The following is a 1153433-nucleotide window of genomic DNA, read 5'->3' as shown; positions in this document are numbered from 1 at the left end:
AAGATTCAACCACCAAATTGGGCCAAATCTCCTCTGAATCAAATCAGTGACTGAAGCTATGCACAGCCCTAGTAGCCAGCGTGTGGTCTACTAGCTAATAGACAGACACCCCTCTGCAAGACAGAGGGGAGGGGGGAATTTCTGCTTAGCAGGGAGTGGTGAAGGGGAGGGGGAAGCACGCTGCAGTCCTGCTGTAGCTGCAGCCAGGGAGTGGAGGGGAGGGGCTAGCCCTGCTGTGGAGCAGAGAGCTCTGCCCAGCCCAGAGAGGATGCCAGGATGCTGGGGGAGTCTGATTTATCTTAAACCGGCAAGGGGTCTGGGACAGACATTGCGTAAATCGGTTTGACCGAAATCAGTTCACTCTGATACGACATTCAACCAGGTTTATCTCAAACCAGTTTCAGCCATTTTCAGACTGGTTAATGTGCACTGAACATTTATTCTCTTATAGGTTTAAACCAGTTTCTGATCACTTAGACCGGTTTATGTGTAATGTCCGTCCCTAGCCCTTGTGGTCAGCCTATTTAGAACCCACTTCCAAATTTTACAGCTTCTGGCCTCAACAATGAGCCAGAATCAAGCCATCAGCTCCTACCACTAATTTCAGCAGTGGAAGTTTGGCTCGGTCTTTACAAAGATAGCAGCCAATAGGGCCGTTCACCGGCTGCTTCATTTCAACAGTGTTTTGACTCATTTCGAGCTCGAAAGAGTGAAATCAAAACTAAAGAAAGAGCTTTGAAACAGCCTGGAAATAAGATAAGGCCAGTCAAAATGTTCCAAAAGTTTCAAAACGTTTCACATTTCAAAGCAGCAGCCAGTTGGCAGGAGGCAGGGGAGAGCCAAGGCTGAGTTCTGAGTGGCTCTGCAGCCCCATGTGGCTCAGCCTGGTGAGGAGCACAGCCTTGGCTCTCCCCACTTCCCATTTCCAGGCTGTGCTCTGTGGCATTGGCAGAGCTGATGGGAGCACAGAACCAACTCTGCCCACCTCCCGACAGCGGGCTGAGCTCTGAACAGTTCCACCAGCCCCACGGAGACCAGCCCAGTGGTAGGAGGTGGGCAGAGCCGGTGCTGTGCTCTACCTCCCACCAGGCTGAACTCTGCCAGGCAGCAAGCCTCTGGGCACTGAGCCCAGTGGAGAGAGATGGAGCACAGTAGCACCAGGGCTGCACTCCTCCTCCCTCTGCTAGGCTTAGCGCCCATGGAACTGAGCCCAGTGGGAGAAAATGGAGCATACCGCCAGGGCTGCTCTCTGCCTCCCTCCACCAGGCTCTGCTCTCAGCAGCAGTCCCAGGTGGCAACGGCAGCCTCTCACCCTTTCCCTGTGATGGTTCTGCTGGACTCCTCTGGGGGTGCGGACCCCCAATCTGCCTGCATTCACAAGATGCTACTCCTCCTCCTGTTTCATGCTTCCCCATTACAGCCTATGGGTGAAACTCGAAACAGCAAACTGTTTCAATGAAATGAAATAGAACAGTGCTTTCAAAACAAAACCAAACTCGAAACGAAACACTGGTCCATCAAAACACTGAAACAAAAGTCAAAGCAAAATGGTGCTGTTTCACACAGCTCTCGATGCCAAAGTAAGTTCAGATCTGAATTCTGAATTTGCTGAACATTTAGATCTATGAGCTTGGTTCAGACCCAAAAATAAAAGCCACAGGTTTCTTCAGTTATAAAAAACAGACACTCTTAAACACAGATAAGTTATTGTATCAGTGGCATCATTCATCATGGTGACAATGCTTTCATGTTGTTTTGCCAATTACCTGACTTTTAAAGATAATTAACTTATATCCAATAAACTAAAAAGTTATGTGGCTTCTATACAAGGCCAGAATGAAGAACAAGTCAGTTGCCAACTGTTTCCTGGCCAATCCATGAAGAGTCCAAGGTTTTCTGCCAACATTTGGTATTTGTTTCCTGAAGCCTGGCTTCTTGGAGCTTCACTCAGCAGATTCTTTATTTCATATATATCCTGCCTGCAAACTCATGTGAATTGTCAGGACGATTCATAACCTGAAGAAGCAGTGGCTGGATTAACTGTGGAGGATTTATCAAAAAAGCTTCACATCAAGTAGCATGAACCAGGGTAAGAATATTAAAACCAAAAGTCTATACAGAATCAAACCAATGAGAGATCAACAGCAAACTGCATTCAGACCACTACTGGTGGCCAAACTGTCCTTACCTAGGGGGAAAAAATCTGCTAAATACCAAAATAATCAACTTCTGACTTCCCAGCACATTGCAGAGGGGAGACATGAAAGCAGCCTTCTTTCTAATACATGGGAAAGGTATTCTTTGAAATCTCAAGATATTCTGGGTTTCTCTTCTACTTCCAGTAACATTCGAACTTTATCTCAAGAAGCATAACAAACTTCTTATTACTGAAACCTGTGATAACAATGAAAACTTGCATCTCTTATCCATTGATTACTGCCTCCTAGCCTCCTAAATACATACCTCTTCTCTGACTGGTTTAATTCAATTAACATCATTAGCTACTCTGGATTTACAGACAATTCTTTCAGTGTATCAAGGTCATTCTGAATCCCAACCCTACATTCCAGAGTATCTTCAAATCCACCCAACTTGGTGTCATCTACAGATTTGCTAAGTAGGCACGCAACTTCATCTTCAAAGTCATGAATGCAGATATTAAACAATACTCAGCCCAAGACAGGGTCTTTGGGAACGCCACTCTATATCTCCTCCTAATTAGACATTGAGACATTGATGACTATACTTTGACTATAATAATTCAAGAAGTTATATATCACTTTAGAACACACTCATCTAGACTGTATTTCCTTATCTTACTAATGAGAACGTCATAGGAGACAGTGTGAAATGCTCTGTTAAAAATCAGTGTAAAGCCCTCCCTTTGCTCCCCTACCAAGGACCCAGGTGTCTTCCCTGTTAACTTCATAACTATCCCATGTGGGGATAAAGAGTTCTGAGGCGCCAAGACCTGGAGGCTCAGCATTTTCTTCATTCACCCTAAAGGATCATGCAGCATCAGAGGAGGTCATTATCAGAGAGTATTCTAGCTCCACATTTTTGGGTTAGCTTCCCACAAAGTGTGCTGGGCACCTTCACTACTATCCTCAGATGAAGAACCAGAAAAAGTGGGAAGAGAAGTAGAAGAGAAAGAAGGATGACTGACAAAAGGAAAAAGCCAAAAAGGACTCACCCCAAATGCTTCCACCAATGTTAATGTGTACATTCTTAGATAGACTATTTTTCTGCCTACATAACCTCATGTTTCTTTATCTAGAAGTCATCTATCAATGGGCAGATCAAGCTGAACAGTATAAAACTACTTTGAGCTCTTACCTTCTGAACAGGTGAAATCTGCTTAGTTTGAAAACAAATAGCAAGAAGAGAAGTCACTAAAGAACTCCCTCTCTACCACTCGGCATGAATCCTAGCATTCTCCAGCCTGCAAACAGAGACCTTGTAAATGAGACCGGCTGAGGTAAAACCTCACTGGTTTCTGACCTTAGTCCCTGCCCTGCACTCCTAGACCACATGTTTGATGTCAAAGCCTTTGTGAGCTCACAGTCTCTGTCCAATTGGCTGGGGCCCTGCTGAAGGTCCTTGTGACATCACTATTACATGCAACCATCCCCTACAGGGCTGATGTCCTGTCCCTGCCCAGGCCTGCTAGATATTTAAACTGTATACCTTGTGTCTTTTGAATCATCCCCATTCACTCAGTGGTGAACCTGGGAAATCAATCAGGCCATACAGTAAAATAGCATAAGCTATTTTACCCTTGTTACCCCATGTCACCATTACTTTTACAAATTTATTTATTTTGAGCCCAGAAGAGACCACATTAAAGTTCCCACATAACACTATGGCAAGATGGCAATTATGGTACTTGAATGAACAGAGAGGGGAGTAGTGAGTAGAAAGACAGAGGCAATTTTAATTCTGTATATAGCACTGGTAAAATGATAATAAGAGATGGCATACCATGTACAAATTTTAAAAAGGATGTGGAAAAAATTGGAAGGAAGAAGGAAAAAGCTACAATAGTGGCTCAAGGGCTTGAGAAAATGTCTGAAAGTGATCCATTTGTTCAGCTTACCTAAAAGAAGATTGAGGGGTGACCTGATAATAGCATTTAAGTACTTTCACAGGGAGAAGACACAGGAGTTTAAGGGGCCCTATAATCTATTAGAGAATGACATAACAAGAAACAATGTCTGGAAGCTGAAGAGAGATAAAGTGGATTTAGAAATAAGGCACAGAACTTTAATCATGAGAAGTGATTAGGCACTGGAAGAAGCTGACAAAGGAAGTGCTGGATTCTTTATCTCTTGTCTTCAGGTCAAGTCTGGATACTTTTCAAGGAGATATGTATTAGTCATCACCAAGTATTGGACCCAAACAACGGTAACTAATAACCCATGGGAGGCCAGAACAGATGATCTAACAATCCCTACCGGCCTGAAGCTTTGTAAGCCTGTAACAAAGCACCTTGGCTTTCCTAACACAGCTCTGTAAAAGTAGTTCCCTGCCACTCTACATACCAGTCTTCAGTCCTTCCTAAATCAGTATTCTGGGATGAGCCAAATTCCAATCTTACGGAATTTATATTCTTTTTCAGTATTCTTTTGAAGTTCCTAGCCACTATTAAATTGTCCCAATTCATCCTTATTTGATTACACAAACCCAAAAAAATAAAAAAACAAATTTTACTGGAAGAGTAATCTGTGGTACATTTCATTTTCCAGTAATCTACAATAGAAGTGGAAACTAACTAGAGCTGGTTGAATTATTCATTGCGAATAATTCAGTCAATGAATTTTTCATTAATCATTGACTATGTTCAGCATGAATACATTTTTCTTCATTATTTGATAACTTCTTCAAATCGCAAATAATATTTGGCAAATACTTTACAATATTGTATTAAGGCATTTGTTATGTAAACATGTCCTCATCCTACATTGTTGGTTTTATGGGGCCAAAACACACAACGGACAACTTATTCTCTCAGTAGACACCTGTTCACACCCTTAACTCATCCTCATTCAAGAGCAAGGATCCTGGTTTTCCCTGATAAAAAAATGCAAATTCTCTGATAAAAAAATCACAAACTCTCTTACAAAAACAACCAAATCCACAACTAAAATGAAAAGCCCCTCACTTCCCTCCGCAGCCTCCTGGCCCTGCTAGTGCCCCTCATCCCCCACCCACAGCCCCATGCCACCCCCAGCCCTGCCAGAATGGGGCCACAGCTACCAGGGCTATGGGGCCAGGGACCCAGGTCCACAGCACCCTGCCCCCACAGGAGGCAGTGACAGCTGCAGCAGAACAAACCCTGGCTCCCATCCTGCTGCCTCCATACTGTGGGGTGAGGCAGGGTGAAGCCAGCTCCCTCCTGCTTTGTGCACTCACGGGGGCAGGGAGGGAGGGCAGGGAGGACCCATGTCCCCCAGATCTGTGCATAGGATGGGGGTGGGTACGTGGGCTGCCCACTGTGGGCTTGGGCTCCTGCCCTGCTGCCCTTTCCCAGTGCCTCCGCAGCCCAGCAGGTGTGAACTGGTGCTGCAGGGCAGAACAGGGCCACGTGGGCATCTCCTTGCCTCGGTGAGTTCCATGCTGCCCTGGCAATGCATTGCCTGCCCAGGCAGCAGCAGGGAGGGGCACAACTCCTTGTCACTGCCCACACTGCTGCCACATGCACAGGGGACCCATCACCAGGGCAGTGCAGACCCAAGGGACCCATCAGCAGGGCAGGAGCTCTCAGTGGTAAGCAGCTTTCCTGTGCAGCCCTGCTGTGCCCTGCAATGCCAGGTTGCACCCACAGAGCTGCAGAGGCCCTGGGGGAGGGCAGCAGGGAGGGAGCCCAAGCCCACAGTGGGCAGCCCATGTCTGTCCTGCACACAGATCTGGGGGGCACAGGTCCCCTCTACCCCCTAGGAGTGCACGCAACAGTGGGGGCTGGCCCCACCTCCCCCCACCCCCAGATGACCCACCCACAGCCCTGTCCCACTCCCTGCCAGGGCCCTGTGGCCAAACATTGCGGCCCCAGGTCCCAAGCCCTATGCATCGCCCAGTAGGGCCGCATCTCTGCCTTGCCCAACTCCCTCCCTATGGGGGCCTCAATCCCCCCTCCACTTACTTGTGGGAGCTGCTCTCCAGGCTGCCAGGCAGCCATTGCATATACATTCACATGGCACCCCTTGCCTGACTGCCCTCCTCCCGCTCTCCCCAGCCTCTTGCAGGCTACAACTTTGGCAGCCTACAGAGCTGTTTGCAAAACTGCAAAATTCATGTGTTTCTCTGGCAAAGTGAGAAATCAGCATTTGCCTCTGGTAAAGGGTAAAATCCATGGTTTTCTCCATTTTTCCATGGGAAATGGAAAACCCAGATCCCTGTTCAAGAGCTTGATGTGTGTCCTTAGATAGTTCAGATTAATCCAGGAAAGTTACTTCTGGGTTAGGTCTAGATTCTTGGTGGAATAAACAACAACGTATAACTAAATGCATTAGTGTTCAGAGGGCACATCTGCATGAGATGCTAACTGTGCCGTAGCCTAATACTACTGTGTAGTAGCATGTCACAGCACAAACAGTGCTAATACACTACTGCACAGCATTATTAGGCTGCTGCACAGTGGCCAGTGGGGAAACATTGGGAGTGCACAGGGGTACACATGCACCCCCTGAGAATGCTGGTGCACCCCCTAACCAGTGCACCGACCAGGGTGTGGGAGCATCGAATGTAGCACTGGAGCCACTTCTGAGAGTGCTGCAGCCACTTCTGGTCAGTGATTTTGGCCACAGGGGATCCCCCAGTTGGCGAGATTGGCTACAGAGGGACCCCTCCCCCTCCAGTTGTGGACTGGTCACTAGGAGGGCACTTGCCCCCTCCCCCCAACTAAGGTGGCACCAGTTGCCCGTGACAGTGGCATCATTTAAAAGGCATTCGCTGACACTACTGCACAGTAACTCCAGTTCCTGTGCTTTGATTTAGTACTTGATTATACAAGAGCTAAATTAAATGCACAGTAACCACTGCGCATTAATGACCACGTAGACATGCCCAAAGACATGCAGAAAAGGCAACAATGCCATGTTAAATATTTTGACTGGGACTTGCAGAATGTGTCTGTGAAGGCTGAGCATCAAAATCCCATTTGAGATTAAATAGGAATTGAATACCAAATTTTTAATTCCTCTGCAAACCTCACCCTAATCAAATGGAACCCACACATAACATTCTTTTTAACACAAAGTGCTGAAGATGCCTTAATAACACTAAAAATAACATGCTACTCTGCACATATATTGATACAGCAAAACAATCAAAAATGTATTCATGGTTAGTTATATCTTCTTTAAGGACTGTGATATACATATTCACCTTCAAAATCCCTACTGAAAAGCACAGAATCCACCTTTTTCATCTCCTATTCAAAATATTCATAATGTAAGGAAGATGCTATAGCTGAGTTGGTCCAGAAATTATGGAAGAAACAAGGATTTCTCAGGGTAATATCTTTTATTGGACTGACTATGTAGTAGTTGGGATACAGTTAGACAAACTTTCAAATGCAAAACATTTTTCCTCAGGTCTGATCAGACTGGGCCGGGAACAGCATAGTAAAGAACAGTAGTGGGAGGAGGTCAGAGAAATCCCCAGGGGTAGCAGACACACAATTAGCAGATGAAAAGAAACTGATGACTTGGAGATCAAGACCTATCAAAAGGGAGGAGGGTCAGTCTCATCTTTCATTTGTGGTGAGAAAGATCAGACCTGAGAAAAATGTCTTGCATTCAAAAGCTGGCCAAACTCCATCCCCACTACACAGTTGCTCCAATAAAAGATATCACCCTAAGAAATCCTTGCCTTTCCTATTGGTAATTTGTAACATTTTTAAATTCCCACCTGAAATACACTGCATATGGTATTGACTGGATTCTCTAGTGGTGTAATTCTGCCTTCAGTGGAACTGCCGCAGAGAATAAAAAGTATTTGTTTCCTAATTCCAAATGTATTTATGGTATTCACCTTGAAATATTAGGAGAGACCCATTTATATGGCAAGCACATGGTTTTAAGGATGTTTGGCTCATGGGTTCACCACAAAAATCTTTTACTTAAACAAGCTGTTGCGACTTTTACTTAAATAGTTGTAGGATAATGACACACCAAAATAACATCTGAAAGTGTTTCTGTTGTTTCAAATCCCTTTTCTTTTAAGTAATAAACAATGAATAAGATGATAAAGCAGCAGAAGGCATCCCATGAGAGCTTAAAAACAGTAAAAAAGGATTTTGCAGGAATTTTTCAACACACGTTTTTAAAATTGAAACTGAAATTGTTTTTATTTATTATTATTATTGCCAAGCTGATGGCCAAAAACTACAAATTATTGTCAGTGATTTTTGTTCTTTGAAATTGTTTCTGGGAAGGAGGCATTAGTCCAAATACATAAATACATTTATAAAACAAGCTTGAAAAAACTTTTCATCAGAAATGTAGGTGGTCAGCCCCTTCAACATTCACCCAAGCATGCTCATGGTTAGGCTGGCAGTGATAGGTCCCTGACCGAAGAACCTTGTTGTGTTCATGAATCATTCCAGCTGATTTTGGCAAGGAATTCATACCACGCCTCTGCAACACCTCTTTAAGCAGTGATTACACCTTGTGACTTGTCATTATAAACTCCATGGGCACGTCCACACAAGCGCATACGTGCCTCTTGCCCCGCTTCAAACCCCTTTGAGGTGGGGCAACAGGCACGTACAGGAACAAAATTGTTCCCTGCGTTGCAAGTTTGCCATCTGGGGAGAAAATTAGACCCCTGGATATCCAGGGGTCTAAAAAAATAAATGTTTAAAAAAGTGGAGCAGGCAACTGGAGGTTGGGTCATAGATTCATAGATTCATAGATGTTAGGGTTGGAAGGGACCTCCATAGATCATGGAGTCCAACCCCCTGTATAGACAGGAAAGAGTGCTGGGTTCAGATGACCCCAGCCAGATGCTCATCCAACCTCTTTTTGAAGACCCCCAGGGTAGGGGAGAGCACCACCTCCCTTGGGAGCCCATTCCAGACCTTGGCCACTCGAACCGTGAAGAAGTTCCTTCTAATGTCCAGTCTAAATCTGCTCTCTGCTAGCTCATGGCCATTATTTCTTGTGACCCTCAGGGGCGCCTTGGTGAGTAGAGCCTCACCAATTCTCTTCTGCACCCCCATGATGAATTTATAGGCAGCCACAAGGTCATCTCTCAATCTTCTCTTGCAGAGGCTGAAGAGGTCCAGGTGCCTGCAAGCCCTTAACCATATGAGTGGCCCTTCTCTGGACCCTCTCCAAGTTATCCACATCCCTCTTGAAGTGTGGTGACCAAAAATGGACACAGTACTCCAGCTGCGGCCTGACCAGCACCCAACAGAGGAGAAGTATCACCTCCTTGGTTCTGTTTGTCATGCATCTGCTGATGCACGATAAAGTGCAGTTAGCTTTTCTGATGACTTCATCACACTGATGACTTATGTTCATCTTGGAGTCCACTAGGACTCCCAGATCCCTTTCCGCTTCCATGCTGCTGAGCAGGTAATTTCCTAGGCAGTAGGTATGCTGGACATTTTTCCTCCCTGGGTGCAGCACTTTGTATTTCTCCTTGTTAAATTGCATTCAATAGTTTTCTGCCCATTTGTCCAACCTGTCCAGGTCTGCCTGTAGTTGTTCCCTGCCCTCCAGTGTGTCCACTACTCCCCACAGTTTTGTATCACCAACAAACTTGGATAGAGTACACTTCACTCCCTCGTCCAAGTCACTAATGAAGACATTGAAGAGTATCGGTCCAAGGACCCAGCCCTGCGGGACCCCACTACACACTCCTTTCCAGGTCAATACCGACCCATCCACTACCACTCTCTGGGTACGACCCTCTAGCCAATTTGCCACCCACCAGACTGTGAAATCATCCAAGTCACAGCCTCTTAACTTGTTCACCAGCATGGGGTGGGATACCGTATTAAAGGCCTTCCTGAAGTCTAAGTAAACGATATCAATCCCTACTCCTGTGTCAAGGTGTTTTGTAACCTGGTCATAAAAAGAGACTAGATTACTCAGGCATGATCTACCTGCTATGAACCCATGCTGGTTTCCCATCAGCATAATTTTTCCTGCTGGGCTCTCACATATATGAGCCTTAATAATCTTTTCAAAGACTTTGCCAAGGATGGAGGTGAGACTGACTGGCCTATAGTTTCCTGGATCCTCCTTCCTCCCTTTCTTGAAAATAGGGACCACATTGGCCCTTTTCCAGTCCTCTGGGACCTGTCCTGTGCACCATGAGTGCTCAAATATTCTTGCCAGTGGCTGTGCAATGATATCAGCCAGTGCCTTCGGTACCCTCAGATGGAGCTCCACGGTCCTCCATGGAGACACTGTGGATGCCAGAGTGTCTCTATAGTTGGCCCTCACCCTGGTGCTGAAACACATGGCCACCCAGGCTGCATGTTTCAGCACCAGGGCTCTGGTGCTGGTGAGTAAGGGGACAGGGGGCTGGAGGGGGGAACCATGGAGGGGACCCCAATGGCCCCGGCCATTCCCTCAGCCACCCCTCCCCCTGCCAGCCACCCCAAGGCCCCTGACTCCTACCACGGCTGGCCCCTCCCCCTGCAAGCCCAAGGCCCCTGACCCCTGCCAGGGCTGGCCCCTCCCCCCACCAGCCCCCATGAATCCCCTAACCACTGCCCTGGCTGGCCACATCCCCCCACTCCCTTCCATCCCTGCCCCCCCACCCCATAGTTTAAAAAACCAAAAAAACCCTGGCACTTACCAGCAGCTCCAACTGCCATCTGGCTGATTGGGGCCTCGCCCACACAGCGCAGGGCAGGGTGACAGCCTCAGCATCCCCAGCCCAGGCCCTGCTGCCCCCTTCTGACCTGTGTTGCCTGGGGAGCTCTGTCAGAAGGCCCCAGAGCCCCTCCCCCCCCGCTTCTAAGGTAAGCAGAAGCCTTTTTTTTACCCATTTTCTGGGTTTTTTCTGTTTTATTTTTTTAAGTGATGGTGCCTGGGGTTGTGGGGGTAGCCTTGGGCACCTGGGGGTGCAAGTTGGGGGGTGGAGCTGGGTGGGAAAGCTATTGGAGGGGCTGCAGTAACTGGTGGGGGATGGGGCCAGGTGGGTAAGCAATTGGGGGGCTGGGGTGTGGCATGTTGGCCTTGCAAGACCATTTGCCCCCTGTTGGGGGGGCATACCCCTTGTTTGGGGGTTAAGCCCCATGTTGGGGGGCTGTACCCCCTGTTGGGGGGCATACCCCTTGTGTGGGGTCTGAATCCCCTGTTGGGGAGCTGAACCCCATTGAGGACCCGTACCCATTGTGTGGGGGTTGAACCTCCTGTTGGAGGGCCAGAGTCCCTGTTGGGGGGGCTGAAACCCCTGCTGGGGGGGGGAAACCCCTTGTGTGAGAGCCATCACCCTGTGGGAGTGCAGCAAAACATGTATTCATGAATTCGTGAAACATGTATTTAGAGTTCACTTTATTATTATGATTAGAGATGCTTTAACACTGTAAGATATATCAATAAAACATTGTCCAACTGATCGCTGTCTCTGTCTTCCTCTCTGTCTTTTTAGCAGTTTTTTGTGGGGGTTTTGTGGAGGAACATGGATTTGAGGATATTTTACAGAGTGACTTTGGGATTTTTTTTTATCATGAATTTTTCAGTTTTCCAAGAAGGAACACCAGAATTCCTGCCAGGGAGGCCAGTGGCAGGACCCTGCTTGCTCAGAGATGGCTCCTTGGACCCATCTGGCTGTGGCTGACCTCCTGGACAAATGAGGCCAGGAGGACATGCTTTGACAGTTCAAAGCAGGCCACCACACTCAAAACTTCTTCCTGGTGATAGCTGCCCAGATGGCCGGGTAGGGGGCACACATGGCAGTAGTGCAGCACAAAGGCCAACCCTGCAACTGCAGTCCACTGGCAGCTGGCCCAGAGGGGCAGATGCCTCTACTGGCTCTGCAGTCCCCATCCAAGTCTGGCAGGTGCACAGCAGGTCACAGTCAGGCAGAAGCCCCCAGCGCCAGACTGCTGCAGTGGGTAAAGGGTGAAGGGAACTCTCAGGGCTGCTTCAGCAGTCTAGCTGGCACAAGGGGTAGTGTCCCCAGGTACCAATTGGCTGGGCCCCAGAAGTTCCTGAGAGCGAGTAGCCCTGAGCTACTTGCCAGGGAAGCTTTTTATACTGCTGGGGCCAGGACTGGGCAGCTTTTTATACTGCTGAGGACAGCATAGGTGCTGGCCCTGGGCTCTAGCTCCCCCTGGCTGAAGATCCAGAAGGAGCCAGGCAGGGTTATTTTGCCCCAAGTGGCACAATTTGCTCTATAACCAAGTGCATGGCCGAGCACTATAACCAAGTGCATGGCCGAGCACATGCACTGAAGCAAACGCCCTGGCTCAAATTTGCACCGCTTGTATTTGAGCTGCTGCAAGCGCACATGCTTGCATGTGTGGATACGCCCCTTGATATCTTATGTTCTCCACTCAGGAAAAAGGCACAAAAAAACCCTCCCATAACTGTAATTCAATACCATCATACCATATTGAAACACCTAAAAACACCTAAAAATTCTGCATGGGAAGGGGAGTTGAGAGGAACAGTAATGTGTACATGTAGGAGGGATTTCATCTCCTTCATCCAGAAAGTTAATGTTGGCTGAGCCAAGACCTTAATCCTAACAGGATTATCTTTATTTTCATTCTTTATTGTACCTATTCCATGCCTTGTAGTACACTGAGAGAAAGAAGTAAAACCAGACAGATTTCCTGATGGCTTTTGCAATCCCCCGTACCAAGCTATAGCATACACACCGCTGTAGCAATGTCACTAAATCAGACCAGGAATGGAATTATTTGATTGAAATAATTTGATTGACATACTTAAGGTGGTTCTGCAATTTCAAAAACATTTAAACTTTTGTTTAAATCAAAATGATGTCTCCGCACTGAAGCGAGAAAATGAAACTGAAGAGAGCTTTGTAAGTGGACAGTCAACAGGATGGAAATGCCTTCCCCAAAACCCCCACCTCACCCCCCCCCCCTCCGGGGCGAAAGGATTTTTCATTCCTTTTTTAGATGGAAACAATTTTTAAAAATGCATTTGTCTGCCAAAGTAGATTTTCAGATTTTAAGGAAGTTCTGAATTCAACTGCCAGCCTAATGGGACAGGGAAACTTAAGGAGTCAAGACATGTCTAACATCACTCTCCACTCAGGATAATATCTTTTATGCATCCCATCTCTATAATCCAGAAAAATTAACAATGTCACTCCTTTATGTGCTGGAGTCCATTAGATCATGGGCACAGCTTCAAAGCCTTGGCGCTGTTCTGAGTTTCTTAATCAGATCTTTCCTATGGGTGAAAAGCTGAACAAGAGGGCCTCCCACCTATTCAGAGTCCCTGGGTGCATTATAAAGCTGTCCTCTATGTAACTTACAAAAGTTTACTAGACATGAATATTTGGCTGTATCTGTTAACCTAGACATGTAAAAATTGTTACAAAATAGCATGTGCTTTGGAGTGTATAAAGAGATGCCCCAGGCATTTTTTTGTTCTAGCTCATACTCATTTTTTTTTGCATCACTATTCCACAGATAATTCATGTTGCATGTTGTTAGAACTAAATAGTTGTAATAGAAGTGACACTGTCTTTCTTCTCTCCCCCTCTCTCTTACAGAATATAACATACTTGCATCAGTGTTACAATAAATTAGTCCATTAAACTTGACCATTACATACGTGGTCATATTTTCCAGTCATTAACCTTCTGTTTCTTCTTGCCTCTTCTGTATCCTTACAGACATCAATATGTAAATATGTTTCTTTTTCTTCGCCAATTACAGACAAGACACTTATCTTCTGCCTTACTAGGTTCCCTTTTCCTTAACACTTACACTCAGTTTAGTTTGTCTAATAAGCTATGAAAAGAGGTTAACTTAGCAGATTCTCCACTATAAGTGGACAATGTCTACCTACTCTCCCATTCACATCCCATCCAAAACTGGGGAGAATTATTGGCAAAATTATCTATTGGTCTGTGTGAGGGAGAAAAGGAGCCGGCGGGCTCTGAGGCTCCCCGCCCATGCGCAATTACGCTGAACACGCGCACCCCGGCCCAAAACGTTGGGCAGGAACTCACCTTGTTCAGGTGCCGGGAGGAGGGAGGAGCTGGGATGACCAGACCCGGCATAAAGGAAGAGCCAGAGCTGGCCAGCAGGGGAGCGGAACCGGAAGGAGACAGCAGAGGAGCTGCCACAGGAGAGAGCACACTCGGGCAGCTGTGAGCCGTCCAGAGATGCGGCAGGACCTTTTGGGGTAAGCGCAAGCCCCAGCGGGGCTGGTGAGCCCGGACAGCCGGCCCAGCAGGGCCGAGGACTGCTTGACACCGCCGGGAGCGGCCGGAACCCGGCAGGGGCCGGTTACCTTATAAACGGTAATATAGGAGCACTCATGAGCTGTGAGCCTGCTGCTACTATAGCAGGGGGCTGAGCTGCCCCAAGGAGCCCTAGGGAGGGCTGAAGATTTCAAGGGGAGGTAAAAAAGGGGTTTCAACCCCCCCCCCAGCATCCAGGGGGACATCGGGGGACGTCTGCTGAAGGTCAAAGCAGACCCCACCCTCTACTACACCCCTGGCCCTAGCCTTTTTGTGTTGATCCTTGCATTTCTTTTACAGAAAATTCGAGCGAGACCCAACCCGGGATCTGCTCAGATAAGTGGTCACCTCCCGGCCGAACGGGTGAGGGTGTAGGGATGGCAGAGCCCTCATCAATGCGGGACCCACGAGAAGCAAAGGAGTCTCACTTCTGGACAACATGAGCCAGACCATCTGAACCTACTGGTATTATCATCAAAGTCATGGCAGGCAAGGCGAGCGCAGTCAGACGTCCAACTGCAGGTGAGCCACTCCCTTGGCTACCTGTAAGCGGTCCCGACACAGGGAGGCGGTGGCTACTTTGACTGCCCCCCCGACAGTCTGCAGCATTATGCTGCTTTCTCAGTGCAAAATCATCATCTATAATCCTCTTTCCAAGATCCTGAAATGACACTTGATCCATATCTTCCCTTACTAGTTTCATTCATTCCCACATGAACTGTAAACAGTAGTATGTGGTAATATAACTTCCTTTGGTTAACTTAGGTGAGGCTTTTCATCATGTAGTCACCCATCAGGATTATTTAGTCCTTCTTTACTGTTGATTGCCTCTTTTTAAACTTCTTTGAAGACAGTGAAGCAAGATAATTATCAGTTGCTCTGTTGGCTTTCTCTTCTTCTTCTAAAGGTTAGAATATCTTTGTTGGTGATCAGGTTGACACAGCAGGCTTCAAAGAGCTCTGTCTCTTTCTAGTTCCCACATTTGTCTATGTCCTTTCTTGTTCCTTCAGAACTCCATCATCTGTGATGCTTCTGACACGCTCCTTTCTACATGCCCAATCTGATTTAGTTTTCTTATATTTCTCCAGTGACTTCAATTGCTGGTCATGCCCCATTTACTTTTCCTTCAGAGAACATCACCAACTTCCACTAAGTCCAAAGACAGCCCGCCTGCTCTTTACTACTGATGAACTTGTTCAGTTTCTAGATCTTGAGATTTCCATAAATCCTGGTTTGCTTTTACTTGAATATTCCACTTCAAGGACATTTCTTCATTAGCAGTGACCTGTCCTGACAAATCTCTAAGCTTCTATAAGAGAAATTTCTCAGATTCCCTGTGCTTCCCACTTGATTTGTGAAGTCTGCTTGCAGTTTGTTGCATCACAGCTTTTATACCTGCTTTTTAATTATATGAAGTCCCAGCTTCATATAAATAAAAACACAAAACCATAGAAACAGTGGTGGAGGGTGGGAGGGAGGAGAAGAAATTCTCTATCAATTACCTACTGATATTGTTCCTTCTGTACTCTGATAGAGTTCTGCTTTATCTTTCCTCTTCCTAATCAGCCACTGCTTATCCAGCAAGCAAAGCAAGAGTTCCTTGTTATCTGCTACAGGGGTGTACTTGGTAGCCATGTTGGTCTGAGACAAAAAGACATACAAAAAACTAGAACTCTTGGTTCCAAAACGATACCTTTTATTAGACCAACTGGAAAATGGCAAGAAAATTGTCCTTTTCTGCAAGCTTTCAGGATCAAAGTCCCTTCGTCAGGCTCTGGGAAAACTGTAAATGGTACAAGATGGTGAAAACTTCATTTTTGTACAGAGGGAGCTGAAGATGGAAGGTTGTCCCTCTGGGTTCATGAGAGTGTCTTTGTGAGCTGTGTTGAGTAGCTCTTCGATGTTACAGCTCACAAAGACACTCTCATGAACCTAGAGGGACAACCTTCCATCTTCAGCTCCCTCTGTGCAAAAATGAAGTTTATTTCCTACCTATGGGGACTTTTTACTATCTTGTACCATCTACACTTTTCCCAGAGCCTGATGAAGGGACTTTGATCCTGAAAGCTTACAGAAAAGGACAATTGTCTTGCCATTTTCCAGGTGGTCTAATAAAAGGTATCATTTTGGAACCACGAGTTCTAGGTTTTTGTATATCTTGTTATCTGCTATTAATTTGAGGAAACTCAGAAGTGTTGTGTATTTTCCACCCAGTCCTCAAGATGCTGATGCCTCACTAAGTAAATGTGGCAAATACTCCCAATATTTATTCATGTCCTGTAGTTTTGAGGAAAAACAATGGAGCTCCCTAGAGTCTCAAGTGATTTTCAAATGAAATGACACAGCTTCCATTCATTGTTCTGACAGACTTCAAAATTTGGCCTTGACTTTTATACTTCTGCTGTGTCCAATTGCCCTGAACACAGGAATACAGCCTGCATTTCAAGTTCCATGGAGCACCATGGTATTGCACAAGTCTTCCAGCATGGTTTTCAGGTTCAAGGTAAAAATGTGGCCTAGCATACCAAAGTAATGATGAAATTAATGGTTCCATGGAAGGTTCCTATGCACTGCCAATCCCCCTGTGATCTAAGTTGTTACACTAGCCTGATAAGCCCTCAGTGTGAATAGTAGCTTGGAGCACTTGAGAGTAGATGTTTGTCACACAGACGGGTTTAGCAATGTAAATGTATGTAGGAGGAATTATGCTTTGGGCTTGTTCCTCAGGAAGAACAACTTGTAATTAATTTTTTTTATAAAAAATACTGCCATAGGCAGCTCTTAAAATGACAAGAAATGCATTCTATTATGCTTTGCAGAAAGGCACTGTACACTACACTTAATTTAATTAGAAAGAGAAAAAGGTCTGCTTTGCTCCTAAGGTTTTAAGTATGTCCTTTTAAACAGAGGACACTGTGTTTATATCAGACCATTTTAATATGCGGCAACACATATCTAAAGAGTAATTTAAAGATGTCATTTGCTATTATTAAATCATACCTCATTGTGACTCCCCTTTAAGAGAGACGCCTTTTTTCAGAAAGAGAAAAAAAAATCTCTATGCAAAAACCTGTCACCAAATTGTAATTTAGTGACTTTGAAAGTGTTAAAGAATTAGAGCATTAAATAATTAAAATTATCCACCAAGGAAATGAGCCTTGAAACTTGTATTGTAGTAGATAATATATTTGGCTTGGTTTTCATTTCTTGAGGGGGAAGGGGAAGGCACATAAATCATTTAAAATTATAAAAGACACCTAGGACCCAGGAACAGGTGAAATGTTGTGTGCATGGGATCTTTCTATGGGGCCCTATGAGCCATATCTACACAGTAAACATAACGGGTGTAGACAGAAGAGCAGATTCCCGCTGCAACTGCGAACGTGTTGCAGGAAGCTTCTGAGTTGCAACAATCCCTGGGACCAAACAGAAGCTCACTGTTGCTTCTAGCGGGGAGGGGAATCTAGCTGCAGGATGCCAGTCTACAGCATGGTTCTCCTAGCGACAACCCCTCCTCTCTCCCAGCCTGTCCCTGTGTCAGAATGGGAAGGGGGAAAGGGAGGAGAGGGAGCTCATTCTAGGGGTTCCCCAACAGGTGCTATAGGGTGGGATGGGTGAACTGGAGTCTCCACCCCTACCTTGGGGGGGCTCCAATCCACCTGCCCCACCCTTCAGTGGGGACTGAAAAATCCCCAGACTGAACTCCCTCCACTCCCTCCCCGCTCTGTTCTGAAAATAATGACAGGCTGGGAGGCAGGCAGACACAAGTGACAGAAGATACTCTGTTTTAAAGTTGATCTCTCATGAAATGAGGGTTCTGATTTTCACTTGATTGGACATTTTTTAAGCTGTCTTCACCTGTGCACTTGTGTCTGGTCATGGCTATAGACTGCTTTCTGGGGCCAGAACAGTCAAAAACTGTCACTTCTGTCTGCACCCACTATGCTCTCAAGCGTACCAGTCTGCTCTGGAAGTAGTGCAGCCAGGTTTACCTAGCATATTGGCTGGGATAATTAGCATATCTGAATTGAAAATACCAGTTAATCTACCCTTTACTAAAGCCTACCCTCACTGAGGTGGATTTGCAGCTACATAGCTTCTGATTCAGCAGGCAGCTCACTTGCAGCAGCACAATATGTTTGAGGGCACCAGTGCTGGGCACAGTAGGTTTACTATGTCTGCAAATGACCTCCTAAATTTAGAGCAACTCACTGAAATCAGTGAGATGGTTTAATCATCCATTTGTATCTCTAGAATGAATCTCATTGACATCTATCACCTTTGGGTCAAACTCATCATGTTAGAGTCTGACTGCTTGCTACCTTCATTAATGTGCCAGTGACAGAGCCAGCACTAGAAATCAGGACTCTTAATTCAAAATCCAGTGTCCTGTTCATCAGGCCACATGGTTTCTTTCCCTATTCAAATGAAACAGTGTGCATCTACATGTACAAATGCTGCTAGATGGGTTTATTCTGCACTGATTTACTGCATTGTAAATCCATCCTGGGCAGGTGTCTACATGTGCCGACATTTGGGAACAAATTTACTCCCAATGGGAGTATCCCAGAGAGGGCTGCTCCCATCCCACTCTGCCCCCTGAAGCAACTAGGGTGTGCTCCAGGCTCCCCCTGGGTGACTAGCCCAGGGGCTGGCAGGGAGGTCAAGGCCAGGGGATAGCTATCTCTTGGTCAGGGCTGGGAGATCGCTCCCTGCCCCTACGAGCTGCCTGCTGCTGAAGCAAGCTCTGATGGAGGAGCCTGGGCTGGGACAATGCCCCCCTACCCCAGCAGCAGGAAGCTCCCAGTCCCAGCTCCATGACCAGGGGCAGAGGGCTGGGAAAGAGCTAAAGGGGAGGGGCAGGCTCTGGCTCCATGCCCTGATCCACCAGTGAGGCAGCTAGCAGTAATGGGACAGATCCCAGCCAGTTCCAGGCAGCACACGTAGACTTTTCCAAGCAGCCCAGGGCTGGCCAGAAACTGTCCTGGTCTGGGGCAGGTCCCAGCCAGCTCTAGGCTGGGCAGGAAACTCTCCCCATGCAAGTTGCTCCCATACCCTGCTCTGTGATCAGAGCAGGGGCTAGGAGATTGCTCCCTGCCCCTGAAAACTGCTTGCTGCCAGGGTGGGCTGTGGTGGCAGAGCCCAGACTAGGACAATGTCCCCCTGTACCAGCAGCAGGGAGCTCCTGGGCCCAGCTCCACAACTGGTAGATTGAGGGAGGGGGCTCGGACTTGCCCCCCCCAACAGCTCTTTTTGAGACCCCCCTACTCCTGATCGTGGAGCTGGGGCCAGGAGCTCCCTGCTGTCAGGGCATGGGGACGTTGTCCTGGCCTGGGCTTTTCCACCAGAGTCCACCCCAGCAGCAGACAGCTTCTGGGGGCAAAGAGCAATTTCCCTCCTCCTGCTGCCCAGCTGACTGTCTACATCTGTGTTTGCTTAGTAACTACTCCATGGTTAATTTTCTTCCTGCATTTGCAGGTAGCAAATTAACTACAGAGTAGACCATTTTACTTTGCAGTAAGCATCTGCATGTGTAGGCAGTGATGCTTACTGTGCAGTAAACTGGTCTACTGCTCTGTAAAGCATCTCATGGAGATGAGCTCTCAGTGAATTTTATTTAACAAAGCATGTCATATTTGAAACACATGAACAATGCTTGATTTAAGAGCTGTTCTCACATGCACATCCATTATTTGAGGACGCTTTGAACAATTTTGGATACTCATGACTTCTGAGTACAGGAGTTCTCAATGGAAGTTAAACTCATATAATTTGGGTATTTCATAATTTCTAGGGTCAGAAGGGACCTGGACAGATCATCAAGTCCAACCCCCTACCCTGGGCAGGAATGAGTGCTGGGATCATAATACCCCAGCCAGATATCTATCCAACCTCCTCTTGAAGACCCCCAAGGTAGGGGAAAAGCACCACCTCCTTTAGGAGCCCATTCCAGAGCCTGGCAGCCCTAACCATAAAGTAATACCCCCGATATCAAGCCCAAACCTATTCTCAATCAATTTGTGGCCGTTATTCCTTGTTAACCCAGGTGGTGCCTGGGGGAACACAGCCTCACCTATTTTTCGCTGGTTCCCCCCGATGAGTTTATAGACAGCCACCAGACCCCTTCTCAGTCTTCTCTTGTTGAGGCAAGAATGACTGACGAGATATTCCTGAAGTGTGTGGCTTGGGAGCTGGAAGAGTTCTGAGAAAAGGCAGCAAATGGAATAAAACGATTTAAAAATGTAGAACATTAAAGATCAGAAGAATCACATAAGGTAACTAAAATAGAATGGGTCTAATAGGATGCAATGGACTGAAACTAAAAAAGAGCAGAGTTTAACTTACAACAGGTAACTTTGCTGAAAACAGACCCATGAGAATATAAAATAATCTGTCAAGGGAACTCAAGCTGCTCAAGAGAAATTAAACACTCAGAGGGGTTGTGTGGAGAGAAATCTTTGACTCAAGTCAAAATCTGGGCTCTGGAACCGACTTCCCTCTTATCATCTTTACCATGTACAATTCTCACAGTATTGCTTTTCTTCTGATATGATGCAGCTGTGAGCCAGAAAAAAAGGTAGGACTGGTATTTTGTATAGACTAGAGGAAGTGCAGGAATGATGTTGCACACCCACACCAGCCACCTCATCTAGCCTGGCCACACAGGATCTCACTAGCCTCTTCAAAAGAGAGATTAGATCCAAGATAACACAGCCCAAAGCAATTTTTCACAATATGCTGACCAACAGTGGAACAGCACATGGGATTCCAGCTGAGGTTTGTGAGGGGTAACAGTCCATAGTCCACTAGTAACTCACATTAACATTTCCTTTTCCTACCGCTGTTCCAGTGGAACACATCAAGTCCTTATCATCACCAGTCCCAGCAAAGAGCTCAGCTGAAAAGCCATACATTTCTTGGAAAATCAGGGTGGACGTTTTATATCAAAGAGCATAGTGGGTGTATTCTAAGTGAACATACCCATTAAACATAGAAAAATTCTTCTGGTAACAGACCTATAGGACTAAAGTTCAACTCTCAAACAAAAAGTGTTATTCCATTAAACAACTGTCCCTCCTTCCAGAAACTTGGAAGCAAATGGAAGCATTCACGCCTCTTTACTAGAGATGGCACCTACAATCTGATCCATTTTGCAATAATGAAACCAAGAAGCTATTCTTGCTTACATTATCTTTAATTACATGCCTGTGGGCACTGGGGGTGTGAGGGAGTTCCAGTAGTTACAGGCTATTTAATTTGGCAAAAATAAAGACAGAACAGAATTTAGTGGCTGGAAACTGAAACTACACACACTTTAAAAATGTGCATTCTGTTTCGGTCAAAAGAGAGGGTAACTAACCAACGGAACAACTTATTCACGGATGTGCTGGGTTCCCCACCACTGGTTGTCTTATATCAGGATAAAGTCTCTCTCCTAAAGATCAGTTCTACTTCAAAGAGAAGTCATAAGTTTGTCCAAGTTACTAGGTGAAATAATTATTTTGTGTTGCGGGGATACCAGAGTGACTATAATGGCCCCTTCTGCATTCTGCCCTTAGAAAATATGAACGTTGCAACTGAATCCCAGCTGGACCAGGCTTAGGTGTCTCAACAAAGAATATACAACAAAAGAAGCAGTGATATAATTAAAGAATAAAGCCTGGTTTAAAACACTTGTACACAATTTAGAGCAGGTCATAACATAAGTTTGTAAAAGGTTATATATAACAGCATTCTAAGAAGGTGTATGCTGTCAGGTACCATGGAAGAACAGCAAGTAGTGAAGGAACTGTAAGGAATTAAAAAAAAAAAGGTGTGAGCTGTAATTACACAAATGTGTGCTTTGTGCCTTTAATCAAGTGCTGGAATTTGAAAAGGGGTGAAAAGGAGTAAAACTGATAAATCTGATACTTCTGTGGCAGATTCTACACTACAAAGAAAGTCACTGAGTTTGATGTGTGGATAGGAGACACAAGCTATTAAGAAGTCAGTCTTAAAAAAAAACACACCAAAATCTCATAGCCTAAAGGAAGCTTAAGTAAAATGTCTGAGAAAGAAAACCGATCCATTTAATTAACATTGAGCTTTAATCACTAACACCAATTATATAACAACAAAAATAAATCTCCAGAAAGGAATTTATGCATTAGGGAACTGGAAGGAGGCGATGTAAGGGCCTTGTTACATGTTGTACTTCAGAGTCGCGCAAATGTTGAGAGGCTTAGTGCTAGCTGGGATTTTGGAGCAGTCATACCTTTAGTCTAGAAACCTTGGCTGACTTTGCCCTACCTACACAGCTGTGACTTGCTACTAGCGGTCTGGTGAACAGCGAAGTCTCTTCCAGCCCTACTTCTCTATGATTTTCTGTGCTTCTAAGGTTGTGGTTTGCTCCTTACCTGTCCTGCTAGGCAAAGAGCTCCAGGCCTGTAGCTCCAGCACCACCCTGCTCCATGCAGGGGCAAGGGGTGAAGCTTGCTGCTGGGGAAGTTGCTGCTCCAGGACAGGGCAGCTGTGGGTGGATCTGGGCTACGGGCACAGGGCAGGACCAGAAGCTGTAGGCAGAAAGTTTCAAGGCTGTCTTGATTCCATTAGGTAGCATAAATCTCAGCTCGTTCCCCCCTCCCACACACACCATCTCCAGGGACAAGTGTGTGTGTGGTGGGGGGGAGCATTTTCCTTCTCTTAGTAAACTGCAGTTCAGGGAGTGCATGGGGGTCTCCTATGCCTGGATCACTCCATAATGAATCTGTAGTGATGCCTGCTTTGCCCAGATGCCTCAGCCTCTCAGTGAGGCTGAATATGCCTGATGCGCACCAAGCCACCGGCTGAGTGAGGAAACTTGAGCAAAAATAGCCCCATGGCCTGTCCCTGATCAGAGCAGGTGGCACATGGTGGAAAGAAAAGGGGTGGGTGAGCTTAGAAAGGGCAGGGAGAGACACCCTGCCCAGCCCAGGTCCTGGGCTGGCCTTCTCGGAGACCCAACCATTTGTTCTGTCTGGCAACCATAATAGTGGGTGTGGGGTGGACAGATTAGGGTGCCCTGGCAGTGAGGCCAGGTTCAGCAGCAACAGTGGAAACTGGCAGCAGCACCTGAAAGGAGCCACTACATCAGGGGCTGCCAGAAAGTGAGTCTGGCAGCTGTGCCACTCCAGACCTGCCACATGCCTGGAGATGGGAAGACTAGCTGCAAGCATCACAGCCTGGGCTGACCCTGTACCTGGGCCAGGCAGGACTGAGGAATCTGCTACAGGCTGAAAAATATCCATTGGCAGGCCAGATTCAGCCCATGGACCATATTTTGCCCAACCCTGGATTAAGATCTCCGAGAGCTGCCTAAAAGTAACATGCAACAACAGTGGCAACATGTAGGCGACACTGCCTGTTTAGGTGACTGGCGGGGTGGGGGCAGGTGGGACTTCCAGAAGTGGCGCAGGCTGCTTTTGGGGTATGCTATGGGCCATGACCCCCACCCCCCACACACACACATACACACATCAGTGAGATCGGCTGCAGGGGAACCCATCCCCTGGTCACATGATTGGTCACCAGGGGACCCCCCCGGTCAGTGAGATCAGCCGCGGGGGACCCCCCTCATTGTTGACTACTGTTGGGGAGGGGGGACATGTGCCCCCCCAACTCAACAGGCACTTATCACCCATGTGCAACAAGGCCCTAACAATATCTCCAGACAATAAGTACAGGTACTAAGCCACACAGATTAGTTTCTGGAACGTAAACTAATATATTGGGTCAGATTCTGCTCTCAGTAAACACTTGTGTAAGTTCAGAATCACTGCATTAAACTCCAGCCTATAACAGCTTTCTGGACTTGTGATATTTTCATTAATCTTCCAGTGTGAATTTTCAGGTTCTCTGGTACATTTCAATTTTGATCAAGGTAATGTGGATGGAAACTATATCCCACCTACCTATCCTGTAACTGCCTTTGACTTCACCAACTCATGAAACAGAATTTGCATGATCATTTGCCACTGGGCCAAATCCACCAAGTCCTGGTAATTTAAGGTTTTTAAGGAAAGAATCTGTCTTTTCCTTCAGTACTGTGGAAAATAGTTCCACATCTGGATGACTTAGGGGATTTGTCAAGGACAGTTTCTATGATTTCTGCAGCATAAACCTTTTCCCCAACCTGTCATTTGAAAGTAGTTGGTAAATTCTGGTTTGTAGAAACATAGGACTGGAAGAAACCTCCTGGGTCATTGAATCCAGCCCTCCATGTTTGCAAGCATCTATTTACACAAACATTCCCAAATGTGAAGGTACAAACCCAGGAACACCAAAAAATTTGACACAGGTGTGACATAGGCACTGCCAATGTACAGCCAGTATCAAACCAGGAGTTTGAGATGATCCAGCCTGGACATCTCATTTTGGAAATCTAGGGTTTGGTATCTGTTCCAGAGCTATAATTATGATCAGTTTGCATCGTGCTGCTTTCTACTTTGCCTTCTAAAAGCAACAAGATAAGGAACTCAGTAAAACCTTCTGTGTGGTGAAACAATGGTTGGAGGGGCTGGGGAAAGTGAGGGGAGACTTAGCCAGCAGATACAGTAATGGCAGACAAAATGGTAGCTGCAAGTTAATAGGGAGCTGCAAGTTAATAGGGCAACAATCATTTTTATGGATTTATGTTGTACAGACCATTTATGCAGCTTCTTGGCAAACACTGGGGCCACTCGCCACATAATCACAACACGTCCATCACATAATTATATGCTGTGCCTTGCCTGCCATGAGCCCTTTCCCCTCTGGAGGACAGATGTGACTGCAATGTGTCACCAGAACTGCAGCCTGTGCTACAGTGTCTCTCAGTTAAAATGCCAGCAGCACCATCTCTTGCTCCCTAATGGATTTCTAAATGATATCTGATTGCTGAACTACTACATCCCTGGCCCCATGAGGGCTATTCTTAATCACACATCTGTGCATATTAGTCTAGTGATCATCACACCTACTGCCTGAAACACTTACCAAGTCCACGCAACTTCTGCACAGATATCATTTGAAGGTAGATATAGACCCTCTCCCCAGACAAAAAAGCCTAATGGATAGCTGTCTTTGCATAGCTCTGATCCATGCTCTATGCTGAGCTTACATCTCCCACTGACTGGCATTACCTGACATGACAGTCCAGCAGTCTCTTGGAAGGATATAATATTAGATGTTCTTGAGGAACCCTGCTGGGCCCCTTTGGCTGGTACACCACACATAAAGCTGTCATTTTTTCCCTGAGTAACTTATCACCCTCACCTTGCTCATTCATTTCCATCATTGCTTCTAAAGAAGCTTAGTCTGTTTATGTTATTCAGCCACAGATATCAATCTCTTTTATGCAAAGTGAAATAACAGCATTTCCCCACCGCCACACCAGCTGTACCCCATCTCTCCCCACCCCCACAAAAAAAATTAAAGCAAAACTGCTCAGTCCATCCCTTTCTCTCCGTCTCCTATTCCCCATCTTCTGTGCACAAGCTTTCCTTTGTCAGGTTTGTTGGCCTGTGACTGACAAGCAATTACAATAAGTAATTTCATTTCAGTGGAAGATAATAAAACGTGATACCATAACTACCCACACAGCCTCAAAAGTATTTATGCTCACTCTAATAACCTGGTGCGATGCTGTTAATCTTGACAAAGGCTGCCTAGCAGGTGCCGGGGAGCTGAATCTTCATATTCTTACACTGTTTGCTGATCCTTCCATAGGGAAGCTCCAAGCTGTTAAAATGCAATGGCCCTTCTCTATTTTTAATTACATTTAGTTTATTAGAGGTGCAATCAGATGCATAACTAATACTGGAATCTTCCTTGCCACACCAGAGGAGAGAAAAAGGCCCAAATCATTTAAACATTTGCAACATAAGGTGCAGGGAGTTGTTCTCCACTGAGAAAGAGAGAGGAGAATTAAACTGGAATGTTGACTAGAGAAAGAACACTTGTTTTCCAAAGCAACTGAGTCTTTACTGATGCTTTTTGCCATTCGCATTGCCCCTTGACACAGATTACTTTTGTTTTCAGATTGCTCATCACAGAGACAATGTGGGCCAAATCCTCCGATAGGAAACCTTGGCAGACCTTTGCTGAGGTAACTGGAGTTCTGCCAATTTACACCCACAGCGAACTGGTCTCATCACCTTGCTTAATATTTCTTTGCCTTGATAAACCCCCAGGAACAACTCCTGAGCTCTCAGACCAGATCTCTAGGAGGTAAACCACAGACCAGAATGTACCTGTAAATGTAATGCACCATGCAACAAGGTTTTAGGAGGGGGGACAGGGATGAAGAAGGTCTAGCAGTTCAACCAAAATGTATTGTGTTCTTAAGTGAAGCCTATCAAGTCCAGCTCTGCCCTTCCTCCAGGCATGCTACACCATACATACAACAACCATGATGCCATTTACTATCATGCATAGGGAGTTCTGCTTCCCTTACACAGGAAAGCAGGAGATAAAGGGTTTGAGCCAGAAAGTATATCATATATATTCCATGCCCTCCATCTGACTTCACACTGGATGTTATTCAGTGGTTTATCCAAACCCTCAAGAAGTAGAGTGGAATAATTCAGAGATCACACTTCACTGTCCTAATGTAAATGTCAGAACATTTGTCTTCTTAATAGGGCAGAAGGCTTAGAACTACTGTGAAGGAAACAGCAAGATAATATTACATCATATGAATTTCTTTAGCATCCAAAGATACCAGATAGCAGAAAATCTACCCGCAGATAGAAAGAAAGGACTTATGATATCAGCTTTCTATATATGGATCTGTGCATAGAGATCAGACCAGCACTTTTCCATCTGCAAGCAGGAAGAAGAACCTCTTGTGACTGGCCTGAATAGGATTCCAGTTGTCTGCTCTTTAACAAGATTTCCCACTAGACCTTTTGAATGTCAAGGATTCTCCATACTCTAAATTAGGTGCTTCCCCCATTAGACTATGTGTCAAGATAGATCTAGGAAAGCCAGTCATACCAGCTACCTGCAGACCTGCTCTATATATAGCAGGGCCAGGGCAAGGAAGAGACATTAGGAAATACTGGATACTGAAATAAGTGAAGTCCTCTGCTCCAGTTAGGCTGTGACTGCTAGACCTTACGTCTAATACTTTACACAATCACACATCTCTTCTGTTAACTTGCCTCCCCATAATCTTCTCCCCCGTTTACCTGTTTAATCACCTGCTGTTATTTATCTAAAGACAGTAGTTCCCAAACCTTTTGTGTATGCTCAGAATTGCTCAAGGACTACCATGCAACCTTACCATAAAACTTTTAATAGACAAGGTGGGGCCCAGTGCAACCTGTGGATTGTTTACCATGGCCCCACAGGTTGGAGTTTGGAAAGCACTCATCTGAATCTCTGGATTGGCTGCAAATTCTCTCACTCAGAGTCCATCTTCGTGTCCACTGCCTAACACAATGAAGACCCATCTCCTCTTTGTAGTCTCTAGGTGCTACCCCAGCAGTAATAACAATAAGGAATAACAGTGGAGGCAAGTGGAAATAAAATAAGTTGCCAGATGTCATTTGGGATGAGTTGGAGAGATGAAAAACAGATGCTGTAGATGGAAGAAGTATCATGGAGGAAGGCTCTTGTATTGTCTCTAGGGTGGTCAATGTTTTTACTCAAAAACTTCTTTTCATAAAAAAAATCTGGAGTCATTTATGTGCATGAACGGTGGGGGTGGGACAAGGTTCATGAAGCTTAAATTGTGACCATCAGGTCCTACTCTTTCCATAGATGAGAGAAGTAATAAACTACTATGGCCATATACATAGTTTTTACTGCATAGTGTAGGGGTGAGCAAATGATGGCTCACAAGCTGGATCTGGCACATGGGATCATTGGGTCTGGCCCAGAGAATAGGGGCTTTGGCAGTGTTCAGATGCAGGGGCTTCTGCTCTTTCCTCATTTTGAGTAACTCTAGAGCAGATTGAAATTTGAGTGGCGGAGAATAAGAAGAATACTCTGAAAATATTTCAGCTACATTTGCCCTTCTAGTTTTTGAGTCACTCTAAATATTGATTTCCAAGAAAGCCACAGTGAATTTCCAATATTATTGACAAACTGTTCCCTTCCATTTTTAGAGCTGCTACTTTTTCTCTAAGTGTTATGCATAGGTCGCATAGTGATAATGGAATGTTTGAAACCTTGTAGACATTACTGAGGGAAGAAAATACATCCTGGGATTTCTCTTCTCTGATGCCAGAAGACAGATACCATAATAGTATGCAAAATGCAACTCTAGGTTCAGTAGAATGATCTGGGTAAACAAAAGGCAAAACAGCTTCTTGCAAAAAAATGAAAAGGTCAAGAGTATTAGGATATGATCTTGATGAGGTAGAGTGCCAAATGGTTAGCTATTTAAATAGCTGATTAAACAAAATATAATCAGGGCCAACTTGGCCCCTTTCCCAAAGTTCATAAACCCACATCAGTGAGCTCTTCTGGGAGCAATAGACCCCAGAGTGTGCCTTGTTTAAATCAGGCCATTTAAGTAGCTAAACTTTTGCTGTCTTGCTTCTGCTTGTTCACATACAGCAGCTAACCTTTACACAGACCTGGCTATTTGGTTATATTATACTTTTTTTTGGTCAGAACAGAAGCCCAAGCAATGACTTGAGCCAAGTTAGAAAATGAGAGCACGGCCTGCTCTCTACAGAGGAGTGAATTTGATGGGAATTCTAAGGTGCTGTTCTAGCAATACAGAGCACCCGAATTAGATTTTTTTTCTTGTAGCGCTCTAATCACACAAACATCATTATAGGCATTTGACCACTCATCATTATGGGTGTTTGACTGACCAGTCAGCAGAGGTGGATCCAGAGGGGGTGCATTGGTGCAATCATAACCACCCACACCAACCACCACCACCTTTTGGACCACAGTGCAGGATCAGCAACCAGGGAGTTTAAGTCCTCAGAACCTGGAAGTTTAAGTACCAGCCCCTCTGTGCTCATTGGCACCTCCCCTCTGCACCCAGCCTGGGCTGTGTGGGAGCAGTGGCGGGCAGGTTCCTCTCCCTGCCAGTTCCCCAGCAGCCCAGAATCCAGCACAGGGAAGGGGACCAAGAGTGGGGCGGGGAGGGGAAAGAGAGGCAAAATTCTTACCCAATTTGAGGACTTTAAAAATAATTCCCAGCTACTGCTCCCACAGCCTGGTCTGCCCAACTTGGGGGTTGTGGGGAGGGAAGGGGAGTGCAGCCACCTCTGTAGAACCAGTCACTGCTCCTGCACCCTCGCCTTTTAAACTCTTGGATCTGCCTATGCCACTCAGCTGTCAAGCACACTTCTGCCTCAGTTTTCCCCCAGCAATCTTTTTTCTGCTAGATGGTAGTTCTTAGCACCCTCCTCAGCAAGTCAATCCCCTTCTCAGTGATTAGTATTTTAGCCCTTGAGCCAAACATGATAAGTCTATCCCTTCTTGAGCAACAAAAGGGTAACCATTTCCTTATTGCGTTTAAGAGTTTGCCATGGAAATCCTCTCCCATTGGTCCTAGTGTAGAAAGGGAGTGCAATAGAAGAATAGATGTATGTATATTTCTATAACTAGGACCAATTCTTAGTCTTAGCAAAATAAATATCTCCCTTATAACTTCTTTGCATTCATGGACCAGCATGATAGACTAGCTATAGCTAACGCAATCTGCAAGTTAGCGTCAATGATGGTTAAATAAATACCACCTCAACATCTGAGATGTGGCAAACAAAATTCCAGAAGGTTGTCAACTAAGGAAAGAATAAGCCACCCAGATCAAAAAGGTGGTGGCCCTGAGTGTTGACTAACTTACCTCTGAATCCTACAAAGACTTATGCTCATTAGACTACTCAGACTAGTGTGACCGAGCATCTCCCACTGTGATTTAATGGTGCATTGGAAATATTTTTCTTGAGATCATTGTAAAAAATCAAAATAAAGGACAGAACAGAAAAAAAAGGGGGTGGGGAATAAAATCATAATAATAAAAAAAAAACAAGCAGATCTCTCCTGTTTAAAAAAAAATAGTAGACTCACATTGACTTCTAGAAGCAGAAGTCAATGAGAGTCTTGCTTGGCTTTACATGGGAAGCAGGGGAAAGGAAAACAATAACATCTTTACTTGTTATTAAAATTAAATAGCAATTTAGTGTATAGGTACCAGAATTGCTAATAAGGCCAAATAAAGCGTATTGCTGAGTGAGAGTCTCTACCAAAGTTCTCCATGATATATTAGGCAATATTAGAAGAAGAAACTTGAGAAGAATCAAAATAAATCTTTATATATAAAAGATTTATTTTTATTTGTCTCAAGTTTGTTTCTAGAAAAATAATAACCAGTCTCTCGGGCACTGAGAGAATAGCTGGAAAACATGAATTTAAAATGTGAAAAGGTTGTTACATCAAACATTACTTCCCAGTTATCCACAATGCTGAATACAAGTCCCCAAATATTTGATTTAATATATAGCTATATTGCTTTCATTCTGAATTGCTACAATTCCACAAATGTAACATGCACAGATATTTTCAGACCCTGCTGAGGAATTTTAGCTTCAAACACTTTCAGAATAAGAAGAACACAATTCTAAACAAACAGACCAATACAGCATCCATAATCATTTCTGGATAGGAGTTCGTCACTTTCATACCAGAGGCACTAGGAAATTTCAACAGGGGTCTCCATCATCTTCACTAAAACGGACAATACAGATGGAACTACAAGTTGACAGGCTGCTAGTACTCACATAACATATTGTGGAGCTGCCAAGATCAAAAAATAACTCATGTTAACTGTAGCAGATATGCTGGATTTGCAGTCCCATCCCCTTTTTGTCCCCTTAAGAATTTTGTTTGCATTGTGTATTGATTGTATTCCAGGCTTGGTATACCCACATGAAAACAGACTCTTATGTAGGTAGTTTCCAACACCATCAGTCTTGCCTTAGAAAATTATGGCCCCAAACTAGAGAGACCAACACAAAGTTACTTTGAGATTTCAGGCCATTACTTTAAAGAGAAAGAGTACAACAAATGAAAAATTCCACTACTTTTGTGTTGTTAAAATCTCAGCTAGAAAAAGGACAGAATAAAAACAAATGTATTAGAAGCTATGAATATTCTGTTTCATTTGCTGGAACTCTGTATCTTAACTGCCATGCAATAACAGCACAAGAGGAACTAGCCCTTCAATGATGAGAACATGGAAAGCCACATCACTGCATTTCAAGTGCTATTTTAACCACCTCTTGGCTCTTATTGATAATCCCAAAGCTTCCTACTTCACTACTAATCTGGCTATGTTCCCATTTGTGAATGGTGCTTACTCACTGGAGTGGGTCTGCCCCAGAACTAAAGCTGTGGTATGGAGGCTATATCACCCAGGAACAAGCAGCTCTAATTTAATCTCAAAGTATCTGGAACCCTAAGACATATCAGGCTACTGGGACTCTACTGCTATTGATATTATATAGGCATCCCAATAAATCAATCTAAGATGGAAACCTTCTTATTAGGGTGAAGTTACATATAACACTTAGACCATACTAAATCTGTGGACACATCTTGAGACATTTACTGCACAGTTGGCTAATTAACTGCACAGTAAATGTCGCATCATCTACACATTTGCCCCTATTAGGGTGCACAAAAACTAAAAAAACTCTGCTGTAGGGCAGTACTTGTAAGATTGCTTTAAAGTACAAGTACCACCCTGCTGTGGAATTTTTTTGTGTGCAGTAGCGCATGTGTAGATGTTGACCCAGATGACTGGGGCACAAGGGTGCTTTAGTGCCAGGGCTGCCTGTTGGCTAGCCCCACACTGAAGCACCCTTGTGCCACAGTGAGCCCCTCCCCCCTCAGCACATTGAGCTCAGTCAGAGAACCCCAGACTGGCAGGCTGACCCCCAATGTTCGCTTGGAAATGGTATTTTAAAGCCATTTTGGGGAATTGGCTTATAGGTATATATCTATGCATTAGACTGGTTCAGGATAGGAAGCAGGGGTTAATTGATTTCTAAAAAGCTTAGGTCTGACACACAAAGTTTCTCACAGCCCTGGAAGTAGATGGGCTGTCTAACACAATAAGGCCAACAAGAACACATAGTCTGGAAAACAGTCTAGGAACTAGGAGTATGTACTACATTACCCATAACACAAGATAAAGTTATACCAACTAACAAGGCTCCAGAGCAGGGGAGCCTGAGTCCTGGTTTTGGGGGAACAGACTGCATTAGGAGAAGGCCCGAAAGCTGTGTGGATGTGTGACTACAGAGAGACAACCAACCAGTGATAGACACAGATCAAGAGTCATCAGGAGGGAAGGACAATACAAAAGCAGACTTGAGAGTAACAGAGGGTTCTGCCCCATCCCTCATCATCATCCCTGTACCCGTCCCCTGGGAAGGATCCCCAAGGCAACTGTGGATGTTAAAAGTAACACTGAAAGATACTTAGGCAAGCATTTTCCTAACAATGTAGTAGTGTTGTAAGACATATAGCTCATTGTGTAAGAAGAACAGAATGCAGACCACCAGCTGTTAGGAGATAAAGTAGAAGCAAGACCTTGGTGATGGTAAAGAAATCAGCAAGAGACCACAAGTGACTGAAAGAAGTAGGGGTCAGGGTCTTAGGCATGCACTCATAGCAAAAAGACATGCAAATAAGTGAAATGCATAGGTAATTCCATGCTAATGAAGTAAACAGTAAACAAAGGTGGAACTTAATTGTGGGAAGAAAAGGGGTGGAACAAAGGATGGACAAAGGTGGAGGAAATGTTAATAAGCATAAAGCAAGGTGTACAAATATGGAAAGAACTAATGTTTTTGGCAGCTCCCCAGTTTGTTGGAGCTAGTCCGAAGCTGTCTCCATTTTTAATAAAGCTGTTGACGAGCAATGTGTGCAGGTGATGCATGATGGCATTGATTCACTGTCTCCTTAGTCATTCAATACTGCATAAAATCAAGGTCTAACAGTTAAGGGTTAATGCTGTTTCTTGTCTGCACAGATCTGATTTCCCACTAGATGGATGGCAAGCAGGGGCATGGCTAAGAGCCAGGACACATAGGTTCTAACCCTGCTCTGGGTAGCAGGGAGGGATGGGAGAGGTGCTTCCTGGGATGCTGGAGAACTTCAAATTGCTCATTTTATCTCCATGCAACAGACAAGCTAGGTAGCACAGCCCAGAGTTAACCTTTGCCTGAAGCAGTGTAACTTTGAGACACTCAGAGGGCACTTGGCATGAATTAATGACCTTGAACATAAAGACACTTGTGTTTTAAGTGCCCTTAGTATGAACTAAGTGTAATGTATAGCTTCATCTTACTATCTACCAGCTTACATAAGATTGCTTTAAACATGTCACCTGACAAGAAATATATATAGTTATCTTCAATATAATTTAATTATATTTTATATAATACTTACACAGATATATATGTTGATTAGTTAGCTTAAAAAACAAAACATTACAGGAATAATGAGAATATCTGTAATTGCATTAGACAAAAATAAAGCATTGCTTTCCATATTGAAGAAAAATTAAATGAAACTGAAAATCAAAGAAGGATGATTAGCAGATTGGAGAGTCTGTTTTATGAAAGATGACTTGAAGAATGCGGCATGTTTAAATTAGGAAAATAAAGGCTGAGAAGGGATATGATTGCTGTTAACAAATGCATCGGAAGGGGTTAAGTGTTAGGGAGGGAAAATAGACTACATAAAGCAAAAGATGTTTTGGCACAAGAACAAATGGTTATAAAAGGACCATGAATGAATTCAGGCTGGAAATCAGAAGGTATGTAGTCATCAAGGCAGGGAGGTGCTGTAATAGATTTCCAGTGGGAGTAAAAATCCAAACTGCTTCCCAAATGAAACCAGGAGATCCCTTCCAGTCCATCATGTTCCTGGGCTCCCCACTGCCCCAGCAAGTTGAAAACCAGGTGCCCACAGGTCCAGGGCTGGGGACAACAATGAGTCCCAGCCCTTGACCTGGGGCTGACTGTCATCTCCAGTCATGGAACTGCACCAGGAGTCTTTAAGCCCTGGTGTGGTCCAGGCCAGAGTTGACAATGAACTGATTGTCTGCTCAGGCCTCAGAATGCAACAGGACAAATGAAAGACCCTGGTGCAGTCCCATGGCTAAAGATGACAATCAGCTGATTGCCAGCCTGGCCCTGAACCTGCCACACGTTTATTTTAAAAACCCATACAAACCAGTCACAAAAATGTTCAATGTTATGTGTGGAACATTTTTATAGCTGGTTTGCTATTTATGGCACCTTATATTATGTCCAAGTGTAGCACCCTTGCCATTTGTGTCACAATTAACACTTTTGTCATTGCATAAACGTAACATGCAGAGGGAGGCTAAAGGAATAGCTTCTAAAGAAATGTGTAGCAAGCCTAGGGTGTCTCAAGCTGTCTGGCACCCCCTGGAAGTCTGCCTCAACCTGCTGGATTCTCTGGCACCTTCTCTCTTATCACCTGCCATTCCTCAATGTCCTCACAGATATATTTGGAAAACTGTTCTTAAAATGGCCAGGTGGCTGATCTGGAAGACCTATTCTGCTGCAGAGGTCTCTGTGGGAGAGCAGGGGGTAAGTGGAAGTAGTGTCTGGGGTGGCAGTGTGGGGGACAAGTGGAGGTAATTCCACTTATCCCCTACAAACAAGGGACACAAACAAGGTATTCCTGGCAGACTCATCATATCCAACTATGATACCTTCATTGAAGAGCTATCAGTATTCATAGAAGCTATCCTCACTTCAAAGAGCCAGTTTTCTACAAAACACCACAGACTTCCCCAGCAGAATCCAGAGCAGCAACCACCTCCATGAGAAGGCCATACTTGCAACCATAGATGTCACCAGCCTGTACACTAACATCCCACACTTTGAAAGCACAGCAGCACAGAGATGCTGGCTGCTTTGAATGGGCAGAGCTGAGGGGGGATGGGGGTGGAATGGAGCCCCCCAGCCTCATGCCCCGCCCTAGCTACCCCAGATGGGGTACTGGGGAGTCCAAACCAGACCAGGCCCACAAGGCAAGGAGGCTCCATTCCACCGAACACCCCACCCAGGTCTGGCTATTCAAAGAAGCCGGCAGCTCTATGCCACTGCTGTCAGAGGCCTGGGCAGGAGGTCAGGGAAGGGAGCCCCCCCTCACCTTGTGGAACCAACTCACCTCTTCCCAGGGGTAGTTGGGGGGGCATGAGGTGAGTGGACTCCATTCCACCCCACCTGTCCCCCTCAACTTTGCCCAGTCAAGCAGCTGGCAGCTCTGTACCATCACTGCCATTCCTTCTCCTCCTCTCTGCCCCACTGGCAGCCCCAGAGCTGGGGGGAGGCTGGGGAAAGAGGCAATCTATCAGGCTGCTTGGAGGCTGCTGGAGCACCCCCACCTGCTGGCCAGAGCTTGTGCAGGCAGGCTCCAAACCTCTCCCCGCCGCCAACCCCACAGGCACGCATCTGTTGTGTTGTGGAGGGAGGGACTCTAACTCCTGGTGCTTTATGTAAAGTGTAATGAATTAGAGCAGGGCCCTGAATGCCTGTAAGCACCCTAAGTGACTAATGTATACTGTCTATACCAGCCAGGCACTGACAACACATAGGGGGTGCACACAGGTGCATGTGTACCCCCTGAGCGTGGCGGTGCACCTGCTACGAAAACGAGCTGCCAACAGCTCACCACCCCCGCCACCGACACCACTGGCAGCATCTGCGCTTGCCACCCCGGTCAGCGCTTGCCACCTGCTCCCCTCCTCCCCACCACTGACAGCACCAGCAGTGTCTGCAGGAGCTCCCAACTTGCCACCACCATGCTCCCACTGCCACCATGCCCCCCCAGGCGCCGGGGGGCACACATTGTTCATGCAGCCAGGTGCTCTATTTCCATACACAAGGCCAAAGCAGGTAATTTTAGCCTAAAGTGATTTACTTTTGCATAAGCCTTCAGCTAACAGCAGCCACAAGTGCCAGTTTTAATCTGGGAGGGAGGGGGTCCCTTCTTTTCCTGAAAAAAAACACCCAATTTAAGTCCCCAGTCAGATCCACACTCCTATTTCTGTCTCCGGGGAACTAAAATAAAATCAACAACGTAAACTTTGCTGGTGCTTGTGAAGAGTCCTTTTGAGCATAGATCATTACATATCTCTGTTTGGGGAAAAGGAGAAGGGAGAATCAAACCGAAAGGAAGGTGAAAGCTTTAAATTTTACTGACAAGAAACTAAAACTAGAACATCAGGACAATCCCAGGCAATAATTGTCTGGGTTAAGGAGTTTAATAATTCTCAGTCCCACCACAAATCCAACAGGTCCCAAAACTCCAGGTTAGGGCCATTTGAATACTTTGTTTACATCAGATTTCTTTTCTCTCCAGAAAGAACTGTCCTGCTCTGATGTGCAGCTTCCTGGTCCAGGTCTGTACTTTGAACTCTGCTACCACTAGCTTGATGGGCCAGGGTACAGCAAATCAGCTCAGCAATATCATCATCAGTCACAGCCCAGCCAGCTCTGTGCTCCCAGCAGTCTGCTGAGTTCATGGGGAGGCCTGCCTTCTGCTCCACAAGTGTCAGGCTGGCCTGGCAGATTCAGCACAAGGCATAGTAACCCCTAGTAGGGCATCCGGAGCAAAACATCATATCAAAGATAGCGCTCCTGAATTCCCCCACTCTAACTGCTTGCCGAAGAACTTGGATTTCATTATCAAACTCCTTGTACTGCAGAGGGACCCACTCAACTCTGCGACATACCCGGTGGAATTCCTACTTCCTTTCATGGATAAATACAAAATTATCACTGATATAACAGAGACATACTGTAAATAGGACCCAAACAAACAGGCAAAACCCAGTAGGTGGAATCATGAGTAAGCAGCATTATCCTTAACACAAATGAAACCAACTTTATACTTTCTCTACTGTAAAGTGAACAGAGATTTCCATGCTTCTGTATGTTATGACTCTGGGTTTTACAGCTGATAGAGAAAAATGAAAGAGAACAAAAGTAAAGCTCCTTCAGAGAACCAAGTATTTGCCTGCTTCCTCTGCCATAGTCTACAAAAGCTACAAGAATAAAGTGACTGCTGCACACCCAGAGAAGTCTGAGAAAAAGAAAAGGTGCAGAGCACAGAAATCAAAAGGCATCACAGTTTTACATCAGCTTGGAGCATGTGAAGACTGATGTAAAGGATGGTAGTTTGTCTGTTTACACTGGAATCTGAAAAGCCACAGGCTAAAGGGCTGTTGTAGAAACAGCAGCAGTTTTGTGACTGAAATGTTATAAGGTACAAAGGTAGTCTATCTTACCACTGAGGCCGCCTGGTGCTAACCTTTTTAAGATCCAGTATTCAGTTACTTATTTTACCTACGCTGTCAGAATGTCATTCTTTCTATTGTCTGCAAAAAAGAAACAATTTCTCTGTCCCTGGAGCATGCAAAACAGACTGGGCCTTGACCTAAATTATTTTGATCAGCAAACTCATTCTGGAATCCCACAGTCTTGAACAGAGCTGTCTTTAAATTAGATGAAAACTTGAACTGCAATCATCAAGCAGGCATTTTTGCTGTTGTGTAAGTTAATAACCCTCTCCCCATGAATTAGTCATGCGGTAACAGTGTAATAATATTTCTATTTATCTAGGAATAAATTTACTAGCAGCTCAGCCGTATGCCCTCATAGGTACATTGACAGGGAGTTATGGGACAGAGAGATTCCCCTGCTGTCCCTGAACACACGTCCCACAAAAAACATTTTCAAGGAGAGAATTTCCCCCAGGATTACCTATTGCACAGATAGGGGTGGGCAAAATTTGAGTCTCCTTCTGCAGGGTAGCAGGCAGAGGACACCCCACTCCATACTAGCAAAAGGGTTGGTGGTGCTTACTTTTTCCCCAAAGAAAGAAGAAAGGATGAATTACACCTTCTCTCTGTGTCTTAGCTCGTGTGGAGCTCTGTACTGTCAGGGCTAGACAACCTCGGCTACCTACAATCTCCAGTGTGGATGTACCCACAGCCTGGTCCTGGTTTTGCTCATGGGCCGCTAACTCAATGCACTGCTCCCTGTTCAGGTGGGACTGTAAGGTTACAAATCCAGCCATAAGTGCCTTTTTAAGGACTGGACTGAATGTCAGTATTTAACACAGAGGGAAAAAAGAAATGCACTGCCTTATCTCAAGCTCCCTTACTGTGTGTTACGTTAAATATTTTATCTGGACCATTTTCTCTTGGTGCCTGGCCTACTCACCCCCTCCCCCTCATACAAATAAACACGTCTTTGAACGTTTACAATAAGAGGAGTTGAATGGGCTGCAAAATGCATATTCGGCAAGTTTTGCAAAATGTCCTGACTTCAGCACAACGCAATCCCTCCTCTCAGGAAAGCTTCTGATGGCTGGGATCAAACTATCAAAATGGGTAAGAGAACGTCCTGTTAGCCTTTTTAAATAAAATTATCCCTGCCATCAGAAGATCTCTAGCACAGATTAGTTTTTGCCTGGTGAATTTTGCAGAATGCGCTCTTTTGTGGTTTATTATAAACCCCCTTGTATAATCCTTATTTAGCACAGCCACACAGACTAATTCATGTATATTCATTTAGTTTAAAAGCATTTGAATTAGTGTTCCCGGCCTGTTTACTTTGAAGGACTCACTGCCCCACAGGAAGCTATATCGATCTTAAAGAAGGCTGCTCTCGGAGGAGCGCTAGTTCTTGCAGGCATCTGAAGTCTCTTCTCTACTCTTGAGCCTTTGAAAAGAGATCCCAAAGGAGGGTGACAGAGATCAGGAGGAGGAAGGGAAAAAAGCAGTAAGGAATAGTTGTAAGAGGAGTCCTTTTGCTCTGAATATGTTCTCAAGATGTAAACAGGTATGTGGATCAAGGACCTCAGAAATGTCCAAATTAAGCCCTTAAAATGTATAATAATGCATACGAAAAGAAACCATTACAGCAAACCTCATAAAAAAGGCAAGCTTTTTCATCTTCCTATCAGCATTTCAACTCCATTTGACCATTTTTTTTGGCCAAATGACCAACTATTTTAAAGCCATCTAGTAAAGGTACTGCTGATATAAGGAAGCCTGTTCACAATCTAGCACTTATCACCTCTTAATTACCCCTTATATACATACACATAATAATTTGAAATTAGATAAGCATTACAAATGTTGTGTTATTTAACCAGGGCTGAAAACCACTGTACGACATTTGAAAGGAGGAAGGGAGTGTCTATTTACTACCTGCTTTGGGTTATCTCCACACACACAACCCTCCTACCACCATCACCCTGCACCAGTCACCAATAAATCATAAGTAATTCTCAGATTTATTCTCCCTTTGTATTGCAAGGACAGGAAAAGTAAAATACTGGTAGATGATGGGTTGTGTGGTTGCAATATTGGACTGAACACTGGAGAGCTAGGTTAAGCCACAGGCTTGCTATAGATTTCCTAGGTGACCTTAATCATTCATTCTCTGTGTCTGTTTCCTAACCATTAATAATGGGATAGATTTTTCCTTCCTTCCACCTTTGGTCTGCTTGTCGATTATAAACTATAACTTTCTGTGGTGTTTCACACCACAGGGCTCCAATCTCAGTTGAACACCTTGCCCCAGAGAGCATATTCTAACAGTAGCTTGTGGCTTGCTTTGTCTTGTTCTGGGTGACGCATAACTCCCAACCATAGCTTTACCTACATTTCAGTTATGCTGTTGGGCTAAATGCTGCATCATTTTCAGTCAGTCACTCACCTCCCTTGGCTCCTGTCCAATTAAAAAGTGTCCCAAAGTGTGCAGCAATTTACTGGGGCTCTGGACTTCAGCAGGAAGAAAGGCCCCTTTCCCTCCTGTTGCTGCCTCTGCCAAGGGTGAGGTGGTACCCTGTGGGGGAGTCCAAATGAACGTGGCCTGGCTGGGGGTGGGATGACATATGTCCACATCTCCTCCCTGCTCCCCACCCTTTCTCCCCCTGCCATAGCTGGAGCTGAGTGGAGCCAAGCAGGGCAAGGGTGGATGCAGGCTGCCTGCTGCAGGCTTGGGGTTCTCTACCCTGCTCTGGGCTGCCTTTGCCCTGGGAGCCCCACACTGGCCAGATGCCCCCTACCCACCCAGCAGTGAGAGGCACAACTCACCACTCCCATTGATGCTGGGCAGGCAGGGGATGATGGCAGGTGTGGGGCCTCCTGGGCAAAGGCAGTGAAGTGGAGAGCCCCAAGCCCACATCAAGCAGCCCAATTCTGGGAGGGCATATGCCCCCTATACCCACCCCCAGGGGTGCACACAGTGGCAGGGATCCACCCCCTCCCCCCCTCCTACATCCCCTGGATGAGCCATCCTACTCCCTGCCCCAGCCCCAGCCCCAGGTCCTATGCACTGCACTGGCTGGGCAGAGCCCCCAGCCCCACTTCCTCCCTCACCGTGGAGGCCCTCCCATGCCCCTTCCCACCCCTACACCCTTCTTTACTTACCTGCAGGGAGCAGCCTGACTGTTTTCCTGGACATGTCCTTTGCATCTGACTCCTGGCAGCCCCAAGTAAGACCCCTTGCAGGCTAGGATGCTTTCCACCTGCAAGGGGAGACCTGCCATTTGCCAAGGGAACCCAGGCATCTGGGAGCCCCTATTTGGCCCCACGGGCCCATGCATTAATCTGCCTATGAATCACAGTCACAGGGCCTACTTCACTTATCAGATTAAGTTCATAAGGCTTCTAACTTTTGGAAAGGATAATTTTTTAAGAAGATTTATTTTGCTGAGAGTCAGAAACATCTCTGGCTAGCTTTCAGATCCCAAGGCTGAGCCACTGCTGAGAAAAGATGAGGCCAGAGGGCCAGGGTTACATTGTCAAAGATGTAGCTTTAAATCAGAAATCTTTTTTGGGACTGGTTAAAAGAATTTGATGAAAGATTTCACCAAAACAAATTATTCAGAGACGTAAAATGATGGAACTGCTAGAAAAGGTAGGGTTTCAAAGAAAGGATTTTAGAAGACATTCATTTAAAAAAATTCTCCAAGTGCTGAGGCACTTGAATTTCCTGCCCTTTGTCATAACAAAGGATGGGGTTAGTCTCAGATCCGGCTGTCAGCCTCTCTCAGAAATGAAATGGCCCTGCAGATGGGCAATAAAAATTACCTGATTCTTGGAGATACTTCCACAGGAGGAGATGGAAACAAAAAATAAGATCAGCTAAAGCAGAGACATAGAAAATAACAAGTAGGATAGAGACAGCAAATCAAATACCCCTGTTTACCCTCTCTTCAGAGAAGAGGACACTAAGTGATACAGAAAGGTCACAGAAGTAACCTGGCTAAACGAAATACTCTCAGCCCAGCATTGGTAACTTGAGGAATGGATTGCCACAAGATATCATTCCAAAAAAACCAACGTTAGTCATTCTCGAGCTAATAAGAACACACGTATATACAGAAAAAAAATTATATTACACAGGGTTTTGAAAATATGGGAAATCTATATCTTCAGTACTGACTACAAAGTTGCCAAATGATGAGGATTATGAAAAAAGGCTTTTGGTCTACCTATGACAAAACCGTCCTCTTTACAGACAATTGTCTTTTTGTTTTATATAGCAGCTTGGAGTACCCAGCAAAATGGGATCCTGATCCATGACTGAGATATCTAGGGATTTCCACAATACACAGTCATTGCATAGTGAAGAAGGACCTTTAAAGAGGTTGGATAAGCTCCCAAGAGCCAGAGATGCTCTCTTGACAAGACAAACCCCCTCTGAAGTCTGCAAAAATTACAATCTAAGATGCCATGATGGTAGCTCATAGAGAATGAAAGAAAGCAGGAAAAGAAGTTTTAAGCTTCATGGTCAATAATAAGAACTGCTATTGATTTCAAAAGACTTCAGATTTTATCCTTAAATTAATATGTCTCAAATTCCAAGAAGAGGCTGGGGTGGGGATCTGAAGAAATCTCCCTCTATCTGTTCCTGCTTGGGTCAGTCCAGCTACACCCCTCCCTCTTTCACTTGCTTGCTTTTTGGTTCAACCTGGTCACCCAGCTGACTGGGCTAGGTAAATTCCTGAGGGGAGGGGAAGCTCTCTAACTGCCCCGGCAGCATTTCGGAACAGGTTACAAGCAACAGTCTCCAGAGACTCAGTGAGTAAAAACCTGGAAACTAGCTAGTAGATTAGAACTAAATACTTCAGACCTATGAAAAAGGTCCCTGAACCCAATATGTGTAAGTCTCAATTTATTGTGGTTTGCTCAAAGGATTTTTCTAACTCCTTTGTTCTACCCCACCCCCACCCCACTCTCTCCCCCTGAACAATAAAGGTATCGGGTTACAGCATGACTGGCTGTTTCACTGTGTAAGGAGCTAAGGGGGCTTTCTGCTACCTGCAGAGCTTGGCTTTTTTTTTTTGTTTCACTCAGTCATACCTGAGGTTATCCTGGGAGGCTTCAGGCTAAAAGAAGCATCCAGAAATATTGCCAGTGAGCAAAGCATCCCCAAGGCTTGCAGAGTCTGTGTAGCCCAGGCTGCAAAGCCCTAACAGAGACCAGTGCCCAGGTGGTGGCAGCATTACCCCAGGCTTGCGGGAGTTCTCCAGGAAGGGGGACGGCAGCCATAGCCGGCCATAGGGCCCCCAGGGGAGACTCCTGAAGCATGGTTTTGGGCCTGGAACAGTGAAGTGGGTGGCTCTGCATAGTAGCACCCCCTACTGTGCTGCCACAGGGGACTCCACCGTGACATCCCTATTTGTAATATAACTCTTGGTTTCAGAACACACTTGTTTAATTTAGTGAACATTTTCAGTGCTTTGAGATCCCTGGATCTTATCAAAAGGACTATACCCAATGCCTTGTATAACCTATGGAAAGACTAACTGGGTTTTGCCTGAGGCTTAACACAAGGAGGAAAGAATTCAGCCATTATTTCATCAAAATCGTTTTTAAAAGGAGATCAAGAGACTTAAAGAACCAACAGCACTTCTGAGAGTGGTGTTAAAAGAAGTGTTTATGAAGTAGTTCAGTGCCGGTGAGATAAATGGACATTCAAACTCATTTCACTACATAATGTTATTAGTTATATGAAATTAGACTGTCAAATCCAGGTTTATAAAATGCATGGAGAAGGAGAGAGGGTGAGAAGGAGAGTGAACACACAGGGGACAAATCACTGTCGTTCATAAAAGAGTACCTGGCAGACTAAGAATTAAGTTCACTCTTCGGGGCAAGCTATCCCCAGCTGTTATAAATACATTTTAATGCCTCTGTCAGAATGCTGAACGAAAGAGGCAGCCTTCACACATACAGTGTATGTCAGGTGTTCTCTGTCATTCAGAGAGCATGAAAGAGAGACATTCTGATTTCAGTTTTTGTCACTTTTCCTTTTATCACTGCTGGGCAATTTCATTATCAGTCAGACAGAACAGACAGTGATCTTCAAGTAAAACAGAGCAGAGGTATTCTCATTAAATATGCTCTTTGGCAGAGGCATTAGGTTGCATGCTGTAGATGGACACCAACCTTTCACCTTAGGAGGCTTGCATTCAAACCCACCCATGCCCCTTTCTTTCAGATTATAAAGTTACCAGATAACAGACAATTTCTGCCAACTGCCTTGTTCTGCCCAGCCCTACAGTAAAATAAGCCAAGACGCAGTAATATAGCAGATTAGAGACAAATGGCTCATTACTAGCTACTCAATGCTTTGCTCAAATTAATGCCTCTTCACTTGCTTGACCACTGGTTTCACATTTGTTGAAAGAACAAAGTTAGGATTCTTCCCTAAAAGCCCTGAGCAAGGGGCAGCACATTACTGTGTTGCACATGGAGGAGTCCCACTCTGTTTTCCCGGTTTCCCTCTGTTCGTTGTAGGCAGTGCCATTCATACAAAATGAAGATCTAGTAAGTCATACTTCCCACAACACACTAGCATAGCTATGCTAGCCTGCCTGTTAAAGAGTGATGGATTCAAAGTTCTACCAGCGCCTCACCATTTGAGCTGCAGTTGGTTAGAAAAGATTGCTTTCCTCCCTGCACTACAACTCAGTATACACATCGCCAGTGCAAAGGCATAAGGGATGCTTTGTCTCCACTCTGTTATGTAAGATTTGTCCCACAAGAACAAATCCGTTAATAGCAAGCTGTACACACTAACCTACTTGACTACTGCTTTAGTCTTTGTTCTTTCTGGCTCTTTCTTCAGTTCCATTGTAGTATTTTCTATACAGCCGAAGATAATCAGGTGAAACCAGAGCAAAGTTCCCTTTCCCTTTCCCCAAGACTTCAACTGGTATGAAAGCAGACATCCACAGAGACACTGAGATAGTCCTGTTGGCTATTCAGTGCAATCACGATAGCTAGGAGATTAGCGTGTGAAAAATGTATGCTATATTTCACGGTATACAAGTCAAGGTTTGAAGCCAAAATATTAACCCTTAAATTTTCACCTTGACCTATACACCATATCAATACTTCATCTGGACTCCACGCTGGTGCCTCACTGCGTGGGAGATGGCATGCTGGGGTCTAGGGACTTCCCCAGTGCCGACTGAGGGCAAGCCAGGCTCTTGCCTACCCCCTTCCCCCTACCCAACACCCCAAGCCAGGTTGGGCACCCAAGCCCCATAGCCATCGAGTCTGGGATTGGGGACACTTACTCGCAGCCGAATGACTGCCCTGCAGGCAGATCTTGGCCATAAGGGTGGAGCCACTGCCCAATGGCACAGAAACTGCAGCACCACTGTCTGCTGCCAGCAGCACCAGGATGCAGAGCAGCAAAAGTGAGTGGCCTACCACCAGCAGCACATGGTGTACAGCAGCAGCAGGGAGCAGTACTTGCTGGGCAGGAGCCACTTGCAGCCCCCCATGCTGAGCTCCGCTGCTACCTGCCTAGCTGTGGCTGCAGCACACAGGCTCCAGTTGTGGCAGCAGGGTTGACTTATACACTGGATCCAAGAAAAGCCAAACTTTTTTTTACCAGAAATATAGGGTCAACTTGTACAGCCCATCAACTTGTACACCATGAAATGCGGTATCTTTAAAGGATTAAGAAATATGACTGACATGTTTAGCACATTGAACGCTGCACATAGGTTACAAAGGAGAAAATGGGACATGTCTGGTAACCACCAATATCCAGCTGGAAAACTCTGGGGGCACTGAGGCCCATACCAAGAAACATTCCCACTCTTCATGGTGCTTCTTACCAGATTTCCAACCAACCCTAACTGAAACAAGTTCTGTGTGCTTCTTCAGACAAACCTGAAGGCGTAAGTCATAAATAGGCTTGGCAGAATTTGATTCTTTCATTTTTTATAATTTCAATGGCTAAAGCTATGTTTATTTTTAAGTATTTCTACCAATTTTTATTGACTTAAATTTTTAGGCTTGCACAAAATTAAGGTGTGGGGGGTAGACAATTTAGTAATGACAGTATACGGTTAAAAGGTTTATAAAAAAATCACACATTAAAATACATAAAAGTAAACATCCATAGATCAATAAAGCCATACCTTCCTTAAATCATTCTGTTCATTCATCAGGAAACAGCTGGGTAGGTAGGGACCAGAGGCGTGCAGCAGCACTCTGGAGCTCTGGGAACATGTGGAGAGGCAGCAGCCACCCCACCCAGGATACGGAGCAGCTCCCTACTCTTCACAGTCCTTTAGTGGGTGAGCCCAGCCTGGCAAGCACGAGAAGAAGGGCAGCCCAGCCCTCTGGGAAGCATGGGGGCAGCAGCTGGTCCCTGTGGGAAGCCCTGCTCACCCTGCCCTGAGCATGCAGGGGCACTGGATGCCCTCTGGGAACACAGGGAGAGGCAGTGTGATTGGTCCAGGGCCTGCAGAGGTGCATTTGGGACCCAGCCACTGCCCTCAGGGTGCCCAGAGGGTAGAAGGGCCATGGCCTTCAAAAAGTTGGGCTGCCCCTCTACTGATGTCTGCCAGGTGGGACTCACCCCCTAAGGGGCTGCAGGAGGCAGGGAGTTGCTGCCTACCTCAAGCTGGGCAGCTGCTACCTCGCCCCTTATTCCCAGATCTTCTTCCCAGCCTGGCCCTTGTATGATGAGGGCAGGAGCCAAACTCCCAGTGAACCCTGATCTTACAAAGCACAGCCCAGGCGTGCCAGGAGTTTGGTGCCCAAACCATGGCTGGGACATGGGCAAAGGAAGTGGCCAGCAGCACCAGACTCCCAGCTGCCAACAGCCCTGCCCCTCCACTCCCAGCACAGCTCCTAGTTCCTGGAGCAGCTGCCCAAGCCACTGCCAGAGAAGCAGTGTGCAGGCAGCACAGCCGGAGCTCCCCCCACCCCACCAGCAGTGGCCTCCCAGTGTGCATGAGCGTGTGCACGTGTGTATGCAGCATCTGGTGCCCCAGATTTCCTTACCCCCATCCCCGATTTTTTTTTTTACATCTCATTTCTATAAATGTTGATGATTACCAATGGAAATATTTTTCCATTGGTCTGTAAGTGGCAGGTGACACTGATTTATACTGATAAAAATCAAATCCCAGCAAACTTAGGCATAAAGTATCAGACACTATAACCCACTAGTCAGCTGCTAGACTTTTCAAGATCCCTTCTATACACTCCATAATGCTAAGGACCAGCAAGATGATGAACACTAAATCACTGGAATTCAGTTTATGGAGAAAAGGGACATGTATGCCTGCTTCTGTTGATGTGGTGACATGGGCTCTTAGTCAGACCCTCAGCTGGCAAAGCTGACAAAATTGGCAAAGCTCTGTTAAAGTCAAGGGATGCATAGACTTACACTGACTAAGGATGTGATCCACAGTGACAAAGTAGGGAAACTGTGGCAACATTTCAAAATTCAAGGGTGTGTGTGTGCGTGTGTGCGCGTGCGTGCGTGCACGCGCGCGCGCGTGTTTTGTTTTCATCTTATTTTTAGACCATGCTAAGTTGCCCCCAAATATCACAGCAATAGTTTATGCACAACAACATGTCAACCTATCGCAAAACATTTCAGTGGGAAATATTTCACTTGGCCTTTTCCCTTTAAGTTGTACTTAAAGGGAAATGTCTGCTGTCAGGCACATGTGCTCAACACCCATTGATGCATGGGTCTGTCTAAAAGCAGACTTTGGCTGACCATGTATTCCCAGGGAGAGAAAGATTTGATAAGCATTAATGTTGTAACATTATTTTAAAACCAATGTGTGATCTTCTACTTCTCGCAGCACATGCATGCAATTTATAGCCATAAAGCTAGCAAGCCTACAGCACAGATGAGTTAATTTATCATTTCCTAGGAATGTGAGGTAGTTACTAAAGCACACTGAGATGTTAGTTGGCTGAGATCTGTTGTAGAAACAGCTGCCTCAGCAAATACAAGTGCCTCTTCTTTCTAAAATTTCCTCCGAACTTACCATTATGCCTGATATAATAAACCTGCCTACATTTTTCTTAAGCAGGTTTTATCTCCTACAGATCATTGGTTTTCTGTTTGTTCCATACAATTAAGTGATGCTATAGATAATGTCCAACCTGATATAAGAACACCACAACTGAGATGGATTTTCCTTGGTCTTTGCAAAAATAATCCATATAATACTAGTTTACTGATCTCAACATGAGCCAAGAATGTGTCCAGGGGCTCACAGGTATCAGTATTTGGTCAGGTGTATGTATGGTAAGAGTGGGGAGTCTTATCAATGGATTAATATTATGGGTGTAAAGTGACAACTCCACCAGTTTCCTCCATGATGCATCACTTCTTCAATCATTAACAAGATACATGTGGTTCACAAGGGCATGCATCCACCATCATTAGAACAGAATTGGATTTCTGAATTTCTATTAATTTAATAGCAATGTTTAGGAATAAAATTCAAATATGTCAGTTTGTCCTTCTTGTTTTAGAGTCACAGCAGTGGATTTAGGAAGGATTTTTTTTTCCAAAAACTATCAACCTCACTTTAACCATGCTGCCAACTTCTCAAATTAAGTCCACTTCTCACCTCAAAGAATTTCACTATACTGTAAAACAGAGTTTCAAACTTCAAAGCAGCTGGGGCCATACACCAGAAGAGTCACACCAACAGAGACCATCTGTTGCCAGGGTAGCTCCCCAGGCCACATGGCCCATGTGTGCAGGTGGGTCACCAATCCTGCACTGTGCATGCAGGTGGGTCACCAATCCTGCCCCCCCCCTTCACACTACACCAAGCACGTGTGGGTATGTGATCCCCTGCACGACAAGACACCCCACCACACCTTCAACTTCTTCTGGGCTCCTCTGTGGCAACTCCCACAGCAGCATGGGTTACGCTGCATTATGCTGGCCTGCCCCTGGGTCAGGAGCATGCAGCAGAAGCCCCCAGCAACTGCTACAGCTGGAGCAACAGAAGCAAGAATGGCCACATGAGAGCACAGGGGCAGCTTATTAAAACCCTTGCAGGCCACATGCAGGCCAACAGTTGGACAGTTATAAATATATAGGCAGAATACCTCTGAAATGCAACTTCTGTGCAACGGCAGGGACACACTGAATGGCTAACCCCATAGCCAGGCTGTGACAGCATTGTGAGGTGGAAGGAACTGGCCAAGTGGCAGACTCTGAAATGAAAATGCCCAAGCGTCATCATTAATGCTCAGAAGCATGACAAAACTGTCTTGTTTGGAGGCCTTGTTCAATACAGCCCCCTCCCTCCCAGTACATGTCATGGAAATCACTTGGTCAGCTTTGGAAAGATGAAGGGCTGAGTTTCTCCTCCTATGATTCAAGCTAAGGATTCCAGGACATCGAAGTATGTTAAGATCACCCAGCCAGTCTTCTGAATGGGTTATGAAGCCTGGAATTCGCTGTATTGGATTAGACACAGCTTTTCATAGCCCAGAGTATACTCCTCTCATTGGCTAATTCTTATCACATCTCAGGAAGGTGACATTCCCCATACCCTACTACCCCTAGGGATATATACAAAGCTGTTTTTAAGAGGGGAAAGGGGGATGAGGAGTTCATCTTGATCCCTGAAAGCAATCATCTTATATCCTGAAGCATGAGGTTTAATTACCCATATCATTAGCTTGCCTTGCCTTAAAAGTATTCTTCCTGCATACACCATAAAATACCTTCCTACATGTTCATTATCTCCAAAATAGCTAAAGAAAGAAGACATTCATTTGGTGGAATTAAAAAAAAAAAGCCAGCAATCAAGGCAGATTTAAGCAACATGTTTGAAAGGGCATATTAAAAAGGAATATTTAAACTCCATGTAGTAAGTTTCCTTAACTCAGCTCTTCATAAATAAGAAAAAGTGCAGGAGCATCATGAAATAAGTAGTAAAGACAATTTGTAACACGGATAAGCATTCCACCAGCAGAAAGCATCAGTGGTGGGTTCATTTAAGCTGTTTCTGAAGCAGCATGCTTTATGGAGCTTTTAAATATGGAGAAAGTGTGGGCTTTTTTGTGGCACTGACTTTGCACAATCAATCAGTACCTCTTGTGCTACCTTGCATCCTTCAGGGAGGGAGCGCTTCTATTGCTGGGAGATTGCAGTTCATTTCCCAAGGTAGTAGTTAGAGTTTCAAATGCACTGCTAAGAATGAAAAATGAATAAATAAATTGGATTTGCCAGGGCTCTTCTCACTAGTCAAGGGAGCAAGGAAGGAGAACAAAGAGGAAAAATTACTGACCTTGCTCCATTGCCAGGATGCTCACTGGGAAAGAAAGATTTCTTATTATTTCCCAAGTTGGGAGAGAATTTGAATGTCCATGAAAGTGAGGTACTGAATGCTGGAGCTGGTGCCAGGCACAGTTTGGACAGGCACTCTCCACAACAACTGTGTCAGATACACTTCCTCTTTGGTCTGCCAATGCCCAGCAATTACCTCTCCTTGGCAAAGAGTGCCAAATCATGCCAGATGGTGCCAAATTAAATTAGGGGGTGATTTTACAGTCTGGGCAGACATGCGCTAGGGACGGGGGGGAGATGCACAAATTCAGTGTACTTGTGACTGAAGGCAGGTTGGCATTCCAGAGTCAATAAGCAAGTGCAGCAGCCTTGTACCGGGTAATCTTGATACTGAGAAGCAGGGGAAGAGTTAAAAACAAACCCAAAACACAGTCAAAACAGGGCCATATTTTAAGCAGCATAAATCAGCCTACCTCTAATGACTTCAGTCCAAGTATGCCAGTTTCTACCAGCCAAGGATTTACTCTGTAATCCACAAATCATTTAAAAAAATACATTTGGGATTCTGTTTGCTTTCTAAAGCTGCTTCATCCCACTATATAAATGCATATCCATTTTCACTCCCTCTCCCTTTCCAACCTCACCTCATAAAGCTTTTTTTAAATGCATCCCACAGTGCCAAAAAAGTCTCTCCTCTCCTCCAAAGAGCAATTAAATCCCATTACCCTTCAGCAGGCCCACTCAGGCACAACGGTCACTGACAGCCTGTGAAATTGTCATCAAGTAATCATCATCAAGGTGGCTCAGAGCTTCTGTCACTGAACAGCCAGCACAGTTCAGCCTGGAGTCCTGGCAGCATGCAGGAGGAGCGCATTGAGGGAATCCTGATTTGGGAGTTTTCTTAATGTTCAGTCGTTACTCACAAAGAGACTTCTGGGGCTTCGGAGAAGAAAGCCGAGTTATTTTTTCTCTGGAGTTGGTAATAATGAGCATAGGCATAAAGTGCTGTGGAGGATGTGCAAGCCCCCAGAAGGAATAAGAGTGTGCTATTGTTATGTATCTATCACCGGGAATATAAAACCTGCCAGAGAAAGCAGGTAGAATACAGTGCAGCACAAGGAATTGTCACAACAAGCTTACTGCGTGGCAACACCATTAGCAACTTGATTTTCTTCCATGGCAATTAGTTGCAGCTGTTAGTTTAGTCTACTTGTTTCAGGTCTAGATCTTGAGTGCTATATACAATTCCCTTTCACTTCCCTTGCTAGACTTTGAAATGTTTTTGATTGGTTTCAAAAACATGTTGTATTAACCCTCAAAATACTGGATTTCCCCAATGTTTTTGGTTGGTACACATGTTTGTTTCTACCAGAGGTTAAAGGTATAAACAGATATCTGCTATTCTAGCAGTCTGAAAGTTAGCATCAGTAATACCAATATTGCCAATGCTCATGATCTTTGGTGGTGTTCTTAAAGATGATAGATAGATAGATAGATAGATAGATAGATAGATAGATAGATAGATAGATAGAGAACAACACCAAAAATCATGAGCGTTGGCAATATTGGTATTACTCTTCTATATAGAGAAGAGTTAAACTTTTCAGATTCCCGAAGCACAGACTTTAAGAACAACGCCAAAAATCATGCAAGTTGGCAATACTGGTAATACCAGAAAGTTAGCATCAGTAGATAAGCATGAGAGTATCCACACAGATTATGAATTAGATGCACTTCTTTGGAATATACTGATAAAATATTAGCTCTTATACCTCTCTTCCTTATTTACTGCTATGCTTAAATGAATGAAAATGCTCAATTTCTTAGTGTTTGGTTGCTTTCACTAACAGAAATAAAGATGAAATGTATTTATTTACATTCATATATAAATTCAAAGAATCAGAGAAAAGTAGGGCTGGGACGGGTCACCCATTTCAGTGCATGTCTAGCCTGCTCTTAAGAACTTCCAAGGATGGAGACTCCACGATATCTACGCAACCTGTTGCAATGTTCAGTAGTCCTCATGAGGAGGAAGTTCTTCCTAGCATCTGACCTAAATTTCATTTGCTGCAAGTAAAACCATTCTCCCGTATCCTGACCCCTGTATTCACAGAGAACAGTCTATCACCATTTTCTGTATAACCACCCTTCAGGTGTTGAAGACTATTATCAAATTCTCCCTCGCTCTTCTATTCAAACTAAATAATCCCAGATCTTTCAGCCTCGTCTCATTGGTCATATGTTCCTTTTTGCTGGACTCCTTCTAGCTTGTGTACATTTTTCTTGAAGTGTTGGGCCCAAAACTGGACACACTCCCAAGTGAGGCCTTACCAGTGCTGAACAGAGTGGAAAAATCACTTCCTCTGACACTCAACTGAAACACTTAATACAGCCTAGAATATTATTGTTTGGTTTTGCAACAAGAATGCATTGTTGGCTCATATGAAGCTGGTGGTTCACTGTAACCTCCACATCCTTTTCTGCAATACTGCAGCCTAGCCAGTTATTCCCATTCTCTATTTGCTAATGTTCCACGCAAAGTGCAGGATTTGCACTTGTTTATATTGAACTTGATTTGATTACTTTCAGATAGTTTTTCCAGTGTATCGAGTCATAAGCAATCCTAATCCTATTCTCCAGTTTGGTGTCCTTCCCAGCTTGGTCTCATCTACAAGTCTGCTAAAGATTCAATCCCAAGCTCCAAATCATTAATAAAGTTATTAATCTTCACCAGATCCAGGACAGACTTCTCAGGAACTCCACTCAATAGATCCTTCCAAACAGATACAGAGTCACTGATGACTACTTGTTGAGCATGACGCTATCCAATCAGTTATGTATGCACATTACAGCACACTCATCTAAGCAGTATTCCCATAGATTATTAATGTCATGGGGGACGGTGTCAAAAGCCTGACTAAAATCAAGATATATCATATCCACTGCTCTTCTGGAATTAGGCCTCTATTTGCTTAGCTAGCAAGGATACAGATTTCCTCCCTGTTAACTAGATGAGTACCTCATGTGTGGCCAACCAGTACTGAGACTCTTGGGGGTTGAAGCATCAGCACTTTTGCCAAAAGGCTGATGCAGCACAAGAAGATGTCACCATCAGAGCAGTATTCTAGCCTTAATATTTTATGCTGGCCTCCTACAAAAACTGCTGCAGGGCAGCACTATGATCCTCAGAGGGCAGGTCTACACATGCCTACCAATGCACAGCAATAAGCTCCAGTTCTTATTGCTTCAGAGCTTATTGCTCTCAGGTGTGCATCTGTATGCATGCTGGGAAATGCAGCAGGCTGAGCCAGGGTGGAGTAGCTCCAGCTGGCAGGGGGCCAGGTGGGTCAGCCTGGCAACCCAGGGCTGCTCCCCTTAGTTTAACATGCTGTGGAGGGAGGGGCTGGCTGGGGCATGAGGGTACTTCACTGTGTAGCTAGCTGGCAGGTAGCCCCCACACTGAAGCTCCCTTGTGCCCCAGCAAGCCAGGACAGAGACTATATACATATATACATATATATGCTGCTTTTTACTCCACAGTTTTTTACTCCACGACAAGACAGTACTTGTAAGTACAAGTACTATCCTGCTGCGGAGTAAATTAGTTTACTCCAGCCTAATAAGAATGCACATGTAGACACCAAGACATCTACTGTGCAGTTAATTAATCCACTGTGTAGTAAACATCTCATGTAGATGTACCCAGAGTGGAAGAAAGAAGAGAGAAAGAAGAGAAAAGAAAAGATGGACATAAAAAAGAGAAGCCACAAAAGATACACCACAAGTGCTCTCATTGATGCTAAAAGGCATACTGCTAGGCAGGCTAATTTTCTGCCAACATAACCTGGTGTGTCCATGTCTAGAGCTCAACCAACAATTGACAGAACTAGCCGAACAGATATAACACTTCATAGAATCATAGAAAATTAGTTTTGGAAGAGACCATCTAGTCCAACCACCTGCTCAAAGTAGGACCATCCTCAACTAAATCATTCTGGCCAGAGCTTTGTTGAACTGGGGCTTAAAAACCCTCCAAGGATGGAGATTCCACCACCTCTCCGGGTAACCTGTTCCAGTGCTCCACTACCCTCCTAGTAAGTTTTTCCTAATATTCAACCTAAATCTCCCTTGCTGCAACTTGAGACCATTGCTCCTTGTTTTATCATCTGTCACCATTGAGAATATTCTAGTCCTATCCTCTTTGAAACCACCCTTCAGGTAGTTAAAGGCTGCTATCAATTCCTCCATCAGTCTTCTCTTCTGAAGACTAAATAAAGCCAGTTTCCTCAACCTCTCCTCATAAATCATGGGCCACAGCCCACAAACCATTTTTATTGCCATCCTCTGGACTGTCTCTAATTTGTCATAATTCTTACTGTAGTGGGGGCTCACAACTGGACACAGTACTGTAAATGTGGCCTCATCAATGCAGAATACAGCAAAATAATTACTTCCCTTGATATGCTGAGAACGGTCCTACTAATGCAGCCCAGTATCCTATTAGCCTTCGTGGCAACAAGGGCACACTGCTGACTTACACCCATCTTATTGTTCACTGTAATCCCTGGGTCCTTTTCTGCAGAACTGCAGTTGGTTCCCAGTCTGTAGCAGTGCATGGGATTCTTCCATCCTAAGTACAGGGCTTTATACTAGTTCTTGTTGAACCTCATGACATTTCTTTTGGCCCAATCCTCCAGTTTGTCTAGATCACACTAAATCCTAGTACCCCTAGATGTTGGTGTCATTTGCACACTTAGTGAGAGTGCAACCCATCATATCTTCCAAATTGTTAATAAAGATAGTGAATAAAACAGACCCCAAGGCTGACCCCTGAGTCACTCCACTGGATACTGGCTGCCAGCTAGACATTGAGCCATTGATTACTACCCATTGAGCCCAACAATTCCACCAACTTCCTATCCACCTGACAGTCCATTCATCCAACCCATACTTCCTCAGCTTGCTTGCAAGAATGCTTTAGGAGACGGTATCAAAAACCTTGCTAATGTCAAGGTATATTACTACATCAACTGCTTTCCCTGCATCCACAAAGCCAGCTATCTCATCATAGAAGGCAGTCAGGCATGACTTGCCCTTGGTGAATCCATGCTGACTGTTCCTAATCACCTTCTTCTCCTCCAAGTGCCTAGAAATGGATTCCTTGAGGACCTGCTCCATGATTTTTCTGGAAACTGAGGTGAGGTTGATTGGTCTGTAGTTCTCTGGAGTCTTTCTTCCCTTTCTTAAAGATGGGCACTCTACTTGCCCTTTTCCAATCATCAGGGATCCTCCCCCCCAATCACAGTGAGTTTTCAAAGATAATGTCCAATGGCTCTGCAATCACATCAGCCTACTCCCTCAGCATCCTCAGATGCACTGCATTTGGGCCCATGGACTTGTACACATTCAGATTTTCAAAATAGTCCCTAACCTGTTCTTTTACTGGTGAAGGCTGCTCACCTCCTCCCCAAACTGTGCTACCCAGTGAAGTAGTCTGGGAGTTGACATTTGTTCTGTGAAAACTGAGGTAAAAAAGGCATTGAATATTTCAGCCTTTTCCTCATCATTTGTCACTAGGTCGCATCCTCCATTCAGTAAGGGACCCACACTTTCCCTGACCTTCTTCTTGTTGCTTACATACTTGTAGAAACCCTTGTTATCCTTCACATCCCTTGCTATCTGTGACTCCAATTGCACTTTGACCTTCCTGACTTCATCCCTGCATGCCTGAACAATATTCTTATACTTCTTCCAAGTTGTTTGTCCAAGCTTCCATGTCTTGTAAACTTCCTTTTTGTGTTTAAGCTCAATGAAGAGTTCTCTGCTAAGCCAAGCTATGCATATATGCTGCCACATATGCTAGTCTTCCAGCATATCAGGATGCTTTGTGCCTGCACCGTGAAAGCTTTTTTTTAAAATAGAGCCTGGGCTCCTTTCCCTATCAGACTAGCCTCCTAGGGGATTCTTCCCATCAGTTCCCTGAGGGAATCAAAATCTGCTTTTCTGAAGTCCAGGGCCCATACTCTGCTGCTCTTCTTTCTTCCTTTTGTCAGGATCCTGAACTCAATCATCTTGTGGTCCCTGATGCCCAATGTACCATCTACTTCTACATCCCCCACCAATTCTTCCCTGTTTGTAAGCGGTAGGTCAAGAAGAATGTGGCCTCTAGTTGGTCTCTCCAACACTTGCACCAGGAAGTTGTTTCCAATGCACTGTCCAAACACTACCTGGATTGCCTGTGCACAGCAGTATTACCCTCCCAGCACATGTCAAGGTGAATGAAGTCCCCCCATGAGAACCAAGGCCTGTGATCTGGAAACTTCCACCAGTTGTCTGATGAAAGCCCCATCTTTTGGTCTGGTGGTCTATAGCAAATACCCACCACCACATCATCCTTGTTGCTCTCCCCTCTAACCTTAACCCAGAAACTATCAACAGGTCTGTCTCTAGTTTTGTACTGGAGCTCTGAGCAATCATACAGCTATTTTACCTACAGTGCATCTCCTCCTACTCTGCTCCCATGCCTGTCCTTCCTGAACATTTTATACCCATCCATGACAGTGCTCCTCCAATCACGTGAGCTATCCCACCAATTCTCTGTTATTCTAGTCACATCATAGTTCCTTGACAGTGCAAGGACTTCCAAGTCTTCCTGCTTGTTTTCCAGACCCTGTTCATTTGTGTACAGACACCTGAGGTGACTAGCTCTTCCCTCTGTTCATCAGGTGGATCCCATCTCTTCTTCTTGGAACAACATCTCATAATCAAAGAAACCAAATCCCTGATAGTGACACCACCTGCACAGCCATGCATTGATCTTCACGATGCATCTGCTCCTGCCAGAACCGTTCCCCTTGACCAGAATGATTGAAGAGAATATGTGCCCCTGTCTTCTTCACCCTTGCACCCACAGCCCTGTAGTCACTCTTGATCTGCTCAGGATCACCCCTGGCAGTATCATTGGTGCCCACATGGATGAGCAGTATGGGATAGTAATCAGAGGGCCAGACAAGTCTCAGTAATCTTTCTGTGACATCTCAGATCCAAGCTCCAGACATGCAGCAGATCTCCTGGGACACCAGGTCAGGCTAGCAGATGAATCCCTCTGTCACCCACAGAAGTGAGTCTCCAACCACCACCACCCATTGTTCCTGTCCATAGCAGTGGTCTTGATCCTCCCCACCTTGTGGATTCCTGGCCTGGATCCTCCCACCCATGGAACGTGCTCCTCCCCCTATGTTGCTAGTGCTCCATATCTGTTCTCCAGGCAAACCACTGCATGTGGGGATGACAGCTTCATCCTGCTGCCAGAAGACACAAGCTTCCACCTTCCTGGGAGTCCATGCCCTCTTTCTTTTCTAGCACCACCTCTGGCAGTCTTTCCTCTACAGTCCTAGAGGTTTCCTCCACCATGGAATCAGTAAAGTCCTCATGGCATAGGAAGCTTCACAGCCTTGCTACTTTCTCTTATAGATGTCTTGCCTTCTCCCTGAGGATCACCACCAAAAGCCAGCACTCACATTGTAGGCACTCCCCTACCTGGATGACATGGGAAGGAATCTGCAAGCTGCACAGCATGAAACCAGGACCTAGATGGAAGCCTCAGTGGTGTCAGGTCCTGCCTGGACATACATCTCACACATGGAAGCAGAGGAAGAGCTGGAAATGACAGTGGCTCTGGGATTGTGATATCCTCCAGCCATATCTCTGGGTCTTCTCACTTCATGCCTCTCTTTCCAAGCAGACCTTCCCTAGCAAACTCCTCTGTAGCTGGCCTGTTTACTGTTCCTTGATCTGAAGAGTTCCCTTTTCCCTGCAACCTCTTTCCTCTCAGCAAGTTCACAGTGAAGGAATGTGAGAGAGACTTACCTTTAGACTTCCTTGAGACTCTTACCTTCTAAATAAGTGAAATCTATTTGGTATGAAAATGAGTAGCAGGAAGAGAAGACACTGAAGAACCTTCTCCCTAGCACTCAGGACAAGAATCCAAACACAGTGGTTTCTGACCTTGGTTCCTGCCTTGCCGTTCCAGCCTAGATGCGTGATGTCAAAACCTTTGTGATGTCAGTGTCTCTGCCCAATAGGCTGAGGCCCTGCCAAAGGTCCTTGTGACACCACTGTTATACCCACCCTTCCCCTACAGAGCTGATGTCCTGCCCCTGGACGGGCCTGATAGATATTTGAAATGTAAACTTTTGTCTCCTGGATCACCCCTTCACTCACCAGTCAGGCTGTGCAGAAAAATAGCAAAGGCTGTTCCCCTGTGTTACCTTTACTTTTTTAAATTCACAGATTTTAAGCCCAGAAGAGACAAAAAATGAGCTCCCATGTGACACTGTGGCAATATAGAAAATATGGTACTTGAATGTACAAAGAAGGAAGTAGGGAACAGGAACAGCAAGGCAATTTTAACTCTATATATAGCACTTGTGACAATGATGATAAAAGATTGCATACAATGTCCACATTTTAAAAAGGATGTTGAAAAAATTGGAAGACAGAAGAAAAAAGCCACAATAGTGATTCAAGTGCTTTAGAGAGATTTGTTTGTTCAGCTCACCCAAAAAGAAGATTGAGCAGTGACCTGATAATAGCATTTAAGTACCTTTCTAGGAAGAAAGCATAGAAGTCTAAGGACCTCTGTAATCTAGTGAAGAATGACATAATAAGAAACAATGACTGGAAACTGAAGAGAGACAAAATTAATTTAGAAATAAGGCACAGATGCTTAATATGAGGCTGATTAACCAGTGGAAAAAGCTAACAAGAGAAGTGATGAACTCTTCACCTCTTGGTGTTTTTGGAGCAAGACTGGATGCTTATCTGGAAAAGTAGACTATGCTACCATTAGTCACTATGGCTGGTACATTGCTCTACAAGGAGCTAAATTGACTTTTATAGAGCTACCTTTTACCTGAGACATCATTTCATTGCTACTAAGAGTACCACCATCTGCCCCCCCATAGGAATTGTCTACCAGGTCCACAATTTAGACTTCACAGTGGGGCAAAGTGAAAATAATGTCAATTATATAATCAATACACTCTAATACACAAACCATAACAGCATAAAGCACCCAGGCTGCTTCCCCTGTTTCACAGATATTTCCACCAGGCTCCTTAAATTCAGACATATGACAAAGGGTGGGGGAGGGAGTTGTTTGTTTTTTTAAAGAGAATTCATTTCCAAAGGCATCAATTATTTACTTTTGTCATCAGTTATTCACATGCACTGTCCACTTCACACAGTATTAAACAGACATCAGGCTTAGTTGGAGCCATTTAGAGACAGAGTTGGGCATTGAACAGGTATGCAGTGTATCCCATAATAATTGGTAGGATTTTGGTTAAGGGCATACCTATGGTTAAGGGCCAAGGTATGATTACAGCTTATTTAGAACACACATATTAAACTTAAGCTACCAAGCCATCTAAGTGTTTACCCAACATTTTAAATGAGTTTTGCACTCTGCACTGAGTTTCATGCACAGGATTCTGGTCCCACTGAAGTCAGTGGAGTTTTGTCATTGACTTCACTGGATCCAGAATTTCACACTAGACACAGTGCTTAGACCCAAACATCTCACCCAGGTCATACTTACTAAACATATATTATTCAAGTACTCTTACTGGACCTGAGTGCATTCTCACTGGGCAAGTCTACATAAGACATTTACTGTGCAATTTACTAATTGACTGTGCAGTAAACATCTCAGTGCAGCATCTACACAAGTGCCCTTATTAGGGCACACAAAACTAATAAATGCCACAGCAGGATAGTATGTGAAAATACAAGTATTACCCTGCTGCAGAGTTTTTTTGTATGTAGCAGTATACATGTAGAGGCTGCCCCAGCTGGCTTAAGGGCAGGGCTAGCCAGCAGGTAACTCCCGTGCTGTAGCACCCTCATGCCCCAACCAGATGCTCCACAGCACATCGAGGCCAATTGGAGCAGCCCAAGCTGGCAGGCTGATGCCCCAAATCCCCTGCCAGCACAGGCTGGTCTGAGCAGGCTCCATATGCTGCACTTGAATAAATTCTGGAGCAATATGCTCTAGAGTTTTTTGCTCCTGGGATCATGTTCAAAAAAATTCATCCAGGAGCAAAATACTCCAGAGCAATAAGCTCTGGTGTTTATTCATCTGCATTAATTGCACTTGTAGATGCACCCACTGATGATAATTGTAAACTTGAATAACGCCAATGAAGTTAAGAAAATTAGTCTGGACTTACCTCAGTGTGAAATCAATATCTGGCACCTTGACTTCAAGCATTTCCAAAACTGACTTGGGTTTTTTTGGATCCTCATATGCCAAAGGCTATAATGTCAGTTCTATTATTCATATTATTATTACTGGTAGTCTTAGTAATATAATAGTAGTACTACTACTAATAATAATAGAAATAGGATGCCAGAGAGCAATAAAATTGCTATGACTGGTTTCAAACATTTGCTTTTAGGACAAGTTACGTTTTCTATGCCAGAAGTTTATTATAGGTCCCATCATTCATCCCTTTTAATACTCCTTTCTGTAATTAAAAGTTTTTGTTTTTTCTGGGTGCTCAGAGTGCTTTTGGTCATTATTTCTCTGAGATAACCATCCTCGCTTGGTTTTTCCTCTGATCTTACAAAGGTAAAAAGACCCACTGACTAGATTCTGATCTCATTCCTGTAGCTGCACCAATTTGTAGTGTCTTTAGGAACAGCAACAGTGATACAACATTGCAGTAGATATATGCCAGTGTGCCAATAGCAGAATCTGGCTGATTTCAGTGGCAGCTTGATTGGAGCCAGATTTTACTCCTATGAATTTTGGCTTCGTGGACACTAATCCTAAAGAACCAGATGAAATGAAGAGCAGTCAGGCCCTTTGTAAGGAATTCAGGATTTGTTCCAGTGGCATAAAACTTGCCATAGGGAGTTATACAGCTCATCTGGCTGATTGTTTTCTGTTACAAACTTATCTTAAAAATACTTCCCAGAGGGCCAGTACTAATTTGGAACCATGTGCCAATATATCCTGAGGTGCTTAAAGTGCCATATTTCATCTTTCACTACCTTTAAAAAAATTGCAGCTTCAGCTAAATCTGCGTTGAACATTAAAGACAAAAAGACTTTATAAATGTTTCACGATAAAATTTGCTGCTAACAGTTTGCCAGAACTCACTGCTGTGGGAGGCATTCAATTCAAAGAATTCAACCTGGATACAACTGCTTAACAATCACCACATCATTAAATTAAGAGCTCTTTGGGGCAGGGACCATCTTTTTGTTCTGGGCTGGCACAGTACTTAGCACAATGAGATCCTGACAGGGGAACATGGACAGGCCCTGTATGAACACTCTCCTGCTTAGCATTCCCTCTGCTACGATGAGATACAGAATATTGGGCACAACAGACTTGTGATTTGCCCCAGTACAGCATTTCTTATGATACACAATTAATATAACACCAGCTACAGCCCACTGGCAGTCCAGAACAGCAGAAAAAAGAAGGAAGAAAGAGAAAGGAGTATAAGAGGAGACTGAAAGGACTTCAGAACTCAGGAGTGATAGAAGAGAAAGAAAAGCCTCTAGGCTAAGGGTGCTCAACCTCCACTCGAGGGTATCATGTCAACTGGCCCATGAAGACACAGGTCTGGTTATTTGGCTGCAGGGGAATTCCCCTGCTGCCAAATCTCTGGACACAAGGAGAGCCCTGGACCCTGCACATTGCATCCAGCACCCAATCACAGCATGCAGAGCTAGGCTGGAGCAATGCCAGGATCCAGATCCAGGGCCTAATCCCAGCATGCAGGGGGTGGGAAGGACGGCAGCAGGCCCCACAACCCTCATCATCCTAGTGAGCGCCCAGGACCCAATCCTGGTAGAAGGGGATCAGGAAGGGGTGATCCGACCCAACCAGCAGACAGGCCCCATAAAACTTGTCTGACCCACAGGACTGAAAGGTTGAGCACCGCTAGTCTATGTAATGGAAGAGCAAAGAACCCTGAAAGCTTGCAGAGGCCACTAGGGACAATGGGGACTGATTCTCTGCTCCCTCTCATTGTTCAATATTACCTCAGGTACTTTCACAAGCTTGTGACATGCCAGTTCTGAACACATTCCTTATAACCCAATACAGGCATGGCAGAATACATTAATTCATGGGCCTTACAGCAAGAAGACTGAATCCAATGGTTTAAAGAAATCTCCACCCTGGATTGAGCTGCCTCTGCTTAGACATTGAGCACACCTGTGCTTACCCTGTGTTGTTGTCTTTCATGATAATGCTCAGCATAAGGAATCATGCATTTTCCATTGCTCAGGAGTAAATGATGTTATATGTGAATGATGTTATTCCCACCATAATAGACTCTAGTTAAAATGATCTTTCAATGAGACTTGTAATTGTTTTAAGACAACCTGGGGATTACCCCTTTTGTTCTCTTTGACTTGATTTTGGACTGTTGGATTTTGTTTGAAAGCTTCCTCACTAGGCTGCCTCTAAACTGTAATGTGAGAAAAAGACATGTTTGATAGTACCGTTTTCAATAAGAACCAGTGTGTGTGTGTGTGTGTGTGTGTGTGTGCGCGCGCGCGCGCACGCGCACGCACGTACATTTCCACTGCAGCTGGAGCAGATGTGAGCCCATTTGGGGCACCTGAACAAAATCTGTCTCACTCGGGTTCATGTCATACCTCCATTTGAGGGATTGAACATGATCTCCCAAGCTTTGGAAAGTCCTGTATTTGGTAATTATGTAGGATGCAGTCAATCATCCTGTGCTCTTCTGAGGTATTTAGGGTCAACTGGGAGGCTGTTTTTGCCATGGCCAGTTAGATCCAACTACTCCAGGATAGGCAGTGCAATCATTCTGAATGAAAAGACCGCAGACTCCCTCCATCTGACACTGTACTGGAACCCTGGTCTGGCAATTTTCATTATACCAAATATAATGTTCCTGTATTTGCTTTTCCATTTGGCTAGTTACTACCATCTGCTGGACAATATCAGGGAACTTGGCTATGGTGATATATGAGTAGCAAGTACAGTGAGTGTATTTCAGCTACCTTTGGAGGTAATAGAGACCACAGACCAAGATTTTCAACAGTGACAAGGATTTGGGATGGTTTATGAATGTCTACATGAGGCACATTAAAAAAGTCCAGTTCAGAAAGCAATTAACTTCTGCCTTCTGAATATCAGGACCTTTTACGGGGCTTCATATCACACACTTAGGTCATGTCTACATGGTGAATTTACTATGCTGAGCAGCAATGCCCTCAAGTACAGTGTCACATGCAAGCTAATTAATTCTGCTGAGTGACAGCACCATTTAGCTTGTCCCCATACTAATTTAGCTTGTGGCACTGCACAGACTCAGGTACATTAATTCTTGTTTAGTAGGCAGCCTGCACAATGTGGTTGAGGGGGCCACCATGAAGGACAGTAAAGGCACATTTACACAAGATGCAGTACTGCGCATTAGCATAATTTACTCTGCAGTAAGCACACACATCTATACATGCACATGCTTACTGAGCAGTAAAAAACCCTTAATCCCACTTAAATTTGCTACTTGCAAGTGCAAGTGCAAGTGCAAGTAGCAAATTTAAGTGGGATTAGTTAATGCACAGTAGCATATGGGTAGATGTGACCCAGGAACAAGTATGCTCCTGGATCTGCACTAGGGGGGCAGCCTGAAGCCAGCTCCAGGGCTGCACCTTAGGAGCCTCTCCTGGCTCGCTGCCTCTATGGCAGTCCCTGTCTGCAAGCTATAAAAGTCTGCAGACATTTGAGGCCTGGGGCACACTCAACAGATAGCCTGAGGGCGCTGCAGGCCCTGTGTGTCCCCCTGAGCAGGCCACAGGCTACCTGTGCCTATCGGCCAGCACCCCAGCACTGCTGCTTGACACTGCACTGCCATGCAGCAGCTAGGGTAGTGCCATCTGAGCCAGCAGGGTGCTGAGGGTGCTGTAGGCCACTGTAGCCTTTAGCCAAATAGTCAGCCCCCCAGAGCTGCCTGCAAGCAGCTTCTGGGCAGCAGGACCAGCGCCACCTGTCTGTAGCTCACCCCAGAAGCCTACCCTGCACCTGCAAACTATAACCTGCACTGCACTGCCTCTGCTATGTGGCGGCCATTCCCTTGCCATGCCCCTGCACTGGGCACTGCAGGCAGCTGCCCAGGGCCAGCAGCATAGGACAGCCATAAGAGGGCCCAGAGAACTGGCATGGGACCCAGCATGGTATCCTCATCCTTTCCCAAGCCTGTGACCACATGCATCCACACACCCATGCCCTCCAGCTGGGACCCAGCTGAAGCCAGGAGGAGACTGGCAGCCTAGTGGCTCTGGGGGGTAAGACAGAAGTGCTGCACCAGTTTGAGCACAATGGGCACTCAAACGCCCACGTTTACAAGGCCCTGCCAGACCAGATGCAGGAGCATGGACACAACCAGTTGGTCCACCAGTGCTGCATGAAGGTCAAGGCCTTACAGGCACAGTGGATCACCATGACTGACCACAATCATCAGCCAGGCGTTGCCCATAAATCCATGCCCTTTATGCAGCAACTGACAGACATTCTCGTGCCCTAGGTCCCAGCTGTAATATCTTTAGCAGCCTGAGCCCCTGTCCCACTCCAGCAACCCTCAGGTGCACAGTGCCAAGTCCCACCCCACTCCCCAACTGCAGTTTCCACCAGCAGCTTGGGGAGCCCTGGCCAGCGCCTGCCTCACCAGCTGTGCAGTCCCAGGACCAGACACAAGGTGCAGCCGGCCATGACACCGCTAGCCACCAGCAGTGCCAGCTCCTCCCGGGGGGCCGGTGGGGCTGGGCACCTGCACGATGCACCCTATGGGCTGAGGACACTGGGCACAACTACAAATCATAGCCAACAGGGAGGACCATGCCAAGCTGCCAGCCCTGGCCATGTGGTAAGCCCCGTACTGGGGAGAGGGCCCTATCCCCTACAGCTCCTGCCCCTGCCCTTACCCCCAGCCCCCACTCCCTGCCTGGTCCCAGGTTCCCCCACAACATGCAGAAAGGTGGGACACAGTGCCAAACTTTATTGAGCAGCCTGTGCCCCTGCTGCTAGGTGGGCACAGGCCTCTTGCACACTGAGGAATGAGTTGATGCTGGTGTCATGTCCTCCTCAGCAGCAGGGGCAGAGACATGTAGCATAGCCTCAGGTAAGCCTGCAGGTAGAGGCCAAGGTTGCAGGGCAGCCTGGGCCCTCTTCCTGCAATGTTGTACCTCACGGTCCTGTATCAGGAATACAGGTGCACCTGAGGATCAGCAGCAGAAGCCTCCTGCATCCAGTGCGTCGGCCCCCACTGGCAGGTGTGTGTCTCTCATGGGGCCTGCTGGGGCCAGTAGGGCCAGCACCATGGCCAGCAGGAGCCTGGGGTGCTGATTGTCATTGCCGGGGACAGGGACTGGAGCAGCCATGGTACAGGGAGGCAGAGAGGGCAAGGGGAGAGCTGCTGCATGCTGCCTCTGTGCTTGGCACTTTGCTCCTGGGCAAGGAAGGGGCTGGCCAGAGAGCAGAGAGTGGGGCTGGCTTTTGAAGATGGCCACCAGATGCTGGCAGCTTCAGCTGAAGCCTAGATCTACCCCTGGCAGTGGCAGGGGAGCATTGCAGGGCTGCAGGAAATTGGGTATAAATCTGCTACCTTATCCTCATGTAGTAAACTTAGGCCAGAGCAAATGCACGTGTAGACGTGGCCTAAGATTATGTTGGAGACTTGGCTTTAAAAATGGAGAAGGCACCACTAACAAATGATCTCTATACACTGGTTACTTTTTGCCAAGCCACTTTCCCACTGCTTTTATATCCCTTCTCTTTCACATAGCTCAGCACCTTTGAGAGGCAGGAGTAAGGGAGGGTGGGGGGAATGCACTGATATTCCAGCTCACAGCAGAGATTTTACTCTGGAACTTGTGTTCTCTCCCACCATATTCCTGAGACTTCTTTGCATGACAAGATTCAAGAGCCCTGCAGCAATAATGGCACTACCTCTCTCCAGCAACATTTTAAAAGACCCTGAAATACTTCAGTGACACAACAACCAGCCAGAGTTATGCTCACAATGGATGCATCTATGCATGATATTAATGTGCCCGAATAAATTCCAGCATACTTCGCATCAGAGTCAGTTGTTTCTGGGAATAGCGGGACCACAGCATTTTGAGCCAGGGTGGTCCCAGGCATACATGAAGCTGCTGCACCTAGGAGCAGCTGATCCAGAACAGTGGATCCAGGGAAGTCAGCCCAGGGAACTCAGGCAGTGGAAGTGCTGATTGGGGCATGCAGGTGTTACAATTCAAGCTAGCCAGCAGGAAGTCCCTGCACAGTACCACCCTCATGCCCCAGCTGGCCCTGGTTACAGTCTACGTGAGCATTTGAGTGCATGTTAGTACTCCACCATAGGATAGTACATGTGTCAAGCACTGCTATACTAAGGAGAGTTAATTAGTTTACTGAGCCCTAATATGGGGAGTATAGCATTTGCAGCATTTGGTTAAACATTTTTATATAATATAGCTGAATCTAGCATGGATGTAATGATTTAATTTCTGTCTTTTAAAAGGTAGCTGCTTGACTATATTCTGTGATGCTTCCAGCTTGACACAGTGAACTTTGTATGTCCTAGGCATGAGAGAGATATGGGCAAGGGGTGAGTGAAGAGTGAATGGGAGTTTGCATGAGAAAAGGAGAGAGGTAGTAATTGTTTATGTAAGCAACAAGGCTCCAGAGGTGTAAAATACCAGCCAGCAACTAACTAACAAAGGACTGAAGAATCCCTTTGAAGCTTGAGGGCACAAAGGAGATAACAGAAGCAGAAATGCTGCCATGTAGGCAACAAGAAAACTTCAAGGCTGAGACCCATCTTTACAACTGCAGTGACCTTGATGTATGATAAAAAGAAGACAGATGTGAAGCAGCTGCTAGAAACACAGACTAAGCACGGAAAAACCCCAAGAAGTGAAACAGAGACTGAAAACCATATATAAAGAGAACAGGAATGATGCTAAGCTGAGTGAGAAATCTTCTGTCTTCCTTCCGGAGCACAGACACATCTGCTCCTCACCTCACTCTAGCTACCCTCTTTTCACCACCATCATCAGGTAAAAACTTCTCAGCTACTCAGTGAACACAGGGTTGGCCACCCCATGTTAACATTAAGCAACTATTGCTGGTAACTATATCTGGTGTCTGTCTGTATACATAGAATGGTTGTTTTGTGTGTATGTCTGTCTGTGTGTGATGATGTACATGGTGTGTTGTGCATGTTTGTCTGGGTGGTGTGTCAGAACCTCTATGTCTAACTCATGTAATCAATAAATGTGGCATTCTGCCTTATCCTCCATACAAAGTCTTGCTTGTGATTTAAGCAATTGGCAATTTGTAACAGGACCATGTGTAAACTGTGACATTTGACTAAAGAGCTAATTAGTCAACTCTGCAGTAAAGTTCATGTGAAGATGCACCCACAGAGACTCCAAGGGAGGAAGGTAAATGGGACATCATGGAAGTGATTTCACCATAATATGGGCACCTGCTTCATAGGCCATTACTGGCGCACAGGCCATGTGGCAGCTGCATACTGTTCCTGATTTCCACTTCTAGCTGCATCTGGGTTAGCCTCACACCTGCACAGTGGTGGATTTACTGTGAAACAAACCATGTGGTGGCACAGGGCCTCCAAGATCAGGGGGCCCCGCTGCTGACACTGACAGTACTACTGGAGAGCCTCCTGCATTTGATCTGTGGCCCTCCCTCTCGCCCAGTGGGCTGTGGGCATCTTCAGCCATTTTGGCATTTCGGCCAGAAATTCTGGCTTCTGCCCCTCCACAGTCTGCCACATTAATTCCCCCATGGACATGCCACGATGCAGGTGGTGGGGCCTTGCACCCTTCTTGGGTCACAGGGCTCCACTAACCATAAATCCTCCACTGCACCTGTACCTTGAGAAATCTGCTCTTAAAAAAATACAAAAAAATCCCAAACAATAGGTCAAAATAACTAGTTCTGTGGCAAGCAATCCAACCCAACCATCACAACATACTCAGAGAACATTGCCATATGTGACTTGCAGCTGTATAAGGGCATGTGGAGGATACTGATTAACTATCCTCAGTCATGTCACCCCTCTCTGCCTGTCCTAAATCCTCACAACTATCTGCCTCAGTATCACTACTTATCCCTTGACATTCTGCTTCAAAATGTGCTTATATCTTCTAGCTACTGCTACAGAAACCCTGACCTATTAACCCTTTCTCAAGCTCAATTGTCTTTATGTACTCAACCTAGACAGGTAACCCAGCAATCAGCACTAGAGAGCTGGTTGGAGCCCTGGACAGACAGCTTGTAACTGTTCAAGTGTCTCTTAGTTTGGAAGGGCCTAAGCCAGCCAAAGAGGACCCAAAGCAATTTTAAAATAGTACTGCATTTCTATACCAAGATCACACCCACACCCCTGCCCATTTATGCTTGCCCAATAACTCCCCTGGTGCGTCTGCCATCTGTGTACAATTCTTGCTCACGTATTAAATCTTTTGGAAGTGTGTCCATTAGAGTTTGAGGAAAACCTGGAAAACTGACATCTCTTCCTGTAATAACAAGTCTCCCTACCAAAATCATTACATGGAAACCAATAATGTAGACATAGGACTAAACACAGTCACCCCCCTCCCCCCTCCCGCAACATTGGGAATGTTCCAGTTTGGACTTTGTGGCTCACACCCATCTGTACTATTATAATAGCAGAGCGAAGTTTGGCTCTGGTGCAATCAGATGCCATTGGCAGGAATGGGGAAGGATATAATTGTGTTCCACAGGAGAAAGTGATCATTAGAGAATATTATCTGGATAGCAGTTATATAAACTGTGGCTGAATGGGCTCTATTTGCAATAAGAAAAATTGCCAAAAAGAGATCAAAACATATGCAGCCTGATAAAAAGGCTGTACTTCAGCAACATGAAAAGCCAATAATCTGGGAGGAAGCAAACTGCTTGATGGCTAGGAATTTAAAGCACAGATGATTCAAGATACAAGGGTGGGGGAGAGATTTCACATTTAAATGGATAATCAGAGATTCAAAATCTGTCAATAAACTTAAGCCATTTATGAAACCTGGGATAATAAAGAGAAGGCTGCTGCCAAGGGGCCAAATTCTGGACTGATTTGCACCTCAGATAAATCTTCTGATTTCAATAAAGGGCAACAAGTTTTACATCACAACAGCCAAGCCAGGATTACTTTTTTTTTTTAACTGACAACTTGCAAACTCTTTTTCTGCCACATGTTTTTACTAATATATGTTTTACATAATGTATTATAAATTTAACTTTTTTGTCAGACCCTGCCCTACTTCCAGGCCTCAGTTAGAAGGACTAGGTTCAGATTTAGGGGTTTATACCAAACAGTAAGAAAGTAAAAAAGAAGTTTGGTTGTCAGTAAAAAGGTACTAGTAAAAGAAATTATTCATGGATTGACAACACAGCTGAACTTCAGCAATGGTTATACACTATGCTGTACCTACCCCAGGGGTCCCTTATTCACTCCCCTTACTCCTATGCTGGTCCCCCTCTTCCCACCAGTACCACTCCCCCCCCATCCCAGCATGGACCTTCATATAATTCTACCTTTGACCCATTTGTATAACAGAACTGGCAACAGCAGCAACACATGACTAGAAGGAAATGAGTAAACAAAGTCCTGAGAGAAAGCTTCTTGCAGGGTGGTCTGCCTATCCTTCAATCAAGCTCCGGCTGTCCAGCTTTTTCCTGAAAGCAATCTTCAGACAAACAGACCAGGAGCTTTGTGTTTTTATGGGCAGCACAAATTGAATAAGAAATTTCATGGGCAGCCATTTTTAACCTGATCTTCAGCTGACTAAATTTATGGACAGTTGGCATCCCTCTTTTATATCAGCACAAAACTTGACTATACAATTTTCACATGCATTAATTACTAGAAGCTAAATTCTACTATCACATGCTGTATATACACACATCTTCCAGTGACTATGCAGGAGATTGTACATAAGTACCTGAAGAAAGAATGGGGCTCTGCTGCCCCGATTAAGTCTTGAAATCCCATGTTATATTTAACAGAGACTCTGTAATTTATACTAGTCAATTATCAAAGCCAACACTTGCTCTTTACTTATATCCATGTAGAATAGAACCATCTCCAGGCAAATGCCTCAATCCCACTTCAAAAGGTATAATGAATGAAAGGTATGCAAAAGAGAACCTCACATCATGTAAGGAATAGCCCCTAGTACAGCCATCACACCAGTGGCTGGACAGGGCCCCTTCCTCTAGAAATAATACTTTTTAAGGTGAGTAGGGGTCTTATCTTCATCATCATCATCATCTCTTGAGGTTCAAGGCCTTGTGTGTGGTGAGAGAAGCAACAGGTTTGTGGATAAATATTACGTAGGGTAAAGTAACTACTTAATCAGATTTAAGAGCAGAATTTGACTTAGTGCCTCTTTTCCATTTATATCAATTATACAGCATAAGGCTCAGAACCAATAACAGTTCACAAGCGCCTCCTCCATGTGTGGCAGACCCATCTCACTGCCCCCTACAAAGAGCTAGATCTAGCATGTCTGAAGTGAATGGGAGTTTCACCTTTGAATTCAGCATAGATTGGATAATGCCCAAACATGAATACTGAATTTCACAATACTGACATTTCCTACAATATGGTTTTCCAGCCAAGGGATTAGGGAGAATTGTTGTAACCATCCTCTATTTATAATTAAAAAAGAAAGAAGTCCTAAAGCTATGAGTGAGGTTTTCCAAACTTTTAAAACTAAGAACAGGAGTCACAGAATATTACACCATGCAGAAAAGTACCTGTTTACCCAACACAATGCATTAGTGCACTGAAAACTAGACATGGATATCTCACTCTCTCACAAATAATTTGTTTTGTCTACTTTTTTTCCTATCCTTAATGTCAAAGTCAGACAAAGCTACCTCTATATAGATAATGATACCATATGTTTCTCTCCCATGTTGTGGTAGCCACCTGCAATTTCTCACACAACATATGGAGGGAGATAGAGTTGCCTTTCTGAGAATCTCATTCTTTCTGCATGATTAATCCTAGATCTTCCAGTACAGATGTTAACACATATGGTTACCATCATCATCACACTAATCATACAAGTAAGACAAACTTTCTCCCTTAACTTTGAGATTCAGATTGACAGACCAGGCCCTAATTCTCCCTCCTCGCTGCTTCCCTTCTCCATTCAGTCAATTAAATTAACAGACCACTTTGGAAACTGAAAAAGAGTTACAGAGCTTGTTTGCTTGGTAATGAGAACTCATATAATTTGTGAGACAGGCTGGTGAGTTTGTCTGATGTTGTTTAATATCACTGTGGAAATCTTGTGTGCCACCAGTAATTGTATTATCTCACAATGATGTTGTAAATTAAATAGGGTGTGATTTGGACAATACTTGTCTATGAAATCTCTAAGGAAAGAGGCAGTTTAGTAAGGCAGTTCCTTTTTCTTCAGAGCCAAAACTGACAAATATCCAGGTCTGGCTCTGGAATGCTTTTGGTGTGACAGTAAAAGGTTTCTGAGGTCTTAACCACTTGTACCCATTAAAGATCACTTGATTACGGAAGGACAGAAAATGCACAAACAATTTGGTAAAACATTTTGAAATTGTTTTCACGTCCTCAGGTTCAGAATGGTTCCCTTCTGTCTATGAATGCCGTTCCACTTTTATTAACATTTGAAATAGCATTTTAGCCCTCTATTTATAGTCAAATCATTATTAGAGGCTTCCTAAAATCCACATTGTTTTCCTGGAAATATAGTGCTCTGGTAACCAAAAAGGTTCACAAGTGATTTTTACAAAATAATTTTTTTTTTTTTAAATGCGGAAGATTCTGTGAAAACGGCATGGATAACAGCAACAATTTTTGCAACTTTAAGAAACATTTTGATAAGAAAAAATGTTTTCTGTGAAAGATTTTAACCAGGGTTAGGAATGCCACTTTGTGCCACAGTAAAGTCGCTTTCCTTGGCATCCTGAGAAAATTCTCATTTGAATTGCTACCATCTGCCTACCCCAAATTCTCCATGGGTAGGAGAATGCATTTGGTTATGGTTTTCTGCCTACTTTGTTCTATATTAGAGAAATTAAGGTTTCTCAAGCTTCTTCAGTAGCATGAAGTGAATGGTAATAGACAGCATGGTTCATAGATACTGTTCTTTCTGTTTCTGATTATACAGCCCATGTCCTCTCCTACCCATGATTGTGCAACACCAGAGGAATTGACAGTCATTGCTTGTATTGGAAATGTAATATTAGGAAACAATTTTTTTTGCCTTTTTTAAAAATTCCATTTATCTATTGAGCACAAGAAAGAGCCACAGCACCATGTGATTAGCCATCTTTAGACTTCAGTGTAGAGAGACAATGAAAGTATCTGACCCCTTATAGCTCTTAGGGATCATTATCTGAAGGCTAATTCAGATCCCATAGAAGTAACTGGACAGAGTTGCACTTGAATCCAATGGGTTTGAGCTTAGTAACTTTATCATCATGGTATATATGCAGCACAAATATTAGGATTTATCCTTACATCATTTAAAGGGAATAATTATTATTTCTATTTCATCGTTGGACATCCAAGGCACACAGAGATTAAAGACCATATTTTTAAAGATATTAAGATAGCTACACATGCAAATAGCAGCTAGTGGGATTTACAAAAGGACCTAGTTGCCTAATTTCCAGTGATCTGCATCTTTAGGTGCTTTAAAATACTTAAACATCTGGTCCTAAGTGACTAGCATTCTGAATATAACCTGGTTATTATATTATTATTTTATTACTGTAGAAGGCAGTGCAAAGCTAACACACCTGAGAGAGTAATCTGGAGGTACCCTCCTTTATATACATCTCTCACAATTATTTACTTAGTGACAATAAGTGACACCTACGTCAATCAACTAAACACAATGGGTTTGCACAGGTGTCATTAAGGGTAGGAGTTATCTGAAGAATATTTATTGCCACTGATTATACTTAGAAGGTAAAGAACCCGGCTTGACTCAAACAACTGAGGTTGAGCTTTCAGGGCTGGTAATGAAGGAAAAATATCTTTTTTACTCATCAGCTGAGCACATTTGATGAGATGTCATTGAAAGACAATAAGCATAGAGCCAAAGACAACAAGTATGGAAATCTAGGGCCATTTCTCCAAAGCCTCTTCAAGCCAAAATGTCCTAATTCTGAAATCAAACTTATTTTTTTACTAACACATTACTATTGTGCTTATAAGACCATTACTGCCGATGTGTTAGTGCAGAACGTTATGCTGGAACACAGGGACATCCCAATCTCCAGTCAAGCTCCTCTGAACAGCAGTTCTGGAGATTGTATTAATATCATTATTTAGAAAATAGCTCCAATTTATAGAGTAAGTTCTGAGGCCAGTTTACTATCAGGCCATGGCAGTGATGTAGTGCCAGGAACTCATGAAAGGCCAGCACAGGAAAGCAGTGAACCTGACTAGAAAGGGCACTGGAGTCAAACTGGAGAAGCTTAAGAGAGTCCAGAGAAGAACCACCCATATGATTAGAAGTCTGAAGAGCAAGCCCTATGAACAAAGGCTGACAGCTATGGGACTGTTCAGCCGAGAAAAAAGACGACTTTGTGGGGATTTGGTGGCAGCTTACAAATATATCAGGGGTGAGCATCAGGGGCTAGGTGAGCAACTATCCACCAAAGCTCCCCAGGGAAAACCAGGAGCGATGGTCATAAACTCCCAGAATAAGGTTTCTGACTGGATGTAAGGAAAATCTTCACAGTTCATGTGACCAGACTTTGGAATAGACTCCCAGCAGAGGTGGTGCAGGCACCTACCCTAGAGATCTTCAAAAGTAGACTGCATGCACCTTGCTGGGATTATTTGACCCCAGCAGTCTTTCCTGCCCAGAGCATGGGGGCTGGACCCGATGATCTCATGAGGTCCCTTCCAGCCCTAAACGTCTGTGAATCTGTGAAACTCAGAAAACCTTGGTTTTGGTCTTGACTCTGCCAGGTGTCAGCTATATAACCTTGGATAAATTACCATATTCCCCATTCCTGCCCTTTGTCTATGTTGCTCTCAGATTGTAACTATTAAGCAGGGGTCATTTCTAAATCTGTATACAAGATGTAGCACAATAAAGCCCTGAAGTCAGCTTGGGTCCCCAGTAGCTACCGTTATGTAAAATATATATATATATGTATATAAATGCCTAGAGAAAAAGAGGAACACAGTACGTTAGGTATGGAACAGGGGCTGGACAGCAGGGGTTAAGGACTGCATGTATGTATTATCCACCTGCCACATGACTTCTGAGGCTAACCATATTCTAAAGAGAACAACAGGAAAACTCAAGCATGTGTGTTCATTTGATGATCACAAACAGCTGTGAATCATCAACATTATCAATCTGCTTTAAACAAGCAACAAACAACTGAACAAAGCCAATATCATAATGGCTTCAATGGTTTGAAATACCTGCTGCCAAGCCAGCTATTTGCTATCTGAATATAAATCTTTGCTTGACATATGCATGCATTATGTTTTCCAGGTTTCTGGCTCCCTGTTCATTGTTTTGTAGTCCCCAAGCGATCACAATTAAGGAACACTACCTCATTAAAATGCCTATCAGTGCGCTAGCCTGTAAACACTCCTAATAAGTATGGCTAATAAAATTCAGTTTATTAGCCACCCTTGTACAGTATTTTTGCAGCCACTTCCACTCCTCATTGATAAAAATAAATCCTTTGCAGCTGTGCTGAAGCTGGCGTAGCTGCCAGCCTCTTTCAGTCTCACCTGTAACGTGGTGAGTAATTAAAGTTCTTATAGGAACAGCAGCAGGGGGTGGTTACTGCCTGCCACAGTCTATCCTTTGCACTGCTGACTGATCCAGAGAGATAATGTCACAGTGTTTCCAAAATAACTCAGCAATGAAACTTCCTTTTGTTATTTTGACTGACAGAAGAATCCAGGACCAGAACCTCAGCTGTTTTAAATGTTCATTTCCTGTCCCAACATGCTCTGGATTCAGTGCAAAATCTGTGGTCAGCCATCAGGTTAGCTGCTTCAAAGTCTTAGTAGGGAATATGGAAGACTTATCCGAAGGGCTACTGGAGCTGGAAGGGCGAGAAAGTGATTACTGAGAGTAATGGGGAAAAGAGGTATTGGCTTCATCAAATTCCTAGCAATCAATTATTTTGGCGTGGCACTAGATAAGCCATAATTTGTTTGAGGTTAAAGGTGGCTTCCCCATATTCTCAGCAGCTGATTGGCCAAATGAGTCACAAAATAGGAACATCATAAAAATCTTCAAGTATTGATTTCCAGGAAGGCATTATTTCGACAGTGAAATAACTGCAAAGTGCATGCGCTTGGCTGAGGGACAGAGTTGGTTTCAGAGGCTGCTTTGTAGAGGAGACATCAGGACACTGGATAAAGTCTGCTTTCATGATCTATGGAGTTCATTTCTAGTAAATAAATATTAAACTAGCTCAGTGAGTTGGTTCAGGGTATCAGAGAAGCTTGATGTATTAACCCATGTAGAGCACCACTTGAACACATCTACAGTACACAGTGGATGCATCTACACATGCAATGATTGTGCCTGCCTAAACTCTGGAGCCTGAGACTGCAGTAGTATGAACTGGGGTGGAGCAGCCCTGGGCTGGCAGCAGGTCCAGGGGATCAGCCCTGGGTGGAGGTGAGTTGGCAGGGTTGGCTGGGGCACAAGAGTGCCCAAAGTGCAGAGCTATGTAGCTGATCCCCCAAGCCTGCTGCCAGCCTGGGGCTGCTCAGTCCTGGCTCAAACTGCTGAGATCCCGGTCACTGTCCACATATGCTTTCTGCGCAATAAATGACTCTGCCATAATATAGTACTGTCCTGACAGCAAAGTTAATTGATTTACTGTGGCCTAATACTGGCACGTGTAGACAGCTATGCTTTGCTGCAGAGGTAATTAGTCAACTCCACAGTAAAGCTTAAGTGTAGATGCACCCAGTAAAGTATTATAACTTGTAAACAGCCAGGGTAAACATACACCTACCTAGTTTTACCTCCTTTCTCCATCCTTTCCCCTGCTCTTTATTACAATGTTCAACAATATAAATGAATAATTTCTTGACAAACTGTATTGTAACATTTGCTGAAGTGCTAAATCCAATGTCAATTGTCCAGAAAAGACTGTCAGTTCTCAAAAGCTAAATTTTCTTATTCCACAAAAAAAAAAGAAAAAGAATATTAAAACCTGATGGGGTTTTTGAAAAAACTGTTGCAAAATAAAGGACTAGCATCTTTCAGACCAACTCTAGCAATTAGTATTATTGTTGATTGTAACTGTTTTATATTTTTTTGTTCTCTTTTCTGTATAACTGCCGCGTGGCACTCTCACATTTATGTAACCTTGAAGCCTTCACTGTTAACCAAAACAAGTGCCTGGTACTACTTTCTGCTGCCTTGAAGTCTTCACTGTTAATCAAAATAAGTGCCTGGTACTATTCTCTGCTGGCAGTAGGCCACACACCTGTACTCTGTGAATTTTACTTCTTATCTAAAAAGTGTCAATTTTGTAGAAACGAAACTTATGTAGAGAATCTGCCTAGTAACTACTATGTAAAAGAAATTATCCTATCCCTGTATGCTTAGCTTATATCATAGTTAGTGTCATAAAGGCAGTCCAACCAACATCTATAAAAGAGGCAAAGAAGCAGGAAGCAGCAGAGACGACAACTGGAAAACTCTGTAGGCCTGATCACCCTGCAGGCCGGTTCTCAGCCTCCCCGCGTGGGCGTATCCCAGCGAAGACAAAGGCCTCGAAAACCCGACAATTGACAACGACTCACCGTGTTACAGTTTTGTACTCTACATCCCATTTATGAGCTGTTGACCAGTTCTGGGACTTAAGGAGCCGGCAGCCGCACCTAGCATTAGACTAGCTCCAGTGTTGGAACGCAAGGGCTGGCTCTGGAACCCCGTGAACCAACAGACCCCCTTTGTATCCAGCATACTGTAACTGAAGAAACATCGGAGACTCCACTTCTCGACTACCTCTCATCTTATAGACAGCATATCTACGCTCGCTATACTTATATTTACTGCAGCTTCGTTCCAACCAGCCTCCCCTCTTACTCGTAAGAGGGTGAGGCCAGGTGAGTGAATAAAACCTTTTCGCCTTACCTTATATCTACTCTGTAATAACTTCTACTACTAACATCTCATCTCAATGAGCCGTTGACCAGTCTGGGACTTAAGGAGTCGGCAGCCGCACCTAGCATTGGACTAGTTCCAGTGTTGGAACGCAAGGGCTGGCTCTGGAACCTTGTGAACCAACAGACATCCTATAGACTTATTACAAAGAAAACTAACAACTTACTCTAAGTCGCCTACTTGTGCCAACTCGGCGAACCTCGAGGGAGGCTATAAAGCTACCTCCAATCCCGCCCCACAAGCCGCGCGCTCGCACAGCTTCGCAAAGCCCGCGGCTCCCCTAAGCGGTGCCAGAACCACTAGCCCGGAATTCCGCCACATTGATAATTATTATGGTGATTACATTTTTATCCAAATAATAAGCTAACTTTTCTTCAGTCTGAGTCTGTACTGAAATAAAAAAATTATATACATATACCCTACTTAGGTCCCAACTAGCTAGTTCAGATACCAATAGTACTATACCTAAGGCAAAAAAACAGCTCAAGACCCTCGATAAGTACTTGGGCACCTAGCTCACACTGAGGTCCATGATGCCATATGTATGTACCTAAGCTAACTTGTTTAAAGCTAGCTTGGTTATATTTATACACAGTGTGATCACAACATTAGCTTGCAGTATAGACATATTCTCAGTGGTTATGATTCATAGTATTTGTATGCTATATTTGCCTTTGCAAGGATGTTATGCTAGGTATTTTGAACACAAACATGAAACAAGGCAAACATGGAACAGCAAGCCATGTTGAGTTCATTTGCCAGTTACTGCATCCAAAAATATCTTGCCTTAATATTCTTACAGGTCAGGGTTTTAATCACTGGTGTGTGGGGGAGTGCACCTTGCAGTGGACAATACTGCAATGCTTTTTTCAAAGGAACAAGTTCCAATTGCTCTGAGAGAGCAAAGCAGCCAATGATGTATACGTGTATTTGTACATAGGAACATAGAATTGGAACAATCCCTTGCAATCACAACCAAACAGTGTAATAGACGTTAAGTTCAGGGAACTCCCCAATACTATCCAATTTGGCCACCACAATCCATAAAACAACTCCCACCAGCCAAAAGCAAAATTTACATGTTTAGCTCAAAAGATCATAAGCATCAAAAGCTACAGCATGCTGCAGGAACAGAAGAGGAAAGGACCAACGCAGTGGCACCACAGCCTCAGGGCCCTCAATGGCAGGGAATGTGTAAAGTAAAGTATTTTAAGATGATGCTAGGGCTAATTTTAAATAAGAACCCTATTATATAGAAATTTGTAAACTATTAAATGCTATAGGAATATTTCCATAGTAGAAGGCTTGGATCATTTGCTCTGCATATGTATACATACTATTTTGTAAGCAGGATATTGATTGAGATTTTATATAAGCATTTTCCAGTCTTGTTGATTTACTTCAGATGCATGGAAACCTCAACTGAAAACAGATAGATTTCATTAGCATGTATAAATTACAGCAGAAATGCCTTTAATCACCCAATTCACACACTAAACTATCCATGGGACTTAGATTTGAAAAAGTGTTACAAGATCAAGAGGTAATGTCCTATGAGGAAAAATTAACAGATAGGACTAAAGGAGATTTAACTTTTTGGACCTCACGCAAAAAGAAAGTTTAGACAAATGTATGACAAAAAATACCATTGTAGATACCTATAAGACAACTGGAAAGTCAATGCATAGGAGGCATACTTTATCTGCTACAGTAACATGGTCCCATTTGTTAACTACCATCATTTAATCAACAGACTTATTGAAAATAACATTAACTAAGGGCCATGGGTTCTTTGATTGAGGCATCTTTGAAAACAGGTCTTTGATAAACAGGCATATGGTTACTACTGCAATGCAAATAAATTATATTAACTTGCAATGTGTTGTCACTCTTAAGGGAAAGAGTACAATAGTGCTAGGTAATATCCCTGCCCATTCATAATCTAACCTCATTTCATCTTCAGGCAGGTCTGCCATACACAGATGGGCTATTAGTGAACTGTCAGCATTGCCATCAGCATATTTCTCCCACTTCTGCTCCACATTGGATTAGTCAATCTATTTGTGCAGCAGGAGTATTGCAAGTATGAGTACAATTCATGTTTAAGACCTGAAGCAGACTTAAGAAACTGATGCATAGTACTTACATGTGTCACCTGGGGACTCAAAAGACCTGCATTCAGGTCCAGGTTCTGCTGTAAGCTTCCTCTGTGACCTTGTGCAAGTCACTTAGAAAGCATCTACATGAGCTGCTGAATGGACAAAAGACTAATTTTACTGCGCATTAGCACAGCTGGCAAAACATGTGCTAATGAGCAGTAGATTTAGTTTATGCGCATTAGCATCACCTAAAAAGTATTCATCTGCACTAATGCACAGTAGTGCCAATTACAGTGCATTCATTTAGTACCTGTTATTATGAGAACTAACTTAATGTGCTGTAATTATGGTGCATTAATGATCATGTAGATGCACCCTTAGTTTCTCCTTGCCTCGGTTTCCAACCTGTGAAATAGACAATAGAACTTCCTTACTTCACTGTGGTGCAGTGATTATTAATGCATATAAGTTTGTGAGGTGCTTAGATTTCAGGGTAAGGGGGCCATATATAAGTATCACACATACATGGAATTTATGGCAATGATTAGTAGGGGGTTAGAGACATTGAAGTACTTATAAATCATCCCTTCAGATGTTAAATATCCAGATACACTTTGTGGGCGTACACTTTGGCTGAAGTGTATCTCAGTATTGAAATCAATTTATATTTTACCATACATAGTGATATATAAGATTCCCTGTAGCTACTAAGAGTATAGATGAAGGTTTGTGCAAAAGTTCTCTCTCACCTAGGTATATGTCTTCATTAGTATGGCCTTGTTGGAAAAGCACTGGGACTTGAGACTTCTGCCACTAACCTGTCAAGTAAATTCAAATAATTCCCCTTGCTGTGCCTTGTTTCACCATCTGTAAAATGGGAGTAGCAGTACTAATTTCTTTTGCGAAACCCTTTGAAATCTACTGCTAAAAAGCACCATGTAAGAGCAAAGATATAGTGTTGTTATTAGTGGTGACAGTTTAGTTTTTGGCCACTGCAGTTATGAAGCAGGGCCTTTGGACTCAATCTCAGTGTTCCTTAGTCTCAGTTTCCTTATGATTACATCCCCACCATTTTTTTCAGCTCCTGCCTTATTTCATCATCATGCATTTTCCTCTGAGATCATTTCTCCTTCTTTATAACTACAATGTATTTTCCCACAGCAGCCAAAATGTATGTTCTCTTGAACATACCTATCAGCTTGTCAACATCCAATAAGGAATGCAGTGTCTGGCAAAATGGACAGGCCCACAAACCTGGACCCAGCAAATAAGCTAGAAATGCTGGGTGGTTTCTATCTTTCTCCCCACATAAATGCTTCTCCCTCATCTCAGAGTACTGGTCAGAACATGTTTTTTCAGAAAAAATAGAAAATGGACTGAGTTATTTTGGTTCATTTAACTTTTCTTATGTTTTTGTCAACAAGACATTCAGAATATATCCACCCAGGAAGAGTAAGTCTCTGCCCTGAAACCATCCAGTCAAGATGGACAAAGGATAGACAGGGAACCAGGCATTAGGCATGTCTACACAAGACACTACAATGCAGTAGCAACAAGCTACCCGGCAGTAGCTTGTTGCTACTGAACAATAATGTCTAAAAATAATCATGCAGTGATGGCACTGTGCAGTAACACTGATTAGTCCACTGTCATTTAGTACTTGGTTAAGCAAGTACTAAATGACTGTGCAGTAACAAACTGCGCAGTCCACCACACATGTAGACAAGCCTAGTGACATGAACTGGCTTGCCCGAGACCACACAAAAGGTCAGTACTAGAGATGCATCTAGATCCAAGACCTCTGAATCCTTATCTAGTGTTCATGAACAGACGTGTCCCTGAATGAATTCAGCTCAGAATCAATCCACAGAAAAACTATTGTCTGGAGGTATGGAGTCTGTGAGGTGCTGAGTCCCTTCATTTTCCATTCAGATCAATGGGCCAAGTCTTGTGCTCTACACTCAGATAAACTTGCATTAACTAGAGGTGAGTAAAGAGAAAAGGCTAGATATAGCATTTAGGTGAGGAACCACCCCTTCTGAGGGGAACTATGTGAGGGATACCAATTTCCAATGACATAATCCTTCCTTAAGCAAAGGGACTGTATTCTTCCTGACCTGTATATTGGAGACATTGAAGAATTAGAGCAGTTCCATCCCCATCCCCATCCCCAAAGCAAGCCAGGCACAACCTGGTTCTCTGGGTACACCTCCATCGCACAATATGGAATTGTGCAGAAATTCCTGAAAGTCTTTAGTTGTGCTAGCATTGTGCTCCGGGCAGGCTAATTAGCCCTACTGAAAAGGAAGATGTATTAGTTTGGGTATAACAATACATGAAAGTGGTCATGCTGCTTTCAGCTCTTGAGCTGGCGTATTCAAGGGTAGTTTGGTTGTCTCTGCATGGCATAGCATTATACCATTTTGATATAATACATGCAGAGACTTAGGAGTGGTTGTCATTGTACAGGATCAGAACAAATCCATAAGAATTATACTTCTAATTCATCTTAATTGGTAATTCAGTCTAACTCTGCCTGTTGCCAAACTGGGCAAATTAAAAGCAGCACTTGTCTGCTAGTGGGGCCAAATCCTCCATTGGTTCAAATAAGCGTAACTCCAATAAAGTCAGCACACCTACATTAATTTACACCAGCAAACAATCTGTCCCATATAACATCTCTTTGTGCTTACACATGCAGTTCAGGGTTCTTGGCATTGGGCATTTTGAAAATCTAACCTTTGGGCTTTGAATTTCCTTTCCCACCTTCTCTGTCATATTTTATATTTCTGATGAAACACTTTGAGAAGTCATTTTGTTTAGTTAATTCTGATCTCTTAAAAAAGATGTATTAAATCAACACCTGTCACTTTTTAGTAATTGCTGAGGGTGAACAGACTTTGCAATGGATTTGCCTTGGCAGGCAACATAATGCTAAGGGACTGTGGTAAATGAAAGAATTCTGCAAAAAACCCATCTCCCTATTTAAAGCAGATAATGAGTTACCAGAACTCATGCGGAAGCAATTAATCCTAATCACTTATAAAACAATAAAATTTAATTATGGGTGTTTTTAAAACTAAAAACCCAACAATTATTGTTAATAGGCTTTTCTTGATCACAGAGAGTGAGCAGAATTTGTTGAGGCTATTTTCCCTGCAGTTAATGTAAAACAAGATCCAGCTTGTAGTTAAGGAAGCCTAGGCTTACACTAATACTTAAAATGTGTCCAATTACCTAAGTTGAGATCTGATAGAATGGAAAAACAATCCTTTAACAATTCAAGTCTTGGACATGCCATAGTGCAATTGGCATTTTTTACTCTACTGAGATTACAGATTTCTATGACACATTCAGAGGTGCTTTCCAGTCGTCTTGCAACAGCAAGACAGTGGTAGCTTTATTTCATCCATGGTGAAAAACCAAATCATTTTTGAAAGTATATTTATTTCAAAATTTTCTGTGTTTTGGTGTTCATCAAAGTTGGGGCCTAACACAATCAGTAGCTTAAATCATGACATAGCATTGACCTATGTGCTTCCTCTTTCTATTAACGTGATGATAGGCCGAGTTCATTGTTATGTTGTACCTGGTATACTTGTGAACAACATTCCCAAGGGAGTGCAAATATTCCCATTCTGATTTGATACTGTTTTATGTTGACTTTGTCCACTGCCATTGACTACAAGGCCAGTGGTAATGAGGAATAAGACCCCTTATCATGTTGCTCCTGACCCTCTCTGTCTACCTTGATGCTTTCCCCACAACCATCTCCAGGGTTTATTCCATATCATCCTGCAATACCAACAACGCTGTATGAGCAGAAGTTTGCCAGAGCCCAGTAACCCATCATGGCTAATGAGGTTAAGCACACCAGTTTAAAAATCTGAGGACACCCCAGGGAGTGATGTGGCTAGTATCACATTAAGCCACTTTATATTCCCCAACCTGAATGGCCATTTATTGCTGTGTCAACCAAGGGCAATCTTCAGTCCAAATCAAAAGTGAGACTTCAAACACATGCCCTCCAGAGCCATGACAGGAAATCTTCTCTCTTCTGCCACCGTATTTCCTGCACTGCAGTACTACAAATAAATTATTCCTTTTTTAACCAACATAGCTATCAGTGAACCTTAGTTGTAAAATACTAGCACTTTCTGCACATCTATTCCCAACCTTCTCTGTAACACTGTAATTTTGGTAAACTGGGTAGTAGATTTGCAACTTAGGTAAATATCTCACAATGTCCATAGACACTACTATCAGGACATGACTAAAATGTAGGCATTCAGTGCTTGACCCTAGGGTGACAGCCCAGAGGAGCAAGAATAGGCAAGGTCAGAGAAGCAAGAGTCTAGGCTAGAGCTGGAAATCAAGGGAATCAGAAACAGGCAGGCCAGGACACTGAGGTCTCTAAGTGACCAGGACATATGTAGTCTCCTGGGTGGAACCAGCAATCAAGTGAGTTTCAGGAGTAGGGGGCAGAGATCCATTTCAGCCAAGTGGCGGCACCTACAGCTGTACAGAACCACCTAGCTAGTGAACAAGCCAAGAGCTTGCTGTCAGAGGAAGTCTGGAGCACAAGGGGTCAAGGAGCTGGTAAAGCAGTCTGAAAGCTCTGGAAGGGTCCAGGCTAGTGCCTGAAACCAGGAACACATGGACAAGAGCCAGGAGAAAATCAGGAAGCAGAACTCAAAGGACAGAAAATCAGGAGCAAATTAGTAGGACCAAGGAACAGAGTCAGAAGCCTATGGCTAGGCAGGGATGGAACTGTCTTCGTGGACTAACTGGCTGGACACTAAAAGGGCTGCTGCTTAAAAACAGGCAGCTACACCCGGCAGGCAACTGGGACCAGGGTTGAAAGAGTTAGGCCACTGGCAACCTAGCCAACTCAGATAAGTAGAACCAGCTGTTGGTAATTTAGCTAGCCTGCTGCCCTGGCCTCTGACATGTAGCCTAATTTGTCACTTGTGTCAAGTTTGGATGTCAGCCTACCCAGATATAGCTTTGGTGTAGGAAAGCCCTAATGAGATACCATTCCTAGTCCATGTGTATGTTGTGTGTCCATTAAAATATTTGTATGAAAGTGATACACTGTTAAATTGCCAAGACTTTCCCCTTCAGAGTTGGCAGATTTTGCCAACCTGCAAAATACCCTCAAAATTGTACATTTACACTTGGTGTGAGGGCCCTTCAGAGACACCAAGCCATGTACTTTAGAAATAATATTGTGTACACAAGGAACTTGGAGCCTTATAGGTAATTATTTGCTTTATGGTCATATTTGTGCATTCAGAATTTGGCTAAGGGCTCAGATTAGACTGATGATACCACACAAGGGCTGAAGCAGTTGCCAAAAGAAAATTTGGCAGCTTGTCATTATTTCCTATTTTTCACCAAACCATTTCTTCTCTGATCCAATCCATGGATGAAGAAAGGACTTTTTTTCATTCTTGATGTTCAGTCAGCAGACAATCTGGTTTTTCTCAGAATGAAGCAGCTGCCCCTGCTAATAGAGGGGCAGCTTGTGCCATTTCCATCAGAGATGGTGAACACCACAGCTTGTGGTAAGATACCCAAACTACCCCAGGATCTGGACCAGATAGCTATTTTAAACTATAATGTACTCTTGTTGCTGCAAGGAAACCTAGATGGCAACAGCTTTGCCAGACTCAAAATATTTGGGCACTTTGTACGGATAATCGCACATGGTACAGGATCAGAATGGCAGTACTGCACACCCTTCTTTGCATTGATGTAAATGACTAGACCAGGTACAAGACAAGAATTCCCAAGACTTATAGATAAGACATTAAACTCCATGCTTCTAGACATAAGCTGACCTTTAATAATTAAAGGTCAAAAGGAAACTTTTCCAGGTGAGGTGAATTATTCTATAACCACAGGGTTTTTTTTGCAATTTTCTATAGTAACAGCAGAAACATGCTCCTAGTCAAAACAAGATACTGGATTAGTTGGCTCATGGGTCTGATCCAGTATGGAGATTCCTTCCTCCCAAGACCATAAGAGTATTCCCCAGCTAATAAAGTTTATTTTTCCCCCCACGTGGGTTATTGTGAAGCTTGAATATAATTTGTATCAAATACTTTTGTGTCTGTTCAATCTTTGCACTAAAGTAAAAGAGTTTATCTAAACTGGTATAATCATTCTGCAGCACTTGATATATTTTAATTATGGGTATGACTGAGAGCTTAGCCCCCCTAGATAATGACAAAGCATCATGCTCTCAATGTAATTAGAACACATTAAAAGTTTCATATTTAAATCCTCTGAATGCTAAGAATGAAACAAATGTTATGGTTTAATTAAATTATTTCCTATCATATGGGTTTTCCATATTCAAATGGGTAAGGAACGGTAACAGAGGCTCTTGGTAATATTTGGCAGTCTATTACTGTATTTACTTGAATATAAGACAAAGATGGGAAAAAGGAATATGAGAAAAAAGGCCCCTCATCTTACATTCACATACTAACAATCCCTGTCCCATGAAATACATTGGTTATTATTAAACTGCTGCTAATAGTAATATGTGTTCAGACATGGAAATCGGCAATGAAGTTGATTGAATACAGCCCATGCTGAGCCTGCCCATAAAAGATGTGACCCATATTAGGCAAACACACTGATGAGAACCTATGACAAGGTTAAGTCAGTGCAGCTCATCTGAATTAAATATCGTGCCTATAGTACATAGTCCCCCTCAGTGCCAATTCTTTTTCAAGTCATGGTGAACCATAATATCAAATACATTTCAACTTCCTATTCACTCCCATAGCTGAGCTGTGCCTTTTTTCTCATTTCCAATGATTTCTGTTTCTTCCTCAGCCTTAAAAGCCTAGCAATATCAACCAACTTCTATGTAGCAGAGGGGCTCTGTTGCCCCCTCTCTCAATCTGTCACATATGATTAGTGGGGCCATGTCCTCTATAGGGTGGACCCAGACCAGGCAGCCCTGTGCCTCATCTACATATAAATTTTTGGACGGTCTCAGGACTTGTGACAAAAATACCCGGTTTCAGACATGAGCCAGGGGCTAATCAGCACATGGACCCTTTGGCCACATTTACATGAGATGCTACTTCACAGTTGTTACTGTGCATTGATTTAATATTTGCTTATACAAGTGCTAAATAAATGCATGAGAACTGGAGTTACTGCACAGTAGCACCAGCAAATGCCTTTTAACTGACTACTGTGCAGTAGGGCTGTGCGAAATTTCTCTGGCTGTTTCTTTTCAACACTGTGTTGACTCGTTTCAAGCTCAAAATATCAAAATTGAAATGAAATAAAAGTCTTTGAAACAGCTGCAAAACAAAACGAGGTCAGTCAAAATGTTTTGAAAGTTTCAAAGCATTTCGAGTTTCGAAGCTGGGCTTGCTTGCAGCTAAAGAGAAACTAAGGAGAGGGAAGTGGAAGAAGGGGGAAGGTCTGATATTGACTGTGTACCTGGCCAGTGACTGTGATCTTTCCCTGAAGTCCCTTCCAATCCCAGAGCTCTGGGGGAGGGATGGAAAAACAGCATAAAAAGCATCGTTTAAACTGAGCTTTCTCTGTGCCTTCATACTTACAAGTGACCCAAGTTTTGCTCCGAAGAGTTTGAGGTACAGTTTCCCAGAAACCCCCATACCTATCTCCTTGAAAGCTGTAAGACTTCATGGCCTCAGCAGGGGCTCCCATGCCTGCAATTTTCACCCTGATGCACCCTAACACACACACGTGACACAAGTTTTTCTTTCAAGGTTTTGAGATGCCATTTCCTTTAAACTTGGCAGGCTTTATGGCTTCATAAGGAGCTACCATTTCTGCAAGTTTCATCTGAATAAGGCAGGAAATTACAAAATTATAGGCAGTTTTGTCCTTCCTCATTATAGCCTACAGGCAAAATGGCAAAACAGCATCAAAACAGTTTCAACGAAATGAAATGGAACAGTGGGTTTAAAATGAAACAAAACTCAAACCAAAATACTGTCCCAGTGAAATGGTGAAATGGAAGTTGAAACGAAAGGCTGCTTTTTCACACAGCCCTGTGCAGTTGCATCTCAGCATGGTTTTTGCTATGCAATGCTACTGCACAGTAGTATTGGGTGACTGTGCAGTCAGCGTCTCATGCAGATGCACCCTTTGTGAGAGGGCATCTGGAGTACACACACATACTCAGCAGTGTTGGGCTGCGCAGTCACCATGACATGAAATGCCGTTGACTCTGCTGGGACCCAGCACAATGATCTATCCGAAAGGTCATGAGCCAGTTCTGAACTGATGTCATGCACAGTTTGTACCCTGCTTTTTGGCTCAGATCAAGTCCTTTCCTCTGTGATCAAATGTAGTCCCAGTTGGCTCATAGGGGGTTGCATGTAGGTTCTCAGCTTCTTGTGAGCCAGGATCACCTTAAATGGTGTTGTGTATTTAAGGGTGGAGACTTGTCCAATGCATTGTGAGCAGGCCACCCTATGAAAGTCTCCTATAGCCTCCCAATGAGAGAATCTCAGCAACATGCTTTATTTTTATGGAAATTAATGCTTTTCAGTACTGACAAGGTGGTCCTTCGTTCATATTTCCACCTGGGTCTATCCTCCTCCTCTGACCAAAACTCGATTCTATATCTTCTCTTTCCTCTGTTTTTTTACCCTTTTCCTTTGTTCAGTCAATGAAAGAGAACAAAATGATCTGACAGTTCAGACCTGAGCTTTCTCCGTTGGCCTTTTGGCTAGCAAGTGAGACTCAAGGACATCTGAACTCCAAGGACTCTGGGCTTGGGGGTCTGCATGTAGGATGCCTGCCATGGATTTAGGAGTATTTGAGGCCCTGGGCGGAAGAGTCTGGGAGGGAAGATGCTTGCCAGTGGTAGTGCTAGACAGGCTTAAAAGATTGAGTTCTGCTTAGTTGACGGAACTCTGAACTGATTTAGCTAATTTGGCCTGAGACACAAAATTAAAAAAATTAAGAAAGCAGTTTGTACTATATATAAGTAGGTACAAAACTGGTGCTCAAAAGTGTGTTTATGGACTACCTGTGATGAAATTTGCAGCAGTCAGGGTTAGGGCCAGAATTAGGCCCACAGCAGCTTCTGCTCTCCTCTGTCCCTTTACATCCCTTTATTGTCAAATGCAGCTTGTTTCCATATTGTGCTTAGAGATGGAACAGAGCCTTGATTAGGGTCTGACAGTAGGAGGAGATTCAGGGGAGACAGAAACGCTGCAGGGGCAAGAAGCCAGCAGAGCAGAGAGCTAGGGGGCCATTTGATCCCCCGCCCCCACCCCCAGCTGCTATTGCTGTACATAACACTCTGATAATCATTTTAAAAACATACATTTTACATATATAGAATCTTATGGGGGGGTCATCTTATATTTGGGGTCATCTTGTATTTGAGTAAATTCGGTACTATCATGCAGCAGAGTTCAACATCCTACAGATAATTACAGTAGCATCCTTCATACGCTTCACATGACATGGCAGAGACTCCTGTCTTCTCATAGATGACCAGCATACTGATTATGAACACTTAGAGCTTCCCAAGCTCAAGAGATGTTCTGACTCTGAGTAGATCTTATGAATTCTGTCCCTAAAAAGAGCTCAGTTATCCTCTCGACTCTGATATCTCATCTCTGTTTGCTTCTGTCCTGGGCCTTGCTAGTTACCGTTCATTTCAGACCAAGTGTCTCTCAATGGTTCTCTGCCTTTCTTCATTGACAGCACAGGATTTTTGAGCCCTGTCTCTAACAGAAAGGTACTGTTCCATGGGGAGATCTTAGCAGTCTGAATATCCCTAAGAAGAATGTTTTCCAGTACTGACAATGTGGTTTGTTTATGTTTCTCCCCTGGGTCTATCCTCCTCCTCTGATCAAAAACTCGATTTTCTATTGTCTCTTTCCTCTGGTTTTTTTACCCCTTTCCTTTGTTTAATCAATGAAAGAGAAAAAAGTGATCTGACAGTTCAGACCTTAGCAAACTGGCACTTACAACTTTAACAGTGTCACTTTTTGTCAATGATCTTGTCAGCTTCCCCAAGATTAATAAGGAAAAGACATTTACAAGTCAGTTTGTTCACCGCAGAAAAGAGCCTGATACAAAGGACACTAATTGTAGCATGATTTTTTTCCCCACAGCTGCATTGATCCCAACAGCTGTAGATACTTAAAGTCTTTTCCTACAGCGTTTGCACCCTTCATTATGCAAATGAAGAAAAGGGGATGCTGGGAAACAAATACAATCAGACAATATTTCAGAGACCACAGGAGGTGATGGTGGGGATTTGTCTTCTGTTCAATACCTGCTTCCTTTCTGATCGTGACAGAAGCCATTGTTTCATCCTACATTTTTCAGCATAAAGATAAGGAGAATACACCTTTTCCCTCAACAAATACCAAAAAGAAAGTGAGAAAAAACAACAAACAGTATGAGTACTTTGCAGTCTGAAGGCTTTTGGAATGGGTTGTAATTAGCTATGTCTGCTTGGGTATGAGAGTGCATTGGTGGCACCTGTGCCTGTCGGGTGTTTGGCACCAGCAGCCAAATGGTAACACTAGTGTGTAATTACAGAGCACTTAGCGTGCATTCAGCCCTGGTGTGTTTCTCTGCTAATTTTCACTTCCATTATATGAGAGCCTATGGACGTTGCAGAAGCAGTGGTTCAAGTACCTGCAGCTGCTGAGATAAATTCATGTTGTGGCTATATATAAATATATACATAGATGTGCATGCTCGCACGTACACATACATGCACAAAGTATCCAGTGAGAAAGTTACTTAAGAAGAAAGTTAAACTAAATGGAGCTAAAACTTATTTCTTTCTGTGCCTCTTATTGCACAATTATTTCTTTAAAGTTCCCATCACATAGGCATCCTTTAGACATATGCTTTGTTATATCATGATGTTATTCATTTGCCTTTAGCGGTTCTCCAGCAGTCAATGGTGGGTCCCCTGTTCCTTCATGTACACATCTCTCCATTTGTGTTCCAGCAGGTCTGGGTGGATGGGGCATCTATCTTACTCTTCTGCTACTGCTATTTTCCAGTTACTGTCTGATCTGTGATGTTCAAGACAATTCTGCATTTTAAACATAGGTTAAATGTTAACTAGATAAGAATAGCAGCTTTCCAATACATAGGAGACCAGCACAGGCTCCTCACTAGAAGATGACTCATTTTAAAAAGTCCTTACTCAAGTCAGGTCATACCTTACTCAGATGAAACTCACAAATATGGATAACAAGGGCCTTTTTTTCCACCTCATGGTGAAAGATTCAAAATAAAGAAGGAAAGAAAAATGAACATGGAAATTTCCAGCCATTGCAGTGCTCATTGCCAATTGTGGCAGGGGTGATATGAGAATGAAATGGAATGAGGTGCTGGCTGGATTTTTGCTATTGAAAATATGTAGGATACATTTGGAAAGAGTTGCATAGTTAATTACTATTATTCATTCATTTCACGACTTCATTCATTTCACGACTGAATAGGGGAACCGTTCTGGGCGGTTTTTGAGCTCTGTTTGAAAAAAACAAAAACAGTAACACCCTGCTAAAAAGTGCAAAAATAAACCCAACATGAAGCAGAAAGAATTTTGTTCCCCACGGAAGATAGTATCCATGAGAAATCTCCATGCTGAAAACGCTGGGCCTGCCAGACTGGAATGAACGTATGGGTCCAGCGTGGGAGGGATAAGAGCTCCATAGTAGGCAGATGTGCTCCTCCCATTATGCCTCATCCTGTCCTCTACAGGGAGAGATCAGTTTAAACTCTACAGCATGAGGTTCCAGAACTTATTCCCGCTGGCTGGATGGTCTTGTGATTCATCCGTGCCCAATTCCATTTTGCCTATTCCTTAATTCTGGGCTATGTGTATACATTTTAAATCATACTGTAATTGGTACAAAAAATAAGGGATGGGCATACTCAAAAAGTACCTAGACTGCAAACTCTTTGAGGCACAGACTGACTTTTTGTTGAGTCAGAACCTTTTGTTCTATGTATGGGTAGTGCCTATTTATCACTGATCCTTGCTTGAACTGTCAAACTGTAATCTATTAAACACTATCTCAAATAGCAATAATAAGCAGCATGTAGCACAGTAGACCCTAATCCCTGACTTGGCTTATAGGTGCTACAACAATATAAATAATAGTGAATATAAGCCTTGTATGATAATAGAGTCCAAAAGGAATCCTTGCGTGAAAGAGAGAGGAATGTATCAGAGTAAGCTAAGAATTGTGACGCTCATGTCTTGTTTGCAAAGTATTCCATTTTAATCCTCGCAATCACAATACAAAATGGATGAGAACAATGCAGGGCAGTGTTTTGAGAGTATCTTCTCTGAAGCCCCACATTAGACTAAGAATGAACCCTGTGATTCAGAGAGAGCCATCTGGGGCACAAATAATAAACACATTTCAAACACTGAGGCATGAACAAAATTTGGAAGACATTCCTGCACAAACCCTGGTCAAGACTGCACACTGCAAAAGATGGCACTTGGGCAAAGGTTAAAAAAAAGGACCCAAAATAAACAGAAAGTAGCTGCAACATGTCCATTATCTGCTGTCATAAAACAGCAGTGATGCTTGTTCTTTTAACTTTAAAAAGGGCTCCTTTCATTCTCATCACATTCATCACTTTCTTATGATAGTAGGTGACTGCAACATCACTGAGTGAATCAAGTATAAGGCTGGTTTTTATAAAGGACAAAGTAACAGAGATTTTGATAATTAATGATGAAAACAGGAAATATATGAAGATGACAATGACATAGCTCAATGGGAGGGCAATACCAGATTCTAGCACTAGTATGGCATTATCAAAGGATAACAGTACAAACACTTAGAGAAGGAGCTGGAATGGTTCTATAAAGATGGAACTGCCGCCCTAAAGGATCACATGCTTTGCCTTGCACCTCCTCTACCACAGTGGGATCTGGATTTACCTGGTATGAATATCAACTGCAAAAGGGAGAGGGGAGGAAGGAAACTATTTTTCAACATCATCTGGAGGAGGAAGGTTGATTTCAAAGCACCTGCTGTGTCTCCACTGTAAGTTACAACAAGATAAATATCAGAGCCAATGAAATAAATGGAAATAACCAAATTTGGACTGGATAGATTATTTTAGCGGCCAAAGTTGGAACCTCCTTTTCTCTTGGTGCGAGAGGAGCTACATTTCATGCTGGTGGCTTTTCCCTTATGCTGGGTTTCTGGTACTAAACTGTCTGTAGTGGAAGAGACTCTTACAGTCCACTTTCCCAGAGTATTTGATGGCTTCAGCAAAAAGCTTTGTCACCTGAAAATATAAAGCAAAAAAGACTGAGTATCTTGAAGCCATTTCTGGGAGACTTATTTATAAAGCAAGCTCACTGCTTGACCACCTAGATCTGACATGCATGGTTAGCTTTAAGGGTGATTTCTGAATGACTGTGTGAGCTAAAGTTTTACTCATATGACGCAGCTTGCAAGACTGGCAGCCTCTGAAAACTTGGTAATCTTTTTGGAAAAAGGTTCTATATAGTGTAAGATATGTTACCCCACACTTTATAGAGTAAGAGTTAAACTAATTTTGTTTGCAGGTGGGTTACTGAGTCTTGAATTGGAATCCCCTTTCTCATGGGCAAGGCATATTTTTCAGATGGGTGTCAGAGCACTCTGCTATTTCCCATTCAAACTAAACACTCTTGGCACTGCTGCCTCTCTAAGCTTATAACTTGGCACTGAATTTGTTTTGCATTTGTTCCAAACACAGCTAAAGGTTTTGCACTTCAACCTCTGGCATCAGTTTAGGCTGGTGAGGTCTGAGCCCACTCCCAGGGAAATGAAGGGGAATTTGGCAACCGACTTCAGTAAAAGCAGAAAGCAGAATTTTGTGACTGTAACAGAGCTGGAAAGAAATATTGTGTTTCGCTGTCAAACACAGTCCAGCTGTCCTGTGGCAGAAAATGAGTTAGAATTCATGGAAGGCAAATGCCCCTACCTGTGTTGATATCTGAAATGTAGATTATGAAGAACACTAGATAGATAACGAATGAAAATCTATGCTATCAATTAGGAAGCTGTCCTCACAGGGCACGTCTACATGAGCAATTAATGCAAAGCAATAAACTCCAGAGCTAATTGCTTTAGAGTTTATTGCTCCCAGGTGAGCCATTTGAACATGTGCCAGGGACTGCAGTACATTGAACCAGGTCAGAGTAGTCCCAGCTGGCACAGGGCCCCGGGAGTTACCCTGCCAGCCTGGGGCTGCTTCCCCCTACTCAGCATGCTGTCGAGGTGCTGTCTAGGGAATGGGGGTGTTCCAGTGTGGGGCCAGCCAGCAGGCAGCCCCCATACTGAACCATCCTTATGCCCCAGCCAGCCAGGGCAACATCTACATGTGTGCTGCTGCAGAGTAAAAAACTCTGCAGCAGGGTAGTACTTGTATTTACTTTTTTTTTTAAACTTATAAATACAAGTACTAGCCTGCTGTGGAGTTAATTAGTGCACTCCAACCTAATACGGGCACATGTGCATTTGTGTGATACTTGCTGCAGAGCTAATTAGTCTATGCCGCAGTAAACATCTTGTATAGCCTTGCCCACAGAATAGTAATTCACTTGGATGACACATTGGAATAGTAAGAAATTTACTTTGAGTTTCTCAATAAAGGTGTCATGCCTTGTTCAAAATATAGACAGCTATATTTAAGAGCTTTGTGATAGAAAGCTGTTGCCAAGCATATTTTTTTGATGTTATAATGAACGAATGGTGGAGAATTTGCTCAAAGGCAGGGACTGAGATATGAATAGCCCAAGGCCATAGCATGGGACACAATGTTTCTGCAGGACAGTGGAAAGGAAATGTATTCAAGCTACCAAGTTATTGCTATTTCAGGTGTATTATTATTTGTGAAACATAATGGGGATCCAGAAATATTGGATTCTAAGTACAAAATTGCCCAAAAGATTTCTATACTATTATGATTAAGAGAAGAAAAAGTGGCAAAAGAGATACCTGGAAATTAGTAAGGAGAGCAATCCCACTGTCAACAGCCATCCTGCGGATCATGTAATTATCATGGATGAACTTGGTGTTGCTATTGGGAAGATTAATCACCAAATCTATGTTCCCATCTTTTATCAGCCTGAAAAGGCAATGCAGAAGACACAGTGGTATACTTTGTTTAGTAAAATCTTCAAAGAATGCATGTTTTCAACTGACCAGTGGAGGCCTAAGATGGTACAGGTGCTAAAGTGCATAGTTGACAGCCTACAGGTGGCAAGTTTGAGGCAGTATCAGAAGTGCTTCCGAGCATGGTCCTGTCAGATTCCACCAAATCTACAAATTCTGCCAAATACCTTGTCAAAAGGACACAAAAAAGGAAGGGACTGACCATTGTTTGCTGTTTTAGTTAACTTAAATTGTATAGTTTTAGTGTGTTTTACATATTAAAGGATGATCAAGTACAGCAGTTCCCACATTTCTTAGGAGACCCCCACTTCCAGCCTTATGCTGCTGGTTCTGAGCTGCTATCAATCCCACTTCTTAAACTGAATTTCTGTGATCTTCTGATCCCATTCATAAATGCTGTGATCTCACCAGGGGTTCTGACCCCTATGCTGGGAACCACTGATCTAGTAGCTAATACCAGACTGAGATTTAGGACTGGATTCTAGCTTCAGTCCCTGTATCTGCCACAGACTTCCCTGAGTGACCTTAACATAGGGCAAAATTCAGCCTTCATGCAACTAAGCACAACTTTGTTAAGGGCATGATTCTGAGAAGTGCTAAGCATCTGCAGTTCCCATTAAAGCTGGGAAGAGATGCTTGGTACTTTTGAAGATTCAGATTCCAAAATGTCCAAACTTAAAAATATGATGTTCAGTGCTGCGTGCAATAGAATTTAATTACATATTGATGCCTAAGAGATAAATGAGCCTCAGTTATCTGCAAGATGCTTTGGAAAGAGATGATGTGAAATATTCCAGTGCTATAATACATAGGCATTATTAATGAGATGCTTTTTTGATTCAACAGAAGAAAATTTTCCCATCGTGGCAATTACAGTCAGAGTAGAATACATCTGTCAACAAAACAAGAGTGGCTCAAAGCCTCTGGAAATGAAGGAGGGCTTGGCCACTGGTCCAGTGAGGCCCAGATTTCACCTCCAGATTTTACTGTCATGGATGTTGCCAAAGACTCCCAGGATCTCTACAAACTGTGCTGTGCTCTTACCTACTGATTTGGGGGATGCTGGAGTTTTGGCTTTCCTGGGATGGCCATGCCACAGGAGTTGCAGGTACACTGTTGGCATTAAGCCATTCGGAAGTTGCTTCGGTGGCATAAAGCTGTGTCAAGAGGAAATGTTACTACGTTATATTGCAATGAAGCTTCACATTTAACCCTATCTTGACAGTTGAGACTCAATCCCATACTGAATGAAACCAACAGCAAGATTTCCATTGATATCAGTGGGCATTAGATTGAGTCCCATAACTATACATGTATATATGAATACACACCACACACAGAAGCATAATTTTCCCATTTTCTGTATTATCAGCGATCTTATTAGACATGAGAATAAACAGTGAGTGACATTTCCAAGAGCAGTTAAGTGGTTTAGGATTCTAAATCCCATTGACTTTCAACAGGATTTAGGCTAAGTCACCTAGACATTTCTGAAAATTTCACCCACCATTTCATTCCTATTGTGAATGGTGCCACATGTAAGACTGGATCAATACATCCTGTTTTCACGTATGCTATTCAGCTGCCTGCCAGTACTTTGTGAAGAATTTTTATTAAAAATGATCTTTCTAATGCTCTATGGTCACAGTGCTAAATATGGTAATGACAAAAACAGGCTTTGCATGAGACACATGCATTCCTAGTTAAAGCAAACTGCTTAACAATGCAAATTATGTAGACTCTTAGCTTCTTTGTAAAATATGATGAGGTCCCTTAAAGATTTGTTCCCCATAAAAAGGTTTTTCCTCTGCTTCCCCTTTTGCATTAAAATATTACTGACTGACTTTCTTTTTCATGGGGAATTTTGAGGGACCTTGCATATGACACAGTAGCTGCAGTTCTTCCAGCCTTGACAGGAAACACCCTTGCCTTGTGAATTAATCCTGTTTGTGTGGTTTAATAATTATGCAGACATTTAGTTAGGTAACTCCCATAGAATTTAATGAGACTCACTCAAGTACAAATCCTTACTAGCCTTTGAAAATGTGGGTGTATCTCCTTCTCTTATTTTTCCTTGATTATCAACTCAACCCTGAGGTTCTCAAGGTCAATGCAGCCATATTTTAAGTAAAAAATAAATACCTGCAAGCTTTAAAACCTCAAACAACATACCTTAAAACCTTCCTCATGCAGCTGTTCTGCTACACACAGGAATTTGGGACGGAAGGAATGCTGAAAAAGAAACGAAACATGAGATAGCATCAAAGCTAGGATCTAGAAAAGAACACCTGCCCACTTGATGGATACCCTGCGGTTTCTTCAGAATCCATTAAGAGGCAAATACACACACACACACACACACACACTCCTTTGGCTCATCAGCCCGTGTGTGTGTGTGTGTGTGTGTGTGTGTGTGTGTGTGAGAACATTTACACATGCTCATAAATGCACTGTAGCTTATTCTACTGTGCGTTAAAATGTTGCATAAAAAAGTGCTATGTAGTAGAATAGGCCACTGCGCATTAAACATCACTTAAAAATGTGCACTTGCACTACTGAGCATTAGCACAGCCTAATGCGTATTTATTTATTAGCACAGCCTAATGCGCATTTATTTATTTAGTACCTCATATTGTAGGTATTAAACTTAATGCACATAGGAAAAGCACATTAATGCACATGTAAATGTGCTCTGTGTGCGCGCATGCATGCATGTGCACCTACCCAAGTCATTCAATTGTCTCTCTCGTATAGAATGACAAATAAATCACTTCAGAAATATGAAAATGGGTAATATGGTGATATTCTGAGAAAGACCAAAGCCCAAAGCCCACTAAGAGGCAAAATACCTTATTATTACCAGCACAATACATGCCCCAAGTGTGTCTTATTGCACTTATGAAATGGCTCTGCAGATTAAATGTCATGGAAACTGGCCTTCCAAATGTATTTTATAAGCCTCCCATGGTTTTTAATGCTCCTTTTAAGGCTGCTCTAACAATTTGTTTCAAGGCCAGAGAGAGTAATGCCTGGGCTAGATTTTGAGGAAATACCCAAGGCAATTTCAAAAAGTGGAACACTGGGCTACCCCTAGGTGCTATTTTCTCAAGTAAACATGGCAAAGTGTGTATGCCTGAGGATGCTTCACACATAGGAAAAACAGAATCACCTGAGGGATATGGACTCCCATTATAGTAAAGTTAGGTGCCAAATATTCCATGCAGCTTTAAGTCTCTCTCCTAATGCACAATCAATGCCAGGAACCATTCAGAAGAAATAACAATGCCACCTCCTCTTTTATACGATTTGTATTTGCACCATGCATTTTGAAGTGACATGGAAATAACGTCCTGATCATGACTCATGCAGTCCCCAGTATTTTGGAGGTTTAACAGTACAAAGCTCAAAGGCAACATAAGACTTTCTCATTGCAAAGCCATGCTGAACCTCCAAGATTGACCAGTACGGAAGCAGGATTATACAAACTCCTTTTCTGATCCTCTAACCTTGGCAGAGGTTATGCTGAAAGCATAGACAGTATTTTCTCTGGCAGGGAGAAGGAGGCAACACATCCTTTGAGCTCTACAAACCCTGGCAAGAACCTCATACTGAAGCCATTTTTGTTCTGTACACTAACTGGAAAATATAAATATACAATGTGACAGGACTGGCAGCTTCCCAGTCAGAGGATTGCTCTTCCTCCTGGTCTGAGGTGTTGGCTTGCACAACAGAATTATAAACTTCTATCAAACATGTATTGAACACTTGTGACACATAAAACAGCCTTCCCGTAAAAAGAAATTACAGCTGTCAGCTTGCATCTGAGAAGCCTCAGATTTAAAAGCGATTGAAAGTACCTGTGTAAGAAACCATTACTTACTAAAGGTGAAAAGTACAAACAGATTTATTTACTGGAAGAATCTACTGGCGGGAAGGTCTTTTTTTTCTTTTTTTTTCTTTAGTTTCAAAGACAAAGTTCTGTTCCCAATAACAACCTCCCCATTTTTGCTAGAATATCTTGCTATTGGCAAAGGGCCTGATCCTTAGTGATTTCAGTGGAGCTGTATCCATTTATGCCAGGCTCTGGTTCAAAATCAAACTAAACTATCTCAACACTGATGCTCTGATTCTGGGTTTCAGATTTAGGTCCAGCATAGCATCAGACAGCTCTTTTTCTCCCTATGATCCTTTCCCTAGGACCTTCTGAGCTAAATTAACCACCTACTACTTTTGCACGGCAATGGCAAGGCATTGGCAATGTCCTCCTCTCCCCTGCTTTTACATATGGCATGCTATAAGGTGTTCTTGCTTGCTCGGGATAAGCTGCGGGTGATGGTTTACAATGGTGATTTTGGGGATTCCTTCAACTAATGATTGCCTGTGAACACAGGGCACCAGACTCAATGGCCCAGGAGACGCCTTTCAGTCCTAAGTTCCTGGAACAGTACTTATGATATAAAGTCCCCCTGAAACAACAGACTTAGAGAGCTGGGATTTAAAAATAAAACACTTCATTAATGCTCTCAGCATTTCAGGGTATTCAACACAGATATAAGACAGATGCATTCCTTCTTACAGATATCACTGAACAGCATAATCAGGAGAGAAAATGCAATGAGCTGGTTAACTACTCTTGTCTAAATTATAAATTGGTTAATGGCAAATGGAGGATTCTAGCTAATTCCGATTTCCTTGGCATTAGAAGTTTCCACATTATTTAAAAAGAAGAATGGCAGATTTTCAGATGGTGTTAAATTGCCACAGATCTATACTACTTCCGTGGAGCTACAAAAATTTATACCAGATAAAAGATCTGACCTGTAAAGTTCAGGTAAAGATCAGGTTACACTACATTCTATGGCACTAACATCGATTAGAAACTAACAGTGATCTGGATTATACCACAAGCTGCATTGTGCCACAATAAAAAGAACTGTCTTTCTTAAGCTGGCCAACCATCAGCAGCATTTAGAAATGACCATTTTTTCAGGGCTTCTCCAAAAGAGATACCAAAACTAGAGTGGCATCCTAAGATAAAGTGATGAAAATCTCCCGTTTTATTCATTAGGATGCTTTGGTTCTGTGTAGAACATTAATCAAAATCTTAGCAGCAGGCTTTTGAAACCTCTGTAGCATGGAAATATTCTAAAATATGCCAAAATTATTCAATTTTGAGGAAAAAGAAATGCTCATTATTTTATTTTTTTATTTTGTTTCTCCAGCTTCTGAGGATAGCATTCTCTTCAGCTCTGGATAGCTAACACAGAGCCACATTACAAAGAAGCAACAGCATTACAACATGTTAAGCATAGGTCCCTTGGCTTTATAAGAGGAAACTAATTTTGCCACTGTCTTGACTTGTAATTGCATTTTCCATAGTCTGTAGAACCTAAGGGTAAAAACAGACCTTGGATTTCTCTCAGGTCAAAGTCTTTTATCTTGGGATCCTACAGACTTCCAAACTCATTGTCCCACTTTAAATACCTGTGAAGTATCTAAGATAACACCTTTTCCCTGGACAATCCCAGCTAATTCAAAGCAATTGCCATTCAAGCTGTGTGTGTACATGATTGTCCCGCACCTGTTTTGATGAATTTAAAGCCCTGGACAATCAGATCAGGATGAACCGGACCTCTGTTTTTACCCTATAAGTATAGTGCAGGGAAGCAGGTGACACAAACCCCAAGTCCCAAGCAGTAAACTGTCCAAAGGTAAGTGCTTATATATGCAACTATTCAGGCCTAAAATCCACGCTCATTTACTTGCATAATACTGTAATGAACAGGTATAACTATGTCATAACAGTTAATGGAAATTATCCTATATTTCATGTATCAGGGCCTGACCTTTAGAAATAAAAAGAATCTACTCTGCTGTGAAGTTGTGTCTGATCCTGGAGTACAACACACTGAAGTCTTTCATGAATCTATTCATTTTGTATCTAAACCTGCAATTCCCATTTCAGGATACCATAATCTTTCAAGATTCATAACTATCAGGAGAGGTCCTGAATGATTAGAGAAGGACAAATATACTGCCCATATTTAATAAAGGGGAAAAGGAGGATCCAGGGAACTACAGATCAGTCAGCTTCACCTCAGTCCCTGGAAAAATCATGGAGAAGATCCGCAAGGAATCCACATCTATGCACTTGGAGAAGAAGGTGATTAGGAACAGTCAGTACAGATTCACCAAGGACAAGTCATGCCTAACCAACTTGATTGCCTTTTATGATGAGATGACTGACTCTGTGGACACAAGGAACCAGTGGATGTGGTGTACCTTGATTTTAGCAAGGTTTTGATACTGTCTTCCACAACATTCTTGCAGGCAAGCTGAAGAAGTAGGGGCTGGATGAATGGACTGTAAAATGGATAGAAAACTGGCTGAAGTACTGGTCTCAGAGAGTAGTAATCGATGGCTCAATGTCTAACTGGCAGCCGATATCAAGTGGAGTGCCCACGGGCCAGTTTTATTTAAGACCTTCACTGACAACCTGGAAAATGGCACAGAGTGCACCCTCAGCAAGTTTGCGGATGACACCAAGCTGGGGGGAAGTAGTAGATATGCTGGAGGGTAGGGCTAGGATTAAGAGGGACCTAGACAAATTGGAGGACTGGGCCAAAAGAAATCTCATGAAGTTCAACAAGAACAAGTACAAAGTCCTGCAGTTAGGACAGAATAATCCCATGCACCATTACCGGCTGGGAGCTGACTGCCTGGGCAGCAGCTCTGCAGAAAAGGACCTGGGGGTTACTGCTGGGGTGAAAATATTTGGATCTTGGGGAGCACTGGATTTGCAGCTGGATAAAGGCTTTAGCCTGTGGCCAGCAAAGCTGCTAACCACAAGGCAGAATGAGATATTAAAAGTAACATTGCATGATGCTTAGACAAGCATTTTCCTAAGAATGTGGTAGTGTGTAGGGTATATGATTCACTGTGTAAAAAGGAACAAGATGCAGCCCACTAGCGATCATCAGGAGATAAAGCAGAAGCAAGACTTTGGAGATGAAGAAGGAGTCAGCAAAAAATGGCAATTGACTGAAAGAAGCCGGGTTCACGGTTTTACACATACACTCATAGCAAAAAGGCATGCAAATGAATGAAATGCATAGGTAATTCCATGCTAATGAAACAAACAGTAAACAGAGGCAGAGTTTGAGATAGGAGGGAATATGGGTGGAACAAAGGAGGGACCAAGGTGGAGTAAATGTTAATGAGCATGAACCAAGGTGCATAAATGTGAAAAGAACTAATATTCGCTGCGGCTCCCTGGTTTTTCTTTTTTTCTGGGAACTTGCCCAAAGCTGTCTCCATTCTGAATAAAGCTGTTGTGAGCTATGTGTGCCAGTGTTTGCTCCCTGCTTTCTCCCTGAGCAACTGGATCCATGGGCAATTGGATCGTCGTTTCCCTAGTCGTTAGGCACCACATGGAGTTGGGGTCTAACAGTTATAGTGGACAATAAACTGAATATGAACCAACATTGTGCCCTTGTTAAAAAAAGGCTAATGACATACTGGGCTGCGTTGATAACTGTGTTGCCAGCAAGTCAAGGGAAGTGATTATTCCTCTCTATTCAGCACTGGTGAGGCCACATTTGGAGTACCATGTTCAGTTTTGCATCCTACCACCCCCCACTGGTGAAAGGATGTGAACAAATTGAGGGAGTCCAGCAGATGGCAACAGAAATGGTGAGGGAGCTGGGGCACATGACTTATGAGAAGAGTCTGAGTGAACTGGGTTTATTTAGTTTGGAGAAGAGAAGACTAAAAGGGGATTTAATAGCAGCCTTCAACTACCTGAAGGGAGGTTTGAAAGAGGATGGAGCTAGACTGTTCTCTCTAGTGGCAGATTCATAGATTGTAAGGGGCTGGAAGGGACCTTGCAAGATCATCAGGTCCAGCCCCCCTGCACTATGACAGAACAGTCTCAAGTTGGAGCAATGGAAGTTTAGGTTAGATATTAGGAAGAATTTTCTCACTAGGAGGGTAGTAAAACACCAGAACAAGTTACCCAGAGAGGTTGTGGAATCTCTATCCTTGGAGGTTTTCAAGATCTGGCTAGACAAAGCTTTGCTTGGGATGATCTGTTGGTGATATTCCTGCTCTGAGCAGGGGCTGGTCTCCAGAGGTCCCTTCCAACCCTAATTTTATATGATTCTATGATTCTATATTTCACCACTTTGTCAGTTTGAGTGACATGTTCTAATGTATATGAATGAAATGAGAGCATTTTTGCTATAAAATACCAGGTACCTCTGGTCTCATATAGCTCATTATCTGCAAAGAGTTTTCTTTTTTTCCAAGAACATAATGGGGCCTGATCGTAGCTTATGTGCTTATGTATCTGTCATTGTTTCAACCTTCCCTCCAGAATGGACCAAACCTCTTCTCTTTAAGCTTGTGGAACCCCATTGACTTCAAAAGAGGTTGCAGCTGCGCAGAAGAGTGGAGAATTTCACTGAGCTTCAACAAGTATAGCGGGAAGTACAATATGGCCCTTCATATTCATTTAATAGTTCTTGTTTGGAGTTTAACAATCTAAAAATGCTCTGAGCTATGGAGAGGACTTTGTGCCATTGATTTGCTATTTTGGTTTCCTTTTCCAAGAAAATGAACTGCAAAAGAGTTATTTAAAAAGACAGCATCCTGTGTGCTCTTTCAAACCTTTTCTTCTTTATTTTAAAGACCTTTGTACCACAGACCATTCAGTTCCATTAAACAGGTGCTTCTGTAAAAGTCATTCTTATACTTTATAGAACTAAAATTAGTTATTGGTGACTATTTTCCCTGGAGTCCTGGGACTAGGCAAACAGGCTCAGATTTTATACATCAGTACTTTTTCAAATGGGCAGATTAAAATGTTTGCAGTGCAATGATTAGCTGTGATGATCCAAAATGCCCTGGGTCTAACATTAAACTTTTAAAATATCATTGGATGTCAAACAAGCAATTTATGCATGTTTGTAGTAATTAGTAGTAAACCCTTTATCATTCTGATGCGTCTGAAAGGAAGGTCAGGACCTTCGCTGCATTAATGCTAATGCAGTTCATCTTCCTAAGTGGCCTCTATCCCACTTGTTATAATTCATCTCCATGGGCACAACAACATACACTCCCAAGACACTTTCCCCCCCTACATCTTTCAAAATCCTCAAAGACTCGGTTCCACCATTGAATCCAGGGACTCCACTCACTTTTACTGTGATGGTGTCTGTAATAATTACATACTGGCTGAAGAACCAGTGTTGTTTTAATCAGTTTCTATTGACTTTATACAACCATGTAAAGCATAAACTTATTATGAGCCCAGCAGAGATTGGTCCCATTATTGTCTTCATGGGACCCTAGAATTTTCCAATATTGAATCAAATGATTGATCACGTGAGGAACATACTGTGAAAATGTTTATGAACAGATCTGATTTCAGTATCTCCTCCAACTTTTAATTACCCCAAGGTAGAAAAGCAGCACTTGTTTTTGCCTGGCTATCTATCCATATTTTCATCACTAACTCAGAACTTTTAAGTGGGCCACAGACAAGTATCTCCTGAGCTCTCTCAGGGTAGGCTCTCTGAAGAATGCTTTGCACTGAAGGGTCTTGGTAATGATGCCATTTAAACCTGCTACCATTTATAATACCACTAAGGAAATGCTGACAATAAGGGGTAGGTTTACAGATCCAGGCCCCACACTGGGAAGGAACTTCTGGACCCACAAAATATAGATCCAGGATTCCATAAGGGATCCCTACAAAAAAAGGAAGTGACACCTCCCTGTCTCCAATATTATCAGCTCAATAATGCCTCCCTTTCACTCCTATTAAGCGCTGGGGACAACAGACCTCTGGATAAGATGATTGTTTCCCCCCCTGTCCTTCAACACTGGGGAATAATCCGCTCTGTGATCAAAGGATCAAGAAGGTGTCAAGGGCAGCAATCAGCTCAGTCTGCAAAATATACCTTTCTGAGTTTTCGTTGATAAAATTTTCTGGTATAACTGCACAGCAGGATACAGTTAAACACGACACCTTAGTATAACAATATTGTGCTACAGCTCTGTCTAGTTTGAGAACTGTGCTAAGATAGCACAGAGAACATTCCTTTTCCTGGGGAAATAATACAGCATGTGGCAGAATACCATCCCTATCTCTCTCCAAAACTCTGCTACCTGACAATTTGGTTACCATGGTCACTCCTCTGCCCCATCACTTGATGTGACCCTGAGCTGGATACCTTCTGGAGGGAGGAGGGAAACCTGCTCCTTCTGTCTACATGACTGGCATCACATACCTGGGTGAGGGGCTGATGCTTCCTATTGTTCTAAGCAATGCCAACCTGATTGGGAGGGGGCTAGAGACCCTGCCAGTCTACCCAGCAACCAGTGATGCATTTCAAATTGGTTGGCTGGCAGCCAACAGGTGCTGGCCTCCATTGGACTAGGTAAATGAGGTCATAAGGTCTATAAGTTAAGGACTGCCCAGAAGGAGGTGCAATAGCCATGATGAAAGATTAGAGAAAAGCTGGACCATCTGAAACTTGCTCTCTCTCTTGAAACACATGATCAATGAACTGCCTGCCTCTCCACCTGCCTCGGGGCTGCCTATCTTACCGGTTTCTTCAGTGTGTAGTCTGATCCAACAGAGAAGTTCATGCATCAAGCTCAGAGACAAATCCACTTGTGTCATGAGCATTTTGTGGGTCAGGAGAATCCTTTGATTTCTTGTTGGGGTGAGGAAGGATTTCTGATTTGATATGGGCTTCTTTTGTCACAAACGGACAACTCATATCCCTCCAATCCCAGATATCTGCCAGCAAAACTTAATGGGTTCAATTATTCTCCCAGACAGACCCCCCTGTAAGTCCCAATGAAGCCAATGGAAAATGTGTGTTCATATTTGAGGAAAGAATTGGGCCAACTGGGTGTTGCCCCATGAAAATCCATCTCATGTGCTCATTCCCTGTCTGCCCATTCACCACTGTCTTTTGTAGCTGGAGACAGCACTTAGATTGGTATATTTGCACAAAGCGTTCTCACTGAAAGCCAACATAAATAAAAGGAAAATGAAGAGACAGTTACCCACTCTCCATATTGTCCACCATTTCTGTGCTTGAATTTGAAAAAAAAAATCTTGGCACTCACCTGGATGCCAACCAATATTCCATTTTGCGGGAACTTAAATCCTGTGGACAGCATTGCCTTCAGGAAGGCAGAATGGACATCCTCCCCAAAACATGCAACCTGGTGAAATAGATGAATGAGAAACCCAGATCAATTAAAAAACTATAATGTTCCTTTTTAAAGAGCCCAAGTTGTCCTTCCTCTTGTCTTACCAGACCTGCCTTCCTCAGAGCCAGCAGGGAAAAGAAAAGAAAGTCAACACAGACAATCATACATTTTTAATTAAGGAATATGAAAGAATAAGCAGGGCTTTTCTTTAAACAGCCCACAGTGAAGGAACAGAAATGGAATCTGCTGCGAGTTATCTGAACACTAAACACAGCCTCTGATTCACAGAGTCTGGGAGTGTGTTACACAATATTTAATATGACTTAATGTTTAAATAATAGCAAATGTTATATGTGCAACTGTACTTCTGCACACAAATACAAAAATCTATGGTAGGAAAATCATTCATAAGTGGAAACCACAGCAGTTTCTCACTGAAATGGTAAATTTGGAACAAAAAAAAAACAAACAAATCCATAGTGATAAAAATGTCTCTCTCTCTCTGTTTTTTAACTGACTATTCTTTTTCATCCTAATGATTTACATCATACTATATATCACTTAGTATGCTGTGTCACACTCTTACTTAAGACATGCAGTAACCCATATTTCTCCAGAGAATTATAGCCAAGTACAAATGACAATTTCCCAGAGCTTGTTAAAAATCCAGGGGGAAATAATGAAGAAATTTGGTTTTCTGCTTTTTCACTGCAAATACGTCCATCAGCTCTAGAATGCCCATATTAGTAGATCAGCAATGGGGAAAGGTTACTTGGGGTAAAGAGCCCAGTTTCATTATTGTATTTGTTGTTACAATATTACCATCATACTATCTTACAGTGACAGCTAACGTGTTCTTTTATCCAGAGCTGTCCAACTGGTGGCCTGTGGAAGGGCTAACCTGTGGCCTCCAGGCTCCCAGCATGGGTCTTCTCACCCCATCACTCCCGCTGCTGCCACCACCATGGAAGTCTCTGACCTCTCCATATTTCCTTCAGCTCTCATTGCCTGCCACCAGCCTTGGGGGCAGAATGGGGCCCATGGGACTCACAGCCAGGGGGGGCAGGGACCTTGCATGGCCCTGGAGCCCTGACAGAAGCAGGGAGGGCATTTGGTGCAGCAGGGGAGGTTATGCAGCACTGTGTGCAGGGTGCAGGGGTACTGCCATACAGCAGTGATGGAAAAGGTGGAGGGACCCACATGGTATGGCATGGTGTGAGACCCCATGGCATATAGCTCCGGGACCATGTGGCCCATGAGGTGTGTGACCAGGGGGGCAGCAGCCCGCAGCCACTCAGAAGCTGCACAGACCTGTTTTAACCTAATGTTTCTCCAGCTTTTAGCAGAAACATAAAGAGGCCTGGACTGCAGCTTCTGGCTCCGAATTCAGAGGTGCATGGTTTATAAACGTAAACAGTTCTATAAACTTCACTGTAGCTCTATCTCTCAGCCTTAGAACAGGTTTGTATGGCAGACCACTTAAACATTCATTAGTGAGGTGTGTAGACGGCAAATTCCAGAACTAATCACAAAAATCCAAGAGTGTCAGTACAAATGAGTGTGCTAGTGATGAGGAACTCCCCTTAGACAAAATGCAACCTGCACCTTCACTCAATTCATACGACAAATTCAAGCACAACACAAAAGTCATGTGCACGTTAATAATATCTTTGTAGAAAAATTGGCACTTTACTAGTAGAGACTTGTTATCCTTACTTCAGTTGCGAGATAGACCCTCATAACTCTTGTGTTTTATGGCATTTGTGAACATGGATCTCTCCAACTCATAAAACTTAATAATCTTTCCCTTATGACTAAAATATTTTCTACCTCCATCTAAAGCTCAGTAAAGTAATTCTCGCCCTTTGGCTAAATCTCCATTCCTCTTTTGTGAAGGCAATTCCCTTCTGAAAGTAAGGAGGACACTTAGCTTTTTTTTCTGCCCATTGACTACACTGAAAGCAAACATGCTGTATAAAATTAAGTTCAGAATAAAACAATCCTATAGAGATGCAGAAACATGAGGCTTTTCAAGCATACATCTGAGCTAGTCACACTTGTACTAAGAGGGTTATGTCTAGACTGCTGACAAGGCAACATGTAAACAAACTCAAGGCAGCTTTAAACTGGCTAGCTCAGGTACTCCCAGCATTGTAACTCAGCTTATAGATCAGCACAGGCCAACCACCTGAGGATCTGCAGGGAAGTTTTGCAGCCTGTTATGAGCTCTGTGGTGCTATGTCCACATTCCCGGCACTGCCCAGGCTAGGTAGTTTAAAATTAGTGAGGCTATATCTGCAAAATCTATAGATGGGGTAGGGACTATAGAGAAAGACACCTAAAGCTCCTTTACTATTGGTGCCCAGTTGATTACAAATAGAATTTATGCCTACTTGAAGGTCTTTTTCCATTCCCAGAGAGTGCAAAGGGGCCTTATTATAACAGAAAATCCGGCCCATGCATCTGTATATACTGATAGTTTATGGCATTGTGCCCATTGCAGCCGGTGCCAGTATACAATGGAACGTGCTTCCGAAACCCATCGTGAAGTCACAGCATGCCCTTATGAAGACAGTTAAAGCTAACCAAGCCCAACACACCAACCTAGAATTTCAATTCTTAAACATTATTCATACTTGTTCTTTCTCACTTTTTGTTCTTGTGCACTTGTCTTTCCGGTTACCAAGCAACAATAAAAATATCACCAAAAAAGATTTGTTGCCATTAGGTAACTTGTACAGCCCAAGACCAAATACTCATGACCTGAAGTCTGATATTGCCTTTCTGATGTGACATGATGGAAACTTTGAAAGCTGAAAGCTGTATGTACTTGTCGGTCAAGTACGAGGTGATTCATAAAATGGACTGACACCTTGAGAACTTTCCAGATCCTGACAGCTCTTCAAGAAACACATCATACTTTCACATAAACCACTGCCAATTGATGGAGTTGAGACACAGGTCAAGAGGGACATCCAGTGGGCAAATCAACTGCATTCTTCAGGGCAATGTTTCAGTGTTTTACTACACTGGGGGGGGGGCACAGTATCTGTGTGTGCAGGAGAAGAGAAGCACTGCAATCTCAATTTTTCAAGATCTGGGTTGATAGCTGAATGGCAGATAGCTCACAGCAGGATAAATGCAGGATAAAGATAGTGTTAATCATCGTTTAAAGAACAGTCACTAAAAACTGTAAGAAATACCTCCCCCGTGGAAGCCATCTCACAGCGGAGAATAGGGTCAGCATCTCTCAGTCGGGGCCAAGAGAACATCGGAGCCTGTCAAAGGGAAAAGAAAAAGAAGGAAACTGACAAACTATCAGCAAATCCAGTTACATGGATTGTGACATTAGGTGATACATTGAACTAAGAGAAACATTGCTCTGGGTTAATGATCACCAGAGTACTAGGCAAATGGGTCCCAGGTAGTCTTGGTATATGCTGAGGAAATGGGGAAATGGTCATATATTTCACCAGTAAAATTCTCTTATGCGTAACCTGAGGCAAGCTTTCTAATATGTTGTAGTACAGTATTATTTTTAAGAGGCAATTTAATTTGATTCCTGAGGGAGAGACAAAACTGCTTCCGTTTGGGAAAAAAACAAATAAAGCTAGCTGGATTATTTCTATGAGAAAATGCCAATTCACTGAAATCAAAACATCCTTGGGAATATGTTCATTTGGACCCAATTTTCAACAGAAACCAGATGAGTTGCCTGTCAGCTTGCCAACCCATTTTCCCACCTTCAGGCTTCTCTGCAGAGCCCGGGCAGGCTGCAGGAAAGGCAGGGCTCCTCAGGCCTGTGGGCTCCTTAGCTCTGCAGCGGCCTACTTGTTGCACTGCCACTACTGTCCTGATCCTTGAGTCCTTTGGAGAACATGTGCCTGCCCAGGCACTGCACAACATAGGGAGTAATCCAAAATATCACACTTCGGGAACCATACTGGACTTCCTTCCCATTAAAAAGTTTCAATATCTGAACTTCTGTTCTGATTCAGGACAACTTCGTTTTTAAAAAATTCAAAGTGTTTCACAGGAAGTAAAACCTTTTTTTTTTCCCCCTGGCCAGCTTTTATGGACAAGTACATCTAAACACTAAAATATCCATTACCAATCCTGTAGATTTAAACTGTCAACATGGTGCCTTTGGCAATTGGTGCAATTGGATTTGGACCTAATGACAACACATGGAAAATTTGGATCATTGTACTATATATTCTGCTCAGAGATTGCACATTTGTTGTAGGGGTTCTTTTTCCCTCATTTTTAGAACTACTGATGCCATTTAATTGCAATATCATCCTTTTTATTTAGGGAGTAATCTTCTCTTAACCAAAAGGCATGTTTTGTACCTGAAACATCTATGAAAATCTCTATGGGAACTGATGGTGATATCATAGACAGTATTCCAGTTGCAGACTGGACAATAAGTAGCAGCAGCAACTAAATTGTAAGGGGAGGCTGAATATAAAAATGGTATCTGGAAGGTCCATCTATGCATTTGGGTGGCTTCCAGATCAGCTGTGCTTTGTTTACAAATTATGGAGATGTTTCCTTTCAATTACAAGCCCTGCAATCTCAACCTAAGATCTGAAGTTGGGGTTTTAATATCACACCCATTGCTCCCTATCCTTAAGGTTATTGAGACTTCATTTTTCTGTCAGTGATATCTGTGCAGGTCCTGGTCCTCAAGGTCCGCCTTCCACAGAGATGCAAAGAAATGACTCTGAAAAATGTGGCCCTGAAATCAGAACTTAGTTGCAACTTTTTTAGGTGTTGTTTTATCCAACTCTGAATCCTGGTCATTTTCTCATAGCTCCACAGTGAGACAATAAAAGCATAGTTTAGTCAGTACATTTGAGAAGATATAACAATATTCACAAGGGAGCAGATCTACTGAGAAAGAAGGTGCCATTTTTGCAGTCTCTTCAGAGCACTTAAGTACCATTTGAGAAACAAAATCCAATTTTCATGCAAATGGTCTGAGCAATGAAAAAGTACAGAAAAGACAATGTATGAATAAGGAGAATTGCATTTAAATGGAATATTTTTTAAAGTTCAACATTTTCAAAGCTGTTATCAGGTCTTCTACTTTGACAAATAAACACACCCAGCAATGCAAGCGGTTTGTAGTGAAATCTTCAGGAACAAAGCTGGGATTTTCACCTTGAAGTTAATATTCCTGGAAAAGATGGAACTCTGACAATTTAGATAACAACTCATCAAGATCCATAGGATAAATTTGAACACTCATATATAACACTAATCAAATAAACTGTGGGTATCATAATGTCAGAAAACTTGACTTCTGATGTAAGCAAACTCTGATGATTCTTAATGGTATGGCAATTTGGTAAATACATAAATATGTAGGGTTTTCTATTATATTTTAGTAAGATAATATTCCAAACAATCTGTACTATGTTAAGAGAAGGGGATTACGCCTCATCCCTATAATATCCAAGTGAGCACATGGCATACTGTTGTTACATCTAAAGTCCTGCTAACAGCTTTAGAAATTTTAAAACTTGAAAAATATTCTGTTTAGACAATTCTTATATATACACCAAACTATCTGTGCTTCCATTCCATTTTTCAGAAGGGGATCCTTTTTTGGGCAGCATAGCTCATAAAAATCAAACACGGCAAATGTCTAAGAAACTACAGTTATTTCTGATTAGTGGATAAAGATTTGTTTGATTTTTTCATACTGCGTATCACTCACAACATCTATTGTAACGAGATGAAAAAGAAAGATCAACCACATTATCCAGCCCATCCCCCTGACCAGAGAAGATTACCTTTATTAATTAATGGTAGTTAAGAGGTGGATCACAAAACTACTAACAGGCACCAGTGCAGTTGTTTTACTGCTTTGTTTCCCACATTCATCTTTTTTAAATCATACCTTAATACCAACATACTCAGAAGGAATAATGGGATGCTCCAATGTTGGAAGGGATGACGTGTCAACCTTTTTTCCAGTTATCACTTTTGTGGCCACATCAATGAAGTCCACACCAAGAGTCTTTGACACAAAGGGGAAGGAGCGTGAGGCCCGCAGGTTGCACTCTATCACCTGCAGAGATGAAGAGTAGAAACTTCAATGCCACAGATCTGTTAGGCAAAGAGATAAGGCCCTTCCTTCTAACCTCAGTTCCCAAGTGTAAATGCCCATGGAGTTCTATGGAATAGCACTGTCCATTCCTGGAAGAAATATTTCCAAGTAGCCACTATGGAAAGGTATGGATGTTGTGGCCATAATTTTAAAGTGGTGAATAATATGGAGTGGCCAACTTGAGACACCTCAACAGGGGCTGACTTTCAGTAGTTAGGGGTTCTGTAGCCTCTGGAAGTCAAGGCCCTTTAGGTTGTGTCAAACTGAATACCTTATAAAGGTAGGAAACACCAAAATTAGTATTCACTTTTGAAGTTTCAGCTTGTGTCCTCCACACTTTGACTTGAAGTACAAACCAGAGAAGTACAAACAGTGTACAAACCAAAGAAGGGAGAGTTGTGAAAACATTTTCCTATTTGGTAAGGACAAACCCTAATAGCTATTTCATATACATCTTTATTTATGAGTTAGACTGATGCTATAGCCAGAAATTATGCAAGATGCAAGGATTTCTTAGGGGTTCAAGGATTTCTGATATTTTTTATTAAACCAACTCTGTAGTTCAGATACAGTTAGACAAGGCTTTGAATGCAAGACATTCTTCACCAGGTCTCATAGTTGAAAGCTCATCCAACTTTTCCCCAGCTACATCGTTTGTCCAAGATATCACCCTAAGAAATCCTTGCCTCCCCCATTCATTTATGAGTAAATATTTGATCAGATGAGCAGCTATGGAAGACTTTTAGGTTAGTGGGAATTCACTTAGAGACCAAAGCTAAAAACAAAGATCTGTAAAGCCCATTTTATAATTTCACTACATAGTTTATGGCTAAAGGAAGGATTGGTGTCTGTGGAAGAGAGTAAGAAGGAACTGGTGAAAAAAATAGAAGTAACGGCAGAGAAAAAAAGCAGGGGGGGGATCAGGAGACAAGAGGAAACAAAACAAAGGAGAAGCAGGACTAGAGGGATCCTTTGCACACACCTGTGTTTCCTCTAATCAATCAAACAGTTTTATCAAAAATCTGTTTACAAATTGAGACAAGGGTCAAACATGCAGGATAAATTATTTCCAGCTAATATTCAAATGATACCTTGCACAGACCAGCCCCACCTTGGTCTGGCAAAATCTTTCATGCCAAAACTCCCAGATGCCCTTCTACTAACAGTTCTCCCCTGACCACTGTTCACTGAACTATTCTCCATGCCTGTAAAATCTCCATTTCCTCCATTTTTCTTCCAAGTGTTGAGCCTGATGACCACAATGGACTAGTGAAACATTAGAGATTTTAGTGTATAGTTGAGAAAACAAGACACAGGCCATGTTCCAATAAATCACATTTGAAACTGACTCTTTTGAGGAGGATGTAAGCACAGAAACAAACATATTTATTGACTGACAGCAGCTTTACACAGCTTGCTTCACCATCAAGTTTCTGTATTGAGTAGGCAGAGAGAGCTCTTTTCTTCTACACAACTGCAGAGTGCTATGCAAAGCGAAGACTGACTTTTGAATGTCACAGAGCACCATGTGCCATCAAACCAGGCAAGAATCATGTGTATAACACAAACCCATGCATTACAACAAATGACTACAACATTTCCACTCCCATGCACAATGTAAACACAGATAAAGGGGTCACTGGTAGGACACAGGCTTAAGATAGAATATTTTGAACATTGTCTTCCTAAGTGGTATGGGAGCTCTTACCAAGACATTGTTTCCTCTGACCAGGAACTGAATGTTGAATGGGCCAGAGATGGCAAAGGCATTTGCAATCTTTTTGGTGGCAGCTTTTACCTACAAAAAAATTGGGAGTATGTTATTTATTATGTACAAATCAATTCTAGTGTGGCTTTATGAAGAATTCTGAGTTATGTTCCTACTCAGACAGTTTCTGTCCTTACTCATTTTCACAACTGGTAGCAGCTTTTGAGGACCTTGTGGGTTCATTCTGCTGGATAAATCCAGAGCCAGATGCTTCACTCAAGAAGACAAGAATGAAAATACAGTCTCTCATATGTGTTTCTGGCAATTCATAAAAAATTATATACTACATCAGAGTGGGTGTGTTGGTATTTCTGGCCAACAGAAAATGCTAAGCTAGCATTTTACAGTTTGAAAGAAACTGCTTGTCCTGCAGTTTTCCCAAAGTCGTTTAGCAGTATACTGATGTCATCACAGATCAATGATACTTGTACTAGAAGTACAGTGGAGCAAACTGAGTAAAGAAACCAAACTTAACATCTTCTAGAACCAAGGGTGCTCAACCCACAGCCCATGGGCCAAATCCAGCCCCCAGCACTGTGTAATTCAACCCATGGAGTTCCCTAGGAGTCTGTGGGGAGTTCTGCAGGCTGTGGCCTTGTGTGCCAGATCAGGGTTGCAAGGCAGCTCAGGGCCTGATTCCAGCATATAGGGCTAGGTAAAGGCAGTGCAGGGCCCTGGGGCCTAATCCTGGCATGTGGGGGCAGTGTGGGGCTGTGTGAGACCCCTCCCAGATGTGCAAGCCCCTGAAATTGCACACTGAATGAGAGGAACCCGCCACTGCTGCCTGAGACAGGTGGCAGCAACATTCTTGTCCAGTGCTCATCCCAGCCCGTGCCCATTGCTCGTCCCAGGTGGGAGAAGCAGCCTTAGCCTCCTCTCATTCAGCACGCAGATCTGGGGGCTCGCACCCTCGGAAGGTGTCTGGCACAGCCCTGCAGCCCTCCCTGGGGTGCAGCCCCTGGATCGGTGCACCAGATGAGAGGAGGCTGCTGCTGCCAGCAAGCATCAGGACTTTTGCTTTGAAGAGTTTGAGGTGTGGTTTCCCAGAAACCTCTGCACCCATCTCCTTGAATCTTTAGGCATCATGCCCTCAGAAGGGGCTACCATCCCTGAAAATTTCGTCCAACTCAGGCAAGAAATGACAACGTTTTAAGAATTTTCATGATTCCCCATTATAGCCTATGGGCAAAACGTCAAAACTTGTTGGAACAGCGAAACTGTTTCAACAAAATGAAACAGGACAGTGCTTCAAAACAAAATGAAATGACAAAACAAAACGCTGTCCCTTTGAAACAGTGAAACGGACATCAAAATGAAACGATGGTGTTTCGCACAGCCCTAGTACTAACCCTCTCATTTCAGCTCTTCATAGCTTCCAAACAGACCTCTTTACAGTGCAGCATACTTTGATTCAAAGACATCCCATTTAGGACATTTTTAAAGATAAATCTGCCTTACTAATGTAACCTGTAAAGTAGATAAAAAGTGATTGGCCAAGTTGCATTTATATTTTTGCTCTGAATAGAGATTGTCACATTTCGGTCTACTCATTGGCCACTACTGGTGACTTAAATTTTCCCGAATGCATCTACTAAGGAAAGCAAGACAAGTAAAAGATGATTCTGGGACTTTATTTTCTCCTTTGTTTGCTTGGATTTAGGGAAACTGACCTTTTCCAATGCTCCTTGACTGATAGTTTGTGTGGGTAAGATCAGAGTAGCATCTCCAGAGTGAACTCCTGCATCTTCCACATGCTCAGAGATGGCATGTGAGATGACCTGCATAAAAAGAGAAAGACATATATTAGTCATTCCATCAATATGGCTAGCTGTAACTTCTCTTCCATGTACACTGTGAAGACTCCCTGCATGAGACCACAAGAAATGATAAAAGGGATGGAGAAATACAATAAAAATAGAATTCCCTAGGAACTTCAGACGTAGTAGTTATTAGTGCCCACAGCATCATTCGCTGGCCTTTTTTATGTCCAACTATAGTAGTCACCCCAGTTAAATTCCATCTATCTCTGCAAAATGCCTTTACAGTTTAAAAAAACAGCTATCATGCTTCTGGATATGAGCTAATTGGCTGTGTAGTCAGCAAGCAGTTCCCATTTCTTTTTCACCATTTATACAAACAGACAGATGTTGTGGATATTTCACTTCCCTCTGGAGTATCATGCTGTATGGACTATTGCTAGACTCTCTGGTCTGGTCTATTGTAATTAATCCCATGTTCCTGTTTCAGGTCCCAATTCAAAGTCCAAGAGGAGATCTCTCACTGATTCAGGGGACATTGTACCAGGCCTTGTGAAAGCCTCATCACTTTGAATATTTAGAGTAAAATATTGATGGAAATGCTAGAGGATAACTCAGAGAAAAGCAAAGGTTTCAGATTGAAAAATATGGGCCAACTAATGCTGGGCTTATCTAGACTCATTCTTTCGCCATCTCAGGAACTAATGGCAAAAAGAAATGATGAAAGGCAAACCTTAAAATGGACTACCAACTGGTGCAATCTTTGAGGGGCAGATCAGTGGGAAAATTTCTGGAGAATTGATATCCATGAAAAATTAGATTTGTTTTTAGTTTATCTCTGCTTAATACAACTAAGAACCATATCTAACCACCATAAAAACCATGGCTTAGAGCAACACATTAATCAAGTCACCGTGACTCATATTTTGCAGGGACTTCAGGGAAAAAATAAAGAAACTGCACAGAAGGAATAAAAAAAGGTTCTTACTCTTCCAGCATTGGCAACTGCATCCATTTCCACCTCTCGGGCCCCCTCAATGAATTTTGTCAGTACAACTGGGTATTTCTATCATTCAAATAAAACATAAAGGAGAGCATTTATGAAAAAGCGTTTTTGGTATTATAGTATCATAGTAGCTAGGGTTGGAAGGGACCTAAACAGATCATCAAGTCTGACCCCATGCCTTAGTCAGGAATGTATTTTGGGGTCATATGACCCCAGTCAGGTGTCTATCCAACCTCCTCTTGAAGACCCCCAAGGTAGAAGCAAGCACCGCTTCCCTTGCAAGTTGGTTCCGAGTCCTAGCTGCCCTAAACATAAAGCAATGCCTCCTGATGGGAGGTACCGTAGGACCAATCCATCTTTAATCATTAGAACCATCTTTGGGTGCAAAAAAACTGTAAGTCAAAATGTATACTTCATTTTACATATGAACAAACTATTGCCCAAAGAGATGAAGGAACTAACCTTGCATTATTGTATGAAAATTGCTACATAAAAGGTGCACAGCACTTAGCAGGATTTGGCTTGTCATAGCCCTATCACAGTCACAGGGAAAAAAATTGTGGCAGAAACAGAAAAAAATCCCTGAAATGAAATCTTGGCTCAGGGTAGTTAATGTCAGCGCTCCCATTGATCCAATGGGACTAGCATTTCACTAGTAGGAGCTTGACTAAATTCTTCTTGTGCCTGCAAGGCTCCTGTTCCTCAAAGACCTTCTCCTATTCCTGATTACTGATTTATAGAATAATTAATTGCTCATTACTTTGCACCAATGATTGTTTGCTCACTCAATTAGTTACATACTTCAGTCAATGAATCTGCTCCTCTCTCATAGTGGAATCTGCTTAACTCCTAATTGTAGCCAGTCATTATGCAATGGTGACTGTCACCATATTGCCTCTTCCTCGTTGTTTTTTTTTTTCTTTTTCCTAGCCTTCACCTGCCTCCTCTGGGACAAACTCATCCCATTATGACCCCTATGCCTCTGCCTCCCTGCATCTCCTCAGTCTGGGACCCTGGACCTCTGAGCTAACACCACCAATTCCACCACAGTTCTAGCCCAGTAACATGACTATCATCCTTGAGTCTAACTTTTCGCTGGTTTATACATCCATACCACTTCATTCTTCATAACATTGGCAAGATGCAGCTTTTTTCCCCATCTGCACAGCTAAAATTATCATCTGGACAACATTACCTTGACTTCACTACTGGGAAACCTCATCTCAAGCCTCCTCAATATGCACAGCTTACTCTCTCAAGGCCATTCAAAAGAAACCTCCTATGTCTGTTTTCCTGACTTAATGTTTTTACCATGCCATTCCATTGTCACCTGCCCTTCTGCAGTTAAATCCAAACTTCTGGTCCTGACACTGAAGAATTTTCAAAAGGTACTTTATGATGCTTATGCCTTGCAGAGTTGGCTCCCCAGCTCTATTCAGCCAATGCTAGACTGAGTGTACCACATCTTCCATAAGCATCTCCACCCTTTTGCCCTTGCTACCTGTTACACAAATGGTGCTCTTAAGTCCATTAGGCACCTAGGTCCTCTTTTATGCCCTGCTGAATTTTATCATAATGTCTATGGGGAAAAATGACTACTAATAATCGCTTGGTAGACAGGTCCTAGTACATCTATCTTATGACTGAAAGTATACACACAGCAGATCTATGTATTAACTTTAACTTTATATTATTCTCACTGTGCCCTATTTCTCCTTTTCTCCACTCCCCCTTTTTGTCTGCTGATAAATACAGTAAAGACTGATAGGCTTAGATATACACCTAGGACAAATCAACCACAGATTCAATTCTTGGTGCCTGAGCAGCCCCTACCACAATGGAGCCCAATGCTGCAGAAGATCACTTGTGTTATCCTAATGTGAACTGCAGATAAACAATAAATCGCACAAAGGTGACAGTACAAACTAAGCAGATTTTCCCTACATAGATTTTCATATACTTAGGGCAGGCGCAGTAACAGAACAGAAGAGATATCTGCAGAACCCAGCCCAAGAGAGATCTCAAATTGGATGAGGAATTTACTCTGTGCAAGGAGCTCACTGCATTTCTGCTACACAGAATGACTTCCAATTTGTTCATGGGAATAAACTATGGTATTGGATTTTATGTTTAAATTCTTCTCTCTAACACTCCTGGACCATTCCTCTGTCTAGCTCCAGTTATAGCAGATAGTTTAAATCTAATCCATCGCTTTGTTTTGAGCCATCACTACATCTCAACATCTTACCTGTCTCACCCACTATTAACTGCCAATTATTTATTAGACAATAAAATGAAATAAATGAGATCCTCTCCATGCTCAAGAGGCTCCCTTTGGAAATATATAATAAATGTAAGGAAATGTGTCTTGTAACCATTGGACTCACTATAGCTGTATTAACTTACGTAGATAATATAGCTATAGTGAGTCCAACAGTTACAAAACACATTCCCTTACATTTATTAGAGGAAGAGTGAATTCACAAGAGAAGACAATGCTACCATCTAGAGCGCTTCATAAATTTCGGTCTTGATACAATTTTTCATTGGAGCTTTTACGAGTGAACAGGTCTTTGATTATTCTTATTTCTCTCATTCTTCTAAGGAGGATGGAAATTCATCCACAGAATGTTATTGATATACTTAGTACCATATAATGCCTTTCCACAATAAAAATGCACCTCTTGTGTAACTAAATCCTCAGAACAAGTCATGATGCTGGGCAGTCACTTACTTCTGGAAATGCTTTGTTGGAAAGACCAGAGGGGGAAAACGTTCCATAACCATATCCCACAAAGACATATACATGGCTGCATCCACACAAGCGTGGATGTTTGTTTCCCCAGGTACAAAAAGCAGCAGCATACCTTGTGCTGCTACTCTGCACCCCTGGGGAACACCCAGGTTACCCCAGGTGGGATAGGGGAGGCTGGGGCCAGCAACTGTGCTGTCCCCAGAAATCTGCTGGTGTCAGCATCCTAACTCTCCTGATATCAATGGAACTATGACTATTCACACCAGCTGAGGACCTTCCCCTCAGTTGTTTGCTACCAGTAGTGTATCAGGCATACTCACAGCAGTCTGAAGGAGGAGCATGGTTCAGAGAATAGGGCTAAGGGCAAGAACTCCAGATAACTGGATTATATTTCCAGATCCAAGATTGACTCCCTTGTTGAGGAATACTCAGCAAGTTGCTTCAGACCAAATATGCAAAGGTAACATTTTCTACTATATTGGAAATTGAGTTCTTTTGAAAATACGGCTCCAAATGCAGATGGTGGCCCTGACCTCTTATGTGAATCTAGTATATCATTTTTCAAAATGCAGATAATAATGATCCTTGCTCTTCTTTGTAAATCACTTTGAAGTTGACAGATGAAAATGTACTAACTATTCTTATTATTGTATTGACTTACTCATTAAGGGTACTATTATCTGCAATATCTTATCATTGAGTCCTCTCACCTTGCCAAAGGCTTAACCACCATCATTATACTGTGCACTTTTAAAATATCCAGCTTTTCTTACCATTGAAACCTTAAATGACCTTGGTGTATGCCAGAATTCCTTTGCTAAATAATAACACAATTAGCTTTAAAGTTTAGTTGCGTTAACAAAAAATGACTGCCCTTTTTTTAAGTGGAGTTAGTTCTGATGTGTTTATTGTATTGCAGGTGTCTATTCTGAATGGAAGTTATACATGGAAAAAGAAACAGCTCAGCAAGCCAGACAAAGAAATAAGACCAATCTCAGAGAATGCTGATACAGAAGACTCCCAGCTAGTAAAGAGCTTTCTTTGAAACTTTGACATTCTTCATTCAAGTCCATTTGTTTAGTCTTCCCCTTTTTCAGCTTTCCCAATATCTATTGTGCCTTAATAGTGATGGAAAGTACAGAAGTAACTCAGCAGAACAAATAATTGTTCGACACTGCTCATAATGAATGAATGGAGTTTGTTTACTGGCCTCTGCTCTACCCACTCTTTTTGGAAATTATGCTGATCCTTCTTTTTTGTTCCCTCAAAGTTTCATTCGCTAAATTTCAAACTCTGGCCCACCTAAAAAAAGTACCCCAAACTAGCTTTTGAAAGCACTTAAGAAGTTAAAAATACCTTTATCTTCTGTATTACAAACTCTGCTGGTCAATTAGCCAAATGCATAAATATGAAGTAGACAACAACATTGCTTTTTTCATTGCCAATGAAAAAAGGAAACATAAGAAAGAAGGAGAGATGTCAGATATTATGGTTAATAGCTATTCATAGATCCATTGCTCATGAATTTGTTGAGTTCTGGATATACAATCTGCTTCTACAACCTCCTGTGGTAATGGGTTCCACAAATTAATTACACAATGCTTAAAAAGTACCTTTTCTTGTTAGTTTTAAACCTGTTTCCTACTAATTTCAGTGAGTGCCCCTGGTTGCGAGACTTGGTAAATAACAGTTCCGTATTCACTTTGTCTACACCCTTCATGATTTTATAGACCTCTATCATATCCCCTCATCAGCCTTCTCCTTCCAAACCAATGAATCCTAGCATTTTTAATCTCTCCTAGTAATTCAACTGCTCCGTACCCCTGATCATTTTGGGTGCCCTTCTCTGTACTTTTTCTAACTCTACTACATCCTTATTCAGATGAGATGACCAGAACTGCACACAGAATTCAAAATGTGGTCCCACCGTGGATTTGTATAATGGCATGATGATGATTTCGATTTTGTTTTCAATTTCCTTCTTAATTATGCCCAACATTTCATTAGCCTTTTTTGTCACCATTTCAACTGAAAAAAAGCAAGGGAGCTTAACTTGCTAGCAATTAGCTTATATAGGATAACCTGAGAGGTACTAACCTTAATACATTAACTTACAGCAAACATATTGACCAGAAATAGCAGTCCCTATGTAATGGCTACTTAGGCATCAATCACAGGGGACAGTTTGCAGCAATTAACATCAGTGTACAATCTCCCTCAAAGGCAAAAAGCCAAATCCCTACCTATAGGCAGTATCATGATACTCCAAGAGAGGTCCCACTGACATGAGCAAGGCTTCTAGCACAGTAAGCACACCATATTCAGTGCAAGGGTGACCACAATCTGCCCAAAAGAACAAGGGGTAAGTGCTGTCAGCTGTGCTTAAAAGGCCTTATTCCAAAAGGAGAAAACGAACAACTGAGAAGAAACTGCATGGGAAGAGAGGAGGGGATAAATGAGTACAGTGAATGTAAAGAGCAGTAAAGACACAGGCAAAGAAAAGGCCAATACCTGGGAGACTCTGGTAGCTTCTGCTAAGAACTTCTTCATCTCTCCTTCTGTGAATACCACATTCATTGCAGACCCACTGTGAGAAAGGAAATAATATAATATAATATAAAGCAGGCTACCTTCCTCTGTGTTTTAAAAAAGCAAAGCATGCTATACATCACAGCACTTGTTCTCAAACTACTGTACTGTTACTGACTATTAATGCCATCTCCCTGATTCCAACCACCTGTCCCCTCCTTGACTGGAAGAAAGGAGAAGCTGGTCTGTAAAGCCAGACTCCATTGTACTTACCCAACAAGATGAATGACCTCAAGAAAACTTGGGAGGAAAAGCAGGGCTTGAGTGAAGAATCAAAAAAAGAAGCTGAAGTGTAGCATAACCCTTCCCCAAGCTCCCCTTTCTGATCTAAAGCTACAAACCCTTTGTCTCATCTTCCACAAGAGATTTACTCAGTGACTTCTTCCCACTCAGAATCAAGCCTCTCGCCTCAGTTCACCACCAGTTTTTCATCTTTCTGTATGTGTGCATGTTAGCTAGGAGTTCACTATCAAAAGGGACACTTTATCCAGTCTTTGGAGTGCCTGCTTGTCACAATGCCAGGTGGAAACAGAAATGCATAGGCTTGGCAATATCTGTGACAGCCTGAATGTGAGGAAAATGTGCAGTGTTTTACTAGGAATTGTGTGGCTGGGCCCTGCCACTGAATGCTTTCCAGTGCCTGAGGAGCATATGTGAAAAAAATTTGCTCTGAAATCTCATCATCCAAAATTTCAAGAAAAGGGGGCTGGGAGAAAGAGGATAGCTGTTTGCTCCCCTTTTATAACCAACTGCATATACAAACCTTCCTTAAAAAAAAAAAGAAGAAGAAACTGTTACACCTGTTTTTTTCCTACTATACGTCTACTTACACTCAGTAAGACTCACTGGCCCTTCTATTTTAGTGTTAAATTCTCATGGAAATTTGGAGGAAAGGGGATTTAAAAGTATTCCCTGATGGGATTTAAAAGTATTCCCTTATGGAATGTTTTAAAAGCTGTCAATTTTACCTAAGAGAAGTAGATGAGATTGCCTGAATGCTCACAGTATTTCCCTATACTCTCCTTTTCTTAGTGGGCTTATATAAATCAGTATAAAGCCATGGGCTTCAAAACAACTATGCCAATTTACATCAACTAAGGATCTGGTCCACTCTATTTCATGCACTGTTTAAGGGTCACAAGGGTCCTGCATGAAATTAGTCAGGATTATAACCACAAAAATTACTCTGCTTTGGAAGGTGAGGGAAGATAGCCAGAATACTGCAAGATTCATTTTTTTGCTTTGAAATTTTGATGCATGTCTACTCTACTACTGTCCCCCTCACTCCCCACCCTCCACCCCATATACTCTTCTTGTCCCTGGACTTAAAACATCTCTGAAGTACTGCATTAGAAACATCTCTAATGCAAAAAGTCTTTCTGAATGGGATAAAATCGATAGGATCTATAGATTTTTTTTTTCTAAAAGCCTAGGGACACACATCTATAGCATTTTATAATCCTCCCCCAAGCTATAGGGAGTTCTGTTCCTGCTACAGGGCTTCATACAATGGTTCAGCAGTTCTATATCATTCTGTATTCAGTTCTCTGGGATTTTTTGATAAGGGTACAGCACACATTAAATCTTTTTTTTTTAAATAAAAAGATTGTTTCTACTCCATTTAAAATGAACATGATGCTACTCATTTTGATATTTGTCTCTCCTTCTTATTAAAAGGACCCCATCTCTGATTCTATTTGCACTTGCAAATTGCACCCAGCAAATTGCATCTCTTTTCCTATCTGCTCAGCTATGAAGCTCCGCGCTACATTCACCTCTGAAGAGTGATTGTTCAGAACCCTGGTGTGTGCTGATGCAACTTCTTGCAAAGTTTAGCTGTTAGAAATGCTTGGCTTTGTAAAGGAACTATTTGAAAAAAAGTAGCTGCCAAAATAGAGAGACAAAAACCAGGCACAAAAGAGCATTTGTAAACAGGAAACTGCATCCAGAGGAGCTGATAACATATAGGGATGTGCTATCATTTCTGACTGACAACAGCTCCAGGCAGGATACATGTTCCTAGTATGTTTCTGTCTCTTTTTCTGCAGGGAAAACTATTTCTCCTTTCCAACGATGGACAGACATCACGAAACATTTCCAAGAACCCCAAGGGGTATCATAGACTGCTCATGCTCTGGGCCTTGGGGCATGAAGAAAAGTACAAAAGCGAACAGATATTATTAGGACCTTGTCCTGCCTTTGATCAGTACCCAAGAGACTTGGTGGATTTCTTGGCTTCTTTTAATGAAAGCTGTATCCTGTCTTCACCCAGCACAGTGTTTCTGTCCATCTTCTAGAGAACCAGCTCTTCTCCTCCCCCTTCAAAGAGCTTCCCCCCCCCCACATACACATTACTTTTGTACATACTGCATGCAGCCTGATATGCACTGATAGACAAGCTTTACCTCAACACATAGGAAGGCCTCAGCAAGCACGGGTAGCCCACAGAGTCTGCAAAATCAACAGCTTCTTTCTAAAGAGTAAGGAGGGAAATAGATTATGAATTTAGGAAAGTTTTAAATTATACTTGTAATGGTAAAACAAGCTACATTTACCCTTATCCCCAATAGAGATAATGAAAAATAGGATGTTTTCATCATCAGACAAGCGTGTACAGACAATACTGAACCTTTGAATTTCTTCAGCTCTTAGTTTGCCTCACAAACCCTCACACATAGGGTACAAACCCTCACAAACCCTCACACATAGGGTACAAACCCTCACACATAGGCTTGTCCACATAGCATAATAGTGAGAAAGTCTGATTAGAGCTCACAACAGCCAGTGAAAAGCAAAATGCATAAAACTACTGGGCTGGATTCTCTGGGCCTTTTTACATGTTTTGTGGTGCCCGAGTAGTATAATATACTCAAAAGTTATAAGAGCTGTCAACATTTGGTATGTCAATTCCTTTCAGCCCCTCAATCAAAAGAGCATTATGAGGAGCAAGGGGACAATCTCCCTGTTTTATTGTGTTTTGGTTTGGTTTGGTTTTTGAGGCCAGGGAGTAAATAAGAACCACCTTGAGCTTGTTCTAATTTATGTTATAGACTGGTCCCAGGATCAGGGTAGCACAAAAGTAATCTTCCCCTCCCAACTCCAACACTTTTACCATTTTCTCTGGAATACACCTTAACCAAAGAGAAAGTTCAGACCTTGTAAATGTTGTCACTGATGCTTACTGTGATTAAGAAGTTCATGAATGTTGATAGTAAACTGTTTCCTAAGTGAGGTATAATGCATGTTCTAGAGCAGAGTTTCTCAACTTCCGGGCCGCAACCCAAAAGTGGGCTGCAAAAATATATGAAAGGGTTGCAAACAAATGGATTCTTCTTTAAAGAAGACAAATTTGGAAAACCGTGGCTTTTCCTTTGCAGGCTAGCAGAGTTCCAGCCTGCAAGGGGCTTTTTGACCTCCCCCTGCCTACCCCGCACACACCTGCCCCCTGCCCCACATGCTGGGGGGGTTGGGGCACTGGGTCAGGACTGGCTATTAATGTTTACAAGTGGGTCCTGGTATAAAAAAGGTTGAGAATCACTGTTCTAGAGCAGAGGTTTTCAATTTTTTTTTTCATTTGTGCACCTGTAAAGATTTTCAAATGAAGATGCATACTCCTTTGGAAATTTTGAATGGAGGTCAAGACCCCACTGAATTGTAAGTGTGAGTACTCACATATTTTGATTGATCATAGTCATCTTTCATGGAGCCCTTAGACAGTCTTTGAACACCCAGGACCCTGTGGACCCAGGGGTCCATGGACCACAGGTTGAAAACCACTGTTTTACAGCTTGGAATTAACTTGTAAAGTATGCCACTTGAAGAGCAAATAAAATATCCAAATCCCTGTCACCTCTCACATAAGACATACCAAAGTGCTAACAGCCTTCCAGGGTGCCTGAGCTACATTGAGGTCATCCAAAACAGCTGAGAATACAGATCGGTCTTCTGCCCGGTCAATCTGCAAAGGGTTGGTGCCCAGGATCTTCACCCCATTCTTGTACAGTGGTATTGCCAGGTTATTTGGAATCTGCCCACCTACAGAAATAATGCAATCACTGCATCCCTGCAGACAAGAAGAGAGCAAGAGAGAGGGGTCCATGGTCATGCAAAATGACATCTCCCTTTGTTAGCAATGACTATTATTTATTATCCAATGCACTGTTTTGCAACCTATCCAAACAGTGCCAGAACAGAGTTGTATTGATCCAGGAGCATCTCAAGAAGCAGACTGCAAATCAGAGACTACATCTTTCCTAGGGAAAAAGTGCATTCCTCCTTTGTGTTACCCAATATGTTGACAACATAAGATTAAATCTTAGTTCATCCAAACATGGAGCTTTAATACCCAGACTATCTGGGTCAGATCAAAGACTCCAACCCACCCCCACCGTATTCCAGTCACTCCTGTAATCCTTAGGGATGGGAAGCATGTAAAGCAGTTGCCTTGCAAGCCAGCTCCCCCTCTTATGCTGCATTCCCTGGGAAGGACAGGCTTCAGTTGGGAAAGGGATGTCTTAAATCCCTTTCTCCTTTATGAAGCTACATTTACCATAAGTAATAAGAACCTGTCTTTAAGTAAGGCTAACAGCCTGTCCAATGCTTTGCAATGCAAACAAACGTACAGACTGCAGAATAGACAGCCCATTGGACTACATAAACCTCAACAGATAAGGGGCTTATTGGGTTTGGGTTTTTTGTTTTCAATACATTTAGTCTTTTTTTTTTATTTATTTAGGATCCAGATTTCTGCTAATGCATTCATACATATTCAACTCACAGCTTATGCAAGCGAATTTCAGACTACAGGGCTCTCAAATTCTCTACCTCTTTTCATTGTATGAGAAAAGTCAGGGGGTATTGCTAACCTAAGTACATGGGTCTTTTTTTGTTGTTTCCTGCTTGGATGACCTTACCATTTTAAACAAAAGAATAATGAATCACAAATAATGAACAGGCTTGTTTGCATATGAATATCCTTTTTCACATATGAATGCGGAAACAGACATTAAAGCTTATGGGAACAAAAAAATTTGGTGTGAATATTCACAATAGTAAAAATAAGCCACCTCAAAGCATATGTAAAATGAATGTGGGTGTACATTGCATTTAAATAATGCAATAATTTAGAATAATTAAATAAATCCATTTGGCCCAGTTTCATGCCATTCAAACAGCTACTGTTCAGTAAAGAAGCTGAGCATACAAGGCAAGTCAGGCCAAAACCATGAGTGAATGCAACAGCTGTTTAGAATCAAGTGAGCATTTGCAAACACCATTTTGCAATTATTTAACCATCTCTAACAAATAAAAAGACAAAATCAAATACAAAAGCATGGGATAATCTAGCCCTTGGTGCTGTCTTAGAGTGCAAGTGCATCAACTTAGGTTAACTGACAAGTGCAGTTTTACTGAAAAGGTTTGCCATTGACTGCGCTGGTGGAAGAATTCAATTTTAATGAGTGATTTAAAAGACCAGTAGGTTCCAATCATGTATGCTGAAGACGTAAGGGACTATGGGAACCAACTAATAATAAATGTTAGCACAATTTAAATATTATAAATCCTGCTCCATAATAACATACTTAATTTTCTATTGTAATGTAAATTCATCTTTATATAGTGCTTTTTATCCCAAAAGCTAAAACAGCAGTTCATAAAGTGAACAAACTAATGCATACAATACTGAGATCACTTTATTTCCTTTGGATCTGTAGCTATATCTGGGAGGAAATGGAGAAGCCGTACAACAAACTAATAAGTGAGAACTTAGGACAAGAAGTGAGACATGTCTTGCAAACGGCAGGGTAGTTAGATTAGAAGGATGCAACTACCTCATCTCTTGTATTTGCTAAGAGATTGGATTTGCTCACTCTCTACTCTTCAAGTTCTCTAGAAGCCAGGAATACTTATGCCCTAGGTTTTACATCTAGTCCAGTTATAGCACCTTAATAACATGCCATGGCACTGGATCAATACCATCCCAGAGGACAGAGTGCCACCACATGAACAAGCAAGTCATTTCTTGTGATGGAGAGGTGTTTGCTGTTCATCTACCAGTCTAATGATGCTTAGAGAAGGCACTCAACCAAAATGTTTGCTAATCCAAAATGTATTTTAACATCTACCCTTCCGCTTAACGTTCTATTTTCAGTTTCTTTTTCCTTCTTTCTTTCTGACAGTTTCACTTGGCAAGTCTCCCTTTGGAACTTGTGGAGCAGCACAAATCTCATATCCATAAAACCAAAATATTACAATACCCTGGAATATGTCAGATAAGGTGATATCATGGACTCCAACCCTGAGTAGCTAGAAAAAGCTATGTTGACTAGGCAGAGAGAGAGCAGAGGTCCTAAACATTCACTCTACCTCAAAAGCAGAAAGAGCTACGTCCAGCATTTAGTGTTGTGCTACTAAGGATACTCATCAAAAGAACAACACTGATCAGCTAAGGAGAAACGCCATACTACTGAACAAATTGAGGAGGAATATGGACTCCATTACATACCAATTTAGCAACCGTGATATTTTAATTATAAAGTAAACTGAATAACAACTTTGCTGGCATACATTTAAAAGATATACATGAGGCATGATTTTGTAAAAGAAAAAGAGAATTATTATCCCTTTTATTATAAAATTTCTCTTTTTATTACCACCTTGCTTTTTATGTCATTAGTAAGAGAGTTGGGTTTTCTCTTTTCCTGAGTTTGAAAACAAAGTAGACCATTACAATTGTACCTAGGAGTCTCCTTTAGTTTTATTAATTGTTTCAAAGTGATCCTAAAAACTGGAAAAAGTATACAAAGAGATCCCTAAGCAGATAGGTAGTGAAAGAAAAGGTAACAGTTTCACTGGAAACAACCGAATAAATCTGTGAGCAGGATTTTTTTTTAAAGTGTTTTCCTCATAGGCTGCCATCCAACTTTCTAGTAGAAACTCATACATTCACTGTAAATCACTTTACTCCAACATATGACTTAGTTCTATAATATTCACTTTTGTGAATCATGACCTTAATTTGTTTTAACAAAATATTGGGCCAAATCTTGAGGTCTGCTCAAAGAAAATGGCCTACTCACAGAAATAAAACAGCACTCAGTGTAAGACCCTAATCCAACAAACATTTAGGCACGTTCTTACCTCACAAAACCAGCCTTCCTCAGGATGGCTCTCAGGGGAATAAATCACATGCATAAGTGTTTTCCTGAACTAAGGGCACAAATTGTCAGGCTGAAGCCACTCATTATACTTAGGCAGTAACTTCAAAGGGCATTTGCTTGTGGAAGAAATTTGTGTTCAGCCTACTGGTTTTCGAAAATGATGTATTACACTATCTGCTTTATTGTAAACAATATGTTAAGAGAGATCTGAGTTCTAGTCACAGGTCTGCCACTTGCCTCCTGGGTGACCTTCAGCAAGGTCTCTCACCTCTCTGTGGCTCACTTTCCCCATCTTTAAAATAGACCTCCTTTGTAAAGTACTGGTGGAAACAACACAATAAGAGCAAGGTCAGTTTTCATTACTGTTAGCATTTATAAGTTTACCTAATCCTACATTTGACTATTACCCCTCTTATATCCTAATGGACTTAACAGCTCCTTAGCAAACCTCTATATATCACCCACCAAACAGTAAGTAAGCACCAAGTGCTTTTAAAAAAGATTAAGACATAGAAAGCTAGTTGGAGGGAACCTCAGAAGGTCACATCTAGTCCAACCCTCTACTCAAAGCAGGACCATCTCCAGCTAGATCATCCCAAGCCAAGGCTTTATCTACTCAGGTCTTAAAAACCTCCAAGGACAGAGATTCCACAACCTCTCTCAGCAAACTCTTTTAGTGCGTTACTGTCCTCCTAGTAAGAATTTTTTTCCCAATAATCTAATCTAAACTTCCCTTGCTCCAACTTGAGACCATCAATCCTTGTTCTGTCATCTCCTACCACTCAGAATAGTCCAGCTCCATCCTCTTTGGAACCACCCTTCAGGTAGTTGAAAGCTGCTATTAAATCCCCTTTCAGTCTTCTCTTTTCTAGACTAAATAAGCCTATTTCTCTCAGCCTCCTCTTATAAATTGTGTGCCCCATTGTCTAAACCATTTTCATTACCCAGCACTGGACTGTCTAATTTTTCCACACCATTTCTTTAGTGAGGGGCCCAAAACTGGACCCAGTACTCCAGACACGTCTTCACCAGTGCCAAATAATAGAGCTGTGCAAAACAGCACCATTTTGCTTTGACTTCTGTTTCACCATTTCAACAGGGCAGTGTTTCTTTTCAAGTTTATTTCACTTCAAAGCATTGTTCCATTTCATTTTGTCAAAACTGTTTTGCTGTTTCAACACCATATTGACGTTTTGCCCATAGGCTATAATGGGGAATCATGAAACTGCCTATAACTTTGTCATTTCTTGCCTGATTTGAATGAAAACAGCAGGGATGATAGCCCCTGCTGAGGCCACAAAGCCTGTCAAGTGTCAATGAGATAGGTGAAGGGGTTTCTGGGGAACTGTACCTCAAGCCGCTGACAAGCAAAACTCATGTCACGTGTATGTGCCAGACATCTGACTCTCCAGGTACCTCTCCACTTTTACCTGTGCTGCTACATCCCTCTTCCCCACTACTCCAGCCTGACCCTCACCCCCTGATGCCTCCAATTGGCTTTCTTGCCTACGTTATGTGCCAGCCTCTGGCTTCTTAACTATTCCTTCCATCCAGGAACAGCACACACACAGACCAACTCCAAGTGCTTCCTCAGCCTGAAAAAGGTTTTTTCAGCCTGAAAGCTGGCATCCCAGGCAGCTAAGTTGAGCTCACCTGGAGCTTCACAACTCCACTACAACCAGCAAGCCTCAGGCCTGTCAAAGATGTGATGGGTCTGGCCTTTCCCCAGCCAGGACTGTGTGCGTATGTGTGGTGGCTGGAGGTTATGGCACCTCCTACCCGTCTTCCCCCAGGGAGATCCTCAGTCCTGGCATTTTCTGGGGCTGCTGTGCCACTGGCAGTCCCACCAGGCCTCCCATCCCGGTCAGAGTGCAGTTTTCATGGTCATGCGCAGGCCCTGGAGCCTCCTCCTTCCTGATAGCCCCAGCCCATACCTCCATGTTCGTCCTGGCAGGGGAGCTCAGCAGGGACAGTTCTTCCCCTGCTGGCTGGTGAAGTGAGTGCTGCCTCCAGCTCTGAGAGTGGGGCATGAAATGGTTTTTAAAAAATGAAAAAAGGAAATAGGTGTGGACAGAGTGAGGAGGGTGGCATTCACTCCATCTGCACCTGAAGCTTGGGGAACCCCAGCAGTGGGAGGTTCACCTTGAGGAACACCAGCTGCTCCACCAAACCAGGATCCAAGGAGGTATGGTGGGATATCACTACATCATCAGCAATACTGAATACCCTCTCTCTTGGAACACTGGCTGGTGGGCAGGACAGGTGTTCCCGGGCAACTGTGGCCAGATACAGCCACATCTGGATGCGGCTTGCCCAGTAGGCCAAGGTGTCGCACAGCAGCAACTCCATGTCCTCGGTGAGATAGGCAACCACTAAGGCCTGAGAACTACCTGCCTGATGGTGGGGTCTGGTGCCTCTGTACCCTACCATGGAATCCATGCCGATGGCCCAAATTGGCAATGCCTGTGGTAGAGGAGGAGACTGGCTGGTGGATGGCATGCTAGCATGGGACAGTGGCTCTTCTGCCTCACTGACTCTCTTCACCAGTACCTCCGTTCACTGATTCAGGCTTTGGCTGCTGCATAAGCTCCCCTTCACTCTCAGGTCACACATGGAGGCCAGCATGTAGACCATGCTGGACTGCAAGGGATCAAGCCATTTCCTGATGCCCTCCTTCAGTTGCCTCACCAGTGCCTGCACATCTGGTGACAGCAGCTTGCCCCAGCCAGGAACATTGATCCCCTGGAACTTCTCTATTTGGTTCTGAAGTTCCCTCACTACGGGGATCACCTAGCTAAGGAGGGCATCACCAGCGCTGAGGGTCTTGGTGGCCTCAAGGAAGGGCTTGAGGACCACCAAGATCTGGGCGATGGTATCCCACTCAGCTCTGTTAAGGGAGCCACTGATCCCAACCTCCCCAAAAAAGGCCATCTCATGAATGTCCTTTTGTTGCTCCATCAGCCTCTCAAGCATCAGGTATGTGGAGTTCCTCCAAGTCTCCACATCCTGCATGATTTTGTGCTGTGGGATGCTCAGCTCTGCCCGTTTGTCCTGCAGCTTCTTGCCCGCCTTGATGCTCCGGTGAAAGTAACCTGCCACCTTCCTGCATTTTGAAATAAGCTTGCTAGTGGTGCTGGCACCATCATCGACAGCCCTGTCCCCCTCCAAGGCATCCCTGAAAATGAGGTGGAACTTGCACGCCACACGGTGGATGCCAACAAAGTTGGCATCACGGACTGCCTTCATCATATTGGTCCCATTGTCAGCAACCATGAACCTGCAGGTGAGCTCACCCTGTCCAGTGAGCCACCCCTGCACCAAGCAGCTCATGGCCCCCATGATCTCAGTTGCCATGTGGGACCCATCCAGTACCTTGGCTTGAAGGAGAACCCACTGATGGCTTGACTGGCCACACCAGTGCCCTGTGAAAGGTATGCATGATCTCCACCCCAGCTAATCCAGATGTCCGAGGTAAAGTGTAAGGCCACTTGCAGACCTGCCCTGCACAGCTCCTCCCTCAAGTACTCCCTGCATGCCTCATACAGGGAGGGCACTGCCGTCCTGCTGAAGGTGGTACATATGGGCACTTGGTATGTTGGGGCCACAAGTGCCATGAGCTGCCTGAACCCTGGCCACTCAACTAAGGAGAAGGGCTGGCCATTAACAGCAAGCATCTCCCCAATGCTCTGGGTGATCTCGCCTGCCTTTGCAACACGCCCCGCTTTCTGTCCACCTTTCCCCCACTGTTCCAGGGTGGCCTGCCTCTGCTTTGGGGGGGATAGGGGCTTTGAAGCAAGAGGGGGACTTCCCTTTGGGCATGCTCCCACTGGTACCAGGCTGAGGAGGAGCAAGGGTAAGGGGGTGGTGCCTGCGGAGATGCATCAGCATTCCCATGGTGTGCATCTGTTTTGTTCCCTTGCCCCAGCTGATTTTAGCTCAACAGTGCAGGCAGATAGCATATGTAGGACCATCTGCCAGCTCAGAATGATCCCAGACCATACTACTACCTGCTTGCTTCTGGGATGTGGGTGTATGTGTGGATGCTGCTGCACTTTCCCCCTCCTCAACAGGCAGAGGCACAGCAACAGAAGGAACAAACTCAGCTGAGCCACATGCATCCATTATCTCTACCTCAACGTCCTCCGCAGTGCCTTCTGGGGAAGGAAACCTGGTTCTAGGGGAAACTTGAGGAGTGTAGAGCACAAACTCAGAAGATTCCTCCTTCTCCCCAAAATTTCCCTTGCTAAGGCACTCAGCACCAGCTCCAGCTCATCCTCTGGCACTGGAAGGCTCAGCATGGGAAATGAAAGTGGAGTGGAAGAGACTGTCATGCTGGTGCTGCTGCTTGTTGTCATGGTGGTAGTGGGGGGGGTGTTATGGCTGGTGTTCTTGGAGGGGATGCAGGCTCAGGCACAGGCACTGGCACTGCTCCCATCTCCTTGCTGCCTTCAGAACTAGTGGAAGCCTAATGCCTGCTTGTTATAGCAAAGAGGCTGCATCTCAGTTGGGGGGGGGGGATTACAGCTCTTTCCCTCTACTCCCTCTTCTGCCCATCCCTGAAGGTTTGCCAACTGTCTTTCAAGCACGCTTCATGGTTTTTCATAGCGTCTTTGCCTTGGTGTGCTGGAAAATCTGTGTTCTCCTGTAATGTTATCAGATTTAATTGTATATAATTGTATATATACCTATATTTATGTAATGTATTTATGTAATAAATAAAACAAAAATATATAAATGGCTGCGTTCCTATATAAATTCTATATTATAATATCCAATATATACTGTGCTTCCCTGCACAGTGAATGGAATGCTCATTGTGAGAGAAAGCACAGATTTGAAAAGAGTCAAAATAGACTAACAAAAATAAAAAGAGGATTTTGGGGGAGGAATAAATTGAAAAGAATCAATGAATATAATAATAAAATAAAAGGGTATAGAAAGCATAAGGTTGATGAATCCCACTTGCTAGGCTAGCAAGTAGGAAATGAATGATAGCCTTTGCTGTCTGATGCTGAGCTGCTGGAAGACACAGCTCAGAAACTAACCCCAGGGCAGAAAGAAGCTCAGTTCAAATAATGCTGTTTTTATCCTGTTTTTCCATCCCTCCCCCAAAGCACTGGGATTGCAAGGGACCTCAGGGAAGGACCACAGTCACTGGCCAGCTACAAAGTCAATATGAGAGCAGTCCTTCCCTCCTTCCCCCCCACCTTTCTTTCTGTTTCCCTGCAAGCAAGCCCAGCTTCAGCTCTGAAACTTGAAATATTTCAAAAGTTTTGAAGTGTTTTGACTGCCCTCATTTCATTTCAAGGCTGTTTCAAAACCCTTTGTTTCATTTCAATTGTGCTGTTTCAAGCTTAAAATGAGTTGAAACAGCGGCAAAATGAAACAGCCAACAAAATTTCACTCAGCCCTACCAAATAGAGGGGAATAATCACTTCCCTTGATCTACTGGCAACACATCTACCAATGCAGCCCAGTATGCCCTTAGCCTTCTTGGCAACAAGGACAACAAGGGTTGTCTTATATTCAATAAGCTGACCACTATAACCCCCAAGTCCTTTTCCGCGGAGCTGCTGCCTTGCCAATCAAGCCCCAGCTGGTACCAGTGCATGGGGTTATTCTGTCCTAAGTGCAGGACTTTTACTTGTCCTCATTGAACCTCATGAAACTTCTTTTGGTCTAATCCTCCAATTTGTCTAGGTCTCTCTGAATCCTAACACTACCTTCCAGAAAGTAATGTAGCTGGGCTTCTGATACCACAGTATAAAGATGCCGTCAGAAATCTGACAAACGTCTGCAAGAAATGACCCTAGTAACAAATGGCAAGTCTATACCACCTGTGTGCCATACCAAGAATCATCATGTTGCAACATACTCTGTCCACTTGGTCCCACTCCAAATTCGGCAACGTAGCAATGCCTTCAAGCAGGAGTCACCAACCTATGGCCCATGATGTGGCCTGCAAAGCTGTGGTTTTGGCGATATTTGGAGGCTGGGGGGTGGCCTCTGCCTATGCTGTGCTGCAGCTAAGTGTTGGGGCTTTGATAGAGGGGGAGTTCTCCCAGCATGGCACCACATTGCAGCTGTGTGGCAGGGAGAAACAGCAGAGATGATCAGGTCCTTGTAACAACTTGCCTTAGACCCAAGTTGGATTATTCTGCCCTGCTGGAAAACACTGTCAACCACTGATTTAGAGTAGCACTGAGCCACAGCCAGAAACCCTCCTAAGCTCTATGTCTTGCGTGCTTATTGGCATAGACTCATCACTACTCTAAGCCAGCTACCATGCCTCAATTCAGGATCTGCTATAAGCAAAGCAGGAGCTAATGACCGGAAAATGCTTCCTGACAACAGTCCTAGGTACGGTTTCATAGGCAGTGTAGACATATCATCTATAGTTTTCCTACACCAAACGAACCACCTGCTATCTTTGCAAAAACCCACTACTCCTTTCATAATTAACTGACAAGTGACTTGAAAAGGTTTGGCATGACAGGACAATAAGGTACCAACTAACTGAGGAAGTTAACACTATGATACAATCTTGGTTTTTCAAGATGCATTCAGCCCTTACTCAGGCTTCAACTGCATGTGCTCAGGATGTTTCAGGCCTGAGGAGGTTAATAAACAAACCTAAAAACATAACCAAGGTCATAATCTAGATCAAAAAACATAAATTCAGACAAATAAAGATGAGCTATCATTATGGAGAGATGGGAAGTAGAGCTTACAGATAAACCAGGCCTCAGTGTAAATGCATTATTCTTTTCACGTGTGTGTTTTGTATCTTATTTGCATTTGCTCCCTCATCAGCCATCTCTGCCTTCTCTTTGATCCTACGGTAATTAGGCACTGTGTTTCATCAGCGTTATTTCTCTGATAGACTGTCACACCAATTTTCTCCCCACCCCAGGTTCAGAAGTTCAGTTTTGGTTAAATAAACAAGAGTTTAGATGCTTAATTAGATGCTTATTTAAATGAACCTCATGCAAACTTTTCAAGGGAGAAAAAAATTGGGCTGACTGTTGCATGAAAACTGGCACAAATCATGTTGGCTTATCCAAGGGCTATGCTTTTCAGTTACAGTGGGCACATCTACACGAGTCACTAGAGTGCTGTAGCATTGGCAGGCGCAAACTGATGCCAATGCTACTGCGCAGTAGCTCATTGTTACTGCACAGTAGTGTCAGAAAGCAAGTACTGAATGACTGCACACAGCACATGTGTAGACGTGCCCAGTATGTATTTTATCAACACTTCACAAGAAATATAAAAGAGGGCAAAGACACGGTGAGTAGTAAATGAGCCCATCCTTGATAAGAAAATCTTGTCTGAGGATGCATAGACAGCAATTTTTTGTGCATTATGTTTTTAATTGTCTTTTACTTGCTTTTCAAGGCATAAGTCATAATCAGCTGGCCTAGCTACAGTACCATCTTTAGAAACTTGTGTGCATTTTCAAACCAGCTTAGATCAATCATTACACTTTAAAACATGAACCAGAAAGATAGCATAGAACGGTATCTTCAGAGCTGCTTCAAGAACTGAGATACCCAGCTCCCAGTGAATTCCAATGGACCTTGAGTGCCTAATTCCCTCCACATTGCTTTAAAATATCAATCATGAAGTCTTAGTTGGGAAAATAAAAGCACTGAAGCTTTTCCATACTTCCCTCAATCCACCCTGCCCCCAAACCAAATCTCTCTTCCATCCATCCAAGGGCTAGCTGGGATTTCCCTTTCACTTATCAATATAGCAAGGGCAGAACAGCTGCAAATATTTACAACCCCCATATCTGAGGCCGCAAGCACGAGATTACTGAAATAGTGTTCTAATTTCTCATCTTCTGCCCTCAAACTACCTATCACTTCCACTCTTTGGAACGCACTCAGCCCCCTAATCACAGCAAGGTAAAGCCAGATACCCTAAGCATTTAGGCTCACTTTCAGCCTGTGAATTGTTCTGCTGGCTTCAATAAACCACTCACATGCTAGAAGTCAAGGGTACACTCAAGTGCTTTCAGCATCAGGAACTGAAAGTCAGCACTGCAAGGGCAGAACAATTTAAGCAATAAGTGACTGTGCAACAAATTAAATCTGCCTGTAAATATTGCACAGTATGTAATCTTTGCAAAATAATTTAATATTTATTTGGCATTCATTATTGAGCAGTCTGTTAGGAGCAGCAACAATGTGGAAAATGCAACATCAGGGTCCAAAATAAACAGCTTTAGCAGGCACCCCTGCCAAAGCAGCCAATGACTTGAAATTTTTAAAGTTTGGCCTGCTTCAGGGCTCTTTGCTGATGCAGTTTGTGAGGCTGTTTGGATTTCTTTTATTTACCTCATGTTGGTAGATGTCCAGGATCCTCTCCAGTGACAGCTCCTCGAAGTACAGTCTGTCACATTCATCAAAATCTGTGCTCACCGTCTCCGGATTGCAATTCACCACAACTGTCTTGTTGCCTAGCTGACGCAGCGCACGGATACTGGAGACAGCACACCAATCAAATTCCACGCTGCTGCCTGCCAGGAGATGGGGAGAGTAAGGAGGGGAAGGAAGGACTAACAGGAGGGAGCACAAACAAATGCTTATAACAGCCAAACTTAAAACAAATGAACAACATTCCCTTTCAGGTCAGACCAAGCAATCTAATTGCCTCACGTGGAAACTTTAAGAACCCATAAAAATAATTTTTCAAGCATGTCATGAGCATTGGCTCAGCTGCTCAGGAAGACAAGGCTTGATTGTGTCTGTCAGCCTACATGACTAGACACCCCTGTTCATCCTAGGCCAGCCTTCTACTGCAGCCTTCCAATGCTGTCTGCAAAGAATTTCAGCCAAAATAGGCAGGAACTTGAAGGTGCCCAAATTTAGTCTATATTATTTGTGATCATCCTTTATTCTAGGAAGTACAAAAATACTATGGGGAAATAAAGCTTAGGCTTGCATAGACACTATTTAAGAGAAAAGCATCAGTTACAGGAGAGATGCCTTGGTACTGGGTATGACTAAACTGCATCCAACTGGAGGGCCCAGTGGCAATGAGTTGGGGCTACTCATGGTGGGTAAGAGTAAGGCGAGTATAGAGACCCTCAAAACCCTAGCCCCCCACTGCCTTGTGGATACTCCTTGGTTGGAGAAAAGCTAGAGGACATGACTCTGACAGGAATACCCCCACACTGATGCATTAGGCAATCAGCAGCAGTTCTTATCTGTTCCTTTGTGGCAGCAGCTACAGCCATCAAGGCACTGAATATCTGGACTCGGTCTAGCTTTAGATTCTGTCTCAAGAGTCTAAAGGGGGAAAGGTAGGTCTTGGGCAGATTTCACTCCTCCATACTCTTGCCTAGACATATGCATTGAAGGTCTTGATGACCAGACATGTACACCTCTTACACGTACACCATGGTCCATGGCCTCTTTCTTACAGTCTAAAGATAGAAACACATTAAAACAAAAAATAGAAATAGAAACAAACAGCAGGTTGTTTAGTTAAAGTAGATAAAGGTGTTGTTTTAGAACAGCTTTGCATTCGCCGGCTGGGTCAACACAAGCAGGGGAGTGATTTTGCAGCAGCACAAATAGTAGCAGCACAAATTTGTGCCACTACTTTGCATCACAATGCATACCCCTGCCCACGTGCTGGCTGGGGCTCCTTGTGCCTCAGTGCAGGGGCTTCACAGTGGAGCCCCTGCACTGAGGCATGCAGAGAAAAGGGAGCAGCCATCCCAGGCTCGTTGGGGCACAGAGTGCCTCAGCACAGGGGCTCCCTGCCTGCTCCCCTGTCTCTGCATTTGTCCCCAGACTTGCCACTTTGGCGTAGTTTGCACCACTTTTTTTTCCAGGGTTTTTTTTGTTACTGGGAAATCCTGGGAGAAAATTTTGCCCTGGTGCTGCAAATTAGCAACACCATACACTGATTAATGTGCAACTTGTGTGGTTTGTGGCTCTGCAAAGAAGTTTCCAGCACCACAAACCACATATGCCTGCTCATCTGGATCCAGTCACTGGGTGCATCTACATATTCAATTAATTCAATGCAATGAACTGGAGCTTTTTGTACTGAAGTACACTACTCCCAGGTACAGCATCTACACAAGTGTCCAGGAAAGCAGCAGTTTGAGCCATGGCGGAGCAGCCCCAGGCTGACAGCAGGCTCGGGCCGTCAGCCCTAGGCTCCAGGTAGCAGCATTGGACAGCAGAGGGGCTGACTGGGGCACCAGAGTCCTGAAACTACAGAGCCATGTGGCTGACACTTGCTAAGTTGCCTGCCAGCCCAGAGCTGCTCTGCCCCAGCTCAAATGCTGGTGTCCCAGTCACCATCCACATGTGTGTTTCAGTACAGCAAATGACTCCATCATAAGATAGTACACTGCATGTGTAAACAGCGATGCTTTATTGTAGAGCTAATTAGTCTGCAGTAAAACACATGTGTAGATGCACCCACTATGTCTAATGACTAAATAAAGTGGAGGGCAATAAAGAATCAGGCCCATGGTGCCAACAGCTAACATTATATTAGTGCCTAAGCTACATTGTGTAAGTGGGTAATCATAAACAGGGAATGATGTGTATTAAAATTTAAAGATCATCATTAAATGATTATGCTTACGATCTACAAAAAAGCTTAGATTCATCATAATGTGTTTGCAGTCATTACATGACCATTAAGAATCGATATGGTTATTTTATACATAATTGTGTGGCGAGTTCTGTATGAAATTCAAACTGTGCATAATTGTTCTTTCAACAATATCTAGTAACAAACAGATGGTTGTTACAGGTCACTCACTGACAGACAAACAATTCATTTCCATATTCATGTCAAGCTAGAATCTTGAAATGAGCAATACATTCAGTTTTGATGGACTGCTGAATATGAAAAACATCCCAAGTTTGAAACTGGACCTTTCTAACAGAGGTTAGTAGCAGGTCACCAGCCGTTTTATTTAATTTCAATTATTTAAATATCTTTACATATGTATGAAGCCTCAACTTCGAGAAATAATGGTGAACTGAGATCATCACTTGAATATATGGGATATTAGTCAGGAAAGGTGGAGAAGCTGTAAAAGTATATTCTAGGCACATACAGTAACAGACAAAAGGGGATTGCAACCAACAGGTAATGTTGGCAATCATCACTGTAGTGGCTTACTATTTATACAGATATAATTTTGGGGAAGGTAATATAGTTGTCCCAGTCAAAAAAACAATCTAGTTTATGAGCAAAGGCTATTTTTAAAAGCTAGACACATGACTCATGATGTTATGTATCAGAAAGACAGGTCCAAATTTTCTTAAAAGTAATCCCATAAAAATGGAAGGCATGTAAAAAAAATGTGTACAACTACTGACATTATACCAATTTTCAGTTTTTCACAAATTTTTAGTAATTTTCCCCAAAAAGTGTTTTTAAAGCTGTTTATTAAAGCCTTTAATTATTTTATTACCTTAAAAGCACAATTTTCAGTAAGAACTGCCTGATTTTTGTTTGAAAATATATAGTATTGGTTTCTTTAAAAGCCTGTATTAAAGAAATGTAAAATACTGAGAAATTTTCTACATGAAAAGTTGGAATACATCTACTTGGAATCACAAGAAATGGAACAATTTTTACATTTTGACCAAAATCATGTCCCCATGTTTAACCTTACAAATACATGAATATAGAGAAAACTGGAGGGATCCCACTGAAGTGCATCTGCTTCATAAAATAGCTCCATAAGAAGTTTTGCTAAACTGCTTTTGACAGATTAATATGAACACCACCAGCACCACCCCCATCCCCAGGCCCCCCCCAAAAAAGAAAAAAACTCAGTTATTGCACACAGAACATGGTTTGTGGAAGTAAAGTAACCATTCTATCACCCCTGCTCTTAAGTCTCGTTTACCCATTACTGGAGATTATAAAGCTAGTATTTCAATAACAAAATATACAAAACCAATGGCACACCTATGGTTTTAATCCACAATAGCTACTAGTTTTAGGTGAACACTTAAAAATAGTTTACCCAAACATTTGTTTGAACTATTCAACAGTATTGCGACCTGTTTGTATTCACCTTCTGCAAATTTTCTAGTCAATATGTTACTGGCAGAAATGTTCACAAAAACAGCAAATATGAGAGACTATTAACCACATGTTCCTTCTGATTTCATTCATCTCAAAATTCTCACAGTGAACCTGTTTCATTTATGGCCCTCCAATCAGAGGACAGACATATACCATGTAACCTATATGTCTATTAAAAAATGAACAACACAGTTTGATTAAATACTTTCAACAAACTACTTGTGAATGATATACCAAAAACTGTACAGAAAACAGCTAAAAAATGAAAAAAATATTTAAAAAGTATAAATTGTTTGGAAGAGAAAAATGGGAAACTATTAAATAAATTATTCACAGCAATCTATTTGACCAGCTCTAATACTCATTAGAAAACCTTTGTGCTTTTTAATTATCTTGGTGGTCTTTTTAAATATCATAATGATCTGTTAAGACAAGGTTCTTTGGGTGAATCTGATACCTTTTATTAGACCAACTTAAAAAATAGTTGGAAAATTTTTTTCCAACTATTTAAGTTGGTCTAATAAAAGATATCAGATTCACCCAAAGAACCTTGTCTGCCTGTATCCTTAGACCAACACAGCTACAACCTGCACCCCTATAATGGTCTGTTAAGACACTTAATAGACATAGCAGCTCACCTAAAGATTCTCATTGATAGGTATAAGGATTTATCAAATACAATCATATGCATTTAAATGACACAGCTGTAACAGCAATGAATATGGGTACAAGATACTAGATTCCAAAGTTTTTTTAGCTGCAAGTAAGAAAATTTGCGGGGAGGGGCTCACTGAAAATCACAAACAGGCAACATACTCTCAAATTTCAGTGGTAAAGTAATAAGAAATATCCTATATTTTACAGGGCATGAAATGATGTCCCCAAGCAAATGTAAAAAGCAAGTTCTGTATTTTGAAACCAGGTATTATATACCATGTTCTGGCTAGTTTTGTTACCATATGAAAAGAGGAACAAATGAATCACAAGAATTCCCAAAGATGACTTTAGGGTGCCAGAAGGACAGAGGAGCTGTAAGTAAGATTTACCTATGTGATACGGTCCACAGCCCAGCACCATCGTTCCGTGGTCATCAAATTTTACATCATGCTCCTAAGACAGCAATGGAGAGAAGTCATTAGGATCTGTACCCTGCAGTTCCAACTCTGCATTTATGAGAACAAATGGTTTCTCAAGTTCAGCCCATATCCAAACGTAAGACATTCAGGGGACGTGTCTGATCTTAATTTGTTGCAGTGTAAATTAGGGGTAACAGGTAACACCACTGAAACTGATAGGACTTTTACCTAACTGAGATGACACTCAGGGCCTCAGATTCTAGTTATCTGAAATGCCAGACTAACTCATGGATCTACACAGTTTCCTAATACCAAATGTCAGTATGCCAGTGTCATTTTCATTGCAGAAGCCTGCACTACTAGTGCTTTGGCTATAACTGTAATATGCAGAGAGGACATGAGTGCTATCAATGCAGGTTCCCCCACTAACACTAACATGCACTACGTCAATATTTAAAGAGGAAAAAAGTTCTACCCGGCTCCAACGGATTATGGATCACATCATCTGAAACAGTAACCTGCTGCCAAGAATGAGAATTAACTGCAGTGTCTCTAGAGTCTAATCAGGGAGGGGAAAAGACATTAGAATACACAGCAACTAAAGTATGTGACAGGACTTACCTGTCCATTGTATGTGATATAGAGGTAGTTAGTTAATGTAGGGTATTCTGCTGCCAGTGTATCAATCTGTAAAAGTGGAAAAATGAGAAATTGACCAGTTTATGAGTTTCCTTTTGGTCATTTTCTGTTCTTTTCCTTCTTGTGACCTATTTCTATCCAGCCACTCACACACTGCTTCTTGCCACCTCCTTCCCAGAAAGGGAAATTTTACATGCTTAAAAGGCAAAGCACTTTCCAATTTTCAACCATTTTCATTACTCCCCACTGACAGCCTAAATACTTGTGAGTAATGAATAACATGGCCTTATGCTGTTAGCACCATATAGAAGAATATCCTGCTTGCTCATTACTGTTATTAATACTAGTACTCTGGTTCTAGGAGAAGTGTAAGTATTGTTGCCACAAATGCAGTCAACAGTGGAATGGCCTTATTAAGGATATTTGGCACACAAGTAAATTTAGTACTGCAGTGCCATATGCAAAAAACACAGTATAAGGCAGGCTAACTTTGTGGAGGCTAGGTGAGGACATGGAAAGTGAACAGCAGCTGGGGAGCAGAAGGATATTTGACATCTGGAACTGGACTGGAGGATACAGAAGGGCCCTCTGCACACGTTCAAGAACATTCAGTGATTTTTTTTTTTAAAGGACAAAACCAGCTGGTAGCTCTTTAGTATCAGCATCCCTTAAATGAGAGGCAAAACGACAATGGAACACCTATGAAAGCACTTGTGACATCGCCATGAATACCAGATGAGCTCATTATACTCAGTGCTATCACAATGAATACTAAATGAACCCATAATGATGGGACACTTAAAATAAAGTATTACCCTTTAAAAAGTTACTACCAAGAGAGCGTGAGATTATACGTTTCACGGTCACAGTGTAGTGGGCCAGCATTGGTATTCTCCACCTTTCACAATTCTCTGCAGCTAAATGGCAAGGTTTCAATCAGGGCCACCCAGAAGAAGAGAGAAAACATTTTGTGTTTCTCTGTGGAGGCTAATAAAAGAAGTGCATTTTTACTCAGCCAACTGTTTGAAATCATTGCATTAAGGTCCTCAACACAGGATTTACAGCTGGAAGGTTGGAGGCAGGAGGCAGTAGAAGTAAAACACAAGAGTGAAATCCTGGCTCTGCTGATCTCAGTGAAGCCAAGATTTCATCCTCAAATTTGCATCTCAATGTAGTTTCTACAGGCATATCAATCTCATGTTTCCCAAATCAACAGAAGTCCCCATCTTACCAGCAATGCTGCCAAGGCAGTTATGCTTCATACTGTACCTGTTTCACCCAAGGCATTACATTCTTCTTCACCCTTAGCTGACGGCTCTGGGCCTCAGTCACTCCCAAGCATTTCCCAATCTGTTTATCTGAGAAGCCAATCTGTTTGGCCCTCCTCAATGTTTCTTCTGGAATTGAGTCACTAGGATAAATAGAGGGGAAAAATATACAGCACTTTCTGGTAACAGACATAAACCACACTTCTGCCTATATTCTCTGTGTTGCACCTTGGGACCCCTGCTATAAGAATGTATATGCATCACATGAAGAGAGAAACATAAGTGCTCAGCTAATCAAAGTCTTGTTCTGTACACAAGAGTTTACATCTGCTTACCCTTTACAGAAGCTTTTAGTTAAAGCTTATAGGCTTATAATGAGGCATTGGACTCATGGCCCTCTTTCTCATATTCAGTCACTATTCTGAGCTAACAGAGAGCTCCTCTTTAGCAACTCATAATAGGCCCTGTCCTTTCCATGAGTGCTTTACTTTGGTGTAGCATCACACTTATATACAACAATCCAGTACAAGAGGACAGTGTATGTTACCAATGACTCTTAACTGAACAGATAACTGATGTGTGCCTGTTACCTTCCTTTTTCCAACTATTTGAGTCAGTCTAATAAAAAAATATCGGATTTACCCAAAGAACCTTGTCTGCCTGTTCCCTTCCTTCAACTTCAGTGCATCCACATCCTCACACCCACACTTTGTCTGACTCCCTCCTCCACTTTTTGTTTTTCTATTTGTTTTTCTTCTTTCATTTTAAGCTCAGACAGGTAGCAAACATCAGACGGATGCTGACCAGCAGTCTGCCTAGTCCAATATCCTGTCTCTAAGAGTGGCTTGATGATTTAGGGAACGTTCTAAGGGAAGCAATAATGGAATGGCCTATTCATGGGGTATCCCCCTTAACCCTTGTTAGTTTGTAATTGGCATATTCCTCAAAGCATAATTTATCACTCCTACTATAATAGCAATTCTCATTATTTATGTAAATGGCTAGTTCTTTAAAATTCCTGCTAATCACTTGGCGTCAGTGCTATCAAGTGGCAATGAGTTCCCAAGGTTCATTTGTAAAATAGGCACAAAAGTAAGCCCAATTTACTTTCTCCATCCCTTGTGCCATGATATATTTATTTTCAAATGAGATCTCTCAGCAACTCCTAGACTTTATTGTTCTTTCCACTTCTCTGCTCAGGCATCTCACGTGTTTTTGCGACTTTCCCCAACTCTGTTGCTTTTTCTGATCATCTCTGCACCTTCTCAGCTGAACCAAATAAAGAGAGCCAGCTCTCTTTTTGCATTTTTAATCTCCACTCCCATTGTCCCCTTCCGTCACAAGCATCTATGCCATTCTTTGCCTCTGCCTATCAGTCTGACAAAGTTTCTGTCTCTCTCTCTGATGTCTAGGAGTTGCTACTTTTTCTAAGCAAAGCTTTTGCAAAAACATAAAAAGCCTACACATTTTTCAGCACTTCTGCCTTTCATCTTCACTGCCAAGAGCATCCTTGCTTGCCCAATAAATCAATATTTTATGTGCAAGCAAGCACTGAATCAGGAAAGAGGAAATGATTAACAAACAAGCTATTTTCCTAAATCAGAGCTCTTGAATTATGTCCTTTGCTTTGTGGTATTTTTAAATAAATAGCATTATGTTATGTGAGGGGGAGGAGAGGGGAAAAGCTGGTTTGTTTGAATGATTCAGAAAGCTGAAGAACAAGAGAGGTATTGGGCTGAATTCTTCACGCAGATTGGGCTAAATAAAGGATTGCTTTAAAATAGGTGTGTGCCCCAGGGCAGTCAACGCTGGTCGTAGACTACTCTATGAATGGAGTTGGGAGCTACGTACTCTTGAAGTCTAATCCCTATTTTAAACTCCTTCCATGACCTATCCAAAGCCACATCTTGTTTCTTTGGCTTCCCCATCTGCAGTATGAGATGATATGACTATGGGAGCTAGTATTGGCTTCTGAATAGCAACATTTTAAAAAGATTAAATATGTTTGATTAATTCCTTGCTATTAGTGAAACTGTAGTTTTGGAGCCTCTATCATGCTAGCAAAGGGTTCCATGCAGGAATGTCAGCTTAAGCCCTTCAGGCCTCATTATACAATACTGCTGTTTGCTAGCTCTGAGAGAGAAGGGATCTGCATGATCTAAAGCTCAATGCAATAAATGGTGCACATAAGAATCCTGGAAAACAATCTACTCCTGCTGTATCTAGTGGCTTTGCTGAGATCTGTTTCCTCATAGACCAACTTCTTCAATGCAATATCCCTCTGCTCACCTAGGGCCAATTCTGTATACTCAGCACATGAATTGCTTTCAAATAAGGAGCAGCCCAAAAAGCACGTATAGAAAATGCCAATGCTGGATGCAGATTTGAAGCATGTTTGAAAAGCTTCTGCAGAGGGTAGTTTAATGTTTCATGCAACTAATCTGCAGCACACAAATGCTTTCACAGACGGGAAGGGACCAAATAACATTGCCCTAGTCTCTGGCAAAACAGATGCCTGCCATCACCAGCAATTAGCAAACATGCATCTAAGTTTGATTTACCTCTTAGATGCTGTGTTGCCTAAGTATGAGTGAGTGGACCTGACCCTAAGGAAATGAGTTTGTTGCTGCACATGCTCTCTCTCCTGTCTGTGGAAGACACAGGTCTGGCTGTCATTTGATTACTGGCAGAGAAAGAAAATTGCCTTCATTTGCAGCTTGTTTCAATTCCATTTTTTATATCCCATTATTATCATACAAAAAAGGGATCTTAGTCTTGAGAAGACACAATTCATTAGCCTGAGGCTAGTAACTCAGATAAGGTTAGAAGTTTGAGTAGTCAAACAAGAAGGTGACTGATTTCATAGAGGATGACATGAGTGAATAGGTAAGATATTGTACCTATGGGGCATGAAATATTGTATTTTCTAATCTTCATTGTAACATAATTCTGGGGTGTTATAGAAAGGGAGTCTCAGAAGAATTCAGAAGGGGTATAGTAAAGACAAGAAATTGCCGTGTGGTCAAGTAAACAAGACGTAGTGGCAGCTAATTCAGAGAGTGTTTGAAAAGGTACAATGAATATAGTATTTTCCAATTTGGTACAGTGTATAAGTGTATGAAGTATAAAAAGGAGAAAACATACTCTATTCTAAGGGCATAGCAGGAGAGAGATCAGTAAAATTAATAAAATCCTGGCTCCAGCAAAGTTAATGGGAATTTTACCAACAACATTGATAGGGCCAGGATTTCATCATGGAACTAGGCATGAACCAAACCCTTGGATTAAAATATTCCCAAACAATGTGAAGTATTTGAAATCCAGATGAAAAATTTGGAAATACCATAGGGCTAGATTGCCAACAGGTGTATTCAGGCTGTAAAACAAGCACTCATTTATACCAACTGAGTGTCTAGGTTGCATTAGAAAACTCTGAGCTAGTTGAAATCCAGATATGGATCCACATTTTTGGGGTTGTATTGGCCTAATTCTATGCGAAGTAACTTCACTGGGAAACTTTTGCTTATGTTCTCTTCAGTCACAAGAAATCAATGGAGGCACAGTTAGGCCAGTGCTCAATGATTCAAAAAACCCCAGCCCAAGTGACTCATCTACATGAGACAAAAACAGGAGAAGCAAAAATCCCAGGCCTACTGACTCCCAAGCTGGTGAGCCAGCCAGCAGAGAAAGCTCCCTCCCTTTTTACCCAGAGGCATGTATGAATCAAGGACAAAAATCTTCTGACTAAACGTCCTCAGCGCTCTGTAACTGATTCTGAAACAAAGGGAGATTAAGTGGCAGCAATTTTAGCCTTCTCTAACACTTCATTTCCCACTATTTGCCTCCACAAAATGACAGTTTGACTTTCTAGAGCTTCAAACCAGACAATCACACTTTTACACACTGCCATAATCATTTAACGGTTAGGCAGTGCAGCTCACTTCCCACAAAGCTAGGTCTCCTGTGTATATTGCAGTTTATAAACAATACAAGCCTTTTGCCAATCTCTCTCCTTCTCTTTTCAGGTTCCAGTGTGGATTTTTTGTTGTTGTTTTTGTTTAAATTTCTACCCTGTCATCTTTGAAACTCCATCCACTCTCACTACTTCTTCAGTAATAAATGATAAAAGGAAATGGAATATATTCTCCTTAATGAGGAAATTTTCACCTGGCACAGAGGAACTGGGGAAATCTATTAACTGACTGGAGAAATGCCTTCAGCATTACAATTACCAAGGGAGCCTGCATGTTTCAGTATGGTCCTTTCTTCCACTTGACTGGCTTTCATCTGATCCACCAGTTCAGGAGTAATACTAGACAACTGTGCTTGGAGGAAGCACCAGCTCCCATGTGAAAATGAGTGCTGCAGTTATTGGAGGAAGAGCTTTGCAATGTGATTGCTAGCAGAGGTAGAGTGCAAGCAAGTGGAAAAGTCCAAACTTAGCCTGTGATTCAGGGAAGCGGGTAGGCACAGGTTTAAGAGCATCCTCATGCAAGGTGTCATTTACACATACACTTAAAGGATTTAATCATGCAGCTCAGGGGTTTTTCCTGAATTGGGCTCCAAGCCAGTAGCTAATGTGAACATTTGAGGTATGCAAGTGCCCCATCATGTGAGATCCTATTCCACCCTGCACAAAACTTGAACATAAAAGGTGAGTGGAACTGTCCCCTCCTCTTTCCTAGCTTTTTGTGATTTAATGATTGTCTTCACCCCAGGGGCAATTTATCATGGCAAGGCTATTCCCAAGCGTTCCCCTCCCACATGCACTCCCCAGCTGCATCCACCAGGGGCAGATCCAGAGGGCATGTATGGGACAGTCACACACTCTTTTGGGCCACATCATGGGAGCAGCAGCCATGAACTTTAAGTCCCTTGAGCAAGTAAGAATCCCCTCACCCCCCTTCTCCCTTCCTCTCCATGCTTAGCAGCTTCTCCTCTCTCCTCCCATTCCTCTTTCCCTGTCTGCTGCTTCCACAGTCCCTGGCTGACCCAAGGCGGTGGGGGTGGGGGGAATGGAGGGAGTTCCAAAGCCACTCCTGCCCTACTCCAGCCAGGATGCATTGGGAGCCAGACTGAGCTGGGACAGTGGTGGCAGCAGGCAGGGTTGTCCTCCCTTCCTGATCCCCAAGGTGTTCTCCACTAACACAGAGGCAGGCATGGAAAAGGAGAATTCACCCACTGCTACCACTGTCCCTGGCCAAGCCCAGCTCCACACAGCCCTGGCTCAAGCCAGAGGCACAAGTAGGAAGAAGGAAGAAGGGCAGGGGAAGGGAGGTGCAGATGAGCATGAGGAAGGGGTGCCAAGAGCCAGAGCAGGAAAATTCTTACCTGATTCAGAGACTTAAAAAAAATCCCAAGCTGCTGCTCCTGTGGCATGGTCAGTCTGGCTCAGGGGGAGGGAGGCTGAGAGCGGGCATGAAGCCACCCCTGCAGTGCCAGTTGCTGCTCCTGCACCTTCCCCACTTTTGTTTTAAAATCCTGGGTCTGCCAATTGCACCCACCTTCACACTTCAAACAGAAGTATGCCTCTGGGGCTGCTGAGGGGTCACCCCCAGCTGCTGTTTTCAAGCACACTGTAGACAGAGATCCTGAGAGTGCCCAAAACCATACCTTGTGCACAGGTTTACTCCTGGACTTAGAGGATGTGCAGGCACAGATAGGTGGCCAAGACATGCCACCATCAAGGTACAGACAAGCCCTGGTTTGAAGGTAAGATAAAAGCTTGTTACAAAAGTAGGTGTATTTCTGGCTTTTCAGGGACTCTAGCTGGATCACACTTAGCCTCCTAACAGGCAGAATAGGATCTGGCCCCTGGTGTATTTAGCAATCCAGCTTGATTTCAGATTGGAATATTGGTTAGAAGGCATATTCCTTCTCTCTCATTTCCCACTGTCCCTACACTACTACAAGGTTCAGAGCTATTTCCTTGATTGTTTCTGACGTTTCACAAGATTTAGAATAAGCTGCAATTACGATAATGAGATCAGTGTAAAAATTGTCTCCTTGCCTCTTCTCTCAAGGAGACAGATTGCTACTATTTTTCCTCCTGAGAAACTCATGAGACGACTGACAAAAACGCCAGGAGCATTTAGGGAGTCAGGACATGTAAACCAACAGCTCTCGCTCTCTCAACAGCTATCACCTTCTCATTCTACATCTTTGAGGGTCAGGTCCCAGGGCCAATAAATCTCATCGCAGAGATCTTGATTTAAGTAACATGAACCCTGCATTATTTCCATAGACCTAGACAGTTCACATATTGGAGGATAGGATGAGCTGAAAGAGCAATGCTGGCAAAAACAAAGCAAAGAAACGGGTCTCAATAGTCTTCTCAAATCATATTTTTTAGCCCAGGTAAAGGAGCCACCTCAGTCTTTGATGGATTATTAGAACATGTAGAAATTTAGAAATAGAGAGATCAAATGGTTATATAAGGGAATATACGTGTAAACATGTGTGAGACAAGCACAAAGTGTATGCCAATGTATTTGAGGGCTTTGGAGAAAAATATAAAATTATACACAGTGGCTTTATAGCACAAATCAAATGTCTTTGTATGATACTCACACAAAGCAAAAGGGCCAAGTCTGTTCAAGTACTATATATTGCTACAACCAATACCCCTGAATATATATATATATTTAATTTCTGCTGAATCAAACATTTTCCCTGCTGACTTCCATCCTTTCTACTGTGGTCAGAAAGGAAACATGTAGCTGTCAGCCTTAATATCTTATTTCTGAATAGTTAAAACTGAATATTATACTTATGCTGTGCCAGCTCCTCATCTGGTGAAAGGCAGCACATCCTTTCTGAATCTTGGAGGAGCTACTACAATAACACACCAACTGAAGATCTAACCTACAATCCCTGACCCTTACTGGGAGCAGGTAGGCTCACGTCATATCTGCCTGCAAACTATAGCTCAAATCTATTTTTGAAGAGGGCAGACATGTGGCACCCACCTACAAACAATACGGTTTACTGATAACCCTCTGATCTTTTTTCCTCTGGACTCTTTCAGACTCCAAATGCAGGAACTCAGCTTTAATGCCAGTGGCTGTGATTTGCAGAAGCTTTGCTATGGAATGTTTTGAAGTCCAGTCACGCTTTCAGTGAGCCATTTTCAAACACATACTTTTTACAGTCCCAAGGACATGAGCTTGGAAAAGGAATTCCCAGTAAATAACTTTCTGTTGACTTCTGGGCTGGGGACAGACATTCAAAAAGCCTGAGCCTGAATTGATTCAATCTTTGCAGGTGAATCTAACCTGCCTAGGCTGAATCAGTTTGTAACTGCACAGATATCCCCTCTGGAATGAAAAAATGCAGGCACATGCCTGCAGTGGCTCAGGCTAGAAGCTGGGTCGGGGGGGGTGCTAGACCAGCCCTCCCTTCCTTTCTATAGTGCTGAACTGAGGAGGGGCTTGGCTAGGCCCCAGCAGGATGCTTTGATTAGGGTGCCCCCCACCACCACTGGTCAGCAAGGATGCCAGCAGGGATTTAGTTACACATGAGGGAGCATTTATCACTCCATCATGGAAGGGAGTGGATGGAACTTGTTCTGGGGGTTGCCCAACCGGTGCTCGAGGGAAGGGTGGGTGGATTGGAGCCCCCCCAAGGTGGCCAGGGCAACCCCAGAACTGACCTCCTTTCCATGCCTTCTTCTCCTCCCATCCTGAGACAAAATGGGAGCCAGGAAAGGGGGGCAGAGCCAGGGAAGAGACTGCCTCTCTCCCTGAATCAGCTCCAAAGTGTAGCTTAAACACCTACCCTCCCGATCAAACAGCAAACATCTTTTGGGTCAGGGGGATTGTTCTCACTTATGATGCTTTCTATGAAGTGCCATGAGTTAACGCCAAGACCTGCACTTCCATCTGTGCCTTTTATTGCACTACCACTCACAGCTGTATTCACCACTCTGTAAAAATGAATTCACACTTGTCTAGAATGCTATGAAGGTTGCTCTTGCTGATTACTTGTCCAGCCACAAGAATACAATTAACAAAGAGAATGTAACTACCTATTGAAGAGGCCATGAGTCTCTACAAAATTAGAGGGATATCTTTGATGCTCAGGAGTCTTTGCTAGTATCCTTGGGCACACAACCCTCCTGTAAGCCATGCTAAAATGATCATTTTAAAAATTAGACGAGTAGCCATTGTTCACCTGGAGATGGACTGTATCACCTGAAGCAACTTAATTTCACATCACAAGGCAGAAAGCAAATTTAAAGCAGAATGCATTGGCAGCATCAGCTAGCCAGCACCATGGAAATCATAAAGCATCACATGCATGGGCTTAATGTAAATCTACATTTGCCTCCAATGAAGTGCTGCATAAAAGGGAATAAGATTTGTGATTGATCAGGCAGATATCCTATACCAAGATTTTAGAAGCTAAGTAAATTTATTTTTTCAATGTCTCTTCTCTCTACATAAAGTTGGTGAGGTGTATATATGGGGGGAAAGTTGTTTACAGATTAGAACCATTTTCCCCATAATATTATCTTCCATGCTAACTTTCATGCATGGAAAGAGTCTCCTGTCTAAATCCACAAAGCTGCTATGTTACCCCCTAAATCTATCTTTATAATCCATCTATGCCGTGATGATTAACCAGTGTCTAGGGCTTGCAGGAAATCAGTATTCTGTGACTGCTGCTTCCTGAACTAATTACTATAGTTTTACTGTTCCCTTGTGCTCCCTCATCTACTGCTTGTGCTCTCCTGAGGTTTCTTGCCTGCCTAATAATCTGATTGTAAGCTCTCTGCAGCAGGAACCAGCTAACTGTTATGTTGTCAGTACCTGACGACTAACTGAAAGCCTCTATGCACTGCTGGCATATGAACAATAATAAAAACTGTGGAATAAATAGGCTTATAGATAGCAAAGCTGCCTGGTAGCCAGACAGTTGCTTTTGGTTACAGCCAGTGCATTTAAACAACAGGAAGGTTTAACATGATGACCATGTCACAGCACATTATTTTCAGTCGGAAATAATCCCACAGCACAGGTAAGGGTAAAACTAGAGGTGCTGGTGACTGAGAACAGCTGGCTGCAGGGACAGTACACATGAGCCAAATCCCATTTGCATCACTCAATTAACTTTCCTTTGGCTATAGTGCAGATGTGTTGCCTGACATGACTCACTAGCCTAGTCTCTTTAGTTCAGGTCACAATACCTTACACAAGCTGTTGGTACTTGTGCCAATGTTTTCCTCATAATCCAGCCGAGTAGTTTTTTTCTTCACATTGCTTCCTATAGCTTCACTCTCCTGCCTTCTGAACCTGTATGCTCATGCAGCTGGATAACTGGTTATTTGAGATTTCCTGATTGGGCACATATGGACAGTCCCTGATTCTTAACTGGTGAAAATCCAATTCACTGATGCTGGAGAGGTTACAGTGATTTACACCAGCAGGTGATCTGACCCAGTGACAATCATAACATTGTTTTAAACTGTATTTCTCAATTTATAATTGAGTTATTGCTTCCCTTTTATGGTAAATAAAAATACAAGCTTACGCTCTGGACCATCCACTTTGATTTGAATACTTCTCAAGCCAAGACCCGGTATAAGAAATAAGGGAAAGGAAAGGTGCAGCTACAGACTGTAGCTTGGTGATGGGCACCTGGCAAATGTAACAGACACACAAAAGTAGATCACCTATAGACCTGTATAAAACAGCTGAGGCTACCTAGCCCCTGGCTGCCATGATATCGATTCAGTGATGAGTGCTGCTCCTCTGCACACAGAGGTTGCACAGGTTTGCATGCTGAGTGCAGAAATGAAGAGTGCTGCTGGGCAGCACAATGGAACAACATGCAAGAAACCAGCTACATCCTTTTCCAGGCCACTCTGTCATTGTTTGCAGTTTCCAGATTCATGGGATTCAGGTCTATATCAGCCCAACAAGGAAAGAGGTTTCTTGCTTCTATCCTTCCTGGTCCCACAGACCCACCATGCTCAGTATTTTGCCATACCTAGCATGTCAAAATGCATCCTTTCACCATTCTTTCTGCTGTATCTTCCCTTTACATCTACAGCATGTAAGGGTGTGAAAACATATGTAAATGCAGTGCCAGCTCCACAGCCAGTGCATCTGATTTGCAGAGCATGGGATTTCCCAGCACATTTGGATAGTGGCTCTATACTGCCTTCCCCCTTCCAGGCCCTGATATAGAGAGCTTGGCTTGGCAAGGTGGGAAGAGGGTCAGGGTTGAGGAAGAGAGGACATGGCCAGTTTTTTGCTCTGCTCTGGCAATTATTGCCTGACTTGGGCACATACAGTCACCATGAGTCAAAACAGCACTAGAACTGTTCTAACTTGCTGTGGAGAACGGGAAGACTCAGGCAGTCTGTGGTTGGTCTAAGGAAGCACAAACGTGTCATTAAACTGTTTTTACCCACTTACACTAGGTTCGCCTTAGCTGATATGCATTGTATGTCCTCAGATTGTTGATACAGATAAATCTGTATAAAGAATGGACTTGTTAATGAAATGGCTCTTTGGATAACCTCTGCATTCGTGTTCCTGAGCTGCCATCATTTTTGATGGTCTGATTTTTGATGCTCAATGAGTCTTATATCAGAATGAAAAATAAAACAATCAGCTCCTGTAAAGACATATAAAAAAGTCCCAGGAGGATAACTTTTGTCTACACATAATAGCCAAGCCTGCTCTCAGCTAATAATGGCTCAGAGTGGTGATGCTGGACTGCCAGTCAGAAATCTAGAGGTTTTTTTTCAGTTCTACCACTAATTACCTTGGGAAGAAATCATTTAGCACCATGCCTCAACTAACTCATCTTTGTGAGGGGTGTAATAATTCAAATGCCTATCTCAGAAGCACCGGTACTTAAAGAACTGTTAATTCATTGGTAAAATAGCTCAAGTTCTGGCCATAAATCAGTACAGCTCCATTAACTTCAGCCAAGTGATGCCGGTTACACTAAGTGAGGATGACCAGCACTTGCAGGGAGCTTTGAAATCTTAGAGGCATTCATTCCAGAGTAGTCTAATTGCAATTGTACCCTACAGAACAATGGATAAATACATTAGTTCTGTACAAACAGTCCTTTATAGAGATTATACCTTTTTAAAAGAAACTCAAGAAAAAAAAGTACATGACATGGGAGTTAGAGAGTAATTACATGTACTGAAAAATAACGGATGACCAGGCATCTTCCTCTCTTTGTCATTTTTCTATACTTTTTATTTTTGCTCAGCTACAATCCCATCTCACTTAACTCAGGGAAACAAAAGCTGCTCAATTAAAAATGCACAGCTTGTCAAAGAAACAGACCTTAGAGCAGATGAAAGCATCTTTTACAAGTAATATCTTGTACATTTCTACTGAGTCTCTCTATACATGATGTACCGCATACCATGAGTTTCCAGCACCCTCACGTGGTTCAATAGTAGTAGTTCAACAAGCATTCAAAATGCAAGAGAAAAGGAGGCAATGGAGCAGCCAATAATTCAGCAAAGAGGTCTGCTGGCCTCGTAAACCATGAAAGGAAAGCTCTAGTCAGCAAAGGCTAGGGCTGATATATAGCTGAGTGCTTCAATTTTCTACCATCTATTGAGGTCCTTTTTATACAGCCTTTTTTTTTTTAAAGCAGAAGATTTATATTTAAATATGTCTGAAAACACAGCTGTTCTAAAGTGAGATGGGAAAGCATCACACACTGTGCGTTTGCAGCAAAGCAAACAGTTTAAAAAGCAATCATCCAGGTTTAAAATGCACTTTGTCTGACTCTTGGGTGGAAAAGTTAAGAAGAAACTATTGAGAGACTTAGGGCTATAAGGTCGACATGTTCTAGCAATGCAGTTTTGTGTCAGGCAACTCTAGCTTTAAAACTACGTCAAGGACTCTCAAAATCCAGTTGGTATTTCCAGAATCCTTAAGATAAACCAAGACCGTCAAAATTCATTTACACCTAGAGAAGCATTTTTCTATGTAAGCACAGAGGAGTATTCTCAGAGAGCACTTCCGCTGTATAGGCAGACTCTTACTGCATGCACCAGGTTTAAGGTAATTCAGGCTGCACTGAGGACCAATGTACACTTTTCAGCAGAGATCACATTTGTGTACATGGCCTGCAACTGATTACCAATACACAGATTCCAAGAGGAAAAGCTGCATCCTTACCTGCTGAATTTCTTCAGGTTCTTCTCCATGTTCAAAATATCACGCATCTTATACAGGAACCACTTGTCAATGGCCGTGAGTCTGTGAATATCATCCACTGGAACATTATCATACAAAGCCTGCCAAAAAAAGGGAGACCATCAGCCAGACACTTTAACTAAGCAACATAAACAGAATAACTAGTGTGTCTGGAAATATGTAATGATTATTCTTAGCTATAGGTCCATTCCTCAGTCCCTTCTGAAGAGCTATCAGTGAATGAGGCTTTGATCTGAATAAGGAGCATAGTTTGGCTTTCAGTGAAGTGGCTTGATTGGAAGACACAATTTGCCATAATTTCATATCTAGCATGCCTATACGTATATATAACCTATATACAGGCATACCCTGCCTACTATTGACTTCTCATCCCTGTATGTCCTATAAGTAAAATATCCTGCACACCACAGTATATGTCATTATCCTGGGATCTACCTACTAAAAGCAAATGTGAACAAAGTTCTAAGTTTTAAATAGTTGAAAAAGACCCTGATCTATAATCAAAAGGTAGAACAAATAAAACATATTGGCCTGAACATATCACTAAAAGAAAGAAATTCAGCCCAGAGCCAAATTTCACAGCTGCGATGCAGTTCTGGTTTCTTTCTCTTTTTGAAGTTAATGTCAACAGCCTTCAAACTCTTCTGAAGCTGTCTAATTATTTCACTGGGTATGTGGGGGCTTTAATTCATTTTTAGACAACTATCTTGTTCATTAGGTAAAATGAAAACCAAATCAGTTATTATCTAAACAATGTTGTAGCATAAAAAAAAATCCAAAAGGAACATTAAACATTGTAAACATATGGCTACAAACTGTAAAACTCTTATTTTTAAGTACTCAAGTCTTTTTTTTTTTTAAATGAAATCTATTTTTCATGGCCATATCATCATACCATTCTTTCATCATCAAGTACACATAATTCAAATACATTACCCAACAGGTGCAAAGGTGTGTTGTCACAGCTTAAGTCTGAGGTATTTTTGCAGTGAAGAAATATTATAATTTCAGTCCTCTGTCCTCTTTGGTTGAAAAATCTTGGAAACTTTTTTCACATTCAGTTAGAGCCATGTCATTTTTTTAGCAAAACATTTATTGAAATTCAGTTCTGGGGAGTCTGAAACTGTATGCGAATTCAGATTAAATTTGGATTGACAGCTTTGGCTGAAAAATTAGCTCTGCAGTAAAACATCACCATCTACACATGCAGTGCTATTAGGACGGAGAAAACTAATTAACTTCGCTGTATGATTGTGCTCCCCAACAGAAGTACTATCCTATAGCAAAGTTATTTACTCCACTGTAATGCACATGTAGATGCTAATGGGTTTGGCTTCCTGACAGCTAGCCCCACACTGAAGCACTTTCATGCCACAGCCAGCCCCTCCACAGCACACAGATCTGGGTCAGACCAGCCCTGGACTGGTAGGCTGACCCCTCAAGGCCCCTACCAGCCAGGGCTGCTCTGCTCCAGGGCTACCACACTCCAGCTCAACATGTTGCAGTCCTGGGTGCACATGCAAACAGTGTGCCCAGTAGCAATAAACACCAACTTGAACTGTGCCGGAGTTTATTTTGCCACAACATTAACACATGTAGACGCGCTCACTGGTAAAACTATATTCCTGGTGTAATATCATTGAAGCATCACCCCAGGAATTAACCCACCACATCTCAGCATCATTATTGACATTATCCTATTGCAATGCAAGGTTACATTGCCACAACATGCTGCATGTATTAGAATACATGGGTGTTTCATCAGCCTAAGGTCATGCAGTTCACTTCAATGCTGTCCTCAAAGTGGGGGTTTATCCAACAGAACTGAAAAGGGATGACAAATATAGCATGCAGTCTCAAGCAACTCTGTTTTTTTTTTAAAGTAATGCAGGATTTAAAGACACTGTTCTTATTTCTTCCAAGTTTAGTCTTCTACCTTTAAATCTCCCTCCTTTAGGTTTATAAACTCCCTATCAATCAAGTATTCTGGTTGTTCAGAGCTCTAGAAACACTCGGCACTGAAGATCTAGCAACCAGGAACTTCTTGTTCCCATCAGGGGAGCTAATAATGTACAGACTATGTCTAAGCTGGCATTTGCGATCCCGCAGTCAGAGGGATCTTTTTGAATGTGCCAGCAGAACAGAATCATCACAGAACAGAATCATGGCATGAAAGATGGCTCCTGTTGAGTAACGTGGCCTACCCCATTCTTCAGCTGCTGCATGAACACTACCAATGAACTCAGCACCCAGCTCTTTTCATCCAGGACAGCAAGTTAGGTCACTAAGAAATCTGGAGAACTCCAGAAGGAAGCTAAGGTCTAGATAACTATTACTCCCAAATTACTGTGAGCACACTGTGGCCATCAAATTGTCAGACCCAGATCCAGCATCATGAGCTACACAATCCATGCCAAGGGTTTATTAGGCACCCTAGAAATTGTTTTTGCAGTTGCCCTATCCAAACACTTAGTAGAAAACAACTCCTACCCTACAATTTGAATAACAAAGCCAAGCCAAGGGAAGGGGTAGGAGGGAAAAGAGGTACAGGGCATGGCTAAGTCTACATGTTCATGAATGCACATTAAAATAGGCTAATACACATCAAATCTAGTACCTCCATTGTGAGGTACTAGAAAAATGCCCATTAGCCTATTTTAATGCACATTAACTGAAGAGCACAGCTTTCTGTGATGCTTTAATGCACATTTAATGTGCATGTGTAAACATACCCAGAGAGAGGCAAAGTGACTGAGCTAATTTACAAATTTACACAGCAAGTCAGCAACAGAGCCAGGAGCAGAACCCAGCTCTTTGGATTTCCAGTGCTCCAGTCATTAGCCCATGCAGTCCCAATTTGCCCTGAAGTAGGCAAGTACGCATACATCTATTACACCAAGGCTAAGCTTAGTCCAGTGAAGAGTTTATTTGGCCCAGCATCTTCCCTGTAACTGTTTTTTCTATAACAAATGAATAACATTACAAAAGCAAGAGCTGTGTATGGCATCTGAGCTTTTTCCTTCTCAAACAAAAAATCATTGTTTTCACCACCCTGCTAAAAAATGAAAAACATTGAGAAGCGTGTCTGAAAGGGAGGGCAGAGATGACACCTGAAGAGACTGATTCTGACTCAAACAAAGCTCAGTGCTAATAGGGGCAAGCTGTTGGGTTTTTTTTTAAATGTCAGAAAGCTGGTTAGGGATTTCTGACCAGACAGATTCCAGCTGTCTGAATTACCTTTTACTGAGTCAGGCATGCTGAAATTTTAAAATCCAAAACACTGACTTAACTCAATTATTAATGGAGATGACTCACTGCTCAGTGTCAGACGCAGGGGTTTCTTTCAGGGGGATTAAAGGCTTATTTTGGTTGGACAGCAGCCACCACAAACACTATCATTTGTGAAAAACCTGCCTGTTTTGGGAACTAGCCTCACCTCATCGTCCTCCCCTTCCCTCAGGGTCCTGACTCTATCATGGGGCTAATATTACATTTCTAAATGGCCATAAAAAATGGTGAGCAAGATTTTACCCCACAAAAAGAAAGCTTCAGTGGACCCAAGCACAGGATCTGAAATAGGTTGTGGTCTCATAAATATATGAGCCTACCACAGTTCAAAGCCATGATTTGTCTCCACCATATGGGCCTTATCCAAATGTAAACCTACAAGCCTGATTCTGCAATGCCATTTATACCTTCAGAGTGAAAAAACAGTGATATCAGAACAAAATGGTAAGGTTTTTACTTCCAATTTACTACCAGTGGAGAATTGCCCACACAAAGGGTTCAACAAGCCTGTGCAACTCAGTTTTTTATCTGTTATTGCAGGCAAAGGTCAAATGTTTTAAAGCATGAGAACAGATAAATACATTTTAAAAATAAGGGAGGGAGGGGAGAATGGAACCAATAGACATTAAAAACAAACACAAAACAAAGATATATTTATGAGGCTTCTTGTACATTTGTAAGAGGGAAAATTGCATTTTTGTGGGGTGGAGACTGAAAGATTCTGATATGCATTACGTTCTATTCATCACCGGCTATCCCACAATACTAGGATGATGTCTGCTGGGGGTATGGATTACTGGTGAGTTTTAGGATAGCTGAGGAGTCCAATCCATGCTCTGCAAGTTTTTCCACAATTTTCTTCAAAGTGAGCTGTAGCTTGATGTATGTTACAGTGCCATTGAGACCTGTTACCAGCCAGCACTTTCCAGTTTGTAGGGTTGATGCTATCCTTCTTAAGTTATGCTTTCAGGGTGTCCTTGTAGCACTTCCTCTGCCCTCCACAGGTCCTCTTACCATGACTACATTTATTTATTTAGAGAATGCAAATCTGTGCAGACAAGTAATAGACTCCTTGTTACCCGAGTTCAAAGTTATTAATCCACCTCTTAATTTGTAGAGGAGACGCTCCTCGGTGATCTGCAACACTTGTTTGCATCTCTCCACAAGTGCATAAAGGGTTAGCACTGAGGCCCCAGTGGTGAAGGGTGGCTGCTCAGGGGCCTTGACCTGTCCTGAATCTGTTTAGCAGGGACCACTCTAACCATCATAGTTCAAAGCCAATAGGCTGATGAATGGGATTTGTCACAAGGAACTTGTTTGTGACTTCCCGTGATTCCTATTCCTTGATCCAGAGGGCATGACTACATTGAGAGAAGAGGACTTGCTTCGGGAGAGGAGTGCCAGCCATCCGCACAAAGTGGCCAGCCCAGCAGAGTTGATATTTCATTATCTTTGCCTCGATGCTGCTTATGTTAGCTGCAGAAAGGATGCTGGCATTAGTGCAGTGGTCCTTCCCATCTAATGCTAAGACTCTTCCTGAGGCCATACTGATGGAACTATTCCAGGTGCTTAAGATGGCTTTGATATGTCACCCACATCTCACACCCATAGAGGAGTGTGGAGGGTAACCACTGCATTGTAGACCAGGATCTTAGTTCCCATCTTCAGACCTCTGTTAGCAAAGAAACGGTGAAGCAGCTTTCCAAAGGATATATTGGCAAAGTGAATCGTATGTTCAATGTCTATATCAAGACTGACTGACTGGGAGAAGTGACTGCCAAGGTATAGGAAATGCCTGATATTTTCCAGGGGTTCTCCACCAAGGGTAATTTGTGGGAGGAGGGGAGTAGCTTGTGTTGGGGCAGGCTGATGGAGCGCTTTTGTCTTCCCAATGTTAAGGGAGAGTTCCGGGCTGTGACGCATCTGAGAAAAGATCAAGGGTGAACTGCAGATTGGTCTCAGTGTACACAAGGATAACACAGTCATCAGCAAACTGAAGGTTGGTGATGCCAGTCTTGGTAACTTTTGTTTTGGTGTGAAAGTGTGGCAGGTTGAAAAGCTGACTGTCCATTTGATACTCAACCCCGATTCTGAGAGGAAGGCAGTAATGGACGAGGATCAAAATCACAGCAAGATAGATGGAAAAAAGGGTTGGGATGATAATGCAGCCCTGCTTGACACCGGTACAAATGGTAAATGTGTCTGCCTCTGATCCACTGCAAAGCACTGTGGTGGTCATCCCATCATGGAGTAGCCTGAGGACACTGATGAACTTCAGGGGACAACAAAACCTAGGCAGCACCTTCCATAAGGCTTTATGATTGATGGAGTAAAAGGCCTTGGTTTTGTCAATGAATGCCATAAACAGCTCCTGGCATGCTCACTGTACTTCTCCTGGATCTGCTGTGCAACAAACAGTGTACCCTGGTGGTACCATGAGATGGTCTAAAGCCACATTGGGATTCTGGAAGGACATCTTTGGCAAGGGGGAGGAGATGATTCAGGAGGATGTGAATAAGAATCTTCCTGGCAATGGAGAGGACGGCAATGCCTCGGTAGTTCCCACACTAACTTGTTCCCTTTCTTGAAGATGGTCCCAACATTGGCATTCTTTAAGTCAGGTGGAACTTCTTCCTTAACCCATATTTTAATGAGAAGTTGGTGAAGTTTTTGCACTAGTGCTATTCCATCAGCTTTGAAGATGTCTGTGGGGATGCCATCTGGTCCTGATGCGTTATTGTTCCTGGTCTGAGTGATGGCACACCATGGCCCATGGATGGATTTTATTGCTTGAAAGAAGGTTCTCATGTCATGTTGGTCATCAAAACCTGATCTCCATGGCCTTTGCTTGCCACCACTGGTTCTTGATGTTCCATTGCTTCCTCTGAACTACAACTTTGAGCTGCTGGTAAGCCTCTTGTTTTTGCTGGTTGGAAGGTTCATTTTGCTAACTGCAAACATGGCTCTCTTCTGATGGATAAGTGCTAGGATTTCCTCATTGTTCTCATCAAACCAATCATGGTGAGAATAAGTGTAATATTTAATTGATTCAGCACATGCCTTTTGAATAATGTTCTTAAGTTCTCCCAATGTGCCTGGATGCCCATGATGTCATCAGGTAGTTCAGAGAGCCTCTCAGTAAGGCATTGCTGAAGATCATCACATCTAGCTTCATCTTGGAGTGCCTTGATTTTAAATCTCTTCTGTGTTCCTTTTGGTTGTTTACAGTGTTGGAGTGCAAACTGTATGCCCATGATTGATCTGACTAAATGGTGATCCATCCAGCAGGTATCTGCACCTCTCAGGACTCAGGTGATATGGACCTCAATACAATCCAGGGATCTAACAATAATATAGTCAAGAAGATGCCAGTGACCGGAGCGTGGATGTTTCCAAGTGATTTGTCACTCTGTCTGAAGATGGTATTCGCGATGAGCAAGTCATGCTCTGCACATTTGTTGAGGAGGAGGATACCATTGGAGTTCACTTTCCGCACCCCCTCTTTCCAAATGGTGCCACTCCAGAGTTCAGAGTTTTGCCCAACTCTTGTGTTGAAGTCACCCATGAGGATGAGCTTGTCTTTCTTGACAGTGACAGTCAGGACTGTGTCAAGAGCACAGTAGAACTGCTCCTTGTTGACTTTTTCATCATCAAGTATGGGGACATATGCACTGAAGACCGCAATATACTGGTTCTGACTGAGCCTGAGGTGGAGAGTCATAAGGTGTTTATGAAGGCCCACAGGGAATTTCTGAAAGCTAGCTGACAATCTTGTCTTCATGGCAAAGTCATCCCTATGAATGTGCCTCTCTTCAGGTGACTTTCATTCCAAAAAATGTGTGGCCACCTCCTTCTTTCAGCTTGCCTTCATCTGCCCAGCTGGTTTCATTTAGGGCAGCACTATCTCTAGCTACTATGGTGGTTCTTCTTTCAAGACACTCACTGTTCAGGGAGTCCATCAGTACTTTTTTTGGTTGGTTTCAGATACAAGTAGAGTGATCCCACTAGATGTGGCAATCCAGCTGGGGGTGTTCAGACCACCTAGGTTTAGAGCACCTTTTTTAGCCCCTTTCCCATTCAGGGTGAGCAGAGGGGATCCTAAACAGGACTGGCTCAGTTACGGCCACAGCTGCCAAATTGTACTTCTGTCTCAGTCAGTGCAAAATGACCATCACACAACCACTGCCTATGTGCAGATTTGTGACTAAGGACTCCCAGAAATCACTGTTCATGTCCCCATCACCATTAAACCACTGCTGCAGGACTTGGTTTGTGGGAGATGTTAACATCCTTGGCAGAGGCCTGCATGTGACATCTTTTAATGTAGGGAAGCCAGTGTGCAAGCAACAAACACACACGCTTGACAGGAGGGAGCCCTGAACCCAGTGGCAAGGATGTCCAAGACAACCAAAACCTCCATCCTGCTGCAGCCCTCATCTGCCTTCACACTCACAGAGAACCAAGAGATCTTCAAATAAGTCTGTTCTGCCATTGGGGTCTTCAGGAGACATCACCTCAGATCTGTTCACCAGGAGAGACACTGCTAGGAGTACAAGACTCCAGACAACATAGCTCTGAGGATCACTGGAACACACCAGCCTCTCCACCATGACAAGGTTAAGGTCCAAGGAGAGGTATGCTGTATCACAGAAGCATTTTAAGACATAACCTACACCATGCAATGTAGTGTGAGGATACTTGAATTATCTTAGGTACTGAAGGCAGCCTAGGTACTGCAGTATGCGGCTCCATGCAAGCTAATTTACCTGAGAAGCAGGATAAACCACACCCCAGGGAACTCCATGCTATAACAGCTAAACTACTTCAAGTACAGGAACTAGTTCAGGTATCTCCACTCACTATTGCAGTGCACAGTGTAGATTTACTTATTACAGACATTGACAACAATGAAACTAGACTGTCTATAAGTCAGAAAGATCAAGTGACTTGCCCAAAGCCCAGGAAATCTGTAACAGAGCTGGAAATTGCCTACTAAATCTCAAGCCCAAATCTAGTGCCTTAATCACAATCATATTATACTGCTCCAGCCACAGATATAAGTATCTGAACAAATATTTCAGGACAATTAGTATATTTATCCCTATTCCAAAAAGGACAGACTTCTGAAGAGCTAAGCTTACAATAAGCTTTAATTTTAATTACATCTTCTGGTTGTAAGCTGTGGTCATGTAACAAAATTAATAGTGCAAAAAGAGACTTCTCAGCTTGACTGAAACCAACCATTTTTTATATCATGCTTAGTTTCAATTGTCAAAGGCATCTTTTTTCCTTTATTTTGCATACAGTAATATAAGTTGCAGAAGTGGCCAAATTCTATTCTCATTTATGCCAGCCCAGATAAGGGCTGAATGTTGGCCAGCATTTAGTAAATGATTGCATTACAGGAGCAATCTAAATTTAAAAAGTACTCTGTTGTTCAACCAGTAGAAACTGTTTGACTGATCTCTATGTTACCAAGGCCATGGAAGTAGGTGTACCTGTTCAACATAAGAAATGTGGTTAAAATTTTAGTTATTAGAAGTTAAAGATTAATGGAAGTATGAGGTGTCCTAAGAATCTATAGTGAAAGTTTTTTTGTTTGTTTTCCTCATCCTGGTGTAATGCACTAGCAGAGGACATTACAGATAGAAAAGAATCTTTGCACCTCACAGGAGTAATTCAACACAGCATGCTATCAGCCCTTTCCAAATGAGGGGCAGAAGGAAGGAAAGCAGGACACCCATTAAATATTCTATTCCATTGCCTCAGGAAACAATCTGGTAAATAAAAACAACAGACATATATCATGGCTGCCTCTTGACCATTACCTTGGCCATTGCATAAACACGAGTGCTGGATGGCTCTGCCAGTTCTTTCTTGAGGTCTAAATTGGTTGGCCAGTCTTTATTCATTGGCAGAGATGATGTGAAGCCATCAACAGAGGGATGACACATTCTCAGGGCCTTCTGGAAGCTCTCCTCAAAGGTGCGTCCAATAGCCATGACCTGTAATGATGAAAGCTCTTGCATTAAGATGATGAGTTGCTGCCCTTCTTTATTATCTTCGGAATAACTATGCTTAGTCTTCAAGCGTAAAGCACCATGAATTTCCTATATGACATAATGAACTGACTCATAAAAAGATCATAGTCCTGAATGACAAAGCATTGAAGTGGGACTCAGGAACCCAGGACTTTATCCTAGCCTATGTGACTGAACAGCCTTGGGCAATGTCTTCACCTTATACCTCCCTCTCCCCACTCTGAGAATAGTGATAGTGGCCTCATTTGTAAAATGTTTTTGGATCCAGGAAAGGGAGTAATTTAACAGCCTGCAGAATCAGAAGTCCCCACAAGGACAGATAGAATTTTAAGGCTCTGCTTTAAGAAGAGGACAGCGATACCACATCTCCTCCTCTGCCCTTGTTTCCAAACATCAAAATGACCCCCATTTCCAAAAGAAAGGAGCCCATTTTTGTGGAAATTGTGCAAGTCAAAGGATCCCATTAACCACTTGCTTTTTATCTCCTAAGAAAGCAAAAGCTTAAAAGCATAAAACTCTTCTGAAACAAAATGGTGAAAGTTTCACGTAAAAATCTCCCCATTCACACAGCTCTGCTGCTCTGAGACTGCAGGCAGTTGCAGCACAGCTCAACTATAGTCAGGCTGAGGCTAGACAGGTCAATTAATAAAAACACAGCAGGGGCTAGAATGATTTAGGTACAGGCCTCGGGAGGTACCTAAACTGCACTAGGACAGAAACAGCTACCAGCAGCACTATGACTCAAAGATGAGTCTAGGAATTTGCTAGTGGCAGATTTCTGTTATACTCTGTGAGCCTAAATAGCAGTTTTCCTGCTGTGGAAGTGGCATTTTTTGGCACTACACACAAAATTTGTGATTCTGTTTTCCCTACGCTATGGACCCATAAGCATGTAAATTGACCACATGCATTTGGCCATGCACAAGCCAAGCAAGTACGTAGCTATGAATATGTGGACAATGTGGATGCATAAGTGCATGTAGGTCACAAAAATGTAGCTGAAGAAAAAAACATGACTATATGGGGAAGAATGGGTAGGGGGGAGAGGAAGAAGGGAAGGGCCTTCCAACATTTTATTTCTAGTAGCTAAGACTGCCTATACGTGTGCTCATTGGTATTATAATTAGAACATGTCGGAGCAGACTCAAATAACCGAGTCTGTTCCAGATTCTAATTAGAATGACACAGCGTCACTCACTACAGCACCATGTGTATTAAGCCCCTGTGTGTTTAAAAATGGCCACAGAGCACTTTAACTAAACCTCATTGAATAAGGTTTAGATAAAGTGTCCTGTGGCCATTTTTAAGTGCACGAGGCCTTAATAACATGTGTTCCTGCAGCATTTTAATTACAGGTGCTGTCAGGAAACCACTGTAATTAAAGTTTGCCGCCCCCCCAAGTATGCGTATAGGCAGCCTAAGTGATTAGGGACATTTCCCAGGAAGCAACAGAGCAAAGTTCTAGGTGCCTCCCACCCAGAGGGGCTTCTCTGATTTCCTGAAAGCTCTCTGATGACTAGGACATAGTTAGACCCCTCTCCGACACTCTTTAGAAGGTGGCCTCTTGTGCAACCAAGAGGGAAGGAGATACCTGGGGCCAGAAGAAAGAACAAGCTGGAGGGTATGTGACTCAGTGAGATGACTGCTTTTGAAAGGAGAATGTCCTGGGTTCTAGCACTGACCTTTTCTCCCAACAGGACTTGTGCAGCACACTGTTCTCTGTCCATTTTATCTAATGACTACTTAATGTAAGGGCTGTGGCTCAGCTTCAAACTGAGCACTGGAGAAAGGACTATATAATGCCTAATCTGTGGCATGGTGGCTAGAGTGCTGTGCTACAAGTCAGAGAGATGCAGGTTCAAATGATCTTTGGGCAAAGAAGATCTAGAATCTAAGTGTGTCTATATATGAGCGCGGAGGCTACTCCAACATGCTATAATTACAACACATCAGAGCAGGCTCGATTAATCGAGTCTGCTGTGGCATGGTAATTACCATGCTCCAGCCAGCCTCTGCATCTTGCGTAACAGCATCCCCATGATTCAAAATGGACACAAGGGCACTTTAGATAAAGCACCCCCACTACTACTTTGAAGCAGATACACGAGATGCTCTGGGCACTTTAATTAAAGTGCCTCTTCCTCCCCCACCACAAGAGCGTGTGTATAGACTCCCTGGGTTTCCTGTTTCCTGGGTAAGTGCCCTAGCCCCTCAGTTATTAGGACTAAAATATGGAAGGACCCTCTCCTCCCCTTCCACGAGGGTGTATAGTTGTGTATAGCCCTTGCCAATCTGTAATATACTGCACACGCTCAGTCTATATGCAAATACTTATGTGTCCACAGTGTAGAGGTAACAGAATCACAGCCAGTGTGTAATTAGTGTCAAAAAATCTAAGTGTTTATACCAACAGTGAATCACAACATCCCTTCCCAAACCATCCAGTGTCAGCTTATCTTAGCTAAGATGCTCTCCAACTCATGCTTGTCAGAGATTGTTATAGAAGGAGCCAGGACCAGATCCCTCAAAGTCCACCCTACCCACCTACACTTGTTCATGTGCATTTGAACACCAAAGCCTAGGAAGCCTGGGAAAGAGCATAAAGGGAGAAAGTGTTCTTAGTCACCTACGCAGTTGCAATCCCATTCACTATTGACATGGCAAGACACTCTGGAATATCACCCTGTTATCAACTGGCCTGATATGCATGAAACAAAGGCATAGGGAGTTAAAACTATAAAACTTGCAGGCCTCAACTTATTTGAAATTTTATACTCCATGTCTTATTGAAACTATGATCACCACAGCAAGCCATTTTAGTTCCAATTAATCCTTTCGATTGTAATGAGGGCTGTTTGTTTGCGTGAGGTGGAACTGATGTTAGAAAGGTCTCAAGTGTCAAAATAACTGAGTAAAATAGCTACTTGGAAACCATTCAGAGAAAAAAGACAGCCGACACCGACAAAAAATATAATTAATTATTTTACTTTAGTGGTTGATAGGTAATTTGGTAATTAAATGGATAATTTGCCCATTTTAGATCATTTCTTTGCACTTGAAAATTTAGCTAAGGATGTCATGATTGCCCCAGATGGCCTTAAAATCTGATTTTAAGTCACAGTGTTTTGTTCTCACTTTAACAGGCCTATAAAATATACTCCAAAAGGGAAATAAATTGTTGAAAATTTAAAAAAAAAAACTTGATACATTAAAAGAAGGCATTAGGTTTTCAGTTTGGTTTTCAGGGTCAATATGGGACTAGAAATAAAGCATACATTTTTACCAGCTATGATAGTTCTCCATTGGAACAATTTAAAAGCATGGTGGAGGATTCTGTAACACTGTAAGTCTCTAAATCATTGTTGGATGCTTTTTCTAACAGATATATTCTATTTCAAACACTGTTTTTGGACTTAAAATAGAGGTTAATATGGAGAAGTCTTCCAGTCTATCTTGGAGTTCAGACTAGATGATTGGAGTTCAGGTTAGTGGTCCATTCTGACCTTATAAACCTATGAATATCCCAGGCCGACTTCTACACTATTGTTTATAATGTCATTTGATGACTCCTAAATCGTTTCAACTGAAAGTAATAATGTGTAAAACTGAGCTGCTTTGAATAAGCACTCAGAAGGCTGAGTGCCTATCCAAACAATCTGGATCAATTCAAGCTGAAAAGCTAAATAGATCAATTTTTTAAAAGAAATTTTCTTCCATCAACATGGTAACACCGTAATGGCATTTTCATGGAGAATCAGGAAAAGCTAAGGCATGTGTAATGAATAATGCTGACAAAGCAATTACAATAATAAAAAAAATCTGTCTGAGGTTCAGGGCCAGGGTTGGTTTGCATTGAGGATGCTAGTTGGTTTGAATTCTTATTTTATTTGCAGCTTAGTTAACTGATTCCTAGCGGACCCTTTGTATGGATGGTATGGATGCTCTGAGACTCATTTTTAAAAGTGTGCCTGTTTGCCTTTAATTTTGCACTCAAATCAGCTAGAGGCAATTAATAAATGTTAACATTTAGACCTCTAACTACCTGTTTAGCAAGCAAAATCTTGTCAATTACTGTCTAAATACTGTCATCTACACCCACAACAAAGTGCACTTTGTCACATGCAACACCAGTTGAAAATTAGCACAAAACTGGATGCAAAGCTAGCACCTACAGAAGACTGGCCCTTTCAATCAATCCTAAATCCCTCTGCCATACTAAAAGAAATGGCAACCTGAGGGGGACCAGAGAGAAAAGCAATTTGACAAAAGCTGGAAGGGCAATGGGAAGAGGTGCTGCCCACTCACCTCTCCCACACTCTTCATGGAACTTCCAATCTGGCTGGAGGTGCCCTGAAAGCGGTCAAGGTCCCAGCGGGGTATCTTGGTAACGATGTAATCCAGGCTGGGCTCAAAACAGGCAGTAGTTTTTCCTGACACCACATTCTTGATTTCTGGTAAGGGAATCCCTAAGGCAATTTTTGCAGCAATAAATGCTAATGGGTACCTAACAGAGATGGGAGGGAAAGAAAGGAAGAGAAGCAATTTTTATTATTGTGGTTTGTAAAGCAGGAGGCAAACAAAACTACAATCCTCCAAAGCTGCTTCAATAAAATTATTAACCATATTCTACGGCAAAATGTCTTCGTTCCTGGCACCTAGCATGCAAGTATAACTCATCCGAGAACAGCAAAACTCCCCGATGCAATGTATAACTCATAATGTGGTACATTCAGAGTGCTGAGGTAGGAATTCGCTATTAAGAGCACCCTTGTGATTAAGGACTCCAAGTCAGGAGGTCTGGGTTTGATGCTTGGTCCCAGGACAGGCTTGCTCCATGGCCTCGTGAAAGTCCTGTAATCTCTGGGCTCTAGGCCTTCTGCCAGACAAGGAAACAAATCAAAATGGATACTTGTTGCCGTCAACTCCTAGGGAAGCAATGGGAAATACCGGAGTTCTCAGTAGCTGCAGGACTGCAATGTGTACAAAGCTATACCAGTGTAGAACGCATGGTATTTATCCAGTGTTACTGTTTTATACGTATTATACATGTTGAGACACAAATCAAAAACACATGTGTTTCATAGCATTCAGTTATTTAAAGTGAAACAATGAAATGCCCACTGCCAGTTATTGTGGCTGTCTCCAGTTTGCTACAGGGCTTCAACAACTGCACAAGTTGTTGAAACCTGCAAATTAACGATTAATTTGCACTTCTCGACAGCATCTGTAAAGTGCAATTAAGAAGCCAATTTTTATACAGCCAACTTTGACCACCCTTTGCCTTGATTAGTTTGATTAGCCATCAAAACAAAAGCAGCTAGCAATACCATTTGCTTCAACCTGGCAGACAGCTCATTAATAACTAAATCCTTAGGGCCTCAGAGATTAGTTGCAGCCAACATATAGAGTATAAAGAGATCTAACAGTCTTCACTTCTAAGAGCTTTTCCATTTGTAGTACACAGCAACCAAACTCTGACTCAAGTACTCCTCTTCCTACCCCTTATGTCCTACCTTACCCTGTAGCCTTGGATGCCAAGGCAGAGCTTCTTGAGAGCCTGGCATTTACTTCAATGACACAGTACTCCAGAGAGGTGGGATGCAGGGCATACTGGATGTTACATTCTCCCACAATGCCCAAGTGGCGGACAATCTTGATGGCACGTTCCCTCAGCATCTGAAATTCCTCATTGGAGAGCGTCTGACTTGGAGCTACTACAATAGAATCTCCTATTTGTTAAAACAAAAAACAAAAGAGTTTGATAATAATAAATTCAGGGTACTGGGGTCACATTCCTACTAACTGACTGTATCTTAGGAAATGACATGCTTTTCAAACTGCAAGTGCTGTGGAAGGTGCGAAGTATGGGCATTTCAGGGCCCAGTACTAGCTTCTGATGAGACTACATTACCTATGCTACCTTGTGAAATGTGAGATACTTTGGAAAGTCTCAGCCTGTTGAAACCATTTTGCAGCCTACCCAATAATACTCTTAATCTAAATCTGATAGAATTCTGCTAAGAAGAAAGAGCATGTATGAAAATGTTGATCTAAAAGCAATGTACAGTGTGCTATACTGTGATCTACAGCAAACTTACCTGTATGGACTCCCATGGCATCAACATTTTCCATATTACAAACAGCAATACAGTTATCAGCAGCATCTCTTACTACTTCATATTCTATCTCCTTCCAGCCAACTACTGACTTCTCCACTAGAATTTGGTTGGTCATTGCAAAGGCCTGCAAATCAGGTTTTAGAAACATTAGAGAGGACAGATGGTAGAAAAGAATGGGAAATGCATTTTTATTAAACACGTGCAGCAGATCTTTAATGTAGCCCACTCTCACATTTAAGGTTTTTTTGATGAATTTCAAGATGTCCCAACATAAAAATTGTAAAACATGATATCATAGCACCTAATTTAAATTCTTCCCAAAATCTGGGTGTAACATCATAGAAATAAAGGTAACACATGAAGTAACATTGATAGTTGGACAACAGAATATATATTATTAATCTAAATATAAAAATACAAAGCTTTGATCCTGGGGCCAGTTACAGCCATTTTCCATTTTATATATGCAAGTAGTCTCAGTGAGCACATCTGCATAAGACATTTACTGCAGAGCTGCCTAATTAGCTCCTCTACAGGACAGTACTTGTAAATACAAGTACTATCCTGTGGCAGAGTTCTTTAGTAGGCAGCCACACACATATAGATGCTGACAGGGCTGGCTGGGGCACCAGGGTGATTCAGCGCACACGCTACCTGCCAGCCAGCCCCACAGTGAAGCACCCTCATGCCCCAGCCAGCCCCTCTGCAGCATGTTAAGCCAGGTCAGAGCAGCCCTGGGCTAGCAGGCTGATCCCCCATGCTCCCTGCCAATCAGAGCTGTTCCAAACAGTTCAATGTGCTGAGGTTCCAGGTGCACATGAAGACACAGTGCCTGGGAGCAATAAGCTCCAATGAATTGTACGCCAGCATTTACTGCTGTGTACTAATAGCATGTGTCCATTGGCTTCAATAGGACTATTTTTTTAATAGAAAGTTAAATGTGTACCCACATAAAAGGAGATGATATTGGTGCTTACAGAAAATGCTAAACTAAAGTAATAACAATTCTGTGTCAGTGTGGCATTCTGATCTACTCTAAAACTAATTCCAAAAGTATTCTTCAATACACTAGGCAAAACTGCAAATATATCAAGAAAGCAAAAGAATATAACATAAACTTTGTCCATATGGACTAACAATTATAGGATATTTGTTAAATTCACTGAAAATATTAAAATGACTCGGTTCTTCTGTCAATAAACTCCCCACCCTGCTCTGAAATTGGCAGCCTCAAGTTAAGTTACTTAAGGCTGTCTACATTGCAAGTTTGGATGTAGAATTATAACAGCCAACCATGTTTCTTTTAGGATAGGGCTTCAATATGTTACATGTTACGATGTGACCTCTTGGAGCTCCCGTTAACTTTAGTGAAGGATCTGGGCTTCCAAAACCAAAATTATGGTGTGACACAGTCCAGTCTTTTTACTTGTTTCCCACAAATCAGACGGTCAGGGTGACAGTGTTCTTACCCAGAACCGTAAGAACACAGCCGGGCATTTATGACAGCTGCTGCACATGGCCAGTGTTGGCTTCTTGTTGCCACTGCCACTATGATCACAGTTGTGCTGCTGCATTAAAAGACATTTTTTTTTTGTTCCACCCCCTGACTGGTTGGCAACTGAGGCAGTTGCCCCCATCACCCTGCCCTAGATACACCACTGGCATTACCTTCAGCTACAACTTAAGTGCTGGCCCTAACCCAGGTCTCATCTACAACAAAAAAATTTTACCTCATTTCCATGTGAGGGAAAAACCCCACAACTGCATCTCCTAAAGAAAGGTGGGGGGGAAATCAGCATTTTTGACCAATAGTGGCTTGTTTATATAAATCTCCGGATCCTGCTAGGATTCCTGCTAGATTTCTAGTCCAGCACAAAAATCTCCTTTGAGATTCAGCTACATAAAAATCTGATCTTTGTCGCTCAGTTCCTGGCATTTTCTGGTAGCTAAGCTTGATAAGTATTTTCACTTGCCAGGTTTCTACCTTGTGACACTCGCCACTGAGAGCAAGAGAAAATAGGCCATTTTGCTTCTTTTTTTAGCAAAATTGCTGCAACATTTGCTCAAATTATGACCAGTTTCTGAGAGAAACTAACAGTGGTGGACGATGTCATTTCATTATTCATGTTACTGAAATCAGTAGCAAGTATGATGATGATCAGGGCATTAGAGAGAATCCAGATAAAGTTTTAACAAGGAGGTAAAATGTGTAGTATATGTAATAGATCGATTTGTGACTGTTACAAGAATATCTTTAATCAAATGGCTGATCCCTTCTACTATCAACTGCAGACATACCTTGGTACCCAGGTCCAGCAGACTTTCCTTGTCAGGACATATACCTGATCCCAGCCCACCCAGGGCATAAGCAGAGCGTATCATGACTGGGTAGCCAATCTTTTCTGCTGCCACAAAAGCATCTTCAATCTTAAAGCAAAGAAGAATACATGTCAAATAAAATGTTATGATTTAAGCTGATTAAAGTTTGCATATCTAGTTGCACAGTTGACTAAAAACACTATCACTAAGTAAAGCTGGCAAGTCAGTCAGCAACATGGAAGTCCTTGACTTCAGAAAAGCTGACTGACAAGCTCAGAAGGCTTGTCAGTCAGGCCCTAAGGGACCATGACCCCAGGGAGAGGGGAGTTCAAGAAGAGTGGTTGCTCCTCAAGGGAGCGATCCTCAATGCACAACCTAAGTCTATTCCATCTCGGAGGAAAGGCAGCAAGAGGGCACAGCAGCCCCCCTGGCTCTCCAGGGACCTAGCAGACCTCCTAAGGCTAAAAAGAAAAGCCTACAAAGGATGGAGGATGGGATTCACCTCCATGGATGATTATTCTTCACTGGTCCGGTCCTGCAGGGAGCAAACCAGGAAAGCCAAGGCTGCAACTGAACTCCAACTAGCTTCAAGCATCAAGGACAATAAAAAGTCCTTTTTCAGATATGTGGGGAGCCGGAGGAAAAGCAAAGGCAACATTGGACCCCTGCTGAACCAGATGGGGCAACTGACAACTGACGCCCAGGAAAAAGCCAACCTATTAAATGGGTACTTTGCATCAGTCTTTCATCAGTCCCATGGGACGCCCATGCCTGCTACAGGACGGGGAGGTCCAGGTGAGAGAGATCCCCTGCCCTCCATTAATGCTGACCTCATGAAGGAAAACCTTGAGAAGCTGGATACCTTCAAGTCAGCCGGCCCTGACAATCTACACCCCAGGGTACACAAGCAGCTGGCAAGCATCATAGCCTAGCTCCTGACACAGATCTTTGAAAACTCCTGGCACTCTGGTGTAGTGCCTGAAGACTGGAAGATGGCCAATGTGATGCCTATCTTCAAGAAAGGGCAGAAAGTGGATCTGGCTAACTATGGACCCATCAGCCTGACTTCTATTCCGGGGAAGATCTTAGAAAAGTTTATTAAAAAGAGGCCATCCTTAATGGACTGGCCGACCCCAACATCCTGAGCGATAGCCAGCACGGGTTTGTTGCGGGTAGGTCTTGCTTGACCAATCTCATTTCCTTCTATGACCAGGTGACCTATCACCTGGACAAAGGAGAAGAGATTGATGTCATATATCTTGACTTCAAAAAAGCCTTTGATCTGGTATCCCATGATCACCTCTTGGCAAAACTGGCCAATTGTGGCCTTGGGTCCACCATGATCTGCTGGCTGGAAAACTGGCTCCGTGGTCAGACCCAGATGGTAGTAATTGATGGCAGTCACTCATCATGGTGTCCTGTGACCAGTGGCTTTCCCCAAGGCTCTGTCCTTGGACCCATATTGTTCAACATCTTCATTAATGATGTGGACATTGGAGTCAGGAGTGGACTGGCCAAGTTCGCCGATGACACCAAACTTTGGGGCAAAGCATCCATACCAGAAGACAGGAGGGTGATCCAGGCTGACCTGGACAGGCTCAGCAAATGGGCAGATGAGAACCTGATGGTGTTTAACACTGAAAAATGCAAGGTTCTCCACCTTGGGTGGAAAAACCTGCAGCATCCTTATAGACTCGGCAGTGCTACACTGGCTAGCACTACAGAAGAAAGAGACTTGGGAGTCATCATTGACCATGAGATGAACATGAGCCTGCAATGCGATGCTGCAGCTACTAAAGCAACCAGAACTCTGGCTTGCATCCATAGATGCTTCTCAAGCAAATCCCGGGACATCATTCTCCCCTTGTACTCGGCCTTGGTGAGGCCGCAGCTGGAGTACTGCGTCCGGTTTTGGGCTCCACAATTCAAAAAGGATGTGGAGGAGCTTGAAAGAGTCCAGAGAAGAGCCACGCGCATGATCAGAGGTCAGGAAAACAGACCTTATGACAACAGGCTGAGAGCCATGGGGCTTTTTAGCCTGGAAAAGCGCAGGCTCAGGGGTGATCTGATGGCCACCTATAAGTGACCACCAGGATCTGGGCGAACGTTTGTTCACCAGAGCGCCCCAAGGAATGACGAGGTCGAATGGTCATAAATTACTGTGAGATTGTTTCAGGCTGGACATAAGGAAAAATTTCTTTACTGTCCGAGCCCCCAAGGTCTGAAACAGCCTGCCATCGGAGGTGGTTCAAGCACCTACACTGAACACCTTCAAGAGCAAACTGGATGCTTACCTTGCTGGGATCCTGTGACCCCAGCTGACTTCCTGCCCCTTGGGCAGGGGGCTGGACTCAATGATCTTCCAAGGTCCCTTCCAGCCCTAATGTCTATGAAATCTATAAGGCAGTTCACAAATTATGGTAAGGGGAAAAGAGTGACTGGCGTTATATTATCACTCATGAGACAAATTTGAGGATGGACTCCAAAATCCAAATTTGCCCTTAATTACAGAGAGGCATCCCTCTTGACTAAAAAAGGACCACATTTTTACTTGGTATACTCACTGGACTTACCCAACTATAGATTTGAGCTGGCATTTTTACTAATGTCAAAGTTCCTTTTTTTTAAAAGATTTAATCTTTCTCTCTCTCTCTCTGAACCAAACACCATTTTTCACTTTCCCATTTTTCTTCAACAGGGTCCCTGTAACAGAGAAGGCCCCTCTGCATGCACATAGAGGTGCAATGGGATCTAATGCACAATCCACACAATTGCATTTCCTGCCATGCAACATTTGTTCCATCAGCTGCAAGTATCTCAGCCATGACTACGCCTGGGTCACAGCCAGGGCTGAGCATCATCAGCAGCATGGGATTCCCCTGAGGCTGGAAGATCACAGCAGCTGCAGTTTCCCAGCTGCGGGGGCACAGACTATACATGCAAATTAATGGTGGATATAAATCAGCTATGAAGTTATAACCCATTTTCCAGCAATAACTTCATAGCTGGTTGGACCTTTTTAAGGCACCATACTTAATTTGCACATGTAGCCAGTCTAAATTAGGGTAAGTGTGCAATTAGCCAAGTAATTGAATAGATGTAATGTGTAAAGGAGGCCTAACCAACCTAAATGTTGGCCCTGTGTTGCAGCTTGTAAAAAGAATATCCACTGTAATGTTAAATAATTTCTTCACATTGCTCTGCTATTCCACTTATTTTACTGGAGGTTCAGGTAACATGACTATCTTTCACAACCAGATTGGGCTTTCATTCATTGCACATGCAGTTTTAACTACTTCAAATCATTATGAACCGCCATCAGTTGCTATGTTTCCACAAGAATATGTTTAACCCACACCATGCTAGGTCAGATTAAACTTTCCCTAAACTAAACAGAACAGGAAAATCGGTTTCAAAGAAGAATAAAGTTAATTCTGCTGGCACTGGGATCATCTGATTTACCGATTTCACTGCAAAGCTGGGAGCAATCTTTTCATTTATTTCCATCAGTTTGTTAGTAAATAGGTGCCTGTCCTCTGTGGCCATGATGGATTCAACCGAGGTGCCCAGGACCTTCACTCCATACTCCTGCAGAACACCTCGTTTGAACAACTCCACTCCTGAAAAGAGAATATGGTTAGAAAATTGTGCAAAGAAGAAGTGTATGGAGATCTGGACCTCTGGCAACTCACATACATGACCTCCTCATCAGAGAACCTTACTGCTAGCAGTCCATGTTAAAGCTAAGAACCACAACAAACTCAGCTTTTAGTCTCCCACATTCAGAAAAGCATACCTTATATTTAAGGGAAAAAGAATATTTTCCTGAATCTCCTGTAAACATTTATACCTATGCTAACAGAATGCAAAACCACCCCATCATTCTGAATGGGGAACATTTTACACACTTTCCCCATCTCATTTCCACTTCTGGCTGTGCCCATTATTATATTCAATAGGTACATTTTAGTTGCTTCTCATTTTGATAGATACGGCCACTATCTATCTTATATATATGTCTGAAAGTGAATTAGGAATTGTAGCTGAGACGTTCATTTTTGTACAAGTAGAACCAACTATAATAAGCGTAAAATTCAGCTACAAAGCCAAAACAATTCCATGATACATACCACAGTTAAGAGCTGTCTGGCCGCCCATCCCCAAAATTAACCCGTCTGGCCTCTCTGCTTTGATGACCTCTGTGACAAATTGTGGTGTGATGGGGAGGAAGTAGACTGTGTCGGCCTGCTTTAAGCCCACTTCATTGGTTTGGACTGAGGCAATATTGGGGTTCATGAGAACAGTTTTCACATTTTCTTCCTGGAAAATGAAAATTGCCATCTAAATATACTTAACTCAGAGAGATGAGCCAGAAGAAACAATAAACCAACAACTGATAAAGAACAGCACAATTAACTGAAAATGATGCCTTTTATGCCACACCAGGTCACAGAAACTAGAATAAATTTCAGTTCTTTGAGGACCTGGCTGCAGTGGACTAGATATCTGTCTTAGGTAACCAACATACATGCCCAAGGAGCTCTTATGTGGTAAACCAGAGCACAGAAGGAAGAAATGAAGTTTCCCAAAAAAAGTCTTGCCAGGACATTCTAAGAGTATGGACTGTGTTAGACCCATGCGGCACCCAATGACTAGGGAGATGATCCAATTGCTCAGAGATCCAGTTGCTCAGGAAGCAAACAGCAGCACACATTGCTCGACAACAGCTTTATTCAGAATGGAGACAGGTTCAGGCAAGCTCCCAAAAACCCAACAAACCAGGGAACAGCATCGAACATCAGTTCTTTCCACATTTATACACCTCGGTTCATACTTATTAGCATTTACTCCACCTTGGTCCCTCCTTTGTTCCATCCATATCTCCTCCTATCTCAAGTTCTGCCTCTGTTTACTGTTTACTCCATTAGCATGAAATTGCCTATGCATTTTATTAATTTACATGTCTTTTTTTTAAGAGGGCATGTCTAAGATGTTGACTCCACTTCTTCAGTCACTGGGCGGACTTTTACTAAAACCTGGAAGCTTCTGGAGGCCTCTTCACCAATCACCGTTCACCTTTTTGCATAAGATTATCTCAGATTCTGTTACCAGTTACATGTTGTCTTTCACATTTCAGTCTGGTTTTCAGTTCCAGGTTGTATCATCTTCTCATTCCCAAGGTTTCACCTCATTTACAGCACTCAAGCTTATACAGACTCACTTGAAAATGGTTGACACAGTTAAGATGGTTACTTAGCATAAGCAAATGGATGACTTAGCATAAGCATTCATAAGTAAAATCTGCCTAACCTCCTAATGATACATAATGAGCTATATATATCTAAATTTTACAACACTACTATATTGCTAAGAAAATGCTTGCAGCAACATGCAAGGGACACATGCAGCAACTGCCTGCAGGTGCCGCCAGCAGTGTTGGCAGTGCCTTTTTGCAGGGGTTGCACCACCATGTGAAGGGGTGCACGTGCACCTCCTACACATCACCCCTGGTGAAACTGAAATGAAATGAAAGGCTTCAAAACAGCTTTGAAATGAAATGACAACACTCAAAATGTTTTGAAAAATTCAAAAAGTTTCGAGTTTCAAAGCTGGGCTTGCTTTCAGCTAAATTGAAACTAAGGAGAAGGAGGGGAAAGATGGAGGAAGGATTGCTTTGATATTGACATCTACCTCCCAGTTTGATTCCCCAGCTCTCCGATCACTTCCTCCAGCTCTCTGATCATTCCCACAGCTCTTCCTGGGGGACACAGGCCCCTGATCTGCACACAGGGTTTCAGCAGGCTGCTGCTGCAGCTGCAACCACTTGGTGCACCCTGTGCTGAGCGCTGGAAAGACAGCAGCGCTTCCACTGGCCCCAGCTTGCAGCCTGCTAAAACCTGCCGCACAGATCCAAGGCCCATGCCCCACAGGAAGAGCTAGGGAAATGATCAGAGAACTGGGAAATTGAACTGAGGACTGGGAAAGCAAACTGGGGACTGCAGAATTGAGTCAGGAGCTGGTGGAATGTTCAGGTCCCTGAACTTTCCCCAACTGTCTGATCACTTCCCCCAGTTCTTCCCAGAGGGCACAGGCCCTAAATGATACAGGATGACATCAGGCTGCTACTACCAGCTGAGGATGGCAGCGGCTCTGGGCTATTTCCCCAGCCAGCAGCAGCAGCCTGCTGAAACCCTGCACACAGATCTGGGGAACACGTCCCCCGGGAACAGCTGGGGGAATGATCAGAGAGCTGAGGAATTGAACCGGGAGCTCTGGCTGACAGGTGAATGCACCCCAGCTCCCAGACGGTATGCGGCACCCTGCCAAGCCATGCTGCATCTGCATGATGGTGCAGCTGCCACGCAGGTACCAGGTGTTGCGGAGGGGGGCAATTTCCATTGCCCCCTGCTGCACAGGAGGACTCTGCCACGAGTGCCCAGAAGCCCACATTGCCACTGCCAGAGGCAGCGAGTGCAAGGCATTTCTTTTTTTTTTTAAAGTTCCACACACCAGCTGCAGAGCATGCAGATAACAGCATGCTGCTGCTGCTGGCTGGAGCCAGTGCCAGCACCCAAGTCTGCCCAGCGTAGCCTGCACTGAGCACTAGGAAGAACCCAGTGCTGGTGCTGGCTTTGGCCTCAACTGGCAGTGGCACCCTACTGTCATCCTACACGCAAATCCAGGGGCCCGCACCCCCAGGAGGGCTGTGGGGCTGTGCCAGACTCCTGCCGGGGGAAGTGGGCCCCCAAATCTGCATGCAGGTTTACAGGACGTTGCCACTGCCAACAAGTGATATTAGTTTTGCTTTGAACAGTTTGAGATGCAGTTTCACAAAAACCCTGCACCTATCTCCTTGAAACTTGACAGGACCCGTGACCTTAGAAGGGGCTACCATTCCGCCAATTTTCATCCAAATCGGACAAGAAATGACAACATTATAGGCATTTTCATGATTCCCCATTATAGTCTATGGGCAAAATGTTGAAATGCATCTAGACAGTGTCAAAACAGCGAAACAGTTTCAACTAAATGAAATGGAACAGTGCTTCAAAACAGCAAAAAGGCACACTGTCCCTTCAAAATGGCAAAACAGAAGTCAAAACGAAATGATGCTGTTTTGCACAGCTCTAGTACTTATCATACAAAGGCCTATTCAGTTATCTGCATCCCTGCTACCCTCAACACATGCATCTGTGCTACGCCATTGCCATCTTCAACTTATAAACGATTTGCAATAATGACCTACTGGAATCACTAGAAAGTTTTTTTCCAAACAGAATCACAGAATCAGTTTATTATCCCAAAGCTTATCCAAAAGAGAGAACTGACCCATTTCTGTGCCGTTTCTCCAGAATACTGACATGATTGCTTCAGCCAGGGGTGACACATAGGGGGTGCCCCCCTGAGATCACATGCACCCCCTGATCAGCAGTGCTCACCGCTTAAGTGATGAGCAGGGGGACAGGTGGGACCCCCCCCTGCAAGTGCCAGCCAATTGCTGCAGCTGCTTCCCCCCGCCCCCATTCAGCAGGATTAGCTGCAGGGGACCCCCCCCTCCATGGTTGGTGGGACTGCACCAGTCGCCCATGGCTTCAGCTATATACTGAGACAGTGAGCTCACCAAATCATGGTTTGAAATAAAAAATTTGGTCCTTTTTTTCTCCTTTTCATAATCAATCTGTGAGCATGCTGGAATATGTACATATTTGTATAATCATCACAACTACTTGACAGATTGTTTGTGGAATGAATTTATGGCTTGCTTGCCTGGGGAGCTGCTCATATATTATTGATCAACTAAGTCACACACCCTGTTTCTTTTGTCTTACTCAGATAACTTAAAAGACATCAATTAGACCATGCCAAAAGTTTCTGCTGACACTCCTTTTTCCAGTGGAAACTTGGTGTTTCAATTTAAAAGCTTTTTTCCTTGGGGGAAAAAAAAGTAAAAGATTTAAAAGCTGAAGGAAAATGTTTGGGATTTGGGGAAGCAATGGAAAGCCAATACTTTTCATATGGTAAGGTTTAGGTTTTATGATGATAACATATTCCTTTGATGATTTGTCCAGAAGCATTTTTCCCTATTTTTGTTGAAATTTCCATTGAGCAGGGTAGATCTATCAATTTCCTACCAGTTGTAATAGCTGTATATGTCAGATGCTTCCTTGTCCTTTCTTCTGTGCCAGCATGTCAACAAGGCCAGCTTGTAATAACTAGACAGATAATTAATGAGCATGATTAATTTTCACTGGACTATGCTTATTTTATTATTATTGCACCCAGCTTCCTGTTGATTTTTTTCAAATGCCAGTAATTTTCTGTTGTAACCAAAACCATAAACTCTTCATTGCAAGGACTGCCTCTTAATAAGTGTTTTTATAGTATTTAGTATAGTATTTTATAGCATTTAGCCCTGAACACTGAATAGAGATCTTAGGCATTGCTGTAATACAAATAATAAATTAATAATAATATTGCTTCTTTGTTCTGTTTGCATAACTGTCATATTTATTTAGAATAGGTTAGTGAATACAACAAACAGTAAAACAAGGTTTTTAAATGGCTGCAAGCCTATTTGCACTGCTCACCAGTATTTACAGGTACTACACCTCATGGCGTATTTGCTTTCCCTGAACATTCATGCAAGCAATACTTAATTGTTCCAAAACTTCACAAATGAGGCCCTAATTCAACAGGAGTTTAAGTTTAAACTAACCTGTGAGAGAGAAGGATTTTTGCAGGTGATATTTTTGTTTGGACCACCTACATGGTTAGGACAGGCTTATATACGCTTTTGAATGCAATGCATTCTTCAGGTCTTTATCATGGCTACAAATTCACTCAATACGACTTAGTTATGCACATACCTAAGGGATGGATTAAAACACAGAATTATTTGTCTTGTTGAGCTCAGGCTTAATAAACAGAAAGGGTGGGCAAATCAGTGTCTAAATTATGTTGTTTTAAATGGTGAAGTGAAAGTTTGGCAAAGAAAGACCTTTAGCCTCTCACTTTCTCCTTGTGTTACCTTCCCCCATTTTCTGCCACCCACACGATGTAGTTTTCCCTTGGTGGGTGATGACCAGCTGCCTCATCTTTGGCATGCTATTGTAAATCACCAGTGCCGGAGGCAAGGTCAGGGAGAGCAAATGCTGCCTCTGGAATGGCTGATTAATGCCAAGATCACAACAGCTGGCTGGTGGCGAGAAGAAAAAAGGGGTATTCTAGAAGGTCAAGCTAGCAAAATTTAGGACAAAAACTACACAGTACAGGTTTCTCTTGCTTTATGCTGTACATGCATTCCTCGAAAAATGGTGCATAACTCAATTTTGCATAAAGAGAACCCACTTTACAATGCAACAAATAGGGATACGTTCCAAGACCTCAACTGTACTGATCCCCAGACCCATTTCTACCACTTTTACAAGACACTTTTGGTATTCAACAACAGCAGACAGTACACACAAGCTCAGGGCACTATCATTATGGGGATGGCCAGAAACACATGTCGCAGCCAACGCAGGAGGAGCACAGGAGACTATATTTTGGTGTGTGTCACTCCCACAATGCACCGCACATAGCAGCTGACTGCTGGCTTCCACCACACCGATCGCATAAGAGTGAATTTACCTCACATATAATGATTTTTTGGTAAAGAAAGGGTCATCACATAAGAGCGAATTCACACGTACAGAACCCACATAAAGCGAGGGAAACCTGTAGAACTAAGTTTGGAAGACGGAGACAAAAAAAAGGTGCACACCTTTAAAATTCAAGATGCTATTTGTACAGAGACTACCCAGGTCCAGGACTCTCATCTCCTGATTTGGTATTGATTAACTGAACATGTGAACACTTTACACAAAATGCTAGGCTTGGCAATGCAGATTAATAAAGCACATGTAAAACAATGCTTTACAACATTTGGGGTTCAGTTCTCAGTTACTGTAAGTCTCACCCTGATGCAGGAGTGTAGGATGCAGGATGAATCAAATCTATTGGGAAGGAACGTGGGGAGATATTTAAGTTACCTTTCCTCTTTCCTGATTTTATTTTAACTTGGGGGCTTGAATTGCCCTGACAACTGAGAGCAGTTTCAGGGCTTCTCCAAACTACATACTCTGCAGTCAACAGCTGCACCGGCTGTATATCTGGCAGTGTCATGAAGTCTCCATTTTTTTCCAGATGAGTGTGTGAGTGACAGAGGTAGAGGAAGGAAGACCTGGTTACACTGGCCTTATACTATATGACAGTAACCCTGTCATATAGGATTCTGCTTCTTCTAGTTCATCTTCAGCTACTTTGCAAAGCACATTAAACCCTGATTTTAAAATGTATCTTATTTCATTTACAATAAACACTATTTTAGTTGGAAACACTAATAGGAGAGTGCAAACAATTCATAAACAATTTCACCAAAAAGCATGGCTTTTCTATTCCCTTATTACTAATGACTTCATCACATTCATTTCCCACTAGCATTTCAATGAATAACAATTTATCTGCAAAAGAGCTGAAAAATCAGACAAGTTTCACGAACTTGAATGCAAACTACCCTTTGTCACACCATTCATTTACAAAGTGCATTGTTTGCCATTCACTATATTCCCCTTTTTAAAAATTACAGGTATTCTATTAGAGAGATATAAGCAACACACATCACAATGAAGAGCAAGGAGTCAAGGACCAGGACAATCCAAAGGATAACATTCAAATTCCAACTATGCATAATTATTCCCCCCAAGAATCCATGCTGCAAACAAACTCAGATCAATGGGCCAACAATTCACCAATAGAAAAAAAAAGTCATAAATCCACAGTTTTAGAATAAGCAAATAAGTGATCATCTAAGTTGCAACAAAGGAAAAAAGTTGAACAACATTCTTGTGTGTTATCTCACCTTCATGGCTTTAACAGCCTGTGATCCAGAGTAATCAAATTCCCCTGCCTGCCCAATTGATAGACCCCCAGATCCTAGGATGAGAACTTTGGAGACCTGGGGAAAAAGTATGCAACAATTAATATGATTTTTTTAAATGCTACAAAGCATAGGAGTTAGAGCTTGGAAAAAAGAACCTTACAGTATGGAACAATGTTGAATTACAAAAAGAAACCAGAAGGTCTAAGGAAAAATGAAAAGCCACCTTCAGAAAAACTGCAGCTTTATTTCCAGCTTCACAGGAAAAGTTTTATTGAACCCATCACATGTATATTTGGCTAAAGAAATGCATACACATTAAGTTTTGCACAAAATACAGAATAAATACATTGATTATTTTATTTCTGTGTAGACTACCGTGTTTCATTTTGGCTTCCCACTGCTCTGTTTTATATTTTTTATTCAAAGCCCTGGTGCATTTGAAAGGAACCATTTATTATAACATCCTGCTCATGAAACAAATAACTTATGTGCTGGCAACACAGCTTCAGTTTGATGCTAGACTGAACTACAGGATGTGCCTTGGGACAGAGATCTTCGTGATAAACATGGATTCTGTTTTAAGAACATACAAAGACATATACACAAAACCTGCACATAGGAATAGAAAGACTTAATAAAAGACAAAAAGAAATCTATAATGGAGCTTCTGTGAGGGAGTCCCATACTCCAGTTTCCCAGCTACATGTTCATGCAAAGCATTTTCTACATTTGAGTTAATTCAAGTCACAGCTACTCAGTGACCGACAGATAAAAATAAAGGTCATTAATATACTGACCTCAACTCTAGAAGCGGTAGCTCTGGCCTTGGGCAGCGCTGAGGCAATGGTAGTACCTTTTCCCTTCTTAATCAGTGAAATAAATGAATCGAATAGCAACTGGGAAAGATAAACACATATTTAAGCACCCAAAATGGAGCTAAACAAATTATGAAAGTTAAGGAAAAACAAACTTGCTGCAGGCCAGAGAGTTAGGTGGTGTAAATCAGCTTAGCTTCACTGATATCAGCATCTTTGATTTATATTAGCAAAAAAATTGGCCCTATATTTCTAATTTTCATCATACTTTTTGACCTAGCAGATGAACCTAAGTCAAAAAAGTAAGAAAGCCTCAAGAAAGAGAACACAAAGAAAAAGCACTTAACAAATACATACACAGTTGAATATATGTGCTAATACATAAGGGATATATGAGTTCAAAATCTAAGTACTGTACACTTAACCAGACCAATGGAGCTATGAGGATTTACACCAACTGAGAAAGGGCCCTGTTATATATATTTATAACAGTTGTTTGTTATTAACCTGAAAATTGATTGGGCACATGTTTGTCCTTCAGTCAGACTGCAGATCTCTAAGGATATACAGTACGCTATAAAATGTGTTCAAAACAATGAAACTGCATGGCAGCTTGGAAAGTGAAGTCTAAGGGTGGCTTTTAAGTTCTCTGAGATTCCCCTCTGAAGTGGTAAGAACTTCCTTGCTACTGAGAGATTCACTTTGAGACATAAATATAACATTAAATTATATCATTTCTAAACACTCTTTCTGCTTCCTTTCCCTACAGGTACCACATAATATATTTATGCTCAGACGTTGTTTTTCCTTGCAACGTCCCCTGCTGCTTAGTCGTATTCTGTGACTATGCAACCAGTTGCTAAAGAATTTGTGTGAGATCACAGAAGAGGGATTAACATTTCATTTCAGCTAGGAGAATAAAGGTGAATGAGTATGAATCCACTTACATAACTCCACAATTACAATGTTTAGAAGTGGAACTCAAATGTATTAAAATGTTAATAGGTTTATTAGAAATAGCATCTAGATATTTTTTTGAGACAGAAAGTTTCTTTTTGCAGCCATCACAGGTTCAAGAAATTTCAGCCCAGTCCTGCTAAGATTTAAGTCCGCAAACAATATTCTGCACAGAAATTATCCACTCACGCACACAAAAGGTCCCACAAGGACCAAAAGCATGTACATTGTCCAAATATTTTCTACTACTCGTGCGAATAGAGTTGATGGGAGTTGATTTCAATGAGCTTTGGATTGTGTTAAACATGAGTAAGACTATACAGGATTGGGACCTTTACTAAGGGCCTCACTTCTATGAAAACAGGATTTAAGAGCATCAGTGCATAAAGATTTTCACTTTACCTGATCTATACTCAATGCACACTCCTTCAGCAACTCCAAAACCAAACTAGAATCAATCCCTGTACAGTACCTCCGTGTCCGTTGGCCCCGCGCTGGCCTCTGGGTAGAACTGTGCTGTGAAAATTGGTTTGGTCTCGTGCATAATTCCCTGCAGGGATAGAAATGATTGCCTTAGACACCTTCCTGGTAATGAGTGAAATAACAGAGAGCTACTGCTTACCACCCTGAAGGTATTAAAGGTCAAGAACCAGTATGCTTTTAGGGGATGCTGAGTTGAAACTCATTTCATTCCAGGTCTTCAAACAATGTTTTATCCAGTAAGCCACTGAGCTGCTCAATCTTTACTCACGCTACAGCGTCAGTGTAGCCCATTGGGTTGTGTGCAGCTGAGAAGCGAATGCTTTAAAGTGTTATCGAATTGTAGGCACTTAAGAGAAAAGATATGTGAGGCTCCTTCCACACAGAATAACAGAGCAGGTGGGGGGGAAAATATACAGTAATAAAAGGTCACCCTGAAGGAGGCTGGAGTAGAAAATCTGCATTTACTGCCCCAGTCTGGCCTCAGTCCTGCTGGAAACAATGGACCAAATTTATCTCTGCTCTAACTCTACTTTCTTTTCTTGTTTGAGTTGAATAAAAATGGATGTCACCTAGTCTCTTTAGCACAAGACAATGCAACAATTGTGGATGCTGTGGAATGTGATTGAGGTCAGGTTGCTTCTTTCCCAGGCCATTGCTGAGATGGGACAATTAGACCACTGTGCTGGTCCCAGGAAAGCTGCAGAATTGCCCAAGCTTTACTTGAAGCCGCTGTTTGCAGTTTCAGACAAGCTGGAGTTGGAGGCCTAAGACTTCTCTTGTATGGCATGACAATCAGGAACTGAATTCTAGGAGACAGGATTGGAATGGCTCCCATGACAGCCATTTCTGCATGACTAGTGGGCAACTCTACTAGGTGGAAGATGAGAAGACAGAGCTTCCCAGAAGGAACCAGAAGGGGTGGAGAGAGGGGGAAAGAGTTCAACAAGTGCAGGCTCCATATCTAATCACCTAGGTGGAACAGCAAGATTAGATTCCAGCTGCATTTACAGAGCAGGGGTGTTGTTCAGGTCAGGGGCCAAAAATGGCTCAGAGTATTGGGCTCTTGGCTGAGACGGGGGGAGTGATAGGTGCTGGTTAAGATGCTTTCCTATAATTAGCGTGGAATGAAGAACTGAATTACATGTCATGAAATAACCATGAGGAGATAAGAGTTTCTCTGAGTTTACCAGCTATTTCTATATATGTATCTTTTCAAATGTTTAGTTCTGAATTAATATCTGGCATCTGCATTGCTTTGCTAAGCTCTGGTACAGACTCTCTTCCCTGATGAGATTAGTGCAAAGGAACTTACGTGTGTGGCACACTCGGACACAGGCATGGGTGAACAGAGCAACTGCCTGGGGCCCAGATAAAAAGGGGACCCAAAAATGGATGTTTTTTTTCCATTGTCTGATTATTATTATCATTATCTCTGGCAAAGGTTGGGGGAGATACTAAAAGTTCACCTGGGGCCGCCAGAAGTCTAGGTACAGTGCTGATGTGTGGTTGTCAAATTCTATTTCTGTGAATGCTTGTGCCATCTGTACCAAAACAGCGAAGCTCCTCGATAGGCTCTAAAGGCCAGAACACTTGCAGAGGTTTGGGTCTACAACTAAATGGAGATCCTATTAACTAAGCAATACATGTAGATCTAGAAGTCTCTAGTTTAGTCCCCACAGAAGGACTATCCTGGGGCTTTACTCCAGTTTTCCACATAACTCTGAAGTTTGCCTCCAAATACTTTCCCAGAAAAGTTTCTCTGCTTCAATCTCCATGAAAACAAAAAAGGGGGAGAGCAAGCCCATTGTAAAGGTGAAACAAACAATAACAGGCTTTGAAGAGTTTGTCTCTGGGGGTTTTTTTGAAGAGGTTAGGAAGGGGGTTGCATTATTATTCTACCTCTAGTCAGAAATTTATTCAAGGAAGGACAGCACCAGCTGGCAAACATACATACATATATTAAATTCATCTGCTGGAAATGCTTATCCTTAGTTTGGCTTCTCAAAAGTCTATTGAGTTTATATTAGCACAGCACAGCGTCCAACCTGTCAGGTTTGATGTGAGGTGGGACTAATACAAGAGGACAGGGAGATTTCTCCCAAGAGGAATTATTTTTTTAAATACCTATTTTTCAGCAGTATTTTTGAATCCACAGGTCAATGAAGACTTACAAGAGGCAGCTTAATCTAGCAGGTAGGGCACTGAATGGGGGTCAGGAAGTGCGGGTTCTGTCCCTGCTCATCCGCTGACTTACTGGGTAATTTAAGCAAGTCACTTCTCTTCTCTCTATTTTGCCATCTTCACTCCTACTCCTTGTCTAGTTAGATTACAAACACTTTCAGGCCACTTATGCAGTGTCTGGCACAATAGGGCACTGGACTGGAGATATAGGCTGATATCCATTAAAGGTATTAAATCAACCTAATCTTTATGGGGCAGCACCCCAAAAAGCTTTGTGGGGGTCTCTGCACTGATTCTACAACTTGGTTAACCGACTGTGTGATAATACAAGGGTCACTGCATTGATTTACTGCCTTGCCAGCTGAGAGAGCAGTACCACTGAACACAAAATATAATCAGATAATCAAACTGACAGGAAAAGGGTTCTTATGGAGCACCCGCTCATGATGTATAACCAATAAAATTGCCCCTCCAGATAGAGCAGGCTTGAGCAAGATATCCGAGTGAAATGAACAACGGATAGGGGACACTATCTAAACCCTTGCTTGAGCAGATATCTGGAAAGTTTGCACCTACCTCATTTGTTTGATCATTGGCATTCACAAAAAGGGGTTTCCAACCAGGAGGGAGGGTGCTGCTGTCAATCGCATAACCGTGATTCTGAGCAGTAATGAAAGCCTGTCCATTCACTGCACTCAACACGGGTTGATTCTGCCCTCTGATGACAGATAGAAAAAGAGGAAAGGGACAGAGAGGTAAGGGATAAAAGGAACAGTGCACATGAAGAGCAGAAGAAAAACACTGGAGTTAGTATTGTATGGTACTTAGCAAAAGCAGAGTGCTGAAAATTCCCATTATACAAGTGCACAATTAGCAAAGCTAACAGAAAGCCACAAATCCTTCTTCCAGCCAGCACCTAGCACAAGCAGGTCTGACAGTTCAGAGTTTATAGCTACCCAGCAGCAGCTGTTCAATTGCTATAGCCAGTATCACAATCACTATGATAAGACAATAAAGTTAAAACAGAGATATCCTTTAGCTCAATTGGACCATTTAGAACAAATGGTTTCCAAGTGGCCTCAAAAGGAACAATTTATTTGGCAGGATAATTTTAAAGGAACAAGATGAATTGCTGTAAAAAAGAAATAAAGAGTATGACCTCATGGCACAACACAGCGCTGTTCAGAGAAACCCATATTAGTTTGGGCACTAGAAGCAATACAGTCCTCTTAGCATGGCATTCCAGCCAAGCTGAGAAGCAAGGTATACCAGCCCAAGTGAGTTATATCACACCACTACAGATAGGCTGCCTCCAATATGTACGTCAACTCATTCAGAATGATCTCAGTTATCTCTGTGTGACACTGAACTGTGCCATGTACATATGTCCACATCACTAGTACACAGGCTCCGACAGAGTCATGTTTCTGCACACTTCAGAAGGCATGTTAAGAAGCAAGATGGAGAAAGTGTATTTTGTATAGGAAACAGTAATCAGTGGAATGTCTATAGTAGGATACACAAAATGTGTCAGTTTTGTAATCTGACCAAGACACCAAACACAGGTATTCCCAAATAAAATAATGCATGGCTCCAGCCAACATAAATAGCCATGGAGGATGAGGCAACAATATCTTTGAAGATATTTATATCAACTCCATCTTAAATTTCTTGGACACAAAATGTACAGTGTAAGGCTGCCATATTTGGGTGCCTGTACATTAAGTCAAAGTTTCTTTTAGTTCATTATTTAAAAGAAAGGATTCAAATAGGAATATCCTTTGGGCCTGGCCCTCTTAAGTTAAAAGGGGTCCAATGAACAAGTGAATCTCTGAGCAGAATATAGAACCATTCACAACTGAACACTACAGGCCACCATCTACCCTTCGCTCTGGAAAAAAGAGCTGCACTGTGGTCCTTGATTTCTCAGCTTGCTTCACAACTCATCTCATGGAAAGAAGGGTGGGAAGACAGCCCATCTGGCACCACAGACATTATAGGTTGTATTAGTGATGAGGTGGGAAAGGCAAAATGTTGATGTAGCACAATTCTTTGCAGTATGTTGTCTTACCTGTTGGCCATGGGCATCTTGTAAGATGTAGCTCCAGCTGCCACTCCAGTTATTAGGTTCCCCATACTGACCCCAAACAATGGCACCTGGCAATCACTCTCCAAGACCTAGATGGAGAAGATTTTCATCAACCCAAGAGTGAGATTCTTGCACCATCAAATCTTCCAATTCAGAGGTAAAATATATTTATACTCATTAGCTTTGAACACAGTGTTTCAATGGAGAATTAATTTGTTTTTGGCAACTTACACATAAAATAATTTAATCGGCTTATTGCTGGGCTAGTGTTTCCTATATGCTCCTAATTCACAACAGGGAATATAGGGCCCAACATATATTCCTAGCTGGGAGAAGTGCTCCTATCCATCATCACACCCCTCCTTTGTCTGTATGGAGGTCATTGCATACAGTGGGAATGGAGTGGGCAAGATGAGGAGAAGCCTACCCAAAAAGGGCATACAGAGAGATCAGCTATGGTTCCCTATGGGCCAGCCTTTAGGGGAGGATACATGACTGCAGATGCACTGTCTTTTTATAAAAGTGACTATTCATATACTAGGGCCTACTACAAGTGAGGTCTCCAGTCATTGGAGCTAACAGTTTAAGCAGACAGAGACCGATGACAAACTGGAAAAGTAACAGGAGTGAAATTTCACATGACTTGTTAGTACACACAACTGCTTAAATTTCTAATCTATGATCCACTTGTCTCCTTGAGAAACAAGCAAATTATTGCATACAAAAGCCTTGAGATGAATTCATGGATATCATTGGTTAGAAAAGTGCCTAAGGGCTCACACTTTACCTTCTTGACATTCTGGATCAGTTCCTGTGCTTGTGTTGGATCCCCAGGGCCACCAGAAATAAAGAGCCCATCGTACTCCATCCTGGTGAAGTCATGATTCCATGGAACCACATGCACCTCTGCCCCCCGCTGCAAGAGAAACCAAAGAGGCAAAGAAAAAAAAAAGTTTTTAATTAACTTTCCTTCTTCCATAGTGAGCCGATTCTAACTGATAACAAAAAGCCTACCATGCATATTCCATGGTGCACCAAAAACAGCCCAGCATGTCAACATGAAGACTCTCTTTTACAGTTAATAAATTAACATTGTATTAAACATGTGGTTACCTGGTCAATACAGGCTAAAGGCTTCACATTGACAGTATGAATATCAATCCCGTTACCCTGATAGCACAGATTCCTATCACTTTAACTCTAAAGGAGTCAGGTTAAAGCTCTCCTTCACTGTTCAGTCACTACCTTAGGCCAGGGATGGTCAATTACTTCAACTGGAGGGCCACTTAATGAGTTTCAGTGAACTGTTGAGAGCTGCAAGGGTAGTCCCACCCCTTGACAGGTGCCCAGCCCCCCTGGTCACCATCTTGGGACCAGAAGTCCTGCCTCTAACTCCTGATCTTTTCCACTAGAAGTGCTCCCCCACTTCCCCCAGTAGTGCTCCATTTGGGAGGGAGGTTTGCCATCTTGAAACCAGAAAAAAATCAAATTATATACTAAAAATCATACATCTACTATAACATATATTAATTTTATTTCAAAAAATAATTTTGTCCTAATGTGTGTGTGTTTGTATAGTGTAAATAGAGGTGATTGCATAATAGCTCAAAATGAAGTCTTATTCTTGTATATTGTGGGGGGGCATAGGGGTATGGGTGGGTATGGGATTTGTTGGGGGTGAGTGAGAGTGGATGTGGGGCAGGGTGTATGTGGCTGTGTGAGGTTTGTGGGGGTATGGGTAGGCATTGGGAATGTGGAGATGGGTGGGTATAGGGTTTGTGGGGAGCTGTGGGTATATATGCAGTGTGGGGCAGGGTGTAGGGGTATGTCTAGATGTATGGGGTTTGTGGGGAATTTAGGTAGGTGTGGAGGGTGGGTATGGGGATTGGGTGTGGGGGGGGTTGGGGATGTGTGGGTGATTGTGGAGTTTGTGGGGGCCTGTGGCCATGGTGGGATTGTGGGGAGTGTAGAGGTGGAGGGTGTGATGGGGGTTGTAGCTGAGAGGGTGTGTGGGGGGAGGATGTACATGTGGGCTCCCCCCTACAAAATAGGCCCCCCTCACACATGCTCCCCATTGTGCACAGCTCCTGCTGCCAGTGGCAGCAGCAGGCAGGAGGCCCTCAGGGTACTCACAACACACAGCAGGCTGAGCCCCCCTCACCTTCCATCGTGCAAGGCTCGCATGCAGTTCCTGGATTCCCCACCCAAGCCCCACGCTCCCAGGGGAAGCCACACACAATGTAGCCAGCAGTGTAGGGCATCGGGTTCAGCCAGGGCAGTAGGGAGAGGGGCAGAGCCAGCCCAGCTCCATAGTGTGGAGTTCCCCACTGTCCCCCATAACCTGCATGTGGCAGTGAGCAGGGCTGGGCCACTGGCTCCATCACACAGGGCTCCCCCCAGAGGCACATAGCTTGGGAAAACCCAGAAACTGCATACGAGTCCTGGAGAGCTCCGTGTGATGGAGCCAGGCAGACCCTGTATTCCACCAGCCCAGGCTCCATGCTCCTGCTGCCTGACCCTGGGCCCCTGCCAGCCCTGGCCCTGTGACACTGGCATGGGACCTGTACTCCTGCTGCCAGCTTGCTACTGCTTCCCACCTGCCCACTGCCACTTCCCCCACCTCCCCGTCACCACTGACCACCATCACTTCCTTTCTTTCCACCCACTGCCACTGCTGCCCCTCCCCTGCCCACCACTGCCACTTCCCTACCTGTGAGGCTGGGGTCAGGGGTGTCCTGAGGGCAAGGGTGAGAGCACAGCATACACTGCCCCCATAGGAGTGGGCTGGGCTCAGCCCCATGTAAGCACATATGGGGCAGCCCGGAGTCGGGCCAGATACAGTGAATTGGTAGGCACCTGCCCGTGGACTGGATGAAAATTGTCTGGTGGGCCGGATCCAGCCCACGCGCTGTATTTTGCCCACCCCTTCATTAGTCACATGTTTCACTATAACTTGGTAAGTAGTGCCATTGATGACTCTGGACTTCAAGGTATTGAAACTACTCAAGTACTTCCAGAACACATATGCACCACAAGTAGCACAGCAGCCTGTGTGTGTGGCCCACAGCAGACCACGGAGGGAGCAGGCAACATAGCAGCAGACAGGGCACAGAGCAGAAAATAGAGCAACAGATCAGGGAGGGAGCAGAAAGTAGAGATCAGAGTAACACTCAAGGAGGGTGTGGAGCCCTCCACTCTCTATATCATCCTCCTTTCCTAATTCTAGTTCAGTGAACTCCATTTAGACCACACATTAGTTCTGCATATGAGGAGAAAATGCAATGAGGATTTGTTACAAGCAGATTTGTAGATATCTCTGTCAAATGATCCTGTTTGGTAAACAGTTTATGTTGAGATGACTTTCCCCAGTGTTATCCTGCTAAAAATCTTCTTCTGCTAGAAATGCTCCTTCCTTAACTTTCCAGCTGCTTCCAGCACCATGTACAAAATTAGTATGGTTCAATATTACTCAACTTTAAAATACTAAGTCATAAGACTGTTACGAAGTAAGTGTAGAAATGCAACCAGCAATAGTTCTGCTGTGCTGCATACAGCAGACTCTCTTCCACAAGAGACACAAAAATCTAGAGTGCAACACAAAAAAACCCTGCATCATGTCAAAGCATGGTAACCTAACCATCTACATGACCGAAGAATGACTTGGGGACTAAGAAACCTAAAGGAGGAAAGGATACCATCTTAATTCCTTCTGTGGGGAAATAAAACAAAAAACTGCTAAGGCTACAAAGCCAGCAGGTCAATTATAGCAAAACCTTGCAAGAAAAAAAGGCATTAATGTAAAATATCCTGCTTTTTTGGTAATTCAGTGCCAATTCTTGCTTGGTTACTATTAGATAGTGGCACATTCTTTAGTGAAAATACTGCTGTCCTGCTTTCCTGCGGGTCCTCTCCCTACCATCCTATGGACCTTCTTACAGAGTTCAAAGAACACCTGACCCTTTGGTATTTTCTAAAAAGAGTGACCTCTCTCAAGGACAGCATTTACGTTGCAAAAAAAAAAAATAACAATCCAGGTAGAGTGAACACTGAACCAATATCAGTGACAAGTTCCCTGTAACAGATATGGCTAGTCATTCTTGCCTGATAGCAATGATTCAGAAGACTCTAGAGGAGAGAAGTAGAAAGCTCTAACTTACCTTTACTAGCAGACGGATAGCATTGTGTTTTAACCCGCAGTCCACAGCTACAACTTTAATTGGATTTCCGTGGCCATATACTTTGACTTCCTAAAGGTAGGTTTAAAAAAGACAGACATTACTACAAATCCCACTTAGCAGAGAGATTGTTAACCAGTGGGAAGTGACTGGCACTAAACAATCTATTTGCAAGGAAATCTTAGGAAGTGTCACAGAGACTGATATTTCATTCATTTTTTAAAAAGGAAAATATTATAATGCTGTTCCAGGAATAGCAATGAAGCCTAAGAAACTGATTGTTTCTACAGTTAATGATCAGCGTTTCTGTGTTTTGGCTCATTAGTGGCAAGTAAAAACTGAATTCTTGAGAAATACTGCTTACTTAGACACAGCAGTAGAAAAAGCCAGTGCTGGACACACTGGGCAAGATTGTCAACTGGCCTCACTCTATTACGCCATTATAGAGTGAGGCCAATTTACACCAACTGAAGATCTATCCCATTAGACTTTAAGTACAGTCAAACCCTGATAATGTCACATATGTAGGGAGCTGACAAAAGCCTGTGATATTAAGCAGAGTTGACAATAACTGGAGTCACACACCAGTTAGCACTCACTCATGTTCCTACTGATTCACAACAGGCACTGTCACAGCCCTAAGGGGCTAGAATTTATGCCCTTATTCCTTTTGTGTAATTATGTGAACTTATGCAATATCCACCCATGGTACTTATAAAATGTCTATCATAAGAAATGAAGTAAAAAACTATAAAAATGTGCAATGTTAAAAACTTGTGCACTAATTCACTGAAGGAAAGAGAGGCTTTATTGCCCCCCAAAAATAAAAAGTAGGAATGCTTAAGTCCCACCCACTTGCCCCTTTGCTCCAGTGGCACCATGCCTGGGCTTCACTCACTCTCTGAACTTTTCATTCGTTTTTTTGTTCTATTTGTACTAAAAACTATGCTACGTGATAAGAACTCGTGCCCCTAATGTAATTTATCCATGACATAAACTGTGTGTGTATCAGTAAAGCCTTAGCCAGGCCACACTCAGGCTCTGGCATTAACTTAAATTCCCAGGCCCTGAGCTAGTACCTGACAAAACTATGCTACAATTATAAAAAAAAAATCATAACTTTCTGCCATCACATATCTTTAGATATGTTTTTCAGCAAGGCAAATGACTTCGCCAATAGCTGTCTGCTAATTGTTTTGACCTTGAAACATCCTTCCATCATTGTGACATTAAGCAGTAATTTATCCAGCACAGAATGACTAAGTTGTTGACATTAAGCCATTTGTGCCAATGTCTGGAGTGGCAAGAAAAAGAGGGCTTTTTGTGTCGTTATATGTGGAAGCCAGCCACTGAAGACAAAAGGCTTGTGTTAATAAACAGGACAGAGTGAGAAGTGATATTATCCAGGTTGTCCTGTACCATTTTGATCCTCTAATGTCAGTGGCATTACATTTCAGCCTTACTATCTCACTACACATGCCACTTTATCCTCTGGTTTCAACACAGATGGAGTAAGATAAAACTGAGTCATTATATGTTATATAGACCCCCCTCAAAACCACAGATTTACTAACAGATATGTGTAGTAATGCTCTAAGTGTGTTTGTGGAGCAGCTATACTGAAAAATACTGGATTTTTTTTTCTTTATAAATGGAGTAACTGTGTCAGCATCCAGCTGGGATGATTTTCATCAGGAAATGTCCACAGCATCCTTCTTCCTTGCAGAAGCTAACTTCCTTGTCTTCCTGAGCTGCACAGAGCCTCTGACAGCTGAGGCTTCTGAATGCACATCAAACAAAATGGCTTTTCTCTGTCTGATACACCACTGAGCAAACTATTTTTATTTTATTAAATAACCGCTTTATATCAACTTCCTTGGCACACAGATAGTTCACAGCAGGAACACTTGTGGGTAAAATGCTAAATTTTATGTTCATGCTGTCTGGCACTGGGTGACAAACGGAAACTTTTCATAGGTGACCTGCCACCAGCAAGGACGAAAGCATCATCTTCTATAAAGGGACCTGAACCGGAGCGTACTAGGAAACTGTAAAAGCCATCTCCCTTCATATTATTGTAGCTTACCTCTTGTTTAGAATGAGTTTAAAGAATTTCTTAAAGAAAAACATCCATATATTATTAAAAAGAACAAAGTTTTAACATACTATAAGGTAAACAGTAGCATGTCTTATGCTAAAATGGTTTGGAAGTCCCTTAGTGGACTGACAATTAGAGAAACTACTCAGAGTTCTTTTAACCAAGGATGAACCTAAAGCAAAAGCTCTGACCTGAGCAGCTTTGGGAAGTTCAGATGCAAATGTGAAATGTGTAATTTAGAACAAGCTGTTGTATGCAGTTCACCAGTAAAAGCAAACTGCTCTAGGTTGATTTTGTGGCCTGCAGGTACCACACCCATTAACCATTCATGCTTTTCCTCTGTCCATTGGATTAGATTTTTGTGGACAAAAGTGACTTGACATTCTTGAATGGTTAAACATATTCTGTCTGCTCATAACCTGAATCTCACTCCCAAGTTACCAGCAAAAAAAAAAAATCTCTGAGCAACTCCCTGAAAGACACAGTTCTACTGACACAAATGTCCTGTATAAACATCATCAATAAAGCAAGAACTTACTGCATTAGCACCAAAAGGTGGGAGGGGAAGTGGGGTGAGAAATCTATCACTTCTAATGTATCATTGATAAAAAAACGCTAGTCTTACCACAACCTGATTTACATGAAAAGAGCTGTTTGGTAACAGATAGATTATCATGTCCAGTAATTACCACCATTGAACAGTTTAGTTAATTGTCAGCTTTATTTGTGATTCTTCTTTTTAAGCCTATAAAATGAAGTTATAAACATAATGAGACCGCAGAACCTCTTTTAATCTTATTATATCTCCTTTATGGATGCTATTTTCTGCATCTTTATAGTAATTCCCTCTTGGTAATGGGAAAGCTTATCAACAGCAACCTTACCTATTACTGATTTATGGCTCAAAACGGCTCCAGCTGGTACTTCGGGCTTTAGCTTATGAAGACTTCAGTGGACAGTACTCATTAGCTTATACACTAAACAAGTGCCTGATCCAAAGCTTAATGAAACTGATTCCATAATTCAATAACCTCAAGAGAATCTGAATTAGACCCTAAAGCTAGATTTGCAGAGATGCCTAATTCATTTTGATATGAGATGGTCATCCAAAATCCTTAGGCAGTTTTGCCATCTGAATCTGAATGATGCTGGGAGGTCTGAAAATTCACTCTTGGATCACTGGTCAGTCTGTTCAGAATTGAAGAGGTCCAGGTTCAAACTGCAATATTATCAGCATGTTAAGAAGTAACTCTTGGAAGTACACAAGAATAAATACTAAGCTTGAGAAACCCAGGAATGACACAGACTGCAACATGCTCCTCATCCATGTGGGCACAAATGACACCAGCTCAGAGCAACCCCAGGTGGGCTATAGTGTCTACAGGGCTCTGAAGGAGGGGCTCAAAGGGTTGGGAGTGCAGGTAGTTTTTTCCTCAATCCTTCCAGTTATGGGTCACGGGCAAAGGAGGGATGCATGAATTGATGAAGTCAATAGAAGACTGCGGCACTGGTGCTATCATGAAGGCTTCAGCTTCTTTGACCACAGCACTGCGCTTCAGAGATGGAGGCATGGGTCTGTTGGGAAGGGACAGCCCCCATGTCATTCCAGTGGGGAAGAAGCTCTTCTCACCCAGAATGGCTCACCTACTTGATAAGGCTTTAAAATAACCTCACCAGGGGATAAGCGGACAACCACCAGTGAAGGCCACCAAGCGACAACCGCAGAATTAGTAAGTCATGCAGCACAAGGGACACAAGTGAATTCCCCACAGACCTCACTCCTACCTCAGCCCAGGGACAGGATTCTTCTAGGGGTGCTGGGAAGCCTAGAACCTCTGATGGCAGGCTTACTTGCCTGTACACAAATGCCAGGAGCCTGGGAAACAAACAGGAGGAATTGGCCCTCCTGCTAAATAAAAATCAATACTCTCTGTCACGGAGTGGGAACCTACGAGTGGCCATGTACTCGCTAGCACCCCCCTGCCGTGTCAATTAGGCAATCCAGCACCCTCGACTCGCCTGCCACGTCTTTGATCTTAGGTTCAGTATGGGAGGCTGCCTACTTGCACCTATGACACCGCACTGGTATTACCTTCGTTCCAAATGGGGTGCTCTCACCCCAGCCTTATGGGCAGTGCGTGCCTCCGACCTCCCCTTATAGCACGCCCCAAGCCTTGCCACTCTTCCTGGACATTGTCTGGTCCTGCGCCCTACTGGTGCCCCCTGGGCTAGCCTACAACCAGCGCCCCTTCTCTGGTGCCCCTGGGCCTAACCCTCAATCAGCGCCCCTTCTCTGGTGCCCCTGGGCCTAACCCGCAATCAGCGCCCCTTCTCTGGCGCCCCTGGGCCTAACCCGCAATCAGCGCCCCTTCTCTGGCACCACCCCCCCCGGGCTTGGCCCCCTTACCTGGACTAACTCTCTATATCAACTAGGCTCGCCTAAGCCCTACCTGGCCCCTTCTGAGTCCTGTCAATGGTGACCGTCCAATTGGGCTCAGGCAGCCTAAGCCTTACCTGGCCCCTGCTGACCCCTGCCAATGATGGTTGTCCAACTAAGTGTGTCCTGGTAGGCTCAGGCGGCCGGAGCCCTACCTGGCCCCTTCAAAGTCCTGCCAATGATGACCCTGACATAAAGTGTGTCCTGTAAGGCTCAGGCGGCCGGAGCCTTACCTGGCCCCTCTGGTTCCTAGGGCTCCCCTGCTGGTATGGGGACCTTCCAGACCACTCTTTAGCTCGCACCTGTCTTGGGTGCCTGTCAATGCAACCTGCCACCCGCCCTGGGGTGGCTTGATCTAGTACATGGCCCACCTAGGGCCTCTGCCGCACCTCCCATGCCCGTTGCCCCCCTGTGGGGCCTTTGCCACGCCTCCCGTGCCCGTTGCCCCCTGTGGGGCCTCTGCCATGCCTCCCACGCCCGTTGCCCCCTGTGCGGCCTCTGCCACGCCTCCCGTGCCCGTTGCCCCCTGTGCGGCCTCTGCCACGCCTCTCCGGCGCAAACCGCTGTGCCCCACTGGCACCACTCGCTGTGCCCCACTGAGCACCACTCGCTGTGCCCCACTGGGCACTGGGAACCCCCAAGCTGCTGGGGAGCCCCCGTGGGCCTCCTTTCACCCCTACAGCCTCACCCGGTCCTCCGGTGTAACCATAACAAGCCGTGAGCCACGTGGCTACAACACAAGCAAAAAGCCCACCGGCTTATAACACAAACCACACGCAACGCTGGCTCTCACCAATACCTTTCTCAGGGCTCTCCCTCTCCCCTCGCATCATTGCAGCGGTCAGTCTGCCACCATAGGCTCTGCTGTCAGCTCTCCACTGCAGAGCTCCTGCTCGTGCAGTGGCTGGAGGGGAACTGCCCACGGGCTCCAGCCTGAGCTGTTATAAAGGGTGCGGCCCTGCCCACTTCCGGTCACCTGACCAGCTGGTTGCCACAGCAAGCCACAGCTGTGCTGCTCTGCTGATTGACAACTCCCCTCTTATCCTTCAAGTCACAGGGCACCTCAGTGCCCCTGTGACACTCTCTCATAGGAATAATGGAGACCTGGTGGGACTCCACCTATGAGTGGACCACAGGTATAGCTGGCTATACCTTGTACAGGAAGTATCGTGTTGCTAGAAAGGGGCGGGGGTGTAGCTCTCTATGTGAAGGAGCAGTACACTCTACAAGTGGAGTTTGACACCCAAGAAGGTTGACTCAAGACCCTTTGGGTCAGATTACAGGAGGAACGTGGTGAAGAGGAAATATTGGTAGGAGTCTACTACAGAACTCCTAACCAAGAGGAAGTCATGCATTCACAGGGGAACTGACAGAGGCTACACATGCTTGGTGCATGGTTTTTATGGGTGACTTCAAAGACCCTGACATCTCATGGGAGGACCACTCTTCGAAATCTGATCGGTCACATCAGCAGCTTTCTCACCTGCACTGATAGACGCTTCTTGTTTGCCCGTAGACTTCTTGAGACAACAGATAAGGCACTCCTGGATCTGGTACTGGCCAAAGGGGATGATCTAGTAAGCAACCTGAGAATTGAAGGGAAGGTGGGAGACAGTGATCATGAGTTGATCACTTTCTCTATCCATCGCAAAGCTGGCAAATCAGCCAGCAATGCAGAAATCCCTGATTTTAGGAAAGCTGCTTTTCATAAATTCAGGAGGCTGGTTGCCAAGGCCCTGAGAAACCAGTATCTAACAGAGAGGAGAGTCCAAGATGAGTGATCACTCAAGGGGATCACCCTGCCAAACAAGATTCAGGATTTCCAGTGTCTGGGTGAACACACACCCATCATTGGCAAAGATCTCAGAAGGGGACACCTTGAGAGGCTGGACACCCACAAATCAGCTGGCCCAGATGGAATGCACCCAAGAGTGCTGAAAGAACTGGCAGACATCATAGCGTGGCCATTGGCAAAGATATTTGAGAACTTGTGGCACTCAGGTGAGGTTCCGGAGGATTGGAAGAGGGCCAGTGTGATGCCCATCTTCAAGAAAGGGGGGAAAGATGATCCAGGGGACTACAGGCCAATCAGTTTGACCTCAATCCCTGGAAAGATATTGGAAAAAATCCTCAATGAAACCATCAACAACAGGCATAGAATGCAACATTCTGAAAGATAGCCAACATGGCTTTGTTGCAGGTAGGTCTTGCCTGGCCAACCTCATTTCCTTCTATGACCAGGTGATGCATCACCTGGACAAAAGAGAAGAGGTTGATATCATCTACTTGGACTTCAAAAAAGCCTTTGATATGGTCTCTCATGAAGTCCTCATGGTTAAACTGGGGAACTGTGGCCTTAACAACCTCATGGTCTGATGGCTCAGGAACTGACTTCATGGTCAGAGAGTGATAGTCGATGGAACCGTGTCAACATGGTGCATGGTGACCAGTGGCATGCCCCAGGGCTCTGTACTTGGACCAGTACTCTTTAACATATTTATAAATTATCTGTATTCAGGTATCAGAAGTGGACTGACTAAATTTGCTGATGACACCAAACTATCAGGAAGTGTGGTCACACTAGAAGATAGGCTGATGATTCAGGCCAACCTGGACAGGTTTGCAAGGTGGGCGGTCGAACCTGATGGCATTCAACACAGAGAAATGCAAGGTGCTCCACCTCAGGGGAAAAAAAATCTACATCATACTTATAGGCTCAGCAGTGCTACACTCACTAGTATTATGGCTGAAAGGGACTTGGGGGTCACAATTGACCACAAGATGAACATTAGCCACTAATGTGATACCACAGCCAGCAAAGCAAACAAAACCCTGGGTTGCATCTATCAATGCATCTCAAGAAAGACCCAGGAAGTCATCTTTCCACTATACTCAGCTTTGGTGAGGCCGCAGCTGGAATACTACATCCAGTTCTGGGCTCTGCACTTTAGGAAGGAGGTGGAGAAGCTTAAGAGAGTCCAGAAGAGAGCCATGCACATAATCAGAGGACAAGAGAACAAGTCTTATGAAGAAAGGCTGAGAGACATGGGACTCTTCAGCCTGGAAAAGCAAAGGCTCAGGGGGGATTTGGTGGCATCCTATAAGTATATAAGGGGTGTGCACCAGGAACTGGGAAAATGTCTCTTTACCAGAGCACCAAGAGAAGACAAGGTCTAACAGTCACAAACTCCAGGAAGACTATTTTAGCCTGGACATAAGAAAAACCATCTTTACCATCCAAGTCCCCAGAGCCTGGAATACACTCCCCCAAAAAGTGGTGCAAACACCTACTCAGAACACCTTTAAGATACACTTGGCTGCTTACCTTGCTGGGATCATTTGACCCCAGCAGATTTTCTGCCCCTGCGACAGGGCTGAATCCGATGAACCTGCAAGGTCCCTTCCAGCCCTAATGTCTATGAACTCTTCTAAATCTATGAAATCCATGTACAAACCCCTGTTACGGAACACACCTGCAAAGTAGTCATTTTCTAAGACACTTTTATTTATAATTATTTAGTTTATAACAAGGTGGACATTTTACAAAGATATCAAGTAAAGCATATGCTTGCCCTAAGGAGCTTCCTGCCCAGTAGATAAAAATAGGGAGAAGAGAGCACAAGAGAAATATTTAGGAGTGATTTTTAATTACATTTGAAGTAATTAATGTCATGAAAATATTTGCATATAGGAATATTCAACTTTCATCCCAACAACATACCACAATAATCAATAGAATGGTGTCAATTGCCTAATGTGGAAACTTAGGCTACATGAGGTTCCCAGGGGAATTCAAACAAAATATATACCAGCCTGGCACTGTTTGCTGAACAAAATGGAAAAAAACACTGACATTACAGCCTTCATCACTACTACAATATCATGGCCTGTTACTACCTTTTCAAGTATGGTTATTGACCACAGGCCAAATTCTTAAAAGTATGTAGGTGTCCACCTTCCATTGAAATCACTGGGAATTAGGCAACTAAATACTTTAAAAGTCTGGTCATAAGGTATTATCTGGACCTGTAGCTATACCACAAATATATAGGACTCAACACAAAACAATTGCCCCTGACTTGGTTAAAACATAGTTAAAAATTTTAGTATAGACATAAACATAACCCTCCTCCTGTTGTGATATTTTAACCTGTCAGAATGGTGCGTGGTTAGCATGCTCACCCAGAAAGCTTAGTCTTTAATACTGTGCTATACTACTTAGAGCAATAGTATTTGGCTGAATTAAAATTGATGAAGTCCTTGAAACAAACAATCCCTGTTCAAAATAGACAGGCAGATTGTTGCAGCCCTTCTAGCAAAAAATGTACCAGAACACAGTTATTAAACATGAGGACTGTGGATTTTATGAGATTTTCTACTTTAAGGGAAACCATGTTACCACCAGCAAAAAGTTCTTTTCACTGTATCAAAATATCCCCTATCTACCATGATTACACATGCCACCTACTGTGGTTTTGCCTTGGCCATAAAACATTTACTCTTTTATTTAGTTGCCTTGCTAATTCCTAGGTTTACAATTTAGACTACTTCTTACTTAACATAGCACTATTTTAATGCTATTTGGCCCGAGCTTTATGCAGAAGCCTCTAATGTGCCTTCTGGTACTGTTGAAGTCATTGATGAGTGATCTGCCAAAGCTGTATTAGACTGTAGAGTTTGTATAAGCATTTAAAGGCTCCCAAATTTCAAATCAAATAAGAGTCATTCATTGAAGAACAGTCAATGTTTGCTTTTATATAGCATATGAAAACTTTCTAGGGCAAATGGGGTGACATTTATCATTTAAGTGTATAGTACCCACAATGAAGAGGAAATTCTCACCTTAGTTGAAACTTCTGCAATCAAGTTCTGCTTATTTGGGTCTACAAACTCCACTGGTTGACCTTCAAATTCAATCTTCCCAAGTACTGTGCCCTGTGGAAATAAAGAAGTAGACACCTGTGCATGAGCAAGGAAGAAGCTGTGAAAACTGGAGCAGCTGCTGACAGACAAAACACCAGAGGAACTGGAACAGCTGCTCCAGAGTCAGTTTGACATCTTCATCACCACTCCCTGCATCCTCAGATAGCTAAGCAGATTAACTATCCTACATTTTGGGGAAGTGGGGTAGGCAGTAACATCAGCTGAAATGGGATTAAGCCAACTTTCTTGCAGCTTGTCTTTCAGAGAAATCAGAGTTCAGCTCCTAAGACCAGAGGCCTTCAGGACCCGGATGCATTCCCAAAGCAAGCCTGCTGCCTTTCTTCTTGGAAGCATCTCTGTCACTCTGGATAGCTGGAGAAGCAAAGTTGGTGAGATGAAGGAAGGCGCATCCACTCTTCTCAGCTGGGGAATGGGTATGGCACTGGTGAACTTTTTAGCATGAGAACAGCAATTTGAAAGGGACAAAGTAGGAAATTTCAGATCTCTCCCTTACAAAAAGGACTTTATTTGTATAACAAAACAGATTACCATTTAATTCTGTTCCCCTACACTTTTACAATTACCAAGTAAGTACACACAATGGCTTTACTTCTGTGTATAAGCATACTATTGGATCAGAGACAGGTACTATCTGTGATACTGCAGTCATCTCATATTCTATGAACATCAAAGAACTCCATCTTGGTCATCTTTGTGTACAAATAGTGGCCAACTGTTCATGATCACATGTAAGCCACTGTACAATCCAATACTTCTACCCATATTAAGTATGAAACACCTTAAACCACAGAAGCCCCATTAAAGACAAAAATATGATAGTGCACAGTGAGAGTATGGATGGCAGAATTTGGCCTAAGGCTATCTTAATAGCCTTTCATGTGAAGTAATTGTTTTTGGTGATATGCCCCTTTCCCCAGGCTTCTGATGAAACTTTTCTTTCCCTGTTGAGTATCCCTGTTGGCAAGATTTGCATGGGGCAGAGTTGAAAAGGCTAGTGTGACCTTCAAGAGGCCAACTACTTGGGAGCTCTGGAAACTGCTGAGAGCTGCTTCAGAACTGCAAAAGCTGATTATATCCCTTCTCTCACATGCACAGTGCTTTACCTTGACACTGGATTACTTAATGAAATGATGCCCTGTGTTTACCTTTAGAATCCAATTTACAGAGTCACTGTTCATTTATGCATTCATCGCACTGAAAGCCTACTCTCATCTTCAATTTATTAAAGTACACGGACTGAAATATTAAGCTAGTTTTTCAACCTGACTAAGATTAGTGAGAGAAAAGGCTACATTGTGCATTTTTTAAAAACCTAAGCCAATATTACTCAGAGTCCCAATGTAATGTGCATTATTACCATATGCTGTATGCTAAGCTATTGGATAAATATTGAAAGCATATTTACTTTAGGTGAAAGGGACACTGATCCATTAAGTGACATGTATCAGGCAAGTACAAAATGTATTCCCATTCTCCACCTACAGACATACTGTATTAAAATGTTCTCATCTTTTGTCTACAGAGGGTTTGTCTACACTGTTCTCATCTTTTGTCTACAGAGGTATTTTCCCCTGAGTATTCATTTCTGCAAATACCATGCTATGCAAGTTGGGTCATTCATATTTTGTTATGTGGAATGAATGAGGGTGGACCTGAACTGCAGAGTTCAGATGGATCACCCACACAGTCAGACAAGAGAAGCTTCAGATAACCATTTACAACAGAAAAAGCCTCCAAGGCACAAAGATTTATATTCTAACAGAATTTGATAATTGTTTTTACCCAATATGTGAAACAAGATATACCATTAACCTTTATCTGGTAATGCAATATTGCACAGATCCTTCAAGTGTCAGTTCTGAGACCAGAAAGAAGTAATAACTAAAAATAAATAAATAAATGGACTAAAGAGAATCAGCTGGATCTAGGCAGACAAGGTTCTTTGGGTGAATCTGATATCTTTTATTAGACCAATGTAAATAGTTTGGAGGGGGGTAGGAATTAGCAAGCTTCTGTGTTTAAAAACCGTCCATCAGGCAGAGGAAGCCTCTGCAGTTGGTGTGTGCTCTTCCTGGATGGAATGAATAGTAAAGCAGCACCAACACAGCTACAATCTACACCCCTCAGCCAGATCTAGGAATCCAGCTTTGAGCAACGAAGTTAGCTTCTGTCTTTAAGGACTGGTATATTTTCTTTTGAGTGGGATGGCCCTTTCCTTTTGTAGAGTCCTGTGAGATGATGCCCAGAAGCTTGAAATTCCCTCAAGTTGTGGCAAAATGCCACTCATCTATGCCAGGGCAGCTTGTGGTACATGTCCTCATTCATGTTTTAATTAGAACACTCTAGTGTCACCTCAGCATCATGTCTATTAAGCTTTCATGCATTTTAAAATGGCCTTGATACATTATAAAATGGCTGTTGTCAGCTAAAGCTGGTCAAATGAGGTTTAGATAAAGCATCCCATGGTCATTTTTAATTGTGCAGGGTTTAATAGACATGACGACAAGGCATTTTAATTAAAGCAGCTCTCCAGGAACTGCTCTAATTAAAATGTCCCACCCTAACTCTGAGCATGTGTATAGGCAGCCCAAGGCCCTACCTACATAATAAACAAGCCTAGCAGCAGCGCCTTCAAGAAAGCAGCAACAAGGAGAGGCCAGCTAGCTTAGAGGTACGATAATAGACCCTGTTACTCACTGGTACTAACTGTACTCTCCTGCTTATGCCAGCCTGTAGCCAACTGCAGCAAAAGGGCACACAGCAAGAGGCACAGGTGGCTAGATGGCCACCAACTAGGGCAAGACCAGTGACAGAACACTGGGCGCAGTACGCCTGGAGAAGGTTGAGACCCCGTATTGAAGTAGGTGGCTGAGGAAATGCATGCATGTGGCATGAGTATCTGACTCCAAGGAACCGGGGGCATGGAGTCCACTGATGGAAGTCTCCTTTGATTTAATTGATTTTTTTTTTTGGTCCATTTTGGGACTATTAAAAAAAATGGAATTAATAGAGAGAGAGGTAGGGATTGACCCCGAAGAAAATGCATGCCCCTTTAATTGATCTTTTTTTGGTTTGGGACTATTAAGAAATGAATTCAGGGGGATCAACCCTGAAGGGAGAAAGGAACTACAGTGGAAGCACCTTCCAAAAGAGATGAGAAATTATTGAATTGATTTAAGTTTATTTACGCTGGCAGGCTGTCAGTTGATTCATGATAGGGGAGGAAATCTAGTTGAACAACTGACCAAAATCTGGGTTGCCCCACTGAGTGGCTTCATTTGAGCCCAAGAGAAGAAGGCCTGACATAGATTCCAGATGGCCTAGATAGGACTGCCTCAGGCATCACAAGGGGTTACACCCTAGAGATAAGTGTAGGATCACATCTAGGATGTGGCAAACATAGGGTGTAAGGGAAAGCAGAGTCCCATGAAGAAAGTCCTCTGGCAGGCATGGATTTATCAGCCAACAGAACCAGCTCCCAACTTAAAGTAAGATCAAAGGTTCAGCAGGAAAGAAATACAACACCAGAGAGTGACTGGATATAGTGTTGGCCTCTCCATATCCTGATGTCATTCACCAGTAAGACATCAGGCCAGAGAGGGCCTAGGCCATACAGTATTTACTCCTGACAAGGTCATGCACACCAGAGACCACCACAACATCCCTAGTTGTCCCATCCACTAAGAAGAATATAACAACACAGTGTTTAGGAAATTATACCTTGTCCCGAATTATTTTAGATAACATCCTGGTATCAATTCCATACAGAGCAGGCACCTGGAGAAAAGACAACAGACACAGGTCATAAAACAGCAGATGACAGGGGAAAACTACCAGCATATCCTTTCCTTGAAAAGAGTGTGTCTGTGGTTTAAGAATTCAGCCCCTTGGGGGGGTGGGGGTGTTGCCCATACCACTGCGCTGGTGGCCCCTGGCAAAACGAGGGCTGAGGCTCACTTTTCCGATGTTCTGTCCACCCTAACCTACTGATCCAGTTCACCATTGAAGCTGTTCCAGGCTCATCCATAGTAACTGCTAGAGACTGAGGGATTAAGAATGGGTGCTCAGAATAAGTTCACAGCAGCTAACAAATTTCCAGATCTGGACTGGCTTAATGAGTACAGGTAGACAATGTTAGCACTATGAGGTGTGCAAACATCTGTCTCAAGATGAGCCCAGAAGTTTCAAATCCATAGTGTTAAAAACATTCTGACCTTTCTGTGTTCCTTGCAACAGAAAAATTGCTCTATATTTTTTCCATAGTCAAAACATGAGTGAAAACTAAAGGCAGGCTGCTGTAGAAAATTGGTGACTACGTTTTCTTTATAGTTGCATGCTTCATGGAACTGATCAATGGATCTGCTCCTTTGAAATAGCACTGGACCCTTGAGTATGAAGGCTTTTTTGGAGGGTGAGACACCTTGTGCAAATCAGCAGGTTTTCCAACTTCTAATATTGCAAAACAGTTAGCTTTACAGAGAGATGTACCTGTTGTAGTTTGCAGTCCTATACTAGAATGAAAAGGGGAAAGAATGCTCTGTGCTGTGTCTCAGCCACAAATTGCTCTCATGGGAGAAGATGTATGGGTATGCCCTGACAGGAAGAGAAGGCTGGCGGCACCTATCAAATGTGCCAATAAAGCCTCCGATGCTGTCTTCTAAAAAACCACTTCAGCTGGGTAAATGCACATCCCCCATCGAAGTGATCAAACAGCATAAAGGTTCCTTATGTGAGAATTGTGTGTCATACTTGAGTCAGGCATTTTCTGAGTGGCTCCTCACATCTAAAAAGTTTGAGAACCACTGAGATTTATTAGTATGTGTTAGTACCAGGATATACCTGTTCTCCCTTGTTCCTCTTTCATTTTCCTTCTCCCCATTTACCCTTCTAAGTGATTGGGGTTGCCCATATATCTGGTTGCTATACTGTGCAGCTGGCACAAACATCATTCAATATTTGTGTGGCAAACACTATTCTATATGGACCGTGGGCCCCATTTTTACCTCCAGGAGACCAGCTGATATAAATCAACAGATATAATCACATTCAAATCAACACAGCTATATTGATTTATACCTGCCAAGAATATGACCATGGTTTTACAGTGGTGTAACCCCTGGGACATCAATATTGTTATAATGGTCACAGCCTCCTCTGAGAACAGACTAATAATTCATCAGCAGCACACCCTTGTACCTATGGTTACAGTGCTTTGGGATGGGGGGAGTGCACTGGAGGGAGATAATAAAAGGGGAGAGTAAGGGAGAGAAAAGGTCAAGATGTTATCTGAAGCATGCATAAGCAATCTATTGTGAAAGGAGGAGCCAAGAAGCATCACCACTTAGCTTTCTTCCTGAACAAGTCTGGTAAGTATCACTATACCTTCAAAAAGGAATGGAGAAGGAGGCTATTTTCAGGGCAGAGAGACAACAGGGGCTTTGCCAACATGAAACAGAGCTCTGCATCCGAGGGCAGAATTTGCAGAGTACCTTAAAACAACACCTCTTTCCCCTGCTTCCATCAAAATGTTCAGCAAGTTACTCAGCAATTTTATAAAAATAGATATGTACATCAAGTGCCTGGTTACCTACAGATGTCTCACCTGTTCTTCTTTCAGCCACTCCCCCAAACTCTTGACTGCCCGCCAGTGACTGTACTCATTGCTATAATCCAGCACCAGCAAACCTGAAACCTGAACATAAAACATAAAATAAAGTGTTCTGCTCTTACAGAAGGTAAGGAAAGTTCTCCCTACAAATATTTATAAGATGAGTGCATGGCAAGCTGTTCAAGGGTTAGATCTAGACATTTCTATTTCCTGTAAAAAGCAAACTGCAAATTCATCAAAAATGCATTTCAGGACAGCCAAAGCTATTTGCTAAACAAGCTGAATGTATTGAATAGTTTCATCAAAAAAGAACAAACCCCAATAAAATCTAATCATTTCATTTTGAAAATGTAAAATATTTTGCAGTTCATTTTGAAATACCACATTGATTTTTAAAAAAAAATCAAAATAAATGTAAAAAAAGAAGAGTTAAATAATGTGAAAATAAAACATTATTTTGTTCAATAAAATATTCCAGTTAACTGCAAATACACATACTTCCTATTTTTTGGTCATGTCAACAAACCATCACAATTCCTTATTTGCACAGTTACAGTCATACTGCAGACCATATCTGAATGGAGATGCTTTCTCCAGGCTACTTTTTCCATGTCCGAAGGGAATGGATCATTTGTGATCACACAGACCTTCTTTCCTTCAAGACATAATTACACAAGATCCCTGTAGAAATTATGGTTATTTCTTACAGAAGAAAATGCATATGCTTATTTTTAGCTGGTTTTAAGACAATTGTTTAGAATACACCTAATAACAGTGTCTATTTTTGCTCTTCCCTTGAGTTCTTTCTCTGTCTCTCTAACTCATCTTTTCCTTCTTTCCTGTTAAGAGAAACAGAAGGAATCATGCTACCAGTTAACTTTCCTCCTCCTGTCTTTAGAGAGAATTTATACCAGTTTAACTAGGAGCATGGTTTAGCCAGTACACTCTTTCAAGTTGCACAAGTACATTTAAGACACACTTCTCACAATGCTAAATCCTTATGTACCACTTTGGCACTGATACACTGGGAAAATAAATGGCTAGATTCACCACTGATACATATTTAAACTCCACTGTCTCTGTTTATGCCAACAGTGTTCACAAGACCATTAAGATTAAGTACCAACATTCAAAAAGCCTTCTTACATGATTTTCTGTAAGTTGCATAGTTTAGACTGGTAGAAAACAGAACACACATTTGCCCATTGGTGGGGGCAAATCTTAGACCAGGTTCCACCATTTAAACCAGTCCATATACATTGAATTTCTGTTCTGTTATGGGTATAAACTGGTTTCCAGTCTCTTATACCAGTAAAAGTGCAATGTCTGTACCCAACCCAAGTTAAAACATTTGCTGAATATGCTTCATTTTCCTGATCTAGGCAGGGCTGTAACAAAAAGTCCTTCTGTGTTCAAGTGACCTTTCTGGAGCCACTTGAACATACCTTAGGAAATTTCCAGAAGGAACCATTATACCATGTAGTCTGATTTCCACTGTATATTACAAGCCTGTTCAGTAAAGGCTTTGAGTATGTTCAGAAGTGTGCCTGCAGCTATAGACAGACCTGAGCTAGCTTTTTTAAAATAGCTGGCTAAGGCAACTATATATTCTAGCAATGACAAACACAGGCTGAACAAGTTCACCCAGGACCTGATTTAAAGTGCTGGGTGGCTGAAACCCGTCCCACTGAAGCTGGACTGCTACTGGTATTCAAACTGGTTGGATAAAAGCTAGCTCAGAGATACACAAGCTACAGTGGATTGCAGAGTAGGCACACCCTCTCTCCAAACTGCCCTTTTCACTAGGACCTGATCTTTCCAGGACAGGTGGCCTTTGGGAGACACCCTTGTACCTAAGGCATCAGAAAGATGGAAAATTCCCCTACTTAATCCTGGAAAATCTATTCTAGCTTTTACATCTAGCCACAGAGGATAGCCGAGCACACCCACATGCATCAGTGATTTGTATTCTTTTGTCCAACCCTGGCTTCGCTGGTGTTATTACCTTGATTCCATCGGACTCTAAAAACTTGCTGAGGCCCATTTCATCCAAGGCAGAAGTGTCTGGCACCCCACCATTCCCTACAATGGGGTTTGTCAGTGTGAGAATCTGTCCCCGATAGCTAGGATCTGTCAGAATTTCCATGTACCTGAAAAAAAAGACAACATAACCTGGATAGGTGAAGGGAAGCAAAAAAAAGTCAACAAGAAGAAAAGCAAAACAAAAACAGTCAGTTCCAAGATGGGAAATCAACCAAAGGCAGGAGAGCATATGAAACCTCCTCAGCACAGAAGTACCTGCATGTACAGTTCACCCTACCACCACTTTTCTCTGTGTTTTTCCTATTTAAATTTGGAGACTTGGTATACAGAAAAGTTGCAGAATTTTGCACATTCCTTTTTTTCAAAAAAAAAATCCCTGTATCCTCCTAGAATCCACTCACTAAACTTACTCCTGTCCAGAGTGCAGTCATTGTCCAGGGTGCCCCTTTGTGACAAAGCCTAACACTATTGCATTTTTGGTATCACTGTTCTCTTTGCTCCATACCATTTAAGTTTCAAGTATAACAAAGTGAAAGGCAAACACCCCAAGTCCAGAGGGCCTTGAAAGTGTGGGGGCTTCCTCATCCTATGCCATCAACTTTCAGGGCCATTACTTCTCTATTTGCAGGGGAACAGAGGTAGAAAAACCGATGCTCACCCTCTCCTATGGCTTCCATTCTGATGATCTAGTGTTGCACAACTAAGGTCTGTTCTGTATCATCCTTCACCATTTCCCTGGTCTGCTTCCTTCCTTCATCACTCCAGTACTACTCTTGTGGCTCCTTCACACTTGTAATTTTAGCATCTCAAGGCAGCCTCTCCACCTGTTGCCCACGCTGCCATATTTGAAAGCAGATGTCTCTAATCAAGCCCTTAGTCATAGCCAAGGATCCAGGTTTTCCATTTATCACAAAAATGTGGAAAAACATAGATTTTCTCCTTTAAAAGAGAAAATCACAGATTTTCCTTTTCTTCTTTAAAGGAGAAAAATGCTGGAAACCATGGGTTTCCCTTTGCAGGCTGGTAGAGTTCCAGCATGCATGGGGCTGCTTGGGGATCATGGAGCAGGAGGAGGGTGATCACAGGTAGGGGGTGCCACATGCATGTGCATGCACACACATGCACATGGCAGCCAGGCAGTGTGGTGGAAAACAGCTCCTGAAGCTCCCTGCAGGTAAGTATATGAGGGTAGCAAAGCAAGACATGGGGGGACCATAGGCGACACATCAGGGGGGAATGGAGGGGCATGGTCCTGTCCCCAGATTTCTGCAGCCACAGCAGGCATGGGGCTGCAGCAGGCGAGACCTGGTGCAGGAGGGCAGAGCAGCTCAGTGAGACTCATTGCTGCTGTTGTTCCTATGCTCCCAATACAATTTGCATCGTCAGTAGTGCAAAAAGTAATGGATTGTGAGTAGAGGGCCCTCACCTCCTCCTGACCCCAGACACTCATGCACTGGACCATGGCTCTACCCTGCCACCATGGCCTGGCTACCACCACAGCTCTACCCCACCCCCATGGCCCAGCTATGGCCATCACTACCGTCGCCACTGCTCCCCTCAGGCTGCAGCTCCACCCCAGAGGGGATATGGGTTGGGAGGCAGTGCAGGTGGCCTGAGGGAAACAGTGGTGGTGGCCAGGCCATGGTGACAAGGTAGGGCCATGGCAGAGCACATAAGGAGCTGTCAATGGGAGAAGGTGAAGGCAGCACAGCACCCCTCTTGCTCTCCTGGACCCATTACTCCTTGCAATGCTGGTGTCGCAGCTGGCACAGGGTCCCAGCAGTAGCAGGAATAAGTTTTGCCATCCTGCTCTGCCCTCCCACACTGGGGCCCACCTGCTGGGACCCAGAAGCAGCTCCTGCCCATGCTGATCCAGCCAGGCTACTGCCCTGTGCCCACTGTGGGCACACACAAATCTGGGGCGGGGGCATGTCACCTTATACTCCCCAAATGCATCACCGATGGCATGGCCTATGGTCAGGCAACCACTGCCCCACACACCCCCACCCTGCCCCACATCCCCCACCCCACACGCTGTGGGGCTGGGGCCTGGGGCCTGGGTTCAGAGTGGGGGACTAAAATCAAACACCAAAATATATAGGTATTTAGAATTAATTTTATTATAATGATTGAGGCACTGGTAGACTTCCAGATTGCTTTAAATTTTTAAATATATCAATAAAGCATTGTGTTCAATGGATACCTATGTATACAGTGGTGTTTCATTTTAATTGCTGAAAAATGCAGAATTTTTTTTTTTTTTAATGAGAGACTTTTGGATTTTTAAACAGAGAAAACCAGGATTCCTGGTCATAGCTAAGGACATTAAGTATGACCAGTTATCTTATCCATTAATTCTTTTTGGCTGGCTGTCATAGGGGGATCTACCAACCCCATCATCCACCTCCTCTCCAAAAGGTAGTGGGAGTGCCTTCTGCAGGGGCAAAACCCTTGACCTCTCGGGAGAAGTCTGCATCCTTGTGGTAGTTCACCACCCAGGGTCTACTGAGAAATATACCGGCTGATTGCGTATCTTCATGCTGTTTGATCACTTCAATGGGGCATGCGCATTCACCCAGCTGAAGTGATTTCCTAGAAGACAGCATCTGAGGCTTTATTGGCATGTTTAATAGGTAGCCTTCTCTTTCTGTCAGGGCATACCCATACATCCTCTCCCATGAGAGCAATTTGTGGCTGAGACACAGAACAGGGCATTCTTCTCCCTTTTCATTCTAGTATAGGACTGCAAACTGCAACAGCTACATCTCTCTGCAAAACTAACTGTTTTGCAAAGTCAGGAGTTGGAAAACCTGCTGTTTTGCATAAGGCTTTTCATACTCAAGAGTCCAGTGCTATTCAAAGGATCAGATCCATTTATCAGTTCCATGGAGCATGCAACTATGAAGGAAACAGTCACCAATTTCCTACAACAGTCTGCAAGGCTTAGAAAGCAACCAAACTACCTCTGTTGTGGGTTTGTGGCAGTTTTGTAGGGTCTACACTCTGCTCCCTAGGGCCTGGTCCAAGGTAACATAGAACCTCAGATAAATAGGGTTTACAGGAACTCAGATCTAAACTTCTGGTCCAACCCCAGTTCAAGGCAGGAACAAACCAACCAACTGCTAGTCCATGCTTCACTTAAATCTTCTAATGTTGGAAGCTCTAAGTAATCTGTTCCAGTACTTGATCGCCTTCACAATTAGGAAATTTCTTCCTAATAGCTAACCCAACTTCCTCTTGCTGCAATTTAAGTCCATTAAGCAAAGTACAGCTTCTATAGCTGCTGTTGCTTGTTATCAGGGCATCTAGCTGGGTCCTGAAGAAGATGATATCACTAAGGTAGGCTGTTGGGTATTCCATTGGATCTACACAGCCTTGACCATTAGCCAGTAAAAGATTGCAGCAACATAATGTACCCCAAAGGGTATGACCATGAATTGAAATAGATGCCGAGGAGATTTTTTTTTTTTTGTCTCAATAGGCCCTGGTCAGGAGAATTTTCCAGTTACCTGTGTTCAGGCTTTTCCACACACACTGTGGCTCTACAATGATCCCTAGTATCTTTGCCTTTTCTGCCTCCTTTGATTACTTTGTTTTTTTCCTGTGCGAGGTTTCAGTTCTTTCCCTCTCATATTTCCCAGTAAATCAGCCTGTACTGTACTCTAAGCATTCATGCACTGACTGCTACTGATACCCAAACTGCCTAGTTTAATGCTAATTTAAGTGTCTCTATGCTGCACTGCAATCACTGTGGTGTTAACATACCCCAAATCATCCCAAGAGTCGAGCATTTCAGCAAGTTTATATACTCAGTTTGTCTCCTCCTTTATGTAGCAGCAAATAGGCTTCATAATCCATTGGCTTCACCTTCAAAGGCAAGAAGCTCCTTTCCTAGAGCCCCAATAGATCTATCCTAACCAATTCAAAGGGTGTTTCAATGATATGGAAGGGGCAGGGGAGGAGAGACTGCCAAAGGATCCAGAGGTACCTGTCTGTGGCAACTATTTAGCTGTTCAGACAAGATGCATATAAGTCTTGGACATCTTTATGGCTCCCAGCCCAAAAACCAGAGGAAAGAAAGAGTGTCTCCTCTTTTCCTATATATCCCACTGATGATGTCTCATGGACTAGGTTAGATCTTTTTGTCAAACACAGGGCACCATAAAAGTTGAACATGAAAACTCGCCTGTAACTTACATTCTGTCACTTGGCACAGAAGAACTCATTTAAGCTTCAAATGTGGCAACCATCTTGCTAGAGTTGGTTGGATCACATCTCCACCTCATGAGGGCTCTTCCTTCCTCATTTACTCATTCGTTCTACTCCTATCTTTGTTGTTTTACTACCTTCAGCCCCAGGTTGGAGTAACTGAATAGCTTTTTGGCATGTGTGAGGCTTTGCCTATCTGTGGATGTTACAGTGAGGACATCAATAGATGGTTAGCTGGAGTCTTCATTCTTCAAGCAATACCTGGCGCTAGCCTAGAAAGTGCTTAGTGATCCTCTTCTGACAGTTCCTTCTTTCGCACCTCATGACCTTCTCTTGCCATCTGGTAGTTTGTTTCCAGTAGAAGTAAATCTTCATTCCCAAGTGGGAAAACTACTCAAAAGTCTCTTTTTGAAGTCAGAGTGCCTCCTTCTGCTTTGGCGATTGGTGTTTCTAATGAGTAGCAAAAGCCAGGCCAATCCCATCTGCCTAAACAAAGACTGTTTGCACCTCAGCAATCAAATGGGCTATATATGTCTACAGATAGATCAGATAACTAACTGATAGGTCTCTTGCCAACAGAACCACACCCCACAATGTTTGCTGACCCTAGGGCCTGGATGGGTTTCATTTGGTATTGTCATCGAGTTTAGTCCTGCTGGATGAGTGGAATTAGACCACTTCAGCTGAGAAGGGACCAAAACTGCATTCTATAGCAGGGATGTCTCTCCAGATATGCCCTTCCTTCTCACAATGGAAGCAGACTCCTTTTTCAGACTCTGTGAAAGTCAGCTGGCTTCGTTGCAGGCCAACCTGATAAGTTTTCCCCATCCAGAGAGCAAAGAGTGATTGATATGGGTCACCATCTAGTCATATATCTTGCTGCTTTCCTGTAGTGTCCCCTCAGTGGTCCTGGAGCAGGGAACTGCTGTCAACAATTTAGGCAAGCTAGTTAGCCATCCATTAACCTTTCTTGAGCTGCTCTCATGTGGGAACTATAATAATGGCCAATATTATACATGTTTTCATTTATATTTATTGTATGTAGCACTTTCCATCTGAAAGGATACAAAGGCCTTTCATAAATAGCCTAGGTTCAACACAACTGAAATGCAGTCACTTCTGGAATAAGCAAACAAAGTGTGCTTTAGTTGTTTGGATGTGGAAACACCTTGTCAATGAACAAAGTAAATCCATACTCTTTTTGTCCATGCAGAGCAGGTAACCTTGGTTTTTAAGGCTTACTGGAAAGTCTCAGAGGCTTAAATTGCATGGAATTCTATTTACTTACTTCTGAGAGATACTGTCAGGACCTGGATCCTGAGTCAGCAAGGCATCCTAATCACAAAGCATATAAGCATATGCTTAACTTCAGGTGAATGAATACTCCAGTCCCATTAACTTCAGTAGTATTTATCTAAATGTAAGAATGTTCTTGAATGCTTTCCTCAGCAGGAGAAGCTTGAAACCCATAATTGAATGTTTTGATGACCTGGCATTCAGACCCAAGATTCTGCATTAATGATAACGTGAGCACTGGATCATTTTTAGTCGTACTTTCCAAACTAAATTCCAAATCAAATAATTGTAGTTTCCCTAGAGTACCTACATTCTCTCTGTAGCATCAGTTCAATAAGTGATTCTTCACCTACTGCTCTATACTGTCATAAACAGTTCCTGCAAGCTGTTAAACACAACCCTTGCCTGTCAACCAAGAAGTGACTGTATTTCAGCAATGAATAAAGCCATCCCATCTCTGTGTACATTTTGCTAAGTGCACTGGAATGCTTCAGGATGAATTTGCCCCATATAATTTGTCTATATAATTTATTAGTATCATTTTTAAATGGTAGATAATTAGAAACTCACACTGTTTACCAGATATCAGCAAGCCACAAGAGACAATTTTTTTTATGGAACGCCAGCACTATTGCCAAGAGATGAATTCTCATACACTGGAAAACTCTTTGCAAAATCGAGAAAGGTTGCAGGCTGATACAGGCAACAGAGTGTTCGAGCTAGTTCTGAGAAATGACATGTTGAATAAACAATGCCCATGGAATATTTCAAAGGTATTTTTGTCCTGCTGTTTGAACTCATATTTTCTGCTATGGTTAAATATAGGGAGATTTTCAAATGTTTGTGTTTGGCTGTAGCACAGTGGGGGTCCACCTGAGGCATGAGCACCACAAGTAGCACAGGCAGCCCCTACTTGTGTCACATGACAGAGCAGGTAGGGAACAGGCAGCACAGCAGCAGATAGGGCAGAAAGCAGAAGGCAGAGCAGGAAATCAGGCAGGAAGCACAGGGCTGGAAGCAGAAAGAAGAGCAGGAGATTGGGCAATGGTCACTGAACAGGGAACAAAAAACAGAGTGGAAGAATGGATACAGGAAGGGGATTGGACTGGCACTTAGGGAGGATATGGGGCTAATTTGTGGCACGTCTACCATAAAGGTTGGCTCCCAGTGCTATACACCCATTGAAAATATATCTCTTCCTCCTATCTGAGTGTGTATGCTTCCAAAAATTCTTCGTTAATTACAAAATTAACATGATTCACCTTTGTGAGGTTTTTCAAGCATCAAACAAGGCCAAAAAGCCATTCATTTTGGCTGTGGTATTCAGGTGCAGCTCTCCACTGAGAAAATGCACTTCACACAAGTGCCCTGTCTCCTGGATCTTGGAAGTACAGATGGACGTGAAAGCAGTGAAGGGTTCAGGTCTCTCTGCTTGCCCAGAAGCCCTGCCTCTATAAATTCCTGCCAATCATGACATTTGCTAGAATGAATAGTACAGAGGGAAAGAATGGGGAAGGAACAGCCCCATGGAAAGAAAAGTAATTAATTTAGCTGGTCAAAACACAGGAACATAATAACTTTTATTGTTCTTCCTGTTTTCTTTAGCTGATCATCATTTATCCCCAACCAGCTGGCAGTAATACTAAATGAATTTTTCATGAAATATCTGTGAACAATGTACCCTTTTCTATTCTGAGATTCAAATTTTTACTAAAAAATGTTGCCGAAAAAGGGAAGTTGCAAATTACATTGAAAACTCAATACCCATAAAAACAGTTTTGCATCTTTGCTCTGTGTTGTTGAGCAAGAATTCAGGCACTTATAGGGAGAAAAAAAACACATAAGCACGTTTTAATTTCATGAATATTTAGCTCAGTCTGAACTGACCCATGACCCTAGAAACATCCAGCTGACAATGTATAGAATAGAGGCTTGCTTTACAAAATTCTTGGTGTAACCACTTCCACGTTCATTCTGCCCCACCTCACTGGCACAGTCATGCCTATGCTACTACCTTGTTTCCTATCCTAATGAATAGCTCTAATCCTGAAAAGGTATGTACCTATTAATACAGACGCTTGTGTTATACCACTTGGAAAACAAACCACAGCTGCACGGATTGCTTTGGACACTTAAGGCTTTAAAGAGCTAGAAAACCACAAGGTCTCATTCTGCATAAAGTAGCCCTTGAATTCCAAGTTCAGTTGTGCCTGATTAAGTTCTGTCACATCTATGCTCTGCAAGAACATTTCATAATCTAATTCTCCTAAAATAATCTCTTCTCAGTATTAATCAGGGTTATGCCCCCTAGACTTAAGAATACAACAGGCTTTTTAAATGTATACTTTACTTCTTCCCTCCAGCCCTACTGGTACTCAGAAAAAAAATAAGCACTTCTTTATGAAGGTATCCTCTCTATTTATTGGTAAATGAATAAATATGGCTTCTGTCATTGAGCTGCAGTGTTGAAGGGAAATTAATCCATCAGGTGCTGTCTGACTTTTGTGATGTGACAAGATTTATTACCCATAATCTATCACAGAGAAGAGAACTCTGGTGCCCTCCATCATTCTGATCTATATTAAACAGTTGTTTGTTGGCAGGTATATTAACACGGCTAGTAATTAGTGCTGTCGAAAAGCTTAAGTAATTGCCTTGTGATGCAAAACTTTGCAAAACAGATTTCCAGTGCTGTAATTTAGCACTCTCACCAACAGAACTATTTAAAAAAAATCTTGCAATATGTATTCCACCCAGGGACAGCAGACTGCAGCATATGAAGCAGTTGTTTAAAGACTGCATTGACATCTTGGCTAAAGTTCTTGTGAGTTATCTCAGACCATCTCAACTCCCACCTCCCACTGAAGCTTAAAGCTCCCCACAAATGACCTTAGTGTATCAGGCATATTTGTAATAGGACTGACCATCATTTCTGTTAAGGTCAGTGGTTCAAGGCTAGGCACAATGATAACGCAAAGACAACACCAACAAAATGCCCTGCTAGCTATGAAAAAGCAGATTTTTCCCCACAATTTACTGCTGTGCTATTAGACTGGTTTCTCTGCTTATGTCACATTTATGTTCACCTTACCCAGAAAGGCCTGTGTTGAATACAACTTCCCCTACTGTGGAGGATGGATAGCCAAAGGAATAACCCCTCATCTTTGTTCCATCTTCCAGCACCAGGTTTGCTGCCGGCGCCTAGAGAAACAAATTGCATGATGAGACTCAGATATATACTTTTAAAGGATTCTTATAGAGGAAACATTCAGGGTATCTGGTTCTCATGCTTTATCCTATGCATTGCACAAATTCCCTCCTCTCCAAGGAATTGTCTACAGTGTTATCCTTCTTCTATTGTCTCTTTAATACTCCCTTCTGCAATGATGCTGTGAGAACCAAGTCATCTGTTCATGAAAGCTTATATGCCATATATATTTTTAGTTAGTTAGTCTATAAGGTGCATATCTACCCTGCCTTCCAGGTGAACTGTACACAGAGCTAGGGTAGATGAAACTGTGCTGATATTACTTTTGGAACAGCCTGCTTCTTCTCACCTCAACTGTTTGTTTCCTCTACCTACTGTATCTTGTAATTATCCAAGATGATGATCTCTTTAGGGAAAGGATAGCCTCCTTGCTGCATGTTTGTTCATAGCTGGATGCTAAATACACTGGCCCTTATCCAAAAAGGCATTTAGGCACATGCTTAAATTGTGATTTTACTTGGGTATCTAATCTGCTTAAATGTAAGCATATACTCAAGCACTTTTCTGGACTAGGGTGCAGTTCCAAGAGGACTACAACAGAAGAATCACAGCCTGGATCAGACCCAATATCCATCCAATTCAGCATCTTCCCTTTCCAAATGAAGCTGGGACCAGATGTGTCATAGGCACAATAAGTCCCTATAATAGGTCATTATGGGCAGCTTATTCCATAGGGGAAGTCTCTTCCTACCCTAAGCACACCTGAGGTATAAACTGTAATCTTGACAGTCACGTTGCAGTGACCGTCTTTCCTGAGTGCAGAGGTTTTGCTACTTGCTGATCACTCTCAAATCAATTTTATCTGGTTGAAAAAAATACTTCCCATTGATAAATCATCTGTCCAGAGAACGTGCAGTTTCAATGGTGTAAGCTAACCGTGTGTGTACTAAAGAGAATGGAGTTTGCTGGTATTGCTATTGGCCATCTTTGATTATGCCAGTTGGAGGTTCTTCCTTACATCAGGAAGACTGGGGTGGACATAACGTATCAGAGTGTTTTGAACTGGAGGCTTTTCTAACACCACAGCACTTCATTTGTATTCCATCACCAGGCAATGTGAGTCATTCAAACAGGGTCTTCATAGATAGGAATTACACCAAGACTGTGTTGTAGCTGTTGACTGGTGGTCTTAAACTTACCATGATTTGAAATCCTCTCATGACAAGCACTACTTGTAATTGTAATATATAATGATTAATGAATCATGGGTCACTTGAAAGCACTACAAGAACATAAATTAAGCTTCAACACCTCTGTGCAGTAGGCAAGGATAGCAAACCCTACTACCAACTCAGCATTTTCTATCAGTACTATGTGACACTACTAAAACTGGTCAGTAATGACTGGTAGAAGCTATATTTTTCATTCCTTATGAAATTATCACCTCTGTTTTACAGCTGGGGAAACTAAAACAGGAGAGATTATATGAGTTTCCCAAGGTCGGATGAGTCAGTGGCGATCTGGGAATAGAAATGCAAACAACTCCAAGGCAAGATTCCTCCACAAGAGCTGACAACAATTCAGAGATCCCAATCTGGCAAGTGAATTTCTTCTGTAAAGTCCTGACAAATTATTCCAGTCAGAATTCAAACAGGGTCCTCATCCTGGTTCCAAAGCGGTGCTAGTTGCATGTACACCAATAAGGAAATTGCTGAGAAGCTCCAATAAGCTTGCCCTGTTGGAAGTAGTGCTCTGAGCATCTAGCAAAGTGATTCTTTGTATTGTGCTTTTAAAAACAAACAAGATCAATTTGGTGTAGAGTGGAACAGAGAAACTATTTTCCATTTGTGATAAATTAGATGAACAATCACAGATAGGAGAAATTTTATTTTCAGTATTGAACTTTTTGTAACCATCTCAGCAAACATTCATCCAAGACTTCATTGCGGTTATAAATACAGTGCAGATCAATTACTATTGTACTACGAAGTATTACAAAACTAAACCACACTTGTCAAGCAACTGAATTACACACATTTGAAACTGCATTATCCATTCATTTTCCTTCCTCTTCCATTCACTTGCTAATATGTAAAATGCAGTAATTCTCAAGGAGCCTTGCACTCAGTTGTGAGAATTAATGAGGTTCTTTTTGATGTGGAAAAGCCTTGGGTAGGGATTCTCAAAGCCATCCAACTCCAAGTAAAATTCCATGGAAATCAAATTCAATGTCCCCTTTGAAAATTCCAGTATTGTATATCCCTTAGTGAAATACAGCCCAGTCAGTACCTACATATCACAGGGTGCAGCTACGCATTCATTAATGCACCGTAATTACAGCACATTAAGTTTAGTACCTGTAATGATAGGTACTAACTTAATGTGCTGTAATTGATGCTACTGTGTATTAGCATAGATCAACACTTTTTTAGTGACATTAATGAACATTAGACTAAATCTACTGTGAATTAGTATGGGTCTTGCCCGCCATGCTAATCCACAGCAGAATTAGTCTTCTGCACATTAAGCATCTCATATAGACGCACCCACAGTGCCCCTCTTTAGCTCTTCAAGCTAAAGTGCTTCTGACAGAGCAATGATTGTTATCCAAACAACTATCCTTCCTATCACATCATAGACAAAAAACTGCTTCCTGTAGAAAAGTAAAAGTTTGTGCCCTACAAAGGTCATAGGCTGTGGCTGAAAGCAAAAGACATTTTAATTAGGAGCTTCTGCCTACTCTAAACCTGTGAAAATCAGGGCACCTCTTTGGGTGCTGAAGGGGTCAGACTGTCAGTGGGACCTGTTTTCTTAAGTCACATATGTTCTAGTGCAAGTCCAACACTAATTATTAGTTTTGGAGCCCAACTTTAGCAACCCATTTTAAAAATCTGACCTCACAAGAAGTTTTTTCATGGGGTAATTCATCTAACTAGCTCTCTGCAGGCAGAGTGACCTGGGCTGTTAAAATGCATCTCAAACTGGGCCACAGCCCTGTGCACCAGCTCTAAATAGTAAACCATAAATCCCTCCTCAGAGCCTGGAGTCCAGCATGCTTTGTATTATGGTCCCTCAGCAGCATGGGTGAGTCATACCCTACCTATGTGTGTGGCTTCAGCTTGAGCCAGATGACCAGACACTTCCCTCTCCATGATATATTATTATTAATGAATAATATGGTTGAATTACTAACCATCCTTGAAGCTATTGTGGATACTTATACATTCAGTGTGAGTGTCTCCACATCTCAAAGCTGCTCCTCTACATATGTGCATACATGTATGTTTAATTTGATTTATAGGCCATTATAAAGGCTCATCGGTACAATCAGGGTATATGAACATTACGTGCTATGTCCTTTTTTAGAAGGGTAGGAAGTTTTACTTTATAATATTTACTGGTATTTACAGCTGTAAGTGTACTCTCTGCTGTTCAGCTCCTAACTATCCCCCCAAAGGGTCTGCGGTTTAACAGCTTTGTCAGTCTAGAGTTTATAAAGCACTTTGAGGTACTGCATGATGGAAACAGCTGAAATATAGTAAGTGTTATAGTTTACCTGTTATCATAGCACCTAGAGGTTGCCATTTAGGTTAGCTGTTTTGCTAGGCACTATACGAACAAATGCAAATGAAGTCTCTGCTTCAAATGGCTCCATCTGCATTGAAGTGCTGCCACTTAAAAAGTATGTCCTTATTCTAACCACATTCTAGATTCTAAAAGCACTACCCATTTATAGCTTAGCAATTTTTTTTAGATATATATCTTTAACACCCAAATTAACTTTTAAGTATACCTGCTATAAACCCTTTTGCTTTCTTAGATCTTCTTTCATAATGGCTTCTTTTCTGCTTCAAAGCACTTGGCAAAATAAACCTGTAAATTCTGCTCTGCTGTTCAGGCTTGCTGCACAGAATACCCAGTTACTGACCACCAGATTTCTTCTCCCACATATACTTTTGCTACAGCCCAACACCCACCTGCTTCAGTTCTTTTTTGTAATGCTACTAAACTAAAATGCAGTGTATTATTTAGCAACTAGGGGAAGAAGCCTACTAAACTTTATGAGCTCAAATGGTGTTTTTTCCAGCTGTGTAAGGTGCACTTTTTTGGTAGGTATGCAGGTACATATAGATGTATAAGCCATGCTAGGACTCTATATATCATGACAGTCTTCTTGCCTCCAATCCAGGCTGTAGGTTTGGTTTCTTAAAGACTGCTCCACCCAGCCAGACAACTATGCACTTCCATTATTAGCATAGTAGCACTCAGACTTCCTCAACAGCAGATATCACACTCTGTAATTATGAGGTACTTTCTCTTTCAAGATCAGCTAGATCTACAGCAAACACGGAGACTCCTTTTCCATTCAAACCAGGCAAAAATCTCCCTTACAGCAAGTTATTTTGGTTTGGAAGCTGCACCCACGGATTGCAATTTTCAGCACCTGTAATTTCAGCCACCACTGATATTTTTGGTATCTCTGTCTCCTGGCTGAAAATGAAACGATTTTTTTTTTTTTTGCTTTAAAAAAAATTAACCCAACTTCTTTGAAATCTCAAAAGAGATCCCTTCAGACAGTATTTAGATGATGACTTTGGCTAGTTCCTATTTTGTCCGAACCAAAGAAGAAATAAACCAGAAAACTTGATGCAAGCTCTTAATAAAAGCATGAAGAAATTCAGTTCCACATTCAGAGCTGGATAGGAATTTTGCAGTTCAGGTCAGATTCCTTACCATGCTGAACCCCAAGCCACCTGGGCACATCCACACAAGCACAGACATTTGTTTCCCTTGGGACAAAAAGAAGTGGCATGCCCTGTGCTGATCCTACTTGTCCCGGGGAAATGCCAGTGCCACGCACCCTCTGACACATGGCAGGTTACCCAGGGTGGAGTAGGGGAATCTGAAGCCAGCAACTGTGATGGGCCTAGAAGCCTTACCTAGGGCCCTGGGGGCCTCAGGTTGCTGCAGCCATGGCACTCCTGCAGCTGGGAGACTGACCAGCAGCTGGAGCATAGCTCCAGCAAGCCAGGCTCTGATTTTGGGCAGCACATGCTCCCATCACATGCACCACCCCACTTTTTTATGCCTGGTGTGTGGTGCTGCAGACGGATCTGAGGCACCACATACTACATATCCACGCTCGTCTGGATGCAGCCCTAGAGCTTTAGAGACTGTTGGATTTGTACTTGAGTCTAGATCTGAACTGTATGGTTGATACAAAGCTGTACCTTCATCCCTTGTAGTAAATTCAACAACGAATATTCTATTCACAATATATATTTTTATTGTTATTTGCTATGTTAAGCAAGCAACCAGCTTGGCTTAGCAGAGAACTCTTCAGTGAGTTTAAACACAAAAAGAAAGCTTACAAGAAGTGGAAGCTTGTACAAACAACTTGGGAGGAATATAAAAATATTGCTTAGGGATACGGGAATGAAATCAGGAAAGCCAAAGAACAATTGGAGTTGCAGATAGCAAGGAACATGAAGGGTAACCAGAATGGTTTCTAGAAGTCTGTTAGCAACAAGAGGAAGGTCAGGGAAAGTGTAGGTCCCTTACCGAATGTGGGAGGGAACCTAGTAACAGATGATGAGGAAAAGGCTGAAATACTCAATGCCTTTTTTACCTCGGTCTTCACAGGCAAGATCAGCTCCCAGACTACTGCACCATGCAGCACATTTTGGTGGAGAAGGTGAGAAGCCTTCAGTAGAGAAAGAACGTGTTATGGACGATTTAGAATATATGTACAAGTCTATGGTGCTGGATGCAATGCATCCAAGGATGCTGAGGGAGTTGGCTTATGTGATTGCAGAACCACCGGCCATTACCTTCGAAAACTCGTGGCAATCAGGGGAGGTCCCAAACAACTGGAAAAGGGTAAATATAGTGCCTGTCTTTAAGAAAGAAATGAAGGTGAATCCAGGGAACTACAACTTCACCTCAGTCCCCAGAAAAATCATGGAGCAGGTCCTCAAAGAATCCATTTCTAAGCACTTAGAGGAGAAGAAGGTGATTAGGAACAGTCAGCATGGATTCATCAAGGGCAAGTCATGCTGACCAATCTGATTGCCTTCAATGATGAAATAACTGGCTCTGTGGATGCAGGAAAAGCAGTAGACATAATATACCTTCACTTTAGCAAGTCTTTTGATATAGTCTCCCACAGCAATCTTGCAGGCACATTGAGAAAGTATGGGTTGGATGAATGGACTGAAAGGTGGAAAGAAAGCTGGCGGGATTGTTGGGCTCAATGGGTAGTAATCAATGGCTCAATGTCTAGCTAACTCCATTATCAAGTGGAGTGCCTCGGGGATTGGTCCTGGGGCCGACTTTGTTCAATATCTTCATTAATGATCTGGAAGATGGGATGGATTGCACCCTCAGCAAGTTTGTGGATGACACCAAGCTGGGGGGAGTAGTATATACACTAAAGGGGAGGGGTACTATTCAGAGTAACCTAGACACATTGGAGGATTGGGCCAAAAGAAATCTCATGAGGTTCAACAAGGACAAGTGCAAAGTCCTGCACTGAGGATGGAAGAATCCCATGCACAGGCTGGTGGCTGACTGCCTGGGCATCTCTGTAGAAAACAACCTAGGGGTTACAGCAGACAATAAGATGGATATGAATCAGCAGTGTGCCCTTGTTGCCAAGAAGGCTAACAGCATACTGGGCTGCATTAGTAGGAACATTGCCAGTAGATCAAGGGAAGTGATTATTCCCTTCTATTCAGCACTGATGAGGCCACAACTGTAGTACTATATTCAGTTTTGGGCCCCCTGTCATGAAGCAACAGAAGTAAAGGAGTAGAGATCCCTTTCCTGGGGGCAGAATACCAGTGAGAGAACCCCATGGCCCCAAGGGAACAGCCCCGAAAGCCCCATGATGGGGAAATACTTATCCAGTGCAGGCATGGCAGTGAAGAGCCAGCAGCTCCAGAAGGAGCAAGTTGCACACTTCATCGGCTGTTCAGCTGTGCGGCTGGGTCCGGTGCGTGACAGTGACATCATCCGGCAGTGCTGGCAGGCATCTTTAAAAGCCACCTGCCAGGAAGGAGCCAGGGGGCAACAGCTTGGAGACAGCTGCGTGCTCCCAGCCAGTACGCCCGGCACTGCCTCCAGTCAGGGACCTAGGATGGAGCCATGAAGAGGAGTTTGCCTCCCAATTGATTGGCACCTGTCATTGGACCTGGGAAGGATGCCAAGGACCTGGGAAGCACTAACCTTTGATTCACATGCAGAGACATACAAGTAGGGAGGAGAGATCATTGCCTCTCCAATTCCTTGCTTTTTTTGGTTTCATTATAATTTTACATAGCCCCTGGGGCCAGAGATTGTGCCAATATATATTGTTCCCAGGGCTGAGGGACCAGAGGCCCTCCAGAGCTCCAGGCAGAGACTCAGAAGGCCCACTGATTTGGATACTGGCCAAAAGGAACACAGCCATGAGGAGGGAGAGTGACCTCCTGGGTGCTCTAAGGACTCTATAGGCCAAACTCTGCTGTAAGGACCCTTGTCCTGCAAACAGTGTGCAACTGGAAGCTGCATCCATAAAAATACATTAAAGTCCAGATCGGAACCATCTGTCATATGGCCAAGTCCATCAGGTTAGCACATGGAAAGGGTGTAGGGGAGGTGGAGCCCCAAGGATGATTGCAGGAGACACCTCCAAGCAAGTCCTAGCCAGAGGGGAACCATCCACACTTGAACAAGAGATCGAGACATGACGGGCACATATCACAGGCTTCCTTTGGGAGTTGACACACAGCCAACATGGGTATCCAAGAAAGATCCACACCAAGTCAGGAACACCTGCCCCTGAGCCACTCGGGAGTGGTTACTCTAGTCTAGAGAGGCACACACCCTGTTATAGAAAGGATGTGGATAAAATGGAGAGAGTCCAGCAGAGAGCAACAAAAATGGCTTGGAGGGGATGGGGGAGGTAGGGTACATGACTTATGAGGAGAGGCTGAGAGAATGGAGTTTATTTAGTCTTCAGAAGAGAAGACTGAGGGGGGATTTGATAGCAGCCTTTAACTACCTGAAGGGTAGTTCCAAAGAGGATGGAGTTAAACTGTTCTCAGTACTGACAGATGATAGAACAAGGAGCAATAGTCTCAAGTTGCAGCAAGGAAGGTTTAAGTTGGATATTAAGAAAAACTCCTCACTAGGAACATGGTAAAACACTGGAACAGGTTACCCAGAGAGGTGGTAGAATCTCCATCCTTGAAGGTTTTTAAGGTGTGGCTTGATAAAGCCCTGGCCAGAATGATCTAGTTGGGGATGGTCCTGCTTTGAGCAGGGGGTTGAACTAGATGACCTTTTCTACGCTTCTATATTACAGCAGCATAAAGAAATCCCAAGTGATTTTCTTAGGCCCCTGGCAGATGTTATGTTTATCGTGTTATATGAGAATATCATGTCATAAATTCTAACATGCCAGATGTTAAACCAGTTTATCCCTAGATAAAAATGTTGAATCAGTCAAAAAATTGCTCAGTTGAAACAGCAACTGCTTCATGGCTTGGAAATATCCTGCAATGATCTTAATGTGTGGCCATTACTATTTGCCATGTAATACTCACATATAACACATATGTAACAGTTACTAGGGGCTTTGCTAGATTTCATATATGCAGATAGAAAGAGATCCTGCTTTTTACAGCTTACAATCTAAATGGATGAAACACAAATAGGATAGAAGAAAGGAGTATTATCATTCTGATTTGACAGAAATGGAAACTGAGACAGGAAGATAAGTCCTGTCCAATGCCATACAATACTCGGGGAATTGAACCCACATTGTCCAGGTCCCAGTCCACTGTATAGAACATTCTGTCTTTCCATCATTTTCTCCCACTAATTCTCATCCTACCTACTCTGAAACTAAGAGCTCACCAACTTATTTTTATCTGAAAAGAGAGAAATATTGTAACTTCTTAACTAACCTGTTGTCTCCTCAGTCCAATTTTCTCTTTTACTTGCTGTCTGCCTCAAATATATTTGAAGAGCCCTTTTATAGTTGTCTGAAATAGTCTCTAAAGTCAGCGTTCAATTTTTTATTTTTGCTCTTCTAATTATATTTTTAGCTTTCTACTGGTGGTTTTTATAGCTTTCCCAAATCCTCTACTTACCAAGCTGGCTATATTGTTACAAGACTTCTATTTGTTACTTGTACTACTCTTTACATCCCTACTTAACTGCATTGGCTTCAGATGAGCATTAAATGATAAGAGCTTCAGCTGAAGTCTTTCTGCCCATTTCTAAAATGTACTGAAACTCCGTTATTGTGAATCCAGTTATCCTAAATTCCCTCTTATCATGAATATCCCCCTGAGGGCCACTTCTTCAAGGTGAAATCTCAGGTTAGCTCTGAATGGCTGGAGTCCACCTCACAAAAATACCAATTGCTCTTAGCAGTAGAAAAGGGAGGAGTAAATTGCTCTGAGGGCTGAACTACCCTCTCACTGAGAAAGGTCATTTGTATTTCAGGCTTTAGTTACACTGATGGAGCAGTAAAGGATCATTTACAACACTACTGCACAGTCACAGGAGCTCATTCTCTTATACTGTCCATCAGCCACTTTGCATAAACATTAAATTCATGCAAAAACTAAAATCTGCATACAGGGCCAAACACAGGAATTCTGACAACTTGACTCCAAGTTATACAGGAGACAGGTGCTTAGGGCACACTTCTGAAACAGTCCACTGGAAGCTAATATGGATGAAGTGCAGGGGAAAAAAGGCTAATTCTAATTAACTCCAAATAGAATTCTTCTAGTTAGTTCTATTTTATTCAAATTCTTCTAATTAATTTTTTGGAAATGCTATGGGAAGTTGCCATCCCAAGAAATGAATGTGTAGCTGAGCTTTTTTTGAACCTCAGAAGTAGTTATTTACAAAAAAGGAAGAACATGCCTTTGTATTTGTTTGGCGTCAGCTGGCAGTAGAAGTGACAGAGCTAATATGAAGCTGGGATTTTTTTTTCAGTGTCCATAGCCAGAAGAGAGATAAAAATTTTCCAGGAAACTTGCAAGACAGACTGTTCTAACAAGGTTCAGATTTAGGGAATTATTAGCATGTGCTAATGATACTGGACTGCAGGGTTGGCTCAGTACCATTACCACAGCACTGTGCATGGTTCTGAGCTCATGCACATTTTGACTTATAGAAACATTCCAGCTTCTACTGTTTTCCCCTTGCAGTCTAGGACCAGTACATCCTACAGTATCTGGAGAAAATTCAGTTGACCTGGATATTCTGAGAATCAGTAACAACACTTAATATCAGCTGCATCCAGAGAGCAACTACCTAACTGCTGTCTTTGCTAGTTTAACTGTAATATCAGAACTCGCTAATGTTGACAACTTTCCTAGTTTATTTGCCTACTCTTGACATTTGGTGTCCTATTTCTTAGCATGCCCTTCTTTCTTAGTTCATCCATGTTAGTTTTTTCCCCTCAAACTATTGTAGTCTTATTTTATAAATATGCCACTCCAGGAAATAATCAGACTAGACACGTCCCTGTTTGTCATGTTCTTTCCTTTATCCCTGCAATGTTTTGTTACCGCTACAATTCAAGTAGACATGTTCAAAGCTTTCTATATTTGAAAGGGATTTCTTATATGTACCAAAATAAAAACTAACTGCAAAAAAGAAGCTGATGGGCTGCAAATATTAGAGACAGATCAAGATCCTGCTTCTCCCTCTAGCTTCATGGATACTAGGAGGTGGATAAGGTCTTTTGGTTCAAGACCACTTCTAAATGGGATACAGCTGGTCTCCTCCTGTTTAACCTATATAAACAAACCAGGTTACCTGAAAACTGACAGGTGACCTGTCACATGCAAGATCTTGCTTAAAAACTTACCCCTTCTATAAGTAGTTAGCATAGTACAGCCTCTTTCTCTTAGTTTCCAAGCAGGTATCAGACATGCCTCCTGAGAACTTTACTCCCCAAAGCACTGGCAAAGCCAACACTATTAGGATGGAAGGGGAGCATAGGGTGAGCAAAGAACAGCTAAGTTAGCATTCCCCCAATTTCAGGCTACTTACCTAGGGTAGCTCTGTCTCACACATGAAATCTCTATACTGATAAATCATATTTAGTGTCAAAAAGGAATTTTTGCAAACAGTGCTGTAGCAATGAAATTTGGTGTGCAAGGCAAAACCCGCAGCGGAGGCATGCTCTGTCCCATGTCCCATCCTGCTTGGGCAGCACCTATTGGTACCCCATCACCTAGGTACCCAGGGCGGTCATCCTGCTTGCCCCCCTTCCCCCTTGCTACAGCACTGTTTGCAAATATCAATTTACCTTTCTAAAGAAATATCTTCAGCAATTCTATCACAGTTGCTTTCTGTGAATATTGTAGCATATACATTTTGCCATCCCAAAACTTTGAGAGAAAAATTTCAAGATCCATAAAATGTTGCAGAACTCAAATTTTATATTTTTGCATGTGCAAGTATTTGCACTAATAATGCCTGTATGCTGCTCCTATCATGCAAGAAAAACACCCTCCCTTATCTTAGCAGTATAACTCAAATGTTGGACACCAGCAATTTGCAGACACCTATTCTCAAATCAAGCCACAAAGTTAGAGGTAACCTGCAAACAAGCAAAAAAGTTTAAGAAAGAGGGAGGCTCATTACAAAAAAAATCTCATTATAAATTGGCTGTTTAATTTCAATCGTATTAGCTGGCCAGGTAGCAGAGCTTAGAGAAGTATCTGCACTGAAAAATTAACCTTGAGTAGAGATGTCTATTCACCATTTTTAGAAAAAGCTGCACTGAAATGTGTCATCTGACTCTTTGCTGTATATATGCCTGAAACTAAATGTTTAGCTGCATTTGAAAAGTTTACTTTATCATCCGTAAGTAAAAATTATGCATTTTTTACAATACTTTCTCTAAGGTTCGTTTTGGAAAGGTTTGGAAAAAAATACTAATTTGTTTTTTTAATGAAAAGCTCAGAATAGATTAACACTTATCTTGGAAAAAATGCCATTTAAATCAAAAGTATTTTGAACCCCAAAAAATGGATAAAAGGAAAATAAATATTACTCAATAGTAAATTTAACAAGTATCCCATTTCATAGCCAGGTAGCTCTTTGTCTTCCTGTAATGGATACATGTGTATAGTTCTTTATTGAGCTTGCTATGGCCTCTTAGGTAATGGACACTTGGTCCTTAGCTCAAGCAGTAGATGTTTTTATACACAAAGTTCCTCTGCAGATGGATCAACCAATAGTGACACTGCATATCTTAGGATATTACTTCATTCACATTCATCCTCCATAAGTCCAAGTACTTGTTTTGAAGTTATTAACAAGTCAATTAGGAATGTACAAAAAAAACTCACCCCACCTCACTGCTGTTAGCAGAGAGGGCACAACAGATGACCCTAGAAATATTAGAAGGAAGCTGCTGTTGCCAACTGGCTAGCAGTGAAGGAGAAAGGATGAAATCTGCAAGAAGCCTGTCCAAACACAAATCTAACAACTTCTTAGAGCCCAGCACCTTTTCTATCAGCTGAATGTTACCTCACTGTGCTCAATCAGCCATGGTATAGATATACTTGCTCCGTTCACCTGTCACACCCTTTGGGTCACATCACCTGCTTTGCTCAATACACTAAAATGTACCATTAACAGAAGCTAGGCTGAATAATAGATAAGCCAGTGTCTCTTGAGATGAATGTATTATGAATACAGTACCAGTAGTGTTTGGCAGTTGCTCCATATGTAGCTTTACAAGTGTAAAGTTCAGCACTAGAATATAAAATAATGTAACAAGACAAAAATAGTTCAGCAGTTTTCCATAATGTCAAACCTTTTTATCTGGGTACTGGGTATGGTATGGCTGTGTAGACCTCGTCCTTATGCAGTATTGCCAACATAGATTTCATAGATTTCATAGACATTAGGGCTGGAAGGGACCTTGGGAGATCATGGAGTCCAGCCCCCTGCCCAAGGGCAGGAAGTCAGCTGGGGTCATAGGATCCCAGCAAGATAAGCATCCAATTTACTCTTGAAGGGGTTCAATGTAGGTGCTTGAACCACCTCCGCTGGCAGACTGTTCCAGACCTTGGGGGCTCGGACAGTAAAGAAATTCTTCCTTATGTCCAGCCTGAAATGGTCTTGCAGGAGTTTGTGACCGTTCAACCTCGTCATCCCTTGGGGTGCTCTGGTGAACAAACGTTCCCCCAGATCCTGGTGGTCACTTATAGGTGGCCATCAGATCACCCCTGAGTCTGCGCTTTTCCAGGCTAAAGAGTCCCATGGCTCTCAGCCTGTCATCGTAAGATCTGTTTTCCTGACCTCTGATCATGCACGTGGCTCTCCTCTGGACTCTCTCAAGCTTCTCCACATTCTTTTTGAATTGTGGAGCCCAAAACTGGACGCAGTACTCCAGCTGCGGCCTCACTAAGGCCGAGTACAAGGGGAGAATGACGTCCCGGGATTTGCTCGAGAAGCATCTATGGATGCAAGCCAGCGTTTTGGTCACTTTACTAGCCGCAGCATTGCACTGGAGGCTCATGTTCGTCCTGTGGTCAATGATGATCCCCAAGTCTCTTTCTTCTGTAGTGCTATCCAATGTAGCACTGCCGAGCCTATAAGGATGCTGCAGGTTTTTCCTCCCAAGGTGGAGAACCTTGCATTTTTCGGTGTTAAACACCATCAGGTTCTTGTCCACCCATTTGCTGAGCTTGTCCAGGTCAGCCTGGATCACCCGCCTACCTTCTGGCGTGGATGCTTTGCCCCAAAGTTTGGTGTCATCGGTGAACTTGGCCAATCCACTCCTGACTCCAATGTCCACATCATTAATGAAGATGTTGAACAGGATGGGTCCAAGGACAGAGGCTTGAGGGACCCCACTGGTCACAGGGTACCACGATGAGTGACTGCCATCGATTACAACCCTCTGGGTCCGACCACGGAGCCAGTTTCCCAGCCAGCGGATCGTGATGGAGCCAAGGCCACAACTGGCCAGTTTGGCCAAGAGGTGATCATGGGATACCAGATCAAAGGCTTTTTTGAAGTCAAGATATATGACATCAATCTCTTCTCCCTTGTCCAGGTGATGTCACCTGGTCATAGAAGGAAATGAGATTGGTCAAACAAGACCTACCCGCAGCAAACCCATGCTGGCTATCCCTTAGAATGTTAGCCTGGGCCAGTCCCTCAAGGATGGCCTCCTTAATAAACTTTTCTAAGATCTTCCCCAGGATAGAAGTCAGGCTAATGGGCCTGTAGTTAGCCGGATCCACTCTCCTCCCTTTCTTGAAGATCGGCACCACATTGGCCTTCTTCCAGTCTTCGGGCACTACACCAGAGCGCCAGGAGTTTTCAAAGATCCATGCCAGGGGTTGGGCTATGACGCTCGCCAGCTCCTTGAGTACCCTGGGGTGCAGATTGTCAGGGCCGGCTGACTTGAAGGTATCCAGCTTCTCAAGGTGTTCCTTCACGAGGTCAGCATTTATGGAGGGTAGGGGATCCCCATCACCCGGATCTCCCTGTCCCATAGCAGGCATGAGCATCCCATGGGACTGATGAAAGACTGACGCAAAGTACCTATTTAATAGGTTGGCTTTTTCCTGGGCATCAGTTGTCAGTTGCCCCATCTGGTTTAGCAGGGGTCCAACATTGCCCTTGCTTTTCCTCCGGCTCCCCACATATCTGAAAAAGGACTTTTTGTTGTCCTTGATGCTTGAAGCTAGTTGGAGTTCAGTTGCATGTTAAATTACAGGTGCGTAATACCATAGATTTGTCACTTAAAAATATACAAGGTGTCAGAGTGGATTCAAAGACATCAATTCATTAGATCAATGGGAAGAATCATTGAAAATCAGCTGGTATAATTCCCTGTAGAAGACTACCATGCTAATGACTACTTGAATCCACTGACATGAACAAACAGAGGCAAAACCACTTACCATAAAGTAGAGGAAGGCTGAACTACACAACAAAGTTCTGTCAGCAGTATTCGCCTTCTGTCACCACTCATGTATAAACGAATGTAAACCAATGTGATGTAATATAGGAACTCACTTTCTCTAACACAAGTCCTCATCTGACATACAATCACTAGCAACATGCCATTATGGACATGTCCTTGTGACATAAAAATGATGGCAGTGATATGCTAACAGGCGTTCTGCTAAGCAAATGTGCATTTCCTCCAGGTAGATCCAAGCAGCCCAAGTGACGAAGGACAGTTTAAAAGAGAGATGCACTTTCTATTCCAAGATGTAAGTGATAAAAAGATATCCTCTCAAACAATTAAGATTCATAAAAGACCTTCACCTCAAAATGTGATGAAAAAACTTTCTGACTCCGGAAGGAAAAAGAGAGGAAGATGAGAGAAATGGCATTGTAGCAACCTACTATCTGCCATTAAATAGTAGATAGCAATCTGCTATCTGGGTTGGTCCCTGCTAACCCAAGTGCTCTCAAAGAGGCCTGGGAATCAGATCCTCAGCACAGCTAGAACCCTGTCCTAGGCAGAACCCCTGACACTTGCACACACATGCCTTTGGGCTCAGTCTTGGATTTTTTATAATACTTCAGCAAGATTTCTGTAGCTTGCCAAAACAATGAAGTGTCACTGAATTTAATTCAGTGCCCATGGCCTGTCAGACCAGCACACTTGCCATAAGAAAGACAGTATCATGTGTTCATTTGCATGTTTTTTTTAACTGTGCCTCTTTAAACAGTTGCTTTGGGCAGAGCTGTAGATGTCCAACTTGCCAAGCACAATTATAGCATCACAAGATGACACTTACCTGAGCAAAGGCAAGACTTGAGTTTGACAGTGGATTTAGTTCTCTAACAGAAATGGCTCTGCACTGTATTTTCAGGTGGGGTACACCTAATGACTGTTCATGCCGAGAGTATACCCCAGGAAGAAGTGGAAGCAGGAAGGCAGGGTCTATTAGAGAGCACACCAATGACAGTGCAAGTGTTCACGTTTCTCTAGCATCCAGATGGGACAGAGTGAGATGAAGGCTTGTATGTTAGACAGGGAAGGTTTTTTCCTCTTTCACTGTTCCTCAACTTGGTAGTAATTCATGGTTTAAGATTTAATTCTGGCAGATGTGTTGGCAGAATTTAGCAGGGCTGCTTGTTGAGGCAGTTCACCAATGCACAATGTATCTAGGGAAACCAGAGTCCTCCGTGGGCAAAAGGCAACAATGGCCCGAATCAGAGCATGGAACTGTCCATGTTAAAAGACACCACTGGATACCATAGCTCAATTCCCCTCCACCTTTCCTTTATCACTCACTGAAATTAAATTCTGAAACATGTTAATAACACTACTGTTATTGCTGAAGGCTATATGTGCAGCAGCCTGCTGATGTCTGGGCTGGCCTCTTGTAGACATTTTCATTAACAGCGTGGCCAAATTTAGACAGAGGGCCTAGTTCAACAGTGTGTTACACCAAGAGAAATCCGCTGAAATCAACGTGCATAAAAAGTGGAGAAAACCACCCAGAGAATTCAGCTCTCAGAACTGAAGACTGGTAAAATCTTAATGAACCAAACTGATCAGACTAAAATCAAGGGACTCGTGAGATGGACAAGGAGTTGACTAATTCCAGTTACTTCCAACACAAGTCTGAGAGTTGAATCCTCCAATATCACAAGGCAAATATACCTATTTAGTGATTCTAATGGAATTTTCACATACCTAAAATTATATATACGTTTAAGAGTTTTGCTAAACTAAGTCTCTGCGAACAATCAGTTCTTTTAAATATCAGCACTCAGTAGATCTAGGGTATTTGACAGGAAAATACCTCTCTAATCGTTAACAGGGATCATGAACTTTCACCTTTTGGTGCAATTCACTCTGCAATTTTCAAGTCAGACTACACAGAAAGGTGCTTGCTTAGTAAAACTCTGTAGCCAAACAGACTAATAAGTTAGGACTCAGAAATAGTTTGGCTCAGTTTAATGTTTCTAAGTAAGCAATGTTATCTGCAGCAAGATATTTATCTGCATACCAGCCACACATACAAAAGTGGGAGAGTTTGGTTATTATTACCTTGATACTTAGCAGTCTGGTACCAGTTCTTGATAAATTCCAGCAAGGAGCATTAGCTTTGCACAATCCAGGTCTGTTTTTCAAAGTCTTCACCATTTTGCAAGTTGTCAAAATTCTTGTCATCTTGAGGATGTTGACTGGTAACCACAGAAAAATGTAGAGATAGCTACCTCCAACTTATAATCTTCTTAAGTCTTTGACACAGGCAATCACAGATGTTTGGAAACTCCCGTGAAAGAAAACAGAAGAGCAACTAGAATAGCAAAGCACGCCCTTGCTTTCTCATTCATTCTGCCATTAAAAGACTTCAGGGAAGCTCCACCTTCTCCAAGGTGGGAGGGAGAAATGCTTGCAACACTTTTACAGAAATGGCCAATAAGCTTATCATATGAATTACATCATATACCAAATACCAGCTCTGCCTATTGGATGAGAGCAAGAGCTGCAGGTACCAATCAGAGAAACTGTTCATACAATGCATTAAACAGAGCTCAAGCACACTAAAATAATATTCCAGAGTATTGCCTAACACACAGAGTAGAGTAGGAGCAATAGCTTTTATTCTCTCAACTGTTTCAGAGTCTAGAAGAGAGCAGAGAGATTTTCTACGCACGTTAGAATTGCCAAAACTTGTTCTGTGATTTTGAGTGCGCATTACAAATTCTCTTTCCTCAAAAGAAATAATTTCTGTGGTTGCATAGGAATTAAAGTAAGAAAAGGGGAAGAATAAGCTCTTTAGGACATGAACGTATATAAATTTATACCAAGGTCCAATATTTGACACTACTTGGTAGTATTTAGAGTATGTATTGTACGAATTAGATGCTCTAATTCATACAATACATACATTCGTACAAAAAAAAAAGTAGTGTCATTCCATATTTCATTTTCTTCCCAGAGAACTACTGTAGGTCAAATCCTCATCTGGTGTAAACTGGTGCTGCACCATTAACTACATGAGTGATGCAGCCACAGAGGGGTTAAAACACCTTGTTACAACTCCGGTTCATGACATGAGACATGTCAAAACCCCCAGGTTATCCAGCTGTAAATGGATATTGGTCATTCAGACTAGAAAATCAAAGTCAGTTGAATGTGATCTTAGTCACATTACTCCATTGTGTGCCAATGGAGTGCTTTAAAAACATTACCCTGATCAGTGGTTGGGTTTGGTGAACAGAGCTTCCTTCCATTGGCAACACTTATGGTAATTATGCCTGCTAAGGTGTAATATAATACATTTTAGTTATTAAATTGACTTGTAAAGTCTAGTAACAAGTCCAGAGTTAAAGAAATTACTCCTCAAATATCAAAACCACGGCCTTCTTCAAAGCCTCTGTAACAGCATGAGACAAAATAAATGACCACTGCAACAACAGGAAACAATTCCTAAACATTTGCTTCTCTCTCGAACCCCCCTATCTCAAAGTTAGACTATGAATTGTTGACTTCCAATAGCCAGCAAATATATCAGGTATTCCAAAAAGAGACCTCAATTTAATAAAGCCTTTAAACCACATGGTTAAGACTGTCCCTGTTCAGAACAGCACTTAAATATGTGCTTGACTTCAAATATCTGCTTAAGTGCTCCCCTGAATAAACGTCTTGTCCTGAATAAAGACTAGGATAAGAAATAACAAATAATTGAAAGAAACAATTCAACTGCACAAGCCTGGCAAAATGAAGCAAACTGATGGTTTGTATCTAGCAGGAAACCCTCACTGCTGGAGCTCAAACTTACCTTACAGCTGCTATTTTTTTTCCTGTCAGTATGCTTTCTTATATCTCATCATCCCTCCTGCATGTCAGGGTAAATTCATTCAGGGGCTCAAGGATAGCAAAGAAGCATAACGCTACCAAGCCAGAATATCAATCAGATGGTAACATCTGAAATATTGACAAAAAACAAATATGAAGATGGTAACTTCTTTCACCATCACAATCTTGAAAATATTTAGCAGGTCTGGTGGAAAGTCTGTGTTTTGTTTCATATTAGTTTACACTATGTCCTGCCTAGGTATGGAGTAGAAGGAAGATGTAGAAATTCATATTAGATATAGGTGTTTACATTCTTTTAAATGAAGAAACACACTTATCAGACTCTACTCTAGACTATTCTACAATGTAAAAATAACTATGGTCAATAGTCAAGGGTGTTATAAAACCTTTAGCCCAAGATTTTTAAATGAATAAGGATTTTCGGTGCTTCCATTTTTGGATGCCTCAATTCAGAACACCAAAATGGAAACATCTAAAAACCCTAGCCATATGTGAAAATCTTAGTTGTGATCAATTATTAATTCAATTAAAATAAAGTTACAGCAGAACTTTTAAGGAGAGGCAGAGGGAGGGGTGATACTGTTCCCACTGAGGTTAAACAAGACCAATTCATCCTGAACAAAGACTTATGTTTGGGGGTGGAGGGGTTGTTAAAGCAAACTTGCTATGCATAGAGTTTATGCACAACTTCATTCAGCGAGAGCATGAAAACTCCAGGAAATTTTCATTCAAGAAGGAAAAATAAAGTTTCATTATAGCAGAGCTTGCAGTAGAGGCTTTTAATCCCACAGAAAGCTTAGGAAATCCAGTTTTTTGTCCCATGTGGGGACAATTTACATATCTATACAGCTAACCAGATCCAGTGCAGCTCTTCTGTAGTCAGTATGGCCTAGAAACGGAAGGAGCAGCTACTTGTTTCATGTATGTTAAGCTTCCATAATCCTCCTCTGTTCCACCTTTAATACCCACCTCATTGCTGGCACACTTGGAGCTGCCAGGCACCTTCATTCCCTGTTATCTTGAGGCCCACAGTGAAGGAAGATGTTGAAAAACATGCTTAACTTCAAGCACACTAAGTGTTTTTACTGGATCAGAGAACATTGTGTCCAGTACCTTGCCTATAGGACCACTCCCAGAAGAGGAGTCCCATGAAGGTCTCATGGCATACTGGGCTCTGCATGGACCATCCACCAGGGGGTGACCTTCTGAAACAAGAACATTTAAAAAAAATGGTCAGATACTTTGTGCAACAGTTGTCAACTCAGCCTTTCTACCTGCCAGTAACACTCAATATAACCATGCAAACACCCCGGGGAACGGGGGGGGAGTGTTGAACAGTGTGCAAACAAGCCAATGAAATTAAGCAAGGCTCTGAATGTGACCGGGAATCATGAGGAGGGGTTATCTGAAGTCAATCAATGGGTCATCTGCTGATGTGGGGGGAACTATAGCCATCCTAAATTAAACACATTTCTTTGGAGGAAAAAAATACCCACTGCAAATAGGATATTTTGCAATTCTCTTTGTAGTGGCTGACCAGGTGCTTAGGGACAGCGGATCAAACAGGTCATGCTGAGGGTCATGGTGGAAAATCTGGATTGTAAAACTGGACTGAACCACCCTATTTTATTTTACTCATGCACACCCGCAGGATGCTTGATGTTAAAATGTCTTCTGAATTTACAACTACAAGTTTTGCTTCCATGCACAATGTGCCCATTAAGGAAGACACAGCTTTTTTTGCTTCATGGCTAGTATCAGGACAATGGGTAAAAAAATGCATTCCTAAGATCAGAGACTCATTGTGCTAGGACCCCCTCCAGAATGAACCTGTGGCTGCAGCCAACATATGGCAGCCTTGGCTGTATATATGAATCCAGAACAGAGGCCAGAAATGTAGCTACAGCAGGTCTGTGAATGTGCTGGGATCTGTGCCCTTCATGGACAGAATATCAACTGGTTTAGAGGGCCAACCCACAGTGCACATCCAATGCAAGGATTCAGCAAAAATTCTCTAGTCCAATCTGATGAACTTCCTTGTCCCCTCTGAGGGAGAATTTAGCTATACACGACTTATGGGGAGTAAACAGAAAAGTAACTAAAATGGAGACAGGGTTGAAAGAAATCTACAGATTTCTGGATTTTACATAACTGCCACAGCTCTCCTGGCCCATGTCACAAAGGGGAAAAAGATACATTATTTTAACTGTGGCTATTATAGCAATTTTCTCATTATTTTCACCTGATATTAAAATTATACAACTGCCTCTGCAGGTTTAATGGCAGAGCTATCTAGACATCCATCTCAGCTCTTATAGTTATTGCAGCAAAATGACTGTCATTTCAAGTTCTTCTCAAAATTACATTACAAAACCAATTCTTATTTACAGAGGAAAGAAGAAAAGAAAAAGAAAAAAAAGAAGAAAAGAAAAGAAAATCAAGAGAATTTCTGGACATACTGGTCCAAATTCACATCTCGGTGGGTGCACTTCCACCATGCATTAATGCACCATTGTTACTGTGCAGTAAGTTTAGTACCTGCAATAACAAGTGCTAATTCAGTGCACAGTACCTGGCACTACTGAGCAGTAGTGCTGGAGCATGGTCTTTAGTGACACTAATGTGCAGTAGACTAATTCGGCTGTGCATTAGCACAGCTTTTGCCATGGCACACAAATGCACAGGGGAATTAGTCTACTGAGGATTTAATGTCTCATGTAGACATGCCCAGTTACATCAGGATAAAGCCAGAGTAACTCTTTTGAGATCCACAGTAGAAAACAGGTGTGAGATAGAGCAACTGAAAAAAAAAGTCAATTGAAACATTATGGATTTACACTAGTGTAACAGGACATGAGACACTTCATGCGCAGTAGACTAATTCTACTGCACATTAGCATATCATGGCAAAAGCCATGCTAATGCGCAGTAGAATTAGCCTACTGCACATTAAGCATCACAAAATGATTGTGTGCTGTTGCTAATGCACAGTATCATCAGCTACTGTGCATTTAATTAGTACCTTATATTAGAGGTACTAACTTAATGCATAGTAGCAACGGCACATTAATGCATGTGTAGATGTGCCCACAAACTACAGGGGGAGATTTTTAAAAATGCCTAAAGAATTAAGAGCACAAGTGACCTGAACAACACAGGACTTGTACTTCTATAGTTTTCTGGTGGGTTTGAAAACAAATATTCCCATCTGCCAGCTGTTTTAGATCTCTGTTCTGAACATGTGTTCTCAGGAAGAAGAGGGGTTCAGAAAATAATCTGAGTTGAACCCTGGTGGTGCTACGCTCTCTCAGAAACATTGAGGAAAACTAGAGAAGGTTTAAGCAGCACTTCACTCTGTGTGAATGATGGGTGTTAGTAAGAAGGAGGATAGGACATTAACTTATTTGTGATATGAGTTGGTTCTGAAACAATTTTAATAGGTTTCAAGTTAAAACCCAGGCACTGAAGGGAGAAGACTTCCCCTTTTCAGACTGCTTGGTTCACAGTGGTTTCTGACTGACACTTTCCAACCCCAACACATTAGAATAAAACACCAGAATGTCTTAGGTTATTCCTATGCCCACTTCCCTGAAGCTGTTGAGCACACTCCATTCACTTCTTACTCCACAAAGGCCAAACCAGAAATGGGGAGGTGAGATATTGTTGTTGGGGTACCTTCTTCCTCACTCTCTTGAAGAGAAAGATCGCAAGAGCAAATGATGTCTGTCTGCCCACCCCTCCTCTGCCCTCTCCCTCCCGCAGGCCCTAAGCAGTTCACTCCACTTTGTTTTATTTGGAGTTTGGAGTGTGTGGCATGGAAGTAGGACTACAGAAGCGAGGGCTTCTCTTTAGCTGCAGACTCAAGAGTGCTGAGGAAATCATGTAGACATAGCCAAGGGGTCTTAGCTCCATTTTCAAAGCTACGGACAGTCACATATCAGTGAGGCCTAAAAAATCACTTTGGGTAAAATTTTCAGAAGCACTTAAGAGTCTGATCCTAAGAGATGCCAAAAACTTTCCAATCAGGCTTGATTTCTATGGATCCAACAACAAAACTACTGCAAGGGATTCCACAAAAGGACTGAATAGGAGCCATTGATGTTACTCTTCACCCAGGCCGCACTATTGACAATTTTGTCAAATATCCTTTTACGTCACAGTGTGTAACTCCAGCTTGTTTCTCTCTAGGCATCACCAAGACTGCAAGTTATCTTGCTGACATGTGAAAGAACTAACAGCAACAGACACCTCGTATCACATGACCCCCAAACAATGAGGCAGGAGAGAAAGCCTGCTTGCTACACTTTCAGACCAGGTGCTTTGAACCAGCATCAGACAAGATGAAATGCTTCCAACAAAACCAACAATGTTTAGACAGCAAGATAATTATGATGCAAAATGTCACAAGCCAAGGATTTCAAAACAAAGGGTGACCCTCATGTGAGCATATTGGGAGTGGTTGAAAGGAAAGATCTGGGGTAGAAATAAAGCACAGGCTTTAGTTTTATCTGACCTATTACCATTAAAGGGGTTTGTTGTGGGGTGGGGGTTTCATACACTATTTATTTTATTTTGTGGTTTGCAGCATTTCCAGCACTTGCAATTACATTTAATAACATTTAAGCTTGGTCTTTAAAGCCCAAACAACTGGTAGAAGATCTGGAGAGTCTTGTCACTCATTTTACTTTAAAAAAATGATCTAACACTCATGGTCACAGACTGATTCTGCTTGATGCAGCAGAAGGGAAACAAAAACCACTGTACATTGATTAGGTTTCAAAGCTCGTGGTTTTTATTGCAAATGAGATGTTTCTGGAGAAGGATAACTCAGCATTTTAGAATGCATGCAGTTGGCAAATCACATGGAGTAGTACATTTTCCTGCAAATATAGTCCACATGAGTAAAGAGAAAAGAACTTCATCTATAGTAACTGATATGCCATTGGAATACAGTGGGAGTTTGGGGCAAGCAAGAAATGTGGCTTCAAACCCATACTCTTTTTCTCTATTTTTTGTTTGTGTGGAGGTCCAAACATGGAAAACTGCTTCCTTCCGCTTGCCTTAGTTTGTCTGGTATACTGGAAACATCAAACAATAAACCAAATTAAATTTTTTTAAAAGAAAGAAAAAGTCTACCTAATTAATCTCAGAAAGTTTGGAATAGTGGAATCATCAAGATAAAGCTAAAATGACTACGATCATAGCCCTTTTCTATACATTATTGGACCGTATAGCTGAATACATTGTATAAAGCAGTGAGCATTCACCTTCCTGATCCAGGCTCTTGTTGCCAAAGTACAATGTATATTTTCTCATCTTGAATCTGTGCCTCTTCTCCCCATAACTCAAGAAGGGTTCTTTGGAATCCTCTGGTTTACTTCTCAATCATCTAATTTTGTCAGCCTGTCATATTATATAGTGTCTTTCTTTATAAGCAATTCCGCTGTTTTCAAAGGAAATAACTACAAAAAATCAAATACCACTCGGATTAAGGAATCAGACACTAAGGAAGCTTTTAAAGCATTTTCAAAATGCATAGTTTTGTTGCCAGACAGAAAAATGATACCAGCAACACATATTACACACACTCTGACACCACAAATCTGTTCCCTTGTCTCATGCTGTATCCTAAATTGCTAAGCACCTCAAAAAAGGCCTTCTCAGTTTGGTAGAATTTCATTACTAGCCCCAAAATTTATCTAGGTTTTCTGACTTCTTCACTAACCAAGCCCTGCTTTAAGGGCCTCTAAGTTGATTTGCGATCTTGGATTTAAAAAAATAAAATCACGTAAAACTTGGTGGCTTATCATGAGTTGGACTACAACCAAGAAAGTCTTGAGGGCACAAAATACATCTCTCCAAGTTTTGTAATTCACTAAAACCAAAAGCTTGATAGGAAAATGTAAAAAAGATTTTGATTGACTAGATCTATTTGAAAAATCTGATTTAATAGAAAAAACCTTTTGAACAAACCAATTTTCTTCCTTTTGTCAAAAAGTTCAAAAAGAGACTTGTTAAGCTGAAATTTTCATTTTACTTGGGTAAAAGTAAAAACAATTAAATGAAAATTTTAAATTAAAAATAAATGGAAACTTGTGTACCATTTTAAAATGAAAAGTCAAAAAGAGAAACATTTTAAAAGATGCGTTTTTATTTTATACACACACACAATTCACATACAGGATAAACATTGATGCACCAGTAAAAATGACAATACAGGACTAATATTGATGCACCACTGAAAATGACAATCACTAGGTTTTGAAAGAGACCCGTAGGATTTACATGCATTTCTGAACTCTCCACCGTTTACATTCCTTAATAAAAGAGGAAAAATACTTTAAAACAAACAGAGCAGCGATAAGGTAAAGTAGCAAATGTTATAAGCATACAGACCATAGCTACCTTAATGATTAGCCAAAAGTCCTTATGAAATTTCAGTTTAATATAATCCAGTTCTATAGAAGCCACTAAACAGCTTTAGTACTGCAAAAAAAAAAGAAAAAAGAAAAAAGAAAAAGAAAATTATAATAGCAATGCATTAAAAAAGGTAAATTCTCAGCATAAAGTTACATACAAATTTAAAGTTACTAGAAATAAGGAATAACAAACTTTTTCATTAACTCCTAATTACCCATCTCAGCATTTCTTTTCTTTTTTAAATCTTTTATATGAACAGTAATCAAAACAGTCTTTTGACCAGTAAGATTTATAAACTCTTTAACAGGAAACAAGATTGGCATATCCATTCCCAGGTTAGCTAAAACTCATTTTCAAGGAGATTATTCTTTTTTGGGCTTGAGTTGCTAAAGCTATGCTCATCTGCTACCTGGGATATCGATCCTATGTTTCTCCCAAATTTGACACAGATAAGGGCCTTTTCTTATCTCCAGCAAAAGAAAAGGAATCAAAGTCTTGGAAATGGGTCAAATTCCATTGCCATTTGGATTAGCAGTTGCCTCCAGAATCAGCTGATTTAAGTACTTATTTCTGCTAAAGGAAGCTCACACTGCTTCAAGAAACCAGTTGTACAAATTCCCTTTGGAGTTAGAAATTGTAACACAGGTCTGCAGGATTTATCTTACTAACAGTATTTGCTAAAACCATAACACAATTTGCTTCAAACTAAGCCATAAAGTCTCAATGTTTGAAGATTAATTGTTCTTATTTTCACAGCGATGCAAAATGTTCAGAATACCACAACAGTCCTAGAATGACGCAGATAGGCCCGAACAGATGTTTAAGACCATAACCTCTCATAGTAATAAACAGGGTTCAACACTGGTTACTGAAATACTGAGGTTTTTCATTCACTGCCATCTTCACCAGACAGGAATTTATAAAGGGCCTGTATTTGGAGGTTATCTTTATTGCGCTTTTCTATTGGGCTTCCACGTGTTCCTGTGGTCTGTCCTTGTGGGCCACTTTGGGAGATCAAGGCCATACCAAGCAAGGTGAACTGGCTCTACAAAAGAAAAACTTACGCAGACAGACATGAACACCCTGAGGCTACATGTTCTTTGTGACAATTTAAAAAATAATGTGACCTTCCTTGCAATGAAAGATTAGCCAGACTTGCTCAAAGTTCATACCATGACTTCCAGGGAAGGGGGAAAGCATAATGTCAGTAAGTATTTGGTAGACTCTAATGAAAACAAATCCCTACCTCCAGATTGTTTGCTGTAGCACATGAAAGCAGAATCATCTTGTCCTTGAGTAAACTAAAAATAAAATGGCTTGTCCCTAGACTGAAGGCTATACCATTAGCCCATGCTCAAGCAGTTTATCTATCTAGATAGATACATTTATTGATGTGTGTGTATACTTGTGAATACACATTGCTTCGGTAGAGCTGGTTGGAACTTTTTTACTAAATATTTTTTCACTGGCAAATGGGAATTCACTGAAACCAAAACTTTTTGTGGGAACATACCTACTTCAATAAAACCACCATCACAAACATGTTCTCAACTTTAGAATAGAACAGGAGTGCAAGCCAGACCCAGGCCCCAGCACTGAGTCATCCAACCTGAGGGACACCTCACAGGTTTGAAAATTTGGTGGCAAGGAACAGTGGTGGCAATTTTCATGATCTGTAGGGAGCCTCACAAGCTGGCTAGAGTGGCCCTGGGTGCTGAATCAAGCACGCAGGTCCTGATTCCACTGCATGTGGGTGATGCACTACCCCAAACCTGGTACACAGAGGTCCCCCTGTGCCACCCATCAGGCCCATAGGGCCAGAGGATTGAGCACTACTAGAACAGAACTTCTGAGCAAAGTCCTAAACTCCCACCTTTGGTTCATACAAGGGCAGCAGTAGCTGTTTCTTTTATGGGGCACCCTCCCTTCATTTGGAGAGTGCAGGGGGTTCAAACTTGCCCCCCACCCTTCTCTGAGATCTCTCTAGGAATGGTGGTAGGAGATGTCCCCAATGTGTTCTTACTGCTCCATTCCCAGGTTCAGGGATTAAAAAAAATTAGGAGTGGATGGTTGGGACTTCCTTTTCAGCAGTAGCCTCTATAGACAATATGGCCATTGGCAAGACCCTGGAAATAATCACACTGTAGAAAAGAAAGCATTCCCATTGAAGTAATCAAGTATGGGAAATATGTACTACTTTGCCACCTGTACCAGCTCCTTACTCTGCTGAACAGTAGGCACAGTACCACAAGATATGTGAGATGCTAATACAGTCACACTGTACAAGAATAAATGCAACCCCCATGCCTGTAACAACTGTCATGGCATTTCACTACTAAGCATTTTTGGAAAGATCAGCACTGGGCAGTGATCAGAATTCTTTGGGTCCTTACTGACTGCGTTTACTCCGAGTCCCAGTGCAGCTTCAGAGCTAGTAGGCCCATCATAGGTATGATTTTCTTACTCTGAATGGTCCAAGTAAAATGTAAGGAGCAAAAGGAGACTCCTCTATTTTGCCTTCATTGTCTTTACCAAGGCCTTTGACCTTGTCATCAGAAAAGTCCTCTTCAAATTATTGGAAAAGACTATCTGGGCATGTCTATGCACTCTAGTTGCTACTATGCAGTAGTCACAGTTAGTGCCTGCTGACATTATGTTACTGTAGCAATGAGCTACATTGCTGTAGCTTGTTGCTGTGGTGATGTAGTATCTCATGTGGACATGCCCACTGTCCACCAATACTTCTCAAAATAATCCACTCTTTCCATGATGGAATGTGGGTAGCAGTAAGCTATGATGGATCAACATCTGAGCCTTTTGAGATCTAAAGCAGAATCAAGCAGGGCTGTGTCCTTGGCCTGACCCTGTTCAGGATTTTCTTTTCTCTTCTTCTGACATACACTTTTGGGGCTGCTACTGAAGGAAATGATTTACACAGATGCTCAGATAGAAGATTATTCAGCCTCACATGCTTTAAAGCAAAGACTAAGGCATGGAAAGTTTGGATTCATGAGCTGCTGTTTGCCAAATGATGCTGCACTGAGAAGAGAATGGATGCTCAGAATAGATGCTCAGCGGATGTTGGCACGTTCCAAGCAAGTTTAGGCAACTTTGTTCAGCCAGAAAATCCCTAGAATGGGACAAAGGCAATGTAAGTGAAAGCTGTTGAAGCACTTTTCTCGAGTACAGTATGTGGTTCAGGATTCACTGCCATATAAAAGTGTCATACAAAAGAGTGCTGTACAGTAAGCAACCTTCAACACTTCATCAGTCAGTATGCTCATGCCTGCCAAGAGTTTGGTCTTGCAATCAGCATTAAGACCACCAATATTCTGGGCCAGAACACCGATTCACCACCAGCAATCACAGTAGGTGAAAACGTATTAGCGGTTGTAAGTAAATTTATGTACCTTGGCTTCATTGTTATTAATAACCTGTCACTTGAGGCTAAACTGAATACCTGTATTGGCAAAGCATCAGGTATCATGAGCAAACTGAGTAAACAAGTGTGGAAAAACATCAAACTGCCCATTAAGACCACTATCAAAGTATATCATGATCACATCAATACTTTTGTACAGCAGCAAATCCTGGACCATACACTCTATTCAAGAAAAGAACCTCAAAAGTTTTCAATTATGATGCCTTTGCCACATTCTAGGAATTTCCTGGCTGGACAAAGTTGCCTATGCAAGTATCCATTCTCTTCTCAGTCAGCATCAAGTTTGATGGCTTGGTTATATGTGGAGAATGGACAATGACCCAAGAATCTCTTGTATGGAGAACTCTCTACAGGAAGAAGGCACCCTTATCTCCATTTCAAAGATGTTTGCAAAAATTATATGAAGGCAATGAACACTGAGCCAAATGACTGGGAGACAATTGCTAAGGATCGAAGTTCCTGGAAACAGTCTATTAAGTATGGAATGAAGGCTTTTGAGGAAAGAAGAGCCCAACATGTACAGGAAAGAAGAAACCTCAGGAAGAACCCTGCATCACGTTCAGGATGGTTAGATATGAACTTCACATATGATAAGTGAGGAAGGGACTGTCATTCAGTTGGGCTCTATAGCCACACTCATAGATGCTCAACAAGCTGATGCCTCACTCAGTGCAATTCTATTGTCTACTGTGTCGTGAAACAGACAGATGCCTGTCTACCCTCCAGGAGTGGTGTGGAGCCAATGCAGATATACACCACATCAGCTAGTCACAGCAGGTGTAGCGCCCCCTCTCCAGTTTACAAACTGCACTGTCGCACTTCATGACCACTCTGCCTACATCCTCCTCACTGCTTGAGTTATGCAGTATAAAGAAACAAAGAGGAATATAGAAGGGATCCCCAAGTTGGTATTTAAAATGCTAAAAAGCATTTTTAGATTTTTGTCTAAAGGATAAAGACCAAAAAGACTGGCATGCCATGACTTCAGCAGCAAATGACAGAAATTCATAACCTATGATGTAAGGAGGGCAAACCATTTGCTGCTATACACCCTAGCACAAGATAAGGAGAGTGGAACAGCTAAAGAAATAAACACATTTATATATGCTAAAAGAAAATGCTTTTAAAAACCCTAAGCCCTAAGATTTGAGCCATATAAGGATTCACCATAGGAATATATAATTATATAGCTATCCAGAATTACGTTAGACAGGATTAATATCCTGGACTGTTTTTAGGTGTTCAGATATGTGATGACTGGCAGCTACACAAATCCCCAGATAAATTTGTAGTTCATGGTGTAAGCTCCCTTAAACTATTCAATTCCCCTGCACTTCCCATTCCAGCTCTCCTGTGTGAGGAAGCACTACATGCCATTTTGAAAAGGCCTCATTTCACTTAAAATCACTAGTGAGAAGGCACGTGCTTTTTTCATTTTCTCAGTCCTAGACAGCCCACTCATCCATTCTGACACACCTCTGAACCAAGAAGCAACACTGCTTAATGGTTAATGGGTAGTCTTGGCAGAATTCAATTTTTACTTCTTAATAATTTCAAAGAATAATGTCAATATTTATTTTTAAGCATTGATTTTGAATTTTATCAATTTAAATTTTCAGGATTTCATGAAATTAGGGGTGTGGGAGGCAGACAATTTATTAATGACAGTATACTATTACTATAGTGTAGTTTAACTGTGCACCATGACAAACATTAATACTGTAGGATTGCAGCCAGCTGAGCATCGCTTCCAGCTCCACTCACACACAGCTCCCTCATCTACTTTGTCACTTCCTCTTCCTTTGTTCCCAGTCCCCTGGAGTTTCTGGGAGTTTCAATCCAAATTACAGTCAGCACAGTTATGTAAGACTCTTCCCCCGGTCATCACACACTCCATCAGCCATCATTTTTCTTACATCCCTTTTCTATAAATTTTGACTATTAATAATGGAAGTATTTTTCATTGGCCTGCAAGTGAGAGGTGAAATCAATGTTTATCAACATTTACTGTTAAAAATCTAATTGTGCCAAATCTACTAATAGAACAAAATCTTTAAGCACTTGGTTTCCAATTTCAATACAGATTAGGGTGCGCAATGACCAAAAGTCTTCCCCATCCAATTGCTGTGTTATGAACAATGAAAAATATATCCCTAATTTTGGGTATCTACATCACACAACTACAACAGCAATTTGTACTGATTGGTGGTTTTCTTGTTTGTTTGGTTTGTTCTGTTTTTAAGGAAGATCCAGACACAGAGAAAGAGCTGAATAGTCAGTTCTCCTGTTCAAGGATAAATCCAAACTGCATGTTATGTACATTACCTTGCCTAAGGGGTTCTGGCATCTATACATATTCCTCAAACAAATAACAGTAGTAGTAGTGGATATGGTTGTAGGGGAATTTACACTGCTGCTGACAGCATTGTACCCTTTCTGTTGATGAGTAAAAAGAGGATTCTATGCTCTTAAATAAATGAATTTCAGGACTAATTGAGCAGAAACTTAAATAACTGATGAACTTTAAGCACAGGAGCTATCCTGCCAAAATGAACTGGGACTTCCCAAGTAGTCTCTTTGACTCATCTTATCCTTAAACTTAAGTATTGCTTAAGTGCTTCGCTGAACTAGAGTTGCCAGGGAATACATTCCCTAATATATCAGGCTTCCGAACCCCTTCGTATTTATATAGAAATTATAATATACAAATTCTTTCCCATGTAATATTTCTCGCTTAAACACGGATGCACAAAATTTCATTGTAGACCCAGTTTATTGCTCAGTTTTTAGTGAGGGTTAAAAATTTCACTACAATTATTGAAAATGGCATTGGAGTCCCCAACATATACACAACATAACTGATTAATCAGCATTTTGCCCATTGCTTCATGCCACATGCTCAGGGTTACAAAAAAGTGTTTGCTTTTTTTGTTGTTACTCTGCACAAAACAGATAAGCTGCAGCTGCTGTACACTGTGTATACATGGAAGCATTTGGTTTAATTTAGAGATAGATACATACTGGGCAGATATATGCCTTAGGCTGGAGATAGCTCTTTAAACAGGACAGCATATTCCTGCTATAAGCATTTCATTAGAATGCTATTTAATCATGAAAGGAGGACAAGAGGTAGAATTTTGATTGGCCAGAAAATATGTCCAAGGAAGCTAATCAATCACCCAGAATTAGGTGTTCAACATTTTATTCCGTGAGTTCTAACATTGTCTTCTTATTTGAGATTTTCATAATAATAGTGAGGAAATCTGAAGGGGAGAAAGGAACAAGTTAGTCATTCTCCCCGGAGGATTAGAGGTACTTGAAAGAGCTTTAAACCTATACAATGTCATGACCATCATCTGGAAAACATGGCATTTTACATTACTATTTTCCTTAATGAGCCTGTTCCCCTACAGAAAACAGTTGGCTCAGAATGCAGTCTGTGCTTCAGGACTAAGAGTTTTATGGCTTACCCTTGTACTGTAAAGATGGGCATGAATTTTCTAGAGATCCATAAGGGACAGAACATTATACACTTCTCAGGCTGTGCAGTTTGTGGTTGTCCTAATGGATTATGGAGCTTTGTTTATGGCAGCTCTTCAACCCACTGACCAGACAATAGTTTTCATTGTATTAAATACAGTCAGGTGTCCAGAATGGAACAAGGAAAGTGACAAAATTGTTCTCACTGGAAATATCTATGTATGTAAAGAACAACTGTAGTACAGAAACTCTTCTCCTTTGCACGTAAAAACTGTGGTTACCAAAAGTTAGAAATCACAACTGACACTGAGGCTGGGGACCCACAGCATCCTCAGTCACCATCACACCCCTATTGCTTAAGTTAATGGAGAAATGCCGTCATTGATCAATAAATATGCGACTGACTTTGAGGAGTCAAAATCCAGGACATCCCACAGATCTGAGGCCTATAACCGACCTCTGGGACCAGAAATAGTCTACCCATGATGTACTGCAGGTGGGTTAATCAGCTCTGCCTCTCAAAAGATGCAGCACAAAACAGCAATATTGTGGGGAAGAGGGAAAATCAGGAGTATTCTTCAAATTCAGAGAGATGTCCTTGACTGCCTCAGGGATTAGGGCAGAGCTCCATACAGCAGCTGAGGTTAGCCACTTGAGGGAGGCATGATCACACACTAAGTCAATGAATCACAGTGCATTGGGAGGCAGAGCAGAACAGCCATTAATAGGAAGGGAGGATGCTATGAGGTAGAGGATAAAAGAAGCCCTGTTCTGAGCATGCCCATGCATAAGGGAATGCCATGAGTTTATCAGGAACTAAGATGGAAAGATGGTTAAAACTGACTGAACAGCAAGCTCCAGGGGCATTATTTGAAGGACAAAGCTAATCTCACACAGCCAGCTAAAGCAATTCTATTATGGAGGGGGTCCCAACACCTGTTAAGTGGGAGTATTTTTCCTCATCCTTTCAAGTATCAATTAAGTCAATCATCATTATGTCTTCAGCTGTAGCTTACCTCCAACTGAGGGCTTCTTCAGCTCCAGCCCATGGGAGAGAACTATGCCTTAGATCTACATTTTACAATTATTGTTCTGCATAAGCTACAGTGGAAAACCCCTGAAACACAGAGCTAGAGTGTTCAGAAAGTAAACTAGCTGGATAAATGTGATAGAATATGATCAGCTATTGCTTTTTAAAAAGTGTAATCTAAATGTCTAGGTACGGGGCTAGGAAGCTGTACAATAGGGCATACTTTAAGACTTGGTGACAAAGGCAGAGATTTAAGTGATAAAGACCTGCATGTTCACAAGTAGCTTCTAGTTCAAGGTGCTGACTACAGGAAAGATAGGCCCTGGAAGAAATCATGAGAACTAGGAGCACCCCTGAAAAATCAGGTGCAACTTGAGCACCCAACCATAGAGGGCCTCAAGATCACCGACCATTTTTGCCCTGGATCTATTAGCCTTTCATGTAACAAGACTCTAATTAATATCTAGGTTGGGTAAAAAGTAAGAATGAGTTAAGTAAAGTAATCTCAACACCCAGGCTATGCTTTTTGCTTTAGAAATGCCACTAAGACACTTTCAGGGGAAGCATTTCAAGATAGTTAAAATGAAAACGTTATTTCAACATTTTCTAAACAACTACCTATTCCATTGGAAGTTTTGAAATCACACATCTCATTCTGCTTTCAAACATTTTTTGAAGTTACGGATTCTCCAACAGCTCTAAATTATTCACATAAAACAGCACAGACCTTCTAGATGCATGTTGGAGAAGGCAAAAAGAAATGGACTGATAATCAGACATGCCTCTTGTAAGAGAATTCTTTCATGTGCACATACCCTTAGGGTACAGAAAGTAATAGCTGAGTTTAACACTGGAAGCAGAAGTGAGAAAAATGGTAACCAGTGGGAGCCATTAATATTTTATATGGACTACTTAAGAGGCAGAACTAACAAAATAACAGTCTGGAAAGACTTAAATTCTCTAACAAAGTTTCCTAGAAGTGAGAAATGTTATCAAGTGTTGGGACAGAATACATCATAAAGATATGTTGTTAAATTCTAGCGATTAACACTTAGAGGAGTCAAAGGTAACTAGAACATAGCTATCGTACCAACACTTTTCAAGGTTTTTTATACACAATCTAAATTTTTAAGTACTGCAGTTTTCAGAAGAGTGATAAAGAGTCACTTGAATTTAAAACAAAAACAAAAACACAAGGCTTGCTGGCTTTGAAGTGATGTAAAGTTACCTTTAACCAGTAGGTAAGTTCCCCTCCCCCCAAAGGGCACATAGTTCTTTTCTGCTACACTGAGCAATAATTTTTTTCCTTGCAGATAATATGCAGACCTCTCCCTCTCCCAACACCACTTCCCATTAATCAGTTTTGCACCTTCAGTTTACAGAATTTGGGAGATGGGGTTGATTGGTCTCCTTTCCCTTCAAGGACCAAGAACAGCACAGCTTAATCTTCAGTCAGACTCATTATTAATTTCAACATTCAATTTTTTGCACTCAGATGCAAACATTTTTAGCTCTGACCCAGATCTCAAGTAGCTTAAAACCTTCATCCACCTAATTTCCTTGTTTTGCTGTAGTTTTTATCTCCATTAAACTAATCTTTGCTGCTATTTTGTCAGAAAATGATTTAGCTACTGGAGCTACAGTTCCATTTCCCTGTCCCCAGGAATTCTGGCCTGAGGCCAGTGAACCCTTACTTGCACTTCTCTAGGGTTTCAAGGGTCTCATCTGTCCCAGTTCAGTAGCTATAATTTCTACCTATGAATCCAGTGGCTACAACCGTATTTATTAACAAAGTTTGATGCTGTATTCCTGCTGCTTGTATTCAAGCTAGACTAACACCTCCAAGCAAAAAACTTTGTCATCTACCAGTGTTTCCACTTAGTTTTCTAAGCAGCCAATTCATACTCTTTCCACTTAGGACTTAATCAAGTGTAGGAGGGAAACTCTGCTGAATTGAATGTCTTCTTCATTCAGCATTAGGTAGTGCCCCAAAGTCTTTCACACTAACTTTTCTTTAGCCCCAGTCAAGTCCAAAAAGAATGTATGAAAATCCTTGATACTGCCTCTTAAACTACTGCAGTTTTTTCACCTCTTGAGATTGCCTAGCTCTGTATCAATTGCTACATTTGAAGGGATGCAGCTCTATCAGCAGAGTTCTTCAGTGGGTATGCCACAACTGAAAAGGGTTTAACAGATGATTTTTTTTCTGAGTACCTTCAAATCTCAAGGAGGGAGTTCTTAATGGCCTGCCTGATGTAAGCCTTCATTAACTAACTCTCTTTTTCCTGAAGAAGCTGTAGATAATGCTGATGAGAGACATGTTGGTTGCTAACATGGTTTTCCTTACTGATCAAAAATACCTTTCTAATCTAATTGAGAAGCTGATTTAATCTACAAGTGATTTAACTTGTAGAACTCTATAAATGAAGCCTTGTTTATCTTTAATCCCCACTGTAATTAAACTACAGCAATTAGCATACTGAACTTCCACACTTTACCCACCCTGTAATAGCACTCAGGAGTCACTTGCATCATATTATCTCAGAAGTGAATGCTATGCAGCACTGTATGTATCATTTACCCATTTAAAGAGGAGCCAGAACCAACAAGTCAGTCTAGGTAGGCTCTTGACCATCTTTTTGATGGCAGATGTTTTAAATGCTCCCAGAGTTCAACAGCCTTTTCTGGAAAGACTCCTCCCCTGAGTAGGGAGAGTGTTCCTTAGATACCTTTATTCATGCTTTTGTGCCGATTAGAAAGGAGGTGTAAGAATTAGACATGGGGGAATCTGAACATAATCATTTTTCACCAGAATGAGAATAAATGTTTTAAATATGACTGTCAACATTTAAATTTTCTGCTGCTGTTTCTGTTATTAATCAGATTAGAAAACCAGGAGGGGAGCAGGGACACATTTTCCATTTCTGGGTCAGATAACAACAGCCTGCAAAAATAGATGATACCCAAGGATGACCATCTGATCAAATCAGCTGATCTATCAAGATTTCTATCATTTGTAATCATGAGGACAGTACACAATATTTAAGGTCTTCTGAATTCCGATCATAGGAAAGTAGGGCTGGAAAGCCCTCATAAGGTCTAGTCCAGCCAGCCCCCTGCTCCAGGCAGGATCATCCCTGATTAAAGCATCCTACCCAAGCATCAGTTCAACCTGATTTTGAAAATTTCCAGGCATGGAGAACCTACAAGTTCTCTAGATAGCCTGTTCCAATGCCTGACTACTCATACTTCAGTTTTACACTCACACTTTCACTCAGATTTGGATACAAACTCCACCTCCTTAAACAGCATCTAATGGGCACAATTATGGATCCAGACTCAGGATTTTTTTTAAGAAGTTCTTGAGTATGAATTTTCAGGAAGCTCTAAGTATAAACTTGCATTATGATTAGCTATGAAACACGAACAACAACTCTTAGGTTCATAAAGTAGCAGCAGGTCAAGAAAAAGGAAAGATAATTAATCCTGAAGAAGTTTGTATCATGAGTAAGCCATTCCCAAGGTACCTGGCATCCATCCACCTTCTTTCTTTCCTTTTCCTTTCAGAAAATAGGAAGTCATGCACGCTAACCCTCCTCTATATAGCACATATGGTACACGCAAGTAACCTAAGCCATCTGAGGAGAGCCACGTGCATGATCAGAGGTCAGGATAACAGACCTTATGATGAGAGGCTGAGAGCCATGGGACTCTTCAGTTTGGAAAAGTGCAAGCTCAGAGGTGATCTGGTGGCTGCCTATAAGTTTATCAGGGGTGCTCACCAGGATCTGGGGGAACGTCTGTTCACCACAGTGCCCCAAGGGAAGGCAAGGTGAAACGGTCACAAACTCCTCCATGACTGTTTCAAGCTGGACATAAAGAAGAATTTCTTTACTGTCCGAGTCCCCAAGGTCTGGAACAGCCTGCCATCAGAGGTGGTTCAGGCACCTACATTGAATGCCTTCAAGAGAAATTTGGATGTTAATCTTGCTGGGATCCTGTGACCCCAGCTGACTTCCTGCCCCTGAGGCAGGGGGCTGGACTCGATAATCTTTCAAGGTCCCTTCCAGCCCTAATGTCTATGAAATCTACTTTCATCTTCTCATGCATGTGACATAAGAGGGCTCAAATGAATGTGAATTCAAACAAAATACAGTAATTAACAGATGGAGAGATACAAGACTGAGAATGTGCAATGCTTCAAGAGACAATAATAAAAGGTATCATTTTGGAATCAAGAGTTCTAGTTTGTTGTATGTCAAGAGACACAGATAGTTGACAACTTTTGCTCCTCACTCCTCAGTATTGCAGCTTCCAGAAGCAAGATAAATATATCCAAGAAAAGGGAAAGCAAGAATTTCTCATATACAGAGAGTTCTTTTCCAGTGTTCCAGCCACTGAACCTCCGACAAATGTCACTCCCAAGAGAAAGGAAAAAAAATGTTGCAGTATATCTTGGTACTGATAGCAGGCTATGTCTGATTGACAGACAGCTGTGCTGGATCTGTGCCAGGAAGCAATAAGCAAGCTCTTCAGACTGAAGCAAGAAGAAGGGGTAAAATTGACTTTCTGTATAAAGTAAGAAGTAGCCTTCTCCACTGTCTAATCAAGACCTACACCCAGGCATTCATATCTGTACTACTTTAGCATGTCCTTGTCAGTAGCTAATGAAAGCTCCAATTCAGCTTACGTGTACACTTAAGTTTACACACAAGAGTTGCCACACCACAGTCAGTAGGACAATTAATGTCCATAAAGTTAAGTTATTACAAGATCAGGGTCTTTTTTATTGTTTGGATTTATTCCATGTGTCATTAAAGTGAAACCTTATCCCACAGAAGAATCAAAGTCTATTCGGCCTTATTTTTGGCAATGCTGTGCAAGCATAGCAAAACCTAAATAAGATCCTAATGCTGGAAACAGGCACCTAAATAAGACCCTAATGCTGGAAACAGGCAAGTTAAGTACATTTGCACTTAACTTTGTACTCATGACAAGTCCTGGTGACATCACTGGAACAAATTGTCTGTGATGCTTGTGTATACAAATTTAGCATATATGAAACTGTGGAAGTGGCCTGCTTCTCAGGGGCAATAAGTGCCTACAAAACCTTGCTTCAAGAGAACCTTGCTTCAAGAGACAAAACCTCACTTCAAGAGAAGCTGCAAGTCCTTTATAACTCTGGCAAAAATAGCATTTATTTAGGTGCTCTCACAGAGCCTCACCTTCTTTTGCTGACCACCTGGCTAATTACAACCAGTAAGTTTTGGAACCGAGCTGGGAAATGCCAGCTGATTACTCCCAATACTACCAGGTGCGCATGGCTTGGCAACCTTGACCTAAGAAGTGGAAGTGGCTTTATGTGCATCTGATGAAAGAACAGTTAGAGGGGAGGATTTCTAGAAACATTACATCTGTGCAGATAGCTTGTGAGGAATAAATTCATATATTTGCTGCTGATTGTCAAGGCAGATTGTGGCAGGACTAGCCCTGCCAGGCAGTAGCAACACCCAACAGCTCGATAGCCTGCCCCATCCAGCTCTTCCATACCAACATCTAGAGGGTCACCTGTCACACTGTGATGGAATAACTACTTCTGCTCCGACATCCCGAGCCTTGGAGTTGTATTTTTCCTTCGGGCCACCTGGCTCCAACCTTTGTGCTTACCCAGATCTTAACCTTCTTGATCCTGGCTGACTTACTCTGGCTGATGCCTCTAGGCCTAGGCCCCCTTATTCGGGCCTCAGCTTCTCGGCAGCAGCTGCTTGGATGGGGCTTTAAGCACCACAGACTAGATTCTGGAGTCCAGGCCCTCTGCACTCGAACAGGTTAAATGCTCCCTCTTTCTCTGGGCCTTCTCAACCCTCACAGTGCTTGCTTCTTTTGCTGTCTCTGGCCCTCAAGCCTAAAGGGGTGGGGGGTTAAACTCACATGGTGCTTTAAGGCACCTGCAATGCAATCTTCAAACCTACCCCCATAGCTGCTCCCCGTCCCCTGGTGTTTAGTAGCTTAAATGCAACAAAATACCACCCCTCCAGGCACTTGCAACCAAAGCTCACGTGATCTTGAATAATAATCTCTTCTGGGTCCGCTCAGGGGGGAAAAAGAACAAAACTCCCCACTCTGACACACCAGGGATCCCCCTTCAAAAATATATTAAAAACACACTTATCGTCCTACACTTACAAAGCTACACATATTTAGCGTCCTTGTTTTACCAAAATATCATATCGCAAAAATAACAACATATCCAAAAAAAACCATACAACTACATATTTTAAACTTTTAAACAGCTTATATGCAACTTCCAGAGGGGAAAAAAGAAACCCCTTACAGAACCCTTTTTCTTCATGCAGAACTCCATGAAAAGCTACTATCTCAGTAACCACCTGAAAACTCTCCACCTTTCCCATCGGTCCTCTCTCTTGGTTCAGTGAAACATGTCCCAGTCCTTTTCCCTCCACTTCATCCTTTCCTCTTCTTCTCTGATCCATTCCTTGTCCCAATCAATGTAGTATTTCAGTTCGTCCAGCCCCAGCTTCAGGCACTCCCTTTCAGTGAGAGCCAACCCCTTAAAAACCCAGAGGTTTCTTACTTTCCATAAATAGCTTTAACACAAGTTAATAAAGTCCTTAATAACATTTCCTTTGGCCCCTTTGTAATGAGTTCATGTAGGACCATCTCCCACACCAAAAAGTTTGTTTTGGTGACACTTAGAAAGTGGTGAATGTAGTGGGCAAAATGAGTTATGCTCAGACTCTTAGCATAACTTTAGACCTTCCCAGAACAAAGCAATTAAGTTGTACAGAGTGCTTTATAAGGTACTGGGAAAAGTGAGGGCTGTGATTGGTACCGTGGGCTAACCAGGTACAGTAGTTTCTGCAGAAGGAAAGGAAATAAAAAATGTAATAAGATTAGAGTACCTTATCTAAAAAGATGAGGGAAGAAACTTGAGGATTGGGCAGTCTGAGGTGAGAAAGTTACAAAAGTAGTGAACAAACAAAGAGACAGTGTGTGTTTTGTGTTGCCACCCTGAGGAGATGGGAGCAAGCTTGGACTTCTTGTTCGAACGAGGAATCCAGAAACTAATATCCCACACACCCTGCAGGGGATCTGAGGCCGATACCACCAAAGGTCACTGTTGCAACGTCTGAAGAAACTGCTTGCCAGGTCATATTAGGGGGAGGAAACTTGTAATGAAGCCTAGGGATTACTATTAAAGTTCACTTGATACCAAATCAGACAAGGGGCCATGTCTATCCTTGGGGGTCTCTGGTAAAAGGAATCTTAGGGGCAACACTGGATCCTTTCCCACACCCCCTTTGCATATGCACACTCCCAAAACACATGTCCCACCATTTCTTTTTCCCTGCACTTCTCCCTTGGGCACCTTGTTGAGCTCATCGAGACCCATCTGTATTACACCCCTCTCACTGGCAAGATATTTCTTACAACTATCCATGCTAGGTCAGTATGTTCCCCATTTAGTTGTTTGCCTGTCACTACTCCCCACACCTTCTTCACCTGTCCTTCTCTGAAGTTTTCCACCAGCGCCATCCTTTCGCCCTTATTGCGTTCATTAATTTCTTATGATCCTTCAGGACCTCCAGCCTTACCTTCCCAGTTGTATACCTCAGCATGAAACCTTCCTTCCTAATGTAATGGATTGACAGTTGCCACTCCCAAGGACTCATCAAGGAAGTCTGATATAATCCCCATTTCTTAAATATTGCAGCTACATGAAATCAGGCGATATGTGCTGTTTTCCCCTCTCCTGCCATTACTGCCTTGCATACCACACTTACATATTTTGTATAAACAAACAATCCCAAGTCTGGCAGTCCCCATCTACCGAACTCTCTTGCTTTGTACAGCTCAGATCTAGCCAACCTTTCTCTTTTGGAAATCCAGAAGGACACACACATTTCACTCTGCGCTTTTGCTATCTGCCATCACATTGGTGGGAATACTATTCCCATATATAAAGTAAGCAGCAGTAGCATAGCCTCAAATGCCACCACTTTTCTAGCAAAGGACAGTGTCCTTCCAAACCATAGCCAAAGTATTTTCCATATCCTTGTATGACAGGGCACTGGAATGCACCTGCCCATTTAAAAAGGCAAGTAGCCTAAGAGCCAGTTTTCAGGTGCTGAGGGATGAATTAGAGACTCACCTGACTGGAAGAGACCCAAGCTTGAGCTATATAAAGCCCTGGGCCTGAGTCAGTTGGGTAGTCTAGCCTTGGCAGCTATGAAATAAGGAGCTCCAGAATTGACAGTAGAACTGAGTAGGTAACTCTGCAGCCCTGGGAACAGGGGGTAGTTACCTGGGGCATAGACAAAGGCTTGTTTGTATAGGTAACTGGCCATTATTTTATATCAAACCTAGAGAGGGGTTGGGTATCTGCCAGAGGGTAGGAGTGTTTTTTGGTTTTTTTTAAAATTACACTGATGGTTTAGCCTTAAGTCCTGCTGAGAGAAGGCTCAAGGCATACTCAGAGGGCTGGTAGCCCAGAGAAGCTGAGCAGGGAACCAGGGGGTCTGAGAGCCCAGAGAGGGTCCATGAACCCAGAGAAGAACCTATAGCTAGAGACTGCCAAGGCCAGGAAGCCTGGCAATCCCAACCAACCCAGGAGCAGTGTCTAGGTCCAGGAGGGGCAGTGCCAGAGACTGAGCCCAAGGGGGGCAAGTCAGGTGAGGGAGCCCAGAGGTCTCAGCTGGCCTGAGAGTGGGGCCAGGATGGGCTAAAGGTCTTGGAGGGACCACTGCCAGACCAGGAGAGCCTGGAGATCTTGGCACAGCTCTCCTGGCCATGTGGGAACTGGGACCTGTCCTGATCCCTGCATAGTCAGGAGACCGGCTGCCCCTGCAGCTGGCACAGCTCCCCCTGCATTAGAGCTTAGCTAGGCAGCAGTAAGCTCCCTGCCTGGGCTACCCATGAGCAAGTTGTGCTACATGTGTGCTTCAGCACATTAACTAATGTGCTATTTGTTTAGTACCTGTATGTGTTGGTACTGGTAAATGGCACATTAAACTAATAAGATGTGCAATTAGTCTCATGCGCATATAGACAGTGACACTACTGCAGGGGCAAGCCATTATTTTGGGCAGAGAGCCACTTACTGAGTTTTGGCAAACCATCAAGGGCTGCATGACAGGCAGCCAGGGGCAGATAAATATCAATTTTCTAAATTTTTTTTTAGGGGCCCTGCAGGCTGCATAGAATGGCCTGGCAGGCTGTATTTTGCCCACCCCTGCTTTACTGTGTATTAGACTAATGCAGAATAAAGTCCCTCATGTAGACATGCCCCCCTTTTCTTGAACAGTAAGATCACAATGCTTGTAAAGTCTTTCCCTGACTCTCCTGTTTCCGCTCTTTCCTCAAACTTCCACTATATTCCTTCTTACCAATGCCCAAAACTTCTTGTAAAATGTCATGGGTAGTCAATCTGCTCCAGGTGATTTCCCTTTTAAAGTTTTTAAGCACTCCTCCACTTCCTATAAGCTTATCTTTTCTTCCATCCTCTTTGCTTCCTCCTCCACTACTTTCTCTTCAATCTCTTCCAGCAAATCCTTCATCTTTTTCCTGTCTATTTCCTTCTTCTGATATAGTTCTTAATAATCTTCTTCTTCCCTCCCACAACTCCTCTGTTTTGTTTTTTTTCCACCCATTTACCACCTTCTTCCCACACTGCTTTTACCTCTCCTTTTCCCATCTTCACTCTAGCCAAAAAGTATTGGAACCTCTCTTCATTTTCTCCCACCCAGCATGTTTGTGCCAGAAACACTCTCTCTCTCATCTTTCTTTTAAAGCAGATTTCTGTCTCTTGCCTTGTTTCTTCTGGTTCTCCTACCTGTCTTCCTTCTGGGGCTTCTTTTAGTAGATCCTGTATCTCTCTTTGCAGCTCTTAGCAACTTAGTTCTACTTCTGCAGTTCTTAGGCCTTCCTTCCTGAAAAGTCTCCCATCCTCTTCTCCACCATTATCCACCATTCTCTAGTTCTCTTCAACTATTTCTTCAGTGTTCTCTATCCCTATCTCACCTATGCTTAATATATCACCTCATCTTGTAACAGTTAACTTTCTCACACTCCTTCCTCTTATGCGGGCTCTTACCAAGACTCAGTTCCACCGTCAGCATCCAGTGATCACTAAACACCACACACGTGGTTTCTTTCTTCCTTATCTCTTTTGATACAAACACAAAGTCATTTTTGATTGTTTCTTTCCACTGGGGTCAGTTCTAGTGAAAACTTTCTCCCCTGCCCACATACCCTAGTGATTCTTCTTTTATTATATTTCCTAACAATATGGATGAACTGTCTAAAGTTCCACCTCCTCCTTCCCCTGTTCTGTCACCCACTTCTATTATGAGACTGAAGTTCCCTGCTATTATCTTCAGTCTCCCTCTGACCACATAAACTGCCAGCTTTCTAAGCAGAGCCTTCCTCCCCTCCCACTCTGGTGCATATACAGTGAAAACTGCTAATTCTGCTCCCACAACTGATACTACCATTTGCTGCAGTCTGCCACTGATGTCTTCTACCTGCTTTGCTTTCACTGCTGGATTCTTGAAGAGTATTACCACTCCAGCTGCTTTGTTTTCATTTGTCCCTGACCACCAAGATGGTTTCCATCTCCACCTTCCTAAAAGCATCTGTAATACCTTTCCCCCGGTATATCACCAGGGTTCCCCTTACTGCACCTGCCATAGTCCACCTAGGAGATCTGACTCCTTCCCAGACCGAGCAAAAGGGTCCTCTCTAGCCTAAGAGTAGGTCTTTTATTTATGCAAGCCCCTCCTTTTCCAGCTGACCAGACATATAGCCTGGGCTGAAAACGGGGATTGGCTGTTAGTCCATGAAGTCCTGCCAGCTTCCTGCCCTTTGGCTGAAATCTCTTCTTATTTCAGTTCTCCTGGGGCAGGGCTACTAGTGACTGCAGGCACCTTATCTCTTCTCTTTTGCTGCTTGCCATCCAGGACTTTTCCCTAGTGGCCCTTGCAGCTGTCTTTTTCTCTCATCCCCTTGAGCCACAAAAATCCTGCTCTTAAATGGCCCCTGCCAGTTCTGTTTGCCTCTAGGCCTTCTCACAGTAACAATGTGAGAGTTCCCTGTTACAAAACTCCAGGCTATGAATGACTCTGACCCTATTCAGTCTGCCCATACTCTGTCTGGAACAGGATGGAAAGGCCATGCCTGCTTACAGATAACTGTCTGTAAACTTAGGCACAATACTTCAGGCTCCCAAATTTGCAGCTTTTGACCTTATCATTCACAACTTGTGCCAGTCCCTGTCTGATCTCCTTGAAGGAGGTGCGACACCAAAGGGCTCTTCTTCAGAACTAGCAAAGGCCATCATAGGAGAGACAAGAGGCCACAACCACATATAAGTCAACTAACCTTAGAAACAGGCAACCAAGGAAATTGATGGGAGTGAGCAAAGCCATGGAGTAATGTCAGTGAAGACACAGAGCACAGAAAGACATCCAGAGGGAGAACACAGAGCAGAAACACCCAGACTACGAGGAAAAAAACCCTTCTGAAGGAAAAGAGCCACAGAAACTCTGATGTATGAAACATCCCAGACTGGCAGCCCTCAAGTCTTAGGCTGCATATTTAATCAAAGCAGAGCCTGGGGGATTCCAAACCTGTGGTGATGGATATGGCATAAATCCAAAGATAGTATAACAGGCCCTATCAAAGGGCACAGCAGAGTGTGGTGGTATTGCACACTCCTGAATATTTGGTAGCCTGCTGGGTGTACCAGGAACTTAGTAGCCAACGCTGACTGTCCCAGAACTAGATCTCAGGTTTCCAGAAACACTTGAACATGATAAGGAACAGAACTTGTTTTTAGTACTATTAAAATAAAAGGTGCTAATACTTTAAGTACAATACCTTTTAATAATGGCAACAGGATAAAAGAGAGATGTCCTATCCAGGAGAAGGACAATGATGAAGTCCTATAACTCCTGTATCTTCCTGCTGTGGCTGCCACTGGCCGTGCCAGATACAAGGTGTATCTTGGTCCACCTCTCAAACTGAAGTCTTTCCCCAGGATTCTGCCTTCAACCTCTTGCCTTTACTCAAGTAAACTCTCTAGCTTCTTTTTAAGTCTCCTCTCTTCTACTTTATTGTGTCAAGATGTCATGGGGTCTGTATCAGCTGGTATTACATATGATTTGACATAGATGATGGCAGATTTATAACTATCTACATCTGGAAAAATAGCTGAGATACCAGCAATACTGACTTATCCAGAGTCCCACCAAATCTATATGTGGCCCCAAAGGACCATCTCTATTCCAAGACATGAAGCCACAATCCATCGCTGAGAAGAGATATTTCCTGGAGAGAACAACCACATGTAACCAACTGTTTTACATCTGTATAGGTGTGCAGAGAATGAAGAGTTCTCTTGAAGTCCTCATTGTAACACAAGGACATCTAATAGCTGTACTACATGATGGCTAACAAATATTTGGCAGTTGTTGTATTGGTCTACATGTACAGTGATTGTAGTACATATTGGTATGCCTTTGCCAGCATTAATCTAGCTAGCCACGGTACCAATATCAGTGAAGATGAGTCAGCATAGGCTTCAATCCAGACTACAAGAGCCCTCCTTAGACCCTAGTCAACTCATTTTAAAGCTTCCTGCTGTGTCTTTACTGCATTGTTACCAGCTGGATTAAGTCTGGTGCAGATATGCCTTCACATGCTGGAATTACACCTCTAACTGCAATGTAGCTAGGTCAGTATGCATGGCTACTCAATTCAGTGTAGCCAGTGGTCTCCATGAATTCCTGCCTCTTCCAAACTAGAGTGAAGCATCTAATAAAATACAAGATTTTCTGTTTCTTTCCAACAAAAAGCTGTATCACTCCCATGCCAATTCAATGACCCTTGCCCTTTCCACAATGAACTGCACTATGATTTTCAGTCTTAATACCTGTTAAAAGTTTTGACCAAGATCAGATACAGCAACCCAACTCTAATATTAAGAAGACCAAAGATTCTTAAATAATCAGTGTTTTATAGATAGTTATATAACAAAATTGCATATTTTTTAGGGGAATAAGATGTGCTTTAGACTTTGATCTCAGAAGCCCACTTTGGACTTCAAGCCTATGCCTTTAATATCTTCAGCTATGTTGCTGAATAAATCATGTAAAAAGAAAAGCTAATGAATATGGTTTGGAAACTTCACACCCTTGCTCTACCCTGTCTGAAGTTGAAATAGGAAAGAAAGAATGAAGAAAGTGGGGGAGAAAAAAGCAGCACTTCAGAAATGGGTAACAAGAGAGTCAAACTATGTTAAAAATGATGACACTTTTAGAAATACCTGTCTCCAGAAAGAATTGATTAAAGTGTTTTGGAGCAGGATAGTCCATTTCAAAGCATACTGGAACAAAATTAAAAGATTCAATAGAGCACTTAGATGCTATGATTAACTAGCTAGGATTATGTATGCAGAGGTATGGGGGAAGGGTAGGTATGACATTCCTGCTACATGATAAAATCTTGACAACTCAGCTGTGTTTCACAGTTCCCATACTGCTAAAAACTAATGAAGATTCTCCTTTTTCTCTCATGGGCTAGGGACAGAAGTTATACACAAGCCTATATAAGTGATCAGGAACCAGTTTAAATCTGTAACAGGACAGAAGTTCAGTGTACTTAAACTGCTTTCAAAAGGGCTGAAACTGGTTTAAGATTAACCTGGATGGATGTATTATCAGACTTAATTGATTTAGGTCACACCGGTTTATGGAACTTCAGTTCCAGATCCCCTCCTGGTTCACGTTAACTTTCAAACCTTCAGCATCCCAGGATGCTGTGCAGCCCTGGGCTGTGCTCTCTGCTCTAGTGGAGCAGGGCTGACCCTACCCCCCAGCAGTCAGCAGGGGGGGTTTCCATCCCCCACAGCTGGGAGCCAGGCCAATTTCCCCCAGCCCTGCACCTTCCTCAGCCAGGGGGGGATCAGCTTGGCTCCCAGCAGGGGCAAGGGAAGTAAAGCCCCCACTTTGAGCTTACTTTCCACCCCCTGCACAGCCCAAGAGGGGGCCAGGCCAGGCCAAGGCAGGGGGGCGATGACAGGGGACGTTCCCCCTCTACTTCTCAGCCAGCTGCCAGCCCAGGAGGGGGCATGGCCAGGTGATCAGCTTGGTTCCTGGCTTCCAGCTGTGGCAGAGGGAATAAAGCCCCCACCACTGGCTATTCCCCGGCCTGTGTCAGGCACGGACCATTGAGGGTCCAGAGCTGGGCGGGGGTGGCATTTTTCCCACCCCACTCTCTCCTCAGCCAGCCTGCCAGCCCAGGAGGGGCATGGCCAGGGGATCAACCCAGCTTCCAACTCAGGCAGGGAGAGTAAAGCCCTCACTGTGGGCTTCCCACCCACCCGGCTCTGGACCCCAACCAAACTGCTCAGCACAGGAAAGGGGGAAGCCTGTAGCAGGGGGTTTACTCCCCCCACCCAAACTGGAAGCTCAGAGCCAGGCTTGAGGAAGCATGGGGGGAAACCTCCTTGCTCACTCCAGTCACAGCTCAGCTGTGGGTTCACAACCAGGGTGGGGACTGTTTTTTCCCCATCACTCCCTCCTCAGCTGGCCTGCCAGTGCAGGAAGGGGCATGGGCAGGTGATCAGCCTGGCTCCCAGCTTGTAGCTCAGGTGGGGGAAGTAAAGCTCCCACTGCAGGTTTTCCACCTGTACTGGGCATAGCCCAGCTGGGGGTCCAGAGGTGGCCCACCAGGTGAGGAGGGGGTGTGGCTGGGTGATTGGCCTGGCTCCCAGCTCTGGTGCAGGAAGTAAAGCCCCCACTGCAAGCTTCCCCACCCCCACCCCATGACAGGCACAGCCCAGCCGGAGGTCTGGAGCCAGGTGGGGGTGCATTCCCTCCCCCACAACTCTCAGCTGCCCAGCTGGCCAAGGAGGGGGCACCAGCTCTGGGTTGGAAAGGAATGGGGGGGAGAAATGCCCCACTGGGGGCTTCCTCCCTTCTCTCTGCACCAGGGAGACACCAGCTGGTGGTCTGATGGGAGGGTTTCCCGCACGCCCGCTCCTCCACTTGCCTGTGGTTGCGGAGAGGGCATGACTAGGGGATTTGCCCAACTCTGGGCATGGGGAGAGAGGGAGAAATGCCCCACAGGGCCTTCCCCCTGCCCCTCTCCCCAGTGCCAGGGAGACCTTCGGAGAGAAGTTGGGGGGGGTTCCCTCCATGCCCATTCATTAGCAGCCAGCAGCTGAGGAGAGGGTATGTCTGGGGGAAACTGCCAGGCTCTCTGTAGAGGCCACAAGGCTGGGAGGCGAGCTCTACTGGTATGGGCCACTGCAGGGGTCTGATTGTCTTTCCAGTTTGACAAGTGAACATGAGTTCACTTGCTTATCAGTTCAACCTAGACAGTTTAGAGAAATGATTGAATCAATTCAGCCTTGGGTTTTTTGACTGTCTGTACTTAGCCATGGTGGTGCCTTATGTTTTTGGAAAAGGAGATTCTGTGTTTTATACCCACTGTTGCTATGAATGGTCATGGTGTACTACACAGTGAAATATTGCGCTACACAGTGAAAAATGCCCTAATAACCATAGTTTTGTTATACTATCTTATGTATTTTTCCCTGAGAAAGATACCTTTATGGGACAAAAAAAAAGAGAGACTAGCCTCAGATGCTGAGGTAATTGAACAGATCAGAGTAAGTCTTCTAAGTTGCAGTTTTTGGGGTCAATTAATAAAAACAGGAATATTCCTGACAGGATGATTGTCAGCTGGAAGCCAGCTGGACACACAGGAATAAGATCAAAACAATTCTCTGGTTAGTATCTTTCGCACTGGGAAGAAGTCATTCTGATGTCTTGTCAATTGTTGGCGGTTGTTGACAGTCGCATGCTACTGGGGCTCCCTTATCACTTTACTGGGACAGTGACAACTGGGTGGCCTGGTCTATAAATAGATTTGCATTGTTAACCTTTGTATTAAAAGAGCCAAAACAGCTGGGACTCTAAGGATAATACAATGGCAGCTTCTCCCTCTTGTGATGATTTCTGTTTGTCCCCAGTGTCTTTAGCCTGTGGCTTTGGGAAGACTATTGGGCAACAATATCAAGGCACTTTCTTGACCTGCCAGATGATATGATCAGGAGGAAGCTCCTACATTTTCTAGAGCACTGACAGATCCACAGATTTCAACAGAAATATGTTGAACTAGACTCTCTTGTGTGGGAGAAGGGGAAAGATGACAGTAAAGATGATAATTTGAGAAAAGGATCATTAACTTTAATTTTCTTAAAGGAATAGGAGAAGAATAAGGAGCTAAAAGCTTCTGAAAATGAAATTTTGTGTTTATATTAAAGAAAAGAGTATAATTTTATCAGGGGACAATAATATGGGGATCTCTTAATTTTTGTTTTCAGCAACAGTTTCATCATTTTGACTGCTACTATGCATGCTAGCCTGAATGCTAGCAATGTATTGCTCATCTACCTCTCCTGAATTTAATGCAGTAATGGCAAGATCTGCAGATTAGAGAACCAAAACTTGGTGCTATAGGAATCGCTGAGTAGAAGTGCAGTCGGAACTGAAGGTTACTGTGTTTTTCTCCACTGCCTCCTTGAATAAATTGCATTCTTTGATCTTTCATTATATAAATTATAATGAAGAAGAGGACAAAAAGGACAAGTAGACAGAAAACAGGAATTTATAATACACTGTAATCCCATAAAACATGAGAGAAGTAGCCTCATTTATTCTCTTCTGTGTTCTTCATCTATGGTAATAAAAGGGTTTACTGGAACTCTTACAATTATGGAATTTTAGAAAGCGGGATTGGAAGAGGCTATTTTATCCAAGGCAGGATCAACCTAAGTGCTCCAAATTGGTACACTTCAGTTGGTGTTTTCTTGACTGAACATGGGCCAAGTTGGAGGGACACACACACACACCTGGGTCCTGATGTTCAAAAGCTGTTGAGATGGGCACTGCATAACTGGACAGACAGATTGGCAAGTGCCAGACCTCAACTCAGGAAGGTATCTGTAAAGCATAACAACAATCCGAATATCTTACAAACAGTATAGTACATTTCTATTATCAAGGTGTTCTTCATGTTGTCCACACTCACACACCGCTATGAAGAAACAGGTTTATGAAGAAATCTAGTAACAGGGGATTCTAGGAGATGTTACGCCAAAGAATCCCACCCAAACTGTGGGAGTGATAGCTTGAAGCAAGGTTTGATGGTGAAATTAAAACTGCTTGAGCTAAAAGCTAGTGCAATATCAGGTGCATATATTCATATTGCACAAGCCATGAAGGGGACAAAAAGACCTTCACTCAGTGTGGGTTTCCTAAGGGTCACTGGAGGAAGAAATGAGAGGACCAAAGCTGGGAAAGAGATGCCTAGGGAGTTCTCAGGGGAGAGGTGCAATACGGTTCTGCTACACAGGAGTTCCAGGAGAAACGGCCATGGTTTCCTGGCTCATCACTTAATCTGAGTCAGGGTGATGCAGGTATCCACTAACTCCAGTAACTCAAGATGGTACTTCCCCAATGACAAGCTCCTCTCACCTCCTCCTCTTTCATCTGCCATTCCTTTTGCACAAAGGCTAGCATCAAGCACCCCAAATCACTACTTCAAAGTGTCAAAAAGCTCCTGCAGACTCTGTACTAAGCTGCCTCCTCCTTACTTTCCCATTTGCCAAACCCCCATCTGACAACATCTGACAAGGTGCACTCATGCTTTGTGCAAAATCTGTTTCCCTTAGCACAAGATGCATCATTAGACAGGTGGAGTAGCCCGGTGTGCCAGAGCAGAAAGCAGCAAATAGATGAGGCCCAAACATCCACCAAATAAGTTATTGTCAGATTCAATGCAGCTGCCTATATTTTCTCCTGTTCCTGGTTTTGCCACCAGCCTGTTGTACGACCTTGGGAAAACCATCTCACTTCCCAGTGCCTCGGTTTCCCTTTCCCACCTTTGTTCTTTGGGACTGTATGCGCTTCAGGGCAGGTTTTATGTCTTTATGTACAGCGCCTAGCACAATTAGCCCCACAGCACAGAGTGATAAGGGTCTCAGTTAGGGGTAGTGCGATTCATGTTTATGATGATAATCAGGGATTGAAATACCAGGGGATTCAGTGGGGGGGACTGAGCCCTCCATAACAGATGAGAGTCCCTCATAAGAGACAAGAGCCCTCGGCCCACCCCATGCCTTTCTAAGCCGCTCAGGCAGCGGCAGCAGTAACGGTGGCAGCGGCTCCTTCTGGCTGCCACTGCCACAGACCGCTCCCCCCAAGAGTTGGAGTGGAATTTGTACCTTGATGATAATAATATTATAATAATAATTAGAAAGAAACTTTAAACCCTTTAAAATGAACAGTCCAGTATTCTCATAAACAACATTAGAGAATCTTCTGCCCATAACCTGAAGGTTAAGCTGGCCATTTCCTAAATGATCAATATATTGTTTTGTGCTCTCAGTAATTTGAGATGAATAATTCTTGCCCTATCTTTAAAAATAAAATCCACTCTGCAAAACAAAATGTCCTAGGAGAAGCACACGAGAGCCAGTGCCTTGGGCTTCTTGGATGAGCTCAGGACTTGGATCACTGCACCACGGTTAGGGTGGGCGTGAAAACGCCCTACAAAGCAGTATTCGCAGACGGTCTCTTTAAGAAACTGGAGGGGTGTGTGGCTGGGGCTTGAGGCCCTGCACGGCTCTCATTGGTCTGCAGCAGCAGGAAGTAGGAGGTGGAAAACTCAGCTCTCTGCTTGTTACCTCAGCTGCAGGGTGAGGGGGGATTGTTTGATTTGCACGATTCCCTGGGATTTTGGAGGGGGCTGGGGCGTTGCATTTTAGCAGGGGGGGCTGGGAGCTCCTTGTGCCGGATGCAAGTGCTTTGCTAGAGCCCTGGGGTCTTGTCCTGCCTGGCAGATGTGGGTGCAATATGCTGCTGCACCATCTGGCCTGTGTGCTCTGCAGTTCCTGGGATCTGAGGGGGTGTTGCTGTAACAGCAGCAGCTGCCAAGTAGCTGGCTCACAAGGCTTTCTTTGCACTTTCTTGCAGCATTGCTGTTGCCATAATGGCCCAAAGGGCCTTACCGAATCCCTTTGCAGACTACGACAAGTCTCTGGCTACGGGATACTTTGACTCTTCAGGGCGGGTGAGTTGGGGGCCATAAGAGTTTTAATTTGAGATTGCTGTAGTGTTTCTTTCTAAAGAAGCAGCTAGAATCTGTTGGAGCTTAATTTTTCTTTCCTTCTGTTGACATGGGGAGGCACTGATTCCCAGCATGCTGTCTTTCCACACAGCTTTGCACACTGCTGACATAATTCAAAGTGTCCATGCCCATGCTGTCCATTGTATGATAGCTGTCCAAGGTCATAGCTCCACTTCCTTGGGACTCTCCTGGGTTTGAGCAGGCAAAGAGGGGTTGCTGCCTTGTCTGTGCACTTCTGTCTTGTCTGTTTTTCTACAGGACAGTTTTGGGGTTTGTTTGTTTTTTTTCCCTTTTATGATCCCTTATAGCAGCTAAAAATGACAATGGCTTCCGGTTTAGATTCACAAAGGCATAAGACAGGGTAAATGCTGATGTTTTACAGGGACAGAAGGTAAAGGGGACATCCCAACATTAATCAGAGGTTTGAATGAAGAAGAAAAATCCCGTCCATGTAGCATGTACTGTGCCAGCAGAGGTGCGTGGTAAATAGCACATGTTGCAGACAGACTCTTGGGGGATTTTTCTTTAAAAGGATGTATAAACAGTTTGAAGAAGTTAATGCATATGAACAGAGAACCAATTTGCAAAGCAGCTATAGATGATATTGCAAACAGGATTATGACTTCATTTGAGTCTGAGACTGAATAAATAAGAAACAAAGCTTCTGTTTTTCCACTGCTGCTTGCTGAAGGAGTATTAACAGGAGAGGCAGCTGCTCCAGACGTGTACAAATTGGAATAATGCTGACCTTCTCTCCAAAACTAACTTTATGTATGTTCAAGAGGTCTTGATTAAAAAAAACCCCAAAAAACCACATAGCTTCTGTGCCTATATCTTCCAGAAGATGCTTGTGTATAGGTTGGAGCTAAGGTGCATTTTATTATAATCTCTGGAAAGGGGAAATGAAAGGATCCACAGTCCTTTGGCGAGAGGGGTAGTCTGAGAAGATGCTTGGGAGCTCCAAACTCGATCAGCAACTCTGTAGCCTTGGGCACATCACTTAACCTCTCAACTTTGGTGTGTCTGTCATTAAAAGAAAGCTGCATTATGCAGGGCTTCTGCAAAACATAAGAATATTTGTAAAGCTCTTTGAAAGCCAGGCGTCCTGGGAAAGTGCAAAGTATTTTGCTGATACGATGCATCCAAAGACCAGAGTAGTACTATTCATTTTGGCACCTTCATGCCCACCTGTTCAGACTAGCATTTCTGAGGAGTGCATCTCAGAGCCAGGGAAACATGCCCTAGCATGTAGTAGGTACAAATTAGAGATGATCTGAGCCCCGGTAGTTTCTGCTTTGCTTTGAAAAATAAGAAGAGATTTGCAGATTCTCAGCTTAAGAAGGCAAGACCTGGACCACCATAGGAATTGTCCCAGAAGGTGCAACACATCCACTGTCTTGTCAGATGTAGGGAGCACCTTAAAAGCTCTGACCTTTTTTTTTTTTTTGAGGACAGTCATTGGATGGTGGTGTTTTACCTCATTTTGATTCAGTTATCACCTGAGGTTGTTATCTTGCACTCTTTCATTGAGATCTGCTTTTAGAGTCTCATCCCACTGAGTCAGTTCTGAGTCACTGCATTCTTTTCTCTGCTTTTTCTTTTAGAAGCAAATAAAAGAGTCTTTGGCCACACATTAAACAGAACAGATCTTGGGTGTCTTAACCACATTCCCTGGAGCAAAAATAATCACAATTTATTGCACAAAATACTTTTCATGACAGGCTCTGGAAAATGGAATCAAACAAGCAGAACTAGTTCAGAATCTTTAAGCTCAGGGAACAGGACCCAAGAGATGTTGTTTAGGTTAATACATTAAAGAGGGCACAACTAAATGTATTGCAGCCTCTAAGTTACTGCCATGGCAGATTATACAAAATATACATATGTAAAAGAGCTCATGGTGTGTGTGTGTATGTATATATATTAAATAATATATGCTAGTGGGATCTACTAAACTGCAGATTTCTTTTTCCAGCCTCTTCAATTTAGTAGTGTGTGACTGCTTATGGCATGCCATTGAATAATGCACTCTTCCAGGTCACACAGTCAACTCTATTAACTACATACATCCCCCAAAAAAAACCCCAAAAGTCATTTGCTTTCTGAAACCTTGCTGCCCTCATTGTACTCTCCCAATGCTAGACATACACCTTGCTGGGGTTGTTTGACCCCAGTACTCTTTCCTGCCATGGCAGGGGGTCGGACTTGATGATCTACTCAGGTCCCTTCCAACCCTAGAAACTATGAAACTATAACAAGGCATATGGAAGGGATCTGTACATATACCCACAGCCAGACCTCACATGAGTCATTCTGTTGCATGTGAACTCCTAACTACATTTTCCACCTTGAATGTGGAAACAAAACCCTATGCTAGGGACTGGCAACCTTCGTAAGCCGCAAGCTGGAACAACCTGGCTCCAGTGCCATGCAGGCCAGATGGCATCGGCAATACGTCATTAGTAAAAGGGGTTTGCCCACACTCATGCTGGAGCCAGAAAGCTGGGAGCTGTGGTGGCACCACCGCCCCTTTTGCCAGCTCCCCAGTTTGGACATGAATGCAGCTTCCAGCTAGAGAGAAGCTGCACAGAAGCTGGACAGCTGGGATATGTACCCATGCCATCACTGCTTCTCCCCATCCCCTGCTTCCAGGCTGCAGTCCAGACATAGTTTTCATCTGGTGCAGAATTGCACCAAGGCTGAGCAGCTGGTGTGTCAACACTGCTGCCACTTCTCCCTGTGCCCCCTCTTAACCTCTTCTGGTGGCAGAGTGGACACAGCTAGAAGCTGGCTAGCCCCAGCTCAGGTTCCCGCTGGCTGGAAGCTGCACCTGTACTGCCACCAAGATGGGAGAGTGAGAAGCAACAGCAGCATAAGTACAGCTGGAAACTGCCCAGCCCCAGCTCAGTTTCCCACCAGCTGGGAGAAGCGGTGACAGTGTGGGCACAGCTTTGGGCAGCCCCTGGCTGTGCAGGACCAGCACGGGTACAGGCAAAAGGAAAGCCTGGCTCCATAGGCTAGATCCAGTGTCTCTGGCCTGCATGTTGTATGTTGCTGCCCCTTTCCTTATGCCTTTGCTTAAGATCCTTTACTCATTAATAGATTCTGTTCAAATTAAACAGAGGGCATGCATCTGTACGGTATGGTAGATATTTTAGTGTTATGATATGAAGCCATTTCCTTGCCCTGAGAAATCTTATATTACAGGCACGTTCAGTCAACTATGATAGTTCAAGAGACAGTGAACCTGCTGTTGCTCTGAATCGACTGTAGTCATAGTTGTGAGTATGTAACCAGGATCTACAAATTAATTTATTTTTTTCCAGCCTGCTGCTTGGTTTCATTAACTTTTTTATCCCTAGGACAAAGCAATTAAAATTTGCCTGTAGGGGAATAAATAAAATGTTACAGTTCATGTAAGAAAATACAGCTGCTTGGAAAATCATGTCCCTTGATGAATATTAGGTTTTAAAAAAATCATTACCTAGAGGGGGGTTTTTTAACATTACTTAGCATGTTTTTTAACGATATTACAATGCAAGGAGGCTGGGTATGAAAGGTTGAAAAGGGGAGGATCCCTGCTACATAAGATGGTGGCAAGAAGCATTTCATTAATGGGTACTGGGTTTTGGGTGTTGCAGAGGCTTCTTCGATCACAAGGATTTGACCAGAATTACCTAATAAGCTTGGCCTCCTCTCTTTGACCAGAACTTTTATTCAGTTCAGCAAGAACCAGGTCCCTAACTCCCATACATAGTAATGCTTTGCTCTTATATAGCATTTTTCAGTCATGAATCCCAAAGTGTTTTACAACAGTCAGCAATTGCATTATCCTCATTATACAGATTAGAGAAACTAAGGCACAAGAGGCAGCATTTGCTCAAGACCATTGCCAGAGATGGGGGTTTGGGGACTGTCCTAGCCCAGTACTTAGGCCTTTTGAAAAATCTGGCTCAGAGAACAGTTTATATCCTCCTTTGTATCACAGATTTAGTAGCATAAACACACTTTATATGAAAAATCTGGCAAAATGATTCAAATAAATCAATAAGCAGAAAGAGGGGGAAACAAGAATGTGTTCAGCAGCATTATACAAGTGTGCCCAAAGCCTCTTCATAACCATGTTGCTTTTTTCTTAAATTTGGTAGGGCCTGAATCCTTAGGATCGTATCTTACACTAGTGGATATTGGAAGTAACTCCACTGATGCCAGTGGAACTGCACTGTCTGAATGCGAGGAGGATCGAGCCTATCGCACTTGACTGCCACTTACAATGCCAGCCATTAAGATCTTCATGCACTTGGCTTTTGATCACGGGTATAGCACCTCACAAACAGAGGCAGTAAATTAAAACGCCTCACTCTCCCTTGCAGCTTCATCCCTTTAAGAGACATTAAATCTAACTAGTCAACCAGAACTGTGGAGTCATGCAAGCAGGCTGGAGCTCGGTGGTAGTCCTTTCTAGAGTGTTGGCCTCTGAACTTAGCCACTGGGCAAGATGGTTACAGGCACTAAATCCAAGTGGCACACTGGGGTGTGGCAGGAAGGCCTTCCTGAAATAAGAAGTTTATATTCCAGTTAGCCCTTCCAAGATACAGCTGCAGCTAGCTGAGCGTGGAAAACAGCATTTCTGGCTGTGCTTGATCTCGGAGAAGCCCAGGCCCCCCAATGTAAACCCTGTATTCCTGCAGGCATATTCAATGATAGAATGAGTCCTCACCCAATCTGTTGCTGATATTTACTTATTTCTGTTATTTCTTTGCTATCCACAGCTGACTCCTGAGTTCACTCAGCGTCTGAACAACAAGATCAGGGAGCTGCTCCAGCAGATGGAGAGAGGCCTGAAATCTGCCGACCCCAGGGACTGCACTACGTATACTGGCTGGGCAGGTAGGGCAATGCAGCAACAAGGACATTTGAACTAGCCATCTGTTCAAAACAGAGCAAGGCTGTTTGTAAGCTGCCTTCTAGGTTAGGCTGAATCAGATGCTGAATTCTCTCTAAAAAAAAAGGAAGCTTTTAATGACAAAGAAATGTTGTTTCTAACTGATACAAGCCATGACACCTTACAGCAGAAGACATCATCTGATTCCATGGGCAACTGGTGCCTCCTGGCTCTGGGGGGGGCACCAGCTGCTGATTGCCAATGCGGGGGTTCCCCCAGCAACCAGAAGTGGCAGCAATCCACAAGTGCTGCCAGTGCTTGTGGCCAGTCACTGACTGGGGAAGGGGGAGCGGGGGGCAGCAAACCAGAAGTGCCACTGGTGCTTCTCGGGGGAGCACCAGCCAGTACTCCCAGGCCAGCAAGGGCCAATTTTAGGGGGGGCACATGCCCCCCCAGAGCCTCCCCTAAACATTGCCTATGTCTAATTCCTCTCACCATTCCTCCTAGTTTCTGGCAGCCGAATTCAGGTTGCAGACACAAGGCATGTGTGGCATCGAGCTACAATGCTGGGTATGCTCTTGATCCATTTTGCTGAATTACAGGATCACTGTAGGTGATTCCTCCAGTTTAAACTGTACCACATATGGACCAGCATACAAAAGCTTTAATTTCTACAGTCCACAGCTGTGTCCCCTATACATACGCTATATTCTGTCTATAGCAGGAAAAGTTAGGTAGGTAAAGCAGGCAAGAATTAGCTTACATTGGTGAAATTGCAACTGCCTTTGGGAGGAAGCCAAGAGTAGCCATAATAAGCTTTGTATAAGCTTTGACTACAGCAGTGAAGTGATGAGTAAAGCAATGGGTAAAATTTCCACCCAATTTTATTTGGAAAGGAATTGCTTCAAAGGGTTTCTTCCATCCCTGTTACCATCCCCTGTCCCCACAACCCATGGCCTTTCCTTTTAGCTACAGAACCTCCTTGCCTGGCCTAACAGGATTAGAATTTAAAATAAGCCTATGAATGTTTTCTTGCAGGTCACAGCCAGAGAAACAGAATATGTAGATATTACTCTGTATACATTTCCCCCTTCTAATCCTAGCTGTATTAATTTATTCAATGTAGTTTCCAGAGAGAAAATTAATTGAGCCAAGGCAGCAGCTTTTCCTCTTAACTGCTTATGTAGAAAAGGCTTGTTGAGTATCTTCTCATGTAAATCATCACCCAGCAGTCTGAAATCAATCGGCACTCTAGTGGCTGCTAAGAGATATTTGAAATGAATAGCTATGGTGCTCTCGGTGAAAATTCTCTCTTTAAAATGTTGTACACTTGAGCATACTTCATTACGCCTAGTAATACATGGCATATGCTGGCATTTGATTTGAGGTGTGCTCTCTGTCCATAGTACTTTCCATAGATTCTTTCAGGAATCTGATCACTTACCTCCAGGGAAGTCCCATGCCAAGACATGGGAGTAAGAGGAGTAGGTTCTTCAATATTTTTACTGTTTCTAAGAGAATTTTAAAATTCACTGATATTCAATGTCAAGTCCATCCAGATGAATGAACAGGAGGACCCTTGGAATACATTCTTAAGTTGTATCCCAATATTTTCCACCATCCCTAGAGTTCAGGGCACTGCACAAAAACACAATATTGGTTTATAGATGAAGATCAGCTAAGTATGATTTTATGTATAAAGCACAAGCTTTTGTGCACCCAAAGTCACTGTATTGTGAACTTGGGTTCAAAAAACTTTGTGCATTATATACGTATCTTAGTTATCCTATAAAGATGCGTATCCACCCTGCTTTTTGATTGACTTCAGACTAAGATGGCTCACCACCTCTCTGTAGATGTGGATGGCACAGTTTCAGTTAGAAGTTTCTTAACCAGATTAGCTAAGATGGTGCAATGCACTGTGTAGGCAGTTAAATTTAAAGCCTGACTTATATCTACTTAGTTTGCATTGGTATGTTGCTACTAGCCTAAGGTAAACTGCTGTGAGCCAGCCAATAAATTGATTCAGATCCCTGCGTGGACCCTGAATTGTACTACTTTCAAAACAGATTTTAATTAACCCATTGCACTGCCCACTGGACTAGGCTGTCTCTCCCTGCCTATGGGCTTAAGCTGTAAATTGAAATGGAACAGGGAAAACTGGCCTTAAGAGATTTGCAGCTTGTGTCCTATATAGAAATGGTCAGCTCCTCTGCGTGCGCCAAGAAAAGCTCATAAAAGGGACATCAGGTCCTTGCAGAACGGGGAGATGATAGTGCAAAAATTCATGAGCCTTGCAAATGCATGTTTCAAGATGTTAGGCAATGTTTTAGAAAACGAGGTTAAGTTACTGCAGCCCCAGGACAGTAGTAATTTACATACTGACCTTTCCAAGCCATTATTATGGTTTTCAAGGAGTTATTTACTCTCCAGCTCAGAAAATATACATGCTGGTTTGTCCTGCCAATTTATCATATGCTTCTTAGATGCCTGAGGGACTCTGAGCTCTTCTGAAACAAACAACACATAGAGAGCCATGTGTCCCCTTGATGAAGTATTTAGTTAGTAGGATAAGCTGGTGAGTCTGGTATGGAAAGAAGCTGTATTGTGTGCTATCAGGCAGTGAGTCTTCCCATAAATAGTGGCTTGGGATTTTGTATCAGACACAGAAGTGCTTCTGTAGTTACTAGTAGGTTTGGAGTATTGTTGTAGGCATGATGGTCTAGAAAATAAGTGAGAAGCAAGAGACCTGAAGAATAGCACTTTTTGCCTGAAAGCTTATTTAACATCTGCCAACTATACAGTTGGTCTGATAAAAGATATAAAAAAGACCCTTGCTTCTCTGTAGTAAGTAACATTTGAAACTTTCTGGCAGCAAGGGAGTAGAGTACATGATTTGGAGTATCTGAGGGGGGCCACATGACTCGGAGAAAGGCCGACCACCAAGATGATCCTTGTAGGCTCTGAAATAGTGCATGGATAATGATGTGGGCTTTCATAAGGTAGAAAGTGATTGGATTAGAGTGTCAAAGACTATTTCTGTTGACTAACCAGGTAACGGAGGGAAGAGTCAAGTATTTCTGTATAACTGGCTTTGACTGGAGATAGAAAGCTAGACTCAAAGGGTATTGGGTGCCAAAGTCCAAAAATTAGATTGTTAGAACTGCTTGTAGGCTGTGGCCTAAGCCTGGAGACACCTAACATTTTCACCAGCAAAGTTCCCCAGGTAGTCGAGTCCTGAGGCCACTGAATTCCTGGGTGCTTGAAGCCTGGCAGGATTCACAAACCAGGAGCCTATGTTGCCCTCATCAGTTTTTCTGTTAACTGGTCCAGAATGGAAAGGAGGATAAAAGGGCATGGCTGGGAATGCTCTCAGTCTTAACAAAATGCAGGATGCTCAGATTACAGTAATGTAGGTGATGTGACACCCCAGTGAGTTAGCACGATATTGCTTGCTCCACTCTACAGTTGAGGAACTGAGGCACAGCAAAATTTAGAGTGGGTGATGATGGCACAGGTAGGCTTCCCTGCTCTAGTTTTAATGTAACTTAAACTTGGGCAGAGGCTAGCAATCAGGGCACGTAACCAGCCTCCCCAGCAGGCCAGTGCACAAAAGTCTGCATTACCACATTACAACTGCTGTTGCTACCAAAGCTGGCTAAATTAAAACTAGTGCCCACCCACCTGTTTGGGCTACAGTCACGCTTCCCGTCTGCAGTGCAGATGTGCTCTCAGGGCTGCATACAAGAAAGGACAATTTTTCTATTTTCTATTTGAGATCTGGTGGATTAAATACAGACACAGGCCAAGGAGCAGAACCTTTCATTCCCTGTTCCCAGCTGAGTCCTCTGACCGCCACCTTACAGTCAGGCTCCTCTTTGAGCCCTCTGTGTCCATGAGTCCTGAATTCTCTGCACATGTGCATATTTTCAACCAAAGGGGTAGGGAGTGCTCTCCACATAGTTTAGCCTCTGTCCTGGTGTCTCAGGTACTCTCTTGTGAGGTATGAGTTTAACTTAGAATGAGAATGGCACTGAACCCAGGCTTCCCATTTCCGGGGCAGTAAAGTAACCCACGGGCTGCTATATAAAGATGGGTGCCATCACTTTCTTTTTAAAAGAAAAGGGCCACCTGGCAGATCAGGCCCCCCAGAATCTGACCCTATATGTTCCTCCACTATTTCAGCTGTGAGGCACGGAAGTGGGCCGAGGTGCTTAAGTTTGTTTCTATTCCATTTTGCTTGAATGTCTAAAAAGCAGCTGGTACAAAAATGGGAGGCAGGGAGGTTGGGGGATCCTTCTCCTCACTGCTTTTCTGTGACTCTAGTGTAAGGGTCGGGTGATGGTGCAGTAGAAATAAACAGATTTTATAGGATTGGTCAAGGATCATGCTTAAGACACCTAAGTCCGTGTAGACGATTAACAGATAGAAGAGAACCTAACCCCTAGTTTCTAGATCTTGGTAGGCTTTGTTAGACACCTCAGGTCAACTTTGGATATTCCCAGAATTGTGCCAGTCTAAACAGCTCAGCCGCTGTGGAAGTCTGAAGTGAAATAAGGAGGAATTAATGAGTGTAAACACCCCCTGAGCCTTGGCTTTTGGGGCAATTTTACACGTGGTGTGGGACATGGTGCCAGGCGCTTTAATTAGTGAGCTGCACTAATTAAAAGCGCCCACGCATCAAGTGTATCAGTGTGAAACAATGGCAGCAGGGTGCTTTGAACCAAAGCTCATCAAACGTGTTTTATTTCAAAGCACCCCGCCACCATTTTTTTGGCGCTGATATACATGACACAAAAGGCTGCTGGAGCATGTCAGTTTTTGTGCTCCAACAGACTCAACTAATTGAGTCTGCCCCAACGCTCTTTCCAGCACATCAGAGCAGGCTCCACATACATGTATAGGAGCCTTTTAGTTTCAACTTGTGTGCAAAACTGTTTCAGCCTAAATGGCCTGCCCATGGTCACACAAGGTCTCAGTGGTACAGCAGGGAAGTGAACCTGGGTTTCCTAAACCTAGAACACCCTGACCCCCAGGTTGTCCTTCACTACTACCGCAGCATATTTCTTATGACTCAGTTAACATGTGCCATTGTACTGGTTCGGTGAAACTACCCCATTGAGATAACAGATGCATAGATTTGTTGGAAATTGATCACTCCTGCAAATCCAGGAAAGGGGAGAGGACATATAAACGTATGGGCTACAGATGAAGGAAAAAGAGGATCTTATTGTACATATTTTCTCTTTGTAAAAATAGTAATTCTGTACTTGGGTCTCTCAACTGACAAACCCAGCTATGAGAGATCCAGATGCTGTTCTTTCTTGCCTATCAACAACTCACTTGTTAAATTCCAGTCAATTATATCCCTGTGACCCTGGAAATTACTGGGAACCCATTTTGGTCTACAGAACGCTTGTTCCTGACAGCATAACTCTTGAAACACAGGTTGCCTTGCAAAGCTGGCTGTAAGAAAATGTGCATGATCACACTTCATATTAAGGATACATTCATACAGTGTGAATCAATGGTTAGTAGCTGTTATAAGCACATTGCAAACATAAGTAATGTGTCATAGATGGTTATAAATACATTGCTGTAGCCAATTATATACTATAGTTGTAGACAACTAAATGCCCTGTTCCACTCTTTATCAGTCTGTGATGATGAGCCATTTCTTAAAACATCTAATCATATATTACCCCATATAAACTATCACTGGAATACTATGGGGTGTGATTTCAAAAGGTTTCACAAATGGAGACCAATCAGAAACAAAAGGATGGATCTTTTTCTATGTCCTATTAGAATCATTTTTGGAGTAGGCCCATGCTGTAAAGGTATTATCTCTTCCTACTCAGGGTGGAGTTTTTTCCATTACCACCAGTATGCTTTAGATCACTTCATATGAGCAATGCTGAACTTACAAGAAAATTCTGTCAAAGTTTAGTTACCTGTAACTTCATTTTTACTGCCTTTATATGAATGTCTACTTCTATATCCTGATCAAAATGGTGCTCAACTGACTTCCACCTTCATGGTGAAGCTGAAAGAGCAGTCTTCCCCTTCACTCCAGCATGAATGGTAACATTCTCATGTTATGCTATACATCCTGCAAACACTTTGAAAATATTAACTAACCCTACAGTGACCTTTCCCCAAGGCCTCTGCCACAGGATACCTGTTACCTAGCAGGTTAAGTTTTCTTTCCATTTAAATTTCATGAATTTTTTTCAGCCCTGGGTATTTGCCAGCCATGGCAAGAGCAAAGTTGGAACGGAATAGGCAGCAGGCAGTCCAGTCTCCCCATCAAGGGATGAGTCCAATTGTCTTTGGAGTGTTGCTCTCAAAAAACCAAACAACCCTCTAGTAAAAATTCTGGTTAAGAGAGCTCTTTCATAAGCTTTTTTTGCAAACCAGTCAGTTTTAGTAATAATAGACTGCACTTTTCAGCTAGCACATAGCAAATATCTTTATCTTCATTTTCATAGATTTCATAGACATCAGAGCTGGAAGGGACCTCAGGAGATCATCGAGTCCAGCCCCCTGCCCAACGGGCAGGAAGTCAGCTGGGGTCATAGGATCCCAGCAAGATAAGCATCCAATTTACTCTTGAAGGGGTTCAATGTAGGTGCTTGAACCACCTCCGCTGGCAGACTGTTCCAGACCTTGGGGGCTCGGACAGTAAAGAAATTCTTCCTTATGTCCAGCCTGAAACGGTCTTGCAGAAGTTTGTGACCGTTCGACCTAGTCATCCCTTGGGGCGCTCTGGTGAACAAACGTTCCCCCAGATCCTGGTGGTCACCCCGATAAACTTATAGGTGGCCATCAGATCACCCCTGAGCCTACGCTTTTCCAGGCTAAAGAGTCCCATGGCTCTCAGCCTGTCATCGTAAGATCTGTTTTCCTGACTTCTGATCATGTGCGTGGCTCTCCTCTGGACTCTCTCAAGCTTCTCCACATCCTTTTTGAATTGTGGAGCCCAAAACCGGATGTAGTACTCCAGCTGCGGCCTCACCAAGGCCGAGTACAGGGGGAGAATGACGTCCTGGGATTTGCTCGAGAAGCATCTATGGATGCAAGCCAGCGTTTTGGTCGCTTTACTAGCCGCAGCATCGCATTGCAGGCTCATGTTCATCTTGTGGTCAATGATGACCCCCAAGTCTCTTTCTTCTGTAGTGCTATCCAACGTAGCACTGCCGAGCCTATAAGGATGCTGCAGGTTTTTCCTCCCAAGGTGGAGACCCTTGCATTTTTCAGTGTTAAACACCATCAGGTTCTCGTCCGCCCATTTGCTGAGCTTGTCCAGGTCAGCCTGGATCTCCCGCCTATCTTCTGGCGTGGATGCTTTGCCCCAAAGTTTGGTGTCATCGGCGAACTTGGCCAGTCCACTCCTGACTCCAGTGTCCACATCATTAATGAAGATGTTGAACAGTATAGGTCCATTTTACAAATGGAGAAACTGAGTCACTGAGTTTAGTAACTTATTCAGTATCACCTAAAAGGCCAGTAGCAGAGCTGGGTTGCAGTTCGTATTCAGTAAACCTCCGTATATACATTCAGAGTCATTCCCTTAGAATGACCTCGATATATAAATTCAGAGTCAGTCCCAGTCCCTTAAAGAGAAATTGACCTGTTTCTGCATCCAGCACGTCCTTTACTTTCTGGGCCGGACCAGGCTGCGGCAGTCCAGTGCCTCCCCCTGCCATCACCCATGGCCTGCAGCAGCCCACCCCAAGTGCCCGGCACCGCCACAAGCAGGCCGTGTGACAGGTGTTTCACCTCTGTCCCTCACCACGGTTCACTTCACCGCTGCTGGTAGAGGGAGCGGGGCAGGGAGCTGCACTGCACCTGCACCCTGCCTGCAAACCGCAGCCCCCGTGTGAGGCTGCAGGCAGAAGGTGGTGGGTGCTGCTCCCTGCTCCATGTGGCCGCTCCAGGCCAGGCTGTGCTGCCTCAGCAGGAGGCAGCAGTAAGTCAGGCTCTGTGACTAGCTCCCCCTCCCCACAGCCAGGTCACATCCCCTTGCCCTGCCCCATCTCTGTGGCCAACTGGCCACTCCTTGGAGGGACTGCTCCCACGGCACTGTGTCAGTGCCTGTGCGGCTGCTTCCTGCAATGGGGGAGATTAACCCCCCCCTTCCCCTCAGGCTACTGGTGTCTGGCTGCTGCAGCCTCAGTGCATGAGTGGAGCCTGTTGGTGCCTGCACCACCCCTCCCTGCACTGGGGGGATTAAACCACCACTTCCCTTCAGGCTACTGGGGTGTGGCCCCACCCCCACTCCTGCCACCAGCCAGTGAGTGAGCAGGGGTTGGGGACCTGGGAACCCCTAACAGGGGCTGCTTCCTCCCTCCCCCTCCAGGCAGACCCCAGATGTGGTCCCTGTAGGTCATGGTGCAAGTTTAAACCCCTCCCCAATCATACTCAGGCCTGCCTGGGCCTGGCCAGGCCCCTTCCCTCAGCTTAGTTTGCCTCCAGCTGAGGGCTTGCTCCCGCACCCTCCCACCCCCCCCAGCTTCTGGCCTGAGCCACTGCAGACCTGTGCCTGCATTTCCTGGGTCAAAAGTGAATGTCTGGTCACTTGCAAATTGGTGCAATCTATGCAGGTTAGACTAACCCGCAAAGATTGAATCAATTCAGGCTCCGGCTTTTTGAATGTCTGTCCCTAGTCATAGTAATCAGAAAAATTCACTTCTCGTGGTATGTTTGTGATCTTTATGAAACAAGTTCACTGCAGTTCAGTTCCTAGAATCCTGCAATACCATAGTCTCACTGGAGCCCTTATTGGCAGTCTCAGCAGAGACCAAGACTGAACTGATACTAAAACCATGAACTTCTTGCCCTAACTTCCTTTTACGTAGGTTTATTATTGCTGCTCTTGGTGGTGTCCCTCACAACACAAGAGATCATCTGTGTTGTGAGCTGCCTTCCCCCTCATTCACAAGTTTTGAGTTCAGTGGGTAGATAGTGTTTTTGCCTTCCTAATGATTTAACTTTTCCTTCTCCGCTCACTAACATGCATGGATGAAATTGTATTCTTTCAGCCTTTCAAGATAATCTATACATGTTATGGCAAGATGCTAAATAAATTAAAACCTCAGACAGCTCTGGCAGTATATTTTTAAGAGATTCATCATGGTTGCTACAGCAAGGGTCATAAGCGCTGGTTGTCTTGGGCAGCCATACGATGTGTACCTCCCTTTCAACTATGTGCATTTAGAAAACATCTCCCCCACCAGAAAAAGCCCTATCAGAATAAAACATTCTCTACAAACATTTGTCCCCCCGGAAAAAGGAGAGAAGAAATGCTCTATGTGATATACTAGTCACATTGCTCAATGTATTCTCGAAGGTGCTAGACAAAACTACGAAGATGAGGTACTAAGAGAATCTATGTAAAAGAACTAAACAGGAGAATCCTGTGCTATGGCAGGTCATATATGGCCATCTGTGCAGGAGCTCTCTCTGTGTGCAAGTACATGGTTGTATGATATAGCTACCTGTGTTCAGAGCAATTCAACTGTATATGGGGCAGGAAGGGTGCAAGGATAGAAGGTTGTGATTCATTCCAATATCCACCCCTCTGGTTGTTACATACCATGTATATAGTGCTTGAGGCACACTGCAGATATTAAACCAACCTCTTAATCATTATGCCAGTTCCAGAGATTAAGCGTTATTCTCCTAGAGAACTGAGGCATTCTCCTAGAGAACTGTGAAGCGACTTGCCTGAACCCACACTGCTTGCATGGCAGTACTGGGATTGTGAGGCAGCACTACCCAACTCCCAGCCCCATGTTTTCCATCTACATCATGCTGCGTCTAAAATAACATATTTACCTGAATCCAAGATGATCCTGAAGGTAAGACGACTCCCAGTAATTAGATTCTACACGTGGAAAATTTGTTATAATTTTCCGTGTAGAGAATCTAATCACTGGAGGGACATCTTAAATTCATTTCCACCAATGCTGCAGCAGGGAAATTGAGAGCAGGCAGTGAAGGGCAGGCAGTGGTTGGGAGTCAAGCAGCTTAATCCATTCCACCTGTTCTCCCCACCACTTCTGCCCCTTACATAACCATGGGCCCCCTACCCCTGCTTCCCCCCCTGCCCCCACCACCCCTGGCTTACACTTGTTCCACTCAGACAGGTTCTAGCCCGCTCCAGTCACGGGCATAGAGCATGGCCCCAGCCTGGCCTGGTAGCATTGGCAGCAGCATGACAGCTCTGACCTTAGCTCCAGCACCTGACCAGAACTGCCACTGCTGCCAAATCAGAGCACGGGTAAATGGCAGGGGAAGGCAGAGAGGAGGGGACAGCAACAGATGTGGCTCTAGCCCCTCGGGGCCAAAGCCGCAGTAGCTGCATGTCCCACCCACTGCCTCATATGCAAATCCAAGATAAGGGACTTTTTTTTTCCTCCCATGTTAAATGGGAAAGAAAGTCTTGTCATGGATTAGAGTAAATACAGTATTGAGCAGATACTGAACATTGGCCGACTTACATGTATAATGGCTTCACTTTTTAAAGACCATTTCTTGTCTATTACTGGCAAATGCATCTGTCCTAGCATATATGTCTTCCCATGCAAATTATCATAGTGACAGTTCTAGGATATAGATTTTAGATCCAATTCTAGTGACTTTTGGTTTTAGAAAAACTGTTGCATGATTTGGGGAGGCATGATTTGGCCAAGCTGCTTGGCCACCAGAAATGCTGCTGCTGCCACCATGCTGCCAAAGCACATGCGTGTTCATGCACTTCTCGAGATGTGGTGGAAATTTTTTTAGTGTAGATGGAGCCTAACTGTGGCTTGAAGCCTTTGGATACATTGCAAAAAACAGTTTACATTAAAGAACCGATTTGGTGTTTTGGGAGGGAATGCAACTTGCCAAAAGAAAAGGAAAATGGTAGGGGAGGAAGAAGAGGGAGAAAGCAATGGAATGAAAATAAAATGACAAGACTTCATCCCTTTTTATTTTTCTACATTTCAGTTTATAGGATGTGACTTCCATAAATAAATAGAGTAGTGAGAACACAGTGGGATTAGAAGCTCCTTAGAAGGTAAAAAATTAAACATTAAAATAACTCTAGATTCTGAGTTTTTGAAATTTGTATCAAATCTGTTAAAAACCTAGATGCTGTGGTAGGTGCTAAATAAATCATGGAGAGTCACTTGACATTTGCTAGGCAGAATACAAGGGCTTCCCTTCAAAAAGAGCTTCATGTCCCGTCCTTACAAACTTGAGCAATGGTTCTATACATCTGAGCTTCCCTCTGTGGAAATACTAGCTCTGAACAGCTCAGAGAGAGGACAAGGTTATTAACTTTGGCAGGAAATGGAAATTTGTCCTTAATATACATGTGAAATTGAATTGTCTGTAGCACGAAGCTTTGGAGATTACCCATGCAAAATGAGAAAATGATCTAAATTTAAAATTGTCCCCAGTACAGTGGAAAGTAATTTTGAAGGCTGCCTTTTTTTTTTTTTTTTTTTTTTTTTTTACTGCATCGAAATCTGAAGAGATTGGCTCTATTAATTTAGGCTTAAACACAGGACCTGTGTCTTCTTAGAAATGGTTAATGAGATGGAAAGTGTACTGTACGGGGCAAAATGAGATTTTCTGGAAATGATACAGGCCACTAGCTTCTCTGATGCATATTCTTTGAGGATGCCCTGAGACCATGGATCCATTTGAAGACGCCTTCCAACTAGCCAGTTTTTAGAAGGGAGGCTCTATCTAGTGTGACAGACCTTTTGAATAAGGACATGCTGATGACTCCTCCTTATGTATAACAGGCTTCAAGAGCAGGATGAGAGAGGAGCAGAGCGAGGCTCAAAGCAAAAATCACTGACACAGCTTTTTAGCAGCAGCATTGTTTATGTGGCTGGGTGCCTCCTTTGAAAGATCTAGGGGAGGAAGAATTCATTTGCCTAGGTTTTGAATAGCTTTTTTATGCCTCAGAGAAGGGCTGCACTAAGGAATAGCATGGGAGAAGCAAAAGGAGGCGGGGAGGGAGAAACTCTTTGTTTACAGTACTTGCTCTTGAAACAGCTGATTCTCTGCCCGGAGAGAAATAAATGTCCATTCTCAAAGAATCCTTCCCTTTCCTCTGAGGGTCCAAACTACTGCAGAGCATGTTAGCTTAGTGATCACCAGGACATGCAAGGGGATCATAATCACCTTGTCATTCCCATATTGTTTGATGAGACAGGGCAAAACAAGGTGTCCTGGTAAAGATAAACAGATGACAATATGGTAAAGGCTAGAGATCTGCTTTAACTGCAAATATCATCTTGTCCATCAAAGACACTTTTAGGAAGGGTAGATTTATACCTTATAGACTAAATTAAAGAGATATATTTGTTGATACCATTTGGGAAGTGGTCTGTTTAGCTATAAATGAAGGAATATTAATGCCTCAGATGAGATGAGGGGTAAATCTGGGTGTTCACTATTTTGTCCTCCATCATACACAGTTTGGAAATTTTATATTTTAAATAGAGCTGCAGAGGTATGCAGCACATAGGGAGGAGGACAGAATATGCAGCCCTGGGCTGAAGCCATTTACTCCTTTGCAGGTATCGCCTTACTTTACCTACACCTGTATGATGTGTACGGAGACCCATCCTACCTCCAGGTGGCACAGGAGTATGTGAAGAAGAGCCTAAGCTGTCTCACAAAGCGGTCCATCACCTTCTTGTGCGGGGATGCAGGGCCTCTGGCAATTGGTGCTGTAGTATATCACAAGCTGCAACATGAGAAGCAAGCAGAAGACTGCATCACACGGTAACGTTTGATGGTTTGTCTTTGTCCAAGTGATCTGAATGTTTTTGCTCTAGGATTCAACACTAGCTCAGACATATGTCAGCCTTCTACCAGGTTATACAGACTTCTACCAGCCCCTTTTAGCCTTGTTAGAGTCTGCTGTGATGCTTTACTTGAAGGAGAAAATTCAGCAGTTGGACAAGAAATATAAAAGAGAATTTTCATGTCATAGAGAAATGGCGATCATTAAAGACATAAATGGAGCCTGGCTGACTGCCCATTTGTTACAGCCTATGTACTGGGATGGTGGGCAGAATAGCTATCATTGAGCCAGTATTGCCACTGCAGTCAAACAGGGGGGAACGGATAAGACAATCACACTTGCTTTTTCAGTTTTTATCATTTAAAAATAAGGACTAATTTCTGGAGGAAACAAAACCCAGTTCTGTAGTTGATTTAAAAATGGAAAAAAATATTGGAAACATATAGTCATCATTTGTCCCTTATTTTGAAATTCAGAAACACTTTACTAGGGACATGATGCGACTAAAGGGTTGTTGACTTGAAGTTTCTTTGTTTATCTTTCTTAATGGTGTCTTTAGTTGTATTATTCATGATTGCATGTGCTCACAAGCAGTGAGGTAAGCATCCAGTGGAAAAATACCATTTAGTAAAGGTAGGCAGTCACATTTTGTGGTAAGTTTCAAGGGTAGATCCTCTAGAAGGAGTTTTAAAATGCTGAAAAAAAATATCGCAGCAGTTTCTGTTGAAAGGCAAGCAGCAAAAAAGCACAACAACTCTTACCAGCTTCAGAAGTATGAGCAGAACAGCCTGAGCAAACTAGCTAAAAGGTCTATACAGCTCCATCAATTAAAAATCAAGGGATTCAGATCAACCAAAAAAGTTTATCAGAGTTCCCATTAATTTATATTTGTAATTAATATTTACTGCTTTTATGTATTAATTTATTGCTGCTAAAATATGCAGGTTTGACCAGTCTGGTTAGAAGTCCCCTTATTTATGCCTGACATACATGTGTGGTTTTAACAATTTTGAATTGGTTAACATGGTATCAGATTGACTCTTGCTATTGTGAATACTACTCTTTTTGAACTATGGTGTATAGTGTTGGAGGGAATTGAACCCCAAATTGAAGAAGCCTCCCTTTCTCCTCTCCCCCCCCTTCCTTCCTGCTTACAGACATGGGGAAAAAATGGCACTTTAAACTTGGCGCACCCCCTCATCAAGCACAGCAAATGTTCAAAAGAAGCATCATGTTAGTTGGACCTGGCTCACCCAACTTTTGTAGAGATCAGGAATTTCATCAGGGTTTTTTGGCACTTACCTAATAGCTGAATAGCTGATTGAATAGCCCAAAAGCTCTGCTGAAGTGCCTAATCTATACAGAGGCTGCAGAGCTGGGTCAAACTAACACACTGCTTCTTTCGGTAAAAGACTGTTTTTGCTTTGTTTTTTTCATGTCTGTCAGTGCCTTATTCCTTAACTGTCCCTTTACCTGTTCCTTTTTCTAGACTAGCTCAGTTTTATGGTAGAGTGGAAATTCAGTTTAATTCTGCAGTGCCATCTAATGGCTTATAGAGAACAATGCCTGTAATTGTGTTACTCTGAAGTAGAAGCAGAAAAGAGAAAATGGGGCATTCATGAAGCAGTGGTTAGGTTGCTCTGTCTCTACTGCTTGCTACTAATTATTTAGCTCTGACCAACCTGCCATTTAAGTTAGGAAAATGACTTCCTGCCAGAAATATTTCCAGTTAACAAAATGCAGAATGGGTTTTGGATTTCTTTTTTGAGCTCCAAAAGCATTTGCCAAGTTCTGGAGTACAAAGCAGGGAAAGCTCTTTGCTTCTAATTTGGAGAACAATGGCAATTGCTGTGACTGGTCCTGTTTTTCTCCTTGTACATTTGAGTACAGTATTCCTGCAAAGTCTGAAGAGATGTGTATCAGAAGAGCACTCCCTGCCTTCCCTCTCCCTCTGTCTTTTTAGGGGGCTGCTAGCTTTTCTAAATGAACTCATAACCAATAAATGTGTGTTACCTTCCTGAGAGGCTTGAATGTTTCAAGGCAGCCCATTTTCCAGGAGCTTATGAAAACCTGGTCTATGCTCTTAGGGACTGCAATTCAGATTTTTTCCTGTTATCTTCTAGTAATTCAGGAGGTCAAGTATTTATTTTTAGTGCCGTTGACATACAAAATCTTGTCTCCTGATGCATCAGCACGCTTTCATTTCATCCAGACCCTATTGATTTTTCAGCAGTTGTAATAGTGGATTAATTTAAGAGCAGTGCTTCTAATTCTCAAGCATCTTCACTACCTGCCTTGTGCTAGGGAAGAGTATTCAGGGTATAGTTAGTGCTGCCAGGTGTCAGGCATCTCACATCACACATGCACATATGGTAGCCTTGCTGTGCTTGACTGTATTGCTACGGGCTTCTCTCATTTACTCTGCAGTTCAGCTTCCCAGATGCTGACAGAATTTGTTCTGCAGGCTCTCTTCCTTCTCCCCTCACTGCGCCAGCTGGTGGAAGCAGCTACTGCAACAGTAGCACATAGGGAGAAAACACTAGCTTACTTGTTCAACAGCAAAATTACCCTGCACCCCCAATCCCTCTGCCCATGGCCTACCACTTATCCATCTTTTATTCACACTCATCTGTCTGAAGCACCCAATCTCTGTCCCTTAGACCCAGGCATCTTCATCACCAAACCCAGTGTTGGGCTCTTCCTGGAATCCATCCTGGCTCTTCCCAGGCACTCCTTTCTTCCCATACCAGGCTCCAGCTACTTCACCTACCTCTCTAGAAATAGCATCATGTTGGAGTCTGAGGAGGGCTCTTGACCCTGGGGGATTGGTGGAAGGTAGGGGCCTGCCAACCATATTTGTTCTGTATGCTCTGGAGATGTTAGAAATCATGGTCTTGCTCTCATCGGGAGGAGAGTCCCACAAGAAGCAGCACAGCACTTAGCAGAGCAAATGTACTCTGAGAAGATGGAGACAGTGCTCCTCTAGACTCTTTGCCTTTAAAATATCTCCCATTATCTTGAGTCCAGCACCAAGGGAAAGCTCCCTTACACTCAATTTCAGACCCCAGCCCCCACCATCTAATACCAAGGGGCTGCTTCTTCCTTCTAAAACAAATTGTTCTGCCTAAGAGCAAGTACTGACAATGTACCTTTTGCTCACATTGCTTGTGACCCAGAAACCCAGAACATGCAGGTCCTCAGAAGTGTTAGCTCCTTTGTCTTGTACCTGCCAGAGTGGCAGCAGGAGGGACGGGAAGAAGCAGCCTTGAAGAAACCCTGTGTTCATGCTTTTATGAAAGTAAGGGTGTTTGGAAGGCCAGTCTCTCAGGGAGGAGGGAAAAACCTACTCTCCTTTCTGCATCCTGCTTACTGCTCTGACAGGGAAGGACAGCTCACCTTGTTGGAAGAGGCAAAACAGAGACTAATTTGCATCATGAGCGATTGGGCTGCAAAGCACCGTTAAGAGCCGTCAGTCATTGTTAGCACTGCAGAAGTATCACTGACTTGCAACCTGCTAATAGTCTGAAAAATTACACCAGAACTTTTCAGACTCTATCAGGCTCCTGGCTCTGTGTCCCTGAGCAAAAGTCTCATACAGTCTCATACAGTCCACATGGTAGCTCACTGCTGTCCTAGACTGATCCAGTGATCAGAACTGGTTAACCCAGATGGCTGATTGGTAGCAGACCACTTCTTCTGTTCCCCATAGAGGTTATCAGAAGTAGGCAACCTCTGGCACGGGTGTCAGAGTGTGGCACTCAAAGGCATTTTGCTTGCTATGTATGCCTCAGGGCGAACATCAGGCAAGGTGCTGGAGCTGCACTGCCACAACAAGGATTAGACCTCTCGTGGCTTCTCCCCATCCACCCCAGCACTCCAACCTCTTACAAGTCAAGGTTGCGGCACTGCTGACCTATGAAACAGTTATTCCGCAACCACCGCTTTCCCACTGGTCTGTTTCTCTTTTATTTCTTCCATTTTTTTCCTTGCCAAGGGTGAGGCTAAAGCCATTTTGGAACAGCAAGGGAAAGCTAGTTTATGTTTACGGTTAGGACTTTTGAATGTAAGGGTGGGATATGCAAAAGCTCTTGGACTTGGCTTAGCTCTATCCCTCTTTAAGTTGATGGTAATGCTCCCACTGACTGTCACAGTAAAAGGGTTAGGTTGATGGGTTTTGCCTTTGAAGATGCTGCTTGTAGAATGGAAGCCAAATTTCTGAAGGCGTTACTACACTCTTTCAGGGGTTTTCTCATGTGAGTTTTTCTTTCCAGTTTGCTGCATTTACACAAACTTGATGCACGAGTGCCTGATGAACTGCTTTATGGGCGCATAGGATACCTCTATGCACTGGTCTTTGTGAACAAGCATTTTGGAGAGGAAAAGATCCCTCAGAGCCACATTCAACAGGTACCGTGTGACCACTCCAATGAAGATTTAGTTAGCTTCCTGAACCCTTATTTGTCTTCTGTCTATCCCCTTCCAGCACATCCTTGGGTAAAAAGATGCTACTCTAAATAATCCTGGTGTGTCTGAAAGCTACAACATGGTGATCCAGCTGCTCCTGGAAGTGCCTTTCTTATAGAGAAATACTGTACCAAATGCCCTTCTTAATCATTTATGCCTGTACAGAGTTAAAGAACTCTCTGTTCCACTCCCCCTTCCATAGCCTGGACTACGTGCAGAATAACAAAATAATTTTGCTTTCTGAGCCTCCACGTACTGGCTCTGAGCTATCTCAAGGCAGTACTTACTGGCATCTGATTTTGCCCTCAGGTCTCCGAAGCAGTTGTGGCATCTGGTGAGAACCTGGCCAAAAGGAGGAACTTCACAGCAAAGAGCCCACTGATGTATGAGTGGTACCAGGAATATTACATAGGGGCAGCCCATGGCCTGGCAGGAATTTATTATTATCTCATGCAGGTGAGAGATTCCTGGAGGGAAAAATCCTTGCCAGCTGTTTCACGTCTGCTAATGCTCTTCAATTAGAACTTGGGACACCTAGCAGATTTCTGATTGGCTCTTGGTGATGTCATAGTCATGTCAGTCCTGCTGTTCTGTCTGGCGGGTTTGCTCATTTGTTTGATTATGAATCCCATTTCAAAATACTCCTAAAATGGTCTGGACTGGGTGCTTCTAGGGCAGGGGATGGCAACCTATAGTGCATGGGCTAGATCCAGTTTGCCAAATGATTTCATCCACCCACAAAGCCCAGAAATTGGTGGCATCTGGGCAGCAAGGAGAGTCTGCTGCTTTCAGTGGCAGCCAGGTCACGTGCAACAGCAATAATTTGGCACCAGGGAGAAGCAGCGGCATCTGGGTCAGAAAGACCTGCTTCTCCTCAGACCAAACTGCATTATTTCAGCTCATAGCTGTGAAATGGTAGCCAACCCCCATTCTAGGGGATTATTACACTCTGAAGTGTTTAGTCATCTACTGTACATATCCAGACCTGACTACATTGCCCCAGAAATGCACTGTGTCTTGTACCAGACCTAGTTCTGCAAGGTACAGAGCATCTTCAGGTCCCACTGAAGTTTATAGCTTTATCATTTACATGAAGTAGACTTCTCTCACCCTAGTATGTGCCTTGCATCTTTGGCCAGTGTTTCCGTGGAACTGGAGGGTTTGCTGATCCTTTTAAAGTGAAACCCCCTGCAGCAAACACCTGGTGAAAGAGATTAAATTGCAGTGAAAGTGCAGAGAAAATGCCTACGGTTCCAAATCAGAGCTTGGATCCGAACATTAAAAGTGGGATTTTCCAAAGCAATTACCTTGGGCCTACTTCCACTCCCACCAGAGCCTTTGATAACCCCCTATTGGTGTCAACAGGAGCAGAGTGAGGTGAATGCAAGTTGCTTTTGAAAATACAACTGTACATAGTAGATATATTCCTAGTGATAAATTATTACCACCATCACCATCCCACTTCATGGGTATGTTTATAGTGTGAGGGAGTCTTCTCAGAGCTTGACTAATGCCAACAATTTGGAGGTCATATGATAACATCTCCCCTTTGAACAATGCTTTTTTTTTACCCCTGACATTTAGCTGTCAGTTTTCAGCAGCTTGTCGTGTAGATCTGGCACTTAAAGAAAGGCAGGCAAGTGGAGTGGGAATGAGGCACAGAAATAGGAGCACCTATATGTTCTCTGACCTCTGACTCTTTCTGTATGACTGAACCATTTTCCCTTCTCTGAAAAGAGAATAATGATCTTCTCCCACAAATAATTGTGAGAATTAGATTAACATTTAAGTTCTTTAAAAGTCTAAGAAAGAGCAATATTACCCTCATATTTTCCAAATGATAATAATTAAAGCTAAACAGTGCAAATAATTAAAACAGCCACCTAAACAACCTTCAGTGCCCACTCTAGTCTGGCTTCAGTGAGGTGCTCTACTATGCAGGACAGGGATTTGGGGCTTTCATGCAAAAGAGGTGGTCACTTCCTTTCTAAAGTTTCAAGCAGCAGCTGGTCTACAAGTAATGAAGGAAGAGTCAGCCAAGCATAATGCACCAAAAGTCTGAAGGGAAGTGTATCAAGGACGGTACAAAGAAGGACGTCTGACTCTAAAGTTCTTTATCTCTAGTAGTTTTATGGTACAGGTATTGATTTTTAATTTTCAGGTTATGAATTTGGGAATGTTTCAGTTCTTAGCTTCAGATGCTCATTCCAAGGGTTTCAGAGCTGCCAAGTGAACATAGAAACTATATTTAATACCTTGGCCAGTACAATGTAATTAGGAGAGGACATTGAGGACCCACTCCTGCTTCCATTGAGGTGTGGGGTGAAATAGCTCCCTTATTTTTACCTTTGAAGCTGTTTGTACAATCATAAGAACTGTAATCCTACAGTTGGGCTGGTATAGCAGCTCAAGATAAGGCTGTGGTGTCCTACCTGGGTGACTCTTAATCTGGTAGATCTCAGTGTCTGAAAAGCATTCATGTTGTTCACCCTAAATTTTCTTTGCCTGGATTTCATTCCTGTACTCCTAGTCAGACCCCTCACAGACTTCCTTCAGTAATTCCTAATCTTCAGATTTTCCGTATACGTTTTCTTCTTGCCTCTGATAGGCCCAAAGACACCCTGATTTTGTTCCTCTTGCTGGAGGGTTAGAAGTGCCAGGCAGTGTTGCTGCAGAGAGAGATGGATTGGAGTCTGACAAGAAGTGAGTCCTTACCTGAGGCACTAATCAGGTACTGTTCTCCAGACCAAGCTTTGTGGAGGCATCAAAACCAAGATACAAGCTAAAATGTTACAGCTAAAGCTGCAGGAAAAAATCTACTTCACCAGACTCTGGATTTGATGCACAAAATGCTTCTGCCACTAGAGCTGACTGCAGTTTGGATAAGGGAATAGCATAGCTGTTTCTACTTTTACAGTCTCTCTCTTTCTTTCTTTCTCTCTCTCTCTCTTAGTCTGGTCTTGGTGTGAGCCAAGTGAAGTTACACAATACTGTCAAGCCCAGCATGGATTATGTTTGCCAGCTGAAGTTCCCTTCAGGCAATTACCCACCTTGTATCGATGACACCAGAGACCTGCTTGTCCACTGGTGCCACGGAGCACCTGGTGTGATCTACATGCTTGCACAGGCCTATAAGGTACAGAACAACCCAAGAGGCATCCAACATGGAACTTGATCTCTAAAATACTTCTACTTGGCAATGCCCTGCTCTAACAGGGGATGTAATATGAGAATGAAATTGCTATTGACACATGCCCACACCAACTAAAATGGAAATTAGACTTTAAAAAATGACTTCTGAAAACGTCCCAGTCACGTACTCTGAGTACAGGGCACTCCTGTTGCTCAAGGAGTCAGCCATGTGTTTTATTCGGTGGCAGATGACTAATGGTGACAGCTAGTTGTGAGTTAAATAATGGACATGCTGCTCCATTCATCACATTAAAAATCTTTGAAAGTAGACGGCAAAGTCACAGCACCATTGCTTAAGTAGGAGAGGAGATAATTAGCCAGGGAGCATGGGCCTTGCCCCCTTCCCCACCCCCCCCAGCATGGATAATGGCAGGGCTGAGGGGCTAATTGCAGCAAAATGGAACCTCTCTTGTCTTCACAGGTGTTTGGTGACCAGCAATACCTGAATGATGCCCTTCAGTGTGCAGAAGTGATCTGGCAGTTTGGATTGCTGAAGAAAGGGTATGGGCTCTGCCATGGGACAGCTGGCAATGCCTATGCCTTCCTGACACTATACAACCTCACTCAGAACATGAAATACCTGTACAGGGCCTGCAAGGTAAATATCTGGATCAGCAATACAGAGAGATATTGGGTCATAGAAAAACTAAATACCATACTTGTTGAACAGTGACATTGTAGGTGTGATCATCCATGGATATAAAAGAACTGGGATCATATAGTACCTTTCCTTGGGCCGCCATAGTAGTTGGGAGAGATCAGGGAACCTTTCTGGCTTCACGCAGCCTTTCATCCAGTCTGAGGAGGAAACAGTGGTAGTCCGAGCTAAGCAGGAATTTTACAACTTTTAACTTTGTACCGCTCAGTTTTCTGAAGTTATCCTATAAAAAATCATGGGAATATCTCCCGCTAAAGAGAAGAACCTGTCAGCATGGTGTCGGTTATAACTAGCATTCTGAAGAAGGTTCCCATGAGGAGATGATTTTCCTTTGCACTCTATGTGATTCTGCTCTTAACATTGTAATCTTCTTTTTAGACTGGCAGAGAGGCAGCTAGCACTATTACGAACTCATCTCACTTAAACCAGCATGGTCTTTAAACAGAGTTCAGTCACTGTCCTTTATCAGCAGCGCAGGGAGTAGCAATGTGATAGAGATACTTGTTGACCCTTCTTTAACGGCAGCATATATCATGGAGATCAGAGCATAGTGGGGGGTGTATTTTTAAGCTTACTATCACATCTGGTAGAGAGTCTGGAATCAGTATTTGTCCTTCCATAGTTTGCAGAGTGGTGTTTGAGCTATGGGCAGCATGGATGCCGGACTCCAGACACACCCTTCTCTCTCTTTGAAGGTAATCTCTATCTTGGCTCTGTTCGGTATATTATTCTTAATATTCTCTGAATCTTGAATCTGATTTATGTTGAAGTAAATTGAGAATAACTCCCTTAAAGGCCTTTTAAAATCAGTGTTAGCAGAAAATTCCACCCCCTGCACCCCTCCATCCCCACCTTGTCTTCCCCCTCCCCTCTCCAAAGTGCGATATTAGTAGCAGGGAATAATGGGCACAGCAGGAGTTCCCTAGTCTGTTGCAATCCTGGCTAGGAGGCCTGGAGGTTCACAAACCAGTGCGTGCTCAGATCTTGTACAGTACACAATTCTCACAGGTAATTCGTTACTAGCCTACAGTAATTGCACACTGGCTCCCCAGATGGCTTTTCTGCTCTGCATTAAGCAGTAAGCATCCAGATCTTTTCCCTTTCACTCCAAAGAACAATAAAGAAATGAACAAAAGAAGCCATTGATCTGGCCTTTGATTGGGCAACTGATGGCTCCCCTTAATGCAAACACCTCTGCTGCTCTGTAGGTGCTGGAGACACACATACTGAGCCAGTTCCTTGGCTGACACAAGTCATCCTGGCTCCATTAGAACAAGGACAGTTTACATTCACTGAGGATTTAGGACAACATTTTTCAAAGACACTAAAGGCCAGATATTTCAAACATTCAGGTGCTGAAACCCAAGGTACCTAGGAGAGTTTTCAAAAGTACTAAGGCACTTCTGTGCGTTTTTCAGGGCCTGCATATCATTGAAAATCTGACTCTGTCATTTTGAAAAACTGGATATAGGCTTCTAAATCATTTAAGTACTTTTGAAAATGTTCTGTAGCCCTCAGTCTTCATGCCTCATTCACACTAGTTCTGATTTACTCTAAGTAAATATTGATGCACATGGGGAATTCTAATGTAATAAAGGGCTTAGTCTGTCTATCTGTAATGCTTTTGGCCAACTGCTGAGAGGGTGAGCAATGATTGGCTACGCGGGCCAAAGTTTGAACCATGGCCAGGGAAGTTTGTGGCAGCAGCGAGCATACCCTGGCCGCTCGAGCAGTGGAGCTTCCCCACGCCTCCCTGCCTGAGGGTGAATGGGAGTGGGGAATGGTGGCGGCGCCTCCCTGATGCCTGTCCCTGACACTCCCCAAAACAGGTGGCAGGGAGAGGAAGGCAGTGGGCAGGGAGAGAGGGAAGTGGGGTGGGGGGCAGCGAAATGGTGGGGGGTTGTCACAATGGTGGTTGTTGTCAGAGCCGGGCAGCAGGGAAGGAAGGAAGGGAGGGGATTGGGGGGGTCACGGTGGTGGCACCTGCCCTTCTACCTGGCCATGACAACAGCCAACAGGAAGGGGGAGGCAGCAGAGAAGGAGGGAGGGGAAGGGAGAGGAGAGGCAAGGAAAGTCCCGCTGCCAGGTGGACAAGGGAGGGAACCGGAGGCTGGAGGAGGCGGCAGCAGACGGAGTGTTTGCATGGCCAGCCCTGGGGGGAGGTGGGTGTAAACACTCCCTGAAATCAGTCATGCTTGATAGGACTAGCTAATTGCCCACTATAATACACTTGGAGCAGTAACTTTTTGTCTGTTTCTTCAGGAATGGCTGGAACCATTTATTTTCTTGCTGATATCCTGGTGCCAACAAAAGCCAAGTTCCCAGCATTTGAACTATAAAGTCCTTCCATGCATTTCCCTGCATGAATCTTACCATACTCCATGGCACTGGGACAAGTGGAGCAAACTTGCTCGTTCCTCTTTCTAAACTCATCTCTTGCCTAACAGAGTAAACCAATCCTGTTGCTGACATTGTTTTTATTCTTTTCCATGCTGTGGTTTTTGCTTTGTTTAGTTAAAAAAAATTCTTAGCTCTTGTTGACCTCTAAGCAAGGTGGGGGGAAGGAAATGTACAGTATTTTGTTGGATATACGTACTCAGAGTTTTGCTATCTTATGTATCCAGTTTCCAAGGAGGAGAAAACATGTATTGGAGGTAACTTTCTCCAATCAAGTTTGTCGTGACTATTAGTGATGGAAGCTTAGATAAAATTGTCTTAGAGGGACAAAAGATAATGTGTTAAGACTATTACCCTCTCATTTGCCCCTAAATATGTCCAGTCCAGTTATCCAGGGGGTCAGCAGTTCATAGCTGAGGTGCTCCTTGGGTAGGTAATTGTGATGGACCACAGAAATGGGAAGAGTGTTTATTTCTGCTTCCCTAGCAGACTGCAAGTGTCACAGCTATAACTGACATGCCAAAGTCCTGTCTTAGACTCGCACCTTTTTGCTTTATAAGCAAAGACGATGTTTAGCTCTTTGTACTTATTGTCAGTGACGAATGGACAGATGAGTAATCCACAAGCTATTGTGCTTATCCACCATGTTACTCTAACCTATGCAGAAGTAGATCCATGAGTCACAGCAAGTTTCTGCTTAAAAGAAAATTAATCTACTACCAAGGGTGATTGCTTCCTTAATGCATTAATTTTGGGAAGCTTTTGTGGTTTGTTTAAATTTCAGTGTAATGTTATAGGTCTTAGGTGGAATCAGGCCTGTCAACAGATATGGCAGACAGGGAATTGATTTCACTGTGTTTTGTCAGCGTCAAACCTATTATTAATGTGGGTGCTGTTTACAACTTTACAGGATTGTTATCCATCTTAGTTCTTTATCTGCTTGCCTGATAAGTTGGTACCTTAGTAACTTGGCTCACTTATTGAACACTGTAGCCGATATGTAAGTAAGAATCCACCCAACCAAAAGTTGGAAAATCTGCCTCAAATTAGCGTTGTCCAGTCACTGAACAAGGTCCTTTGGTAGGTATTAATCAGCATCACTCCTTTCATGGAGGTACAGTGATCAACAGCTGTCCCAGTAAACTCCTGATATGTGAGCATTCTCCATGAGTGGTGGGAATTCTGGAGCCTGCTTCTGTGTATTTCCACTAGCTGCTGGAGGTGACCTTATGGTCATCACCTTACAAAGCCACAGTCCTGAAGAAGGAGGAAAGTGGTTTTGTTCTCTCAGGCTGCTGGCAGTGAGTAGCTAGATTTGCTACTAGTACCTAACTCTGCAGTTGTCATATACCACGTCTGCACAGAAATCAGAAAGGTGAGTGCAGCCCATGGAAGCACACCTTTGCTGCACTTAATGTACAGTAGCAAAACCATGGCAGCACAGGCTTCCAGAGGAGCATCTCTTTCCCACACTGAGACCCATGCTATCACAGCTTTGCTACTCAGGGTGCCCAAGCTAGCTAGATGCCAGCCAGCTCACCTGCATTGAAACATGCCACAGTCAGCAGAAAGATCCATAAACACCAAATTGCTTGAGCTAATAGTAAGCCATGTTCCACATAGATTCCTTCAGCACCACAGGCAAGCCTCACAGTGTCATTGACTTTCTTACAAAGGGCTTCAGCACTAATTGTGCAGACAATTAATTAGAAAAAATTAAAACACAATGAAGTTAATCTGCCTTTGGCTAGGTGTCCCTGCTGAAAGCATCGTGCTCCTTTGGACTAGCTAAGTCTCTTGCTGCTGTGTTTCTGAGCATTACACGCTAGACTGAGTGACCATAAAGAAAGCATGACCTCTAGGGAAGAGGATTTGACTAATCACATAGTTGTAGGAAGCACTGTAAATTTAGCCTAGCTGTAAATTAACTTGCATCTTGTCTGAAGTGGCAACTGAATTGCCACTCTTGTTGAGACATCTGGATTTCTGCTGAACACAGTTTCTATTAATGAAAAAAATTGTACAACCGATTGCATGGAGTGCTCCAGCTGCATGTATTATACTGCGCTTGTACGTGTATTAGTTGAGCACAGCTAGGGGCACTTTGTACAATTGTTAGGTGGAAAGCTGTTTAATAAAACACAAAATAAACACAGTTTGGGTCCTTTCTTCATAAATTTATTCATTGCTTATACCTAACATCTGTGCCTTGAGAGGGCAGAGTGAACTGACAGCAGCTGCGCCTCTGCTTAGGGGAGCACCTTAAAAGAATCAATTGGAACTTATTTGTATGCTGCTAAATATGTGGATGGGAGACCTGCAAAACTGAAGGCCAACTCTGTTTTCATGGAAAAGTGTGAATGTCTTAACAGTGCTGGGTAACTCCTATCTCCCATGCCCTCTAGCTGCATCTGTTGAAAATGGCTTTATGGTAAGCCTACAGCTACCATGTTCTTAGCTCTCACAATTTTCTCACAGGTTTTACTCTCTTCCCCATAAAACTACAGCTCCTGGAACTGAGAAATCTCTGTTTTCATCTAGAAAAGATTTCTAGGACTCATGCAGAGAAACCGATAACCTAAAGCTCAGAAGACAAAAAAAACCCAAAAAGGGTTTTCACATCTTAGGATTTCAAAGCAAGTCTTATGATTTTGGGAGAGGTGCTTCAGCTCTGTATTTACTGAAACATTTCTGCATTGCCCACAGCATGAATAAAATAGGATACACAGACTGCTTCTTATCCACAGTATCTCCATAAACCTCCGCACATGTCTCTTGTCGCTACTACTGATGGCCCAACTGCAACTTGCAATAACCATTTGTATCACTCTGGCTATAAACAGACATCATCCTTGGAGCGGATCAGCCTCCCAAGGGCAACTGGAGAACTCAGGAAGCTCTGGGCTACCCATGCTCTCCCCCAGTAAAGCAAACACATCTGCTGAAAAAAGCATCACTTTTTTTTACTGCCTACCATCACAGCCACAATTTTGGGCATTTGTGGTTTGACAAGGGACAGGGATTTCTGTTTGTTTGGGCTTTGTGCCACCATAAACATTTTCACAATTCTTACTTGCTCTAAGATAGTCCTGGCTTGTTCTTTTATGATTATTTTTTGGCTATTGCTTTTTCCCATTTAAAATTGGGGGAGGAGACAGCTGAGTAGCTTTAGTTATCTCACTGAAGAACAAAGAACAAAGAATGTTTTGGGGTCTTGGCTTGTCACCGCACAGCATTTTCTGCACTTCCATTTGTGAAAAGGGCACAAAAATTTAAGGCATTTTGCCCTATTTTGTCCTTTGCAAGACAATTTCATTTCAATATTCTATATTCCCAACCCCTGTGACTTTCACTTAGGCTAGGTCCACACTGTCTCCAAGCTATGTCTGGGATTGCCACCAAACATACCCCATCCACTTGCTCTGACTCCACGCCTGACAAAACCCAAAAATGAGGCATTGAAACTGGGTAAGAGTTTCCTGACCACAAACCCCACTACTGCTCTCTGGCTTCCAGTTTTGGGCACCCTTGACATGCACTTGACTGCTCTACGGTGACTACACTGCTTGATTTCCAGGCAGGACAGAGTGTGACAGGCAGGTTTCTTGGCACTGCTCCCAGCCTCAGGTTGGAGGCAATAGATATAAATTTTGGAATCTGGTCCTGAAATAGTTTATTCCATTAAAACTCCCCTAAATGTAATATTAATCTTTAGAGAAAGTCAGAACATGCCTAGATACTCGTAAAAGAACACTATTCTCTTGAACATCCTATTGCCAGTCTCTTAGGGTACCTATACACAACCGTGGAGGCTGCTCCAATGTGCTGTAATTACCATGGTGTGGTAGTGTGGTAGTTACCATGCTCCAGCAGCCTCCCATGTGTCAAGTGTCAGCATCCCTGTGCTCATTTAATGAGCTTTAGTTCAAGTCCCCCCACTGCCATTTTGAAGCACGGGGACACTGATACTCGAGATGTTGTGGTGCTTTAATTAAAGTGGTGCCCCCCTCACCCGCCCTCCGGAGCATGTGTAAAAGTGCCCTTAATGTTCAATGTTTAGACCAAGTATAACAAAAGAATGGAGAAGAATTAAAATAATATTCGATATCTTGCTTGGCTGACTACTTCATGTTCATCATTTGCACTTCCTGGTCCATGTAATATCGTGACTGGCGGCACACTGTTGGTGCCTGCCACTTCAGGGGCCGAGTCAAGCAGCCAGCAGGTGCTTGATTGTGGTGGGCATTTGAGAACCATGGCCGCCTATATAAACAGCAGTTTGTCACTGGCAGGCAGGAAACTGCTTGGCTCAGCTGCTGTATGAGAACATCTACAGGTAGGAGCAGGAGGCTTTTGGTCCTAGGCATGACCTAAAACTGCACCCTGCCGGGTGCGGGTGTCCTGGTAGGGCTCCCAGTGGCATGGGAGCCTCCAGGAAAATGCCAGACTAGTTACCACCCCGGTGGAAGGTGGATTGGGGTGCCTCAGTAACCCCTAGCCCCCACATCACTATGGGTAGCAGTTGGGCCAGGCAGGGCTATGGCCACCTGAGCCCCCACTGGGCAGGGAAGCCCTGTAGCCCCAGTGAGGGGGTAGAAGATGTGGAGCCCCAGTGAGGGGGCGGATGTAGAGCCCCAGTGAGGGGGGAAACCAGAGGGCTGGGAGCCCGGTGTGTGTGTGAGAGTGGGTATAGAGTGCCAGGGAGGAGCCAGGGCAAGGCTGGCCCTGGTTGGGTAATTGGCTGGCCCCTATCCTGGTGAGGGTTGCAAGAGAGGCTCAAAAGACAGTACGTCTGCCACCCAAGGTGTGCGCTAGATAAAACCTATGGCCAAAAGGGCCCACTCCAAGAGAGAGCAAGGCAGCATAAGTTGTCAATGCGTGAAAGACCCTGTGAGAGGAGGTGGAGCGTGAGAGGCATGTGTGTCTGAGGCCTGACAATGAAGGCTAAGCTGGGTCTGGCTGTAGGCTGGGAGCATTGTGTCACCTGGATGCCATCCGCAAGGCTTGGGCTGCCGTGTAGGGGAGGAACGGAGCTGAAGATAGTGCCCCCTGGCATTGGGGCAAAAATGGGCAGCCTCCTGCCTAATTAGAACCAATTAAGAAACAACAAGGCATGGCAGACAAGTGAGGCAGGCGGTTGGCCCAGAAACAGGTGGGTGGGCCAATGGCAGACCGGCCCTGAGAAAGCCCCCTGTTACAGTGACATTGCTCATATACTGTGCAACGCATACCCATGCAACCTGTCCCATGGTCTGCAAGAAAGTGCTTGTTAGTCACAACAGCAGCAAAGCTGAAACTAAAGAGACAGCAAGCAGCACATGCACAGAATGGAAGGGGATGAGAAGCAGACCTGGGCACCTTTGTTGTGGTTCCAGGTCTTTCAAAAATGCTGATCCAGTTTATTCAGCAAGAGAACAAAAGACATATATTGGAAGGAATCATTTGAAAACAATGAACTTTTAAAGATGGGTTAAAAACCAACTAGAATATCCCCTTAAGAAAATAATAAAAATAATCTGTTATTACTTTCCCTTCACCCTAATTTCATGTTTGACTGATGTGACTGACCCTCAGCTCTGTCAGTATGATGAAAGATACACCCAATATTATTACCCAAACAGTAGCTCCAGGTGTCCAAACCTACTGAGGAACCATCTGTAACTTTAGCTCTCATGAGTTGACAACAAGCACAATTAAGAGAGAGATGAAATAAAGATAGGGGCATTGAAAAGAGACAGATCTGTTATTGCTGCTCATGGCCAACTAGTTTAATTTCCCATTTCTGCATGATATTAACTTTTCATATGCCCACAAATTACAATCTGCACTGACACTAAATCTACAGTTAATGTTCTACTTCTACACAAATAAGCATTAGAAATTGTTGCAAGGCACTACGTTATTATTCAGTCAGATGCACAGCTCCTTTGATAGATCAGTTTATAAACTAGCATCACGATCATTTAATATATTTTGGGTGATGGAGCTTCACTCTCTGAAAACGCTTAAAACTAAAATGATCCACAGCAAACTTTGTGCCTTCAATTTTGTATAATTGTGTTAGTACATTTATCATTATGAATTATGTATTGCACCCAAGAAGGCAATGTTAAAAGAATACTACAAAGGCTGCCAAGTCAAGCACTTGAGAATTAGGAAATGCCAGAATTAGGTCTTCCTGTGCAATCTAAATTCAGCCCCCTTGAGCGTACACAGCATGATATTTTAATTACATGATCACGTACTGTTTTCCATAAGATTCCTGCCTCATTCATTACCCAAATACACTCAGAAATGAACCACTATTGTATGTAATCTTTGCTGTTCAGTAAGTGCCCCCTTCCCCTGTAACTGCACACCATTCAATCCCCTGCTATGAATATAGAATGATTAGTTTCTTGGTGCTTATGACTACAGCATCTCATTGCTTCACGTTGTTCCTCCTGAACAACACTCCAAAAGTGTGTATTACCTCTCCTCTATGGATAAGGAGTTTAGATACAGAGAGATTAAGGTCCATGGTTCACTAATTTGCAGTGTCCAATCTGAGACGGCGTAGGACCTGATTTTCAGAGTATTGCACACTTTATATGTTCAAAGCTATTCTTGATCAAAAATTCCAGCTGTGAGTACTCAGCACTACTGCAAATGAGACCTCATAGTCACAAAATGGGCACTCATACAATGAGAAACACACAGCTGGCCCATAGTTTTGTCTCCTTGCCCAGCCAGTCCCAGTCTTCCCCAGCCTGGCCTTTGTTCAGTTTCAGTCCCCATAGCCCAGCTCATATTTCCAATCTCTGCCATAACTTTGCCCTGCTGCTAGCTCCCAGGCCCAATCATCATTCACCTCCAGATCTTTGTCCCAATATACTCCCCCTTAGACAGTGCATGGAGCTCATGCCCTGCTCTCCCACGCCTCACTGTGCTACTGTCCAGCTCTAGGTTTTGTCTCTTCTGCATGTCTGTGAGGCAACTTTCTCTGCCCAGCCTGGGAGTCATAGGCAGTGACCTGCTCCCAGTCCTGGTACTTGGCGCTACAGCTCCCGGCATAGAAATTGTACAGAAAGTTTTGCTTCTGCAGCCCTGGGCTGGAATATGCTCAGTGCAGATGGAGTTTTTGGAGACTGGCTGCCAAGTGATCACATCTCTACCAATCATTTGTAAAATGAGATTTTTCAAAGGCTTATAACAAGGCCAAATAGGGTGGTTTTCATGGGGATAGCAAAAAGAATGTCCCTGGCAACAGTGCAATGGCCCTGCCAAGTTAAGTCCCTTCTCCAAAGCATGGGGATGCTGGAGCTTTACAGCAAAACAGTTGCAAGAATTCTTTTACAATGGAGAAAACAACATATTTTCCCTTGTTCTCATTTGCTGAAATGATTCACCCCCTTTAGCTGATGCCTTCCAGAACAATTGAATTGGAGCCAGACTCCCAGCCCAGGGAAACTTCAGCCCAAACAATTACATCTGGCAAGGGTAAAAAGCACCTGAAGACAAGCACTGGTAATAGACAGCATCACATAGCCTTAATAATAGGCAGTGGCAGCTGGAGAGAATTTCTGACTGTTGAAATCACCAGGAGCTTTGCCAAAAGACTTCAGTGTAGCCAGGAGTTTATCCTGGGTGTTGAATTCACACGCTTAAGCTACTGAAATTGGGCATTGTTAAGGAAGCATCATTTTAAAATACTGGTCTATATATTTGTTTCTTGGGTTCCAATTCCTGCTGTGCTGCACATCTGTCTACAACAATAGCTTAAAATCTAGAAGTGTTTTCTTTTCTTAAAAAAGATCCAATTCTTGGCTGCGTTTCATATACTTAGCACATAAAGATGAGGCTGGAACTGGATGCAAGGTAATATTCTGGAAGAGAGCTAAGCTTAGGAAAGCATTTTAACCTTTAGTCTTTTTCCCAAGTTGTTTCATGCTGGATGTACAGCTATTAGAGTATATTTGATAAATGAATATTAAGTCCTTGAGTCTTCATGCTCTGTAAAATGAAGTTAATAAGAATGTTGTTTTTTTTTCTGTCTCTGAGCACTTGCAGCCTTCATGCTCATGAGAACACTTCACCCATCACCAGGTAGGTTTCTATAGCAAGTCCTGGTTAAAAATATGGTGGGGTGACTAAAGAGGAAGAGAGTTTCCTTCCAGCAGATGGCAGTACAATTTAAGAGTAATGGCATTCACAAGGCTTGATCATTAAAGAGTTTACCAAGTTTGTTTGGCCTTTTGCTGCATAAAATAGGTGGTGACTCACTCTGTAAATCATGTTGTTCATGCATTTTAAAAGTATTACTGTCACTGGTACACACTGGGGCAAATTTAGCAGGTATGACACAAAGCATATCCATTGCATTGACTTCACTGGAGTTTCACCTCCATCCTGCTGGAAGCCCAGTCACTGAATTTAGCCTAATTACTAAAATAATGGTCATCCAACATCTAATTCTATATTGTTGGGGTCAGACAGCCCTATGCAGTATGGTCAGTACAGAATAGAGACATATGGAAATAAAAATAATTACCAAGGGCTTGACTGTCTTTTCAAGTAATGTCTATTACATGGCTTGGAAATAATAGCATTGCATTTCTGGGGTCCTTTCCATCCAAGGCTATCTATCTGCACCATCAACAAACATTTAATCACATTAGAGACCAAGACCTACAATCAATAGCACCATCTGAAGAAACAGATGAGAGTTCTCACAGCCATCCTTTTAACCAAAATTCCTGATGCAAAGCTTTATTTAGTCTTACATTTATGTTCCAAATGTTGTTTGATGTCATTCAAGTCTAATGTCACTTCTTCATTTTATCCTATTCTGCAAAAGGATCCACTAGAGTAGTTGCAGTGACTTCAGTAGGGCTCTGAACTGTCCAAATTACAGGATATTTATGGGTAACTACAAGCAAAGGACAGCTGACAGCATCAGGGGCCATGAGCATCGTTAGTGAGAGAAAAAAACATGGTAACTGGAAACACAAGAGTTGGAGGAGCAAAGTTAACTATGTCTGATTCTGGTCTCCTTTACAGTGTAAATACATTAACAGATTTAGGCTCTCACTCAGCAGAGTACTACTCTTCACTAATATAAACAAAAATGTTATATGAATAAAATATATCTCACCCCTAACTTATACTTGATATTCTGCCTGGAGTCACAATCATGTGACTCCAGTAGGTGGCCTCTACACACATGCCCAAAGGTCTTTAATCCAGTTCTAACTTCATGTGCCATTTTTCTGTTGAACCATTCTGTAGATTTAACCTTAAGAGAAGGAGCAACATCTGCTGGTCTAAGACCCCTAATGAAACCCACCCAAAACTTCAAATGACTTGCCTGGAGACCTGGGGTGTGCATGGGGTCTACTTCCCCATTGTTTTGTCCCTCATGCAGTTATTTATGTACAGACTGTGTCAGATTCCCTGGAACCCATTGGAACAATACTGATTTACACGAGCTGATGACATGGCCTGTGGAAAGTAACTGCAAAATAATCAGCCCAACATGTTCCAATATCATGTGACTGGCATAAAAATCATGAAATGATAAAACAACATATTTTTGGATTCTTTATTTGCCTTACAGTGTATGAACCTTTCAGGTGCAGAAATACACTTTAAAACAAAATAAAACCTGAGAATTTCAAAATTACATGACTCTAAGGAGCTGGCAAGCATCGTAGCTCGGCTACTGGGATGGGTCTTCAAGAACTCATGTCACTCAGGCAAAGTGCCTGAGGATTGGAAGAAGGCCAATGTGGTTCCTATCTTCAGGAAAGGGGGGAAAGTAGAACTGGGGAACTAAAGGTCCATCAGCCTGACCTCCATCCCCAGGAAGATCTTGGAGAAAGTCATGAGAGAGACCATTCTTGACAAGCTGGCTGAAGGCAACTTCTTGAGGGATAGCCAGCGCAGGCTTGTTGCAGGTAGGTCTTGCCTGACCAATCTCATCTCCTTCTACGACCAGGTGACATCACCTGGACAAGGGAGAAGAGATTGATGTCATATATCTCGACTTTAAAAAAGCTTTTGATCTGGTATCCCATGATCATCTTATAGAAAAACTGGCCAACTGCGGCCTCGGCTACATCACAGTCCACTGGCTGGGGAGTTGGCTTCAAGGTCAGACTCAGAGAGTGGTAATTGACAGAAGTCGATTATTGTGGTGCACCATGACCAGTGGGGTCGCCGAAGGCTCCGTCCTTGGACCTATCCTTTTCAGCATCTTCATTAATGATGTGGACATTGGTATCAGGAGCGGACAGGCCAAGTTCGCTGATGACACCAAACTTTGGGGTAAAGAGTCCACACCCAAGGACAGGATGGTGATCTAGGCCAACACTGACAGGCTCGTAATATGGGTGGATGAAAACCTGATAGTCTTCAACTCTGAAAAATGCAAGGTACTCCACCTTCAGAAGAAAAACCCACAGCATGCTTATAGGCTCGGCAGTGCTATGCTTGCTAGCACCATGGCCAAAAGGGACTTGGGGGTCATGATTGAGCACAAGATGAATATGAGCCACCAATATGATATTGCAGCTGGCAAAGTGAGCAAAACTCTGACTTGCATCCATAGATGCTTCTCTAGCAAATCCCAGGATGTCATCCTCCCACTGTACTCGGCCTTGGTGACACTACAGCTGGAGTACTGTATCCAATTCTGAGCTCCACAATTTAAAAAGTATTTGGAGAAGCTTGAGTCCAGAGGAGAGCCACACGCATGATCAGAAGGCAGGAAAACAGGCCTTATGATCAGAGGCTGAGATCTACGGGACTCTTCAATCTGGAAAAGCGCAGGCTTGGGGGGACCTGGTGGCTGCCTATAAGTATATAAGGGGTGTACATCAGGATCTAGGGGAATGCCTGTTCACCAGAGCACCCCATGGGATGACAAGGTCAAATGGTCACAAATTTCTCTAAGATTGTTTCAGGCTGGACATAAGGAAGAACTTCTTTACAGTCTGAGCCCCCAAGACCTGGAACAGACTGCCACCAGAGGTGGTACAAGCACCTACTCCGGATTCCTTTAAGAGTCAATTGGACCGTTATCTTGCTAGGATCTTGTGACCCCAGCTGACTTCCTGCCCCTGGGGCAGGGGGGCTGGACTCGATGATCTTCCAAGGTTCCTTCCAGCCCTAATGTCTATGAAATCTATGAAATCTAGGAAATGGGTTTTTAAGGAAATAGAATACCAAAGATCATAATACTCTATGGTCTCACCAGGAAAGCTGGCACCCAAAAAACCAAGTACAATTATTCTGCACTGACAAGTCAAGTCAGGGACAAATGGCAAATGATTGAGAAAGGGAAAAATCAAGGAAAAAAATCAGTCCCAAAGGATTCAACAGTGAAGCAAGCATGATATACTAGTTGTTATTATAATATAAATGAGTCTACAACATGATTTTCCTGCATTCACTCTTTTGTATTACCTTAACCAGTAACAGTGCAATCAGTAACTGCACCCTGACTCATATTGTAAAAATCCAGCCCTGGCATTGGTTCTGAGCAGTTTGATGTTCCCTAAATCATCAAAAAACATTAAAATATTATTTAAGGACTGCTTTAAAGACACAAGAAAATGAGTTCACAGTGTTGGTCCATTTCCTAATGGACAAGTGTTTGCATTGCGTACACCACCACTACCTCTGGCACTCATGTCAATAATCTCAGAAGAGAAACCAAAATTCAGATGTATAAGCAGAATAGCACTCCTGAGTTGGAGGTCCAGCAACAAGATGTGAAGATGGCTGGAGTAGTTGGGAAGGGAACAGTTATTCCCTGTGCTGTGGCTGATCAGTAAATCAAGATTCAATCTGTCAAAATAACACTTCTCATAAGCAAGCCATTCACATAAAACTATTGCTAAGCTGCTGACTGAGAGCTCTGGAAATAAGAGCAGCAAGTACTCTAGCAGTTATAAACAGCCTGTAAAACCTCTGCAAGGGGATCTGAGACCTCTCTGCAAACCTGCTGCACATTTTGATTGTAGGATTAACTACACAATATATCCATGTTACACCACAAAGTAATCACTAAGATATGCAGAGCACCAGCTCCAGAGGAGAGGAATTTACCACCGTCCCTGGTGTCTTGACAGGTAGGAATCTCACCTTGGTTCACCTGATAGTTACAGTCTATAGGCCACAAGGTTCCCTGAATCTTAACTGCAGTAAGATACAGGATGCAATAAACTGAGTTCAGTCATCAAACGGGCAATTTCACATACAGGTCTAATCTGCCAAAATGTCTGACTATGAGTTGACAAGTGCTATAGCCAGTGGCAACGGTGGGATTAACTCCTACTTACAACTTCTAAAGGAGGGAAAATGCAGAATATCCTCAGGGCTACATCCAGCTGAGATGAGCCTAGCTTGCCTTGGCCAAGGGAGGTTTCCTTTTGGGTTAAGCAACATAGATTGTGTTGTAAAACACACAAGGATCCCAGTCAAAGCCTCATATAAGGCAAAGGTCTTAGAGTTTATCTACATTACAGCTTTCTGCCTGCAGATAGTTACCACTGCAAGTAACCTGCCAAAACAGGTCCCCATCTGTGTGGCTTCTACCAGCACGGTGCAGTTTCATTACAGTGACTGTTAGGGCAGGGTGCACAGCACACCCTGGGGAGGCCACTACAGCCAGCAGAAAGTATGGGTGGGTCTACATGCACTTTCTGGCAGCTTCTGGATGACTTCTAGTAAGTGTAGAAGCTTGATAGCTTTGCTCTGATGGCAGAAAGAAGAGAATCTGCTGCCATTTGGGGAGCTTGGAGTATGGACTTGCCCACAGGGTTGCAGGCAAAATCCAAGTTCTGCTGGTAAAACTGTAAGGTAGACCAGGCCACTGAGACTCAACCTCCAGCACCAAAGCTCTTTCTAACTGTTGTCAGCATCTGGCCACTAGCTGGCAGATGCAAACTGTGATTCAAGAGAAACCACAGGTAAATTATCAGGATGATTTGCCAAGACACCAGGGCATTTCAGGAAACTTGAAGAGGAAGCATGGTCTGTGGTTAGAGCAGCAGAATGAGCATTACAAGAACTAGGATTCAATTCCCAGGTCATCCAAAGATTTTTGTATGACCTTGGGAAAGTCACTTTGTTTGAGACCTTCAAAGATACTTAGTCACCTAACCCCCATCAACCTCAGTGGTCTCTGCCTGCCTTAATTTTCTGTTTACTAAATGGGGATGATAATCTTCTTTAATCCACCTGGTCTTCATAGTTTCATAGTTGGTAGGGTCAGAAGGGACCTGAGCAGATCATCAAGTCCGACCCCCTGCCATGGACAGGAAAGGATGCTGGGGTCAAACGACTCCGGCAAGGTGTCTATCTACCCTCCTTTTGAAGACCCCCAGGGTAGGAGCGAGCACCACTTCCCTTGGAAGTTGGTTCCAGGTCCTAGCCACCCTGACTGGTGCCTTTTATAAACACTTAGCAACACAGTCAGCATCAAAGTGCCATCATTCTGACCTCATAGCACACTACACTCCCTCTACACCAGTGTAAATGAGGCCTAATGATATCAGGTCTAAACAATTACCCTTGTACTTCCATGGGAGTAGACCTGCTTTCCTAATCTATTTTACTACTACTTTAACCCATCATCACTCATCTTTTCCCCTTAACCCTAAGCAAGCCTTCAAAGGGGCAGGAAATTCCAAGGGGCTGACACACAATATATTCATTTCATATATTACACCAGGATAAGGAATGGACCTACCACTAGCTTATCCCAGGGAAGTAGATCATACCTTCCTGGGATCATGCCTCTGCTACTACAGTATCAGGCCACTAGGGACTTATCTATATTTCAACAACACAGATCAAGGGCTTGAAAGTGGTCACACAGGGATGTCCCCAGGCATTTGCATCTGTGAGTCTAGAGCACGCCTATGAACAGCGCATTATAGGACCTGTCCTGCACAGGACATACCACCATGACAGTGTAGACAAACCTGCATGGAAGTAAAACACGTGACTAACCCGGGATAAAACTATGGTCAAATAACACCTATACTGGTGCTTAGTTACCACCATTTTTTCACAAGGCAAGTTTCTATCAGACTAGAATGATTTACACGGGTATTGTACTTTGTGTTGTAGGTCTGCTTCACTTTTACACTGGTGCTGTCTGTCTTTACAGCAGTCTAAATGTGCAATGTGTCTACCCATTCTTATTTCCATGCACAAAAACAAAATACGGTGAAATTCCTCTTCAAGGAAATTCTCCATATTTTTCCATATTCATGTTGGGCGCATCTACATGAGATGCTTTACTCAAAATTAGAGCAAATTACTTTGAAGTAAGTGTCACTGTCTACATGAAGATGCTTACCGCGCAGTAATTTGACTGTCCTGGTAAGGGGCAGGCCACAGCCCCACTCCCCAACTGGGCGATCGAGATGTGGGGCTTGGAAACAGCTGCAGGGGAGGGGTAGATCCCAGTCCCCTGCTCTGATCTGCCAGTGGGACAGTTAGCAGCAAGCCCCTGGCTAGGCAAGGAATCCCCACCCAGCTAGGGGCTCACTGCTAGCTGCCCCACCAGCAGATGGGCTGGGACCTGTCCCTCCCCTGTAGCTCTTTCCAAACCCCCTGCCTCTGATCAGGGAGCCAGGGCCAGGAGCTTCCTGCTGCCATGCCAGGGGGACATTTTCCCTGCTGGGGCCCCAGTGGCAGAACCAGTCCTGGCAGCAAGCAGCTCCAGGAGGCAAGGAGTAATCTCCCAGCCCCCAGCAAGAGACAGCTGTCTCCTGGTCCTGTGCACCCTGCCAGCCCCTGGGCTAGTACCCAGGGGAGTCCTTGAGCTCTCCCTGGCTGCTGCAGAGCTCTGGTGCATAGCCTGAGAGGATGGGAGAGTAAGCCCACCCCACACCATTTGCACGTGTAGACATGCCCTTTCTCTAGCAAAAATCTTAATGCTAATTGAAACAAAGTGAGTGTATCTGTAAAGCACTCTTCATTTCCACAAGCCACAAGAAAATTTGCAGCCCACCTGTTTGTATTATATTTCTTTGCTGAGGATTTTCCCCTTGGAAAGGAGCCCATCCCACTAGTCTTCTGGAGCCAGGATGTGGGGGTGTGTGCAAATAGCAGGAGCTTGTGGAAGACCAAGATAGGTCTATGTGGGTGGGCAGGAAAGGTTTTTCCTAATAAGGTTTAAAGTTGAGAAAGAACGGAGCAAAGGTAGGGTTGAAGCTGCCTCTGCAAAGTACTAGCAGCATTTACAGCCTGTCATTTTAGGAAACAAGCTAGAGTCTGAATGCATAAGCATACTTGGGTCCAATTCACTGTAATGCTGGCCCTTGCAAGGTCCTTCTTCCTTGTGCTGAATGAATGTAACAACACTTCAATTCAGGTAGCACTTTATACCCATTTTATCCAGGTGTAAAGGCTAGGCAAGGTGTAAGGGATCTGTACGAAGTGCAGACAGGTGTGCAGGTCACACTGATGCATATCTAACTAAAATCTAAGCATTGTGTCATGCCAGGATCAGCCACAGAGATAAATGTCCAGCGCTCAAGCCAATCTTGAAAACAATAGGGATGTGCCCAAACAATATATGGCAGTGAATGTATTTTGGTAAAATATTTAAATGCTGTACTATGGACAGGTCAAGTTGTATTTTAATTCACATTAGCTGTGTAAGGTAGATCTAAAGGGACCCGAGGGTTCACCTTGATCAGCAGGGATCCTGGTTTTCTCTGTTTAAAAATCACAAATTCTCTGATGATAAAACCCCACAAATTCTCTGACTAAAAAACCCAAAATCCATGATTAAAATGAAATGCCACTAGATATATAGATAGACAGATAGATAGCAATCCAACACAATGTTTTATTGATACATTTACAATTTTAAAGCAATTTGGAAACTTACCAGCACCTCAGTCACTATAATAAAATAAAACCTGAATTCCTATACATTTTGATAGTTGATTTGGGTTATTTTATCATGAAAATCAGAGCTCCCCCTTCTCCCTTCATTCACCAGGACACAGGTCCAGGCACCTCACTCCCCAACCACAGCCCGCACCCCTGGTGGTCTCCACCCCCTCCCCCACTCAGCCCTGCCAGAGAGGGAACCCAGCTGCCAGGGCCATGGGGCCAGGGACCTGGGTCTTCAGCCTCTGGCCCCCTGCAGCAGCACTGAGCCCCACCTGCAGCCCGCAGGAGGCAGCAGCTGCTGCAGCAGAACAGAGCACAGAGCCCAGCTCCCCCTCCGCCATGGGCAACACAGCTGGAATGGAGCCTGTTGGCAGTGGGGGGGAACCTTTCTGCTGGGGGCTCGAGCTCCCCACCCTGCTGCCCTTCCCGCAGGGGCTCCATGACCAAGCAGGCAGGACCCAGCATGGCAGGGCAGAGTGGGGCCGGGTAGGGAAGCTCATTGCCATCACTGGGAGCTTTGCACCATCTGGGTGAGGTGCCTCCTGCCCACCTGGCAGCCGTAGGGGGTACAACTCCGTGCCACCACTGTCACTGCTGCTGGACAGGCAGGGGACACAGTAGCAAGGAGGTTCCCCGCCTGACCCCGCTCTGTCCTGCCATGCTGTATCCCATCCTCTGGGCCATGGAGGCCCCGGAGGGAGGGAAGCAGGGCAGGGAGCCTGAACCCACAGTGAGCAACCTACACCCACCCCCACCCTATGCACAGATCTGGGGGGCACGTACTCCCCTTGGGAGTATCTGCAGCAGTGGGGAGCCAGCCCCACCCTCTCACCCCTCCGGCAAGCTGCCTGCAGCCCCATCCTACTCCCTGCCTGGGGCCCTGTGGCCATGCATTCCAGCCCTGGGCCCCAAGCCCCATGTACCGCCCCAGCTGGGCAGCAGCAGTGGCAGCAGCCCCAGCCCCAGTCCTGCTCAACTCATTCCCTCCTTCCCTGTGAGGGCCTCAATCCCCCTTTCCCTCTTCCCCCCACCAGACTTACCTGCAAGAGCTGCTCTCCAAGCTGCCTGGTGGCCATCTGCAGGCACATGCACATGGAGTCCCTTGCCTAACCACCCACCTGCTGCTCCCCCCAACCCCTTGCCAGCTGGAACTCTGCCAGCCTGCAGAGAGCTCTGCGAAAGTGGAAAATCCATACTTTTCTGTTACAATGAAAAATCCACATTTTTCTTGGTTATAAGGGAAAATTCATATTCTTTCTATTTTTCTGTGGGAAACAGGAAATCTGGATCCCTGTTGATCAGCCAATATGCATTAGATACAAGCCATGTCTACATTTGGGGTTTGAAATGTGTTACCTAGCATTCTTATATAACAAAGGGCTTCGTCCATCTGTCTGTCTGGCTGTAATGCTCTTGGAGCACTCTGATTGGTTAGTGAAACAACCAATTAGAGTGCGGAGCCCCACCATGATAGCGGGGACAGAGGGGACAGAGTTGGGGGTGAAGCCAGTAGCGCTGGCCTCGCCCCCCACTCTATCCCCGTCATCACGGTGGTGCTCCACCGCCTCCGAGGAGCAAGGTTGGGGGCAGGGGGAGTCAAGGCCAATGGTGCGGTGGTGCAGCATGCTGGCAGAGTGGGGCAGAGGGAACAGTGGGGCAAACTCCCTTCCCTCCCAGTCCTGGGAGGCGGCAGCAGCGCTGGGTGGTGCATGGCAGCACTTTGTCCCCACCCGTACCGCCCCCCCATTATTCTTAATGAGCAATTGGCTGCCCATTTCATAAAACACGTCCTAGATCCCACGAGGTGATAGACAGGGATCCTTCTTTACACCTTGCATGATTATTTATAACTACGTAAAGAAGATACAAAAACACTTTCATCCCAATATGCTCTCCTCTCCTATAATGACTGCCTAATGCCTGAGGTAATGCATATTGAGGCACATAAGGAGTTATGGCCAAACTACTTTGCTGTAGTGGATGGAACTCTTATTTAGCCCACTGTTAATTTTGTCTAACTTTTCAACTGCAGCTCATTAAACTCTGCAACATGAAAGCATAAATCTGAGAACAGAGGCCCAAGGCTTTTGCATTTAGAGCCTCGTAAATAAGAGCCATTTCTTTTTCTCTTTTGCCTCTGAATCAATCTATAAGGCCACCCTGGCCTGTTCCTTGCACAAGCTTTTTTGGTTTGTTTTTCTGGTAGGGGAGGAATGATCTGGAAATATCATCTGCAAAGGCCAGTTTAGGAGCCAGATTATCTGTAAAGCCAATGGAGCTACGCTGATTTAGAGCAGTTTAGAATCTGGCTACTTTGCAACAGCTAAAAGTAGGAGTCAGTGGGAGTTTAATCAACTGTGAGTGGATGATCAAATTCCAGACCCATTTAATAAACCTGTTTGCACTTGACCTTAACCATGGGCCTTGGTATATTAATTAAAGGCTCCCAATAACTAGGACACCACAGGATTTTCATTTTGAAAGGATGGGCAAACTCTTTTTCAAACAGTAATATATATCTCCATTTAACACCTCTTGTTTGAGGGCTGTTTTCTGGTCCCCTTGACAACAGGATGGAAAGATGGAAGATGTGCACCCCTCTCTTAAATATACGGATGTATATTTTGTCTGAGACTCCTCTCCCTTCCCAAATTATCAATGTAAGAGAATCCAGGCCTGGCCATAGTGTGACTTTCGATCAAATTCAAACATTAAATGATGTGACAGACCCAAAGTATCTCAATTCATTATCCTGGACACTATTCCATCACATAGCACTACCTTCCACTAAGAATGGGACTACAGTACCGAAAAAATTTATGTTATCCCATTTTACCTGGGCTGATACTTTGCAAAGCCATGCAGGAAATCACAGTTAGATTCACTGTCTCAGTGAAGTGGCTAGGAGTATTGTAAGAGCAGCATATGCAACCACTGGCACAGAGGAAGGAGTATTTTTGCACTGCTCTGCAGCAATTGATTGAGAAATGGACTGCCAGGCTCACTAGGGAGACATCCAGAATGAGCGTGACAGCATCACAGAGATCATGGATCATGTGTGGTTTGTCTCGGGTGTGAGTTGGGAAATTGCCTCATCAATGACCCCACATTAAGATTCATGAAAGACCTTTCAAAATGGGTGTGTGAATCTAGTACCATATTCCTCTGCCTTGTGGAGAGTGAGACTCAAGACTATAGCACATATTGACACTCATAGGCCTCATCCACACACATCAGTGTGGACGTTTGTTTCCCCAGGGGCAAGAACCAGTGGCACACCTTGTGCTACTGCTACTAGTTGCCAGGGAAAACCCCTGCCATTTACCCTCTGCTTGGGGTCCTAGGGAGCTGCGCTCCTGCAGCTGGGAGCCTGGCCAGCAGCCAGATCATGGCTCCAGCAGACCAGGCTCTGGTTTTGGGCAGCACATGCTGCTACCACGAGCGCTGCCCCATTTTTTTAAAGCAGTTTTTTTAGACCCCATGATCCCCCAGGATCAAAAAATCCACCTGCACTACAAGGTAGCAGCACAGGGAGTGCTTGCATATGCAGTGTGTAGCAGACAGGTCTGCAGTGCCACATGCCGCATTTCCACACTCATCTGGGCACAGCCATAGTGTCAAAGACCATACCTGTACTACAAGACAACTTCTTTTTAAAGATCTTCCTTCATTCAAAAATTAAAGGCTCTTTCCCAGATACCGCTGAGAGAAATTCAGGACAAATTTTTCATCAGCATTCCTAACAGCTCAAAATGCAGTTTGCTTTAGCCTTGCTCATAGCTCTTGGTATTCACAAACATCAGGGAAAATGAATCTTGACTCCTGCTAATATTCATTCAGTAGTGCGTGCTTTAGCAATGAAATTCTACAAACAGAGCGTTCCCTAAAGAACACCTTTCCAATCAGACCTGCAGAAGAGAGTCGCTCCCCTTTATATCCTCTGTTTCTAAAAAGTAAGGGTCCTTTTGTCAATGCCACTACCACCGCATATACTGCAAGAGATGTCTCCTTAACAATCGTGTACATTGACCCCAGGATCATGTAAATTGCTCCCTTCAAGCTTATCTCAAAAATGGGAGGTTGCAACTGTGAACCGGGTTCCAGTGTGAATGGGCCATTGCTAGAGCTTGTGGAGAGGATGCAGTTTTCCTTCTTTTATTGTACCAAAGTGAATGAAGTAGTAGAGAAGCAGAGAGTGCAAGAAGAATCCTGCTGCTCTAGGTCAGGTGTTTTCAACCTTTTTTAATTAGTGTACCCCCAGTGGCCCCCTTTTTAATAAGTGTATCCCCAGGGGAGGGGGTGGCAAGCAGCCGGACATAGAGCAGGAGGTGGCAAGCAGCCAGATGCAGAGCAGGGACATGGCAAGTGGCAAAGCAGTGGTAATGCAGCACCTATGCAGCCCTGCTCTCATCCCCCTTGGCCCTGCTCCTTTGAGGCAGCAATGCGGGATTGCAGCACTCTGTCCCTGCAAACCCTCATGTAGCCCCTGGGACCTTTCAAAGGACCCCCAGGGGTATGCGTACCCCCCGTTGACAACCCTTGCTCTACATGACAGGCAACCATTCAAATCTTTTAAAGAGGGAAAAATAAGTACATGGATATGGTTGAAGAGGGCAGCTTTCTAACGTCTCAGAACATGCTTGAGAATCTTTGGCTGGTGGAGCAAGTTCTGATTGGATGGCCCTTGCGCTAAGGTTGATCTGCAGCGATTGCAATTTGCCGCAGTGTTTTGCAGTGCTGTAACTGAATCTACTGTTACTTCATCATCATCCATAAATCCAGCTGGAGCTGGGCCCATAAATAGTTACACTGCAGTATGCAACGGCATACAGAACTAGAACAAATGTTTCGCATAGCGGCTGTTGGCTCTAATCGGGTTAATTGAAGACGCTATCATATTTCCAGCATTTGGCTTAGTTTTATTATAGCCACCAAGCACCCTTGCTTGAGGCATGCTTTCCATCATTAAGAGGGGAGACTGCAGCATCACTGAATAGCTTTCTTGAAGCACAGAGGAATGTGGCCTTTTCTAATCATCCAGGACCTCTTCTGATCACCATGAGTTTTCAAAGATGATGACCAATAGCTCTGCAATCATATCAGCCCACTCTCTTAACACCTTTCATAGATTCATAGATTATAGAGTTGGAAGGGACCACAAAGGACCATCGTGTCTGACCCCCTGCCCCTGGCAGGAAAGAGTACCGAGGTCAGGTGACCCCAGCCAGGTGACCCAGCCTCCTCTTGAAGACCTCCAAGTTAGGTGATAATACTACATCTCTTGGAAGCCCATTCCAGATTCTGGCCACCCTTACTATAAACAATTTCTTCCTAATAGCTAACCTAAATCTACTTTCTACTAGACTGCACCTTCGGGTGCATCCTATTCAGCCCCATGGACTTGTACATATCCAGCTTTTCTAGGTAGCCCCTAACCTGTTCTTTCACCACTGTTGCCTGCTCACTTCCTCCTGACCTTGCCTGTGATGCATCTTATTTCTCCTGTGTTCAACGGCTCCCAAAGACAGAAAAGTACAGGGGTCACATGTCAAGTTTTAGGAGTGACAGAAAAGTAAACAAATATGTAAACGGAAAACAGGTAGAACCAGCCCAAGTGAGGGCCAGATCAGACTAGACTGTTCAGTCAGTGCCACAGAGCTCTGGATCCATATCTGGGTATAAACTTATACAGAGTCTGGAGATTTCCCACTCTACCGTTTTTGGCTGAGCCCATTTCAGGGATACTGGAAAAGCCAGGCCTGATGGTCAGATCCAGGCCTGGAGACCACTATTCCCAAGTTTTGGGAGTGTATGGATCTAACAGTTGAATTTGGGTCCCCTTTAAAATAAGTGTGCGTCTTCCAGCTTCCTTTATAGTTGTAATAATGACATCTTCCTTTGTTTTTCATCAGCAATAATCTGATTTGTTCTAATAAACTACTTAGCCTTCAACTGCTTAGTCTATGCACTTAAATATTGAATTATTGTCTTGTAAAACAGAGGGGCAATGACACTAGCACTCACTTGCAATATCCTTGATTTGTGAGAAGAGACATCAGCAAAAGAATAAAAGTCTTTCCTAATAGCAAGAGGAAAAGTAGCTAACTGTGCATTTTCTTTTCTCCCTATATTCTCCCTAAGATGCTACAAAGGCAGCTTCACTCCTGTGACTTCGTTAGCTGTAGTTCGCTGCAAGTTTGATTTGTCAGCTGATGAACTGCTGTAGAAGTAGAAGTGGGGCCAAAGGTTCACCTACATCCACGTCTACCAACCCCAACCTGTACAATGGTTGTTCTCTCATATGAGTTCTAGCAAACCATGTAGGCAACTGTGGAAATTAGCTCTCAGCCTTTAATCAGCACAGAACTGAATTTTCCTGACTGCAAAAACAGTAAAATCCATCCTGCAACAAACTAAAATACATCAAGTGAAGCACAAAAAAACTGCACACAAGCTAAACTTTAATAACAGTTATGTAGCTACAATGACTACTTATAGTGCACACGCTGCCTGAAGAGCACAGTCTGTTGGCTATTAGCCCTTACAAAGGAGACAGGCTTCCAAAACTTTCCAGCAGGTTATTTATCCACTAAAAAGGTCAGTAGACTGCATGAAAACCAAGTAATAATGAAACACACCGCATTTATTGGCCAGACTGCAGCAGAAGAATTAAAAGCAGCAGGATTTTCTTAGCCATCAAACCCAACCCCAGGCTAAGCACCATAAGAGATATTCTAGTTGTGCTAAAACCATGGCAGTAGCCTTTAGATATGGCTGGAAGAGGACTATCATGTATAAGCAGAAACTCAAGAATCCTAAACAGGAGCTGAGATGATGGAAAGAGGAAAATTGGACTGGCAGTTGTAGGACCCATAGTAAGGAAAAAAGCTACAAAATAGCATGAACAAATAGAAAGTGAAGACCAGGAGAAATAAGCAATGCACCATCTCCTCGGACCTCCATAAAGGAAGCTGAAGGGCACACAGTGAACCAGCAACTACCATTGTCTAAGGAAACAAAAACCCAGAAAGGATGTCAGGATCCTCCTCTTATATTCTAACCCTGGCTGTGCCATTGACTTAGCATGTAGCCTGGAGCAAGCATTCTACTTTGGAGTGGAGTGATAAGTATTGTCCTGTCTATCACATAGGACCGTTTACTTACAAATATTTCTATGTAATGGCAGCATTCAAAGGTCCACTTTGGGATGAAGGCCCCATTCTGCTGGTGCTATACACATACAAAAAACACAACAGCTGCTCTGCAGAGCTTAGTATCTAAAGATGATGCAAGGACACATTGGCCATGTCTACCCGAGACACTGACTGCATACCCAAGTGCTAAATGACTGCGCAGTAACTACCATTATTGTGCAGCAGCATCCTTGCACAGCTTTGTAGTGATGCTGACTATGCAGTAGCTTGTTACTACTGTGCAGTAATGTTGCATCACAGTTCATGTGGACACAGCCATTAACTAGCTAATTTAAGTGCCACTTTTCAGTGCTCAGTACCATTATCACATCCATACATTTCCTCCACATAATTCCCTATACTTCCTTCCTTGTCCTGTCTGCCACACCTATACCTACTGTCTCTGCATTTATCCTCTTCAGATTGTTGTCTTCTGTTGTTTTCCTGTGTTCTTCTGCCCTGACACTGCAACTACTTACACCCACAAGTAATTTTATACATGACAGCTGTCCCATAAGACTTCAGATAGAGCGAAGTGAGGCCGGAGACAGATGCTTCTGACAACCCAATCCACAATAGCAGAGATTTTCAAGAGAGGTGTTATCGGAGAATGTTCAACTTAAAGGGATCCCATTTTCAGTGTGCGTGTTCAGCAGTTCCTAAAAAGACAGGCTCAAGCTGTGTGTTCCATATCACTTGTGACTTCTGAAATCCTTGGCCATTAAACAATAATTCCCCCCTTCATTGCAGATGCAAAAAATGAGTGAGAACCTAGGCAGTTGCTACACTCCAAATTACAGTGTACATAGGGGAAAAGCAACCCTAAGTCACTGAGCCTGCCAGCAACACATTCCTTCTGATAGATACCTTATCCTGAGATATCCCATCACCACCATTTTGTTTGCGCGTTCACTTTCTCTGTCTAATTCAGAGATGCTGCTGAAACAAGAATATGGCATGCTTTATCTCAGGGAACAGAGAAGAAACAGACTGAGAAAAGAGTAGTTCAAAACCATTCTCCTACTTTGTGCTTTAAAATCCAGACAAGTAGCTTTTGTCCTTTCCTTTGAAGATACAGTACAGTAGAACAAGACACACTGTTAGAGCTAATTACAGAAATGTCAGTTTTGAGCGCTGCTGTGGAATAAAATGGATATTCCGTCAAATTAGATTATACTGGGTTTTTTTGTTCCAGAGGCGCTTTTTAGTATTCATCACCCGCAGGTTTCAGAGCAAATATGCATGTCAGGATAAGCTTCATACTGTGTATAAAATGTTAATGCGCAAAGCAAGACTAGGAGACTGGACCATATTTCATCAGGTAAATATGATATTATTAATAACAATAATATGGAAAAGGCATTGTGGATATTATTATTTAAACCTTTTCATAATTGAAAATAAACATTCTATCTTGATAAAAATAATCAAAGTGATGAGAACAGATAGAATTCTAGGAACTAAATATAAGTCAGTGTAATTTTTATTAACCTAGAAAAAATACACAGCAGCGAGACGTATAGCTTTGTTATCAGATAACATCCTGATTCAGCAAAGCAACCAAGTACCTGGGTGTTTTTTACATGATTTAGGAGCCTAAATCCTCATAAATTGTTATGAGACTTAGGCTCTCAAGTGACTTAGGATTCTAAAGGAGAGATATTTCAAATGCCCAAATGGGAGTTAGGGAGCACACTCCTATTCACTTTCGCTGGGCATTGGGTGCCTGGCTGCCTTTTATGCCTTGGAAAATCTATTCCAAGATGCTTAGGGTACATCTACACTAGGGGTCAGCCCTCTATAAACTGGCCCATGATATAAGATGCAAATCTCTCCTACCCAGAGCACCCAGCTTCTTACACTTACCCTCGCTACTGATCCCCAACCCCTCTGCAGTGAGGGTAAGCACAAATATGATGGAGAAGCAGGTGTTACAGTGGCAGGAAGCACTGCACAGAGAATGGATGGAACAGCACAGCTCTGTGTTACTGACCCACTGTGCCAGATTGGATTTTTGTTGGTCAGACTGAATCTCTTCATGGACTGGATCCAGCCCTCAGGCCAGGAGTGGGCAAAATGCGGCCCAGGGGCCAGATGCAACCCGCCAAGCCATGCTATCCGGCCCATGGGGCCCCTAAAAAATTTAGAAAATTAATATTAATCTGCCCTGGACTGCCTGTCATGCAGCCCTCGATGGCTTGCCAAAACTCAGTAAGCGGCCCTCTGCCTAAAATAATTGCCCAGCCCTGCACCAGGCCATAGGTTGCCAAACCCTGAACACTGTTTTTCTTGTGCTTCCAGGGGTACCACTCAAGAGTGGCCCCACCTACCTGCTTCCACTCCACACATACCCCAACCCTGGAAATAAACCAGCTGAGGATGCACTCCAGCTGTCACTCTCAAGATCTAATAGCAGTAATTGAAGGTCACCCTCAGTGTATCTTCCCTGCCTCATTACGAGGGCTGGTGCATGTAGAGCAATAATTTGCAGGTACGTGGCCAGATCTAGAATTTTAAAAAGGAAGGTGAAGATGGCTTGGTACATCATCACATATAATATGAAGCATTCTTCTCCAATTAAAAGAAATAAGAAAGAAACTTTACTAATATGCTAGGGCCTAGGGCTATATTATTTAGCTTAAGATTGAAACAAAAACAAATATAATGTTATTGGAATGTGCATTGATTTCCTATATTAAGCATAAAAAAACACAGCAAACAAGGCAAAAATAATCAAAAGTTGCTGTTTCATTAGTCTTACAATTATTAGAATTAAATGTACCTCTTTTATATAGATTCCTAAAACAAAATACAGCCTTCTTAGGTGTTTTGACAATGTATGCAACCTTTTACTGAGTGTTATTTCCATGCATGAGTTAATGTTTCCACACCTGAGTTAATGTTTTAGCTAGAGCTAAAAATAGTCCGCAAGGCTGTGAAATACAAGATGCTAACAGACAGCAAAATTGCAGAAGAAAGGGTAGTTTGATCAGTAGAACATCAAGACTATTAAAAAGGAGAGAGGGCATTTAACAACTGTGGAGTGAAGAGAGATTAGCAGGAATCAGGCTTATTATAATGAGCCATTAAGTCAACTGACTCCCTCAGTGCTGCCTGAACAGAAATGCCATGGCTACTGCGGGGCAGTTGGTTTTAAACTTTGGGTGGAGCAGTAATCAAAGGGGGTACAACCACAAAACTATAGGTAAAATAAAACTTGAGCTTGCCAGATTTTTTAGGATTTAATGTTAGTTGTTAGTTCTGAGTACTCTAGCCACAACCCAGCATTGGTTTGTTTGAAATTATTTACCAGGTCTGCAAGTGTTTAAGTTAGGCATTAAGGAAGAGAAAACAGTTTCAGGTGACAAACCAAATATCAGGTGACCAAGCATACAATACAAATAATGACTAGTCAAAGCAAACAACCTCTAAACTCAAAATGATTGGACCAAATGGCTCTGAAAATTCTTGCAAACAACAGCTATGTGGCGGGGGGGTATTGCAAGCACTAAGTAATGTTATTAATTCCAACTCTTGCACTCGCAACGCCTGCTGACTAATGGCCATATTTTAACCTTTGCCACTTAACTTACATGAAACTATAAACTGCTTATTTACTCAAATATAAGATGACCCCCTGATTATTTAATTGTATATAGGACATTTTATAAATTTGTTCTAATTTTCCAGGTATAATATCTTATTGGAAGGCTATCTTGAATCCCATCCCCTCTCCCCACTGAGATGGCAGAGAAAGCAGTGGCTGAGTAGGCGGTGTTCAGGTGGTCTTCTTCCCCCTGCAGCCTTCCTGCCCCCCAGCACCTCCCCACCTCCATTTCCCCACAGTCTCTGCCCCTCCCTCACTCCCCCAGTCCCTACCTCTTCTCCCCCTGCTCCCCAGTCTCTGCTCTTCCTGTCTCCAGCCTAACTATCAGATGCTGCTCAGGCTGCTCTCTCTCAGAGCACAGTATGTGAAAGCTCAGCCCTTGTCTGGCCATGAAGCAGTATTGGAGCTGTTGACTTGATGGGCACGGGAAAGATTTCCATGTGCTCCATGCCCAGGAGAGACTCCAACCCAAGCAAGAGCTGGGCTGTGCCTGACAATGAGGGAGAAGGAAGTTGCAGGGTGGGAGACACAGAAGGCTGCTGGGGGTGCCACTCTGGCTCCAATATGGGCTGAGGGCCAGATTCAGAGCCGCAGCAACCACTTAATCCCCCCTCTGTTTCATATGTGAATATCAGATGAGCAGTATTTTCCCCCATGCGGATTGTGGGGGAAAAACCTCATTTTGTAGTTGAGTAAATATGTTAATATAACACCAAAGAGATTACAAAGACTGAGGAAGCTTCTCTGTAATGGTTCCCCAGTACAAGGGTGACCATCTGAACGTATTGCATGTGACTTGCAAAATATTACCCTAATTTTGCTACCTTGGGATGATGTGAGAACCCGTTATAAAACTGAAAGAGCAAGCAAACAAAGATAATTAATGTTTCATTTCATGAAGCCACTACAGATATTTCTGAGCTTCCCTTTGGTGGTAACCCTAACCACTTCCATAAACTGTCATAAGTCTCTGGGTGTATCAGCTTTGGCGCCATCAGATATTGGACAGCATTTTGCACCTTGCCTTGACAGAGGTTTAATAAGCAGAAGAAAAATTCTGCGTTGAATACTTAAGCAAAAATGTTACATTTTAACGCTTCCCAAATGAGATTTTTGACTGTAATCAACACAGTCCATGCTCCCAGGCAGCCCCTCACTATGCCAGGTCTTGTACATAATATGGAAAATAGCAACTTTTATTTTAATTACTAAAATATTAAATGTGAACAAAGATGTAGCTTGTAATTAACTCTAAGTGAAGGATACAAGTCACTTCTACCCTGGCTAGAGATTCTTTCAACACCTATGCTTTGACATATTGCCTGACTGAGATTTTTGGAGCTTTCTCATACAGCTGCTGTACATCTTTTGCTAACAGCCTCTGATCTCATCATAGGTCATATGAGAAGCAAAATAGCATACTTAAGTTACATCATGTCATTTGACTCCCTATTGCTAAATAAGGGTCTTAGGGCATTGCAGCCAGCCATTTAAAGAAAGCTAAGAGATCTCCTTGAAGGAGACAAGAGGGAGTTAAGAGAAACAAGGAAAGAAAATGTTAAAAATATAATTTATTTTTATTCCCCCAAAAATGAAATTTTGCACTTGATATGTGTAAAGTCTTCCATCTGAAGATTTCAAGGTTAGCAGTAAATGTTAATTCTCATAACATACATGTCAAGTGAGATTGTTATTATAAGCATCACTTACTTGGGCAAACTGTCATAAAAAATGTAAGTAGCTTGGCCAACATCACATAGTGAGTCAGTGGCAGGGCAGAAACTAGAGCCCCTCAGTTCTACCACTTTGTTTCCTACCCTGGGCACTGGGCAACACTTGTAGAGCTGCAACCTTTGGTGCCCCAACCCAACAAATGCCCTGCCTTGACTGAGACTACAAAGCTTCCCCTCTCCATGTCAGTATAAAAGCAACTGCTCTTCCTTGCATGACATGTCACCCTTCCACTCTTGGTGCCCTGGTTGACTAGAGAAGAGCAAGGAAATCCCACCCCTGCCTTTTTTCTGACAACCTGCTTCTTCTTGGAGGAGAGGCATGTCATTTCAGATTAGGAGCGCCACCTTGCCCAAACCGGGATAAGCAATTAGTTGCAAAACAGCTGGTATGCTCTGGATAGAGACCACGCTTTGATAAAAAGGCATGGCTTGGTCACACAGCACGTGCTGCTGCTGTTGTTGAAGGAAGCAACCTCAAAGAGAGCTGAATCGGGTAGCAGGCTCCTGGCACAGCCACAGAGAGTAAGGATAAGCAGCTTAGTGCCAGTGATGGAGCAATGACCAGGAGTTGGCATACAATCACGGAACATCTCTCCAAACATACAGAATGAGCCCGGATCTCCTGACCTTCAGAATAAATAATCTCTCTATACATTAACTTCTGTCTTTCCCAGAACTACCCTATAGATAATGAACAAATAAATAAAGAAGACAGAAAATATTAACCAAGTATACACTCACAGTGTTGTTACCTGAGGAAGAGACAGACAATAGTATTTAAATATGTTCTTTGCTTTATGCATATGTGTGTGTGCTCACATGATATTGGGTGTCTCTGAAATACCTCAGCACAACTTTCCAAGGCTTTGGCATGGTGGGTGCTAACTTCAAGCCCTGTGTATTCTACTTAGATGCTTAGAGGAGTTTATGAGCTGCGCAGACAGGCATTTATTAACAAGTACATGGAACTGGTGATTATAAAGCGGAAAGGACCACACAGGCATTTTTTTTCAGAGAATAACATCCCTAAGAATCTGATCTTAAGTGTACCAAAATAAATTGGAACCTCAGTCATAAGGAAAGGTTTGCTATAATCAAAACGTCAATACACATCTTGCAAAAGCTGAAGCATTTCATTTGTTCTTGAAGCATCCTTGCCTTGAAAGTAGGTTTTAATGTATGTGTACAGCTGTACCTACATGCATACTCAAAATGTTCTAACGTAGCAAAATGTCAGGCATAATACTGCAATACTTTGTATTCAAGCTGTAATTCACTACGGTGTAGCTAGGAACATCTGTCTGTCTTGAAAGTTCCTGATGTGCAGTGATAAGCAAATGTATGGCATACCTGTGGCAGACCTAGTATTTTCAATGAACGAGAGAGGCAGAAAAGTACATTCGCAAAGTCTGACGTGACTCTCCTAGCTTTGGGTTCTAAAGGTTGTCAGTACCACTGTCACTGCAAAGATGACTGGCAGACTGCAGGAGAGGAAGCAGGGTTAGATGGTAATGATTACAGGTCTACTCAAGTCACAATTTTGCAGAAACCATGAAATTCAGGATTGTCCATGAAATCAACTTTAAAAATATTAATAAAAATAAAATGCTAGCTCCCCAGTGGCAGCCAGTGGTCCTTGTTGCCATGGCCTGGCCTCACAGCTGGACGGGGGGAAGAAGACACCAGCTGGCAGGACAGCACCAAGGGCAGCAGAAAAGATGTCAGGTGCCCCTTTGTCCCTCCACCCTGACTGAGGGCTCTCTGCCAATCAGTGCTGAGGGGTGGGGCCAGCAGAGCACATCAGGGAAATATCCGCAAAATTTGCTCTTTATGCCACGACCAACCCATGAAAATTGTTTAGTCTCACAGCAATTTAAACAGGTCCCTAGTAATGACCCTGACTTTCCCTGGAGCTCCCTAGACGGCATCACAAACAAAGAATATGTTCCCTGAATTTTTAGAGACCTTGGGCCAGACCTTCAACTGGTTCAAATTACCACTGACTTTAACACAGCTCTGACAATTTACACCAACCAAAGATCAGTTTCTTAGATTCTCATTTGATTCACATTTGTGGGGGGGGCTCTGTTTTTTGAAAAAAAGAGAATAAGAGATTGAAATGCACCATAAGTCATGCTGAAACTTTCCAGGCTGTGTAGGTATTTGGGGACTCTGTGCTATTTACTTAGCTATCCTTTAATGCCCTTTCCAATTCTGAAGTCATTTCATCTTTCAAAAGATTATTGAAATGGGACCTGAGAAAGACACAGTTCATTTAAATGAACAGTAATATAATTCTTTCGTTATACATTCCAGGAAGGAGACAGGAGGGGGAGGCAGCGAATCTCTACAGCTGGTGCACAGGTTGTGGGGCACTGAAGCTACAAGAATTCTAATCGCCCAAAGTAGCACCAGGGGGATTTTAATATATACAGTGTGAGCAAGTGTGCTGGGATTAGCATCTTGTGCAGTGCTTAATCTTTACATTTAAAACCATGTAGTGAGGACCATCCCACAGGACCTGTCAGCTAATATGTTCCTCTGTAAAGAAATCCTGCCTGATGAGAATCAATGCATGTGTTGTGTCTTGACTACAGACCTTGCTAAAGGAACTACTCTGAACAGGTGCAGGGGGAAGTTGCTCTCGCAAATCCTTCCAGTTACATTTGACCAGTCACTTGCATTCCGTCGTCTCAGCGGTGTTATCAACTATAAACTAATGTTTGTGTGATCAAAAATCGCCTTTGCTGGAGATTCAAACGGTATTGAATGCCATACACAGGATGGTGCAAAATGACCGGAAAAGCATGTGAACAATTTGATTTTTTTTTCCCACAGCTATAGGGGGCTGTGAAGTTTCTGTGAGGGCTGAATATCAGGTGAAGTAGGCACTTGATTGTTCTATGAGTACAAAGAGTCAAATATATCTTTAGGAAGCTATTTGTCTTCATGATTTGAAAGAGGAAGGGAGACTAAGGTGCTAGAGAAGTCTCTGAGGAATGTCTCAGATGTCTCACTGGGTGGTTGCTTGGAGACATGGATATCACTCTGGAACAAAATTAGAAAACCTTGAACTGGAGGGCAAGAAGGCACATGTGCAAAGTCAGCCATGGGCTATATGTAGAGCAACAGTTGGTGCTCTCCCCCCTCTCCATGGACACAACAGACTCTTTTTTTAACTCTTCTCAAACCTCACATTTGGAATTAAGGACAATTCTCTCTCAGTTTTACTTTTAGTAGTCAAATTTTCACACCATTGGGCCTTTCTCTCTCTCTCTCTCCTTGCTCAAGATGTCTGTCTGTGATGTCAACTTTGATGATCTGTCAGGTTTTTCTGTAACCATTTCCACACCTTCTATCAATTTCCACCCTACATACAAAAATGCTTTCCTGCAGACATCTGCAAACTAGCCCATTATCTTCACTTTCTAAGGCTCATATCTCTTGTGCTGCTTATAAGAAATCCAGCTAATTTACAATGACTCAAGTACACAGATGCATGTGTATAAAACCTCTTTTAGCTAAGATTAACCAAATGTGAGCTTAACTACTATAATTTCACTTAATTCTGTGTCTCTTCTTCACAAATTATAACTGTTTGTAATGCAAGAATGCAAATGGTAAGGATACAAGGATTTCTTAGGGTGATATCTTTTATGGGACCAACTCTGTACCTCAGATAGAGTTAGACAAACCTTCAAATGCAAGACATTTTTTATCAGGTCTGAGCAGTGACAGCCAACTCAGCATGGTGAAAAAAAAAGTTGTAAGGGAGGAGAGAAATTTCCAGGGGTAGCAAACAAACCACAGAAGAAAAGAAGCTAAAGATTATGAAGTCATTTGAGTAGGTCCTGTACCCCCTTTTCCCTACAGAAGGTTTCAGCAATATCTACAATCATTAAGTGCTATGCTAAGGCGTGCTGCAGAATACTGGATAGAATTGAACTCTTGAGAAAATGTACTGGCTTTGGCTTTATATTCTATGTTCCCAAAATTGGTTTGAAACATATAAGAGCATGGGAATCCCCAGACCGGATCGGAACAGCAATCCGACAAGTCCAGTGTACTTTCAGAGAAAAAGATGCTTCGAAGGATGGCACAAGAAACCCTGCTGTAGGCAGAGATAGGATGGGTACAACCTGTTTTTTAGTAGATGGAGATTGGCTTCAAAGATACAGCACATTATTAAATAATCTTTTGAAAATGTTATTAATTATGATAGCAACATATTCTTTTTGTCTATGTAAATATCCATTCCCTTTTTTAGTCTTGTTAAGTTCTTGGCCTCAACTGCTTCCTATAGCAGTGAGTTCCAATGTCTAACTACTTGTATTGTGAACACCTATTTCCTTTTCTTGATTTTGAAGTTCCTACAGTTCAATTTATTTAAGTCAAAGGGAAAAGTAGAACTGGAAGGAAACTTTAGAGATTATTTAATCCATTTCCTTGATAAAAGGGAGGATTATCTCTACCTAAAGTATCCCAAGACAAATATTTGACTAACCTATATTTAAAAAAATATCAGTGATGGAGATTCCACTACCTCTCTAGCAATATATTCCAGTACTTAACCATTCTCAAAGTTAAATTTCCCCTTGTTCTTGTGTTATGAGATCAGGAAGACAAGTTTCTGATCTAACTCTATTTAATTTGTTTTTATATATTATTACTATGTACCCATTTATGTATCAAATAATGTTGATTTTTTTGCAATGTGAACTGTTCCAAATAGATCTTACTGGTCTTTAAAACTCTCCAAACTGTACAAATATTGCATATATAAATAGTGCTGGAGTTATATTGTAGCTGTGATGGTGTAGGAAATATGTGAAGGCAAGAATTTTTGTGAGTGATACCTTTTATTGGACCAACTATATTGCATTCAAATGCTTGTTTGAGTCTATCACAACTATGCAGTTGGTCTAACAAAAGACATTACTCACAAAAATACAGGTATAGATATATTTTTCTCCACTGCTGAATTACAACCCCCTGATCTTCTGGAAAAGGACATGGAATATGGCACAGGACAACAGTTTAGGACAAGAGAGAAAGAAGTCAGTTGAAATTATATGGAGGACACATAATTATTGAATTTTGGTTTGGAGTAGGAGGGCTGTTCTTGTAATATAAGTACCGTGAGAATTTTTTATAACTTTAATATATTCAACAGATCAGTATTTTTCATCTCATCTGAAAGACAGCATCTGTAGCCACGTTATGACCCCTACCACACTCTTGGTATACTAGATAGGTAGGTAAATAAATGTTCTTTTTTGCTCACCAGTGTTACTTCCAGCAGTACCAAAGTCATTCTCCTAAGATAGCATCTCCCTGAGAAGCATCATGGGGCACATCTACATGAGACATGTTACTGTGCACTAGCATAGTTTACTGTGCAGTAAGTGTGCACATCTATATATGCGTGCACTTTCTAAGCAGTAAAAGCTTTATAATCCCACTTAAATTTGCTACCTGCAAATGCAAGTAGCAAATTTAATCAGGATTAGTTACTGCACAGTAACATATGTAAAGACATGACCTGGGAGCAAGTTTGCCCAGTCATAAGGGGGTTGGCCATAGGCCAGCCCCAGAGGTCTGGGCTAGGAGCCTCTCCTGTCCCATGGCTGGGCTGCTTCTATGATAGCGTCTACATGTAGGTTTTAAAAGCCTGCAGACATTTTGAGCACTGGGGCAAGCTCAACATGGATCCTAAGGGTACCCCAGGCCCTGTGTGTCCCCCTGGGCAGGCTACAAGTTACCTGTGCCTGCCTATCTGCACCCAGCACTGTTGCTTGGCACCATACTGCCGTGTGGCTGCCAGGGCAGTGCCATTGAGGCGTGAAGTGTGCTGTAGGGTGTGGTAGTCTCCAGCCAGGCCTGTCCACGCACAGGGCCAGCTGCAGGTAGCTTTTGGCCAGCAGAGCAAGTGCCACCTATTTGCAGCCTGCCCTGCACCTGCAGGTGCTGCAGAGCACTGCCTCTGCTGTGCAGCTGACTGTCCTGTGCCATGGCCCCGCACTAAGCACTGCTGGCAGCTGTCCAAGGCCAGCAGCTCAGGGACAACCACAAGGGGGTCCAGAGAGCTGGTGCAGGACCCACCATGGCCTCCATCATGTCCACAGATGTGCCCATGTCCATGCCTATGCCCTCCACCTAAGGCCCCAACTGGACCAAGGAGGAGACTGGCAACCTTGTGGCACTGTGGGGTGAGACAGAGGTGCAGCGCCAGTTTGAGCAGGGTGGCTCCAACGTCCATATTTATGAGGGACTGTCAGGCCAAATGCAGGAACAAAGGCACAACCAGTAGGCTCAGCAGTGCCACATAAAGGTCAAGGCCTTGCAGGCACAGTGGGTTGGCATGACCAACCACAATCATTGGTCTGGCTGTGCCCACAAATCCATGCCCTTTATGCAGTAACTGACAGCCATTCTTGTGCCCCAGGACCCAAGGTCCCAGCTTGGGTGGCCTGCCCAAGCCCCTGCCCCAGCCTAGCACTGCTGGTAACACTTCACCAGGGGAGGCCCCCTTGGGCATCCAGTGGCCTGTTTCATCCAGCTCCCTGGCATCAGTTTCCACCAGTAGCTCAGGGAGCCCTGGCCAGTGCCTACCTCGCAAGCTCCACAACCCCAAAGCCAACCACAAGGTGAGGCTGGCCATGATGCCGCCAGCTACCAGCAGTGCCAGCTTCTTTCCGGGGGGGCCCTCAGCTGGGCACCTGCACATCATGCCCTGTGGTCTGAAGACACTGGCCACAGCCACATGCTGTTGCCAGCAGGGAGGACCATGCCGAGCCACCTGCCATGCCAGACCCAGCCACATGGTAAGCCCTGTACTGGGGGCAGGGCCCTCCCTGCCCTGGCTCTGGCCCCAGTTCCAGCCCCTGCCCCTGTCCCTCCCTGCCTGGGCTGACCACAATCCCCTGGCCTCGGGTTCCCCACCACAGCACATAGAGAGGCAGGAGACTTTGCTAAACCTTATTGTGCTCAATAAGGGGGGAGCCCATGCCCCAGCAGTCAGGCAGCCACAGGCCTCTCACATGCCGAGGAATGTGTTGATGCTGGCGGCAATGTCCTCCTCAGTAGCAGGGGGCAGGGACATGTACTGCAGCCCCAAGTAGTCCTCCAGGCAGTGGCAGAGGTTGTGGGGCAGCCCAGGTTTGCCCCCTGCATTGTTGTAGCTCACAGTCCTGTACCAGGAGCACAAATTCCTGGGGTACCATGAGGCTCAGCAGCGGCAGAGTGTAGTGGGTCAGGCACCACTCGGTCCATGCAAACATCTCATTGTGTACTGCCCAGGACACACATAGCAGGGGCACACTCAGAGCACAGTGGTGGCATGGCAGGGGGCTGGCCCTGGGGCACCTCTCCAGAGAGGACCCCAGGAGTGGGGGGAGAAGCTTGGGCCACTCCTCATCCCAGTTGTGTGGAAACCCTGCATCTCCTGAGCCCAGACACCATGAGCTAGGTAGCAGTGCAGCAGAGCAATTGGCCTGCAAGAGGAGAGGGGGCAATGGCATCTGGATCCATGGCAGCGGGTGCTTCCAAGAGCCTGGCCTGTCCCACCCTGGGTATAGGGCACAGGAGGCAGGCTACATGTGACCAAGCACCCAGTGGCCCGCCAGCCCCAGGAGAGCACATGGATATAGGGGGCCCCGCCAATGGCTGCCTGGGTCTGGGTCTGCCAGGCCAACTTACCTTGGTCCCTGGGCACCTGTGCATGCCTGGCCACCGATCTGAGGCCCCAGTACAGAGCATCCTATCTCTGAAATGTCGCAAACTTTCACAAAAAGCTTCTGTCTCATGGCTCTGCAGGTTCTGCCACTGGATGCAGGGCAGAGGCCACATTTGGCAGTGGGGATATGGGCTCAGGGTTACTGGAGCCCACAGCTGGGGCACTGTCGATGGACCAGCTCTGCCAGAGGTGCACAATGGACTGCACCATCCTCCTCCAGTGGCTGGTGGGAGTCTCAGAGGAGCATGTGGAGGACTTCACCTGTGAATATGTGTGAGACTGGCATGAGGAGGTGTGGGACTGGGCAGACCGGGAGTTTTGAGCCAAGTTCCTGGCTCTGTAACATGAATGTCTCAGGTGCTGTGGGAGCAGAATACCATCCTGGGCTGGGGAGTGCAGGCCACGGATGATGACCATCAGCTGCTGGACACCATTCTGGCCCTGGCTGTCACCTTTGTGCCACCTGCTGCCCAGCCGTCACCCCCTAGCCCATCACATCCCTAGCAGCCACCAGCTGCCCAGCAGCACACCCCCACCTGGGCCTGGGGGTGTGCTGCTGGGCACCTGTGGTACCTCCAGCTGCCATCAGCCTCTAGCCCAGTCCCTGTCCTGGGTCTGCTGCCACCTCAGCCCTACCGCCTGGGCCCAGGCTACCACTTACCCCAGCTTAATGCAGGCATAGAGCTGGAGCTGCCACCAGTGAAGCCATGACCACACACCAGCCCTGCTGGCCATGGACAGCACCGGCAGAGGGGGAGCCACCTGAACCATGGGACCAGCAGCTGCCATCACCCCTAGGCAAGCCCTCACCCTCCAAACTCACTGCAGCATCTGCAACCGTGGGGGAAGACCCAGAGGCTGAGGTGCTGGGCACTTGTCCCCAGGCTCTGCCCCTTAGGCACACCCACACCCCACAGCTCCCCACTTTAGGACTTCACAAGCAATATTATGAGCATAGTTTACACAGGGAAGAGGGGTTTTTATTGTTCCTGGGAAGAGAAGGTGGTGGAGTGGCTTTGTTTGTTAGGGAGGAAGTGGGGAGTGGGGGCTGTGTGATATGAGGGAAATAAAGACTTGTTCTTCTGACATGTGTCTGCAATGAGCATGGTGCTGGGGGTGGGCAGATGGGGTGGGCAGAGGGGGACCCATGAGTGGAGGGGCAGGTGGACTGGAGCGGGCAGTGCAGGAGGAGGTGATCAGCTAGCGCCTCCCATACCTGAGGCCCTGGCCCCTACTGGCGAATGCATGGCTTTCCTGGTGCCTCAGAGGAGAGGTCCCACCATTGTCATTGCCAGCACAGGTGATGCTTCCACCACTAGGTGTCCTCTGCCCACCGTGCCTCCTCCACCGAGACCTTGTGGAAGAGCTCCCCCAAGGCATCACAGATGTTATGCAGCACACAGGCTGCGATGATGACCAAGGGGAGCTTATTCTCAGTGACCTTGAGGCAGGTGGTGAGGGAGCACCAGCAGCCTTTGAGGTGGCTGAAGGCACACTCCACCAGGGCACGGGTCTGGCCCATTCACCAGTTAAAAGTGGTCCTGGTACAGGTCCAGCTGGGTGGTGTAGGGCCACATCAGCTAAGGCAGGAGCAGATAGGCAAGGGTCCCTGATGAGCACGAGTGGCACCACAACAGCACCCAACTACAGTTCCAGCAGCCCCAGTGCAAAGCCCCCATTCTTTATGAGTCCCATCAAGCTGAAGTTGTGAAAGCACATGAGCATTGTGGGTACTGCTCACCCCGCCAGTGCTCACATGGGTGAATGTACTGTGGTGCTCCATGATTGCCTGCAGAACCACAGAACAAAATCCCCTGAGCCTGTAAAAGGAGGGGTCTCTATGGGGTGGGCAGGTGAGGGACATGTGGGTGCCATCCATGGCCCCAATACATTGGGGGAATCCCAGTGCATGGAACCATGCCACCACTGCCAGGGGGTCATGGACATGGAGCACTGTGTCCCCTAGCACGTCCTGGAAGGTGCTGCACACCTCCAGGATGGCATCCCAGGCAGTGGCCTTGCCCACACCAAACAGGTAGCTGATGTACTTGTGACTTGCAGGCATGGCCAGCTTGAGCAGAGTGAGGGTTATCCAGGTGTCTGCGGGGAAGGCTAGGCCCATGCCAGTGTCCTGCCACTTCAGGTGCAGCCAGAGCTGCTGGAGGAGGTCCCAGAAGGTGGCCTGGATCATGCAGAAGCCATCCAGCCATTGCTTGTCATCCCACATGTGCTGGATGATGTGCAGCCAGCAGCCCTGGCTGGCAAGGTGTGACCAGAAGCAGTGGGTCTGGAAGACCAGGAGAGTTACAGCAGCTCTGGCGGTGGCCTCCAAAAACCTCTCACTGGTGTCCTTTCCAGCAGCAGGTGTGCAGCAGTGGTGGTGGTCCTGGGACAGCATGCTGTGACCAGGCAGGCGGTCACTGCATGGGGGGGAGCCAGGTGGGGTGAGATGGCCATGGGCTAGGTGGCAGTCAGCATGGTGGGCCAGCAGGGCCACCACAGCAGCCATCAGGAGTTCAGGGTGTTGGTCATCACTGCCAGGGACAGGGGCTGGCACAGCCATAGCAGAGTAGCCAAACAAAAAGCTGCTGAATGCTGTCCTTGTGCTTGGCATACTGCTCCTGGGCAAGGAAGAGGCTGTTTTTTAAAGATGGCTGCTGGGTTCTGGCAAAGTCTGTAGCTCCCTGCAGGTGGCAGGGGCCCATTTCAGGGCTGCAGGAAATGGTGCAAGGAGCAGAAAATCTTCTCCCTAATTCCCACATGTGTAGGTGCCTGCCAGAAAGCAGGTACACCTGAGTAGCTTACAGCAGATTAATTTAGGCTGGATCAAATGCATGTGTAGATGCGCCCACCCAGTACAATGCAGCTCACAACAGATTCTGACCACTGACAAGATTACAATTTGAGTTTTTACAGTAGACCTAATACTGGTACAGAAATCCATTTGCCTGCAGTCCTAAAAGCTGTTTCAAATAACCATGGATCACTGGGGTACAGCCATTCCCTGGTGTGGCAGAGCACCTTTGGGTACCTGCCACTTTAAGGGCCAGAGCAGGCAGCAGAGCAGCCAGCAGGTGTGGGCCCATCCCTGATGAGATGGTCACATGACCACAGGAGGGCAACATGATAGGAGGAGGGGGTTAGCTCAGGCCCTCAGGGAAGCAAAGAGTTTGCTGGCTATAGCCATGGAGAGAACAACACCCTTGGAGCTATAGGGATGGTAGGAGGCTTCTGGTCCAGGTATGACTGAAAACTGCACCCTGCTGGGGATGGATGGCTTGGTGGGACTGCCTGTGGTGGTGTAGTTTCCCAGAAATGCCAGGCCAGTTGCTTCTCCAGTGAAAGGCAGGTAGGGATGGCTTATAACCCCAGCCCCCACAACCTGGTGGGTAACCCAGAATAGGGAAAGGCAAAGGATCCAGGCATTGTTATCAGAGGCCTGGAACCAAAGGAGCATAAGGCCTGTGTTTGGAGGGGCCCAAGAAGGAGGACTGTTTTGAGAGGGAGTGGGTTAGCTGCTCAGAGACCAGGCCAGAGGGCCCATCAACTGCTGGGGCCAGGACCAGAAGAGTCAAAAGGGCTAGAGTGCCCACCACGAAGGCTGCCCAGAGTCAGGCCTAGAGGTGGGGCCAGGGCCTGTGTGGCCAAAGGTCCCAGAGAGGGGGCCACCGCTGAGAGAGAGAAGGGTTCAAGGAGCTTGACAGCCCAGAATGAGAGCAGAGTAGACTTCCTGAGAGGAGGAATCCAGGTCAGAGTCTGAATACCAGACTTTGGGGCCCAGTGTGGGGCCAAAGCCACATAGTGGATACCATCTGTGAGGCATGGGACACAGTATAGGAATGGTACGGAGCCATGTGCAATGCCCTAGATATTGGGGCATTTATGGGAGTCTCCTGCACTCAACATCTATTGTATTAGACCAAGTCATGACAGACAACACAGGGCAGACTGTCTTAGACAGCTTAGCAGGCCGACATTAAGCTCTGGTCTTGGAATAGCCCCTTGTCACACCTTGCTACATCTCCTGTTTTCTAGTTATGCACCTTAGACTGAAGGCATGCTGGTCAGGCATGATAGTTTCAGGCTGTGGCCTTGAACTTGGAGCCTCAGTTTGCTTGGCAGATACAGGTAGCCAGAACCCTCCAGCTGGGCCTATCCACATGCCTACTCCCTGTCACTGGATTGGCCAGCCAGGGTCAGGTGACCCTTTACCCCTTACAATATACATACCTGACCCAGAAAAGGAAATGTCTGGGGAACAAGGCTCAATCTTGTACATAGGCTGCTGTACCTTTGGGTTGTGCTGCTCCTTACTCTCTGATGGATCCTCTGGGTCCTCTGGATAACTGACCTGGCTTGCCCACAGAACCTGAGTTTGGCCTAACCCTTTGGCTCCCAGACCTGACTCTGCTTTGATCTCCTGGGGCATTTATATATGTGCTCCAAGAGTGGGGCAGAGGGTGGGGTGTTTTAATTAGAATGGCTCTGAGAGCTATTTTAATTAAAGTGCCCGGAGCATCACATGTATTGGTGTCCTCAAACAAGCTTTAGTTAAAGCACCCCCACCACCATTTTTCAGTGCAGGGACACTGATACAAATTACAGCATGCTGGAGCAGCCTCCCTGCATGTGTATATATGGCCCTGGATACCTTACCTTGCTAGCTTCCAAACCCCATGCTAGGCCCAACCCTCTGGATCTCCGACTTGGCTCCCCAGACAGATCTTATGGCTCCTGGTTTCGTATATAGGGGCTCTGCACACTCCCCTTGGATCTTGGCTGCTTCTCATGTCCCTGGGTAACCCCCATACCTGGTTGCCCACAGTTTGGCATGACTGATAGAAACTCAAGTGGCAGAGTTGCCCAAAAAAGACCTTCTAGCTGCTTTGAGCAATACAAAGTACCTAGAACAGAACTGAAGGTCTGGCCTCAAGAAATCTGCTATGTCTTTCCTATTCAGGTATAACATACCATAACTGGTTTGGGACTCAGTAGGACCATCATACAGATAATGCTTGAGAACTATCTGCTCATCTCCAATCAATACTTTAGACAAGACCAGGTATCTCCTACATGGGTTGAAAAAAAAAAAAAATCTCCTACATGGGTGGTATAGCTGACTGTCAAAGGTAGCACTAATTCAGTGAAAAACCATTGGGGAGTTAGACAACACTTTACATTACATGGAAAAAGGGTCTGATTCTTGCCTAATTTACATTTGGAAAAGTGAGACCTATGTAAGTCCGTCAGGACCCTGAACTGTACACGGCTCCAATGGAGTTCAGGGTCTATTCGATGTTTCTTTTGGACTTGACTGGCATTATTCGCACTAAAGTAGTGCCAAGGGGTCAGTCACCAACCAGAACAGAGGTTTCCAAGTTGCATACATATACATCTGGCAAGAGTATGCTCTGGAAGCATTCTGGATGAGAAAAATATATATTTTAAAGTAAGCAAATAGCTTGAATTAAGCTACTCCAAGCCATGCAAATGAGGGATGAAATTCACTAAAAAACTCCATGGGGCATTTTTTAATACAAGTAAATGGCTAAAATCACATTCATGAAAGAGAAAAGGATCTGATAGCCAAGTGGTTAAGATGTTCGTTTAGGAAGTGGGAGACTGGAGTTCACTTCCCTCTTCAAATTTATTAAAGGCAAATATTTGAACAATCTGGTAGGAAATTGGCCTAGCTACCAAGCTACAGGGTATTCAGAGGTAGTTAAAATACAGTCACTCCTGTTGAAACTGGTTTACTTTGCTTGAAATAAAATATTCCTTGTGCCACCAGGACAGGGAAAATAAGACTAACTCTACAGAAGTTGATTCTACTAACTGTCTTCTCCTCTGATTTCATGAATGGCACTCATATCCTCTTATAAACTTAGCTTGAAGAATTAAAACACTTCATTTTGGAAATGTCAAAACAAATCTGTTTTTGTTTGTTTGTATTTCTTTGGGGGGGGTTGTATTTGGCCCAAACTTTTCATCAAATCTGACCCATCTTCACAGAATTTTGGCTTGACTGAAACTGCATATTTCAGCAAAAAAAAATCCAAGCCTAGATATAGACTCAAGGGAACAGAAGCTAGAGTTTTAAACACCCTTCCAAATACATCAAGATTTTTATCTTTAGTTTTGATTTTCAGGTGACATTGTAAGACATTTTTGGTCAGAGCATTGCCCACAACATCCAAGACAAATGTGATGGCCTCCTCAAAAGTAGCAGACTGTTATACCTAAAGCAGGAATCACCTTCTACATTCAAAATGACATCCAGACCTGACATCATGTTCAGATTAAGGATTTCATCCAAAATAGGACAGAAATACATGTTCTCCCTTTAACCTGAGCAGTTGTCAAAGGAAGTCTAGCTAAAACTCTTAATTCCTATTCTTGAGAACATGCTGCCATTTCATAAAGGTTTTCTTTCTGTTTCAGAATGAAAACTAACTAAACTAGTATGCAACTGGGTTTCTCAGGAAAACTTGCCACCAGTTCCAGTTTCAATGTTTTTTTAGCTTTGGATACTATTTTAGTTCAGCTTTTCCAAAGTGAAGATGGCTTCTCTCAGTCTTCTCCTGATTCCCAGAGACTCCCTGAGCTTCTGCTCTTTCCATCAGAGCCCAGCTCCCCTGCTCTTTAGTGAAAGTCATCAAAGCAGAGGGGTTTCCATGAAATATTTTGGTTTCAGTAAACTGGCATTTTCAGATACAGTGGAGTTTCTTTGGACACTTGCCCGCATGTCCAGTGTCAACATCTTTTTAGTTTTGGATACCAGAAAGAAAAATGCTTCACAAAAGCCAATGGACGTGCCACAGGGAGAGGACAAAGGGATCTGCCCATAAAGATTTAGCAACTGCATTCCCACCATTTTGTTCTTGTTAGGCAAGAAGGAGGTCATTATTTATATTTATATTATATTCACAGTCCCAGGCAAACAGACCTACTGTTTTTGCTCTATGCTAGTGAGGAGCTTGGTATGAACTCCTGGAGCCTGGTCTTACACTAAGATCAATAGCAAAATTCCCCACTGGCTGCAGTAAGAGCAGAAGCAGGTTCCTCGTCTCCTCTTTCCCAGATGTTCAATTGCTCAGAAACAAGAAACACCTCGTATTTCTCAACAGTGACCATTCGGGCTGGGAATGGGCTTGGAAGGGAACCTCAGCTGGTCTTCTGCAACTAAACAGAACAGGCTCAGAAGTGGGGAGCTCTTCATGGGAGAGAATGGTCATACCTCCTCTGGGATAGAGAGGACTCTCCAGAGGAAAAGGGAAATCTGTTAGAGGGCACCCTAACTCCCCAGTTAGGAGGATGTAGCTTAATATCCAGCAGATCTTTGTATTAGTTGTAAACAGCCTGTTTCAGGGGGGCAAACAGAACTTCAGGTAGATGCATATTAGTAAGTATTCAGAACTGCAGTAAGCATGTCCCATACCAGACACAGGTGTGGGAAGCAGGGAAGCATGAGGAACACAAACACTGTCTAGGACTTGGCCACATGGAGTATCAGCTGCCACTAATAACTTGAATCCTTAGCTGTTGCCATTGCTTTCCCTTATAAGTGAATCTTGTCAAGTCACAGTGACAGGGAGCAGGGTGGGGAGGGAAATCATTCTGACACCAGTGATCAGATCAAATTATTCTCTGTCAAGAGCAGAAGGGAAGCCTTCCTGCTGTAACATCTGGTGACGGATCTGCATCTGCCACTATTGACTTAAATGCAGTGTGAAACAATAATGTCAGAAAATACAACATTGCAACTCCTAGCCAAACATGGAAAAAAAACTCAGCTCTGGTATGTCATTCAACTGCTTTGTGGCATCATACCTGAGAGCATCCATACTTGCTGCTATAGCAATGCAAACCATGCAATTGCATGGGACCCCAGTCTGGTCAGCAGCCCCTTTTGCATTAGCCTTCAGTTGACTAACAGCTATCAATTTCATGGTAGCTATTAGTATGGTTGCCTAGCAAAGAGTAGGGGCCAATGCTGAATCTTGGTGCAGGGCCCCCAAAAGGTAGATCATAATCCTGAGAACATGTATGGTAATTATTTGGCACCCATTTCCTAACCATAGTGATAGAACACCTCACGCTTTTCACTGAATTTATCCCCCTAGCAGTCCTCTGATGCAGCATGGATTTGCCTGCATCATTTCCCCAGAACAGCATAGTCATCCATTGCAGCTTAACACCTCTGATATAGGTGGCCCTATAACTATCCTATATTTGTTGGTTAACAATCTAAATACTGTGCCATCCTCTTCTTCCTCATTTATAGCTGTTTAGATAGATAGATAGATAGATAGATAGAATCAATCTATCTATCTAGCTTAGCTCCATATATATATCCAAAGGGAGACAAAGGGAATGTAAAGCATGTCTACATCACTCTTTTCCCCCTCAAAATATTAACAATTTAACATTAATTTTGGCTCAAAATATTAACACTTAACATTTCAAAGACTAGCTATTCTTTTAAAAATTTTCTGCAGTTTAGGGCTAAGTACAAATGTTCAAAAAGCCCCTTGTGGAAGTGCTCCAACTACTGCACTTTTCTTAAAGTGGTATAAGTTAGAGTGGGACCAAACAGAATACATGTGTGCTGTTGGGGGGGTGGGGGGCTCAGAGTCCGCCTGCGTTGGCCAAGGCCAGCAGCTTGGGGTTGCTTTTGCATGACTCCCAGAGTGCCCCACAGACTCCCCAGGCTGCTGGAGACTCCAGAGCATGGCCAAACAGGCTGGCCATCACTGACTGGCTTCCTTGCACAGGAGAGCAGCCTCCACCCCTGTCCCCTTGCCTGCTTTGTCAGAAACAGTGTGCTGCCACATGCCACAGTGCCAGGGCTGCTTCAGGGGCCCACACCACTTCCCCCCCAGTCCCCAGCTGGGTTGCAGTATGCCATGTTCTGGGGCGGCTGCAGGGAGAGAGACCCTGGACTCCTTCCCTTACAGCCCCCTCCCCACCCCCACCCCCAGCTGGGCTGCAGCAAGTCTCAGGGTTGGGTGGCACAGACCCTTTCTCAATCCCCTGGCTAGGCTGTGGTGTGCCATGGGGTCAGGGCAGCTGTGTGCACAGAAACCTTCCTTCTGGCTTACAACTGGCTAGAAGGAGGAGGCAGGGCTGGGATCAAAGGCCTTCACTGACTCAGTCACTGACAGCTGAGAAGGCAGGGCCAGGATGGTGCTCAGGAAGAGCAAAGGAGCTATGCCAAAAGCTAGAGCACAGCCCTGAGCTCAGCCCCCTGGGATGGAGGCAGAATGTGACATAACAAGAAGCGTGACAGGATGTAGCACAGACATTCAGAAAAGCACTCTAACGTAGAGCGCTTTTGTCTAATACCACATCCATCGAGAGTTAACTTAAGAGTACAATCTGCCATTCTGTAAGTGCTCTGTCAATTGTAAATGTGTGTTCAGTTATGGCTTTAGAGTGCTTTCTACTCACTTAACATGCAATAGATGTAACATATGTACCTAGCAGAAAATGCCTGTTTTCATCTTATTTGATTATAAAGTTGACATACTTGTAGAAATAACTGGGATTCTATTAATGCTTCATTTACTAATCCTGCAAGTTCTAAGAGCCCCTGTGTATGTGTGTGCATGTGTGTGTATATTTTAAATTGTTCCCACATAAACAGAGATGGATCCAGAGTTGGAAGCAGTGGCGCAGTTGCTCCCCCTGCCCCCTCTTCCCCCCCCATATTGGACAATGCTGCAGAAGCAGCATGCAGGGATCTTTAAGGGAGGAGGACAGGTTTCTTACCTGATTCAGGGACAGTTCAGTGACTGGCTGCTGTTCCCATGGCATGATCCATCTACCCAAGCTACAGGGAGAGATGCAACCACCCCTGCAACACCAATTGCTGAGCCTGTACTCCCCCTTTAAAACCCTGGCTTCACCTATGCACATAAGTTATGTGAACTTGATTCAGTTCTGCTGGTAGCTTTCGATATAGTTGTGCTTCTCCATTAACAGTGGAGAGTTCTTTGGTCTATTTAATATTAAACAGCAGTGTAGGGATGCAATGAGGCACCCAGGATGAGTAGATGGATGGATGGATGTATGGATGGATGGCAGGCACACATGTATATATATGCTGATGTTAGTTGTGATCTTAGAAGTATTACAATAGCACCTAGAGCAGGGGTAGGCAATTATGCCAGCTGAAAGGCCACTTAATATGTTTTAGTGAACTGTGGAGGGCCACAAGGGTAGCTCCACCCCTTGACAAGTGAACCGCCCCCTAGTCACCAAGGAGCAGAAGTGCTGCCCTTAACCCCTGACCTTTACCACTGGAACTCCTTCCCCTTGCCTCCAGAAGTACCTCTTTTGGGAGGGACGGTGTTACCATCTTGGAACCAGAAAAAAACCACAAATCATATACTAAAAATCAATCATCTGATACAACATACTTTAATTTTATTTAAAAAAATATTTTTGTCCTGATTTATTTGTGTTTGCATAATGTATATAGAGGTGATTGCATAACAGTTCAAAAATAAAGCCTACTCATGTGTATCATGTGTGGGGAAGTGGGTGGAGTGTGGTTGGGGGTGTGGGTATATGTGTGGGATTTGTGGGAGGATGCAGCTGTGTGTGGGCTGGGTGTAGGATATGTAATGGAGTGTGTGTCTATGTGAGGAGCTTTTGGGGGCAGGGTGTGGGTTTGTGGGGTTTGAGGAGAGCTGGGGGGGCATGGAAACCCCCACACACTCCCCACTATGGCTCACAACACCACTTCTGGCAACAGCAGCAGCAGAAGCAGGCAGTGGGCCCTTGGGATGCTCGTGGCCCAAGCAGGCACAGCTACCCAGTGGTACATGGCTCCAGCCAGTTCCAGGAACTACACATGGCAATGGAGCAGAGCCAGGCCAGCCCACATATATTGCGCAGGGCAGATAATGGCACTTGCATGCCACTGTGGGGAAAGCCTCATGTAATGAAGCCAGAGGCCTTCCCTGCTCCTCCCACCATGTGCATCTGCCAGGACTCTGCCAGAAAGGGGGCAGGGCTCCCCTCCATTTCTGGTGGAATCCCAGAATCTGTATGTTGCAGCAAGGAGCAGGGAAGGCCACTGGCTCCACTGCTCAGGGCTTCACCCCAGTGGTGCGTGAGTGCCGGGAACTGCACTTGAGCCCCACGCAATACAGGTAGGCCAGCCTGGCTCTGCTTCGTGCGGCTCCTGGAACTGGCTGGAGGGAACTGTGTGCCACCAGGCAACTGTGCCTGTGTGAGCTAAAAGCAACCTGACAGCCCACTGCCTGTTGCTGATGCCAGCGCCTACTGCCACTGCTGCTGCCACTGTATGCCATGGGGGGGGAGGGTGTGAAGGGAGCTCTGCACTCCCACTGGCCCCAGCCCTACCCTCCGCACTCCTGCCTGCTGCTGCTTCCCCACCTGCTGCCCAGAGCGAGCACTGCAGCAGGGACAGGAGGAGGAACCACTGGAGACCAGGGCAATTTGTAGATGACATGGGAATTTACTTCGCCATAAATTGAAGCGGTGTTTTTTAAAAAATAAACCCCTGTGTTATGTATACCTGTGTCGGAGCCTGATTCTTACCTGCTTCTCCAGCGGCAGGGAAGGGAGAGCAAGCTGCTGGCAGGCAGAGTGGTCCCTGAGCTGCGGGGGGGGGGAGGGGGAAGGGAGGCAATGTGCTGAAAAGCAGAATAGGTCCCCCGGTAGCTGTAGCAGTGGCTGCCATGGCCGTGCCCAGAAGCTGTGTGCACTGGCCACACAAGGATAGGGAGCAAGGTGCAGGAGCACAAAGGTGGGAGCAAAGTGTGGGGGCTAGGTGGACTACATTTAATTGGTGGCCACCAACAGGCTGGATGAAATTGGTGGGCCCACCACTGACCTAGAGGCTTCAGCTGAAATCAGGACTTCATTGTGGTGGAGCTCCTACTCATATGGAGCCAGAAGTTACAAACGGTGAGACTGCAAACGGAAAAGGTAAAGGCAGGAGAAAAGAAGCATTATTCCCACTTGACAGAACCAGGGCTCAGGGAGGCTGAGATACAGGCATTCATGCAGTGAAAATCAGTATAGCTCCAGTGACTCCTAGAGGCAGAGGATATGGTTAAAAAAAAACTTGCTAAAAGTCATGCTGCTGTTAAACCCAGGCCCGCTGTACCCAGTTTACCTGTGTCCCAGTTCAGTACCTTAAACACAAAGACATACTTTATTCCCAATCAATTGCTGCTCCTGTTGTGTGTATGTTCACCATTCTTAAAAATCCAACACATAAAAATGTAGGTGCTTGGCAGCCCTGTAGGACTAAGGAGTAGAAAGACCTTGTCAGAGCCTTGGGTAACTGCTAATTATAAAACTGTCAAACTTGGAATCCACAAGGACATAAATGATGGCCCTGTTGATAGCCTGGTGCTTATTAGCATTGAACAAGAGTCAGAAGTCTAAATCAGGAGTAGTTTTTTAGACAACAAGAAGAAAAACACAATCCCAGGTCACTGCAGAAAGTCTATATCCTTAGGACTGGGGGTGAAGTCATTGAATCACACAGAAAGGGAAATCTTTTTTGCTCTGCTGAATCAAATACAAGGGATCCAGTAAAAATAGATGAGTTGCCTCTTCCTGGGAAATGGAAATGTCTCTATGGAGACTGAAGGGTAGAAAGATAAATATGAAACTTCAGATGGGCAATTAAAATTAGACCAAAAATGCATGAATGCTTCCTTTGATTGATAGCTAGTTTGTGATTATAAACAAATGTGGTGGGGGACTCATGCCTAGGAAAACACATCATGTAGTCAGCCCCCATTTTATCTGAGGCTCTGTTTATCAACAAAAAATGAGACTGGATTAAAGGAAGTGATTCTGAATTTTAGCCACATAGCTTTTCATTATGATAAACAGGAAGAGCTAGAGCAGCTAGAAAATGCTTGGGATCTGTTCTGCCTGGGAAAGACTCTGTGGCTAAATGCAGGAAGAGTTTCCATATATGTCTGTTTTATTTTTAAACACTCCCCCCTGTCCCTAATCCTCCCCCCCCCTTTGCTCAATCAACACTTTCCTAGCAAAGAAGGAAGCCAAGGAGGAGTGAAGGGTGCTGAGGGGGCAAGGCAAAGGAGGATGGAAACTGGTGAGCTTCCCAAACCTCAAAGTCAAAATTCCAGCTTGAAACTGAATCCTCTTATAGTGCACATAGGCATGGGAAAAAAAGATTTATGACTTCAGCAGAACTGAAATTCTACCAAGAAAAAGTACCAGTCAATCTGCATTTCAATGTCAACAGGAGATCTGAAACAGGCTTTGTCATATTTATTTCTCCTTTTCACATATTAAAAAAATTCAGGGAGGCTTAAAAAAAGGCCACTGAAGTTCCCTGATCTGACAAGGCCCTGACCCCTTAATTCCATTTATAGCCTGAGTCAGAATGACATCCCCCTTGACTAGCAAACTGTCCAATCCAGCTGCATGTGTCAAGATTGTATTAGGCACTAAGTGAAATATATATATGCCCTTATAGTTTAACACGTTGGGTCCACCTCCACGGCACTGGGCTGTAGATCATCCTGACTGCTGCTCCTCTCTCAGGAATCACTTTCAAAGGTTTTTGGGGGTCCTTTATTCTTTAAAACAAAATGGCACCAAAGAAGGATGTTAAGAAAGCTGCACCAGCTGCAGCTCCAGCTCCAGCTCCAGCACCAGCACCTGCACCAGAGCCTGCACCAGCTAAACCCAAAGAACCAGCCATTGATCTCAAGAGCATCAAGGTAAAAGGATGAACTTATGCAGTCACTGAAAGATATCAAACCCCAAAGCACTCACAAACTGGAAAATTTAGAGTCCCTGCTGAAACCTGCAGTAAATACTTTTATTAGTTTCTGGTTAAGGGACAGCAGTGAAATGAATGAATAACTGGACTGGATTTCTCAATCTAGCCAAGCTTTACCATTATTTAAGTAACTGGAAATATCCATTCATAGCACACAATTTAATGCAAAAGCAAAGCCTGGCAGTCTCAAAAGTTTTAACCTAGAGGCCAGGCTACCTCTTATCTTATGCATACCAACCTCTATTTTGTGAAGTTTCATGTAAGCAATTTTTAAAGGGAAAGTAATAAAGAACAACGAAGAGAATGTGATGCGTGAAACTAAATTGGTGAACATAGAAATCAAACTTATTACTTCGGTGCTGTTTCAAAGTGATTCATCACTTTGCATCTTTCACCCTGAACAACTTACCCTGTGTTTGCCAACAGCAGATGATCCTTAAGTCTTTGGAATATTTATTTGACTGCTGTTTTGTTTATCCATTATAAAATATGTTTTTGGCAATTTCATCAGTTCCCTTTGAGTATTGCTACTACAAGAAACTCTGATACTATAGCAAATGAGAGCATGAAGTGGAAAACTGTTTACAGAAGTGTTCAGTGACTGTCTCTTTCACCTTATGTATTTGTTCATCACTTGCAATTTGCTGAGAAGTGAAACTAACAGATAGGACAAGCCTGTCAGAGGTTTTTCTTAGTTTATTCATTTGAAATCATGCCTTCTTTGGATTTTGCATGCTAATATTAAGATAAGGAGAATGTAATTGATTCTTGGCTTGACACTTTGAAACAACTTCTGTCTGCAAGGAAGAATTCTGTATTTGGGAAAGAATGGGAGGAGGGAAAGACAGGGATGCAGGTTGAGCTGAGTGATATTATAAATAGTCATTCCCCCCCTACCTGGCAAGTTGATTGGTCATAGTACCAATTTGGGAAACTCTACATAAGAAATCTTACCTAATATGGAGAAAGGAGGGCCACAAAGAATTCCAATAGCTCTTTCTCATTTTAACCACCAGACACCCCCAGTGAATTCAGTTTAGGTTATCTGAACACATACTACTTGGAGGCACTGTGTGCCATTTCAGTGTTCTGATTCATTAATGTTTATTGAAATCTTTTAATGGTTTATTTAATTTTTACAGTCTGACCCTACATATTAAGTCAACATTTAGTTTAATTTACACAAAAGGTCCATAGTGGATAAAACAATATAAATCTGCAGCAGTTCCTTGCAATATTGATTCTGGGCCGACCAATGAATCAATGAATCACAGAAACAAACAGTGAAAGACATTTTGAAATATTTAGAATGGTGACAATAAAGGCTAAGCAAATGGCCCACAGTCTTTGGCAATATTCTCTAAAACTAGATTAGACCTCATATTTTATGAATAGCCAGCTATGAGGAAGAATGCAGCTAGATTTTCTACTAAATTATTTAACTTGATTTGATGGCTCTCTGTGTCCATTTTATTAAAAGAAAATAGAATTTTCAGCTTCAGTGATCCTAGCTAATCTAGCTTTACATAAATAGACTTAATAGTGACTTAATAGTATATTACCAGCTAAAAAATGGAAAGCTGTAAACTCAAACACCATAACAGTTCTAAGCAACCCAACTCCTTTACACAGACAGCTCCATGTTAACATTGGAGATGCATGCTGAGCTCCAAGTGATCTGATAATGACTTCTGTGTGTAGCATTATTCTTTAAAAGAAAAAAATTCTCTCCCCCCCAAAAAATAAAAATCAGTCTCCTCTACTAAAAAGAAGCCGTCCTCTAAAAACAAATTAATGAAGATAATAATAAGAAGTATCTTCTATGAGGTAGGTTTGTACAATTATTCACATTTTATAAATGAAGAAACTTGAGTCAGATGGTATTAAATGACATGTACAGGACCAAAGAACAAGCAAGTATCCGAATCAAGAATGGAACCTCCAGTGCTGAGCTCCAGCCGCTGGACTGTATTTCTTTTCTTTTCCCTGGGTAGGAACTTAGAAGTCTCACCACCAGCATGTCTCATGATTGTTGGTGTATTTAACCTCTCAACCACCCCAGTAAGCCATGGAAACAATATTTTCTTATAATGAAGGGATTTGCTCAGTGTGACTTAAGTTCATGACAGACCCAGTAACTGAAGACATCTTTGGCGCGTCTACACATGCCGTTAATGCACAGCAATAGTTTCTTGCTCCTTGGAAGCTCCTGAGCATGCAGTTTACACATGTGCCCAGACTGTAGCACACTGAGCTGGGTCAAAGGAGCCTCAGCTAGCAGGGGGCACAGGGGTTAGCCTGTCAGCCTGGAACTACTCTGATCAATCTCAATGGGCTGCAGAAGGGTTCGCTAAAGCATGAGGGTGCTTCAGTGTGGGGCTAGCCAGCAGGCAGCCCCCGCACTGAAGTACCCTCGTGGCCCAGTCAGCTGGGGCAGTGTCTACACATGCACTGCTGTGCATGAAAAAACTCCACAGCAGGATAGTAGAGTTTATTAGCTTCATGCACCCTAATAGGGGTGCACGTGTAGACACTGAGACATTTACTAGACAGTTGATAAGTGAACTGCAACATAAATATTGCATGTAGATTTGCCCTTTGGGTCCTAAACTAGTGCCTTAACCACAAGAACTTCCTGCCTCTTATGATTCATTTGGTGAAATGACAGTAAATGCATGTGGCATCACTATCATTTAAACCTTTATGATAAAGAATAGTACTAGAATTAAAAATGTCTACCTGGACAATTGCAATAATAAGCCTCGCCTAGATGTCTTTCTATTGATTTCAGTGGGAATTGGTTTGAAGTCTCTAGAGGTTGACACAATAGTGTCAAGTAATTTCCCATCCATTCCCTTCCCTAGAGAAGTTAGCTGCACTACTGCAGCTTGATAATACATTAAAAGTTACATTATACAGCTGAGTATATGTCTCCTTCAACAATCAGCTTATTATTTATTAATACTTGGTAAGGCAGAAATCTGCAGAAATGTACAAATAAATATTTTTATTTTGCAAATAATGCAAAAATATTTTGATGCAAATAAACAGTGGTGATAATTTTAGCTGCTGTTTGTTTTATTGTAAAACTAAGAGCTGAGCCAAGCAATATAGCCAAGAAGCTGGAACTAGCAGGTTTTTATTGTTTTAAGATATAGTAAATATTATTTTTAAATGACCAGGGGCTAGATTTTCAGAAGTAGTGTTTCTTGGATGACTTCATTTCTAAGTGCCTGACTTGAGACATCTTAAAGAACTTTTAGGCACTGTGCACACAATATTTTTTCAAAATCAGGTTTCTTTATAATAACCATGTCTTTCAAGAGAGCACCTAAAAAAATTAACACTAAAAATCACTGGTTACTTTTGAAAACACATACATTTTACCTCACTCCTTAATATTAGTTTATCCTTTCATCTTAACTTAAACCAACCTAAGTAATATGTAGTAGTTTGCACTTTAAGAGGCTAATGCCCCACTTGCCACTTTCTAGCACCACCTACTGATGACAGAATTGATTAACATGAATGCAGTAATAAGACGAGTTTGTGCCTTCTGCCTGCTCCTTAATTCCACCCCTTTTTGATTGACACCAGGTTATATGTTGACCAAAGGGCACATAAGTAGGACACAAATAAAGAAAGCAAATGGTAGGGTTAGAATGATGATGGGGAATTATTTCAGTGAAAAAGCTTGAGGCTCTTTTGATACCCACACAACGAATAATATACATATTTAGGAGCCTGGTTTGTACTTCTAGGGTGGATTTTTATTGCTATCATAGTTACGATTTTAAAGGCAAGTCAAAACAACAAGCATAATATAAATTATACTTAAAAGCAAAAACAGTGGGTAGTCCATGCACATAAGAATTACAATCCTGGGTGCAGAGAGAACCAGCAACAATTAAAAAGGGCAGTCGGGCATCTTATCAGTTCTGTAAAGGACAATGGTAGCTTTGCAGGCAGTGGTGTGGCTAAACATATTCACTAAAAGGAGTCTTCTGCTGCATCAAATGCCTTTTTCCACCCTTGGTATTCAAATGAAAATAAAGGTTTGAATTATAACTTAAGCCATCCAGCATAAACCTGGGTCTCACTTAGGTGTGCATGCATAAAAATAGTACCATGATTTTATTCTAGTACTAGTGCTTCATACAGTTCTTATAAGGCACTTTTAGCTATTTTAGGATTAAGATGTGCAGTATTAAAAAAAAAACAAATCACCCAAACAAAATAGAAAACCCTATCTCTTGTAACTAGACATCAACAAGATACATAACCAGTAACTAGCTGTTTGATATATCACTGGCACCAAATTCTGCCTTAAAACACTGCATTCCTCCTGCCCTGAATACATTTTGGCCTTCTTTGCAGGTAGAGGTGTTCTAATCATATACCTCCCCTTCATCTACAGCAGTACATTGCCTTCATTGGAATTGCAAATGTCCTTTTCAGAATTACATTAGCCAAGAATCTGGACCATTGACTGCTGAGCCATTCAGAGCTGCACTGACTTCAACATTTTTGCATCCAGGTGCTGGAGACATTGGATTCAAATTTTTACTGTATTTGCATCCTGTGTAATCATTTATGCCTGGGTAAAGTGGTGTAAAATATACCATTCTGATCTAGTAATATTATATATGTACTTTTCAAAAGGTTCAAAGTAGGCTGTTATCCCTATCCTGGTATCTTCAATGTCTGGACAATTAGATTCTCTTCCACTATCAGACTATAAATTATAATGTTCCTTGGAAACTGCTCCTATACATAGTTACCTTGGTGTGGTAAACCTACTTCAGCTAAAGTACCTGCACATCTCCAAAGTTTAAAACATCCTAGAAACTGGTTACTGCATGATGCATGGTCAAACCTATTATGGCTGTGGAATAGTATGATTGCATGGCTGTGGAATAGTGTGATTATGTTAATGTTTGGCTGTAAAATGTTTCTCAGATTTTCTTTACTTCTTGTTCCATTTACAATTGAAGCAGGTCGCCTCTGAATGGACACGGCAGTGGGTCTGACAAGAGAGGTAAACCATTAAATGCATTGACAGAAAGCTTCTAAGATGTAGGGCAAGAAACCCACCTATAATTAACAGGACTGAAAATGTGAGTTGAAAAAATGAGAGAATATGCTGCAGTCACACTGCCTCTGATGCTGTACATTAAGGAACTGGAATGTTACTAAGAGCCACTTTCATATCACAAAAGTTTTTATGTGAAATAGTACACCGTGGCTAGAATTTTTGGCCTAGTTACTGAAACTGCACTTGATCCAACTTTTGTTAGAATCTGTTAAAAGACTCCCATTCACTTAAGCAGGTTCAATCCGGCCACAAGTCCGAAGGAGAAGGGGGGCTGCAAAGATGGCTAAGAGATATGGACGGGTAATGTATTTCTAATGAGAGAGCTGTCACTCTCATGCAAGAACTGAGAATGTACAGACTTTAGTACAGTTTTTCCACAGAAAGCAAGCTGCTTCCAAGAGAAAGATTTCCTCCTTGCAATGAGGAAGAGCTCTCCTGTAGGAGACTAACACCTGTACACTTTTCTCCTATGGACTGGGAGGAGTCCAATGCTGGGAAATGCTTCTTGTGCCGCCCCCAGACCAGAGTGACTCCAGTTTGAGGAAAGTGCAGGGAATAGGTGTGCAGGACTCCTTCAGTTCCTGGAAGGAGTGAAACAGTGAAAAAAGATTCCCCATACCTTCCCCTAGTGAAGTGACCTTGATCTGGGGAAAACACAAGGAGCAGAAACAACACAACTTCTCTCAGGACCAGGAGGAGTTCAGTAGCTGGGAGATGCTCTCCACACATCCCAGTCTGGCTGAACCCAGTCTGGGAGAGACAGAGAAGCAGCAGCTTCTCCACTTTTCCCAGGACCAGGAGTTGAGCAGTGGAGAAAAGCTCTCCACATCTTCCCCAGATAGGGGTCCCCTGGTTTCTGCAGAACAGAGGCTGCTCCATTCCTTGCAGGGACCAAGAGGATTAGAGCAATAGCTGTTCCCCCTATTTCCCAGTTTAAGAATGTGTGGGGAGCAGGGGAGGAGGAAGAGGTACAGGCTGAAATGCCTGTAAACTCCCTTTCTCACTAGTATTTCTAGTACTCCAAATTTCCCAGAAATTTGAAGCTAGAAATGAACATCTGTCCATGGCCTAAGACACCTTTGTACACCCTCATCCTATGCTGGCAGCAGCTCAGGCCAGTCTTCTGACAAATGCTTGACCAAGTGAATAGTACAATGACCACAATCACTGGGAAGGAAAGACCTGGCCATGCCCATTCCCCATTTCTCCCTATCCCCAGACTCCACAGTGCATGACTGTACCCATCCCAAGAATTCTCCCTGCCAGCTTAAAAATTGCTTTCTACCCATGGCACACAGCAAAGCAGCCTTCAAAATCAAATAGATCCTGGAATACTGTCTTGTGGGAGGGGAAAGAAATCTTCCCTGGTGACGTTCTTGGAAACTATTTCTTTTTCTCACAAACTTACTGGTATCTTTTCAGAACAATCTTTGGAGTAAGTTCACCTCAAATCTTTCATGTCAAGCAAAGGGCTCCTCATATGTGAAACCTACTTTTACTTTGAGGAAATGTCCCATTCCCTTGCTTGTTACTCTGAAAGCTATTTTATAGTAATTGTTTGTCATGTTGTCGTGCTTACTAATTGCAAACGTTGTGGTTTGCAAAGAGACTAATAAAATGAGCTTCTAGAAAAAAAAGTCACCGCAGACTTTGCTATGGATAAAAGGTAAATTATTACAAATTATACAAAGAGCTATATTTTCTTATCATCTAACACCAATTATGCTGTTAATAAGAATAACAGAGAGAAAAAGTATTTCAAAAGAATTCTACTTTCTAAAACATTATTGCAATGCCCTTATATCAGAGGTAGCTAAAAATATGAGTTTAGCTTACATAAGCTAATTCAAGGAAAAGATAACTTATGCAGCTAGTGACTAGTCAAGAAAGAAGCAAGCTGTAAGGAGATACGAAACAGCCACCACTAAAAATTCTCTTCTAACTTCTCCGATGTATTATTTGCATCCTATGCTAGTTACCAGATGGCAAATTCCAGTAGGCTGGCGTACTGCCTCATTAGTTACACAGTGTTTAAAGGTCAAGCAGCCATCACTCAGGTAAAGTTAATATACTAACATGACCACTGGGAGGCATATTAACACAAGTAATCCCTTTGAGACTCTCAGTGGAAGTCCAGTGCATTGCATTTCTTCCTCACATCCTCTAGAATATACACATTTATGCAAAGCCAAATGCAATTAGAAAAGGGACACTTTTACAAATCAACACAAATGAATGCTGCTTCTCCCTGGAGCTAATGCAATCTATGCAAAATGATATGATCAGAGCTGCAGCTGCATCACATTTAGTTTCCAAGCATTTTTGGCCTGCAAATGAATTAATTCAGATAGCTTCATCCTAACGTTACTTCATAATTGCAAAAGTATTTCTGACTTTTCATCAAAATCTTTAAAAAATAATGACACCAAATCCATCTCTCCTTATATCCATTAGATCTAATGATGTATTTAGCCTTCTCTTTCCAGTGCCAATCCTGGTGGCATACCATATGCATTTATTTTTATATTTTATGTATTACATTTTATTTATTTCTCTGATTGTATTTCCAGGGAGCTTTCCCATAAAACCAGAGCCTTGTTCCTTTAAGGTTCACCTGCTCTTGATATTTATTTCCCAATAACATAAATTGAGTCAAATACATTACGTCCAAGTCTCCTCTCACTAAATGGATGTCAGTCAGAAGTAGCCCCATTTAAGTCAATAGTCACACTGGTTTCAAGTAGGTTTAATGGACAGCAAGAATGAATGCCTGCTTTGCAATAAAGCTACAGAGATGTACAATTTATTTTGTTAGGTGCTATGTAGATACTAACATCTGTGGCTGTACTAGTTAGTATCAACACTCTAATGGCCATCAGCTACCACGTTGCATGATGCCCACCCACCAGTGGTGGAGCTATGGTAAAAATTTCCTTCAGTAAATTGTGTTGAATAGTTTATATATTATGGAGACTACATACCTTTATCTGAGTTCCAGTATACCCCTGCCTGAGAGACAATATTTTGAGCTGTTTGCTAAACCAGATTATTGGTCTGCTTCCCTGCTCCCTATTTGTACTTTGAATTCAAAGAGTTAACACCACCATCTCCTAATGGAGAATCAGGTCTTACATTTGACTTTTATTTTTGTCACTTGTATTAGGCTCCTTTGCACTATGCATGCCTATAACAAAAAAGGTGGTCCCTGTTTCCAATAAACTTGTAATAAATTCAGTTGGAAGTTATTAGGAACAGTAGTTGAGCATTTAAGATACAAAGATTCTGCCCTTTTTTCCAGTATAGTATGCTGGGATTTATACTTCTGCAAAGATGAATGGAAAGCAAGTACTACTAGCTCAGAATAGCAGCATTTCAACCCTAGCTTGTTAAAATGTACTTGGATGGGCATGGTGTCAAGCACTGGAGACTCAGGACAGGTGCACCCAGACTAGTCACTTTGCAGTAAAAGGGCACAGGGATTTACAACATACCAGCTGCTGCATGGAACCTGTCCATGTGCATCTTCTTATCTTATGGTGGCTGAAAGTCCTGTTTAAGCTTTTAGCTATCCTGGGACAAGAGCGTGCACCCAAGCTGTTATTCAAAACACCTGACATGGTAAATCCCTACCTCCTTTCACCTCACAGTAGCTACTTCCTGTTCCCTGCCCTTTGGCTCCCTCCCAACATGCCAATATCACTTCCTAGGAATAAGATATGAAGTTAGGATAAAGAAAACACCAAAAAGCCATTGTTTGGCAGCCGTTCTGCCAGCATAAAAGATCAGAGAAGTTAGGGATGAGAATAGCCTATCATACAGCATGGGTTATCTGTCCATCCCTCCCCAACCAGTGATTCCTTCAATAAGCTGTCCAGGTATATATCACTGTCAGGTAACAGGGCTCTTTGGGGAAGTTATTTCCATTTAACATGTCTCACTTTTAGGTCATTTTTGTGCTATTAACACAAATGTTTCCTTTGCACTTTTTCATATCATGGTAATTCCACACCATTTTTGGTTTGCATCTTTTGGAATCCCTCATGCCCTATCCCTACCTTGGATCTAGTCAGGACCTCTTCATATTTTACTAACTGGGGAAAGGCAGTGTAGCCATAAACCCCAACCTGGGAACCTCTGAATTAAAAAATGTCCTTCCATTTGGGGGACTAAAATTCTGAAGTTGATTTGAGAATCCATTAGTCAACGAGTGTGATTCAGATCGCTTGATATCTCCACACTCCTCTGCAGAATCAGCCCCTTAATCAAAAATGTTGTTCAGACTTTAATCAAGAATCAGCAGTAATATGAGGATCATTTCTGTTTTGCCAAAATCCCCCCTTCAAATCTCTGAGCCCAAACCAGGCAAAGTTCATAGAAGTCTTTCCATTTGCTTCATTGTGCTTTGGATCAAACCTCATTTCACATATACCCAGAGATTATTAACACACACTGTTCAGCAACATCTTTCATAGCCCATGAAAGCCACTCCAAGGTGCTCTGGAGCCAATCCAGTAAACAATTGCTTTTGATGAGTAGTATGTATCCAACTGCAGGAGCCTTGGGGACAGAATTTAATTGGAGAGTGGTGGAGGGGGAGAGGAAAGTGAACCTTGACATTCCAAAATGTCTCAAGTTTGCCTCAAAAAATATTTGGATGTTTTGGGTTTTTTAAGCCAACCCCAGATCTGGGCAGGACTTGAAATATTTTTTTCAAATATTTCCCACGGAAAATATCTTTTTTAGTCTGATGTCTTACGACCATATGACAAGGGTGTAAGGGGATGTGAATGGAACCACCCTTTATATTGCATGAGAGGCAGTACCTTGCACTACCTGAGGCAAACCACTTATGTTTCCATAAACAGAACCAACAGGAAGCTGCTCTATGTTCTAAAAAGTGAGCTACCATATTTACTCAAATAGAAGATGATGCCAATTATAAGATGACCCCCCCCTCAAATTATATTCTATATACGATATTAGTCCAAAGCCAAAGGCTCATTATTTACCATATAGTTCATTGGGCTGGACCCCACCAGAGTCAAGAGAATTTCAAGCCATGGTGACATCACAGCTCATCACTGTCCAGTATGTGTGTACACTCCTGGTTTGAGGAAGAAAAGGGAGAATTGCCTTTTTTTGCACTGACTAACATTCATAGTTACTGTATTTGCTCAAATACATGAGTATGGGGGGAAAAGCCCCATTCTGAATTCCGTTATCACCAGCAAAACCTTTTCCCCAAGCCCCATACATAAAACAGATAGATTTTTCTTTTCTTGGCTGCCTACCACTGTTGTGTGTGATAGAAGGCAAAATTGTGGGGTGCATCTGTGCCCTGAAGTCACCTCTATCAGGCTTTGATATGGAGATATCTATAAATAGAATATTAGGATTTAGGATCATGCAGCGCCTTCACACTTGACTGACATACCAGAGCAAATGGACCATCCAACCTGTCTAACCCCTTCCCACTAGTGAATCAGATATATGTATATATCTACATAGCTATACCTATATAGCCATTTTAGAGTGTATATGACTATGCTTACCCTTCCCTATCCTGTATTGTGTGTGTGTGAGAGAGAGAGAGATCTATATATAGACATAGAAATAGATATATAGATATCTATATATAGAGAGACGCTATATATATATCTCTACATCTATACAAATCTCTATATATCTGTATCTCTCTATATAGATATAGAGATAGATAAAGAGATCTCTCTCTGTATAGATATATATAATTATAAATATAGAGATAGATATATCTCTATATATAATCTATATATAGATAGATACAGATATAGATATATCTATAGTTTATATATAGAGATATATCTATATATCTATTTATAGATTGCATATAGAGCTATATAGAGAGATATCTCTATATCTATAGCTATCTCTTTCTTTCTCTCTCTCTCTCTCTCACACACACACAAACACACACACACATACACACACACACTGCAGGATAGGGAAGGGTAAGCACAGCCATATACAGTCTAAAATGGCTTCACCTGGCTATCCATAAGGAAGAAAACCTGAGGAATATAGACTCTTACAGAAGCAAAGCCCAGGAAGTTTGTGTTACATTAAAAATGCATGCCAATAAGTACTTAAGGTATATTAACCTCATTTAAGAGCTCTGATCCAAACATTTTGATAATTTGTAATTACAAATGTTGGTCCGAAATCTGTCATCTCATTTTGTAAGTGAAGCCAGTTTGCTGTGAGAATACAGCAGCAACATTTAGGTTGATAAAAATCCTGCAGACCAGACTTCTCTAACATCCAGTTGCAGGATTCCATTAGCCAAACTAAGGCCTGATCCAAAACTCACTAAAATTACAGGAGTTCTACTATGGATTTCAAGAACTCTGGAATAAGCCCTACATCTGCTGGCTAGAAAATCCCAGCCAACCCAAGTAGCCCAGCAACAAACATCAGTAAATGAAAATGTATAACAAGCCAACTGAACAAACACATGGGGCTCCTGAATCTTCACTTTCCATATTCACCTTCTTTATAGCCCGCTGAAGAAATCAGAACCCTCCTGATAGAGAAGCTCGGGTAGGTCTAGATAAGGTATATACCCTCTTTCTGTTATGACCCAGAATGTGCTGACAAGATTCAATCTCACTGAAGCTTGCCACTCCCTGCCCCTTTCTGGCTTCCTAAAAATAGCCTTAGGAAAATGTCCATCAAGAAACAGATCCTTTTATCTCTTTGCCCTAAGAAAGTTAAAGAACTCTCTGAGGGGAGTGGCTACTTCCTTCTGAAACCTGATTCATGCTGTGATATCACAGCCTCTGAATAAATAAGAAGAAAGGCCAGAAAGGAAGGACCACTCTCAGGGATTCACAGAACCTTCATCTTATTCCTCCAGCCTGCCAGCTGCTCTTCCTTTCCAACTGTCTCAATCATGGTGGGTCCACAGTAAAACTAATTCTTAACAGTAAGCCAGTGATTTTAAATGGGGTATCTGGCTTCTCGTTTGGGTTAGTCCTACAAGGAAAGAGAGCCAGAGAAACAGTTTAGTTTGCATAGGAAGGGGAACCTCTATATATTTGATTTGGCCTTTGGTGTAATAGTAAAGTTTACTGGATTGTGTTGGATTGTCCAGTTAATCTCGTCTCCTATATCAGTAAGTGGTGGCAGCATAGTTTCTATCACTTAAGTTGAATAGTTATTTGCTAGTATTCTGTGCTAATCTGCTTTTGTCTCTGATACAATCTGCTGTGGTTGCAAAGGAATCATATACTGTGATAAAATATTATCTTAGAAACAAAGTGCTGACAAACAACTAATTTAAAACAAATAGACTTTTAATGTATTGGTTTATTTTCCATCCTAACATTAAAAGCTGATGGTTAAGCAATGATATTTGCAATGATGTTATGTGTCAGTAGTAAAATGGTAAATGGCCTGAAAGTGCATTAGCAACTTCTTCGTTAGTTAAGATACATTTGATTTATTATATACTGCACTCATAGTTATGCCCTTGATGTACATTTCAACCAAATCTTTAAGTAGTCTTTGCAGTGCATTTTTTACCAGGCAGATACTCACTAATATAGTTGCTAGTTGCATGGCCTAGTTACATTTTGCAGGGCAGAGATGTCAGAACACTCAGCTACTATGTGCTATTTTCTTTTTTCTGTCAATGCATTTTCAATGGTACTAGTTCTCTTTTTCTCTTTTTCTCCCAACTGCAGTCCTTCAGTGCTGACCAAATTAATGGTAAGTGGAACAGAAATTTAACTCCAATGGTGCTCAGGTGGAGCAATGCTTATCAAATGTGGATGCTCACTAGTCTAAACAGGACTTAACTCTTTTGATCGCCCTGTTGGTATCCAAACTACTTCTGAGAAACAAGCCCATTTTATGTCTCTTTGGAAGATAACTCACAGAGTGAGCAGGATGCTTTAAAATCCACAGGTTCTCCCCTTCTCTTAAGCCATTTTTGATTGATTTCCTTCCAACAGATCGAATTCTCCAGGGAGCAGCAGGATGGTAAGTTACAAGACAGCCAACAATATATATGTACATGCGTTCTGATAAAAGGACATAATTAAAAAAATAATCTTTAGGAAGACAGGATGACAGTACTTTGGCTAGTGAAAATCAGTATAGGTCCACAGATGTCATTGGCTTATGCTGATTTACACCAGCTAAGGAACTGACCCTAGGTTTCCAAATAACTTATCCAAACGCTAATTACATGCTGCCTAAACCACCATTACCATACATCCAAGAATATTTATTGGCTTCAGTGTTTTTGCCACATGCTCTTAAAAGTACCAACATACTAGTGTTCTATTAAATGAATGCTGAGAAGGAGTTTTATGAAAAGAAAGCCAAGGCTAGAAAATCAACTTAGCTGTGGTAATGGTGTACTGTTATGTGTATAAATGGAAGATTAAAAAATTCTATCAAAAGCCAGCTTGTCATTCTTGGTTGAGATGCATTAAGGGAAAGGTGGAGGGAGAAGGGAAGATATATTGCTTTAAATAAATGTATGAAGCATAGACATGCTTAGCAAATAAACTTACTCAAGTAAATTGATGTATATAATGTAACAAGCTGAACACAGTGCAGTCCTACTGCACAGTGGTCTTTCCTGCCTCTGTGAATAGGTCAGGGCTACAGGTTATGCTCTAACTTTAAAAAAAAGTCCTTTTTGAAATATATAAATATAAGTGCTTTAAACACCTGAATAGACACGTTTAAACTGTGTTAAATGATGTTGGTTAAAAACTAACAACAGTAAAACATAGAAGTTCATAAGGTAGACCCCTGCTGTGACCATCTCCTGTTTTATGAGGAAAGATACAACAAATTGATTAGAAATCAAAAGAGAAACAGTGGAAACGGGCTTACATCATGGAGTCCCTATCTGAAAGACTGTAGGATAAATTCTGTTCTTGGTAGGTCCAAAGCAAGAGAGTAATTGTCAAAGTTATACTAATATGAAAGATCTAAACCCTCTTCCTCAGATCCAAACACTTCTGATCAGGAAGGAGGTTGAATTGTATTCATCCCTTATTATAACTACTAAACTTTTAGAAAAGGGTTGCAAATCATTAGAAAAAAATCCCATCCATTTATTGAGCATATAAAGCAACAGATTTCCCAGCATCTATCCCAGCATTTGAAAGTATTGATTTGTTGTCATAGTGTGGTGAATGAGAGACAGAATAACTTTTTTACTACATCAACTCCCCACCCGTTGTCTCTTCCCATCTGCTCCAGTCCTATCCTGCACACACTTTTACTACTTAAGCATGTTACAAAATTCCTAGCTGAGCATAATGCTGCTTGAGCCAGATTTAGACTTGCTTAGACAAGCCTGAAGTAGGACAAACTGCAGAGCAATCAGTGGAGGCACACAAGGGTAAGACAGGTAAGTGAGATGAAAAAAGAACAAGCCCTCTTCATTGAACTGAGGAGATGCCACAATGAATGTGAAAGTTTTTGGATTTAAAAAATAGAGAGGGAGAACACATTTTTTGCAGCATGCGTTACTTTTTTGCAAATGGCAATACAGTCATGTATATTTATAACTATATGTGTTATTGTATATTATATATTTATGTGATATCTGGAAACTTATATTTGGATAAGTATCTTTAATATACTAGATGAAGACTCAAATAACCTGCCATAAAATCAGCAAAATTCTATGGACTTTAGTCAGTACAAAGCTGATAGGTTGAAAGAGATTTATTGAAATCCTGAAGTCCGAGATTTTAAAACCCACAGTAAAAGTTGTAAGGGAAGAAGGCTACCAATCAAGGGTATCGGTTCCAACACATCAGACAGTAAGAGGATTAATTTGAGATATATTAGATTACAGTCTAGCAGACCTACATCCTGCCTCAGCAGTTTTGCTGGGTGCCAGTGAATCCACCAGCAAGACTGTATATGGAGGGCTAAACCAGGCCCCAAAATACCTCAGTTTCACATATCCCTAAGAAAGATGAACATAGTTTGATATATGACTTAATGATTGTAAGCTTGTTCCAAGGCAGGAAGAGCATCTATTTATCCACAGCACAAAGCAATATCTTTCTCGTGCAATACATTTGCAAAATGAATACATTAGTGGACAGAACACCTTTATAACTGGCTTATACTGCAGTTGACCACAAGTTGGCTAATCCTTAGGTTGTAAAATTACAATAGATCTATATAGCACAGATCGTGGAGTTCTTCATAAAACAAAATCAGCTAAAATTAACCTTTAGGTAAACTCTTGTTTTTTCTAATTTTTTGCTGCGAATGCTATAAAAGTAAAAAAATGAAATATTCCATAAGCAGCAGTGGAGTTGAAGATAAAGTCTGAGAATTCAGTGAACAACATTTTTCCCATGAATTTTTATAGAAGAAATGTCAAAATCTCAAGGTACTGATTGATATCTATATGAATCAGCTTTGGATGTGGGAAGCAAGGATGTTGAAACTTTGACATAAAGATAATTTATTGGTTTGACAAATCAGATAAGTGTTGCCAAACAAGAACGATATAGATCTGTCCAGTACCTGCCAGGTCTGGGTATGACCTACCCAGTCTAGGTGAGATAGAACATGACATGACAGAGATTTGGGTATCAATTTAATTGTCATACAACTTTATGGGGAAAGGTTGCCTTCAAATGCTTCAAATTTCACATTAACAGCTGAACAGATGAGATACTGGGATCACAGTCTGGGTCCTTCAAAGCTGGCAGACCTTTAGCACTGCAAGGTGCTTTTACAAAAGATTTTCATCCCCTTGGTGAAAGAAAATCAAATGGATTATTCAAGAACTTTTTTACCTTCCACTGTTAAGCTTTGTTAAGAAACTTGTTCTTAAATGGCAACATTTATAGCAAGCTTATCTTCCTTGGCACTTAAAATAACCACAGGGGGCAATTACAAAGCTACTGTTGGCTACTTGAGCCAAGAAAGAGATGAAAGGCAGGTAGAAAAGGTTAAAAATAGTGAAACTGAAGTAGTACAGGTTGTGATGTTTTTGCTTGAGGCCAGGAGCCAAGATCTATGATGGCACAACTCCACTAAGTCAGTGGAATTATGTCAGAAGAGAATCTAGCCCCATTTCTTCAATATGCAGTGCTTCATACTGAGGTGCTCCACTCAACTAACCCTCATTTTCTCCTTGCAGACTTCAAGGAGGCGTTCCTCCTCTTTGACAGAACTGGTGATGGCAAGATCACCCTAGACCAAGTTGGTGATATCATCCGTGCTCTGGGACAGAACCCAACAAATGCTGAAGTCAATAAGATCATGGGAAACCCCAGCAAAGAAGGTAACTAAACTATAAGCTTCAAGTGTGGATTTTTTCTCAGTATGTGGAGATATCATCCTTTCTTGGTTAGAAAATGATGGTGGCAACAGACACTGGGAGTGGCTAGTTCAGCAAGAAAAATCTCTCAGCTAGAACCTTTGAATTCTTGCTAGATCTGTTCAAGGAGGCAGGTAAAGAAGGGAAATACATTCTGAGAAGGGGAATAGATTGCATCTGATTTAGGCTTTAAAGGAATCCAGGTTTGACCATTTGATTGTCAGGTTAATGCAGGCATAACTTGCTGATAAGTGTGTGTTAAAGACTTCCTTTCTCCCCAGTACACAGAACATAAGAGGCTGCTACAGAACCAAAATTACAGTACCATACATTTGACACCCCTGAGCTAGACAGTTCTATTAGCTCTGCTAACTTCACAAAGATAACATAAGAAATATGAAGGGCATCTTCTTTTACGAATATGCTAGCTCTCAGTATCACTTTAGTCACATAGGATCTCAAAATAATTTTAAATGAAGATAGTAATTAACTACCAAGGACTTCAAGTTAAATTGTGAAACAGTTTCCATTACAATGCTCTTTCCCTATGCTCAGAAATCTAATATTTAGCAATCTACTATGTTTCATCTCTGGCCAGACACTGATCTTTTTGTAAGAGGTCACATATCACAGCTTTGCTCTGATTAAAAGTACTTGGGTTTAGCATCAACAAAGACTTGATTAGCAAACAATTGAGTTTAGTTCACTAAAGTTAGGAGTATTTTAAAAATTAGTTGCAGAGCTCATGTAGTGATAAACTTGAGTAGATGTGCTGAGTGGGAATTAACAAGCTCTGCTAGCAAAATCAGCCAAGCTTGTAAGATAAACAGTTTTTTAAAAAGAAAAGAAACCTTGGGATTGAGCTCACTGGGCATAACTACATGAGAAGTTTACTGTGGAGTTGCCTAATTAGCTCTGCAGTAAATGCCTCACATTTACACATTCAGTGCTATTAGGATGGAGAAAACTAACTAACTCCACAGCAGGTTAGTACTGGTGAACCAAGTATTGTCCTGCTGCAGAATTTTTTACTCCACAGCAGCACATGTGTAGATGCTGGAGGGGCTGGCTTGGGCATGAGGGTGCTTCAGTGCAGGGACTGCCTGCCTGCCAGTCCCACACTGGCACACCCTCAGGCCCCAGCCAGCCCCTCCACAGCATGTTTAGTCTGGTTGGAGCAGCCCTGGGATGGCAAGCTGACCCCCTGGACCCCCCTACCAACCTGCGTTGCTCCAATCCAGATCAACCTGCTACAGTCCTGGACATACATGTAAATGGTGTGCCTGGGAGCAATACATTCCAGTGCAATGGACACCAGAGTTTATTGCTTTGCATTAATTGCACAAATAGATGCGCCCACAGAGACTTAAATATGAAAGTAACTGGAATGCCATGGGACTACTGATGAGTGTGAAATCAGGCACATGCTTTAGATTTTGCAAAATTGGCTTCAAGATATTAAATATAAGATAACGAACATTAATGCAATACTGTTGTTAACTTTATTCCATTTACACGAATTTGGATTCACTGCATATAACTAACATAATCTATGTTCTCTTATTAGATGATTCATAGAGAGCAAGACTTGGTGCTATGCTTCCAGGAGGTGCAGCACAGAACCTTAGCCCAACCAGTGGCTGTCACAGGAGCACGTGGGTGCCCTGTTCCTATGAAGGAATAAGGGCTGCTGAAGCTCCCTTAGACAGCACAGGTGTTGGTTGCCAAAGCAGCCAGGCTGGTCACATGACCAGAAGGGGGCAGGGCCGGGCCTTTATAAACATCCCAGGCCAAAGCCTAGCGGCAGTTCCCTTTGGGCAGCCTGAGGTGTAGGAGCAGCCTAGCCTAGCCTAGCCTAGCCTAGCCTAGCCTAGCCTAGCCTAGCCTAGCCTGAACACCCAAGGGGCTGCACCATGGTAAGGGTGGAGAGAACCCTGACTGGGAGGTCTTTGCAAGAGAGCCAGGTGGGCCTAGATCCTATGTTATAGCCAGGAGGCTTATTGTTGTGTTACAGCCAGTTGGCTTACGGTTCTGTTTAGTTATTGTTATACTGGAGGACCGGGAGAGGCTGTAGGGGATGGAGGAGGCCTCAGTAGGAGCTCCCCAGTGGAGTGGGGGGTTCCTGGGTGCCCTGGGAGGGCACAGCGATTGGTGCCGGAGCTGGCACTGCAGGTGAGTGCCAGAGAGAGGCACGAGGTTGTGGGGTGTTGTGACCCCGGCCCTGTGGGAGGGCGGTATTCTGCCAGCGCAGCGTAGGCCCCAGAGAGGGCGAGGGGTGCGCGAAGCGCAGCGTAGGCCCCAGAGAGGGCTGAGCACGCGGGCAGGAGCCCGGACAGGGCCGCGCGTACATTTGACAGGCCCTGAGAGGGCGCATATACAGTAAGGGCGTGAAGGGTGTGTATACTGGAGAGGCCCCAGGAGAGGGGCACTTATATTGGAAAGACCCCGGAGAGGGCGTTTACAGGAGAGAAGCCCAGAAAAGGGTGAGAGTGTGTACAGAAGCCCAGGAGGGGCGAGTATATTGGGCATGCATATTGAGAGACCCCAGGAAGGGGCGAGCATACAGACAAAGTCCAGCACATCTGCGAGGCTTGGGGCATGCTAAAGGGGAGGTTGGAGGCACGCATAGCCCATAAGGCTGGGGTGCGCCAGGTCAGTACCTCCAGGATAGGGGACAGGATATACTTAGCACCGTGTCAAAGCAGACAATAAAGGCAGCCTCCATTATAAAACTATATAACACCAAGACGTGGCGGGCAAGATAGAGGGTGCTGAATCGCCTATTTGACACGGTAGGGGGCACTAGAGAGATCATGGCCGCTCCTAGGTCCCCACACCGTGACAGTGGCCGAGGTGGCTTTTAAGTATCTTTCTGCCTTTGGATCTCAAGCAACTTGTGAGACTAGAGAGGCCTCTGGCATAACTTAAAAATCCCCAGGGACTCATACAAGTATAAACATCCTTCTCTGGTCACTGCTTCCATGGTTGCCCAAAATATCCACAGTATTTAGTCCTGGAGTCCCACTCCAAGAACACCCTGGAAATGTCCACCATCAGCAGGGAACCATTTGTGGAAAGTTCCACTGCCAAAAGGAAAATATATAATAAGAAAAAGATGATGGGGGGAAAAGTGGGACTGAACTATGGTAAAAATAGACACCAGAATGTTATCAGTACCATGTCTCCAGTCACAGTAAAAACCTGAGTCTTAGTCCGTAGCTAAAGGCTTTAAGGCTTATAGGGAAATAAAGTGAATAAATGTGAAAGAGAGAGAGGGACATGACTGAGGTGGGAGGCTGTCCCATATTCCAGCCTGATGATTCAGAAGGTTACTGGTGATTGGAGTGTACATATCTCCAATAATATTTGTAACTAACACTTTCTTTCCAGAAATGGGTGCCAAGAGAATTGGGTTTGAGGAGTTCCTGCCCATGTTGCAGGCAGCAGCCAACAACAAGGAGCAAGGTACCTTTGAAGACTTTGTTGAAGGTCTGCGTGTCTTTGACAAAGAGGCCAATGGCACAGTCATGGGTGCTGAACTTCGTCATGTACTGGCTACTCTAGGTAAGGAATTTTTCATTTCAGGGAGAGATTAAAAAGCTAGCATTGCTCAAGGGCATGAGAAAGAGAGAGCACAATTAAACAAGGGGGCACTCCAATCAGTGGGGAGAAAGGATTACGGCAACAAAGCTAGACTTGTGAGAAATTTAAAGTGGCAGCATAAAAGGACAGGGGACTAGCAACCCAAATTAGAATCCAAAACAAAAAATCTTTTCTATTTCTAAAATCAGTTTTGGGGAGTCAAAAAAATTCCTGACTGAGGAACAGTGAGAAAATCCATGCTTTCATGAAAATAAGGTTATGTTGCCAGTGGCAAAGGATGAGGCCCATGGCTTCCATATGCACTTGGAGCAGTGACAGTAGTATGTGTGTGTATCTATGGGAAACTTATACAGAAAACTGAACTGTAATTGAATGAATTCATGACGGAAGGAACTTACGATAACTTATGAAAAAGACAGTAGAGCCTCTGGAATCAATATAGGTTTAATATAATTTGACGGTCTAGGGGGTGTAGATATTAACCCAGTTCTATTCATGCTTCAGGGGAGAAGATGTCGGAAGAGCAAGTAGACGAACTGTTGAAAGGCCAGGAAGACTCCAATGGCTGCATCAACTATGAGGGTAAGTGCTGACCTTCAAGAACCTCAGCTCTTTTCTGTTCTACATTTGGTGCCTTTTTAAAAGGTTTCATTCAGCATATATATTTTGTTTAATGGTGACATCTTTTATGTCTATTATCAGTGAGCTTCCTTCAGATAAATCTTCTGGAGAAAGCTATCATTGAAAGGGTTACTCTAAAAGACAGATCAGTGGCAGGGACTGCTAAAATGACTGCACACAACACAGCCAGCCAGAAATCAGGAGGCTAAAATAAAGACTCTGTTCAGCTAGATGTGGCCTACATTGGTTCTAATTAGGCAAGAACTGAATTTGAAAAAGTTGTGACTAAGTAAAGTGAACCCAGAACTGATGCTTGTAGGGAACATGTTATTTGGCACTTACCTTGCTTTGTCACATAATAGCAAGGAGCAGAACAGTAAGAATTTAGAATTTCATTATAATTTATCAGAAGCTCAGTCTGATTAGTACAGCATATTTCCCTTTAGAGAATTAATATCTTGAGTTTTCCAACTGTTTAGGCTGTGATATACCGTTATAAATGAAATTACTTCTACCCCTACTAACTCTCTATCAAATCTATTACTCCACAGCATTTGTGAAACACATCATGTCTGTTTAAATGAATTCCTCAAGACACAAGCTGGTATGTCCCTATATGTGCATGCTTTACCTTTCTGTGGTACTTTGATTAGTGGATTCTGTCTGGATGCAGTACTGGGAACTGATTTGGGAATCAATAAGATCATTACTCATGCCCTACCATACAAATAACAAAGGGACAGAGTGCTGTCCAGTGGCAGGGGCATGGGAATCAGACTGTTTGGATCCATTCACAGATCTACAACTGCCTATATTACCTGGGCAGGTCCCCTGACTGCTGCCTCAGTTTCCAAGACTCTGAAATGATTATGTGCTTAGCATGAGTTAACATGAAAATGTTGTTGCTTAAATACTCTTTCAGTGCAGTTTTATATCTTCACAGTAGTATACAAATAAGACTTTAACATACAAATATCAACTACTAGAGATTCTTATGGTATCCTATGAATATTGAAAACCTTACATGAACTTGAAAACCTTGCGCAAACTACAAAGATTCGCTTGTGATACTAAATAGAAGTTCTTTGAAACAACTGTTCCAATGGTTATACCACCACTGAAGAAAAACTATTCTAGCTGGCACATGCTTCTTTTATACTGTTTCAAACAAAACACCTTCAGTCCAGCCATTAAGAAATCATATCCTGGGCTATTATTAGTCATTTCGGTTCTTTCTTGAAAAATATGATAAATTCTTACTCTGTCATCTTCTTCTCTTCCCAGAGCAATTTAGTCCCTGAAGACCTGGAGGCACCTGAAATTTGCCTCAGTAAGACTCTTGCTCTATCCAGTACCATCAATCTGGAAACCATACAGGACTGTATTATATGCCCCCTTACCCAAGATGCCAATTTTTTTTTATCAAAAGTATCTTCCTCTGGATCATCACTTACGTTTCACAAATTGAACAGTTGCTGAGGCAAGCTAGATGGAATAAATTACTGAAGTTGTCAAGCCTGATTATCTGTTTTCCATATTGTTTGCCATGAAGCAACGTATGCCCTTGAAAAATGCAACAATAAATCCCTGTGGTCAGTCTGTGGCTGTACAGTCTTTCTTTCTCCCATTCAAAACTTCATTTACATCTTAGTTTATTTTCTCTGTATATTTAATTTCACAAAATAAAGTGTAATGGAATAATACAGACTTTTTAGGGGCTAGTTCGATTAATCTGGATCAAAGGGATTTTTTTCACTTGGCACCAGAAGAAGGAATAATTAGAGCCACACCCTATATTAGCATTAAGTTGTTCTTTGGAGACAGACAAGTTGCGTCTATTGTAAAAAAAAAATACTTTGAAAGATGGAGCCCATCCAGGTCTTTGAACAGTTTGCCAGCCTAGAACAGGCAGATGCTGGGTATTCTACCAGGCCTTACTTCCTCCCTCCCCTTACACACAAAGCACACCCTGCAATGGCCTTACTCCCAGACCTGTCAAATACTGGTAAAACCCAAGCCAGGGGCAAAAAGATAACAGAATGGTAAATTCACAAGCAGAAGAGTTTCTCCTGTCAAAGCTGATAGCAAAACCATCTAATTCAAACGTAGCTGAAGTGGGCCCAAAAATATTATGTAGGAAAGAAGGTAAATGATGCTCTGTACAAGGGTGCATTTATAGATTTACTTATGAACAAACAATATAGGTGAATAGAACAAGTCTCCAAGAATATCTGAAGCCACTATTAATGGCAAGATGCAAGCCACACTATGGCATTTATACTTTTCTGGTTTATGCTAGTAAGGCTTGGTTTACCCTTTCTATAATAACTGCTGAAGTAACCAAATCCCAAAGCTGCACTGTTACTGGCATGTTCTCTCCTTAAATGTAGCTCCTTTTTCTCTTCCTTACACACTCATAAAACTGCCTTAATTCCCTGAGCGTCAGCTTGTTCTATTACAGTCTAACTTAACCTTATTAAGTTACTATGTACAAAATGCCCATAATTCAATTGATAACAGGTGCAAGGAAGGGGCTGGGGGGGGGAATCAAAGTGACAATCATCCTTAGCATGCCAACCAACTGGAGAAATGACAGCTGCCTGATTTCTAAGTCTTCAAAAAGAAGTGCCATTTAAACTCCTGACATGCCAGCAAATGTGGCCAAATTAATTGCTGAATTATTTTCTATATGGAGACCTCAGTCAGCAGGAAATTTATAGGGTTTCCAGCATACTCAATAGAAGTAAAGCACACTTGGTGGTAAAAAAGAAAAAATATATATTTGTTTAACCTTGCCCTAAAAAGTCCAGAAGGAAAAAAAAAAGGATTAGATACATGTTAGGCAGTTATTTATAGTGACAGGGGGGTGTCAGTCGAGGGGACTACTACACCAGAGGACTTCTTTACACATAAAGTTAATCTATTTAAACACAGTTCCTTTCCTAATAAAGCCCTAAAATTTAAACAATAACAAAAAGTATTTTTCAGCATTTATGCTCTTGGCTTATTGTTTCCACTTCACCCTTGCACTATCATATTTCCTTGTCCAATTTTTTACATAATCTGTACTATACAATACATCTATACTTGAGTTGTCCACATGGCCAGAACATGTCTAATTTATTCTCTTAGTTAGGAATTGTAGATTTTATTTTTAAACTTGAACATTCTTCATACACATGTGAGTAGTGGCACTGAGCGCAATGTAACTCATACATGAAGTTAAGTATATGCCTACACATTTCAGAAAGGCTTGACTTTCTGTATTTATTGAAAACCAATTTTTATTTTAAAAAAAAATCAACAAACCCACCCAAAACTAGTCTTTTTTGGCACAACCAAACTAATAATTTCTTTGAACACCAGTGCCAAGGAAGAAGCCATTGTCATTAAAGTTCTTACCCTTCATAGCCTTGGACAGAAAGAATTTTACCAAACAAAGCAAAGATTAAAATGGAAATAATGTTTCATTTATTTAAAGAGATTGTTGTATTTTGTCGTGTTGAGCTGGAAACAGTATTTCTCATCCAATGAGATATTTTAAGTTTTTAAACTTTTCTCCCATACTAAGAAGGGGCAGCAATCAGGATCTCAAAACTACTCACAAAGCAATAATGCATTAAATAAAAATGTTTGGATCAGGTCAATTTAAACATTTCATTTCTATTTTGTGCTCTCTTCCTAGTTTAAAACCTTTTCCTAATATACATGAATTACACTTCCAAGCTAAAAGTATAATTTTGAATCAGAGAAATTAAGCTCAATTTTGAAGTACGGTTTTACAATTTCAAAACTTTTAATTGGGAGATTCTGGGAAAACAGCTCTCTCATGAACAGCTTTGGTTTTATCAAATAAACATTTGACAATAAAACCTCACCCTCTCCTCTGCCCTAGAAAATCCCTAACCAGTTGTAGTATTTAATAGGCTGGATAAAGAAAAAAACCAACCCACCTTTGCTTCCCTTAGGAATCATTTAAGGTTGGACAGCCTGTTTAATAATATTTATAATGCCTTCCTGCCAGCGACTCATCAAGGACTTTATTTTGTTTGGGACATTGTCCAGTTTAAGCCCCCCTCTCCCTTGTTCCTGCTCCCTGCTGACAACATAATACACAACACAACAACTACCACTGTAATTGATACCTTCAGAGAAGCCATGGACACTTAACCTCTCTGTCAGTCTCTCTCAACCTCAAAACTATTTCCTACAGATCAAGAGTAAGGCAAATGTGGAAGCTTGTCCTGGGTCTGTTAGTGCTACATGCAGAAAAGAAGCCCCTTGTCCTGATCATCTGAAATCTCTTGTATTCGTGTCCATCATGTTGTTAATTAACATGTTTTTTATTAATAAAGATGACTGCCCAACTAATTCCTTGATAGCAGGGGCATTTTCCATCATGACATTTCAGTTGCAACATACCAGTTACTGGTGGAAAGAAATAAGTTCCCTGATCAGCTGTGATAGCTTTTGTTTGAGAACCTAGTCAGACGGTGAGGAACAGTGGCCAAAGACTTTTAGCGAGTAGATGTATGCAGTTTCTTTCTTGACAAAGGGTTGTACAGAACCCCTTTCCTAGCTCTCAGGAAGGACACAAACACTACATCCATGAACAAAAAAAATCCAGTTGCTTCTGCTTAATGCAGGGATAGTAGCTAAGGATACAGTCAAAAGGACAGTATGTATGGGCTGAGCTGATTCAATTTCAAATTCAAAGGAATTTGAAAAGGAGCTGATGCTGTATCTGCTAATATGTCTTAAACACTACATCCTCTTCTTGGAAAAGGGAAAAATCCAGGCAAAAAGAAGTCCTTTTGTGCTATTTGTACCAACACTGGTTATACAAGACCTTTCTGGCATCATTGTTCTATTTAAAAGGCATGCTTCATTGTCTCCTAGAACTTAATTTATTCAAACTTCAGAATGTAAGTTGCTGGTACCCTGGTATATTAGTGACATGTATCACCTGTCACAGACTCTCATGCTCATCTGTAGCCTGCTCATGTTACCAAACTGTTTTATATTTAAACAGAGCTAGAAACTCTCTCATACTTATATTTTAAAGGGAACTCCTGCTTGTCTGAGTACTAAATAATTTTATTTTACATAACAAAAATTAAGATTTTTTTTTAAATCCCCCCCAAGCCACATTTTAGGAGCAGCACTGCATGTGTTATGAAAGCACCGACTGAAATATGAGTTCAGGAAAACAGAAAGAGTCTACTACTTGTGAGGCAGAAAACACAATTTTCAAAAATCCTTCAAGTCTTTAATGCCATCAATTGTTAATTGTATTATAGCAATGGTTGTCACCTAGGGGTATGCGTACCCCTAGGGGTACTTGAAAAGGTTGTAGGGGGTGCACAGAATGAATGAGAAAAAATTACTTTTTCATAGAGGTGCACTAATACATTAGTCCCATATCAGATTGGCACTGATATAAGGAAAAGTGACTGTATCGGCAATCATCTTTTTTTGGCTGATGTGGCCATGTGGCCAATAAATGTCCCGTAAATGCACGCAGCTGCAGCACAGCATGCAGGTGGCCAGGAGTGCAGCCCAGCAGTGTGGAAAGCAGCGGGTCCAGCTGGTAAGTCTGTTGTGTGGGAAGAAGCGTGGGAGGGGCAGATTGAGGCCCCAGCGGTGAGGGAGGAAGTGGGGCTGGGGCTGGGGCAGGCACTGCACAGCCGGGGTGGGGGGCAGAATGGAGTTGTGGCTCATCTGGGGGGTTTGGGGGGGAAGCTCCTACTGCTGCACACACTCCAGGAGGGCATGGGGGGGGGCATATGCCCCTGGATCTGCACATGGGGTGAGGGTGAGCTGTCCCTGTGGGCTGGGGCCAGAGGCGCCAGCCTCTTCCCAGCTGGGGACTGGGTTGGGGCTGCACTTGGGATGGGTGGCGGTGGTGCTGGCAGAGGGGTTTATGGGGGCGCTACAGTGTATTTTGAGATGATAACAGCCCCCCACCCTGTAACCCCTTCCCAGCATGGCCACTGCCCACCCCAAGGGCAGAGCAGCCCAGCCCCCACCAGGAAGAGTTGAACACCACCCTGGCCCCAACCCACAGCAGCAGCCTGCCCTGCTCCACATGCTGATCTGGGGGGGCATACACCCCCATGCTCTCCCAGGCATGATTTTTATATATATATATATAAAACTATTATATATAGTTATATATATACATAACATACATTGTTACCAGATTTCCCCATCACTTTAGGGTGTGCTTATGTATCAGGGATACGTTTCTAGGGTCTTGGTAATTCTATCAATGTGCTGCTTGTGTACTTGTGTTTCTATACGGAGCTGTATATCTCCCTTCTGCAAGTCCTCACCCCCAATGGAACTATCTTGCAGGACTCAGTTTCAATGGGGCTGGGTTCCTCCAATAACCAAATCAGTCATACACACAAACACACACAGATTAACGTGACACGCCTGACCCAGCCAGGTTGATCAGCATGGACAGGCTGACACCCTCATATGCCAAGAATCAGTTCATCAGGGCAACAATAAACTGCAGTCAGACACAAGCACACAAGTAAACAGAATACCTTTGAATCTGGCAGGGTGTCCAGCTGGCACCCTCATAGGCCAGCATTTATTTCATTAGGGCATGTCTGAGCCAAACTGGGTCAATCAGCCTGTACAAGCTGATCCCCTTATGTGTTTCAAACTCAGCACGTCCCAATCTTTAGCCTCTTGATGAGCAGATCCCACAGTATTTGGGGGCTTCACAGGGATCTTTAGCTTAGGTAAAAGAAGTGTTGCTGCAGAGCAAGTGGGGAAGGAGAAGTAGAAAAGGAAAAACATACCCAGTTACTACCAGTTTGACTATAAAAGTTATTCATTGCTAAGTATATGAAATATATATAATGATACTAATAGTAATAGACATGCAAAGGAAAAACAAACACAAACAATTACAATACTACCCTGGTTTCCCTAAGTATTTGGGGAACCTTAGCTCAAGCTTAACTAATACAGTTCAGGTTCAGAAATCTATGCCTAGAGAGAAAAGAGAAAGAGAAAGAGAGAGAGAGAGCAAGCGCTGGGATCTCACCAGTCCAAGGCACTCGGGTTTCAATGCTGACAGGTAAAGTTCTTAGCACAGTCCTTGAAGGGAGACGATCTGTTTCTTCCAGCTTCTCGAGAACAACATTGGATGGTGTCAGAGAGACTTCTTCTCTTGAAGCATACACTTTGCTGCTTTTTAAAAGATTTTTATACCCTCAGTTCAGCTTCTTCAAAACATTCTTAATAGTGTAAATAATTGTCTTTTCTATTGACAAGGGGTTATCTGGTTTGGAACATTTCAAGAAACTGATTGATAATCAGGAAAAACATAAGGTTAAGGAGTAACCAGACACTGAGGAGCCAGCTTGAAAATCCTATGGATAGCAAATATAATGACTGGGATACCTCATTTTTTCTTCAGAAACAATAGATAGCTTGCAGCATCAGGGTTTTTGGATTTTTACCTATTGTGAACAAGCTTCAGCTTAGCATGACTTTTCCAGATCTTACTATTGTCTTTTAACAGGCTTAAGGCAATTATTGGAGTGTTCATAACCTTTTGTGGGGAGGACTTCCATCAGTCATCCAGGGAAAAGTATGACAACACTTGTAGTCAGGGCTCCAATGGGCTGGATGCTGTGATGAACCCTTTACCATTGTTCAAATGTTGCCCTTACCCCATCTGACTTGGTCTTTTTGCCTCAGCATTCCCTAACCCGGCAACCGAGTTTTACTCAATCAAATTTAAATAGGCCTCCCATAGTGGGACCGGGGATGTACGGCCTGAGATGCCTATTACACTTTACTTCTGCTTAGTGGTGTGTGTGTGTGTAAATCCTTTGTAAATCCAGATTAGAATTAATCTGATAAATGCTGAGCTGGGTGTGTGTAAATGTGGGTTGATTAGCATTTGGAGCACAGATTCCCCATCATGCAGTGCTCCCCTGCTTCTCTGATCCCAGAATTCACTACCGTCTTTCCTTCAGGCTTTCTGTTCTCCATCTCCCATGTAAATGAATGGTCATCTGGTTCTATCTCGGATGCAAATGAGACCTAGGGCAGTTGCTCCCTTATCTGGAGGGCTTTAGGTATGTCTCCCACTGCAACTTAATCAGTTTTGTTTAGATAGAAGGAGGGGGGGATTCTTTGTGAGACAGACAGGCTGCGTCCTGTGCCAGGGTTCCCAAGAACACGGAGCTGAGAGTTAACAAATATATATATATATATATCAAATGCATACATTAATAATGCATAGCCTGCCTTATATCACATAATGGGTAGCATTAAAAACAAGAAAAAAATATAAATGAGTAAATGAGCTGAAACTTGGAGACAGAAGGAGTACACTTGTTAAAAAAGGTTGAAACTCTCTGTATTATAGCATGGACTGATCATGTAGTTCCCACCCACAGAAGCCATTCATGTTAAAAGTCCCCAAGCACATTTCCTGCATGCATATATTCCCAAAAGGCATGTGATAGCTCACTCAGAGGGGGCTGAACTTAATTTAGGAATTGTTCAAGTGAAATTCAGTATCCTTTGTTAATCCTGGAGCTTAGAACAGATCGTAATTCTTTCTGCTTACCTAAATATCAAAAACGTGATGCAACATCACTTGTATTGCTCTTCACATTAAAACAACAAGAGTTTCTAATGGCTACATTTAAACCAGTGGTTCTCAACTGGGATGTGGTGAGACCCTTTCAAGTGTGCTGTAGTGATGGCACTGCTGCCACTACTGCTGCAGTTAGGTGAAACTGTCCCATGGACATTTGTTTCCATGATGCATATGTGGAGCTGAGAAAGGAAGGAGTGCCAGTAGAAGCAGGCACTCCAACCTGCATTATGTTTATCAGATGAACCTTATGCAGGCAGGAGCACCAACCCCAGCCACAGCTGCTTCCCTGTCCTGCCCTGCATATGTCTCCTGAACCAGCATGCAAGACAGTTACATTGGGTGGTGGCATCAGCATGGCAACCTAGAGAAAGAGCCAGTTAAAAATAATTTTTCTATGGATTTACCTTCAAGCTGCTGCATCCCCATGGGGTAGAATGGTCCTGTGTACTTCTCTTTCCAGGAAATGAACTTGGGGATGGACCATGAAGTGGTTGTGGCCAGAAGGGGTGCTCCTGCCTGCATTACATTGATAAGATAAAGTAGGTAACCACAACAGTGGTTCTCAACTAGGGTGCCATTACATTCAGAAAAGTTATGGAGAGGCACCTCAATATTTAAATTGGTATTTCTCAACCTTTTTAGATTGCTTTGCTCTGTCTCACTGTAGGAGCCTACCATCCATGCAGTACCCTTTTGCCCGCAGCTGCAGTCAGGAGCCTCCTCCACCAACCCCTGAAGCAGCCCTCCCTATCTTTACACAGCAATGCTATGTGCCAGTCTTCAAGCATCAGCTCACTACCATCCGTATCAATTCTCCACATTTAAGACTGGGGCCTTCATTAGGATGTGCTAGTATAGACCACAGTCCTCACATGGCATCCCAGCAGTCAGAAACTATAGATCAGATAAGAAGGCCCTTTCTCTGGTTGGCAAACTTGACTGGTCACTCTGTCACAGTGGCATATTAGCTGGAGACTAACTCAGGGTGCTTAAAGGCAGCACAGTTTATCCAGGAGTCAATTCCACTACTTTGCCTTAACAGAGCAGTGGTCTCCACAGCCCTTTCCCAAAGGGTTAGCTTCTGAAGGTAAGCCCATTACAGTTCCCTAAAAGCAAATTACCTCCAGCCTTTGCTCCCTGCTGTCCTCCTATTGCCAAGATATTCCTTGCACACTCTCATTTATCTGCCTTCCATGACCTTTGACTTATTGATTCATAAAAACTGAAAATTGAATTTGCTATGCAGGCACTTTTATTCATGCCAAAATTAGCCTTGGCTCCCAAGAGCCCCATAGTCAAACTTTTAAGTTTTCAACTGAAATACAAGGCAGAGGTATGGGTGCCAGAAGACCAAGGAGCAGAGCAGATGCAGAAAAGGATTTTGAGGAGATGGCAAAAGGCTTAGATGGAGTCTTGTGTACAGGAGACAGCATCACTGGCTCCCCCTTGGGTCACAGATCCACGTGGTTTACAAAAACTTGGGGAATGGAGGATGAAAAACCTCGCTTTTTAGGCAAGGGCAAAATCTAGTCCATGAGCCAGATCTGGCCTGTGGTGGATTCCATTTCCCAGCAGCCCCTGTGCTGGCAGCACCTTCTGACTGCCACAGCTGGACCCAGCCCCACTGCCCGGGTATCCCGGCCCATCCACTCTGCACCCACCACCAGGGGTGGCACACGTGGGGAAGCTGTGAGACCCAGCGGCTGGGATGGGGCTGTAGTGGGAAGCAAGACAGCCCGGTGGGGCCGGGGAGACCCTAAGGTCTTGGGGTGGTGACAGCGCAGGGCTAGGGCTGGGGCAGAGCCATGATCCACTGTGACAAGCACAGGTCCTGAGCCAAGGGCACACAGGGAGCTACTAAATGTTTCTTCACCTAAAATCATGCATCATTCAGTTTATTGCATCTGTTCCAAAGAAGAGTAACTATCAAGGGCCTTAGCATAGTAGTATTTAGTTTTTATAAATCAAATGATAAGAACTTAACTCTTAACCTCAAAGTTAGTGAGTCTATCAGGAGACAAGCACTAGTCAAAAACAACTACATAACACATGATTTCAGTGAACCCCTGAAGAATTATGACAAAATTGGACCTCAGAAGAAATCTTCCTGCATTCTGTAGGTAAGAACTATTCAGAGCCAGTTCCTAAAAGCAAACAAAAGTTCAGTCCTCCAGACTGGTTTGCAGTGTCAACCCTCAGGACTCACAGAAGGACTTTCTTCCCTCTATAAGCATATACATCTTTCCCATTCTGCAGTCCCCACCAACTGAACTCTTGTAAAAGACTAGGGGAGGCAGTCTCTCCACTGTCCCCTGAGTGCCTCTGCAGAAACAAGAGACATCTGGAACACTTTTCAAGTAGAAGGCATTAACTGTTTCCTGCCATGCCAAAGATGGGATATGTACATCTTTATATACACCAAAATAAATTTCATTTATAAAGACTATGATTTCTGAAAATCAAGGAATAACACTCTGTATATTAATATATCCCTTGTACCTAGTCCCCTAGAGGAAATCAAAGCCAGGTCCCCTGTCCTGAGCCATACAATTAATTACACAACATCGCTCTATCAAATAAAAAAAAGAAGAGAACAGGAAAAAACCAACAACAGGGTTCCTTTAATAACTCATTGACCTTTTCCATGTTTCTAAAATTTGGCTCTTCAGATTGATTGATCATGAAAGAATTTTCTTGTCAGTTTTTGCTCTCTGGTGGGGAGAAAAAGATGCAAGCAATGCCATTCTTTATCTCATGCTACACCAAATGCCAGTCAAAGACTTCTCAAAATGTTCTCCACCATAAATAATGACAATGGTTATTAACTGACTCACCAGAAAACAAAAACAGAAAGCTTCATATTAAAGTTGCCAAGGTGTAATACTCATGCACACGTGAATTGCTAAGTTCAGTTTTAGAGAATAAAATCTGATTTTTGTGTTTACTTACCAGTGCTTTTAAGAGATTTTCTTTTATTTGCTCCATAGCTTCTTTAAGTTTACATTCCATCTCTTGACTTTGGGGTTGGTTCAGTTTGTACTATCTGTTTCTGTTTCAATTTGTACTATCTTTTGCATTACCTAGATGTAATTAAAAAAAATTATAACCTTAAGTCTTGTTGGCCACATTGTGTGGCTGGAATACAGCTACACAGAAAAGTAATCTCTCCCATAAGCCTCTGTGATCTGCTTGGATCTTGAGCTCGGGCATGAAAACAATACAGATACCACAGCAAGGTAAATTCTATATGCAAGCCTGTATCAACCAATGCAAACTCTGAAAAGAAAGTAAGTGCTCACTAATGGGAGCCTTCACTTTTAAATACATATATGCTGCACTAAATTCACTTGTCCAGTTCAGTTCTGCCCTGTGTCTGACAACATATACAAAATGACTATGGCTTAGTGAGGCAGAGAACTCAAACCATTTGGGTTTTATGCCTAGTTTTATCCTGGCTGGACAGGTGACCTATAGCACCTCAGTTTCCCATTCTGTAAAACAGAAATAATACCTCCTTTGCAAAGAGTTTTGAGATCTACAACTGACAAGAATTATTAGTCCTAGCATTTTTATCTTCGCATGCTGAATTTAAAGCTGGTGAAAGCAGCCTGCTTGTTTGGGTAGAGGAAGTCTTGTTCATATGGAAAACAGTGTCAGGACAAGCTTCCCACACCCAATGCCAGTGTGCCTTAGTCATGGTCTGGGTGGGATGGGCACAGCCTCTGGATAACTAGAGTAGCTTAATCTCTATAGCAGATGCAGCATGTTAAAAAGTTTTGAATCATACTCTTTGCTAAGTCTGTCCAGTACCACAAAGTGCAAGAGTAAAGTATGTGAGGAATGAAACCAAGCCCTATCAAACTCATCTCACAGGAGACACTGAACATGTATTTAGTGAAAGCTTCTTTTATTCCCAACTGAAATAGACTGAATTTAAATTGTTGGCCTAAATCTTAAATGCTGAATACATCATTAGAGCCTAAGGTATGTACTCTCCCAGTAAACGTTAATTTAGGAGAAAGTTTGACTAGATAAACATGTATCATACATACAAAAACCTTTTTAATCCTTTTGTATTAAACCTCTTTTAATACAAAAACTTTAAAAGAACAGCAAGGTTACAGAATTCAGAATTAGAAAAAGATGGTATTAAGACTGTGTGCCCTATATGAAGAAAGAATAAAATATGAAACATCATTTTAATGTTAATATTATAGTTTTAGCTCTACAGAACTACCCAACTGAGACTGAAGACAAAATGAACATAATAAGTATGAAACGATCAGTTTCCAAGCTGAGTCTTAAAGATGCTGTTGTGGGTTCCTATATTGATTTTTCTGTCACTTGTAGGTCAATTGTGCCCAATTTAAAACTAAAATAATATTATTTTCCCCCCAGCTTCTAGTCCTGAAAACTCAATCTGAGATCCAAAAAGTATGCTGTGTTCTTTCTGGTTCATGCTTCACAAATACAATAAGGATTTTGCAGCCAGAACTTTGTGCATGAACAATAGAACTGTTTATTAACACAAATGCAAAATGTCACTTTTATTGATTTATTTCTTTGTGCAGCATTGCATTAACTCTGCAGTAGTACCAGTAATTAAAGCTTTTTGTTTCCAAAGTAAGTAGGTTTGGATCTGAGGAGCAACATTTTTTGGGGGAGGAGATGCCATATTTTCACTGTCCTTTTTCACAACACAACCACATTTTAAATGTCCTGCAATGCAAAACTCAAATATTAATGACTGCATTGTTAAATGAATGCATCTGTATGCCTTATATTATCTAAACAGTGTTCTGCCTTATTACCTGTCATTCTTTTATGAACCATACTTATAACAAGATTAATTATGTGTCCAATTCAGTAAGCACATTAGGAATGGTGATATCTGATCAAGAGACAGAACTGATTGAAAATATTGCTTTAGTCATGTTTGAGAGTACCCATTCTTTATCTGCAACACTATATGGAAAATTCAAGGCTAAAAAAATTCAAGTGTAGAAAAAATGTGCTTCTTCGAGTACTATGTATAACAAATGCTCTCTCACAACAAAACCAAAATGCCTGCATTTGGTATCTCAGAGCTTCTTTACCAACAACAGTAGTTTCTTCTTGAGCTTTGGTGAAATGACTTTAAAATCATCTCCTAGATAACTGGTGAATTCTTGTGCCGAGCACATACCATCACATGCTGGAAACAGCGATAACTATTGGGGTGCCCTATGACAAAAAGTACACCCTCATACATATACCCATATTTACTCATAGATTCATACATGCTATGGGCTGGAAGGGACCTTACAAGATCATTGGATCAAGCCCACCTGCACGTGGGCAGGAAAGACTGCCCAAATCTGAGATGATCCTAAATTTAAGTGACACCCCAATAATTAGATTCTATATATGGAAAATGTATACATTTGTTACAATTGTCCAGGTATAGAATCTAATGCAATTCTGAATAAATAAATAAATAAATAATGAGAGAGTTGTCTTAAAGTCATCCCTCTCCAAGGCTATGCGTCTATGGTGGGGATGTCAGGCCTTTTGAAATGCCATTCCAGATTATGGGGCAAAACCCACCAAGTAGGGCTATAAGCCCTATCTGATGAAGGGGGGCACTAAGGGCATATCATTGACCCTTGGGACAACTAAAAAACAAAGCAGATAGGAGTGGAAGTCAAAGGTTCAAAATGAGTACACCAAGAGGGGAAACTGAACCCAGCACACTAGACAGAGAGCCCACTGGCTCTCAAACAAGTCTAAGGAGCCAGTGGATACTGCCCGGTGAAACTGTCAGCAGACATGAATGGACAAGGAACTGGAAAGTGTCCCCACAGTCCTCAGGGGTCCTCCTGGCCAGAGCCTCCTTCTTGGTCAGGTAGACTGCTAACTTGGCTAGGGCCAGGAGGAGGTTGACCAAGAGTTCCCAAGACTTGGTGGGGTCATATATGGGGAGTATGTAAATGAAAAAGTGTGTTGAGTCTTGCAGCCAGAACCTCAGCAGGAGGTTCTGGAAGAGGTGGTGAAGGGGCTTCAGCCTGGTGCACTCCAGGTAGGCATGAGCCAGGGTCTCCCCCGCTCACAGAAGGGGCAGGCATCAGGGGCATCTGTAAACCTCTAGATACATGCCTGTGGTGATGGCTCCATGGAGGAGTGACCAGCTTAGGTCCCTGGTGTCTCACAGGATCAGGTTGGAATGTATGCTCGTTAGGGGTGTGCGAAATGGGCCATATTCAATTTGGATTCAGCGGGAATCCGGGAAAGTGATTTGATTCATTGATTTGTATCACTGTCCCTGATTTGATTCAGCCAAATCCAAATCGGAAGATTCGATGCTGATTTGGAGAATCAGCGAGTCGGCCACAGATACAACTTTACGTGTTTTTCTACATATCTCAATATTCTAGGTGTGGCCTATGAATGTTGCAGTGCTGGGGTGGATAAAGCATCCAACAGGAGCACAGGGAGGCCCCTGGAAGTTGATTGGCCATGGGGGGACCCCAGGTGCCCCCCCAGGAGGCACCAGTCACCAAGCCAGGGGGTGTGGGGAGGCCCCCAGGGCATTCCCCGGCGGACCCGGAAGTGGACTGGAAGTGCTTCTGGTCCACTTCCAGGGCTGCTACCAAGTGCACTGGGTAGCCCCCCGTGCTCCGGTGGGACACTCTGTCTGCCCCACCATTTCAGTATTCACAAGCCATCTGGTACCTCAAGGTACGTAGAAAAACATTTAAAGCTGTGTCTATATCCGCATCATCAAATCTTTCTGAATCTCTCCAAATTGATTTGGAGGGTCCCAATTCAATTTGAAGAGATTAAAGGGTCTCCTGATTTGATTCAGATTCAGAGAGCCAGCCACCTTAACGGGCCAAACTCCACTGAATCAAATCAGGGACTGAATCTTCACACAGCCCTAATGCTCATCTACTGGGCACCCTCATCCTTGCTGAGCATGTCCTGTGACTTGGTGTCTTGGTGGGATGTGAGGACAGGATGAGCGTGTAGAGCTCATGAGCGTGTAGAGCTGGCAGCAATGGGTGGTCTGGAAGCAGACCAGCTTGGTATCCTACAGCCTGCTGAGATGGTGTGATGGGAAGCCCAGTGAAGCCTGCAGAGGCAGGGGCCCCACAACAAGCTCTGGCTGGAGGATAATTCAGGAGGGGAGATGAGAACTGCCCTCACACAGAACCTACTTGATGTAGGCAAGGTCAGTGTCCATCAGGGCAGCCTTAACCTCCTGGAGTGAGCTGAAGGGCAGCTGGGGGGGTCAGAAGGCTGGGCGGAGCAGGCTGTGCCTTTGCTGTCTTGTCCCCGCCCCGCAACTTCTTCCTGCAGCCTTTCAGCCCCCCTGCCACCTGCATCCCTCAGCTCCCCACAATCTCTGCCCCTCTTCTCCCCTGACTGTCAGATACTGCTCAGGCTCTGTTCCCATGGAGCACAGCACGTGGAAGCACAGTTCTTGCCATGCCATGGAGCAGTTGAGGTGCTGTTGACTGGCCAGGCAGCAGATGGTGTTTCCCTGTGCTCAGTGCCTGGGAGGGAATCCAGCCCAAGCTAGAGCTGAGCTGTACCTGATAGTAAGGGAGGGAGAAGATGGGGGCAGAAGCTGCAGAGGACAACCAGAGTGGTGGGTTCAGGAGGCTGCTGTGGGTCTGACTGGCTCCAACACAGGCTCAGGCTCAGTGTCAAAGTCAGAGCTGCAGAAGCCGCCTCCCCTCCTTCCCCACCCCCAACACTTTGAATGCAAATCGAAGACAACGTCCCATCACCATGCTGATGTGGAGAAGGAAAATGCTTAGAGTCGAGTAACTACAGTATTTTTTCTTCTCTAAGCTGCTTCAGAACTCCACCCTGGACTAGTAACATCTTTATGGCACAGCAACTTTGAACTGTCTCACCTTCCCCACCCTCAAAGAAAAAAACCTCAACAAATATTCTCATCTCCTGGTGAGGGACCACCTTTCTCCAACATCTAACATAATCAGCCTTACATCATGATGCCAACAGCAAAGTTTTGAATTGTGGACCTTGGATATTCAGATTTGTTTAGCTTTTTTTTTTCCTTGAAAGAAAGCAACTTGTGAACTTCAGGTAATTTTTACTCATAGTTCAAACCACTGTGTCAATCGTTCCATCAGAGATGAATAACTGGATCTTTCTTTTCCAGTGAGAGATAATTTTTAAAAGAGAAAATGAAGAGGCAACATCATGTAAGCACAGGGCAGAAATTATTGCACTCTTTACTACCATTTTTAGCATTTATGCCATTTTGAAATCCTATTCCACAATGCAGGGGTGCAAGCATCCACAAAGCTACTGAAAATGTACAGTAGACTGTTGCACACTGGCTGGGCACATAGATGGCTCCATATATGCATACCTGCCTGGGCATATATCCCACCTTTACTGATGCAAAGTCAGAGTGAAATTCAACATAGCATTAGATATTGCAATGAATAAAGAATCAGCAATATTCTCCTTGGTTAAACATGAGTGTGGAAATCTATTGCAAACTGATTTAACATAAAATAAGCAAACTGTGCTAGTTTTCATTTTCCCAGTTCCTTTTTCATTCATGGCTTTTACCACCAAAGAGACCAAAGAACAAAGAACCTGTACTTTCTCCTAAATAAGACAACAGTTGTAATATAGCTGATGTATTCCTATTCAAGATGCCTTAATCTGAATATATACAGAAGCTTGTGCAATTTTTGTGTCTGGAAAACATCATCTTTAGAGACTTCCCAAATGGTCTGTTTTAGTAATAGGTATATTATGTTCAGCCAAAAAGAAAGTGAATTTTATTTCAAAGTGTCTTGTAAGCAGCTCTTCACTTGAATGCTCCATTGTCAAGTAACCTAGAACACCCTATTTTTATTTAACTTTGTCTCTTGGAGGGCCACATGCATTTTGCCAGCAAGATGATGCTCTAAATCAAATTCACACTGATGAGCACATGAAATATCATTTCTACAAAGCAGGCACTAAATGAATATGGATTGCTTTCAACTAGAGTAAATCCCTATAAAAAACTGGAAATGACAAAAAGAATATGAACAGGTGAACAAAACTAGAAAATAATTGTAGCCAAACAAATCTTGAATCCCACAGACAGTGTTCTCAGGTCAGGACAGTATGTTGTACTGGGAACTGTTGGATTAGCTTCTTTTTATGTCATACGGACAACATTCCTATTATGAGAGAGGTGGTGATATTTGTGCTGAGTTCGATTTGCCCATCGGTCTTTACCCATAAACAAAGAAAGCATCTATGAGTAAGCAAAACTTGAGCAGTGATACTCCCTTAATATATATGATCAAAACGATAATGGATGGGCCAGTGGCTTCCTACTGGAATGGAAACAGAACATGTAAAGAAGAAAGAGAATCATGGAGAGGAGGGAAATCAGTCATTGACTACTTATGGCAGAGAGTCTAGACTGCTTCCTAAGTGTTGCAGGATCGAGATGTTGTCCTGAAAGCGGCGAGGGTGAAGGAGTCAAAGAAGAAAAAGGGGCAGGTCACAACTGGGATAGACTGAACACTAGTTTTGTGCACGAATAGCTTTTCCTTCCTATTCAGAAGGATGGTACCACATGGCAATTGCTCATACTTGAAGGTGAATGCACAGAGACTTAACTACTAGTGAATTCTAATATAAGTCAGAGACCTCCCTCTAGCCCTGCATGTAAGACATTAGGGTAGCAGGCAGGCTGTGTTGCCCTCAGTTGGCCCTTGGTTACCTAAGCAGACCTGGCTGCCAGAGCCTAACTACTCCCAGCTAGCCCCAGTTGCCTGAACTTGCTGTAGCTGCCTGCTTATAGGCAGTAGCTGTTTCTGTGCCAAGCAGGCTATTAGTTGAGTTGCTGTCTAGCTATGGATGCTTGATTCCTTATTTTTAGTTTCCTGGGTCCTGCTTGTTCCCTCCGAAATTTAGAACCTTCTATAGTGTTCTCATTCATGAAGTTCAAAACAGAACCATGTGCTTAAAAGAAAACTGTTATAGATGGTTTTAATATTAACATTGATTTAAAAATATCATAAGTGTTTCACGAGACACTAGAAATCTTGAAAATTTTATGTTTTCAGAAAAAAAATAAAACACGCAACAAAGGTTATTGTTGGGGGACCAGACTCACTCCAGGGGTGTTACAATCACCTACTCTGCATATCTTAAAAAAATGCCTGGACATGCCTTGCTGGGGTCATCTGACACTAGCAGTCTTTCCTGCCCAAGTGCAGGGAGGCGGGACCTGATTATCTTGAGAGGTCCCTTTCAGCCCCTAATCTCTATGAATCTATGAATGATTTTTTTTCACTGGAAACATTTAGTGTGAGAAACAGGACCATTTAACTGGTGTCTGTTCTTTGTGTTTTGATTGGATAGATTTCAGCTTTTAGGAGCAGACTTTAGGAGAGAACCAATACTTTCCCTTTCAGTTTGATCTTTGTGTATTCCTGTAAAATACTTTTCAGAGGAGCTTGTTATACTTGCTGTCCCTCAAGAAGCAAGAAATCTACTCCTCCAGGAGCTATTGTCATTTTACCTCCTTTCTATCTCTTAATATAAAAAACAAATTCTTTCTCTTATCTTAAAGATATAGTATCCATTTTCTTAGGGCAATGTGTTCCAATCAAAGTTCTTTTGACGATATGGAAAGTATGTTTCTTGAATGATCAATATGTCATACTAGTAGAAGAAAAGTAATATATCTATGGAAATTCAAGCTTCTTAGTATCTAATAGTAATAAATGTCTTTTCCTGTACTGCCATCTTGTGTTTAGCTGTATAAAAAGAGGATGATTAACAAAACAGTTCACAGAAAGTTTGTCTCGGCTTGTGCTAAAAACATTGCACTAAAGTTTAGCACATGGCATGCTACACAATAATAGTTCAGCTTTTGTTAACATTTTTTTTTGTGCCTTTAGGGTCATATCTTAAGCCCTGTTTCCAATCAAGGAAGGGCTAGAAACCTATTTTTTGTTTTAAAATGAAAGCTCATGTCCTGATATAAACTCATGATTCCTAGAGGTAGGGGGCTGAAGAAAATGATTATCTATTGTGAGGCTCATTATAAAATCATGGGTGTTAAACACACTATAACTTAATAATAGAAGTAATAGTAATAGCAGCAATCTTTCAACTCTAGTGCTTGTGCTATATTGGTGTATAGACAAAATCTAGATGCTTACCTTTTTAATTAAAGACACAGTTCGTTTACATTTCCAAAATTTTCTACTACCCGGCCTCTCCTGTTGACTCTGACAGGTGCCCTCCATATCTCAGCAGATGCACAGCCTCCTTGTACTCTGTATTTGCAAAGAGAGAGAGGACCATAACCTAAAATAGAAATACAAGGCAGGGGGGCAAGTGGGGCACCAGAGGGAAGGAGGGGATGTGGGGGCTGGGGCTGGCTGTTGCAGCTATTGTGGGAAAAGCATGTCTTGCAGCAGCCTGAGCTGATCCCACTGCCACGAGAGTACAGTAAACTTAAGGGGTGGCGCATAAGACTACCTCACCCACCTTTCCTGCTCAGGTTGCCTACACTGCCTAGAACTCTGACCAACGTTATGTAATATCAGGTATTTATTTTTTTCCCTGTATGTGCTGCTTTCTCTCGTGGAGCATTTCCTGAAGGAAATGATCCCTCGGTTCCAAAAATGGCCCTATACACAATCAGCACAGAATACCCCCTATTGCGAAGCTGTTTATCATAACACTATGATTTGAGGGGCTGGAGAAAATGCCTTAGAGGGCAGATTTAAAGAGATCAATCTTGTTTAGTTTATAAAAGAAGACTGTGAGCTGACTTGATTATGATGCGTAAATACCTTCACAGGGAGAATATGCTGGGTACTAATGAATTCTTTAATTGAGCAGAGAAAGTTATAGCAAGAACAAATTGCTGCAAGTGAAAGACTAATTTAAACTAGAAATAAGGCACATAATTTTTAGAGTGAGAGCTTTACCATTAAACCCAAATACCAAGGGAAGTGATGGATTCTTTAGGTCTTTAGATTGGATGTTTATCTGGAAAGTATGCTCTAGTAAAAAAAATAAAAAATCACTTGGGGTCAAAATGGGGCAACTGAGTGAAATTCAATGGCTTGAATTTTAAAGGATGTCAGATCTCAAAGGTCCCTTTTGGTGATAAATCTTTAATGCTTTTTAAAGATGCCTGCTTTCAGCTGCCCCAGTGACAGCAATGAACATGGTAATCTGTTCTGAGGATGGAAAGGCAGGTAAACTTTAAAAAATGGTGGGTGAGATGAGGGTAGTTATGGGGATCTGAACAAATCCCCACAAGAACAAGATCTTTTGCATTTGTAATCTTTTAAATCCAGGAATCTTGCAGCATTCTATAACCAAATTAAGCTGCTGTGTAAAACTCTTCTGGATAAAAAAATACAGAGTATGCACAGGAAAGCATAATTTTAGGAAGTGTATCCAACCAGCTTTACATGTCTAGCTGTGTTTGTCAGCTGCCCAAATGCTTTAAAATTAGCTTTGGTCTAGGGCTGTCAAACAATTAAAAAATCTGATCACAATTAGTTGCACGATTAAAAAAATTAGTTACAATTAATTGCAATTTTAATTGCACAGCTAAAAACTCAAAATTATGCAAAATTATGCAGGTACTTTATATGGTTGGGGTGGGGGTAGGGTATGTATGTGTGGGCATTTGTGAAGGTGTGGGGGAGTTGAAGCCTGTGGAGGGGGGTTCCCACATGGCCTGGCTGGATGTGGGGCACTGTGGGTCAGGAGTGAGGGGCAGTCGTAGATCTGGGCGGGCTGTGGCTTGGGAGTGAGGGGCAGACCAGTGGCAATGCGTAGGGGGTACACAGGGGTGCATGTGCACCCCCTGAGAGTGCTGGTGGACCCCCTCACAGCCAGCTCGGGAGTGGGGGTGCCAGAAGAAGCAATCCACCCCACGGCCGATCACATTCACTCGGAAGCGCCAGTGGTGCACCTGGAAGTGCCAGTGGCGCACCACTGCCACTTGCGGGTCTGTGTGATTGGCCGGGGGGGGCAGTTAGCAGGATTGTCACTGACTGGCTGCTGGGGGACAAGTGGCCCTCCTGACTCAGGAGGCACCAGTCACCCATTAGGGGCACAGACACCCACAAAGACCAAAAGGTAAGTCTATGGAGAAGGAGGGGCAGGGGGAAAGGGAAGTGGTATGGGGGGTGCAGACTGAGGCTGCCACAGTGATGGAGGGAGTAGGGCAGGGTCTGGGGTAGGGCTGGGGTGAATGGGGCCCCTGAGCTGGGGCTGGGGCTAGGGTAGGTTGTAGGACAGAGCTGTGGGAGGGTTGTCCATGGGTTTGGGAGGAGCACAGCTCCCCACTGCTGTGCGCACCCCAGGGGGAGGCATGGGGTCCACATGCCCCACAATTTATGTGTGGAGCAGCGGTGGCTGCCCACTGCAGGCTGGGGCTCTGCACCCTGCTGCGTTTGCCCCAGGAACCATAGTATGCCATGTTGTGTCTCCTACGGAGCTTGTGGGGGGATGAACAGGGGACACATGGCATGGCCAGCATGTGGCTCCAAGGGCAAAGGCAGTAGGGCTCAGAGCCCCAGTCTGCAGTGGGCAGCCTGGGGGCAACAGAGTGGAGCCCGGGCATGGGCTCCAAAACCACATGCGCAGTTAACAGTGATTAAAAACATTAATGCAAGAACCAATTAATGCGTTAATCACGCAAATTAACTGAGAATAATTGATAGCCCTACTTTGGTCCTAAACCTGATTTTTGCTTTACATTTTGGAAATGCTCATGAAATAGCTGCCTTAATACTGAAGCGTAAATTATTTCTGGGGTGACTTCTCATGGCAATAGATAAAACTAGAGATGAGGAGGAAGCCAGTGTAGTCTCACCCTGTAATAGTATATTTTATGCATCAGGAATAGTGAGTAAAAATATCACATTTCCCATACTCTGGGTGTAGAAAATCAAAATAATTTTGTGTGTTTGATAAACAGTATGCAACTAAGAAACAACATCGGGTTAAAAACATGGGGGTACAAAAGAAGCAAAAGAGAGTAGAGATATGTCACCACTCATTTTTACTAGAGCCTGTGGCCTGGGAACTGCAGAGATTTAGCTGAAAGAATTTAGCACCTCTCCCTAAAATACCGAATTGTACTCCTTGGAGGAAAGACTCCAGAAACCCAAGATGCTACTTCAAATTAGTTTTGGCCATATCAAAACAATAAACAGACTAAGCCAGCCTGCAGTACCCTCAAAGGCCCTGCCTGCACTATACTGCTCCATGTCTGCTGCTTCTTAATTCCAAAGTATTGTAGTAATGGCAACACAGTCTTGTGGCATACTAATTAGCTATAATGTTGGGCTAATTAGTACTGTTACTCAGCAGTGATAATTAACATGCCTGAAGCACCTCACAGGTGCTGCTACACTACCTTCAGTTTAGGAGGCAATTCAGGCAGCAGTTTGTCGATACTGCTATCTGGCGCAGTAAATTTGTTATGCAGACATGTTCTTCATGTTGAGAACTTCGCAGAGAAAGCCTTTTGCATAGCATAAAAAAGATTTTTTTTTGCAACCATTTAGTTGGTTTAATAAAAGATATCATCTCTATCAAGAGTTCTGCATATTTTTTGCATAGCATAAGTTGTTTTGGTTCTATAAATATCAGGACGTTTCTGAGTGCTATAGCTATGGGGTTTCTTGTGGAGTAGGGGCTCATTTCTAACCAATCTACCTATGACGGCAATTTTTTAATGTATGTCAGGACTCTGCCTTTCTGATTTAAAATGAAAGTGGAGTCTTTTGATGTAATGGTGTGAACTTCAGGACCCTGGGCTTTAAGAAAATTTCCAAATATGAGATTTATGAAGCTTGCGATTGAGTAGTGGGAATCATTCTTAATTCTAATGAATAATTTTCATGAAAATGTATCGGCAAACTTTCAGCTCCCATAATTGATGTGTATCGGTTTATATTTCAAAGATGGCTTTACAAGAAAAAGAACCGGTTTACTTAAAAAAAAAAATGATAGAAGTGTTCTTTTCTACATTTTTAAATTTCCTCAGATTTTACTCAAATGGCTGATTCTGGCAGGTATCCTTGCCTTGAGGAGTAAATGTTGTGTTAGGCTTTGGGAATACTTTGTACTTCAATTAGTGAAAATAATCTATTTTCATTATAATTTAAAATATTAAAAGGGTAAAGAACCTTCGTGATTGGCTTCTACTTTTTTTCCTTCCTTCTTTTCTGCTTAGTGCATTTCATCCCTTATGTTTCTGTTCCTTCTCATTCCTCCTCAGCTTAACAATGTGAATTTTAAAAATGTTTACATTACAAAAACCTACAGATGTTTTGTTATAAGCCTATTATAGGCTTAGATGCATTAGAAAGGATTTGTAGTTTCAATACTGCTGGAGTGCACTTGATTACATGGATCCCTATTGTGCTAGAGACTTTGGTAAAAGGAAATCTTTTATTACGTGTGAGTAACTGTTAGAAGACGCGCCTCTAGATATTTTGTTTGTCTGATTTTGCTGCCAGACTCTGAGACACATGACAAGGAAAGAAGCAAAGCTTATTTAATAGAAATGCTTTTAGTAAATGAATTAAAAAAACATTACAGGTCCATTTTTTTGGAATTGTAATGTGGGCCAAAGAGACATATTATAATTAAATACATTTATAAACCACCTGTCAAGGAGCATCTACATGCTGTACGATAAAGCAAGCATAATATGTGTGGGGCCAGGTTTTCAAAAAGAGCTCTGTGCTCAACAGCTCCCAGATAGGCACTTAAATGAAAAGGCCAGATTTTCAAAAGTGTTCAGCCCCAAAATCAGAAACAATAATTTGATTGGCTAGGTGTAAAGGGGCTGGCACCAAAGCAAATAGGTCTTTCAACAGATGAAAGATAAATTCCTAGTTAGCACAAAGGTAACGAGGAAGATCTAGCAGGCAAATATGGGTAGAGTGTATTTGTGTGTGCATGGTACACATATGAAGAGAGTTGTGTGTGTTGCTAGAATGGTATCTGTATTTTGGCTCTAACAATTGTGTATTTGTCTAGGAAGGGATAGTGGCTCAGCAGTTGGGTTTATATACATGTGTGTAGCTCTGCACAGGTGTAGTTTTGTGTATTGTACACTCCAAAGAGTGCTTATGTTGTCGCTTAGTTTATATTTGTGTATTCATGTCGTGGATGCAAGTGTGGCCATGTCTCCAGTACAATCTTGGGAAGGATTTGTGAGTTTGGGTTCACTTTGTGTTATACATACATGTACAACACACTGGCAGGCAGATATGTGTTGTAGCTCACTGTGAGAAGTACATTTAGGTAATGAGGCATGTCTTATATATACTACTCGGCCAAGTGGTGTGTGTGGTAACTGTGAGGGCTGTATATTCATATGTGTGTGTTTAAGTGTGTCCGTTAAGCACACAAAGATGGGAATGTTTGCAGCGCGCTTAGGAAGGTAAATGTGTTGCATAGTGTAAGGTACACGGGGCTGTGTGGTAATCTTAGGGCTGTGCAAAACCACACCATTTTGTTTTGACTTTCGTCTCACTGTTTGGAAGGGACAGTTTTTCATTTCTTCATTTCATTTTGTTTAGTGGATACTGTTTTGCTGTTTTGATGGGTTTCGACGTTTCGCCCATAGGCTATAATAGGGAATCATGAAAATGCCTAAAATTTTGTCATTTCTTGCCTGATTCCAGTGAAAATTGCAGGGATGGTAGCCCCTTCTGAGGGCAGGAAGCCTGCCAAGTTTCAATGAGATAGGTGCACCTCAAGCAGTTGAAAGGAAAACTCCTTTCACTTGTCTGCAGAGGCAGCCTCTTGTCATCCTGTGCACAGATCTGGGGCCCGCACTCCTGAAAGGGCTGCGGGGCTGTGCCAAACTCTTCCCAGGGTTGCGGAGCCCTGGATCTCCATGAGAGATGACAGGAGGCTGCCTCTGCTGGCTGGGAATGTTTTGAGTACTCTCGTTTTGTTTCAAAGCCTTTTGTTTCATTTCGATTTCACTGTTTCAAGCTCAAAACGCCTCAAAACGAAACACCCAGTGAAATTTGGCACGGCTCTAGTAACCATACATCCTGCTGGTGTGCATTCTGCCAAGTTTTGTGTCTGTTTGCTTCTCTCTGAATGAGCATGTTGCACTTGGGCAGTGTGCACACATCGAGGTGTTTGCTATATTCTGGCAGTGTGAATGTAATGTGTGCAACAGCAAGTGGAACCAGGGGGCAGTCTCCAGAGCTGTAATGACTATTAATATGGACTAGAACTGCCAGAAGCAGGGATAAAAGAAAGAGAAAGCTTGAGGATGGAGTAAGGAGAAGAGAGCAGGATGCACGTGGAACCTGGTCAGGCCTACACAAGAGGCATGCGCAGTGGAGCTGTTGTCAGCTAGGGCTGTGGATTGGTGGAGCTGGACTCAAGACTTAGGGAAGCTGCAGGCTGCTGTATGAGCACTTTGAGTGTTTATACATGTGCTAGGGTGTGGGGGCGCTTTAGAGTGGCTCCCAGAGCCTTTCTGATTAAAGCACATGGAGCATCTCATGTATCAGCTTGTGCTTAAAAGTGCTTAAAAATGGTGGTATAAAAATTAAAAACGATGCCAAATACCAGTCCAAGGGGTAATCCACAGGGCAAAATCTGAAAACAGAGCCAAACCAGAGTCAGGAGCTAGGAGAATCAGAGTGAAGAAACCAGGAGGCTTGCTGCAGCAAAACTGTTGACTGGTTTGTGAAAACCAGGGCCTCAGCTAGTGTTAAATGAATGGGTGGCTCTAGGAGCAGCTAATCCAGAGGCTGGCTGGCTGCTCCTGACCTGGGACACAGCTCACTAGCTGAGGCTTGCTGCCGGTGTGGCTGCTGAGGTAGTGGCTTGACTCACGCTGGCCTGACTGCTCACTGTCCCTGACAGTATTTGATCCAGGCTGGTCTCCCTGATCAGACTCCCTGGCATTTTGGCCAGTGCTTCCCAACCTTTTCCTCAGCATGACTCCATTTATGACCCCATTTCCTCAGCATGGCCCCTCATTCCCAACCCACAGCCCCCTACTCCCCTCCATGTGCCCCTCACTCCCCACTCACAGCCCCCTACCCCACAGCTGTGCTAGTGCCCTCACTTGCACCTTGCAGCCCTCTCCCTCCCCCAGCCCTGCTGGAGGGGCCCCCCAATGCCAGGGCTACAGGACCAGGGCCAGGAGCCCCCTGCCCCTTCCCCCCACCCCAGCAGTGCCCAAGGTAGCGGCTGCTGTGGCTGGAGTTGAGCATGGAGCCCAGCTCCACCCTCCCAACCCCCTTCAGCAGCACAGCTGGAGCCTGAACAGGAAGTGGGGAAGGGGGGCAATCCTGGAGAGTTGGTAACACCAGTATTTGCTGAACTCTGGCAAAAAAATTAACTGTGTTGCTTGCTGACAGGGCATGTACAGAGCTATGTGTATTGCGTATCAGCAGTGTGCATGCTTGTACTCTGGCGCACACGTTTCTCAATGTGGATAACCTAGTATACTCTTTCCAGAAAGCCTTCAAGCAGTGTCCAGGCTGTTAGATCCAGTGCAGGGTGTCCGCTGCCTATCGAAGTGAGGACTGGTTTGTACTCTGGCTTGTGCGTGGGTGTGGAGCTCTGCCTATTGCATTATGGCTGTGTGTCGCAACTGGGACTGGGTTCAAATTACAATTTGACTGGGGGGGGAGGGACTGCCCATCACCATGGCCTAGTAACATCGGAGACTCCCCCAGGTTGATTTTCAAATCTTACAGGGGAGTCTCGTCTCTCAGCCCAGCCCCCCCAGCTTCAAACCCTGATTTGGGGGGGGCCATGTGTCAGCAGCCAGTGTACTCTGGGAGGTTATGTGGGGGGAGGTGCCATATGTTGCCCTCTGACAGGCTTTTAGTAAAAGCACACCAAAAGCATTTGTGTGTGACTTGCACTATGGCTGTATTGCATACTGCAGGGTGTGCATCAGGAGGGCAGTGTGTGTGTGTGTGTGTGTGTGTGTTGCTTTCTGACAGGCTTTATAGCTGTGCTGCACTATGGCAGTGTGTGCTGCATACCACAGGGTGTCATCAGGAGGGGTGTGTGTGTGTGTGTGTGTGTGTGTGTGTGTGTAGGGGGTGCTGTGTGTTGCCTTCTAACATGTTTTGTGTGTGACTTTGCAGGGTGGCAGTGTGCGCTGTATCCTGGCAGGGCGTGTGTGGGTTTCACACTAGCTGTGTGTATGTAAGCATGTCTGTGTTGGGCGGTGTCACACTGGCTGTGGGGGGGGTGTCACACTATCTGTGTGTGTGTGCGCGTTGTGGGTGTTACATTGGCTCTGTGTGTGTGTGCACGCCTTGGGGGCTGTCACACTGGATGTGTGTGTGTGTATGTGCGCGTGCGCGCCTGGTATGCGAGCGAGGCCGTGCCCGACCTAGGCCCCGCCGGCGTTGCGGGGGGGCGGGTGCGCGCCGGGCTCCTCCCCGCTGCGTGGGCTCTGAGGTGCCTGCTGCCCCACACCGCCCCGCCCCGCCCTGCTCCCCAGGAGGGCGCAGGTGCTGGCGGCAGGATGGCTGCGCGGCTGCTCCGGCTGGGCAGAGCCTTGGGGCCGCTGCCCCCACGCGCGCCTCGCGCCTCGGCCAGGTGAGGGCGGGCGGCGTGCGGCGAGCCCCGGGCTGGGCAGGGAGCAGCCAGGCCCCCTCCTGTCCTCGGGCCGGGCCCCGGGTGGAGCCGCGGAGCTGCCCGCAGGAGGTCGCCGTCTCTCAGGCCTGCAGTAGTGGGGCGGGGGGAAGCCGTAGTTTCGGCTCTCTCTGTCGCTCCCGCGCGGCCCCTGCCTGGCCCAGGCCCCTGGGCGGCCTGACCCACTACAACGCTCCGGTTCTTGAGTGGGGAAAACAGGGGCTCCCTCGCACCTGCCTCCATCTGTGTCTCTCGGGTGACCGCAGCCAGATGTTCCCAGCCTCTACTTCGGGTATTTTTCACATGGAGGACAGCAGTTGTGGGGATCTGCCTCTGCTTCCTTGTGTTTTAGGGTTGTGTCATTACTATTATGTCTGTGAAACCAAGCAATGGTCTCAGTAGGTGAGTTCAAAGTTACGAATCCACTGTTTAGTTTGTCGAGGAGATGCTTCTTCCTGTTGTGGGGCCTTGTTTGTATCTCCACAAGCGCGGAGTGAGTTAGTGCTGAGGCCCCCGTGGCTGTGCAGGGGCCTTGGCCTGCCCTCAACCTGTTTAGCAAGGACCGCTCTTGCTGTGATCGTTCAAAGCCAGCAGGTTGATGAGTGGGGTTGGTCACAGGGAACTTGTTTGTGACTTCCCATGGTTCCCATTCCTTGATCCAGTCGTGTCATTTAGGATGATAGATGGAAACGGAGGATCGTTTTTCCACCTTTTGGCTGAGATCAAGCAAGATGGTGTATGAATCCCAAGGCCAGCTCCAGACCTGGGGCTTGCATGTAGGACACCTGTCCGGATTTGGGGAGTATCTGAAGCCTGAGACGGATAGGCTTTCACACCCTAATACTAAATATGTTGGATAGTTAGTTTTGAAAACTAAGTCTTTTAGTGGCTGTGAGATTTTTGGGTGGGCACTGGGTAAGTAGGTGGAGGTCCGTATACTTTGTTTGTCGTGGGGAAACTAGAAAATGTAGACTAAATAGATGGCAAAAACTATGTATGCAGAGGTGGGTACAATAATGTGCATATTAATTCCTGCTTGTCAAACACTTGAACCAATGACCAGAAGAATTACTGCAGTTTTTGTTTTAGCCAATAAGGTCCCAAGCCTGTACACACCATTAAATGTTACACTAGAAACCTCATGCTGCTTCATTTGGCTGCCTGATTTGGTTCTAGTAGCATTTTGCACAGTCTAAAGTGCATGTGTGGCAATAACTATTTGAATGATTGAACCCACGAAGGGCAAAACAGGTTAAAGAGGTATCAGAAAGCTTATATTGACAATTGGTTATTTTTATCATTATTTATACAGTTTCTGCAGAATTATGACAAGCAAACCCCCTTCTTAAAATACAAAGTTTCAACCCTCTGAGAGGTGAATTTGTTGTGAAACAAGACCATTGTGTATAAATGTATGAACGAAAGCATCACTAGGAACTGAGTGAAATCAGGATTCTGTGTTTGGCATAAATCTCTGACTGTGATTGTTTTTATTCACAGCACTTGTATGATGAGATTGAAATATTTTTGTTTTGTTGCAGTGGTGGTTAATGGGTTCACAGAGACTGTAGTAGGAGGAAGAGAAGCAGCAGAGTTTAATTAATGGCTTAATAAAAATTACCTTATAATTGTGGTGGTATTAAAATGTGGTGGTATTGATTTGAGGGAGCCTGCCTATACCACACATTTCTTGTGTTATGTAGTGGCATCTTTAAACACATACCAAAAGGAGCATAGCTGTGCCCTCACTGTATTCATGCCTGCAATGCTGTGCATATGGGGCTATACTGCTTCTGGATCAGGAAGCAGCCTAAATGGGGAGATACGGCATGTTTGAGTTCACCCTTATCTGATGGGGTAAGTTTGAAGAGCAGAAATGCTCTTGTTCTGAACGTGAAGAACTTGCTATGTTTGACCACAACCTTGTGCCAGTGTACTTCTTGGCAGGCTTTGTTCAAACCTTCCAGTGCACCTTAGACAAATGCATGGTAGAGCTGACCAGAAAGAGCCTTTACTACATCTATCCTGGGTTGCTCCTGATTGACAATCATGTTGAGTGCTTCAGTAGTTTTGTAATGTGGGCAGTTGTGCGGTATGGACTATGATTAGGAACCTACCAAATCTGTGATTGTACCTTTTTTGCATAAAACATGAAATCGGGTGGGCTCCACAAAAAATGGCAGGCTCTGTGATTTTTGTGGGCTCCATTGCAACCCACTCCCCCCTCCCCCCCACCAAAAAAAACTAAGCTGTGAGCAGAGAAAAGGGTAGGAAGCCCTGCAGTCCTGAAATATGGGGGTGGGAGATTTGGGGGGAGGGCAAGGGAGGAGAACAGGGAGTAAATCAGAGGCTGAGCCTGTGACCTAGGCTCAGTCCAGGAGCCAGTCAGGAACTAGTCAGAGAAGTGAGAGGGTTTTGGCGGCAGCTTTTTAAAGGGGCCACAGACATGCTGATAAGGCATGGTATAGCTTGAGAAGGATTCTTCAGCATGACCACTGAGAAGGAATCCTCCAAGACAGCCAAATGCATTTTAGCACTGAGCTGTAAGTCAGTGTCCTGCAGGGACCTTGCACTCAGATGGAGGCAGACTGTTCTGTATTTCATGCAGTGGGACTGGATGTGTCGAGGAAAACCAGTATAGATTGACACTTAAGAGTCGAAGTGCATGTGAAGTGAAAAGCTGTTATGGAGGCTGAAGGTCGCAGTCGCTTGTTTCTTCCTCTGTCCTTGCTCTTTAAAAGGACCACAAATAGCAGTTTGGCAAGGCATGAAGTGGCATTTTCTCTCATAAAGGTTTTCACGGCAGTGAACATCCCACTGGAGAAACTTTATCACCCAAAATTAAGGTGAACCAAACCATACCAAATGCTGGCATTTTTTGTGTGCCAGCAAGCTTTGCCAAGACTATCTCTTTGCAGTGATCGCTTTGCATATACAGTCCACAGAGTGCTTATCGGCAGAGTATGAATCCTTCTCCATTGTGGCCAATGAAGCCACTGACAGGATAGCTACATGCTGCACATTTTATTTGTACCAGGGAACTAGACAGACAGGGACCTGCCTGTGTTTCAAAGAGATCCAGTCCACCTTGCATCTCTCAATTTTTCTACCGTGTCTCAAGCCATAATGAAGGTAATTGTCAGCTGTAGCTTAGAATTTAACAATATCTCAGCATTCCTGTCAGTGCAGTGTACGTATGTGCTCTGAGGAATGCTGCCCAATGCAGGTCATGTCACCTACAGTGCACACATTCTGCCTTTAGTAAGTGACATCTGGCACACGTAGTTCCGTGATGTGAAAAGCCTAGTGTCCTCTTTCAAGAAAGCCTTCAAGCACTGTCCAGGCTATAAGGTCTGGTACAGGGTGGCTGTTGCTCATCAAAGTGGGGACTCGCATACCATTGTGTCGTGCCACTGTCACCAGAGTCTGTGCTCACAAGGTGGAAATTGTGGTTTAGCGTAGTCCATTACCACACCAAGCATATGCAGTACTACCAGCAGCTTTTGAGCAAGGAGCTGGAAATCACACCCAGCACACAGTGCATGCTTGAGCTTCGTGATCTCCTAAGGTGATCTTGCAACATTCAAGATCAAGTGATGTGTGTGGCTGAAAATGCCACCCAGTTCATGGAGCTTCTAATATGGTTTGAAGGCTAGCAGGCTGTGACCCACCATGCAAGTTGCTGGATTTGATATACTGAGTTGAAGACATGGCATCACAAGAACTGTCAAGCTGTCCTTGTGAAAATCACCAGGGACAGGACCTGTTCCAGGCATTAGCTGTGAAGCTGAACCAGTACTACAGGTACCGCAGTTCAGACAGACAGCTGCCACCTTCCTTAGTGCTGTTTGCATGTTGGACCCCAACCAGATGCCTGTTCTGAGTTGTGACCCTCAGCTACTGAAATCAATCTCTGGATAGCAAAAAGAGCATGACAATGAATGTACTGCTTACGTGAACTTTGTCAGAGTGCTGGGTGCCTGTGTCTGTTTTGAAACTGTCTGTGCCTGGTTTCCATGTCTCTATGTCCTGGCAAAATGCTGCCTCACCATTCCAATTAACTCATTGCCATCTCAGTGTACAGAGAAGTGTTCATTCCACAGAGACAAAGAACGTCTCCAGCAACAGCCACTGGATGCAGCATTTAGTATCTAGCATGTCCCAAGGTCAGCATTCAGTAACCTTTTTACAGTGTCCTTTAAAATGTATGTAGTTGGTATGAGTTACAATTCATTTTGTGTGTAGCTTTAATTTAATAAGATACTTCAGTTTAAATTTTAATTAAATGCTTAGATTGCTTAATAATGCATCAATTAATGCCTTCCACGGGCATAATCTCTTGATTAAACCTACAAAAGCAATTAAGGGAAGCACTGTTAAGCAATTAAGCTGTGGTTTCAGGCCATCTGGCAATCTCCCGAAATGGGTGGGACTGCTGGAACCCCTTAGCCAATCAGAGGTGTGGAGGGGTCCTGCCACACTCAGCCCATGAAAATGGTGGCTGGCTCGGGGATCTGCCTGCAAAATCGCCCAGCTGTGTCCTTGAGTTTAGTAAACCCCTGACTAAGTTGTATAATCTAAATTGACATTTCAGTGGTGAAAAGTCAGCGCTGCCCAGGCTTGACTAGGACAAGTGGGTTTTTTTTCCCCTTTGTAAAAGCATATACAGGTTTCCTTACTGCTTCTCTGACTCTAACTTGTAGGCATCTACAGACTGAAAATCATGATGTGCAACGTCCAGAAACATTTTCTGCCAAAAGTTTAATGGATATAGGAACTCGGAGGATCTTCACTTCAGATCATGATATCTTCAGGGAAAGCGTGAGGAAATTTTTCAGGGAAGAAGTGGCTCCTAATCATGCAGAGTAAGAAATTGCTTAAATATTTTGTGTTGCCACAAAATATTCAGGGTTGTTTCTTAGAATTCTTTGGTAATGATGTTCTGTATATAACTAGTAATTTGTTACATTTGCTTCTAAGCTTTCTTTTTGACTTGTAAAAAAAAAAAAAAAAAAAAAAGGAACCTCTTTGTCATGTGCCATATCATACATTTAAAGAAAAAAATATTTTTTTTCTCTCTGTATTGGTCATGAAAGAACGCCAGGTAGATGAGAACATATTCAGCCCATACAGAGATGGTGGAGATGTTCTGATAGATTTGTGTTAATACAGACTCTGAGAACTTGCCTTCAGAGATGACAGATAAGAGGTTTTAATTCCTGTGCCAATTTGTTATTTAGCTGACAGTCTTAGCAAAGGTACTTGAGTAATAATAATAGCATATGGGAGCTACAGTCATGAGTCAGGAAACCACCCTGCTAAGTCGTTTATGCCCCCAGAACAAGAAGTTGGTCTCTGCCAAAAGAACTAAAAATCTAAAAGTACAGGTAATACAGAAGCCAATTAGGGAGGAGTTGCCTTCTCCATTTACTGCTTGCAAACAGGTTAAGAACGTGAAGGTGGAAAGGAATTTAAATTAGGCAATGAAAGTGATGAGTTCAAAACCTGATGAAGAATGTTTTGCACCTGAAAGCTTGTCTAATTCTATCCCATGCCACATGTGGATGACAGGAGGACAGATCTGAGGTGTGATCCAGCCTCAGATGTTATCAAGCCTTATTGCTGGTACAGGGGAAGCCAGAGATCATCTTCCCCAGCTCCTCTTGCACCTGCAGATAGCAAGCTCCTGCATTTGTGAGTTCTGTAGCTTACTGGATTTGCAGCCATGGCAGTACCCCATGGCTGACAGGATGGAGAGTCCCACAGCTTGTGGGACTTGTGACCCCAGCAGTGCCCCATGGCTACAGGGGCTGAAAGTCATCTCAGCTGTGGGAATTCCAGCTCCAGCTGCACATGCTGCACCCCTGTGGCTGGGATCCCTGTCAGCTACACATGCAAATTAAAGCTGGATAGAAATCAGCTGTAAAGTTGTTGCCTATCTTGTTCCACTTTATAGCTGGGTGAACTTTTTAATGCCATAAAAGTTACTTTGCACATGTAGCTGGTCTAAATTAATTGCAGAGAGCCAGTTAATTGCAGAACATATGAGCCCCAGAGAGCTGGTTGTACCTTGAGGCCATGTTAGTATGCTGTGCACTCCTATCTCAGTGCAAAGAACAAATAGGAAGTATAACACAGATGGAAAAACATGTACTTGTTTACACATTTGAGGTTGGTTTATGAAACTGAAAGTCTTGTCCTTAAGCAGTGAAACCAACCTGTGTGCAGATATTAAGGGGAGGACAGAGCAATTTTGCCAAATCTCAAATGATATGAGGGGAATTCTACTGATTTGTTCCAATCCTATATCATTTCAGATGGGAGAAAGCTGGACAAGTGAGCAGAGAGGTCTGGGAAAAAGCTGGAAAACAGGGACTGTTGGGTATCAGTATATCAGAAAAACATGGTGGCCTTGGAGGCAACATACTATCTTCAGCTGTGGTCTGGGAAGAGCAGTAAGTATGAGGCACTTTAACAGGAAACTTGGTAATAATATCTAGAGATTTTATTTTTTCCATACGGTTCTTTTAGTCCTGTTGTAGAAAGTGTGTCCCCAAGGTGATAGTAGTTTCCTCTGTTAGAAGGGGATGCATTGGACATAAGTAAATTATTCCTAGTTTAAATATTTCAAGCAGGGTAGATTTGTTTTAAATCAAATTAATTTAAATCAGGATTTAAATTACTGGTCAAGGTGCCTCAATTTAATCACTGTTTTATACAAAAAGTTCATTCTTGTTGTTTGATGTCCTCTAGTCATTTAACTTTTTGAAACTTTGCACTTTTAGCAAGAGATAAGGGCTTGACTCTGTGTACACAAACTTGTAGAGAGACAAGAGAGCTGATGGGTAGGTAATCAGGTCTGCTCTCTCTCATCTTCATATACTGCTGTTTCATAGTAGTTAGGTGTCAGAAGGGACCTAAATAGATCATCTAGTCTAACCCCCCACCACTGGCCAGAGCACACGCAGGGATCACATGACTCCATACAGGTTTTCATCCAACCTCTTTATGAACTTACCCAAGGTAGGAGTGAGGGCCACTTTCCTAGGAAGTTGGTTCCAGATCCTAACCACACTAAGAGTGAAACAGTGCCTCCTAATCTCTGACCTGAACCTAGTCTCCAGCAGCTTCTGGCCATTGTTCCTCATCACCCCAGGTGTTGCTGGGGGGAATAGGACCCTTCCTATTTGCTGCTGATCTACCCTAATGAGTTTGCAGGCAGCCACCAAATCCCTCCTTAGCCTCTGTTTGCTGAGACTGAACAAGTTCAGGTCCCTCAGCCTCTCTTCATAGGGCCTGCCCTGTTGCCACCCACTTCTGTAGTCTGTCCAAATCTAATTTCAGCCTCTCTCTCCCTTCCAGCGTGCCTACTTCTCCCCACATTTTGGTGTCATCGGCAAACTTGGACAATGTGTTTTCTACCCCCTTGTTCAAGTCGCTGATGAAGATGTTGAACAGTGTAGGCCCCAGAACTGAGCCAGTTAACTGAGCCAGGGATATTATCTCTTGAGACATAAATCCGTAGTTTGAGAACTGAAAGCATCACAGAGATGCTTAATGGGATCATCTCAACTGAGCACTGAGTCCCATTGGGTAGAGCATTTTTCTTTAATCTTTATTAATCTATAGAGGAGCCTCTGGGACCCAATACAACTGGGCCCCTAATATAGTCCATGGCCTGTTGTGACCTATTTATAAAACTTCTCTAAAAAGGTTACATGAATATATTGTCTCAAATAGTAGAAGTTATAATCCCTATTCCATAACGACATCCTTGAGCTTTAACGTATCTTAAATTAAAACTATATATAGGTTTATTTTTTTAAAGCATCTTAACAAAAAAATCAGATTTAAATAAAAAAAAATCAGATTTTTTTAATTTAAAAAAATTGTTGATTTTTATTCACCCTGATTTCAAGTAATTTTTTAAATAAGAAACATCATTGTATGCTATGTTTAGGACTTTGTATAGGAAAAATGCTTTCCTCTGCTAAGAGATGCAATGTTTTGGCAGGAAAAGTACTTTCTGAAGTTAAAATTGTATTGTTCTGATGCTTTTCTTGTCCTTCCCCTGCCTTTCCAGTGATGGTTCTGTGTTTTAGTAATATAACATTTCAGCATCTTTCATTGCAAAGAGTTTATTTAAATTCCAAATGTTCTTTCCCAGGATGTATGTTAATTGTACAGGCCCAGGATTTGGCCTTCATTCTGACATAGCCATGCCCTATATTGCAAACTATGGTTCCGAAGAACAGATTAAACGGTTTATCCCTGAAATGACTGCAGGCAAATGCATCAGTGCTATAGCCATGACAGAACCTGGGGCTGGCAGGTAAGACAAAAATGAAGACTAATTGTCCTTCTGATCATGCTGTGTACTTAATTTCATTATGTAAATATTTCTGAGTTTTTTTGATTGTACGGTTATTTAATTGATTGGACAATACCCCCAACTAGGTAGGACTACAATAATAACCTTCAAGCTGTTTTACAGCTTTATCAGATCAGGATGCTTGTTCTGAACACATCACCTTGTCCTCTGCCTTTGTATTAGCTTTAGATTATACATTTATAGTTACTAAGTTGTCTGTGAACAGACAATTTAAAATATGCAAAATGTAATCAGTAGAGGTGCACCAATATATTGGTGCATATTGGATCGGCAGCAATAAAAGGAAAATTAAAATTAGTGACCACTGGTGTTTTTTTGACCGGTGTAGCTGATAATATCATCAGTAAATGCTGCATGCATGTGTTCAGCTGCAGCATGCAGGTGGCCAAGAGTGCAGCCTAACAGCTTGGAGCAGTGTCCTGCCAGTAAGTCTGTGCGGGGTAGGAAGGGTAGATCGAGGTCCCCATGTTAAGGGAGGGAGTGGGGCAGGGGCAGGTGGTGAATGCAGCCCCAGGGCTGGGAGAGGGACAGAGCTGTGGGCAGCTCGTCTGGGGGCATGGGGAGGGGATGGAGATGGGGGGCAAGGGAGGGAGCAGCTCCCTGTTGCTGCATGCAGTCCCAGGGGAGGCATGCGGGGGCATGTGTGCCTCTGGATTTGTGCGTGGGGTGAGGGCAGGCTGCCTGCTGTGGGCTTAGGGCTAGGAGCTGTGCCTGCCTCTTCCTGGTGCAAGGCTGGGCTGGGGCTGTACTTGGGACAGGCAGGGTGGGGCAGGCTCAGCTTCTTGGGGTGATTGGTGGTGGTGGCGCTGGAAGGGGTGGCTATGGCGGGGTGGTTACAGGGAATTTTGGGGTGACTGTAGCCCCCTAAGTTTCCCCCAGCATCGTCCCTGCTTGGGGCACTCCACTCTGCTACTTTTTCTCTTGGGAGCCCTACCCCAAGCAGGGGCAATGCTAGTGGGGTGATTGAGGGGCTATAGCCACCCCAAAATTCCCCATACCCCACCCCTCCCAGCACTGCCATTACCTACCCCAGCCCTGCCACTGGGCAAAGGCTGGTGAAGCCCCTGGCTCTGAGCCCACAGCAGGTAGCTTGCCCTCACCCAGTACCAGGGGGCACATGGGCCCTCCATGCCTCCCCCAGGAGTGTGTGCATCGGTGGGGAGCCAGCTCCGGTCTCCACCCTCCCCCCCCCCCCATACCTCCTGGATAAGTCGCCTGCAGCCCTGTTCAATTCTCAGCCCTGGGATAGCATTCACTGTCCTGGCTAAGCAGCCCCTGCCCCTGCCCAATCTCTTCCTCACCATGGGGGTGTCAATCTGCCCTCCACCACAGACTTAATGGCAGGATGCTGCTCTATAAGCTGCCTGGATGCATTCTTGTAAATTGGCTATCAGATTGGTATCGGCCAATATGGTTGGTTAATCATTGGCTATCAGCCAGTTGGCCAAGAAAATCTTTATTGGTGCACCCCTAGTAATCAGGAGAGAAATAACATGCCTGTATAGAAGAGGCTTAACTTTTTCATAATAGATTTATTTCTGAATCTATTAACACTTCTTGTTTCTCTTCTCATTAATCTTTAGAGAGAGAAGTTATCCCTGTTCCATCACTTAAGTGCAAACAATACTGAGATTGCTGAACCAGGGTCCCATGCTTTAGTTCAGGAAGCCAAGTGGAGGTAGCATGGTGGGGAGCTCCGTCTTCATTACAGAGCTTTCATTGGTCCCGCAAATAGTAAATGCTTCTACAGGAGAACTGCCTGCGTAGAGCAGCATTAGTGTGGAGTGTGTAGTCCTGAAAGATGATGTTTCTGGGGTATGTCTACATAAACTAGCATTTAACCAGTATGTGTTTCTGCATATTTTGCTCCCCTTGCTGTAAACAGGTGTGTTAAAATAAAATGGGATTGTGTGCTGTGGTTAAGATCCACAGATTCACATAACATGCTCTTAGTTCCTGTATTTATTCTCTAGGACCTTTTAATACATTCCAGCATTTTACTTTTTCTTTTGCCTATTATTGTGCAAGATGGTTGATTAGCTGTGCAAATTCTAGACTTCATTCTGTGTTTTATACTATTATTTTCTTTTATGTGACTGCTGTGTGGATTTGATACGTGACTTGCTTTTTTAAATCAATTATAGTGACTTGCAGGGTGTACGGACATATGCAAAAAAGGATGGAAGTGACTGGATTCTCAATGGAAGTAAGGTATGTATGTGAATGGAGTTGGTCAGTGCAGGTCAAGGAGCTAGGAAATTGAGTTTGAGTCAGTGAGGGATTTGGTGCAGTTGTACTATTGGTACCCAGTTGTAAGTATTCTCATCCCTTTGTTTTTAATTTTCAGTCAGTTACATTTTAAAGAAGATTTTTTTTCCCATTATGCTGCTTAGTCATCTGAGCGAGCTCTAAAGAGAAAAGCTTTCATTGGTGAACAAAAAAAGTGGCTTGTATTTAAAGATTTGGCTCCTTTCTTGCATTGGCGTAATTAGTTTGCATGCTATCACTAAAGCTCGAACTGTTCTTTCAGTTCCATGAAGTTGGTAGCAGTGTCCTCCATACTATGAAATTCCTTGTAGCTTTAGGGAAATAAAAACTTCTTGATGCTTCAACATAAATATGGAGGCTTTTTCCATTGGGTTTACTGTTCCAGGTATGAAGTAAATACCTTATCAAATGCTACCCATAGGTTGTCAAAACAATCATAAGGCTGGCAGTATGAACCCATTTCTTCTGCTCACTAAGCCCCTGAAATAATACTTGGGGGACCCTGTGAAACTTCTTGTAGAACATTTGACAGCTATTTAGGAAAATTTTGTTTCTTTACACAGGTATGAAGCATGGTTTCATCCTTAAAAGATCAGGAAACTTGAGTTCTGTTCCTGTCTCCTCCACTAACTTTTTGATTTTGGACAGATTATGCTACCATTCTAGGCTCGTGTTTCCCAGTCAGTAAAAAGTTGGTGATAATTCTTTGTACCCGTGGTTGGTAAAGTGAACAAAATGAAAGCACAAAGTCGTCGTAGTAGTATTTTTGCTTGGGTTTATTTGGAAGATTCTTCCTGTTGTGATATCTATGCTACTTAACTTTTTAGCCACATTTATGGCTAGATCTAATTGTGTTTTCAGAGCTTAGTAAAGTGAGGCCTTGATTCTGATGGAGGCCTTTGAGCAGTGCCACAGTCATGTAATAAAAACATAATCGTATGTAGATTAACATGCTATTTAGACACATGCTTGTTATGCTGCATATCTGATTGTAGATAAGACAAAGCAATTTAAATTGGCCTGGGTAGGATTCTTACTCTTTATTCTGGTCTCTTTTCATCTATTTTTATCTATCATGTGGGATCAGAGCTCTGACTTGGAACATGTAGCACAGAGAAAGCAACTGTAAGTTTCCCACTACCCTCTTACGTGCATGTGCAGTTTTAAATACAGACAGACCAAGTATTATACAGAATTAAGTATTGTGAAAGTGGGGAACTTCCCCACTTTTTTCCATTTTATGCTTCGCCAGCTTGTCTTTTGGAAGAGGTGATTTTGCATAATATTTCAATACTCTTGTTCATAGAGGGAATCTTTGTAGTAGAGATTAATCCAAGTTAAAGACTTGCATCTGAATGCCTCTGAACTTCAGATATGTTCAGAATATATAATAAGTTAAAACCAAGTTTTGAATTTGTTCCCTGTGTGAAATGACTTACATGAAAACCCCTGTTCCAAGTATTCTTTAACTTTTGAGCTATTTGGACTCCAGACAGATCCAAGTTGTACTACTTGAAGCCAACTCTGTTTTATAGATTCTCTTCTGAAATACTTTATTTTTCTGGTTTCTGAGGTCTTAAGACTGTTTTGACACTTATAGCTTGCTTCCTAATGGCCTTCAGTTGTAGAAGTGTGTATGCCAGGTCTGCTGCTGCTTATAATATTCTCTTATGACTGACTGCCTGCCTGCCAGCTGGCCGCTTTATTTCATCTTGGTTTTCTTACAGGTTTTCATCACTAATGGCTGGTTGAGTGATTTAGTGATTGTGGTTGCAGTTACAAACCGTGAGGCCCGCTCTGCTGCTCATGGGATCAGCCTTTTTCTTGTCGAAGATGGAATGAAAGGATTCATCAAAGGAAGCAAACTGGAAAAAATAGGCCTGAAAGCACAGGTGTGTTATGTGAGCCTTATCAAGTGATGGACGTAGAGGCAGTTTAAAAGCTCTTGATTACCTGTGATACTTTCAAATAGATCAAATGGAACTCTACTAATACTTCAGTTCCTAGTTCTAACTGTGACAACAGGATATGTTCAATTAGACTGCATTGCTGGGGTTATACAGTGTAGTTTACTAAAGCAGCCTCCAGTGAATATAAGTAAATACCAGTCTGGCTATAGTAGATAAGAATTAGGTAATAATGAGTAAGTATGAGGAAGAGGAGATGCGAAGAGGAGGCGAACCTGATTATTAAGCTGTTTTGTTTTATTCAATGTAATCTTTAGGACACAGCAGAACTGTTTTTTGAAGATGTACGTTTGCCAGCTAGTGCCTTGCTTGGAGAAGAGAACAAGGGCTTCTACTATCTGATGGCAGAACTCCCTCAGGTAAGAGTGGTTGTCAAAAACTTGTCCATAGGGGTACTCTCAGATCCCCAAGTTTCTCCCCGTTGTCCCAATGCTTGTTCCAAGGAACAGACCAAGGTTTTCCCTGGAAAAACTTATCCCCTCCTAGCTTCAGCAGTACTGCCAGCAATTGATCCCGTCCAGCCTGCCAGCCACCACTGAGACCCTGAGGAAGGGCTGCTCCACTCCAGCCCGCTGCAGCTGGGGTTAGACCACACAGCACACAGACTCCTCTGCACTTCTTCCCTCCCATCAAATCCATCCCTGCCCAGCTTCCTGTTGGCACTGCGCAATCCTGGCACCATGGCCACCAGAAGCCAGGCCCATGTGGGACAGGGTACAATGCACCACACCAAGTAGCCATCCTGCTCACTGATGAGCGTGGCACCACTAGGAGGTGACTCCATGCCGGCCACAGGGGAGACTCAAACGAGGCAGCCACCCCCAACTTTTTCCTGGTATGGCGCAGTGGCTTATTGTACTGGGCAGGAGGGATGGCTACTTGGCAAGCTGCATCGCACCCTGTCCCTTGCAGGTCTGGATGCCAGTGGCAGCACTGCCAGGACTGCATAGTATCAGTAGCAGGGGTGGGCAATTATTTTGGGTGGAGGGCTGCTTACTGAATTTTGGCAAGCTGTTGGGGGTAGCCCTGCCCCTTGACAGGTGCCTCATCCCTTGACAGAGGGCTCTCCCCTGGTTGCCATCTTGTGACCGGAGGTCCACTCCCCTGCCATCCCCCTGACCTTTGCCACCAGAAGTCCCTCCCTTTGCCCCCGGAAGTACTTCTTTCAGCAAGGAGTTTTGCCATCTCAGAACCAAAAAACATACCAAATTATATTCTAAAAATTGAATATCTACAACATTCATTAATTTGATTTCAGAAACATTTTTGTCCTGGTTTACACGCGTTTGTGTAATGTACACAGAGATCACTGCACAGTAGCTTAAAATGAAGTCTTACTCTTGTATATTTTGGGGGGTGGGTATAGATTTGTGGGGGGCTGTGGGTGTGTGGGTATGTAGGGTGAGGGAGCACGTGGGTGTATATATGGATATGTGGCGTGTGCGTGGGTCTGGGGGGGAAGGAGGCTGGGGTTTATTTATGGCAGTGTGAGGGGAGGTGTGGGTGCATGTGTATAGTGGGGTGTGCATGTGGGACTTACCCTATGAACACACACACACATGCACATACATGTGCACATGCACACTCTGCCCCTGTGCCTGCAGATGCTCATGCACACACATACACACTCACCACCTCACCCCGCACAGTCCTGTGCTCTCAGTCTGAGGCAGTCAGGAGCCACAGCCACCTGGTGCTGAAGCAGGGCTGGGGCAGGAAACAGGGAACTGGTTGGGGGTGGGCAGGGCTGGACTGTTCAACCCTGCAAGCCTGCTGAGAGTTCCCTCTGAATACTACTGCAGCTGACTCCTGTCGGCTTTGATTTATTAGTAAATTAATTTACTAATTTTTTTTAGGGGCTCTATGAGCCAGATAGAATAGCCTGGTGGGCCAGATCAGCCTGCCCCTGATCAACAGGAAGCCAGGGGGAGGGTGGAGGAGTCTGCACGTTGCATGGCTGAGTCAGGCCCCGGCTATGGCAAAGTGGAGGAGCACTAGGCATAGTCCTCCTTCAGGCTCCTGGCTGAGGCTGGCAGACCAGATGGTATCAGTTAGCATCTTCTTGCCCCTCTCCCACCCCTCTAGCCCTCAACAGCTCACCAAAACTCCTTATATGACCCTCCATCATTGTCCACCCCTGTTCAAGAGAGTCCTGCCAAAATTTCCAGACTTTAGCTTTCCTACTGAGCCTGACAGCCCCTGATTGCTGGGGACTTGTACCAACCCATTCCTCATGATGAGTCTAAAGACCACCAGTAATTCACAAAAAGCTTCTAAATACTTCCAAGCCAGCCCTGTTCACTTTTTTTAAAGTCTTGGGATTCTCTAGAAAGCTTGTCCATCTTGGGATTCCTGGAGTTTTCTTGGCTAATTACCCATTTTCCGTGATATATCTTCATTATTGTGACGGTGATTTTGCCCGATGGAGGCAGACAGTACCTTGGGTGCCTGTCCCAACAATAGTCCTTTCGGCCTGTGTTTGCAGTGATAACTCTTCTTGCCCTACTATTGGGTGGGCCAGTGATCTCTTACTAGTTTTGCCTTCCTTCTGTTCTTTTGACACAGAAATGGCTCTTACCTTAAAGGCTTGTCTGCAACTTTTGATTAAACTATGACCCCAAATAGTAAAAATATGTATTACACACACACACACACACACACACACACACACACACACACACACGCACACACACTATAATGTAGTGTAATGTAATGTAATACAACACACACGCACACACACTATAATGTAGTGTAATGTAATGTAATACAACACACACGCACACACACTATAATGTAGTGTAATGTAATACAACATAGAGTGATAAGAATAACATAAATAAATACATATTATTAACAGTTTTTTAATAAGATCACATGGTGGGACCCAATGCATGACTGGGCGGTGAATATCAAGGGCTATAGGCTGTACAGAAAGGATAGGGCAGGGAGGAAAGGTGGGGGCGTGGTGCTCTACATTAAGGAGGAATACACATCCTTGTCAATTAGCAAAGCATCAGAGGAGGGGCACAAGAAAGTGCTCTGGGTTAGAATACAAGGCAGTCAAGGGGAAAGAGATTTAATGGTCAACCAAGGGGAAGAGCTAGACCAGGAATTCTTAAGTCAGCTCACAGAGGTAGTTAGGTCAAAGGACGTGGTCATCATGGGTTCCTAGCCAGAATATAGGACCTCCATCTAACCCAGGAGGTGCACAGCCCGACCAGGGGAGATGCCTTGTTGGACCTGGTGCTGGCCATGGGTGACGACCTGGTGAGGGGGCTGTAGGTGCTTGACCACCTGGGCGAGAATGATCATCACCTGGAATTCACCATCCAGCACAAGGTGGCAAAGGCCTGCAGCAAGGCAGCAGCCCTAGATTTTAGGAGGGCAGACTTCAATGAGCTAAGGAGAATAGTCAGGGAACCAGTGAGGTCCCGGAGGGGAAGGAAGTCAGGTGTCCATGAAGAGTGGTTGCTCCTTAAGGAGGCGATCCTCCAAGCCCAAAGGGAGGTAATCCCAACATGAATCAAAGGGGACAGGAGGGTGCAAAAGCCCCCATGGCTCACCAAAAGCATCCAGGAATGTCTCCTAGCTAAAAGGGAGGCGCACACCCAATGGAAGGGAGGGGCCATCACCAGGGAGGATTATACTGCGTTTGCTTGGAGATGCAGGGGGGCAGTCAGGAAGGCCAAGGCGGAGATGGAACTGGAACTAACTACCCAAATCAAGGACAACAAGAAGTCCTGTTTTAAATACATAGGGGGCAAAAAGAAGGTTCTGGGTAATCTAGGGCCCCTGTAGGACACGCTAGGAAATTTGGTTGTCACACCAGATGACAAAGCTAACATATTTAACGATTTCTTTGCCTCTATTTTCCTGAGCAGGGACTGGAACAGCCACCCCCCCCTCTGGGCCTCCCTTGGACTCCAGGGGAGGCGCACCTAGGCCAAGGGTTAGTGAGGAACTAGTCAGGGAACTTCTTGGAGGGACTGGATGTATTCAAATCAGCTGGTCTGGATGATCTCCACCCTCGAGTACTGAGGGAATTAGCTGAGGTCATTGCGGGACCCCTGGCATGGCTGTACGAGCACTCGTGGTGCTCTGGTGTGGTGCCAGAGGACTGGAAGAGGATCACTGTGGTTCCCATCTTCAAAAAGGGGAAGAAGGAGGACCTGGGAAACTATAGGCCTATTAGTCTTACCTCAATCCTGGGCAAGCTTTTTGAGAGAATTACTTTGGCACTTGCCCACGAGGGGCCAGCAGGGAAGATTATGCTTAGGGGGAACCAACACGGGTTCATTAGCCCTGTCAGACCAACCTGGTGGCCTTCTACGACCAGGTCACCAAATCCTTAGATGCAGGGGTAGCAGTGGACATAGTCTTCCTGGACTTTCGGAAGGCCTTCGACACTGTCTCTCACCCCATTCTCATTAAGAAACTGGGGGACTGTGGTGTCGGCACCCACACAGTCAAATGGGTCACCAGCTGCCTGGAGGGCCGCACCCAGAGAGTGGTGGTGGATGGGTCATTTTTGACCTGGAGGGATGTGGGCAGTGGGGTTCCGCAGGGCTCAGTCCTCGGGCCCGCATTGTTCAACATCTTCATCAGTGACTTGGACGGGGGGCGGGGTAAGTAGCACCCTGTTCAAATTTGCTGATGACACTAAGATGTGGGGGGGATTTGGGCACACTAGAAGGAAGGAATAGGCTGCAATCAGGCCTAGACAGGTTACAAGGGTGGGCGGATGAGAATAGGATGGAATTCAACACTGAGAAGTGCAAGGTGTTGCACCTGGGGAGGAAGAACCAGCACCATATGTACCGGCTGGGGAACTCCCTTCTTGTCAGTACAGAGGCAGAAAAGGATCTTGGAGTCATCATTGATGCCAAGATGAACATGGGCTGGCAGTGTAGGGAGGCAGTCAGGAAGGCCAGCCCTACCTTGTCATGCATCCACAGATGCATCTCAAGCAGATCCAAGGAGGTGATCCTCCCCCTCTATGCGGCACTGGTCAGGCCACAGCTGGAGTACTGCATCCAGTTCTGGGCGCTGCACTTCAAGAGGAGGTGGACAACACGGAGAGGGCCCAGAGGAGGGCCACTTGCATGATCAGGGGGCAACAGGGCAGGCCCTACGGGACCTGAAACTATTCAGCCTCCACAAGGAAAGGCTGCGGGGGGTGGGATCTAGTGGCCTGTTACAAACTAGTCAGAGGGGACCAGCAGGCATTGGGGGAGTCCCTGTTCCCCTGAGCACTGCCAGGAGTGACCAGGAATAACGGTCACAAGCTGGCAGAGGGTAGATTTAAGCTAGACATCAGGAGGCGCTACTTCGCGGTCAGGGCAGCTAGGATCTGGAACCAACTTCCAAGAGAAGTGGTGCTGGCTCCTACCCTGGGGGGTCTTTAAGAGGAGGCTTGATGAACACCTTGCTGGGGTCGTTTGACCCCAATACTCTTTCCTGCCATGGCAGGGGGTCGGACTCGATGATCTGCTCGGGTCCCTTCTGACCCTACAAACTATGAAACTATGAGGTCAGTTGCATCGAACTTGAGATAAGTGTCTCTGTGGGAGATGCTATAACCCCCAAATCATTCCTGCTTTAGAGGTAGGTTCATGACAGTGAAACAAATTCACACTGTCTCCAGAAAGAGCGCAAGCCTGATGCTGCTGTTTTAAGATGGGATCTGCCATCTATAGATTATGGTAAAATGTGTCAGTTTAGGAGGTTGGATATCTGCAAACAAATCCTGCTGAGGCTACTTTTGATGTGCAGTACAGGATTTCTAGTTCTGGTCTGTTGGAACATCTATGAAATATCTAGCAATCTACTAATTAACGTTCAAATTACTTTATTCACTTTATATAAGACGTATGGGAAAGGATAACCCAGGTGTAGGAAGGATATTGTGTTTTCATACCTGACCTTGAGCACAAATCCCTGACACTGGGATGAAGAAAATGGGGTTAGAGTAGACATTAAAGAAGAGCACTACAAATAACTGTGGTGCCATTGTAGGATTTGTACATCGCATTCTATAGATTTACTCCACAGAGTGTATTCTTTTGCCCTTGAAACTGCATTGTGCAAAGCTAACTTCCTTTTGTTCTTAAATGCTAATGCCAACTGCAATTGAAGCTTTCTACAAGAGGAAAAATACTAAAATTTTAGAAAGTACATTCTAAAGAGTAAAGAGGCTTATAGGGCGAATGTAATAAAGCATCCTCGTACATTTAAAAAAGGTTTTAGAGGAACATAGGACTGGAAGAGGCCTTGTGGGCTATTGCTGGGAACTGTACTCATTCATAGGCAGCCATTATACCAGGATTCCCCAAAATTGCCCCAGTAAGTCTAAAATGCCTTGGCTTGTTAATAGACTTGAACACAGGTGATGAGTTACTACAGTTTTGGAATACTCGGGAAGAATAAAAACAATATTCTCATAGTATATTGCAGATAAAAAAGGTGTGGACATTACGCTTAAGAAATTATTAGTTTGTTAATTATGTTTTAAGTAGTAATCCAGGCACATGTGCAGGCAATTAGCTGTGCTACAAAAATGGAAAAAGGTTAATGTTACACAATATTCTTGTGGCTGGTTTCCATCATGCCATAAATTGAATTTATGGCAGGGTTAGAACTTGCATCAGGATTTCTAAGACGCCCTGGTGTGGCCCCCATCAACTCATGATCAGCTGATTGCTACCTGGATCCAGGGCTGCACCAGGGCTCCAACTGGCTCGAGTGTGATTGCCTTTCATTGGCAAAAAGCTGGTTCTGGGAAAAGCCCCAGTACAGTCCCTGGAACCAGCTGACAATCATCTGGTCCTCAGCTGGACTGGGACCATTTGGAGGCTCCAACTGGCCCCAGTGGTGGGTCAGAAGCTCCTGCCCCAGCTGCTTTCCAGTCTGGCTCCTGAAGCTCCTCCTGGAAACAGGTGTGTGGGACAGTTTCAGCTGGCCACAGTGATGCCAGCATGGACCTCGCAGCACCCTTGAAAAGGTCTCATGGCATGCTAGGAGAACACTGCTTTGTTAAATATTCAAACTACAACTGTTTTGTTATAAATGGCCTCCTTGTTTAACAGATTCTTTACTTCATTTTACACTATGGGTCAAAAATTTGACCTATTTTACTACTTGCAAAGTTGATTTAGTATCACATTCTTTCAGGGCATGTCCTTCAGAATTTTTAAAAATCAATTCAAATGGTCATGAACAACCTTACAGTGATGCTAAAAGCAATTATGTGAATTTGGATCTTAATTTCAGTCTTTCCATAGCTTAGGAAATGGAAGAAAAAATTGCAGACTTTTTAATATATTGAGACAATGACCTCCTAAAATTTGTTCAAATTACATTTTTAATTTGAAGAGTCAAACCAAATAATCAGAATTTAAGTTCAAATTCTGTTTTGATTTAAATCAGTATAAATATTACATATGCCTGTTTAGATGTGGGTTGTTTTTTTTTAGTTCTCCTGATGCAACTTGAAAAGTCACTGAAGAGTTTTTAAAAAGTATATTCTAAATGTCACAAATCAAGACAGTTGTGTCCATTAGATTTCATAGATATTAGGGCTGGAAGGGACCTTGGGAGATCATCAAGTCCAGCCCCTGCCCAAAGGGCAGGAAGTCAGCTGGGGTCATAGGATCCCAGCAAGATAAGCATCCAGTTTACTCTTGAAGGTGTTCAATGTAGGTGCTTGAACCACCTCCGCTGGCAGACTGTTCCAGACCTTGGGGGCTCGGACAGTAAAGAAATTCTTCCTTATGTCCAGCCTGAAACGATCTTGCAGGAGTTTGTGACCGTTCGACCTCGTCATCCCTTGGGGCGCTCTGGTGAACAAACGTTCCCCCAGATCCTGGTGGCCACCCCGATAAACTTATAGGTGGCCATCAGATCACCCCTGAGCCTACGCTTTTCCAGGCTAAAGAGTCCCATGGCTCTCAGCCTGTCATCGTAAGATCTGTTTTCCTGACCTCTGATCATGATTAGAGTGATTTCTTTTTTCAATGATGCATGTATCTACTTAAAAATATAAAGCAATGAAACAGAATTAACACTAACAGACAAAATTTAAGCTTTTGTTGCCAGTGTGTGTGTGTGTGTATGCGTCTACATTGATGTAGAGAGATTTGAAATGAATTATGAATGATAAGAATTCTTGCATTTTCTGTCATTTGTCTCTCAAAAGGAAAGACTGGCAATTGCTGGCATAGCACTCGCTAGCTGTGAATTCATGTTTGAAGAAACAAGAAATTATGTTAAGCAAAGAAAAGCTTTTGGGAAAACAATTGCACATTTACAGGTGAGTTTGAATCAAGATACATAGATTGAAATGTGTGTGTATATATGTCTTTTTTTCTAAATTAAAAAAAATACACACCAGAAATGCTGGACTGTTTTCAAAGATGATAATGTTTAATTAAGGATGTAACCAAAACAACTGTCTTCCCTCCTGATTAAATTATAATATAAATTATTTAAGTGTTTTTAAGGTATCATTGATGTTTCTATTTTTTTTATTTGAAGTACATAATAATTACTGCATAGTTTGTTAATATATGCTGAACAGTGTTTACATTCTGCCCCTAACTGAGGTGCAGTGACATAGATGGAGACTGATCAACTCTTGTCATTAGTGCAGGGGTCCATCTATGCATACCGTAATAGCAGGCCTACATAAGACTCCTTAGAAATCTTGCTGGGATTTTGTTCTTAATGTCCATGAAGGATTAGACAAATAATTACTTGTATTAAATTTTAAGAAATCTTGTTTGCAGCATCTATAGCTACTTAGGTAAGTGAGTGCCTAAAATGACTCCACGGAAGAATGTTATTTCATCCTTTGTGCACATAAGTCCCCTCCATTAATGGTAATTAATTGTGTGTTTTGACTGATGAGAGCCTTGCCCCTTTTTTATAAACCTGAAAAAAGGGTTTTGCATAATGGATTTTTTTTTAAAACAGCCTACCAGGCAAAAGTTGACTCTTTTTTTCAGACAGTGTTCATAGGATTTTCTTTGTTTGCTTTGTTTTTAATAAAGGAGTTTTCTTCAGTTTCTTTGTTTAAAAAAAAAAAAAACACACAAAAAACCAACCAACCAAAAAAAAAACAACTGGTTGTGGAGTCATCTTGAAAGCTGCATTAATATTACACATTTTTATGGGGAAATTATTCAAGTTCTAGTGTTTGGTACACAGAATGTGAATGAATCTTAAGGTTTTGGGGATAGGCAGTACTTGTGTTTATTCTCTTGTAGCCAAGAGAGAAACCAAAAGCTTAAAAACAACCCAGTTAACTCCTGATGCTTTTCCTATTAGGTTGGGGCATGTTTCTCACTGACTTAAAAGCAGGTTCAGGCCCATACAAGCAAAACAATTAGTATCTTTCTACGTAGTGTAAACTTTCATATGTTCAATTTAGTTTGTGTTTGTGTGAGTTCATAAAAATCAGGGTGTGATTTCACATTTTCAGTTTGCGAACTTAATGCTGAATTTCTTCTTTGAAAATAAAATATTTCATACAGATGTGTGTCATATTTTGACAAACAGCAGCGTTGAAAGCAGGCTGCCTATCTTCAATAAACTAGATAAAATAGAATATAATATCAAACCATTACATTACATGTATCTATTCTGGGTTTTTTGCAAAACCCAAAAGTATGGGTTGCAAAGATATATGTATAAAGCAAAGTTCTCTCCTTTCTAAGTAGCCTGCCATTTTGTCCAAATCATTTAGTCAGTCATGGACAGTTTTTGGAATTTAGTCTTTTTCTTTGTTAATCTTGATTGATCAGTCATTAGAGAAACTGGGAAGGGCAGTAGGACCTCCAATTATAGGGTAGCTTAAAAATGTGAAATAAGAAGACTTCTTCCTTGTTAACTGATCTTTTTTTTTATTCCCCTGCCAGAGTAGGAATTACTACAATATGTTTGACTCCTTGCCTTGTCTAGCTTTAAATAGTGCTGGCAGTTGGCTTTCTTTACTTTTATTTAGAAACATATTCCACTGTAACTGATCTCAGTGCTTGAGAAGTTTCCTGAAAGCCCATTTAAACTCTCCTTTGTTCAGTTGTATGCAGTTATTTCTACTTGTACCTGTTTAAGCTTTACTTTTTTGATGATTGAATTATAACTTTTTTTAAGTAAAAAAAAAAAAAAAAATCTCCTGGATTTTGATAATATATTTCTTTTAAAGAAATCTGATGTTTTAGAAAAGGTCTGGAATTTTATGAAGTGTTTCCAATATGCTAAGACAATTACTGCCTCTTAGCATAGAAACAATTTGCCACAAGAGGGAGCCCAGTTGACAAAGCATTCAGTGCAGAACCAGTATGTTACACTGTCTAGCAATTTATTTATTGAACTGCTGATGTATTGTTTTCCTATAAAAAAAACAAAACTCAAATGTGTGACTTGGTGAGTTTTTTATAATTTGCGTCTCTTCTGTTATTAGATTGGTGAGCTCACAGCTGTGTTAAAAACAAAAGAAAAGAAAATTAAATTTCTTTCTGCTGAGTAAAGTTCAAATTGCTGAGACCTTCCTGGCAAGTATTCACCTCTTAACATTTCTCTTCTTTCAATGTGTTGTTTCTCTTTCTGTTCCCAAACAAAAACCAGGCTGTACAGCACAAGTTAGCTGAACTGAAAACACAGATTTGCGTGGGCCGGGCATTTGTGGACAGCTGTCTCCAGCTGCACGCAGAGAAACGTCTGGACTCCTCCACGGCTTCCATGGCAAAATATTGGTATGCATGTTAAAGTAATATGGAAGGATATTACTGGTGTGAACTCCTCTGAATTCTAACATTAGAACATCTAACTGTCACAACTATGTATTTAGCTCCACAGCTAACATTCCAGTGATTCAGTCTTAAATTATTGATGGCATCTAACATCAGAATTCATTAATTAAACTCTGTAGTGGTGTAATGAGTATAAATCCTAGATAGGTACACTGAACCTTGGTATCTATTAATTGCAGCATTTCAAAATTAGTTACAGGATGTTAGCTTTTAAGATAAGGGTCCACTGAGCAGAATGACCTGACAACAACTTACTTAGTTTTGGTGAAAAAAATTACTGACTGTTACAAAAAAGTTTTACAGCTATAAAAGTTTAAAAACTATTGGCTTATCTTACTAGGTTTTCCTTACTTGAAGTTCACATAACAACAATAACATTTATATTTCTTACTTAATGAGCACTTACTTAGAAATAGGTGTTGGACTTACCTACTTTCTCAAAACTATGTGTTTTCAGAAAGAAATAGTTGGCCACAACTATATTTCTGTAACAAAAGACCCAAGGTATTTTATTTTTCATAATTGTATTTGTCACTGGCCGAAAGAAAAAAAAAAAACCAAGCAACTTTCTCCCTCTTTTCCTTCTCCCCTCCTCTAAAAAACAAACAAACAAAAAAAACAAACAAACAAAAAAACCCCCAACCCCTAGGAACTTTTTGTATGGTTATTTATTAACTTGTGTTTAACCAGACACAGTTAGACATTAGAATCATCTAAGGTACAATACATTTTTTGTGACTGCAGACTAAATTAGCTGTAAAAATGGAAACTACAGACTGAAGATAAGGAAATATTGGAACATTTTGAAGAAAATGTATAGGCTTAAAAAATTTAGACTGGATTAAACCTTTACAAAAAGTATAAGAATATGCACAAAAGTTAAGGGATTCCAGGTAAATCATTTACTATGCAAGGAAAGATTTTAATTGAGTGTTATTCCTGGCACTGCTTACCTAGCAGTACCTGGTACCTAAGCAGAATAATTTAGTTTTGAGGAGGAGGAAACAAGTAGTGCCAGCCTAAATGGATACTTCATTAGTGGGGGTTTTCAAAGATAGGAGTTTGCAAAATGCTCTGAATTTTTGTACTTACAAGATTAGTGACTTTGATGGCATGGATCCTTTAAATGATCTCTCTCTCTCTCTCTCTTCTGCCTTCAGAACACTCGCAACAAGTCTAAAAATTGCCTGGACAGAAAACTGTTATATTTGCCCAAATCTAAGACAGTTTTGAATTTAAGATGACCCCCCAATAATTCTATTCTATACATGGAAAATTATACATATGTTGCAGTTTCCATGTATAGAATCTAATTAGTGGAAATGCATGTACTAGGGGAGAAGGTAGCTGGGTGGGGTGGGCACGGGCTTGGGGAGGCAAAGGGTGTAGGGGGCAGGCAGAGGCATGGGGGGTAGGCTGCAGGTTCCTCTCTCCCATCCACCCTCCCCAGTTATCCAAGATGAACATGAGCTGCCAATGCTAGACCGCAGCCATCAAGGCCAGCCATGCCTTGTCATGCATCCAAAGAGGCATTTCAAGCCAGTCCAAAGAAGTGATACTCCCCCACTATGCGACATTGGTCAGGCCGCAATTGGAGTACTGCATCCAGCACCGCGCTTTAAAAGGATGTGGCCAGTCTGGAGACAGTTCAAAGGAGGGCCACCTGTTTGAAGAGAGGGCAGCAGGACAGGCCCTATGATGAGAGACTGAGGGACCTGGACCTGTTCAGCCTCAGCAAGAGGAGACTGAGGGGGGACCTGGTGGCTGCCTACAAATTCATCAGGGGAGATCATCAGCAAACAGGAAGAGCCCATTTCTCCCCAGCACCACCTGGGGTGACAAGGAACAATGGTAATAAGCTGATGGACAACAGGTTTAGGTTAGAGATCAAGAGGCAATATTTTACAGTTAGGGTGGCCAGAATCTGGAACCAGCTTCCTAGGGAAGTGGTCCTTGCCCCTACCTTGGGTAAATTCAAAAAGAAGTTAGGTGATCACCTGTCTGGGGTCTTGTGAACCCAGCATTCATTCCTGCCTGTGGCAGGGGGTCAGGCTAGATGATCTGTTCAGGTCCCTCCTGACCCTAGCTACTATGAAACTATCTTTCCCCTCACTCTGTCAGCCCCATGTGCCCTGGCTTGCCAAAAGAGCCATCCTAGCCCAGGATAGGTGGTTGCTCAGCTCCGGCCTCGACCCTGATCCCAGGACTGAAGCAAGAGCTGAGCTACCACCTGCCCCAGGCCAGTAATTGAATCCAAGATGGGGCTTCCCTCCGTCTTGGACAATCTGATACGGGGAGGAAAATCTGGTCTTGGATTTGAGTAAATACAGTACATCTCTTTCTACCACCTGTGTATTGTGCTTCATTTGACTGTGTACTAATTCGTACTCATACTTTAATTGACTATCAAATAGATGAATCATTTTTTAAAACATTCTACATCTTTACTGCTGATTTCTGTTGAAAGATCTGTAGGTTTTATTATAGTCAATATAAGTATAATATTTACTTTAATCTGAAAATCTGTTGAGAAACTATATTATGTACAATTTAATCCTGAAATAATCTAAAAGAATTTAACAATAGAGCAAGTTTGGAAAAAATATGGAAAAGGGATTGATTTAACCAGTCATGTTCTGTACTGCCTTTACTATTTCAGAAGTTGAACCCTTGAAAAACTTCCCCTTCATGGCCTCACTTTTTTACTTAATTTCATAGCATTAAAATCTTGTGACTTTTTTTTTTTGGTACATGTATTGTTGTTGAACTGTTGAAATATCTGCAAATGTGTGGTAATTTGAAAGGAAAAAACTTAGGAGAGATTTATATAAATAGCATGCTATCTCAAATTCTGCTGAATATAGAAAAATATTAAGCATTTTTGAGGTTTAAATTTATTTTTAAGTATTAGGTTTTTAGTATTAAAAGTTTTACAAATAAAGCAATATAATTAGTTACTGCTTAAAATTAATTATCCTCAGATGATGATGGTATTCAGAGAGAATTCTAATGTGATATGCCAACGAAAAGCATTCATGACACAATAACTATTATGACTTAAGTGGAGGAAGAAGGAAAAAATACCTATTTAAAAATAAACTTCTTTGATTTTTACAGCAAAAATAAGTAAAAGGTAAATGAGCTGATCTATACTTGAAAGGTTTCTATTAGTGAAAGATTTTTTATAAGAAAGAAATATGGAGTGTTAATATTTAAATGTATCTGTCAGTTATATAACTCTTGTTCTCCGTGTAGAACGGCAATTCCCACAATGTGTTGCAGTCACTTCAGATACAGAAATTATGTAAAGGAAATGCATGATAATTAAATCTTTGTTCTACTAACTTGTTTATAGGTGTGGTAGGATTTTTATGCAATTCATGCTTTAAAAACTAGCTCCTGTTCTCTCTATTTAAGGGCTTCTGATCTCCAAAATAGTGTGGCTACTCAGTGTTTACAACTCCATGGAGGATGGGGGTATATGTGGGAGTATCCTATCGCAAAGTAAGTGTAACATTTCGGACTGAATGATGAAAGATAAGTAGGAAAGTAAAATGAGACCCTTCCTTCAACTGTATAAATTATTGTGTATTATTGATTTACTTTCCTGTCTCCTTTTTACCAAAAAGCAGATCAGCCATGCAGGTGTTGGGAGAGAGCTATTGTGATCCTCCAAGTTAATTTATGAGCTGTTGAGCAGTCCCTCCAAGTTTTTGTTAGTAATGTGTCAGTGGCTTTTCCGGAAAAATCATTGATTTAAGCATCAGAAGACCAGTATGAGTATAATCATTTCCACATTTCATCTGAAAATTGAAACTATAAATGCATGTGTATGAAAGGGGGAAAAATGTCCTCTGATCAAGAACTTCAAGGCATTTAGATTAAATTTTTTATTGTGTGGTTTTTTTGTTTGTTTGTTTCTTTGTTTGTTTTTTCTCATCAGTATCAGGTCTTTTAACTGAAAATTTTCACTTTTGCCTGACTTGAACAAACAAAACAAAACCCCCGAACAAAAAGCACACTTAACAGAGGCAATGGAGTCCTTTGAAATACCACCCTTTCTATTTTTCTTACCTGAGAACGTCAGTTGTAACGACTTGGATTACTAAAATTGAAAGCTCGTATAGCAGGGGTGTTAAACTCACTTTGGACCCCAGGCCAGATCCAGAGTGTGGAGCCATCAGCAGCTGAAGTGGCTCAGGTAGACAGTGATCTGATGACTGTTCAGTGGCATATGTGAAATAAATTGGTAATTCTAGTTCTTTCTCTAATGACCAAAAACTCATCTCTCAGAGAACCAACAGAACAGTTAGGAGCCCTGTGAGTAGCCTGAGAGGGGCCAAGGAAAGGATTTAAAGGGCACCTATATACATGCAACGAGGCTGCTCTAGTGTGCTGGAATTACAGTGCGTTGGAGCAGACTCAATTAAGCGAGCAATTACTGTGCTCCAGCAGACTCCAGTGTCACGTGTATCAGTGTCCCCATGCTAAAAATGGCAGCGGAGATACTTTAGTTAAAGTGTCCCTACTGTCATTTTTCACATGGGGATGCTGATACATGTGACGCTCCGTGCACTTTAATTAGAGTGGCTCTTGGAGCTGCTCTGATTTAAAGGGCCCCTCTGTTCCTGGAGCATGTGTATAAATGCCCAAAGAGAGTCTGGCTCAGGGCAGTGAGGCACATTGATAAGGTAAGATGGGCAAGCATGCACGTCTTTCTCGATTGAACGTATGTTGGATTGTGGATAGATGGAGGGTTCTTAATCATCCAATAACTTAATATGAAATTTGGAAGGAAGGCAGCAAAGGAACATTGGGAAAGAGAGGGAAAAGAATAGGTAGGTTATGCTGATTGTAAGAGGAAGAAAATACTTTACATTAAAAAGATGGGATGCAAAGACAATAACAGAAAAACTTTACAAGGCAGAGTGTGAAAAAACAACACACAAAAAAGGGGAAAATACTTTACATACGAAGTCACAGATTCAAGACAATTTCCTAGAAATGTTCAGTATGTTGCATGTTCTTGGCTCTCCAATACTTTGTAGAGGTGAGCAGCAACCACTTATGGAACTGATGAGCCTTTAAGAGCATGGACTGAAATAAGGTAGTATCTTGCATTGGAAATAGTGCAACGTGCATGGAAAAACACTTGCGTATCAGACTGTATAGATGACTTGTTTCAGTGAAGTGGAGTAAAGATATTCACAGTGTTGCACTATAAATTTCTTAGAGTATTTATTAAGGCTGCCTTCATCGAAGGTTTTTGGTCAAATTGTGTTCGTTAGGCATGCAAAAATGGGATATATTGGCAGAGATTGGGTAGAGCTAAATTAATATGAACAGCATCCCCTTAGTTGTATATATTTTTAGTATGTTTTTGATTTTTAGGCTTTCTGATGTTTGTAACAACAAAAGTACTGTATTCAAAATTTGTCCTGCCCCTTCAGTAATGGGTAGATATAAACAAACTTCACTCTGGGTGCAGACCCTTTTTCGTTACCACTGTATACAGGGGTGATATATAGGCCCATTTTAGAAGACATTTTATACTGAAGCCACTGTGATTTTGTATTTTTAGAAGCTTATTCTAAACAAGGAAACTGAAAATTCTGTCTAGTTTACCTGCTGTATTTATCATCTGTGCATATAGAGTAGAGCAGGGGTGGGCAAAATGTGGCCCACGGGTGGGATGTGGCCTGCCAGGCCATTCTATCTGGCTCACAGGGCCACTAAAAAATTTAGAAAATTAATATTTATCTGCCCCTGGCTGCCTGTCATGTGTCTTTCAAGGGCTTGCCAAAACTCAGTAAGTGACCCTCCACCTAAAATAATTGCCTATCGATGGAGTAGAGCCAAGCATTTTAGTTGAAATATTTTTTTATTGATTGTAAAGTTTTAGAATTTTACTTGAATCCCTTTTACTGTATACAGTCTTGTTTTTGAGGTCTTCATTTATTTAAATGTAAAACACCCAACCAAATCCATACATAAAACTGAAACTTTTCATACATGAAATAATTTCATACATTTCTGTAGTAAATAACTTTTCTTCTTTAATAAACAAACCTAAAACAGGAATAATTGTTCTCAGTCTAGGAAGAACACTGCACTTGAGGGGTGCTGGATGTTAAATAAGGGCCTTCTCATGTAATACACATCTGTTAACTCTTCTTTCTTTCATTATTACTTTAATTTTTCAGAGCTTTTGTGGATTCTCGGGTTCAGACAATCTATGGAGGTACCAATGAAATAATGAAAGAACTAATTGCTAGAAGCATTGTAAGTGACAGCTAGACATATGGGTACACTGGAGACGTCTTCCTGAATCCTATTACAGTTAATATGGTATTAAATCAGACACTGGAATGTAAGTAGATGAAAGATGCGCTGTATTTTTAATGAGAAGAGCAAGCCCATCTTAAAAATTATTTTAATTAAAAAGCACTAATAAGGATAGCATGTGTGTATTGTTGGGCTCTAATGTTTCATGAAGATTAGCATTTAAAGATGCTTGATGGAAACTCTTGGTGAAAGCTCCGAGGCTAATCCTCTTGCGTCATTTTAAAAGCTCTTAGAGGCAAGATGATACACCTAGTGTGTTCTGATTTTTGAAAAGGGATATTTATGTGCTTCTGGAATATTAAAATAAACTTGAGGTCTTAAACAACATGTCATTACATTAAATCCAGCTTGAACTGTTCAGAATGAATGTAATCAAATTTTCAAGAAGCCACTTTCTTCCTGGAAGGCAAACATGTTTAAAGACCCCACAGTTTTAGATCAGCACTGCCTGTTGTCAAATGTAACTTGTACCTATCTTATTCTCACTTCAGTTTATGTGAATGAGAATGGTCTTAGTACTGATTTTCTTCAATTTTCATGTTTTACTTATATATGCATGTGTATGCTGCATTCATTTCTATTGCTGAGATGAAATAAGCAACTTTCAGCTTTATTTAAAAACACACAAAAACCCCCCTAAGGTTTACTTGTAACCAGAATTGCCTTATTTCAACGTGTATATATACTTTTAATAAAATATTTACAAGCAACATGACAATTATCTGTTTTTTAAAGTAATAGACTTCTTAAAATAAGTATTTGGAAGTGCCTTGATAAGTCTTGTTTTGATTTCTAAGTAACTATGAATGCATTACTTGTTAACAAGCACAATGTGTGTTACTTAGAACATCTGTGTGAACACCTCTGTCCAAAGCCTACTGGAAAATATCACTACATTTGTAGGCACAAATTAGAGGATTACTGTAAGAGTTAAGATAAAGGTGTCCACTTACAGGCCGCTGAGGCCCATCAGACTTTGTTTCTTCTTAACCTTGGCTCCCGAAGGAGGTGATGTGTTCAGCACCATACTCCAGCTAGCTTTACCCCCAGGTAGCTCCTGGTATGCATTGGATAAGAGGCTGGTGGGCCTCAGGACTGCCCTGGAAGTGGAAATGAGTGGAAACCTACCACCCTTATGTGGGATCAAAACCCAAATCCTTCCAGTGCGTAGCCAGTTGCCCTAGGTAGCTCCTGGTATCTGTGTAGACTAGCGTATGCTATTAATTCAGGCCTTTTCTTTTTCAAAGAATTGGCTAGGTTTTCAATTAGCCTACCTAAATAACAGCAGAATTGTATTTTAATAAGTCAACTTTTAAGTAGTGATTGGGTGATGTGAAATAGTATTCTTAGTTTCTAAGAAATACAAAACTTCTTCATTTCTGTATTGTCCCAGATATACTGCTGAAAATCTAAGCTTACAGAGGGGCACTATTACAGCTGGTTAGTGTATTGGTTATATCATTAGAAGAGCCAGGAATGGAATCAGGGTAGAGTGGCCTTTCCATTACAGGTGAACTTGCCATATATTAGGATTTGAAATACAAGCTTTTCTTCCCGACCTGGCAGGTATTATTGTTTTTATCAAACCTCTTGGATGAACAGATTTTGGTTTCTAAGGCTGTCACCATCACAGAATACATTGGCATCCCTTCAGTGCTCAATTTAAACTCACACGAAGGCAATACCTTTTCTTTCTGGTGCAGCTTACTGGAGCCTTCAGTGTTGTAAAAACTGTCTGCAGCATTTGGTGGGCTGAAAGGTATCCGTTTGCTTAGGGAAGCTTGTGCCTTTAGCAGTTGCATTTTAGCAAGCCACAAACCCCTTTGCACCAACTAGCATGGGGCCTGCAGCACCTCAGTGGAAGTGAGTTCAAAAGATTCTGGGCACATCTTTGTTCCTGTTTTTTCCTCTTATGACTTTTCCAAGAAGGGAGACCCCCAGCTAGGACTTTCTGATCTGCATCCAGAAGTGGTAGTGGACTTCTTGCAGGTGGCTTCATGGGGTACTGGGTGCTGGGGTTCCTAGTGCTGTCTCTGGAAAAACGAAGCCAGGAAGGATCATCCTCAGTCTGGATACTCCTGCCCGGATGTCCACACGAGTCTGCTGGGGCATGCAGATGAATGCCTGTCGAGCTGTTGGGACTCAGCCGAAGAATCTGACTTGCCTGTTCTTGTAGGCAAAGCTTCATGCCTGCCAGGTCTTTAAACTCTCCACATTATGAACCTTTTTTGCCCTTTTAGAAATGTTTTTCCTTTGCTCCTGAGGCTTGATCCGGTGTTTTACTTAAGGGAGTGAGAAGGTAGCTTCAGCAAGAGGGGAGGGAAGGGGATAGGCCCCCTTTGGGTTCCCGGCTGAGTGGCGGGGGGGGGGGGGGGCGCTGAAGGCGGTGAGTTTGGACAGAGGCTGCCAGCACCCTGGGCGCGCTGCAGCCTCCCTCTGAGGCGCCAGCAACGACTCCATTGCGAGGGACTGCGGCACTCCCAGCGGACCAGCGGCGCCAGGACCCTGCAGCCGCGCCGCTGTGCACTCGCGCTCGCATTCCAAGCTCCGCGGTACGTTTGCATAGCCCCGCCCCCCGCCACCTCCCATTGGCCTGCTCCCTCCGCCGGGGCACCGCCCCCTGCCGCTCTTAGCTGGGCGCTGACTGTTAAACAGCGGCAGTGAGCGGCGGGCTGGCGAGCGAGCGCGCGGCCGGGCGGGGGGCGCCGCTGCTGCGGAGTAGCCCGCGCGCCGGGGGGGGCAGCAAGCAGGCAAGTGCGAGTGCGGATTTGGGGGGGATAGTGAGGGGCGCCTGGGGTCGGTTGACTTCGCCGTCGTCCCCCCCTCGGCCGCGCGTGAGGGGACGGGCAGGCGCGGGGGTTAACGGTGAAAGGGGCGGAGCGGAGGGGGAGGGGCGTCTTCCCGGGGGCGGGGCGGGAACCCGCCCCCCCCCCCGCGCCGGATTCCTGCGGCGGCAGCTTCCCGCCGCGCCCCTGGCAAAGAGCGCCGGCAGCGGGCGGGAGTCTGCAGCCCGGGCCTTGGCCGCCGCGCCGCCTCGCGGGGGGGATCGAGCACCACGGGTGCAAGCAACTCCCCAGGCAGCTTCCTTAGAAGGGAGGGCTCCGCCCCTCTCCTGTTGTGTTTTATTCCGCCCCTCTCCTTTTTTGTTTTGTTTTGTTCCCTTCTCTTGGTCCCCGAGGGAGGGAGGGATTTCCCGGCTCTGGGCCAGCCCCGGACAGTCCAGCTGCTCACGCCGCAGAGGTCCCAGTTGCTTCGAGCGCTGGGGTCAATCTTCACGCGCCCGGAGTTCGAGACGGCAAGGTTGAAGGAACAGATAGATGCATGTGATGCGTTGTCCCACACCTACCGCGTGTGGTTTTGGGGGTTTGTTTGTTTTAGTTACAAACCCCCACTCATGCCTGCAAAATGTTACCTGGATAGTTATAAATGCCATCGAAGATCACACTAACGAATTTCAGTGCATTTACTTCATGTGCTTAGTATTTGGCTATGTAGGACAGTGTCCTGTGGTTCACTGGTGGCATCCTTGTCTGCCACATAGGAGACCTGGGTTCAGTTCCTGGAAGCTTATACAAATACAGCTGTGGAGGCACTAAGTGTCTGAACTCAGCCTGGCCTTTGGATTCTGTCTCAGTGGCCCTAAAGTGGGGGAGGAGCATCTGGACAGTCTCCACTCCTCCCAAACTGCTACCATGCACACACATCAAAGGTCTGGGTGATCTCTCATGCATACACCATGATCTGGAAGGATCAGCAGTTGCCAAACAAAGTTGGTTAGGCAGGAAGATGTCAGTTCCCTTATGAGCAGTGCCAGTTTCCCTCATGGTTTCTATAAAGCTTGTGTAAGGTCCACAAGCTGTCATTTTAAGGCATCTTTTTGTGCTCCCCTTCCTTCTTCTATAATGTCAGTTCCCACAGATATTCCCCTGTTTTGCTATGGTTTCTCTCTGTGCTTTGAATGAAGTAATACTTGGGTGAAGTAAGACATCCTTGTCCTTGCAGGGTTCTTACCAGGCAAGGATTTCTAAGTGATTGACAAAGACAAATGGTTGTATCATGCTTTTGCCTCCCAGAGATATAGTGAATGAAGTACACACTGCACTGTATTGATTGCACCCAGAATCACAGGCCACTTCTTTTTTTATTTTTAATTAAAATGATTATTTAAATGACTAGTGCAATTGGTACCTAACATTTTCAGCCCACAGGCTGGATGATTGGTGTCAGGTTGATGGACTGGATCTGGCCTGATCTGGTATATGAGGTAGACCCCGCCAGGGCCTAATCTAGCAGTGAGGAAATGCCCTGGCCAGGGCTGATCCTTCTGTGTGAGGCCAGCTCAACTAGGGCCAATCCACCTGTGTGGGGCTTGGAAATTTAGCAGCAGGGGAGTGGTGGCAAGGATAATTGTCACTGTTTCCCCACTGCCAAATTTCCAGATCTGTGGGAAGGCCAAGTTACATGGTTCTGGGCGTTGAGCACCCTGGACTAATGGATGTACCACTAACCGGGATTAGAGTCCAAAGTTCACTTTCCAGGTCCTGCACAGATGTCTTGCATGACCTTGAGAAGCCATTTATCCTACCTTATGCGCAAGACCCTCTTTTGTAAACAGCTCAGTAGGTCTTCAAATAAAATGCACAAAACACCTTCCATAGACGAGCGTACGAACTTCACTTCATAAATCTACCAGATACAAAAAATCATAGATTCAGTATAGACATTGGGTGTATAACACATTACAACCTGCCTGACATCTGATTCAGCAGGTACCTGCCAAAGCTGACCCTAAAACCTTTCCCCCACCCCCATTCCTTCCCTCCCCCTCCTTTTCTACCCTTTGTCTTCCTAAGTTTCAGCTCTTTAAGTTTTCACAGGCAGCCTCTTTTCTGCCTTGGAAAACTACTGCAGTAGAGTTTCCCTTACCTTTGGCTTTCCCCACCCCCCCTTCCCTTCTCTACCTTTTTCTTTTCCTAATTTCCACTATTTCCATTCTCACTGACATCCTGTCACACTTTTAGCTTCTTTCATTCCTTGGAGTCTCAGAACAGCTGAGACTCCCTATGCCTGAAGAAGTTTGATTGTGTCTGAAAGCTTGCAAAGACGTTTTTTCCAACTACTCAGTTGGTCTGATAAAAGATACCACATCTACTCAAAGAAGCTTGCCTGCCCAATGTTTGAGAGGCACTTGAATACCTTAGACCAGTGATTCTCAGACTTTTCACAGACCACTTGAAAATTGCTGGGGGTATCGGTGGACCACTTAATTAACTTTTTTTTGTTCTACAAATCAAAGCACACAACTCATTTTGATATCAGTAATCTTACCTTTCTAGTGTGATGGTTGTGCGTGCTTTTTTGAGCAAAGTTCTTGGAATTCAGGCGTAATATCTGTCAGCTCTGGCTTTATGTCACTTTTCTGTGGACCACCTGAATGGAGCTTGTGGACCACAGTTTGAGAACCGCTGGTCTAGATGCTAACAGTTGTGAGGGTCATATTGTTAGGTAGGTAGATAGCTAAGTTGCCTAATTTTACATGGAGCCAGTGGCAAAGTTGGGAACACAAACAGTCTCCTGTTCTAATAGTTGTTTCCTCCATGTGATTAAAAAAAAAAAAAAACACCTTTATGAGACTCCTTGACAAATAAAACTAGAAAAATGTTTTATTTTGTAATGGTTTTAGTAAACCCTAATTTGGAAAGGTGGCAGCTTTAATCATATGTTTCCATTATCACCCTCTTCTACATTGGTAGCTCCCATAAATGTTAATGGAATTACAAGTATAAATTCTCTGCCTGTTAAGTAGAGAAGAAGTGTTAAATTGATTTTGTTTAGAAAGGCTTTCATGGACACCTTTTCAAACTGACTGACTCAAAGGAAAAACTGAGAAATGTCATGCCATTTGTTTATGGAACTTGCAATGACTTTAAGGTTATTGCAAAGAATTATATTGGAAATGTGCACAATATATTCAGAGATCCATGAGCTGTTAATTATAGAAAGTGTCTAATTTTAGCATTATAAATTAAAAAACTGAGTTCTGTTCAATGATCAGTTACAAACAAATTGTTTCAGATTTGAACATGAACTTGAGCTGATAGTGCAGTTTTACATTTTGAAAGAGTGAAATAACATGTGAAGTTGGGTTCAGAAGTATGGAAGAACAAGGAGAAAAAGCAGCTTTGTTTAGAGCTTTTAATGAGTCATGGATTTTACCATAAATGAATACTAATGTGTTTCACTTGAAGCATATCCTTTTTGATGTTTTGTGTCATTAAAATGGTTTGGGTGGTCTGTCTTAAACTGAGTTCCTCTCCTGATGAAAGAAAGCAATCCTTTTTTTGGTGTGTTTTCAAAGATGAAGAATTTATTGCTTTATAACTTCTGGGGGGTACAAAATACTAGAGTTTGTAGTGCTGCCTGGATAGAATTGACTGCACAGTAAGAGCTTCTGAAAACTGAGACTCCCCATATAGTCCCATTTTTCCAAGTTATTAACTGAACGAAATACTGAAATGTTTAAATAATCATAGTGAGTAACTGCAACTTTTGAATCAAAAACAAAAGCTACCTACTTGGATGATCTTTTTTTCCTTTTAGGATAGTGAATAGTCAAGATGTATAAGTATAGGTGCCAGTTTCTTTCATTCTACTAACAGGGCACATTCAATAGTATTTATTATTCTACACAACTTTTTATAAGTTAAAACTTGAAACATTACTTGTAAGTAAAGTTGGAACAATACTTTCAGATAGAAAAAGATGTATTCAAATTGTACTCACTCTTTTCTTAAGCTGTTTACAGAAAACTTATAAAAGTGTTATTGGCAGCTAATTTGCTACAATATTACATTTTGAGTAGGTCAGAAGAATGAGTGCATACAGATCAGGGTGTACAAGAGAATAGGTCTTAACCTACAATAAAATATTAATTTCAGGATATCCCAAGAATGCTATAAAACAAACCAAAGAGAAATAACCTTCTGTACGGGCATGAAAAAGACAGTGAAACTGAGTATACACAGAAGTGAAACAGACCTGTCTTGTCTGAACTGAAATAGATACACACATCTAAACATATTATGAAGGCATAAAAGTTCATTGGACTTTAAAATACTTTAATCATCCAGCAGAGTATAATAACCAGTACAGCTTTATTTTAAGAGTCTCAAATGGCTTTGCAAGAAGAAAGCCTGGGAAATGGGTTACAGAGAAGCGTGACAGAGGCAGGTCAAGGGGTTGACTAGAAGACTACACAGAGAATGTAGAGGTGAGGGGATGAAGGAGGAGTGAAAGGTTGAGTAAAGAATGGAAGGTTAGTGGCTGCTGGGGAATTTGAGAGTAATGTATGTACTCAAATCCAGGTTTTTTTTCAGTCATTGAACATTGTTTTGGATTCAGGTACATGGTGAGGGGGCAGGCAGCTGCTGCAGCTCTAGGCCCCTCAGAGTCATTTGGAGCCACAGCTGCTGACCCCCTCTGCCTGCTCCCCCTACCCCTACTTCTCTTCATCCCAGGCCATGGAGCACATGGTGGTTCTTGCTCACAACCAGTGGCAGGGCCAAAGCCACTGCTGCTACAGCTGTAATTGTAACCACCTGGCTGGGCAGGATACCATGACTGAGGCTAAGTGGCAGCAGCTGGGAAGAAGGGGGCAGGCAGTAAGGGAGGAATGCAGAAGATGCAGGCAGCAGTGGGGACCAGGTATCAGGAGGAGGGGTGGGGGTGTAGAATAGAGTCCAGTTCCAGAGGTGGGCCATGGTATTCCCTAGTGGCCACTCTGATGCTGTCCTGCCTCACTGGTGTTTTGAGCCACAGCCCTATGCTTGCCTGGCATGCCTTGATGTCCAATTAATAGAAATATTGGAAGCAGTCTTCGGAGACCAGTGTAAGCCTTGGATGCTCTACACCTGGCCATGGCCTGTCCCCAGTCCCTGCCTGAAGAAGGTATTTTCTCTGCCTCTGCTCCTCACCCACTGGCTCTACCCAAGTTGTGGGCACCAGTTATGCCTTGCTGGCACTAATGGTCTTAATGGCTCTAATCCTAGCCTCTAGCCCTCTGACCTTGTCTTGCTTAGCCCCCACCGGGTCTCTATCTCTTGCAGGCTTGCTTTCTTGTTACCTTCAGCCTACCAACTCCCTAACCTTTCCAGAGCTACTTCCTTGTTGTCTTCAGCTCACTGGATCCCTGACCCTTGTATGGCTCGAGCACTGAGTGCCTACCATTCACCCTTGTGGTATCCAACCAATTCTACAGCCACAACCCAAATTCCCAGTTAATACACTGTATAGCAGAAACAATATATAACTTATCTCCCTGTTCACCATTTCTTACAAAGCTCCTTCATTTATGGGACCTAGACCAGACTGTTTCTGCTAGTCCTAGGCTAGGTTTATATAGCCCCTGGATCCTCCCCTCTCTGGTCACCTGATTCGTCTGTTTGCAAGTAGTGCCGAGGATTTACTAATTCTCTGAATCAACAGTTAGGGTATCTTGCTGCCTGCAATTTGCAGGCTAGGGCCTGTAGCCCTTTAACTATGCTGCTTGTCTCTGCTAAGCAGTACTTGCTCTAATGGCAATTTATGATAGTACCAGGCTACTTGCCCCCGAGGCTTGTTTCCCTGCTGCAGGTGGGTGGTAAATTTAAGATAACCCTCCAATAATTAGATTCTATACATGGAAAATCGTAATACATTCATAAACTTCCAATGTATAGAAATTCACTGTAGTGGGTTCAACTTTTATTTGATGTTGTTTTGGATTTGGATAGAGACAATATTAGTGGGTCAACTTACAAAAAGACAATTTTAGAAAAATGTTTATTTCAAGGACAGATGTGTGTGGCTGAAAAGAAGCATTTTGTGCTTTGCATAAAACCAGAAATCCTGGCTACATCCTACTATGTAATTAAGGCTTAGAGTCAGTAAATATTGGCTGCTCTGTTGTGTACGTATGATTGTTTCTTTAAAAAATGCCCTAAGTTTTGTTCTTTTTACTTTTTTGTTTGTTGGTTGGTTTGTTTATTTTAAATCCAGTTCTAAAATATGCCAAATAGATCATTTACAAGGTTATTTTAATGATCTGGAGTTGAACTGTTTGCCAGTTTAGTAGCAATTCTGTTGTTCTAGTTTAACATACTAGACAATGGGAAAAAGTGCTTTATCTGTGAAACCAAAACATTTCTCAGTGCAATATTTTAACCTTTACATAAGTTCCAAGTTGCACTTTTTGATTTATTTATTTTGTAAAGGCAAAAGTTTTGGCTGTAGAGATTTACTTTCAAAGAGGGTGGAGTGAAATTATTTTTACTGCTGCCAGAATGGAACAAAAAACCCCAAACTTGTCAACAGGAAAAATGTGCTTTTTTTCTGTTGAGCTCACAATGTTGCTCAAAGTTTTGTGTTGTGTTTGATATTTTGCTTCATTCCTATTTTGGCAACAACATTCTCTTTGTATTTTCAGTGTATGTTATAGGCATATTAAACTCCATAGTCTAGATTGGAAGTATTCTGTTTTTTTAACTCTTAAGCCTGTGTAGTAGTAATTCCATGCTTTAGGGCTTCTCCTTGTTGCCTTTGGCTTTTGGAAGGGATTTTGGTGGGATTTTTGGCCTTCTTTTGGAAATGCTGGATATTGACTATGGCTAGAGATGGAAGTTTGGCAGAGGGCTGCTGATGCTCATATAACTGCCTAGAAACCTCTTAGTTATCTGCCTGGGTCATGCATTCGTGGTCAGACTGATTACTAACTGTCATATCAAGAAACGGCTTTTACTGCAGGTCAGATTAGCAGGAACTGTGAATTTTTTGCTTTCTGCAGTAAAAGCCCTCTTTGAGCATGCATTGCCATATTTACCTGAATCCAAGACAGCCCTGAATTTATAAATTTGATATGCTTTTTCATGTATAGAACCTAATTATTGGAGGGTTTTCATAAAATAGTCACCCTTACTGCTGCAGTGGGGAAAGCAGCATTGGGAAGGCAGGCAGTGGGAAGACCAGTGGCAGAGGAATCAAATAGCCTGACTCTTGCTCCTTGCTGCCCGTTTCCTCATCACTTGGCCCCCCCTTCCCCATTCTCTCCCCTCCCCTGGTGGTTGGCCTGTGCTCAGCACCTGCCCCCTACCTTCCCCCTCCCCAACACTTGACCTTTGCTTATCTCTTATCCTCTGGGTAGAGCATGTGGTTGCTCTGGCCCTGGCCATGCAGCAGTATTATTGAGTGACTGCTATGCCCCTGGAGCTGTGCAGGAGCTGCTGCTGTTGCCATCAATGCTGCTGCTGGGCTGGGCCAGGGCTGGAGCAACCATGTGCCCAGGTTGAGGCCAGAGTCAAAGCCTTAGCAGCTACCTGCTCACCTTGTACTAGAATCCAAAATGAGGATCTTTCCCCATCATGTTAAATGGAGGGGAAAAAAACCTTCTTGTCTTAGATGTGAGTAAGTGCAGTAACATGCAAATTAGCTGTCATTTTAGTGGCAAGGCATGTTGTGGGATTCATTTTCCCCACAGTATTCTTTGTGGCTTGGTATGTGAGCGAGAATGATCAGAGCGGATGATCTTGTGGACCCTAGACAAATTGTCAGCTACAGGAGATGAGACTCTGGCTTCAGAGACCTTTTCAAGTCCTGTGTTCCTGTGGAGTGTTTCAGCTGACAGTCTGCAGAATGAAAACATTTTGTAAAGCATGGAAAAGTTACTGGGCAAGGTGCTGGTCAAGATCTTTCCCCTTTGGAAAGGGTTTTATCATTTATTTTTAGTTATAATGTAAGTCAAGCGGTTTGTTTTAGGAACGCCTGTTTAGTTTAATGCTTTGTCCTCCTCCAAGAATAATGCTTTCTACTACTTTCTTGAAAGTTGATGGATTAAATTGAAAATAATTTATTTTCCAAGTTGTTTACAATGTGCAATTTCTCCTTGTTGAATTTCAGAAGCTTACAGCAAAACCAGAGGAGTATATGGTGTTTAAAGGGACATGAACAGCTTCAAACAACTTTTCTGTGTAAAAATTATTTACTACCATTGTTACAAAAAGCCCCTGAGGATGTGTAGGGCACATACAACATAATTGTCTCTATCCTTTCCATGTGTTTACTTTGTACATTTGACAGTTCTTTGTGTGACATCAATTTCTGTTTGTGCGGGCTTTCACAGCAACAGAGGAATAATGTACGTTATTGCTACTTTAAACAAATTTTGGTGAGATAATATATGAAACCACTTTAAAAGCATCATTAAAAATGTCTAGATTTCAAACCAGCCACATCCCTTTAAGACAGGGGTGGGCAATTATTTCAGGTGAAGGGCCACTTACTGAGTTTTGGGAAGCCGTTGAGGGCCTCATGACAGGCAGCCAGGGGCAGATAAATATTAATTTTCTAAATTTTTTTAGGGCTTCGGGGGCTGGGTGGAATGGCCTGGTGGGCTTCATCTGACCCGCAAGCTGCATTTTGCCCACCCCTGCTTTTAGATATGCCCTCTGCTTTAAGATATGCTCTGCTGAGAGCTCCAAGAAGTTCAAGTGTATTATAGCTCTTTTGGTGCTATTATAACCCCAATAGAGAAATTATAAACCCTGCAGGAGACATGATGTCTTCCTCTCCCCTGCTTTAAATGTTAGCAACTCTTTCTAATCATTGCGGCTTATTAAAGTTATTTCACATGCATGCGTGGGGAAAATCCAGCTCTTGCCCTCTCCGAGTTAGAGGAACTGCCAGTCCCATGCTGTGTTAAAAAGAATTTGGTATTTAAAAACAGTGACTTTAAAACTGTATCTCATCCAGTCAGTGAAGATGTTGACAAGTCTGTTGACAAGTCCTAAAATCCATTTAGGACACCCTGGTCCCAAATGATAGAGGAGAAAGCAGTGGCTGTACTGACCTAACAACAGCTATAGACCACAGTGTCCTGTTTGTTAAAAATGAATACTGTATTTTAGTATTATTTCTATTGTGGTAGTATCTGATCAAGTCTAACTATATTAAGCACTGTACAAACCACAAATGCTCAATATTTAAGTGTAAAAAGCCAAATGGTAGATTTCATCATGTGATCTCAGCTTGCCTAAGACTTCAAGCTTGAAATAGTCTCTCTTGTTTTAAGACTGTCACCCTCACATCAAGGGACTGCCATTGCTGATGAAAGTGCGCAGCAGCTTAGTAATTGCCTAGCTGGGAAAATACCTAGTATGAAGAACTTCTTAACTCTCCTGGGGCACATCTATATGAGACGTTTACTGCACAGTTGACTAATTGCACAGTGAATGTCTTAGCATCTTCACATGCACCACTATTAGGGCATGTGAAACTAATTAGGGCACATACACCACTACTAGGGCACAGCAGGCTAGGACTTGTAAACACAAAGCCTACCCTGCTGCAGAGTTTGGTTTTTTTTGTCATGCTCAGCAGCACACATTTAGATGCTGAACCAGTTGGCTGGGGCATGAGGGTGCTTCAGTGTGAGGTCTGCCTGCTGGCTAGCCCCACACTGAAGCACCCTCGTGCCCCAGCCAGCTCCTCTATAGTGCATTGAGCCAGGTCAGAGTAGCCCCTGGGCTGGCAGGCTGACTCCCCAGGCTTCCTGCCAACTGGGGCTGCCACAATCCAGCTCGGTGTGCCGTGGTCCAGGCACATGTGTAAACTGTGTGTCCGGGAGCAGTAAACTAGAGCAGTAAGCTCTGCAGTTCATTGCTGCATATTAATTTCCATTTAGACGTGCCCTGGAGGATACTTTTGCTTCTGTTGTAAGGGTATAGGTTGCAGGGCTGTGTGAAGCTTGGGTCACTGCCTCTATTTGGGGGAGATTTGGCCTGATTCAGCACCCGAATCTCCAAATCTGAATCAAATCAGGAGACCCATTAATCTTTCTGAATTGAATCAGAAGCCTCCAATTCGGTTAGGAGAGATTTGATGATTCGGCTGTAGACACAGCTTTATATGTTTTTTCTACATACCTTGAGGTACCAGGTGCAGCTCATGAATGCTGAGATGGTGGGCCAGATGGAGTGTCCCACAGGAGTGCAGGGGAGTCCCCTGCATGCTCAGCAGTGGACCCCCCCGGGCTCCCATGGGACGCTCCATCCACCCCACCATCTCAGTGTTCATGAGTCATGCCTGGTACCTTGAAGTACGCAGAACATACAAAGCTGTGCCTGTGGCCGAATTGCTGATTCTCCAAATCAGAATCAAATCTTCAGATTTGGCTGAATCAAATTGGGACAGTGATCCAGATCTGAGAATTGAATTGCTGTCCCCTGAATCAGGCCGAATCCGAATCGAATACTGCCTGCTTCGCACACCCCTAATAGTTTGTATTTGTATTGATCTAAGGACATAGGCGAAAAAGGTTAAACTAATCTTTATTAGACCATTAGATCAAATATTTGGGTGGGTCTAATAAAGCATGTCAGGTTTACCCAAAGAACCCTGTCTGCCTTTGCTCCTGGTGGGCTTTATGGGTTCAACAGGAAAAGTCTTTCACAGACCTTCATCTTTTTATCTTTTTACTCCCTTTTTTTGTTGTTGTTACAGGTTAGGCCATACATCCAGCTTACTTTGGACAATGCCCCATTTACAATAGCATTGCTTTTAAGGTGCAAAAAACATTATATTTATCCCTTGTGTTGACTGCTGTCTAGTTTCCCTCTCCCTTGGATAGTCATCTATATGTAGAGATCTCTGTTAATTGTGAAGGAAATGCCCCCTGCAGCAGCTCCTTTAATTTTTTTTTTGTTTTGCTCCCCCCCCCCCCCGGATTAGCAGAGAGGCCTGCTGGCCATGCTGTTTGCCGCTGATCACCAGGAAAGCAAAAAACACGGTTTTAAATACAGTATGCCGCATTTTTTGCCTCCCCACTAGTTAGCAGCAAGTGACGGGGCCAGTGATGGGGGGATGAGTGGTGGCTGCGTTAATTTCTTGGTTGCTGGTGCCAACATGATGACTCTGGGAGCCATGGCAAGAAACCCTGTGGGTGGGATCCAGAGGTGGGTTAACAAGTATACAGGAAAGCCCATAATCCAAATCTGGTTTGCCAGTTCATTTGAGTTTAACATAACTGAGTTCTTCATTTGGACTAAGGTAGGTAACACTTGAATTTCGGCCTTGAACTTGATAATCTTATTTCTCAGGTGGGTAAAATTGGAAATACTGCAGAGTCTGCACACTTTGCTCCCACAGGAGGGAGAAGCCTTTTGTTGCACAACAAACAACCCCTCTGTGGTAATGGATAAATGGATCTTGTTGGACTCTTTGAGGACCTGGCTGGCCTTATTCTTCAGGTGAATTTATATTTGTGGGATAGTCTTAAAATAAGTTTTAAAATAATCTGGAATGGTCTTTTGTATGCATAATGTCATTAAAATAAGACAATTTACATGGCCCATGTTATTTTCAGGTTTGCTGTAAACTACCTTCGGTAGCTATAATGACACCAGCCCTCAGAGAGGCAGCAACAAAAAGTCATGGTATCCACTTGTCACCTTCTTTGTCCTCTAGAGCTATGGAGTCTGATACAGCTTTGTGCATGGAAAATCCCAGAGCAGTGGAAGAGAAGCTAAAAGAGGATTCAATCACACAGATTACGTGCTCAGTCTTAGGGTTTCCCACCACTGAACCCAACTACAATAATGACATCTTCAATGTAAAGCATTTTGGTTCTCCACAGTCTTCCAAACATTATCAGTCTGTCTTGCTAATGAGCGCAAATTCTGCATTAAACAGCATAAATGGTAAGCAATGGAAACTGGGAGAACACACCTGCTCCAAGGTGAAAAATCCATTACATAACAGTGTTGCCACAACGTGCAGCCAGATTAGTAATTCAGAAGCAGAAGAACAGGTGAAAGGGGAAACTTTTTCGGAGACCATGACCCAGAGTTTGGAAAAAATACAGAGACTGTTGGAGTCAAGTGTAACTGAATCTGGTAACGCAGAAGAAATGCAGTTTCCAAACGGGAAATGGTTCTGGAAGAATGGTTTTTTGGGTAAAGCTTTAGCAATACACACAGAGACAGAAAAAGGGCCTGAAGTGCACCAAGTTCTGCATAATCCTTTGGAAGCAGTTTTGGGCTGCTCTGCCACGGGTAAAGAAGAGGAGTTGAATGCTCGTTTCCATCAGTGTGTGAGTAAGCAGCAAGTTCTGTTCAGCCGGACCAAAAGAACTCAGAAACGGTTACAAATGCTCCTGGCAAAACATGTTGTCAAACACTGTGACCAGCAGCTGAAATGCTTGGTGAAACTTCAGCTACAAAAAGTAAAGTTTTTTGATGACTCAGCCAAATTATTGGATGGTATCTCCCTCGGATGCACTGAAAATAAGACACAAAACAGTACAGCTATCTTGGAGAATAATTCAAGTAACAACACACACAATGGATTTTGCATTGCACCTGGTGAAGTCCGGGGGGTTGCACTCTCTACGTCAGGGCTGCTGTCTCGTGTGGAGAAAGATCTGGATTCTGATGCAACTTGCAGCAGCAGCTCAGATGAAGATTGTGATGAACAGACTGTCAAGAAGACGATGGAAGCGTAAGTGTTATATTATTGCTAGACTTTTGTATTTAACGGGTGTTACAAATCTGGGAATTGAAAAGTCCAAACCTGCAAATTCTTTCTCATATGAATAGCCTTCCTGAAATCAACGGAACTGCTCATGTGAACAAGGCTTGACAGGGCTTGGCCCTAAGTTGGAACTTATGTAAGTTGAACACTGAAGGAAATTGATTGCATTAGAATACAGTTTATAGTAGGGTTGTCAAACATGTGGAACTACCCTGTCAGTCTTGTGGGACTGCTGGAAAGCCACTGTAAGTTGTGGGGGCACGGGCTGCTCCAGAATCTGGGACCCTCAGGCCTCAGTGTATGTGTTGATTAGCAACAGGAGGATGAGTGAGGGCCAATCCAACCACAGTTATCCTTCAGCCACTTTGTCATTATTGCTGTGGCCGTATCACAGCCACCAGCCCTTATCACATACCTTGTGTTGGAGGTGGAGCTGGAGCTAGAGCTGCTGTCATGGTACAGGGTTTGCAGTGGTGGTAGCTCCAGCTCTGGCATGGGGCACACAGCAGGGTTGCAGTTTGCCCTGGGTGAGAGCCTGAGTTGCCATTGCTGCTGTTGCTTCCTCATGCCAAGGGCAGCAGGGTAGTCAGCAGGGAGTCCTATGGTCCAGATCTGGCCCAGGGCATCCCTGGTTTACAGAGATTCAAATTTTGCACTCCTGTTCCACCTGTTTAATATTGTTAGGCAGAGTATCTACAACAGTGCTGTCCAAACTTTTGGCCCCACAGGATGCATGTGTCATGTGAGCTGGGTCCCACACAGGTCTGGGCTGTGGGGGCAGGCCCCATGCACCCTGATGTGGCCACATGCTGGGATACAGTCACATGCTGGCCTGGCTTCATGTGTTAGCACAATCTAGCACACATTATCTAGCCTACAGGGCTCTCCATGCATTCAGAAATTTGGGGAGCGGCCAGTTAATATTGCCACCATTCCCCCGCCACCAAATTTTCAGACCCATGGGCAGCCAGAGGTTGAGCACCCCTGATCTGCAGGATTGGTACAGTTCTTAAATACCGTATATATTTAGAGTAACTTAAGTGACAGTTGTGTAAACAAAATAATTTTGGCAAATATAAAACACAGACATTATTAACTTATTTGACTTAATAACAGTTAATTGGTGTCAAAGGCTTGCAATTCACTTTTCTGTGGCAAGAAGAAAACTCTTCTTCTGGTGGGGATTGAAGCCATTTAAATTTCTGGAGAGCTCAAAGCTGACAAGTTTCTTAGTATTACAAAGATTACATCAATCCCCTTTTAGGCAGTATATTTTTTTCCTAAGTCTCTGTATGGACATCAAGATTTCTTCCATTGTTACAGATACCTTTTCCCAAGAGGCAGCAAAATTTACTGCACCTCTCAGTTTCACAATCAGAACTCTCTGGGCTGTTGTAAATTGACAAGAAGTGTGTTGATTTCATGCTGCTGTGGCTTTGAATGTCTGAGCTACAACAGAGAGGGGCATTGAATTTTATATGCAGGGATGAGAAAATAGAGGCAAGATATTTAGATAACACCATCAGCCTGTCACTTTGCAGCATGCAGGGTGCTGGGGACGATATTGGAAACCTCTGCCAGTCAGGCAAGCTCTGGAGAGAGGGGGACAGAAAGCTCCCTTTTCTTATTTTGTGGTTAAATGGAGCTGAGCAGGTGTTCAGGTTTATTAGGTACTTGCTAGCTAGTCAGAGACTGAAGCAAAAGGGGAGAGTCTCAAAGCTTCCATGAAAAATCCAGGGACTGCAGGTTGGTCAGAATCCAGAGACACACAAAGTTTGGACTGGTTTTCTCAAACAGGGTTGTCCTTGAACATTTTGGATGGGGTTCCTGATCTTCTATAAGAACCTCTGATTAGTCAATTTGTCCTCTAATGAGGAAATATATGGTATTTTTTTCAATTTCTATTGTTGGTGTTAATAAATGTATTTTAAAATTTTCTGTCTCTTGCTCTGATCTTTGAAAAATCACAACATTGAGTAGAAATTTGCATTTGCATTTGCACTGGATTTTAGCAGCTCCTGAAAAAGCGTGGATCCATCTTATTACTCATTTATTAGCTTGAATTGTGAAAACTTTAAAATAGTGTAGTAGTTCCATTCTGTTATGGCATCATGCTGCCATTTCTGTCTGCTACTGTTGAATTTGGAAAGCAGATGGAAGAGAAAAAATAAAAAAGGAAAAGTGAGTTTGAGTTTTCTTTCTTCTATTATTAGAATGCTATATCCTGCATTGAAAACCAAGCTAAAATGCATTGAGTTGCCAACTAATTTATTTTTATCACTGTAAAGCCTATATATAAATGTTATTCTCCCTTTGAAATAACTCTGAATAGGAAAATAGCATCACCAAATGTTCTCCAGAATACCAGAGTCAACATACTTCTTTCTCAAAGCTGGTCTTCCTGAATGTTTGAGTAATTATGCTGCCTCTGAGATTTTTCTCATGATTACATGAATTTACTAGGAAAAACATTATAAATGAACTCAAATTCTCAAAAGGGGGGGAAAAATCTACAACTCAGGAGTAGGATTCTGAATATTTTTGTCCTTGTAGGAAACATTTCAGTTTCTAATCCTGTTGATCCATCTTTCACATCAATCTTCTTTAATTTGTTGAAGTTACCTGTCTGATTTAAGGTTTGTCTAGTTCATATTGTTTCCAGAAGTCACACTTGAGGAGCACACTCTGAGTCCTTACCACATGACCAATGTAAGCACAGCAACAATCAGCTTTCAGCGAACATTAGTTGACAGTCCAGCTACTATTAGTTTAAGTATCATTTAACGTGAGCTGGAGATTACTGAGACCCCCTTAAGGTGCGATTACACTTATACTTTACGCTTAGGATGTGATTAACCAACCAGGTAATTGTACCTACCTTAAGTTGTAGGTACAATTCGTAGCTCCACCTTTAACCAATGAATGGCTTGATAAAATAAGCAATAAAGTACAAAGTTATTCCCCCCAAAATGTGTAAAACTTTGTAGCTTGTTCTAATTTAACAATCTCTGATGAACTGAATATGTGGCCAAGTGCTGCCCTGTGGCTGGCAGCCCCTCAGTTTGATGAGGCCTAAGAGAGCACTACAACCTGGCAGCCTGTGTTGTCAGCTGTGGGGTTTGCAGCAGGTAAAATGCTGTCCCCTCTGTGAGCCTCTTGGTGTGGGGCTCTCATTGGGAGCAGCAGGAAAAACACTGCTCCTGCAAGCTTTGTGCAGTGCGGGGCTCTTGGTGGCAGCAGTATTCCCTGTGGTGCACATGCTCTTGAGTCATGCAGCCCACCTTTGCTGCAGGGCTTGCACTGGCAGCAGTGAGAAGAGTGAGGGAACACTGCCTCAGCTGTGATCCCCTCACCTCTGGAGGTTTGCAGCAGTGACAGTGTCCCTCTGCGTTACCACCATTGCGAGCCCTGCAGCCCATGTCACTGTGGGACTCGCAGCAGTGCAGGAGAAGTCTGCCACTGCTGTGAGTCCCACATCTCGGGAGGCAATAAAACGTGATGGGATCTAATGCACAATCCCACAATTGCATCTCCTGCCATGCACAAAGTGATTCTTTGTTTTAACGGTCTTCAAAGGGATTTAAACTCAGATTAATCAACAGAGCAAGTCTCTACTTTGGGTGCCATGTGGCCTAGCTTACATTTTTCTTACATTAGCTTACATTTTCAAGTTCTAACAACGTTTTTATTCATGTTTTGTGTGTGATGAGAGTGTGATAAGGATTGTAAAGTTCGTAGTGTTTAATAATCTATTTGATACTGGAATGATGTTATGTAGAGGAAACTGGAAGGCAGTATAAAACATTAAAATCTTTTTTTGGTGGATTAGGTCAATATATAGGGTCAAGAGATAGTTAACTGAGATTCTCTGTTTACTCCACCAGTAGTACTTCATGAACTTTATTGGTGGAGGGGCACAAAGTCTCTTATGGGAGGGTTTGCTGGACAGTTATGTAGGTGTCCATATGCTCATTCAAGGAAACTTTGCTGTGCTTTCTTGATCCAGTATTTCTTTTGGACATCTAGTCCTTTGTTTCTCCTTTAGTGCTCTTGTAAAAAATATGATATTCCCCATAAATTTAGTTTTTACACCATTTATCATGATAAGGTTTCCATTTTGGCATTTTTCACTTTTCCCTTATTAGTTTTGGATGCTCTTTTACAAATTGCCATGTTCCAGTGGTGCTAAGCCTGATGAAGAAGCAGATGTATCATGATTTCATTTTCTGTAAATGGAAAACTGCTTTTCTAAGGTTCATCATGCAGACCTACTGAAGTTAGGCTTTCTCTTAAGGATTCTGTTTGGAAAAAGAGGAGATGGTAAAATGGTTGTAGATATTTCACACCTTAATATCAAAGGGAAAAACCATGTTCTGCTTAATGTCTCAACATACTCTGTTTGTCCTAGACTTTTTATTTTTCACATTTTACTTAGGTTTGCATTGGCTTATTAAGTAACATTTGTGCAGGTGACAAACAGACGGCACTTGCAAGCACATTGTCCAGTGTTGCAGCAAAAGGAACATCTTGTTTGCTTTTGAGCCTTATAAGGAAGAGAAAAAAATCCTCTTTCACAGTTTTTTTTGCTGGATTAGGTTGTGATTTTTCCAAAATATGCAGTACCACATACCTGGTATGAGACTTGGGGTTTATTACAAAAAAGTCTGCCAAGACTGGATGATTTTCTTATTTTCATTTGTCAACATTTTTTCATTTGTCTTAAGGGTAAATCCTTTTTTTTCCAAAACCTAAAATTTATTAATAGTTTTATAGTTGCAGGAAGCAGTCTGAAAGATTTTAATGTAAGCAAAAATATTGACATGTTGTAGCCTGCAAGGAAATCTGAGACTCAGGAATGTCAAAGCCTTCTAGTTAGATAACTGTTGAGTATATATTAAATAAAAACTTGGCATTAGCTTCAGGAATGACTATTTAATACGTAGTCAACATAGCCTGGCTGAACAGAAAATTTGGTAGTTGTACATGTGTGCATACACGATAACCTCACACACCTAGTTAAGCGGAACATTGAAACTGGGTTTATTCCTAAGGTGAATTGCCGATTAATCATCCCACTGGCTTTTTTCCGCCCAAGGATATATAGGTTAGGTATATTAATAATAGGCTTTTTTGTGGTGCTCCTTTTTATAATTTTCATACCTCATGGAGATGTTACAATGATAAATCGCTATTTGTAACGTGGCCAATAATCTTCTTTTTGCAGATTTCATTAACTTTAATGGAAGATATTTCGATGAATGATTCAGAGCATTTTTGAAAATAGGGCCCAGTTCATGAAAGCATTAATCATATGTCTAATTTTAAGCATGTGTGAAAGCATGGACTTTAAATTGGTGTACATAAGTACTTTCCTTTATAAAGATAATTTCCTGATACAAAGCCTTATTTAAGCCTAATTCATATGGATTTAGGAACCAAACGTTACATGCAAATAATTTTAAGTATGTAGGTCAATAAATTAAGTCAATAACTTTAAGGTGTTATTTGTAACATAAGCAATTACATTTGTAAAAAGGTGAGTTACACATTCCTACTTAATTTTCTCTTCATCTTTGTTCCTTAGGAACAAAGTTTTATCTTCTCCAAATGTTTTATCAGTGTCTGGATTCCACTTCAGCCAGACTGTTAATGTCCACATTTCTATGCAGAACCTCATTTTCATCAAGAAGTAAGTAGGCTTCAGACCTTAGGTATTGAGGTCTTCGGTTTTTTATTTGGATTGATGCAACTATTTAGGAAGCCAGTAAAACTTTTTACAGCACCTGGGATTAAAAATAATGGAAATGACACTTCCACTTAGCACCTGTTGACAATATTAAATTATGTAATGTGTCATGCTTCAATTGGTGTTTCAGTATGTGAAAGTGTTAGGATCAATCTAGTAGGGCTAATGCAGCACTGATGGCCTTCCAGCAGAGGGTTGCTCTATAAGGTGTCCATAGAGTTGCAATGTGGTATCGTACTGCTCTTAATTACATGGCTGTACCCTCTCAATTACAGTTCTAGATATGGTGCTTATTTTTCTGTTTATCATTTTTTAGTAGAACTACGCAGCTCATGTTCTTGGGGTGTTTATTGCTAGTTAGCTTATTGAAGATACTGTAAAAGCAGAAATTGATAATACTTATCAGTATGTTCTAAGAGTATGTTGTTTTTGAATATTGCCGAAAGGCTTATTTAGAGGGATGCATTTTGTATCATTTGTAGCAAATTTAATGCTTAACTTTATTTCCACAGGTTATCTCAGAGCCATTAATGTTCAGTCTGACTCTGCAATTTAATTTTTTACCACGCAGAATTTTAAAGAGTTATCTAAGCAGATCTGGTATCCAGAATTAGAGATGGAGACAGCCCCACTGGGACATTTTACATCAGTTGCCCTAATGGTAGAGGACTCTTCTGGAGTGTGGAGGTCTACTAATTTGATTGCATTTTTATTGAGCCCTAAATCACATTATGAAGCATTGAAACCTCTTAAAGAGAGCTTGATTACATTAAGGAATTCTGGAGATGGCAAATATTATCTTGACCCATGCAGTAGGTGAGACTGTATTGTGATAATGTGTTGTGCCATAGTCTGTGGGGGTAGTTATACGTTACCTTTCAAACATGTTAAATGCACTTAGGATGGGAGCGTCCACATGTTAAGGCAGGTAGAGACAAGCCAAGTACCTTCTCGGCTTCTTGGAGATAATCCTCTTTAGGCAACGATTATCTGCGGCTGATATTAGGCAGCTTGTGTAGCAGTAATGTCAGTCTGTTCTACGAGGTTAGAACCAGCCATTTGCATTCTTCTAGTGTTCTAGGAGGCACCTCTCCCAGTGTGGCCTAGCTATAATCTGGAGCTCTACTGCCCTGGACTGACAAGTGGGCAGCAGTGGGTAAGTGGGGAAGGGATGAAGAGGGAAAAGGGAGGGAGGGGTGTTGGTGAACACAGAGGAAGGGGGTAGTGGGAAGCTGCTGAGCAGGGGCAGGAGGGCCTGGCAGACCACCATGGATCTGAGCCCACACTGTCCCCGTGGCTGTCCAGCAGCTTGCCCCATGAGAAGCTGAGGGCAGAAATGGGCAAGGAGAAGCTAGGAAGCCATGGCTGGGTCCTGTAGCTCCCTGCGCATCCGGACTGAGTTGGTATTGCCCAGCAGCTCCACTCCAGCCTGCCTATGTGCCCCCTTCTCCCTTTCCCCCACTGGGAGCTGCTGGGTAGCTATGGGACTCAATCTGGGATGGCAGGGGACCAATCTGGGGTAGTAGGGTCCGATCTGGCCTGTTGGGGTTAATAGAGGCCTGATCCAGGGTAGTGGGGAGCTGCTACAGGCTGTCGGGTCAATTCTAGAACCTGTACTGCCAGAAGAGAACTGGTGAGCCAGACAGACATGAAGCAGATTTGGTATCTTCTAGGCATGCCCCTGCTCACCAGACCTCTAATTGTAGGTCTAAGCTATGTACTTAGGTTATTAACCCATAAAGTGTGACTGCTCACAGCACATGATACCTTTTGACACAGCCTAATATTCCTTAGAGTTAGCATGTACTACTGTTACAACATTTAAATGCATTATAATATAATGCATCTTATAACATTTAAATGCATCCTATGAGACTTTTTAGATAAGTGTCAAGTAATATACTGTCCTCTGGTTTTTGGCAGTCTTGTCTGTTTAGGTGTGTGGCATAGAACTTCTATTTTCATTTATTTTTCTCTTCAATACCATAATTTTCTTTGCTTGCAGCAAGGTTCTCAACCTCTTGCCCATGGAACTATGATATCCAGTCAGTTGGGCTCCCCACGTCTCGTGAAATGTGGCAGCAGGAAGTGGTGGAAGTTCCATGGGGCTGGATCCTGCCTTGGCTGGGCCATTGCCCATGCAGTGGGATCAGAGCTAGGCCTTTCTTCCATGTGTCCAGATCAAGTGGGCTTCCATCCCCCCCCTCCCCACCCCCACACCCCTGGGTCAGGACTATGACTCTCTGCTTCCTTTCCCCCATTCCCCCCCATGTGTCCAGATAAAGATGCGCCCCCACCCCAGGTGGATCGATCAGGTAGGGCTGTGAAGTCCCCTGCAGTTGGATTGTAGGAGTGTGCAAAACGGGCTGTTTTGAATTCGGATTTGGCCCGAATTGGGGACAGTGATCCAATTCCTCAAAGTACTTCCGGTCCACTTGTGGGTCTGCTGCCGAGTGTGCATGGGAGCGCCCCCTTGGCTCGGTGATTGGCCATGGAGGGACCCCGCGTGTCCTCCCAGACCCAGGAGGCACCAATCCCTGAGCCATGGAAATGTGGGGGAGGGCCCACAGTGCACTTCCTGGTGGACCCAGAAGTGGACCGGCAGTGCTTCTGGTCCACTTCTGGGTCTGCTGCTGAGTGCGCTGGGGAGCCCCCAGCACTCGTGTGGGAGACTCCATCCTTCTCGCTATCTCGGCATTCACAAGCTGCCTGGTACCTTGAGGTATGTAGAAAAAATGTTTAAAGCTGTGTCTGTCTGAATCATCAAATCTTTCCGAAATGGTTTGGAGGGTTCCAGTTCGAGTCAGAGGGATTAAAGGGTTTCCTGATTCGATTTGGATTTGGAGATTCAGCCACTAAATTGGGCTGAATCTCTGCTGAATCGGATCAGGGACCGAAGCTTCACACAGCCCTACTATATTGGGTTTACTGGCAGGATCTGGCACATGGATGGATCTGGCACCACTGGCGTATGGGACTGACAGTTGCTTTTGTCCCTTCAAAACAGACATGCGGAGAGTTCATTTTGTTCTTTATCTCAGTATTCCAGAAGTTTTGTATGACTAAACCTGAAAATGTATTTAACTTCTGCCACAGTTGATTTGAATGTTGTTATATATCCACCTTAGACCTCATGGCTAAGCTAAAACACTTAGCCTGCTGAAGTCATTCAAGCTGGAAAGAGCTTATTATGTATTGTGTGTAAGTATAAACATACATGGTTGGATGTAGTTCTGAAACTTTCAGCTGGCAAGAATACGTCAGAGAGTTGTGATAAACACTTGCTGATGTCTGTACATTATATGAAACACTGTAACCCATCTGTTCTAAGGTGATATAATGTTGTGCAGAAGAATGATCAGACAGAAGTCTCTATTAAAACTGCAGGGAAGGTAGTAGAAATAACTGATTACAGTTCTTTGCAGGGATAATAGTATATTTTTTCAGTTCTTTGCGTCTTACTGAAATGATTTTTTTCACTGAACAGTTTGGTTTGATGTTGGTGGTTGTTATAAGCTGGTGGTCCTCAGTCATAGCCTCATGGCATTCCTCCATAACTTTTCTGAATTTAGCAGCACCCCAGGGTGCTAGTTGAGATTTACTGAGCTGGAATTTAAATTCGGAGAACTGCTCTGAGACTCATGAGGTTGAGAAACGCTGATCTAGCTGGTATCAGGAGAGGGCAGCAGAGGCAGGACCTCACCTTGCCATGACCTGCTCTTTCCAGTACCTGCCCTTCTCCCTGCCCCCACTCCATATCTGAGGGGACAAAGTTGGTCCCTGTGACTGAGTCTATTTCCCCTGGGGTCATGCATGCTTGTGACCAGAGCCATCTTCCTCAATGGCCTCTCCTGCAGCTCTGGGAGAATGGGAGAAGCCATGGGGTGAGCTGGGCTGAAAAACACTGCTCCATCCATGTGTCTGCCCACCTTTCCACTGCAGTGTGCACTGCTCAAAGTGTGAGGCCAGGCAGTGTAGGTGTGTTGGTGGGGCTCGGGGCAGCAACAGTCCCTAGAGCACAGGGCACTAGTCTTCAAAATGGTGCAGCAGGTGCAGTGAGCTGGATTGGAGGAGGAGAGTGCTTTACTCCTCAAATATAAGCTTTGAGGTGCATCACCCCTCTAGGGATGGCATGGCATCCCAGTTGAGAATCCCTGTCAACATCCTGTCATCCTGTTTTCTGCAATTGTTTTTCTCTGATGATTCCTAGAAAATCTGAGCAAAGGCTTTTATTGAACTGCTAAAATAAATGATTGTGATCTCACGGTATCAGAAAAAAAGATACTTCTCAGTTTGTGTTTTCATGTTTTTGAGCATAAATTACTTTTTAGAATCTATAGAAGAGCATGAGTGCACAAAACTTTGTAGTCACTGGGATTTTTTCCTGTTAAATAGATGTTACAGTTAATTGGTCCAGGGGAATTAATGCTTCAGCAGCAGACGAAGTTTGTTAATTCTGAAAACAAACATTAGGTAGGTGTGCTAGAAAACTTAGTCCTTGAGAAAGCATTTACAGGTCATTTCATATATTGGACATGTTTGCTCAGCTGTTATAAGTGTCAGTTTTTGTTGTAGTGAGCATTTCTATCTCATAAGTAAAATCAACTGATTTAATCTAAAATACATGCATTATGCAATGTAATAGTTGTGTTTCTGCATATGCTTCAATTTATGCTGGCTTTAGTTCTTATGAGAAATGTCTGGCTTCCTGGGTATGCTTACATATTCATTAATGCGCTGTAGTTACTGTGCATTTAGTTTAGTATTTCTTTAATAAAGTACTAACTTAATGTGCAGTAACTATATTTACTGTGCAGTAGTGCCAGTGCATGGTCTTTCTGTGACAGTTACAGCAGAGTAGCCTAATAACAGTATGCAGTAACTTATTAGCACAGTTTTTGACCAGTACACTACCGTGCAGTGTTGTTAGACTACCATGCAGTAAGCATCTTATGTAGACTTGCCCCCTGTTTTTTGAAGGGGGAGAGGAAATGGTGAGAATGTTGAGCTTTATTAACAAATCATCACAATACAGAAGGAATGCTGCAGTTTAATTATCTGATTTTTGTCTTAAGGATTTAACTTTTAAAAGTTTAATGAACAATTACTAAAATCTCCTATTTTCAGTGGGGCTAAAACTTAGGTAGATGGTTGCCAGAGTAGATGGTAACCCCTTAGTGTAAGGACCAAACAGGACATACAAAATTATGTAGTTGCCAGAAATGATACTCTAGGAGGGAGGAAGGGATATTTGTTGTGAGAATGAGATCCCAGATGAATGTAGGAACAGACTGGAGCAGAGAAAGGACATGTAGCCTGGCAGAAAGGGAAAATATGGTGGGTAGGAGGATCAGCCGATGGTGAAGAAAAATAAGTGCATATATGGGTGTTTGGAAGGCAGCAGACTTGATGGAGGAAGGTAGAGGAAAGCTATACACAACTGCCATTCTGTTCTTATCATCCCCTTCCCCAACTAAAAATGAGGGGGTAGGAGAGGGTGAGATGAGTCACTTCTGTTGTAGTGAATAAGGAATCTGCATATGTGTGTGTGAGGCTCAGAATTCAGTGTTAAATACACAGAAACTGGTTTTGTATGGGCACATCTACATATGCAATTAATACACAGCAATGAACTCCAGCACATATTGCACCAGAGTTTATTGCTCCTGGGCACTGTGTTTGGATATGCGCCCAGGACTGCAGCACACTGAGTCACATCAGAGCAGCCCTGGCTGGTGGGGAGGCCAGGGGGTTCGCTTGCCAGTCTGGAGTTTCTCCAACCCACCTTGGCATACTACAGAGGGGCTGGCTAGGACATGGGGGTGCTTCTTTGCAGGGGTAGCCAGCAGGCAGCCCCTGCACTGAAGCTTCCTCCAGCCCCAGCTAAGTCCCACCAGCATTTACATGTGCGTTGCTATGGAGTAAAAAACACTGTGTAAGATGGTATTTGTGCTTACTGTGTCCTAATAACATTGCATGTGTAGATGCTGAGAAATTTACTGCTGAGCTAATTAGGCAACTGCAGTAAACATATTGTGTAGATACACCCTGTGGCTTCACCCTATTCGGCAGCCAAAAATATTGGCTGAAAAATCGCAACATTTTTAATAACTCAATCTTGTACCTTTTTGAGAACAAATTCATAATTTTGACTGTTTGTGATTGGCAGTATAGTTTTGTGCCTGATACAGGCACATTGCTGACTTCCCATTCTTGTTTAATAGAAAATATATGTTCATTGTCCCTCACTCTCCACAAACAAGTGTACCTGCTTTGAGAACATCAGAGTATCTTACCAGTTGTGGATACATGCTGCAGTCTAATGACTTCTCAGCAGTAACCATGTTTGTTTAAACCAGCTCTGCAGAACATTTACAGTCATTACAATCTTGTACTCCTCCAGAATAAAAGCCACAAGCAATTGGTCAATATTTCTTATGACCTATTTTTCAAATTATACTTACAAAACCAGAAAACCTTGACAATAAAATACATGTGCCTAGCGCAAGTCTGTTTTGTTTCGGCAATTAGTTCCCTTTTTTTGTTTGTTTTATTTTGTTTCATGATGCTCTTTAATTATAGATCTTGTGAAAACATAAAACCCAACACACTGATAAATAGTCACAGTAGTATTTCTTTCCATATTAGCTCTGTTCTAAAATATTTTCCATTATTAAGTTATTTTTGGAAGAAGGGGCTATGTGCGGAGTTTCAGGGGTAGTAGGGAAGGGCTTGGTGTTCAGTAATCTGTCTGTCCCCTGCACTGAGATTGGGCTAAAATCTGTCCTTCCAGTCAAGGAAAGCTGAATGTCTTTTTATAATAATAGTACATTCTTTGGGGCTCACTTAATGCTCAACTGAAGCAAATCATATGAGCATTTTTCTCAACCTTTCTCTGCTGACCAGGGAAACGAGATGAGTCTAGAACGCAAATTCCTTCATTGGCTTATAACTTATTGCCCCCAGACTGCCAGCTCCAAGTTCTTTCTTCTAATTATAGATTTGAATGTATTCTGAATTTCTGCATTTTGTCTGTGCTTTATGTGGTTTATTTTTTCTTCTGCATATATTTGTTGTTTTGAAGTCCTAGGAGATGTTCATGCAAACTTCCATTGACTTTGAAGAGGATTATAAATACTCAGTAATAGAATTGGCTGTAAATATATGGTTAACGAAATTAAATTAAAATACGTAGAAAGAAAAATAACTCTTTCTGATGCATTGACTTTGTGGTTAAAATATTTTGTTTAATGTAAAGGGCAAAGAAATTCTAAAACGGATGTTCATTTGTTTCCATAAAATAATATGGTTCAACATTCAGTAGATTCATCTTTTATTCATTATGTTTTAATATCTGAATGTGGATATCTTTACTGGCACAAACTCTTCATACCATACTTGTGACATAAGATTAGTTCTGGCTCAGCTATGTAGGCACTTTCTTCTGTGTTGCTGGACTTGTTGAAGGGGGTGGTATGGGTTCTCTTCCTCATTTGTATTGGAATGTGGCCACTCTTTGTCTGCTTCCATAATTTATAAATAGCGTTGCATTTTTACTTGGGATTTTAACACATTTTTACTTGGGCTATTGTTCATAAACTCTCAGTCTAGGGATTTCTTGTAACATCTGTTTTTTCAGTTATTTGCCCCCCTCTAATCAGGATAAGGGTAGAAACCAGCATCTCTCCAATTAATGCTATCCCTTTATTTCCATTTAGTTACCCTGTGCTTTTTCGTGAAAATATTAAGGGACCTGATGTGTCTTTCTAAAGTTGTTCTCTTCTTTCTACTAACTTTTAAAACTTTTAAACAGCCCTGAGACAAGCCATAATTATTTCAGTCATGGTTATTTAGTCAAATGGTTCTACTTCACCTGTTGGGACAAGTCAGAGTGTTCTGCTTTTTTTTCCTCTTGTACACTGTATTTTTCATTTCTAATAAATGCAGCATGGAAATGCTATGTACTTAAAAGTCCATAGAATCAAAATTATTTCTGCCATGAGACACAAGGTAAAGCAAAAGTAATCAAACCAGGTTTCCATGTGCTGATGAAGCAAAGAGAAATGAGAATAAGGATTTATCAAAAGTATGGGCATTCATGAACCTCTTTGCTAAAATAAGCTACTACTGAAAATAAATAAAATTGAAAGGGAGTGTATTCTAATTAGTTTTTCTGTGTGGTTGTAACATTTCAGTTTTAATTTAGGGTGATCTGTGGTAAGAATTAATTTACTTTTTTAGCTCACAAAAAATCTAGATTGCTGCTGCAGGTTATGTTGACTTCAGGAGTACAGTTTAAGTACCTTAGACTCAGACTCCTGTATATTGTAGACTGTATACATTCTCAGTGCATGAGGGAATCAAAGATGGATGCAAATTATGTTTCCAGTAGCTAGAAGATGATCTCTTTAAAAAGTGCAGGAATCATATTTTAAATATGTTTATAAAGTTCTGTACTCTTTACTGCATTATGACAGCTCCTCTCCCCTGAAAGTTATAAGGTTGTTTTCAAAACTTTTGTTTTTTCTTTTCCTTTTTAAATATCTGCTTAATTTTTACTTTAGAAACATTAATTTTGTCAAATTACGTCTTCACTGTAGAACCGCTCAGGTTTTTTTCTGTGGTATAGTAGTATTCTTTCACTATATGGTTCAGTTACAAAACACAAGGTTGAAACAGTAAGCCTTAGCAATACCTGCATGCCCGCTCTGTTGTCATGCAGGGATCAGTCTGGCTCTATAGCTCTTGTGTTTTGCCTCCAGAATTATTTTGTTCCTGGATTAAAGCTAGAAGGTAGTTAGATCATTTAGGCTGCATCCAGACGAGTGTAGTAGTGCGTTATGTGGCACTACAGACATATCTGTGGTGCTATATGCCGCATGTTTAGTTCTCTGTGCTGCAAGGGGAGCAGTGTAGAGGGGTTTTTTTGCCCCCTGGATACCTGGATCACAGGAAAAAAAAGCGTACTGGCTCATGCATGGGCAGCGCATGCTGCTCAAAAGCAAAGCCAGGCTGTCCGGAGCTGCCCTGAAGCTGCTGGCTAGGCTTTGCATGGCAGAATCGCCGCTGCTGCAGCCCCAGAAGACCCTCAGGACCCCAGGTAAAGCTGCTGAGACCAGCACAGTGCTGACCTCAGCTTATCCTACTGTCCCTGGAGTAGCTTGCTGTGTGCCAGAGGGCATGTAGCATGGGCGTCACCCAGGGACAGCTAACGGTGGTGCAGGGTGCAGCGCTGCTAATTGTCCCCAGGGAACCAAACTTCCACATCACTTGTGGTTGTAGCCTTAGACTGACATCCTTTATCACACAGGCCATTGAATTTCTTCAGTTATTCCTGTACTGAGCCCAGTGACTTAAGTAAAACACATCTTCCAGACAGATATCTTGTAAGGTAGCTATATGTAACTGCTTGTTGGCTATAGTAAAAACTTATCATGCTATATATATTTTTTTTTTCTGGAAAGGTACTGCATAGTATCTTGCAAAACAAAATACTGTGTTTTGTTCCCTCCTTCATTTAAATATATTTGAATCTTAAAATAGATTTTTGAGTTGGGAAATGCCATACATGAGCCACTGAGCAAAATTCTTTGACACCAGCCATGAACTTGGCTTAATGATGTCGAGGTCATTTAGAGAGATATTTGCCATTCTGTAAAATAAATAAAAATGTCTTTTATATTGCACCAGTAGGGAACCCAGGGGAATGTTTTCAATTTAATTGTCTCACATTTCTAGAAACGTTCATAAAACTGATTTCTAAAAGTAGAACAGAATACAACTTACAATATACTTACCTTTGAGTAGCATAACATAATTGACCCAATTATTAACATATTATTTCAGAATTGTTAGTGATACCACATTTATGAAGTCTTGTAGAAGGAAGTATATGGCTTAACAAAAATAAAATATTCATTTTTGCCAGTGGGTTTCCTGGAATTCTTTTAAAATCTGTAATTAACATTAATTGATTTAATTCAATAATCACTCTTGTTTTGTGTTTGGAATACATAGCAGAAAAACGATTTATTATAGGATAGTTGAAATAGCTGTTGAACGTTGAATGTACTAGTTAGTTCAAGAACCTTGTACTAGCTCTATAGTTGAGGAACTGAGAAGTTGATGTGGTAATGTTGATATAATTAGATGTCCTCCAAAGGCAACTGACATGCTCACAACAGAAGGCAAAGCAGCTGTTGAAAATGTCTTTGTGAAAATGTGGTTATCTTTATTTTTGGACTAATCAGTATTTCGTCTTTTTCACAGCAACTGTAGTTCTGAATGGAAGTGGCTTGCAGACAGAGCTAGAGTTGGCTGCCGCTGGACTTGGCTTCAAGCCCAGATTTCAGAGCTAGAATACAAAATCCAACAACTCACTGACCTTCACAGGCAGATACGTGCCACCAAGGTATTATCTGTGCGCTCAGAAATGGGCTCTCTAAATAATCCTTTGACAATGTCTCCAGTAATATTTATGTATCTGTTTCTTGTTTTTTAATAATTCTGGTACGAAAAGTATTGTAAAAGTTACTGAGAACATGTCAGAAATTAGAAGTATGGTGATCTAAAGGCAGGAACACAGGGTTGGTTGGGTGCTTTGGACTTTTGAGTTCTAGTCCCTGCTATGTCATAAACTTTCTGTGGCTTTGAGGAAGTTACTTCTTCTCTTAAAACAACTTCTTGTCTATAGAAGAGAAACAGGTTTTTTACCTACCACATAGAAGTATTTTGAGGACTAATAATTTAATGTTTGTATGGTCCTTTGGACAAGTGATATACTAATTATTATTAACATTTAAATATTAACGTATTCATTAACATTTAAATATTTTATGTTTCATTTACATTTAAACTGTACAGGATTCAGATAAAAAATAGGAAGGGCAAAGTTGCTGAACTGTGATAACATTTTAGGAATGTTTTGCTATTCTTAGCATTTCCATTCTATTGGCTGGCCAGTTCCCTCTGCATTGAAAGCCACAAATGCTAATATCTCAGTGATGGTTTGCTCAGTAGACTGAAAGGAGTTTCTCCCTATCCCCCATGTAAATGGCAGCATATTCCATGCATGGAATATTTGAAATTCATGTAACATTCTCCTATGGCTGCCCTGTACTTTTAATTACTCTTGTTGCACCTTTTCACGTCACCATATGCATAGTGCTTTGGAGCTTACAATTTTGGAAAGTGGAAGAAAAATACACAAAAAAGAAAAAGATCCAACGTTCTTTTAATGATGTGTTTCCTTAATGTTAGGCTTGTGTGTTGTTTTGGAGTAAGGTACTTTCCCTAGTGGAAGGAATGATTTGGTCTTATATTTTTAATGACATCATTTTGCTGTATCCTTCCTATCCCTTTTCACTAGCAACTTTGTTCAATATTTGGTCTTGTAAGTGATTATGTGAAATACATGGATTTCTTTGGGTGATCTCTTTTATTGGACCAAATGTATAGCTGGAATAGAGTTAGACAAGCTTTCAAATGCAAGACATTCTTCAGACTTGTAGAAGAATGTCTTGCATTTGAAAACTTGTTTAAGTATCCCAACCATGCAGTTGGTCCAATAAAAGATATCACCCAAAGAAATCCACATCTCTCCTAATTCCTGGGCCATCTTAGCTACAACATAATTGTAAAACGGCAGTAAGTGATTATATATATTTGTTTACTTTTTTAGATTGTTCATAGATCATATTTCAGTTTTAAAAATAATCAATTAGTATGATTTTACCAAGAGAGTAGCTATGAAAGGACATGAGGGTTACTGACAACTTTTTTTTTTCATTCTGATGACTTATGGGTCATACGCTATTGCAGGAGTGTCAAACATGTGGCCTACAAGCTGGATCCCCCCCTGTGGAGCCATTTAATCTGACCCACAGGTCTCTGAAATAAACTCACTTGCCATATGGGTAATGCACCAGCCTTGGGCTGGACCCAGCACTGCACGTGCTCTACATAGCACAGGGAATTGGTCCAGGGTGCATGCTGGCTCCAAGGCCAGTCTGGATCAGGCTATGCTGGAGCTGGTGCATGGGGCTGGTCTGCTGGGGCGCTGCATGAAGAGCACACCCTATGCCAGGCCTCTGCACTGCAGCCAGTTCAGCTTCCTGTGCTGCATGCAGCATTACTTTTATCCTCTGTGTTTCTCTCTGGTCATATCCTTTTCTTTTCCTATCCCTCTTTTCCCTTTTTTTAAATACTTTTCATCCTTCCTTTCTGTTTTTTAGTGTCTGTTTCTATGAACACCTTTTTTTTGCAGTCCCTTTTGCCCACTTAATTCTTTTAATATATTAAATAAATACCTCTACAGTGAAACCTTCTTTTTTTTTTTTTTTTAATGGATCTGTACAATAGTTTCCTGATTGCTGGCTTTGGTTATGCTCACAAGACAAGTAATTAATGTTCTATCCTAGAAGTCATAAGGAAGACTCTTTTTCCCATCGACAGATTACTTTTAGAACAAATAAAGATCTTTTGCTGTATCTATTATAATAAAAATGGTATAGAAAGAAGACTTGATTGCCTTTCAAAGCATAATTGATGAGATTAGAATTTTCTTTGTTTCTGTGAACCAAGGTCTTTTTTGTAGTAGACCTGGTAGACCATTCGACACATTCTAAAGAACTCAAAGACACTGGTTTTCCTTGATTGTAAGAACTAGTTTCCTGCAGTGGTAGATGTATGAATCGCAGATTATGATGTGATAATGGACAGTTACACTTCTGTCTGGGCCCTTCTCACTGAAAAACTATCTGGTGCATGCAGAGAAACCAGATTGAGCTAATGTTCATTAATCTTCTGGCCTTCTGTTTTTGGCACTGTAGCTAGACTCACTGAAGCAGCTTCACTCATGGAGGGTAAAGATTGGAGGTGCCCTGGGAGACTACGGTCTCCAAGTTTTCCTTCTGATAAGACTATTCTGAGATTCAAGGCTTAGTTGCTACTGAGGCAGTATTCAAAGTGAGCATCACACACTGTGATAGCCCAGCCAGGGAAACATTGGAGGAGGTTTAGTAAAAACAGAGATCTTCTTCCTTTTGATTATTATAAAAAAGGGTATTTATTTGCTTGAGTTTACATGCCATTCCAGTTCTCTGTCCTTCCTCTTCAGTTATGGAAGAAATTTTTTCTCTGGAAAGAAAAAACAGGAGAAGGTAAATTTGAAAAATCTCATTGTGCCAGTTCTTAATAGAATTGCTGATTTTAACATTTCAGTAGATCTGGATATCAGGTTTACACTTAGCTAACACAACCAAATATAAAGTTCCTGTTGGCTTTTTCCAAATGGAAAAGATTCAAGCATGTAAGTTCAGGCTAATGATAATTTAGTGACACCATTTGAGGAAGTAAATTTGGTTGCCTTAAAGCTCTGTTTTGTGTAGTTTTTTCTACATAGTTTTGTATAGCTGTATCCCACAGATGAGGGACTATAAAAACATGTATGTTTGTTCAGATAGCTTTGAAAAACCGTGAGACTGATAGAAGGAAGGACTTAGGCTTGTTACATTAATCAGTACAAACCCAAGAAAACACAATTTTAAAAAAAAAAAAGGATGTCTTCCCTGTTACTTTCATTGATATATGGGAGAGAAGAGCCTTGACATTTTGGTTGGGTAATGGAGAAAAAGGAGAAGGGAAAACTTTAATACTTTCAGAATAAACCTCTGCTGTAAAGGTTTTGAACAAATATGAAAATCAAAGGTGGAATGGCTGGATTGTTTGTTTTTGTGGCATTTTTGTTTGTTTGTTTTTATGAAGAGGAGACTTCTTAAGACAACAGGAAAAGGCTGTAATGAAGTATGTGTTTCTGATTTGAACTTTGGCACGGTCTTGTGACAATGTAGATTCAGTGCTGCTGAGGGAAAATATGAATGATGCATTTAAATTATTCTAAAGCAATATGTAGCATTATTTACATACTGTATTTGTTTGGCATTCCCACTGTTTCAACAAGTTGCTGAGGGTTTAACAAGTATGTTCTAGGGTTGACTGCCACTTGAAAATGATTTAGGAGGGTTAAGTCATTGTCAACCAACCGTGTTCAATTGCTGTTGTCTAGGGGATGGTGATCTTAGAAGAATGCCTGCATCCAAAAGGCATTTTGAAGAGGCAAACACAATTGACAGACCAAGAAGCTTTATTAAACACTGCAGGGAATTCTCAAGCTACTCTTAAGAGACAGGATTCTTTGCCGGAACACGATTTTGAAATGTCACCCAGCAGTCCTACTCTGCTTTTACGAAACATAGAAAAACAGGTAAAGTAAAATTAGAACCAAATGTCAAATGGAAGCCACATGTTTTATTATAGAAGTGGAGCAGCTTACATGGCAGTTACTCAACAAATTGCTCGGCTCTTTAACACTCCTGATGGTGGATGCTGATAAATTTAAGATTTAAAATTTGTCACTAGGCTTACCAACTAACCTTTTGTTACTGGTCTGTCTCTATTTTTGTTTTGATTTAATCAAAGTGACCATTTCTGGCTTAAGAGAAGTAAACAAGGAGCTTCTTCCTGACACTTCCAACAATTACCAGTTACACTTTTTGTCCTTAATAGGGATTCTGTTTAATGTGTTGCCATTCTTTGTTTCAAGAAATACTTGTATAAAATGAGAGATTATAACATTTCTGTTTAAAAAAAAAAAAAAAATTGCATAAAAAAAATTCTCACGGGATCTGTCTGGTAAATACATTACAGATTCTTACTTCTAGTAGCATATCATTGGCATAGACAAAAACAGAATTTGAGTTGACTTTCAGGAAAAATTACATGGACTGTAGAAGGGTTTCCTTTCACAGAAAAATAATCAAAGCTGCCATGGCAACAGGCTTCTGAAGGAGCCGTACAAATTTAATACCGTAATGTGGAGTAGGACTTTTAACTAATTTATGTAAATAGTTTTAAACCAGTTACATAATGGCAGACAAAAGTTATAGATCTTGCCTTTAGGTAGAATGATTTAAAAGTTTTTGGAGGGGTCCTGAAGAGATCATTTAGTTCTAGTCCAAACTCCAGTTCAAGATGGGATCATTCACATCTGAACCATTCCAGCCTAGTACACATCACTGGTAAATCTAGGAAAAGTGAGGTCAAAGTAGTACCTAAGTCTCATTGTCAATTTTTTTTGTTGTTGTTTTACTATTATTTTTGTGTTTTTAAAACACTTGCTCCATTTTTCTGGTCTTTCCCACTTCCAACAAGGGAAGGAAACAATGAAACAAGAAATATACAAAATGCTGGCAGTTCTATCAAGTAAACAGAAGGATATTTTTAGAATATTCTGATTGTCCCTTCTTCACCTCATTACTTGGAGTATTCAACACACATTTCTTTGCAAAACACCTTCAAATTAGTTGAGATTAAAAAATAGATTTTGTCATCTAAAAATGACAAACATTATTAACAATACTATCTTAAGGCAGAGTTAATTTACTGCACCCTAATACCAGTGCATGTGTAGATGGTGACATATTACTGCAGAGCCAATTAGTGCTTTACTGGAGAGCAGACGTGTAGATGCATCCACTAATCGTAAATGCACGTAATTTATCATTCAGCAGCCAGTTTTCCCTAAGCACTGCTAGGGGCTAAATTTAATGTGAGTATAACCATTAAGTTTGACATTTGAAACACAATGGCAATGTGAAATATTCTCTGGAGTCAGTCCACAATTCAGCACTTCAGAAGCAACACTTAATTTTAACAAATGAATTGCATCTCCATTTCAGGCAGTTCTTAAAGTCATGTATTTCTATAATGTGGGGTTTCCTATAGTTTTTGAATATGTCAATATGTAAGAATTAAAGTATGGCTTGCTATGACCCCGGCATCCTTTTTGTTTTCATTTGCTCTGCTTGCAGCCAACTTGGTTATTATTAAAACAGTGGCCTCCAACCAAATTGAGCAACATAGAAATCTATTAAATCTATGAATGTGATTTTTCTAAACATGAGAATATTTTTTAAGCCAACAGTAAGAAAGCAAGTAGGCTGCCAAGCTCTTTTTCTTTTGAGCCATCTTTTGAAAGTCCATTGTAGAAGTCTTGAACTGCAGCTATGCCATCATTTCCAAAGTGTTATGGTATATATCTACGTTTGCTATCCCTTACCATTAAAGTTAAAATGTGTCCTGAAGAATAGTAAAAAAATTAGATATTTTTAGAAAAACCCTAAACTGTCTCCTGCATTGAGGTTCTGCGCAAGTTCAACATAAAATTTGTAAAGAAAAATTGGCATCTTTGATATGTGCAAAAATCTTGCCTTGAAGTAAATTAGATCAGAAATAAAGGAATTTAAAACAAACAAACAAAAAATTCTACTTTATGTAGATGTGCAGCCTGGATAAAAGTTTGGCTTCTTTGTCTTTCAGAGTGCTCAGCTGAGTGAAATCATCAGTAGTCTAATTGCACCGCTCAATCTATCTCCCACATCTTCGCCTCTGTCTTCAAAATCTGGTAAACACAAACAGCTAGTCAATGGCATTTCTTTCAGGTAGGTAACAGCATGGTGTAACTTCATTTCTTAAAAATAGTATTTTTAATTTAGCAGTTTTTTATAGTAATGTTACAACTAGTAATTTTTAAAAGCAAAAATTGTTTACTAATCTAAATTTCAGTAAAAGTAGTTTTGCTTTTAACCTTAAAACCGGCGTCCCCAATTTCGTCTGTGAAACGGCCATAAAATTCCACAGACCGTTCAACACAAGTGAAAATTTCAAATGGCAAACAGGTTTGATGTGGAGCTAGTTGGGGAGGAATAAAACAGTAGGTTTGATAATTATTCATAATTACAAGCATAAAATGTTGTTTGTTATGGCAGAATAAATTTTCTGGGAAAGTGATATCATAAATTAAGATCTAAAGTAAGCTATATGAGTACAAGCTAGATGCCTGTTCTGTGTAATGACTTCCCTAATTTTTAACCATTGAAATGCATCATAAATTTTTAACCATATGAAATGATACATATTTTTTTATTTATTTTTTGAAGTAATCGCTTACTTATTACAAATATTCATAAATCTGTTACCTTTTGTTGGATTTATTTCCATGTATAATTATTGCAGATAACTTTGGAACTAATGAACAAATGCTAATAAAGCTGTTTTACACTTGTTTAAAAATAGCATCATCCAGTGTTCTTAAAGTATGGTACAGATATTAATCAGCAGTAGCCTTAACTGACCATTAGGTAAGTAAGTACTATCTATATTTTAAGGACAGCCTAGGAAAAATGTCTATGAACCAGACAAATTAATTTTTTGATTTTTGCAAAGCTGCTGAGTATCCTTGACTTTTGCTGCAGTCAACAAAATTAGAGGATACTTACCATCGGTGAGAGTTAAGCCCCTTGTAAATTGCCTTGAATCACAGGGGGGTTTATGGCAAAGTTTGCAGTAGAATGTAAATTTTCTCAGCTTCTTGTCCTGAAGTATGGTACAGATATTAATTGTAACGTCCCCGTTTTAAAGGCTTTTATTTATTTGTTTAAGCAGATTTCTTGTTTCTAGAAACCCTTTTTTGTGAACATTCTTTTATTAGAGTGGATCTGTCAGATTTTAATCTGTATTTGGCTGGGAAGAAAACATCTCGCTGACTGCTACACTCTACTCTTCTAGTGTAGCTTTGCTGTCATTTCTTAGCCTGAAGAATGTAAACTGATGAGAGGGGTGTCCTGTTTTTCTAGACATTTGATTGTTTCCTACATTACCTATAAACAGTCCATAGACTTGCCTGCAGTTTGGAAAGAATATGGTAACTGAAGCAGGAAACATATTGTCAAATTGATATGTTGCAGAAGTGGCAAATATGATTTGTCAAATTCTTAGTAGTTTTGTGTGTTGTAGGCAGGGAAAAAGAGAGAAAACCATGAATTTCTTATTTTTATCAGAGAAAATGCAGCTTTTCCCTTTATGAAGAGAAACCTGTGGATTCCCCCTTTTACAAAGAGCTCTGCAGGTGGTAGAGTTCCAGCCTGCAAGAGCTGTTTGCAGAAGGGGCGGGGAAACCCTCAACACTGCCAGGAGGGGAAGGGAGAGGAGGAAAGGGCAAGCCTGATGCTCGCACTTACTTGAGGCTGCTTCAGGCTCACTCTTCTTGCTGGAGTTAAGTGGGGCTTAGGGCTTGCGGGGCAGAGAGGTTTGCAGCTGGCTGGGCTCTCTCCAGCTGGGAGGTGGTTTCTAGCCTCCCCACTCCTGGCCAGAGTGCGTGGGGGGCTGCAGACCTCCCCGCTTCTGGCCAGAGTGCCCAGGCTGGCTAGGGGCTGAGGGAATGGGGAGGTTTGCAGCCAGCCGGGCACTCTGGCCGGGATGGGCGGGGGTTTTACAGTATCCTGATTCCTGGCTGGAGTGCCCAGTTGGCTGCAAACCCCCTCCCCCCAGTTCCCTCAGTCCCCAGCCAGCTTGGGCGGTCTCCAGCCTGGAGGAAGGGTTTGCAGCCAGCTGGGAGCAGGCTGCAGCCCCCCCTCCCCACGCACATGCTTTCTCCTGGCCAGAGTGCCTGGCCGGCTAAAAACCCTGGGTCACAAATGCTGTGCTCCCTGCCCTGCTGCCCTCCCCCAGGCCCTCCAGAGTGCGGCGTGTGAGACTGGCATGGCAGGGCATAGTGAGCCCATACAGGAAAAGCATGGCCAGAGCAGCACGGAGCTCACAGCAGCAAGCAGCTTTCCTGCACATCCCCCCCCGTGCACTGCCATGCCAGGTTGCACATGCTGCACTCCAGAGGGCCTGGGGGTGGGCAGCAGGGTGGGGAGCATGAGCCTGCAGCGTATCCCCACTGATTGGTAGGGTACGGGTCCCTCCTGCACCCTGGGAGTTCATGCTGCATCCAGGAGTCGGCCCCACTGGAGCCCACAGGAGGTGGGCAGTGGCGGGGGGGGCAGGGGGAGCCAGCTTGTGCTCCTGCTGCAGCAGCCACTACCTTCCGTTGGGGGCAGGAGGCTGCGTACCTGGGTCTCTGACTCCATAGCCCTGGCAGTTGGGAGTCCCCTCCATCAGGGGCTGTGGGTGGGGGGTGAGGGGCACAAGAGGTTCTGGGGTGCTTTGGGGGGTGAGTGAGGGACACCAGTGGGCCTGTGGGGGACATTTAATTTTAATCACGGATTTTAGGATTTTTATCAGAATTTGTGACTTTATCAGATAATTTGTGATTCTTTTATCACAGAAAACCAAGATCCCTGGTTATGGGGTTAGTGAAGGATTTTTTTTCCCTTTTTGGAAGCGTGTAGGAAATTCAGCTGAATCTTATCTTTATTAATTCAAATGAATGAGTGAACAATGCAGTGGATTTGAAGTATTTTTTGAAAATGATGAGTCCTATTATTGGCACGTTACCTGTAATCTGTGGAGCAGCTACAGGAGTTGTTTCAGGGAGAAATATTAACTCAGTCAGAGGATGAAGTAGAATAAAAAAGATGCAGAGCGATATAAGTTCAGGAGCAGTCCCTGCAAATTAAACTGAGTGCATTGAACAATAAACTTCAGGGCTTCTGAATCTGTGACTGATAGTAGGGCAAATTTTGCCCCATGTGGAGTTTTAACCAGTTCATTAATGTTAAAGCAGCAGCCTAGCTGTAGAAACTCTGCATGAGAAGGAATATTTTTGTTGTTTTCCAATTTGCCTAGCACTCCCCTTTTCAACCTTATCTTTTTGTTGCTAGCACATGAAGAAAGGAAGCAAACAAAAATTTGTGGTACCATCACACAAAACTGCAGCAAACTCATTTTCTTCTAAAAAGAACCTTACATCTTAATTGTTTTTGCTATAGAAGATAGTGACAGTCTTATACACATGTTCTTCTTCATGGATCCAAGCTGTGGAAGGACATAGAAAGAATCTTGTCTCCATCTGCTCTCAACTACTTCCTTTTCTGTGGTGGTGTAACAGGTTGCCCTCCCCAGTGCCATCTTTTTGGTAATCCACGCCTTACGTGGGGTGCCCTTGGAGCCTTCGTTGGAGTTCTTATGTTCCACCCTATACTCTCCTGCCACGTCTTGATGGAAATTATTATGTGTTGTGTGTGTTGGGGCCTTTCACTTATGTGGGCCTGACCCCTGTTTTTCTCTAGCTAGGCCTCCCTGTCTAAACCTACTAAACAGGATTTGATTCCAAGGCTCTAGCCTTTTCCGGTGTCTTGAGGCTCGTGGCCCCCTTTCCTGCTCCAATCTGGAACCCGGCACCCCCTGGCCCAGAGGTCTGGGTGCTGGCCCCACAGCTAGGGGGCTGCAAGCTCAAAACCAGGGGATGACCCCGAACTCGCACCCTCTCAGTACAAAAAAAAACCAGAATAAAGTTGTACCCCAGGTGCACCAGACCTCCCTGGCCTTTTTAGGATTGTGCCTGCAGGTGCTGGGGTCTGTGCCCCCCAAAAGCTGCACCCTCGCTGGCACCAGGGTCTCCACTCTGTAGTGGGTCCCCAAAATGAGGCCGCCTCCTTCCCCTAATAGCCTCACCCAAACCTCCAGTCTTATTCATTAATCAAAAAGAAAAAAAAATAAACAGTCCCATCTGTGGGTAATAACTGCCACCAGATAATGTGATAAAGAAGAGCAGCATATCAGCTTATATTCACAGGGTCTGTGGTTTGGCTCCCCCCTTGCTGTGATGTGGCTGCCATCTTTCCGGGGCTTCTGTGGTTCCCCTTTTCCCACCTTTGGGCCACTCCTCCAGGGAGCTCTCTGAGGCACTCCTTTCCTTCCATTCCACGCCCCCTGCTTTCCCCCCCCCCCAACTGCCACTCTGCCCAAGCTTTTTATAGTCCTGCCCCTTCCAGTCAGCTGATTAGGTGGCCAGGCTCAGCATTTAACCCCTTCTTTCCCAGCACTCTGTGCCCAGAAAATTCTGGCCTTAAAGGGGTGGATGTGCCTTCTGGTGACAGGGCTTGGGTCCCATGGTACAGGTGGCATTGGGACGCTGAACTATTATTCATGCTGATTAGAATGCAAGATCATTTATTTTTCTATTTTTTTAATTAGAGATAAGAGTAGACTAGGATGGACCAGCACACCAATCATTTCATTGCGCAGGGAAGGACATCTGCTTAGAGTGAACTTTCAACACATTAGAAAGAAAGAAGCTAGCCTTGATATATGTACATGCAGATGCTCCCATATGAGAAACTTTCAGTTATTTTCTTTTCCCCCCCTCAGGAATAATGAGCGATCTGGGCAATTGCCAAGGAGAAACTGATACCTAAGACCATGCTTCCTAAATCTATCAAGTGGTGGTGTTATGCCATACTTACTTAAATCCAAGATGAGTTTTTTTCACCCGTTCAACATCTTAGATTTCAGTACAAGGAGGGGGAGTGGGCAGGCAGTTCCTCTGCCCCTGCCCCTTGCTCTGACCCGGGCTTAGGGAAAGAGCTGCAGCTGCCTGTCCCACCACTCCCCCCTGCTGCTCTGTCTCACACCACTTTTGTACTGCCTACCCCATCATTACTTCTGCCTTGCTCTCCCCTCCTTGCATCCCCACTGCATATTCTTAGCTGTAGCTCTGGCCTGCTCTGATGCAGGGTACAGAACACATGCTGGCTTTGGCCTCTGCCCGGTCTGGCAGCAGTAGGGGCAGCTCTGGTCACAGCTCTGATCCAGAACCAGGGCTGCTGCTACTGCAGCTGTTTGCTCCCTGGCTGGGCAAGGGGTCAGAGGAGGAGGAGGAGCAGAGCCAAGCTGGGGAGGCATGGGGCAGTCAACAGGGAGGGGTTCTGGGGGGGCATAAGCAGCAGGCCATGGCAAATGGTAGGAGGTGTAGGGGGGCAAGGTGTTGGGGAGAAAGGGGTCAGGATCATCTCTGTCGCCCTTGTAGCTGTTTTCCCTTCTGCAGTGGTGGGGAGGAATGAATTTAAGACATCCCTCCAATATTTAAATTCTAAACATAGAAATTTATGTCATCCTCAGGTCTTCACTTTGGCATCTGGTAGGTCATTCTAACTAAGGTGGCTGACCGTCCAAAATAGTAACCATTAATTCTTTGTTTCTCAAAGCAAAATCTCCCTAATGACTCTCCTAATAGGAAACTGGACCCCAGAGACAGCCAAGAGAAAATTTTCTTTAACTCAGACACAGACGAATATTTATTGGAGCAACTCTTGACTATGGTGGTGGCTGCTTTTTTACCATGAGGTAGACCAGTAGAGGTGAGGGAAGGGGCAAATCCAGGATTTCCCAAAGCAAGGTGTGGGAGCAGCAACCTGCACTACAGGTGTAGCTTCACCCCCTGCAGCCTCTTCTATTGTCACCAGTGCAGGCAGACCTTTAAGTCCTTTTAGAGCAGGTGAAAATGCCACCATCCCTCCTTCCCCTCTCTGCTCAGAGTTTAGTTTCCCCCCCTCCTCCCCACCCCCAACTCTCTTGCCTGCCACTGCTTCTTTCTTCACTGTTTGGGGACGAGGAAGCTCCAGTGCCAGTGTGGCTGAACTCAGCTGGAGAGGGAACAGGAGCAACAGTGTAGTGCGAGAGTAGTTTCCCTCTGTCCTGTACATCCCTGCTGCTGCTGTCCCTGTCCCCAGCTGAGCCCAGTCCCTGTGCATTGGACAGGAATGGCTTGCGTGCTTCCCTGCACCCCAGGGCAGCAGGGAAAGTTAGGTAGGGTAAGAGAGTGGGAGGCAGGGGCAGAGAGGGGATGTGCCTTTGAGCAGGAAAGGGAAGGGAGGGAGGATTTGCAGATGTTTTGGGGACTTCAGAAAGCCCCTAAAGACTCCCATGGTGCAGTGCAATCCAAAAGGGGTGCAGGTACACCCCTTCTGGATCACCCCCAGGGTGTGGGGGGGCTAACATTTTTGGCATATGTTCCACAAATTAGTCACACACTGTCTCAGTAGTGCTCCAATCCTCTTTCTTAGCCTAACTTGCTGCTCTGCTTTCTGCTCTGTACTTCCCACTCAATTTGCTGTTCTGCTTTCTGTTCCCTGCCTTGTCTGCAGGTGTGCTCCGTATTCCTTCCCCAATCTGCCACATGCCACACAGAAGCTGCCCATGCCACTTATGTTATGCAGCACGCAGGTTGGCCACCTTAATACATTCTACAAACTTTAACAAATTCATTGTCTCATTAAAACACAGCCTTATGGCATTGAAAAAACTTTTGAGTCTTGTAATCTTTTGGCTTCCTGCCTATAAGTGAGTCTGTTCTTTTATTCTGAAGGAGTCTTCTGTAGTCTTGGCTAAGCAACAGTTACAGAGCAAAAAAAGAGCAATCTGGAAGCATTAATGACAGTAGAGAAAATTAAAGAATTCTACATCTGTTGCTGGTTAACTTCAATATCCTTTGTAGAATTTCATTTTAACAGCCGTATGAATTTGTATTTATAGGAGAGGGTTTCTGAACCTGGATTGGGAAGCCCAGTTAGATACCCATGTCATGGAAATCAGGCTATGTACTGCAGCTTTGGCTGTACAAGTAGCTATTAAAAAATGTTTCTATATGAAAAATGTGTAAGAAAATTTAGCCACATGGTGTTACTTCTACAGAGATGGAGAGGCTCTGAAGCAGTTAGTGGGATGTGTTGGCAGACTACTCTGGGAATCGGAGAGCCAGCCAGACAGAGCATCTCACATGCACTGCCTTGTCCAATTCACCAGGCCCATGGCTGAAAGTAAGAGTATAGAGAGCCCAGGCAGGTAATTAGTTTCAGGGCTGGGTGAGAGCCCAGGCAGGGTGATAGGGGTTCAGAGGTTCATACAATAAAATGATCAAAGTTTGGTGGAGTATAAAGCCGGAGCCTGGGTGCAAAGAAGATGGTTTATTGTACAGGGCCATCTGTGAGAAGTAGGAGCTGCAAAATGAGTTCTCTCTCTTTTTAGGAGACAGATTATGAAATACTAGAATATATGAAGTCCTAACTAAAAAAGGTACACTGGAGCATATCAGAAAGTTATTGCAGTGTGCTCCACTTGCATGTATCCCAAACTGTAAAAGAATATTGGTTAAATGCATAAACTTTTTAAGTGCATAATATCTTTCAGGCCCACTGCTTTGTAACTTACTTTTACTTTGCTTACTACACCAGAAACAATGAAGGGGGAAACAGCTTTCAAAAGGGTGACATTAGAAGCCTTGAATATACAGGGAGATGGACAAGTTTGAGGCTGCTAATACCATAGCACTGTAAAGAGTGTTCATTAAGTATACCTCTTAGTGCTCTGATATCAGAAGCCCTGAAACAAACTACTTTCCTTCATTTTCCAGACTTCTAGCAGTTGGCTTTCTAACTACTGTTACAAGCTTTGAAAACGACATGAGTTAGTTTTGGGACTACTAATATGACAGCATTGCTACTGCTGTATACTTAATGAGCTCTGTTTATATTAAATTTGAATAAGTGCATACTCCACAAGTGCATAGCTCCTTTTTTAGTTCTTGTACTATGTACTTGTACGTTATGTATATCCTACGCAGGCATATCGCAGAAGGTGTTGTACCTCATGCAGTATACTACATGCACTTATGGAATTTATGTGAGTGAAACTAGACAAGAACTACTGAGCAGACTGAACTCTCACACGAAAAAAAATATAAAGGACAAAGAGAATGCCATGAACACCAATAGGAGCACATTTTTTTTTTTCACATAAACACCATAGAATCAGAAAAGTAGGGCTGGAAGGGACCTATGGAAGTCATCTAATTCAGCCCCCTGCCTGAGGCAGGGTCATCTTTTCCCAAACTACCCTTTGAATTCTAGGTATACTTTATCTACCATTCCCTTCATCCACCCAGATAGTTCCCTTGTTGAAGGAGATCAAGTTTGTTTGGTGGTGTTTGTTCTTATTTAATCCATACTGGCTGCTCATGATCGGCCTTTTCTTTTTGAGATATTTGCAAATAGACTTCCTTATGATATGCTGCACTAACTTCCTGGTATCAAGGTTAGGCTAACCAATCTATAGTTTCCTAGATCTTCCTTTTTGCCTTTTTTAGAGGGACACTATATTGGCCCTTTTTCGGTCCTCTGGTAGGTACCTTGCCTGTCTCCTATGACTTTGTAAAAGGTTTTGCCAAGGGTCCTGAGATCTTCTCTGCCAGTTCCTTCAGTACCCCGGGATGAAGTTCATCAGAGCCTGCTGACTTGAACCACTCCCTTTCTAACCTCTCCATTCTTGTGCTGAAAGGGAATTTACAAAGCACCTCCAGGAAGATGGGCCTTGGGAACAGAAATTTGTAACTCAACTGGACAATAAAAAAACTGGACAGTGGTTTTATAGCTCATTTCAACCTAACAAATACTGCCAATACTCTTCCTGATCTTCACAGATAATAACCACCCTTTTCTTGAATTGTGTTCCTCTTGCCACTAACTAGATTACCTGTTCCACTGCACTTCCTTTGTCTTATAAAAGCTCCTGTTTTCACACCCTCCTCCACCCAACCCTCCAAGCAGACTGTTTACATGTGCGTTTAGTTCACCTGTGTCTGCTTTTCTCTGACATGAGGAAGGGCACTTGATCCTGGAAAGCTTGTCCAATGGTTCTTTCAACAATACAGTTGTGAAAGAAAAAATATCAGAAAAAATCCTTGCCTCAGACATTTCTGGGACCCCCAGAAAAACACTCAAACCCCACTGTATTGTATAAGAAATGTTTATAAGCTTTCTCATCACTGTTAACCAAAATATACAAGATTCAAAAGATAATATCTGACTTTGCAAGGTGGAGAGAAACTAAAATTAGCCGTATTTTTAACTTGCATTTTATTAATATGTGCTATTACATGAAATACCTTATAATGGGCGTATCTACATGATATGCTTTACTGGGCAGTAGAGCATATTACTATGTGGTAAGCATCACTGTCTATACATTTAGAGGCTTACTGCACAGTAATTTGCTCTTCTCTAGCAAGGAGCTCCTGGCCCAGGCTCCCTGCTTCTGGGACAGGGGGACGTTGTCACAGCTTGGGCTCCACCACCGGAGCTTGGGCTCCACCACTGGAGTCTTCTAGCAACAGGCATGTCTTTGGAGCAGGGCTGGGAGATTGCGCCCTGCCCCCATCACAGAGGTGGAGCCAGGAGCTTCCTGCACAGGGTGAGTTCCCCACCCAGCCTGGAGCTGGCTGGGACCTGCCCCAGACTGAGACAGTTCCTGGCCAGCCCTGGTCTGCATGGGAAGTCTGCCCATGCAGCCCAGAGCTGGTTGGGAACTGTCCTGTTTGCACATGCAGACTTCCTCACAGCCTGAGGAACTGTCCTGGTTTGGGGCAAGTCCTAGCCCCATGGCTCTTTCCCAGCCCCCTGCCCTGATCTGCCAGTGGGGCAGCTAGCAGTGAGCCCCCAGCTGAGCAGAGAATCCCCACCCAGCTGGGATCTCACTGCTACCTGCCCCACTGGTGGGACAGCTCCCAGCTGCCCCTGGCAGAGCAGGAAAGCACCTCTTCCCCCATAGCTCTTACCCAGCCCTTTTGGGAGCTTCCTGCTGCTGGGGCAGGGGAACATTGTCCCAGCCTGGGCTCTGCTATCGGAGCCTGCCCCAGGGGCAGGGAACAATTTCCCAACCCCCACCAGGCCCCTGGGCTAGCACCCAGGGGGAGTCTGGAGCTACCCCTGGTTGCTAAGGGAGGCAGAGCAGGGTGGAAGCAAATCTGTTCACAAATGTCTGCATGTGTAGATGCCTTCCCAGGGTAGGTTTACTCTGCAGTAAGTTACTGGGAAGTAAATCCATCAGGCAGCATTTGTGTGTGTAGATGCGCGCAATGTGGGGTAATGACATTTTTAATATAGAGCTTTTTAATATGGTCTACTTCAGTGTTTCTCAACCTTTTTAGACTCCAGGCATCCCTTGTTCAACTCAGGAAAATGCCACCTCTTAGGTTGCATTCATTTTTTGGCTAGGGAAAAAAACAGCAATTATTCTCTTGGAAAGAACTCAGAAAGACCAAACCAGGTTAAAGTATTTTTGACAGTATGGATTCCTATTGGACATCTCTTGGGTTTATCTTGTGAATCATGCAAAGATTTTTCTCACACGTAACAGTGCTAGTATTGCATAGTGCACTGGGACACCAGGGTGCCACAGGACCCTTGTTGAGAAAAACTGGTCTACTTAATACATAGTGATTTCATTGCTGACCTGTAAAATGGCCATGCCAAACTCATGCCTATAAACCTTTATATATTACCAAGGCATGGGTGCATAATATATTTTTATAAATAGGCATATAAAATGTCATGGTGGTAGACAGTCTAGTTTTATAGAGCCCTGTTCTACAACTTAGAGGTAGCTGTTAAAAAAGATTAATAGTTGGCACCTTAATAAGCTTCCATTGTTTTATTGCCTGTTATCACTTACTGAAGTTCTCTAAGCAATCTGTGACTTGTAGATTTTATCAAATGAGATAAAGACAAAAATAACAGGAGTTGGTGCAGACAAATGGCCTACAATGAGTTGGGTCCTGAATATCTCATTCTCTGACATTTCTCAGGCAATTCAGTGTTATGTCTGTAGTCTTTGATGCTGTAAAAATAAATGCACACTTGAGTGCTTTTTGCAGTGAGGCTTTAACTTTGCAGGCAGAAGTTGCTACAGCAACAAAATCAAAGAAGATACTATAAAAGTAGTGTGGTGTTGTCGATTCATTCTCACTCGATTGGAGGGTATTTTGTATTCTTATCCTCCTTTAAAATAGGCCTTACCAGGCAAATCAGTTGTAATTTAGTAATATGTATTTAACTGCCTTCTGTCATATCTGCTTTCATGTAAATGGATAGTTGCATTATTCATTGACTTTATTCTATTATAACAAGCCTATCCCTTTTAAAATACTGCATGCTAACAGGGGTTGGGTGTAAGCAGTGCATACGTGATTCTAGTTTAGACAGATGATGAGGTGATGTTTACAGCTGGAGAAAGTCATGTGAAAGACATTATTAGGTGTTGCACTTGACTCCTGTATCTCTTGTATGATACTGCGCACGTCTACACAAGACACAGAATGAGTCTACAGTGCATTTAACTGTGCATTAGCGCATCACTGCAAAAGCCATGCTGTTGCATTAATGTGCAGTAGAATCAGTATACTGAACATTGGCATCACTAAAAAGGTGTATGCTAGCAGTACTGTGCAGTAGTGCTGGTTACTGTGCATTGAGTTAGTACTGTTATTACGCGTACTAAACTTAACACACAGTAATTACAGCACATGAATACACATGTAGACATGCCCCCACTGCCCCACTGTGTTGTTGCAGTTAGATCCAATCACTGACTTTCCTTTGCTTCCCAAACCAGCTGGATCTGGGCAAAGTCTAGTCTACTTTTCAGCTCTGGATCTGCTCCAAGCTCAGACAATTTATCCACTTTCCAGAACTCTCCCCTAAGTTTTTGGGAGCACAGTGTGACAGGAAAGGGAAGGGGGTTAGGTTTAGCAATCCATGAGCAATCCTGGCTGGAAGTACGTGGGTATCTCAGTGTGCCCACCCCTCCCCTCTCCTGCAGCAGATCGTGGCTGGGTTGGGGTGGGTGGCTAGTGGCTGGACACGAAGCCGGCAGGGGGAGCTGCAGTGCCCCCTTGCTGTGGCACTGGGCATCCCACCCCAGGCTGGTACCAGAGGGCCATAACCCCCCACCCTCCCATCAGTACGCCACTGTGTGCATGGCATTAGAAAGGTATTGCACATCATGATTTTTTATTGTGTGTGGCCATGCACATGCACAATTTAGAGGGAATGCTGAATGTAAGTAGCTGTATGATATTGAAGCTAGATAATGAACTTGACTTGACCTACCCTCTTTATACCAGAGTAACTCTGACAATGGAATGTGGCTATATAGGAATGTATCATGAACTGACACTTAGAGTTATATTAAAATATAATTACCAAAAAATTAATGAAATTATGTAGTTATTGCAAAAATAGGAAATTTGTATTCCCACCGTAATTTCATTTTGACCTGGTTTTTATCTGAGTGGTTGAAAGGAAAATCATAGAAAATTAGGCTTGGAAAGGACCTCAGGAGGTCATCTAGGAATTGGGGACCTCAGGAGCTCAAAGAAGGACCATCCCCACCTAGATCATTCCAGCCAGGGCATTGTCAAGCTGGACCGTAAAAACCTTCAAGAATAGAGATTCCACCACCTCTCTAGGTAACCTGTTCCAGTGTTTCACCACCCTCCTAGTGGAAAAGTTTTTCCTGATATCCAATTTAAACCACCCTTGTTGCAACTTGAGACCATTGCTGTTTGTTCTGTTAGACGTTGGACAAGCCAAGTCAAACTGATGTGTGATGCCTCTTCTGGTAAAGCACTATTTTTATGTTTGGGGTTTTTTTCACTTTTGTCAGCGGCTTCTGAGTCTAACAGTCTTCAGTGAGTAAATCTACCAGTTGTGAAAAGCTGTCTGTGTATTTGGAGCATTCTTGAACTTTTGGACTTCTTGCTCATTTCTTGACCTTTCAGAGCTTCAGACAACAGGGAGGAAATATCCTCTAGTACCTGGATACTTGATCAGCAACACATTAAAAAAAGAAGAAAAGAAAGGACAAGGCTGCGATCTCCATCTGTAACTATTGCAAGCATGTGTGCCCGAACAAGGCCACTTCAGAAATTCCAGAAGAGGAAATTATACAGAATGAACAAAGGTTGTTGTTGGAATTCACAGGTAAGGGCCATCTCCTTTCCTTAAGAAGGGAAAAGCAAAGAGTCTGGTTGGCAAAGTCTACATTCATCAGTCTGGTATTTGAGGAGCATATTGTATGCCATATTGATTATTCATTACACTTAAAGAATGTACAGAATATATGAGTTAGAATGTCAGCAGGAGATCAAAGCTAAAGAGTTGAAGATAAAAATTAAAGACTGCTCAGAGTTTTGCTTATTAAATTCATTTTATGCGTCAGGGGCTGTTAAGAATTTTCTTAGGAGACTTTACTGCTTAAGTAACAAACTAAAACATAAATCTTTTTGTTGCTTGTTTTAGAAATATTTGTTTAACTAGAGAAAGTTTGCACAGCTGGCAGTGCATTATTTTGTAGGAAATTAAACTGCTATATCTTAATCTTGTTTCTGTTTTTACCATTCCTCGCCAGTTCTGCTGTCTCTTTCGTAACATTAATAGAGTCTTAAAACAGTCTGTTATAAATGAAGATTATGTTCATTACAAAAAACTGAATGGAATTAAGTGCTTAATGTGGAAAAGCCTTTTTTTCCTTTCTGCTTCAGTAAGATGCATGTTGTTTGTAGCTATGTCCATTCATAAAATTTGGTATTTACAGCATGTTTCTGTTAAGAACCTCTTGTTTTTAAATGGGTATACAAAATGATTAATCCTTGTGTGATTCCAAATTAATTGTAAGGTCCTTATTAGAGCAATATTTGTGCCAAATTATCTTAATGCTTTTCTTTTGTTTTACTGTTCCTTTTCAAAACTATGTTGTAATGGTGCTGCTACTAAAAGCCTGTATTACTGTGATGCATTTTGTATTCTAAAGATGCATTAGAGTTTTTGAAGAGTAAGTAATCAGTGAGCTGGTGATTTTAGGAGGTGCTTTTTGCTCTCCTGATATTTGATTATATGCACAGTTAAGCTAACTTAAAATTTGTTTTTTGGTTTTTGGTTTTTGGTTTTTATTTCTTCCTTGTATGGCATCTTTCATCCCCAAATTAGATTTTGAGAGAGCATCTGAAGATAAGAAAATTATGAATTTATAAAATGTATAATGCAATACTGACAGTTCTTCATGGGAAGGGTTAGTAAATACTATAGGTGAAAACCTGCCTCCAAAGCCAATGGCAAATTCCCATTGATTTAATTGAAGCCACCCTGTGTAGATCAGCAGGCGTTTTGAAAAATTTGAGTATAATCTGATATTCATGGATACAGTGTCTAACTACTTGCCATTCAAATGCAAAGTGCTTTGCAGTATGTCTGTTAAGCCAAGGGCCTGAATTACAAAGGTTTATATTAGAGTTAGATGACATTCTCTGATGGCAATATTGGTTGTTTCCCTTTGCTTTTGTCAGAGAATGGTAATTTATTAAAATCAAGAGTTTCCACAGAGATGTCTTGATTTCACAGTCCATCAGAAAACAAAACAAAAAAGTTTTGGACAGAAACCTTCCTAGCTCCCAGCCAGCTTAACCACCTGGTTCCTTGGCATCCTAGGCATCTGGGTTTCAAGAATATTGGCAGCCTGCCTGATGGGCTGACAGGGAGCTAAGAGCCTGCAAGCCCCAGCTCCTAGGCTTACATTCTCCTCAATTCTACAGCTAGCCAGGCAGAGGGCTTCCAGAATATTATTTTTTCTTCAGCTCAACAAGTGCGCTGCCAAAGAATTTGGGGGTATTGTCTTCATACCTCTGAGAGAGCTGGGCCTTGGCTTAGCCAGTAAGTACCTCCAGCCATATGGATTACTCCTAAAGTTGAGATTTTCTATGTGGTAGAGGATTTAAAAATCGGGGGTTTTCATTCCAAGCTAGAATAAAATCAAATTTTGAAAAAGTGAAATTCTCTGAGAAATGAAACTGGGTCTCTGCACACTCAGGTAATTAGATGCCTTAAAAGATAAATAGGTGCCTGTTGTGTTTTCCAGAAGTGGTTTAGATGTCTAAGGACCTTTGAAAATCTGGCCCACACTTACTATAGTGCAGATCAAGAAAGAAGCTTTCATTAAAAAAATCAAAACCCAATGCAAGTAGATGTTTGTTAACAGAAAAATAGTGACTCAGGACTTCTGCAATGTGAGTTGAGGGCATAGTGCAAGAGTTGGAAATGAAAGGTATAATTTTTCTGTTCTATTGATCAGGAATTGAGCTGATCCTGGCTACAAATTTATGTTTTGTCCAAACTAGAAGATAAAGGTGTATTGCTGAGTGTTAGCGATCACCTTCTTCAAGACGAGTGTAGACAAAACAGCACAATTTCCAAGGATGGCAGCCTGTTCCAGTAGTCAGAGAGTTCTTAATTTCCAAGCAAAATTACCTATGCTTCAGCTCGAGTCCATTGCTCCCAGTCCTGTTCCCTACAGCAACAGAAAAAAAGCCCATTTCCATCCTCTCTATAATTGTCCTTCAGATGTTTGAAGATTGTTATCAAATCCACACACACACCTCCAGACCTTTATCAGGATTTGACCCAATGGGAATTCGTAGTAGAGAAACCAAGCGTTACATATACCTAAAGTCTTGTACCATGCTTTTTCATCTAAATTAGTTTCTTCTAACACAGTGGGGAAAATTGAAGGGGCAGTGTGGAGAAGTTAGGACTGTTGCTGTGCAATACTGTTTTCTGGGAGCATATGGAGCAGCGGTGCTCCACTTCTGTCAAACTGAGAGACTTTTCACAAATGCTAAATTCACTTAGAATTTTAAAAAGTAAGGAGATAAACCTAGACACTATGCATCTATTTCTGAGATATAATTCGGCCAAAAAAGACACAAAATCAGACTAGGCATTTTCAACATGTTCTGACAAGTTAGATTAAATAGTTTTCAAGTCTTTGAATTAAGAGCCATCATCAATCTATCCCTTCCTTCAAGAAATCTTATTCTTTCAGTGGTCTAACAGGCTTACTGTCACTTTCTCTTAGCCTCCAATTGCAATGGTTGGTTACCCAGCCATTTATGAGACTGTCAGTGTGAAATAGCAGAACACTGGGTCTCAGCCAAGGCCAATTGTTAGATTAGGCAAGATTTCTAAGCATAGGGCTGCAAAATGGGCACTGGCCCTTGGGGCTGATGCTGTTACTTTCTCATTCAGTGCAACTGTCTTTTTACCAAAAGATAGTCCAGCAAATTTTCTTGGTCTCACACAAAAAGATGGATTTTCCTTTAAAGGTATACAGAGTTTCAACTTGTTTGTTTTGTTGTTTTTCTTTAATTCACTAGTAGTATGACATTGGGGTCTGTAGCAGAAATTGACTAGATCATCATTTTTTTCTTTTTTTAGTTATGTATAGCTCCTGTTTCTCTAATATCTGAGCACCTCATTATCTTAAGGTATCTACCGTGCCACAAACTCTGACCTAGGGACGTACAATCAGCTTCTTTTAATGGGTGGGGAATTTAGACGCAGGCTCACTAAAGGTCACCTAGGAAGTATATGGTGGATCAGTAAACTGGGCCCTGAGTCTCCTAAATCCCAAGTTAATGTCTTAACTCACAGGTGTCCAACTTCTTAGTAAACCAGGTGCTGGTGCTAACCACCCCTAAGCTGTGCCACACCATGTCATGTGGGCATTCCTCCCTGCATGAGGGGTGGAGGTAGGGACAGCTACTCTGATCTCTGGGCTTCCTGGACTGCAACACATTGCCCCACTCCGGGGGTGAGGGTAGGAATATGAACCTAGGGGAGGGAATGGAAACCCAGAGACTTCAGCAGTTGGAATAGTGGAGTGGCTCTATGTGAGAGCTAAAGGGTGTAGCTTAACTCCTCGTGGGCTACACATGGTATGTGGGGCATGAGTTGGACAAAATTGTCTTAACTATTTAACTACTTTCTCTCAAGAGTAAAAGAAAGTTTTCTTTACTCAGTTACCATCTAATTCCTTGCCTGGCTTCCTTTCATAGCTTCTAATGAACTGTTGCTTCAGCAAGGTGGCAGATGTGTGGAATGGTTTGACCATGGCAATTTTGAGATGAATAATCCTGGCTATCTGTGCTACTCTGTTTCTAATACAATTAATTATTGGACTTGCGATTTGAACAAGAATATCTTATTTTGTGGGAATAAACCATTTTGTGTTCTTTATTCTTGTCTCCTTGCTTGGAATGGCATTCCAGTTTTCACTAACCTGACAGTGCTTTTTTCACATCTTTCCAGCTTCCTTTGAGAAGCTGTTTTTAGCAAATCTCAGCAGTATTGAAGTTTTTGTTCTTTCTTACTCATGAACTGTTGTCCCCATTTGACAGTTAGATTAGTTCTGTGGCTGCTGCTTTTCTTTGTAGAGTTAAGTATACTATATAAATAATGATTTAAATTTCTCTAGATACTTACATCCTAGAATCTTCCTGTCCCTATTCAAACTAAGCTACTCTACATTATCTGTTTTCCTTTTCTGACCAAAATAGCTCCTTTCAGCTTGAGTCTGTCACTTACAATTTGTGATAGCATCTAAAAGACATAATAATAATGCGAGACTCAATTTTGCTAGGTTTTGTACAAATATAATGAATAAATCCTAACTAAAAAAAAAAAAATCTTTGCAAACTAAAAGATAAGATATAACACATGAATAACACAGATAAACAGGCTGTGGGGGCAGGCTGTGTAATAGGGTGTGATTTAGCTGGCTTTATTACAACCCTTTCCAACCCTTGTTTATTTCCTTGGCTTTGTTATTCAGCATGACTGAGTACTACTTTGATGCAGAGGTGAGAAAAATCAGTCTTTGATGGTAGAATGATTCCTCAAAGAGCTCTTTTGAAGACTCCTCAGAAATTTTAGGAGGTTGAAGGGGCAAATAGGACTTTTTTGCTTTCTATTTTTATTTTTTAAGCAATTTTAAAAGGAAGACTAGATTGTGGTCAGAGGTATGTATGTATATATGTATTCCTGCATAATTGGAAATCTGGAAGATCACAATAAAAAATAAAACCTGGAAACTAGGCTTGGAGTGGGGAAAAACTCTCTGAAGTTTAGACAGAGTGAGAAGTATTATTTAATACAGAAATACATTTTGAACTGGATTGATACCATTTTCACTGACTAGGCATGTCACTTCAGGATTTATGCATAATTTTCACCATCAACTCCTTTCCTGCCACCATGTTGTGTTGTAAACAGTCTATCTGTAAGCACTGTAGTCTATCTAGAGCCTTATCTGTAGGGATCTACTCAGTTTGTGATTCTGCAGTTTTTGTGGAAACTATGAAAAAAGGCATTTTCTGCGATCACTGCAAAAACTGGTGTTCCCTGCAATTTTGCATGGAATCACCAGGAAAAAAAAACTTTCTAAAAATAAAATGCTGACTTCCAAGTGGGAGCCAACAGCCTCAGCGACCCAGCCCCACAGCCTGCCAGGAGGTGGAAGCCACCGGCATGAAAGGGAGCAGCCTGGATGGTGGCTGCCCACTCCTCCTTCTGCCACTGATTGGCTAAAAGGGCTTTATTTTGTGCAGCCCTGCCCCTCTCCATCAATCAGCAGTGGGGGTTGGGGCTGCTTGAAAGGTAGCCCTCTCTGCGAAGCAGCAGCAGCATGGGGCTTGCTGTGAGAAGACCACAAAAGTGGTGCTGGGCTCTGTGATTGGTTCACAATTTATATTTAGAGCACCATAAGTACATCCCAACTTCTCCATACTTGTCTGCCACCACAGCTAGAATATTTGGACATCCATGTGCTTTTGGCAGTCCATATAATGACATTAATCAGCTGTGCCACCACAGAGATATCAGCTGCTGAAAGCACTGAGCGTGGCAACAGACACTGCAATCTCTACATGCACCCTCTGGCTGCTTGGTAGCAGCAGAAACTTTACTCTGCTAGCAAAATGGTTTATGCATGTTCTCAAACTTGATTCTTCCCTTCTCATTATATGATTGATTGAAAAGTAATGTTCCTTTTTTGCAAATTTCTCAGGGTGTTCTGTATTTCCATTTACTGATTAAAACTGACAAAATTACATGTGGGAAAACAAATACAAATACACAGATAATGTACTAAAGATGGAGGACTATTGAAAACTTGCTTTTTTCTTCAAATAAAATGTTAGAGGATGTGGCTGTTGTCCTACAGAAAGCGGGTGCAGACGCAGAGTAAAAATATCTTAATAGTTATGTTGCCAGCTCTTACAGTTGAATATCACAGTATTTGTTTTCCCTAAAGCCCCAGTTGCTGCAGTTAAGTGAGAGCATTAGGGTCTACTTGTATTCATGATTGTTGTCCCCAGTCCCGCACTCATGCCTCTTGCCATGCATATGTATGTGGTATGGTAAGAAGCATGATTTTTGGGATTATTTATTAGATCCCATCATGCCTTTTAGGCTGCATCCAGACAAACACGGCCGTGTGGTTTGTCGTGCCACAGACATGTCTGTGGCACCACATACTGCACATTCAGGTGTTCTCTGCACTGCAAAAAAATAAACATGCAAAAAAATGGGGTGGAGCACACCAGGACACACTGCCCAAAATGGGGTGGTGCACACTGCCCAAAACTGGAGCCTGGCCAGCTGGAGCCATACTCCAGCTGCCAGGCAGGCTCTGAGCGGCAGGATTGTCAGTACTGTAGGCCTGGGAGGACCCCAGGGGAGGCTGTAACCTCCCCTACTCCAACCCGGGGATCCTAGTGCATGGCAGAGGTCCAGTGGCACAGGCATTCCCCAGGGATGAGCAGTGCCACAAGGTGTGCCACTGCTAGTTGTCCCTGGGGAGCCAAATATCCAGACTCGTGGACGCGGCCCTAGTGTCTGTTAGTGACCTAATGCACACATCTTGCTTTTGCATTAAGGGCATGTGTGACGGGTATGTGTGACATTTTGTCACCTATTTTGGTGAATATATAGAGAACTTTTTCAAGAAAACTTCTACCATATTGTCTTTGTTGCTTCTGACTTTACATGTTGGTACAAGATACCCAGGTAGGTTTCTTTGTGAATCATAACTACAATTACCTGCTTTCTCTCTGTAATTTACTTAGCTAGTATTTTTTTATTTTAATGAGTCTTTGTTTACAATAGTTATACAGTCTAACATGTCTTTCAGTATTTGCCTAAGCTTTGCTTTTCATGTAAAAGCAGTTTACAACTGCTTTCCCTTAAACTGTACTGAAAGCAAGCTGTTGAGCTTTTTTGTTTGGTATTGCAGATGGTGGCATTGCCCAGATGTAGGCAAGAGCCTGCATTTAGCTCGTGGGACAGGAAGTCTCTACAAAATTCTGAATATAAAAAATGTTGGTGGTTTTTCTAACTCTCCTGCAAACTTATTTCAAGCTGAGGATACATTCTACTTCTGAGAATGGTTTAGTACCTTTGTGGCACTATCAAATCTATCTTTCTGGTTAGTCTGCTGGAGAGTAGTGTATTCCTTGGAGAATATGGTCTCAATTCTATAAGTAAAAGTAGTAACCGACAGTATTTAAAGTTTGATGATCAAATTGTACTTAAAAATAACAAAATAAACCCTTGGCATCTTTTCACTTACAGAATCTGAAGAACTAAAATTTGTCTCTCTTTTTAAATACAGCTTGTTATTTTAAAAGGAACATATATTGTTGATAGAGATAGCAAGAATAACATTATACTAACCACAGGAGTAATTGAGGTGTGTAGGCATTTCACAGAAAAAAAGGAGAAAAATAGTTTCAGCAGATGCATGCAAGAGACATTAGCATAGAAGAAGTTGATACGGGAATAGAGTTTCCTCATATCTTTTAGGCTATAAAAGGTTGTCTCTGTAATCAGATTTGCTATAGATATCTCTTCTGGGACTGTTTAGTTTCTCTAGAAAATGTTCCATGGTTTCATGAACTGCTTGTCAGTTGTTGCAGCTCAGTGGATCATCTTGTATTGAATTACAAAAAGCAGTAACTGAAAAGGTTGAGTATTAGTGGTACTATATTAGGGCAAAAGTTGAAATTTCTATTGTACAGGGAAAAAAATTAAATTTTCCTTTTATTTTGAACTGAAATAAAAGGTTGAGTCCCTTGAAACAAAATTACTTCAAAATTGTCTCCTGAACTAGTAAAATATTTCATTTTGATCAGGGTTAATAAGCACTATACTTTCACTGCATAGTTTTAATAATTCAAGATATAAAACAAAGTGCATTAATCTTATCTAAATGAAGTGCTTCAGTATTTTTTCTACAAAACCTCTTGATATCACTGAATCAGTTTCCTCTTTGTTGAAAAATATTCCGTTAGACAATTTTCAACCACTGTAATAAACAACATTCCAAATTGCAAGATCAAATTCTTAACGTTTTGCTTTTTATACGAACTTTCACGAGTCCTTGAAAATAAAGGCTCTCTTCCTTGTACCTTCTTGTCTTGGTTAAGCCTTGGGGTTTTTAAATATAAATTGACTTAATGTAGGTTATGTTTGTTCAGTTGTTGGGGCACCATTAGCTTGGATCTTTAGAACACTAATTTAGAAACGGGAGTTCATAATTGTTGCTGCAGACAATATATGAGTAAAACCCCCTTACCTTCTTAACAAACAGTGGTTACCTATCTTTAATTTATTTTATTTATTAATTTACTATTTAAAATAAATTAGAATCTTTAGGATATTTAACAACATAATGCATGTTTTATAACAGACCTGACATCACAATAAAAGGGAAGGGAAGAAACTGAGTTAAAGCAGGAAATTTCAAGTCAAGATTGAAATCTGAGATATTAAAGACGTGACAGCCTTATTTGTGTGTTTTCTGGATTTGTTTTACTGTGATGAAAGTTTCTAAAGAAAAAGTGACCTACTGTAAAAGATTTGTAATTTTCCAGGGAATGATTTTATTTCATCTAGAGTCATTAAGGTTTCACAAGTAAATAGAATGATAGAGTGGTTTAAAGAAAATGCATGCCTGAGAGAGTGCATCAGCTTTTAGACTCTAAAGGAAATACATTTTTATGCAGTTTAAAAACAAGTGTATACAGATTATGTTGAAGTAGTTTCCTGTGAGTCATTCAAGTTTTCATTTATGGTTCTGAAATCGGAAATGTTACTTAAAAAAAATGTCCAGCAATAAAACCTGAAGAATGCCTCAAAATCTCAGTCCTGCCAACATTTAGGTCCAGGATCTGTTTCCACCTACTAGGAACATAACTGAAATTCCGTTCCACCCTATTCAAGTCTATTAATGCATCTAATTTTGTAACGCACCATCATGCAGCCAGGGGTGGGGAGTTATTTGGGCTAGAGGGCCACTTGGGGAGTTTTGGTGAGCTGTTGAGGACCTGGGGGGAGATGCCAGTTGATCCTGTCTGGCTCACCAGCTGCTGCTGGGAGCCTGGAGAGGGAGGGCTGCTCCCCGTGTTGTTCCACTCTGTCCTAGCCAGGGCTGGCTGAGATGTGCAGTGCACAGACTTCTCCCCCCTGCCCAGCTTCTTGTCCTGGATTTGGAGCCACCAACATCCAGGCCCACATGTGATGGGGTGTGATGCAGCATGCCAAGTAGCTGTCCTTCCTGCCCACTGGCATGAGCCACTGCCCCCAAACCGCACCGGGAAAGTCAGGAGAGGCTGCCCCAGGCCAAGCCCCACCACATAGGGCACAGATTCACTGCCAACAGCGCCATGGCAGCAGTAACTAGATATGGCGGGTAGGCAGGGCAGCTACTCATCTCCACATCATTTCTTGTCTTGCGTGGGTCCAGCAACCACAGTGCTAGGACTGCAGAGCACCAACAGGAGGCCAGGTGGGGGAGGAATAGATCCAGGGTTGGAGGGTGCAGGGGGGTCTGCCTGGCCTGGCCCTAGCTGCAGCAGAACAGAGCGGTGTGGGGCACAGTCTTCCCTCCTCAAGCTCCTGGTGGCAGCTGGCGGGCTGGATAGGATCAGTTGGTAGGCCAGATACAGCCCATGGGCCATATTTTGCCCACCCCTGATCCGACCCTTAAGATTGTGTCACAAAAAGAAGCAAGGAAGAAGCATCCATGTTTAATATTAACAGTTTTTCAGGGACTTGAACAGGATAGAATCAAATTGCACTTAGACCCCAAGTCCAACAGGTGCCAAATAGGTAGAATATAATTTAGTCCTTAGTGTATACTTAACTTTAAACATGTTGATTTCAATGGGTTTGCCAGCATTTAAAGCTGAGTATGGATATAAATGTATTGAGAGTTATTGCTACAATGAAATGATATTTTCCCAAGAAAGGTATTTTAATGTTTCTCTTAAAGAAGTCTTTGATGTGTAGACCTCTGCAATTAGAGGTTTCCTTTGCTCTAAAACCATGGTACACTGAGCAGATAATTTCAATAGCCACTACTGTTAATAGTGAGTCAGGATGTTGAATCATGTGGGTTGAGAGTAAGAAAATAGTTTTAATTAGTATGGAACGTCTTAAATGTTATTTTATTCCCTGAAGTAAAAAAAAATCATACCTTCTGACAGAACCACCAATTTTATGGAGGGAATTTACTTTGTCATCAGTTGAATCAGTGCACTACCACTTATAAAGAAGTTTCATCACCAGAAAAATACATGCTGGAATGATTCTTAGCAGGAGGCAGACTGTTAAAGGGTTTACCGCTTTCTGACAGTAAACAAAACATTGTTTAATTCACAAGTTTTTCCATGCCTTGTTGATTTGGTCATATGAAAACTACATCCAAGTTGAGATGTTTGTCTTCATGTAATATAGATCTTCTCTGAGGAAATGGAGAATTCATAAATATCCAGTGCTATTATCATTTAGTAACCAGAAGTCATAATGCACAAGTATGGCAATGGTCCAGTTTAAACACGATAGTATGCAGGAGACCTTGAAATGTCCATACTTGTCCACCCTCCTTTCCTTCCTCCAAAGTTTCAGGTTCAGCTGAGGGTTTTCAGCAGATACCTTTCTAGACAATGAAATCCAAGTCTCCCAAAATCCATGTTCAAGATGTCCAAAATAGTGAATGAAGCATGGAAGCTCTTAAGTTAGTGGAAAGAAGACTATAATCTTCAACTCTACATACTTGCTGAGGTATACATTTGAAATTGAATATGACAGGAACAGTTTTACAGACAATATTTTTTTAAGGTTGTTATGAATCCTTGACCTCTCTTGTAGTTAAGCTGAGTTCTCTACTACTCCTCCCACAGCTTCCTTTAATTGTATCAGATTCAGATCTTCATTCTTGCCTTCCAAGCTAAGCATGATCTTGCTCCCTTTATCTCTCCTCTCATTTCTTTGAACTACTTTTCACCATGTCTGTTGTCTTGCTGCTAGCCTATACTGGTTTTTCACTATCCATCATGTAGCCCTACCTAGTTTTTATTATATCACACCCCACTCTATCCCTTTTTAAAAAAATACTGTTTTGTATTATGTGCTGTCTTTTCTCTTGCCTTCACAAAGTATAGTCTAAGATAAGGACTTTGCCCTTCTTGAGACTTTGTGTAAATGTATTTATTATGTGTAATCAAGTTTTTACATAAGGGCTTAAAATATGTGGAAACATTCATGCTCCAAGTTGAGGAGAGCATACAAGCTAAGAAAGGAAGTGCCAGTATTTTGTTGGATGTTTATTGCAAAAATATTTTCTTTGTGTGAACTTATCGTGTATACTGTGCCAACTAGAACAATAGTATTTGTCGAAGAGATACCAAAATATTATTGATTGGAAACAATTACCTTTTAAATTGCAAATTACTTCAGAAATAAAATTCTGCTGTTTGTGTGTGTGTGTGGCAATTTTGGACTATATATATATATATATAGTCCAAAATTACCATCACAGATAGTATGTATTTATTATTTCTAGGCTAGTTCAAGATTATAAAAATATATTTTTTTAATTTACATAGCACTGAGCTGTAACTTTAAACTATTCTTATTTGTGGGCCAGTTTTAGAAAGTGAATAAAAATGATACCTCTGATTTTTCTTGCAGGCTTTGCTGTCAAAAGATGCCTCATTTCTATATAATACACAGCTACCTTGCATGGCACCAGCCTCTACCTGGAGCAGTTATGAGCAGAGTATGAAATCCAGAATACTAAAACATATGCCAGAATTGGACTCTTCTTTCCATCCTGTGTTATCATTCCCCTCAGGTGAGAGATGTCTAATTTCTTATTTCTAGCAGCTCATTATTGCATTTTAAAAATTACTGCATTTGTCATGTCTAGCTTTTAAAACATTGTAAAGCTTTGTCAATGAAATAACTTCTTCCAAGAAATTTCTTGCTTATGATTTGGCAAAGACACGCTGACAGATATACTCAGCCTAATTTAAAGGGACATTCATTTTAAAAAATTCATCCTGCTCTTTAAAGTCTTACTTTCTGTAGTTAAAAGTAGCAATTAAGAGGACTATAATCAAGAGATGAGAGGAGGCTATTTCACTTTTCAGTCCATTTACTGTATGCATTTGACAGCATTTTGTCTTGCATAATTAGTCAACCCTCCTTGTTTAATTTAGTTTTTTATTCAGTAACATGCATACAGTTTTAAAAACTCATTAAAACATGATTTGTAAAGTGAAATCATAATACTTGAAACTAACTTCAACTAGGTATTAATAGATGGTATTCTGTTAAAATAGATGTGAAATACTGGTAAATCAACATTAAGGGCATAGACAACCAGCTTTTGAAACATTGAAAAGTTAAATAGGCTTGGAAACATTTAAAAAATTAATCATGTTAGTTGAGGGACATGTGGAGCCCCTGTAGTGCTTGCTCCCTGGCTGGAACATTTTAAAATTGTTCTCCAGAGCAAAAATAGCTCTCTAGGCAGGGGTCCCTACAGAGGATGGAGGATGTCTCTGGAGGAGTAAGGGGGACTTGCTTGCTCCCCCACCACCAGGCTTCCAATTCTCAAGTCCCAGTTCCCTCCTAACTCTTCACTCCTCCTCTCACCAGAGTGGAGAAATAGAGGGGACTGAGCCTAGAGAGCCTGGCACCAGCAGTGGGCCCTTGAGTGCTGCTGCATCACGGACCAAGGTATAGAAATAGGACCAAGCTGTCCGTTAGCCTACCAACCTGTCCACCCTGCTCTTCCTTCTTTCTTCAGGATGGGGAGCATGGAGCACTGTAAGATTCTGGATGACATTTTGGTCTTCAGCCCCCATGTACACATAACAGGAATTGAAATGCTTTAGAATAGACATTTCAAAAGGTACTATTTTGGATCACTTCAGCTGCTTTATGAACATTACAAAAGCCATGCATGTTTAAACAGCGGGCCCCTTGAAACATTTCATAGGCATTTGAAAGATTTCAGTTGTTACTTGTGTCCACACCTTAAGGTTGGTGGTTTAAAAAAGTTAGGAAAAATAAGACATGGTATGCTCAGACAGTGACTTCATCTGGGTTGTATTGGATGGAATACATGTGTGTATGTATATGTTATATGTGTCTCTGTGTGTGCATATATATGCACATTCACACATACACTGCAGTGCAACCAAGATATGTATATATTTGTGTACACAGAGAGACTGGGCTGAAGCAGCTTCTTTCACTTCCCTCTGTCCCTGGGGGTGATGTTCATACTTGGTATTGAATTTTGTCTGAGAGATTTCTGCCCTACGGAAACCTGCTACCAGGTGGTAACTGACCCATGTAGTAATCCCATCAATATTGAGGGCTTTCTCAGGATTGGGTAAGCCTGAAATTAAGGCTGTTTTAGTGGTTGCAGCTCCTTAAGACTGTCTTGGATTCGTTAACCAAACCCACTTTTTGCCAGAGGTGTTAGTCTTACTCTCTTTTAAGATTTCTCGGCATTTTAATTTTCCTTACAATTATCCTGAGGTTCAGAAAGACTCTTAAAGAGAAGGTGATAACAACTTAGAATGTTTTTAAATTCTCTGTTGAAATCCTTCTGCTAGCCCTTACTGAGCTCCTGATCTCTAGATTTGATGCTTCTATTTCTATACCACCTGCCTGAAGGAGCAGCAACAAGAATGTCCAGACAAACAAGTGGGGGGTTAAAAAACTAACAGAAAATAATTGTTTTAAAGTAGAAAAAGAAAAGGGAAGAAATCAACTCTGAAAGAAGTTATAAAAGAAGTTATTTAATGGTATAGATAGAGGGCAAGACTTTTATTTAAGGTATCTCTTCATACCGAAAACGAGGAAGATAGCTTTTGTCTGTGTTCTTCCTGGCTTCTTGTATCCCTGTTTTTGCTTCTGAGGGTAAAATAAGGTCTCCTTAGGTCTCTTACAAGTAATAAGTATGTTGCAGTCAGACAAGTTCACTGAAATATTATTGCTTTTGGACAGGTCAGTCACCACCAATACAAAGCCTTGCCCTATAGATTTTCCATAGAACCAGAGATATTTGCCAAGCATGTCAATGGTTGCAGCAAACCTCAGGCCTAATAACATTTCTCTGTCTAGGAATCTGACCAGTTCAGGCATGTATGTAAGAAGCCTTGGAGGAGTCTCTAAAACAGATGTGTGCTGTTCCTCTTTTAGCCAGTGGATAATCTGGAAAAAAAAATTCCAACCCTTTTAATTAAAGGATGGGGGATTATAATAAAGACCCTGAAATATGCAGCTGATTCTCCCTTTCCTTACTCCCAAAAGACCAGAGAAGATAATTGTGATATTTCCTAGGTAAAAAGTAAATAGGAGAATAAAATGATTAGATCTTTATATTTCATAAGGTATGAGGGTGTTTCAGAAAATTATGACAGCTTTAAAATAAAAGCATTTTGTGTGCAATGATTATTTACTGGACCACATCACTACTCTATATAGTTGTAAATGATGGGTATGTTCAACAATGCCACTGTCAGTGTAGGTTCCTACTTATTGCACGCATTGATTTTTATTTAGAAATTGCCATTACTTTCTGAAACACCCTTGTAGAAAAAAAGAGCCAGCTTTAAAAAAATCTCTTGCAGGTCTCCTTTAATTCTGTGACAAAGAACAAGTTGGATTAATTCCAATCACTGAAATAAGTTCTTACTAGTTAATAAAAATTGGGGCTAGGAAGATTTTTGTACTGGGAGATGCTCAGCGCACATGAGACTAAGGTAACTTATAAAGGCTGGACGATCATCGCCCATCATTTTGGCTCTTTAATTTAGTCTTTTCTTTAATTTAGCAGCTGCCCATCTTACTTCTGTTGATAATTTATCTGTCTTTATGCCAAGCATGAAGACATTATTTTTTTGTTTGTTTGTTCTTATTACTGTAATTTTGTTTCTTGAAAGGCTTCTCACACAGACCTCTTTTCTAAGCCTTTTTACCCTTACAACAACATCTAAATTCCTTGGCACGTGAGATTTGTTTTGCAGACTAACCCTTCCTTGGGTGGAACTCAGTAGTGGAACAAAGTGGGGCTGACTGGGGCATCAGCTCTGGGTGCCAGTCCTCAGGGAGGTGGGGGGCACAGAAATAGCAGCAGCTGTGGTGCTGGCCTAGGTGCTACCCCCTGCCACTGGCAGTGGAGCCAATGACACTCCTGTGCACAGCTGCTGCCCAAGGAACTCTTGTGCCCAGTCCCACCTCTGGGAGAATTCAAACAGAAGGCATGTTCAACTTCCTTTTTGCCTTCTTTGTTGGGTCACCTGAGTCATTGTAGCCCAGTGGGAATGGGGCTGGGCCCATTGCCCCTGCCCTACCCATGCGTCTGGATAGGTCTGGGCTGCTTCCCCCCATACTCCCGCACATCCAGATTGGGGCTGTTCCACCCCAACTCCCTCACCTGCTCCTGGGCAGATGGATTTTGGTTAGGCTGTGCACACCCTCCCCCCCGCGCAGCCAGATTGTTGTCAGGAAAGGTTTACCTTTTGTATAAAGAGGGAAAAAAACTGGTGGGGGTAAGTTCACATCAAAGTCCCTGTCTACATGTTTTCACTTTGTTCTCCTTCCAGCTATACATGACATCGTGCTTCACAGAGCTAGTATTTCATTTTACCCAAATGTCTTTCTTTCATTATTTCTTACCTGTTTGTTCTCAAGGTTTCTTTTTGAAGATATCTGTCCCCTACAGATGTCCTCCTCTGTGAGTATCTGATGACACTGGAGTGCTATACACAGGCAGTCACTTATGCCAGAGCTTGTTCTGTACTACCACCCCTTTTTGGGAGTAAGTGGACTAAAGGCAGCAATATTACTTATATTGAATATTATGCAGATTGTCATAGTTAGTATTTTAGACAAATCATGGCACTGTCTTAAGTTCTGAGCCCATTGCTGGTTTTCTGACTTGGATGCATATGTGCCTCTTTCTTTGATTTTTCAGATATCCCTCTTCATATGTATTTTGAAACATTGTTAAAAAAGGACGAGATCAAAGCAGATCCAGTAGACACCTCAGCATTAGGGGTGGAATTTCAAACATCTCCTTCTAGTGGTATGTGATTCAAAATAGTTTAATGCTTTTAGAGCTTGCTTTAGCTTTTTTTGGTCAATACTTCCTTTCCAAAATAGTTTACAATCTGAACTGATCAGAAAGGAAGATAACAGGCAAAGAAGTTAGGAGGTGGGAGATGATGAGGAATATAGGAAGAAAAATTATCCCACCCACATAAACACGATTAGTTATGCTCTGGGTGAATGTCATTTGAGAGGAATAGGAAAGTGAAATCCTCTACCCTCTAGCCTTTGTTAGGGTTTGAGTCTTAGACTTGATCAGGAGCAAGATATATAGTTGTAAGCACCTTCGTACTGGTATAACAATGTTTACACTTCAACTGTATCAACTATTAAACTAATACGTTTACAGTGGTAAAAAAAAATGAGCCGTCCTGAATCTTTGTACTACTTGGGAGATATAAGGAAACTGCAAATGACAGGAAAGAAACCAAGAAAGGACAGTTTTTAGACATAATTGAATTCAGTGGAATTTGTTTAAATATCTTGCTGAATTAAGAACCTGACTGACTCTGGTTGTCATTCCAGACTTTTAAACATGCGTGTGTCTGACCTTCTACATAATTATTTGGATTGATAGTTGATTCAGTTGCTTATTTTTCTTTGCTGTTTAGATTGTCTTTTAGTTGCTTTTCTCCTTAATTCTCTTTTCAAGATAGATGAAGTTAGTGTATTTATTGAAGAGCATATGTACATATATGTATGTGTATATATGTAAAGTGTATATCTTACACATATGCATAAATAATATTTATTACATATAAGTTATAGAAATTAGCAGCAGCACCCAAAATATAGTAGTTTCACTTGAGTTCTAGGGGACCATAAAATATTATATTTTTCAGGAAATTGGCCTTGCATAAGGTACCTTCTCTACATGGTACATTTTGCCTTTTCCACTTTTTTCTTCAACTGCTTTTTGTCACATGTATGATATAAAATCTTTTCTTGCACCTCTAACTGCTTTAAAAGACCTTTTTTATTTAACCAATGTGTATTGACCCATGCAGAAATATGAATAAATTCTTACATATTTTGCTTTTGATACAATCTTTTACAACATTCTCATGAAAAAACTAAAGAAATTCAGACTGGTAGATGAAAGTACTCTAAGGTGGATACACAACTGGTTGGATCATCATGCTCATTGATCATCAGTGACTCAATGTCTGTTTGGGAAGTGGTATTGAGGGAAGGTTCCCCAGGGGGTTGTCAAGGGTCAGGTATTAACTTCTTCATTAATGATGGGATTGAGTGTACACTTACCAGATTTGTGGATGACACCAAATTGAGTGGACTTGCAAGCACTCTGGAAAGTTGAATTAGTATCTAGAATGATCTGTATAAACTGGAGAAATAGTCGGTATTCAGCAGGGATCCGGGTTTTCCATTTCCCATGGGAAATCAGAGGAAAACACAGATTTCTCATTTTAATGGAGAAACCCACAGATTTTGCAGTTTTGCAAAGAGTTCTCTGCTGGCTGGCAGATTTCCAGCCTGCAAGGGGCTGGAACGGAGTGGGTAGAGAGTGCTCAGGCCTGGAGAGCAGCTCCCGTAGGTAAGTGGGGGGTGGGGAGAGGGAGTATTGAGGCCCCCATAGGGAGGGAGTTGGGCAGGGCTGGGGCTGCTGCCCAGTTGGGTGGTGTGTGAGGCCTGGGGCTGTAATGCACGGCTGCATGGCCTGGGTATGGAGTGCCACGGGGCTATGAGTGGGTCAGGTGGGGGCAACTCCCCGCCACTGCACTCATTCCCAGGCGGGGGGGGGGGAGGGACCCATGCCCCCCAGATCGATGCATGGGGCAGGGGCAGGCATAGCCTGCCCACTGTGGGTTCAGGCTCCTGCCCTGCTGCCCTCTCCTAGGGCCTCTGCAGCCCAGTGGGTGTGACCCAGTGCTGGAGAGAACAGCAGGGCTGCATGGGGATCTCCTTGCCACTGCAAGCTCTGTACTGCCCTGGTGATGAGTCCTCTGCCCACACAGCAGCAGTGAGGGACACAACCCTGTGCTGCCAGCCCTGCGGCTGCCATGCAGGCAGGTCAATGCAGAGCTCACAGTGGCAAGGAGATCCCTGTGTGGTCTCACTGTTCCCTTGTAGTGCCGAGTCACACCCTCTGGGCTGTAGAGGCCCTGGGGGAAGGAGAGCAGGGAGGGAGCATGAGCCTGCAGTGGGCAGCCTGTCCCCACCCTATGCACAGATCTGAGGGGCACAGGTCCCCCTGCCCCCCCAGGAGTGCAAGCAGGGGGGTGGATCTGCGTTCCATGCTGCTGCAGCAGCTGCCATGTCCTGCTGGAAGCAGAGGGCTGTGGACCTGAGTCCCTGGCTCCATAGCTCTGGCAGCTGGGGGGCCCCTCCAGCGGGGCTGGGGGGGCCAGGGAGCTTTGGGTGTGGGGTGAGGGACACCAACAGGGCTGGGAGAGTGAGGGGCACAAGCAGGGCCAGGGGTTATGGGGGGTGCAGTGTGAAGGTCACTAGCAGGGCCAGGGAGTTGTGAGGAGGAGAGTGAGGAGCACCACCAGGGCTGGTGGGGTTTGGGGAGGGGAGTGAGGGTCCTTTCCTTTTAATCATAGATTTTGGGGTTTTTTGCAATTTTTTTTATCAGTGAATTTTCAATTTTTTTTGTCAGGGAAAACCAGGATCCCTGATAATCAGTTAGATGAAATTCAGCAAGAACATGTACAAATTCTTGCACTTGGGACAGAATCATTGCATATAATTACAGACTGGGGAATAATTTGCTAGGATACCTTTACACAGAGAAGGACTTGAGGGTTACATGGACCATAACATGAATAGGAGCCAACAGTGTGCTCTTGAAAAGTGTGCTCTATGAGAAGACTTTGGCCTGTCATTTGAGTTCTTTGTTTCTATGTACATCAAACATGATTACCACTTTGTTTCTGATTGCAAGCATCTTCAGCTCTTTCTTTCTTGTAAGTTGCATCTAATATTCAACTTTAAATATTCAGCTTTACAAACGTCTGTTCTGTTGTAGACTATAATCAACATAATGCTTCTCTGAGACAATGGAGCAGTGGATATTTACCAAATTCTAAACCTCAAGCAGTATCAGGAACATCTGACCAGGTATCAGATGGAAGGAAAAAAAGGCATCTAAGTGAGACAGCAATAGGTAAGGCAAAACTAGGGATACACAAAACTAGGGATACCCACAGCTACTATCTTTCTGAAAATGCATTGTATAGCCTTTCAAATAAATGAGTTTTTTTTATCAGAAAAATAACCTTAAGAAACTATATTTTAGACAGGCGTGAGAAATGGGCTAATAAAAGAAATCAAAACACCGCCAACAGAATAATAAAATAAATGCAAACCATTTAAAACACAGCTTTTTTGGCCCAATCTTAATTCTGTTTCAGAGTAGTAGCAAAACTAGTCATGCTTCTGTCTTTAGTATACTTCTTAAAGGAATTGCTTAACATAGTTGTATTTTTGTGATTCTGCATGTCTAGGTTATTATTACAGGAATTTTTTATCATATTCAGTGAAACACAGTGAATTAATAGATAACTTTATAAATCACTTAGCCAAACATCTACTATTTCTATAAGCTGGTCAGCTATGTTAATTTATTATTTATTGTGGTTCCAAGTTCTGGTTTTCTTTTAAACCATTAAATACTGTACAATTATACGCAAGCCTCTTCATCAGGGTATTGGAAAGTCAGTGTTTAAAAAAATAAATAAAAAATTGCACACGTGTATCAGTGTTAGGATGATCATGGTACTTATAGACCAGTGAGTTATATTTCAACACCAGGTCAGAGGAATTAGCAGTGTCCAGCCTGAACAAACAGCTGCAGAAGCTGTCCAGCCCCGGGCCCTGTGGACATTCAGTGACACTTGTATCATTTTGATTCGGGTTTCTTGGCTATGTGCTAATTTGGCTGTTTGTATTAGCTCCCTCCTTTCTCTTGCTGTCACTTTAACTTTGTATATACCTCATAATGCCCTTCTTTGCAGCCCACGTGCCCCTTGTTCCTTTTGCTTCAGTGTCCCCTCTTTCTTCACTTTGTTTTCACAGTAGTTTATACTCTTCTAACTATGCCCTCCTTATCCACCCCAAAGCTGGAACTAACACATTTGCTTAAATAATATTGCTCACTGTGCTTGCCTGTGTCTTATACCCTTCCCTCTACTCTGTGTCTTATACCCTTCCCTCTACTCTCTCGTGTATTTACACTGTAAGCTCTTGGGAAGGGGTCTGTGTATACAGGACCTAGGACAGTGAGGTTTCTTCCTTGGTTGACACATAGGCAATGACATACGGGTGACTAAATAATTATAATGGGAAGTAATGAAAAGGTCAGATTTGTACAGGATACCCAGTTGTTTTGGGTAGTCAACTGAAAAAATGAGTTAGGAACTACTAAGGCTCCAGGTATTTGGTTGAGCAATGTAATGGCAGATGAAACTGGGTGTAGATGAGTATAATGTGTTGTACAAGCAGTGATTTGAACTATTCACAAATTACAGTGAACGTAATTCCTATGCTTGTAGTAATAAATAATAAAGAAAGTGACATTTTCAAGTTTGTAATTTAGGTTCTGCTGACAAGTTTTTGAGCATTTTAAAAATAATCTGTTCTCACCATCACAGTTTTCTTATGAGAGCATAATGCTTTGCAACTCATTTGTGCGTAGCAGAAGAAGCTCTGTCTTGTTGGTGTGAATGGCCCAGTACAGCATATTTATTCCTAATCTGGGCTCTGTCCAGGAAAAAATTATCCATGGGGTGGGTCAGCCTAGTGAGCAAGGCAAAAATAAAAGCTTGGTGTCAAGTTATTGTAATGCTACCTAGGAGACAGGATTTCATGCATTTGACCCACTTTGTACATTAGTGTTCTCTTTAGAAGTTGTTTTTACCACCATCCCTTGCATGGAATTCCCCCTGCTTCATACTGACCATTCTTATGCTCAATTAGTATTCACATAATTTGTTTTAAGATGGGGCTCTATTCTCTTCCTTCAAGTCTGGATAGGAAGGAACTGGGGACCAACTGTGGCTTGTTTTTAAAATTCTAAAAATGGACTATACACCGGGATTGAATAAGACTACTCATGAATTTGCCTAGATTCCTGAGCCAACACTAGAAAAATCAGATTAACAGGTTAGGAAAGAAATTTTGTCTTCTAGTTCCAGTTGGCCACGAGCCAGGAAGAAAGTCTCGGGGGATGTGGAGTGGGGCACGGACGAACTATTTTGGGTCTGTAATGGCTACATTCCCTGTTCAGCATGAAATTCAAGAATATTGGTTACATATAAACTCTTAGAGCTTCTGTAAAGGAAGCAGGATTTGGTTTTCTGAAGCTGCTTCCTCGAGGGGGCCGCCTCATTTAAAATAGGGAGACAGTTTTTGGGGATAGCATGCATGAAGGTGAATTTGGGATAGGGAACATCTGTAAATGGTTATGTTAATGGTGTTCATGAAACCTCAGGGTTTCAGCTCTGACCTTCTAGAAATATTTTATTCCATACCATGTGGAAAAATCTCTAATATAATAGATAACAATAGCTTTATTTTGTTTGTTTTGTTTTTGTGGCAGGAGAAAATAACAGTAGGTTTGAAGCATTTTCCTTTCAGCGTACAGGACCAGAATCCCTTAACAGTTTTACTGCAGTGTCCAATGTCAGTGTGCTATCCAGATCTACTCCATCACAGGTAAAGCAAAGATTAAATGGATTTCATTAAATCACCCACAGAGTGTTGATGGTACAAGCTTTATGCACGTTCCTTAGTTTTACACTGTAATGCAGTTTTACATGTTCATTGATTAAGCTTGTCTAATTCTTATTGGGAAAGTAATGTGCCTAAAACACAGAAATGTATTGTCATAAAATAGCTTCTAGACCATGTAGCTAGACTGTATAATTAGTTTATAAATAATATTTGTGTAAAATTTCATTTAAAACCTCATTAAATGATTTGAAATTTGTGCTCCCGGTGGAGCTGCACCTAGAGGCTTCAACTACTCCTCTTTATTGAGCTTCGCAGTATTGCCTGGCAGTGTAAATATGGTTATGGTAGTTTACCCAGATGCATCTTGGTAAGCCAAGACATGTCAATTTGAAACTACCTGTTTACTGAACCTGATAAAATCACTGGTAAACTTTGATTAAGGGTGGTATCCTGGCCTCATGGAAATGTATGCCAAAGCACTGGGTTTCAATGCTGTAGTCTGCATTTTTTTCAGTCCTGTAGTATACAAGATGCGTCACTAGTCCAAATTGCGTAATCTATTCTAAGGATAAAAATATATATGGTGGTGGTGGTGATGTTGCATTTCCTTCCTTAAATGATCCCTTTATGCAAGTGGTGAACTTCTTTCCTTTAAACATATTAAATGAGAACTGATTCATGCTGAACTGCACTCTACTTCTCAGGTGAAAATAAAAAGTTTGCAATTTAGGGTAGCTCATGGTTTAAACTGAAACTCTCTACTGTAATTTAGAAGAGTTGTGATGCACTTAGAATCTACACACTTGAGAGGAGAGACTGAATAATTTAGAGAGAAATGTTGAGAAATTCAGTATCCCCTCTACTTCCCAGAAAATGTCTCTGTCTTCTGCAGACTTTGAAAAGAATAGTTTTCTTGTGGGTTGTTCTACATTAAGTATATCAAACATGTGACTCACAGGATGGATGGGGCTGGGAATTTGGGGGCAGGGTAAGTGGGGTGAGGCCTGCTATGGAAATCCAGGGCATGGAGTCTTTCCTGCTGCCCCAGCAGACATGGAGGTGAGTGGTGGCTCTGGTAACCGCCATGCCACTGTTCACCCCACTGCCACCACTGAGTCTGGATGTGGCCCAGGAGGCTCTTTGCAGTTTGCATACAACCTGTGAGGAGCCCTGTGGTACGGACCCAGTACAGGGGCATAAGCTTGATACCCCCGTTCTGTACTGGTAAATTTAGGCTGTGGTCTTTTAGAATTTTTGTTTTTATTAAAATTTTATATTTGTAGTGGTCAAACTACAGATTAGATTAAATTATTATAGAATGCTTTCCATATAGCCTGAACATAATGAAGGATGTAGCATTAATAGGTTTTTAAGAAGTTCCCAGTGTTAAGTGCAGTAGTGAAATCAACGGACTTTGCTAAGAACACTGAGCACTTCTGAAAATCCAGTCCTAAAATGTTACTGTTCTTTCTATCGGATGAATTTACAGAAGTTTTCTTGTTTAGTTCTGTGAAGCTTCTATGTAGCTTTTATAATAAAATTAATGGCATCCCTGTTTCCACTAATTATACAGCACAATGCGAGACGGAGATTGAGAAGTGAGAGCTCATATGATATAGACAACATTGTTATTCCTATGTCACTGGTCGCACCTTCTAAATTGGAGAAGCTGCAGTACAAAGAAATCCTTACTCCAAGGTATTTTTACACCTTTACTTGTGCTTGCACAACCAAGATTAAATTCAAATATAGTCAGTTTCAAAATAATGAGATAAAAATATACTAGGGTACTACAGGCTTGAGGTTCCCTGCTCATAATTAGAATTTGCTGTCATTTTGGTAAACTAGTTCAGCAGAAAATAATCCCCTCAAACTGCAGGAAAATATACATTGATATTCCCCGCAAAAATCCTTGCAGTGTTTATATTAAAAAAAACCAAACAAACCCCAACAATTCTGATCTTGAGGACTTAAAGTACATTTTTAATATAATGTATTCTGGTATGTGATTCAGTGATCACCTCACCTTAATCGTTATTTTGTTTGTAATTTCCCTGTAATTGAGTGAATCATCAAAAATAGCAGTACTCAAGTTCTTTCTTCTGTAAATCTGTGACTTGTATTTCAGGATTTGTTTTGCTTTTAAGGACTTAAGATAATCCTAAAGGAACACTGTTAAGGATGTTGTTTTGAAATAACAAAAAGATGTTATGTAACCTTTGTCAATGCTTTTACATGATTTTTGTTAATTTACCTGATTTTAGATGTGTTTACACCAGAGGCGGACAATTATTTTGGGTGGAGGGCCACTTAATGAGTTTTGGCAAGCCATCAAGGGCTGCATGACACGCAGCCAGGGGCAGATTAATATTAATTTTCAAAAATTTTTAGGGGTCCTGTGGGCCAGATAGAATGGTCTGGTGTGCTGGATCTGGCCCATGGGCCACATTTTGCCCACCCCTGGTTTACACATTTCCTGGCAATGAAGCTGATTGAAACAGATCAGTCTCAGTTCACTGCTGAAGTAAAAAAAATGCTAAATTTGGATGAATGTATTTTAATTAAGACTTATTTCATTCATAGCTGGAGAGTTGTTGACCTTCAACCTTTGGAACAGCCTCCCATAGGTAAAGAGGAGGTAGGCTACATTTATATAAGCCAAGAGTTTATGCTGCATGGAACATCTTTCTATATTTTAAGTATTCACTGATTTCATGAAAATTCTAATAAGTAGAACACTTTAAAAATAAGCTAAGTATACTATAAAAAACTTTCTAAACCTCTGCAGTAAAGTGTGCGCATGTGTGCATATGTACAATTTCTGTGCGTATGTACAAATAAATATTAAGTTTAATGGTATATTATGTTTCTATTTTCTTGTTCTATTTGACAGCACCTAATGGCAATAGCAGTATGAATATCTCCAAAAGGAAATGAAAGAACACAGGAGACAATCCTGGCATTTAAGCACCACTTTGCCCACTTTTTCCTGAGTTCTTTTGTCTCTTACATCTTAGAAACACGACGCATATGCATCATATCTCCTGATATATTTTTTCTTTCATTATTGTCCTTTTTAGTTTCAGATGAATGGGGAAAAAGAAGTAGAACTACAGGAGAAAGTAGAGGATTAGAGTAAAGGAGGGATGTGGCATGTAAGGTTCCTTACCTTAAAATGTGTACCTTTTGAATAAAAGCTCTAGCACAAAACAACCAAGCCAGGGATCCAGTAGTATAGCCTTTTTGTTGGCCACCTTCTCGATCCCCATATGCAATTTTAGAAAATTCTGACAATGGTAAAGTCTCTAGAGGCAAAAGGATAATCACTGAATACCCAGATTTGCTCATGGCTTCTCTTCCTGTACAAGTACCATCAGACAGCCATTTTTCTTGGCATGTAACAGATAAGTAGGAAATGTTTATCTGTTTCATTTCCTCTTTGTTTTTTGTGGGCCACCAGACATTCTTATCCCTTTGTTAGTGTTTGTCTATTAATCTCCCTTTATTGGGAGGGAGGGGATCTGTTTCTCCTTTCTGCTTCCTAGCAGTGAAGCCGCAGCACTCCTCTTTGTATACTATAATTCCTCTTCATCGCCCACTGCTGTTCCTCCATCAGTACCATGGGTCAGTTTGCTTCCTTCCTGTATGGCCCTTGACGCTCTGGTTTGAAGAACATTTTCTTCTCCAGGTCGAGTGTGAGCAGACCATCAGATCTGTTCTGTAATCTGTGGTTCTTTTTCTTCCCCAACATCTTGCAGTTTTGCGGTTCCAGTGGCCAGACCAGAAAAGGCCTCAGTATGTCATCACTGCTGTTCTTTGTACTTATATTTGGCACTACATGCAGTGTATTCTGGGCTCTAGAGAATGTCTCTATTCTACTGTCCCCTTCCCTTCACTTCGTTCATGAGATTCTTAGTGTTCCCACAGATACTCCCTAACCCGCTTTCTTTCTGTTTAATGCTGTCTTTGTTGTGGCGGCAATTCTGTAGCTATGACAGAATTACTGCTGAAGCTGAGCAATAAAAATGATGAATTAAGTATATAGCAGACATTTCCTCTTTGGGGAACCGCTGGATAAGGCAGCTAAGGAGCACTTCTTGCTCAAGAAATTGCTTCCTTAGCACTTATTTCTTTCCTCTTCTGTTAGTCCTGATGTCTTGTTAAAACTGGTTTCTAGCAACCACTGCTTCCTTCTTTCCAGGGTTTTAAGGGACTTGATTTTCACACAGGGTATTTGTTTGCAGAATTCCAAAGATGTCTGTGGTTACTGGGACAGCTCTGGATCTCACACAAATGCAACTCCTGTTATATTCTGTTGTGTGTTACATTTATTTTGCAGAAAGGACTGATATATCTGTCTTTAAAATATGTATGGAATAACTAATTGAACCAGTGTGATTCATGTGACACTTAGGCCAGAAGGTGCTTCAAGCGGTACAATAAAATAGCTACAGGTTATGTTGGAGTTTGCTGTTTGCTATATTTTCTGTCAGATGCTGGTCATCAAACAAAGGAAAATAACCAGTTGTTCTGTTTGTCCTGAATGTCTTCTTTCATCTTTCTTGCTCCTATGGAGAGAGTCTGCCATTTTGTGATTGTTTTACTGTTTAGGGAGATGTTTGGTTAAAGAAGAAATAAGCTTTCTGGTGTTTACCATTTTGGTCTTATTTCTTGCTCCTGTTCTTCCACACATTTACTTCAGGATGCAAACTACTGGCTAGCTGTTGCTGTATTGGGGTAGTTTGAAAGGAGAGAGGTGAAAAAATAGAATTACTTGTCATCATTTTTTTTCTGTTTTCTACTGCATCAATTTTGTTTAGTTTAATTTGTCTGACTAGCTCTCAAACTCAGGGTTGTTCCTTGTGCTGAAACCAAACAAATTTCAGTTCAAAAGTATATATTTTAATGAAAGATATGAGTAGGGAAAAATATACTTGTGCAAGATATCTTTTAGCTTTTCTGTTGCATGGTTTCCTGTTGCACCATGCAGATGTGCAGCACCTAGGTTTTTTGCATAGCCACTGAGTGGCACACTTTAACATGTATAGAGTTGCACAAAACACAGTTGCATCATTCCATGACTGTATACACACATTTAAATAATCTGAGAAAATTCTTTCAGGTTTGTTCTTCTGGTAGAAAAATTTACCCAGAGCCACATGTACAAACATTCAAATGCTGCGGGCTTGAAGAGTAAAGAGCCTTCAGTGCAGAGACTGTGCAGCTGTGGAGGAGGGCGGGGTTGTGCACAAATCCCAGTATGTTCTGCTGGCTCCTTTAGTCTTCTTAAGACAAATGGCAGTAGTGTATAGGGAAGCTCTAACTGGTTGACCAAGACTCCCCATGGTCAGCCTGTGTTTCCTGCAGTATAATGTGGGGATTGTGAAAGGAGCACGTTCTGCTCCCTGTTGGACAAGCAGAGTCCAAGAAGCAACACACTGTCTCCCGGGGGGCAAGGGATGCTGGAGGACTAATATTACTACAGCTAGGGATTTTCTTTTTTTTGTTTTATCTCAGTTCCTTTAAAAGCTATGAGAACACAAATACAAAAGCCTTTATTTACACGATAAAACTATACAGGCCAGGATTTTCAAAAGCAAAGAGTGATATTTTTTTTTTTTTTTTGAGTGCCCAAATGAGGATACTTTTTTTTTCTATAGGATCTTTGATATTCAGTGGTGGGAACTCAGCACTTTCTCCAAATCAGTTCCCTTTAAGGTGTCACCAACTGGATGTAAAAATACTAAGCACCCAAAATTGATGGTCGTTTCTTAAACCCTATGAGAGTAAAGACAGAAATGTCAAGAAATGGTCGAGTCAAGATTCTGGTATCTACTACACTGTACATTCTAAAAGCATTGGTATAGCTTTTGAATTTTCTGACTTTTCTATGTTCATATTGCAAGCTGTCTTGAATTAGTTGTAAAGTAATATTAGTTTATTAAAGCATTGCTTGTTTCAGTAACGACCAACTCTTGTGTATTGTTAATAAGCTAATGAACAGTTTATGAGCTGCTGTTCTGAAGGTTTAAAATTTAGTGGGCATTGTCGACACGTGCACTTTAATGTGCAGTAGACTATTTTACTGCGCATTAAAGCATCACGTAATAAAAAACCATGACATTACACTAATGTGTGCTAAAATAGTCTACTGTGCATTAAGCGTCACTGAAAAAGTGTGCAAATGTGCTACTGGACACATCTACACATGTTATGTTGCCATAGCAACACACAAAATGATGTAGCGTCTGTGGGCAAAAAACGTGACTCTGCAGCTATGTCGCCGTAACAGTGTACTTCCTTGGTATAGCGTGCTGCTATGGCAACATAGGGGCTAAAAATAACCATGCGATATCGGCATGGTGCAGTGCGGGCTGTTACTGTGCCATCATTTAGTACTTCCAAAAGGATATACTGAATGATGAAACAGTAACAATGGTGCAACAGGGGCAAATGTAGATGTGCCCGCTGTGCAATAGTGCAGCCTAATGCACATTAATTTAGTACCTCACACTGGAGGGACTAAATTTAATATGTGTTAGAAACGCATCAATACATGTGTAGACGTGTCCACTATTTCCCATTAAGTTGAAATGCAAAATGCAAAATACTTCAGCTGCTATCCCATGATTTTTTTTTTTTTTGGTCATGGAATGTACAGTATAAATAATTCAATATTCTGCTACGTGTATGATGAGAATCTTGCCAAAGTAGGACTATTTTTATTCAGTATGACTGCACGTTGCTGCACTAGATCAACTGTGAAAACTAGGGTAATGAAGTTATGTCTGTCTGTCGTCTTGGGCTAATCATTAGCTAGTGATTCATATTTCCACACTGTTTCTGGTCAGGCAGGATGGATGCCTGGTAAGACACTGTGGGAGAATCCAGATCTTTATTCTGATTAAAACATTTGCCTCAGGTCAGATAATCAGATATGTCTTGTGGACAGATCCCCTCAACATCACTACCAGGTTCATATTCTATCACCTGATAATGATTTTTTTTTTCTTTGCTTGTAGTCAAGGTAACCAAAAAGCATTTATGTTCACATTTTTCAACTTCATATAATATTAAGTATATATTAGTGTAAGCTTGACAGAGACATATACAACCAATTATAGAGTTTTACAAAGAAACACAGCCAAATTCTGCCTGACTGCAGTGGAGATCGCTTTGGCCATCAATATGATATTTCATCCCATATAACAAGCCACAGTTTAGATTAAGAACATATATTCAGTGTATGCCTTTTGTGGATTATTATAAAACCATCTTTTTAAATATTGTACAATTTTAAGAGATTTTTAAAAGCTCTTTTCCCTTGAAGAGAAACATTGATTTTTTTTTTTTTTTAAAGGAAGCTTGTTGAAACCTAAGTTAACTTTTTCACATAATGAAAAGACTAAGCAACTTGCTATGAAAAGTATTTTCAAAGTCTATGTAAGTTTTTCTTTCAAAGTTGCTTTTTGTTTCAACTTCAAAGGAAATGTTATAGCAAAGGAAAATTTGAAGTTCTGTCTGAGGGAGTAGCGCTTTGGCAGTGTGTAAAACGCTCACCTTCACACTGCATTGTTGACCTTGATGAAGAAATCTGTAGCAAAGTACAGAAATTACAAATGTCTTGAAAATCACTGTTAAATACTAACAAGAGGAGACCTGATTAAGGAGACTCATAAAATAGGGAAAACAACTGACAAATTAATTTATACATTTAACATACATAAATACGAAGTAATGACTATTTTTGCAAATAAATCACAAGACAATGCAGTTCATTTGTATCAAAGACTGAGAGAAACTGGATTAAGAAGGGAGGGATTCTGGGCAACTAGCTTTAAGAAGTAGGTGTGCTATGGCCTAGTTCCCAAGCCCAGTGAAACCAATGAGAGTCTCCATTATATTGTTGAATTTAAGATCAAATTCTCAGTCTCTAGCAACAGATTACATTAGAGCTATGTTCTCTGGTCAGCCATGGAATAGCAGTTTCAAAAATATTTGCACAGTTAGAGACAGTTTTGTTCATTCTGTAAAACCAGGTACATAGCACAGTTTCTGGAGAAGCCATATGTCTACAGGCAGTCCTCGGACTTGCAACACAATTGGTTCCTGAAAGCCACATTGTAAGTCGAAACATTGTAACTTGGAACCGATTTTCTCGTAGGAACAGTTTTATATATGGGGGATTGGTTCCTGAACCAAGGCCTGATACCCTATTTTCACAAAAAATAACCTAGAATTTTGTACTCAATCAATTATAGGTGAGTAATATAGCTAAATTAATGTATGTAATATTCCCAAAAGGAGTACTAAATGATGGTGCACTAACAGCCGTGCTGTAGGGGCACATGTAGACACACCCCTTGTAATTAATTTTTCTCCTTTGAACTTCACCACAAACCGGGAAGGGAAAGTAGCTCTTCAAATATCTGCCATTATGAGCCTCAGTTTCATGGCTACTGTCTCCCTTCATTTTTAAGGCTTCTAATAGTGGCCCCGAACCTCGTAAGAGCCTTGAAAATGATAGGAAGGAGCTAGTCAGTTTTGGGGCAACTCATTGCAGCACTGATAATATTGTGTGCTTTTGAGCTTACATTAAGTTTAGACAAGTATCTGCTGAGGTAAGTTGTTTTTTTCTAGTCTTGAGATTATGCACTTAAATTTACACTGGATTCAGAGATTTCAGAGATTTCTAGGGTCGCAAGGGACGTGGTAGGTCATTGGGTCCAACCCCCTGCTCCAGGCAGGAAAGAGCGCTGGGGTTAAGTAACCCCAGCCGGATGCCTGTCTAATCTCTTCTTGAACACCTCCAAGGTAGGAGAAAACACCACCTCTCTTGGAAGCCCATTCCGTATTTTAGCAACCCCCACCATAAAGAATTTCTTCCTTATGTCCAATCTAAATTTATTCTCCTTCAGTTTGTGGCCATTATTTCTGGTAACCCCGAGGGGCGCCCTGGTAAACAGAGTGTTCCCTATTCCCTGCTGACCTCCCCGATGAGTTTGTATACATTCAGTTTGGATATTACATTCAGTTAATAAATTACATTCTTTTACAGCTCCTTGACATTTATGGAGTTGAACCTCTCTCCTATTAGAGTTCCTTTGGCACTGCAGCCTTAAAATTAATATAACCAGCTAGGTGGGAATTCCTTCTTAATAGCCCTTCTTCTAGTCTCCTTTCCCTTTGAAGTGGGAATGGCTGGCATGCACAGATGTGGCTTTAGCGTTCTTTTAGTGATCTCTAGCTGCTGGAACAAACTTTTGAGCCATCTGCAGGCACAGTAGATTGGAGCACTACTGTCCTAAACTATGACAGAGTGAACCAATAAAGAACTAGGTCCTAGGGTTTGGGGGAAGACAACGAATAACTCCTTTGTGTGCACGCTCCCGTTGGCAGCTGTGCCAAAGCAGCAAACATACTTTGCTATGGTCTGCAAAAGAAGAAGGGAAAGTCACATGTTCTCCGTGCAGGGCAGATTTGGTGTTTGGATTCAGAGGCTTCACCAGCAGATTAGATCTTGTTCTCATTTGAGCAATTATTACCTTCCTCAGATTAGATCCTGAGTGAGTCCTGCATACGGCTTACTAAGAAATTGTATACTGTGAAGCGGAAACTATTTTCTGCCTGGTTTTGTAGAAGGAATGTGGTGCCTCAAGTTTGCCCAGTCCATTTTATTTGAGATGTTTTTGTTCTCCTTTCATTGTCATGCTTATATTATCATGTGTTTAAAATGTACCCAGCAAGTACTGCTGCTTCCTGCTCTCCTGCGGAAAGGACTTATCTCTTTCATGCACCCTTCTGTGGAACATTAACCTAGAGTTCATTGTATTCATTCATACCAACCTTAGTTCATGAATTTTGAATCTTATACTTGCAAAGCTATCATATCATATATCCTTCCTGATGCAATTCTAGTTGTCTGTTCGGCCATTTACTTTCCTAGTAGAAACTACAGTAGTCACAGGCCTGAGTGAAATCTAGGCCGGCATGGCAGTTGAGCTTACTCTGGTTCCAGTCTTATAGCTACTTTCTGTGTTGGGTGAGACATCCAAACAGCAGACAGTGTTTCTTGCAAAACTGTCATAGGTATCCATGCGAGTCCATATGCCAGCGCCCAAAGAATTCAGGGCTTTTTGATGTGCTGCCAGCTGTTCTGATTGTTTCTGCCATGTTTCTATAACTGAGATTTGTAAGGATAGCAAATGAAAACAGTCTTTCATTCTCTCTCCGGGTAAACATTTCCCTGCCTTTCCATTTGGACATTGCTTGCTGTTCTGTGGAATGTGGCTCTGTAGAGGCATTTCTTTGACAAATGAAAGTTCTTCTTAGTAACTAGAGTTCTCTCTTGACGTTGTCCCTGCTGATCTACACACCCTGCCCTGAGTTTTGGATTTTATTTCAGTGAAGAGAGAGAAGCTAGGGGCACAGGCATTTGTGACTTGGCTTGAAGCTCTTAGGTGCCTTGTGTAATGTTCAACTGTCAACTTTATAAAATACCTCCATTAATACAGAACGCATCTGCAATGTGGATCTGTAGCGACTGCAACTGAGTAATCTTCTTCCTTTTCTTTTCCATGGTACCATTCTATGGATTCACATTCATCACTCTTTCAAATACTCTTTTGTTTTGGCTCGAACTGTCAGTTTTCATTACTCAACAAAAATGTTTTGGTAAAGTGCAGCTTGTTCCTTCAGTATCATATTCTGAAAGAGCCTTTAATATGCACCCATAGACACAGTACTACTGTTCACTTGATATTCAAACTAGTAACCTCTTATTTTTAAACTTAGAGTAGTCCTCTTATACAACTGAGATCCTCACAAAAGTGTACAAAATAGTGATTTTAAAAGTGGAAGCATCATACTAGTTCTTTTTATTGTATTTTAACCCGAATGTGTAAGTTTTAATTTGTATACCTCAGCATATGTTCAGTACTTCTTTCTTGTGATTTTGAAACAGATTTTCACAGAACTGTATAAAAACCATTGTATTCAGTTTCAGTGATGATTAGTTCATAATCATGATAGCAGCCATTCTGTACTTATAATTGCAGATGGAAGACCTCTCAGATGAAGCTTTTACTTCACGTCACATACAATATGAAGAGAGAGAGAAAACAAGATGGTCATTGTGGGAGCAGAGCCGCTGGCCTAGAAGAAATAGCAGGCAGGTGTATCCACTTAAATGGAGTATTCTTAGAGAATCACTACAGTTTTGTTGTTAGTGCGAGTTTCAGAAATGCTATCAACATGATGCAACTTTGAAAATGAGGGCATCCACCCATCAAGTGATTTGTTACAGACAGCACTATGCATATTTAATATATAGAAATGAAAACTTCTGGAGTTCTGCAACTTAAAGAACTGGATCATTTGGGCATACAGTGAATAAAATACTGGTTTATAGAATTTATCCTGTGCCACTATTCCCTGCCACTCTCAGTAATCATGGATGTAGAGAGTGAGACATGACCTCACATTTAATAAGCTGACTTAGCTGAAAAAGTCAAGTGTAATAATGGAAAGGAGTATCACATTCATGGCATTAGAGGCATGCTTCAAATACCAAATTCTGCTAAGTGGTTTGAGCACTCTGAATTTTCAACAGTCATGTGTGTGAAGGAAGTTTAATACTCTGTCTAGTGCAAAAGCCTATAATAATTGAACAATCTTACAAAAACAAAATATATTCTCTTAGGAAAAAACGTGTGTAAATACAAACATGCAGCTGTAGTTTTATTTCAGCTTTGCATTCAGTTATTCCTAATTAGTCCCTTTGGAATCTTTCATGATGTAAAGCACTCTATAAATGTAAAGGGAATGCTATTACTGTACATTTGTAGGCAGTATTATTTAATGATCAGAAAAAAACTGTCTCACAGTATTGAATAAATACACAAGGTTTTTGTTGTATAAAATTTGTATGATTGATTTACCATGTAGGGTCTGGATTTCTTCCCAACATATAGCATGTACTAAAAGATTTTACACCAAGTTCAAGTTTGCTTTAGAGGTTAAAGTTTCTGTTTAAATGTTTTTATTCGCACACTGCATATTCCCACATGTAGGATCAAGGTATCTGCACTGCAAACTATCAGGAATCCAAACCCCACTGTTGGTACATGCAGAGAGGGGTTATGGAAATTATCTCAAAGGATCCTAGTTACAAATTAGTAACTTCCATTCTTCCTTTGAATGCCTTCTGCTCTTTTCCATTCTTGGGATGTGCTGTCAGCTCAGTTTCGACTCCGTGGTTCACAGATGGCAATATGCAGTGGTTCATGCTGAAAAACTTGAATTAGGAGTGCATTACCTTGTTACAATCCAAGATTACATGTATACTGAGTGAACAGCATGTTTTATAAGCCACAGCCTCTAATAACTGTTGCTTGGATGACCTGCATCATGAGCATGAGGGCCCATCACCTTCCAAGCATTTAACTCTCGTAGATAAAGCTATTTGCTTTGACTTTGTGCAGTTTAGCAGGTGGGCTCCGTGTGTTTTCAGGCTCTCTTTACTTTAAAGCACTTAAAAATCTGTTAAAAGATTCCCCACCAAAAAAATATGTGAATTATTTCCTGTCGTTTGAAAGAGCACTAGGTCATAGCACTCTTATTTTCTCATTTTGCTTTCTACTAGATCTTACAGCAAAAATGCTGATGGACGACATGGACAAGATCCAGTACAGAAAGAAAACCATGGCAACTCTTGTGCTTCTCTACACTATTTTGCTGAAGCTACCCCTGAGCTTATATCAGAAACTCGCAGTTCTGTGTGCTTAGCGCTCCCACAAACTTCAACGGAAAACCAAGAAGCAAAGGTAGGGTGGTTTTTAACAACTGTTTGATCCATTGCCCCCAAATTTCCAATAACTTGGATTGTGCCTAAACTTAAATTGTATTGGCCTGTATCACTTTTGTAGCCTGCATTTAGTTAGTATTTCTTCAATGTACCAGGCAGTTACTGTTTGCAAATGAAGTCCACAGAACAGGAACAGACTAATGGGCCAATATGGCTCTAGACGTGACACACTAGCAGGCTCCCTTTGTGCAGCTTTTTCTCAGGGAATGCCAACAAGGTTTCCTGATAATACTGACCGTCATGACAACACGTGTTCTTAATTGTTTAGCATTATGGAAAACAGAATTCCTCTCTACATTCCTCACCCTCTACTTAGTGTTGATTAACTCTGGGAAACATTTTGGGATAAAACTTGTTAAACGATTCTGTACAATACAACATCATTTTGTATTAAGCCAGGCTACATTTGAAAGCTGGTACCCAGCACAGTGGTATTCTTCCCCATATCTGGTGAACCCTGCAAGCAGGGTAAAGAATGTCACTCATTTGTTACTTAATAACAGAATCATTCTGCACATAGTTAATCAGCTAGGACTCCACTGAAACTCATCTCTTTTTTTCTTTTTCTTTTTTTCCATTCTTTGATTCCTTTCAGTCTGAGCTGTGGCAACTTCGGGTTTTTCCATTAAAGGATGAAGAAGTAGAAACCTTACTATGCCAAGATCAAATAACAAATCAGACCGAAAGTTCAAGTGCAGCTTTCCACAACAATTCTTTCTGTACTTCATGTACTCCCTTCGGTTTGTCAAACAATGGCCATCCACTGCAAAAACAATCTTCAGAAGAGCTGGAAGACTGTGCTAATGTTTCCCTGGGAATCAACAGTATGAGAAAACACAGGTGACAGGGAGTAATGTGGTTCACTAAGAAAGCCAGTTAAGGTGGAGAAAAGTGTAAGGTAAACTTTCTTGTTCACACCACAAATAACAGCACAATTCAAATCCTGTATGTCAGAAGCATATAATATATTTTCTTTCTTGCTTTGTAACAGGCAGGAATAATCCCAAAGGCAACACTTTCTTCTTCCTGAACCACAAGAGAAACTAATTATTTCAACTTGGAAGTCTAATATTCCCAGTGTCGGGACTGGGTACATCTAAATTGCTGACACCATTCACTGCTTTCTTTTGTTATAGTACCACATTCTTTAATATCCATCCACTTTTTTTCCAAATTTTCTTTGGTCTTGAAGGATTAAGGCAACAATTTCAACTGAACACAGAAAAACTACTTGAAAAGACAGCAAGGCGGAAGGGGAACTTAAATATTTTTTCAGCTGTGGGAAATACCTGCCCTATTTGAAAGGGTCACCTGTAATACTTGGCTATTTGAGAACCTAAACCCTTATATTTAACTTTAAATGTATTACTTTCGCAGTTCCTGTCAGAGTTGTGGCAAGTTTCATGCAGAAATTCTCAAACACTAATACAAAAATACATGAGAATATTTCAGTACTTCATTTATATTTCAAAATGTAGGCAGCTTTCATTTCAGTCCCTTGGAGGAACCTACTAGGTGAAATATCACTGGTGCATCTTTTAAATGTTATTCTGGATCACCAGGTGTTTGGAGACCCAACTCCTACAACTGCCAGTGTATTCTATAGAACTGTATTAAAGAGAAATACACTTGTTCCAGTTTCCATGCAGTGTCTTACAAGGGTCTGGCATGCGTGCAAAAGCAGGTTTACTAATCAGAAAAGAAATGATTATTAATAAAGTTAACTATCAGGAAAACGATAACACCCTTCCACTCCCTCCCTCCAGCTTTTCATGGTGATTATATATTGGTTTTTAAATTCCTGGTCAATTTACTTATAAAACAAAAGCAAGCTGTTTTAACAGATATTCTAGATTACAGTGTTTAAACTCTCTCCACTGTCAATTGATGCTAACACAAGATGAACCACAGAAGAATTGATTACACAGTGGTATTTTTGTAGCGGAACAATAAATTGATACCAGCAGAACATAAACGCTGTCAATAAGAAGTTTTTCTGTGTAGAACAGTTGAAGGCAATTATCTAGGTGTCTCTGTTCTTGTGCAAATTGTCCTTAGTTTGTCATATCCAGAACTAAATTGGTACTGGACAGATGACCCAGTTTTAGTGTCAACCTGTTGGTCAAAATAACAGGAAATATACACTGGATATTAGGAAGAAAAGATTCAGAAAATTTAAGCACTACAACTTATGGTAGATGTAGTTTATTGCACATTCTGATTTAAAACACACACATATATATACATTTCTTTTAACACTGGTTTGTCCAGAGCATTAAACTTGAATCTTGCCTCAGTGTCTGATAAGATAATCTTAATGCAAGGTATTTTTAATTAAAAGTTATTTCTATAGAGTATGTGTATATAGACTCAATTTGATGGAAACATTCAGATTCTCTTTATAAAGAGGTAAAGCAGAAAAGTAGCATCGTGCCACATTCAAGGGGTGAGGATTCAGTTTGTTTCTGAATGGCTTTATAGGACTACAAAGTAGTAATAGTACAGTCTTGCTGTTGAATATCTTAGTGCTGCACCAGGACATGATTATTATATATTGGTTAAGACTGGCTCTGAGAAATACCTTCCTTCTAGTTTCTGGCTGGGATGGTATATTTCCATTTTTTTAATTCTTCCACTCTTGGCTGCATCTGGGATGGTGTGCCTGGAAGGATATAATGAAGACCCTGGAGGTTCTTTACTTCTCCATTTTGCCACTCCTCCATGGTGATGATAGAAGTAGCTCACTCATCTCCTGATAGACACCACAAGCTTTGTAGTTTAACTGCTACTGCTGTTTCCTGCTCTGATTGCTTGGACAGTGAGGAGCACTCCTAAGGTATCAGGTACAGCAAACCGATAAACCATTTAGGGTCTCTGCTTGTAATGTCCTGAAGTAGAGTTGGCCGAGGACTACTGATTTAGAAATGAATTCTGAGCTATTCAGAATCTCGATGGGAAAAAGTAGATGTCCCTATAAACGTAAAAAGAATACTTTCAAATGAAGTAAACTTTTGAGGGAATTGGAGTGTTACCTATGCTTGGCTAACTTAGTGCATTGCAGGGTAGGCCCTAGCAAACTTTACACTTAAGATACAATTAACCTATTAATCATGCCATAAATTACATGGCAGAACAAAACTGGAAACCACCTGCAAAAATATTCTGCAAGAGATAATATGTTTGTGTGTGGTTTCCTTTGCGCCTTAAATTGAACATGTGACGGGGTAGTAACAAACTGGAACCAGTTCCAGATTCCCACGAGGTTCTGGGGTTAGCATGACAAGAGGCAGGAGTCTTAGGATCAGCAGTCAGATCCCATGGTGACATTAAATGAACATGTCAGGCTGCCTTGCTTTTCAGTAGATCCTTTTGAGATTACTGCTCCATAATATCAATAATGGTGAATGGCAACCTGTAGCATGGGGAAATAGGTGCATTGTTTTTGCATAGCTCTTAGTGATTGACTCATTTGACCAGTATTAATATCCTCGTCCTATAAGAACATTTGTCGTCTTGCTAGCTGTATCTGCATAAGTGGACATTGATACTAAAGAGCATATAGACAGCCATTCTGTCTCTGTTCAGATACTTTCTCAAAATCCGTGCTTGAAAAGGCTGGATCCTGATAAAAATGCTGTGGCAAAGATGAGATCCCCTATTACCATGCAGTGTGGGACTGAGACAGAAAAAATAAGGGACTTGCTTAGTTGAACTCTTTCCCAGTCTGGTGTCTCAACAAGACCATCTACCCCTTGTCATTTTCTTTAAAAATTGCTGTGCGCTTGTATAGCACCATGTACAATTGTTAATAAAAACAAGCTAGTTTAATAGTTGCAATCTTTCTCTCTCAAGAATTGGCTTCCATAGATTTCCCTTCCCCTCTCCGTAGTCTGTTGTTGTGTCACAAGTGCCCTGGAACCACTGGAAGCAATGCACCGCACTGTAGGAAAGTGCTGAGAGCTGCTCTGCAAACTCAGCTTTTTGTCTCTTAGCTCTTAAGCCATAAAAATACAAATATTAGAAAGTAATTTTTCCCTAAACCCCTCCTGTTGTGGCACTAAAGTACTAAAGTACATTATGCAGGTAGGTACTACTGAAGAGTTGACTAGTTTCATAAATATTTGGGAAACTGTTTCCTTTTAAAAAAAAAAACAAAAAACATTTTTACTTTTTAGGAAGGTCCAGCAACTGGTATTTTTGGTGTGTGCACTTTACTTCAGTGTAGGAGAACAGGCAGAGCGAGAAGATTGGGTAACTCTTAAGGAGTAAAAGAAAGAATGCAGTTAGCATTTGTGGGAGTATTGACCATCTCCATGACAACTAACAGTTTCTTCAATCTTGGGTATAAAAAAAATGTAAAGCAAGTTTTCAAAATTCAAGGGGAAAGAGACCACAACCAGAGAAGTGCATGTTGATGCAGGAACAGTTGGTCACTCTGGACAGAGCAAATACAGTATTTCTCTTGCTCATTTTTCCCCTCTAAAATGCTACTAAACTGGATTTCAAAGGGTTTATGCTGTCAGACTCTTAACAAAGGAATAAAGGCTAGACAGAATTCAGCAGTTTGTTACATGCTTTTCTGCTGGGGGTGTAAAGCTCAGCATGACTTAACTTGCAGTGCCTTTAAGCAAGGTAGCATGAATTGTTAAATGCTGACAGACTACCTGAAGTTAACTGAGAAAGGATAGTGTAGTGCAAATGAGTTATAACAGGGGTGGATCCTGAAGGGGGTGCAGTGGCCCAGGAGCCTCTGGGGACTTTTAAAATCCCTAAAGTACATAAGAATCCCCTTGTTCCCCTCCCCACTTATCCCTGCTGCTTTCCCCTTAGTTGGAGTGGAGGGGGTAGGGGCTTCAGAGCTACTCCAGCTGGGCTGGACTCAGCTGGGAAGTGACAGGAGAGGTGGTGGGAAGGAGGGATTCCCCCTGCCTGCTCCCCAGGTGTTGGGGCAGGGTAGGGGAACTCACTCCCTCCCCTGGCCCATCTCTGCTGCTACCACGGTCACTGTTCCCAGCCCACCCCCAGCACCTGATGCAGCTTGGGGAGAAGGCACTTCAAAGCTTCCCTGCCTCCAGAACAGCTAGGAAAGCAGAAGCAACAGGAGGGGAAGAAGGGGATATGCTTTGAAGCACAGAAGGGAAATAGGGTGGGGGTGGGTTCTTACATGCTTTAGGGACTTCTTTTAAAAGTCCCCAGAAGCTAGCATGGTGTGGGGGTGTCCCTACCCAGGGGTGGGGGAAGATGCTGGAAGCAAGGGTGCAGTCAGGTTTGAGCTATTACTTCTGCACTGACAAGCATCTCTGACTTCCTGAAACTCGGCTTTGTGGGAGCTTAGTCTGAATTCTTAAGCTTCAGAGGCTCTAATTAATTCCCACCTGGAGAAGCAGAAATGTAACCAAGTCAAGAGCACCCAAATTTGCTTGTGGAGGACCTGTTCTAAAGACACTTTAGAGTCACTATGGCTTAATAAGTTGACCTCCTTCCTTTCTCAAGTGTGCTTTCCTCCCCTCTGGCAAGGTTAAATGACTCTTCTCTTTACCCAGTGCCTGAACTGGAGCATTAGAGGGCTTGTGTACCACTTAATCTCAAATATTGTAAGTATCGGTAATAGTAAAAAACATGACTTTAGCTTTCTCACATCTAGCACTTGTTCACAGAGGCAGTGCAAGTAGAGAAAGAGAAGGAAAGTTCTGGCAACGTGTTTCAAGCTCTGTATGTATGGGGCTTGATTGTTACTGGCTCATAAACTGTCTACTACAGTGTAGTACACCTTCCCTGGGCCTCTATCACATACACATTATGGTGTTTTTTTTAAAAGGTCTAAGCCAAAGCTACCCCTTTTTAAAGCCCTTTCTTTTCACGTGCAGCAGTTGAGATAGCTGCTGGTATTCCAGCCTGGCAACAGGTTGCTTGTGACCACAGGAGGACTGCAAGGGACTTGGGAGGGACAGAATACTTCCTAGTAAATATTTGATGGATCATGTGCAAACATCCACCCTGAGGAAGAGGCTGCTTCTATTAGTAATTTTACAGCTGGTCACTGTAGACTAAAAGGCAGGCTATTAAGCAGCAATGCACTTAGGATGAGCTGAAGGACAAACAGGGAAGTTAAAGATAGCTCACACATGTATAAATAAAGCTCAAGCACATCAAACCCCTGTGTGGCAGTGCTCATTCAAGTGGCCTTTGGTTGTTGAGACCCAGACCTAAAGTCTATGCAACTTTAAAAGGAAAATTAAGCTCCTGTGGTCTAAGGTCACTTTAATCCTGGGTGGAGACTCTCCTCCTTCCAATAGCATGTGAATTGGTGCCCTACAAGGCCTACAGTATTGGTGTTTGAGACAATAACATCTTTAGGCCACAGAAACACTTGCCTATTATCTTTTAGTTTCTATTACTATATAAAACTTAAGGAGTATTACAATTATTGCTGCTGACCATTTTTGCTTGGACATTATCACTCACATGAGTTGGGCCTAAACTTTAAAGTGGTTTTCCACTAAAAAAGTGTCTTGTTTGGGTCACGGCAGTAGCATCTAAGATTGAAGTAAGGTACCAAAGCTTGATTTTGCTTCCTTCACCAAGTGGATTAACAGATGTGCCTAAACCACAGCATGCTTATGCCAAGGAAGCTGCAGCTTTGTCACTTTTATCCTGTAGTACGTATACTATTAGCATGCCTCAAATTACAGAGTTAAGTCTCTGCACAAATAATGGAACTTACCACACCAGTAAAAGTGTGTTTATTTCAAACACTGAAAAAAAGTTTCATAGGAATGCACAAATTATATGATGAAACGCATGGAGCACCAGGCAGTTTCTTTAATCTTCCACCACAGCTTGTACACATTATCCCTCGCATTTCTTTCAAGCAAAAACTGACTGAATTGTTTGTCCAATCAGTTATAGCATGTGCTATAAAATTAATCTCCAGGAAATTAAAGTGATAATATTTATACACTGCATTTCCAGCCCTGGCACAGCAGTTGTAACATTTTACTCTGCTGCTTGCTTCATTGCAGTAAAGAAATGATTCCTCAGTTCAGCAGCACCACGCTTCCAGTTTAGTGTCTCTGGCCCCTCATGCATAACAGAGGTGGATGTTCTCTTGTACGCAAGGAAACTTAAACATGGCTTGAGCTGATCTCATCGGTCCAGGCTGCGCTTCTGAGCAGCTTCCGAACACACATTCCTTAGCAGGTTAATCACAGACCGAGGATCTGTGCTCTTCATGATGGCACTGCCAGACACAATCATATTTGCCCCTGCCTTAAAGAAGATAAACAACCAGCTGAATACCACAGAACAGTATCAATGATTTAGAGAACTATAATTTAAGAAATTGAGTTCATCCAGCTTTGATTTAGAAAAGGTAGAGAATTGCAGGCACAGCACTCTAGGGAGACAGGATTTTCTCCAAACAGATCTCTAGTTGCATGTTTAACAACATTCCTGTTTTAACACAGGATCTGTTTTGAACACATGGCTAAAAAGAAACTGCTCTAGTTTGTCTGGTACTAGAAACTACTGGAAAAAAAATCAGATTATATTTACACTGGGGAGTACAGGGCTGAAAATTAAACCCACAGGGCTGCTATACCTGACAACAGATGGACACAATGAGAGACTCCTAGAAAGGGGCTCTTTCAAGGGACATCATTCTTTGTTTGAAACAAAGAATTCGGGAATAACTAAAAAAAAAAATCCTTATTTCTTTTTTTAACTTACCTCTGCACACTTATGGATGGTGTCAGGTCCAACTCCACCATCCACTTCAATGTCCAAGGAAGGAAACTGTGTTCTTAGCCACTGAACCTAATGAGCAGGATATTTAAATTAATTAACCACTTGGGTAAACTGCCAGGTAGCATCTGAATGTAAAGCCATTTATAGAATTAGTGGTCACAAAAATCTCACCTCATTTCCCCATTACCACCCAGAGTCCAAAAGCTTTAGTTCTATTTAATTTGAAGTAATCAAGCATACCTTTGGCATCATATCTTCCATAAACTTCTGCCCTCCAAATCCAGGTTCCACTGTCATCACCAATGCCATATCTATCTGGTTGGCCCACGGTGCTAAATATTCAACTGTAGTCCCTGGTTTGATAGCTAAACCAACCTATGGAAGGTAGGAAAGACAGATGAAACGCTTCTGTAGAATAACTGCATACACAGCTGTGCTCGCTACCACAGTCCTAATAAAAATATATGAGCACCCGCCATTTTAAAAGAAGGTAGAACATTTTGTGGGATCAATTAAGGCAAAAACTGGTTTAATCAAATACAACCTATATTCAGTTCCTATTAGTAGTCAGTATGCCTACAAGAATATTATGGCTGAGACCTCACTGATCTTTACTTTGTCTTACCCATAACCTACACAAACTCCAACAACCTAGCTTCAAAGCTAATGAAAAAGGCACTCGCTTAAAAACATTCCTCACCTTCATTCCATTTTCTCGAATGTCTTTGATTAATGCCCCTGGATTGTCTGTAGCTTCTAGATGAAAGGTGTACTGGTTTGCACCTGCCACAGCCATTGGTTTTACCCACTGCTCTGGTTTGGCAACCATCATGTGCATATCTGAAAGGAATTGAGTAGATTAAGAGCATAAAAAGGAAAGACTCAGTGGGCCCAGACAGTAATGCATGTGCCATCTAATTCATAATCCATCTCAGCATATGTGGAGCTATTGCTGAGGATGCTGTGAATGCAAACTTATGCAAAAGAAAGCACATTCAAAGCACATGCTTCTAGCCCCAAAAACTAGCAACCACCCCAACTGTCGATACGCAAAGAAATACAGAATACAAATCAAAACGGGTGTTGTGTGGGTTTAAGAACTACTTGAACTTAATCACAACCACTAAATAACACTCACTAACAAGCTGGGCATGTGTCCTAAAGTAAAAGCAATAGCCCACATAATACAATAGCCCATACAATACCGTCTGATATTAAGTAGAGGTGCAACAATATATCGGTCCAATATCGGATCAGCACCAATATAAGGAAAACTGACTGCATCAGAAATCAGCCTGACATGGCCGATAATTTGGCCGATAAATGGGGCGGTGGCTCCTGCTGCTGTGTGCACTCTGGGAAGGCATGGGGCTGGCATATGTCCCCAGATCGGCATGGGGTGGGACAGGGTGGGCTGCAGCTGTGGGCTGAATGAAGCCTGGTAGTGCTGGGCTCTTGGCACATGGGGGCTGTGCTCAGTGTGGGCCGCAGTGGTGCTGGGAGAGGCTGCAGCCACCCCAAATTTCACCATACCCCCCCCCGTAGCGCACCTCCCAGTGCCACTACCACCCGGCCTCAGCGCAACTCCCACATGCCAGGAGTACAGCCCCAAGCACGGCACCCGTACACCAGGAAGAGCCCAAATGCTGCCAGACTCAACCCGTGGCTGCTGCCCACCCTGCCCCTGCACAGATCTGGGTCACATGCTGGCGGCCGTGCCTCCTGGGGTATGCACAGTGGTGGGAGCCATCCTCCCTGCCATGCTCTGCACTCCCTGGATGAGCCATGGCTTGGCCCTGCCCTGGCTGGGCAGCGCCTGCCTCAGCCTCACACCCTCCCCAACCGCAGGGGGCGCTGATCTGCCCCCCACACCCGACTTACCACCTGGAGGCAACTGTATTGGGTATCAAATTGGGATTGGCCAATATGCCAATTTAAAAATCGGTTATCGGTATTGGCCCCCAAAATCTCTATCCATGCACCGCTAATTTTAAGAAAAGTTTAAAAGGTCACCATACTTCAGTGGATTTTCATTTGGCCGGAAGTACGTGGTGCTGTGCTGTTCCCGCAGGGGACAGGGACCGGGACGGGGACCTGGGCCTCCGCGCCGGCCCAGCGGGCTCCCCGCCCGCGCACGACGGCGCCTCACCAAAGGGCAGAGCGGAGCCAGGCCTTGCCCATGACCCGCCCGGCGCCGGGGGCGGTGGCCGCGCGGGTTCGGGACACACGCGGCCCGCAGCGGAGCCATGGGCGGACGCGGCGCCGCGGCCGGGCTGGGGACAAGCTCTTACCGAAGAAGGGCGCCTGGCCCAGGCGATGGCGCAGGCTCTCCACCACCGGGTGCCCGAACGTGATGTTGGGGACGAAGTGCCTGGAAAGAGGACAGCGTTAAGGGGGAGTGGGGGGGGGCCACCGCGGGGGACGGGGGGGGGGCCCGGGCGCCCGCCGGAGTTACCCGTCCATTACATCCAGGTGCAGGTAGTCTGCCCCGCAGTCCAGCATGCGCGCGCACTCCGCGCCCAGCGCCGCCAGGTCGCTGTTGAGGATGGACGGGCCGACCCGGCACCCCGACGCCATGTCCGCCCTGCGCCTTTCCGCACCCACGGCGCATGCGCAGCCGCCCAGCGCCGCGGCCTCTGGAGGGCGGGGTTCTGCAGCCGGCGCTGGTGGGACTCCCCGCCCCACAATACACCGGGGCGGGGGCGGCGCGGCGACCTCGCCCTGACCCGGCGGGGGGAGCGGCGGCAGGCGCGGACCGAAAAGCGGGGGGGGCGGTGCTCTCTGCCCGAGCCTGAGCCCGGTTCCTGGGTCTGTGTCGTCACCGGCCGGGCAGGCACCCCCGTGGCTCTGGCAGGCTAAGCAAGCAGGTGAGGGCCGAGCTGCCCCCAGCCGCCATGACTGCGGGGCGAAACCTGCGCCAAGGGGCGAAGCGCTCTCAGGCCCAGCGGGCCCCAGCCTCTGGCCTTGTGGGCGCTGGGCGTCCAGGGAGGCGCAAGCGCCAACACCAACGCCAGGAAGCTAACCCTCCCCGACTGGCAGGGGGTCTGCCCGAATCGGCATCTGCCTGTTGAAAGCAATCGGGGAGATTTCAATAGGATATTTTAAGAAAATAAATTAATACAACACATTCGCAGAAGTCATACCGAAGTTCATTCACTGTTAAAACATAACAGCGTCACCCGATCTCGTTTTCCTTTCCCTTGGCAGCGTCATGACCGGATAGGTAACGCGCAGCACCGTTAATGACCGTGTCAGGCTGGGGGAAGAAATCTCCCCGAGTAGCTTCAGAGTCAGCAACCCTAGCGAACTGCCCGCTGCCGCGGCCCAAGACAGCTCCTGGGGTCCGCTCCGCGTGGCAGCCCCAGAAGCAGCAAACAGGCGTCCCCTCAAATAAAACTCCCACCATGTTAAATATTCATAGATGTGTTTTATTATTTGTGCATATTCAAACATAACATCTTTCATAAACATAATTTAGACATCTCTATGTTACCCACGGTCTTTGGTCATTTCATATACATCATCTTCACAATTAGGTACTTTGGGGAAGGACAGTAGATGATTTTTCTCCTTTTAGATCTAAAAGAGTCAGGCTTTGTAATTCACCAAGTCATTTTGAAAGGTCATCTTACTAAAGGGGACTTTCATTCTCCCGTTGCGCACATCATGAGAACGAATTACAACATGCATAATGCAGAGGATTTACATTAATTTGACATTTTTTATCCAGTTCCATGTATGCAAGTTTACCTTAAACATACAAAAGCTGATTAATTTCAAAGCAAATTTATTCCCTCTGTTTGGTTTAGCAAGATAGCTTTCCTTTAGTTGCAACATACAAGACTACAACACTTTTTGATATTTCTTCCCAATTTCCAAATGCCTGCTTGATTGCCCTGAGATCATACTTTAATAACATATCTACTTGTTCGTGGATGTGAAAATTGGTGTAACTGGTTTCTTTGCCAATATTTTGTTTCCTGCCCGTTGCCCCAAATATTTCTTTGGCAATGGAAAGCTGAAACACTTTAAAGCTTAAGGTTTGTTCAAATTGCAAAGGGGATGCCCTACTTTGGGCTGGAACTACTCATTTTATGAAGTAAGAGTTGAACTCAATGACAGTTTCTAGGTTTTAGTGGGTTTTTTAAACTTGGTGGATAAATGACTAAAATTTATTTCAAGACTACACCATTTCTCCCTCTCCTCCTGATACAGTTTTCCTTCAAAATGTAGGCAATAGTATTATTTAAAGTACATCCTGCAACATTCTTATGCACATTTAAAAACATATAAATCCACTGAGACATTAAGCACAGTTAAGGTCACATTAACAGGATACAAGAACATACAAATGGATTACACTGAAAGGTCCCAGTATAAGGATACTCCCTATATAAAAGGCTGCTTTGGGGGTGGATGATGTTTGGCGAGGCACATATTACAGATAACAGATTAAATTCTCACAAATTTTGCATCCCAGCGAAGTATGATAACCTCACATAGCAGGTTGACAGCCTTTTAGAAAGGGAGACCTGTATAATGTTGTACAAAAGGATTAAACACGAATCCTTGTTTTTTAATTACTCTCTATTTGCAGAACATTTATCAGCCTAGGCATAGTTTGTCTTTAATCCTTTGAACAACCACAAGTTAGGACAGGATGCTGAGGCAACAGAACAAAACAAAACACTGACAGACACCTGTATAGCCCAGACATTTGTTGAAGACATGCACTTAAGGCCTCTAACACTAATTAAGCAGCATCATTTTTTTTCACAGCAGAAATATATACCAGTCACTTCATAGAGATACTGAAAAAGCACAGAATCTACTAAAGTATATATGTATGCACCTTATTAGTACAATATTAAGTGCAAACTAAATGAAAATAAACTACACAAGAACATAGACAGACTGGTTAAGCCTGTCTGGTCAGTAGCTTAATAATCTTCTAATAAAATTATAGCCATCATCTGGGCCACCTGAATAATGTAATGTTTAATTCTCTGATAACATCATTTATACACTGCATTGTTTTCTTGGACTTCAAAAGAGGCATTTTTTAGTCCTTTTTATGGCTTACTGAGATGGATTCAGCTTGTAAAAGCAGGAAACCTTAATGAAAACATGTATCACAGATACTGAATTTTGCACAATAAATCAGTTATTTCCCTATGATTAGAACAGAATATCATGGCAAAGCTTCTACCTCACAATAATGTAAATACTTTTTATTATCAGCTTAACAAGTAAGTCACTCTTTCAAAATTCATGGTGGGTGGGGCGCTATATATATTGTGTTTCAGTCATTTACCAGTTTACCTGCAAGATTTTCTCCCCAGCAGCCGGATAACCCAGCTTTACTTCGAATCTGAAAGTGAAGCTCCGTGCTCTCTCATTTGTATGTCATTAATGATACAAATTCTGCCTTTGACGTTTGATAATGATTGTGATGATGTCCAAGCTAGACAAGCATTCAGTGCACTCTCCTATAGATAGATGGTATGGTCTCTGAGTTCTGAGAGAAGTTGAAAGTAGTAACACATATTTTGGTCAGACATGAACATAGTCATCATTCAGAATAACCATGAGAAGCAGATCTATGTGGAATAAGAAGCTGCCATTTTTACATAGCCATTTTGTTGGCAATAAACCCATTGTAAGGTTGCCTTTTTACTCTGTACAGTTAAGGTCTAATCCTGCAAAGTGACAAGCGCTTCCTGAGAGGTGCCAAGTGCCTTCAGTTTACACTGATGTCAATAGTGGCAGAGGGGGCTTAAAACTTGTGATCTGGGCCTTAAGTGACCTCAGAAAAAAAATAACAATTGTTGTCATCAGGTTATCTGCTGTATGTGTCTGAATAATATAGAAGGCCAAATTCTGTACTTAGATGCACATACAGGGCCCTCACAGACCTTGCATATATAGAAAATAAGTACACATTGGTCTGAAATAGCAGAAGCCAGAAGTCAGTTATACAGATAATTTAAATGAATGAAACGAAAACCTGGAAAGTAATAAAACAAAAAAGCAAGGGTACCAATCCATTTTAGAAATATTTTACAGTTATTTAAGAAAATACATGAGTTTTTTTGTATCGTTCTTTCTCTAACACAAGGGTTTTTTTTATTTAACTTGAGTCTAAATTATGGCTCTTGAAGAGGTAAAAAGATTCTACTTTTTAGAAATCTTCAAAATGATTTTAAATAACTTTACTATGCATAATAATGCCACGCTTAGAAGTTCTGATGTCTCATTCTACAAAGATAACTGAAAATGCATTACATGGACACAGGTATCCAGGTTGTAGCTGTATTGATCTAGAGGAAAAAGCAATCAAGACTCATGATAGAGATGCTATCTTTTATTAGACCAACAACATTTTTGCAAAATTTCTGCAATTAAAGACTTTTTTTGCAAAAATCTTGTTGATCTAATAAAAAAAATCATCTCTACCATGAGTCCTGATTGCTTATATGAACACATGCACATAACTGGGCATTGCTTATGATATCTTGGTATGTCTCTCAGTTGTTTTGCAATTTTTCTGTAAAGCCAATGGCTAAATCAATGCTTCAGTATAATTCTGTGATCCTGTAGCACAGGCCATAAAGTACCCATGACTTTAGTCAATTCCCAAAGGGAACACTATGTATGTATAAATGTTATGCAGGTATATCTAACTAAATATACAGAGTCATAAATACTGCATATAGTTATATACATACATAGAGTACAATCTTTCTAAATACAATCTTTGTGCACATAAAATATATTCTTTCATCAAGTTCATCTCCTGCAATACATTTTCTGATTTCCAGTGTATATATCACAATGTGAAAATATGGATTATAAATATTTACTTAAAATATGTGTTTCCAAGTGCATCCAGAATAGATATTTGCATCATTGAAGTCCACACATTCTGTATTTTTTTACAATAAAGACAAATTGCTTAATACATTGCAATTGCATTTAATATATAGTACTACTTATACCATCTATAGACTAGTCACCCCCTGCCCATCTGTATTTAGCCTCGACCTTGAGGGATCGCCAACAATTTAAATGGACAATTTAAATGGATTTTAAATAAATATAGGGTACATAAATATTCTATATAAATATAGGGTATATAAATACCCTACATAAATAGCCTATATTTGCACACAGCATGTGCATTCTTTCCTACAGAATGTGCTTTATTTCATTTTGAGGAGCGAATATTTGTATAGTCCTAGGGTAATATCTTGCAGAGTGCAATGAAACCAAGGGACAAAAGTAAACACAGCTAACGCCTACAGAGCTAAAATGTATCTTTCTAATCACTGAATGGTATTTGTCATTGCTATGGGGATTAGATAATATGATCACAATCTTATTTTATTTAAACAATCTTTAGAACTATATTCGTTGTCAGCATTTTGACTGTCAACGTTTAGTCATGCCAGTCTTTGATTCGTATACTAGAATAACCCTTCCAAAATTACAAAAATAAACTTTGGGGTGCAACATTAAGGTGGCCAACCTGAAAAAGGTTGTTCTTTTCTGTCTGGTACTTTGAAATAATCTGTTTTACTGGTGAAGCTGCTGACTGCAGCAGAATTTCAAGACATCAGGGTTCTCTGAATCAGATATGTGCCTTGGGCCCTGAGAAGCATTCTCTGGTCTTTGTAGTCTTGCTCTGAACCTAAGTGGATTTATCAAAAGAAAAAGGTTGGCTCTTATTTTCTAAAACACATTTACTTGTCTATATTAAACAGGCCGTTATGTATTTCCTCTGTCGGTTGTAAAGTGCTCTTTTAAGTAGTAAGAAACAATGTGGAGAAGGTCCATTTTCTCTAACAAGACTCTACATTCTCTTTCCTCCCCGTTACTGCAGTGCCCAGTCGTTTAAACATGGGACTCATCCAGGTCAACATCAGTCTCCCCAAGCTCAACATGTGTGTAGGTGAAGTGACTAGAAAGAAGAGGATTCTCCATCCCATTCTCTTCACTGATGTGAAGGACAGTGTCTCCATGCTGCAGCAAGCTGGTAGTCTCTAGACCTGTGAAGTCTTCAGTGTCAGACAGTTGTGTGGCGCTGTGTGCTGGTCCTGGCTTGGACTCCAAATCCTCCTCTTTGTCTTTTTCCTTCTCTGCAGAAAGTGCCTCAGTCTGGAATCAAAAGAGCTTCTAGTCAGGTTTAAACTTACAGAAAGAGAGAGAGAAGGAGAACAAAAAAATGGTTCAAAAGAGCACATGCAAAATATTTTCAGACTTGTTTACTTAAAAAGACAAAATTGCAAGTGCCTTTTAGTTTCAACATCCAGATATTTAAATATCATAAACCTAAACTTTAGGGAGTTTTTTTCCGCCTGCTTCATATATCAGATTTGTAGTAAAAATTACAAGGTCATCTTGGTTACCAGCCAGATAGGACTTAAAGTTCTTTCTTGTTTCCCATTTAATTTTGAAATTACATATTAAAAGTCAGGTTTTTCCATTCTTTTTGTTGATTCCCAAGAACATGTACCCCTGATGGACCAGATACAGAGATATCATTAAAAAAAAAAAGATTTTTATGCCACTAGGCCTCTTCTAACCTCTGGATTACCAGTTGTAATCTTTGCACCATAATATACTCCTATCAACAATTTTTAACAGCTAATTTATTTCAGCAATGACTGCAGGGTAAACAGGTTGTTGCAAAGCTTGATACTTTTGTTGTTACAGTAATATTTTTATAAAAATCTTTCAATGATGCACATGTTTACCCCAGCCCCAGCCCCAGCTCCAAAGAGCAGCAAGGTATTGGTAGAAGGATGTGCGCACATAGCTGAAGAAACAGGAGGAAGATATAGGATTAATCCAGCCAAGGAAATGCATTAGTGAAATTCTAATGGAAGTTGAAAGAATTAAGACAAATGTCTGGAAGTCGGTCATTTAAACAACCCGTAGTGCAGCTGGTGACCTCAGTCGAAAGAAAACAAAATAAATTTGTATCTTTGCTCCCCGGCTATGTCCCTTTATGTCCACCAGTGATATTTTGCATTAGACATTTTTACTATTTTTTTGTTTACTTCTTTAAAGGACAAGAACATGACCAATGTACCTGGCTGGTGGGCTGGTGGAGATCAGCCACAACAATGGCAGGAGAAGAGGTCAGGACAGGTTGATTCACAGCTTCCTGCTTGCTGACTTGGGCAGGGCTGCTTCTGCTGCCAGCCAGCTGCTGGGCTACCACTGGTGTGGCATCTGCTGTTGAGGGTGCTGTTACATCTGTCTGAGCTTCAGTGAAAGTCACTGATCGCTTTTGATCCACTGTAGTGCCAGGTGTAGGAGAACAAACACAAAAACACTCCAACTTAGGAAAAATAAGACTATAACTAACACTTTTTTTTGTATATATTGTGTCTATTTCCAAAGCAATTAAATTGACTTTAGCTTCAGAACTCCTGTGTGAGTGAGGTATTATCATCCTCATTCAGATAAGGAAATTGAGAACATATGCTTAAGTGACACACCCTAAGTTTTATAGGGAATCTGTAGCATATCTGGGAATAAAAATCAGGACTTGTTGACACACTTTCTTATACCTTCGCTAGAAAACAGACTAGTGAAAATAGAGAGCATGCAGCATGTAGTCACCAAAACTGAAATTTACCCAGTGGAGTTAATACCCCAGCTCTTGCTTTTAATAATGTTTGGGCACATCTACACGTTATTAATGCACTTCAGGTGATGCACATTAAATCCAATACCTCCACTGGGGAGGTACAGTAAAATTCCTGTTTTCCAGCATTCTACTGGCCGGCACCACACCACCATCCATCACCCCACACCACCGCCACGTGCAGCACCCGCCCCCCCCGCGGCTGCTGTCCACCACCCCCCGCTGCCACCACTGCATGCAAGCCCTGACCTCCAGCTTTGGTATTTTTAGATAACCAGCATTTTTACATTACGAGCACCCAGCATTCCCCACTCATGCCAGATAACAGAGATCTTACTGTACTAGAAAAAGGTGCATTAGCCTAGTTTAATGCACATTAGCTAAAGAGCACTTGTTTGTGATGCTTTAATGCACATTAAAATAGGCTAACAGTGCCCTTTGATAACAATATAGGGTTTATACATCTCCAACAACATTGTCAAGCTAACATTAGGCTGGCTTGCTGAGAACATGATTTCCACATGGACTTCAAAAACCTCTTGCAGGCTTCATGAGGTGCAGACTACAGCCGCTTGCCTTACTTAGTGGCTTTAGCAGCAGAAAGCACGTAGTGCTAGTGTTCTAAAGACTGAACTGGCTCCTCTGTTTTTGCCCCACATGCAGTTTTTAAAGGCCTATCCAATTTAGGTCTGAGGTATATAATACATTTCCTCTTTTACAAGTGTTTTACCGAGATATGTCAGTCACACAGACTAGCAGTCTCCAGACATGCAATTCTGGGTGCCACTGTGCATGTCTACAGATGCATTAACACACAGTGGTTCCTGCGCATTCAGCTCAGCACCTGTAATAACAGGTACTAACTAAATGCTCAGTAACCGGCGCTACTACACAGTAGCACCAGCACATGCATGTTAGGTGATATTACTGTGTAGTAGACTAATTCCATTGTGCAGTACCATGGGTTTTTCCCACACTCTAATGTGCAATAGAATTAATTCCAAGCATCTCGTGTAAACACACACTAATGGGGAATTCATAATAGAGAAGATTTAAATTTTAAATCTTCTACCTTTGGGTGAAAACATAATTCAGTGTGTATGTCCACCCATATCTTGCCTTTGGAGAAACTAACAATTTTGTGGAAGTAATTTTTCTGAGGTGAGTATATGTCCTCCAAAAACTGTACTGAAGCCAGAAAATACACTTCACATAGGCTAATGAAGAACAAGTAGCAGTAACTTTGAAAACCTGGAGTGGACATGATATAGTGAAAGGCTTACATTTTAATCCCGCAAGCCATCCAATGCTTGTTATGAAAACTCTACAGGAGACATGCTTAGGTTCATTGCAAACCTAGCTAACACATCCTTAAAGGAAAAAGCAAAACAAAAAAACCCCCAAAGCAGTAGTTGCCTCACCACTTGGTTTTGTTTTTGGCTGTATGCTTCGACGAGTTGTTGAAAGTCGAGCCCCATGACGGTTACGAGGTTCAGTTTGGGTCTTCTGACGTGACAGAAGAGGCCTTCGAAGCTAAAGAATAGAATGAAGAATAATATTACACCAAGCAGATACTTGTGTATAACTGAAGCATTCTTCTCTAGGAGATTAAGTCTTGCCATTTATGTAAGACTAGTATGTCAACTCGTTTATCTTTTAGTGGATATACAATTTTGCTTTCTTTAATGTGGACATCATTTTACCAGTACTATAAAAGTTATGGCTGAAACATCATACTTCATGCCAATTCAGTTCTAATGCAGTGCCTTTGTTACAAATACAATAGTTATGGAAGGAAGGAATGAGAATAGTAATAGAAGGAAGAAACATACATTTGGAGATTGAAACAAAACATACCTTCTTTCTTGGTGGCTTGCTAGAACTGAATGGGTCAGGCTTGCCCAACCACTTCTTGTTAAGTCAGATAATGTTAATGGTATAATATGCACTGGGTAGAGGGAACAATAAATGGGCTGCTGGACACTGGCATAACCACGTTTGCGCCCTCCTCTGGTCTTACCTGCCTCAGGCCTCTCTTTCTCCCCAGAGGTTGCTGAAGAAGAAGATTCTGTTGTCCTGGTTCACTTTGAACACTTGCTACCCTGGAAAGTGTTAAGAGGGTTAGCCCAGCCACAGACGCACAGTGAATAATTAGTACATTCCCTGGCACTTGTGACTAGAAACACTAATGGCACAACCACTTCAAAGACAGTATATCTTTGAAGGATGGGAGAACTTATCAGTTAGGCTGCTGATCCCGGGGTTCGCACAGGAATGGGAGAAGGAATCATGGCATTCAGGACTAGGCCAGGTAGCACAGAACTGTAAAAACTGAAACTTTCAGTTTTCAGTCATTGATTGATGCATCCCATTGTTGAGCATCCACTTCCCTGCTTCCTTTGCCACATTGGTACCCACAAACAAAGGCAAGGATGCCATTTTATCTCTTGGGGTGGGGGGTGGGGATGTGAGGATCATTATAAAGGCCGTTTTCCTCCCATTTGAACTCCGCTCATTTTGTCTTTTGCCTTTAGTTGCAATTTAAATAAACAAAATGAAATATGAACACAACTGACAAAGATTTAATGCACGTAATGGGTGCATGATATATGTAAACAAGGTTTCACATTCAACACTTGCAGCCTGAAACCTCTTTGTGGCTCACGAGCAAAATAAAAACAGTTAAACATTATGTTAAAAATCTTAAAGCATTCATTTTGTTTTTAATAGGTTGTCAACAAACTGAATCTCTATGTTAAAAAATCAAGCAGTCTGAACAATCAAGGGGACTCTCCTTACATCGTTAAGCAGCCTACACCACTTTTTCCTCAATCAACTTAATGTTGGTGTAGCAGATTCCCCCCTACCCTCCCTCTTCTTTTCACAATCCTGAAGTCCTCCCAGGTTTGTCACAATTAAAGCAGGCAACAGTCACAAAATGGCTTGATTGAAAAAACCGAATCTGAGACACATACGGTTACAATGGTAAGTAACATTTAGATGAACTTCTTTTAAATGGGACAGCTGCTTATTTGGGACAAAATTAAATCCAGTGAGGTATGCATCCCAATTAAGCAGCTTCTAGCTGTATTTAATATGCATTGCTGAATATTCAGTACTACAGTACATTCTGGTTTTGGCATGCTTTTATCTATAGGGGGAAGGGGGGATATTCCTGTTCTTTTGAATTTTCCTGGGCTTTGCCACCTCCTTTGGAGAAGGTAAGAGCCTCTAAGAGAAGTGAAGCTTGTTCTACAGACTTATGCATACTGGAAGAGAAAAAAATGGAGCTAATACCTTGGCAGGTTTACTATAGCTACACTACTGGAAAAGTGGTTTTGCTGAGCACAAAGAGAGAACACCCTCCTCTGGGCATATTCTCAATATTTGCATGTGATTTCCATATGGTTTACATACAAAACATTCTGAATATCAAGAAAAGACTATCCCTGTATGAATGGCACAGTCCTCGAAGCTACTTCCAGTTGGCAGCATTGCATTCTTGACCCAGACAACGGCTTTACAGCACGTGCAACTGCTTGGAATCCAGTAAACTCCAGAAGTGACACTTTCTGAAGCTTCCTAAGGCCGAGAGGATGCATTTACATTTTTTCCCTTGGGTTTGACATGCCTAGTGCTTGAAATTGTAGGGAAATTGTTAACTTTCTGTTTCTAGATTACTGCAAACCTTGCTCCAGGAAATTTTAAGAGACTTAAGATATATATCCATATGTGAATAATTTTAAGTGGAAAATAAAATCAAACTTATTTTTTAAAGGTTGCAAAATATATTTTAAAGCGGTGCTGCAAGAGAATTGGCTATTCAACTAAGCGGCTAACTACCATAAAGTTATGGTAAGATGGTTCTTGCAGTTTCTGTGGAAGAATGATGTCTGTTAGTTCTGTCAATGGAGAGGCTGATCTCTGTAGGAAAGACTAAAGTTACATTCAGTTTAAATAACCTATTATTTACAGTAGTGGAACTTATACAAATGAGCATCATGCAAACACTTTGAGAACCTCATTAATCAAGGATGGCACATGATTCCTGTAGACATGACACAGACATGAGGGGGAAAAATGATTCCCATGAACAGATCTGTGCATTAAAGACAAGCTATGAAGAGACAAGTGACAGGCTGGACTTAGCTGCTTTTCCCATCTTGCATTCAGGGCTTAAGCCTGCCTTACAACACAAGTGAGACAAGGTTAGCATTCTAATGGATATGTGTCTCCATCAAAGACACATTGCACAAGCTGGTATAATTCAAGTTGAGCATAGACTGGGGAGGTCCATTGCTGGCAAACAGTGAGAAGCACAACAGTGGAGATGAACAGAGATGCCTGCACCACCCTAATGTGACTGTCCTTTATCCCTTTCTCCTTTTACACTGATTCACCCAAATTTAGTAAGGAAGAAAGAGAAACAACTGCGAATTTAAGATGAATAATTGAATTTCCCGGCAGCTTCGATTCCATCATGGTTTGTTTTCTTCCCTGCAAGAGCACCAACCACCTTGTTTCTATGAAAATGAGTACCCTAGGGACTGTTGATGCATGCATACTCTCCTTCCTTTTCTGCCTTTCAATGTCTGCTAAACACAGCCAAGAGCGTACTATTTTGCTGCTCTTGCCTTATATTCAGGAGGTCAGTTCACAGGAATTATGTCGAGCAGTTCTAAATCCAATTCCATTTCAGATAACAATTTATTCCTCCTCTTTTGTGAAAATGGGATCAGATATAAGATTTTTGTTACACTGCATAAACCAGATTTATCTGGGGAGAACACAGCTGGAAACGTCCCCATCCATCATGACTGGTGCTCGGTCACTCACTGCATGCCCACGACAGGCGATGCGTCTTCCTAATCATGTTACTTCCTTCACAAGGTTAGGACAGAGACAGACAAACTAACAAGAATTCATGGATGCTTGTTGTCAACACTGCAACAAATGTTGGTCCAGTGTAACACTCAAATCATAGTGAAATAACTTTATCAAATTGGTATTTATAGTAAGATAAACAAGAAATAATGAAGCAAATAAATGTGTGACAGAGGAAAACAAAAACCAGAAAGAGCAAGTAAATATTTTTAAAACAATATTAAATGTATTATAGTCACTGCCAAAAATCCTGGTAATATCTTGGTAGAAAGCATGTGCTGTACTTCTCAAGAGATTGGGAATGGCCCATGTTCCCAGTATGTCAATTGATTGTTCTGGGACAAAGGTAACTCACATTTGCTGTGAAGGACTAGCAGAGAATGGGTTAATATGTAGATTAAATCCAGCTCCCAATTTCCCAGAAGCGTTTCAGCTGTCAGAATCAGTTTAACATAAAGATATTCCTATACACTCGCTATATTCATTGGTCTAATTTTCCTTATTAATCATGATGAAAAGTTTCTTTGTGCACCAGCTTCCAATCACAGAAGTTTTCATCCTTTTCCTTTGTGCTTTGGGGAAATCTCCCCTGTTTTCTCCAGTTATAATCTCAACAAATCATGTTATGAAGAAATCTTTATCGCCTACCCCCTTCTTTCTCCATAATGTGCATATGAATGCTGTTCTCTTTCTGTCTTCATTTCTTTTATAAGTGTAGCTCTAATTGGTACATGGGCTTTACTGTTGTTTTTGTTATTGCTCTTTTCAATTATTTGAAATTCCTGCCTTCAACCATGTTTTATTTAATCTGTTATTCCATTAACCTAGGGTAAATACTACTGAACTTTGAATTTATTAGGCAATTCTAAACAGTTTTTATCCACGTATTTGAGAGCTAAAATCAAAGTTATCTAAAGAAAAATCTCAGCCTGATTTATTTAAAGCTAATGTTCCTGAATATAAGAGTGTATTTACCCTCTGCTATATCAATGATCTCCACAGTACAATAAGCAGTTATGCTGTCTGGCTGTTTTATTGCTTCTCTCCTTTAAAAGAAGAATCCAATTTACACATTTAAGTACATACCATACAGCTAAAACATTGCCTTTTCATCTTCTACAGAACTAAAATTATAGCCTTTTTCACAGAGATTAGATTAGCTTGCTCCACTACGTTCATTCTCTTTTAAGCTTTTGTGGCATAAAAGTGTTTCCTGCAGATGTCTGTGCCTTTCCCTGAGAAAATAAAACATCACCAGAAATATTCTTTCTGTATAAACCAACTTCCCCACACGTACCAAATGATTTTCTACTTTAGGAAAAACTCTGTAACAATGCAGTACAGGAGACAATGTCTTGTTTTTGGCAAAGGTTGACATGCTAGGATCCAATAGCAACCCACTGCATATATGTCTAAATTTCAGAGACCAAAATTAATTACGGAGTTTGACCTTGTCAACTGACTCATCTATCATAAAATACCTGGCCTTGTCATGAAGAGTTGTCATGCAGAATGACTCCCATGTAATAGCGTGAAGACATTTCACAATTAACGTTGGGATGGGACTTATTCATTAGGCCATACTGTCTTTATCTCAAACATAGCTCTCCCCAAACATAGACTAGTTAATTCTCACAAAGTGAATGCACTTAATTTCTTTTGTAGAACGGTTTCTGTTTTGTCTCAGCGTGTGAAATGTTGCTCAGTTGATTCTATCAGACAGGTGCCTTACTGATATTTTGGGAACAAAATACATTTTGCTATAGGATAACATTCCTGACTCTACCAAAGGAAAGCATCTTTTCTTGACAGCCCTTCCACATTACCACCAATCAGAGACTGATCTGTCAAGGCAAAGCACACGCAAACACAAATGACACTATGAATTATGGGGATGATCTAAATGGCAAAGCCAACAACAGACTTAATTTCCCATTTTTCAGCATAAAAAAAATGGTGAAATCTCAAAAAAAATACTATTTCACACAAGTGCCTCTCAACGTGTCCTCATCTTTAGTCTAGCAGGGTAAAATAACAAAGCAATGCAGTGTACTCTACATACCAGATTTCAGGGGTTGTGTCCTCCCAGAACAAAACAAAGGTACTCTTGGGATGAACAAAATCTTTCCCACCTAATGAGGATCACTTGAGAGGTGTGGCCACAGTAGCACAACAGTAAAAATGATGTAGCAGGCTGAACTGATGGTTAAAGGTGCAGCCCTCCCTTTGAAATCGTACAACCAACATATTTTAAAGACATGGCAATAATATTATTTGTACAAAGAACAAACTCCCCTGTTCACAAGAAGCAGGAGCTCACAAGTTTGTATTCTGTCACTGCCAGCATAATTTTGACTATCCAAAGTGTCTGTCTGAATGTTTTCTAAGGCTAGCATGTGAACAATAGTAATGCATAGTAATAAGTGGGGATTACTATAAGGACATTTATAAGGAATTGCACTCAGTAAGTAATATCAAGATTAGTATTATTAAAGAACGATAAAAGAAAATGCCTATGATCTGTACATTATTCTTATAATAGCGTTTCATGATGACAGTATTGAGAGTATAGAATGACAAATCTTTTTACAAGAATGTCTCTACACTGATGCTCGTAAAAGATTACATTTAATATCTTGTGCATACTATTTCTCATATTTTCAGAACCATAGCTAACAAGGGGAAAATCCAAAACAGACAAATATTTTAGCCCAGCGAACCTTTTTTTAACTCCTCAACATTGTTAACAATTAGAAGTTGTTGGCAATCAAAGCCGAAAACTGAAGATGGGTTGCTACACCTTTGACTTGCAGGCCTGAATATCAATGAACAACAAGAGACAGAAATGGAAAGGAGACAAAAGGTGAGTAAGAGAGACAGAGGAGATAGGGAACCGATTATTTCCCAGCACAGACACTGACAGACAGGTAGTGTTGACACTGTACCTAGAGAGGCTGCCCTCAGCGGCCAGGCCCTGGGAGTCATCGAGGACATTAGGTTCACTGCAGGAGGGGCAGGGAGATGAAGAATTTAAGGAAAGAAAATGCAAAAAGCATGCAATTGTCTCTGTTTTTAAGGAAAAAAAATATCAACGAAATAAGAAAAAGAAAAAAAAGACGGTAAAATCATTTGGTCTTGCACTGTTTCATCAGAACTTATGGCTCAAGGCACAGAAAAAAGAACATCTGCTAAATTAAATTCTGGATAAAAGACTCAATCTCTAGATGGAGGTTATGATCCAAGGACACCTCCAAATTTATACGGTACATTGCATGAGCTAGGAAGCTTGTTAATATAATAGCACTTCTTGGGAACATAAGGGTGGGAAACAGTTTTCAAAGCCATTTTTCTGACTGCATTATATTATGTCCTATTTACTTTCCACTTCATTTCATAACCTTTTCCCCTATCCCTCACACATCAGTTCTCTTACTGAGATTTGTGCCTGTAATGCTAATCTACTTTCCATGACTTGTCAAACTACACCCAAGGTCTGGTTCCATTAAAAGACTAAACCTCCTGAAAGCTTTGTCTTACACTGCAATGAATCTGTTAAGTAACAGCTGAAACATATACCAGCAAATCTGTACCCAATAATATTAATATTGCTTCTACTGCTGCATTGACTCCCTCTCCATTTCAACGTGTTGCCTCTGATGAAGCATCCAGAAGGACAAAAGTGGTTTGCTACCTTACCAGCAAGAAAGCAATAACATTACTACTAAACATTAATTAGTTTACATTTTAATACCAACAAAAAGCCAAGTGACTATTTCTTGTCCATGATGAATAAAAAGGCTATGTGACTGTGAAATATGATATCTACTAAGCCTATTCTACACATATAAAAGGAGATTTTCCCAGTAGATTACATGCTTTAAAAGGCAAAGAGTCCAAAACTATGTTGTAACTACACATTTTTTCTTAACATCACCAACCAACAAGCACTATGGCTCGTGGCTCCTTGAAGGGAATATTTCTAACAACAAAATGTAGACTTTTAGAAGATTATGCAGCATACAGCATATTGGAAATTTTGCAGCAAAACTGTTTTTTTAAAGGAAGGAAGGAAGTCAGCCAAATGAAATGGGTTTAAAAGTCAAATGAATCCTCAGAAGCCTCTTTTATGCAAACTCTTGAATACAATCTACTAGCTTGGATTTCTGCAAGTTGTTTCCCATATCTGTGTTGGTATAAACCATATCTGTTCCTTTTAAGCTGTGACATGCATCACAGTTGTTTCTAATTGAACTACAACTGAGACTGGGCTAGGCCCAGTTCCGCTTTATCTTCCTAAGCCAGTCAAGAAAGGATGCAGAAATCACGTTTCAAGGTTTGCAGAGAATGACAAATTCATCTCTATGTTCTCCCTTTGTCAAAGTTCTTTAGAAATCTGTGCCACATACAAAAAAAATAAATAAATATTGATTATGCACAAATAATGGAATTGAATTGGAAAAAAACTGTCCCTGTGGGTCTAAGACTCACATCTGACTAACAACCTTCTCCTCCTCTTCTAGTAATAGGAGGCATCTGAGATTATCTCCAGTGGACAAACAAGTTTTCCGGTTTTGAATAATGTCACAAATCCTATTTCATATTTGACATTTGCTTTTTGAGATGAGGTAATGTCCAGAGGAAAACGAGTCTGTTCTGAGATGGACACAGATTGCATTAGATTTTCCCAGTACCTTGGGATTCCTCTCTACTCATTTCAAGTGCTGTATTTAGGACCCATAAAATGAAACCTCTAAGAGTCTCAGGCACCCTAAAATCCTGCCAATGGTTTTGATATCAAATACAGTAACAGGAATGGCATTAGCAGAGAAACAATAGTGGTGCTGTAAGATTCTGAGATTGCTAGAAGGAAATGTTTCTAACAATGAAATGTGGCTCTTATGAAGATTATGCAATATAGACTGTACTGGAAGATCTTTATATCAAACCCTGCAGCCTTTACCCAGTCAAGTGCTCTCACTGATGTCAATGGAACTACTTGCAATGCATGAGTAAATACTACAGGATCAGCTTCTTAAGTTGGCACTGACTTTACCATCCCTTATTACTGAGTCACACTCAAGGTACCCTCTGTTCTTGGGATTATATTGGGAAAGATGAAAAAGCACGTTACCTTTGGCTGGGTAACAGGCCCACCTCAGCCTGAGGTGCAGACATGCTGGAGATATGGCTGGAGAATCGCCTCCTCCCAATGGCACCCATAAGGTATGCGTCCTGTTCACTTACCACACTGGGCATGCTCACTGAGTCATCTAGAAACGACAATGACATGGGAGAGAGTGAGAAAAAGTCATCCCAAATCCTCGTGACATGTTTACAGTTTCCACGCATTCACGACTCAGAGGTCTTCAAATTCCACTCCTGCCAACGTACGCACGTGTACTTTCATTTGTGCCTGAGTAGCAGCAGTGTGGTCATCAAATGTTTGCAGAGTGTGGGGCTTCCCTAGGAAGCCCTCCCTATTAGGAAATGGCTCGTAAGAGTGGAAGTCTAGGATCTTTAGTTACTACTGCAATGGAATTGCTTTTGCTGTATTTACTTAAATCCAGAATGAGGTTTTCGCCCCATTTAACGTGGGGGGGGGAAAAAGCTCTTTGTCTTGGATTCAAATACAAGGTGGCAGGAGGGCAGGTGGCTGCTGCAGCTTTCGCTGCAGTCCTGACCTGCTGCTTGCCTTCCCCAACCTTGCATCCTCCCCAACTAACCCTCTGGATCTAGCCCCACTCTAGCCTGGGGCACAGAGCATGTTGTTGTTCAGCCCAAGCCCAGCCTAGTAACAGCTGTTGTGGCAGTGGCAGCTCTGGCCAGGCCTGAAGCCTGGGTTGAGGCTGCCACTGCTGCTGCTGCTACTGGGCCAGGCTGGGGCAAGTGCACTCGGCTGGAGCAACATACTCAGTGCATCAGGCTTAAGCTATGTTGGAGCTGGAAGGTAAATGGCATGTGTGGGGAGCAGGCAGAGACTGCCGGGATGCGAGGAAGGCAAAGGTTGAAGGAGAAGAGGCAGAAGGGGGTCAGGCAGTGACAGGGGTGAAGACACCAACGTAGGGGGCTAGGTGTAGGGATTTGGGGTGGGGGCAAGCAGCAGGGGGGCAAGTGGCTCAGGCTACTTGACCTTCCCCATTGCCTGCCCCTCTACTGCCTGCTCCCATTGCCTGCAGCAGTGGCACATGGGGGATGACAAATTTACAATGCCCCTCTAATAACTAGATTCTGTACATGGAAAATAATAACTTAAGTTGGTGATGTTTCCATGTATAGAATCTAATTATGTGGGGAGGCATCTTAAATTCAGGGTCAACTTGGATTGAGAACATGGACATTTTGCAGATAATAAATTTTATGATTTAAAAAAACAACATTATTAACCTTCGTAGGAGCAGTGAAGAGATTTACCAAATCAACAGGTTTTCACTTGCAAAAATAAAGGTCTTTTCCCCCTCCTCAAAATGCTAATGTTGTGTTCACAGGAATAAGGTTGAAATGACTCAAATACATCACATACTGTCACAAGACTGTGCAGATTGTTGGATTTTTATTAGACATGCTTGACATTTTTAATGACATTTGGAAATGAAATAAAATATCAGGAAAAAAGTAACAAAAATCCCACAAGTGTCAATTTTCCCAGCTATTTAGCCAGTCTAATAAAAGATTTCACTTTTACTCAAAGGACCTTGTCTGCCTGTGTCCTTAGACCAACATGGCTGCAACCAACACCCCTTGTAATACTGAAAGATCAAATGATCAATTTTGACTTGCTGGCATTTTTAACCTACCAGATAGTGTTAATACTTCTTGCTGAGAGGTTTGAGCTGCCTGCTGCCAACATATCATTATCTAAGCTCTTTTGCAGTTAATTTTGGATTAATTTCTTTCTGTTGTTCTGGTAGCTTTTGCACACCCATGCTGGTATGTCAGATAGCTTTAAATCAGATGAAGGTTAACTTAGGTCTGGCTTGAGGGCTTTTATGGACCTGGGCAAATGGGAAAATGCTTATTCTAAGTCATTCATACTGAATCCAACACTGTGACCAATGGACACCATCATCACCAGCTAAACAGCCCATCAGCAAACTTGGGCTGAACCTTGTTTCAAACTAAACCTTTCCCTTAAGGTACAATTAATTCCTTTATCTTACAAGCCATCACATTATTTCATGTGTTAAAGCACTGGGAGACCAAACTTTTTGGCAGGTGTGCCATACATTAGTTCTGCATCCGCCCTGAGTGCCACTCTGACCCACTTCCCTTGCCCAATCTGCTGCCCTGCTTTCTGTTCCCTGCCCTATCTGCCACTGTACTGCTTGCCCTTGTGTGCCACACACAGGCTGCCCATGCCACTTGTGGCATGTATGTTGCAGGTTGGCCATCCTGTTCCAGAGGCATCCTGCCTTAGCTACTCATGCATCTACTGTCTCCTAGGACCATCCAGCTGCCCTCAAGCAGCAAAGGAGAGAGGGAAAGGTTTCAAGCTATGGAGGCAATACTTGCATCACAAGAAGACAATAAAAGCTGGAGGAATGGGAAGCTCAGGTCTGCTAGGCAGAGAGACGGTTGTTCCTGGCTTTTGGTTTTCAGGGAATGTATGCAAAACTTGGAGTTACTGATATCAAATTCAATTAAAGCAGATCCCCATGTCTCATGTGCAACTCAGCTGAAACCACATAAAATGTCTACTCCATGCTCTGAGAGGGTACCCTCACTCATGCCCCACTCACCCCTTCTCAGTCACATGTGTCCAAACCAGAAATACAGCTGTGAAGCTGCTTTGGAGGCATCCCTTGCAGTTGTTCTCAGGCATGAGAGCAGCCTTCCTAAGAGCACAGGGGTTGGCACACTCAACATGAAAACAGGTTTGTGCAAACCCACATCAATTAAAACAAAGGCAGAGTCACCAGCCCCTCCTTGCAAACTAGTACCAGGAGATTTCTCACAATGCACGGCTTGTATTGCCTCTGCTACTAGTAGGCAGACACTACCCACAGCTTAATCCTACACAGTGCAGCTCTGTGCTGCATGCATGAACATATGGTTAAAAATTATGAACAGGAAAGCAAAGGTGTTATAGCAGCGAAATGTCTGCTACACTAGTTCTCAGGTAGCTCCTGTCTGTCAGCTAGATTAAGGCCAAAGAGGTAACTGATAAACACCTTCTCAGTATTATGGGGATTGCACTTCAGCTCCTGTCTCTTACGCTAAATTCTCTCCACACCCTGCCTTGGGCAATCTTGTGCCCAAGAGTAAGGAAGGAGACACACCTGGACTCAAGATATACAACTGCTTTGAGAAGCAGCCACACCTAGTTTTTAACCTGAAGCCCACATGCAACCTCCACTCACACTGTAAGTTGGGGAGCAACCACTATTTGCTGCTGCCTGGGTGCAAGCCTAGCAAGGCCTCAACACCAAGCAGTTGCAGAATATTTTACTGCTCAGATCAATGGCTTGTTCTCTCTGTAGATCAGAGCTGAGCTTGGGTAAAGAGATTCAACTTTACTCTGCTCCTGTAGCAGTAGACACATACTTTCTTCATCCTCCTCATCAGTCCGGCTCAGAGTGTCCTGCGAAGCTTGCTGTGAAGGCTCACTATCCTGCTCCCAGACTGTGCCAGTGCCTGTGTTGGAGCGGGACATGGTAGCAAGGCTGAGGCGGTAGGCAGAGGTGGAGGTGCCTACAGTGCTGATCGAAGTCTTCCCTTGATAGGCTGCACAGATGGGAGAAACCAAGCCCAAGACAGTCAGGATTATGGGGAAAAGGACATTGTTCGAGAAGGGCAAGACCTTTTATTTCAGTTTGGATAGATGGGGAAGAAGGGATGAGCAACAGTGGGATGGAAGCACAGTTGACTGCAACAGCTCTGCTATTGAAGCAGGAGATTAAAGGCAGAGAAAAAGTATGCTGTGCTTACTTGGTGCTAGATCCGTACTGTTGCCCTGGCTCAGCTCACCCGTTCCAGACCTTTGGCTCTGCAAACTTTTCTTCCCTGATTTTCTCCCTGAGCCTTATTGCCACTGCCCCAACTTTGTCATTTGTAAAGCAAGGCAAATGTTTATGGCAGGAAGAAAGAAAGGTAAGGTGAGCTAATCCGTTTTCTTTTTAGATTGAAGCTCAGAATATTTGCTATATTGTGTAAGCAAGAGCCGCCCTCTAGTGGCAACAAACTAGAGGAGAAAATGGTCACTATAATATGATGAGGGTGGAGGATGAGGTAGAGGTGGGTATGTGACTGATCTTGTACAGCCCTGGATCTCAAAACTTTTTAGACCCAAGGCACCCCTCAGATAAATGCTCACCTTCGGTCTTACCTTAATTTTTTACTACAGAAACCTAATAGAGCCATTCTGCTGCTGCAAAGAACTCAGAAAGACCACAATAGGGCAGAATGCTTTTAACACTACAGATTTGTATTTAAAATCTCTAGGTTTGTCCTGTGATTTGTGTTTGTACACCTAACATTGTGCTAACATTGTGGGCACCCTGCAGCACCCTTGAAAGAATCTCAAGGCATCCTAGGGTGCTGTGACAGCCTGGTTGAGAATCACTGATTTAGAAGTTTGGAGGAGTCCAAAATGCTGAACCACCCTTTACAGGAGAAATGAGAAAAAAAAATGCCTGCTACTGAGTAATAAGCAAATAATCCTACAAGAGGGGAATTCAGAATACCTAGATCTAAATGAAGTCTGTCACCTGCAAAATGGGAAAGTTACCAGCTCAATGGACACTCAGACAGGTTTAGCCTACAGCACAGGATGGGCCAGCTAGCTTGAGCTGAAAATAGCAGCAGAAACAGGTGAGAGGCTCTGTGCGTGTATGTGTGTGTGCATGCAGATAAGCTTCCTGAAATTCTAGGATGAAACTCACTTTAAAAATAAACAACATTGCTTGCTGAGGTCAGCATGATACTGTAACCCAATGCACACCTTCAGATAAGTCCACCCTTCTCCTTCTTTTGCCGCCCCCTCTCCATCCCTGGATGTCCGCACCTGACCCACTGTGCACTGCTTCCTTCAGGATCTTTAGCTCATTGTTGAATTCTGCAATGAGGGAGCTCTTGCACAAAGGGCGTGGGATGAAGCGCCGCTCTAGCTGGTCAGCAATGTGTTGTCGGGCAGTCAGTTCTTCATGATTCTCTGCTGGTTGGGCAAGCAGCTGAGAAAGAGGCATACAGTACAGATTTAACAACAGAACACTTTGGCATCACAACACTTAGCTCTACATTTAGCTGGTAAGCGCTCTGATAGCATTAATGGCCATCAAAGACCTCCATGTAACCACCTGAGGCACTGATCTTGAGAACTGATGAAACCCTGCAGTTCCTTTTGAAGTCAGGGCTTTTTTCATTGTTCCTAGGATAAGGCTTAACAATGCAAGATGAAACACCTGCCCACCTTACAAGGAGTTCTCTGTAAGTACATTTAATGCTGGCCCATGAGAAAACCCTGATTTCTGGAATTCCTAAAATGCTATAATTCATTTCTGTCCCTTCTGTAGCAGCGCTGCCACTCAAGAGGATAGTGGACGTTGAGTTTACAGACAATGTATTTCACTGTACTCTCCATTATTCTTATTCATCAATACTATGAGGCAAATTATCCCAGCCAAATTATCATGGAGGGCGGATGATGAGACTTATTTTGCACCAACATGCCTGTAACCAAGTACATGGCTCAGGGCCAGGAGCCCAACTGCTGGGAGTTAATGAGTACTAGCTTGCCTGCTTTGGGGCATGGGGCCACTGACATGGATGACTGTCTAGATCAGAAGAAGTTAAAAACTCCCAGGGAGCGAAGCTGAGGGAAAGAGGGAAGACTATGGTGCCAAAGGGGCAACACAGAGTCAGGATAGTCCTCTTTAAGACCATGGAAGGACAACAGGTTTGAGTTAACCCTTTGCTGATTGTTTATGTGTTTCTTTTGTTACGAATGTTGGTATTCCACTGGGGGGCAAGTTTGCCCCAGAGAAAACAAAAACCTGAGTGACAGCATGCTACACATGGTGGAGAACACAAGGATTTTAAAATCCATCATCAGCTATGACTGGGGAGGCAGAGGCTCCAGAAAGGGAGTCAGAGTTTAATATGATCTGGCCCCCCATCCAAAGGAAGTGGAGGGTCAGGGAACCCATTGGGAGGGTGGGCTGGGTTAGGCTGGGGAAGGCCAAGATTGAAGGGAGGATCCAGTATGGCCAGTTGGGGTAGGCCAATGGGACCATAGTGGATACAAAATTAGCAATCCAGGATCCCCATTTGGAGTTGTAGGGGGGACCACCTAATAAGTGTGGCCACAAACAATGTCAGAGGGGGCTTAGCGGTCCCAACTGTTGGTCCTGAAACGATACTGAGTCCAGGTTTTGAAACTGGCATATGATGTAGCTTTTGGGGGGCACTATTTTGGGGTGGAAAAGACCCAGGATAGAGTGCTGGTGAGGTTCTTTTGGCCTGGTATATACCAGGAAGTCAAAGTTTATTGTGCATCTTGCCCAAAGTTCCAGCAGGTTGCCCTCCAATTCACTCATAAGGCCCCACTGATGCCTGTCCCATTGGTTGGCATACCCTCTTTCACAGTCATCCACAGGCTTTTCACCCTTTGAATTACTATATAGCAGGCAGCCCTGAGGAGTGTTAGATCTCCTGGCAGGCCCAGGGGACAGTGACACAAAACATATTTCAGCATATGTTGAAACTACAGGAAACGTTAGCCCTGGCATGACTTCTCACAAAGAAAAATCTCAAAGCAGCCCAACAAGAGCAAGAACAGCAATATAATAAAAATGCTTAGCTCCGTGTCTACCAGCTAGGAGACTGAGTCCTACTATTACTCCCCTCCTCCAAGAATATGTTACTGGCAAAGTGGCAAGGATCTTTTGAGGTCCTGCAGAGGGTAGGTCAGGTAAATGAAGTTCACTGGGAGGGGAAATGGCATGGTTCACAGATATATCATGTTAACCTGTTAAAACGCTGGAAGGCCTGAGGGGCCTGTCTGAGCTCTACATGTCTACTGGAAGCTGGTTTGGATGTTCTGGATGCCCTCCTGGATCCAGTAGCAGGCCTCAAGCTAGGGAAGACTTTGACCCTGACTCAATGGGTTGAAATAAAGAGCCTCCAGGCTGTGCAATTTAAAAGGGACACTCGAGAATCCCAGCTGACTGTGGTAAGTGGTGAAACAAGAAATTAAGAAGATGTTGGACTTAGGAATAATAGAGGAATTGGCAAGTGAGTGCACTAGTCCAATTGTGTTGGTGTCAAAACCTGACCATATCATCTGATTTTGTATTGACTTCTGCGAAGTCAACACAGTTTCAAAATGTGACGTGTAACCTGTGACCAGAATAGAGTAAATGGTGGAGATAATAGGTAATGCAAAGTACATAACCACCTTGGACTTGACCAAGGGATACTGGCAAAATCCTTGAGATCCAGCTTCTTGAAAAATCATGGCCTTTGCAACACCCTGATGGCTCTACCCATTTAAGACATTACCTTTCCATTTACATGGAGCTCCAGCAACCTTCCAACATTTAATGGACAAAATACTCTGCCTGCATCAGGCAGGCATATGGAGCTGGCTATATCAACACATGGGCAGACCACCACCAGCGGGTGAAAGAAGAGTTGCAGGTGATAACGAGTAGCTGGTCTAACAACAGTGTCACCTGGGGTATATAGATATAGACTGTGATATATATTGGGCAATGGTAAAATCAGGCCCCTAGTAAACAAAGCAGAGGCCTGATGGAAACACTGGTGCCAAGAACCCAGAAGCAAATATAGTCATTTCTGGGACTGGCCAGCTACTATTAGCAATTCATCCCAGAATTTGCAGCCATTACAGCCCCACTGACTGACATGCTGAGGAAGGGAGCACTGCAAAGAATTCAGTGGTCACCCAAATGTGAGAGAGCATTTGGGGCAGTAAAATGGCTTCTATGCAGTCCTATGCAGCCCAGAGTTAATGAAAGAGTTTATATTGCAGACCAGTGCCTCAGAGTGCGGCCGGGGGATGGTTCTCTTTCAGGAGTCTGAGGATGGATAACACCCATGCTGTATATCACTAGGAAACTCCTTCCCTGAGAGCAGACATATGCCATCACAGAAAAGGAGTGCCTGGTGATTAAGTGGACAGTTAAGGCCCCGCACTACTACCTCCTAGGGGCCTAATTTCATTTAGTCACTGACCATGCCCCTTTAATAAGGCTTAACACCATGCAGGAGGCTAAGCCCCAATTGACAAGATGGTACCTGCCTATACAACTTTTCAATTTCTTGATACATCACTGCCCTGGGTCAGCACACACAAATGCAGACTTCTTTTCCCAAGAGGGGGGCTGGGGTTTGAGGAAAGGGGAAGAGTGTATCCTGGAATCCACTCTTGAGAGGGGGGATGTGTAACGGGGTGCATGGCTCAAGGGTGGGAGCCCCGCTGTGGGGGGTTAACGAGTAATAGTCTGCCTTCTCAAGGGCATGGGGCCAGCTGACAGGGATGACCGTCTGGCCAATAGGGCGTTAAGAGCTCCCAGGGAGGGATGCTGAGGGAGGGAAGGCTATGGTGCTAAGGGGGCAGCACAGAGTCAGGACAGCCCTCTCCAGGTCCGTGGAGGGACCCCAGGTACGAGGCTAGTCTATGAGTTTCTTTTGTTATGGACGTAGGTCATCTTGTGGGGACAAGTTTGCCCCAAGGAAAATAAAAAAGCTGTGTGATAACCCACTACAATGCCATATTACAATCGGTAGCTTCTCGGATCAGCTGGATTAGAACTACTATAATTATCACTCAGTCTTTGTATTGCCCAATGACAAGCTGTTTGGATGAATGATCCTTAGGTGCAAGAGGTCCTGTATACAGGTTCATTAGAGAGTCATGACTTCTAAAATGTTGGTCTTTCTACAAATGTTAAGAGTGCAATTTCCCCAAGCCTCTGTCACATTCTCCTTTGCAAGGCACTCTGGGATATCCTGCCTAAAAGTATTATTATTTAACAAAGAAACTGACACTAGGACTAAGGGTGGTATTACCTTGCACTGAATGAAGGGCCGCAGGAGCACAAAGATTGGGATACGAGTCCGAACGATGAAATCAAGGAAATCCCACAGGGCAAGCCCGCCCACTTTCCGCAAGGCCATCTCTTTGACTTGTAGGCTTAGCCAGTACCACTGGCTGCCAAGCTGGCGCTCAAAGCAAACAAGAATCACCTTCAGGGCTAAAAAGAAACAAAACCCAGTACACATCAAGTGTTGTGGAGTCAGAGTTGCTTACATCATCCTGCAAAGACATTTTTGGACTGGAGGGTTGGGTGCAGTACAGAGTAGTAAGGTAGTCTTAGTTTAAACAAAAGGCTCAGTCAGGAATCATGGATACCTTTCCCAGCATCTTCCAGTGAATTCCTGGAAGATTTTCCTACCATCCATCTACGTCTTTTTCATTTCAGTGACTTCTTCCTTATTCTGAAATGTTAATCTCTACAAGCAGTCCAGTGTACTGGACTCCCCTAGAAGGGGAGTCACTATGTGACTTGTGAAGTGTTTCTTCTAGGCCATTTATGGGGCAGGAAAGAGGGACCTTACAGTACCAAATGAAATCTGAAGTGTTCGATCAAGCCAAGTACCACAGTCCACTAATATAACTCCCTAATCCTGTGAATGGACAAGATTAGATACAAAATTATGCTGCTTATTAAAAGTTAGATTGTGACTTAGATTATATGCCCATTCAAAGAAGCAAGAACCCCCTATGCATGTCTCATTAGGTAGTTTGAACCTTGGATCCAGGGAAATGGAAATAAGGAGAGAAGAGCTAGCAAAACAGGGAGAGCCTTTACTCTACCTTTCTCTACTGATTTGCCAAAGGCTGGAACAGACAACATGTTTATACAGGTTTAATTGACATCATACCAATATAAAAATGTTGTAAACAGATAATATCCCCAAAACTCAGATAAATTTGCCTAAACTAGTGAAGAATTAGCCCTGAAAGAATCAAAGCAAAGTTCCAACAGAATAAAACAGTGGATTAGATTTTGTCTGTCCATTTTATTACGGCTCAGCCAGTACCACTGGCAGCCATTTTATTGCAGCTATTTTGTTACGGCAAACAAACGGTCATTTGCTCTCCTGCACCTAATGGGGAGGTGCAGTAACAGCTGTGACCTGCATGCTGCCACCACAGGATAGTGGTACATCTGTCTGGTCCGATGTCATTTAAATAGCTATAAAAAACTGCTCTAAATTACACTGAAGTATGCATTTATCTATGTCCCAAAAGTCACTGAGCCAGTGGGCGCAGTTGTGAGGAGAGGTCTGTGTAGTAATAAGGTATAGGTCAATAGCAAATTATTACCTTTTACAGAAAACACTGAACAGAAGGAACTGTCAAGCAGTGAAGTGTCTCTTAGGCTAGAAACAGACGTCGCTGAATAAAGCAGCACAGCTGATCTGCTTCATTGGGTGAAACACACATTGCCCCTTGATGATGCAGCACAAAGGGCGATGTGATCTCTCTGCTTTCCCCACTCAGCCAGACTAGTTCTGTGTTCACAGGGATAGACCTGGCTGAGAGAGAACCCCAACTTCCCTGGTTATGGTGAGGCACCCCAGATTCCCTGGGGTACCTATCTATAATCAGGGAGAGCAGGCAGGTGCTCTGGAGGCTCAAGGAGTCCATGTGTGCTATGCTTGCAGAAGGTAGGATTCGGAATGACAGCCAGCATGGCTTTGTCACACACAGGTCTTGTCTTACCGATCTCATCTCCTTCTATGACCAGGTAACTTGCCACCTGGATAAGAGAGAGGAGGTCAACATTGTATACCTAGACTTCCAAAAGGCCTTGATTTGGTATCCCAGGATGTTCTCATGGGAAAACTGGAGGATAGCAGGTTTAACTGCTCGACAGTCAGGTAGGTAGAAAACTGGTTGCAGGTAGGACCCAGAGAGTTCTAATGAATGGATCTGTGTCGTCCTGGTGAGAAGTGGCCAGTGCTGTCCCTCAGGGGTCTGTGCCTGGTCCAGTGCTTTTCAACATCTTTATCAATGATTTTGGTGTGGGGGTGAAGAGCTCACTGGCTAAGTTCGCAGACAACACCAAGTTATGGGGGGTGTGGTCACGCTTGAAAATAGGCTGCAGATACAGGCAGACCTAGACAGGCTTCCAGGTTGGGCAGACCGGAACCAAATGAAGTTCAACATTGAGACGTGTAAAGTGCTCCACCTGGGGATGAACATACTCCAACATACTTACAGGCTCCAACATACTCCTACATACTTACAGGCTCAGTGGTGCTGAACTGACTAGCACCACAACTGTAAGGGACCTAGGCTCAGTTCATACTAATATAGACCATAGTAAAAACATGAGCCATCAGTGTGATACTGTAGCCAGCAGGGCAAACAATACTCTGGCATGCATCAACCAGTGCATTTCCAGCAAAACCAAGGAAGTGATTCCGCTGTACTCAGCACTGGTGAGACCGCAACTGGAGTACTGCGTCCAGTTCTGGGCACCGCACTTCAACCAGGACGTGGAAAAACTTGAGAGAGTCCAGAGAAGAGCCCTCTGTATGATCAGAGACTTGCAGGGCAAGCCATACAAGGAAAGGCTGAGGGAGATGGGTCTCTTTAACCTATAAAAGAGAAAGCTGAGAAGGGACTTGGTAGCACCTTACCACTATATCAGGGGAATACATCAAGGGCTCGGCGAACAACTGTTCACCAGGGCACCCTTGGGGAAAACCAGAAGTAATGGCTACAAATTCCTGGAAGACCATTTCAGGCTTAACACTAGGAAAAACTTCTTCACAGTTAGGGTGTCCAGACTGTGGAATAAACTCCCTCCAGAAGTGGTGCAATCGCCTACCCTGGAAATCTTCAAGAGGAGACTGGACTGTCACCTTGCCCGCCTAGTGCAGGGGGGCTGCACCCAATGATCTCACAAGATCCCTTCCAGTCCCTTACAATCTATGAATCTGTCTATGAATCTATAATGGACTTCTGCCACAGTAAAGTGGCAGAGTCCATCACTACCTGCTGTTGAGCCACTGATTTTCCTTTGGGCTAAGTACAGACAGTTAAAAATTCTGAGGCTGAATTTATTCAGTCTTTGCAGGTTAGTCTGAACTCTGTAGATAAGTGAATAGAAATTTTCTTTTGATTCTGGAAATGCAGCTACGTGTCTGCAGTGGTGCAGGCCAGAAGCCAGGATGTGTTAGAGCAGACCTCCCTGCTTGGCTGGAGCGGACAGCTTGGGCCAAGGCTAACTTGCCCACTCTGTATGTGGAGGCTTTCTGGGGAGGTAGAAAGCATCCTGGGATGCTGGAAGACTGAGAGTTAACTTGAATCTGGAAGGGATCTCAGACAGAAGTTCAATAAACCAATTTATTGCTTCTAGGCCTTTTGGCTCAGATCAAGTGTAGTTCTCGGTTTCTTGTGGACTAAGATGAAGTAGAGATATCCAAATCCCATGACCTCCAGGCTTGGGCCTAGACACAGGATGCCTGCCAATGGACTTGGGAGTATCTGAAGTCCCAGGGTGAGAGCCTGGGATGGGATGGCTCGCCAGTTGTAGTACCAGACATGGTGTTTAGAACAATTGAGTTCCGCCTGCTCACTTGATATGGTTTTTGGAACAACTGAGTTCTGCTCAATCAATATGATTTGGAACTGATTTAGCTGATTTGACCTGGAACATGAAATATATTAATAAAAAAAAATCAATAAACCAATTTAAACTAAATCAGTACAGTCTGATATCACATCGATCCAGATTTATCTTAAACTACTTTTGGCCATTTTGAAAGTGGTTTATGTGCACTGAACTTCTGTTGTGTTACAGATTTGAAATGGTTTCAGATCACTTATATCAGTTTATTGTAGTGTCTGTCCCTGACCTTGATGTGGCATGACAAACACTAGCAACATCTTTCACACACCATTTGTGCAACCATAAACATTTTTATGGCATCACAAATGAGATGCCAGGTTTCATCTGTTTCCACCCTTAGCTCCCTCTACACTTCAGTCACATGGCATGACTGCAGCATGCATTGACTATAACCTAGCTGCTTTGGGTACCATGAGTACTGATGCTCGATGAATTGAGTCTGCTGGAGTGTGGTAATTACCTCACTCCAGCAGACTCCCGGATCACATGTATCAGCGTCTTTGCACTGAAAAATGGCGGTGGTGGAACTTTAACTAAAGCTCTTCAAACATGCTTTAGTTAAAGCATCCCCGCCACCATTTTTCAAAACAAAGATGCTGATACACGTGACTCTCTGAGTACTTTAATTACAGCAGCTCTTGGAGCCTCTCTAATTATAGGCCACCCTCTTCACTTACCCTTCCCCCCAGTCCCCTGGAGCACGTGTATAACTGCCCTTAGATGCCAAAGGATTCTGTGCAAGATGTACAAACCTGGTCAGGACAACAGTCACTGTAGCTTCACTGCTATTGGCACCCAACCTGGCTATGTTTAAATTAACTTGGGTCTATCTAAACATATTGTGGTAACACCTCTATCTGCCTTGAGATAGCACTGTCATTCTAGCTATTTCTGGCGTAGTTCACTCTGTGCACTACCCCTTCCTCTTGGCCTCACCTGAAACAGCTGTAAGTAGTTCAGTTAACCTGAGCCTGTCAGGATTTTCTCTCCCTCCATTGTGGCTTTACATGGTGTCCTGAATGCCCTTCCCCCTTTTGCTGTTGTTTTCTTTTCATTAGGGAACGGGAACTTTACTCACCCAAGTAAGCTGCCTGGCTGGTGGACTCTGCAAGTCCTTCCCTGCGCAGGTCCTTCCCAGCATCCCCGGGGGTGGAGCAGTGTGCAGGGGAACTCTCCAGCATGAAGTTCTTGCTGCGGGATGTGCTAATGATGCGAGGTGGTAGGAGGATATTAATAACAGTCTGGAGCAGCAGCAGGACTTCAGGCTGCTCCAGCCATGGGCTGTCTGTAGTGCATGGAGAGGGGTGGCAGAAAGGGGACAGAAAGAAAATGCATCAGGCCACATTCTATCGAAGCACAAAAGACTCAGTTCCAAACTCATCCCTTTCACCAAACTCATCCCCTACCTTGTTCTCCTCCTGTGAGCAAAGGTAAAGTTATTTTAGCACCAACGCACACAGCAGCATGGCACAATTAAAGATCTCAATCTTTGAGCAAAATGATCTCATCTCCCTTTCCCTCCACCCTCATTCTCTGTTTTCACCAGATAACAGGCATGGAATTTGGTGGCGGGCAATCAGTGGTGACCCAGAATCACTGAGCCCCTCCATCCTTTCTACCCCATTAACTCTGGGACACACTACAGAGGAATTTGTCTTCTCCAGCACACTCCTTGTCAGGTTACCTATTTCAAAAGGAGGAGTGCATTTGTTAAAGAGTGAATTCAAGAATGACTGATCTCTGACACAGTTGAAATGGAAACGAGAAACAGCAGCTCACACTGAAGGCTTTTCAATCTTCCCAATGAATTCTAATGGCATATTACCAGGGACAGGAAGCCAAATGAAAAGCAAGAGAGTAGGAAAGTGGAAACATTTGTTGTTTGAAGGGGGAAGAAAAAGAAAATCTTTTTGTTAAATTAATCAGACCTTTGCTTCCAGATCCTACTGTGAGGACAAATGGAATCAGTAGGTTTAAAAGCATTCCTTCCCTTCTCTCCTGATTGGTGAATGGGGAGATCACATGGCTTAGGGGAAAATCTTCTTTCAAAGCCTGTGCAATAATAATAAGACAGGATTAAACATTTTCATCAGCCATTTAAAAGTATATACACTGTAGGGAATGATGATCCCTATACACTTGTTTTTAAAAACAACACAATACAGCTGTTGGCCCTATTAACTTACAAATTCTGAGTATACCTGTATGAGGGAAGAGAATTTGAAGAGTAATCTAAATTTCACCTGCTTTAGCATAATCACATGATAAAGGGCCAGATTCCAATCTCATTTATACTGTTGTAATTCCAGTTGAATCCCCCTGGAGTGTGTGTGCTGTTTATTCCATTTTGATCCTGATATAAACAAGATTAGCATGTGGCCCAAACTACCTAAAAAAAAAGAGCAGAGAAAGTTACAGGAGCTACCCATTTATTAAATGTGGAGGTTATTCCACTTTTCCCTGGGCTCCAAGTCCCTAACTTTATGGTGACCTTCTTTCCTGTAAATGAATAAAATGCACACTTAGTTGCATCTCAACAGTTATTCCAGCCTGGAAAAAATGTCCTTTCACCATGAACAGATTCTTCTCCATGTCGGAAGTAATAGTGGTGAAAGGAACTACTGTTAGGCAATGAGTGAGTGTTCAAAGCTTGAATAGAGCCTTTAAACAGTTGACTACTTAGATATAAGCTGAAAATGAACTTTAGAAACACTTCAATATGCAAATGTGGGCTGGAGATCCCAAGAGAAGAGGTTTCCTTATGGGACTGTCAGCTTTAGATTCTGTTGGAAATACTAGAGGAATGACTTTTCTGGTGATAGTGTGGCATTTCCAGTTTTGATCCTATTTGAAACCCATGAAAAGCACATGAAAAAGGGGATAAAGCATGTGAAAACTCCCCATTAAAAACCCTAAAATTAACAGTTCATTTGGAGTCTGGATTTAAATCTGAACAAAGATTTGAGGTGGAGCTAGCTGAGGGTCATTTTTTATGTTTATTGGAAGTGATCTCTCATTATGGAAAGAAGCATGCAGTGTCTCTGCACCAATCAGTGTCGATGTTCATCTCCAGGATGAGCTCTCCTGGTTCATTCTAACAGAACAGTGCAGTCTTTTGATCTCTTGGCCCAGTAACTTTCTTTCCCATGCTCTGAAAGACCTGTTCAAGTGCTCAACTGGATGATGGATGTGCTGCTTATTGGTTAATTAAAAACAGAAATACAGATTAAGGATAGGAAACTTGCACTTTCATTCTGCCCCATGGTTGCTCTTTGTCACCTTTGGCTTTGTGCCAAGGAGATATAAAGGAGATGTAGGCAGAAAGAGTCCATATGCACCTGGGACGGCTGCCTTCAAACTCATTTAAAAAATCTACAGTTGTCCAAAATAGTAAATATAAGGTGCTACTCTGAAAAGGAATATACTTATGAAATTCCTCCCATTGAGGTCACCATGCATTCACTGTTCTGGATAATCAAGAATGATAGTTGGTAAGCAGTTTACAGGTCAAACATCTATTGGTATCTGAGCTTTTTTCTCTTCTCTGTTTGTGCAAACAGTACCAGTTAGCACTGGCTTAAAATAGGACCAAACTCATGCTCAGTAAAGTCCAGGCACCCCAGGGAGTTTGGTGAGGCTGCATGGGTGTGACCTAAGAAAGGATTTTTCTCATCGTTTACAATCTTGAGAAGACTCCTAAAATGCTGTGCTGGATCTGCAGCAAGTGCAAATCAACATAGCTCCATTGACTTCAATGGGGTTCGGCTGACTGACACCAACTCCAGATCTAGTCCATTGTTGAGATCTGAACTCAGTCCTGATGTTCCAAATCCCTACAGTTCGGGGAGAGGTTACATTTTGTTCCACAGTTTTTGCCCAGCTTTCGCAGAAAAAAAAGAGCACCTATGAATTGGTGTCTCAACCACAAGCTAAACAGGCCTGATAACAGGCAAGGCAGGCACACCTGTATTTGCAATGCTACAAGCCGGACAACAGCTGTGCTGAAGGGCAGAGGTGGCGAGAGATAAGGGCTGAGATGAAGAAGGGGTAATCCATCAGCAACACTGGAAGGTCCTACCACTCCCATCACCTGCAATACAAACAGAGCACATCACCAGTACTGACTACTGCAGTTCCATCCATGCCATACCCTCCAACCTCTATGAAAGAGAAACAGGTACATTTCAGACAGCATGAGACTGGGGTGCTCTTCAAGAAAGAGTATCCCATAATGCCTTGCACTAGCTAGGGCCAGTGAGGAGAAGGGGTGGTTCTACCAGGGAAGGAAGGGGAGGAGAGGGAACTTCTACAGGGAAAGCCAGGAGGATGGACAAAGTGCATAGGGAAACTGGTACATCTATTAATGTACCCAGTAGCAGGCCTGAATGACCAGCACTCGACTGGGAGAATAGATAGAGTTGGAGGGTATGCCATGTAGCTACTGTATAAAAAAAATGTAATAAAAGCAGGAGGTTTGTATTTAACTTCTAATCCTTGTCCTTCTCTTCCTAACTTCTTGGAAAAATAATGTCCTGAGTCTGATCCAATCCAAGTTTTGTACAATGTTCAGTGTCCCCTCAGGCACAGCAAGTTGTAAGGTACTAAAAGTTAAATGGGGGAGGAGAAGATGGGGGGAGATCAATATTCAATCCCAGAGTTAGACTTTAAAAAGTCAGACTTACATTTAGAGGAAAAAGCCTCCTGTTTTCATTGAAAGATTTTCCCATTTTCCTGGCCACTGTTTTTTGTTTGTTTTGTTTTTTTGTGGGTTGCTACTAAAAGAGTTTCATAGGGCACATCTACACAAGACACTTACTGCGCAGTAGCCTAATAACACCGCACAGTAGTGTGCCAGTCAAAGCCTATGCTAATAAGCTACAGCACAGTGTTATTAGACTACACAGTAATGGTCACAAAAATACCATGTGCTGGTGCTACTGCACAGTAACTGTACTTACTGTGAATTTAGTTAGTAATTCATTAAGGAACTACTAAACTAAATGCGTCGTAACTACTGTGCATTAATGAAGGTGTAGACATGTCCACAGAGAACTTGTCTGCACAAGGGAGCAACTGTGAAGCATACTAGGATGTGGTTTCATAGTACACTAGCTACTCCATGCCAACTCACACTTACTGCATGATAAGTGTCCACACAGGAAGTCAACAGGGAATAGTCAATGTGCTATGCATTCATACTATTAAATTAGTTTGTAGGAACCTCCCTGTATAGACAAGGTCTGAGCAGTCTGAAGCCTCACAGTTTCAACACTGTCCGTCAAACAGCTATTGATCAATTATTGTTATCATGACAACACAGAAGTCACTTGGAACGCAGCAACCAGTTGGAGTTCCCATACCATTGTGTTGTGTATGAATGCTGTACAAAGACAGAGAGAAATATTGATGAATGTCAACAGAACTTTCTAATTAGAAATGGGATTACTTTTTAAGCTTTTTGGAATAATCAGCATCATCAGCTTTCTTTTCCAAAGCCCTGAAAATAGCATCTAAACAATTTCATTTTTTATAATAAAATAGTTTTTAATAAAAGTGCTACTGCAATATTTGTACTTTTTGTACTACAAGTTAATTGGTTCGCAATCCCATAGCTCCTTTGGCTTCAAGGTGAGCATCTGGCACTCTGTCCCTTCGTATTATGATCTCAAAAGCAAGTTCATACTTAGCTGTTTGCTGTCATTACTGAATAGTCATACAAGCTGAGTTCTGCCTGTACAGGTTTCCCTCGCTTTATGCAGCTTCTGTATGTGCAAATTCGCTCTTTTGTGATGACCTGTTTTATACCAAAAATTTGTTATACGCAAGGTAAATTCACTCTTATGTGATCAGTGTGGCAGAAGCCCACAGTCAGCTGCTTTGTGTGGTGCATTGTGGGAGTGACATGCACCAAAATATAGTCTCGTGTGTGGAACTGTGCTCCTCGCTCGTTGTCTGTGACACGTGTTTCTGTAGTCACCATCCCCATTATGTTAGTGCCCTGTGCTTGTGTGTACTGTCTGCTGTTGGTGAGTACCAAAATTGTCTTGTAAAAGTGGTAGAAATGGGTGTGGGAGTCAGTACAGTCGAGGTCTTGAAACGTATCCCTATTTGTTACATTGTAAAGTGGGTTCCCTTTATGCAAATTTGAGTTATGTCCTGTTTTCTAGGAACGCATGTACGGCATAAAGTGAGGGAAACCTGTACTGTCTCTCTAGTCGCATTCATACAGGAATTACAACTATTTAGATTCAAGGCACACATCAACAATATATTCTATTGGTTAAGGATGGGATCTGAACATTGTACAATGGAAACCTGCACTAAATCAAACCAGGGACATTGCAAATGTCAGAGTGAATCCACTTGTGTAAATCTTTTAATTAGCCAAGTAATTGACAAAATGATAGCTTCCTCCACAGCAGGAGACCCTCTCACTGTCCCCAGGCCCACTCTCCCCTCTACCAGGTGTGTGCAGGCTCCACCACCCCACTCTCCAACTTGCAGCCCTCAACTCTCAGCGCATCATGCAGAGGGAGATTTTCAAAGTGGTGTGTGGGAAGTAACATAAATAAATCGACTGACCACAGTTATCGGTCCCTGTATCTTCCCATGCACCACTTTGAAAATGTACCTCACTGTCTCTAGTGGCACCTACAAAGTCACAGGGTGGGGGATAAGTGACAGGAAAAGGGATCAACTGCAATCTTCAGTCCAGAGAAGTCAACAGAAGAATGAAGTTTAGCAAAGTTTCATAAGATTGCCACTTGGCTACTCACCAGATTGACACAGACATTGATCAGTGACCTAAGGTGAGGCAGGAAGGATATGATTGGCTGCCTCTGAAGTGTCAAACAAACCCCTTCAATCAAATTGCTGGCAGGCTCCCACTCAACCTGTCGCCTGGAATACAACAGTAGGTGCTGTTAGCTGGTTGACTCCCTTCACCAGACACTCCGAAACAAGGAGACTGATACATGGTGACTCCAACAAGGAACGGGTAAGACAGCAACGACGTCCAAGATGACAACAACAAAGTGTGTTACAGGGGAAGACTTTTACCCCTGCTGTTCAAAAAGCACAGAGCACACCAAGAGTTAGAGAGGCAGTTGAGAACTCAGCAGAGGCATTCCTGCCTCGCTGGACTGGTGACACGCAACCCGTCACAAACAACAACAGAGAAAAAGAGAGAGGATGGATGGATGGGGCTTCACTGCCTGACTTGGCCTCTTTAAAAGAGGTCTTGAGGGTGAAGCTGAGGAAATCCAATAGACAGCCATCTCAGATGAACCTGCAGAATGAGACAGAGCTGACTGTTTTATGTTTCGGGAAGCTGCACTGCACTTCTGTGGTGGAGAGACTCATTCCACTCTGGCTCAATCACCGGTTCCCTAGTGCAGACATGACCATGCAAACTTGAGTGGAGTGCATCCTGTACTTACGGTGACACCCGCTCCCATTACAGCTCAGCCTAGTCTCATAGATTAATGACTCCCAGTGGGAGTGAGTCCAGAGCACAAACCAGCCAGTATTACAGACTTAACCTTCACCATCCCTGTCAGCACAGCTGGGTCGCTCCCTTCCAGCATCAGTATCTTTCATGTCTAAAAGGTCTCCACTCTCTAAAAGGCCTCAATCTTTAAAGCAATTCCAGTTCCTGTAAAGGATGGCATACCAAAAGCCCTAGAGATGCAAGTCTCATTTTATCTGCCAGCAGATACAACACAGATTGCATTAAAGTGCTTTCCCCACTTCCAATCTCACAGAGCTTCTGCTTTGGGCAAGAAACTTCCCAGGTCTCTGTGGTGCCTCACAGTAACCTAGATGCTGGGGAGAAGAGCGAGGCAGGCATGTACTTGCTAGGGGGCTTAGTGCTCTACTCTTCTATTAGTCGCACTCCACAACAAACTCTCTAGAAGGCTTCTTAGCACAAGGAGTGCCTGATACCATAACAGAGACAGTACCTGGACACAGGTCCCCTGCCTGCTGTTCTCAATCAGTTATGCCCAAGAACCCCAAATGCTTGCACCTTTACATGTGCCATACTCATAACAAGCCCCAGATTTTGAGTTAGGCACCTGGGGAGACTGAAAACCTAGAGATGTCAAATGAGTTCCAGTGTTTCAAGTAGGCAGCTCCTTAAAGAGTCAGTGCTTGTGCTGGATCCCTATTTGCAACCCTGCTCAATACTTAGTAGTTTCCTGGAGCTGGTTCATGCATTTGGATCATTGGCTCAGTAGCCTCTGTACCTGGTTTATAAGAAAGAGCAAAAATGGCTAGGTGGCTTTGTGGAGGTGCAGGTGATGTTACATGGACAATACAACAGGGGTTCCAGGAGATGAGCAACCTGTGAACAGGTTAAAAAAAGAGGAAGGTTTTTAGAAATTGTCTGGAAGATTCTTTGGGACCGAGGTGAAGAAAATGTGATCCAAAAAAGGCAGGGCAGATACAGTAACGAGAAGCACCAACAAGAAAGGGGAGCAGGAAAACTGTTCCCCCCTACAGGCTACCTGACTCTTAGTTGTTTTAATGAAGGGGAATGCAGCTGGAGGCAAAAGGAGGAAGGGGCAGGAGGAAGAGACTGTTTCCCCATGATTCACCCCATCTCAGTTCAGTGTGTGAATTTCAGTCCCCAAACCCTTCAGTCTTTGGCCTCCCAGCTGAGACTGACAATAGGGTTAGCAACTAAAGCCAGCTGTCCTGAAGGTTTCTGCAATATGGAAATTTTCCATAGAGAAGTGCACTGAGACCACCAAATCCTTTCACATGGGCCACCAAAAAGCCAGAAGATGGCTATTTTTATACCACCGATATGTACTGGTTGGTCACCTGTCAGTGACTCAGAGACTAAGAAATCCCATACTTAAATACTATTCCATGAAGCCTCCTTCCCCTTCCCACATTACTTCATTGGTTGTCACCACCTGAAGGAGATTCATTTGCTCAGCTCATGTCTTCTACATTCAGGAGCACTTGGATGTAATCATCATTCCAAACTATTTTTATTCTTTTCACAGAGCATTTCAATATTTGTATCATAGTAATGCACTGTATAAATACCCTTACCAATAATTTGACTTTATTTTTTAAAACGACAAAACACTAAATTAGGAGAGATCATGAAATTCTTTATAGCCTGAAGACTTTGGGGGAGAGGGAAAAGTTTGATCTCCTTGAATTTGATTTGTAATTCTTAATGAAATATGCATTTCCTCTATTGCAGACTGGAAGCTGGCACCCGAAAAACATGACATACACGTACACCAACAGGAGAATTTTTTTTTTGCTGGGATTCAATACAGGTAAAATGCAGGTAAAATGACATACCGTTACTTGGTATGCAGGTAAAATGACATACCATTACTTGGTATGCAGGTAAAATGCAGGTAAAATGACATACCATTACTTCAAGGCGTGCAACATCAGAAACGGACCCAAAGGTTTCCGTTATACCTGCTCACCTCAAAGTAGGCATCTTGTGAATTTTATTGAACATACGATCCAGTCTCTTTAAGATGAGGATAAGGGCAGGTCTCACGGCCTCAGCTGTCCAATCTGTGATGGGCAGCATCTCCATGATGTAGCGCCGGAGCCCACGGCTTTCCATCGTCTGGGTGTCATAAGGTGCCAGCTTCAGAAGGGAATGTGCAATTTCTGCCAACCTAAAATTATGGCTCATTAAGAGGGAAATCAGATATTCTACAACATAAACTTGTCTGTAGACCACAACTACAAACTGCATGGTAGAGGAATCACCAGCCTTTTAATAGAAGGACATCTGCTCTAATAGTACTGCTATTTACATTCTCATGTTAAATCAGAAGAAATTCCAAGTCCAGTAAGAGACTTTTGACGGGATCAGAATGTGTGTACATAGGTATATGGTGTATAGTGAATACATCAGCATGTATATACTTATGTGGATGCTAAACCGGTAAATTGTACCAAAAGGCACATTAGGAAGCACTGCTTTACATTATTAAAATCATCATGGCACAGTATCTTTTTCAGCTATTAATAGTGTGAGCATCAGCAGTTTCAGAGAAGGGTTTCTGGTAACAGGCAGCAATCATTTAAAATATGTCATTAACCTTGAGTAGCTTCTCTTTGTCTTTTTTATAATGTTACCAGATCAATACCAGGGATTTTTAGTCTCTGTGCACAACTTTTTCACATTTAATTGTTAAAAACAGCATGCGCTTCCCACTGGTGTATATATATATATAGCTTGTGCTGTTTATGGGTATTTCTCGTTACATTCTTCATTTTGCTTCTCCCAGTTGCTTCATTTTTTTCCTTTTTCCTTTTTTTTTTTTTTTTTTGGTTCACACTGAGAGTTTTCTAGATCAACTTTCTAAGGCCTGGCAGCATTCAACTTCTACATAGAATATGGGAAATGGTTAATCAGACACTTGAAGACTTCCTGTGATGTTTTTCACTGAATAAAAAAATCAAAGAGTCCCGGCTCCGTGTGGCACCCACAGCTGGGAGCCCTGCGTGGCATGTCAGGAGGTGCAATTGTCTGGATCATGCATTAGATCCAATTGCCTGCATGTGTAGAGGGAGACATAGTCAAGGGGGGAAGCTTCTTCTGAAACACCTTCCATTAATGGATAATGTATGACTTCAAGCATGCAAATTTATACACTTTTTAATATATTTTTAATTAATTTAATCTGTGTTTGGGGATGATCTCATCATCCATATAAATACCAGCTCTTTATAGAATCCCAAGAGAATCTTGACCTTAGTGATATCTTGTGTCAGTGCTCTGACACAGGTTAATTGTAAAGAGTGTAAAAAAAGTGTTTCCTTTTAGCTCTCATACAGCTCTGATGTCACATTAAAACATTAACTTTTTTTAAACGTCACAGCATATGAATGATTTTTTCATTACTATGTAAGTCAAAACACAAGAACAAAGTCTCCACCACTATTATACAATGATGAGCAAAAATGTTCTTCTGGTTTACAAAGTGTGGAAGTTCTTTATGTACTATGGTGCTTTCTGAAGCTCTGAAAATCACTTTACCCCACAAGTTATACAGTGAGGGCTCAGCCCACGAGCCTTTATATTTGCCAGTAGCTGTGAGAAGACCTAATTGTTTTGGTAAAGACAAGCAAGACCAGGTCCCAAGGTTTTTTTTTAATCTGGTTACGTTAGTTACTCTTTCTTCTGTTCCAAATAAGGTCATATTCTTTTTATTTCATATCTTATTTGATAACTATGAAATCTTCTGCTCCTACTTGCTAACACAACAAAACAGTAAATAGGATAAAAATACCATTTCCCTTAGCAGTGATGATGTCAGTACCTAAAAGTACTTTTCTGTCATTGTTGTAAACATCTAGTTAGTTGAATCCATATCTCTTTATAGCTGTGAGTTGTTTGGGGGAGGGGGAGGAAGAAGGGTTAATTACATTTTTGAATTAGAGAAAGAATTTTTCCATTCCTTTCCCATAACAGTCTAAAAAGATCTGAATGGAAACATCCCAGGCCTCAAAAGGAAATCCTCAAAATAATTACTATAGATGTCTGCAAAAACGAGAACAACCTACCACTTGATTTCAAGCTAACTATAGATGAGACAATATTTTTTCCAGTTCCAGCAAGTCAGTCATTTCTAGCACTGTAGCTGAACTGGCATTTTTCTGAAGTAGTAAGAAAGTCAGATCACCTAGAACCAGCTTGTATATTGACTTCAGAAATTCAGTTCCTCCATACCATTATAACTTTTTATCTCGTAAGTACTTCCACCTTGGAAAACATACAAAAATGTCTACCAGCAGATCTACCATTTACTCCCCTATGATCTTATTTCATTATTCATCATTCAGCATAAAAGTATTTTCCCATAACATTCACTGATAACACACATCAAGTCATCTATGAAGCAACAAGTAAATTCTCCAAAGTTCAGTGACCTCAACACATACAACCCTATGGAAATAAAGTTTTCATATTACTGTGAAACAGCAGTAGTTCCAGATTGCATAAACTAAGGCTCTTCATGATTTCCAAATAATTCACAAATATTAAGAGGCTAAACATGGACATTAACATAATCCTGGGGGGGGCGGGGAAGGAATCCCAACAAAACCTTATTTTATTCTGCGAGCTCAGTTCATCCATTGGATATGTGTTTCTGATTCCCACTGAAGAGAAACTCAATTTGCCCACCTGAGGACAGAATCTAGCCTATATCCAGGTCACCCTTTTCTATACAAAGGTAAAATTCTCATCTCAGATACACGCTACTAAAGGTCAGAGAATTAGAACTACAACTAAATGAGGCAGGCAGTACAAATAATTATTTCCCATTTTTTAAATTCCCTAGTGCTTGCTTTCCAAGGGAAATGTATTATCATGATTAACCCAGATATACATCTGCATCTATATCAATTGGTTTGCATTCATGGACTAAGTGACAGTTACATGCACCTGCAGTAAGTCATCACCTAAATAGTAAATGTATATTGTCATTAAAATGGTATTCAGTTCATAGAAACATAAGAAACAGAGGAATTGTGAGCATTTGCTAAACAATAAATCTAAATTATTATTACAGAAAGCCAAGTTTCCAAATTAGTTAATTTTCATCCAAAAATTTCCATATATGGCAGAAGGTGTCACAGAATCTTTTGGATTGCATTTCCAGTCTTGCTGTAGCTCCTAATTCATTCACCAGAGATGCAAGACATCCACAAAAGAGGAGATGAGCCATCTACAGATTCCTCTTTTTGTAGGGCGGGTTGGGCAAAATGTGGCCCATGGGCCAGCTGTGGCCTGCCAGGTTATTCTATCTGGCCCACGGGGCCCCTAAAAAATTTAGAAAATTAATATTTATCTGCCTCTGGCTGCCTGACGTGGTCCTCAATGGCTTGCCAAAACTCAGTAAGCGGCCCTCCACCTGAAATAATTGCCCACCCCTGTTGTAGGGGAATAGAGTGGGCCTAATGGCTCTCTGTCATTTGTGATCCCTCAATCTCAATCGTAGAGGGAATTCCTGGGTGAAAGTCTATGTGGCTGGGCCCTTGTGATAATTGACTGCCCGAACTACCTGTTGAAACTGTAGGCATCCTGGGACAATTCAGAGCAGCCTTAAGGCTGCTATACTTACATGAGTCTAGGGTAGCTCTAGAATTGGAAGAGAGTAAAACTGGCTTTAAAAGCATCTTTGGTCTACTCCCCATTTACTTTGGCCCTATACTGAATAATATTTGACTAGTCCAGAGAATTTGACTTATTAATGTTTAGTTGCTATGAATTCAAGGAACAACCCCACAGCTCCCAGTTGTACCTTTTGAAAGGCTTCAAGTGCCCAAGTTACTGATGGAATCTATGTTGAAACTGACCCATATTAGTCCTGGTTTTCATTGCATGATAGAACATAATAACATAACGAGTACAATATTATTACTTGCATACTTTAGGGGATCTCAAATCAATTGCCATTCTTTTGAAGGCAGCTAAACAGAGTACCTCAAACCAAAGAAATATTTGTGTCAGGTAGGTTTTTCCTGTCCTCTCCTCTTGCCTTCCTTGTCTATGTTGCAAACTCAAAATCAGGAAGATAGCCCAGTGGTGAGATACACTGAGTTTTACCTCTGTCAGAAAAGTTTAAATTTGGAACTGACTTTCAAGCCCTGAAGATTCCTTAACTTTCCTTCTTTTTTTTTGTAGCAAAACCCCCAGTTTTTCTCTTTTTTAAAATTTATTTTAAAATGCATTCCCTCTCCTTCCTCAACCATTTCTGAATTTTTCTCCCTCTCTCTATTCCCTATAGATAAGTATAAGTGAGCTCAGACTTAGGATAAGCTTTAACATTTTTATTTTGGTAGCAAGTTTTTGGTTTTGGATATCCAGTGTTTTATACTGTATCATTATTAGGTTTCTATTGATTCCTATTGTTGTATTAATTCTTACAGTTGTATTATCATTTTTTTATTGATTTTTGTTAATTCATATGAATGTTGTATGGTTTCGGCATGTGTTTGTAAGTGAACCAAAGTAATGACAAGTTTCCATTTTGTACGTCAAGTCTCTCCATCTTATGTCCTCTGCCTGGGCATCCCCTGTGTCACAACTGTATGAGTCACATATCCCTTCCATGTACATTAGTTCCCGGATGAATGAGTGTGATAGGGAATGATTGAAATACAATGGTAGCAGGCCTCTACTGAGTGGCTTGTAATGACTGAGCCATCACCTCACATTGATTCATCCAGGAACCACAGACCTCACCCAGGAACAGAAACAAGAAAACCCACCATTTGAAAGACAAAAGACCCTGCAGAAACAGCAACTCTACCATTGTACCCTACCATTACAGACACCCAAAACTGCACATCGCTGCATGGAGCACACATGCTCAGTATACCAGGGGCTGACCTTGCCTGGGCATGCCTGCTGTCACTAAAGTCACACAAAGTGTGCCCCTATAAAAAGAGGCAGTGAAGACAGACCCAGTGGGACACCCTCTCTGTCTGAACCAGCACCATGCCACACCACCTATCCACCCAGAGGCCCTGCCAGCAACCCCTCTCTGGACAAGGACCCCTTTCCAGCCTGGGATAGGTAGATATTACCTGCACAATCCTCCTACAGTTTGGACTCTCTCTTTCTCTCTCCTCCTGGATTTCAGCGGACTTCAGCCCCTGCACCAAGCCTAACTCCTGCTGCCATTGTGTGTTTGTGTGTGGGTACAAGGGAAACAATAAGACATTGTGTCACCATCTCCTCTGTTCAATTAAACCACTCTCATTTGCAACCCCAAGTTGGATCATGTTTTACTGAATCCCAGTCCCTTCTCTATCTTAAATACTAGCCTCGTTCTCTCTCTCTCAGCTCCAACACCCACCCTCACTAGTTGCCTGATCTCATCCCAATTCAGTCTCCCCTTTTCTGCCACTCTCAGCCTGTCTTTGCTTTCATGCTGTCCCTACTGCCTTTCAGCCTCCCGCACCATGTACTGCCTTTTCCCTGTGACTTTTTGCTGCCATTCTTTGCTTTCCTGCTGCCCTGCCACCTTTCAGTCTTTCCTGCAGCTTTTACTGTGATTATTCTGCTGTCTGTCTCTCTGTTTACAGGCTTTCCTTGCACATTCTTTAGTCACCCCTTCCTCAGAGATTCCCAGGTCATCGTGGCTGTCCTTCAGTTTTCTCCAGCAGCTGGAGCCTTTCTCCAGCTCCCAGCACCTAATGCCACTCCCTGCAACTTCTCTAGCTGCCCCAGAGCCATTCTCTGGCTCCCCACACCCAGAGCCGCTCTTTAACACCCACACTTCCCCTTAGTCCCATTTTCCCTCTCCCCACCTACCTTTTCAGCTCCCCCAAAGCTATGGCTCCAGTCCCAGTCTGTGTGCCAGCATTGCTTCCCTGTTCTGTAGGCTTTGGGAGTTGTCTTTTAATCAATTAAGATCAATTAACCTAAAGTTACTGCCGAGCCTCAGTTCTTCAACCCAGGCCCCTCTAGTCTACTGGTTCTAATCCCGGTCCTGGTGACTTTCACTCCCTACTTTCTTACCTTAACTTTTCCCCAGGTGTCCCAAGTACACCAAGCACATACACACACACACACACACACACACACACACACACATATCACAACACCCAACATAGGAACTTGCCTGTATGTATGTGTAGGTGGGTGGTATGTGCATGAATTAGTGAACACACACACACACACACACACACACATATACTCATACACATACACATACACAGATATCATTGTGTGTGTGCGATATATGAATTGGTAATCCATGTATGTGTATTGGATGTACAGGTGTTGGTAACTGATTCTGTCTAAATTTGGTGTGTGTAGCGTGTACAGGCTTAAACTGATGATAGGTGTGCATGAACCTAGACTGGTTATTTTGAACATGTGTGTATCTGAGTTGCTAGTGTGTGTGTGTGTGTGTATTCATATATCACACACATATATATGGCATTGTGTGCATGGTATATGAATTAGTGATCTGTGTCTAACTTTTGGGGTGTATAGTGTATGTGCTTGAATTGGTGATAGGCCTAGGCTGGTTTCCATGTGTATGTGCCTGAGCTGGTAGTGTGCATGTGTATGTATCTAATTGATTTGTATGTTTGTATATGTGCAATTGTACACCACACTGTCCTGTCTAACCATGCAATATTGAGATCCTGAGCGTTGGCCTGACCCCTCACGGCAACAGAGAGGGAAGATAAAGCAGTTGGCATTTGTAGTAAGGAGAGAGAGACACAGCAGGCCTCTCTTAAGAATTATCCATGTTAAATGAAATACTGCTAGTTTCCCCTTAAACAGACTCCCTTGTCTCTGTTGCAGCAAAGTAGAACCCAATAAACTGGGAAACCATCTTGAAGGAGCCCATCCCAAGTGGCCAGAGATTTGAAATGCATATATTACTGTACCTGATGAAGTGCAGTTTGGCTCCCTGTTCTGGGTACCTGGGAAAATCAAGACATTGCCATTAGAAACAAGTGCTCAGGGAATGCCATACTGGGTCAGATCCTTTGACAGTGACCAGGACCAGATGGTTCAAAAAGTGGTGGAGGAAACCCTACATTAGACAGATAAGAGTGTGTCTACCTCTAGGGAAATCCCTAATTTCTATCCCCAAATAATTGGAGATTGACTCCCACTCTGAGGCATATAGTTTTGCCATTCAATGCTTTCTTTTTCAAGTGTTTACTACTGTTCCCTTAATTTTATATTCTGATATAGGGAAAACATAAGATACATGTTCTCTGTGCCACCTGGTATTTTGCATTATTTCATTATGCCTCTTCAGTCATCTCATTTCCAAAGAAAAGAATCCCAGTCTTTTTAACCTCACTTCATAAGAGAGGTTTTTTCCTCTCATCACTCTTCTCAAAACTACCTCTCTTCTTGCTTTGTCATTGTAGAAATAGGATGAAACAAGTTCCTTTGCCAGTCTTCCAGCTGGGGTATCTCACCAAGCTATGCTATAACATATTTCCCTTAGTCTCCATACTAATAATTTGTTTGTTTTAAGAACAGATTTCAGCTAGCAAGGAAACACTTAGAGTATTCAGTTCATTTTCTTTTCCATGAATGGTTAAACAAGCATCATATCATTTGCCAAACACTTTCAAGGCAGGAACACAGACTGGTTCTCGTAGCATTACACTCCTGTTCTTGCCAGTGATAGTCTGTCACAAAGAGGAAAACTAACATAAATCTTTGGAAAAATACTTTTAATCAATTTTAGAAAATTGAATGTTTTGTAGCAGGAAAGTCTGGACGCATAAACTAAGAGAACTGTCTAGCCACACTGTCTGAGACTTTGTAGACAAGCAATATAACAATGTGACAAGATGCAGTTAAAACTACAGCCCGATATTCCCTTTTTTTAAGTCTGGAGTCAGCAGATGGGTACAGCAGTCCCAAAACTTAATGAACTGATTCCACTAATTACTGGATGAGTTTTATAGGGTACACATCTATTTGATGCTACACTCTGGTCTGATAGGCTAAAAGAACGGGTTGCAGACTTAGATACTTCAGTGCGAGGACACAGCACAAGAATCACTCTAGAAAATATATTTTCGGAGAGTGGGTCTCTCTATAGTCCTAAAGGCCAGTTTTTACCCCTAACAGAACAGAAGTTTGGTGCACACAATCTGGTTTAAAAATGGCAGAACTCATTTAAGATTTGCCCTCCCCCTCCACCAGAGGGCGTATGTGTGTTCTGCTTGCTACCAAACTAAAATTCGATGATTACAGAAAACCACATAACTTAGTCTTAGATCAATTCTACCTTGGGATTTTTTAATGTCTGTACCTAGCCATAGAGCCCATAGGCTTACACTGGATTGTTCACTGCGTGTGCATACACACGTAACAGTTGCCATCTAAACTTCATAGGTGCATCAGGGGAAGTGAATTCAGAACAGAATCTTTAACTAGAGAAACACAAGTTTCTATCACTAATGTACCAAAGAAGAATTTTCCTTAGCTTTTAGTAACGTCTGTATTGTAATATCTTTTTCAACCATCCTTGTAGCTTAGACTTGAATTACGCCAAAGTGTCAGGCTCTTTAATAAAGGAAACTATTGTTTGTATGTTAGCTGGTAGCACACACCCCAATATTTCATAAATCCAGATATTTACAAAGGTTTTTGTGGTGCTCTTTATCATCTTCTCTTATAGTTTAGCAACTAATCTGAAAGTTTTGTGCATATCCTAAAAGTTGCTTTGTCAAAGAGTCACAGGGCAGTACTGAAGAGTGAATCTGATTTTAGCTAAACTCCTATACAATCTTGCCTTCCCTAATTTCCCTTGCATGGATCTATTTATTTTAATCAAGCTGAAAAAAATACAGCCAATAACTTCAGTTTCACACATCATCAGCCAGTCCATGCTTTAGCTGTCTCAAGCTTCAAAAATGGTCTTGAACCAAAGCTTAGGGAAAGGCAACTGAGAAGAGATTACCAAAAAGAAAAGCAGGAAGTCAACAGTGAAAAAGCAAAATCCTGTTAATTTCTATTCAAACGACAGGAACGCACTCCTATAAGTAAATGACACTGATTCTGGTAACAAGACAGGAAGGACTGTGCACATTTGCTCCTGTTGTTCACATCAGGTCTGTCCAACTGCCTGTCTGACAAGAAGCTCAGAAGGAAGAAAAAAACAGCCTAGAATACACTGCATTTTTACTCTGGTCAATATATTCTGCACTGGGGCAAAGGAGACCAAATTGAGCTTCCTCTATCCTGATATCCCAGTCTCCAGCTCAGTCATACAGCTCTAATATGAGAATCTTGGAAAAGAGGCATTATTTAGACATTCTTTTCTGCACTGTTTTCCCTTCAGCCCACCAGATCCTCAGAAACAGTCTGCTCTTTCATATATGCTACCAATACATACCATGCCTCTCCCAGGACAGACATAGTACCACATAACTCGGGCCAAAGGCTGGTATGGTAGAAGAAATAGAGTAAAAGGAATGCCCCAAGGATTACCTGGTGTTCACCCCTGACGACATGGTGTGGTTGGCTGTTGTGGTACCTTTATGGCCTTGGTCGCACCTACTCATCTGGGGAGCAGTCATGGGTCTGTAAAGAAATGATCACTTTGAAGACTGAACCAGACTGAATTTTAGAGGCATTCTAAATCCTCAGTCATGATCTGATAAAATCTAGTGCTGGTTTTACCAAGACTAACCACGGTTTTTATAAATTGATATGCTGTACATTGTAATTGCACCTCCTGTAGTCTATAATGTTCAGCAAGTCTGAAATTTCTCTGCCATGGTGGTTACCTGGTGAGGACTTCCACACTGTACAAAAGGGCCTGCAAAGATGTGGCAAGGGCAGCAGTTGCAGCAATTTCCTCACGAGCAGCTGTTACAGTCTCGACTTGTGAGGTCTGCCTCTTCAGTTTCTGCAGATAGCAGGGAACTAGTGCTTCCAAAACCATCAGCATCTGGAGGCTAGAGCAATAAAAGTCACAGAAAGCTTCATTCTGTCAATCTTGCTGGAACTATAAGGGCTGCAGAGTGAATTCACTTCTAGCAGAGGTTTAAGGGTCTGAGACAATTCCAGGGGTCCCTGGATCTCAGAGTGGACTGTGATTTCATTGCAGTTGCTCACTAAGCTGGGCCAGGCTTGAGTACTTGGCTGGGAGACTCCTGGCTGGGAGAAATCTTGAGATCTATGCATGTGTACTAACACAATTTGCAAATTTGATTAAAATTCTTTATCTCATTTGTATTAATTCATTTTCCCTCCCAGAGATTTTTCTTTCCCGTTTCCTCACTTGAAGTTCCATCCCTCATTGTTTCCTAACTTTCTTTCCTTTGTCTTTGTTGTCTCCTCCTTTTTGATTCTCTGTTCCTTTTCTTCATCTTGCCCCTAACTGCACAGGCCCTAAACAAGAGTGTGGTCCCTATCTTGCCCATGGCTGATGGGATCTGGCTAGACAGAGCACATACTTAATGCTTCTCTCCCCATCTTACCATCTCTCCCCAATGTTCTAGCAACATGGTTATGGGTGGCTTGGCAGCTGTGTTCTTGGGTAGGGTTGAATTCTGAAGGATTCCCTGAAATCTCTAACCAGGCATAATATCAGAGCAGTCCTCCTAGACTCTAAGCAAAGGGACCTCTGGTCTTGAATGTTTGCCCCACACAATTCCCCTTCTCTCCCATTGAAGGTGGTTTGATGGCAGCATGTACTCCATATCTTGGGAGTGTCCCTGGTGATACCAAACAGTGCTGTACTCACTTTATCTGTGCCATTTTCCAGATAGGATTAAACAAGGTATACAAGTGCTAAGTGATTTGCACAAGGTCACACAGTGGCTATCAGGAATAGAACCTACATCTCCGGACTCAGTCCTCTACCAGCATCATAGGTGCTGACCAATGTTCCCTCTAAGAAGTAGCGGTCCGTGAGTGCGCCACCTTGGTCTGGCGAGGGACACTTATTGAAGGGGGCTGGGGCCGGGACGCTGGGGCCAGAGGCTGGGGGCTTGGGGCTGGGAATCTGGGGCTGGGGAGCGAGGAGACACGTGGTGTCAGGGCCAGGGAGTGGAGCACTTCCCCGGAGCTGGTGGAGCAGTTCCTTGGAGCCAGTGGAGGCCATGCCAGCCCCCAGCCCCAGCCCCCATTCCTGCCTTGCTTCACCTCAGGGAAGAGCTGCTGCCTGCCCCAAGTCAGGCTCTGCTGGCTCTGGGGAACTGCTCCACTCCCCAGCCCTGACGCCACGTGCCTCCTCACTCCCTGAAGCGATGCAGGGGAGCGGAGCAGTTTTCCGGAGCCGGCGGAGCCCATGCCAGGCCTCCACTCCCACCTTGCCTCGCCTCACCTCAGAGCTTACCTTCAGCTCCTCTCCCGGTGCACAGCCTTGAAAAGTCTGTGTGTGGCCAGACTTTTAGTTTTGCATGGCTGCGCAAATGCACACCTTAGAGGGAACCTTGGCACTGACTCTTATAGTATTTTTGCTGGCAGGGGGCCTAAGATGATGTGTTGTTCCTCCCCCACCACATCATGGCTGGAGCAGAGCGGAGCCTGTGAAGGGGTGGGGGCAGATTCAGGTTGCCTGCTGCAGGCTCAGGGCTCCCCACCTTGCTGCCCTGGCCCCAGGAGCCCCGCACTGGCCATACTGCCATGGTGAGGTGCACCCTGTTCACCTGGCAGCAATGGAGGGAACAACTGCATGTTGCCACATCACCATGGCAGGGGGCACCTCACCATGGCAGCAGGGAGAGGAGCCCTGAGGCTGCAACAGGCAGCCTGTATCTGCCCCCGTCCTGTAACCAAATCTAGGGGGCTCTGCCCCTCCATGTCCCTCTCCCCAGGAGTGTGCACAGTAGCTGGGAGCTGCCCATCCACCCCCTGGATGAGTTGCCTGTGGCTCTATCCCACTTCCCAACCTGGCTCTATCCACAACCCTGGCTGGGCAGCACTCCCAGGGCCAGCCCCTGCCCCACTCCCTCCCTCACTGTGGGCCCCACTGCAATACACTCACCTGCAGACAGCTGGGAGAGCTGCTCTCCACTACTGCCTGGGGCTGTATTCCTGGCCATATGCATGTGTGCTCACACACTTGTGCATGTGGTGCCTCCTGTGTTCTGCTCCCTGCAGCCTCTCCCACCATGCAAGGGGAAACCCACTGTTTCCCACATTTTTCAGTGGTAAATGAAAAACCTGGATCCCTACATGATAGTGGGAATCTGAGACAAATGCTGTCCTGAAGTCACGCAACCCTGGATCAGGACTTGATGTTCCCATTTTGGGACTGTCCTGCCCAATTAGGGACAGGCTTCCCTAATGTACTTGGCACCTATGACCAGCAGCTAAGCACAGCCTGAGACACAGCACTTCCTCCTCCAAGTGTTTTCTTTCAAATGAAAGATGAAAACAAGGTCCTAACTACCTGTATTCAATGAAGCTCCTTTGCAAGAATAGGAATGCATTAGTTTCATGGTCAATATTAAGTTGAGCTCTGAGAAATGTTATAAATGAAGCACTTTTTTCCAGCAATAAAACTCACTGGTATTGTTTAAGGGAAAATTGTGTGGAGGCAAAGTACTTTCTTTTAAAAAGAAGGGCTTGGAATGTCCTCATAGAACTTTTGCCTCCACTTCTGCTTGTCTGTATGTATCCTTCTACCTAATACTATCCAAATATGAATAAACCAGTGATTCCCAAAGGCTGTGCCACAGCACACTAGAGCAACAGCAGTGTGCTGCAAGATCCCCCTGGGCGAGGAGGTAAATGCTATCTGCCTCCATCCAGCACTCTATGTCTGCTTCAGCTGGTCTTCTGTGGACTTCTGCTGTCTTTTCTCACCCTTTCCCCCCACCCAGATAGCTCTTGTGCTTGTCCGTCCCCATCCCCTCTATGCTCCCAGCAAAACACTGAGCTGTGAGTGTGTGGGCAGGTGGACACACACGGAGCTGAGGTTTGCAGCCTGACTTGTCCCCTCCATTCCTCCCATACTCCCAGGGTTGGTAGAAGAGGTCATGGGGGTGGTTAAAGGCATGAAGACCCTGCAGGACCAGTCTCAGCAGTGGGGGCTGCCCTTGCCCCCTAAGGTACAGACCCAGGGGTGGGAAGGTTCAGACAGTGAAAAGAGTGGGACACAGCAGGGTGAGGTCCTGGCCTTGCCGCCCTGAAGTGCACCAACCAGATCAGTGATTCTCAACTTTCTTAGCCTCAAGGCCCAGCTCCATATCTTTTATGAATTTAGATCAGTGATTTTCAACTGGGATACCACAAAATTCAGAAAATTTATGCAGGGGTGCCCTGAGGCTAAACAGATTGGGAAGTGGGAACCACTAGTATGGAGACTAAATCATTTCCTAAAGGAAATACATATTTGGTGTCATTTTTGTAACAGTACATCTAAGCACTGTATGATTTTCTCAGGCAGGGGAATGAAATATGTTATATATTTTGAAAATACATATGTACGCATACACACACACACAAACAGCCCCCCCCAACCCCTTTTGAATGTTAGAGTGAAGTACCTTCTGAATGATTCAGGAGCATATGCCACCACTGTTACACACAGCTTGATGGCTTCACTGATAGAAAAGGTCAGATCTTCATTTCCATAGCAGAAATCTAAAAGGACAGAAAAATATCAGTAGAAATATGAAAACTGAACAGAAGTAAGTTGAGGTAAGATAGGCAGCAGACAGAATTAATTTGAAGATGTTTTTTTTTCCAAGTGTTCTGCTTCTCACATTGTACATTCCCAGCTGGGTTTTGCTCCTTAAAAAATGTACCATATAAAAAAAGAAAATCAAACCCTCTTCCCATTGTTTTTCCCAGCAGGTAAGAAAACTGTTCTCATTAGGTGAAATTCAATACCCTATGCGCCATTTACATCGTGTTTTGAGTTCTTCCACAATAAGTGAACTGAGTTACACATGCACACGCATGCATGCACATACACACATCCATTTAAATATTAAAGTGTTTTCATTTTCCTACTGGTAGTAGCTATCTTGCTAAAAATGGCATAAAATATGACACTGGAAGGTGACTTTTTCTATTTCTGATAATCATGAGACTTTGACAGAGGTGCCTCACTGGCCTACATTTTCAAAATCAATTAGTAATTTTGAGTAAAATTTTCAAAAGCACTTGGGAGCTTAAATATCACTAACAGTCAACAAGACTTAGGTGTTTGGGAGAATAAACCTCTATTGAAAATGGGACTCAGGTTTTCATACATTTTACACTATGAATGCCTTAATTTCTAAGCACCCAACTTTACAGACTTTATAGATTTTCAGACAGAAGATACTAAGCAATAAACATTTTGGCCTATATGCTCATTTTAAATGAGCAGTCTGAGAGAAATTTTATTTCTGAAAATCCAGCTGGGGTAATAATAAAGCATGTCTCTTGTGTTATTTTCTTTTAAAAAGGAAACAACTCTCGAGAAGATCTATTAACAATTTTAAAAGAGGTGCCAAATAGAAAATTGCAATGTGTTACAGAAAAAAGGAAAAAACCCTAGTCTATTGTATATTATGATTTGTAGCATTGCTCTACGATGCTACACCATTTCAGTATATCAGCAACACCACAGAACTCCAGACTGGTATCCATCACTTGCCAGGCAATTCTGTCCAGAGGAGTTGATGCTTTTGTTTTCACTCAGCATGCAGCAGAGCAGGTGAATAGCACTGATCTGGTCTGAATGATGCAGCCTATTTTTCATCCCTTTCCCCACTGATAACATTCAAAATGCTAGTAGCTCATTTCAGATTTCCTAGCTCAGCTCAATGAAATAAATACATGATTCTGTCTTCATGGAATTCATGTAATGTAATGAGACAAACCCAGTCCTGGAAACCAGGAACAATGTAAGAAACTGGTGTTGTCCCATTCAAGAAAAAATTTCCAGGACAAATTTCATTAACATAACAGATAGATAGTACATAAAAACCTGACAAATGAAGGGGATAATAAAAAAGCCTTGTTTTCACCTAATGATTTGAGAGGCTTTTCTGCTTTCACCAGCTCTAAGATGTCCAAAATGTCAGGTGTGTCTCCCTCTAGAGACTGCAGCAGATCAAACAGGCACTGAGCTGATACCCCTTTACTGGGTCCATTGTTTGTGGCATCCTGTTTAAATGACACCCACAGATTATTGATTTTTCAAGACTCTGCAATCCCACAGTTTTTATTTGCAGATATAGACAGTTCAGTTTTACCAAGTTTATTAACTACGTGCCAGTTCAGTTCTAGAGCGTAATCATATAAAACAGTGGTTTTCAACCTTTTTCCATTTGTGGATGTCCCCCCACAGCATGGAACAGAGCCCCCCTCTCCACTCTGTGGGACAACCAACTCAGCATGGTCCTGTTAAGGTGAAGGGGGCAGGAAGAAGGGTTAATTCCTCCCTCTGTCCCTTCCCCACAGCCAGGGTCTGCCAGCTCTAGGGGCCACCACTGCAGCCCCCTCCCCTCTGCTCCCCAGCAGACAGGCTGACCCGGGCTGCAGTAAGGGAAAAGGGGAAAGAGGGGGCTGCAGTGCCTTAACGGGGTCATGCCAACCAGTGTCTTTGCTATGAACCAACTCAGACATATAGAAGGTCCCACAGACAGAAATATCAAAGAATAATGGTATCCAGGAGGGCTGGTAATTCTTAAAGAACTTAGCATTAGAGGTTCAGTAAAAAAAATATTCCAACTCAGTGGAAGACTAGAGGAGCTACAGGAGATTGAGGGAACTATACAATGAGCTTTGTAGCTACCTCAAAAATGAAGCTAAACATACAGGTATGCAAAGAAAGGTATATCATTAAAAAAACTTTACCAAGGAGAAGAAAGAATGTATAAGGACAAAATCAGCAAAGCAAAGGTGAAAAGTGAAATACAAGGCAAGGGATATTAAAGACAACAAGAAGAGGTTCTTAAGGGATGATCACTAGCAGCCAGAATATATTTGTTAAGAATGAATCACGCCAAACCAACTTGATTCCCTTCTTTGACAGGTTAATTACTTCGGCAGAGGAGGAAAAAACAGTAGACAAAATATACCTGGACTTTAGTAAGGCTTCTGACACAGTCTAACATGACATTTTCATATCCAGGTTCTCCACTAGAAAACTAAGGATTGTTTTTTACTCACGGGGAATTCCAGAAGAGGAGCTACACTAGCAAATAGCTGTAGGATAAAGGGCTTGCGATGCAGAATGTAGAACTGGCGGCAGGCAAACTCAATTGCTTGGCGTAACTGAGGGTTGCTTTCATAGTCAGCATATACCTTGGAAAGGGAAACAAAGAGATAAAGATACTGCTTCAATTTTTAAGAAATGAACAAACAGTGAACTCTGCAATATATTTTGGGCCCAGAAAACAATATTTCCTTCCTAAATGCCCAGGAATCCTGTACCAAGGGTGTCTGACTAGATGCAGGATTTAATAAACATTTGTCCCTCAGAGCTTCATAAACAATATCATTACCTCTGAGCCTCCTTTTTACATTTCCTTATTTTGTCCATTTTAATAGCCTGTCTGCTTCATTTCCCTACTGAAGCAGCAGGTTGCCTAAAAAACACAAGGAATATACTATTCTTGCTATATGAAGACAATGAGCCATAATAAATTCTTGTCTACAGGATGAAATTCACTCCATTGCAGAGGATACATGGGGGATCCTCCAGAAGCCAGAAAACCCTGGGTGGTCATGAGCAGAAATTGAAAAAAAGGACCTGAGATGCACACAGAGTGGGTGAACTCCGTACCTACGGAGAATGGAATTTGGGGCTAAGCCAAAGATAAGGAAACCTGTTTGGGACTGACAATTGAGAACCCATTCAAGGAGGTACGGAAAGGGAGCAGCTGCCGTTTTAGTCCATAGGCTAGATCTGGGTGCATTTCATTAGTCCCTCAGCAGTACCCAGTAAAGCCGAACTCTTCAGACTTTGTGCAGGCTTCCAAAACGTATCACCATGTGAGAGCTGCATGGGAATTGTGCTGTACTTTATCACAGCAATTAGGTTCATGAAGGTGAAGGGACTAACTCTACTTAGACTACAAACAGTCCAAAACATTGGAAAGATCTGTAGCCTGTTTAATATTTCAGAATATGCAATGTTGTGATTGGCACTAATGTATGCCTTATGTACAATGTACAAAGAAATTGGTGGAACCCAATATAGGTAAGGATGCTCTAGGGGAAGGAGCAGAACAAGGGTGATTAAATCATGGACAGTTGAACTATGAGCAAAGCAAAAAATTGATGCATGGCACTTTGTGCATGTGGATTGTGATGGTATGAAGCCAGCTAATCATGGAAGTGCAGGCAGAGATGTCTGATATTTACTTACTAAAAAAAATATTGTCTATGGGATATTGTATGTTGCTCCTCCTCTACACAACATCTATTTGTTCATCTTCATAGACCCAATTCCATTGATCTCAATGGGACTTGGGCATAGTTAAACATGTGCATTTGCCTCAGCAGCATGTGCATTTACCCTGGTAGCCTTTCTATTGCATACTCTATGGGGTGGGACTTTATCTTGTCTATTAGAGGATAGCCCTTAGCACACTGTGGGCTCATTTGTAGCTCAAAACAATAACAGACTTTTTGTGAGCCGCGGCAAAGCATTTCACCTTTTCACATTGGTTTTCCCATGTGGATAAAGGAGAAGTTAAGTGTGTTAAATACATACCAATCCTCTGAGGATTATTGTTGATAAAGCCCTTTTAACAATGGATATCACTAAACACTAATAGGCTTGATTATTATAGCTTTAGCTGATGAAACAGAATAATTTTAAAGTCTCCTGCTTTTTGCTTAGTGGAAGGACAGCCAGTAGGTTGTTAATCTTCAGTTCTCAATGGTAGCTGAGAAAGAAGAGGTTCACCTGCAGCATGGTGGGAAGGATCCATTGGTATCCACTGAGGGAGAATAGATGGTTGAAGTGCACAGCAGTGTTGATGACAGTAGCAGCATATTGCCTCAGCAAAGCGCTGTCCTCTGGGTGCAGGATCAAGGCTCCATTAAAGACATTTAGGAAAAGCATGATTTCATCCCCCCAAGGAAACTCGCTGGGCATACCAAGAAACATCTCCTCCAAGAGCTTAATCCACAGGCTTTTCTGAAGAGTATCAAGGCCAAAGAGCTCCTTCCCAGCTGTAAGAACAATGCAAGCAACATGTAACTTAATTAATAACTTTTGTCCAAAGAAGCATTTCTAGTCTGATAACATCCTCAAAGGAAGGAACATGCTGACCAAGTGTCTTCATACAGATTCTTGCAAAATAGATTCCACCAAAATAGATTACCACTTTGGCTACTTGTATTTTGGCTACAGGTGCTTTTTAAAGTAGGATTGGAATCAAATTCACCTGTGCCTTAGTTTCATTAATATCAACAGAGTTTGACCAATTGTGTTTCAAAGGGCATAAAAGGCTCATAAGTACAAAGGTGATAGGTATCATAGGGCGTTACTAATCTTTATCCCACTAGTTTAAAATTCATTTGATTCTCCATTCTCTTTTAAGCTATAGAAGATCAAAGCTTGCACACACCACTGGCAGCTTGTCTGATCTGATGTATATTTATAGGAAAGGCATGAGGATCAATACTGTATTTTTACCTTAAGATCAGTGACACTCACTCCTGGTTCAGGAGCCAGATAAGCAGCCAGTATTAGCTACAGAACCACAACAATCCTTGTTCTCTGTGAATTGTGACATAAATCCTCCAGTTCAAAAAAAAGAAACTACCTTCTGCCGGCCATGGATCCACAGGCAGAAACTCTCTAGAGGATTCCCTGGCTCTCCTTAAGGTAGGTGGAGGGGGGAGGCTGTGGGAAATATTCTGTTGGCAGTGACTGCTAGGGGGTGTTCCTGTGAAGTAAGGGGACATGTAGGTCCCCAGCTGAGGGCCTAGCTGTGACTACGAGGAGGTTGACCCCAGAAGATGGTCACAGAAATTTTTATGAGGGATAGGTGGTAGTCTGAATGTTATGTAAAGATTAGTTCATTTTATTTTACCATACTCTGTGTGAAAGCCTTTGATCACTACTTTCTATACTATTTGTTGTTTCCTTGTAATACACTCTTTTGTTTTTTCTGTTACTATTCCGAAGTACCTATGATAAACTGTGATTTCTGGGCAAATTAATAATGTAGGCATGCCTGTCCAGCAGAGTGGGGGACAAATAGGTTTACAGTGTCAACTTTATGTATACCAAGCGTGTATCTCTGAGAGCACCCTGGGTTTTATCACACAATTACGTGTGGATTTATGGTGAAATTTCAACAAGTGGCACTGGATGTCTTTTCTACAGGACAGTACATGAAGTCAAAACAAACAGAAAACACAAAACACCCATACAGCTCAGAAGTTGCAGGCTATGAGTGTCAAGGATATCCCAGTACAGGACAATGACAGGTTCTTATAGTGCAGCTTCTGAAAGGGGGTGCCTTTAAGTCCAACACATATCAAGTGACACAACCTGTCAATGTTCACCACTCAATGAAAATTACAGCCTCCAGTGCAGTGGATGATTTCACCTAAGCCAAAGTTTGGTTTGAAATCCTAGCTATCTTTAAGGGTTATCTTGTGTAAAGACACAGTCCCTAAATATCTCCTGCAAAATCTGCACATGTACCCACTCTGACAGCACAGCCCATATTTGCACATGTAAGTTGAAACTTGTCATACATAATTACCTCTTTGGTATGTGAAGTTATTTAACTAGTATAAACCATATCACATACACAACTATAAAAATACAGGCTTCAGATTTTGTGGGCACTGAAATCTGCACCCACATTTTAGAAAAAAATGGCCCTAATAATAGTAATCAGGGCGCATAGATGCATGTAACTGAGGCCCTGATCCAATGTCCACAGAAGCTAATGGAAAGATTCCCATTAACTCCACTAGGGATTTGATCAGGTAATAGGGGCATGAATAGTTTCAACATGCTTACATCAGTGGAACTGAGACCATCCTTTACAGTATTGTGGATAAAAAGCAGACAGAGGAAACAGACAGGGGAATAAGTCACAGCCTGTTTGTACTGAGCAAATGATTGCCTCAGGATGGAAGTGGACAGATAACTCCTACACCAATGTATTTTACTCAAATCCATAGAACTGATCTCGAAAAAAAACAGAGGAAAGGTTCTTGTGTAAGGTATGCTGGTATAGGTGCTGCAATTACTCTGGTATAGATGCTATCTGCACACAAGGTCAATGCAAGCAGGCTATGATCTACTCTACTCCCACCTAATGGCAAGGGACTATACTGATGCTAGCAAAAGCTGATTGTTTTTTCACCCTGACTCTTGGTGTTAATTTACATGATTGTCCTGTCCAGGCTTTTAATTAATGAATGATGCTATGCTGCAGCATCTTTACCACAGTTATGTTTATGTCCCCACATCAGGATAATGTTCCTGTTTGGAAATGCTACTAGTCTATGTGCTTTTTGTTTGAATACAGACCCTGGTGCCAAGTTCAATATGCAAAGACATGCATTGCAAACCCCACCAAAGGCTTCCCCCAGTACCTTGAGGATCACTGAAAAGTGAGAATTCTGCATCAATGGCACTTCTTGGGAAGGAAGGCAGGCGCAGAAGGTCCTCTTGGAGCATAGAGACGTGGGACTGTTTGTGGGCAGTAGGGATTTTCTGGGTGAGTGATATCAGAAACAACACTCGCCCTACTTCCTCCAGCTTGCGGGTGAACACCTGGCAGAGAAAGGGACACACGTGGAGCAAAATCATGTCAGTCAGAAAGCTTTTTAAACAGAATACAAGCCTTTTAAGATTATTTTTATCTCTAAGTGTAAAGAAAAGGTAGAAAGCCTGGGGTGCAAGTGGCCTTAAATAACTATGCTCTTGATGGTCTTTAGTAGGCCTGTGTGAAGCAGCAAGAATTCACTTTGGATTCAGATTTGGCTGATTTGGAGGGATGGTGATTTGGTTCAGTGATTTGAATCACTGTCCTGATTCAATTTGGCCAATTCAGATTCAGAGCTTCAGTGCTGATTCGGAGATTCAGCCATTGATTATAGTGGAGAATCACTAAAATACCTATAATTTTGTCCTTTTTTTTTTGCAGATTCAGATTAAAACAGTAGGAATGGTAGCCCCTTCTGAGGGCATGAAGCCTGCCAAGGTACAAGGAGATAGGTGCAGGGGTTTCTGTGAAAGTGCACCTCAAGCTGTTGAAAGCAGAACTCGCATCACTTGTATGTGTTAAGGCAGAGCAGGATGAAAACAGCAGGGATGGTAGCCTCTTGCATGGGCATAGGGTCTAAGGTCTGCCAGGTTTCAGGCAGAGTGGTGCAGGGGTTTCTGTGAAAGTGCACCTCAAGGATCTGAAAGCAAATTAAAAAAGCAAATAGGTGTGGTGTGTGTAGGGTGGCACTCAGTCTGTCTGCACCTGGAGCTTAGGGAACCGCAGCAGCTGGAGGTTCACCTTCAGGAACACCAGCTACTCCACCAAACCAGGATCCAAGGAGGTCTGGTGGGGTGTCACAACATTCCCAGCAATGCTGAACACCCTCTTGCTTGGAAACTGGTCAGCGGACAGAACAGGTGATCCTGGGCAACTGTGACCAGATCCTGCCAAACCTGACTATGGGTTATCCAATAGGCCAAGGGGTCACAGTGCAGTGGCTCCACAATCTTGGTGAGATAGGTACCTACTGAGACCTCCACACTACCTGCCTGATGGTGGGGTCTGGGGCCTGTGAACCACAACACTGAAGCCACGCCCTTGGCCCACATTGGCAGCAGCTGTGGTGGAAGAGATTGGCTTATGGCTGGAGTGCTGGCACAGGAAGGTGGATCCCCCTATTGCACATCCCCCCTTCCTCTGCCCTTCTGCCTCCCTTGCTCTGTTCACCAGCACCTCCATCCAGTGATTGAGGGTTTTGCTGCTGCAGACACTCCCCTTCACCCTGGGTTGCACCCATGGACCATACTGAACCCACAACGGATCCAGCCATTTTTTGATGTCCTCCTTCAGCTGGTTCACCAGTGCCTGCACCTCTGGTGACAGTGGCCTGCCCCAGCCAAGAACATCAATCCCCTGGAACTTCTTCATTTCATTCTCAAGCTTCTTCACTATGGGGATCACCTAGCTAAGGAGGGCATTGCCAGCGCTGAGGGTCTTGGTGGTCTTGAGAAGTGGCTTGAGAACCACCAAGAGCTGGGAGATGGTATCCCACTCCATTTTGTTAAGGGGGCCACTGATCCCAATCTCCTCGATCAAGGCCATCTCATGGATGGCCTTCTGTTGCTCTACCAGCCTTTCCAGTATCAGGTATACAGAGTTCCACTGAGTCTCCACATCCTGCATGATTCTGTGCTGTGGGATGCTCAGCTCTGCCTGTTTGTCCTGCAGCATCTTGCCCAACTTGATGCTCTGGTGGCAGTAGCCCGCCACCTTCCTGCATTTCGAAATGAGCAGGCTGGTAGTGACAGTGCCATCACCAGGAGCCCTGCCCCTCTCCAAGGTGTCCCTGACTATGAAGTGGAACTTGTGTGCCACACAGCAGATGCCAACAAAGTTGGCATCATGCACCATCTTGACCATATTGGCCCCATTATCAGTGAACCCATGGATGAGCTCACCATGCCCAATGAGCCACCCCTGCACCATGCAGCTCATGGCCACCAGGATCTCCCTTGCTATGTGGGACTCATCCATCACCTCGGCTTGAAGTAGAGCCCATTGTCACCCTGACTGATTGCACCAGTGCCCCATGAGAGAGAGGTAGGCATGCTCTCCACCCTGGCTACTCCAGATGTCCGAGGTGAAATGCAAGGCTGCCTGAGGACCTGCCTTGCGCAGCTCCTCCCTCAAGTACTCCCTGCATGCCTCATACAAGGACGGCACCACTGTCCTGCTAAAGGTGATGCATGTGGGCACTTGGTACAATGGGGCCATGAGCCACCTGATCCCTGGGCGCTCAACAAAGGAAAAGAGCTGGCCATCCAAAGCAAGCATCTCCCCAGTGTTCTGGGTGACCTAGCTCGCCTTGGGAACATGGCCTGCTTTGTCTTCACCTTTCCCCCACTGGTCCAGGGTGGCCTGCCTCTGCATCTTGAGGTTGGGGGCTTTGGAGCAAGATGGGGACTTCTTTTTGGGCATGCTCCCACTGGTGCCAGGCTGTGAAGGAAAAAGGGCAAGGGGGGTGCTGCCTCATGAAATGCAGCAGCATCACCATGGTGGTGAAGTGTTTCACCTCCTTGCCCCAGCTGATCTGCCTTCAGCAGTACTGGCAGGTAGCATGCATGGTATCATCTGCCACCTCAAAATGATCCCACACTACACTATTCATCTGCTTCTGGGTTGAGGGTGGAGATCCTGCCTTATCCCTCTCTTCAGCAGGCAGAGGCACAACAACGGGAGAAGCTGAGCCACTTGCCCCAACAACCTCCTCCAAAGTGCCTTCCAGAGAAGGAGACCTGCCCCTAGGGGAACTTTGAGGAATGTGGAGCACAAACTCAGAGTCCCCTTCCTTCCCCAGGATTTCCTTTGCTATGGCCCTCAGCACCTCTGCTACCAGATCCAGCTCCTCCTCTGGCACTGAAAGGCTCAGGCTGGGAGCTAAAATTGGGGTGGTGAATGTCATGCTGCTGCTGGTTAGTGGTGTTAGTGGTGGTGGTGCAGGTGCAGGCACCGCTACCACCTCCTTACTCCACTAGCAGCAGAAGACTCATTGCTGCTAGGAAAGAAGGTGCATTTATGTTTGGGGTGGAGAGAACTTGCAGCTCTCCCTCTGCCCCCTCTGCCTCCCCTGCCAGAAGACGTGGTACCTGCTTTTTCAGCACGCTTCATAATGTTTGGTATGCTGCAAAGTGTGTGTGTGTGTGTGTGTGTGTGTGTGTGTGTGTGTGTGTGTGTGTGTGTGTGTGTGTAAAATGTATGTTGTGCTTTCCTGCACAGTGATGACACACTGTCAGAGAAAACACAGATTTCTTTTTGTGGGGGGAAAGAATCAAGGCAGACTAACAAAAACAAATAACATGATTTTGGGGGAAGAATAAGTTGAAAGGAATGGATAGGAATAACAATAGGAATTGTAGGCAAGGGTAAGTAGGAAAGGATTGGATGCAACTTACAAGAAAAGAGGCTAGCTAGCAAGAGACTAACTGGCAAGCCAGAGCCTTTCAGACACTACTGCTCCAAGAGAGACACAGCTCACAAAAGGCACACATCACTTCAGACACAGCCTTATATGTTGTTTCTACATCCCTCCCCCAGAGGACTGTGATTGGAAGGGAACTCAGAGAAAGATCACAGTCACTGGCCAGCTACGGATGTCAATATCGGAGCAGTCTTCCCCTCCCGCCCCCAGCTTTTTCCATATATGGAAGAACACCCCATCCTCCTCCTTCTTCTCAATTTCTGTGTGCTACAAGCCTTCCAAATCTCTCTGAACCTCTCTGAATTGATTCAGAGGTTTCCAATTCGATTTGGACCTTTTAATAGGTCTCCTGATTTGACTTGGATTTGGAGATTCGTCTACCGAATCGGGATGAATCTCCTCCAAATTGAATCAGCTACCGAAGCTTCATACAGCCCTAGTCTTTAGTGTAATGAATATTGTGTTAACACTCCAAGAGAGCACATCAAGCCATAGGCTGACAAGACTACAGCTCTGTTAGAGCCCTGCTCAACACCCACTTCCTGGCAAAGCTTGTAGTAGATTTTAATAAAACAAGTCAGGGAGTGTTCCCACTTCTTTTTGAGAAATATAACTGCTGAACTAAACAGTTTTATCACCACCCTGCACAGAGGTCTGGAAGGATTTGGAATGCAGTTTGTAACCATGTTAGAAATGGACACTCACACCGGAAGCTGGATCCTAACCTAGCATTAATTAGCAAAGCTTCATTGATTTTAATAGAGCTATACCTATTTATGACAGCTCAAGATCTAGCATTGTAAATACACTAGTAGTTTTCTTAAATTTTCCATTAGCGTGACTCCACTGCTGGTAGAAACAGCCCAACTGCATTTAAAACACTAGCTCTGCAAACTGTACTCAAGGTCCAAATATGTTAGATCAATACTATGTATAACTCTTGTAACTCTCTTTAAAAATGGTTTCCAATAGGCTAGCCTCACTGGCATTTGCATGCAAGTGGTCTAACACATGATGACATCTGGCTTCTTCAGTATTGTGCATATTTTGAGCCTGGTTTCACAGGTATAGATTTGCAGTTGTTCTCTCCTTGTCCCATGACCCTGTGGATGGCTTCCTTTGCATTGACTCATCATAGGAAGGGAATTATAAACTGATTGGTATAATGTTCAGTTTTTCCATGATGCAACATTTTCCTTTTTCACTCTTCCCCAACACCTAGAGGAACTAAGTATAATACAGAATATAATATAACCCTATGATAAATCTGGACAGTTGATACAACTTCTTTCAATGTGTTAAACTCATATAGATCCCCAGTGGATATAGTCTCTGGTAGAGATATAATCAAAATGATCAGATATCCTTTCAAATTTTTCCCCACTACCATTCCTATTGATGGATGTAGTATACAGGATAGTTGGCTCATTGTCTCCTATTCCAAAAATGAAAGTTATAAGATAGTATTGATTTTTAGGCAATGCGGTTGCAGCTCCGACTCCAAGTCAGGGCCAGTGTTGGAACTGCAGCAGTCACCCACTCCCCTGCTGCCTTACACTCCAATGAGGGGCTTTTCTCCAATGTTAAAGAAGAGGGCAGTGAACCTCATCTTGGATTCAAGTAAATACAGTAATAGCAAAACCAGGATGGTAGTTATGCAACTGGAATAATAACAGCGTTGATATTGACCCTTTACGGTGTAATAACACTCAATTTCCCACTCATCTCCTGGTCAGTGTCAGCCTTTCCATAGATATCATGTTCTGTGCCTTTAATCTCCTCCCTAGTGAAGTCACCCCTAGTGGGTTACTTCTTGATATTTCACCACCAGGCATGTCTTACTGAGACAAGACCGGCTTATGGAGAAGCAGAAACTCTGAAGACAGAATAGAAGCCACTCTACAGGTGGGTCTGGGTGGGCCCACTGACAGAGAAACTTCACTTTTCCTTCCCATCTGGACTTGGTGATGATCTCTTACTCTCTGAGGAGGTAATGCTTCCAGTGGGATAGACACTGTCACCCTGCATGGGCTTGAGATCTCTCAGAAGAGGTGCTGGAAGCTATAGGGAGAGCTAACAGAGCAGATGAGACACCTATGGCAAAGCGCAGAGATGCAGGCAGCTAAAATGAAGGCAACATGTGTGGATCAGAACTGCTCATGTGGTGCCCATTGTGGAGGGAAGCATGGAAGTCTGTCCTAAGGAAGAAGATCTGAAAGCAGGGCAAGGAAGGGGTAGAGGAAACACTGGCAATAGTGAGAGGAGGAGAAGAAAGTTTATATGGTAGCATCTGCTGCATGGCCAAGCAAACTTGTAGGGTAAAAGATTCAAACAAGCACTAAAAGGGCCAGGCTCTGGCGCCTGGAGCTAAGTAATGAGCATATCTTGCATTTGAAGCTGAAGATCATGATGCTACTCTCTTTTGGTCATGCACAGAAGAATATTCACAGGACAATATATCAGGTAGAATCTGGTTGGAGAGAATTAATTTACAGAGTCTTCTTCAATGCCTTGATTTTTCCTGAATGTGCAGCATGCTCAGTGAAATGATACTTACAGGGCCTTCACACCTCATACTGCTTTTCTGGAAATGCTCTCTCCTCTGGTGTGAAGAGAAGCCTTTAAAATGAAAAGGGGGTTCCCCCTTTCAAAGGCCTGTTTTTTGTATGGAAATTGGTGATGGTAGGATACCTGTTTCTGAATGAGCTCCTGACCCTTTTCTGGGTGCATCTGTACCAAGTTCAGCTGAGGAGATACCGATCTCCGGAAAGGATAAATATCACGAACATAGGTCTGCAAGGAGAAGAAATCGTAAAATTTACTTTATGAGAATGGATTTGTAACAACAGCAACAATAAAGAAAAGACTTTTCAGCAGGGAGTAGTGACTTGGCATGGATACAATAAGAACGCCCCATTCCCTGCATAAAATCCTTTAGACTTTTGCTATTCCATCTATGCCAAAGCAAAATGATTTTGAGAGTCTAAAATACTTGAGTAGGATCCTTCCATTATGGCAAAAAGGTTGCATAAGAACCTGAACAGAATGGAATACAGATTTGCTTCTCTGCCCAGCTACACTTCAGAAATATTTGAAATGACGGTTTCCACATCACCTTCCTTCTAGAATGTTAGAACCTGCAATATCCAGAGCCTACAGCTGGATCGCAAAAATGAGGGTGCCACATGCCAGGACGATGGCTACGCATAACCCTCTCACTATGCTTTGGCCACCCCTAACATCTAGGATGGCTTGGCAAAAAGAACAACATCACCTGGGCCAGGCCCTTTGCCTCACCTTGTTGTAATGAATAAGGTTCCATCGTTTATCCATTAAAAAATAATGAGAAGACTGGGTTTCAGGTATATTAAAAAATTCCAAGCACTCCTAAGGAGGGAAGAAAGAAAAACCACCTCATTATTCATTAACTATGTTATACAGCAAATTTTATAAGCATCATTAAAGGGGACTGATCCCCTATACTTTAGGCAGACACACAGTTCTTCTATTTAATTCTCCCCCCACACACATTTTACAAGTATATAAATATATTTTCACTGCTTCCAAAATGTTTTGGGCTCTAGGACTGACACTATCTGTATATATCTCCAGAAGCTGCCTCCATGCCAGAAGCATGGCAGCAGCCAGAAGTTGTCACTCTCCCCTCAAGTTTTGCAGATGCCCTGGGTGCCCAGCTGCTTTGTAACACTTCTGTTACTAGCTGTTATTTGTTGGGACTATTTGAGGGGTGTTACATGGCAATGGAATCTTCTATAACTCTTAAGATGGGATCCCACTTTATCAATGCATCCCTCTTCAATGGTTTTTGCAGTAGTGATCCTCTTGTTTAGGATAAAAAAGGCTGTCAATGCAGTTTCTAGCTCACAGAAACAGAAAGGTTCTTAAAAACCTATTTCTACTGCACAGATGTAATAGGAAACTATAGCTGAAGGAATCATTAAAGATCTTTGCCAGTTAAAAAAAACTCATTCCCACCTTCAGAAGAGCTTCAAATTGTGTGTCCTCATGTACAGGTAGCTGGGTTGGGATGTCACATTCATTCTGCCCATGTACTACCAAAGTCTTTGTGCCTACAGGAAAGAAGAGCAATTATTTTTCTCTCCCCCCACATACTAACGTCAGAAGCTATTTCAAAGAAACTTCTAACTGAGTAAAGGCAAAAAGTGAAATCACTCACTGGCAGAAAGCCAACACAAGTCCCATTTGGAACCCACTGCACAAACCTAGAACAAATATATAATTTCCATGTAATGAGAATTGATCTTTTCTAGAGGATTAAATTGGCTCTAACTGTAACAGTTACTCCAAGGAGAAAAGGTGTCTAAAAAGACAAATCTGTTTTTCATAGAACAATCTCTTGCCTGGCTCATATGTCTTATTGTTACCTCCAGGCATTGCCAAGATTTAAACTGGAGGGCACCTCGAGTTGAACTGCTTTTGAATGGCAAAGCCTTACAATGATCAGACTCAGAAGCCCTGGAGGCTTGAATAACATAAGTCTCACTATTGAACAGATTGTTCTGATTTCAGCCTTTGTTTAGTTGCCAACAAAGCTCCGTTTGACTGTTTAAGAATCAACATGGAAATTAAGAGTCCAAAATTCAAGGAGGATTGGCTTAAATATCATTTAAATTTGGCCACACGGATAAATCTCAAACTGGCAAATCTATATTTTTGTGGCATAGGAACAAGAAACAAAATTGCAAATATGGAAAAAAACTAAAAGATCTTCAAGTTCAAAGGCCATGAATGTCCATACCTGGCATTGAGGCAGTCACCAGCAGTTTTACTTCACACTGCTCCTTCTTCATAGTCTGCTTCAGATCTTTGAAGAACAGGCCCTCTACATAACCCACCACTTCCCACAGGAAGGTCAGAGTTGCTGAAATGGCATCCATGCCCCATTCGCATGGGGTACGTACAAAATACATTATCAGTCCCACCTGCACAGCACAGAGAAAAAGGTAGCATTTCAGCTGCCATTTTCTGCATATCACACTGTTTTTATTGCATTATTTCTGTGTTAGCCAATGCTGTATTACAGAGTCAACATTAGACCCTACTGGTCTGGTGAGCCATTGTGCTACAATCAACTGAAGTCAAATATGTTGATCAGATGCACATAGGAACTTTGTTATTTGTACTATAGCAGTGCCTAGGAGCCCCAGTCATGGACTAAGGACCCCACTGTAGGACGTACTGTGCAAACCCAGGACAGAAAGAGATCCTCTAGCACTTTTCTTCACTCTGAGAAGGCTCAGAGCCTGAAAAATTCAGGTCACTTCACATATCCACACCCATTGCAAACCTGTAAACTTTTTGCCTTCTTTTGTTTTGGGTAATGGGTGTCACTCATGCAGTTACTAATTCAAAACAACCTGAAGAACAGTTCAGCACTGAACAGATGGGTGACTAGGGAGGAAGCTGCTGTGGTCCATAGCATCTTAGCCCCATGTGTTAAGGGTAAAGGAAAGAGACATGTAGCAATGGTTGTGTAAGTCCTGTCCTTCAAGGCTCCCTGTGCAGTATTAGGCAGGGAATTCAAACGGAAAAGAGTTGCAAGTTGTATGGCCTGTCACATCTAAGCTCCCCAGCAACACAGCAGGACTGCAGCAACAGTGCTGCCCAAGGTTCGTATACAGCTAGAAGGGTGTGTAACAAGAAGCCTCTTCTCGCCTGCACCCCCCATTTTGTGTGCATTTCTTTTTCCTTCTGAGTATTGGCAGAGATCTAGCACACTCATTGACGGGTGTGGCAAAAGTCAGAGCAAGTCAGAAAGCTGAAGTGGCTTTCTGTAGGAGAAACCTAGAAACTACATCTACATATCAGTTAAGCTCGGTGACACTAAAGAAAACTAAAGAACTAAACTATCCACTTCAAACACTGTAAATATATCCTGGTGCTAACCTAACTCACTTACTGTCCCCAGTAGCCTTTGATCCTCACTACCTCACATTGCATTTTTATATATTTCTCACAGTGCATTTTTATATTTCATCTGTCTTATCTTTACCCTGGCATTCAGTATTTTATATTTTATATACCTTCTAACTTCTAACAAATATATTTTACTTTAAAGTTATGCTTTGTATTACTAGAACTATTATTGTAAGAACTCACTGGAATTGTAATCACTGGAATTTGTATTGCTGTATTAGGCTGGTCCCCCTGAGTGAATGCGAGTATGTATGAATCAGATAACTGAAGACAAAGCAAAAGACTCTGGCTGTTAATCAACAATAGCCTAGCCAAAGGAACTTACCATTACAAAACTGTACTCTACAAGCCATTTTAGGCTCATCAAGCCAAGAAACTGAGCACCCACCCTATTGACTATTCCTAAAACCCTGAACAATAACATTGTTAAATTAATCAAAATCACAAACTGACTCCCAGAACTGCATCGTATCGGCAGGCAAGACCCCTGTGACTAACAGCTGTCAAGTACTGCTCAAAACCCATGTGGGATAGTGACCTCTGGATCTGGCAGCCAAGATGATGCTGGGAAATCACACAAGTCTGCCAGAAAGGGATAAAAGACAGTGAAGTGTGACCCTCCGTGGTGCCCTCTCATTCAGCACCTGACCTACCAAGGCAGAAGGACAAGCAGGCAACCTGTACAGGAGAGATAGAACAGGAAGGAAAGGTGGGGGTGTGGCGCTCTATATCAAAGAACAAGTCACATCCTCAACGAGCAGCACTGGGTCAGAGGAGGGGCAGATTGAAGTGCTTTGGGTCAGAATACAAAGGGGTCAGGGGAAAAGGACTACTACAGACCACCCAACCAAGGGGAAGAGCTAGACCAGGAATTCTCAGGTCAGCTCATAGAGGCAATTAAGTCAAAGGATGTGGTCATCATGGGTGACCTAAACTATCCGGACATTTGCTGGGAAAAGCAGTCAGCCAGGTCTGACCGTTCACGTAGATTCCTAGCTGTGTTACAGGACCTCCATCTAACCCAGCAGGTGCACAGTCCCAACAGGGGAAATGCCTTATTAGACCTGGTCCTGGCCACAAGCAACAACCTGGTGAGGGGACAGCAGGTGCTTGATCACCTGGGCAATTGTGATCATCACCTACTGGAATTCACCATCCAACACAGGGCGACAAAGGCCTGCAGTAAGACAGCAGCCCTGGACTTTAGGAAGGTGGATTTCATTGAGCTAAGGAGACTACTTAGGGAGGCACTGAGGTCCTGGAGGGGTGTGGAGTTGGGAGTCCAAGAAGAGTGGTAGTTCCTGAAGAAGACAATCCTCCAAGCCCAAAGGGTGGCAATCCCAGCACAGATCAAAGGGGGCAAGAGTGCTCAGAAGCCCCCATGGCTCACCAAAAGCATCCAGGAATATTTCAAAGCTAAGATGGAGGCGTACACCCAATGGAAGGGAGGGCCATCACCAGGGAGGACTATACCTCCATTGCTCGGGATTGTAGGGGAGCTGTTAGGAAGGCCAAGGTGGAGATGGAACTGGGACTAGCAACCCGGATCAACAAGAAGTCCTTTTTTAAATACATAGGGAGTGAAAAGAAGGTTCCAGGTAACATGGGGCCTCTGCAGGACATGCTTGGAAATCTGGTGGTCTCACCAGACAACAAAGCTAACCTATTTAACAATTTCTTTGCCTCTTTCAATCCCATTTTTCTGAGCAGGGATGAGGTCATCCCCCCTACCAGGATCCCCGATGGTCCCAAGGGAGGCACAGCCAGGCCCAGGGTCAGTGAGGACCTAGTCAAGGAACTTCTGGAGGGACCAGACATGTTCAAATCAGCAGGTCCTGATGATGTCCACCCCAGAGTGCTGCGGGAATTAGCAGAGGTCATTGCAGGACACCTGATGCAGCTTTACGAGCACTTGTGGTGCTCTGGCGAGGTGCCAGAGGACTGGAAAAGGGCCAATGTGGTCCCCATTTTCAAAAAAGGGAGGAAGGAGGACCCAGGAAATTATAGGCCTGTTAGTCTTACCTCCGTCCTGGGGAAGCTCTTTGAGAAAATTATCCAGGTGCACAGCTGTGAGGGGCCAGCAGGAGAGTGTATGTTTAGGGGCAACCAACATGGGGTTCATTAGAGGCAGGTCCTGTCAGACCAACCTGGTGGCCTTCTATGACCAGGTCACAAAATCCTTGGATGCAGGTGTCGTGGTGGATGTAGTCCATCTGGACTTTAGGAAGACCTTCAACACTGTCTCTCACCCCATTCTTGTTAAAGAATTAGAGATTGTGGTGTCGATGCCTACATAATCAGAGGGGTTGCCAACTGGCTGGAGGGCTGCACCCAGAGAATGGTGATGGAGGGGTCATTTTCAACCTGGAGGGATGTGGGCAGTGGACTCCCCCAGGGTTCGGTCCTCAGGCCCGCACTGTCCAACATCTTCATCAGTGACTTGGAAGAGGGGGTGAAAAGCACCTTGTTCAAATTCATGGATGACATTAAGATATGGGGAGAAGTGGGCACGCTAGAAGGGAAGGACAGGCTGCAATTGGATCTGGACAGGTTACAGGGGTGAGCGGATGAGAATAAGATAGGATTCAATACTGACAAGTGCAGGGTACTATACCTAGGGAGAAAGAACCAGCAGCATTCCTACAGGCTGGGGAACTCCCCTCTCAACAGCACAGAGGCAGAAAAGGATCCTGGAGTCATTATAGACTCCAGGATGAACATGGGCCGCCAGTGTGGGGACGCGGTCAGGAAGGCCAGCCGCACCTTGTCATGCACCCGCAGATGCACCACGAGCAGGTCCAAGGGGGTGATCCTCCCCCTCTATTCGACACTGATCAGACTGCAGTTGGAGTACTGTGTCCAGTTCTAGGTGCTGCACTTCAGGAAGGATGTGGACAACACTGAGAGGGTCCAGAGGAGGTAAGCAGGGCATGATCGGGGTAAGCAGGGCAGGGCCTATGAGGAGAGGCTAAGGGACCGGAACCTGTTTGGACTCCACAAGAGAAGGCTGAGAGGGGATCTGGTGCCCAGCTATAAACTGGCCAAGGGAGACCAGCAGGCAATGGGAGAGTCCCTGTTCCCCCAAGCACTACTGGGAGTAACAAGGAATAACGGCCATAAATTGACTGAGAGTAGATTCAGGCTAGGTATCAGGAGGCGCTACTTCACAGTCAGGACGGCTAGGATCTGGAACCAACTTCCAAGAGAAGTGGAGCTCACTCCTACCCTGGGGATCTTCAAAAGGAGGCTAGATAGACACCTAGCCGGGTCGTTTGACCCCAGCATTCTTTCCTGCCCATGGCAATCTAAGGGGTTGGACTTGATGATCTGCTCAGGCCCCTTCCAATCCTACCAACTATGAAACTATGGAACTATGAAACCCCCTTCGGGAGAAGACAACGCCTTGAAGAAAGCTGACCATCGACAGAACTCTTCAGGGTCTTGGATAGGTAGATATACAACTCTAGTGCTCTCACAATCACTACAGCATCTACTACACACTATACTACATGGGTTTGAATGTGTGTACGCTAAGGTGACCAATACCCCTCATAACTCAAAGTTTGCATTTATGATTTTTTTGGTAACTTCACATCTTATACAATAAACTAGAATTTATTATGATCCTGGGAGTTGGTCCTTTGTAGCCAACAGGTGGGGCTAGATTTGCACCAGAGTCAGAGCATTTCAGGGGCCTAAATAAAGTGAAAATTATATATTTTCACTTCAAGTCTTCCAAGCGCGGATGTCTGGTTCCTTCCATTGGCTTATGGCTCCCCTTTACCTCCACAATCATGACTCATTTCAGATCCAGGGCAGGAGCATCAAATTAAAGGAGTAAAATGATAAGCTAACAAGTTCAAAATAAAGGGAAGAAATAAACTAGAAATGTGTACAAGCAAGGTTTTATTGTCAGCAGCTGCAGTTGTGATGTGCAAAAGTGAATGTTAATATGCAGGAAATACTCAAGGGCACTCATTTCCTGTTAGACTGTGACATTTGTACTTAGGAAACTTACAGTGAGACAGCAGATGTATGGGCTGCATGCTGGTGCCAAGAGCTACTCACCAAGTAGTTAAAGAGGATATGAGATGTCTGGGCAGGAAAGTCTCCGATGTTTAGTAGAAGCTTCCTCAGCATGTACATCAATTCATCCTGAAAGAAGGGCAAAGATTTTTCTTTCCTTTCCATCACAACATAGTATGTGTTTTCCTTCCTGCCTTGTTTGTTTCCATCCTGCCCACAACCCTTGAGCTCTCTGTGCATGAAATGGAACTGCTGGCCTACAAGAGTGGTTGGGATACTCAGTGGAGGGACAAAGGCACCTGCATCCTGGATGCAGCATAAAGACCGTTGACTTGCAAACTGTTTCACATTGTGTGTTGCCTTTTTACTTTAGAGGTATTGTTGAAGATGTGACCTTTGGCAGCTTTCAGCCTCTAGTTCTGACTTGTCTCCTTCTCTGCAATAACTCTAGTTCTTCCCTAGCATGGAAAAGTACTGTTAGGACAACACTGGAGAGACTATATGAAAATTAACTTGCTTTAATGCAACAGTTGTGGCCACTTGGTAATACTCTCTATTCTATCTTAGATCCTCTGTTGCTTTCTTCTGAGGTCTAGTCAAACTGGTGTTACCTGGTAAACAGCCTTAAAGCAGGGAGCAACAATATTTACAAACCATGGGCTGGAACAACGGGGCCTCAAGCTGGCGTTGGCCAGGTGGCTTCTCCAGCGTTCTGCCTGCTCCCTCCTCCCTTCTGGACTGTAAGCAGTTTCCAGCCAGTGTAGAACTGAGGCAGGATTGAGGCCAGGGCTGGGTGGCTGGGAGCTGCACCTATGCCACTGCCTCTTCTCCCTGCAACCTGGCTCCCCAGCTGTAATGTAGGCACTGCTGAAAGCTGCCCAGCCCCAGCTCCCTTCCCCACTACTGAAAGTGGTGGCTGCATTGAAGCCAGGGGGAGGCGGACAGAGAAAAGCAGTTGTGATATGGGCTGCAGGCTGCATGTTGCCAACCCTTGCCCTGATGGACCACTCATCACTGAAAGTAGAGGAATATCATACTTTGGTTCCTCTTATTTCCATCCTCTAGGACTTCCCATCCCCTGCTCCCTCTTGCCCCCTGCTCCAAGGGCATGACTATGCATAGGGAGTAGCCATGTCATTTCTACACCTGCTGAGGCAAATTTCAGGGTGAATGCATGGTCTCTTCTCCCTTTGTGATGCTAAGGCAGTGCAAATATAGTGGAGCAAGCTAGAGAATTTGTACTTAGCTATTTATTTCATAGTTTCATAGTTAGTAGGGTCGGAAGGTACCTGACCAGATCATCAAGTCCGACCCCCTGCCATGGCAGGAAACAGTGAGTACTGGGGTAAAATGACCCTGGCAAGGTGTTCATCCAGCCTCCTTTTAAAGACCCCCAGGGTAGAAGCCAGCACAACTTCTCTTGGAAGTTGGTTCCAGATCCTAGCCGCCCTGACAGTGAAGTAGCGCCTCCTGATATCTAGCCTGAAGCTACCCTCTGCCAGCTTGTGACCGTTATTTCTGGTCACTCCTGGTAGTGCTCGGGGGAACAGGGACTCTCCCAATACCTGCTGGTCCCCATTTCCTTTGCTTCATGTCCTTAGGATTCTAAATCTATTAACTTACTTATTTGCAGTTTGTTGAGCCAATAAGGTAAAATAGGGGTGACAAAGATACAGCCCATGGGCTGAATTCAGCCCATGGAGCCCTATCATTCATCTTCAGTGCTGGCTGTGGGTCTCACACTGGCCCCATGTGCCACATGCAGCATGCACTGGCCACAGGCGAGTCACACATACTGAATCCAGTGCACAGGGCCAGTCCAGCGTAGGTGCCACATGCTGATGTGCCCCAGGCTACTCCCATGCTGTGCAGGGCTGGAGCCAGCACATACTGCACTTGGTGTGCAGGGCCAGTCTGATGCAGGCTGCATATGGTGCCTGTGCTGGACTAGCCCTGCACAGTGGATCAGGGCTGGTCTGCATTGGGTCCATAGATTAGTTCTATGGCCTGGATCCAGCACGCAGTGCCAGTCTGGTGTGAAAGCCACATGCAGTGTGTGCTTCGGACCAGCTCCGTGCAGCATATGCACATGCGCCCCAGACCCGCCCCACTCACCACGTGCCACATGCAGGGCTGGGGCTGGGGCCAGCGCATGCTGCATGCAGTGTGCAGGGCTGGAGCTGAGGGCGTGCACTGCATACTCACCGGCCCAGCCCTATGTGCTGGATCTGGCACAGGGAGCCGGTCTGTGGGCCCAATCCAGCCTGCAGACTGGCCCTGTGCCCTTCTTCCGGCCAGTGGGGCCAGATGAGTTTGGTACCCCTGATGTAAAATATGATAACAAATTGGTATATGTTACTTCCTGAATTGCTCCTTACCCTGCCTTCTGCCTGACTTCAGACTAACTCAGCTCACTACCTTTCTACTCCTTAAATGCTACATTTCAGAACTGTTTGGTTTGTTTTTTTTCAAAAGCCACAGGCCTGATTTTAACTTCTCTTGTGTTTTAACTCAGTGTAACGTCATTTACTTCAAGGCAGCCACTCTTGTGTCACAACGCCAGGACAGCAGAATTATTTCCCAATTCCTGTATATGATGTGTGGAGCAGAAGAAAAGGGGAAAGCAGTGGAATAAAGAAAGATGAACAACTTGGACCACAGTCATATCCTGTGTAATTTAGCACAGCTGGCTGTGTGGAACGTGGCTGATTTACTCCAGCTGAAAGGCTGGTTCCTTCTCTTTTCCATTTTGATCACCTTCATTTTCAAATGTCCGTAGTCGAGTTTTTAAAGTTTTCCAACACCGGTAGGGCCCTCTACCATGAACTGGCAATTCCCTGTTTCAAGCATCATGAGAATTCCAGCATTTTATTTTTCTTTCTACTGCAAAAACTGGCAGGGCATTTTAAACATCAAATAACATTGAAGTAACACTAAAATAAATGGGCCAGAAGACTACAGTGTCCCAGACACCTGGTGCTGCTCAACAGGGTAGTCAGAGCTGGAAGAGAAACAACTTTTTTTACAAACCAGGTTGCTTAACAGATATCAGTGGCTGTTTGGGCTGACCTTCAAAAGATACTTCCTGGTCTATCCTTCACCCTAAATGAGAAGTACTGCAAACTAAAGATTCAGAACAGAAGTAGAAAGGCTTCTTGTGCTTGGTGGTTGCAACAGCACTATTATTATTCAGAAAGTGTTAGAAATACACATAATATTGTCATGAGTGATATTTACACACTCCTGAGGGGTGTATGGTGCTTTAGATGTAGTTCCCTGGTGCATGGAGTTTGCAATATAAACTAGACATAGCACAAGAAAGTATAATAAATCAGGGGAGAAGAAGACTGCATCTATGCTTCTTCACAGTTAAATTGATGGGCATAGATGGAGCTAGGTTTATTTACATTGCTGAGGATATCAAATGCAATATGGTTCACTAGAAGGCTAATAATACCCGTGATGTTTGATATTCAGGGCCAGACACTTAGCTAACATAAACCAACAGCAATTTTCTAAGTCATGTTACACTTTTAAGTCTTCTCCAGTTATTACCCTTTAACTGATTCTACTTGTACCAACATTTCTGTACACTAAAGCAGGGGACAGACATTACACTTGTACCAATGTAAGTGATCAGAAACTGGTCTATACCTGTAACACAACAGAAGTTCAGCATGCAAAACTGGTCTATATCCATAACAGAACAGAGGGCGCACATGATTTTTGCCTGATCTGGCCACAGAAAACAGTTTATAGCTGTGACCAAACACAAGTGCACAGCTGCAGACAGCTTCAAAAACAGCTGATTGGGTGAAAATCTGCCCCCTCATTGCATGAAGTGTCAGATAAAGACGTTTCAAAATGTAGCTTGTGTAATTTGTGTCTGTGGAGCTCCCAGCCTGTTGCTGTTTTCAGAATGGGAGTGGGGAAAAGGAGCAGAGGGCATTAAGTCTGGGGTTTTTTCAGCCCCTCCCTGGAGGGTGGGGCAGATGTATTAGAGCCCTCACCACCATGGTGGGGGCGGGGGGCTCCAATTCACCCCTCCCCATCCTTCAGCACCAGCTGGGGAGCCCCAAGAATGAGATCCCTCTGCTACCTTTCCCCTCTCCCATTCTGAAAACAGTAAGCACTGGCAGAGAGCTGTGGCCATTGCTAAGGAAACCTGGCTGCATCTGGCTGAGAGTCTGCTGTTTCATCTGGGGTTATGTTGTAACTCAGAATGCTTTGCAGAAAATGTTCTGAGTTATAGTGGGGAATTACACCTCTGTCTGTACCCAGAAGTTTGGCTCACATAGACTGGTTTAAAAATGGCAGAAGCCGGGTGCAGACAGAAGTGCAGCTCCTCGCTGTAACAGAGAACGCTTTGCAGGAAGTGTTCTGAGTTATAGTAATCCCATGGAACAAACCAGAGTTCACTGTTGTTTCCAGAAGGGAGGGGAATCTAGCTGCTCGCTGGGAGTCTGCAGCCAGTTTCCCCTGAAAATGGCCCCTGCTCCCTGCTAGGCTGCAAAGTCTTCAAAATGGGAGGTGGGGGAAGGGAGTGGACGAAGCTTGTTCTCATAGCTTTCCAGCCAGCGCTGGAGGGCAGGATGGATGAATTGGCACTCTCCCACCTCAGGGGAGGGGGGAAGGTGGGTGATCCAGTACAACTGCTCCACCCTCCAGTGCAGGCTGAAAAACCCCTGAGACTGAACTCCCTCTGCTCCCTTTCCCCCTCCCATTCTGAAAACAGCTCGAGACTGGCAGGGAGGCAGACAGAAGTTACAGAAGATGCTCTGTTTTGAAATGTCTTCATTTGACCTGTCATACAAGGAGGGGTCAGATTTTCACCCAATCAGCCACTTTTAAAGCTGTCTGCAGCTGTGAACTTGTGTTTACTCATGACTATAAACTACTTTCTGTGGCCATATAGAGCAAAAATTATCAATTCTGTTTGTGCCCTAAGATTTGCCACTCTTCCCTATCCTCCCCCACCAAAGGGTCAATGTGTGTTCTGTTAACTACCAATCTAAACTACACCATTTACAGAAAACTGCCTAACTTAAATCAATTCTGCCTCACTCCTTTTGAATGTCTGTACCTAGCCTAAGTGATATAGATACCTTTAAATAATGTGCCTATTAGGAGAAAAGCGTCCTACCTGTCGATTACTTATTGTGAGTTTCTCCAGGAAATGCCGCAGAACTGTTGAGGGATCTTCAATCAGGCAGTTCCATAAGACTTGCTGAGCCACAGCACTCACTGTGCAAAAGAAAGAAAGAGAACCAGTCTTCAAAGGGACAATTTGTATGAAAATGTTTCTAACATCCATTGCTATTATTATTATTATTTGTATTGCCATATCACTTAGGAAACCTAATTCTAAATTAGGCAATTTTTGTGCTAGGTGCTGTGACAATGTAGAACAAAAGGATGGTCTAGCTAATACAGCTTCATACTCTCAGCAGAGGCTACCACTCCTGCAAGTTTCATCCAAATGAGACAGAAAACAACAAAGTTATAAATATTTCATTGATTCCCCATTATACCCTATGGCCGGATCTCTGAGGCGGCTCCAAAGCTTCGGAGCTACTTCAGCCAGATCGAAGCGGGAAACCAATCCAGAGCTCTGGATCAGATTGCTGACATCTGAAGTGGCCGGATCCGAAGCCAAATCGAATAGCTGCCTACTTGCACAGGCCTACTAACTAATCATGCTTCCAAGCACAGCATATTAACTGCTAGGTTATGGAGAAGCTGCATTTCCTTCTTTGTTATATGCTTTAGCTACTTTTCCAAACCCAACAAAAATGTCTGTAAAAAAATTATCAGTATGCAAATGGTTCATGAGGTGAAATTATCCACTCTGTTTTAAAAAAAAATATGAATCTCAATTAATTGACTCTACAGTATCATTTATCCATTTTGTCATATGTTGTGTTATGTTGTAATTATTTATGGCCAATATTTAGGTAGCCACCAAGTGTTTGTGTAAACGCTGATCAGCCTCAAAACATTATGATAATAGAGTTCTAACATTTGAACCTTTCTAAGCCCTGCCTGTTGTGCTAAAGGTGGTGCTTAAAAAACTCAGCTGGAGAACCAATGAAGAGGTGAACCTTAAAGGACAAGAGAACTTTCATATTCCTGATTCCATATGGCAAATTACTGAATTCACAAACATTTTTGTGAATAAAAGCTCCAATTCGCTATGATTTACTGGGTCATGTTTTCTGTTATTCCTGGTCATTCTTCAGAAAGCCACCAAGCATTTGTGAAAAGGTTAGCTGATTGCAAAACATTAAGGATTTTAGTTATCTGAAAATTTACATTAGTGGAATAATTTTCAGTGACTCAGTCATCCAGTGAAGAAGCAAGTCACTGCTTTATACTCAGTGACCCCCTACACATGATTAACAAAAGCTTGTGAGCAACTCAGTCTGAAACATTTGGGAACAGCTACAGTTCACAATCCATGAGCATGTAGGAATTATGGGTACAAGTCTGTGGATCATTCTGAAACCAGAAAGAAGGACTTGAACCAAGTATGGCTGATGCATTTGTTGTTCAAAAAAAAAAAAAGAGAAAGAAAAGACTAGATAAGACAAGATCAGGTATATGGTCACACTATGCTGAGGACTTGTTTTCTAACAGGTTAATGAATGATTAATAGACATTTTAATAAAATATTAATATATTGTTCTGGAGCTAAACAAGTCAATAACTGCTTCTTAAATGATTTATTTGTAAAGAACTAGTTCTTAACTGATTTATTTATTTATAAATCCTTCTGCTGATGTCCTTGTAAAAATATGTAATATCATACACTACCCTCAGGTTTACCTTTGTATTGAATAATGGTAAAAAAAACCACGGTCAAATGTAGCATATATACCTAGTGCTCCTTTTATACCTCTAGTTATTATGCCTTGCTGATGTAAGCTATGATTAAAATTGCTAGAGGTTTCCATAACCTCTGACTAAGAGGCCATGAATGTTTAATTTAAGTCCATACCTGCGACTCCATCCTCCCGGACTTCTCCATCTTCCATCAGATGGACAATGGGGAGCACAGCTGCACAGATGCATGCTGGGAACACTGCCTGGGGAGGCTGGGGCACATGATGATTTGGAGTATGCTCTGTAGTGTGTTCCTCATCTGCGGTAGTGAGAAGTATAAAAGGTTTGGGTTTGCTGATATCAAGTCAAGCTAAAGGTCCTCCCAAGCCTGTGAGCTCACTGAGCTATTGGGATTAAGGCATCAGTTTCTATAACTACTGATACACAGGGAATAATATGACTAGCCTTTGGTTTTGCAGCCTGAATGACTACTGCCTATTCAATGCTGTATAGACTGGAGAAAGCCCTTGTCATGACTGAGACTTCAAACTCATGCCTTCTGGAGCAAAAGCTGGATGCCACAATGCCCCATTAGCAGATGGGCTGCACATAAAATCCCATTAAATTACAATTTTGCCTGACAGCATTCACTGTTACATCCTTAATGAAACACTGACATTTAAGAGAAGGTGCTGTAAGCATGGGGTAAACAGCTGTCTCATAATGCATGATACCCAGTATTTCAAAATTGCTGAAGCTTGCAACCAGATCTGACAACAGGAAAGCATTACTTTGGCCGAGATCACAGAAATTAAGATATTATGTGGCAGTGCAAAAAAGGGCTAAAGAACTGAAATGCTGAGAGAGGGGAATTAAAAACAAATGCAACCCACCTTCATTACTAACCGCTGAACGCACTGACCAGACAGAGCCACGACGGAAGGAATAATTCCTGTGAGAAGTGCTAGATGTGCAAGAGGGACTCACAGAGAGACGGCGGGATGCCAGGTTGGCAACTTCTTCTACTGACAAAGAAAGCAGGAAATGTGAATTTATGGCTATAAATCCATCTGACATAGCTGAGGGCACTTAGAAGTTAACACCAACCAGCCACCTTGAGACAGTGAAAAATTCAAAGTAGGCTACAGACCAATTAGATCTTTTTTCCCCCAGTGACTCAGAAGTGATCCAGTGCTTTGCTAAGTCAAATTGCAACTGACTGGATGACAGGGCTCTAAAAACGATTCTACATCCTAATGAGCTACACTGCTAAGCTATTTGTTATGCTTGCTTTAGGTAAGGCCCAGTTATACTTGCAATTCAATTACTCTATTTACAGATTTCCCACTGCATAAGGTGCTCAGGACTCCAGAGTATTTGTCTATTGCATGAGCTCTTACAGTACATTGAACTAACTCTCTCTAGTAGGACCTTATCTAGCAAGGGGTTGAGTGCCTCTGTGAGGTGCCAGGTGCCAAAAATTCCCACTGGATTCAGTGGGACCTGGGGACATCCTAAAAACACTCAGTATTTTACTTGTTTGCACTTTTACTCTAATAAGGACTCACTACACTTATTTCTCATTCATTTTCAACCTTAAAGATTGTGACATAGCTGTGTCACATTTTTGTGATGTTGGTAAAATGATTCAGAAGCAGTTTGATGACATTGGGGCGGGCAATCATTTTGGGCAGAGGGCCGCTCACTGAATTTTAGCAAGCCATCGTGGGCCACGTGACAGGCAGCCCAGGGCAGATAAATATTAATTTTCTAAATTTTTTAAGGGCCCCATGGGCTGGAAAGAATGGCCTGGTGGGCTGCATTCGGCCCTCGGGCTGCATTTTGCCCACCCCTGGATCACATGGTCTAAAACAGTGAGCCTGTCGTAAAGCAGGCTCTGCATTATCAATCATGAACATTTTCTTTCAACATGTGGCATCCCTAAGAAATGGTCCACAATGGAAGCACATGCTTGTGGGTCCCAGGCAGGCAGTTTGTGGCTCTGAAGCACACCTTCCTCCTCCTGCTCTGAATTTGGGTTGCAGGTGGGCTCATAACATGCCTCCTGGGTGATGGGAATGGCAGTGATCAGACTGGCCTCCCGGCCCAGGCGTTTCTTTTCCTCCTCTTGCTGTAGGTTCTTCAGGATATGCTCTGCTCGCTGATGAGAACGTGATACTGCCCGGGCCGAAAATGACTTCTTCCATGAAAGCAAGAGAAAGAAACTGACTTGAAGCAGTCAGTTTTGCAAGTCATACATACAAATCTCCTGTAATGTTTAATAACTATTACACAAGCAAAATAAGTAGAAACTGAACAAGAGACACGCAAGGGAGAACTTGGTTTAATTTAATAACTTAGGGCACAACACAGTTACAGTAATGTAATTTGTACTAGCTTTGTACACCACTGGATTCCAAAATCATGGGCAAGCAGCTCTCCTGGGGTTGCTGCATCCAGAAGGCGGCTATTACAATGTCTCACCACTAGGTGAGAGGGAATCATATATTAGCTTTTTTGCCTTCAGCAAATTGTTACCCTGGACACATGGGCACACACAACAGTAGAATTTACACCAGTGTAATTTTATTTCCAATTTTTACACACAGGTCAATTACACACAGGTAAATGTATCTCATGCCCCTGACCTTTATCTTTTGCTGACCAAATGGAAAAGTGTTAAATTCCTATAAAAATTCTGGTTCCCTACACTAACAACATGCCTCAAAATCTCTCTCAAACTGACAAAGGCAGAAAATACAGAGATTAGGCTTTATCTTCCTCTTCAGCTTCTGCTTTTCCTCCCTAACCTAAAATTTGTTATTAAAAAAAATAAGAACGTTGACACTAGGGAGCTTTTTACTTACAGACTGGTCTTCATTGATGGGGTCTTGCACACTCCCACTGCACTGTGGGACCCAAGGTGGGTCAAACATTGGCACAGAAGGCATTCCCAGGACTGGAGAGGGCAGGGTGAAGTTTATACTTGGTGGAGGAATCTACAAAACACATGAAGAAAAAAAAATTAGGGAGAGAGAGGGGGGAATTTTAAGGGAAAATAATGATTGGTGGCATTCCTTGGTTTTAGCCTCCTTCTGCAATCTGGGACAGAAGCAGCTGGTATGCTCAGTTCAGGTTTCAATAACAGATTGGGTTGTTTCAAACAGTAAAGCATTTTTGGCCAAAGAACAAACATTTGAAATGGTTTGTACTATTTTTTTATAAAAGCAGATTTCCCAGTTTAAAGACAAATCCACTAAACTGATATCACAGACCCACAGGATGGGGTCTTCTCCATAACACAATACCAACCATACAGCCTAGACAACCACCCTTTATAGGTGACTCTGCTTTCAACATGTTTCTACAGCTGTGGCACTTTCAATGATCAATTCTTTAAATACAAAGGAAAGATCCTGCCTCTAGAACAACAGAAAAAGCTAGGGATGGAAATCTTACAAATCAATCTTTTTATTCTTCAAAGAAAACAATTATCTGAGGTCTGCCAAAAGTGAAAGATGAAACTGTATTCAGAAAAATTTTCATTCACTAGGACAGTAGCATATACATGGTGTAACAGTCTGCAATAAAGGAACCCATTTCCTGGGCATTCATTTCAAAATTAAACATGTTAAATGAACTATTTATGATTATCTGGGATTTACAGTGTCTCCAGCAATGGTTAAGAACAAGCAAACAACTCCTCTGACTAAACTGCATGAATCAGAAATTCATGATTAATCTCTGTGGTACAGATTTTGCTATGTTTGCTTAAGTTGATAAGTAATCAGTTCAACAACAGTATCTAAGTTAGGTCCTATACATGCACTTTGTTGAAGCATGCACAATATGCTTCTGTTAATATTTATGAATACGATTGGAAAAGTCAGATACAATAATTCATCCTGTTTCCACAGACTGAACTACCAGCTCGCTGTATTATAACTATTGTGCATGGCATGTTTTCTGTACCATTTCAGAATCTGGTAGGAGTCTCTCTCTCTCTGTTTTATGAAGCAGTTCTGCACCCAATAAGCGTTACTCAGAAGACCCTCTTTTCTCTCCTGCAATGATGTTGGCATTTACCCTTCATGTCAAAGCATATTTCCCTACATGGCAAACTGTGAAGGATGGTGATATGTCTTGTTTCCTCTCATCTACCTTAAAGATCTGTTGAGCTCCCTCCTCCATTCGAGGCCAGACTTGATATCTAAATCTCCAGAGAGTGTGGAATTTGAGAATGGCATTCAGTCTTTGCACTGTCTCAGGGTGATGAAATTCAGACATCAGCATATCAGAAACAGCTTCTGGCACTTTCACAGCACACAGTAGGAACATGGCAGCTGCATGGAGGGAACATGTAATCTATTGAGTTTTTTCACAATACATTTATTTTTCAGATAAAATTGTAGCTGTATAAGAAACCCTCAAAAACGAGATTAGCTGTACATTTGACCTGGTGAACAACAACACATTTGTAATGAACTTTATAGGTACAGATCTATTCTGAAGTGCTTTATAAAATGCAGGTGATGTTCTTAACATTGACTTCCCCAATCAAGAGCTGGGAAGAAAAACCAACTATTTTTCTTTACCATATGGGTTTACACAGAGGGATACTACAATCAAAATCATGTCTCAATTCCTGGGGAAGTTACAGTACATTGAAAAGAACATAATTTTAAAAGATCTAACAATAAATCATTTCTTGGTTATGCAACAGTAACAATAAGAATATAAAACAAGCAAGAAATTCCCTGAATAAATAAATTATGACATCCTAGAAGCTCAGACAAGTTCAGAATTCAAATATCTACAGTATAACTTAAGTAACTTCAGATTAAAAGGAAATATTTTACAATGAGACATAGGGCTCAATTCTTCAAGGTTGTCAGAAATCCAGGGAGTACTGGCAAAGACTCCCTTTGAAATGAAGTTAGGGGATGTAAAGGACACTAAGCATCACATATTGCAAGAACAACTCTTAATAATTACAAGCCTGAAGGTAAGTGATCTGTGGATAAATGTAAGTGTTTTAGTTCAAAAATAGTTATGTTTACTTACCATCTGTTCTGTCACAATAAGCTTACAAGAACAAATAAAAGTGCTAAAGATCTCATATGTCAAAATGAAAATCAAGGCCAGTTTTTAGATGAGGGTGCCTGAATTTACTTAGGTAATCAGATGCATATGAATACCTTACTTTCTTTTGTGGAAAAGATTCAAGGCCCTGGGAGTCCATGCTAGAGGATCCTAATGTTAAGTTGTGAATTGTGTTTGGAATGTGGGCCCTTTGCACCAACTATCATAACTATCATTAACTAGAATGAATGCTGATGGGCTGTAAAAGTGATTTTCCCAATTGAAAAAAGTTAATGTGTTATTGTTTATTTGTTGGGGGTTTTATGGCAACATGTTGGAACCCAAGTCATGGATAGGAATGCTGTTGCAGCATGCACTCCACAAATAAAGAACAAAGAGATAGCTCCAGTCCCAAAGTGTTTGCAATCTAAATGTAAGACAAGAGGCAGGAGGTAGAGAGAGAGACAACACTAGGACACAAAAGTAAATCCTGGGTTATATTGTTATTTACAAATAGATGACCAGCTGCAGCCTGGCTGTCACATAAAATGATCAGGGTATGACACATACAGAAGAAATGCCTGCTCTGACCTGGGAAAGAATTTGAGGGCAATTTCATGAACCCCCAAATAAATATGGATAGCTTGTAGAACACCCCAAATTTGGTGTGTTGTGGGGTGCTAAGTTTGACAATAAAAGTGGCAGTCTCCTATTCCAATCCTATGGAGGCTGTTTAATACAAATAGAGTCCTGGCCTCTGTCCTTGAAGTGTTGATAGCTCTCTAGACTGGGTTAATTTCAGAAGTCCAGGAAATAAATGGTGCTTGCCAACCTGTTTTCTCCTGGCATTGATTCTGAAGGTCCTACACACTCAGGCTTTGCTTGCACAGCAGAGAGCCACAAGGCTGCTTCCTTGAGTTCCACTGCTCCAGGGGTATAAAACTCCTCTGGCTCCGTGGGTTGGTGGACCAGCTGTGCATGATGCTTGTAATGTAAGTGCCAGCTCCAGCTCTGTGCACTGCATGTAGCAAGCACAAGCACTGACCATCCACATGTGGCATGTAGGGCCAGTCCAGGGTGCGTGCTACATGCAGCACACGGCACTGGTTTAAGGCATGTGCTACAGGTAGCACCCATGCCAAACCAGGCCTGTGCACTGGATCTAGTACATGGAGCTGGTCTATGGGCCCAATCTGGACCAACCTTGGTTCTAACATGCAGGGCCAATCGGAGGGGCACCATATGCAGCACATGCCTCATACCAGCTCCACACTGTGTAACGCCCATGCCGGAAGGGCTCCATATGCCACACGCAGCACACAGGGCCAGTTTCAGCACGTGCAGCATTGCAGTCAGCAGCACTGTGAGCTGCAGGATTCAGCTCCACGGGTCAGAAACAGCCCTGGGGCTGTATCTCTGCTAACCCTGCGCTACTCCATTGTCTTCTGAGGAAGCTTTTGACCATGTTCCTTGCCCTGCTGGGTGATGTACTAGTTCTATCTCACAGAGTTTCCTTTGTATCTCTGGACCTTCACCAGGATTTTTTTTCATATGATAAAAGGTCAGAGTTAACAGAACAAGTGCAGGTTAAACTGCTTTGGAAAAGAGAAGACTGAAGGGGGATTTGATAACACTTTTCAAATACAAAAAGGGCTCTTTATAATAGCCCAAATCTAAAGAAAACTTGTCCAGCATCTCTCAACAAAATACAGCTGGTTCAACAGAAGATATTACAAGAAAACCACTGCCTCTGTTAGAGAGAGGATGGCAATCAATTGGTCCCTATGTTCACAAGGGGCAGGAGAAGAAACAGGAGTATAACAAGGGGTGGGAAAGTAGAAGCAGCTGCACTGTCAGACTGGCCATTGGCATCTGCTTGGCACTGCCCCAGTGCCCCCAGGATGCTGAGGCATCATGTTACACCTCTGAGAAGGAATAATGGGCTTAAATTGCAGCAAGGGACACCTAGGTTCGATATGTCTAACTATAAGGGTGCTTAAGCACCAGAACAGGTTGCCTAGAAAAGATGTGGAATTTTCTTGTCTAACCATCACTTAAAAACTTCCAAACCCCTGACTGGAATGGCTTACACAGGGATATTTCTGCTTGAACAGGGGGCCAGACTAGGCAACCTCTTAGGATCCCTTCCAGCCTTTTTTTCCTCCTAGTTCTACACCTTAATATTTAAAGAGGAAGCATTGGAAAGGTAGGTGTCACTAGGTGCTGCTATTCTGTATCATCTGAGTTCTTTTTCTTTTTGTGCCAGTTCTGCCTGTTCTCAAGTCTTTCTTTGAGTCATACCAGTTAGGCTGGGGCTGGAGACAGTCATGCAATAAGGCAAGATGTTCTAACCCCTAAGTGAATGGTAGTCCTTCCTGAGGACAGCCATCTCGTAAGAACGATTTTTGTCACTGCTTCAGAAACACAAACCAATCAGAGCACCTGCAGGAGGAAGGCAGTGCTCTCTTGCCCCCACTTCAGGAGCCAAAATGGGCTTTTCCATAGATGAGAGGGACAGGAAGCTGTCAACAACCTTTTGATGGAAGGAGAAAGATGCAGAAAAACGATGGCCCTTAAATGTGTCACACAAGATTATCTGCTCTGTAGAATACTACTGCAGTGGTCCTGTCATAGGTCAACCCCATACGTAAGTTGTGCATGGTGTCTGCTTCCTTTTTCAGGAGGGAAAAGGTTGGTTTAAAATCACATCAGTCTTTCTGAGAACATTTCAGGGATTTCTATCTACTTCCAAATCTGATATGGGGGTTTATAGCACCACCCCAACAGAACCTCTGCTACTTTACTTCCCCAAAATCATTTACTTCAAACACCATGTTTTGCCTGTGATACTCCTTTTATTTTCAGCCTATTACCTCATTAATGTACCAACAGCTTTTCCTTTTATTTCTTTCTTTCCTGAGCAGTTCAAACTTGTCAATGCCATTCAGCTGCAGCCATGAGTATTGTTCCACCATATTTCTTCTGTCTTCCATATCTTGCAGCACGAGCTCTAGTTCTTCTATTTTCTTGCTAAGGAACCTTGCATTAACGTACAGATATGTGGTGTGCTGTTTTTTACTCACTGACCACTGTATCCTGCCAGGGTTACATACCATTCTTTCACCAACTGGATCATCTGTCTCATTTTGAAATGCTGCTCTGTTGTCACATTTTGTGATGCATTTTTTGTGGGGAGAAGACGTGGGCAAACAATGTATTTTGATCTCTGCTTTAAATTTCTTTAACTAATGTAAGCTCTTGAGTCAGAGTTATTTTATGGGAACCAAGGATTTGGAATTAGACTGACAGTCCCAAAAGAGGACTGTCTGATTGCTATTTGTGACCACCTCTAATTAAGTCCTCGTCCAAGGAAAAGATGATGTGTAAGGCCACAACATCTGCTATGGGACAGCAATGCTAACTCATCTGTGGGGTGGGTTTTCTTACCTGCTGCTCCTGCCATATGCTCATCCACACTGAGCAGCAGTTCCCAGGCAGCAGGCTGGATGTCCCCATACATTTCTTCTGTGAGGATAGGAGCTGCCTTGATTAACAGTGACAAAGGTGCTGGGGACAGGCTCATTACCTGCAGAAAACAAAACCATATTTTATAACTGAATTTTGCAAACTAACGAGAGTGAGTAACTTATTCAATGATTTCACTATTTTATTGGATCATGAAATATCTCTGGACAGTCCTTGGTTTTAATAAACTCATTTAACACTTTGCAGAAGCATATTTCAAATTACATATGTTGTTTACAAATCATTTACCTTAATTCTGTGTCATTGGCTACTTGTGACTTATGTCATGTGCCATTATTTCTGCTCCCTAATTCAGTGACTGAACCAAGAGGAAATTAAACAAAAGGTTTTCAGAGATGGCTGCATGAACATTACAATAATTATTCACAAAAGCCTGCACAAACTTACTACTGTCCATAACCTTGTGAAAAAAAATTTCCCTTGCATGAAAGGTGGAAGTAATTGAATAAAAAAGTTAAAGAAAACTACTGCATAGTGCTGCAAATTCACAAGTTGTAGTTAAACACATGTTCTCACATTCTTTCCCTAAACCAGTGTCTGAGGCATTAATAATAGATCCTATTTGGATGTTCAAAGGCACAGACTCCCACTAAATGGGATTATAATTACATATATTTAATAAAACCTTTGAGCCAGGTCAAGGTAACTGCTGTTCCTCCTTTCTCCATGGTTATTCCTATGTCACTGAGGGTTGTCATGCTCCCCATGGGCTGCTGTATAAGTCCTGCACTCCAATTCTTTCCACTTTATATACAAACCCAAGTTTCCATGGGCATTTCCAGTCTCACTACAAACTCAAATAAGTCTTGGTAGACTTGATATTAGTCAGCATAGAACCATGTGCATTGGCACAGCCACTACCTGATGCCTGATGTATTTCAACATTCCAGAGTCCTTCTTTCCTTCCAAGTTGATGTCTATAACTCTCTTCTTTAGAGATGGAGTTCTTAGGCATGATTTGTCTGAGCACTGAAAAAAATGGAGACCAGGCATTCAAGATTTGTGGGTCATGTTGTTTGCAAAGTCATGGAAGTTCAAGTGGCGTTCCTATGGATCAGGTGGTGTTTGCCTATGAAGGTACAACAGAAGATCTTCTGGTCTGACATTGTGTTCAGCAGCAGCAGCAAAATGACGTAACTAACTCTAGTTCTAAGGATATTTTAAAAATCTGCTTTCAACATTAATTTCCCTAATACAAGATCCAAAGCAATCGACAATATGGCAAGTCAGAAGTAGAATGTGTTCACTGAAAGTGCAGTCAGATTGCCTTCTTAAAAGTTTAAATGGGGTTCATTTTAGAGTGAGAGTGTTTTAAGAAGGTTAAATATCAAGAGTCCATAACTTCTCCAAAAGCTTTAAGGACAAGGAGTTTGCTACCAACAGCACTGATACATGAACTCTTTTTTTCCTCTCTTTAGAAAATAAAAGTACAAGGCCAGGCCCCATGAGGAAAAACTAAGGGAACTAGATCTCTTCAGCCTCCTCAAGAGAAGGCTGAGAGGAGATCTCGTAGTTGCCTACAAATTCATTAGGAATGAAAGAGATGCGCAGCAAGGAACCGGAGATGTTCTGTTCACCAGGGCACCTCTTGGGGTAACAAGAAACAATGGTCACAAACTAACAGACAGGAGATTTAGGCTGGACATCAGCAAAAATTTCTTCACAGTAAGGGTGGGCAGAACTTGGAATGAGCTTCCAAGGGAGGTGGTGCTCTTCCCTACCTTGGGGGTCTTTAAGAAAAGGCTGGATGGGCATCTGGCTGGGGTCATCTGCCCCCAACACTCTGTCCTGCCCAGGGCAGGGAGTCGGACTCGATGATTTGTTGAGATCCTTTCTGACCCTAGCATCTATGAACCTATGAATCTATATGTACATAATCATAAAGGTAAAGCATTCTGAAAGCTGTACCAAGCCAATTATGGGGTACTGCAGTAACAATGAGAAATGTACTTTCCCACAATAAACACTGCCATGATAGATTCAATATCTCAGTATTGCATATATTTCCTTAATATCTTGCGGTGGTTTCAGTTTTTTCCTCTGGCATTAGCAGTTTATTAATTAATGCATGAGAGTTTTAAAACTGGGTGTTAAATTCACTAGGGGAGGTTCCAACTGTGCCCATACTTCATAGGAAGTGTGCGTGGGGGTGAAAGGAAGTTCACATAGCTGGGAAGCGGCTCCCTAAATGGTCACGGTATGGATAAGGGAGTTGCAGGATGGACTAGTTTGATAACTATCAAGCTACAGATAAAATATCTTTATTAGGTAAGAAATATATTCATTTCTTTCCCAACAGATTCTTGTGGGAGGTAGGTAGGTCTGTGCAAATGCCTGATCACCTGGTAACCTTTTCTTTATTGTTATTGGCCTTTTTAACTTGGGTGGATTATGAAACACTGTAGTTTATCACATGGCATTGAAATTCAGTATTTGAGATGAAACACGCCCCCAGGAATGCACATTAAGCTCCTTAGCTACCACGTTGCCAGGTTCTCATCTCTGGCTTTCCTGCTGTGAGAAGTGATAATTGTTTCCTTTCCTAAATGCGTAGCTGCTGCATTGCATTTTGTGTCAGGGGAAATAAATGCAGGTTAGTGTTCTCCAGAATGTACAATCACTGCCCTTTAATTAGTTTCCTCTTTGCTTTGTTCCCTATAACTATATCCAGATTCTTAACTGGACAGGCAATTAAAGGTCTGTTGTTTGATAGAAACATGTTATGAATTCACAATCGCCAATTCATTTTCTATCCACAGGGATGAGGAAATCTTTGCCCAACTGAGATTATGCCATGAATTTAACAAATGCCTCTGCTTTCAGTTAAGGCATTATTATTGCCACCTGAAAATTTAAAACATATATATATATATATCTCACATGTATTCACAATACCTGCATCCAATCCATTCTTCTCTGGAACATAACTAACAACCTGTTATAGGCCCTAACTCAACACTATGTAAAGTATATGCCTTTAAGCACATAAGTAGTACCACTGAAGCCACTTATCTGCATATGCTGCTGAACTGGTCTATAATGTATGATACAGTTGGGATAATATAGTTGGGGATGGTCCTGCTTTGAGCAGGGCATTGAATTAGATGACCTCCTGAGGTCTCTTACAATCCTAATTTTCTACGATTCTATGATACACAGTAATTTTTGCAACCTAACGTTCAAAGCTACAGTTAACCCTGCAGCAAATTAGTTATGTACTGGCTTGCTCACCTCCTTCTGTTTTTTCCCCCTTGCCACACTATTCAGTGTGTTGCTTTCTCTGAGAGAGTCCACTGTGTCACCGTACAGGAGTTTGATGGCCCGAACTAGCCGAGCACAGGAGCGGCTGTGGTGTAGATAGCAATGGGGGTGGCAGTAATCAATGTGGGTACATATAAAACTCTGCTGGTTGCACAATAAGATCATGACCTGGAAGACAAAGAAGGGGGAGAGTTACCCATAGAAAAGCATGAGTTAGGAAAGGTCTGTGTTTTCATTTTGATTTAGTAATACAGACCCACCTGAGTGGGTCTAAGCTTTAAACTAGTCAGCTCAGTTGTCAGTAGCTGCCCAGCCACAGCGGCCTGCAGTTCAATGAATAGGAATTTACTCTGCAGCTTAAGTGGGTTTTACAGCTCACACTGAAGTCTGTGCTCCTGCTTTTAGGATAATAGTAACACCTGAGCTAGCTGGTTTGCAGTGTTGTGAATTCAGTGCAGACATGCATTTAGATTTGTGGCAAAAGAAGATCCAAGAAGAATAGGGCTCCCTTCATTTCATGTAAAGACTCTTGTATCCTAGAACTTCAAGCAAGAGCCAGGGGTTAGCAGTTATTTGACCATCATTAGATACTGCTCCACTCAATTTCTGTGAGTATTAGGGCACCAGTCATTTCTGAAGTGGGAATAGATCCCATCCCTTTCTCCTGTGACATCTAAAGATATGGCTGCTGTAACTGCAGCTGGTTTTAAACTAGCCATCATGGGTGCATCCATATGAGCATGGCTGTGCGGCATGTGGCACCGCAAACACATCCGCAGTGTCACATACTGCACAGTCAGGTGTTTTCCATGCTACGAGGGCATGCTGCCCATATATGCGCTGTTCCGTTTTTGTTTTTTTTCCATGGGTTTTTTGTACCCTGGGGTATCCAGGAGTAAAAATAAACTGTGGAAAAAACCCCAGAGCAGTGCATGCATAGGCAGTGCACACTGCTGAAAAGTGGAGCCGGGCTTCCAGGAGCTGTGCTACAGCTGCCGGCTAGGCTCTGCCAGGCAGGATTGCCGCTGCTGCAGCCCTGGGAGGCCCCCAGGACCCCAGGTAAGGCTGCTGGGGCAAACGCAGTGGTGGCCACAGACCCTCGTACCACTGCCAGGGTAACTTGCCATGTGCCAAAGTGAACGTGGCACGGGTGTTCCCTGGGGACAAGTAGCTGCGGTGCAGGGTATGCTGCTGCTACTTGTCCCTGGGGAACCAAATGTCCGCACTCGTCTGGATGTGACCCATGAGTACTGGAAGTAGTGTGGGCCTGCAGCAGCATGGATGTCAGCCAGGCTACAAAACCTTCCTTAGAATCTGGGTAAATATTTGGGTATTTAGCCTATACTGAGCTTCATGCCACTGCCACTGGACTGCTACTGGAGCCTAAACTAGCCTGTGAAAATAGGCCGCCTCTTGCTCACTGCCCCTCTCAACTGCTTGTTCACCCCTGCACCTGATTTTCCTACTTGTTACCCTGGCATCATCATTATCTGCAGCTACAAGGGACACACAGTGTCTCCAGGGCTAGTACAACAAAGCAAGTTTGTCAGAAACTGATCATATATGAAAATCTTGGACAGCGGGGAAAATAAATACTAACAGGTATACAAGAGAGACTGAAATTGCCATCCCTTCTGAGGCATTTATTATATAAAGCTGTTTTTCCTTTGCTCAGATAGCCTGGGGTTTTATTCACCTTATTATTATTCAACAGAGCAAAAATGTCTCCTGATTATTAGTGATGTTGGCCTCTGCATGGCATCAGTTGCAGCAGATGATCATCAGACTCCTCCAGGCTTTCTTATGCATGCTAAGTACCAGGCAGGCAGAGTGATCAAAATAGCCTTAACCTCCCCTCCAATTTAGGTTTTACATTTGTGAATCTGCAACCTCCTAAACAAGTGAATGCACCATAACTTTGACTGCATTACTGTTCAGCTACTTGTGATCCAGTCTTCTTTTTGTAGCTGCACTCTCTATTTCCTAAATACAAGTCCTCAGAGAAGTCAGAGAACATTTTCAAAGTGAGTATGAGCTTTATTATTATTTATTATAATGTTATTTACTATTAGTATTACAGTAGTGACTGGAGAGAGAGAAAGGATGCCCCATTGTTCAGGGTGTTGGGAGCCTGGGACTTGAGAGACTTGTTCAAGGCTGTGGACAGAAGTAACGATTGAAACATTTCAAAAGCCTCGGGAACGCTTCAAAGGGCCAGCTGCACAAACATACAGGCCCTTTGAAATGTTCTCAAAGAAGCTGAAGTGCTTCAAAATAGGACCCTTTGAAATGAGGTACCATTCTGAAGCATTTTACTTCCTGTTGCTTATGTAGGGACTCCAAAATCCCACGGAACTCTGCTCTGCTCTCTCTCACTCCATGGGGGAGGGAGGGAGAGTAGGGTGGAGCCTCTGCAGGCTGAGTGACAGCATGCCAGATTGTGAGTTTCTGGATTCCACTCCCTGGTACCAGTACCTCCTGCATTAAGAGGTTGGGAGCTGCTGCTCATGCCAAGCTCCCCAGTCCCAGTCCATTCTACCTCCCTGCTTCTGTGTCAGGGGGAGTGGAGAGGTAGAGGGGATTGGAGCTGGACTGTTGCAGTCTCAGCAATGGGGAAGAGGGAAAAGTGGGGAGTCCCCTCCACTGTCCCTCTCCCCCTCCAACTCCTCTAAAGCCAACTTTTACCTCTGGTAGCATGTTCTAGATGGAGAGTCATGGCTTTATGCAGCTGCAGCAAGTATTCCAGCTCAGGGGTCCCACAGGGGCTGTAGATATGTCTTTTTGTGAAAGGTTTCCAAGCCCATTTCACTGAAATTTTTTCAAAAGTCACTTCTGTCTGCACTGTTAAAAGTGTCAGCTTTTTGCTGATATTTTTGCTGAGGAAGTATGGTCCACTGGCTGGGTACATTCTGGGATTTTCGCAACCAGTTTTCATGTCCATGTTCTGCCACAGGTTCAATGTGTGACTGTAGGCAAGTCACTTAGCCTTTTGGTGCCTTGAGTTCTGATCTGTAAAATGGGGATAACAACACTGTTCTTAGAACCTATGAAATAGTTCTCAACCTCATTAGACTTGAGGCACCCCTCAGAAAGTGCCGGCTCTTAGTTTTCACTTTTTTTTTTACTAGAGCCATTACATAGAGCCATTTTTCTTCTGCCAGAACTCAGAAAACCCACAGTGGGTCAGAATGTATTTAATACTGTTGATTCCTATTTTAAATCTCTGTTTTTATCTTGTGAATCATGCTTCCATGCCTAAAAGAGAGTGCATCGCATCTTGTGGCACCCCTGAAAGGATCACAAGGGAACCCACAGGCTGCAGTGCTCTGGCTGACTGATCTAAACAAACAAGACAAACGAACAGTAAAGTGAAGTACTTTCTCCATTTACAGATGAGGAACAATGTCTCTCTAATGGCTCCAGGTACAGAATGTTAAAAGCCTAATTCCACAATTAAGTGAGCATGGGGTTTGGAACAGGTTACTCATAGTGCATCATCATTATCATTCCTTTTTGCCACTGAAAATGTGAAATCTGGGAAGATTGCAAAAGACCTGTACTTACATGCAGCCAGGACATGTTCCGATGGTAATTCTCCTCTGTGCCTGTGCTGCTCAGCACCTCGGGCTCAATGCTAGGCTCACTTGCACTCCAAGGGCTCCCTTCTTCAAAAGAAAAATACCCAAGAGGTGGTTGTTTTCACAGCTACCTATGTGCTTAGTTTAGGGAAAGCACTTGTAAGCCAGGCCAGACTTGCCAAGACCAATCAGCGCGCACATAGTTGCGCTAGTGAGACTGAATTCAGATCCCCCTTTGCCCCCTGCCAGCAGCTGGCCTGGCATTTACAAGCACCATTCACAGTCACTGTTAATTCACCATCTAGCCAGTGATAAATACTGTTCCCTTTTTTGGGAGATGGGAGGGAGTAAAAACAATGGAAACAAATTCCTTGCATCATTAAGATGCTGCAAATTGTTGATTCAATGATCTGCATTGACTGGGCTCTGTGATTAAAAACATTAACAAAGATCCAACCTGAAATGGCATCACAGCCTATTGCTGCTACTACCAATGGACAATATCATTGTTAAGTGCCCACAGAAGTTACTAATGTACACGGGGATGAAAGGGGAAAAAAATCCTAACTCTAGTCTGCACACTAATGCTAATGAATTGCGGGGGGGGGGGGGAAGGGGAGAAAGCTCTCTGGTTGGTAACTGGCCTCATCCTAGTGTATCTTGCTGCTATTTAACTGCCTAAGGCTTTTCCTTCATAAAATCATAGGGCTTAAAGGGACCTCAAGGATCATCTGGTCCAATCCCCTGTTTGAGTCTAGGAATGTTTCTACTAAATCATCCCTCACCAATGCTTATCCAGTCTCCTCTTAAAGATCTCCAGTGAAGGAGATTCCACAATTTCCCTGGGCTGTCTACTCCACTGGCTTACTAGTCTAACAGTATTCTAATAGTTTCTCCTGAGATCTATTTTGCTGAAATTTAAAGTAATAGCTTTACATCTATAACATTCATATTTTGAAGAATAATTTGTGCCTTCTGAAGACATTTTATTATTAATGCTATTAAGGAATAGCCATGGCTTAACTGAGGTTAGCTCTTTGTCCTTTTAAAGTAAATTTACTACTTGAAAAGGCATCCAGACTGGGAGCTCTTGCTCCCATAGCTATCCACTGGAGAGGTACAGCAGAGGCAATGCTGAAAACATCAAAAGGACCTCTACAATTGGAAGATTAGTTCAGTCTTGACATCTATCCATTTTTGCCTTGTCTGCTGACATCCTTACCAAGGATGCCATTTTGTGCCCATTGTGATGGAGATCTCTTATGACACGGCACAAAATTTGACACTCACAAGAAAAGGAACTGGATTTTTGAAGCCAGAGGACATTATATATAAAATGTAATATTCTTTTTTTATTTTACATATACGCCTATAGAGAATATGCTAGACTCATATGACATATATGTCTACAATATCATATGATATATAATATATAAATTGTGCATGTCAGCATATATATATATAATATTTTATATAACAATTATTACTATGGATAATAAATTAAGATATATAAAATATCCTATATACGTATAATATCATATGGTTTGTTTATATATATGTCCTCCTATGTACAAGACACATTTGGCTGGCAGTCTGGTCAATACCAGAAGTTTAAGGGTTCAGGTCTTAACAATGAGATTTGAACTGACAACTTTTGTGTGGGACAGCATTTACTTTCCAGGGCACCAATGGCAGGATCTATACTCTGTCCTTCCTGGTTAAATCATACAGTCTGTGAAGAGGAAAAGACCCCTGGCTATACTCTAAGAATTGGTGGCTTTTTTTTAATCTACTGCACCCTTGGTGTTTATTTATTGTTGCTAACCCTGCTGTATCATTTCAGAATTTGGATGCTGCCTAGTCGCCCCGCTCCCTTTGAGCCCAACTCATCTAAGTTACCTATGTCAGTGACAGTGTCCCTGCTGTGGGACAGCTGCAGCTCCTCATTCTCAGACTCTGAGTCCTGCCGTGATAACTTGGTGCTCTTTAGGCTGCCGGCCCGGCGAATGCTGGATAGGGAACCCCCCTTCTTCACCCGGAAACTGCGGGTTCCTTTAATCTGGAGCAAGCGGGAGCCTCCTATCCTGATCTTCCTGCTGGGAACTGTATTGAAAGAATAAAAGAGGACTTTTTTCCCCTTAATTTTTCCCCATTTTATGAAAAGAAATCCTAACCCGCCCTCCCTCCCTTCCCCTTCTTGCCAGACTGTATTGCAGCACCTTTACTTCTGTCAAGGAAGATGGGCAAGAGGCTCCCTCCAAAGCCACCGCCAATGCAGTTCTATCAGTCAGCCAGTACGGGATGCTTTACAAAATTGTGCTCAGAACCTTCTTTCCTGGAGACATGTCACATCAGGTCTAGCCTTTTCTATACTTGAGATTAGGCCCGCATCAACCCCTGACTTCCAGAAAATGGAGTTAGCTGCACTGATGGAAACCCCAGCTGTAGGCAAGAAAAGCAGTGGTTCACACTGCTTAACTCCTGCTTGAAGCTAGAATAAACTCTGCTGGTGTAAATCATGATCTTTTTTGCCCATGGATGGGGTTTACATGGGAGCAGATACCCCACGTGCTGGTGACCAGTGGTTGAATCCCAAGCATAGACAAGGCTTCTCTGAAAAACCTATGCTTCTGCTGGCCAAGGGTCTGCAAACCCAGCTCTTCTCCTGCAGTAGGATCATCTTATTTCATTCACAAAGCATATGTGACTGCAGATAGGCAGCCTGCTTCGCCAGGTTAGCAGCACACATGGTTTCTTTGAAGTTAGATTTGCATAAATCCATGTCTTTGCCTGTTACTCTTCATCATTAGAATGCTTTTAAGGAAACAGAGCATGTAGTTCCTCTCCTTCAGACAAGTGAGCAGCTTTCAGGCATTCAAAACATCCATTGACACGTTGCATTTTTGATGAGCACAAACATGAAATGGTTCAATGTTCAAAGCACTGATCATTTGTACTTTATTCTTCTCTTGCTTCAAAGGCAATACATGGAGATATATGAGTTCAAATGTTGCAACACTCAGTCATCGTACTGTAGGTCTATTCATAGAGTACCAAAAAGTGATCATGTATGGCACTCTGTAGAGACTAGAACAGTGTATGCCTTTTTTGTATACCATATGCAAGAAAAATATATGAATGTTAAGTATACTTGGATTTATGAGTCATACATAAGAATCCCTCTATTATTTCAGTTTTATACTGTCCTATCTCCACCCACAAGTCCATTTTTGTTGCAAAATCCTATTGGTTGGGCAGAGCTGGACAAGTCTCCTTTTTGGAGTTATTCAGCACCTGCTTATTAGTCAGCTGGATAATTCACTTCTGAGTGACTTGAGAATCTGTCTTTCAGTGACCAAGCTGAGACTAAAACTCCATGAGAAGAGCTGGCTAGATTCTGTTCAGATGAACCTTAGCAGGGCTGATTAGATCTCCTAAAATGCACAGATGCTTTGCTGCACTTAGCCATACTTCCATGTAGCCTGCAGCACACAATTAGCACATAAGTGCTTCCAGGGGCTAAATTCTCATCTACATTGGCATATCTATATGTTGCACCTACCTGTAGCAGGTTAGGGATAGTAAAATTGTAGCTTTGGCATAGTTGTTAAGATACACTTGGGTTGACCAATGAAAGCGAAGTATTTACCATTCAAAAGGAGATGAAAGGAAAGGAATGAATTAGTAATTGGTCAAAGAGTTTGGGGTAAAGAAGCCTGTCCTTGTCACTGTAGGTGAGAAAGATTGAGTTACAGTCACACAATAAATTTTAGGTAGGTAATTACAGATTGAAGAAAAAAAAAGATGCTTTGCATCTGCTATATTCTGGCCCAGATAAACTCCCAATGGAGTAAGCTGTGGCCAAAGGAAACAGCAGCGCCTTTTTATTTCCATTTTTTAAAAAAGAAACATGACAACATCTTGCATTTATTTAGCATATTTCAGTCAAAAGTAAGTCCAAGTACTTTGCTAACTTGTAAACTAAAACTCACTCTTTATGTTGGAATTACTTTTCCCACCATTAAATAATGTGCAGTTTTATAACTGCTAAATTCCAGCAAAACCACACAACAGCTTAGGACAAGAAATGAAGAAGAGTATGTGTACTGACACAGGAGACAGAATTTAGATAGGCAGAACAAACTGGTATGTGGAAAAGGTACTGGAGTTAACACTGCTACTCTTGAAAAAAAAGCTGAATTTTACTTTGTCTAAAAAGTCTGCAAAGTCCCATGCTAGGGCAAATCTACTTTAGTACTAAGAGAAAATGGTGCATGTACTGACCTAGCGCCACCATTTCCTATTCCTAGAAGGTCTCCCATTCCAATGTTATCTCCTAATCTTAGAAGATCTACAGCCATGGGCAGATCCAGGATTTTGGAAAGAGGTTCGCAGGTGCCACAACTGGTGCTGAAAACTTCTGCACCCCCCTTTACAACCGTGTTGCAGGGGCAGCATCTAGGAACTTTTTTAAAGTCATTGAGGCAAGTAAGAAACCTCCCTGCTCTTCTCTCAGCTCCACGCTTTCTTCTGCTCCATGCTCAGCTGCATGCCCATCACATTCCTCTGTTCTATGCTCACTTGTTGCTATTGTTGTCTCCGCTGCCCTCAGGTGACCTGAGGGCAAAGGGAGCTTCAGAGTCACTCCTGTCTCACTCCAGCTGGGCCATGCTGGGATCTAGGTTAGCTGAGGACAATGGCAGTGGCAGTGGCAGCAGACAGGTTCCCCTTCCTTGCACCTGCCGCCCAGCTGGTGGGAAACACCTGGGGCATTGGGCAGAGAGAAGGAAGCTGATCACTGTTGCCATCAGCAGGGAAAATGGGAAGGGAGGGGATGTGCCAATGGCCATAGAGGAGAAAGGTGCAGGGGTTCTTACCTACTTCAGGGACTTAAAAAAGCTCCCTGGCTGCTCCCACAGCATGGTCTGAAAGTGGGGTGCAACCATACCAACACACCCCGTCTGGTTCTGCCCCTGGTTACAGCAGTTAGTGTGGAAACCTTTTTTAAAAATCATTTTATCCAACTCCATATTAGGGATTTCTTATGCCAACTTTTTGGGGAATGTCATTTTCTGACCATATTACTTCCAGTGCCTGATATATGGACCAAGATAAAAATTAGTTTGTGCATGCTATCTTTAGGATGACTCTTTGCAGCTTGATGGGAAACTGCTATCAAAGCAGTCACTGTCACATTCCACGGATAATTTTAGAAGCAGTTATATACACCCTGAGTCTTAGAAACACTTCCTATATGAATATATTTACTTGTAGGTAGAATCGTGGCTTAATCATCAATATAAAGTTAATGTGGATCTGTTACAAAGCTCTTTACAGTTACTGGGAATTTCTGTGGACTGCAAAAACAAGACCTTATTGAAGATATCCCTGGACTACCTGCTTCAGTATACAGTATAATTCCTTATGGAATCATGCCATAGATTCCATTCCAGTAACACATGTTTTTTTAAAATCTACTTCTTATAAAGTCTGCATCTTTATATGGCTGTTATGCAGCTGTTATACAACTTTTAAAGAATTCATTTTGCAAATGTTCTAAGCTATAAATCATAGCTTAGAGAGTCAACTGGAAAGTCACAGCTAACTGTTTAGAAGATTTAGCCTCTAATTGCACATATTAACTGCTGACTGCGTATTGTATTGCAACACTTGTACTATCAGATAGTATGAAGTTTTGCATGAGATGGTTTTAAAATGGAAAACATTCTGCTGCTGTCAGCAAACACAGTGCGCTTGAGGTTTGCTTGTACAGTATACATTATGTTGGTAACATTAACCCGCTAGCCATCAAAAGCCACATAGTTATGCGTTTTTCATGTGGTAGCAAAGAATTCAAAAGATCAGGTGTTAAACTACTGATTCAGTTAAATGCCATGCACTCCAAGCTTGAAGAGGTTTTTACAAAAAGGCCCCAATCTTAGCATGTGTAGTTTTCCTACATGGATGAATTATATCACAGCACCAAAAAAAACCGAACAAACACTGACACTTCTAACTGAAAACTGCAAGAAATCTTGTTATTTCCCCCATTTGGTTCTGGTAACAGCAGTAGTCTGTAAACTTAGAAATCTTTGCTTTTCACATTTAGCACATCAGACATTGGAGGCAGCTCAGAAATGATTCAAGGCATGTGGCTCTATGGCTTCCTGCTTTTTAACACAGTCTATGGAAATGGAGACATAAAATCCAGCGCCACATAACAAGCCCTGAGAATATGGAAGCTTTTTTTTTCGTGCTGACAAACCTTTCTTCTCTTCACAGCCAGTGTCAGATTTGAGGGTGTGGCTGCTGCTGTGCAGAGAATCTTTTGAGTCTTCATTTTCATCAAGAACCCCAGCAAAGCTGATCTTCCTCTCATATCGGTGCCGGTCCATCTCAGGGTCCAAACGCAACCTGCAGCTCTCAAGATCCTGCAGCAGAATGTGTACCACAGAAATGCACAAATAGAGTAAGCCCTCATACCCCTCTCCAACCACAGAAGCCTATGATTTTAGCAAGAATTTCCCTTAAATAACAATCATTTTCCTCTCAAATAAATTCCCTAATTGCATCTTATCTAACATACATTGACACACTCTCAAATCCAGCTCTAGTTTGGTTTAACGTATCTGAATGGGATAATGAAAATACTGAATGTATTTTGATGGACGGAGTTAATGACTGTAATGAGGTCTCTGCTCTACAGATAGTCACAGACCTTAAAGCTGACATATACACTAAGCCCCCCTTTTCAGAGCAATTAAACAGGAATCACAATTAAATCCCCCCTTACGTGATGACAACTGAAAATCATGGAAAGCTACTACCCAAGACTCTAGATTATATGGCACAACCTAATCAGTACTATTGGCTTATCTACATTATGAAGCTACCCCTACCATAGATGCTGCCGGTATATTATGTTGGTTGAATCCCCTATCAGAGATCCCATGCATGACAATACAAAAGAAGGTGCTTTGGTGGTATAGCTGTGTTGCCCAGGGGAAAGGGATATTTGATCTTTTCACAACGCTATGTGACATAGGTATGTGCCAGAAAAAAATTGTAGTTTAAGACCAGATCTAAACAATTTGGCCTAAGGGGTTTTCCTGGGACTAATGCCAAACACAGGGCCTAGGGGATTAGTTGCAGCTATGTTTGAGTGTGGATATGTAAGATGCAGAAAAAAATGTGAGAGAAACAGTTGTGAGAGAAAGCAGAAATGGAGAGCGTCTTGAGTACGGAACTGACAGTACAGACACACTGGGAAACACCAAGCAAGGAAACTTCTTGATGCTGTTTGTTTCTGCTGTGATCAGAAAACAAGACTTTTGTGGATAAACAGCATTGCACAAAAGAAATACTTCCTGAAAGAAACATCCCTGCAAGCCCTTGAATATTAGCTGACTTCTTGGGCAAAGGAGGTTAGTATACCAATATTCGATTACATACTCATCCATTTTCTCTAAACACAGATTGAATGTAGAGTATGGTAAAATCCCTAGAGGGGCGCCTACTTCCAAAAGACCTTCTGACAAACCCACAAAGTAAGTCCCATTCATTTAAAAATGTATTTGTGACTCCTGCTTAGTGACACTGATAACTTTGAGAATACTCAGCAAGGGAAATATCTAGAAATGTCAAATGGCAGAGATCTGACTGTCCCAAAGTGCACCTCTGGCTTTGTGAGGATGCCCTACAATGCACTATTCTTGGGACACAACCAAGGATTTCTCACACATGGATTAAGATCATATTGGAACCTAACAGCACCTGTACATGTGCTGGACATCTGCTCCAATATGTGCTAATGAGCATGCATTGAAGCAGAATCAATTAATCAATTAAAGGAGTCTGCTGAAGCATGTTAATTAACTTGCTCCAGAAGCCTCTGTGTCACAGGTGATGTGTAAGGTGGGCACGTGCCCCCCCCGAGATTGGCCCTTGCCAGCCGGGGAGTGGGAAGCAATAGCCGGTGCCCCGTGTCGAGACTGTGGGGGCATCGAGAGAAGCGCCAGGGGCACTTCCTTCCAGGTTTGCCACCAGCACTTCTGGTTTTGCTGCTGGCACTTCCACTGGCAGCACTGATTGACTGCTGGGGGGGTCCCCACCCCCTGGTCAGCAATCGACTGCTGGTGCCCCCAGGTATCAGGAGGCACCGGTTCCCATGCTCTTTGTGTCATATCTATTCAGCATGTCCATGCTTCAGATTGGTAATGGGAGCACTTTAACCAAAGTTTGTCAAATGAGCTTTAGTTTAAAAGCCCCCACTGCCATTTTGAAGTGTGGGACACTGAATCCACGTAACACTGTGGGTGCTTTAATTAGAGTGGCTCCAAGAACTGCTCCAATTAAAGGGCCCCCCATCTACCCTGAAGCACATGTATAGATGCTCTAAATGGCTAAGGGCACAAAGAAAAGTTTAAAGCAACTCAGCCTGGCTAATTCAGATGCACCTGAATTGTTTATGCTTAAACTGCTTCAGCTGACTGGTTCAGTTACAGATCAGTCAGTTCTTCAATGCTCACAAGGCCGTACTGCCATCAATAGACTCTGCAGATATTTAGAATAGTGCAGGGTCAACCTTTCCTCTAGAAACAACAGCAAGGAGCAAAGGAAATGAAAGCTACTGTACTGGAATTTTGTCTTTTATCAGCAAGAACAAAAACTAACTTTATTGTCATGCACCTGCATCTCTTCTTTAAAATGAAAGCAAGTCACAACATTTTTCTTGTATAAAGAAACTTCACCTACTCACTTCCAGTTCAAATATAACAGGTCTCACATATTACTTCTTAAATGTTATTGGTTTAATGTCTGTTCAGTACATATTCCACATTTGCACTGTGGCCATTCTTTTCTGATGGACTCCGACATTGCATTACCTTAAATTTCCTTCCACTTGCATGCTACAGAATCATTCCTCCTCTCCCACAACAGAGTTATAAAAGCTAGTAATTAGCAGCCTTTTTGCCTGGTGTAAAAGCATAGTTTCCTATTGACCCTAATTACTCAGGAAGTTCTTGATTTTACACCTACCTACTTTACTGAGATGATTTATAAGAGCTGGCATTATCCTGCTTTCTCTTATAATAATTTATTACAGGGTGAAAATGTCAACAAAGACATTGCAAAAAGACTCACACTAATTTCCTCCTTTTTTAGTCCCTCTTTTCTGAATACTTTTTCCTCGGTGTCTGTCTTTTTCTCCATTTTCTTTCCTTTTCCCTACCAGCCCCTTCAGTTCCTTTCTGGCTCCAACTCAATTTCTGCAGCCACTTGGCCAACAATTCATCCATCTTCTCTACTGATCCATCTTCTGTCCCCCTCAATCCAATTGCTCCAATCAATTCACTGATGACCAGACTCTCCAATCAATTAGCTGCTGCAATCCATATTATTTACCTGCAAGAGATTTAAATCTCTGCCTCATCAAACCTATATTCAGTTCTCTAACCTACTGTTTGTCTTCTAGTCAACTTCCAAACCTTGTGTTTCTAGTTTGCTTCTCCAATCCATCAATTCAGTCTCTCTTCCTAATCAGTTCTCTGATCCTCCCCTCCTTCCCAGTTCCTTGTTCAACTGATCTTTTTTTCCCTCAGTGAGACTCCAAATTAAATTCCTGCTGTCAATCTATCCTTGTTTCCTTAGGGATAACCTCCTGGGAATTTGTCTCCTTACTTATACAGTTCACTTACCACAAGAGGCTCAGTACGTGGCCTAGGCATGTAGGGAAAAGTCTCTCGGAGAAAAGTGGTGATCTCCAGGAGAAGCTGGCATGCTGCCATCTTCAGGGCAAAAGGACAACAACATTTGGTGGGATTCACAGTGCCTGGGAAATAAAATAGTCTTAGTAAGAGAACACATGACACAAAATCTGAAATCAATAACTGATGAACATTATTACACATGATACATAATGCAAGCTGCATGTGAAAAAATGTTATGGTTAATAATGAATTCCATATTCCTACACTATTTTTCTAATATTAAAAGTATGGATTAATACATAAACCAATCAGCACCTATTCCATTTAGTGTACAGTGTGGTTACCGATATATATGCTATACTGAACTGGTGCAAATATGTAAGCTCTGTCTACAGTGCTATATGAAAATTACTCGACAGATACCCTTGTGCCCTTTGTGGTTTTGCATTCAGCCAAATGTACAGCAATTATGGTAATGCTCCAGGTCACAGTAGAGATGAATTCAAATCAATTTAGAAATTAAGAGCCATCTTACATAAGGTTATTTTGGCAGTAACCTTAAGAAAGGGTAGTGTCATTGTCCCCCTGCCCCTTCCCTCCCTTTGATCAAACACATACTTACGAATAGTCAACATACATATACTGGACTTATTGTTAACAATTATCCAGGAAACTAAATAAAGCAGTAGCCCTCCAAAGGTTGCTTCCTTTTTTCCACATACAGAATACAAATGTCACATTTAGAGATGGGGCAACAACTACATACAGTTATCAAGTCATCAAAGGTCTGGAATTGAGTAAAACAGAAAACTTCATTAAGAGGTATTCAGCAAAGCAAAGTACTTACACAAGTGCTTTATTCCACACCAGTGAGTCTACCCATATGCTTAAAGTTGAGCATATGTGCAAGTGGCCTTGCTGAAACGGAATCCAAATGTTAAGCTTCAAAATCAGTACTCATTATATTTTAATGACGGTCCAATATTAGCCAAACCTTGAAGATTACAATGAGCTCCTGTAGCCTCTATTAATTTGTGAAGGACCCTGACAGCTACTGTATGAACTATGCCCATTTCTGATGATTGTTTGGGTTAAACCAAGGATGCTTATGGAGCCCCAAGGGCTGGTTAGCATGGCCCTGCATGCTAGATCAGGAGGCATGTGATGCAGACCTGATCTGACCCATTGACAAGCCCCATGAGACTCATATGGCCCCCGCAAGTCCAAAAAGTTTGACCACCAGTGGGCTAAACAGCTGATGAACATGCCCATTTTTGATAATATGTTATTTTCACCATATTTTGCACATCTGATCCTGTCATGTCACACAGAGAAACTGAACAAAGGAACACATACATGTTACCAGACAAAACTGCTTATGTTTGCTTTGCTGACTGGCTCTTCCATACAGTTTTCTTGTAATGAATGACATTTAGATGCACCAAAATGATCTGAATAGTCAGATACAGTGGGAAGCCATAGGGTGACAGTATAAGCAACAGCATATTCTGTGATTAGAAGAGGCCCAGGTATACCTACCAGGAACAGCCAAAAGTGAGAGATCAGAGAAGTGCTCTGCTTTAGCAAAAAGGAAGAATATTCCTCTGAATGCCCTGACCTGGAAAGGGATCTGTTCTGTTTCTATACCCATGTATGGGGACAGTCTACCTTGCCTCCGTCCCCATGGCCACATGTTGTAAACACCTATCCCATTTCCCTCTGGAGTACCTGGCATCCATAGTTGAGTACAACAGAACGGTCTGTGTTCCCTCTTCATCACCATTCTGCCTGACCTTTACATGGGCTATTCAATGAGTGTAGGGTCAGGAAGGCTCTTGTGCATTTCACTCCTTTGCATGTACTGGCATAAGGGCCGCATAGACATACAGCTATACAAAGCCACACGCATACAGATACCACAGCCTCAATCCAATGGTATACGTGCAGTTTCAGGAAATCCATAACCACAGGGCCTGACTCTCTTCTCTTACACCAGTTTAATGCCATTCAGTCCCCACCATTCCCACCCCCTTGATGTCCTTTATGCAGTGAGTAGAAGCCAACAGATACAGAAACTGCTTTTAAACATTACATCCAATGGACAACAGTAATACACACAGACACAAGCCAGTACACTACAACACACATGTATATACAAATGGTATTGGAGAGGATACAATGCTTGTTATCATCTTTGCCAGTAACTATATACTTATTCTGATTTTACAGGTCATGTCATAATTTGTGCATCTACTTACACTTTCAGAATCTGCAAACTTCTTTTAAAAATCTGTTTTTTTCAGTGATTTGGCATATAGTGTGTTTTTAGCAACATTTTCCATATCACTTCACTATATTTCTGTGTTAAACTTAATATATGGAAATTAAAACATTTAAAGGTGTCTAGCACAGCTATGTCAAACTACAACTAAAATAGCTGATCATACAAAAATATTTTTGGCAGGGATGTCTTTGGAAAAAAAGAGGAGTCAGAATGGCCTCCAGGCACTTACACAAAGGCAAGAGTCTAGAGATGTACAATTGATTCATTTTATTTATAGTTGCAATACACAGTAATTGCAACATATTGCCTGCTTTTTAGACCCCATTTCTTTCAAGGTCTCTCATTGCTCCTACCCATATGATATGTTGTACATCTAGGCACAGAAAGAAAGGGAAGGGAACTTGGTGGGGAGGAAATACAGCTGGGTGGCGAGAGTATGAAAGAGAAAAAGAAAAATTAAGTGCTCCTAAAGCAGAGGTTCTTACAAGCGGGGGTTCTTGTAGTAAAGGGAGTCTCCTTACTGTCATCTAAAAAGTCTTCCTCCTCATCCTCCTTTCTCAGTCTTCGCTTGGTCTCCTCATCATAAATGAGGCCCAGCAGATTGGCGGGGCTTTCACTCTCCCCATGGCACAGCTCATTGAGTCGGACACCAATTGCCTGCCAAGAAAAAAGAAGAAAGTGAGAACTCCTTGAGGTTCACTTGGGGTTAACAACCCACGTCCATTCTAGAGATAGCTGGAGACTTTAGGTTAAGAACAACATATTGGGCACCATTTTTATCAGTAGAGGTTATTAACTAACACTATTTTTATCACTGGTTCAGGATAAAATAATGGATAAGTGCTTGAGAGGTGGGGGTGGACAATTGCCACTTAATACATATGAAATATTGTCTTCCATTTTCTGGTTAAAATTTGAAACTTTCAAAACTTGGGGGAAAATATGTATTTAATAAAAACTACAGAAGCAGGAAGACACTGGGAAAAAACATGTCTGAATTTTCCCTCAACTCAGCTGTCCTTTTTTATTAAAATCAAGGAATGAAATACACCAAGAACTTCTGCTGAAAAAGTGCAACTTAATGATTAGGGCAGTTTCAGACTTGGAAACCAGGGTTTAAGCCAATGATCTATTACACGCTTGATCTGTGACACTGGGTAAGTCACTCGGCCCCTCCACATCAGTTTTTCATCTGTAAAATGAGAAATAACAGCATTTTCCTACTTACAGGAGTATTGTGAGAACAAATGCATTAAAGATTGGAAGTTGCTCAGATACTATGGTAATGTGGGCCATCTCGACTTAAATGGATAGATTCCCAGTGAAGAAAAATAAAAGCTTCAGATCTCCAAATGATTTTTGTTTGCTTGGGGCTGTTTGAGTCCACATGCAAACCAAAGTCAGGGAAGCAGTTGCTGATGCTGTAACAGGGTGTATTAGCAGGCAGAATGCCTCATAGTGCCCCTATTTCAGAACTAAAGGGATTTTCCCAAGTAGTGCTGCCTATAATATGTGTATATGTAAAAGAACATGGAAGGGTCCACAAATTTTGACAAGTACACCATTTGATAAGCTGGGAAATGTTTCTTGGTCAGCGGTACACCACTTCTTCCAAAAGCCAGCCTGTTCTTTTGGGACCTGTGGGGTCATTATTTACATTTGACATAGAGAACGGGTTTGAAATGAGGCAGAAAACAGGCATGATCTTTATTGACCTTACAGCCTTACATGACACTATATGGATCAAGGTCTCAAAAACAGACTCCACTCTATGATACCTGACTGCAAGCTATGCACTTTTACCATGAACATGATCTCCAGCAGACCATTCAAACTCACTGCCAGCCAAGGAGGAAAAAAAAAAAAAAAAAAGAGTACAAACTGAAGAATAGAGTTCCCTAAGTGTCACTGCTTGCACCAATACTTTTCAATGTATATACCTCAGACTTACCATATACAGCATCTAAGTGATACATGTACATTAACAATGATGCCATAGTAGCCCAAGGAATAGACATGACAGAACTGGGAAAGATACTGCATATGACATAGTCCATGATGAATTCTATCTCCACAACTGGAGTTTAAAATTGAGCATCAGTAAATCAGTATCATCACATCTACCTAGACAATCGTCAAGCCAAGAGCACACTGAATATCAGAGTAGGCAACCACATGGTTCCCCATGAGCATACCCCAACCTACCTAAGAGACGCATTAGACCATTCCCTCACCTATAAACATTATGGGTGTGCAAAATGGGCTGTATTTGATTTGGATTCAGCCTGAATCAGGGAAAGTGATTCGATTAGTAGATTTGGATCACTGTCTCCGATTCGATTCGGCCAAATCTGAATCTGAAGATTTGATGCTGATTCAAAGAATCAGCGATTCAGCCATAGACATAGCTTTAAGTGTTTTTTCTACATACCTCAAGGTGCCAGGCGTGGCTCATGAATGCTGTGATGGTGGGGCAGATGGAGAGTCCCATAGGAGTGCCGGGGGACCCTTTGTGTGCTTGGCGGTGGACCTCCCACACCCTCTGGCTCGGCAATTGGCTATGGGGGTACCCTGGGTGTGCCCCCAGACCCTGGAGGCACCAGTTGCCGAGCCAGGAGGGCACGGGAGGTGGGGGGGCAGCATGCTCCCTGGTGGACCAGAAGTGCTTCTGGTCCACTTCTGGGTCTGCTGCTCAGCACACTGGGGACCCCCATGCTCTTGTGGGGTGCTCCATCCACCACACTATTGCAGCATTCATGAGCTGCCTGATACCTTGAGGTATGTAGAAAAAAAATTTAAAGCTATGTCTATGTCTGAATCATTGCATCTTTCCAAATCTCTCTGAATCAATTCCGAGGGTTCTGATTTGATTTGGAAGATTAAAAGACCTCCTGATTCAAATTGGATTTGGAGATTCGGCCACCTAATTAGGCCAAATCAAATCAGTGACCAAAGCTTCACACAGCCCTAATAAATATCTCATTCAGAAGGTCAGCAGTAAACGGTAGCTGCTTTAAGATATTTTAATCAGCATGACATGGGGTGCCAACTCCAAAGTGCTCAGAACCACTGCACTTGCAATGATATATGCCCCAGAAGAATATTGTGCTCCCACATGGTTCAGAAGTTGTCACACTAAAAAGCTAAAGACTACTTAGTGAGCTGAGGCTCAAAACAGGCTGCACAACCTACATATATTCCCTGTATACATATACTCTTGGGCATTTGACCAAGCGATATAAGAAGATAGATTCTAACATCATTACTGGCAATAGAGGCAACAGATTATCAAAAACACTTGCTCCATTAACTGTTAACTGAAGACACAAACAGATGGAGGCTTAAGGGGTCAAAAGTCATAAACCAAGTTCCTGGAAGAGACTGTGGGTTTTGACTCAAACCTACAGGCAGCAAGAGAGTGGGCTGACTGCTGGGAAAGGTCAGCTCTATTCCTACAACATTTTATAATGACACTAAATAGATCCCCCACCAGGTATGGCCTTAACAGAGAAGCAGGGGTCAAACTGAACAGACAGAACTGGATATGGACCCTTCAAAACAACACAGTATAAGTATAAGATGAATATCTTGAACAGTCCCCTGTGTGAATGTGGTATCTAACAAACAGCACAGCACTGAATCAAAAGCTGCAGTCTTTACAAATGCCCAGACAAGCGATATATCAGACAGTGGCTCATAGATTTGGAAGTTGATATGTGACACCATGAGAAAGAGAGAGAGACAGAAATGGAAGCTATTCACTTATTTTAATAACCATTTACCATTGAGGTTATTTCGCTTTTAGAGGGGATGCCCTGAAAGGAGACTAAAGCTGATTTTCAGACCCTCTGTACCATATCATCTATCTTCCTAGACTGAAGTGAGGCAGAGAAGGAAAAGCAGTCACAAATAAGTATTATTAAGCTCATCTCCATTGATACTAAGCAGCTCCTGAAAAATACTGCAATAATGGACAGGAAAGAAGACTGTTATGGAATAAAAGAAAGTGCTACTACAGTAATTTGCAAGCTTATCTAAATGGTTGCCAGTCTCAGTTATCTGTGAGGATGCACATTGCTAAATAAAATCCAAATCCCTCATGCCTTCTCCCTTCCTCTGTACTTCAGTTATTTAAGGATGAAATATCTCCTTTGCTTTCTTGCAGCAATATGTGGAAAATCATTGCTTTTTGCTCTGTTGTCTATGATAAACATCTGAACAATAATGTATAATTTTGCAGCTTCCTAACTAATGAACAGTGAATTTCCTAGTAGTTACTGACTGCAAAAAATACTCATGGATTTCTTAGTTAATGGATGGAACACAACACTTCAAAATAGAAGAATGCAGCTTTTCAGACGAAGCCACAGGAAATTTTCAGTCTATTTTGGTCAGTTTAGTCTATCATTTACAGATAATGTCACTGTTGGGATTGCATGCTGAAAAGGATTAGTAATGGGCCCATTACTTCAAGTAGCAGATCAAATCCAGGCCAGGGAGGTAGGGACTTAGAGCTTTTTTATCACCAGAGGTCTATTAGGTAGCTAATGTTAAATAAGTTTGCTGGTCTCTGATGAGGTCTTTGTCTATCCTCAAGTTTTATAATGGCACCCTCATTAAGTGATGACCCAGAGTCCTAGATCCCTTTCCTAACAGAAAAATCATCACTATAATTAGCAAATAGGCACCTTCCTGGTAATCTGAATGAAGAAGCAAAGCACTGAAATAGACTGAAGACTGATCTGCCTTCCCAGTTCTATGCCTTCAGTCTACAGTCCCACACCATAATGCAGTGGCTTTGTGTCTTCTGCCAATGCAAAATGGCCCAAGAGCCAGCAGATCTTGGGCTGTACAGTGGACAGGAATCCTCTGGTAGCAGAGCAAAAATAGTGGTCCTTCTGTTCCCTTTTGCTGCCATAGGAGTTATGAAAAGTGGGGGGGGAGATCTGGCCTGAACTTCCTTATGTATAGGCAATTCTCAACTGTTGCTGATAAACCAGCCTTATTTAACGTGTTGTGCTAATAAGTCAGTCTTGCATGCAGTTGGCCCAGGACTAAGGAAGAAAAATCCCTCAGCAAGGCTGCTGTGTACTCTATATCTAGGGTCCAGGGAAGCTCCAGTACTGCAGTAGGGTATGAGGCACTGCTTCTGGCCAAGCTGTTTCTGTCTGTTCCATGAAGAAGCACAAGGTTTACTCCAGGGATTCAATGCCTTCCTTACAAAAGCATTGACACAGTAAACATGGAAAGAAAGTTGCACTATCAAGATTAGGTTCCAAATCTACTCCTAAAAATAAATAAATAGAGGTGTAGAAAATGCAAAACTCACAAAAAATAGAGGTACACATTTTAAAAAGCATTCCCCTGTGAAGTTGCAGTTAAGCAGCTAGCAAACAAACCCTATTCTGGGAACTGAGTGTCTTCTCAGGGATAGGGCTTCTGATACCAGTAAGTATAAGAGAGCTGTGTTGCAATCCGCTTTATTTTAAACCCATAAAATAAAAATCAATATTTGCTGCAGGGAAAGATACTTTATTTCAAAGCCACCACAAGGGAGTTAGAAATAAAGGAAGAAGTAAAAAAAATAAGTAAAGGAAAAGCTATAAATAGAACATTGAAGGTCATTTTATAACCTGTGTAATGGGTGAAGGTATCTGAAGGCTAGGGAGAAGCACAGGCTTTTGCCTTACAGTAGAGTTGTTTAGAAAAAACACTGTAGTATCTTTAAATACTGTGTCACTCAGGAATCATCATCAACACCATTGAGGGGCAAGGGAAAGTTTCATTTTCAGACTGCAATGTATACCTGACATTAATAACATGGCCTGAGGAAAAAGAAGGGACTAAAGAAATTTCCTGGCTTTCAAGAAAGGGAGTAGGTCAAAATAATATTTACAAGCTTTGTTCTGTTGGTGTACATGCCACAGTTGAAAGAAGGAGAATACAGAGGTACTTGTCTATTGTCCAAAATTTGGGATGGGAGCTGTTCTTTCTGATTTTCAGATTTTTCTAGAGCTTTGCCTAGACCCGGCTTATCTTGATGCACAAAACCTCTAGCCTCAGCGAAAAGCAGTTACATAAAGTGGATATTCGCTTACAGAGTTATGGCCATTTTTGTTGCAACATTACTAAATCAGGACAGGTGCAGGAAAAATACACAGCAACTAGAGCCATGAAATTCCCTGGCCCCCTCCTTCCAACCTTGCCCATGGACAGGAGAAAACCTCACGTGCTAGACCTTGGAACAATCTGTCAGCAGTCATCAGCTTTTAGGGTCTGCTCTTTGGCAGAAGGAACACAATACCTGGTAGTTCAGGTGCCAAGCTGGACAGATCCACAGGACGGGTTCTTGTGCCGGGCGGTGGGGCCCAATCCTTCTTTCTATGGAGCCAACCTGGCTGGGCAACGACAGGGAAAATCCCTCCAGGGTCTGGCCCTCCCCAACTGGGAAGACCCCATCTTGGGGGGGCTGAAATGGGGAGATTGAGGGGGCGTTATTTACTCCTCCCCCTGCATGTCAGTGACTCACATTGGTTGGCCTTGAAAGGAGAGGAGGTTGTAATCACTCCCCACAGTTGGGCAGACCAGGGCTGGGGAGGGATCCTAAGCCAGCCAGGGGAAAACCCCCAGAGGCTGGGGATTCCCTCATGTGGTCAGATCCCAGGTTTGGGGCTGTGCCCAGAAGTGGGGAACTCCTTTCCCTCTCCTGCCAGTGGGTCAGTGACTCGTACTATCCTGTCTTGGGTGTGCGGCAACCCTTGCAGATCAGGGTGGGCTCGGGGCTGGGGGACAGTGTACTCCTCCTATCCACCCCTGCAGGGCTGACAGGTACAGGCAGGACCAGGCTGGAGAGCAGAGTCATTGCTGCCTCAGCCCTGTGACTGCCATGGGATGGGCCTGGCCCTGGCTCATCCAGAGCAGACAGCACAGCCGAAGCTAGATTGCCTGCCCTGTGAGGGGGTTAGTGGAGAGCCCAATGCATCCTAGGATACTGGGAGACTGGAGATAACTTGAGAGAAGAGGGGACTTGGGAGAGAAGTTCCACAGGCTCGCTTAACCTAAATCAGTTAAGTCTCATACTCCATATATCCAGGTTTATCTTAAACTGTGTTTGGCAATTTTGAAACTGGTTTGTGTGTGCTGAACTTCTGTCCTGTTACAGGTTTAAACCAGTTTCTCATCATTTATATCAGTTTATGTGTAACTTCAGTCCCCGGCTGTACTGAGAGTCTCTTCTGGAAGAGGAAGGGCAAATAAAGCTATTTGCTTCATTTTTTTTAAACTTTAAATTCTGTCATAATACCTTTTAAGACCAATGCTTTTGGAGAACCCCAGAGACAAGCCAGGATCAGGCTTGTCCCTGCCTGAACAATCCCCCACCTCTACTACCCAGCCCCTGTGTAAAGAGGTAAATATGTAATATATAAATTAGCTTTTGAAATGGAGTATCACTCAATTCAAAAACGTTTTGGTGCCTTCAGTCCAAGAAGGTTGAGAATTACTGCTCTAGTACTATACACTCAAGACATCCCTCATTAGACTCAAAGTATCCCTTGAAATATGCTAGCTCTTAGTTTTCACTTAGTTTTTTGACTGTGGAAAATAACAGAGACATTTTTGCTGCAAAGAACTCAGAAAGCCCACAACAGATCAGGATATTTTTAACAGTATGGATGCTTATCTCATGAGTCATGAATAATGTCTGCACACCTAACAGTGCTATTGTTGTGGTTGAGATTGCAGCACCCTATCTGAGAATCACTGCTCTAGTGGACTTAGAATGAGTTTTACCTGCTTTGAGTCTGGGTCTAAGTGCTTTTGAAACCCTGTTTAAAATGGATTTTAATGCAGTTTTTGATATACATTTAAAACTATTTTTAACTTAAAGAAGAAAGGTGAAAACTTACATCTCCCCACTGGTAGAACAGTTTGGCTGCATTCCATTGCAGCTTCTGGTTCCGTTTATTTCCCACTATAGGGGAACGTCCACGGGACAGCCCTTTCTTTGTGATGTTCACATGATGCCCTTTCATCCACTCTGGCCAATTGCCACGGTTGCAGCGGTGAACAAAGCGAGCACATTCTAGGAAGAGGGCTGCTCTTGCCACCACAGGTGCTTCCTGAAAGGTTTGTAAAATGGCATTAAAACAAGTTAAACAACCACATCTACTTTATTGTTGTCATGTCCTGAACTGCTGAGCACTATGCGTGGAAACACGTGGAGAATGCGACAACCCCTAGGGCAAATAGTGCAGCTATGGTCTGCGTCTTGAAGCGTGAGTCTCTTATCTGAATTGGAAGAGTAGGCCCATTAGATATAAACTTCTATGCCTTCTCCATCACAAGAGGGAGAAAAAGATCCATATATGCATCAATATGGGTCATAACAGCAGGAGCTCACAAGCTATTTTCTAGTTTTTAATGGAAACACATTTTCTTTCACTGCTAGTATTCCTCACTCATAGTTAAGTCAGACAATGTCAGCTGACTTAGTGTGTGATAGAGATGCACCTGAACCAAAACCCCAGTTGACCCCCTCCAAACTTGGGACATTTCAAACTTATGTGTGAATTATTTATCTGGCCAATAATTGGTGTTGACAAAGGTGCCTAAGAGGTTTGGAAGTGGATTGATTAGACTAGCTAAAATGGAGATCGTACTAGTAATCTAAATAAATAAATTCACATATGGGAGTATGGACTATAATATAACCTATTTCCATTTTCTACTTAGTTCATCCCTTTCACTGATGATTGCTTCTTTTTTATTGTTTTTTGTAAACATTGTGAAAATATTCCCCCACATATGCAAATCAACCACAACACAGCCACTTTTTTTTTCTTTATCTACTATAATGGTGTCTGATAGCACACTGCTCTATGCTACAACTGCCTGATTCCTTGCTCACTATAAACCCACTTATTCCGAGATCTGTATAACAGCCAAAAATAAATCTGATTCAGGCTAAAACTTTTCATAAGAAAATGAGCCAAATTTTCAGGATGCCTTCATTAGTGAGCCTGTAAATATTGTAGGCACAAATGCCATCTTAGGCAGGAAAATACCAGCCTTTTCATGCATGTTGCTTTTTTTGCTGCCTCTGTGACTGTATGGAAGCATTAATGAAGCCTTGCTGAAACTATGACCTATACAGTCTGTGCTGATTGTAATTAGATGCTGATGGCCACATTCCCTGATGGAGTAAATTAGCGTAACTCCACTAATCTCCCTACTAATTTACATCTGTTTAAGATTAGGAAGTCAGTCGTGAAAACATTGGCCTTCATCTTCCAAGCAAAAATTGTCGTACGTAGTTTTGCATATTGAAGATCCATTTTTTCTAACAGGGAGCAATGCTATCAAATCTCCCTGAATTTGTTATAAAATACACTGCTCTGCCTTCACTTCATTTTTTGTTTTAAGTCAACCACCACATATCCTCATAAATATAACAAGAGTTTAATTTAGCAACAGCAACAACATAATTTTTCAGTGTTGATTTATGTATTTTTCCTATTTTGCTTTTTAAGCTTTATTTTAAAACTAGTTCTGAATATTTACCAGAAAACTACCAACATTTAAAGTTGCAAATAGCACAATTTTGGTAAACAGACAAAATATGCCTTACAATAAACTACAAGTAAGATACACAAAATGGCTCCAAAATACATAGCAGGATTTTTTTTGACAATTGTTCCCTTTTGTATCTATCAATATCTTCCTTTTTTCTGCAAGTACTTTTAGTAGGTATGAATTTGAAAGCACTGAGAATTGATGTAACACTATTTCCATGAAATTCAATGCAAATTGTACCAGCAAGTTCTGCATATTTTGCCACTGGGTTCACAGAATAAACAAAATTTTTGAAATTCCCACCTAACATATTTGAAAATGGAAATCATTATTTGTTTCACAGGGTAGAAACAGACATTGAAAAAGCCTAAGGCAGAATTGATTTAAGGGCACAGACACAAACAACGTATACAAACTCTCTAATCACACAACAAATTGACCCTCATTGTAGAATAGTTCAAATGAAGTTGATCTTAAGCAGAGCGACTTCAGAGTGACTTCTAAGGCAGACATAGAGCTAGGACTAATGTCCAAGATCAAGGATAATAAAAAGTCCTTTTTCAAATATATAGGAAGGATGAAGAAGGCACTGGGAAATGTGGGGCCCCTGCAAACTACGCTGGGCAATTTGGTGGTTGCGCCAGAGGAGAAAGCGGACCTCTTTAACCAATTCTTCACCTCCGTTTTCTTGTGCAGGGACCGGGACTTCCCCGCTGTGATGCAAGATGGACTCAAGGGGAATGCCTCCAGACCTCAGGCTGGGGAGGACCGGGTTAGAGAGCTTCTGGAGGGGCTGGACGTGTTCAGGTCAGCGGGTCCAGACGCTTTGCACCCCAGGGTGTTGAGGGAGCTAGCTGGGGTTATTGCAGGGCCCTTGGCACGGCTTTACAAGCGCTCGTGGTGCTCGGGCCAGGTGCTGCATGACTGGAAGATAGCTAACATGGTCCCCATCTTCAAAAAAGGGAAGAGAGAGGACCCGGGCAACTATAGGCCCGTCAGTCTTACCTCTATCCTTGGGAAACTCTTTGAGAAGATCCTGGGTGACTTCAATTACCCGGACGTCTCCTGGGAAGATCACTCAGCAAAATCCGAGCAGTTGCAAAGCTTTCTCTCATGCGTGGATGACCTCTACCTGACTCAAGAAGTCTATGGGCCAACGAGAGGCAAAGCGCTGCTCGACCTGGTACTGGCTACGGGGGACGACCTAATCGGCGAACTAGTGATCGATGGGAAGCTGGGTGACAGCGACCACGAGCCGATTACCTTCACCATCCACCGTAAAGCTGGCAAGTCAGTCAGCAACACAGAAGTCCTTGACTTCAGAAAAGCCGACTTTGATAAGCTCAAGAGGCTTGTCGGTCAGGCCCTCAGGGACCGTGACCCCAGGGAGATGGGAGTTCAAGAAGAGTGGTTGCTTCTCAAGGAAGCGATCCTCAATGCACAAGCTAAATCTATTCCAACACGGAGGAAAGGCAGCAAGAAGGCACAGCAGCCCTCCTGGCTCTCTAGGGACCTAGTGGACCTCCCGCGGCTAAAAAGAAAAGCCTACAAAGGATGGAGGACGGGATTCACTTCCAAGGAGGATTATTCTGCGCTGGTCCGGTCCTGCAGGGAGCAAACCAGGAAAGCCAAGGCTGCAACTGAACTCCAACTAGCTTCAAGCATCAAGGACAACAAAAAGTCCTTTTTCAGATATCTGGGGAGCTGGAGGAAAAGCAAGGGCAATGTTGGACCCCTGCTAAACCAGATGGGGCAACTGACAACTGACGCCCAGGAAAAAGCCAACCTATTAAATAGGTACTTTGCGTCAGTCTTTCATCAGTCCCATGGGACGCCCATGCCTGCTATGGAATAGGGAGATCCGGGTGATGGGGAACCCCTACCCTCCATAAATGCTGACCTCGTGAAGGAACACCTTGAGAAGCTGGATACCTTCAAGTCAGCCAGCCCTGACAATCTGCACCCCAGGGTACTCAAGGAGCTGGCGAGCGTCATAGCCCAACCCCTGGCACAGATCTTTGAAAACTCCTGGCGCTCTGGTGTAGTGCCCGAAGACTGGAAGAAGGCCAATGTGGTGCCGATCTTCAAGAAAGGGAGGAGTGGATCCGGCTAACTACAGGCCCATTAGCCTGACTTCTATCCTGGGGAAGATCTTAGAAAAGTTTATTAAGGAGGCCATCCTTGATGGACTGGCCCAGGCTAACATCCTAAGGGATAGCCAGCACGGGTTTGTTGCGGGTAGGTCTTGTTTGACCAATCTCATTTCCTTCTATGACCAGGTGACCTATCACCTGGACAAGGGAGAAGAGATTGATGTCATATATCTTGACTTCAAAAAAAACTTTGATCTGGTATCCCATGATCACCTCTTGGCCAAACTGGCTAGTTGTGGCCTTGGCTCCACCACGATCTGCTGGCTGGGAAACTGGCTCCGTGGTCGGACCCAGAGGGTTGTAATTGATGGCAGTCACTCATCATGGTGTCCTGTGACCAGTGGGGTCCCTCAAGGCTCTGTCCTGGGACCCATCCTGTTCAACATCTTCATTAATGATGTGGACATTGGAGTCAGGAGTGGACTGGCCAAGTTCGCCGATGACACCAAACTTTGGGGCAAAGCATCCACGCCAGAAGATAAGCGGGTGATCCAGGCTGACCTGGACAGGCTCAGCAAATGGGCGGACGAGAACCTGATGGTGTTTAACACCGAAAAATGCAAGGTTCTCCGCCTTGGGAGGAAAAACCTGCAGCATCCTTATAGGCTTGGCAGTGCTACGTTGGATAGCACTACAGAAGAAAGAGACTTGGGGGTCATCATTGACCACAAGATGAACATGACCCTCCAATGCAATGCTGCAGCTAGTAAAGCGACCAAAATGCTGGCTTGCATCCATAGATGCTTCTCGAGCAAATCCCGGGACGTCATTCTCCCTTTGTATTCGACCTTGGTGAGGCCGCAGCTGGGGTACTGCATCCAGTTTTGGGCTCCACAATTCAAAAAGGATGTGGAGAAGGTTGAGAGAGTCCAGAGGAGAGCCACGCGCATGATCAGAGGTCAGGAGAACAGACCTTATGACAACAGGCTGAGAGCCATGGGACTCTTTAGCCTGGAAAAGCGTAGGCTCAGGGGTGATCTGATGGCCACCTATAAGTTTATCAGGGGTGACCACCAGGATCTGGGGGAACGTCTGTTCACCAGAGCACCCCAAGGGATGATGAGGTCGAACGGTCACAAACTTCTGCAAGACTGTTTCAGGCTGGACATAAGGAAGAATTTCTTTACTGTCCGAGCCCCCAAGGTCTGGAACAGTCTGCCAGCGGAGGTGGTTCAAGCACCTACATTGAACACCTTCAAGAGTAAATTGGATGCTTATCTTGCTGGGATCCTATGACCCCAGCTGACTTCCTGCCCTTTGGGCAGGGGGCTGGACTCGATGATCTCTCGAGGTCCCTTCCAGCCCTAATGTCTATGAAATCTATGAAAGGAGCACATCTGTGATGGGCCAGCTTTAGGGATGATGCTCAAGGACAACCAGCATGGTTTCATTAGGGGCAGGTCATGTCAGACCAACTTGATTGACTTTTATGATCAGGTCACAAAGGCAATGGATGCAGGTGTCGCCGTGGATGTAGTCTTTCTAGACTTCAACAAGGCCTTTGACACTGTCTCCCACCCCATCCTCATTAAAAAACTAGGCGACTGTGGCATTGATGCCTACACAGTCAGATGGATTGCAGATTGGCTCAAGGGTTGTACTCAGAGGGTGGTGGTGGATGGGTCATAATCAGCCTGGGGGGAAGTGGGCAGCGGAGTCCCCCAGGGCTCGGTCCTTGGGCCTGCGCTGTTCAATTTCTTCATCAGCGATTTGGACAATGGGGTGAAAAGCAACCTGTTTAAATTCACTGATGGTACCAAAATTTGGGGTGAGGTGAGCACGCTAGTAGGGAGGGAAAGATTGCAGCAAGATCTGGATAGGTTACAGGGGTGGGCTAACATAAACAGGATGCGTTTCAATACTGACAAGTGCAGGGTGCTGCACTTGGGCAGTAGAAGCCAGCAGCACACTTATAGAATGGGAAACTCCCTTCTTGAGAGCATGGAGGCAGAAAGGGATCTTGGAGTCATTATTGACTGTGAGATGAACATGGGCCAACAATGCGAGGTCACGGTTGGCAGGGCTAACCGGACCTTGTTGTGCATCCACAGGTGCAGCTCTAGCAGGGACAAGGAGGTGATCCTCTCCCTCTATGCGACACTGGTCAGGCCACAGCTGGAGTTCTGTGTCCAGTTCTGTGCGCCCCATTTCAGGAGGGATGTGGACAACATTGAAAGGGTCCAGAGGAGAGCCACCTGCATGATCTGGGGACAACAGGGCATACCCTACAACGAAAGACTGCGGGACCTAAACCTGTTCAGCCTTCACAAGAGAAGGCTGAGGGGGGCCTGGTGACTGTCTATAAACTCACTAGGGGGGACCAGAAGGGTTTGGGAGAGACACTGTTTCCCCTAGCGCCCCTTGGCATAACAGGGAATAATGGACACAAGTTATTGGAGAGTAGGTTTAAATTAGACATCCGCAAAAACTACTTCACAGTTAGGGTGGCTAGGAGCTGGAACCAACTTCCAAGGGGGTCTTTAAGAAGAGACTTGATGCCTACCTGGCTGGACTCATTTGAGTCCAGTTTTTCTCCCGCCCAGACGGAAGGTTGGACTTGAAGATCTACAAGGTCCCTTCCGACCCTACTTCTATAGTCTATGAATCTATGATTCATTAATTTCTGTCAGCTTTGGCAGCGAGAGCAGCCTGGTTCACCTGCTGTCTCTAGATGGGAGGGGGAGAAGGCAAGAAAGGGATGTCCCTTCTGGGGTTTTCTTAATCCCCTTCTGGGGTTTTCTTCCTGTTGGATCAGGAGCATCAGTCTAACTCATGTCAATTTCTATGTATCGCCATGAGCTAGACCCAGGAGCTGCACTTCCGTCTGAACCCTAAGGTACTCAGTTTTATGTAATCAGTGTAGTTTAGATCAGTAGCGAACAGAACACAGATTCGCTCTTTGGTCTGGGGTGGGAGGGGGGCAAATCTTAGACCAGGTCCCACCATTTGGAAACCAGTATATGTATGCCAGACTTCTGGTCTGTGGTGGGTATAGACCAGTTTTGTGTGTCGAACTTCTGTTCTGCTATGGGTATAAACCATCTTTTGATTGCTTATACTCATAAAAGTGTAGTGTCTGTACCTGGCCTTAGAGTGGAACTTTGAAATTTGGAGTCATCGCCTCCAAAGCTATCAAGATTCCTCCCAGGATAATGTCCTTATGACCTGACACAGTGACTAAAAGGAAGATGTCTTCCTCACCTTCAGATTTTTTCCTTCTTTTTCCGTAATTTTCAGCAATTAAAAATAACATAGCAAATGTTCAACAACACTCCTAAGTCCACACTGTCCTTGAGCAGGCTCTGAAAAATTTTGAAATACTGATTTCATGGTTCATAAATGCACGTGTTGGATATATTTCCATAGGGAGTTGAAGCCAATAAAGATCTACATCTAAAGAATCTTCTTCTTCTGTATAGCTAGGGCAAGCAACAGCAGAGAAGGTGCAGGTTAATTAAAGTTGTATGTTGCAGTTTGATAGCCAGTTGATGACATCCATCCTAGCTAGTGGATTGCTTCAATCCCTCCATGCTTTGCAAGTTCAGGGCAGGAGTTTGCAATGTGGCTCACTTACATGTGGCACACACAGTTCAAAGAGTCCTTGATGCCCATAGAGCTAAAGAATCATGCACAGTTAATAAGTTAAGATACAGAATAACAGATCTGCAAATGGCTGAGCTTCCTTTAGCTCTATGCCATGTTTCTGGCACTCCTGAGCACAATCTGGTTGCCTGTTCCTGCTTGCATGAACCAAATCCAGAGGTGCAGTGGTGAAGTTCCTCTGGGAACATCCCCCATTGCTATTCTTGATATCTCTGCGTCCACTATCCTTGAAAAAGGACACCTCTGGAGTGACTTCCCCACCACTTTTCTGGATTTGGCACATCTGAATGGGAACACAGGAGTGGGGGATACACAAAAGCCAATTCCTCTGGAAGCACTGGGGATGTGATACAGACATGTCATCAGAGGACACGTTCCATCTAGATTAGCAAAAACTGAAACCTTTGGGGTGATGCTAACTGCATCTTGATGTGACATTCTGTTGCTGTTTTGCTTTCATTTTAAATGTAAATGAGGACAGAAAATATGTTTCTGGTTTTTCTAGAAAAATGAGAAAATGTCCCCGGTCAGACGTTATGAAACACTTAAGGACTAGCTGAGTCAGCAGCCCAAAGTCAGAGTGTCAGTGATACCAGGGAACAGAGAGGATGTTTGTGGCCTGAAGCAACTTCTCACTGCCTGGGAAAATCATCTTGTGTTACAGCCCACACACATCCAAGCAACTAAAACAAGGGATAGGCAAGGAGGCCTTATATCAAAAGGACAACCTCCCAACTCATCCTGGAGACTTAGCAGCACCAGAAAGATCACATCCGGCATGTCAGTTTTGTTGATTCAACTAGGCTGGTATATCTACTAGGATATGAGAAAATGAAGTAAGGAGGAGGTCTAAGGCAGAGACTTAATTTTTTAGGCCTTCCATGGGAATTAAAAGATGGGCAGAGAGAGGGAAGAAAGAGGAAGGATGATACAATGGTCCACACTAGCCTGTAACTGAGCAGACCTGTGTTCAGTTCCCTGTTCCACCACAGACCTCCTTTGTAGCCTTGGGGAAGCCGGCTAGTCTCCCTGTGACCTCTGCCTCAGTTTCCCCAACCAGAAATGGCTCTTACCTCACAGGAGTATAGTGAGGTACTCAGACACTATCATAATGGGGTCATCTGAAATAGAGGATGCGTGCATATATTAAGAGCGCCTCAGGGACAAGTCTTACTCTGTGGCAAGCCCAAGACACAACTAAAAATCAGACATGATAAACTCCTAAAGCTGTTTTAGTGGATATTGCTCCATAGTCATTTCATTCAAACAGAGTAATTGTGATGAGCAACGTACCAGAAAAACATGCAACTAGCAGGGAAGACCTGCTTCTACATACCCTGCCTCATGTGAGAAATCGATACTGACAAACAGTTTTGGACGGATGAATAAGGACTGCTTTCACAACGAAGGGATTGCAAAGCAGGGAGTGGGTTCTTGTTTTGGGGGAGTCCTGCTCAGTGGTTCCAAATTTAAAACATTTAGATGGCAGCCTGCAGTGAGATTAGCCTTGCTGAATGTTGCTGTGCGACAAATCCCTGCAGTATCTTACCTGATGCCCAGAACAATCTGAAGTAGCAGCAAGAGAAAGATGAAGATGTGACAGAATGGACAGGGATGGATTCACACCACAGAGAAACACATCACAAATGGAGAGAAATGAATCAGGCAGGCGATGCATAGCTGAAAAGAATCATAAGTTACCACAGTCACTGTCAAAGCTCAACACAGCAAAATTTTAACACCACTGCCACTGTCTGCAGAGTTTTGTTTTCATGTCATCAAAGTGAAGCTTCCACCTTTTTACATGAGGATTTTCTACATCCTTCTGTTTTCTGTATTATATAAATCAGCCTGAATGAGAATCCACACTGTTCTTCACAATTCATATTTCACATATCCCCAAAGGAGCTTCTCAATAGTCAATTTAGTTCATATTTAAAACAGCAAGAGGGATGATCTGGATAAATAGCTGGTGCAAAAGTGAATTGAACTAATATAACATCAAGCTACTGCTTGAGTTCAGCAGCTCTTGTAGGGGCTTATGACAAAAGAGTATCCAGTTCTTCTCTTGTCTCCTACGAGGATAAATTAATTATACCAAACTAATACTAATCTGGTTATGGTAACTTTCTGGAGGTCCTTGCTTTCCACATTGTGACCCATTTCCTATTCTCTGCTGGAAAAAAAAAATCTGTTTTTAAAATAAATCTGAGTACTTGTAAAAAACATAAATTTTATAGCTGTTCTTTTTCTTGCTATAAAGCACGTATATCATATATGCAGCTGAGCAACTGTATACATGCCAGCTCATGAATAAGCATTACCCTAATCTAGAAGGATTTCCTAAAAGGGTTACTTCAGTCTCTCTGACTTTTCAAGAGTTGGGTTTTCTATCAGCATTGACATTGAGGTCAAGCAGTGCCATTTGTGTCATTCAGACCTTGTCTTAAAAAGAACAGATACGCTGTTTCAACACTTCCACTAACACATTCTAACTAATGTATTTGGGAACACTAGTATAGACAAAGCAATTCAAACTTTAAATACAGAGAAACCTAGATTTCCTCCAAAGCCTCTACTTGCTTGGTTCAGCCAACTAAAGTTGCTGTAGCTGGTATACATTGGTCTTCTCAAGTATACTAGTAGGAATATTTTAGCTATTGCATTTTAACACTATACATTTTCTCCTCATATAGATGAAGCTTCTGTATCATCTGAGGTGTAAATTTGTGAGAAACTAGGTCTGAGATATCAGATCATTTCACTTCAGCCTCAAATTCTCTGTACAAGGTAACAGATGTATTTTATTGCCAGACAACACTGGATTTCAGATGGTGGAATAGGGGTGAAGTGGTCTGTAACCTATTATTAATTCTTCTAAAGGGCTCAGCAAACCATAACAAAATCCTCAGCATTATAAAATTCAGTTAAGGATGGATGTCCCGTTTTGGGTAATATGTTTCTAAGCAGTTTTTAATCTTCAAGGCAGTCCATAGTTCAATGTATATAATAAAACACTACATTTGCAACACTTGTAGCCCTTGTTTCACACTCTCATTTTTCTAAATCACTGTGTCAAAACTGTTTAAACTATTCAGGCTTATCAGGGGACCTTTGGTCACTTGAAGAACAGAATTTCTTGTGAAAATCTGCATGAAAAACATGCTGACAAAGTTTGTTAGATATAAATTATAATTTGATTCCCCCTAATTTTTAAGAGTTGTCATAGCAACATGGCTAGAGGTAATGACTTAAAATAAGCAGCTTTTAATTTGCATCAGATTTGAATCCCACTAATTTATCAAAAGGTCAGAAACAACAATTAAAGGAAAATGCTCTCTGTTAAACTGTATTAAAAAAATAAAAAAGAGGTAATATTTTCATAATAATATAATTTGCTTCTGGCCAGTGCAGAGAAATGACACATTGAAAGCTTTTCAAATTTACAGCAAATATGATTTTTAAAGCTAAAACATTTTTCTCACTTTGTAGGCCTAATACTAACTTAATGGAATATTACAACAACTACCCTATTCTTGTAATTTAAAACACAATCTTTTTTCTCTCCCACTTAGCCATAAGCCTTTCAAATGACTTGGCCCTGGAGGCATGCCTATGTCAAACTGGGCATACAATTCATATCTGTATCTACCCAAAAAGAAGACATCTGCTTAGGGCAGATCAGAAAAAGCTTTATAAAAATCTGGCAGATGGTAGAACTGGGTAGGATCTTTGGGCGTTTTTACATATGGTTGTGCCACAGCATTGGGTGCTTTTAAAAGTGCCCAGCACTGAGGCTATACAGCTGTATGAATGGAGAAATGTACACTGGTGCTGTGAAAATGGCAGCAGCATGCTTTTGAACTAAAACATATTGGGGGTGTTTTAGTTCAAAAGCACACCACAACCATTTTCTGCACACTGCTGCGCATTTTGCCACTTACACAACTGCATGTGGTACAGTGCAGTGCGTGTCAGCTTGTGTGCAGAGCAGACTCAATCAGGTCTGCTCCGACCTGCCAGATCTCAGGCATGTTGTGGCACAAAAAAGTAGGTGTATAAATGCCCTTAGAGACTAACTGATTCAGAGAGGCATGCATTTTCATAGGCAACAAACCTATTATGCTTTTACACCAGATCTACTGATTTTTTAATAAGTTTTTCTGTATTAGCATGCACTGCAACTGAGATCAGTTTCCAGTCCAGGGAGTTTATCAGGATGATTCCACATTGTCCTTTCACAGAAATCAACACCATTTCATGCTGAAACCAAAAAAATTTAACTCATCTAACAGAGAAGGAATAGAGTGAACCCAGTTCCAACGATTCCCTGGGCCATATATCATATGTGTTTACTGATTTGCAGTTAACCTAATAAATAAAAATATAGTGAATGGGGCTGTAGCTCAAATACCGGACAAATTTTGAGGAGGAGGGAAGGACATCTCCTCTTGCCAGATTGATACAACACAGCATATTTCTCTATTACACTGTTCTTAGATGCAATATGATTTGTTACAGCATATATTGTACTGCATTCCCAGAAGGGTATTAAAATAACACAGCACAATTTAAATTGACTTCAGTGAGATCCTCCTTCCTCCACTGACTCCCAACCCCCACCCTCCATTTTCTGTTCATTTGTTAATTTAGTGCTCACACTGGGTGCAGCTTGACAACCCTGGAGAATGAAATCATTTACATGTAGCATGAGCAGCACGACAGAAAGACTTCCCACACTGCTCTGCAAGCTTGTCTCAATCCTGACTAGCAGGAACCATTTCTGAAAGAATGGGTCAGTCTCCCAGATGATTCACAATTTCCCTACTCTGCTGATGCTGCCGTCATTCCAACAAGGGGGCCAGTTAGTACCAGTCATGATGGTGGGCTTCAGAGAAACAGACAGCTGCCCACTAGAAAATGGAATGAGCACAGCACACGCAAAATCAGATGGGTACAGCAACTTGTGGCCAATAACTAAGCTAGACTGGGTTTGAACCTGCAGCTTTGGGGAAGACATGTTGCATAGTGTCATAAACAGTGCAGCATATGTAAAAAGGTGTAATTCACAGGTGTGATATCCCACCCATGAATTATAAGATATAACCAACCAATGCTGTCTGGGCAGAAAACTAGCTTAAGCAGAAAAGTCACTGAACACAAACACTCCACAAGGCTAACTATGAGCACAGAAACAGCAGCAGCAACAGTTAGAGATAAGGGAAGGGCAGAGAAGGGAGCAGCTGTTGATGACATTAGAGACCAGGACATGTGGAAAGAGACAGAGAGCAGCCTAAAGGAAGAGGACAAGAGTGGAGAGAGTACACTATAAAGGATAGCAAAGAGGGAACAGTAAACTGCATTGAGCTTATATCTAGGACTTTGATTTTTGAGTTATCAAATCATATACATTAAAAACCCCCAAAAACAGATAAACCTAGACTCTTGGAGTTTTTCTACTGGGTGGCTGTGGGAACTAATAGCCAAACACCATTTTGCTCACAAACCTGCCGTAGCCCCTCAATAGCACTGCATCCCCATAGCTAGCTGTGACCCACTCCTTGCTGTATATCCTATAAGGCAGGGGTAGGCAATGTTTTTTGGCCAGTGTTGAAAAAAAACACAATGTCTACCTTGGAAGATGCTGGAGTGCCAACATGCTGGAGCCCAGAGTAGCTGTTTGCAGCCTCCTGACTGCAGCTGGCCCATGGGGTCTGGTATGCTTGCAGCAGGGCTTGCAGTCTCCCAGCCACCTGCTGGGAGCAGCCTCGGCTCTGTGGCTGGCAGCAGCTGCTTAGATCCTGGGCTGGCAGTGGTGTGCTGAGCAAAGTGGCCTAGTGTGCCATTCTCAGTACGCATGCCAAGGGTTGCTGACCCCTACTATATGGTGTTATTGTTATAAGAGGTTTATAACATGAAGCTTAATGGTTGCTAATAGAGCTTTTAAATTCAGGCTCCAAGCTGTATGTTAATAATAGTGTTAGGAGGGGATCTGTGTAATAATGGAGATCCATTTTCTTTGCCTATTATTTAGTCACTTTAACTAATAACAATAACATTTTGGACGCACATAAAACTGTCCTCTCAGAAGGTTTTATCAACCTTATCTAATAACAGTGGTATTTCAGTATGCCCCAGCCTGTACATTATTACTTAGCAGAATGATATAGGTTAATGAAAGCTTGGCACAAAGACTTACAAGATCAAGTGCAGCTGCCAGGATTGAGGCATCAGGGATTGTGCCTGGCTCACAGCAGTTCAGAAGAAATTGAAAGCGCTTCATGCCTTGTCTTATTGCTCCCAGGTTCACTACATTTTTAGATTTTCCACCTTCCTGGTTGGAGGCCAAATGATCATCAAAACCGTGGCAACCTAAGGAGGCAGAGGGTAGAAAGGGGATGCCGGGGAGGGGATGGGGACCAAGGAAGAAAAGGGGAACACAATATCTCACAAATAAAGAGTTGTATAGAAATCCTGACGTGTGATCCTGTCCCAGCTCCTTTCTTCAACTTGACAACCTACATCAACCACCATCTGATCATCTGTGGCAGTTCCTATGCCACTCAATAGCTTAGATGAGACATGTTACCTGTGAGCCTGATTCTGAACTTGCTTATACTGACATAAACAAAACGAACAAACGAACACAAAACATTCCTTGGATCTCAATAGACGGCTTTAGATTTAGACTAGTTTAAGTGAACTCAGAAGAGACCTCAAGGAGGCCACCCCCCTCCTTCAAGGCAGGTTCAACTATACCTAAACCATTTCTGGCAGATTTTTGTCTGAACTACCCTTACAAAGCCAGTGCTGGAGATTCCACAATATGACCCAAAGCCTTTATTAATTTTTTGTAATGGTACTATGCTATCAGAAACTCTTTCTGTTTCTTTGAGCTTTTTCCTGTCTCCCCTCACTCCCCCTCCAAACTGGTCAGTCTGTTTTGATTATTTTACCCATCTATCAGCCTCTGACTTAAATTCCCATCCTTCATAATGACTGATTGTTCTTATGAACAAGTATGCAATAATCCTATTTGTTGTATATTATTCTGATAATTTTATACTATCAAGCAACATTTAAATTAGTAATAATTCAAAGAAATGCATGAGGCAGGTATCAGATATTATCTCCGAGCCTAAATTTCCAGAAGTGATTATTTAATTTTAGAAGTGTTAATTTCAGGATGCCCAGTTGAAGATCCCTTACATGGCCTGATTTGCACCCATCTCTTGAAAATCAGGCCCTTTCAGTTGTCTCATATTTGGTATACCTGAACATGGAAGCACCCATCCTGAGTGCTTGACCAATCACTCTTGAAAATGAAACCAATAAATCTCCTTTTGTGCATGATGCTAACTTGGCATATTAATTTTGTGTGACAAGTCAACAAATCATGCTGCATACTGGAATGAAAACTTTCCAGTGCTAAAGGCAGGTAAGTAATTGAAGCCTACCAATATATGCAGTGAATATAACTTGTGAATGTTATTTGGAAGAAATATTGAAATATTCATTATTTGTTGGTAAAACACAAGAAAATTAAAGGAATCCTACACTGAAGCAATGAGCAGGGAATGTGTGGCTTTGATCACACAGGCTCTCCCCCCTCTCCAGTGCAAGCAAGGGAGATTAATTAGATTTCTTTATCCCCGCAACAGCAATACTGTCCATGGCTCAGCTGCTATCTTTGCCTTCTTAAAGGAAAGTCAGAAAGGCCTGAGGGTCAGGTGCATAACAGATAGGAATATATAAGAGTTTAATAGCCTCTCAGGGCACAGAGCTGAAAATCTTAAGCAGCTGGATAGAGCTGTCAATGAGTAGAAAAGGAGTAAAAGGAGAAATCTGAAAAACAGTTTGAAATCCAAGCTACCTAGTCAAAGCCAAGACTAGCCAGATCCTGAGCTTTCTTTTTATATTCCCATTTATAGGCATAGAAAGCTCTTAAAGAATAGCAAAGGAACACAGAACACTGGATTGGGACTCTGGTAATTTCTAACATGGATTTAAGGGACAAAAGCTAGGCAACACCTTTGAAAAGACATACCTTGCCTATGGAGTACAGAGAACAGCTGAAACTCTGGCACTTCTCCAAAAATATTTAAATGAGAAGCACTTAGTACTAAAGCAATAGGGAAACCTCAAATGGATATTTTTGTCTTAATTATACAAACAGGGATTAAGCAAGTTTAATTTTTATAAGAATGAATGTTCATGGTTGTCATGATATGTCCAAAAATAAAAACAAATCTGTTTTTGAACACATTTCATGAGAGTAAAAGCCACAGTCACCCAAAAGGATTCTTTATATATATATATATAGTGGGCGACACTATCTTATTTGTACCTCTTCTTTGCTTCTCAACTATCTGCCACATTTAAATGTACCTGCTAGAAATAAACAGCCATTATGTCATAATATCTTGTCTGGGCTCCACACAGATATTGGGTTCCATGTCTATCTAATCTTTCAGGTTCTGATTCTGTGCTGTGTCTCTATGAGGTACAGAACAGAAACTCACAGTCCAAGTGCCTTTTTAATCCTGGTCTGCTCCATAAGGCCTCAAACAATGTAGATACTGGGTCTTAGCTGCTTAGATATAGCAGCTTTCATGGGTTTCTACGGACAACAATCATACCAGAACCCCTTCAGCACCCAGTGCTGTACTTCCACCAAGTATTCCCAGAATCTATAAACAGATGCTGGAAATGCTCTTATGGCTGTCTTCCACAAGGTCTACATGGGGGAAATTTTCACCTGGACATACCAAGGACTTATATTGCCCCACTTTACATGATATAAAAATGGGACAGAATATGGGTTAAGAACCTTTTACCTTACACGGTTAGCCCCATTAGGTCTTTAATCTGATATATGACAAGATAAACCGGTAACTTACTGATAGTTCAGAGGCCAGATCCTGACCTAGCTGAAATCAGTGGGAATGACTAATTTTAATGATAGCAGAATCAGTCCCCCTTGTTAGTGATCAAGATGCTAATTTATTTTCCCCACTAATGGAGGACAAGCTTGAATTACCCAATGACCTCTAGCTGCTGCAAACTAGTATAGGTCTGTTAACTTCCCTGGAGTTGGACTGATTTACAGTGCTGAGGATCCAGCCCAGTTAGTAGAAATTACTGCCTAAACTCTGCAAAAGCTTTACATATTTAGGGAGTTTTGTACTTCTCACTGTCACTTGCTGTGTGTATATAAGATTACTTCTCTGAAGAGGCTTTATACAATGAACGCTTAAAGTTATTTTGTCCAGTTTGTGAGAGAAAAATGCTACTGTAAATTTTGCATCGAATGAAAAATGTGTTAAATAAAAACCTCAAAGAACAAAGTCTCCTCTGTAAAATACATTGCCACTCACTTCTTTAGTCTGATACTGCATTCTGAGTATAAGCTCAAGACCTCTTCTAAATAAATGATCAATTGTATCATTCATACACAGGTATCAAATACATAAACATCCCAGTGACCTTAGTGACAAACTATGATGAAGGCTAAAATTCATAAATAACTTGACAAATGACTAGTCTTTTTTTCCCTTTTACTCTAATTGGGTTTTTTCTTCTAATGCTTTTTACCCAGTTGTCATATTTTAAAACAAAGGCAAAAGGAGCAGGATGTGGAGAAAGCATAAGCACAGTGATATGATAGCACAACATCACAAATGCCAAAAAGAAGTTAGGACAGTAACACTGACAAAAACTCTATCCCAGAGTTAGCCATTCATTCAGTTCTTCACAGCTTAATAACATATCCATCTTACTTGAGAGGCTTCTCCCTTGATTTCTAGGGAAGTTATGGATACTTAGAAAAATTTACAACCCCATATACATGTTGAGCTATGTGTTACTTTTCACTGTATTCACAAAAAAATCCTACTCTCAAAGGCACTTTTTGTATATTTGATTAATTCAGTTTGATATAATTTGGGAAAAATCACATTACCCTTGTTAATCCCTAAATCACAAATTTCCATATGAAACACAAAACATAGCATAATGTGTGTATACACTAGTCAAAATACATATACATATGCCTGCTTGCAGGCATAGGGTTTGATCCCACAAGTTCCAGAAGATGGCTGACAGTGATCTAGTCATACAGATTATCTTGAAAATCTGTGCGTTATATACTCACATTTATATCACAAACACACACACACTAGCATAAGTATGTTTTTTTTTTGTCCTGGGATTTCTCTCTCATTACATATCAACTTCCTATTGGATGTGATAACATACTCCCTTTACTTTCACAATTCATTTTTCCAAATTTGATGTGACGTTCAGAAAAATGTCTCAAAATCCCAATTTTCCTAACCTTACAAACAATAGCCAAATCCCACCCATAAGAATCTATGCACACTTTGTCAGTCTTGTCTTCCCCAACCATAACGAGCTTTTTCTTAGCTTTCACACCACCCACTGACTCACATTTATTATGGCATTTCTAATGCATGCACTGGATTTCAAAGCCAAGCATGTCCCACATGTAAATCCCTTTACAGACAAACACACAAATCTTAATGCACACTTCTCTTGGGCAGGTGAAAGAGATGTTTCAATTTTTCATCATAAAAGTATGTGACATACAGTGTTATTCACAATGTGCTGAAATACTTTAGATAGTTTAAAGCTCACATAGGTAATAAGAGCATCATCTTAGTATTACATATGCTAAGATGTGTTACACATAACATACACTACTATATAATGTAACACAGAATAAAGAAACTCTTCATTTGAGAATTGCAGTCATACTTGAAATTCTGTACATAAAATGCTGGGAACTTAAATTTAATAAGAATTTTGGATGTGCAAGGTCAGCCTTAGATTTCCAATTCTGAAACACACCTGATGCAAAGTAGAATAGCAAACTGCACTCGTATCTCTAGCAAAAAGCTTTATGCTCTCATTTTGTAATAACGAATCAGTACAGTCAAACTGCTAACTGGCTGTCACTCCAGCTGAGAAATAAAGGAAGGATCTTTGTGTTTTATGATTCATGTCAAGGATTTCACATCCTCTTCAACTGAATTAACCTCTTTCTGGTAATTTTTTGGCCAGATTTTGCTCAGAAATGCTTAATTGAGGTTAACATGTAGAAAGTATTGAAAATCTGTGAACATAGATAAAGGCAAACAAGACAAAAAAGATGCTAGGGGAAATGTAAGCAATGGAGGTGGGTTATTTTTAGGTTGATACAGCAACATATAGACTTCAGGCAAAAGACTAATCCTTTTGGACTATAAGGCCAGATTCACAAGAATAACATTTTAGTCACCAGTGAGAGGGTGCAAAAGTAGCTGTGTACCACCACACGTTCTTTAGTGTCAAATGTCCTAGGGTACAATTTAGAGTAGCCTTATGATTGCTCTGAGTTGTGCTGATTGACAGTGGATACCCAGGAGCTGTTTTGATAGCCAGAGGTCAGCCAAGTGCAGTATTTCTTTGTTCATATTCTTTTCTTTGGTTGTGTCCCTGCTGATGGGGGGAGCAAGGTGAAGGTAAGACAGAAGCAATGACATCAGCTGTTACCTAAGGATTCCCTCACACTGGTGGAATTCCCAGGCTCACTGGCTTGGCAGCCTTTGGTGCACTGGAGACCAGGTCCTGAGCAACTACAAGAAGGGCAAGGATCTAATCTAGAGCATATCTCTATTCAATGAATGGAACTGCAAATGCAGCTTTCCTGCAAAATACAGGATGCCATGATTATGTTGATCTGATAACTCATATGTGGGTAGCTATCATTTCTGAAAAGAATCGCTATGGTAAGACTGTAGCATGCTGTAGTCATGCTGTATAAGAATTGCTGTTTAGGAAACTAATCAACATGTATTAGGAATGGACAAGCCAAAAGGACTTCACTTAATGACCAATGCCCTATATTTTACTTCTACTGTTGACATTGTTTGCTTAAACCAGAGGTGGCCAACATAGGGCTTATGGACCATATCTGGCTCACAGAGTGTCTTTTTTGGTCCACAGGACTCCTAGAGGATCCAGGAATTTGGGGGATGAACCCACCCCCAAAATCCAGGGTATAGAGCCACATTGACAATTCATATCAGCAATAGAGGGCAAGTGATGGCTGCATTAACTCCCACAGATGCTGCCACCATTTGCCCCACTGCTGGGGCTCACCTGCTACCATTGTATCTGGAGCTGGCCTGTAAGGTTGCCAAGTGAGTTTGATAACCCTGGCATAGACAATGTGTTTTGTATTTACTATACTCCAAAGCCAAGTCATAATGAAATTCAGCCATGAGTTAATGTCTAATCATGTAAAATATAATGTCAGGGAATATAACAGACCATGAAAATAGTAGAACGAAGGATGAAAAAAATCCACCCCTGTGTGTGTGTGTGTGTGTGTGTGTGTGTGTGTGTTGCTTTAAATAAAAATAAAAGAATGTCAAGATGCGAGGCTGGCTCCTTGAGAACAAGGATCAGGTTTCTGAGCTAAGACTATCTGCAACTGGATACCTGCTTGAACATATAATATCCTATTCCTTTAAGTATTACTTGAAGCACTTTTCATAAAACCACTGATTTTTTAAAAATTGTAATTGCCTTTAAATATATTTTGTTGGAAAGGTATTATTATTATTATTATTATTATTCTTTGTTTGAGAAAAAGGGACAGCATCTCTTTAACGAATGGTATGCAAACACTAGACATGCAAACACAGAAGAAAAGAGATAATTAAAACAAGGTTTATACAGCTATTTCCATTTCATCAATGCTGGACTTTGCTAAAGCTGTCATATAGTCATAAAAAGCTGATGGAGCATCCATCATTATATTAAGGTATGAAAGATTCACATGCCTTATTTTGGACTGAGTCATTGCTTTGGATCAAGTATAAATTTTTCAAGTTTGTCAATTTGATTCAATTCAATTTTCCTTTGAAAGTCCAAATATTATATAATCTTAATTTCTTTGGAGATATTTCCTTTTAAAACAATTCTATGCTGCTAGAGTTTCTTTTAAAATCAAAATGAAAGAAAAGGGGAAGAGAAAGAAAATGGTTACAAAGAACAAAAAGTTGGAGAACTGAACAGTTACAAAAACAAGTGAAAAGCAGGGAAAGGAGAAGAAGGGCTGAAATATAGAAAGAAAGATTGATAGGTAGATAGAAAGAAAAAGAAAAAAAAGAAAAATTTAAAAAGAAAAGAACCCTGATTTCTAACCATCTTTTTCTTCTGTGTGATGAAGCTTGGATGAGTGTCTTCGGCAGGTGCGCCATTTACCAAGACGCTTGAAGAAATTCTCCTCTTCATCTCGCCCATTCTCTAGGCCACCTCCTGGTCCTCCTTCTGACAGCTTCACTGCACTAGTGAATTTCACCTGAACAAATGAAGAGACAGACTGGAGTCTCATCATGACATTGTATGGTCTCTTTCATTTTTGTCATGGAAATGAAGCATGTACAGGATAGGCTATAGTAAGGGTGGGCAATAATTTTGGGCGGTGGGCCACTTACTGAGTTTTGGCAAGCCATTGAGGGCCATATGACAGGCAGCCAGGGGCAGATAACTATTAATTATCTGAAGTTTTTAGGGGCTCTGTGGGCCAGATAGAATAGCCTGGTGGGCTGCATCTGGCTCGCAGGCCACAATTTGCCCGCTCCTGGGCAATTGTACATCACTACAGCAACAGATCTATGGCATTCCATTGCCAAAAAGGGAATCTTCTCAGATACCATAGCCACTACCATCTTTTTTCCTGATCTCTCATTTAGATGATGATCTCTTATTGCTGTGACCATACCATTTGACTTCTATGTCCTCATCTAACCCCCCTTGACATGACTGTTCTTTGTTTACTTTTCAGCTACCTGGTTTCATTTTACATGTGTCCTTAAAGACTTGTAACTTTCAACTTTTCCATGTTTTTCCAAAGTTGCTTTTCTGTCCCCACATTATCATGTCCAGTAATTCAATAGTCAGTCCCACATACAAAAATAGTGAAGTAGTATCATTGCTGTCCCAGCCTGGATCATCACTCAGCACCTCTCCCATCTCAGGGGAACGGAAAATGTCACCCGCCATTTTCAGTCTCTCTCCTTGCAGGATGGCCTCCCTTGTGCTTGTGAGGCAAATACAGCCATCACCACTTTAATGTGGTTATGCTGATCTTTGGTGAGGGGTTTGGATCTTGGAATTCTAGAAGGGGGTGTCCAAACCCAGAGCAAAGTACTTCAGAGTCTCTATGTATAGACATGTTAGACAGAAGAACAAATAGGAGGCTGGGAACAGAGGCATATTACTACATAGATGTTCTTTCACTTCCTTAAAGATTGTGGGTAATCAGAGAAACAAACAGGTTACCCCTCCAGAATCTAGGGAAAGAATTTCCCCACTACAGCACCCTCAGAGCTGCTGGAACCCAGCCAGGATGGTTAGGTTGAATGCATGCACACTTACAAACAGTAGGTCACAGACTTCTGACCTTGGGAGGTAATTCGTTTCATGGCTTTGGAATTCTACCAAAATCCCCCGGTCCCCAGAGCTCCATAGATTTTTGCTCCCGGGCATGATCAGCTACAATGTCCATGCAGATCACAGAAGTTTCCCTGGGAGCTAGAAGTGGTCTGTAAGTAGCCAGACCCTGGCCCTCTATCCTTCCCACTAATCTGAAATGATTTATTTACCTTGGAACTCTGCCTGATGAAAGAAAGACGGTCTACAGAGCTGATATCCAGGAGGTCTTCTACTCCATCAGCCAGTCCAGAGAGGGAGGACCGCTTCAGCCAGTTCCCTGTTGCAGAGAAAGCCAGTTAGAACAATTATGAAATTGTTTCAAGCTGCCTCTATCAACTTGTACAAACATGCTTCGTTGCAATGGAAATAATGGGATATGAGAAAAGTTTGAAAAATAAGGCGTGTTCATGTTACATGCATTAAAAGATCATGGTTTAACCCATAGCATGAAAGGCTGAATATTAGGGTTATGATGGATGAAAACCAAGACAGGTCAGTGAGAAAAGATGAGTAATACTTAATTCTTTTCCTATTGAAGTCTGTTCAGAATGTTTTTCTGGGAGGAAGGATGGTCCAAGGAATAGGGAATTAGCCTCTAAACCTGAAGACCTAAATTCAATTCCCTGCCCTGCCACAGACATCCTTTGAGATCTTGGGTAAGTCATTAGATCCTATTTCACTTAGTAGGCACTTAAGTGCCTAAGGGTGATCCTAATCTACCCAGCTTGAGTCCTTGAAAAAAAGTTAATGCAAAAGGTGGATGGCTGCTCTTCCTGTTCACTGCTTTTTGTGACTTAGTCTTAAGGCTACACTGATGACATGTTACCTTTCTTCAAAGACTTGAGCAGAATCACACTTGCGTGTTTAATATGTGGAATAGGATTGGGCCCTTAGTCTCTTTGTATGCCTCAATTACTCCCTTGTAAAATTTTCTTGTAAAACAGGGATACAACAGCAATGTCATAACTCGCAGGTGTATTGTGAAAATTAATACATTAAAAACTATGAGGCACTCAGACACTGCCTATCTATACTATGCAAGTCCCCAGATAGATATTTTCCCTGCAAGTCTGCACATGCAATACATATATATAATATAGAGAGACATACATTTACCTATGGGGAGTTTGAGTTTCTTTCGGAGAGAGATCCGTCGGGAACGGGAGCGAGAGCGCCTTTCAGTGGTTGTCCCAGAGTGAGCTGTGGTGCATTCTGATGTATCCTGCTCTGACTGGCTACTTGTATCACTTGCTGCACTCTGCGACTTAAACATCTTCCGCCAGAAGTCCTTGCGTCCCAGAACAGCCCCTTGCATTTGCTCATCACTGCAAGAAGTGACAACAGATAACAACAACTTTAATACAAATACTTGGCAGTAACTTTTACACTGTCAAGCACATTTGAATGATGGTTTCTCATACTAACTTCTATTATTTGGCACTTGTTATTCTAAGAATTTCAGACTTATTTGTCTCAAGGTAATTTATTAAGCCAGACAACAAGTTCAGTATTGCACAAGTCAAAAAATAACAATAGCTTCTGCCATGGAGCGCTTACATTTTAGATAGGCTGTTCAGTTTTCTCTGTCCTTCTATTGAAGAATTTCACTTTTCTGGATAAAGTGACCAGTGTTAGCATGCAGGAATAATGTCTTCAAAGAGTACATTTATTAAAAAGCTTTTGTATACTAAGATTCCATTTGGGACACTGTATGAAGTCATAATTTTAACAAACTTATTGGACTACAAACAGTACACTCTGCCCCAACAACTCCAAATGGCCATGACAGGACTTTGACGAATAGGTATAAATATAATTCTTCTTCAGAAGACTAGAATTTTCTGCTGGGACAGGGTTCATAAGATCATAGAAAAGTAGGGCTAGATTGAATTTCCTTAGGTTATTTAGGCCAGACCCCTGTTCAAGGCAAGATAATCCCTGACTAAACCATCAAAGTCAAGTGTCTGGCTATCCTGCTCTTGAAAATTTTCAGGGATGGAGATCTCACAAATTCTCTAAGTAGCCTGTTGCAATGCTTGACTACCCTCATAGTCAGAAAGTTCTTCCTAATCTCCAACCTAGATTTCCTTTGGTGCAGTTTGAGGCCATTGCTCTAGTCTTGTCCCCTACAGCCACAGAAAAAGGCTATCTTCATCCTCTTTATGACCAACCTTCAAGTAATTGAAGACTGTTATCAAATCCCTTCCCCACTTTAGTCTTCTCTTCTCCAGTCTATATAACACTAGTTCTTCCAGCCTTTTCTCATTAGTCATTTTTCCGATGACTCTAATAATTGCTGCTGTTCTCTGAAAAACTCTTTCCAATTTGTCCCCCATCTTTTCTGAAGTGTGGAGCCTAAAACTGGACACAGTACTCCAGGTGAGGCCTTACTAATGCCAAATCATGGAAGAATCACTTCTCTTGATTTCCAGGTGATACTTGTGTTAATACAACCTAATATGCTGTCAGATTTTTATTTTTTGTAACAAGAGCACATTGTTGGTTCGTATTCAGTTTATCATTCACTGTAACCCCCAGGTCTATCTGTGCAGTACTTCAGCCCAGCCAGATTCAGATTCAGTCCATCATGAAGCCACCATTTAAAGTAATATGACCTGGCACTTTTCATCCTTAGAGTGCTTTGCAAAAATCAATATCATCATCCTCATTTTATTGATAAGGAAACTGAGGCCCAGGGTGGTGAAGTGACTGGCAGAGCTGGGGAGAGAGCATGGGGTCCCTGGGCCCAAGTCCAGTGCTCCATTCCCTAGTGCCACCTGAATACAGAAGCTGATGGTAGCAGAAGGCAGAACAGCAGATCAAGCAGGGAGCACAAGGAAGGAAGCTGAAAACAGAGCAGGAGTGTGAGGAAGAAGCACAGAGTAGAGAGCAGAAAGCAGAGCAGCATATTGGATAGAGGAAAAGAATTGGAGGGGTACTCAGGGAGGATGTAGAGCTAACCTGTGGCATGCCGGCCAAAAAGGTTGGTCCTCCACTGGGTCAAACTGTATGAGAAGTTTCAAGAACTATGATTGTATTCAGCAAAGATGAACTTTAAGACTGGACCAAAACTCCAATTAACCAGACTAATATATACACCCACTCACATGTTTTGTTCAGTCATTCCTATAAAATTTTCTAATTAGAAAATTCTATTTCTTCTTAAACTAAGGCTTTCTCCCTCACAACCCATCTTTTCCTTACTTGATCCTGCAGCAAAGTTGGAGCATTGCATTTATGATTACTCATCATTTCCATGGCAACATAGATAAGTCTCTGCAGACTTAGTAGATGAAGAAGAAAAGAAAGGGGTGGGCAGGGTTGAAAGACTTAGAAATAGAAATCTCCCAGTTGAGATCTCGTCTGTCGTCATAGGATATGGGCAGCTTCTCCTGAAAACATCATGTCTGTTATGTCTTCAGAAAATATAAACACATGTACATACTGCTAGCTTTACCAGACATTCTTACAGATTTCCACTATAGGAGACTAAAATCTCCAAGGTAGTATCTGCCAGAAAGAAAATTTGAAAAATATGAAAGGAAATGCAGGAGCCACAAGTTAATAACCAAGAATAACTTCATTACACATATAATAATATTTAACTATTTAAAAAAATAGAACAACATAAATCATGGTCTCAAAAGGAAAATGTAAGGAATAGAAAAGGCAGGGATTTGGAGAAATTTCTAGTGAATTATAATTATTTTTTTCTCAATAGCAGATGTTAAATACCCTGGGGCAGTAGAATATGCTTTTTCATGCTGAGTGTGTACAGATCCTAACCTCATGGACCTCCAATCACTAAAATAGCTGGCAGTACAGCTCATTTCAGCTTAGTACACAATGTTAGGCTTCACTGATCTTCTACTGAAATCAATGTTATACCTAATTGTACCAATCCCTTCTTGCATCATGTGATGGGGCAATTTGATAGATACAATCATGAAGGCCAGTAGCAAATACCCACTGCATTTGCTGAATCACTTAAAGAAAAGAATCCTTAAAGAACTGGAGTTCTAAGCAGTCACACTGCTAAACATTCACTTACTGCTCTGGAGTCTGCAGTGGACGGCTGGAGAGGTAACTGCGACATTCATCAGGGGCAGATGATGCCTGTCCCTTATCAATAACAATGCTTCCCACCTCAGATCTGTGCAGACAACACAACCGAATTAACAGGTGGCATATCTCACTTCTCGTGAACACTGTTCACTAAACATGGAATCTAGCACTTTGAAAATTGAACTGTCTTAAATGCATGCCCCTATTTTTTCAAACTGTTGGCCTTTAATGGCTATAAAAATGCCCTGGTGCGGGGAACTGAGGCCAAGATTTTCAAAAACTGCTAATAACTTGATGCACTTTGGATTTTGGATACACATTTTGAGACATTTTAAATTTGGCTAATTTCCAGGAAACTAACCTCAAATACCTTGGAATCTTGGCCAGTGGGCTTTGTGCATCTCAGAGATTGTCCAGTGGCTTTGTGTATCCAAAACTAAAAAAAGCTATGCAACAATTTTTTGATGTTGCCAGTTACTTGAAACTCAACCTCTTTTTTTTCAGTTTAAAGCTCTCTTTTTGATCTATATGCACATTTCTGTCCTATGTTGTAATACAACATGACTCCAACAACGAGATCAAATTTCATATTAAAAACGCAACATTTCATGACTAAATTTCTTTTGTATCATGATCCATGTCCTGGATCAGCCACCAGACAAAGCATGCCTACTAGAAAAAAGAAGCTTCCTCACTTGCATTGATGAGCTGTATTTGACTCAAGGGGTGACAAGAGGTAAGGTGCTGCAGGATCTGGTACTGGGCAAAAGGGATAATCTAGTCAGCAACCTGAGGATCAAAGGGAAGCTCGGTAATAGTGATCACAAGTTGATCACTTTCTCTATCCATCACAAAGCTGGCAAATCAGTCAGCAATACAGAAATGCTTGAATTTAGGAAAAAGTGGACTTTCACAAGCTCAGGAGGTTGGTTGTTGAGGTCTTGATCTGAAAGGGAGGGGAGTCCATGATGAGTGGTCACTCCTTAAGGATGTGATCCTAAAAGCACAAGGAAAGTCCATTCCGGCCTATAGGAAAGGTAGCAAAAGGGCTGGGAGACCCCCTTGGCTCAGCAGGGAACTCACAGACGTCCTGAATCTGAATAGAGAAGCTTATAAGGGATGGAAGTCAGGAACTACCACTAAGGAGGATTATGCAGCACTGGCCCACACCTGTAGGAAGCAGACCAGAAAAGCCAAGGCTGAAACTGAACTCAAACTGGTTACAGTAATCAAGGACAATAAACAGTCCTTCTTCAAATAAGTGGGAAGTCTGAAAAAAAACAAGGGCAACTTTGAACCCTTGCTGAACCAAATGGGGCAGCTGACAACTGACACCCAGGAAAAAGCTAACCCCCTCAATGATTACTTTGCATCAATTTTCCACCAGCCCAAGGAAACCACCCTGCCTGACAGGATGCTGGACTACCAGGGTAAGGGTGATCATACTCCTAAAATTTGCAAAGATCTTGTGAGAGAACACCTTGAGAGGCTGGACATCCACAAGTCAGATGGCTCAGATGGAATGTACCCAAGATGGTGAGGATATTTAAAATTCGTGGCACTTGGGAGAGGTTCCTGAAGATTGGAAGAGGCCAATGTGGTGCCTATCTTCAAGAAAGGAAGGAAGAAAGATCCAGGGAACTACAGGTCAATAAGTTTGACCTCAATCCCTAAAAAGATCTTGGAAAAATCATCAAAGAAACCATCAACAACAGGCTAATGGAAGGCAACATTCTGAGAGATAGCCAATGTGGCTTCACTGCGGGTAGGTCTTGCCTGACCAATTTCATATCCTTCTATGACCAGCTGATGAATCACAAAGACAAAGTAGAAGAGGTTGATGTTATATATTTAGATTTCAAAAAAGCTTTTGACTAGGTCTCCCATGATGTCCTCGTGGTAAAACTGGGGAACTGCAGTCTCGACAACCTTACAGTCCGAGGGCTGGGGAACTGGCTCTGTGGTCGGACCCAGAGTGTGACAGTCAATGGAACAGAGTCAACATGGTGCATGGTGACCAGTGGCATCTCCCAGGGCTCAGTACTTGGACCAATACACTTTAATATATTCATAAATGATCTGGATTCAGGTGTCAGAAGAAGCAGACTGGCTAAGTTCGCAGATGACACCAAATTACAGGGAAATACAATCACAGTAGAGGATAGGCTGGCAATTGAGGCTGACCTGGACAGGCTTGCAAGGTGAGCAGACCAAAACCTGATGACATTCAACATAGAGAAATGCAAGGTGCTTCACCTCAGGAGAAAAAACCCACTTCATACTTATAGGCTCGGCAGCACTAGCACCAAAAGGGACTTGTGGGGTCATTATGGACTAGAAGATGAATATGAACCACCAATTTGATGCCATAGCTAGCAAAGCAAATGAAACTCTGGCTTGCATCTACCGATGCATCTCAAGCAAGTTCCAAGAAGTCATCCTCCCACTGTACTTGGCCTTGGTGAGACCACAGCTGGAGTACTGCATCCAGTTCTGGGCTCCACACTTTAGAAAGGATGTGAAGAATCTTGAGAGAGTCCACAGGAGAGCCACACGCAAGATTAGAGATCAAGAGAGCAAGCCTTATGAGAAAAGGCTGAGAGGCATGGGACTCTTCAGCCTGGAGAAGCGAAGGCTCAGGGGTGACTTGGTGGCAGCCTATAAGTATATAAGGGGTGTGCATAAGGAACTGGGAGAATGTCTGTTCACCAGGGCACCCCAAGAGAAGACAAGGTCTAATGGTCACAAACCGCTAGAAGATCATTTTAGACTGGACATAAGGAAAAACTTCTTTACTGTCCGAGTCTCCAGAGTCTGGAATAGACTCCCCTCAGAAGTGGTCCAAGCACCTACTCTGGATGCCTTTAGGAAATGCTTGGATGCTTATCTTGCTGGGGTGATATGACCACAGCTGACTTCCTGCCCCTTGGGTGGTGGGCTGGACCCAATGATCTCGTGAGGTCCCTTCCATCCCTAACGTCTATTTAATCTATTCCCCCAATGAAGCAATGCGCAAGGCTGAGTCATGCTCACATGAAATTGTGGGATTTAAAATCACCCCTTCAAACAAAACCTCCTTCACTCACTCACTCCTTTTCTTGTTTCTCTACCTTTCCTTTTCCCAAAGAGTCCCTTGCTTTGCTATCTAATCCCTGTTTTACCAGTTATTTCTGTGAGGTTTGAACTTTTTCACTGCTGCTTCCAAAGCTGTCTCAGGGCCTTGCTACATGTTGCACTGTGAGCCACACTAATGTTGATTGGTTGGTGCTAGCTTGCAGTCTCACCTTCAACCTAAGCAGCACATCTGTGGGGAGTAGCCAAGCCTTAATGGAACAGGAGCTGGGTTATGTGGATCAAGAGATAATCCTGCCTTGGAGTGGCATAACTTTGACCTTCACAATGAGTTTTTAAAACCACTTAAAGGTGTTAACGTGCCAACAATCCAGGGGTTATGAGCTCCAGGAGCTGTCCAAAATTAACATACAACAAAGCCCTCACTTTATTAAATATTAAGGGAGACTGATGCCACCTCCACACTTGAGCTTTGTACATGAAGAGATGACATGCTAACAAGAGGAATAAAACAAACAATCCTATGGACGTTCCTACATTCGTGTTGAAGGCAATAAGTTACACAGCATTATATACATAATTCATAGCCTTATTACATTCCCAGACACAAACCTTTTGCTCCCTGAAGGTTTTGGCTCGTGCTCTGTTTCCTCTGTTTTCTTCCCCGGTATTAATTTTTCAGCACTATCCAAAAGGGCACTGAGTGCCACCCTTCTAAAGACATTTCCATGAGCCTCCTTGATAAATTGGACCAACTGTCGGATGTCACAGTATAATCCCTGAATAAAAAAATATCATGAGGCAGAGGGGGAAAAGGAGAGAGAAAGAGAGAAGGAGAGAATTCTATAATGGGTTTGCTTTTAAGCAGAGACAGACAGAGATACTTTATTTTTAGATGTAGTTAGTAGCTTTTAAATTATTATTGTTATTCAGATGAAGCACACAGTTGTCATATAACCATTTCAATAAGGAAAGGTGCTGTCCTGTTGAGCTATTCCCCACCAGAAGCACATCGTTGTTATGAAACCTATGCTGTGTTGGACTAAGGGAACTTTAAGTTATGTCAGGGCTGGGACATCTGCAGGAAGAGGGAGCTACAAAGATTGCTCAAAGCCTCTTTTACCCCATTCATCTAAGCCCACAATGTTAAGAGGTAGGAAAAATCCAAAAGAAAAAAGCTCCAAATTGCATGTTGTGCTTCAGAACCTGTCAGTATCTCAGGATTTTTCTTAATTATTTTAGAGAATTACTTCATGAAAATGGAAAGCAATGATTCACACATTCACCAATCTAACTCCTACACTTAGATTTTTTTTTAGTTCAGTGCATTCACATATATATTTGTGGCAGCTAAGAGGAGTTGGTATGTGAAGGTCTCCTCTGATTCAGGCAAGGTGGATTTATAGAGCCAGTATTCTACAAAACCCCCCTCAAACAAACATACTTTTACAGACTACCCTGTGTACTGTCTTATGCCTTACTCGACAAGGTACTTAGGCACACATTTAATTTTAAGCACGTGAGTACCCCCCACAATGGGCAAACCGCGAACACAGCCCTGTCACTTCAGTTCATTATTTCTTTACAAGCAGAGGCTGTGCTCATACACTTTACAGACTTGGAGTCCAAATGCACCAACCCTGTCAACCTCAGAAAAGCATAAATCTTGTGAAGGAAAAGCATGCCTCTTGGTTTTAGTCTAGTCTGATCTAACGGATGACTACCCATGCCCTAAAACTATCAGCCAGTTCAGTATGACAGGCAGGCTTTGCTATGAAGAATTCAAGAGAGAAATGTAGAGAGGTATGGTAGGTCAAGATTGGGCATTCCTAGCAGGGATGTTGTTAGAAAACTTACAAGGGACCAGCCAGCTATGGGCTACAGCCTCAGCTAATTCCAGCTAGCTTTATCTCTACCTGAGTCAATGGACCTGTTCTGGTTTAGCTCATGTGGGAACCTAGCCCATTACTCTTAGCTCCAGCTTAGTGCTACTAGTTGTTCTTTCCACTAACGTCAAGTTCACAAAGAAACCAACAAAAGCACTATCTGAAGACAAAGGGGATCAAACCCCAAATGTATTTGCTTGTCATACCAATGAGGTCTTGTTGAACTGAATTTGGGCTTAATTTTAAAGCTTAGCTGCCACTTGAAACAAAATTAAAATAACAAGCTTTTAGAACATGAACCAATGTTCTCACCAGATTTTCAGGGCTATGAAGTTCATGTGTAGTAGAGGCACAGCGAGTGATCAGGGACTTGAACATGGCACTGACTATAATTCCTTCCACACTTTGTGCAGTAGATTTGTTGTCCACTGTGGTGAAGTTATTGCCAAATCCAGCCTTGTCTGCAAAATGCAAGCATGAATAAACCCCATTGTTGAGATGGGTTAAATATTATACATCAAAATATAATGATGTATTTAAATGCACTAAGAGATGTAAATCCATGGTAACACCTCACCCAGAGCACTCTGTTCAATTCACAATGAATGTGATAAAAATGGAGGTCAGAGATAGGTAACAAGAATAATAAGAGGAATTGAAAAAAATCTTCTATGTGAAAATAAATTGAAAAAATCAGGAGGGTACTTCCTCTCCCTTTTTCTCCTCTAATTTAGTGGTATATCAAATAATGAGAGCAGAAAATGGTAAATCAGGCACTCCTATACGCCTTCTCACATGAACAATGGGATATTTAGTTAAACTGAAAAGCAAGGCGTTTAGCACTGATAAAAGGATTTTTTTAAACCAGTGGAACTTTATTCACACAAGATAGTATGGAGGCAAAGATCACAGAAACATTAAAAAAAGGGTTCTTTTAAATGAGAACATCCACAGTTTTCATTAGACAGAGTGAAAACATTCAAAAGGGACATATGCCCTCTTGCTCCAAGGTACAGACCAATTTGTAACTGCTGAGTGTTTGAAAGATACATCATGCATGCTTCTTATTTCACAGCTGTCCACTGTGGTGTTTCTTGAACCTTTTTTTAAAGCGCCTTGGACTACAGGCAGCACATAGGACTGGACTGACTACCTGGATATATGGCAGGTTTGTATTCTAAATGCCTATAATTATCTGCTTGTACATGCAGGGGGGAAATGTATGCATGCAATCATCAATTGCCATTGAATTAATTGTCTATCTTTAAAAATAAATCCAACTCACACTGTCGGCACATAAACCAGAAGGCTCATATTCTTGTTTACAAGGTCTGTTCTACCTATTTACTGCCTTCCTTTAGGCTATACTCAGAGTATTACATGCTCAATTATATCTCCATTCAGAACAAATGCTGGAATGCACAGTCCACTCCAGCTGGCATCTAGTCATGTCATTAAGCAGAAAACAACTTCTTGCCTGAGGCATGTTAGAAAGAAAGTTTCCCTTTGCCAAGCTATAAACAAATAGGTAGGATGCATCAAAAACAGGGCACACATGTTTCTTTAAATGTCATTGTACTGGAACTAGACCAGGTTACTAAGACCCACAGCTGGGTATATGGGGTGTATGTAGTTTGGTGTAGTTCCACTGAATTCAGTAGAGTTCCAGTGACCCACACCAAGTGAGAACTGGATTTTATCATTTGATTTTATTTTTTGGCTTTAGACATTCACTCTGGCATCACTTTTTGAAAACTGTAATGCAGATCCTCTCTGCAGGTGTTGTCTTAGAAAAATGACTGGCCTTGAGATGCCAGCTCTCCTTACTGTCAGTGACTGGCTCCATGCAGAATCCTAGCAAAGCATGAAGAAAATCCACCACGTTATTGAGGGAATCTCTGTTCACATAGTCCCTCATGGTCTGCCGGAACTGCATCTTATCCAGCTTGTACAGCTTTGTGAGGCAATTCTGAGCCTGTGAAGACATTAAAAAAAAATCAGAAATATCCACTTGAATTTTGTCAACAGTGGCAGGGTCATTTGGGTGCTTCTCTGCTCTTGCATTCCCTGTGCTACAGTATAAAGTAACTTCAGCTGTAAGTCAAATATTCAAATCTCACAACAGGACATGGGCTCAGATCAAAAGCTGACCAGGCACTTCAGTAGAAGGTGCCACTGCATTGCTTTTGGGTGAGATGGCAGGTCAAGGTCATGTTTGAGACCCTCCATGTAGAAGACAAAGTCTCACTGCATTGACATCTGTTCTCCTTGACCAAAAATTATTTTTTGATAAAACAGGCTCTGACCCAAAGATGTCAGATTTTCAGTCTGTGGCCCAGATTTAACCCATTAGATATGTCTGTTCCTAGTGCCCAATTCATATTCTGAAAATGCAGGCCTGTATTTAAAAAAAAAAAGAACTGACTCTGCGTTGCAAATGTAACCATACAAACATGACCCAAATGCAGTGAGTTTTTAAAAAGTCTGAAATATCAGCTCCAAGAGAAGTATGGACTCTTTCCTGGTGCTCTCCACGTTGGTATGGTTTCTGAAGCTCAAGGAGAGTGCACTAAGGGACAGATATTAAAATAATTTAGACATACAGTTGTACATGCAGTTATCACAAGCAGCATATGCAAAACAACCTGTTCAAATAAACAAACAGCAGAACCAGCAGTGTGTTAGATCTCTCTAGTTGCCCCAGGCCAGCAAGGTACCTAGATGCAAGCTTGTGTTTAAGCATGTGACTAGCCCATCAGTTTCAGAGAGACTACTCATATACTCAACATCAAGTCTTGCACCTAGGTGTTTCAACTGGATTGGGATCAAAATAATGCAAAATGTAATTTGGTAAGTAAAAGTTTACTTATTCCATGTGGGCCGTTTTCAACCCATGCTCTTTGTGAAAATTTCCCAGCTTTATCAAAGGATGCCCTGCTATCCTGTGACAGCTGTATAAAGTAGGATTCAGCAACCCATGAACCTTGAGACTGGACCGAGCCCACAAAGAGGTTGGATCCAGCCTGTGAAGGTCCAGCTCAGCTTGAGGCAGTGCAGGGGATTGGAAAAATACAGCTATGCTGAGCCTTCCACCCCTCTGCAGCCCTCCCTGGTCCTCTCTCATGCCTCAGCTTAACCTTAAGGGTTTCTGAGGAGAGAATAAGCAGAGGCAGATTGGGTGCTCCATAGGCTGGAGATTTGTACCCCATGGCAGGGGACCAAGTCACAAGCTTCAGCCCATGGCAGCAAAATGTTGCCTAACCCTGGTATAAAGGATTAGAATTGTAGCCCAACTCCACCTAGTTTCACAACTGCAAACAGATTTGGGCCCTCTCCATGGACCGTGAGAATCTGTCCCTAGAACCTGATCCAGCATTCTCTGAAGAAAGGGAAAGGACTTCACTTGACATTGGTGGGATCCCTAAAGTCTATGATTATATGATAAAGTATTCCTGACTGTATAGTGCTGATATGACGACTACCCACATTTCACACATTGCTTTAGGAAGCATTTGGGGATGCTTGTTTCAAAAGATACTATATAAAACTGAATTCTATTCTATTCTCTTCAACAGTACACAGGACTGTATTAATATGAACATCACTTGCAAATCAAGGAAATTGATTCTCCAACTCTATACAGCACTGGTGAGGCCTCATCTGGAGTACTATGTCCGTGGGCATATCTAGGATTTTGAAAAGAGGGGTGCAGGTGGTATGACATATCACATATAACACAACACATATTTTTCTCCAGTGAAATGGAAACTATATCCTTTACTAATATGCTAACAGAGTAGCACTATACAAATGTAACTATTGGAATGTGCACATATTTGTTAATGATATATAAAGTTTAAAAAGAACACAACAAACTAGGCAAAAAATAGTCAAAATTGTCAGAAAATATTGTTTCATTAGTCCTATAGTCATAATTATATGCACTGAGATTCATACAACAAAATCTAGCCTTCTTGAGCATCTTGACAGTGCCTCCAATACCACACCATCATTCATTTCTACACCTGACTTAATATTACCAGATTTGAGTTAAATGTTTTTAACTAGTGTTAAAAACAGTGTGCAAGACTGTGAAATAGCAGAGAGACATTACTGGAATGGTTAACAGACAGCAAAACTGAAAAAGAAAGAATAATTTGAATATCAGAACCTCAAGACCATAACAAAGAATAGACAGTCATTAACACCTGTGGACTAGAGAGAGCTTAAGGGGAATCAGGGAGATGACAATGAGCTATGAGGTCAATTGACTCTTTCAGTACTGCCAGAATAGAACCTCTCAGAGTGTTGGTTTTAAAGTTTGAGTAGAGCAGGAATCAAAGGTGGAGGGGAGCATTGAAATTGCATCACTGCATCTCCCTCTGGACCTGCCCCCATCTGTGTTCACTTTTGGGCTCCACATTTCAAGAAATATGGAAAAATTAGAAAGAGTCCAGTGGAGAATGACAGAAATTATTAAAGACTTGGGAAACTTAATTTATGAGGAAAGGTTGAAAGAACTTGGATTATTTAGTCTGGAGAACAGAAGACAAAAGGGGTGAGGGTGGGATTTGATAACAGTCTTCAAAATACCTGAAGGATGATTACATGGAGGATGGTGACAGACTATTTCCTGTGACCACAAGTATCAGGACAAGGAGCAAGGTTTATAAATTCCAGAAAGAGAAATTTGGGATCAATATTAGGATGGATTTCTCATTATAAGAGCATATCTACACATGCATTTAAACACAACTAAATTTAATGTGCATTAAGCTGATAAGCATGAAGTAATTTTTAACAGATTTTCTACACATGAAGAGATTTGGCACTAAAGTTAGTGCCAAGTCCCTGCAGCCCTGCCATATGCCCCTAGTGGCTGGGCAGACCCGGCACTAAAGTTAGTGTCCAGTTGCATCTACACATGCTTTAACTAATCATGTCTAAATTTGATACCTGCTAATTTTGCCATTTTTAATGTACACTAAGGGTGCACATGTGTAGACACACGCCCGTAATGTATATTAAATTAGGTCATGCTCATTAATGCATCTCGTGTAGACATGCCCTAAAAATAAGAAACTATTCGAACAGGCTAAACACAGAGTAGCCTGACCCTGGAATTTCTGTCCTTCAATTCTTTTAAAGACACTTTAGTCAGGAATTATTATCCTATCTTGAGTGGGAGGGTTGGGTGGACTAGATGACTTTGTGAGATCCCTTCCAGCCTTATTATTCTATGAATTTAAGTTTCTACCCTTACACTGGTATTTTATGTAGCCAGAAAATAATTGTGCTAATCACAGAGGGCATTTATACACATGCTCTGGGAGTGAGGGGAGGGGACGCAGAACATAGAGTGCCCAAAGCATCAGGTGTATCAGGGTCCCCACACTGAAAAATGGCAGTCGGGGTACTTTAACTAAAGATGAACTTTAGTTAAAGTACCCCCACTGCCATTTTTCAGCACGGGGATGCTGATACACATGGTACTATAGTCTGCTGGAGCACGGTAATTACCAAGCTCCAGCAGACACGATTAATCATTTAATCCAATGTGCTGTAATTACAGTGCATCAGACCAACTTCACTGCATTGTGTATAGATGCCAGAGCTTGTAAATCAGAATTTAGAAAGGAAAAAACCACTGTACAGACATTTGGAATTGTCTGAGAACTATTCTGTATTTTCAGTGTAAAACAAAATGAATGAATTCTAATTTTGGTCTCCCTGATAACAACTAACAAGGATCCCCTAATTCAGAGTAACCACTTTGCACTCCTCTGTCCAAGCAATTTGAATATAAAGCTTTAGATCCCAGTACAGAGATGAAAATTCTACTGCAAGTGTCTTAGGTCTGATTTAGGGGCACCGAGTCTGTTCTTCCTCCCTGTATTCAGTAGAACTTGGACCAGGAGACATCCCTATGCTATGCTGATCTTTCCCTTCTTTTTTGGTCTCTTGTGGTCTTTACAGTCCAGCAAAAAAGTAAAGTTACTTTCTAGCTACTGAAAACCAGAGCAGAGAAATGGGTTTATACAGAGCAGCTTCCAAAGGAGTTCAGAGGAAACTTAGGCAGCCATTGCTTACAATACTGACATGCGCTCTGTGTTGTTTCGTTGTAGTAGAGGAAGGATGATCCTGGAAAAGAATATACTGGGCACCTTGCAGGACCTGGGAGACCTGAGCTCTGTCTCCGATTCAGTCACAGACTTCCTTTGCAATGCAAAGCCATTTAATCTCTTTGCACATTTGTAAAACCAGGATAATTCCTTACCACCCTGCTATGAGGACTGTGAAATTCCATCTAATATGGTAATGATGAAAGCCATAGAAATACTCAAATGCAGAAAATTGACAAAATCCAAGATAAAATCAGTAATCAATTCCTGGCGGAGTCTTATCTTTTAAAATTCTAATCCTTATTCTGAGGTTTTATAGTCTGAGTCACAATCTCTTAGAACTGGTAAAAATGTTCAACAAATGGCAAGAAAGATTCATTACAGCTAAAAGCCCACGAACAAGCTGCCAGGCAAACTAAAGCAAAGAAGAATGCATTTACATTTTACAATACAACCACACACTTGTAGAAGTTAACTGATCCTTATCATAACTCTGTATCACTCTCAGATATAGCATATGTTACAGAATGCTTTGAATTCAAGGCTCGATATCAAAACGCAACACACAACATGCACTTTTCTGTCATTCTTAAAAAAAAAAGACCAGTTAGGAGGAGGGAAGAGCCCCCTGTGTTGGCCTCATTTACTTCCAGGACCCACTCTCACCTCCATTTTTATGGGCACAGTATGCATCCATAATTCTAGTCAAAGGGAATGCTCACTGCAGCAAAACCTGGTAGTAAATATATTATCAGCTCACTACTAGTTAAATGTTTGCAGGGCTGGAAGACTCCTATTACAGAGATCCTGTCTGGCAGAGGACTGGGGCTGTGTTCCCACTGAAATCCCCCAGGGATCCATTTTAATTCTCTGGGATGTGGTCAGAGCAATAGCCAGGCTCTTAGGGATAGAATAGATCAAAAACACCCATAAAAACCCCCACACAGCTCTGAGCTGTATTTTCCACTTGTCATTCTTGAATGGTAACCAAGAGCCACAGCCTAGGTATATCTTTGCCTCACTGGGAGCCAGACCAATGGAAGAGGAGTCTTCTGGTACTCTGGAGCACAGTGCACACTGGCTACTGGGACCTTGTGGAGCAGCCCAGAAGTATCAATGCAAGGTCACCCTATAGAATTACATGCCTTGTCTATATTTAGGGTTTTTGTGCCAATGTAGCCAATCCAATATAGCTGCATTGTTCTAACCCCTTCATGTAGTCATGATGCATCAGTGTAAAAAGTGACATTCATGTTTGTGTTGCGTATCCATGTTACACTTTTGCTCATAAAAAAATGCCTATGGCAGGTAAGCCCTTGGGGCTGCTCTAAATTGTGCTGGACCCAAGGGAAGGGTAGGAAACTGGAAGGTACAAAGGTGGCTTAAAGCTGCCTTTGCCTCCCTTGATTGGGCTGCACCTCAAAGTTAGTGCTCCAAGTTTTGGGGGGCAGTGTTCTTTTGTCATTAGAAAGGAAACCATGTGGAGGGGAGAGTGGAACCTCTCAACATCAGGAGACTCATTTCAAATCTGGGGGACTGGGAGAGTTGGAATCTACTTTAGTTCTCTTACATTCTCCCGGAATACCTGGTGTCTCAGGCGATCTCCAGAGAGCCCTCGGTGTCCTTCTCCACAGCCATAAGCACAGCCCAAGGATTTCACTATTTTGATCAGCATAGTTAGTGCCAGCCGATGGGTGCTTATTGGAGTGGTTTCATCCTAGAGTCACAGAACAGAAACAATATCACATGAAACTGCAGTCAGAGTAACTGATAAATTGTTAGCCTTTGCTTGTAACAAACTATTGGGAATTTTTGCTCTCAGACAGTCCATAATGCATAAGGTTAAGTTAAATAACTCTTGAAAATCTTGTTGTAATGTATCTATTTGCATTTGGGACCTAATTATGCAAAACCTTGCTAGCCCATGTAATTCTTACCACTTTGAATAGTCCTCATTGATGTCAAGTGGATTATTCCAACTAGTCAATTCTCTTTGATATAAGAACCAATTTGTGCAACTTATATTTGAGGGCAAGCAGTACTTTACTCCAAAAACAGTCTCACCGAGGCCCATGGGAATACATTTGAGGTACTACTGAGCATGAGTAAGTGGAGTAGCATATTACCCTAAGGAACTAAGGCTGCCTATACATGTGCTTGAGAGGTGGGGAGGGGGGTGTTCTCTCCTGGAGAGCTGCTCTAATTAAAATGCCTCACCATCACACATATTAAGCCCCCACAGGTTTAAAAATGGCCACGGGACACTTTATCTAAATTTCACTTGATGTAAAGCACCCCAGCAGTCATTTTTAAACCAGTGAAGGCTTATACATGTGATGGTGAGGCCATGCTGGAGCGTTCTAATTAGAACATGAACCAGCATATGTATATGCAGCCTAAAGGACCAGAATCCTCTCTCTCTACTGAAGAAATAAAACAAGGGTTGTATCTGAGCTAGCAGATAATGCCCTGGACTAGGAGTCAGTAGGCTTGTGTGCCATTTCCAGCCTAGCCCTGCCACTGGTCTAATGTGACACCTTGGCATTACAGTTCTATTTTCTCTCCCTGCATCCATCTGTTTTATCTATTTAGACTATAAACTCATCAGGGCATGGGACAGGTCTTACTATTTATTTTATACGGCCTGAAATATGGGAGACTCTGACTACTACTGATGGCTAGAATATGATATTTAGAGGTTTGCTTTTAGGAATTGGCTTGTAGGTAAAGTAGATATGCATTAGAACAGGGGTGGGAAAAATCTGGTCTGTGGGCCAAATCCAGCCCATCAGGCCATTCTATCCACCCCCTGGGGACCCTAACAAATTTAGAAAATTTATTATTATCTTCCTGGTGCCAGCAGCAGCAGGACCCAGGAGCCAGTGGTAGGACCTAGGGGCAGCAGCAGCAAGGCCCACACAACTCCACCCCACCCCTAGGCTCCCCACCCCCACCCGGAAGCTTCTGCCTGTTCCCCCACTCTCCTTCCATCCAAGAGTGCAAACCCTGGTAAGAACGAGCAAAGGAGGGGCGTGAGGGGGAGAAGAATCGCTGTCAGAGCAGGAGCCAGTTTGGCCCCACTCGCACAGCACAGCACAGCACAGCAGGAGCCAGCTGGGAACTGCGGGGCTTGGGTTGTCTCATGCTGTGTTCTGCGGTCTCAGCTGGGAACCACGTGCTGCCAGAGTGGTAGGCAGGCAGGGGGGAGTGGTGGTGGCAGGTGGGAAAGAAGGGAATTGGTTAGGGAAAGACACACCTTCCCCCCGCATGCTCCCCCACCCCACATACACACATAGCCACACACCCCCAAGCCCCATACCCACTCACCCCTCCACAAACCCCCCATACACCCTTCCCCATGATGGTGACCAGGGGGTGGGGCAACTGTCAAGTGGAGGGGCTACCCATGCAGCCCTTGGCAGCTCATCAAAACTTGTTAAGCAGCCCTCTAGCTGAAATAATTACCTGCCCCTGCATTAGAACAATGGTCCAGGGGAATGGCAAGGGTTTCTTAAAGCCTGTTTGTGGCAAAGTTTCCTTCAAGGCCCACTGTGTCTGAAGCCAGCAGGCACACAGGCTGGGAATTGAAGACATGTACCACACTGCTCTGTAACATGAGATAAGGTGGCATTAGGTCACAGTGACCAGCGGCAGAGCCCCTGGGATTTCTGGTTTTGGTGGATGGACCAAATTAAGACACCAGTAAATAACCAAATTAAGATGTGTGCATGTGATGGGTTTACTGGCACAAAGGAATATGCTGACAGGACAGAATGTGGACAGTAGGATGACCACAGTGAGACCAATCAATGATAGCCGGGAATGAAAAGTCATCAAAGGATTTCAGAACATCAAAGGGCCCCCGAGAAGGGAACCCATGGCCACCATCGACAGAGGGTACACCACCAGCCCATCTCACCCACCCCACTTGGGGGTAGTGAGCTGAGGCCCTCAACTTCCAGTCTGCTGACTGCTGACATTCAAGAGAGAACCACAGGGTGAGGCTTGCATACTGGCCAGATGTACCTTCCCCCATGCAGCCTTTGGACTGGTAGATATAGAATTGAGGGTGTTATTTTGTTTGCTTTGCCTGCATTATTCTTATCTGCTATCATTGTGTACTATTATTCTTATTGTGCTATCATTGCCTATTATTCAATGGAGAAGTCGTGGTCGGTCTAAGGGTTTGGGTCTACCCAGAACAAGGTATTTGGGTTATAAATCCAGTGCCAACACTATTGTAAGACAAAAAGCAAATGAACCCAGCATTCCTTTTCTTCTTCCTCATTTATTAACTTCTGCCTAAAATCAAAACTTTAAAAAATATATTGAGCTGTAAAAGGAGGCTTATTTTTCAAAATATTATGCTTGAATAAGGTCTGAGAGCCCTTAAATACTGACAATAAAAACACTGTTTTGCTTTATCCCAGAGAATACTGAAATATACTTTTACTTTAAAATGAATAAAGGTCCAACCAATTAATTAGTTAAATATCCCGTATTCCAGTCAAAGCAAAAAGCAGCTTTTTAAAGGCAACGATAAAGTAAAATGGGGCTGCTGAGAATACAGGCTTTAAATTTGTCCATTTTTTCTTATTCATTTTAGGTTGCATTTTAAACAATCCAAATGTAATCTTTTGCTATTGAAGGTGTTTTTTATCTGTCAAGAGGTATATAACTATTGCATAATTATCTGTCTGCCCAGATACTGAGTGAATCCTAGGATGTGTCTGCACTACACATTGCATGTACATAGCCATAGTAGTTTTGGACTGGTTATCCCAGGTTACTGATAACAGCATACCTGTGGCAGCATGGAGCTTACTGTGGATTACAAAACATGCTTAAAAACCTGGGTAAATACTCTGGGGTTAGCCCATACTGTGCTCTGTGCTGCCATAGTTACATTGCTATCAGTAACAAAGCTAACTCAGTCTAAAGCTAATTCAGGTATGCTGCAAAACTGTACCCATGGCAGTGCCTGTATTCCTACAGTGATTAATCCATAACAGTTTACATTATATAAATACCCTACTGTCAAATACCTGTACCCTGTAGTCAGTTCTTACCTAGGGCTATGCACCAATAATGTGCTTACCTGGTATTTACTAAGAAATTCAATGAACACTTATTGCTATAGCACTTAAAAGTATTTGTATTAAATATACTTCTGTACTCACTGCAGTTAAGGGAAAAGTTTCTATGTAAACCCCAAATGTCTATACTGGGGTTTACATTCATACAAAACAGAAAAGTTAAACAGATATAAAATCTACCTTTATATTCATATAACTGAGTGCATCTACACTTTGAATTAACATGGAGCAATAAACTCTAGTGCAGTTTATGCCAGTCAGCTGCTTTCAGACACAGCATATACATGTCCACCCATACTTTGAGCCAGGGCAGAACAGCTCCAGGCTGGCAGCAGGCTCGAGGGGGGTCAAGCCCAAGCTCTGGTATCAGGTGGCAGAAGGGCTGGCTGGGGACAAGGGTGCTAAAGTGCGACACGGTGCTAAAGTGCGACACAAGCAGCCCTAACACATTAGCACTCTCATGCCCTAGCCAGCCACTGTCACCATCTACATGTGCATTTCAGCACACATAATTACTCCGCTGTAGACAGTACTATCCTATAGCAGAGTAAATTAATTTACTGTGCCTTAATACTGGCGCATGTGTAGATAGCAGTGCTTTACTGCAGAGCTAATTAGTCAACTGCAGTAAAGCATACATGTAGATGCAACCACTGTGGCTATATGTGGGAAGGGGTTTTGCACCACTTTAAACCAGTACCACTTTTGAATGTAGACAAAGCTGCAGGCTCAGCCAAAGGTAAATCATAAATATTTGGAGTTTTAAACAAATCTGTTTATGGAATGCCCAAAGTGATCTCAACAAAAATATTAATGGCCTTGAGTAAACTGGTAAGCAACTTGCAAGAGATATACTCAACGCCATTTAAGTGCATAGCTTTGGGATTGAAAAAAGAAAGCTCTGCACTTACCAAAACTTAGTGTAAACAGCAGTGTCAGTAATGTGGTATTAGCAGCACTTAAGCTCATTTTCAAGGGTTCCAATACCAGCACTTCGAAGCTGCTTCCCCACTACTAGTGCCCTTTAGTATGCAGTTACATGGAGTTTAATTATATTACTAAATAGTAGGCTGAAGGGTGCTATACACTTAAGCAGTGTATGTACTTATCTGATAAAATTATTAGGATTTGCTACAATTTAATTATGTTAAATATTGATAGTTATGTCAGTTATGCATAAATATTATATGTATTGTATGCATATATGGTATGTATGTTAGTAGAGTGTAAAAGCCTATGTTGTAGAAGCACCTCCAGTTTTCAATGGTAGGCAGCAGTCTAAAACTAGGAAAGCTGTAACAGCAAGATGTTGTAGTGTGATCTCATAGTAACACTCTTTAGAATATTCTACAGTGCATTTATTAGAGCAAGTTAATTATAGTTACATTATAAACAAGTGCTTAAATAAATGAGCAAAGCACATGTTATGTTCCATGTTCCTTGCTTTTACATTTCTTTCTTCACCTACTCACCAGCTTGCTAAATTCAGGGAAACCTCCCCACCAGCCATATGAAATGGTGAGGTTCTCCCATGTCAAATTAATGCTAATTAGTAAGGTTCTATACCACATAGCCATGTTGTTTAGCTGTAGAAAAAGTTGGAGATGAAAAATCTGACTCATTTCAGAAGGCAGAAAGCATTGATATTAAATATGAATCCAGATTTTCAATTGAAATATATGTCTTCAGATCTCTCAGATTCCCAGCATGTACTTGCTACAGTCTGATCCAGTGAAAGATGCAATGAAAGCAATATCTGGTTCAAAAAGTTTGCAACTTTACAAGTGTAGTAGATAGGAATATAACTAAATTGACATCACAGCATTTGGCTTTTCCCAGGTCTGCTTAGGTGGGAAAACAGTATTTTCCAAACTGGCTGAAATATTATACAATAGGGAGAAACAAGTTTAGGAGTTAGCAAAACTACTAACTCCATGCCAGATACTGAAGGGCCATAATTCAAATACTGGTTATCAAGAAAAATGAACTGAGCCACAGATCTAGATTTTTATACTTTCTTTAGCTTTACATGATAAAAAGCACCTATCTACAATAAGGAACATAGTTTTTATATACAGGTGTACTACAGTTGTTTTTCTGCAGTAGTCACAGCCACAGCAGCTAAATTCTCCATTGTGATGCACTCATTACAGTGATGAGTGCAATCACAGTGATTTTGCTGTGCATACTGCAGCAAAACAAATTAATTTAAGATGTCTTTGTGGTGTCAATAAAAGAAAGTCTGGCAGTTTCCCTCCCTATCAGGAAGGGAAATTATAATTGCACAACACAAATACACAAATGTCTCCATGGGCATAGGCCTCATGCCTCACGTACTATTTGGAAATATCATACGTAGTGGCCATGAAATACCTTCTCTTGTTTTTTGTCATTCTTTTCATAAGGACCGCCGCCGCCGCCGCTGCCACCTCCTCCACCTCCATCGCCTCCACCACCTCCCCCTCCACCACCTCCATCTTCTTCTGCTCCATCTCCAGCTCCACTGACTGAGGGAGCCACAAATCCACAGGCAGAGCCACCTGATGTGGCCCCCTTGATCTGGAAGGATCCTTCACTTGGTCTCTTTTCAGGGGCCTCATTTTCTTTGTTCTCACTCTTCCTTCTGACTTTCTCCACGCAGGGCACCACACCAAGCTGAAGCAGGCATTCAACAATGTTCAGTGCCACGTCACAAATGCGGGAGGTAATGTCATGGTTCAAAACTAAGTAAACAGCTTTCAGAACTACCTAGAAAGGTGAAAACAATGCATTTTGGTCAGATTTATTTTCTCTCCTCTTCTTATTACTAATTATTATGAATATTATTATAGTACCTAGGAGCTGGACCCATGGACCAGAACCCCCAAGTGGTTGGTATTGTGTAAACAGAACAAAAAGATGGTCCCTGCTCCCAAAAGTCTCTGCTCTAGGTATAGGACAAAAACAATGGATTGGAAACAGACCACTATGGGGCAATAAGAGAGATGACTTTGGTCAATATGAGAGGCAGTGATTTCATTGCACACATAAGTCAACTCTTGCCAAGTTGTTGTAGGCATCACAGTATGTGGGAGTTTGAACAAGTAGTCTGAATGGGGATAAAGTCTCTGTTTTATAGAAGTGTTCAGGGAGCTTGGCTGGAGCTGCTAGGGAATACTAGAAGCACTAAATAATAGTATCACTAAAGAATATTAGGTTTTGCAAGGCAAATGCCTTGGGGCTTAGCTACTTCTTTTCATTTTAATTTGACTAAATTCTGTTAAATGTGAAAGATTTATATCATCCTGTCAAGTAGACAGAAATGGTTGCGGTTTTTTTGCTAGGATCTATTGCAGTGGGGGCAGAGGAAGGAGCTGAGAAATTCTGTGATTCTAAATATTTCACAACCTCTTGGTATTGAGAGGAAAGAATCATAAATGAGAAGAAATAGAGAAAGAAAGCTTTCTGCTACGATGTGTATGTTTCCCTAGTTTTCAGTAAACCTTTATGGGTATATTCCCCTCCAGGGGTTCTTGCATTACTCTTATTAAAGCTAAGAGAAGGTGCATTAACTAGATGTACCCTTATTGTACTTTCTAAATGACCTTCAGGCACTGCTGGAAGTAGACAGACATACAGAGATTGTGGGGAAAAAAACAGGCACACCCCTCATCTCTAAGGTTAGCTCAGTGGCACAGCTATGTTGGTAGAAGAGAGATATACGACTCTTTCACTTACCGAAAGATCCAGCATTCCATTCTTGTGGACAAAGTTATTTGTTCCATCGATGTGATCTGTGTCCTCCAAGCAGCTATAATTGATGCAGGAGTCAGTCAAACTCCGTGGGAGGTTGGCACATGCCAGTGGTTCATGGGGCATCTCTGGAATAGGTACCTGATTGCAGAGTTTTCGCATGTGCTCACTGAAGAAATCTGCGTAGCCCACGTTAAATGAGGCTAATGTGGTGTTGAAAGTTGCCACTGTAATGGTGGAGATTTGGGAGCGTACTGCAAGAAAAAAAAATATGTGTCTTGGCAATTTGATTCTAATGATGCAATTATAGAATTAAGGCTGTGGCTATTGTGGCATTTTACAAGGGTTTTCACAAAGGCTGTCTTTCTTTCCTGAATTCTGTACAGCACTGAAATGAAGAGATCCAAAGGTAGCTTCATTCTTTTTGAAGTTCTATCTCTGGTCCTCAGCACAAAATTAGAACTGTAGATTAAAATTGCAGCAGCTTGAAACAATCCCCTAGGTGTCATTATCTCAACAGAAAATAGCTGGAGAAAAGTGTGTCTCAGACACTTCCCATAAATTCTTTGAAATATCCCTAAAGTAGGGGCTGTGAAAAAAAGAAGTGCTGTAGATCCACTTTGCAGGCTCAATGTCTCCACCGGAGTATCTGAAGAACATTCCAGGTGAGTTAGTTAGCACCACTCTCAGTGGCAGAGCTAAATAGCCCATTTATGACATCTCACAGACATGGTTACAATACTTCCGGGTAAAAGGCAGCATGTGGCAAGCAGCATGACATGTCTGGAGGTGCCACTACCTGGTAATTTTACTGCGTACACATGGCCTAAGGGATTTTGGTCCTATTAATTTGCTGTTCTAGAGGCTGATCTTTAATTTTGTGTTAAAATAGGTAGCCAGTGCTTTTGGGACATCAAAAAAGGAACATCTAATTCTAATTTCAAATAAACCAGCTTTCTCTTTTCTGTTTTTCAGAGCAGTTTAGTTTGCACAAATCAATATCTGGAACTTTATTCTTCTCTAGCAGTCTTCAGGCATATCAATAAAACATTCTTCACCCTGGAAGTCACATGAACCTTATCAGGACCAGATTATGGAGGAAAATTCTTTTTAAAGATGCATTTAAAAAAAGTCCATATTTTTCAGAACATGTAGCCATTACTTATTACTTCAGGTATAGGTGACGATTTTAAAAAACACATACAGAACAAAGTTCCCAACCTAGGGAAATAAAATGACATCCTGTACTGTATCTTTACTTGTATTATCTTACCATATGACTTATTGACCAAGAGCTAAATGGTTTGTGGGTCTGTGGAGATAAGGGAGAATATAAACATCCATCATTTACACCTTACATGTAAGTGCCTATTACTCCCCTGGATCACGTGGGTAGGGCCTAATCAAAGCACGGTCTCTGCTTTCCAATGCACCAACAAGCAGAGATGAGGCACTGCAAGGATGGACATAAGTCAGCAGAAAATTATTTCCCAACTGCAGCAAACAGAGAGCAGAGAGGGAATTATGGCTGCACAACACAGCGTCACTTACTATAGGTTGTGTCCTTGTGGCCTCAAAATGGTCAATGGGATTATTTGTACAGGTGCTATAAAATCAGGCCTGGAGTGCTCCAACTTAGGCAACTACAATATAGAGATGTAACCATATGCTGGGAATGGCAGACACAGACCACTGGCATTCTGGAAGCACTGGGAGTTGTTTGCTGTTCTCTACATGGAAGGCAGAAGGGGTGAAGTTATGTTCTCTGTCTGCTGCAGGAGCAAGGGGGACTGGATCAATGTCTGCATCTTCTCACTCAGTGCAACAGCAGCTATGCCCTTGCTGTAGGGCTGGAGACACCAGTGTACCTTAAAAAATCTGCCTTCTTCCCCCCCAGATGGGGACACCAGACAGCTCAGTCTGATCTAAACACTATGCTGATAGAATCCAGCTTTCATCAGCTTAGTTTATGTCATTCAACAAGCTGGTATACCAACATACCAGCAGAAAGCTCCTTATGTCTCCATGAGTCAGCAATAGCATAACTAGCATAGACTGATTGGTCATCAAGTCCAGGAGTGGGGGGCATAGAAATATCAGCTGCTCTTGCAGCTGCATGATTGCAGTGGTGCCATGGCACCACCCAGAAGTTGCTGCTGTCCCCAAGTATCCTGTTGTTGCAGGTGCCCAGCTGCTTTGTTAAGGACCATAGCACTCAAGCTTAAAATTAATGTCATGTGATTTAGTTTCAGCCCTTTATTTGAAATGATGGGGACCAAATGAACTACAAATAGAAAGAACAGGAGTCTACTGAGTGTTGTGTATGTATGCCCCCCATGGCTTTTGTAGAGGGCTCTGAAGGGTATGCTCTGGTTCAGTGGAACAGGAAGCCACCAGGAAGATTAGAGCAGACATGGGGCCTTCAGTAAGCAGATGACACTTTGCTCCACATCTACATCTCAGCTGACCCTAGTGGGGCAGCTGAACAATGTGTTCAGTGTTCCAGTAAAATTAGATGGGGGTTGGTTTGCTGCAGTGCCATCCAGAAAAAAGAGATGCAACTCCTCTGGCCAAAACCACTGAAAAAAAGATAGGTATTTATGACAGGACCTGTGCCCTAGGGGTGACTGTGACACCCTCTGGTGGACATGTGGCCCCTGCTCTGGCCCCTTGGGGTACCCTTCCCAGTTATTTTGCCTTGATATTGCTCAAAGCATTTGGGAGGCTGCCCCAAGGTCTCAGAGTGGGTCCAGTCCACTGCAAATTTGCCACTTGGGCACTCAGTTGTGGCCCTTCTGGCCCTATTAATGCGATAAGAGCACCAGGCGCCTTATGGGCCATGCTCATAGCCTCTGCTTTCCCCTATAGCCATACCCATGCCTTCCAGATGACACTCCAGACTTCTCCACACTGGTTTGTACAGGCTTTGGTTGTCTTGACTTCGGCCTGCTGGTTACTCTAGCTGCAGACTTGTAAGCTTGGGCCCACCCACACTGGTTGGCACCTCAATCCCAGCCTTATCATCAATCACTATGTGGCCCCTGTCATCCCTCTGGGCTCAGGCACTAGCCTTCTGAGACCAAGTGTATCTGCTTTTGGGGTCAGGTTTTAGGTCCCCCTCCAGCTTCCACTTGTCTCTGTTTCCCAACTCGGGATCCAACTCAGACATGCCCCTCCCCCCAGATCTGAGGGTGGTTTGGGAGCCTGCCAGGGTATCTCCTGCGGCACCTCTCTCCTAGGAACTTCCTACAACACACTATCAGACTACCTGCCTTCTTCCAGGCACTGGGTTTACATGCTCTGGAGCCCTGCCCCTTTTGGTCAGGTGACTCCCTAATAAAGCACAGGGGGTTTTCCTTTTGCTTAATAGACAGCCCGCCCTTCCCTGCTGCAACTTAACTATGCTGCTTGCAGCCCTTATTTTTCAGCTGCTTTGAAATCTGCACCCCTGATCCAGCTCTTTACAATGCAGCTAGCTTTGGCTCAGCTGCCTGCCTATACAGCAAGGGCTAGCCTGCAATCCTTTCCCCATTAAGAAGCAGGGGTCTTTGGCTCCCTGTTACATATTACATCAGGCCAAGGATATGCAGCAGGGGTTTTTTAGGAACAGAATAGCTTTCTGTTACTCAGGCTTTGTACTTAGTGGTTATGCCCAAAACCACTTGGTTGCAGCTGAGGTCTGGTATCTATGCAGTAAGAAGTGTTGTGTAGCTGGAGCTCTCTATGGGGCAAAATTGTCCAGTGTGGCCTGTAACTCAGATCAGCTGCTGAAAGCCACATTATTTCCTCCCATTAATTAAAAACTTATTTTTATCCTGAAATAGGTCAAAAATGGGTCAAACTTTTGGAGAACATTTTCACCAACACTTCATCCTCCTTTATTTTCTCCCATCAAAATTTCGGTGTAAGATGCCATTAGAATTCCACATTTGGAAATTGTTTGACTAGACTATTTTACTCTTTTCTGAAAACTCTGACAGCTGCTACCCCTAACAGATACAGTGGCTAGCTGAACACATGCTAATAAAAAAACACAGATCTTTGATAGTGTGATACATTCTCACCTTAAAGTGAACCAGACATCACCAGTACTACTGAGAGTGGTCATTGACCTAAACATTTGTATACAAAAACAGCCCCTTCTCTTCTGAATGTCAAAGGGTTTCACAGGAAGAATGTAAAATAGCAATTTTGGGACCTAGCTTGGGATTTTTGTCTGCCTTCCTTCTCTGACAGAAATTTCCTTAAGACTCTTAGGCAAATCACTTAGGGGCAGATTTTAAAGGTAATTAGGTACCTAAAGCTTTTAAAAATCAAGCTCTTAGCCTCTGTGCATCTTAGTTCCCCTTGGTAATATGGGAATAATAATCATCTCCCTACAACAAAGAGGTGCTGTGGGGTTATGTTTATTAAAACCTGTGAATAGTTCATGCACTGGGAATAATGAAGATACTGTACAGCAAATAGATAAATGTGAGTTTTAAATCTTTTCTGCATCTGGTTAAAAGGAAAGCAGCAGTTCCCCATGCTTGATTTTGCCATCAAGGCAATAGAATAGCTCTTTATTAACAGCACCTTCCTTACAAGGCTGAGCTGTCTTGTAGTGCTTTTAAAATTGCATACCTAGAAAAAAGTGACAATGCTTTTGTCCTGTTGGTAGTCACTTCCCTTACTGAAACAGCAGGAGCATAGTGCTGATGGTCTGGCCATATGCTGATAAGAGCAATTATAATCTGCCCATCTTCATTGCCTTTGTAGTTTGGCAGGACACTGCAATTTGATTAACTTCCATAATTGCCAAGCCAAACCATTCAAAATGTTAAGTCAGGTTCCAAGAAAACATGGATCCTTTCCTTTCTTCTAGTCTTGGAGCTCTTGTTGTTTGCCTTTTGATTTCTGAGTCTTTAGGGTTTGCATTGTTACAAGGTTTAAAGCTTTTCTCCACGACCATCTCAGGGTTAAGGAAATTTATTTATACCAGGTGCAAACTGAGATTTTCACAAAGTCTCCTAATTCCAACAGTTGGAAGTTTAAGAAAAGCAAATACTGAAAATGCATAATAATAGTAACAATAATAATAAAACCCATTACTGCTGATTTCTAACCCTACATTTTTGTGCCATGATGTTGTGCACTGTTAAAAAGATGTTGTTTGCCATCCCAGAGGTGGCTGAACATTCTTTAGTGAAACTACTAGATAAGTCTAAAAGACATTTATGATTATCCCAAGTAAATAAATAATTAGATGTATAGAAGAACAGAAAGTCTAAAGTGAGATTAACCTAATATTCATTAAATGAGAATGCCAACATCATCTCAGCCCCTTGCAGCTAATACCTCAGTGAGACATTTGCTCTAGTTGTACTTAATTTACCTTCTTTGACTGTATTCTCTCCATGGCTGTTTGAGTGGTCAGGCAAATCAGTGACGAGAGTATGATGAGAGTGTGAATGCCTAGCACTCAGGCTCTCCATCTCCGTAGGTGTGTCAGAGCTTCCCCGTCTGGTAAACTTTCCTATAGGCAGCATAAGAAATAGACATTCAAGGCCAGATTCTTTTCCACATATTCAGCATCTAAGTAGTCAACCCTGCTCAAGTCCCTGAAAAACCACAAAGCACAAAGATGAATATGTCTTCTTCTACTTGCTATTTGTGACAATTTTAAGGCAAGGATGACAATATGTTACAAAAGTAAATGTGACAACAGTCTGGTAGATGTTTAAGTAGGATGGAATGGGCTCACATGTACACACCTAGAACATGGAATAGGAGCTGCTCCTCAGTTTCCAAGCGTAAGGATTGCTCTAGGAGTCTCTGCAATGGAAACTGAAGTAGGAGGATGGGGTTTGTTGAAAGAAGTACAAATCTAAGACCATCAGAAAAAAAATTGAAGCAGAACAACTAAACTGTGAAATAATTACGTGATGGCCTGGGAAGTCTGCCTTCCTACAAACTTATGAATTCTGATTGTTTTTTATTAACTCTGTGGACAACTCTAATCCACAATGTTTATTACGTCTGCTGCCATGGATCGTGTCACATATTGTATACTCTCTTGTCATGCATACACATATTTAGAACAGCTTACATGCAGTTTAAACCTTAAGTGGACAGACATACAATCCTGTTAAACTGGTTAAAATCCACTTAGAACCAGACCTAGTTTAAAAGAGTACCTAGATAATCAAGTGCTATTTTGGACTGGTTCAGTGTTATGTGTGGATACCAAGTTTTCTGTGACACGGGTCTGGTGAATCCTCCACACATCCTACATTGCATTATTCCTCATGCCCTTCCTCTCCAGTCCCCCGACACATACAAACTGCTACAACTGGCTGCTCTGTTATGGAGCCAGAACTCTATTGTCCCCTTTGTTGACACTTAAAAAAAAAATCAATGAGCTCCTTTACGCTGCTTGTTCAAAAAATGCTATCTAACAATCAGCTGTGTTTTCACTCCCTATTTGATCTCAGCCCATCATTGTGCCCTCCAGTCCCTACGAACCAAAAAAATAGGTACAATCACTTATGTCAAGCAAGCACATTGCAGACTTTGGTTATATGCAGCTATGGAAGGCTACTGAATTCATGCTTAGGAAACAAGGGAAAGCAGAAAAGTGACAACTCCTTCAGCTACATGTCACTCATTGTCAGTCTGTGATCTCAGCCTGGCAGCACAGCCACTCATCCTGGCTGGCCACCCCACAGTTGACCACCCAGACTGAGCAATGCTGGCCTGAAGCTTCCATCAGGGGCTAGCCCTCTGCCCACTTCCAGTCACCAAAGTGGGCAGTCAGGGTCAGCTGACTCACCTTCCCCCATAAAAGCTCCTGAGCAGAAACAGGAAATGGTCCTTACAACAGGGCTTAAGCTGATCACAGACCAGTTTGCTGTTTCCTCCAACTTGGGCTCTGACTCCACTCTCTGTTTGATCTCCCGGGTTCTTGACCTGGCTTGCTTCCTGACTCCTCTCTCTACCTTATCTCCTGATTTCCTGATTCAGCTTGTTCCTATACCTTGCTCTCAGACTCATCTCCTGGCTTCTCCCTAGATTCTGCTCATTTCTCTTGAACCTGCTTGGTACCTCAGTTCCCCAAGTGGCCCCAGACCTGGCCACCCAATATTAATGGCTCACAAAGCTGCTACAGGACTACCAAAAGAGCCATTAATGTTGACTGGTTCTTCCTTGATAAAACAACAGATATACTGAAGAGATTGACCAAGATAAAGGAAGCAGGTTTCTTCCCATGTTGTTTGAAGAGACATAAGAAGATATTAGAAACTGCTGTTAAAAAAGGAGTGCTCTTTCTGGGCTAGGGTGAACCTGGGGACTATTGGACCTGAACAAACTAAGTAGAGTTATTTTCAGGATCAGAAAGAGACAAACTGATATTTAAGAAGGCAGACAAGAGGATGTAGGGCCCTGAAAAGATTGAGCAAACCCCAAATGGCTCTTGGAGTGGTGAAAACATTGGAGGAAGGAATTCTGAATGGAGGTTTAGTCATTTTTTTCATAAGTCTGCAAGTCTCTGTTTTTGCCTACAAATAAATATGGACACTGAAGAAGTTATTTTGCAAAACTTCTGAGCTCCTTGTCACATATGCCTAAAGGGTTCAACTGTAAACTGGAGTACTCATGTGTGGAGCTCAAAGTAACCAGGGAGAACTGAGAAGCTGACCACTGGGTGCCACTTCCAAGAAAGAGCATCAAACTGCACTGCAGGAGGCAAGCAACTGGGCCTGGATGCTGCCCACGTTCAATGGGTTTAGAAGCTTGCCAGATTCACTGTTTGGACCTAAACACAGTATCTGATAAGTATCCAGTGGGGCAAGATCAGAGAGATGCTGTTAATACCTTTCTCAGTTTGCATACTGCTCTTTTTCTGGCAAGACTTCCACTGCAGCCACAGGTAAGAAAGGGTTGGACTCTCTTGGGATATTTTTGGTCCCTGTTACATTTACTTGTCAGAAACAAACTGACATAAACACAGTATATGAGGTCAGCAGTTAGCATAACTATGCCACTTCTGTAATAGGTATGCAATCCTGCAGGTGAGGGCAAAGGGCATAAGTGGACAGTCTGAACACCTGAGCAGTGGAGGAATAAGAAGTCTCTGCCATCATTTGAACATTCTGGAGGAGAATAAATCATCAAAGTTGGGGCTGAGAGTGTCACCTAATATGGTGGTCTGCCATCCTCCCCTCTCAATGCCACGCCGATCCTCCCCAATCCCGGAGAAGCTGCCGAAGGAAAATGTGCTGCGAGTGGGTGACACGTCCAGATGGTCCTCATGAAGGAGAAAGGGCACACCCATTCTTCGCTGACGTTTTTTCCCTGTGTGGTGGTAAGGAATTGATCCCTTGCGCTCACGCTCCCTATCTTCTTTGCGGCTCTTGAACTGCAGAAGAAAGAGGTGGAGTAGGTTAGATTCAGCCAGAAGCTGAAGAGAATCTGACTAGTTACAGAGAAAGGACAGAAACAGATGCAGGAAAAGCCTTTAGGACCCACCTCAGACTCCCCACTCAAACTCTGTAACATAGCCTGGTCATAGCCCTGATGGATATTGGTACTCTGACACAAACTATGTTTTAAAGATCCAGAGTACCTCATGTTGAGCTGACAGCCAGATCTTTACTATGGTGACTACTAGGATAGGGATTTATTGCCCTAATGTACATCTCCATTCATATCTACACCTTTCTATAAACAACCTCAGACTTTTTTATTTCAAACATTTTATTATTACATTTGTCACTATTATTATTCTGACTGCTCTTGAACCTGCATCGGTGTCTTCTGTCTTTCCTCATACCTTTTCCTGCATTATTATGCAGGGAATCAAACAATCTTATTTGATTTAGTGCTTTTTGTTTCATCACAAGATGGGATTTTAATTTGTACACTCTTCAAAACTGTACTAAGGACCTCAATAGTGGAGTGCTTTAAACAAAGACACAGATACTTTGGTGGGGTAAAAATCAGCTTAAATTAATTGAAATTGAGAGTGCTACTCTGATTAATATTATTTTAAGGATCTGGTCACAAAATTAACTCCCCTGTGGAAAAAGCAAAACCAAATTGATTGATTTCAGTAGCAGTTTTATCTGAGTAAAGGTTTCAGTCTGGGACCATATAAAAAATATGAATACATTCATGGATATCACATGCCCAGATAGACATTTCCTTCAGAAGAAAACAAATTCAAATCCCACATTCAACCTAACCACAGAGTCAGTACAGGCCTTTAAGTATTATAGATGATGATACTGTAATGTAGTTAGTTATAATTCTTATCACCTTCTTAAAGATGTTCATTCCCAGGTCTGTGGAGAGATCTGGAACTGCAGGCCTGCGTAGGTTGGTCAGTGACGCCTTGGAAAAGGCCTCAGTGCTGAGTGATTTTTCTTCTTCATTGCATTTCATTGTGAGATCCTTCAGCCACCACAAGAAAACAGTACAACAAAAGAAGAAATAGCTGATAAGATATCCTATATCCATAGATCACCTATGCTAGGAGACAGCTATAAAGAAAGACCTTAATTTCATCAAAAAATATTCCCATATGAAGATAAACGAGATTTCAAGACTTCTGTTATTTTGGCTGTGGTGAAATATTTGATCATTATACCACCAGAAAAGGCATCAATTATGAATGACGGTCCAATAGATAGGGCAGCAGGTAGAAGTCAGGAAATTTGATGTCTGTTTCCTCCTCTGCTACTAACACATTTTCTAACCTTGAGCAGGTCAGTTCACCTCTCAGAGTCTCAGTTTTACCAGTATATATTAGTTGTGGATAGTTATTATTACCTTCCTTTGAAAAGGGTTTTATTTAAGAGTCAAGTACATACTGGGCGCATCTACACAAGAACTTTACTGTGCAGTAGACTAATTAGCTCTGCAGTAAACATTGCATATCTATATGTGCACCTCTATTGGGCTGGAGTAAACTAATTTACTCTGCAGCAGGATTGTATTTGTAAATAAAAGTACTATCCTGCTGCAGAATAAAAAATTCAACTGCTCCAGTTGAAGTCAGCAGAAATAATCAAATTAGCTGACGTATGCAGGCAGTTAAGTTTCTTGCAAGACCAAGCTATTGAACGTGTAACACCACCCCGAAAAATGCGATAAATAGGGCATAATCCTGGTGCTGAGTTCCCTCTACTCTCAGTAATATCTCTGGCTGCCATTTCAAGGGATAAGCTCTTGGTTTATGAAATGCTTTGGGTCCTTTTAGCTGGTAGACACTAGTGCCTTTTGTAGACACATTCACTGTTTTCTAAATTCTGTTAACCAATTCACATCACACAGTTTGAATCAAATTTCAATTTGAATTTCAATTTGAATTAAGAGTTAATAGTTCATCACTGACCATCAGGGAGGTTTTTGTACATTTCTGCACTTTTGCATTAGAGGTGGCAGGGGGCACTAGACACTGCCCACCATTCACAATCAGAACCACAAACCTGTGCTCACTTGCTACACCTGGTGGTGGGCATGAGCAAGAGTACGCCCTAGAGACCTGTGAGATATACAGGTTAATTAATACAGTTTAAAGTGCCTAGTTTGGACTGCCCTAGTCTGCATTAACTTTAATCGTCATTCAATGAGAATTATCTAATTCACTCTAAAGCCAATTTTAATAAGGACTACAAATGTTCACATGTATATTATGATGGCTGTAGTCTGGATTAAACCTAGAAAAACATAACATCTATAAAAGGCCTAGAAAATTAAGTCAAGATTGTTATTGCGCATCAATAACTAAATCTCTGTACTACTACTTGTGCTGAGTTAGCCAAAAGCACACAACAGGATTTGGGTCCAACCATGCTAGCTGGCTGCTACACAGCACATAAGACAGAGCGTCTGCCCTGAGGAAGATTTGCCTAATAAGAAAGATCAAATTAGTACAGAGGATTGTACTATAGATCTTTTTTGCTATCCTCCTACATGGCTATAACTACTGGCCCATTATTATTTTTGTGACCTTCCAAGTATTATCCTTTTGTGTCCTTCCAACTGTTATCCAGTTTAAATTAGCATGGCATTCAGTCATTACAGTGGTACTAGTCTTATGTTTAATTTAAGCTTTCATTCTTGATCTCTGCAGTGTTACTGCAAGGCCGCAGAGATTTTGTGTCTTGGTTCTGTCCCCTATGCTGGATTTACTACATACAGGTGCAATGCAGGTTTTTCTTTATATTGCTTTGTTGGTATTGAAACAAGTTTCAACGAGAGTCACCAACTAGAGTCATGAAGAAGGTATTCATTTGACTCGTATTCCATTTAGTAGCTCTTCTGTTATGCAACAGGGATCATGATACATTTTCAATTTCCTGCTGAATGAGATATTTTCTAATATATATTTCAGTTCACTAGACAGTGAACTAGAAGTGTTTGTATGCAACTGTATACTCATTTGATCAGAAATAATTTGCTGTAAAATTATATTTTAAATTTGATATCACATACAAGCAGTCAGTGTGACAAATGTGCTAAGGTTTAAAGAGATGGAAGAAATTATGTGGCAAACCCACATTCTTCCTATATACTTTGAAGTTCTTTATTAAATCTCTTTGCCTGCCCTGAGTTGATTTCTTAGAAGTCCTTTCTTCTGCAGTGTCTAATATCAGATGACAAAGACAAAAACAATTGAAGAGCAGAGATAACGTATATCATCAACTCTGGTACTGTTTCTGCCACCTATTTTGCTGCATAAAGCCCTAAATAAAGGGAGCCATGAACTCAGAACGAGTTTGGGGCTGCTTGTTCAAATCTGTTCATTTTGAGTGCTGGGTCCTAATACTTACTGCATTTTATTTTCCATTGCAGAAGTTATCATTGGAATTAAGTCAATCAAGAGAGCATGATGACTATGCCACTACCTCGCTTTTTCAGGCTTATATCATGGCTCCATAACAAAACACTGATTTCTTAGTTTGCATATCCTTAGTTCGAGAAAAAGAAAGACCAAGCAGGCAGAAAAATAAAGAAAAGTGTGACTCCTTCCATTTCTCTGGCTAAAAACCTTCAGCATATCCTATCTGCCTCTGTTGCTCATGCTCTGTCTGCTGTAATGTTTACTTGCAGTGCATGATTCAGGGACTAGAGGTCTCTCTGCGCTGTAGAGAGTCCCAGACAGGGTGTGGTCCCTGATAAATACATGAAACAAGCTGAAACTCCAACTGTCTGCAATACTGTTTTGTCTGGAGTCATAGTAGTTTAAAAGGGACTGGAATCCACAGAGAATAACAAAATGGATGAGATTGACAAGGAGTTCTTGCAACAATGACTGAAGCAAATGCCCAAAGCACAGCATTTTAAAAGCAGTTACATTTACTTGTAAATTACCAAATGTATTTTACAAGCAGGTTTGTGAACATGAACAGAATGAAGAGATCCTTTGCAGGTGAAAAATACGGCAAATAACATGAGACATCTGGTAAAAATTACCAGAGTTGGCAACACAGTTAGTAGAAAAGGATGTCTTTTTTAAATGTGCTATAGAGTTCTACAGCAGAGACAATTCTGCAATATGGAATGAAGCTGTAGAATTTATTTTCTACTCCAGTCTACAGGATAGAGAGACCACATCCTAAACACAGCAAAAATGACTAGGGAAATTAAATGCAGATCTTTCTCTTTGAAATCCTTTTTATTTATTTATTTATTTAAGTCTTGACTCCAGCTACTCAGAAGAGGCCTTTATTGCAGCAGGGAAATCAGCCCTGACTTTTGTAGAGCAAAATGAACAATGAAAGGAAGAAGAGGACTGAGGCATGTAACAATCTAGAAAGTCTTTACTTTGCTTTTCTTCAACTCCACAGTGCTTTAAGTCTGTTGCAGCATTTCAAAGAAGGTGGCCTTGTATCTTGTTTCTTTCTCCAAACAGAATGTCATACAGAGACTTTGATCATCTCATTCCTTTAGTTTCATTTGGCATGGTTTTATAGCATAGAGTTAAATCAGACCTGCATATTGAATTCCAGTACAAAGGCATTAAGACTACTTCTGACATCTGCGTAAGGGCACTGTCCACAGTCCACGTGATCTGATCACAGACACTGTAATTATAGCTAATACTAAAGAGACATTACTAATAATTCAGCTACTGTTTTGCAGAAGTACCAAGGTTATTTTTATGCAGCAGTTGCTTACCTGAGTTTTATGCGTATTTACCAGAGAGGGTGCAGCAGCCACCATTGAACTGCTGCGGGGTCTTGGCAAGGGTGTGATCTCCGGCTCAGGTGGTTTCTCTGGTTTTTCTTGTAGCATATGCCTCAGTCTTTGCAGATAGTACATGAGAGACCACTGTGTACCCTCCTCTGACCAATGAGGCTGCAGCAAACAGCGGAGCACAGCCACATCAAAATAAGTGGCATAGCGGGACTTTTGGCATGGCGGGATCACCACAGAAATCCTGTTATGAAAAATAAAAGCAGTCTTAGAAAATACCCTACCCAAGGCCTGTGCTCTGTCTAGATACCCACTGCTCTCTAAATATACACTGGTCTGTTTTAGAAAAAAGGTTAGAACTTTTATTTCCATCTCTTCTAAAGGGTTCTTTAAAACAGAGGGAAACTTGTTATGCTATGCCCACTTTGGCAAACAGGGCAGTCACCTAGAAAGCTAGGCTAATGATGCCTGCACTGGTCACTAAGAAGTTGTTTTAGAGAGAGACAAATACAGAAGTTTTCATGCTGCCCCCAAGACCAATGTGCTTTACTAGCAACTGACAGGTGAAAGAGAGTATCTATCTTAAGGCACTCTTGCTTTCCAGGCATCTGTAGAGAAGCAGATGTTTCTGCAGCTTCTTCTGCTTGGGCTGAAAGCAATATTTGAACTTGGAACTATGAATAATTCTGCCAACTACTTTGTACCTAATCTATTGTTTAAAATTACGTTCATGCTTAGGTGCTTCGCTGGAAAACAATTTGAACAAGTTGAAATGGAGATTTTAGGCATCTAGGTGAGTAGCTGAGTGAAAGGTTTGCAGTAAATACTGTTTGTCTCAATTCTGTCTAAGCTGTGCACTTGTAGACAGGGTGGCTAGGAAAAATGTATCCTAGAGGAATGTGTTAATTTAAAACTTGAAAAACTGCTTGGTTTGCTGCCAACATCTGTAAATGGACCTTACACAACTCCCTTAGGTCTATTTTAAAAAAAACTTTGTTTTTGAAGATTGAACCCTGTATGTCAGCATGTGTTACTACATTCAGTCTAAAAATTCATATATTTTAATGAACTAGGAAAAAAGCAGAAAGGTTAACATCTGATGCTACTTTTTGGTGACTTAAAAACATTTAAAAAATAAACAGAAAGCAACCAGTTGTTAAATTAAAAACACTATTAACCCTTTCCCACCAACCTGACAGTAAAGCTTTTAGCAGAAAATCCAAAACTGTATGCATTAGGACATAACCTGTACAAAAGATTGGTACACAGCTCAGACAGACCAGAAGCATCTCAAGGAAAGGAATAAAACCAGCTAGACTCTCAATGCTAGCTCAGCTGCACAGACTGGCAAGCGCTAGAGGCCAGACTCCACTCCATGCTATACCTCTCCCTGCCTACCTACTCAAGGGAAGAAATAAGCAGGGAATGCACTCCAAGTCCCAGTCAAGCCCAAAGGATGGAGGTATTCTCTTTGTGAAGTACCTGCCTGGATTGCTATGACTATTTCTACAGCAAAACCAGAGAGTCAGGAGAAGGATGGATTTTAATATTGCAGAGGATCAGCTGAAATGAAGAACTTAAGAAACAGATAATTATCCAGCATCAGGATAAGCCTGAAATTTGCTGCATGAGTTTCTAAAAAGCAGAATTTAAAATCTATGTTTCTTTCTTTCTTCTTTTTTAAATCAAACCTTGTGTTCATTTAGGTAGACAGTTATTGCCCCTGCTTGTAGGGAGAGAGGGTAGCTTTTTTATTCAGCCCTAGGTCCAAGGACAAAGGAATACTGTGGTTCTTGGTAAGTGGAAAAAACAACATTTATTTCTGAGTTGTCTGTTGCTTGGCAACCAAAGCTCTCAGCTCAGTTTTACCTTATCAATGAGTTCTGTACATGAAGAGACATTAAAGCCTGTCTGAAGCTTCATCTCCATAGTAACCATGAGCCTGAGCCTGACAAACACATCACCTGACTGTCGTCTAAAGAGCTGCTGTGCCCTTATTCTTTGTGTGCATGTTGTGCGTGTGCATATGCATGCTCTCATGGAGTGACAGACTATAAAAGAAATGGTTTACATTCAGAAAAACAATTCTTACTGAGAATTAACAACTGACTTATGTTTCCCTGGCTCATGTTAATAAAATGAAATAAAACCAGAAAATTTGTATAGGGCCCAGTACAAAACCTTTCATGTCCACAGAAAGATTCCTAATTGGATCAGATCCATGAAGAACGGCTTTTCCCTTTAGTAGGTGACAAAATGTACCACAACCTTTCATCTACTATCCCTTCCCCCCAAATAAGACATGCACCTTATTTGGGGAAATGAAGGGGAAAACAGGGTTTTCCAAAGTGATGCCTGCATAGAGCAGGGACAGAGCCTAATCTTCAGCTGATTTGACCTCCCTTTCCAGTTTAACCAACAGCTGAAACCTAGCTGCCACTGAAGACTGGTCTCTGCGGGTGTCTCTACAATTTGGAACTGGTCAAAGAAGCCTATGAAATAAGAGAAGACAGACCAGGAATAGCTAATAGACACCAGCATTTCCAGAAAAAAGGTTAGTTTGATTAGTGGAACCATTAAAAGGAGAGAAACTCATTAACAGCTGTGGAGTGAACAACAATGAGCCATTAAAGTCAACTGCTTCCCTCAGCTGCCTGAACAGAAATGCCATGGCTGCTGTGAACAGGAAGCAAAGCTGGAACGGGAATCGAAGTGGGGTGCTTCTATTGTGGGCATAAAATCAGCTTCCCTGCTTAAGATGCACACCCCAAATTTGGGTACTGATTTGGGGGCAAAAGGTCTGCATGCTATGTGAGTAACTATGGTATTTTGAATAAGCAGCAACAATCATTGTAGTCTAAGTCCCAATCTAGCCCGAAGGAAGGGGTGAAATGCAAAGGGAGACTTTTTCAACACAGAATACTTGGGATGTGAAATTTCTCAGTGGAGCTAAAAGTGAAGCAGGATATTTTCAAAAAAGGAAGCGAGTTAAGATTTCCTTATCCATATAGAGCCACCTAAAAATATGGTGAAATTTTCAGAAGAGAGTACTCACTCATAAATAGTCCTGAACTATGGACAACCCGGGACATCTGAAATTTGGTCACATCTTTGTATGCCTAATATGTGTTTAGGAGTTTAATTTTACACTCCTAAGCTTGAAACTCTCTGTCAAGACCCTTTAAGGTGAGAAAAGGTTTCAATAGCTGTTCTCCCCAGGAAGTTGTAGTGAGTGAACTAAACAACAGCCCAGGAAGAGCTAATGGAGCATGTGGACAAGCAACACCACAAAGGAGATTTTACAAAAACTGTCTCCCAAAGAGGAAGAGAATTTGCTTTGATGCCTGCTAAAAGAGATCCATCTTCCAAATTTAGGATAGATCCCAGCCAGAGAGAAAAGGGTCCAATTTTTAAAAAATATCAAACACCCAAATATAAGAGTTGCATTCCCATTGCATTTAAGAGCAATCCTAACAGACCAGCTGAAGGTTTGTCTAAATTAGATAGCATAACCCATGTGGTGGCCACCATCTCTTCCAAGACCAGGCATTAATCAGGGGCATGTCAAATTAAAAATCAGAGATGCTACCATTTAAGCTGAATAGCCAAAGTTCTCTTAGTCTCATCTCCTTTGAAGACTGCCCATGGAGCTGAACTTGTAACAAACATACGCAACAGAGTTATACCAGCAAAAGGAGCCCTTTTGCAAAAGAAATCTTTACCTGGGATGTGGGGGGCCTCTGTCCTGAGATGTTTGAGATGATATACTTCCATCCAAGGAGTTTCCACGGTGACATGCTGAAATAGTAGCTTTATGAGGTACAGAATCTGGTCGGGCTGTTTCACACACCACCTGGAGACCCTTAGGGTGTTTTCAGCAGAGAGAAGTATATTTCAAAACATCTCTGTCTCTTGTACATTTGCTTTCTCAGTATGATCAGATAGGTGTCTAGATATTAACATTGTTTATGTTACAATTGCACTAAAGGGACTGAATCGGGATTGTGGACTCATTTCGCTAGGCCATGCTGAATGGACATATGGCAGGGGTGGGCAAAATGCAGCCCGCGGGCCAGTCATGGCCCACCAAGCCATTCTATCTGGCCCACAGGGCCCCTAAAAAATTTAGAAAATTAATATTTATCTGCCCTGGGCTGCCTGTCATGCAGCCCTCAATGGCTTGTCAAAACTCAGTAAGCAGCCCTCTGCCCAAAATAATTGCCTGCCCCTGACATACGGCAAGGCATGGCACTTGTCACAAAAAAATGTAGAAGTGAAGGCTTTAATGATACATCTTAGTTTGCCTAGGCAGATTCCTACATCTACATGGAGCCCCCTTGACTTCAATGTGAATAACTACTGCTTGCAAGCAAGGGCAGGGACTCATGCATGATAAGGTACCACAAACAAGAGAATGACAGGAAGGAAGGAAGGGCAGGATGTAACAGCACTTGAACGCGGAATAATCTAGGCTGGTTGGTGTGTACCTTTATAGCCCTGAATCACCAAAATGTGACTTTCCACTGAATAATCCATAGTCATCCTCCTCAGCATTCTTCACAGCTCTTTTGTACATTTCTATAATATCAATGCTACTCTACTCCATCTTCTCATTTCCTATCTTGCTTTGCCAATCTGGTGCTGACTCACGGCCCTAGGTTTCAAGCACCTTCATTACATGGAGCAAGCCTCAGAAACAAATAATAAAATTTTATAACACTTAAGTAGAAAAATATTAAGGGGCTTTGGAGATCTGGTTGGTTAATTCAGCACATGCCTAACTAATTTATTGCATATTTTTGTTTATAAATGAATTAAAGCAATCCAAAATGCAGGATAACCCTTGTAGCTGTCATTGCAAAATTTCCCTGAGAGAGATTCCCAACCCACCCATTTTAGTTGAACAGATACTGTTACCCCACAGCTCTCCTCTTTTCATTGTTTAGCCATATGGGGCTGAATTTACCTCTGTTTGCCCAGTGTCCAAATTTGGGGATTCACAAGACAAGCTCTGACTGTTGCTTGGAGAACTTCTCTTGGCTGGTGAAGGAAAACATTTTAAAACACCTTTAAAGCTTTTGTTGTATTAACTGAACAAATAAACTATTTGCTGTTGTAAACAAAACATATTATAAGCATCCCTATTGTTGTAACACTAACTGCTGGGAAATAGAATTGTTTAAATTATTTTTTTGACAAAAAACACAGGTTTTGGGAAAAAAATACTATTTTCTTCAAGAAACGCTGCTTGATTAAAAATTGTCAGCTGTTAATCCGTTCCTTTAAAAATAATTTTGGTTGTTGAATTGAGCTGAAGCATATCATTCTGTGTCATTTGGACATTAAACTGCATCTGCCTAAGGTATCTAAGGTGCTGCAGCGTAATGTAGAACTGTTATTTGTATGCTTCACACTTCTTGTCTCTTAGGGAAGTGGCGGCCAAACTTCTTGGCAGATCTGTCATGTTCTCTTCCTCTGCCTGATCAACTGCTCTTTTTGCTCCTTGCCCTCTGTTCCCTCCCCACCTACTGTTTTGCTTTCTGCCCTATCTGCCTCCTCCCCAATCCGCCATGTGTGACACACAAAGGCTGACCATGCCACTTGTGGCACTTATGCCACACGTTGGTCACCCCTGTGTTAAGGGACAGGCTCTTTGGCTGGACCACATATTCCATGATGAACTGTGGTTTCCTTCTCTGGCCAAGCCACGTACCCCATTGTAGAAACATTAAGATTATGGGAGAGGCAGCTGGGCCAAGGAGTACAGCTGATAGAGAAGAAAAGGAACATGAGGGACTCAAATTACAACTTCCATAATGTACTGCAGCATCTATGCTTCAGTTTAGCTTCAAACCAATCCTCTGTTGATTTTTTCTATTCTTGGCTGTTCTAAGGGTCTGTGCAGCTTCTGGATTACATTAGAACAGCCTACATGTCTACTCATGTTTAAAGCAATCTTTTTGGACCATCCAGTCATTTCACTGCTCAGCTAACTACTGAACAGGACCACTGTACCTTTGACAGAGACAGAAAAATGCCATCAGTTCCAAATACCCAGAAAGCCCAAGCACCTGCCTTTGAGCCCATTTTATGGTGCCATAAATTAGGGGTAACCCACTAAAATATGTGAGAACAGATTCAGGTTCTAAGTCACTAGCTTGCCTTTTGGCTTGTGAAACAATACTATATAAATGCTCAAGTCAGGACTTGGGCTGGGGAGAGACTACGCTGACTGTTGCTTTGCCTCTTTTTGTTAAAAATACATAGCTGCTAGTCTCAGTGGGTGCATCTACACATGTGATTAATGTGTATGAATAAACTCCAGGGCTCATTACTTTGGAGTTTTTTGCTCCTGGGTATGCTGTTTGAGCATGTGCTTGGGAGCAAAAAACTGTGGAGAATATTGCTCCAGTTTATTCATGTGCAGCATGTGGAGCCTGGTTGGTGCAGCCTGGGCTGGCGAGGGATCCAGGGGGTCAGCCTGCCAGCCTGGGCTGCTCTGACCAGGCTGTACATGCTGTGGAGCAGCTGACTGAGGCATGAGGATGCTTCTGTGTGGGAGCTGCCTCCAGGCTAGCCCTGCAGTAAAGCACCCTGTGCCCCAGGTAGCTAGGGCAGCACCTACACGTGTGCTGCTATGCATAAAAAACTCTGTGGCAGGGTAGTATTTGTATTTTACAAGTACTACCCTACTGCAGTTTCATGCACCCTGATAGGGGTACACATGTAGATGCTGAGACATTTACTAAGCAGTTAATAAATCATCTGTGCAGTAAACATCTCATGCAGACGTGCCCAGTATTATCTTCCCCATCACTGCAAGGCTGTTGCCAGTCTAGCTTCTACTTATTCTCAGCCACTCAGAAAGAAAGATACAAAACTGACAGAAAATGATATTTTACATAAGAACAGAGGTGGTCAACTATGTTAGTCTGAAGTCAAGCAGAGGGTAGGGGAGGGTGGCACCTTAGAGACTAACTGGTTCAGAGAGGCATGAGCTTTCATAGGCAACAACCTACTTCGTAACATCTGATGAAGCAGGCTGTTGTCTATGAGAGCTAAGGCCTCTCAGAGACAGTCTTAAGTGCTACCCCGCCCTACATTCTACCTAAGCAATGTTTTCTCTCTTCTTCCATTAAAAGGTTATGCAAATACTGGTTGGCTTTGAGAGAAACCACCTTAAAATACTCTGAAATGACAAAGGCTACAGAAAATATTGTGACATTAGAGAATTTCTTTAATTGCAGAACAATTTTAAATGCATGGATCAACTTGTCAGCTGTTAAAAACTACTAAAAAGTAATCAGAGCACACTGAGTTATAACTATTGAGGATTTGGTTGTCTTAGGTATTTTTTTGTTTTTCCTTGCACAAACCTGTATAATTGGGTTTCTGGAAATAAGGCACCTAGCACTACAGGTAAATGACAGTAATGAGAAGCAGACATCTCAACCCCATACTGACACTATCAGATACATTTACTTTTAAGGATTTGCCAACAGACAGAAATTGCATCAATTTAATTAAAAGATGTGATATTAAGCCATATTGTAAAGCCATAGCACTTTCAGTTAAGCTCTACAACCTGTGTATGCAAAGCCAACGCGGTAGCAAAGAAACTAAAAACTGACAAACCATAACAAAATATATAACAGAGCCAGATTTGGTACTAGAGTGAGGGAGGCGTGGTTCCACTTATTGAAATTATAGTAGATTCATCTGTCTCCAGGCTGATTATAGCCTGTTAGTTTTGATTTTTATTTAAATTACGGACTTGTCTCCACACATAAGTTGTATTCATTTCACTGTATTGGCATTGCAATTAAATTGGTGCAATTTTTGCATGTAGATCTGGCCACAGAGAAAGTGTTTATTTTTGAGAAAGCACATAGTATATAGAGCTCAGACAACCATACTGTACCAAAGAGAGTCTCCGGTTGTCAATATCTGAAACAATACAGTGTGTCACACACCTGTTATAAAGTTCCTAATTGGTTTAACCAGAGCAGTGAAGGCAGAAACCTCAGGCTGCCTGTGTTCCCACATGGGCTGCCAAATAACAAGGCCACTGGCCAGCCGAAAAGTTAGGTCAGACTCCTGAAGAGACACAAGAGGATCATACAACATTTGAATTAGTCAGACTAACTCAGAAATTCATTGTTTTCTGAGCTGATTATCCCCCTTCTGGACCTTCGTCACCCTTACTACATCGACCTTGAAAAAAATAACAATGATCACAGAATGCACTTCTTACATGGAATAACTGAATGGCCACAAACTATCTCAGTAACTATTCAGAATATATACTGCATGCTTGTTTAGTGGATTTGTAATAAAATAATATGGAAACCACAGTAAAAGGCTAAACTGTAGTAAGGGTGACCAAAGATCCAATACCTGAGACCTGAAGAAGTGTACCAGGGCACCCACAAGCTTCCTTATGTCCCTGCCAACTACACAGCTGGCCCAATAAAAGATACCATGCTCAAAAGTCCTTGCCTCACACAATTTCTGGACCATCACAGCTACAGCATCCCTTCCAAACTCATTATTTTTCCAAATATTTGTTTAGAAGGCACGGGCAGTTTACAAAGCGTCCATGTAATCTACCCGATGCCACTACCCTTGCTCATGTCACTGAGTTTACTTTCAATGGCAATATGATTGCTGTCTTCTGTAAAGGCAGCAAGGGTGTGCACCATATACTAAATTCTTTAACCAACATTATGACCTTTGGCAGCAATGGAAGGCAGAATTACAACCTCTCTTTCTACTGGTATCACCAATTACCACTACCTGAAGAGCTCTTCCACTTACCTTAATTCTATGGACCAATGGAGCAAACAGGAATACAAACAGCTCCACTGTAGCCATGGAATTCTGAAAGAACCTCCTCCTGTTATTCTCTTCCTCATCGTTAGAGATGCTGTGCCTGGGGTGTCCTGGCGATCCCTGGTTTTCAATCTGATGAATAAAGGCGCTACTACTCCCTCCCCAGCTGGAGCCTCGGTCTCCTCCAAACCGGTCATTGCTGCAGTCTTGAGGAGCCTCCAACAGCATCCAGTGGAGAGTGTGAAGCAACTTAGTCTCTGCTACTCCAAGCTTATCCTGATGTCCTGGATAAAACATATACAGTAGTGCATGTGTAGTGTCTCCAGTATATGCATTCCCTCTTTGCCTTTGAATATTTTATTCCTACATTAAAAGTGTCAAGTTATATAAGTGCCATTATGTCTTGGATAAATATATCTGATTCACAGTTTTCATTTCTACTGCAGTCTGATTGCTGTGGGTGCAGCCATGTGACATATTTACTCCAGAATAAGCTGAAACATGATGGAAAGCCTTGACCCAATCTAAGTCTTCCCACTCCAGAGGAAATTTACCCCTAAGAAAGTGAGGTGTAGCTACACTGCACTCCTAATCAATGTCACTTTGGGGCATACAGGTAGAACAGAACAATGCAAACAGGTTCCCCTACATTAGGACATATGAGAGCAGACTCAATTAATTGAGTCGGCTGGAGCATTCTGATTTGTATTCAGCATCCCATGTTTCAAAATTGTGGCGGGGCAATTTAACTAAAACTCACTGAATGAGCTTTAGTCAAAGTGCTCCTGTGGCCATTTTGAAATGCAGGATGCTGAATACAAGTAACACGGCAGCATTTTAATTAGATGGTCTAAGTAAAATGTGTCCCCCCTCCCACACCCTTCCTCCCGGAGCATGTGTATAGACTAGGGTTGCCAACTCTGTTGGAATCTATTTCAGAAGAAGCTATTCTCTTGCCAAAGTTCCCACAAGAGACAGTGCCAATGTGTCTGCAACATACAATGTGAACATGCCCATGTGCTTGTGTATATCAGTTACAGATTATGGTGCATAGACTTTACATCAGTAAGGCAAATGTTCATTACTATTACATTTTAAAAACCCACTGAACTACTGTGTAAATCATATTTAACATTTATTTTAATGAATGCCCTATCATTATCTCCTGGGTGAGTCTCAGCAGTCTCCTGTAGATTTCTGTCTAATTCCTGGAGACTCCACGGCAATACTGGAAGGCTGACCACCCTGGTATAGACACCCTAATGGTCAAGTTTTGCAATAATGCCTACTGAAGGTGGCCTACATGGGAGAGCTGGTCTTATGTGCCCACTTATTACTTGATCATTTGTAACCTTTCTTTTCATATTTTTTTATTCTGCATTGACATCAACATGATGAATCTATGGTATTCCCCTTCCTTTTCATAGCAACAGACACACGTGTTCACCCATAGCAACATGTGCTAACTTGTACACATATCATCTTAATGTTAAACAAAATCTAGGAATTGAAGGGAACAAAAATTGATGAGACAATTGTACTGTGACTGCTTCAGTGTAGCACTAAACAGAAATAAATTCATACTTAGTTGATTGGGCAATTCCTTTTATAAATAAAAATATTTCCATTGATAAGGGAAATATAGACAAGTGAAAGCCTAGTAGATATATTTTGTATCAGTTATAGCCTTTCAGTCCCATTCATACACTCAGAATGATCTAGGGTTAAGATTTCTCCTAAACAAAAATGAAAGGTATGATGCTACAGAACTCCAAACTGATTGGAAAATATTCATTTTTTACAACTATTTCAACATGACTGAATTTCCAGTTCTACATGAATTTTGGATTTTCTTAGTTTGCTTTCCATTTGCAAGAAGTCCATGGCTCTTTCCATTATTTTAGCTGTACTAGAGTTTTAAATATACCAAACTCCTATTACTCTGTTATCCAGAGTTCTGTCAGCAAAGTAATCAGGGGCCACAAGAACATGTGGCAAAAATAGTCATATGTGATTAATTTGACTAGGCCTATATGTAAATTGGATAATAGTTGTGGGGATTCAAATGAAGAGAACTAACAGAAACAATGAAAGGCCAATCCTGCTCAATTTTACTCAAGTGAAAAATCCTTACTAATACAAGTAGTCCCATTTAAATGGTACTATTTGCCCAGGTAAGCTATGCAAATATGGATTGGCAGGATTGGATTCCACATCACTGAGAAAATGCCTGAGAAGCAACTGTTCACAGATCTGCATATAGTTCAGTGGCCCATCCATAAAATTATTGTAACTCCATTTACGTCACTTCTTCCAGTTCACGCTGGCTGTGTCTACATGAGACAGTGACTGCACAGTAGCCCGCAACTACTGTGCAGTAGCATTGCATCATGCTTCCTGCCACACGATCCTACTGAACAGCAATCACAAGCTACTGTGCAGTCAGGATCACGAAAAAGTTTATAGAAGTACTGACTGACTATGGAGCTAAAACTGCAGAGGCAGTGTCTCATGTAGAAGTGGCCACTGTAAATGAAAGGACAGGATTAAGACATATAACATTTAACTGAGCTAAAGCAGAGTTTAAACGTTTGGGAGGACATACACTATGGCAGTGGTCAACAACCTACAACTCACAGGCTTTGGATCTGACTTGTGGGTGTGGGTCTTTGGCAGCAATTGGCAGCAGTGGGCACCTTCTGTGGGAGCTCTCTCCCTGTGCTGCTGCAGGGACAAATGTTGGCAGTGGGAGCTTTCCTCATGCTGCTGGGGAAAAAAGCAGCAGTAGCAGCAGGGGTCCTACCACCCACCTACCCACCCACCTCCAGCCTGGGGTTGATCATTCCAGCCCTCAGCCAGAAAATGTTGCCTGACCCTGACTATAGCAGGCTGAACACAGCTGTGATGTTTTGACAGATGGTCAAGTATGGTAGGTACTAACCTAGCTTGTTTCGGTTAGACAGCAATGTTGCTGTGCAGTGCAGTACATGTGGTAAGGCAGCTTGCACCAGTTCCCAGCGAGAAATGCTTTGGATGGCTTCAGAAAGGGCTGGAGAAAGACCATGTAGTTTGTTCTCCACTAAAACTCTTTCAAAAGACTATAACAAAGAGAAAGAAACAAAATAACATGCATACATACATTGTCCAAGTGCATATACTGCGGGGACTGAAATATGCTCTTCTAGTGATCTGGCAGATAAACAAAATACAATTTAGAATTCTTTTTAATTAAACTGTTCTTTAAATATTTTCCCACAAGGTAAAGACTCTAGCTAATGCTCACTAGACAGATGGATATTCTGTGCTAAGAAGAATTGAGAGATTATATGACTTACTTCTTCTTCTTTTTTTAATTAGTAAATCACATACACTTTAAACTTATTTAAGTATGCAGGGTCAAGTCTGGCTCACAGTTTTGCTGGTGTAAATTTGGAATGATTCTGTTAAAGTCAGTGAACCTGCTCTATTTTTACATTAGTATAACAAAGAGCAAGATTTGACTCAATTTGTTCCTGAAGGTTTTGTATACTATAAAGGGCAGCCTGTTACAGGCACATAAGCCCTAAGAAAGGTTTTCATACCCGGTATCAGAAACTAATCCGTATGCATAATAAAGGCATGCTGTAATATATTTGCAGTTAAGGTTATTGGATGAAACACATTGATTATTTCTGCCTCAAGCATTGTAAAATGTGAGCTATGATACCTATTTTATAAAGAACAAGTCCTAAAAAGGTTTATTATTGTCTAATAGTCAAGCTACTTCTATAAGCCTTTCTTTTGTATACAGCCTGAAAGGTCATTAATACATTTACATCCCTTTGACATTACTGCTGCACACATGTGCATTAGTGATAACCTATGACCTTGCCATACACTTACCTATGCATTCACAAGCTGATTCACCAATTTTGCCATGTTCATAGCTCTAAGGAACTTTGGCATTCATGACCCAAAATATATTTCACATGCCATCACTCCATATTCACAAAATTCATCCCTCAGCACCAGTCATAATATTCCATCTCCAAGTAAGTGAACAGTAGAAGCAAAACGAAAGGAGACTGATGTATAATTCAGTCTTTAACACTGGACAATTAGCCCGAAGTGAGCAGTACCAACCTGTCAGCAACACAGCAGGTGATATTCTTTTATATACACTAAGGACAGGAAAGGAGGCTTTGCACAAGCTTATTCTGTAAGGTAAAACACTTGGATAGCATTTGAGTATAGGTGGAGTTAAGAGCAGTGAAAATGGACCGTGCAGCTCCTATAAACAGAAGGATGTACTGATAGATATGTACAACTGTGTGTTGCTCTAGTGAATCAGACCCTGGAAATAATAAACAAATGTTAGTGCCATACTTTCTCACATACCACACACAACCAAATAAGACACACTTTGTTTTAGAGAAGGCAGAATGAATAATTGTTTTTCAGTTATGGCTGCATGGGGCAAGGGTAGAGCCTAATCTTCAGCTCACTCAACTTCCCTTTCCTACTCAGGCAAAAGCTATAATTTTAACCCTGCCAAACCAGAACTGGCTTCTTTTGCCTCAGTAAAAATGGGAGGATGAATGAGCTGAAGATTCGGTTCTGTCCATGCCTCAATTAAGCTATGAAAGAGTTAAAACTGCAGCTGCTGCTGAAGATTGGACTCTCCCCTCCTTTCATGCAGCTGCTGCAGGGAAATAAGGAAAAGCAGAAGTAGCCATCTTGCAGCATCTCCCTGCTTCTATTCCAAGCAAAAGAATCAGCTCCAAGACGTGGACCTAAGACATGAACCACAATTTTGAAGTACAGTTTTTTGGGAACAGAGTGCATGTAGTATGTGATTAAACATGGTACTTACAGGTAAGAAATGAATCATTATACTGGATTGTCGAAATGGATGGGTCTGCTAGCACTCTATTCTGACGAAAGGAAGGAAACAATCAAGGTCCTTTCAAGAAGAAGGCAGCTGAAATAACACAGTGTACTGGCCAGATGGAAGGTCTAAATAAGAACTAACTCCAGGAGAAGAGAGCCTTCCTGGGTATGAGTGAAACAATTAGGCCAAAGATTAGATTGCATTTCTTTGCATGCATAACCATTTGTATCTTAGGCCCTTGACAGACATTACACTTAAGACATAGTTAACTGGTTAATCTCATCAGATGCTGGAATCACCCCTCAGCTGTTTGAGGCTCCCAGAGGAAGAGTACACCATGCACTCCTGCAGCTGGGAGCTCCAATCAGCTGATCAGGGATCCCAGCGGAGGCATGGGGCACTTCCCCAGCTGGGAGCCCTGACCAGCTGTAGGGGGCATGGGAGTGCACTGTGTAATAGATGGGAGCCCCAGTCAGCTGAAAAAATAAGCAGAAAGCCAGAGAACCAGTTAGTAGTGTGGAAGAAAGCCAAGACAGAGAGAGAGAGAGAGATTCTGCAAGTATGTCACAACAAGAGAAAAATCAGGCAAAGTGTGGGTCCCTTACTGAATGGAGGAGGGAACCTAGTGACAGATGATGAGGAAAAGACTGAAGTACTCAGTGCCTTTTTTTACCTCAGACTTCATAGGCAAGGTCAGCTCCCAAATGACTGCACCTGGCAGAATAGTTTGGAAAAAAAGTGAACAGCCAACAGTGGCAAAATAATAGGTTAGGGACTATGTAGAAAAGCTGGACACATACAAGTCCATGGTGTTGACTGAGGGAGTTGGCTGATGTGATTGCAGAGCCACTGGCCATTATCTTTGAAAACTCATGGCAATCAGAAGAGGTCCTGAACAATTGAAAAAGGACAAATATAGTGCCCATCTTTAAGAAAGGGAAGAAGGAAGATTGGTCAGCCTCACCTCAGTCCCTGGAAAAATCATGGAACGGGTCCTCAAGGAATCCATTTTTAAGCACTTGGAAGAGAAAAATGTTATTAGGAACACTCAGCATGGATTCACCAAGGGCATGTCATGCCTGACCAACCTGATTGCCTTCTGTGATAAGATGACTGACTCTGTGGATGTGTGGAGACCAGTGGATGTGATATATCTTGACTTTAGCAAGGCTTTTGATAGTCTCCCACAACATTCTTGCAAGGAAGTTAAGAAAAAGAGATTGGATGAATGGTGGACGATTGGATGAATGACTGTAAGGTGGATAGAAAACTGGTTGGATCATTGGGCTCAAAGTGTAGTAATCAATGGCTCAATTTCTACATGGCAGCTGGTATCAAGTGGAGTGTCCCAAGGGCTGGTCCTGGGGGCTGTTTTGTTCAATATCTTCATCAACAGCCTGGAGGATAGGATGGAGTGCTTCTTCAGCAAGTTTGCAGATGACACTAAGCTAGTGGCAGTAGTAGATACACTGGAGGGTGTGGCTAGGATTGAGAGAGACCTCAAAAAATTGGGGGATTGGACTAAAAATTGGAGGAGCAGACAGTTTCCCATATGGTCTAGCAGTTAGGATTCCTGGTTTTCACCCAGGTTCAGCTCCTGATGTGGGAAGTTCTAGTTTTACCTAGGGGTAATAATAGACCACAGTATGAACATGAGCCGACAGAGTGATGCTGTAGCCAGCAGGGCAAGCAATACTTTGGCATGCATCAGCTGATGCATCTCAAGCAAAACCAAGGAAGAGATTCTTCCATTTTACTCAGCATTGGTGAGACCCCATCTGGAGAACTGCATCCAGTTCTGGGTGCCACACTTCAACAAGGATGTGGAAAGGTTTGAGAGAGTCCAGAGAAGGGCCACCTGTATGATCAGAGACTTGCAAGGCAAGCTATACAAGGAAAGGCTGAGGGACTTGGGCCTCTTCAGCTTGCAAAAAAGAAGGCTGAGAGGGGACTTGATAACAGTTTACCACTATCAAGGGGAGTACATCAGGGGCTCAGTGAACCAGGGTGCCCTTGGGAAGAACTAGGAGTAAGTGGCCAGGAATAAGTGGAAAACAGCTTCAGGCTCAACATTAGAAAAAACTTCTTCACAGTTAGGGTGTCCAGACTGGAATAAATTCCCTCCAAATCACCTACCTTGGAGATCTTCAAGAGGAGACTGGACTGTCACTTCACTAGGGTCACCTGACCCCAGTTATCTTTCCTGCCTAGTGCAGGGGGGCTGGACCTGTGACATTGGGAGGCCCCTTCCAGCCCCTTACAATCTATGAATCTATGAATAAATGAAATCTCATGAGGTTCAATAAGGAGAATTGTGAAGTCCTACACTTAGGAAAGAACAATTCCATGTACCAGTACAGGCTGGAGACCAATGGGCTAAGCAGCAACTCAGCAGAAAAGGACCTGGTGCCTACAGTGGACAATAACCTGAATATGAGCCAACACTGTACCCTTGTTGCTAAGAAGGTTAATGGCATACTGATCTGCATTAGTAGGAGCACTGCCAGCAGATTGAGAGAAGTGATTATTCCCCCCTATTCAGCACAGGTGAGGCTATATCTGGAGTACTGTGTCCAGTCTGGGGCCCCCCACTACAGAAAGGATGTGGACAAATTGGAAAGAATCTAGCAGAGGGCAATGAAAATGGTGAGGAGGCTAGGGCACATGACTTCTGAGGAGAGGCTGAGGAAATGGACTCATTTAGTTTGGAGAAGGCAAGACTGAGAAGGGATTTAATAGCAGCCTTCAAGTACATGAACAGTGGTTACAAAGAAGAAGGAGCTAGACTGATCTCAGTGGTGGCAGATGACAGAACAAGGAACAATAATCTCAAGATGCAGCACCGGACGTTTAAGTTAGATATTAGGAAGAACTTCCTCACAAGAAGGGTAGTAAAGTACAGGAACAGGTTATCCAGAGAAGTTGTACAATCTCCATCCTTGTAGGTTTTTAAGACCTAGGTAGACAAAGCCTTGGCTGGGATGATCTGGTTGTGGATGGCTCTGCTCTGAGCAGGTGGTTGGACTAGGTGACATCCTGAGGTCCCTTCCAACCTTAATTTTCTATCATTCTATGATTTTAGAGAGAGTATGAGCATCTTTTAGGCAGAGGAGTGGCTGGAAGCAGGCTTGGACTTTGTACACGGAAACTGTCTCCTATTAATTTCTACTTTGTGAAGGAAAACAAGACTTTGTGTATTTTGTTTATAAACAAATAAGATAGCACCAAAGAACTAGCTGACTACCTCTGACAGTTTGGAAATATATGTACCTCTTATGAAATAATTCAGGTCAAGGTTACAAAATTCCTAATTCTTTGAATGATTCAGTGTATTTGAAGTCAGCACTAAGCTGTCAGGACAGAGTCACATATTACCTTGACTGGGAAAAATAGGAAGTTGTTACAATTTTAACAGTTTCCATTCAAGTGAAAGCACATTACATAATGGGATGGATGAAGTCTAGGGCAACCAGAGCAGCAAAGGTTGCAAACAGGATACAGGAATGGCCCCGGAGACAGAACAGAGAGATAAGGTATTAACACTGGGTCTTCAAAATTACAGAGCATGAAAGAATTACGGAAAACTTGCAGGGACTCAGAGTTCTTTCAGTAACTTCATTCAGGCCCTAGAATGTACTAAAGCCCATTTACTTTTATAGGATGATATGAGGAAGGAAAAACGTATTTCCTGCTCTGAACTAGTTTGAAGTGACAGATTACAGTGGCCCAAAATAAAGTCTACTCATTTCCACTGACAGCTGCCCACAGAAGACAAGATTCTGCCTCTCTTATTCACAGAGAATGTTAACTGATGCTGCCACTTACTTTGTTGAAATCAATGGGCCTATTCAAGAAGAAAAGTACCTCTCAGTATGAGTTAGGGTTGTATAATCTGGCCAAAACAAATGTGTGAAGTCATACAGTGGAAAGGGATGACCCAGACATACATCTTTCTGTGTATGACCTAGAATAAACAAGGCATTTATCTTCATTATTTGATGACGTCCAAAGAAGGAAGAAAATAATAAAGGCCCACATTCCTGGGTAAAATATCACAGTCCAAAAACTCTATAAAGGAAAGGGGGTAGCTCTTCTTTTTTAATGGATGAGAGTGAGCTAATACTGTTGCTCTACATAAGGGACCAACCAGCTCCTCATCTGATATTGTATCCAATTCAAAGCCTCATTGTTCATAGACCTCAATGATGTTAGAGACCACATACATCTCTAACTGCCTGTCTTCAAATTATGGTCCCGTTTCTGAGCACTCCATACAGTTCAAGGCGGAGAACAGGAATATGCAAAGCTAACTTTGAAATAGTCTTTATATTTCCCAGTTTTTGCAGTGTCAGAGTTCTGCAAAGGTTGTCAGATTTGTCATACTGGAGTAGCATTAAGACTGTACTAATTTATGCTACCCATCTGTGAGTAAGCTGAGAACAAGCTGAGCTAAAAGGAAGCCTAGCCAGGTCCCTCTTGCCAGTATGTATGTGGTGTAGACTTATTGGAGGATTTTCCCATGTTAAAGGGATTTTTTAGACTAAACTGGCTATTAGGTTAGTCAGTACTATACAAAGCCTTGGAAGGGACCTCAGTGATCTACTGAGGTCCCTTTCAACCCAAATATCTATGAATCTATGAAAAGCCACTGACTTGCAAGGCAGAATTGGGCCCACACTTGAATGATGTACTAATTGTATCACTATCAAAGAATGTTGATACAAGCTGTTACTATGCAACTGGTGGGGTGCATGATTCTGTCCCCATATAAGTGTTACAAAACCACTCCAACTTTAACCCTGCTTCATACAAGCTAAACATCAAAGTATTTTGTTCAATTAGCTCACTAAAAGCTCATGAAGAAGTAGCAGTCACAGCTGCTGACTGCTCCCAAGCAACAGTTTCCCTTACTTTATTAACATGCCTACAAATGTATGCTTGTCCATACCTTTAGAGCAGGAACTGGCAACCTATGATCTGATCCAACATGGGAATAGGTGTCAGAGTTGCACCATACTGTACCCCCTCTGAAGCATTCCCCTCTGCTGCGGGGCCTGGTGTTCTGCAGTATCTGACCTTATCCTTGCTGTGGAAGGGTTGGGACTCTGGCAGCTGGCTACTTTGGGGAGTGGGAGGGACAGGGATGGGGATGGGGGCAGGGAGCTGAAACTTCCAGCCTGCAGTGATGGCTGGGTGGGTCACAAGCTTTGACCAACTCTGACAAAAGGCTGCTGACCTTTGCTTTAGAGCAGGGTTAGGCAATGTTTTTGGCTGGAGTGCCAAAAAACCTTCAATGTCTACCTTGTAAGGTGCTAGAATGCCAAAAAAACAAAACTGGGGTGGGGAGGGGAGGGATACATGGCAGGATGCACTGCATATTACTATAGTTAATAATCATAAATATTGCTTTTTTACAGTAAATACCAGGTTTTCTAAATTCTAAACCTGATGATGATAAATAAAACTTCATATACTACCTTTGTTGTTGTGTATCTTTTTTAGATTAAGCATGTGTGATGAGACAGAGAGAGAAAAAAAAGAGGAAAGGAAGGGAGAGAAAAAAAGGGGAGAAGAGAAAAGGAAAAAGAGAAAGCGGGGGAAAGGAAAGAGGAGGAAGAAACTACAAGGACAGGCTGCCAGACCCTGCCCTCTGCCCCCCATCCCAGCAATGTAGGCAAGCAGTGCTGGCCATGGGCCCACGAGGAAGTGGCTGCTGCCACTGCTGCTAGTGTCCCTTCTCCTCTCCCCTCCCCCAACAATGTAGGCAGGTGGATGGGGACAGAGGCAGCACCAGAAGGGGTACTGGGGGAGGCTTGCTGCGTGGCATGGTGGCTGGGTTCAGGCCACTTGCTGCAGCCCCAGTCCCAGCTCCAGACCTAGTCAGCAGTACGATGCAAGCCACTAGGGCCCCTGCCAGTGGCCTTGGCAGAAATTGCAGGGAGGAGGGGCACATGTCCCCCCACCCCATGTTCTCCCCTAGGAGTCACCTCTGATTTGGGACCTACCAAATTCATGGCGGGGGTAGGTTGCGCAGTAGCTCCTTTAATCTTGAAGCTTCCCCTGTGCACCCATCCCCACAGCTGGCCACTCACTCCTGATCAGCAGGAAGTTAAAAATCACAGTCTTAAATATGGCACCATTTTTGCTGCTCACCACTAATTGGCCAAGGGGCCATGGCCTCTCCGCTGTGCATTGCTGATTGGCCAGGAGGCAAAAATGGCACCATATCAAAAACTATGTTTTTTGCCTCCCCGCTGATCAGGAGGGAGCAGTGGGCAGTGGAGTGGGGAGGGGAGGAGCCACATAGGGGAACCTGCAAAAATCAAGTGTGTGCCCCTCCCCACCCCCACCACCTTCGGAGAGCCTGAAACAGCAACATAATTTTTTTTTTCTTTTTAAACAATTTCCTCGGCACACCTCCTGGCATGCCATGGAAAATGTCCTAATTGGCACATGTGCCAGGGGTTGCTTATTCCTGCTTTAGAGCACTATCCTCCCCTCCCCCAGCAATGATATACAATAGCATAACCAGCCTCTGGAAGACCTGCCCTGCACTTTAAGATGGAGGGAGCCTCCAGGAAGTTTAGCCAATATTCTACCAGAAAGACAGTGTTTGGGGGTCAGATTCTGCTCTCAGATTATAGCACATTTGGGCTGGGGTGGCTCTGTTTACATTATTCTCTCAAAGGTAAATCCTGGGGGGAAAAATTAAGATGTATGAACCAATTTTCACCCAGCAGAAAACGAGTAATTGCTATTAAATTCAGCAGGAATTGAACAGAATACTTCAGTCAGAAGACAGAATTGGAATGTAGTGAATAAGTTCCCTAGAACATGTAAAAGAGAAAAGGAATGCTGGGGTGCTACAAATGTGGATGGGATAGATTGGTGAGGGGCTGGGGGAAGGAAAGAACCAAACAATGATTATCAGCAAGCCAAGCAATGTCTCAGTGATGGTACTATGTATCTATTAAAAAGGGAAGAGGGAACATCTGCAAAAATGGCAGTCTGGTAAGCAGTGCTGAAAGCTGATGTCATGCTTTTGCTAAACTGATTGCAGACCACCAGCTATACCATGCTTGTATGCCTGTTCCTGTTGCCTGCATGCTCAGTTCCCTTGGGGTCATTTATACAATGATTCTTCCTTTCATCCTGTTGACTCCATCTGTTATGAGCTGAGAACAGCACCCAGCCTATTCTGGCTTTGTTCACACCACTGATGTCCTCTTTTCACCCTGTTCCCTAGTGAGCTTCTGAGCTCTTGATTACTTCCTTCTGAAGTATTTTGCATTCCCATAGGCCCTTCTTTTTAGAGGTCATCTATCTCTTTGTTCCAGAAGGTGACATGCTATCTGAGGAAGGCTAGTCATTTATTATGATCAAAGACAGGATGATACGGGAACTTCTGTGCCTGGTCCTGCCATAGGCTTCCTGTACAACCTTGCTCAAATTACATGAACTTTCAGGCCTGAGTTTCTCATATCTGTGGATATTTACCTGCTCCCAACCACACTGAAAGATAGGGGTAGATTAATAAGCACTCACTTCCCCATCATTGCACATATTAAACTTTGAAGACAACACTTTTCTCTCCAAGGACTTTACATGAGCTGGAGCCTTCTCCCAAGGGCAAGTGCCCCTGAGGAAGCCTCCAACATCCTGGAAGGAGTAGTAAGCTTAGGAAGGCAAAGTAGAACTGATTGAGACTTCACAGGCATGTGAACATGACAAAGTACCTGCACCCACCTGAATAGACTAAGCACTACTTACATGGGGTTTGGATGAGTGCAACTGTTCTTGGAATGATATACTCCTCTTGTCCCTGAACGTGCTCTTTTAGGAATGTATGACCTCTATGTAGATACTATTTAAGGTCTACCTAATCGACCTAAGATTATTTTTGCCACTTCGACTAGCACTGGATATTGCATTCTTAACCCACTCATACATTTAATCCAACTAAGGCTACTGGGTACCTATTCTGTGCTGAACACGACTTGCAACACACATCTGTAAGTCATGGGGTTTTTAACCTTATGTTGAACCCTGTCAGATTCTTCTTTAGCAGCAAACCCATGCTATTCCACAAGTGTGAATCCCTTTCTCAGGTTTCAAGAGATTATAGAAAAGCCACTAAACTTGCCTTTAACTCCATTTCTCTATTTAAAGAGGGATTTCAGTTCCTTAAAGGAACATTTGTGTTTTAATAAGACACTATGATCCTTGGATAGGAAAGCAGAATAAAAAGTATTCATTAATGCTTGGTCTTCATTATGCCTAACGCTAGAAAGGCAAGTGTGTTTGGAGGCTAGGTGGGAAGAATTTGATTATGAATAGGTACAGAATTAAGGGTAAATATAAATCAATTCCTCTGATGGAAGAAGAGATACTAGTGGAAGTTAATCAACTGGAGGAAGAAAGTGACAAATAATGATGACAGATCCTTTTTTTAACTCAGAATTATAGCTAGAGCCATAAGAAGAATGCAGATCCATTTAAAATACAGTAAAAAATGAAATGGTACCATAGAAATAAAATGTAGCAGTTGAGTATGAAATAGGTTCAAAGAGGGGAAAAAAAAAGAAAGATAGTTTAAAAAGGTTAAGTTCTGCCTATACATTGCTAAGTTGTGAACTTTTAGGAGAGAGAATTAGGTACAAATGAGCCCAGAGGTTGCCCATCTAGTGTGCAACAATTTTTAAAAAAGGAAGCTACAGCACACTCCATGTAAATGTAAAACTTCAGGACTGAAAAATATAAGCACTGCTCATTAAAGTACACCCATAGTACAGTGAGTGCTGTGATATTAACAGCACCAAAACTGGCTAGCTTCCCTCATTTTCAAGGCTTTTAAGAGCAATCCTTTGACAGCTGCCTTCCTTTAACTTTCTAGAACATTTAAACAGGATAAAATTAAGGGTGCAGACAGAAGTGACAATTTTCAACCGGTCTGGCCATAGAAAGCGGACTATAGCTGTGACCAAACCCAAGTACATGGCTGCAGACAGCTTCAAGGGCATAGCTGATTGAGTGAAAATCTGAACCCTCATTGCATGAACGGTCAAATGAAGAGGTTTCAAAATAAAGCCTCTTCGGTAACTTCTGTCTACCTGCCTGCCAGCCTGTCACTGCTTTCAGAATGGGAGGGGGCAAAGGGAGTGGAGGGAGTTCGGTCTGGGTTTTTTCCAGCTCCTGCTGGAGGATTAGGGAGTGGGAGGGGCTCCAATTTACCCACTCAACCCTCCTATGCTGGCTGGGGAACCCCTAAAAAAAGGTCCTTCTTTTCCCTTTCCTTCCTCCTATTCTGAAACAGGGACAAGCTGGGTTGGAGGAGGGAACATTGCTAGGGGAAACCAGCTATAGGCTGGTAGCCAGCAGCTAGATTCCCCTCCCCTGGAACCAACAGTGAAGCTCTGCTTGGTCCAGGGTATTGTTGTAACTCAGAAGCTTTCTGCAAAGTATTCTCAGTTGCAGCAGAGAGCTGCACTTCTACCTACACCCTAAGTTACATAGAATACGATGGGGTATGCAGTTATGTGGATTATACATTTAACTGATATGCAGATAACCCAAATTTATTACAATGCAAGCAAGAAGCTCAGATAAGCAAGAGGCAATAAATCAAGCATGGTGTTGTGTTATGCATTTAAGAGAATTATGCACTTATGCATACATGTAGAATACACTACACAAAGAGAAAGAAAATTTCAGCTTTGTCTACACTAATAATTTTAGTTTCACTGAATTCACTCTAAGAAAGGTTTACGGTGAAGATGAAATAGTTTCAGGGAGAAGGTGGGAAAAAAATCCTAGTTTGTGGTACAGAGGGACTGGCACAAAGAGTGGCAAAATAAAAAGAAAAGAGATTTATTTAACTTGGTAAGAGTTAACGGCTAACATCTGCAAGCTAACATTCATATAAGTTGGCCCACTAGGATCAATAGGACAATAGGGGTTGCTAAAAATACAGAATTCAATCTTTAGAAAACTTCAGTATTAAAAATTATGAAAGGGTATAATGAGAACCGATGGTTCCCTTTAAATCTTATTCCATAGTATGGAAACAAATGACAGAAATAAAAATAGTGAATTTAGAACCAAGAAAAAGAAGATACTTCTTTACATGATGTATGCTGCATGCTGCATGCACAGTCAACCAGTGAAATTTACTGCCTGCTGAGCTGGTCAATGAATCAAATGTTGTAGCCAAAATATTAAAAAGACATAGATCATATTATAATAGCCAAGACATATTGTGTAGCTATGCCAACTGATACAACAGTATCGGGTAATTCTATCTTACGCTTCATAGCATGAGCTGATTACCTGTCAAAATCCAGACATATTTCATACCCTATATGCAGGATGATATAAAAGGATAGTTGTGTTATTGATACAGATCATGGTTCATCTTCCTTTGGGAAAAGTCGGAGGCTGACCAGTGGAATTAGCAGTCTGATTCAACAGATAGTGCCCTGCAGTCTCCCCTTGACTGCTCACAATTAAGTCTCACCTTTGCAAATTTCAGATCATAATTTAACATAGCACCATTCCAATCTGGAGGAAGAAAGATTTGACCCATCATCATTGCCAATTTGGAGAACACTTGTTCTCCCATGATAATTTAAGAGTTATAAATGAAAAATATTTTCTTATATGCTGAAGGACACTTTCCACATGATAAATTACTGAGCCTTTGAAATGCCAGGTTCCCTTGGCAGGTAGAGGTGTCCTGAATAACTGTCTTTTTTTTTTTTTTTTGGCAAACAAAGAATAGAAACAACTTCCCGCAAAGGCCATAGTTGACTTACTGAAATTTTTCAAGGGACCTCTTCAGTATTCAGGGTACCAATATATAATTGTAAAGGGCTTAAATACGTATATATGGTGGACACACAAATGTGGCTGGCCTCAACACCTAAGCAACACACTGATTTTCACTAGCATTTGGTGACCGAGTCACTGAGAAACCACATAGGTGGGCACCTGTATTTCCCTGTGCATTGTAAAGACAGCTTACATGGGAACTTCGTAAAAGAGACTGTGGAGTTAAGAGACTGAATGTGTCAAAGTAAGACTAATGCAAATTATTGAGTCCCTACATTCATTAGGCAGCTGAGCAAACAGCTTTCTACCATTTCCCCCCCTATCTAGCGGGGAGCTGTTAATGATGTAGTTAATTACAATACCTTGGTGGTTATGATTCCATCTTGCAGACCTACCATGTCAAACTGCTTTACTCACCTCCTCTCACATTGAGCACCTCAAGAAATATCATACTACTTCTTCAATTGGACCTTAGTAAATGTTTATTAACCTAGAATCATATATTCCAGAAGTCTTTAAAAGAAGAATGTATTTTTAAGCGTTAACTATCTGTATGACAACTGTTTTATATTATTGCTATTAATAATATAATCCACTTTCTGATTTGCTAAATTTAGTTTAGAATAGAGAAATATGGTTTAAAGTTCTAAGCTTGCTAATATTTTTATGTGTACTTACCAGTTTGTGTGTTCCATTAAAATTACTAGAATTAATAATTTCTGAACTTAAACATGTGCATAAGTAACTAAGGGACTGGAGTTCAAGAAGTGCCTTGATTCAAAGATTTTTGCCAATGATAAATCTCTCAACTACTCTCTCTGTCTCTTTCTGTCTCCCTCTCTCTCTCTATAAAATATTATATAAAATATACTTTAACTGCCTTTGGGACTGTGTCTACTTGAATCTTTTTTTGGGGGGGAGGGAAGGGAGTAGCCCTTATGCTTTTCCATTTTTGACAACTACTTTTATTGACATAAGTTGAGTTACACAACATACAAGTTTGACTCATTTAGTTCAAGTTTATCAGGTTTCCATATTCAAAGCTACATGAAGTTTTTTCTCATGTGGGTGAGACGGGGAAAGAGGGAGGAGAAAAATCTACATACCACACAGGAAGCTTCATATTGTTTCCCCAATTTAGGCCTCAAAAATGCACTAAAAGAAAAAAAAAGTTGTTAAGAATAACCAATATTAAGGGCTATATTGAAGATGTTTTTGGTTTAGTTATTTTTGTTCAGTTATTGTCACTGTTACTTAAGTGGCTAAAGAAATTCATCCAAAGAAAAGAAATGAAACTGGGAAAAACTTCAGGTACCTGTTGAAAGCCCCATAAAGAATAACGTTATCTTTTTCAGTATAGAATTTTGTAAATGCAAACCAAACGAAGAGTTGTCCATATGCTACCAGAGTACTTATGTACACATGGAGGAAAAATTCTACTAATGATAAATGTTTCACCCATTTAAACTCAGAATACACTTTCTATGGTCTTTACACAAAGGTTTATTTAAAAAGAAGCCAATCTACTAAACATAACAGGAGTGGAGATGCTTAGCTGTGTCTTGCCAGCATCTTGCTTTAAGGTCCCATTTCTTTTGGTAAGTGGTATATTCAGGGCGGTGGGAGAAGACTTCACATTCTTATCTGGCTTTCAGGCATCCAGTCCCTCTGGTTTTAGCTATAAGATTTCCACACCTATCTCCTTCAAACCTATACTTTTTGAGCCAAATTGTTAGGACAGACTACTGAGCTCATCACAGCACAGGGTTTGCTCAGATACCACTGAGAAATCTGCTCAATGCCTAAGACTGGGACTTCAGATTTAAAGCCAACCCTCTTCCCCACAAGGACCAACCCAAAAGAAAGCACTCAATTCTACTCACTAAGGCACTGCCAGTCCAGAACTAGGGCAAGGGGGGCGGTGGGAATAGTAACTGCATAAATTACAGCCAACACAGTCCAGTTAAAAACAAGAGAAAAGCAACACACAGCCTCCCCCTTCGACATCAGTAGTTCCCAATCCAGAGGAAAGCAGGGAGAGTGTGACGTCTCCATTTTCCTTCTGACCTGTTCAACCTGCTGGTAATCATCCTGACAGAAAGGAGCCAGCTAGTATGAAGCGAGCTGGGAGCCACAGCCCCAGTGCCCGGGGGGGCTGGAGGGCCCTCAGAGGCTGTGTGCCTGGGATGCTCCTGCATGTGCTTGGCCTTGAAGGCAAAGCAACAAGGCAGAGATGGGGCCTGGGCAGTGGACACTTGTGGTATGCGCACGCACATACATATGTACATACACACACACATATACATACACAGGTGCACACACACATACACAGATATATATCTGTAGACACAGACACACATACACTGACATTCACATGCACAAACACAGAGGCATACATACATATACATGCAGATGCACACATATATGCACAGGCACATATATGCACATATGCACGCGCACACACATACACACACACACACAAGCACACATGCAGAGACACACAAATACATATATGCACACACAGGCACATGCACACATATGCACATGCACCCAGATACACACATGCACACATACACACAGACACGCACACATATACACATACACACATGCACACAGACACGCGCACACACATTCACATGCGCGCGCGCGGGCCGGGCGCGGGGGCGCTGACCTGGTCTGCCTCCACAGGAAGGTCTGGATGGGCAGCGGGACGCCGCGGCCGCTCTCCTGCTCCGGCCCCTCCGAGCTCTTCCTCTTCACCATGGCGGGGCCGGCGTCGCCCGCCCGCCCGGGAGCGCCCCCACGGCCCCGGCCCCGATTCGGCCCGACCCGCGCCGCCCCGCCGGGCAAGATGGCTGCAGCGGGCGGGGAGCGAAGATGTCCGCGTCGCCCGCCCCCGCCGCCTTCAGCACCTGAGGCGGCGGACAGCGCGGGCCGGGCCGCGCCGGGCCGGGCGGGGCGGGGCGAGACCGCAGGCTGGCGCCACCCCCGAGCCCGCCCCGGAGCTGCCGGCGTCGGGGTGTGAGTGTGAGTGTGAGTGTGTGTGTGGGGGGGTCCTCCCCCCGCCCTGGTGGTGGGAGGGCGCAGGCCGGGGCCGTGTCGAGGCGAATCCCACCTGCAGCCGAAGCGCGGGGACAGGCCGGCTCGGGCCGCCCCCCCCCGCGCCTACGGCCGGATGTGCAGCCCGAGGCGGACAAGGGCCGGATGGCCGCTCTCCTTCCGCCCCGCCGGGGCATGGGGCTGGCGGGCAGCCTGGGCCCTGCTTCCACTCAAGGGGCAGCTGGCAAGAACCCCCCTGCAGAGCCGGGCCCCGGTTGCAGGCCTTGGCTCTTCTCTGAGCTGGATGGTCATTTTTAATCACCGCCCTGTGACGCTGCACACGAGGCCAGGCCAGATTGATTGCAGGGACCCCCAGGTCACTGCATGGGCACTACAAGAGCCAACAGACCCCTGGTTGGAGCCAGAATCACTCTGCGTTTGTGACCTGCCTTATTTTGTAGGTGCAGCCTGGCTAAATTTATCTCACGAGTCTTCAGTCCATTGTGTAAAATATGTAACATGTCATGGCGGCCTAAGTATGGGAGACATCAACCATTTGGGAAAGACTGGAGAGGAAAAGGAGTGTCCTGGTGCAGTGTGGGAGCACTACTGGCCATGTCTTTTGTTGGAGATGGATGCTTTTGTGGTATTAAGGTTGTGTGGGAGGAAGCAGCAAGTGCCCGTTTCTTTATGATTGTGTTTTAAGACATGAGCTGGTCTGTCACCAGATGGATTGGTAGGAAAAAGCTTGAGAAGCAAGTGCCACCTACAGCACTGCTTGCATTTTGCCCCAGAAGCAGCTACTACTTGGCACTCTTACTGAACAAGCTACAAGAGCCAACAGGCGGCTGGAGCTAAATAGATAGATAGATCATGGAGTCGTAGAAAATGAGGGTGAAGGGACCTCAGGAGGTCATCTAGACCAACCCGCTGCTCCCCAGCTAGATCGCCCCAGCCAAAGGTTTGTTTAGCCGGGTCTTAAAAACCTCCTAGGATGGAGCTTCCACCACCTCTCTGGGCAACCTGTTCAGTGCTTTACTACCCTCCTAGTGAGAAAAATTTTTCCTAATATCCAACTTGAACCACCTTTGTTGCTACTTGAGATGGTTGCTACTTGTTCTGTCATCTGCCACCACTGAGAACAGTCTCACTCCATCTTCTTTGTAACCTCTTTGTTTAGGGACTTGAAAGCTGCTATTAAATCCTGTCTCTGTTGTCTTCTTCAGACTAAATAAGCCCAGGTCCCTCAACCTCTCCTCATAAGTCATGTACCCCGCCCTTCTCACCATTTTCATTGCCCTCTGCTGAACTCTCTCCAATTTGTCCACATCCTTCCTGCAGTGGGGGCCCAAAACTGGACAGAGTACTTCAGATGCAGCCTCACCAGTGCTGAATAAAGGAAAAGAATCACTTCTCTTGATATGCTGGAAATATACCTACCACTGCAGCCCAGTATGCCATTCTTGGCAACAAAGGCACACTGCTGGATCATATTCAATCTCTTGTCCACTGTAAGCCGCAAGGTCATTTCTGCAGAGCTGCAGCCTAGCCAGTCAGTCCCCAGCCTGTTCTGGTACATGGGATTGTTCTGTCCCAAGTGCAGGACTTTGCACTTGTCTTTCTTGAAACGCATGAGATTTCTTTTGGTCCAATCCTCCAATTTGTCTAGGTGTCTCTGAATCCTAACCCTACTCTCCAGTGTATCTACTCCTCCCCTCAGGTTGGTGTCATCTGCAAACTTGCTGAGAGTGAACTCAGTCCCATCTTCCAGGTCATTGATGAAGATACTGAACAAAACTGGTCCCAGGACTGACCATTGGGTCACTCCACTTGATACCAGCTACCAACTAGACATTAAGCCATTGATTACTACTCCCTGAAACTGATGATCCAGCTGAATAGCTGCTTGTTTATTGTGGACCAAGCTCTATCCATTTGGTTTTGCCTAGCTTTGGAGTGAGAAACCAGACCCATTTTCTATGTGAGATTTCACTGAATCAGGAGTTATATGCAGTATACTGAATTGTTATCTGACTGGCAGTCTTGTTTAGCTATGTTAGCATTTGTGTCACTTAGCACCACAGGCCCTAGAGGCCCTTGGCTGCCTCCACTATCTTCACCTGTATTACCATTTACTTGCTTTAACTCGAGGAAATATATTGCATAGACTGAGATGCACAAGTAGGTATACCAGAGCCTTCCATAAAGCTTACAGAGTTAAGTAGATCATTTGATGCATGCACAAGTCATCTGCATCCAACTTGAAGAGGGAGAGGTTGGATGTGGTCTGCTGTCAGAAGTTTTCTTATGCTGCAGCTGAGATTCTTTGCGCATCCAGCAGCAGCAAGGACTTCAAGAAAAGTCTAAGGCTGCACATGATCTTGATTGAAGGTCTAAATTCCCTAATTTAGCAGTCACAAGTTCTACAATCAGCCTTCCTTTCCACCATTGTCACTTCCATTGTTAGGTGTCACTCACAGACAGAAACAGGTGGCAGATTAAGCAGTTGTGCATAAAACAGTGGATGTGATATACCTTGACTTTAGCAAGGCTTTGGATACAACCTCCCACAACACTCTGGCAAACAAGATAAGGAAGTATGGGTTGGATGAATGGACTATCAGGTGGATACTAAGGTGGATGGATCATCGGGTTAAAAGAGTGATGAATGGCTCAATGTCTAGTTGCCAGTTGGTATCAAGTGGAGTGCCTGAGGGGTCGATCCTGAGGCCATTTTTTTTCAATAACTGCATCCATGACCTGGAAGATGGAATGCACCCCCAGCAAGTTTGCAGATGACACCAAGCTGTGGGGAGTAGTAGATAGGCTGGACAATAAGAGTGGGATTCAGAGAGACCTCAACAAATTGAAGGATTGGGCCAAAAAGAAAAAAAACCCATGAGGTTCAATAAGGAAAAATTCAGTCCTGTATTTAGGATGGAACAATCCCATGTACTGGTACAGGCTGGGGACCAACTGGCAAAGCAATAGCTCTGCAGACTAGGACCTGGGGGTTACAGTGCACAATAAGCTGAAGATGAGCCAACAGCATGTCCTTGTTGCAAAGAAGGCTAATGGCATTCTGGGTTGTATTAAAAGAAGCATTGCCAGGAGATAGAGGGAAGTGATTATTCCCCTCTATTCTGGCACTGGTAAGACCACATCTGGAGTACTGTGCCCTGTTTTGGGCCCCCCACTACACAAATTGCAGAGTCCAATGGAGGGCAACCAAAATTGTTAGGAGGCTGGGGAACAACTTATGAAGAAAGGCTGAGGGAACTGACTTATTCTGTCTGGAGAAGACCGAGGGGCAATCTAATAGTGGCCTTCAACCACCTGAATGATGATTACACAGGAGATGGAGATAGATTGTTCTCAGTGGTGGCAGATGATGGAACAAGAAGCAATGGTCTAAAGTTGTAGCAAGGGAAGTTTAGGTTAGCAGTTAGGAATAACTCTTTCACTAGGAGGGTAGTAAAGCACTGAACAAGTTACCCAGAGAGGTTGTAGAATCTCCATCCTTGGAGGTTTTTAAGACCTGAGTAGACAAAGCCTTGGCTGGGAGGATCTAGTTGGGATTGGTCCTGCTTTGAGCAGGGCATTGGGCTAGATGACCTCCTGAGGTCCCTTCGAACCCTAATTTTTTGTGATTATAAATAGAGTCTATTGAAGAGCCAAAACAGCTCTTGACATCAGTAACTGCTTTTTCATTTTGATTTAAGTAGGTCAGTTCACTGAAAAAAAAATTAAAAAACCATTTGGGAACTGAAAAAGCCTGAAAGCTGCTTTTCCTTTTCTAATCAGTAGAACCAAATTAGAGGATGAGATCTTAGTTATAAAGTCTTGGAAGGAGGAAGAAGAAAAGACAATTCAATTCACTAACTACAGAGGAATTTTTGTCTTGAAATTAAAACCAACTTTAAGCAGTTGTGTTTTGGTAAGCTTTCTTTCTTCCCATTTCATATATAGCAAATTTTAAAAATGCAGTTGGATTAGAATTAAGACGTGGATTGATGGGATTCCAATTTCTACACAAATCAACTAGAATCACATATATTCACATATAAACACACATATCCATATATTCATATATAAACACATATATTAAATAAACACACATATTCATATATAAATACATATATTCACATATAAACACACACTTGCAGAAAACATCAATTAACTTAATATCCATTTCAGATTCTTTGAGTTTATAAAGGTAGTATATCCTCCTAAATTAGCAAAGTATCAAGTTATGCTACTGAATATATCCTTTACACTAAAACATTTTTTTTTAGTGTAACCAACCTGTTAGTAGGCAGGGAAGTACCATCTTTTTTGCTTTCTTTTGGAAGGGAGAATACAAATGCAAGGGTTTAAGATATATATTTAGTTTTCCTTTTAGCCCATCTAAAGTGGTGGGGTGGGAATCACAATTGAAATCAGTTATTTAGGTCAACCCAGCCTACTTAAGGACCCAGGCAATGTCCAACCTAGAAACTAGAGGTTTTGAACAATTTTGATGAGATGTGAGTGTTTGCAGAATAGGCACAAGCAAAGTTCCTAGCATTAAATTGGGTCCTTGGGAATATTAACTAGCAACTTACATTCTTAAGGGATTAGGATAAGATAGCAGTACATTTGGATGCCAAGTTCATCCTGGAGGCTGGTGCTACCAGGTACTTTAGTCAGTTCCTATGAAGAGCTTGATCAGATTTGAAGTAGGTGGGCACTCTGAGAAGTAACTAGACAAGAAAATCTACTGTATTTTTCTTTACTTAAGGAGTGTTGGGGGTTTGGGAACACCCTGTACTGAAATTCAATAATTTGTTGTTGGTAATAGCCCTCAGTTTGTTAGCATGAGTAAACATACCACCAAACATGAGAGCATTACAGATTTCTCAGCATTTTACAACACAACAATTTCACAATAATTCTGATGAACAGCATGATCACAACAATACTGTTCAACTACTTACTGATCAGTAGATATGAAAACTATTTCCATATCAGAAAAAAATTTAACTGGTCCCAGACAAAGCTGCAAGTTGGCAAATCTAACTTTTGGAAAGAAACCCAGATCTCACTTAAGCTCAGAATTAAAATATTTAGTCCAGTCAAATTAGATAGGAGCATAAGAGGTTGCCTATTTCCTCTCATGCTTGACTAAAATCACTTCTATTAATGGATACAATAATAGCTTCCACTCTCTATTTACTTTATTCATCAAGAAAGTACTGAGCACCAGACAGGGGTGCAGCCCTAATATCCTACATGGTGAAGAAAGACTTGGGGTTGGCAAGCCAGTCAATTGAATTATCAAATAATGTAAATTGACCATGTATTATTTCACTGCAGTAAAAAATTGGCATAGAGTCTACAAAGCCGAAGTCCGTACTACAGTTTAAAGCAGGCTGAGATCCAAAGGGACCTCTCAGCTAGGATATGCAAGAGGTTGGGCTGAGCAAGTGGGGAGCTGCTACCAATGCAAGTAAACTAATACAGCTTGGACCAGGTTGTTAACCTTTTTCCTAGGGGATTTGATTTACTGGTGCAATGGATTATCTGCTTGCTGGATCTCATAGAGAAAGCCACCATTTCATAGCATTCAATTGCAAGCAATAAAAATTATACCCCACCAAGGCAGTATCTCAGACCTCAGTACCCCCAACCCACAGCTTAAAGGGGGGAAAAAAAATAAAGGTGACTCAGTTCACCAGATAGCAATTAAATAACTAGGGAGATCTCTGTACTAAAGGAAAGTGTTTTTTTCACAAGACTCTTTTATGTGGCAGGGAGTACTTCTTTCTGGCACTGCTTTCAGATTACATATGCAGAAAAAGTCAGAACAAAGTGACATGTAGTTGCTATGATACCAACTTTTGTTTTATGTCACAGCCATAATAAAAGTCAGGATCAACTAGAGTGTTATGTTGAAGCATAAGATAAACACTCATATTCCATCTGTATGGAATAAGAGATGCGTATGTAAGTAAAGTAAAGATCTCAGAAGTCTCACAGCATTACGTACAATGCCATCACAAGTCCACTGTAATCTGTTACACAAATATGCATTTCTTACAATAATATACTTCAGTGATTACCCTAAAAAGGTGGTATGTGTAATGGAATAGGCTAGTATCAGGTAATGCCACAGTTGCCACACTTTGGCCTGTATTTTACAAGAAACTATAGCATTAATTTTTCAAGCACTCGGACATCAGAGCTGGGACCTGATTTTTCAATAGAGAACACTACACACACCATGGCACTTCTAATCTGACCTTCAGATTCATTTCAACCCCAGGGGAAAGGGGAGAGGAAAGAGGCCAGGTAATTGAGCATTTGTTTTGGGGTCCTAAAATGAAAAGGAATGTTAAGGCATTGTGAAGATTCAATCCTTAGAATAACTGATGCCTGAGCAATGCTACACATTATGAAGTAGCTGTACTCACCTAGGAGCAAAGAGTCATGACAGTCATGACTTTCAGGTGTGCTCCTCAAATAGCAGAGACTGTAGTCTTCTGCAGGAGACACTGGCTAATTTTAAGCTGCCCTTCCATATTTGGAATTGTTGGACAAGTGAAGGAAGCATACATGCCTTTGTCATGAACTATTCCTGGGAAAGGCTGTTCCAAAATTATGCAGCAGTTTGCTTTCCAACACCTTGAAGCAACTCCTCTTGCTCCAGAACAGCTTCTCAGGACACAAATCACAGAGCAGGTAGGAACTGGAAAGAGAAGGGCTGAGGTGTGACTAATCTAAAATTGGGTAGGTGAAAACTGGTACAGATGGGAAGTACTACCAACAGAGAGAAAACCTTCTCTTTCCCTCATTCAGTGTTCCAGAGATGTATAACTCGAATAGATATTTGTATTAGGCAGTTAAAGAACATTTAGGATTGAAGTGGATGAGATGGAAGACTGGTGAAGTTAAGGGATAACAGAATAAGAGCTAGCTCTTATTCCTGGTCACCAGAGCTCAAAGTTTCTTACAAGAGGTCAGTACCATCAACTCCCATTTACAGCTGGGGAAATGAAGGCAAAAGGACTGAAGCACAATGGTGGAAGACATGGAGTCTCTTTCTAGCTTAAAGTCCCAGCACAATCCCCTATTCATTATGCACCACTGGTTCACTAGAAACTGGGATAAACTTGCTGCTGGTAAGATGAGCAAATAACATTCACAGGAAACCACTTGCCAGTAGGGAAGGATTCAAGTGGAATCATTAGCCCTGGACCCCAGTTAAGCCTCTCTATGCTCCTTAGGCCAAGATAGCTATTACTAGTCTAGTAGAATGTGTCGGATATATAAGCCTGAGCTTGTCTAATGTGGCAGGCAGTAACTTTCCAAAATTCTTCAACATATGATTTATAAGGATGTCAAATTATCAGCACCTACACTAAAGGTCTACCGTGGAATGTGAAATACAGAAGCCAATTATTTTAAATACATTCATAAGGCAATTCCTGAAAGTGTCCCAACTGATGACAGTTCAGAGACCAGAATAACATGGGCAACACAGCATGCACCCTTGCAGTGTTAGCAAGTCATCCATGTCTATAATAGAGAACTGTAGAGTCACAAATAGGTAGGAAGCAAAGGTGAGGCTTTTCAGCTGAAACTGCTCCCCCCCCCCCAAAAAAACCCCCAAACAAACTCCACAGACAAGTCTTGACCACTTCATTTTACAAACATCCATAACTTGTTTACATTGTGGTCCTTTGTTTTCCTTCCAAATGAACCACTAGAATCCAATTTCATTTAGGGCCCTTGCATTATGGGACAGAATTTCAGAACTGGAGGTACCGATAGCTCCAAATTTGGCACTCAGAGAAAAAAGATTTTGGCCCCACTTGCAGATGTACGCTTTACGAGAGGCTAAACTCAAAAGAAGGCCACAACTCAACTCTTGACCACCAGGGATATTTCTAGAGGAAAGAAAATGCTTTATATTCCGAGTGCCAGGGAAACCTGGCATTTGTTTTTAGCTTACGTATTTCTGTATTAATCTGAGCTAAACCCATTTTCCTTCCTCCCAGCTGGTCATTGCAGACCCTAAACAGAGAAGCTCTTAGGTATCCAGCCCTGGTTGCAATGTCCTGCCAATGTTTGCCAGGCATCAGTCACTCACCCAGCTGGGGCAGGGTTATTATGCTCTACTTCCCCAGGAGGAACTGACTCAAAGCAAGCTCCCCTGCCACTGCTGCCCAGTTAAGGTTGCCACCTCCCCTGCTTTGGTGCCTTCTGGCAGCCTCTGTGCATGGGTGCTCTAGGTGGCTGCAGTTTGCCCTGCAGGCGGAACTTGGCGACCCACATGCTCAGGAGCTGAGCTGCAAGTAAGGGCTAGAGAGACGGCGTGGCAACCTCAGCACCAGCCAGGGTGACACCAGCCAACCTGCTGGCTTCCTGGTGTGCTGGGGTTTCAGATACCCTTCTGGAGCCCCCTGGTCCTTGCTTCACTCTACCTGCTGTAGGCCTGGTGTTCATGCTGACATCGCTGACTGCAGGACAGGGTTTGCACCGCTCTGAGTGGGGAACCAAATGTCCCTGCTTTGTTCTTGATCATCCTTGCTTGGCTCCCAGATCTGCCCTTTGACTCCATGGTCTGATTTCTGGCAGGTTGTAGGAAATCTATGCCAGTCACCTTCTTCCCTAAGGGACACTTATCAAGCAAGTTGTGAACCCCTCCCCCTGATCCTTCCCCCCTTATTTCTCATGTTCGGACGTTGTATGCAATGTTTTCCACAGCTGTCTGCCTCGGTGCTCCAGTTTTTTACTTGCAGAGCTCCTCATTGCTGGTGCTTTTGGGTGGGTTCAGTATATCAACAAAGCAATGAGTTGTTTGTTTGTTTTGGGAGGGGTGGATATTTTTCCCCAGAAGGAAAACTATGCTTTCTGTCAACCCCAGGGCTTGCCAGACTGTAACAGGAACTCACTGCCAGCTGGTATGAGTGGGGAATGGGTAGATAGTGACGAGACCTGGAAAAAAAGGCCAGGTGAGGGGCTCCGCTTGAAGAAGGTGGACGTCGTCCCCACACTGTCCCTACAAAGATTCTTTTGGAAAGAAAAGAGCCCCAGCTTGGTTCCATCCCAAAGGCAAGGCTTGTTCTGGTTCAGTAATACCACTGGAGCTACAAGGGTAGAAGGGGAATGGGGGGATGGTTCTGGCTTCTTGTTGTTCTCTGAAGATTTTGAGGGGGAGGCAAGTAGTTGATTTGGGGGTCACCACCCACCCCCAATGGAGTATTCAAGGCAACTTGAAGAGAACCTGAGATTTTCATCGCTTGTGTTTTCTTTCCACAGAAGGGAGCAGTTGGGACCTTGGTAAGGAAACACGTTTCAGTTGTGTAATTGTAAAGGGTTTTATTGTAAATAATAATGAGGTGAAAATGATGTCTTATCCCACAAAAAGCACCTTGACAATTTTTTACTGTTGGTAATGAATATGGATACATTCAAAGCATAATTGAAACAGGTAGCATATTCCTTTTGCAAGTTAAAGGCCTAATCTTCCCAACGTTATTTCTATAAGAAATCCAACTGAAGTCAATGCAGTGATTCATGTGAATAAAGGCTGCAAGAACAAGCCTACAATGTGAAATAAAATAGTGGGAATAACAATTATGAATGTTGTGTTAGGGCACTGAAACAGGGGAAAAAAAACGTTTACTGCAAGATGGCCATTTTCCTTATGCAAGTCACCAGCACGGTAAGGTGGCTCTTGCTCATAGAGTTCATAGACAAAGGAAGACTAGCAAATACAGCTACTGTCATGTAATACATGAAGATTTATTTCTCCGGAGAACTAATTCCAGTAAAGGAGAGTAGGTGAGGGGACTGGTTAGCTAAAACCGGCAGACCTGTTGCTTAGCGGGGCATGAGAATGCCCATTCACAGTAGGAACACAAGAAAGCAAACATGATTCAGCACTTGTTTTTTCAACATGTGTATGCTTGTGTTTAGAGAAGAAAACAAGGCTGATTTATGGCGGCATGTTCTCAGCAGCAACCTCTTGGCAAGGATAAGCATGCCTTACTGAGGAGTTTGAATAAGCTTGAGATCTAAGTAAGTGCACAAACAAACAAGAACATATTAGGGGGTTGACATTCTCTTAGGGACAAATTTCTGGCTGGGCTTTTCTTTTCAGCAGAGCGTATGAGGATGCCAATGCCACTCTTTACTTTGTAAAGAAAACAGATATATAAAAATGATTTAACGGTTTTCAGCCCCATTCCCAGTAAGCAAGTGGCCATGAGATACGACCAAACTTGGCATTAATAGATGCCACTTCAGAGACACTAGCGTTTAAAAGGTTATACCCGTCCACTGAAGCACATGCCCATGCCCAGTCAGGTTTGAGGTCTCTGGTATATGGTAGGTGCGCTGTAAGAGAAATTATAGCCGCTAGCTGTGCTGCACATATTTTGTGGGGAAACAGATGACTCCAACCTCCAGGGACACCTTCACTTTCATTCAATTCTTACAAAAAAATACGAAGAAAAAAGGAAAGCTGAGCTACTCATGAGATCAGTTATATTTCTAGGTAGCTGCATTGGCTAATTCAGAAAGTAAAGCAAGTATTTGAGTTACATTTCCAGGGCAAATAAGGTTATGACAGGGAAATATCACCCTACAGATTGGGGGGGAGGGAGGTGGAGTCAAGGTGGGGGACGACAAACAAACACCAATTAGAAGCAAAAAGCAAACTGACTTCTTTGGGAACAAATTATGGGGAGTAGCTGACAGACACAACATGCCCCTATGGCTACTGACTCCTCTTAGTGAGATTTCATATATGCCATGGCAGCAGATATATGATATGATATTTTCTTACGAGTAATGTAGTGCTGTATAACGAATGAATGAGAAGAGCCTGCATCTCAAAAAGAAGAGACAGATACAAGCAGTTAGATGACAAGCAATTTTATTTTGCAAAACAATCACTATACAGCAACAAATACAATTGCAAATTGGATTGAAAAACATGAACTAACTACCACCAGCCATTCAAGAAATGCCTCTTTATGGTAACAGGCTCTAGAATTATCAGAAAAAAACACAGGTTTGTAACAGCAGACTGTATTCCTTGAAATCCCAGCATACAGAATATGTTTCCTTTTTTTTCTCTTTGCTAAAGTTGAAGTGGTGTTTATGTTTGACTTTTCCAAGTGTGAAAGTTATTCATTTTCCTGCAGAGGGAATTACTTGAGTGAGATTACTAACAAGTGAGCTCTGTGCTCACCTACGCTAAAATTCTATCTTCATTTTATATAGCAAAAGTGATCTACACTTCAAGACATGTGTCTTTGAAGGGACATTCATACTTGGTTCCAAACATTATTTAGTCCAGCACATCTTGTATGTGGTTGTCCACAATGACTGCTTTTTGACTCCTTTTGGGTCATGTAGATAGGCAAATTTGTATACATTTGCAAGCAGTCACGATGAGGAAAGGAATGTTGCTACTGTACTTTAACATATTTGAATGGATAATACCATTTAGTGCTGTACAGTGAAACTATGTGTAATCTAGTGGACACATGATTTTCTTCATCATTATTAGTCTTTCCTTTAATGGTACTGGACAAAGATCTATTCGACTTCTGCTGATTTCTTCCTGCCTGTGATTACATACAAACAGAAATTTGCAGATGCAGAAATTCTTAAGGAGCGCCTTTTTTACTCTCATCACTCAAAAGATATATTCAGTTTTGGTCATTCTACTGCTATCCAACTTGGTGCAATTTAAGTGTTCAATTTCCCTGGATGATGTATTGTTACAAATAGAGAGAAGTTTGGTCTCAGATACCACTGACTGGCTATACCTACCAGTAGAATCAAAATATTAAAGATGTACTTTCTAGAACCTTGGATATATTTTCTTTTCAATGTGGGCATCAGATGCTTACAAAGTTGGGTTTTTTTTAACACAACAACATTCTTCTTGAGAAATTAAGATTTTGAGGAGCTTTTTCAATGAACACCTTGAGTCATGCAACACAACTGCTCTTTATTCAACAGTGAAAACTCTTCATTTCTTTTATCTTCATTTAACTCCACAAAAGATCTAGAATGCTTTCCATGGAAGGACAGTTACTGATTACAAGGTCTTTGCTTGAATTAAGACAAGGAAGCTCATTTCAATGCATGAAGTAAGTAACCAAGTGTATCGCACCAATCTAACTTTGGATGTTGTCTATCTACTGACTCAAGTTAATGATTTATAGTATGTTAATTTTAAAAGGAGAATGAAAATACTTAAGTTGAAGGTTAAACACTGTTCTGCCTTGCTGGTGCTCAGCTGCAATGAAGGTGAGGTTCAGCAGTACCTTAGTTTCTCTCTAACACTGGCAAAACACATAATAAAAACAGTGCAAAGCTAATTTGCATTAACTGATGCTACAGACACAGCAACATGTTCAAAAATACTGTTTTCCCATCTCGTTTTGTTTTAAAAAATGGCAAAGGATTTTGTTATACCACATGGCACAATATTTCCATGTCAATTCTTATGCTTATTCTAAACATCAGTACAGAAACTGCAAGGCAGAAGCCAGAATCCTCTTGATGTATGTAACTTGATGTCTAAGCTCATTTGCTTTTGTATAAAATTACAGATTTCTAAACAGCATTAGGTACTTTGTAGTGTGAAAAAGCTTTTTGCAGAGTTAAAGTGTGATGTACAGTTGTATTTAAGAATTTACTGTCAGTAAGGTACCTGGAGTTTTAGCTAAATAATTAATTTTCATACTTTTGGGAATTGCTTAGCTAAAATCTTCGTACACCTCAAACATTTATTGTTAATATTTGTAGTTTTCTACCTGAATTTAATTATGTGGCATCCTGTTCTATTAATTATAACAATTCTTCTCCACAGATAAAAAATCTTCTCTGACTATGCATCTTTTCAGATCAGTCCCTGATCCACACATTCATGTACAAATAAGAAGTAAAAAGAACAGATAGAATACTCAAAAGCTTGCAACTCATGGTTCATGTGTAGCTTAACTAACTGTGCAAATGTTATCTGGAGATTTCAAAAGGAAAACACCATTCTGCAAGTGTGTAAACTGGTCATTTCATAATGTCTATTATATATAACATCAGCAGATTATTATCCACTGATGAATAATAGTACCATATTACCTTCAGTGTTTTCTTAGTGTCCATAAGGTAGCACTGGAATTCTTACAAGTAACTCCATTAGGTGTGATGTTTATCTCTCTCTGCCTTTTTCTTTTAATTCACACTTTGTCTTATACTTTTTATAGTCAATATAATCTCACTTGGTTCAGATTTAAAGATACCCTATTATCTATCTGGTCATCATAGTGACCCAGTCTAGGATGTTTATTTTATTTATTTATTTATTTATTTAATTTATTTATTATAATTTATAGGCATGTTCTACAGTGCTTATTACTGAGCACTTGATCATATACATAAGACATCACTGAAGGACTAGAATGACACCCTAATACTCTTATTCTGTGTTTCAACTTTAGCAAAAGAAAAAAGAATAAATAAATCCAGTATTCATTGTTACTACAGGAATTTTAAAAAATGCCAAAACCAAACTATTTTTGGATTTTTAAAAATCCAAAATCTAAACCCACCTCTTTGGAGACCCTTTTACAAACATCTGGACCCCACAAAATCAGTCTTGGTGAAGAAAAAGGGGAGGGAAGGAATTATTTTTCTAGCATCACAGAAGAGACTTGCATCTGGCACTAAAACAGGGTCACGGCTTTTAGTTGTTACAGAAAGCAATTCATGCTAAAATTTTTGTCATTTTTTTAATGTATTTTTCTGAATAGGGAAAAAAACCCTGCTAACATCTACTTTTACATACCTAAAATTGCAACACCAAAGGGTGCAAGAGACACAGATACTGTGAATAAAGAAGTATAATATTCAAGTATATGAGGGCGTATCACAAATGGCCACAGAGAAATATATATATCTATAATACTGTATCAAACAGATGGAAAGGATGTGAAACCGGTAGTGTGTACACAAATCTAGCCGCTTAACCAACATTCTAATCAGACACAAGTCCATTGGAATGGAAGTGCTCCCTTTCGATAGCTTTTCCATGTCACTTCCTCAAGCACGGTTCAAGTGTTTTTCAACTACTATTTTTAGTTATTAGTTAAATAATTTATTGGAATCAGCTATACACTGACAGGGTTAACCAGGCCCAAAAATGTTAATAACTTAATTCAATCTTTCTTCTACCCATTTATACAAAATAACACTTTAATTAAACTTGATTTTCTTTATATGCCCTTCCTTCTGAAAAGTGGATTCTTCAGTTTAATTTAACCTGTAATAAATTACAGTGGGCAACTTTTTTTTCTCCCACCTATCAACAGAACAGTGAAATGAGCAACTTGGGATATTAACAAGGCTCTTCAGAAAGAGGTGGACAGCCTTCAGGCACATGAAAGGTAAAAATGCATTTTATCATAGTACGGTACTCCATGCAAGACAGAGCAGAGCAACAATAATTGTCCAATATAACATACTTTGATTGTATACCCATGTAAAGCCAGTGTCTTCCTGCTGTAAATGGAGATCAGGCCAATTTTTGTATCTATTTTTTTCATTTTTTTTATTGTATAGTTACTACAGTCTTGGGATGTGACTTAATTTTAGACATGGTAAAGAATGAATGTAACACCTGCTCTGAGCCCATTCCTGCCAAGAGCTCATGCCTAAATATTATTACTTCATACACTGCTAAATGAAGCAAATTCATAAGCCCTGCTTAGCTAGGGCTGCCGTGACATCTTCAGCAAGGGTAGCAAGCTGAGGGGATTCAAGCAGGTTGATGCTTCCAGAGGATGAGACATTGCTGAGTCTGCGAGGAGAAGCCACGCTGGATCTGCCCGGTGACTGCGTAATGATTTCAGCCCCATGATCTACACGGGCTTTAGCATGCTCTCTGAAGTTTAGCTTCTGGCTGTCAATCTGTTCAAGAAAAGTAATGCCTTTAAACATTTGTTTTTGAGTAAAGAGTGTGGCTTCTCCATTGTCAAATGCATTTCAATGCCTGCTTTCTCTAGGGACAGTTTTCTCATTCATACATTATTCCACCTTTTTATTCTGAGTCCATTCTCCAGTTCCCAGTGCCCTTTGTGGTGCTTGAGGTCAGTGGCACTTATGAGGCCTCAACATCTGCTAGTATGATGATGTACAGTATCCTGGTTGTAGCTGCCATCACTGAATACTTCAGTTAGAAGAACATGAACGCAGTCCTATGAATGTAGTCCTACCCACAATATCCAGCAGTGCTTGGCAGTAGGAGTTAGGCACCCAGTTCTCATTGACTTTCCATAAGATTCTGGTATCTAACTTCCTTAGGCAGGCTTGAAAACCCCTCCCATAACCTTATTTCTGCTACTGGAAAATCTATGAGGTCATCATATGCTCACTGATCTATGAAATATTTATATTTTTGGCCCGAGATTGCAGGGGGGAGGGGTTTGTTTGTTTGTTTTAAGCAAAGGAAAAGAAAGACCTGAAAATAATTGAACTCAGGCATGTCCCTGAATATTCAACATATGCTATGGCTGAAATTCATCCCTGGGCACAGTCAGCACAAGGCCTAATTGCTACTAAGTCCCATTTCAACCTCATTTAACAAGCATATGTGAGACTTTGGGTATGCACACACCATAAGCTAGGCCAGCAGATCAGAGGTGAGTTTCACCCAATTTGAGCTGTATTGGTGTGTTGTGGTTGGTCATATGATATTGTTTCAATTCTCCAATAGGATGATCCTTCAGGCAGAATGTAAACCTGCCAGAATGAATGTAAATATGCTTTTTATGTACACTGCCTTAGCAAGTATTTGTGTCCGTTAGCCTGGTTGTTCCAAACTTTGTAGGAAGTCAACACAGATGGCACATGAACATGGTTAAGTGGAATCAAATACAAGCTAATATATCTGGAATCTTTTGTTTTAAGTTATTTACTCAGTACTAGTCAATCTGAGATCTTCCAGGGCACCCAGGGGAGTTAGGCACTCAGTTGCCATTGGAAACAATTGGAGTTCAGGTAAAGTGTTCAAATTTGCCTCCATCTTACTGAAAACCCTTCTCATTTTTATACCAGTAGGACAGCCCGCTGATTCAATGCAAGTTTTATGTAACCAGATGTGTCTAGTATATGGGTTAACTGAATTAACAAGAACAAATATGAGCCTGAGTTCCAGCCAAAGCTTCAAACCAAACCCCAAATTCTCAAGGTTCACATTAGTTTCTTGACATCTTATAAAATAAAGGCTAGGATCTACCCAGTTCCTGGGGATCAGAGCCCTGCAATGAAGTTCCCCACTTCTACTGGTCTGGGAAAGCCCTGGAACATAGGACATTTGAAAGCAGCAACTGTATCAGGGCCACCAGAGATTACTATATTGATTAAAAGCTCACAGAGGATTTGGAGCAGCAGCTAAGGTAGAGGTCTGAAGATAGGATGAAGTTCAGTCAGGGAAAGAGAAGGGCACTGGGGGTGCAGACAGAAGTGCAGCTCCCAGCTGTAACTCAAAACCTTTCTGCAAAGTGCTTTGAGTTACAACGTTACTGCAGACCAAACACAAGTTCGCTGTTGGTTCCAAGGGAGAGGGGAATCTAGCTGGGACTGGGAGCCTGCAGCCAGATTCCCATAGCAATGGCCACTCTGCCAGTGCTCACTGTTTTCAGAATGGGAGGGGGAAAAGGCAGTGGAGAGAGCTCATTCTTCAGACTCCCCAGCTTGTCCTGAAGGGTGGGTGGATTGGAGCCTCCCTACCTTCAGGCGAAGCTGCCATACACCTGCCCCTGGGGAGGGGGGCCTGAAAAACCCTCAGACTGAATTCCCCCTTCTCCCTTTTCCCCATTCTGATCTGAAAACAGCAACAAGCTGAGAGCTCTGCAGACACAATTTACAAAAGATGCTACATTTTGGAACATCTTTATCTAACACAGCATGCAATGAGGGGTCAGATTTTCACCCAATCATCCATTTTTGCAGCCTTGCACTTGTGTTTGGTCACACTTATAAACTGCTTCCTGTGGCCAGGTCAGGCAAAAACTGTCACTTCTGTCTGCACTCTAAGTGTTAGCAAGATCAGTAACCGGGAGTCTCTGTTTCCAGCCTGAGGGGAACAAACAAAACTATTTTGTATTCTCTTGCAAACTTCTTTTCCTGCTCCATGCCCTCCTCCATCTCCTTTGCACATCTGTACATTCTGTGTAACTTACACCTCCATTCATGTCATCGCTGATTTTGGCCAAAGTCTACTCTGAAATGGAGAAGTTGCTTCACCAAAATGTGGCGGCTATATCATTGCTGATGACTACTTACCTTGATGTTACCACCTCCAGGTATATGGTGAGCATTTTCAAGTGAACCAACTTTAGCCTGAGCCTTTTCTTTGAAATCCAGCTTCACGCTTTCAATTTTCACACGTCCCCCACCTATATAAGAAAATGAAAATTAAGAAAACAGTCCTATTTTTAAATTTCCAATACACCGTGTATTAGAAATCCAAATCCTTAAACTCTAACCTAAGGCCACAATGGCATTAATTGGTCCTTGTAGCTATTTAAGGAAACAATCTGCTCTTACACTAGGTCCTCTCTACACATTACATGTGTAAAATGTGATTAACCAGGTAAACATGCCTTAAGTTGTGATCCCGCTACATGTTGAATCAACTAATGCTATGATGAAACAAACAATAAGCTACAAAGTTATTCCACAAAAAGCCTGCAGTAATTTTGTATCTTGTTCTAATTATGGCGTTAATTGAATGTGCAGCCAGGCCCTGGTGCTGGGAGCCCCATCGACCGAGGGGATCCCAGCCACAGGGGAGAACCACCTGCTGCCAGCCCTACAACTGACAAGGCTCACAGTGCTGGCAGGGTTGTTAGCTGTGGGTCTTACAGCGGGGAAAATACTGTCTGCCCCGTAAGCAGCGCACACAGTGGTGGCAGCGGGAAGAACTCTGCCCCTGCTGTGAACCTTGTGAGATGCAGGGCTCACAGCAGGAACAGCACACGGGAACAGTGCTGTGAGCCCTGCTGAGCCCTATCAACTGTGGGGCTCACAGCTGCAGCAGCTGGTGCAGAGGAAGCCCAGGATCATGATCCCAGGCTTTCCCTGCACTGGAGATGTGGTGCGATGGGATCTAATGTGCAATCGTACAATTGCATGTGTGGCACGGCAGGAGGTGCAATTGTGTGGTTCACACATTAGAACCTATTGCACTTTTACCTGCACTTGCAGAGGGAGGCTCTTAGTAAAAAAGAAAGCATAGAACCAAGCACAGAAGCTGTAGCACACCACTGATGTGGTCCGGTCCACTAGTCAGTTTTTGTTTTAGAGAGGTGATGAGCACTCAGGTCTGTTTAGCAAAGCACATCTTTTAAGTACATACGTAAACCCCATTAACATCAGTTGGATTTAAGCACATGCTTAAGTATTCTGCTGAACAAGGATGAACTGAAGCACTGTGTTAAGCTGCCGCTCAGTACAGCATCTGCAATGCACATTTAAGTCAATAATGTTTTTTGGCAATGATTCACACAGATTAATTCTGAACTGTGTACAAACATATTCACTTGTATTAATTTTGAACTTGCTGCCTCTCAGCTTAATCTCTTTATAATTGTATAATTAGCGATAGTTAAGAAGTGCACCTGGTTTACCTGTTCTGCTTTTTTCTTTGGTTTCCATACTTCTGTCATGAGTGCTCTTTTACATTACATCTCAATATTATTGCCCCTAGTAACTTATTTTGATTTGCATTTGGATAATTTAAGTAACAACTACAAACCATGACCAGTTTTTCACATATTAAAGATTTGTGTAACGCCTTTCTTAGGCTGCTGACAGATGTCACCTTAACCCTGGGATAAACAATTTTATCCTGGGACAAAATGCAATCCTGTATCCATGACTGTTGTTCTGGGATGAATAAAAAAACAAGTTTCCAGGATAAAAGGTAGTAACAGTTTATCCTGGGATATTACAAAGAACATCTGTACAGTTATTCTGGGATTGCATTATTTAATCAATGGCAGAAAACTGGTACTACGTTTAGCCACTCACTAAACCCTAACCACAGAGGTGATATGTGTACACACCAATCCCAGGATATTGTATTTCTGTCCCGAGACAAATACAGGCACAACTTATCCAAAGGTAAATGCAATATGTGCTCCTAGCCAGAGCATATGGACTAAGAGGCCCAAGGAGTGTTTGCATCTGAATACATTCATTAGTTTACCTACCTCTGTAAAACTCAAACATATGTGTAAGTGCATGTGTATTTGTATATATATTTTTTCTTTATTGAATGCATATTAGAAGTTGTGTGCATTGTTTATTGTAGTATACAGAACATCTGAAATAGTTCTCATCCAATTTTCAGGCATGTCTATGTAAATACCCAAGGAAATGACACTCAGGTGTTATGACTGAGAAGCCGGTATGAAGACAGTATTAATCAAAGAGCCACAAAAACATGTGCACCCCTGCATTAATGGTGGCAACCATATTCCAGTTCAAAAGAAAAGAAAAAAAACCCCATACACTACATCATGTGAAGATATATGGCAAATTTTGAACATAGTATCACTGGTATATGGCCTTATTTTATATACTGCAATGCATGAAGTAAAAAACAAAACAATATAAAAAACCTTTTTATAACATTTTCTGCAAAGACAGGTGATAAAATGAAGAGCCACAGGTTATCACTATGCTACAACCACTTTAGTATCTGGTATATATATGTGTAACTTCATTGAACTGAAAAAGAACAGTGTTTACTTGTATCAAGGCTGATTTTACTACATATTCAAGTACGGCTAAAACTTCCTATTTGAAAATCAAATCCTGTTCCATTTTTTCTACTTTCAGCATATTAGATAATTGTACATTAGATATGTGTAATGTACTCCACTTTTTGAAGGAAAAAAAGCTTATAGGAATGGTGCTGGCCCATCAAATACTTGTTTTGGATTATTAACATGGCATATTAACAAATGTGACATCAGAATAAAGCTATTAACATTCCAGAAAGCAGTCACTCAATAGTCAACAATGGACTAAAAACAGAGTCTCTGCTGTTTCTTCAGGTACCTACCAATTATCATCTTGAGCTAGGGGGCTTGAGCTGTGGCTGCTCAGTGCACTGGTCCCTATCCAGAAAAGCATTCTAAGTACATACTCAAATCCATATATCTATCTATCTATACACACACACACGGTTTCCTGGGACAGGCAAGAGTGCTTAGCACCTTATAGTAGCTATACAGAGAACTTCTACTTATCCTTCTCGCCTTGCTTACATGATAAGTTAGTTGAAACAATGGTTATGTGCATGTGGGATGCGCAAGCAGGTTTTGGCCCACTGTATGCCACATTAGTGCAAATAATTCCTGCAATACCTGGTTTATGACGGATGTTCTTCAGGGAGCCACATTTGGAAGTGACATGACTCAGGTCTATCTTCTTAGTTACAATTTGTACCTGTTAAAAGCATACAAAATACATTATAGGAATGAAAAAAAGTCACAGGAGGGAAAAACTCAACTTTGAAAAGCACTGGAAAAGAAGAGATGGTTAGTAGAGAACAGATCATGCCACAAAGGAGGGAAACACCTGGATTTAAACAGCAAGTGTCCATTCCACCAAGGAACCAGACAGAGCTATGTTAACTCTTTTAATTAGTAAAATGAAAAATGAGAGTCAGGAAGATAAACAGGCGGAGTTATTTTCCAAAATGCTTCTGAGCTTTCCTCTCAGCATGAAAGGCAGCATTTAAGCACGGTGTGCCGCTTGACACACATCATTTTACTTCATATTTTTATGCTTTCTTGTTCGCTTGTTTCCAGGAAATCAGGGCTTTTAATATCAAACCTTTCACATGGCTTAACTGGACTTTCAAATGTAAATCTCTTCCTGGGCTTATCTAAATAAATACACTAAATTCTCAGCCCAATTCACTACTGACTATACTGCAGTCAAAGACAGGATGGCAGCCCAGGCAGAACATCCCTGAGCTAGTTTTAAACTTGCTAGCTTGGGACTGCTAATGAAAGAGCAGTGCAGACTAACCAACAGAGTACTTATGTATGTAGGCTTTTGTAGCCTACTAAGAACTCTGTGTTGCTACAGCTACTGTGCAGTCAGTACCCAAACTAGCTAGTTTAAGGGTAGCCTGGATCTGTATACATGATGTACAATCACAGTTTTCCTGCTTTGAGTTACTCCCATTTATGCTGAAGTAAGAATAATAATGCCATGATTGGAATACAGTGGCAAAAAAGGAGCAACGTATCAGTTGAACCTATCCTCTTTCAGCCATGTTTATTCTGAAGTTATATTTTTCCTCTCTCTCTCTTTCAGATGGCTAAATCTAACAGTTAGATGACAAAGACTTACAACAGTACGTACTCAACCTTGAGCTCTTTCACACTGGTAGAATTTGCTATCTGTCTTTTGGTTACCTTTACAGGGAAATCCTAAAATGTGCAAATATCCAATATGACCAGGCCTGACCTCTCCTAGTACATCCAGTGGTTTGAAATGTGAACAAATTTGAATGAAATCATATTGCTGAAATGTGTTGTAGGCATTTGGACATTTTCTGAGACTGTGTATAGAGGAAAGAACCTTGTATTTTGAGACAAATGCAGTAAGTGAAAAGGATACTTGTTACTTCTATAAATACATGGCCTGAGGCCAGATCCCATTTCTTATTGAACTCCTTTCTGGTGCTCCATCAGAGGTGCAGATGCTTGTATGTCCTGAGGTTCTTGGCTTTCTTGTGGCACTTAGTACCCATCTTGTCCTGCCTTACCACTTTCCTAGCTGAGTCCTGGAAATCTGCTGTGCTCTGTGGGGAAGGATCAGAAGCCCACCACTGAATACGCAGGGTTGACAGACTACCAGACCAGACTGATGTAAGACATTAGCAAGAAGGAAAATAGTGTTTGGGAGAATGGAGACGGAGGGCTGGGTTGTGCAAAGTGGATCATCACAGTCAGGATGCCTTTTCAGATAGCATCTCTACTTACATTTCCTCCCCCTGCGGAATGTTTGATGTTATCCTTGGAACCACATCGGGACTGAATATCGCTAAAATCGATCTTCTTGTTTAAAATCCTAACCTAAAAGGAATTGGAGGTAACTTACTGTACTGTACACACATTCTTTCACTACAGGTTAGGGGCACACAGGATGGCTTCACCTGCTGCTGGTCTGGGCAGTTAAGTTGAAATATTAGCTCTAAAAAGAGACAGTTGCCAATGCATAGCAGCCTTTGCATTAAAATAAAACAAATCTTTTACCATCCTCTCAACCTGACTGACAATGAAATGAAATACATGCCATTAGCCTCTGGGCTACAAAAACCTAATCTGGACAATCATAGCACACAGCCAGTATGTCTCCTTACTTGGCCAGAGGGAGTCTATGCAGAAACCTGAGACACTCCTTCCTCAGCCTCTGCTTTGTTCTCCTGTATAGCAATACCAGATTCAGCCAGCCCAAGGAGCCTGCACCAGAAAGTTTCTCTCCTGAACAGCAGCATCAGTGCTCTGCACTTATTCACAAACAGACCTTGAACTGCAGACCTTGACTCCTGTTGCCATTTTATAGATGGCATGATGGAGACACAGAACTCACTTGTGCCAAATTAAGCTCTGAACAGGAAGAAGACAGAGTACACCGTCAAAGCAATAGAGCCTGGAAGATTTTTTGCCTTCATTCATCAGCAGGGATCCTGGTTTTCGCTGATAAAAGAAAACCTCCAATTTTTAGATTTAAAAAAAGCAACCCCCAAATCCACATTTTTCCACAATCAAAATGAAATGCCACTATACAGCTATCTATATATTAATGGTGTTTCATTTTAATCACAGGAAATGGTGGATTTTGGATTACTTTTTTAAATCTTAGAAATTGGGGATTATTTTTTATCAGAGAAAACCAGGATCCCTATTCATCTGTAGAAGAAACAAGATGGCCACTGGGTAACCATCACTGCCAGGACTAATAATACTGCCAGAACTGCTGGTGTTTCTCCTTTGCACATCCCATTACTGGAAGCGCCATTATGGTGGGCACTGTCTGTGTACACTAGCACGAAGGGATCCTTGTGTCTTCTTCTGCATAGAATTATTTGCCCCTAGCTAACCGAGCCAAGGTGTCCCAATGAGTTATCAACAGAACGAGGAACAGAGCCTGACTCTCCTAATTTCCAGTCCCATGCTCAATCTACATTCCCATTCAGATGACCACCACAGGATCAGCACTACATCCTGGCAAGGCATTAGTTATCAAACCTATCATTTTGCTTTATCAGTTTCACTTCCTTTTTTTATCCCCCCCACTAAATAACCCATAGCAAACTTGCTGGTGCCACAGTATGGGACCATGTGATAGCTAGGTGCCTTTTCACCTACAGGGTGCGTAGCAGTTCAAAGAATGCCTGAAGCTTCTGTCAACATCACCTGTTGCTAATGCTCCCCCCTCCCCCTCCAAGGTGTGGGGCCAAGGATGTCTGAAAGGCAGCCATCACTCCACCTGCCTGTGTGCCAGGCTCCTTCACTGTGCCTTTTAAAATGTGCAGCAAGTGCAGTATCTGAACAGGTTTCCTGCTGGCTCCCCCAGAGGCTTCATGCCTGACTGCCCTGCACAGTTATCATGACTCCAGCCACGAAGTGCTCAGCTATAACCCTGCAGCGTCTACAACATGCCTCTAACGATACACGCCACATATGCTTCATTATGCATTATAAACAAAGCACAAAAAGTAAGCCAATGGTAAGCAACTTTATTTAACATGCCTTAGATATCAGGGTGGATTACAGTCTCACAGGGCTAGACAGATGGACAGATATTTCTATGATGTAAGATCCAGCTGGTATCGGAGAACACATAACACAAGAGTCTTTGAAATGACAGCTTGAGGGCAGGCTGGCTGATTTAATTACCATAAAAGCAAAGTCATAACTGGTAAAGTTTGTTCCCTGAGGAGCCGCCGGGTGCAGGAACCCTCTCTCAGCCCCCTGTTGCAGCTACCACTGCAGCTTACCACCTTTGATCTGGTGACCACGGCAGCTGTAGTGGGAAGGCTGCATTAACTCCCCTGGCTGCTGGCTATACCAACACACCTTCTCCCACAAGCAGTGGAGTCTCCCAAGCAGTGTAAGGCTGAAGAAGGGATACAAGGCCCCGGCTGCTGGACCTGACTCCCAGGCACCACCAATTTCAGTTGCCCAAGGCAGGAGACAACCATGGGCTTGGTTTCACAGTAGGGTGGTGCCCCCTGCAAGTCCATTCTGGCATCTCCTTCACACTGGTGCTGGGGCTTGTGTCCCCATCACCCACTCCTGGTTGTGCTGCTGGGCTACAGGGAGCCACAAGGAGTAGTGAGCAACATGAATGAAGTTGTGGATGTACCTCTGCTGCTTGTGTCTCAGGTCTGCAGTTGCATTTTATTACCCTGTGCTATATTGCCCTGTTGGAGAGGACTGGGTCACTGCGAGTGCTGCCTGATGATAAAGAAAGAATGTGTGGTTTGCTGGTGAGTAACACCCAAGCAGGCCCATAAGGAGAATGGAGAGACAGAAAAAAGCATACATCTGATGATACTTCCTCCTGATTTGTGCTAGAAGAGACTAGGAAACTGCAGGCATGTGAACAAGTGCTCCTTTCCATTCCCCAGCCCAAATGCTTTTCATCCTCACACCTGATTGCTGGTTAATGTTCTGTGTTAGCTTCTTCTTGGTGGGTTAGAGAGATATTCTTTATTATAGTTTTCAGATCAAGTCCTCAGTTAGGAAAAGTCAGTGAACTTCACTGACTACAATGTCAATTAGACAAAGTGAGTATCCCCACACAGAGATTTCTTGTTCAAAAATGACTGCATCAGTTACCCCAGTATAAATCTTCAGGGCCAGTTACTAAATTATGACATGGCTTCTATTCAACTGTGCCCTTACTAAACAAGGCTTCAGGATTTGGCCCTATATTTCTAAGATGTGCTAAGAATTTATAACTGTTTTTCCATCCAAGCTTTACATTTTGTTAAGGGTTGCTGATTACAAAAACCAAACTGGGTGTTTCAGGAGTGAACGTAAGCACAGTATTCATCACAGTCATCTCTATAATATTGTTGACAGGCACTACAGGATAATTTAAGATGACTGACTGATATCTAAATGATAAAAAGAGACAGATTTATATGCCCCTCTGAGCTGCTTTTGCCATTCCAGAAAAACAAAGCAGTTGTAAATCCAGCAGAACTGGCCAGTGGAAGAAAGGAGTCTGGTGGCTAAGGCACTACACTGGATTTTCTATCTGAGTTAACTTCTCACCTCTGCCTCAAATCTTCTGGGTGGCCTTGAGCTAACTCAATCTTCCTGCAGCTTGGCTCCCCATCTGTAAACTGGCAAAATATTACATCTTCCACTGCACAGATCTACTCAGGATAATCTTTGTGAAATTCTTGGCTACTAGAATATTGATGGCCATTATAAGTACAGTACCTAGTTAGCTAGTGGTGCCATAAGGGAATAAAGCAGTTGAAGTGCACTGTTAAATCAGGTCACTTGTCTGAGGTCAGGAACTGAGTGCCAGATTTATGTCAGGGGGTGGGGGGAGAAGTTTTCCTTCTTTCCTCTGCTAAACTTATTTCCACTAGACCATATTCTATAGTTAAAGGGAAGAAGTGGAACATGAAGAGCTATTCCATGGGTTCCCCTTCTGCCAGATAGTGTGGAAGATAGTGTATCAATCAAATATATCAAAAACAGTGTATCAGCCAAAACACTAGGATGATTACCTAGTGGTACGGTTAGGAAGAGTTGTGATTATGGTTGCTTTTGTGAGACAAGTGATGATAGGAAGCACTTTGCATGGGCAGTACAGAGGGCCATATAACACAACACGTATTTTTCTCTAGTTAAAAAGAAACTAAAAGCTTTACCAATAGGGCAGGAGTCTGGGGCTATACTGTTCAGTTTAAGATAGAAACAAAAACAAATATAAATTTATTGGAATGTGGCTTAATTTGTTATATCACATAATATGTACAAAACCACAACAAACTAGGCAAAATAATCAAAAGATTTTGTTTCATTAGTTCTGTAATTATAAGAATTAAATGTACATCTTTTTCAGATTCACAAAACAAAAACTAGTCTTTGTGAGCACCTTGACAGTGCAGTGAATGCTTCACTGAAAGTTATCTCCACATCTGAGTTAATATTTTTAGCTGGAGTTAAAAATGGCCTGCAGGTCTGTGAAATAGGATCTACATTACTAGGAACAGTTAGCAGAGAGCAGAACTCCAGAAGAAATGATAGCTGGATTTGTAGAATATCAAGACAATTAAAAAGGAAACAAGGTCATTAAACACCAGTAGAATGAAGAGTTTAGAAGAAATCAGATGGATTATATGAGCCATGCAATCAACTGACTCCCTCACTGTTGCCTGAACAGAAGTGCTGCTGCTGCTGCTGCTGCCGCCGCCACCACCACCGCCACTGCCAGGCAGCCGGTTTGAAACTTTGGGTGGACCATGAATCAAATCACGGTGCAACTGCACCACTACACCCCACTGGATTCTCCCCTGCCTCTGCAGCATCAGAAACCCTTGCAGTACGTTGTCCTGTTTAGCCATACAAAAAGATGTCTGTGTTTGGTGAAATGCTTTCCACATTGTCCTTTCTTTTCTTTTCAGCACATCAGACTAAATAGATGTTTACCAGAATAAAGTGTCATAGGAATTTTATGTTTTTGTGCTTTATTTCAACATATTGGTTGAGTTTTTTAAAAAAAGACCCTAGTAACATGCAAGACAGGTGTCACATCAGTTAGAGAAATGCATGTCAGACATTCAGTCTGGATTTGGCTCCTGGAGAACTTTAAGCCAGACAGCCAGGCAAAACCCAAAGCCCTCGTAGCCTTTTCTGACTACATGTCCCTCTGAGTAAGCAATCAGCAACACCTCTCAGCAATCACTGGAGGAAATACTAGCTCTGAAAATGCTGATTCAGGGAGCATTACAAAACTTAGGTGCTCTAGGGCAGGAAATCATATTCAGGGACTTAATAAACTAGGTTAAAAATAAGGCCTATGCAAGGTCGCAAGTTGAAAGACCACCTTATATTAGGCTTGGCTATCATTCTACATTAGATTGAAACTAGGAGTCCTGATGCTTATGGCCATTTCTAACAGAGATATTAAGGAATAATCATTTGAATTATCCTGTCTATCTCACTGGTGAAATATAACCTTATACAGAAGGAAACACAAAGCCTCTGTATCACTTTGTCTCACATTTAAGTGAGGTATGTGCTTTATGCTGGCAATCTGCATATGGCTGAATTCCTCTGGTTCTCTCTTCCAGTTCAGTCTGATTCCCTGTTTTTTCCCCCTCTTGATATATATCATATTGGAGACATGACTCCTATCTACATTTACATCAGTGAGCTAAATATGAGATTTCGAAACTACTTAGGCCAGGGGTTGTCAACCTTTCAGAGTTGTAGGTCAAGTGCTTGTGACCCGGCCACTGCCACAGGCTGTTGATTCCCCACCCCTGCTACCTTCCCTGCTTCTCTGAACCCTGCTCTTCTATGTGGTAGATTTTGATAAGGTTGAAGTCCATCCTGCAACAAGATATTTCTGTCTTGCTGGAGAGAAATGAAGACCAATCTTCCTTATCAATACATTGTCTTACATGTTCTATAGTTCTTTGCACTCTGATGATTTTGTCTGTCATGCAACACAGTTATACTGCAGACTAGAGCTGTTTTTTTTTCCAAAGGAGGATTGTGTATTCTCCACTGTCATCCATTCTGATTGTTACCTCATGCCACAGCTTTGGTAGGTTATGCTGAGTTCTTTGTTTGCCACCATAGCACCATTTAGGCCAGGAACAGAAAAAAACAAATCAAAGAGAAAACCTCATGAGAAATAAATACCAAAGATGCAGAAGAGTAAAAGGAAGAGGAGGTTAGATTCTGCTCTTTAAACACCTTCTAAAGCTTTCAGATTACATTCATTAACATTTGATCTTTTAAGTTGCTAACATTAGCAGTCTCAACTTGGGAAGGTTTTTTGATGCCAGTCTTGTCTCATGTTTGGTATTTCCCTGATACAGTAGTTAAAATTATGTTGCAGTAATATCTGATTGATTCCTTGATACTGAATACAATGCTGATGTTAGCCACTGACCAAACTGGATTTTAAAGAACAGCATCACCCATCTGTTATGCCAACATCTTTTTGACTAACCTGATTGTCAGAGCTTTGAGTGCCCCATCAGGTTGAAATTCTTTGGCTCTCTCTCGTTTTTCTGATACCTGATTGCTACACTACAGAAGAAAGCACAGCACTTTTTGAGTCCTCCACATTGGGTGCATCTACATGAGAAGCTATGTTGCTGTAATGACAAGCTACGATGACATAGCTTATCACTATGGCAACGTAGCATCGAGGGGCACAATGTGTGATGCCGATGTTATGTTGTTGTAGCAATGAGCTACATTGCTGTAGTTCGTTGCTATGGTCACGTAGAGTCTAAAAATAACTGTGAGCCACTGGGTAATGCACCAGTGGGTCATGCCCAGTAATTTAGTACTTACTAAAGTACCAAATGCACAGTCAGAGGCACATGTAAGGGTTAAAGCTAACTCAGCTCCACAAGCATGAAAAGCCTGAACCACAATTGAATCACTGAGGAGCTGTGGTACATAGCTTCATCATCCACACTGAAGCAGAGAGAATAAATTTTGCCTGGGAAGGAGGAATGAGGGCAGGGGAGAACCACCAGGAAGAAGTAAAGATGTCTAGTGGATCTGCAGGGTCTCTGAGTGGGTGACTTAGTTTCACTCCTTCACATGCTCATGCTCACATCACAGAATTTGAATCTGGATTCAAATTCCAAAGTACAAGCATCTTTTGGCCTGGGATTTTGGTTCAAACCAATCTCTCACAGTAATGCATCTATGGGCACATGCAGGCAAAAGAAGCACAGCAGCAGACCAAGAAACTTCAGAGAGACTCTAGCTTAGTTTTGCTCCAGAGCCAAAGACAAATCAATCAGTCTGTGCATTGTCTATGACCACATGGAGTTTAGAAACAAGAAAAATGCATTTCATTCTTGCCAATAGTCACTCTATTCAGGTGCCATTCACTGAACAAATAAGACTGCTGAGAACTTTGCTTCTAACAACAAATTACTTTCCAATAGCTGGGCAGACTATTCATAACTAACTTCCCTGACCTGTCCCACCACCCCACTGCATGCTGAAACAAAGACTCTTAAAGAAGAAAAATTGAAATGCAGAAGAAATTACAGGCGGTGAATCATTTTCTAGCAAACTGATCATTTACGTTCTCCCAAAATTCCGTATCTTGTATTTATGGCTATGTACAGTCTCTCATAAGTTTGACCACAAGCACTGTGGATAAGACATGTAAAAATACTTTTAGCTTGACCTTGTGTCATTAATGTAGTCTTCCTTTAAAAGAGAAAGTCATTCATGTATTTTTGAATCACTGGTCATGATTTTCCTCCTTGGATGTTTGCATGCAAGCCTTAGTTCTCAGATACTTTTCTGAGACCTTTGTGACATGTTTCAGGCTCAGACTTTTTAAGTCAGTGCAATTACCTATGGCTTATGGTTATACTTCTGACTAAATATCTTGCACAACTGGGGCCCCGAGAAGTATATTATTTACTGACTTTAATGGAGTGTCTCCTGATTTAAACTAGTTTTGAGTGAGATGAGAGTTAGGCTTATGGAGGAAGAATGTTAAGGAGAATGGTTCAGCACAAACCTGATTAGCACCAAGCCAAGCTAAAAGAGTTTCCAAACACCTGAGCTGACAATGGGAGCTGAGCTTCCCTGATGTCCTGGCTTCCAGAAGAAGCTATGGAAAGGCATTTGCTTCTTTTTCAGAGGAAAGTACCTGAAGAGAAAAAATATGACCAACACTTTCCAAAATGTATCCTATGCATGGGGCCATATTCTGCTCTCACACCACTTACATCACAGGAGTTTCTGGTGTAAAACCAATAAAGAGGAACAAAGTCAACTTCAGGAATTAAGAGAGGCTTATCTAGTACATAAGCCTAATGCTGGCTCTCTATGCACAATATACTTCAATCAGTCTGTGCAGAGAATGGGGCCTTTTGATATTTTTCCCTTTTAAAAATGTAATTCCAGATTTAGTGGCTCTGTCCTGTAACCTTTACTCAGGCAAAGAGCGTACTAATTTCAACTTGGGAGATATAAGCAGAAGGGTAAAATATTATTCAGGGGGGCTGAGCCCTGCTTGAGTCCCACCCCTCCCTCCCTTAGGGCTGTTGTGGGGCTGGTGCGTACTGGTGCTATACGCTGCAGTGGAGGAGCAGCTGCATGCCGAGTGACACTAGATACTATGAGATGGCAGCGCCATAGTATTGCTGCTGTCAGTGGCTGCCGTGAAAAGTTTGGGGGGGGGCTAAGCCCTGTTTGCCCCAGCCTTCTGCTGCCTATGTTGGTAGGATGCATTTTCTTTCTATGATGTTGACATGACCAGGAGTAGGACCTGCATGGAAGGTATATAAATCTACAACTCACATGGACACTTTTAAGAGGAAGGCACCAATCTGTGGGAAGTCATAGACACAGCCTGTATAGATGGGGAAGGCAGTGGTTATGTGATAACCATGTATTCTGATAGTTCAGAGTTTGTTCTCAAACCTACTCAGGTAAGTGGCAGTATTGCCACTGATTGCAATAGGCCTTGCATCTTTCTTAGGGTAGGAGTTTCTTTCATGCTCAGCTGCCTAAGACAGATGCCCAGTGAAGCTAGATAGAGACCTAGCCACAGTGGCCTACATATCTAGCACTTCTAGTTATAATACTGTTAATAACTTCTTGCTAGAAAGTCTTGTGTTATTTGCCAAATTAAAGAAAGTTATGCTGTGGTCTGATTCAGTATCTTCCAGCCTAGGGACCTAAGGTTCTGCAGGAGTTGTGAGACAGCATCTTCTCTGAAAATCAGGTCAGTTTTGTTGAGTGCCTAGTACTCAGGTCCAGGTCCATGACTAGGATTTCTAGGCATCAACATCATCACCCACATCATAATGATATATGTGCCTAGCTTTAAACACACTGGTCTAAATTTTCCCCTCCCATCCACTAGTCTCACTCTTCTCTTGATTCCCCATTTGAGTCTCATTGCCCAGCCAATCCCAACCACTCCTCCTGTCCCCATTCTTCTTGAGCAGGCAGCTTCTGGCCTCCCTAAGCCCTAGCCTCCCCAGCACAAGACTTCAGTCCCAGCATTTCCTGCATGCTTGACTTTGTGTTTCATTCTATTTCCACTCTCCTAAAGGTCCAGCTCTTGTCCTCCCTGCATTTCAGTCTTTACTTCCATACTGCCTAAGCCAAGCAGGGGATCAATGAGAGTGGGTGATAGTCTCCTTTGTGTTCAGTTCAGGTGCCCAGACTTGACACAGCCCACAGCAACCCAGAACTGCAATAGCAGTGAAAGTCTTGGTCAGCCACAGCCTGGAGCCTTCCCAATATAAATGAAGCTGCTAAAACTAAGAAAACTCTCCTGAGCATGCACAAACTGCAGTGTTTCATGAGTTTATAACTTGGCCAAATTTTGACAGACTTTCACAGGATGGCAGAAGGCATGTCCCAGACACAGCCTACTGCCCTACCTACTTTTAAAGTTATTGTTCCAAAGTATGGAGACAGGGGGGTGGGTAGGGCTAGAACTGGGTTTGTTTGTTTTTCTTTTTAAGCTACCAGTTTTTAACATGGGCAAAAGGATATATTTTTCCCTAGCCTAGTTTTTGGAAACAGGTGAAAAACATTAGCTTAAATTTTCTCAAAATATGTAGCCTTTGGCAGACCCACAGAAAATAACATTTAATCCTGAACAGTTAAAGTCTGCGAAAGTTATAAGCAATCGAAAATAGACACAATTATAATGGGACAATAGTCAATACTAGTGACCATACCTATAATTGCGCAAGTGCAGTAATTGCTGAATTACTTCTTTTTCTTTAAAGGATGCAGCTTATTACTTGTTGCAAGGCTTTATTATAACTGCTCACAAATCATTGTATTTATCTAATTAATCAGATGCCTTACACAGCTGAACCAGCTATTCCCTTAACAGCAAAAATAGCCCATGTCAGCAAAAAGCAGTAGGGAAAGGAACAATAGCTTAGAGCACAACTCTTTTAACTACTAAAAATCTTGCATATTGACAAAAATGAGATATTTAAATTGTATGTATGAATTAAAGATCACAAATACAGAAAAGTCTTAAGTACTCATTGCACACAGAATAGTCAGAAGATGGTTTTCTCATAAGTATCATATGAAAATGATGCCTGTTCATCCCTTCAAAATTAATGACTGGGGGGAAAGCTCTAAACATTCCTGACTAATGGAAACAAAATCTATATACAATATTGAAAACCAATAGTTAGGATGTTGAATCATGTTACTGTTCTCTTTATATTGTAGCGATATCAATAGACTTCATCCTCATGGTGGCAGGTGTTGCATAAATCTTTAGCAAAATGGTCTTCTATGCTGAAAAACGTACAGTATAAGGAGTCAAGAGGCAGCAGGCTGATTTAACAGATTCTGAGCACTACTTTAATAAGTGGGGGGTCAAAACATCCACTCCAACTGTGACCACAACTATATAAAGTAACCTGTAGCAAGGAATGTTGACAGAATGAGTACTGAAAAGGAACTAAAAGATTGAAATTAGTCTGAACAAAAAGGCCTACTGATAATACCCAAAGACTATATTACATTCTTGTTTGATAAATAGGAGAAGTATGAGACCGGAAATTAATCTACTAAATTTGCTGTCAGAAATTTGGCCAGATTAGTCAATAAAGCATGAAAAGGTTGTCTATTCCCTGATCACTGAGACAGAGATGTTGGGACACCAGTGAAGCCAGCAAGGACTCCAACCTGATACACAGGACACCCACCCTGGCACCCTGCATGTCTGTCCTTCCCTTGTGCGCAACTTTCTCTGCTTATCCTTCATCCTTTGCCCCCAACTAGCTTCCTCATGCTCTCTCTTTCTTGGATTTTCATCTGAGCCTCAGACTACCCGTATTGCCCCACACCAGCACAATTAGTTGAGATGTCACATTCAGCCATGCTCAGCATGACAAGAGGGACCTGACCACAGCTATCAGATGTCCCAGACTAGAGAAGTAAGCTAGAACAACAGCTTTCATGGCTAACCTGTCACACCCAAGCCTGCACCTGAATAGCTACAGAACATCAAAAGCACTTCTCTCCCTTTTATTACCCATCCTCTTTCCCCACCTTGTGTCTGCCTGTTTTGCCAAAAGCGGGAAAAGTAACAACCATTATCACACTGATCAACTCAACAACAGGACTGACCTCTTCTTTCCCCTGAAGTAGGATCTCTGATAGAACAAGCAACTCCAACTAAACATTTTCTTTCTAGCAAAAGGATGTGGATAGATTTGATTGAGCTTGTCTTGTATGACCTATCAATTTCAGTTTTTAAAAGCTTTTTTTTAAAACTCTTTTCATCACATCCTATGGCTTGTGTCTATGATGCCCCTGTGAGCTCAGAAGCACTGGTATGAAGCACACCCACCCACTCCCCCTCCCACTCCACTTGGGTCAAACAAGGCTATGTAGCTGATTCACAGTGGTCCTAATCATTAATCACATGCTCTTAGGCTGCTTCAGCTGTGCTTAGTATTGCATGTGGAGGGCTGCTCTGAAGTAGCTAGACTGCTTAATTCCCAGGACATGGCATGTACAGGGTAGGGATGAGGGTGAGCTGTGTTTCTTGGTGGTGATCCTAAAGCTTAGCAAAGAAGCAGTCTAGACATGTCCCTATCAATACAGTTCAGACCTTGGCATTAATTTCCTAGTGTACTAAGCAAGCCAAAGTGTTTATACTCTGAATTTAAAGCCATGTTTACCTGTTTAATATTGCAATAGTGTCATATTAATACCCTTTACTTTCTAGGCCAGTGGTTCTCAACTTTTTTTAGACTTGAGGCACCCCTCAGAAACTCCCAGCTCTTGGTTTTTACTGATTTTTTTGTTTATGGAAAAATAATACAACAGTTTTTTCTGCTGCAAAGAGCTCAGAAAGACCACAGTAGGTCATAATATTTTGAGCACTCTGGATTCCTATTTGAAATCTATGGGTTTATCATGTGAATGATGTCTGCACACCTAATGGTGCCAACATTGCATGGCACCCCAAAGAACCCTTGAAAGGAGCTCAAAGTGATCCAGGTTGCCATGGCACCCTGATGGAGAATCACTGCTCTATGTCCACTTACCCCTTTGAAATGAACACATGAGAGAACAACATAACCATGAGATGGTTATGATCAGCAGTCAGCACCACCTACTCATTTATAACCATATCTGGTATCTGACAGGTAGAAAGGTAAAAATTGTAAAGCACGCACCACCCTCCAAAAACAAACCTGTAGCAATGTTAAAATATGACTTAAGCCAGTCAAAAACAAAAAGAAGCAAGATTCAGCACATTATTCTGTGGTACTGGCCTTCAAAAAATGAATTCAGAGTTTTCCTACATAAAAGGCCTGATCTTTTAGTAACAATAATCCTTCCCTATACACACACTACCATCAACTTTCTGATCTACAGTACTTCCCGTTGCATAAAGTTAGACCTGGAGATCAGTCCCAGCATTGTAAGAAAGGCCTTGCTTTTCAACTGATAGGGTTTTATTTTCTCTATGCCAATAAAAACTGGCATATGAGAAAAGAGGATCAGGATCTACCCTCTTTTAGATGTGAAATATTTAAATAGAAACTGTGGTTAAGAGAATACGTTCTTTCCTGTTTAGTAAAATGAAAGTACTTCTCAGTTTACTCAAATCAGGGTTGAGTATTTTGTATTTAACTATATAAATCTGATCCAGATTGTCTGTAATTTTTTTTCTTGCTTAAAAGGATCACATCTTACAAACAATAATTTTCATTTAATTGACAAGAACCAGAACATGGCAGAAAATGCTTCTTTAGCTTGCCTTGCTGGTAGTTTTTTAAATTACACTTTAAAGAGTTTGCAACTAAGAGCAGAATCTCATTTCACACCTATCTTTCTAGGGTGGTTAAAGGGGCACACTCACCAGTGGGCCACACCTTAAGGAAATGGGTTGCTTAATGGTAAATGGAAAGTGAAGCCAGAACCACATCCAGACCCGGCCAGATTTGCCCCTCCATCGTAAGATCGGTGCTGCCAGCAGTACCAGCAGCTTCCCCTGTTAATCACTCATGGAAAGTAGTGGCTGTGGGCTGTTCCCTTACAGTGTTACTGGGATGGATTAGGAGATGACTCCTCTTAATCTCCTGGAACACTACTGGTGAAGCAGCACGTACTTTGACTCTCAGTACTTATTTTCTTCCCTGTTCTCGAGGTTTTTTAGAGCTGTTTGAAAGGCATTTCGAGTCACATTTACAGAATACTGGCCTCCACAAAAACTTCCTTAACTTCATTCTGTAGCTCTTCCACATATGCTATAGTGATGTGGTACCCCATGTAGACATGCCCAGTAGGGCTGTGTGAAGCTTCAGTCCCTGATTTGATTCGGCGGCGATTCAGCCCGATTTGGTGGCTGAATCTCCAAATCCAACTCAAATCAGGAGACCCTTTAATCTCTCCAAATTGATTTGGAGAGATTCGGAAAGATTTGGAGATTCGGACATAGAGACAGCTTTAAATGGTTTTTCTACGTACCTCTAGGTAGCAGGTGGCTCGTGGATGCTGTGATGCTGGGGTGCATGGAGTGTCCCACAGAAGTGCGGGGGGCTACCAGCGCACTCAGCAGCAGACCCAGAAGTGGACGAGAAGCACTTCTGGTCCACTTCTGGGTCTATTGGAGACCGTGCTCGGGGGGTCCCTCCCATACCCGTGTGGCCTAGTGACTGGTGCCTCCTGGCTCTGGGGGGGTACCTGGGGTCCCCCTGCAGCTGATCACTGATGGGGGGAAGCACAGGGGACCCCCAACACACTTCCCGGCAGACCCAGAAGTGGACCAGAAGTACTTCCAGTTCACTTCTGGGTTCACCACCAAGCACATGGAGGGTCCCCTGGACTCCTCCGGATGCTCCATCCACCCCAGCATCACAACAATCATGAGCCACGTCTGGTACCTCAAGGTATGTGGAAAAAACTTTTAAATCTGTTTCTGTGTCTGAATCACTGATTCTCTGAATCAGCATTGAATCTTTAGATTCAGATTCGGCTGAATTGAATGGGGCCCATGATCTGAATCAATTAATCAAATCACTGTCCCTGATTTGGCCTAAATCTGAATCGAATAGGGCCCGCTTCACACACCCCTAGTGCCCAGTATTGACTTGGGTGAACCTAGACTGACTGACAGACCTCATCCACTGACTTCAAGGAAGCCAATTTATACCAGCTGAGGATCCAGGCAATGGTTTAAATTAGTATTTTTTTTAATAGAATTTTTCCTTGATTGTTGGCATATGGGACCTAACATATATCCTAGGGCTGTTATATAGAAGATTAAATCAAAGTCCTTTGGTATAATTAAACTGTTTACAAACATCTTCTCACTTCCATGGGCAGAAATTTGAGAAGAAAACATCAAAATAGCAAAAATACTCTTGGCATCTGCAACAAATTTCCTCCCCCTAGCCCCCCACCAACTCCCTCCCACTCTTTCCCTTGAGATATCATAGAAATAACAGAGGCAAATGGGTTACTATTGAAAGTGCAGTATTTCCTTCATAGCTGATGTGGTGCTAAAACCATGTTGTCTCTGAGCTTTACCAAGAATGATATGCATTTCTTCTTACTTTTCTGTAAGGAGAAATCCAGACAGCCACCACTTGGTTAAGATTACAAGGCAGAGGACCCCTTTGGTTCTTGGTAATGAAGAATGCCAATTAAACATGTCTCAGACCACATACAACTAGTAGAGATTTAATATGAAATCTGTTTTTCCATCATGTCTTTTGAGCTGTTTTAAATAGTGAGACACAGCTGAATTTAAATACATTTGTTGGCTGATGAGTTGCTGATGAAATTCAAAACAGAAACTGTGTTTTCTTGATTTATTTAGTATTCAGACTGCCTACTTCTTCAGCCCTGCACCTCATACTCTGGCATCATCACAATGTTACTGTTTTCCCTAGGACAGCTGTAAGTTAATGGACCTTGTGCTAAGTTAAGATGTGCCTCTAGTCAAAGGGAAGAGACTTTTTCCAAATGACACTTTAGGGTTGCATATCTATGTGTCTCCTGTAATTTTTATGTCATTTTTGCTTACTTTATTTGCCCAGATATATTTTTCCTATGGTTATTACTATCAGCACTTCTAGTTCAGGTTATAAAATTCAAACTGCCTTCTATTTGTTTCATATTTCATCAGTCAAAGTAGATAGCAGAAAGCAGTTCATTTCAGCCACTGGAATATTCAGTGCCAGACATGATATAGGAGGGCAGTGACCAAAAAAAAGAAAGAAAACATGGTTTCACATTTTTTTATGATCACTTGAATCTATAAGACTGAACAAGAAAAGAAAAACAAACTAAAAACCTTTCATTTAGACAGAACAAGAATGATATGGGGAAGGCATAAAGGAAGTATTGAGTGAGTCATTTTTGTTGCCCAAGCCACAGCTTAATAGGCACATGTAATTAAGAAATAAAGTATAAAAAATCCTGTCATCTCAATCACATTATATTCACCCACAAAATTTCCCCTGTGACCCTCCCTGAGAAGAAAGAATTGCCAGCTGCTACAGCACTGAAGGAGAATTAATATTACATGAGAGAAAAACATCTCAGTGCAGAAGGGGCAGAGTGTCTGGCAGAAAAACAAGGCAAAATTGTGAGGGCTCAAAGACTAAATAATTGAAAACACCACCACACACAGCAAGCAAATGAAGCTTGACATTTTTCACTGTGTACATCTACAAACCTGATAACTCCTTATAATAATGAGCAAAACAACTACTCACAGATTCTTCCTGACATCTTAGCAAAGATTCCTTGTAGCTTTGCAAAACTGTTAAGGAAATTTAGCTTTGGCCACAATATTTACAAGAAAGAAAGCTGTTAGGGACTCTACTGAAGTTGTATATGGCTTTTACATTGCGTGCTATGGTACATGTAAAGTAGGAGATGAAGTATCAACAATACTTGCAGACAAACCTGTCCAGATCAATGAAGGAATGTATGTGGTGATACATTGTCTTTACTGGGTTTATTTGATGAGTTTGCTACAGACCCCAAACTGCAAGGTGCTAAGAACTCTACTGTGTCATTAAGGAACCTGGCAGGATCAGGATGCAGTTGGTGAGATCCAGTGGGAATCTCATAAATTGTCTTGTACTTTTTCCTCTCTATGCGTTAACAGGCCATAGAACTGGACCCAGAGTCAAAAGAGTAGTGACCATTCACGGTGTAGGAGTGGTGGGCCTTCAGCTAATGAAGTTAGTGAGAACTGAAGAGGCAGTGTACTTTGCAGAGGCTTGGGTCACAAACCAACCTGAAGTTCACAGGAGTATTTTATGAAAAATAAAAAAACCCACATTTTTTACATCCTCAGAAAAGTTGAATTTGGTCCAAGTTTTAAGCCTGTTGCAGGTTTCAATTTTTCTGATCCAGTATTCCAGCTTTGTAAGGAATAGGCTATTTTCTGTAGCTTTTTCATTAAGCATTAATAAGACTAATTGCCACTTCCTTTATCTTACAAGATATAGTAATGCTCTTTTAGCTGCAGGAATCTTGCTTGCTTGCAAATAACTTTGACCTCTATGGATATATGTACAGACATTTCCACAATGCTTAGAAAGGAGAGACTGCTCTACAGAAAGCGGACAGTGGTCCGTGCAGTCTAATATCTAGCCAGTGACAGTGACTGGTACTAGAAGTTTTGGAAGAAAGTATAAGAACCTTATGCAGTCAGATGTCAGATGACCTGCCATTCCCATTAGACCTCACTCTGTTTTCCAATAATTAGAGACTGGGTGAAAGTCTGAAGGTTTAACGTCCTTCCCAAACTTGTTATTAGCATTAAGTATAAAAAACTCTGCATGTTCTTGTTACTCATAAAAATGGTCAGGTATTTTCTGAATCATGTTGGTTTTCACTTTAATATTTTTCTGGGGATAATCATGGCCCTGTAGTTTAAAATCACTTAAATAGCAAGTGTACACCAGAAACACTCTGCTTAAAATCTGTAAATCAATTCAAAATTGATTATTAATCCCTTCCCCTACTAATCCCATTGTGGTGCACTTAGAATAAATCAACTATATATGAATCTATTTCTCACCTGTCCCCCTTTTGGCTGGTACTTGATATTTTCTGTTGATCCAATTTTGGACCTGACATTCTTGAGGTCCGGCAGAGGCTGATTAATAACTCGTAGTTGCTTGGGTGTTGCTGGAGATTTGGGAGGAGTGCGTATGATGGCTACTTTCTTCTCAGTGGGCACTAGGATAGCAGACTTGGGAGTTCCAGGAGTATGGGGTGTCCTGGAATAGCTGGGCGTCCCAGGAGTCCCTGGGGTACGCGAAGAGTAGCTAGGTGGGGTACCAGGAGTGATCGCAGTAGATCCAGGAGTCGTGGGTGTAGAAGTGCCGCTTTTTCCTGTTCTGCTACGAATTGGCTCTGATCCTACATGGAAGATAAGGCAGTATTATAACTACATAGATGCATCTTTGTCTTCTTCATAGTGTCTCTATGGACAACAAGAACTCCACAGATAAATACTTCTCAAAAAATCTTTTATGGAACACCAAAATTTAAGTCAGTGAAAAGATTGCTATTTATTGTCAGTGGACATTAGGCAATAGTAGATACAGTGGAGATGATTTTGTTCTTAAACTTTGAACAGTGGATTTGGAATGAATGGCTACTTTTGATCATTAACCTTATGTAGTAACCCTGTATCCATAGTAATTTAATAAGACTGAGATACTTGTCTGATACAAACTGTCATAATTCCTTTGACCTATTTATACCAATTATCGATCAGTATCTAGATCATTATTGTTTTATTAGGAGAATTAATAAGATGATTACTACATGAATACCTAGATTAAAGTCACATTCATACTATGGACACATATGGGGAAAAACAAACAAACAAAAGGGGGATTTTGTAGTGGCCCTGTCAAATGCAAATGCATGCCCAGCCCTTGTCATTATGGAGAGAATTTTCTCCAGAAAAATTTGTATACTGGGAATGTGCCCTGTTCAGACAGCCTTGCAGAAAGCTGTCTAAAGGCATGCAACTAGCAAGCATCCAAGGCATGAGCTGAAAACTCATTTCACCTCAATAAGGTGTTTGTGTCAAGGCTTAGCCAAGGCAATTTAAATTCTAGAAATATTAATCTGGGCAGCAGGAAAGAAAACATGAAACAAAACAAAAAACCTAAACTTTCAAGCAGAGTTGGAGGTCTAAATGTTGTCCTTTCTGGCAGTACATACCTGCATGTACTGAGGTTTGCTGAAGAATGATAAATTTAAATCCCCCTGAAGTTAATGGTAACATTCAATTTATTTCAATGTATTTGGATCAGACTGCTGCTTATGGGGCCAAGGAGAAAGTCTCTTTGTTATACATGACAACTTAAGCAAATTAAACTGGCCTTACCCTCACCTCCAGTTTTCCCAGAATAAGCTCTTTTTTCCCCAACCAAGACTGTCTTACTGTGATTGAAATAGAGTAGGTTTTTCCCACAAGAAAGTACTCTTGACATACTTATTTTTTATTTCTCAGCCTTCTGTCCCTTGTGGAAAATGCACTCATGGCCTTTCAGGAGGATAGGCTGTTGTGCCATCCAGAAGTCATTATGTACAGAGAGGATCTGCATTTTCCCCATGGAGACCTAGGAACATTATTTAACAGTCTTCAGGGGATTTTACTATCTTCTTTACGTTCCTCTAGAAATGGCTGTAAGAGTGGCTTCTGAAGAGGCAGAAATGAGAGCAATCTATAAGATACTCTATCCAGGTTCTGAGGCTGGGACTGAATTCCAGACTAGTAAAGGAGCTTCATTTATGTTTCCTTAGTTTTATGGCAACTTGTTTTGATTTATGGTTTTATAGACTTGTTCCTGATGAAAAGACCATTTTGTTTAGCTGCATCTTTCTTCTGAAGAGTCATTCTACTAGTTTGCCCATATTTTGTGACAACTATACATTTATGCTGAGCAAGGTCTTGCGTTGGCATTGACTGAGCACTAGAAGGCCATTTAAACTGGAGCAGTATGACTCTTTTTATTAACTAGCAGATTCTTCATATCATGAGACTTCTGTTTTAAATCTGTACTACTGATTGGAGGTTTGGATCTATTTATTGCTGTTGTTTAAAACAGCCCTGTATTGAATGTTTCAGACAACTCACAAGCCCACATGAAGGGATTTTCTTGTCATGTCCAATCTTTGAGGTGCAGGGTCTGCTCTCAAGCAGTACAACTCAGTCGTATATTTTAATGCAAAGGGAAGGAAGGAATGGATTTACTGGTTGGGTGATTGATATAGCCGGGCAATGAAACCAACAGCATCAGGGAAGTGTTAGCTTGCAGAAAAACATACGGGTGGTCCGTCGTACTGAAGAAGAAATAGAGGTATTGAGGGAGAAAGAGTTCTCATCTCTGTCTCGGTCTCCTGAGGTACCTCTCCGAGGGGGAAGGATGGAGGAAGGTCTTGGTAGAGATGAACGCTTTTCTGGACTCTTGGTTACTCCATCCTAATAGAAGCAAAAAAAGAGAATAAATGGCTGCATTTAGCATGCATGAAATGTTAGAACATGATTTCCCATTGGTTTAATACTAGCACAATCCATTGTTTATTTTTCATGCAGGAAGCTCTGAAAATGTTTGGCTGGCCATGGTGCATCAGGTAGGGTAAGTCACTTCAGCTTTGCTGCGTTTCAATATCTAGTATTGAAACTGACAATATCTTAAGGGAAGGATTTCAAAAGTGCTCGGTGTTGGCAGGACTCTGCTCTCAAGAAAAGTTACATTCTCTCTGACTTCAGTAAGAATAGTGTTCAACCAGTACAGAGCACTGCCAAAAATTCTTCCAGCAAACTCATTTTTACCATCCCTTAAACATCCTGCTGTCTATTTCAAGGTAAACTTTCCTCCGTTTCTTTCATAGCTCCACTTTAAATAGAATTCTTACTCTCCCACTACGCTGACCCCACTTGTATTAAGGTCTAATTTTGCTCCACTGAAGTCAATGTAAACCTCCAAGTGACTTCAATGGATGGGGATGATTTCCTGTATCTTGATTTATATTGCAACAAAGTCAGGGAGGGAGACTTCCTATTAAATCCAGTGTGCTTTAGATTTGGCCCTTAAAGGAGAATTTTGGTTTTAAGGCCATGGGACAAGAGGTCCAAAAAGGTCATGTACTATAAAGGGATTTGGTCATGAAAATAGAAGCAAATATACATGGTCCAAACATAATTTTGGTATGTTATCCAAACATAAATTTGGTATTGCAGAATTTGACTCCTACAAGGCACAATAATCAACATAATTGCTTGCTTTGAATGCAAAACTGCTGCATTTTGAGACACTAAATTTTTATATTTTACAAAAAATGAAGAAAAAAATTTCAGCTGCTGATTGAATTATCTAACAAGACCTGTTGGAGGCTTAGCTTGTTTCCTTCTTATGCCCAAATTTTTCATATTTATATCAGTGTGTCTGCTTCTTTACCTTTTTTAGGCCAGAGGATATCGCAGGAAATTAAAGGATTTTGTGCACTTATGAGATGGACAACCAAAGGCAACCAGGCATGAGCAGAGTCTCCTTTGGTAATCATTGGGCCAAATACACTGATGGGCTAAACTGGTATAAGATTCACCAAGTGTAGGTTGGTCAGAAAATGGATATAAATTTGGAAGGGGCTAAGAGCATAATGTTTGCCAACCTGGCATTCAATGGGTGTGTAAAGCAAATTAAATGATCGTCTAGGGGGATGAGAATGAAAAGCCATCCATAAGGGGGAAAGGAAAGACAAAGCAGACTGCTCCATCTTGAGCTTACATTGCTTCAACCTCTACATAGGCACTGTCAAATTTAGCTTGGTGTAACTGGTCTCTGCCTTTCCTGAGAGGTGTGTCCTCGTATTCTGGCAATTAAGTATGGTTTTCAGGGAATAGTAAATGGTTGAAAATCCCCCTTTTTTATTCCTACTGAAAGACAAATTGGGGCTGCTGTACTTTCTTACTTATTTTACAACTAGCTTCCTACCAGGGACTAGACACTAGACACACTGCTTGCACAAATGGATGCAGCTCCACTGAAGTCAATGGAGCTGTGCCCCTATATTCCCAGTGGAGGGAGGTTTGGTTTCTACGTGTATATGGCATTGATGTCACCACTGAATTCAGTCTGGAGAATTCATAACATACTTGTCTGTTTTTATCTATTTTGTGGCTTATATTCTGCAGCCCAGTTCCCAATTCTCCTGCTACATGATACAAGTATTCCCAAATAATATCACTGTGTGCTACCAAGATTCAGTGGTGAGTGATTTAGGTCCACAGAAGAAGTCACCTATAAAACTCTCTGAGCTAACCCTCTCTACTAACTCTGCTACCTTACCTTAGTATCTGATTTTGAGTATGGCAAGCAGTCTCTTGGGCCCGCTGAGGAGGGCCGTACAAAATAACTGTCTGTATCGAGAAAAGTAGCTCTTTTAGTAGTTAGTGAGCAAGCTGAGCTGGGTCTTGGAGGAAGCATTGACTTTGCTCTAGACTTTGAGGCAGGAATCTTTGACAAAGAGGAAGTCTAGTCATGAGAAAACAAACAAAAGAAAGATAACATGAAGCTGACCAAAAGGAAGATGCATGTAAAATGGATAAAGAAAAAAATGCCAAGCTATGAATTAAACTTCTCCCTTGTCTTAATCAGTATGTATAAACTTCTAAGACCCACATGAAAGAGAAGGGACTAATTCTATGAAGGGCCTCAATACCACTCCATTTCGGAGTGGGGGGGGAAAAGAGGGGAGAGGTTTTTAAATTCATTTTATTATCCTGTTAACTACAGACACAAATGCATTCATTGCAGGTGCAGAGCTTCAGGTAAAGACAACACCTGCTTTTTAAAATCAAGTCCACCACCTTTTTCTGTCCTTGCAGATGGTTTCCTCTATAGTCAAATTGTGTTAGTGTGAGGCTTAGAAAACAATGTACGTTTATTATTCAAAAAGGTAGAAAGACATGGTAACATCACTTGTTTTGCCATTTTTACTGTGCAATCCAGTGAAATATAATACATTGTAATCATTAAACTCCATGAAAGATGAGCAAGTCATAATAGGTCAGGTTTTGAATCTTTTAGTGACAACAGTGAGATAATTCCTCCTGTGAGCAGTTCAAGTCAAGATGGCTACTTAGGTTAGTAACACTCATCAATGAAAGGGGTTTATAATCTGAGTCTACTTTTTTTCTCTCCCAGGGGTATAATATATAACTTTAAAGAATGATTGAAAGCCACTTTCCCTGCAATGAAGGCTTGATTCCTCAATATTTTACTTACATATGCCTGAAATTATTGAGCAGTCCCACTGGAACTACAAATATGTAAATACTACTCAGAACGAATAAGATCTGCAGAGCTGAACAATTAATGTCTAGCAGGACTGAAAGAATCCTGTTTACATTCAAACCTTAGAAACTGAGGTATTGTCAGATATATTATTTAAGACATACTGCACGGCTAGGGGGAGATTACACATAAACTGGTTTAGTGATCAGAAACTGGTTTAAACCTGTAACAGAACAGATGTTCAGTGCACATAAATCAGTTTGAACATGGCTGAAACTGGTCTGAGATAAACCTGGTTGAATGTAGTATCAGACATAACTGATTTGGGTCAAACTGATTTATGCAATGTCTGTCCCAGACCCCTTACTGGGTTAAGTTAAATCAGAGTTCCCCAGCATCCCAGCATGCTCTCTGGGCTGGGCGGGGCTCTCTGCTTCACAGCAGGGCTGGCCCTTCCCCTCTGCTACCTGACTGCAGCTCTGACAGAGACTTGCAGGCACAGCAATGTCTGCCTGGTTTCCTCCTGCTTTCCCCCTCCCCTCCCCACTCCCTGCTAAACATGGTTCCCCCCATACCCTCTGCCTTATACAGAAACCTCAGCATTAGCAAGCAGACCACCTGCTGGCTACAGTCCCTGCTGTGGCACACAGCAGTGTCGCTTTAGGACTTTTTGGAGCTGATCAAAGCTCAGATAGTAATGTCCCCCCATTCCTTCTTTGTTTAAGAAGAGTTTGAAATAATGAGAGAGGCTGTTTGTTTTCTGATGGGCTGATAAATGCTGTATTATCAAGGTGGGGGAGACCCCACTAATCCTGCCAGGGCCTGGCCACACGCCCCTCAGCTCACCACTGTGGAAGGGAAGGGAAGGCTGCTCTCGCACCCCCTGGCTTCTAGCCTGAGCCACTGCAGGCATGTGCCTGCATTTCTGGGATGTCTGTACAGTTACAAAGTGATTCACCCTAGCCAGATTAGATTAACCTGCAAAGATTTAATCAATTCAGGCTCAGGCTTTTGAATGTATGTCCCTATCCCACCTGAGTCTCTTCACCAGTTTTATAGTGGTCTAGTTTCACAGGTCACAGGAGACTCATTTATGTCACTTGAAGTGAAGTAAGGAATGAACCCATGAACCTTTTCAAAATAAAAGCTAAATTAAACAGATAAGAACAGAATTTCCCATACTTTGCCTTGGAGACTCTCTAATTTCCAAAGCAAAAGAGATTATTTCAGTCCTACTGCATTATCAAATTGGACTTTTGTGATGCAGTACTGTACCAATTTGGTACCATACTCTAGAGCCATGATCTAACAGATGAAAGGTCAGTACGATGAACAGAAATTTTTTAATAGAGAAAACGTGTTTTATTCAACTGTGTACAATATATGAAGGAGTATAATCAGTGGCAAATAGTTTAAGTAGAAATTGAAAATAAGATTAATAAAATTATCACATTCCGTTTTGTATCATTCCATTTTTTAATATCCATTCAACACATGCCGGACCAGATTTACAAAGATGTGTACGGATACCGAAAGGCAACAAGAGTTGGGTGCTTAATGCACTGAGGCACTTCTGTATAACTCATTAGGTACTTCTGTATAACTCACTAGACACCTAGCTGAAGTTTAGGTACTTTGAAAGAGCTGAGCACTACCAGTCTAAGGTCTAAACAATAAGCAATTTATCTGAACTGGTCAGGAAGCTATTACAGATGGGGAGCTAAAGCACAAAGGGCTGGATTCTGCCCTTCTGCCTTGGTTTCTTTCTTATACTGAATAGAATTTTACTGTGCACAAGCACATACAGTGTGGTTCCCAAATATAATCTGGACCATATTTTGCAAAGTATTTTCCTATCTTTAAATAGGAATACTGGTAGTTAAAGAAAAAGGATGGACTTGTGTTAAAGCAGCCATTTGGGATTTAGGGTATATCTACCTTGCACAACATATCACATCTTAGAGATACTCATACTAGCCCTAAACAAGCTAGCTCAAATACTGGCTGAATTAGCACAAAGCTCTACTCAAGCTAATTCATCAAGCTACCCTGCTTCTAAATGCTGGAACATGCATTGAGGCTAGGGACAGAAATTACACATAAACTGGTATAAGTGATTGGAAATTGGTTCAAATCTGTAACACAACAGAAATTCAGAGCACATAAACCACTTTCAAAATGGCCAAAACCAGTTTGGCCATCCTGGATGGATGTAGTATTAGTCTTAACTGATTTAGATTAAATTGGTTTATTGAACTTTTGTCTCAGATCCCCTCCAGATTCAAGTTAACTCACAGTCCCCCAGCATTCCACAATGCTTTGTACCTCCCCCACAAACCCCGGCTTGCAGGGTGGGTGGGCTAGCCCTGGCCCAAGCTGTCTGCTTCAGCTGAGCAGAAAGGCGTGCTCCAGCATGCTCTGGCTTTTGGCCTGAGCCACTGCAGGCATGTGGCTACACTTCCAGAGTCAAAAGTGAATGTCTGTTCACTTGCTTATCAGTTCAATCTATGCAGCTTAGATTAACCTGTGATGATTGACTCAATTTACCCTTTGGCTTTTTGACTGTACTTAGTCTGGTTGTTTAGAGCTACATCACATTGAATTTTGCCATATAGATGTATCTTCAGAAAATCTAAGTTCATCATCTTACTCTGCCATAGATTTCCTTCCACATGACTTGAGGAGTATGGCACTACTCTGCATAAGTAATAGTAGTGGAATGTGCTTCAAAGAGATTAAGTGGATTGCTGAAAGGTTATACAGGAAGTCTCTGGTAGAGATCACTTGACATGAGATCACTTGAATCACAGACCAGTGATTTATCCACAGTCATCTTCATTTCTTAACTCTTGTCATATACTACCTTTGGTCTCTGGTAGAATGTCTACTGCTTTAAATGCAGGCTGCTTTTGTAGGACTGAGCTACATGTGGCCCTCACAAGGAGAACTGGTGTTTGTAGTGAGTCAGATTGTTGAAGATGGAAGGTGGAAATTGCACTTTATTTCACAGGCTACTAAAACACAGGTAGTCATGATGCATGCTTCTTTACATGTACCAGACCATATTTTACACTCATTGCTGGATTGGGGTTATGGGTCTTTCCAGGAATCATGAACTGCTTGGCTCTTCCTGAATGCTGTTCAGAAGTACAATACGTGAGTGCAGTTGAGTATGAAAGTTTTGAAAGTGACTGGGCTTACTAAGCTGGAATGCTAACAATGCTGTTATGGAGGAGCTAGGGAACTATTATGAGGTCATTGCATTGGGAGCAGTGAGCTGGGCTGAAAAATGGGTCGACTTCAAAGACGTTAAATTGGGGGAATTACGTAGCTGGAATGGCAAGGTTACAAAACTGTCCTAAGAGTAGGGCTAGGGAGCAGGGAAGCCTGAAAAAGATGCAAATCCTACCCTCTAGCAGATTGGAGGAAATTCAGGGGTGTAGCAGGGGAATGAAATCAAAGAAGTCTGAGGTAGGCTAGAATATGGGAGGACCTGGAATTTAACAACACTGTTTAAAGTTAACATTGTAAAGGTGGAAATTAGAAGTCCAAGCAATGCCTTATGAACTGATCAGAGTGCACCCATCTGTGTAACAGATAGTATTGGTTAATATTTTCCAGAAATCTGTTACCTTTGAAGAAGCAAATAGCAAAAGAAAAGTAATAGTGCATCATAAGACACTGTCTAGCCAATCACAAGGCAGGGTTTTCTTGTGGTATGTAACAATCCAGTGATAACAGCTAGTCATCATATGGTGTGAATTGGTAACCCTGAAGGAACTATGCTGTTTAACAGTAGCTGAGGGGCTGGTTCTCAGTGTTTAACATTATTGAACTTTTATTACAGTTCCAAGCCTGTGCGTTAACATCAGATTGCTAAACCATTATCAGAACTATATCATAACTATACAGTTTACCTGTGACAGCAGTGAAGTGAGGAGTTGACAGCAACTATGTGTACAAGATGATTTTAAATAAAAACAATAATGAATGGCTATGATAAGTGAATTTTGAAAGGAAGACACATTTACAAAATTAAACTACAGAATCAGGACAAAAATGAGTTTACAGAGATGGATGAGGAGAAGACAATTTTACTCACTGAAAGTTTTTCCTTGGCTTGTTTAAATACACCAGGAGCCTGATTTGTTTCACCACCTGCCGCTGTGAGACCCAAAAAAAGACTTGTTGGTTAAAAATAATAATCTGTATCTCCAGGATACCTTCAATATAATCAATTGCCTTTGAAGCCATGTGCAAAACAATAACCTCATGAATTAGACTGTGAATTAGAATGAGCTTGGCTAAGCAAACTGTGTGCAGCAAATGCAGCCACCTTTAAAATGTATTTATTTATTATTTAGATTGATATCCTGCCCTATCCAAAAGGCTCAGAGTGGCTTAAATTAATTCATTTTCTACATATTTGTGATAGGGCTAGTTAATCTATGAATTCAAGCAAGTTAATCAAAATTATATCCTCCACTTCATACTGGTCTATGATCTAGGGCTGTGGTTTTCAATCCATGGTCTGCAGATCACTGGGGGCCACAGACTATGTCTAAGGGGTCTGTAAAAGATGACTATGATAAATGAAAAGTATGTGGATACCCACACTTACACTTCAAAGGGTCTGCACCTGCACTCAAAATTTTTTAAGGGTCTGCAATTAAAAAAAGGTTGAAAACCACTCATCTAGGACTGAGCTTTTAAAATGTGATTAGTGGCTTTGGGTGACCAATCTAAGACAACTTAAAGGATCCTGGTCTTCAGAAAATACTGAACCATCTTCTAAAAATCAAGCCCCTTTCAGGTACTTGAAAACTGGCACCAAAAAAACACTAGACACTTTTTGAAAATTTTGACCAAGAAGTCTACATGAAAAGTAACAGATTTACTGCTGCATTAATTTCTCAGTTTTACACTGGTGTTAGCAGAGTTACACTGGTATAAAACTGAAGTAATGCAGAAGTGAACTACATCTTCAGACTTTGGTTTATTTTAGTATTCAAGCCACTGTTATCTACAACACCAGTATTCAAGCCACTGTTATCTACACCAATATATTGTTTCAGTGTTCTCCTTGTAAAGAAATAATGAACAATTATTTTAGTTGCAGTGGAAACAAAACTGATAATGTTTGGCCTGGATTCCCTCCTGGGGAAAAGTTTAAGTCCTATTCAGAAATTGAGATACTATGTGCATGCTGTACTGTTGTGTGCCTTGTGAGATGCAGCTGTTTGTGAGATCCTCTTTAAGTAGCACAGTACCAGTTTCTGAGTGTGTGTTGGAACATGTTTGTGAGGGGACAAACAACTTCCTTTAGCTAGAGTTCCAATTGTCCTCCATTTACAAAATCTGGGTAGCAGTGATTGTTTCTCCTTTGTCCTGGACAACTGTAGCACACTCCCTTGCCAGTAGCAGTGGGGTGGAACGAAATCCTGCTGCTCTGCAACAAATCTCCATTGCCCACAAGGCTGCATTTCCCACTCAGTGTTTTTGCAATCTTAAATAATGTTCTTGCCTTGTCCTTTTTCTTTGAATTTAAATCGAGGTAGGAGGAGAGAGAGAAGGAAAGAGAGAGAGAACACAGAACTGATAATTTTAGTTCTGAATTTTACAGCAGAATAAGTACAGTACAAGATGCCTGCATTACATTTTACCATATCTGTTACTGCTGTTGTTTTTCTTCAAAATAAACAGGAAAATTGGCATTTAACTCCAATCAGCCACAGCTATAAAAATGAAGATCACTGTTGTACAGCTGTCACCAACTTACCTGAAAGCATAACAACTCCTCCATCTGAACAAACTATCTGGATCATGACTTCACACTGTCCTTTTGTGCTCGGCTACCAGATTAATCACACAAGAAACATGTTTAACCTTGGGGAATTGACTATAACATTTAAGATAGGAACACAAGCTTAACGCATGTTGGCCTCAGTTCAAAACAAAGTAACTGCTCTGGGTAATGTATGACATCCATGATGTGATGTCATAAAGGCAGCAGTGTCCTATCACTTCAGCCAATTAGAAAACACAGTGCAAACTGTACTTAAATCCAGATGATGAAATAAATTGCCTTTTTCCAAAATTGTGTCATCTTTTTTCTATTAATATTGCAAAGAGGTGGGTCTTTTAAAAACATAATTATTGAAATTGTTACTCTTCCACATTCAGTATATTTATTTACTAATTATTACTACAAAATTACTTGTGAATTATTGTCTGTCACTGAGATTACACAGATATATAGCAATATTTCATTTATTGTATCACTGGGGTGTAAACCTGGATGGATTTGAAGCGTTTAATACAAACACTAAATCCCTGGTTGTTCTCTGAACAAATTTCTTTTCCAAGTACATAAGGCTCATTAGAATTTTTTTTACTGGTTGGAATATTCACTGATTTATTCAGAATTGATTCTGAGGACATTTTGGGCTAAGTATGCAATCCTGTCCACACTGAAGCCAACAAGAAATCTCATTGCTTTCAATGGGAATGGATGTTGACCTAAAGTGGTTGCTTAATTTCATCATCTAGGAAGAAAAAAACCCCAAATCTGTTGATTTTGACTTGAAAGTCTCAGTTTCCTAATCCTGAAGATGCCTGAGGACCAATCCAGTCCCAGTGTAAGTCAGTATAGCCCCAGTGGTGTTCAAATGTAGATCTGGCTGGCTATTGGACAGGTCTATGAGATACCCTTCCAGCTAGGGACAGAAGTTGCATATAAGTGATTGGAAACTAGTTCAAAGCTGTAACAACAGAAGTTTAGTGCATGTAAACTGCTTTCAAAATGGCTAAAACTCGTTTAAGATAAACCTGGATGGATGTAGTATCAGACTTAACTGATTTAGGTTAAAACAGTTTATTGAACTTCTGTTCCAGATTCCCTCCAGATTCAAGTTAACTCTCAGTCCCCCAGCATCCCAGGATTCTTTGCACCTCCCCTGCAAGCCCCCACTCCCAGGGTGGGTGGGCTAGCCTTGGCTCAAGCTGTCTGCTCCAGCCAAGCAGAGAGACATGCTCTAGTGCCCCCCAGCTTCTGGCCTGGGCCACTGCAGGCATGTGACTGCATTTTCAGAATCAAAAGTGAATGTCTGTTCACTTCCTTATCTGTTCAGTCTATGCAGCTTATGCTAACCTGTGCCTATTGAATTGATTCAGCCTCCAGCTTTTTGACTCTCTGTACTTAGCTTCCATGTCCCCTAACCTTCAGCTATAGCACTCAGCAGAGTTAACACACTACTGTATATAAGAAAGAGAGAAGAACATTTGAGCTACTATGGTTTTTATCCATAGTCTTGAGGATATACTGAAGTTAGGCTCTGGGGACTTTGTTCATTTAGCAATATGGTTCATGTTAATCTGTTTCAGAGATGCATCCAAACCTCAAAATTCATACCCAGACCAAAATTACTCCAAATTTCAGGTATATTCAGATCTTGGTTTTTGGTTGATTCTATTCTCAAGGCCATGAAATTGAATCAGATTCTGTTCTTTTGAGAAGTCTGGTGATATGCACTAAGCATTTATATTTGCTTTCAGCTTTAAGTTTGAATAAACCTGGATTTTGCTATTGCACTGTATTTTTAAATTTTTGACTACTTGATGGTTTTGTTTTACATTAACATGAGGAATTCCCCTACAGATTAACATAAGGGCCAAACAGCAACAACACATGACAGGAAAAGCATGCCCAAGCACTGGACTGGTTTCCCATCTGATTCTTTCGGCATTACTCAGTCCTGACAAGGAGGTTATAGGAATGTTTATAGAAGATTTAGTGATAGACCTTACAAGGCACCTACAACACTGTATGTAGAGTACAGGACGGCAGAGAAGTGAAGATGTTAGGCGCTCCATTTTTTGTAATGAGTACCACTTTTAATTTTTAAGCCATGAAAACAGCAATATGTCTATTTTAGTATATTAGCTGTATGCTAGACAGGCACAATTCTCCTCTCATTTACTCTGGAGCAACTGCGTTGCTGTAACTGGAGGTGTCAAACTACGTGACAGGAAAATTAGATCCAATTATTATTTTTTAAATACACACAGAAATCCAATACTTATTTGTCCACCCTGAACTGACAGCACCAGCAAGGAGACTAGATTGAAAAACTCAATATTCTAACTCCAGAAAAAATTACATGTCACCTAAGATATCAAATGAATAGTTTAATTTTCTTTTTCTCATCTACCCCAACCCAATATTCTGATTTTGAAAAACATTTTTTCCTGTAATTCACTCCTTGCTGGACCCCAGATTTCTTCTCTCAGCTTTGTACTTGCATGTGGCTGGATTCTCTCTGTGGATTTTGAGTTTACAGCAGAAACATCAGTAACAGATTTGGAAGTGCCAATGCAGATAATAAAAATGAATAATATATAGGTCCGAAAGACTTCTTACTATGCATGAGAGAAAAAAGCAAAAAAAAAAAAGAAAGAAAGAAAGAAATGGAAATGTATATTATGGTTTAAGCTATCAACACTTTCCCACCAGAAAACAAAATAAGTAAAATAAAAATAATGAGAATAGGGATTCCTACAACAACACACTAAAGCACGATGCCAAGATACAATCACGGCACTTAGAAGTCCGAGCAATGACAAGCATATGTGATCATGGCCTTTGCTAAATAATAAATAAATAAGTTTTGAAAAAAAAGAAGAATGATACAAAACACCAAGAAGCAATTTTGTTTGTGAAGGCTGATATTCTTGGAGGAAACATAAAAATAAACAATAGAGAAGCTGCTACAGCAATGAGATTTAAAAAAAAAAGTCTATGTTTGCCAGCCACATTGCATAATTGAACACGACACAGTCACCTGTCTGCTTCCGTTTAACACAGGAGAGATGAGTTGGTCTAGTATATTTGATAGCAGGTTTTAAAATGATTTTCCTGGAGGGAGAGTGGGCCTGAACTTCAGTTTTTTTAGCAAGTTCAGCTTTCTTATACACTGCTATGAACAAGAAAACACAAAAGCACATAATCAGGAAAAAAACACCAAACAGTTTGACATGACAACACATCAACCACAGGCCAGACCTACCGCTCTGTTACTCCAGTTTGATGCTTTTGGTTCCACTTGAATGAATTAATCCTAGTTGGCAGAGGTGAAGGACTAGTGCATTAATCTCAGATGTGCTACCTAGTCCCAAGGAGCTACCTGGGCATAAAGCTGGAGTGATGGAGTGGTGAGCCTAGCACCTTTTCTTTTACATAATTGTACATCTGATTTAAAAAAATATTCCAGATAGTACGATTAAGGTATTCATCTTCTACAACAGTGTAACCTTGCAGTACTGTACAACAGCAAAAACATAGTAATAGGGAGTGTTAAATGAACCTTTTTTCCTTCTCACTTCATCTCTGGAGAGTGTGCTAGGTTCCTTTTTAGCTATTTTCCTTTCAGGAGTAGAAATCCTGCCTCTCCCAGTTTTAAAAGGTTTCTCTTTTTTATGTTTATCGAGAGATGATCTTCGCAATTCTCTCTCTGCCTTCTCCTCTTTAGGAACAGTCTCTAACTGTTCTGTCATGATGCTCCTATCATCATCTGTAGGATCAGAGCAAATTATAAGAATAAAAAGAAGATTAGTAACAAATGTTAACAGAACTTTGGTGGAAGGGAAAAAAAATGAAAATGCAGCAAATTGTTTAAAAAAAATGACAGAGTATTTTACCATGTTTTGGAAACGTGCTGAAATTACTATTACTGTTATTATTACACTCTTTTCAGTCATTATGGTCTATTTGGAAGCAAAAAAAAAAGGTTTATAAAAGGATAATGCACACCTTGAGTATCTGCCCAGAGGCTGTCTGTGTCCATGATGGAGTCATCGATAGTTGTTTCATCTTTGTAATCATCATATGTCTCAGTCTTATAATCAGTAAGCAGGATTTCTCCTTTCTCAGGTGAGGCAGGAGCTTCTGGCGAGCCTTCTTTGAGTTCTGCTTGGCTGTCAGCTGGTTCCTCCATATCCACTTCCTCTTCAGGCTGAGAGTCTCCTGTTTCCAGTTCTTCCTGCTGTGTGGCAGCAAAGCGCACGCTGTGAGAAGCAGATTCACCCTCATCCACAGTTGTCTGCACCACTGTGATGAAGTCATCCTCAACGGTGACAACAGACTCAATAACCCCTTTTAGTTCAGGCATTTCCTCTAAGCCGGCGTCAGCTGGCACTTCTTCTTTGGCAGCTGTCTTCAAGTCTGCTTCTTGGGGCATTTCTGTTATGAATTGTTGCTTCTCTTCTTCCTTCTCCTCCTCTCCTCCTCCTTCTTCATGCTCTTCTTCTTTTGGAGTCTCAGCTGTTAGACCATACGGCAGCTGCTCTGTGGTTTCCATGGGTCTTGCAGCTGCATCAGGAGCTTCTTCTTTAGGTTGTGGTATGCTCTCCATTTGGATTTCAGCTGTCTCCTCCTGCGCAGACTCAGCTTCGGAAATGGGGAACTCAAGGGCAGGTTCCTTCGCTGGCCATTTTGATGTAATATCTTCTTCTGACACAGAAGGTTTCTGAGATTCTGTTTTGTTGTCATCTGGTTTTAGAGATTCTTCATTCAAGCCCTCTTGGGTCTGGTCATGTTCTCCACTAGACTCATAAGATTCTTCTTTATCAACTGCTTCCTGATGCACCAGATCAGGCTTAGTTACTTTCTCCTTGATCTCAGTTTCAGATGGTTTGGTGCTGTCCTTTACATGAGTAGGCTCAGTCCTTGAGAGAACATCTGCTTCTTTTGGTTCCTTGGATAATGAAGTCTGGTCTTTTGGAGCTTCTTCTATTTCAGAGTCTGCTCCTTTTACGTAAGTTTTGTCCTGCTCTGAAGCAGATGTAACAAATGCACTGATCTTATTATCTAGTTGACGCTGATATTCTTCATCTACTTGCCTTGCAGCAACATCCAGGTCATGTTTTATAGCATCATAATCTGGTTTTTGTGGTGTTTCTGCCTCAGCCACCTCTGGAACAACACTAAGAGACTTTTCCTCCTTCTCAATAAATAAAGAAACAATATCTTTTTCTTTGGTGATCACTTTAGCTAATGCATTGTCTGACCCAGCTATATGAAGTTTATCAACCAAACCTTCTTCTTTCACTTCAATAATTGCATCAGGCCTCATTTTCTCATGTTCTTTACTTTTAATGGCATCCATTTCTTTAGCATCAGCCTGTTCTTCACTTTTTTCTAGCAGAGTATCTAGTTTATCAGCACCTTTCTTCTCCTGCTCATATTCCCTTACCAGGACCATTGAGTCACCAGATATATGCTGGCTCAAGTCTTGTTCACCAGCAAATTCACTAGCAAATTCTGGTTTGGACTTTCCAGCTGCTGCCAACTTGACTTCTATCAAAGACAGGTCAGCTGGTAGACCTCTTCTCAGTTTTTCATCTGTGCCTTCATAAAAAGGGCATGTTTCACCAGTTAAACTTTCACTGTCCTGGACTGGAGAAGGAAGTGGAACTGTGTATTTATTGAAGACACAGTAGCCTAAATCTTCCAGCTGACTTTCAGCTTTTAGGGTTATGTGGTTTTCATCAGTCACAGGAGGCAGGGTTGTACCACTGTCTTCTGCAACAGCATCAGAAGGAACAGATTTCCTTCGAGCCACCTCTGCATCAGCACTCACAGACGCTAATCTAGACCTCGTGCCTGCTAGATCCAACATTTCAGGCAAGTCAGGAGCCATTACAGTCCCATTTTTGTAATAATCTTTAGCCAGGAAAGGTGACTCAACCAGGGATTCAGCCTGAATGTTTTCTTCTGTCATGGCTTTTTCCTCTTCAATCTCATCATTATCATCATCTTTGCTATCGATAGGGAAGCAAGGGGCTTTTTCTAATGCTGGGGTCGTTGCTGGCAAGTAGTCATCACCTTCATCCAGGCTCCCACTAGTATTAGTGAGAATATCTGAAGCGAGTGGAGACAGATCATGTGTCCGACCAAAGCTATATCCTAGAGCTATAGAATCCAGACAAGACATTGGCAGGTTAATTGACATACTTCTCTGTTCAATTGCAGATCTACCTCCAAGTCCTAAGCTCCTGCTTAGAGTCAAATCATCTTTATTTTTATTATGGATATCTCTCTTATCCCCATATACCTTGGGATCAATAGTGAACATTCTTTCTGGTGAACTGGGTTCCTCTGAGTTGTCAGATGGAAAAGTATGAGCAAGAGTACTGTACCCTATTTCATGAGCACTGGAGTGTTGATCTGTTTCTGGCTCTAATTCATCTTCCTCTTTTTTAGACAATAGAGAATCTATATGATAAGGTTTGTATGCACTTTCTTTAGTATCACTTAGTTCATAGTAATCACTGCCTTGCTTCTGAATGTCACTTTTTATTGCTTCCTCTTTCAAAGTAGATGTTTCAAAATACTTTGACATTCCTGACCTATCCTCTTCTGCTTGTATTTCATGAGTAGCTGACTCTGCAATACAGATATTATCCTCCTTAGTATCCTTTTTTATATCTTTTTCATGAGAAAATTCTTGAGTTGGGTCTTTTTCACCTGTTAAGCTTAGAGCATCAGGAGCTTTCTCTGCTGTTTTAGATAACTGAACTTTATCTACAGGTTCATGGCTTAATGTGCTTGTGGGGGCCTTTACGCTTGCCTGTTCTTCCTTTTTGGCATCTATTGCTGCTGAAACTCTAGCTTGATCCATTTCTTTTTCTGTTTTGAGACTATCAGGTGACTTTTTAGTTTCACCTTCCTTTTGAACAATTTCTTTGTCTGCAGCAAGTCCTTTCTCTTCAGACTTTGTAAAAAAATTACTGTCATCTAATACCTTGGACTTCTGTCCATCAAGGAAATCATATCTTTCATCTTCATCACTCTCATCTCTTGTCATGTCCTTTTCTTCCCCCCAAGTAGAAAATTTCTGGGTGGACCTTTCTTCTGCAATTGGGGCATCTACAGTCACTGCTGAGACTCCTTGTGCCTCTAGAGTTTCTATTTTGTCTTTGGAGAGCCGTTCCTCCTCTCTTGCAAAATCTTTGGCAATTTGTTGTTCAGTAGAGTCTTGTTTTATTTTGTAACTGTCTTCAATCTGATATTTCTGTGGGACAGCTGGTGATGTTTCTGAAGGAGCTTCTTTTCTGACAGTATCCGACACATCAACTTTGGATTCTGGTGGTAAAGAACTTATTCCTTGCATGGAGACGTGATCTTGGACATCTTTAAAGTCATCTTTATATTTTAAGGGAATCACTTGGCTTGAAGGTATTGAGTCATCTGTACTCCTTTCATCTGCTTTACTCTCTTTCGGTTGTTCAGTGGACAAGTCCCTTTGTTCTTGAGAGACAGAAGGTTTTGCAGTTGAATCAGGTTCTGTAGAACTTACTTCTCCTTTCTTTTGCAGATCGGTATCCAAAGTTTGTGAGAAAGTGGGAAGCATTCCCTCTTCTTTTCCATGAGATTCCTTTTTATCTGTATCCTCTGTTTTTGCTGGCTGTGGAACTAAGGCATCATGTTTAGGTTGCTCACCAGTCTTAATGTCTTTCTCTGATTCACGTTCCTTTGTGTCTAATGGCTCAGCTGTGAAAGGGCCTGTGCCCTCCTGGTCTTGGATTTCCATCTTCGAGGCTGTAAGTAAATCTGAAGTAGTTTGGGTTTTACAACAAATTACTTAAAGCACTTATAGCAGGCAGTCATTTAGCTTACAACATCTTGTATAATTAATGCAGGGGAAAGGGAAAATATGCAGGCATGCAGCAAGGCTATCCATTTAGAAATCTGTTTTAAACTGTTGCATTTAACTCTCCTCTTAATGTACAAGGTTTCATAAATACCATACATTATAATGTCAGGAAAATATGAAAACCTGCATCCATTGTAACGAGTAGTGTCTTAAGTACTGTCTTCTTACTCATTACTTGCATCCAACAAGTAAAAATATAAATAGCCTTCATTTTATAAGTATACTTCACTGGAATATGAATACATTGTAAGGTTTGCTTTAGTAAGTCCTACAAAATTTAGACAAAAGAACAATATCCTTGAAATATATAATATATGCATTTGCATATATCTAAAGCTGTCTTAAATAAGATCTTTTCTCTGTGTAGCCTAACCTAAAGAAATATTAAAATGTATTGTACATGGGGTGAGGGTAGATGGAGGTTATTATGTTTACTAACTTTTCACATTTGCTCTTGGCAAACTGCAAAACTCAAGCTACTCTCATAAAACTAATCTCACACAACATGAATTGGATATGTGGCTGTTTTTATTTCCAAAGTTTGAAGTCCTGGTTTTCAGAATTGCTGAGCACCAAGAAGTTCAAATGAAGTTTATGAAAGTTGCGGAATGTTAAAATATTTTAAAACTAAATAAAGTGCTATTCTTACATCAGTTATTGTTATATTCTTAGATAATATTCTTTGGTAATGTGTTAAGAGTAGAATTTTTAAGTGATTTATTAGTAGTTAATGACCACTCTTTCTTAGTGCATTTTAAGACAGATACAATGTCAGGTACTGCAGAAAGTTATAATGTTATCTATTAAAAAGAACAATTTTAAGTGCTTTTAAGCCAAGTTTTAAAACAAATATTGGGCAAATTTGGCTCTCCTTACTCACTTAAGTGTTCTGTCTGAAGCCAATGAAACTATTTCTATAAGGACAGCATGCCGGACTGATTACTACATTATTCAACAATTTATAGGTTATTTGTTAACCATTAGTAAAATATTTAGGTATGCTACCTTTAGCTTAAAACTTTAATCATTTTTCTAAACATTGTAACTAGAAAATAAAAAGTCCACATGTACAATTATTTTTTCTTCTGTATCTTTTAATATTTTTTTGCTCTTGTGGTGGTGGTTTTTGGTGCCTTTAAAAGCAATGCTTATTAAGCAATGTCACCGTGAGATTAACTAAATGAATGTTACCTTTGTTCACTTGTACTATACAGTACTGATGCAGCATAACCACTGACATTAATCAGCATTTTTAATATCACAAGAATTTCATTTTAAATCAACTGGATGAAACAAAACTACTAGCATAGGCTTTCTGTTAGAAAGGTAGCCTACCAAAACCAACACCTCTTAACACAATAAAATCTGTCTTTACTGAAAAGAAATGGTGTCCACAGAACAAAACCTGAAGTTTTTAGTTTTTACTCAGGAAAAAATTTGATCTCAAAAGTGATTTTGCCTGAGTAAGCATCTCTGAATTTTATGGTAGGTGCCCAATCTTGTATTTCATTCTGAAGGAAAAAAATCCCATTGAAATCATGGGAGTTAAGCCCAAGCAAGGTATTCCAGTTGGGCTATACATTTGCAGTAGTGTAAAATAAATGAAAACTCACAGCTCTAGCAATGATCAAAGAGGGAAAGAGTAGACTGCAATGAATGGCACGGATATGACATAAGAAGCGACAGCTTTAGGAAATTAAACCAGAATGCACTGAAGCATAAAAAATACTGCACACTGCAAACAAAAACATTTCTATAGCTTAAGCCTCTTTATGTCATAGTCAAAGTCAATAAATCATATGAATCTCTGCATCAAAGAGAAAAAAAAATATACACATAGATTAGCAATGTGACTGGCAAACACATTTGAGATGGGGAAAAAAAGGCTTACAGGGTGGTATCAGCTTAGCTACAAAGCATATTGTATCACAGCAAAGTACAAAATCAGGAATTAGCTGTAGTGGTGGGAAACCATGTTGTCAGATAGCATCCACACAAATCAGATTACCCACTACACACTCATCAAGCATAATAACAAGAGCAGTAACAATAAGAAATGAGAAAAACAGGAAATGAAGCAGCCTTAGAAAGCACTGGAGAAAGCTGGAGAAGAACTTATTTGCAGCAAACACATGCAATCCTAAGGAGGACACACCTTCCTCAGCCAAGGAAGGTGCTTTCACTTTCAAGGACACTTCCTGGACAACTGTTACTCTTTCCCAGGTGGGTGCAGCACTTAGCACTCTGTCTTCGTGATACACTTTGGCCTCCGACCCAGAATCCAGCTGGCCCTCACTGAGGCCCTTTGCCTGGTCTGAAGGTTCAGCAGGCCTATGCTCTTTCCCCAGTTCCTTTCCAGGAAGGGCTGCTGGTTTCTTTTCCTCGGCCATTGGACTGTGTACTGTTTCTTCTTCTTTGAGGGGTGGAAAAAGGAGGTGATATCAACACCAACAGACAACACAAAATTCAAAGCTCAGCAGGACTATTCTTCCATAACACTTTCAGCTCTATGTAGAAGTTAGGTTTTTAACTTCTCAGGTAGGTGCTTTAGCCTCCATCCCATTTCAAGTACTGGAGGTATGAGTGAATGAACTTATCTTAGAATGAGAAAGGATGTGTTATTCTCTGGCTGCCAAATGGCATGGCATACACTGGAATGTTTAACGGCATCATTTCCCTTCTTGACAAATGTTTAACGCGAGAGCTGAAAATGTCTTACAAAGCTATTGTTTCCCATCTGGAGATAACTGAAGAGCAAAATAAATGTTGAAAACTCATTGGAAGTGGAGATGGTGCTGGGTGATAGATGGCTGTGAAAAGACTGATATATCAATGAGCTCACAAAGTGCACAACATTTTTTATAAACGTACCGGTTTCTCTAATACATGAAGGCCCTTCAGGGAAAAAATTCTTTCACTGACCTTGAGGATATAACAGACTAACTGTTAGTAAGGAATCTAATTTGGAAAATTATCCTGAAAAAACTTTTATAGGGCTGATCATTAATAGATTCGCAAGACTACTTGAGCTGCCTGTGGCAATTGGGTGCATAGCTTTTCTCCTTCAGTTGAGCAATGCATAATGTTACTATCTAGGTATTTTAAGTTCTGTACATTAGATCAGGAATTTAACGGAGGGATGTCTTCATTTTTTCCCCAGTAAAATGTAGCCTGATAGGCCAAAATGTACAATAACAATATTTGATCACTTAAATTTCTAAAATAGGGTAATGTCACCTATCCCAGTACAGTGCTAATGTAATTATATTATCATCAAGCATAGTGATTATTTCACTCTTGACAAAGCAGAATACTAAAGGCTCTAGGCAGATGCTGCATTTATCGCATAATTAATGTGTTAATCACATGACAAACTGTAACATGCCAGTTTCAATCAATTTAGCATGTGATCAAAATGGCAGACCAGTCACAAAGATGTTCCAATTTGAATTTAATGTGAAACAGCTTTGTGGCTGGTTTGCATTGTGCTTTAATATGAACACATGGAGTGTTAAAGCTGTTTTGTGCTGTGTATCCCAAAGCCACCCTTGGGGACCTTTAAAGCTGCAGCACATAGCCCAGTTTTGGTGGCTTTAAAGGTCTGCAAGCACAATGAGGAAGTTTATCCTAGATCCCAACAATCGCGCATCCTGCCTTGTCAGATTTTGAATGTCTGGCATATCAAGACACAAGATTTTTGGGATCCAGGATAAATACATAAATACCCCAGATCCCACTGCACATTTAAATTAATGTCTGACAAGGCCCACAGAGTGATTTGTCCAATGCTCCTACTGAAATAAACTATGACATATTCAGATGAAATGTCACCTTGCTCTCTGGGTATTCCCATGGACAGCAATCAGGATTAATAAGAGACCAGGAATCAGCAAGGTTCTTAAGTACAGTTTCACTGAAATCTACACACGCACTTGTGTGCTTAAAGTGAGGTCCATGCTTAAGACCCTCACTAAATAGACCCAAAATAAAGTGCAGTTGAGTGGCTGTGCTTGGCCCAGTTACATTAAAGTTGAACTTTTCTGTAAATAAGTGGTTTTGCTCCTCAGATTGGCTTAAACTAAATTTGTCTCTTATAAAGCACAAAAGGAGCACTTGCCAGCTGATGAGAGAAAAATACAATACACAATAAAAATTAAATTACAATTATGTCATTTCTCTTAAATTAACAGAAGCCAGAAGATTCAGAATTAGAGATGTAACTGCAACTTTCACTTGAATCTGCCAGCCTAAGTGTTACAGGGATGTTTAAACAGAGGTGGATTTTACCTAATTTATGCTACCAATGTCATAACCTGGCACAATTTGGGCATTTGAAAGACAAATGTTCACTATCTAGCTTAACTCGCTTAAATAATTTAGTTAACTTTGTTTCCCTGTATGGTTTTCTCACATGTATGTAAGTTTAAAATTTTGATCTGAAAAGAACATAGTTCAGTTCTCCACTTTTTTACCCCATTTGACGTAGCTTTAACTTTGTGTCATGCAAGCATTAATTGGTGTAACAAAGTGGAAAGTGAGGTCCAAAGTTGAACTCAGTTCATGAATGTCAGGATAGTTGATCATAATGACTTTCAGAATTAGTACAATTCTATCATACAAATATTTCAGATACACAGAGTTAGAAAAGAAATAGAAAAATAATTTGCACAAAAATCTCTTTTAGGTTTTCGTACTGGGGAATAAAGAGGATTCTACCAAAAGTGAAGAATTTTGCTTTACTAATGAACAAAATGAACAATTTTTTTACAGCTGTGTTACAGTCTCCAATAAAAAAAAAAAATGGATACTAGCAATTTATACAAACTTAATTTATAGCAGCACTAATGGGCATGACTGTAACAGCAGAGGAAAAATATTCAACTTGAATGGACAAGTACCATGTTTTAACATGCAAATAACTACACAAAAACACACATGCACACATAGATCAAACACTTCTTCTACCTATACTTAGATTAAAATATTCAGTAAAACATTTAGGCTTGATTTTTTCCAACCCTTTTCCAGGAAACAGATTTATCTATCTGATCCAATAATAATATATTAATTAAAATAGTACCCCCCTTTTTTTTGAAGCTATAGGACACAGTAGGTACATCTATAAGAGAAGCTTTAATGTGGAGTTGACTAATTAGATCTGCAGTAAACACCTCACGTCTACACATTTAGGGCTACTAGGCTGGAGTAAACTAATTAACACTGCAGCAGGGTAGTACTTGTAAAGATAAGTATTATCCTGCTGCAGAGTTTTTATTTTGTATCACTGCATGTGTAGACATTGACGTGGCTGTCTAGGGAATGAGAGTGCTACAGTGCAGGGGAAGCCTGCTGGCTAGCCTGTCATTGTAGCACCCTCATGTCCCAGCCAGCCACTCCACAGAACACTGACCTGGGGTGGAGCAGCTCTGGGCTGGCAGGCTGACCCCCCCCAAGTCTCCTGCCAGCTGGGGCAGAGCCGCCCAGGCTCAATGTGCTGCTGTCCTAAGTGCATGTGTAAACACTGTTCCTAGAAGCAATAAACTCCGGCGCATGCTGCGCTGGAGTTTATTGCTTCACATTAATATCATGTGTAGACATGCCCAGTATAATCCTCAGCTGTTAAAAAGTCCTATACTATTTCATGACGGAATCCTAATGATCGTTTTACCAGTACTTCCTTGTATGGTTAACTCTGTTAAGCCAAAATAATGATTTTTCTTAATCCTGTTTTTGCTCACAAGACAGTCAATAGGAAAAGATATTTTACAAAGCCTGCTTCTTCGCTCATGAGTCAGTTTATTTCTCCCTTTCTCTTACAGATAGTGTTCTGGAATCTATTTCTTCCACCAGTGGGCAATGTACAGCTTTGTATAAGGTTGTCCTTCATGATTTAACCTGTCTAGAAGAGGTATTTTAGGTGTAGGTATGCACCCATTTTAGGTATGGCAAGTTAAGTTATGAAAAGGTTTGTGAGGCACCTGGTTTGCAATAGTTTTGATAGGAGTCCTGATACTGTTAGCAATCTTGGATTAACAGCATGGGCCTCTTTTAATTGTTTCCACTGTTGCTGCAATATCAGAATACATTTCTCCTGTGCAATATTCTACTTAAATAACCTCATTAGTTCTCAGTATACCCTTCTGTATTCTCTTGTGACATTAACCTCTTCTGAATTTTTATCACCATTCTTCATATCTGGTTTAAGCTGCAGGTTAATTTAGCAAAGTAGTATTAAGCGTGACATGGTTCACTTTTGTCTAGGATAGGAATCCAGCAATCTAATAACCATTTGGATTAGGAAAAAAAGACTCCACAAATTCATTCCATTCTTTTCCCACTACCCTGGTAAAATAAGATGCCTAAATGGCTAATGAGGGAGTCAAACTAATATGAGATGGGATGCAGACAACTGCAATAAACTTTCTTAAATATCTGTATCGTTTGTGATCAGGTAAAGGTTGCTGGCCATGTATGGAACATTGGCAAGGACACCACAGGCCAATTGAACCCTTGAAATACCATTTCTTAAGTTTGTGGATAAATTTGGCCTCTTCTGCCCTACAAAACTACTTAGTTATTTTCTATGGCTTTCGCAGTGGGTGGCTGTCCTGCACCAACACATGGCTTAACTCAGGTACCCTAATTTCCACACTTTCTCTAACTAGGATCGCCACATGGGACAATGTGAAATACAGGACAGTGCTTCCCTGTCCCCCAATGTCTGCTGCTGCAGGCACAGGTGGGGGCAGGGCATCACTGGTATTACTGTTCAGGCAGCTAAGGAGTCAATTAATGACCCATTGTTTTCTTCACAGGTGTTAACAATCCCCTTTTAATGGTCATTCTACTAATCAAGATAACTTATTAGGGCAATTTGCTGTCTCCTAGAGCTTCCTATTTCACAGCTTCTGCCATTCTGTCTCCCTTCTCCACACCCTGTGCCTGGGATGCTCGTTTTAATTTTCACTGGCCAGCCAGGACCAGCTTCCAAAATCTGGGACTGTCATAGCCAATCCAGGGTATATGGTCACCTTATCTCTAATGTTAAGAAGGAACATCTTTTCTTCCTTTTAATAAGATGCTTGTTCACTGCAACAATCAAGGTCATTTTATGACAAACTATGGACTAAAGTGAATGCCACAGTTATGGACTAAAGTGAATGCCATAGTTATAGTTATTGTGCCTGCACAATAACTATAAATTAATGTACTGCACCACTGCATTTGACTCTTAGGCCCCTGCCTCATTTGGAGGTATGTGGATTCTAGAGGGACTTCACTTCTGCGTGAAAAAAATAAAAGACCTGAAGAAGTTGCACCAGGCATGTATAATGGGATGAAAATCATTTGGCAGGGTGGAGGGGAGGAGGAACAAAATGGGACCATGTTTAATTCACCTTTTTCATGGCTTAACAAGGCCTCTGCACTCTGAACTGTGGCACTGGGGAGTGTACTAGAGTCAGTCCACTCAGAGCTGAACAAAGGATGCTCATAGTACTCCTCGTCTGAATGGCAGGGTTCATCATCAGGCACAGACACTGAAATGGAGGGGGCTAGGTGCTTATGCCTCTCCCCGCTGGCAGCAGGCCCATAGTGCAGGCAGCTGTGTAGAGGCCCCACCTTATCCTCAGCCCCTTCATCTACAAACAGACACATACACAGGTAGAAACAGCAGGACAGACAGACAGACAGACAAAGTAAGACAAGACAGGATGGACACATGCACTGACATGTCTAGGCAATATGTCATACCACAGAATGGATTCAATCAGCCATGCCAAGGCAATGCAGAATTGAAGACATGAAATTTACATAAATGTAATTTACTGGGTAAATGTTTATTGTTTCCGTTAGTAATCACCACTACAGAACAAAATCATTGTAAATGTCAGTGAAATCAAAATTAAGCTTTAAGGGCAAGATCCTATTCTATCCATTAGACATATAAGTGAACACAAGCACATAAGCATTATACTATTCCACCTTGCTCAAATGCCTGAAAAAACAGTTAATGAGAAAGGTGGATGAATCTTCCTCTTTCTTGCTGCTTTTTCTGATTTTGTCTTGAGGCAAAGATGACAGAGTGTTATAAAAAGTAGGGGCATAAACTTTTTTCCAGGGACTCAAGCAGGGTAGAACAGGATCACATCTGTCCCTAATACACAGAATCAGATCTGGCCCTAAACTTTTAAGGGCTGTACATCAGACTTGCACTGATCCCAAATGACATTACACACAGGGACCGATTAGGAAATAGACTTAGTACCCCATGGCCAAGTTGTATGATTCCTTCAAAACAGTTGAGTAGATGTGATATCTTTTATTAGACCAACTGAATAGTTGAAAAAAGGTGTTCGCAAGCTTTTGGGTGCAATCACCCTCCTTCAAGCATAGGGAATCTCTGCTGTTCTGAGACTTCAAAGGAATGAAATGGAGTCTCAGAAGAGCAGAGATTCCCTATGCTTGAAGAAGGGTGATTGCACCCAAAAGCTTGCAAAGAACTTTTTTCCAACTACTTAGTTGGTCTAATAAAAGATACCACATCTACTAAAAAAACCTTGCCTGCTTATGTCCTTAGACCAACACGGCTACAACGAAAAACCCTTGAAACAGTTGAAACACTTGGAAGTTTAAAATCTAGAGGCTGTTTTCATTTAAAATCAATCTATCATACTTTGATAGAAGCTTTATAAATATGTATTTTAAATATCTGCTACTCTTTTTTTACACTTCAATAAATAATAATTCAACCTACATAAAGTTCTTTCTAAGCGTGTGTCTACCTTTTAATGGTAAAAACCTCCTTTACCTACCTTTCAGCAATTTCTTTTATTATTTGTCCCTGCATTTTATATTGTTGTACCATATTTCTAGGGTTTAAGATGGCCTCCGATGGAAGTTTTTCAACACATTAATGAGGACTTGCTTTTTCACCTGCTGAAAAGTTAGTGTGTATCATCACAAAGATAGTTCTGTTGTTGACAAGAGGAACATCTTCAGCTTCTATTATTGTTGTCTACAAAATAACACAGCTGAAATAAAAATGGCTAAGGAACAAATCTACCTAATGGATCAGATGTGATCTGAGATCTCCTGTCAGTTATGGTGCACACTGAGCATGAGCTAAGTCATGGCACTGCTAAATACAAGATATTAAGCCCATCCTCTGAGTATGACAACTAGATACATGATAAATCCTACATTTAGGGAATATCCTCTTTCAGTTGGTGTCTATAACTGTAAATTAACCTGGACTTTTCCTCTACCACAAAAACTGCACAAATAATTCCTTCATTTTTTTCTTGAGACAGTTTAGAACCCCTCCCCATAACTCCTCATAGAAGCTAAAATGTAGTTTCCTAAACAAGTGTGATCTACATTTCACTCTAAAATTCAAATGACTGGGTTAGAAAGTGAATTTTAAGCGCAGTCAACATCTGAAGCCATCCAGATCTGTGTACCTGAGCATCTCACTGCAGAAACAGTACAGCTGCTAAATGTTAACTCTAATAATGAAGTGTTGTCTGGGTGACATAAGAAAATATAATCTGACATAGAAGGGAGAGTGGCCTTCCTCCCACCCCAAGATTATTTTGTGCCAAATATGTGCCATATTTTCTTGCATACTACACCACACCATTTAAGACCTGCACCTTTTTTGGAAAGGGAGAATCCAGGAAAAAAAATTCCAGTCATGGCCACATGGAGCAGGAACAGAGCCTACTCTTCAGTGTACTTGCCTTCCCTTTCTAGCCCAGGTAAAATTACAGTTTTAGCCCTCTCAGAGGCACTGCTTCATTAGCAGCAAGTTTTTGGCTGTTTTGGTACTGCCAATTTGGCTCTGCCTGTAAGAGGTTAAAAATGTGAGTGAAATGTAGATCAAACTTTTTAGGAAACTACATTTTATCTTCTAGGAAAAGTTTTGGGGAAGGGTTCTAAACTGTCTCAAGAAAAGAGGTTAAAAATGTAGCTACTGTATAAGACTGGATTCTGCCCCTGCTTTCAGAATTAAAAAAAAAGTCCCAGTTTGCTTGTGAATGCTGAGCAATAAGCAGGGCAGGGCACAAATATCTGAGCTGAGCCAAGGAAGAAATGATATGGAGGGCTAGTGTTTATTTTTTGTCTTAGGTAGGATATGCTGTTCTGTCTGTGAACCCAGGATTTTCAAATGCAAACCAGAAGCATCTTTGGCAAGAGATAGGTAATTATACTTCCTTTATCTGTGTGAGTTTTTGGTTATTCCAGACTACCTCACAATAAGTCCACAACTTGGACCACATTTTTCTCTCAGCTACATCCGGGCTTTCTGTTGCAACCAAAATTGGGCCCAGCAACTATCAAATATATTTTTAAAAAATGTTTTGCATATTAGAAAATACACTCACATGTTCCTTATTTTCATTAATTTGCTGTATGTCTGGATCATCAAATGGCTGACCTGCCCCACAACACTGTAGACTAATGCCATTCAAAAGACTATTTATTGGGTATGTCTACATGTACATTTACTGCACAGTAACCAGTTTTTAGACCAGCATCTACACGTATATGCCTTACAGTGCAGTAGTGCTGTGTGCGTACCGACTTGGGAGTAAAGTTACTTCCAAGTCAATCCACACACAGTGTTACTGTGCAGTAAGGCATCTACATGTGTCTTGCTGCACAGTAACTAAGTGGGCATAAATTTGCTACCTGCATGATCCAAGTTGGCGTCAGTCACTATAGTTACTGTGCAGTATCTGTGTATATACAGACGCACCAATTAAAAAGTAAAAAGGTACTAATTTTGTTTGTTACGAATTGGCCCATACTTGTATCTCACAAATCAAATATTTTATACTGGGGAGGCAACCTGTTTTCATTTATGACATTGTGACATTCTAATACTGACTTGGCTTACTATAGAGTTTACATGTTGCTCACTATGTTTTTAAATGTCATCATATTCTTTAGTGTTGCAGCTGTCTCAATACGTATTATACAGCTTCAACCACATAGGGTAAAAATGGGAGAGAAATGTCACTGCATGTTACAGTGCAGATAAAGGTACATGGGATAGGTAACATCATGTAAAAAAGTGTGCCAGGCTAACGCTTCATTGTTTAAGAAGGTTGACAGTTTTTCTGCTTTAAATAAATATAAAAAGATAGTGACATTATACAATTTGGTATGAAGCAAATTATTTTAATTGTTGTTCTTGTTTAATACCATCACTTTAACTATGTTCATCTATGTGTGGGTTTCATTAGTATAAATCACCATAACCAAAAAGATAAAATGGAGTTGCAACTTTTAACTTGTAACTCAGACATTACAATCTCAGTCAGTTGGTTTAAGATCCTAATCTTCTTTTTTGACTTCAGCTGGGGTAATAACTTAATGACATACATTTTAAATTCTGGAATATTTTTGGGAATGTATTTTATGGAATATAAATATATAATAAAGACAGGATTTGTCATGGCACTTGAACTTTACTTAGACTGTAGGCCATAAATTTGTAAATTTTGCTTTCCTGCCTAAGAACTGGCAGGACCGGGGACTAAGGTCTCAACTAGTTTGTTTCTGCATTCCCAGATCAATCTTTCTTTTTCTATTCTATTTTGCAGCCAGGTATATTCATTTTCATACTCATACTTTTAAAATGTGGAATGCCTAACTCATTGTAGTTGAAGAATCTCTTTTGCATGAAATAATTTAACCAATTAGTAATACAGCGTTCATTCAACAGAACCCAATGGGAATATGGCCCCTGTTGCTTTAAATGAGGCTACAATTCTGTAGCAAAATTATACTAACTGAATCATAATAAAATGACATCAATATCTCTCTACTGGCAGAGAAATATATTATGTGAGCCCATTCATAGTTATTCAACTATAATAGACTAAAAAGCTATTAATTGATCATGGTACCACTAATTCCCTTCTACAGTATTTTGATGTTGAAAGATCATCTAGTTTCAAGGTTCTCTAATCTACTGTATTATGTTAGTAGTGGGTCATGATATAATGTATGATTATTAGCACTACGTAACATCCAAAAGGAGATACATACATAGAAATACAGAGGTGATTAGTTGTGTTAATCTGAAATCAGGCAGAAGGTAGATGCAATCTATAGAATGCTTTTCTTGAAAAGGATCATTTTAACAGATTTTCTTCTAAAGGACAAACCATGGACATAAAAAAAATCAACACAATGTGATATGGTCACAAACTCCTCCAAGACAGTTTTAGGCTGGACATAAGGAAAAACTTCTTTACTGTCCAAGCACCCAAGGCCGGGAATAAACACCCTCCAGAGGTGGTGCAAGCACCTACTCTGGACCCTTTTGAGAAACATTTGGATGCTTATCTTGCTGGGATCCTTTGACCCTAGCTGACTACTTGCCCCTGGAGCAGGCAGATGGACTCGATGACCTTCCAAGGTCCCCTCCAGCCCTAATGTCTATGAAATCTATGAAACAACATAGTAAAATATTAGGCATTATTTTCCTGATTATCCTTCTAAATTTATTTCCTGCTAATACATTATTATGAGCATGTTAGATACCAAAATACTGGCAACGTACTTCTGATAGTGGTATGGTTTTTTTTAAATACCCTGGCATGTTATACCCAGATAGATCCATTTTATTTCTGTTTTAATGCCACCAAGGAAAAGTAAAAATGAATATGGTAAAAGATGCCTATCCAATTCTAGGGGCTGCTCTTTTTGAAAGTGCCACTTTAGAGGAAAAAAACCTGAACACCCTTCTGAAAAATCAACTTTTCAAAATAATGTTGTTTCAAATGACAAAAGCATCATCTGTGAGGGTAACAATGTTACAGCTTGGACATGTGACATGTTTACATCAGTGCAATCAAACTTTACACCTTGAAAACATGTACTGGACACAAGATGTTATGCCCTACACCAGTGTAATTTACTTAGTTTTAGTGCAGAGTTACCATGGAAAAAATCAGGGTGAAATTATGCTGATTTTGTATCTAGACCTATCCCAAGATAGCCATTTGCCTTAGACCTGCTACTCCACCTCTCAGTATTGACACTGTAACAGTACCTACTGTGAGTAACAACCCTGGAATAACTGGTTGTCTCTTCTATCAAGACTCCCATATAATTGACATTACTGCAAAAAACCAATAGAGGTTACTCCAGTGAAAATGTGTTGTTGTGGTTCCAAACCCTTAATATGCTTGGAAAGCTGCTTTTCTGAAGCATGGACATTAATTCCATGCAAGGTAATTTGAGTACCTTTGAATGCATAGCACTGAACTTGCTGGCCCAGGAGACCCTTTCCATTCCCCTGTTCTTATCGTCAAAAGGTGATGGTAGTAGAAAGAGAGCAAGAGTTAGAAAGAGAGCAAGAGAAAGAGAATGCTACAATAAGTGGAGCTCAACCCTGAGGTGTCAGAAACATGGAACTAATGGGGATTTTAGACTTTTAGAAATACATAACATAGATGTTCAACACCTTTTCAAAAGTTTGTTCATGTTATGCCAGGAGATGCAGCTGATGAACAGACACTATTTGGTGCACTGAATATTTATTTAAATACTAAACTGATGAGTTTACTCCATACTTCGAGTTCATTTTATGATATTATTTAAAGTTCCTATTCAAGAATGCATCACATCAGGAGAGTAGGTAAAGCATGTGCTTAAATTTAAGCAGTTGTTTAAGTCTGTACTAAAGTCAAATTAAAGTCAAGCATGTGCTTGATTGCATTCCTTAAGAAGCAGGGATTTAAGCAGATGCTTAAAACTGCTTCCCTGATGGGGGGCCTAAATCGCCATTAATGGGTATGAAAAGAACTCAGATTATTAATTACATCAAACATAATGTCATTACTGTGACATATGGTGATACATCAAACATAATGTCATTACTGTGACATATGGTGATGTCAAAACATTTCAAGTATAATAAAGGCACAAAGCCAAACAAGAAGCATGGAATTAATAGATTTGCACCTGTATGTCAATTACATTTTTGAGTTATTTTAAATTTATATTTTTTAAATATAAAAAGTGAAATGATCAAATCGTGGTTCGCTATTACTTTTGCTTGTATCAAAACACTGATTTTGAGAAACTGGTAAAACAATGCCATTCCAGGGATAGGAACTAGGTAGAAGAAATATTCTGAACATGTTTTATTTAAGCGTTATGTCATAAGTTGGCAACTGTATGCTACCATGGGCCATAACTTGCAACCTGACCTGCTCGATGACCTGGATCTCCAAATCTCCTCCCCTGGAGCACTCAAATTGCCTGCACTTACCCTTACTACCAATCCCCATTTCCAACAGCAATGGAGAGGGACAAATTCTAAATTGATGATAAGCCCAGAAATGAGAGTAGCAGAACGTGGGGCATGAAGAGTAGTGTTGAGGAGGGTATGGGTAGCATGGTACAGCTGTGTGCCACAAATCCCCTAGGCTCCCTTGGGCTGTATCCAACCTCTTTATGGGATGTAGACTGGCAACTCCTGATTTATGTGATTATTGATGAAATGGAAAATAAAAGGCTGAGGTGGATTTCAAAGGGGCCTGAATTACTTGGCAGCACACCTCTCACTGAATTTCAGTGAGAGCTGGTTACTTGACTCCCTTACTCTCTCTTATGTAAAAATTTCAGCCAAATGTCCTGTTTGGTTACAGGGTGGTATTGCCTTCTACTTAGCTGCTCATATGCCTAATAAGACAGACAGAATACAGGGAAATGTAAGTTTTTCCAGCAGTGCTTACAGAGGTATTCTGGGAACTAAGAATGGTTTGAAGATCCAGTCCTACCAAAATCATGTAATCACAAACATATATGTAGATACACATTAATAATGACATACAAAGAAAAGGTAATTAACTAAAAAGAATGGGTAAGACATATCAAGCAAATAATTAAAATTTATAAAATGTGCATGAATCTAAAGAAGTATCAACTGTATTCACTTTTTAAATAAATTAATCATGGATGTTCTAAGTTTCAAAGTCATAGAAAAGCCTCCAGCAGCTGGCCAGCCTGTTAGGGGAAAGAGGACTTCTTACCAAAGTTTTAGAAACTAAGTTTCTAAAAGTGCTAACTGGGTACATCTGCAGATAGGCAATTTATCCAGAACTGTAGTGTAAGACTGTAGAGTGAAAATTTTGAGGTAGACCAGTTTTTTTAATACTCTATTGCATGGTTAAGTAGCAAAAGCTTTTACTAAATGAAGCTAAAAACATAACAATGTTTCTAATAAGTCCTACTTATTACTATTCATATTACTTGCAAATTAATTACTAATTAATATGCATATGCCTATTTTTATTCCCTATTTAAGCTGTATCTTCATTAAAATTGGATCTAACCAATATAAGACCAATAATCGTACTCTGAACTGTCTTTAGTTTCCCATTTTCCCCTGTTGTCCTGGCACTTTTTAAAATTATTCTCTCCTCTGACATTCTCTTTTTTGTTCATTTGCTTTGCTTCCTCTTTTGTCACCCCAACTTCGGTCAAGCAAATGCAATATATTGCCATTAAACAGCTTAGGGCCTACTACAGTCTACAGCTCTTAAAATCACTGGCCAAAATCCCACAAGAGGCAATCAAGCCAACACAGAGACCTGATGAAAATCTATGAAACTAAGTTCCCTAAGATTATTTTTCAATAATTCTGAATGGGAGGGGAGGTATCTTGAATGAATATGGATCAGTGTGATGATGATATGACAGATGAATCTCTTTTTTTGAAACAAAGAAATCTTAGACTGTCTGCTTAAAGTTTCTTGAATCTGAATACTACAGGACTTGAAAGGGGTAACAGAGAAGTGGTCTGGGTTCATCCATATTATTTTCTTGCTCCAGTTTTATCATTGTTCAGTGTTTCTTACATTGCTTTCTATCTTGCTTTATTTATAACTGCTTTACAAAAGATTTAAAAAAATTGTTCATGAGATAATTTCTTAAGATGGGCAATAAAGTCTTCAAATGCTACTATGCTTTTATTTTAATCTTTTCTCTATAACAAACATTTTCCCCTGTTGTTTTAGTACCCTTTAAGAGATATCTTGGTTTCTCTCAGGCTCAAGTAAAAAGGCAATACATTTTCAAATCTAAGGTAGAATATTTTTACTTACAGGGTTATTCAGTTTTTGATTCCAGAGCCTTTTTGAAAATGTCTTTCAAAAGTGATGTTTCACTGAAAATAATTCTTCACTCATAACCCTCAGTTCTTTTTAATTTGTAAAACAGTTTTTGGTTATAGAAATATACACTTTAAACTGCACACTATTTTATCAAGGACATTCTTTTTGTCCGGTAGGATTCTAGATTTGGTTTTATATGAGGCAGTTAATAGCCAATCAAAGGAGGTGCCAAGCACAAAAACGCAATATTGACAGTACAAAGCAGCACCAGCAATGCTTGTCCAAATCCATTTGATAAAAGCATCACATACTGCTTGGGTAAATTCCATTCCCCTAAAATATAAACCACAGGAAAAAAATTGCAATGAATGAATTAATTGCAGTCAGGCAAATTAGTTAGCTTACCTTCCAGGGCAGTGAAAAGCAACCCACTCATCTGAATATCTGTCTGTGGTTGTACGAAAGAATGAAGCCTACATCCACCGACTCTTTTCACTCCTAAAATATATTTGACCCAAATTCTTTCCTTTTGCTTTTTTTTTTTTAATTTGTGTTTGCTGCATGGCTGACCACATCCACCTTTGTCATGTCTACAACACAGTGATTTCCTTCCCATTATGACTGAAGGAAATCTCTTTCAGATTCAAAGACATGCTATCACAGACACCGCCCCCCCACTGACAAGAGCACTGGGAAAATATTAAAGGGCAGGTGGAAAGAAAGAAAACCTAAAGGTATTATACATACCAAATGGTTTTGACTTTTTTATATACAATTGCAGAACTGGATGAAATTCTATAAATTCTATTCCACGGAACAGACACAGAAGGGCATATTAGGATATAAATGGGCACATTTACATGTTCAATTAATGCACTTTAGATCAGGTGCATTAAATCTAGTACCTCCATTGTGAGGTACTGCAAAATGTGCATTAGCTTATTTTCATGTGTATTAGGCTAAAGAGCACTTTTTGTGGTGCTGTAATGTGCATTACAATAGGCTACTGCGCATGAAATTGCACATGTAGATGCACCCATTACTGGATATTAGGATATGTAATTAGGGAACATGAGGGTTGAGGGTTTAAACAGATACTATAGCTATTGTATGAAATCCTGCAGTCTTCACTTAGGGAAATGTTCCTATGGAATTTAATGAGATTTTTGCTTGAGTAAATACAGCAGAATTTAACTTATTCATGCTAGCAGCATAAGACAATACTGAGTCTGGTAGTCAACATTTCAAAGTAGTTGTAGAAAATAAGGATTCACTCCAGTCAAACAGACAAGGGCTTAATGTATAAGAGAAGCAAAAGGATATTGACAAGAGCTGGTTGAAAAATGTCAGATTTTAACAACTCCCCTCCCCGCAAAAAGCCATGGGAAATTTTGGATGAAAACTTTTGCAACAATTTCCTTTGTTTTCCATCTTACCCTACTATGACCCACACCCTGAAAGCCAAAACATAAAAGAGAAATTGACAGCACTTTGGAATTCAGTAATCACCAATACTGAGGAATCACCAAGTAAGATTTTTGTCAATGTTTCCAAAACACCCTGTATTTTCAGAGTCTATGAACAGTCCAGTGAAGTCTGTTCTCAGACTGAAAATGTGGGTCAAAAGCCATAATGATGTTTTAAAATCAACCTTTAAAGAAAAAAACCCCCATAGAAAACATGTAGCATAACATCTCTTCCAAGCATTATACACACATTGACTTGTTAATCCTCACAACACCCCTGTGAGGTAGGTAAATAATGATCATTATGTTAACTCAGCTTTACAAATGAGGAAAAAGAAACACAATACTGTTAAGGAACTTGCTGTGCCTCTTGCATCACTAGGAATGGCTCAGTCCATTAGGTCAAACAACCTAGAGTTGTTCTCTGCTGTGCCACATTTCCATTCTATCAATTAATCAATTAAGTTACTTTATAAAAAAAAACCCTCCAAAAGTAACAAGCAATAATACTGTTAATGAAAACAGTCCTGAAAGCTCATTCTAAACCCAAGATAAAAGATTTTGAAATACATTTGATATAAAGTCACACTCTTGAGCAAAAACAGCCACATACACTGATGAGAAGGAGCAGTGCAAGAATCAGAACTTTCTTGGCTGCCCTAAAATCTTTGTTTATATAGTACTGGCTTCCCATTACCTTTAGGAGATGGGCTGAATTACCACTGTAATATTTGCTCAATACCAGGAATGTTATAACAACAACATTCAGAAAATCAACATTTACACACTGCTTGCTGAACATATCCAGTAAGTATTTTCAGTACAAATGACCAAATAATGTGATCTTTGCTGGATTAATCCCAAATGCTTAGAGGTCAGGTACAAATTAAAGCATGTCCTGATTGACTGAGAGCAAGTACATATTAACGAATCAAGTAAAAGCTATCAATTTCCTATCATATTAAACATCACAGATTAAAATGCATGTAGACTAAATGCATGTAGACAGTGATATCTTATTCCCATGACAAGTTTAATTTCAAAGGAGCCAAGAAGGAAGTTGACATAAAAAGACAAATGACTATCAAATGGCTGACTTCAGTTCAGGGTGATACTTGAAAATGCTAGGTCCAAATTCTTTTCTCAGATGTGTAAGGTAGGATTCTGCTGTATTTAGCTACTCTTCCTGTGACAATTTTAATAGAAGTACCATGCATTTACAGGTCATTCCTATTCAGCAAACCACATACATGCATGCTTAACCTTAATCATGTGATTTCAATGGGGCTTAAGCTCTTGCTTAATGTTAAGCATTGGCTTAAGTCTTTTGCTTAACCAAGATTTTAAAGAGAGATGAACGTAAAGATTATGGGTTCATAATACTGAATATCACTGTGTAAATCAGCACACAAAATTTACTTTAAAGCTAAAAGTTCACCTGTGCACCCACAGAACAGAATCCCCCAATACTACACCTATGTACAGAAGTGTATGTTAAAGATGGAATGTAAAAGGAAACAGTCTAAATCAGAATCTCCTTGCTTTCATGGATTCAGTAGCGTTGAAAAAACTCTAATGCTGATTAATTTTCAGCAAAACAGTTTTTAACAGAGCATAATTACTAATAGTAAGTCTGGAAATTGGTGACCACCCTGGGGAAATCTCACTTTTGTCTTGGCTTATAACATCCATTAACAGGTATCAACATTATTTTCACATTTTTATATGTATGTATTTATTTTTTGCTCCAACATGCACTCCTGCATACCTCTGTGGATGCAGATGTACCTCATTTGTGTGTTACAGTCAGTTTGCAGGTGGCAACTTATTGACAGTGGTTGATTAGTCCACTAAGATGCTACCGGCAAGAAGTAGCCCCCCCATTCACTAACTCTCCCACCCCGTCAGCTTAACATCTGTCCCCCTTCCTCATAGATGTACACTACACTGTCCAAGGGACCCTTACCTTCATCCAGTGTTCCAGTCTGTTCTGAGGCTGGTGATGGAGGTGGGGAAGGAGGCAGATTAGCTGATTCTTCAACTGCTAGAGATTGAACAATGGAAATGAGACAATGAGATACAGCAATTAATTCCAAGGAGAACACTAGATGCCAAGTACAAGCTGCAGTAGACTTTTCTGGCCACACTGGAGAATAATTTAATGGAGAGTTGTACCTAATGGATTTTCAGATATAGTCCCCTTTCAATTTATCTGTTAAACCTATAATAAAAGGAGAACATTTATTTAAAACACGCATTCATTATGTTCAGAATGATAGTCATATTTACGACCAAATAATGTCAAGTATAAAATGATCAGCCGTCCTTTCTGCGTATGTTCCGTCTGCTACATTGATCAATATTGTTTCTGGAGGAACTTTGGTTCCTCCAGAATATTTAAACAAGAGGTATTTTTAGGTTGCTTCCTCATCTGTTAAAAGGACAAACAGGTGCCAAATCCCATGCTTAGTCTACCTTTGTGTACCTAGAGAACTAAGATATTGCTGGGGTTTTCATTGTTAAAGCCTGGATACATTTTATTCATTTTGTTTGTTTGTTTCTGCTTAGTTCAACATGCTCCTTGTCATAACATAAAGGCTACCAGCTGGTGGCACCACTAGAGGCAAGAAGGCATCAATAGGGAATATCACTCATAACATGAAGGTGTTATTCAGATGCTTAATCTGCTCAAATTTTAGATTAATTCCTAGTCAATATCTTTATATCCCCACTGATGTCAGGAGAAGATTTTTAAATGACTTCAGTGGAAGCAGAATTAAGCCACAAATAAGTTATTTTTAAAACATATTCTCCTTGATTTCTTCACTGCTTTCATAAATAAAGTTCACAGGACTAGTTCTGAGCGAGCATTTCTTCAGTTGGTACTAGGATCTATCAGGTTGGTTTTTCTAGAGCTTTATTTTACAAAATTTCCTTCAATAGGGCAGCATTGTATATAACTCTAGCAGGTAAATGGGACTCTACTTGTGATTTACAGCTTGCTCCCAAACCCAGTAAAATCCACTGATTTCCTTTCCATTGACTTCACTGGGGCTTGAATTGGGCCTTTCGTACTCTGTAATCCCAGCATCCTCTGTGGCTTTTCAATCAAAGAACAGTTTATACAGCTATCTTTGCAGTTTAATAACTGTCACTGAGGTTCACAGATCAAATTTTTGCTAACAGATATTTTTCTCATAGTATGTTCAAGAATGTCTTCACACCCTCACCACATTCTCAGTTCTGCTATCCTTTAGGCCCTACTTTAACAAAGACTTTAAGTATATGCCTAAAGTTAAATATATTGAAAGTGTTTTGCTGAATCAGGGGCTTTCATGAAAGAATGGACCTCTGTGAAAGAAGCGCTATTGGGCCTTAAGTCTCTGTTGAATAAAATTCAAATAAACTCAATTATGAAGTAAATAAACTTTGAGATCTAAAGTATCAGGAGGCTGCAGCCCTTGCATATATATGCACACAGATGTAGGCAACAGAAATGTAAATATGATGAATTTAAAAATTTTCTGTCACCCTTTCAGAGTTTCATTGGAAATTTGGCTTTAAGGTTTCTATAAGACACTATTCCTTAAATTCTAAATATCAGGATTTACATACAGAAAACCTATGCTAGAAAAAAAGTTATGTTTGCAAACCATACTAAGTACTAAGAAATTAGGAAATGTGAGAAGATTGTCTGTACAATCTTAATTCAACCCCACTTCTGTGTATGTATTATGATACAGTCTTAAATGACATGTTCATGTAATATTTATTCACAGAAATCCTATCTTGTTGAGTGTAGAGGGTGGGGGGTGCGTACTGAATGGGCAATTACTCAATACTTCTTTTTCAAAGTGTTTGCCTTGCCCTTATTCACTGCACAGTTTCCAAAGCCTGCACTGAATACATAATTATTAATTTCCTCATGGGCTTTTTTACTGCACCCGGCATTATAGTGTCTTTCACACACATGAAAAAAATTATCTTTGCAACACCCTTGCAAGTGGGGATGTTATTACTATCCCCACTTTGCGTATGAGGAAATTGGATTACCAACTGAAGTGCTCACAGGTGCCCACGAATTTTGGATGCAAATTGAAAGTGTTTTTATAGGAATTATATGTTAAATGTATGACACCAATTGACTTCAGTTCTTGTCTTGGTGCTTAGTACCCCAAAATGTCTCACTCTGGGCACTGAAAATGCTGAAAGTTTCCGTTGGGCACCTGTGAAGATTTTCTGCAGTGTCTCGCCTAGCATCCCACAGAAACTCTGTGGCAGAGGCACAGAGTAGCATTCAACTGCCAAAACCATGAAACGATCTTTCTTCTGTTCTTGCAATGACTTGCACCATTCAATACATACTTCTGCCTTTCACAGCAAATGCAGCAGAGGCTTTGAATTACCTAAAAGGTGGTTCAAAAGAGGATGGAGCTAAACTGTTCTCAGTCATGAGAGATGATAGAACAAGGAGCAAGTCTCAAGTTGCAGCAAGGGAGGTATAAGTTGGATATTAGGAAAAACTCTCTCATTAGGATGCTGGCAAAGCACTGGAACAGGTTACCTAGAAAGGTGGTGGAATCTCCATCCTTGGAGGTTTTTATGACCCGGCTAGACAAAGCCCTGGCTGGGATGATCTAGTTGGGGAGTGTCCTGCTTTGAGCAGAGGGTTAGACGAGATGACCTCCTGACATCCCTTCCAACCCTAATTTTCTATTATTCAATGATTCTCTATATTCAAGAACCTAATTCTCTAATCAGTCCTGACTCATTTCCAAGAAGCGTCCATCCCCTCTTCACCTAAGAAATCAGGACTTCCATTGAAAAAAAAAAGAATATGTGATCATGTAATTAAAGACTGTATCACTCAAAAGGAATGAGAATTCTAATACTTTAAGAACACTTCAAAGACATTTAAAATAGTTCTACTTTTCATTAAAAAAATACATAGTTAATTTCTGCTTCTTCAGGTTCTCCCAGAGATACAGGAATAGACCATATTGGAAAGCGGGGACTCCCCTTTATTCACCCAGAATTCAGCCACATAAAACCAGAAGACAGTGGGATATGAGCCTGTCATCAGTTAAGGACTGCATTCTGTTCCTTGGCTGTAGGATAGTGCAATTCTGGAGAATTATTCAGTTGGGCCAAAGGTGGGAAAAATGTTGTCAGAAAATGAATGGTTTAAAAATACTCCAGAGAGCTATTTCAGGCAATAGTCACCTCCTCATAGAAACATGGAAGCACCCTCAAAAAATAATAAAGAATTGGGGGGAAGGAGGAAAATGTAGCCCCACCCTTCCTCCCAAGACTGTTAAGACCCAGAACTTGGCAGGGGTTAACCCTTTCCTCCCTAGAGGCATTGGGACCCACAAGACACCCTTGTTCCCTGAGCCACATGATCTAGGGCACAAGAAATATTTCAGAGAGGAGCCTGACCCTCTGGGCAACAGAAATCTCTAGCTGGCTGAGCTGATAAAGAACCAGCAAGGACAAGTGCTGCTGCACAGATTGGAGAAAACCAATGATGCTATTGGATGCTTTCCCAGAGTTCAGTGTGGACATTGTTATATACTGTGACACACACACACACACACACACACACACACACACACAGATACCTCTCTCTCGCAAATGCCCTGCTTTACCTAAAGGCAGTCCAGGCTGGTCTTTGTGCTGGGCTTCTTTTTCCTGTTCACCTTTCAGGACTGCTACAGCTTCAGCTGTTACTACTTGGACTATTCTTGCAGAAACTTCTTCTGTGGTAGCAGCAAAATGAACAGAACAAATACAATCATATTAATAAAAGAGATGAAAAGAGAACACAACTAAAGCAAAGATTACACAGTCAGATTTGTTAATTTAAGTTCATTTTCTTTCATATATTTTGTCAAACCATGAAACACAACTTTAAAGATGGAGATTTTCCAAAGATCTCAGTATATCAGTGAAAGTTTCCAGGTGCTGAGCACTTGTGAAAACCAACCCGAAATCTAAATATGTAAAATTTATGTTGAATATTACTGCTCAGAATGAGGATGACATAAGACAGCATTATTAAATACTGTTTCTCATTTTTGGTATGGGAAATATGCAGCAACTGCTAGAAATTGCAGCAACTACAAAATTTTAAAATGAGTGCTTATTAAATGTCTAGAAAGAAGCATTTTTACATATGATTCTTCAATCATGGCATTTTACAAACAGTTACAACAATAAACTGAACAATGGGTTTTTGACTGCTAATGTATTGAATTGTTCATGTTTTTACACATGCTTTGGACAGTACTTTCCCAAAAAAATTCAGAAAAAATGGATTTCTTTTCTGTGACTGTATCAATATTCCTTTATTCACTAGTATGCATATCCTTCTACTTGGGACCAGAATTAGTTTATATTAATACTTTATTTCCTAGGTATATCTGATCGAAGGGTAAGAATAAGTTTCAGACTGAGGCCAATTATATAGACACTGAAGACAACTGAAACCACAGCCACAACAGATATCCGTTCTTGTATAATACCCACACTTGCAGCATATAATAATAAATCTCTGTATTGCTGAGGAGAGCTAGAAACTGCAAATTAAAGAACAGATTGACTTTTATTAGTATATGTTTAGGATTGGGAATCCAGAAAAAATATGACAAAGCTGATAGGGAAATACAGATCGCCCGAATGAGGGACTAACAATAGAGGGATGGGGGTGAGGAGGGGAACGCAACTAGGTTACAGGAGATACAATGTTAGCCAACTAAGCCCGGGGCTGTGGGGTGGGAGGAAGAGGGAAGGGGAGGGAGGGGGTTTGTGATGCTGAGAGAGAAAGGAGATAGATACACACAAACCCATTACAATGGTCCGCAATGGTGGAGGAAGTGGTTCGGAGGAAGTGCCTCAGTCCATATAGAGTCTCATCGTGGAGGTCCTCTTTGGGTGGAATGGGGTCAGCCGTGGTCAAAGAATCCTTTCAAAGTGAAGTGAAGGACTGTCTGGCATGGGGGGGGTGGGAGTTCACGCAGTCCCCTCTGGGTCTGGTCTGGCGGCAGCTCGTGCTGGGGTCGGAGTACTGGCAGTGGCCCGTGATGTGTTCCACGTAGATGTCGCGGGACCAACGGATGGTGTTGGACACCATGAGGCAGCGCATCAGCTTGGCATAGTGGTGGGTGACATAGCAGGCACGCAGGACGCTCTCGTTGCTGGGGTCCCAGGCTCTGAGCATTCCCACGATGAGCGCGTCGACCATCACATCGTAGCCGCGGCCCCTCAGGGTGTCAGCCAGTGGGGCGTACTTCTCCCACTTGCAAGCCCGGGCATCGGTGAAGGCTTGGCACTGGTTCTTGTAGGGGACGGTGACATCTACAATCATGACCTTCTTGGCTTCTTTGTTGGTGATGACTATATCAGGTTGCATCTGGCTCTCACAGCCCAGGACAGTGTGGTTCATGGAGATCTCCCCCGCTGCGGCCGGGATGGCTCTCACCGGGCGGACCTGGACAGCGTTGTGGTGGAGCTGCCAGGCTCCGGTGTGTGGCTTGCAACTGCACAGCATGTGGGGGAAGGTCTCTGTGTCAGTGTGCAATGATGACATCATGGACCATTCATTAATCAATGACAGCAAAGATGAAAGCCTACCCCTTAGCATTTACTTCAGCTAAACTATGTGTTGGCAGGGAGCATATATTAGTCGATGCCCTATGTATTTCTGCTTTAACAGATGTGCTAGCTTTGAACTGATGTTATCTTAAAGTTCTCATGAACATTTCAAATTATTTCTTTTCCTTTCATTTTTCGTCAGCATTCAACATGTTCAGTATGTACAAGGCAGGACATACTGTTTGGAAACCTCTTACATAACAGCAGTGATTTAATATCAGATTCACTAATATAGTTACCAAAATAGTTGCATAGTTATTGAAATACACATAGATTTCACTTATTAGAATAGCTCATTTCCCAAAGCTGACTACTGCGTATATCTGCTTCTGTTGACCTAAGTATATGGATTGTTGATTGAAGCCAATGGATTCTTTCCACAGTAATATATGTATGAAAAAGTCCAAAGCAGATGAGATGCTTGGCAGGGGGCAATTGGGAGTAGTAGCCCTCTAGCATGCTGGCTATTTTCTGCAGCATCGTACCTGTTGCCAGAATCCTGTTGGCCCTGGGTGAACTTTTAGTATTGGGCTTCTCTTTGCCAGAGATAATGGTAATAAAAATTTTTAAATTACCATTTTTGGGACCTCTTTTTGCCTGGACCCTGGGTGGCCAACCGGTTCACTCATGTCTGTGTCCAACCCTGACTTTCTGGAAACCTAGGGAAGCCCCCCCATAACAATTCTGCATATTGGAATTTTGCAGTACCCTTCAAGATTGGGCATGCAAGGAGCAAGGGACATCCATTTTATATTGCACTTCTCCTGATTATCAAGCATTTTCTCCTCCAAATTATCAAGGGTAAAGCCAATATGGAGCTGTACTTATTAGGTGTGAAGAACAGGAAAGGAGTTTGGTAGGTGTAGAGAGCAGTCCATGGATGTGCATATTACAGAGGACATTTCCTCCACTTAAAAATAACCATCACCATCACCAAATTCATTCATCACCACATGTCAGGAAATGTTCCTCCCCATTTGTGTTTGTTAAACCCAGCTGCAAGTTTTCCCCAAGAGGATGCAACACCTTTTGCCAGTTTTCATGACTTGGCAGTTTTCAGTATTTACTGTCCTGTTGACAGAAGCAACAACACTGAGTCATCTACAAAACTGTACAGTTAACTAAAACTGATTCACTGGAGTGGTGAAGTTTGGACCCAGGCCTAATTTGGGGTACTCCTGCATGACTTAAACTTTCCATGATTTATTTGGACATGAACATTTTAACCAAAAAAACTGAACAGATTGACTTTTTATTTGTGAGATGCAGATCCTAGCACACATTGGGATGAGTCTGTATCTGGTATTCTGGGAAGAAACACAGAAACTAAAGACAGAAAGCACCTACTTGGTCATCTCCAATTCATTTCCTAGCCAGTATAGGACTTTCTCCAGAAGCATATAACAAAATCTTAATAACAGTTAGCTTCCCTCTTATAGATTCACTTATTTGCATTTAATCTGGGTCAACGGTGTTTCCAGACCCTTCACAGCCCTACAGGCAGATCCCACCATCTCAGTTTTTATCCTAATCTCATTTCCCAGACATAATAAACATGCTGGAGAGAAAAAGAAAGAGAGAGCCTGCTCAAATACTGACAATTTAAATTTCAGACATCTCCAAAACAAATTTTAAAAAAAGCAACTGCCTCTGGGGATTTTATCAAGTAAGGCTCACTGCATAGCACTCCTTTGATGGATATTTTTGGTGACACAGGAAGCGCAGGCTGTTCAGCAACAGAACAGTATTTTTGCTGTAAATGACTGCTGCAAAAGGACAGACACATTTGCACTAATGGACACTATAAATAGCACATCCAATGGGTAAGTCAAATCCTTGAAGGGTAGCTATTGAAACTTTTTATAGGTTCTTAATCTTCACGGTTCAGTTAAAGTTCAAGGAAGGCTAATGATAAATAACAAAAACAAAACAAAAAACACCCCCCAACTCCCTCCCCCCCCCCAAAACCCAACTAGCTCCAATGCTAGGCAAACTCTTCCCAGCAAAGACACTGTGGGTTGCTCAGAGATTTGCAGGTGCGGAGTAACACAGAATATGAGTTCCTCACTGGTAACACGAGACTTTTACGGAATATCAGCATGGATCCTGCTTTTCTGTGATTAAAATGAAACACCACTACTATATAGATATCTGTCAATCAATATATATACAGTAGTGGTGTTTCATTTTAATCCAGGAACAATGTGGATTTTGGGTTACTTTTTTATCCAAAAATTGGGGATTTTTTTATTCAGGGATCCCAGTTTTCTCTGATTATCAGCAAGTTTCCACTTATTTGTTCTAGTCACTACCCTTTTTTTAGTCAAAGATGTGATATTCATGATGACTGATTCAAATGTCCAATATTACATTTTGAGACTGTGAGAACAAAAGGACAAGATCACTTAAGAAAAAAAAAAGAATGAAAAGAAGCCAATGAGGATCAGACCCAAAAGGCATTAACCTGTTTAACTAAGGAAGCACTAAGACAACTTAAACCAAAATTAAAACTCAGCTGAGTCAGAAAACTTGGCTCCTGGGCTAGAATGAGCGTTATCCATCTATGACATCTAAAGTTGAGGAGGCAACTTGAGGAAAGCTGAGATTCAGGATATATCTCCATCACCTCTCTGTTTTTGCAAGAAGCACGTGTTCTTTAGTGCATCCCACATACTGACTCTCACTCGCACAGGCCATCCCTGGAGATGAGGCAATAAAACTTTTGGGGAAATCGACTACAACCACTCTCAGGCCAAGTAAAGACACTATCCTTTTACTGGTGTAAGTGATTGGAACCGGTCTATACCTGTAACAGAACAGAATTTTGGCACGCACAAACTGGTTTAAAAATGGCAAAATATGGTCTAAAATTTGCCACCCTTTTCCCCAACCAAAGGGTAAATATGTGTTCTCTTCACTACAAATTTAAACTACACCACTTACAGAAAACCGCATAACTTTGATTGATTGATTCTACTTCAGGCTGGTTGAATGTCTATCACTAGTCTCAAACATACTGGAGACTGAGGTGTAAACATATCCTCAGCAAGACCTGAGAAGCAAGTGGATGAGGAAATGGGCTACCTTGGATCCGCCTCCTTGCAAGTAAACGGTGACAGTGCAGATTACAGTGAAATAGAACTGTTTCTGCTTTCACTGAAGATTGACGTAAAACTAAACATACTGTTAGAAACTAACTAAGCAATTAAAATAGAGCCAACAAAAATTAGGTCTACTAGGTAGCAGTGCATGATATTAAGAAAACGCAAAATAAAACCAAGTTTTGTGCTACAAATGTGGTTAGGTAGTCAGAAATCAGCCCAGCCTAATCTTCTGCCCCATGCATGCATTGTACTTGATTCTGATCATATCTCTGTCATAAAGATACATCCCTGAGTAGAATTTGTCTTAGAGATTATTGACCTGTTTTATATGATGCTACAGAGTGCACAAAGGCCTGCTCAGCTTGCAAGAAGTGACAGGGCATGCAGAGGATGAAAAAGCAGTATACCTCAGCTCTTTAATTGAAGCAGAAGAGACTCCTGGATTTATTTCTGAAAGTTTCTAACCAATGGCACCCTGTGTCTTTCTTTTCCCACTTCCTCATTGCTCCCTGAAACCCCTCTTTTTGACATTTTTGTAATGGTGCCCTGTTGTATTAATCAACATCACAGCCACCGTGTAAGTTTGAGCTTGCCTGGCAGTCACATTGCTGTAGGCCTCATACTCTTGGGAAGGGTTTCTTCCGCCCAGTGGAAGCATGTAACCAAATGATCAGATATTATGATAACACTCCTTCTCCGCCTAGTTCCTAAGTCACAGCTCTTCAGAGCCTGACTCTTTAGCTCAAAGTTTAATGGCTCACCTTACCTCTTAGCTCTTACCATTCTATTTTCCCCTAGTGTAAATTCCCAAATTTCACTCACCTTATTGACACCATCTATCATTCCTTCCCATTTCTGTTTTCATTCTCCCAGCAGCAGTACAGGAAGAGATAACTCTTGTGAAACACATGCACTGCTTTAGCTCCCTGTAATCCCATTAGTGTGCAGTCCTATGCAACTCATTTGGGAGAAGAATCATCTGTGGTTATTCTCCCTACCAACAGACTTTTCACATGCTACTAGGATGGAAATGGAAGTCAAGCTTGCAGCAGTGGTAGAAAATTCCACTGGCTTTTATAAAAAACCCCAAACCTGACTGTAGCATATATGTAAGTTTAGATTACTGCAACTGTACAGTGTAATGAATGTCCTAGAAAGGAACTGCAATTAGAGGGAAGCAATGAAGGAAAACTGGGAAAAATGCTCTAAACAAATGGAGGATTATATTAGGTTACACAGTGTTGCCGTAGTCATGATAGTCCAGGTGCTATGCAAGAAAACTCTGCTTCAGATTGTACATTCATTCACAATGCCACCTATTAGGTCCAGACCAAGAAAATGAAAACGGCGAAAGAGAACTCCTGCAGATCATTTGCAGGCAAAGCTAAGAAAAAATGAAGACAACAATAAAGAATGAAATAATTTTGCTACAGCTTTGGCAAGAAACCCAGGGAGGGCCTGGTGAAGAAATTAGCTTCGTATGTGCTTATGAGATTGGAAAAACAAAATGATGTCAGACAGAAAGTTCCTGTTGGGATTGCTCTTGTCAGGAAACTCAGTAAGGTGCAGAACAGTTTCCAGAGTAACCGATGCCAATTGTTGCCAAGGTAGAAACAAATCAGCAATGAAAACACTAACTAGGTTGCAGTTCTCAGATAAGCAAACCTTCTAAATAAGAAGGAGAGATGGAAAGTTACTATTTGTTATCTATGACTTATCTGAAAAGCAGCTGGGGCCTGCAGAAATTCTTTTGTTCTGCACTGCACTGCAGTGTGAAGAAGCAGGAAAAACCAGATAGCTATTCTAGTTGTTTAGCAATCTCTGTTACTAGACACTCATTTAGGGCCAAGTCTCAAACTTAAGGTAAATTCCCGTAGAAGTCAGTGGGCATTTTGCTTGAGTAAGGACTGATCATGACCACTCATGATCAGTTGTATAAGTGGTGAATTACACATCAGCACAGGGAAAATGGTAGTGGTGTGCTTTTGAACTAAAGCACCTCTGAGGTGTTTTAGTTTAAAAGTGCACCTCTGTCATTTGCTTTGAGCTGACGCGCATTTCGCCACTTATACAGCAGTAAGCATTGCAGTGCCAGGTGCTTTTCAAAGTGCCCGGTGCTGTGGCACCTACATGTGTAAAAATGCCCTATATTTTGACCTTGTGAGCTGTGTGCTAAAAAGTGGGGTCCTGCAACAATATCAAGCAACAATATGATATGCAAAAACCCAACATGGCAATTGGTCATATGATACTTAAATTATATTGATTTAAAAATTTGACAACGAACCAGGAAACAGGACAGATCAGAGGAATTCAAACAGGCTACCCTCACCTCGTAACTCATGGATTTATCCATGATGCTGATGATAGTGACTGGAAGCGATTACCATCTGAAGGTAGCTTGGTGGCCTGCCAAATGAGCTGATGGTCTCTCTCAGTCTGTTTTCTAATGGTAGAGAGTCTACATCATGAAAACAGTAAGCTAATTAACACCACTGATTGCAAACTCACCACACAGCCAAAGAATGATCAGGAATGGAGACTGAATTAGTCTCTCAGACTTCTAGAGGCATAGCTCATTGATATAAGGCATTAGACACATCAGTAATATACAGCAGGAAAGCTTTCATGCTATCACTGCTTGTGCCATACTTGTGCAGTGATAAATATAGGAAGCCAGACAGCCTATTTTTCCCCCTACCCACATTAATGGTGAAATCCTCTCCCACATGATTATCCAGAGTAAATAGGTTTAGCAAGGAGGAGCTCATCACAGGGTGTAATCCTGCTCTTCAGGCTTCACAGTGCCCACTGTCTCACTCCTGCAGTAACCTCTGAGAGTGCTATCTTCAGATTAAAAGCAGAACGGTGCTTGCTCACTGTACTCTTTGAATTCTGAATAAGGACTTTCACTTCAGAGCACTCCTTCTGTCTCTAACCTACTTGGCTTTATAGGAAAGCACCCTCACTTGTAGTCTTCCTTGGAAGCTGTTCCAATCATCACAGACTTAGGGTTAATTTTAGCACAAGTGTTTCAACAATCAAGTTTAAAAGCTATTTTTCCCCTCAGAAAACAAGTGATTATAATAGCAATTAACTGTTTGAAAGCTGCTTTCCTGTCTTAGAAGGGAAAAAAAGATCAAATCCTCTAATGCAAGGAAGACAGCAGAAGAAATGGCAGAAGCCGTCAAAAGGGAGCGAATAAACACTGAGATTAAGGGCTCACAAGTTTTATGACACAGGTTTTGTCTGTTGTTCGCTTTTTGTGTATGATACTTACAACCTACAGAATTTTTCATCCATAGATTACAAAGGTTTCATAACGCTAGCTTTTTCAAAAGATGAGGTTGTTGGCCTCATGCCCCACCCTCAATTTGGAAGACTAGGACATTCTTCTTAGTCTGGTCTTTACCCTTTGACCCTTTCATCATGGGAGACCCCACTGGTACACCATGCTACCAGCAACACTTGTCAGGGTTACAGAGATAAGCAAACCACTCCATTACATCAAAGTGGAAATATCTTTGGCTTTAGTTAAGGGGGTTATATGCCCCAGAGGCCTGGGAGAGCAGGAAGAAAGAGAGAGAGATGACAAGGTAAATATAAATTATTACCCCCTTTAACAAATCAGGAAAGAGAGTCACAGGGACAATAATTGTGTGCACTTCAGTTTCTGAGCACAACACTTTGGGCCTGATTGTCACTAGTGCTGAGTAATGAGAGCCCCAAAAGAAGCTGATGTAATCAGTGGTTGTCTTGCAACCTCTAAAGACCATGCCCAAAGCTTGAAGTGAGCATCCAAAACCAAGCCACGTAAAGCCAGTGGCTACTTTGAATAATTTGACAGTGAGGGACTTGATCCAATTAACCTAAAGATTTAGTGGCAGATTCAAACCTAGGGCACAGGTCTTCTGATTTCCAGTTCAGAACTAGTATTAAGAAAAAAACCAACCAACCCTATAATATGCTTGTTACTCTGAATGAAGAAAAACTCCTAGAACACCATAATTTATTGTAATCCCACTGCAGGACAAGTTTTCTTTTCTACCATTGGATGGAGAATGCTTGTGATCCTACTTTTTAAAAACAACGGGCTATATTCTTAGCTAGTGAAAATAGATATAACACCAGGGAAACCAGTGAACCTTATTTACACCAGCTGAGAATATGGCCCTTGGTTCTAATGGTTAAACTGAAACAGATATTTACAACTGCAATCAGAAAAAGTACCAGTTACTTGAATAATAAAGACCCAGGTCTTCCCTACAGGGAGTCTGCATGGTTTTTAATTTTTTCAATCATATAACATACCTTTATAGAATTCAAATATTTGCTCTCAAGTGGATTTAATGGTTGCAATATTTATCCATTAGTAGGTTCTCGATCTTGATGTCAGTGACATCCACAGTAATTGGCAGGTGAACAGGAAGGCAAATAATGAGAATGTGGGCTTTAAAATTAACCTTCTAACTCACACAATTAAAAAAACCCAACCCTCCCACTTCCATTACAAACATTTCAACTTTCATTTGTTACTATATCACTTAGAGTGCTTAACAACAAAGTATAATTACTAAGTTCCCTCTCAAAAATAAATGACACCAATGTCAACAGGTTCATTAGATAAAATGAATGTTTTTCCTATAGAACATTCAAAATTATAATTCTACAGGTTCATAGTTCACAGTGGGATGGTGGGATAGTATACCTGAGATTATAAACCCAGTCCACTCTGGTGGTAGCCTTGTATATAACTACAAATTGAATGTATAGTAGATGTTACTATTCTGAGTTTTTTTACTGGGATAAGTGATGAGACAAGATGCACCACACATTTTATTCTGCAATATTTAAAAGGAGGCATTAACCCATTTTTTAACATTTCTGATTTCATTTCCAATACAAACTACCCTTTTTGAGTTAGAAAGTGCAGCACACTGGCCATTTTACGATTTCCACGTAAATGCACAATACAACAATTCCCATCTAATAGAACATAGATAAAATTTAATTTCCATTTAATGGAGGCACTGATATGTGTCAGATCACTCTTTGGAGGTCTTGACTCTTATCAAGAATTTTAATAGTTTGCAAACCTTGGTAAAATATTGAGGGGTTATATGGGACACTTTTCTGATAGACTTTGATTTGCTGAGGACTGTCTTGACTATACCTTTCTCCCTGTTGATCTCAACAGATCTCATTTGTGGACTCAATATCAGAAGACCTATTTAACAATCATAATAAGATCTCCTCCAGTGCTTTCATAGGCATTGACTAAGTGGCTCTTCAGTTAGTTTCTCTTCCCCACTGCTCTGCTTTCCTGCAGCTTTCTCCTTTTCTTTCCTCCATCTTCCATGCTTTATCTCATTTCCCAATGCTTTTCATTAGTCATACCCTCCTTTTCTCTCTCTCATGTCTATCCTGGTTCCACTTATTTCTTTTTCTTCTCTCATTTTCTTATGACTTGGTTCCCTCCTGTTCCAATATCAGAGTTCCCTTTCCTTTTTTCCTAACCTGTTGCACCTGTCAAAGTCTGGTTCTCAGTTCTTCCTGGAAAGCTTCTTATTCAACTTGTTATCTCTGTGATCAGATTCCTCTGTTGCCCATCATTGCCTTGGCTCAACCATCTTATTCTGACTCTCTTCTGTAGATGCTTCGGCTCTACTTCATCTGTATGTTTTTCACTGGGCAACTTCGGTTATTTTTACACTGAGACAGAAACTCCAAATCTCAAAGGCACACACCTGGGCAAATATGAAAGATATCCCGCCTTTGTCACAAACAGTTTTGAAAGCTTTAATCAATCATCACTCCCATCTCCCCAAACAAACAAACACCCAATCTGTGTTCATTAGTCAGATGCCCTTAGTGCATTGCCTAGTGGCTGCAAAACATAACATCACAGTTCCTTTATCCATTCAATAAAATAGAAAAGTCAATAGCAATGTCAAATAAAAGTCAAATAAAGTGATGCGCTGGTCAGACCGCAGCTGGAGTACTGCGTGCAATTCTGGGCGCCGCACTTCAAGAAGGATGTGGATAACCTGGAGAGGGTCCAGAGAAGGGCCACTCGTATGGTTAAGGGCCTGCAGGCCAAGCCCTATGAGGAGAGATTAGAGAAACTGGACCTTTTCAGCCTCCGCAAGACAAGGTTGAGAGGCGACCTGGTGGCTGCCTATAAGTTCGTCAGGGGGGCACAGAAGGGAATTGGTGAGTATTTATTCACCAAGGTGCCCCCGGGGGTTACAAGAAATAATGGCCACAAGCTAGAAGAGAGCAGATTTAGATTGGATATTAGGAGGAACTTCTTCACAGTTCGAGTGGCCAAGGTCTGGAACGGGCTCCCAAGGGAGGTGGTGCTCTCCCCTACCCTGGGGGTATTCAAGAGAAGGTTAGATGTGTATCTAGCTGGGGTAATGTAGGCCCAGCACTCTTTCCTGCTTACGCAGGGGGTCGGACTCGATGATCTATTGAGGTCCCTTCCGACCCTAGCATCTATGAATCTATGAATTTATGAAAATGGCTCTTCATTAATGCACATACATAGGGAATCAGTATTTCCTGAGTCGGACCTTTTTAAGTGTACTGTCTGAAACTAATATTTGCTACTCGTAGCAGTTCAGAACTCTTGTAGATGTGGGAGATAGGTTGTATTCTATTCTGCCTGATGTATCATCAATCCAATTGCCAATTAATGGGTGATACTATAACACCATGTGCCAAACAATCAGCTAGCATAAATCAGCACAGTTCCCTTGATTCAAGAGGCTGATTTACATCAGGTGAAGATGTCAACTGTATGTATGAAAGCTCCTATATTTTTAGATTTGCAGTGCTCACAGAAGAAAAAACATTTTTACTTCAAAAAATTAGATTTTATATTTAATTTGACTTCTAGTTCTCTGAGGGAGAATATATATGTGGAGCTAGTATCTTGTTTTTACACTCACTTTTCTGTCCATCTGAACAGAGTTTAATGAACAAACATTCTGCAAATGCAAATGGGTGAACAGGTACCCAAGTCAAGGAGCTGCAGCTGTTTATACCAGCAGACAATTTGGCCCTTACACTTCTCTTTCAGTGCCTTCTATGCTCATTTTAATTACTTTTTAGGTTGTTTCCTGAAGCTTTCTTTTTAATTTAAAAGCTGTCCTGCATACGTGTCAAAAAGGAACACTAATCTTTATGTACAGCACACAGGGTTTATCATTATTCTTTTTTCAGTGATTAAAAATCTTATTCTGTCAATACAGCACAATCCTGACACATTCCATTAGTAATCTAGGAACAAGTAAATGCAGTAATATAGTGCCCTTTCCCCTTTAAGGCTTATACTGCCAGTTACATACTGCTTAGGCAACTAGTTCTGCAATGCAGCACCAGCTGCACAGTTAATCTGCTCTGAGCATTAGTTCCCTAACTACTATCCTGACTGTATCAAGGCAGACATCTTTCTCTTACTGATTGCAACGAATGGTTCTGCATATTTACATATGCATGTGGCCAGGCACGCTTACACACACACATATACATAACAAAGTAAACCCAGCAGAGTTCTGATTTGCATATGAATGATCTGAATCCCTATGAAACAATCTGAAGTCACATGGAGAGGCATACATTTTACAGTTATTCTCTTCTTCACTAAGGTTTGTGTCCTGCTAGGGGAGAATGCAGAATTTTGCAAAGGGGGTGGGGGACAGGAGTAGCACCTGGCATTTCAGAGGTGGCTATACTCCACTCCCAGCTTCCTTCCCACCACACGTTCAGGCAGACCACACAGCAGGAGCCTCCAGGGACTTATTTAAGTCCACAAAGCAAGTAAGAATCCCTTGCCCTCCCTCTCTGTGCTCACAGGCATAGCCCCTTCTCTCCCATCCCTTGCCAACTCTGTCCTCACTTTCCAGTGTGTGGGGGAAGCTCCAGAGCCACTCCTACCCACTTCAGCTGGGCTGCATGGGACTAGACTTAGCTGGGGACAGCAACAGGAGCAGAAGAGGTGGGTTCTCCTTCCCTACACCTGCTCCTGGGGGTACTGGGCAAGATAGAGGAATGCACCCTGCTGCCACTGCTGCTGCTGTTGTCCCTCGATCAGCCCAGCCCCCTCTACCCCCAGGACAGTGGGAAAAGCAGTAGGCAGTATCAAGTGTGGAAGGAGAAAAAAAGGGGCGGGGGGAGGGGACCTGCCTCTGAACACAGATGGGAAGTGGTGGGGGAGGGGGGAACTTAAAGTCCTGCTTTGAGGACTTAAAAAAGTCCCCAGAGGTTTCTGTGGTGCAGTCTAGTCTGAAAGGGGGTGTGCAGCTGCACCCCTGCATGCCCTCTGGATTCGCCTTTGTGTCCTGCTCATCACTCCTGTATGGCTTCTTTCTATTGGCACTGTTCACACTAGACTGGGCTCTTTAAGGAATTTGCCCTCCTCAGTCATCAACCCCTAAGCCGACTGACCCTTTGTGACTGTTCATACTGTCTTCCCACCCCGTTCCTCCCTGTTGGTACTACTGGCCCACACCCTAAGTAAATGAGGATCCAAAGGTATTCAAACAGATGTCAGGAGACCACAAGTAATTCACAATTCTGATTCAATAAAAAGGATGTGTTGCGTTATGGTGAAATCCACACAGTCGCATAGTCCTATATTGCAATAAGATCTCAAATTCTGAGCTTGTTTCACCTGGCAGTCTGTAGCCTGTAATCCTTATACAGTAAGTAAATTAGCTTTGCACTGGGGTGGTTAACTTAAGACAGTCAGACCTGGGATGGAAATAGGGGAAGAAGACACATGACTCCTTCTTAGGGCAAGAAATGCATATAAATTCACTCTATGCTTGCAGCACTAAGCAAACCAAGCATACTCTGGCAGAACTTTTTCTTTCAACCTCCTAGGACTGTATTGCTTTCATCTCCATGATGCCCAGGAGGGCCCTGCTCCATAGCCTCTTCTGGGACAAGGATTTATTCATTGCAAGAAGTGGGGAAGATTGATCTAAAAGGGTCAGACCTTTAAAAGGCATGAAAAAAAGAAAGGGCTATGAAAGCTCAAGACCTACAGGCAGAGGAATGGTTTAGAGGAGAAAAAGGTGAAAAAAAACAGAGAGAGAGCATTAAATATATTGACATTGCCCTAAATGATACATGCAGAATTATACCAGGCTGTCTAAAACCCACCCCTGTTCCCTGCGTATATATACTATCTTGTATAGTCCCCCTTACATGAGGAGGAAGGTAGTAGGTGACACTGACTGGCAGGTACACGAGTCAGATGACCACCACCAGCTATATGGACATCAATCAGTGCATCGTCATTTCTCATGAAGAAACAGCTTTTCGTCCTCTACCACACCATTGACCAGGTCACTGGAATCAGCCAGAACTACCCTCTGGGAAAAAGAATGGGAGAAACTAGGCAACAAAGTTGCTGAATGGAGCCAACTCCCAGTGAGGAGTTACCATCCAGCTCCAATTAAAAAAGGCACACATGACAGAACCTAAAGAGATTGAGTGTAGGTCTTGGTAGATGCAGCTTTCTCATGAAATCATGGGGCCTTTTGCAACTGGCCAATGTATTTGTCAGGAGAAGCAAAGCACAGGTGATCTCCTGAGATGCCCTGTAGCACCACAATGCACCCCACAAGATTTGTCAACACCAACACCAGAAGCAGTGGCCTGTGCAGAATACTGGGAGCAGACCATACAGAAAGGATGCACTGGAGACAATGAAGAAGTGAGATAACATGCAAAGAAGCAATAAGAAACCACAGTGAAAATGGAGCAGAAAAAAACAAGGATCTAATGCGACAATACTATAATTTGATATTTTGATGTATCAAAATAAAAAGGAAGAGTTAAAGCGAAAGGAAAGATAAATTTTGCATACACAGACAGAAGAAATCAAACAGTTACTACACAACATTAGAAATGACCAGCAATCAGCACGGTACCATTATGTTAGATTGGGCACTGATAATACACAATATTCATGGCTAATCCTACTCCTTCTCTAATGCAGCTGTTGTTCTGATTAAATCAGTTTTGATATATCAGTGCTACTCTACACAGCGTAGGCAGCAGAAATTTCTGTTCCTCTTTGTTAATACTCATCTATTTAGATGCATGAAAGCAGAATTAGGTGAAAGTTAGTTGTATTAACACTTTAGATCACACTGGGCATGTCTACTTGTGCTGCTCAGGTGCCACTGTTACTGTGCCATCATTTATTTAGTACTTCCTTTTGAAAGTACTTAAAGACAGTGCAGTAACAGTGCATACTATACCATGCATGCTGTGCAGTTATTTTTAGCCATTACATCGCCGTAGCGATGCACTATAATGTAGGAGTGCATCGCTATGGTGATATAGCTGTGGCATCACAGTTTTTGCCCGTGGACAGTATATCACCATAGCATGTTGCTATGGAGACAGAGTGTCATGTGTAGACTCTCCCACTGCGGTTGAAAGTAGCCCCACCTTGATCATGCACTCAGAAGAACTAGACTTAAGGAATGAAAAATTACCATATGAAATGTGGTAAAATACATAGTTTCCCCTAAATGCATACTTCTCTCAATGAAACTGGTTTCCATCAAACACTGAATCTATTCAGCACTGAGTTAAAATGACTTTCTGAAAAGAGCCATCGGGTTTTCCCAGCTCAGATAATTATATCTTATGCTTATTTTCTACAGGCTCTACGTAGTTGTCTGAATGACAATGGTATCTTTAAAGGTTTGGCTAACTCTGTTCCCAAATATAGAAAAGGATCTCCCAAACATCCCTACCTATGTAAATGAGTCTTTGTTTCAACTTTCTGCAGGTCAATAAGCAGTTCCTTGCACCTGCCAGCATTTTTGCACACTGTGTGCAATACATTAATGGAGATAAAAACATCAAGACTTTGATATTTCTATAGTGTCTTCTCTCAACAAACTCTCCAGGCACAGCTAACTTAGTTGCATGATAATGCTGCAAGATAGATGCTATTATCATATTATACCTGGGAAAAACTGATGCACAGGAAGGCTGAAATGATTTGCCCAAGATCACACAAGGAGTCTGTGGCAGAATCAGAAATATAACCCAGGTCTCACTCTCACTTGCACTTCAAGCCCAAACTCCTCATAGGCCGTGTGTAGACAAAACGAGGGACGTATATGCATGACACTTTAAAGTGGGTTATATGCTTTTGCACGGTTTTAATGGTGTTGGTGTTTGCATGTGTTGGTGGCATATTTTGCACAGTAATTCCAGCTGATGTACCAAATTCGGCAGTGTAATACACCTTAAATGACTTGGGGCACAGCAAACTAAAACTCCTCAGAGGAGTTTTAGGCACTACATCTCCTTGGAGGAGTTTTACTTTGCTGCCCTACAGCCATGGAGCAAAGCACTGGGCTCTGTGCAGCTCAGGGGCTCTGCAGGAAGCCTGTGTAGGCAGCCTGGCAGCAGCCTGGGAAGGCAGACTATGCCCAAGAGAAAAAAAAGCGGCAATCTGCTTGTCTGAGCTGTGCAGGAGCCTGGTGCTTCACTCCACAGCTGTGGTGCCCCTGGGACAGACCAAGCCAGGCCTATGGGTGGGTGCCGCCTGGGGGGGTCTACCACTGCCGCAGAGGGAAGCACAGCTGCCCCTCCCCCCCCCGCAGCCCAGGGACCGCTCCACCTACCAGCAGCTCACCCTCCCCTCTCCATCACGGGAGAAGCAGGTAAGTGCATGGGTGTGTGCACAATATGGGGGTTTACTTCGCCCTAAATTGAAGCAGTGTTTTTAAAACCCACTGCTTCAATTTAGGGCCCCCATTTTGTCTACACATGCCCATAGATATTAAGAGGGGGAAGTAGGGCAGCTAACTACTGTATATGTATCTCATCTAAGACTACCTGTCTTATATACACTCTCATTCCCTCAGTCCTAAGAGGCCAACCAACTTTTTATTGTTATCACTTAAGAAAAGGTCAATGAGCAGTTACTGTTAATAAGAAGTTATTGCTACTATTTAAGAAGCAGTTATTAACATTATTGTGATTATTACATCTTATTGTGCTATCAGGCTTACTACCATATGATGCATATATTATAGTTCATATTGTAGTATGCTGTTATAATAATATTAGTGTGCTTATTAATACGTGATTGTTATTAAGAAAAGTAAAAGATAAAAAAGGGGTGTAAGTTGTAGCTGTGTTGGTCTAAGGACATAGGTAGACAAGGTTCTTTGGGTGAACCTGATATCTTTTACTAGACCAACTTAAGTCTAATGAAGTATAAGAAAAGGTATCAAATTCACCCAGAGAACCTTGTCTGCCTAATTTATATATATTAAAAAGCACTATATGCCCGATTTTTCAATCTTTACTGCATTACCAAGAAAAGAAAAGTGAGAGAAGAAAAAGATCTGTTCTGAATGTGCTGAACTCTGGCTAAGAGAGGAAGCCCACTCAAAATTTTAATCAAAACTAAAAATATGCCATTTTTCTTCTGAAATGGAGACATTCCTTCCGACAAAACTTCTCCTTGACTACCGCGGGTGCCTGAGCGAAGGCAACAGAATCTGGCCTTTGATTGCAAACTGCACTTATCTAATCTCCCTGCTTCTCCACATAGCTGACTCCCTTAACCTTGAGAGGCAAACACTGAAGAAGATTCTCGCTTCCTTTGTCAGACGGTCTGAATCCGGCTCAGGCGCTTCACAGAGAGGCTGTTCAGCCTGCTGCAGGTCCATCCCTGAATGCTAAATAAGCTCCCAGACTGCATACTTTCTCTCAGCGGAGCTTAAAAAGAAATCTCTGTCAGTGCACTGAGATGTTGGCATGGCAACCTGGAAAGAAAAATCTGCAGCCCCTGGCAATCTTAGGAGTAGTAGCAGCTTGTTTATGTGACTTGTTATTTTTAAATGATTTTGTGGCATCTGCCCTTTTTACTTGGGAAAATGAGGGAAGATGTTCTTGTTTTGTATGTATGAAGGAGAGTATATATTTAATTTTCTTCATGCCATGGTGTACCTGCATGCAACTAGACGTGTATTTACAGGGGGCAAAGGGGGACCATGTGCTCTGCTAGGGAAATGCTGGTCTAACTTGCAGTGTCTTCTGTTTGAGTTTGTGACTAGATTTAGCAGTACTTAAAAGTGCATAAAAATGCACACGCATTAGTTATCATAAAGGGAAAATGGGATCTGCAAAGAATGTAGGTGACTTGGTTAATGACTGGCACAAGACTTGCTCTAGGCATTGGCAGACTCCCCAATCCAGGATCCTGGGAGACCATGAAGCTCTGGACTGCCTATGGCTGCTAGCAGAGGACAAGGAAGCTGTAAAATGAGACACAAAATCCTCTTGGGCCACAGTCCATGATTGCAGCCAGCAAAGATGCATCCCAGAGGTATCTGCCTCCTCCTTTTGAAGTAGAAGAGAAATTTGCAGAATTTCATCCAACTAGCTGATTTTACTCTGATTAAAACAAGAACCCCCAGAACCCTTGAAAAATAATGCTTTGTGGTTTGTTAATGGACCTTTGGTGAGATCCTCTCAACTCAGCTCTGCACTTAATGGAAAATTATATCCCATTTGTACAGGGTCTAGTGCAATGAGCCCTGATTTTGAGCAGGACCTCTAGATCCTATTATACTATTAATGAAATTCCTACTACTCCTGGTAGATGGCTGGGTCTAAGCAAACAGTGAGGCAAAAGCTCACAACCTCAACCAAACCAGCAGACAGTGGAATAGTAGTAGGTATGCTGAAAGGCAAGGCTTTGTCCAGAGATGGAGGATGGAAGGATGAGATGGTTAGCAATAAAAACATCAACTTCATAGTAGTAAATATAACCAGGTCTGGTGCCCAATTTAGAACACTATTTGACAGGATATCTCTTCTCCGGACAGCAAATGAAGCATGAAGCATGGAATCAAAAGGAACAGAGACCAGTCAACCACCTTGTCCTCAGTGCACAATGCTGACTCTAAAACTTGGCCAAATCACAAGAGAAGGGTATCATTAGAATATTTTAAAATACAATTTTAATAAAGAGCAATTTTAGGGAAACATTATGCTAAACAGTGTGATTAGAAAAAATATGTTATTAAAGATATTTTACTTAGAATTCAGGCTTGTTACTCCAGTTGTTAGATCATGAGCTCTGCAATGTCATAATTGATTACACTGTCTGGGAACATCAACTGCAACAAGTTAGACCTCTTGTTACTATGACAACACAGTTACATTAAGCTAATCTCTCATTCCTTAAAGGAGCTTAGTTTTTTTTATGTTCATGTTATAAGAAGAAACATTGAAACTTGTTAAAATAATGAATGGAACATAACAACCAAAGCAGCCATTTCATTGTCTTTCTCTCGGTCAAATTCAATTTTGATGTGCATGACTACAAATCCATTGATTTCAGTGACATTATTACAGAAGAGTTGGTTCTAAATGTAGCTTTTAAACATGCCTGTGTGACGTGGAAGCACAGCTGCAGATTTTCAGAGGGAAGGCAGGCAAGTGATAGGTGAATTTCAGTGATGCTAAATCTTAAATTCCTTTGAAAAGCCAAGCCATAAAAATCAATATTCATGGTCCTAAATCATTTAGGAACATTTAAAAATCCAACCTATACTTTTTTTGGATGCACTATCTAGACACGCTCAGCACCACACCTGAGCCCAGGATTTCTAAAGAGTTCAGATCCCACTTAGGGACCTGGAGAAATGGACAGATTTTCAAAAGTATTTGCTAGATGGAGATACTCAATAGGGCTAGGGACAGACATTCAAAAAGCCTGAGCCTGAGTTGATTGAATCTTTGCAGGTTAGTCTAACCTGCCTAGACTGAATCAGTTTGTAATTGCACAGACATCCCAGACATGCAGGCAAATGCCGCAGTGGCTCAGGCTAGAAGCCAGGGGGCGCTACAGCAGCTCTCCCTTCCTTCCACAGCACTGACATTGCATAAATCAGTGTCACCCAAATCAGTAAAGTCTGATACTACATTCAACCAGGTTTACCTGAAACCGGTTTCAGCCATTTGCAACCTGGTTTATGTGCACTGAACATCTGTTCCGTTACCAGTTTAAACCAGTTTCTGATCACTTAAACCAGTCTATGTGTAATGTCTGTCCCTAACCTAGGAGCCAACACATGCTGACAAGTTTGGCCGCTTCATTAAGGTGCCTAAGAGGGGGGCTGAATTCTTCTAATAGTCCGGCTGATAACTTGGGAAAATCTAACCCCTTTCACTCCTGTACGCTGAAGCAGAGGAACAGCCAGGATCAGACAGAATGAAATTGGAGGCTAGAGAAGAGAAACCACCTTAAAACTGGATTATATAATGAAAAGAGATGGCAAAGAATTTTTAAAAAATTAACTTATTTGATATAAAAAGGGACAGTGATTGATTTGCGAAATTTCTAGGAGAGTAGGAAAAGCTAGACAAAGGCAAGGACTGAGTCAAATTGAGTGTTTTACTCTATTTAGCAAATAAATATGCTAAAAATCCAAAGAACACGGAGGCAAGGACAAATTCATTCTCTGCAGTTTTTGAATATTAAGAAGGGGTGGAAATTTCCTTGGCCCCATTCCCAATCCCCTCCAAACAAACCACCCAGGGGAAGCTATACAGGAGGCTTTAAAGAGAATGGTGAAATAATATTTCCTAAGGAATGCCTCAAAGATACAGTGCTGAAAAGCCTCTAACTATGCTCTTTTCCATAATGTGATTTGATCATGTCTGATACATTCAGATAAGGTGTCCCAAAACATGACATCCATGTTACTCCTAACAAATACAAAGCAGAAACACTGATATGCAATGTATATTTGCTTGTATCAAAATCAGCAAGTGAGATGCATGGTGTACACAGTAATTATCACCACAATTTCCTGAGCAAAAGGAGAGAGACTGGCATGATTAATTAACAGCTTCTTCTCCATGGGAGCTAGTAAACGATATGGTAAGAAGTCTTCTTTCAGCTTTGTAAAAATCATAAATAAAAGAAAATAAACTCAAAAATCAGATTTATCTTTAGATGCTATTACTTTTCCTCCTCAGCTATTTCACTTGCTTCTCCTACATTTTCTATGCATATATTGCAACTGAAAACACACACCCAAAACAGAAGGCCCAGTGGTTTTTCCTGTAAATGAGACCTTACAGGACTGCTCCTTGAGGTAGAGTCAGATTTTAAATGGATAGGGTAGGGGCACAGTACAAATAGCTAAACAAAGAAAATAACTGCTGCTACATTACAGTAATGTTAGAACTGCCAAAATCATGGGTTCATGAAGTTTTACATTAGGGCAGAAGGCCTGTTGGCTTTCTCATTAATGGTGTTTCTAGGAAGAAAAATATGACTATATCAAAGCAAACTGGTTACCTGTTGCATGCAATTTCTGTGTGGGAAATTTGGCATGCACACTTTACTGTACTCATAAAATGCCAAATCAGCCCCAAGATATATTAGTCTTGAACCAATGCTGCAGCTTTTAGAAGAGGTTACTACATTTCCATAAGACAGCATGAAGAGAGTGTAGTGTGGCTTTCTTCAGGGCTCAGAGTGCAGTCCAATTCTCATTAAAGCTAATGAAAAGTTTCCCTATCAATCTTCGAAAGCCTTGGTGCTCAACTTTCTAGCCCTGTGAAATGTGTCAAAGAAAAATCTTTGGTTTCAGATGCCAATGGCAAAAAGGTCAAAGGCTAATGTAACATATTTTGTCATTATAGTTCCGTATCCAACCCCAACCCCCAGCTTAAATGTAAAACACATGCGCAGTCAATCTCACATGAAACCTGAGCAGAAGTGAGAAACACACAAAGTCTGTTCACAGTCATGATTGGCAGTCCTGTAATTATTCATGCCTGGCGTGTTGCAATAGGCCACCCTACAAGCTATAATTTTGGAAAGATTTCTGCCTTCAGTGGAGATCTCCATGCACGCCCAGGAGACATAGCCAGTGATTTGGCCAGTCGCTGACCTCTCTCTCCGCCTACAGTAAAAATTTTCAGGCGTATCCGATTTTGTCGACTCGTCCATTCTCATCAAGAGTTCTCGAAAGCCTGCTGACTGAAGTCACCTATATGCTTTGCTTAAAAATCTGTATTACTCAGTTTGTAATCTGAACAACAAAATATCTACAGTGCTGTGCTAAATAGCTCAACTTCTCTTTTTACACCGTGCAACCACGACTTCCTTCCTACGCTGCATTCTTCTGTAGTGTAAGTAAAAATAAACTTTCTGTGTAACCAATACGCTTTAAACCTCCTGACTCTGCTCGCTTACCCACCTGTCTGACCACCTTACCCCACCTGTGTCCAGCTGGTCGTGCCGACCCAGGCTCGCAGGTCAAGGGTACACCGGTCATCGGACGTGACAAAATGGATGAGTGATATGGGCCTGATCCGCAGACCAGATCTAGCATGGGGTCGGAGCATAAGGTCAGTCTCAGGGTGTCATCTGACATGCTGGCCTGGCCCCATGTGCCAGATCTGGTTGTGGAGTGACCCCACATGCTGGTACAATCAGGCATGTGGGGCTGTCATCCAACTTGCAGAGCTCCCCAGAAGGCCAGAAATTTGGCAGCAGGGAACTAGTGGCAGCCTTAATTGCCACGACTTCCAGAGTGGCAAACTGGCTTCTGGTGCTCCCCCAATGCCAAGTTTCTGGGCCTGTGGAAGTCCTATGGGCCAGATAAGACTGATCTGTGGACCAGATTTGGCTCACAGGCCAGAAGTTGAACACCAGTTGTTCAAAAAAGTTGGATCAGACCACAGCTGCATAGCAAGTGCTATTGAAACTGAAGCAAATCTCTCTGAATCACCCTCATGCTGCAGAGTCAGCATGTGCAATTGAAGTAATTTTTTCTGCCTGACTGAGGCCCAGACTCCACTGGGGATTGCTGTCTCTCTGCATTGCCCTGCAGATAATTACACTTAGCAGAATGAGGCAGTACAGAGGTCACACAGAGAAATGAGAAGTAAAGTTACTTGACTTCACGGCAGTGAGGCTCTTTATGAGGAAACTGAACCCCAGAATAGAGGAATGGGAAGACAGTGGCAGGATCTGAGATAAGCAGAGGTGAGATGAAAGGCTACACTGGTAAATGAGGGGGGACTAGAGAAGCAAAAAACCAGAAAGAAACAAAAGAGTCACCTTTCAGCATAGGACACCCGGCTGCATCTGTGTGGAGACATGTACCCAATTGTCTGTTTTAAAAACTGACCCAGGGAATGGGGTCACCAGATTCTTTCCTAAATGTACCCGCTGAACTTGGCTGGACCAAAGAAGTCTACAGACTTGTAAAACAAATGATTCCGTTAGGAAGCATTTACATTCATACTGTAACAGAACTAAATCTCCTCAGTTTTCTTTTCTTTTCAGTCTTTTCCTATTCCAGGGGAACAGTATTTGTTTTTATTCCCAGGTGCCCAAATCAAATCCTCTACCCCGCCTCCTTCCCATCATCACGGGGAAGCATGATCACGCATGAAGATAGGCTGCAGATACAAGTGGACCTAGACAGGCTGGCAAGTTGGGCAGATCAGAACCAGATGAGGTGTAACACCGAAAAATGTAAAGACAAACAATCCCCTGCACACCTACAGGCTTGGCAATGCCAATCTGGCCAACACTATGAATGAAAGGGACCTGGGGTAATAATTGACCACAGTATGAATATGAGCTGGCAGTGCAACACTGTAGCAAGCAGAGCAAATAATACTCTGGCATGCATCTCCAGCAAAACCAAGGAAATTATTCTTCCACTCTACTTGGCACTAGTGAGACTGCAGCTGGAGTACTGCATCTAGTTCTGGGTGCTGCACTTCAACAAGGATGTGGGAAAGTTCAAGAGAGTCCAGAGAAGGGCCACCTGTATGATCAGAGACTTGCAAGGCAAGCCATACGAGGAAAGGCTGAGGGACCTGGGACTCTTCAGCCTGAAGAAGAAAAGGCTGCAAGGGGACTTGGTAGCAGCTTACCGCTACATCAGGGGTGTACATTAAGGGGTTGGTGAACAACTGTTCACCAGGGCACACTTGGGGAAAACCAGGAGCAATGGCCACAGTCTCCTGGAAGACCATTTCAGACTCAACATTAGGAATAACTTGTTCACAACCAGGGTGTCCAGACTGTAGAATAAGCTCCCTCCACAGGTGGTGCAATCACCTACCCTTGAGATCTTCAAGAGGAGACTGGACAGTCACCTTGCTGGGGTCACTTGACCCTACTTGTCTTCCCTGCTTGGTGCAGGGGGGCTGGACCCAATGATCTTCCGAGGTCCCTTCCAGCCCCTTACAATCATGATTGACTGCTTATGTTAATCCAATTTCTCATTTACCAAAAATCTCTCATACGTTCTTGATTTCAAAGCCCACCCATCTGTCACATGTACTCCTCCTATGGATTCGTATGTTCTTCAGGAGGAGGATCTCTCAACTTACCGATGAGCCACATCAACTTTTCCTGTCTTTCAGCAGTTTCTCCATGACCCAAACCTTTGGGTGTTGTGCTCACCAATGAAGCTCTCTCCATGTATCAGTCTGTCATGATCCCTCACTAAGCACACTGGCCAATAACTGTTTCTTCCTCTGACACTACCTGACTTGAGAACAAAATACCCAGAGAATGGGATTCCAGGCAATTTATCCCGTCTAAGCTTGTTAAAAAACAATTCAACAAATAACTTCATAGGTAACCCAATCCTTTTCCACTGAGTCACTATACATACAGACACATTAACTCTACTTAAGAGGAAAAGACTTCCAGCTACTTTTACCTCAAACTATAAAAAACTGACACGTTACTCATCATATCATTACTAAATATAAAGGACATCTAATAACAAATGAATTATAAATGTAGTAAACAAACTTTATGATTTAAAGTTCTTTGCAAGTTAAATATGCGTTGGATTTGTTGAATTAACTGGAGATGAGCTGTGATATCTCTTAAGGTTTGGTAGCTTTTTCCCCTATATTCCTGACTAGGATTTTTTACCAGCCAAGAGGCAGCCATCATTATTGGCCAAAAGACCCTTCCCAGAAATTAATTAGTACCATGATGCTCCTCATATGGGGCCTGTTCCAAAGCCCATTGAGATCAGTTTTTCCAAAGTTAGGCACATATTTATGAACTTTATAATCCATATTTTCCAGGATGAGAAAACATTTTGCTTAGTGAACTTAACATCTGATCTTATATTCTTGGACTTGAGTACCCACTGAAGCGTGTGAGTGTCTGTATGTAGGGGTGGATCAGGGAGGGGCTTGGAGCAGAGGGAAAGTGTGTGGTATGGCGGCTGCATGGTGCATGTGCTCTGTGAGCTCTCTGAGGTCAGCAGCATGTCAGCACAGCTCCTGCCAGAGTGCTGCCTGTGCCATGAGCTCTCTGAGCTCATCAGCTGATTGGTGTGGGGTCTGGCAGCCCCTGTTTTTACAAAGCTCCAGAGCCCAGGGAGCTACCACTGCTGCTACTCATTCCCTCTTTTTCCCCTGCAGTTGAATTCAGTGTTGGGGGAAGGGGGGAGAAGGGGGAGCCATGCTCATCCCCTGGCTCTGGAGCTGCATGGAAGGAGGGGTTGTGGCAGGAGCCTGGGATGATCATCTGATGAGCTCAAATAGTTCACAGCATGTGCAGAACTTCAGCAGGAGCTGTGCCGACATGCTGCTGACCTCGGAGAGCTCACAGCATATAAGAGCTTAAGGGGGTGTGGTCGCATTCCCCTTGCCTCCATTCTGAATCCATCCGAGCCGTGTGGAATCATGGACCTGTCCTGTTCTCAATAACTGGAAATAAAATAACACAATCAATACAAAGGAATCATTCAGAAGATATTACTGCCCACAGTTTAGTCTTTGTTGGATAAGATGGGTGATGCATGTATTTTCACAGCACAGTTCACATTGCCTAAATCGGTTTCTTACTTCTCAACAAGAAAGCAGAAGTGAACACACACACATGCAGAGGGTGGATGGATGGATGGATATTTGAAGGAGCTCCTGCATTACTAACTTATCTTACTTTTATAAGGTAAAAGGCTAGCAAGAATGATTTTCAAAGGGATATTTGACAATTTTAAAGATGGATCCTGCCCCATACAGTTTTTTTCCACTGACAAAAATGGATGCAGGATCAGACCCTGAGGCTGCCCTTATATCCTGCAGCATGCTTTCTGTCATCAGGTTAGTTCTCTTCCATTTTAAAGGGGACACTGCTGTTCAATAATGCAGCCATTATCAGTATGCTACTGAATGAAATCAACCAAAACCAATGCTACAGCCAGACTCAGAGGATTCCAATATTGAGGTCAGACTCAATAAATCTTAGATAGAGGCTAAAGGATAAAAATAAAGGCAATTTTTAACTGTGCAAACAAAAAATATTAGCTGCAGCGATCAAGTATACATGCTTCCACAATACAGTTATTTTCGCCTTAGTTTCAGTGTTAGGGTGGAGTGTTTTTGTTTCAGCTAGCAATCTTTATCATATCAGTTCGCTCGGGGAACTCTGAGAGCAGGGATGCCTAGTTCATGAATCCCAAACAGGCTTTGTTATAAAATAGGTGCAAAGATGCTGAGCAAGATGATGGCACCTCTGAACTCTGGCAACACAAGCAAAACTGTAGGCACCAAGTAAATTTTCTGGCAAAAACTTAGGTAGCTAAAAATTAACCTATGCAGTTAGACTTGAACTTAAGTGCCTAAATTCTGTCACTATTGCACTTTAAGACCATGTCCAGACAAGCACAGACCTTTGGCTCACCGGGGAGAAGTAGCAGCAGCACACCTTTCTACTTGTCCCCAGGGAATATCCATGCCACATGCACTTTAGCACATGGCAAGTTACCCCAGGGGCTGTAGGGGAGGCTAGAGTCAGCACTGAGCTGGCTCCAGCAGCTTTACCTGGGGTCCTGGGGGCCTTCTGGGGCTGCAGCTGCAGCAATCCTGCCACACAGAGCATGCTGGCAGCAGAGCATGGCTTTGGGCAGCCTGGCTCTGCTTTTTAGCCGCATCTGCTGCTCAGTTTTTTTCCCCCAACAGTTTGTTTTGAGTCCTGAATGGGGGAAAAAAGAAAAGGAGCAGTGCATGCATGGGCAGTGCGACATTGCAGTGCAGAGAACAGCTGACTGTGTAATATGTGGTGCTGCAGATGTGTTTGTGGCGTTGCATACTGCATGGCTGCATCCGGACATGCCCTAGGTGCCTAAGTGTTTTCAGATCAGGCCCAAAATGACTTGCCAAAGATCACAAAAATCATCAGTGGCATATCAAGGGACTGAAACCAGAATGCTCAAGCTTTAGGCTAGCACCTATCCTTTGCACTATTCTTCTTTTCTTACAGTGGCTAGGATCAGACATAATAAATAATATGATGATCTGAAAATGCAAGTGATGGAGTGATTTTTTTTTTAAAAGGAACTCTGCATGCCTATTTGGTGCTTATATATGGACTAAAGTTGGTGAATGGGGAAAAAAATAGTTTCTGTTATCTTTCACACAAACAAGCACCACCACAGGTTTACATTATTGACCACGCAGGCATTTATTTCACCTTAACGTCTTCAAATTGTTGCTATCCACAAGGATAATCTCTTAAAATCTAAATCTACGTATTTTTAAGAAGGCATATCATTCCAATACAATCCCTTATGAAACTACTTTAGGGCCTGAAAACTCAAAATTGTCTAACTGCAAAGAAATTATAGATAGCATCTCATAAAATGTTCTTGAACAGTTAGTAAACGGTGCTATGATTATCCTCTTAGCATGCATCGATGCATACATCAATGACACTGGTGTCTGTAAAAGAGATAACTTCCCTTTCCACTGTACATTTGGGTATTAAAGTAGGAGTTTTGCAAAGAAAAAAAATACTTATTTCTAAAAGGGGAAGCCTCTTTGCATAATTCTTTCATTTTCTACAACATGCTTTCTGGGCTTTTTTTTTTTCCCCCAGATACAGCCAAATCTTCAAGTCTTTATAAACTGCCTATAGAATTTATTCACAGACAAACCCCCCAATGATTGCAAACCCCCCAATGATTGCAAAGGGTGATATGCTTGCAGATTAAATACTCCTACTCAGGCTCAGTAGGGTTTTCCTCCTTGAGTAAAGTCTCCAGAATTTGTCTTAGCTAAAGGAAAACAGGGACACTGCATGCAGCAACATATGTTGCTTTTCTTGTTCCATGATACCATAACAGATTAAACTCTCATTTCTCCTACACAAGGTTTTCTACTGGCTTTAGTAAGGTTATGCCTGGATTCCATCAGTCGGACACCAGACCCAAGATGACATATTAGTTAATATTTAGACTACTGCTCAGAGGCTTGATTGTGGTAGCATTTCACTAATTTGTGAAATGATGGTCTTTGTCATGAATGGCTAGGGCTATTTCACTAAATCCCATGGCTTTATGTTACAAGCTTATTATTTTGCATGGGAGCTATCGATAGGGTGACAAAGAAGCATTTAGGCTACAAACAGATGTCACATTTATCCCAGGAAAACATTTTCTCTCAGGACAAAGTGTGACTGTTCAGACGCCCATGCCTGTTGTATTGGGATAAACCCTAAAAGGTTTCACAGGATAAGAAGTGCTAACAGTTTGTCCCAGGACATCACAAAGCACATCTAAATGGTTGTCCTGCGCCACCTAATAACTGGCAGAAAAGTGGCAGGACATTCAGTCACTGGCTGAACCCTGACTGGAAGGGTGATGTGAGACTTTTCTGTTCTGGGGCCAACACAGCCATAAGTGGTCCCAGGAACATGCAAGGTTTTTTCCTATCCTTATAAAAGCAAACACCTTGTCTCCCCTCTCACTGGTGGGAAAATGTACTATGTTCACTTTCAGACCAAACTGACTTCAAAGCCAGATGCGACAGGACTGACGTGTTGCTATAGCCATGATGGTCCAAGAAAAGGTATGGGAGGCGAAGTTTTGGTTTTTTGTGGTATCTTTTACTGGACCAAGTGTAGAATTGGAAGAGTAGTTGGACAAGCATTCAAGTTTAGATAAGCACTTCAGCTCTTTCCTACAGCTGAAGAAGGGTGTTTTATGCCTGAAAGCTTGTTCAATTTCTCTTTCCAACTATTGGTCCAATAAAAGAGACCAGAAAAACCCCAAACAAAAGCCAAAACTCTAGCCTCCCATTCAAAGCTAGATATGAGAAAAGAAGGGGAGGATGGGCAGGAGTCTGGTTTTGTTACCTGCGGTTTCTCTGTCTCCTGTGGATAGTTCTCCATTGATCCCATTCTCTTTGGTTCTAGAATATGTGCCTGGTTGCTCACGTTCGCCATAGCTTGCTTCCTCATCCTCCCTGTATGGAAATCCATTGGCACTTCTGACCAGTCCGGCACCTGCACCAGCTTGTTCCTTAATTTCTGGAGAATGTGGGTGTGAAGAAGCCTCTGCTAGTTGACTTGAGGTCCAGTGTGGTGCCTTGGCTTCCTCCTTCCTATCATCTGCCATATTTCCTCTCCTTTACCACCTGTCCTGTAATGCAGTAATAGGAGATATCAGCAGTGCTCAAGATGTGATTTCCCTGGCTCAGTCTGCAACACTAATATAACACATATACATTCCCAACAGCATCTTCAGGAAAACTCAACTCGTAGAGAGGCAAGAGCTTTAGAAGCAAAAGTTTGCTATGCTTGTGCTTCTGAAAACATCAAAGCTTCTGTAGAAGAAACTAACAAAAATAATTACAAAACTCTATGGTCCAGAACTTGACCCCAATGGACCAGGCTTAGAGCTTCTGGCACTAAGTTCATAATGGGAGTTAATGTATTGATCAGGTTTTTTTTAATTTAGTGATTACAGTTAAACATGGAGACAAATAACTGCAAGTGAATCATTCTTTAGGGCAGCAACAATACCTCGTGGTGTTGACAGAGAAGAAGAGTGTGATAATTTTCTTAAATAATTCCTGTTATTGTTAATTACTGTTTGTACTACAGTAACACCAAGGAGACTTTGTCACCAACCAGGACCCTGTTGTATTAACCAGTGTACAAGCAGAACAAAAAAAGTCAATTGCTTTCCCAAGGATTTGACTACCACCTGCTATACATGGCAGAACGTTCCTATAGATGTTCATATCCCTTTCTATGGCAATTTGCAGATAGTTACACAAATTTCTTTTTGTATAACCAACTATTTAGGGAATAGTTGTTTTTCATACAAGCACTTGCATTCTCTTTTGAATAAAGGTAGTTACATATCTGAATAAAAGTAAGTTCATACCCTTCATCTGGTATTCTCCTGTTCAGAATCTTTCAGTCCTCCAAGCAGGAAGCAGACACGGTAGAATGGTGCTAGGCATTTTTGTCACTGCACTAAATAGTGTGGTTTTACATTGAGAGGTGGCTATCTCAGTGTAAACTCCTGGGCTAGGGACAGACATTTAAAAACCCTGAGCCTGAATTGATGCAATTTTTGCAGATTGGTCTAACCTGGCTAGGCTGAACCAGTTTGTAACTGCACAGACTTCTCTCTGGACTGAGAAAATTCAGGCACATGCCTGCAGTGGCTCAGGCTAGAAGGTGGGGGGCACTAGAGCAACTCTTCCTTCTCTCCTACAGTGCTGAGCTGTGGTAGGCGTGGCCAGACCCTAGCAGGACCTCTGGAGGTTGGCCTGCACAGTCCCCGGCTTTTCCCTGCTGGCTGCTCAAGGGGCAGGTGTGTTGCCAGACCTCAGCTCCCTGCTAGCACTCCGAGGCAAGGGGGTGTGTGCAGTGCATGCATCTGTTGCTGATACAGAGTCTTTCAATCTCCCCCCCTGCTTCTCTATAATGTCTGCAGCAAACTGACAGGCAAGCAAGCCATAGGGCAGGGGGAAGGGGCTGATAACAGTGTTTAACACCTCATCAGCAAAACAATAGCTTCTCTCCATTATTTAAACTCTTCTTAAACAGCTTAACAGCTGATGTGTTGATTAGCTTCCAAAAATCCTTAACTGTCATTGTTCTATCTACCTGTCCCTGTGAAATTGGAGACACACACACACACACACACACACACACACACACACAGACACCTCTCAACATTTGCTAGCATACCACATGCCTGGGGTCCATGAGGCTGGGGTCTGTCCCGTGGGAAATGGGAGGGAGGAAGGAGGGGATCCCTTCTTGTCCAGCAAGCAGTGGGAGGGGGGCTCAGGGCAGGGGGAAACCAGGCAGACCCTGCTGTGCCTGCAGTCTCTGCAGGAGCTCTGGCCAGGGAGCAGAGGGGAGGAGACAGTCCTTGCCCAACCCAGAGAGCATGCTGGGATGCTGGGGGAGTCTGGTTTATCTTAAACCAGGAAGGGGTCTGAGACAGACATTGCATAAACCAGCTTGAGCCAAATCAGTTAAGTTTGATACTACATTCAACCGGGTTTCTCTCAAACCAGTTTCAGCCATTTTCAACCTGGTTTATGTGCACTGAATATCTATTCTGCTACAGTTTTAAACCAGTTTATGTGTAATGTCCATATCTAGCCCTAACCAGATAAGGCAGTAAAGTTAACCTGATAGTAAGCAAGGAGGTACAGGCTTAATTTAGAATAGCTACATCAAGGTTAAACTGTGCCTTATTTTGACTATATTTTGATGTAAAATCTGGACACAGAACAGTTTTTACTGCAGTAAAGCAAACCTATAGATCGTTGGTTACATATCATGAATAACAAAGGCTGAAAGTCTAAGAGAACAGTTCACAAACAACCACAAATTGGTCATCAAACCTACCAGTATAGTCAGGAAAATCCAATGTAGTCATGAGAATCAGAATCAGTTGGTTTGTACACACAGGGCATGTCTACATGCGCAATTAATGCATCTGAATTTTCTCCACAGAAAATTCAGGCTGATTAAAGTGCTCCTGGGTACACATCCACATGGGCACCCACATCAGGAGCAAATTACACTTAACAGGAGCAGCCCAGTCCATGGTGCCAACCCCTAGTTTCCCAGCTTGGGAGGCAGCCCCAATTTGTGTGGGGTAGGGTAGGAAGGGAAGCTGTCCTGGCTTGGTGGGCAGCTCCCTAGCCACGGAGAGATTGGGGTGGGCCCCAAACCCCAAGAGGCTGGGGGAGCTGTTGTCATGGCTAGGTGGGCGGCTGCCTGCCAGTCCCAAGCAGATTGGGACCTGTCCTGATTTCTATGGGGCAGGGAAAGCTGTCCCAACTGCCAGGCAGCTGCCTCAATCTCCACATGGCTGGAAGACAGCATCCCCCCAAGCTGGGACAGCTCTCCCTGCCCCATGTGGGTCCCTGTTGCCTAGGCTGACCAGGAGCATCTACACATGCACTTTGGCATGTGAGTTTAATGTGCTGATTTCTAGTAACTATCAACAAGTACTAGAAAATGGCACATTAGACTAATCTACTGCACAGTAATTGCTGTGCATGTGTAGACTGTGATGCTTTACTGAGCAGCAGATTAGTCTAACATGCAGTAAAGCATCTCATGTAGACACACCCACAGCAAACAGCCAAATCTATCATTTATTAATGAAAATAATTCTGACTCACTCTAATCATATGTTGTAGTTTAGTATCAATAGCTTTTTAAACTACTTACTTTTTTCTTTTAGGGTAAAGTTTTGCTGAAATGTAAATATCAGTAGCCTTTCACAGCAGCCAGTCACTCTATTTAATCCCTTATAAAAGGAAGTAACATATATATTCCCCTGTTACCTTCTTTCTGAAACCTTGGTATTTATGGAAACAGCACTGTATGTATCAGGTACTAACTAGCATGCTTCCATCAGGAAGTTTGACTGAGTAAAGACTGTTGTAGGTGGCTTTAGTTTTGAGCAGAACATTTCTACTCTGCATTGAAAATGGCAGGTTTAAAAGAATGACAAGGTATCTTGAGATTAAAAGAACTTCTGTATCTCAGTCAATTATAGAAATATTAACTTTCATTTTAACTAGGCCCTGCTCTTTGGTTTCTCCTCTCCCCTTATGTTCTTCTGTAATCCTTATGAAAGAGGTTTTGGTTGATACAATGAGAGACAGGAAGCTACAGTACAGTCATCTATTCATAAACATTTTATAATCAAAGCTCTTTCCAAAAGCATAAGGTCACAGGCCAAATTCTTCCCTCTGGAAAAACATGTTAACACTCAACAAAAATCAATGGAGTTCACTGAAACTGTAATTTAAGGGCAGAAATTAGGTTGCTCTGTGAAAAAAAGGAGGCGGCACTCAATTCTGTTTCTTTTTTATGTTGAGCAAACTCTATTAAGAACTTCTATCTATTGAATCAAACTGTCCATCCTAGGCATTTTGAGCCTGATCCAAAGGCCCACTGGAGTCCATAAGGGCCTTACCACTGCCTTTAGAGGATCTTGTACGCATATCAGATTCTAACTCCAGCAGTTATTCTCTACAGAAATGAGTACAGAGTAGCCAAGGGTTTTCATGTTGAGAAGGATTATATAAGTGGAAAGCAGAGTGAAAGCATTTTTGAAAATCCTGTTGATAAAAGTGATGGTTCTTGTCCCCAGTCTAATAATCCTAATGCTATTATCTGAAGTGTCTGGTCCTCATCCAAGTTGAACACTTCTTCCTTCTCTTCAAACTATTTTGGAAGAGTGTTCACATTCTTATAATGGGCCATACTACAGAAAGTCCTTTGTGAAAGTAACAGAAGTGCTTTTATCTTTAAAAATAAATACAGTGGGCGGACTTCAGTGGTAGTTGTATGTATCTGGGGTCAGAATTTGGCTCAGTGTACATAATAGATGGTTACAGACTGAAACATGGGTGACTCCATTCTTGACTCTCTGTTATTCATCAAGTGCTCTCACAGTTTATAAAGCTAGTAGAAACATTGAGAGTGAGTCACAATATATCTTTGTGTTCACAGCAGTGATGACTACTAGCCATAATGCATAATGTCACAAATCAAGGCACTTAGAATACAGCATAAATCCCATCATGCCAGGTGCACTTTTTAGCGTTGCTTATTTTTTGCCATTTAATTTAATCCAACTTCATCACAAAAATTATTAAGTTAAATAACAGCATAGGAAAATGCAAAGTGGGTAAGTACGGAAGCAGGGTCTTAACAGTGTTAAATACAAAACTGAAAAGAAAAGAGAGTCTTTATGATTTTTTCTTATACACTTAATGTACACCGTTTCAAAGAATTTTAGAAAGTCACTTTGCTTTTTCCACTGTAGTTTTTGGTTCCCTGTCAAAGCTTTTATGAAGGCCCTTGAAATAACAAAAACAGATACTACATCCTCTTGAAATGTCATGTCTCCATGGTTAATGAACTGTGACATTTCTCATCCCTCATTCCTTTCTGATTCTAGTGATATCTAATTATGAAGAAATACTCAGCAGCAGCCTTAAGGGTATGTTCTTTCCCACTCTGTCACCACTCTCTTCAGTGAATTTAGCAGTGGCAAAGGGGTCTGGTAGTGCAGAATTAGATACTGAGGTCCTTTGTTTATACACAGAGTAGCTGACTGTGAATTAAACAGATGCTTGTGCATTTCTGGCACCAAGCCAGAACTTAGAAGACGTGGATTCAGTTGGCAGTGCCACCAAATTTCCTTGGTAACCTTGTGCAAGTCACTTCATCCTTTTGTGCCTCATTAATAAAATGAGGGTAATTTTATTTCCTTTATCTTTCTTGTCTAATTAAGATGAAAGATCCTTGAAACAGGGACTATCTCTTACTATGTACATGCATAGCACCAAGAACATTGGGTTCTCTTTCTCCAGTCAGGTCTCTGGGCACTGCTGTAGTACAAGTAAATGAGCTGGGATAGCCAGAATCTGCAGGGTGTAGGCCATGCTAGCCCATGTGTGCTTCAACCCTGGCCTTAGGAAAAATAAAGTAAGGAAATCTCTAGAGCCAAGGAGGGTCTCATTTTTTTCCATGAGGGCTGGGGGGGACAGTCATGACTTGCAGGTGGGCTAGGGAAGCAGATGAGACCCATGGATGGGGTTGGGGGAGGCAGGTGTGACACATGGGTGGGATGGGGGGGGGCAAGCATGATCTGCGGGTAGGGTGAGGGGGGCAGGTACAACCCACAGGGTTTTGCTGGGATCTGGGAGAGTCTGGCTGGGTCCATGGGGGAGCTTTGGGGGATCAGGAGCTACTTTTAGCCCCCTGACCCATCCATAGCAAACCTATTCCCCCATTTCTCCTGCCCCTCCCTGCATCAGGACTTATTTGCTCAGTTCCAGCAGCAGCAAATACAGGTAAGAGTGGCTGCACCCAGAGCAGCTTGTGGGATGGGGGTTGAGAGGGCTAGCTGGGCTGGGGGGAGAGGCAAAAAATAGCCCAGTACAGGGTTGGGGGGTGAAAAGAGCAGCCCTGGGGCTAGTGGCTGAGTTTTCCCAGCCCTGGGGCTGTGCAAGGAAAGCGTACAGAAGATCCATGCACAGGTCTGAATGAGTGTAATCCAGGTTTATCTTAAACCTGGTTCTGGAATTTCTGTACAGTTATAGGTTTAGACTGATTGTTGGTCACTGAGACCAGGTCTGTAAGTGGAAGGTCGGCACCAGGACGAGCTAGGTTTAAATTGGGCAACTGTTTTGAACCTGATTTAACTTCCTGAATGCCTGTACTTAGCCCTAGTCCAACTCTCTGCTCAAGGCAGGATCAACTTTATCTAAACCATCCTATATAAGTGTTTCTCTGACCTATTCTTTAAACTGCACAAACAACCTTTTTACACAACTACTATGGAAAATGCTACAAACCACCAAGAACACCCTAACTTGCCATGGATAAAGAAAGGGAGCAGAAACACTGTCAATGCCCTACCACTGCAAAGACAGGAGGTAATTATTAAATACATTTGAGAGATCCAAGGAAAAAGAGCATGTTGCCTGCTAAAGGAAAGCAACACTCCTTCTCCTTGCCAATTTGAGAGTAGGGTAAAATTCCTTCCTGATCCTAACTGTGGCAACTGGTCTGACCCTGACAGAACAGATCCTTGAGTCCCAGCTGGAGCCTCAGCACACCCCCACCAAAATCCCCAGCCTTGCCTGCAGCTAACACCCAATGCTTCTGAGGAAAATGAGAAGAATCCTCCCCCCCCACCCCATCACCTGCAACAACAGGAGGGGAAAATTTTTTCCCCCGCTCCATGTGGCAAACAGCAAAGCCCAGAAGCACTGAAAAACCAAATGCCCTCCACTCTGCCCCACTGCAAACAAAAATCCATACATTACACACCCCATCTGGAGAGCCATAACTCTCCTTTGGGTCATCTTACCCCCTCCATAAACTTGTTCCAGCTCTTTAATTTTGTTTCATAACCAAGCCAGTTATGGAACTCTACTTCATTCCCATGCTGCTAAGCACAATCTTTTCCAATTTCCACCTGCTCTGGACTGCAGAGCATTTTAAATCATTTCCCTGGCTTCTAATTATTGCATTTCACAGCCCACTCCAGGTATTTCTACTCCTAACTACCCTGACCAATACTTATCCAACCTCTTCCTGAAAAACCCCAAGGAAGGAGATTTCAAAACATCCCTAGGCTTTTAGGGTAGTCAGTTCTAACAGCGAAGAAGTTTTTCCCATTATCCAGTAGGGCTGTGAGAAATGTTGGCAGCTGTTTCATTTCAGAGGTGTTCTGGCACACAAAATACCAAACACAAATCAAAACAGAAGGCTGCAAAACATCTCCAAAATGAAATGAGGCATCTGAAATGTTTCGGAAATGTTTTGGAAAATTTTTGAGTTTTGGAGCCGGGCTTATAGGGAAACAGCTGTACACTGCTGCCCTGCTACACACCCTGGCTCTGCAGGGAGCAGAGATACACACTGGGGGCTCCTCACCGCCAGTGCCCAACCCACACTGTCCCAGCAACGTGGGGCTGTGTGGGGTGGGCAGTGGTGTCGAGCAGACCCTGGCATGGATCGCTGCTCTCAGTGGAGCCAGGTTGCACAGCAGGGACAAGCACTGCCTTGCCACGCGACCTGGCTCCGCAGGGAGCAGAGATCTGCACCAGGGGCCTCCTTATCACCACTGCCTGCCTGGCACTGCCCCAGTGATGCGGGGCTGCATGGAGTGGGCAGCAGTGGTGAGGAGACCCCAGGCGTCTGCTCCCTGATGAACCAGGTCGTGCAGGTTTGCTCACCACTCTGCCCTGCGACCCAGCGTGACAGGGGTCAGAGATCTGCACGGGGGTCTCCTCACCTCCACAGAGGGCAGCAGCCCCCCCCTTCCCTGGGTGAGCCACCTACAGCCCTGTCCTCCCCCCACTGGGGCTCTGCAGCCCCTGGCTCCAAGCCCCACCTGGCTGGGCAGTAGGGCTGTGTGAAGCTTGCAGCCTGTTTGAAACAGATTTGGAGGAGATCTGGTGGAGTTGAATCTCCTAAACAGATTTGGCCGAAATGAAACAGGATCATGATCCAGAACACCAAAATGAATCACTGTCCTCTGAAATGATTGAATCCAAAACCGAATCAAAACAGAGCTGTTAAACACAGCTCTAATATCCTGTTTAAACTTATTTGTTGCAATTTCAAGCCATTGTTACAGGTTCTATTCTCTACAGCACAGGTCTTTTCCCTCTTCTTTATGACAGCTTTTCAGGTATTTGACTATTGCTGTCATGTCCTATCTTAATAACCTTTTCTGCAAGCTGAACACGCTTCTTTTTCTCAATCGCTCCTTGCGTGGCTTGCCTTCTAAGCCCTTTATCATTTTGGCCGCCTACCTCTCTAACTTCTCCATGACATTTTTAAAATAGAGCCCAGAAACGTACTAACTAGTGCCTTCGGTTGAGGCCCAACTAGTGCTGAATAGAGTTGCACTATTACCTCCCATGTCTTACAATAATCCTTCTGTTAATGGAGTCCAGAACTGCATTACTCTTTTTTGTAGTTGTTCTGAATAATAAGATTTCTGTAAAGAGAAGGCCTGAGACTACAACACACACAGATAATCAAAAGGCTACTGGACAGTAACAAATCTTAGTATTAAGCACCCTTATCTATAGTAGCAGCCCTAAAGACACGCTTCTGTTGCACAGGGTATGAGCAGGCATTACATCTAGATAAAACTACCGAGGGTTATGTGGATCTAAATGCTGATCTGTGCAGATGTTTGTGGGGTTTAAATCAAGCCAAAAATGGCAAGCCTGATCTTAGTTCACCTGAGTAGGCCAACTAACTTAGATTGTTCACGTCTGGAGCGAGGCTCCGGCACTGGAAAAGCTCAGCCACTCACCAGAGCCTTGGGGCTACACTGTTCTTGCACCCTCATCCTGGCTGGGCTATTTTTATCCATCCAACTTGCCCACCTGCAGATGGACAACCCGCTCTGTGGACCCACCACCTCCCCGAAGACCTCCCCCTCAAGCTACTTACAGCAGGTTTCTGGTGCAGTTCCTGCCACCAGTGGGTGCATGCCTGCATGTGTCACTCCCAGTCTACAATCATGCAGCTTAAAGCAAGCCATATGATTGTAAACTGGGTGTGGCAAACTTTTATAAGCACCTTCAAGCCGTGCACTGGTTGGGCACTACACTGTCTAAAGTAGAACCTCTTACCTTTTAACAGAAACTACAGCAGTATGTGACCTGTACTCTCTTCAGCCTTTTGAGATCCCTATTGCGACAGAAGAAATTTAAATAAATTAGACAATACAGAGCCAAGCTCACCAAAAGTCCATAGCTTGAAGCTGCCTTGCCTTTTAACATGAACTTCATGTTCAAGTTGTATCCAACCAAAATGTTCCTAACCCACCCATGATGAATCCCCTACAACCAAATGTAACGAAAGCAGTTTGCAAAGCCAACTGTAACACTGAGCTAAATGTTTCCACTAACTGTCCTACACAAGGGTGTTCTGTGAGCACATTCCCAGCACAGCAATCTTCTGGGGAGACAGCTTTTGTAACTGGCCTAATGCTGATCCCTTTGAAGTCAGTGAAAAAACTGCCCATTGACTTCAAAGGGTGAAAGTTATACCAATGCAGCCTGCTTTTGCCAAGCTCACCCCAATCTTTTACTCTTGTGTTCTGTGAAGCTATTCATCAGTTGGACAAGGATATTAGATTTCAAGAAACCAAATTTTACTTAATTAAGAAAGCCAGTGAGCCAGATGCAGAGAAGAATGATTAAAATTCAGAAGCATAGGAGAAAACACAAAGATCCTAAAAGAAGGGACAGCAGGGACAGGCAACCTTTAAGAAAACTGGGAAAAGGCTAGAAGGCAGAAAACCCCCAGGTGATGCAATGCTAGCCAAAGGGTTATTCTGGAACAGAATGAACTTTTTACAAATATTTCAAAGAAAAAATATATTAAAGAAAAGCAGATCCATAGATAATCAAGGAGGGGGAAGGAATGAAATAAAGGCTATCTCCAGAATAGTGGGATACTATGCTCCTTTTCAAAATCTGCCTTATTTAAAGAATACAGCTAATGACCTCACTGAACCACTGACAATTAGTTCCAAGAAGTTAAACAGAAGTGAGAAGAAACGCAGATGTAATAAAAGTCAACATATAGAAAACAGGAGATTTAGATATCAATTTGAAATTCCCAATTGCCTTCTTAAAAGCACTTTTAAGAAGTTCAGGTTTCATTTCTATAAGTAATAAAATAATGGAACACTTATTAAAAAAGATGTTCCAAGCATCAAGAAAGTGACTGGAGCTTGAGCAATAAGCTATTTAAAAATTATGCCCTGCTAGACAAATTGAATTACTTTTTTTTAAAGATTTATAAAACTGAATGTATGAAAAGAATGTGCTAGAAGTTAGATTGTGTATGTGTTATCTTGGCCAGGTCCCATTGAAATTAATGGCAGAAATCAATGAGGCTAGATTTCCCCCCTGTATTTCTGTGTAACACGTAAGTTCTAGGTTTCTCAAATTTTATTCTCAGTATCGTTTTACATATGAGTGCTGACTATTTGTTTAATTAAAAATGATCATACTTGAAACATGATATATCAAACTGAGGGAAATGTCTAATGTCAAAGACAAGTATCATGCTAAATCCCACCTTATTTAGTATTTTCATTCATGCTCTAGAAGAAGCAAAAGCATCAACAAAATTGCTGGCTGATCCTCAATAACTAGGGATGCAATAAGCCAGTGGAGAGAACTATACAGTCAGGACAAAATGATTTTCACAGTAATTTATAGTCTATTTCCCTATGATCCTATACTTTCTCCTTACCCGCTATGCAGATTACTACTTAACAGTTAGATCCCTGTTTCTTTAAAGTACCAGCAAGACTATCTGTAAAACAAAGTAAACAGAGTTTATATTACTCACATTTACGTTCTTTTTTGAGGGCTTTCCCCGCCATACAGGTAAATGATTGCTGTGCATTTCCTGTAGAATATGCTTCAAAACATGTTTTTCACTGTTCCTTCAACTATAAAAATCAATGGAAAATACCAGAGATGCCTGAATTGTAGGATGAAGAAAAGAATCTCACTATGTTAAAACTGAGGACATTTACCGCAATCTGTATCCTTGCCAGAGCTGAAAATGAGGAACAGATCAAGTCTCCTAGGCAGTCAATCAGACTTATGAAGCTGGCACTGCAGTGAGTAATTAGGGAGCCAGACAAATAGTCGCTCATGATCCAGTGATTTTCTTCTCCTTCTTTCAGAGTTGTCCTCTATAAGCACAAAAACGTTTAAAGCCCTCCTTGAGTTTCCCTCTATTGGTCTGGAGAAAGGTGCAAGAAAAGAGGTGGAGAAGGGGGAGTGTCACAGTTGTTTCTGATCTATTTAGTCTGCATAACTATGGGCTTTGGGTGTGGGGCTAGCTGTATTCTCCTGGCTAAGAGTCAGAGTTTTGCTAATAAATGAATGAAAGTCAGATTTCAAATTAGACTGTCTCATTTTACAAACTGAAAAAATATTTGATGGAACCACAAGCTTTAAAAAAAGTTCCCTTTAATGGGTTTTGGGTTTGGGTCCTAATGAGGTAGAATGTTTAATCACTGCGCAGTGATTTGCTCTACATCATATTAACCTACTGTTTTCGATTCGATTTGCTTAGTTACAAACAATCAGAGCCATAATTTTAGACTAGACATTTTGATTTTCCCTCAAGTACAAAGGGCCTAATCCAAAGTCCCCTGAAGGCAATGGAAAGATTTTCACTGGACAGTGGTCAGGCCCATACTGTATCAATGTCATGTGCAGTCAAGCACAAAAGCTGGAAACTAGTGAACAAAAAATTAAAACCTAGGGGGAAGTTAGGGTTGCCAACTCTGTTTGAATCTATTCTGGGAGGTTTCCGGAATGCCAACGTGCCCACGACACACAATGAGAACATGCCCACGTGTTTGCATATATCAGTTATGGATTGCGGTGAATAAACTTTATGTCAGGAAGGCACATGCACATTACTATTACATTTTAAAAACCCACTAGACTACTGTAGAAATTGGATTCAACATTTAATATTTATTTTAATGAATGCCCTATCATTTATCTCCCAAGTGACTCTCAGCAGTCTCCTAGGCTAGGAACACAAGTTACACAAACCAGTTTAAGTGATCAGGAACTGGTTTAAACCTGTAACAGAACAGAACATTTCAGTACACTTACACCATTTTCAAAATGGCTGAAACTGATTTTAAATAAACCTGGATGGATGTAGTATTAGACTTAACTGATTTAGGTTAAACCAGTTTATGGAACTTCTGTCCCAGATTCCCTCCCAGTTCAACTTAACTCACAGTTGGGTGACTTTTCCATCCCCCGGGGTGGCAGCCCTGGCCCCTCCTTGGCTGAGGGAATCAGCCTGGCTCCCAGATGGGGTTGGGGAAGTAAATCTCCCACTGTGGGCTTCCCGTCCTGCTGGGCACAGGCTGGGTGGAGGTTCAGAGCTGGGCAGGGTGGGGGCATTCCCCCTGCCCCCACCTCAGCCAGCCAGCTGGCCAAGGAGGGGTAGGCAGGTGACTGGCTCGGCTCCAGCTCTGGGTGCGGGGGAGAAGAGGGGGAGAAATGCCTTGCTGGGGGCTTCCACCATCCCTCTTTATGCCCACACCAGGGAGAGGTCGGGGGTTCAGTGCAGGGTTGGGGGGGTTCTCCCTCACCCTCTTCCAGCCAGACTGAGGAGCAGGCGTTGCTAGGGGGACCAGGTCCAGGGACAGGGGGAGGATGAAATGCCTGGCTGGGGGCTCACCCTCCCTTCCTAGGCACTGGGGGAGACTGGGGACCAAATGGGGGGGTTCCCCCCACCTTCCTCAGCTGGCTGGAGACTGAAGAGAGGGCATGGCTGGGGGAAATCACCCATCTCCTGGCTCACTGCAGTGGCCAGCAGGCTGGAGGGTGTGCTCTAGTACCCTCCCCCCGCCGCCCCCGCCTCCTGGTATGGGCCACTGCAGTGGTCTGAATGCCTTTCAGGTTTGAAAAGTGAATATCAATTCACTTCCCTGAAGATTTATATCTAATTCCTGGAGACTCCAGAGCAATGCTGGAGGGTTGGCAACACTTAACACTCTGTTCTCTTCTGTTAAAAAAATTAAGTTATAAAATACAAACCATGTCCAAAATATTTTTGCCAATACAAAAGGTTCCTCAAATATAATTACTAAGGGCCTTATTCTGGTATCACACTATTTTTTAAAACAGAATCTAGGCTTTGGTTCCCTTTAATAAATAAGGGATACAATTTCCTGACTCTCATTTACAATAAAGCCCATTTCTACTGCCACAGCATTAGGAGGGCCCTTGAATATAAATGTGAACCTGGCCCATTTATTTATGGTTCACTTACATATTTTTCAGTGTAAAAAGTATCAAGAGCACTGGGTATCTGAAACAGACATTTATACAAACTGTAACTATCCAGTAGTTATCAAAATAAAATAACAAAGCCTAACACACAGGTATTATTGTTTCTAAAAAGACTAATGGAACCTATACAAAATAGATCATATTATTTCTTACATTCATTTGTGTTGGTTTGCAGCTTTAAATTAGAGTCTGTAGTTTAAAAGAAAGGTTCCAGATAGGCACCCACCTAGACGCATGTGCCTTGTATACCCAACACCAGAATCTTAACCAGCTGTGTGTATTGGGGCTATGCATTTGCACCACATACTCAAGCATCCCCTGGACTGGTGGTATAGAAGATGATGTTGTTCCAGCTGCCACTCAGGACGTTCAGCCCTTGGACTGTGGGAGTTTTTTCTGAACCACATCTATCTCAAAGACCTAGATATATGATAAGGTAAGTTAACCTCTAGAAAATTCACACATCCATTGTCTACTACAAGTTACTCCTCAATGAGGTGTGTGATTGGAGACCCTCTTTAAATAATAACTGTAGAATAATCCTGCCAAATTGGTTATCAGCTTTAAAAGCTGTGACAGAAGATTAATGATTGGCAACCTCGTAAATGTCTGAACCAAACTCTTAAGATTTTCTGCATAGGGACTTCTCTTAAACAAGCCACAGATGTTGAACGGGGCCTAATGGAATGTGCCTTAATATTAGAGGAAAGAGGGAACTTATTCTAAGAATAAGGAATATTATTGTAGCCTGAAAGTCACTGAGAGAGTCCTTGAAAGGAAACTCTACCTGCCCTTTAGACTTATTACCAAAGGCTACAAAACAATGAGATGATTTGTGAAAAGCCTTTGTTTTGGAAAGACAGTAGGATATAGCCCTGAGAATGTGTACTGTGTGGAGTTTGGTCTCTGCCAGCAAGTCATCAGGCTTAGGAAAAAATACTGGTAGGAGAATATATCAAAATCAGAAACAGTTTACAGTATAAATTTCAGGCAACTAAGAGTAACTCTGTCTTTCAGAAACCCACTATATGGTGGACCAGACATTTGAGCTTGAATTTCACTTGCCCTGCAAGCCACTAAAAACATTTTTTAATAGAAGGTGATATATCAGCTATGAGCATGAAAGGAGGATTTGTAAAAAATGAGTACCAAATTCAAATCTGAGGTAGGGAATACTTCTATATTTGGTGGAAATATGTGTATTTTGCCTTTTAAAAACCTGGAAACTATGGAATATGAAAAAATGGACTGAATTTCAGTGGGTAGACTATATACAGACATTAGTGGGGGACTTTAATAGAGATAACTGAAAGTCCCACATCTTAATGGCAATAAGTAATCCAAGACCATTTCTACTTGGCTGATCTGTAAAACTATTCTAGAAAAGGAAAGCCTACAAAGGATGGAGGACGGGATTCACCTCCAAGGAGAATTATTCTGCACTGGTCCGGTCCTTCAGGGACCAAACCAGGAAAGCAAGGCTGCAACTGAACTCCAACTAGCTTCAAGCATCAAGGACAACAAAAAGTCCTTTTTCAGATATGTGGGGAGCCGGAGGAAAAGCAAGGGCAATGTTGGACCCCTGCTAAACCAGATGGGGCAACTGACAACTGATGCCCAGGAAAAAGCCAGCCTATTAAATAGGTACTTTGCGTCAGTCTTTCATCAGTCCCATGGGACACCCATGCCTGCTATGGGACAGGGAGATCTGGGTGATGGGGATCCCCTACCCTCCATAAATGCTGACCTCGTGAAGGAACACCTTGAGAACCTGGATACCTTCAAGTCAGCCGGCCCTGACAATCTGCACCCCAGGGTACTCAAGGAGCTGGCGAGCGTCATAGCCCAGCCCCTGGCACGGATCTTTGAAAACTCCTGGTGCTCTGGTGTAGTGCCCGAAGACTGGAAGAAGGCCAATGTGGTGCCGATCTTCAAGAAAGGGAGGAGAGTGGATCCGGCTAACTACAGGCCCGTTAGCCTGACTTCTATCCTGGGGAAGATCTTAGAAAAGTTTATTAAGGAGGCCATCCTTGAGGGACTGGCCCAGGCTAACATCCTAAGGGACAGCCAGCACGGGTTTGCTGCGGGTAGGTCTTGTTTGACCAATCTCATTTCCTTCTATGACCAGGTGACCTATCACCTGGACAAGGGAGAAGAGATTGATGTCATATATCTTGACTTCAAAAAAGCTTTTGATCTGGTATCCCATGATCACCTCTTGGCCAAACTGGCTAGTTGTGGCCTTGGCTCCACCACGATCCGCTGGCTGGGAAACTGGCTCCGTGGTCGGACCCAGAGGGTTGTAATCGATGGCAGTCACTCATCGTGGTGCCCTGTGACCAGTGAGGTCCTTCAAGGCTCTGTCCTGGGACCCATACTGTTCAACATCTTCATTAATGATGTGGACATTGGAGTCAGGAGTGGACTGGCCAAGTTCGCCGATGACACCAAACTTTGGGGCAAAGCATCCACGCCAGAAGATAAGCGGGTGATCCAGGCTGACCTGGACAAGCTCAGCAAATGGGCAGACGAGAACCTCATGGTGTTTAACACCGAAAAATGTAAGGTTCTCCACCTTGGGAGGAAAAACCTGCAGCATCCTTATAGGCTTGGCAGTGCTACATTGGTTAGCACTACAGAAGAAAGAGACTTGGGGGTCATCATTGACCACAAGATGAACATGAGCCTCCAATGCGATGCTGCGGCTAGTAAAGCAACCAAAATGCTGGCATGCATCCATAGATGCTTCTCGAGCAAATCCCGGGACGTCATTCTCCCCTTGTACTCGGCCTTGGTGAGGCCGCAGCTGGAGTACTGCGTCCAGTTTTGGGCTCCACAATTCAAAAAGGATGTGGAGAAGCTTGAGAGAGTCCAGAGGAGAGCCACGTGCATGATCAGAGGTCAGGAAAACAGATCTTATGATGACAGGCTGAGAGCCATGGGACTCTTTAGCCTGGAAAAGCGTAGGCTCAGGGGTGATCTGATGGCCATCTATAAGTTTATCAGGGGTGACCACCAGGATCTGGGGGAACGTCTGTTCACCAGAGTGCCCCAAGGGATGACGAGGTCGAACGGTCACAAACTCCTGCAAGACCGTTTCCAGCTGGACATAAGGAAGAATTTCTTTACTGTCCAAGCCCCCAAGGTCTGGAACAGTCTGCCAGCGGAGGTGGTTCAAGCACCTACATTGAACACCTTCAAGAGTAAATTGGATGCTTATCTTGCTGGGATCCTATGACCCCAGCTGACTTCCTGCCCTTTGGGCAGGGGGCTGGACTCGATGATCTCCCGAGGTCCCTTCCAGCCCTAATATCTATGAAATCTATGAAATCTATGAAACCCCGATGATGGAGCTCTGCTAGGCTGATCTGATGCAGATTGCTCCATTCCTACTGGTATATTGCTTTTTAACATAAAGGGCTGAACTTGCTTCACGGTGATATTCGAGAAATACATTTGCTGGGTGGAGTATTCAGTTTGATGGAGATGGAGGTGTAGCAAGCCAGCTCTACACTTAAGGCAGCCATGGCTAGCACCATGCTCTTCGAAGTGGTCCCTGCTCACTTCCCATTACTATTGGATGGAGGTGTGAAAGTCATTGGATTCCTGGTGGAATTTCTTAATTCTCAAAGTAATTAGGAGCACAGCTAGCTAATGATGCATGTTTTCAATTCAGCTGCTGAACCAAAAATTTGGTTTAGGTGGGTGTGAAACCATCATCTAGGTCTACTTATTAGAATTAAGATGTGAAAACCATCTTAACAACAGAAGGAAATGTTACCGATGATGACAGTGCTGTGACAACCACTACTGATGCTACAATCACAGAAGAAGCTACATACAAAACAGAGAATACTGAGGTACATGGTACTATAGTACTGAGGAAGTGATGAGTGTCAAAGATATCAACACTCATCCAAATCCTGAAAATACACAGTACTGATGCAGTTCTGATGAAGCCTGTTTAAGTGAAGCAACTTGTGATGGCAAACAGTGCCAAGCCTGACCTAAAGTCTTTATTTGTTCCACTCTCAGGCACTAGGAGTCTATTAGCTGACCTGAAAAAGGCTGACTAGAAAGCTCAGAATGTGTGCCAGCAGCACCAGTTCTCCTGATGCCAGCAGATCATTTACCTCTCAGAGCATCGTCCCTTATAGAAAGGACACTCATTGAACTTGGCAAGAACAGAGTGTTCCCAAGGGACTACCTGAGGGACAGGCATGCACGCTGCATAGATTTTTTCCTCCTGAACAATTCAAATGGACTCTTTGCATTTCTTATTGAAAGAATTACAAATGACATGCTTCTAGAAACATTATCTACATTGTTGAATAACAACCAGAGGTGTCAAACAAACATCCTGTGGGATGAACTTGGCCTACAGAACCACTCTGTCCAATTTGGCGGGCTACTGGCAGGCCACTGGAAATTAGAGGGTGTTGTTGGGGAGGGGAGGGGGGTACAGTATGCCACAGAATCCAGGGCCCCTCAGTGGACATGGTGATGATCAGGGACAGGACAGTTAGCAAGGGCTGATGCTGCCCTGCCTGCCAGCCCCTGCCATGTGCCCTGTACCAGAGCTGGAGGTGCCGCTGCAGCATGGAGCATGTGGTGGTGGCAGCTCCTGCTCCAGTACAGGGCACATGGTGGGAGCTGCAGCTACCACCACATGTCCTGGGTTGGAGCTGCTGTTGCCACCACTTCCTCATACCCCAGGCAGGATCTGGTTTGCAAGGAACCAGATCTAGTTCAGTCCAGATCTAATTCAGGCCACAAGGTGAGTTTGACACCTCTGATCTATACTATTCAAGCTATGGGGACACTGAGACTCTGGCTTGCTATCTTAGGCAGTGAAAAAGAGCTGAATAGCAGTTGGGTTTGCTCTGCCTTTTATTCTTCTGTGCAGGGGACACTGCACAGGATGTATGAACAGGTAAAGTCCTGGGGGAGGTGCACAAGGTTCACACATCTGTGGTAGGATGCATTTCAATTAGGGTTGACAAGTCTGATCAATTGACCAGTCACATAATATCAATCGACTGGTTAACTGACTGCATATTTTTTGACTGGTCAAAGATTATAGCAATTTTACAAAAAAATGACATTTATGTAGTTTTCTTGACAGAAACCTGATTTTTAATTATTTTTGACAAATTTCTGCTGGACAATTTGTACTTTTTCTGTGTATTATTTGGACCTATTGGCAATTTTTTTACAAGTTTTGACCAATACTTGACTGGTCAATTGGCCAAACTTTATTTGACCAGTCAAATATCCAATCCTAGTTTGGACAAATCCTCAAAGATAAACTTCCCTTATGTGGTCTGAGGACAAACTCCTTGAGGGTTGTGCAGATTTCTGTTTTTCTCTGCTTGCTTGTTTTGAAAATTAGTGCTGAAATGCAGAAAGTTTTTAAAGAATTTTACAGCAACGTCTACACACACACACACACACACACACACACACAGCTGAGCTCTCTATCAGTTTACTGCATAGTACTGGGAAGCCAGAAGGGAAAAGAAGCCTAGAAGCAAGCTCACCCTTTGGAAATATTTTAGCAGTCTTTGCAAAACTCCCTATTCCTAGATTTCTTGCCTTTGATTGTATTGGATTAACATAATTGACAATTAAATCTTTAAAATGTTGTTTATTGCACAGTATGAAACACGGAGATTTTCAACTTTATGTTAAAGCCTTACATAAATAAATGCATATCTTAATGACTGACGCTAATTTGTATTTTTATCATCCATTTGTTTTTCACTGCCAAATTACAAAGAATTTCCCATCCATATTATAAACACACTTTCAAAAAGATAGGAAGAATCAGAGAAAAGTCTTTATTTAAGCAGGTTTATGAGTTTCTAGGAACAAAAATAATTAACTATCTTAGTAAGAGGGTATGTTCTGCACCTCTGCTTTTCCACAATCCTCCCCAAACAGTTACACAGGATTTTGGCAAGCAGAATGGATGACTGTACACTAGTATAATCTAGTTGAGTTTAACACCTGAGATAGTGTCTAAGCACCAGTGCTTCAGGTTCTTTTGGCAGAGGTTGTGCAAAAGGGAAATCTTCGTTTTCACTACCCATGAAAAGAGTATAAAATGTGAGGGTCTCGTTATCTGCTTGATAAACTAGGGAAAAGACTAGATTCATGTAAATAAAAGTGAAATTTTTTTGTTACAAGGAAGTCTTGTTCCCTGTTCTCACAGAAATCTTGATGTTCAACTACAGTTCCCTGTGGGTAAAACTGAATTCTAATTCTGGCTTAATCTCTGCTTAAAATGTGACCACACACTGTCCTCAGTAAAATCAATGCAAACCTGGCTTTGACTTACACTGATTCGAGTTCTGTTACTGCAGAAATGAAATGCTGTCCAGAAAAATTTAATTCAGTGTTCCAGGATGTTCATCAATATTGCATTTTCCCAGCTGACATCAGATGGACAAACCATGTTGCATTTAGGGGCACTTGCATGGCAATTGTAAATTGCCATAGCTCTACTGGCTTCAGTGAAAATGTGACAACTAAAACCAGCCGAGAATTTCCCTCTCCCCACCCCATGTGAAACCCAGATTTTTGAAAAAAATGAATAGCTCAGGACAGTAACAGATGAATGGGACAGTCACTGTTCCATAAAGAAGAGACCCATAAATGCCTACATCACCTGTTTTGGAGGGGCCTGATATGCAGCACATTGAAATCAATAGAAAACGAGACAAGAATCTGAAGAGCTCTGAAGTGACTGGGCTTTACATTAGTTCCTGTATTTGGATAAGACTGTCTATGACTTCCAGTAATTGCTTTGCAATGAGTGACATTTTATACCACTCAAGAAATACTGAAAATAGATTACCCTTAACAGAAAAATCTCTCTCTGGCTTCCAAGAACCTTAAAATTTACCATCTCAAGTCTTGCCTGAAACAGTGTTTTGCTAATAAAAATCAATTTTCTTAAAAGTATTTTTCATTATAATTTTTAGTGGGAATTTAATGTTCGGGAAAGGTCCTGGACTGACAGTCTTGGAGATCAGAAAACAGTAATACTGGCAGGGGAAGCACCATGACCATGTAGGTGGGCTCGCTAGGGCCTGCCCCTTGTACTCTGGGCATGCTAACCCCTCCAATTTCCCCATATGCTTCCCTAACTAGTATTTTGTAACATTTAGGATTGCATTCTCAAGTCTAGTTTCTGAAGCTGTGCCAGCAATATCATGCACTTATACTGCCAGATAGACACTGGCTACATAGCTGTGCAGCTACTCAATTTACACATGCAAATGCTACGAATATAAGATATAAGACAGGCAGTATGTATAATTATAAGGGTAAAATTTTGGAAGGTATTTTTGAAAATTTGACCTTTGTTACTTTTACTCAGATACATTGATTTGATTTGATGTCTGTTTTCCACAATGCATGACAACTTGAATTTCATTGCTATGAACATGCTTAATTGTGCTAATTCCTTACTTGCATATTCTCTCCCTGCAGGACAGGACTAACTCTTGTTAACTTCAATGAAAGCTATTCTTAAGCTGAGAGAAGCAAACAAGACCACTGCTGCAGACCTGCTGCATTCTTAATCAATAAGAGAAAGCTCACATAACCAAAAAATTTAATTGTCTAAAATGATTACATTCAGTACTCTGAAAAGTCTTATCTAGATCTTTATTTTTGTGAATTAATTTTGCATCTTGTTCCTTCAATTCCAGTGAGGTCTCACTCTACACCATGTGTTTTAATACTATTTTATATGTTTTGTGAATATTAAAAGTGTTAACTGGTGGAACTGTTCCAGGTGGCAAGTGGCCTGGTTAATCCAGTTTGTCTCTGCCTAAAAACTGACTCTTCTTCAGTCTGCTGTGACAGGTTTGATACCTAATTTCCAGACAAAATCACCCACATCCAGCACAGCTTGGGGTTCACCACCTTTGCTGCAAAATCAGAATTTGGGTTTGAGGAAGCTCAGTCTTGTCCTCTTTATTGGAATCATTTAAAATTGTTATCATTCTTTGATGCAGAGATATTGCTTGGGGAATGAGGACAACCAGTTGTGAGTTGGACCCATTGCTTGTCTTGGCTTGTAAAAGCCAACTGAGGGACACTAAGCCACTGCTGGTAGGGGTTGTCAATGCCTCCCTTCAGGTGGCCATAGTGCCAGACTTTATATCTAGCCAAGAAATCATTGTGTGATGTTGACTCTGCAGCTAGTTATTGCCTTGTCCAACCTCCCCTTTTTAGGAAAGGTCATTCGACAGCTCAAGTTGCATCTGGATGCCAAAGGTTTCCAGGACCTCTGGTTGGTTTGGCTTTTTTCCTGGACAGAGCTGAGAAACTGTGCTCATGGCCTTAGTCACTGATCTTCATCAGGAGATCAAGAAGGAAATTGTGCCATGCTGATTTTACTCATGATTTCAGGGAGCAGTCTTTGATACAGCTGACCACTGAGCTGCTGATAAAGTGTTTACATGACTTGGTGGGGATTTGTGGGACCACTCTAAGTTGGTTTCACACTTTCCTAGCAGGAAGGTCACAGAGAATGGCCATGGCAAAGTGCTCATCATCCCCTCAGGACCTTGCCTCTGGGGTTTCCTAGGACTTTATCTTGTCACTTCTCCTGTTCAATGTATTTATGAGGCCTCTGTGCGTGACTGTTTGGAGATTTGGAGAGAGCTTCCACCAGTAGACTTATAACACCCTAATCAACCTCTTTCCTCAACTGACCTTGACCTCACAGTCTTGGTCCTTTCCTGGTGCTTGGCTACATTTGGGGATTGGATGTGGGTGATCCAACTGAAACTGAATTCACACAAGAAGGAAGTGATAGTGGTGGGCGAATTGCCTGATCTGGGAGGGGTTCGGACACCTATCACTGATGGATTCAGTCTCTCCTTTTCATTCGGGTTCACAGCCTGGGGGTGCTCTGGACCCTTTGCAGCACCTGGATCTTCAGTTGGTGGCAGTGGCTAAGGGTACCTTTCACCAGCTCCACCCAGTGAGAAGGATGTGACTCTTTGTTTCACCTTCAGATCTGGCTGTTATTACCCATGCCTTTGTAACCTTAAGCCTGGACTATTGCAATGTTTTTTACATTGGGCTGTCCTTGAAGACCATTCGGAAGCTGCAACTAGTATAGCCTGAGGCAGGCAGCCTTCTGATAGGGTCGGTCACCAGAGCGCACAATTGCAATGTTCCAGAGTCTGTACTAGCTCTCAGTAGCTTTCTATTTGCAATTCAAGGTGCCAGTTTTAATCTACAATGCTTATGTATTTAAAGAATCACCTTCTCCCTTATGTCCCATTGCAACCCCTTGTTAAATAACTAATTCTTGTCTTCCCTCCTTTCCTGAAAAAAAAAACTTTGAAAACATCTTGGAACTTTCCTGCAATTATCTGTACAGCTTCAGCAGTGCCAGCTACTCTAACTAGGGACAGGAAACACATATGCCTAAGGCCAAAGTCAGACTCTTTTTTCCTTGTAGCATATGTAAGGAAATAGGAAGCTTCATAATCTTGAAATACAACTTTTGAACACATTCTAGACCAGGGGTCAGCAAAGTGACAGATCTAGCAAGCGGGCAGACTCCAGTTCCCAGCAGCCCCTGACCACATGGCTGGGGCTGGTTTCCATAGAGACCCCAGCAGCAGCCACACTGTGATAGGGTGGGGCCAGGGTTTCCAAGGAGACCAGCCCCAGCAGTGCTGGCAAGGTGCATGGCAAGGCAGGGAGCTGCTCCACAGCATGGCTGGGATCTTATAGTAGTGACAGCATGGTTCGGATCCAGGGCAGAGTTGTGATCTGCAACCTGCATGCTCCAGGCCAGGGTGTGCAGGCAGCGGATTGTGGCTCTGCTCCAGCTCTGGACCATGCTGTCACCGCTGCAAGGAGCTGGGGCAGAGCTATAATCTGCTGCCTGCATGCCCCTGCTTGAAGCATGCAAGCTGCAGATCACGGCTCTGCCCCAGCTCTGGATCATGCTGTCACCACTGCAGGATCCCAGCCCAGCCCCAGAGCAGCTCCCTGCCCTGCTGAGTGTCCTGCCAGCCTGCTGGGACCAGTCTCCATGGAAACCCCCAGCCTTGAGCTATCACAGCAAGGCTACTGCTGGGGTCTCCATGGAAACTGGCCCCAGCCACCTGGGCAGCGGCTTCTGGGAAATGGAGTCCACTGCCAGCTGGATCCACCCTGTGGGCCAAATTTTGCCTGCCTACTCTAGACTCTGCCTGTAAACCTACAGAGTGTATATTTTACAAGTCGCTTGCAGTGGGACTGCAATGAGATGTCTGAGGATGACCTATGTGACTCAGGTAGGTCAGCCTTTTTTTTTTGGCATATTTTCCCTAACCCAGCCATTTTCACCCTCTCATTTTCAGGATGGTCCATGGAAGTTATATACATGAATAGGACTGATTATCACACAATTATACAAAAAATAATGCTAAAATATAACAGATGAAGGAAATAAGTAAAATCAGGAAAGGATCCTTAGGCCCATGTACTGCCTTGATGCATGCACAAAATCTCTCACTAACGCGAATGTGATTTCCATCTCAGATCCAGAGCAGGGTATCGCCCTTTTTCAGGGAATGTTTTCAGCGTCACTTAGCAATGCTCAGAGACACTAAACAGCGATAATGGGAGCAGAGATGGAAACGGAAATATTTGATTGTCTAAATGGTTCATTGTTTATTCATGCTTTAAAAAGGGGATCAAACAGAATAAAGCTTGTTCTAAACTGTACCTCTAGAACCACTTAAGCATCTTTGCTTCTCAGTTACACTATTAGAAAACCTGAAAGGCAGGAAACCAAAAATCTATTATGACTAACAGAAGCCAGTGTTTTACTGCAGTCCAAAAATCTAAAAACAGACTAGATGAAGGCTTGGAAAACAGTAGGGAAAAGAGGTTATTTGCAAAGCATAAAGGCCTCTATATTTACAACAAACTTGGCAGAAAGAGTTATGGCTGGAATTTACTTTTCTAGGGAAAGTCCTGAGCAATAATTGTTGTGCCACGATGTTCTGATATTAGACACACAATGGGATTCTGACTCCTCCACCCAAAGTTTGCTGATAAAAACCCTACACACTAAATATTCAATTAAGGAACCAATGTTTTATAATCTACATATGCATACATGCATGTATACTTGTACACATGTACACACATACGAATATGCCCAGACCTGTTGATAAAGACATACAAGAATAGTCATATCTCTTTAGCTGTAACTGAGACTACCTATGGACATTTTGCACTGTAACCTTAAAAAACCAACAACAGTGAATGCACAGAATTCAGGGTTTTATTTTATCATATGGTATTTGTCCTTGCCAAATCTTTTATTCCACCAGTTCTATTCCCTGCTCAAAATATAAAACAAGAAAGTAAATAAATCAGTCTCTTTTCTAGTGAGTTTTAAAAGCACAGAAGTAAAAGCAGATAGCCATGCCAGCAGAATCTGAAATCCTGGAAACTGATCCCACAGTTCTACACAGAGGAGTTTTGCCTGTGTAAGACCTGCAAAACCAGGGCTTTGATCTATATTGGAGAGGAACAGACTACTGGCATGGGCCTATATGGAGGCCTGTTTATATTTGCATTATGATAATGAATGATCTGGTGTAATTGGGTTGAAATTCTAATAATTTTTTTTAAAGAAAATGCAGGCCTCTCAGGGGAGAAATGCACTGAGGAACAGAGAGTTAATCCAACTCACTGAGTGATATGACCTTTACTAAATCTCCCTTGTATGTTGAGAACAGTCAAGCACTGAGCCTTTGTAATGGGCATTTGAACCCTGTAACAAGGAGCTCAATGCTCCTGTTACTTTAAGAGGAGAAAGGCTGCAGACAGGGCTCAGGCAGCACTCAAGGGAAGGCACCTGGCCAGAAGGGGGTCGGTCTTAGAGAGTATATAAGTCCAGAGCCTGAGCTGAGGCAAGTAGTTTAGTGCTGGAGTCCATGGAAGAAAGAGCTCCTGAGCAGGATGGCTGCAGATGAGCTCCTGACTCATGCCAGGGATACACTGGAGCCTGGGAGCAGGGCAGGCATGTTGAATATTGTAGACACTGACTGGTAGCTTGGGACTGGGAGTAGTGGGAAGACTGGACATCACAGCTGGCCCAGGAACAGGACCAGGGCCAGCACCTGGGAATAGAGCAGAGAGGGTAATAGCCCTGAGAGCAAGGCCAGAGCCAGGGGAGCAGAGCAGTGCCCAGGAACAAGACAGAGAGAGTGCAGTAGGCCTGAGGGTAGGAGCCTGGGAGCAATGCTCACACAGGGGCAGAGATGAGACCAGCGCTCAGGGAGATAGGGTTAGAGAGTCCATTGAATTGATTGAGATCAGGAGCAGGGCAGAGTCTGGGAGGGTGTGAATTGATGGATTGGTAACAGCTGTAAGGCCTGGGTATGGCTAGAAGGTGAGATGAGTAGGCCACCGAATTAGCCTTAAAAGCTATGAGCATTTAGATGGTAGCTCATGAGTAGATGAGATCTTGCTCAGGGATCTCTGGGGCAGGCCTTTGTTACAAACCCACAATCTCTGAACTCCCACTTGCATGAACAATTATCTTAGTATTGCTGCAAGTTGGGCTTTTGACATATGTTGCATTCTTGAGGGTGTGCCTGTCACCCCAGTTTTGAAGGTTCAATATTTACTGAGGTAGCCCTTTTGGATGAGATGAGAAATAAATAGCTTTGATGGGAGGAAAAGTGTGAGCCTAGGAATCAGGAGTGGGGAAGAATAAGAACATTGCATCAAATAGAAAAACAGAAACATGCCAAATGATAAGATGCAACTGATAAACAAACACAGTAACTGGGGAGAGGTTTGGAAAAAATATCTGTGACACCACACTTCCTTTTCAGCATACAGAGAACCGGTCAGGGTGTGTAGAGGCTCCAGTGCCAGTGAGGGCACAAACACACACACAGTGTCATATATATCATGAGTTTTGCTTGTCAGCAGCCTGAAGTGCAGTTTCTCAGAAACTCCTGCACCTATATCCTTGAAACACGACAGCCTTCGTTGTCTCAGCAGGGGCAACCATCCCTGCAGTTTTCAGCCCACTGTGCCTTAACACACACAATGTGATACAAGTTTTGATTTTGTTACTTTGAGGTGCAGTTTTCCAGAAACCCCTAAACCTATCCTCTTGAAACTTGGCAGGCTTCATGCCCTCAGAAGGAGCTACTATCCCAGCAATTTTTATCCATATCAGCCAAAACATGACAAAGGTTATACGTATTTCAGTGATTCCCCATTATAGTCTATGGCCAAATTTCCAAATCTTTCTGAATTGGCACCAGATCTTCCAAAGCCAATTCAGCTGAACTGATTCGGGACAGTGATCCAAATCTCCGAATCGAATCACTGTCCTCTGAAGCAGCCGAATCCGAACTGAATACTTCCCTATTTGCACAGGCCTAATGACCAGCAGCAAGGGGCTTCAGCAATGGGAGCCTTCTTCATGCCATTGCAGGGAAAAGTAGCACCTTGCTGCTTCAGGGAGAAGTGACAGCAGCAGTCACTTTTCCCCTGCCACCAGGAGAAGTGGTGGTAGCGGGAGCTTTCTGTGCTGTTGCACAGAAAAGCAGCAGCAGCGTCAGATGGATCCTACCACCTGCCCACCCACCTCTGACCCTAACTGGGTAATTCTGGTCCATAGCCCCAAAAGGTTGCTGACACCATAGCACAATGGAGCCCTACCATTGCTTAGAGCCTCTAGGTATCCATGTAACATAGTTTATATGAAAAAGTGTGAGTTTTTTTTTCCTTCCTGTACATTATTTAAAAAATATTTTCGTCATTATGATAGTTCACATACACTTGCTGAGCTTCATAACGCTCTTCATCTAGTTCAAACTGCTAAATCCAACATCCATTAAAAAACCCAGAGACTCCTTTCTATAGCAAAATGAAAAGTGCACGTTATTCAGTGTTACCCTATCACCTCAAAGGTTTTGTTTGCCAAAGGTATACCCAATCAGAGTATCTCCTCAGGTATCAACCCTAACATGTATACATCCATATCCCTCCACTGATATAGAGAAAACAAGTAACTTATATATTTCATTGTCTTGCTTGAATTCCAGATGGTCCACACAGGCAAGGGAAAAGCACCAACTGTCAGCAGGTTTGACAGGGTGCTGCTGAAACTGCTCACCTTTATGCTAAAAAAATTGCAATAACACAAGATGACACTGAGGTAACTAGTTGCTTGGACAAAAGAATTTTTTGTAAAAGCAAAAGTCACCTGAGTTGATAGGCAGACAGACCTTCCAGAGGCTAAAGCTACTATTTACATGAGGGACTCAGATGAGATGTTATCTGCTGATGTTTTATATATGAAAAGCCTGGAGCTGTAGCAGTGGAAACAGAATTGTGTATACTTTCTTTTTCACTTAAGGCAGGGAGTCGGAAACGCTTGCCCCTCTAATGACCTCCCTCTCTGACCCACAGGGACTGTCTTTGGTTGAGAGATGATTCATTCACTCTGCTAGCTGAGTTGAATGAATAGGCAGTATTCAGACTGCAGAACACTTCTCATCTGGGATTCCCTCAAAATTTAGGTCTGACATGACTGGGTCAGTAACCATGCATTTTCATTCCTACCTCCTCGAACAGAAATGTCTTTTTGCATCCTTCAGTGGTTCCCACGAATCAGGTCGATTTTTATGGCTTGCTAATTATTACTGCTAGGCTTCTGCCAGGCTTCAGAATGAAAAGAGAAGTATTTTGAAGGCTCTGGGCACAAAACTTGCAAAATTAATCATGATCTATCTGGTAGCAGCAAAACCTAGCCTTAGCAATTACTTAAATATGCAAATCTGTACAGCACTAAACTTTGTTTACAGAGGAAAAAGTTCTGTTCTTTTGTTGATGGAAAACATTAAAAGATAAAGACAGATTTAAAAGCATTACTATTATTGTTAGTTGAATTACACCCAGAGGCACAGTCATATAGCACATGCACAAACACTATGTTAAAAGAAAATAAAGGTTGCAAGGTCAAGCACTTAAAGTAAGGAAATGTCGAAATAAGGCTGCCTGCGTAACCTTAACTTGGCTCCCTCATGAGTACATATTAAGATAGTCTTTAATTACATGCTATTTTTCCCCCAAAGGAACTCTTCCTCATTCAGTGCATAAAATGAGGTTGCTCACTCAATATGTAGGTCCTTAATATTCTATTTGCTCTTTATTGTTCAACCTATGACCCCCATGTCTTGTATACTGTCCACTGATAATCGTCTTCAGAGCAGAGTTTGAATGGTTTCCTATGATGCTCATAAATCTGCTATCTGATTATTTCATAAATAGTGTTCTTAACAAATCTGTCAGGTATTATCTTCATTTTATATAGGAAGAGCTGAAGCACAGAGATTAAGATCAAAATATATTCCAGTTCTGGGTGTCCAATTTGAGATTCTCAGAGTATTTAGGATTCTGTAGGATATATTCAAATAAATTTCAAATAAAGTTCCCACCTGCTGTAACTGCAGTTACTGATTCTGAAAATCAGGTCACAGGGTATGAACAAACACCCATGGAACACAGCTCTGGTTTAGATGGCTTAGTTTAAGCCACTTAAACTGAAATCAGGAGAAATGCATGCAAACATCTGCCACTTGCTGGAAGGAGGGATGGGCAGCTGGAGGCAGCTAAGTCGCAGAGGGAGAGGTGCTGGTGGGTCTGGATCTAGGGGATAGGCAGGTCTGTGGTGGGGAACTGTTAAGTTGCAGGGGGCGGGGGTGTTGTCAGATCCATGGGGGAATGGCAGGTCTGTGGTGGGGGCTGCCCAGTTTAGCAGTAGGCTTGCTGGGGGAGTAAAAATAGCCCAGTCGGGGGGGCAGGGCGGGGGAAGTGCAGCCTCATGGATTGAGAGTGGCTGAGCTTTCCCAGCCCCAGGGCTGTGGTGTGAACACATGCAAGTGTTAACTAGGCTGAGCTAACCTGCACTAGGTCAGGTTAATCCCTTGCCAATTTAAATTTAGTTCACCTAAAACAAGAATTAACTTTAAAAATGGCATGCCCTATCTAGGGTAACCTACGCTCTGTGAATATTTGGGCCAGGTTAAGACATTACACTTTTGCTGTTATACATGATCGGAAACCGGTCTATACCTATAATAGAATAGAAGTTTGACATACAAAACTGGTCTATACCTTTAATAGAAATGTGGCGCACACAGACTAGTTTAAAAATGGCAGAACCTGGTCTAAGATGCCTGCCCCCTCCCTACCCCCTCCCAACCCCAGGCAGAGGTGTGTTCTGTTTGCTGTTAATCTAAACTAGGCTGCTTAAAGAAAACTACATGACTTTGATTCTGCCTCAGGCTTTTTGAATGCCTGGCCTTGAACACTGGGGTATTTAGATTGCCTTAACCTTGGTTAAGGCAATCTAAACATAGTGCTTGCACATACTCAAGGTCTCTGGTTAGTTGTACAGTAAATGAAGAACATGCATTTAGGCTAAGTACAGACAGTCAAGGAGTCAGAGGCTCAATTGATTCAATATCCACAGGTTAGTGTAACCTGTGTAAATTGAACTGATAAGCAAGTGAACAGACATTCACTTTTGATTCTGGAAATGCAGCCACATGCCCGCAGTGGCTCAGGCCAGAAGTTGGGGGGTACTAGAAGCCATCTTCCTGCTCACCTGGAGCACAGCTTGGGCCAAGGCTAGCATGCCCACCCTGTGAGGAGGGGTGGTTTGCAGAAGGGATGTAAAGCGTCTTGGGATGCTGGGGGACCATGAGGTAACTTGAATCTGAAGAGGATGTGGGACAGAAGTTCAGTAAACTGATTTAACCTAAATCAGTTAAGTCTGATACTACACCCATTCAGGTTTAAACCGGTTTTGGCCATTTTGACATTGGGTTATATGCAGTGAACTTGTGTTATGGATTGAATTGGTTCCTGATCGCTTATACTGGTTTATGTGCAACTTCTGAACCCTAGCCTTAGTGACTGCCTATTAAGTCTAGCTTAAGAGACTTAGCATCTCTTAGTGTAGCAGGGGCCAGAGCCCAGCCCCTGATAGATCCCTGCAGAGCCAGCCAAGCTGGTGGGGAACTTACCGGGACATGTCCGACAAGCAGCACGTCCCCAGTAAGTCCTGAGTCAGGAGCACCCCAGGCTGTCTGGAGAGTTAAGTAGCAGTGGACGACAGGATAACAGGAGTCTTCCCTGTGAGCTCAGGAGACAGGGTCAGGGGAGGAAAGATCAGGTCTTGGCCAGTAGCCACAGATCAAGAAGAGGAAAGGACAGTCTCACCAAGGGCAATGTGGCCCAGGAGAAACTGAGGCAGTGAGGGCAAAGATAAGACTTGTCTAACATGCTGGAGGGAAAAAAAGAGAAACAAGGAGTAAACCCAGATAAGGATCGCCTAAGAGAACCTTGACTTATGCCAGGAACAACCATGATCAAACTTCTTTGGGAGTAGGGGGTTTTGAATTCTGGAATCAAGGGACAATATAGACCGGGAGGAAGATACCTCCCCCTTGGGTATAGGGTCCCTGGGAAAGAAGGACAATTGAGAGGAAAGATCTCCCTTTCTTTTGTTTGATCTATGTTTAATAAGGACCTATCTAGTTCACCTGGGGCTTTAAAGGAGCTTCAGTTTATAGGGTTTGAAATAAGACTAGAAGAGACAAGGAAGCATAGAACAGGATAAGCCTGGATAATCACAGAACTATAGAGCCCTGAGGAGGAAGGGGCGGGGAAGACAACCAAGAAAGAGAGAGAGAAATAGAAAGAGGATGAAGGTAGAGTGATCCAATGAGTACAGCCAAAGACAGAACCAACCAGGAGAAACTCAGTGGAGTTAGGGCACAGACCCCACAGGCCCGCAGAAAACTGCAAATGACGACCTGAGAGGAAAAGGGCACACACCAGACCAGTGTGGACCACACTCCAGACGAGCAGAAAATAGCAAATGACCACCTGAAAGGAAAAGGACAGGGTGTAGGAGAGGTGGAGCCCTGTGGAAGATCTCAGCCCTGCTGGATGGACCTCTGCACAGAGAACCATCCATCCTCCCAAACATTCTTACAACATCAAGTCATGGCAGAAGAGTGCAGAGGACAAGCCAGAGGCCAAGGTAATTCTAACGGAGCAGGGCAGGCAAAGAACACCCACTCGCACTTAGGAACTCAACTGTAGAGTTAAGGCTAGAATCCAGTTCACTAAGGCAGCTTTTAACTATCCTAATTAAAAGACCCAGCCTGCTTTCCTTTATTAGGTAAAGTCTAGCAGCAAGGAGTCTCCTTCACTACAAACTGCTGATTGTCAGAACAGTTTCATACTGTGTACTGAATGAAGCAGAATACTTTGGTCAAAATAATATGTGATTATGCACTCAGAGAAACTCTTATGCTGCATAATGGGAACAAATTAAGTTTGCACAGAAGACTTGTAAAAGCAAGCATGTGCTAACAGTGATTTTTTTAAGAGAATCACAAGTTGGCCAAATTTGCATAGATTTTCACATAACCAGGTGCTAAAGAATTTCAAATTTTGCAATACTGTGAAACAACATTTTTCTTTTTGTTCTCAGTGATGTCTGAACAGTTTGGGCTAAAATCTTCCACACTCCTCTGCAGCGCACATATAACATGCAATGTTTCATCCTAAACCATTGAAGTTTGACAAAGTTATAATAAAAGCAAGGTCTTATAATGGAAAGTATCAAGCAACCTCAATGGGTTGTTTCACCAACCCTGCCTATGATACAGTGATAAGTAAACAGAACAGAATTTTGTAACAAAAAATGTTATGCTCAGAAAAGCATTGAAAGATAGATTTTAAAATGTAAGTTCATTGTAACCATGGTGACTACTATCAGTGCACTGGAAGTCATGTTGCAGGCCACAGTCTTAGTATGATATAAAATGGAAGGTATAAAGAACTCTGGAAAAACTCTGTATTACAGTTGGCAAATATAGGTTGCTTTCCAAGGTTGACAGCACCTTGGAAAGCAACGTAGATTTGTATAATTTTTTTCAGTCTTCTAATGAGACCCTGATCCATCTCCCAAGACACAAACAGCACTCTTCCTTGAATTCACAGCAGAGTACAGGTTTAGCCATACATGAGGGTAATAAAGGGTAACTTGACTTTCACAGCAGGTTCCCAGAGGCGGCAACTTTAGCCTCCTCTGTAACAACTTTGGTTGATGCACAGGTTCTGTATCAGCTTTGTCAGTTAAATGTTATGCCTTTCAGTTGTAGCACTCTGAGAGATGATGAGTAGAAGTCCCTTGTTTAATTCCTGTAAACCATTTTTATTTAGTGTGTCTATCGTGTCATCACTTACTCCTCTCCTCTTGAAAGTGTCTCAGTCTTCACATGCCCTCTTCATATTGAAGTTTTTTTCATAATGTAATTAACTGCAATAAAAACCCCAAGGTTGGAAACTGGGGGAGGGGGAAAGGGGAGAGGAGAAGGTGGGTACAAACCCAGAGTCTTGCTCCATCACAGATAGATGATGTCAAATGCACAGCGTGCTTTGTACTAGACCTGTGTAAATTGTAGCATGCTTGAGTGGCTCTTATGTGTGAGGTGTGTGGCTGATAACTGTCTCAAAATAGGAGATGAAACTGCACATGTAGGGATTTACAACATAAGCAAGTCCTTCAGACTGGGTCTTTCTTCGCTTTGGAATCCTTTTCTAACCAATTAGTTCAAATTGGTGCAAGTAGTACTTACAGTTTGGATATTCTTCCCCCACTCTCTGTGATGAAAGCAGAGGCAGTTCTAGGAGTCAGTAACAAGGGCAAATGCCTGGATCCCCAAGCCTCAGCTTCTCTCTGGAGCCATCATAAAAATAACACCAGCTTTGGGTAAAAGTAGCATGTTGCTCAAACCCTGACATTCCCCTTATCTGGTGGCAGGGAGGCTTTGGGGGTAAGGTCTGTCATCAGTCACTGGTGTTCCTATTCTCCCTGTCCACATGTAGGTAGCCTGGCTCTCCCCTTCTCCCAAGTAATTCTGGCTTGCTTTTAATCTACTGCTAAGGATACTGGGACATTTCTCTAAGAGTTTTATGAAGGACCCTACCAAGATGCATCTAGCTATACCATTCAATCACAGTTTTGACACAGTATATACAAACACAAAGAAAAAAGGCTTTCCTTTCCTTTCCCCATAGCTGTTCCTCACGTGAAGCAGCGGCTAGTTTTGAGGGGCAGTGGGGGTGATTGACTCCACCTTATAACCTGATTTGGTTACCAGGATCAGGTAAGAGGAAGAATTGTTGCCTGATCGATGTTTCAAAAGCCTACATTGGCCTCTATTCCTATTTGCCTTCAGGCCTCATCTCCCAGCTTCTGTTTTAGCCTAACCTCCAGCTCCTGCCTTGGATCCTGACCTTGCTGCATCTCCAGCCCTTGCTCTGGTTTCTCTCAGCCTTGTTTCTTCCCAACCGCCCTCAGTATCCTTGATTCTCTGACTGCCTTGACCTAAAATGTTATAATTATTCTGCCTTGGTTTCTGATGTAGAAACTCAAATTTTTCCCCTGAACTCCAATCTGTCTTCCTTATCTGACTTGGACACTTTCTCTAACTGATGTTCTTTTGGGCTGCTATGCCCTGGGCATTACAGTATAATACAAAAAATAATGACATATAAAACCCCAATGCTCTAACTTCAGAACTAATGCTGAGCTCAAACCCCATTAAGTGCAACCTGAGTGCAAGTGGTCTGGCTTTAGGACTTAAATTTGTGCTTTCTGAAAGTCCTGTAAATGTGTTCCAAGAGCTAGATGATTTCACTTGGAGCGATTCCCTATAATAATCACCTTATTTGATGCAAAAGAACTACAGCCATCATCATTTTTTGAGTTTCTTTCATTTCGAGCAATTTATAGTGATTTTCATTGGGTAAAATGGGAAGCAACATGTATTTCAGATAGAAATGAAAATCCTACTAAGCTCGGGTAACCAAAAACATGATGCCCAGAACTTCTAGACTTGACATAAAACACAGCTGTGTTCCAAACATCAGCCACTCTAAAGATCTTAAACTTTGAAGGCTACGGCTGGCTAGCAATTTAAAAATAAACATAAGGCGTTGACTGGGCTGCAGTGCTTGGACAGAGACCCATCTGCATTTTTTTAAACAAAGGTGAGATTATTTTCCTATTCCACTGCTAAGAAATACATTCAAACAAAATAATTTGTACAGAAGACTTACTTCCAGTGATGAAGATAATATACTTCGGACTACAGGAGAGACATAGTATTTACGGCATGTTATATCACAAATGTCTTATTATTTTTTTTGCCTTTTTAAGGATAACAACGTACTTGTTATCTGTTGCTCTTGAACTTATACCACTTACTTTTATGTAGCAGTTTCTTTGATCAAAAATACTAAAGAATCATTAATTAAACAGCCAGTTTCAAAAGTACCTAGAATACATCCATTTTTTCCTCCTAAATCTCTATGGTACTTTTTGAAATACCACTCTAGAGCCTCAGAACAACCCTCTAAGGGGGTAGGTATTATATACCAAAGCACACAGAAGAAATCATTATTAGAGACAGGTTTAATACCAGATTTCCAGTGTTGTCCTCATGTTCTTAAACCAGTGGTTCTAGGATAAACCGCTTAGTCCCACATTGCTAATTCTTCTGTCTCCTCCAGTAAAAATCCAGATAATGCATTCAATCCTTTTCTAACATTAGTTTTCCTTTTCAGCATCTCCTCTTTCATTTCAGCAACTGCTGATCTTTGGCTTAAGAACCTGAGCTAACCCATCCCAGCACATCATTACAGAGAATCTGTTACAAAGCTGTAGTGGACAGCTAAAGCTAAAACCAAAGTGAAGAGAAATTATGGTTTTATATTTTTTTAACTGTTTTTCAGTAGAAAATGGCTCCTCTGCAGCCAAAAGGTCAAAAAGGTTAAAAGCAGCTGAGATGGTAGAGCAAAACAAGTTAGCGAGTTCAAGAGAGTTTGCTTTCTTCCTTTGATTGTGACTGATCTGGTTCTGCTTCGTGACACACACATGGGATGACCTGTTCAAACAGAATTAAGCAGGGGCGGATCTAAGATTTCCCAAAGCAGGTGTGGGAGCAGCAACCCACAGTGAAGAAGTGGCTATACCCCTGCTCCCCCTCTACTCCACTGTAGGAGCCTCTTAGGAGTTTTTAAAGTCCTAAAGCTGGTGAAAATATCCCCTCCCTTCCCCTTCCTGCTCAGAGGTAGCCCCTTCCCCTCTTATTTTCCTCCCCTTGTTCCACTCCCCTGCCTGCCCCTAATGCACACTCCCTGGCTGGGGGCAGGGAAGCTCCATCCCCAGCTCAGCCCAGCCCTTGCCCAGCAAGCAGAAATGGCTCTGGTGTTTCTCCACCCTTGGGACAGCAGGGAAAGGCAGGCTGGGGAGGGGCGGACGGACTGGGATGGGCAGAAGAGGTGGGGAGGGAGTATTTCTGTAAGCAGGAAGGGGAAAGGAGAGAGTATTTGCACTTGGTTTAAGAATTTTAAAACATCTCCAGAGGCTCCCCAGTGTGGTCCAATCCAAAAGGGGGGGGGTGCAGCTGTGTCACTGCTGCACCCGCTCTGGATTCACCCCTAGATCTAAGGACCTCATTACACAGAAGAAAACTATGCGTTTACTGTCTAGGACTCCATCTAAGTATTGTGCACTATATTCCTTGGATTCAGGAAGTTATCATACTTCTCCATATCTTCACCAGCTTTATTTTCCACACTTTCTACCACTATATTGTTGTAAATCCCCCTTACAAAGGCTTTGTCTCCATTGTCAAAGCCAGGTGTGTATTTACTGCAAAATGCCTAATGTCCATTAAGTAGCCTGCTGCAAAATTGTAGTGGAGATGTGACTGAAGTTTTACTGTAAGGTAACACAAGGCAAGGTCAGCTGCAGCTGGGTATATGAGGTCGATCTCCTCTAGCCACCTCACAGTAAAAAATAAAGATGCCTGGCTTCCACTAGAATGATACAGTGGGGTGTCTAGCATGTGTTACATACCCTGTTGTAAAACACCAACTTTTTCTGGAGTGAAGGCAGCCACAGACTTCAGTCCTGCAAATAGTTATGCACCCATGGGATGATTCACCTGTATATATTTATTTATGTAGGTTTGCAAGATTGCACATGAAGCATCTAATTGCATATACACATCTTGTATGAAATCTTCCCTATAAGCACCAAGCACGGAAGAAACACTCTTTAACACATGTATGCTATTTACAGAAAAAGAAGCAGGCATAACCAAGTGAATGTCTGTTCACTTGCTTGTTGGTTCAATCTATGCAGCTTAGCCTAACTTGCAAAGATTGAATCAATTCAGTGTCAGGCGTTTTGACAGTTTGTACTTAGCCATGATCTCCTAATTTCTGTGTGTAACATTTAAGTGTGTCACTATTCCAGAAATTGTTTGCAAGTAAAAGGTAAAGCATCAAGTTGTACTAATACCTCCTTTGTACCCTTTTTTTTTTTGTAGCCCATGGGCCTCAGTTGGCTCTTCTGGCCCTTTAAGTATCAAAATAAATGGTATTTCAATGCAAATCACTGAATAGTGGCTGAATGGTTAAGGTATTAGCTCCAGAGGCATAAGTACAAGCCTCACAAAAGCTTGCAAAAAAAGTTACCCCCCGTCAACCCAGCACTAATGTGGGTTGACGATGTAGCCTTCTGGGGTCAGGAGTTAGAGCCCATCACTCCATCTTATGCTGTCAGATACAGACTGGATGCTTTAACCACACAAGCTGAAGGGGCCAATGTGTACTTGCAGACCTTTGACTCATATAGGGATCTTCAGTTCCAGGTGTTTGTATACTTCTTTTGACAAATGTTCTCAATCAGCAAACAAAAATACTTTTGAATAAAGCTGCCTTTGCTAGCAATTCAAGATCATGATGTGATGTACCCGGGGTGCCAAATTCATTTAAAAGCAAATAAAACTACTTTTAATTACAGCCCCTTATTATTTTAATTACTTCCTCTTTAATAAAGCATAAGAAAGATCATAAAAAAATCTGGTATTCAGTAACACTTTACCCCATTTTCCTTGCCTTATTATCTCTGCCCCAAAGACACTGAAATACCCAACACTGTGGTTGTAATGCCTTAACACCCACCTTAAGCACACATACAAGATCAATTTTGTTGGCTCTAATGCTTTTAAATTCTGTTTGTTACCATGAGAACTTTACTAAAATGCCACCCACGTGGTTGCAGGAAAAAAAAACCCAACAACAAAAAAATCCACTTTTAACCTTTATGAAAAAGACAGTGGTAGTATACTTGCTGCATTGCAGTAATTTCAGAGGCTCCACAGCATTCTGCAGTAACAAGCAGTAGAAATACTCAGACAGATTTATTTTGCTGGATACTTTATTTTGGAAATTATTTAGCTGACAGAACAGCTTTTAGTCAATTCTGTCACACAATATTCCATTCAAGTAGTATATACATAGACATGCATGTTCTATTCCATGCTAGGAGGATCTGGTTTGAAACAAAGATGTACTCTCATATTAATGGTGTTTTTAGCTCTGACAGTCAGAACGGCAAAGGAATATTTTCTGTGATCCAAGAGATGCATCAAAAGTATGATGCATTTTGATTTCTATTCCATTTGTAAATTTTGATGTGTTTTATTTTTATTTTAGTTTATGTTGGCAATTGAGAATATAGTACTGTATTTAATAGTAAGGAACTTTTTTAAACATACACATTCCATGAATTATGACCTTATGAATTATGACCCTTTAAATTAAGTAATCTGGTAAGGGGGAATCATTTTTAGTACTTCAAGAATCAATTATTTTAGAGTACAGTAAACTCTAGGGCCAGGTTTTCAACACATATAACCTGTCTAAAGTAAGTTAATGGATTTCACTAGTTTGTACCAGCTCAGGCTCTGGTACGTGATTATTACATGCCAAATATCCTACAGTCCCAATTCAGCTACTGATAGGCAGAACTCCCATCCAGGATTGATGCAAATGTAAGAGTACAGCATTGGCTTTTACTAACTTAATCAAATTGTGATCCAATACCCACTGAAGTACAATAACAGCGGACAACACTTGATGACCCAAGACATCCCCTTCCACTTCCATGTCTCCATGTATCCCAGCCAATAAGATTTTTTTCTACTGATTTCAATGAGCTCTGGATCATGCCCACACAGGTTACTGATAGTCAGGAGAATGTTACAGTCTTTAAGAGCCTCAAAGGTTGTGTCCACATGAGTGTGGACATTTGGTTCCCCGGGGACAACTAGCAGCGGGACACCTTGCACCCTCTCGCATGCGACAGATAACCCCGGGTGGGGTAGGGGTTATGGGGGCCAGCACTGGATTGGCCCGAGCAGGCTTACCTGGGGTCCTGGGGGGCTTCTGGGGCTGCAGCAGTGGTGATCCTGCCACTCGGAGCCTGGCTGGCAACCAGAGAATGGCTCTGGCTGGCCAAGCTCTGGTTTTGAGCCATGCACGCTGCCCCCGCATGCGCCGCTCTGCTTTTTTATAGGCTTTTTTTTTTTTTTTTTTACCCCTGGACATCTGCATGCAGCCATAGTGATTAAAACCAAAATCCTCTTCTCCTCTGCCTTGAGATGTTGGCTTGGCTTGTTCTTCTTAGGCAGGGGTTTTCCAGGAGATTAATGACATTAGCAACTCTGAGGTGCTTTATCTAAAGAGCTTTACCCTTTGTTAGCTATGGAACACTGAAATTATGGTTGTGTCACCTCTTGGCTGGATGACTGAAAGTTATTTTTTGGTAATTTGTCTTCTTCCATTGTCGTCTTCTTCTCTGTAACTTACCAAAATTGGGCAAAGGATGCTAAGCATTTGCATGTTTTGCTGAAAACTCTGCTCTAAGTAGATTAACTACAAGATTATTTTATTTGAGTGGAAGGCCTTATACAGTGCTCTTCCTGCTACCACTACTATGTATTGGTATCTACCCAAACAATATAAGTATGCTTTTGAAAGGAAGGATGGCCTTATGATTAGGGACTGGACTGGGACATACAAGATTTGAGTTCAATTAGCTGGTAATCCACTGGATGACCTTGAGCAAATCACCAAGTTTCCCCATCTATAAAATGTGGATTACAATGATCATAGAATCATATAGAATTAGGGTTGGAAGAGACCTCGGGAGGTCATCTAGTCCAACCCCCTGCTCAGAGCAGGACCATCCGCAACTAGATAATCCCAGTCATTTCTCTGTCTAAGTAATGTAAGTTTTTTGGGGCAAGAACTGTCTTGTTCTGTGCATGAAAACTGTGCAGTTCCAAACTGAGGTCTCTAAATGCTCCTGCAGCTCTGAGAACTGTTCTGATTAAAGTGCTTGCAACATCTCATGTATCAGTGTCTCCGTATTTCAAGATGGTGGTGGGGGCACCTGGACTACAGGTTGTTTGATAAGCTTTATTTAAAGTGCCCCCACCACTGTTTTGAAGGGTGGGGATGCTAAATACACAGGATGTGGAGGCTACTGGAGCACACTAATTAGCAAGCTCCAGCAGACTCAAATAATTGAGTCTGCTCTGGCGTGGTTTAATTAGTGTGTAGGAGCAGCCTCCCCGCATGTGTACAGGCACCCATATATTGCAGGTGTCCCAATGCCCATGCAAGTAAAGTTGGGGGGAGGGGAGGGGGAAGGGGAGGCAAAAAACACAGGGGCTGAAAAACAGGAAAAAGAAACTTGATAAATAGGGAGGAGAATCAAAGTCAGAGCTGGAAAGCAGCTTCCCACTGCTAACGCCCCTGGGCTCCAGCCCAGAGTGGACAGTGAGGGGCAGGAAAGTGGAAGGCTCCCTGAGTGCAAAAACAAGGACATGAGAGTTGGGGAGGGGGTGGAGTCGACCATAGTGAGCAGCAGCACTGACTAACCTTAAAGGGACAGGCAGTCAGTTAAAACAAGCACAGCTGCATCAATAATAGCACCAATTAATGTCAGGATTGTCTTAACAAAGACAAGATGGGAAAAGATTTAACCAGTATTAAAACAAGTCAAGGCAGACATAATCTGCCTACAAGAATGTGGTATATGAGAGGAGAGGGAGTATAAATGCTTGGAGAAAAAGTGGAGATAGGGACTACATGAGAAAGAGGAGGCAGGGAGGAAGCTCCAACACATGCACACCCAACCCACCTGCATCCAACACACCCGCTGCGCCAGTGGCTCTATTCAGCATGTACAAAGCCGGCAGCAATATGGCGCTGAGAGACCTGGGCTGGCTCTGTTCAGCATGTATAAAGCCCAGTCTTGCAGCGCTGCATCACTGCTGGCTGTGGCTGCAGCTAAGGCACAGTCTGATGCCCCTGGCACCACGGGGAGTGGGCATGGGAGCAGGTGTGTAGCAGCCCTCACTCCACAAACCCACGCACAGACCACACATTCCCCCTGCCATTCCACATACCCCCAATACCCTCCTGCCACCTCCCATGGCCACCCACATCCATAAAACCCCTCATCCCCATGTCCCTACTTACCTGTGACAGCTCCCAAGTCACGATCCTTGCCATGTTTCTGCTTGCCCTGGCACAGTAAGGGTTCATGCCCCACGTGCTGGGGCAGCAGAAGCAGCATAGAGATGCTCTGGCCAGAAACCACAGCATCTCTCTTGGAGGACTGAATCCCGGCTTGCCCTGTTTTTTTCACCCAGGGTATTTTTTGACACTTGAAGAAATATTTTAAGAGTACCAAAGAATACTGGATATTGGTGAAGAAGAGGACAAGAGAATTGTTCAAGAAAACAAGCTGAAGAAATGTGGGGAGAAGAACTAAAGAACACAGAGAGCTACAAAGAAAGATGCAGGAGCTGCTAAAGGAAGCCGTAGAAGGAAGACAGGTATGAGGGGAGCTGGAAGAGACAAAGCAGGAGCTGGAAAGATGATTTAACATTAAGACAAAAGAGAAAATATTTTTAGCACAAGCACTGTGGGTGAAACAAAATGAAGAATGATCCTGATACGTTTTGGTCAGAGTAAAGAAGGCAAAAAGTGGCACAGATGGAGAAGATGGAGCCCGAGTGGAAAAGCAGGAGGATGTGCTGAAGGTGATGAGGAGATTCTATGAAGAACTATACCAGAAGAAGGAAACAGACATAAAGAAAATGAAGATTTTTCTGGAAGAGACTGAAGAAAAAATAGAGGAAGAGGAGATACAGAAGACAGAAATAAAAACAGGATTAAAGGAAGTGCAGGAGTGCTTAAAAAATTGTAAGAGAGGAAAATCTCCAGGAGCAGATGGACTAGCTGTGGAATTGTATAAGACAGTCTCACCATGGGTGAGGATAGACGTAGTAGAGATTTTTGAAGAAATAGTGGGAAAAGGAGAGGTGGGGAAAGACTTTACAAACAAAATAGTAATATTATTATTCAAGAAAGGAGAGAAAAAGCTACTGAAGAACTGGAGACCAATTACCCCACTAAATACAAACTACAAGTTATTGGCAAAGACAGTGGCTTTGAGAATACAGAAGAACCTGAAAAAAGTAATACGTGAAGATTAAATCTGAGCAATCCCAGGCAGGAGGATTTCAGACTTGATTTGGCTAATAAGGTATACACTGGCACATGTTCAGGGAGGAAATTAAATATGGCAGTAGCAAATTTGGATCTGGATAAAGCATATAATAGAGTGGATCATGATTTTATATCTGAAGTAAGGAACATGGGTTTCCCAGAGAAACTGGTAGGAGTTATACAGAGAGGCAGAAAGTCAAGTGCTAATAAATGGACATTTGAGTAGAGCCTTTAAAATCCAAACAGGGGTAAGACAAGGGTGCCCACTGTCACCAATAGTGTTTGTATGTGCAATGGAGCTGCTGGTACAAAGAATAAGGAAAAATAAAATCATAAGTGGGATAATGATAGCGGGAGGGGAGAGTTAAAGTGTGCACTCTAAGTGGATGACATCAATGTAGTGGTTAGAGACAAATTATCAACTGAAAGGGTACTACAACATACAATGGCATGTGGTGAAGCAACTGGGACTAAATTAAACAAAATGAAAAGAACTATAATGGGAATGGGAAGCTGGAGGGACTTAGAGAAGCTTGGACTGCAAGTAGTGGAGGGAGAGATCAAAGTTTTAGGGATCCCACCTGAGGCAGAAGGGAAAAGAAATAAAGTGTGGGAAAAGGTAACAGTGAGGGTTCAACAAGTATTATAGTTGCGGACAGGAAGGACACTGTCCTTTGCTGGAAAAGTGACAGCAGTTAAGGCAGTGCTACTGCTTATCCTTTTGTACACCGGAATTGTGTTTCCACTATCATGGTGGCAGTTAGTGAAAGTACAGAGGGAAATATATGTGTTCTTTTGGAAAGGCAAAAGAGAAAGGCTAGCCAGGATAGACCCGTATAAAGCAAGAGAGACAGGGTGATGGGGATGCCGGACATAGGGTTGTTTGTTTACACAAACTACATTAAGTGCCGTAGATAAAGCAGCAACAGAACGGGAAGGGAAACCATGCTTTAGCCCATTTTTGGCAGGTATGATCTTGAGAAGATGGGGAATGTATGGATACTCTTGGAAAAAGCTATGGGTGTGGCAACCTCCCATTCATTACATAAGAAAGGGAAGTTTTATAAGGAGGTACAAAATAGGAGAGGTGGGGTTGCAGGTCCTGAAAGTTCACAAGAGGCTGACAACAGTTGAGAGACAAGAGGGACAGGAAGGCATCAAGTGAGGGACCTTACAGAAGGACGAGTGAAGAAAGTGTGGAGGGACGTGGCTGACAAACAGAAAGGGGAGCACGCTGATCTAGCCTGTCTTATCATACAAAATATCTTGCTGGTGAGAGAGGGACAACATAGATGGAGCTTGGCAAAAACAGCAGTGTTCAAGGGAGAGGTGCAGGAATGAAGGAACAGAGGGGCATGTGCTTTGGGAGTGTACATATGCAAAGGTTATGAGGAAAAGGGTATGTCATTTATTAGTATCAAAAAAATAAGCCAGTCCATAACATGAGATAGTAATTTATTGGTTCATGCCAAAGGGGCCTGAGGACACAATATTAAGGGCACTGTTAGCAAGTATTAAAACCAGTATGTGGCAATTAAGATACCTCTGGGTTTTTAAGGGGCTGGCTTTCACTGAAAGAGAGTGCCTGAAGCCAGGGCTGCCTGAACTGAAATGCTACATTGATCAGGACAAGGAAGAAATTGGAGAAGAGGAGGCAGAGAAGAAATAGAGGAAAAAGGACTGGACATACTTGTTTCACTGAAGCAGAAGAGAGGACTGATGGGAGGGATGGAGAGTTTCAGGTGGTTACTGAAGTAATTGGGTTTTGGTAATTTTTTAGAGGGTGGTGAATTGATACTCATGGGGTTCTGTACAAAGAAACAGAGTTCTGTAAGGATTTTTTTGTGGGAAGTTGATGCATGTGTTTTAAGGATTTAATAAATGTAATTGTATGTTTTTGATAGTTGTTTTGCAATATGAAGTCTTGGGAAAACAACGATGCTCAGTATGTGAAGCTTTGTAAATGTAGAGTGATAAAGATGTTTTTAAAAAGTTCCCATTAGTATGTTTGTCCAATGTGAGCCATGTATTTTATAGCCATGCTCAGTGTTGGCTGTACTTCCTCAGCTTTGTAGTTGGTTTCCATTGCTGAGCACATGGTGCTTTTGGCAGATTCAATTATAGACAGTGAACTTAGTAGGATTTCCTTGTATGTGATTATAAGATGGGGGGGGTCTCCATACCAATTGAGGGAAAACAACCTTGTCATGTATTCAAGTAAATATGGCAAATGAATAATGATGATGTTTATTTCAGTCCTGTGGGCATTCTTGATGTTCCTTATACCAAATCCCACTGCAGTACTTCTAAACTGGGGGTTAGCAACCCATGGCCCATGGGCTGGATCTGGCTCATGGAGCCATTTTATCTGGCCCAATGGGGCTGAGGGTTTTAGTGGCATGGACTTTTGGACTGGTGGGGGTGGTTCCCACGCAGGAGCTGGGTGGCAAGAAGAAGCAATGGTGGTGAGGAACAATAAGTGCATTTGTAGTGGTGGTGGCAGCAGCATGGACCAGGTTGGAAGCAGCCCACACTTGAGGCTAACCGTGTGGCTAAAGCAGACTCTGCTCCACCACATTGCTGACCCCCTGCTCTAGACTGGTGGTTTCTCTTATGTTGTATCTGTGGGATCCTCCCTGTTGTCACCTCATCCCTACGGTTTTATAAAAGGTTTTAAGTTTCATCACCACAACAAGACCACTTCTATAAATGCAAGTTTCTTTGATACTCTTCTTCGATTCACACTCTAAGATACGTAGGATTTTGCACATATAAGGAGTCCAAAAGTGTCTGCCCACAAATACTGAACATATTTTTAAATCAGTCAACTTTTACACTATAGTAGTTATTTATATGCATCTCAAGCCAGTGCTAAAAATGAAGTTGGCCCAATATATTGCATCACTGTATAATGTACTGGATTGTAAATCATGACTAAAATCAAGAATGGCCAAGATATCCTTAGTTATGATAATTAACACTTTGTTTTATGAATACTTCCACCACTTCCTGTAAAGTATAATTCAATATGAGTAAAGATAGCAGAATCTGACTTACTGTTACTCAAACTTGACAGCCAATAGACAACTGAATACTAAAGGGAAAGAGTGTGGGGGTCAGATGACCCCAGTTAAGTGCTTGTCTAGTCTCCTCTTAAAGACCTCCAAGGTAGGGGAGAGTACCACTTCCCTTGGAAGCCCATTCTAGATTTTGGCAACCTTCACTGTAAAGAAATTTTTCCTAATGTCTAATCAAATCTGCTTTCCATCAGTTTATGGCCATTGTTCCTAGTAACCCTGAGGAGCGCCCTGGTAACCAGTATACCCTATTCCTTGCTGGCCCCCTCTGATGAATTTGTAGACAGCCACAAGTTCCCCTCTCAGCCTTCTTTTGCAAAGGCTGAAGAGATCCAGTTCCCTCAATCTCTCTTCATAGGATCTTACCTGTAGGCTTATAACCATAATTTGTCATACATTTTGATAGAAAGCACTGTGAAATAGGGGCAACTTTTTCTTCTGCGTTTATAAATTTAGCACAAAGCAACCTGAGATGTTAGGTTGATGAGAGTGGCTAAAAGCAACTTCCATAATAAAATAATAAAGAGGATATAGTAAAAAGTTACTGTTCACAGCAGCTACTTTAGCATAATCAGCTTAATAAACTTGTATTTGTTTTGTTTTAGTAATTATTATACCTGGCAAAAAAGGCAGCCTATTCTTTTGTGTTATAATTTTTTCAAATGAACAAACTGATGTCAAAAATATTTGTAAAAATAAACATTTTCCCCCAGGAAATGGTGGAGTTAGTCATTTAAAAGGAAGAGGGTAAGACTATGGGAGGAAAAAAAGATCAGCTATAAGAAAAAAACAAGAAAAAATCATCTGTAATGACTGCTTGTCATGATTCTGCAGGGCTTCATTTTGTCAGCTATGCTGGAAAGAATATTAAGGTTCAAACAGCTGTTCTCATAATTTTTCCTCTTTAATATCAAAGAATCTGTTCTCATAAACTCTTTTCATGTTAGAATACCCAAAACTATTCCCACTAGCCATCTCTTTAGGGGAATAGTTAATATAATTGTTCAGAACAAGATTTAGATGTGCACATCAAACTATTTACCATTAATGGATTTCTTGTTATGGTTTAAGAAATGGATATTCTAATATAAAAATAAAACACAAAAAGCCATTAAAACTTCAAAATTAGTAATAAAGTGACTTATTTTCCATATTTTTTCCACTTTATTTCCAAATAACTAACTTCCTTCCACCTTATGATGCTTCTTGGTAGATAAGAATACCAGAAGAGGGCAGCTCCCAGAGTATAGTTTCATAGTTTGTAGGGTCTGAAGGGACCTGAGCAGATCATCAAGTCCGACCCCCTGCCATGGCAGAAAAGAGTACTCATCTATCCTCCTCTTAAAGACCCCCAGGGTAGGAGCCAGCACCACTTCTCTTGGAAGTTGGTTCCAGATCCTAGCCACCCTGACTGTGAAGTAGCACCTCCTGATATCTAACCTAAACCTACCCTCTGCCAGCTTGTGACCGTTATTTCTGGTCACTCCTGGTAGTGCTTGGGGGAACAGGGACTCCCCCAATGCCTGCTGATCCCCCCTGACTAGTTTGTAACAGATCACTAGATCCCCTCCGCAGCCTTCCCTTGTGGAGGCTGAACAGGTTCAGGTCCCTGAGCCTCTCCTCATAGGGCCTGCCCTGCTGCCCCTGATCACGCAAGCACTGGTCATGGTCACTGCAGTCCACTGCACTGTTTCCAACACTGGCAAATATCACTTGTCTCAGAGGAAGGTGCAAGAAAGTGTGTGACAGGTGAACATTGGCTCACCATATATACTTTCCATTCTCCTTGAGCTTAGGGATGGATTGTGCCATGTAGCACCCAGGATTGTCACTCTTGAAGATGCAAGATCCCATAAAGTACATAGTTTTTAAAAGATTCTTTGTATGTGAAATCCTGCCCTTTCTGAACTCAATGGCAAAACACCCATTGACTTAAATAGGGCCAAATTTAACATGCCTAGTTCTCTTCACTTTTCCTCATATGTCATGCCTTCCATACACTTTATCATTTTGGTCATTGACTTCTGGACCCTCTCTAATTTTTCCACAGCTCCAATATAACCTTCTTGCAGGTAAAATGACTTCATCAGGCATCCTGAGATAAAGAAGCCTTCTTCTGCTGTTTCTTTACCCTCTGTCTCTATAATGCTGTCCAGTAATGGAACATATTGATGTTGGCTACTAAATATGACAAAAGTAGCTATCATTAAAGGCATGCCCAAGTTAACTGCAATCACTATCCTGCGTTGCCACTACTATCCTACTAAAAATGGTCCCAAAAATAAAGGGAAAATTCCCCTCCCCTTTATACTGGCTTAAGTGAAAACAAAATTACCCGCTCCCCCTATCTTTTTAACAGCTGCTATGGTGCTTACTAAAGAGCTTGCAGCAGGTGGTACCATCTCTAGCTGCAAAATTCCAGCCTAAACAATTCTACTTCCCAGCTGTAAACAAGTTTTGAAAATATGATGGTGACTCAGCCTGTTCAGCTGAACTATTATTATCATCATCATTATTATTATTATTAATCATTAGTATTAGAGGAAATAGGCACTGCTCCTCCTTTCCACTGATCAGCAACTATGAGCAATGCCTCTTCTAGTCTGGCAGATGACTAATTAACTGATAAAACATAGGTAATAGTGGGTGCATCTATATGTGCTATTAGCATGAAGCAATAAACTCCAGCGCAATTTGCACCAGAGTTTATTGCTCCTAGACAAGCTGTTTGAACATGTGCCCGGGACTGCAGCACATTGAGCTGGAATGGAGCATCCCCAGCTGGCAGGGGGCCCCAGGGGTCAGCCTGTGAGCCCATGGTTGCTATGACTTGGCTCAATGTGCTCTGGAGGGACTGGCTGGGGCATGAGGGTGCTACAGTGTGGGGCTAGCCAGCAGGTATCCCCGCACTGTAGCACCCTTGTGCCCCAGCCAGCCCTGGTCAACATCTATGCATATGTTCTGGTGGAGTAAATAACTCCACTATAGGATAGTATTTGTGTTGGGCAGTACTATCCTACAGTGGAGGTAATTAATTTACTCCAGCCTAACAGCCCTGCACATGTAGATCCTGATGCTTTACTGTGGAGCTAATTAGGTAACCTCACAGTTAGTGTCTCATGTACATGCTCCCACCAGGTACAGTTCTGGTCCCTTGTGTTCAAGAATGATAAATTCAAGCTGGAACATATACAAAGAAGGGCTGCTAAGATACAGGGGAATGGAAAGTGATAGATATGAAAGGAGACTAAAACAGCTTTACTTATTTAGCCTGACAGGTATAAACCGTATCAGCTGGAAATAAGAGGAAGGTTTCTAACCATCATAGCAGCAAGATTTTGGAACAGTCATCCAACAGAACTAGAAGAGGCAAAAAAACCCCAAACAAAAAGACCGAACCCCCCGCCCCACATACACACACCAACCCCACCCCCAGCTAAACCAAAGACAAACCAAAAAAAACCTAACTGATTTTAGAATGGTGCTTGAAAATTTCTCAAAGGTATTACATGGTATGGGGGTCTGAAGTAGCAAGGGACTGGATCCAGTGACTCAGGAGATCCCTTCTAGTCCAAAATTTCCACCTGCCAAATGTGCAATGTGCACTGCTACCTTTTGCCTGTCTCAGGATGGACTGAGGAAAGATGGGATCATCACAAAGAACTGGCAACACCAAGTTAACAATAAGAATCATAGGATCGTAGAAAATTAGTGTTGGAAAGGACCTCAGGATGTCATCTAGTCCAACCTACTGCTCAAAGCAGGACCATCTTCAACTAGATCATCCCAGCCAAAGCTTTGTCCAGCTGGGTCCTAAAAACCTCCAAGGATGGTGATTCCACAACCTCTCTGGGTAACATGTTCCCATTGGTGATGTATAGGGGGTGCACGCAGGTGCATGTGCACCCTGTGAGATTGGCAGTGCACTCTCTGAAAGAAGTGCCGCTGATGCTACCAGCAGTGCCTGCGGGTGGTTGCTGCTTGCCTCTCCCTCCCTCTCACTGCCAACACTGCCAGTGGCATCTGTGGGTGGTCACTGACCACCATTGGCTGCCGCCACCGGCAACATCTGGGGGTGGTCACTGACCATCGGTTGGCACTTGCCATCCCCTCCCACTGCCAACACTGCCATAGCCACCTGCGGGAGCTCCCCGCTTAGCCCGCCTCCGCCGCTGAAACTGCTGTGGCTGCCTGCAGGAGCTCCCATTCACTGTCGCCACACCCCTGCCACCGCCACTGCTGCCTGCAGGTGGTCGCTGTGCCCCCCCACCAGCCTCTGGGGGAACGCATCGCTCATGCCTGTTCAAGTGTTTTACTACCCTCCTAGTGAGAAAATTCTTCCTAATATCAAACCTAAACTTCCCTTGCTGCAACTTGAGACCATTGCTCCTTGTTCTGTCATCTGCCAATCTGCCACCATTGAGAACAGTCCAGCTCCATCCTCTTTCAAACCACACTTTGGGTAGTTAAGGGCTGCTATTAATTCCCCTCTCAGTCTTCTCTTCTCCAAACTAAATAAGCCCAGTTCCCTCAGCCTCTCCTCATAAGTCATGTGCCCCAGCCCCCTCAACATTTGTATACCATACTTTTATAGTCTGTTCTCTCATATTCCCCTTCTTCCCCATCCCCCATGATATAGTAGGTGATGCCAAATGCTGATGTTTAAAACTAAGACACACTGAGATACAGCTTGGAGAATCTTTCTATATATAAATCAAAAAACCTTTTATTTGTAAATATTAGGGCCCAAGTCCTTAACTGGTGAGAATCAGCACCACTTCACTGAGGTTCCAGAAGGGGCTTAAAGCATTAGAAACCAGTTCCTTTCTCTATAATCATCATTTCCAATCAAATGCCAAGAGAAACTCTAAGTCTGTAATAACAGCTATGTATTATTGATATAAAAAGGTGTAAAAGTATGCACCTGAGCCCTTACAGAAAGCATAAAAAGAAAGATCCATGTCCAAATTGTTTATTGTGTAATCTAATGCAAACAAAATATGATCCTTAGGAATCCTTACTGAAATGTGTAGTTCCTGAGCCTGTAATTCAGAACATGTTTGCTAAATATCATTCCGTCCGTTTTTCTAACTTGCTGAATATTAGACCTACAAGAACAAAAGATATGCAAGTGTAGGCAATAAATAAACCAATCTAAAAATACTAACCAAAGACAATAGCAGTGTCAACCTGACATAGCTTTGGAAGGTTTTATAATTCATCTTGTTATTTTGAAAAAAAACTTTGTGCAGCTGTGCACTTAGTTTGGAGTCTAGGTAAATGTGTTGTTTTTATACCTCAAAATTTTCCATCCTTGGTTTGAAGAAAGCCTTGCTCCCCATTTTGTGAAACATTGCTATAGAGTCCCCATGCTGAAAAGTGGGTGCTTAAAGACACACAGATGTTTCTGCTTTTGCTACGTTCCCCCTCTTTCTGCTGATACCTGACATGCCCACCCAGGGGCCATCTTTGTAAAATATACAAATAGATTTCTTCTTTTCTTTGGCTTTTGGCTTCTTTACCATAACTTTTCCCTGTAGGCCATGTAGGATACCATGTCCATTATCAGGACTATAATAGCTGCTATGGCAATAAAAGCATACTAAGACACTGTACACTTTCAAGTATAAAGAAAAAAGGAGGCTCAGGAATGAAAATGCTCTGATTATTTCATAACTCACAGGACTGACCAAATTCTTAGCTATAAAAATGGCACAGCTGCATTATTTTCTCTTTAACACTAGATCAGTGAACTAGATCTAGCAAGAAGTGCTAGAGTTTCATAAGATTCTTAAAAGAAATTGTGTACTACTAAAATTGCTGCCTGCTCTGGCACTACATTCAGTAAAAATGCAATGAAATTCTCGAAGTACCTATTTTCTAAATTCCAGTGCAGAAATTTAGTTTGATCATTAGAGGCAGGGCATGAAGAGCCATCTTCATATTTACATGTATGAGAGACAATGCATGCATAAATAATACACTATGGAGGTATATTTTATCTCTGGTGGACTGCAAGCAATGAGCAAAGGATATGGACCATGCACTTGCCTATTCTTTACTTAAAGTCTTATAGGCTAATTCTGGCCTTCATCCTTGCATACAGATGCCACACTGGAGTTGCAGAGTCCACAGGAAAATTGCTGCAGTAATTCAGGACCACTGCCAGCAGCCTTGCACACTCACCACTCCAGCAGATGCTGGCACAGATCCAGTCTGATGAGGATTCTGCACTGCTCAGTTTCCCACTGCCAGCCTTGGTAGGGACTGAACAAAGCTGGTGGCAGCTTCTGCCCTGTGGCGGTTTAGAATCCAGAGGATACATTCATCCTGCTGGGCTGGACTTTCATTGCTGTGTTTCTCAGGAATAGCACACTGAGTCCCTTCACATATTAGCAAAAAATACCCTGGGATGCAACAAATGCTCTTATCAGAATAATGTTACATGTTATTTAGGACTAAATCATGCCCGGCAAGTACATGTTGGCACTGACCCACAAGAAGCTCTGGCAGTAGCGTGACTCAAGCCAGATGGTGCGGAGAGTGTGGGGACTAGTGTCTTGGCTTCCCTTAGCCCCTGATGGTGTGGCTTGTGGCATATGCTCAGAAGGAAAGGATGGGGAGTGCAGAGTGTGTGACTGGTACTTATGCAGAAGCTTCATGCAACCCTTCATAGATAGGGCAAGTTTGGTTCCTGATTTAAAAACCTGTAGGGACAGGAGTGTTTCAGAAAAAAAAAATACAGATATGGATTGCTCATTGGCATTTTGTTCTGAAAATTTCTAGATTTGTGGATGTTCTTATATATAGTTCTGCAAACTGAGTTTGGTTTTGTGTTTGTCTCTTTTTACAAGGTGCATATATATGGAAGAAGGAAGAGAGAGCAAGTGAGTGAGACCTTGGCTCTTATATTATTAAAGCAATTAAAGTGTTTTCTCTTCAGTGTCAACCACCATACTTGCATTTTTCTAAAGCTCTGGCTGATGTTTGCATTTTTTACTCTTTAATCTTTAATTCTCTTGGCAGCCTAAAAAAGGGCACAGATTACTTTAAGGGAGATGGAGGGGCATTATTTTAGTTACAAGTCATCAAGGAAAACTTGCAAGATGTAAATACTGTATAATTCTGTAGTCTACCAATTGAAAAACAAATTCACTCCTGGGTTTGCAAAATCAGAAACTGTAGCCAGAACACAAGTTGCCGGGTTTCATCAAAACCAAACCTGCCTTTGCTGCTTGGTGATCTAGTAGATAGTTTCTTGATTACTTCCTCTTTATTAATTACTATAACAATCTCTTAAGTTTGATTTCACAAAAGAACTATGTTGAGGAAAGTGCTGAAAACTGGCAAAACCGCATTAATGCCAATGAAGGTAATCTCTACTGAGCTGCATCTGGTGCAGTCATTTACACCTATGTGAAGTACTGGCAGAGGGGTATCCAATGCTGCCCAGACCTGTTTAGCATTCTGCATAGGTACCTAAGGAGTGAGGCAATACATGCTCAGATTTTGCTCTACCAGTCTCACTGAGAAACTGATTTTATCTCTGCATTCACCTTCACATGGAACCACTTAGTGCAAATGTACTAGTTCTAAAAGTTTAATATTCTACCCTTTGGATACTGAACTCATTTGCCAGTGTAAGCAAGGACTACATTTGCCTGTAATTCAAACTGTGCTGAATAATCAGATATGGCAGCAGCATGGGAAAACAAATAGCTCTGTTTTATCCCGAGAACATGGGCAGCACGGACTGTGCTTATCAATCTTCTTCATAGTTCTAAAAACCAGACCTCTTCAAAGTTCCCTCTTTTCTGACAAGAAGTCCAGATCTCTTAATTAGTCTCATCATTTAAAATTTCGAAGACCAGGTAATGTTACAGTCGTCCTTACCCCGTCTTTTCCAAGTCATCAAATATCCTTCCTAATGGATCATCAGAACTCATCAGAACTGCTGGTTATGGTATTCCAGATAGGGTCAAATTAGCGCTTCTCACAGTAACACTATCACCTCTTTTGTATTTTCTCCCTTTATTAATAAACCAGTCTTATGTCTTTTCCAGAAGAGCTATGCATACGGTTGTTGTTAAGCTAAGGGAAGATGTATGTTGAGACTGTTGTGGAAGAGATAGCTCCCACCATCAAGATATAAAGGTTTTTAATAAAATTAAAGAATGGGGAATAAAGGCATGAGCTCAGTAAAATGAAATATTCTTCCTTTCATGAATTTTCCCATTTGAGCTACCCTTTGTGTGAAAACATGAGACCTCCTGTGAAAAAGTCTTACCTTTTTAAGCAGATGGTAGAGGGTCAAGGCTGCTGTGTCCAGTTGTTAAAGAACCAGGAAGGCTCTCTGGCTCCTGTACAAAAATATCAACAAATATATTAAATTCTGGCTCAGTTTGAATTTAGTGTAAATGCATCATAACAGCTCTGACCGGGCCTCGTTATTATTTTTTTTTAATCTGGTCAATCGGGGCATAGTAGCTCAGATCCTTTGCTCTGCCCACCTCCTTTGAATGTAGACATCAGGGAGCCAACAAGGAGCAGTCTTCACGCTGGTCCTGGTACAGAAGCCTGGAAGCTGTCTGGAGCCAAGCCAGCTGATACCAAAAGCCTTTTGTCAGATGGGGACAGGTAAGGGGCAGCTTCCCAATGCTCTGGACCACACCTCAGCTGGGGTAAAACTCTAAAACTTCATTGATTGCAATGGGGTGGCATCAGTTCACAGCAGCTGAAGATATGGCTCTAGAGCTCTATTTAAAATCCTTTCTTCAAACTATTCCTTCCTCACTCGTAAAATTGTAGCCATTAACAAGCTTAAGATGAATAGGTTATGATAATATCTGTAGTACTCCCCGAACACCCTTTTACTTATTTGAAGAAATGCTTTGGCTCCATGATAATTAGCGGGTTTAAAGGACCACAAGTGCATCTTTATCATAGATACCCTTCCCTTATTCTCTTAGCTATATCTTTGAGTAAAGGACAGAAAGGAGATTTTTAAAAGTACAACAGGTAGCTGGGAACCAAAGTTCTCGCTGCTCACCAGTGGCATTAGCTACTGAACTGCCATAGGTACATTTGAACACCTACTTCATACATTATGGGTAAAGGTGTCCATACCTATAGTTCCCAGCACTGCCCATTATTAATCCAGACTTCAACTGCTTAAGATATTGCCCAGTTTCAGCCTTTTACATTCAAATCTTCCAGGCCAGATGTCTATCATAGGTTATTCTTTGTTTCTTTTTTTAAGATTCAGCAAAAGATGTCAGACATTTCCAGGAATGAAAGTAGAGAGATATAAGGTGGTTGGACCATGTTAAAAATGATGAAAAAATAGAAATAAAATTATATGTGATCAGGTAATTAAGGACTATCAAAACAAATGCACCTGGAACTGAATGAAGGTTGCAAAGGTAACCGCAACTCAGGCATTTCCTAATTTTTGAGTGCTTGACTTAGCTTTATAATATACCTTTATTGTAGGCTTTGTGTGCATACGCACTCCATGTTATTGGCAACAGGCTGTGTTAATTACAGTTTTTCACCAATTTGTTTAATTTGTATTTAGCTTTGTTCTGAAACATATGACAGGTTTTGCTTCCTAAATATTACATCTTGAAGAGGAAGGTTTCATAAAATTCTGACAGTGAATTAATATCAAGTGACTGCTGCATTCTACAGCACAGACCCTCGGTAGAGCACACCATTCACCTCTGTGCAGTAATTAGTTACATTAAATGAGCTCTGTAGAAATGAGGCTCCAGCCTGCATTGATTTTACTCACCCGCAGGATGCAGAGGAATTTTAAAATAAACTAATTAAATTTGCTGTGGCTCAGCAGAACGATCAATGTGCTACAGACAGTGGAGCCTATTCAGCACTTCCAGCCCTGACAGGCATTCTGATGTGTTGCCTGTGCAAAATAATGCTATGTGGTCTGATCTGGGGGAGGGGAATCTATATCTATAGGGAAGGTTGTTTACAGTGGATAGAGATTTTAGACAAGGATATAAACAGAAGCATTGAAAAATCTGTAAAACGTACAGTGATTTGCTAGATGAATAAGCCAGCACTTTCATGCTTTCCAGTAATGCTGGGGTTGGACATGTGCTCTTTAACGTTCTTAAACTGTATAAAATGTGCCAAGCTATAACTTATGGCTAAAGCCAAGTGAGCAACAGGTTTTCTATGCCAGGAAAGTTTTAGAGGTTTCAGAAATGTTCCTTTTGTAAACTGGAATGAAACTAAGGCCCTTCAAAGATGTCTGCATAAGATGAGAGCCACCCCTACCAAGTAGCCAGTATCTAACAGCCCAGAAGTTAGGGCATCATCTGGAATGTGGAAAATAAAATTTAAGTTCAGAGTGTGAAATAAGCCAGAGAAAGGACTTGAACTTGATCTTACTGGGTGCATCTACACATGAAATTAATGCGATGCAATAACGTCTGGGGCATATTGCATGTTTACACACACGCCCAGGACCATGGTGTGCTGAGCCATGTTAAAGCAGCCCCAGCTGGCAGGGAGACTGGGGGGTCAGATTGCCTGCCTGAGGCTGCTCTGACTTTGCTCAGCATGTTTCAGGGGGGCTGGTTGGGGCACGAGGGTGTTTTAGTGTGAGGGCTAGCTGGCAGGCAGCACCTGCACTGAAGCACCCTTGTACTCTAGCCAGACCTGCCAGCATCTACTCATGCACTGTGCACTAAATAACACCGCCACAGGATAGTACTTTTATTTACTTATGGCAGAGTTAATTAGTTTACTATGGACTAATAGGACCGCATGTGTGGATGCTGAAACTATTGCAGAGCTTATTAGGCAGCTCCAAGGTAAAAAAAAGTTTTATGTAGATGTGCCCACTATGTCTTAAACTGGTCTTAAGAATTAGGTCCTGCTCTGCCACACACATACTTTCTTGTTTTGGTGAGAAAAACATTCTTAGCAGAAGATTCATTGTAACTTGCAAATTCCCACAAGAAGTCTTTGTTCACACTAAGCAGCATTTTCCAACCTAAATAGGGTTGCTGGAAAGTTCCTAAGAAGTAAGTTCCACCTACTCTTCCTTTAGAAGCTGTATTTCTTGCTTTTAAGCACAATGAAATAGAACCTCAAGAAATGCACCTTGTCGCAGTCATGATAATCTGAACTAGCTGGGGACTTGCTCTCCATAGTTCATAACATGCATCTGCTCACAACCTTGAAAACTTCTTTTAAATAGTATGAACACTTATCACTTGCAGAATAACATTACTTTAGTACTCAGAACAGGATTTATTTTCATGTAAGTTATTTCTGTATGTGTAAAAAGCATCAGGCTTTTTACCTGTGCTTATATGAGTCAGCCTGGCCTCATGAATAGAGCACTAGACTGGGACTCAGGGGGCACACCTCAAAACTGTTTGAGGAGCTGCAAACCACATGCGGCACACATGCAACCATTCACCATGCTGCATGTGGCACCAACATTTAATACCAGGAACTCCTGGTATAAAAAAAAAAACTGCTGCAAAAAAATGGGGCAATGCCCAGCTTCTTTTAGGCCTGTTTTTTTTCTAACCCCAGGATCTACTGTGGTCAAAAAATGCCCTTGAACTCTAAAGTAGCAGTGCAGGAAATGTCTGTATGTGCAGCATATGGCACCACAGATGGGTCTGCAGCACCACATATCAGCACTTGTCTGGACGTGCTCAGGATGTCTGAGTTCTCTTCCTGAGTCTGCTGGTGATACTGGGCAAGTAATTTGACCTCTCTATGCCTCAGCTTCCCTATGCATAACATAATGTTAAAGATACCTGTTTCCTTTGTAAAACATTTTGTGATCTATAACAGTTACTGTTACAATATGTAAATAAAAGGCCTGGTTCTTTCTCATTTATAGGAAGGCTATTTTACAGTGAGCCACTTGAAGCTGTCTGTATACTATCTAAGTGATGTAAAGGGGCCATCTTGCACTTGAAAATCAGGCTTAAAACTTCTTGGATTTTCTTTTCAACCTTTTTCATACTGATATAACACATTAAAATATGATCAATAGATTTCATAAAACTAACAACTTTTATATTTATTTCCTGTAATTTAAGCATGCATTCAATAAAAAGAGCCCCTGTCCTTTCCTGCAGATTTAGACAGAGACTGTGGTGCAGGAAAAAAAAAATCATTATAACTAGCTGGTATCCAAAAAATATGAAACCTTCAGAATCTGTCCACCATTTCCCTTTCTCGTCTTGGAAACACAGTGTGCTATCATTGCTCATGAAACTCTCTATTTGATTTAGACCCTTTTGTGGGCAAGCTATTCTAAGAAGATGGACCTTTTCACTCTTGCATAGCTGCAGTAACTTCACTAAGATGCTTTCCAGATTTTGAATTAAGACAGCAAACCTTTCTGATGAAGGGCCTTATCATTTCATATATTACGCCTGCAGAGTTTAAACAATACCAGTAACCAAAAAAAAAAATTTGATTGCCACCAATTATTTTTAAGTATTTTGCCCAACAATACCTTAAAAACATTAGCCTGCAAGGTTAAGTACCAACATTCAAAAAGTCTAAGTCTGAATTGATTAATTCTTTGCAGATTAGTCTAAAATGAACTGATAAGCAAGTGAATAGACATTCACTTTTGATTCTAGAAATGTAGCCACATGCCAGCAGTGGCTCAGTCCAGAAACTGGGGTGCCTTAGAGCATGCCTCCCTGCTCAGCTAGAGCAGACAGCTTGGGTCAAGGCTACCCTGCCGACCCTGTGAAGGTGCAAAGCATCAGGGGATGAGGGGGACTGAGAGTTAACTTGCATCTGGAGGGGAACTGGGACAGAAGTTCAATAAACTGATTTAACCTAAATCAGTTAAGTCTAATTCTATAGCCAACCAGGTTTATCTTAAACTGGTTTTGGCCATTTTGAAAGTGATTTATGTGTACTGAACTTCAGTTGTGTTAGAGATTTGAACCAGTTTAACCCATATGAGAGTCTGCATATGGCCCATATCTGTTAACATTGAAGCATTCCTTAAATCTTTTCCCTATAGTATTTTATTTCCCCCCTCCTTCTAACAGTAGCAGGGTTTAGGCCCAGATAAAAATCTTAATTTTCAAAGAGAATATAAGAACCTCTCTATACCTGAGGAACTGCACTATTTGCTTTTAGTTTTAGTTAGATTTTCAAATTACTCCAAAACAAAGGTAAAATCTATCTGAATTTCAAATGGTGCTGATTTGGAGAAAGAGTTTCAGGAAGAGATGGATATCTGGAAGGCAGATGATACTAGCATAAATTTTCAAGGTTCAGCTGAAGCCAATGAAGCTGCACAGATTAATAGCAGATGAGGATTTGGCCCTGAGATTTGGACAGGCTTGGAGCCAGACAGTTCTACTTTTGAACTAAAGATCAGTCCCAAGTGCAATCCAACCTGAGAAATAAACAGATCTACAATGAAACCATTGTCACACATTTGCACTATAAGTTTTATCAGTTATGAGGTGCACATAATTCAGTGCATTTTTGCTTTCTACCAACACTGTGAGCTCAGTTGTTAACACCATTGGGAAATACTGCCTATCCAGCTAATCTCAGCAAAGCTCTAACACCCAAAACAAACAGAACAACACTTGCCAACACAAATCTATTTATTGTAAAAGCTATTAAATTACTTCTGCATTATGAATGACTGGATTAACTCAAACACATTTTAATTCCCAACAGTTAAGTAGCACTACTTGTGCAATGAGAGGAAAAGGGTACAGCCTACAGAAATTTCCTTTACACTAAAATAATCCATGGCAAATTCATGGCACAAAAAGCACAAGTAAAGTCTACTGATTCATAAAAGACATGTTGGCATTGCTGCTACTAATCTGAATAAAAGGTAAAGAACATTGTGCCAGTCTTGGTTGCTACTATTAGGTTGCAACATGAAAGATTAAAAGTTCTCTAAGCATTGGAAGATCCTGGATGTCTGCGGCCTAAATTATACAGTACACTGTTCAATCATTTATGGAAATCAAGGTTAGCAGTGTCAGTAATGCTGGCTTCAGAGGGAATGGTTCTCATTGTCTTGGCAGGAAGTAACTTAGCTACATTAGTGGCACTGATGAGAGAGGAGAAAAGAATTAAAATGAAAAAAGACAAGGAAAAGGCAAAAGGTAAAAATATGAATACATCAATATTTTCACAGCTTGCTTAAACAGACCTATTAGAAGCCAAAGAGGCTTGTGTTCTGGGAAACACTAACTGTGTTAGACAGACAGATAACTGCTGAAGTAAATGAAAATATATAGTGTCTGACTTTTACTCATGGTAGCTCAAACAGTTTATCCAATTGTATAACTAGGATCAAAATAAATTGTTAAGATGAAAATTAGTGCTGAGGTGCTTGCAACATTTTGCAGAGTGCAGCAATATAGGCCTGTCATTAACATTCCCTCTTTTTAACTACAACTTGTTTCCTTTGTAGTCACTCGGTGAGGACAGATCTGGAAGCTGTTTTCTTGATGCTGTCAAAAGGAATTTTAATTCATTGTCTGAAAGATATACCACCTGCTATTTTATTTCTATAATTTATTATGTAATGAGTGCCTATAAATTCTTATGATTGCTTAAAAGGCCTGTTAAATGAATTGCTGGCATTTTTCTTCTTTGTTCATCAGCAAACAAGGAACATTTTGGTTCACTATAAGTTTTTTCTCTCTCTGTGGTCATAGACAAAGTAAAAGGATTCTTTGGTGTGATTATACTTACCCAATGCTAATATATGAGTTTGGTCCCTAAGGGTGTGTGCAGATGAAACAGGGGCCCTAAACAGAAGCACTGGGTTTTAAAAAACACCACTTCAATTTAGGGCTGATTAAACCCCTATGTTGTGCACACACCCCACTGATTTACCTACCTCTCTGGCAGGGAGGGGAGGGCAAGCTGCCAGCAGGCAGAGCAGTCCCTGGGCTGTGGGGGGAGGGGGTTTCCCGCCACAGCAGCAGCGGGCCCCCCCAGGCAACACCTGCTCACAGGCACCGGTCTTGGGCGGTTTCAGCAAAGCACCGGGCCCCACACAGCTCAGGCAGGCAGCCAGGCTCCAGGGGTAAAATAGGGGTGTGTGTGTGTGTCAGTCTCAACGCTTTTCTTGGTTGAGCCTGAATCCCTGGGCAGCTGCCAGGCTGCTTGCAGGGCTTCCTGCAGAGCCATGGAGCTGCACAAAGCCTGGTGCTTTGCTCCTCGGCTGTAGGGGCAGCAAACTAAAACTCCTCAAAGGAGTTTTAGTTTGCTGTGCCCCAAGTCATTTAAGGCGCGTTACACCGCTGACTTTCCTACAACAGCTGGAATTAAGGTGCAATATGCCACCAATGCGTGCAAACACTGACACCACTACAGCAGTGCAAAATCATTTAGCCCACTTTAAAGTGTCATGCACACACGCTTCTTGTTTCATCTATACATGGCCTAAGAAAAGGGCTTCATAAGACCCTCAAAACTAACTGAATATTATTGCACATGTGCAGATTGCAATTTTTGCCATTCTCCCTTAGAAGCTTTGACTTTCAGTTGTCAATGAAACTGGTAGTCTCTATATGAATATAGATTGAATGGGTGCATCTCATTAAGTGTGCATGTGTGGCTTGTGGTGCATGTAAAGTGTGCATGTGTGGCTTCCAGCCAGGCTCTGAGCAGCTGGCTCAGCACTGCTGCTGTCCCGGGAGGCCCCAGGACCCCACAGGTGCTTGCCCCAGCCTCCCCTATCTGACCCAGGTCACTCTGTCACACACTGGGGCACATTGCAGGGGCACATCCAGGGACAAAAAGCAGCAGCACATATTTGTGAGAAACGTGTGTCCCTGCACATGCGTGCTTTTAGATGCACCCACAGGCAGGAAGAGAAGATCCCATGGAAATTCCTCTTCACAACAGGAGTGGTCAAAACAAGCTGATTTCTTTAGTCCAAGGGAGCCCAGTAGACCTAAACACCCTTTTCTGTGAGGTGGCGATTACTTGAAACTATGGCTAGGAAGAGGCATTCAAATCCAGTGCTGGAACATGTGGCAAGAAGAGTGTACAAGCATTCTAGATCTCTAGGTGGAGAGCAATAAGTCACTTCCAAGGTGAGCTCTCCAACTCAGGGATGATAAATGAGCAATTGTCTCAAGTTGCAACAAGGGAAGCTTAGGTTAGATATTAGGAAGAACTGGTTCACTAGGAGGGTAGTAAAGTGCTGGAATACATTACCCAGTGAGACGGTAGAATCTCAATCCTTGGTGGGTTTTAAGACCCAGCTAGACAAAGCCATGGGTGAGATAATGTAGTTGGGGATGGTCCTGCTTTGAGCAGGGGGTTGGACTAGATGACTTCCGGAGGTCCCTTCCAACCCAATTTTCTATGATTATTTGATTTTATGATAGGGAACTGCACTTCTCCTTCCTTCCACCCCCATGGCAGACAAGCTGTCTCCAGCTTATGTCCAGATAGCATCATCTGGTGGTAGTTATGCTGCTTCTACCTTCTCCAGGTAACCTGGAGCTGTTCAGGGGGTTTATTCAATACTTGGACCCAGAGCTGTGTGTGAGGAGGCTACTAGAAGTTGGGGGGCATGCCCATAGACAAGTAGCCATGCCCAAACCCTCATTGGTCCCTAGCCCCCCACTCCTGCAACACCCCTGGGCCCTAGACCCACTGCTGCTGGACCCCTTGACACCTCAGGACCCACTGCCACTGCAGTTGCAGTCACCATCTCTGTGGTAGCCACAGCAGCTGCCTCCATGCTGAGGGCCTCAGGTAAGTTTCATACCCCTGGTCTAGGCTATCAACAGCACTCTCAGTATTCTTGTTCTTTATAAGGCCAAACTGTCCTTATCTCCACATCACCCACTTGAAAGTCTTTGCTTCCTCTTTTGGGTCCAGAAATCCTAACTCATGGCAGTAGAAACTGTAGGCATTTCCCATTTCCAGGCATAGACTCATTTTAGGGAGTCCAGTATCAACAAACTGTAGCACTAACAAGTTCACGAGGACTGAATGAATATATTTCATTTTTTTAATTACTGAGAAGAAACATCTTCTGTAACTGTGTTCAATTACAGAAGTTTTAAAAAAGTATTAGTTAAATCTTACCTTTGGCTGAGTTTATTTTCTGAAATATTATAACCCTGTGACTGCTAATGCAACATTGGTAATAAATTGAGAATATTGTTGAGTAGAGATCCTGGGGTGCATAAAGCTGCGATGTGGCAATGCTGTTAGCATGGACTATCTCTGTCTCAACAGTGAGTTATACCATCATCAACAGAGAAAATTTTGACAAAGTCTTTCACCTATGTGCATGAGTCTTTAAGATAGTGGCCAGTCTTGAGGTGTTTCAAGCCATCAGAACAGAACAGCAGCCAGTTACTTGGACATCATGGTAATTAATATAGGGGTACAGAGGTTGAATAGATTAGATCAAATAAATTTAGGGATATCAGTATGGGGAGCTGTGTTAAAAAGGGTCTGTGATGAACCAAATTTCAGAGCAGAACCACTTCCTGTCTTACTTCCCATTTAACAGGAAATCAACCACCTTCTCCCTTGACAAGTCTAAGATGCATTTTTTTCCTTTCCTGCTGCTCTTGGGTCTTCCCTCTGCCTTATACAAGGAAGTAATAGTGAGCTGGTACTTCACAAAACCAGCATCAAACAGAGTAAAGAAGTAGATTACATTACCTCATGCAGGGACCATCCACACATGCAGTTAATTCAAACCAATAAACTCTGGAGGAGTTTGGCCTGGAGTTTATTGCTTCCTGGGTGCTGTATTTAAATGTGCACCTGAGAACATAGCACATTGAGCCAGGTTGGAGCAAGCCCAGCTGGCAGGGGGGCCCAGGGATCAGCCTGCCAGCTGGGGGCTGCTCTGACCAAGCTCACGGTGCTGCAGAGGGCTGGCTGGGGCATGATGGTGCTCCAGTATGGGACTAGCCAGCAGGCAGCCCCCGCACTGAAGTATCCTTGGGCTCCAGCCAGCCATGTCTGTGTCTACACGTGTGGTGTTGTGGAGTAAAAAACTCTGCAGCAGGATAGTGCTTGTATTTACAAGTACTATCCCACTGCAGAATTAATTAGTTTACTCTTCCCTAATAGCACTGCATGCATAGATACGAGACATTTACTGTGGAGCTAGTTAGTCAACTCTGCAATAAGTGTATTGTGTAGATGCACTCACTAAGAGCCATACTGCTAGAGCTAGCCTGCTTCCATTAACTGAGCAGCTCCTTTAAAGCTATCTCAGGTAACACTATCCCCCACTCTACATTCATTTTTGTAATTCCAATATAACCATATCAAATGCCTGGTGTTAGATATAATTGCTGTGGGGAGTGGTCCAGTAGCAGGAGACTCTCAAGGGAGATTGTGGGAGAAGCCTCTCGTTATTTTTTTACATGTTCTCAGCAGATGGGGAGGGCTCCTTCTGCATCTGGGAGAAAAGAGATGAGAAAAGAGAAGAGGCAAGATTATTTTAGAGGGGAAACAAAGAATATGCCTTGACTTGGCTTCCTTCCCTCAGTTCAGAATCCTTTTCTAAACCATTGTTTTTTTCCTGAAGAGATTTTTATGATCCTACTTTAAAGGGAGGAGTTCTCTTATTAGCACACTGTATACCTGACAGAGAACAATATTTCAGAGCCATGACACAAATGTCAAATAAGACAAGGTAAAAATATGTTGTATGTCTATAGGGTGATTTTAGTCATCAGGATCTTGCAGCAATTTAAAAACATTAATTAATTACAGTCTTACAAGATGATTCTGATAAAATGATATAATCCCCATTTTACATACAAGTAAATTGAGAGAGGCTAAGTGACTTACCCTTGAATGCACAGGGAGATACTGCCTGAGCTAAGGATGAAACCAAGATCTCCTTGTTCCCAATTCCCTACTTCAACAAGTAGATTAAGCCAATAACTGCCTATCATGCACAATGTTCACCAACTGCAACCTCATATACTAAAAGAGGACAGTCTTTTCCTGATTTTACATTATGCAAATTTTATTCAGAGAAGAATTCTCAATACTACATTGTCTACTAAAGAAACAGTTCTTGTGTTGAGTTTGTAATCTTCAAAGGGTATAGGGGAGCCACCTTCAGTAATGTCTATTTTTTTTTCCAGAAATCAACTGCTTATATTTGTGTCTCTTGCCCCAAATTGCATTTAAAGTGTGAAAAGAGGTTGAGTTGCACCAGTGCAAACTGCATGGCAGCAGTGCTAACAGCATTCAAAAAAGGGACCTGCACTGATGCAACTGTAGTTGAGATGACAACACAAAAGGCATCAAACTTAAAAAAGATGGGAGATGAAGAGTATTGCCAATAACATTCTTGAGGGCATCTAAGGGAGTGGACAGCAAAATAGATTATATCAAGTTAAAAAAAAGAAGCTGGCGAGGGGGGCATGCACTACACTTCAATGACATGCAGTAAGTGTTTTGTGTGTCCACACTACCTCATAAGCGGAAGCTAAACCGGGTGGATTGCCCCATATGAAACAATTTGCTTATTGCTGCCAGAAACTCACACCTTAATAAACATTTTTCTTAACTTCCATCTGATTTGTGCTTTGTGGAAAAAACAGAGGAACATTTTGATAACATTTGTTAATGAGTACACCACAAGCTAGCAACAACTTACTTCTCAGTGCTAACCAGCATGCCCCATATGCATCAGGTGAAACAGAAAGAGCTACTGAAATACCAGCTGCACATTCAGCATCTCAACCACTATTCTGCTAAAACCTAGCTGGTAGAAGCAGGTCACCTGGTGACCAGAACTCAGATGCAGCCTTAAGTTGATCCTCCAAACTACTTCATTACTCTGGTGCCCATATGTCTTCCTTCATCATCCCCTCTTACTATTCTCTCAGTGACCTAGTGCTAGCAGACTGGAATGATATTTGCCTAATCTCAGACATATGGCCAGAAACTCTGTCTTCCAGAAGATTTCCCAGATACTGTTGCCAAAAATCTCGTGAATTTCAGTGTCACCACAGCTGTCACCCCAACTCTGTAAGTGATGCTATGGGAATGAAAAAAAGATAGGCAACTTCGATCCAACCAGGCAAAAAAACCCCAACAGTTCATGATTCTCTAAGGCCCACCTTCCTCTGAATTCTTACAGGGACTTCTAGGGTGCCTGTAGATGCGTCTGTAGGCTGTTCTGATGCGCTGTAATTACAGCATATCAGAGCAGACTCAATTATTCACTTGGGCTGTGTACACACATCCAAATAATCTGGGGAATTTTCTCAAGTTTGTTTCATGGTAGAAAAACTTGCCCCGAGCCATGTGTACAGATGTTTGAATGCTGAGGCCCTGAAGAGCTGAGAGCTTGCAGTCCTGACACTGTGCAGCCAGGAGACAAGGCCCCATGCACACATCTCATTGTGCTATGCAGGATCTTTTAATCTGCCTGGCAACAGGTGGCAGCAGTACATAGGGTAGCCCTGATTGACTAACCCAGACTGTCCATGGCAGTCTGTGCTGTCAGCAAGTACAGATATTTGCTCTCCCAGGAAAAAAACTCTCCAGGAAGTGATTTAACCCTGGTTGTTCCCAGGATATTTTTAGCCTGGAGCAGCCATTTTTACTTTGGGAAAAAAGCATGAAGTTCTGTAAACTCATGGTGTCTCCTGGGGGAGCAGCAACTCTCCCAGGAGAAAATGGGCTATGTACAGATATTACACCCATTGTGCTTTAAGCATGCAGGAAATGCTCTAACGTTGTAACTGAAGAGACATTCACAGCTCTTAGAATACCTTAAAAATGCTGAATCATGCTCTAGGTTAACCATTGATGGATGAGATATTAGACTAAGAAATAGTCTATGGATGAGATATTGTGACAAGAAATAATGGGCACAAGCTGAATGAGGATTGCTTCAGGCTAGACATAAGGAAAAACTTCTTTACAAGCTGAGTACCGAGGGTTTGCAACAGGCTCCCCCCAGAGGTGGTACAGTCATCCACCTGGGCAATCTTCAAGGAGCATCTTGATGCCCACCTTGCTGGGGTCATCTGATCCCAGCAGCCTTTCCTGCCCAAGTGTAGGGGGGCTGGACCCAATGATTTGTAAGGTCCCTTCCAACCCCTATGAAACTATGAAACTTAAGCACTTTCTATTTATAGAGCACTTTATGAAATATCTATGCCAGATCGCACTGAAGGTTAACTTAGCGCATGATTGCTGCCATCTCAGGTGGCATTGCCCAGGACTGAACTCTAGCTTTGGGCAGAGCTCATTTGCTTTGCCTGAGCACCGGGCTGTCACTGACCCAAGACAGTGACAGCCTCTGATCCTAGCCCTGCCTCCGTCCTCTGGCCAGCTATGAGCTGCAGCTGACGGGGCAGTGGGGGGTGGGAAAGGGGGTCTCTGGCCAGGGTGGGCAAGGGGCCCAGGGTACTTCCTCCCCCAGCTACCGCTGATAGTCACCAGCTAGAGTGGGGTAGGGCTGGGGAGAGGGGCCACTCTGGAAGCCTCCTGGGAGGCGTACAAGAGCTCCCCCATTTGCCAGTGCAGGCAGGATCCCTCCCTCCCTCCCTCCCTCCCTGACGCACACTGAACAGTAAATGTGTGTTCAGTTTGCTCACATTCTAATGTATAGTGCTTTAAGTGAAAGTAAAGTGTGATAGAGCACTTCCACCAGGGGCTTTTTGAATCTTTGTATTTAGCCTGAATGTCTGTAGGAGGCCCTAACCTGGCCTTCTGTGTAGTGTAGCCTTCTGTCACGAGAAAGCATCTAATCTGGAACCTAATTCACAGTGGACACTCATACCTCCTCCATTCCCTCCACCATTAACTCCTTGAGGCATCATGGATCCAAGGAGTTGCAGCCATGTGTCATTTCTGAACCAAGCTTCCACACAGACTACCGCTGCCTGTAGAAGTGTCTTGCGTTAATCAGTACCAACCTCAGCATCACTGCCACCACAATAACTGGCTTGGAAAGATACTCTCACAGCTGGTAACTACAATTAGACTTACCAGCTGTGTTTTGTTTTGATGGGTACTTGGATGAACATCCTGTAATTAATCTACCCTGCCTGTCTGCTCTGTCCTCTTAAAAGAACCTTGTTTATTTCAGAATTCTTCCTGCTTGGAAGACAGGAAGAACAGTGCATCCACAGATAAACCTACTGGCACAGGTTTACTGCTGTTAGGTTGTCCAATAGAAAGTTGCTATCCTAATTCCTCTCTCTCATTTCTAAAGTATCACTGAAACTGGTATTTAAATATTGATGAATGGATACATATTCCAGAATCAGCAGAGCTATTAGTTATTTTAAAGCTAGGTCAATTTCAAGCTTTTCAGCACTAACTGCATAAGTGACATTCAGAGGTAAAGATGTTTGCTTGAGTCTGTACATGCACTGGGGGAATAGTAGGGGATGATTATAATGGAAAAAGCACTGAAAGGACTTAATATTTTATATAAAGTGTCAGAGGCTTCATGTATTTTATACATGCATATAACCTCTTCCCACATTCCCCATAAAGTGATTCTTTTCCTCACACCTCCCTCTGACCTGCTCATCCTGTAAATTATATCGACACTTATATGTTGCCACTAGCAGAGGTGGGTATGAAATGGTTTTCCCAGTCCAGAAGATTTGTCAAGATTTTGAAACACAGTATTGTGGCTTTTTTTCCTTTTTCTGTAACTCCCTTTTTTTCTAAATAAAAAGATTTTTTTCCCAGAAAAACAGAATTTTATCGTGTTGAGTGATTATGTCAGATTAGGCTATTATTACAATTTTGATTTTTTTGCCCCTAATTTTTTTTTAATGGAACATATGGTAGAAATTACACTCTCTCAAACTGGTTTGGTTTGAATGAAGTGATAACATTTTTTTTTGAAAAATTCCTGCCTACCTTTACTTTCTAAAGTTCATACTACCTCTGACTAATTCTCTGGACCAAATTTTCCGCTGCTATTCCCCAAATTCTGGGAGAGTACCAAATGTGTAAGCAGGTAGAATTCGGTCCTCCCTCATTTAAAAGGTTTTCTCTAATGCCATAGCTTTGTTCTTAGCTTGCTGTTTATTTTAAAAGTATGCAGTTTCTGTGACACTGAAAGTTCAGTGTTTAATACCTAAAGCCAGTGGTACTCAACCTGTCTGACCCCATGAGTCAGATGAGGGATGTACAGCCAGTCCATGGAGAAGAACCCTTGAGCCAGATCTGCTCATGGATGCAACCCCGTGCACTGTCCCAGCCCCATGTGCCAGCATGATTTGGTGTACGGGGCCATGTCATTTGCCCATGGGGCTCCCTACAGGTCTGGAAATCTGGCGCTGGGGGACAGTGGGTATGTTAGCTGCCGTGATTCTGGGTTCTGTCACAGCAATAACTTCTGCCTTTGCCAAATTTCCAGACCTGTAGGGACCCCCATGGACCAGATGACATGGCTCTCCAGGTCATATTCAGCCCATAGATTGGAGGTTGAACACCACTGGCTAACTCCCTAAGCCATAAAGCCAAATTTAGCAAACATAGAAATAAGCTTCCAAGTGACTAGTTGAAGTCAAGTTGAGGCCTACCTACCCACAACAAACACACTCTTATGTCTTTATTAAAGTTGTAGGAATATAAAGACATCAGAAGTGTTTTTTCTTTACAGAGTTTAGATTTGTTTTTACTTTGTCAAAAAAATAAAAATTACACCCATCACAAAGTTTGAAATGACCAGGAACTGGTTTGAAATGACCAGGAACTACCAGACCGGGGAAAACATTATCCCTTTTATCTTGTGAATAAGTGACACACATTTTTACTATTCGGTACTACTTGCTATTAAGCACTCATTATTTTCCTATTATATAACACAAAACAGTTACTGCAATTCAGAAAACTTTTCACTAGTTTAATTGTCTAAAAGTTCTTTAAAACTCAATAACTCCTCACCTTGTACTATCATCTGTGCTACTACGATGAACTTCTGATGAAGATTGTCTCTTACCTGCAGTAGACATATAGCCAGCAAATTCTACAGCTCACTCCGTAATCAAATACTTTGCTAAGCTTGTCTGGTCCTGGACTTCTAAACCATTGGGACCAACTGTTAAAGTTTACCACACTAAGCACTTAGTGTCACAGCAGCTCTTTTCCTGCCTTGAGCTGGATTTGGACTAGATGACCTCCTGAAGTTTCTTCCAGCTTTATTTTTCTATGATTCTACGATTCAGTGTTAGCAGCTGGTGCCCACAGCCTTGCATTCAAGTGTGCACATCCATGAACTGTAAATAGAACCTGGATCTAAAAACTAGCGACTGGCGCAGCCCAAGCTTTACTATAAGCATATAAACTAGTGAGAGTTGGGCATCAGCCATGCATCAGAGTCCAGTGCCCAAACTCATATTAAAAGTCCTAATTCATCAAAGTACTTTATCATATGCCTAACTTTAGGTACACACACAAGTTCCATTACAAGAATGGGCTGTGTCTTCTTAAAGTCAGGCCTATGTTTCAAACTCTGTTATTCGAGGCCTCGGGAAAGGGGAGCCTGGGAGAGCTAAAAGAAAAGTCTACAGTGCTGTGACATGTAGGTCAGAAATAATTCTTTTTGGGGTAGAAATAGAACAACTGACTATTTGGGATTTGAATGAGTCACCTTGTTGACTCCTTCAATCAGATCTTCTCATACTCCATTTTCTGCAAGCTGACTAAATTCGCATGTCAGTTCTATCCAAGTCACTAATTCTTAAAAACAATGGTTAACACGCATGCAGATTTTCTAGTTGAGCGAAAAACATTCTTAACTTCCTCTTTTCTTATATTGATCTCGTGTAACATCAGAGTTTGTAAAATGTTCTTCCGTGACAGCCACCAAGTATAGCACCAATAGTCCAAGCACAAATTTCCCAGGGCTGCCCCTCCAGTCTTACTCAGTCCTAACCTCTACCAAGTCCAGGTGAGAAACCAAACTTGTCTTCTCTATGCCCTCCCATTCCTGGAATTCTCTGATGAAACTGCCAATGACTGTGCCAAATAATTCCTGTGGAAATACGGGCCTTGATGACTGAAAAGTTAAATGCTAAAATGCTTTGCCAAGTACAGACAAGGGTTCTTGACAGACTGACAGACTGAAAAATGTGCAAGCATTTACTAGTTCGTGCTTTCTTTTACTGGCTGTTAGCGGTATACTGAGATAGAGTATTTCAGTCTTTCTGCCTGAAGCCATCATCTTTAGCGAAGTGGTGTATTTCCTTACTTGTAAACTCAGAACTTGTCTCTTCTTCAGTGTTTTACAGTGAGAGAGTTGCACAATTAACAATCAAATGATACTGCAATGCAAATAATAAATGTAAGTAATGCTAACCCCACAATGACCATTGCCAACTTATGCCTCCATTGTATAGTATTTCAAATTAGTATGGGACTAGGAAACAACCATACTCGCTAGGGTAGAGGCCTACTACTTACCAACACATTTTCTTAAATCTAAAAGAATTGGTTTGATTTTGAGATTACAAAAGAGATTTTTAAAAGCATCTGAAGGACAGATCTAGACTGGTACACAAGGCACCAGTTGAGTCTTAGGTGGAAATTAGGGGTGTACATTGCACAAAGTGATCCAAATGCCCTTTTCCCACTAGGCCTAAATTTATTCATCCTACATTTTGGACCACAAAATTCATTAGGCACTGATACTCAAGGTTCTGTATGTGCAGGGAAGCCGTCCAGCCTGAGCAGTCTCTGTACAGTAGTAAGTCCATTCCTTTTTATTCTGTTCAGAAGTATGTTCTATTGTTATACAGTAATTAGCTTATAATTAAGCAAACAGACATTGCTAAAAAGGTAAGAAGCTGAGGTACAATAAAGTGGAAAGTATTAGATGAGCCACATTTTCATGAAAATGGAATTGCACAGTAAAGTTAAAAATATTAAATGAACATTAAGGCAACATACAGGTCACACAGATGACTAATTCTACTGTGAAGCTTGGCATAGAAATTATTTTTCCCTAACATCACCACATGCTTCTGGGTCATATCAAAATACATTAAGGTAATGTTAATTTTACTAAACTGCCCACTGTTAGGAAATGATTTAAGTAGGGAGCAGAAGCTGTACTTAATGTGACTGGTCTTGCGTAAGTACCGAACTGTATGGTGCCTGTTTGGTTCCCTGCTTTTTCAAACAAAAGACAACATTGTTTGCAGTACTTTCAGAGACACAGAACAATGTGAATAAAAAATAGTTGTTTGACCTTGATAATATGCACTTGATGCTTTATACTGAAGCCATTATGGGCAAAAATGTATTTAGGCAATTTCAAAACAAGTACTTCAGAACCTTGAAGAACAAATTTTATTTACCCAGTGGACTAATATCTCTTCCACAGAGCAATTACAATTCACTACGTAAATCTTGGAGGAAATTTTAAATAGGAATTTGTTACTCAGAAGGTTATAATAACTTCTTTAGCAACACTAAGCTCCCTGTTGGGGGATTTAAAACGAAACAAAACAAAACTACAGATTATTAACCATTTCACCATATGGGTTCCAATCTTTTGGGTCAGAGAAAGCACAATTTAGCTAACTTGTCTGGCAGCTACTTACAAGTATGCAAAATCCATAAGAAATGTCAGCCATATAAAGGTCACCGTTATTGTTGCCATGTCTGGCACCTGTCCAAGACACCTGAACCATTTTTGATTCACACTTTGCAAATGGACTCCCAGGCACAGAGTTAACACTAAGGAACTATAGCCAGCACAACTTCACATTTAAAAGCACTGATGTGTAGCAGTGAGATTATATGAAATAAATAAGCAAGTAAGCACCACCACTTTGCACTTTGATGGCAAAGAAGAACCCGGCACTGAATTTTTCTCTCTCATTTTTAAATCAACATTCACTTGGGAAGGGATTTTAAGGCAAAATTCAACTTTACAAAAAGTAGATTTAACATGGAAATTCTATTAAATTCTATTAAAAAAGGCAGAATGAAATCTACCATTAAAACATACGTAGGATGTAACATGGGTGTAGTCACACCATTTTATTTTTTTTACAGTCTAGTCACAGGGAAAAATATCATCAGTTTACATTCCTTAGCCCATGCCTCATGACAAGCTCATGCCAAAAATCCATCATGGAAATATACAAGCACCACACTGACAAAATCCTTCCTGCCTTGTCATGTACTGATAGGGTGTGTGTTCAATATTACACTTACCTGAATGAAATTAGCCAAGCCCAAGTGATCAAGCCAGATCCATTTTCCAATGGTTGGGTTGCAAAGAGTTCCTATTCCACCACTGGAGCTAATCTTAAATGAGGTAATTCTTTAGTTCGTATAGAAGACCCCAATGTTCTTTTAACGGTATGCTGTTAAAATGCTTTTAATAGTATTCCCCTTACTTATTTTAGCTGAAGTCCATTTCCTCAGTGCTGGCATACAGCCATGGATTGTCACTAGCTGATGAGCATCAGCTGGCATGATTTGTTGTGATCCCTGCATCTTCTTTGTGAAGGACAAGCTCTGTTTCAGTTTGAGGACTATGTAACACGCTGTAGTCTGTAAGTACAAGTACCATTTCCTTTACAGGATGAATTTAAACCAGCTTTTACTTATGTGTTTATATGGTACCAAAACCTGTCCTCTATCTCAGCTGAAGTGGCTAAGCTGCACAGATGCATTCGCTGTAGAGGGGCCTGAACTTGCCAGGCTCTGAATGACTGCTACGCCATTCTGAGTGTCCTTACCACCATCCCTGCCTCCCACCAAGGAATCTGTGGGAATTGAGGGAATGTACATCTGTGGCTCTGGAGTCAGCACTCATGACATTATACTCCAAGAACAAAGGCTTCCATGTCATGCAAACTAATGGAAAATCTTCATTTCCTCATAGCATATGTCCTTTTTATAGATTAAGATCTAGACACCGGGCATCTTTACGCATGCTCCGGGGTGGGGAAGGGACTTCAATTACAGCACCTCCTGAGAGCCACTCTAATTACAGCACCACAGTGTCTCGTGTATTCAACACTACATGCTTCAAAATAGTGCTGGGGGTGCTTTAACTAAAGCTTAGTCAACAAGCTTTAGTTAAAGCGCCCCCACTGCTATTTTGAAACACGGCGATGCTGAACACACAAGACACTGAGGCTGCTGCAGTGTGCTAAATAGCATGCTTCAGCAGATTCAGTTAATAGAATCTGCTCCGATGCATGCTAATTAGCAGGTGTCGGAGCAGGCTTTGGGCACGTGTATAGGTGCCCATAGTGACCTGAGCTGGGTTATGTCCATCCAGTAGACTCCCTGGAATAAAGGCCCAGAAAAATAAAGTGACTGCCCCAAGATCACAACAAATTCCATGTCAGAGCTGGGAACTAAAAACAGATCTCCTGAAACCAAATTCATGCCAAGAATTATCATTCCTGTTTAGTGAAGAACCATTGCTCTGCACAGGGATGAATGTAGCATATGGGTTCTGGGTCTGGAGTTTATCCTAAACTTCTTTGAAAGCACTGATGATCATTCAACAGCACTGATGAGACTCTTTTTGACAGCCTTTTCATAGAAGCTTTCACATCTATTTCCTTGGGATGATTAGGAGCAACATATTTCGTGAATGCAAAGATGGAAAACTCAAACAAACGTTGCCTCCTATCCCACGATATTAACGTTTCTGGAGTTTGTCTTTCTAGAATTGGAAATAGTCAAATCAGACTTGGATATTAAGATGTCTCCTACTCATAAGGGGTTTTTTTTGTTTTGTTTTTTGCTTTTACTAAAGTTTTGTTATCTCTGGGGGCATCTACACATGTACTTTGCTGCAGAATTGACTAATTAGATTCACTGTAAAGTGTCCCTGTCTATACATGCACCCCTATTAGGCAGGAGTAAACTAATTAACTCTGCCATATGATAGTACTGCTCAACACAAGTATTATCTTACAATGGAGTTATTTAGTGCACTCTAACACACACGTAGGTGGTGACCAGAGCTGGCTGAGGCATGAGGGTGCTACAGTGCAGGGGCTGCCTATCAGCTAGCTCTACACTGTAGCTCCTCTTGCCCCAGCCAGACCCTGCACAGCATGCTGAACTGGGGTGGAGCAGCTCTGGGCTGGCAGGCTGACCCCCAGGCCACCTAACAGCCAGGGCTGCATAGCCCCAGCTCAATGTGCCACGGTCCCAGGCCCATGTATAAATGCTGCACCCAGGAGCAATAAGCATCAGTGTGAACTGTGCCAGAGTTTATTCAGACGCACTAATTGCATATGTGCCTTTGTGTTCATCCTTCTTACCCCTATCTGTACCTGGAAGCAGTGAATGTAAATTCTGCAGGGCAATGGCAACAGCAACATCCCCAAGTCAGAAGCTGACCAAAAGAATTTCCCTAATCAGAGAGGAGGGGCAACTGAACAGCAACGTCTAAACTTCCCACTTTGGGATCTGAGTGGAATGAGCAATGTTGCAGGCATTGTTCTGGTTGCCTTTTTTATCTGGAGGTGGGAAGGAATTTTTTCCTCAACTCCAGACTGACAGCATCCCCACAACATGTCAGAGACCCAAATTAATAGGTAACAACACTGAACAGGAGGCAAGTGTCCTGGGCAAAGCTCCACAGAAGGTTCAGGTCCCAAATAAATCAGAGTCAGAAGTGAACTTAGTTGAAAGCCCCTAAAGGGTTGCAGCTCCTAACATGTGGTAAACAGGGAGGCAATTCCTTTTAATCAGCATCCTCTTAATATTTTTATGGGGGAGTGTGGAGGGATACAAGCAATGCACTGAACCAAGGTGGATGTGGAGAGGGTGGGGAAGATAAACAGTCCATCCAGAAGCAAGAAGAAACAATCAAGGGAAGATCTACTTGTAGCTGTCCTTAATGATATCTTTTCTGGGTGGGTAAATTGATGAAAGTTGCAGGCTAATTAAAACACCATGCTTGCAACTTGTCTTTCTTTCTGCATGGCTAGAATGAGAGAGAATTCTCTCTTGTGTCTAGAGACATGAGCTGGGTTTGCAGCCTGTTACTCAGTGCAGCTACACTAACTCGAGAGAGAGTCACTGCTCTCCCAGGAAAAAACACAGTTGTACAAATGTTCAGAATTTTTCTCCCAGAGCAAAAATGGTCATTATAGGAGAAAAATAACCTGGAAACTACCTGCATTAAATTGCTTCCAAGAGAGTTTCTCTTGGGAAATCAAAATGTCTGAACAACTTACCCTTCTGAAAAAAGGCATGGCACAGTCCTCCAGCATCCTTGCTTTATAGTTTCATAGTTTCTAGGGTTGGAAAGGACCTGAGCAGATCATCTAGTCCGACCCCCTGCCATGGCAGGAAAGAATACTAGGGTCAAATGACCCCAGCAAGGTGTTCATCTAACCTCCTCTTAAAAACCCCCAGGGTAGGAGCCTGCACCACTTCTCTTGGAAGTTGGTTCCAGATCCTAGCCGCCCTGACTGTGAAGTAGCGCCTCCTGATATCTAACCTAAACCTACCCTCTGCCAGCTTGTGACCATTATTCCTGGTCACTCCTGGCGGGGCTTGGGGGAACAGGGACTCCCCCAATGCCTGCTGATCCCCCCTGACTAGTTTATAACAGGCCACAAGATCCCCCTCAGCCTTCTCTTTTGGAGGCTGAACAGGTTCAGGTCCCGTAGTCTCTCCTCATAGGGCTTGCCCTGTTGTCCCCTGATCATACAAGTGGCCCTCCTCTGGACCCTCTCCATGCTGTCGACATCCCTCTTGAAGTGTGGCGCCCAGAACTGGACGCAGTACTCCAACTGCGGCCTGACCAGTGCTGCATAGAGGAGGAGGATCACCTCCTTGGACCTGCTCGAGATGCATCTGTGGATGCATGCCAAGGTGCGGTTGGCCTTCCTAACTGCCTCCCCACACTGCTGGCCCATGTTCATCTTGGAGTCAATGATGACCCCAAGATCCTTTTCCGCCTCCGTGCTGACAAGAGGGGAGTTCCCCAACCGGTAGGTATGGTGCCGGTTGTTCCTCCCGAGGTGCATCACCTTGCACTTGTATGTGTTGAAACCCATCCTATTCTCGTCTGCCCACCCTTGTAACCTGCCTAAGTCTGATTGTAGCCTGTTGCATCCTTCCAGCGTGCCCACGTCCCCCGACATCTTAGTGTCATCAGCAAATTTGAACAGGGTGCTTTTTACCCCCTCGTCCAAGTCATGTTGAACAGTGCGGGCCCGAGGACCGAGCCCTGCGGAACCCCACTGCCCACGTCCTTCCAGGTTGAGAAAGACCCATCCACTACCACCCTTACTCCTGCTCCCCAACCACTACCCCAAGACAGTGCATCACTCAGGCTGGACTCTACTACTTTAGCCAGGCAGACAGCAGAAAACGACCCCTTTACCATCTTACATTGTGCTTCAAGGAGACAAGGGCTAACTCTGAGCAGCCTGGGTCAGTCATTAGGGCTGCCCTATGCACTGCTGCCATTTGTCATCAGGCAGACTGAAGGAGCCTGCAGAGCACACTAAGATGTGTGCATAGGGGCCCTGTGGCTTCACAGCGTTAGAGCTGCAAACTCTCTGCTCTTCAAGGGCTCAGCATTAGAATGTCTGTTTAGGTGTTTACAGGTAAATTTTTCTACTAGAACAAATCCAGGAACATACATGCATCACTTGAACATGTGTATGAAGCCTTAAATGGAGCTACTGCAGGTTGCACCAGCTACTGGTTTAAGTTAGGATCTCTTAAAGACATCTGATATTCAAAGTTAACTCTCTCAGAACATGACTAGTACAATGCCTTGTTATGCCAGTGGGCCAGTCACCTTTACTGAAGGGCATAGTGCTGGGACCCTCAAGAGTATTCAAATAAACCACACTTCTTTTTTTCTTAGCTCCATACTTCCAATAATCATGTTTTGGGTGTCTCTTTTGTCACTAACCTTGCCTATTTCACAGAAAGAAATTTCTTCAGTACATTTGCCACTTGGGTAGTAATGATCCCACATCAATGGAATGACTCCACATCAGTGGAAAACAGTTTACAGAACGTACTAGCTCTTCTTAGCTAAACATTCCCCGTCTGTACCCAGTAATGGCTCAGTATCTAGAAGCAATCTTGGGTAGCACCCTGGCATACCTCAGTCAGGGAAAGATGTGTGTGGAAGCACAGGAGGAGGAGAAGCTGTTTGATGGAAATAATGCCACCCAAAATTAGTATATAGCTGATTTAGGGCTTGATTTTGATGAATAATTGCTCTCGTGTCTCTCTATATAGCAGAAATAGTTTGGATCACAAAACTGAAAATAAAGAATCAGTTAAGCCTTAGTTCATAGATCTCATAGATTTTTAGGGTCAGAAGGGACCTCAGTAGATCATCAAGTCTAACCCTCTGCCCTGGGCAGGAAAGAGTGTTGGGGTCAGACAACCCCAGCCAGGTGTTTGTCTAGTCTCTTCTTAAAGACCTCCAAAGTAGGGGAAAGCACCACCTCACTTGGAAGTTTATTCCAGATTCTGGTGACCCTTACTGTAAAGAAGTTCTTCCTAATGTCTGGTCTAAATCTGCCCTCTGTCAGTTTCTGGCCATTGTTCCTAGTTACTCCAAGGGGCGCCTTGGCAAACAGAGTATCTCCTATTCCTTGCTGCTCCCCCCCCACCCCAATGAACTTGTAGATCACCTCTCAGTCTTCTCTTATGGAAGCTAAAGAGATCCAGGTCCCTTAATCTCTCCCTGTAGGAACTTACCTACAGGCCCCTAACCATACAAGTGGCCCTCCTCTGGACTCTCTCAAGGTTATCCCCATAGCCTTCTGAAGTGCGGCACCCAAAACTGGATGCAGCACTCCAGCTGCACCCTTACCAATGCTTCATAGAAGGAAAGTATCACCTCCTTAGACCTGTCCGTGATGTACCTGTTAATGCATGATAAAGTGCGATTAGCTGTATTGATCACTTCATCACATTGTCAATTCATGTTCATCTTGGAGTCAACTGCATCCTGTTTTGTTCTCCCCACTTTCCCAGCCAGATCAAATCTGGCTGAATCTGTTACCTACCCTCAGGTGTGTTTACTTTGCCCCATAATTTGGTATCATCTGCAAACTTGGACAGTGTGCTCTCCATGCCCTTGTCCAAGTTACTGATGAAGATATGGAACAGCACTGGTCCAAGGACTGAGCCTTGGGGGACCCCACTGCTCACATCTCTCCAGGTTGATAGTGACCCGTCCATCACCACTCTCTGGATGCATCCCATTAGCAGTTGTTTTAATTTGACTTCACCTTCCCGCTGTCAAGTTTATTTTGTATAAAAAGAATGAATCTAGTACTTGGGAACTTAAAATCTAATGAACCAGATGCATTTTAATATCAATGATTATTGAATCTACCCTATTTTTTGCCATTTCCTAACATCTGAGTGGTTCACTCAGCAACCATTACCATGTTTTAATGTAGAGTGGAGATTTATTATTGTTTAGTATATGTAGTGGAAGTACAGGTAATGAATGACCTGAATTCAGTAAGAAAGGTTGTAGACAACCTGAAGATTCAGTACACATTCATCACAAAGTAATTAGTTGGAGGAAAGGAGACAATATTAGAGATGAATGATTGGAAAACATAATTTCTCATACATATTTATGTTAATTTTATTGAATTTGCTTCAGCCAGACTCAAGTTTTGTGTTCATTTTTCATGAACATATATATGCAACTGAGTTCACATACATAAATGATTCCAGAAAATGAATATCCAAACGATACATATTTGTAATGATAAACCCAACAAATATGTCCACTCTGAGAACAGAAGCACTTGCATACAATTTATCTGAGCAATCCCAACAAAGTAACACAGTTTGAGCAGTAAATACTGAATACTTATACAAAAAGGTTTGCAATTATAAAAACAGGAAAGTAAGAAATGCCAGGTACTTCTCAAGGAATATGATCAAGTCCCTATACCTACAAAAATATATGCCACAATGCACAGGGTGAGCTAGCTATTTAGAGCTAAAAACACTACAGTAGAGGTATATACTTTTCCTGTTCATCCCCCTGGCCACTTGGAGTCATTCTGCTCTATGCTGATCAGATGGCTCTCATAAGCACAATGTGGTGGTTAGCTGAATATCTAAACAATGTAGCTGCATTGGGTAAAGGCCAAACTTGCCTCTTAATTATGTTCATGTGTGGCCCAGCAAAAAGGTCTCCAAATGGAAAGTACTACTGTGAGATAAATCTTTATTACTAATGCCATTTATTATTTGGAGAGCCCAATGACACATTAACATATGAATTTACAAAATAAAGGACCCAGACAATTCAAAAAGGATGCTCTAGCAATGTGAAATATGTTAAAGGAGCTTAAGGGAGTCAGCTCCCAGTTAATTTAAGTGAGAGTTGGATAGTTATTTTTCTTAGGGCTGCCTCAACTCTTTCCTGGGATATTTATTCACAACTCCTGAAATCCCAGCATCCTACACTGTTAGATAAGGTGCCTTAATGTGGATTAATCATATCTAATTTCTACACTTCTATGATCCCAAATATTTTCAAAAAGGCTAAAAGCCAACTCAAAAAAGCATATGCTGTATTTTTACCCTCTGAGAAAATACGGTCAGTGAATCATGCCCATGTTCTCTGGCAATGTGGGATAAATAGAGACCCCCTTTGAGACCCATTCTGGATATGATGCACATTCTTTGTGCAATTTATGGTGAACACATGTAGGGATTTACACCAATGGGATTTTCTAAGATAGAAAGAGTAAATAATACTTAATAAACAGCTACACAGTAGGAGATGGTGCTATAAATTTGTTGGCATATGTTTTAACTCGCTGTTTGTAAGCAGGCAATAAAACCACACAAACCTGATTCAATTTGAAAATAAATGTAAGTTTAAATTCTAATTTCCACTCACATGTCTGATAATTTGTTAGTAAATCATAAGGAAGAAAAACTGTGCCTTTTAAAGCCTTTTCCCTATTTTTCATACCATTATAACTAAAAATACTCAGCACAGTGCATAATGGATGCCTGCATCTTGATAATTATATAGATCCAAAATTATTGTAATGCACATACATACATTATGGTCTATAAACAATATCATTTCAGTTTTGCCACCAGTGTGGATGGAGCTACAGCAATTTGCTCCTGCAGAGGAGCTCAATCTATACATTTAGGTATCATTTGCAAAATCTGGAGTTGGTGTCAGATGTCTGAAATCCACAGAATTAAGGACTCCTTTGCTAAGGGGTTTTACTATAAGCAGAGTTATTGCTGCTAACAAGAGGTTCTGAAGTAACAATTTTATTTAACCTTTCTTTAAATTTACATGAGCATTCACTGCAGCACCTGTTCAAAAATACCTTTGTAATTATGTCTAATTCCAGAAGAGCCTTAACAAGTAGAGTGAAGATTTCTTTCAAGTTGGTCACATAATCCTAGTTGAAGAGTGCAAAATAAACTCAACACACAACATGGCAACCAGGGTGGAAGCTACTGTAGCTGAAGGCTGAACAACCTTTAGCCCTGAAGGGGTTTTGTCTGTCTGTCCCTCTTAGCAGTAAAGCAGACCCCTTGGGGAAGTTGCCCTCATACTGGATCAGCATCTCAAGACAATCATTTTCAGTTATACTGGTCCCTCTTCACTTTTGCAGACAGACTTCTATTAAGCAAAACAAATGCTCTTATTTAATTTTTTTTACTGGGAGCCTTATACAAAGCCCCTGAAGTCCACATGAGTCTTCCCACCCACTTCATTGATTTGGGACCCAACTCTAACACTATAGCTATACATAGTAGGCCAGATTCCTTGTTTTTGATGTGCTATACTCTGCGTAGGACCAAAGCCACAAAGTATAGGGAGATAGAAGTTTTAGCTTCTCACTGCCTCTATGTTCTCTTGATTTTAGGAGATTTGGGCCAAAGGACTACTCCATCATCTGGGAACTGCTGGAACAGAAAAGCAGCTGCAGTGAAGATGAAATTCTGTCTCTAGGGTTATAAAACAATGGAGCTCTTCTTCAGACAACACACATATGGACTTTCCAATAACATGTGTAGGCATTACTACTACTACTACACAACAGGAAGACACTCTCAGAGAATCCCAAACCAATACTGGATCTGGCATGCAAAGCTGATCTGTGGGATTCAGTCTGGCTTTTGGACCATTCCTGTGGTCCTCATGTGGCTAGAGGGGTCAGGTGAATTTGATACCCCTGGCCTAAACAACCACATGAGACAGACAGGGTGATAAGGAATGTGCTACAGAATGAAGGAAATATGAGTGTCTCTTCAATCAAAGAGATGATACTTACTACCAGGTGGTCAAACCTTGGAACAGGCTACAAAGAGAAGTTGTGGAATCTCCATTCCTGGAAATTTTCAAAAGCAGGTTGGACAAGCACTTGGCTCAGATGGTTTATTCAAGCTGATCCTGCCTTGAGCAGGGGGCTGGACTAGATGACCTTGAAAGGTCCCTTCCAGCCCTACTATCCTATGTTCTGCATAACTGTTCCACAGCCACACAAGGCATCCAACCAACAACTACCCTTATTACATCTAAATCATTCTGCCCGAGTGATTTTTTTTTTTAACAGAAATCCCACAGAAGCTACCACACTTTGCACCTAGAGGTGGCTTCTTCAAAACAGTCACTCCCTAGCCATCTCCATTTAAAACAAAATGAATGTTGATCTAAGGAGGGCTGTGACTCAGCAGAGAGAGAGGATGAGAGCACTCTGCACAACTGAGAGGTACTGCCAGTGAATCATGCCCATGATCTCAGGCTCTGTGGGCTAAATACAGAACCAAAGTATTTTAGACTCCCTTACACCTACTTCTGTCAATTTTACAGATGCATAAGGGAGTTTGGTGTCATACATCAAATCACTAAAAGAAAAAGTTGCAAGTTAAAGTATGGAAGAGATTCAAAGTGACACCAGAATAATTCCCCTCACGCATTGAAAACAAGGGGGTAAGCAGGTCTGCTTGGAGTATCAGCCTTTGCCTACATCATTTTTGTACCAGCATAACTTAGTAGTTTTTTAATTTTATCAGTGGTTTTTAGTGTTTTTATTTTTATCATGCTGAGACTGTAACATCCTGTAGCACTCATACACCAAATACCAATATAAAGGTGCCTTGTATCTATGTAGCACATGTGCTATGATGGTACAAGCACATTTATCCCAGTGTAACTACAGCCACATTGGGTGCATCCAGACGAGCACACACGTCCCTCTTGCCTTGCCTCAAACCCCTTTGGGGGGCCAAATCCCTTGTTGGGGGGCCTTACCCCTTGTGTGGGGGCCAAATCCCCTGTTAGGGTCTGTACCCATTGTGTGGGGGCCAAATCCCCTGTTGAGGGGCCAAACCCCTAGTGTGGGGGCTGAAATCCCTGTTGGGGGCTGTACCTCTTGCGTGGGGCTGAATCCTCTGCTGGGGGGCCAAATCCCCTGTGGGAGGGCAGCAAAATATATATTCATGAAACATGTATTTAGAATTCACTTTATTATCAGGATAAGAGACTTGCTTTAATACTGTAAGATATATCAATAAAACACTGTCCAACTAATCACTGTCTCCGTTTCATTCTCTCTCTCTTTTTACAGTGCTCTTTTGTTTTACTTGTGGAGGAACATGGATTTGGGCGTATTTTACAGAGTGACTTTGGGATTTTTTTTTATCATGAATTTTTCAGTTTTCCAATAAGGAACACCAGAATTCCTGCTAGGGAGGCCAGTGGCAGGACCCTGCTTGCTCAGAGCTGGCACCTTGGACCCAGCTGGCTGTCACTGACCTCCTGGCCAAATGGGGCCAGGAGGACATGCTTTGACACTTCAAAGCAGGCCACCACACTCGGAACATCTTCCAGGAGATAGCTGCCCAGATGGTCAGGCAGGGGGCACATATGGCAGTAGTGCCACACAGAGGCCAACCTGACCACCACAGTCCACTGGCAGCTGGCCCAGAGGGGCAGATGCCTCTACTGGCTGTGTAGTCCCCATCCGGGTCTGGCAGGTGCACAGCAGGTCACAACCAGGCAGCAGCCCTCACTGCCAGACTGCTGCAGTGGGTAGAGGGTGCAGGAAACTCTTAGGGCTGCTTCAGCAGTCCAGCTGGCATAATTGGTAGTGTCCCCAAGTACCAATTGGCTGAGCCTCAGAAGCTCCTGAGAGCTAGTAGTCCTGAGCTACTTGCCAGGGCAGCTTTTTATACTGCTGGGGACAGCACAGGTGCTGGCCCCAGGCTCTAGCTATCCCTGGCTGCGGATCTGGGAGGAGCTAGGCAGGGTTATTTTGCCCCAAGCGGCACAATTTGCTCCACAACAAAGTGCATGTCTGAGCATGTGTGCTGAGGCACAAAGCCCTGGCTCAAATTTGCACTGCTTCTATCTGAGCTGCTGTAAGCACATACGCTTGCATGTGTGAACGTGCCCATTAAGGATATAGGTACTGTATGCCACTTTAAGTATAAGGGGTAAATATTTTTTTGTGTAAACATGCACCAAAAGAATCTGAAATTTAGCACTGTAACTCCTTGGTTTTGAATGTGTTTGGCTAATAGATAAATAAGGCTTTTCCCTCCCAAGGCAATAACAGCAGGAGTTTGTTCCCAGCTTTCTTAAGGGCCACAGTTCTGTAAATGGTAGTCTCATAAATTCATTCTCTGGAATCTAGGTTGTGATTGTGTGTGCAAACTAGAGATATTTTCTCCACTACAGCATTTTGTATAAACAACTGGGTCCTTACTGTACCTAGAAACTTCTAAATGTAAGCATTCTAGCAATTTTGCTTTCCTTTTACAGTTATTAAACAACCAAGTAATATTGTGAGATTTACCATGACCAAGTAAGATTGTAAGATTTAGCATTTAAGTGGCTTTCCTGATAGTTTCAAGACCCAAGATGCCTGCAGCAATTTAATATAACAGATATTATACAACAATACTTCAGCACCAAGGAAAAATTTTAAAACTGGAGGTTTTAAAACATTCAGCAAGCAATGGGGCTCTTCCCAACTATATGAGATATTGTGCTATAAGCAGAATTTGCAATTTCTTTTACAAGTGCTTACTGACAGTTCATCCTAATGCTGCACCTCGCAATACTTCAATATTCTATTCACTGGATATACCACTGTATTGCTACACAATTAATATTAGTATTTTGGATTACAGTAGTAACTAGATGGCCCAAAGAAAACTGGAATCCTACTGCGACAGGTATAAAACACATGCTAAATGATGCTTCATGATCCAAAAAGCATAAAATCTAATGATAACAAGTCCAGCAGCTGATCATATACAGATATGGAAATCACCAGGGCTAAATACACACCATTAGCTGCCTGACTGTAGCCTAAAAAAAGAAAAAAAAACAGATAAATAGTAGGAGAAGGGGAGGTATCATAAAGATGGAGCAATCAAAGTAATGGCTGGTGAATACAAGTTTTGTTTAACTATTTTTTTAAATACCCTTTTTCCCTGATATTGTGTGGTCACTTAGAGATATATGTATGTATGTATTTATGTATGTATGTATGTATGCATAATCGGGGGGGGGAGGAGTATTTTACCTGTGATGGGTGAAGTACAGACCAAATTATCCCAACCATCTATTTCTATAATTATACATTTTGATATCTTCAAATTAACTGTCCAATCCAAGATTACAGACTGTATTGTCTTCCTAAGTAAAAGACAATAGAACCAGTTCGCACAACTAAATTCTGCTCTGAATGTACAGCTTTTTTACACAAGGCACTATAGCTTACTGAGAAGCAGGGGCATGACCTAATAGTGATTTTTCTAACAGATTGCAGTTTATTAATTACAGTTTACAGAATCAAGTACTGTGTGTAGATGTTTTTTTCACCTGGAAGAATGTATTTTTCCTCCACATCTTTGGATAGTCATTATATTCCATTGCTTGGAACTTCATTTCACTTCCATGGTTCTGATCATACCTTTTTAGAACATATTTTAGTATGGGTAGCAATGTTTTGTCTCAGGATTTGCAGACACTAGCTCTTTGGCTCTCTTGTCCTATTATATAGTGTCTAACAAACTATAATTACCTACATTTGCTTTTACAATGACATAATTGCTTGTTATTTTTGCTTAAAGGATAAATGAGTCTGCAATAGTTCACCCACAGAAAAAATCTGAATAATGCACAGTGTATTATTCAGGACAGATAAGAGCCTGCTTTATCTAAAGAGTAAATAGGTATTGCCTGCAGTGGATCAATACCAAAGAAATGCTAACAAGAATGTTCAACAAAAATTCAAAAGTGAAAATAGCAGTCTTTTTAAAGCCTTTGTTTCCAGTTCACTCCTTATGTTTTGTGTATAAGTGCACATGTATCTAAGAAGGATATCCATTGGATGGGCCCCTTCACATACTGCAGCAGTAACAGAGAGCAGTAATGAAACTCTTTCTGTTCATTGCCCATAACTTGTCATTATGCAGGAGCTACACTGCATGCTGATTACTACCTTGGCTGGTATGATGCTCAAAAAGTAGGGCTGTTCCACAGCAGCTGCTTTGGGCTATATTAAGAAATGGATTTATACAGTACTTTATAATACAGGACATTTCAAATCCTTTCACAGAAGCCTTACAGTATGTTCAAAAGTCTATGGGATATTATAGATTATAAACTGCAAAAAGACATGCAAACACATTGAAGTCAAGAGCTTGAAATTGAATGACTTTCCTATCCTTCCCTTGCATCAAACACCTCCCAATTTTCACCTCCAATGAAGAAAGTAATGACTTGAGCTTGTTAACAACTTTTCATATCTGCCACACACTGGAGAATTCAACCTCCCTCCCTAAGCATATCCTCCTAGCAAGGTGTACAGTATTTTACGATCGAGTGAGCTAAGACCCTCTGTTGAATTTTTAATTCACAGACTCTGACAAAAGCAACATAGTGCAGTAGGCAACCAAGGACAATACAACATTCTCCTGTCTACAAAAATATATGAGACAAGATTCTCAACATGCACCACTGGAAAAATGAAAGTGATTCCACTAAAGTCAACAGAATTACTCTTAACTTGCACTATTATAATCTGGCTAGAATTTAACTTTAACCTCTGTATTGAGGACTAAGAGAACTTTCAGAAGTCCTTTCAGCTTCTTACACTTAGAAAAGCTTTCAGGGGTGAATAACTTGGGATGTTTGTTGGAAGGAATGGTTTCTGCTAGAAACTTCAGCATTTGTATTTTTCAAGGGAGTTATATTTCCTAATGCTAAAATATTTAATGAAAAAATCCATAAAAAAAATAGATAATGCACCAAATCCTACTCTCACTATACCCGCTCAGTGTCAGAGATCCTAATGCAGCTGCAGGAATGTAACTAGAATCAAATGTGGTCCAAGGTGGTCTATTCAATGTTAATGCCTACTGGTAATCACAGTCTAGCAAAACTTCTGAAACTGAAATTGTAGAAATTACTCCTGGTGGTAAACAGGCCACTACTAGCCTGACTATGATGCGAATGATGAAGCTTCCAAAGACATCAGCTATTATTCAACGGGCATGGAATACATTTGGAGCCATTCCAAAAGGTGAATGGTTCAAAAGTCGAGTAGCTGACCAGCAGCAGCTGTTACTTTCTAACAGTTGTATGTAGGCTAGCTAGAAACAATACACATGTAGCATTACTGCTTGGATTTTTTTTTTTACCCTGGGTGAAGCAGTGCTAAAGCTGGAGCTGTTTTCTACATGTGTATCATTTCTGGCTTCTGCAAAGATAACGGTTAAATTAGAACATAACTGCTGTGTAGTTCAGAGCTAGAGTCCACCCCACCCCACTTTTGAAAAGGCTCCAGACATGCCTGTTTCCATACCTCATACTGCACTGTCTAGCGCAGTGGTTCTCAACTTTTTTCCTAATGGGACCCATTTGCAAAGATCCATGGCCAATCCTGACCCACATCCCCCTGGCCCTGCTGGTACCCAACCCCCAGTTCCCTGTCCCCCCGCCAGCCATGGTGGTGTCCCTCCCCCCAGCCCTGCTGGAGAGATCCCCAGCTGCCCTGTCCTGCTGGGGCCAGACTGTAGTGACTGCAGTGGCTCCAGCTCATTTGGGTGGCTGCAAGGTGAGCCTGACCCCAGCATGGGCTGGAGGGAGGAGGGGAAAAGGCCTGTGTCCCCCTCCCCCTCCAGGCTGGAGCTGCTTTAATGCACCAGGCAGCCTGGTCATGGCACCTCCTGCCCCCTGAGCAGTGTTTCCCAACTGCCCCACCCCCACAAGCACAGGCACCAGCTGCGGTGCTGCCAACCCGGCCACATGGCTCTCACCCACTCCCCTCCCCCACTGGAAGGGGCAGGTACCGTCCCACTGCCCCTTTGCTCTGCTGCATCTCGTGACCCTTTGAAATATTCTTGTGACCCACTTTTGGGTTGCAACCCATGGGTTAAGAAATGCTGATTTACAGTACTATAGGATTTGCACCCCCCCCCCCAGCATTTGTAGCGGCCCATTTTATAATTACTTTGAAGCTTTGACTCATACAGTTTTTCCAACTGCTGCCTGCTGCTGCCAAGTGTTATTATTTTACTCCCCAAAACCTGGAGGTAAGACTCCCTTATAGTGTAGGAGGAAACTTTTCAAAATGCTACCTGAGCATGCCCAGTGGAGTGATGGGCAGATACCGCATCCTCCTTGGGGAACTCAGTGAGACCCTCTCAAGCATGTTTGGTGGGGAAACGGTGGCGGCTGGCAGCCCTGATGGGTGTACCAGTGTGGTCAGGGGAAGTAATTGCTATCTTAGCGCCCAGGATGGAGAGCGGATGGGGCCCAGAAAGGAGAGTTTTGTGGGAATGCTCTGTGAACAGGGGCAGGGTCTGGGTGACTGGCAACAGACTGTCCTTTAACAACACTGACTGATCAGGGCTGGGTGAGCTCTGGCTCCTGCTGGCAGAAGGGTAACATACCTGTCCAGTGTCCCAGGAAATAAGAGAGATTGTTGGGAATTTTAATAACTTTTGTCTCAACCAGAGAAATGTGCATCCTGCTCTGAGCGTCTTCTGGGAAAAAGAAATAATACAAGCACACTGGATCTATCCAGAGACTCCAGAGGAGGCAGGTTCGATTTTGAGAGCAGCACTTCTCCGAAGTCTGAATAGCTCCAGTAAGAGGATGGTGGATCCTGCATAAACTGGAGTTTGAGGCATGAATGTCAAGGACTGAGCAGCATTAAGACCTGAAACAGAGTGGAGGCATTCAAGAGCAGCTGTTTCATTTTGTTTTGTTTCATTTAATTTCTTTTCTTTTCTTTCGCCCTTTTCCAGACTTAGAATATGAAGGGTCCTCAGGGGTGGGGCAGCTGGTTTGTAGCTTATTCACCAGAGAGGAACAATACAATATAATGTGATTTTTAATGTTCTGTTTGTAAGGATTTTGTGTGTTGTTTGTTATCCATTTGTTGTTGTACTTAAAAAAAAAAAAAAGATGATAATTTTAGACATTTTTTATTCATCATCAGTCACAGAGGTAAATTTAATGCCAAATACCCCGTGCTAAGTGCTGCTAGTATGTATATATAATGAACCTAGAGGGGCTGTGCAGTTAACATTGCAGAATCCTTACACAAACTCTTCTCTAGCTGCAGTTTTAAGCTATTATCTACATTTTGACTTCACAGTCCATGCAAATTTAGATATTCATTGCTTACATGCTTTGCTGAATCAAGGTGATAAAGACTGCAAAAAATTCCCTACACACAAAGAAGCACACAGATGCACAGAATTTCAAAAGATTTTCTATCGCATTTTACTTAGTTTCTTCTTAGGTGTCACTGCTGTTTTATACAACTTGTGTCAGTCTAACAGGGCAGGAAGTTATATAAAAGGGGCCAGTATAATAGTGAGACTTTATTTTCTGTTAAAATATTGATGATTTCTGCTTTTGTTCAGCCATGAATGTGTAGTGGCCAATGATTCAGAAGCTCAAATAATTTCTGGTTAAAAACCAAGTTAAATAGTTCTGCATGCAGCACAACAGATGGCAACCACACAATAGCTCTCAGCTCTGTTTAAAAAGATGAGTATCTCTACCATCCCCAATGCTGCTCTATACGTATGTTAAATCACATACAAGTGCTCTCTGTGCAGAACTTTCTAACTTTCTGAAGAAGGTGCAGAGGTCATGCCTCTTCCCCACACTTTTATCATTTACACTTTGCGTATTCTGCCTGACAAGCTGCAGTTAACAAAAGTTTCTCACAGATGCCTTCAACTGGTTAAAATAAAGCATGTATCTGTTTTGTTTGTCTTCCAAGCATAGGGCAAGAGCTGTGGGATGAAGCAATCCAGCTCTTAAAACACAGAATGGCACAGAATTAGGCATGAGGTGCCCAACCTGATAAACTCAATGTTTCATCAAGAGATTTCTGAGCAACAAAGGAGACAGCTGCAGCGTGGAAGACAGGGCTATGTGAATGACTGCAGATCTATTTCCATGTCAAAGATCCAGACTGTCCCCAAGCAGAGTCCCCTCTATGTAGCAAGGGGGGAGGAGGGAGGACCCAATAGGCCAAATACAGTGAGGAATACACAGAGAATAATATAGATTTTGCCATCTCAGCCTGAGAGAGAGAAGTAGACAGACTGTAGTGAATTTTGAATGACGAGATCAGGGAAAGACCTAATTTACTAAGCAGCTAAGGGTCCTCAATGTAAGGCAAATTTTGATGATGGGCAAAAAGTACTGATAACCCTGAGAAATCAGAAGCCAAGGGCAACAAAATAAGCTGTGAGTAAGAGGGAGTAGGGAAGAGGTTATAAGGGGTCAGCAAGAAAGAACACCTCAGCAAATTTTCATTCTGACATGACACTACAGATTCTGCAGTTCAGTAGGCCCTCTCCCCCTTCCCCTTACATCCTCCCTCCACAGACATGCAGAAAATCTGTGGATTTTAATATTTTTTTTCCAAGGATTACTTCAATCCACTGGTTTAACTTTTCTACAGAAAATCTACTCAGAGAGTGAGTGCCACTGCCTCACTGCTACTATGAAGTCTATCAACAGGACTGATATCACCATTAATTTGGCAGATCTAATAGTTCTGGCATTTTCTTGTAGTGAATGGTTTCTTAAAGAAATCAGCTGCTAGTGCTTCACATATGATTTGTTTCACACTCCATAATCTTTATTGCCACCTATACAAGTGCTTGGGGGTGGGTTAAATTAAAACGGCTCACCGTCATGTGTATTAAGCCCCTGCACATTTCAAAGTGGCCACTGGATGCTTTATCTAAAGCTCGTTTAATGAGGTTTAGATAAAGTGCTTCTGTGGCCGTTTTGAAATGTGTGGGTGCTTAATACACATGACAGTGGGGTGACATTGGAGTATTCTAATTAGAACACAGAGTAGACTCGATTAATTAAGCCTGCAGATTAATCGAGTCTGCTCCAATGCATGCTAATTAGAATGTGAATGACCATGTTATATGTCCATCTTTCTAGACCCTTTGCAGACAACGGTGCTGGGAAACATGAACCCTCGCTCTCTGATTCTTAGAAATGCACAGGATAAAGTCCTTAGTGATCTTAGGAACTGAGTTCAAATAGAGGGCTTTCAATTCTGCTTGAGTCAGGATGTGTATTATGCAATTAGGTCAACTCTTCTGGTGGGAGAGGGAAGAGGGTGATATGAAATCTTATCAATAAATTAGTGATAACCAGAATGGAGTAAGAGTCCTTTTTTGTCAGTATCTTCTCATTAAAAGTTTTTAAATAAATATAGACCACGACATGCTAGACCACGCACCCCTTTGAATAACTGACATATGTGGACTCAAGAGATGAAGGGTTACTATCTAAAGTAGTCTCTAAAGTATGCCATTTTAACAGAGGAAGAGATGGATAGGAAGACTATCCCCCTGGGGCTGTGGCAAGTAGCTGGGCTTTCCTACCCCCAGGGCAGTGCTATGAATGCTTACAAGCATTCATTTCACTGGATTAACTTTTGCTAGATTGGGTTAACCCTTCATTGCTGTAAAACTGACTTAACTTTAAAATCGGGCACACCATTTTAGGGTGATATATGCCCTGCACATGTTTGCAAGCCAGGCCATTCATATCACTATAACCATTTGTAAATACCTTAAGTAAACAGGGGTAGAGTTGTGAAGTGGAGAGCCCCAAGAAGGGGCTTCTTTTGGACCTAATTTAAGTCCTTTTGACATAATTGGAAATATATCCACTGAACCCAAAAGTCTCTACACCAGGCCCTATCTGAATAGAACCATTTTCATTACTTTTTACCAATTTTATTCAGTACCAGTATTTTAGCACATTTACTTAAATTCTGCCTTGTAGTGATGGAAATGTAAACACAGCACCTTGGTGTCACCTCCTCAGAGAAAGAAAGCTATAAAATGGCCAGTCTATTATTTTCTTTTCTAAACTGAGCAAAAAGCAAGATGAACAACAAAAACTACATTCAATTTATTAAAATAGTATTTCAATTAGTGATTTTACTTTCAATAAAAAAATAACAAAATATGGATTGAAAGTACTCTTGTATACATGCATATTTTATACACACACCCACACAGGGACCTAATTCATTTCTGGTTATTGAAGTAATAGAGTTATCCCAGAAGTAAATTTGATCTATTACTTTTATCCAAACATCCTTTCTTAAATGTGTTGTAATTCCAATGCTCTTCTGCTTTTAATCAAGATCAAGAGTTTGTGTTTACATTTCCCCTGGCTATTTTAATACCTCAAAGACATTTGGGGGGCCATAATACTGTTCTTACAGGCCCTTAAAATGGCTCCCAGAGGCGGAGAGAGAGCTCTGGCAAATGTAAACACAAATTTTAATAAAATACGAGTAGTGGAGACATGTTGATACAAAGGTAACCACTTGACCTTGTGCATAATCCTGATTGTTGTCTCTTTATCTTAACAATTTTCATTAGTGCTTACTAGGTACTGGAGGAAAGATTCACTTGAAAGTATATTGCAAAGTGAATATCATATTTCAGTGTGCAGTGTGATGTGGTGTGGTTTGGTTTGTCACAATTTCCTATTTCTTCTAGAGCTGGCTCCTCCTTTATGCTAATCTTCATACAGATTATTTTTATCTGCTAGGCAAATAACCTGCCATTTCCACAGCAAACTGAATGATTTGCCATGACAGACCATGCATGCTACAATTAAACAAAAGAGGATGGACAGTCTTGTAGCAAAAGCACTGGGCTAGAACTCAGGAGATCTGGCTTCAGATTCTCAGACTCCTTCTGCGATTTTTGGCAAGTCACTTAATCCCAGTTCCTCTCCGCATGACAACAGCAACAATAATTATCTTTCTGCTGCATAATAAATGATAATGAGGACTTGGAATGATAAATAAACTGGAATGCGCAGGCAACTCCCACCTATTTGCCAATCTTTATATACACATCAAGGCATAAACCAATAAATAACTGTGAAATTAAATACTACAACAACAAAAAAAACTGGGCAGACACTTATGTTTTGCTGATTGTTATTACTATTTGCCTCTCTTCCCTGCTCCCTAGCTGCCAAATATGAACTACAAAGCAAAAAAGCCATTACCCTGAGTATCATGCACTCCTTCCTTCTCTTCATTTTTTTCTCCACATAACTTGCTGAAGTCTGATGGTTTCCAAAAAGAAGGAAGCAAGTGTTTACAATGTTAGTAGGACAATCCCTGGCAGGTTTCTAAATGGAATACATTATTGAATGGATGTCAGTAATGCTTCAAGTCCTTCCACCCCACCCACTTCTTCCTGGAACTGGAATCAGATCAGTATCATCATCTCTCACAAGAAGAAAAATCTCATAAATGAAAATTCCTCTTCAGATCCATAAACCGCATGTACATCCTACTGGGGTTGGATGAAAGCCTATACCACATTCACTCCAGTCAGCCACCAGTCCCTGCTGGACTGGTTTCCTTCCTAACTAAATTTTGCTCTCTGTTAGCCAAGGACAACTCCCGCTGATTCCCATGTCTGAAACAGACGAATATTACAGCAGAGTAGATTGCTGTAGGCTGCCACTAACAGCAGTGCCAGGTGGGGATTATCCATTTATCCTAGACTGAACTGGCCCATGACATATGCACAGATCTAAATACATCTTTTTGTCAGATGCCCTTTCCCCACTAGTATTTCTTGTTCACTGAGTGCTGGCAGCCAGGAAAGGCCTAATACAGCAGAACCAGAAAGACTTGTTGAGAGTCTTCAAAGCCTTTAGAAAGAAGATCTTAAAGGGAATTGGCTGTGCTTTTCCAAAGCACACTACACAGTCTGCAGTTACTAATGTCTTTGTGAGTAAAGTTATGATGAATGAAAAGAGACTGCAGAAAACTGGAGATCAATTAATTCTGTGAATACCCTTGTTAGAAATATATACATATGTGTGTATGCGCGTGTATTTTATATATCTATATCTCTCTCTCTATATATATATAGATATAGTGTATCTGTGTATGTGTGGATGTGGGTGTGTGTGATGAGACATAATCACACACCACGGGTGCAGACAAGAACTTAGTTTAGTTAGAATATTATTCTTGCATATTATCTTGGAAGTGTCCAATTCTAACCAGGGTCTCACTGGACTGTGCTACTGAACAAGCACATGTTATGAAATCAGTTCCTGTCTCAGTAACATCCCAATGTAGGATTCAGACATATGTCAATCTTTTTCAATTGAGAGAGACAAGGGTGACAATAAGATGAATTAGCAGGGCCTACTTAGGCTGGTTAAATAGTCCAGAACCAATAAGCCATTTGTTGAATGTTTCTTTCTTTTTCAATCTGTGATAGGCACGTAAAGAAATCCTCAAATGTACTAGTGTATTCAAATGTTATTTGCACCATTCTTCAATGATTTATTCCTTCTCTTTAAACTGTCTGCAAGGTATATGGTTTGTCACTTAAATTATGTAATATTGTTTCTGTTCCCTGACTTCTACAGTTAACCAACTACAAAAGCTTATCCTGCTTCTCTTTTTAAGCATAACCTTCAATGTTAATACAAGATTCAGTGTTCATTAGTTGTGCAGTTCCAAAATGGCTTTCAAATGGCTTTCAGGAATATCACAACTGAACACTAGAGTTTCAGCTATACCTTCCATAGCCATTTCCATTAGTCAAAATGTCCTTGAGAGGATAGTTATTGAACATGAATACAAACGGAACTAAAAGGCAATCTTACCATATTCATTTAAAAAACAATGGGATCTTACAAATCTTCCACAGTTTCTATTAGCAGTATTACTACTAACTTATTCTTGTTGTTACTCATTTGCAGCACTTTCTTGGGGTCACCATTAAAGAAAAACGACTCTGCTGTTCTTATTACAGTAGTGAAGGGAAGGGTCCTGCACAACAGTTTATAGCACGGTCTAATAAATTGCCACTGGCTTTGGTGGGAGTTCTGAACATAGAAGCTAAATACAGAACATTCAAGGGGATTAAGGGGTTGTTAAATCGATTCAGAATGAGCGTCCAATATTAGGTAAGTCAGGATGGCAGGCTAGCTGGGGGGGCTGGGGGTTCAGCAGGCTGGAGGGGATTGGGGATCTGCTGGGGGCTGGGGGAGGAAATGCAGCCTGTGGGTGGGGTAGGGGAGCAAACAACCACAGGTAGGTAGGTAGGACAGGCATTACCTGTGGTTGGTGTGGCAGGCACAACCCATGAGGGTTAGGTGGAGCAGGCATGACCTTCAGGTGCAGCTAGGTGAGGTAGGCATGACCTGCGAGGGGTAGGGGAGCAGGCATGAATCGTGGATGGGGTAGTGGGGGCAGGTATGACTTGCAAGGTGTGGGGAGGGGGCAAGTGCCACCCATGTACAGGGTTGGTACAGGGTCTCCACACCGAACCTCCATCTCCATCCCCCCTCTCAACACCCCTCTGCCCCATCCAGACTTACTTACTCAGCTCCAGCAGTGGCAAATGCTGGGCTTGTGGGATGGGGGTTGAGTGTGCTGGCTGGAGGGGGTAGGGAGGGAGGGCAAAAAATAGACTAGTGTGGGGGAACTGGGGAGTGAAAAGAGCAACCCCAGGGTTGGAGCCAGTGGCTGGGTTTCTCCAGCCCTGGGGCTGTGCAGAGGAAATGTACAGAAGTTCCATGCACTGGTTTGACCTAAATCAAATAAGTTTGATACTACATAGATCCAGGTTTATCTTAAATTGGTTTCTGCAATTTTTACACTAGTTTGTGTGCATGGAGCCTCTGTACAGTTAGAGGTTTAGACTGATTGTCAGTCACTGTGATCGTGTCTGTAAGTGTAAGGTCGGAACCAGGATGAGCTAAGTTTGAATCGGGCGGCCAGTTTGAACCTGATTTAACTTCCCAAATGTCTGCACTTAGCCAAAGAGCTTAGTGGACCAGGTTCAGAGCAGGTTAAAGCCATCACAAGACTCTCACCCAGAAATGAGCTTTGTCTGGGTCAATTACTGGACAGTAGCCAAAGCTTGGAGACTTCCCCAGTATTGATGCAGAACCACCTGAGTTGATCACAAAACTTCATCATCAATTATTCATCTCCTCTGGCTCCAGGTCACTTACACATAAAGAGCATCATACCTTTTTGCTTTAATTTCCTTCATACACAATTATGATTTAAAAAGGAAAGATAAAAAATAAACTACCACATAGACTCCTAAAACACCATTTTGTAGCTAAACCTTTCAAGAATTTTTCAATTGTTGATAAATCCAATAAAATTTAAGCCCCGTTCTATACTTTGTCTTATTCATGTTCAAAGGATACTGTTTAACAGTTGCATGTCACAAATGATTCTTAACAGCAACACATATTCTGAATTATAAATGCACAGCAAAGTGCATTTAACTACTTTTTATTATAGTTACCAGTAGTAAAAATTATGCATATGGCACTGAAAATTTACACTGCATTTTACAAACCTATGAAATAAATTACCATACTCCATTATAGTTTCCTGAGACCAAGAGAATGCCATAAGATTAGAAACTCTTTAGGGAAGGGAAATTGTTTTAAATAAGAGACAAGAGGGGTGCTGAGTCCCTACTGAAAGGAGAAGGGCATTTTAATGAGGATATGTGCTTGTACCTGTTGGCAGTCATGCAACATCCTCAGAGCAAGGGTTTGTCTACATCAGTGGTTCTCATCCTTTTTAGATGTTAGAAAATGCCAACTCTTAAGATACTACTTGCTTTTCACTACAGAACCATAACAGCAATTCTTCTGTTGCAAAAGAACCCAGAAAGACCACAACAGGCCAGAATGCTTTTGACACTATAGATTCCTATTTGAAATCTCTGGGTTTATCTTGGGAATCATGTGTATGAGTTTGCATGCCTAACAGTGCCAATATTTAGTAACACCCTGTGACATGCTGAAAAGGTTCTTGTGGCATCCTGATTGGGAATCAGTGGTCTGTATGAAAATGTGTTAAACCAGTGCAAAAGGCCCTGTGGATTCCCTTAGACAATAACTTTATTTTATCTTACATTAAGTTAATAAGGGAGTGATTTAAGCTGAATAAAAAATACAAGCCATTTAAGTAGAATTAAGAGGATTTACAATGAGCTTTGCATTGGTGTAAATAAATCAGTTTTTAAACATATTTAACTTAAACTGTTGCAACTTCTCTGTGTAGTGAAGTCTTAAATAAGGTTGCCAAATCCTCAAGGTAAAATATAATGGCTTTGTCTTCCTCTCACTGGGCACATCTACACATGCAATTAATGTGCAGAAAGCTTATTACACAGTAAGTTTTCCCTGAGCATACAGCTACATGTCTGCCTGTCAAGAGCAAATCTGCTCCCTACAGGAGCAATTCAGGGTAGGGATAGTCCTGCCCTGCTCTGTCACCATATGGCAGCTGGGGGAGCTGTGGGCTCCCCTGGGTGTCAGTCCTACGCTGGATGGGGGCACTTGGGTCATGCCTGAGCTCAGGGGAACAGGTAAAGGTGTTCCACTTCCAATGCAGCTGTCCCCCCACTCCGCATCGCTGCCCCAGGCAACTGCCTGCCGCCCAACCCCAACTCTGATCTCAGAATGGGACCTGGGACAATGTCCCCATCCCACACAGCAGGCAGCAGGCAGCTGCCCAGGGCAGAGAGCAGTGTCCCAACCCTGACTCCGAGCTGGGGCTGGGAGCTGCCTGCTGTGGGGACATGGGACATTGTCCCAGACTCTACTCTGAGATCAGAGTTGGGGTTGGGCAGCAGGCAGCAGCCTGGGGCAGGGGACAGTTGCGAAGCAGGCAGCAGGCTTGCACTGCTCTAGGCTCCCCTCGATGCAGCTCTGGGGGAAGGAAGAGTTCTCCTGCCCCCTGCTGCCTGGCCTAACCGGGACCAATATGCTCCCAGTCAGCTATGTAATTGTGTGCTACTGTACAGCAAATACTGCACGGGAAATATACCCCCTGTATTTACAGGTAGTAAAAAACTGCACAGCAGACTAATCTACTGCGCAGTAATTCCTGCACATGGTTACATAGTAACACTTTAATGCACAGTAGATTAGTATACTGAACAGTAAGGCAGTTCATGTATACACATCCACTGAAATCAAATGGAGCATTGCCACTAACTTGAGGTGGAATAGGATCAACCTCTCGGACTTTATGCCTTTTTTCTTCCAACACACTCAGAAATTAAATAGTAAATGTTTTCTAAGTGTATCCATGCATATGATATAATACTGTATGCATATGAAAATAATTGCAGGGCAAAACCACAGAAGTGACAATGTGGCTCTAAGAAAAGTGCATCCAAGGAAAGAATTTGGCAGGTAACACTTAACAACAGCTCTTCAAATCTTTCACCTTCTGCCATTTTTCCATTTTGTTGGCCATTTCCCAGATGGCTTTATATTAAATATCTCGATCGCTTTTTAACTTTTAGAATCATACCAGGTAAGTGAGCCTTCAAACAAACATTTAACTAAACCAAGGCACAGCGCTACTGATTTCCCATTCTTTTAATTAGAAGCATACAATCAAACAAACCCCACAATACTAATATTGCATTTACAAATTAATGGGAAAAAAATTAAATACAGTTGCAAGAAAGAAGCAGTTATTAGTCAACTCACAGTTTCCTTCATTCCATAATAAACATTTTAGGCACCAATCCTTAAAAGACTTATACTCATTTTTAACTTTATATGTTGGAAATAATCCCATTGAAGTCAGTAAGACAGCTCATGGGATATAAAGATCAACATGGGCACAAAATTTTGTAGGCTCCAGGTTTTAAACTATGGACTGCAGCCAGATCCCAAGCTGGTAAGAATTGGCATATCTCTGTCATCTGCAATGGAACAACGCTGATTCATACCGGCTCAGAACCTGCCTGCATATTTCTGCACTGCAACGTTACCAATATAAAGACAGTTATAATATTAGAAAGTCCTTCTATATTAAAAAATGAGTAAAAAGCAGTTTAAAATAGTATAAAACATGAAAAAGGACTGATTAGATTCCTATACAGTAAAATAGGGTTTTGCCAATGTAAACAGGATGATAGCCAGAAAATACTTTTGCTCAGCCCCAATCCATCTACATGGGGGAAAGGGCTTGTACAGCATCACAGGGAAGAGGGCACATGGCCCAGTCCAAATCCATCCCTGTGGGGGAAGGGGTATGGATTGGCTTTGACCCCTGTAGGGGTTTGGGAATTTGGCAGTGTGGGAGGGTGGCTGTATTAATTGCCACTGCTCCCCAACAGCCAAATTATCTCATCCATGGAGAGCCCTGTGGGCTGCATGCCCCTGCAAGCCAGATTCAGCCCACGTGCCAGAAGTTAAACATCTCTGCCTAAAACCAAAACTTAGATGTTCAAAATCCCCACCTAGGAGTCCCTAATAGCCTAACTTTGTGACAGCACCAAACACCCCAACATCTTGCGGGGTAGGAAAAGGGTGGTTTTGGGGATGGCAAAGAGAAACAGTTCACCCCTTCTCCACTTCTGAAAGAAAGGACTTAGGCACCTACCTTCAGAAGAGGGTTCAGGGCTGAGAATCTAGAGTGGACAAAAGCAGCTCCTGGAAACACTGAATAGTAAGGCAGGTAAGCTCCATAAGGGGTGGAATTTAAGACACCTCCCTGTCCTCATCGTTTCCTAGTAATTAGTAAGTAACACCCCTTTTTGGACCTGGCCCTAAGTGCCTTAGGAATCTCTGGAACTTGGGTAATAATCTTGGAAAGATTATCCCGCAGATAAAATGCAGGCCTAGCAAGTCTCTTCTCCTCCCATGTTATTTTCCTTTCCTGCAAGTGCTTTAGGGAACTTCTTAACCTAGTGTATCAAAAAATAAGTCACAAGGAGCTTCCTTAAATCTGACTCATTTCTCTTTTAGCCAAAGAGGCATTTGAACATTTTCAATTGCTAATACATGAATATATGCGATATATAAATTAACCTGATTCACCAAACGCTACATCCAAAAAATCACTTCACCGCAAAAACTGCAGTGAGTCAGAAGAAAAATCTAAAAAGCGTTTGTGATTTAGAGTTGACTGTCACTTAGTGCATTAAAATAAATTGCCCATGATTTCTCACAAGTTTTCTATTAATGAACTCCAAAATGGCAATGAAAATGCTGCAGTGCACAACTCTTTAGAGGTTTTACTGGGTGGCAAATAATAAAATAAGCTCTCTTTGGATCACAAGAGGGAATGAGAGTGAGGGTTAGTTAACACATCCAGCCTTTCAGAGAATGTTCCAGGATTTTAAATTGTGAGCCAGCAGTATTTTTATTTGTTTCTGCTAGTGCAATCTCCTCTTAGTTTTCACAGCTTTCACATACCAACCTCTCTCCAGGCAGAGAGACCTCTGTCAGTAAAGAACAGTCTTTTGTGTAGCACAGGACAGGTGAATCAGTTGGCTTCTATTCATCATCTCTGCCTTGAAACTGCTCAGTATGTGAGATCACCATGTTATTTACATGGAAAGAGGCTCCACAGGGAACAAAATCATTAACAAGTTAGTTCCTGGGGAAACAAAATGTCAGATCTTTTTTGCTAATTATTATTATTATTATTACTACTGTTATTACAGCCACTTCTAAGTTTCTGAAGTACTAATTTCCCTTCACTGCATTACCTAAGTGCAACAATGAAATATTGCACTTTATAAAGTTTCTTCTATTCAAGAATCTCAAAACATTTTACCAGCTTCAGGAATTCAGGCTCCCACTGAGAATTCCCCACTGAAGCAGAAGTTAGCATCACCTTTTTTCTATTTTTGAACACATAAGAAAAGGGAGGAACAGACAGATGCAATGATGTTCCCAGACAGAGACATGCAGCCTGCAACAAGAGTAGAACCCTTGTCTCCAGTTTTCCAAGTCTGGGCCTCAACCACTCTGTACCCTCCAGTTCATAGCACGCTCCAGCCATGTGAAAGATCCAGGGTCAAGCTTTTACCCAGTCTCATTCTGCACTTGATCTTTGTGGGCGGCCTACAGTGGAAGCGTCACTGATGAGCTATGTCAGTTAAGAAAAACTGATCCCACTCATAAGCTCCTGAGAATGATTGCAGGATTTTGAAGACAAGAGGTGTCTTCCATTGAGGACTAGAAGAAGGATACTCTGGAGGGTAAGGCACAAGCTTTCTTCTTGAGTGAATTGAGTTCAAGTGCAGGCTCCACCAGACTGCCTATATGGCCTTAAGCAAGCTAGTTAGGCTACATTTAAGCTGATAATTATGACTCATCTTAAGGTTCCTCTAAAGCCCATGCATAATGCCCACCCATGCTACAAGTCTCTCCATTCCCCAGCCTAACTCTGGAAGATCTGCTGACCTTCTAGGTATGACCTAGCCTTTGCTTCTCTCTGCTCCAGTTCCCTAGCAGTACAATGACAGTCAACAGCAGCTCCCTGCCTCATAGGGATGCTGGAGGCATTCAGATATTGTAAAGGGGGACCTTATTTATAGTCAACATTAAAAGGCTAAACTATGCATTAAATGTTCAGGGACTTGGCTTGATGTTTCCTTACATGATTTATGAAAAGACAATACTAACAGGGGTGAACTATGCAATGAACTTGAATAGGAAGCTAAGCTTTTCAATAAGGTTAATTCTTTCTAAAAGGAATAGTCTAAGAATTTGCATTGCTTCAACTTCTTAGGGAGATGTCTACTTTATCTCAAGAATTAAGACAGACAGAGACCATCGTCACCAGTGTAACACCCAATGAAACTAACAGCAGGGACATACAGAATCCAGGTATTTCTTAGGGCCCTGCGTCAATCTGGCTGTAGCATTCACCTGTAACCTACTACATCACTGCCACTGTAAACTTTAGCTTCTGGTATTTAGTTATATAAAACAACAGAGCTCCTCTTTTTGCCATTTCAAAAAGCTTTCTTCACCACTGTGCAGCTACTGTTCATAACTTTGGTTAAATACCTTTAGTTAGCATAGCAGAAACCTGTCAGAGCAAACACTGCAACATGTCCTTCAAGAAAAATAAAGATGCTTCAAAATTATTTAAATATATATTTTTTCTTTTTTTAAAATGAGATCTTCCCTAATCAAACCTAATGTAGAAACTCATGACTGAAACTACTTTTGTTTTCAGATCACAAAGGTTTGGTAAAATGCTGCATACTTAAGAAGAATTCCTATAAGAGATGAAAAATATCAATCCAAAGGGAGCCCATTGTCAGATACTGACTCATCATTCACTGATTGTGTGAAAAACTATGCAGCTCAGTTTGGCCTGCTAACTATGACATCACTTTTATTTGTATATTTTTATCTGGGTATAGAACGTTCTTTTCCCAGTCTCCAATGCTGCAGCAAAACCTTAAATATTGACATCAAAACCAGTAAGTACTGTTAGTCCTTGAAACAATTTGGAAAGCACTAATGAACCTGGACTTACATTGCAGTTTGGCTTGTTGCCCTTGGATACTGGAAGTGAAATTAAAAGTGGAGGAAAGGAAAATTGAATTGTGCTGCAAAAAATTGTTGAAGCTATTTATCATGAATCCTGTTTTTGTTTTGTTTTTACATTATGCTGCCCTTGCCCCTCAACTTTGCTAAGTCTAATGTTAATGCAGATCAGGGACAGATTACTATTCAAAAGAAGCCTCTGAAAAACAACAAATGAAGACTTCCTTTGAAGAACTTTATTTATCCAGGGAGATCCGTAAGACAGCAAAAGCACCTCCTCCTCAACAAGAAGTAAAATGGTCTAGAGAACAGGGAAATTTTAGGAAATTACTATCCGTGATGTGAGAACTAGGACGGATTAGCTGACCAGCTGAAAACCTGCAGACCATGTTCACTTTGCGTCAGAAATAGAACCTATATATCAACTGTGCGTGAAAAATGATTGGCAACATTATGTTACATAAAAGTATTATTAGCTTGATTTCAAAGTGAACTTTGTGGTCTTTTATTAACAGCACTGATGACAATTCTCAGGAAGTCCAGGCCAAAAGTTTTATTGAGTTTGCATGCTTACCCAAAACTTAATCAAATGTCTCATTTCTGGGTACTGGACTACAACACTGGGCATTCTCACACAATTTCCATGATTCCTGATTTCATCCCACCTAGTAATACCACAAGATCTGTCTTTCTTGAAAATGTCTTTACTTTTATTTTTAATCTCATTATTGCAATGCCCTTTAGAAAGCTAGATGAGACATAGTAGTGAAGTATGTGAAAATTTAGGGCCCATCCTAACAAACACACATGTATAAGAAGAGGAAATGTGTAGAGTGAACACAGAAGGTTATGGGTTAAAAGCTGGGAGAAATATAACAGGTAAAAGGTGAATAGGTGATGATCATAAATATCCCTGTCTAGGCAGGAGACAAAGGGTAGGATTTTCAAAACTGCTTAAATGTTTTAAAAACACTAGATTCATTGGAAGCCAATATGATCTGTACTCCTAAGACATATAGGCACTTGAAAATCCCACCCAAACATACCAGCTTGCAAAGTCCTCATTATGAAGGCATGCCCTCACAAGCAGGGTTCACTATTTTTTCACTATTCTATGAAGCTAGCATCAAAGAATTCAAGCAAAACAGAGATACTACGAAAGAGATGACTACATATTTGCATTTATGTATTGGGAACAAAATATTCCTAAAAAACAGATTTAGCCTTTTTTGTATCATCATGTAGGAGCAGACTCCTAAACGTGAATGACATATAAAAAATATACATGACGTGCTACTCCAGCGTTGCCCCTCACTGGCAGCATATTAAAATTCCATGCATGAAACCACAAGCTGAGGTATTTTACATATTCTGACAGAACTGAAAGGGTTAGTGATTTCCCTTCCTTGCTTCGTGAATGTGATGCATCATATTATGCTATCTCTGCCTTCAGCTGTGTGTTCTGTGATAGATTGTTACTAGATAAGAGCAAGTCACTGGCTTTAACCCCAACCCCTACTGCACAGATTTATGTCACAATCAAACCTGTATGAAGAAGAACCCATTTCTAATGTTATTGATCTCAATGCAGATGGAGGATTTTATACACAGTTTTCACAGGGCTATTAAATCAGCTCAGGCAGACAGGTAATGAAGTTTTTTTTAGCCTTTGCTAGCTTCCCCTGGGTGAAATGCCCAATCTGACAGTGCAGTCAACACAAATCAAGCAGTCTGAGTTTACACATGTATGTAGAAAATAACTTTAGTGTACATAGTAAGATCAGACTGAATACCTATGCAAAGATGTAGCATAGCAGAATATGACAGAATGAAGCAATACAGACATTACTAGAAGACACTATCAGCAATAACCTTCAAATACCTAAATGCTTGTAAAAATATTAAAATAAAATGTGCCATCATACCTTTTTTGATCTGTGAAAAAGCAAATCCTAGTCAGTGCGTCAAATTAGTGTATGCAGGCTGACGAATCTATTAAAATAAGCCAAAAAGAGTAAAAAAAAATTTTATTTTTGATGCAACAGTCTTTTCTTCAGCCTTTGGGGAGGAAGAAAATTGTTTTCATTAAACTGGTACAAAGATATACAGATAATATACATGCACACACAGAGAATATATATAAAGAGATACCATCATTATTATATATACATTTTTAATTAATGCAATGTGTACTAATGCAGCTCTAAACATTCAGCAGACTGAATCCTGAATTCTACACAAGAATGCTGGTGTCTTTTTAAATGTTCATAAATCACATAAAGCTGATATCTTAAAAAGAAAATCATTACCAGCTCATGCGCTGCCATACCCCAAAAAGCTATCCTTAAATAACTGCTGCATAATCATTCTCCTGGAGCATTATTATCCATCAGCTTGCTGCCTATCTCCAGACAGATGCAGTCTGCAAGCCACCAGCTTGTATCTACCATGTGTACGTCAGGAAAAGGAAAACTGCAAATTAGAAAAAGTCCCTGCAGTGGTGAAAAGGAAAAGAGGGCGAGTGGGAGAGGAAGAGGGAGTTCACTGGCCACAGAATTTTCGAGAATGATGACAAGCCAGCCAGCTCCGCCATCATTCACTCACAATAGGATGCTGCGACTCGCGTCTGCTCAAACAGTTTGTCAAGGGGTTTCTGGTATCAAATGCCTGAGAGGCATTGTAATTGCATCCAACCAAGTGTGTCCTCAGGAATCAGGCCTTTAATCCTATGAATATCATCAACTGCCTCCCTTTGTGCCACTGCCAAGCATACACACTAGCACATACTGCATACAGGCAGCAGCACCACACGGTTTCTGTGACTATACCAATCCAAATCCTAAACAGGTTTTACATATTGTACATTTTGAAAAGGAAGTCTTGAGGGATTTGACAATCTCTGCATTACAGATTAGGAACCACACATTGATTTTACTGTCCCCTTTTTTGATTGAGATGTCCCTGAATTTGTTGGCAAGTCATTTGCTCAGTTATTGGAATCTATATTTCTTATTTCTACCAATAAAGAAAAACAGGGAAGTCACTGAAGAGCAAAAGCAGCATGAATGTAAGCTAGGCTCTGTGTAACCAGTATTGTGATAGACAGCAGCCACCCCATATTTCAGCCTGAAAGCAAACTTGTGCGACTTACAAGTTTGCCTCAAAATTTGCAGTTTAGGTCAGGGCCAGGGTACATGTTTATTTTTATCCAAATTTGACAAGAATCAGATAAAGGCCTTAAGCAAAACACTCTAAAGCAAGACAGTCTAAAGACTGGAAAAAAAGAGGTTGGGGGTGGAGGGGAGAGGGAAGATCAGTCTGGTCAGTCTGAATAACCAGGTTGAGATTTGGACTTCAGGACCAAAAATGAAGCTAAATTTCTTTACGAAGTTGTAATTTTGTTATAAAATACCATCTAATCCAAGCTATTAAGGACACAAACAAGCAAAGCACAAGCACATGCCTAACTTCAGTCCTAGTAAAGCCAGTGGGCCTAGTAAAGCTTAAGATTTAGGGTTTTACTGGATCAGGAGTCTAAATATACACATCGACTGCTGTCCCGTTACCTTAGCTGGACCTCACAAGGCAACCCTATTGCTAGGAAGGTTTGTCAATGGAAAATGGGATCATTTTCCTACCCAAAGACAGTTGAGGGGGCATAACAAGTTCCACATGTCTTGTGGGCCTAATATGCCATGTGAGGGACCTAACATGCCCCTAAGGCTGTAGAGAGGGGCCAATATTCCTCCTCAGGTTTACTGGGAGATCTCACCTTAGGAGGTCCATAAGGAGATGGTGCAATGCATCCCTAACCTCTTCCCCCTAGCCACCATTCTTGCCCTGTTCCCACTCCACATGAGCTCCATGAGGTGTTTTTGTCTGGATATCCCTAAAGGACCACAGTAGTGGGAGGTCTATTAAGTATAAAAGACTGACAGTAGCTTCCCTCACTGCCTTCCTTTGCTCCCTTAAACAGGGCACATGTAACAATTTTTCTGCTTCTCTAAATTTATCTTTTCCCACTAAATCAACACACCTCCAGTGAGGGGGAGCATGAGGAAATGGAAGAAACCAGTCACCAATAGCGGCAGGCATGAGACACTGGTTATGGGTGAGCCTGAAAATAAAGGTGTAACAAGTTATCTTCCTGGAAGAGATGGGGAAAGGGAAAGATCAGAAGTGTAGGAGAAAGAATCGAGGAAAACTCTAGCATATTTCTGACTTTTCCTTCCATCCACCTTCCTGTGGCCCATCAAAAGAAACTTGCTTTGATTTCTCACTTGCAGAAGCAAGGGAGGCTCGCAGGAATGGGCAAAATGTGGCCCAGGGGCCGAATGAGGCTCACCAAGCCATTCTATCAGGCCCGTGGGTGCCTCTTTCCCCCAATTAAGAAAATTAATATTTACCTGTCCCTGGCTGCCTCTCATGTGGCCCTCAATAGTTTGCCAAAACTCAGTAAGCAGCCCTCTGCCCGAAATAATTACCTGCCCCTATGTCTAGTGTCTCCTTGCCTTCCCCCAAAGCACTGAGCTGTTCCTCAGCTCCTCCATGCTGCCCTCTCTGCAAAAGGTACCACCAGACTCCATCAAACTCTAAAGGTTTGCGGTAAAGGCCCATAAACACAAGACAGGTGAAGGAGAAGAATAGAAAGGTGTCCTGTAAGCCTTATTAAAGATTACTGTCAATGCAGGGTCCTGTCTTAAGCCTTACATAGAAACTGATGCACATCCCTAGGCAGCATCCATCTCCTGTGCCCATTCTGGGGCCTCAGAAAATGTGAAAAGGTAATCAAAACCCAACTTCCTTCCTTCAGGCATAAGGAGTCCAAAGCTATAACTATTTAAAAAGAAAAAAACATTTAGCCACAAAAGTTTCGTATTATCACAGGCAAAAGTCAGCAGCAGTTTGAGGGTATACAACTCTTTCATAAAATTAGAGATAGGAAAAACAAAACCTTTATATACCTAGGAAAAGTACAGTTGAGGTTGGACTTCTTGAAGACAGCCCTCAAACTGCTTTAACTCTGCTTCCTGGAAAAAAACAAAAAACAAACCCTAACTACTGACCCTGTCCACAGCAAACCATTTCAATTTTGTCACTCCCTGGCAAACAATGGATTGCTTTACTTATCAATCATATAGGAGAAGCACTCCCTTACAAATTTCTATAAAGTCATATATAGCACACAGAAAAGAATTTCACAAACTCCTGATGAGAAAGAAATCACTAAGGACAATATTGTGCAAGACGCAGAGGGCATTCAACCAAACACAAGGAGCTCATTTCTTTCCAAGATCAGGCCATACATTTTGAGGTACTCATGATCTCAACAAATGTCACTGCACACAAAATGAGCTTGTCCCCATATAAAATTCTTGTAAATTAGGATAATGAAATAAGATCATTTTTCAGTAGAAACCCTCCCCATTCCCCTGAGGTTAAAATAGTGATAAATCATGGCACTGACTAATGGAGGCATGTATGTGTGACTGAGGCCTCTAGCAGATGTTACATTTATGATGTGATTAACATATTAATTGTGCCATAATTTACAACATGTTCAGCCAATGCCTGGCACCATAAAATGGCAAACCAACCACAATGATTTTCTACATTATGGCTAGGGACAAAAGTTACACATAAACCAGTATAAGTGATTCAAAACCAGTTCAGATCTGTAACACAACAGAAATTCAGTGTGCACAAACCACTTTCAAAATGGCTGGAACCAATTTAAGATACACCTGGATGGATGTAGTATCAGACTTCACTGATTTAGGTTAAATCTGTTTACTGAACTTCTGTCCTAGATCTCCTCCAAATTCAAGTTAGCTCAGTCCCCTAGCATCCCAGGATGCTTTGCATCTCCCCTGAAAACCATCCCCCCAGAGTGAGTGGGCTAGCTTTGGCCCAAACTGTCGGCTCCAGCCAAGCAGGAAAACATGCTCTAGTGCACCCCAGCTTTTGGCCTGGGGCACTGCAGGCTGCATTTCTGGAATCTGTTCATTTGCTTATTGGTTCAATCTATGCAGTTTAGATTATTCTGCAAAGATTGAATCAATTCAACCTTGAACTTTTTGACCGTCTGGACTTAGCCTATATGGCTAGGGACAGACATTACACATTAACCAATTTAAGTGATCAGGAATGAGTTTAAACCTATAACAGAACAGATGTTCAGTGCATATAAACCAGTTTGAAAATGGCTGAAACCGGTTTGATATGAACTTGGTTGAATGTAGTATCATACTTAATGCACTGTCTGTCCCAGACCCCTTCCTGGTTTAAGTTAAATCAGAGTCCTATCGCATCCCAGGTGCTTTGCAACTCCAGACAGGGCTCTGCTCCAGCCCAGCAAGGCTAGCCCCTCCTCTCTGCTCCCTGACCGGAGCTCTGGCAGAGACTGCAGGCAGCTGCCTGGCTTCCTCCTGCTCCTCTCTGCCCCCTCTCTGTTCAAGCAGGGATTCCCTCCTCCCCTCTACCTTACACAGATACCTCTCAGCATTAGTTAGCATACCACATGCTGGCTGTGGTCCATGGTGTGGGAAATGGGACAAAAGCAGACAAGACAGTGTTGGCTTAGGGCTTTTTGGAGCTCATTAACAAGTAGGTGGTAATGTCCCTCCACTCCTTCCTTGGAAAAAGTGGCTTTAACTAATAAGAGAAGCTGTTGTTTTGTTTGATGGGGTGATAAATGCTAACAACTCCCTGTGTAACTCCCTGCTGTGTAACTCAATGCCCAGTGTGTGTGTGAGGGGGACCCCCTCCCTAATCAGAGCATCCTGCTGGGGCCTGGCCACAGCACCTGAGCTCAGCACTGTCACAGGGAAGGAAGGGCTGCTTCAGCACCCCGTGCCTTCTAGCCTAAGCCACTGCAGGCATGTGCCTGCATTTCTTCAGTTCAAAAGAGATATCTGTGCAGTTACAAACCAGTTTAACCTAGCCAGGTTAGACTAACCTGCAAAGATTGAATCAATTCAGGCTCAGTCTTTTTGAACATCTGTCCCTAGCCTATGTGGAAAAGATCACATGATATTTGGAATAGAACATAAAATTCCTCAGATCTCAATGGCACCATTATTTAAGTGTCTGCCAGGGGTCAAATGATAAAACCATTATTTTCTAGTGCACACCTTTAACAACTTACCCATAAAGAAGGGAGAAAAGTAAGCTGAAATCTCCTTCAGGGAGTAAGAAAAGATCATTTGCATGCCTTGTTTAAGTGTCACCTGAACTCTAAAGTTTAGTTTTTATTTTAAACTCTAGTGTTCATAAACAATAAAGCACCATCACTTTTGCTATTATTTGTATTACAATGTTGCTTAGAAGCACCAGCTGAGATGAGGCCACATTCTGTTAGGTACTGGACATACATAAAATAAACAGTGCATGTCACAAATACTTTATAAGCTAAATAGATAAGGCAGGCAAGAGGTGACAGAAAGTATTCTTCAAATTTTACAGATGGGGAACTGATGAAAAGAATAACTAAGAAGAAAAAAAGTCTGTCACCAAGCCAGGAATCAAACCCAGATCTCCTAAGTCCCAACCTAGTACCTTCTATTCAGACCACTGCCATATACCAGCCACCACACCAGAAACTGAATCTTTGTTTTCTATCAGAGATTGTGCGCACTTGCACATGCACCCATACAAGAGAAAATTCAGCTGAAATGTTATGCAGTGCCCAGAGTGGCATCTACTAAGATCATGACCTTAAATTAGAAGGAACAAGTTGTGTGAACAGAAACAGCTTCACAGTTTTGAAAGCAGGACTGGGAAGGGATGAATATTTTAACACGTCTTCTTGCACTGACATTTTAAATTATAAGTAGCTATTTTATCCAGCATTGCTAGTTTTGTTGCAGTAATAATAAATGGATATGCAGTCTGATTTTTGCATTGCTCTGCAAGGAGACCAGTTTATTGCAAGTTTCCCATTTCTTTAGAAAGAAAAAACAAGACTGAAGAAAAGGAATTTATTCTTCAAAATGCATATATGTGCCTTATGAAAAGTAGCTCTGCAGTGAGGATGGTTGAATCAGGAGTCATCATCAGTGAATATATCTATGATTACTCATATAGAAAAGTTTAAGTAAAAATAAGGCAGTGATGGGAGCAAGGAAAAGCTGCAGCCTGCATAACTAGCCTCAGCATGTACCCAAAGGAAGAAGATAAAAAAAAATGTGGAAAGTTTCAGGATCAAAGCAGCCCTGGTTTTGTCCCTAGTATCCTTGTTGCATTTCATTCATACTGAATTGATGCACAAATAACTTATCTCCCCATCTCACACCGTTAGTCTATCCAATGTCTTCTAAATTGTATTGTTCATTTCCTTTGTACCAAAGGCACCCCCCATCTTTGTATCCCCAGCAAATTCACGTGCCCCTTCTCCCAAAGTAAACAAAATCAGACCTACCATTCATCTTACTGCCCATCACAAGTTGCCTGTTTACATTTCACCCTGTCTTCTGCAAAAAGTACCTGTTGCACTGGATACCTAAGCACATAGAAAGTTACCGACCTTGCAGCTAGACTCCATGCAGCACACTATTAATAGGGGTTTTATAATCTAAGCCAGCCAGGGATGTCAAAGATATAGCCCATGGGCCAGATCCAGCCCACAAAAACATATCATCTGGCCTGTGGTGCTGCCTGCAACCCTTGGACTGTACCTAAACACTGCATATGATGTAGCAGATTGGCCCTGCATGCAGCATATGTTGGTCTTGGCCCCATGTGCTATATATGTCACATGGGGCCAGTCCAGGGTGTGTACTATCTGTGCACTGCCTATGTGCTGTGATGCCTGGCATTGGGGCCAGTCTGTGGGGCCAAACCAGCTTGCATACTGGCCCCATGCCTCCCATCTGGCCTATGGAGCCTGATGGATGTGATACCCCTGATCTAGGTAAATTATGTTCACTCTTTGGCCCTCTGACATCTCAGTTTGTTACTTGTTTTTAAAATGTCAGACAGATTATTCAGTCATGATCTTTTTGTGAATCCAAGCAATTAAACGGCAACTGTCCAGATATTCCTCAAATCTACTTCTGATTTCCATTTTTTTGCTGCCACCTCATTTGAAGATCTAAGATTTTCAAATCATGGTAAAAATGCTTCTCAGAGCAACTGATGCTTTATGGAGACCTTTGAAGCTTTCAGGCAAACACACACTTTTCATTCTTATTTTATTACAAGGAAAGACTAGGTTTCTTATTTTAAGGACCAGTGCAAATGAATGTTTTTGTGCAACTTTAGGCTCTTGTAGCCACTGACAAACATTCCAGAAAACAGCTACAAAAAGACATCTTTGAGTGACATTGTCATCACATTTTCTGTCGGCACTGGGGATGTGGTCAGGACAAACTCTAAAATACCCAATTTATACATGGCATCATTAATATAGCTTTCACACAGCAACTCAACAGTGCAGCACAACCCTGCCTTGGATGCATCATATTTCAGTGAGAATTCAACCCTTTAATTCTTCACTGAGGCTATAATATGGTTAATTAGACTATGGACAATTGCAATGTTTTACCACTTTAAAAGGGGAGGAATTGCTTCTTCAGGGGGAGTGCAGATCAGTAATGAAATACCAATGTTTGCAGGTTTAAACCTGTTTCATCTGGGGTCAGGCACAGTGATTTAGCGAACTACAACAGTTACATTTTCTATATCCTTAGCGTCAATTATGGTGGCTAGTTTCTGTAATGTGGATATCTATTCCTTGGAAATTAGATGATAAAATAAAAAGCTCATTGACTTCTCATAAGCCAGTATAGGTTCCCATCTTAGAGTTTCTCTGCTAAAAATCCTGATAAACCTTTCACATCTGGAGATCCAAGTTCAGTTCTTCTAAATTTCCAAATCAAATTGATGCTGGTAATCCCATCCAAGTATCTAAATAGATACTTTGCATGCATCAAAAATCCAGGGAACAATTTTTTTTGTAAGTCTCTGCTAGAAAGAGTTTGAAATGGGGTGTCAGGGACCTTGCAGACTTGGAATATGTTCACAAGTATAGTGACAACTGTAATGATTCTGTCCACTGTGTCCTGTATTTGGCTCCAACTCAGGAAAGCATTTAAAGCATGTGCCAAGTCTCCCACTATTCAGAAAGTCTTTGAGCACTTGTTTTAGCGTCCTCCTTTCATTCCTATGACACATCAAGACATTAGGCTTTAATCAGCATTACTATTCCCTCACATGTGGGACCCTGAAGAACTCAGTTAACAAAATAACTTATAAAGAGCACCACAGTTGCTATTCATTGATTACCTCACAGCATTGGCAATGCATAGGGGGTGCATGCAGATGCACGTGCACCCCGTGAGATTAGCCGTGCACCCCGTGGAAGCACCAGCTGCAAAACTGGAAGTGCACTTCCGGTTTTGCTGCTGGCTCGGCGATCAGCCGCTGAGGGACCCCCACCCCTGTTTGGTGATCTGATGCCCCAGGCTCAGGAGGCACCAGTTGCCCATGCTTCACAGTGGGCACGTCTACACATTCATTAATATGCAGTAGTTACTGTGCATTATATTTAGTATTTGCTTAATGAAGTACTAACTAAATGCGCAGTAACTACAGTAACTGTGCAGTAGTGCTGGTGCATGGGATTTTTTTTGCAATGCTTACAGTGCTGTAGCCCAATAACACTACGCAGTAACGTATTAGCAGTGTTGTTAGGCTACTGCACAGTAAGTAGATGTACCCAGTGTCTTGCAAATCAACTGATTTTGGAATATAGTCCCACATTTACAAAAGATGAGACAGGGAAAATAAATTAGTATTGTGAAAAAAACAAAGGGAAATCACAGAGGAGCAGAACACAAAGATCATGAACTGAATATCAGCCTCATGGAAGCACTGAAAGATCAGGTAGTTTATCATGCTTGTGTAGAAAATAAGACCTGCAGGGAGCCCCAGGGACCAGATGACATGGCTTCATGGGCTGGATCCAGTCTGCAGATCATATCTTGGTTACCCCTGTCCTAGAGGACGTAGACAAAAGAAAGGAGTTTGTTCCTTAAGTTTTTTTCTTGTTTCTTCTCTTGTGGGGAGGCAAAGTTATATAGGTTTTTGTTATCATGTAAACAAGGGATGGGCAAAACTCACGTCACCACATGATGATGCAAATGCATGATCCTAAGATGCACTGAGCATCAGCAGTTCCTGCTGGTATAATTCATCTACACTACATCACTGATATCAGTACCCAAGCCAGATAGTTAAAAGTTCTCTCAGACGATCAACAACATGCAATCTAATGCAGAGTAGATATAACCTATATTGAATCTGGTTCTAAACACTACCACTTTGGCTTATTTTTAGTAAGACAAGACACATGCATTCTTATTTTCATTACAGCTGACCACTCTCTCCCATCCTTTTGCTGATGAATGAATCAAGACAGAAAACAGCTCCTGTAGGATATCAAAGGTTATGGTGATATAGTTTAAGTGTCAGTTCATTTTGTACTTCAGTATACTATATGACCTAATTAAGTTGTCAGACTTCACTATGAGAGCTCTAGTTGTTATCCTTTGTCAGAAATTATCCACAAAGTATTTCTGAAAACATGAATTATTTTGTTCAATTAGATTTCACATGACATGCAATTAAAACTGAGCTACCATGACTTTAAATAAATGCAGAATGAGGAGCACAGTGCAAAACAATCCAGTTATGTGTCCTGCCCCATCACGGAGGCAGAGCAGCACTCAAACACATGCTTAACTCCTAATGGTTTTGATGGGATTTAAACACATTTGAAGTGCATTACTGAAAAGGAATGCTTTCTTGAATTGGGCCCAGAACTGCCAGAGTCTCAAAGATAATGGCACATGATCTCATATTTCCATTCTGTTAATAAAGCAGCTGAAAGCTAAATGAACCCAGCCAGCTCTCCTCAGACAATTCTCTTCTCACTGCTTAGACTTTTAGCTACACATCTTCTTCCTTTAAAAGCCTGCTTTCCTAACAGCTGCCTTCTCTCTTTAATCGTTGACCATTTTCTTCCATATCCACCTGTTCACTCAAGAGAATAAAAACTATTGCTTGGTTCTGATTATTCAGACTACCTGACAGCGAGACCAGCTGCATAAGCAAAAGAAAATGAAATAACATGTAGTAAGATCTAGAGAAAGTGGTTTCAACAGATTCTCACTTAGCAAAAAGTTATGTAAAAGGCTGTCAAGCAGAAACAAATGCAACAATGGTCTGTCAGTCTGAGAAGGGAAGTTGCAATTTAACAACTCTGTCCTCCCAAAAAGTGTCTGTTTGATAAGAATGGGACTAACCGGTCATATTGATCCATGTAGGTGGAGCACAGCATAATGCTTTAGTGATGCAATAATATCCTTTTCCCTTCCCATGGAGTGCCTGTGTATTCTCATTGCTGTAGGCATCTTTGAAAGTTCCTTCATATTCTGAATTTTTAAAATAAAATAAAGGTAAATAAAAACAACAGTTTGATATCTAGGACATGATCCAAGCCCCACTGAAGTCAACTGGAGTGTTTCCACTGATTTCAATGGCCTCTGGATTTTAAAGTGTGTGTGTGTGTGTGTGTGTATGTGTGTGTGTGTGTGTGTGTGTACGTACATACATGTACATGTACAGGGAGATCGCTCTCTATCTCCAGGGATTGTTTTTTACAGCTGGGGAAACTGAAATAAAGAAAAGTTAAAGTAGTGTCATATATACTATCAGTTAGACATGTTAACAAAACATGGCCCTGATTCAGCAGGATACATAAACAAGTTTCAGTGTTAAGTTTTGAATACGACTGTTGGCTACAACGGGTCTATTCAGGTGCTAAACATTAAGCATTCATCTATATCACTTGCTGAATCAGAACTTTGTTCTCCTGTCTTTTAATACAGTACCCTATATATACTACAGCAAATTCCCTGTGCTCCTCTTGGCAGGACTTCCTCCTTCCTTTTAAAAGATGTCATCTGTGCCAGTACTCTACTTAAGATTCATGTCTACACAGGGACACTAAAGAAAATTACTTTCAAATAACTAAAATTTTGTGAATTCAAAGTGAAATCCCACTTAAATGTATGCTTGGACATTTTGGAGAGGCTCATCCACAATTACGGGAGTTTTCTTCTGAATTATTTTAATTCACTTCCAAGACAGCGTGCAAAACTCAGTTAAGACCACCTTAATTCTAAGTTGAAGAGTCCACATAAGGTTTAACAAGGTTTTAAATGATTCACTTAAAAAAAGTAATTTGAATTAGCTCTCCTGACTGTTCCCATATAAACATGCCCCAAGAATAAATCCAAACAACATTTTTTCTGCTTCTGATTGAATTACCTTATTTTATACCCAATCCATGACAACAATAAAGTCCCCACCAAAATCACAAGCAACACCCAGTACATTAAATAGATCTGAATGAAAGCTAGCCGATTCATTTTTTGCATTTGAATTACATTTACCTTGACATTTCACATTGTGACCATTTCAATTACTGCCATTTTAACAAACTGAAGAAATAACTGAAAACTTTCTATAGTAATTCCAATATTTTAAAAAAAACTTTAAAATTTTGAATTTTATCAAAAAAGTGCTCATGATTTTTCTTTATGTCTCGCCTCAAATTTTAGTCCAGTTCTTATTTAGCAAGGGCATCAACCCTTACCTTTTCTGTGTATTTTTGTACAAGCATTTACACAAAAAATCAAGTCTTCAGTCACATTTTACCTTTTCAAAGCAAAAACATGGATTAACTACACAGTGCACCCATCTATATGAGATACTTTACTGAACAGTAGATCAATTTACTGTGCAGTAAGCATCACCATCTACACATGTAGGTGCTTACTGCACAGTAAATTGGTCCGCTATGTGGTTAATTTACTACCTGCAACTGCAGTTAAAATTTAACTGCAGAGTAATTACTGCACAGTTAGGCACATGTAGATGGCTGACTGGGAGCAAATTTGCTCCCAGTTAGTCAGGCAGCAAGGGACAGGAGATTGCTTCCTGTCCCTAGGAGCTGCCAGCTGCTGGGGCAGGTTCCAGTGCTGGAGCCTGGGCTGGGACAATGTCCCCCAGTCCCAGCAACAGGTGATTGAGGAGCTGGGGTGAGGAGCTCCCAGCTGTAGGCAGGGGGACATTGCCCTAGCCCGGGCTCCACCATCAAAGCCCATTCTGGCAGCAGGCAGTTCCCAGGGGCAGGGAACAACCTCCCAGTCCCTGCTAGGAGCCTGGGGCTCCCCCGGCTGCTGCACAGGGGCACAGCAGGTTGACAGCAAATCTGCTCCTAAATGCCTGCACATGTAAATGCCTGCCTAGGGTCGGATTACTCCACAGTAAATTACTGTGGAGTAAACCCATCTAGCAGCATTAGCATGTGTAAATGCACTTGTTATACAATAGATCTAGGATGTGTTCTTTTATTGTATAAGGGTTGCTGACTCCCAGTCCTATGCTCAGTACAGTGCCTATTTCCAGACATCCTGATTGACCTTCCCTCTGATCCATCTCAATCACATAATCACACTGAAGGCTCCTTTCATGGATGACCACCCTGAATGTATTTCTCAATGGATTTTGACGGTTACATTTGCTGTGAAATTAACATAGGAGATTCAGCAGGCTTATTCATTAACTTCTTGTGATTGACTCCTGTCTTCATCACCGTAAAAATAAATTTCCTGCATTGATATAATGATTCTCATTTTCCTTTTGCTTACAAATGTGAAAATCAGGAGTAACTCCACTGAGGGTCTATCAGTTGTTATACCAAGTATAACATAGTTTTATATCGAATAGAGACCTGGACTTGATAACATGAAAGCAAATTTGTTTTACCATGGTCTCCAAGCACTACGCAAAAAAGGTTTTCCAAGTTATTTGTACATAAAAATTACTTCCATCATCTCTGGAATGCAGCTGCCTGTAGGGTGAAAAGCAGCAGCTAACAGCACACAGTACTACACAAGAATTTATGGTAGGAAGCAAAGAAAGTTATATCCAATTGAAATAAGGAAGGAAATTTTAGGAAGATATAATTATAGTCAGATCTAATTTATCAGAATGGGGTGGGAGATTAAAGTTATTAGAATAAACAGTTTGAAATAAGTGAAGGTCTTTGGAATGCTCTAGTATACATTGAGGAATATGACCTCATTTTGAATAAACAAGTATTTTTTTTAGATAAAGGACCCAAATTACAAAGTTGCCAGGACACTCGATTTAGCATTCTGACTGTTCTAAATGTTCTAATGGGATTTGTTATTACTGCTAATGATCCAGATACTTATATGTTATTCAAAAGACTAAACTTTTCAGCAATATTTTAACTGCCAAAACTATACAAGTGCACTGACTGAATAATGACCCAAAATTAAGAGAGAAAAAAAGGTTTTTTTAAAAAAAATCACTAGTTCTAATTCCTGAAGCCCATACCTATGATTCCTTTGAAAACCTTCTAAACTGATCAAGAGGATATCAAAGAAAGAACTAGCTATATCTTGTACAAGACATGCCTCAAGGCATGTAGGTTGCATACTGGACGCTTTCAGGAAGAGGCAGTCCAGAACTGGCTTTAGATATTTAACAACAAACTCTCCTGATGTAGGGGAAAGATAGGACTTATAGTAACAGATGAGTATGGGTGCTTCAGACACTATTAGGAACCTAAAAATTGGAAAAAAAAAAAAGATGTACAGAAAGTGGAAACAATGGCACATAATCTGGAATGAATATGAAGGGATAGCAAAAGCAGGGGTAAAATAAGAAAAGATAAGGATCATAATGAAATACTATTAGGAAGCGTTATAGAAGGAAAAAAGAAAAGGACTTATAAAAACACCAAAAGTCAGACAAGGTAAAGAATATTAAAAAAGGATGGATTTATTTAAGTCTGCGGGGCCTGATGCCACTAACCCTAGAGTGCTTAAGGAACTAGCCAAAGCAACCTCTGAACAATTTACAATTATCTTCAAGAATTCATGGCGGACAAAAAAGTCCAAAGGCCCTAAGAAGGACAGTCAGTATCCAGCTTTAAAAGATTTTTAAAAAAGAAGAAGAATCTGGGAACTACAGAAAGTCAGGCTGGCTGGTATTCCTGAAAAGATACTGGAAGGAATTATAAAAATAATCCATGTATAGAGACCTAGAAGATAATAAAATGATAAAAAAGTAATCAGCATAATTCCGTCAAGAACAAATCATGTCAAGTTGATCTAATGACCTCCTGACAGGATAACTGGCCTTGTGGATAAGAGAAAAGCAGTGCATAAGGTATACTTTGACTTTCAAAGGATTAAGATACATCCCCATATGACATTCACATGCCAAAGAGGCAAATGTGGGCTGGATGAAAATTGCTATAAGACAAGTACATAACTGGATGAAACAAAAACAGTCAGTCAAAGAGAAGTTGTCAGCAAGGATCCTGGTTTTCCCTGATAAAGAATCACAAAATCTCTAATAAAACCCCCAAAATCTGTGATTAAAATTAAAGGCCCTCCACAACCCTCTGGCCCTGCTCATGGCTCTTAGCGCCCCCCACCCCATCCCACAGACTTGCTGGTGCCACTCACCCCCGCCCACAGCCCCAGCTCCCCCAGCCCTGCTAAAGGGGGCCCCCAGCTGCCAGGGCTATGGGGCCATAGCCCCCTGCCCTCAGCAAGAGACAGCAGCTACTGAAGTGGAGCAAATCCCAGCTCCCCACTGCTGCCTTCTCGCTGCAGGCTGAAGAGAGTGAGGATGGAGTGGCTTCCCACTATGGCATGCATTTCCAGGGCTCGTGGGGGACCCATGCCCCCTAGATCTGTGTGGGGTGGGGGTGGGGCCAGGCATGGGCTGTGTGCTGCAGGCATGGGTTCCCATCCTGCTGCCCTCTCCTCGGCCCTCCGCAGCCCAGTGGGCATGACCTGGTGCGGCATGGAACAGCAGAGTCACATGGAGAAACTGCCTGCCACTACAAGCTCCGCGCTGCCCTGGTGATGCACCCCCCTGCATGTGCAGTTGCAGTGAGGGCAGCATCGTGGGGTTGTGCCCATCAAAGTTGCTGTGCACACAAGGGATGCGATGCCAGGGTAGCACGGAGCTTGCCATGGCAAGCACATTTCCTGCATGGCTGTGCTGTACCCTGCCATGCCAGGTCATGCCCGCCAGGCTGTGAAGGCCCTGGGAGAGGGCAGCAGGACAGGAGCCTGTACCCACAGTGGGCAGCCTGTCCCCACCCTTGGCCCACGCACAGATCTGGGGTGCATGGGTCCCCCCTGCCGCCCAGGAGTGTGTACCGTGGCAGGGAGATGCCTCCCCCACTCCACTTCCTGGACAAGCGGCTCACAGCCCTGTCCCACTCCCTGCTGGGGCTCTGCAGCTGTGCATTGCAGCCCTGGGCCCCAAGCGTCATGCACTGCCTGGCTGGGCAGCAGCCCCTGGCCCAGCCCTGCCTAATAGGGATGTGCGAAACGAATCCTATTTGATTCAGATTTGGCTCAAATCAGGGACAGTAATTCAGTTTGTTGATTTGGGTCACTGTCCCCGATTTGATTCAGTTGAATCTGAATCTGACGAGTCAATGCTGATTTGAAGAATCAGCAATTTGGACACAGACACAGCTTTCAATGTTTGTTCTACATAGCTCAAGGTACCAGGTGCAGCTTGTAAATGCTGCGATGGTGGGGTGGATGGAGCATCCCACAGGAGCACGCCCACATGCTCAGCAGCAAACCTAGAAGTGGACTTCTGGTCCCCTTCCAGGTCTGCCAGGGAGCACGCATGGGAGAGGCCCTGAACCCCCTGGTCCTGGCTCAGCAATCAGCTGGCAGGGACCCTGGGTACCCACCCCCAGACCCAGGAGACACCACTCATTGAGCCAGGGTGGCCCATGGGCCCCTCCAGTATGCTTCCCGGAGGACCCAGAAGTGGATTTGTTACTCCATTTTTCTGTGGGGAACAGAAAACCCGGATCCCTGGTTATCAGTGGAAAAGCGTCAGAATCCGAGGGCTTTTCAAATTAAGTCTAGTGCTATTCAACATTCATTAGCTACTTGGATAAAAGAATACAGAGCATAATCATAAACTTTGCAGGATCAAGTGGACACAAGTTGCAAGCATGGTGGAAGACAGGATTAGAATTCAAAAAAAGATCCTGATAAATTAGAGAAGCTGTCTGAAATCAGCAGTATGAAGTTCAGCACATAAAAGAGCAAAGTAGTGTATTTAAAAAGGAAAAATCACATGCACAAACATATAAATAGAATGAAATTGGCTACACAACAGTACTGCAGAAGAGGGGCCATAGCAGGCTACAGAAAGACCAATGAGATGATGTGGAGAAAAAAGGCAATTCACAGCCTGGGCTGTATAAACAGGAGTGCTGCATGGAAGACCTGAGAGGAAATTATTCAGCTCTGCTCCATGCTGATGAGGCTTCAGCTGGAGGTTTTTTTGCCCAGTTCATGGAAAGATTTTGGAACAAATTATTCTGGAACAAATAAAAGCAATTGATTTAATAAGAACCTATTAGGCACCACACTAAAGAAAAAGATGCAGACAAATTAGAGAGTCCATGTGAAAAAAGATGATGAGAGTCCTTCAATACAAAAAAGCTGCTATAAAAAAACTGATCCATTATCCATGTCCATTAGGGTTAGGACAGGAATCAGTCAGCCTATTTTGCAGCAAAGATCATTTCAATTAGGTATTAGGGCAGCAACTGATCTCTAAGGACAGTGAACCAGTGGAACAGGCCACCTAGGGATGTTGTAGAGATACTTTAACTGAAGATTTTTAAGAACTGGTTAGCAAAACATTTCTTAGGTAGGGTCTTGACTATGTACTTTATCCTTCCTCAGAAGATGAGGATGGACTAAAGCAGTGGGGTCAACCTTTTTTGGCAGGCATGCCACAAATTAGCCTTGCGTCCTCCCCGAGTGCCACTACATCTCTTTTCCCTGCCTGATTTGCTGCCCTGCTTTCTGCTTCCTGCCCTGTGCTCCCTGCTTGATCTGCTTCCTGCTCGATCTGCCACTGTGCTGCCTGTCCCCTCCCTGATCTACTATGTACCATACACACAGGCTGCTGGTACCAGTTGTGGCACTGTTGCTTCAGGTTGGCCACCCCTGGTGTAAAGGACCTCTTATGATCCTTTCTGACCTTTATAGGATTTCTACCTTTATACCATCCAGTGGGGCTGAGTGGTCTCTGAAAAAAAAAAAAAACTTAGCAAAAGACTCCAGCTTGCTCTAACTGAAATTCTCATCCTTGAAAATGAGATAAATAGGCTTCCCACATGCATGAACAAACCGGAGTCCCCACAGTTTTATACAGTTCAAAAGGATCTCTTCAGGGCACTGTCTACTCTGATATTTAATAAAGGCCAAAATCAGTGATGCGGAACCTACATTTGGAAGCTAAGATGCCCAGCATTATATATTTATAAAAAAGATGATAGATGGATAGATAGATAGATAGATATAAACACAGAAAGACAGTAGAGGATACTAGTAAAGGACAGAGTAAAGTTTATGATATAGGTCCTCATTCTACTTGCCAAGCTTGCAAATAGTTTGGATCCTTAGTTCATGTAACTGATAGTTGAATAACCTAATGTCAGAAGTTTCGAAGTTAATTTACACTTTTGACATAAAGTAAATTAAATCTCTCACTTGTGGATGTCTTTCCTCCAGGACCAAGGTAACTCAATAAAATCTTAAAGCAAGCTATGCAAGGTATGCAGTACCATGCTACTGTTTGGGAGTTGTTCACCAGCTGGTACTGGGCTTCTCACCTTGTAACTATACCAAATCCTAAATTAACATTTATCCATGGTGTGATGGTAACTCTGTTCCACTAGTGACCATCTGTGGCCACAACTGCTACCTTTGGACAGAGTGACTTGGGTGGTACAACCAGAGGATAGGTAGCTACAGGGCAGTCAGAAAGACATAAAGCATCAAGATATACAAGGAGTGTGGGCCAGATCTTCAGAAGAGCTCAACTTCCATGACTATGACCAGATTTTTAGACCAGCTCAGCTCCTGTTTAGATAGCAAAGTAGGGGTTTTTAGTGTAAGAAAATCATCATGTTAGACCCATAGTTCTTTTGACAGTCTAGTCATCACTCAGCAGCCCCCATCTTGGCACTTCATTATGAACATCTGGCTTTTGTTAGGTGTCTAAATGGGAGCTGAGATGTTTTGAAAATCAGGTCCTGATGAACATATAACAATTTGGCCCTGAACTGTTCTAAAAGTCTTCCATTATGACTCCATGCTGTGTGGAGAAAGCAAACCTGATATTGCTAGATTGAGGAGATGTTGGTAAGAGATGAGGAGAGTTCTCCAGTTAAGTCTTGTTGTAGAATATCAGATCCCTCAACCCCCCGCCCCTGGAACATGACACTCTCTCAAATGTAAACGTTATATAGTATCTATACTAAGGCTATAATCAGGTTCAGAGAGACTTAAGACCCATGACTGGCCCTTGTCTTCACTATTTAACATTTACAATGTAATAACACATAAAGGCAATAATCAAGACAGGATCCCCTTGTGCTAAGCAAATATAAATATATATTAAAAGTTGGTCCATCCCTCAAAGACTTTAAGTATAAATGAAACAAGTTATTGGCCAGAGGACTTGTCCTACTATATATTTTCCAAAAACAAACTGTTCTAAAAATCAATTAGCCTTGCCAAATGGTAGCATGGGAGTTTCCTGTCATAATTCAAAAACCTCAAGCACTCAAAACAAAAAAGAAAGAAAAAGAAGTCAGTAGTTAAGGACATCATAAATCCTTACAGTGACAAAATTATTCTTATCAGGTAACCAGTATGCAAAATTCAACAGAGCACAATTCCCTGAAATCTGATGAATGGAAATGAATGCTAGTCTTCCACCAGTGAGCTCAAAGTAAATACAAGGCAAACTCCTTTTAAAAAAGAAACATAAAAATGACAGATGTTCAAACTAATGGCATCTCAACACAACAGTTTTAATTCTAGCCCAGGTGGGAAGCATCGCATAACATACAAAGTCAGTACTGAAGTCAGTACTTTAACTAAGTGGAGCCTTGGACATTCAACATACAGACTGATCCTGCAGGTCTTTACTTAAACAAGTGTGAATAGTAAAATGAGATCCATAGTTTGTATTATCCTTCTTACTATTTATAATATCCTTTTAGTCATTGAAAGTTATAGAATTTACCCAACTAAAGAGATCTATTTAAAACACATCTATTACAATCAAGCATAACCTGTAAATTCCTCTGTCTGACCAACCTCTTAAAAGGAAATGGATTAGTGACAGAGAATTGGGCTTTTATTATAAGATTTAGTCCCTGCTCTGTATATGCGTTTTGTTTTTAAGTTGCAATCTCTGAATACATTTTCACTTAGACAAGGAACAGTGATTCCCTCTTCAATGTAGCTTATCTCTTATTGTTTCCTATTTGGAGACTTAGTGAAAAGATGAAGTATCATTACTTGGCTCTCCAACCCCATTTTTCAGAGAAAAACCTTAATAAAGTCAGTAATGAGCCATGAAAAGACTATTTCTCTGGCATCTCTGTAGATATTTTTTTGAGGTTAAAACTCAGGCAATGATCTGCTTTTAACAACATTTAGGGTCAGATTTGGATGCCAGCATTATCATGAGGAATCCAGGTTTTCCATTTCCTGTGGAAAAACATGGATTTTCCCCCTTTAAAGGAGAAGATTGTGTATTTATCACTTCAAAGGTGAAAAACACAGATTTTCCCCTTTGAAGTGGGAAACGATGGGGTCCCCTTTTTGCAAACAGCTCTGTGCAGGTTGGTAGAGTTCCAGCCTGCAATAAATGGCTTGCATAAGTGTGCAAAAACCTAAGTCCTGTCGGGAGAGGGAGAGGAAGGGGGTAGGGGCTGGGGCTGAGAATCTGAGACTAGCCAGGGCTCCTGCAGCCTTAGGGGTATGTAGGGCCTGGGGGGCTGGGGGCCTCTAAGCAGCAGGGGGGACAGCTGCAACTGAACCCACATCCTAGTAAGTCAAGGAGCAGCAGGGAGCTCTGATTTTCCATGATAAAAAAACCAAAATTAAGCACCAAAATATATAGGTATTTAGAATTGATTTCATTATAATGATTGAGACACTGGTTGGCTTCCAAACTGCTTTAAAACTGTAACTATATCAACAAAACATTGTGTTCAACTGATACCTATATATATAGTGATGTTTCATTTTAATCATGGAAAATGCAGATGTGGGGGGTTTTAATCAGAGAATTTTTGGATTTTTTTTTAGCAGAGAAAACCATATATCCATGATTATCACTAAACAGCACATGACTTCAAGAGCAATCTCACTGAAGGGCAAAGCACTTATTCCTCATTACTTTGGGTCCAATCTCAGTTTTACATTAATGCCTCTTAAAACTGCTCCATATATGTAAAGTGGCATTAAAATGTACATAGATTACATTGTCAGAGAAATGTACAGAGGACTTAGAATAAGGAAAAATCAAACAGGTTTGGGAAGCCCATCAAATGACTGGTCATATCATGTCAAATGACTTGTTGGTTGGCAACCTATTATTTGATTGCAGTCAAAAATTGGCAAGTATTCCATGAAGCCAAGAATGTCCTTGCATAGGTGGCAGTCTACCTTTTTTATTGCATCATAGTGTCATCTTTTAGCTGTGACTGCAGGCATCTTCAAATGCAAGGAGGAAAATGCTTGAAGAAGTGGCTTGCTGCCTACTTAGCATAACTGCATTTTAAAATCTGACTTCTGTCTTTTATAGTTGTCCTCTCATGTGATTTCTTTCTTTTTTTTTTCTTCTTATTTTGTAACTGTTCGGGCTGACCCTGGGGCTTTGGGATAAAAGCCAAGGAAAATAAGAACTGCACAGTCTTAAATATCATTCACATTCACACTTAACAAATGTTGCTAGTTATAAAAATCCATTACAGCTCTTTAAAATTTCATTGTTTCACAATAACAGTTAACTAATTTGCTTTTTTGGAATTAGCATGCATTTCTAATCTTTTGAAGATTAAAGTCTCTCTCTTCACTGTTCTAATAAATTCATGCTTAAGGTATTTGACCACTATTTGAAAATACTTGATCGTGTATTTTTTTTACAATAATTATTTTGACAGGTCTGTGTAAGGTTTTTTGACAACCCTACACAACCCTAAATCAGATACTCAGCGCAACCATTTACCCTTGTGCAAAGTGAGTACAAAGGTCAGCTCAAGAATAGATGGCATGTTGGGATAGGGTGGTTAAGACATGCTAGTTTCTAGCATCACATTCAGCCTCCTTTGACTCCACAGCCCAAATAACCAGGGAACCATTTACATCTTGTTAGACTCAGTATGGCTTTTGTTGTGAGTGGAACAAGACTCAGACTCACACTTCTGGAGCTGTAGCAAGATATCTCAATCATATTACACCCCCAAGTGAGTGCAAAGAGGGTATTTAATGCTACACACCACAGTGGTTAATGACATAAGACTATGACTTTCAAACAGGCCTCAGATTTAAACTTCACTTTCCATAGGAGCTAAATGCCTAATTCCCTGAGCCCCTTTGAATAAAAACACAGCTCAAATGACTAAACAAAACACAGGCTTAGAGAGACCCATAGAACTGGATATTATCATCATTACCAGTATTTTAGATTTAACAACACCTAAAGGCCATAACCAAGACAGGATTCCCTTGTGCTAGGCAAATATAGATATAAATGGTCCCCTCCAGCAAAGTCTTATCTTAAATAATAACAATTACAATAATAACAATAGTAACAGTAGTAATAATAGTAATAATAATTAGAAAGTAATCCCAGGGTTAGGGCTCTGATCTACAACGTGACAAATAATTTCCATTCCCTGATGTGTCACAAACTCTCCATGACTTTGGAAAAGTTACTTAGTCTCTCTGTATCATAAAAATCTGGGTAACAATAGTCCCCTGCCTCACAGGGGAGCAGGGAGGCTAAATGCATAAAAAACTGTTAGGTCCTCAAGTATTATGGTGACTGGAGCCATACAGATGATGCTGAAAATGGCTACACATTGTGACTTGAAGGATCATAACACTATGGGCCAGAGTCTTTGTCATTTAAGGTCAGAGTAGAATCAGATCAAGAGAACTGCTTTTACATATGAAAGCCTGTAAAACAGAATACCTACACCTGCTACAGAAGGGCTGATTAGTTCAGAAAGGGAAAAAAAAAATCACATCTGGAAAAGCTTTGAGCCTTTGCTAATACTTGACATTTTTCCAGGGTATTTTGATACTTTTCTGTAAGATGTCATCTGTTTAGCCCATCAAGGGACTGGGAATTCTAGGAATAACTCCTAGTAAGTGTTTCTGAAACTGATTCCACTGTTCATAGGCAGGCACTGGAAATCCCTTAATGTGATTAACCACTGCAGTGCTGTAAAGTGGAGGTATTATGCTTTTCATATGCTTACTTTCCTACAACAGATATTGACTTCCTCTCAGATGCTGATCCCTCCCTTCCTCTAACTCAACTACTCCTTCCCAGATCTGTTACTCCAAGAGCCTTACTGAGCTCAAGCCTTAGCTATAGTTCCATCCCAAAAGATTTCCATTCCAAAAATGCAATAGAAAATCCAAGCTACTTTCTTTATCAACTTTATTTTTAAATAATACATTTTCAGGTCAAATTTGCTTCCCTCCATCCTGTTTTCCACTTATAAAAAGACATCCAAAGCAGGGAAGAGAATTTCTTGACAGCCACCACGTGGAGACAACATCAACTACAAAAAGAACCACCCCCATCTAAGCCCTATCTGGCTTCACCTTTGGGGAGTGTGAGGGGTAGTAGCCATTTTCTACATTTTTATGTTCTGCAAATCCTGTCAATAATCTTTATGTTAAATAAGAGTAATCTTAGTAGATTTTCCTCCCTCTTGTTCTTCTTTCCTTCTTTCTTTCTAAAATTCTTGTGCATTTTCTCCCATCTTTAAACTATTCATTTTTTCCCTGTACCATCCTTCCTTTTCTAGTCATTCTTTAGACCACTCCCTGCTTGTCTTCAATATTCCCATTACACATTCATTCTTGAATTCCTCATTTGTTTTGCCTTTTCTATCTCACTCCTCTGTCTTCATCCCTACTACTAATTCTGCATACCCCTTGCCCATTCACCAGTCAGCATGACTGCACATCTCAGCCCTCTTGCTCTCTTCCCACACATGGCTCTATCTAAATGGCTCTATCTCTAAGCCTGTGTTTTGTTTAGTCATTTGCCAGAGCCCTGCTACACCCTTATGGTACCATATGGTAACTTCTGCCCCATCTTTCTCCTTCTACTCACACATAGCCAAGGTTCTGAATAGAGACCACGTGTTTACGACAAAGCCTAGAGCCACTACTGCTAAGGCCTTCACTAGGGTAGCAAATGTTTCTTTTTCCCTGCTGACAGTTAAGAGTGAAAGGGTTGGAGGGGACATGTGCTGTTTCTTGGGAGTGTCACTAGGTAGCATTCCCAAGCAGTTGATGTTAACAGTAGATGGATTCTGCTTCCTTTGGCAGCAGGACCTCTAATGAAAAGCACAATGCTAAATTATAAATCTCTCATACATCCAGAAGGCACTGTGAATAGAACTTTGTTTCCTACTTTTAGTTTTAGTTTTCCCCTGGGGTGTCCCGGTGAACAGTTCCTCACCAAGCCCTTGAAATACTCCCCTAGTGTAGCGGTAAGCTGCTACCAGGTCCTCTCTCAGCCTTGTTTTCTTCATTGTATTAGACAAGAGGCAGGCAAAACAACAAACAGGAGCACAAGGGAACGATGTTGATCACCTTGGGGCATGAACAGTTATTCATTTCTAGGACTGGAAATTCCTGGAAATGTCCAAGTTTAAAGTTGAATAAGTTTTATAAAAAACAAAATCAACAGCACTAACACATGCATCTGAAGAAACACAAATTAATATGTCAAAGCTCAACTCTGCAACTGTTACTTCAGCAGTGCTCCCATTGACATAAGCAGAAGTCTTGCAGAAGTAAGGACCCACATTTACAAACTCAGTGGAAGAACTTTTCTTAGCAGTGATGAGAGGTCCTACTGGAGTCAGACAGATTATCTGAACAAGCAACTACCCACACAAAGGGAGTAGGTATTCCAAATCAAAATCCAAACATTTTTAAGTGCCTCTCTCATTCTTACTATCATCCTAAATTTGTATAATGGTAGCACCCAGGAGCCTTCATTATGGATTGGGACTCTGTAGAGCTAGCTGTACAACAAAACAGACCAGACATACCCCTTCCCAGAGTATGCTGCGATTTCAATCAGAGGGCCTTGCTCAGTGAAAAAAAAATTACATTCTTGGAACTGAGGGTTTTGCCCTGAGTGAAGAATGAGGAGAAGTGCAGTGGTTATCTGTGCATATTAATTGTATTCCATTAGCTCCAGACACCCCAGAAAGGATCGTGACTGGATTGCGCATTAGGCTATATGACATAAGGGATTGGTATTTCTGAGTCTGAGTCTCCTCTTACACACAAAGGTAAACTGAGAGTAATATCACTGAAGCATATGGTGTTACTGATGTCAAATCAGTATACATGAGATGAGAATTAGGACCTTTACATTTAACCCTAAGTGTATCTGTAGAATTCAATGCATGAAACAGAATGGAATAAAATGAGAAACACAAAGCATGTCTAAAGAAAATATGCTGGGTTTGATACTAAAAATGAACCAAAGCTCCAAGATTCTTGCAAGTTCCTGCACACATACACGAGTGCAATCAGCTCTTCCCAATCCTTTCTTCCTCATGAACCTGTACAGAGCCAGCCAGAATATGGTGCATTCCCACTGAGAGCACACAGCACTTGGAGCCCTTGCACCACTCATCCTTCCCCAGTTCCTTCTGTTCTCTATAAGCAAAAGGCATCTGTCCTCTTCTCCTTTACACATGCCCAGTCAGATCACAGCCTGCAAAGCCTCAGTCTAGCCTGGTAGAATCATGTGCTAGAGAACATATCTCTGCACAACATCCATCTGCTCACATTATGACACTTTAACCGTATTAAATTAACTGAAATGGCAGAAAGATCTGGATCAAACGTCTCTTCCCTCCCCTCCTACCCATTCCACCTTACTCTCACCCCAACATATGGAATGCCATATGAATTATTGAATGGATCAGACTAAAACAGAGGCCTGCAAGATCTATTTGCAAATACAGATTAAGGGAAAATTGTCATTCTGTAGTACGGCACTGTTTGCCTTAAAAGCTTGGTCTATCACTTTTCCTGGCACGACCGCTTCCAGCTCTGGCAAATAATCTTAAACTCAAATACCAGTCACCAGCACACTTGAGTAAATCGCATGTTATTCTTGAGTTAATTTACTGCGTTTGCAAAGAATAATAGGTCAGGTGTAAGTTACCAAATTGCAGTTTTCCACCCAACTACGATCATTCTGGAGTAGCCATGCTATTACCAACAAGGATTGCCATAAAGGTTTACTATTCATCTCATGCATATGATCATTAATATGAGGTATCATAACAAAGGAAATCTGACAGGCTTATAATAAATTATCTACTGGCCCAAGAAATATAAAAAGGGGAATGTGCATGCATTCATGTGCTAGAGAACATTATTCTCCTGTATAAACTGCGTGTACAATGTTGTTTCAGAAAAGAAAGTTACTTCATACTAAGAAATGCTGTGATATACAGTACAATCCTATTATAAGGAATAATATGGACAATCTGATTTAAGTGCAAATAGTCAACAAGCCCAAGATTGAATCGATTCAGTCTTCACAGATTTCTCTAAACTGTGTAGATCGAACACAGAATAAAGTAAACCAACATTCACTTTTGAAACCAGAAAGGCAGCTAGACCCTTGCAGTGGCCCACACCAGAAACTGGGGGGTACTAGAGGCATGCCTGACTACCGAGGGCACCCAAATGCTGCCAAGTTGGGCTGATCCTTGACTGGCTGCCCAGTACATGACCCCAACCTCCTGCTGTCTCCCCCCAGGGGAAACAATCCCTCCAGCCCATGGCTGGCTTCATCCCTGTGCTGCAGTGGGGGTTCCTCACCCTGGCCGGGTCCTCCCCCAGCCCTGCCCCCCCTCACATCTGTCCCTTTGCTTTCTCAGGGGCTTGGCCCCTCTCCCACAGTGTGGAAGGCCCAGTCCCTCCAGCCCAGAGCCGTGCAGTTCCCTGAGCAGGGCAAGCCCTGACCCTGGTGTAAGTGGAAGATTCTCCCTTACCAGTCAGCATGGTCCCTCAGGGGCTCCCCCCCACCCCCCCCGACACCTTTTGGAGGCAAGGGAAGCTGGCAAGGGGGAAGGGAGAAGGGGGGAGTGAGAAGGGCTAAAAAATTCTCAGCCCTGCTCTCTAGACTGCAGGGAGGTGAAAAGCCCAGCAAAAGGGGCTTTCCCCTTGGTGCCATGTAGACTTCAGCAGGGATTCCAGTGCTAGGCTGGCTGGGTGTGTTCCCCTGCCCCCCACTGCCAGGCCCTCAAAAGGTAAAGGCAGCTGGCAAGGGGGCAGGGCTAAGAGATGCCAGCCCAGCTCCAGTACCTGTGGGCTTAGGGGGAAAAGGCAGGGAACAATAAGCCCCACAGAGGGTGCTTTCCCTCCCCTTGTGCTGTGCAGACCTGGCTAGGGGGTGCCGGAGGGCCTTTTCCCTGGCCTCCGCCCCCCGGTCCCACTGTGTTGACAGAGGTTAGGGAAAACAGAGGCTTTACTGCCTCAGTCCTGTGACAACAGGGGGGTTGGGCCAGCCTTACTCTGCTGGAGCAGACAGCATAGCTCAGAGCTGCAAAGCATCCTGGGATGCTGGGGGGCTATGAGTTAACTTGGATCAGGAGCGATCTGGGAAAGAAGTTCAATAAAGTGGTTTGACCTAAATCAGTTAAGTCTGATACTATCTCCATCCAGGTTTATCTTAAACTGGGTGTGGCCATTTTCAAAGCAGTTTATGTGCACACTGAACTTCTGTTCTGTTACAGGTTTAAACTAGTTTATGAGCATGTATGCCAGTTTATGTACCACTTCTGTCCCTAGCCACAATGATCATTAAGGCTAGGGACAGACATTCAAAAAGCTGGAGCCTGAATTGATTCAATCTCTGCAGGTTAGTCTAACCTGCCTAGATTGAACAAATTTGCAAGTGCACAGACATTCCCTCAGGACTAAGGAAATGCAGGCACATGTCTGTTGTTGCTCAGGATGGGAGCTGGAGGGCATTAGCGCATGCCCTCACTTGCAGAGAAGCTCTACTGGTGGAGGGGAGGGGGCGAAGGGAAGGTGCACTGTCAGCCCCAGCAATAGCCTGAAGTGAACTGGCCAGGGAGAGAGTTTAAATATCCCTCCCTGTACTATAGACCCAAGCCAAGATCCACCTGGCACTCCCCCATCACTGCAGCACCATCAGGGGTGGGGGCATGGCCAGACACCAGCTGGCATAGCCCCCTGAAGCAGAGGGGGCAGGGAGGGGATTTATTCCCCCTCTACCCCCTCAGGACTGCAGCCAGGGTCTGCCCACCCTGGCTGCTGCTGCCAATCATTTCCTGCATGGGGTGAGAGGTGGGATAAGCCCCCTCCCTGTCCCCTCTGCCAGACACCAGAGGGAGGGGGAAATAACTCCCCCCCGCCCCCTCACCTAAGGGGACCATGCCAGCCAGCTTCTGGCTCCCACCCCTGACACTGGAATGGTGAGTGGGAGCAACTGTGATGGGGGCAGCAGCTCCTCTTATAGTTTTCCAGAGTGCAAGCCTCTTCCCAGTGTGGGGGCCATGCTGTGGGCAGGAGGAGGAGTGGGGGTTGGGTGGTCAGAGCTGCCACAGACTGTATGGGGCAAGCACTGGCACTGGGGCTTGGATGGGTGACCATAGCCCTCCCAACCCCCCAGTGCACCGCCACTCACCCCATGTAGTCTGCAGCAGCTCTGACTGCCCCAATCCCTTCCCCACCTGCAGAGCAACTCCCTGCTGGGAAAAAGCTTGTGCTCTGGGAGACCTTGAGAGGGACTGCTGCCCCTGTCATGGTCACTCCCCTCTCACCGCTCCAGTGGCAGGGGTGGGGCATGGCCAGAGGCTTGCTGGCAGGGCCTCCCTAGGCAAGGGGGCAGGGAGGGGAGTTATTTCCCCCCCCTCCGGTAATTGGAAACCAGTCTAAACCTGTAACAGAAAAGAAGTTGGGTACGCATAGACTGGTTTCAAAATGATGGAATGCAGTCCAATGTGCCTCCCCCTTCCAGCAAAGGGTGAATGTATATTCTGTTTGCTACTAATCTAAATAATACATCTTATAGAAAGTCATGTAACATAGATCAATTCTGCCTTGGGTTGTTTTAATTTCTATACCTAGCCCAATTGTTTTCACTGAGCATTGAATCAACCCCTATCACATCAGAACAATTAGTCAAACGCCAAGTCAAAAAGACTTTTGGAGACAATTAAAAAAATCCCCCCAAAACAACTGAAATCTACATAGGCAAACTATTCCTAACAATCAAGCTTTACTTTAAGAGGTTTTATCCTCCTTAATTGGATAATTATATGAAAGCTAACACACACATGCATGCATGTGGTCACATAGTTTGCAAACTGGATGACAAGATTTTGTCCACAACTGCTTTTTCAATCTTGGCACGGAGACCCAGATACTGCTCAAGCAAAATGTGAAATTTGGAACAATTCAGCATTCCCAACTGGGGTTGTAAAGATGAATAAACCTGTAGTTCACAGAGTTCCCACTGGTCCTGGAAGGGAAGCTGAGAGCACTGAAACAACTTTAAAGTGTTTAACAAGGCAGAAACTGGAACTGATGCATCACAAAACAGTATCAATTACCATGAAACTGTTACTTCATTTTAATGTAAAATATATAAAGTTTGTCTCTTCAGGGTAATTGTTTCATATGCAGAATCCAGGACTAACTAATGGCATAGCTTTACAAGCATTTAAGGCCCTCACTCTTAACATGCTTTTGTTTCCAAAGTACTCTCTGTGGGGTTCAGTAATCTTTGAAAAGCTCTTGTTGCTTCCGCCATATCACTGACATTCATCTGTAGCAGTGTTTCCCAAACTTTTGATACTGGGGGTGCACTTTTTTCTGGATTAAAATTGCCAGCATAGTTCACTCGCTATGGGCTGGGTCCCATCATGGACCTAATCCTGCATGCCGGACCCAACGTAACCAAGGCCTGATCCAGCCCATTTTTAGCAGCACACTTTCACCCCCCTCACTGCACATTAGCATGCTCCAGCTCACCTTTCTGGAATCACTGATCTGCAGGATCCTGTCTAGTTTTCTTGTGTCTACAATCAGAAGTCACCGATCTATGACCCACAGGCTGGACCCAGCCTGTGAAGACTGTCTCAGACCACTGAAGGTCAGATCTGTTCCACCTTTTCCTAACAGCCAGCCAATTCTCTGCTGCCCCTTCAGTCATGCTTTGTGCAGAGGGCTGATCTGTTGCCCTCCAGACTCCCCACCCCATCCTGTGGCCATATCTGTATACCTTTGCAGCAGACTTACATGCTCCAAACTGTTGATCACCATGCTTTTCAGTGCACATTTAGGGGAGCAAGAGAGCAGCACTCCACCCAGAGCAGGGATGGCTGAAGAAGGAACATGAAATCTGCAGTCTACAGCTGTGACTAGGTTGCAAGTGCTGGCCTGCCATTAAAAAAGGTTACTGACCCCTGGTCTACATTATATTTAGTTTTTATTTTAAGGCTAGGTATAGACAAACACCCTCAATCAATCCTTTTGTCTCAAAGCTTCAGACAAAAAGAATCAATCTAAGTTATGCAGTTTTCTTTAAGCAGTGGGGCACGTCCAGACGAGCGTGCATGTGCCTCTTGCCCTGTCTCAAACCCATTTGAGGCAGGACAAGAGGCATATGTGGGAATGAAAAAATGTTCCCCATGCTGCAAACTAAAAAATCCGAAGTTAAAAAAAGTGGGGCAGGGCAACCAGAGGCTGGGTCCTCCATAGAGATGCTCCAGCAGCCAAAGCGTCTCTATGGTTGGCCCTCGCCCTGGTGCTGAAACATGCGGCTGGCCAGGCCACGTATTTCAGCACCAGGGCTCCAGTGCTTGTGAGTAAGGGGTCGGGGGAGACTGGGGGGGGGGGGAGGGGACCTTGGGGGGGAATCCCTGATGGCCCCGCCCACTCCCCCAGCCTCCCCAACTCCAGCCCCCCCGATCCCCCCAAACCCTGCCACGGCCAGCCCCTCTCCCTGCCAGCACCCCTGAGACCCTTGAGCTGCCCGACCCCTGCCTTGGCTGGTTCCATCCCCCCATCCCTGACTCCCCACCCCATAGTTTAAAGAAACAAATAAAAAAAAAAAACCCTGGCACTTACCAACTGTCGTCTGGCTGTGTCCGGCTGACTGGGGCCCCTCCTGAACAGTACGAGGCAGGGTGACAGCCCCAGTGGCCACAGCTTTCTTGTGCTGCCTGAGGGGCTCTGCCAGGAGGCCCTGGAGCCCCCCGGTTCTAAGCTAAGCAGAGGCTTTCTTTTCCTTTTTTTTTTCTGTTCTTTTTCTCATTTTTTTTAAAGTGATGGTGCCTGGGGTTGTGGGGGTAGCTTTGGAGGCCTGGGGGTGCAAGTTGGGGGGTTAAGCTGGGTGGGGCAGCCATTTGGGGGTCTGGAGGAGTGGGGGAGCAGCCATTGGGGGGGCTGCAGCAGCTGATGGGGTATGGGGCCAGGTAAGGCAGCAATTAGGGAGTTTGGGTGGGGCATGTGGGCCCTGCAGGGGGGTGGTAGCCCTTCAGGGGCAATTTTGCCCCATTGAGGGGCTGTACCCCTTGTATGGGGGCTGATCCCCCTGTTGGGGGGCTGAACCCTTTGTGTGGGGGCTGAATCCTCTGTTGGGGGGCTGAACCATTTGTGTGGGGGCCAGACCCCCTTTTGGGGAGCCAAACCCCTTGTGTAGGGGCTGACCCTCTGTTGGGGAGCGGGGCAAATCCCTTGTGTGGAGGCCATCGGCCTGTGGGAGGGCAGCAAAATATGTATTCATGAAACATGTATTTAGAGTTCACTTTATTATTGTAAGAGACTTGCTTTAACACTGTAAGATACATCAATAAAACACTGTCCAACTGATCACTGTCTCTGTTTCAGTCTCTCTCTCTCTCTTTATAGTGGTCTTTTGTTTTACTTGTGGAGAAACATGGATTTGGGAGTATTTTACAAGTGACTTTGGGATTGTTTTTTTATCAGGGATTTTTCAGTTTTCCAAAAGGGGACACCAGAATTCCTGCGAGGGAGGCCAGTGGCAGGACCCTGCCTGCTCAGACCTGGCACCCATCTGGCTGTGGCTGACCTCCTGGTCAAACGGGGCCGCGAGGACATGCTTTGACATTTCAAAGCAGGCCACTACACCGAGAACATCTTCCAGGTGGCTGGGCAGGGGGCACACATGGCAGTAGTGCCGCACAAGGGCCAACCCTGCAACTGCAGTCTACTGGCAGCTGGCCCAGAGGGGCAGATGCCTCTAGTGGCTACATAGTCCCCATCCGGGTCTGGCAGGTACACAGCAGGTCACAGCCAGGCAGCAGCTCCCACTGCAAGACTGCTCTTAGGGCTGCTTCAGCAGTCCAGGCACAAGGGGTAGTGTCCCCAGGTACCAAGTGGCCAGGCCCCAGAAGCTCCTGAGAGCTAGCAGCTCTGAGCTACTTGCCAGGGCAGCTTTTTATACTGCTGAGGACAGCACAGGTGCTGGCCCCAGGCTCTAGCTCCCCCTGGCTGCAGATCCAGGAGGAGCCAGGGAGGATTATTTTGCCCCAAGCTGCACAATTTGCTCCTCAACAAAGTGCATGTCCAAGCACGTGTGCTGAAGCAAAAACCCCTGGCTCAAATTTGCACTGCTTCTATTTGAGCTGCTGCAAGTGCATGTGCTTGCATGTGTGGACATGCCCGTGTAGTTTAGATTGGAAGTGAACAGAATAAATTTTGCCCCTTGGTTGGGGGTCAAATCCTAGACCAAGTTCCACTATTTTTAAATCAATCTACGTGTGCTGAACTTCTGTTCAGTTATGGGTATAGACTGGTTTTGTGTGCCAAACTTCTCTTCTGTTACAGATATAGACAGGTTCCCAATCACTTATACCAGTAAAAGTGTAACGTCTATACCTGGCCTTTATCTCAGGTGCTCCCTCCCACTCGATTATTATTTGCTGAAGGATTTTATTTTCATTTTCACTGAGAAAACAGCAGAGAAGTAGATCTGAATGCTTTCCAATACCACTAGATAGTGATGTGGATTATGCACCTACATCAGCAGTTCCCAAACTATAGTACACCTACCACCAGTAGTACACAGACAACCTGTCAGTGGTACATATTAACAGATTTATTATAATTACTTTATATGATAAGAATTTGCTGGTGGTACTTAACATTGAACTGAAAAAGTTGGCAGTGGTACTTAAGGTTGTATCATTTTAAATTGGTAGTGCGCAATCTGCCAGAGTTTGGGAACTGCTGATCTACATAAAGGAAACAGGAAATTAACATTCCTCCTTAGGCTACTTTGAACTTGGACTGAAGGACTCAAGCAAAATCAGGGCTAGTCCTCTGAAGTTATGTAGGCCTGGCTTATGCTTCTAACTGAAATCACAAGTCACTTTGTCTAAATTGTGTCCTTTTTTATTATTATTGTATTATTTTTAGCATTTTGTGAAAATATTCAGGAAATACCTAACTGGTGATGTATGCTGCTATCAGCCTCACTTGGCTTGAAATGCTGAATGATTTACCAAAAAAAGGGGGCACTTCAGTGCTCAGTAAGTAACCAGTTCAGTTCAGGAACTAACTTTTCTATAAATACTGTATTTTTTCCATTATGGACATCATCTCTGGAGTATTTGGCTGTTTTAATTAAATACAATGCTGAAATGAATGAAAAGTTGTGTTTTTATTTAACAGGAAAAGCTTTCTGCTCACAGAAAGGTCTAATATAGAATCAATCCTGAAAGATCTTTCTTCCAGAAACACACAGGACAAGAATACACTGGTTTACTGAAAAATGAAACTCATGAGCCCTAATATTCAACTGTAGGGTACAAATAACTCCCCATAAAGTCAATGCGAGTTACTTGTACCTTGCAGCTCTCTAATACGGCATCTCATTTTAAAGGGACCCATTTTTAGCAACCAAGTTACTGAGAAATTTAAGCATAGCAGAGTATAAAGTTTCTCTGTGTTCCAGCTAGACAAGAGAGGGCCACATTTAATGATAAATTTAAAAAAAAGTAAGCAATCTGTACTTATTTAATTGACAAAATAAAATCATAATATATAGCATCCATCTTCTTGGTGTTCTCTGTCCAGATTTAAACACTGAAGCTTCTGAAAGAGCAGAATAACCTTTCCTAATGAGAATCCCACCAAATGAAAATACAACTTCTAGGCCAGGTACAGTTATTACGCTTGTACTGGTGTAAGTGATTGGACAGCAGTCTATACCCATAGCAGAACAGAAATTCAGCAGCACAAACTGGTTTAAAAATGGTGGAACCTGGTCTAAAATTTGACCCCCAACTACCAAAGGCAAATGCGTTTTCTGTTCACTACCTATCTAAACTACACCACTTACAGAAAACCATGTAACTCAGATTGATTTCACCTCAGGTTTTTGAATATTTGAACCTAGCCCTAGTGTCAACATGTTTTAATCTGACCCAGTCGTCATCCATTTATGTCCTCAGTTATGCAGTCCAGCCTTCTCCCCAATTCCCAGATGAATGTCAGAGTTTACTTACTGTAAAGAGCCATGTGCTGATGACAGACAAAACCACCGTTTAAATCATACACATCTTCAGGGATGCAGCGCAGAATTCGAGTCTTTTGGTTCTAAAAAAAAACCCACACTTTTCCTACTTGATCTAAAGAGGAAAACAAGGCTAGACAGCTTTCTGAATTAAATATGTTAGTCCTAATGAAAGGCTATTGATGGAGTCATACACAGGCTCAAAATGATGGTCCCTTGCAGCCTTAAAATCTATGAATCTGTTTCAACAGTAATGTCAGCAGCAGCAGGTCCTATACCCTCACTGATTGAGTTCAGATGAGCGTGGACTTGCAGTATGTGTTGCCACAAAACCATCTGCAGCGTTCCCCACACTACTACCTTGCATTGAGGGGGGGGGTGTTGGAGGGGGCTACCCTGGGATTTTCCAGGTCAAAAAAACCTAGGCTGAAAAAAGCAGAGTTATGTATGTGGCGGAAGTGTGCACTGCCCCAAACTGGAGCCTGGCTGCCCGGAGTTACACTGCAGCTGCAGCCCCGGGGGACCCCCAGGACCCCACATAAGGCTGCTGGAGCCAGCACAGTTGCTGGCCCCAGCCTCGCCTACCTGACCCAGGGTAATCTGCCATGTGCTAGAGCATTCGTGGCATGGACATTCCCTGTGGACAAGTAGCAGCAGCACAAAGCATGCCACTGCTACTTGTTCCCAGGGAAGCAAATGCTTGCGCTTACCTGAACATGCTTATTGTGGTCAGCCACTAGAGAATACCTTCACAGGCACGTCCAAACAAGTGCACATGTGCAGTTTGTGGCTCCTCAAACCTGTTTGCGGTGCCGCAAACTGCATGCAGTCAACATGTAACTGTACGCCATGCTGCAAATTTGCGGTGCAGTGCCAGAATTTGATACTGGGATGTTCTGATATTTAAAAAAAAACAAACCCAAAACCAAAAAAACCCCCAAAAGCCCCACCATAAAAAGTGGCACAGTGCATGTGCCACCAGAAACAGCCTGGGCATCCATAGCCATGCTCTGGCTGCTGGCCAGACCCCATGATGACAGATCAGTGCTGCTGCTGCCCCAGGAGGCCCCCAGGATCCCAGGTAAAGCTGCTAGAGCCAGCACAGGTGCCCGGGACAATTTGGCACGTGCAGGAGCTCATGTACAAGGGCATACCCTGAGGAACCAAGAAGTGATACAAATATTTGTTATTGCTTTTTATGCCCCTGGAAACACACACCTTTCCATGTGGGGGCGTGTTCCATTTGCTCATATCCAGAAAGGTAGTATATTATATTTGAGGTTCACGGGACTTTATATTCAGTTAAACATAAATTTTAATGAATCAGGAACCACAGGCAAGAGACCCAGTTACCACATGCATCCCACACACTGGCAAGGCAGGATTGGAAGCCTGATCCTTCTGCTCTTAAAAACAAAACAAAAATAAATAAAAATGGGCACCTTCCATATTAACTAAAGGTGAACTTCCAAAAGTGTCTTCTATTGTCCTCTCCTTGAACCATCCACTACAGAGTAACATTATTTAGCTATCTGGTACAATGCACCTACCTACCCCAGATGTTTTGGCACTGAACTCAACTTACTCTTCCACATCTATTGTAAAAGAGGCAGTGCCTTTCCTTGCCTCTTCTACAATTATATACCAATAACTGTGGGCCTATTAACATACAATTATGCATTGGACTACTTTATACTGTATTGAACTACTTTCTCTCTCGGGAGAAATATGCTTTATTGCATGCTTTTATAGTGCCAACCATCACCACAGTATCTGTGAACCCCATCCAAAACCAATAATACTAGAAAAGTTACTATTACATAAAAACACTGCAATACAAACAAAATCTTACTGAGTTCTTGACTAGAAATATCAAGCATCAGTACTTGATTTAAAGATGTAGTAAATTTAATAATGGTCTGCAAGAAACATTTAAGAGAGCCCAGAGTTAGATCATGTGGTTTATTGGTTACAATGTCTGAATCACCTCAAATCTCACTGGCACACTTTCTCATGCCACCATGAATCACTGACAGAAACACAACCCTGTTAATCAGTCATTCATGGTTTATTGTTTTCTTTCTCGACTCGCCCCATCTGTGTTTGAAGTGTGGAATAGATAGAAACCACAAGAGCATGTTGAACATGAAAGTGGGAATTGCTAGGTTTACATTCATTAATAAAACAACTGAAAACAAATTTGGTGAGTGGACTGGCAAATATGATATTTTATGCATAATATCACACCATGTGTATCTTACATTGTTACCACAGAGATAAAACAACTCAAAACCAGTTTTTCAGGAAGACAGATTCTTACAAGCAAGGACCAGTAAAAATGCTGGATGATGATGCCTTTAATTCTTCAAAACCTGATATCACAAAATGGGGTCAAACATTGAATTACTTAAGTGCAGTCACTATAAATGCAATCCACTTTGTTTTAGTAGCCCTTTTTTCATCTTTTCCTTATGTGTGACATTTACATGACTGGTTTCACCTAGACAATTTTCCCAGCATGCTAAACATCACAAACACACTGTTCTCAAAGTTGCCGACTGAAAATAAGAATTATGCCAGAATAAAGACACCTAGACTCTCAACTGATATAAAATAGGCACAAGAGAGTCAAGGGAGTTGCACCCATTTAACTCAGCTGAGTCTCTGCACCAGAGAATAGAGCAAAGCAATTAGCCTACTAAAGTCATAACAAGATTTTCTATGTAATTTTTCTTCCATGCCAAAGCTTGAGTATGAGAGGACATATTATCAATATACATACGGAAACAAAATAATGATTCAGTAGGATCTGAAAAATCTTTGATATCTTCATTAGTAACTGTATCTGAAAATACATTTCTAATTCCAACTTAGCATCTGTTTATTTACCCCTAATGGTAATTGTTCTTCCAAATCCTCGTAGTAATTCTGTATAAACAAAATATAAATTTTCCCACTGGCAATTCAAACTTTTGTATCTCCACAGGATTGCACTCCACATGAGAGATTTAATGCTGAAGTCTAACTAAGTTTGTTCTACAGGACAAATAGCTGTGTTCTTGTTTTACACAAAGACAAAGATCTCGATGCTGATAATTTATTCATTCATTTACATGTCTGCCAGAATAAGCCCCCTGCATGACAAATAGCAGCACGACCATATTACAAGGAAAATCAGGCTCATGCAAATGACTGCAGTTGCTTTCAAATCAAGCCCACCACTCTCTCCCAAACCTAGAGGTAAAAACTGTTGTTTGACAGAACCAAAACTAAATACAAGGGGATGGACTTGTTATTCACAATCTAGAAAATTTGGCTTCTAAATTAGGAATGGCTGGTGATTTAATTAGCTAAGGCAAGTGGCTCCAAGTGGCAGAGGATAAAGCTGAGAGTGCAGAATAAAAGCTCAGATTTAAGCAATCAATTGCTGAGATGCTAATGTGAACACAACAGCAGACACAACCAAAGCTACTATTAGACACAGTTTGGTTTAACTACTTTCACAGCGCTCTGTTGCTTTCTACCTGTCATGCTACGACAGCTGAGATCCTCAGAGGTGTTACGAGCCAGCACACTCTCTTTATAAGCTGGAAGGAGTCTTTGGAATTCACTCCTCCTTGGCTCCCCAGGAACACAGCTTTGTTTTCCTTCCTGGCATACTACAACGACTATCATTCCCCACCCAGGCCTTTAACCAAAGGGATGGTTTAAACCCTTGAGGGATCTGAGTGGTGTCCATGGCAAATTGCCATTTAGGCTTGAGTGCCCAGAGCAGAGAATGAGCATCTAAAAGTGCCTTCTTTACTGGTCTAAATAAAAGCATGATCATTAAATATCATCCATAGTATTTTTGTCTGAAACCCAGAATTGGAAGGCCATTGTAAAAGGGAGCTATACTGTAAGGGAACAGGCTAAGGTAGGAGGAGGAAAAAAGAAGGATCCAAAAAATAAGGGCTTCAGAAGGGTGAACCAACACATTACAGGGTGACTCTAGACTCATGGGAATGCCTCACTCATCTCAGGACATCAGAAGTTTGCCCGGTCTTACAGCCTGCCAAACCCACGCATTGTAAACACTACCGACTTGCTGGAATCATGAAAGCATCCTCCCATGGAGTTTCCTCACGTCTGTTGAGTACCTTTCCTGGCAGGAAGATAATGACCTAAATGAATAAAAGAATTACACGCACATGGGAGAGGCAAGGCAGAACATGTGTATAAGTGTATGCACTGGAACATGACTAAGACACTGGGGAATCAAGGTCAAACCTTTTCAAGCTACTTGAACTAAACAAATTTCCCATTAGAAGTGACAACCTCTCAGTACAGTCACTGTTGCCTCTTTATTTGTGTGATTTGCAGGTGAATCACCATCCCCACTTCACAGTTTGTATTTCCTGAGTATTACCTCTCTCACTGATGGGCCCATCAGTTATATAGCCTCGTTGCTGGGTTCTAATCTGCTATTCTCTAAGATGTAGTGCTTTATGGTGTGTATATTACATTTTAATTCAGCACTACTCCCAGACAAGCAGACCTTCTGCATACTGGTAGGAAGATGAAGCTGGGAGCTAAAAGAAGGCTAGAAAAGTGAGGACGCTTCAGAAAAGCACTACCTATAACTTATAACACAAGTTCTATTTCCCAAACAATTTTTCCCCAACCTCAATCTATCCAGTTCCCTAGTCCCTAAATTTAAAAATCAGCAAAACAAAATGTGGAATGAATGAGGTGTGTGGAGGGCAGTCCCACTCGCCCCACTGCAGGGCTTAATACAGAAGCGCGACTGACTGCGATCAGAACTGCCTGGAATGAATGAGTCTGACTAAGAGTCCCCAGGCAGAAACCCAAAGCCTTGGGGTTTTGCTTTCCCCAACAGCAGAGCTCTAGTAAACCCCAGAGGTGGTACAGTCACCCGCCCTGGCAACCTTCAAAAAGCGTCTTGATGGCCACCTTGCTGGGGTCATCTGATCCCAGGGGTCTTTCCTGCACATGTGCAGGGGGGCAGGACCTGATGACCTGTAAGGTCCCTTCCAGCCCCCAACAACTATGAAATTATGAAACACAATTTCTTATCTCAGGCACAGTGCTCATCCACAATTCCACAGTCGGATTTATCACTGTTAAGCCAGTTTTATGCTGGTATAACTCAACTGAAAATGATGGACTTAAGGCAGCATAAAAGTGGCATAATGCTGAAGCGAGTCAGTTAATGGATATACATGATCACTTTATTGTTCTAGTACAGCTCCTAAGTTTCAGGACATTCATAGTTACTGAAATTAAGGACACTTGAAAAGCTGTTAGCAGGTCCTCTCCTCTCATAACTCTAGGGGTAAGAGTGACATGTTACATAATCTACTTGAAAGTTGTGACAGAGAACTCATTTATCATGCTGGTATCCCCTCTGCCCCACCTCCCAGCAAAGACTTTAATGAGGTCTGTTTTCCAGCAGGGTTAGAGGGGAAACAATTATCTCTTTTAGTTCTGTGAACACAGAAATCAGTTGAATAGCATGGGGAGGAGTGGGAAGGAGGGGAAGAGAGAATTTTTTTTCCCCTGGATATTGCTCTGGGCATTAGAAACTAATCGAGTTCAAGAGAAATGTGATATGACTTGGAAAAAAAATATGAAAAGAAAATGCACATCATTTGAATTAAAGCATTCATGAAAATTTCCATCCATTTGCCTGGTCCACCATGACTTTTTTTTCCCCTCTAAACCCAAGAAACTGCAGTGAAACTGAAACTTTTTGTCCACACAAAGGCTTTCTTTCCTGAATTAATTGGGCAGACATAAAGAGTGTTGGGGAGTGGAGAGTCACTCAGCACAAAAAGATTTAAAATGTGCCTCTATTAAGTTAAGACTAGGCACCAACCTCTAAGCTTAATTCTTGTTATGAGACAAATGTAAGAGTCAAGGATTTTTTGGAACGATAATTTTTATTGGATCAACTATATTATTGGGATGAAGTTAAGTTTTTGAATTCAAAGGATTCACTCACATGCACATGTAAAACCTTTCTTGATTACTTTGCGGATATTACCCTTGGCTATGGTACTTTCTCCTAACCCACCCCTCTCCCACTACAGCATTGCCTTTAGGTGGGATTTCTCCACGTCAGGCTTGTCTGTACCATCAATTTGTAGGGATGGACGTCTAATTTTTAGCTGACCTGTGCCATAACAATGGACCTAGAGACTGAAGTCCTCTGTTTAGCCGCAAAATAGGATGAGTAATGCTAAGCAATTCCATGCTAATTAGCCAAAGCATCTCAAATCTATGTTGCAAGGGCCATTTCTAGGGAATTGCTATACCTCAATTATTTCCCTTTCTTCAGACACTGGCAGTTTGGGAAACAACTGTAGCAATGGGGGATGGTGATGTGTGTGGCCACAAGTATACTAATGAGCTAGTTCAAGATAGCTGAAATTGGTGCACTTTGTACCAGACACCAGAAGCAATTTTCCTTACACCTTGTGCGACCATTTACACATGCACAATCTAAAGATAACATGATTGCAAAATACTACCAAGTCCTTGCATTTTGGCTGCTTACAAATGTTAAAAACAAAACAGTGCTTTGTTTTAAACTTGACGTGCCCCTACGCTGAGCCCAGCACATGCCCAGAAGAAGCACTGTGTTAGCTGGACCCGGCACACTCAACGTCAGTATAGACTGAGCACTGTAATGGGGGTTTTTTTGGTGCTTTTATCTGCTATTAGATAAAAGCACCGATAAAGCCCTGCTGAAGCACCCGATCTACACAGACACTGCAGAGCCAGGTAAAACTAACATTCTGCTGCTTCCAAGTAAAGTGTGTTTTTATTTCAGGTTTTTTTAATGTCTGTAAGCAGCCTCTATGCCCACTTTGCACAGGCATAAACTGATGAGCAAGATACAGTTCAATGGAGAATGAAGCTTCTGGATTCTTTTAGTGTTTTTTTTTCAAATAAGTGTTCTTTTCCATAGCTTACAGTTTGTGTGTATATATTCTTACAGCTCAGTGGTTCTCAACCATTTTAGACTTGAGGTACCCCTTGACAGACTCTCAGGTGCACCTCAGAAAATGCCACATCTTTGTTTTCACTCTTTTTTGACTGAAGAAAAATAATAGTTTCTCTGTTGTAATGAATGCAGAAACACCACAACTATGGGTCTCTATTTGAAATCTCTGGGTTTATCTTCTAAAACTTGTTTGTAAACTTAACAGTGCTAACAATGTGTGGCACTGAGCAGCACCCTTGAAAGGATCTCAAGGTAGCCCAAGGTGCTGTGGCACCCTTACTGAAGATCACCGACATAGATTGCAATTCCATTGGACATTAGGGCTGTGCAAAATTTTTGCAGACATTTTGTTTCAGAGGTGTTTCAGGCCATTTTGGTGCCCAAAATACCGAATCCAAATTGAAAAGGATCAGAACCATCTCTGAAATTAAACAAGGTATCTGTAACGTTTCAGAAATGTTTTGGAGATATTTTAGAAAATTTTTGAGTTTCAGAGCTGGGCTTGCAGGGAAACAGCTGTACGCTGCTGCCATGCTGCATGACTCAGCTTCACAGGAAGCAGAGATCCGCACCGGTGGTCTCTTTGCCACTGCTGCCTGCCCCCCACTGCCCCAGTAATACAGCGCTGCATGGGGTGGGCAGAGGTGGCGAGGAGACCCCAGCACAGAGCTCTGCTCCCTGCAGAGCCAGGTTGCGTGGCAGGGCAGTGCTGGTCCCTGCCAGGTGACCTCGCTCTGCAGAGAGCAGAGATCCAGAGCTGCACAGGGTGGGCAGCAGTGGGGAAGAGATCCCAGCACGGATCTCGGCTCTCTGTGGAGCCAGGTAACACAGCAGGGCAGTGCTGGTCCCTGCCGCACAACCTGGCTTCACAGGGATCAGAGATCCATGGAGGGCAGCAAGCCTTCCACTCCCCCAGACAAGCCACCCATGGCCCCATCCTGCTCCCTGCTGGGGCCCTGCAGCCCTGCCCGACTAGGCTTCAAAACAGATTCGGAGGAGATTCAGCCAGAACGAAACAGAACAGTGATCTGAAACATCAAAATGAATCACTGTCCTCTGAAATAGCCAAATTCAAAACCGAATTGAAACACAGCCATTTCCCACAGCCCTATTTGACACAACTATTACACAATTCACTCTATGCTGTTCATAGCTGCCTAAAATGTAGCTTATTATCATTTATTATTCTTATTATAGTAGTGCCTAAATGCCAAAAGAAAGCAGGACCCCCATTGCACTAAATTATGAACAAATACAGAGAAACAGATGATCTATTTTAGGGTTTTATACTGCTGCTCATCACCATGTAAAATCTATCATCATAGAAAAGTCCGTAGAGGGTTTTCTGCAGATTCTGACATTTCTACCTTTTGAAGATAAACATTATTCTTTGGTAGGATTTTTAGCTTTATTATTTAATCTCATATTTTGGGGCTGGAAGGAATTTATTGGGGAAACAGGAGGGTTATCAATTTTAGGAGCATCAGTCTTTTGCAAAGAAGAAGGTCCCAGACTAACAATCAAAATAAGTATTAGATGTCAAGAAAGCAACATAATATTCCACCATTCACCTGATATAACCACCAACTTGTCCACATAAGTGCCTGGTTCAAGAGGTGTTAGCTATAGTTGTCCCAATGTCTATCTATTATTATTTTCTTCTGCATGGTTTGATCCAGAAACACAGAACATATAAAAGCTGCCCTCTTTTTATGAAGGTTTTGAAAGGTGCACCTGTGTTTTAAATGCTAATAGAACATTAAACTGAAGAATACCCCTAAGACCTGTAAGAACACCAAAACTGAAAAACTCCTGAGTGGTTATTACCAGTCAGAACTGAAACAGGGGATGGATTATAAAGAAAAACAACTAGGAAAGAAACCTCTTCCTGGATGTTATGACAAGGTGCTTGGTGTGTGCCTGTCACTTTAAGAGGAGCGCCCACTCAAAAAACAGCCTGCAGGTGTGGCAGGAGCTGACTGGGGAGTCACCTGACCAGAAGGGGGCTGGACTTGAGGCATATAAGCCCAGGGCCTGAACCAGTCAGTCTAGCCCCAGGAACCATGGGGAGAGAAGCTCCTGGTAGCAGTCCTCCTGCCTTAATGTCTGAGCAGGGGGGTAAGCTCTGGAGGTTGGGGAAGGGACTAAGGGGTGGAGGAGGTCACTAAGGACCCAGGAGCCCAGAGGGGCTGTGAGTGGGACCAGCAGGTCTGGGAGCCCAGAGAGGGACTGAGAGGCCTAGAAGGGGCAGAGTGTGTGACTCCAGGCGGGAAGGCTGTGCCCAGGAGTAGCCAACAGAGGTGAAGTGCCTGTGAGGAGTAGGACAGACTGGAGATTAAATGGATATTAGTGAATAATAACACTTGTGAGGCATGGGGTATGGTGTAGGGATGGATGGAGCCATGCAATTAGCCCTTTAGACAAGATTGGGCTTGGGAAGACTTGTGGCAGCCTCCCTCATCTAAAAAGCTAGATACACCAAGGCATGGCGGGCAAAAGAAAGGGTGACTGCTCACAGAGAGCAGTGTGAGTGAGTAAAGCCAGAGTATACTCCGGGAGAACTACGGCCACTCCTATTCCACAGACACAGATTGTTCTAAAGACTAGCAGCAAGCCATGACCTTGGGAATTCTGTCCATTTAGCCACCTGCATGGGATAGAAATGTTGCATTTTTCAAACACCACATCTCTCCAAAATAGGTTTTAGGACACAGGGCAGAATCCCTTCTACAAACAGTGTTTCAATAGTAAAACACTGAAGACTAAAATGGAAATCTTTTTTCTTTTTTTACTTGACCCTACGAATTCCTGCACTTGGCTGTTAGACTAACCACCCTCCTCCAACTAACTTCAATACAAGTTCACATAAACACAGAACTCCTTCAGGATGAAACTCCTAAATACCACATGAGCAAAGTTTTTAAGCACCTGCTTAAATGTAAGCATTTGTGTAAGTCCAACCTTCTCCATCTCCACACTTAACCTTAATGTTAAGCATATGCTTACAGGCTTTGCTGACTGAAGGTCTTGAAAACATTTTCTTGTGAAAACATCCTACCTGACCTAACTACATGCTTATTTTATACTGCTGGTTCGATGAGAACTTGGGCTGGCTTTATGAAAAGAAAATCACTAACAAATAGCGTATTATGTACCATAACATCTCTTACATATAATGCATTTAAAGCATTGATTGGGATAAAATATTGGCAGCTGTCATTGAGCTGGTTGTAAAATAAATATATACATATAAGATAAAAGTCACCTTACACTCTGAAAATCAGTAGTGAACAAAAGCCCAGCCAAGTCTGAAAGTACACAAGCATTAATTAATAATAGCAGCAGGCTCAGTGTTGTACATCTGAATACCTGCTAACTGCCATGTCAGATCCTCTGGTTCCAGTACACATTTCAATTATATATTAGTTCCACCTTTTATTCTAGGTTGTTATCTGGGCTCTGTCACCATGGTAGCACCTCCAAATAAAAGTCAAGCTATCCCACCCCCACACACACCCTTCAGCTTCCTTCCACTCTCACCTCTCTCCCGTTCCTTCAGGCAGGATGGACTACATTTTGTTTCATTTAGTTAGTATCATTCCATTTGGATTTCTGGGGGTTTTTTAAGCATGGTATTATTTTGGCTCAAAGAAGTTGGTTTTGCTCTCAGAGGGTGCTGAGGTTTATGGCTTATTTTAATAGCTTCTGGAAGCAAGTTCCAGATACAAGTAAATTTGTATATAAACCATGCATTGTGACATAAAACACACTGGAGTCCCTAATATCAAATGAATTGTGATCAGGCCCAGTTTTGCCAGCGTTGTTCCCATCCCCTTTCTTCAACCTCTGTTCTCCTTATCTGCTCTCAGATTACAAGATCTCTGGAACAAGAGTCTCTGAAAGGGACTTACCAAGTAGGGTACATTTCCATAGATAAACCACATTAATGTCAATGAGCTTGAGAAGGGAGAACCTTTCTGCCCTCACCTTACACCAGTAAACCCCACCCTCACTGGTTTCATTGGTAGCAATACTGGACAAGTATCAAGCTGTGGACAGCATCATACGTCATTGTCAACCTCATTTTTAATTTTTTAATTTTCTGTGTCTCTGCACAGCACCATAAGGTGTTAACGGCAATATGCTGTCTGCAAGCCAAAGTTTGGGGACCACTGTCTTACACACTTGTGTATCTTACACACTTGCATAAAGCCTGGCCACAGTCACATCCCTGTATTCCCCCAAACCCTGGCATTACTTCCTGCTAGAAGCCCTAAAATCCTAACCACCCAAAAGAAGGCTGGAAGGTGGAAGTAGGGGTGTGCCATGCTCTACATCTTTCCACAGTGGCCAGTAGAGACAGCCAGTTTTGGAGAAAGATAAATGCATAGTATACCAACTTAAGGTGCTGTAAAAGCTGCTGTGCTCCATCTGCACACCATACTTACGAAGAAATGAAGCCACCACCAATGTGGACAGTTGCCAGCAGTCATGGATACAAATAGTCATGTTGCTGACATGACATTTGGTGTTTCACTGAAAGCTCCAGCTGCTGGCAGAGACTGAATGAGTAAGGTTCTGGCCCTCGTGGTTGCAGAGAAAAGCTTCAGCCTAACCTGAAGGATCAAAAATAAGACAGAGTCTCAGAACTTTGGAGGACTGGCCCATGATGCCTGAACACTTCATTGGGATAGCCAGCATGGGTATGTTGCGGGTAGGTCTTGTTTGACCAATCTCATTTCCTTCTATGACCAGGTGACCTATCACCTGGACAAGGGAGAAGAGATTGATGTCATATATCTTGACTTCAAAAAAGCCTTTGATCTGGTATCCCATGATCACCTCTTGGCCAAACTGGCCAGTTGTGGCCTTGGCTCCACCACGATCTGCTGGCTGGGAAACTGGCTCCATGGTCGGACCCAGAGGGTTGTAATCGATGGCAGTCACTCATCATGGTGACCAGTGGGGTCCCTCAAGGCTCTGTCCTGGGACCCATCCTGTTCAACATCTTCATTAATGATGTGGACCATTGGAGTCAGGAGTGGACTGGCCAAGTTCGCTGATGACACCAAACTTTGGGGCAAAGCATCCACGCCAGAAGATAGGCGGGTGATCCAGGCTGACCTGGACAAGCTCAGCAAATGGGCGGACGAGAACCTCATGGTGTTTAACACCGAAAAATGCAAGGGTCTCCACCTTGGGAGGAAAAACCTGCAGCACCCTTATAGGCTCGGCAGTGCTACGTTGGATAGCACTACAGAAGAAAGAGACTTGGGGGTCATCATTGACCACAAGATGAACATGAGCCTGCAATGCGATGCTGCGGCTAGTAAAGCGACCAAAACGCTGGCTTGCATCCATAGGTGCTTCTCAAGCAAATCCCGGGACGTCATTCTCCCCTTGTCCTCGGCCTTGGTGAGGCTGCAGCTGGAGTACTGCGTCAGGTTTTGGGCTCCACAATTCAAAAAGGATGTGGAGAAGCTTGAGAGAGTCCAGAGGAGAGCCACGCGCATGATCAGAGGTCAGGAAAACAGATCTTACGATGACAGGCTGAGAGCCATGGGACTCTTTAGCCTGGAAAAACATAGGCTCAGGGGTGATCTGATGGCCACCTATAAGTTTATCGGGGTGACCACCAGGATCTGGGGGAACGTTTGTTCACCAGAGCGCCCCAAGGGATGACTAGGTCGAACGGTCACAAACTCCTGCAAGACCGTTTCAGGCTGGACATAAGGAAGAATTTCTTTACTGTCCGAGCCCCCAAGGTCTGGAACAGTCTGCCAGCGGAGGTGTTTCAAGCACCTACATTGAACACCTTCAAGAGTAAATTGGATGCTTATCTTGCTGGGATCCTATGACCCCAGCTGACTTCCTGCCCTTTGGGCAGGGGGCTGGACTCGATGATCTCCCGAGGTCCCTTCCAGCCCTAATGTCTATGAAATCTATGAAATCTATGAAACACCTGGGTTTGGAAACTGACAATAGACTCCCACAGTAATTGAGCAATTAGTCAGATTCCTGATTATAATGCTAGGTAAACCAGGGAATTTGTATTTGTTTTCCCACAAACCATGGCTACCGTGGAACATGGTACAACATAGATGTTTCTGCTCTGAAGGCTTCCATTCTTTACACACAGTAAATTAGCAACTATGGCAACAGTGCCATGCCTTTGAAGAAGAAACTGACCCAGTAAGACAGGCAGGCGAAAACGAGTTGTGCTCGAACCCTGCCAGAGAAGCGGAGAACACTGAAAGGGCCAGACCCTGGCTGGGACATACCTAAGAATTGATGTAAGAAGAGTACTCTGAGAAGACACCAGAGACAAAACAGTATCATTCTCAGAAGAATCTCGCTCAGGTTACGTGGAATCAGGCCCAAGAATAAGCGGGAAGTACAGAGAAGGATGGAATTTGAGATGTGGTGCCTGTAAGGACTGTAAATGTAGCAGATTATGAATGAAACATGAAGTTAGAAAACTGAGTAAAGTACAAAACAAGCTGTTAAAAAAAACAAACCCCAAAACCCTTCTGCCCTTATGCACCTTGACAACCATTTTTTCCAGAAATTCATTATCTAAAGTAAATTTCTCATGTAATTAAATCTGAAATGTGACAAGTGAAAAAAACAAGCTCTGGCATATTACTTTTGTCATGTCACTGAATATTAGACTCAAGGTCTTATAACTAAAAATATTGATTTCTGTCTCTATAATGGACCGAAGCAAACCCCTAGATCTGAATACTATTAAACAGAAGCTAGATCCAGACATGAATTTGATGCATCAGGGACATATCTTCTAATATACTCTTCTGGAAAGTACTCGCCTCCACACCTTTTTGCTGAACAAGTGACTCAGCACACTCGGTGTGAATTCACATTAGTCCTTATTCTCTCCTCACCTATCCAGGTACAGATCAAGAGCAACTCCACTGACATCAAGCAAGTTATGTCAGCACAAAAAGCAGGAGGAGAAAACTCATAATGATTGGGAGAGGTATGAATGTTTGGAAAAGGGCAAATATAGTGCCTATCTTTAAGGAAGGGAAGGAGGATCCAGGGAACTACAGATCAGTCAGCCTTACCTCAGTCCCTGGAAAAATCATGCAGCAGACCTGCAAGGAATCTATTTCTAAGCACTTGGAGGAGGAGAAGGTGATTAGAAACAGTCAGCATGGATTACCAAGAGCAAGTCATGCCTGACTAACCTAAGTGCAGGACTTTGCACTTGTCCTTATTGAACCTCATGAGATTTCTTTTGGTTCAAATCTTCCATTTGTCCAACCTGATTGCCTTCTGTGATGAGATGACTGGCTCTGTGGATGTGGGAAGAGCAGTGGACAATGATATACCTTGACTCTAGCAAGGCTTTTGATATGGTCTCCCATAACATCCCTGCAAGCAAACTAACAAAATTTGGGTTAGATAAATGGACTGTAATATGGACAGAAAACTGACTGGATCATCAGGCTCAAAGGGCAGTAATCAATGGCTCTCTGTCTAGTTGGCTGCCAGTATCAAGTGGATTGCACCAGGGGATGGTCCTGGAGGTGATTTTATTTAATATCTTCATCAGCCACCTGGAAGATAGGATGGAGTGCACCCTCAGCAAGCTTGCAGGTAACACCAAACAGTAGGGAGTAGTAGATATGTTGAAGGGTAGCGCTAGGATTTAGAGACCTAGACAAATGGAAGATTTGAACCAAAAGAAATCTCATGAGGTTCAATAAGGACAAGTGCAAAGTCCTGCACTTAGGATGGAACAATCCCATGCACCAGTACAGGCTGGGAACTGACTGGCTAGGCAGCAACTGTGCAGAAAAGGACCTGGGGGTTACCATGGACAATAAACTGAATATGAGCTAGCAGTGTGCCCTTGTGAAGAAGGCAGCTAACCACATGTTGGAATGCATTAGTAGGAGTGTTGCCAGCAGAGCAAGCGAAGTGGTTCTTCCCCTCTATTCAGCACTGGTGAGGCCACATCTGGATCACTGTGTCCAGTTTTGCCCTCCCCCCCCATACAGAAAGGATGTGGACAAATTGGAGAGAGTTCAGCAGAGGGCAATAACATGACTAGGGAGTTTGGTCACATGACTTAAGAGAAGAGGCTGAAGTAACTGGGCTTATTTAGTGTGCAGAGAAGACTAAAGGGGGATTTAACAGAAGCCTTCAACTATTTGAAGGGTGGTTTGAAAGAGGATGGAGCTAGATTGTTTGCAGTGATGGCAGATGATAGAACGAGGAGCAATGGTCTTAAGTTGCAGCAAGGGAAGTTTAGATTAGATATTAGGGAAACTTTCTCACTAGGAGGGTAGCAAAGCACTGGAACAGGTTACCCAGAGAGGTGGTGGAAGCTCCGTCCTTGGAGGTTTTTTAAGACCTGGGTAGACAAAGCCTTGGCTGGGCTGATCTAGTTGGGGATGGTTCTGCTTTGAGCAAGGCACTGAACTACAATTCAGTGGTTCCCAACTTTTTTTATACTGAGGGACAGGGCACATGAAGCCAGCTGCCTCCCTCCCAGGACTGCCCCACCACCCAGCTTTCCGAGCTGCAGAGGCTCATGCCATCATCTGGCAGCCAACCCTTTGTGGCCTAGAACCTCTGGACTAGATGACTTTCTGAGGTCCCTTCTAACCCTCATTTTTTATGGTTCTTTGATTTTAACTCACATCTGAGACTGATGTTCCTGGTAAGTGCTGTGTTTTAGTGTTATTCTGTGTAATGTTTAGTTATGTTTCTATTAATAAGCAGTTCAAAATCATTGCCAGAGATTTACAATTTACTGGACATATAGTGCTGGCAAATGTCACAGAGTAGCTAGAGTAAGCTGTCTTAAGTCCTATCTGGGCAACTCAGACATCAGAGCTGTATTGTGATTATGTCTGTGCGTCACAAAGGCCTTCAGCTGGGGAGGGGAATTTAGCTGCTGCCAGATTTCCATTCATTCATGGCTTAGGTCTAGTGATGGGAAGAGTAACACTTACACTTGTTCAGAATATAACTATGGCAAAGGTTGATTTGCTATTCTTTTGATATGAGTAGCTTTTTTAATTTTGAAAGACAGTAGACAAGCTATGCCTTTTGCTATAAACCTGGTTACATAATATGTTATTAAGCTTAATCAGAGTGATAGAATCAAGCTAGGTATAGTATGCCCCTCCTGCAATGAAGTAGCATGTTTGGGCCTGAGCAAACAAGGCAATACTAACATGAATAAGGCTCCAACATATGAATTGTGCTGAACTCAGTAAGACTATAAGCATTTATAAGCACTACTCGTATGACTCAGGTTTTGTACTGCTAGAGCTTTACATTGAGTGATGTGCCTTTCATTGCACATCTTTACAATGTCTGTGTCTTCCAGCTAAGCTAGTGAACCTGCCTAATGAAAGTGGCTTGTTGGGTTCTTGCTTCACTAATTCAAACCCCCCTAAAAACAGATGTCCCATGTGCTAGCATTACTGTTTGCAGAGAGTCCTGTGATGTTGTAGTTTTTTGTATACATCTGTCCCGTTGCCTCAATGTGATCTCTGTAGTACATGAAAGGCAGTCTCCAGTGTGGTAACTGATTAGTGAAGTTCCCTGCAAGTCCTCTCTTCTTGCAGTTCCTGGTTTCCTGCCAGTTCTATTTTTATATTCTGTTCTCCAGTTACTCTCTCTTTCTTAAAAGGATAATTCTGTTTTGTTAACATTCTGTTAACATAACATTTCTCATACCCTGACAAGTCCACAGGGTTTAAAATCATAAATAAAAGCACAAAAGAAATGTGTTTCTTAATTAAATTTGACTTAGCTTTTTTAGCCCAGTAATACTGCCAGTGTTAGCAGACCCAAAGGCAATAGAAATAGAAATGAGAGTAACTTTGACCACTGGATTTATGCCATTGTGGTGACTTTATAATTTTGGATCATTAAATTGTAAATAATTTAGTTCCTTACACTGCAAACACTTATGCACATGTGAAACTTTACTCATGAGAGTAATTATGCATGTATATAATAAGCATTTGCTGTTTGTAGTAGGTGGAGGTCAGTGAAGTTTTGCTGTTAATGCCAAGTAAGCATTCACAAGGATAGCAGAGATATGAAAGAGTAATCTAGGCCAGAACCAGCTCCCATTAAAGCCATGGGAAGTCTTTCCAGTGGCTTCAGTGATAGTTGGGTTAAGCTGTCATTGAAGAAATGTTGAAAGCAAACACATCTTCATAGGGGTTTTCTTAGACAGCTTTGGGATTCTGGACACCCATCATGAAAACAGGCAGTGTCACTCTGGAGCATAGTTTCTCAGCCCATGGTATGCATACCCTGGGGGTATGCGAGACACAGACAGGGGGTATGTGGGCACCAAAAACCCCCATAGCAAGGGGGTGCTGCCACTCCCTGCATCACCACCGGGTTTGCGTCCAGCTGCTTGGCCCCGCTCCACCCAAGCCAGCTGTGATATTACAGATGTCCGATCTGGTGTGTGTAGGGTTGCCCCCTTTTACACAACTCAAGTACGTACCTGGGCTAGAGGTGATGTTGGCCAAAGCTAGAAGGGCTAAACGCCAAATTATTACTGGGGAATTTAAAGCGCTGCACAATGCTGGGTGCACCAATTTTTTTGCCATAGTTTTGAGAGGAGGAAGGGGTGGGAGAGACAGGGAAAGAGGGTGAGAGAAAGAGACAGACAAGGAGGCAGTTGCTGCCAGCCATGGAGCCTGGGCTGTTCCCAGGAGCTGCAAGCCCTGCTGCAAGCAGCTCGGGCTCCGTGGCTGACAGCACCTGTTCAGAGCCTGGGCTGGCTGCAGTGAGCTGCTTTGGGCTCCAGCATCATTTCTGTACTGGTGGGATGCATGCGCGCTTGGAGCAGAAGGTGGGGGGGCCCTGAGGCAGCGCAGCCTGGAAAAGCCCGGTGTCCCTGCCGGCCCCCACTTGTAACCAGCCTGGGCTCTAGGCAGCTGCAGAAGGCAGTGGGCAGGTTTCAGACAGCTGCACTGGGCTCCACAGCCCTGGCATCCATTCCATACCAGCAACTGCATGCACACCTCAGAGCAGAGAGCTGGGGAGGGTTGCACAACCTCAGACACTATCCCTTCTCTCTGCTCTGAGGTGCACATGCAGTCGCTGCCATCATGGAGCTGATGCCAGGGCTGTGGAGCCTGGGGAAGCCTTTTACAGTTTGCCCGCTGCCTGCTACAGCTGCCCAGAGCCCTGGCTGGCTACAAACAGCTGCTCCGGGCTCCAGAGCCCAGCATCAGCTCCACTGTGTGGCGCTTTAAATTCCCCAATAATAATTGGCATTCAGCCCTCTTAGCTTTGGTCAACATCACCTCTAGCCCAGGTACACCATTTTAAATTAATTGAATTCCTGATTGAACAGCACTCTTCATCAGAAAGACAAGAAAAATTCAGCTGATACTTATTGTTTCCCAGATGGACAGTTGCAATTTTTACAGGACCAGATTTCTTCATTCAGAAAAGAAAAAAAAAATATTTAAAAAGAATAGAATAATATAAAGAGCTGGATGAGGTCTTAAGAGTTCATCCAGTCCAAGCCTCTGATCAAGGCAGAATCATCCCAGATTAAATCAATGCATTTGTTCTCCTTTTTGTCCCTTCCTTAAAGTACCAAGAATTTTTGTGTATTTGTTTTGAGCGTAAGTCACATCTTGAGAGGTAGTAGTATAAGACCCAAATAATTCCTCTTGACTGAAGTTAGCACATTGTTTTATGCCACTGAACTTGGCCCAAAATCTGAAATGTCTTTTTACGCAAATAAAGCACTAGAAGAATTTAATATGGCGGGGGGGGGCAGTGTATAGAACACAAAACAAAGTATCAAATTTCCCGATGGGCTGAGAATCAGCTTCCAAACAAAGAACAATACATGCCTACAAAAAAAATTCCCCTGTATTTTTGGCACAGTTATCTTGTTTGCACACACAATAAGGCACTAGATGTTTAACTACTAAAATATGCAGCTGCGATTTCTCACAGATACATGTAGTTTATACAACAGGCACTGAAAATTTAGCCCAAGAAGTCAATTAGTACCTGCAGCAAAGTCTATTGAATAGTTAGAGCCAGCAACATCTAAATTCTACTCCTCTTATACAAAACCCTTGCATATTATTTATAGGGACTTACCGAATTCATGGCGGAAGTGGGCTGCGTGGCAGCTCCTTGAATCTTGCAGGTTCTCCCACATACCGGTCCCTGCTGCTGATTGGCTGAGGAGCCTCAGTGGCCCTGCTGCTTGTTGCTAACTGGCCAGGAGGCAAAAACAGTGCCATATTTAAATCCTTGGTTTTCACCTCCCTGCTGATTAGGAGTGAGTGATTAGCAGGGCCCTTCTGCCAACCAGCAGAGAGGGTGTGCAGAGGAACCCGCAAGATAAAAGGAGCTGCCCACAGCCCACTTCTGCCATGAATTTGGTAGGTCCCTAATTATTTAACTTCATCTGTTTTAAATATTTGTCAGGCTGACATTTATTCTTCTCCCTTGTTTAAAGCTCTGATCCCTCAACAGCATGTACTTAGTTTTAAGAAATGGAATAGTTTCAGAGACCACAAAGGGACAACTCATTCTGAAAAATAGGGATGCGCCAAAATGCTTTGCTGAAACAGAGCTCCATCCTCATATTTGGTATCAGTGAAGTTTTTCTGTTACAGTAACTCAAATTAATTAGAACATGGAGAGTTTGAGAAGTCACCAACTGGGGGGAGTAGTAGATACGCTGGAGCACAGGGCTAGGGTTCAGAGCAATGTGGCCAAATTGGAGGACTGAGCCAAAAGAAATCTCTTGAGGTTCAACAAGGACAAGTGCAAAGTCCTGCACTTAGGATAGAACAGTCCCACGCACCAGGACAGGCTGGGGGGTGACTGCCTGGGCAGCAGCTCTGCAGAAAAGGACCTGGGGGTTAGGGTGGACAATAAGCTGAATATGAGACCATAGTGTGCCCTTGTTGCCAAGAAGGCTGACGGCTTACTGAGGTGCATTGGTAGGAGCTCAAGAGGCTTGTCGGTCAGGCCCTCAGGGACCATGACCCCAGGGAGATGGGAGTTCAAGAAGACTGGCTGCTTCTCAAGGAAGCGATCCTCAATGCACAAGCTAAATCTATTCCAACACAGAGGAAAGGCAGCAAGAAGACACAGCAGCCCTCCTGGCTCTCCAGGGACCTAGTGGACCTCCTGCGGCTAAAAAGGAAAGCCTACAAAGGATGGAGGATGGGATTCACCTCCAAGGAGGATTATTCTGCACTGGTCCGGTCCTGCAGGGACCAAAACAGGAAAGCCAAGGCTGCGACTGAATTCCAACTAGCGTCAAGCATCAAGGACAACAAAAAGTCCTTTTTCAGATATGTGGGGAGCCGGAGGAAAAGCAAGGGCAATGTTGGACCCCTGCTAAACCAGATGGGGCAACTGACAACTGACGCCCAGGAAAAAGCCAACCTATTAAATAGGTACTTTGCGTCAGTCTTTCATCAGTCCCATGGGACGCCCATGCCTGCTATGGGACAGGGAGATCTGGGTGATGGGGATCCCCTACCCTCCATCAATGCTGACCTCATGAAGGAACACCTTGAGAAGCTGGATACCTTCAAGTCAGCCGGCCCCGACAATCTGCACCCCAGGGTACTCAAGGAGCTGGCGAGCGTCATAGCCCAGCCCCTGGCACAGATCTCTGAAAACTCCTGGCGCTCTGGTGTAGTGCCCGAAGACTGGAAGAAGGCCAATGTGGTGCCGATCTTCAAGAATGGGAGGAGAGTGGATCCGGCTAAATACAGGCCCATTAGCCTGACTTCTATCCTGGGGAAGATCTTAGAAAAATTTATTAAGGAGGCCATCCTTGATGGACTGGCCCAGGCTAACATTCTAAGGGATAGCCAGCATGGGTTTGTTGCGGGTAGGTCTTGTTTGACCAATCTCATTTCCTTCTATGACCAGGTGACCTATCACCTGGACAAGGGAAAAGAGATTGATGTCATATATCTTGACTTCAAAAAAGCCTTTGATCTGGTATCCCATGATCACCTCTTAGCCAAACTGGCCAGTTGTGGCCTTGGCTCCACCACGATCTGCTGGCTGGGAAACTGGCTCCGTGGTAGGACCCAGAGGGTTGTAATCGATAGCAGTCACTCATCATGGTGCCCTGTGACCAGTGGGGTCCCTCAAGGCTCTGTCCTGGGACCCATCCTGTTCAACATCTTCATTAACAATGTAGACATTGGAGTCAGGAGTGGACTGGCCAAGTTCGCCAATGACACCAAACTTTGGGGCAAAGCATCCACGCCAGAAGATAGGCGGGTGATCCAGGCTGACCTGGACAAGCTCAGCAAATGGGCGGACGAGAACCTCATGGTTTAACACTGAAAAATGCAAGGGTCTCCACCTTGGGAGGAAAAACCTGCAGCACCCTTATAGGCTCAGCAGTGCTACGTTGGATAGCACTACAGAAGAAAGAGACTTGGGGGTCATCATTGACCACAAGATGAACATGAGCCTGCAATGCGATGCTGCGGCTAGTAAAGCGACCAAAACGCTGGCTTGCATCCATAGATGCTTCTCGAGAAAATCCCGGGACGTCATTCTCCCCTTGTACTCAGCCTTGGTGAGGCCGCAGCTGGAGTACTGCGTCCAGTTTTGGGCTCCACAATTCAAAAAGGATGTGGAGAAGCTTGAGAGAGTCCAGAGGAGAGCCACGTGCATGATCAGAGGTCAGGAAAACAGATCTTACGATGACAGGCTGAGAGCCATGGGACTCTTTAGCCTGGAAAAACATAGGCTCAGGGGTGATCTGATGGCCACCTATAAGTTTATCAGGGGTGACCACCAGGATCTGGGGGAACGTTTGTTCACCAGAGCACCCCATATGATGACGAGGTCGAACAGTCACCAGCTCCTGCAAGACCATTTCAGGCTGGACATAAGGAAGAATTTCTTTACTGTCCGAGCCCCCAAGGTCTGGAACAGTCTGCCAGCGGAGGTGGTTCAAGCACCTACATCGAACACCTTCAAGAGTAAATTGGATGCTTATCTTGCTGGGATCCTATGACCCCAGCTGACTTCCTGCCCTTTGGGCAGGGGGCTGGACTCGATGATCTCCCGAGGTCCCTTCCATAATGTCTATGAAATCTATGAGTATTGCCAGCAGGGCAAGGGAAGTGATAATTTCCTTCTTTTGAGCACTGGTACGGCCACATCTGGAGTACTGTGTCCAGTTTTTGGCCACCCACTACAAAGGATGTGGACAAATTGGAGAGAGTCCAGCAGAGGGCAACAAAAATGGTTTGGGGGCTGAGTCACATTACTGATGAGGAAAGGCTGAGGTAAGTGGACTTATTTAGTCTAGAGAAGAGAAGACTGAGAGGGGATTCAATAGCAGCCTTCAACTACCTGAAGAGAGGTTTAAAACAGGAGGGAGTTAGACTGTTCTCAGTGGTGGCAGATGACAGAACAAGGAGCAGTGGTCTCAAGTTGCAGCAAAGGAAGTTTAGGTTAGATATCAGGAAGAATTTTCTCATGAGGAAGGTAATAAAACACTGGAACAGGTGTCCTACAGAGGTGGTGGCATTCCCATCCTTGGAGGTTTTTAAGACCCAGCTAGACAAAGCCGTGGCTGGGATGATCTAGTTGGGAATGGTCCTGTTTGAGCAGGCAGTTGAACTAGATGACCTCCTGAGGTCCCTTCCAACCCTCATCTTCTATGATTCTAAGAGGGTGACTGAGGATTGACTTCAGAGCTTTATAGTGGTTATTGAAAATAGAAAATGAGACAATTCTGTTTCCATATTGTTCCTGGCACAGCTGCAAGGTCAATAGCTGATCTGTCCAATGTCAAGCTAAATTTACAATGCAAGAAATGTATTCAATCAAGTGTTAGTCGTATGGCCAAACAAAATACTTTTCCTGAGAGTTGCAGATGTATTTTGACTAAATACTTTACTGTTTGGAGGAAAGGTGAATGGTTGGTTGCTAGAAATCATCCCAAATAATGAAAAATATGTTAGAGACATTAGGTGTTGCACTCTGAATGCTATTGTTTAGTCCAAATAATAGTTTTTGGCTCTGTGAGGGATTTCTTGCCATGGAATTTGGTTAGAAAAAAAGAATTATTTTGAATTCCAACATGTCTCTATAAAACATGTTAAGTTCCTTCAGGGCAGTAAACTTATTAATGAATGGAACGGTATGTACAAGGTATTGCAATGGAGACCTGAAATATCTGAGCCTGGCCCTGCTTAGAGGCAGAATACTGAACTACAAGGCCCACTGGTTTGTTTCAGTCTGGCAATTCTATTATTATAAATATCTTTCATGATGCTCTAAATGAGCATATAATTCATAATAACAGAATTGCCAGTGATGAAAAAGTATTCAAATCTTGCAAGAGAGAGAACTTTGTAGCTGTTAAAAAATGTATAAGAATGCAATCATCATGTCCCAGCCCACAGAGGCTTTTTCATCCTAATTCCAGCACAAACATTTGGAGCTTTAAAATGGTGCAGTTTTTATTACTGGATATTTGTCTGTAAAACTGTAATTTCCCTTAATAAGCCAATCCAAATCTTAATATTTTCTTTAAGTTCAAGCACTCATTTTTGTCTCTTGGTGGAACATAACCTGAGTATTCCCTATTATTTTGCATGTCCCCCATGATGGGAGAAGAATGGATAACACTCTCAAATCATTGAAGAAATACTAATGAAGAATTGTGCTGTAAGGTGCGCAGACTGTGGATTGGAATATAGTCAGCAGAGAGTCTTGAACTGTTTGAACAACACTGAAGGTTTCATATCTTTGCTTGTCCTTGTGTGGGTGTTAGGCTGTTCATGGAATATAGTACGAGTCTGTACTCTTTTATTTCAGCTAATGAATAAACATCAAAGAGTCTGAGTGCATGAGATCACTAGATTCCCAGTAACTCTCTAAAGACAGCTAGAGCCATTGTTGAAGGCCCTATCTAGAATTATTGGCAACTGATTCTGAGCCTTTGACTAACTACCCTCCAGATCATCAATAGTTGCCTCCTTCAGTGCTTTGGTACCATGGAGCAGCTGCATCACATCCCTTGCTCATTGTTCCTTTTCCACTACAAGAAGAAAAGGATGCAGAAGATGTTTAAGGTCCCTGGTCTATAAGGTCCTCTTAAATAAGACAGAATTCCTCACTTGGCCATTATGGTCCCCTGTGCAGCTGCAAGTCCTTCAATCGGCTAGAAGGCAGGACTATACCATGATAGAAGGGGGTTGACTTGTGTCCCAGCTTGCTGACCCACACACTAGTGATGGGAAGGTGGAAAGTTTTCTGCAGGGCCTGACTTAGCAATACACTCAATTTGCAAAGGGCCATGATGAGGAAGTCAGCAGAAGAGCTGTCTGGCTGTGTGTCACTTGAGAATGCACCTCTGCTGAGGGAGTTTTCAATCAGCCAGGTACAGTCAAAATGTGCTCCCTTTCTACTGCTCAGGGTCAGATTTAGTGCTGATATCTGTGCCTTGTGAATACAAAACAGTTTTTTGCTCTCAGTGTGTTTCTTTTGTCCCTTTTTCTGTTATATAGCTCAGATTTCCCTCAGACCTTTCTTACCCTTCCTGAACACACAGAGAATTTAGCATGAATTTAAAATGCTATTTGTTTACCATGCATGCCCAAACAACACTCTTATACTCCTCCCTAGACATTGAAGTCCCCCATAAGAATCAGAGCCTGTGATCAGGAACCTTGCACTTGCTGTTTGAAGAAAACCTCATCCACCACATCCTCCTGGTCTGGTGGTCTATAGCACACACCCACCACAACATCCCCCTTGTTGCTCTCCCTTCTGACCCAAACCCAGCGACTTTCAACAGACCGGTCTCCAGTTTCATACTGGAGCTCTGAGCAATCATACAACTCTTTTACATAAATCACACCAGCTTCTCCTCTTCTACCCTGCTTGTCTTTCCTAAACACTTTATATCCATCCACGACAGTGCTCCAGTCATGCGAGCTAGTCCACCAAGTCAGTTATTCCAGTCACATCATAGTTCTGTGACTGTGCGAGGACTTCCAGTTCTTCCTGCTCGTTTCCCAGGCTCCATGCATTCGTGGACGGACACCTGAGCTAACTACCCGATTCCTCTACTTTCTCAGGAAGAATAAAAAGACCTCGTCTGTTGCTACCTCCTGATTGTGCTTCCTCCAGGTCACCCACTTCCCCACTTCTCTCAGGGCTTTGGTCTCTATCCCCTGGTGATTCTACTTTAAAGCCTGCCTCACTAGGTTAGCAAGCCAAGCCTGTCTGCAAAGATGCACTTTCCTCTCTTCATCAGATGGTTCCTTTCTCTTTCTTGTAATCCTTCTTCTTGTAACAATGTTCGGTAGTTGAAGAAGCCAAAGCCCTTTTGGTGATGCCATCTGCACAGCCATGCATAGATCTGCAAGATGCATCTGTTCTTGCCTCGGCCCTTCCCCTTGACTGGAAGGATCAAGGAGAATAACCACCTAAGCGTATGTCCCCTTCACCCTTGCACCCAGAGCCCTGCAGTCACTTTTGATCTGCTCAGGGTCACCCCTAGCAGTAATATCGGTGCCCACATGGATGAGCAGTATGGCATGGTAGTCAGAGGGCAGGATGAATCTCAGTAATCCTTCTGTGACATCTCAGATCACAGCTTCGGGCAAGCAACTGACCTCATGAGACAACAAGTCAGAATGTCAGGTGGTTGCCTCTGTCCCCTGCAGGAATGAGTCTCCAACTACCACCGCTCACTGTTTCCTTTTGGTGGTGGTGATCTCAATCCTCCCAACCTTGGGGATGCCTGGCCTGGCCTCTTCCACCAACAGAACATGCTCTTTCTTCTCCTCCTCTGTTGCTAGGATTCCATATCTGTTCTCCAGGCAAACTGCTGCAAATGGAGATGAAGACTTCTGTTTCCTGCCAGAGTTCACAAGCTTCCACCTTCCTGGGAGTCTATGTTGTTTTCCTTCTCTAGTGCAGCCTCTGGCAGTTCTTCTCCCACAGTCTTAGAGGTTTCCTGCAGCACTGAATCAATGAAGTCCTCATAGCGGAAGATGCTTTGGCACCTTGCCACCTCCTCCTGTAGCTCTCTTGCCTGCTCCCTGAGGGATACCACCAGGAGGCACTACTCACATCTCAGGAACACCCCCACCATTGCAGGCTAACACTGGAAAGAACTCGTCTCCGCAGCACCAAACCAGGACCTGGGTGGAAGTTTCTATGTTGAGCAGTCCTGCCTGGACAGACACTTCACAGGTACAAACAAAGGAAAAGCAACCAGTGGCTGTGACATTGTGATGTCCTCCAGCCATTTCTCTGGGTCATTTAATCTGCCACTTCTCTCTTCCTCCCACTCTTTTCAAGCAGACCTTCCCTAGTGAGCAGGGAAAAGGCTGTTTTCGCTCACCAAGCTTACAGTGAAGGAATGTGAGAGAGAGTTTTCATGCACGCTCCCTAGTGAACACCCCCTCGTTCTGACTCTAGTTAAACAAGGGGCTTAAGTATTGGCCTAACTGCTGAGCTTTAGCTACTTGCACTAAATATAGGTAGGTTTGTTACTCTTAATTAAGAGTTTACATTAAAATCTCTCCCTATCAAAGAGGGGGCAGCAAACTGCCCTATGAACTGCCTTCAAACTGTCCTGTTTGCTGCCCCTGTTCACTTGCTCCTCTATCACTTGGGGAGTCTCCTTTTATACCCTCCTGGGCCTAGACGGTCTCTGCCCACTTAGGGATTTTGTCAGACCCAGGCAGCAATCACCCAGCTAGACACACTTCCAGCTGTTCAGAGCACATGCCCAAACTCACAGCCCACCAAACAAACACTCACCAATCCAAATACACAGGCAGCACTGGCTCACTTACCTTTGGACCTGGTGCCTCATCTTGGCTCCTCTTCCTCTTCCCCTTCATCCTTTTGCTCCCAGAGAACTGCTTGCAAGCTTCCCTGTTTGCTGCCCCTGTTCACAGTTGTGACACATTCATTGCTATCCCCAGTTTTACACATGGAGAAATTATGGCACACACATTAACTGATTTGTTGGAATGGGGCTCCTAACTTCTGTACCATTGTCCTACCAAATGGGCCACACTGCTGTCATAGATACCGCACCTTCCATTACAATATGCCCATTAATACATGCAACGGGCTTGATCCAAAGCCCATCCTAGACAGCAATGGGAGTCTTTCCATTCATTTAGAAGGTTGTAGATTAACTCTTCTATTATGCTACTGAAAAGTCATCTTGGCAAAGCAACATTGCAAACTTCCAAGACACCATTCATTTTTGGCTCTCTCCACTATTTCTATGACTCACCATATGAGTCAGTTATAATTGTTAAAAGGAACCTCTCACCAGCTATTGACTGGAAAGTTATTTTCAATAAAACAAGTTTAAATCAGGCTTTATTTGGGAGAGGGCTGGGGGAGAGGGCTGGGGGTTGGTTTTCTTTGTTGTTACAGACATATGCTGCCTTCCTAACTTGCATCAAGTACTAGCTCATATGTTGACTAGCTCATTGCTTCAGGCCAGGTGTTTCAAATATACAGTTGTCACTGCATCCAGTCTGTAGAGCTGCTGTATTCAGCTTGCTATGCTACTCAAAAGGCAACTGGAATTTAGGTGGTGTAGCCAGGGAAATGGCCTACCCCATAATCTGGGGTAAGTGGGTCCTAGTGGACATGGTGATTGGCAGCAGGAGGACAAGTGAGGGCTGATACAACCCCAGTTACCCTGTGGCCTCTTGGCTCATCATCACTACAAACTCATGTGCTTTCCCCACCTCCTCTGCCACTGACTCCACCACCACCTTAGAGTCAGAGCCACGGTATGCCCCAGGGCACAGCTGGAGGAGCCATGTGCCCTGCTCAGAGCTGTAGCCACTACATGACCTGGGTTGCAGCCAGAGACAGTGCCAGATCCACTGCTGCTGTTGTGTGCCCCAGGTCAGAACTGCCTTATGCCCTGGCCTGGATCCAGCCTACAATGGGCTCTGTGGTCCAGATCTGGCCTGGGGCATGAGGTGAGTTTGACATCCTGCTTCAGCAAAAAAGTCAGCACAACCATAAGCAACAGTAGCAGAATCTGGCTCTAAAATAATACATATAATAACATATCAGTAGTTTAACTAAGTGTGGGGCACCAGATATATAGTGGATGCAACACTGAGGGCTGCCTGGCCACTGTCACTGCCTAGCACACAAAAACTACTTGTTACACCTCTGTCATATGTTACCAACAAATGAGCAAAGTCAGCCATGACACAGTTTCAAGGACATTGCCTTAAGTTTGGATGAATTTGTACTGCAGACCACATACAAACATTGCACATAAACTGGTATAAATTATTAGAAACCAGTCTAAACCTGTAACCCAACAGAATTTTAGTGCACATAGACCGTTTTAAAAATGGCAGAATCGGTCCAAGATGGAACTGGATCAACGTGGTATCAGACTTAAGTGATCTAGGTTAGACCTGTCTATTGAACTTCTGTACCAGATCCCCTCCTGACTCAAGTTAGGACACTGCCCACTGCCATCCCAGACTTCTTTGTGGGCCCCCACAAACCATCCCCCCCATCGCAGGTGGTGCACGGGAACTCAGCCCACTCTGTCCCCAGCCCCACCTTCTACCTCCAGCCAGCTGTCAGCAGCACCCACAGGTGAGGAGGAAAGGGGGATCCTGGCATCTGTGTCTCTCCATGACAGAGCAGCGAGGGGAGGAGTGAGCAGTCCCCACTCCCCTCGCTGTTCTGTCATGCAGACACAGATGCAGCTGCAGCCAGGCAGAGGGGATGGGGGAATATTGGCATCTGTGTTTGGGGGGAGGATAGGAGGGGTCTCTGTCCTCCCCACTGCCTGCACATGCTCTGGCTGCTGCTGACAGCTGGCGTGTGCCAAGTCAGAACAACTGGAAGGTGCCTTCTCCTTTCTACCCCTACCCCACTGCCAGTCAGTCAGTAGCAGGAGGCCGAGCTGGGGCAAGGGGCTATGCTGGGCAGTTAGGGTGGCCAGCTACTAGATGCACTCAGCATTCTCCGGCAGCCTGCTGGGAGGCCTGTGGGATTGCCCCAAGCCTGATGGCTTTGGCCAGTGCAGGCACCTGCATCCCCCCTCCCACCAAAGGGTGAACTTGTGTTCAGTTCTCTCCTGAACTAACCTAGTCCACTTAGAGAAAGCCACTTAAGTTAGTTCGAATCTGTCCCAGGCTTTTTAAATGTCTGTACCTAGTCACAGTGTGTTCTAACCTTTTTTATTTTCATGAATACAAGCTCAAAAGTGTATGGTCTGAATAGGCAGGCCATAGAGTTAACAGCCACCACCATTTCACAATATTCACTGCCATAAAGATGAAATGGTGACACAGCAGAGGCTGAATATGTTACATATATTTGTGCCTTTAAACAGCTTCCCTTTTCAAATACAGTCTTATTGTGCCTAGTACTCATTTTCTGATACGATTACATTTTAATTATTTTTTAAGAAAAGGGAATACTTACAGAAGCATCCCAGACTTGAGAAGAAACCCACTCCTCCAATACTCACTATAAAATAAATATTCCCCCTGGAAAAATAGTCAAATCACAGCTCTTTTGTTAATGACAGCCTTTATATTTCAGCAATCAGCATACAAACTGTATGCTCTGGAGGTTTCTATGGTTACTTTTATGAATTGTCATTGGAAATTGCCCTTTAAAATCCTAAGTGATTTAGTCTCTGGGTACTGATGAGATGACTTTATCCTTTGTGTGAAACCAGGAGCATTGCAATCATGTGATGTATTAGAGCTAGAATTCCCTCTCCACTACACACACACACGTTGTTAAAACATGACGGGCATGGCAATAGTACCTTCCTTGTCAAGACACTTTAAATATAATTATACTCTCCGGTTTAACACAGCTGGGATTTGGAGACCTCCCTAATCTGTTTGCAAAGCTCACTTGTTTTCTGAATTTTTTTGAGGAGAGGGAGAGGTAAAAAAGGGAGCATTCTGTTACATAATCATATTAGTTTCTGGAGAAGAAAGGTGAGTAGACCTTAGGGAACCCTGTTTTTATATTATAGATATATTTTATACAAACAGCTAATCTGTAGAATATATACACAAACCAGTATACTATAATATGAAATATAATAAAAATTCAGATCTTGAAACAGCATATAATTATTTTTACTCGGTGCTTAGTATAGTGTAACTCAAGTTGTATAAACCTGCAAGAGCAGTTATTTTCCAGAAACTTTATCACAGTGGGGATGCTTCTCCAGTCCTGTTAATTTGGCCAACATGCAAGGAATAGATGGGCACTAGGAACAGAACTGTCATTGTCAAGTTGTTCAGAAATAAATGCTGTCTCTGGGATCACAATTACTGAGGAGCTATTGGGTGCCTGCATTGTCCTACAGCATGATTCATTTACACCATGCAAGGGGCCACTTGCCCCCCACACACACACACACTGAGGGGCTGGGGCCTGAGGGCAGGGAGCAGAGGGTCAGGAGTGAGGAGCGCTGGGTCAGGATGGGCCATTGATGTTTATAAATGGGTCCTGGTACAAAAAAGGTTGAGAACTACTGCTTTAGTTGTCTCTGCCCCTTCTGTAATTTTTGCTAGCCTCTAGTTTAATTGCATGATGATAAAGGTTTACCATTTTCCATCTCCATGATTTTTTTGTGTTTGTGTTCTTATCTTCCACTTTATTTTTTGCCTAACCTACTCCATCTCTAAAGCAGTACTGAACTCTTTGCCACCAAGGCTTCTGTATGTTTCCAAAAGAAGGGATTTTTATGAATAGGACCATTGCTACAATTCACTGATTTATTCCTAAGAAATCTAAAAGCACAAACTGGGCACATCTACATGTGCAATTAATGAGGCAGAGTAAACTCCAACACAGTTCATGCTGGAATTCATTGCTCCCAGGTGCCACGTTTGCATTTGCACCCAGGACTGCAACATGTTGATCTGAGGCAGAGCAGCCCCAGCTGTCAAGGAGCCCCAGGGGTCAGCCTGCCAGCCAGGGGCTGATCGATGCAGCTCGATTTGCTGCAAGGGGGCTGGCTGGGGCTTGAGGGTGCTTTACTGTGGGGCTAGCTGGTAGCAGCCCCCTGCACTCAAGTACCCTTGTGCCCTAGCCAGCACCATCAGCATATATGGCAGAGTAAATAACTCCACCACAGAATAGTATCCGAGTCTGGCAGTACTATCTTATGGTGGAGTTAATTAATTTTGTCCTAATAGCAACACATGTGTAGACAGTAACATTTTACTGTGGAGCTAGATAGTCAACCCCATGGTAAATGTCTCTTGTAGATGCATCCACTGAAAGCAAAAGAAAGACCATGGGTATATGCAGACATTCACCATACCCAATCTACAATCACAAGGCTTACTTTAAACTATACATGTTTGCTGGTGCTGGGAGCTGCTCCCAAAACCTAATCTAAATAAGCTTGGGTAGGGGAAGGGACAGGCAGGATGTGGGCAGATGTTCATTAGATCAGACTAACATATTCCCAATGAGCCAGCATTTTTTGCCCAATCTAACCTCCCTGAACATTTGTGCAGATGAGCATTTAGATTGACCTAAACAGAGTTAGGTTGATCTAAATGTAACACTTGTATGTACCCCATGCAGTGCTATAACAAGTACCCCCTTCCCAGCCCAGCCCCCTTCCAGAACGAACCTGGTGTCACCCTGGCCCCAGCCCGCATCGACAGCCCACCCTGTCCTGTGCACAGATCTGGGGGTTCACGCCTCCCCAAGCCCTCCTAGGGTGAGTACAGCTGTGGGAGCTGCTTCCCCATGCCCTCCAGACTAGCCACTCATGGCTCCATCCTGTGCCCTGCCTGGCTCTGTAGCACCTGCCCCTGCCCCAGCCCCACTCTCTCCCTCCCTCACCATCCAGGCCTCGATCTGCTCCTCACCTTTCCCTCACAACAGACTTACCAGCCAGACCCAGCCCCTCTCCATGCTACTGGGCTGCACTCTTGGCCAGCTGCATGCTATGCTGCAGCTGTGTGCACCCACAGTGCATTTATCAGTGGCATTATCAGCCACATCAGCCTAACAAAGCTGACTGCCGATACAATTAATTTTCCTTATATCGGTGCCGATCCAATATGGGACCAATGTATCAGTGCACCTCTAGAAAGTACATTCTAGAAAGTTTATAAAGGCAACAATTTTCACTGTATGCAGAGCTCTTAGGTCTCATAATGTCACAGCTGGTCTCTGTGAGATGGGCAGGTTGTGTGAGGTGATAACTGTATTGTGCATTTCTTGCTGGTTTGTCAATACAATGAGTTCTTTTGGTCATCTTGGAAAAGACTATGCAAGACTTTTCCAGACGGAAAAAGGGTTCATACAGCAGTGCCTTTTTAACCAGGAGAGATCAAAGACCCATCCAGGCGGTTGGAGTTAAAGAGAGAGAATAAAAAATAGCTTTAAATCAAAGAAGTCAGTAACTGTCAACCCCATCTCAAATGTCTGAAAGGAACCTATATAAAAGACACAAGCAGTTATCTATATGAGCCTACATAAATTCTTGTTTATGGCCCACATTATGAATGACACAGATTTGTTTTTACATGGTTTATTTAACTTAACTTGAATATAGTATATGCCAACAGACATGGACCATGTCCAGTCTTACAAATCCAAACATCTTCTAACTTGAAGGAGAACTGGTGAAAAGTTGGATAAAGTCCTGAGTCCAAATGTAGTTTAGTTCCAAAACCCAGAGGGTTGTTTTCTGATTCCTGATGGTATGCAACAAAATCTCAAAGAAACCATTGTTCCTGGGGCAAGAAGGGTGTACAGCTTGCAAACTTTCTGTATGTACAACTCCAAACCCAAGATCAAACCCTAGCCCTCAGTTCAGCTGATACTCGCACACTAAATCATAGCCTGAGCTGAATCTATGTCTCAGCCCTAGCCTCCCAGACAATTGCCAGGTGCCAGTGCTGCAATGTAATCTAAAGAGACACTACTCTAATGACATGTTAATCACCTTTTAACCTTACTATGAATGTAGTAATTAGTAGATAATACAAAGCACCATCTTGAGATCTCAGTTCTGTGCATGGAACTTTACTGAAAGGGGAAGCAAAAACAATTTAATGAGATACAGCCAATATTTCTGGTTATGCATGATTAATGTATGCATAATAATCAACCCAAACAAAGCCTGCAAACCAACCTATAAAAGTAAAAGCTTGTTATAAGCACTGAACAAACATGCAACCATTGCAGCCCTACTGAGGACTGCCATCACCACCCCTCCTCAACTTTTTTGAGGGAGAAAATTTCGTATGCAAAGTCTGCAAAGTAAACTCATGTGAGTAACTGTGCAAGGCAGAGGAGAGTAGCTGGAGATACAGGTATTTAGAATTCAAGCCACTCTTTTTTCTGAAGTGAAAAAAGTAGCAGGTGCAGATTTTACAGAGGTAAATTACAATGACAAAGGAAACACTGTTTTTTTGCAGCAATCACCCATAATCTCTATGCACATCTGGGTAACCTTGAGCAAATTATTTTCCACTCTGTGCCTCAGTCTCCCCATCTGGATGCTGGGGGAAAGGGCCTTTTATTTATATTTTTTAAAAGAACGCTTTTGAGTTGCTTTGATGAAAAGTACAACCTAAATGTCAGAGATTATCATCATTTCCCTAACATTCTTTCCTCCTACAAAAATCAATCAATTCAGTGGATAAACGAATAAAAAGAGCAGTCAAACTCTCAGACTACAATTTCCTTTTCTTTGTAATGCATATTCTGACACTGTATATGTATGTTTAGGAACAATAATTCCATAAATTACAGACAGACCATAGGTCTCCTTAATAAGAGTCCTGGTCCATCTAAAACAGTCCAGGTCCACTTAAAATTGGCAGATGCTCACTCAGGAGGTAACAAAGTGAATGAGCTCTCAAAAAGCTTACAATTATAATAATTGAGGTCACATGATTTACTTACATGCTCAGCTAAAGAAACAGATGGTATTAGATTAGCATTTAAATAAGTCCAAGGAGGTCTCAGTGAAAAAGATTTAGCATAAGTACTTCAATGACCAGAGAATGTGATTACTCAGACAAATACTAGTTAAGTATCTGCTAAGTGGTCTCTTCAGCCCAGTCAGGAATCCAGGATTCTCCTCAGCACCAAAATCTTCCCTGCTTACCAAAGGAACTGATTTACTCACTTTCAACAAGAAAAGAAACACTGAGAAGGAGAAACACCATTGGACAAGGTAGCATTATAACTACATTAACTGTCATATTAGTTTATTCAGAGTAATGCCAGTCTGTTGTTGTTATGGGTAGTGAAGGCACTGTATATTAGAATGGACAATCTGAAGAATCTGGAGCATTATATCCTCAGTAAAACTCAGGGGAAAGGGTTCAGAGTGAGGATATACTTGCACAGAGCCAGCCTTAGGGGTGTGTGATGTGGATGACCACCCAGAGCCCCATGGCCACACCATCATCCCTCTGCCCCATGATCCCTGCCCCAGGCAGGAGGAGGTGTGCCCAACCCAACCCAGCATGAGCTTGCTGAGCCCAGCAACCACCTCCGTCCCTATGGGGGGCACTCACGCACCCCCAGCTCAGCCATGTGGGGCAGCACTTCTGCTCCCCCATTGACCCAAGGTCTCCTAGCCATGCCACCTCCTGATTGACTCCCAACTTTCCACTTCTCCCTCACACAAACTTTCTCATCCTGAGCACTGGCTCCACTTTGCTCCCTGCTCCAATCTCAGCCTGCCCCATGCCCCCCAGACCATGGAGAAGGTAAGTGCCCTGCTCCGCTCCAGTCCCCACTGAACCACTCTTTGCCTAAGCAGCCCCAGCCCCACGCTGGGCTCAGGTGGTAGCTGGACATGTCCCTGCCCCATCATGGGAGCCCACCAGGGAGCAATGTGGGGCAGGGGTTGTGCTGTCTACCTACAGCTTGGGAGCTGGTGTCCCTGAGTCACTGGTGTTCCTGAGGCCACTGCTCACGAGAAGCCAGGGCAGGTAGTGCAGGTGAGGTGGCACCTGCTCTGGTCCTGCACCCTGCCTACCCACCTCTACCTGCACCAGCACCACTGCGGTGTGGGGTAGGGCTTCACGGGGGGAGCCAAAATACAAGTTTGCCCAGGACACCATTCCCCCTAAAGTCAGCTCTATACTCACATGTATCATTCAGTTGAATTTTCCCCATATATCCTCAATGAACAAGCTGCAGGCCCATCCTTAAATCCTGAAAGATCATCATGGAGTCCCGCTATTCTGTACTGAATGGGCACATCTTTCATTAATGCACAGTAGCTACAGTGCATTAAGTTCAGTACTTGTATAACGAAGTACTAAATCAAGGCACAGTAACTGGCACTACTGCACAGTAGCACTAGCACACAGCTTCTTAATGACACTAATTGTGCAGTAGCCTAATACTACTGTGCAGTAGCGTACACATTTTTTGCCGTGACATGCTACTGTGCAGTAGTATTAAGTTACTGTGCAGTTAGTGTCTCCTGTAGATACACCCACTGTGGCACCCAGTTGATTATCATCTCTGCTGCTGCCCTGCCAAAAACACCCATCCCTCAAGTAACAGGGTCCCTTATTACTCTGAAGAAAAGATGTGCAGCCCTATGCTGCATCATTTTTCCAGGTAATTCACACATAGCTGACAGGAGCAAGCAGAAAATGCTGCATTACACCCATATGACTAAGAGCAAAATATTAATTTGGCATATTCCAATAATGCTTTCACTCTGGCCCTGTCAGGGTAAGGGGCTGTGGTAAGCTTATACCTGTTAACTTTGATCATTTTCTGGTCTGACCTTTGCAGCATGGATGCTCATGATACGTTTTCTCATCAGCTCTAGCGGGAAAATGAAGGTGTAACTATAAAAATATTTGTTTAATAAATCACTGTCTTAGTAAGATCTTTATTCACATAGACTTCAATGAGAGCTCTGTTAAGCCCACAGAACATTATGGTTGTCCTTGGGCAATACTCATTTACAAATACTGCCCTGCCTCCTCCTCCTCCTGTTGACATTTCTGTTTCATTTTAATTGACAAGAATATGGTGAATTGCTTCATTTGACAGGCAAGAGAAATCCTTTTTGCTGATTTCACTTACATTGTTTTATGCACCCCAGAGAACAATAGAAGAGATTGTATTTACCCATACAGACAAGTAGGTTAAAGATTTTCCTAAACACAGATTTAAAAAAAAAAAAAAAATGATTGAGAGGGTTGGAAAAACAGGACGCTTAAAAATAAAAAACCTTCAGACTCTGCACTTGTTCCAGAGTTACAACAATATCTCCATGGTTACCCTCCATTTTCCTGCACCTGCATATGATTTTTCTTACTTTTTTTCTTCTTTTTCTTAAAGATCAAGGTCCTGGAAAATGTACAAGAAACCACAGAGACTCAGCCTAGGGAAAAAAGAATCTCTCACTCCATTACTTTTCCTAACTTGACTCTGTCTCTCACATTCTGGCATATGAACACTGGGAACTATTTTACATTTTGTTCTCTTAGCAGATGAGACAACTAATAAATCCCAGAGTGAAGAGGTACCCAGGAGGATAGCTTTTCTGTACAATTACAGCCAATACTTCCTGCATTAGCACCAACTCCTCTGCCCTTCAAGATATTCTATGCAAATAATGGGAAGGGGGGGGATAACTAGGAAAAAATATATTTAATGCAATCATCGGCTATAGCATAAATAGAGTATATTATTAAGATCTCTTCCGTGTTTACTATCTGAACAAGCATGCCTTGTACCCAAAAGCTTATCTAAATTGCTCCCAATTATGCAGCTAGTTAGATAACCACCCACAAAAATCCTTGCCTAGTATACACAGTTCATTTAAAAAACAAAACCAAAAAAGATTATTTTGTGTGATCTTGTCGGACATTTCGGATAGGACAGATCACTAAGAGATGCTCAGATGAGCTCATTTGGGCAATGCCGATTTACCCCAGCTAAGGATTTGGCTGCAGGGAACGCACAGACCTACACATAGCATGCTGTTCAGACTCGCTCCCTAGAAGCTAACTTTCAAGGCACAAAAGTAATTTTTGTTTCAAAGCAATGCTGTAGAATCAAAGGGCCTTCTCTGAGAATCGAGGCCTGATACACTGGGACTGGCACACTCCCTGCTAACTACCAACTCACCCCACCAATGTTCACCATTAAAATCAGCCTAAAAGGACCTAAGTTCTTACATCTCATTATAAAATCAAAAATCTGCCTTTCCAAAAGAGGGGGAAGGCACCAAGGAGAGATTGCAACCAGGAATAGAGCTGTGAAGAACACTGAACATAATGATGACAAAGCTCCCTCACACCACACTGCCACTGACTTCTGTGATACCACAGCTTCACCTAAGGAGTTTAGTCCAGTGGAAAGTGAGAGCAAGCCATTAAAGTCAGATGCACGTGAAGCCCTCCTGAGCCTTTAGTTTTTCACATTTATCAATCTGAAATAGACCATGGTTCCTCAAGTCAGGGGCCCTATCTTCCAGTGTGGTTATACTAGCACACCTATGGCAGCACACATATAATTATGAATAACAGCCACCTCTACAACAAACCACTCTCCCCGACCTTTTAAATAATTTATGTGAACTTCCCTGGGTCCTGCCCCGGTGGAGTCGAGGACCTCCTGAAGAACTATGACAGGCCAAGAGAGATCTCTCCCAGCTCACAGGAAGAGTAAAGTTGATCAAAGTGGCCTTAGGCTGTCCCTTTCACTAGTCTGTGGCATAAGAGGCATATCAGTGCTGTGGGAGTATCTGCATAGCTCAGCACCATGCAGTACATAGGCACCTGTAAGAAGACTATTGCAAAATAAAGCAGTGCCCAGAGCTGCTCTAATTTATAGTGGGGGATGTTCTTGACACCATAGCAGCCCATTATTTGGGTAGTGGGAAGGTAGCCTCAACTCTTCATGAGTAAAGCCTTGATCAGTGTGATTCACTGTGGGGAAGGGACAACAGAAAATCTGACCCTCTTGTTTTTGACCATAATTCAGAGATGTTATTCAGTGTAATTTGCAAAAATTAAAGGTTTTTTTGTTGTTTGTTCATTTTTCTTTTTATCGTTTTTGACACTGGGACCTAAGTCATCTGAATGAAAGTAGCCTGACTTTAGAAGTGCCAAGCACTCATAGGTCCCATTAAAATTAGTGATGCTGCTTGGTAGAGCTCCTAAAACAGGGGCTTTGATCTAGCTACTTGTAGTCTACTCAAAATGGTGATTCACCCAAACCCCTCCCTAATCCTGGGTGTCTGAACTCACTAGGCACCTGCATTTCTGCTTCTATACATGTTCAGAGCTGTGGTCCAGAAACTAGACAGGGCAACCCGAAAGGTATGTTTACAATGCTATGAGGGTCAAATACAAGGGCTCCTCTCAACCGACCTGAGCAAAGTGTGTGCACCTCCTCATCTTACCTTGAGGCTCACACCAAAGGCCGCCGTACTGTACTTCCTGTTCCTCAAGCAGAGCCCTTCTAGGAATCACCCTGCCTCTCCATCCATGTTTGATTCTACTCAGAGGCAAGAGAGACAGAAGTGGGGGGCAGAAGAGTTGTGGCACTGCTGCTGAATGACTGTGCTCCAGCTCTGCACACATTACACTTATGGCATGATTTACACATTAATCACACCATACATAGTAACAGTGCCACATATTCGGCTAGTTTATGGCACCATAAAGTGGCAAAGACAACCACAAAGATATTTCACACTTTTGTGGCTAGTTCGTATGGTGTCTCCATCTCCAACTGATACCATCAATTGTCAGCATCAGCATCATGGCAAGGGTTAGTGCGGGGTACAGTGATTGTTGGGATCAGAGATCAGATCCCATCCTGCCACTAAATATGTGACAGGGGTCTGGGTGACTTCCAAATTCACTGTTGGGAAAGACAGGCTGGGAGGGGCAACTGGAAATTCAGATCCTGAATTCATTAATGTGTCTGGGCCTGGCTGGACAGCTCCTGTGGTTGTGTGCAGGGGTTTACAGTACAGATGGTCAGTAAAGCAAGGGCATGAAAACTGAGTGACAGAGTAGATACCTAGGGCCTGGTCCCTTAAATCTTTATACATATTCCATTAAATAATGACTGGATAGAGATAATCCTGGAAGCAGGGATCAGAACTTAGGTTTCCTCCTATGCCAACTGAGTGCCCTAGCCACTAAGCTACAGAGTTGGCCTGTGGTCTCATAACTTCTTTTTCTGCTGCACCATGGCCCAGCTTCAACAGTAGAGTATTGCCTCCATCCTCACCTAGTTTAACCTATAGCCTAATTGTTAGGGTAATGTCCTGGAAAGCAGGAGAAGTACAGTTATACACACTCTGGACGAGGATGAGAAGGGAATTTAACCAGGTCTCCCACTTCAGGGCAAACAGACCAAACACTATTAAGGATAGCCAGTTATTAGAAACCCACTTAAATGAATCAGCTGGATATTAGAATCCAAACCCCAAAACCAAACACCAAAAGTTTTGTATTATATGCACTTTCCAACACTTATTACTATATCACTTTATAGATGTATAACAATGGAAATCTTAAACCATAATCTAGGTGTGTAAGATTTTTTCTGCCGGCTTGTAGAATGCAATGAACAGCAAAAACTCACCGCAGACTCTTACCAAGAGTTCACCTGGGTTTTTTTCTTTACAGTGGGCATGTTTACATGTACATTTACTGCGCAATAACTAATATGTCTAGATGCCAATGTAAAAGCCACTTACTGTGCAGGAACTTACTGTGCAGCAAGTGGCTTTTACGTTGGCCTCTAGACATGTAGGCATTACTGTGCAGTAATTATGTGTGTGCTCTGACTTGGGAGTAAAATTACTCCGGAGTTGGAGCACACACAGCTTTACAGTGCAGTAAGGCATCTGCATGTGCCTTACTGCGCAGCAATTAAACGGGCATAAGTTTGCTACCTGCATCATGCAGGTAGCAAATTTATGCCCAACTCATCGTAAGTCACCATAGTTACTGCACAGCATGGGCGCACATGTGTAGACACATACCTGTACCATGCAGTAATTTTCAGTTACTGTTCAGTAACCTAAGGTACCGTGAAGTACCTGTGCACACGTAGACACACCTTTTATTCACTTTAATTTGTTGCTGCTCATTAGAATTGCCAGTTACTACAATCAAAATTACTCTGTGGTTACAGAAGATAAATAGGCAGGCAGGTTTTTTCCAAGATGACTTTTAGATGTACATGCTTAGAAGTACGTTCTGAGCCCTACATCTTACATGGATGGAGGTACCATCTCTTTTACCCATGTGTAACATACCCAAGCTCCAGAAATGGAGGTGTTTAGCTGCCCCCATGCAAGGTAGGAGCTTAGGTCTCTAATTCAAGTTTTGAATCCCAATCCAGGAACCAGAGACCTAAAATTTAGGTGTGTAGAGTAAGTCTTTTATTGAATCTGGTCTTTGGGACTTTAAGTTTCGATCTCTAAAGCCATTAAGCCGTTAGAGATAAAGACCATCTCTAATGCAACAAAAATAAGGGAACAGGAGAAACTAATAGAAACATTTCCATGTAAGGAGGGCATTTCAGCCTGAAACGAAACAAAAGTAATATTTTTCTCCATTACACACTTTGTGTTTTAATTGTAGCCTCTTAGTTGTACTCACAGCCATTATTTTAAAGTTGGTAGGTATTACACTCCCAGATAATTTGACTTTCTTTAGAAGAATGCCCCAGGAAGTGTAGTTGAAAAGACAACAGACCCACTACTATATGGTGTTTGTTTTTGCTAACCTACAATACCAGCACTGATTTTAAAATGTACTGAGCCATTTGGTTGCTATGTTACAGATGCTCCTTTGTACTTTTCACAGTATATTTCTGAAGATTATGAGGTAAATGCTCAGCTAGTGTAAACTATTGATATCAGTGGAACAAAGCCAATTGATGCCAGTTGAACATCTGGGCCCTCCAGGAAAATACATACGCATTTGTTGATTTAAAAAATGGATGCCTGTAAAATAAAAGACACAACTGCATTTAAAGAGTCTGTCATTCCTGGATTGAATTCTGTTGTAAGTGTGTGCTGCCTCTGCAAAGACTTGCATGATAAAGCATTTTGTATTGCACTGAAATAGATCCATGGCTAACTATTTCTGTACAACTTAAAGTCTATTGCAGGGACACCCCACTATCCATAAACACTAGAAATTGTAGTCAACATATGGCACTGAGCTGCATCTCAAAAGCATCTCTGTGAGGCTGTAGTCAAACCATAGGACAAGCTTTGGAGAATCACAGAAAGGCTGTTTTTACCTGAAAACAGCAACAACTCCTTGTCTGAGGCAATATCTTCCTGAGAGGTGGGTTGCAAGTCCATATATCTTCCTTGTGAAAATGTTAATAGGATTTGTATAAATATGCTTGTATACTAAGAAATGTTAGACAAATTCTGACTATGAAGTTCTAGCTGCCCTTTGACCTTCAGGACAATAAGCAGTTTTTACAGGATGTGAAAAGGTTAATTAATAGCAGATGGCAGAAAACAGGACTTTGAGAGGAAGGATGAAATAGTTACTAGGGGTGTGTGAAATGGGCCCTATTTGAGTCAGATTTGGATTCGGCCCGAATCGGGGACAGTGATTTGATTTGTTGATTTGAATCAGTCCCTGATTCAACTGAATGCAAATCTGAAGATGTGATGCTGATTTGGAGAATCAGTGATACGGACATAGACACAGCTTTAAATGTCTTTTCTACATGCCTTGAGGTACCAGGCACAGCTTGTGAATGCTTCAATGCTGGGACGAAAGGAGCGTCCCACAGGAGGGAGGAGGGGCCCACGCGCTTGGTGTGAACTCGGAAGTAGACCAGAAATACTTCCAGTCCACTTCTGGGTTCGCTGGGGAGTGTGTGGAGGGCCCCCCGCCTGCACCCCTCCAGCTTGGTGATCAGCTATGGGGGGACCCCAGGTGGCCCCGCAGACCCAGGAGGCACCAGTCACTGAGCTGGGGGTGTGGGGAGGCCACCAGCACGCTCTCCAGCAGACCCAGAAGTGCTTCTGCTCCACTTCTGGGTCTACTGCCGAGCACACTGGGCAGCCCCTGTGCTCCTGTGGGGTGCTCAGTCTGCTCCAGCATGGCAGCATTTGCAAGCTGCCTGGTACCCTAAGGTACGTAGAAAAAACGTTTAAAGCTGTGTCTATGTCCGAATCATCGAATCTTTCCAAATCTCTCTAAATCTATTTGGCAGGTTCTGAGTCGATTTGGAGAGATTAAGGGGTCTCCTGATTTGATTCGGATTCAGATTCAGTCACCAAATCGGGCTGAATCTATGCTGAATTGAAGCAGGGACTGAAGCTTTGCACAGCTGTAATAGTTACAGTACTGTACAGTTACTTGGGAGTGATGGTATCAGCTCCTGACTGTCCCACAGACTCTCTATATGACTTTGTGACAGTCAATCAATCCATCCAACTGTACCTCAGCTCCCCACTAGTAAAACAGAGATAGTTATACTTCCTTTTTCTTTTTATGGGTTTTAAGATCTTTTGGACAATAACTGTGTTTTGCAAAGTATTTAGACCAGAAGCATGCAATTATTTCGGGTGGAGGGCCGCTTACTGAGTTTTGGCAGGCCATCAAGGGCCGCATGACAGGCAGCCAGGGGCAGATAAATATTAATTTTGTAAAATTTAGGGGCCCCACAGGCCAACAGAATGGCCTGGAAGGTCACACCCAGCCCACGGGCCATATTTGGCCCACCACCGGTTTAGACAGTGCCTAACAAACACCATGGGGCCCAATCTCAGGAATGGTGGGAGGTACTACACTGATACAAAAAATTTGTAGCTGATACAAACAGTTCATCATCAAAAATCTATTTTTAACCCAGAGGGTTAATATCTCTTAGACCAGAACTACTCAGAATCCCCAAATTCTTCCGTAAAGGGAGATAATTAACAAGGTTTGTGAGCACTTTTAGACAGAAAGAATATCCAGTTCCGCAGATCTGTATTTCAAATGCAATGCAACAATTAATTGAAGCTCTCCCATTCTGGGCTCTATGATTTAAATATCTGAAAACAGCAATCTCTTAGTCCCACAACTGAGTTAACCACAAACAGATCAATTGAATGCTTGCCTCTGAAGTCTCTCCAGATCTGTCAAGATTCCCACCGTGTCCCAGAACTTGACTTAGATTTTAAGGCTGGGATTTTAAGTTAATCAACCACCCCCTATTCAGTTACACTTGGAATTGGGCTTCTTGAAATGTTCAGCCTAAACCAACAGAATATGCTGCATTCAAACACTGCAACACTATTTTATTCAACCACAAAACTTATAGGATGTCTTTCACCCCCAAAGCAGCTTGTAAGTGATATAAACCCAGTGGTATTTCACCAAAGAACAGTATCCATCTCTGGGTCAGGAAGTGACAGCAATACCTGTAACTGGAATGCAGCATTTTGTACAAGAGTTGGCAAAGCAGGGATTATTTTGTCAAGCTCATTCGGGAAAAACTGTATTGTTAAAAAAAAAAATTAAAGTGCAGTAAGGTCTTAATTTTCTAGCAGAGTAAGACAGGTCCCACAGTCTTGTCCCAAAAGCATATTCATAGCAAACTAAATGAACCTGAAATTTAGCAAATGAAATAAATCTCTTAGGTACTTATCTGGCTCTCATTGCTACAGAATCTTTAATGTATTTAAATTTGAGTCACCTGTGAGTTAGGATGATTACCATTCAATAGCTGTGAAAATGAAATGGAGAAGCACGGTGACTTGTCCAGGGTTACACAGGAAGTCTATGGTATAGCAAGACCTCCACAGGACTGTCTACTCTCCCAGGAGATATAAAGACTGTCTTGATTGTGTCTGCATTGGAAACTGTGATTGTAAGCAGTGAGTTACTGCAAGCCAGGCTATGTATGTGCATATATAAAGAAGGGAGGTATTACAGAGGAGAATTGAGTTGCACTTTCTTCAAGTAGGTATGTTTAGCTTTTTAAATAACCCAATGACAACAATATTAAGAAGGCAAATATGTTTATGAGTGAGTGTTGAAAATCAAAATTCACCTTACAATGTGAGCTTTTTGCAAGGGCCAATAGGAGCTGGTTGGAACTAACACTCAGCTATTTCTTTCAGTACAGAACCCAAGAATCAGCCATGCAGGTCCCGTTAAGACGTGTAATTCTGCATGCACCAAGCTAAAAAAAATCTGCCCTTAGAAGATGCTTGTAGTGGTTATGCATGTTTATGCCTGCAGTAGTTAGAAAGAAAAGGTATGACAAAATAAAAGAAAGCTTCCTGCAATTATCAATGTATTAACTCCTTTTGTCTCCAAAATATTTTCAGCTCTTTAAATTTACAAGTATGGAAACCCTGACACTGGATTTCCAGACAAATAAAAGGCAAGGTAGACTTGCACTTTATAGACAAACCAAAGTAGATATCTAGATATCTGTTTACACCCCCCCCCCCATCTATACATGTAGAAGCTTTCATGAACTGAAGCTCACTTCATCAAATGCTATGAAAAGACCTGCAGAGAGCAGATTATAAGAAAGAGAGAAAGAGGGAGAGGAAAGAGGGGGGTAGTGCTGGGAGAGACAAGCAAACAAGCAGTAAACCCATAGGAACAAAGGAGTCACAAAAGCTAATCCAGGTAATGGAATAAGAAGCCACGTCCCTGTTTAAACCACATTTAACACAGTCAAGTGTGTGGAGGATTTCTTGTTCTACAATTTCCGATTCATACAGGCTCTTGATGCTGTTTCCGCTGAAGCTACAGAAAACTCCACTGACTACTATGGTCAAAAACCAGGACCAGACTGCCTTTAAAACTTTACATGTGTCTCCTAGACTGCAACTATGGTAACAAGTAATGCAAGGTAGTCTTCAACCCTAATAAGCTAGTAAGATCAGAAAAATGTAGCAGCAGTATACGGCCCTGAAAGCCACCACTGTAAAATTACTCAGCACAGTGAACAAACTAAATTAAAGCTCTGTACATTTTTGCTGTCAGCCTTACCTAGTGGTAAATGGCCTCACTTTTTCACAATGTGTTGCTTGATTTTAAAAGGTCTTATACTCCCTGTTCCTTTCACTTACCAATTCTTCTTAAAGACACTGCATCTAAAACTAGAGACAGCAGGCCATACCCCCTGATGCACCAACTGCCACAGAACTATGAAAAATCATACCAATTAGGAATCTGCCCACTGGACCAAATTTTACACCTTTTTTTCTTATATGAAGTAACTCTAATTAACTCTTGCATTGGACTTTATGATAAGAAAGAAGTAACACTCTAACAACTCCCCTCTAATGCCTGCCTAATATCTGTCCCCTACCTGATATAGATCCCAACACAGCAGATGGGCATCTTCTGAATGAAAGGGGATAAGAGGAAGGGAGTCACAGAGGCATCTAGCCTGTCTTTCCACATGGTGGGGGGGGGTCGATGCACAGATTTGCAGTGTTGACTTTGATTCTTTAATGCGACTGTCTTTGATGTTGCTCAGTAACCACAAAAGATCATGTCCACCGCGTGTGCTTTTGCTACTCTCCAGACTACTGACCTACTCAGAGCTTCACTATTGCTCACTGCTAACAGGAGTGCTTCACAGTAAACCAGCCTGCTGAACATCATTGTCAAGTTTTGTTGGGCAGAAAGAAGACAGTAGTGGCTTCTCTACACTTAAGGCATCATTAACCAGTTGAGCACACCTTAAATGATCACCTGGCCACATGTTCAATCAATTAATGGCGTGATAAAAAGAGGAACGTGCTACAGAATTATTCTACAAAATGTATAATGAATTTGTAGCTGCTTCCTATCATGCTATTAATTGAATGTGTGGCCAGGGGCCCCTGAGGCTGGAAACCCATCAGCTGACTGGAGCTCCCAGGTGGAGGGTAGGAGGGCATGCACCCCCCCCCAGCTGGGAGACCAGTTGCTGTGATCTCCCAGCCACAGAAGTGTGTGGGGCAAGGTGAGTCCATGCAACAAAGCATAATGGGATCTGATCTGTGATCCCACAATCCCCTCTTTAAAGTATTTGTCCTTACAGAACTCCTGCCAGTTAGGAGAGATATTATCCCCCTTTTTATGGAATGGGAGATTAGACTTAAAGAGACAGTGATGTGCACAAGGACATGCAGGAAGTCAGTGGCACAGCTCGGACTTCAACCCTTGTTTCTCAGGTTCAAGCCTACCGCCCTAAGCAGCAAGCCATCCCTCCTGTCTTCACCTTAACTATTTACTAATTTGCTTTTGTAAGCAGGTCATCACTACCTAGTCAAGTATTTTTATTACAGTATCCCTTCGTGTTACTTAAATAGTATCTTAGTATGATATTATTATTAATCTGTGTAAATAAAATCATATTTAAAAATTCCCAGATCAATTATTACCATAACTAAATGTATGCAGGGTATTCCATTTTTTATTCTACCTCTAATCTGTAACCTGTATGTGGAAGTTTTTGTGTTTTTTCATATATTGCACATATGTATTTTGAGGAGGAAAATTCTCTTTGATCCCTGAGAAAAATGAAGGTTACTCCGAACACCTCTGGAAAAAAAAAAATCCAACCCCCCCCGCAAAAAAAACCCACAAAAACTTCTTCCAAGTGTCTTTTAGAATAAACAGTAATTTTCTGGATCCTCATTCATTTTTTTTAAAACAAATAAAAGGTAGACAGAATTACCAATTTCACTAAAAACAATGAATAAGACAAAACAGGATGCAGATAACAATTTGTAATAATCTAACATTGATTATGTGTATTTAAGTACCACTCTGTATTAACATATGAAATATACATCAGCCTTAAGACAAAACAATAATGAAAACTGCTTTCTTTCTTTTTAAAACCAGCAAAATTAGATGAGAAATGAATTTTCTTGGTGCTGTATTATCTGACAACAGTGACTGTAGTAAGCTATTACTGAATGCTGTGATAACAGCTTTCCTGTTTTGTAAAAGATACAGCAATTCCATATTATTAAAATTATTTGTTTGCTATGCTGTGGCAATAAGCTGGCAGGCAGCTGTTACAAGGAAAACAGCTCACAGTCCAGATTTAAAGAACTGGCAATGGGGAAAATGGAAACAGTAAAAACAGGCTGCCCTAAGAAAGGGAGGAGGTGGCGAAAAGGAGGCACACTTGTTTTTCTGAAGGGCAGGGGTTTAAGTGATACAAAAAAGGAGTGAAGTGCCCAACTCCCACTGACTCCCATTTCCTTTTCCCCATGGATGATTTTCACCTGCCTCTACAAAGGGTCATCAAAAAAGCCCCAAACAGCTGCTATAAACCAAGGGGAAAAGCATTCTGTGCAAGAGGAAAAGCTTGCAGAATGGAATGGAGATGGAGACTGGAGCTTTGAGACTGACATTTCTGGTGGGCTTGAAGACTTAGGAGTATACAGTGAAATACGAGCTTGGAGATGCACACCAGAGATGTACAATACAGGCTTCTGAAGACTAAACAAGATGCTTAAATCTTAATGTGGTAGGCAAAAGGGAGCCAGATGAGAGATCTGCAAAGTAGTATGATAGGATTGGATCAACAGATGAGGAAGGAAATTACTAGAGGGTTGCATTTTAGACTGGCTGGAAGGACCAGCGTGGGTGTCAGAGAATCTGTAAGGGCTGCAGTAATTAAGACGGGAGACAGGCAGGGAAGAAATTAATGATTTAGCTGTCAAGATAGAAAGAAACAGCTGGAATTTTTATACATTGTGAAGAAGATATATCAGGCTTTTATACATTGTGAAGAAGATACACAGTCTAGACTAGTAGAGGAAAAGAAAGAAATAATATTGGGGGAAAAATAGAGCATTGAACAATTTCAATTTAAAGTCTTTCCTTCTCTTGTTTCTGTACTGGGGTTGCTCTTGGCAAGCTGTCTCTACTGTCTGAGTGGTTTACTGAAAGTGATTTGAGTAATTGATTATTTCATTTAATTAGGAGATAATTTCTCTTTCCTCTGTGTACACAAGAGCAAACTTCATGTGGTAAACTGTCTCTGAATGTGAACAAATCAAGCACAGTTTATACCCTAGCTAAATGGAAGATGTCAATATTCTATTGCTACTAGGGGCTAGAGAATTAAATTAACTTTCTGAAATCATTTTTGAGAGCTCAGACAAATCTTTGGGAGTTCACTTAACATCTCACTAAAGTAAATGGCAAAACTCCCCTTGACTTCAATGATGGCCTTTTAAAAGGACTACCTCATTTAAATGAGCATACCAATTTTAGGTCCTGACACCCAACCTATGCAGTGCATCCTTTAGTGATACCACAGGGGCTAAGCTAGTTTACAGGTGCAGAGCACCTAAGCCACAGTACGTGATCTGCAAAGCCAAGTAAGTGCCCCTTTGCTAAGAAGTGCAGAATGTTTAATACACGTAGGAATTTTAACTGCAGGTGTGGAAGTCAACATGAGGCTGCCCAAAGGTTCGCTTTGTTTCTGGTTTCTGATCCTGCTCTAATTGAAGTCAACAGGATATTGGTCAATGATTTTACCAAGATCAGGATTAGGATGATTAACCATCTTTATTTATACCTGAGTGTAGACCACTAGTGGGACCTGGAATGGTAGAAGTTTTCCTGCGTTCCAAGAAAGATCAAGAGGCTGCATTAATAAAGAAAGCAATGTTAATACCTTGAAGCTTTACACGCTGTTTTTGTACTCATGCCTCACTAAGTGTGAACAGTGTACAAATGCAGAATCAACACACAGGCACACAGAGATATGCAGATATCCACCCGCCCCACCCTCTAACAAAATGAAGCACTTAGCCAGGCTGCAGGTTGTCTACAAATAACATAGTGATATTTTATAACAGTCTAGAATGTGGCAGAAAGAAGAAAGGGCCCAACCCACAACTGATCCTTTGATTACACTGGGAAATAATTGCTTTCATGTTTTGATTATGAAACACTCTGGATTCCTCTTTCACCTAGAGAGACTGAAGAGGAAAAGACTACACAAGCATGTCAGCCAGAGGCTGCAAAGAACAGCCAAGAGTCATGGAAGCCACAGTTCAGGACTTTCCCCATCCCTTTGTGAAAAAAAAGCACATGGAACTAGTGCAGGAGCTGGGGATGGAAGATTAAGAAAAGAACCAATCAGGAGGCTCTGGGAGTGAGATAATCAGTGAGTATCAGAAGTCTTATGCACAGAGAAAGAGGAAAATAGCCACCTTGGTTGCAGGCCAAGCGGCAGAAGCACAAACAGGGGAATCTAACCCAAGCACAAAGAGGCATGGCCTACTGAGCCATTTCCCAGGTTGGGAAGAAAGGAGCCACAACTTGCAGAAAAGACATTCTACCCAGCTCTGGCTACAAAGGGTAAGCTGATACTCCTTGAAAAAGAGCAACTTCAAGCAGCCAAGACCATCTGAGGATTGCACCCTCCCTGGGCTGAAGAAAACAGCCACGAGTTATAAATAATACCTGTCACAATAATTAAGATAAAAAGAATACTCGACTGCTGTTGCATTTTATCTCTAGTTCTCCTCCCCACAAAAACATGGTCATGCCCATCGTGTAGTTTTATTCTTAGCAGATACAGATAAAGACACTGTGCTAAGCCCAGTGAACGTTTCCTTTTTGTGGCCATGTTTGTTTTGCATTAGGTGTATTCCATAAACATCCTCAGTAAAATGTTTGGAGAGAACAGAGAAAAGCAGCTTCAGACAATGAATTCTATGTTGTAACTGACAGACTGTCTACCAGCTCGCTTTGCAATAAACGTTCTTGGCAGCTGCTAACCCCAAAGTTGATATTTGAAAATAGAAAAATGCTTTGTTGCAGATTCATCTTACAGTATTTGTGCCCAGGATGTCTGGCTCTTGGATATATTAACTCACACTGTCAATAAGACAATTTCTACTTAAAACAGAAACATCTGTAAAAAAAAGTTGGCAAATTCACTATGCATTTTTGTTTTCGTTAAAGTTTCTGCCACTATTCCACAAATCCATTCAGTGTTAGACAGGATAAATGGAGTCATTATTTCATTTGAAACATCATCAGAATATACAATACAAGCATGCTCTCTCTGAAGGAATGCAGTCAGGAGCAATCTTTGTTTTGTTTGAGAATGCCACCAGGATTTATTAGTTGATCCATCAAAGCAAAAATCAGGGGTCTATGATGCTGCCCAAGCCATGGATTGACAGTTCTTGGATGAACACAAACAGAAAACCCACCTCTTTGTGTAGTCGTGAAGTTATCTGTCACAGGATGCCTTAGTTCAGGTTTCTGCAGTCTGAAACAAATCAAATGCCTCAGTCAATTGCCACTACTCAAAGAAAAGACTCTTAAGTATCTGTCAATCTTGAAATCCAGCTGAATGTTATAAGGAGGGGATATAGAAACCCAGTTTCTTTCCTGTGGCCTGGCTGATTTATACTTATGCAAATTATCTCTTATGTAGCTGGATCTTAGAGGAAAGCTCTGGTGACATACAGCATGAAGAATAGCTTCTGTGCCTCTACTGCTCCCTTGGTTGCCATTGTAAAGGATATGGCCAGGGCTTCCTTGCAGTCTACCAAAGGCCTTGTTGAACATAAATTTTAGGCAGCTCCTGGAGCTCTTAGCCCCAGGATTGTCCACACATTAACACCTGAAACTAATTTTAAGCACACTTTAGGGTGGCTTAAAGTTACATCACTCCAGGGCAGGTTTCTCTCTGAACCATTTTACCAGGTTGTGTTCCATTAATGTGTGGCCACTTCTTAAATGGAGTTCCCCAAATTGCAGTCTTCCAGCAGCCTAGGATGCAGTATCCCCTTCCCCACCTTGTGTGGCCCAACTCTGCACCCCTGAACACAACTGATGGAGTGGAGTGAGTTCTGGCACAAAACCAACTCCCTCTGCTGCCACTGGAGGTGGGACCATGCCATCCCCAAGGGTGAAACCCAATAGCCTGCAGAGCATATGCCAGCCAGCCAGGTCACAGGGCATGGATGGATCTAGGAGTGGGAACTAGTGGATGTTGGGGGTGAACAAGGTAGGCAGCTGGTTCAGGTCTCCATGAGCTGAGCTTCTTTCCTGGGGTAAGGAAAGCTCCTCAAAAGTGCCTTTTCTTGTTGCTCTCACCTCCCAGCCACCCCAAGATGCATGACCAGCACCCCCCACACTCCAATCCCAAACATGGTATCTGCTTTAATTTGCTTCCTCTTTATTTTTTTTTTTAATCCTTTAACTTTTTATTTTATCCTTCAGTGGCTGACTACTTTCATTTCACCACCCTTCCCCCACCCCCATTTCTTTTTACTTTCCATTTTATTACCCACCCCCATCTCATTAACTTTCTGCCTCCCCGCTTCATGTTCCCTCTCCCCACACTCGCCCCAACCCATCTCTCACACACCACTACCTGGAGCAGGGATGGAAACCTGTCTTGGTTCACCAGCCGTACACCAGCAACTCACAGCTGTAGCTCCTAGTCAGGCCCCTGGTCACCAGACCTCTAGTGGCAAGTCACAGCTGTGCAGGTAGGGGACAGTCAGAGAACATTTTAGCTTTAAGTTGTGACTGCTCCAAACCTGAGCTAGCACTAACACTGACCAACATTTGAGAAGCTAAAAGTGCAATGTGTAATAAGGCCATGAGGTGGGTGGAATCTAGTGCAAATAAGAGCAGCATTCAAACTGCACTACTTTATGCCCAAGCCTTGGCTTTAAAAAACAGAATATGTAGATTTGGGGCACATAATGGCAATTTAAAGCTACATTTTCATGTCATCCTCCCTTCTAAATTACCATTGGCTCTTCAGAGGCCTGCTTGCTAGATGGGCTAGAGTGCCTTATAACACCAGCTGAGAGAGGGCTATGCATTTGTATTAGAAAGGAGGAGCTTATCCTTCATGTCAAGTCAATAACCTTTTCAATGTTCTATTCAAATGAAGAAAATTTCAGCAATTAAAATATGAGAGACAAGTCCAGTTTTTTCACTTGCATAAGAGGAGATATGAGAGAGTCCAACAGAGATCACATGCCCCATTCTGCTATACCCTGTATCAACATAACCACAGTTCCAGTCAAGAAGAGTTTACAGTCAAATTGGACAAAGGATAAGAGGGGCACCACACCTGGCATAGAGAGGGAAAGGGACTCTTTCAAGCACACATAGCAGACCTCTGGCAAAACTAGGAAAAGGCCCTCTCCACTACCTCTTGGATATAATTTTTCTAAGCATTAGCTAGAAATTAGAATACCAGTTATTGTTTTATTTCCCCTGTACAGAGCTATGTCCCTCTCACAGGTCTGCCATTTTCCCTGCTGAGAGACTGATTTTGATAATGGAGAGCAGGACTGATAGAATAAAGCATCACCACAAAAGCCAATGTTTAAGGCAAATCCTTAAAATGTATGGTTCATAATGCTGGTTTAATTATGGTTAATAAATATAAATAAATAATAATAAATAATAATGGGTTAAGTGCTGGTGCATGAAAGATGTAACAAATAAGATGCATGTGGTAATGCATGTGGCTGCTCAGTATAAAATTACCAAATATCTACCTAATAAAAGGCTTTAATCATCCCACGGTATCACTGTCACAGTGAAGGAATTTCCTTTCCCTTCATGCCAAAGGCTGCATGGTGGTCACACCTAACTAAAGAAAATGGACTCCTCTGAAGCCACAGTACCAGGCACTACCTTTGCCCACCATCACCCTCAGAGCTCCCATGGTATTGTCCCTACTTGCATGATTTTTTGCAGGAATTATCCATGGTGCTGGAGCAGGAAATTATGTGAATTTTCCCTGCTCCTTCTCACTCCATTTGACTCACTTTCAACTCCTTATCCGAGCACAGGTCCCAGACCTGCACAGAGGCCACTCGGCCTGGAAAGTGCAGGGATACAGGAATGGATTTACAGGTGGTGCAGTAGCATGGTCACACCCACCTTTGGCTGTGTGCAGCATGCACAGTGATGTCTGAGATCTCACCTGCACCTCAGTGCAGCGCCTGCTGGGAGTTCTGTATGTGCTGTGAGCTCTATCAGCTATCCACTGGTCCAAATTCAGTAGCAAGGGAAAGGCGGGGAGAAGCAGCCAGCAGCAATGCACAGGCCCTGCTTTCATGCAGCTCTTGAGGCTCTGTACTGCCCCTGCTTCCCACCTCCTTTTCCTGCTACTAAGTTCAACAGGGTGGAAGGTGGGGAGGGAAAGAAAGAACAAACAGCATCAGACTCTGGAGCTGCTTGAAAACAAGGACTCCAAACAAACCCTGAACAGCTGAGCACAGGGATCATATGTGGAGCTCCAGCAGGAGCTGCTGAGAGTTCACTCATATCTGGGATCACAGCAAGGGGCTGATGCTTTCCTCAATGAGTTCTCTTCATTGTGCATGTATGTATGTATGTGCTTCAGCACAAGGAGGTGTGATCACACCCATACTGCTGAAATCCTGGATCCATCCAGGTGGGGATAGTACTGTGAAGGTAGCTTAGCCCCTCACCTTACACAAACAGAAAGAAAGTCTGTGTGCAACAGATCCCTTCTGTATCTAGGTTCATCAGGGGACATTAAGCCAAAAGCATTGGTTAAGTAAGGGCTATAATGGGGGAAATATAAAGTCCTAACACCAGAGAAAGAAGAAAATGACAGCATGTACTCCTCTACTGACAGTGGATTGAGAACCCTATAGTCACACTGTGCTGTAAATAAAATCATGTATTCACAAACTGCAATTTAAAGTGACTAGGCCTGCAAATCATAGTTCACATCACACATCATGTGGAAATGCTATGGGGGATCCTTAAGGAAGGGGCAGTGCCAAATCATTAAATGAGAGCCAGCCAGAAGTCAGGATTCCTGTATTCTACCCCTGAATGTACAGTTTGCTACCAAGCAGTCACTTAACCTCTCTGTGCCTTCCTACCATATTTAAAATGGGCCTAATAATACCACATGGGCATAATGAAGCTTAATTCATTTATATCAAGTGCTTTGAGGCTCCTAAAAGACAAGCAGCTACAATATAGGTGCCAATTATCAATTATTATTGTTTCCTCTTGATCTTCAGGAGGAGACTGGATAGGCACCTGGCTGGGGTCTTATGACCCCTGCCACCCCCAGTGCTCCTTCCTGCCCATGGCAGGGGGTTGGACTAGATGATCTGTCTAGGTCCCTTCATACTCATTGGTTCTATGATTCTATGTGCTGTATGTGACAACCACTTTCCAGTGGGAATGTTTGTGGCTGCCCTGAACCAAAACACTGTAGTGCAGATGACTAACAACAGTCAAAGTGTTCCTGTTCATTTTGCCTAAATAAAAACCATACTAAAATGTTCACTGCTACATGTGTGGACGTGTAAAGGGCGGGGGAGGGGAGGAGCGGTAAGGTTAGGCCAGGAAACAACCAACATCAATGGGAATAAAAGCACATTGCAATTTTATTCAACTTTAAAACAACTGTAAAATGCAAGGTAGGTTGGGTTATCTACCCATTTTATACAAGGTCTGATCCAAAGTCTACTGAAGTCCATGGGATCAAGTTCATACACAAGGAAAAGGCAGAGTACTGACAAGCCTAATTCAAAACAACCCATTTACTGAGCTACAAATAGAAGCCAGGGGTCTCATGTTTCCATGTTTTCTTTTTAGAATATAGTCTAAAAGTTCAGTAGGTTTGTCTCATATCTAATTTATACAGGCAGGTCTCATAAGATGATACAGGGTCTGCGGTACAACCAGGAGAGAGGTAGGGTGGAAAAAACCCTGTTTATCTCCTTTTCCTCACTCCTCCCCCAGCCAGAAAATGAAAAGTCATCTCCTACAGTATGTTGGTTGGGAGTGGTCCCTATTATCCTGGGTTAAATCCACATGTCTGAGAAGGAAAGCAGCTCTAATCCTGTCAGACTTGCTAAATGAGATTTGGCTCTAAATGCTGAGCTGGCCCCACCCTGTCATGCAGCATTGTCTACAAAAGATTTAAGTCCTTTACGAAGGTGCTACATGTTCCAGATATTCAGTAACTGCCCCAGGAAAAAAATTCCTTCACTTAACAACTTCCATCATTGAACAACTAATCTCTAACCTCCCCTCCTTCCTGGGCAACAAACCCTGTTCAACAGCCCCCTGCCCCTGCCAATGTCAGACCCTACTGGGCAGGATTCACATGAAAAGGTACCTGGAAGCTGGCATTGGTAGTCTGTTATTTCTACGTAATGTTAATAGTATGGTATCAGACAAGCAGATAATAGAGAGACACAACCCAAGAGGCTCCAAAAAAAGGGCTTGATTGCATCTTAAAGGCACAGTCCATAACATGTTTACTCCTTGACAAAAGACAAACTTCCAGGCCAATACTGCTGGATTTGCTACCAGGTGTTAATACAAAGTCATGACTTGTTGCATAAGAAAGGTCAAAATTCATGGTGAGCACTGCAGTGTTATTGGTGCCTGGACACTATGGTTAGGAGGGCAATATAAAATACACAGAGCATGCACCTGTAGACCTAACCACTAGGGCTGTGCAAAATTTTACTGGCTGTTTCATTTCAATGCTGTTTCAACTCATTTTGAGCTCAAAACAGTGAAATCTAAAGGAAATGAAGGGTTTCAAAACAGCCTCGAAACAAAACAAGGACAGTCTAAACATTTTGAAAATTTCAAAATGTTTCGAGTTTTGAAGCTGAAGCTGGGCTTGCTTGCAGGGAAACAGGAAGTAAGGAGAGGGAGGGGGAAGGACATAGTGAAGGTGCGCCTTAACACATGCGCTGGAGAAGAAGCTCCAGCAAGAGAGGAAAGAAAGGCTCTGTCACAGTTTGGCTGCCTGAGATGCTACTGGTGCTACTGTGCTTCTGCTCACTAAATTATTATTTTACCTGTTGTTATTTAAAGTGGTGGACTGGACTGAGGCTGTAGGGAAGGAGGAGACCTCATTGGGGCACACTACCATGTCATGTAGAGGCCCAGCACCAGTGAGAGCACTCCTTAACACACACACTGTCATATGTGTCATGAGTTTTTCTTGTCAGCAGCTTGAGGTGCAGTTTCCCAGAAACTCCTACACCTATCTACTTGAAACCTGGCAGGCTTCATGGCCTCAGCAGGAGCTACCATGCCTGCAGTTTTCACCCCCCTGTGCCTTCACACTTGCAAGTGACACAAGTTTTGCTTTCAAGACTTTGAGGTGCAGTTTCCCAGAAACCCCTACACCTATCTCCTTGAAACTTGGCAGGCGTCATGCCCTCAGAAGGGACCACCATCCCTGCTGTTTTCATCCAATCTGCCAAAAAATGACAAAGTCATAGGCAGTTTCATGCTTCCCCATTATAGCCTAAGGATGAAATGTCAAAACAGTGTTGAAACAGCAAAACAGTTTTGTTTATGGTACACACCCAACGTAAATTTAGAAAAGGACTCCTAATAAATAAGTGCCACACCAATGTCTGACTCAGAGTAAAACCAATTAGCCAGTCTAGATGTTGGCATTTTGTATACGTATTTTCAACATAGGGAGGTGGGGGGTGGGACTGATGAAATCAGAGGTGTTTTGTGGGTTTTTTTAATAGGATACCCTCACTGAATTCTTGCACTCGCCCTTTTTCACAAACATAATGCCCTTTAATAATGTTACCATTTTTGCGTCAATCTGGTGCTCAAGAAATGAGCCAAACCTAACATCCTGGAGGATAAATCTGCCCTCTACCCAGAACAGGTGACAACTATGCAAAATTCTCAACATGTGCCTTATGCATGCTCAAGCCAGGCACCAAATGGGCTACATGCCCATTGCATCACTGCAGAGAGTGCTAAACATGTGCAATTATGACAGATGTGGAAGTAAGATCAGTTGTGTGGTCAGCTGTCTTCTACAACTAAACTGAATCCACCCCACTCATTCTTTAGAAAAAAATACATATGAACAGGAACATGTAGTAAAGGGGGACTTTGTAAGGTATCTGTTGGAATAGCAATCAGGTAAGATAAGGACAGTCCATCAAGTTTCCATAATGATGTACAGAACTTTTTGTTCCTAGAAATGGAAGTTAACAAGGGAGTGGCCATTTTTCGTTTGGACTAATCCAAAGGAAATGGCTGCAAAAACTGAAGGATAAGAGCTCATGCGGGTGAAGACAATCACAGTATGACTGAATTTATCATAATTCTGTAAAACAAAGCAGTGTAAGTAACAGACTGAGCATAACCGACTTTAGAAAAGCCAATTTCAAACAACGCAGGGAATTAGTCGATTGAGTTTCTCGGGAAGCTAACCTAAGAGATAAAGGAGTATAGGAGAACTAACAGTTACTGGAAAAGACTATGTTAAAAAGAACAACAGCAAACATGCCCAACACTAAAGAAAAATAGGAAACACAGCAAGAGACTATTATGGCTGTATCAGGAGTAAATGGAAACAAGGGCGTATAACTTGAAGTGAGGGCAAGAGAATAGTACAAGTATGTAGAGATCAATCAGAAAAGTTAAGTCACAACATGAGTTAAAACTGGTAAAGGATATAAATACCATTACAAAAAGGTTTAGAACACACTGTATAAAGGACAAGTGTGTGACCACTACTTAACAAGGAAAGCCAGCAAATAATGGATAACAAAGAGAAGGCTGAAGCATTTGACAGCTTCTTTGCTTCAATCTTCACAAAAGAAAGGTTAATTGTAATCTGATACTTGTTGCAGTTCAATTAATTAATTGGTTACATTTAATTAATTTAATTTCAACAAGAGCACCAGAGGAGTTTAAGCTAGGGGAAAAAAACTAAAATAAAATAGATGTATTTAGGTCTGTAGGTCCTGATACTATTCACTCAAGAATGCTTAAGGAAGAACAGGCAAAGCAATCTCTGCATCATTAGCAAATATCTTCAAGACCTTGTTGAGGATACAGAAGTCCCAGAAGACCTGAAGGGCAAGCGATGCCTTGATACTTTTATTAGTCTCTCTTGGAGCTCAACAAATAATAGTTCTATGGGCTGCAAAGGATGTCACAAAGCATATCGGATTGCTTATAAATCATCCCTTTATTTGTAACAGCAAGTGCAGAGCCAAAGGCACTGACTAAGTAAAACGACGCATACGTGGAGTATTTTCTATCCAGACTTAACATTGACAGCTTTGGTAAAGACAGAGAAAGAAGCCTTCAAGGATGAGATACACAGAATGCAGTATGTAATCTTGTGAAAGAGGAATATGATGGGCTAGCTCCCAGGTGCAGTAATTTAGCAGAGGGGTGGAGGAGATGATGTTCAAGACCACAGCTGTTATGCTCCAACTGGTACGTGTTCATAAGCCTATACAGACAGAAGTGAGCTGAATTACCACAACATTAACCCTGGATGAAGTATTGTTAAAGCAGAAGCAGTTTTACTATATTTGTATCACTACAGGCTCCTGCTCATGTTACATTACAGACTGGAGCTGCATCTCCCCTCCTCTTTTGAAACCACTCCACGTGTAAATTTGTCTGTAGCTTAAAGCACATCCTTCCCCCCTTTACTGTTCCAGAGATGGAGCCATTTTTGCACCACTCTACTCATGGAAAATCAAACCCTAACCCTTTGATTTAGATCAAACAGATGTGTAAGCCAGGTCAAGGCAAAAGGACACATGAGGGCCACAGCAACTTCTGGCTGCCTTCACACTGCCAGAGCAACTACGCATCTGTAGTAACAGCTGTTATTTTTCTATCCCCAACCAAGCTGGGATGCTAGGATGCTGCTCCAGTCACCCCATCCTAGTTACACTATTGTATTAAGGAACAATGTTGTTATTGCAAGAGGAAGTGAAATTACTTGCATACCTCAAAAATGTTTGACCATTGAGAGAACAATCCTGTTGTGCTGCAATCTCTACATGCATGCCTCTTGCTGGCAGCAGTGAAGAGCGAAGAATCCATGCCCCACAGGAAATTGTATAATCATATCAGGCAACAAGTGATCTCACTAACTTAACTGATGTACAAGCAATCACAGACCCATAACAAACTGAAAATGGGATTTTTTTTATGTGGCTTTGCTTCCCTTCCCTCTTCCCCAGATGGACCTTTCTGCAACATACTATGGAAGAAAGCACCACAGACAAAGATCCAATCATGCATAACAATAGGAAATCCTCTGTCTGGAGAAAGCAGAGGCACGAAAAAGCATTATGGCCTTCAGGGCCTAAGAAATCCCCAAATGTAGGAAACAGCTCTCTCGCATGTTGGAAGTCTGGCTCTTGCTTCCGTTCAGCATTACCCCAATGACTGTAGTAATAATAAAAATAAAATAAAATAAAATAAAATACAGAACTCCTGCTGCATCATGGATGAAGTCTCGCAGCTTATTATCAATGTTTTGAAAATAAGGACAAAGAGTCAGTCTCACAGACCAACACAGCCAGAGTAACTGAAGACTGTTACGTAGATGAATCAATGTAATTCTGTTCCAGATTTTTATGTATACAGAAGAAAACTAATGCTAAGGACATTTGTTAAAGAAATCAAAAACAGCTTCACAATCTTTCAAAATCCACAACCCTAGCCTTTAATAGGATACCCTCACTGAATTCTTGCACTCGCCCTTTTTCACAAACATAATGCCCTTTAATAATGTTACCATTTTTGCGTCAATTTGGTGCTCAAGAAATGAGCCAAACCTAACATCCTGGGAGATAAATCTGCCCTCTACCACAGGATACCTGCTGGTTTGAAAAAGCAAACAAAACTGCTAGGCAACTCCTTCAGTAGTTTCTTTTAAGCAGGTATAACAAGAATAAAGCAATTCAGAAACCAATGAGAATCCAAAGGTTCCCATTTCTAACAATGAGATCCTATTACAGATGTCCAAGTTAGAGATCCACTACTTCCAGCAGAATTTCTAAATGTCATAAATATGAGGGACTAATCTAGGAAACACATTTTTTCTGAATTAAATTAAGTAATTAATCAGTTTGCAGTCAGATTACCCATGTAAAAGAATCCGTTAGGCTGTCTCATCACAAAGACCTAAAGAATAGGAATTTCACAAAAATAGGAGTCTTTCAGAATTGACTTGATACATGTTCTCTTCTTCAGCTTATTTAGAACCAGGAATATACAAACAGGTTGAAGGACATTCTTCCATGAAAACTGCACCTGCCGCTACCTTGTATTCTAAACACAGGTAAAAGATGTAATATTTGTTGGCAAATACCAACTTTCTATAGATACCCTCGATGAGATAATTGGCCTAGATAGTCTAGAAGCACAGTGCTGGCTGTGACCATGATTGGCTTTCCAGATGAAAGTAAACACATGAATGCAGCTCCACGCCTGTGCAGAGATGTGTCCAATCAACTGAGGGTTAAAAACAAATGGTCCTCTTGTTAATGTGGTCAGAGCTACAGAATACAGTCTATAGCCTCAACATTTTTTAGGCTCCTAACTCCTTTTGATATACCTGGGAGTTAGGCACCTTGCCCTGAAACTAATGAACTAATGACAAGAAGTGTGAATCGGTATGACTACAGTTAAGCTGTGTTGATTCTGACCCATATCACTAGACTGCAAGGCTACATTATATTAAAGTGGATTTCTCTTATTGGAATCACTTTGGGAAATGGTAATTTGATTCTATTAACCTGCCGATTCCATTAAAAGGAGACCTGTTTTTTTTAAGAACACAGACACTCGTTCCTCCCTCACAGCCCCCTGGCCCTGCTGGTGCCCTTCACCCCCAACCCACAGCCCCATGGCCCCCAGCCATGCCAGAGTAGGGAGGTGGCAGCTGCTGCAATGGAGCGCAGCCCGGCTCCACCTGCTGCTGCCCACTGTGGACTTGGGTGTGGTGGGTGGGGCCAACTCCCCAGTGCGGTGCATACTCCCAGAGGGGCGGGGGGGACCTGCATCCCCCATATCTGTGCACCGTTTGGGGGTGGGGGAGGCTGCATACAGTGACGGCAGCACCACTGAGTTGCACCCCTCAAAGCTACTGAGCATGCAAGGGGCGCATCACCAGGGAGCCTGGCCTCCACCCCCTGGATGAGCCACCCACGGCCCTGTCCCACTCGACGCTGGGGACAGAGCCCTGCCCAACTCCCTCCCTCCCTACGGGAGCTCAATTCCCCACCCCGCACCTACCTGTGGGAGCTGCTCTCCAGGCTACCTGGGGCCATGTGCATGTACAGCACATGCACATGGCATCTCCTACCTGACCGCCCTCCTCCTCCTCCCTCCCAGCCCCCAGCAGGCTGGAACTCTGCCTGCCTGCAGAGGGCTCCTCACAAAAACTGCAAAATCCCCGAGCTTCTCCAAAAAACAAAAATTATGATTCTAATAGGGATTTTTACATGTAATAATATACAAATGGTTTTGGTTTTCCCATATTAATTCAAACAAGCAGCTGATTCTATTAACCAGTGATTCTATAAAGCCGAATTCACTTTATTTATGACCCAATCAACGTACCTCATTTTTCAGTCACTAATACTGTATTTCAGAAAACAGGATAATTTCCTTCTAATATGACAGTTGGTTGGAAAAGAGATTTTTCTGTTCAGGTTTAGTATAAGAGAAAAGGAAATTTCTCCACAAGGTCTGATTTGCTACTTCTGCTGTGACAGTGATGAGCACATTGTCCATGCCTAGCAAATATGTAATAGTATATTACATTCTCTTAACAGACAACAAATATCTTTTAGTGTTTTTGCAATTCAATTACCTAAAAGATTTGTTATATATAGTTAACAAACTAGAAGAATTTTGCCCTTTAGCTGCCAATTCTTGTTGGCCAACACAGTTCAAAGTCTATTAGAAAAAATGCAATTGTCATGTTAGCAAATAAGAAGCATGAATCCATTGTCAGTAATGCCCTGAGATCAAAACAGCTAGTGGTTCAATGGTTGCCTAACTTGAAGGCTCAGTTGCTCAAAGGTGTATGAAGGACACTAGAAGCACTGTCATCTCTCTGTAAGATTGTAGTGATCTCTGAGTTCAATAAGCACATGCATACATACATGTAAATAACTAAGCAACAAATGTTAATTGTGGAGCAGTAGGCAATCTCTGCAAACCCTCTGTCTCTCTCATGCTAATTAACTAACTAGCTGCTCCCTAACTCAGCAGCCAGCTCCCAATTCCCAGCTTCCTTAGTCTCCTCTTGGGAAACATTTCTAAATTATAACTTCTATCACTACAAAGAAAACATTTGGGCTTAAGGAACAACTTTTTAGTGAACCAGTACTGTACTTTTCCCATTGTGAGAACAGGGGTGTCAAACATACAAGGCATGGGTCAAATCTGGACCAGAGGCTTTGTCCCAGCTCTGGATGCAGTGGCAGGGCTTCCTGCAGTGAGTGCCACTGCCCTGACAAAATTGCCCATGATATTCAGTGGCCACAAGATCCTTCTTTTAAAACAATAGTGATACAGAATCAAAAGGATACAAGGAATCTCAAGTCATCTAATCCAAGGATGCTTAGCCCCCAGCAATTAGGCCTGATCTAGCAGCTATCACTCTGTAAACTAACCCACCGGACTCTTCATGGATTCTGTGGGGATCCCTAAGACCTGTGGCCCTGTGAACTGGACAGCATGCACAGGGCCATGCAGGGTCCAATCCTAGCCAGGTAAGAGCTGTGGAGGACCCTGGAGCCAAATCCTGGCCAGGCAAGGGCAGCGTGGGGCCCTAGAACCTGATCCTAGATGGGTAGGGGTGGTGTGGGGCCTCAGAGCCCATCCTGCCAGACTGGGGTGGTGTGGGGCCCAGATCAGGACCCACACTGATCCTATGGGCCACATCAGGCCCCACACTGTCGGATCAGGCACTGACTGGGTAGAGGTGGCACAGGGCCCCAGGTCCAATCTTGGCATGTGGGGTCAGCAAGGGGCCTGATCTAGGCAGCAGCCCAGCCCTGTGGCATTCATCTGACACACAGAGCCCAAACTGTGAGCACCACTGATCTAGTCCAGCCCCTGGCACAAATACAGGATATGCTGTTCCTTAAAGTGTCTTTGTCAAATGCTTATTCAAAGCAAAATGATGCCCAGCTTTGCATTTGATGTTTTTTCAGAGTGCTCACACTCCACCAAAACTGCCAGATCCTATTCAGTAATCCCACTGCCAAACCAATAAGCTCCCACAGTACCTCATATTTATCTTTCTTTCCTTCTGTTGTTTTGTGCCCTATTTTCAATTTATGAAAATCTTTTCAAGATCTTATGAAGGAAAAAAAATGTTTGCAACTCCAAAATGTTTGTGTTGTCTGCAAACTTGACCAGGAAGCTTTTCTTCTGGCATCCTAATTATTGATAAAAATATTAAACACTGCCAGACCCAGGGCAGACCAGACCTCATGCTATTTTGATATTGATCCAAGTATAGTTACTCTTTGCCAGAGGTTATTCAGCTAATAAACTTTATTAGCTGAATAACTTTTATCAGCTTCATTAAGCTTTGTGTGTCCACACAAGTCATATCATTTAGTTTACCTTTCTCCAATTACTTATGAGAAATTTATTTAGGATTGTATAAGAAATTTTACTGAAGTCAAAAGTAACATTATGTCCATTCCATTCCCTCATCCACCAAACGAATTACCCTATCAAATATGCTTATCAAGTTCGTTTGACCTATTCTGAACAAACTCATGTTGGTACTAATAATCACCCCCTTCCTATTCCAAGTTTTACAAAATGATTATTTTATGTACTCCAGTAACTTCCCAGGTACTGAAGTGAGGCCAAACAGTCTATAATTCAACAAATCAACTCTTTTTCCCACTTTAAAGAAGGGCAGTATGTTAGCCCTTCTCCAATCATCTGGAACCTCACTTTTCTTCCATAACTTTGTAAATATTATTGCTAATGGTTCTCAGATTTCTTCAGCTAGTTCCCTCAGCACCCTGCATTAAATTTTATCAGTTCCTGTTGAATTCAGTTAATTCAAAATTATCAAAAAGTCTCTGACCTGCCTTTTACTTGTGCCCTGGAGCCCTTCTCCATTTTTGCATATATTTATTTTGTCACTTCTCAATTATGGGACTGTTTGTTTGTTGGGGAGGGAGAGGTTCTGGGGGGCAGGGGTATTGAGCAGCTCTGCCTTCTTTATTTTCTCTATTAATAGCTCACCCGGGCTCCTGAGTAGTAGACCCACAATTTCCTGGGTTTTTGGTCTGACATATTACTAGTACCATTTCTGGTTGTCTTTAACATCCCTTGACAGATATATGCAGCACATTACAAAAGCTGCCCAGTTGTAAAACTAATTTGGGGGGGCTAGGAATATATAGGGTCTTCATAAAGTCCTTGTGCACAACTCAAGTTATTAAAGTGCACAAGGACTTTATGAAGACCCTGTACAAGAAAGCCATCTTAATGTGCCACCCCATAGAGCTCAGACAAAAGCAAAAAGGAAGACTAATTCAAACCTGGTTCAGAAGTCATCTGAAAGCCAACTTCGTAGCTTTTCTTAACTTTAAGTTTGCAGACACAACTGTCAGTCCTTTCTGATGATACTCCATTTAGAAATAACATACATGTTGTATCTGCATTGAAACACGGAAGAATACATTATGTTACAGTGTGTCACTCAATCAGTGACATAATGGATAGCTTTGAATGGAATCTTCCTTCATTCTCTAGTCTCAGGATTCAGAACATTACTTATAACTGCAGATATTAATGCCTTGCCTTGGCATATTTATAAATGACAAACTTTCTAGTAAATCCTTCATGCTTTGTAAGGGAGAGATTTTGAAGGGAACCTGGAGAGAGTTCAACCTCTGCTGAATTTTCATGGGAGATGCCTTTGAAAATCTAACACTCAAGGCCTACTTTTCCATTGTAAGAATTTCCATTTCATGAGTGAAGAAAATTACCAAATCCTGTAATCCTTTACTCTCGAAAGACAGTCCTAACTCATGCCAACAATTCCATTGACTATCTGCGGCACAATATATAAAGTTTTGCAAGACTGAGCCCTGAATCACTAACAAAGGAAAACAGTGTTATACACAAATTACCAACTATACAGCTTCTGAATAAATTATGTATATCATGTTCAGATTCTCATACAGGCTACAGCAAAGCAGTCTCTTTGAAAGTAAATTTTTTAATGTTTCTGAGGTAGAAGAGCTTAGAAGCACCATAGGTAGCTAAATATTAACAAAATTTAACCATAATTACTGAAGTTACAGAAGATTTTTTGATTCAAGATAAAACAGTCATCTGATAGGATAAATACTGTTAAGGGGGCAATGTGAGGAGGGAAGCACACCTGCCACAGCAATTTGAAGCAATTACATACAGTACCCATGCCAAAGGGCACATGTTTTAGGGGAAAAGCTATAAATTGTTTGATTCTTAACCTTTTCCCTCCAGAATTACTCACTGATTTTTTTTTTTTAAAAAGAAACTGTGAGGAGGAAAATGACTTAATTAACCTGTAACCTGTACTAGAAACATCTTAGAAGGAAATACCTTGCAAACTAGGCACCTCTGTTTAGGTCTTGCAGAGCCTCCCAATACTAGAGGTGCATTGATACATTGTTCCCATAGCAGATCAGCACTGATATGAAGAAAATCAAGAGTATTGGCAATCAACTTTTTTTGCCTGATGTGGCTAATAATGTGGCCTATAAATGCCATATGCATGAGCACAGCCCAGCAATGTGGAGAGCAGCTGGGTCCAGCTGGTAAGTCTGTTGTGAGGGAAGGGGCAGGGGAAAAGAAGAGGCATGGTGGGGCAGATTGAGGCCCCCATGGAGAGGGAGGAACTGGGAGTGGGGCAGGGGCAGATGCTGCCCAGCCAGGGGGAGGCGGGGTGCAGGACAGAGCTGTGGCTCATTCAGGGTGTGCAGGGGGCTAGGGCAGCTCCCACTGCTACACACACCACAGGAGGGCATGGGGGATGTGCCCCTGGCTATGCGCCCGGGGGAAGGTGGGCTGCCACTGCAGGCTGGGGCTGGGCTGGCACCAGCTCCTCCCAGCTGGAAGCTGGGCTGGGCTGGGCTGTGCTCAGGGCAGCTGGTGGTAGCACTGGGAGGTGGGACTGGGGAGGCGACAGCCACCCCAAAATTTGCTGTATCCTCCACTCCCAGCACCAATGCTGCCTGCCCTGAATGCAGCCTGGCCCAGCCCCTCACTGGGAAGAGCCTAATACAGCCCCTGGCCTCAGCCTGCAGTGGCAGCCAGCACTCCCCCCACACACAGATCCAGGGGGCATGCCCCCCCATGCTCTCTCGGGGTGCACATAGCTGTGAGAGCTGCCACCTCCCCACCCCTGGATGAGCCACAGCTCTGTCCCATGCCCTGCTCTGCCCCAGCTGGGCAGCACTTGCCCAAGCGCCAGTACCACTCCCTCCACCACTGAGGGGGTCTCAATACGCCTCTCATGTCCTTCCCTCATCCCACAACAAAATTACCAGCCTGTGATGCCGCTCTCCATGCTGTGGGGCTGCATATCAGAATTAGACTGGTATTGGCTGATATGGCTCATTAAAAATCGGCCATCGGTATCAGCCCAAAAAATCTCTATCGGTGCACCCTACCCAATACTTCATTCTTCACTCTCCCAATAGTGAGACTCTAGCTCCCGCTGAAATAAAACATACACTTCTAAAGTGTAAAAAGATAGAAAGCTAGATCCTCCTCTGACAGAAGTCAATACAACTTCAGGTTCTGCTGATTTACATGAACTGTAGTTCTATAGTTCTATATTCAAAATCAGGATGCTAACATAGATTTCTATTGAAAAATCCTGCGTTCACGTAATTCTGAAGTTGCAGCTTCTAGTGGTGGTTTCTGGTGGTCAGCATCTCACAAGATAAGGCCAGAAGATTGTTAAATGGCAACAGGTTGCTTATAAGTTCAAATGCACAGCAAAACAAACATTTTGAAATGCACCACTTGTTTGCTTTTGCTGACACCTCATAGGCCGGGGCGAACTGTGACAGGGGGCCATTCTGGGGCCAGTCCCAACAATGGCCTGCTCACCTGTCTAGGGCAGTCCATCCACCTGCCCTTCCTGCCATGCCTTTAATGTAACTTTGTAAGTAGTTGTTTATAAGGTGGGAGGCTGCCCGTTTACTGACCTATGCCAAGGACATAATACATGGCTCTGTACCATCTCTACATTGTGTCCCATGCCTCACAGATGGCATCGCTATATGGCTCCAGCCCCACACTGGGCCTCACTTTATATGCCCGCCTGACATTCAGACCCAACCTGGATCCCTCCTATTCAGGTGGCCTAATCTCCACCCTCATTCTGGGCTGAAAAACTCCCTAGACCTCTTTCCCTCTCACCAGTGGTCACCTCCAGGACCTTTGGCCTCACAGGCCCTGGTCTCACTTCTAGGCCAATTGGAACTCCAGGCCCCTGGCTCTGGCCATCCCTCATGGTGAGCATCTTTGCCCTTTGACTGTTCTGATCCTTGCCCCAGCATTGACCAGTTGAGATTTTCTGGCTAGGTTTTTGAGCAGCTAGCCCTCTCTCTCTCATATGGGTCTACCCTCTTGGGCCCCTCCAAACACTGTCCCTACCCTCTGGGCTTGTGGGCCACATAGTCACTCTGAACCCCTCCTGGGTCTGCTGTTCCACCCACACTGGGCTCACTCACTCAAGCTAATTAGGCTGGCCTATGTACAGTGCTTTGGGCCCCCCACATGGACCCTACTTTATGCAGCCCACACACAGTCCTTTAGCCCCCTCATATGAAACATACTCTACGAAGCCTACTGCTTTCTCACATGCCCCCTAACTGGAGCCACTACGCCACCCCATCACTGGGCTACTAGGCCTTACACTGCTTGGGTCTCAGGAAGCAGCAGCAGCAGCAGTTGAAGGGCCAGGGACAGTTGGCAGCAAGCAAGAGTGGTGGTGGTAGTGGCAATGGCGCGTAGCATCAGCAGTAGGAGGGAGCAAAGTGGCAGCTGGGTACCCCAGGACCAGGGCCAGCAGGGACCAAGGGGAGGGCATCAGGAGCACAGAGCCCAGGCTGTCAGGGGTGCGGGCTCTCTGCCTGACCTGCGCACCTCTGGGAGAGGCCCATGCAATGAAGCTGGTGGCTTGGCCCCACTCACTGCTATGCACAGGTCATAGGGAATGGCGGGGAGCTCCGCGCTATGGAGCCAGACAAGCTCCACCCCTCTCCCTGCCATCCTGGCTGAGCCCCATTACCTGCACCGCCAGCTTCATTGTGCAGGGCTCCCCCCAGCAGCACAGGGATTGGGCATATGAGCCCCACGTGATGGAGCCAGCAGCCCAGCCACATGCAGTCCTCACTGGGACCGTGCACCACCAGCAGGCTCTGCCTGCTGCTGCTACTAGTTGCAGGGGCTGTGCGCAATGTAGTAGCATGTTTGTGGGGGGGGGCACACACGCATACCCATACCCACATCCCCACACACACCTCCAGCCACCCTCCCCCTCCACATACCCAACCCCCCACACGCCCCACAAGGCCCCATAAATCCCATACCCACCCATCCACACTCCACACCCCACATCCACACACACCCTAGACCCTCCCCCACACCCCACAAATACACACACAGAGCCCCAAAAACCCCACACCCACACCCTCCACACCTACCCACAGCCCCCACACACATTCACACCCTCCCCCACGCACACCACATACACCCACACACATACACCCACAGCCCCTCATAAATCCTATACCCACCCACCCTATCACCCCCCCACAATATACAAGAGTAAGACTTTATTTTGAGCTATTATGCCATCACCTCTACATACACAACACAAACACACAAATGAGGACAAACATTTTTTTAAAATAAAATTAAAATATGTTATTGTAGATGTTTGATTTTTAGTTTATAATTTGGTTTTTTTTCTGGTTCCAAGATGGCAAACGCCTTTCCCAAAAGCAGTACTTCCGAAGGCAAGGAGAAGGACTTCCAGTGGCAAAGGTCAAGGGATAGGGGCCAGTCTTCTGGTCCCAAGATGGCGACCAGGGGCTGGCGCACTTGTCAAGGAAGAGAGGTACTCTTGCTGCCCTCGACAGCTCACCAAAACTCATTATGTCGCCCTCCAGCCAAAATACTTGCTCAACCCTGCTATAGGCACATGCAGTTCATTTTGTTAATAGCTTAATGCTCCTTCTTTCCTGTCATGGAATTGACAGTAATTGTAGGTTCTAAAAAGGAGTCATAATCAAAAAGGACTGTCAAGATTATTGCTAACATCGTGGTATGTAGGATGGCACAGCAAGAGAATAAGATTAAAACAGTTGCGTTGTAGGTTTCTATGTGAAGTTCTTCCTTACAGCTTTACACTGTTTCTATGCAAGTTTGCCATCCCCTTCGTGAGCATCAACTCAAAGTATGGTGAAAAATCTCTGTATCCGAGCAAGTCACAGGATACCTATATTTGTATATCTATATTTATTTATATTTATTGCATACCTATATTTGTAGACTAAATAGTTAAATTTTGGGTCCTAATTGATAACGTAGGCTTATAAAAAGGATGTAGGCGCTTAAAATAGTCCTTTAGGTGCATAAGCTTAGATATGGGCACCTAATTTAATGCAACCAAGTTTGAAAATTTAGGTCCAAGTGCTTTCGATGTTGAAACTTTGAACCATGTAACTGATTCATCTGTTCATCACAGTTGGAAGGTCAGTGAAGTTGAACTACTATGAAAAATAATCAGTAATACATGGCAGCTTCAAGAAGCTTTATTTTAATGACATTTGCCATCTCACTATATGCTCCATTTCAGGGGATAAGAACCTTTTCCATCTGCAGGTCAGAATGACACACATGGGGTCGGAGGTGGAAGGGTGGAATGCTATGACCCTGCTGCTGCTAGCACTTGTCCCCATAGGGTTATATGGAGAGCACCTGCATCCAAAGCCCCCCACTGCTGCCAAAGCCCCACATCTACAGGCCTGATTCAAAGGTTCCATGGACTGAAACCAACCCACAGGCCATAGGCCACCAACCTCCACTTTTACTTTATCAACTCGTCTTCCTAAGCCTTAGGAATAGGTAAACATAGACTCTTTCTGATAAAAACATACTGTCCTTACAGTTTATTCTTTGTCCTCTTTGTCAAACAACTCTGGACCTACCTTTCTTTGCACTGATACTATATGTATACTTCCCCCGCTCTTTCCTCTCCCTTACCCACTCCAGCCAAACAATGTGGCACTTTTTCATATTCTTCTGGGCTATAGAGAAACTTATTTTCCAGTATACTCCGTCAATATTTTAATTTCCTTATTCAGATGTATGTGACATAACATAAGAACATAAAAACTGCCACTGGGTCAGACCATATGTGCCTCTTGCCCTGTATTCTGTCACACAGTGGCAAAAAGTGGATGCTGAAAGGGAGAATGAACAGGGCAAGATGAGGGTTTTTACCACTGTTCCTTTCACTTGCGTCCTCCAGGATTTAAGGTCTAGGAAATTCCAATTCAGAGGCTGTACCTCTAACTCCCATGCTAAATAACTACTGGTGCACCATTCCTCCAAGAATCTGTCAATTCCCTTTTTGAACCTGGTTAAACTAATAGCTTCCACCGTGTCTTGTGGCACTGAGTTCCAGAGTTTAATTACACAGTGGGTGCATCTACACATGTGCTTTACTGCGGTTGACTAATTAGCTCTGCAATAAAGCATCACAGTCTACACGTGCACTACTATTTGGGCACAGTAAACTAATTAACTCTACCATAAGATAGTACTGTTGGGGACAATACTATCTTACACCAGAGTCATTTACTATGCTAAAATGCATGTGTAGACAGTGACCTGGTAGGGGCCAGACTCCTGACTGCTGTCTAGCCACACAGCTCCGCAGGTTCTGCACCCTCATGCCCCAGCCAGCCCCTCCACTGCCTGACACCACCACCCAGAGCCCAGGACTGACCTCAGAGCCTGCTGCCAGCCCAGGACTCCTCTGCCCTGGCTCAAAGAGCTGCTGTCTCAGGCACACCTGTAGACACTGTGCCCAGGAGCAACTGACTCTAGCTCAAAGAGCTCTGGAGTTTCACGTTGCATTAACTGAAAGTGTAGATGAACCCACTCTGTACAACAAATTTCTTTTGTTAGTGTTAAACTTACTACCTACTAGTATCATTTTATGACCCCTAGCTCTTGTTTTGTGAGAGAAAACAAATAATAAATCCCTATATGTTTCCTCTTCACCATTTAGTGTTTTGTAAACCCTTATGTGCCCCAAGTGTCTCTTATAAATACATAACAATGCCATGCTGCCAAGAACCTCACCATTTTCAACTATATGGTGCATCTTTTCTGTCTCTAGTAATGTCATCCTAGAATTTTCCCTCAGATGGAAATCCAACTTCTCAGTCTGAATCGTCAGCTTCCCCCACTGATTTTAGCAATACATTAGCATTACCTCAGTCTTGCGACACTGGTTCTCAACAGGAGTACTGCGATGCCAGCAGCACTGCAGAGTGAAACTGCCTCACATGCTTTGATTTTCAGGAGGTACATCAGAGCCAAAGTGAGAAGCAGCTACAAAAGGTATGCCTATCTGAAGTTATACAGGCAGGTTGCTTCTGCTGCAGCTCTTCCTGGTTTGACTCCCCAGCATGCTTCCTGAAAACTGAGGGGTGTGAGGCAGTTTCACACTGTGGTGGTGAAGGAACCTGGAAAAAGATGCCAGTGCCACCAGGTGGAACTGCTCCGTACATGGCACTTGAAGTAGGAACAGGAATGCCCCCCTGCTTTGCACAGCCCCAACAGCTGGAATACAATGAAGGGTGCATGGACTCCTCAAGCAGGTCCCAAAGTTAAGTTGCCACAATGATCACAAAGGTAGATTTCTTTTTTACTTTTTAAACCTAAGACGGTATAATCCTGCGGTTGCCCCTTTAGGCCCTGACTGCAGTCCCACAATATATGACCAGGATTGTTCCTGCCAGTACAGTGATAACTGCTCCCCCTGCTGTGAGAGGACAACCTGGACTCTGTCAGATAGTTTTACTGTGCTGTGCATTTGCCTGGCCCTGTACAAGTAACAAAAAAATCCCTGATTTGTGAGAGAGACTGAGAAGAGGCAAAATTGCCCAGGCTACACAATTTATTTTAAAAACAGTTTTTGTGCAATAATCTCTTTAAAAATAATTTTAAGAGGGGTTTTTTTTTAGTCTAAGAGACACGATTAATTTGAAACGTAAACTACTTTTAAAAAAGCAAGAAAAGGAAGTCAGATTTTTTTTGTTCCTCCATCACAGTGGTGTTCAACTGGGGTGCCATTACATTTGGAAAAGTTATGGAGGGGTGCTTTGAGTTCAAACAGATTGAGAACTACTGCCATACATACTTTCCCACATATCAAGTGACCTCAGACAGTCCACTAGTAGCACCAGTCAGTCACAGTCTGGTTGTTAAAACACTGCCTTACTGTTTTCAAAATGCTTATTAAATAAATACACCTGATGTTATAATAGTAGACTGGCGCAGTCATAGAGTAAGTGAGGTGACAAGACAGATTTTTCTGTTATTTTTATTTTCTGTGCTTATCACTCATATTTTATTGTAGATTAGATGAAAAATTTTCCATGTTACAAAATTAAACTTGCAGTCCAACATCTCTGATGCAAGGATGGCTTTCCTGGCCAGCTAAACACAACAACATGCTTTCCCTTCCAATCAATACCTGCCAATTATATCCCCTAGGCAGGCAAGCAATGTATGCAATAACAGCAAGCTCTTTATTTTCTGTTATCCTGCAGACATTCAGTACATAGCTATTTCCTCAAATTCATACTAATTCATACATTACTCAAAGCCAAGTTCTTGTCTAATTGACCAAGGAAAAAAGAACAATTCAGAAATCAGGCAAAAGTAATTTAATAAGCATTAAACCAAATTCAGTTACTGTCATGCACATGATAAATCAAACTGAAGAATGTAGGGCTAGCTCTTAGTTTGTGTTCCCCAAAATGTAAGACAAATATCATGACAGTGACAGTAATTCTACTGTAACTCAATGACTGTACCCCAAGGGGATAATAGTTGGTAAGAAGTGTCATTCGAAAGAAGAAAAGATCTGCGGTATAAAAAACCTATACCACCATTGGCCATTTTGATTGTCTATTAAACCATTCTTCTAATAATATAAACTTCAGGCACTGAATTTAGGTGCACCTGACTTGAATCCACATTGGAACTCCCTAACAATAGAAGCTGACAAAATATCATGGCAGTCACACTGTACCACTCAAGCAGAACATCAGATCAGTTTTAAGCATAGAAAAATAACGTTTTAGAAGATCTGTGCTGGAGCAAATATGCACAGTAACAGACTTCAATCATACATTCAGCACAATTAGGCTGACTGTGTTACTTCAACATAGCCTGCAGCTTGCAGAGAGAAAATGAAAGTATAGTAAATATAGTGAATCATGCATTAAGAATCACATCCAAAAGAAAACTTGCTTTCGCTGCATATTGCTTAAAAATGTAGCCAAGATATCTTCACACAAGTCTATGCTGTAGTCCCCTAACTAGGGGAGAACAGTTTCTCAACCTGAGACTGACTTGTAGGAATTCTACAGACAGTATATAAGGTAGATATAAGACAGTAAGGAAATGTTTACAATAATTGAAACATTTTTCTATTGTTGAAAATAAATGTTTTCTTTTTCAAATGAAGAATAACTTGCCAAAACTATTTACAATTTTGTCTCCTTGTGCAATTTTGTCTCCAACGTTAAATACAGATGGTCAAAAACCCTGAGGCTGAATCATAGTTTCATAGTTGGTAGGGTCGGAAGGGACCTAAGCAGATCATCAAGTCTGACCCCCTGCCATGGGCAGGAAGGGATGCTGAGGTCAAATGATCCCGGCTAGGTGTCTATCTTGCCTCCTTTTGAAGACCCCCAGGGTAGAGGCAAGCACCACTTCCCTTGGAAGTTGGTTCCAGCCCCTAGCCACCCTGACTGTGAAGCAGCGCCTCCTGATATCTAGCCGGATTCTACTCTCAGTCAACTTAAGGCTGTTGTTCCTTGTTACCCCTGGTAGTGCTCCGGGGAACAGGGACTCCCCATTGCCTGCTGGTCCCCCCTGGCAAGTTTATAGGTGGCCATCAGATCCCCTCTCAGCCCTCTTTCATGGAGGCTGAACAGGTTCAGGTCCCGTAGCCTCCCCTAGTAGGGCCTGCCTTGATGACCCCTGATCATGTGAGTGGACCTTCCTCTGGACTCTCTTGATGCTGTCCACATCCCTCCTGAAGCGCGGCGCCCAGAACTGGATGCAGTACTCCAACTGCGGCCTGACCAGTGTTGCATAGAGGGGGAGGATCACCCACTTGGACCTGCTCATGATGCATCTGTGGATGCATGACAAGGTATGGTTGGCCTTCCTGACCGCATCCCTACACTGGTGGCCCATGTTCATCTTGGAGTCAATAGTGACACCAAGATCCTTTTCTGCCTCTGTGCTGACAAGAAGGGAGTTCCCCAGCCTGTAGGTATGCTGCTGGTTCTTCCTCCCCAGGTGTAACACCTGGCACTTGTCTGTATTGAAACCCATCCTATTCTCATCTGCCCACCCTTGTAACCTATCCAGATCTAGTTGCAGCCTGTCCCTCTCTTCTGGCATGCTCACTTTTCTCCACATCTTAGTGTCATCTGTGAACTGGAAAAAGGTGCTTTTCACCCCCTCGTCCAAATCACCCATGAAGATTTTGAACAGTGCAGGCCCTAGAACCAAGCCCTGGGGAACCCCACTGCCTACATCCCTCCAGGTCAAAAATGACCCGTCCACCACCACTCTCTGGGTGCGGCCTTCCAGCCAATTTATGACCCATCTGACTGTGTAGGCATAGACACCATAGTCACATGATTTTTTAATGAGGATGGGATGAGAGACAGTGTCAAAGGCCTTCTTAAAGTCCAAAAAGACTATGTCCACCATGACACCTGCGTCCAAGGCTTTTGTGACCTGGTCACAGAAGGCAACCAGGTTGATCTGACAGGACCTGCCTCTAACGAACCCATGTTGATTGCCCCTAAGCATAATCTCCCCTGATGGCCCCTTGAAGATGTGCTCCTGGCTAATTTTCTCAAGGAGCTTCCCCAGGACTGAGGTAAGACTAACAGGCCTATAGTTTCCTGGGTCCTCTTTCCTCCCTTTTTTGAAAATGCGGACCACATTGTCCCTTTTCCAGTCATCTGGCACCTCACCAGAGCACCATGAGTGCTCGTAAAGCTATGCCGGGGTCCCACAAGGACCTCTGCCAATTCCCTAAGCACTCTGGGATGAAGATCTTCAGGACCTGCTGATTTGAACATGTCTAGTCCCTTCAGAAGTTCCCTGACTAGGTCCTCAGTGACTCTAGGCCTGGTTGCACCCCCCCCAGTCCATCCAGAATCCTGGGGGGGGGAGATGTCCCTGCCCCTGCTCAGAAAAATGGAAGCAAAGAATCTTTTAAAGAGATTAGCTTTGTCATCTGGTGCTACCACCAGATTACCAAGCATGTCCTTCAGAGGCCCCACATTACTTGGTACGTTCTTTTTACCCCCTATGTATTTAAAAAAGGACTTCTTGTTATCTTTGATCTGGGTCACTAGTCCCAGTTCCATCTCTGCCTTAGCCTTCCTAACAGCCCCCCTACAATCTCGAGCCAAGTTTTGAGCCAGTCAATTCAATCTTCACAGGCTAGCCTAAACTGCATAGATTGAATGGATTGAATGGATAAGCAACTGAACAGACATTCACTTTTGATTCCAGAAATGCAGCCACATGCCTGCAGTGCCCCAAGCCAGAAGCAGGGGGCTGCTACAGCATGCCTTCCTGCTCTGCTGGAGCAGACAGCTCAGGCCAAAGCTAGCCCACCCACCCTACAAGGGGGCAGAGGTTTGTGGGGGAGGTGCAAAGCATCCTAGGATGCTGAGGGACTATGCATTAACTTGAATCTGGAGGGGATCTGGGACAGAAGTTCAATAAAATGATTTAAGCTAAATCAGTTAAGTCTGATACTACACCCATCTAGGTTTCAGCATGGCAGAAGAAATAGAAATAGAATGTAGTTAAACCAGTTCTGGCCATTTGAAAGCAATTTATTTGCACTGAACTTCTGTTGTGTTACAGATTTGAACTGGTTTCTGATCACTTATACCAAGCTGTGTGCAATTTCTGTCCCTACCCCAAATACACCTAACAATTCTTACCTCTGATGTGTGTAAATTGAAAGATTTGCATTTATCAGTCAGACATGAGAGAGAAATGCTTCAGGCTCATACCTGACATTTTAAATCATTCAGCTATTTATTATATCCCTGTTAATCTCTGAACAACCTTAATTTTTTGGTAATCTGCTACAACAGGGATTTCTTTAGACTAGATCTGCTAAACATGGAGGCCTTGGCATGCAGGGAATCCATTCCACTAAAGGATTTGTTTCTTCATCAGCTTTTTACCAATATATTTAGTGATTTCCTAAAGGATCCATAGCAGATTTAGTGACAACAGCAGCAATTCTGCAGATTCAAGGTAAAATTTTGAAAATAATCTTAGTCACTGGAAAGTGAATGGTACTTTAACCTTCTGTTTCCTAGGTGTTTTTGAAAATTATATCTACAAGATATTCATTACTTTTAAAAGTTACCTAATTGAACAGTTTTTTTCTCCATCTATTTGAAGTATTTCTTATAAAATATCTAATATTTGGTATGTAACTATCAATGCTAAGTTACAGTTACCACAATAACTTATGGTAAAACTCTGGGGCACTGTTTGGAATTTGAGGAGTGAGTTTATTACTTTTATTTTAAATTATTTTTGTTTTATCTTATTTTTAATTGTAAGCTATCCCTGACTCCTTTTGGGAAGGGTGGTATACATCAAGTAAATAAATAAAAACATAAAATCAAGCTAAAATCTTTTCACTAGGCAAGATCTGAATCCAGGGTTCCAAATGTCTCTTACAAATAGATAATGATAACGTTCCACTGAAATAGCGTAAGAATCTGCACACTTTACAGCTTTCAATGCTAATGAGGTCATCAACTGTTGCACGAGAAATAGAACACTTGTCTGCCAGGTAAAATCTCAAGCCAGTAAAGCTCCTGAGCACAAACTTAACTTTAACCATATGTGCCAAATTTGTTTGGCCTCACAAACCAAATCCAGAGCATGGATCTTCCTGCAACTTGGCTGTAGAGCATGGGTTTCCCAAGGGCCAGAAGACCCATAAGCGGCAGCATTACTTCCTGCCATTCCTGGAGCTGCTGTTTCAGCACAATTCCAGAACTCAGGGAATCAGCATTGCTATCACTTGCCCCATTTTCCCAGCTTCCAATTTTAGGCGCTAGGAGCAAATAAAAAACCCTGATTTTGGCAAAAGGTAAGGATGGAAAAAAGTGGAAGTGAGTGCATTAACTCTTTTTATTCCAGAGCCATGCTGAAAGAGTAGCTCCAACAGTTGTGGGGGTTACACAACCGCGGGGGCTCCAGCAGCTGCAGCAAGAAAACCTGCAGGCCAGATTAACCATTTCCACAGGCCATATATTTGACATCTGTGGCTTAAAAATAAGGTTGATTTTCCAAAATGTAATTGGTAAAATATTTATTCTGCCATGCTGAAATTAGGGGATGATTTGGACCTGGGCCATTTTCATCCAGTAACTAAGGGGATACACTGTATTAATTTATGCCCATCTCTTCCTCCCGGAAATAGGATTTACAGCTGGATTATTAGTCTCCTTTCAATGTCCACTTTTTCACTGATAATTTATTAATATCACTCAACAATTTCTGTAATATTTCCATTACAATAGGAAAAGAATATTCATCAAAGAGCATGATTTAACACTGTGGATCTCTTATGCACACTGTGGATACTTCTCTTGGATACTCTGCAACAGATTCATTGGAGTGATCCATTTCATAATATGTAACTGATTGAAGAGCAAAATTTTCCACAAACTCTAGATGAACCTAGTGGTAAATCAGCATTCAAAGATGGTTCTAATCAACTTAAGGTCACATGCAAATATTGCTCAGATGAAGGATGCAATAGTCAGAGTGTGGCTTAATATACTTATTGTGGCAGGTCGAATTCTGAAGAGAGACCTAATAAGTAATATGGACAGAACACTTGTGGCTTTGTAAATATAAAGAATCAGTGACCACAGGTCAAGAGGACTACAGGCTGGCAGCTGACCAGCAACATGTCTCCGCCATTGTACAAAAGGACATAACTAGAATTCCCAGGAGCTCAAGATGTTGGGCCTGATCCATAAAGGAGCTTAGCTGATTTACATAATCATCAGATTCATAAAGTTCTCCATGACCACAAAACAGCTCTTGTTCAACACCACAGATGCAAATAGCAGAATGCAAATAATAAACAAGAATGCAAATAATAAACAAGGTACCTGTCACAGGGCATTAAAGTGCATGCTTCTTTAAGAGTGGAAGCAGCCTAGATAGAGGGCCCTAGGAGCTAGGCAGAGCCTCACGGCTGCAGGCTCCTCAGGGAACAGGCTAAGGGAGAAATTAGCTGGCACCTGCACCTGGTCAGCTGCCTGGAAGGAAGCAGGGCCCTGGGCATATATAAGACCCAGCAATAGGGCTGGGAGGGGTTAGTTCTCCGGCAGCTGCCAGTGGAAGGAGCTCCTGCAGGGGAGAACTACGCAGAGACACTATGGCTGCCTGAACTGCTGCTTATATGGTTAATAGGGTTCAGGGAGCCCATAAGGTACCCAGGGCTCCTGGGAGGCACTCAATGCTTGAGGAGTTTGTCTTTTTAAAGAGACAGAGTGCAGCTTGCATTGTTTGTACTATGTTATAGCCCAGGGCTTGTTTTTCTGTTCTTTTATACTGGTAGACTGGGTGGAGGCTACTAGGGAAGAGGAGGCCTCATTGGGGCACACCACTGTGTTACAAAAATATCCAGCACACCTACTGGCTGGGAAGTTACCCTCTCAGCAGCACAGAAGCAGAAAGGGATCTTGAAATCATAGTGGACTCCAAGATGAATGTGAGTCATCAGTGTGATGAAATCATCAGCAAAGTTAACCTCACTTTATCATGCATCAGCAGATGCATGACAAAAAGAACCAAGGAGGTGATACTTCCCCTCTGCATGGAATTGGTCAGACCGCAGTTGAAGTTCTGCATCCGTTTTGGGCACCATATTTCAAGAAGGATGTTGATAGACTCGAGAGGGTCCAGAGGAGGGCAACTGATTTGGTTAGGGGCTTACAGGACAAGCCCTATGAGGTGAGACTAAGGGACCTGGACCTCTTCAGCCTCCACAGGAGAAGGCTGAGAGGTGATCTTGTGGCTGCCTACAAATTAATTAGGGGGACGTAGTAAAGGACTGGAGATGCTCTGTTCACCAGGGCACCTCTTGAGATAACAAGGAACAATGGTCACAAACTGATAGAGAGCAGATTTAGGCTAGATATCAGGACAAACTTCTTCACAGTAAGAGTGGCCAAAATTTGGAATGGGCTTCCAAAGGAGGTGGTGCTCTCCCCTACCTTGGGGGACTTTAAGAGAAGGCTAGATAGGCATCTGGCTGGGGTCATCTAACCCCAGCACTCTTTTCTGCCTAGGCATGGGGCAGACTCGATGATCTGTTGAGGACCCTTCCAACCCTAGCATCTATGAATCTAGAGTCCCAGCCCCAGTGAAGGCGTGGAGACAGGGCTGCAGAGAGCCCAGCACCAATGAGGGCACTGCTACTGGGGCTAAAGGCCCCGTGACAACAGGAGGCTGAGCTAGACTGAGGCCTCATCAAAGGAGATAATGTTTAAATACCACCTGCAAGGCATAGGGCATGGTAAAGGGGCAGTTTTGGAGCCAGGCGTCTAGCCCAGAAGACCTATGGTGTCCCAGGAAGCAACCACTAAGAGCGGGACCCAGCAAGGGGTCCAAGAACCCTCAGGGATTAGATGGGGAACCATCAGGACCATGACTGAATACTGAATAGAAACTTATTAGTTATACCAGTAAGACATGGCAGGAAAGATTAGAAGGTACCCATGGGGCGGAGCCAGCATGGTCACGGAGCCCTAGGGGCATCATGGCCATCCCTGGGGACCCTGAACTGTGACAGTACCTGTGTTAGTGGAGGCCTTCTGGTGTGGGAGTATTGCAGGTTCACCTCAACTGGCCCTGGGAGCTGTGTATGTATAAAACCAAGACATTTTACTCATAAGGATGACTGGTAAGAATGTGGAATGGAGGGTATCTCTGTGCCATTATTTTCCTTGAAGAAGAAAAACATAGGGTGGCTAGCCTCAGCAATCCCATGTTCTTATAAGTAGAGACATACCTAAATTGTAGGCCTCTGTGAGTAGGCAACTATTCGATCCGGCTTCGGATCCAACTGCTTCAGATGCCAGCGATCCAATCCAGAGCTCCGGACCAGCTTTCCGCTTTGATCCGGCCAAAGTGGCTCCAAAGCTTCGGAGCCACCTTGGAGATCTGGCCATAGGGTATAATGGAGAATCAATGAAATATCTATAACTTTGTTTTTTGTCTAATTTGGATGAAACTTGTAGGGTGGTAGCCTCTGCTGAGAGCATGAAGCCTTCCAAGTTTCAAGAAGATCGGTGCAGGGGTTTGGGAGGAACTGCACCCCAAATTCTTGAAAGCAAAACTCATGTAACGTGTATGTGTTAAGCCACAGGGAGGTGAAAACTGCAGGGTTAGTAGCCCCTGCTCAGACCACAAAGCCTGCCAAGTTTCAAGAAGCTTAGTGCAGGGGAAACTACCATAGGCCTGGCTGCTAAGCTACTGTGTTACCAGTTACTGATCAATCATGAGTCACACAGGGACCAGCTCAATACACAGTAACTAGCTAATGTAGCCAGTTAATTAGCAACAACTAACACCTACAAAACCACAGACTAAGGAGAGAAAATAATCAATACAGACAATCAACTGCCCCTAGACAGAGACAGTCAGTTGCACAAGCACCCATGTCATGAGTTTTGTCTGTCAGCAGCTAGAGGTGCAGGGTCCCAGAACCCCCCTGCACATATCTGCTCTACAGATGGCAGGTTTCATGGCCTCAGCAAGGGCTACTATTCCTGCAGCTTTCACCCTGCTGTGCCTTAACACACACAGTGTCACCCATGTCACAGGTTTTGTTGTCCGCAGCTGGGGTGCAGTTCCCCCCAAACCCCTGCATTGATCTTCATGAAACTTGGCAGGCTTTGTGACCTTGCCAGGACCTATCATTCCTGCAGTTTTCACTCCCCTGTGGTGTAACATGTACAAATTACATGAGTTTTGCTTTCAGGAATTTGGGGTGCAGTTCCCCCCCAAACCACTACAGAGGTCTTCTTGAAACTTGGCAGGCTTCATGCTCTCAGTAGAGACTACCACCCTTGCATGTGTCATCCAAATCAGACAAAAAACAACAAAGTTATAGATATTTCATGGATTCCCCATTATACTCTATGGCTGAATCACCAAATTGGCTCCGAACCTTTTCCAAAGTGATTCTGAAGCTCTGAATTGATTCATAAAACCTAAAGCTTCCAGAGATTCAATTCAATTTGGATTCATACATTTGGCCTCTGAATCATCCAAATCATCTCCGAATCTGAATCACAATCCAAAGCTTTGCATGGCCCTACTAAATTGCAGTTCCACAGATTTTGCAGAAACTGTGAAAAACAGTATTGTCCACAATTGCCACAATCACCAGGAAGTGTGGCATTGGTCTCAATTTCCTGTGAAATCAACCAAAAAAAAAAAAGCAGTACTGATGTAGACTGAGTGAGGGCACCTTCCACCAATCATAAGGGATAGGCAAGGCTGCCAGGGCCCCTCTACCAGTCAGTGGCGAGGGGCATGGCCACTACAAATTGCCTGTGAAATCCGCTGTGCATGCCATGAGCAGGCTGTGAAAAACCAGTTGTCTTGGTGTGACTTAGGTAGGTTCCTATTAATAAATTTCTTTAATGATGTGTGAAATGTTTTGGAAAGTGGAATTTTGCATGAAAAGAGTTTCTTAAAATAGGGGGAAGGATTTAATTTTTTTTAGCTATGAAACAAAATGTTCCTTTTTCTGGTTATTGAGAACCAGTGGACAGAAGCTTTCATTGTAATTCCCTAAAGAGCTCTCCTCTTTTAAAGCTAGCGTGTATTTTGACTTAAAAAAAACAACAACTTAGAATTCCACTGTATCACTTTAAAAAAAGGTTCCATTGGCTTTTTGCATCTTTAAAGACCAAGCTGAAATACCCTAAAGCAATTTACAAACTGAGTCTCAGCCCAACAACCAAACATAATAATCCCTAGTTGGCAACTTGGAAGTATTTCAAACAACTACATAATTCAATGAGGAAGCATGAGATTTATGTCTCACAGCTGGAAGAGAAGGAGTCTGAACATACTACTTCCAAAGCCAAATTATATTTAATGGGAACATTTAGACAACTGGTTAAGAAAGTAAAACTGGAATAATTATGATATTTATATGAGCTCTGCAGTCCAGGCAAATAAGGGGACTTTTAATCATACTGACATTATTTGTTTCTCAAGAAATAAAACTGTCATGCTTATTCTCTGACAGTACTTGTTAAAAAGCACTGGGTCTGTTTACATTATATTAGTCACAATGCCTATTGTCACGGAGTCATGTAGGTGCCCCGTGATTGTGAGGGTGATTGGCAGAGCTGCCAATCACCCAGGCAGCTCAGGTGCCGGTTACCAGGGCAACCAGGTGGTCACATGGCCAGAAGGGGGCAGGGCCAGGCCTTTATAAACAGCTTAGGCCGGTGCCTACCTCACAGTTCCCTTCTGGCTGCCGCAGGAGCAGGAGCTCTGTGGCTCGAGCTGAGTGGCCTGAGTTGGTGGTCGCAACCTTACCCCACTAACAGGCTGCGATGATGCGGGGAACAGGATCACCCTGACGGGAGGTAGGACTGGGAGCCCTGGCAGGGCTTGGAGTTATGGATAGGCGGATGGAGCCTCTGTGTTTATGTTACAGCCAGATGGCTGGAGTTTGAGTTACAGTTTACTCCGGAGGACCAGGTGAGGCTGTAGGGGAGCGAGGAGGCCTCATGGGAGCTCCCCCACAGCTTGGGGGTTCCCAGTGCCCAGTAGGGGCACAGTGCCAGGGGCACTATTGTCGGCGCCAGGGAGGCACCGTATTGCGCCAGGGAGGCGTGGTGTACAAGGTTGCGGACCCCAGCCCATAAGGGTGGAGTGTTGCCCGGTGGGGCAACTTGACCCTGAGAAGGGTCAAGGGGACAGGCACAGCGGCAAGCGCCTGTGCCCCTAGCGCACGGCGCCTCGGCCCCAGCGAGGGCAAGGCCCCGAAGCGGGGCCAAGGCGCGGGCAAGAGCCCAAGGGCGCCGAGACTAGGGTGGCGAGAGCGCTCCCGACCCAAGGCGGAGCCGGCGATTAGCCAGGCGCCGGCTAGAACCCGGCCCAGGGGGCATCGATATTAAGCGGCGCCAGCGACCTGGACCCAGCGGGCGCCAGCATGTAGCTGGGCGCCAGCGAGACAGGCCCAGGGCGCGGGGAACGGGCTAGAGATTGGAGCCCGACCCAAGGGGGCGCCAGGTGGGCGAGGAGCCCTGAGGTCCAAGCGAGGGAGTGAGGGCACCCGAGGGGCGAGGGACTATCCAAACGTCCCCAGAACAGCTGCGAGGCTTGGGGCGTGCTAAGGGGGAGGTTTGGAGGCACGCATAGCCCTTAAGGCGGGACGCACATAGATACCCCAGTCTGGAATAGGGACAGGAACACCAAGACTGTCCACTAGGGAAACTGGCGGCCTCCATAATATATGTCATCAAAGTCGTGGCGGGCGAGATTCTGAGGGTGCTACGTCACCCTAACGTGATGGTAGGGGGCACTAGGGAGTTCACGGCCGCCCCTAGCCGCCGCCGCTCCCTCACACCTATGCTTGGTAATTATTGTTGGGAAAAAGTCCTCTTGAAAAAACACTACATTTCCTCGGGAAACCATGGCAAAAAGAAATCTCAGAGTTTCTTCACCTCCAACAATGCATTTGACTGAAGGACATTACTGTGCAATGACATGTTATGTCTATTTTGTTCTTGTGCAACAGTTTAGAACTATTGCATACTTTGCTAACTGAGAACTCGATTGTAACCTGGAACATCTGTGAGTATGAATGCTATGGATTTAAAAACACCTGGATAAATTATGAAGTGAAAGACAGGTGGGAAGAAAAACCTTTGGCTTCAAGCTTCCATGACATTTTTCCAGCAGACCTGAGCTGAGCTGGCTGAGCTGCTGTAGGAGATAATTATCTTTTGTTCTGTATCAACAGTAAGTTACTAAGACTTCCATGGAGCGTACCCGGACAGCAGGGAGGGAGCCATAATTCACTCTTGGATATTTATGGGGTGGATTGTTAATAAGCTACCCTTTCACACTGACTTAGCTCTCGTGTCCCAATACTTATATGAAATGTAACAAGTCAGAAAAAATAAGCTCCAGCCCAACTGCTAAATTTTTCAGCTGCCTGCTCTGAGAAATTACTGTGGTAGCAGTAGGCATACCAATTGCATAGAAAATAATATTCACTATTATCTACAGGATAGGAAAATATCATAGTTGTTTTCTTTTAAAAAGTATAAAACTTCCCTGGTCCCCTTCTCTCAAACAAATTCATTATAGGATCAGTCTCAGGCAAAAACATAAGCATAAAAAGAAGCTCCCTACCTCCCTTCTTGACAAAGCAGAAATAATTAAAATGTTGAGAAATCCAAGTTGTCATATTTTTAATAAAAAATTCAAAATGTGACTAAAATATGGTTAACGTGAACAGAATTCATCATTTTTCCTGGAAACAGCTAGCTACATTATTTTGTATTTCAAAATATCATCCAAATTAGTAACACACAAGCTCTGCCAAAAATGGCCAAAAAAAAAAGCATTAAAAATGCATTGACTGTTTCGCTGAAAATTTTTCATTATTTTCAACAAGCTCCTGTTCACACTTGGAAAGTCCTTCACCATGCAGATCCCTCCAGTAAAGCGAAGGTGTGCTCATACTGGTACAGTCTTTACTGCAATTGTAGCACAAAATGAAAGCAACTAGATGCCAGGTGATTCCAGCAGGAATTACTTTTACTGTACGAGCATTGTTCAGTTTAGGTAAATAAATTCTATTTCAGTGACATTTCTGTGTAGTAACTGTCATCAGTAGATATTTATCAAATATAATGAGAACATATTGAAAAAGAATTTACATGTACGTGAGAGCAAAAGCTCTTAGGATACTGCTTTTGAACCTTGTCCATCAAAAACAAAAGTTTCTGTTAGATCTCTGTTTTTAAGTGACAACCTACATTTTGCACAGCAAATTGTGCAAATACTCTTGGCAATCCAATGTTGACTATTAATAATGCACTGGATGTTATAGAAATAGCAAAGAATGACTACTATTCAAGTTACAGTTGCTTTTGTTTAATATACTTTCTCTACACAGAAACTACATAGAGTTTAGCATCTTCATTGTCTTTATTGATCTGCTATCCTTGATGCTTATTTCTTGGATGTTGATTTCTCTTATAAAAATCTCCCAGCCTTATTGTCAGATAAAATCAAGGGCTTAGCAGAAGCCTGCAGCTGCAACTTCTGTACACGAGAAGTTTTCTATGAATAGTGCAGTATCTCAAGGAATATATAGTCTACCCATTTCTTTTCCAGTGCAAATATACATAAACCAGTTTGTATTAAGCTTATATGTAATTTAGTTGACTAACTACCAGATTAAGGTTCTCCAGTTTTAAGAGCTATTCAAACTGGTTCAATTGCACCTGTAAACTACTAGTTAGCACATTTTGTGCAGTCCCCTTACAGTCTACCCCACAGAGAAAGGGACTTAGCTATTAACTGCCAACCACAGAGCTTAACATTTTTAGCTGAAGTTTTAGAGTCATGATCTACTTTCAGCCCTAGTGTTTTACACAACCTTTAAGTAACCTCTGCATGACCAACTCAGGTGACAACACCTACGTAACTAATGCAATTCAGTTACAATGATGCAAAAAAAGCCTGGTATATAGACCAGTCCTCAGAATTGCACTACCTCTCCCTATACAAAAACCAAATTGTTCTGCATCCAGGTCACACTGCCATAAAAGCCATGAGGACAGGGGGATTAAAGCACAGCTGTCTCTGCTTTTATTCCACCCCCACCCCCACCCCAAATAAAACATAAAAATCAGGCTGGCCTGGTTTATACTGAAAATCCCTCCCTGAAGGCAGTCAGCACCTCAGAAAACAGCAAGCAGCGTAGACATCCAACATCTAGAAGTCATCAAAGAGAAAACCAGAGGAAAAGTCTGAAACATACAGCAAGTACACATTAATTTAAATGAAAGTAAGCCTGTTTGGGTCCAGTTGTGGTTATGTTAAAATACTGGAACATTCTCCGTGTGTGTCCAGGACTGCTTGACACATTTAGGCAAATGAGCATTGTATGTTACTAAGGCTAGCTGTTCTTTTCAAATGACTGTTGCAGCAGGGAAATAATCCCCATACATCCTCAGGTAAGAAGTGTCTTCTCTTTCAATAGGAACATGCGCTGCAATGTTTAAACGTGAAATAATCAGGGTATGATATGGCATGGTGAGCAGTTGGTACAGCGTGCGGTATCATGCCTCACTAGCTGCCAAAGCTGACATGAGCATATCACACCTGGTCCCCCATTAGTTTCTGAGCAGAGTTCAAAATTCTGGCCCTAATCCAGGAGACCCTCAGCACCTGCTTTTTCAAATGACATCAGTGCAAGATATAGGCGCTCAGATCCTTTTGTGCACTGAGATCTAACTGGAACAAACCACCGTCCACAATCTTTCAAAGGCAGCGACGTCTTACAAGGATGATGCAGCTGGACAGACACATTCTAGGTAATTTGGCAATGGAAAGCAGATTGTGCAGAGAAACAAATGTGATGAACAGAGCACTGAAGTAGGGGTAAGCAGATCTGGATTCTACAGGATTCTGCTGTGTAACCTTGGATGGGTCTATGCCCATTTCCTCCATCTTTTGCCTGTTTTAATGGATAGTTTTTTCAGGCCATGGCCTATGTTTTATTATGTGTTTCCACGGTATAAGCACAATAAACCTCAGATTTCAGTTGGGGTCTATCAGTGTTTTTGTAACACAAGTAATTTTATAACTACAATTTTCAACCCCCCTGACAAATTTAGAAGCTTAAGTTCCACTTCAAAAATCACTTAAGTATTCAGAAATTTAAATTTCATTTAAAGTCAATAGATCAGGAACACAAATCTTTGCAGATGTTTGGAACTCCTCTCCCCCTCTCCCAGTTTTGGCTGGAATGGCTGGAGAGAATTTTTGGCATCTTTCTCTTGGTTTTTGGAGCTAAGCCACATTTTTCATGCATACCAGAACCTACCTGGATACAAGGGATAGACCAACTATTTTCTTGAGGGTCCTTCCAGCCCTATATTTCTGTGATGCTTATTCTGCAGTTTTTGACCGTAAGAAAAAGTAAACAATAAATTAAAATAAAATAATATTCCACCATGGCACATCAAAATGCTTTAAAACAATGCTGTACTCTGAACTTTGCAGAATTTCCTAATAGGAATGTCCTTGGTGTCCTTCTGTCCAAAATTAGCTGCTGAATTCCTAAATGATTTTCTTTCTTATTCTCTTAGTTTTGAGACAGCCCTGCCATCCCCCATTATCATCTCCTTGTTTATTTCCTTCGCATGACTTCTCAGCTGGGTATTTTTTTTTATTTCTTCTCTAGAGTCTGTAATTTTCCTCACCTTAAAAAGGCCCTTCAGAAGGCTTAACAATGATTTCCTCACTCACTTGCCACACCATTTGCTCTGTTTTCCCACCTGTTTTTTAAAATACTGATTTATGTTTGATGACTTTCCAGTTTCCTCCAAGAAACACATTATTTTGTCATCTAGAGCAAAAATTATGCCTCTCAAAATAATTACAAACAAACTCCACAGACTACACTTTTGTCCTGACAAGGACAAACACTTAACCATAGCATCAAAAGGCTCAAAATGGTAATTCTTTGAAATCTTTTTGGGGCTGTACACAAAGAAGGATCTTGCAGGCCTATTTTTTCTCTTTTAGTTAAAGTGCCCCTGCTGCCACTTCTCAGCATTGGGATGCTGATACACGTGATGCGGGGGTCTGTTGGAGCACGGTAATTACCACACTCCAGCAGACTCGATTAATTGCCTCCCTGCATGTATAGGAGCCCTAAAGTATTATTTGGTCGAATGTGAAGTAATTAAATGCAAAGTCAAACTGAGATGAATGCTTGTTGAAAAGTGTTTTCACTGCATACAATACAAAGTTTGTTATTTTGATGATAGTAAAATAAGTGCCAATGGAAAAAACCCATAATTGTGCCAAGATAATGTCAAATATGTCTTTTAAACTGATACGCTGGTTCGAAGTAAGGTGCCACTATTCATCAAGGTCCTGTATGTATTCCTCTATTCCAAATATAAGCCTATTGACCCAACTGAGACTGGAATCCCAGAGAACTACCTCTTGTGGATACAAAGGTGGTGTTATACTCCTGGGACCTCCCTTTTCTTGACCACACACCAGATGACTTGAACCACCTTAGCCTTATGAGACTCCAGAAAACTGCCCTTAGCTGCTTTTCCTTAAAATCATATATCTGTGTAATGACATATGGTAAAGAATGTCATTTCCTAAAGAGTTCATAATCTATATAGGCAAGACAGAACATGTGAGGAAAAAAGACACATTTTCATCCTCACTGGCCCTAATCCAGCCTGGGCTGGGTTTCCTGTGAAATCACCTGCTCTACAACTCTATGGCTAGGTATAGACATTCAAAAAGCCCAAAGCAGAATTGATCTAAGTTGCCCAGTTTTCTGTAAGGGGTGCAGTTTAGATCAATAGCAAACAGAATATACATTTGCCCTTTTTGGGAAGGGGTGGGTGGGGAGGAGGGAGCACACACTCTGTCTCTCTTAGACTGGGTTCTGCCATCTTTAAACCAGTCTGTGTGTGTTGAACTTCTGAGTAGACCACTTTCCAATCACTTTTACTGGTAAAAGTGTAATGTCTGTACCTCGCCTATCTGCACAGTCTTGTTATGTACAAAACTGCACTGGGCTGAAATCGTAAACTGTTTATCTAAAAGGTGGCAGGGAGGTCATTTTAACTTGTTTGCTTAAAAGTTAAGTTCCTCAGCGGGTACAATTTCAGTAGAGATAGACATGTACAGCAACCATGGCTCTGGCCTATGCATAAAACTGCTTTCGAAAGTCAAGCCCTTAAAAATGATGCAACCTTTGCTGTCTGAAGTGAAACTGTTAGTTAGGAATTTCCAAGATTCTGATGCTATTACAGATTTGTTACGTTACAGACCAAAATGTTCTTTAGATAGGGAAGTGTTGTTATATGTGCTATCACACCCACGTGTGTCTCGGAATATTTTGAAGGAGCAAGGTTGCCACCTTCCTCTGCTGGAAAATAGCAAGCATTTAATTCAGTCAAACATTGCAGGGAGTTTGAGTGTAGCAGGTCTATTTGTTATACCTTGAGGATCGTGGGGCTGGGCCCACAAAGAAACTGTTAGCCCTTCTGTTATTAGAAGGGGCTGTGAAGTGTGTAATGACTGGATATTTGGGGCAACTAAGATGAAAACTGGGATGGGAGTTCGGGTCAAAGGTTAATAATAAATGCTCTAAGTAGGGGACAGTGAGTGGGGCACACCACCCAGCACCCACTGACCCTCAACTGAGTCCCAGGTGTCAGTGAACACCGCCCAGTAAAACTGCCTGGAGATGTCAATGAGTGAGGGACAGGAAGACAGCCCTACAGTCACCAGGGGTAAGTGTGACAGGGGAGAGGAATAACAGTATCATTGGTGTGGTAAACTACCATCAATATTACAGAGGTTGTTAGCATAAGCAGAAACTCAGTTTTTGCTGCTGGGCTGCTGCTTGGTAATACTGAAAAATGTTCTGCCCTTACCACTCCAGGAGAAGCAGCCAGACTATATCACCATTTCCCATGGCTGTTTCCTGAACGGTCCTGACATAAACCTAATGCTGCTGTTGCTTATGCTTCATCTCACTTTATTCTCCCTACCTCTTTCCTTTTGCTCTTTTCACCTACTGTCCAATAAAAGTCAGGCTTAGCTAGGCAGACAAAATTTAACCTTGCAACAGTCAACTGTGACCATTTGCAGTCTGATCCTGATAGAAACATTTGACACCCAGAGTCTTGCCAGAGGAAAAGAGAAGCAACCTATGGCAGGCCAGTGTTTTCCACAGACAGGAGAATACAGCTGGAGTGCAGGAGTGGCTATTTGGGTCATGAATTGTGTGTCATGTCTATCATGTTTCAGTAACTATCAGAGATAGAAGCTGCATTTTTCTCTCTCTTTTGCTATTCCTTTGTCAGTCCTCAGAAAAGACAGTGTAACTTTTCTTTAGCCTCAAATTTGCTATTTCCCCATCAACATTAAATACCATCTGATAGACCCTCAGTAAGAAATGCTTCCTTTTAAAAAGCCCCATACCAATAGAAAGGGTAGAGCAATAAGCCAGTGTCTTACAATAAAGATGAACTTTACCAGCTTTAACTCCTGTATTTTTTCAGCATATTTAAATACTAAAAAGTTCTTGTTGGGTGCTTTACAAGTGAGCCAGTCTCTGAGAACAAAACCCCAAATGCAACCTCAGATAAGAGAGGTAATAAACAGAGTAATTTAGCCTGTGTTTTTCAGATGCACTCAGCTCTGGCCTTACCCTAATCCATCTGAAGTTAATGAAAAAACTTGAGTTGGATTCAGTAGGAGCAGAATTAGACTCAGTGCATCTGGAAGTACAACACTTCAATATTATGAAAGCACCCAAAAGCATGTGTTCAGACTACACAGTTTCTGGTTTATTTTTCAAGTCTTAGCACAGAGACACACTGGGCATTTATACACACGGTTTGGGAGTGGGGGAAGGGGTTAGGTGGAAGGCACATCTTAATTAGAGTGGTTTGGAGAACTGCTCTAATTAAAGCACCTGAAGCATCACATGCATCAGAGTCCCTTCGCTGAAAAATGGTAGTGGGGGCACTTTAACTATAAAGCTCATCGAACGAGCTTTAGTTAAAGTGTCCCTGCTGCCATTTTTCAGTGCAGAAATGCTGATACACAGGATGCTGGAGTCTGCTGGAGCACAGTAATTACTGTGCATTGGAGCAGCCTCACTGAATGTGTATAGGTGCCCAATAATAATAATGATATAATGGATGATCTTTTGCTTTGGGTACTGTTTTTGGCATAACTAATGCACATGAAATATACAAGCACTGTACATTTTATTTCTTGCTAAAAGCGAATGAGATTTTTAATAAAGTGAAACTGATTTAGCTGCATGAATCTCATCAGCTTTCAATGTAATTTGTGCTCTTAAATTACCTTCAGTTAGACCTCTGCTCCTAAAATCTTTGGGCATGTCCAGATGAGTATGGATATTTGGTTCCCTGGGGATAACAGCAGCAGTGCACCTTGCTACTTGTCCCAGGGAAATGCCCATGCCATGTGCACTTTGGCACATGGCAAGTTACCCCAGGTGGGGTAGGGGAGGCAGAGTGCTGGCTCCAGCAGCCTTACTTGGGGTCTTGGGGCTCCAGCAGCCTTACTTGGGGTTACTTGGGGTCCTGGGGGGAGGCCCAGCTCCACCTCTGAGTGGTGCACACTGCCTGTGCATACACTGCTCTGCCTTTTTTTCTGCAGGTTTTTTTGACCCCTGGATAGTCAGGAGTAAAAAAAAACACAGGAAAAAAAAAAGCACAGCAGCACACATATGGGCAGCTCTCTCTTGCAGCAGAGAGCACATCTAAATGTGTGGTATATGGCACTGCAGATGTGTTTGCAGTGGCACATGCCACATGGCTGCACTCATTTGGACGTGGTCATTAAGTGCTTTTAGAAATCCCCCATTCATCATTTTTTTCCAGTTTTTCTTCGTCTTGGAATTCAGCCTGCATGTGTCCTGGCGCAGTAGATTGTCTTCTCAACTAAGAAGAATGTTCTGACAGATGCTGCATACCTTTTAGTTCTAATCTAAATCTGCTAGTGATAGAACATGATAATGCTTGCTGCTTTCTATCCATTAAAGTAGTACCACAGCATCCAGAAGCTCTGGTGGGAAATGACTTTTGTTTTGACCTATGCAAGAAAATAAAACTTCAGCTCACTAGTTAGGTCTGTTATATGCCTTCTTCTGTGCTCAATTTACAAAGGATAGGAATCATTACCCAGCTCCTGGACTCAAGGAATATTTGCAAAATGTGATTAAATTACACAGGAGTCCAAGGCACAGAGTAAATCTTAGGGCCTGGACATATAGCAGGTGTAACTGATGTAACCTACGTAGGTTTTGTACACCAATGTAAGTTACACTGGTGTCTGGAGTGAAGTAGAGAACCAGCTGTCTCCACAGCTGGGGCTGTCACCATTCTTTACTGTCAGGTGGCAGAGGAGCCGGTAGTAGCTGGTTTGTGCTGACCAATACGCAGATGGGTCTTGTGGTAGAAGGCCACAACCTTCCAAACAGTATAGTATAGTACCTCCTACTTCTTCGTCTTCTTCCCTTGTTTGTCCCATCTAAACAGGGTCGCTGTGGTTGATCCTGGCTATGCACCAGTTTCAGTCATACGTATCTTCTTCTTCCAAGTACTTTTTACAGGGTGCTCTATATTTTCTACTGCCAATGAAGTTATTGGGAATAGAAAGCACTCGGCACATGAAAATCTTCTTCTCCCTCCCTGTTGCTTTGCTCAGAACTCCAAATCTGTGACCTTACCCTATTGTTAAACCAAGAACAAAATGGTTTTTTTTTTCACTAGACTCATATTAAGCAATTGAAGGCCCTGATGGTGCAACTGGTTCATATGTGTGCTTCCCACGGTAGCACTAACTGCATGCTTCAATTTGGCCAGTATCAGATTATAGTTCTTCTGGATTTGCCCTGTGATTCAAACGATGTTTTTGGAGACTTCCATTCCTCTGCTAAACAGTTCCTTTCCCAAACCCCCAGAAAACCAAAAAGGCACTGGTAGCTGAAATGTCTGTTTACATATGCTCCAAAGTATAGACAGATAATAAAAACTTGAAATAAAATAGCCATTCCAAATAAATGACAATACTTAATCTGGGAAGAAACTAAATTAGAGCAAAGCATTTATTTAAAATATAAATCTCTAACAAAAATCCTGTAATAAATCAATTAAAGATATAACATAGCAACCAAAATTGCAGCAGTAAGCACTCAGCCATTCTCAGAGCAGCCAGTTTGCTCAGGCCTCTGGCTTTTTTGAGGGTTATTTCATTTTTATAACAAAAAGTTACAACATTTTCCAGAAATCCCAGCAAGATTAAAATAAATTATTTCCTTAATTTATTTTGCAGTGCCAATAGCTATGATTTTATCATAAGTCTCATGATATTTTTTCCCTAAAGCCCTAGCTTCCTAGAGATATGCAATGATCTCACCTTACATTTAAAATAAGTCATTTTTCTAGCTCTCCGAGAGCAATGTGAAAAAATGTGACCCCTAAAGAGCTCAAAAAGACTAACAGAACCAGAATTTATTATAATTATTTAAAACCCCATGGGTTTTCCAAGCCTGAAATGTTTTGTTTTGTTTGTTAATTAACTGGAGTTGGGAATACTGTAGACATGAACTGTCTGCAAAGCTTCTCCCCTAGTGACCCCACTTCTCCCATTTTTCACTGTGCACTCCTCAGGCCACACTACCTCACAAAGTCTATTTCATTTAAACATCTTACTCTTTCTAATAACACTGACACTGGTTTGTAGGCAGCAATTCTGAAGCAGCGGTACCAGGCAGGGAGTCTAGAATATCTAAATCCTAATCCTAATCCATTTTGCATACATCACTTCAATACTGAACAACTTCAGCTTCACCATGTCTCCAAAATGGTTGGACGTGACCTCGTCCCTTCCAGCACTTAAAGACAGGTATGTGTGTGAGCACCTATTGAACTGGCACCTAAATAAGCCAACTAGGGTTGGAAAGGAGGGTTGTGATTGGTGGCACAAGAAGGTATATTGGAAAAAATAAATTGAAGTAATTAATTTTCTTAGATTTTAAGATCTTCCAATCAAGGACCATCTTTTTGATGTGTACATACAGTACCTAGCACAATGAGACCTATGCCTGACTATGGCCACCATACAAATAGTAACAGTAATGAATTAATGCTGTGTATGGAATATGGCGTAGAGCTTTCCACATTAACTGGCAGGAGTGGGGGTGGGGAAGGTCCTCTGATTTCAGACCAGTCCATGTTGTCTTGTTCTGACTGTGGTACAATGTCACACTATGCAAGTCCAATTCCTGGTAGGCAGATCTGCATCATAAAATCCTTTCTTACAAATGGCAATTTCATTAAGGTCAGAGAGGTAAAGTCTGAAAAGTTCACAGACCTGGAATGGCATACTTATTCCCCAACAGTTTATTCAATTATTGGTGGGAAATACACATAAATTATTCCCTAAACAGCAAAGGCCTTCCAGAAGGCCTTAGACACAGTGTCCCACACAATTCTGGTGGGCAAGCTGAGGGACTGCAGCACTGATGAATGCACAGTCACAAAGGTGGCAAACTGGCTCCAGCGGAGCACCCGGGGGTGGTGGTGGATGGGTCGATGCCGACCTGGGAGGGTGAGGGCAGCGGAGTCCCCCAGGGCTTGGTCCTTGGGCTGGTGCTGTTCAACATCTTCATCAGCGACCTGGACAAGGGTGTGGAGAGCACCCAGTTCAAGTTCGCTGATGACACCAAGCTGTGGGGTAAAGTGAATACACCAGCAGGCAGGGACCGCATCCAGGCAGACCTGGATAGGTTGGAGAAGTGGGCGGATCTAAACAGGATGCGGTTCAACAAGGACAAGCGCAGGGTGCTGCACCTGGGGAGAGGGAACCAGCATTATGGTTATAGGTTAGGGGCTGACCCTCTCAGCAGCACAGGGGCAGAGAGGGATCTTAGAGTCATGATTGACTCCAGGATGAATATGAGTCGCCAATGCGACAAAACAATAGGCAGAGCCAACCGCACCCTGTCATGCATCAGCAGGGGCATCACTAACAGGTCCAGAGAGGTCTTGCTCCCCGTCTATGCGGCACTGGTCAGGCGGCAGCTGGAGTACTGTGTCCAGTTCTGGGCGCCGCACTTCAAGAGGGACGTGGGGAATTTGGAGAGGGTCCAGAGGAGGCCACTCGTATGGTTGAGGGCCTCTGGGGCCAGCCCTATGAGGAGAGGCTGAGGGACCTGAATCTCTTCAGTCTCCGCAAGAGGAAACTGAGGGGGGAATCTTGTGGCTGCCTACAACCTTATCGGGGCAACCTGAACACAGGAACAATGGCCACAAGCTGAGGGAAGATAGGTTTAGGTTAGATATTAGGAAGAACTACTTCACTGTAAGGATGGCCAGAGCCTGGAACAGGCTTCCCAGAGAGGTGGTGCTCTCACCTTCCCTGGAGATCTTCAAGCGGAGACTGGACAGGCACCTGGCTGAGGTCTTATGACCCCTGCCACCCCAGTGCTCCTTCCTGCCCATGGCAGGGGGTCGGACTAGATGATCTGTCTAGGTCCCTTCCCACTCATTGATTCTATGAAATACTATTTTGCCATCCATAGAGATGAGTGAATAATGAAATGATGATTCATAACTAGTTTATTTGATGAAACAAATGCCAACATTTGTCATTCACAGCGGATTATTTAACCAGCCCTACACCAGAGGTCCAGATGTAATGGTTCTAAGCCAAAACAGATGCAAAGTAGTAGAATGGTATAGTGAATTCTGTTCTATTCCTAGCCTAGTTGACAGCCTAGTTTCCAGGAGTTTCAATCTGGCATCCTCCACAGGTACAAAAATTCACTTTAAATATGCACATGATAACAGAATTGGTGCTAGGTAAGCAAACCCAGCTCCACTGCTGCTAATGTGCCAAAGAATTTGTTTCTCAAAGAATCATTAGTTTCAGGGCAAAGAGGTGTAACTGCTTGGGGATCATTCTCCTAGCATGGGAAGAACCTCCAACCCACAAAAAATCTCTGTCAAGTCCATAAGGCTCCAAGAAGCCCTCACTGAAATCTGAGAGGGCTCTCCCCAGGGTCAAGAGTCCACCTAAAGAGCTTGTTGCAAGATCAGGGCATGTATCTGTCCTGATATTGTGTGTTATTGATCAACATTGTCAAACGAATCTGCACAGCTTGGGAACTTAAGTCCACTGAAGGTAATTGAAATTTAGAACCAAATTTTTAAGGTATTTCAGTGTCTAGACTCTTAGGCCTTTTTAGTCCTTCAGACATTTTTGCAAATTCTACCCTGGAAACAATTCATTCTTCCCTAAAAAGAGACACTACATAAATTCCTTTTCTCCTTTCCAAGCCTCAGCTTTCACACCACCAAAAGTATTCTGAAGAGAATAAACTATGACTTTTTTTTTTAATCTCATAGAAGCCAAAAATAACAAAAGTGATTTTGTTTAATGTGTTTTTTTTTAAATCCATTCCTAGGCTAAGATATTTGAAGCCACCTTCCAATGCACAGCACATTTTTACTGCCAAATTACTGTTATCCTATAATCCCTGAAGATACTGAAGGCTTTTATAATGGAAACACAGACTTAACTACAAAGAAATAATATCCTAATAGTCAAGCATATTAGATGCATTTTTTGGTTGATGTTGTATGGTAAAGTAGTTATAATTCCTGCTTTTCCTGACACTGGAGATCCCTCAACGTCAAAAAACTTACCTCAAAAAATGAAACAAACACCTCCCCTAACAGGTGGTTTCCACAAGTAGAACCACCTGATCTGGGAGACAAGCCAAAGCTTTTTTACACTAAATCAACCTTTATTAAACAGGACTCCTTGCTTTTAACAGCAAAAACTCCTGTCATAGAAAAGCATTTTGCCAATCCATTTCCCTACTTATAATGATGTAAGAATGCAAAAATGGGGGTGGGGGAGGGAATAAAAGCAGCCTGCTCAGGGTGATTAGATAAGCTGAACACAGAGCATATGCACTGCAGGCCAATTTAATCAGCATTTGAAAAATTAATTGAGCAATAAACTTGCACAACTATCTCTGTATTGAAAAAAATGACCTACGCAAGACAAAAGCAATTTGCTTATTGCATCTTGTATGCTAAAATCCTGACTCTTTACAAGTGGAAAATTGGCCTTTTTCTTTTAAAAGCTACAGCTCTGTTCACCTATGACCTAAACCTGTACCAATGAAAATGTGCATTTGGCCACTGGCTCTAATGGGACCTGGACCAGTGCCATAACACTTTGTGTCTTGCAATTTACTCTGAGTTCTCTGTGACTGCTCAGGTCCAGCTGCAGAATCAGGGTCTTTCTAAACACTTAAGTCCACCCAGTGGGCCTGATATTCCATCACCCTGTGTCTTAGGCAGCCCTGCCACACCACTGCTAAGCAAATCATAATGAAAGAATTTTAAGCCCACTGCTCTCCCTTTGCACTCATGTGTAAAGAGCTACATGAGATATATGGCACCAGTTAACATTTTGGGCTGGAGTGTTCAAAGATCATTAAAAAAAAAATAAATTTGCCAACACCCACCAAATTTCACAGGGATTTACATGCCAAATTCCTTGACATTCCTTCGAAAGCCTCAGCTTTATATATTCTGGCTATCACATTCATATGTACAAGCTTTCAGAAAGTAATGGATCCCTTCATGTATTATAAGTGTATTGGTCCTACATGGGAAAATTATTGTTTTGGCTCACAGAAGGAAAGCCCACATGATTAAGGACCATGTACATGTAGGTTGGTATATAAATAATAATTATTATTATTATGACAAGTTGAAATATATATGGAGTCTTTTCTTTGGATTAGTAGATAAACGTTTTGAAAGGAGTTGAAAAATCAAAAATATTTTGCCTTAGACCAATAAGTACTCAAGGAAAAATAGTTCCTGCAAAGTTAATCATAAAACAAAAAATAACCCAAGCAAACAAAAACACACTGGAAACCAGAGGGAAAAAATTCTGCTGATCATCCAGGCTGTACAACATCACAGTAATTTTGACCCCCACACATTATTGTATCATATTAAAAAGTCGTAATTTGCCAACAGTTCTCAAACAGTAATATCTGAAATCATGTAATTATTTCCTATATTGGGCACTGGGGAAAATTAGGGGCCCATTTATCCCAGCAAGAAATGTAAAAAACAGCCATAATGTTGCAGAAACCATTATAGATCATTGGAAGAAATATACAAAACTAGCCGCCTAGTCTCAAAAGTAATATTCTGGAGGGGGTGGTATATGTTAACCATATACTAGCAATTTCATCTGTACCACAATTCCATCACCTATTCCAGCACATAAATCACTCTCATAAGATAACATCCCCAGAAAAACAGATGAACAGATGGATTTAAGTAAACTATGAGCAGTTAATTTGCAATTTTGCAGTCTCCAAAGGATTCTGGGAACATTCTCTCCTGTGTTTGGTCTGCAGTAATTTAAATTTACTAACGTACAAAGATCAATGGAATGCAAGGGCAGCAGCAATCCTGTGCAGTTTATTTCACATTAGTCTATCTAATTCAATGGGACTACCTGAGTAACTAAAGGAAGTAAGGTTTAGCCTGCAATATACTGGAATGGCACAACAGCAAGTGGGAATAAGCTGTTTGCCTTGCCATGATCCATAGCTCTAACATCAGTAGTGATTAACAGGGGAGGTGACAAAGGCACTGGTTCTGAGCACTGACTTAGGGAGCACAAAAATAGCAGTCACCACTGCTGCCACTGTCCAGGGTGCAGAACTGCCTGGTTATGTCTTTATAGCCCCTGACATACAGTTAGAGTGCAATAAATATATTCAGCCAATTTATGACACTGTAGTGGCAAACAAGCCACAAAGTTATTCTCCAAAAAAAGTGGAGCATTTGTGGCTCATTTGTATGGTGCCATAAATCAAACATACATCACCTCTATGCCCATGATGTCAATCAGTTGACAGTCAGCGTCAGCATGGAAATGGGGGTCTGTCCCAGTCCCAACGCTGAAAATCAGCTGCTGGGAGGGCAGGTTGCAAGGTTCCCTGATGTGGGGAGCCAAGGAGCTACGGCCACTAGGAACCTGGCAACTCCTGAGCCCAACAGGCTTTCCCAGGGAAGCTGCTGGGCAAGTCATTTAAAAACACTGGTCTTTGGGGAGCTGGACTGAACCCACACATTTTAGGTGTCCCAGGGCATAGGGATCCTGGGATAAGGGAGAGGATCTCCAAGCCTCAGGTTCCTGATGCCCTGGAACGTCTAAAAAACGTGTGCGCCACCGGGGTCTCCTGGCTTGTCAGACTTGGCACTAACAACTCCAGATCTGGAACTCATCCAGGGCTGTGTCTGGGCTGGTCTGACAATGAGCTATTGTGACACCCAGCCCCAACAACTCTGATCTGGGACCTGCTAGGTCTGGGTCTAAAACAGAGCTACCCTCAACCCAATGTGCAGGATTAGGCTGAAGGTAGGTCAGCAGTGGCGTAACTAGGATCAGAGGAATTTTATGACACATGGTACAATGTTTGGGATAGGGCATAAAATTCTGCTGCTCCCAATTATGCCATTGTTTGAATATCTGCCAAGGGCTTGTCTAACAAAAAATCAGGTTTGCCTACGGATACAAATGAAAGGGTTGGGTAGTAAGGTTAGTGATGAAGGAATAGTGCAAACTGGAATATGTTCCTCATCTCTTTCTGCTTCACCTTATTGAATTCACAGCTCTGGTTAAATGTCATGTTTCCATAAACTAAGAAATACAACTTATCTACAGCCTTCTGGATTCACTCGTACAGTATGTTCTGTGCTTGGCTAAGCAAATTTTGATTTTTTTATTGCCACGAGTATCTTTATTAAGTTAATCTTGTTATTTCAGTTAAGGTTGCCTCCGCATTTGCATTCTACAATTACATTGTTCTAGTGCACATTCTTGAACAGACTGCACTCAGACAAGCTATTAAACATCTTAATTTGGGGGGGGTTGTACCTAATGAATCAAAAGGACACAATCCTCAGCAAAAAGACAAGAAACAAAAATCACAATCTAAATGATACCAGAATTCTCAGCTTCTCAACAGAAATCTATAAGTAAAACAAGTATAACGAGATAGCATCTAGGGAGACCTCTACTGGTCAGGCCACAGTTGGAGTACTGCGTCCAGTTCCGGGCGCCGCACTTCAAGAGAGATGTGGACAACATGGAGAGGGTCCAGAGGAGGGCCACTCGCATGATCAGGGAACAGCAGGGCAGGCCCTATGAGGAGAGGCTATGGGACATGAACCTGTTCAGCCTTCACAAGAGAAGGCTGAAGGGGGATCTAGTGGCCTGTTATAAACTAGTCAGGGGGGGACCAGCAGGCATTGGGGAAGTCCCTGTTCCTCCGAGCACTGCCAGGAGTGACCAGGAATAACGGTCACAAGCTGGCAGAGGGTAGATTTAGGCTAGATATCAGGAGGCACTACTTCACGGTCAGGGCGGCTAGGATCTGGAACCTACTTTCAAGAGAAGTGGTGCAGGCTCCTACCCTGGGGGTCTTTAAGAGGAGGCTAGATGAACACCTTGTTGGGGTCATTTGACCCCAGCACTCTTTCCTGCCACGGCAGGGGGTCGGACTAGATGATCTACTCAGGTCCCTTCCGACCCTAGAAACTATGAAACTAAGTCCAGGTCCCATTGCTTTAGGTGGTGTACTAACATTTAATATATGGCCCAGGGGTGTGTGAAGCGAGCAGTATTTGATTCAGATTCAGATTCGGCTCATTTTGGGGAACAGTGATTCAATCTGCTGATTTGGATCACTGTCCCGATTCAATTTGGCCAAATCTGAAGATTCGATTCTGATTCAGAGAATCAGCAATCCAGCCATTGACACAGTTGTATATGTTTTTTCTACATACCTCGAGGTACCAGGTGTGGCTCATGAACACTGAGATGCTCAGGCAGATGGAGTGTCCAGTGAGAGTGTGAAATACTTCCAGCCCACTTCTGGGTCCGTTGCCGAGCAAGTGGGGAAACCCCCTGCACCTCCCTAGCTTAGTTTTCAGCTGCAGGGGGACCCCAGGTGCTCCCCCAGACCCAGGAGGCACCAGTCGCCGAGCCGGGGGGGTGGGGGTGGAATCCCCTGCATGCTCCGCGGTAAACTCAGAAGCAGACCCTAAGTACTTCACACTCCCGTGGGACGATCCATCTGCCCCAGCATCTCAGCATTCACGAGTCGTGCCTGGTACCTCGAGATACATAGAAAACACATATAAAGCTGTGTCTATGGCCAAATCGTTGAATCACTCTGAATCTCTCCAAATCGATTCAAAGGCTTCGGATTCAATTGGGAGAGATTAAAGGGTCTCCTGATCAGATTCTGATTTGGAGATTCAGCCGCCAAATCAGGCTGAATCTCCTCCGAATTGAATCAGTGACCGAAGCTTCACACAGCCCTATGCCATCTCTGCTCTTGTAACAGAATGACAAGGAACAATAAACTGTAAACACGGGGACTAGTAGTAGTTGTCGTGGAGGCAGGAACCTTGAAAAAAAGATATCCATCTAACACAGCCAAGCATCTTGGTAGATCATATAAAGTAAAAGCAGGTGAATCAGTACTGATTAGTAGAACTAACCAGCAGTTTACCACAAAGTTCTCTCCTGCTTGTTGGAAAGCTACAGGTATGTTTAGATGTAATGAGTACATGCTCTTCTCTGGTATATGTCTGCTGATGGCAGTAGAGTCCTATTAAGGAAGATTTTGACACAACCATGCTCCCTCTACATCTTTGGAAAGGTAAAAACCTCATAAAGCAAATTTCTTAAAAAGAATGACATCCACCAGAAAACTACATATCTTAAACTTTAGTCTTTCACCCTTTTCATTATAATGCAATTAAATATGCAGTTAAACAGCTAAAGACCTGCAATTTCAATGCTTTGAAAAGTTTGGATGCAGAATACCTGAACATGCTCGTAAAACCAACTATCAGCATGCATAAGTTTGCTAGAATATGTGGCATGAAGATGATACAGGAAATACTATTTCTGCCTTTATCCACAGGGCTCCTCATGTGGTACTTGCATTCTTAGAGAATAGCTAGAGTGCTTGTTCTTTTTCTTGAGAACAGATGCAAAGTATTTATAAGAACCAGGAACACCTACTTTCTGTTCTTCTCCACCCACATGGATTTGGCAGCGTTTCAGACATTTTGTAATTTTGTAACATTTTGAAAAACACATACTACAATGCTATAGGGCTTTTGAGAAAGTCAAAATAATAAAATGACACTCAGTTTAGGGACTGCTTCTGTCTCTTTTGCATGCTCCACCTTTACAGCATAGAAAGACTCAGGTTGATTTCCTGGGAAAGGCAAGCCTCATTTCAACAATTCAATAAAACCACTCACGTGCACTTACATATATTAATAAATCAGGACTTTAGTGTGGAATAATATGTCTATCTTAATGCTTTTTACAGAAAAGTAGAAAAACAGTAGACGTGCAATGATAGAGATTTTTGAGGCCAATACTGATGGCAGACTTTTAAGGAGCCATATTGGCCAGTACTGATCAGATTCCAATATGCAGCCAGGCAGCATGGAGACCAATGTCAGGCTGGTAAGTCTGGTGCAGGGGAAGGGGTGGGGGCAGGGAAGGGGTTTGGGGGTGCAGATTGAGGCCCTGTGGTGAGGGAGGGAGTGGAGCTGGGGCAGGCGCTGCCCAGCCAAGGTGGGGTGGGGCATGGGACAGAGCCACAAGCGGCTTATTCGGGGGATGGGGGGACAACTCCTCACTCCTGCAGGTACCACCAGAGAAGGCATGAGGGAAGGGTGGAGGGAGGGAAAGGGTGTCAGAGGGAGGGAATGGGCAGGGGACAGAGTGGGGCAGGGACCAGAACACATCAGAGCAGCAGCCCTATGGAATGCCATTGCCTTCAGCAGAAGCAGAAGCAGAAGCTGCTCGTCTGTTAATCTAAAGAGTTGGGATGCCATATCTGAAGAAGAAGAGGTGAAGTTGAGAATATTACTCCTCTGCATCAACATATACCAACAGACCTACATGGCCGGCATCCTAAGATGAAGCTCAGGTACTAGAAGCAATATAGCCATGGCAGTGAAATGACCCACCTGGGCTAATTACCCCTGTTGGAAAAGGAAGCTAGAGATAGAAGAGATAGAGTGAAGTTAACATAGCTATATGGTACCTGTACTGACCCATTCAAAGCAAGCTGAGCTATCTCTGCACAGAACTACATTGTCCTATGTAGCCATACCTTTACTTCCACAGAAGAACAAAAAGGCAATGGAATGTCACTCCTTTAAGAACAGATAAAGCACATTTCTTCCTCCTGATATTCTCACAATAACAAATTCATTAAAAAAACCACCCTACCAAACCGTGGAAGGATGGGAAACAGCAGAAATCCTTGTCACTATGTTAGAAGATACTCTTTGTTTTGGCTGTTGATTCTAAAGCTTGTAAAGAAGTCAAGGTTATTGTTGCAACAACTTCACAAATGCATATAAAGTGTATTCTTTAATTATCTGTATATTAGAATTTTTCACTGTATTCAGTAAATAATTCATATGTTCTTCCTTAAACACTCAAATATTATCTTCACAATAATATTTTTCCTGTTAACCAGAATCCCAAAAACCACAATCAAAACCATTGGTACAGACTCATTAAAGTTCTTCCTACAGATGTCAAATGAAGTGAATGTAACATACAAAAGGAACTACAGAAGTCGTCCACCAACATCTATGCAAAATGGTGCTGATAATAGTGGGTCAGTTATATTTAATGGAAAAATTCTCAAGCTGATGACTTTGTGCACCCAGGAAATGCTTTCAGCCCCATGCTGCAGTCATTTGTTCTGGGTAAAAGGGTCCTACTACAACATCTGTAAAACTTACTTGAGCACATTGTCCCATTGTACTCAGTGGGACTATATACACGCAGAAATTTATGACCTTGAAAACCTGGAAAACGTTTATCAAACTTTCTGCACTATGACTGAAAAGGAGTGAAAATGCAAACCATAGTGGACCGCAAGCTAATAAAATCAAAGGTGTGATATTGCTGCAAAAAAAAAAATGCCGATAGCATACTGGGTTGTAACAACAAGAGCGTAACTTACAAATCAAGGAAAGTGATTCTTCCACTCTCTTCAGCAATGGTGAAGCCTCACCTGGAGTACTCCATCCAGTTTTGCATAGACGAATTAACATGTGGGCCAGTGGGGCATGGGCCCAGGGTCCCCTGCCAATCACAGGCCGTGCTTGTGGCTTGCTCCTCATCAGCAGGGAAATGAAAGCCACAGTTTTAAACATGACACAGTTTTTGTCTCCCTACTTATCAGCAGCAACCAGTGGGGGCCCCAGGGCCCCTCAGACAATCAGCAGTGGGGATACAAAAACGGCACCAAATTTAAAACTGTGGCTTTCACTTCCCTGCTGTTGAGTGGTGAGCCAAGTTAGACATCTGTTTAGCTGGACAGTATTTCTTAACTCAATTTAAAACCAGTGAACAGTAGGGTTCTTCTCCCTGCTTAGCACAAAATCAACTGCTAATACTACTACCATTTTGACTAAAAAACATGTGTTACTTTAAAATATGTTTAGATCATAGGTTTAGACCACTACCGAGATCACCAATGTCTATAGCAGACCAGGACCCAGCCCCTTAACTTTTGCCTTTATTCAACACACATACATATACTAATTCTTACTAATAGCAGCTATAAACTTGCTGGTCTCAACTTGGTTCTATCATGGACATTTGCTTTCCACATCATAGAAGCACCATGTTATTTGATGGTAGAGTCTGCTTACAAGAGAAAAGCAGGAGAAGAGTAGCAGGAAGTCTGTATTTTAGGCCTGAAGTGGTAGACTGCTGGCTATTCTGCTCCTGCTTTTCTCTTGTAAGCAGACTCAACCATCAAATTACATGGTGCTTCTATGATGTAGACCAACATGGCTACAACCTACACTCCCGTGGTAGACTGCCAACACTCATACAAACTGAGCACCACACCACAGAAGGGTGTATATTCTCTGTACTGCTTCAAACCTTACCATAAATTAAGGCCCCTGGAAGACATTATGGAATGATTGGGATCTAAAGAATTTTATGCCCCATCCCAAAAATTACATGTCCTACTGCAGTACATGTGCATGGCAAGATACACAATTTCTGAAAGAAAGCATAACATTCCTCAAATCCCAAATGTGCCACTGCTGGAGCCAAACTAAGCTGGGGTTGTCCTATTTCAGTAGTCTCCAACCTTTTTAAGTAGGAGATCACCTTTGGCATTTAAAAGCAACCCAAGACCTACCATGTGCCACCCCCGCAGCAGGTAAGCCTGTGTGTGGTGGTGGGGGAGGAGGGCAGATCAAGGCAGAAGGAGAAAAAAATATTTGGGGGCACGCCTCTCCAGCAGGTAAGTCTCACTCAGCCAGGGGCCTACTCAACTTACCCCTGAGCCACTGTCCCTCACCATGGGGCCTCATTCTAGCCCCCGTCCCTTCCCTCCCCCACAGACTGACCTGCTTGTCTAAGGCACATGCGTGCATGCACATGGGCACTCAGCCCCCAACCCCAGCCTCAGATTGACTTTAAGAGGCTCCAAGGTCTACCGCAAGACATTCCAAGATCTACTGCTGGATCGAGATCCACTGGTTGGTAACCACTGTCCTATTGCCAGCATCAGTCCAGGACAGCCCCAGACCCCATTCAAGGTCCAGCTAAATGTCAGCATCAGCCTGGCACAGCTACGTGCCTGGTTTGAAACCTGTGGTTGTTCCGGTCCTTATGCCAATAACTGTTGGCTTCAGCTCAGGACAGCCCCAGGCCCAGATCAAGACTGAGGGCTTCCTGGAGTCCCATGATGACAATCAACTGATTTCTGGCATCTGGATGAGGGCAGCCTCAGATCTGGGACATGTTTAATTTAAAATGCCATACAAACCAATCACAAAAATGGAACATATTTGTGGCTGCTCTGCCATTTTATTGTGCTACAAATTAGCTGAACATATGGCAATTTAGGATGTGATTAACACATTAATCATGACATAAATGTAACAAAATGAACTAGACTTACCACAGCTCTAGTATAGTTTGTGCTGTACAGGTAACAGGACTTTCCTAAAAAAACCAGTAGAACCCTTGGTTCAGAAATGAGGGCAACTAAGAAATCACAAAAAATGATCTTTTTCTGCAAGCTTTCAGGCTCATCATCAGATCCAGGGAAAATTAAAGATGGTAAAAAGTCACCATAGGTAAAAAATAACCTTCGTTTTTGCACAAAGGAAGATGAAGATGGTAGTCTGTTTCTCTGGGTCCATGAGAGTGTCTTCATGAGTTGCTCTTCATTGTGCAGATCAGGCAGGATTCCTTACCTGGTAATGGCAGATGGCAGACAGGCACGAATGTGCAGAAGTCGTTTTAGTTGTTCAGCAATGAAGCTTAAATCCCAAATCAGCTAAAATTTGGCATCTTCAATGTTTCAGGGATGTATTTGGTAGCCATGTTAGTCTGAGACAAAAAAAAAGCCAAACTCTAGAACACTTGGTTCAGAGGTGATACCTTTTATATCTTCAGAGTTTTGCATTTCTTTTTGTCTCAGACCCATATGGCTACCAAATACATCCCTAAGAAAACTATCATATTTTCCCTCTTTTCTTTCGCTTTCATCTAACTCCTAACTTCATTAAGGGCTTTTTCCAAAGTCTGCTTAAGTCAACTGAAAGACTCTCTCTCATAGCAATAGGATTTGTAGCCCTGACTCAGCAAGGGACTTAAGCATGTGAGCAGCCCTACTTAAGTCTTTACTGAGCTGAGCTGTAAGAAGCCCTCCATTTTGATTAACAAAGCCTTATAACAGAATCCATACTAGCATCTTCAGTGTACTTTATGCCAATTCATTCCTGCTGCAGTAACTCTTTAAATCCATAGGCACAAGTCATCAGCAGCTTTTAATTTAGTAGCTGCAGGACTGGTGGGGAAAAATACAGAATTAGTGCTCTGTTACCTCCTTGTCACAGCTTACCTCAGTTACAGAGCACTCTTATAGCATTCAGTTGCAACTCCTCCCCTTCCCAGTGTATTATTCAATTATTTCCATGCTGATAAAAATATACTTCCAAAAAAATGAGGCTGGCTGCACTAGACAGTGTCTGAAAGGAAGTGCCCTAATTATTCCGCTCGGGGAAATTTGCATTTTAATTCCAGCTCCAAGACAGCTGGGCTCCTCTTTGAAACACAGAATTAATCCTTAAGGTACACTCCCTCTGCCTTTCTTTCAAGCAGCTCACTGAGTGCTGTGGGGTTCTGAACTGGTAGAAGAAACCATCGAGGTAGAACAAAAGGACATTCTGGTTTTTCTAGGCAACAAACTACTAACGTAAAAAAAGTTTACATAAGGCAGTAGGTTTCAGGGACTTAGAAAAAAAATTCCTCCCACGAGTGAAATATGAAATACCAGATACATTTCTAGATTCACTGAAATCATAAAGAGGAAAGACGTATTATGTAATCTGATCCATTCTATCAAGGCAGGATTGTTCCATATTTATACCACTGCCCTAGCAATGGAATATGATGTTGCTAAGAAAGCAAAGACTTTTCTTTTAACAGGTCTGCAGCATAAAAAAGATTTTTGTTGCAACCAATAGCTTAGCTACAATACAAAACCCATTAGCACAGGTTCAAAAATTGCAATGAGACTTAAAACGTATGCACATCATGTTTGGATTAATACTTAACATTTCACAATCAGAAGAATGATTCAGATATATTTTAAACAATTAAAGCTTCCTTTAATTTTACAAATTCTATGCTTTCATGATGCTGCAGACAGTATAAAAATCAAGACTGAATTTAGTCATAGATTCCACATTCAGTTACTCCAAAACCAACTGCAATATATTTACTGCAGTTGCGGGCATAGGTGACATGCAGGGAGGGCATGAGACTGCCTGTTGCTGATGCTGCCGCCGGCGTCTGCAGGCAGGTTGCCACTCACCACGGTCCCCCCTCACCGCCGACACTGCCGCGGCTGCCTGTGGGCGGTCCTTGCTCACTGCTGCCACAACCCTACTACTGACGCTACCACCACCGCCTGCGGGCAGTCCCAGCCTCAAGAGACATGAGTCACTCATGGTTGCGGATGTAAAATATAATGACAGGTTAGCATACTGAGCTTTGAATTATTGAGAGGGGTGTTCTTAGATTGTGCTTATTGACAGTTTAAAGCAAAATACAGATGAAGGATATGCTGTACATAGAAAGAAAGATCAATGGATATAAACAATACAGGGCAGTCTAGCAACAATAGCAAAATTATTCTTTTACAGGACAGTCTTAGTTTCATAGTTTCTAGGGTCGGAAGGGACCTGAGTAGATCTTCTAGTCCGACCCCCTGCCGTGGCAGGAAAGATTACTGGGGTCAAACGACCCCAGAAAGATGTTCATCTAACCTCCTCTTAAAGACCCCCCAGGGTAGGAGCCAGCACCACTTCTTTTGGAAGTTGGTTCCAGATCCTAGCTGCCCTGACCGTGAAGTAGCGCCTCCTGATATCCAGCCTAAATCTTCCCTCTACCAGCTTGTGACCGTTATTCCTGGTCACTCCTGGCAGTGCTCAGGGGAACAGGGACTTCCCCAGTGCCTGCTGATCCCCCCTGACTAGTTTGTAACAGGCCACTAGATCCTCCCTCAGCCTTCTCTTGTGAAGGCTGAGCAGGTTCAGGTCCCGTAGCCTCTCCTCATAGGGCCTGCCCTGCTGCCCTCTGATCATATGAGCAGCCCTCCTCTGGACCCTCTCCATGTTGTCCACATCCCTCTTGAAGTGCGGCGCCCAGAACTAGACACAGTACTCCAGCTGTGGCCTGACCAGTGCCGCATAGAGGGGGAGGGTCACCTCCTTGGACCTGCTCGAGACGCATCTGTGGATGCATGACAAGGTACGGTTGGCCTTCCTAACTGCCTCTCCACACTGCCGGCCCATGTTCATCTTGGAGTCAATGATGACTCCAAGATCCTTTTCTGCCCCTGTACTGACAAGAAGGGAGTTCCCCAACCTGTAGGTATGGTGCTGGTTGTTCCTTCCCAGGTGCATCTCTTTACACTTGTCAGTGTTGAATTCCATCCTATTCTCATCCGCCCACCCTTGTAACCTGTCTAGATCCGATTGTAGCCTATTGCTCCCTTCTAGCGTGCCCACATCCCCCCATATCTTAGTGCCATCAGCAAATTTGAACAGGGTGCTTTTTACCCCCTCGTCCAAGTCACTGATGAAGATGTTGAACAGTGCGGGCCCGAGGACCGAGCCCTGGGGGACCCCACTGCCCACGTCCCTCTAAGTTGAAAATGACCCGTCCACCACCACTCTCTGGGTGCGGCCCTCCAGCCAGTTGGTGACCCAATTGACTGTGTAGGTGTCAACACCACAGTCCCCCAGTTTCTTAATGAGAACAGTCTTGCTCCTGACCCCAATGGAGTTAGTAGGAACTAGGGTCAGGCCCTTTATAAGATCTACCGCCTTTTAATTTTCAGCAATAATGAAGTATAAAGAGTAGAGTGAAAGAGTGAAGAGAAATCGTGAGACTGGTAGAAACAGATGGATGTGACAATAGATACTGCTACAATACAGACACTCATTATCAGTCAGCTATTCAAATAACAAATGGCTTCAACTCTATTACTTCAAACTATCTGCTTAGCTAATGTACATTTTTTTAAATTTTGCTAATAGTGAAATAAAAGTAATGTAATAATCTGTTCCCATTTCCTCAAGATGCTCCAAACTATTTCAAGAGGACAAACCCTGTCAGAAACAGCCACAGGATTACCATGATTTGTTTTTTAACCCAATGAAACATCTAAAGGCTGGAGTGTCCCTTTCATGCATTGCCTGGATAGGCCTTCAATGCAACACCCTTCAGCATTAAGAACAGCACCAATATTTTACCTTGTACACACTTTGTGTCACCCTTTAGACTCTCAGTCTCTTAGGGGGGGTACATTCACTTTAGGATATGCAGAGGAAGCAGTGCCTACACAACATTAAGTGTGGGTTATAAAAATGTATGGTGCAGTAGGTGGAGGAGGCGAAAGCATACTGGGTCAGCCCCTCACCCATACAAATACCAGGCACAAAATTGTGCTGCCTTAGGTAGATTGTGAGCCCGTTACTGTCATTGTGTGAGCGGTCACTCCCCTGAACAGGCCCACTGATTCACATCGGTGAGTGACTCAACAGAAATGTAAGGGGGAAAGAAACGGGGGGAAAGAGACTCATTCTAGCCTATAGAGTCAGCAGATCTCAACTATCCAAAGATTTATCATCCAAGGGATCTCAGCTGCACGAAAGCTCATGCTATACATCTCCGATTCAGTCTATAAGGTGCAAATCCAAGCTGCCTTCATTAATCATTTAAAACCATCCTAAGCTAATCCTTTAGGGTCACGAATATGCTAAGCGGAAGACAAATAAGAGTAAAATATATTAAACTTATGTAAAACCCAATATAAAATGGATGGGCCTACCCCAGAAGCAGTCTAATTCCAGAATGATTATCCACAGCACAAATAAATATTGAGAGAAAAGCACATAATGCTAGTCACCCGGGGGGGTGGGGGGCGCATTGGTTCCACGTTATTGCCATTGCTAGCAACTTACTTGTGTCCAGCCCACCTGCTGCTATCTTGAGCTGCTTTGTGTATCTAACTGAAGTGCACAAGGTCTTTTGTTGTATGCACAGAAAATACAGTGCTAGGCTAGCATAATAAACATCTTCAAGCCCCAGCATCTGAAGCAGCTCTAAAGCAGAATCCAGCTCAAACCGCTCACTTGGTCCTTTGTCCTCTAAAAATAACCTTGCTTTAATTGCAACTGGCTACAATTTTCTAATTCTTTATGACCCCAAACCTCTAAACCTATTACCCAGAGACAGCTACAGCAATCCTTAATGATGGTGTGGGTAAGATACAGCATGCTTGTGGCCATCTGGTTGCCAGGTGCTTTCTGGCTTAGTTTTTCCTCACCCCACATCCCTCCCACTTCCATCATTCTAAAGGAGGCAATTTCCACATCAGGATACTGTGTTAAAGCTACAGCTAGCCTCCTTTTTCAAAGGTCAGCAAGTAATCTGCTATGCAGAGCAGTTCAAGACTTACAATGGAGAGTGTCAAAGTGATTTTTGTTGTAATACTTATCTCTGAAGAATCACTTCCCAGTAATCCCACCAAAGCAAGCCTTTCTATTTATTTTTGTTTGCTTATAGGACAGGAGATCAGGGGCGTGAATACTTAAATCTAACCTTATGCTACATCCTTCAGTCACAGTTTACAGTGATTGAAATGATAACAGGGTAATTTATATATTATAGTTGATTAAAAAAATATAATGAGTTGGGTCATCAGCTGGTGTAAAGCGAAGACTTAAATGGAGCTACACCTGATTTCCCAAGCTGAGAAACTGATCCACTGTTTGTTTCCTAAAGATGCTGTCAACTTGCTTGCGTTTCTTTCCTCGAGGAAGGTAACATTTAACACACAGGAGTCCCTCATTGCTGTACCTATGCTTAGACTACTAACCAGTGTTCTCTGGTGTGCTATACAGCTGCCCTGCTTTTATAACCCACACCAGCTGCTCAGCAAGGGAGCAGTTCATCAGTCCAAAGGGAGATCTGAGGAGAGAGTATCATAGGATTATCATTCTGTGGAGAGAGAGGTTAATTAATTATTTAGGGGTAATAATGTGATTTAATGATGAACTTATTTACATAGGGTTTTTCAGAAAGTTGTGTTTTAAATTTAAAATTAGTGACTATAACCTGAAAAGCATTGGGGGGGAAAAAAACCAGAGGCTTAAATGCAACATGATTTAAATTAGCCTCAACCTACAGCATTTGGAAGTCAGCATTATAATTTAAAAAACCTCTCTTTTGTAGGGGTTTTCAAGTTCAAACATAAAATAGATCCAAGTGGAAATAAGCACAATATTCCTGAGAAACATTAAGAAGTGACCTAAGGCTTGGGACCTTTATACTTGTGGCTCCACTTGCTTGCTAGTTTGATTATTTGCACATGGTAAAGTTTATTTTAAATAAAGTTTCTTCTTGGAATTACTCCTGTTGAAAACCTTAAACATACTTCAAAGATCTGTTCAACTTTTTAGCAACAACATACATGGGGCATGGCTTATTTACTAACTTAGGAGAAGAGTGGCTCACTGCAAGTCATGTCCTGTCTGCAGCTAAATGCACTAGAGCAGAGGGGTCAAAATCACCTGGCACCACTGGCCAGATGACAGTTGCTGGGTGGGTCTGCAGATAGAATCAGGATCACACACCAGAACCAGCATGCAGGGCCCCATGCAGCATGTGTGGCCGGTCCAGGCCCACACGCAGCCAGCAGCATCTGCTGCCCTGGTTCCAGGGTTTGCACTGCATGTGGTATGCCGGCTGGACCCAGCATGGAAAGCACTGCACACAGCATAGAGTCCAGTGGGGTGCCATATGCTGCACCCACCTCCTGCCAGTACCCAGTGCCACATGCAGAGTGAGCCCTGTAGCGAGGCCAGTATGTGGTGCACATGGGACTGGACTGGCCACACACTGCGCACAGCACTAGGGGCTAACCCAGGCCATGCATTACTTGCAGCAGCCTGCTGAACCAACTCTGCATACTAGCCCTGGCATGGTCCAATCCAGTCTAGCCTGAAGCCAGCATGCAGCATGAGCTCCAGATCAACCAGCCCCCTGTGCTGTATGCAGGGCCCTTGGCACAGAGTCTAACTCGTGCACCAGACTGGGAAGGTGTGGACAGAGATGATCCTGCCTCAAGCAGGGGTTGGATTAGATGACCTATGGAGGTCCCTTCCAGTCCTACTTTCTATGACTATCTGGCACATATGGTTGGTCCAGGACCCACAGGCCAGATCATGGGGCTTCACAGGCTGTAGCCAGCCTGCAGAGCATATATTTGACACCCTGCATTACAGCAAAGCAGTATGCACATACAATTGGAAAGACAACTGTGGTAGATGAAAACCCAAAAGAGATGAAGTTTATCTTGTGATTGGTTTAAAGAAAGGGAGACAGATGCTCCTTTATCTCAAGCAGTGCCTAGGAATCCTGGAGATGCAAATTCTACTCCCACTGTTGAGTCAACTCTGAAAATAAATATACCAGTTGATGATCAAACATACATGCTCACAGCCAGTTTTCAGATGAAAAGATATTCTGTGGGTAAGACCTCCTCTACTGCCTTTCAATTGTATGCAGAGCATACCTGCCCCTTGGAGGAAACTTGACTCTTCCCCAGAGCCAGAAAACTGAGAAAGCCACTGAGTTTGCTGGAGTAGATATAGGAACAGACTCTGTTTAAATTTGTAAATCTCAAAAGAAAGCATAGATAAGTAACTATATGCCATGTGCTTTGGTTTGTTATCTGTCAAGTACCAGGAGGGAAAGGATGACTGTGTGGAAGATTCTCTTGCCTTTTCCAGGAGTCTGACAAATCATTTATTATATCACACAGTAGAGTAGGCAACATGGCTCTTGCTGATTTTGTAATAACCTATAACGTAGAAGAAATTTCACTCTCTCTGTAATGGGAGGCTCTATTTTACCTCTCATTCTATGAAAACACAGAGAGACATTAGAAACAAAATTATACAACCTTGAAAGAGGGCATTATTCTTGCTTAACTACAGAAACTTTAGAGCTGTAACTCACCAGAGAATGGTAATAAACTCTTTAGCATTCAGGTAGGTTTGCTACAATTGTACTTCTGTTAAACATGTAGTTAAGCGTATGAAGGTTGTAAAAACATTGGGAAGTCACTGGCAAACCTCAAAAGGAATAAATTCTTTGCTTAATTCCAAGTATAATACACTTGTACTGAAAATCCAAACTCAATCAAACAGTGATGGATTCCAATTCCAGAAGTCTACCGCTAATGCCCTCTAAGTCTCACTGGAAGTGCAGCAAAAAGGCTCATCATTCCCACCCTCTAAACTTGCTCATAAGTCCATTCCATAATTCCTCATAATGGAATTTTCCCTGCCATGGCCTGGTTTCACCACAGGCTGGCTCTATCCTCTGGCCAAGATTCTTGACACTAAAAATCCTTGCTCAGTCTTAACCCTCAAATTTCTCACTTCCCTTCTTCACTGGTTTGCATAGAACTTACTCCAGCTCAGAGATGGAATTAACATCCCAAATGCAGCACACCAACCACATCTATTATCAGGGCAGTGATCTTGACTGGGTTAAAACCAATCTTCTGTTCTTCCTTCCTATGCCTTATCTCCCCTCTAAGCAGCCAGGATCACAGAATATATGTAGAACTTGTAATCTAAAACTCTCCTGGCTGGCTAGGATTCAGTAGGAGCTGCAAAAGGGTATCATTCTTGGAAAGTGCAAGGTAGGTTATTGTTTTTGTTGGCCAACTGTCTGAATTCACCCATAAATTCAGAGAAAGTACACAAAGCCCTGAAATGAAACACAGCCACATCAAAACCAATCAATGGTCCATCCGTCTGGTGTCTGTGGGCAATGTCAGATGCTTCACTCAGAAGAACAGCACATACCCCTTTGACCCTTAATGCAAATTCTGCAGTAATACATCATAAGAGAACAATTCTCCCTGCCCCAGCTGGTGATCACAATGTGCCCTTAAGCCTGAGGGCCTCTGCAAGGTTAGCACTGGTTACTGAAATTGAGGCTGTTGTTCTTATAAAGTAATCCCATCCTGCAGTAATCTTCTTTTAAAACTTAACATGCAATTTGACCCCATGGGGAGAACTGTTCCCCACCCCCCAGCCCAGATGGTTTCCCTTTTTATTAGTCTAAATCATTATAAAGCTAATTGGACAACTCCTACATCAAAACAATGATCCTGAAACTGAGATCCCCATCTGACTGATTTTGTGAACAAGCACAGGATGATAAAATACTACTGAATAAAGTGGCTGTCTGAGGCAAAACAAGTTAACTGGGGACGCATCACGTAACAGATAGAAACTTAACACTGGTCAACTACATTCATTATTTTCAACTTCTTAAAAAGCAATCACTAATAATCACAAGCTCCTGATTTCAAACCCATATATATACACTACTGAGCCCCAGGGCTAGGTACATGGATAGAAAAGGAATTTAAATTAAAAAAGTATAACTCACCTCAGCACCTCTGAAACCAGTAACTATGGAAAACTGGTGGTAACAAAGATTCTGATGACTACCTACTGAGTATGGAATCAGGGTTAGCCCAAAGAAACACATATGTATTTAAAAAACCAAAAACACAACAACAACAGCACATGGACTCAATGGCAGGAAAAACATGGAAACTGTATTTCTTCTCCAAAAATACTGTACCTTTTGTACCAATAACCCAAATATAAAAAGGAAGAGAAATTTAGCTTTAAGGCTCCTTATTGATCTATCATGAAATTGTTCTTCATAATTAATAGCAGAAACTGGCATTGCTGTTTCTACTGCCTGGGGTCAAATCACATCCTCAGAATACATTTTATAAAATACAGGCCAAATGAGCCTGCAGATCCAGGGAAAGGCATGAAAACAAGGTTTAACAGCAGTGTCCAACCTCTAAAAATGACAAGTACGCAATAGATTTATTTTTTCAGGAGTTTTTATGGGGAGTAATTAGAAAAATATAGTAACATTTGGCTCTTTCCAGCACCTTTCATCTTTATTTCTCGATGGGTTTTATAGCCAAACAATATTACAGGAAAAAGGAGCGAGGCATGAAGAGAAGATGAGACATCATGGGCTCCTATATACATGTAGAGAGCCTGCTCCGACACACTGGAAATCCAGCGCGTCAGAGCAGACTCGAGCTATCAAGTCTGCTGGACCACAGAATTGATGTGCTCCAGCAGCCTTCCACATCACGTGTATCAAGGTACCTGCGCTAAATAATGGCAGCGAGGTGCTTTGAAACAAAACACTTTCAATGAGCTTTAGTTCAAAGTGCCCTGCCACTTTTTTCAGCATGGGGACGCTGATACACATGACATGCAGGAGCTTTTAATTAGCATGGATTGCTAATTAAAGCACCCAGCGCCATGTCCTGGAGCACGTGTAAAAATGCCCCATGTGCCCATGGTCGTGCAGCAGGCCAGAGCCAGGGCTGGGAATGGAATCCAACTCTCTCAAGTTCCAGTCCAGCGCTCCACAGACGAGGCCAGTGGTTCACAACCTTATTGACTGAAGGCATATCAGGCACTGGACACCCCTCATCAGATTTCAGGCACCCCTCAGAAAATGCAAGTTCTTAGTTTTCACTTTCTTTCTGACTACAGAAAATAGAGCAATTATTCTGGTGCTAAGAAATCAGGATGATTACAACAGATGAAAATTGGTACTACCAATTTCTATTTGAAATCTCTGGGTTTATCTTGTGAATCATGTTTTTACACCTAACGTTGTGTGGCACTATACAGTGCTTTCAAAAAGATCTCAAGGCACTCCAGGGTGCCACAGCACCTGGGCTGAGTCACTAAGCGCTACTGCCTCCAATCCAGCGTTCTATGTACCAGGACACATCATGAGTCAAGAGTGGAACGAGGAATTAACTGCTCTGTATCATGTCAGCCCCTGTCAAACTCATGGAGATTATACCACAAGAATACTCTACGTTGGGCATGTAGCATACCTCAGTCCCACAGTCAAGGCTGCTCTGGCTTCCATAGCATGTGAACTAACACTAACTGGGCCAGAAGGATGATTCTGCTGCTAGCCCACTTCAGATGTACCTCCACTACCCATCCACGTGTATCAGGCCTTGTTCCCTTCTTATTTCAGACTTATATGAGTGCAACTTCATTGATATTAGCACTCCACTTTCATAGCACTGGTTGTGAGAGGAGGAATGGACCCATGCAGTTTTGCTGCTTCTGTAAGAACAACTCAATACTCCCTGCTAACCACAGTGGCCTTCTGTAAACATAACCCAGGCTCCCTCTATGGTTACCGTAAGTTCACACCCTTTCTCAACCCAAAAAAAGACAATTCCATAAAAAACTTTCAAGTTTCACTCCATATCTGCAACTTTTAAAATAGGGGCATGAACTAGCATCTGCATTATTCCAAGGGGACTTGGCAATTTGAGAATTTGGTCTCATAATTTGCAGCTTTCACCGCAGCTGAAGACACCATTATTTTTGATCAGTACTTCAGAGTCTTGGGAAGGATGAGATATTTGAGGAAAGTGTAGACTAGCCATGGCAGTGCTAGCAACCAGTTTTGGTGAGACATCCATTTCAACCCCTGTATTTGGACAGTTTGTTATCCAAAAAACAGTTACATTCCAATTGTAGATAAAGGCAAGTCTAGTTAATGTAAGATTTTCCACTGACTTCCACAGGCTTTAGTTGTGGCCATTTCTTTCAGAAGATACGTTGTTTGACCACATGCTCATAGTTTTCATACCCTGAAGCAGATAAAGGGACCTTCATAGAGACTGCACTTCATTTTCAAGCAAGAAATGGAAAGCACTATCACTACCATTTCCTGCTATCTTAGGTTGAACATTTGATGTTATGACAATAAATAACTACTCACCTGAAAGAAAATCCGATTTTGAGTAAGTGTGGAAGGTGCAAGACAATGGCTTACATAGAAGGATTTACTGACCGTCTAACTTGGCCAGTTGCTATGCAAAAATAAGTGCACATAATGAGGCAGACTCTCAGTGGGTTTAAATCATTGCCAGGTCATTGGAATCAATTTACACCCACTGTGAATCCCAAAATTCCACACAGAAACACAAGACTGTCCAAGCAACGGATAAGTCAATACCAAGCATGCAATACAGTACATGTGTGCATTTCCAATGTCCAAGTTATTCACAAGTACTGGTTAACTGAACTCTTGTGAAGTTTTACCAATTACCATTTATCACAGGTGGGGATGTTGGGGCAGAGAAGTTAACTGATCTGCCCAAAGACAAAAAAATTAAAAAAAGATGTCAGTACCAAAACCTGGATTAGAATAGAAATAATTCCAGCCTGCTGAAATTCCTAGAGATTATATATGAATTACTACATTTTATTACTGGTATGTGGTATGCTTCCAAAGGCACTTCCCAACAAATCACAATTTTTTCTTTTAAAAAGATTTTTAAAAATACTATTAAATCACGTTCTAATTATTGACAGCATGGTAAACAACACTATTAATGTACAATTTTAAGCATTTATCGAAATGACTATTATAAGTACCATCCATAAATCACCACTGCTAATTTTGGCAAAGTATATGGAACATATAATTACAGATATTAATTCGTCATATTACAAAAACATCTTTTATTCTAACTCAAAGGCAAAAATTTATAATATCACTTTATCAGATAGAACTGGGTATTCTGAAATGCATGCATTCAATATTTTGGGAAGCCTTGTTGGGGAAAAAACAACAGACTCTCTATAGCCCAGAAAGCTTAGCTCTGCAGAACACCATTCAATGAAAGCTCTTTATTTACTACACTACCATTTGGCTCTTCAGAATTGAATGTTATTAATTTTTGCATGCTTAGATTTTTTTTTTTTTTTTTTGGAACTGCTCTCTTAGGGATTTCAGCCAACTTTCCCTTTGAAAAGTATGTATTTTTTGATCATCCTGAACAAACAAATCTATGGTTTCTTTCCTCTTAACTTATGAATTTCTCCCTCACTATCCTGAGGACAATTTTCTTCAAAGGATATTAATTAATATTCCTGGAGAAAGAGAGAGATTAGAGTAAACTGAATACACAATAACCAATTTTGTACTCTTGAAAGTGATTCTTGGTGCATTCATCAATGGTCCAGATCATCCATTTGCTCATGAAAAAGACTGTATGCGCTTGATTCTCCTCTCATATACACACATCATTGTAAATCAGAAAAAGCTACAGTGATGTTAATGCTTAGTGTTAATGCAAGCAAGGATCAGATCCTCCACGTGAAGATCTCCCTTCAATCATGTAAAAGCCAGTGGCTGCATCGCTTTATTTTGTTCTTTTCATATCAAGAGGAATGTTCTTCCTGTTTTTTACTACATTCTTCATACCGCTGCAAAAGACACATACCTACCGACACACATTTTTCTGTGGTATTCCCATCACGTGCCTATTGAGTTGAGATTGTGGGAGGCTGCAGAAGACTGGGAGGCCTCATGCTCTTCACAAAGATAGTTCTGGTCTCTGATGAGTCCTTCATACTCTGTGGCTTTGGGGAACTGAACCTCTTGCCCATTCCAATGGGGGGCAAATCCTGCATCCTTTCCCCTCTGCTAGCAATTTACTGCAACTCACCTTTTGGCCAATCTCATAGGGTTTTTTTTTTCTGCAGGAGAATGTGACCCAGTGCTAAATATACAATGAAGTAAAAGCTAGGCTTGTCTTGAATATATTCTACAGCATGCCTGAAGGCAAGTATGCAAATGCTTAACTCTTGGAGAATACAGATATTCTGCAAATGTGAGTGCTCAGTTCCCACACTGACACAGCAACAAGAAAAAGCAGCCTAGGCCAGTGGTTCTCAACCTTTGATACCTTATGTACTGTTGCTGATTGATGCGGCAAAAGTGAAACCGGAAGTCCCACCGTGGCACTTCCAGTTTCACTGCCATGAGCCGAGTCCCACTTTTTCTGGGGCAAAGCAGCCTGTGTGGGGCCTTCCTCCCTATCCCCTGGCACACTGACATTGGGGAGTAAAAGCCCCGGTGCACCAGACACAGTGGGAGGGGTAGCAACTGGAACTTCCAGCCGGAGGAAGCAAAGACCAAAATGCAGCACCTGCATACCCCCTGTCCGAGTCTCGCATATCTCCAGGGGTATGCGTACCACGGGCTGAGAAACACTGAACTCTAGACCACCTGTAAAATGTATGCCAAACCCCAGTGCAAACTTCATTAGGTATAAGTGGAAGAAAAAAGACACAAGATACAATGTGAATGTTTACCTGGCTGAAGCTACTATTGTTCCATCATAGTTATTAGCTCATTTTATAGAGGTGTGACCATGCTGCAGTGATACATATTATTGTGGACCCTGTCCATTTGACCTGCCCACATGACAGCAGCTATTAAACAGCTGGGCTTAGGGCAGTGGTAGGCAAAATGTGGCCTGTGAGTGTGACTTCTGGTCACAAGATAGCAACCAGGGGGGCTGGGCACCTGTCAAGATGCCCTTGATGACTCACCAAAACTTCGTATGTGGCCCTCCAGTCAAAATAATTGCCCACCCTAGCTTAGGGCTTACAGAGGTTGTAACTGTGATGCTGTCTCTCTTCGGCAGATCTGTCTTCCACTGGGAGCCTGTGGGCAGGTTCATGTCAGCGATGTGACTTGGAGTACAGACTCGATGATCTATTGAGGTCCCTTCTGACCCTAACATCTATGAATCTATGAATCATAAACACAGCTATTAGAAGCTAGCCGAACTCTTTCAGGGTTAAGGTGGCCACTGGTCCTGTTTTATACCAGACCGTCCTGTTTTTAAACCCTGTGTCTCCTGTCCATTTCTAAATGAGGAACAGACTGCAAAGAGACCTGTTTTTTTATTCACTGGTGGAAATACACGTCAATCATTTGTCCTTGTGACATTTGTCCCCTTTTATTGGCTGTGCCTAGAGGTAGGGTGGTGCACAGCCAGAAGAAGCAAGGTTCCAACCCAACCAGAGAGGGAGGGACAGAGGTGGGCTTTTTGTGGTGGCTCTGCCCCTTGCTCCTGATTGGCAAAGGGGTCCAACTGTCCCGCCCCTTGCTGCTGATTGTGCAAGGAGGCAACAGCACTGCCCTTCACTGCTGATTAGCTGAGGAGGTAGGTGATCCCACCCCTCACCAAGAGGGTGTCCTGTATTCTGGGGATGTGTCAGTGGCCACCCTAGTCACAGTTTCGGTATTTTCCTGGCTGTGCCTGTTGGCCACGAAGACAGACTGATGGGTGGATACTGCTAGAGAGTAGTAGCCCAAGAATGATACTGTATCTAGCACAGAACAGATCTCACTAGCAAAAATTGCTTTAGACATAGAAAAGAGGCCCAAATCAAAGTTTAGCTCTTGATCTTATATCTCCCTAAAATCAAGGTATTTGGGTTCAATTCATACGGGAAAGGAAGCGAGCCTCAAATTCACAACGGACTGAAACTTCCCAGGGTTTGAGAGTCTATAGATCTGGGGGTTTTGTTTGGCACCTGTTCTAGTACAAAACAGTTCTCAAATGCCGAGCGGTGGCGTATCATCTCATTTAGTCAGTTACTTCAAATTGGAGCCTGGTGTCATTTGTGTGGTCTATAACAGGGCTTGGCAACCCACAGTAAGCATGCCAGAGCATGACACATGAAGACATTTTGCTTGGCACGTATGCCTCGGGGCAGAGGGCAGGGGGAGCCACGAGAGGCCTGATCCTTGCCGTGGCAGCACAGCCCCAGCTCCTTGCCCATTGTCCACTCCAAGGAGCACATGCACCTGCCGTCGGTAATGAGTCAGGCTAGAGCTCCGTGGACCCCAATGCAGCTGCTTGCAGCCTCCCCACCACCAGCTGTGGGCAGCAGGGGCCTGCCTAGAGCCTGGGCCAGCTGTGGTAGACAGCCAGGAGACTGTAAGAAACTGCACCAGGCTTTGTGGAGCCCCAGCTGGGCTTACCATCAGCAGCAGGTGCACGCACACCTCAGAGCAGATGGCAGGGAAGGGGCTGGGGATGACTGTTACAACAAAGACCAGACCCCTCACAGCTCCCTCACCATCCACCCCTAGCATGCCAACATCTTACAAGTCAAGGTTGCAGGTGTTTTTAGCACTCTGCCTAAGAACGTTGCTGACCCCTGGTTTACAATAACGTGCATTATATGCAACTTCTGCAGAGAATAAAGTAGAGAGCCAGGCCCAGTTCATCATGAATTCATTTTGATTCTTTCCTGCACAGCTAAACTTGGTGAATGAATTGCACAGGAAGTCAGTCAGCTTGTGGACAAATGCTTGCATCTAATTCAAGCAAAACTGTGGCTTCTGGGTCAGAAGCCACGTGTGGAGAGCCTCTTTTAAGAGATTCACAGGAACTTCTACTGTAAATCTCAGTACCAAATTTCTTCTAAGGCTGGGATTTCCAGAAGCCTCTAGCATTAGCACAACTATCCTACTAATATTTCATAGGCTTCAGTTCTATGGGAGCACAGTTATGCCAACACAGTTTTAAATTCCCAGACTAAAATCTCCATTTTTCACACATCCTGCACAATGTCAGTCAGAAATCTGCCTACAATTGCACCACAAAGAAATGGGCCAGTTCCCCATCTCCAAGTTTCATGAATAAGGGAGATATGCCCCAAAACAGAACGTACTTCTCTTGAGGACTGAACCAGACATCAGCTGCAATCATTTACTGCAGAAAATGAATAGCAACTGTAGGGTTTATTTAATCAATAGCTCTTATAATGAAATGTAACTGAGTTGGCCGACATGACTAGATTTTTGAAAGATTTTTTTAAATGCTGTTAATTCAGGTATAATAGTCACACAAAATGAAGTTATTAAGTTTTCAGATGGATAATTTAAATAAAAATGTCTGCCCATATTATTCTGAGTATAAGAGGCGTGCGGAGTATTATAAAAGTATTTTAAATCTTTACACAAACAGAAATGGAAACACTGAAATATTCTCCCTTTGCAGAGAGAACAACAATTATCCCAATCAAAACACCAGGTTTTTGTAGACTAAGTACACTGAAAGCTAGCTACCATGTTCTGTTACCATTACTGTTAGTATAGCTGAACCTCTGAGATTTCTCCTAGCTGTTTTAAGGGGGTTTGGCAAGCTACTCTTCCCTGATCTTAAGAGCACTCAACCTCCACTGGCTTCAAGGAGATGGAAAGGTACTAGGATTACTTTAAATCAAATCCTAAATGCAGGACTGACAAATACTGCTTGTTTTACTCACATGAGTAGACTCCAGTGGGCAAACTTGTAAAAGCAGCAGAAACAGGACTTGACACAGGAGCTGAGTTCTATCTACAAACTCACCACATATACATTTACAGGTATAAACTAACAGCATTACTGAAGTGGAAAACAGCCTGTATTTTCGATAAATCTAAAGCAGATATTCAACAGATTCCCAGTTGGTGGAAATCAGTAAAGCCCCACTAAAGCTAATGGGGTTATACTGTTCTAAACTAGCTGAATATCTGGCCCCACTCTATGCATTTTGAAAGTTTGACAGCATTTGCTTTAAAAACAGACATAGTGCCTACTACAGCCCAGAAACATTCTACTTGTAATGAATCAAAAACCATAGTTAAAAAGAAAAGCTGCATTTTGTAATGAAGATCAGCACCAATGTGTCTTGCACAGCACAACACGCCTCACTAAACAGAAACGAAGCAGTTTGCTAAACCTGATAAATGTTTTTTGCATAATTGAGGTTACCTGGACCTCACCTTACAATGCATTCTTGTAAATGGGTGTATAAACAAATAAGCAATGCATTCAATACATGCATAGGTACTGTAGCTTCCTGACCTGTTATCATTTTGAATTGTTAAAAATACTTTTATTCCCCCCCCAAAACAAACAAAAGATGATAGATTGGCTTCATTGTGAGGATCTCTGTGGGGAAAAATGTTAAAGAAGTGTAAAACCTATATAGGGCAACAATATTAGCTCGTCTTGCCTCCTTAACAAAGCATCAAACAATTAGTGTTTAAGAAAAATGGGTTAATAAAGATCTCAAATCTTCTTAACAGCTAGTACAGTGAACCCATGTGGCAAGAACAATCCAAATGAACACCATGGCTACATTAGTCCTTTCTTACGCTATCTAAAAAGCAATTACAAATGTCACATTGCATCTCATTCTAAAACATTGTCCTACAGTTTCATAGCATAACCTGTGATTAAATCTACCCTCCCCCCCGCAACACCCTACCCTCCCCCCCCCCCAACACCCAGAAAAGCTTTTTTTCCTCTGCTGAAGCAGATGGCTTGGGAAACCGCCCCTTTTCACAACACAACCATTCTAAATCTGCTCCAGCCTATGGAAATCAAACACATGCTGGTTTTTGTTAGCATCTCAGTGCACTACAGATCTGCTGCACAGAAGCATCCATGTATCCTCTGCACAAAGTAAGACATTAAAAAAACCCAACTGATCTTGACCATATCCTTCAAGGTGCTCTTAAGTTAGAGTAGTGCCTTCAGCTCCCACTAACTTCCATGGGAGTTACGGCTGCTCAGCATCCAAGAACAGTCCCTAGCTTCTCAGGATTTTCTAGTACCTGTCAAGATTGAGCCCCTTGAGTGCTGCACCCTAAAACAGCAATCCTTTCATATTCAGCAAACCACTTAAGAACATGCTTAATTTTAAGCATGCTTCACTTTAAGCACATATTTAACAGGAATTAAGCAAGTGCTTAAATGCCAGACTGAACTGGGATCCTAGTCACACAGGTCAAATCCTACACAGATAAGCACATGCATAATTGTATTCAGTTGAAAAACCTTACTAGCTTTAGTGAAGCATACCAGCAAAGTTACTCATACGCTTTAATTATCTGCAGCAGGTGACAAAAGTGATTAACACATCTTGCTATGATTCTGGGGGTGTGAACTGAAGCCCTGCACTAGACTTGCATTAAAAGCCACCCCCCAGTTAACCCAGCCGTTAATGGGTGCCTGGTCTCTCAGGCTGGCCAGTCAAAAGCAACAGGAACTTATACTAGTCACTTGATTCCCTGCTGTATGTTTGACTAGGAAAATTGGTGTGCCTTAATCAACTAGCCGTAAAGAGCTGTTAGGTTCAGGCAGACCTTTGAGTTGAGTTGACTTATTTGTAGGATCTGGCCCCCACATATTAGTTTTTGTCTCAAATTTCTGCCTATTGCTCATTCATTTGCATTTAAAGACAAGGGTCCCTGGCTACTTGCTAACTATGGCCTTAAGACAACAATGAATCTCTTGCCAACAGAACCCTGCTGCCTCTTGATGAAACCCAAATGAAGGTAATAGGCATTTGTGCAGGTACTAGATCTACGTATTTGCTGCTGCTAGCAGGATCAGGACCTGCATGACCAACAGCAAAGAAAGACTCCCACTGATCTGGAAGGCTTTTGGATCAGGCTGCGTATTTATAAAACCTATGTACTAATGTCAGGGCATTCCTTTTTTAAAATCTGTTTCTAATTCACTCATTAATCTCATGAATACACAGCAAATCAGATTTCAGACTTATGGGACACTCCATGTCTGCACACATTTTTGTCAGTAGCTCTTGAGCTTTTACAGATTATAACACCACAAGTAGACTGCATTCTGAAATACATGGTCATGTAGTTCTCATGCGTTGCTTTCCTGGTGCTTGTGTTTCCTCTAAAGGAAAACAAACCTGTTTCTGACACTACATTTGAAATACTTCCCATAAAAGTGACTGGGGTGTATCACAGTTCCATGCACTTTCAATACAAATCAGTTTTAACTCCAGTGCATCTGATGCAGACCTCACCCATATCCATTTTTATACCTGTGTAAATTCAGGGATTTTCATGAAGTTACTCCTGATTACACCATCGGAAAGTAAGGGGGGAATCAGACCTGTTGGCTCCAGATCCATCTTAATTTGATTTGTGCCTAGATGTTGTTTTTATAGTGAATCTAGGTGCACTGTGTTTGGCAGACATTAATTCCTCCTCAGACCAAGGTGACATACTGAAAGAAAAAAGCATAGTTCCAAAAATCTCTTGCTGATAAGGTTATCCTTGACTGCAGAATGCAGCAGGAGCCAGGCACACTACCTAAGGAGCCTTTAAATCCTGTTATAACATCAGAATATATTAAGGAGTATTACCACACGCATACTGGCATAATATATCAGAGCCTTTAAAACCCAGAGTATCAATGAGATGAGTTTATGTAACGTTAATAAACTGTACTACAAGCCTAGTATAGCATGCTGCACATTAGCAGTAGATAAGTATGGTAAAATTCTTTATGAAAAAGCAACTACTTTATATGAGCACTAGCTCTCAGAATCATAGTTATTTTAATGGACACACCGAGGCAATCCACAACATGAACTCAGTGGGTTGCAAACTGCACAGACTATACATACCCTGTCCACCCTATCCCCGTGCATCAAGAGAAGATATTGGGCCAGTGACTTAAGCTAACACCATTCCATTGGTCACCTCATCTATCTTTCTAGGGCCCGTTCATATAAAGATGTATATGCTTAATTTATATGCACTGTAAACCGTCTCACTGAACCTTGCAGGGCTACTCAGCATATAAACCTGAGCACATATGTAAGTCTTAACAAGATTGTGGCTTCAACTTCTTGAGACAGGTACTGGCCTAATCTGGGTCTTGTAGAGAACTAAGCATAATTGCAGTGTTTCACAAACAGGTGATATAAACCATAATCATAAGGAAGGAATTCTGATGGTGTGCCAAGTTCTGTTTTAAATAATCCACTTTTAAAACAAACCCACTTAAACGCTTATCTAAAGATAAAAATGCTAGTTCCACTACAAACTTAGCTGGCTGTCTCGTGCTAGCTCAGTCATGCCATGCATATATGTTGCTAGTGCATATCCTATGCAGGAAGGATGCCCGCTCTCTTTTTGTTTGTGAAGTACCTCTCAGCGACCTACGGAGTAAGGACATTGCCAGTTTCACTAGGTACTGCTCCCTCAGCATATTTTTCTACCTTTCTCACAAGTGCTGAGATGCTGTGATCACGTCATCTCTTAGGGAGGGTGCAGAGAGCAGCTACAGAAAACAAATAAGTCCTACAGCCGAGTCTCCTCCTGGGAGCGCTGGCTCTGAGATCTGTAGTCTAGACATAACTACAAGTCTAAACCAGCACAGGTGCATGAAGCAGATTTTTTTTTTTTTTTACATAGAGAAAATAGAGGAACAAAAAGAAAAGGAAGAGAAAATAAATACACTCAATCTAGCATGAAAATTCCCTTCTGCAAACAAGGCCACATTTTCTGAAAGGTGAGCGGTGCAAGTGCTATACAGAAATGTCAAGTAAATGATTTCTTGAGAAAGGGGTAGAGGAAAATTCATTTACATGACCACAAAGATGTGACAGATTGTGAAACAGGATGAGAGAGAAAATAAATAACTCTAATGGAGAGCTAGGAGAAAATCTGAATGGGATGCATACATTTATGAACCTTGTATTTAAATATCCTCTACCATACAGAAAGAAATATGAAAAACTAAATAAAAAAAAAACCACCAGCTATGCAGAAGAAATCTTTATTTGAAGGATAAATGCAATGCAGATGAGATCTTTCCTGCTGGGGAGGAAGAGAAATTGTATTGGGATTTTAAATGCAGGGAAAGACCCTTACAACCACAGTCCCTGCCACCAACCCACACAACCCTCTTTCTCAAAGTCCTGTTTCATAAAGCACACCTTATTTCAAAGGGGAGGTCAGAATTAGGATCTCAAATATATACGCAACAAATTGAGTACAGCAGTCTTTATTTGGTAGATCATATTCAGCATAACATCAGGGCACCAGAGAACTGCAACTGATGAGGGCTTGTACCTGCCGCAGCTCAAATACGCCACATTTTGCATAATTCTCTCTGAAATAAAAAGGCTTTGTTCTCCACCGCCTCACTGCGGATGGAAGCCCTGTTTGCAGTCGTTTCCTTGCCACAGCTGGTCATCTCAGTATAGAGAATTTGTCTTGAATGAAAATGAAAGGTGCTGACAAGCCTCATAACCCCCTCACTTGAATCAGGCTCTTTGTCCCACTTCAGAGATTTTTTACAGGAGCTCAAGGGAACAAGGAGGAATGACAGTCTTTCAGGGGGTTTACATCTCTGACAGTCCAAAGATGCTCAAAATCCTAAAAGCAGCTGACAAAAGTAGCCTGTTCCTAGTAGGGATAAACCCAGATGGGACTTGAGAAGGGCTCTTCCTATTTCCCTCAAGACATTTCAGTGGCAAAGATGTGCACGGCAGACTGCCTGCTGACTGCAACCTTCCCACTGGGTTTGCCTTTTGACCAGGCTTAATTTTTCCTCTGACCAAAGGCTTCAAACCCACAGCGGTGAAATACCAGCCAGAACACCCTGGCGACTGCAGGCAGAGGGATCAGCCTGAACCCAATTTCCCCTCTTCCCCTCCCTGCTTTCTTGAAATTTCCATCCTTAAACAAAAGAAGCAGGTGGGGTGGGGCCCGAGGAGCAGCCAAGAAAGCCCCTTCCAGGGGGGATTTCAAATAAAGCTTTTGGCCTCAAGAGCGGCTGGCAACTCCCGCCAGGGCATTCTGGCCCACATTCTCGGGCTTTCTTGTCTGAGGATGATTATGATTTAGGTCTCTTTTATTGCTCCCGTCTTCTTGTCGTCGTCATCTTCTCCGCACACCCAGCAACCCGGCTGCTGGAAATGCAGGGAAATGACCGTGAAACCCGCGCCCCCCCCCCCACACAGACACACCACCACACACCTGTGGGTGCAATGTCACACACACGACTACACACACGGGTTCAGCATCACACACACGTGCACGCACAACCACACACACAGCTTCAGTGTCACGCACACAACCACACACACAACTTCAGTGTGACACACACACCCATGTGCAGGCAGTGCCACACACACAACCATACACAAGGCTTCGGTATCACACACACATTGAGTGCCACACACACACTCGTGAACACATACACACGTTGTGTCACACACACGTTCAGCGGCACAAACACACACGACTTGTGTCACACGCACACTGTCACACACACTCATGCACACACACATGCCCTCAATGTCCCACGCACACGGTCAGTATGCCACACAAACATGCGGCTCCAATGTCCCACACACAGGTTCAGCGTCACACACACACTCATGCACACACACGGCTTCAACGCCCCCCGCACACAGGTCGAGTGTCACACGCGCACACCCACGCACGGGCGGGCTGTCCCGAAGCCGGTGCGGTGTGGAGCCCCCCGCGCCCGATGCTGCGGATCCCCGCGGGCCGGGAGCGGGAGCGCGGGCGGCGAGCAGCGCTGCGGGGGACGGCGCCGGGGGCCCTTACCTGAGCGCGGAGGCAGCCGCCGGCCCCGGGACGGAGACGCTGCTGCGCAGACTGCTGCAGCCGCTGTGCAGCTCCCGCCGCCCGCAGCCTGGGCGCGCCCCCGAGACCCGCCCCCTTCCCTCCCTCCGCCGCCCGCCCCGCCCCGCCCCGCCCGCCGCTACCGCAGTGTCGCCGGCGCCGCCCGCGCGTGGGAGCCCTGCGGCCGCCGGCGAGCGTGTGCCGGGCGGCCGCGGCCCCTTCCCGCCGCCGGCTCTGCCCCTTCTGCCGCCCGCTCGCCCCGGGCCCGAGATCCGCTGGAGGCGCCGCACGTGCCCCGCCCGACGCAGCCCCGCGATTTCGGGCTCCCGGGTCTGCCCTGCTCCCCCTCCGCGCCGGGAAGAGCGGGCCTTGGCCCGGGGCACCTCGAGTCTAGGAAAAAGTGCTGTGGCCCCTCCTGGCCCCTTTCACCAATTTGCCCTTAGCTCTGTCAAGGTCACTTGTCCTCCCTGCCCAGAGAACCAGGCTGCCTAGGCACCCACCCATGGATTTGGGAGCGCAGGTGCAGGCACCAGGTTTCCAAGGCGGGGAGGGGGGGCTTACATCCTCCTTTCTGTACATCCCTGTCCCTAAAAAGCAAAACTGAACGTCATGAGACTTTGTGCTGCCTGAGCGTGTTACCACAGTGTGTGCTGCTGTCATTCTCTCTCTGAAGTACTCTCTCAAGGGCTCGCCCTAGCCCCTTCCTTGCATCCTTTCCGGGAAGAGCCAGGTACGGTGGGCATGATCATCATTAGTCATCCCAAGGACTGTGGAAATGAATGCTGGGAACTTGACATCATTTGGATGTTTTAAGGACAGAAATCTCAGCTTTGTGACAGCTGTCCTTTCCTCCAAGGAGAAGAATACTTTGGGGAGAGAAAAGCAAGGAATAAGCATGGTGAAAAACAGGAGTGCTGAGCACATAATGAACGTTTTTGTGCTATCCTACAGCTGGGCCAATGCAGACAGGTCTACTGGAGAATGATTTTCTGAGTTTTGGCTGGATGAAAGAAATAAAACGTGTAATGAACGCTGCCTCACCACCTTTCACTGAGGTAGGGAATGACAGATCTCAGCTTGGCCTTTTGGCTGAGATCTACCTAGCAGGGAGAGACAGTGATCACAAAGGTAGTTTTCCCAGGGTGAGTCCTGTCCTGTGCACTCCAGGCAGGCTGACTCTTGTGAGTTTCCTCAGAACAGGAAAACTGAGGAAAACTCAGAATGGGAAACTCAACTGATCAGTTTTGCGGTAATGGGGGACAACTTTCCCTCTGGTTTGCTCCTTGGCCTTTTGGTTAGGAGCAAGCAAGACTGGGGGGCATCTAAACCCCAAGGTCTCTGGGGGGTTGCATGAAGGATGTCTGCCATGGGTTTGGGAAGTATCTAAAGCCCCAGACTACTGGGTCTGGGACAGACGAAACTTGCTCAGTAGGTTCATGGCCCACAGCAGGCAGAGCCCCCCAGCAGCGTGTTGCTCCCGCTGAATGCCAGAAGCTGCACAGGGTGGCATGGAGCCCATCCAGCCTGACCCACTGGCATGCACCTTGAAACCAGACTGGACTGGCTGCTTGCCAGCATGTGGGGCTCCTGGCACTGCAGGTAGGAGCTGCATGCCATCAGGCTGGGTCAGGCCAGGTCCGTACCTCTATGTGGGGCTTCTAACACTCCAGCAGGGAGCTGCACATGGAGGCACAGAGTCTGCCTGGCCCAATGGCACACAGATCAGAAGCCACAGGGAGTCATGTGCCATCAGGCTGAGCTGGCTCCATGCCTTCATGTGTGGCTCTCCGCTGGAGTGCTGGAAGCCCCAGATGGAGGCATGGAGCTGTCCCAACCCAGCCTGATGGCGTGCAGCTCCCACCTGCATGCCAGGAGCCCCATGTGCTGGCATGAGCCAGCTTGGCCTAGTTTGAAGGCATGCACCAGCAGGCTGGGATGCATGGGCTCCATGCTGCCCTGTGCAGCTCCTGGGATTCAGCTGGAGCCACATGCCATTGTGGGGCTCTGCCTGCCATGGGCCATGAGCACCCCGAGGGCTTGCCTGCTGCTGCTGCTGCTGCTGCTGCTGGTGGCAGAGGCTGTATGCCATGGGGGGGGGCATCTGGTGCGGGTGACCACACCCACCTACAAACCCCATACCCACCTACACGCAGTCCCCCCACCCCACACCTGCAGGCTGGAGCTCCCTTCCCCACTCACCAGCTGTCCAGTTGCATGCCATCACCAGGAGCTCCACGGCAGTGGAAGCACAGAGCCTTTCCAGTTTGATGGCATGCAACCTCTGAAAGCCCAGCTCGCACTGGCTTGGTAATAACTGTTTTTGGAGGGGCCCATGGGCTGGATAGAGTGGCCTGGCAGGCTGAATCTGGCCCACATGCCATGTTTTGCCCACCCCTGGCTTAATCTCAACTTCAATTTCCCTACTGTAAAATGGATGTGATAATCCTTCCTTTCCTCCCTTTCAGGTTTATTTTGAGAAGTAACTACTTTATGTCAATTAAGTACTTTGAAGATACAAAGCTGTCCCATTGTCATGTATCTATTAATCAGTATAGATCCTTGGAATGATAATTATCCAAGTGTTTTGGATCAGGGTTACAGTCAGACCCCTAGTTTCTCCGCATTGGATATTCAGTAAAACCCTTTCTACAAATGCCTCTAGTATTCCATGTACAAATCAGTTGCCTGCCAAAGAAGGGACTGTACTGACAGGCTGAAGCATCAAGTTCATCTTAGGGTAGCTACTACACTACGTGGGGGGTGTGCTACAGGGACATGTCTTCTTATAAGGGATTATGGAGATATTTTTTCCTTCCAAGCTAGGGACAGAAGTTACACATAAACCAGTTTAAGTAATAAGAAACTGGTTTAAAACTGTAACAGAACAGAAGCTCAGTGCATATAAGCCAGTTTCAAATTGACTGAAACTGATTTAAGATAAACCTTGTTGAATGTAGTATCAGATTTAACTGATCTGAGTCAAACCAGTTTATGAAACTTCTATTCCAGACCCCCTTCCTGGTTCAAGTTAAATCACAGTCCCCCAGCATGCTTTCCAGTCCTGGGCTGGGCTGTCTGCTCCAGCAGAGAAGGGTTGGGGGACAAGGAGAAGGAAGAGGCAGGGACTGCCCCCACTAGGCAAACCCTGGCTGTGAGTCCGGGGCCAGGGAGGGGGGTTAAATTTCCCTTTCCCCCAAGTACAGGGCTGCCCTGCCCTGCTAAAAACTTAATGCTGACTACAAGTCCCAGAGGTACCTGGAAGCAGGAAGAGGAAGTGATGAGCAACCCTGAAAAGTCCTGCTGGTATGATTGTGGACGGCAAATCCCAGAGACCTCAGGGGTAGCAGGAAGAGGAAGTGAACATATAGCTCATGATGTGTACATGTCAAAGAGCCATGCTGTAGCACCTCCTGACTTCTGGTTTGAGCCACTGCAGGTATGTGGCTGCATTTCCTGAAGCAAAAGTGAACATGGGTCCAGTTGCTTCTCAGTTTAATCTCTGCAGTATAGACTAAGCTGCAAACATTCTCCTCAAAGTACTCTCTTTGAGGTGTAACGTGTCCTTGGGGAGGAGTGAAGGAACAGTCCTTGAGCATAGGACTGTAATTTGCCTTACCCCTTTACACATGAGCGACTGGTGCCACCTGACTCAGCGGGGGGCACTTGCCCCACCCCCCAGCAGCCAGTCAGGGACAGGGGGGTTTGCCCCATGGCTGATTGTTATGACCAGGTTGGGGGAGGGGGGAATTCCCCCCTTGGCTGGTTGTATACACCAAGCCAGAATTAGTATTCCCTCTAAACTGGCTCTAAGAGGGAATGCTGCCTGGAAGTGCCAGCAGCGCACCCAGAAGGGCCAGCAGCACTTCTCCTGGCACCCCCACTCTCCAGCCGGCACTCTAAGAGAGAGCACCAGCAATCCCACCTGCCCCCCCACCCGCCCACCACCTAAGCGGTGAACCCTGCTGTGAGGGGGTGTACCAGCGCTCTCAGAAGGTGCATGTGCATCCCCTACGCGTCTCCACTGCCTTTACAGGCTAGACAAAGTGGAAGGAATTATTTTTCTTCACTATTGCTATGCATTTACACAAGGGCTAAGAAGAATTTAGCCATTCATAAAGGGCTGTTTTGATCAAAGAAACTGCTGTAACTCACTTGAGTTGAAATGTACTCTTTTAAATACTACAGTTTGCCCGTCCATAGGAATAGCATTATCAATTAAATGTGTCCATGTGCAACAGAGTGTATTATTCCTAGAGGACAAGGGGGCAATATAAAGGAAAGATATTCAGACTACTGTATGTGCAATATGCATTTATCATGGAGAAATCAATACACTCAGCACAGATGCCATTTTCAGTCTCAGCCATGCCATTTTCAGTAACAGCATGCAGGCAGGAGGTGAATCTTGGCTGTTAGCAATTCAGTTACAGTTTCCATCCCTTTCTTTTTCATGTCCTTGCAACAAGGTATTTAGCAGAATTCATAGAATTGTTGGGATCAGACATGGGTACACCATGAGTGCTTCTGCTATGGCCTCAAATTTGCAACCTCTAAGCTGTCAACCATGCGCCTTAGTGTCCACGCCACACCACCCCAACCCCGACATTTCTCACTTAAAACAATCAACCCACCTTAAATATTGTATAGACTTAAACTACTTCTTAGCTGTATTATACCTCAAGTTCAGGAGACCTTCCTGCTGGAAGATTATTACAAACGGATATCTAGTTTTTATCCAGTATCAGTATGAATGACTTGAAAGTGATGAATGCCCCATTATTACTTGGGAAAGATTGTGTGGTTACTGAACATAATACCTAACACAAATGAAATGGTCAGTTAAGATACTGTATGCATTCAGACAGGAAACACTACTGACATTTTTTTTAGAGATGTTAAGTTGCCTGTATGAGGTCTTACTAGGAAAATTTGTTCAAAAAATCAAGACAATCTCTTACTGGCAGAAAGTAGGGTTGGATTTATCTGTAATAAAACCCAGTTTTTGAACTCACAGAAGATGAACGTCTAGAAAGTACTTGACACACTGGCTATTTTGGATCTCTGCAAGATCTGAGGACTCAAATACAACAAGGTTTTGCTGTACTTACAGAGTACAAATTATTTTGTTTATAACCTGTTTAGAAGTACAACTATTTCACATAGTGATTTGGAGATGCTTTTTTAAGGAGAACTTATCAGTAGTGTTTTTCTTTTGATATAGAGCTATAATAGGAAGCTACTGATAAATTAAGTCTTGCTATTTTTCTGTCAGTTCTTAGGGTTATTGGTTAGGGCCACACAGATACCTGGCATTAACATGGGGAAAAAAACATTTAAATTTCCTAAATAAGAAATATATAATTTAACATAAAATGTCAAAGTATTAGTAAAATGAATAGAGTAGTCTAGTAAAAAGCAGCTGCTAGTTTATTTGATTAGAAAAGTTGCAAAAACTAAAATAAATAAAGACATGTAAAATATTTTTGAGTTACCTTTCCCCTGTAACATTTTTTTTGCAATTTCTGTGCATGTGAAACAAATTGGAAAGTTTTTGCTACTTTAACCCTTGGGAAGCAGTTAGGTTAAGGTGACTGTGTAGTATCATTCAGATGATTCTAGTAAATATGCCTATAGTGGGAAATACATTCTAATATTCATCTGGTACACATCCAGGAACACCAAGGGAAATCTGAGTGGGGCAGAGCCCTAAATGGTCACATCTATTGAACAACAAAACATAAGCTTCCACTGAAAATATCACACAACAAACATTTATCACTCTCTTCAAATAGTGGTTATACACAGTTAAATTTTTTTCTGAACTAATTCAACAAGATCAAATCTTATAAGTACTTAATACAATAAGATGCCTCTCTCCAGGGTAATATTTTCTTATTAAAAATTATTTGAGGATGTGGGTAGCAGGGGAAAGCAGCTTTGACTAAGAGTCTCTTTCTCCCCTTCTTCCCAGAGCTTCTCTTGGCATAGCTGAATTATTTAAGGGAAACACAGGAAACATCCTAACCAAGTGAAGTCTTTACAGACCAAATTGTGCATCTGAACTGGTATTGGAAGTGACCTCAAAACTGAAGGAGTGTGCAGGGTGTTTTTTCCTGGTAAGGTGGAAGGTCACTATATGTCAAACAAGCTGGAATTTCTATATTGCCTCCACCTTCAGTATCAGGTACAGTAAGCGATAGTAGTCCACACTAGAAGAAATGTACACATCTAGACCTAAATCCTCACCTGAAAGGAAAGTTGATATTTTTTCTAGAAAGTAGAAGAGAAAGCGATTTCTTACCCCTGTCACTCAAAATGAGAGTAGGGCTTTGTGGTATATCCAGTAACACTCCCAGCCTTCAACCTACCTTGAAACATAGAGGGCATCAGCCCTTGATAGAAATATCAGTGTATTGCCTAGTTCCCCCAAATATTTCCCTCTTCCTTCCCATGTCATTCTGTCAGTGTCGTTTTCAGCTACTATTCCAGATGCTAATCTTTTTGTGGTATCTTCCTGATGATGGCAATTTTTCCATTTGCTAAAGAGAAAAAAATGCATGTCAGTAGTGCAGTGTTAGTGGCAATATAATCCATGACATCTTACAAGAGGTGTCATATAGCAATTTTTTAAAGGGCAAGATAGCACTGAGCCTATAGAACTCGGCATTCGGGAAGCATTGGGCACCGGAAGCTGTCAGCAATTAACATTCTAGTCTAATTCAGTAGGAATTGGAGCCACAGAATGCTGTGATCTTCTGGAAGGCTTGCTATATCAACATCGAGGAGAGGAAGAGTAAAATAAGCATTATGATTTAGTAATTAAATGTATTTGTCCCATCACATCTGTTGCTAAACAGAAGACTTGAAAATTGTTTGTTTGTTTTTTCCTGTGAGTCCAACATAGAAACTACTGTATAGTACAGCTGATGAGAAAATTAGAACAACTTGGAAATTTTTGTGAAATTTCAGTTTTCTTCTATCCCTCCTCCCCCGCAAATTTCCAAACATATATATTTTCCATGCCTCTTAATTTAAAGAGTTCAGAGTGGAAATAATTCTAGGATTTCTACACATGGCAGCTCTTTAGTTCAGCTTGTCGATGCATTTATAAGGCATATTATTAATGTGGAATTTTATAAGATCCTTTACTTTTCAATGCGTCCATATTATTAATTAAATATCTTCACAAATGTAAATATAACTTCATTTTTCAAGCCCAAAGGGAAAAGCTTATGGTTAAATTATTAGCTGAAAACTGATTATCCTAATCAGAATAACAACACAATCTGGTGCATTATATTTCTTGGTTTTGGACCATCCTCTCATATAAATAAAATGCTATTATTTGTTATGAAAAGGGAGACATCTGCAGGTAAAATGAGAAGCAAATTTACAGGATGCGTTTTTTTTCATGCACAATCTACTGCTGATGGCTGGTGACTAACTGCAGACTATTAATTCAGTGAGCTGACAGATTCATTCTCTTATATGGACTAGCCACTGACTAGACAGAAACAAAGACCACCATTGTTCCAGTTAGATTTTTTCCTTACCCTGAGTGTCTGAGAGCTGCCAGAATTCAAGCACCTTGCAAGACATTCTTCCTAAGGTCTGATCACTAGTAGTCAATCATGACAGAGCAAAGAACAGCAGTTGGAGAGGGTCAAGATTTCCAAAGCTGACTATAATGTCTACCTGCTAGCTGGCTGGTGCATACTTGTTCTAGCTGCGAAACAAATACCTGTACATGCAAGCACTCAGTTATAAATACCTACTTTGTACTGCTATATGTGTGTAATATATGTTAAGTGACTTCAGGGCGATGCATGATAGTGCCAGCAGTGTCTGCAGGAGCTCACTGCTCACAGCTGCCAGGCTCCCCCTGCCACCGGTGAAGCCATGCTCCACCAGCTGCCAAAGGCATGCATCGTTCAGGAGTGACTTTATCTGTCTTGCTGATGGTTCCTACAGGAAGATGGGGACCTACTGCAACTGCTGGTTTATACTTGGACCTGCTACTTGACATGGTAAGTTTGCAGTGTCTACATGCTTTTAGTGTGTTAGGTTCAAATCCTGATGATGTCCCCAGTTGGGAAGCATGTGCAGATGTGCCTTTTGTGAATAAACCTGAGTTAGGTCTGCCATGGGCCCTCCACTTCCAATCTACAAATATATAGGATAAACTGTAAACTCAAATCTTGCATTTTTAGGGTATACTATAGTCAATGACTGATGGAAACAGGTATATTTCAGATGGTTCTGACGTATACCTATACATGTTGTCTGAAGCAACTCCCTAGTGTTATCTGATTTTTCTGATTTTAAAAGCGTCTTTGGATGCTTGCGCAAACTGGTATGTTGCTATGGAAACAGTGGTGTCAGCATTCAGTCTGTTAGTAAACGGGCTGATCTATTTGTGTTCCTCCAAAATGAAAAGAAAGCTAAAAGGGGAAAAAAGTGAGAAAGAAAAAAATGTCTCACCTTTGCTATGGATTTTACAAAATGAAATCACAACTTACAGCAACATTAATCAACGTTAATATTTTCAGGAACGCTACTTGTAGAAATAAGACAATCAAGCAAAAGAAAATGGCTAGTACAGCTGTCAAACTCCTACAAAAAGCCCTACTGCATAGCTCTCGGCAAAGAATCCAAACATGATAAGATGTCAGTTACTTGGCTATGAAAAGCAATCAATAGGTTTAATTATTTCACCTCCCTAATGAACCAATTCATTTTCTGATACAGAAAATAAAAGAAACAAAGTCAAGAAGTATATGTGAAAATGAGGAATCAATATGTAGAACACTGTATACAAAAGTCTCCTTAATTTGCTTTTTAAAAGGTACATTGGGAGATAACAGGAGATACATACTATAAATCTCATACAGCACATAGTTAACAAGTTTTCTATAGGCACAACTCCATTGATAAGTGAGAGGCAAAACAGGTTGAGAAGTGACAGGCTAACAAACACTTAGGAAAGCAAATGAAGAAACTGGGCATCATTCCAGACTATTTTCAAACTCTTGTTTTTTTGTTGGTTTTAGAACAGTCTCCTAAATTATATATATAAGAGCCATGGGACTCTTCAGCCTGGAAAAGTGCAGGCTCAAGGGGGCCCTGGTGGCTGCTTATAAGTATCTAAGGGGTGTACATCAGGATCTGGGAGAATGTCTATTCAACAGAGCACCCCAAGGAAAAACAAGGACCAACAGTCATAAATTTCTCCAACACTGTTTTAGGCTGGACATAAGGAAAAAATTCTTTACTGTCTGAGCCCCCAAGACCTGGAATATACTCCCTCCAGAAGTGGTGCAGGTACCTACTCTGGACCCATTCAATAAATGTTTAGATGCTTATGTTGCTGGGATCCTTTGACCCCAGCTGACTTTCTGCCCCTGGGGCAGGGGGCTGGACTTGATGATCTTCGAGGTCCCTTCCAGCCCTAATGTCTATGAAATCTATGAAATATAGCATGTAGCTCTGTGAACACATTTCCTATACATTGATGCATTGATACATTATTGCAAAGTAATGCAAGTCTGTTCTGTTCAGCGGCAAAATTTTTTTATATCTCCTATATTCTTACAGAAAATCTAAGAGATTAATATTACAGTATGTTTAGCTGTGAGCTCTCTCTGCCCTCAACTGGAGGGGTTGAGGGAATGGAAATTTTCACAAAAAGAGCTTTTTTTCTGACTATTTATACAGGCATTTGAGTTAAATAGTTGTTGACAAAAAGAAACAATAACCCCAGGGTTGGAACTTCAGCTGCTGTAAAACAATGTCATTTATTTCATTGGATCTGTGCCAGTTTGCACCAACTGAGAATCTGGTCAAAATAAATTTTAAACGGCAGGTATAACATTATCACTTTTGCTCTCAATTAGTCTGGTTTTATTCGTGTTTTTCTTCCGTCGACTGCCATAGAGTCTTCCAGGCATCACAAAACACACGTTTATAATAAAAAAGCCATGACAAAAAAAAACTTAAAAATCAGGCTTCCTTCAGACATGCAAACAAAAAATATCACAAGCATATGTTTTGCTATTCTTTATTAGGTCCTCTGTAATTCCTGCCTGCTTTACATTACTGCAGGTGGGTAACCAGGGGCTTGACATTAGTTCATGTTGCATTGAAAGGTGATAATTCCAGCCAGCTGCTGGTCAAGTAGACCAAGAGCCATAGATTTCATGAGATGTCTAAAATGTAGGGCAGTGGTTTTCAATCTGGGTGCTGTGTTGGTAGACCTCCCCAGTGTTATGGACTGGGGGGCAGGAGGTCCAGCCTAGATTACTTACCCAAAGTTTGGGCGTAGTTCAGGTTGGTTCCCCAGGGACCTGCTATCCAGAGGGGTCTGGTGTCAGAACCAGGTTCAGAAGTGGTAGCCAAAATCAGGATGAACCAAAGGGGTCAGAAGCCAACCCAGGGACAAGGCAAACAAAGGATTCACCAGGAACAGAAAACAAAAGCCAGAGTTGAAGGTCAAGCCTGAATCACAAGCAGGGAACTGGAATCAAAGAATGCCAAAGTTCTTGGTGGGGTCAAAGCCAGGATTAAAAGCTAGAAGACCAGCGAGGGAGTACACAAAAGGTCAGGAGCAAGAATTTTCACCTTTGCTTAGGCAAAGAGACTGTGGGTTGGGCCTGGCTTTTAAGGGCTAGAGCAAATGGGGCTGGCTTCAGGAGGTTGGCTGCCCTGACTGCTTCACTCAACTCAGCTGGGACAAGGGTGCTGCTCTGGTGGCACTTGTTCTGGGGGTGGCTTGCCCTGATCTCTTCATTGGGATTGGCTGGGTCAAGGGTTCTGTCTTGGCCTCATTACACTCAGGGATGCCACTGTACAAGCACTACTGCCACTGATGCTATAGGCTTATTGGAGAACCCTAATGAGGTAGGAGAGTGTGTATGCACCACTCTCCTTCCCAATCTGTGCATGAGGCATAAAAGTCAGCTTTATCTCGTGATGACAGTTACACTGATTGAGATAAAAAAAAAATTGGAGGTACCCTGAGAACTACTGATATAGAGCTTAGCAAAACTTGGTTTGAAGTCTTTCATGTAGACCCCATCAAAATGACAACACTCATCCAAATACTGGCTCTCTTTCTGAAGACAGATGAAAATAATTAAATGCTTTCCTTGTGTTACTTTTCCATATGTGCAGTAACTGTAGTTGCCACAAATGTATATGAACAAAAATAAGCATTCTGTGTGATTGGGACTAGGAGGAGCGGTAACCAGAAAAGAATTTGTCCAGGCAGATGAGATGTAATTACCACTCACAAGACTATCAGTTACAGATGACAAGTCCAATTCAGTTCTTGTTTAAGGTGGCATAATCCCACTGATGACAATGGAATGGTTGCCAGAGGGGGAAAATGGACCAACGGGCTTTAATGTCAATACATTTAAAATCCATTCAACATTAAGTGAGATGGAAAACTGTGTGAACACAACTTCTCTTTAGTCTCATTTGCATAAAATCCCTATTCATCCATCTTGACCTCTGGCTGAAGAAATTGTCAATGAACAGGTTTATGATGCAATGAGGCACGAAAGGTGTAAAAGGGGGTGGCTAAAGAAAGAAGTAGGAGAACTAGATCCAAACGAACAGCCAGTATATTAATACATCAGCAAGAAATGTGGATATTTTCAAAAACTGCAGGTACACAGATGTGGTCATTTTAACTTGCATGTCTTGTAATTCCACAGCCAGTTTTTTAAAATCTCACTGGCTTTGACAGCATTACATGCTGGCTTTCAAGAAAAGATGAATACTCTCAGTTACTGCAATAATGCATATGCATGCTTGTGATCAATACCATGGTCTGAACTCTGCCCTTGGATCGTCACACAAGGTGAAATTCACTCATGTGCAGAGGACCAGCAAAAGTCCTACCTACCATGTAAGACTAAATGACAAGGGAGTATTTTCCCTCTTTTCTTATTCAGCTGCTCACACAAGGTCAGACTGACATGCTTTGCAGAATAGATAAACTTACACCACAGCACTCATGGATAGAACAATTGGCTGTGTGTTCCATGATTACTGTTGATTTTCTAATGTGGTGGAGAGAGAGGTGAATAAATTGCAGGCTTAGGGTTGAGTCCTTAATCTTCCTGAGATATTGCTGTGCAATGTGTGACAAGAAAGGGATAATTTTAGTGGGATTACAAATGAGTTTTCAGAAACTACAAGGGGACAGCCTTCTAGGTAGGATGAGGCAATGAACACTTATGATGATGATGAAATACAGCAGTATTCCATCTTCTGGCCTCACCAGCTGGACGAGTGGTGCAGGCCCGGGCCGCGGGTCAGGTTCTATAGACGGCATCTGTCTGCAAGCCTGATCCAGCATGGGGACAGTCCACAGATACTATCTAGTGTTCTGGCCAGGCTCTGTATGCCAACTTCACCTACAGAGTAACTCCACATGTAGGATCTAGCCATGAAGTCACCCCATGTGCCAGATCTACCCATGGCCTGACCCTCCATGCTGGCTCACCTCTGTGTGATGGTTCTAGCTGCAGACAGAACCTGTGCACCAACACAATCTAGTATGTGGAGCCATGTCATCTGGTCTCCCAACATCAATTGTCATGGCTTCCAGTACAGAAATGTGGCTGCCATCACTCCACTGCCACCAAATTTCTGGGCCCATGGCACACCCTGCAAGCCAGATAGCATGGCCCCATCGGCTGGATTTGGCCCATGCATTGGAGGTTGCGCACCAGTGATGCAACATCTCTAATTTAATATTGCCATAGCCGAGCATGCTGCCATTCAATATTTTGATGGACATCATCCAGAGACCATAGAAACTGCCAGACTGGATCAGACCAGTGCTCCATTTAATCCAATATACTGTCTCCAGCAGTGGTGTAAGGACCATACAAAGATACAGAGGTATAACGATGCAGCCAGGTGCCTGGGGCAGCTGCCTTGCACAGAGAGTGATTTCTGGTTGCTGTTGCAGCTGCAGTCATGACTGCATGGCTGTGGCAGCAGCTGATTTTTTTCACTCCTCTCTGACCAAGAAAGCACCTGAGGCAACTGCCCTAGTCACCCCGCTCTAGTTAAAACACTGGGAAGATAGGTATGAAGTACCCTATTATTTAAAAGCTAGGGTATTTTCTGGAGCAAGAGGCATTACAATTTTCCAGAATGCTTATTATTTAAATCACAAACTCCTGCAAGACCTTTTCAGGCTGGACATAAGGAAGAATTTCTTTACTGTCCGAGCCCCCAAGGTCTGGAACAGTCTGCCAGCGGAGGTGGTTCAAGCACCTACATTGAACACCTTCAAGAGTAAATTGGATGCTTATCTTGCTGGAATCCTATGGCCCCAGCTGACTTCCTGCCCTTTGGGCAGGGGCTGGACTCGATGATCTCCCGAGGTCCCTTCCAGCCCTGATGTCTATGAAATCTATGAAATCTAAATCCTTACTATTATAATATTATGGGATTCTCCTGGAGTTCAAGGAGTTTTTTCTTGGGCTCAAATGAACTGTTAGCAAATTCAACTGTTGGGTTTGGAATCCACTTTCAGACTCTTAATTAATGTTCTTAAAAGCATGGTAGTATTGTCTGATTTCTGCATGTGCACTGGATGTAAGAACCAAAAAACAATAGTTCATTGATGAAAAGACCATTCTGTGAAATCAAAAGCATAGATTTCCATGACTGCAAATTGCAAGCATGTGGAGATACGAAACAAGTCATCAATATAAACCAATGATGAAAAGGAAAAACTGAAATGTCTCACCAATGTAGACAGGCAGATCAATACTTACATAAGGTATACAAATATTTTTGCAGTTCATATTGATAATACATTATGTAACCTAATTCTAGTAACCAGGGTTTAATTCTGGGATCAAGCATTCTGCAGTCTACCACAGTTCCATGTTAAGGCAAATGAGATATTCTGACTAATTCACCTCAGACTTTAGAAGATTTAAAAGATCACTTAAAAATAAACTTGACATTTCATATTACAAAGGCATACTTTTTCTTACTGTTCTGCTGTTAGATAAAATGATTATACTTCCCTTAATTTAATTTTCAAATAAAGAACTGGTTTTTCAATCTCGGAGCTATATATCTTTTTTTTCAGCTGTGTTTGTATTGAATGAAGAAATTCCTGGAAGACAGTTCCAAATAATACTTGAGTATCATAGGTAGAATTTTTTTAAACAGTCCAGATTTACAAAAATATGTACGAAGACAGCCAACCAAAGATGCAGATAGGCATTGAGAGGAGTTTAATTCATGTGAATAGAAAGTAAATGACTAACCTATTTAAGTGCTTTTGAAAATCCCATTAGGCACCCATCATTAGACATCAAATATCTTTGCAAACCAGGTCCTAGATGATTTAGGAATACATTAACACATTGACACTTCGAGCTTAGATAGAGCTTTTGCAAATCCAATGCCAGAACTCAATGAGTCCTATTAATTAATTTCATATGTCAATATTTTTTGTCATTTTTGTTGAATAATGTATTTGACTAATTTAATTTATTAGGATATGGGACATATTGAGATATCTGTAAAATACTGCAGACAATGCACTAATAGACTGGTACATAAATATGTTCATAATTTCAGATGTTCATTCTACTTTGTTAACTATTTGCTTGTTACTTCTTGGGTATTTAGTTAAGATTATTGTCTATTTCTAGATATTTGACTATCAAAATCACATACTTTTGCAGGTCAAACTTATAAGTGCTGTGTATGTCAGATAATTCATCCAGTATCTAATTCCTTGTTCTAATTGTGCATTACAAAGGTATGAAAACCCTGGGTTGTAATGTTTTGTGCATCTCAGAGTATAAACCATATCCCATAAAGGCTACCCATTCTGTAGGTGATTACTGCAGAGGGATGGTCAGTGCTGGAAAAGTTGAAGGCCTCTTTAAATATCTTTTATAAAACCCAAGACAGTTTTTGTGGTAGAGCAATATCAAGCGGGGGGAAGAGAGAGGGGTTTTAAGTTTTACCGAAATAATTATATAGATTTAAACTGAATAACAATACATCCCCATAACCAGAGATTTATACAGTCAGGGCCACCGCAATCCTGACTTTTTTGAGTGGGGAACATAATATTCCCATGCATATGGAATGAACATACATAGGATCTTGTTTAAAATGTTAGGGTGCCCATTAAGATATGGGTTGGATTGCTATCAAAGCCCAGTGACCAGGAAACTCTAAATTTGGATTGGCAGCCTGAATTATTTTGCAAGGGTGATTTATTCTGCAGGAGTACTCTATCCTGCTAGGTTAGGTTAGATATTAGGAAGAACTACTTCATGGTAAGGGTGGCCAGAGCCTGGAATAGGCTTCCCAAAGAGGTGGTGCTCTCACCTTCCCTGGAGATCTTCAAGAGGAGACTGGATAGGCACCTGGCTGGGGTCTTATGACCCCTGCCACCACCAGGGCTCCTTTCTGCCCATGGCAGGGGGTAGGACTAAATGATCTGTTCAGGTCCCTTCCAACTCATTGATTCTATGATCCTCCATGCCAGCTAAGAACTACTGGTACCAAATGAAGCTTTATGGTTGATCAACTCTTCTGGCACTTATCTAAAGAAATATTGTTTCTGAACAGTCAGAAAGGAAACAAGAAAATTAACAGGCAGTGCTGCCAACAAACTGACTACAATGCAGTTCAGTTTGTTAAAAAACATTTATGCGACCTGGGTATGGAAAAGAATGCAACAGGAATGTTCTGTAATATGCACTGTATATAAAGGTAAAACATATTAAACAATGGCACTAAGAAATTTAGGGGCAAAATGCAATCCAATTCAAAGACTCCTATTGACTTCAGTGGGTCTTGGGTCAGGCTCTAAAAGAACCATAAAGACACGAGTGGAAAATGATAGAGCTCAAGTCATCAGTTCTATACTTGCCCCCAGATATAAATAGCCAATTAAAAGGCCACATCTTTGACAGGTCATCAGGACAGAGAGCAATCAATGCCCTTTCATTTCAGTCAAATAGAAGAGGAGAAGAGCTTGAAATGAATAAAACTCCTGCTGAAAGAAGAGAGAAAAGAAATTGATCTACTCACACCCAGATGTAGATCTGATGCTTTGATTTGGAGATTAGTGGGATATCATAATCAAGAGCCTGGAAAAGACTATTCATAAATCATGAACTAATGTGGGAAAAAAGTATGTTAATTTCTTTTAGATAGAACCAACCTTCTATCCTTCAGTCCCATCTTCTTTGTCTTAACATTTGTGATATGCTCTCCTAAAATACTTGTTTGAGTTCCTGGGGCCAGGAACAGGTGTTACATCTGTCCCTGGACATTTTGTGCCTGTGTCTATCTTGGAACAAAAATATCATGGGATTGGCATGTACACACATCACCCTCTTCATCAGAGTTTAGTGACTGCCTGAATGAAGTGCTGTTTTTCTGCCATTGCTTCAATGATGTACTCTAGGGATAACTGTATAAACTGTCCCAAGATAGTACTAGTTCTATGTCTTATCCAGGAATATTTTTTTAGGATTTATCCAAAGACAACAGGTGTAGATGTCTGTATGGTCACACTTTATCTCGGGATAAAATGGTTTATCCTTGGCTAAATGAAACACGTGTTTGAAGCCTGGGTTATACATGGCAACAAACATTAAATTGCAGCATATGGAAACATTAATTCTCTCTCTAGCCAGTATGTCCAAATCACTTGCTAAAATCCTGAACCTAAAGAAGGATTGAGTAGGGTATTTGCTTCTGAGCTAGGTCTGGGTCCTATTGCAAACAAATTATGTAAGTCCTGCAGATGTTCTCTGGCGAAAAGTACAGAAATTAACTTTTTATCTGAATAGAACTGCAAAGTATGAATAAAATGTCATTTGACTGCATTCTTGAAACAAATCATGTGTACTAATGAAAACAAGTGCAACATTTATACATTTTAGCTGTTGACTCATATAACAATATTATCATCCTTCTAAACTGCCTTTCAACCTGTTGTTCTCAAAGCATTCACAGACACTAATTATTAAGCTTCACAACACTCCTTTGCATTACATAAGTATTGGTAAGAGATGAAGTGTGATTCAGTAATTAAGATGCTAGGAGACTGGGGTTCTGCTCTATGTTCTGCCACAGGATTCCCCAGTGGTCTTGGAAAAATCACTTAATTTTTCTTCTGTGCCTTAGTCCCATATATGTAAAATAGGGATTATAGCCTGTCATACCTGACTGGAGTTTCATAAGGATAAATACATAAAAAAATAGAGAGGTGCTCCCTTGCTATAATGGGAACCATGCAAGTAGTAGATAGCTAGTATTATTACTACTACCATCCTTCTTTCCCTCAGCACCATCTTGTTTGTGTCTTAAAATGCTTCAGTTTCTGGGGTTAGGAACAAATGTAGCATTTGTCTCTGAACAAGTTGCGCCTGTGTTTGTCCTGGAACAACAATACCCCAGGATTGGTGTGTACACACACTACTCATTTAATCACGGTTTAGGGACAGCCTGAATGCTTCTAAAGAACTTTACTTTGTTCTGAGATAAAATGGTTTGTCCCAGAACAAATACTATGTCTGTTTGTAACCTCAGACCTACTCTTGACTACCACAAGACAGGAAGTTCCAGCCTCTATACATTTTGCAAAACCCCCCAAAAACCTTGTGAAGTAACCAACTTAAGTTATGCAAAGTGTAATATGATCTAAAAACTATTCTACTGTGCATTTCTTTCACCATGTAAAGTTCTGAATATTTGTAGGCCTAGTACCAAATCATAAGTAATGACAAATCATATTGGGTACCTGTCTATACATGAGCAGGGAAGCTGCTCCGACATGCTGGAATTCCAGCGAGTCGGCGCAGACTCAGTTAATCAAATATGCTGGAGCGTGGCAATAACTACATTCCAGCAGCCTCCACCATATTGTGTATCAGCATCCCTGTGCTTCAAAATGGCAGCAAAGGTGCTTTATCTCAAGGTCATTCAGTGAGCATCATATAAAGCGCCCCCCACAAGATACACAAGACACAGTGGGTGCTTCAGTTAGAGCTGCTCTTGGAGCCACACCCAAGCACTAAGCCCAGCCCCATCCCTGATTTTTTGATGTGGCACAGTGTATAATCCAAGTTTGATTTTTCAGATCCAAAAATTTGGCTTCAAAATGCAACTTATAGGCCATGAAAGACTGTATATCCTTATTGAGAAATGGAAAGACCTCCCCTGACCTTCACTTTCTTCCCTCAGAAATCTTCAAGGAATTCATTGACTGGTGGTGTCCAATTTTGACCAAAGTTTTTACTATAATTATCTTAGACACTATTTATCCAAAGCATTGGAATGGAAATATAATAGTCCTCATTTTTAAAAATGGTAATGAGAAAACCTGTGTCCTTATTGCTTCATTAATCTTATGACTATTCCTGCTAAGATACTTAGGAGACATTTACTTTTTTATCTACAGACATGGATTTCTGAAAATAATGTTTTGGAAGAAGAGAAAATTGGTTTTAGAGAAGGCTATTCCTGCATGGACCATTGCTTGGCATTACACTATTTAGCAACAGAATATGTAAAATGACAAAATCATTTGTATGTAGCCTTCACAGATCTCAAGGGAGCTTTTAATCCATAGACAAAAGCTGTCCAATAGTTTCCCAACTATGGAGTACAACAATGATGTTCGCTTGCTTTTCTACTTCTTAATTTATTCTTGAATAATCTAAAACTGATATTAACAGGGAATCAACTCCACATATTCATGATATTGAGTGACTCTACCACTGTCTTGCTTTTTGCAGATGAATCAATAATAATGTCACAATTCCACATAGGCCCTTATAGCAAGTTGTCACCTCAGGGCCTTTCAACCAAGTTTTCCTACCAGAGGTCTCCTGCTTCTGGTGCTTCTGCTTCACTCCTCCCCCTTGCTCCACCTCCAGGGGTTTTTAATTACAGTAAGCCACTTCCCCATTAGCCTTCCCACAGTTGCAGCCAGTCAGCCATGCTACCTACCTTCTCTTACACACCTTCTCCCCAAGAGTCAAGTCAAAGAATCACTCTTCCATACTTAACTCCCATCCCTTCATGGGTGAAGAAGTCCACATTCATATCTGCAGTCCCAGATCAATGACGTATCTCAAACGCATATGGCTGCAAAGCCAGGTACCAATACGTGAGTCTGGAATTGGTGTCCCACATTACATTCAACCAGGTTAGAAGTGCATGATCAGTCACCAGTATGAAGGGGGCTCCAAGCCATGGGAGCTTGCTTCTTGCTGCTGCAAGGGGAAGCCCAGGATCAGGCTCTCCCTATGCTGGCAATAAGGCACTATTGGATTTAATGTGTGATCTGACAATCGTACCTCCTGCCATGCACGTGTGGCATGGCAGGAGGCACAATTGTGTGGATCATGCATTAGATTCAGTAGTGCCTTTACCTGCACATGTAGAGGCGGCCAAAGATACCAATATGCAGACAGATATGCTGGCTATGCGATTGTCTTGAATTTACTCTTTTCAGGATTAATAAAGCACTCCTTTGGCCTAGAAACCTGTGGTTCAAAACTGCAAACAATGAGAGGCTATTACTCAATTGAGATTCTCTTTAATGAGATCTGCAGTTGTCAGAGACAGGTTGTTCCAGACCCTGTATTTGGACAGAATATTCTCTTATGGGAAGAATGAGATGGATAACTTCAATCATTATTTGTGATCTTGCTTGTTTTTTGACAAAATAAGAGGAAATGGATCTCTCTGTTAATGGGAAATTCTAATATAATAAAAAGACTTTGTCTGTCTGTCTGTGTGGCTGTAACACTTTTGGTGAACCGTGCATCCATCACTGAGAAGGCGAGCGGCTATTGGCTGCACGGGCCTGGGCTGCACAAGCCCAAGTTTGAGCCATTACTGGGGAAGTTTGTGGCAAACATACCCCAGCCACCCAAGCAGTGGGGTTTCCCCATGCCTCCCTGCCTGAAGGCAAAGGTGGGGGGTCATGTTGGTGGCACCCCCCTACCATCCATCACTGATACCCCCCAGAACAGCTGGTAAGGAGGGGGAGGCAGTGGACAGGGAGGGAGGGAGGGAGGGAAGCAGGGCAGGGGGAGGTAAAGAGGGGGTCAACATTGGCAGCTATTGTCAGGGATGGGCAGTGGGGAGGGAGTGAGGGAGGGGAGTGGGAAGGAGGCCCTGACAAGAGCTGACAGGGAGGGGGAGAGGTGAAGTGGGGGCATCATGGTGGGGGCTGTTGTCAGGGTGGGTGGCAGGGAAGGAAGGAAGAGAGGGAATTGGGGAGTGGGGGAAGGGGATCATGGTATCAGCACCCCCCCACACACACTGCCCAACCCCAACAACAGCTGGCAGGGAGGGGGAGATGATGGGGAAGGAGGGAGGGGAGTAGGGAGAGAAGGGGAGGCAGGGGGAAGCCCTGCTGCAAGGCAGAGATGGACAGGGGAAGGGAGCCCCTGCACTGGAGGCTGGAGGAGGCGGCAGTGGCCAGAGTCTTTACCAGAAGGGTGAGCAGGGGGCGAAGGGGAAGGGGGCCTGTAAGTACTCCCTGAAATCCCTCATTCTTGACAGGCAATTAGCTAGTATTAAATACTGGGCTAATGAAGAGAAAATAATCCATCTTCTCTCTAACAATGTTTCTGTGGTTGAATAGTATTGTAACTACAAATATTCCAACCAGGAATTTTTAAAGTAGCACTTATATTAGCATAAACTTCTTATTAATGAATTCTGAGTCATGACTTTCTGCTCTCCTTTTGGGAGGTTGACCATGAAAGAAGTGGATGCTAAAGATCAATCCTAATAGGAAAAAAGGGAGAAATTTCCAAATTATGATAATTGGTCCTAAATATGCTCCCCCCACCCGCATAGAAAGTGCCAGTTCCATTTTGTTTTAAGTTTTTCCCTTCTAGGATGTTACACATGTATTAACAAGGGAAGCAGGAGCATGCTGGCAGTGTGATGATCACAATGTGAGAGCTTCCAAGTTGACAGTCCAACCTTTTCTCTGGACTTGTGCCAACCCCCACTCCACTCTCAAATGTCCCAGCAGTATATGGGTACCTGGTCACTTGGACTGGTGAGTCAAAGGTGAACAGAGATTATACAAACCATATGACTCCCCTATGTTCTCTTGGCTATAGAAACTAGCAATTTATCAACATTGCTAGGCTTAGGCAAACCTTTGAGTAAGAGAAGTAAATCAAATCCTTCCATCCCCCTCTACATGATATAAAGAACATTTTAAAGTTTTCTACCCAGTAATATTCAGAAATTATTTATCTCTAAGGGGAAATCAGTGAAAAATAATTCATAAGTTCTTTCTTCCCTTTCCATATCAAAAGATCAGTAATACTCTTCACTTTTTTAAAGGAAATAAAATAAATAACAGGGACTACATTAAATACTGCTGTTTCATCTTTTTAATGACAGTAACTTGGCCCATCCAACTAATAAATATTTAATCCCAATAATCAAACTACTAAAGTTTGGTCTCTGGAACAAAAATCATGAAAACTATCTGGCATTTAGAATTTGTGCCCTTTTCAAATTGTGGCAACAAGTGCATTAGGATACTGCACCAAAAAAAGGGCAGTTCAGTTCATATCTTCAATCTAGCCTAGATAAGTATTATTTAACATTGTGAAGAAATTCAGAAACTGATTTATTTGGCTTAGGCATAAATATAAGTCTTTCATTTAAGGTGCCATTGTAGGCTTGTATACTCTTCCTTTAGCAGACAGCATATTTTAGATAAATTGGGCCAACACTGTGCATATATACTACCCACTGGATCACACAGCATGATCTCTGTGAGCGAAACCATTTTTTTAAATCAGTCCAGTGTTATTTGGTATCAGAGCCAGAAGAATACATCACTAGCTAATAACCAGGTTCTATGAGAAACTGTGTTTAGTCCTCATAATTTTAAAAGGAAGCTTGCATCATAAATGTGATTTCAATGTAGAAAGCCAATATAAAAAGCAGAGCTGCATCCTTGCCTGAAATTACTAAGTATCAATAATCTACTCTCCTTGATATTTAAAATTACCTTCTGTGCTTGGAAGAGACTTAAAAGTCCCTCTCTCCCTCCCTCCATTCCTTCCAGAGTTATATTCAATGTATTGAGGTTCCTGGCTAGAGGGTCTTGCCCTTCCACTCAGCGTCAGAGCAATCGCCATATTCGGGGTCAGGAAGGAATTTTACTCCATGGTCAAACTGGTATGGATGGGGGGGCGGGGGGGAGAGAGAGGTTGCCTTTCTCTGTAGCAGAGGGCATGGCCCTTTCCCTGGGATCTCTTGAGTATATATTGACATCATTTCATGGAAACAGGACATTGGCTGCTATGGATCCCCTGCTTTACCTGTGGCAGGTTAGGGTGTTAGGTCTGTGGTGTGTCAGGGTTGATGGTAGTCTTATGTAGAGTTTAGATTATGGATTGTATAGGATTGCTTGGATAGGGATGATCCTGCCTCAGGCAGGAGGTTGGACTAAATAACCTCTGGAGGTCCTTTCCAGCCCTCCTTCTCTATGTAGAGTTTTTGTTTTATACCAATACTTCATCTATTTAATGGAAATCACATTAGTGAGATGAAAATCCCCTACAGCACAAGAAGTTAAATCATCAGGGCTGCAAATTATGCCTTTATGTTTACTATATTTCACTAGACAAAGTCATGAGTGTTCATGAAACGAGTGATGCAGGAAAACAAGCGAAGCACAGATCCTTCTGGATTATGCAACAGTGGCTTCTATTTGATTTAACTGTTGGAGTTATGCCTTTGGACCACAAATGTTCCAATGTGAGTATCTTCCAGTTTGTGGTAATGTAGAGTACATAGAAACAAGATGCTTAAAGAGCATGTCTAACTTGAAGCATTGTTGATTTCCATGGTCTAATCACATGCTTAAGTACACTACTGAATCAGAGCCAAAAGCGATGACTCCAGCTACCATATGGGAAATACTTCCAATACATTAAATCTATTACAATATATACTGGCTACTGGCTGGAAGATATGGTCTGACCAGTAGAACCCTACTGTTGCTCATATGCATTTATAGAAAAGAAAAAGATGCGAACGTGCCCTTACATTTTCTGGCACTGAGAAAGAAAACTGGATCAACCCCATCATCGTCCATTTATATAGCTCTTCATCACTGTTATGATAAATCATTGTATAAACCAGTTGTGATCATCCTTCTGGCCCTGTAGGCCACGTAAGTGTAACAGGCCCAGTCTGTGGGCTGGATCCCATGGACAGGATCAGTCTGCTGCCTTGACTTAGCACGCGGGGAAACATGCAGAATTGGCCTGCCCATACTATCTGGCATATGAGTCTATCCCCACATGCCTGATCCATCCACAGAGCGCCCCCATGCTTGGATCCAGTGATGGCCTGACCCTACACAGCGGCCTAACTCTGCACACTAGATCTGGCTTTGGACCAACCATGCACACCAGTGTGATCCAGTTTGCAGAGCCACGTAATCCAGCCTGCAGGGCTCCCCATGTTAGTTACCAACGATTTGGCTTCCACTACTCCCCCGCTGCCAAATTTCTTGGCCTGTGGGCAACCCACAGGCTGGGTAACACAGCCCCAACAGTCAGAGTTTGAGCACTACTGGTATAAACGAATCTTCTTCCTGTACTGAAAAGCATTTAGGAACTAGTCTTTTTACCTCTGACCCACAAAAACTAAGCCAGTGATACTCACTTCTCATTCCCAAAAATCACATGCATACAAAAGTAAGTTAATGATCCTATGTGAGGCTGATCTACTTTGTGTAAAACTGAGGATAGCTTGCAAAATAAATACATTTGAAAAGCATAAATAAATCTCCTGTAGTAGCTTATATTTGACATATTCCTATGAGAATTTTATAAACATCTAGTAAATACTCTCTTAGATGTGTGTATGCACGTACATGCAAAATAAGCTACATAAATACACACTGATAATGAAAGTCAAATTAGATTTTTTGCTGCTTCATTAAAAATGATTTTGCTGTAGCCCCATTCTCTGCATTCCAGAAATTGGAATGTGTTGAGGAAATTATGTTGAGATTTAAAGCATAATGGGTCAGAAATACTAACAAGTTATCTGAAAGTTTATGAGACACCAGATAATTAAGTTAGTGTCATAAATCAATTCCTTGAAAGTTCTAAACCAAGACTGAATGTCCTCGTCTAAAGCAGTGGTCTCCAAAGTGGGGTGCGTGCAACCCAAGGGGTGCACAAGACGATCCACTGGGGTGCAGGAAGAAAATATTAGGACTTCTATTTATATTTATATAAATATGCATATATTGGGGGTGCGTGCTCTAAAATTTTTTACTGATGGGGTGCGTGTTCAAAGAAGTTTGGAGACCACTGCTCTAAAGGCTAATACTAGTTAATGCAACTACTAGGCACTGTGGCTTGCTGGAGGAATTACTTTGCATAATTCGATGACCTTTGATTTGCAGGAGCTCAGATTAGATAATTAATGATTCCTTATGACCTTAAAATCTAGAAAAGGCATGTAAAAAGTACCTGAGAATGTGGTTTAGAATTGCAGATGTAGGATAAATTTTCAAATGTACCTAAGTTTTTTTACCATAATCTTCAAATACCTAAATGGTTCTTATAAACAGGATGACGATATACTATTTTCTGTGATATATCCACTCATACGCACAAGGAACATTAAAAACTGGTGTTCTCTTAGAGCCTGATCTGAAGTTCAGTGAATTCAGTAGAAGTTCTCCCATTTTCAGGATCTTGATATATGCTAGATATCAATCTGATCAGTGTAAGGCTCATATTCAGCAAAGTTACTAAATATATACCTAATTTTAAGCATATGAACAGTCCCATGAGGACTACTCATGTGTGAGTAATGTACATTTAAATACCTAGCTGGATTGAGGTCTACATGACATCTATAAAACTGTTGTCTCTTATTCCTGCAATACGTATAAAACTATGACTAGCTTGTGTTAATTTAATTACACGCTATACATAAACATATATCAATTAGTGTACTGATTGTACTTTATATTTTATTTTTTGTTGCAAGTCTGTACAACCTTCCTATACAAAAAACTACATTAAACTAAGCTTAGGGCAGTCATTCAGTGATTTAGGGGTTTTGTTGTTGTTGTTGTTGTTGTTGTTGTTGTTTTGTTTTTTTTTACTAAAAGTGCCCAAATGATTTCTCTGTCTTGAAACATTCAAAACACCTTTCTCAAAGAGAAAGAAATGAAAACCACCCACAATGCACTAAGTACAAAGAATAAAAACAAATGAATCATTGGAAACCAGATTTTTTAACACAATAAGGCTCAGAGGTGCTTTGCTGACACCTGGTGGTATGTAATGGCACAATTAGGTCTCAGAAACCAGAATGTATATTATCCTGCCACAACAGTTTCTAATACAATTTAACACCTTTCAGACTGAATAAGGCTTATAAGTCACTTGCCAAGTTGAACAGTATGCCCAGTATAGACAAGACTGTCGGGGATCAGGTAGCAAGACAGTGATTATTTACCCAGTGGCAGGGATAATCTCAATTTTATTGAAGAAGAAGAAAAAAGAGGATTTTAGCTTTTTTGCTCTATTCTTTCTTGCTAAGAAGGAAGCAGAGATCTCCGTGGAACAATTAGTATTTGTCAGTGCAAACACTCCCTTCTTTCTCTATTCTGTGTATGGATTTACTATTTTTAAAGTCTTGGGGTTTTTTTCCTGTTACTATGGAAGATAACCCTTGACATGAAAATCAACCACTAATCTGTCATTTTGATTTTCAGTGAAAATCATTAGTGAACCATGATGTTCCTCTACTCACACCCATAATTTGCTTATATGGGTCCCTTGTGCATAGAGCTGGGCATTTCCTCACTCTAGGGAGACAGCTCTGTGTGTTGGGGAGGCAGACCACGGTTTTGAAGGAATGCTTGGCCCTTCCTAATGGAGCTACAGGGCTGCTGTGGGATTCCTCAGAGCCACTGATTGTCTGTCTCCATTTTTGACACAGCAGCTTCTGGCCAGATCACTGGAGCAGCTAGCTGAGTTAGAAGCCACTAGCATTAGGAAGAAGAGCCATCTTCTACACATCTCAGCATTAGAGATCTTAGATGGCACAGGTGTTACAGCACTGTCCCTGATCCCAAACAGATCCTTTTGGGACACCAGAGCATTCTCATTCAAGAAAAGTTACTTCAAAGCCATTTTTTTTCTATCAGATGCTGGTTGCTCCAAACACCCAGGGCCCACTCTTACTGAGGGAGTTATAACTCCAGAAGTGATGGCTGACATCTTTCTGCATCAGGTACCCCTTTTAATACCTCAGCTCACTCTACATTTAAAAGCAAAACTTCATGAACTGCAGACTCTCCTCAGTGATTAGGTGGATCCAATAGAAGGCAGCTATCATTGGCTTGGCCTATGTGTTAGAAAGGGGGAGTACTTATCCAGGCAGAAAAACCCTTGCATATACTTATAATCCTTCTCCACTATGGGAGTTTTCAGGCAAAGATATTTTGAAAGAGACTTTTTCAGTGTAGACAAGGCCACACTCTCCTCTCTGTCATACTTTTATATATAAGGGGTAACTCATTTGAAGCTAGCATTGGTCTAACTCCTTCCATTGAAGTCAATGATGGCTTAGCTCTACTTTTATCATGTACTGCAGTAACACTCCCATTGACTCCAGTGGAGGCAGAGTTAGATCAATGAAGACAGCTTTTGAAAAGTCTACTCAAATCTTACAAAATTATCATTCTAGCATTAATCACTTGTCTTTGACTGCTTTAGTTTAGAAGGATTTAATAACATAAATTATACAAAACATATTTTGACATTATAAAGCTATTGCCTATTACAGTGATTCTCAGGCAAGGTGCCCCAGCACCCTAGGGTGCCTTGAGATTTTTTTCAAGGGCACTGAGGGTTGCCACACAATGTTAGCATTATTAGGTGTGAAAACATGATTCACTAGATAAAAACAGAATCCACAAAGTTAAAAGCATTCTGACCTACTGTGGTCTTTCTGAGTTTTTTGCAACAGAATAATTCCTCTATTATTTTGCCTATAGTAAAAAAATGAAGACTACTAAGAGTTGCCATTTTCCAAGGGATGTCTGGAGTCTAACAGACTGTGCCTTACATATAACAAGGCTGAGAACTTATTAATATGGCAATATAAGTTTTTATAGTAGGTCATGCATTCTATCACTGTATCTTTCTTATCATAGGCTTGTGGTTACAATTAATTTGGTTTGGGGTGCTTGGTTGTTAGGTTGTTGATTACTGATTATGTTGTTTGAGTTTAAAGTACCAGAGAACTCAAACAAATTGCCAATTTTGGCCTGGTTTTGCATCAAAACCAAACAAAACCAATGGCTATGGGTAAGGGGTGCATGGGAGTACATGTGCACCCCCTGAGAGTGCCGCTGTACCCCATGTCAGGCTGCGCTCCCTGCTTAGGGATAGGCAGAGGGGCAGGCAGGAGTGTCGGTGCCCCCTCTGTGAGCGCCGGCCAGAGAGTGGAAGCACCGGATGAAGCGGCGCTCCCGGAAGTGAAGCAGAAGAAGCAGAAGCAGTGCTCCTATGGCCACTCCCATGAAGATGAAATGGAAGCAGTGCTCCTGCGGCTGCTTCCAGGTGAGTGTGATAGGCTGCAGGAGGACCCGCCCCCATTGGCGTGACTAGCCATGGGGGGATCCCCCCAGTTGCTGACTGGTTGCTGGGGGGGCATGTGCTCCCCCGACTAAGGTGGCACCAGTCGCTGGTAATTGAAATGTGACCAAGGTTTGTGAATCTCAGTGAATTTGATTTAAATATTAGAATTGAAACAAAATTCAATACTTTTTTCACACAGTAGCTCTATTAATCAAATCTTAGCATCAGAGTGTTATAACATATATGCATATATATGTGTATATGGATATAAAATATTTGTATAAAGAAAGAGATATAAGGAGAAGTGCAGCCAGACTCTCAACAGGAGAAAGAAAGGTCTGCAATATGGAGTATTGCATCTAGACTTGTGTCAGGGTGTCCTTTTTACCACAGAAAGGACATGTTGTGGCTGTGTCAGTGAACTATATCTATGATACACCTGTATGAAAGGTGCTATCCTGTTTGAAATACTGGAAACTTAAACAGAATCACAAACCCCAGCAACCCACCCACATCCCACACACCCACAGCACCCACAAACCTATACCCACCCCCCACAATATAGAAGAATAAGACTTCATTTTAAGCTATTGTGTGGTCACCTCTGCATACACTACAAAAATGCATGTAAATCAGGGCAAAAATATTTTTGAAATCAAATTAATGAATGTTGTAGATGATCACTTTTTAGAATATAATTTGGTATTTTTCTGATTCTGAGATGGCAAAGCCCCTTGATGAAAGGAGTACTTCTGGGGGCAAGGGGAGGGACTTATGGTGGCAAAGGTCAGGGATTACAGAGCGTTACTTCTGGTCACAAGATGGTGACCAGGGAGCGGGGCACCTGTCAAGGGGCAGGGCTACCGATGTGGCCCTTGACAGCTTGCCAACACTTGGTAAGCAGTCCTCCACCTGAAATAATTGCCCACCCCTGCCCTATGGGGACTCACTTCAGCAGCAGGGGGGAAAGTGACAGCACTATTAATTCCCACAGCTCCCTGAGCTCACACAGTAGCTCATGCACCTGTAGGAAGGCTGGTCCAGATCTGACCCAGGAGAAGCCATGTGATCCAGATCCAGCTTATGGGGTGCCAAGCTAGTTTGGAACCCCTACTCTCAACTATAAAGTCTTCCAGCCAAACTTTGGCAAACTTCAGTAGTTTGATATGAGATGCACCATTTTTTACCATGTACCTACATGTTTATCAACACATCTATCTTGTTATCTAGCTGCGGACCAAGGTATGTGCAGCATTACCAAAATAGTTTTAACATGCGAGATAAGGAACCAGTTTGTTTCTCGAAAAAAGGCTTCTAAGCTCTGCCTTCATGGACTAATACATTAGAAAAAGTACCAAGTATGATTAACATTTGAGATTCAAGAATTTTAGCTTTACTGAAGTACGTAACAAGGGAATGAGCTTGAATTCAAAACTGTCATAGCCAGAAATATCTCTGGTTTGGGTCTCTTCAAAAGGTCCTAAGATGACTAAGAAACCATTTAAAGAAACATTGGACATTTGTACCGGTATCTGCCCTCTCTTCCCCTGACTTCCAAAATATTATAAGGTCAATAATATATATAATATTATTGTAAATTTGGTATTCTTATGTTTTCAATACGAGTTATAGGAAAATGAAATGCATCATATTTTATGTGGTGTCTGCAATAAAAACACTGAGTTGTAGATGGTGCTGTGTACACACACATTGTTATTTTTCAACTGAATTTATAACCATGCCATCTGATTTAAAATATCAAAAGTTAAAAGGACAAGATTCAAATGCCTAGCTCTTTCATCTAAGTGATTTACAAGGGAGCTTAGTTTTATTAAACTCAGTTTGAAAAACTAAGGCACAGAGAAGAGTGTCTTGCCCATTATGACCCAACAGGTGTTCTGAGTCCTAGTCCAGTGCTCTATCCACTAGGAGGCTCTGATTTTGGTTCAGCAATGTATTGATATCAGTGTCAAGGCCAAGCACCCACACTGTTAACACAGTTAAAGCACACCAATTTCTGTAGCCAACAGCATGCAACAGAATGGTGTGGCTAGTAGGGCTATGTGAAATATCACCGACTGCTTCATTTTGACATTGTTTTGTTTCGATCTTGAAACAGCAAAATCAAAATGAAACAGAGGGCTTCAAAACAGCCTCAAAACGAAATGAGGCCAGTTTAAATGTTTTGAAATGTTTCAAGTTTCAAAGTAGCAGCCAGGTCCTGGGAGGCTGGGGAGAGCCAGAGCTGTGCTCCAATCAGGTCCACCAGCCCCATGAAGCTCAGCTCGGTGGTGGGAGGTGGGCAGAGCCAGGGCTGCACTCCACCTCCTGCCACCGGGTTGAGTTCCACAGGGCTGCGAGCTGCTGGGAGCTGAGCCCGGTGGACAGAGGCAGAGCGCAGCACCAGGGCTGCACCCCTCCTCCCTCCACTCGGCTGTAAGTGCCTGGTAACCAAACCTGGTGGAGGCAGGTGAAGCACAGCCCCTGGGCTGCCTCCACCAGGGTGGATTCCCAGTGGCTTGCAGCCCCGTGGAGGTGGGCAGGGCATAACATGGTGGCTGTGCTCCACCCAACTCCACTGGGCTCAGGTCCCAGCATCTTACAGCCCAGTGGAGGGAGATGGGGTGCAGCCTGGGGGCTTCGCTTCGCCAGCCTCCACTAGGCTCAGTTCCCAGCTGTTTGCAGCCCCATGGAACTGAGCCCAGTGCCAGGTAGCAGAGCATAGTGCCAGGGCTGCACTCTACCTCCCTCCATCAGGTCAGCTCCCAGAGCTGGTCCCAGGCAGCGGTGGCAGCCTCCTGGCTGCACCCCCAGGAAGGCCCCAATCTGCCTGTGATCAAAGGAGGCTGCTCCTCTTCCAGTTTTGTGCTTTCGTATTACAGCCTGGGCAAAATGTCGAGTCAGCGTTGAAACATCAAAACTGTTTCGATTAAATGAAATGGAACAGTGCTTTTGAAGCAAAGCTAAACTCGAAATGAAACACTGTTCCAGTGAAAAGTTGAAACAGAAGTCAAGGCAAAACGGTGCTGTTTCGCACAGCCCTAGTGGCTAGCATCACATCCAACCACTTTTGACTCCCCAGCTCGCATGACCAGGAGGTACTGATTAACAGGTTGGTTGACTTCACGATCATTTGCACCCTCTATCACTCCAGCTCCTGGTTGCTGGGCAGAGGTGTTGCAAATGAACATGGCAGATCCAAAACAAAACATGTAGAATGACTATATCAGATCTAAATCTATTACTACAGTTGCTCAGGGATGCAGGGGGGCAGTCAGGAAGGCCAAGGCAGAGATGGAACTGGGAGTAGCTTCCCGGATCAAGGACAACAAGAAGTCCTTTTTTAAATACATAGGGGGCAAAAAGAAGGTCCTGGGTAACATGGGGCCCCTGCAGGACATGCTAGGAAATCTGGTCATCACACCAGACACAAAGCCAAGATATTTAATGATTTCTTTGCCTCCATTTTCCTGAGCAGGGACCCGAACAGTCCCCTCTGGGTCCCCCTCAGACCTCAGGGGAGGCGCACCTAGGCCAAGGGTCAGTGAGGAACTAGTTAAGGAACTTCTGGAGGAACTGGATGTATTCAAATCAGCTGGTCCGGATGATCTCCACCCTTGAGTACTGAGGGACTTGGCTGAGGTCATTGCAAGACCCCTGGCTTGGCTTTACGAGCACTCATGGTGCTCTGGTGTGGTGCCAGAGGACTGGAAGAGGGCCAATGTGGTTCCCGTCTTCAAAAAGGGGAGGAAGGAGGACCTGGGAAACTATAGGCTAGTTAGTCTTACCTCGATCCTGGGCAAGCTTTTTGAGAGAATTATTCTGGCACATGTCCACGAGGGGCTAGCAGGGGAGATTATGCGTAGGGGCAACCAACATGAGTTCATCAGCAGCAGGTCCTGTCAGACCAACTTGGTGGCCTTCTACGACCAGGTCACCAAATCCTTAGATGCAGGGGTAGCAGTGGATATAGTCTTCCTGGACTTTTGGAAGGCCTTTGACACTGTCTCTCACCCTGTTCTCATCAAGAAACTGGGGGACTGTGGTGTCAACACCCACACAGTTAAATGGGTTGCCAACTGGCTGGAGGGCCGCACCCAGAGAGTGGTAGTGGATGGGTCATTTTTGACCTGGAGGGATGTGGGCAGTGGGGTCCCACAGGGCTCAGTCCTCGGGCCTGCACTGTTCAACATTTTCATCAGTGACTTGGATGAGTGGGTAAGTAGCACTCTGTTCAAATTTGCTGATGACACTAAGATGTGGGGAGATGTGGGCACGCTAGAAGGGAGAAACAGGCTGCAATCGGACCTAGGCAGGTTACAGGGGTGGGTGGATAAGAATAGGATGGAATTCAACACCGAGAAGTACAAGGTGATGCACCTGGGGAGGAACAACCGGCACCATACCTACAGGCTGGGGAACTCCCTTCTCATCAGTACAGAGGCAAAAAAGGGATCTTGGGGTCATCACTGATGCCAAGATGAACATGGGCCGACAGTGTGGAGATGCAGTTAGGAAGGCCAACTGCACCTTGTCATGCATCCACAGATGCATCTCAAGCAGGTCCAAGGAGGTGATACTCCCTGTCTATGCGGCACTGGTCAGGCCGCAGCTGGAGTACTGCGTCCAGTTCTGGGCACTGCACTTCAGGAGGGATGTGGACAACATGGAGGGGGTCCAGAGAAGGGCCACTCGCATGATCAGGGGGCAGCAGGGCAGGTCCTACAAAGAGAGGCTATGGGACCTGAACCTGTTCAGCCTTCATGAGAGAAGGCTGAGGGGGGATCTAGTGGCCTGTTACAAAGTAGTCAGAGGGGATCAGCAGGCACTGGGGGAGTCCCTGTTCCCCCAAGCACTGCCAGGAGTGACCAGGAATAATGGTCACAAGCTGGCAGAGGGTAGATTTGGGCTAGACATCAGGAGGCGCTACTTCACGGTCAGGGTGGCTAGGATCTGGAACCAACTTCCAAGCGAAGTAGTGCTGGCCCTGGGGGTCTTTAAGAGGAAGCTAGATGTACACCTAGCCGGGGTCATTTGACCCCAGCATTCTTTCCTGCCATGGCAGGGGGTCAAACTCAATCGTCTGCTCAGGTCCCTTCCAACCCTAGAAACTATGAAACTATAAATGTGAATCCAGTTTTCATGGCTTGTTTGCACTGCCATCCCGAAGCAAATCAAAACCATGGACCAAAATGTAATAAACAAAATATCCTCAGACTTTATGGCTGTCAAAATGTAGATTCATATTATCAGAGACAGTCAAGCCTATCTCTGTTAATTAGATAACATTAACATATCTCTGATAATAAGATGGCATGAACATTTTTTCCATCAATGATAAAAGCACTTAGCATTTTTTGTCAAAACTTAAGCAAAACAAAAAAATGACCTGTGAACTAAATAAAACAAGATTGGTTCTATTTTACTTTTCCCTGTGAAAAAATTAAAGGGGAAATAAAAAACCAGAACTACAAAAACCTTTAGGTCTTTTTTTCAATTCAGATTAAATTATAGAATCATAGAAAATTGGAATTGGAAGGGGCTTCAGGAGGGCTTCAGTAAAACCCCCTGCTCAAAGGAGGACCATCCCCCAGGTAGATCATCCCAACCAAGACTTTGTCTAGCCATATCTTTAAAAACCTCCAAGGATAGGGATTCCACAGCCTGTCTGAGTAATCTGTTCTAGTGCTTTACTACTCTGCTAGTGACAGATATCTTTTCTTAGTATCTTACCTAAACTTCCCTTGCAGCAGCTGGAGACCATTGCTCCTTGTTCTGGCATCTTCTACCACTGCAAACAGCAGTGGCAACTCAAAGTAGGTGCATGGGGGTGCATGTGCATCCCCTGAAAGCGCCAGTGCACCCCCTATTGGGCCGTGGTCCCTGTTTAACCGGCAGGCAGGGGGGCAGGCGGGAGCACCAGTGCTCCCCCTGTAAGCACTGGCCAGGAAGCAGGGCACCTGCAAAAGTGGCCATGCCACTTCCAGAAGTCCCACAGTGACCTTTTGGTGAGTGAGATCAGCCTCCATGAGACACGTGCCCTGGCCAGTGAGTGCAGCTGCCTGGGGACTCCCCCCGGTCACTGACTGGTTTCGGGGGGGGGCACACGCCCCCCTCCCCCCAACTCAAGAGGCACTAGTCACCCATGGCAAATAGTTTAGCCCCATCCTCTTTCAAACCTTCCTTCAGGTAGTTGAAGGCTGTTATTAAATCCCACCTCAGTCTTCTCTTCTGCAGACTAAATAAGCCTAATTTCCTTCAGCCTCTCCTCATAAGTCATGCACCCCAAGTCCCTAACCGTTTTTGTTGCCCTCCACTGGACTCTCTCCAATTAATCCACATCCTTTCTGTAGTGAGGGGCCCAAAATTGGACACAGTACTCCAGATGTGGCCTCACCAGTGCCAAGTAGAAAGGAATAATCACTTCCCTTGATCTGCTAACAACACTCCTACAAATGCAGCCCAGTATGCCATTAGCCTTCTTTGCAACAGGAACATACTATTGCCTAATATTCAGCTTATTGTCCACAGTTACCCCCAGGTCCTTTTCTGCAAAATGGCTGCTTAGCCAGTTGGTCCCCAGCCTGTGCCAGTGCACAGGATTTTTTTAAAAACAGGACAGTTATATGGCTATTGTTCATTAGTTTCCAAACTATGAATTAATAGAGTTGTGCATAGTTTCACTCCTCCACACTTCTATTCATGCAATGTACTCTTGAGACAACTCCCACTGAGAGCACTTTGCTCTGTTGATGCTATTTTGTTTGTTTTCCTTTTACTACTGTTGTGCTTTTGGTATATCATCCCATCACTTTCCTGTTGTGCTGCTCTGCTACAAGATACTTGTGGACCTAATTCAGACTGATGTTTTAAACAGAATTTTAATTCTTTCCATGAATAATATTTGTCAGTAATGTTCAGATATTCTGTTCTGTTGTCTGCCATTAGAAATAGAGTGTGTGGGCATGGTACACTATATAAACAATTTTCTTTCTTTTTCAATTTAAATTTTTTAATGAATGTTTCACCTCTACTTGACCTGCTCTTCCTGCCCTGCTGCTCACAAATAGGGACATTTTGGTGGAGAATGTAGAAGTGAATGGCAATTTGGGCAGCAGTGACTATGAGATAATTGAGTTCAGGATCCTAAGGAAAGAAAGGAAGGAGAGCATCATAACGAGACCTCCCCCAATTGCTATAAGTTTTAAAAGATAATGGCCAGCTGCTCTGTAATCACATCAGCCAACTCCATCAGTACCCTTGGGTGCATCATGTACAGCCCCATGGACTTGTACATGTCAAGCTTTTCTAAATAGTCCTGTCATTCACTGTTGTCTGCTCACCTTCACAACAAGCTGTGCTGCCCAGTACAGTTGTCTGGGAGTTGACCTTGTGTGCGAAGACAGGGAAAAAAAGTTATTGAATTCTTAAGCTTTTTCTGCATCATTTGTCACTAAGTTGCTTCCATCATTCAGTAAGGGATCTATACTTTCTCTGATCTTCCTCTTGTTGCTGACATAGTTGAAGAAACCCTTCTTGCTTTCATGTCCCTTGCTAGCTGCAACTCCAATTGTGCTTTGGCCTTCCCAATTTCATTGCTGCACACCCAAGCAATATTCTTGTACTGCTCCCTAGACATTTGTCAAAGTTTCCACTTCCTGTAAGCTTCCTTTCTGTGTTTTAGTTCAATGAAGAGTTCCCTGTTAAGCCAAGCTGGTCTTCTGTCATATCTGCTAGTCTTTCTGAGCATTGGGATGAGTAGTTCCTGTGCCTGCTGTAAGGCTTCAGCTCTCCTGGACTCCTTTGTCCTTCAGACTGATCACCCAAGGGATCTTGCCCATCATTTCCCTGAGTGAATCAAAGTCTGCTTTTCTGAAATCCAAGGTCCTTACTCTGCTGCTCTCCATCCTTCCTTTCCTCCAAATCCTCTCATGGTCACTGCTGCACAAGTTGCCATCCACTACTACATTCTCTACCACAACTTCCCTATTTGTGAGCAGCAGGGCAGGAAGAACAGGTCAAGAGGTGCAACATTCATTTAAAAATTTAAATTGAAAAAGAAAGCAAATTGTTTATATAGTATACCATGCCCACACACTCTATGTCTAATGGCAGATAACAGAACAGAATATCTGAACATTACTGACAAATATTATTCATGGAAAGAATTAAAATTCTGTTTAAAATATTAGCCTGAATTAGGTCCACAAGTATCTTGTAGCAGAGCAGCACAACAGGAAAGTGATGGGATGATATACCAAAAGCACAAAAGTAGTAAAAGGAAAACAAACAAAATAGCATCAGCAGAGCAAAGTGCTCTCAGTGGGAGTTGTCTCCAGAGTACATTGTATGAATAAAAGTGTGGAGGAGTGAAACTATGCACAACTCTATGAATTCATAGTTTGGAAACTCATGAATAATAACAACATAAATTTCATGTTTTTCAAATATCTGCCAACTTTGGTGGCATTAATAAAAGTATATACATATAATAATAATAACAACAACAATGGAATATATGCATAAGCAATAATATACAATAGATGCATGAAAACAAGACTGATATTTGGTTTGAAATATGTTTGTACTACAGTGCTATCACAAGCAGAACATTTTAGAAGTTATTATGATACTTTTCAGTGTCATAATTTCTGTTGACTCATACAAATTGTCTTTCCTCTCATGCACACTAGAAGCAGGTCAGTCCAATTAGAGCTTTATTTCTTTATTGCATTTTATTTCTGATTATAAATTTACTTTTGAAAAGCAAGCCTTTGACTAAGTGGCTTAACCTGGGCAACATTCCAATTTGGATCTGGGAAAAAGCATCATGGAAACAAATGAAGCAAACTGTAAGCAGTAACTGGCAGAAGAACAGTAGTCTATAAAATTTGATTCTCCCATTCTGAGCAGAAGAAATATAGTTATTACTCTTAAACTATTAAAATAGAAAAATATGCCTTTCTCCACAGAAAGAGACATTAGGGAACCCCTGTCATGATACAACTGATAATAGTCATAACCGTCTGGCAGGTAAGCACACCTGGATAGAAAATTAGATAGCAAAAGCATGGTATTGCCAGAAAGTATTCAGAAAACATAGGCTACTTGTACACGTAATGCGGGTTAGTCCCCTAAATTGAAATGGTGGGGTTTTAACTGTGATAATTAAAAACTCACCATTTCAATTTAGGGGCTTCTGTCACCATTACGGTAAGGGGCCCAATCCTTTTTCTTCTCTTGCAGAGCCTGCCCACCTCTCCCACGGCTGGGGGGTGAGCTGCTGGTGGGCCAAGCAGCCCCTGAGCAGCAGGGAGTGGGGGGGCAGTCCTTCCCTCCGTGATGGCAGCACATCCCGGGGCTCCCTGGGTGGGCTGCTAGTGGGCAGGTGCTGCTTCGGGGGCTCTGCCACCATAGAGGAAAGGTCTAGGGCCCTCTGCAGTGCAGAGCCCACTGGCCATGGGAGAGGTGGGCAGGCTCCATGGGGGGAAAGAAAAGAAAAAAAAGGATCAGGCCCCTTGTTGCTTTCCGCCCCCCAGTGGAACCTGCCTGTGTGAGCTGCTGCCAAGCCACACAGCCTCTGAGGTATGGGGGGGCCTGGTCCTTCCCTCTGCAGTGGCAGCACCTCCCAGAGCCACCTGGGTGAGGTGCTAGCTGTGCAGGTGCCCTAGCTTGCAGGCAGCACCTGCCAGATCCAACTCTTTCCTGAGCTGGTGCACTTGAAGGTATGTCTATACTGCCATCAGAAGTGTGATTGCAGTTTCTGTAGATGTGCCTGACCTAGTATTACTATCTAGCTAGATCATGTATTATAATGGGGGAGCTGCAACAGCACCAGCTTCAGTGGTAGCGTACCTCCTATAGCCTGTTGCCCTGCTCTTACTAGTGTCATCTACACTAATCACTACACTGCCATCAGTAGCTGGCTATGTTACTAACTTGGCTAAGTTTACACAAGCTGAAATCAGACCTTTCACTGTTGTATGGATGTAGCTTCAAACTGAATAAAAGCCTTTAAAAAATGTGACCGCTGAAGGGGATGATAAAATAGTGGTAGCAGATTAAGACTTGAATTAAGCATCTCTTTTTATTCTTCTTCTTTAATATTTGCATTTCTATAGGCCAGGTACAGATCTTACACACAAGCTGACTCAAGTGCTTGGAAACTGAACTAAACCCGCAACTGTACAGAAGTTCGGCACACATAGACCTGTCATGCTAAGATAGACCTGGAACAATGTACATTCAACTTAACTGATTTAGGTTAGATCAGTGCATTGCATGTCTGTACCAGTTCCCTATCGATTCCAGTTAAATCACCATCTGCTGGCATCCTAGGTTCCTTTGAGGCTTTCCCACAATCCCACCTGTCAGGGAGGAATGCTAGCACTCTGCCTATACTTGGCTGCTCCAGCCAAGCACCCAGAGGGCCCCACCCCATGTCCTCACAGAGCCCAGACAGTGAAGTCCCTCTCCCCAGCCCCATCTCCTGCCTCCAGCCAGCTGTCAGCCACAGGCAGGTGGTGGGATGTGGCACGGAAAGGAAGACATCTGTGTCTCCTACACATGCCCTGGGACCCAGGCACCTGTGTCCCCAGGCCATGCCCTGACACCCCTTCATGAAGCACCCCACAATGTATACACAGACTTGATGTGGAGCCCAGGAGAACCCCCCAAGCTCAGACACAGCCCCAGCCCTAGCAACCACACAACCACCCAGGGACCCCCGTGGCTCCACAAAATTATGGAACAAATAGCATCACACACAAAATATCTATAAAATATTTTCTATCATTAATTTAACTGTGTGAATGTCTAAGTTTTTGTCTATAGCACATGATGTTCAGTAATGCAGTGAAAATGAGTGGAAAATAAAAAGCTAACCGATTCATAATGAATAATAAATTCATTCTAACACTTGCATTCATTTTCTATGCTGCATGGAAGTAGGAAGTGATGCTTATTCATCTGAGTATTTGTGGACAAACTGCATTCACATTTTATGGGTGGAATGTAGATACAGAACAAGTGCAGGTACAAAACAAACAGAAATGCAGATATAGAACAAACAACAGTGATATAATTCCCCATGCTCACTTTTGGATTAGCTTGATATGGCAGGTTTAAGAGCTGTCAGAGCTAGAGAAATGAATGGTAGGCAGAACTGCTTGGATTAGCTCAATGGCAGGAAAAACCTGTTGGAGATACAGAAGTGCTTGATGGCAAAAAAAGACCTGTTGAAGCTAGAAGAGTAAGTAGACAAAACTGTTCTGGGTTCTTGGATAAGGATGCATACTGTGGACTAGATGCATCTGTGCAATTGTGCAAACTGGTCCTCTTACATGGCTTCAGAAAAGAAGCTGTGTTCAAATAAAAAAGGCAAGCAGCAGGTGCAGTTCAAGGTTTTGTTGTTCATAATAGCCCAGGAGTAGCTGAGGAGAAAGAAGGAAGATATTCAGGCTTAGAAAGATTAAACTTTAGACAGGCTGAGAAAACAGAGAGTTTAAAAGGCACAGCCAACAGTGAGAAATGGCTGCAGAGGGCAGCAAAAGATAAGATTTTTCCATGGGTATATAAATATGTTTGAAAGGAATGTGTTTAGAAGGAAATGTTGAAACTCCCACTCCAGGATGTCATGGAGAGAGCTAGAGATGGCTATGAAATCGTGCAGCAGGCTCTAAAGTGTAACCAGGAGGGGGGAAAGGGGAAAAGCCAGTTGATTCTCTAAAGGAGAAAGTGTGGTATAAAATGCTAAAGTATGAAGCAGAAAATGAATCTAAAGGCAACCAAAGCAGATTCTAAGCTCCCTGGTGGAAAAGTAAAACTGCCTGCTGCTCATTAAGTATAACAGCTGTCTCTGTGCAGTTCACAAAACTGGCATGGGGAAGCACCATAGCAAGCAATCTTAAGTGATATGGGTGCCTCATTTTCAACTGTAAGTAAAGGAGGGGGAACACTTCATGGGAAACAAGTAGAAGAGAAAAATATGAAGGGATTTGATGAAAAAGGAATCAGTAGTCCCCCTTCTCACAAATAAAACAATTTGAAAAAGGAAGATGGATATACTAGAAGACGACAGGCATTTTGACTTTAAAGGGGTTTCACAGTAAACTATCCTGAGTTCCCATTACCCAGGAATTAAACATTTTACTAGGTACTACACATTATTCAGATAAGCTTGGAAAATTTTAGCTAGCTATGGTGACACAGAAAAAACTAGAACTAGTAGTTCCAAAATGATACCTTTTATTAGACCAACTGGGAAATCGCAAGAAAATTGTCCTTTTTTGCAGCTATCGGAATCAAGCTCCCTTTGTCAGGCTCTGTGAAAAGTATAGAGGGTACTAACCATTGTGGCATTCTGAGGTCACAGATGCTGAGAAAGTTGGGAGCTTTAGTTAATGATGCTAAACATATGTCTGTAAATTGAAATGTGTTGTTATCAACAAGGTGAAGCGGCTGCTGTAATTGGAGCCAAAGTTTTCTCTATGGACATCCCACACATGCACAGAAACACCCAAATGCTGCTGCCAGAAGGGGATGCATTAGTAGAAAAGGTGAGGAATGTCTTTACTAAGAGTAAATAAGATTGTAGTTTAATTCTTTCTTAGGAGCTATATTAAACAAAAAAAGGGAAGAAGTCCTGAGTAGCAGAGAAGAGATCTTATCAGCATATTGCCTGTTCCCACAGACAGTATGACTTTGTAAAACTGACAGGGTTCTCAAGAGATTTTATCAAGGAAAGTGCAAAGAAAGCTGCCCCATTGTATAGGTTGTTAAAAAGGGAATGCCCTGAAAATGGGCCCTGAAGAGATGGTAAAAGAACTGTCCACTCCTCACAACTAAAGGCTTAGAAAAGAAATTATTGAGGGTTAAGGACCCCATTCTCAATTAGCTATTATAGAACACAAATAAAATGATAGTAATATCATTTTATTTCCTCGTTCTCCTCCTTTTTTGTTCTTCCTTCTTAGTCTTTTTCATTAGATGTTGTAATACTCAACAGTGTAAGACTGAATAGACCATGTTTCTAACCCCACATTAGCTGAGTGATTCCTGGTGCTGTTAAACAGAGACACGCAGGTAACAATTTTTAATTTTCTCCAGTCTACTTACTGAAGGCGAAACACATGAATGCTCTCTACTGAAAGAATTAAACCACAGAACAGTGGTTTGAAGGAGGGGGACCATTTGGAAAAAGTGAAAGAGGAACCTGGGTAAATATGGTTTGTTGATTAATCCAGGTTTTATAAAAAGGGAAAGCCTTTTACAGGTTATGCAACAGTCAATGGGAAAAATAAGAAAGTTTGCCTTAATCCTCATGGTTCTCCAGGAAAGTACAGCTGCCCATGGCATCACATCCCATAAAGCCACAACTGGCAGAGAAATGTGGGTGCCCAAGCAATGGTGAATGGCTGGTGATGTGCCTGAAGAACTGCAACCATGAGGGTTAACAGGTAAGTGAATGTAGCAAATGTTAAAAGCAGTTTGAGATACTCACTGGCAGGTGGCAGTGGCCATAAAGGCAGGGCTGGACACAGGCATGGGTAAACTGAGCAGCCACCCAAGGCCCAGACAGAAAGGGGACCCCAAAATGGTAATTTTTATTATTATTATTATTATCATCATCATCATCATCTCTGGCAAAGGGAGGCCCAATACTAAAATTTTGCCCAGGGCTGCCAGGAGTCTAGGTATGGTACTGCTTAAAAGGTAAGCCCTGATCAAATGAAGAGGCATTTTTGCCGGTTGAAAGGCCTGTCAAAAGGGAAGTCAGTGACCTGTCTGTGTACCAGGCTTGCCGAGAAAAGTCCCTATGGTATATCAAATTGAAATTCAGCCGAAGGGAAAAGAATTCAAATTAACATGGGTCCACACATCGCAATTAGAGGCTTCAAAAGGGGCAAAACCCCTCATTACAATCATCAAAATTGTGGCAAGGCAGTCGCCTCGACAGTATCTTCATTTTGTTTTGCCGCAACAGTTTCAAGAAAAGATACAAATCTTCCTGATGATGGTAGGAGCACTGGAACTACTTAGTATAATCCAGACACAACTAGTGATGGAAATCACTGCTTCAAAGCCAAGGCTGGCATCAACCAGAATCCAGAGCCACTTGCCCTATGGTGGAAAAGCTTTATCCCAGTCAGCAACTTTACATGGGAAAAAGATCCATGTAACACAAACTACAGACCAGTGATGGACTACAGTTGATTGGAAAATATGCCAGGGTATTTCCCCTAACTCTGAAGCCAGCTCCTTTTTCAAAGGAATTAGTTTTGGCAATTCCAGCTGTTTAAGGTGGGACCAATTGTATGTTTATATGAATTTAAGTAGTTTTAATGTTAGTAGTTCTTAGCCCAACTGTTATTGCTACAGTTGTGTTTGTAGTGTTATATGTCACTTACATAAAGCTCCTGAAATTTTTAATGGCCAAGCAAGTCATGATAAAAGCCCTCCTGCATAAAAAATAGGGGCCAAGGCAAAACTGGTTTGAGGTGGCAAGACATCCACAAAGATCAGTCTCTGCTAACGGCTGCATCCCATTAGGTGTAGAGAAAGTAGCGTTTGCGCCCAATATCAGCTCCGTGCCATAAGATTGTGACAGTTATAATGGAGGTCAGGGCAAGAGTGGATGAAGATAACGGGAAGTGCTATCAAGAAAAATTAACTGTTGCTCTGCTGGTGGCTGTAACCCAAGTTGGATAGGCCTCAACCCTCTACCACACCCAAGCCTAAAAATAATAGTGGTGGCTCCTCTAGGAGGGACATCAAGGAGGAGATTGTTGCCAAACACAAACACATAATTAACAGTCTCTTACCTGGCAGATGTTGAGTGCTGTGATCTGAGGTAGCAAAGGAGGAGCCAGACTGCTTAAACACTTTGATGTGAGCTAAGACAGCAGGGGGGGCTACATTACAAAGTGAGCAGCAGGCACTTACATAGTTTCATAGTTTCTAGGGTCAGAAAGGACCTGAGCAGATCATCGAGTCTGACCCCTGCCATGGCAGGAAAGAGTACTGGGGTCAAATGACCCCAGCAAGGTGTTCATCTTGAGACATGGAAGTTAAAGAAAACGTGAGAGGGCCGAAAGCCGTGCTGTTGTCAAGGTAACCAAGGAGGAAGAGGGGTGCAAATAACTCATAAAAGCTCAGGCGAAGATGAAACCTGTGAGACCACCCTCACTAGCTAAGACCTGTGGATCCCCCAGAAAAAGTTCTCTGTCCCTGGAGCCACGTAAGATTTATGCAAAGTTTCTGTTGTGTCATGACTTAGGCTGAGTTGTGTGTTGTTGCTGTGTCTTAGGTTAGGCAACATTTTTCTGTTGATTCATTTTCTTATGCTTGAAATTGCACATTGTTGTGCTCAATAAATGCTCTCTTCAGAGAACTGACTATTGTCCAAGCATTCTAGGATTTCAGTGCCAACACCTAAAGTTTAATATAAAGTCCAGTAACAGCAAGGTACTACAGACTGGAAAGGATGGCTGATGTTACCCTTAGGAGGGACTAGTTACCTTTAGGAGGGACCTCAAGGTTGATAGATCCAGTTTGCTAAAGACTGTATAAACACATAATGAAAACATGGGGTACCTCTACATGAAGGCGGAGGCTGCTCCGAAGTGCTGGAATTTCAGTGCATCGAGGTAGACTTGATTAAACCGAGTCTGCTGGAGCATGGCAATTACTGTGCTCCAGCAGCCTCCTGCTTATTCAATATGCTTTAGTTCAAGCAACCCTGCTGCCATGTTTAAGCAAGGGGACATTGATGTACAAGATATGCCAGCACTTTAACTATAATGGCTTTTGGAGCCACTCTAATTAAAGTGCCGCAGTCTCCTCCATCCCTGGAGCACACGTAGAAGTTTACTAACAAAAGAGCAGTGTCAGACAAGAGAAAATAGGTGGATACAACAGACAGCAGAAAACCAGGTTAAGTATCAAAAGCTGTGTTTAGTGTAAGCAGGAGAGCAGTAGAGCTGTGCAAAGCTTCAGTCCCTGATTCGATTCAGTAGAGATTTCGCCCAATTCAGTGGCCGAATCCCTGAATCTGAATCAAATCAAAGGACCTTTTAATTGATTCGGAAAGAGTCGGTGATTCGGACATATAGACAGCTTTAAATGTTTTTTCTACATACCTCTAGGTAGCATGTGGCTCGTGAACACTGCAGTGCTGGGGCACATGAAGCATCTCACAGAAGCACAGGGGGCTCCCCAGTGCGCTCGGCATCAGGAGCTGGGGAACGCGCTGGGGAGCCAACCAGGGAGCATGCTGGGCCCCCCCCACCCGCCCCCAGCTCAGTGACTGGTGCTTCCTTGGTCTGGGGGCACCCAGGGTCCCCTTGGAACTGATCACCAAGCTGGGGGGGGGGGGGGGGCTGAGGGAGGCACCCCAGTGTGCTCCCTGACAGACCTAGAAGTGGACCGGAAGTACTTTTGGATTCACTGCTGAGCATGCTGGTGAGTCCCCCACGCTGCTGTGGGATGCTCCATCTGCCCCAGCACCACAGCGATCACAAGCCTTGCTGCTACCTCAAGGTATATAGAAAAAACTTGTAAAGCTGCATCTGTGTTTGAATCGCTGATTTGCCAAATCGGCATCAAATCATCAGATTCGGATTCATTCGAATCGAATCCAGGACAGTGACCTGATTTAACTGATCACCCTGATTTGGGCCAAATCCAAATCTGAATCAAATAGGGCCAGCTTCACACATCCCTAGTAAGCAGTAGATAGCATATAACATCAGCTTTTAACTTGCCCTTGGACTTGGAGCACTTCAGGAGAAGTTTTCTAGAATCATAGAATCAATGAGTGGGAAGGGACCTAGACAGATCATCTAGTCCAACCCGCTGCCATGGGCAGGAAGGAGCACTGGGGGTGGGAGGGGGTCATAAGACCCCAGCCAGGTGCCTATCCAGTCTCCTCTTGAAGATTTCCAGGGAAGGTGAGAGCACCACCTCTATGGGAAGCCTATTCCAGGCTCTGGCCACCCTTACAGTGAAGCAGTTCTTCCTAACCTAAACCTATCCTCCCTCAGCTTGTGGCATAAGGACAGACTTATGTTGTTTGTTATCAAATCAACATACATAAAAGAAAGCCAGTTCATCCCACGAGAGTGCTTTTTTTGAACTTGTATCTCAAGGTCATAGTTTTATGGTTTCATAGTTAGTAGGGTCAGAAGGGACCTGAGCAGATCATCAAGTCTGACCCCCTGCCATGGCAGGAAAGAGTACTGGGGTCAAATGACCCCCGCAAGGTGTTCGTCTTGCCTTGTCTTAAAGACCCCCAGGGTAGGAGCCAGCACCACTTCGCTTGGACGTTGGTTCCAGATCCTAGCCGCCCTGACAGTGAAGTAGCGCCTCCTGATGTCTAGTCTGAATCTACCTTCTGCCAGCTTGTGACCGTTATTCCTGGTCACTCCTGGCGGTGCTCGGGGGAACAGGGACCTCCCCAGTGCCTGCTGGTCCCCCCTGAGCAGTTTGTAACAGGCCACTAGATCCCCCCTCAGCCTTCTCTTGTAGAGGCTGGACAGGTTCAGGTCCCGTAGCCTCTCCTCGTAGAGCCTGCCCTGCTGCCCCCGATCATACGAGTGGCCCTCCTCTGGCCCTTCTCCATGTTGTCCACAACCTTCTTGAAGTGCGGCGCCCAGAACTGGACAAAGTACTCCAGCTGTGGCCTGACCACTGACTACAGAATAAGCACATTTTACTTAGAATAACTCTAAGAAATTATTGCAGTTTGATGATGAGAAGCGTTGACTTAACATTTAAAGCATCATCCATTCAGAGGTCTCTTACTGTGCTGCAAACCCTCTTCCATCCTTTTCAATGCTTTCCTGACAGCACTGGATCTCAGGGAATAAAAGAACATTGCCTGATTAAAACAGTTTGTTTATCTCTTTTAAGGGCTCAGGAGATGAGAGGGAATAAAAACAATTATCAAAAGAATATTGATTCTACCTGAGACGCTCAAGTGTTTAAGCAACAACAAATGTCAATTTGGGTCATAAACTTCACTAACACAGTTTATTAAAGTTATATTTAGAAATATTTTGACATTCTCAGGTGTTTTCTTATATTAACCTGGAAAAAAATCCTATAGCATTGAAGAGAACAACTTGCAGAATACTGGATATCTCAAGGAACTAGTAACATTTTTTTTGGTTTATCTCCAGACTAGAGATGGGATTATCAGAGGCACTCAGGGTAGATCTATAAATATATCTTAATTTCTTCGAGCTGCCAGGTTAGGCACATATGTCTAGAACTGCAATCTGCAAATTTTATGCTCAGATGTCACCTATCCCAGGATGTGCATAGAAGCCAGAGGTGCCTAAGTTGTTAATATTCAAGTTTTAGGCTGTTTAAAGTCCTGCTGCTCAGCATACATGAGCTGGCAGAAACACTTTGCTGACCTTATGCAGACTTAAAAACTAACTTGGAAATGACTCATTACTTCCTAAATTCTGCATCAGAGGTGAACTCCCAAATAGCATTCTACTTCCAAAGGGAGAGGAAGCAAAGCAAGGCAGAGACAGAGTCTGTATTAGTGTCTATTGTTTGTTATAGCCAACACCACAACTGATTATATTCTTCTATAATGTACAGATATAAAAAATATGGATCATTTCACTACATCAGTCTAACTGTTATGATCATATACTGTTCATTAGGAAAAATTCTAGGTTAAAGTGTATGAGTTCTTACATAAATGGGTGGTTATCTTTGCAGTATTTTTCATATAGGATTCTGACGCTGATAAGCTGAGCTATCAGGGAAACATTTTGCAGATGCAGCCTCGCTGTAAGCAAAC

At 42.6% G+C, this 1153433-nt stretch overlaps 8 protein-coding genes across 48 annotated transcripts; 4 read left to right on the top strand and 4 right to left on the bottom strand.

Moving 5' to 3' along the window:
* Positions 1-91649: 91649 nt before the first annotated feature.
* Positions 91650-221415, bottom strand: CPS1 (carbamoyl-phosphate synthase 1). The gene is made up of 37 exons (XM_090041226.1): positions 221321-221415; positions 212687-212831; positions 210676-210765; positions 208794-208850; positions 204972-205064; positions 195577-195666; positions 192207-192335; positions 191402-191508; positions 189907-190048; positions 187139-187216; positions 185692-185790; positions 184874-184969; positions 178104-178293; positions 177436-177593; positions 173953-174081; positions 171634-171778; positions 171054-171264; positions 169841-170039; positions 165323-165499; positions 156168-156286; positions 144008-144149; positions 142721-142786; positions 142070-142133; positions 137288-137469; positions 125654-125848; positions 124191-124258; positions 121708-121783; positions 116424-116501; positions 115349-115456; positions 113619-113708; positions 111701-111871; positions 108996-109070; positions 105706-105804; positions 96736-96795; positions 95608-95720; positions 94387-94516; positions 91650-92686 (listed from the first exon to the last, which is right to left on the bottom strand). The coding sequence occupies exons 1-37, from the start codon at positions 221389-221391 to the stop codon at positions 92588-92590; spliced, it is 4341 nt and encodes a 1446-aa protein (XP_089897352.1). The 5' UTR covers positions 221392-221415; the 3' UTR covers positions 91650-92587.
* A 51953-nt stretch (positions 221416-273368) lies between these two features.
* LANCL1 (LanC like glutathione S-transferase 1) lies at positions 273369-304424 on the top strand. Its single transcript, XM_090044912.1, has 10 exons — positions 273369-273428; positions 273706-273802; positions 278632-278749; positions 291329-291536; positions 295830-295965; positions 296332-296478; positions 298976-299158; positions 299636-299812; positions 300495-300567; positions 302135-304424. The coding sequence occupies exons 2-10, from the start codon at positions 273722-273724 to the stop codon at positions 302209-302211; spliced, it is 1200 nt and encodes a 399-aa protein (XP_089901038.1). The 5' UTR covers positions 273369-273428; positions 273706-273721; the 3' UTR covers positions 302212-304424.
* A 47513-nt stretch (positions 304425-351937) lies between these two features.
* Positions 351938-374512, top strand: MYL1 (myosin light chain 1). The gene is made up of 7 exons (XM_090044911.1): positions 351938-352179; positions 365331-365358; positions 368510-368653; positions 372080-372253; positions 372797-372874; positions 373465-373517; positions 374198-374512. Exons 1-6 carry the CDS (start codon positions 352048-352050, stop codon positions 373491-373493), a joined length of 585 nt encoding a protein of 194 aa, XP_089901037.1. The 5' UTR covers positions 351938-352047; the 3' UTR covers positions 373494-373517; positions 374198-374512.
* A 26411-nt stretch (positions 374513-400923) lies between these two features.
* Positions 400924-431691, top strand: ACADL (acyl-CoA dehydrogenase long chain). The gene is made up of 11 exons (XM_090044909.1): positions 400924-401165; positions 405905-406066; positions 407519-407656; positions 409369-409533; positions 411738-411804; positions 413589-413753; positions 414086-414187; positions 422023-422136; positions 424452-424579; positions 428054-428140; positions 430840-431691. Exons 1-11 carry the CDS (start codon positions 401092-401094, stop codon positions 430931-430933), a joined length of 1296 nt encoding a protein of 431 aa, XP_089901035.1. The 5' UTR covers positions 400924-401091; the 3' UTR covers positions 430934-431691.
* Positions 431692-433621: 1930 nt separating this feature from the next.
* Positions 433622-520589, top strand: KANSL1L (KAT8 regulatory NSL complex subunit 1 like). Of its 5 annotated transcripts, XR_016441990.1 has the most exons (17): positions 445103-445257; positions 445374-446506; positions 452124-452228; positions 462555-462696; positions 466351-466548; positions 468663-468784; positions 481681-481882; positions 493763-493925; positions 498069-498179; positions 501192-501329; positions 503763-503878; positions 505470-505594; positions 506480-506534; positions 514954-515066; positions 516540-516720; positions 517357-517659; positions 517753-520589. XR_016441990.1 is itself a non-coding variant. In XM_090044904.1 (16 exons), the coding sequence occupies exons 2-16, from the start codon at positions 445404-445406 to the stop codon at positions 517603-517605; spliced, it is 3123 nt and encodes a 1040-aa protein (XP_089901030.1). In that variant the 5' UTR covers positions 433622-433731; positions 445374-445403; the 3' UTR covers positions 517606-520589. The 5 variants fall into 5 exon arrangements, 4 of the variants coding, with proteins under 4 accessions (XP_089901030.1, XP_089901032.1, XP_089901029.1 ...); XM_090044904.1 differs by lacking the exon at positions 445103-445257 and adding an exon at positions 433622-433731 and having other exon boundaries at positions 517357-520589; XM_090044903.1 differs by having other exon boundaries at positions 517357-520589.
* A 2899-nt stretch (positions 520590-523488) lies between these two features.
* RPE (ribulose-5-phosphate-3-epimerase) lies at positions 523489-527125 on the bottom strand. Of its 2 annotated transcripts, none has more exons than XM_090044907.1 (6): positions 526963-527125; positions 526799-526878; positions 525208-525347; positions 524748-524882; positions 524490-524576; positions 523489-524030 (listed from the first exon to the last, which is right to left on the bottom strand). In XM_090044907.1, exons 1-6 carry the CDS (start codon positions 527082-527084, stop codon positions 523908-523910), a joined length of 687 nt encoding a protein of 228 aa, XP_089901033.1. In that variant the 5' UTR covers positions 527085-527125; the 3' UTR covers positions 523489-523907. The 2 variants fall into 2 exon arrangements, with proteins under 2 accessions (XP_089901033.1, XP_089901034.1); XM_090044908.1 differs by having other exon boundaries at positions 526974-527104.
* Positions 527126-532163: 5038 nt separating this feature from the next.
* On the bottom strand, positions 532164-729053 carry UNC80 (unc-80 subunit of NALCN channel complex). Its single transcript, XM_090041688.1, has 64 exons — positions 728782-729053; positions 727217-727265; positions 713355-713511; positions 710399-710697; positions 709555-709678; positions 706548-706621; positions 705304-705443; positions 701564-701825; positions 697697-697831; positions 696575-696797; positions 693774-693914; positions 688385-688653; positions 687041-687415; positions 681142-681288; positions 675277-675424; positions 673762-673910; positions 672176-672342; positions 668478-668579; positions 665543-665751; positions 664597-664703; positions 663134-663290; positions 656121-656293; positions 642500-642712; positions 635114-635249; positions 632297-632430; positions 628864-629029; positions 624498-624701; positions 622585-622685; positions 618991-619188; positions 616621-616728; positions 615661-615799; positions 611293-611474; positions 609999-610130; positions 609145-609331; positions 608025-608156; positions 607307-607450; positions 605453-605553; positions 600352-600438; positions 595106-595289; positions 594322-594416; positions 593623-593712; positions 593017-593118; positions 586732-586912; positions 584072-584340; positions 582328-582462; positions 581181-581319; positions 579708-579804; positions 575994-576164; positions 575695-575787; positions 573120-573155; positions 566171-566371; positions 563489-563612; positions 560677-560802; positions 558641-558764; positions 557791-557997; positions 553075-553259; positions 549047-549212; positions 547588-547767; positions 544178-544316; positions 541992-542048; positions 536183-536264; positions 535584-535695; positions 533602-533810; positions 532164-532664 (listed from the first exon to the last, which is right to left on the bottom strand). The coding sequence occupies exons 1-64, from the start codon at positions 728871-728873 to the stop codon at positions 532401-532403; spliced, it is 9831 nt and encodes a 3276-aa protein (XP_089897814.1). The 5' UTR covers positions 728874-729053; the 3' UTR covers positions 532164-532400.
* Positions 729054-740056: 11003 nt separating this feature from the next.
* MAP2 (microtubule associated protein 2) lies at positions 740057-1106994 on the bottom strand. 36 transcript variants are annotated; one of them, XM_090044865.1, is made up of 21 exons: positions 1106913-1106972; positions 1042199-1042315; positions 1028045-1028103; positions 1026394-1026462; positions 943973-944039; positions 893463-893535; positions 840046-840331; positions 810738-810848; positions 807056-807133; positions 789643-789900; positions 783584-787384; positions 783138-783344; positions 782616-782750; positions 777878-777939; positions 772828-773013; positions 770804-770957; positions 768534-768877; positions 751223-751315; positions 749591-749672; positions 746499-746611; positions 740057-744122 (listed from the first exon to the last, which is right to left on the bottom strand). In XM_090044865.1, exons 7-21 carry the CDS (start codon positions 840305-840307, stop codon positions 743907-743909), a joined length of 6102 nt encoding a protein of 2033 aa, XP_089900991.1. In that variant the 5' UTR covers positions 840308-840331; positions 893463-893535; positions 943973-944039; positions 1026394-1026462; positions 1028045-1028103; positions 1042199-1042315; positions 1106913-1106972; the 3' UTR covers positions 740057-743906. The 36 variants fall into 36 exon arrangements, with proteins under 36 accessions (XP_089900991.1, XP_089900992.1, XP_089900997.1 ...); XM_090044866.1 differs by lacking the exon at positions 1042199-1042315 and having other exon boundaries at positions 1106913-1106983; XM_090044871.1 differs by lacking the exon at positions 943973-944039.
* Positions 1106995-1153433: the final 46439 nt, after the last annotated feature.

This window comes from Crocodylus siamensis, chromosome 4 (genome assembly GCF_052110815.1).
Source record: "Crocodylus siamensis isolate JL-2025a chromosome 4, ASM5211081v1, whole genome shotgun sequence".
Taxonomy (NCBI): Eukaryota; Metazoa; Chordata; order Crocodylia; family Crocodylidae; genus Crocodylus; species Crocodylus siamensis.
This window is presented reverse-complemented; position numbering and strand designations above follow the sequence as displayed.

Excerpts from the sequence above, each read along its gene's own strand:
- CPS1 (XM_090041226.1), bottom strand. The coding sequence starts at position 221,391 with ATGAGGGGTTATTCCTTTGGCTATCCATCCTCCACAGTAGGGGAAGTT. Across the intron at positions 191,509-192,206 it reads TGATCCAGAATGTCAAGAAG|GTCTTGGAGAGTGATTGCCA; the intron begins GTAAAGTGTGAG and ends TTCTCCATCTAG. Across the intron at positions 125,849-137,287 it reads TGGACATCTACCAACATGAG|GGATGCAGTGATTGCATTAT; the intron begins GTAAATAAAAGA and ends TCTTGTCTGCAG.
- LANCL1 (XM_090044912.1), top strand. The coding sequence starts at position 273,722 with ATGGCCCAAAGGGCCTTACCGAATCCCTTTGCAGACTACGACAAGTCT. Across the intron at positions 299,159-299,635 it reads TGCTTGCACAGGCCTATAAG|GTGTTTGGTGACCAGCAATA; the intron begins GTACAGAACAAC and ends TTGTCTTCACAG. Across the intron at positions 299,813-300,494 it reads ACCTGTACAGGGCCTGCAAG|TTTGCAGAGTGGTGTTTGAG; the intron begins GTAAATATCTGG and ends GTCCTTCCATAG.
- MYL1 (XM_090044911.1), top strand. The coding sequence starts at position 352,048 with ATGGCACCAAAGAAGGATGTTAAGAAAGCTGCACCAGCTGCAGCTCCA. Across the intron at positions 352,180-365,330 it reads TTGATCTCAAGAGCATCAAG|ATCGAATTCTCCAGGGAGCA; the intron begins GTAAAAGGATGA and ends TCCTTCCAACAG. Across the intron at positions 368,654-372,079 it reads GGGAAACCCCAGCAAAGAAG|AAATGGGTGCCAAGAGAATT; the intron begins GTAACTAAACTA and ends CTTTCTTTCCAG.
- ACADL (XM_090044909.1), top strand. The coding sequence starts at position 401,092 with ATGGCTGCGCGGCTGCTCCGGCTGGGCAGAGCCTTGGGGCCGCTGCCC. Across the intron at positions 401,166-405,904 it reads GCGCCTCGCGCCTCGGCCAG|GCATCTACAGACTGAAAATC; the intron begins GTGAGGGCGGGC and ends TCTAACTTGTAG. Across the intron at positions 407,657-409,368 it reads GCTGTGGTCTGGGAAGAGCA|GATGTATGTTAATTGTACAG; the intron begins GTAAGTATGAGG and ends GTTCTTTCCCAG.
- KANSL1L (XM_090044903.1), top strand. The coding sequence starts at position 445,210 with ATGGATCTTGTTGGACTCTTTGAGGACCTGGCTGGCCTTATTCTTCAG. Across the intron at positions 462,697-466,350 it reads GGCAGATACGTGCCACCAAG|GGGATGGTGATCTTAGAAGA; the intron begins GTATTATCTGTG and ends GCTGTTGTCTAG. Across the intron at positions 516,721-517,356 it reads CGGAAAACCAAGAAGCAAAG|TCTGAGCTGTGGCAACTTCG; the intron begins GTAGGGTGGTTT and ends GATTCCTTTCAG.
- RPE (XM_090044907.1), bottom strand. The coding sequence starts at position 527,084 with ATGGCGTCGGGGTGCCGGGTCGGCCCGTCCATCCTCAACAGCGACCTG. Across the intron at positions 525,348-526,798 it reads GGGCCAGGCGCCCTTCTTCG|ATATGCACATGATGGTTGCC; the intron begins GTAAGAGCTTGT and ends AATTCCTTTCAG. Across the intron at positions 524,577-524,747 it reads TGGAAGATATGATGCCAAAG|GTTCAGTGGCTAAGAACACA; the intron begins GTATGCTTGATT and ends CCTGCTCATTAG.
- UNC80 (XM_090041688.1), bottom strand. The coding sequence starts at position 728,873 with ATGGTGAAGAGGAAGAGCTCGGAGGGGCCGGAGCAGGAGAGCGGCCGC. Across the intron at positions 605,554-607,306 it reads CCGGGAGGATGGAGTCGCAG|TGAGTGCTGTGGCTCAGCAA; the intron begins GTATGGACTTAA and ends TCTTTTGCACAG. Across the intron at positions 560,803-563,488 it reads TCAATGTCTGTGTCAATCTG|GTGATGGGAGTGGTAGGACC; the intron begins GTGAGTAGCCAA and ends TTTGTATTGCAG.
- MAP2 (XM_090044870.1), bottom strand. The coding sequence starts at position 840,307 with ATGGCAGATGATAGGAAGGAGGAAGCCAAGGCACCACACTGGACCTCA. Across the intron at positions 810,849-840,045 it reads AGGAGACAGAGAAACCGCAG|AAGAAGTTTCTGCAAGAATA; the intron begins GTAACAAAACCA and ends CTGCTACCACAG. Across the intron at positions 768,878-770,803 it reads TTCAGTACGACGGACCACCC|GATCAGAGCCAATTCGTAGC; the intron begins GTATGTTTTTCT and ends TCTTCCATGTAG.